This window comes from Sander lucioperca, chromosome 24, assembly GCF_008315115.2.
Source record: "Sander lucioperca isolate FBNREF2018 chromosome 24, SLUC_FBN_1.2, whole genome shotgun sequence".
In the NCBI taxonomy this organism is placed as follows: Eukaryota; Metazoa; Chordata; class Actinopteri; order Perciformes; family Percidae; genus Sander; species Sander lucioperca.
Window position 1 is genome coordinate 14,021,399 of NC_050196.1, and position 1,006,264 is coordinate 15,027,662.

Here is a 1,006,264-nt window from a genome sequence, read left to right on the forward strand (position 1 = left end):
AGCGAAGACCGGGGAGTGTGTCTCTGAGTGTGTGTGTGTGTGTGTCTGTGTCTGTGTCTGTGTCTGTGTGTGTGTGTGTGCGTGTGTTGACCGGTTGGGATGCACTGTGATCATTAGAATTCACAATGGCTTTGACAGCGGGGCTCTGAAGCAGTGGACACAGCATATGCCCAGGGAGATAACTGGTTGGCCGACTGGTTATCTTGCTGGCTGGCCGGTATGCTAACCTTGTTCTGCTAATAAATTTCAGATCCTTTAATTCCAATAGACCTGGCTCTGGATATAAGGCCCAGTCTGTGTAGCCTTCCTTGCCTCTATTGCATCAGGCAAGTCTGAAGTCTGAGTCTGAATTATTTGTTTGCCTGCAAAGTTGTGATTCATTTTGCAGCAGTCTTGCCTCTGTTCAAGTGAATTCAAAGTATCAGAGAGAGAACATGTTGTTGGTTTTGTAATGTGAATATTTGGAACTGCTGCAAACCAAGGAAGTAAGTGTGTGTGTGTGTGTGTGTGTGTGTGTGTGTGTGTGTGTGTGTTGGTGTGTGTGTGACTATCCTAAGTGTGTAAGTGGCTCAGGTGGTAAAGAAAGGACGTCCTAATAATAGCCCCCTGTCTCCACATTGGTCCACAGGCTGTAGCCGTATCGATCCTGCCTCTCCATCTTCTGCGTTGCCCGACATCGTTATAGACCAGATACCGAGGGTTTAGTTTGGATTCTTGTGGAGCACAGCAGCGATTTCTCCAACCTGAGCTGGATAAAGCCGAAAGGCCCTGGGGGGAAGCAGCAGTGGTTTTTAATTGTTTGTAGTGTTAGTTGGCCACGCTGGAGGCGAGCTCTCCAGGGACAGGCCTCCAGCCCAGGTCCTGACCTTGCTAGTTGCACACAAACACCAATGACAAAATTAACGCACTAATGCACACAGTATTGCACAGGTACACTGAAGCAACAGTACACACAAACACTACATGCACATATATAAATGGGAGCTTCCTGGTTTTTAATGAGAAACCCAATTAACACTTGTACAAATGTTAAGAGTTCCCCTCTAAGAATTCACAATTTAAGAAATATTGACATTAATCCATACATTATTCCTTGTTCTTGATGTTCCCCACTCAACTAGACATCACACTTTGTTTACGGTCTTTATCACAGATAATTTCTGTTTTTCAGCGAAGAAGCCCTTACCACCTTACCCTAACTGTGAAGCTTTTTGTAAAAAATACACATTTTTATATCTTGATAATTGATATGAATAAATCTGAAAACTTTTCACGCAGAGTGCCCCGGACCCCACTGTGGGGATCGCTGCTTTATAACACTGTAAACTTAGTTGTGGTGCATTATTTTCTGCATTCAATTCTGTTCAATATGCAACAGGACAAGGCAAGTTTTCATTGCATTTCATTTACGCCATATTAGTAATTTAATAACTCCACAATAACTGTGCAAAATACACAGTATTTCTTTACTTTTGGAAATGTGCGGGGTAAAATACATAATAAATGTGCTTTGATTTTCGCTTAAGTGCCTTTTAATCGTTTGAGTAAGACTATAATCATTTGTATAAAGAAAATCTAAAATCTTTTCTGCACTTAATTTTTTTCCCCTTATGTGCAGAAGTGGTTGTTTTATCCTTTGATCTAGAGTACATTAAAGTAATACTCTGGGTTTGAAAAACCATTAGATGGCCTTTTGCAGGGCAGCGGGTCTCTTTTTAAAAGCACAATGAACCTCTATACAGATCAGGTTAGAAACTTAGTTAAAGGCACAATAACACATAGTATCAAATTAGTCTTAGATGGTGTTAGTCCTCACATAAGACCATTGACTTCTGACCTGCGCTGCTGCGGTCCAATTACACCTATTGCTTTTTTCTGTTTTCAGCTGTTTGGAGCGAGACGGTGAGTTCTCAGATTCAGTCGAGAGTATTATTATAAAATATTCACATGCTGTGTCTTTTGTCTTTCTGCCCGCCTGTCTTACAGTCCGTCATGCTCTCTGTCTGTCTGTCTGTCTGTCTGTCTGTCAGGGTGGCAGGTCTTGTTGAATAGAGAGTGGGTCATCTCCCTGACAGAGCTCAACTGGTAGTTATGGCAGCCTCGCCACGGCTGGCTGGCTCCACACAGTCACCAGGAGACAGGCGATCATCAAGTCTGTCCTCCTGCTCCACCACACACACATACACATCTATGTTATACACAACATGCACCTATACTACTAATAATAATAATAATGGCTGGATAAAGTTGTAAGATCATTATGACAGACAAGGACATTGTTGTCCGTTTGCTAACCTTATTTGCAGCTTACAAATAGTCACATTTCTATACTGTCAATATAAAACTGAATTAAATTTTTTTGCGAAGAAAAAATATATATCCTCGGTATATGTTTTTTAACCTGTGTTCTTATTTGGTCAAAATTGTAATTTATTCGGTTCAATACATTTGTTTGCATTATCATTTTAGTTCCGATGGCCACACAGGAAGTAAACCAGCTGGGGGCTGATGTTGATAGCTTAGCACCATTTTTCATTTGAGCGCTCTGTACCTTTTCTCTGTGATTATGTGCACTATACCGTGTCGTGATTCAAGTCACTGGGTATTTGTACAGAGTGCTGACTTTCAGGACTCATTGCTGTGAATTTTGACAGTCTGGTCATTTGCCAAAGAAAGACTGCTACCACTAGCCAACTCCCCTCCTTCCTAGATGCTAGCTGCAACTTTTTGATTGGAATGCTGAATGTTCAATGTTGCACGAGTGGCTGTTAGCCAATGCTATGTGGGCTTGTTGGAACGAAGAAAAAGTCTCTTAATCAATGTTTGTAGGCTAAACAGTACGAGGTTCTCCAGTGGTTACCAGCGTACCACTGGAGCTAACAGCGCGTCAACTGCTTGAAGCTTAAACACTGTTTCCATAAATTTGTCTACAGCCAAAAATCAATAGCTGCAGTATAATTCTCTACATACAAGGTGAAGAGAATTCAAATTTCAGTTCCACTTACATATATTTTATGCTTGGAACCTGCAGAGTTATCAGTAAAGGCATAATACCCCACCAGTGAACGTCCCAGTTATTCCACAAAGCCAACAGTGTTTTAATCTTCTTCGCCACTTAATGTCCCATTTAAATGTTCTGCAGCCTTCAAATATGAATCATGAATATCTGCACCCGGGGGTTGGCCAGCACAGTCTATTAGAATACATCACTACTGTACCAGGGGACCACTTTGCGCATCCCTCTAAAATGTATCATATCTCCACTGTAGAGAGGGAGACATGACTTCATGTGTCTTGTGATGTAAGTATTATTACAATTCATGAAATTCAAACACTTATGGCAGGGCCATTAATTTGAACCATAAGCCGTTGGGGAGAGATTTACAGTGGAGTTAAGGGCGATCACACCATTAAAGGACTTGGGAGGAAGACAGAGAGAGACTGCGAGAGATAACTAGTTAGAGATAGAGCTCTGTAAAAGCAACCGCTGTTTGAATTTCTTCATGTATAAGTGCATCAATTAATATTTCTGTTTCGCGCTCTCGGGTCAAATGTGCAAACATTTCCGGCAGAATTACAGAGGGAATAGTCAAGTTCTGAAGGTTCACCAGTTAAAACGTAACCCATGCCTTCTACCTCGGCCTGTTCTCAGTCTCCATACAAAGTGCTGAATTTTGCATGAGCGCCTGAGCGTATAGCAACTGGAACCCTATAGCGTTGTTTACTGATACTTCCTTGAGGCATCTCACTCCGCACAGCCCATTTTGATAAGAGTGCGAGCAGCTGAGACCTGTCTCCCGTCGGTGCTGTGCGATGGTCTTGTTATACAGCAGAGCATGAAGAAACAACGGGCAGAGGTCAGGACATGCAGACGTACTTCTCTGGTTCAAAATGACCAATCAGGAAGTCTGCTCCCAGCCAATGTTCATTTCTCAGATAGAACTGCCACAAATTGACATGTGACTCATAGCAGAAATAGTCTGGGTAGTGCTTCATGCTGTAAGTGCAACAAAATGTATTTCCCTGTTCCGAGGAAATCGATATTAGGATTTTACTCTGATATGGTATGACAAATAGAAACTTTTAATATTTGTGTTACTTACTCTTACAGTACGTGTCTCTCATACTGTATCTCTATCTGTTAAAGGTGCCGTAGGTAGGATTGCGAAGATCCAGGACTTAGCCAAAAAAATGTAGCCTGGCTTCGTCCAAACGTTAAAAAAATACAATTACTTTTACAATTCTTTTTTGTACAGATTAAACAAACAAGATCTTAATTTGTGAGCTTTTGAGGTGCTGGAAGGTGCATTTTATTTTGTAGAAAGCAAAAGCGTGTTTCCCAAAATATCAAACTCTTCCCTTTAAGGTTACTTGACAATTTGTTGCAGGAATACAAATAGGTTCTTGTCAACTGAACTGGGCTTACTAATTATCACAAACATAACATGAACAGTAAAACATCTCAAACCAGAAAAGAATGCACCCTTGGTTTGACTAAATTCTCCTCCGAGTGACTCAGGCTCTGTGTTTGCTATCATTTGTCACATGGCCACAGTGTTATGGGTTCAAACAGAAATGTGCAATGGCTCAGTGCACTCCAACAGCAGTTTTCCATCTCCGCTCTCCCCTGGCCCAGTTTCATTATCCTCAAGGTATTCAAGGAGTAATGGCTCCGAGGGCCAGAAACCCTTTTGGCCATTTCAAGTTCTTTTGCTCCTAGTTATTTTTCAGGAACTGAGTGTAAGTGTTTGGAGAGACAGGACAGACTTTTGAAAAAGAAAATGTACTGCAGCTGCAACTCCATCTTAAGATATACATCTGTTCTAAATCAGATTTTAGTAAATGATGTGATCTCTTTGCCACCCCTTTGATTATTTGAACACACATTTGAATCTGTTTGATTTAAAGTTGTTTTGACAGTTGAAAAAGTAAAAAAAAAAAAAAAAATCCAAAGAGGTGTTATTTTAAGTGTAGCCTTGAATCTCACATGCTCCAACCATGCAAGAAATCGTCCACATTCACTGACAGTCAGCAAACTATAAGAAGTCAAATTGCAATTAAGCAATTTAGCCGCACAGCTGCATGTCAGCAAGTCAAAATGGCTTTGTTCACGTATACTTAAAATGCAGGTACTTTGTGGCTTCTACAGGGCTAAGAAGTGCCTCTACATGTATCCATCGTCTGAGAACCAGGCCGTCTTTTCTCCGAGGAGCTGCTGTGGTTTAACTTCAGCTCCATTGAACATCACCCTTCACTGAGTTTGAGGTATCTGATTGAGTCCATCCATGTGGAGCGCTATTGAATCAAAAGAGTAAACCTCAAGTACGTGGTCCACCACACACACATATACTGTGTGGAAGCTAGGAAAGAATGCTCCCACGAACAAATGACAGAACACAAAAACACACACTTAATAGTGATTGTAATAGGGCTAAAATGCAGTCTGTCACATATAGTATCAGTACCAGCTGAGAAATTTGAATTTGCAATCTAGTCAATTAAATTGTTTTAATTCAGAATTGTAAATCTGGAGAACATAAAGTTTAATAGACAGTTTATCGTTACAGTGCATTTCAGCTGTATTGGCGTAGAGCAGCCAGAGATTTGTCATTTAATCTCATGTAATCTTTTCCTCCACAACCCTGGTGAGATGTTTTTTTCTTATAATTATATTGTTCCTGTTTATCAGATGTTGCTTCACATTAGTAGTGGAAAGGCAAATTCTTGCTCAGAGGGAGATTTATCTTATTTCTAAGCGCCGACAGAGAGAGCGGCAGAGAGCTACTGAGAGATGGACCGGTCAGCCACAATAACTCTGCACTTGCTACTGCAGGAGACAACGCTGGACCACCGTAGACTCGGCTACACCTCTCAAGTGCTTAATTAAATGAGTCTAAGCATAGAGCTCACACACAATGCTTGGTTTTCCAAAAACAATGTGATTAAAGCAGCCATGGACCAGCCAGAATGTAGAGTTGAACAAAATAATTCGGATCACCATGGAGATGTGTAAGAAAAAAAAGAGGGTCTGAATACAGACAGGGATGTCATTATTACTTTTTTATTCATTATTTTCATAATGACTGTCATTATGCACAGGCTCTGATTGAATTCCATTTTGTTAGTCAGGTTTGTGGCGGGCAGAATAATTATCACTAAAGTGATATTACGATTCGCGCTAAACATTTTCATGGTCAGGGCCTCTACATGTTCTGTAAAAAGGACTGGCTCGTCTTTGATTATAAAAGAAAAGAAGAAAAAGAAATGGAATATTTTTTTTTTTCTGACTGATTAGGAAAGGGACAGTAATGTTGCAGACCGTTTAGACATAATGCTAAACAGCCATTATATATTTTTAAAATATATATTTATTCCCATTTGCATGGCCAGTCTTAGTAACTTGTAAATATTACACATACTATTAGTGTCCATTCAACACACATTTAAATGCACTGCATTCTTGTTTAGGCTGATTACTGATTATATCCATAAACAACATAACCAGCAGCATCATTTGAATTGCATGCAAAATTCAAACGCAGTCATCAACTCGTATATAAAAGTGATGATTACATCATGGGAAGTGTAATCATCAGTGGACTCATTCATTTACAGCATGTGAAGTGTTAGAATTGATTAAATCGGTGCAGCCATTAAAATGTCTTTTCCTTGCAAGATGGAGGATAATGTGGATCTTAAGCTGCAAAGAGTCTCATCCTCTCTGGATCTAAAAGAAGAATCCTCCAGGCTCTGACAAAGCTCCAATGGGAATCAGATGGAGCTTGGAAAACAATTAGTTGTGATGGTACAGAAGTGTTAGCATCACCAATCGTATCAATCCTTACACATGTTACAGTGTGGTGACACTACGTTTCATCACAATACATGATAGTGCTCTATACCCTTTTCCTACGGCTGCTGTTGAGGTACTCTTGAGCAAGGCAGCAAACTTCCAGCTACTCGAAATAAAATTGCAGGCATAGATTTAGTTCTCTGACACGTAGACTGTGCGTTTATATATATTTATACATCTGTATATACAGTATATGATTTTTGAATATACATAAGATATGACTGAGCAGTATTAAAAGTAGTTACATTTAAGTAAATTATGAGCACCTCGACCAGCAACAATATATAACTACAAATGATTAAACAAAAAAAGAATTAAAATTCTGCTACTATGTGCATGTTTAGTAATAAGACAATGATATCATATCGAAAAATATAGGCCTAACAATGACAGGAGCCGTTTATCCTCCATAATAAACACTTTTATGTTGATACCTACTTTTACTAAATGCACGACTTTTACTTGTAATGGAGTATGTCTATACTGTTCTATTTACACTTATACTTAAATAAATGATCTAAATACAGCTTTTTCCAGCTCTATTTTGATGCTATATGATGTTCACACTAATATTTGAACTCATGACTCCACTCTTTAAAAGTTGCAAGATTTCCAACAAGTGAAAATATTCTCAATGTCTTGTACAAAATGACACATTACTTCTATTTTGGGGTCTCTTATTTACTTTTTATACAGCACTACCCCTCCGAAATACAAATTTTTTGGATTCATTTTATTTGAGTTTTGTTCATAAGAGCCCTTACAGGTTGACCTCCTTGGGGTATGATTGACCTCAAACACAAGTCACGTCACTATGTAGGATAACATACTGCACATGTATTTGTCCGTGAACGACTTTTTTGGCAAATAAAAGGAATATATTTTATATTTGCAAAATGTTCCTTATATGGCGAAATAACAATGCTTTATGTTAATTTATGTGAACGTGTTAGATTCAATTATTTTCTACATATTGGGTTTTAATAAAGATCAGAAGCACAAAATATACAGGGATTCTTTTTTTTTTTTACATTAGAAATTCTAATCGGATTGTATTTTATTTTGAAATTGATCCAGTATTTATTACCTAATGTATTCTTATCAGTACGGGTACAATTTGCCATTTAAATTGCTGCTGAGTTGATGTTCCTACATACATGCACTCCCACACTGAAAACCTCTGTTTCTCATCTTCCTGTCTTCTCCTCTCTCTGTGTTGCTCTCTGCCTCACACAGTAGCAGGCGGGCCTGCAGCCTACCAATGCGTTCAGTGAGGGGATTTGGCCGAGCTCTAATCAATCACTGACAGATTACCTCCAAAGCCACTTCCACAGCCATTAACGCAGGACAAATGCAGAATTGCAACTGAACAAGTTGGAGTTTTTAAGCCAACACCAGGACTTCCTGGTTATTTGTCAAAGTCACTGCCGCTGAGCCGCATGAGTGGCTGCGTGAGAGTGTGGGGCTCAGAGGCAAGCCGGCCAGGGGTTCGCAGTGTGTGTGTGTGTGTGTGTGTGTGTGTGTGTGTGTGTGTGTGTGTGTGTGTGTGTGTGTGTGTGTGTGTGTGTGTGTGTGTGTGTCAGGGAGAATGAGGGAGAGAGCATGAGACAGTAACAGAGTGAGTGAGTTATTGTTAGTGTGTGTGTGTGTGTGTGTGTGTGTGTGTGTTTGCTCACAGGTGTGTGTGTGTGTGTGTGTGTGTGTGTGTGTGTGTGTGTGTGTGCATGTACACACGCCGAAGGGCTGCATCGCTCTCGGCCCAGTGAAGCTTACAGTAAATCACATTCCCTTTATTGCCAAATTTAGCAGCTTATGCTCAATAGGCTCTGCTCAAATCTACGCCGTGTCCCACCAGGACGTTAGTCTGGGCTCATAAAAGTGGATTGGCCACACACACACACTCGCCTCTGAGCAAAGACGACTCATCCCCTCTTCTATTTTCCTACATTATTTTCCCTCTTCTTTATCTGAGCTACTGGAAACACTATCTGGGCTTTTCTAATCTCCCCTTTTTCTCCCTCTTTGGGATTTCCCACCATTGTCCCCCATTCATTGGGGCTTTGTTTATATCAGGGTACTTTTGATAGAAGACACTAAGAAATTGAATATTATCATTCAACATGTTCATAGGCTGTATTACCAAGGGAACACGGTCTATTTTAAATGCACAGTTTATAAAGAAGGGACATTTTATCCTATAAGCTTTCTCCTTTATCCAAATTGATTTTGACATTTTTACGTCTTGGCAGACATGGCGGGGTTAAGTGCTGATAATTATTTGGAAGAGATGAATAAAAATATGAAATGTGTCTAGAATGGGGGACATCAAAGCAGTGGGGATTTGTTGCATGTTTTTCCTCTAATACTGTGAATATGGAACATTTGCAGTAGAGGTTTGATTAGTGTGACATTCAATGGGTCCTTTGATTTGGAACTGATTGTGGAAAAAACGCCTTTGTTTTTGCCTCCCATTAAAGAAAATTACTTGTATATCAATTATAGCAGTGATTTAATAAATAACACATGAGGAGAAATATTAAATCTGTCCTCTTTTTTTATTTTATCGAGTGTGTATGGGGGTCGGGGGAGCTGAAAAAGTGCAGTGGTGAAGTGATGAGGGCCGACACTGAAGTCCGCAGGCACTGGAGTTGAAATTTAGCTGTGACTCCCCGCCTCATGACCCCGGAGAGCGAAGGGAGGGGAAAACACCCCACACCAGCACAGGATTGTATTTGTAAGTGTGTGTGGATGTGTCTTTGTGTGTAGATCCTTTTGTGCATTTAGGGTTGTGTGTGTGTGTGTGTGTGTGTGTGTGTGTGTGTGTGTGTGTGTGTGTGTGCGCACGCGTTTCTCCACCCCCCTCCTATTCAATTAAGAGCTTAAGCTCATTAGTGGCAGACTTACATCATTACCTCTCCAATGGCTAATGTCTAAAATCTATTTAGATTTATGTTGCCATTAAATCTCCTCCACCACACACACACACACACACACACACACACACACACACACACACACACACACAGTTTGTGTCGTCACGAATCAGAAAATATGTCATAAATTCAACCTGAAAATGTCCCATATGTAAGATTTTCCATATGAATGTGTGCCTTTTATAGCAACACTGCATATTCAACACACTTGAATCATACCTTTGCCTTCAGTATGTTAATCAGAGAGGAGAAAGAGCACGCTTGGAAATACATATGCACAATATACTACAAAGCCCTGTTTTCCTCACTTAAACATTACAGATGCTAATTTAAGGCTTTTGTCTAATTACTAACTAATAATTAGCACTGCACAGCGATTAGTTGAGTTTTCAATCCATTTTCATTACGCTAACAAAACCTTGATTGCATTGCAGGCTTGACAAATTTAATGAATTGATGGAATTGTTAAAACGACAATTAATTATAGACAATAGAGAGTGATAGGTGGAGCTGTAGCTCTCAGTAATAGAGCGCTAAGGCCTGCAGGAGTTTATAATCTGCTGCAGCCGCTGCTCTAATAAACACAGACTGGGAATAACAGCAGGTGGAGGAAGGAAACCATCCACTTTTCTACATATGTGCTCAGTGGTAACTCCAGGGCTTCATGTTTGACTGCAGGGGCACGTCCCCAGAAGCGCGTGCGTTAAGTTGACCTTCTGTGTGTGTGTGTGTGTGTGTGTGTGTGTGTGTGTGTGTGTGTGTGTGTGTGTGTGTGTGTGTATATGTGTGAGGCATGACTTTGTGTCCACATTTTTATTTACACCCTTTTATTAACCCCTTAAATTTGATATGACCACATTTTCAGTGTGGGTGTGATTAGGAACAATGAACCGATAGTTATTCCATCTTTGATGTCTTGTTTAAATCTGGTCTCCCCGCTGATGCTTTGATAACTAGCTAACTGGGACATTTTCATTCTAATTAGGGCTTCAATTGCTAATTCCATATTGCTGCTATAATTATCACGGGGAGATACATGGACACTGCAGGCGCGTTTGGAGTCACATTTCGGGCAGACGGGGAGGCGGGTGTGCAGATTTACCCCCACGTGCACTTCAGTGGGTTCCAAAGCTGAGGCCAGGGGGCTTCTAGGTGGCCTCCAGTGTGCTATAGATGGGCTGTTTTCACACTCAATAGGCTTTAGAGCAGAGTTTATCCTCACTATACTCGGATTGGTTCACTAAACCAGTTTGCATCATTTGATATTATTTGCAACCACAATTTACAGCTTTCTTAGGATAAAATGGCTCTCATAATTATTCTAGTATAGGCTACACACTGTCCATTTTAACAAATGACTACCTCCACAGATTAACGACTCAGCTTGTCACAAATGCTTTTAAAGTTAGTGTGCAGTAGAAAAAGAAAGACTGTCTCACCTTTAATCTGTTAAAAAATCGGATTCAAGTCAGTAGACGCGACTAGTTAAAGTGCAGTGCTGCTCTTCAGTCTCTCTTTTGGCTTCTAAACACTTCTCTGTTCATTCTACGTTTCATCCTTCTCACCATTTGGACTCCCATACGCACTACAAACTAGACTCCCCCTAATAACCTTATGGGCAATAACTGGAAGTGAGGATTTTTTTCTTGCTTGCGTTACCCCTTTGCACGCATGCGCAGTGGGAAGCGTACTGGTCAGTCTGAGAAGCAGCTGTTCAGGGCTGGTGAAATTCCAACATGGCAGTGGCTGTGGTCAGTATTTCCTGCGTTCATTTGGGATGGTTTCAGCTCGCACGCAACCCGGCTTAACCTCGGCACCCCCGTTCATCAGCAGAACCCCTCCCCGGGATCGATGCGACCCTAACCCCCCACGTGAGAGGTCGACCTGTCGCTAAAAAAGCAGGTAAGGAGGGAAGGATAGTCTGATCCGCTGCGTCTGCAATTAGACAGAGTGGACAGAGCAGACGGCTCTCCGGGCAGCGCGGCTCTAGAGGACACGTTTACCTCACTATCATGCATACATGTGCGGTTAGTCATTTTACAAGTTTCCCGTATTGCTAACGATACCTGAGCGTGAATTGCTGTGCACGTTTTATTTTTTTATTTTTTTTAAATGTGATTTTCAAGGAGCGCACCTGCGCCACGGTTACATCGCAAAGCACGGACACGTAGCCTGCACTATAGGTTGCCTGCCTGCTGTTTCTATGTGTTGGCTGTGCGGCACTCACTCAACAGGAAAAAATACACAACTTGCTATTCCAGCCTCTATCAGGCGGCTGCGGCGATACGGTTACAACAAGTTGCCCTATGCATGCGTGCAGAGAGCGGAGACAATGTCACCGCAGCATGTTTTTTTTTATATATATTTTTGATAAGCTTGGGCATTTTAGGGCGTTATCAACAGATTTAACTTGGGTCTGGGCATCATTTCCCAAACAATCACTGAGCTGCACCAGTTGATTTGCCTGTACCCCCTCCTCCTGCCTCCCTCCCCCCTCCCTTCCTCCCCTCCCCACCGCTGCCTGTCATCCCGGGCTCCACTTTCTAATGAGATGCATGTAGGTTAGATGCCTCTCCTATTGAGTTGCTCGCTCCAGTACTTGAAGGGCCCACCTTTCACACGGCTTGAAATCCGAGCAGTGCTAGGACCAAAAAAGAAAAAGTGTCTGTAACATTTTTCTCTTTTTTTTTTTTTGGTTGAAGGGGACATCTTTTTATCCGTCACAAATTAATTCCAATGCTCTCATCTCCTCTTCCTCTCCCTCTTCCTCTCACTGTTCCAGCACGAGATGATCAGCAGCAGCAGCGTCTATGGTAGGTGGATTTTTTCATTAACTTATGCACTTTTTTTTTTTTTTTAAATTAATGTATTAGAAGGTGTAAAAATGTAAAGATGAATTCCAGTAGCTGGTGAAGGTGACACCGCACACAGAGTGTATTTATATGTATTTATTTCACTGTGTGTGTATTCACACCTTCAGCTTTATTTAAAATTGTGCATTTGTTTCTTTCTTTTTATATAGGATAGATCTCTAAAATTGTAGCAGTCCTGTTTAGGTTTATTTTCCATCTTTATGTTTTGCTCATATCACACTAACACAGCCTTTTGTCATTCAGCAGCCACACTACCACCTGGAAATTAATACAAGCGTGCAACATTTTTAAATTACACATGGACTAATAGATTTTTTAAGACGTTAAAATCTGTTCTCAAATATTGTTCTTGAACTTTTAAATCAAAGATGCAGATGAGTAAGATAGATATGAGGCAGAACTTATTTTTCCAAAACAAACTCTCACATACACACACAAATGTGTGCAGAGTTTTCTTTTCATTTGAATATAAAAATATAGAAATACAATTGTTTAATGGAACAAGTAGATGTGATTGGAGTCACAGTGAACAAGGCCTCTATCACTGCACAATCATGTGTATTATGTGTATTTATAATCAGGATTCATTTATTAGTTACACTTTATTTCATGTTTCTTACTCTATTGCAGTAAAGTTGCCAAATATTAACACGTTGAAGTGAGAAAATTGTGCATTAATAACAGGAATAAACAGCGATAATGAATAAATAAATAAATATATCCTGCCTTCATTCAAATTACAGGTACTTTAAAAAAAAAAAAAACGATTCATGTGAGTGGTTTGTAATGCTGCAGAGTGTCGTTGCAGGCAATGTTTTCTACATTCATGTAGAACAATGGTGGATTGTTGAAATAGAAAATAGCCATCCCACCCTGTTGCAAGTAAGAACGGCAGCGGATACTTTTCGAATGAATAGTTATGTTCGAGACCACAATGTGCTTTCTGTTGGGCTGAACTTCCACGATTGCACATTCTTGGTTTTTGTAGCAGTTATTAGTGAGGACTCAACCTTTCACCTTTGATCTTTCTCTCTGCTATCTGTCTCTCTCTCACACATGCAGCATGTGTAACAAACACACACACACACACACACACACACACACACACACAGTTATTTGCTTCACGTCATGTGCTGCTGATGCATTTGTGTGTGTGTGTGTGTGTGTGTGTGTGTGTGTGTGTGTGTGTGTGTGTGTGTGTGTGTGTGTGTATGTGTTTGTTACACATGCTGCATGTGCATTTGCAAATGTGTGCATATTTGGGTTTATAGGTGTGTCCATATGGTCAAACTTTAACTGTAATGAAAATATAGAATGTTTTCTATTTGGACCTCAGGTGTTCAAATGATCTAAAATGACATATTACAGATATAAAGGTATGCACTTATTTACAATTGACACATACAATTGCATATTTTATGCACCTTTGTCATTTCAATTTGTTCATAATTGACGGGTTTTTGATTACACTTGTGATTCAGATTTGTGGATGAGATTTTATGAGAGATATTGGAGGATATGCAAAGAAGTCTCAGCTTGCTTGTTTGCTGTTTTTGTTAAAGAAGAGAATTCTAGATGACCATATGGTCATTGAGTTTGTATGTACTGTACAGAGAAAGAGAGTGTGTGTGTGTGTGTGTGTGTGTGTGTGTGTGTGTGTGTGTGTGTGTGTGTGTGTGTGTGTGTGTGTGTGTGTGTGTGTGTGTGTGTGTGAGTGCCGAGAAAACCCAGGCGCAGCCGCGCGTGTGTTGGTTCTGTGTGTAATGTAAATAATGTAGACACTCAGCGGTTTGTTTATTCCTCTAAGTCTATTTGTTTGCTACAGTCCCCGGCTTAAGATCCGTCCCTCTGCATCCGCTGTCTGCGCATGTTGCAGTGACAGTAGCAATAATCCCCCTCCATTATACACGTAACGTATCGCCTCACATCTCCGGCAGCCCCCCGATACAGCTAATAGGGACAGAGAGAGGAGAGATAAGAGGAATAGAAGAAAAAGTGCTTTACAAACAGGCAACCCTTTACTCTGCCTTTATTTATCTAAATACTTTTCCCTCAAATGAATAAAGAGAGGCGGTGGGCTGCGAGGGTGGCTACGCTCCTCCCAGTGGGGCCGTATAAATACATTATCCTGACACTTTCTATCAGTCTGTAATGTTTACCATTAAAAGCTGTTTTACCGTCCCGGAGCCACCGGCGTGCGATCTAGCCCGCCTCGTGGGACTTCTGCCTGATGTGTGGAAATATTGTTCATTTTAGATACACACACACACACACACACACACACACACACACACACACACACACACACACAGACATTTGTTAGTCTCAGCCGCGTCCATATCAGTGGATTTCTCCTGTCTGCACGTCCTGACAAAGGGCCTCTTCAAACGAGACCCAACCAGGGTTGTCATCTTTTAGCAAATATGTTAAGTGTTATCTTTTGTGCTCTCGGCTCGCCGAGCGGAGCTGGACCCCATGGGAGCCCGGCGCATGCAAATAGAACAAATCCCTCTCGGACCCGTCTGTCTGTTTCACTCTCTCCATCTTTCCTCTCTCTGTTTCATCTTTCTCTCTCCCCCCACCCATCCCCCTCCCCTTTCCTCCCTCCACGTTTGCTCGACAGTGCGTCAGCCTGTCTTGTCTCCTTGCTCTCTCATCTATTTCACTCTTTGTCCACTTATTTTCCCCTCATCTCTCTCTCTCCCTCTCTCTCTCTCTCTCTCTCTCTCTCTCTCTCTCTCTCCGTCCCAGAAGACAGTGCTGGGGCTGTGTGTGTCAGCTAACTGTAGCGCGGCTGTGTAAGTCTTTGTGTGTTTCCCTACATGCTCGCTGACAGCCCCTCCTCGCTGATCTAAGTTCCTCTCCCAGAGACGGCAGGCAGCTGTCGGTAGCGCCGCTGCCCGAAACACGTTTCTCCGTAGATGAGTGGACGCCTGTTCCTTAAAAATCCTTGACACCGTGATCCACTCAATCCTCCTCCTCTTTCTCTCCCCCTCCTTTCCTCCTTCAGTATTGGTACACTGGCTTTTGGGATTTAGTTGGGGGGGGTTCAGTGTTGCTGTGACTGACAGTTGGTGTCGGTTGGTGGATTATTTTTTTTTTCGTGTTGCAATTGGAGTCAACCCTTTCCTCAAACACTCACTCACGCACAAATTATATTCATTCTACCCTCATGTCTTTCTCCCAGTGCCAACTGGTTATTATCCAGTCAAAATCTGATGGGTGTACTTAAGGCGAGGGGCATCCACACAAGACTGACTCAGGGGTGGAATAATACTTTCAGCTCACTACTGCGGAACCTGCTGTAACCTGTGATGCTTTATACCAAGATGATGCTTTTATGTATCACAGTTGAACCATCAGGTGTTTTATCAGGTTTCTAACCAATGCTCAGCATGGGATGTTACTGATACTGTTGAGTTAGGTATTGTAAAAGAAAATCTAAAAAAAAATTCCTGGAGAAGAAATCCGCAAATCTCCATCTGAAGAAATGCATTTCAGATGATCTAATAGCCGTTTTCAAGTCAAAATAAAAAGTAAGAAAAGTCATTACATTAACAGATGAAATAAAGACCAGAGCAGCTCCACAGTCAGATCAGGGTCAATACAATAACAGCTGGGAACCTTTTTTAAAGCCAGTAGAGCCAAAGCTGATCTAAGATCAGTGTCACCAAATTTCCAGATTTTTACGCCTCTTATTTTCCACCCATGAAGAGACATTTAGCTAAATTCATCTCCATGTTAATTCCAGCATTAAAAAGCATTATCTCACTTTCTTTGAACTCCGAATCCCCCAAAATGTTTGAAGTTTCTTTGGTTTATGTAATGCGTCATTTTCATAGGTTTTAATCAAATCAAAGCTGTAGATTTTTTCCCCCCTCTCCCTCCTACCTTCTTTGCAATCCGCTGCCCCCTTTTCTGAATTTTGAGCAGACCCCCGCTCACCTCCTATTACTCTTTACCAGCAATCTCCACCACCCATGGCCCGGATTCTCAGGCAGATATTAAAACATTCAGCATGTGGAAGTGTTAAATATGCTAAGGACTTATTAAAAAAAGGAAGAAAAAAAAAATCTAACTTCCACTTTGGAATATTCCGCACCATTAGACAGCGATAGAGATGGCGGCATACAGCTTATCCTTTACATTGTGCCTTCAAATGAGAAGGCACAGTTTCTAATTAGGTTATTGCCATGGAAGTCTTAAGTTAAATTGTGCATTGATATGCGGAGGAGCTCATCACTCATTTGGCCCGACGATGGAGGACGCCAACGAGAGCCTTTTTATTCCCCCACAAGGGCCAAAGAAAATGACAGCTAGGAGAGAGAGGAAGGATCTGACTGTAATATCTCGCCGCTGCTGCTCTTCAGTCTGGCTCTGGCTGGATGATCTGATTTTGGTAACAGCGAGCTCAGCCTAGATAGTGACCGTCTGCTAACCCCCCCCCCACCCCCACCTCCCATCTGCAGCTCAGCTTGAACGTCTTGATTAGCGAGGCATCTTGCGCGAACCTCAAGTAAGTCGGACACTTTTGTCTGCATGGCGGCAAAGGTGTGTGTGCGCGTTAATGAACAATGGCTCATTTGGTTCGAGGGAGAACTGGGGTGCGTGTGTGTGTGTGTGTGTGTGTGTGTGTGTGTGTGTGTGTGTGTGTGTGTGTGTGTGTGTGTGTGTGTGAGAGAGAGCTTGGCAGGCTGCCAAGGGATGGACACAAAGGATGTTGAGTGGCTGGGCGTGTGGCACAGCATCTCTGAGCTGCTTGTGGCCTCTGGGAGATGGACACAAACAGGGAGCGAGAGCAAAAACAACTGCTGTTGCTACATAGCAATTAAAGTCATTATCGAATAGTCTGCCAATGCTTTTTTTTTTTTTTTTTCGATTAATGATTCGGTCTGTGTAAGGTCAAAAAAATAGTAAAAAAAAAATACCAATCACAGTTCCCTAGAGGCCAAAGCGACATCTACAAATTTCTCTTTTTGTCTCATCAAAAACTCCTAAACCCCACATATATTTAATTTCTTATCATATATGACATTAACAAGTGGCAAATCCTCCCATTTGAGAAGCTGTAACCTGAGAAACTGCAGCATTTTTTCACTATTTTTGCTTTGACTGAAAGGATTAATAGATCACTTAAATAGTTGCTGATTATTTTTCTGTGGATCGACTAATCGTTTCAGCTTTAGTCTACGTAATGTCTAACTTGCACCTGTATGTACGTGGTGATGCCTTTAATTAGAGCCACAACTAAGGGTTTAATTGTAATAGCGATAAATCTTCAGACAATCGATATCTGTCTATCCCAGTTTACAAGAGTCCACGGCGACGTCTTTAAATATCTCGTTGTGTCCGACCGACAGTCCAAAACCCAAAGATATTGAGTTTACAATCATATAAAGCAGAAAAAAGCAGATAATCCTCATTTTAGAAAAGCAGAAACCATTATTACTATTTGTACTTGAAAAATTACTTAAAAAGGACTTCTCTTCATGTACCAAGGCCGGCTGGGCAAGAATGTGGTTTGTATGCTTACCTGTGATCGTGTGTGTGTGTGTGTGTGTGTGTGTGTGTGTGTGTGTGTGTGTGTGTGCGTGCGTGTGCGTGTGTGTGTGTGTGTGTGTGTGTGTGTGTGTGTGTGTGTGTGTGTGTGTGTGTGTGTGTGTGTGTGTGTGTGTGGGCCAAGTTTCCTTACCGGAAGCATGCGAGAGCATTAGGATGTTGCTTGTACAACTCGGTTGGCAGGATGGACACATGTGGTAGATAGCTAATGATAGCGTGCAGCGTATAATGAGATCCTACTCTCCGTCTGTCTCCCCTACCTGGCATCATGCATTAACCATACAAGAGGAAGAGGAGGCACGCATGGTATTGACTTTTGAGTGGGTGTCTGCTTGTCCGTTGTTGGTTTTGTTTAGCACTCAGAGGTCAGCATGGCTGCAAGCGCCGCACATTTATAACAAGTATGTTTTTTTGTTTTATTTTCATAGCGGGCAATCATTTTTTGTAAGGCGAGAATCTCTCCTCATCCGTACCTCTTGTGCTCTGTTAAATGCTTGTAAATTGATTTTGGAAGTGTTGCAATGTATATGCTTAACAAGCCAAATGGGTTCAATTTGTGGGTTAGTTTGTGTGTTCAGAAGATTATTCTATTAATGTATTCCACACACTCATAATCCACAGTATGTTGTGCATGAGGGAGGCATTGGCAGTGGTCCATCTTCTAGCCCAGTAACATATATTTATCCTCTTCACTACACAATCCTCTAGGCCGCTCAAATCCCCCAGGGGGTCCCAATGACATGCTTACTAATGTGTGCTTTGGAAACGGAGTGCTATTGTATCCCCTAAATCTCACAAAGCACTGTATGATTTGCCCATTGTCGTTAAATCGCTTTGCTTGTGCCAAGTACTTGCATCTCACAGAGGCTTAATGCTTTGAGGGTTTCAGGGACAGCTTCGAGTTCCTCTTTTGTTGATTTCGGGGAAAAATGCCAAGACTGCTGCGCTGAATATTGTTTTGAGTATGGAGGAGGGAGGGGAAGAAGGGCCATTGCCAAGCGACTCCATTGAGCCCTGTGAATGGGCCATTCATATTTAGGAGAATCACCCAGATGCCATATTGTTGGCTCAACAACGCTAAATATTCTCCAACAAGGATGGGATTGTAACAGGGTTTTCAATTGTGCAAGTGTGGAAAAGGACGTTGGGAAATTGGGGAAAAAACAGTTCAGCCCTCAGTCACTCTGAAAAGACATAATAGTGTTCCTACTTTGCTTAAAAAAAAAGAAGGTTTTATTTATGTTGGTTGTCATGTGAGAATAGAGGTGTTGGTCAAAATAGTCTTTCTTTTTTCTCCCTACAAGCATCAGGCCCTCTGCGTTACTCTGTACAGGATGTCAGTCAAATGATACATTTTGAAAAGAAAAATATTCCACACATCTATAGCATAAGACAGGTGTGTCGGAGAGGGACGAGTTGGTCAAAAGTTGTAAGAAACTCCTGCACACTGTCTAACTTGCAAAGATCAATTTGCAAAATAAAGCAACTCAAAGGGACTTTAATCTTAATATATCTTGTTAATAAACACCTTTTTAGGAAAAGGTTTACATATATAGTAATACTTTTTATGTATATATATATATATATATATATATATATATATATATATATATATTCAATATATGTCCTTAGAACTACATTATAGTGTGTCATCAATCCCTTTGTTAAATGTTTATATACTGCTTATAAATGATAATAAGGGGAGTTAAAGTGTTAATGTGTAAGCTGATAAATGTATGTATGTACTGTATTTCTTTAAACAACAGCCTCAACACTTACCAATGTGTATTTTAAGCCTATACCAATTACTAGTTTGGAATATTAATGATTTTAAAATGTGTTAAAAATGATATTTAGAAATATCGGTGCCATATGAAGTAGTAACTTAACTGTACTGTGAGCCTTTAGAAGGTTACAGTCCAAAGTGCAAAAAGAAAAAGAGGTTTAAAATATCACTCTTGTCCGAGCAGTTTCTGAAACTCGTCGCTGCCGTAAGATGTTGTGTCTTTAACAGGAAGCAGGGCATGCTGCTTGCTATGGCGGCATCAGGACAGCAGGTACTGGCGGGATTGGATCCCAGACCAGCAGGGTCATACATCCAAGGTTCTCTCTCCTTGCACACAGAGCTCTTATATGGTCCGGCCCCACTAAGCAACCTTGAAACTGCCGCTGTAAGCAGCTAACCCCTGTCCCTGTCCCTGCACCATCAAACAGTCTATACAGGACTTTGCAAAATGTCATTGTGATCTTTTATGTCATGCATGCATTGAGTATTAATCACGGCTGGATCTGCGCCTGAGAGGCTGATCAAATTTATTGTTTGGCTGCACGGGACAGTAATGGGTGTTTAATTACTCAATAAAAGCCCTTTTATAGATTCCCAGGCCTCCTGTGTGTTGAGCAAATGGTATTGATCTGTCTCCGGGCTGCAACATGATAGCCTGTGAAGGAGAATTAGAGCCCTTCGCCTGCTAGCGCTTTCTCATTCATTAGCTGCATTAGCCAGAGGGTGGTTAAGACGTAGCATCATTGTTAATACCAGAGTCTCAAAGGTTTTTGTGTCTGCCTGGTGTTGTAAAGCTCCGTGCACCTCATTTACACAAATATGGATTAGATGAGCAATGAATAACATTGACCAGTGTGGAACATGTTTGAATAGGGATCTCCAGGAGAGTCGTTTTTTTTAGTTTTTTTTAAACATTTCCCTCTAACCACAGTATAATCCACAGGGCATAATTTGACTCCCTTAGCCGAGCTGTGAGCTGTATTAGTCGGGCTACCATCTAGACCGCATGTTTAATCCCACCTCTTCCCCACCTTCTAATCTGTAATCTGACGGCTCCTCTTCCTCAAAGGCCTAATTCTGGATCTCCGTCCTCCTGCTCACTCTGCAGTCTGGACTCACAAAAGGAGAAAACGGCTGAATGGTGATGACAGTGAGCCGTACCGTGTCTCCCTATGGTTTTCCGTGCAAGCATACATGTTTGGTGTTCATGTCCAGGCCACTGTATCTATTTTTTTTATTTTTTTGCCTAACTGCATCTGCCTTGGGTCCATTGTTCTTTTATGTTCAGAGCATATTCCTGCTTCTGTGAACCAGCACCACTTCTCTTGATGCACGGTAAAAAACACTGCAATATCTCCCTTGATGTGTTTATATCAAATGAATGTGGCCTATTACAGACGTGGTGGAGTCAGTTGGGTGGCTTTGTGGACGAAAAAAAGGGCCTGCAAGGGACCATGAAAGAGACATTGTCCACTATGGACCATACAGTTCCTTTGTAGATAAATGGATTTTCATGCTTATCAACTGGGACACTGACATGAGTGAAAACTGTGGAGAATGTGGAATTATTCTCACTCCTCGGCCGTATACATGGACAACTGTAGTTTCAAGTGTGTGTGGTCTTTCATTGTCCTGCAGCAAGGTTTTTTTTTTTTTTATATTTGGGTGTATCATTCAATTTGGAACAATGTGCACTGTTAATGCCAGAAATGGGCATCGTGCATGCAGCCAACTATATCCGTCTGGGAAAATGTTGCTCACTGAACTCCCCAATCCACATTTAACATCAGGTATATACTGTACTGTATGTACATACTGTTGGAGTTGGGTGACTTTATATCTCTCAAATGTCAACTTCATCAGAACAGAGGAAACTAAATTAGCTTTTCGCTGGATCTTACTCAATCACATTTGGTTTTGAGAAGGATCCAGTAGAGCTGGCCAATATGGGCAAAATCGATATAATGATGATAATAATAGGAATACTGTTCAATACAACATGGATGACAGAATGGATACATTTTAGACAACATTTAAAATGATGGAATTGATGTTCAGTGCAAACAGAAAATAAACCAAGTATTTAACATTTTTTGCAATTGCTTTGCAATTTTTAAGTTGTTGCAATTTTTATTAATAATAATATATTTTTACGTGTGTTTATATAACAACAAAACAGAAACTCTTGCCTGTCTATTTAAATATTATCTCCGTAAGTTGATGTCTGCTTGGCTAAAGATAGTTTTGAGGAAGTATTTTTCTACAGAAATAATCTTGGCCATTGCTTTACGTTTGTTTTTAAACTGTTAGCTAGCAGGTAGCTCAACAGTTGTTGAGTGTAAATGACAAAAGAAACTTCCGTTAAACTTAAAGGTTATCGCACTTAACGTTAACGGTAGTATCGATAGTCCGATATCAAAACATTGTCAGCTGTTATTAAATGAAAACAGCACTTTTGTCATGTTATGTCATGATCACATTCAAGTATTTTTCAAGTAACTGCCTAATTTTATCTGATTCTATTCAATCAATAATCACAATTTAAGACAAAACCACAGTATTAGTCAGAAAAATGGATGTAAGATATTTTCCTCAAATTGTTCCGCCCTATGAGGTTCTTCAAAAATCCAATCTTTTACCAGTTTTGTCCATTTGTTGCTACAGCTTGCTCAGAATTATTAATTTGGGCTGCAGAATTTTGTAAAAATAACACAGTATGATCCAAGAACATTACAACTCCATCCAAAGCCGTCTTTATTACCCAAACCCATAGAGAAGCATACATCATCATTCAAACAATACAATAAATTAGGCCTATACACAACCATATGAAAGTTAAGAATGAACCCCGTACGGACATAAACCAGCCCCCTTGTTTCATGTTCTAATCCTCAGGACACGTGTACGTATATGCAAGCATGCCCACACAGACACACATTAAACCCTGCTCACATTCGGCTGCCTGTGGGGCTCGAATGAGAAGCGATGTCTACTCGATGCAGAGCCAGTGATCTAGGTAATCTGCCTGTGCTGTGGGACAGGTCTATTGGTCCACAAATCAATTGGCTTCATGTCCGTGCCATTAGGCTAACATGGCGCTGCTGAGGTGCTCAGAGCGGTAAACAGACTGTTTAATTCCCCTGGACACTGGCCAGGTGGACACTCCTCCTCCTGCTGCTTCCTCCTGATCCCTCCGTTTTATATATTTTTCTCTTCCTCCCCTCATTCTACCGTCCTCTTACATTCACTCCACTTCAGTCAATGCTGTATCCTCAGAGGACGAGTGCTAACAGGAATATTGCTTGGAGGGGTTGCGTGTGTGTATGTGTGTGTAAAGAGGAGAGATTTTGGCCAATGAACCCTTGCTGTGCTCTGTCCTCCAGTGCTGTGTCTATACTGAGTAAGTGATCCCTTGGGATGCAGTACACACATCAGCATCCCTCCCAATCTCTCTCTCTATTTCTCTGTCTCTGTCTCTCTCCCTCTTTCTCTCTCTGTATGTGTTTGTTTCAGTCTTTGTTTCTCTCTCAATGTATCTCTTTCCCATTCTGTCTCTGTCTCTCTTTCTCTTTATATACCCCCCCTCCCTTTTTCTTTCTATCTCCAGACAGAGGCAGCAAACAAGTACAGTAATATGAGGGGGCTGCATCAGAAACAAACACACACACACACATACACATACACTCATGATTAGAAAAATGCAGATTTATGCCCAGGCTGCAAGAAGTTTATCACTTCCTTTTGTGCACAGCTACACCAAATAAAACAACACCTCCGTGCTCTCGTTCCGCCGAGCTTTTGGTTTCCCTATATGGACGCAACTAATGACTTAGCTTGTATAACGTCAGCAATTCAATTTATCCACTTCACTGCCGCGCTGCGCGTCCTGTTTTGTGCGAGTCTTTGTGCTACGGCATGGTAATTGAGCCAGCGTGTCTTGACAGATGAGTGTTGCTGGCAGTATCACTGTTTGTGCGTCTCATTTCCTGCACGCTGTTGTAGATTGACTGATAAGATAAGAGGCCCGTAGCCAGGTCTGAGAGATTCAGCGCAACTAACAACCGAAGCCGTGATCCGTGATGAAGCGGTGGTTGGGCACTCGCAGGGAAATCTGGGCCCAACAATGGGAGTGAGTGTAAAATGTACAGAACAAACACAGAATTAAATGTGCATTTGGAGCATTATTTGAAGTTGAGCTGGACAGCAAACCTTTAGTAAACGACACAGTAGAGAAATCAGTGTTGTGGTTTCAGATTTGCTCGTAGTGCCAGGACGTCTTCCTGTTGCTAGGAGACGCTGAAACCCTCTGACACATCTGGTCAGCTGTTGCACAAGATGTTGACAAGGGTTGGAGCATCTGCTACAGCATGATATTGTTTACAAAATGAAACCGTCTGTAGACCTAATGTCAATCGGTTTTTCAGCCATGCAGATACTGTAGGGCTGCTGGCTGAGTACATGTCTTCAGAAGCAGGCAGTCATCAAGTTTTGAGTGTAAAAAAAAAAAAGGGATTAAAAAAAAAAAGGTTTCATTTTGCAGGAAATTACTGTATCATGACAGCTTTCCAAAAATGAAAATATCATGGCCTGAATATCAAGCTGTGCTATTGGCCCTTGGGTCCTCTGCCTTGACTCATCTCCCTCCTGGGACTTCAGTGGCGGAATGACATTCCCCTTCCAACAGGACAGCAGAGTCACTCCTTAGCTTATGTCACAGCTCATCTCTTCAAAAAATACTGCACGTCCTTTTTTCACTGCTAATTCGCACACCCTTTTTTCGCTATTCTTCAACCTCTCTACCTAATCATATTCTATCCATCCATCTTCTTTACGGACCAGAAGACGTTTATCTCTCTGCGTCTCTCTAGCATTTTTGTGTCCAGATGACAAACAAGTATACAGATCCTGTGTTTGCCTCAGGGTTGGCGCTGCACCCTGCAGTAATAAAGCTGTAATTATTTATTTAGAGTGACAACTAAAGTCTCTAATGCGGCTGCTGCGAGAAATATTGCACTGAAAATATGTGAAAGTTCATTAAGTTGCCAACACACACACACACACACACACACACACACACACACACACACAGACATCCACATTGTTATCAAGGTTGTTGGATTGGGCAGAACTGTAGGGAACATGCAGAATAGTGAACAGAGTGGGATAAAATATCTCTTTTTCTGTTGGCTGATGGGTGCTGTAGTACTACACTTTCACCTAACATACAGACATCCATGTGCGTAGTGAAAGTGATTCTGGTGGCAGAGGTTTGGTTGAAGATGCAGAGTTGTCAAAGTAAAAGGTTATTTCAAGTTAGAAATTTTGTGTACATAAACTGGCCTCTTTAGTCAACAGCAACAAACTACAACCAGGGCACATTTCAACTTCAACACTGACTGGAATGTCCAGATCTTTATCAAACATTTCATATTTTTGTCAGTTGCATTGTAGCGTAAGCAGTTGAATGAACTGAATTGTTCAGACCAGCGTCAGACAAAAAACTTCAATATGGGGAATTGAAGTCTACTGGCTGCCTGGCCTTAGTGGTGACATCTGAGAATGTTGAACCAATAAAAAGACACAGTTTAAAGTGCCCATATTATGAAAAAATCACTTTTTCTGGGATTTGGGGTGTTCTTTTGTGTCTCTGGTGCTTCCACACGCATACAAACTTTGAAAAAAAAACATCCATGCTGTTTAGAGTGAGATACGGTTTCTGAATGTGTCCTGCCTTCAGTCTCCGGGTGAGCTGGTCAAAATCTGCACGACTTTCTGCGTCACTAGCCGAGACGAGGGGGCTAGGGGGCTAACCGTTAGAATGCTAGCTCGTCCTCAGTGGCAAAACACTGCTACGACACACACAAATTCACCCTAATTTACAAAATAAATTCAATAGAACTACTTGCATGTCTCTGTTCTGTAGGTATTCCACACAAAGTTGGAAGTGCGCCCTCATTTAGAAGAAGTCTCCCAGCTAATCCTGCCTTGTACAGGCCAAAGTTGCACAAATACCTAGCTAGCTCATGTAATCCTTACCTAGTTACTGGGCATGTGCAACTGACAACAAAGATGTTACAGAAGTTAAGAAGTCTCCCTCTGTAGCTAAAACAGAGACCTGACACAGGGTGAAAAGAGGTTCTGCAGAAATGTGCAGTACAATAAAAATATGGTGTTTTTTGAAAATTAAACCATGTAAACCTATTCTGATACAATCTCAAATTATAATTATGAACCTGAAAATGAGCATAATATGGCCACTTTAAAAAGCTGCTTATTAGATCTAAAATGACTAGTTGATTACTGGATTAATAAGCCAAATTCACAGCTCCTCTCTGGTGTAAATATTAGGTTTGATTCGTCTTCTATGATGCTAAATTGTGTATCATTCAGCTCTAGGCTGTTGGTCAGACAAAACAAAACATGTTTTTTACTGTTTTTCTGACCTTTTATTGACCAAACAACTAATTGAAAATGATCTGAATTCTGAGCCACTTTCTAATCGCAGCTACGACTGGAAATAAACAAACTCATCCACATTTTCATCCATGTATGTTGCCAAATTCCAAATGCTTCCTCCATTACTCCTCAGATAATTTGGTCTTATTATTATCCGTTGGGCGAAAAGTAGCATAGAGCATACTAGTTATCTCTATCTTGCGTTAGCTAAAAGAGCAATAGCGTAGATGGGTAAGAGTTCATGCAATGGGTCAGACATATCAGATATTACTTTTGAGGTGTAATGATAGTTCTAATTTGAATAAAAAGTGACAGCCCTACTTTAGAGTTAGTAAGCTTTCCTAATATTTTTTAACAGAAGAGGTGGTGATGGTATTTTATTTATTACTCTACCCGTATAGACAGCAGGCGGCAGAGTATAGAGCTTTAAATACTTTATACTGCATGTTTTTTTTTTATTAGTACAGCTGAGAGAATCTGCCAGCAGTGGTTGTCATTTTGGCCTGTGAAATCAGCCGTCGGCGCATAAACTGAGACGCCTTTGTTCACAGTACAGAGCCTACTACCGTGTTCCACGCCTGTGAATGTGATTACAGCTATTGATCGATAGACAATGACATGATGCTGGTGGATGTCACCTGAGGAGAGCGAGAGTGTGTGTGTGTGTGTGTGTGTGTGTGTGTGTGTGTGTGTGTGTGTGTGTGTGTGTGTGAGATGGCGTACATGTGTATGTGTGTGAGCGACTGAGAAAAACAGAAAGGAAATGCGTGTCCATATGTTGGTGCGTTGGTCCATATGCTGGTGTCCACGCATGTACAGTACATACAGACTGTACGCGGGTGTGCGGGTGTGCATGCATGTGTGTGTGTGTGTGCGCATGTTAAACCCAGATCCAGTGTGGTAATGTGAGATCAGACGTAGCCTGTTAGCCGGAGCCTTACATCTGCTGTCAGCCACTCGCTCTAACTCTGTTAAGGACGTTATTGATTGCTCATTATTACCCCGTTCCCTGAAAGATGAGCGTCCCCTATGATCACATTAAATCTCTCCTCTGTCCAATTCTCCTGAGATGCCTTCTGCTCATCGGTGCCCATCAAATTCCTCCTCCGAGATCTGATATCAAGCAGCCTGATGTTTTTCATTGCCTCTGGTTCTCTTTGCGTCTTGTTTGATTCACTCCAAATCACTGTCTTTTTTCTTTCTTGTTTTTCTTTCTTTCTTCTTTCTTTTCAGTTTGGCTAATTGATGTCTTTAGTCTGTGTAATGGAAATCAGCAAACACGGATGAGCAACATTTGAAATTATGATTTGTTTTCTTTTTATTAGCGCAAAGAGACGCGTCAGGTTTTCATGTTAACTTTGTGATCCGTGTTTATTGACTTGATAGCAAACAAGAGGAGCTGACAAGAGAGTCTTAATATGTACTTTATTTGTCAGAGTGGGGCTATTTTAGCTCTGTTCCATTTTATTTAAAAGGCACCAACACCTCATTGTTAAAGGTTTGTCTTCAAACTACCATGTCAAACTTAGTCTCATTCCACATTTCACACGTTTGCCTTTGAATTTGCTTACAAATTCAAATGCCTCCCCTTTGAAGTTGCGTGCCCTTTCTTGTGCCTCACGTTGTCATTTTTCGCTGACGATGAGCAGTTGTTGAAGGTGTCACGCGTCCGCCAGCCCCTGTAAAGTTTGGGACTGTTGAAATCCAGCCCTCAGTGAGAGGCCATCTCATCGGCCGCCGTCGTTCCCATGAATAATGCAGAGCTATCGACTGTGTCAGTCGAGTGCGAGGAGATGCGGCGGCCGCCAGCTTGATATTCAGCTGCTGAAGCTGACTGGATGCCCTCACTTTGAGACAAACTGCTGGCAGACTGCTCTGACTTGAACAGACAGGACCTGAATCTGCTCGTATGAGATAAATGCTGTAGTGTTGCTGTGGAAGTGTCCAAAAGAAGCCAGAGTTTCTGTTCGAGAGGCAGATATGAGTGGAGACGCACATGAGTGTGTTCATAAATCTGTATAGATGCATACCCACATATTTGTATTGTATACCACACCAGATCCTCACCTGTGCAGTCTGTATATGTGTGTGTGTGTGTGTGTGTGTGTGTGTGTGTTTGTGTACGTGCGTCCTCCAGCCTGCAAGCTGCAGAGAGCTCTAGTGAGAATCTCCTGCCCCCTCGACACGACCAGTTCAGTCTCAATGCCACCGATCGATGGGCGTATTGATCCGCTGTTTGACTGTTTAGACAACCTGTGTGAATTCCAGCATAATGCGAGCCACAGTGGATTTAAAGATGTGCACAGGCTTCAAGTGCGCGCGCCGCTGTCATACCTGAGCGCTCGTTCCTTCTAACACCCGGAGCTGCAGATACACAGCACATGTGAGTTCAGACGGAGAATAAGCAGCTGTAGGACCAGCTTGACAGCCTTGTTGAGGCGTCCTCGGTGTGGGCTGGAGCTCATAGCAGCTATCGGTAGAGTTTGAATCCAAATGCATGTACTGTACTTAAGCGACATGTCCTCTTGTTTCACTCTCACCTATCTTGTCAGTCAGCACTACATCCTGTCTATTCTGCTGTCACACAAAGCCTCACATGCGATGACTAAAGTTATTTTTTTTCAACTAAGCAGAGAAGTGGACATTTGTTTTTTGCATATATGAACAACTTCTTCTTTTTTTACGTGGATCTGAGTCTAAGCAACTCCTTCATTTTTCCTTTTTTTATTGGGACACAGTGAGATTGCGTGAGTTGGCAGATCTTACCAGAATCTATATGCAGTGTGCAGGATTTGACACTTCAAACATGCACTGTGAAGGATCCTGCGAGTTCACAGGCTGGGGGTAGAGGTTATCCCAGCTAGGGCCTCTTCAGTAATCCACACACCCCACCACAGGCGCGCACGCACACATGCACACACACCTTCGCACGTGCGCCACTCACGGCGGGCGTTAATCTCCACCAACTGCTGTTGAACTCTAATCTTGCTTGCTTGCCAAGTTCTTCCACTGCAAAAATCCATCTTAACGAGTCATGTGACAGCTTTGAAATTGTCCATTTTATATATTAGCCCTAGTGATGAAATTACAGTTTAAATATCTTCTTTACATTTTTCCATTATTTCATGAATTTTCTCAGCTCTTTAGCACAATGATTTACTTGTTTTGAAGGAAGTAATACTTGTTTTTGTCTCGTTAAAACTGACAGTTTTTGCAGCGTAGTATTTGGCACCGAATTGGCCTGCTGTTGTCAGAAGTAACAAACTATGGAGCCGTGGTCCAAGTCTACTGTCTGACTGAGTGCCCACCCCCTCTCCCCACCACAGCCCCCCCCTTACCAAACCACCCACCCACACACATAAACACACACATTGAGACACACACAGCCCAGTGCAGACAGACATAAATGCATCCACAGATGGTGACACTCCAGCAGTCACTCCTGGGCTGTCTGTCTACGTGCCAGCGATGATAACACACACAGACACAGACACACTCAAACACACATACACACACACACACACACACACACACACACACACTCACAGACATATGCACACACATACACACAGCCTGGCGGCAACAAACACAGTGATGCATCATTGAGCATCGGCTGGTTTTTCTCTAACTGCTGAGGGGAAATCAGTGTGGTGTTAAGTAACCATTCATGTGGAGACGAGACCACACACAAACAAACATCGCACCTACACTTCTTAAAATACATTTACCTCGGCAGAATAATATAATATGATTGAATAGTATGAAAGTTCTCTCACAGACACAGCTTAGTATCTGGGTACTGTTGAAGCTTTTCCACAAGTGGGATCATTGATATGTTAATACACTCCAGTATCACTATTTAATTCCCTTGACAAATATCTCTTTCAAACTCTTCCTTCAATTGTGATATATTCGTTTGTTGATGCATTGTTAATGTTTCCACTCTGGACCGGAGTATGCTGTGTAGGTAATCGCCCACTCTGGGGCTGCGGCGCCGCTGTTTGTGATGTGGATCTTCCCGAGGATTGTATTTGAATAATGAGGGAGGCTGGAGCGTTCTCTTGTGCAGAGTGTCTCGGCGCTGCTGCAGTAAATGACCTCTGAATAGTTGTTTTGGATTAGCCATCAAAGTCTTCTCTCAAAGTGGCCAATAGATAGGTACTTCCAGAAATGAGTCACTTGAAAATGATCATTGCCGCCGTTGCCGTATAAGATAATGGATAACCATTACACTCCATTTTCCCCAGCTCCTCACCCACACAACGCCTGCTCTTGAAATATGATGCATCCACTGTGCTTAGTGAGCACTTAATGTCCAAAAGCACCGTGTTTGTTGAGATTTACAACTGCGCCGGCGGGAGGGGGCAGAAGAAAGAGTGCGTCGTCGGCGAATAATGTTGTTCACTCAATAATTATCTCATTTTATTTACGAAGACAGACAGCTTTAGTTGAGGTTAGAGGCTTCCTCTCTATTATCTCCACCTGCCACCCCTCTCCTGCAGCCCCCCCTAGCCCTAAATGACGTCCTCCATGTCGAGGACTTTCCAAAGTTTCCATCGAGGAGGAAGGTGCGAAAGCGTCCTCAACACCGCTTGTGTGGGAAGAGTGTAGGGCAAGGGAATAAAAACCCCAACAAAGTTACAGCACAGCTTTCATGAATTGGTAGCCGGATCAATGTCATTTCTAAAAGGATTAGGCCTCCTCTCAGAAATCTATTTTAATTACTGAACACACAGGTAAATAAAGTGGTGGTGGTTCACAGGTATGGATCTGGACGTCAGAGGAGTATCGATAGTATGTGGCCCATGTTAACCTCAGGGGTACTCTGAAAGATCCTGCGCCTCAGGTAGGAGCACATCAGCAGCGGCCTCAGAGCAATTTGAAGGGAATGCTCCTGACAAACACTGCAGACATGGACAGTGTAGCTTTAACTGACACCAGTGTAGGAGGATGTTAGTCTTACGACGGTATTTACTTGTCGTACACAGTAAGCAGAGTTAGTCTGTCAGGCGTTACTTTAGTATCGGTAACTTCAGCTTGTGTTGCTATATGGGCTGCCTGCCCCTATATTAAACTGCAATGTGAAGATGGTACCACGTTCTGGTTTTCACTTGGTTTCCACTTTTTCTAATAAGACATACTGTACTTAAAATCTGCAACTTACAAACCCTTAAAGTATGGGTTTATAAGTGGTTTTGTTGAGCTAATAATTTGTTATTCAATGCTTTTGTAGATCAGTATGAGTTAATAATGAATGTCATAACTTAGCCATTAGTAACAATGTGTAAACCTTTAATAAAGGGGGTTCTAAGCAGTTGCTAATGGCTTTCAGTTTATTAATGTAATATAGCAGTAATAGGAATTAATAGGGAATAATAAGGATTTTTTTTAACGTGGTAAAGACTTTATTGACTACTTGTAAACCTTAAAGAAAGTATGCTTATAAATGTAGATTCACTTAATATGGCATTGGTAACAACATATACATTTAAAAAAAAGGATCCCTTTTTAATGACTTTATGAAGGTAATAGCTTGTTTATTTATGTTTATAGATCAGTTATATGAATTAATAAATGATTTTAGAACTTTAGCTATTGGTCACAATTCATAATCCTTTATATAAACCCAGTAGTAGCAACTTTAATTGAATGAATTGTTTAATGTTGTTTATAGATCAGTTATATGAATTAATAAATGATTTAATTTAATAAAGCCAAGGTAACAATTTATTAATCCTTAAGACATACTTTATTAACGTTTTGAGGTATTACCTGTGTCTTCATAAAGTTCATAAATTGCTTATGGATTAGTATTCAGAACTATTAACTTAATAAAGCCAGAAGTAAGAACTCATTCATCCTAAATAAGACATACTTTCTTAGGGGTTTATAAGGCGTTACTTGTGTCTTTATGAAGTTAATAAATCATATGTGGATTATTATTAAGAACTATTAACCTAATAAAGCCATTAGTAACAACTTATAAAGCTTTAGTAGGGGTTTATACATTGTTACTATGTTGTTACTAATTGCTTCATCCAAAGCGAGAATTCATAAGCTTTATTGACTTGATAAAGACATTAGTAACAACTTAGTAAAGTATGTCTTGGGTTGTACAAGTTGTTGCAAATGGCTTTATTAAGTTAATACATGTATTAATGCTATATGGATCAGTAATAAGCCATTCAGTTTAAGTGAGGTATGTCTTTTCTTCCCAGTGATGATTTGTTCCTGGCGCTGTGATAGCGTGAGTCTTTACAGATGTTTTGTCCCCCAGATAAGAATAATCTGTTTGCCTGTGTCTGTCTTCATTCTTGCCTGGGTGACCGCGCGTGTGAGTGTGTGTGTAAGTGTGTGTGTGTGTGCTGTCTTTGAGGAAGGAACCCCGCGTCGAGCCGGGTGATTAGGCACGCTGCGCTAGTCACAGGAAATGGAGTAGCTGACGGACAGGCCGAGTGCATTATAGATGAATGCCATGCGTTAGCGGCTCCGAGCCCCCGCCGAATATCTCTCAATTTCCTCTCTGAATGACAAAAGAAGCCACGCACAATTTCCTTGATCCGGAGCATTTGTTTAACTGCGCCCTACCCATTTAACCCACCCATTCAATAGTCTGTCTAGTAAAAGGAAATTTAGACAGTGTCAATTTATACAGCTCGAAGGAAGATCTGATACTGGCTGGCAGGGGTGGCGATGATATGCCTCTGGAATTTAGTCAGAGATTTATAGCGGTCTGATTTCTTCTGCGAGCTAAATGTAGAGTCATCATTAAATATACCCTAATATTTTTAACATTTACATACCAGAAGGGAGCCTATTTCTCAAAGCTGAATTTCTTTTTACTCCAAACCCGCACCACAAAGACATTTCAGAGTTTGATGGTCGGAGCAGCTTAAACTTATCACAAGGTCAAAGATCACAGATTACAATGAATATTTGATTTATTTATTTTTTTTTAAAGAGGCTGTCATTTGTCAGATATCCTTATATCGCAGCTCTGTCATCTTTACAGCAATCTCTTACTGTCTTTGAGTTAGTGACAGCTCATCTCTCCCGGTCACTGCTCGCCGTCTAGACTTTGAACTCGCTCTGTTTACTCCCTTATCTGTTGTTGTTGTTGTTGTTGTCGTCGTTGCTTTGTGACAGACTAGCAGTTGTAATGGTAAGCTGCGGCTGAGCTTGAATTGCCGGCTTCAAAGACGTGGATTCGGGCTTGTTGGTTATGTGCAGAGGAGAAGTCTGGCTTGCAGAACAGTTTTGTTGTCTCTTTTGTTGGTGATGGAAGAGGAATTTAGCTCACACCTTTGTTATTTTATACATTTTTGACTCACTTCTAAACAACTCAAGGCTGCTAATAATTCAATCTTTTACATTATTATCACTTTTCCTGCAACTGTTGCTCTGAAGAGTACATATTACAGACGAACACAGGGAGTTTTGATTGAGTTGTGTGTGTGTGTGTGTGTGTGTGTGTGTGTGTGTGTGTGTGTGTGTGTGTGTGTGTGTGTGTGTGTGTGTGTGTGTGTATGCGTGTATGCGTGCGTGCGTGCGTGTGTGTGACACCAGCTCATGACTAATTTCATAATTAATTGCCTTTTGGAGGACCTAATCACATTATTTGACTCTCTACTGTAGGTTGTGTGCCAATACAGCGTAGCCCGTGGCTTAGTCACAGTGTGCTGGACTCATTAACAAGGTGGTCCGGAGGTTGTCGAACACACACAAGGCCCACGCGCATGAGAATACACACACTCGCGAAACAATAGCTACATACAGCGCATATTCAGGCTTTTTTTGTGCAGCGATTTAGAGGTTAAAAGATGCCCTCTGGTGTATTTGATAAGGATTTGAATAAGATTTCCCTGGTGGTGTGTGAAAACAGGTCTCTTTTGATGAAGTTATCGCTCGTCATGCAGCTCCTCCTACACTCAGTCGGGGACAGATTTTTAAAAAGATATGACATGATTGTTTGTTTTTGAAGGTCTTCAGTGTCTGTTTATGTTAGAGCAACAAAGAAGGGCACACGTGTACGTCTCGTGTGTGTGTGTGTGTGTGTGTGTGTGTGTGTGTGTGTGTGTGTGTGTGTGTGTGTGTGTGGGCATGACGGCGTCGACGTGTGCCGGCATCTCTTTTTCCACACACTCACACACACATGGCTTAATTATGACGTTACCAAAATGGGCAGTTTGCTCTGACATCCCGCTTGCAGAATCACAGAGCGGACAGACTTAAAAGAGCTCATTAGCTCTCTCTAAAGAGCTGTTTACTGCACATACACACACGCACAGTAATAGGCAGCTCTGTTGATGCAGATGGACGCCGAGTGTAATGAGAATGATTAGGCTTCTCTATGTGGAGGCTGGAGAAGGATACAAAAATAAAAAAGCACTGGCAGACTTGACGTTTTAGAAGTTGGAGAAGATTTCTGTTGGATGTTGTTTCAGCTGAGTGCACGATCTCTCTCCCTCCTTTCTCTCTGCAACACAATCACACACTTTTTTACTCACACACTTTACTGCATGTGTCCATCTAAATGCTTTGTAAATTTTCCCCAGGCCTTAAAACCCTTGACAGATTGTGGAGAAAAATCAAATAAGGGGATATGCTGTAAGCTTGCAGCTCCATCGAGGTGCTATAAGCAGAAAATAAAAAAGAATGAATAGAAAGAATTCAGCTACTCTAGGAAAATGTGGACAACTCTTTTAACTGAATGGTCTATACATGTAATCCTGTCACACTGACAAAGGCTAAACACAGAACACGCTCATTTCAGTATTAAAGCTCTGGGCGAATTGGGCTTCCTATAATTCTTTTCACATTTTAAATAAGAAAAGGCCCTTGGAAGTTTTTTTTTGGAAATGAATTGGCATTCAGAGTAGTTTTTTCTTATTAACATCCAGAGAAAAACAGTATGATGGACAGCTGTGATTTTAACCCATGTCTTGTGTCTCAATGTTTTAGTTTTTTCTCTTTGACCATGAATTCAATGACTTTTCAATCACTTTCAAAGTCTTTCAAAAATAAGTAAAGGAGTGTTGTGAGTCAGGCTACCTAGTTTCCTAGTCCACCCTGTCCATCCTCCACCAGCACATTAGGTGACTTTGCTCATTGCCCTTGGTTTACATCACATTGAATTAGAGGATATACACTGAATGATTCCAAAGTCAATCCTCCTCCATCCCTTTCATATGTTTCTGAGAAGGAGCAGCGAGTTCAAAGCGCTCAGTTCAAAGTATCTGTCCTCATTTGAATAACGTAGAGTAATCGCTATTACCTTATTTAAATAGTGCAAGTTATCATTTGGCCTTCATTTGCATTGCTGGGGTAATCACCGCGTCTCTGCATTAACCTCATTATAGAAGAGATGAAAGCCCTGATGGAGCCTGACACACTCTTTTATATATGTTATCTTTATTAATGATGGAATTAGAAAGATTCATGTTTCTTTAAATGGAGGACATATCGCAGCTTGATGGACTGTCAAACTATGTGGAGTAAAGAGTGTGTGTGATTCACAAGGCTTGTTTTATTTTGTGCCCATCTTCTTTTAGAGCTTGCTTCCTCTCTTCCTTGTCATCCCCCTCTCCATTCTCACTTCTTTTCATCTCCATCTATTTCTCTGTACACCTCCCTGCACTGAAATGAAGCCTAAACCGGCCAACTCATCATGGCAGTGCAAAGACACATCCATCTTAACACATCATAATATTTGCACTTGTTTACAATGCAGTGCCGGGTTTTTTTATTTTTCAAGAGATGTGTTAAATCAACTGATTATTGTCCTGACACAGCCTTAATCCAAGATTACCAAAATGTTGGTTCCTCAAAAAAAAAGTTAGTAAATTTGCCTTTAGCTAATGTTAACATGATAGCTATTAGAGGTGTGAATCTTTCACGATTGAATTCGATTACGACCATACTGTCTTCGATTCGATATCACAATGCATCACCTCCTCAATATTATTATATATTGCTAAACATGGTTTTCAATAACAAATTCAAGCAGTCAGATGTATATGAACTCCCCTATTTATTATATCTGCTCTTAAAAAAGACACTTCCTGAATGTAGCTGAGTCTGAACACAGCAGATAAAAGGCAGAATCAAAAAAAGCATTGACTGGTAAATGAACATGCAACATCAGTAGGCAATAATCGATTATGGTCTGTCGATGCATCGATGCAGACTCGTCTCTATCCGCATCGCGATACATCGATGCAATGATTAATTTCAACACCCCGAATAGCTATCTTGCCTTAGCTACAACTAACGACTACTTTCGTTTTCGATTCATCTGTCGATATTTTTCTTGATTAATCGATTGGTTGTTTGGTCTATAAAATGTCAGAAAATGGTGAAAAATGTCGATCCGTGTTTCCCAAAACCCAAGATGACGTCCTCAAATGTCTTGTTTTGTCCACAACTCAAAGATATTCAGTTTACTGTCACAGAGGAGTCCAGAAACTAGAAAAATATTCACATTTAAGAAGCTGGAATCAGAGTATTTTGATGTTTTTTTCTCATAATAAATGACTCAAATTAAAATAATTGACTATCAAAATAGTTGTCGATTAATGTAATAGTTGACAACTAATCGATTAATCTTTGCAGCTTTAGATAGCAGTCTAGTAAAATGTCTGCTGTGTCACAAAGAGAGCATTGAAGTGCAATGGCAGCTTCTAGAGTCCAGAAAATACCAGGCCAGGCAGTAACTGCAACATAAAGCCAGAATACAGTACACAGCCAGAGTGAAGGCCGGGGTGAAGTGCTGTACAACATTTTTGTGGTACCTTGATCACCAGTGGTGGTCAATAATTAGATTACTGAATGGAAGATTACTTAATGCCTCATTAAATGACATGTGAAGGGGGATATTTCTGCGGCAGAATCAAGGGACTCATGGTAGGTTGACCCTGCATCAATGAGGCAGTTCCATAGTGTGCCTGTGTTTTCTGCACTCAGACTAAAGACTGTGACAAAATGTGCAGCGAAGGCATATACTGATGTCTGAAGACGTGGCTGAACGTGGCTTAGAGCCTTTTCCACGGGTCTCCCTCTCTCTCCTCACTTTCCTCAGCTACATGTTATCTATTAATGAGCTAATGTAGAAATAATCGAGATTTCATGTGCACTGCCAAACCAGCATTTAGCTTCTGGCTACAGATCAAACATGTAGCTTGAGAATACAATCCTGAGAACAACCCAACTGTAAAAGCCCTTAAACATTGTTTGATTTCCTCTGCTTCCATGAGACAACTGTTCAGTGATATCATTTATTCATTCTGTGTAGATATTACATGTACCGTTCTTAGATAGTATGGCCATATTCAAGAAATTACAAACTACATCTTTTTTTTATTACCATTGATTTTATATATAATAACAATATAATGGTGTACATAAACCTGGTTGCTATAGAAGATGTGTTGTGAAACCTATCTTTCATTTTCTCTTATTTTGTCCAGTTCTCCTGAGTAATAATTATCTCCTTGAAATACTGCCCTTTTATGGTGCTGCTTCCCCTTAATATATTCTCAATATTAAATGAGACTCCCAGCTAATACAAAACTTTCCTCCACTCAGCTCTTTGTCTGAAGCGTTCCCTGCTCGGTACACTGGGAGGGTGACATGCTTGCCAGCCCCTGCTAGACTCCCCTCGGCTAAAATGTTGTAAATTAAGACAATTAGCAGATCACCATTCTGCTAATTAGCCATTGGCGTCTGCCGAGAGACGGATAGAGAGCAGAATCAGAGAGGAAATAGGAGTCTGGGGATCCCCCCCCCTTTTCTGTGTTGTTACCAAACAAACACAGGGCCTCGGAAAAAAAGAGAGCAAGAGAGAGTGATCGCGTATGTGTTGATATCTGCTTTTTTTTTGTGTGTCTGTGTTTGCTGTAGCATAAATGGATGAGAGGAAGGGAAGATTTGCTTCTCTATGAATGGATTTTATTGTGCATGCCTGCTTTACTCACACCAGCACAAAAACACACATACACATAAACCAATTCTGAAGCCGGCATTGCTCACCAGACCCCCAACTGTGGCTCTCTACATGCAACCGCAGCCAGTCAATAAGTCAGAGGAAGCAGCCTAAATGACACCGATATTATCCTTTATTTGTGTGCACTAAGTCAAATCAAACGGGGTTCAATATGCCGTGCGGCTGCTGTGATTACGCCCCGTCCAGCCTTTGATAGCGCCACGGCTTTGATATTGAGACAACGATGGAGTCGCTGTGTGACCGTCAGTGTTTGCAGATGGCATTGGCTGGGATTAAAGGAAACAGTGGCTCTCCAGCCTCCTGAGGCAATAAAGGGGAGAGCCAGGTGAGTGTGTCTGAGATGAGATGGAGCAAGGAAGGAGGGAGGGGAGGAGGCGAAGCAAGCACAGAGGGAGTAAATAAGAGGATGGGGGGGGGGCAGGAAGAAAGGGAATGAAACGATAGAGAGATATATATCAAAAATAGATGGAATCGGAATAAAGGGATGTAAAGAGAAATAAAGAAGGATCTAGCAGGAGGGGAGGTGGAAAATGGACGACAAAAAATGCAAAGAAGAAAGACTGAGGGGGAAGACAAGACGGCAGGGAGGCATGAAGAAGAGAAGCAGACAGAAAGGTAAAGAGAGAGGAGGTCAAGGTGGAGCTGTGCAGACAGGAACTAAGCTTGAGACACAATGTGTTGTAATTCATTGCTCGCTACAGCTCCTATGTGCGTGCCTGTGTTTGTCCGTCTGGGTCAGTGGATGTGAGCTTGTGTGTGTGTGTGTGTGTGTGTGTGTGTGTGTGTGTGTGTGTGTGTGTGTGTGTGCTTGTGCATGCCAGCACGCCTGAGTGCAGGCATAAATATATTTTTTTTTTTTAAACGCCTGTGTGTCTGAGCATGGGCCTGTGTGCGTGTGTGCTTGCGTGGGTGCGTGTGTGTGTGTGTGTGTGTGTGTGTGTGTGTGTGTGTGTGTGTGTGTGTGTGTGTGCTTTCGATGAAAGCATCATGAGCAGAGGGGGGTGGATGTGTATGGGTGTGTGTGTGTGTGTTGCTTTGTGGTACTCGGCGAGGCGCATTTTCAAACCCATCTCCAGCCACCTCAGATGAGCCGGGGATTATAGAGTGACCCTCAATGCCTCTGTCTTATTGGTCTGGCCAGGGTGCATTAGGCTGGTGTAACCAGCCATCCCACCTTCCCTCTGTACCACACTATACCTGCCTTCCTATGATCTGTAGAAATTAACAATTCATGTGCAGTTGGACACAAAACCCTTTCATATGTATCAGGAAGAAAAATAAATACATAAAAATAAAGAGCACCACACAAATATATATATATATATATATATATATATATAGCTCACCTTTTTAATTGACCATACTCCATCCCAGGCAATTTGAAGGTGTTGTCCTATTAATTATTGCTAAAATGATTTTAGCACGTCAATGTGTTCACGTGCGGTTATCTGTCTCCGTTTCTCTCAGGCTTGAAGATGCAGTGGACCCCCGAGCACAGCCAGTGGGCCGAACAGCATTTCGACATTTCCTCCACCACGCGCTCACCAGCCCACAAGGCTGAGGCCTACAGGGCGGTACCCGGCCACCTGCAGCGCTCAGCCACCTACCAGTACGCTTGGGCCAATGACGATATCTCAGCCCTCACGGCCTCCAACCTGCTCAAGAAGTATGCCGAGAAGTATTCCGGCATTCTGGAGATGCCGGGCTCCTATTCTGAGGCCCCAGGGGTGATGAACGGACGGAAAGGTGAATCAGAGCCCTGGCAGGATGGCGTTTACCCCATGAGCTGCATCCCCGAGGGGGTTTCCGTCAGAAAAGGAGGGGTGGCGGCGGCCTCGGAGGTGGTGTCTGGCATGTGCAGCTCCCCGGGCCTGGCCTCCAGCACCTTGAGCGAGCCCAGCTACTCCAGCAGCAGCTGTGGGAGCCACTCTGCCACTGCCCTCCACTCCTCCATGGCCTCTCAGGAATATGGCCCTCCATACAGCAGCTCCTACCTGCACAGTAGTTACAGCTCCCAGTCTGCCCCCGCCCCAGCACTACCCTCCCCACTGCACAGCTCTGGGCTCCTGCAGCCGCCCCCTCCACCGCCCTCCCACCCCACTTTAGTCCCAGCTTACAACGGAGGCTCTCCCAACTTGTCTAGTTATAATTACCCCCCAGCAGGATACCCAGCTCAGAGCTCAGTCGGGCCAGGATACAGCCCTGGGGGAGCACCCCCTCCATCCTCATATCTCCCCTCAGGCATCGCTGCACCTACACCCCTTCCCCCATCTTCTACTTTACCTGGATACCCATACCAGAGCCACAACCTGACCCCGATCGCCCCCACCCCTCTCAACAGTAGCTCCTCCAACTCACTGAAGAGGAAAGCCTTCTACATGACTGGCCAAGGAGAGATAGACTCCGCTTATGGTAACTTTGGCTATGGCCAGGCTCGGAGCTCAGCTGAGAGCCCCATGTACAGGATAGCAGACAGCAGCAGTGCAAACGGAGGCTCTAACAGCGTTAGCGGTGGTGGATTTGATAGAAGTGCTGAAAAGTCGTCTTTACCTTTTAATCCTCAGAAGCAGTCCACAATGTCCTCAGATCAGAGGAAGTACAGCAACCAGGCAACAGGTGGGCCACTGACTCCGCCGACCTATGTCACCTCCACCCTGGGGGGTTCCCGCTCAGCAGATTCCCTTGCCAGCTTCACCTCCCCTTCCCTCAGTGAGCAGGGTGCTGATGATCACCGTCTCCACCTCTCGCACTCAGCGCCAGGGCCTACCTCCTCCTCATCTACTTCCTCCTCTCGGCATGCTGAAGAGCAGCTGAAAACCAGTGACCCTCACCTCCTAGACATGGTTACCTCTGAAATCGTTCAGCAGGGGCCCCCAGTGGATTGGAGTGACATTGCAGGACTAGAACTGGCCAAGGCAACCCTGAAGGAGGAGGTCCTGTGGCCCATTCTGCGTCCGGACATGTTCAGCAGTTTAGGTCCAGCACCCCGTTGCGTGTTGCTGTTTGGCCCCAGGGGCAGTGGCAGGACGTTGCTGGGTCGCTGCCTGGCCAGCCAGCTAGGGGCGCCTTTCCTCCAGCTCAACGGTTCCACGTTGGCCACCAAGTGGCTGGCAGAGGGAGAAAAAATTATCCGAGCATCCTTCCTGGTGGCGCGCTGCCGGCAGCCTTCAGTACTGTTCATTAGTGAGGTGGACATGCTGCTGTCAGCCCACCTCAGTGAAGAGAGTCCCATCAACCGGCTGAAGGGGGAGCTACTTACCCAGTTGGACTCACTTCTCATGGGCTCAGGCGACGATGGCAACCAAGTGTTGGTGGTTTGCTCAACAAGCAGACCCCGGGACATGGACGAAGGGCTGCGCAGGTACTTTGCTCGGAGGGTCCTTGTGCCACTGCCGGATGGCGCGGCCCGACACCAGATCGTGAGCCAGCTCCTGGCTCAATCTCAGCACAAATACTGCATGAGCGAGGAGGAGCTGGCGCTGCTGGTCCAGCGTACCGAGGGGTTCTCTGGACTGGACCTGGCCAGACTCTGCCAAGAGGCCCTCGTAGGTCTGTTACATGTCTCTGCACAGGGCATGGACATGTCGGGTATGATGCCCAGGGGACAGGTCAGGCCCTTCACCTACCAGGACTTTGAGAGTGTCTTTTGTAAATTCCAATCCAGTATATCACAGAAAGAGATTGACACGTACACTGAGTGGAACAAAATGTACGGCTGCAGCCAGTGAAAAGATAGATTCCGCCCTTGAGAAAAAGAGGCATCCACAATTCCTCCCCTCAGGGCAGAAGCATTGTGCTGGAGGGAAAGGCACACAGAAGGCCAACACAAGCCCACTGAGATCTCACAAGCAGGGTTTAGACGCACCAAGAGACCTGGTTTGACGAGACAACTGGTAGTTTTGCAGTTAATGAGCAAGAGTTTTAATTTGAATGCTTGACACTCCAGAAAGCCAGGCATTGTTTACACATTGAAAGCAAGTTGGCTTTAGAAGAGACGCCCCAGTGTCTGTGTATATATCGTTATGTTCTTGTTGTTGAGATTTAGTTGGCTATCCAAGTGCCTGAAGTGGTGCTTTCTGATTTTCTTTCTTTTGTTTTTTTTTGCCTCACAATCTACATTCATGGCATGAGCTGATGATTATTAAGAGCTTTAAAACTTCAGCGGTGAGTCTGAAAAACAGAGATTGACAGTTGCCATTGGTGGTGGTCAATCATTCTTTGTCTTGCTAAGAGCAGAAATCCATCAGGGCGGCAGTAATCTGGGCCCTGACTCGCACTCATCTCTTCTGAACCTTTGTCTGCAAAACAAGCAAACGTAACAAACTAAACTCAGGAAAGCGTTTGTAAATTGTACAGTACCTCAAGATATCTTGACGAAAAGCACTAAGATCTGAGAGGAGAATCCGAGGTGGTTTGGCAGTTTATGTTTAGCAAAGCAGTGTTATGTGTACCTCAAGTGGCTAGGATAAATAGCAAAGAGGTGACAATGAATGTACTAGATATTTTCTGGAATGATGGAGCATAATCAATAGTGAAAGAAAAAAACATTATTTCTTTTTCTTTTTTTCCCTCACAGCAGGTGCTCTAGTTACCTGTTTCTACTTGACCAATCGTAAAGTTTATTTCCATCGCTTTAAAAAAATGAATTCAAATTTTAAAAGCCACAGAGCAGTTGCCCAGCTGTGCTGTTTGGGGGTTTTAAGAGACAAGCAGGTGTTGGGGTGGTGGGAGTTGTATATTTATTAAAACAACCATAATCAACATTGTTTATATTACGTGATCTAGGCTATATGGTTAGGCTGCATGGAGGCTCCATCAATTTGTCAGCTAACTTCTGCGCAAACTAATGGCTCATTTGTCAGACTGTTTAGTGAGAGGAGATGTATTCTCTGATGTGGATAAACTTGATGCTAAAAACATCTCCAAAAAATTTAAAGAAATAGTTTTATATATTTTGGGAAATTCCCTTGTTTGCTTTTCTTACTGAGGGTTAAATGAGAAGATCCATCTAGTGCCAGTAGCGGAAAGCTTAGCTTGGCATTAAAACTGAAAACGGGGGAACAGCTAGCCTGCCTCTGTTGGATCTGTACGAAAACTGAAGTGAAAAACAAAAATTTTTGGTTTTATGTGCTGCTCAGCTGCTGGCTATAGCCTTATATAATATACATAATATATATTCTCATCTAACTCTCGGCAAATAAGCGTTTCTCCCAAAATGTCAAACTACTCTTTCAAATCCCAGCGATATCAAACGCAATTATTCTCTTTGTGTGAATTACATGTTTTACTTAATGTCATTTGATTTAGTTTACTCCAGATGGTTTCAGCCAGAAATGCTGTATTGGAAATCAGTGAGCAGCCCATCTGTTGCATTCAAGGAAAATCTGTTTTCATAACAGCAAACTAGGATTAAGGGAGCTAATTCCAGATATCCTGCTAGTTTTTAAGTTGGATTTGATAGGTGTCACAGCCTATATATGGAAATATGGATTTTGCCTTGTCACTCACACAGTTTGGCTGTATTTGAACTGGATTAGCTGTAGAATGGGATGCCGCTCCTGTAATTTAAATTAGAAACCGTTATTCCTTCAGTACATATCTTACATGCCTATACCTTAAAGTGCGCAAAAAAAGAGTAAATTACTATTTTTGCTGGAGTTCAGAGGTAATTTCATAATACTAGCAATTCTGGTTGATTGACATCTCTGTAATGCAACTATTATTTTTATTGTAGTGGCCATGTTCATGTCCAACCAGCAGGAGTTTACACAGTTAGCAAGGACACTATTTTAATCACTTTACAATCAGAAAAAAGTATTCAGATATGTTTTACCCAAAATGACCGCCCCAGATTCAAACATCATTCTTTTCCTCGACTGTAACTGCGTTACATTTTTAAAACGTTTTATGTTTCACTATATAAACACAAATGGCATCTAAATGCATTTGGATACATACTTCAGTTGACTGAAAAGCTTTGTAACATGAGTGAGGAATTGTGGCACTAGTCTTGAAGTCCTTCATCTCTGAAGGTTATCTGTTCTCCGTTGTGTTCCATTGGAATGTATTTTTGTCTCTTCCTTGTCACCATGTAAGAAGCTGTCCTTTAGCTCCACTGTTGTGACACAGGAGTACTTAAAGTAGTTTAATGTACGTGCACTAAAGCATTTTGTGTGTTATATTGTTTTGTTGAAATGTATTTGCTTTGTCTGTCTGGTATTTATCCTGAAGGCTGATCAATTTTCAACTTTTATTGTACATCCTGTTTTTATTTTATTTTTAACAATATCTGAAGTAGGAGCTGCATACTGTATGCTCAGGCCCACTCTGTGCTGCTATCTCTGGTCTAGACACCATCAGTGCAGCACCTGATGTGGGGAGGGGGGAAAGTTCTGCTGAGCATCAGCAAAATTGACGGAAAGGAAAGACAGCCAGGCAGTGTGGCGGCAGCACAAGGGGAAAGCAGAGTGGTCCGTCAGAAAACCACCCTCAAAACAATCTGTACCAGAATTCCTTCTGTCAGCAAATCCTCTGGAGAGAGAGTCCCTTTAGACGGAAAAACCTACTAATGCACTTCAGAGCACACAACAACAGCACAGGCGTTCTCTCTCTCCCCCCATTCTCCACAGCCGACCAACAAACGAATTGAAACACACCGGTCAATGCTACGCTTGTTTGTTAGGTGTTTTGTGGTCTGTCTTTTGTGTCTTGACCTTTTTTTCTACATGGTGTTTAAATCTAGCTTCTTTTTTTTTTTTTTTTTTTTTGGAAACCTTTCCTTAAATGGGACGCTAGAGTTCTTCTTTAAAGCATTTCTACCTCATGGCTACAAAACACACGTGGTATTTGATTTACGTCTTTCCAAATGTCAGACATTTGTGAAAAATGCATTAAAAAAAATAAAAAAAGAAAACATAAAAAACAAAGCGGAGATTACAACAACAAGTTTTGCGCAGTCTACCTCAGATGACTGTACTTAAAACATTTAGCTGATGGTGCAACCGCAGGCTGCAGCATAGCCTAGTGTGTGTGTGTGTGTGTGTGTGTGTGTGTGTGTGTGTGTGTGTGTGTGTGTGTGTCTCTGTCACTGTGTGTCAGATCGGAGCTATAGGCGAAACACACACACACACACACACACACACACACACACACACACACACACCTGATAACACTGACGTCAAAAAAAACACTCACAAGCGATTTGTGAGGAAGGAACAGTTGGGGTCAGCCTAAAGGTGACCTGGAAATGTATAATCCAATACATTTGCTTTAATCTTTTGTGAACTACTGTGGTTGTGCGCGTGTGAATGTGTATATACGTGGGCACACTCTTCTTTTTTTTTATTTAGTGTGTTGAATTTTATAAATTGTTAGTATATATAACACACTTGCACAACTTTAAAACCAGAGTGTAACGTGTTTCTGTTGTACATACCTATACATACAATACAAATGCACCACTTGTTTATATGTGTGAATATGTTGCCATACTTGCAGTCAATGTATTTTCATGTAATCTTAGGTACAAGCAGCAACAAACGATTCATTAAAGACATTTTCTTGGGAGATTATATCTTGTACATGTCTTCTTTTTTTATCATTGGTCACATTAAGGCTCGGAAGGGATGAATAAAAAAAAGATTAATTACAGAATTTATTTATCAGTAGAATGGGAAAAAAAATATATGTATTGTCCTGCCAAAAAATAGCCCAGCTGAAAAATCTTCTTAATGAGCCTTGAGTTAGTCACCCTTGTGTGCAATTATAAAATCATCCGTGTTGCGCAGGAAGCCGGCGCTGTCGCTTTCTCTCATTAAAATGTAACAATTCATTTCTCTTGCTGTGGTAAGAGTGGCAAGACCAAAACATTAAAGCATTAATTATCTTTCTCCCATCAGAAAGAATTTGGATTATGAGAGTACTCTTAATGAAAATGATGTGCATTAGCCCACTACATTTCCAAGGTATCATTATATAGCTGGCGGTGAGGTGTGGGAAGCTGCTATATAGCCTCTATAATTATCTGTGAAAACTCAAAACGTTTCACAAGAGGTTAGAGTGCATCGAGGACTGCTGTTTTCTTCATTTTTCCACTTTGAAATACGCTATAGCCATGATCAGAAATAATCTATGCCACAAGCTTTTTTTTGTCCACCACATTTAAAGCGAATGTTTTTTTTCTTACAGAGTTTGAGACAACCAGGAAGAAGAGATTAGATCATTTTGCCCACCTTTTTTTTGTTGCGCTAAGCTTCATAAATACTGTAGCAGCAAGCTGCTCTGTAAATAACCTGCATTCACAAAGCTGCAGTTGGTCTCGGCTCGACTCAGTAGGGGGAGTGATACAGGAAATATCATCGAAGGCAAGTGTTTTTATCCAAATCTGGGAGCAGACTTCCATGGAAAGTCTATTTTAGTTTTAGTTGTAATTTAAAGGTTCACATGCTTTCTACCAGTATAAAGAACTACCTACGTGTATGAGTTAGGGTTAGGGTTAGGGTTAGATGCATGTGTGTGTGTGTGTGTGTGTGTGTGTGTGTGTGTGTGTGTGTGTGTGTGTGTGTGTGTGTGCACCCCGAGGTTATCTACCACAACACCACTGTGTCCTCTTCAATTTAAAGGGTCCTCATTCCATAAGCTTTGCCTCACACCTCTGCTCACTCTTTGCACGACAATTAAAATATGCTAAGTGATCATTTTCCTTAAGTAGTCTTAAATGTGCAATCCATTCAAATATGAGAGGAAATTGCCCACAGCTCGCAAAAAAAAAAAAAAAAATACCAGAGGTGGTTGAACATGGGGGTAAAGCTGGAATAAATTATGCAAATAGCACAAAGGACTTTACCACTTAAAAGCCTAATTTTCCTATAATCAGCACACTGTCGTCTAATATTTTTTTTCCACCTCTTATTAAAAGTGACTGTTCTTTTTTTGCCGATCATCAGATGGCTCTATCTGTCACTGGTCTGTAAAATGACTGCAGCCTGCCAGACTAAATGCTAAAGCATTTTGCTGGAGCTTTTAGATGATGGTTACATTCCCACACAAGTAATTATGCGGCGGAGAGTCCCGAAATAAGGTTTAATTATACAGTAATCGTCTGTGATGGACACTGGGAAGTGGTGAGTACCGCCAGACTGCAATCCATCAATGACAAACCTCTGGCCAGTTTTAATTCCTCCTCATTTGCATCCTAACCTCCACACCAAGTTGCGCAAACGCTGTTAAATGTTAATAGGACCTGTCTCGCCACTCAAAATGAATGCTTAAGCCATTTTTTTGTCACTTTTCCCTCCTTCCTCCTCCCTCCACACCACCACTCACTCTCTTCTCTCCCCCTTTCATCGCTTGTCCTCTCTTTATCTAGCTACCTCTATAACCCACTCCCTTTCTTTTATTCCTTTCCAAAGCCATCGTCTTCATGCCATTCTCTCCTTTCCTGTCATCCTTCCTCCAATCTTTCACTCTGCACGGCGGCCCCTCCTCCCTCCTTCTCTCCCTCCTTGCAGGCCTCGCCGTGGAGGAGGCACAGAGCGGTCACTGATGCACTAATTGGGAGCAACACTTACAGTTTTATCTCCCCCTACCACTAATAGCGGTCTGTGCTGAAGCAACTCACCTTAGGAAGAGGAATGGATGGATGATTTGGAGGTAGGAGGAGGTGTGTGGCGGTGGGGGGTGGGGGGTGGGGGGGTGTTGGTGGAGGCCTTCACTGAGAAATTCCTCCATGAAGACCGCAGCGCAGACTCAGTGTGAGATTGGGCCCTTAAGCCATCATAGTTAATCCATATCCCGTAGGACCTCGGACTCAATTCTCTGCTTCATTAATTGAAAACGATGGCCTTTTTTTTGGTGTGAGTGAATAAAAACAAGAAGCCATTTATGAAAAAAGAAAAGAAAAGCATTTTGTCTGGTTTTGTTCCTGAAGTAGCTGCAATCTCATTATGCCTCTGCGCTGCATTTCAAAATGTGCTATCATCTTTGTCTTGATTGTCTCCCAGCGTCGGGAGAGATAAATACACACGACGCTTTGCTGTGCTGATGCCAGGACTGTTTTTCAGTGAATCATTTGAAGTCTTATCAGCCTTTATGGAAATAAAGCCTTTGCCTAATAAACTGTTCCACAGGCTTCGGGAGAGTAGCACATAAACACCTTTTTTCTCCCGACAACGGCATCATTAGCGCATCTTGTTCAATGCTTTACACATAATTGGAATCAACATCTATTGTTCGTGTTCTTGACCTTCCACTTGTTTTCCAGCAGACACTCAGAAACATTGTATTACTGCTGAGAGGGAATCTTAACTAGGAGAACACATGCTAAGCGCCTTTGTCTTTGTTTTATCAGGGGCACATTGCCTCACTTTGAATATAACTTGAAAACCCATACCTTTCTGATTTAATGATTAAAATCCCATTGTGTAGTCTAACACACGATTGAAATTAATCACATTTTCTATTTTCTTTTACATGCTGTTGACATCTGTCCATGCGGGACAATAGTATGGGAAACAGTGCAAGTACACAAGTCCATTATCGATAATCATAAGTCCTAAACCGTAAACGTAGTATAAAAACTATTACAAGTAGACATCCTGCATTCAGCTTTACTCACGTTGAACTGCTTAAGTAAAGTAAAGACTACATGATGTACTTTCCACCACTACAATTCAGCGCTGGATCCATGAAATTAGAATAATAAACTCTGGCAATGTGACTAAAACTAAGCTGAGAGTTCAGATTTTGAAGATGTTGAAGATGAAACTGAATTGGCTTCACCTTTTGCTGATGCATGGAGATCCTGTATGGAACATCTCGCATGCAAATGGTGGTCTTGATTATGCTAATATATCATTATGTTAATGGTGTCCTTCTTTAATAATGCATGATGTTGGCATATTGCTAATGCATTGCATTTATTGTCATGCAAATGATATGTTAGAGGCTTATTAATTGACACTTATCAGAGATTCTAAATCACAACAGGAATGAGCTTTGATATGGTAGAAAATAATAATTAACAGTGTGATTGAAGACCACATTCATTCATTCATTCATTCATTCGTATCTACAAGGTGTCACTCGATATTCAAGATCAGGGATGTTCTTTAGGTTTAACAGCTGGCTGTTATCACTCCAGCTCTTCTCTTAAGAGGCTCCTGTGCAGCCATCATCAAGATTCAAAGGCGCCAAAGAATGGGATCCATGTGATCGCGCAGCCCCCTCGCTAACGGGGAGTCAGACGTGAGTCATCCTCACTCCCAAAGCCCACCTCCCTCGGCAGAAAAAAACTTAAAACAAGCCTTTTTCCGGCGTCACAGGAGGGTACCTTCAGAAACACTCTCTTGCTTTTTTTGTGTTGTCAAATTGGTGGCGCTTGTGTAGTGTTCACAGGCACTCGGGGATGGGCTGTCGTGTTAGCGGTGAGTGGCAGACCAACCGACTGACAGCCAGCAAGGTTGTCTCTGGAGGATTCCTACTGAGGAGGTGTCGCTGAGTGAACTATCAGGCACTGTGATGTGCATTAGGCTCTGCAAGAGACCTCTACAAAGACAGGTTTTTTGAAAGTGGGTGGAGGTGTGTTTTTTATTATTATGAGAGATTCATTAGCTGTCTAACTTTTTTTCCAGATCATTGCTCATCAAAGCCTTTCATCTTTCGAGACAGTGACGGACAGGTTGAAATAACTTGAATTCTGCCTCTGTGATTGATTCTATAACAGCACATACTGTACCAACACCATCATCTGATCATCATCTGATTTTTTCCTGCTCTGCGAGGAAAATCCGTCACTGCTGAACTGCTTCTATTTTCTCCACAGTGTATCGTGTTGGAGCTGTAGTTTCCTACATGATTTTCTCTCGGCTATAATGCCACATTGTGTATAACTGCCGATGGAGACATCCAATTAGTAGCCAGTCAGGCTGTGTTAGCTTAGTTGAGAACACACACACACACACACACACACACACACCACACCACATGTGTTGCAGATGTACAAACATACACACCCACACACAGGCAAGGGATGGATGCACACAGAAAAACGCACACAACCACTTGCTGTTTCCACATGAGTACACTCAGTGGCGATGGGGGATGGGAGACCTGAGATGTGAAGAGAGAGCGGGGATCGTGGCGGCGGCAGTTGCAGCGATGGTGGTGGTGTGGTGGCAATCTCACCCAATCATGTGTGCTGGGAATGACTTCATTAGGAGGGCCTGTAGAAGTCCGGTGCCTGGGAATTGCGTTTGCGCCGGGGATTGGAGGGAGGTATGGAGCGGAGGCAGAAACAGGAATGAGTACTGAATCCCTCTTTTATCTGGCGTGTGATGGAGAGATCCAAATCAACAGCTGTCAGTCAGGTGGGCCCCAGGGCGAAGGCCTCCGGCGGTGGGGGAGGATGAGGCTGAGGGTGGGAGGGAAAGGGGAGATCTGGTGGAAGTCTGATGGGAGATGGGGTTGGCGAGGACAGGGCCTGACTGATGGGGTGAGTGTCAACCCTGGGTTCCTCCACAGGTTTATCACATCAAATCCTGGTTCACACAGGGTGGGGATTTGCATTTCCAGAAATCAGAACTACTTAAAGATAAAAGTAAAAAATCCTATACTTTTACTACCTATTTGCAAACTTCAACAATATTACGGATGTATCCTATTTCTTTTGGCATGCATGCTATTACATTTAACAGCTCCAGAGGCCTCTGAAGTTGGTTAAGAGTAGATCCTGGATGACTGCAGCACAGAAACAGATGAGCACACACCTTCTGAGACATGTTGTGGACTGATGTTGTGGTTTTAGTTGCTATTTGCATTTGATCTGAACATTTAATAAGATGTTACCCCACTTAAATTAAGGTAGTTAAGTGGGCACAGCTATGGAGAAGTTATATCCACAATGCATTTCAGTCAACTTCTGTCAAAAATTATAAAAAGAGGCTTAGGACCTGTCTGATGAACCAAACGTAACTGTCTGTACTGATCTGAACAGAATATCTGATTTTGTTTGGCCTTCCTGTCTCTCATAACCACTCATACATATACATATATATATATATATATATATATATATATATATATATATATACACACACACACACACACACACACACACACACACACACACACACACACACACACACACACACACACACATCCTCATTATATCTATATTCTTTTAATTTATTGAATGCCTTTATTGTATGCTTGTTTTTTGAATTCCATGCTTACTTGTGTTTAAATTGTAGTTTTCAGGACTTTTGTAATTGCTCATGATACTTCTTTTCCTTCTCTTCCTTAGGTGAGATCCTTTCTATACGTCCCCAGGGGTTCACTTAATCTCACCTGCACTCTTTCTTTTTTCTTTTCTTGTTGTGTTCCTATTGCATTGATTTTATTGTGCAACATAAATACTACTACTGAATACTACTATTTTATACTAGAGATGTTTAAGGGTCTACCTGAACCCTAGAACCCGAGACCCGAACCTAACCCGTACAGGTTCAGATCCACACCGTTAACTGGGTCCGGGTCGGGTGTTCTGTTCCATTACCGCAGGTCCTGGGTCTGTTTAACATTATGTGTAATACCCGAGTGGAGATCAGACATGCTCATCATTATAGAAGTGCTGTGTGTGTGTGTGTGTGTGTGTGTGTGTGTGTGTGTGTGTGTGTGTGTGTGTGTGTGTGTGTGTGTGTGTGTGTGTGTGTGTCAAGGTTATAACAGTTTTTAATTGAAATGAGTTTTTATTTTATTTTACTTTTGACTTTTGGATTTCATTTCAGTTAAGTTTCAGCTAGTTTTCAGTCTGTTGTAATCCCTGGCAGTATAGTTTCAGTTTAGTCTTGAAGGTCAGTTTTTATTTAGTTTTAGTTTAGTAAAAATAGTTTTCACTGCTTAATTTAGTTTTAGTTTAAACTTAAACTTTACAATAATACCCCTGGTGTGTGTGTGTGTGTGTGTGTGTGTGTGTGTGTGTGTGTGTGTGTGTGTGTGTGTGTGTGTGTGTGTGTGTGTGTGCTACCTGCGCGCGCGTAGCAAATACCGTGCGCGAGCGACGGGCCCCTGCGTAGGAGGTGAAGGGTGAGGCCAATCAGCAAATTAGCGATGCTAACGTCGAGCAACGAGTTCTTTCTGTTCTACATGGCTAACAGCCGGTGTTAGGTTTGTTATGATAGATGCAACAACACTGCCTAGCTGATTCTAAACGAGCCGCGTTTGTCATGGTCCGTCACCGCGACAGCAAGTGTACTTTTAAACTGAAATAAGGAGTGGATTCAGAAAGAGAGCAATTACAGAAACCTAGATGGATTTGACCCTTTTTCTTGGCAAGGAGGATGGCCAGGCGCCAGGCACAGAGGAGCAAGCTACTAATGTTACATAAGGTAAGACACAAAGTTTTGTTTTGACAACTGGTAAATAAAGGCTAACTTGTTAATAGTGTCACCCGGGTCTGGGTCAGATTTGTGTCCGACATTTCTCGGCTCTGCACGGGAATATTGTCCATCAACAGCACACTCAAAAATCAACTGTAGTTACTGTAGTAAGCATACTGTCTGCTTTGAGTCTATTTTTCAGTGTGAACACACTACATACGAATAAGCTGCTTGGTATCAGTAGTCTGGGTTTGTGTCACTGTAATTGTGCCTGATTGGCTATTCCTCTTCTAAGCATAGACTGCATGGAATTATTTAAGAGTTGCTCTTAAAGGCAACCCTTACTACTGTAAGAAGCAGTAGGCCTAAGTCACGTGATGAATGTGCCTTATTCTTCAATTTTAGCCAACTTTAATTATGCCTTAATTGGCTCTTTTAAATATTACAAACAAGTGTAATTCTTAGATGTTATAAATAGGTAAATAAGGGCCCACTCAAATCAAGCTGCATTCATGCACATCATGGATTTGTTTTTGTCTTTTTCAACCATTTTATAAACCAAACAATTAAATGGATTATTTGAGAAAATAGACAGATTAATTGACTATGAAAATAATGGTTAGTTGCTGCCCTATAAGAGAAATGTTCATATTGTTGCTATGCATTTCCCAGAACCCCTTCTTTCTTAGGTTTGCTTTTATTTTAGAGGATATCAAACAGCCTATATTCCTCATTACTATATAAAAGCAGGCTATTATGTAAAGTGTATATTTCTCGTAGTCAAATCCCTGTAATAAACCCAACACCCCCTGCTACTGGCGACTTCTGCTCAGAGATGAGGGGGAGTAGAGTAGATGCAGAGAGAGAGGTGAGTGTGTTTGAGCACCGCGAAGGTCACTCCAGATTGAGAAGTTTGTCAAAATGTGATGACATCAGCAGTCTGTAAACTGTTATTGGCCCTTGCTGAGCATTGGCCACGTCCAAACTGTCTGAAAGTACAAAAAAAGCAAACACACACACACACACACACACACACACCCAAACTGACTGCCACCACTCTGCCAGAAATGATTGCCTCCGAGGTTTCTTTTTTCTTCTCCCATCTCCCCTTGTTCACCCATGCAACCCCACCACCCCCTCACCACCACCACCACCACCAACACCAACAACAACTCATATCCCCATCCCCCACTGTCTTTCTGCCTCCTTCTCACAGGCTCGTACTGTAGAAAGCAGGCTGCCAGATATGTGTAAGCTTCTAGGAAATAGGCAGAGGAGGACGAAAAGCCAGATCTGGATTTAATGACATTAAACATGGTTTTTATGCTCAATAAGAGGCCTATATTATGATTGATCCAAGACAGTCAACACTTAATCTCGACACAAATGGAATCGTCTGTCACTGAGTCTATTGAGTCATCAATATCTGCTGCAGTTATTTCTCTTCATCCCCCCCCCCTCCCTTCCTGGATCGTTTACAGTGAGTAATCATCTGTCTGGTCGCTCGCGTCTCGGGGGTTTGATCGGATAGCGCTTTTGAACACGGGCGGAAACCTGCCTGACAATCCAACAAGCCACTCACTGAAGATTGAGAGGGCCCCATTATGTCGGCTGCCCGTGGCCATATCAGAAGGCTTTTCTTCTCCCTCCACTCGTCTCTACATAACACACAGCGGTAAATAAATCACAGCGCCGACTCTGTTTATCGATCGGCCCCGCTGCAAGCCCCCCCCCCTCCTCGCGTCTGCTCGCTCTTCTCCGCAGGATGAATTGTTGCTTTGTGTATTGAGGAGGGCGAGATTGTCAAAACACAGAGGTGCTGTGTCAAAACAAAAAGGAGACTGAGAGAATGGGAATACGCGCTCCGACTGCATGACCCACTGTGATGCTGCATACTTAGCCTTGATTAGGCTCCACATTAATCGAAATAGTTTCAATTAGTGGCAGCGTTTGCTTTCCTGCAGGGGAGGCCTGTGTCCTGCTGGGACTTCTCTATTGGTGCCATTGTTTCAGGCAAGATCAATTAGTTACAGAGAAGTAATTGAAGCCATTCTGAATACTTATTTAACCAAGACATGCATACAGCTCAATTAAGTTATGCCAGGATATTGAAAGTGATTTGCCGATTCACAGACCATTCATTCTGAAAAGAGACTAACTCATTGACTAGGTAAATGACCTAATTGTGCTCTTTAAACAAAGTCAATTAGAGTTAAGGAGACTGACAACACTGAAATAGACTTGATCCTTCAGCTAAGCTACGTAACTACATTTTTCCCAAAATGGCAAACTAAATATTGAAAGATCACAAGTGAAATTAGTGCACCCATCAGCTTGATTCATATAAGTCATAGGGGGGAGCAGGTACGAAAGTGACGCCATACTAAAGTGATACTTTATGTCTGATTTATGCACCTGAGATTTTCTAACTACACAGATGGGCGGATAAAATATGGAGAACTTCGAGGAGCTGCTGGTTTGCCGCGAGGAGAAACCTGCACAGAGTATAAAAGATCAAAATTTTTCCTTGTAACAATTCCGTGTCAGCTCATGTCCCTGTGAGCGTCCATGCAGAAAGCATAACTGAGACACCTGGTATTGATAGAACACGCGTGAGTTGTTGATCGCAATGACAAATAAGTTTCTGTCTGTAACGTTACCTTTTTAAAATGACGTTTATCTGAAAAGTGTTCCTTTCATAGTGGCTTTCCCCTGCATACACTATGAACACCCTTTACGTTACAGTCTGTCACATTGTGCCTCTCCGTCCCCCCCTCCAGCAACATTCCCACTTCCCCAAACCCATTCCTTGCCATTCTCTACCCGTCCACCAGCTGCCCTCAGACTTTTCCACCTGCCCCTGTCACCTGACTACCACATCCACCGGCTCACCTGTTTCTTCTTTCCCTTGTCTGCCCTGCAGTATAACCAGCCTTTTTGCCGTGTGCGTTGTATCCCTGCACGTGTACCTGCCAGTAAGCCTCTTTACACCATTGTGGCAATAAATCCATTACAGTTTTTTTCGATTGCTAAACGACAGTGGGCACAACAGGAGTCACATGTGCAAAACTCTAACTACAGTCTGCACAGCAGCAGTTCATGTGGACCAAACTCTAGTTAGTTTTTCATTGCTTGAACAGAGTTTTCAAAACTCTACACACTTTTCCCATGACTTTAACCACAACGTGCACAACACTGTGGATCTACAGCACTTTGTTCAAATGCTAACACACTGCTGTCAAAACTGTTAACCACGCATTCAAAACAGAATAGATTTCAATCTGGTGCCTATCAAACACTGCTGATTGGAATTTTAGCTGAAAGCCTAAGCAGATGTCTTGTTTTAGACTAGTTAGTGAACATATATGGTATTTATACAGAGAAAGCTCAGAAAGCCTTTTTTTGTATACAAACATCAAATAAGAAGGAAACAATTATACACTGTACCGTTTGAGAATAACAGGTAAAAGAGCAAAGATACCAACATGTCCAGGTAAGATGTCTGAGGTTATATACACAGCTATAAAAAAAGTTTTTCAGAAAGTAATGGAGGTGAAAGCAATGGAAACACCACATTCTTTTGTATTTAGAGATGATGCAGACATCCAACGTGATGAAGAAAACTTGCCACATGATGCTGGAGAGAGGCAGGATTAGTCACACTATTCTTTGTTACTGTTACGTATGTACCTTTAGTTTTTTTCCCAGTAATTCCATAAATTACTAGAGACAAAATACTACATCGAAGAAAACTGCTGATTTTCATTCCTTCTTATTTACCTTACGTACAAATTGGTATATATTTTCCTTAAACTATTGAGTAATGTCAAGTCACTCAAATTGTTCAAACTGTAAAGATGAAAAAGTTTGTAATTTCTGTATTGGTGTTTGATGCTAGTGTTTTTACTCTGTGTGTTCTGAGTGACAGTGTGTGTGTTATCTAGATGAGGAGTGTTCATAGTGTTTGGCTGCACTGAGCCTGTTTTGAGACATGTTAAGAGTTGTGTTGCTTGGAATGAGTTTTGCAGGAGATGTGAACTGTTTAGTTCAGGTGACTTGGTAATGCAGACTGTGGTTTGAGTTTTGCACATGTGGCTTCAGTTGTGCCCAGTGTCGTTTAGCAATCGAAAAAAACTGTAACAGTACCAGTCTTTCTGTGTTTTTGGGTCCTGTGTGTGTGTGTGTGGTTAACCTATAAAATACTGTATGTATTAGAGCAGCTTTATGTTACTTGCCTGAAAGCCAAATTGTAACAAAGATGGCTTTTTAGAGAAAAGGCATCACTCTCAAACACCACTCTATTATTACAAGTGCGCAGTGTATTTTTGCAGTCCAACAATCCAACCGAGTGATAAGTCTTCTCTGGCGAAACAGGCTCGATTTTGGTAGTTGGAGTCTTCCAGTTAAACTTTCATGCGTATCATAAAATAATATTTAGGCATATCAACTTAATAGTTCTGAATTGGGACCCCCAGTGTTTGGAGCAAGCTGGTGAAATTAGCGTATGAAATGTAAGGTTTGCAGAAGTGAGTAGGCTGCAGCTGTAATCAAAATGTCATATCGTATGCTGTTGATCTAATTTTCAGGTTATACTTGTGGACAATTAGCAAGCCAACAAAGGCTAATTACAGATTTCAATTGAGTCTTATTTTTAATTTGAGTTACTTAGAAATGTTCAGTGGTGGAAGAAGTATTCAGATCCTATGCTTAAGTAAAGGTACTAATACCACACTGTAAAAATACTCTGTTACAAGTAAAACTCCTGCATTGAAAATGTTACTTAAGTAAAAGTATGTAAGTATCATCAGGAAAATGTAATTAAAAGTATTAAAAGTAAAAGTAAGTAAAATCTCACACATTTTAGAAACTGTAAATGATCCAAACAGTTCTGTCAATCAACTAAGTGTTTAATCAGCTAATCATCTCAGCTAGACTTGTAGACCGTTATATTGTTGGGTAGTTCAGTTGATAATAAAACATTTTTTATAAACTACATCTGCTTTGTGTGCAAAAATCTTAATTTGTGAAGTAACTAGTAACTAAAGCTGTCAGATTAGTGTAGTGGACTAAAAGAGTACAAGTAGAAAGTGGCATGAAAAGACTCAAGTAAAGTACAAGTACCTCAAATGTGTACTTAAGTACAGTACTTGAGTACATGTTGAAAGCTGAACTAACAACCCAGTATACGGTTTACTGTACATGCAATGTTGACATCCAGTGCCAATGCAGTTAGCAGTGTGACCTTTATGTAGCGAGGCTGAAAACGGGTGCTAGGTGTGGAGGTCGGGGTGACGTGTGCCTATTTATTACAGTAACCTAAACCACAGTATTTCTCTAAACTTAACCGTGATAGTGTTGCTCAATCACCATACTACAGTTGCCATGTACTGATATTGTAGAAAGCAGGAATTTTCATGAAAAAAAAATAAAACTAATACTGACGTTGTTGTCTTGAAACAGGGTTGAGCCTAAATACAAATTGGATAAGGCGTTTGAAAGGACTCACATTTGATAAGTGGAGTCAATACCGGATTCATATTTGATAAAATGCTATGAAACCCCTACTCTAGTAAAGTTACAGTCCCTATGCATCTGTCAAAGGGTTAAGCAAGGTGGGTTCCCGAGGCAGAAAACGTCCTATGACTAGCAATCAGCACTAATAAGATCCATCTTCTCTTAAAAGACTCTGTGAAAAGCCCTAAATCCATTCCGAACAAATTCAAAGGGGAGATAGGATAAGGAGCCATGTGCTATGATGTTTTCCTCTCTCTCTCTCTCTCTCTCTCTCTCTCTCTCTCTCTCTCTCTGTCTCTGTCTCTGTCTCTGTCTCTCTGTGTGTGTGTGTGTGTGTGTGTGTGTGTGTGTGTGTGTGTGTGCCCACTTCTATCTCTTTCTTTCCCCCTCCACTTCATTATCATTCCCAGGTTATCCCAGCAGCCAAGTGAATCTGGAGCACAAATGAATTAAGGGAGAATTAAGGAGCCTGTGCAAAGTGAAGCCTTTCCAAATCTCGGCAAAGATGAAAGGTGGGCCTGCTCATACATGTGCATTCACACTCAAACACGTGCTCACATGCGTCCACAACACTTATCTCACACACACACACACACACACACACATACACACACACACACCCCACATATGTGTACTATGTAGCAGGTACAGGTCTGTAGATTTGTGGCTGTCAGTGAGTGTTTGTTGGGAGTGTTTGTCCTCACCTTGCTTCTGGGCCTCGTGCCAACACAACTTCCTGCAGTCCTCGGCCAAGGCAACACAATGGCGCTTAACGTAGCCCGCCACCCTCCCAGCATATCAAATCAGTTGGGGGAAAAAGTTGTTCACAGGGAGGACAAAGCAGTATGCATTACATTCTACAGAGACATATACAGTCACAGTATATACTGTACACACACACACACACGTATAATGCACTAATGTTGAATTGAGCATAATGTGTTAAATTGCAAATGATGTCCTCTGTAAGTGGGAAACGTATATTTCCCCTCCATGGATGATGTAGAGGACACAGCCCAGAAGTTTGACATTGAAATGGTTCAGTGGAAAGTGAAAATGAGACTTTCCCTCCAACCACCTCTGTTTCATTCCCAGCTGATACAACTGATGCAAGTTTTCTACCACGATCAAAGGTTTTCTAAACGTATGTTTGAGTTGCCTTGAGTTGCCTGAACCCAACATGTTTGAACCAACTAGTTAAAACGTGTGAATCAGAAGGAACATGTCCTCAGTATTCTCTTGGAATTTCAAGGGTTTTAATGACGTGATGAAGAGTTTACATTTTACAATGACACAAATTATACTATGATGCTTTGGAGAGTCAATCTTTTTTTTTTTTATTTGACTGCTTTTTGGGCAAAGGAAATAAAACAAAAGATATCTAATGAAATGACTGTTATGTGAATGGTGTTATTAGGACGAACCCAAAGATCACTCTGCAGTATTTTAGTGTCTTTCAGCTCATTGTTTTGCTGCAGGTGAAAAACCTCTGATAAACTCACTGTGTACATGTGAACAAAAATGTATGTTCAATACGTGAATTCATAAGACGTTTTCTTACCATCAACCCAACATTTACTTTCGTCCGCCATGTTGTAATATGATGTCAACTTGGCAACTCGTGTACCAACATTTTTTCCGAGTTTTTCTGACTTGACCTGATTTCTCCCAGTCGGGAACTCATTTTTCCGATTATTCTGACACTACAGGAATGCAGCAAAAGACTGGAAACAGAGAGAAACGGCTGACCTAAATCTTCCCACAGGTAAAAAAAAAAAAAAAAAACAATCCCAGCCTACCAGCACCTTAAAACTAGTTATACTCTTGTTGCACAGCCTGCTGGCCGTAGCTTCATATTTAGCTTACAGATGTGAGAGTGGTAGCTACATTTTGAGAGATTGCGTTAAAAAGGTTGCTGTTGAAAAGCTTCTTTTTAAAAAAAAAAAAAAAAAAAAGAAAAGATATTCTTCACACCTACATTTCTCATGCCAATTAAACAACTTAATAGTGGAGAAATTCCATCCTATTCCCTCTCCATCCCAGAGCCTTTGCTCAGTTTGCAGTCACACACAACACCTCCCTTTGCTGTCTAATAGTTCCAACTCTAGAATACATGGGACGCCCAGTTGGCAAGAGACCCAGCCTAAGCAGCCACCTCTCTCACATCTTTACCCTGCTCAGTAGGAATCAAAGGCAGGGAGAACAGAGACAGGGATGAGGGTGGAAAGGGCCTCTGCTGTGGCTTTTAAAGCTTCACTATTTGGAATTTAAAGAGTTGAATACAAGAAGTAGTTTTTCTCTTGCTTTGCCTCTGCCTTGACATGCTGTAGTTTTTGTAGTAGTAACGCCAGTTATATTTCAAGCCTCCAGCTTTCCTTTGTTCTGATTTAATAGATCTGTTGAGTGTACTTCTCCAGTCATTATCATCTTGTCTCCTAATCATACAATTGCCTCTGGAAGGTCTGGAAAAGCTGTTTCATTGATTTTGCAGGAAATGCAGATTGATCCGGCTGAATTTGCATGGGAATCCATTCCGTTTGAGCCGAGAGATCATAATTGATCAGATGGGATAAAGCCTGCATCTGGTTTGCCTTTCAAAGGTTAAGGTGAAAATGAATTTGCTTGTTCGTTAGTTACATTTCAATCCTGTAATTAAGTCTTGCAAATGATTAAAATGTAAAACAATGGAGCAATGAATGTGACTTTGATTGCTTGTTTGTTTTATTCGATAACATGATCTGTTGGCCTGATGACCGTGCCTACAGAATCCTAATGAAGGTGAGTGAGCTGCTGGCTTAGAGAAACCAGCTTGCAAAAAAATCTTTCTTTTATTGTTGTTACCTTTCTCGAAGACAGTATTGTTTTGACTTATTCTTGACTACAATTGTTGCAAAAAAAGCTCCAAATTTTATGAAACTTTTATTTCTGAATGTCGTTTTGGATGACTGAGATGCATTTTAGCGAAAAGAGAGAGTGCTGTCAGTCAAAAATCCCCAGATAAATCAAGGCTTAAAGGTGATTTGCAGGACTTTTTAAATCTCTTAAAAAGGACACAGTAATCAATTGCAAATGAAAACTACTGTAGTTGTGGGACCTTTCTTAAATATTTTTTTTAGATTTAATGACCGATAAAGTTGAAAAAGGCCACATCCTGCAGATTTATTGCTAATCAATTAGGTTTTATACCAAAACTAAATATTGGAAAAGCAGACGTGGATTTATTGGATCTGCGTTATCCATATTCACAAAGATCGCAACCATAAAATCATTTACTCAGCTTTGATATTGATAAAATGTTTTACTATTTACGTTTTAATAACCATGTTGCCTCATTTGTTTATTGCGTACACAGACAGACATGTACAGTACTTTGGAATGAGCCAGGCTGTGGTATCAATCTTCTCATCTAACTCACATTGCAAAATGTCGATCTTCGGCTCAGAGGCACACAAATCTCTTTGAACGGTTTATCTCTCCCGTGTCTTTTTGGCTTTTTATTGGAAACCTCTACTTTTGGCTGGCAGGGCCACTTTTGCTGATTAAAACAACAAACTTTGCTGGTGGCAGATTAGCAGATGTAGCAGATTAACATAAATATTTGACTGAACATGCAGGGATAACACTGCATTTTTCCAAGCAGGCAGGAATATTTCATCAGCTCGTTCTCAAAACGGGGGGCCGGTGAAACCGAGAAGCTGGGGAAGTGTTTGTGGTATCGGCTGCTGGACAAACGCCGTGTGTGTGTGTGTGTGTGTGTGTGTGTGTGTGTGTGTGTGTGTGTGTGTGTGTGTGTGTGTGTGTGTGTGTGTGTGTGTGTGTGTGTGTGTGTGTGGCGCGCACAAGCTCGAAGCCTTCTGGACAGGGCCGAGGGTGAAGGGGAGTGCTAACACACTCTCCTTGTCAGCGGCAAGGGTAATTACTCCTGGCTGAAATTACTCAACATTTGTTTATAAGCTCCCCTGAGCACACTGTAAATAGATTGTCTGCTCAAGTCCAATGCCATTGAAGCCCTGCTGTCCCCAGCGCACACACACACTCACACAGGCTGTATGATCACTGCAATGCCATCTTTACTAGAGATGGTCCGATACCATTTTTTGCTTCCCGATACCGATTCTGATACCTGAACTTGCGTATCGGCCGATACCGAGTACCGATCCGATACCAATGTGTCATATAGTTTATTATGTTTAAACAACTGTATACTACTATCCCTGTATGGATGTGATATGATTTCTATCTTTGTTGTACGGTCTAGCTCAGGTTAAACTCTTTGTGAAACATGAACAAACACAAACAATTACGCCCCAGAACGGTATCGGCTCATCTCTAATCTTTACTGTATTGCACACATTAAGCCAGAATATTTTTACTGTACGCATTGTTGTTTTCTTTAATGCATTAGGTACCTTGGCAGGGCAGAATGTTGCAATACTCCAGTCCTGTCAAGTGACTTTATTCATCCTCTCGTTGGAACGTTTCATAACTCGGCGAGAGCCCTTGATATTTTCACTCCTCATGTAACTTTGTATGTGGTCGTGTTGAATCTATTTATTCAGTATTGATCTCTGCTTTGCCACCCTTTTCACAGCTTCACTCACCACTTTCCCTATCTCTCCCATACCTCTTTCTGTACCAACAATAGTCAAGATCTTTTTAGCATGCATATGAGAAGAGGATGAAGAAGGAAAAAAAACGAAAGCACTTCAAGTCAAGCTCCATCCATGTAGTTATTGTATGAGATGGTTCCTGTCAAAGATGACAGTTTGAAACACTTGACCCACAACAATGAATTCTTGGCCAGGGCCAAGTGACAGCCCAAAGTAATTCATTCTTTTGAAATGTTTAGGGAGATGGAGAGAGAAGTGAGGAGAAGGGCAGTGACATGTAGAGCGATAGAGCAAGACAAAGGAAGAGTGCAGGAGAGAAGACGATAGAACCAAAGAGAATTAAAAAAAAAAAGAAAAAGGCAATAGCAGGAAACATGCTATTAGGATAAATGAATGGAGAAAAAAAATCTGCTTATGCTTGCTACTGTAGCTACGGTTGATAGATTCTAACCCATGAAGCGTGCAGTGGTTCCCACAGAATTAGACCAGGGGGACGCAGCGGGGGTCTAATTGTGGGTTTGTTGCTGGTTAGACCCAGGGCTAGCTGCCGCCAGCTTGTTGAGGCCCGCGGAGCTAGGGTTTGTGCTCAGCTGGTGAATTTGAGCCGCTAAGGTCTCCAGTGCTCCGGAGCTGTCGCCGTCCGTTTTCCTCACAAAGTAGCAACGGGGAAGATTGTGAGTTGCGCTAAAGCTAACTAATTCTTGTCTCATTTGTGGTATGATAAACAGAGAATAGAGAAAGGGGGATAAAACATCCATTGAGTTTTCTACATTGTTTTTCACCCTCTGGGGTTCAACTGGCACTCTTTTCATTACGTCATCTTGTTGCGCTCTCTTCTGCATTGGTATAATGGTTTTCTGACTAGAGAATGGGCCACACTTTCTGCTTATCTCGATGAACCAACTCCTAATATTCGCATAACAGTAATTGATGGAAACAAGCATTCATTTGTATATTCTTTTGCCGATTTTCTGGAAATTCTGATCAAATTTGCGATGCATTTAGATGGAAACCTGACTATTGAGAGTGATAGAGGAAGGCAGAGAGATGGAAATAAACGGAAAGAAGATTTAAAAGGCATCCTATTAATTTAGTTGCAGGTGGAAAATAGCTTAAGCTTTTATTTTAGCATTACATCATTAAAACATGTTAGATGGAAACATTCTGAGTGAGCTGAAGGCTGAATTTTCAACACTAGCGAACCAAGAATTTTACCCTCTGATCAGGAAACCAAAGCAAACTACCAGCCTAGCTTACTGTGTCCTCTAATATCCTAGTAATTCCAGTTCTGAAACAGAAATTAAGATGCTGGTCAAGCCTTAGCAATGCAACGAGCAATCAGCACAGTGAGAGTTATCAATAAACATAAAATGGCTGATTTCTTAAGCAAAATGCAAATCCAGTGTGTGCACTTCAGTAGAATATGGTGACAGCTGGCTGCATTTTTTTACTTCTGTCTGAAATCAAAGACCCATTGTTAAAAAATGACTTAGGGTTTTTATTTGATGGTTAATCTGCCACCGTTATCATTGTGAACTGCATTTGTGCTGTGCGAGAACAGAAAGCTTGACATGGAGCGTGATAGAGGAAGGCAGAGAGATGGAAAGCAACGGAGAGAAGACGAGAGAAACCAAGAGAGCAAGCTTGCAGTACAGAAAGTGGCAACGGCAAATAAGAAGTGATGAAAGACATAAGGAAGATAAATAAATTAAAAGAAATCAAGGCATCTTATTAATCTACAAGAGCTCCAAGGTGGAAAATGTGATTCTGTTTGCGATAAGTGATTTGCTAATGATGATTTTGATTGTATTCTTCTGTACACAAACCTCCCAACATATGTTGTTGTTATTGCAAGCTGCCATCCGGGCTAATTTGTCTTAATTACACTGAGTGTGTTTGCTGCCTACTACCGCCGTCCACTGAGAGAGACAGACACTTTAGATAGAGTGGAGGGCGGGGAGCGCAACATCTGTCTGCTGAAGAATTGAAACACACACACACACACACACACACTTTAAAAACACACAATTTCAGAAACACGTCCTCGCATACACTCAAATATGAACACACTCGTATACTCACACAGGCATATACTGTACAGTGAAATACAAACACGCACACACACCTCTGTAATAAAACCTTGCTCCAGCCACCTCATCACCATCCCTTAGCCCTTACCTCCCATGTCCTGCTAATGGCGGCCACCACAGAGGTGACTGTGTGCAAATAGGGCCGTAGCGCCGATGGCCATCCATCACAAGGCCCCAGAGCAACATTACACCACTCTAATGGCCCACTCTGGCCTTCCTTATGATATTAATCCACCGCCTCACAGCACTGATTTCATTTGTAAAGTGGTGGGGGGAGACTAACTATTTGTTTTTTTGTTTTTTTTTTGTTTTCCAAGCACACATGCTGTATATACGTGCCCCGCCGCTCACCTTGGTCTCCAGCATATACACACACACACACACACACACACACACACAGAGAGAGAGAGAGAGAGGCATAAAAAAATAGATCAGCAGATGGACACACTCACCGACTTTGTCCACAGGATTTTTCCTGCTTCCCCCTCAACCTGCCATTACAGGGAGTCTAATTATATAAAGTAACTACAACATGCTGCATACATCTCATACTATCTCAGCAAGGTAGCAAAAAGAAACCTAATGGTATGTGAGAGTTTTCTTTGCAGGCTGAAAGTATCAAGAAAACAACAATTAAATTGCTGAGCGTAGCTTAGAGACTGCATCAATCCTCAAACACATTTTTACTTTGAACATCTTAGAGATGTTTGCGGTTAGACTCATGCAGGCAGTTGCTCGGACGACACTGTAACCTGCATTAACACTTTAGATTTCGGCTGCTTCTGTTCCCCTGCAGGGGAGCAAAATATAAGAGCATTTGACACCAGCTATCCTTTCTATTTGTCTGCACATTTATCACCTGAGCAACAGAGTAGCTGACGCGTTCTGAAAGCCAACACCAAGACGTTTTTTTGTGTTTTTATTAGGGCTGTCAATCGATAAAAATATGTACCCGCCATTAATCGCATGGTTGTCCATAGTTTCCATTTTTATTTTAAAGGAGATATATTTCAAGTTTTTAATGCTCAAGTGGTATTTGAGACTCTCCAGTGGTAACTCAACTCACAGTACATTCAAATAACTGTAGTCTTGTGGTGAGAACCATCGGGAGGGGAGGGGCTTTGAAACTGAACTTGCCATCAATTCATTTTAATCACGTGTCAAAAGAAATTGTGCCTTTAAAAGGAATTTGCGTTAACTCGTCGCGTTAATTTCGACAGCCCGAGTTTTTGTTCAGCAAGTCCTTTTGATGAAGACCAAGTGCTGTTTTTTACTCACTTATCACCTGCCTTGCATAAAGAATAACTATGGTTTTCAATGGTAAAAATGCCACAAGGAACTATTATGTAACATGGCTCCATGGAGATGCTTTTTGTGTCTTTTAATGTATTTTGGTACGGAATATTAAATGTTCAAGGTTAGTGTGAGGTGTTTCTAGACATAGAGGAAATAGCCGGGCACCAAGAGATGTGTTTAACAATGGCTGTTGGGGGTAAATCGTAGTAGACAGAAAATCAGAGCTCGTTCTCTTAGCGCTTCACACATCAGTGCATATTAAAACCAGTTATGAAGCTCGCGGGGGGGTCTGGTGACCCGGGGAGCAGATGGTGGGCTGAGAGGAAGGTCTGCTGCCTTGTCGTCAGAGCCCAAGACGTTCTTTGTTGTGTTTTTATTTTTTTCTGGAACAGACCACCGCTGGCACCAGCAGTGCATACACAGATACTACTGCACAATCTCACACACACACACACACACACACACACACACACACACACACACACACACACACCATATGAATGTCAAAAGCTAAAAGTGTCAACCTCAAAGGACATAGAAAAGCACGTTTTCCTCAAATACCTTCGTACATCTTGCAAAGGGAACATTTTATGAATCAACCCTGACACATGAACCCAGATATTGTCCTTCCTCGTGTGTCTGCAAACACACACACACACACACACACACATTCCCGCTAAATCCTCCCGAAACCTGAAAGCTTTTAAAACCACCACGACAACCCCCGGAAAAGAAGCGCGGTTCTTCCCTTTTTATCAAACATTAAATACTTCCCCATACTATACTACTGGCTATGGGTTCCTGCTCTCCTCCATACTGTGTTAAATTATAAAACAAAAAAGCAGTCTGTCCTAATGTAAAAATTTCATCGCTTGCTGCGGATGAACAGAGCAGTTGCAGACAAGCGGAGGAGTGGAAATGAGGAGAGCAGAGGAGCGGTGATGTCTGGAGCTGAACGTGTTGAGCCAGAGGTCAGCCCAAACTCCGGCGAAACCCAGAAACAATAACACACACACACACACACACACACACACACACACACACACACACGCGCACACACACACATTCACATTGTGTGCTTGTAAATTGTTGTGTTCACTTACTGAAAAACACTGGAATTTGAATAACCCCCGGTCATGAAAACAAACGTTGTGAATACTGAAAGATTGTGATGCCTTTTATTAAGAATTGACTGCTTTGAGTTCATCTGAATCGTCTGTATGATGTCCATGAAACTTGTAATATGTTGTGAATGCTAATGGCTCAGTGGGCAATGATAAGTGATGAAACGTCTTTGAATGCTGCTCTGTCCTTGGCTGACTGGTGGATGCCGTTTCATTATGGATATTCACTTTACTCTGAAAATTAACAAAACCTGGCAGGTATCAACAGCGTCGAAAGCGTTGTCTTTAAGCACTCCTCTGTGTTCTTTGCAGCCCTTGAACTTAAAAAAAATGGAACGGATTGAAGAAGCATAAGAGACTGAAGTGATATTGGTGAGCAAAGAAAATTAATATAAAAGTAAAACACTTAAAATACAAATCTTTGTTGCCAGAGGTAAAATTGCTGTCAGGGATGACCTTCTAGCCTATTGACAGGCTGGGCTCATCATGAGAGGGAGACAAAGACAAACATATTTCTATAATGAAAAGATTAAAGAAGGAAATAAATAAAGACGGGAACAAGAGAAGGAGTTGGCATGTTACTGTAACGTGTTAGATGAAAGACCTCCTCCAACCATACAAAAGACAGCAGTGACAAGTGGAGGGAGGATGAAAAAAAAAAGATTAGGTAGAAATAGTGAAGGAAATTAAAAGTTAGACTGAAGTATTGAAATCACAGAAACCCTCTGCAGAGAGGCCAGGAGGGCAGACCAAATATTCCTTTGACTTAACGTCTAATTCTGAATCTGATTATTAACCAGCAGGGTTTTAAATGTAAATATGCCATTATGCTGTCATTACAGTGTTCCCATCCCCAGGCCCACGGGTCAGCCCAGCCACTGTTAATTTTGCAGGCAAAAGCTTCCCTCCCCGCGCTCTTGAAATGTTAATAACTTTCTATTAGTTAATGTAGCGTGACTAAAATTCCGATTAGATATAATTCATTTTAATATCTGTGACTGGCCGGCGTGATCATTTTCCGCCACGTTCTCCCGGCCGCATTACACAATTCTAAATTGGACTCATTTACATTGGCTGGTTAAATCAAGGCCTTCTCGTGCAATTTAGCTGTCATCAAATCAATTTTGTAATTTTCTTTGCTCTTTGAGGTACGACTGTTTCCGAATTGAATAATACCAGCCATCACATTTAATTAGCCGTTATAGCATGTGTCGGAACAGGAGGGGATGCAGCAACATCTCAAATGCAACGAGACAGCATCAGCAGCCACACCTTGGACACATTAGATACGAGATTGTGTTAGACAAGCGTTATTTTCCCTTCATTTACTGTAGGTTTAACCAGCAAATGTCTGTCTAATTATGTGTCCATTATTGCTTTGTCTTAGTTAGGATTGGTGTTTTTTAAAGTGAAGCAATGAAACATTGTGAACATTTGCACAGTTGATCTGCCACCGTGGCAAAAACGCTCTTTCATCACCAATCTCAAAGTTGAAACTTGCAACATCTCATCCTCACTGGTTGCACAAAAGAACACTGCACAGAGGGTGTGCTGGGAGTTTTCGGTGGGACCACTGTGGGTTAGGTAGGCGCTGGAGTGGAGCTCCCATGTGGCTTTGCTCAATGGTGACTGAACCATAAGAACAGAGGGACAGAGGGCTGCGCACCACAGGGACTCTGGGATAGCTCAACCTTCTCTGGGAGGACCACTGCCTTGGGTAAGTGGTGGTGTCGCTCCAGATCAGAGGACAGCAAGGCTCTTGAGGGTAGGCGGAGCAGGGTGGGATGGCAGGAGTTGGAGGGGAGGCAGGGGGAGATGAGGGTTGGCCGAGGCAGTGAGGACTGGGGATACGAGGGCAGACCAGTGGGAATAGCAGTGAGTAGGTTGGTTTTTCTTTGACTGGAGCCAGTATTGGAAATGTGGGCTCAGGCTGGATGATGATATTCAGGAGTGTTTTGTTAAAGCATTATGAATGTTTGAGCGACACAATATTAATTAAATGTTACATGACTCTGTAGGATTTATTTTTCAAATGTCAGATCCAACATTGTCCTTGTTACTACAACAAGATTTGTAAAGCTACCAGGCATGACTGAGTACGTTTACATGCACACCAATATTCCACTATTATTCCAAATATGACAATATTCCAAATTTGATACAGGTCATGTAAACCGCATATTCCGGTTGGATATTCTGAATAAGGCCTTTTTCCAAATATACTGTAGCATTTTCCGATTAAGACGTGTGGGATATTCCGCTATTATTTGGGTTTTAGAGGCATTCTTTGGACATGTATACAGGGCATTCGGAATATGTGTGTCTCAATCGGGTTTTTTACTGCAGTTTACGCCCAGTTTACAGCCTCTTGCCTGTTTATGGCTTACGGTCAGCTCTGTGCGTTTCTATGGTTGCTGTACACAAACCAACCAGCCAACAGTTTGCAAGGCTGCAGACCCGATAAGAAGGAGAAACACAGCTACTTTTAAACATTATCAAAGACTTGGATATCAACAGGTTTTTGGATATGCGCACACATCGTTATGCCGACCTTTTCAAGAAGCTGGTTGAAAGAATGAAAGAGGGACGCTGTGTTCACACGGTCCAACAAGTCCATCGCTGGTAAACTTTGAAAAAATTGTGTTTTGCACGGCTACATGTAAATGGGAATATAAGTGGAATATTCACTTTCATTAGCCATGTAAACAGCTCAGTCGGAATATTGTCTTTTTCGGAATAAGGGCAAAAACAGGAATATTATGTGCATGTAAATGTAGTCGATGAAATAAAAACCTGCAAATATTTAAATGCCAGTGTCTTACAAGGACCAGGCTCATTTAGTTAAACTTTCAATTAACATGCAACGGTAATGGGGCAGTGGCTACCATTGAGGACACTGAGGTCATGTCCTCTGAGATGGAGTTATCTCATATTATGTTTGAGTCTTCAACAGAAACTTTAAGGCTGAACAGAAGTTAATTATGAACTCAGGACGTGGAGTTTACAGTTTTTCTTGCTTTGGTACATCAACATCCAATCATTCTTTACATTCGTTAAAGTCGATTTCTCAAAACAATTATTACAAAGAGCATCACACAATGGATGACCTGCAAAAGCCTGTAACTTGCTCAAAATCTGTAGTCCATTCCTCAAAAGTAAATCTTTATGTTAATGAACATGTCAGTGGCATCAGAATGTCAAGTCCTTGTGTTACTGTTCACAAAGGAGATGCTTAGTTTTGTTGAAAAGCTTAGTCGTGTTGCCAATATAAAATTATACTGTGTAAGTATTTTCTGATGTACACTATGGCTAAATGTTTTATGACAATGATTGAAAATGCACAAGGCTGCACTTTTTGTGTATGGAATTCATACATTTAAACAGTACAAAGTCGCACTTTCCTTTATGTGAGATTAGGATTGCAAGAGATTGGACAGGATTCACATTTATGCTTTTACTGTATTTTTGGTTTTTCAACAAATTACAGTGTCATTGCGATTCAGAAAGAGACACAAAACTATGTGTTGTGCTCTGTTTAGATATGCTTGGCAACTGAATGTTCATTAGGTGCACCTCCAAGGTATTTTACCTAGAGGTTGATCTGGTTGATCATTGGTTGATCTAATGTTTTACACAATCCCTTTAATTCTGGAAGTCAAGATTCACCTGAGAGAAATTACAGTAATTAATTCTGGACAAATTCACAACAACAATCTGTAAGAAGAATTGGAATGTACTGTATGGAAAACTTGCTTGACCGATTATGACAATGAGTTCAACCATTTTGCTTTTAAAGACATATTCAATGAACTTATACCTAGATGTTTTGGGGGGTAAGACAATTCAATCCAATGTATTATATTATGAGCAACCTGACATAAGCAATTGATCATGTAAAATATCAGCAGACAATTGTACATTATCAATTGCATGCATGTACAAAAGCAATTGCAATTTGACCAAAAGCAATGATAAATTGCTTTTATCTTGTGCACAAGTGACTAGATCATCAGGAGGAGGTTGAACAAGCAGTTTTGAGAGTGTCAATTGTGATCTGAGAAATGTACCAAAGCGACTGAGAAAAACGGCAAGGGTCCAATGAAAGATGCTAGTAAGTTTCATTATGGGACATGTATGATTGGGTATTTTGGAGCTTACTGTGGACTAAAAGTCTGGATATTTCGGCCTGTGCTGCTTCAATTTAGTTGAATAAGACTTTTAGGCCAGCAAACAATTAAATATGTAGCATCCTAGTTGAATAAAGAAGAGCCTTGATTGATGGTTGACAGTTTATTAAACTGTCAGTACTTGTGGTACAGTGCCTTCTGTAATGCAGCATGTTATCATAATCACTGGCACCAATGTTGCAGTAAGGGCATTTAAATACTGGGGCATAGGTGTGTTCTCTCCAGGGCTCAGGCTGTCTGAGGGGCAGGGGCGAATTTTTTTTAAAGGGCACCACCTGCATGTGGTGGGGCACCAGCGTGCAGAAAAACTTCTAGCATGGAAGGCAGCGTTTCCACCCTAGAGGGCACCACATTTTCTCTACTAGAAGTGCACCTTATAGAGGGCACTTTATCATGCTTTCTCCACTGGAAGGGCACCCTGGACATTTAAACTCCCACATACAGTATTGTAATACTGCCGCAAGTGCAATTTGCCTAAAGTAGGTTGCAATCGATTACATTAAACAAAATATGGAGAAAAATAATGAATAAAACCTTTGCTCTCAAACTTTGTCTCAATTTATGCCTGTGCTTATGACTCGAATCTAATCTTTACATTCATATGGGCCTTTTTAAAGGGCTTGAGATGTTTAATGACTGGCATTGAACATAATTTGACTTCCCTTTGTAATTATGGTTTGGTTACTTCAAAGCTCAGCTATTTCAAGTGGTGTTCCAGTTATTTTGACCGCCTCTGTGAGCTTTTTGAATAGTATGCACCTTGGCTCAATGAAGCACTTTAGGGATTTGCCATCTAAATCTCCCTTCACGGAGATACATATCAAAACCACAAATGTCAAAGGAGATAGCAACATTGCAGCTGTGGTAATCCACTGGCTGTTGTAATCTTACGCAAGTGAGTCTGTGTGTCTTGTGCTCTGTGGATATTTTCACATCCCTCCCTCTGTCTTGGTTTGAATGTGAATATTAAAAATGAACCATATTCCAACTCCCTAGTGTGTATACAGTATGTGTGTGGGGAATATTATGTACAATGAAGATTAAATGAAGCTCAACCCCCCCCCCTTTTGATGACTTCTTCCAGCTTATAAAATTATGTACAAACCCCTCTTTAAATCAGGAACCTCTTTAACAGACAGCTGATAGAACTAAACTCTCAATCCCTTCGTCTTTTTAGTGATCTCTTTTCCCCCTTGTCTCTCTTTCCGTCAGCGTTGCATAGAGAGTGGCTGATGTTTTAATCATGGCCGCAGGACTCATTGTGATGTGCAGCCACCTCTGGGGTCTCTAATTGTCTCAGGCCAGGCTGGCTCTGCTGATCACCCTGCGTCTGGAATGGCTAATGACGTGTGTGTGTGTGTGTGTGTGTGTGTGTGTGTGTGTGTGTGTGTGTTTTTCATGATGGCATGTACTGTATAGGAAGTACAAACCCACTACCACACAGTCTGAACAAATAGCACATATAGATGATGACATGATTCAATTAATTCCATGAAAGGAAAATGGCACTTTGCCAACTGCTGAGCAAGAAGATTATTAATCACTACTTGAAACTAGGACTGCAACTGACTCTTATTTTCATTGATTATTTTCTCAATTAGTTGTTTGGTCTATAAAATGGTGGAAAATGTGGATCAGTTTACTGTCATAGTGTCATACATGAAACACTAGAAATGTTAAACAAAAGCAATTTGATTTCTTTCGTGTTTTCATTCGGCAGAGTATTCTTTATTAACGTTAGCAATAACATTACTGTAGATCCAAACCTGGGATACAAGACTACTGTATGGCTCTTTGAAGTAAATATGTGTAATACAAAAAAGCAATTGGCTATTACATAAGCTATTTATCTGAAATCCTATACATTTTTTAAAGCGAAATTCATTTTTAGCCAGAAGTTAAATGGTTAAGACATGCTGTGGACATCATACACCATTAGGAAATGTTGCTTTATGAATGATACATTTCCTCCTTCACAAGATCCAGACCTTAATCTCCTTCTAAGCTCCGAGTGGCACCCTGGGTCTGCATGGCTGGCCCGCGGATGATGTGGTCTTAGGGTAAAGGGCCTATTGCTTATGTTGCTGATTGTACACCTGTGGATAAGGCTTTCAGGTGCTGCGGACAGAGAGCCCTAAGCCCTTTACGGCCTACGCTCACAGAATACAGATCTCCCTTCCATCCGGCTTCCTTTCAAATGTACACACAATCACTTTCCTCATCATGTCTCCTCCATTCATCAGCGTCTCGCTCTACTTCTTTTTTCTCCATCACATCTCCTGTCGTTCTTTTTCTGACTTGGAGTTGCAGTTCAGAGAGTACTTGTGACACATAGAGCTAACATGGAGGCAGTCCACATCTTGTATTCAACAATGGATTGCACTGTAGTGTTGATTGTCCTTCAAACTAACCTACAGTGAGTGAAATGAATTTTGTGGCAAAACCTCTGTTTAGTGCAAAAGAAAAGATTTTCCTAAAGACTACATTTAATCTCTTTGGCTTTTTTTTACAATCATCCTTTGTGGACAATACTTACATACTGTATAACCAACATAATTTATAGCACCGTTCAAGTGTTGGACCCTGGACGTTAATAAGCAGCAGCAACTCAAGTGTTGCATACACCTAATAACAAAGCATGTCTCTGACTCCCCTTCCCTCCATCCGCTGCCCTTATTAGCATATAATCTGAATGCTGAGAGCGCCAACAATGGTGAGGTCAGTGCCGCTGGTTGGGGTCAATTCTGAGGACGGCTTGGCAACACGCTCTGTATGTGTCTTTGCATACTGTAGGAAATCTATTGCGGTGGGAAGTTAAGTGGCAGTGAATGCCAATAGTACCTTCCAGACTGCCTTCTTGAAAATACAAAGCATGGCACTCTGTTCCATTTTACCTTTTTGTAGAGGCAATCCAAGAGTTTAACTACCAGAATATTATCTACCCCCCTTCTCCAATGAGCAGAATAGCCAGCACTCATCACTCAAAAAAAAAAAAAGGTCTGGTCCAGCCTGCGATAATCCGAATCCACTTTTAGAGCACTGATAAGACAACCTATTAAATGTAATTATAAAATGGGTGGTACAAATTGTTAGTGCTGTAGCTATCTTCAAAATGTCTTAATGTCTTCAAATAGCCCTGGTGATTTAAATCATTTTAGCATTTTCTTGCAATTAGTTTCACATAATAATACTGAAGCTAATTTCTGCCCCATGTTTGACATTATAAATGTAATTGGCTCGCATTCACATCCCCACTGTGACACATCTATCAAGCCTCATGGGCGACATTTATGTGTGTGTGTGTGTGTGTGTGTGTGTGTGTGTGGTAGCAAATACATGTGCTATCTCTTGCATGTGAGCCGCTTTGCATCTCTACCATAAACAGTCACCTTTTGTTTTACCCAAATCTATCACACTGCATCGTTATAGCGACTTGCCATTGATTGCGCTCCCCCTTTCAATTTAACGCTCTCAATAAAAATGCATCTACAATGCATTCTAATTACACTTCTTAGGTGACCTATATAACGACTGTTTCCCAACGAAGGCGTATTAATTGGCCTGTCACAGTTCAGTTGGAGGCTATGTGTGCCACTGTCCTTTTCATAGGCGTGCCGGCATGACCAGCATCACTGAATGCTCATATATAAGAGCTCCAATAACAGTTAAAATGCTATTAAAGTGGATGAGGCACAGCTATGCTGCTGCTCCCTCTAATTTGAGACACTGACTGGAGGGCTGTGAGGAATGTTCTCTGGGGAAAACTATTCCCCACTGACTCCAGCATATGTTGTGAACACACACACACACACACACACACACACACATTCACGCACAAGCAGACATTCTAATTGCCACTGTAGCTGATAATGTTATGGTCATAACAATATCCCTCTTAAACAAATATTTCCAAGTGTGCACTCATGCAAACACACACATATGCATGCGTGTAAACACGGAGTGAGTACTTGCCATGGTATTACAGGTATCTTGTTTCAAACTCTAAACACTCAACATCAGATTAATATATTGTATCAAGGACATATGGAAAGGGTTGACTAGACTAAAAGTGTAATCATACACAGTAGCTTTCGATATTTCATTCTTAATAGCCATTGCTGGTTCAGGGACAGCACAAATTACAGGCCTCACATTGAAAAAAAATAAGTAATTTTGCTCCACTAAGATGCATCTTTCTGAGGTTTTATATCTTCCAAAGCTTTATTATTAAAATGAAATGAATGGTCAAATAATACAGGAACATTTAATACAAGGCAACATGAGCCTTTGAAGGTAGAGCTGTCTGAAAAGCAGCGGCTCTTGATGGATTATTTGTTTATTTCAGACCATTTTGTTAATAGAAGCTAGCCTTGTAAGGGATAACTAGCAACACATTTGGCATATGGAAATGATTCAGTTTAAGGGCATTCTGTGACCAAGTTTTCAAATGAAATCAATAAGAATGTTTCTCTTGGATAGATGCCAGTTTTTAAGTAGCACTCCTTGCTTACCAAAGCTTAATTCTAAAAGACTGTCTTTTATTTGTAGTTTGAATGGAGCTCAAATGAGTGCACAACGACCAATCAATTTTTATCAAAAAAGCACATGAATGACTTGCTCCGTGCAGAATGAGAAGGAAAGGAAATTGTGAAAAGAAACAGGTTTGAATGAAGAGAAAATTAGTGATTATAAACATTAAAATTCAACCTTAGTTACACTCTGCTCTTTCTCTCAAGAAAAACACACAGAACAAACTAATTATTTTTAATGTGTATATGCTTGGTCTCATTTCAGTATCTCCTTTTAATAACAGATTTAATGGACTGGTATTTAGAAAAAGGCTACTCCATACATACTTAATACCATTACTGACCAAATTAACCTTGAGTAGATCTTAATTATGTTTAGTTCCATTTGGTTGGTCATGCAATTCACACAGCTCGGGATATAACAAATGGACAGGGAGGGTGATTTCTTCCACAAAGTTTGCTTTCCACTCCAAACTGACATTATACAGACATGTCTTTGAAGATGGTGATATTCTGTATTTGTCTGCTTGTCAACTAATCACAAAAGCAATGTATGTGTCCAGAGCCTGAAGTGAATTTTTTTGGCTACCAGCCACTATGGCAGGTGGATTTTAAAATCCACTAGCCACACAGGCTTATTATTTCCTTTGCCTCATAAAGGTGAAATACAGGAAATGCACTTGCATTGTTCTTGAACTTAGGAACACACACTTAATGCACATTTAAGTACTGTCAATGTTATAACTATAAAACAATACTGCACTGCAGTACGTTCCATGTCATAAATCAGCCACTCACGAACATTGCCATTGTTGCTAACGGTCCACTTGGTATTAAATCGTCTTCTTTTACTTTTTTTTTTTAATCATCCTCATCTTTTTGTTGGTTGCTTGTTTCAGCTGCCCCCTTCACCCCCGTAATGTGCCGCCATATTTTTAAGCTTAAATCCAAGTAAATGGCGGACCTGTTTGGAATGTGAAAGAACAGTGACAAAAACAACTAATGAATCCCTTAATTCTCATGTGCTACCAGCCAACATGGCAGGTAGATTGACAGTTTCACGCGCCAATGGCAAAATTCACCCACATTTGGCTCTCTGTCAGGAGTTAATTTCAGGCCTTGCATGTGTCTAACAAGTTTTGTGTGTTAAAGCCTGATAAATATCTTTTTTCCTCCGGGCCATGATCTTCATTGTCCAAAAACTATTAAAAACAAATGAATGAGCCACACTGTGGAAAATGTAACCAAGTCAAAATGTTCCCTCATTAACAGGAACACACACACACACTACAGTTTATTTTGGCTCAGGCCCACATACACCTTCCTGCTGCCACAGATATTCACTATTGGACCAAATATGTCTTAGTCTGCAGCTGAAAATAGTCCCCAATAAAATTTGTAGTGACGTTTATGAAATACTACAGTCATCAGCTGTTTTACGATATTAATTGGGCTTTTTCTTCTTGCTGCGACAAGTTGGAAAATTAATAATTTATTAGTGGGGCAATGGAATTTGTAGTAAATACAAAATAAACAAGGCTAGACGGCACAGACCTGTGTTATTTGAACATCAATTTCAAGTATCATATGCCTATACTGCAAACACTTTGTATGATTCAAAAGTTGGCTTCGAGAAAAACAGAATAATGGAAGCCTTATCCTCTAAAGGTACTAAAAGACCAGGGGCCTCATATAGGGGGCCATATAAACGTTCCGTACGCACGAAAAGCTTGCAGACGCTGGTTTTCCCGCACACGGTGTGATTTATAAAAATTAACTCAACATAAGAATGTGTGAGCTGTCACGCAAACTTTTGAGCAGACGTGAGAGTGTGCGGGCCGTCCGCACGGTCTTGTCTGGCGAATTCTAAGTGAAAAGTGCTGAAACTCACCAAACATTACAAAATAACGTTTCCACTTCACTTACTGGCATACGTCTGTGACGTTGTCTATGAAAAAACATAATTGTATCCGCTGATACTCCATTTGATCATTTATGTGGATAATGTTTCACATCTTTCACACTAATAACTGTTTAATTCGCAGGCTACTTAACCTCTGTTAAACATGAGGATGGGAAATGAATGAAAACTCCACTTAGAAAATATTTTCAGTCATCCTCTGTATTTCCCATTGATGAAATATCTATGCGGGACGCATGGATCCATCTCCCCAGGAACAAACGCTGTGTCGGGTGGGCAAACTCATGGGATGCGTAATTGATCCCGTGGATGATTTGTTGACTATTAAGTGAACAAGGTGTACCCGGTCCACCAAACACTGGGCCGTCTTGACTGTCTTGATTCTGCACATATTTCTTTTACTGTAGTCCTATTTACTATTTCATTATTTCATCCATGTGTGGCGCAGCGGATCCGTGCGCACTGTCACCTGCCGTGTTGACGCTGGCCTCACTAACCTCTCCTCCTCTGAGTCGGATCTCCCTCGCGCTGGACTCAGTTTCACTGAGCGTACTAACACTTAGAAAATAAATGGCATTACATCAGTAATCTCAGACACTGAGATGCGGACGCCCGGTTTTATACATGTGAATATTTCTGTGCGTAGGTACTTTTCAAGTTTTGGCCGTAAGCCATCTTCTGGTATGAAAGCTGCGCAGTCTTTTATACATGAGGCCCTAGAAACGGTTATAAAAACCTCATTATGGTAGGGTAAACTCTAAAGATTATTAGACAAAACAGGAACATGCAGTATCAGTGGTTTGAGAAAGACACATCAATTTCTGCCTGACACTATCCCCTCTTTTGATTAAAATTCACTCCATGGCAAGCTCTCAACTGCCACTCACCTAGTCATCTGTCAGTGTGATTCAGTACTATACAATATTATTCAAAAGCATACTTGAATTCTAATGAGAATCCCATTGACAACTTATTGCTAGACCCACTGATGGACATTGATTGAAAAAGGGGTCTGCTTTGGAGTGGAGCCCCCTCGGTCCAACCTGGGCTGGAACAACCGCGGGGGGAGACGTAGGGCAAAAAGAACAGCCATCGGTATGAAGAGTGCATTAAACTGGGGCTTAATGGGATCAGTGGTCTGTCTACCTCGCAACATTCACAGCTTCAATAAAGATGTAGTGCTCACTGTTCTTCCCCTTCATTACCTTCCACTCGGGCTTGTTTTGCATGAAGAAACAACTTTTCTAATGCCTAAAGTGCAATGTATTTTCGTTTTGCTGCCTTTATACACGTGTGTGCATCTGTCTCAGTTCCTATGTGTGTGTTTGCTTACAGCGTGTTTATCAGCCCACCAGAACAGGGTGTGTTCTCATACTTATGGCCCCTCCAAGTCCAAGGCTGGCATGCAATAACGAAGACAGCACTTTCAATAACCTTGACAGACAGATTAAAAAGAGGATTCAATAGCTACTCTTCCCCATGAGCACTCCATCACAGAGGCCGCTATCCTTCAACACCGCTTCTCTCTCCCTTTATCGTCAGCTCCTGTCAATCACTCGGTGGCTTGGCAAAATGGCCTCTGCTACTCCTAAGGAGCTGCTACTGTGTTCTCGCTCATGGGTTACGGAGGTACGGCAACAGTAGGAAGAGCCTTATCGTTGAACTGAAGGGTTGGCGGTGTGTTGCTCGCCACGATATCACCCGACTCACCACACACAGGGGGTTGGATGATGTTTCTATGAAGAGGTCTGCTTGCACAATCCCATTCGTGCACGTCATGTCCTTCTCATGTAACGGCTCTCGTCTGTCTCAGCAGACTGTCCGTCCCTCGCGTGAGTGGCCTTGTCAATCCCCATTACTACCCGCATTTCTATGGTTTCTAAACAACCACAGCCTCCACCCATCCACCATCCCCGCAGTGCTCCCGAGCTTGCAGGCTTAGATCCCCCTCTCCGAGTTTTCAGCGCGGCTTTACGCCTTTGAAAGTTCACAGCCTGTCTTGGAGGCACAGAGAGGAAAATCAAACTGCTCAAGGCGGGCTCGGATCACAGGTGAAACCGTCCGAAAAGAAAAGAGGAAAAAAAAAAAAAAACCTGATGTGAATTCAGGAGACACGTTGCCTGAAGACGAGGCACAGAGTTGAAAGAGTTTTCTTTTCTCATTCCAGGCATCGTCTCCGAGGTTCACTTACTTATTTGTCATTTTTCTGCCTTTATCATTTCTAAGTGTTATGTCATCTTTGTCCAGCTTTGGGGTTACTTCAGGTGGGGTTACTAAAACAGTGGGTAGCAATAATTAGCACGACTTAAGTCTAACAGGAATATGACGAGGAGGGAAAGTTGTCCAGAGGTTATTTTCAGCTTATAGTACACAGTCTATATCAACAGTAGTGTAAGTGATATATCGGCTAATTAATGCTCCCAACTGCTTCCTAATTGCTGTGCCCCCTGACCTACTGCTACGTCTTAGGAGCTGGTCTCCACCCCAAGGGCATCGGAGACACCTGTGCTCCTGCAGACACTCTCTCTCTCGCACAGCGAGCTACCCCTGTGATCCCTGAATGTCAGGCTAAGGGCATCCAGAGGCCAGCAGTCCTCTCAGCCTAGCATACCAGGAGTTGATAAAGAGCATGAAAACACACAGTGGGCAGTTTAGCCACTATAATCTTGGGGATTACAGGTCAAAACGATTTCAGACACAAGAAAAAAACAGAGTTGAGACACCCTTCGCTACAGAGAATGAATATAATGTGTGCTGCCGCACACTTCATCAGCAGTTATTACGCACCAAAGCTGTTATTCATGATTGAGTCAGACCTGAAAATACATAACAGAAACATCTGTGCCGTTGGTGATGCACTTAGCTTTTCTTTTTTTAAAGCTGCAACAATCAATATTTCAATATTAACAATGGATCAAATGATAATATGTAATGTGCAAGGTGTCACTCGTAGTGATGATCCCATCAATAATACTTCCATGTTCGTCCATTCAATATGAATTCAACATGAATACTTCAACAAGCTAAATTGCTAAAGTAATACAACTTCTACAACTTCGCATACAGACTTCAGGAAGTCACTACTTTCAGCCAAGAAGTAATTTGGCATGTAACCCACCATAAAACCAAAAATGTAATTTTTACACCTTGAGATTTGTACGGACTTAACAAATAAAATATGTTTTAATAAGTAATAGCCTACACATTAATTAGATGCTGCTAGGCAGATTTTATTGCCTTTGGAGAAAGCCACACTGCATGTTGCTGTTTCCCAGTGTCCAGTCTTTATGCTCAGCTAAGCTAAGCTAACCGGCTGCTGGCTGTAGCTTCATATTTAGCATACTGACATGAGAGTGGTATTGATCTTCTCATCTAACTCTCTGCAAGATAAAGAATTTCCCAAAATGCTGAACTATTTCTTTACAGAATACCTATTACTGGTAGTTCATTTCATGCATAGAGGCATACCATTAGTACCACTTTATTAAAGCAATATGCAATCCATCTGAAATACACCAAGACATTTAGTGCAATATTATCTATTGAAAGTAGGGGAAAAAGGGCTCTTGGTGTAGAAAATATAGATGTCTGTGTCTATTTTCAACTCCATTAGATATCACTGACTGATTATATTCTGCTGTTTATGAGAGCACTCATGGGATTCAATGCATTAAACCATCCCTTTAAAACTTAATCTATCGCTTAATTAAAGTTGTCCAATATGAAAACAGAGCCAGCCTACTAAGAATTAACTTCAACCCTCCATTGTCCCTCCATCTAAGCTGCAGACACTTGTGAACCAGCTAATGAAGACGTGTTAAGATACAAATTCAGGTCCATTTGCATGCAATTACAGCACATCGCTTAAACGCCAGAGCTGTCAGCATCCATGCGTCTACATATCCTGCATCTGCAGTTCTCCGGAGAATTACGAACGCCCCCCCCCCCCCCCCATCCCTGCCGTTTCACCAAAGTCATTGCTCTGCCTCTGCAGTTTTGTGGCAAATGGCTGTAGTCCATTCAAACGTGTGAAATTGTAATCATAGCTGTCTCTGGATGGGTGTAATTAATGTGCTCTATCACAGAGATTTTGATGGCCAGTGTGGAGTATGTGGGGAGCCAAGCCAGCGAAGGACATCGGCTAAATGATGTGCTATTATATGGAGTGTTTGGTCATTTGTAATAGCATGCGGTGTGGAATGTATGATGAGAAAAGAGGAATGTCCTCCTGGTACTATCATCATTGTGTTCATTAATTGCGTTGTTGATGGTAGTTGGTAACACAGCAGGTTGGATGTGATGAGTGTTTATGCGACAGAAATAGCTCGCAAATGTGGTTTTGCTAGAAATTGAGTCATATTTGTTAAAAATCTCTGGTGGCAAATTTACCTGGCTGTGATGTTTTTTCAAACAACTTTAGAATTTAGTTTAAACACTTTTCCTCAACATCTCCCTGGGTGTCTGTGCTTAGCTGAACAGATATTAGAGGATGTTGCGTTTAACTGATGGTGTCAGTAAACAGGCCAACTCAGAGATAAGAAACGGCAAGCAAAAGAGCAGGGGAAAGACTGATAGGACGACATGCGTACAGCAGCGTATCCCATCAGACTGTGTGTTGGACCCGTCTCTGCTCAGACAAATTGGGATTTGGGATGTGTCGTGTGCATCCCAAGACGGAATAAATATATCTTCTCTTTGTGATGGATTCATCACCCGTGGGCCTGCACGTGACGAACAAGCATTAGTGTCATGAGAGCTAAAGGAGGGATAGAGAGGAAAGGAGGGAGTGATGGAGGATGGTGTTCTACTGCACTGTGCATGTGTGTAGGTGGTGGTTGGGAATTCCATATGCTACAATAGCTTCATATTTTGGAAGACTAAGTGCGCCGGGAAATCACGGGGTTACAAAGTGGTTTCTGATTGGAGAGGGTGAAGTTGACTGTTAGTTATTTCATTTAGTTAGCTATATGTTATTTCTTGTGTATGCACCAACCCTATCTCTCAGAAACTATGTTAATAATCTATTAATTTGTTTTAGCCAAATACTATTTTTTCATCAAACTATGAAGCAAGAAATGTCAGTTTGTGGGTGAGTGAGTGCGTCATTTCGAATATCTCGAGATGCAACCAACTGATCTAAACTAACTTCACACTCAGCAGGTGTATTGCTGGGTAACCAAAGATATGCAGTGTCGAGTTTGGTACAATTTGTAAACATGACACATTCAATATCAATAAACTGGGACTAAAACTAAGCGAACAGCTCTGCAGCAATATGAGCAGGGCTTCACAGCTCTGCAGGCTTAAACCATGTCGTCCGTAGCGGGCTACTGGTGACTGATACTGTATGCCTATTTGAAGGGGAAAAAAATGAATACCTCCGCTAAGTGTATTTCACCATGTATTTCACCGTTTTCTGACCGCATATCTGGTGGTGGTGGTGGAGGACGGGCGGACTTAGGAAGTGCAGTGTCAAGTGTCAGTGCAATTTGGACACACATGTTCAATATTAATAAACTGTGAATAAACAAGCGACCACAGCTATGTGCAGCAGTGAGGGCGGGGCTTCAGGGCTCACTGTGCCCACTGACTCTTCACCTGGCTTCAGGGCTCAACTTCAGTACCATGGTCAGCTCCCATGCAGCAAATGTGCAAGTAGCTGTTTACACAAATCAGCAGTAAAAGGAAATCAAAGAATGAAAACTCTCAGCCGAGCATTGTTCGAAATTTGGAAAACATAATGGAAGGCACAGCTCCAAGGATCCAGTGACAAGGATCAAAGAAAACAAGAAGTCCATCACTCACAGATAAGTCATTTTCTTTAATGTGGGCAAAGAAAACGATTGCGTTTCAGCTAAGCCGTTATCAGCGTTCACAACTTCTTATTTAATAAGAAGCTCCTCCTTTAAATAACAATACTTTAAGAACTTTGTTAAGCCATTGTTGTTGTAATAACGTTACATTGGCTGAAAAGACAGCCCATAGCAACCAATTGCGTTCCAGAGGCTTCCTGCAGCTTGTTTCAACAAGTTCAGTTATAATCAGAAGACACATTAAACACACACAACAAAAACAGGGGGTTGTGATGTACTACCTGTGAATGCAAATCATCAAGAAAGAAAACACACAAGTCAATAATATGTCAAGTTTATATTCCTTTCTTTTCTTACAAATATTTGAATATTTTTCATAACAAAACACATTTTGATCAAACTTTTACTGGCTACGCGACTGACAAGTCTGTTCCAAAGTCAAATTTGAGTTGACTGAGGAGTGTAGACATTTTAAAGGAGTAATTGTGATCTCACTACGTAAAGATCTCATTTCTTATATTTTTATTTATCACATATGATTTCCTACATTTACCAGAATGCTTTTCCTAGAAGGTGGACCTGATCTTACTAGTCTATATCCACGACGTTCCACTTCCGGGATTGCTCCGTTGCTGACGGAAATTCCCCCGGATTTCACTCATTTAGGCCGGATGTCCGTTACCTTGGGCTTTCTTTGTGTTGGAATTTTAAACTTGGTCGATTTATGAGGACTATGGTTAATCTTTTCTCAGATCTCTGCAGGATAAATCCAGACAGCTAGCTAGACAACTTTTGAGTTCCTTCCCGAGACTATTTTGCAGAGGCGCCATTGCTCCGTACGGCGCTTATCGCCGCCCAAGACGATTGTGATTGGTTTAAAGAAATGCCAATAAACCAGAGCACGTTTTTCTCCCATCCTGGAATACTTGCCAGACCTTCCTTCGCAGCGCTGTGGAGGAAGGAATGGCAATGCGATACCATGATTTTACTGCATTTAGCTGTGAGCTATAGAGCTCAATACAAGATGTGAGGTTGTGAAACGAAAGTTTCTGCTCCTGTAAAAGCTAGAAGTCCGTATGAAATCAACCTTGTTTTAAGACAAACACATTTTATTTGCGATCTTATGGAGAAATACTACACCACCACAACCCTAAGCGTAACAGCAACGTCTCTGATTGGTTCAACGTGCTGTTACCATGGAAACATTTACCGTACCCGCCAAACCGCGAATGACTAGATCAATCTTCTACCATTGAAGTCTATGATAGTTTCTGTACGCAGTCTTGTACCTTTGCCTTTTTTGCCGTTTTCAAAAATGTTTTTTCTCGCCAAATCAAATGTTTTATGCTCACAATTCCTCTCGTAGCTGTTTGGCTTGGTTCCAGACGTAAAACTCTTGATATAAGCAATTTTTGAAAAACACTTCCGGAACCAGAGCCGTTAAAGGCATACTATGTAACTTTTCCCTCTTCGGTCCCCCTACAGGTTGTCTAATTGGAACTACAGCTCGCACGGCTGTAGTTCCAATGAGACAACCTGTAGGGGGACCGAAGAGGGAAAAGTTACATAGTATGCCTTTAAAAAAGTGGGGGTCACGGTTGAGCTCTATACACAGCTGCAGGGGGCAGTAGCGTTAGTTCTAATGATTGCAGCAGCAGGGCAAGGGGTGCTCTAGTCCAGGGAAAGTGGGAGTCAAGCCCTCGACTCAGAACATGTCTCAGGGCTGTGTTGCATCACTCTGTGGAGACATTTAATGGCTGCCTCTTCTCTGATGTCTTTCTCACTGCGTAATTGTTGAAAGTTGCTGCAAAATGATGATAGAGGCCATCAGTCTTTGATTCTGAAGGTATGACACCCAAACACCCTGACATTTACTGGTGATGCTAAGATGAATGCAAAATAAAATCCATCAAAGCTGTGCTGTAAATATCTCAGGGTCTACGTTTGGTCGGGAAGAAAAATACAAATGTGAAACTGTAGCGGTGAAGATACAGTTCAGAGTACTGAGAGTACTTACTTAAGTAAAAACCGATTTAAGATACATGCACTGGATAGAGTTGTCAGTACATGACAGGCATTACATTTGTGACCATCCGAAGAGAAGAAACAAAGGCAGGAGTCGAAAAACAAACTCTTTCCTCAACAGTTTTTAGCTCCCTCAGTAACAAGTGACACGTATGGCAAAGGCAATTAGGGTACATGATCTCAATTCTGCTAATAAAGACAGTCTGCAGAGGGTATTTAGACGTCAGTGGGATTAGGGAGATCTTTGTCATGTAGATCTCTGGAATGCCCCTGGCGTCTGAGATAAAATGAAGATGAATCCTTAGTAGAGGAAGAAGAATAAAACAGAGGGAAGGGAGTGGAGGACACAGAGCTCTCAGCTAATGACAGGGCTACACTGCATCACTGCACTGACTAATGAGCACTCCAACAAGGGTGAGCTTAAAGACCAGTGCATGTGCGTGTGTTCGTGTCCGGCGTGAATGCACGTGTGTGGAAATGGTGTGGTATGTGCATCGAGGACGACTTCCAAAGGGAAATAAAGGAAGAGAGAAAGAAAACAAAAGGAGGGAGGAGGGAGCGTACCTCTCCGAGCTTGAGATCCACGGTGCGTGACAACGGAGGAAGCTCTTAATAATTCACATGATATTGATTTAGTTACCTTACTTCCTTCTTCACTCCCACGCCCCGGGAGAGAAAGCCCACCTGTAGGTTGCAGCTCCCCCCCGATGCAGGACACAGTGCATAGCCAAGACTCACATAATGAACTACAATCAGCTTGATATCCTCAAACAAATAGCAGGATTCTTCAAACTGCACCTGTCATTAAGGTGATGATAATTATGCATATGTGGAAGCAATCATTTGTAATGTTATACTTTAATGCTATCTTTGGGTGTGGAAGAAGAGGTTTAAATGTTGTATTGTAACAAAGAAGACCAACTCAACTCACTCTCAACTCTCCCGGTTGAATATTCATCATCTGTTCTTTATCCTGTTTTATAATTCAAACCCAAGCACAGTTGAATTGGCCTTCTCCACCTTGTGAAAACATCTCCCTCGCACCCGGCTACAGTTTAAGGAGGAATTAAAAAGGTATCATTTGACTCAAGTATTAACTGCTCCTTATTTCATCCACTCATTAACCGCACAGTAAGACATCAGGCATGAGTTTCTTACATGTAACAGAAATGAAGTGTGCCGTGATGTGGACTTTGTTTCCTGATATGTATCGCCACCTTGAGGGCTTGGTGGGAAAAGACCTTTTTCCACACAAAAAGATAATTCTAACAAGATAAATAGCTTCTCAGTGGGTAACTCAATCCAAGGTTGGAATTGACAACGGTAAAGGTAACACTCTAGATGTTACAAATGCTGCACCATGTAGGTTTTTAATGCTATTTAGAGGGGAGTTAAACAAGCCGCTGTAATGTAAATACCAAATGACTTCATGGAGAATTAAAGAACTATTATGTACATTTTAATCAGAGAAGATGCAGGTTAAGCCCTCTAAGCACTGTAACCTGAGAGCTAGTTGACTAGGTATAAAGCACAGATTTCAGTGGGCATTAGTAGGTTCTTAGTAGCAGAAAATTGTACTTTTAAATGTTTAGGTTTATTATTTTGATATAATAATGAATAGATTACTAGAATAACTAAATGAAATTGTATTGACTTTGTTGATAAAGCAACAGTACAGCAAAAAGCACAGCTAAGTAAATATTGGGTAGATGTGTTTGAGGCTGCTGATGATAAAACTGATTATACAGGTTGAAATGGAATAAGTTCATTACAATAGGCTATATTTCATAAGTTATTCAACATTTATACCACTGATCTAACAATTTGCATAACATGTAATAACTTCATATTATACTACTATAGTCATATTATTACTATTATATTATACACTCAACATTTTTATTGTATTATAGGCCGATTACTGTATTAGCCTAAATGATCCGTTTTTCTTTAAATAATGCACCCTTATTACATGATCTGTAGTTAACACATGAGTTTTTTCAGATGCACTGAAGAAAGTCTTCATCATGATATTCCCAAATATCCAAAGGTGTAATTCCAGAAGGCTAAATCTATTTTGTTACCAATGTTACTTGTAGCTGCCATTACATGTGTTACTATAGGCCTTTTTCCTCTGCACAAACTACATGTGCTGAACTGTGGAACATTCCTCAAATATTTTTTGCACACCCTGCACTAATCTATGCAGTGTCCTTTTTCTTTCTTAATGCCATTTAGTTATGTGTATGTTATTTGTTTTTGTATGTATTGTTTGTTTATTTCATATTCATGTTTTAATATGTTTATATGTATGCACCAAACCAAAGCAAACTCCTAGTAAGTGCTACTTACCTGGCAATAAATCTTTTCAGATTCTGATTTCACAGCAGATCATTTCCATATTACAGCAGGAGAAGCACAGGTGTATTCCATGTAGGTGTGCTAATTCAGGGGTCCTGGTATTGTGCATGCTGGCTTACTGGGACACTTAAATAGAACAGAGCAGTTAACAGAGTTAGTTTCACAGGTGCTCTTCCTGCTCTGACAAGTCAAAATGTCTGCTGTGAAAAAAGGTCTGTTGTTCGGTGGTTGAAACCTGATACCTCCTCACACAATGAGGGGTATTTAAAAAAAAAAGAATATGATTAAAACACTATGGGAACTGTGAGATGGAACTATTTTTTTTAATGTGTGTTTATTTTTTGTGTGTTACGTATCTGGTTTCTTTGAATTTGCATAAGCAAAAACAAATGTAAGTGCAGCTGTAGGTAGGTTTAATGATTTAGTAGGAGGTTATCAGTAGCGAAACATTTTTGGTTGTTTGCAATAAAAAACATCCTCAGTTGATAGAATAATTAATTAATACATGGATAACTACAAGAATATTCATTATTTATTCAATTTGTTTATGAAGCTAGAAAGAATGTTCAGTAACTATTAGAAGGACCGGTTTTATGGTCCTATTTAATGATATTCCCAAAGATCACTAGCTGGTTGAAACCTCATCTTCCCTCATAGGAAGATATATAGATATAGATATATGGAGGAATATAGCTACCTTCCTCAGTTGCCAGTGGTAAGATACCAGTTGTTCCCTGAGCACACACGGACCTCCGCCGGCTCTGGATATTATATTTAACATGTGCGTCTGTGTAGTGATCTCCTTTGATTTGAAGCTACTTTCACAGCTTTTGCTTATTCCACATTTGTGTTCCTTATGGATATTAAGTTACTTTATGAATAGATATAAAATATAATTGAAATTGTTTCTGAGCTGTTACAATTTTAAATTGAACAACATCTGCATATTCACAGATTCCACATTTTGCAATGAGGGGAGTGGATGTCATGTCACGTATTGGTTTAGTAGCTTTAGTTTGTGGGAAAATAATTGATATTCAAATAATTTATTATTTGGGTATGTCTGAAAACATGTCTGGATGGAATCTTTAAATTATTATGTAGGCCTAGTAGGCAGGTGGCAATTGGATAAAGAAAAAAACTGACGTGGAATGTAAAATGGCGTAGCAGTGTATAAGATGCTGAAATCAAAATACAGTTTTATATATATGTATGTATGTATGTATGTATTTGGTGCAAATGTTCAGTTTCAGAACAAATTAGATAAAAAGTGGAGTGTTGTTGCAAGATGGCATCGTTTGTGTTCTTAACCATTTATGCAAAAGGAGTGCCATCTGCTGGTACTGAATGCAATGGACAGTCTTATGTTTAAAAACAAGCTCAGATCATATAAACTCATATCTTACACTGTACTGTAAAGGTTTATCTTATGTTCCATTTAGCTTATTTCTTTTCTATTTTATTTGAATCACTTTAAATCATAATCGTGTCTTGCTATGTAGCCTTGCGTTTCTTTTACATCTTGTTTGAATTCCACTGTATGGTGTACAATGGCCACATCATCATTTAAATGGCTTTCTGACCGTGCAAATACTGAGTGATGGAAGTGATGTGATGCTGAAAGAGGCAAATGTTAAGACATGTTTCATAGTCTTGTGCTAATATTAGATTCACTGTGTGTTGTCCTTTGTTTCTGAGATGAACCCTTGATATATTTTATCTGACATGCAAAAAAATTATATTTAGCCTTTGTTCTATTTCTGCAGTTATCATCATAACATATCACTTTTTTTTTATGATTCATGACCGCGCAAAATAACTGAACTAGATCACATGACATGTTGATGTGACTGTCAGACAGTGGGTTAATGGAACTGTGTAATGGTGAACCGTGCACTGTACTCTGCCTAAGTGGGGGTTGTAATTTGATGAATATGGGTGTTTTATTGATATAGTCAGACAGGCTGAAAGGAAACTTGGCCATTCTCTCCTTATAGAGTTTCCATAGTACAGTAGATGCATTAATATTTAAAAGGCATTGGAGCACAGATTGTGTGTCCATGCTTTCCATTTAGCACTTTACCTGCGTTATGGTACACAGATGTACAACTTTCTATAAAGCAGGTGTTCAAAATCTCAAAACCTTAGACAAACAGAAACTACTATTACTACTATACAACTATTAAGTTGTTAAAATATGTCTCCCCTGTAGTGCATTGCTGAGCTCTCTAGCTTTCTCATTAAGCAGAGTCTCATTAGGAGAATCCCAATGACCCCACAACGCTGCACGTGGCATGCCAGAGACCGGCTGTGTGCGCCTTTCACCTACGTCTCCAAACCAGACCTGTTTCCATTTGCCTGAAAGTGACTCCTGCCACCTCAGATCAATGGAAAGAGATCGTCCATGTGAGAGTTTGATTGACAGCTTTGCTTCGGGCCTCTTCAAATCGAGCCCGGCCTGAAAATAGAGATGTTACAACGTGTACTGCAGTAAGCATTCTTGAAATCTTGAACCCATGGCCACTTAGATATAACACAGGGGTGTTTGTGTCAGTAAACCTATAGCCCATATTAACTTTTCCTACATGGGGAGAATGAGTCAAGCTGGTCCTGCAGCCTAGAGAATACAGTTTGATCACTTTCCAAGTGAAAAGAAACTGTAATGTTAGAGGAGGTCACTTAAGTCTGTACGTGTCTGTCTAACTGCCTCAGAAAAGAGTTTTTCCCTTAATTACATCACCATATTTTACATGTCACCAATAAAGAAAATGTTTTATTTTGAGTCAAAAATACTCACTTGATCACCAAATGTGTAATCTGCAGCTGAAAATAGTCCCCAAAAATGCACAATTTCTCCCTGTTTTGGAAACATTTTCTGAAAGCTACAATACCCAGATGTTTAAGGACATTGCTACGCCTTTTTTTTTTTTTTTTTTTAAATCAAAGTATTTATTTGTGAGCTTTTGTAGGACTGCCAGTCTTGTCTTTAAACTTGAGTTTGAAGTTGATATGGGAACACGGCATGCTCATAAATGGTCTACCTAATAGCCTAACAAATGCAGCCTGTGTATATAAACCTTTACTGTAAGAGGAGGTTGATGGGCTGTAACAGGCGTTGATACCTGTAAAGCTCCCCAGTGTGACAAATGTGTTTTTCTGAGCTCAGCTGCTTTTGAGAGGAGAAAAAAAGAAAAGCTGCACAGCATCTCCTAAGAGGTTCTCTGGAATCGGGCTTGAAGGGTTGGAGATAGAGTGAACTAACAGGGCACTTAGTCGCTATCTGTGGCTAAACAGGCCTACTCTCTCACTCATTCTCAGCAGAATGCTGCGCTAGGATGTCTGAAGGGAGCTCAGACCACCGCTCATCCTCTAAGTGGTTTAGATCTCTTCAGACAGGACAAGGCCTCTCATCTCAACGGAGTCCTGGTCGGGGTCTTCGGTGCAGACGCACACACTCAGACACTTGTGTGATTCGGGCTGAGTAATGGAGAAAAGGAAGCAGACAGATGGGCAGGTATATTACTCTCTGTTGGCCAAGTTCCCTGCTCTAGTTTCATTCTGATCCTGCTCTCTTTAGTTGGTTTATAGTTAATGACAGCAAGCGATACTCGGCTACACTGGCAGCAGGCCCCGGCTGACATTGGGTTTAATTTTATAAAGGTGCTGTAAATGATTGATCGAGACACAAGTCGTATCATGAAATCAAGCCGTGACCTTACAGCCGAGATCAACCAACACCTGTGGTTGTGTGTTTGTGCAGTCTGGCCTTTGAGATTACGTGAAAGCTGTGGCTCCTCTTTCAGATTGTGTTTTCCCCCTGAGAACAAGACTTGTAAATGATCGCGATCAATCAAATCAGGACGATGAGGACCAGGGTCGGATGTGTTTGACTGCTTTCAGAACTTTTGTACGGTGCTGTTTGGTGTCTTGCAAAACTGTCTGCTGAGATTTCCACTTAAAGTTTGAAGGCATCCAGGTAAAAAAGTAACTTCAAGCAATAGTTCTGATCACCTGAGTGAGATCAGAACGTACGTATCAGCAGGATTTATGACATCACAACTAGTTTAGAAGCCAATCACGATCCAGTATTAAAACAACACAAGTGTGATGTGGAAACTTGAAACCTCCACGTCACACACTGAGAATGAAAGAGGAGACAATTTGTGTCCAGCAGTTAATCTTTTGAAATTAACAATATTTACGTATTCGTTCTGGATTTTTATATTTATTGTTCTTTTAAAAATGTTAACATGGTAATTGAACTTTTTTGTGGAAAAAAACTATATCAGACATAGGCTACATTTTTGTATTCCAAGCAGAGTATTTTTTTTTTTTTTTTTTGTTTAGCAATTTTTATTGATTTTCCATTAAACTAAGTAACATTTTCTACAGCGCATGTTGGACCAAATGTATACAAACATAGTATGGCTGCGCTATACAGATACTAAACAATGTGAACCAAGCAAAGTATTTTCAATATGTCTAAAAACATGTCTGGAGGAGATCTGTGGAGCCCCAGTGCATAGACAATAATTTATTTCTAATTTCAAACTGATGGAATTAGTAGTGACTGATGTCACACTGTTATACCAGACATATGATAGGTGTGTTTAAATAATATCGCCAACAGAGGGCGATATAAACTTATTGTTTTTCCATGAGATGAGATTTTATGAGCAACACATTTCTCTGATTACACTGAACAAAAGCTGGTGAATTCCTGTGTATTCACTGAGATTTAACATTCCCATTCACCTGTAACAATGACAGCGCTCCCCTTCCAGCTGGACTATATTGTCTAACCAAGGCTTAGGTTTAAATATATATATATATATAATATAAAATATTTAGGGTTGTAGCACCATACAGTTGGATCACCTTTATAACCACCCAGAGAGTACTGTGAGAGAAAATGTATTATACGCAAGTATTTCCACATCACATCTGAATATTCTTGGACTTATTATGTACAATAATTACTTGGTGCAATATCTATTATTTATTCACTGCTGCTACTTATATCCACACTGTGCTTTTTTTTTTTTATTTATGTTCGTACTGTATTAATGTTGACACTGTACTTTATTCATGTTCACACTGCATTACAATATCATTTGTACAACCCATTGTTTTAGAAACACTCTTTTTAACCTAATCTTACTTTTTAACCTAACCTCACTTTACTTCTTCATAACGTTTTTATTTCTTACTGTAGCTGTGTTACTTTATGTTACTTTATACACGTATTGACTCGCTCTTTTCTTACTCTCATTTTACCTTGAATTTGACTGTGAGCAACTGCAACTAAACAATTTCCCCGAGGGGATCAATAAAGTATTCTGATTACATTTCAAAACAGTAACTAAAGTGTGTGTAAAACGATTCAGGTGATTTCCCAGATCTCCTTACATCTACGGAACTTTGAAGCATCTAATGAGGCCAGCTGATGAGCGAAACTGAATCCTGCCGTCATTGTCTCAGTTTATAGGACGCTTCTATAGTTTCCCTTGCCCTCGATAGGCAAAGGCTCCTGTTACACTGAGGCCCTGTGAGATGCACTGATGGCGTCACACCATCAGCTGCTGACAACTCTGATTAATTGTGTTTAATACATCATTATCATCATTATAACTTGAGTAAACTAAGACTCAGTGTGAATGTCTTTGGTTACAGATTACTGGTTGTTTTTCACCATTATTTAACTGACACTAGTTCACAGTGAGTACTCCAAAAATCAGGCAGTAAATTGTTGCAGTGGAAGTATAATGTACAAGAAATAGTCCGGCCGTCTGCTGCAGTTACCAAAGAGCAGTATAATTGGTTCCTTTAAATAAATATCAGCTAAACAGACCAGATAGCTTGACTGCAGAGAGATTAGGTGTGAAATGGTACCCTCCGAAGCATAGCATAGCATAGCATATAGCATATGCAAGTTCTAACTGGCTCTATGCAACACTGCAATTTGTCTATTGTTAAAGGAAATAGTTAAACATTGTATTCACTTTCTTGATGAAAGAGAGGAGAAGATCGATACCACTCTTCTTTTAACTCTCAGCAAGTAAGAAAATAAGCCCAAAATGTCAAACTATTTGTTAATTAGTGTTGATTTGTGTGATCACCTCTTGGTGTTTTGCGTTGTTTGTGCACTCACAGAGCCGATTAACTCTGATGGATGTGGATTTATACTGGCTGAGTTTGTTCTCTCAGAATTTAACACTGACAAATAATGCTTTCAGTCTTAGATGTTTGGGCCATGAGACACAGAAACAGAGGCAGTCAGGAACTTGTGGAAGCACTAAAGCACTGAACATAGTCAAATATATATCCCCGTAGATTAAAGCTACATTCTTTATTTAGCCCTTTATAGAGTCAATTAGCTGGCGGTAGCTTTACTATCCTAGAATAGGATTCTCAGTCAGCTATCTGTCACTCGATACAGCGTGTCAATAAGCTAAATGTAGGAGCTTTTTGCAGTCGTATCTCAATGTCATTAGCCATAAATCAATAGAGGAGATTGATCAGTGGGCAGCTTCACCTTGTATGACATCTTTTAAATGGTATTTCCTGTCAAGATATTAGGTAAAGAGTCGATGATGCGTGCGTGCGTGTGTGTGTAGTAATGTGTATTGTCAGATTAGAATTAATTTTTTTCAGAGCCAGGGAAATAGATTTAGCAACTTCCCAGGCACCCCAGGTGACTCGATTTGTCAGAAGCAACCAGACACAAATTTAGCTGTTTTATTTGGACTGCAGGGAGCAATGTGTCGACTCCCACAGCTTTTGGTGGTAAATTGGTGCGGCCGATGCCAGTGCACGTTCAATTGCAGTACTGTTGTGTTTAATCTAAAGTGATGTGGTGATCAGTGCTTTTATTATACTGTACAGTGTAGGTCTGTCTCTCCTCTGAGAGCTGAGCACTGCAGGAAATATATTCATGTGAAAAATAATAACATCACCTGGCAACTTCTCACAAGTCTTTGATCAGTCACAGTAACAGTGGCCTGCAGGCAGTAGGAAACACAGGTAGCAAACTTGAACAGCAATTAAAAGACAGATGTAAATGTAAAAAGCTATCTAAATTCTGGGTATACGAGTGGACTGGCCCTATTAGAGATGGCAATGTTGGTCCACCATTTTAGTCCAGACTGTAACATATCAACAACTGTTGGATGATTGCCATTAAATTTGGTACAGACATGCATGGTCCCCAGAAGATTAATCCTTATGACTTATGGCTTTTCCTTTAGCACCAACAGCAGGTATATTTGTTTACTCACTCATCGAGTGAAATATCTCAACATCTACCAAATGGATTGCCACAAAATTTGGAAAATATATTCATGGTTCCCAGAGTGTGAATCCTAGTGACTTTGGTGATGCCCTTTGGTGACTTTTCCTCTTGCACCGACATGACGTTCACATTTGGGATGGTGATGGCGCATTGATGGAACAGTGGCTATGACACATGCCTTTGGTGTGGGAGACCTGGGTTCGATTCCCACTGCGATACATCAACCAATTTGTCCCTGAGCAAGACACTTAACCCCTAGTTGCTCAAGAGACGTGCGACCTCTGACATATATAGCAATTGTAAGTCGCTTTGGATAAAAGATCCGCTAAATGACATGTAATGTAATTTGCCATAATGCCATATAATTTGTTGCAGACATTCATGTTCCTCTCAGGATAAATCATTAAAGCCTTGGTGATTCCTTACCGTTTTTTTTACTGCCATCATCAGGTCAAATGTTTAAGTTGTCTAATACTTTAGTTTATGACCAAATACCTGCAAAACTAATAACATTCCCACCAGCCTCAAATGTACTTTGTGTTTATTGCTAATTAGCAAATGTTTGCATGCTTACACACTGAACTGAGGCAGTATGATAAATATATAAAATATACATCAGCATGTGAGCATTAGTATGCTTACATTAACAGTTATGGCTTAAAGCCTAACAGAGCTGCTACCATGACTGTAAACCCTTGTCCATTAATTTTTGCCGATTAGATTAGATACAGTTACTATTTGGCAGTATAGTAGCTTGTACTTGGAAGAACAGAAAGTGAAGTTGCTAATTATATAACTGCAGGTAGGAGCTTCATAATATCAGCTACCCTTTGCCTTTCACCAGGCTTCAGTGTAGTGAAAAGAATGAACTTTTTTAAGGTTTAACTGATCCAGTAAGATAATGTCTGCCCCTAGTGCAGATCTCCCTCTAACAGTTTCTTTTATCTGCATGTAAAGCAGTATGCTTGTGAGTGTCTGCTTGTGCATGCATGCATCTGTGAGCTGTCCACATGCAGTATTTACCTGTCAGAGACCCATAGCACAGGTATCAATCCTGGAACCTCCCCCTCCCTCTACAGCTTGGACAGCTGCAGATATCCAAAAGACTCAGACCCTTGCCATCCACCGACTTCAGACTAATGCCTTGCCAGTGGAGGAGGCATGATGGGAAATCCCACAGAACAATGGCTAACCCTGTCACTCCACTTAAACAAGCCATTGATAAAGGCCTCTTAAATCTGACTTTGGCTGCTGCATAAAACCTCTGCTGCCCGACCTGACTGACTCAGTGAAACATAAAGTGACAGATGAAGAGAGGAAGAGAAAATGAATGAAAATAAAGATGGATAAATAAATAAAGGGGAAAGGACAAGTCAGAGGTGAAGATGTTGGTATGTGTGTCTGTTTTGTGTTTGCATTGTGGGGAGGTGGAGGTGGCAGGGAACACAATCCAGGGATGATCCTGTCCAGCGATAGGGATAGGACAAGTTGCCACGGCAACCCTGGCTCCTGATCCCCCAGGCCGGCTGGATCTGGCACAGAATGAAAGCAAGCGAGTAACAGAGTCAGAGATTTTGACAACGGTACTGGTAATAAACAGGAGGAATGGAGCCACTGCATTGGAAACCAGAGTCTCCAGAGGGATGACCTCTTCATAGTTAGGGCATCAGAAACCATCAACCCTTCATGAAGTGACAAGACTGAACACACACACACACACACACACACACACACACACACACACACACACACACACACACACACACACATATATTTAAAGAACATTTAAATTCCCAGTATAGGCACGGTGTGGAAGAACATACTGTACACTTACAAGCACATATAATTATTGCTTATTCTTTATGCTTTATTCTTATTATTTTATGCCAGTGTGTTTTATATTTTATTGTTTTTTTTATTGGTCAAACACCAAAAGAAAAAAGTTGTCGGTTAGTGTCTAGGTCAATGGTTCCCAGCCTGGGAGACATGACACTCCTTTCAGCACTTTAACTTGACTAAGTGCAATTAATTGAATTCATTGCATTTCCTGCACTGCCATTGCAACTTTTCTTTTGGGCTAATTGTATTTTGCTACATCATGTTTTAACTTCTTTCAGTATTTTAACTGCAAATGTATGTTAGTGGTTCTCAACCAGGGATCCCTGAGATAAATATCAGGGCTTACAAGATGATTAAAGGGGTGACATCATTTGTTATACAAAGCTGTTATTTTTACCTTTTCTGTCTTTTCTTTCAGATTTCCTTTTTTCTTGTGAAATATTAGATACTTTCTATTCTTTAAAGCCTCTAAAAACTCTTATGTGTGGTCATAAGTAGACATTGCTTCATTGTAAGGGGATACAAGCCCAAAACTCTTGGGACCACTACTGGTCTAGGTGTTTCTAATCAATAGTTTTTAAGATTTGTATGGGATGTTAACTCAAATCAATTTTGAGTAAATGTGAGTATTTCACCCGGAAAGGATGAAACACTGCATAACTACAGGATCTATTTGTGAATATACACTGTAACCACAAGAGCTATAAATATTAGAGAGCTAGATTTAGACCAGCTACTGTACTCTACGAATCATTTCGTAGAGTATAGAGAGTAATTTAATAGGTAAACAAAATCTAAAAATACCCCATCCTTGTGTGCTCTGTCAACAATAATGTGTGTAGTACGCATTGTACTCAGAGTATGCAGCAAAAATGATGTTCATTTTGTTGACAGTTATCATCTTACAACTGTCTTGAATGCTATGACAGTAACATATCATTTTCAGATAAAAACTGTTTCCAAGGCATGTTTATGGAGGAGAAAAATGCTCACTATTCACATTTATGACTCTATCCTTGTTTGATTTTATAGAAAGTAGGCTAGATTTAAAATGTAATGGGGCCCAAAGTAGTTCTGCTGCCAAGTTAGTATCTTTCCTTAGATACAAATGCCAACTCACTATTGTTGCCAGAAGATGATTCATGTAACTTATTTGTGATTCCGTAGCTGGGGAGCATCCAGCTGCTCTCATAAATAGATGCAATTGTCACCGTCTGTAATGGCAATCACTGCCCATTTTATTACACACAGTGGTGTATGATGAGTGCAAATATCAGGTGTTAACATGTGTTTACAAGACGAGCTGCGCGTGAGGAGAAGACAGAGCGAGGAGCTCTGTAACACAGACACAATAAAACTCGTAGTATTTCAGCATAAGAGTACTGGAGTAATATCTGTGCACTGTACTTGATGGGAACTAGGAGGCAAGATGGGCCAATTGAATGGCCAATTTCTGCCCTCTGGCCCTCAAACAGGTTCATCTGGCCATGGTCATAACTCCATAAAGAAGTTGGAATAGGTTAAAATAACCTTTTACTTTTCCAAAATTGCCTCCCTCCAATGGGCTAAAACTCAAATCTTTTTTTCCCAGGACAACCACACAAATACATACACAACAGTCACACACACTACCCTGAGTCACAGTCACCACCAGCAAAGAAATGGGGACATGTGCAGGGTGATACATCTCTGGGATGACACCTCTGTTTGGCGATGAGCTGTGCAGTCACAGGCGTTTAGCTGTGATGGCGACACTGACAGAAGACAAAGCCATGGGTTTACAGAGAGCCGCCGGCGGTATCTTGGAGTGACACGTGGGTTATCGTTGACACGCCAACACTGCATCCCCCGCGCGTATTTCCCGTGAACCGCTGAGCTGAACTGCTCCCGAAAGATAGCAAGGGAGCAGATGAGGAAAGGTGAGACATTTATCTGCGGAAGGGGCCAGCTGTGGAAAAAGTCTGGCACAAAGTTGGATGGGTGACAGCAGTAAAAACAAAAGTCCAACCAGCAACATTGGATAACTTTGTTGTCAGTCTTCATCATCGGCACCTACCTTTCTCTTCCTTCCACTTTCATTACCTAATTTTCTAGACTTTTCTATTCTGCCTTACTGTATCTGTAATCATTCAGCTGTAATATTTCTGATGGTCAACCTTGTCTTTCCATGGCTCTCAGCCAGAGCGGAGATCAAGGGCCAACAAAAACAAGAACATGCAGAAATAAACCAAGAGAGAATAGAGACTGTGGGGGTCATTCCTGGGTGTAGGCAGCCATTTGCCCTGGAGTGATCTGTGGATTAGGGGCCAAGGCCTGACTGCCCAAGCTAAATTGCTCCACATACTGAACAGATTAAGGTAAAAATGAATGGATGATCCGTGCTGATAGTCAGGCTATTGGGGGGGATATTCTCCCTTCAAAAACACTCCTAGCAACGGCAGAGGCGAAAGGCCAATGCCAGTTGGGAGATTAAGGGGAATGTATTGTCTCACGGAGGAACGCACCGATAGGACTGGCATGGGTGGGCTACCCTCATTTATGCTACTTAATTTAATTTAATTTAGCATCATCATTATAACAACCATTATCACCATCAAGATAAATCATCATTGCTGAGCTTAACGCCACTGTCATCATGATTATGCTTATCATAATTACCGCATCATCAACGCCAGTTTAATTTCATCTCCATCTTTTAACAATGCTAGCGTTGTAGCTCTAGGGACAGCAATGCCTGTTGGTCAGTTGGTCTGTCTGTCCACCACTTTGGTCCAGACTGAAATATCTCAACAACTATTTGATGGATTGCCATGACGTTTTGTACAGACATTCATGGTCCCCAGAGGATGAATGCTTTTGACTTCGGGGATCCCCTGACTTTTTCTCTAGTGCCATCATGAGGTTGATGAATTGTAATAACTTTGATAAGCTTTAGTGCCACCATCAAGTCAAAATCAGAATTTTTCCAATACTTTGGTTTATGGTCATTGCTAACAAACTTAACTAAGATGTCGATATCAGGTAAACATTTACCGGCTAAACCTCAGCATGTTAGTATTGACACTGTGAGCATGTTAGTATGCTAATGTTAGTAATAAGCTCAAAGCATCACTTTGTGTAAGCAAGATTAGTCTCTAGAAAGTCTTTATACTGCCTCAATCTTCATATCCCTCTACTGCATGAATTATGTTTTTTTCCTACTTACTTCCTCCGGGGTCTTCCTATAGTGTATCAATCAAAATCGATTGCCCTCATCCCCCATCCAGACATGTGTGTTGCCTCAGGGTAACAATTCACCATATGGATGTATAAACAAAAAGAACATTCTGATTTCTGTATAACCTTTCTCTCAAAAAGACTAGCTGTTGTGTTATGATATAAAGACATATCCATATATAACCAGACAAATATAAACACTAATACACTCACATACACATCTACTATTCAATCCTCTTTCTAGTCATGAATGAGCTGATGTTGAGTGGATTAGGCTGCGTGGGGTTAGTAATAGAGATCCTTTACAACCACCGGGGGAAATCACTGCCGGTTTGTTGGCAGCCCATGTAATTTACCATGTTAGTGTTCTTACACTCAATAAAATCTGGAGAATAAACCCAGTGTAGGTCCTAACCTTTAAATCCTGTCACAATAAGTGGATGGGGGCTATTTGACAGCGGGCAGCATCCCTAAATTCTGCATAACAAAGCCAATTTTAAATGATTCACTGCTGACAGTGGAGAAGGAAATGATGTGATAGTCTATTGATTGAAGAGGGAAGATTTCAATTTTGCTCAACATCTCAGAAGCAGGTGGGAATTCAGTGTCTGCCTTTGCTCGAGGACAGTTCAGTGGGACGGATGTTTGCTGTCAAGGGGTCTTGAACCCAGGTTAAAGGACAGCCTCCATACTCACCAATTACACCTTCTGTGTCACTGTATTACTCTACAAAATGAAATGCTGAATTAAAACCTTTTTTGCTACAAGAGTGACAGCCTGTAAGGGGCTTGCAGTGTTTGATATTAGTCTATCTAATTAGCAGGGCCCAGGGCAAGGTTACACACTACAGTAATAACCATTTTTTCTTTCTCCAATACATCATAATAATGGTGATGATCCCATGGGGCAAAGTTGTAATCATTCACCTGCTGACTCAGCTCCAATTATAAAGTGGCTGTTTCAGCTTTATAAATTTTCAACTTTCAAAACACCGAGAATAGCATCCATCCTTTCTCAAAGAAAGGCATTGCTTGAGACAAACTTTGTACTTTTTGCCCTTTCGCTCGGTCACAAGAAGCATTGTAAAACCCGACATGACTAAGCTTTTACAGCATATTGTGAGAAGGATGGAGCCCTCTAATTATTATTTTTGCATAAGTAACATTCAGTGTCTGTAAGTCGGGCTTTATTATTACAGTTATAGAACACAATCACAGGATAGATACATTTGACCATAAAATTGTTGAACAATGTGACTCTCCTGACAGACAATATTTCCCATGAGGCAAAGGGTCTTAATATTTCAGTCTGATAGAAATGATCACTTGTTTGCACTTAATGCAATACAGCTGAACTCATAACCAGAGCAAATACCTCTTCTGAAATATCCTCAAACCCTCTAGCTTTACTTCAGAATACCCTTGTGTATTACCACTAAGACCCACATCCCTCTTGGATTGTTTATTTTCCAATTATTTATTCATTACACCGTAACAGCATCTTAGGGATAAAACTCAATTTCCTTCTCTTACCATGGCTCATAAACACGGTCGGGATCATAAAGGACATAAACAGATAGCCTACGTGATGTTCCAGATAAATGGAAAGTAAATACAGTTTTATCTATTTATAGCTATCAGTTCCAATAAAGCACTGGGCCTCGTTGCCAATAGCATCTGGGAAGAGAAATTCAAGGAGCACATGGTAACAAGAAGATGTGAGCATGCTGATATTTTTGTCACTTCTCGGAAAACATTTACACATTTTGAGTTGTGATAGCTTGTTTAAACATTTGTTGTTCTTAACTCAAACCAATTGACCCATCTCACCCCCAAAAAAGCCCCATGGAGCTCTGTGGGCTACAGAACCAGACCTTTTCATGAGGCTTGTTTCCAGGACAGCAAAACCTGCTCCTGGCATATAGTCAGATGTAGCTCTACAAAGATTGCACTTCATATCAAGTGACTTTAGTTTTTTTATTTGACCATACGCTATTTCTTATTTTAATTATTCATCTTTAAAATGTTTTGTGATTGGTATATGTACATGTCTTTATTTATTTATTTACTGTTTTATACATTGCTTACTCAAAACCACAAATGTCAACATTATGGTGGCGCTAAAAGAGAAGTCAGGGGATCACCAAAGTCAGTAATATTCATCCTCTGGGGACCATGAATGTCTGTGCATAATTTAATAGCAATCTATTTACCAGTTGGTATTTCTGTCTGGACCAAAATGTTGCACTATGATGGGACAATTAAAGGGTTCCGCCTGGGGAGCTGTCCATTGTGCTGAAATGGACCTGTAGTTTTAGCTTCAGTGTGGCTTTTGGCCTGGCCCCAAGGCAATAATGTTTTATGTTCCCCAGTTTTCAACAGGCTTTGTGTTGTAACTAATGAAATAATAAAAATTGAGGTCTGGGTAGAATGAGCTTTCAGTGCAAACATATCTCTTTTAGACTGTGTTTAAACTTAAAGTGAAGGTTTAGTTTGTCTTCTAGAAGAGGAGATTCCCAAACACCAGTCTTGCATTCAAAATATTTCTATCAGGCTTTTTCCTAACCTGGTAGATGCTTTTTGATACTGTGTCCGTATACTACACCTCAATTTCTACTGTGCTAAACTACAGTAATAAAGAAACTGATGTATGTGTGTGTGTGTGTGTGTGTGTGTGTGTGTGTGTGTGTGTGTGTGTGCAGGAGTTAGTTACTTCTTAAAGATTATGTTCTACTCTCTGTTAAAAAGGGTGTTCGTAACCACCGGCTGTCTCTTCAGTGAGAATATTATGAGGTAAAATACAATGAATTAATGTTGTCACTCCCTTTAATGCGAATATGACTCAAGGGCAGGCCTACCCTTTGCTGTTTCACCGCTGTGAGTCAGTGAGTCGTGCTTGCTGTGTGACGGAGACAGAGAGGGGGAAATGGAGGAGAGAGAAAAAAGAATTGTGTTGTGGGTTGTTTTTATGGATTCATATATCATTACAGTGTTAACTGTGATGAGAAATTGGATATGGACAACAAAATGCACATTAGTACAGATACATGTTAAGGCAAGCCAATATAATATGTGTAATAGGCAGGCCACAGGGGAAAAAATAACACATTCTGCATCCAAAGAAAAGTTGTCGGTGTACGACAAGGAGAAACGTGTTGAACAAAGGCTGCGTTCACTTGTCTGTAGTCATAAAACAAAAGGTCGTAAAAGCAGCATATGCCACCTTCTCTCCAACCCCCCCCGTGTGTGTGTGTATTGAGTTGTTTTCTCAATGGACCAAGCTGGAGGGAGAGATAGTCTAAGACACACAGATGTTTCACTAGACGTGTGTTTGTTTGTATGTGCATGTCCTAGAGTGAGCCACTGAAAGAGACATGGGCGAGAGGGAAATAAATTGGATCTGAAAGGAAAGAGGGAAAGGAATAAATTAAGAGGAAAGGAGAGAGTAAAACCTCCAATCCAAATTACCTTAACACTGTTACAGGACTGTCTTTAAATAAGGATTCCAAGTAGCCTACTGTACTTAAGTACATTTCTGAGGTATGTGTACTTAAGTGTAAGTCCATTTGTACTACTATGCAGATTATGATTTTTACATACAAAGCATGGGCTCAACAAATAAAATAACCCAATAGGATATAAAGTATTTCAATTTAGCTCAATGTCGACCACCTGCAACATTAAACTGCTGCTTATGGAGCGCCTTTCATAGTCATAACTGAAAAATTGCTGGTTCAATTTCTAGCCGGGGACTTCTGTTGAATTTCATACCCCCTTGCTGTTTGTGCATCACACATAATAACAAAATAATATACAGTGTATAATAATGACTAGGGTGTGAAAGGGTAGAATCTGAACAATTAGTATGTTTACTTTCAATACTTTCAGTAGGCCTATATAGGCTATTCTGTTGATAATACTTATGTACTTCTTCCACAACAGACAAAAACAATGGCAATAGGAATCAGTAAAATATCATAATAATCATGTATTTTAGTTGTAGGATGCAAACTTTGGTTCCATCCTGGACCCCTTCTCCTGACTTATCGCTCTGTATAAGCCGCTTACAAAATGTTTATGTTATGTACCAGTGGGAGGGAAAGTGAAAAGCCTCGGCAGCACCATGGCCAGCGCCTGCTCGTGTGCAGCTGTCCTTTTTCTGAGGTAGTGACGGTGGAGCATTTTATGCAAACAATGTATAGAAAGAAACTCGAGGCTAGAGAGGACATTTAAAACACGACTGTCCAACCTAACCGTGGCCAGGGGCTCTCCATTAATGACATAGGCGGTACACCTGCGTTTGCTGCCCTGACGTCACCACTCCCAAGACTTAGAAATTGGCCTCGTGACTCAGAGAAAAGTCACAGGTGTTCCGAAAATAAGCACTCATTAGTGTCAAAAGTAGGCAAATGTTGCATTACTCGTCGCCGTGATTTGTTGAATTTTTGTTAATTAGGCTATGCTACTTCTCTGCGTCCTTTGCATCATAAAAGTAAGTCTTGTTTTAGCAGGTAAAGTTGAGCTAGCTAGCACTCACTAAGCCAACGTTAACCACCTTCATTTTACTCGCTGTGTGACAGTGAGATAAGGTCGGAAATGAACGGAGGGAAAAGGTAATATTTGGATAATTCGACTTAAATCTGATACGATAAACTATAAGGTGATTATGCATTATTTATGCTGCTAAGTAGGCATGCTCATGAAACAAATCAGGGGAGTAGTAAGCTAACATCGCTGTAACGCGTTACAGTAATCCGTTATCAGCCAGCCCTGCCTCTATACTACCTCTCCGCCTGTCGCTTTGTCTACGCATCCATGTGGGGTTTTCCCTTCGCAGTGTCGGTGCTGCACCTCTCCGGTCTGCCAGCCTCTCAGCCATTGGCCTCAGAGACCATCAGTCCTCCCTTCACAACAATAGACCCCCACACGCACATAGACTCAAACGCGCACAGTGCTTTCGAGGAGCGACGGTGAGATGTTTGTTAAACTGCGGTTTACCGATTCCTTTCTTTTCAGCTTCACATCGGCGAGAAGCGCAGGGAAGCCTCTGCGATGCGCTCAACCGGGGACGCGTCGGAGTTGAAATAAGGGGAAACACGGGGGAAAAGAGAGAGAAGGGGAGCTTTTCTTACGAGGATGACTGACTGGTGACAAAGAAAACAGGGAGCCCCTCTGGCTTCGGTTTTCACCCGCTAGAACTTGGAAGGAAGGCGTTTTGGGTGACCGGTCCGGACTTGGACCGCCAAAGCTTTTTTTGTCATCATTATTTTTGGAGGGGAACCATGCCTGTCCGGAGGGGTCATGTTGCGCCACAAAACACATTTTTGGGAGTAATTATTCGGAAATTCGAAGGACAGAGTGAGTACCTCTCCCTGGTGCCCAGTGCTGTGTGGTTGTGTTGTGCTGCCTGCCTTTTGTGTCTGTCCTGCTGCATCCTGAGAACAATTATTTAGTCGTTATCGCCACGTAGGCCTGCTTTTATAACAACAAGGCTTATGATAGGTAATAGACTAATTCTATTCCCCAGTGATTTGGATAAACTATATGTCAGAGGTCCATTAAAAGTTAATTATCCTGCTACCTTGTTTTACAGTTCTGTACTGCTACACACTCACCTGCTCCAGTGGAAAATGTAGTTTAAAAACCTGCATAGAAACAAGGATTAAGGGATTTATTAACTTTCAGATCATATCCCCAAAAACCTGCATTGCCCTTATTAAATCCTCCAGTTCTGTTTAGTTTTCATAGATTATTAGCAGTGCAGTGTTGCTGCACACCATGCTGGAGGCCTTTTGAATAAAGCAAAGGAGTAAATCATCATCAGTCGTGCCATAAATGTGGTTTTACAGCTAAAATGTGTGGCTTTCCTTACATATTTCAAATGAAATGTCAAATAACAAGGATTTCCCAAAGTGCAATAATCAAGCTTTAATGATCACATGATTATTATTGAAGCATAAAGCAATCTGGCATGCTTAAGTTTTTTTTTAATTCACTGCTGTTGAGCATCTTCATTAGGAATACAATGGAAGATAAACAGATTATACCCACCTACCTGTATTTATATTTTTTGTGAAATGTTTTTTTTTCGTCATATTAATGTTAAGGTACTTAATGTTTTATTGTATCAATTAATATATCCACATTAACATTCTTCCTCCCTCAATCTCTCCTTTAGATAAGAAATTCATCATAGCCAATGCCCGGGTACAGAACTGCGCTATTATCTACTGTAATGACGGCTTCTGCGAGATGACGGGCTTCTCCAGGCCGGACGTCATGCAGAAGCCGTGCACTTGTGACTTCCTGCACGGCCAGTTCACCACCAGGCACTCGGTGGCTCAGGTGGCCCAGGCGCTGCTGGGCTCAGAGGAGCGCAAGGTGGAGATCACCTACCACCGCAAGGATGGTGAGTACTGTGGGCTCTCTATGTGGGCTCAGGTAGCATGTGTTGGCATGTACAGCACTTGACATGAAGCTGTTGCAGTAGTCTCACTGTAAAATGCATGCAGGCTGACCTAATGAGACTCTGTCACTCCCGCTCTAAAAGTAACCAACATGTTGGTTTGTTTTTTTCACCAATATACTTATAATACTCTTATTAAAGGTCCCATGGCATGATAATTTCACTTTATGAGGTTTTTTAACATTAATATGCGTTCCCCCAGCCTGCCTATGGTCCCCCAGTGGCTGGAAATGGCGGTAGGTGTAAACCGAGCCCTGGGTATCCTGCTCTGCCTTTGAGAAAATGAAAGCTCAGATGGGCCAATCTGGAATCTTGCTCCTTATGAGGTCATAAGGGGAAAGGTTACCTCCCCTTTCTCTGCTTTGCCCGCCCAGAGAATTTGGCCCACCAATGAGAGAGAAGCATCATGGCTTTCAAACGAGCAAAGTGGCAGTTGGTCAAGGCCACACCCCCACTCTCCACCTTACCCCTGCCTGTAATTCTGCACCAAGGCTGAATTTCGGGAAAGAGACTTCAGATACAGTATTAGGGGACCACTAAGGTCTATATAAAAGAGACTTCAGATACAGTATTAGGGGACCACTAAGGTCTATATAAAAGAGACTTCAGATACAGTATTAGGGGACCACTAAGACCTATATAAAAGAGACTTCAGATACAGTATTAGGGGACCACTAAGGGCTATAGCAAAGCATCCAAAGAGCACCATGTCATGGGACCTTTAAAACATATATTTGTGTTCCAGTGGTTGAAACTGGTTTTGTTGTGTGCTGCACAAGACAGAGCCACCTGCAGTGTTAATGCAAGACACGTAGATGTGGGATAAATGTGTAAAAGGTGACTTTTCTCTCTCACACTCGAGGTACACAGTGGGTCATTTTTAGTTCTGAGTCTGCTCTATCTGGAGCATTTTGCAGCAGCAAATCACTGAGTGCACCCATTTAGAACCCTGAGGGGGTGAAGAGCAGCTGTGAAGGTTTCCTTTGCTGTGAAGTCCAGTTTTGAAATGATGCGCTGGGCGTCTGGAAGAGACGTTCATTAGCCTGCGCTGGATAGGGCACCCTGGGAAGGATGTAGCTCACTTCCCTAAAGACTAATGTAAAAATTGTGGGGCGTGTGGTTTTTCTGTTTCTGTTCTCATCATCTCCAGAAAAATAGCATATTTGCTGTACAGTATAGTGTACACAGTTGTTAATCTGCATTCATTCAGCTACATTCACAACATTTTGTTATGTTAGAATTTTTATCATCCTGTTAGTACTCACAGACCTGACAATTGTCTGTGACTGACTGTATCTGTATAGCTTTTCCTTGGTTTAGATAATCTACTACTGTGCATATGCTGCTTATGAATACTGCATGCAGATCTTGGCTTGGCATGACAGCTGGTATTGTTTTGATGAGTTGCAAGCCAGCTGCGCAGTGAAAGTTTAAACTAGTGGCACTGACTGTGCTGGTTCAGAGTGAGTGCATGTGATGACCTCTGACAATGACAAATGTATTCAGATGATTAAGTCTCCTTGCATAACGCTAGTTAAGTGTCACCATGGCACCACTAAGGATTAATAGTTTTATAAGACCAAAGTGGGGGATCATCCATGCGTGCTTGTCTGGTGTCATTGTTTGTTGTGAGTTGCCATTAGGCTTTATTGTGTTTTATCCTCAATGATTTTGAATACGTTGTGTGAGTTATTTATGAATCAACCTAACACGCTTAAGCTAGCCCATGCGGTAGGGCTGTGCAATTAATCAAAATTTAATCGTGATTATGATTTCGGCTCCCAATGATCACAAAAACAGAATAATCGAGAAAAACAATTATTTAGCTCATTACGTTTTGCAAGTAAACTCTTGTTTATTTTATTATGTTCTGAATGAAAAAATAATGTTTAAATAGGAAAAGTATTAAGGCAAATTTCACAGTTATGTGTTTTTTTACTGTTGATTTATTAAACTTTTTCCACTGTTTTTTAAATTCAATAATTGCAACATCTTTCCAGAAGTCAACAAGTAATCATGTTAAATTATTGTGATTTCAATATTGACCGAAATAATCGTGATTATATTTTTTTCCATGAGGTACACTTTTTTTTTTATACCTTTGCAGCAGTTTTTTATCAGGTTGAATGTACTTGATTATTGCTGCAGAAGTTAGCTGAAACTACAAGAAGTGATACTTTTTGTATTAATGAATCATGCACAAAAGCCTGGACAAAAGAAAACTAAGTGGTAGCTATTTAAGAGCAAACAATATCAAAACATCCATAATGACTCTATTACAGTAACCTTTGGAAAACCTTCCACGTAACTAAACTTGTGGATGGACTAGCGTTCTTTTCTTCATATTCTCATCTTTGTATAGTATGTATAACACAAGTTCACTTTCACAGTCGTTTTCGTGCCCCTCGCCTTCGTTTACAGAGCTTTGAGACTGGCTGTTGCGTTTATTTCTGCTGTGTGATAGGCTGTTGAATCTATCCATATCGAGTAAAAATGTCCAAAGCTTATCGTCATCGACATTAATTTTATTGCGTCCCGCTTTGAGATTGTTTTATCACCCAGCCCTAATCCCAAATGTGTTATTTTGCCAAAAATATTTACCAATAATTACTGAAAAGAACATGTCCCCAAACTACTAAAGCTCACTTCAGGCCTTTTCTCACCAGTTAAGGTAGTGTCGGCATCTTTGAGATAAGGCATGTCCCCCTGACCATCCACAACCACAGTTTTTAAGTGGTTAACTCATGAGTGCCGTAGGAGAATCATAAAGCTCCAGAGCTCGATAAACAGTTAAAATGTATCTCTGCTTATAAATGGATCGATGTTCTCATGGATAATGTAACAGGATGCTATCAAGGGAATCAGTTTTTGACATTTGATGAGAGATAGGAGCTCTGGATCAGTGATGAGGATGTGGTCTTTAAAGACTGCCTACTTGTGTGTTGAGTTGTGTAATTCCTTTTCAGGCAGGTATAAGAAAACACAGAGGGAGAGCAGTCAAAGACAGTTTGCAGAACAGTGACAAAGGTTGAAAGAGTGAGATGATGATACTGGAGAATGCTTGAGAAAGTAGGCAGAGTGGACATGTCAGCTTATTTTTTGAGTGTTTGAGTCAATGTGCAACCCATAGTCCTGTTTTATATTGTCTTTTGCACCATTCGAAGTTCAGACTGTATCATAAATACTTCTTTTCCATTGCTAGAGATGAGATCCTGCCCCTGTGATTGGGGTTATTTTATGGTTGCCAGAAATTTCACACCCAGGAAAATTAACTAAGAACATTAACTCAAGTACCAAGTTGTATCTTTTACACTCCAGATTGCAGAGGGAAAGTTTGTACTTTTAGTCCACACCATTTATCTGAAAGTGGAAGTTTCTAGTTATAGTTAGTAGTTATAGTTATAAAGTTTATCTGATGATAGGCTAACATTCTTACAAAGAGGTTTTCGCCAAGGAAGTTCCTTTAACATGTATACAACTTTCTTGTGTGAGAAAACGTGGCTCCTACAACTAAACTTACCATAACATTGCATTGTTACAAGCACGATCAAGGAACATTCTGTAGATGTTTTGTGGAGGTATGTTTAAAGTTGGGCTCGCAGGAACCATTAGTGAGCACTCTCATTAGTGAACAGTATTGCATTACCACAAGGTGATGATGTAGTACCCTTTTGGGAATATTTGTTAAACTAATTAACCAACAAAGATCTTTGAAGGCTATATGAAACGTTACCAAACAGCAGCCTTAGGGAACCCAAGCTTCAGGATGAGTACTTTGATGCTTGAATGTTTTTTCTACTTTTGGTTAACGTAAGTTTTGAATGGAGGGCATTCACTCATAATGGAGTATTTTTATACTGTGCTTTTAGCGAGGTAAAGGATTTAAGTACTTTAAACATGGCTGTAGCAGGTCTGATGGCTCTCTAGGCTGGCGTATTGTCAGCCAAGCCATGCTGGGGGTTCAATCTGCATTGATCCACTGAGCAAACAGCAATAATGAAGACACAAATACCTTCATTTTGCATTGATCTTCAAAACCGGTGCGTTGGAGAGGGGAAATCAATGACTGCCTAACGCCCTCCCTCCACTGGCTGGCCCATAGGAGACTAATGGATTAAAAAAAGGTGGAGGACTTCTGACAGTCGGACCCTGCCAGGGGAGAAAAGGCCTCATTACCATTCTGTATGCTGTGCCTCTAATTACCTCAGTGTTTTCCTCTGACCTGACTCAGAGCTTCTCCAGGGAAAGTCATACACCTGTTTCAGTAAGGCAGACTGCTCGAAAAGTCTCATTTTTTGTTATAGCAAGTATGGCTGTACAATTAATCATACTGTATATCAGGATGTTATGTTTCCATAGTTTGAATAATGTAATTCAGTGATAATGAAGTGCTATACTGTATTGTATGCATTAGTTTTAAATATCTGACATGTTAGTGTGTATCAAACATTCTAGTATGTGTAACCATTTATAATCTTGTGGTTAAAATGTGAAGAGGCAGGCAGCTCCAGTGGGAAAAATAAACACATTGTAAAGTACATCTTTGAAAACATAAATGGACATAGTCAAAAAGAATGGGCACTATAACACTAAAAAGGATTTCAGATTGCAGCCATTTAAGAAATAGTTTAATTTCAGATGTAACTACTTCTGTTCCTCCCCCTATCTACACACACACACACACACACACACACACACACACACACACACACACACACACACACACACAACCACACACACACGCACACACACAGCTCAGTCCCTATCTCTATAGTCTCCTGTTTTGGAATTCCAGGGGAAATGTCATTGCGGCAAGCTGATTGCTGTCCTTGTGGTGGACCCCTGGGTTTCTGTGAGGCAATCTTCTTCTTTTTAATCCATGTGACCCAGGGTCTGCATAAACGCATCAATCGCTGTCCTTTACAGTCCGTGAAGGAGATTCTGCTCGTCAGCACAATCTATGGCACATTGTTAATGCTTTCTGATTTGTTCCTCCACAGAACCACTGGTCCTTTTGCCTTCCAGTGCACTAATCTCGATGACCTGTTTAGGAGAAGTAGCTGTCATTGAAGTGGCAAAGGTTTATTCCTAATCTCTGTGCTTGACATTTAGATGCTGAGCTGTTTATTGCACTTGCTTCAAAAGTAATCTCTTAAACTTGGGACAGGGCAGCTATTCTCAAATTTGACTTTTCTGTCATTTAGATTTTTGTTAACCTACATGTAGATACATTTTCTGAGCAGTGCCTCTTCTCAACTCAATTAGCACCTGGAAAGACAGTGAGTGATGCATTAGTGCTATTTTGCTTTGCTCTTTAATATCATCATCCCATGATTTCTGCATTTTAGTTATTCCACTCGTAACCAATGAAAAACAAATCTGTGCCTGTGTAAGGATACTGCAGTGGTCATTATGTGTAATGTAGTGGTAAGATATCCAGACTGGTGTGTGTGCACACAGTATGTTTTGTGGGTGTGCTATGTGAGAGAGATGACACATGATACATTTCACACAGATGAAAAAGCAAAATGAAAAGACCTAAAGCATAATTATGTTCCATTCAATTAGCCAATGACACAGTTCCTCCATTATGTGGCCTTAAAGTAAATGCAGGAATGTTGCCAAGATTTTGGATTTGGGTTTGTTTTCCTCTGGCAGGGTTTTGTAAAAGATTGTCACATGGTGTTTTAAATGCAAATGCTTCACAGTGTAATCAGAGAGTAAAATAGTGAGAAATTGGATTTCCAAGATTATCTTCTTATCTAAAACAAATGCAAATGATGAAGCAATAGCTGGCCAAGAAGCACACCATTTTAAAGACCACCTGTTTCAGATCTTATATCGAACAATACACTGCAGTTAGTAGCTACAACTAACGCTACAGCCAATGCTTCTTAGTCTGCAGTCTATTATTTGTTAATGAATTCATTCAGCGCTGCAAATAAATGTCCCAAGTTAAAGATTAAATATTTAAACCTCCTTGTCTTAATGACAGCTTTAAAAATCACTTAGTAAAAAATAAACTGTTTACCAAAGCAGAACATATTCTCTCAGCAACAGTTGCTCTATCTGCCTCTCCATTCAGTGATTCAAATGAATGAATGAGTGTTGCTTTACCTACTAAAGAGCCAACTCTCAGGGGCCTTGGTTCATCAGGAAATCCATAAGCTCAGTACGTGGTAAAAGTTTTCACTTGCCAATAGCAAATGAGACTGCAAATGTCGGCCTATAAATAGATTAAAGTTGGTTATGCTTCAGTGATGCTCACTGATACTAGTTTTTCCTTTAAAATGTCTTATATCAATGCAGAAACTTCGGATTGGGATCAGTCATAGCCTTTATATATTTTAAAATACATGCCATCTTCTCAACTAAACTATAAGAATATCTACCTCTAGGGACTAAGATGTAATTTCTTCGACATAATAAAAAAAAATGCTTACTATTTTGCTGATTGCTTGATTGCTTGTTTTGTCCAACAACAGTCTTCAATCATATTAGCAACCTGCAATTGCATTTTTTGTTTGAAAAGTGACTTAGCCGACAATCAGTTAAAATGTCTTGGTTTCAGTGAAATTATCTGCTTTATTTGGCCTTGTTTAAAAGATCACCCCACTGATTTAACATTGTAGGACATAGAAGAAGAAAAAAGATCAAAATCAATGCAGTAGAACCACAGATATCATCTTTTTTTATTCCACACATTCTTCTTCCTTGTCAAAACCTGGCGCCTACATTACCCACATTGCAACTCAATCGCAGACAGTTCAGTCAGAGATCTTGGTGCGTCATGCTACTAGCAGCTAATGTAGCTTTATGCAGAGATGACATCACTTGAGGACATTTTTCAGACTTTACACAGCTCCCTGTGGAGACAATGAAGGCGGTGTACAACTTTCACATATGCAGTAGTACTTCCCAACATCTGTAAACAAACTTTGATGTGTGCTCTGTGGGAAATGAAACTTTTTAGACTGTATATTTTAGTGATTATTAATACTTAATGTATTAGTTCTAGTGAAGTCTGAGGTTTGTTAGGTGTGTGTTAACAGTCAACTGAGAAACAGATCGGTGGGGTTCCCCAAGTTACTTAGGCTGCCACATACTTCAAAATTACTGAAACTCCATGGCAACCATGTAAATTACCCAAACCCTGGGAAAGAAGATTAAACATTGAATTTTAGATATTAGACACAACGGTTACAAATACATGTTGGTATTTTTTTACATTTGAAGCTGCTTTAAGGTGTCTTTATGATGGACATTTCATATACTGGCAGTGTAGATACTGCTGATGCAACTCTACCAAGTTGTGTGAACTGCCTTTTTACGTTCATAGGTTCAGCTGTGTTTGAGAGCATTCAGTGGGCAGCTTGTGTCTGTGAAAGACAAACGCATGAAGGGAGATGGAATAAAAGGAAGGAGAAGATCAGATACAGTGGGGAAGAGAGAGGGGGCAACACAAAGACAAAATTAGGCACATAAATGAGACGGAGGATGTTCACCCGAAGATAAGTGTGACGTTGTGTGTGACTGTGAGGGATGTAGTGACTGAGCAGGCATGAGCGAATAAATGATGAAGGTGTCAGAGAAAGAGATATCAGTTTCAGCTGAATATCAGGTGGCTTCTTCTATTAGGGGAACGCCCTCTTGAAACCAGTTCAGTAGCTTTAATTATGGATGGCCCTAGTTCTGTCTCCAACACCCTCTGTCCCTCTCTCTGCAGGGGGAGTTACCTCTTTAGATCTATGCATTGTTGTGGCCAACATGGACTAAACCCATAAAGGATCATATAAATAATGGAGTTGCTTGGCAAATGGTGTGTGATTTTTAAATACGGCTGACCAGCTTGCTCTCATCAGTTCTCATGAGCTCGAGAGAAAGGAGTGTAATGAGCAAACCCCCCACTCTCAATTTCAAGTGACATGGACAGATTTGTGCTGTGGCAAACGCTTCAATTTCCTTTATGTCCATGCCTCACAGTGGATCTCATTTAAAATGAAGTTCTTCAATAGCCTCCAGGCTGCCAGCAAGAGGAATTACAGATTGGTCATATACAAGAAGATTTGTAGTTACTCTGCTTGGTTGTTGCCATTATAAACCTGAGTGCTTAAAAGCAGACAAAGTGGAGGGATGTAAAGTCGACACATACCCCTGCTGTAATTCTCCAGTCATGTTTTAACATACCTCACTGTCACCACATACACATTTTTCTGTCACACCCTCACTTTGCCATCCCTATAAAAAAAGTCTCTATTTGCATTACAGCATAGTGTTGTCCTGGCGACCGTTGAAAGAGCCACGATATATCATTACAACTGTCAAATTCATCCTGGCATGTCTGCCTATGGGGCTCGAAGCTAGAGAACAGAACTACTGGGACCCGACCCTTATATACTAATGGAGTCATACATGCATTATTTCATATTGATTTATTGGCAGTTAATATATGTATGCTGCCTGAAGGTAATTACCCATTATCATCATCATTCCACATTGAAATGTGTCAACTCGAACATGAGCACTAAAATGTAATACAGTGTAAGTAGGGTCCTCTCAGTTTGTGCCATGTTGCATCTAATTTTGATTTTGAAAACCAACACCTATTTTAGGTCTTTGAGACTGGCATGGACTGAAATTGGAGATTTTCTGTTGATGTGTCGTAACTTTAAATTCCACTGTTTTGTTTCATCCCACTGTTTTGCAAGTATTCATTTTTTCTAGAGAATCTAATACGTTTAGGCAGATTTATCAGGCTGGGGGATCACTTTGATACATTAGGCTTTTAGTTAAAGCATTCCTACACATAAAAATTGGCGAAGAAGATAAAAAGATAAAATAATTCACTGCGAGTTGTACAGACTGCTGTGGCTGCATCAGCCATGTAGCTGTCTGATATACAATCATTTTGAATGCCAATATCAACCATGTATACCAGTTTAACCTCCGCTATGAAATCCATTCACAGCCACACTTTGCAGGCACATTGCCAATGAATGAATATAGGTTACTCTGATGTTGGATCTATGGATAAAGCCAACACACGCTGCCATTATGTGATGGTTTTACCATAAGCAGACTTCTGACAACCCCCTCCCCCAACCTGCTTATTCTAAAACACCTCGCTTTGCAGCTCCCCCTACCCTCGTCTCTCCTCATTCTTGCCTCCATTGAGGGACTAACACCCACTCTTCACAGCTGTACACCAGACAGCTCTGTGCATGCGAGATACCATTCATCCAGCCGGTATCTGAGAGATAAATGATGATCTGGATGTGAGCAAGGGAAATCATTTTCCCAGATTATTTTTATTTAGTTTTTTTTAATGTGAAGAAAGCCCAGAGTATCTCATGCGAGTCGACCACTTATCTTTGTAGTATGTGATTTCAGACCATGATCCCTGCTTTTCTCTCATTAACAGGTTAGCTATAAGCACATGAACAGCCATTACATTCATCAGATCACATGCTGACCTGATTGTTTTCATTCATGTGGTTGTTGTTTGTCATTTCTAGATGTATTTGTGGAGTGAAAGTATTAATACATATTGTTTTATCAGCATTTTCTTTTCCCAAGATGTGCTGCTTGAGTTCTTCAGTCCTCGTAGGCATAGTGGCAGACCTGATGCTTAGCCATTTATATGTTGATGTTACTACAGTATCTTCATGCTCAGGCAGTCGGTGCTTGACCCTTTGATACAGATGACTCAGACATTATTTTTACTCGCTGAATTAGGTGAAAGCCTACGTTTATGAATTGGAGCATTTTTAGAAGCCTACCACTAAATGCCAGGCAGGGATCAGCATGCTGCAGCGCCTGCAGAGTCACTTTGATGGAGATTAAATCGACAAACCCTTAGAGTCTGAGGGGAAAGCCAACGTCCACTGGCCTGTTTCATCACAGCTAGTTGTACTCAGAAAAACCTGACATCTGCACATTATCAAGCCGTTGGACCACAATGGTTCCACTCTGTGACTGAGGCTTCTGATTTGTCTTTATTGCACCCTTAATTGAGCAACCCTTGTTTAACACCATCAAGCCATTTACCATAAAGGTCAGAATACATGGCACTTCAACTTTAGCGGTGACTGGTCTGACCACGGAGACATGAGTGATGGCTAGCTTGATGCAGAAACATCAGACGCCTGCTCTGGACCACCCAAGAAGCACAGGAGAATAGGATTGGCTGACAAAAAGACTGCGATCAAGTTCACCGTCACTTGCATCTCTGCAACCATAGACTATGAGACAAGCCAGCCACCCTAACGTTGGAGACAGACACAGGCAGAGCAGAGCAAAGTCTCGGCGAGGAAGAGCCGACGTAGGAACGTGGTAACACATTTTATACTGTCTACAGGACGTCGGGACAATGGCACACAGATAGTCTCGAGCCTTGCAGAAATGTTATGCCCTCTTATCAGTCTATGTCTGTTCAGTCTCAGAAAATTAGATAAGCTTTGTATTGTTTGGATCTCGTCTATAGTGTATTTGATTGAAAAAAATATGCATGTTACGGGCGTCAGAGTACTCACACTCTCTGTAGTGTAGTGTTGTGCAGATTCTAGTAGTGTAGAATCTGTAGTGTTTTAACAACGTGTCACATTCAAGATAATCCTGATAATTAACAAATCCTAGCTTATAACCAACGCACACAGAGCAAACTGTAAAATCTGTTTCACTAATAAGACATGCAATCACACACTGAGTCAATACTGACATGCAACAATATTTTATTAGGACAAACAAAAATGAGAGACATAATGATCAAACATACAACTGCTTATAGATAATCTAGCAATTTGAAACCCTAACCATTTAATAATAAATAGCTTACCCAACAGTTGTATTTCTTCTTCATTTCTGTCATGTGCTTGTTGTATGTCAACAGTGAAATTCTGAAAAGTATTTTAATGTTTTTTGAAGTATATAGTCCAGGCGCACCATTATTAAGGACGTCACCATGTGACCATTTAACAACCAAAACTGGAACAAATCCTTATAGTCATCAGGAGAAATTGAGTTCCGTTGTTTTCAGTTTTCTCTGCATGCTGCGGTTTTTGCTGTCCTTCCAGGACCACGATTGGCCAGGGACAAAAAAAAATGTGACATATGTTTAGCATATAAAATGAACAATTAAGTATCTGTTTTCAAAGAGTCAAAATATTCAGGGTTCCATAAAAATCAGCTTTTATTTTCCAACACGTCCAATCAAGTCACTTTGCTTTGTGGTATCTTGTTTGCTGCACCACACATTCATAATGATAAACAGTGTATTTATGGCACCATTCACAGCTTGCTGTTTGACAGAGTCCACAGAGCCTTCCATCACCCACCATGATCTCCCAGATAACCTTTTGCAGTGACACCGCATGGTGCCTAAAGCTTCAGAGAGATTATTCCTGTTAATGCTGCTACGCAAGGCTTTTATTGTATTCCATGGATATCTCAGGACTTGCTCCATGACCTTAGCTTATCTCCCCGCTCACTGGCACAAATCTGACGTAGCAAGTCAACAAAAAGTACAATTCGATACGTTTCACTCTACAGGCATAAAGGGATTTCAACATCAAACCTTTCTATTAACAGAACACAATGCCGCATTAAATAGCTAACATGGGGAAAATAGCTGCATATTGTTGAATCTGAGAGTGAAGCATGAATGAAGATAACCATAATCCATAACGTTAAAAATGACTAAATTATTATTTGTATTATGCTCTCCATTGTGACTCATCCTCTGATTCTAAAACACAGACTAAGCTTTAGTTAGCATTTATTTGTCAGTGTATGAGATCTCCTATTCCAAGATATTTGTATTTGGATACACTCGTTAAACAGCACCAGTTTATATTTTCTTTTAAACTAATTTAACTAAAACTAATTTGAAGTGAATTATCTCAGAATGAAATCCAAACTCTACTGAAGATATTAAATCCTTTCCTGACTTCGAGTGCACTCGAATATCTTGTCATCTGATCATTTGCTGCTGAATGAAAAACACTCTTACAACTTGCAATCTACACTCCGATAATGGAAAGTGTCTAACACATGGAACAGGACGCAGGGACCTTGAGGTTTGTGTGACTCAAATATGTGATCTTCTATTTAAAGGACTCTCCCTAAATAATAGACTCTCTTGCTAAAAAGTCCTGTTCAAGTCATTATGCACTGACAACACCCAGCCACAATGTGCAAAGAGTTAATGCTCTGGATTTTTCTCATCATGTTCTCTTCACTTTGATTGTTTCTGGTTTTCTAGTGCAGGTGATATTGGCTGTCTCCACATCCTCAAAGGGCTGCAGTGTATCACACCCACAGGTCCTATCCGTTTAGTCAAGGCAATTGCACAATGGCACACGGGAGTAAATGGATTTGTGACCCATCCGTAACCGATTTCCTTTAATTAATTAGAACATATATCAATGCAATAGCCATTATATAAAAATTTCTAAAAAAAAAAAATGTTCAGGACTGTGTCCACATTTGAGAGATAGAGAGAGAGAGTATCACAAGAATCATGACATCCTTTGTTTCTGGTTTTGTTTTCTGAAGTTTCTTGTTGTAATTGGTCAAGGCACTGTAGTGGTATTGAGTAGAGGTAACAGCACTGAAGTTACAAAAGGCATCGGCACTTCAACAGCGCGGCGCTGCACTCCAAGTGACACAAGCGCTTGTACTGGTTGAGATTGCTGTTATAGCATCATTTCACTCAGGGGAAAAATGTCAAAAAGACAACGAAGTTTGCTCAACTTTTTCAAATACGCTGGCCAGTCGGATCCCAAACAAGCAAAAATCGTTTCTTCCGATCAAGAATGTGGAGACCACGGTGGGTTTTTTGTTTTAATTGTCCGATGGATAATTGCTGCTTGTGAAAATGATCGTTGCAGTGTATTTTTTTTACATTTCGCACCGATGCAGTGCACGTTCTGAAATAAAAATAAACATTGCCCTGATGTACACACAGCGTTGTTTAGGCTTTTTTAGTCAGTCAGAGAAGCTACGTACTCAGTGTAATTTTTTTTTTGGTTCCGTTACCTCCAACCCCCGTTTTGAGTCGCCGGATCCCCCCCCCCTCTGCGCTCCGGGACCTCCCACTTTACAAATTAAGCACTGGTTATGGGACAGTCTCTCCAACCATCAGGCCCCCGTGCCGCCACTGATGATGTTGTAACCCCGGGGATAAGGTAGCCCTCCTGGATTAGAGAGCCGGCATCAGAGTTATACAGCTCTTAGTACAACTGAATGTTACCGGGGGAGAATGGGAAGGGACATTTTCCCTGGAATGGAAGGCAAAAAAAATAAACCTTCCTCCCTCTGGGACAAGGTCAATTAACTTTTTTATTTCCCCGACTCTAATAATCTTTCCCCAGCAGTGTCAAGTTAAGGCAATGACTGTATGTTTTCTATCTCTAAAACAAGTTGAAAACGGCTTGTGCTACATGTCATCAACCACAAAATTATGTCGTTTTGCTAAACCTTCGGAAGTAAAGTCAAATAGGAGGCAATGATAGTGTAGCAGTGATTGACTCAGACACACGGATATGCAGACGCAGGGTCAGAGAGCAACCCGGATAAGTTGACTTGATGACAATTAGCTGCGAAGACGCTCCCTGCTGAGATTTTGACAGGGAGAGAGAGAGGGAGAGGGAGGCAGGGAAACGAGGAGGGAGATGTCACTGTAACCCCTCAAGCAAAAAAAAAAGCAGTGTAGTGTAGCACCAACCAACAGCTCCCTGCTGCTGGAGGCTCAGCTCACATCAGTGTCACACACACACACACACACACACACACACACACACACACCATGTCCTGGGCAAAAAAGCATAGGCTGCAATTTAAAATGATTTTGACTGCGATAGTTCTGCGGTTTCTCCAAATGAGGGCTCTCAAGATTTCCATATGCCACTATCCTGCATTCACTGTCAGACTCAAACGGTCAGCACATGATAAACTGATCTGTGTGTTTGTGTGAGAGACAAACATATACTTGACATAATGCATTTATACTAACTGATTAGTGTGTGTGCTACACGTTAGCTACCCTGCCACTGTAAAAACAAAAAAGCGCACGTCGAGCTGCATTGTCTTAATTATTGATAGTGGAAATAGAATCTAATGAAATTTCCAGCGTCTTGAAACTAGAACTCCTCTCACGGCACTGCCTATGAACACACACTCAACAATTCCTATTTGTTCAGTAAGTTAAGTTTCCCCATGGCTTTGCTGTGTTAAAATAATGGAGCAGGAATTTAAAAGGATAGCTTACCCACAATGTTCAGAGTTATTTCTCCTCTTTTCTCTGTCACTTGTTCAGAAAACTGTCACTTGCCCTGGATTTACTGCATATTACTGGTTTACGTGAACTTGCCATGTACTGATGATAATGTTGTAACTTTTCCTGTAACAAAACTAACAGGAGGGCCCCCTGTAGTTGCAACTAGCAATTATTTTCTATCAATTAATCTGTTAACTATTTCCACAATTACTTTATTAATTACTTGGTCTATTAAACATCAGAAAACTTTGAAAAAGGCACATCACGTTGTCCTATAGCACAAGGTGACACAGGGACACAAAATGTCTGCCATTGATTATCAAAAAAGCTGCTGATTAATTTTCTTTTAATTAATCGACTCATCGTTGCAACGCTACTTGAGTACATTTTGCTGGTAATACGTAAGCAATTTTACTCAAGTAGAATTGTGAATGAAGGACAGTTGTCACATTGTGGTATTGCTGTTGTTGTTTTGCTCATTGTTCCTTGACTGTGTTGTTTGATATTCACTGTGCAGGATGATGTATGTGCAGAGTTTGACTCTAGAAGGCTGTTTTCACATCATCTGCTGAGAGGAGGGGGGTTTCTGCAGGTTTTATGACATCACAATTAGTTTGGAACCAGTCATGGTCCAATAAGCAACTTGTGTGATGTGGAAACTTTAAACCTCATCTCCATAAAAAAAAATGCACATCACTGCTTCAATACGAATTGAGTGGAATGAAATGAAAATGAGAAGAAAATGTGCATCACCTTTACCACAGAGGAGTAGTGAGCCCTCAAGCTTAAAATAAGGTTGAACTGACGTAACCTTAATAGAGTATAATTAATATGACTTTAGGAAAAGAAGTTGTGGCCAGAGGCACTGTGTGTGTGTGTGTGTGTGTGTGTGTGTGTGTGTGTGTGTTTGGCACCATATTGGATAGCTCTGTGTAATGAAGGTGAAGGCACAACTCTGTGGGAACAGTTGGTCAGTGGTGTATCAGTGCAATGTAACGTAAGAGTGTCCTTATCTGAACTTGAAGTCCAACCATGGTGCTGCTTTCAGTCCAAACCTCAAAGTCAACAAGGACTAAATACATCTTAAAAAGTCACCTTTATTATTGTCTAATTCTTCAGTACATTTTGGATGAGGAGCCACATTTATCCATATGTCTGTACATATCATTGTGCTTATTCCATGACTAATGTCTTTGTTTGGACCAGTCATCCAAGTAGTTTATTGGAGAGACATCCAGTCCAACACAAACTGGCGTGGAGGTGACTTTATGTATGCAGATCTGCCTATTTTAATCTTTTGGTTTATCAGAGGTAAAACTGAATCCCCACAGTACCAGAGTAGTGGTGTGTTCAAAAGAGATGACGCTAAACAATGCAGCTTTGGTCTGGAAAGATTAAAGAGCTCCTCAGCATACTGTGATTTGGCATATTCTGTGTATGCACTTGGTACCACACTGTGCTGTCATCCTGCCGAGCCATCTGTGTAGCAACAGATTACCAGGTAGCCCTATTAATCCAGGTAGGCTGCGCGGCATCAGGGAGGAAATGAGACCCACATTTCCACTCAGGCTTAAGGCTTGTGGCTTGACTTTGATACACCAGGCTGGTGTAACAATGCACTGGCAATGCAGAAGGCTTATCATGCTGTTATATATAGGATTGACTCTGGATTTAGTGACATTTATGTGGATGATTGGCAGTTCTGTGTTTATCAGCTCAATTTCACCTTGCCAAAGTTTGAGATTATTTGCCTCTTTCACAAAGTCAGCACTTTCCTCCATCCGCCGTCCTCAGCAAATTAGAGACCAGAAAAGAACAGATTTTTGTTTCTGTTTTAGTCCATCCATCCATGACTGTAGATTTTAAGTTTGTGAGGGAGAATGCTGAGTCATGCTGTTTTTGAAAGACAAGAGTAGGTATTTTTTTTTTCTAAATGCATATATCTGAAGTAGATGGCACCTAATGTATCACATTAGGATGCCTAACTTTGTTTTGCTCTGCAGGTCCGTATGAATATTCAGGACAGAGATGCTTTGACTAAAGCTGTTTTGTTCCCTTCAAAGGTGCGTTCTCTCATTACACTGCACCATGTAAACCAGCTCCATCGGCTGCTTATTAGATTTAGTTGGACAGAGAACATTCTGCTAATTAATGCTGCCGGTAGGTGTGTGTGCGTGTGCGTGTGCGTGCGTGCGTGCGTGCGTGCGTGCGTGCGTGCGTGCGTGCGTGTGTGTGTGTGTGTGTGTGTGTGTGTGAGAGCCAGTGTCTTTCCCTGCTTCGGAGTGTGCTGAACTGAGATCTGTGAACCTCATTAGTGTTTGTGTGTGCGTGCTTGTGTGCATGGTTGTCTGTCTCTATGCCAGTGTGCAACTGGGAAATGTAAATGTTATTTCTGTTTGTGCAAGTGTGTGTGCATCTATGTGCGTTTGTCTTTGACCCTCTGTTGAGGCAGGATATTCAGGCAGACAAGGAGAAATTTGCATCGGCAGCAGCACTGGGGATCTGTTTTATCTGTCCGCTTATAACCCGTCAGGTGGCCTTGCTGCAGAGAACCTGGGCAGCTATCTAATTTCTCAAGGAGAGAGACATACAGAAATAGGGAGAGAGAGGGAGAGCAGGCACAGTAAGGCAGAAGGGAGAACCAAGAATAGTGAGAGAAATACAGTAGCAATAGAAAAAGAAAACAACAGTGAGGGCTAGGGTGGATTAAAAACAGTGAAGGGGGAAAACAGACGAGGATGTGGAGAGAGAAAAAAGCAAGGGAAAGAGTGGGAGTGAGTAAAACAAAGTAAGTAATATTAGGATGTGGAGGGGAAAGAGAGGGAAATGGAAAATAAATGGTATCACCAGATTGATTTTGCTTCAAAATGGCTTCATTATGTTGTCTCATCACACATGTACGTCTTTGAAAGTACTGGAAAAATGAAATGAGTACAATCATGCGGCTAACAGCATAAGTAGATTTTTTTTTTATTTTATTTTGTCATTTAAATGTAGATTTAAAGCACAAATAAACAGACATGCAGGTCAGAGTGGAGGTTATTACAGACACCCTTATGCACACACAAACTGCCACTTGGTCTCTTGTCATCCCCATATTGTCATACCCACATACAGCATTGTATTCCCCTCTTCACACACACCTACACATGGTGTAAGCAAACACACACACCCCTCTCATCCCCACATATGGTTGAGACCCACGTGCACTTCCTCTCCCTTTCAAATTCAAATTGATCCAAAACAATGTGACATGAAAAAAAGCAGCACATGCATAAACAAAACACTGATGAACCTCATGATGAACCAAAAGAAACAGTCACTAACTGTAATAAACCAAATGGAAAATATAATAAATGTATCCACACATTATATTTTATATTTTTTCATCCAATTTTGGGAACAAATTTTTCATATATATCTAACCATCCCTGTCTGTCTCTCGTTGTTTCCTCAACACACATGCACATAACTATCGAGCCTCCTCTCATTCTTATATTGCCTAAACAAGTCCAACCATTATGCTTTCTAGAACATAATACTTAGCTCCTATGAATTATAAATGCCTATGTTTTCCAAGCGGCTTATTTTTAGTGCATGCCTCCATGCATACGCACCCAGATTGCTTTACAAAGCTGGGGTTACATCCCCTCCTGAGGCATGCAGAGGTTACACTAAGCACCACTAGTGTATGTGTATGAACTGATGTGCATGTATTGGACCTATGTTTCAGCCCATGTGTGTTTTTGTTGATGTGCATGCTAGTCTGTGTGCAGTTATTTGTTTTACATTTGTGTTGTTAAATTCCTCCACAGGGGAGACATTCAATCATTATGAATGTATCCTCTAGCTAAAGCTTTATCTGCGTCTATACTGTATCTTTGTGCATTGTTAGGGTGGAAATTGCCCCTGATGCTGCTGTATGATGGTGCATACATATTAAATAAACTGTTAAATGTTCCCATTTTGAACAAAAATGTTATCTCACTTTGTCAGAGTTCTCCATAAACTGGCAGATGTATTCAGTAGAATTCATTTCATTTGAGAAACATCTTGAAGTTGCTTTGTGCTTGAGACAAATGAGACTAATATCCAACTTGGCACAGGGATTTTGCTTTTTTTCTACAGCGCTCACTTGTTCCCATGGAGACAGACTTGATCATTGTATTTTAATTTGAAAACAAAGTCATTTTTTTCTGGATTTCAAAAAATAGGAATCTCATCATTGGTCGTAAAACAGGAGGAGGTAAAACAGACATGTTTATACTTAACTATCAACAAATTGCCTTTAGATGAGGAGCTACATAAAAGTTAAGGACTTTATTTTATTACTCACAAAGTCTGTTGTGGTGAAATACAAGAATTCAAAATTGTAAGTCAGAGGTAAATCATGTCATTTGTCAATATTAGAGCGCTTTTTCTGTTCTGTAACTTCTACTGACACTCAAGGCCCTGTAGCCTGTGTTTCTCACAGTATGCATTCCCTTTAAATGTAGCTACAGTATCCAGACTGTTCCTGAAAAGAGAGACACCTGCACTTGGAGTAGGGGCTTCTTTTGCATATTGTCACCGAAAGCAGAGGAGGCGTGATACTGCTTGCCACCCCCTCACTCCCTCTGACTGAAATTAATGGCTCCATCCACTCACCGTGACACTGATGTACTATTAGGGGCAGGTTACTGCTTAGCCCTGCAGAATCAGGGCTCCCCAATACATAAATCAAACCCCAGTCTATTGAAGCAGTCAGTTTATTATATTGCTGCACAATAGGATTTTGGAGCCCGACAAGACAATACGAGAAAATGAACGAAGACTGACTGGTATTCTGCAATTATTTTTGCCTGTGTAGGTCCGTGTGTGGCTGTGTGAGTGCGCAAAGGCATTCATGTTTGCAAGCACACACACATTTGTGAGTAGTGTCAGAATTTCAGCTGTGTGTGCTTGTGTGTCTGTGTCTCTGTGTTCCCCCAGAAAGAAATGCTGTAGGCTGGGTGCCTGCTGGGTGAGCTATAAATAGCCTCCTGGTGACAGCAGGACTAAGAGCCTAATGTGAGGGAGAGCATCTTCCAGAGCTGTCCATGTTCATTATTTATAAACTTCATATACATTTAATTTTCTACACCAGTAGTCGTGGTCATAGTTTCTGTGTATGCCATCTTGCCAGTGCTGGCAACCAGAGATACCACTGTTTAAACTTATTATTAAAGCTTGGCAAATCTAAGATGGCTTAACAACTATCTTTTTTTTTTTGTTTTATGATACTATTTAATTTGAAGCTAAGAAAAGAGATTTGGTATTAAGAGTGCACCATCTCTGTTAACCTCTTGAATGCTCTTTTGATATATGCTAGTTCATATATTTATTGACTGGGAGTTGTCATTTGTGTATTTATTACTTTTAGTACTTTTAGATTCAGGTACAGGACAGCAAATTTGGTTGTAAACAAGCTTGTGCAATGACAATAAAGTCTATTCTATTCTATAAATTAGGAACATTTAGACATGCGGCATAAGCATCAAGCAGAGTCGCGTTAAATTAACCTCCCATTGCGGAGCCATTGGCAACTCTAATTATTGGGGTTTAGAAACTGAGAGCGATTCATTATTTCCATTGGATTGAGAACATTCAGTGGTAGGAAGGAAGAGACATATCTGGTTGCTTTTGGGGAAATGTATACCAAGCATTCATTGTGTGTGCACATTGTTTTTCATGTTATTTTGTGATGACTTTGAATGTCATCCCGGGTAAGACACTAATGTTAACTTGAGGTGAATGGATGTTTTCTCTGTATTTGACTGTACTGAACCGTGCAGTACCCAGCAGCAGGACGGACTCGGGGCATGTCTGGATATATGAAATCATTCAGCTCCAGAGGCTTTCCTCTCAGCGGACCTCTTGACCTTTTCACCCTCATTTCTCTGCCAGGCCTTTCCGCACACACAGCTTTATCTGGAATAAGATGTTTGAATGTCAAAGGGTGTTAATGGAAAGCTCCAGGGTCAAACCGTTGTGTATCTGAAAAGCTGTTCTGTTTACATTTTGTTTTGCACAGAAAATAATTAAGTTAGGGATTTTAAATCAGGCATGTTTTCCTTTTTAGATTGATGGGGCTCATAATTTCAGGATTCAGGAAGTGATCCTTATGTATAAATCCATCAAACACACAACATAAAACCATTACCCATTTCTAACCTTGATTTTCTTATCCTGCTGGTTAGGTTCAAACTTCCTGTGTGTCACCCATATCATCCCTGTGAAGAACGAGGAGGGCGTGGTCATGATGTTCATCCTTAACTTTGATTACATCCTGGATGATGGCAGCAGTGACTCACTGGAGAGACTCAACCACACCACGCCATCCAAAGCTGACCACCGTGAGTAAAGATAAAAACGGGCTGGAGAAATAGCATGACATATGGCATTTGGTGGAAGCTTTTATTCCCTAATCTTGGCCTTGTTGGTACCATGCTATAAATATAGAGTTACAAATATTGCACTTTAAAAAGGGTGAGACATTTCTGTTCTCATACTGTGTGTGCTGCATGTGCACCAGTTGAAGAAAGAAGTTGCCACAGGATTAGATTGGAGGAGCAGGGAGGAAGTAAAGGAATGATAGTAATGTAACAGGCACTCATGACCTACTATTACTTGTAACCTTTTCCCACATCCACATCAATTTGTGCCTTTTTACTGAGATGACCCTAGTATTAATGTTGCACGCCCTGCTAGATGCTATAATGGATACATGTTTAGTATCTCGCCTCTGTAGCATAATGCTTAAACCTAGACACAACTTGTAGTGACCTCCACCTTGTGCATTCATTTCTACCTGCAGCAGTATAGGAATTCCCCGCTAGACAGCTCCTTTGGCACGTTGACACCAGCGTTTACCAGACACTGATGTGTTAGGCAGCCATCATCTCAGAGGTCTGGCCCAATTATAGCTCATAGTCTGCCAGGATGGCCTGATGAACTACTGCAGCAGTGCTGGAGAGCGCTTTTCCCAGAGCTGTCGCTGTATTAGTGTATAATGCCAATTCCCCTGCGCTGCTCTCCAACATGTTCTTGATGCCTCCTCTCTCTTCTGTGTCTCTCTCTCTTTCTCCAATTCCTGGCCGTGACAAATGAAGCAGCAGCATGGAGGACCATAGGTCACCTCTGGATGACTGTAATTGGATGAGGCCCCTAACAGGCTGCGTTGCCTCATGGGGTGTGTGGTGGAAAGAGTGGGGATGCGTGTGTTGAGTATATAAGCAAGTGATGTCTGTGTGTGTTTGTGAAACCATGCATGAACGTATAACCTTTTCAATTTGTGAGTGTGTGTGTGTGTGTGTGTGTGTGTGTGTGTGTGTGTGTGTGCAGGCGTGTAAGTGTCACTGATAAGGCCTTCCCCTTTCACTGTTCTATGGGAGCTAATTGCTCAGCCTGAGCACAAGGGCAATCCCTGATGGAGCAGGCCTCTTTATGAATTATATATATAATCTGAATATCTAAGTGGGCGTCCCCGCAAGTCTGATTGGTGAGGTCCAGATATGTTTACAAGGTCTGTCTCTCTCTCTCTCCCTCTGCCTACATGCGACCTCTGCCATCCCAGGGATTACCAGAGAGAGTTGGTATTGCTCTGCCCCATTTCAACACAGCCCTCCCTCAGTTAACTCTAGAGACCTAGTATTGGAATTTTTAAACTAGCAGATGGACAGAGGTCACAGATCATGAATAAATGCATAATTTAAGAGAACATCACAGATGTACAAACTGCTACAGATGTAAATTTAACTCACTGAAACCCATGGTGTTACTATTCCGAAGAACAGTTCTAAAGTATGTGTAGGAGCAGCTGCCTTTAGATGGTTAGGGGATGATCCATGTGTTGCATTATCTTGATTACCTCTGGGGAATGAGTAGCCATGCATCCGGTGCTGCTCATCTTTGCCGCTTAGTTGCTTTCCATCCATTCTGCCACCATCTTGGATTCTCCCATTTTGCCTTGATGTAGCTGAGCAGGACCACTACCACAGATCCATTAGTTAACGCACACATGCACAAAAGACAATGGGCATTTAATGTATTGGCCACTACTCTCGACTAGTAGTTTAAAGGGGAAAGGTGTAAACATGTTTTACTGATTTCAGAGGTAAACTTGGCTATGCATTGTGATTCATATATATTAGTATTGTTGCAAGGCAAAAGTAGGACACTTGGAAGGCATCCAACAGTGAACTGGGCATCAGTAGGAAATAGGGCTGCACAATATATTGTTTTTTATCGTCATTGCGATGTCGTCTTTTACAATAAACACATCGATATTGCACTCAGGGATTTTTGGAGTTACTGTAGTTGAAAGAGAGCATCCATATATATCTGCACTTTAAAATGTAACTCAGTCTTCAGAACTTTACATAACCTGAACTTGTAAGAAACCACAAGGTATAGGTCTATGCAACAGACCATACGATGTTGTCTACATTTCGATTTCTCTCTCCCCATATTTACTGTCACACTCTGCTGACAGTTGTCTAATTAGGAAAAATACCATAACAAAATAAATACTATTAACTCAGGCTAATTGCAATCATAATTCAATTTTCTCTCTCTATAATTGAGTATGGGGCAAAGTGGCGACACGGCCGAATTATCCATGTTACTTTCTAAAGCTGGTGAGTAATAGGAGGACTGGGAGCCCAGGTAAACACTCCCTAAGGTAGGAGAACACTGCATGCAAATGAGTTAGGAAGCACATTAACTCCAACAAAACAAAAACAAGACCGAAACAAAAAGAACAAAGGCACCTTTGCCCCGCTTCTACCAAAGGATGAAGGTTTATTGTTCTCTTTCTACTTCTCCCTGACATCTGAATCATGCTCACATTACAGAAAGACATTTCACTCCCCTACAGAAGGATCTGAGGGCCCAATTAATATTCAATGCAAATATTATCTGGTATCATAGCAACAAGGGCCACTGTACGTCCGTTGGTTGTGTAAAGCCGCTGGTGAGTTTTTGCTGAGAAAGAATGAGAGGGTTGGAGAGTGAGTGAGAGTGATCACACACACACACACACACACACACACACACACACACACACACACACACAACCCAGTAACAGCACTCAAAGGGCAGCCTATTCCTGAAAGGTTCAGCCCTTTCAATATAACAATTAAATACAGCTACATACACTGTTGTCAGCACACACTATGAACGGCCAACTGAATTATGAGCTAATTAAAAGATTTGTGGCATATGTTTATCCTCAAGGCGCAGTAATTAGAAAACACAGCTCTTTGCTACCATTCATTAGTTTTTTTAAGGTGTCATCGTAACAGTCGGAAAATCAAACTGTCGGAAATGTGAAATGCTAGAGCTGCACGATTAATTGGAAAAAAAGTCAAAGTTGTAGTATTGCAGTGGTGTGATTGCAAAACCATTTTTCTTTTTTTTGCTATGTTTGAGGCAGCCCCGATAAACAGGGTTTTGCTGTATTGTGCAGCCTCTTTGGAATATAAATTGGGTTTCCTGGTTAGGGATCAGCTTCAAACTGATGAATCAAATAGTATTTTTGATTAGCAGTCTCATCTGCCTCACAGCACCAAGCTCAGATGAAACATAACTTGTTCATAATTCTTTAACAGAAAAAAACACCAACTCAACGTCATTTCATTAAGATGATTGACTTGTTTAGTCCTATGCTGATTTTCACTAGTTTCTGATCGAGCTCACCAATTAAATGCAAATGATCATTTCTGGCGTCATCAGCATTAGGTTAGAGACTTAATTTACACTACACTAACCCAAGAATACACAGAGCATTGTGTCTAAAATTACTTTCTTTCTCTCTCCTCCCTCTCAGTCTCACCACAATAGAAGGAGCAATAAGAAAGATTGAGATGCTGCTCCCTCCTCAGCCTAAAAAAATCTCTTTATGTTATCTTTTAGCACCTATTGTGTCTCTGAATACATCCCCAGCTGGTCAACTCTTTGCAGATATTGCAGTTGAGCAGGGTATGTGCTGTGGTTTGCTCATGCAAATATACAAAGAGGACATACTGATGTGGTGTGAGGTGGTTATCTCATAAATTCAGGTGTGGGCTTTTTTTTACTGTGTATCATAGCAGTAAGACTTGTTTTGAGGACTGAGACAGCGCTCTGATATTTATGGCATATGTTCAGGCGACTAAATGATTCACAACATGCAGGCCACGGTTTGCGTTCCATATGTGAAATCCTGTGAGCGTGACTGACTCTCTCATGACATGTTTGCAGATATTGTTCAATGCAACTGAATGTGCCTATTCGTGAATGGCGTGGGTGTCTACTGTGTGTATATAGCATACACTTTACACTCAACCATATACTTATATTTCTTCCCTTTTCTTCAGTTTTTCCATTTCTTCAGAACTACCTACTGCCATGGCAGCAGCACCCTAAATATCACTTTGCCTTACACTCTCCTCTATCTCCCCCGGAGCCATCAATCATTCATTAAAATCCTACACATTATCCTTTACAGGATTGACTCCTCAACGTACTACTGCCATTATAATATTTCACCAAATGTCCTCCTCCATGAATAATTGAAGGAAGTTGAAGATTGAACTAGTGCCTGAGGCAGAACAAGCATTTGTTTTGATCTGCCAGGGTCTTTTTAAGATAGCTGCATTGGCAGGCTTCTCAGTGCTATTGGCAAACACGTACGAGATGTCAGCAGGGATATTGAAGACTGCAAGCCAGTTCTGCTACAAACACACCTGAAAAACACAACACAAGGTCGGTGGGGGTTATGTTGATCCCACTGGCTCATTACAAACCACTCTACACTCTGTTTTTATGCTGTTTTTGGTCTCAAAGCAGTCAAATAACATCACGAAAACTGAGTTACTTAGCTATACACTGCCTTAGATTTGTCTATGTCATACAAACTGCCCTTAGGCACTCCATACAGTGTTTATTGGTCACCATGAACTTTTCGTTTGGAATAGTATTTTAGTAATCTCATTATCATTGCTCTCTTCTCTGTCAGGGAAAGGGAGATTCTTTCGCTTCCGTTTCCCGGCCTTACCTCTCTTGGGCATCAGCAAGCAGTCCCTGCCCCAGGAAGACCCCGATGCCGTCATGGTGGACTCCCCTCGCCACAGCGATGGCTCAGTGGCTACGCGTGACTACCAACTTCCCACCACCCGCGAGAGCTGCAGTCCCTCCTACGCCAATGACACCCGCGCCCTCATCGACCCCAGCCATTGCTCCACCCCCGTGTCCGGGCCTTTGGACCACTCGTCGCCCAAGGGCCCCTGGGATCGGACATACCCGGACCAGTCCATCACCCAGACCCAACTACAGAGCGAGGAGGGTACTGTCATTGCAGCTCCGTCAATCCCGGGCCTCACTCCAACCGCCTCCAGAGAGAGTGTGTGCAGCATTCGCAGAGCCTCCTCCGTACATGACATGGAAGGCTTTGGGTCCAACTCCAAGATGGCGTTCAGGGACCGACACGCCAGTGAAGGTAGGAATCTGCTCTACTATGCCCTAATTTTTTGAATTTCAAACAAATACAGTTTCAATTCAGTTTTCAATTCAATTTTATTTATAGTGTCAAATCCTTACAGAAATTAGCTCAGGACACTTTACAGTTAGAGTAGGTCCAAGCCACACTGTATAAATTACAGAGACTCAACAATTCTAAAAAATACAGTTTCAGTTGTTTTATCTGCTGTATGTCCCACTCTATGGTTGATGTTGTGTTATGTTCATGTTGTGTCACTTAGATATTTGTGCAGAATTTGACACTAAAACAAAGTTTCTTTGAGCTCACCTTAAATCTCAGTTTAACACATGAACGTACAAAAGTACTTTGGGACATAGCAACTAGTTTGAAAGCCAGTTGTGGTCCAATACTGAACTTACAAGTGTGATGTGGAAACTCAAAGTCTCAGTGTACATACTTAGAATGGACTTTTCAGTGAAGAAGGTAAACTTTTAATATGAGAAGGGGGATTTTTAAAAGTATTTATTTATTTATTTATTTTAAAGTACAATTTTGGCCCTTGACAGAGCATGGTTGGTGACCACTGCTCAAACAAAAACACTATTTGCCAAGTGATGTCAAAAGCAAAGAGTGAGATGTGGTCAATACCCAACTGTTGTGTTTTACATTAAGAGACTTATGAACGAACTTGTATTTACTATAATTTGGCTACATTCATTACCAAACTCACTGTGGTGCCCAAAATAGGAGATTGGAGATGTGGATGCTAGTCTCTTAATCAGTATTATAGTGAGTCACCATCTACACTGTGTGCTATTGATCTTCCCTTGAGTCTGAGTCACTCATTAGCCGTTTGGCCCTCATTTGGATGAGGGTAAAAGTGCCCCAGACTGGCCGTTTCCTCCAGGCCAATCTGTCTACCCCCATCCCCTTATCTACAATTCTCATTTAAATAGATCCCAGTGTCTGACACAGTAATATGTCTACTTCACAGTAATGAATTGTTCATGGGGACAGTATGGGGGGGGGGTTGATGCCAGCCCCCCATTTGTCATCATAGAAGCACCTGAAATTCTTCTCTTACCTCCACTCACTCACCCTTTTTTCTTTCTTCTCACACAGACAATGGTCGCAATATGAAAGGTAACAAACAGCAGCTCTGCTACGTCTTGACCTGTTAAATTTGAGCCCGTCTATTGGATAAAGTATTCTGCACAAAGCCTGCTTGTTGCATGAGTTTCCCACATGACTGAGGTTTATGTTGAATGCAAATGCGCTGGTGGACGACTGCCTGTGTTTGTAAGTGCTTGGGCCGGCGCCTCAAAACACTGGCACAGCACTAAATGACTCAGTCTTAGTACGCATGACCTGCTAATCCCAAACCAGTTGCCCAGGGGAAGGTTCGGTTAAAAAACCACACTGACCTCTGCACGCGCTTGCATGAAGCAACGCATTACATCTCTATTTTCCTTTTTGTTCATTGAAGAAAATCAATGAAGCTTTACAAGATGATACCTCCCACTGTCTGTAACCTCTGTTTTCTTCTCTGCAACCTCTGGTTCCTTGTTACCATGTCTTAGTAAATGAAAAGAAACCTGACTGTGTTTCCATTTCAATTCTCTATGCTCACACTTGTCCTTTTCACGTCAAAATTTAGATTGCAATGGACCTGTAGCAGTGCTGATGCTGCATGCATTTCACGACATTATCTCGCTGACACAGATTATGACACATTCATGTTTAGTTGTTTTTTTGGATCAAATGAGGAGTTAAAAAATTTAAATAAAATATAACTGGCCAATGTTAATGTTTTAATATTAGCTCCACAGTACTATATGTAAATTTGAAATGTATAAAGGTTCGCTCACAGAGCTGCCATATTCTCTATTTCCTGATATATGCTGTAATGTGATACTTTAAGTAATGTTGATTGTACCCATGACTACTGACCCTGCCAACCACCCCTCCATATTCCCACTTTCCCCTTTACCCCCTATTTCTTCTCTCTTCTGGTTTGCTAGTATCTCGCTCCTGGATGGCTGGGGGTATGGCTTCAGCTTTTCCTTTTTGAAATTATTTTTCATGACTGCAATGATGTATCCTTACTGTGGCATGTATTGAAGCTGTGCATGCAATCTCTCATTCTCAGCTGTCTGTTTCTCTGTCCTTGACCCTCAATCACTGCACTGTACTTTGTGAAAAGGGGGGGGGGGTAGTGCAACCTTCCTCGGCTGGCTCACAAGGCTGAATCAGCAATTCTCTCTTTTTCACTTTTTTATCACTCTCATTGGGTCAAATGTCAGTGTGTGTAGTGCTGTCACATACTGTATTGTTGCAGTGTTGAATGCTTTCACAATAAGGCAGGGAGTTGATTTCTAAGAGTCAGTTCTTATTATGCTTTTAGAAAACACTATAGCATGAGGAAGGAAGATTTTGTTGACTAAACACACTTCATCAGACAGATAGATGGTTTAACTAACTGAGTTGCATTATTTGATTGTGCATTGAATCATTCTTTTCTTTCACCAACAGTGTTCTTCATTATTTCTTAATGAGAAACTGTGAAAGGCCTGTTCACCCTAGACAGGTCAATCAGAGGGTGTAGAGTTTATATTTCAGTATCTGTTGTATTCCCGGTGTGGTGTTGTGGTTGAACTCACTCCAAAAGTCAGGGCCACCCCATGCTCACTACCCATGTCACAGCAATCACAAATGAACACTAGACTGTTCTCTGATGTCCACAATTCAGAAACACTTAGATCAACAATAGCCCAAGAGTAGTACAAGTTGTGGCAACTTTTAATGACGACATCCTCCACCTGTTGCCTTCTCTTCCAGGGCCACTCAGCCAGATCAAATGCAGCCTGCTCGGCTCCACCTCCGACTCCAACCTCAACAAGTACAGCACCATCAACAAGATTCCCCTCATCACGCTCAACTTCTCTGAGGCCAACAATGAGAAGAAGTGCCCCTCCCCTCCATCGTCTGAGAAAACCATCATCGCCCCAAAGGTCAAAGACCGCACACACAATGTAACCGACAAGGTGACGCAGGTAAGACCAAGCGAGGCTATCCACAAAAATCTGTGAAAAGTTTCTGAATTTGTGAAAACTGAGACTAAGAATGTTTTCAATCGTGTGGGCCTTAAATCTCTGCATTCATGTGAAAATGAATGCTAGCAAGAGCTAGCACCCGGCCAAGGTCCAAATTAAACCCGGTCTAATGTGGTCGGGTAAGTTCTGGTTTTACTGCCGCGTGTATGGGGCCTGTATGCCAATATGTTTAAATCCTGAGTGGATCTGAATGGATCCGAGCCTACTCAGTATCAGCTCCAACATTTTAAAACCCATGAAGACCTCTAGTACCCACAGATTCTCTGCTTTTATCCCCTTTCTAAGTGCTAATTTCAGTTCCATATACAGTATTTCAAACATGTACATTTGGAATCTTCAAATCCTTCATACAATAGGAAGTTTCAGTTAAAGCCTGACTGATATTTTTGAGGCCGATACTGGATATTTTGTAATTTAAAAAAAGTCTAAAAACACTCAGCACTGCTCACTCAAAGAAATAGAAATTACCATATAAGGATTCATGGAAAACTTTTCTAAAGACAAACTAAAGTGTGACTGTACAGAAGTTATCTAAAAGTGCAGGCTACAAATCAGTGTTGTATAAAATCTATTAACCAACCTTCTGTTAGTAGATTCTTGTTTTGGGAAACAATTAAGAACAGTAATGGGCACATATAGTTTGCCTTTCTTAATAATTCATACCACCAATCCTGTGTTGACTGTCTGAAGTTGTGCAGACTCGAGTGGAGAGACAGTGGAATTCAATAGTATTGTTCATCATAATATCATTTACTGTCATCACAAATCACACTTGCACAGATTGAGCAGCCGATGAAGTCAGCAGATAGTAACCATACCCCACCCTTCTTCCCCCCACCTGCCCCGTGTGCCTCAGGATGATTCATTGAAACTCAAGGGTCTTGGTATGTAAAACGGCAGAGGCGTCTGACACATTCGGCAGATAATCAGGGATACTCTTACCGTTGCCAGACAGTGTCCAGAACTCAGGCCATATTTCTAGAGTTACGGACATTCTCACTTCCCTGCCAGGGCTGAGAGGCAGAGTAGACAAGTACTGTAAGTTAATGCATCCCCATGGGTACTGTAGGCCAAGGCAGCACCAAACCATTGATTAGGTCTTAGTTTTGCATTTTTGCCCATTAACGGTGTAATGGGTAGAGGGCACAGAAACTGACCCCTGAGTGACCCACACTCAAAGGCAACTTCAGCTGAAGGCCTGAGACTAGAGGCAGAGCAGACCACAGTGCACCAAACTGACCTCTCCCTCCAGCATTAAAGTCAAAGTTATCAAGCAACAGAGAACCCATGCTTGTTAATATAGTTTTAATGGAATTTTGTAACCTGTGGCACACTAGAAACGGAAAACCAGTTGAAGTGTTACTTCTTGTGTGTGTACACCAAAATCTGAGTGTGTCCCCCCACCAACCACTGCTCTGCCTGGGAATTATACTTACATACATGTTTCTGTGGATATAGTGGTAGCTATACCAGTATCTTTCTTTGCCCCCGGCAGATGTCTTGAAACCAACTCCAGACTCCTCTGAGTTCATTTGAAGCCACGATCGAGGCGTTTGAACAGACACGCTTTCCCCTGGCCTTGGCTGCCTCACAGCTACCGCGGAAAGATGGAGGGTTCACCCAGGCAGCTGGTCAACTAAGAAAGAAAGCAGACGTGCAGCTCACATGCTGTTTTGCACATTTTGAACGTCTCAGTGCATGCAGCTCATGCACACGTGAGTCTTAGATGCCCATGACTTTCCATTAATGTTTGATTTTAAACTAGGGGTTATCTGAAACTGGATGTGGAATCAAACCATACATGCATAATTTTTAATGATGGAAGCCACATGATTAACCCCAGAAACATGAAAGAACACTCCACTTATATAAATAATAGCCCAGCCCTGACAGTGCAGAGCAAAAAGAACCGGAGAAGGGGAGAAAGCTAATGCTCATTTGCATAGTGTTTGAAGCCAAGCCAAACACACAACAGGCCTTCCATTATCTCACAAGAGAGATCATTTGCGCCAAGTGCACATAGCTACAGTAGGTATGTTAAATAATTAAGATATGATCTTTTATTTAGAAACAGATTGGCTACAACACGTTAATCCAGAACTGTCATTCTGCCAACCAACCGACTCCTCCCAGGCTTCCTAGCTGGCCGAGGGGTAATGCATCTGTGGTGGTAAGCGCTGTTGATGTAGTGCAGTTACCATGTTTGTATCATCACTATTGATCACAAACAATGTTTGTGCGAGGACTTTAACACATTGAGATGGTATGAGGTGTATTTGGTTAATCCCCAAAATGGTTATAGGTACAGTATATGCAAGCTTTTCTTTGTTTGTTTGTACCCCTTTCTTGACTATTTTGAACAAAAATCAAGTTAAGAACACAGAAATCTAAGCACAGGTCAACAGCAATTACATATTGAGTTGTGACCGTAATGGAACAAGCATTTGGAACACCCGCTTTTAATGAAGTGACAGCCTGATGAATAATAGAAGACATTTCCTTTGTCTGTCCTTTGGTTTCTGATCGATTTCAAAGGTTAACCCATATGGGAGGGTAAAAGCATTTGAGCCTCCATATCGCACAGAGGGCAGGAGTTTCTAATAACTAATTCAGTTATTAACACTTCAGCCTTTTTGGTAGCATACATCATCCTTCTGTCCCCGAGTCCTCTCAATCACAGGGGTTGGGAAGGTGACCACGGCAGAGATAAGGGGGAATGCAATAAGTGATGGGTGAAAGTGGTGCAGTCTTTTCTCTGTTTCATTCTCTCACTGATGGGTACACAGTAATTGCCTGTCTGCCCTTCCAGCTCATGTACTTTACCTGCCTCTCTCTCTTTGCATTCCTCCTTAGAGCTTAGTTGGACACTTAGATAATTCGATGGTATCCTCTGCCCGCGCCTGTAATTACTTCCAAGTCATTGAAACTCTAATCCCAAATGGTCCATGACGCTTCTGTAATATTGATGGTAAAAGTTATTCAGCTATAAATGGTAACTGCAATAACAGAGATAATGATGGGGGCGTCCAGGCTCGCTAGAATGGATGTTTGCTCCATCCTCTATGCAAAACACTGGAAGGATTGTATGTAGCTGTTGTTAGTTTGTTGTCTGTTGAAGTTTTTTTTCATGCTGATGTTTGTTTTGTTTTTTATCTAAAAAAGGTTTTTTTTTCTGTTCAAATGCTAAATTATGAACAACTTCCTAGATATTTTTTGTCACACAAGTGATCACAATATATGTTCTTCCCTCAACAGTAGCTGTACACATGATTTTCACAAGTTATGAAACCATGGCCAGGGCTCTGACTTAACTTGAATATATCAGGGACAATAGAAAATTAATTGTGGGACGGTCGCGGGACTGAAGGTAGAGAAAAAAAATACAGCTGTTATTTAAACCTTAACATTAATCTCTGATGAAGTTGTCATGTAGAATTGCAAAAGAGTAATCGGTCACACATACACATCTAAAAGCAGTGTACTTTCTGCAACTGTCGGGCAGTTACAATGGCATCCCTAAGTGGTGGTGGGATTTTGCGCATTTTGGTGTCACCAGAGGGCACAATGGCAAAACATACCGCAGAAGAGTTGGGGACAAAGGTGTTTTATTTATCTATGCATCACTTCTAATTATCGAAATAATTGTATTGAAATCCAGCTATTTTAATTATTGGGATGGCCAGTATTTACTTTGGGGCAGTTTAAATTGTATTTGGGGATGGTAAGTTAGAGGCCTGCAAAGCTCTAAAGCAGCTTGCTACTGTATGGAACATGTGAGAGAATCTTTTTATGCATACATACTTCAAATTTCAAATTATTAGACTAGCTTATTTTCATTCTTCATTTAACACGTGAATGATTTATTTGGGGGAGTGGGAAAAGTATGCCTCAAGTAATCTGCTCATGCAAGGTTTTCTAGGATGTTGAATAGCATTTGGATTATACAGTATGTACTGTACAGTCATAGTGCTGAAGTTCAAATCCTGCAGCCAGATTACTCACATATCAACAAACATGACCTTTACTTGACCTAATCTTCAGTCATATGTCATAATGCAATCCTACAAACCAGCACGCACATCAATGTAACAGCACGGAAATGCTAATGCATGTTGGCTTATATTAAACTGTATTTACATTCTACTGAATTTAACATATTTTCTTGAACCACAAGGCATGTTTAAGATTCTTCTGCAATTCATCATTCTAACCTCGTCTACATGGGCTTTGATGCAGAATTACTGTACAGTGGAAAATTTAAAGATACCTTTTTATTTTATGTTCAAGACCATCATTGCACCTTTAAAGGGTACTTCAGTGATTCAGTATTTCACTTTCACAAAGTTGGGCTACTTGTGCAGGAAAGATTGAAAAAAGGATCGTAAAAATCAAATTAGCAGGGGCTGAGATATTATGACTAATTCCCTATGACTAAAATACCTTGTAAACGCCCAAGTATTTCAAACGTCACACCCCTCACGGGCCTTCAGTTTGTAAGACACCCTGTCTGCTAGAATTCAAAGTATTTTCTCAGACTTAAAATTGTGCTTTTTAAAAATTTGATACTTCTATTTTAGAACTATTTTAACAGGCACCTCGTGATGAGTGAACACTGATCTTCATGTGCAAAATGACTGAATTGCCACTTTAAAGCAAGACACTTGGCTCTAAACAGAAATCTACAGCAAACACTGTTAAATTTCACTTTTTTTCATAATTGTTTTTGGTTGGAAAGCAGCGCAGATATCAAACAGCTCAGACACCAGTGAAATAAATCCTTCACTTTGATCAAATTTCATGTGAGTAAGTTGATAAACTCTCTGTCCCCCTCCTCAGGTTCTTTCTCTGGGTGCAGACGTGCTGCCCGAGTACAAGCTTCAAACCCCGCGCATGGACAAGTGGACCATCCTTCACTACAGTCCCTTCAAAGCAGTGTGGGACTGGCTGATCCTGCTGCTGGTCATCTACACTGCCATTTTCACGCCCTACTCTGCTGCCTTCCTCCTCAATGACATCGAGGAGCAGAGGAGGCGGGAGTGTGGCTACTCCTGCTCACCCCTCAATGTGGTGGATCTGATGGTGGACATCATGTTCATCGTGGACATCCTTATAAACTTCAGGACCACATACGTCAATGCCAACGAGGAAGTGGTCAGCCACCCGGCCAAGATTGCCATCCACTACTTTAAGGGCTGGTTCCTCATAGACATGGTGGCTGCCATCCCATTTGACCTGCTCATCTTTGGCTCAGGATCAGATGAGGTGAGAGAGGGGGAATTAATTACTTAGTCATGCCGCACTGTAGGGCTGCACTATTTGAGGAAAATATCAATTTCCAATTATTTTGACTTGACATTGCGATATGATTCACGAAATTGGAGGGAATGAACATTTTTTAATCATTAGCCTCATTTTCATTGACAAATATTACAATTAAAACAATGTAAATGATTATAGTGTGACTTTTTGATTTTTAGGCCGGAACATCTCTGCAGCACCACAATACTTCATTCAGAATGGTTTGACTCATATTTTGTCTTGAACAAATATTGCACGCCCCCTGCGATTTGGATATTGCACTAGTCCATATTGCGATTTTGATAACATTGCGATTAATTGTGCAGCCCTACCGCACTGACAGTTTGGGATTCATGTAGAGAGTCTTTCTCAGAGGAAGCTTTTGGTTGTTGGACATGTTGAAGATTCTGTGGTCAATATGTTTGACAGTGTACTTTAGCTACATGTACATGCATCTGATACTACTATTTGAGAAGCCCAAATTTGAGTGCACAAACTTTTTCACCTTGCAAAGCTGAGGCCCCCCTGCGTTACTCCTGCGTCATAATGTGAGGGCCACTCATGTTTTTGAGCTGTTTAGACTTCTAAAGCAATCTGACGCTCGGCTGTCACATCTGCTTCCCTCCGCTCTCTTTCCATCAGAGCCAGAATGCAAGGCCCCGGGCATCCAAATCAGTTAAAAAGGTCTCAGCCTCCCTAACCACCGTGTCTGTGTAAGACACAATTTTACTCATGTGTGTCTGAGGGAGATGGCTTAGCAAGTTATCTAATGCTCAGAGAGAGCCGTTTAGAGAGTGCAATAACAATCTCATTATAAGACAACCCCGGAATGATTACCTTTGCATTTAGTACCTACTGTACTCTTGAATATTAATTAGTTAAGTGAATTGCAGTTAGATGCCAGGCTGCCACCTCGCTTCTTGCTTTCAGTTTTTTTAAATTATGGAAGAACTAAAGCAAGCAGAGGAGAAGCACACAAGCTACTAAAATGTGGTGCATGATGCCACACCAAACACCCCCCAAACACACACACAAGCACGCACGCACACACACACACACACACACACACACACACACACACACAAAGATTGATGTGCGTGTTGAGGGCGGTGTTGATGTCAGTCCGTTGGTTTTCAGAGTCATTATTTACCATTAGGTGTGTGTTCCTGTGAGGGGGACCACAGCTAGAGGCTGGCAGTGAGTGGCAGGTAGAGAAAAAAGAGCAGACAGCTGAGTGAAGCCACGGCACGATGTATGTCCTCGTCATACAGCTAGATGCCTGGCGCAGTGACAGAATGTGTGTTCCCGTTACAGCTGGTGTCAGAAGCACATATTGACAGGGTGAGTAGAATGACAAAATGTTGTATTTTTAGCTCCTCCAATCACCAGCAGAAACTGAAAATAACACATCCATGTTCAGTTTTAGATCTTGTCTTGAAGGTGTGTTATTTTAGCTCTTTGTACAGAGACCCAGACTATTTTTAGACCTAATCTGTGCACCTTTGTTGCCTGGAAACCATCTCCAACAATATGGTAAGATGTTTTTTTTTTCTGGTTTGACTAGAAACATGGCAGGGTGAAATCTCTCATGAGATTCTTTGTCAGTGCAGGGTTTTAGCTCTGCAGGCTGGAAAATGAATTTATGTACAGGAGTCATATGAGCTCCTCCATCATTTTCATATGAATGTCCTGTTGTGATAAGATGATATTATTTGCCTATTATGTCCACGTTCACATGTACATAAGTTCCAAATTTGAGGTATTTGCAAATTACAGAGGCTTAGTGTGAAAATGTGCTCCAAACCAGAATTTAAATATTATTTTCCTTTAATCCTGGGCAGGGTAGAATCAATGCACATTAACAATTGAACTCAGCCAAGACTTCTAACCCAAAATGTCTTAGGGCATAGGTAATTTTACTGAAAAATTAGTATTATTTTTTTTCAATAGTCCTGAACACTGAGAGAGCTATCTCTTTCAGTGCTCAGTAATACATGTACATTGATATAAACATTAGTTCACAGTGTCAGGTTTTTATTTGTTGTCATTGAAGCAGTTCCATAAAGTTGACCATGTCACTGATTATTATTGATTGGATTTTAACCTTAGGCGAGAGCTTTTTATGCTCACAAATATTAGATTCACTTTTTTGAGCTTAAAGTGAACCAAATGCACAAAGCTTCAAAGCTTTATCTAATTCTTTTTTCCGCCTCACATTTGTCAGATTGCAAAATGTGCAGTAGTTTTGCCTTTGGTTGAAGCAGACCACAGAAGTGCACTCCAAATCTATTATGCTGCAAAACCTACAGCAACGGCTGTGCTAAACAGAGAAGAAAGAGGAGGCAGGTTCACTGTAACAAGCAGCCCCCTCAATCTCACTTCTGCCCTGCTGAAATAGTGCAAACAGTCCAAATAGACACAGACTTGTGTTTAAAATTATTGTACAACCATTTACTCAGACAAAAATATAGTTGTGTGTTATTAGATTAGATGAATATGCAAAACAATATTGCTGACTTGTTTTGTGACCTGTGCCGCTCTAGTGTATAGAATAGTCTCGAGGGAATATGACCACTTGTGACATTTTGACAGCCAGTAAGGGTTAGGAACATGGTAGTCAGTATTTTAATATTAACAATGGATAACATGGGATGTGTATGGGAAAGGTGTCGCTTGCAGTGATGAACACACAGGTAGTCATCATCAACTCTGCAGTTCCCCTCAGCTCTACAGCATCTCCCAGCATGATTTCTCTCTTTCTTTCTTTCTTTTTCTTTCTTTCTTTCTTTCTTTCTTTCTCTCTTTCTTTCGCTGCTCTCATCAGCATTGTTTTTTTCTGCTGCAGCAGGCAGTTGTTTCAGTGAAAAAGCCCTAAAAAAGAAATCACTGTACCTCATTTACCCAGCATCGACAGACAAATTTAGCAACTACCTGGTGAACATAGTGGAGCATTTCACAGCTAAAGAGCAAGATATTTTTCTCACGAGTTGACCGAGACCAAATCAGTGCTGAAAGGAGAGAGAATATTGGACTTGCATTCATCAGGTGGTAATATGTCACTGTTGTGTTTACAGCTTCTGCTGCCCATTTGTTGTTTATATTTATGTTATATTGTAAGTATATGCATCTAAAAGTTCAGACGAGTTCAGATTACTTAACAAAAAAATCGATGAGTCCATGAGTCCAAAAAACTGGTAGTAAGAGTTACAAATGTGCCCAGTGACTAGTGTCAATCCAATCAGTTTTATATATTTATGTTCAGCTTCCTGTTTAACTAACTAACTAACTTAATATCAAAAAATCATGGTATATTACTTTATAAGTAATTTAACATGAGAAGACATTTAATATATGATAGCATGTACACAGTCAAAAGGTTGCATCCTAGCTTTGGTTGACTTCTGGTGTTTTAAAGTGGCCAGCAGAGCCTGGAAAGACAGATGGCCAGAGGGATATTCGACGGATATGTTTTATACAGCTGGCTGCTAATGGGAGATTTAGCTTGGCTCCTCAGCCCCACACGCCTCCGACTTACTGTAAGCCCAGATTTTAATCAACATTACACTGTGTGGGCCACATCATACACCGTGTGCTGTGTCATCTGTGCAGGTCACTCAGATAGAGTCAGCAGCACTACACCTAAGGCAATGCATGCTCACAGATGATGGATAATTTAAGGCTCATATGTTCCTATTTATGATTCATTCATTATTCGCTCAGTTGTCAGTGAAAGGGGGCGCTGGCCGGATGCACAGCAGTGAATGATGGTGGTGATTTATGGGTGAGATTGGGAGGACGGAGGCTCATTAATGGACCCATCAGAAGCAGCCACAGCACTCTTTCTCACCATGATGGAGACACACTCTCCCTCATGTATCATCTTTTTTTTTAAAGAAAGAAGAAGAAATAGAAAAACTCCAGCCCTGTTACTGCTTTTAATGTAATACTTTAAGTAAGCCATGTAATATTTACTCTCACCTGTACAAACTAAGGACGTATAGACATGAGGTAGCACGACTACTGCAGGAGGGTGCCAGTGTATGAAAATGTCCCCACGGATATTATGGTTAATTGTCAGGCACGATAGGCAGTGTTAGGACCTATTAGCATTCTCACTTATTGTGCTTACAAATTCCACGACACTAATGGATCGAGACTGGTGTCATGGCTGTATGCTGCCCCCCTCTCACCAACACTCCTCCCATAGTCTGTGTATTAATTTAGTCAGGCTAGAAAATTGAGAGGGGAGGATTAAAGTGGTTTAAATTAAACAGAACAGAAGGCTGTGTGTGTGTGTGTGTGTGTGTGTGTGTGTGTGTGTGTGTGTGTGTGTGTGTGTGTGTGTGTGTGTGTGTGTGTCTGTTTCATTAAAGCGACTTCCATGCTGACTGTCATGATTTGCAGAGCCATAGTCTTCGTCAGTGAAGTTGTGTTGACGAACGCTGAGACCTTGAAAGATCTCTACACCATCAGGAATGATCCACAGTGTCTAGTCTGTGTGTCTAGTATGTGTGGTGTGTCAATAAGATTAGGCATTCCTAAGCTACATATGTTTTTGAATCTCTAAGCTATTCGTCCTCATGACCCTGACTTCAACTATTGACACTGAAAGAAGACAAACAACTTGTTCACTTTGATTGCTGGAAAAGGTTGTTATGAGTGACGTACTTGAGATGATCCTGGATTTTCTGTTGCCATCTCCCACATGTTGAAGTCACATCAGAAACCCCTGGTCTCATTTGAAAATGATTTTGTCTTGTTGGGACAATATGAATGTCACCAATGTGGTTTCAACATTTTCAAATGTTGACTGCATAAAACTGCTGATTTAGTTAAGACAAAGAGGTCCCAGCATCATTTGAGGAGGTGTTTCACAGTTTACAAGTTCATCCAGGGGAGAGGGGAGTTTTTTACTTCTACCCCACTCCACTACATTTCTAAATTAATTTGACAGATATAGTTATGCTACTTTTTACATTAAAGATATTATGTGGAATTTAAGTGTATAGCTCTCGGTTTGTTTTTCATTCTAGACCACCACTCTGATCGGTCTACTAAAGACGGCCCGTCTCCTACGGCTGGTACGAGTCGCCCGTAAGCTGGACCGGTATTCTGAGTACGGTGCTGCCGTCCTCATGCTGCTCATGTGCATCTTTGCCCTTATCGCCCATTGGTTGGCCTGCATCTGGTATGCCATTGGCAACGTGGAGAAGCCTTACCTGGAGCATAAGATTGGCTGGCTGGACAACCTGGGGGTGTCAATAGGTGATCTTCCTTGTTTTTGTTCTGCTTTCAAACAAAGTGTTAAGAAAGTAAAATGTAGGGTCACTTTTGCTGCTAAACACAACTTTAGTAATTGTGTGTACTGTTTTATTGTTATTCATTTTAGGAAAAAAATACAACTACAGTGATCCCAGCTCGGGCCCCTCCATCAAAGATAAGTACGTCACAGCACTCTACTTCACCTTCAGCAGTCTGACCAGTGTGGGCTTTGGGAACGTCTCCCCCAACACCAACTCTGAGAAGATCTTTTCCATCTGCGTCATGCTCATTGGATGTGAGTGACAGCTGAGTGATAGCACATACAGTATTTTAATTCTTGTATTACTGAAACCATCAGTTATCAGGGTCATATAAGAGAGGAAACCTCACACAGTATTTCATGTAGCTATTGAACCTCTATAACCAGACTTTTACAGTAGGTTTTACAGATAAAGACACTGATACACTCCAGTAAATATTATATTTACTCAATTATTAAACATGGTCATTTTAAAGGAAAGATCCACTGTATTGTAAATGTAATGTAAATGTACTAGGGCTGTCCACGATTAAAGTAATTCTTGGTCGACTAACACTCATACAATTTTGTCGACTAATCGATTAGTTGATTTAATCGACAGATCTGAACTGTGTTTCTTCACAAAGAATCATGCAAAAGCACCACTTTAACTCTCGTGTTTACCAAAGATATGTTTCTTGGAAATGTGCATTAAAAAAATGACCGACTATGACCAAAACGACCGGTTAGTCGACTAATCGACTAAAAGGGGTCAGCCCTAAAATGTACTATTCACACCCCCTGATATAACACAGTTGTGATTTAATACATTTTTAAAGCATGCAATTGTTTGTATTACACCAGGTAGGCCTTTCCTTGAGCAACAGTGGTTTGTTTTGAATAAACAGAAGAAGAAGTAGGTACTGTGTTTGACCAGCCTTAGCCACCATGGCTCAATGGTCACCTGTATGGCTTCTCTCCCAGCTCTTATGTACGCCAGCATCTTTGGGAACGTGTCCGCCATCATCCAGAGGTTGTATTCAGGTACAGCCAGGTATCATCTCCAGATGCTACGGGTCAAAGAATTCATCCGCTTCCACCAGATCCCAAACCCACTGAGGCAGAGGCTGGAGGAGTACTTCCAACACGCCTGGACATACACTAACGGCATCGATATGAATATGGTACGAGAGGAGTGTGTGTACCAGTTTGTCTTTTATTTAGTTTGGGGGGATTCTGGATGGTAACAAAATATAAATTATAAGCGCACTGTTGCTTTTTTCTGTTGCTTCTTCTCCCTTTCCAATTTCATTTGTGTGAGTTTCAACTATCCTGTCGAAAAAAATGCTCTTACCACATCGTGAATCAATCTCGCTATGTCACTGGCATAGTATAATATAATGTTTTCATCATGATTATACTGTGCATTGTTCAGTCATAGCCACGCGTGAAATGAAAGCCACAGTTACTGCTTATGCACGCCGTAACTCTGGCTTCTCTCATCATGATACTGTTCATGGTACTTATATAAGTTTGTCTTTTCCATGTCTGCCTCATGTCAAATGGAATGACCCCACCACTCTGGTAAGAGCAGGAGGTACATGTGTTAACCCAACTAATGTTGATATGAATGTTCCTCATTGGTAGAGCTTCATCTAGCTGTGTTTGATACTAGTAGCTTTTAGCTTTTTGTACAGAAAATAACAGCTAGCATTAGACTTTTAATATGCAAATGTTTAGTTATTGTCCTAAACATGCATGTTATTGTTCCCTCAGTGTCTTATCTGTTACATACATGAACACACTGTAAACAGTTGTTGTCCATCATAAATGTTTTTTTTTAATCTACCTATGCATGCCAGTTACTGCAGAGGATACACATAACATTGAAAGTTTCTCGCAGGCCACATTAATTGTCTATTACTGATAGACTTGTATGTGGCCTGCCTCGAGGTCCCTTTTGCATGAAATCTGTTTATTCTCACACAACCCCATGATATTCATCTGGTACCAGAGACCAAGTGAATCACGCCTGTGAGAGTGGGCACAGCCTCGCCGGGCACTGCCAGGTTTCCCTCCCATTGTGGGAGGCTTGGCGGCACGCTCCGTGGTGGCACCTGCGCTTGCCAAATGTTGTTCAGTCTTTCCTTTCCAAATCTACTGATCAGTTTTTGATTCTGAGCAACAAAAAGCCTGTCAGAGCCAGAAAACCAGTTCAGGCTGCATTTCTTTTGCTGTGCTTGTGTCCTTAGCACGTTGTATTATATGTGCAAATGACAACGATAAGAAATGTGTTTTCTTGTTTCAACTGCCCCTTATGTGTCGTCAAAGACCCTTTCCTAACCTTCCAGTGTCTGTTATGGTGTTAAAGTTTGAAAAGATAATGTGGTCCTTTACAGTCAGTTTACATTGTCTGTCGATCCTTAGCTGTTTTGTCAGTGGTCAATGTATCTTTGTCTTTAAAGGGTAAGTGTATTATAAGTCTGTTTTAATGCATCAGAAAGTCCTTACAAAAATTGTTAACTTGAATGTCAAAATTACTTTTCAAAATATTTTTCATTGTCTCCCAGGCTAACTCGGATGGGTAGGAATGCTTGACCAATCAACAAGTTTCGACATTTGTAATACTTTTTTCTGTTTTTTTTTTTTTTTTTTTAACTACATAGCAGTAGTAGCATAGTATTGAGGAATGTTTCAATAGACAGACATTCTTTGAGGCAAGATTGAATATTGTTGCTTTTTGGTCTTCCATGTACTGTACCAGGTTATGGTTCATAGAGTAGTATCATCATCTCAGTACAAAAAGGCAGTAAACTCTTGAAAAAAAATGTGCTAGAGTATCACTAACAGAGGAAAGACATAATACATATTGAACCTGTGTTTTCACTTTGTGGTTTCATCATCTGCAGCTTGTCGGTTTCTAAATGTTCTGTCTTGTCTCTCCTCTGCTGCTAAATGTGCTGAAAGGCTCAGTAGAACAGTGAATTGTAGCTCTGTGGTGAAAGACATCACAGACTGTAGGGTATAATAGGTTTTGAGAAGAAGGAAAGAACACAAGTGGCAATTGTATCAAATTTCTCAGAAAATAATTTGACCTGCAACTTCACCTCAAACCAAAATTCAACACACATTATGAATCCATGCACATCAAAGCTCAGAGTTTTTTAGCATACAACCTCCCACGTGACCTCTGACCATAATCTTGTCCGCCTTGACCCGTGTTTCACACACAGGTCCTGAAGGGTTTCCCAGAGTGCCTGCAGGCGGATATCTGCCTCCACCTCAACCAGAACCTCCTGGAGGGCTGTAAGGTGTTTCACGGAGCCACCAAGGGCTGCCTCCGAGCCCTGGCCATGAGGTTCAAGACCACCCATGCTCCCCCTGGAGACACCCTAGTCCACTCCGGAGATGTGCTGACTGCGCTATACTTTGTCTCCCGCGGCTCCATCGAAATCCTCAAAGATGACGTCGTAGTGGCCATCCTTGGTGGGTCTACTGTACACCTCAAACACATTTCTGTGTGATCCAGTAGTTGGTTATGGATTAGATCTAATTGTGATTATTTTTGACTGATATTGCGATTGCGACATGATTCACGATATTGGAGGGAACAATCATTTTTGTATCATTATTCTCATTTTCATTGAAAATTATTAAAATTAAAAGAAATTAAAATGATTATAGTTTGATTCATGCAAGGATCTGTACCAAACAAAGATTTTATCTTTAGTCTGTAGGATAGGATTTGTAGGCCGGGACGTCTCTGTAGCACAACAATACTTCATTCAGAATGGTTTGACTCTTTGTTAATATTTTCCCATTAACAAAGATTGCGCCCCCCTGCAATTTGGATATTGCACTAGTCTTTATTGCGATTTGTATACAATTGTGATTAATTGTGCAGCCCTATTATAAATAGGTTTGAGTGATCAGATATACCGCTCATGTCTGTACGGTAAATATGAAGCTTGAGCTGGGAGAGGGTTAGCTTACTTTAGGTAGAAAAAATCTGCCTACCAGCATCTCTTAAACTCAGTTGATAATATCTTGTTTAATCTGTACAAAAACTGAAATGTAGTTATATAAGTTATTAACAAGGAATATGCAGGAAATATTTCAAAGGTGGGCACAGTGACTTCCTGGTGATATATATATATATATATATATATATATATATATATATATATATATATATATATATTACAGTAATATATACACACAGGTATAATGTATATATGTGGAATAGATCTTCTCATCTAACTCTCTCTAACTCTCAGCAAGAAAATTCCCCAAAACTTTAAACTATTCCTTGAATAGTTATTATTATTATTATTATTATTATTTACTGTATTTAAAACAGTTGATTTCATTGAAACATTCACATTTATACATGAAAAAGATGTTTAGTGTTTTTGGATGCCTCAGGTTCACATGCGCCCAAGCCTCCTAATGGCTTAGCTTTGCCTGAACTGACTTCCATTAGTGTAAACGCGAGTGGGCCAACTAAATGAAGAGGGCTCCGTTGTGCTGTGATATGGCTGGCTTGGCAGCTGTGATCCCTCATGGGTATGTTGTAATAACTTACTTCAAAGAACATTGTGATGCTGCTGCCTCACAGTTGTGTCTCAGATGAAGGAAGAGGACAGAAAATAGTGGGGGAGGACACATGGTGGGGAGAGGGTAGCAGAAGAAGTGTTGATGAAAAAAGAGAGCATGAATGCTTTCAAACAGAGATGGATGACAAAAGAAGCAGGGAGGGATGGAGAGCTGAACAAGTGGGCGGGGGAGAAGGAAAAGACAAGTGATGGGGGAGGATGAAGAGGAGAGTAAAAGGAAGGGGGCAGTTTGAGGAATTCAGGAGAAAAGTGAAGTGACAGATTGAGAATGGAAGTGAGTGAGCGTTTCACCAGGTCATCAGTGTGGCGTGATGCAGTTCTTGGTGACGGGAGCCACTGAGCCACATGGTATTATCCACAGCATCCAAATGTAATCACATCCAATTTCATCTTCATCCTCCCCTCTCATCCCAGCAGCCAGCAGGTGTATCCTACTAAGCTTTTTATGCATTAGGTTTTCTTCTAATGACTGTTTTCATGCAGCCAATAAGGTTTGGCGAAAAACCAATGACACAATAGGGTCATGATGAGCGAGAAGCATGGATGTTGAAGTTGTAGGTTATACACAACTCAACACATTTTCTCTGCTACAGCAAGAGAACTGCTGATTACTCCATTTTCACACTATAGTGCCATTTTCATATGGTACTACATCACACTAAACATGGAAATGCTGGGGCTTACAGTATGATCACAATGTTAAATAGATGGAAATTAGTAATAATCAACTGGCTCAATGCTGTGAACAAGATGAATGTGACCCCCCCTTCATAATTTATAAGAACTGATAAGTTTATATTCCTATGCAGAGCCATCCTTTATGGAACCCATAGTGGTCAGTATTAAATAAATACAATAGAAAATACATTATGAGATACTATAGATAATCATACATAACTTGCGTATGTGTATGTATAAATGATGAATTATTAAGATCCAACTCATATTGAACTGTTAATTCATAATTTTCATAATAACAGACTTTTATTGGGTGGAATTTGTATTTCACAATACTTTTTCACAGTGTCACTAAAAAGTATTGTGAAACTCTTTTATTATGAAAATAAGAAAATAACATTAACATCTTAAATTATTGTTTTATTTGTATATTTAAAAAAAAATCCAAGTTATTATTTATTTCATGATTATTTATGTAATATTAAACACTTTGTGGCTCCATAATCCCCGACTTCAGACAGATACCCCAGTAAAGCAACCATAGTAAACCCTGTGGCCATTCCATGTAGGTCATTACACACTGAACAGAGACAGGAATGTTTGGCATGTGTGACTTCCATGTGCACAAACTGGCATTGTGTAAATCCTTTTTTAGATGACTGGGATGCCCTTTGGCCTCTTTTGCATTGTCGCGCTTCTCTGCCAGGTGGCCCGTCTTTATAGGTCACCACACACTGTTCTACATGCCGTGCTACTCCATGTTCTCCTAGCAACTGTGGATGTAGTTTCTGAAGAAGCCAAGAATAGATTAGCTTATAGAAAAGCATATATCCTTGATTAGATTACAGCAGTCAGTTACTTAAATTTGATTGCTTATTCCCCCCCAGGTAAGAACGACATTTTTGGCGAGATGATCCATCTGTACGGCAAGCCGGGGAAATCGTGTGCGGACGTGCGGGCCCTGAGCTACTGTGATCTCCACACCATTCAGAGGGAGGAGATTGTGGAGGTGCTGGACATGTATCCAGAGTTCGCTGACCACTTCCTTAAAAACCTGGAGCTGACCTTTGACCTCCGTGATGAAAAGGTAATCAGCATGGAGGTGCCACCACCAATTATTCTCTCTGATTATAAAGTAGTTCACTTTAAATTAAACAATCTATTCCATGTGTCATGTCTATTTCAATTGGATGAATGGCATTCTTATTAATTCTCTTTAGTGCGTCAGTTTATCCATGGTTGTGGAAATGAAAGCATGAGGGCTAATTGAGACGTTTTCCTTTAATCTGCCATTGGCTGGAAGACAAGAGTGAGAGAGTATTAGTCAAGCATTAGGGGTGGGTTGGGCATTGTGGACATGATGTGGACTGTAATTATGATGAATTGAGTGTAGTGGGAAGACGTGTAAGGCTTGTGCCATTATGTGAACAAGAACCCACATTTATCAGTTGCTTTAATTATCTTTTAAAACCGAGCGGGAAATGCACTTTGTGTTGGCCTGTTATTTATTCAGAGAATTGGAAAGATGAGAGTGAGACACGAGAAGGTTCTGGTAGGATTACATCAAAACAGGAGATACATGGAGCTCCAACAAGATGGGCAGTAGTTCATGTTCCTTAGTTAAAGAACTGTTTATATGGAGAAAGTGTGGCACCTATTCATTTAATACTTTTATGAATTGACCCTAGACCATCAGACACACCAAACAGCTTTTTGTTAATATACATGTGCATTAGTATGGGTCATTATATTTTACATGGTTCTGATCATACATTGTCTCTTTACAGATGACTTGCGCACAAGCAACTGACTCGGATGACATTGAGTGTCGGAGACGAGTGTCCTACAAAAGGAAAACCTCCACAGGTCAGGTTGAGACACACAACATCACTACTGGGCTTTAAAACCATAAAACCATGTTTATTCTTTTAAAATAAAGACCCAACACACTGTTCCTGTTCAATGTTTTTTAAACACTTGCTCATAGCAACATAATTTTTCCAGCCGACTAACATCTCAGTCCCTCTGCAGCTTCATTAGAGAATTAAGACAGGGAAAGCAGAACAAAGACCTCATGGGTAATGCCCCTCCCATCGTCTGTGCATAGGTGTAGAGCAATTATTTCATTTCAGTAGCAATGTGCACCAGTGACTGACACAGACATGTGAACCATGTAAATGTAATTTATTGTTAAGACAATTATTAAGGTCCTAACACAGAAATTAAACATATTTTAGCAAAGACTTGCTCTTAAGCATAAAAACACCAAGGAGGTCAAATGATATGAAGTAAAAAATGTTTTGAGTCCATCCGTCTTTGTTGTACATGTTATCTAAACACTTTCCTGCATAAGGAACTAACCCATTTACCTTTATTAACCTTTGAATAACAAAGGAACAGTTGGAATTTCTTTTTTAAGTTGGAAAGGAGGCTGTGACGCCCAGGATAAATAATAATCTGATGTCTCCTGCATAACAGGCAGAATGCTGAGTTATAGCCAACCCGTCTTAGGCCGGCTACACACTGGCTGCGTGGCGTGAGCATGTCAGCTGCGTGGTGTGTCCGTTTATATTTCGGCTCCCATGTTAACAGGTTAGAGCTTACACACTGCCTGCGTGACACGCACGTCTCAGGCCTAGAACCGGCACCTATTTTTCACACGACACGCAAGCGTGTTGGAAGCGTTTCCAGGCAAAATAGAATAGGAAAAGATGTTTATGTCTTTTTGACACAAATACATATTAATACATTACATGTTGATGTTTGAAAGTCTCTAGGTTTTGATATAAATGCAGATATAAATGTAATTTAAAAAAAAATAAAAAATCGATTTTCTAATATTGCACCTGTCAATACAGAAGGAAATATTCGGTAGCCTATTTTGCCGTCAATACTGCCAACGTTGTCTTTGCTGTAATCAATCAGTATATATTTATGTTTAAAATGGTATTTCATTTTATCAATGGGAAACATACATGTGTACAGACAAGACTAGCAGCAGCAGCGCTGCGTCAGACACGTTTCTGGTGTGTAAAGACTGAAAAATCCACGCAGCTGACACGCAACAGAAACGCCATGCTCACGCCACGCTCACGCCATGCAGCCAGTGTGTAGCCGGCCTTAGTCTTATGTGTGTAGAGGTTATGCTGTAGCAGCATGATGTCATTTGCACCTGATTTAAAGAAGGTAAACACAGTGGACAGTTGTGCATAATGTCACTGTGCTCTGGCACGGCACTTCTCCAATCAGACGCTGCAGGGATTTAATGAACTAAAGGCGAAGCTTCTCATAAAGCATGAAGCAGCTGTGCACAACATATACTGTAAAGCCGTCTACACATGATCAGAGGTAAAACTGTGAGGTAGGGTACAGAGCATAGTGCAGGCACAGAGGCAAAGCGCAGGTATACAGCATCATTGCTTTTGGCTTTGGTTGGGCCTTGAAAGTTCAGCGGCAACGAGGTCAAAGTTGAGATAACTTTGAGTGCAGCGCTCAGTGGCATTCTCCCCATAGGAAAACAATGGCACAGCCAGCGCAGAGCAATGTTACTGTGGATACCGTGTGTAGGCGTCATAGATAAATGCACATTGATTTACTGATGTTCCTTGCTTGCTTTAACTACGGTAAAAGTCATTTTTGATGCAGATTTAAACAGATCTATTTGTTGGAGAGGATTTATTTGAAATAGTTTATTTTCATTTAAAACATTATGTTATTGCTGCTATTTTTAAATGTCCACTTAACAACCCAAAGGTATACTCACTCATTCTTGTTTAGTTTTTTCGACCATCAAGGTATGCTGGCGCTCACCCTAGTTAATAGCCAAAGTGATAATTACATCAGAGGGATGTTTCACGATTACCAGATTGCCAGTTGAACCAGGCTTACTTCAGTAAATCAGGCTTACTTTTAGAAAATTATATTTCGTAAAGAAGATTTAAATAAGTCTGGCCTAAGTTACTATAGAAACTTACCCCTTTTGACCATCTGAACTTCCCCAAAGCAAAGAGGCATATAACCTCTTTCCCCAAAGGTTCCTCTTTACTTCTGCACTGTTAACACGTGTCTAGTACATGTCACATTAATCAACTTTAATCTCTTTTGTTTTGCTTATTGCATTGGATTTGTTAATCCTGGTTCAGTTTATCAGGCTCATATCATACAGACCCTTCCCAATAAACCGTGAATCTCTGAGCCTCCTTTATGAAACATCACTGAGGACCTTGGTGTGGTTAGAAAAACTCTTCAGATCAGTTACACTATATTTAAACACAGCCGCCTCCCTGCCCCCGGACAGAAGAGCAGCGTTTAAGACGAGCGTATGCAGTGTGTTTGAGAGCAAGCTGCACCGTGGAAACAGTTGTAATATGATTTCTAACAGCCAGGGGACTTGGAGACGGAGCCTCCGCACAGCAGCACTCAGCAGTTTGGCTGGCAAATCTAATTGGTCGCCATGGTTACAGGCAGTCTGAATACAGTATCACCATCTCCCAATATAACACAAGTGAGGATAGCGAATGTACCTAACAGTCCATTTCACAGTCCAGCAGCCGGCATATCCTGCCTCCATCCATCAGGTGTGAAGATGTAGAATCCAGTCTGATGAGCTGAACAGGAGCATTATTCATTTACTGTCGATCATACTTGACTTGATACCAGTGGTGGAAGAAGTATTCAGATCCTTTATTTAAGTAAAATTATTAATTCCACACTGTAAAAATGCTCTGTTACAAATAAAAGTCCTGTATTGAAAATGTTACTTAAGTAAAAGTATGTAAGTATCATCAGGAAAATGTACTTAAAGTATTAAAAGTAAAAGTACTCAAAGCAGAAAGATGGAAACTGGAAACGATCCAAACAGTTGTGTGTTTAATGGTCTAATCATTTCAGCTGGACTTGTAGGCCGTTATATTGTTGGGTAGTTAAATGTATAATAAACATTGTATTTTATAAACTACATGTGTTTTATGTGCAAACAATTTTAATTTGTAACTAGTACCTAAAGCTGTCAGATGAATGAAGTGGACTAAAAATACAAAATTTCCCTCTGAGATGTACCGGAGTAGAAGTAGAAAGTGGCATGAAAAAAAAAAAAGAGTCAAGTAAAGTACAAGTACCTCAATATTTGTACTTAAGTACAGTACTTGAGTACATGTACTTAGTTACATTCCACCACTGCATGATACATAAGTAATTTAGAAAATAAAGGGCTCACTGCTAACTTCTCCTTTTAACATTGTTTGTCCTCAGTGCAACCCTAAAGCAAAACACTCGCTACCCGTTGTCAGAGATAATGAGACTACCCTGACATCCGCAGAGAGTTCTAAGCAGAGCAGTCCGTGTTCCCACAGCAGACTTCCTGATTACCATTTCTCCCTGTAGGCTCCCACAACAAGGAGCCAGCGGCCACCTACTGCGACACCAAGCAAGGGAGGCAGCTCTGCGCCTCCTCGGCCGCTGAGGAGAGGAGAGAGTCCGCTGACGAGGGAGAGGACGAGGAGGAGGAAGGCAGGGAGGAGGAAGAGGAGCAGAGGCCCTTGTGTTCTGGTGTGCTGGGCTACCCGGTGGTTAGGGATCACACCGTGGGACTCGGGCTGAGCAGCGCTCCCGACGCACAGGCTGCCGGAGACAACACACAGAGCCAGGCATATAAAGGTGAGGATAGAAACATCCACCTTATTCATTCCTACAGTACTTTTCATTCTCAGCCTTCTATTTAGTAACAAAGGATTTATTTTTGGCTCAAGTAAAAATAAGTAGCTTTCAAAGCCATTTTTTTTTTTACTTTCCTGTCATTCAAAGAAATGCTTATCCTAAAAAGATGTTTCTATTTTTGCCCAAATGTAAAAAAAAACAAACAAAAAAAACATGCATGAATAACACAGAGGAGACCGTTTTAATTCCATCTATATTAAGCAAATAACTGTCTTGTCTAAACAGACATGAACTTTCCTGTAAACCCACTTGTCCTCTAAAGTTTTATTCCAGAATGGTAATTGGCTCAGAAGTTAATTTAGAAACACCCCAAAAAATCCCTAAACCCCAGAGGAGGAATGTCACACCTATTACAAATCCAAACAGGGATTATGTCATTATGGTGAAACCTAAAAGCCACTCAGTAATAAAACGTAAGCGGATTATATCCAGCAACCGGCCCGGGGGTCACCCCTTTTGATCGTAGGTCATGACCAAATAAATGATTTACAGGAAACATTAGGTAAAATCATGTTGTTGACATGACTGTATCTGCTGAGTTTGGTCACATTTAAATCATTTTAAGGAAACCTGAAAGATAAATGTGGTTTTATTTGTTAATTCAGCAACTGTTACACTGTACAGTCATCCAGACAAAACAAGTCAAGAGTTATGAAATCCTCCTGTGGATCCCAGTGGAGAGTAGACAGTGGGAGCAGCAGGCTTGACTGAACAGCTTCCACACAAAGCTGCATCTGGGGATGGAGATCCCCGACAAGCTCCGGAGAAATCATGTTTATCAGTGTTTTAAGCCCCCTAACGTCTCCTTCCAGGCAGCGCTACGACCATTGACTTCAAGGCACCTAACCTTAACCTTAACCCAAACCTAACCCTAACCATAACCATAACCATTGCCTAATCCTAGTGCCTTCCAGGCAGCACTGCCTGCTTAAAACACCATCGGGCAGAAATCATCCTCCTTTCACCGTCTGCCTGCTGCTGCATGTCGAGCAAACGCACCAGTTTGTGTTTCTGTGGCATGACCTCATATGACCTCCAGTCGGAAGAAGCAACTGCACTTTCTGCTTAAACCCCCATAAAACCATCCAGTGTGAGCAAAGCTCCTGCACACACACACACACACTGTAACACTCAGCCAGCGTGATTCTACACTAAGATGGGGACACTGATTTGATATTAATATCCCATAATTCAGCTGTTGCAGCCACAAGAGGATTTCTGCCACAGTAGAAAGCAGAGTGATATTGATTCCTATAAACAGCCTGAGAACAACATACAGGAAATGCCAATTTACTAATCTCCAGCCATCGCTTGCAGACACCCAAAAGGAGAGGAACAAAAATCCCACTGAGCGTGTCAACCAGGGTCAGAGCTGTGTTTCCTCTGTAGGATAGATGTTAGGATTCAGGAGGCGGTAAGCTGATCAGAGCTTAGTAAAGCTAAATGATGAGAAGGCACAACACAGGAAGATGCTTCCCTGAGGCACTGTTCTAATAATAGAGATCATTTACCGTGTGTGTGTGTGTGTGTGTGTGTGTGTGTGTGTGTGTGTGTGTGTGTGTGTGTGTGTGTGTGTGTGTGTTTGCACGCCTCTCCCTCCAGAGCTCCATGCAGACGAGTGGGTGCGTCAGCGTCCTGACGAGGTTGTGAAGGAGTCAGCCCAGTGTCGAGAGACACCAGCCGGGGAGGACGACAGCGACACAGACCTCACCTATGGAGAGGTGGAGCAACGGCTGGATCTGCTGCAGCAGCACCTCAACAGGTATGGAGAAGTAATAACATGTTGGTCGTAAAACCAAAGCACTTCACTTAAACCTGTCCTGAGTGCTCAAGTAGAAACACTGAATATCACACACTACTTAGACCACAGTACATAAGTTACAATGCTCTTTGCCTCATTAACATCCAGGGACACGTACATTATAAAGATGATATTTTTCTATACGTCCTCGTGAGGATGGAGAAGCTGATGATCTGTGTCCTCATTTATGCATTCCTTCTCTGACTTGAAATCATATCATTGTTTCAGAGGATGCGATGAACTTCATGTGTCATTTCAATGTGGTATTGACACTTTAACACTTAACAGGGGAAACATCAACGTCTGTTTCCAGCTGTTGTTGAGTAGCCTGGTTGACACCAGACCCTTCTCAGTTGTAACTGAGAGTGGGTCTGGGCTGCATTCGCAGCTCATTTCCAAAGGGGCGTCACCAACGGACGCCGCTCAAATGCCTCTGGGCGCATTGGATAGTCCTTCAACCAATCAGACCAACGATCCGGGTGACGTGGCAGCGACAGCGGCATCAACGGGTTGCTGCGCTTTGGTGGCCGTCATGTTGAATGTAAACAAAAAGCTGCTCGCATTTGCTGCGCTATTGTCATCATGTAAAACCCGCCTCAATGGTTGTGATTGGTGCCTCGATTTGGAAAAATTGGAAATGGGCTTGAATGGGCTCTTGGCCAGACGGACTTGCAGAGCAAATCTCAAATTTGCCAGAAGTTTGTCAAGGTTTTCCCAGGCTAGTTGTTGAGCACTGCATATGTGAAAAAAGTTGTTCAAATCTCCTTAAGTGATGTCACTATAGTCAGCATCGGTTGGAGCTGAAGGCAACGCGTTTGAATCAAATCGGGAGGTGTGGAGTTGGAAAGAAGTGAGCTGACCAGACCTAGAGGCTCCAGCGTTCATTAGCCACTAGTAGCATAACTCCCAAATCTCTGACTGAACTGCAGGCGGCCAAGTTGCATTGTAGGTAATGTAGGCGCCAGGTTTTTAAAAAGGAAGATGAATGCAGGACTAAAAAAGTAACTCTCGGGAATATAGGTATCTCTGGTTCTGCTGCATCGATTTGAGCCTTTTATTTTTTAAATGCCTATGAGGAGTCTGACAATGTTACATGTATTTATGTGTAATGCAAAATCTGTGAAGAATTTCAAATAAATCAGGATAACATTAATGGTAATTAATATGCAGTATATTTTCAAACTTTGAGCTGAAGTCTGAAGCCCATGTGTCCTTTTAGAGATGAGACTCTTGACCTTTACATAACTAAAGACACCTTCAGGATCCTGTTTGGCTCAGCATCCCATTATAGCTTTTTATTTTATTTTACTTCAACGTAATTTTAGCCACGTCATCTTTCGGAGCTTGCAATACAAGCCCTTGTGGTTCTGCCTATAATTGGCTGAAAACTTGCACAGAAACATTTTAGGCCAGACACCCGCTGCAGCCGCGTTATGCAGAGAGCGAGCGGACTGGTGTGATTCTCGGCTGGTGCTCTGATACAGATGAGGGGGAGGCTGGCTGGCTATTTATAGCACGCAGACACCAGATGCAGACACATTGCAAATACTGTTGACGTCATCCCGAGAGGTTGGGATGGTGGATGTCATGGTGAAGTTGCAGAGTTTTGGTGCAATTATGGTGGAAATGGTGTTCTCCTCCACCGCTTTATACACTGAGATATAATGATGAACTATTCAGCACAGTTTCATCAGGATTCTACACACGGTTTTTCTCCCAGTGGAAACATTGGCCAGTGAGTGTCCCCATCATTCATGCATTTATGCTGGTTTGTCTAGTATTTGTCTGAGGCAGCAGGACATGGACACTGCACCACCAACTCTCATTTTACAGAACAGACTGGAGCCAAAGGGTTTATCTGTACTTATTGTCCTCTAAAGAGCAAAACAGGCACCTGGCACAGCGGCAAGGAGGCATTCCTCTCTATGCTGAAAGTCTCTGCTCGCTCTATTTGCTCTTTCCGTGTCTCCTTTCGTTTTGGCTGATGGACTGTAAAAAAAGGAGTGTGTGTGGAGAAAAGAGGTGATTCGCCATCTCAGACGCCATGATGTAACTTGCTGCATTGTGATGACAGTGCAGGTGTTAAATTTTCTGGTTGCCATACAGAAACTTTCAGCAAATATCAAAGCCTTATCTTCAATTTATAAGTTTACCTCTTGGAACGATTTCAATGTTCATTGTAAGATAAAATGAGACTTTATTATCCTTTCTTATTGATTTTTTTCTTAAAGTTAAAATCCTATAGAAACAGAAAACATTGGTGGAACTAAGAACATTTAATCCAGCACTGTACTTAAATACAATTATGAGCTACTTGTACTTTACTTGAGTATTTACATTTCCTGCTACTTTTTACTTCTACTCCACTACATTTCAGAGGGATTGTACATGTGTATTTTCTTTTTTTTCACAGCCAGTTACTAGTTCATCAGTCACAGGGGGCATTTTTTTTGCAAACCAGTACCTTTTGACACTTTTAAGTACATTTTTCTGATAATAATTCTGTACTTAAGTAAGATTTTGAATGCAGAGTGTTTACAAGTAATTGAGTATTCTTACTTAAGTCAGAATTCCTCTTCTTCCTGGGGAATGTGCATTTCAGGAGCACAGGGCTAAGATAATACTCTGCAGTAGTAAGGTTGAGTCTCCCCCTAGTGTTTGGTATTAGTATCCACCCATCCACCATCCCATAATGATAGCGCTTAGTCACCTAACTGTATAGAAAGGGGGAGAAACACAACATACAATGTTTCAACAGATTACTTTTCCCATCTGGGCTTACTATTTTGTTTCTTCCCCTGAGAAAAGTAGGGCAAAAGATAATATCTGTCATCATATTACTTTTAGGGCTGACAGCTGAGTGAGATGTAATTATTGATACTTCTGGTGAACTTAGGTCACTGCAGAAACTAACAAAATGAAGTACAACACATTATAACACAAGCACTGCTAAACAGTGGCAAACTAAACCTTCACATCTAACACACTGTACCGATGTGACATTAAAGCAGCACAGTAAGAATGCTGGGCTTTTATAGTACCGGTTTAATCATTGGTCGTGATCAGCATCATTACATATTTAATTGTTGTCATAATTGTGACAACAACCAATCAATATTAGATGACTTATTTTAATAAACAGACATCTTATTCATTTGCTATCCAGGTTTGTTCTGTGTGATGATGACACACTGCTGTTTGTCATCTGTAGGTGAATCAGTATTGATTAGAAACACTGAGCATCTAAACAATCAACTCTTAATCATCGTTTGTTCATGTTAGTATTCACCACAGGGCGTTTTGCCTCAACCACTGTAACATTTTCAGCAGGCTTAAGATTTAGGAGAAATTCTTGCAACCACAATGTTTGACAACTTCCTTTGTTGTTTCATCCTTTGTCTGTCCATCAGACTGGAGTCCCAGATGACTTCAGACATCCAGGCCATCCTGCAGCTCCTCCAGAGGCAAACCACGTCCGGCCCCCCCGCCTACAGCACCGTCACCTCCAGCCCCGAGTACCAGAGGCCAGCCATCAGGGTGCAGCCGGTGTCAGAGCTCTGCCTCGCTCCGGCTCCGCCTCGGCCACAGGTACACCACACACCCTGCTGATTAATAATCCACAGATTAATGACCAATGAAAATAATCAGTACGCTCATTCCAGAATGTTAATAATTGTTTGTTTTTTAAAATCGAATGGTTCGTATCTAATAATGCGGACAAACTAAAAAGTCTGCAGGTTCATTTCCTCAAGATTATACCTATAATATAACAGCAATGAGAAACAAATAGGTCTGAATTAAAAATGCTGTAGAGTAACAAAACTCTTATTATTTTATGTACTGAATTTAATGTACTAGTCACACGTTACACTACTACTATCATAAAAAATAAAATAATGATTGTGAAATGACTAACTAAAATAAATTTGAAAAGTCAAAAATAAAATGAAATAAAAACGATTTGGAAATGTAAATCTATAATAACCTTGCCAGAGATAGACAAATCAAGTGGACATCTTCCAAAGCTAAAGTTGTTCTGTACATAATTTCCTCTTTGTGCTGCCACGGCTCAGCAAGGAAACTGTCCAGGGAAGCAAAAACCTGGTACTAAAAGTACTGTAACTTTGGAAGATACCCACACTAAGTACAAATACACGTTCTTAAAAGCATGTTGCGTTGATTCAGTGATCTGTACGCTTAGTAATTAGCATTAAAGCTTGTGCTAATATGAGGTGTCTGTATACTGTACTGAGGTCCTGAGGTCTGACTCTCTGCATGAACAGTTTTGCACATTGAAACTATGCTGTGAACTGAGCCAAAGCCATCGTAAAACACTGTAAATGTATGTATGTATGTAATGTATCATGTACAGACTATGTCCAGAGTCTGCAGTAGTATGTGCTCGGTCAGCTGGTTTAGTTTCAACAGACACACAGATAAGGTAGCTGTGTGTAGTCTACTTCCTTTGATATATCTGTCTTTAGTTTCTCTACCAAATGGCTCATGACGCCCACTGCACCCTGTCTTCTTCAGAGCCCCGGCCCAGAAAAAGCCCCGAACAAATCCAAAGATACCTCCACAGTCCTCCTTCACACAGAGACTCTTCCACACGGGAACTTTTCTGGACTGCTTGAGAGTGACACAGACCCCGAGCAGAGACACACACAAAACGGCGTGGACTCTGTAGAGCAACACCACCACCAACAGCCACTGAGGTTCCCATCAGGCCGACAGGCCTCTCTACCTGATGTCCCCAGCAGCTCAGGAATGTTGGGACTCCACAGGCCAGTTTCTGACCCGGGGCTTCCAGGAAAGTAGGCCTCCTCGAGCCCTTCAACGTCGACCGAAGGTCTTCTCTCAAGCTTGACTCAGGGTCTAAGAAAGAGACTGTATATGCAAAGGAAAACAAACTGTAGACTTTCTTCCATCCCTTTTCGGAAAATCTCCCATCCCCCGCCCTTCCAACTCTCTGATTTAAATGTATAAAGTCCATTTATACAGAGGTATTTATACACTATATTATTACCATATGTAAAGTCATCATCTACTGTGTACATACTTTAAATAGAACACTGCCAGCAACATGAGGCACCTAATGTGCTTTTTCTGAAAGAGATATGCATGTTTTTGTTTCTCATGGTTTCTTTTCTTCTGTCGCATGTTCCTCTCACACACACTGCAACTTACCAGGCAATCAGGTGTGAACTTGGCATGCTTACAGACAACTGTAGCTATCAAGTCTCATTTTCTATGACTCTTCCCTCTTCACAGGGACAAAGCTACTTGAAACTCGTTCCGAGGCATTTCTATACTCCACTCCACAGCTTTGAAGTTCATCTTCTATCAGCAGCTCCAAACGATCAACGCAGTCACAAACTATCTATCTAATTTATCTGTATATTTAGCGTGCCTACTGTAAACAGCATTGCCACAACAGAGGAAAATCACGTCTTTTTCAGCTCAAAAATACAGAACACAGCGTAGTGTTAATGTGTGTAGAGGCTGTGTGGACATCCAATAGCACAACAAGACTTTTGTCAGTCTTTGAAAGCAATAATGATGCAGTACTGGAAATGAACAGAATCTTGGTATATTTCTAGAGTTTATTACGCTCTGGAGATAATTGTATACAACCTAAAGAAAGAAAAAAGCATCTTTTAACAGCATTTATGTTGTGAATTAATTTGCTATGTGAGTTTAATAACTCAATCTTCACACATGGGACGTTTGAGTGGCATGTTCAGACAACAAAAAGAATGCTTCAAGTTGTGAATTTAGTAGATTTCAAAAACCAGAATTAGCATATAACCACCTGTATCTTATCAATATTGCGTAAGCTTGGTTGTGGGGTATTTGCAGTCAAAACTTGTAAGGGACATCTACAGTTTGTCTAGGCAGTTTGGGGATTTTAATTATTTCACAACTGTTTTTCTGTGAAAGAATGATTGTAAATGTATTTCTTTGTCTGCGGCTCCTACAGTAAATCATGGCAGATGTTTTTTGGCGACTCTTGGACATCTTACCATCCGAACCGATTATCTTCCAGCAGAAGGTGACAGTTTTCTTCCAGACCACTGTTCCCAGTCCATCATAATTGTACAGTAGTTGTTTGCACTGGTTATGCTGGGACCTGAGTTTGCTATAGCTTTTTATGCCACCAATATTTCTAACATACAGTACTATAAGTAGTTGCATGTATATTATTAACCCATCAGATTTTCAGACAACCCACAAAAAATGTAGAAAAGAAGAAAAAAAATCTTCATATCGCCTGTTGCGATTGGTCCGTCCAGGTTCTGGACGGCTGGAAATCTTGAATGGGAGAGGGCCAGACGTCTCTCCCAGAGCAAATGACACATGAGCTGGCAGATTTCTCTGGTTTTCTCCATCATTCTGTCATAGAAAAAGAACAGTTGTAGACATAAAATCCCCAAACTGCCTTGACATAATGTCCCTTACAAGTGTATGTAAACTTTTGACTGGCAGACAGGAAGCAACATCCTGAATTTTCCATAGAGCTGACGCAATCCCACACAATTTTTGGTTGCATGCTTAGGGTCTTCCATTGTAGAAAAGAAAGCATTCACTAAGAAAGCATCATCAGAAAAACAAAAATGTTTTTTTTTTTCATGTTTTGGGGACACAGCTCAGCCTTCAATAGCCTTAGCTTTATAAGCCTGCTCTAGCCTTTACAAATGACGTCAATCCAATGCAACAAAAACCTGCTTCTCCACCGTCAGATGTAAATGTACTGAAACAATTTAGGGTGAACTGCATGACAAAATTGAATTAGTCATTTATTTAGTTTCCTAACTACACAAGTTCCAACACCCGCTCATGTATTGCATGGAGACCGCACTTGACTAAATTATAAAAGGTCTCAATCAACTGTGTGTGACATATATTGATTTGTAAGGTACAGCACATCATCCAGAGAGATTTAGAAATAATGGTTAGGCCTATTTTTCTAAAAAAAAGTTTCATTTGCCATTATTTTTTTATGTACCTGATAGTTTTTAAAGCCCCTGATGTTTGTTAGGATGCTGTGGACTGCTGGTGGGTGATGGGAAAGTGATGAATGCAATGCACAGCCTCTCAGTGTAGCAAGCAAGACTTCAGTGACAGGCTTTAAGCTGGGTGCTGCATGCACTGTGTGCCGTTGAAATAGTTTGTCTTGATTTAACATTGCACATTGATTCTCATATAATTTCTCCAGAGTTTCTACATCGACTTCAACCTTAATGAGCGTAATTCAGCGTGTTAAAACCCAACACTTTACTGTCATCTAAAGCCTGGGCTTCATTTTGTCCCCTGACTCCTTCAGTGGGAACCAGAGAAGTCAGAAATAATGAAGAAATAGATGGATGAGATAAAAGAAGAACCTTTACAGGACAATCCAAGTGTTTCCAGCAGAGCGCAGGGTGTGTTTTTTTGATAAGCTTTCTTTCTCGAGCACAGATGTAGAACAAAAGTTGCTAAAGCCTAACTCGACATGTCCAACGCCTGAAGAGTCTACTGAACTTTCATGGGATTTGCAAACTTTTGCACAGATTAGAAAAAAGTTGCTGTACTGGATATAAATGTCACTTTTTAAATCTAGTGCTGTTCACAGTTGTTTTTATGCATTTTTTAAATGTTTGCCACTGTATTTTATACAATGCAACACTTAACAGCTAATTTGAATGTTTTTGTTCTTAACTATATTTGAAGAAATTAAATACCTGGTAAATAGAATGGGGACAAATGTGCTATTGTATAAATTAATAAACAGAATGCATACTGATTAGAAAGTGTTTATTGTAAATAACAAAATACGATCTTTACTCCAACATGGGTTGTGTGTAGAGGTTGACTTCAATGCAATCTTTACATATGAAAACTCGGCTGTTTGTACTGAAACATGGAAAACAGAGTTTACAGCTGCATGACAGGATAAACTGTTAACAGGAGGTGCAGAGACAAAGAGAGGGAGAGAGCGTCAACCACAAAGCTGTCGATCAACCACAGGAATTCAACAGGAGACGCTTTTTGTAAAGCTGCACTGAGCTCTTCACATGCAGGTAAACTCCAACTGTGTCATGAAACGTCTGTATACTAAACATGTTTGACATGCTGAGAGTGAAAAACAACTTCAATCAGGTGGAATTGTGGACTGTAGGAAAATGATTAGGGGACCAAAGGGGGTCAAATGAAATGTGCCAGAATTAGACTGATTGAAGTTCAGCATCACACATTGCCAAGTGTTCTACTAATCAGTGTAGTGGGATGAAACGTGGCTGTTTACAGTCTGGACCCATTTACTTACAATTTTACCAGTACATCAGAAGCACCTTAGTCCTTTCACCAATTTCTTGCAAAGAAAAGTGTCTTTGTTCTGCAGAGCTTTAATAAGAAAGTTCTTCACAACAGATGTCTGAGGATTCTGCAGTAAACATTTGTCCTCACAGACAGTAGTGTCCAGTCAGTAAAAAAATTATATGCTGAAAACATTTCTTCTCATCAGTTCCTGTAATGCTTTCAGCAGATTTCTAAGTGACAGTTCCATGTTTGTTAGCTCCTATGGAAGCGCAGGATGGACAGCCTCTCATTTCCAGCTCTGGTCGACAAGCACGACTCTCCCCTCAAACCACATGTCCAGTAAACGGATAATCTCCTCTGGTGAGAAAAGGAAAACATATACTTGTTATCCAGAATGTTTCCTGCACTGAAAATCATTTCCGAGGCATCAGTAAACTCACCTGGATCGTTGTCTGCTATAGTAATGAGGTAGAATAACCCTTTGCTGGAGAGCAACTGTGCTACCACAGACAGAAACCTGTCGGTCACCTCTTCCCCCCGGCCCAGGCAGCCTCTATAGCCGTGCTGCCCGCTGAAAGAAAAGCACACATTGATCACACACAAGATCGATGATGATGATAAATGAGAGGTATCTGATGAAGACCCCCACGTGGCACTGACACTCCAGACCCCCGGCCGACTTCAATCTGACCCAAAGATACTCTGAGACCTCTGGACATGTAGCAACTTGAGCGGATGGATTTATGGATTATGAATCGGCTTCATAAAGACGAATGGAGGACGTTATGAGGTCAGTCAGAGGCTGGACGGCATGACGTCACACAGCAGTCTCCGTCCTTAGGCAACAATCATCAGTGGTACTCTCCACTCGCCGTAGGCCGGACACAAACAAACAAACACGGTTCCTGTGTCCCGTTGCTAACTTACAGCTAGCTTATGCTAACGTCTGTACAGTTGGTACTGTGGCTGTTTGGGGGCGAACAAACAAACGACCCCCCGGTCACATTCACCGGAATGATGCTAGGCGAAAAGTATGCATCGCTGTGAGAAGGAATATGGCGTTTTATATCGGTTTTGTTTGCGTTTCTGCAAATAGACGGTTGCAGGTGGACTGGTGTTTACAGGTTTGTCTTTGCCATTGCATTCATGAACATTTCCACATTCCAGTGCTAATACAAACTATAAATATAACTATACATTACATAACAGTTGATTATTGTTGTATGATTTTACTTTGACTGTCAGCTGTGTGGCGACTGCAGTGCTTTTATTGTCTCCTAGCTGCAGATATGCAGCCTCAATGGATGGCATCTGGGAAGAAGAGGAACCTTCTAGAGACCAAGTGAAGGAACATCTTCTCTGTGCTGAAGCTCTGAGGTAGGACATGCTTTCTCTCAGGATGAACAGCTGCTGGGTTTAATGTTGAGGGACTGAGTTCATTTGAAAGGGTCAGGTCACACAGAGTCCAGAATCTCAACAACATTGTCCACAGTAAGGACTAATCTGGTGGAACTGAGACACTGTGGACATTTCCTCAAACAAAATGTTCATGAGAAAAGACTTGACGGCTCACATGGTTGTGTTGTTAGCTCAGTGGTTACGTGTTTGCATGGGTTTAATTCCTGCTTGTGGTAGAGATATTTCCAGTGACAGGACTGTTACCTTGTGTGTGTTAGACCCAGGTTGTGTTGTGGTGTTTATGCTGAAGAAGTCTAATAGGACTATATGTAGTGATAGATCAGAGTGTAAGCTGCTGTCTTCCCTGTGTTACATCTTCTAAACCCCCCTGGTCAGGTGGCTGCTTTGGTGTTCAGAAGGTCGTAGTTTGAAGCCCTCGGCAGGTCTGCTGGGTTTGAAGGAGTGAACACACAAAGCAATGTGTGAAATGTTTCAGAGAATTAGTGCTGAAGCTGAATGTTCCGTTAGCTCACGACACTGATGGCAGCGTTAGTTTTAGAGTTGTTGGTAAGCTGTCAGAGAGGACGTGTGAGTGTGGTAGTCTTGGTGGTGTAGTGCTGTTGTTAGTTCTCATAAATCTCTGACAACGTTTAGCTGGTTCCATCTTCTCCACTCAGATGGCTTTTGAGTTTGACATTTTGTAGACAAAACACTGAAAAGAATGCAGCCGAGTGTGAAAGTAGATTGAAGTTCTTTCTGGTACTTCTAACCCCAACCTTCATCGCTTAATATTGTTCTCCTCCCGCCCTCAGCTTCATGCATCCCTGAACACACACGTTGCATTTGTTAACGCCTGTATGGCGTGGAAATAGATTAGAAATACTTGGCATCATGTATATAAAATCTAGAGCTGCAACAATTAATTGTTTAATCGATTAGTTGTCAACTCTTAAATTAATCGCCAACTATTTTGATAATTGATTAGTCAGTTTGAGTAATTGTTTAAGACAAAAGTCAAAATTCTCTGATCCAAGCCTCTTAAATGTGAATATTTTCCAGTTTCTTCTCTCCTCTGTGACAGTAAACTGAATATCTTTGAGTTGTGGACAAAGCAAGACATTTGAGGACGTCATCTTGGGCTTTTGGGAAACACTGATCCAGATTTTTCACCATTTTCTGACATTTTATAGACCAAACAACTAATCGATTAATCGAGAAAAAAATCAACAGATAAATTGACAATGAAAATAATCGTTAGTTGCAGCCCTAATAAAATCATTTATTTAAATTGTGAAAGTGCCACAGAATCGTTTGTGAAGGTTGACAAAACTTTTAAAGCCACACCACTTTGCTGGCAATTTTTGCCATAAACAATCCACAGCACTGAATATCAGGCAGTCAGCTGTAGGAGAAGTTGACGTTAGCCATGTGCCATAGAAATGTGATGGTGACGGGTTGTTGTATGTGGGTTTTGGCAGGCGGCCGCTGTTTTCACTACCGGCACTGAATCGTTTAGTGGTAGTGGGGTATCGGACCCCTTTCCCCCCTGGTTGCAGCCCTAATATTAATACGTATCACACATTTCATTTGTTACGGTCTTTCTGTGTCAGCTGGATTGCAATGCAGCTGCATGCAGTTGACCTTAGGGTGCAGCTCAGATACTAAATGATGTCAACAAAACACGGCCTGTCCTCTGCTTGTGAGCTCCAGTTGTCAGCACTAGTAGCTTTACCGTGTGTCTCGGTGTCTTTTATTCCTCCTTGAGGGAAATAAATGGACCCAAATGTGTCGAAGCAGAACAATCCAATAAACTCTTGTTTTCTCTTGTTTTCTCCCCAGATGAGTGCAGAGTTTCCGGACCACAACGGAGAAGTTCCTTCACTCCATTCATGCCTTTTTCATACCGTACTCACTGTATACTCATAGTATTGTATGCCATGAAAAAAATTAATAAAAAAGTAAGTAATAGTAGTAGTAGTAGTAGTAGTAGTAGTAGTAGTAGTAGTAGTAGTAGTAGTATGTATTATGTCAAAAAATCTCTGAAAAAGTCATACAGAATGTCAAAAAGTGTTATTACATAGTTATTACATTGTAATAACACTGTTATAACATGTGTTATGTCAGAAAATCTGTCATTAAAAAAATGTCAAAAAGTGTTATTACACAGTACATAAAAGTGGACGTAAATTATATTTTGTCCATTAATTACCTAAAACTTTTCTTTACCCCCCCTTTTCAAATTTTTATTTTCTGCTGTGTTCTTTTCCCTATTCCTCTCTGAGTTCTTCTACTTTGGACTGTCCCTTTCTGAGTTGTTCTACTGATCTCTGCATACGCGTATTGTGGTGTCTCCCTTTCTCTGAGTTCTCCTGCTCTGGTCTCTCCCTTTGACTGCACTCATCTGGAGTTCTCCTGCTCTGGTCTTTCCCTTTCTCTGAGTTCTCCTGCTCTGGTCTCTCCCTTTCTCTGAGTTCTTCTGCGTCCCTTTCTCTGATCCCTGCCTGTTCTTGTCTTAATACTTTCCTAATTTCTTCTTGCCTGCACTTCCTTTCCTAACCTCTCTTTCCTATCTAAGGGGCCTATCTAAGTGTTTGCACATACGCTGGCACCGAGCCGGTCTTGAACTCTCGACCCTGGGCGCCTTAGAGTCGAGCACAAACCAGCAGCACTACCAACGTAAGTACGCCCAGAAGAGTTCTCCGGATGTATTTGTCTTTGTCATTCTGGGTGTAAAGCTCAAAATAAATGGACTGTCCCTGTGTTGGAACCCATGACCTTAGTGTTTTCCAACCAGCGTTCCTTCACACTGAGCTATCAAATCTGAGACAAGCAAGGCATCTGTTTAATTGTCTATTTGACTTCTTCATTTTAGGCGTTGGACCTTAAAATGTAGTGTGCCGTAAAAGAGTTGAACCCACAACCTTCTGAACAGATTACATGGTGTTCATCATGCTGTGCTACACCTGAAACTGGAAGCTTTCTGGTTGGAGGTTGTATTTAACGTTCACATCACTGAGGAGCGAAATTAAAAAGGACATTTGACTGAGCTGGGATTTGATCCTTCAACCTCACATTGTCACTTCAGCATCTTATCCTGGTGAGCTATTCGTCAGGCTGGGGAAAACATTTTTCGTTCTATTATTTGTTCTTCACACTACCGGGGAGAATCCTTGGACATTTTTAGCCAGACAGGGGAGCCAGGGGATAGATGCTAGATCAGATCCACCAGACGTGTCGATGTTAAAGGACGTGCCTGGTGGCCTGCCTTATTGCGTCTGATTGGCTTACCATGTTATCCTTACCATATAACCAATCTCCACTCCTCATGCCTGAACCTACCCAAGTCAACACGTCTAGTGGATGTGATCTAGCATTTACCGAGCGGCATCAGCCTGTGTCCTGTTGAGCCACTTCTGTCTCTATAATGAACATTCAAAGCACCATGCAAGTCCAAGAGGGCCACGTCGGACCATGTGGTCTGAGCTTGTTAATAAGCAGCTGAATGCTGTGTGGGACAAAGGATGTCTAGCCTCTTTTAGTCCCCTGGGGGCAATAAAGGTTTCATTTGTTCACTCATTAATTCAGTCATTCGTGTGCCCTCCCACTCCTGAAAGTTTTCATTATGAGACAGAGAAGTGGCTCAGCAGGACAGGCTGATGCCTCCCGGTAAATGCTAGATCCCACCCACTAGACGTGTCGAGGTCAGAGGATGTGCCTGGTGGCCTGCCTTATATTGCCTCTGATTGGCTTACCAATCTCCACTCCTCACGCCTGAACCTAACCACGTCAACACTTCTCTCTCTCTCATAATGAAAACTTTCAGGAGTGGGAGGGCACACGAATGACTGAATTAATGAGTGAACAAATGAAACCTTTATTGCCCCCAGGGGACTAAAAGAGGCTAGACATCCTTTGTCCCACACAGCATTCAGCTGCTTATTAACAAGCTCAGACCACATGGTCCGACGTGGCCCTCTTGGACTTGCATGGTGCTTTGAATGTTCATTATAGAGACAGAAGTGGCTCAACAGGACACAGGCTGATGCCGCTCGGTAAATGCTAGATCACATCCACTAGACGTGTTGACTTGGGTAGGTTCAGGCATGAGGAGTGGAGATTGGTTATATGGTAAGGATAACATGGTAAGCCAATCAGACGCAATAAGGCAGGCCACCAGGCACGTCCTTTAACATCGACACGTCTGGTGGATCTGATCTAGCATCTATCCCCTGGCTCCCCTGTCTGGCTAAAAATGTCCAAGGATTCTCCCCGGTAGTGTGAAGAACAAATAATAGAACGAAAAATGTTTTCCCCAGCCTGACGAATAGCTCACCAGGATAAGATGCTGAAGTGACAATGTGAGGTTGAAGGATCAAATCCCAGCTCAGTCAAATGTCCTTTTTAATTTCGCTCCTCAGTGATGTGAACGTTAAATACAACCTCCAACCAGAAAGCTTCCAGTTTCAGGTGTAGCACAGCATGATGAACACCATGTAATCTGTTCAGAAGGTTGTGGGTTCAACTCTTTTACGGCACACTACATTTTAAGGTCCAACGCCTAAAATGAAGAAGTCAAATAGACAATTAAACAGATGCCTTGCTTGTCTCAGATTTGATAGCTCAGTGTGAAGGAACGCTGGTTGGAAAACACTAAGGTCATGGGTTCCAACACAGGGACAGTCCATTTATTTTGAGCTTTACACCCAGAATGACAAAGACAAATACATCCGGAGAACTCTTCTGGGCGTACTTACGTTGGTAGTGCTGCTGGTTTGTGCTCGACTCTAAGGCGCCCAGGGTCGAGAGTTCAAGACCGGCTCGGTGCCAGCGTATGTGCAAACACTTAGATAGGCCCCTTAGATAGGAAAGAGAGGTTAGGAAAGGAAGTGCAGGCAAGAAGAAATTAGGAAAGTATTAAGACAAGAACAGGCAGGGATCAGAGAAAGGGACGCAGAAGAACTCAGAGAAAGGGAGAGACCAGAGCAGGAGAACTCAGAGAAAGGGAAAGACCAGAGCAGGAGAACTCCAGATGAGTGCAGTCAAAGGGAGAGACCAGAGCAGGAGAACTCAGAGAAAGGGAGACACCACAATACGCGTATGCAGAGATCAGTAGAACAACTCAGAAAGGGACAGTCCAAAGTAGAAGAACTCAGAGAGGAATAGGGAAAAGAACACAGCAGAAAATAAAAATTTGAAAAGGGGGGGTAAAGAAAAGTTTTAGGTTTTTTTTTTTTTTTAATTAATGGACAAAATATAATTTACGTCCACTTTTATGTACTGTGTAATAACACTTTTTGACATTTTTTTAATGACAGATTTTCTGACATAACACATGTTATAACAGTGTTATTACAATGTAATAACTATGTAATAACACTTTTTGACATTCTGTATGACTTTTTCAGAGATTTTTTGACATAATACATACTACTACTACTACTACTACTACTACTACTACTACTACTACTACTACTACTACTATTACTTACTTTTTTATTAATTTTTTTCATGGCATACAATACTATGAGTATACAGTGAGTACGGTATGAAAAAGGCATGAATGGAGTGAAGGAACTTCTCCGTTGTGGTCCGGAAACTCTGCACTCATCTGGGGAGAAAACAAGAGAAAACAAGAGTTTATTGGATTGTTCTGCTTCGACACATTTGGGTCCATTTATTTCCCTCAAGGAGGAATAAAAGACACCGAGACACACGGTAAAGCTACTAGTGCTGACAACTGGAGCTCACAAGCAGAGGACAGGCCGTGTTTTGTTGACATCATTTAGTATCTGAGCTGCACCCTAAGGTCAACTGCATGCAGCTGCATTGCAATCCAGCTGACACAGAAAGACCGTAACAAATGAAATGTGTGATACGTATTAATATTAGGGCTGCAACCAGGGGGGAAAGGGGTCCGATACCCCACTACCACTAAACGATTCAGTGCCGGTAGTGAAAACAGCGGCCGCCTGCCAAAACCCACATACAACAACCCGTCACCATCACATTTCTATGGCACATGGCTAACGTCAACTTCTCCTACAGCTGACTGCCTGATATTCAGTGCTGTGGATTGTTTATGGCAAAAATTGCCAGCAAAGTGGTGTGGCTTTAAAAGTTTTGTCAACCTTCACAAACGATTCTGTGGCACTTTCACAATTTAAATAAATGATTTTATTAGGGCTGCAACTAACGATTATTTTCATTGTCAATTTATCTGTTGATTTTTTTCTCGATTAATCGATTAGTTGTTTGGTCTATAAAATGTCAGAAAATGGTGAAAAATCTGGATCAGTGTTTCCCAAAAGCCCAAGATGACGTCCTCAAATGTCTTGCTTTGTCCACAACTCAAAGATATTCAGTTTACTGTCACAGAGGAGAGAAGAAACTGGAAAATATTCACATTTAAGAGGCTTGGATCAGAGAATTTTGACTTTTGTCTTAAACAATTACTCAAACTGACTAATCAATTATCAAAATAGTTGGCGATTAATTTAAGAGTTGACAACTAATCGATTAAACAATTAATTGTTGCAGCTCTAGATTTTATATACATGATGCCAAGTATTTCTAATCTATTTCCACGCCATACAGGCGTTAACAAATGCAACGTGTGTGTTCAGGGATGCATGAAGCTGAGGGCGGGAGGAGAACAATATTAAGCGATGAAGGTTGGGGTTAGAAGTACCAGAAAGAACTTCAATCTACTTTCACACTCGGCTGCATTCTTTTCAGTGTTTTGTCTACAAAATGTCAAACTCAAAAGCCATCTGAGTGGAGAAGATGGAACCAGCTAAACGTTGTCAGAGATTTATGAGAACTAACAACAGCACTACACCACCAAGACTACCACACTCACACGTCCTCTCTGACAGCTTACCAACAACTCTAAAACTAACGCTGCCATCAGTGTCGTGAGCTAACGGAACATTCAGCTTCAGCACTAATTCTCTGAAACATTTCACACATTGCTTTGTGTGTTCACTCCTTCAAACCCAGCAGACCTGCCGAGGGCTTCAAACTACGACCTTCTGAACACCAAAGCAGCCACCTGACCAGGGGGGTTTAGAAGATGTAACACAGGGAAGACAGCAGCTTACACTCTGATCTATCACTACATATAGTCCTATTAGACTTCTTCAGCATAAACACCACAACACAACCTGGGTCTAACACACACAAGGTAACAGTCCTGTCACTGGAAATATCTCTACCACAAGCAGGAATTAAACCCATGCAAACACGTAACCACTGAGCTAACAACACAACCATGTGAGCCGTCAAGTCTTTTCTCATGAACATTTTGTTTGAGGAAATGTCCACAGTGTCTCAGTTCCACCAGATTAGTCCTTACTGTGGACAATGTTGTTGAGATTCTGGACTCTGTGTGACCTGACCCTTTCAAATGAACTCAGTCCCTCAACATTAAACCCAGCAGCTGTTCATCCTGAGAGAAAGCATGTCCTACCTCAGAGCTTCAGCACAGAGAAGATGTTCCTTCACTTGGTCTCTAGAAGGTTCCTCTTCTTCCCAGATGCCATCCATTGAGGCTGCATATCTGCAGCTAGGAGACAATAAAAGCACTGCAGTCGCCACACAGCTGACAGTCAAAGTAAAATCATACAACAATAATCAACTGTTATGTAATGTATAGTTATATTTATAGTTTGTATTAGCACTGGAATGTGGAAATGTTCATGAATGCAATGGCAAAGACAAACCTGTAAACACCAGTCCACCAGCAACCGTCTATTTGCAGAAACGCAAACAAAACCGATATAAAACGCCATATTCCTTCTCACAGCGATGCATACTTTTCGCCTAGCATCATTCCGGTGAATGTGACCGGGGGGTCGTTTGTTTGTTCGCCCCCAAACAGCCACAGTACCAACTGTACAGACGTTAGCATAAGCTAGCTGTAAGTTAGCAACGGGACACAGGAACCGTGTTTGTTTGTTTGTGTCCGGCCTACGGCGAGTGGAGAGTACCACTGATGATTGTTGCCTAAGGACGGAGACTGCTGTGTGACGTCATGCCGTCCAGCCTCTGACTGACCACATAACGTCCTCCATTCGTCTTTATGAAGCCGATTCATAATCCATAAATCCATCCGCTCAAGTTGCTACATGTCCAGAGGTCTCAGAGTATCTTTGGGTCAGATTGAAGTCGGCCGGGGGTCTGGAGTGTCAGTGCCACGTGGGGGTCTTCATCAGATACCTCTCATTTATCATCATCATCGATCTTGATCATTTACAGAGGCATACCAAAACAGGGGAACGGGCATTAAAGAACAACAAAACAAAAAATGAAATCAAACAAAGTAGTTTGATAATATGTTTTTGATAAACAATCCAAATACGAGTTTCTTTCAAATCACATATAAGGTAAACACATTGAGCAACCCCAGCTTCAGGTGCTGGACCTCAACATTTACGGACACACTCAAGGTCCCATCTCAAGTTACTGTCATTTCACTGAGAAACAGCACAGGATGATTTTAGCTGTCCTCTCAACCTGTAGAAGTTATGAGCCCAAATACATTTCCGGTTTGACCCACTACTCTATTACTCTATTTATCCATTTCTGCAGCTGCAGTTGTGTTGGTTTTTAATCATGCTGAGCTGTCTGTGAATGAATGTATTTATCATTCAATTAAATAGGATCGCCAGGGTAGAAACACATTGCCACTTCTCTCTCTGCTTAGGCTCCCCTGTCTGGCTAAACAATATTGGAATGTCCAATATCAGTCAAGTGTTTTTTTTTTTTTTTTTATCATGTCCAGTCATTAAAAATCGGCTTAATTGTTGTAAATGCATGGGATAAGAAAACATCTTGAATATATGCATGAGTTTCTCTTTCAGTTGCACTGATGTGAATCCTGCAGCAGCACAGTGCACAGCAAAGCCAGCTTCTTGTTTCACTGCAGCCTGTCATCACATCCATGGTGAGACTTTTACATTAGCATGTTAGGTATTCACATGGGTGTGGGTGTGGGTGTGGACAGTATCTCCGCCTGTCACGCGGAAGACCGGGGTTCGATTCCCCGACGGGGAGCCAGAGGAAAACGTGGAGGACGTCGGGGGATTTTGCCATTGTTGCTGTCGCTTCGCTGAGAGGACGTTGGGGGATTTTGCCGTTGTTGCTGTTGCTTCGCTGAGGACAACGTTGGATTGCGCTGCACATTGGCAAAACTGTTTGCTCCCTTCTCTTCCCCCCCTGTGCCCAATTGGCCATTGATTAAATCACCTCTGTCCCAGCCAAATGGACAGCGCCCTGGCTACCCCCAGTGGCGGGAGGATTAACAGCAACAAATAATAAACAAACCCAAATGGCTCTCACACACCGGCCCCTAATTGTTTCTGGCAGAAGACAAAACAATTCATAACTTTAACACAAGGAGCCCCTATATGTGAAACAACTCTACCGATTGAAACATTCAACTTAAAAGAACTCCCCATAGTCCATAAACGAATATTCCTTGGCCTTCCCTTGACCACAGGTAGAACTTCCATTAGTCTGTTGCTTCACAAAGAAGACAAATCTTTGTCACCGGTCTTTCGATTACACTGGTCTTGGTTTTAAGACGGACAGAGCGTACAAGTCCTTTCCTATCAGGAAATGTCTGCAGTATACGTCCAAGTACCCAGGATCCACGGGGTGCTGCTGAATCGACGACAACAACTACATCTCCAAGTACGAAACTTCTTTTCACTTTATTCCATTTTTGTCGTTCTTGCATCAATGGTAAATATTCTTGCGTCCATCGCTTCCAGAAGAGATCAGCTATGTACTGAGCTTGTCTCCATCTCCTTTTAATGTACAGATCTCTTTTTTCAAAGAGTCCAGGTGGAAGAATAGGCTTTCCTTTCATCAACAAAATGTGATTTGGTGTTAATGGCTCAAGATCATTGGGATCTTCAGACAATCTTGTAATAGGACGATCATTAAGTATGGCTTCCACTTCACATAACACAGTGTGAAATCCCTCATCGTCCAAACACTGCTGACGAAGAACGGTGTTCAGAATCTTTTTGACCATACGTATGATCCGTTCCCATACACCACCATGATGGGATCCAGCAGGGGGGTTGAAACTCCATTTTATTCCTTCCTGTGCCAAAGTCCTTTGAATTTTGTCCTGGTCCATTGAAGCTAGAGCTTCCCTGAGCTCTCTTTCAGCTCCTACGAAATTAGTTCCGTTATCTGATCGCATCTTAGAAACTTGTCCTCTACGGCAGATGAATCTTCTCAATGCATTAATACAAGAATCTGTATTAAGTGAGTAAGCGACTTCCAAATGGACTGCTCTACTTGTCATGCAAGTGAAAAGTACTCCGTAGCGCTTTAGGATATTACGACCTCTCTTGACGTCAATTGGCCCAAAATAATCCACACCAACATTTGTAAACGGTGGAAGATCAGGCACAATTCTTTCCGTGGGTAGATCCGCCATTTTTTGCTCACCCACTTTACCTCTGCAACGTCTACAGAAGTAACATCCAGCAATTACTTTCCTCACCGCTGAGTTGGCGTTTGTAATCCAATATTTTTTTCTTAGAGTAGAGAGTACATGATTTCTACCACCATGGCCCAGTTGCTCATGAATATGGCGGAGTAAAAGAGTGGAGATATGTTGTTCTTTGGCTAAAATGAGTGGGTGCTTTGCAGCTTCAGGCATGCACGCTTTGCTTAGCCGTCCTCCAACTCTTAAAAACCCTTCTTCATAAACTGGGTCAAGTTTATAGATGGGGCTCTCTTTCTTTACTTTGGACCTTCCAGATGCTAATGCATCAATTTCGTTGTGAAACCTTTCCCATTGACTGAAACGAACAATCGAGGTCTCGGCTTCAACAAGATCCTCTGCAGACAACTTTTGCTCACCTAAGGTGGCTTTAAATTTCTGCATGCCCACATTGACAGTCAGTTGACTCGTATCATCACTTGACGACAGTAACTGCTTCCTTTCCTTACTTAAAGCAGTCAATATCATTCTTAACTTTAGAATCCAACCTACGGCCAGTTTCAACCTTTTCCAACTGGAAAAGTAAGTGATCAGTTTATGCGTGGCATTCGAGACGTCTTCAATGACCACTGCATTCACTGTGAAGTTCCTTTTAACTTCTGGGTCATCATCAATGTCTGTATCCAAAGTATGTGCTGGCCACTCATTTTCTGCTTTCCACAGAAACCTTGGACTTTCAATCCATCTCCCTTGAATCAGATGTTCAAGTTTGAGTCCCCTAGAGGCGTCATCTGCTGGGTTTTGTGCTGAAGGAACATATCTCCACTGTGCAATATCTGAGGCGTCTCTGATGGTTGCTATTCTGTTTGCAACAAACGTTTTGAACCTTTTATCCTCATTCTTTATGTATTTTAATACTGCTGTACTGTCCGTCCAGAATTGTGATTTCCCCAAAGGAAGCTGTAGCTCTGATCTTAGCATCTTATCCACTTTAACAGCAAGAACTGCACCTGTCAGTTCTAAGCGAGGAATAGTCATTTGTTTTAGTGGAGACACCCTCGCTTTGCCAAGTATGAAAGTAGTATGGACCTCGTTCTTGTTGTTTTGCAACCTGAGGTAAGTAACTGTGCCATGTGCAATCTCACTGGCATCAGAGAAGTGATGCAACTGAGCAGAAGTTATCTGTCCGAAGTCTTCTGGCTTGTAACATCTACTGATCTTGAATCTTTCAACATTTTCAAGATCTTTCCACCACTTGTTCCACCTTTGTCGAAAGGATTGGGGTATTGGATCATCCCAACCGTACTTCAGTCGACATAGGTCTTGCAAAATCATCTTAGCTGGGATTGTGAATGGGGCTAAGAAACCCAAAGGATCATACACAGAACTAATCATAGATAACATTCCACGCCTTGTATGAGGTTGATCTCTGATGTTAAATTTGAACTTGAAGGTGTCAGTTTCGCTGCACCAAAGTAGTCCAAGAGCTCGTTCAACTGGTAACTTGTCTCTGTCCAGATCCAACTCCTTGAAGTGCTTGGATTTCTGTCCTTCTGGAATTTGCAACAACACTTCACGATTGTTACTACTCCATTTCGTGAGATTGAAGCCTCCCAACTTGCAGATAGCAGTAAGGTTTCTGACCATGAGCGTAGCGTCTTCTTTAGAAGGTAAACTCTTCAGAAGGTCATCCACATAGAAATTTCTTGTGACTGTGTCAATTACTTCTGCTGAAAAACGGGTTTGATTGTCGTTAGCGGTTTTTCGCAGAGCATAACATGCACAGCTAGGAGAAGATACAGCTCCAAATAAGTGAACAGTCATACGATACTGCACAAGTTCCTTTTCCAAGTTTCCTTCTGGCCACCACAAAAACCTCAAAAAGTCCATATGTTCATTATCAACCTTGACCTGATGGAACATTGACTGTACGTCCGCCATGATTGACACGGGTTCCTGCCTGAACCTTGTCAAGACTCCTAACAAAGAGCTTGTCAGATTTGGTCCTTGCAGAAGCTCCTTATTTAGCGAAACACCTTTATATTCTGCCCCACAATCAAACACGATGCGCAGATTCCCTTTTTGTGGATGGTACACACCATGGTGAGGGAGATACCAGATTTTTCCCTCAGAGCGCTCCAACTGGCTCTCTGGTACCCGCTCAGCATATCCTTTGTTGATGACGTCAGTAAGGAAATCTGTATATTCCTCGTGAAATGTTTCATCCTTCAGAAGTCTCCTTTTCAAAGCACTGACGCGCTGCTTAGCGACAGAAAAGTTGTTTGGCATGTTTACATGTGGTGTCCTGAAAGGCAGTTTCATCGTGTAGTGGCCATCTTTAAGTTGCACTGAACTTTCCACTATTTCCATAAATTTCTTTTCCTCTCTTGACATTTCCTCTTTGTCATTAAAGAAGTCCTCATTAAAGTCATGATTGTACTGCCTTATCAGCAGCTCTTCCAACCTGTCAACACCAATCCGATTAACAGTGACAGCAGGGTAGCCATTCTCACACTGCTCTGCACTGTTTCCACGTAGAGGTCCATTAATAACCCATCCCAATAGGGTTCTTACCGCATATGGTCCCTCTCCTTCACTGTTGATCACCTCCCATGGTTCCATTAACCTTGAGGAGTTTGTGCCAATCAGTAAATCGACACCAGCATTGATCCGGGGAATATGTATATCCTTTAGGTAAGACCACTTAGACAACTCTTCTTCGGTGATGATATTATTTGTCGTCACTGGCATTTCCTCTTGTGTGAACATATTAGGAAGCTCGAAAAACTGCTTGCCGGTAAGTTCAGAGATTTCCAAACCTTTGATAATGTTGCTTGGGACAGTGGTGTTATGGCCCATTGTGCGTAGATGAATTTTTGTCCTTTTTCCTTTGATGTTTAATCGTTCCATAAGGCTTTCAGAACAGAAAGTATCTGTACTTCCTGGATCCAGAAATGCATACGTTTGAACAACCTTTGTTCCCTTTGTACACTTAACATTAACAGGTAAAATCGAAAGGATGCCGTTACTGCCTCCGGCCCCTGTATGACCACAGGTAGAGACAGTGTTTCTACCTGCCGACAGTTCCTTAGACTGGCTTTCATCTTTGCTCTTTTGGATTTTCTCGATGTGAAGAATGCTGGGATGCCTTTGTTTACAAACTTTACAAGATATGCGGTTGTTACATTCCTTGCTCATGTGCCCTATGCACAGGCATCCAAAGCAAACTCCCTTTTCTTTTAGAAAGTCCAACTTTTCCCGATGCGTTCTCTGTTTTAACTGTGGACAATGCTCCAATGCATGACCTAGTGCACAATACAAGCAGGAAACGGAGCTTGATGTTGTAGATGATACACTTTGTGTTTGAGTATGAATACTTTTCTTGGTTACGTTCATAATTGATTCCTTAGGCATAAAGACAGCAGTTGCGAAGCTATTTCTTTTGAGTTGTGCCCTTTGCTGTATCTTTGCCTTGTTGTCTCCTTTATTTACAACTTGAGTATCTTGGATATTGCCAAAAATTGGTTCAGAGATGATTTTAACTTGGTACTCGATGAACTTGACGATATCCTTAAAGCCAGATCTACGTCCTTGCCTTTCAGATATTTCACACACAAGTGTTCTCCATTTCTCTCTGAGCTTATAAGGAAGCTTTTGAATTATTGTTTTCATGTTTGCTGGCATATTGAGTTCGTCCAAATATTGCAAATCCTCCATAGCGTTGCAACACTCTCGCAGAAATAATGCATAAGCTTGTAGCCCCTTAGCATCTTCTGCCTTAATAGAAGGCCATCCAACAATTTTGGAAACGTAAGCATCTGCGATCTTTACTTCTTGTCCAAATGTTTGTGGAGAAGGTCTTTGGCCACTGCATATCCTCTTTCTGGCAGCATGTGCTGGCAACTGCGCACTAGATCTTTAGGCTGCCCCCTAGTGAATTGCTCCAAGTAATACAGACAGTCTCCTTTGTTGTTTGTCTTGACCTCCACACATTGTTCGAAGGCTCTGATGAATGACCTATATTCTAGGGGACTTCCATCAAACACGGGAACTTCTCTGTGAGGCAGCAGCTGTGAGTTCTGCGTCTGTACGAGGGTGGCTGTTATTTCGTTTTGCCTTTGTAACAGACTGTAGAAGTCTCCGGACAGTTGAGGATCACCTTGAAAATGTGGTACTAGATGACCAGAAGGATTTAACTGTTTTTGCCACTGTTTTGTTTGATCAGACCTTTTCCGCTCAAAGCCTGCCTGTTTAGCTGCATTTTCCTTGTCCATTGTTTTTTCCACTGTTGCATGAGCGCTGGCAAGTAATGCATATTTTTCCTGAGAACTGTCCTTTTGCTGTGGGTTGTATTGTTCAGCGTGAGGATTCAGTGCGTTTCCCTTTTCAAAATAGGAACTCATTCCATCTGAATGCGTACTGCCATGACATGAGGTGTTCAACACTGCAAGTTTTGCTGAAGAAGCTGCTATTTCAGTTTCAATTTCAAGTTGTTCTTTTTTCCTTCTTAATTGCTCCGCTTGCTCCTCCAAAGCATGTTTTTCTTGAAGTGCAGCAGCACGTGCCAAGAGTGCAGCCTTTTCTGCCTCTGCTTGAAGCCTTACGGATGACGTTGAAGATTTGCTGCTGTTTGAGACAGTACTTTTCCGACCCGAGCCTTTACTGGAAGCTTTGGATTGGACGTTTGAAATGCTGTCCTGAGGATCCACATCAACACCAAGATTTTCAGCTTGATGGCAACTTTCATTGTAAACCAACCATTTGTTTACGTCAAAAATAAAATCAGTGGCACTGAGCATTTTTACCTTAAACCACATGTCCTGTTTTTTCACCTCGTCTTTAGGTAGTAAACCCATCAACACTTCATGTTTTTCTTTTGCTTCATCACAAAGAGCATTAAACTTTACAAAAGTACCTTTCAACTCTTTTACAAAGCCCTTTTCATTCATCAAACCAATAATTGTATTTTTCAGATTCCATGCTTTTTTTAGTTTCACCTTTCTTTCTTGTTGCAGGTTATCAATTTTCCCCAGAAACGCTTTTTCTGTCAGTTTAATACTTCGCTTTTTAACAGAAGGGTCCGAACCTTTAACAGTGGAGTCTATAGCGTCCGAACCACACTGCGGTTCTGTCTCACTTACGAGTTCAGAGTCAAGTTTGAGCTCTTCACTCATAGTCAATCATGCATTTTGCACAGTTCCGTGAAGAAGAAAAAACGCGCTCGGAGCGCGTAAACAGTTAGTACCAATGCATTGGATTTTAAACGCAAAGTTATGTGTGCACACATTTATAATAATGGCCATTCACTGTCTGTAGCGCTACACATACCTTAACGTTGGCCGGCTCGCCGCTGTTGACGTTCCGCTGGCACCGTTCCGAGCCAGGTGAAGAACTATGTGTTGGGGATGAATAGAATATGCCAATGTGCAGCGCAATCCAACGTTGTCCTCAGCGAAGCAACAGCAACAACGGCAAAATCCCCCAACGTCCTCTCAGCGAAGCGACAGCAACAATGGCAAAATCCCCCGACGTCCTCCACGTTTTCCTCCTTTGAGCAGTTTTTTGACTTAAGATGTAGGGACCCTTGCTACTCGAAAACGTCCACTACGTGGCTGGGTGGATAATTTAACTATTTAAGACGCGTGCACTATGTGAGCCAATGCCAAACATCGCCAGTAAGCATTTATTTTACAACTTAGGCCATTTCGCATACATAGAGTCCATTCATATGTGTAAACATCATACAAAAACACATTAATTCCACTTTTCTTCTTCTCGTAACATACTGCACGGTCAAAAAACTGTTTGCTCCCTTCTCTTCCCCCCCTGTGCCCAATTGGCCATTGATTAAATCACCTCTGTCCCAGCCAAATGGACAGCGCCCTGGCTACCCCCAGTGGCGGGAGGATTAACAGCAACAAATAATAAACAAACCCAAATGGCTCTCACAACATGCTTTACTGTAAGTGCAAGGATTTGAATTTTTGAGGCTGTTTTTCTTTCTTTTTTTTTTAGGTGGAGTGTCTCTTGTTGAAATGTCTCTTTCCGAGGCATTTCTATACTCCACTCCACAGCTTTGAAGTTCATCTTCTATCAGCAGCTCCAAACGATCGAAGCAGTCACAAACTCATCTGTATATTTAGCGTGCCTACTGTAAGCAGCATTGCCACAACAGATTAAAATCACGTATTTTTCAGCTCAAAAATACAGAACACAGCGTAGTGTTAATGTGTGTAGAGGTTGTGTGGACATCCAATAGCACAACAAGACTTTTGTCAGTCTTTGAAAGCAATAATGATGCAGTACTGGAAATAAACAGAATCATCGTATATTTCTAGAGTTTAATACGCTCTGGAGATGATTTTATACAACATCAACAAAAGAAAAAATAAACATCTTTCAACAGCATTTACGTTGTGAATTAATTTGCTGTATGAGTTTAACAACTAAACCTTCACAGGCAGAATGTTTCAGTGGTATTTTCCAGAGGTGTGGACTCGAGTCATGTGACTTGGACTCGAGTCATGAATTTGATGACTTCAGACTCGACTCGACAAAATGTACAAAGACTTGCAACTCGACTTGGACTTTAACATCAATGACTCGTGACTTCACTTGGACTTGCACCTTTTGACTCGAGAAGACTTGCTACTTCCCATGAAAACTGGGGAAGAAAATGTTCACACGGCCGCGCCGCTCTCAGTTTATCTGCATCTGTGAAAAAAATGTGCACCACCTGTAGGCATGCAGAGAGCACGCGCGCTGCCTGCACGACATCCAATCACTGTAGTCCCACGTTGTTTTGATTCGACAGTATCTAAGCAGGCACATTGCAAGACAGCCAATGAAGCACAAGCAACAACACGCCAGTTGGCAAAATGATACCGAAGATAGTTTCGTTTGGTTATAACAATTACGAGTTAGTCGACAAAAAAAGAGTTGCAATTTGCAAAACATGCGGGTCGAAGATTACAGACGGAGCTGCCACAACGTCCAACTTTGTTCGACACCTGAAGTTGCACAAAGAAAGGTAAGTTTTGAATGAATGCTAAGCACCTTATCGGATGTATGTACCGTAACATACTAGCTGCTGCATATTTACTGTCTCAACGAGACAGTAAACACACGTCTCCCTTGCTGGTTCATGCTTACAAAAATAGGGATTTTTGAACCCTGATTATATGAGGTACATGAGTGTAGCACACTCAGATGGAAAACCTCGCCAACATCATGTCAACGTCCGTTTTAAAGTAACGTTACCATAACACAGTCACAGTAGATCCACCATTAGCCTTCCCTTTTCATATCAGGGGTTGTATTCGCTATAACTACCGCCTCGCTATACATTATCCCGCTTATTACATGACTACCTATCAAATAAATCATTACTTTGACACAAAATATTGATTTAAAAAGGAGTTTATTGATTTAAAAGCGATTGTATTGCTTCCGCTAAACCGAACTGCGTCCATAGCAACGCTCTGTTTTTCATGGCAACGGTCTGTTATCAAGAAATAACAGACCGCATTCTACATTGGAATTCAACCAAGCCATGTAATAAAATAAAATAATAACGATTACAGTAGTAATGTTCAGAGATGCAATAGATTATTATAGTGCAGTTCTTAACTAATGGGAATATTGTTTAGCTTATTTTTGGTTTAATTTGGTTTACTTTAGTTATTTAATTTATTCAGTTATTTTGTTTTGCTATACTTTTCATGCCAACTTGCCATGGCCCCCCTAGCACCCCCTCGCAGCACCCAGGGGTCCCCGTCCCCACTTTGAAAACCACTGCTATAAAGCATATGACTTCAGTTTCTTGAGAGAAAGGGCTTTCTTATGACTTTTGAAGCAGTGAAAATATTCTTAATATTGCATACACTGAAACTGAAATGACTCGAAACGAAAATGGTAGGACTTTGGACTCGACTTGAGACTTGTTGGCTTTGACTTGTGACTCGACTCGGGACTTGCCTCATCTTTGACTCGACTTGACTCGGGACTCGAGGGCAAAGACTTGAGACTTACTTGTGACTTGCATAACAATGACTTTGTCCCACCTCTGGTATTTTCAGACAAAAAGAATGCTTCAAGTTGAAAAACCAGAATGACCATACTACCACCGGCATCCTGTCAATATTGCGTAAGCTTGGTTGTGGGGTATTTGCAGTTCCAGTCAAAACTTGTAAGGGACATCTACAGTTTGGTCTCTAGGCAGTAGGGCTGGGCAATATATCGATATTATATCGATATCGTGATATGAGACTGGATATCGTCTTAGATTTTGGATATCGTAATATCGTGATGTGACACAAGTGTTACCTGTCCCTGGTTTTATTGGCTGGGTTACAGTAAAGTGATGTCATTTTTTGAATTTACCAGACTGTTCTAGCTTTTCTATTATTTGCCTTTACCCACTTAGTCATTATATACACATTAATGATGATTATTTATCAACAATGTCATTGTGTAAATAGTTTTTTGTAAGCACCAATTGTCAACCCTACAATATCGATATTGAGGTATTTGGTCAACAATATTGTGATATTAGATTTTTTCCATATCGCCCAGCTCTACCAGGCAGTTTGGATTTTTTTTTACAACTGTTGTGCTTCTGTGATTTCTGAGTCTACTGAACTTTCATGGGATTTGCAAACTTTTGCACAGATTAGAAAAAGTTGCTGTACTGGATATAAATGTCACTTTTGAAATCTAGTGCTGTTCACAATTGTTTTTATGCATTTTTTAAATGTTTGCCACTGTATTTTAGACAATTTAACACTTAACAGCTAATTTGAATGTTTTTGTTCTTAACTATATTTGAAGAAATTAAATACCTGATAAATAGAATGGGGACAAATGTGCTATTGTATAAATGAATAAACAGAATGCATACTGATTAGAAAGTGTTTATTGTAAATAACAAAATACGATCTTTACTCCAACATGGGTTGTGTGTAGAGGTTGACTTCAATGCAATCTTTACAAATGAAAACTCGGCTGTTTGTACTGAAACATGGAAAACAGAGTTTACAGCTGCAAAAACTCTGGCATATGGACATACTTTAGCTATATGACCATACTTTTATATCTCACAATCGTTAATGACAGGTATTGAAGTGGATTTATATCGGCTCACAGTCACTTTGGCTTGTTATTGAGTTGAACATCAAGCTAATACGCATCTATAACTTAAGGTTTTATAAAAAAAAATATTACAACAAATAATGAGAAAATGCACTAGCTTTAAAAAAAAAAAAAATCATAAATGTATGAGGTTCAGTGTAAAAGCAAATCAACATGGTATCTGTAAATGCTGCTTACATTTGATTAATCATGATGCTGCCATTACCATGAAGTAGTATATAAATGGGTTTAATATATCAGACCATACATTCAAGGATTATAATGGCACAATAGGTTTCTCACAGGTCAGAACATCCTTAAACTATCAGTTCCCTGTGCCCTGGCTGAGCTCATTCCAAAATAAGAGACCCCAAAAGCATACTATTCAAACTATAAGATATATCTGATTGATTACTTTCTTCACACTTTACAGACTAAGTGAATTTATTTTATGTGTCGACAGTATTTTTCAAATTCTTCTGACACTAATGTGCAGCATTATCTGCAACCTTTATTTTGAAAGTCCGAAATACTACATATAAGGGCTTTAAAGACCCTGTATTATATAACCCTCTAATGTGGATACATACTGTGTGTGTGTGTGTGTGTGTGTGTGTGTGTGTGTGTGTGTGTGTGTGTGTGTGTGTGTATATATATATATATATATATATATATATATATATATATATATATATATATATATATATATATATATATATATATATATATATATATATATATATATATGTGTGTGTGTGTGTGTGTGTGTGTGTGTGTGTGTGTGTGTGTGTGTGTGTGTGTGTGTGTGTGTGTACACACCGGATACATCTTCAGCACATCCCTGTGTGACATACGAAGACTAAAGCATGACAGCAAGCATTACAAACAATGGGCACTTTCCTGTTGCAGCTCATGGCCACTCAGTCAAATATACTGGCCTCCCTGTGCATTCTCATGAGGCAGTGGTCCAGAATCCACCACCGATTGGTTCGTTAGGCGCACTGACCTGGTGGTGTGGGACAGCAGACCTCAGATGGCCATTGTGCACAGGATAAACTGTTAACAGGAGGTGCAGAGACAAAGAGAGGGAGTGAGCGTCAACCACAAAGCTGTCAAATCAACCACAGGAACTCAACAGGAGACGCTTTTTTATAGCTGCACTGAGCTCTTCACATGCAGGTATACTCCAACTGCAGCCAGATGAAACAGCTTAAAATAATGACATGAAACGCCTGTATCCTGAACAACATGTTTGACATGCTGAGAGTGAAAACTCAAGCAGAGACAGATGGAGCAAATCTACTTCCTTTTAATCAGGTAGAATAAGGGACTGTAGGAAAAAGGGTGGTCAAATTAAATTTGTTGTATAAAGTTAGACGGAAATCACACATCAACATTCAATTAAGTAAAAAAATGATGTTGCATACATACAGTCCCTTAGACACTTTGATATAGGCATTGCAACTCTTAAAGGTAAAGATGGAGTGAGAGCTACAAAAGGAAATGGAACTCACGTCGTCATACTGGAAGTTGACAGATCCCTGTTGCATGGTATCTCTCCGTCTGAAGCTATCTGGAACAGCAAGAGTGAATGTTCACAGCACTGAGGGGTCACCATTTCAACTGGACATGCAAGCAGGTATGAACGTGGTCCTAATAATAGAAACCTGAGTGGTTTCAATAGGAGTCACTCTGCTCTGCATGCGTGGCTCGGGCTTGGACCCCTGGTCAAACATTTATGTCATAACAAGTTGTGACACGGATTTGTACACCGAGCCAAGCAGAATGTCACAGCACTTGAGAAATGACAACAGGGATTACAGGTGGAATGAACCCAAACGCAATTTCGCTGTCAGTCCACATTAAAAGCGTGTCTCTGCACACGCGGGTGGCTGTTCACTGAACGTGTCAGGTCATTTCTGTCTAAAGCGGATGCTGGTTTGGTGATTCCTACCTGTGAGAGCTCGCAGTTTGACACAGCAAGCCACGTAGTCATCAAAGAAGATTCTTCCTCCTTTGTTGTAGCGTTTGATGATTGCATTCAGAACCTGAGGACTGACACGGTAGCCTGGTGAAGTGGGGGGGGGGGAGAAATGTCAGACTTTTCCTTTTCCTAATTTCAACAGAGTGTCTATGACCCCTTACATACTGTAGTTTCTCTACCAGGGAGCACTGACAAAGTTGATTTTTACACTTTACACAATTTATCCTGCTGAGTATGTATCTTGCACACATTTCTATTTTATTTTTTAATCAAAAAAATCGTAATATTAGCCTCAAAAATCAAAAATTGACTCTTACAGTGTCACTAAAGTGCATTTTGTCCGGAGTTTTAAAAACTATTTTTAAATGTTGAAAAATTGCTGTTGCACAAAATGGCATTTTATGTCAAAAATGTAAAGCCTGTGGTTTTTTTTTAAACAAAATGTATTATAGGACGATTGACGAATTCAACAGCAAAAGCATTGAAGTCAAATGAACGGACCAAAATGCAATAGAAGCAAATAAGTCACTTATATTTTTATATGCCATTGTAATTCCTCCTCTTATCAACTGACTGCCAATTAGGAGGAATACATCTAAGAATATGGACTATATTAGAATACGGAGCATATATACTAATGAGTGAGAATGTAAATGTAATGTTTTCCTCTGGTGAACTGTAGATTATATGAAGAGTGGGAGGGATCACACCAATCACAGATTAAAAGGAACTGATTTAATAGATTAAGTCTAATTAAGTGTCATTAAACATTCTGTGTTAAATACTTTTTCACAGTGTCTCCACCATCACATTAAATATCCATCCTGTTAAAGCGTTAAAGAATCTCACCCATAGCGTTGACTGCCTGATTCATCTCGTGAGGCTCAATAGTTCCGCTCCGGTCCTGGTCGAACATCATGAAGTTCTGCTTCCAGCCGCTCAGAGCTGTGAACAGCTCCTTGAACTCGTTGAAACCCATCTTGCCTGTATAGTCCCTCTGGTGACAGTCTGGTTAAGCTATGGTAACTGCTGACCCGCACATGGATAATAACAGCAGCAGAGTGACTGGAATGAAGACAGCAGCTGGTTAACCTGCTCCAGGGTTGAACACCACACCTACTGCCAGTACTTGGATAAAGTACTTGAAAGCAATACTTCCAAAGTATCTCCCAGAAAATGACTTTGGTAGACATTAAAGTCACCTTTTAGAATATGACTTGAGTAAAAGTCTTAAAGGATGTGATGTTTTCTGTAGTTAAGTATCAAAAGGAATTGTACTTAATTATTAGAAGTGAAAGTAGAACTTTGATTATGAACTTCATGGCCAAAGGTGTGTAACCTTATCTTCATCACCACTGTCGGCGGGGTGGTCATCGTCTGTTACCATGGCGGCAGAGCCTGCACCAGGTGCTTCCATGACACCATCAGTCATTATGCTTCCTCTTCTTTAGTTTTGGCCTATGGTTTGTTTGTTTTTTGCCACTTGGCAACAAACTTGGCAATCTAGGAGCAATGATTCGCCAAACCTGCTTTTTTCCAGTGTAACAAATTTCTTCTGATTTTATTTTGTAGAAATGAGTGACTTAAGCTTGTTTTATGGTTCTGCGGAGGCTCCACGCAGAGCTTTCGCCGTAGCCTACGTAAGTGGCCTGATGTTTATACTTGTGCGCTGGTGTGTGCGTGGAGCCGGCATGTGTGTGTGTGTGGGGAGTGTGGCAGAGCGAGGGAGAAGTGAGAGAGTGACGCCGATTAGCTTCGGAGCAAGTAGCGACTCTAGAGTCATAGTGAGAGAAACAAAGTGTCTCCCCTGTTCTTTCTGACCACTGTGGGAGATCTGTAAGCAGGAGAAGTTAACCCTCTCCTTGATTTCATGTTGTTTATGGAGAAGGAGAGCCAGGAAATGATTTGTGGGAAATGCAACACTACCAAGCCATGGCCGAGCGACGTGCATCGCTGCGACGTGTAGTTACATTTTTCGAGAGGTGCACGTCAGGCTACGGCATAGACGCAGACGGGTCTGCGGGGGTACGCCGTCGATTCGACGCAGAAGCATAAAACGGCCTTAAGATACTTAGGGGAAATGTAGTGGAGGAAAAGTAAAAGTTTCCGGAAATATGAATAACGAAGTAACGTACAGATACGGGAAAATTCTACTTAAGTACAGTAACTAAGTATTTGTACTTCGTTACATTACAACACTGTCTACTGCACCCATAACGAGTAGGAATGGACAGAGTAGAATAGCAGGGGTGATGGTCAGAATTAAACTTGACTGACAGAAGTTTTTTCCAACTTAAACCCGGTGGTACAGAAAGGATACATCAAGCATTGCAATCATGATCCTGCACGTATCCAGGCTGAATGCTGTAAAGATAAAAAAAAAAACATGTTAAGAATTAGTTAAGTTAGGCATTTTTATTCAAAAGACAACAAAGAAATAGTACCATGATGGTTACGGTCACTTCTCAATGTTAAAGAGGTTTTGGGCTTGGACTGCTGCAGGTAATGTGCTCACTGCAGTGTTTTGGAAGCATTAGATATCCAACTTTTAAAAAGCATATTTTGATAGTGTGTGAGTTAATAAGGATCCAAACAGCTCAACAATAAATAAGTACACCAGATATGGTATGCACAACTCTCCACTACTGGAGAAAAAAACACAATTTTGCGGCGCTTCTCTGACCCAAAAATGATCTTAGGGGCACTTGGTGTTCAGTTCATTAAGTGTATAATAAATAAGAATGATATCATAGCCAAGGATCACGCTGAAAAGTTGGTGCCATGTGTAGAAAATGTGTTTGATGAGAGATACAATCTACGTGTTACAATTTCACTTCACGTATGAAATCTGTGACATATTTTTAGATATTTCATATATGATACATATGATATTTCATTTCACATTCACAGACACAGACTGTTCAGCTGTCAACCTATCACTGAGGAAACCATTTTAATAGTGGTTGAACAAGTCCTGGTTCACTTCCCCTCAAGGTAATCTCTATTGAACAATAATGTAGACTCCAAGGGCCCATTTCACAATTCAGCAATTTGCAAATGGTGGTAGTATTCATATCTCACAAATGACTTGTTTCTCAGAAATTGCAGATAGATTTTATACTATTATATTATACTACTACTATACTATACTATATTATATTATAGTAATAGGAGAGGAAATGATCTCATCAAATCGGAGTTGTGCGTTGCCACTTTTGTGAAACGGGCGCGTTCAGGCCCGACAAAACGTAGCAAAACGTTTATTTAAACTGAGACAGCGGTGCGTTGAACATTCTGCTGTGTGTGCAATAGAAGAGAGATTTCTAAACTGCACTTCCTGTCCTTATGTCCACTCATAAAAAACAGCTCATACCTTAGGAACGGTAGGACAGAAAATGTTAGTGGTTTTGAAACCGTGACTTTTTGAAACCGCGGTATACCTTGAAACCGGTAACCGGCACATACCTAGTGTGCATTTTTATTACTACAAGTTTACATACACATCTCTGACACACCCACCAAAACTAGAGAAAACATACCTCAAACATAGATTCATTTCTGTTTTTAAAGTCCTTTAACTTACAACCCCAGCTGTACATTTGTTAAATGCATGATACAAATACAGCTTACATACCTGTCCTGCAAGACTATAACCCTTGACTGAGTTAAAAACGTAATCTTTGTCTCAGTAATCCTCTTTTGTGGAAGTGACAGTAGGGAACTTACGAGTGTAGCTGCCAGTGAAACCAGACTGGGTCAGACACCTCTGGAGCTCCTCTGCATCGACCTCACCGTCCTGTACAGAGTAGGAAGTGATATTCAGCCATGTGGGATTTTCAGAGGAATTAACAATGTTCAGGAGAGACTAGCCCGCTGGTCAAGTGTAAAGTGATGAGAGCAGAGAAACACACTGAAAAGTCACCTATGTCCCTGTGTATGCTACCACTACTGTACTACTGTATGTACTACTGTATGCTGAGTGACAATAAGGAAAACGGCAAGAAAGACAGATAAAATGTGAGTGTTAAAGGAATAGTGTTGTCCACCCTAAAAACAATATAAATTGTAGATAGCACTTACCACGCTAGGCTCTCTAAGGTCTCAGGACAAAAGTTGAAAAATGAAAGCATATCAGTGCAAACAGACTTCAACGGAGTCCAAACTAAAAAAAAAAGTTATAAAATATCCGAAAAACGTTCTGAAAATTCCTGTGCAGCATTATCCAAATGGAAGCAGTTGATTGGAAGATTTAAAATGCCTACATGAAATTAAAATCAAAAAGAAAGTGAAATACTTTAACATTGTGTCCGCGTTGTGCTTTGATTTGAATGTGCAATGAAAAATTCAAAGTTATCAAAAACAAAAAGCTAAATAACTATTATTTTGACACAGTAAATGCACACATAAAACAATGTGTACTGCATTTTACTTTTAATTAAGACATTCTAAGCTTTCATAGTTTTGTAGATAATTAGAACAATTACAAAAAACAGGAAAGGTGTTGACTTGCAGCAAAGGGAACATGGACCGTTGCTAAGAACTCATGGGGCGCACACACTACCAGATGAACTAGAGTTGGCCCTGCAAATGACTGGTTTTACACTTGTGACAACTGAGGCGGAGTGGAATCAAGACAAGACAAAGCCCTGCTATCTGTCTCATGTAGTTACTCAACTGATTCATGAAACCTGAAATATCTGCAAAGAGAGAATTTCTTGTTCTTGTCCAAACTTGAAATGTGAAAGTGAAAACAAAACCTGTAGTGAAAACCTAGTTTTTTTATAAACACCACATCTATAATGTGTGCTCTTCTAACAATTCAAGAGTAATCAAAACTTGCAGTTTATCCACGCGTACCTGGCCTGCTATGGCTGTAAAGTAACTCCACATTGGATCATTGGCAGCTGGGGGTGGGGCACCGTATGTGCCTGGATAGCCTCCTCCATAGGAGGCATATCCTCCCTGGGGTGGTGCGCCTCCCATCTGCCCACCCATCTGCCCAGGCATGGCGCCTCCCATGGGCCCTCCTGGCATTCCTTGCATAGGCATCCCCTGAGCTGGCATTCCTGGCATGGGACCCCCATACTGAGACAGAGAACAGATCAGAGAGGAGACCAGGGCTGGTATGTATACAGTAAGTAAGTAGGTAGGTAGGTAGGTAGGTAAGTAAGATTTTGTTTTATAAGTCAAAATGGTAAGAATGACCTAATTTTTCTCTTGTGCTCAGACTTGATTTATAGCATTTGATTAAAAATATAACAAGTCTGACCACGCATGCAACATTTACACACAGCATAAAAAGAGATTTTTCATGACTTTCTTACTGATTTTCAGATGAACTACAACTATATCATAAAAAGGGTTACGATATGCATTATATCAGCTGAGCTGTGAAAAGACAAGGAATAACAAAATATTAAATATAAATATTTAAACTTGCCAGGTAACTTTTCAGGAAAATGTTTAATTTCTGTGTTACCTGAGGGCTACCACAGAAGTTTCTCACTTTGAATGGTTACTGTATTATTCTTTAACACTAATTTAAGACTTTATTTTAATTTAAGACTATCCCAAAATAGCATTTACTGATATTGTCAACATAACTGTTTTGGAAATATCTTTCCAAAATATCTTCTTGTGTGTTTTCCAGGTAATCCTAATCATGACCATAGGCGTGTCAGCAGCTGAAGTAATGAAGGATTTCCAGTCAGTGCATTCACTTCAACATTGAGAGTATTTTTTATAATAGCATTATATTAAACTAATTATACTACAATGTAATTAATAGAATCACGTTCTAGGCTTCTAATAAGAGTTGTATAAGCAAACTGTAGGCCAAGGCTTCTTGCATATGTATAGGTCTGTATAAATGATTTGAAATTGATTTTTTCCTCACTGAAAAAGATCAAATCTAGTAAAATTGAGAGAAAAATGTGTAGTGACTTGGAAACTACCGTTTTGATGATAAATGTTTATTTTATTTTTGCTTTTGACTTGTGTATTTTTAAGTAGCGTCCCCTTTTTATATTCTATTGTTTCTATACTATACAACATTTGTATTGTATCTACGCATATATATATTCTCTTTCCCCTACGAGAGTTTTGTATGTTGTTGTTTTTTTGTCAATAAAAAATGTATATGTCTATACGTAACGTTCCTAGCTAGCTAGTAAGCTAAAGGTAATGCTTAGTCTGCTTAGTCCTATTTCCATCCCGGAAGACATTTTTCAGTCAATTTCTTATAAACTGGAGACGCCATATGGCTTCTTACTACCAAATTGAACTGAAAAAAACTGCCTAACTGCGGTCAATGGATATCAACAATGCAACAGGAAGACAGGGAGACTTGTAACATAACATATTGTGACAAATTACCAGTAATTAACTGAAACAAGAGCCTCAAGCTAGCTGTTCTGTCAACCCATGTAGCTCGTTTATCACTCTAAAATCACTGTTACGTCTAACGTTACATATAATGTACTCACCCCGCCGTATCCTGGATAAGCCATTTGGTGAAATAGGGCAAACTGTAACAAGTTTAAAATCTTTACAGTATGATTAACGCCGTACACGGACTGTCTGTTACACGGTTGTAACTTCCGATAGGTCTGAACAGTTTCTACATCACATCCTTCCTTCTGCTTCTTCTTCTTCTTTATGGTTTATTGGCGGTTGGCAAACCAACTTAAAGGTGCATTACCGCCACCAACTGGACTGGAGTGTGAACCAAAGATAAATGCAGGAAAAATTAAATTAAATTAAATTAAATTAAACCTAAATCCTCTTTACTAAATCAATTTCTCTTAGAAACGTAATAATATAGTGATGTACAGTACCTTGCCGGCTGTTTTCCTCAAAAGCCCTGACAGTGAAAAGGTGTGGTGGTCTGCCTTAAGAAGTGTCTGAAAAAGGTGCTCTCTCTGGGGGGTCAAAACGGTTTGGAACACAATGATCTGAAACTAAGACGTGTAGAAATAAGCAATTAAAAAATGAATTCATCAAAGCTGATGATAAATCAATGCACACTGTCCACTGAATATATATATTATATATACTATTTTGGTAACTTCTGTATAACATTCCTCGTTGCCATAGAGTCTCCACTTTCCCTGTCTGTGTCAACTTCTCATGTAAGTATTTTCAGTGTTCCTGTTCCTGTATAGTCTAAAATATGGCATGTTTCTTGCTTTCACAAAGCTGGAGATCCATTTAAAATGTTTTTAAAGCTTTTTAATTTTAGGAAGAATATTTGGCTGTCCTGCATGGCTTCCTGCCACAACTAGATGGTGCTTTTGAAACTTTTGCTATATAAAGAAAAGACAAAATGTATTTTATTTCTGTCACGTGAGGTAAGGCAAGGAGAGTTTATTTGTATAGCAACTTTCAAACAGAAGCATAGACCACTTCAAGTGCTTTAAATCAGGCAAAGAAATACCTTACACTTACAAAAACACAATGAAGAGAAACAAGAAGTGGAATACAATAAAAGAAAAGAAAATAAACATATGGGGCAATTTAAACTATTAGCTGCACTTCATATGGAATATCATAGTTTATCTTCATCAATCAGTTGCCTGCTTTATTAACCTTGAAAAATAAAGCTTGACAAAAAATATGAAATGCTCACAAAGCGTGTATGATGTCGAAGATAGTCAACTGTGATATAAATGTATCAAAAGTTACAAGGTGAGAATCCACAGCCCTAAAGGCAATTAGAGGAGCCACACGTGCACTTTATTTCACCCTTCAGTGAAATTCAAAGGAAATGTAGAGCAGTGCATTGGGTTCGCAGATAGAGGACTAGTGTGGGCGGTAAAACGTGCAGAGGATGCCACAACTTCCTGTTAAGCTCTGTGGTGTCTCAAGGCTCTAACTTAACCAAACATCTGTGGTGGGAGGTGACATGCCCACGCTCATACACTGAAACTGCTTTAACAGTTAGATTAGTGCAAGTGTGAATTGTGCTGATAGTGGTGCGGGCTTATGAGAGCATAAACTGGCAGCTATGAAGGTAAATATGTTGTAATACTTAATGATAACATCTATATGTAAGAGCTTGTAGGAAACCCCTACACAGGTTTAATGAGAATTTAAAGTCACATTATAGCATGACTTTAAATGTGTCTTCCTGAAGATCACAATATTTAAAATCTGCAGACATAAACTTTTCCTTCATTTCTTGTAAAAAAAAACCACACACACACAAAAAAGCAGTGTCAAGTTGGAGCTCCTTGTCACATTTCAGTCCATGACTTCCACCAAAGAGAGTCCTGTAAACAATTGTTTGAGTGGTAAAAAGCTCCACAAAATGAATATAAATGAGTGTAGCAGCTACTTTAAGTTTTGTTCTGATAATTGTCAGTATGTAGTCTACTTCATCTATTTTCTTTCTATTTATTGTAAATGTTTATTGTAAAAAATGTATCGTGATTATTTTTGCATTGTTGTTTTTATATTGTTAAAGGATTGAGTGATGAAAACATCTTCCACCACTTATGAATACTTACTGTAGGAAGCAGGAATTAACCCCAGTGTTCCCTTGAGAGTAACATTAACAACAACGTTAATAGTACTTGTATACTTTACTTTATTAGGATTTTGAGTGCGGGACTTTTAATGAAATTTAGTATTTTTACATTGTTGTATTGGTCCTTTTACTTAAATAAAAGATCAGAGTACTTCTAACTAATGTAAAAGACACAGTGTTGAGGTCAGCTGCTGCTACAGTACAGAACAATGATTTAAGGATGTTAATAGAAGCTGCACTGACCCATTTCTATCACCAGGGATTCCCACACAGTTCTCCCAAATAATAACTTTCAAATTCCACTTCAACATTATTAAAGCTCAAGCCAAGAATGCAATTATAGTACTGACCCGGCCACAGCTGTTGAAATCAAAACCCAGTGCATGTTTTTCCATGTGAATAAACACTGGACGTTTCTCTTATAATAACTGTTTAAGATTTTCAAGTACAATATTAAGTGCAGGATATAAACAGTACTATGTGGTGTAGCTATGACAAATGATTGTACACGTAAGCACAGTTCCATTTAATATGTGCAACATTTAACTGAGTGTGGGTGTCTTTGTGAGGCAAATCACAAGTGTTGCATTTGGATTATGATATGTTATATTTCAGCCGTTGTAATGGGCTATTTCTTTTGGTGCAGGTGCAGTGACAGTTTTAAGATGAGTTCACAAAGAACGAGCTTGTCCTCAATCTCTGTAATGCATAAATGGCTGTTTCCTTTCTCATTCATTCTCCCTCTGTTTTTCTCTGCTCCATCTCTCTATCTCCTTGGCCCTCATTTATCAACCTAACGTAGAAACCAGCGCAGATATGAGCGCAGAAATCATCTTACGACAGGCTTCACGTGTGATTCATGAAACGTTCACACCAATCAGAGCGTAAAAATGGTCGTACGTTGATAAATGCAGCAGCTGGAAACGATCGTAATTTAAATATCACGCCCCAATATATTCTCGGTTTTGAGGCCTCGCCCCTACAATTTACGACATGGAGATACGTAATCCGGCTAAGAAGAGGAACTTTTCAGAGGTGGAGATTGAAACCCTGATATCTCAGGTTCATTTGCACTAACGTGTGTACTGTTTGTCAGCCTGAAAACTGGGATTGAAGGCTGTAGAAAGAATGAGGAATGGAAAGAGATCAGTGATGCAGTAAACAGTGTTGCCGTGGTAAATCGGACTCCAGCTGAAGTTTATTTAATTTATACATCCTTGACATATAGTCCTAATAGTAATATACAGGCTCATATTGCAATCTCTTAGGCCTACATGTAGGTGTACCTATATTTAAATAAACAGTAGCGGAGTTTATGCAGTGTCTTTTATTTTACTACTCTTACTTTTTTTCATGAGTCAGAGCCAGGCAACCGTGAGCTGGCATCGGGTCATCTGGCTCCATCACTACATTTATGGCACCCTGTTTTCTTGCGCGATGTTGTGCAGAATCCCACAGGCTAAACCTATGTTGCATACTTTACTTCTGGCGTGTATAGTAGGGATGCAAGACAGAGCCATCTGCCCTTAATCAATCCGATGGAGCGCTCCACCGTGGCCCGTGCGCGTACGTGTGCACTGTTACCGGCGCATAGAGGTCCTCTAAGAGCCAGATCTGCCATTGCTGATAAGTGATCAACTGATGACTTCTTAAACTGATTATATGCTGCACCGCAAGTCTACACTGACTCGAAAACGTGCGTACACGAGTTTAAACTTGAAGTGAGATTTGATCGTAGCCTCCGCTCACGTCCATATTGACCGTACGCCGGTTTTACGCTTGTTTTCTGTCGTACGTTCGTTTCGTAAATGATTTGTGTCATCCACACACCAACACTACATCTGTCCAATAAGACAAAATGTGTCCAAAGTGACAGCTATAAATGATTTCAGTTGTTCTTAGTGTCAGGTAAATGGAGTTAATGCTCTTCAAACAAGCTGTGCTGCATTAGGGAAGACATCCACTGTCTATTTGTTTGCTGAGGATGTCCGGTGTGAGGGGAACAAGTGCAGAATATGATGTCTATTCCACATAAAGGCACAGCTTTATATTTGTTAAGCTTTTAACAGGCTTTTAGCATTGACCATGACTGGTCAGCACTTGCAGTGTACAAAGGTGAAAACTTCCACAGTCTGTGGCAACATGGACTAAAATTTACTTTATTTTTTTAGACCCCTGTTCCAAAGTGTGCTTTTACGTTGTCATGTCAAAAATCTAATATCATTCTTATAAAATGCTGTTTTTTGAGTTTCCAACCTTGTGTCATACAGTCAGTGACATAGTTCTCACGCTGCCTTCAGGAACTAGACCAAAACAAGAAGAATAGCCTATTAATGATTATGTAAACACAGTGTATGCATTGTACGGCATTTATGGGTCTGTTTATTAGCCTTCGTCCCAGCTGTTATCAGCCATCAAACACTAGTGTAAAGTCATCTGAGGCCGTGGTGGAATGGTCATACCTCAGTGTTATTCAGCACCTGAGTAGGCTACTGGGACTCCAGGGCCACATGGAATCTGCGGATGCAGAACTCCACAGATTTTAAACAACTTAAAATAAAATAAAACCCACACTTAATAACATTCACACATCTCCACCCTAAGCAGAAACAGTCTGCTAAATTCAGCAGATTTTCTATTCTATATCACCGCTAAAAACTGTAAATAAGAAATCTGCAGGTTCCGTTTGGGTCTGCTCATGAAGTATATTGATAACTAATGTGAATTCAGGAAAAAGGCTTTAGTCTTTAATTTGCATCAAATTTGTGATACTCATAAAGGAGGCATTGGCAACAAAAAACAGACAGATTAATTAGAAAATTATTTTTAAGCTACAATTAAAGCTACAGGATCATAAGTATGAATTCTGTGAAATGTTCTGATAATTTGGAATGATGTAATTATTGTTTTTGTTTTATAGAAATGTTCATATTAATTCAAATTCAGTTTACATCGTCAGTTTCCCTACATGCTACTACTAAAATCTGTTTTCTACGAATGTTCTCTACTCGGCCAGGAATTAACTAATAAAATGTACTTGAATGTACAATAGGCTACTTCCTTTTTTCTCGGCCTAAAAATTGGGAAATTTAAGCACATTGGCCCTCATTTATGAAACGTGCGTACGACCAAAAACAGGCGTAGGATGGGCATACGCCGATTCCTACGCAAAGCAAGGGATTTATCAATTTGAACGTGAGCGTAGGCTGCGATAAAATCTCACGTCTGGTCTGAACTCGTGTACGCAAGTTTTCGAGTCAGTGTGGACTTGCGGTGCAGCAAATAAAAAGTTTATCAGGAGAAGGAGAAGTCATCAGTTGATCACTTATCAGCAATGGCAGATCTGGCTCTTTTAGAAGACCTCTATTCGCCGGTACAACAGTGCCCATGTATGCACACGGGCCACGGTGGAGCGCTCCATCGGATTGATTAAGGGCAGATGGCTCATGGTCTTGCATCAGCGGGGGGGGACCCTACTATACACGGCAGAAAAATTCTACAACATTGTTTTAGCCTGTGGGGTTCTGGAGCCAGATGACCCGATGCCCAGAGAGCAGTGTCCAGCACAGCCCCAACTGGGGCTATACGAAGGAGACAGGATAGTATTCCTCGCTTTTAAAAGGTATATTGTTATGTTAGGCAATGATACTCAATACAGGAAACATGACGATGCACAACATTTATTTCTGCCATTGACCGATATATTTCGGCTTGTTTTTCCAGCCCCTCTGCTGTCAGGAGACAGGGTCGAGGTGGTGGTCCAGCACGGGGGGGCGGAGGACACGCGCTCTCCCTCACAGTTCTGACTCATGAAACAAACACAAGTAAAATAAAAGACACTGCATAAACTCCGCTACTGTGTGTTTATTTAAATATACGTAAACCATGTAGGCCTAAGAGATTGCAATATAAGCCTGTATATTACTATGGGGACTATAGCATATGTCAAGGATGTATAAATTAAATAAACTTCAGCTGGTGTCCGATTTACAACGGCAACACTGTTTACTGCATCAGTGATCTCTTTCCATTTTGCATTATTTCTACAGCCTTTAATAACAGTTTTCAGGCTGACAAAACTACAAACGCTAGTGCAAATGAAACTGAGATATCAGAGTTTCAATCTCCACCTCTGAAAAGTGCCTCTTCTCAGCCGGATTACGTCTCGCCATGTCGTAAATTGTAGGGGCAAGGCCTCAAAACCGAGAATATATTGGGGCGTGATATTTAAATTACGATCGTTTCCAGCCGCTGCATTTATCAATGTACGACCATTCTTACGCTCTGATTGGTGTGATACGAACGTTTCATGAATCACACGTGAAGCCTGTCGTAAGAGGATTTCTGCGCTCATATCTGCGCTGGTTTCTACGTTAGGTTGATAAATGAGGGCCAATGAGCCTGAAGATATTCATATAACCTTTTGGAAAATCAACAATGTCTAACTTTAAATTAGTAAATTAGCAAAAGGAAGTCTGGAGTGGGATCTCCCATTGTGCTGGTAGCCACTGAATATCCTTCAGTTGCTAGTAGCCAAGGAGGACACGGAGGATTAAAAAAACATGATGGACTCTTCAGAAGAGGTCATTATCTTCACTGGAGTTTCTGCGCGCGAAAGTCGCCGGATGCCACAATCTTCTGAAGTAGTCATACTGAGACATACAGAGAGAGTTGTGTGGAGCTGGAGTCTTAATTAGCTTTGTATCAACTCATTTGGCAATGGCTTGAATGTAACGGACGTTTATTAATATCAAAAAGTTACGCACTAGAGTTTTAATTTTAAAAGAGTAAAAATGTTGACATGTAGACAAATGGTTACTTTATTATATACATTTACTGCAGATCAGATTAAAATAGCAACAGTATGTATGTAATAGTATGATCCCAGAATGCAATGTTAGTTCTGGGCACAAGGAAGGAATAAAATAACTGCAACCGTGCAAGATAGTCACGAAACTTTACAGGTGTGTAGTTGAGATCAAGTTTGAAAATGGGTGTGGTCCGAGCAAGGGCTCCGAAAGTAGGGGGGCAGGAAGTAGGGAACGGGCCCCCCACTTTATGCCCCTGGCCTGATTTGGCATCATGGCGATCCCATGGCAAGATTAAGTTAAAGGGTGCCCTGATTTGACAGTTGAATAGAGTTTTCTTCATATGGAAAGTGACAGCTAAGCAGACGAGAGGGAGTGGCGGTGCCATGAGATATGTTAATAGCCCTTCTACATCTGTATAACAGCTGGATGACAGTAAGAAAACAAAGTATCATGAGTCACTGCCGGCCTGTTTCTAGTCACTGTACTGCTCTGCTTAGCAAAACCATGACCATTTCATTCTATTCACTCATTAAACGGAATAAGTCAATGGAATAAGACAATAATTGTTAATATACAGTACAAGCGTCTTGCGGTTTTGAACAAAAATGCAAGTTATAAGGCTATATGAATGGAAGTTTACAAGTAGAATAATGGTTACAAAATGTATAAGGAAAGTCTTTATAAACGTTTTTCTGTCATATTCTCAGAGAGATGGCCGTAGCCTATGAATACATGTTTTGAATAGTGGAGAGTTTGGGGAACAGCCTTACAAGCAAGTTGCACGCCTTCTCTAAACACTGGAACACCATCAAAACTGACGAACTTTACTCCGCTGGACATTTATTGTCCCACCTTTGGAACTTCCGTTGAGATAATATTTAACAGCCAGCCGATCGCATAAGTTTAGTGTTCTCCGCGCGTGTAGCCGACAGGATCCATGAAGTTGTGATTTGGACTGATATTGGTGACACACTTCACCGACGCGCAGAAACAATGGTGCTGGTTTGTTAATACATACATATCGATGTTATGTTTGCGTCTGGCGTATGCCTCGCAAGCAGCATTTTGGTGCACTTTTTCTGACTTTTGTCCGTTCAACTCTGCGCAGGTTTCAATCGGAAAGGTGCTCCTCGGAGTCTTTGGGGTAGCAGTGGTCGTCATTTTGATAGCGGTACCCACGGCAATATATTTGAAAGGTGAGTCTTTTCTATTAAATGTTGATATTAATGCATCATTTGTGTTCCAACGGACCTTTAAACACATCCGAAAAAAAGTTACGCACGCGTCATTACGCATGATCCGTTTGGACCGTTTTCCATCTAAGAATAAAATACATGTCCTGGTGGAAATCAGGGTGTGACATCACAACGGGAGGATTCGTTTCTCTGATACAACATGTGAGTGCCTTTCAAAAGTTTCATCCTCACTCAGTACACACTATGACAATTCCCATAATTACCCCCAAACACACACTGACGTAAGCAATATTCCACTCGTCATTATCTGTTACAGCCTTTACAATACTTAGCTTCTTTTATTATGATGATGATGATGATGATGATGATGATGATGATGTGTATGATATCATATCCATACCCTGTAACCTTCCAGCCCCAGTCAGGTTCTAATTCTCTAACGTGTTTCAGAGAAGCAGAAGGGGGACCAGAACATGAGAACTTTCACCCTGGAGGATGTCTTCAACAGTTCACTGAAACCAAAGTCCATCAGCTTGAGGTGGATCTCAGGTGGGAGAATGAAACCTGTAAAAAGGAGAGCTAGGAGAGGTGGAACATGATGACATTGATTTCAACCACACCTGTACTGTACTGTCTAAACTGTCAATGTGTCTCTGAGGGTGCTTTTTATCTATCAGCTACATGGTTCTCCTTTGTCTAGTTACTAATTCACTTCGATCAATCCCCTCATTCAAGTGTCAGTCTGTGTGTTCATGTATTTATGGGATGTATACATGGACTTTTTGTCATAACACTCTATTATAAGGATAAAAAAATGCATCCTTAACTAATGCAAGACGTGATTTAATACATGAATTAATGCAGGATATATCATGCATTCCTGTTGCTCACCATTAAGGTATGATAACGTCACAATGACTTTATGTGATTGGTTAACACTTAATGCATGATCAATTAATGACTGTTAATCTAATTGATACCAAATTAGCTGGAATGGCTATTATATTGTTTATAGGCTACGTACTAAGTACTTCTTGTGACGAGTAAACTAAACTTTGTATGTAAAATATATGAAGTTGCCCTTCCTAACCAATCACATAAACATATAGTGGCATGAGCATTTCTTAATGGCGAGCAGCAGGAATTCATGATACATCCATCATTAATTCCTAAATAATCACAATTCATACATTTGTTACTTAAGCATGTTTAAACTGGGACTACAGGTGGAAATTAGCACAAGTGCTACAACCTGGTAAAATGCATCTCTCCTGTCTAAGGTTAATGTATATTGTACATTGTCCCTGTTTTAAATAAATAAATGCAAAAAAAAAAAAAAAAAAAAACCCTTGTTATAAAGTGTAACCGTTTTTAGCTGATGTCTTTAGGGATTTGCACACTTGTTCTCCATTTTAAATCCAATATTTTATTCTAAATTACAGTATTTTTGTCATCTTCCTCCACAGATAATGAGTATTTGAATAAGTCCCAGGGCTCAGTCTTCCTCCACAACGTCGTCACAGAAGTGGCGTCAGAGTTCTTGAGCAGAGACAAGTTTGTAAGTCACCCCGCTTGTGTGCATCTGTGTGCTTCTTTTGTGTAAGCAACATAAACCACATTAAATCAGCACGAAAACCATACATACCAATCCAAACAAATGCAGTGTTGTCTGTGAGGCCACGGCCAGTGAAACTCTCACAACAGCGTTCTTTTTTCCAAAACAGAACGAAAAAGGTGCTTATGATTACCAGCTGTCTGCTGACCACAGATATGTTGCATTCATAAGCAACCATTCCAAGGTACACTAAGCTTTTATTCACATTAATCTGATGCATATTTAAAGCTAAAGTGTTCACACCACGGTGTTGTGGTTCTTTTGTCCCATTAGCTGTGGCGGCATTCATTTACAGCTACATATTCACTTTATGACCGGGACTCAAAGTAAGTACCTGAACTTTATATTTTCATTATGTGGCTTTCTATGGACAGTTAAATGTATGCACTTATAATAATGCAATGCACTCCAGTTAAGAGCATCTACCAAATGGTATGTTATGCATGCAAAGTAGATTATTTTAGAATATTTCTTCTGAAATAAAATAATAATACAGCACATAAGTAAAGCTCACTACAGTTCCCCAAATATCTTCTTCTTTTTACTTCATTTCAGTACATTTTTTACACCCTCTGATATTCCTGAAGAAATCCAGTACTTTGCCTGGTCTCCTGAAGGGAACAAACTGGTAAGCTTGGACACACAAAAAAGATTGGTTGTACGAGTAGAACTTTGAGTGACAGTTTGGCTTTGAAGTGGGTGATTGATGAGGTGATCAAGCACATCGTTCCCAAACACTTTAGCAGAGCAACAAGGGTTTAATCTGGTTTTGTGAGGGTTCAGAAAACAAATCATTATGTATTTTCAGGCCTACGTTTGGGAAAATAATGTGTATATAAAGACCAGCCCTGCATCGCCCCCACATCAAGTCACCTTCACTGGCAAGGAGAATCTGATTTTAAATGGGATCCCGGACTGGGTGTACGAGGGTAAGTGGCACAAAATAAGACACAAAGACATGAACGATAGGATACAAACATACAAAACATCAGGCGGGGGGGGGGGGAGGTTAGTACTTAAGTACTATTTTGGTGTACTTGGATTTTCACTTTTAAACTTCTTAGTTACATTTACTCCTACATGTAGCTACTTTAGTGAGTAAATTGTAATTGTTGAAGTAGTTTCACTTCAGCATTTGTATATTTAATGTATGTAAATTGTGTAATGTTATTTATTTGCAACGCACACATATATTGTCTTGATATATATTTAACACATTTTCTAATCAGGAGATGGTGATGTGACATTTCAATACAATGCAATAAACAAAATACAATACAAATTGACCATAAATGTGTGAAATGTTATAGTGAAATCTTGCTTCTCTAGCATGCCATGTCAGGAAATAGGAAATAAATTTGGATGACAATGCATTTTTGTGAGTTAGACGGTTAATTACCCAATAGAGGACTGGTGAAATGTTTCAGATGCAGTAAAAACATACAACAACATGGATATGCTGCAGCTTATAAGATCATCAGTACATGCATTTTTTGTAGTGGGAATTGAATCCCAAACCTGACCCCCATGGTCCTGAATCCTAATTTAGTAATCCTTAATCAGATTCACGCTTTCCCCCTTCCAGAGGAGATGTTCTCATCCACTCAGGGCCTGTGGTGGTCACCTGGAGGGAAGTACGTGGCTTATGCTGAGTTCAATGACACAGAGGTCCACACTATAGAGTACTCCTGGTATGGCGAGTACCAGTACCCCAGCACTGTTTCCATTCCTTATCCAAAGGTACTGTAGGACATCCCTCCAGGGCTTGTTTGACTCTAACAAGCTTTCACTGGGATCATTGCATTGTTGTATGTCAATGAGTGTATCTTACATTCTTTTATTGTGCAGCCAGGAACTCCCAACCCTATTGTGAAACTGTTTGTTGTGGACACTGACAACACAACAACAATTACTGAAGTTTTTGTTCCAGCCTCACTTAACACAAGGTAATAAAACAGCCTCTATTTTTCTGTTAACATCTTAACAATCTGACGACCTGCCAGCGGGCCCGGCCAACTCTTTCAGTTTTTAACATAGAGGGAAGATATTAGTGTCATATGAAACTTGCTAATCTAAGGAACCCAGTGGTGCCATGTCATACTAGCTTGTCATGGGCATTTTCACAGGGGTCCATTGACCTCTCACCTTAAGAGCTGTTACACACCAACCAGACGGCCGACCGTCGGCAGAAAAGGCAGTCGGATTGATCAGTCGGGTCCCCAAAGTCCAAAAAAATGCCTCAAAACACACTGAGCGTACGCTCTGCGCATAGCAGCAGGCGGCGCTTCTCTGTATTGTTTCCAGAAAGTAAAAACCGGCAGCTGATAGGACAAACGCGTAACGTGGGTCTTTTTTCTCCGGAAATTCACAGCCAGACTGTCATGGCGGCTTGTTCAGAATACAATCTCATATTGTACTAAAATAGTTCACCGAAACGTGTTTCTGAAAACATTTTAAGCGAGAAATAGGCCATGCAGTTGCTGAATCTGTCTTCATTTCAGATCGACAAAGGTCAGTTTAAAAGATTTTCGTCAGATTTTGAGGCTTAGTCACGCTCATCCCGCTCGCCATTTCCGGGTGAGTCCCGACTGCCCTGTCTCCGACTGAGCATGTCGGGTCGGCCAGAATAAAGGCCGACAGCTCCTCCGACAGACGACGGCACGGAACACACCGAATAGACTCCAGTCACTGACCTCGCCAGACTGTCCGACGGCCAATAATCGGGTTGGTGTGTCAGGGCCCTAAGATATCTTCATGAAAATGGGTTCTATTGGTACCCACAATTCTCCCTTTTAGAGACATGTCCACGTTATGCTAATTCCATGCAGTTTGGGGCAAAGACCATGCAGTATTTCTCGTGCAGTATAAATGTGTTATTTTTGCTGATTTTAAAATGGTGAATGTGCATATTTCTGCATATTGGGCTCCCTAAACAGACTTGGAATTGCATAAATTGGGTCTGACTGGAGACTCTTCAATGAGCCCAATTCAGTAGCCCAAAGTAGCCATTTCATTGTAGTGAGACCATTTTTTAAACTTGACCTCACTGTATAAAATTACCTATGTGACCTTTGTGATACCTATTGTGTAAAAAAATGGTTAAATGTTGCACCAAATCTGAGTAACAAATGTTGCCTCCTGCTATCAGGGAAGGGAATCAGAAACAGATAGGGGCTTACCGGTGTCATATTGTATTTCATTTATTCTTGTCCTCAGTGAGCACTACTTGGCCACTGTAACTTGGGTGACGGATGAACAAATAGCTGTTCAATGGCTGAAGAGAGTACAAAACCACCTCATCCTTCAGATCTACAATTTTAGTGGAGTCAAGTGGGATCCTGTTGAGGTAAAAACATGATGTTATGAACAATTATTTCATGTTATTTTTCTACATTAGAACAATTTATGGCATGACATTTTACACTGGTGTCACACAGAGAATCAACCCATTTCAATAGCAATAAATCCTACAGCACTTTTTACTGAAAGGGAATATACCAAGACCTACATATAAACTTAACAGTACTGAATCATGGACATTTCTTTTTCTTAGCTCCATGTCACAAACTCTTGCTGTTCACTTTTTTGTTACTGATCATAGTCAAAATTCTCCATGTTGGCTAAAGGTTTTCTAAATGTAGTTCTGTGTCGCAACGTCTCTTAGTGTTTAGACTGATAATATCTGGTATATTGTTATAAAATCTATCTTAGTGCAGCTGTAAAAACTTATTGTATTCCTTTTTACAGCATCTGGAGGTACACAGTCCCACGGGTTGGATTGGACGGGTAAGTCCAGTACACTGTTAAAGGACATTCTATATTTTTCTTTTTATAAATTCCCTGAAAAGACCAAAAACAACAATGAATGTATCTACCTACAAATATTGCATGTCTATCCAAAGCTTGATGTATCTATTCATATGTGCCAAAGAGATCCATTGTTGTCCAAAAATGATTGAAAACACATCAGTGAGCCACACTGTTGCATACTGTAGTTGATTCTGACTCAATCCCACATATACCTCTCTGCTGTCAGACATGCTCACTAGAGCACCAGCTGTGGGTAAACCAGCTGCTAAAAATAGTCCCCAACACATGCACCATTTCTCATGCCCAGCTGTTTTTAGAAATTGCTGAACCTTTTTTTAATTTTTTTATGAAACTATATATATATTTGTGAGCTATTTTTAAAGTTTTACATTCTCAGTAGAAATGAATAGGTGTGTAGCTGAGAGTCACAGACAAAGTACAGAAGTAGGAGAAAATATATGATAATAAAATACTTGTTCTTCCTAGTTCTCTCCACCAGAACCAGTTTTTGCCGCAGACAAGAACAGCTATTACCTGTTGATGAGTGACACTAAAGGGTACAAGCACATCCATCATGTGGTCAGGGTAGGTAGACTGATTAATTTCAGAATCACATGGGCAAAATAAGCTCTTTTTAAGTCACAATATCATCAATATTTTTCTGTAGCATGTAATCACCTACACACATTCTGTTCTGACTCATCATGCAGGGCACAGCTACAGCAATCACCACTGGAGAATGGGAAGTCATTGACATTTTGAAAGTAACTGCGGATAGTGTGTAAGTTGTTGCCTCATCTGCATACATGTATTATAATTTGTGCTGCTATTTACAATGCTTTAATAAAACTTAAACTTTTCATCAAATGTAATGCAAAAAATATTCTAGATCTAGATCTGGATGCATCACTTTATGCACTTTCCCAAACATTTTTGGTGTCTCTGGAAACGTTGAGATTGTCGCTAAGTTATGATGGAGTTAGAGATAAAACTGTGATGTCCCATGAGCTGAATTCCTCCTTTGCTACAGTCTGAAATTTCCACCCCACTCATTTATACCAATTATTCCACAGATATTATTCAAGTAATCAAGGGGTCAAGCCAGGAACAAGGAATGTTTACAAGTAAGGGTCTTTATTATTTTAGTGTTTGTGTTTTATTTAAAGACACAGTTTGATTAGAAAGCATTTCTTTAGACTTAAAGTGTTTTGTGTGTGTGTGTGTGTGTGTGTGTGTGTGTGTGTGTGTGTGTGTGTCAGGTTGACCAATCAAGGGGCCGAGTGTCTGACTTGTGCATTACGTGGAGAAGACTGTCAGTATAACTCTGCCTACTTTAGCCACAATGCCTCCTTCTACCGTATGAGCTGCAGTGGTTAGTTTGTTTATTTATTTTTGCAATATACCACTGCCTGTATTATTGATGTATTCTGTAATATATTAGTTATTGCTTATTTTATTATAAGTATTATATTTAAAAATATATAAAATAGCTAATATTATTGGAACTTTTACACAAAGGTCCTGGCATTCCTTTCTATGCTCTCATGGATACTAGGACAAATAAAGGTATTCCACAAATTTGAAATTAAATCTAACAATCATATCAAGGAGGAGAAAATGTTATTTGAATGAGCCTTCTCTATTTTTATATTTTGTAGAGTTAAATGTTTTGGAGGACAATAAAGAATTTAGCAGCCTGATAGCGGACATCCAAATGCCCACTATGCGCCGGTCCTCCATCAAACTTGAAGGATACAGTAAGTATTTTACTACTACTACTACTACTTTAAAGTAATAAAGAACATTTTTCTTTAACACTCTTTTTAACTATCTTGGCTGTTCATATTTTTGACAGATCTCTGGTATCAGATGTTTTTGCCCCCTGGCTTTGATGAATCCAAGAAGTACCCTTTACTAATAGATGTGTAAGAATTTATTTTAAAAAAAAAGAAAAGAAAAGAAAAAAACATTTAATTAAAAATGCTTTTCAAAAGAGTTCATAAACTGATACTGATTTGCCCAACCTCCCAGGTATGCTGGTCCCTGCAGTCAGAAAGCAGACTTCATCTACAGGGTAAGCTGGTCCACCTACCTGGCCAGCACTGAGAAAATCATCATCGCAAGCTTTGATGGAAGAGGAAGCGGTTACCAAGGCGACAAGTTAATGCATGCAATCTACAAAGGTCTGGGAACCTATGAGGTGGAAGATCAGATAACAGCAGCCAGGTAAGGAAAGCAAGGACCAGTTTAGACAAGTCAATGCATCTTCGCTCGAACAAACAGCTTCACCCTCTGTTTCCCAGGAAAGCTTGATAAAACTGGATCTGACTTGTTTCTGTGGTTGAAATGCACCCAGGTTTACACAGACATACACACAGGAAATGTCATAAGCATCACCAAGTTACTATGATGATCAGAAGGCCAATTGTCATTATTGTAATGTAGTGTCTTTATTGAGATAATTGTCCTTTTTTTATATTTTAGGGAATTCATCAAAATGGGCTTCATAGACAAAGACAGAGTCGCTATTTGGGGCTGGGTAAGTTCTCAAAGACTTGTATTAAAACTGTTTTGTTAAAGAAGAAATGTTTTAAAACAGAAACTGTTAAACACAAATTAAAAATTAAACACATTGATAATCTTTGTTTCTTAAGCAATATGCAGTGCATATGTGCTATTTCATAGTTCGGAGGGCAATAAATGGCTCTGAAAATGAGTTAATGTTTCACCCTGCTGTCAGTGTGCTTAGTCTTTACTAAAAGGCTAGGATGAGCTACAGAATTGAGCGTTTTTTTCTTCTTCAGTCTTATGGTGGATATGTGACGTCAATGGCCTTGGGATCAGGAAGTGGAGTTTTTAAATGTGGAATGGCGGTCGCTCCAGTGTCCAAATGGGAATATTATGGTATTTTTTTTTGTCTTTTTAAGTTCTTGATGTTAACAACCTCCCATACCTAACACACTCACTTTAATGGCACACATGATGTGTTTGTCAATTCCAGATTCCATCTACACAGAGCGTTACATGATGGAGCCCTCACAGAATTCTCTTGCCTACACTGTAAGTTTCACACATATTATGTGATGTTATGACTGTCTCTTGTATCTGACGGTCATTATTAGTTATGCTATTGCCTGTTTTCACCAATAAACTAAAAAAATCTGATTGTGTGCAGAACTCAACAGTAACTGCCAGGGCCAAGAATTTCCATTCAGTGCAGTATCTTCTGATTCATGGAACAGCTGATGGTGAGTTATGCAGTGCCATTAATAATAGGATTTAGGATTTTGTTGCCCTATCTAGCGCTACCATCAGATCAAACTCTCTCCATGTGTGACACTTGAAGTGGTATTTTGGAAAAGACTGTGGTCAAGTCTTTGGTGACCTTTCTTGACTAAAATGGGCGGATTGCATTGAAAACCTTGTTAATTTTTTTTGTTGTTTTTGTTGTGTTTTCTAGACAATGTTCATTTCCAGCAGGCAGCCGAGATCTCTGAAGCTCTAGTGGACGAGCAGGTGGATTTTGAGGCGATGGTAAGTTATCTTAAAAATCCAAAGTGGAATGACTGGAAGACTTAAAATAATAAACAAATGTCCTTTTTCTTTCAGTGGTACACAGACAAGGATCATGGGCTTGGCGGCTCGGCCAATCAACACGTCTACACCCACATGAGCCACTTCCTACAGAGGTGCTTTGCATAAAGTCCACTGGGTCACAAATATCTCTTTTCACAACCTCATGTGAATAAAACAAACATTTTTGACAAAGTCTTTAAGTCTTTAGTTCTCCAAATGTCAGGAAAGTAAAAAGTGGTCCTTGTGAAATTTTGTCATGCATCAAGTCAGAAAAAAAGCTGCTTCTCTGGAAATGATAACTTACATGTTTACTTGTACCACAAATACTTCAAATGTGGATTTCCTTTCAAAGTTTGTTTTGTGAATTTAACTATATTTGACCTGGGGAACAAGACATAGGCTACAATAATGATATGAAAGTGTAACTACTTGTACTACTTGGACATAGTTTTTACAGTATTGAATTAAAATATGAACATAAATGTAATGCACCAAAGTAATTTGATCAATTTTACAAAATATATTAGATTGTTGACTGTTTGATGTAATAATTGTTTCATAAAATAAAGAATTCAAAAATGTGAACTCTTTGTTTGAGATATCATGTTATTTTTTCAGTTTGAGGGGGAATCATCAATGATAGCCTTTATTGTTGAATTTTCGAACATAACATAATAAGAATAATATACATAACAGAGTCTACAGTCATGCTAGCAGCTTTGTTCTAAATGCTAATGTTAGTATGCTAACATGCTCACAATGACAATTATAAAATGCTGATGTTTAGCATGTTAACATCTTAGTTTAGTATAATGATAGTACTTCACTTGAGTATTTTCTTTTCATGCCACTTTCTACTTTTCTCCACTATATCTCCATTACATTAATCTGACAGCTTTAGTTACTAGTTACTTTACAAATTGAGATTTGTGCACACAAAACACACACAGTTTATAAAAAGGATGTTTTATTATAAACTAAACTACCCAACAATATAACAAGTCCAGCTGAAATGATTAGACCATTAAACACTTAGTTGATTGACAGAACTGTTGAGATCGTTTCCAGTTTCTAAAATGGGAGGATTTTTCTGCCTTGAGTACTTTTACTTTTAATACTTTAAGTACCTTTTCCTGATGATACTTACGTACTTGTAACAGAGTATTTTTACAGTGTGGTATTAGTACTTTTACTTAAGTAAAAGATCTGAATACGTCTTCCACCGCTGTTATTGTGAGTATGTTGGCGTGCTGATGTTAGCATTTACAGTAGCTCAGAACACCACTGTGTCTAAGTACAGCCTCACAGAGCTGCTAGCATGGCTGTAGGCTCAGTCTTGTCAGAGTAAAGGTTATGGAGGGGTTTCATGGTGAAAATACTGGCCCCAACTCCATCTTATATTTCTTTAAGAAGGTGAGGTGGTCGAGAGGGCAAGTAGGTACTGGGCTTCATGTGTGAAATGAATTCAGACAATGGAGAAAGGGAAATAAGTTCAATTTCTCACAATTGTGCCAATTTTTTTACAGTCGGCTCAGTACTCTTCATTGTAGCCTACTGAATAAAACATTTGGATCCATGGGAATTTTTTTGGAAATATTAACTGAGAAATAGTGTTATTTCAGCCTTGACAAACTGCTGACATATCTTTTTCAACAAATAAAATACACGGGAGTGTATGTGAGAGTCATATTCAAGATTTACTGTTATATATAGCAACATATGACGCTTAAAGAGCATCTTTACTGAACTATGGCCCTTGTAAAAATGTAGATAACTGCCTCTGATGAAATAAATGGTCAATAATCCCCATCTTTTAAATTTGATCGGAAAGAACCCACAAATACTGACTCACCTTCCAGATATGAGAGCACACTATCACTTCCCATTATGATGACACAGTAGCACATTAAAGCATCTTTCCCTACTTTCTGTTAAACAGGATGAGCTGCGCTTGTTTGATCTTAACACCTAAGTACCAGCTGGCCTCACGCATGAATAGCATCTTCCCTTGCTGAACAAATGCTTGGCTTGTTGATTCGGCCGATGTGACGGGGCCCGTGTCTAATGGGTTGAGAGTAACAGGTGGACCATGCAGAGTGGTAAAATTGGCCCACCTGAGCAGACCCATCCTCCTCCTCCTATAACAGTATATAAGCCCATGAAGTACGATTGGAGGGTTAGAGACAGCAACAAGCAGAGGAACTAACAGCACCGTTCTTTGGAAAGAAAGAAGAAAAGGTGAGTTGCGTTTTGTTGCAACGGCGAAACCACTTTAACTTTAGCTGTCTGATCCAATATGAAAACTCTGTGTCTGTGTGTCTGTGTGGTGGTGTAGGTTATAACCATGAAAAGCATCCACTCCCTGGCTGGTATCCTTCTGGTTCTCGGCTTTGTCCAGAGCAGCTGGCAGTTTCCTCTGCAGGAGGCTGATGACAGCTTAAGGTACAGAAATCACATCTAAATTAATTATGTTATGTCTTTGGTTTCAGGTTTAACTACTTTTAGGAGCTCTGTATTAAAACGTCATACTTAGCGTACAGAAATAGAAGATTCTATGTCGCGAAACCAACTGGATCACAATTCAAATTGTGCTATAGGTGGCTCATTTTAGGTTAAATTCTATAGTTTATCCAAAGTCTGCTAAATGATGGGGATATGACAACAAAAGCATTAATCACTGAAATGTTGTTACTTCAAAGACCCCAAATGTATCCCAAGTAATGAGGATAATAGGCGAAACGTAATTTGAAGAATTAAAACTATGGATGATAGAGGCTACTGTACATATTGTCATTCACTAAAGAATTATGATGCTGTAAATGTGGATGATCACATTTATAAATACAAAGTAATTTGGAAGTCTGTTGTAGAAAAAAGAACAAATTGTAGCCAAGCAAAATGGGAGATAGAATAGAAAATGAAAAGTTGCTTTACACCTGTGGTGAAAATATGTATGGAAGATACAGATGCTGCATTTTACATACGATTTGTCTGCATCATCTTGAGTGTTTTGGAGAATTCTATGCAAACCTAACCCATATATTTTGGTCATATAAACTGTTCAAATTATATTGCATTGGTGTAAACTCAAAGTGATTGCAATTGTCAAACTGTGTTCTCTCTCCTGCACTGCAGCTTTGAGGCAGACGACACATTAGTGGATGAGCCGAGGGAGCTGTCGAACATGAAGAGGCATTCGGAGGGAACTTTCTCAAATGACTACAGCAAATACCTGGAGGACATGAAGGCGCAGGACTTCGTTCGGTGGCTGATGAACAACAAGAGGAGCGGGTCAGTGTGGGATGCATTCTAAAAATGATCATAAGAATTTATTGTAAAAAGCTTCGTCTTGTTTGGCCCTATTTCTTAAATAATAAAACACTGGTTAAATTAAAGCTCAGGATGTTACAATCAACTTTTAGGGGGCTAAACAGCAGTGGTGGAAGAAACACTCAGATGTAGTACTTGAGTACCAGTACAACAATGTAAAAATACTCAATTACAACTAAAAGTTTTGCATTCAAAATCTTACATAAGTACAGAAGTATTATCGGATAAATGTACTTAAAAAGTAAATGTACTCATTTTGCAGTAAAATATACCCTGTGCCTTATTTTAATATACAGTAAGCAATAGCTAGTTTGGTTCCCAACCTAAGGATCAAGCCCTCCAAAGGGTCACAAGATAAATCTGAAGGGTCGGGTGATGATTAATGAAAGACGATAGAAGAGAAAACAAAGTTCTGCTACACAAATATAGGCTTATATTCATTTTTTTGGACTTTTCTCTAATAATTTTTGGTAAGATATTAGATAATTTGAATTAGGCTCTTTGGCCTAGAACAGTTATTGAAATTAACCCATGTGAGAAGTTCAGAGGGGAAATGCCTCGGCTAACAACTAATGGACATCTGAATCCAGACACAGTTTCAGCTCAAGCCAAAAAGATTGAAACATTTTTTTTTTTATAAGCTTACTACATCATAAAAATGTTAATCTGAAAAGTGACTAGTAATTATGCCTGCCAGATAAATTTAGCGGAGTAAAAAGTACAATATGTCCCTCTGAAGTGCAGTTAAGTAGTATTAAATGGATACACTGAAGTAAAGTATACCTCAAAATTGAACTTCACCGTACTTGAGTAAATTTACTTTTGACCACTGATATACAGGGATGTAGTCCCCTGATCAGGTTTTTACTTCAGACTCTTCAGCTTTTAAAAAATTTAAAAATAATATAAAATATTTCCCTCACTGTGTGTCATTGTGTGTTTTTAGTGCTGAAGAAAAGCGCCACGCAGATGGGACCTTCACCAGCGACGTGAGCTCTTATCTCAAGGACCAGGCAATCAAAGACTTTGTTAACCGGCTCAAGTCTGGACAAGTCAGAAGAGAGTAGGCTGTTCCTCCCTCCCTCTCCTCCTCCTACAGTACCAAAACCCCTAACGGCCTGCCCGCCTGTGTCTGATCCCACCATGACAAGAGAGACTGAGTCAGAGAGAAAGAGCTAATCAACTGCTTCACGTGCCACTTTTTCCCTTTCTTTGCTTTGTTTCCCTCGATGTTCTTTGTGGTTGTGCTAAAAAAATAAATCACCTGAACTTTTCGCACTGCGTTGATTGATATGTTACTACTGTGTGATGATTGCGTGAAATGATTCTTTTTTGACACAAAACATGCCAGCAGACAATGAACTAATCATGGAATGATCAAAACAACACAATGTATTCACCTATCAGAATAATCACAATGAAAAGGATGATTTTCTGATGATTGCTGCACTGCAGGCCAAATAGTAGAGTTTGAATGGCAGGTGTCCACATTGTGGAGTTACTGACCCTTAATGGGCAGTGTTTACATTGTGTGCATGTGTACCTACTCAGATCTGAAACGGACAGGCGCGGTGAGGCGTTCAGCAAGAGGCATGTAGATGGAAGCTTCACCAGTGATGTGAACAAGGTGCTGGACTCGATGGCTGCCAAGGAATATTTACACTGGGTCATGACCTCCAAGCCTTCAGGGTGGAGGTAAAACTAAGGCACATGGCTGATATGATAATTGCAAGAAATGCTAGGCTTGGCATGATTGTTATGTTCTCTCTTTTGCAGTAAGAAAAGACAAGAGGACCAATAAGACACTCCTCAAGGACTCCCTCTGTGTGCTGCACACAAAGCCATATACAGGAGGAATAGAAAGCCATACTGCTTTGCATGTTGTAACGTCAACACTATTTTAAATTTGTAAGTCTTTTTTACTTACTGTATGTGATGCAAAGATACAAAAACTACTACTCTTCCATAGTTTTTATGGTGCAACCAGAGAGAAGAAATGAAATTGATGGCATATTTTTTCTACAAATTTAAATTATTTTCTATATTTTTAAAGTGAAAACAAGAACACAAAAAGTGAAATCTCAGGTAGGCCTTTAAAAAAACACATGTAGTGTAGTTGGTTTTGATTGCATATTATTAATCCGCTCTGCAAATTAAAGTTTTTCATTGTGCATTTCTGGCATTATTTTTAAATAGACAGTTTATTATAAACCTATTCTAGGAGCTGAGGTTGAACTTCCAAAATTCGAAAAAGAAACTCACAACCACACACAAGTGTATGCCTTAGGCATCAACACCCCCAAAATGATCTAAAAATTGAAAAGCCTAAATGTCCCTAGTGATACACAAGGGTTTAAGTATTTGTTCAGCTTTTTTTTTTTTTTATACAGGTATTTAGACATACAGTAGAGAGATGCCGGGAAATTAGATGAGAAAGCAATAGGGAATGACATAAAAGATATCCAGCTGGACTTTGGGACGGTGGGGATCATAGTCAGCACCAAAAAACCTTGGCCACCAGGGCGCCTCCGGGCCTGCCAACTCCTTTTTAATCAGTAATTTTTCATTGTAGTTTCTATCAAACATTACTCAAATCGGAAGAAAACGTGCATGTGTTGGGGAATATTTCCAGCAGCAGATTGATCCACATTTGGTTATGTAGCGAGTATTTGGCGCAGAACAGCAAGTACTCATTTTGCAGAATGGCCGATTTCAGAATAATATACATCTTATTGGTTTAAGAATATTGATTCAATGGATCATTATCTTAACTTAAATATGAATACTTCATAACTTATTTGTTTATGACATTAATTCCAAATGTAAACTTACACGATTATCTTCTCGTAGCAGTAATTTCATGTAATCTAAGTCTGTTCTAGTTTTCCTCATATGGGATCAGGAATCAGGGAAAGCCACACAACACAACCCAAAACAGGCCTGCAGGAATTGCAAAAGTCTTGTAAAAGATTTCTCCCACTATTTCTGATTTATGCAGTCATTTTAAACAAAGAAAGGGGTCTCTCTGGGAGCATGAACAGCAGAGATCCAGTCCTCTCCTGTAGCTCTGCCATACGAAGGCTAGAGAAGCTTCAGCCTCTGGCCCCAGGGTGCTCTCTGGCCCCCTACCCCCAATGGGGCCAAAGACATGGAGCTTCTGCCTTGTATAAAGTAACTTTACATTTTTCATTTTTTTTTTTTTAAATATGTATATATAGTATTGAATTGAATTGAAAAACATTATTGAACAACAATCAACAAGAGGTGTTCAAAAGGATAAAAACACAAAGCCCAAAGGCTTGTTTCCATTGTGGTCCTTAAGATGGAAGGGGAATAACACCACATGGACTAAAAACATTGAGGACAAAGGGGAAAGGGGTCAACTAATAATCAAAACAAACAAGTAAAACAGATCTAAAACACAATAGAAAACAAGGGCTAAATTCCCAGACAGACAATCAGACACATAAACAGACAATACAGTACAGACAACAGTACAATATTGCTAGTACTTCAAGGATCTTTTGATTTTGTTTATGGGTTTGATAACCATTTTTTTATTGAAGATTTAAAATTAAAGTAGGAGGAGCTCAACAATTTAGGGTTGTAAGGTAAGCCATTCCACAAGACAGCTGCCGAGTATAGGAAAGAGTACTTTCCCATACAGCTCTTAAAACGGCAGGGCCTGTAATCTGTGGAACTCCCCCTAGTGGAATAGCTGTGCGTATCACTAATTTTAGAAAAGTAATACTTGGATGCCAGGTTATTTCTTATCTTATAAGTAGTAGTAGTAGTAGTACAGTTAGAATTAGCTATCATGTTCACTGACCTCTGAAGTATAGGGATCAATAAATTACCACATTTCAGCAGAGTTGGTTTAAGATCTTTATTTATGCTCTCACTCACTCAGCCTCTTTCCCATGAAACAAATCACGATAACAACAGAACTGAACTGATAGCTTTCTATACAGGTGACTTAAATTATTAAACAGAAAGTGTACAGCTCTCTCTACCAAATTTAAGGCAGAATTCCACACAGAAGTGGTCAAAATATTTGATATCGATATAATTCTGACCTCTTATTAGTTTCACTAATCAACTAAGAACCATCAATTAGACAATGGGAAAAGAACATCTACAACAAAAACCTGCCTTCAACACTGACTTCATGTTAGTAACATATTAGTAACATTTGACATGAATAAAATATACTATGTATTATACATTGTTAAGACTCTTTACCGTTTATTACATTTTTCCCTTCCCAGAAAAAAGGTATTATTGCATCTCTAGAAGAAACCATGGTCCTGCAGCGAGACAAGTCAAGTCTGTTTCACCGTCATGCAGGTGTTTTGGCGGTTTTTTTTTTTTTTTTTAAACAATTAGCTTCAGATGCTAACACATTGAGGGTCATTTGGATAGGAGATCACATGTCCATGGATGACACTTACTGACAAGATGAGAAAGAGTATGCAGGTGGAAAACAGATTTTTCTGAACAGTCACCCTAGTTCGGCATTTGCAAATTTGTTGAGTTTTTAAAAAGCCAAGGCCAAGTAGCTACAGTAGATGTACTGAAAGTTACGAACTATGCGGAAATTCTAGCTTGAAAATGTCTTCCAATAAACTCCCCCCAAAGTATACTTTCCTCAAAGGAATAGTTCATTTTTGGTCAATGTGCTTATTCTCTTTCTTGCCGAGAGTTAGATGAGAAGACCAATTACTTCTCTCATGTCTGTATGCTAAATATAAAGCTATTGCAAACTCCAAGAAATCGCAACTAAACATGAGGTTTTTACATTTCAGTTTTTGTTCGATCTTCTCGTCTAACAAAAAACAAATAAGGGTATTTCCCAGAATGCCAAACTATTCCTTTAACCCATTTGGGGGAATGCTTCACTGGAGGAGAGACATTTATTTGTAAAATAGAAATGGAGAAGACTCTGGAGTAATATGAGCTGTCACTGTCAGAAAAACATTTAGATATACAGAATATATAAAATGTATATTTAATATTTTCAAAAAAAATGACTAGATTTACTATATAGCCAACTCTGTTGAATGTCATGAAATAGATTAGTATTGGCAAATATCTAATTTTTAGGTTTTTTATTGTGAGGTGCATCAAGTCAATAGCGGCATTAAATACTGCACACAAAACCCACCCATTAGCAGTTTGCTGTGGCAGGTTTTTAAAAGGACAACTCACAACTGTTGGAAAAATATAAAAACATACAAAATACAAATAAAGTAGATTTAAAAATTGTTTAAAATGTGTACTTAATTGGCCCATTGACACAGCAGTTATTGTCAGTGTCATATATTTCTGACTTCTTTCTGTTGCTGGTATCACCAAACATTGATATACATAGAAAAAGAACACAAATGAGTCTGTGTTAATACTATTTCTAAACAAATTATTTGTTTTACACAACTTGCACACAGACTTACATGACAAAAACACAGCGTAGCACAGTACAAAGGTGGTTGTGTGTGGCACGGTACAGTTTTTTTTGTTTTTTGATCTACTGATAGACAGCACAGTGGCATTGCCAGTACGTGTCATCACAAACTTGTCTCCCTGTCCAAGCTCTTCTCATGCTTCCGCCGCTTGTGTCGCTTTTCACCGCCACAGCTGCACGAATAAAAAAATAAAAGTAAACCAACCAAGTATAAAATAGACAAAAAGCTAATTCTAGACACAGGTGCAGATGCATTGCAGATCACACAGCATGCAAATATGTCATAGAGGTTTGCCCTAACTCTTCAATATCTTGTGACATTGAAATATACGATACGCTACGACTTAATGAAAAATAAGGCTATCAATTTGACAACTTTTACAACATGCGAAGGACATCATAAAATGTGTCCTTGAAGTAACATGCACACCCAGGCCATGCTGTGCTGTCAATTCATCAACCTCCGTTTATTACAGATTTATCTCTCTATTTATTGAGTCAACTACCATCACTGAATCATAACACAAAGTCCAACACAGTTTTCATCATGCAGCAATCAACAGTCATTAGCAGTAAACAGAAGACACTCCATTTGGAATGGGAACAACTTACCGTTGGGATTTCAGCTTCTGAGGGGTTAGGAAGGGGAGCTTAGGGGTGAAATGGAATGAGAGAGGCAGGTGGGAGACACAATGTTAGTCTACACTGTGGGAAATTTGTGAAGGCACGGCTTCACTGAGATAAACCCTTTTTATCTAAACATACTAGCTCCTCAGTTTCCTGGAAAAATAAAAAGTAAATGTTCCATAACATTTCGCTAATAAACAGTTGCCACTGCTTGCTTTAACGCCCAAAAGTACGATTCGCACAGGACTAGTATTACTTGGGGACCTCTAGTGATTTTAAATAATTGAGTTCGTCTGTGATCTTAATCCCGTGTGAATCCGCCATGTCTGTAATTTGTCAAGTAAAAATCCCACCGCAAATAATCTATCATATTTCACCAAAACACAGATGTTGTGTGATAATATTAGTCCTGTGTGAATCAGCATCACTGTGATTTGGTGTTGTATTGGCTGCTTCGGCAATTAATAAATAAAAGTTTTGACAGAACCTTGACATCATATACAGACTTTGCATGAAACACAGACGTAAGGGGGGGGTAATTTCTAAATCACGCGATGTCCCCTGGTAATACTTGTCCTGTGCGAATAGGACTTAAGACACCATATACCATATTGAGAAAACTCAGATTGGACAGATAGTCTAGTTAGCTGTCTGGATTTACCCTGCAGAGATCTGAGGAGCAGTTAACCATAGTCCTCACAAATCCAACGGAGTTTAAAATTCCAACACAAAGAAAGCGGAAGGAAACGGATATCGGCGAAAAGACTTCCTGCCGCACCGGAGTAATCCTGGAAGTGGAACGTCAAAGATATAGACTACAGAGATACTGATCTGGATATCTGAAAGTAATGTGGATTATGAGGCTAACCTTTTAGCGCTTGGTTCCTTCTCACCAGGGCTGACACTTTTCCACACACCCCCGAAAGATCCTTTAGACATCTCATCAGTGATGTTCACTGTGGCTGGGTCACTCCTTCAAAAACACAAAGCAAGCAAGACTAATAACTACAGGAGCTGCTCGCATCAAACTATCTGTTGTAAGAAATAGTTGAACGGCTAGCCTACCAGCATCTTTAAAGCTCAGTAATTAACACATACAATCCCATTTGTCTAATCCAAACAGAAATGTGAAAACAACAATTCGTGTTTTTTTAAGTTCTCTTGACTATTTCTTTATCAGCTTTAGTTTTATTTTTAGTGTAAAGAATAAGAGTGGTATCAATCTTTTCATCTTACCCCGAACAAGAAAATAAATATTCTTATTTCCCAAAATGTCAAACTATTCCTTCAAGTCTAACAAAGTCACACATTATCAGGTCAGCAGTTGACACTGACAAAACTGCTTTTGAGGGAAGCTTGGACACCTTAAATGCAGAATATGATTAAAAATCAAAATGACTTACTTGTAGGGTCCCTCCATTTGCACTTGTACAATGCCTTCTTCCTCTGCAATAATACTGTGCTCCTCCTGAAGAAGAAAAAAGACATTAGAAAATCTGAAACACTGCATGGACAGCAGCTTTGCCGCTGCAGTGGTAGGCATTTTATGTCATCAGAGTTTGCATTTGGTTATCTACGCTGCTGTTTATTACCACACCTCTTCTGCTGCATCCTCCAGTTTCTTCTTCTTCCACTCTGGCATCAGGTCATCCAGCCAACTCAGTTCTCTCTTGGTGAAGATAAAGTCCAGCAGCTTACGAATGAACACCAGGGCCAGGACCTGATGCCACAGAAACAGACAGATATCAACCAATCATAAACATCAAGCACACAAGTATACATGCATGCATACACAAAAACGCCCCCAGTTACCATCATGGGGAAGACAATGGCAGCCTTGGAGGTCTTGATGACCCAGAGCAGGACCAAGCAGGTGAGCTGGATGATGGTAAAGAGGTGCACCTTCCTCAGCGGGACGTGACGAAGATAGATGAAGTCTGGCTGATGTTTGGCCGGCATGCCGTACAGCCTCAGACGGTCGAAGAACTGCACAGATACACACAGACAAGAATGAATCCTGCATCTCTTCTCCATTACATCTTCCGAAAAAATACCAGCAGGCAATATTCCGAGCTCACCTGAATGCCTCTGAGTGAGGAAGCCCCCATGTACAGAAAGACTCCATAAAGCACAGGCATGGGGATAAACTGGAGACAGACAAAATAAATATTCAGGATCAGGACTAAAACTATTGTTTAATAAAAATAAATGTTTTTATGTTTTTATTGTCATCTTGAAAAAATAAACTGAAAAGACAATATTTGTAAAATGACTGTGTGGGTGTATATTTTGGCGTTTATCCGCTGACCTTTAGCACAGAAGTCATGAAGACGGAGCAGCCCATCAGGGTGAAGATCATGAGGCCGGTGAAGCGCTGCTCTCGGATGCCCAGGAACTTGGGCTGCTCTCCGGGGGCCGAGCACTCCGACTCCAGCTTCAGGCTGTTGACGTGGGAGATGGAGAGCACAGTGGCTGCCACGAACCACGGCAGGCCCATCACAGAGCACACTCCCAGCATCACCCCCACCACAAACAGGTCCAGGTGGTATCCACAGCCTTTCTGCAGGGGCCGGACAAGGACAGTGGGTTTAGATACGGCATAGCTAACTTAAATGATTTCTCTGTTATTGCTTGCATACTTTAGGAAAATCAGAGGTCAGGGTCAACAACAGCAGCCCTGAAGCTAACAATTTAATTTTTGAGAGGCAGATGGAGATTGAGATTCATTAACACATGCGTTGCACAAGTAGGCAATAACTACAAATACCTGCATCTCTCATTGATGCAGAGAATTGGTTGTGATTTACAGAGCATGATACAAAGATATGTTTGTTAAAAAAGGCATTCATGTGGTTATTTTTGTGACTTTTGATTGAAGATTTAAAAAAAAAAAAACCTTTAGTTTGTGCTCCTTTCTGTTGATAATGACGGCTGTGATCTGCTGGTCCATGAAGATGAGGATGGTGCAGAGCAGAGCAGGGAGGAAGGTGATGATGGTGGTCCACCAGGGGTTGGGCCCCACAGGGTTTATAAGCCAGCCACGATCATCCCTAGTTGGCTGGGGACAGTCAAAAGAAAGGTAGAAATTAGAAAAAGAATGTGATAATATGTAGAGAAATGCACACGTGTGCTTCTACAGTATAAGCCTCCCGAGCTAAGACAAATTTCAAAGAACTGGTTACATGGCTTTGACTTACATTTTGCGAAGTTATTTTGAGCAACAGGAAAGAAACTTCAAAGTTGAATATGCACATTGCAAGGAAACATTTGACAGGCAAGTTAACAAGCCACAATCAATTGTAATGCAGTTGCTTAGATTCTAAAGTTAAGTAGCAATTATAGACCTGTCGCGTCACATCTGTTTTACTTCTATTATTTGGCTTTCTGCTGTTGAATGATCAAACGTGTGGAAATAAAACAAAACCAATGCGAGCATATATCAATGTTTAAAAAAAATGATAACATGACATGGCTGGCATCAAATCTAAATTACATTCTTGTTGTGCATTCACCTGCCTTTTTAGCTTTCAAGATCTAAATACAAATATCAAATAGATGCATACAGCAGCTTTCATGTGAACTTACTTTGAACTTGTTGGGGACCTGTAATTTAGGTGAGGGGATCCCCAAGGCATAATCTACGAGAACCATAATAAGGATGGTGATGAAGACGGCAAAGTCACTGATTATGGCCCGCACCTGGAGGAAACAAAGAGACACACTCTTCAGACAAACTCCATGTTACATTTAAATGTTGTCGACAAACCTCTTCAGGTGTTGGATCGAAAACCAAACTGAAGGCTAAAGCCACAGAAAAGATATGCACACTGTAAAATCTTATTTTACAGACTCTAATATGAATATATTTGATTGTCTCTCTGTTGATGTAGCCCATTTTTTATTCTTTTTGTTTTGTATATTTCTCTTTCCAAAAAAGATTCTGTAGTAGCAGATCTTTTGTCTGACTTTAGACATTTAAATATTGTACCACAGCCAGAATACAGTTTAGTATTCATCACCACAAGGTGGCGCTGGTATACCATAGATTAGTGTGCCTGCATCACGCCATACATTAGCTCATGAGTGTCATCTCAATGATAAAACATAGAAATTGCACACACAGAATGGCCACACAGACTGCAGGATTTCTCAGCATAACTAATCTAAAATGACCCAGACAGAGGCAAAGCCATGGCTTGTAAACCAATTTCAGTCCCATAACAAAATTAGAAGTAAAACTATAAAATTATTTTATAAAAATAAAACTCTGCAGCTACTATACACTTGAAGACAGTGCCAAACAGGAACTCTACAAGCGCCTGTTCTACACAATTGATGAAAAGATTTTAAAAAGATGGTAGAAGTAGTGTTAGGTAAGTAACTATATACATTTAACTCACGATTCAATACGGTTCACAATTTTAAGTTCACGATGTGATTCACGAACAGAATGAGCTGTAGACAAATGACAGAAAATGATTCCCTTATTTATAGAAACTGTAAAAAAAAAAAAAAACATGTGTACTCTTATCAAAAGTGCAACTGAAATAGCATTGAATCTTAAATAAAAAAAATTAAAAAAATTAAAATTAGATTTTTTAAACAAATCCCACATCCAAATAACTAAATAAATAGGAAAAAATCTCTTCAAATAAATGAACTAAGAAAATGTAGTGAAGGCTGAAGTCAAACAAGTGAAATCAAAAGTGGATTACACCCCAGGCCGTTTCAAAATTGCATTGCAATTCATTTTTTATCTGAACCGGTTGAAATCTTTACACATTTATACAGATTTTTAACCAATTCGCGATGCATCGTTACATACCTAGTGTTTGTGCGTTATTTAGGGAAGACTTATGTGCGATACATACCTTGGTGGGGAAGTAGCGGCTTGTCTTGAACTCCTTCAGGAAGGCGGACATGAAGACGGTGGAGAAGAAGAGGACCACGCACCAGAAGAGGACGTCGGGGATGTAGGGGCCGTGGGGACCACAGGCGCTGCCAACAAACTCCCCGTGAAACATCTCGCACTCCTACTGGCACCAGAGGACACGGCGATAATGATGATGAGTGTGATGAGGATAATGATGCCAATAAAAATGGTTAGAATGGCAATGGAAATAATGACAATGATGGATGTCGGTGTCAGTGGTGAATTAGTGAAGTCTGAGCAATCTGCTACATTCAGTTTTGATTTATTCAGTATCTCTGCGTTAAATATCTTAATAGTACATGATTCATCCATTTGCATACAATCCAAGTGGCCTTGGGTGCTTCTCAAACTATTTGAGGCTATACGTCTACAAGCATGTGTAGGAGTGACACAGAATGCCGCCACTGGCATTACTTATTTGTGTCTGACATTGAGAGAATCCAGTCTTCACACTTCATCTCCATGCTTATTCTGCACGGCTAAATCCTGTGAAAATCCTGCCCACATGTTCTTAATCCCTGCCTAGACTTATAACACTTCTTGGTGAAGCAAAGTGTGGGAGACACAACACGGTGCCAAAGAGTGTAAGAAATATCGTTTGTGTGTTTATTGAAGGCTGGGTAAGCAACTGTGATCACATGTGCTATTTCTGTCTGCGTTAACCTTTTCTCTTCTCTCCATGCAGGATGACACTTTGATTGCTTTTTCTTAACAGCTTACAGACCCAGAGATCATCTTTGGATTTTTTAACCATCATTAGAAATCTACCTGAACGCAAGATCTAAGGATCTCAATGCCATAGACCTTTATTTCTATGTAACTTATGTACAGCTATTTTGCTATATTTCACTCTAAATGGCAAGGGTTCCTTACATTGACCTCCAGCATGGTCCAGTTGACCTGGGAGGACGTGATGTTTCTCTCCTCCCAGTACTGCAGGGTCTCATTGCTGGGGTCGATGGGCTCCACACACGCACACCTATGGTGAATATTTTTTATTTAGTTTTCTTAAATACTATAAGAGAACAAAGTGAATAAACAAATAGAAAATAAATTAATTCATTAAAAACACATTTAAAAGTGAAAGTCAAACGAACAAACAAGCAATTTGGCTTCCAGTTCTTAAGAGATTTAAGATTCTGAGTAATTAAGAGAAAAGGCACCTATCAAGGACCATTTGTGTTCACCAACAAATACACAGCATTGTACACATATAATCATAACGTCTAATATTAGATTAGGATACCATACATTTATTCTCCAAAGACCTGTAGCTAGCAGTACATCCCATAGTTAAAGAACAACTGCATTTAAAAGGGATAACAAAAGTCCACCCAATATATTGTGTCCTGTTAAGGTTAATAACTATTTACCAAAAGATCACTTTTTATGAATAAATCTCCAATCTCTATAAACACCCCTAATGAGCTGTATATAATTAGAAATTTTAGATACAATTACATTACGTGCATAAATACTGAAAATATTATTTTTTGTGTTAGTAAGCTAAAGTTTTCTAAAGTAATCTAAAATCCCCAATTTTCAGCTTCTCAAATGTGAATATTTGATGGGTTTCTTAGTGTTGACAGACAGACAGACAGACAGACAGACAGACAGATAGAAAGTTAATAGTCAATGTGTGTACTTGGGCTTTTGGAATTAGTGAGTTTTTCATATTTTCTGACATTTCTATAAACAATAATTGAGAAAATAATGTGCAAAATAATTGCATTCCTCAATGTTCCACTCTACATTTCATACCTCTTCCAACATGTTGAGCCATCAACATGAAAGGACTTATTCTGCTGGCATTTTACTAAACTAAATGTCAGCATCCCCTGATGTCCACTACATCAGAATACAAAACACAGAAGGAGCTTTTGGCTTGACATCGTCCAGCAGCCAGCTTATGTGACGGGATAATGCATGATGCTCCTGACACACAGTCAACATGGGATTAGTAACCATAAAGCAAAACCCATTACAGGAAAACTGGGCAGTGTGTCTACTATACAACATCACCATCTGTTTGATGATGCAGCAATACACTTGTGCCAAGTTGGGTACACTGTGTATGCAGCACAGGCTGCAACAACAATGCACAGAATGCTTCAAGGGTTAGTGTTTTAGAGTGGATATTTAACATTAGTTAGTTCATAATCTTTCCAAAGATATTTAATAAGTGGGTGCAGGTCATTTATCGACTTCCCTCTAAATTCAAGGTTGAGTAAATAGCTTCTGAACTCAAGATACTGAGTGTGTGAGGTAGTCCATACTGTTACTGCCGTACCTCAAAGGAAAATAATCGTTTTTCATTGATTCAGTGTCCAAATATATTTAAACTCTTTTGAGACAGTCTACAAATTTTTTTGGAGTAACTTTTTCTTTTTTTTTAATTAATCGAGCAACCATAGAGTCTAACAGCGTTTTTTAAAGTGTAGGCCCTCCCTCAGACAAAATTGATACAACAGCACCCTCCCACTTAGTTATCTGTGGACTACAAGTTGAGCCCTGATTTAAGCCTATATTTGTTTACATTTAGCCAAATTGGCACCGTGCATGTACAGACAAGGACAGTACAGTCAATGGATAACATTGTACTGAAGAAAACTTAAAAACATGACAATTTAAGGAAAATTCTAGAGTTATATGGATAATCCTTTTTTCGACAATTCTAAGTAAATTTATGGACGTTAATTAGAGATGATCAGAGACAATAAATAACATCTGGAAGAGTAGGTCACACTGAATCGAAAAATATATGTATAATATATGTATATGTCTGTTTGTTTAGATTTAAGAAATTTAAGAGATTTGAGAGTTATTGTTTCAAGAAGGAACACCTCACGTCTCTCACTCCACGCCACCCCCCCCAACCCCTCCCTTTAACTCTCTCTTCCAGTTTGACAATCTCTATAAAATGTCAGAAAATTGTGAAAAATGCCAGTATGCATCTTCAAATTACTTACTTTATCCAACAGTCCAAAACTATAGCAGACACACAAAAAAGACACTTATGGATTTCAAAAGAGCTCTTACGAGTACTGTGTGAGTTTCTGAAGGTTGTTGTTTTTATTGATGGGGTAGTGCGTCCCCAGGTGGATTAGCTTCTCCAGAGCCTCATAGATGAAGATAATGCAGATCAGCGAGGCGAAAGCTTCCTCAGTGAAGCGTGTGATGTAACAGACAAGCGAGCTGGCATCCGTGGCCACCAGCAGTAGACAGAAGAAGGCGGTCCACAGGCCAATACAGGCCCTCAGGGAGAGGTAGGAGAGGCCATATTCCCTGAGAGAGACAGGACGCACACATATACACAGGAATAAAAGGGATAAGCAACTAGATAGGGCACCCCCACTCAAGCACACACCATCCATCATAAACACTGAAATATTATACTCTAAACAAAAACACAATTAGTACTAAAAAAACAAGGAAAAAGATGATAACTTACTTGCAGAACTTGAAAAGGATTTTCTCAAAGACAAGAACAGGCCCAGTGCTGCCCAGGATGGTGAGGGGCTGACCGGCAAAAATAGAGTAGGCTATTCCAGTCATGGAAGCTCCAAACAGGGACTCAATAGCACTCTGGGAACACAGGAAATACTGCTCTGATTCAACTGCTTAACAATCAGTTAAGCACAGTAGTGCTTTGAGCTAAATGTTAACGCTAGCATGGCACCACTCTCACAGTGACAATGCTAACATGCTGACGTTTAGCAGGTATAGAGAGCCGAAGACCAACTGGAACTTTTGGGTTTAGTTCCAGAAGTAAGAAAACCTCATTTAAAATCACATTTAAATTTGTGTTATTGCAAATACCTAAAAATCCAGCCCTGGAACATGACCTTACTCAAGAGTATGTTAAGTGGTACTCTCCAGAGAGAGTGCGTTCCCTTCACTCAGCAACTAGTTTCTAGGTGCCTTTAAGCAAGAGGTGTCCACTGTTGGATACAGGGTGAAAAAGAGCTTGTGTTCGGAGCTATGTCATCCCTAAATACTAGGGAAGAAAACATCTGACCTTGGTTGTTTCTAAAATGTTTCAAAACTCCATTCTCTGGAATATAATGTCTATGACTGTACAATGATGAGGTGATGATATGTTAACGTTGTGTTCACAACTTGTTTGCAGTGCGCCCTAAGCAGCCAAAAAGAATCTGTTATTACAAGCTTAAGTCCAAGATCATAGACTCTCTTGGGAGCAATAAAGATGTTGCTTCTTACCACACGTCCCTCTGTAGCCTCACCCAGGAGTCCTCCAAAGGTGATGACAGGTGACATGCAGGCGCAGTAGAGGAAGAGGAAGGAGGCTAGACACTGCAGACTGACGGCATCTGTGTAGTCGGAAAGGTAGTGAGGAGCCTTTCGCTTGATGTCCATGAAGAACCCGCCAAAAAACCTGTAGTGAAACAAGGATTTTATGAAAGAATTGCACGCAAACAAAAGGTATATGCTAATATATGGAACCACAAATGGCATTTTGCGGTTCTGTGAACACAAACATTGTAAACACAGTTCGACGTGAGTGGCATTTATCTTCTCATCTAACTTATTAAAGGAAGTGACTATGCTTATTTCCCAAAATGTCAAACCATCCCTTAAAATAAACTGCATCATGTTCTAATACTGCATTCATTTGGACCTTATCAACTGCAGTATGGCGGTACTTCTCTCCACTGCTGAACAAATGTGCGAGCATAGCTTCTATAGCTCCTGAAAGTATTAGCTCCTCTATTTTGGGATTTTGTATATGTATTTACAGTGTTACTCATGTGAACCACAAGACAAAATATTGAAAAGGGCACACAAACTGCCCCTGCACTCAGCCTACTTCTGTGTTTATATCCATGCAAGTGTGTGTGTGTACATTTGTGGACTCGTGCATCCATCTTTTAATGACTCTCAGCCACAGTGAGAAGGCTCTCCTGCTGCAGCGAGCTGAGACCGTGGCGAACCAGCTGGAGGGGGTTGCTATGGCAACAGTAGGTGGGACGTTATGCTTATTTCAGTCTGAGGCAGCGATGCCATGTCCCGGGAGGTGGTGGTGGAGGGATTGGGGCATGGGGGGAATTTGATAGCTGAGACTGAGCTTCCGGCCAATCTTAGCTGGGATAAGAGCCTGTACCGCAGCATACCACAGCTCAGCGGCAGCACATCACTCACTCTTCACCACCAACATGTACACCTAACACCCCTGCGCACTGCACTATCATTTCATTGTTCCAAGCTCAAGTTCAAGAATCTACTGCTTGTCATTGGGTGATTTCTGGGTGATGACAGCATGAGGTTTGTTTCATCTTGAATCCTATCTGTAAATCTTAATATTTGCCTTGTCAAATCATGCTGTCTCTTTGTGCCATACAATTATGTGAAAATTAAATTCTTGATGTCAAGACTTTATTCACATGTGTTTTTACCAAAGAGTTATGAACAAAAATAACTACAGGTCCATTTTGAGTTTTAACCCTTAAATGCCTAGGTGTACTCTCAAACATTAATACATACCCCGGGACTTCAGAGACCATTTAAAAGTTCCAATGCAAAAACCTAAATATACTTCATTACACTTACTGTAAAAGTACCATAAGCTAAATATATCAAAAGTAAAAGTATTGGTTCTGCAGAAATGGTCCATGTGAGTGAGATATTATTATACATGACATTAAGATTGTTAATACAGACGCATCAATGGTGAAGCAGCATTTTACTGTTGTAGCTGTTTGAGGCGGAGCTGGTTTGATCTACTATATATACACAATTATGTAGTTTAGTCCAGTGGTTCCCAACCTAAAATGTCTGGCCCATCCAAAGTGTCACAAGACAAATCTGGGGGGTCATGAGGTGATTAACTGGAGAGGAAATAATAATTAAAAAGTTCTGATTCACAAATATATATTCATTTTTTTGACTTTTCTCTAATGGTTTCTTTTAAATATTGGATAATGGGATCTCTTTGTGCCTCAAACAGTTAATTACATGAAACCATGTGTGCAGTTGAGAGCGAAATGTCTTTTTGGTGTTAACAACTCATAAGTCAAGTTTCCATCCAAAGGTAGAGCAGGTTGAATTTTCAGAAAATCTGTAAAAAAAAATTGCAAATAAATGCACGTAATCTGAATGTACCTAGTGACTTTAGCTATCAGATACATTCACATGTAGTGAAGTAGAAGTATCAAGAAACATTCTATAAACATTCAAAGTAAAGTACAAGTACCTCAACAACTGTACTTAAGTACAGAACTTTAGTAAGTGCATGAGGCAAAGTCTAAATAATATAACAATGTTGTAATATTAAAGAATGTTACTGCATGTGTGAGATCGAGTGGTGGAGTATCTAAACTCTTAATAAATTAAAATGCAAACAAAAGGTCTTTGTGGAGTTGAAGTGTGAGGAATGATAATGGGCCAGTAGGGTAGTTGGCCTCTTCATAGAGCTAAATTTATATGTTGGGACTGTGAGGCAGCTAACAGGCGAAAGGAAGACAGGGACAAAGAAGAGCTTAGAGAGCTCATTGCTGTACAACAAATCACACTGTCTCTATGCAACACTTACTTCCCAGTGCGCTGGAGCTCAGGGCCACCGTGCCCTCCATGTTCCTCCGACTCTCCAAGATCTGTCACTCCGTTGGGAACAGGGGGAATCTTCCGCTTTTCCTGTGTCGTTAAGATCACTGTCAGTCAACTGTCTGTTACTGGCCATCATCATAAGAACAACAACAGGCGTCAGCTGCACTGAGTCAGAGACATTTGTTGACACCAGATGCTACACCAACATACTTTTAACCAAGCTTAATAAATGCCAAATGATTGATGTCTTATGCATGAACATGCCAATTTCTGATACAGAGTTCATCAGCATAGCAATCTAATTGCACAGTGGTATGTCAATAATTCACTACATGAGCCTAATGACAAAAAGAAAAACCAGACTTTTTAAACCATCTGCAGCAAGCTTTTGGTTATGTAACAAAATTTCTCTCCAAAACAAGATGGTGGATTTTCAAAGTAGACCAAAATAACTAATGGGAGAAAACGTAACTAATGTTTTTGAGAGGATTGAGAGCAGAACCCTGGGGAGCAGCATCAAAGCACAGCGTACAACGCAGTTGAGACTAGAGGAGAACACAGATGTTGAAATATTTTTCAGCAGAGGGGGACTCACAACCACATTATGAAATAACGGTGATATATGAAGACTGTCAAACTCTAAACAGTCCCTCAAATAGTTTAGTTTTGTGGTTGAGCTTTTTGAGTGGCATCAATGGAGAGGATTCTTTCAAAAAAGGAACCAGTCATCCTACTCACCTTGTTAAAACCAACCAATAAATGTGTACAAAATGCTTTACTTTGATTAATGCTTTACCTGAGAGGGCACGTTTTTGGGAGGCTCTATTCTGATGGAAGGGTCCCACTCTCCAGGAGGTAAGACTGTCACCTGGTCCAGAAACTCATCGATGCCTGCCACCAGGTCGTTCCTGTCTTTGGCCTTGTAAGCAACATCATGAAAAATCTGTGGCGCAGATGAAGGGAGTTATTTTATTTATTTTTTTAAGTCTGCTTTTTGCTATTACGCTCAGTCACTGAGTACATTTCAATGGATTTTCAGAAAGTCATATACCAGTGCCATAAAAGGTTTATTGGGCAGATGATTATTCCCATCCCCATAGATAACATGAACAACAAATGTGCAACAATCAGAACATCACACTGTATTTACTGGGATACAGAACATATTTCTTGCACACGGTGGCTGAAAAGCAAATCATGGTGATGGGTACAATTCAGTCCCATGTGTGATAAAGTAGGCTGACATCCATACACTTCTGTTTTCATCCATCCCAGAGGACTGCTGCCAACGAAAGAAAAAGGCAACATCTGGCTCTGATGACGGTCAGTAACATTAGCTCATAGCTGCACTGTGAGAAATCCTGTCACTGTTTTTATGTCATACTCTGCTGATCCCCAAAGGCTTCTCCTGCTTTTTAACAGAGGTCAAAGGGCAGGTCAGTTATAGAAAAGCAAGAGCTAGAGCTGGTAGGTGGACTTTTGATTTACACAGGGATTTTTCTAATCCATAAAGTACCCTAATGCCATATATAACCTTAAAAAACAAACTAAAATGAAACGATGAAGCTACTCATTTATGTGTATAGACAAATGAATTTGATAATGAAAGGGTCATTTCTCTCATCTGAATTTAGAGTTTTCTTCATTTCATTCTGGTACCAGCAGCTGCAAGTGAGAGTGCGCATTAGGTTATGGAGACGTTGAGCGCATTCCTGGTTATGTTATTTATTATTCATGACAGTTTGGCAGAGCTCCAAAAACTACTTTTTTAGTTTAATCAGCTATTAGCCTTCAAGTCTCAAGTAAGTCAAGTCTTACAGTCAGTCTCATGTTTGTGATGGTGCACATTCACACTGATGTGTTACTACTTTTACTAAGTAAAGGATCTAAATGCTTCGTCCAACCCTGCAAGCATCATTACTACATCTTTAATTTGAACCTCGATAATGTTGTACTTAGGCCTCACCTCATCAGTCATCAGGGTAGCAATAGACCGGCCAATTTCATGATACTGTGGACCTTTTCCCAGAGGGCCGAGCAGGATGAAAAGAAACCTGTGCAACACAAACGACAGGTTTGGGGAAAAGTCAAATCCATTATCAGCTCATCTATCCAGTCTTGATACGGAATACAAAGAAAAAGAGGCAGAGAAAAGCAGGGGGCTTTGCCAGCAGTTTGTGTATAACCTGGTGGTGATGGGAACCTCAGCCAGACCATTGAGCAGCACAGCAGGAGCCAGGCGAACGAAGGCCACCACAGGGCGGTCTAGGAATTCCAGCTCCCCTACCAGGACGTTAGATGCCTCGGCACCAGGAGGGATCTTCTTCATGAAGTGCAGGTCAATCTGTGAGGCAGAAAGAAACCACAACAGCACCGCATCTTTAGACAAAAGATTAGTATGAATGTTTTGTCCTGCTTTTATCAACAACAACAACAAAAGGGTAGACCGATTAAAAGTGGTTATTACAGCAAACAATCTGAATAAAAATCCAAAATACTGGCTGGATCTGACCCTGATGGTCCACACAACAAAAGAAAACAAGCTTTACTCCTGTTAAATTCCAGTCGGTTTCCCAGGGCAAGAGGTTTATGGGGACCATTTCACACGTAACCCAACCTTAGTTAAATATACAGCACTAGTTATGTGTCCAGCTATCAGTGCCCGTAGATAAACAGCAGGATCAGTGGTGGGTCTGGTTGCTCACCTTGCTGAAGTCGACAGCACTGTTTTCTCGGCTGACGTCCTGTTTGCCTTCATTGTTAGCTGGCTGGGACTGAGGTGAGACCGTTTGGCCTGTCAGGCAGAGCAGGAAACCAACATGTCAATTTTCACGGAGACTCAGGCTATCACAATACTACTTTCCCACACAAAGACGAAGGTCCCCAGTGAGTGACTAGAGGGTACAGTTACATTCTCTGAAAAATATGATACAACAGTGGACCCTTGTGTAGTAGGTGCTGTACCTTTGATAAAAAAGGTTCAGCCCTAGTGACAAAAGATAATATTGTACCCTCTTTCAGAGTGTACCTGGTGAGTTAGCATAATATTAATCTGAAGAATGCTCAGTGGACATAGTGGTTTTCGGTAGACCTTAAGTGCAATCTTTCCAAATCAAGTGTAAACTAAATGAGGTACAATCTTTAACTTCCTGTTCAAATGTAAGTGTATTAACATATAGGTGATCATTTCAAATGTTTGTTTTTTTTTAGTTTTAATTTTGCTGGAACAAAGTCAAAGATTGCTCCTTTTAAATTTAAATCTCAAGCAATTTGTGATGTGACTGCTTCGGCTGTTTGAGCAAATCACAGCTCTTGAAGGGAACGCTGAAAATGTGGCTTGCTCAGTTTCACCGATTCAGTCAAGGAGTGATGCTACTACCACTAAAGCCATTACTTGACACTTAAGGAAATGCTCTTATACGCTCTCTTGCAGAGAGTTAGATGAGAAGATTGATACTCTTCTCACAACTGTCGGTTTAATATGAAGCTACAGTAAAGCCAGTGGTTGCTGAGGTTAGCTGATTAGAAACAGATAGCCTGGCTCTGTAGCAAAATCCTTCAACCAGCATTTCTAGAGCTCACCATTAGACAGAGCCAGACTAGCCATTACCTGCCGTTTCCAGTGTTTGTGATAAGCTTGGCTGCAGCTTCATATTTAGCGTAGAGACATGACAATTACACCAATTTTCTCATCTAACCCAAAATGTCGAAATATTGCTTCATAAGGATTAGTTTGGGAAGTGCATGTATTTACCTGCGGAGAGTTAGATGTACAAATCGATACCACTCTCAAAATGAAGCCAGTAGCTATTCAGCTTAGCATAAATTGTCCAGATCATAACCCCCCCATTGTCAAACCCCAAATAGTCATTTTACACTTACCTTTCTATACAGATTAAATAAACTAGATATAATGTTAATTAGTGACCTTTTGAGGTGCTTGTAGGCAGATTTTATTACGGCAAGCTGTTTCCCCCTGTTACAAGTCTTTATGCTAAGCTAAGCCAATCAGCTTCACAACCATAAAGACATAAGGTTGGCATAAATAACTCTGCAAAAAAGTGAAGAGCGCATTTCCAAAAACAACCTTTGAATAACGAACCCAAAGGCAACAAACTGAAGATTAGATTTTGTGTTATGAAGTTACACCATGAGTTTAAAGCGAGGAGCTACCACTAGTAATGTTGTAAACTGTTATGAAGGTAGAACATGATTCACAAATCTACCGTTTTTAGTCATTAAACATGTTGACAATGACAAGAAGTGGAAAGCATTATCATGAAAACTGTTACACTGCACATTTTTTTTAATTATAAATAATTCTGCAGAATGACTAAAACTCTAAGACTTTGAAAGTACAAAACACTTCTGCATAGTTAAAACCATCTACTTTTCTTATTGCCTTACTTTCAATAGTTAAATATACAACAGCTGGAGGAGCAACACGACTGTGAGACTGTGCATAAAGATGCATGAGTTTAAGAATGCAGAAGTTTTCTGTCTCTTCTTGACTGCACATAACCCATTTCAAACCTCTCATGATGATACTCTCCACTTTAATGTGCTGCTTTTTATTCTATTACTACTACTATCGCTAGGCTTTTAGCGTTTAGCATCAGCTTAGGCGCTCTGGTTGCCTGTGCAGATTTCCTGCTCTGTTTCTTCATGTGCGATGGGACAGTAGCCTTGTGCAACTGCTTGAAGAACACTAAGGCGTTTGGTGTTGGTATTGCCAAAGGGCGTGTCTGGGTTCATGTAGCCACGGCTCCTAGAGGAGCTCAAAGGTGATGGAGGGGTGGACAGACATGACACGCAACACACACACTGCGGCCATGCCACACAGGAAAAGGCTTTGCTGGGTGGAGTATTCTTGGGGAGTTCAGGCAAACACTTGTGGGACTTTATGGTTTGATAATAGAGGCCATTTACTGGTTAGGTGAAAGACACACGTGCACATGCAAAATACAGGAGATAAGAACAAACATACACAAACATGGAGAAACACAAACAAGAGGAGAAAATGAGATTACAAACAGCAGTAAAAAAGTAAGTCACAGATGGACACGCTTTGAGAAAAAAAACATGCAAAGGATTACAACATTACATTAAAAAAATACTGTATATATTTACGTACAACATATATGATCACCATGGGAAAAGCAGAGAATATTACAGGATGATAAAATGACTGCAGGTGTATGTGTGTGTGTGTGTGTGTGTGTGTGTGTGTGTGTGTGTGTGTGTGTTCAGACCATTTGCTCACCATTCTTGTCCATGGAATGAGGCTCAGACTGCTTCTTGCCAATATCAGCAAAGGAGCGTACAATAGGTATGCGGTTGGCCAGTTTCTTGTGGTTTTGGTGATGGTGCTGTTTGAGCAGGGCCTCGCGGATCCTCCTCCTGGCATCCTGACCTACAGAGCCTGACAACTCGTGCTGATCCAGAACCATGTCTACGAAAGTAAAAGTACACACAAGGGAACACACAAATGTAGGTTTCCACATTACTCTTTGAACAGTCCATTTTAAATTCACAAAAGCCACTCCTGATGGTGTGTATCCCTGCGTGGCGGCCACCGCTGCTAAGCTGATTATTCCGACAAAAACCGACCCACTGCTGCTGATTAAATCGCACCAAACCAGATCTCTTCAGCTGCACAGTTTTTCCTACAATCAGATAAACACTAATTCTACCCTCAAAAACTAAAACACAGTCAGCCTTGTTGACCCGGCCTCTGCTCCAAATCTTTGAAATGGTAACTTTAAGAATTTATATTTATAAGCAGGTTTTTTTTTTTTTTATTTATTTATTTTATTACAGAGACAGTGCATATTAATAAACATTTCTGTCAATATGCCAGAATTAGCCAGAAGGCTATTTTTCATCTGCAGTCCCTAGACAGATGGTAAAAAAGAAAGAAGGTAAAATTACACATTTACATTACAATATAACATTAAAATACATTTGGTAAAAAGTGCTATTAAGCTAAAATGTACAATAGGAGCACAGCAGACAACAATCAGACAAACATTGGACAAAGACATTAACATATGCACACACACAAGGCAAGAAGCCAGCAGGGGGCAGCGAGAGCAGGTCAAGAAATTAATGGTAATGTTGACAGTTCTGATTATCAATGAGCCATTTCTTTAACTGGATCTTGAATGTACTGTAAGTATTTATATTTCTGATGGTTATGGGGGTGAGATTCCACTCAGTAGCAGCTCGAACAGAAAAAGAAGTATGGCCAAAAACACTTTTCCTAAATGGAATGATACAATCTCCCCTCGCTGCACCTCTGGTTCTGCTGTGATCAGCTGTTCGGATGTTAACAAACTGGTGGAGAGGAGGAGATGACAACGTGAATAATTTTATAGACAAGACATAGTTTTGAATATTTGACCATGTTTTCCCAGTTGAGTAATCTGTATTTTTGTAATATTGGACAATGATGAAAAATGTTTGGTTTCTTGTCCAGGATTTTAACAGTTTGTTTGTAAAGTGATTGCAGAGGTTTCAGAGATGTTACACTAGCTTGTGACCAAATGGGTAAACAGTAGGTGATATGTGAGAAGATCATAGAGTGCATGTACATTTTTGCTGCCTGTGTGGACATTTGATGGCGAATGTATCTAAAGTTACTGAGGTTAAATTTGATTCGATTACAGACCCTTTTTACATGTGATGTAAATGACAACTTTGAATCAATTAAAACCCCCAGATATTTGTATTCAGACACGATCTGCAGCCTTTCCCCTAACACTAAAACATCCGGCTCAACACTAAAGTTTCTGTGGGACTGAAGTTTCTATTGCTACTGTTTTTGATGTGTTCAACTGCAGGCAGGATTGTTCCAACCAAGCTGTAATATTAACCATGGTGTTAGTGAACTTCTCAGCCACCTGAGAGATATTGCTACCATGAACATAGATTACTGTGTCATCAGCATACATCTGCACAGAAACATCTGAACAGACGGACGGGAGGTCATTAATATAAAGTGAGAATGACAAAGGTCCTAAATTTGATCCTTGAGGAAGACCGGTGGACAGACTGAGGGCCTCTGATTTATATCACTGGACTCTGACATGTTGGGAGCGGTCAGTGAGGTAAGACTCAATCCATTTAAGCGCATCTGAGGAGAAACTAAACGGCATAAGTTTGTCAGCAAGATGTTATGATTGACGGTGTCAAAGGCCTTCTTGAGATCCAGAAACACGGCACCAACAACCCCACCTCGGTGCAACAGAGCTCTGATGTTTTCAGTTAAAAAGCAAGTCACAGTCTCGGTGGAGTAGTTTGCTCTAAAGCCAAACTGCATAGGGTGGAGAGCATTGGGTGTGGTATTTAGATGGTTAATAATTTGTTTTGCTATCAGTTTCTCTGCAATCTTAATAGTAACAGACAAGGCAAGTTTAATTTTATATCACAATTCAATAAAAAAGCAATTGTTACAGAGGTGCAATACTAAATCAGGAGTCTTTTTTTAAATAAATGTGTTACATATGCACAATGTTAAAATATTTTGTTGTCTTCCATTACCTGAGCTAGAAAATGTTGAAAAGAAGAGGCCTGAGAATGGATCCTTGGAGAATTTATCATTTGTTTGCTCAGATATGGCACAGTCATATATTAGTTTTAACCACTGAGCTACACAAGACATCAGGAAATTTGTAAGTGTTCACCTGCGATCTCCTCCAGAGAGTTGGCCCTCATGTCCAGCATCACAGTGCCGTTCATGATGCAGCTGCGAAGCTCGAAAAGACTGTGTAGAGACAGAGTGGCTACGTAGGGTTTACTCCACCGCTCACCACCATCCTCAACATCCTCCTCAAACTTAAGCCACCTGCACACATTAAAAACATGTGACATGATACATTTGTATTTGACAGAAGTACACTTTTTTTATCATTCCCCATCCCAACACAGCATTTTGGTTGTTGTAGAAAATTTCCCTCATTTACTTTTGACATTCTACTCAATAAAGGACTTTTTTTAACACGTGCTGTAAGTTGTGATGAAGGTAAACAGTGTGCGGTGTGAAATTAAGTAAAGTGTGGACATCCTGATACAGTAGGTATGGCGCCATAACAACAGCCCTTTAAAAAAAGCTTGCAGTCAGACACAAACAGGATCAAACTCTCAGGTGCAACATAGGAAAAAAAAATGGCACAGCTGGCCAGACCCAGCCCATGTGGCCGACTGCAGTGTTGTACCTGGCTGTCTCTTTCCATTCGGCGTCCTCACCCTCCCTGAGGCAGATTTCGTCCAGCTCGGTGAACAGGGCGTGGGGGATATGTTCCTCGTCGCCATCCTCTGTCCCCAACAGAAACTGCACCCTCTGAGCTGGTGTGTCTGCTGCAGCAAATGGGACAGGCGGAGGACGAGTGGACATAGAGAAAGGAGGAAAGCATGCAACAGGAAATATTTAGATCATGATGTCCACTGGTGAAACTGGTTTGAAATGTACACATAACTTGCTGGAGTTTGCTTCCATCCATTTTAAAAGACCTACTGTGTGAGGGGGATTCTCTTCCGTCATCAGCTGTAGAGTCCCTCTCCTTGGACCTCTTCCTGTGTCTGTGTCCGTGGTGACGGTGACGTCGGTGCGACCTCCTGCCCAGAGGAACGTGAACCCCAATGTAGAGTGTGCGGTGACCTGGAGACAACATGCAGCAGACCGCTTTAGATTCTTCCGTCTCTCCTTTTAACTCAAGACTAGTTTAATCTTTCCCACCTTTTTACAAGGTCTTTTTACGAGAACATATAATGAGACTGGGATTCTGAAAGGATATCATCCAATGTAAGCACAGGGCCAGTCTCTGATTTGTGTGCCTATGAGCGTGCATTCACAGGGTCAACGTGAAGTTAATGCGAGCTGACTTTCTCCTCCTTTACTGCGGTCGAGCTGCCCGGCCGCTGCTGCTTTCCCACCAGCCCTCGGCTCGGTGGCCGGACACAGACAAGACTATTAGAAACCCTGTTCTCCTGCCGTATATAGAGGCGCCACAGTGTCCAGCATAATGTGACACTAAGGGCAATTTGATGCTTGAACGCTACAATCTGGGTTCCATCAGAGGATATTAAATTGGTTCCCCATTTCATCTTAATCCTTTTTTTACCATGAAGAAAGCACAATGACAGATTACAAAAGGAATGACTGTTAATACATTAAGCTCTCTTCACTGCTATAGTACAGGCCATTCAATCACATTATACCAAGTTACAACAATTTTCCTAGATATTTATTAAACTGTAATCTAATCAAAGGCAAGGTGGTGGTGGTGATGTCCCCATTCTCTTTTTCCATCCAAGCTGCCATACTTTGATGGAGGTTGTTGTGGCTAAATGTAGCTTGTGAGTAGTCCCCCAACTCCTGGGGCCCGTTTCAGGAAGGAGGTTTAACAAACTCTGAGTCTAACCCTGATGTCTGAGTTGATTTACCCTGAGATGGGAAACTGAGTTTTCGGTTTCAGAACAGCTGATTTGAGTTGGTTCAATCAACTCAGAGTAGGTTCACGCGCGTGCACCCCACAATAAAAAGGCAGCATGAATGAGTCATGATACTACGATTCACCATGGTAACAACCACAGACAAACAGGTTGGCAGAAATACTCACGCGCACATACAGCGTGTTTGAAAATGTATTTCGTTAAAAAAAGCAACACAGCGGCTGCTACAAAAGAGAGAGAATTTGCCTGGGGAGAAAATTGCTGCAAGAGTAAATACGTATATTCCAATATAGTGTATATCATATTTAATCATAAGTATAGCCTAATATTACCAGTCAAATGGTACTGAACCTATAATCTATTTCATTTAGGTGCAATACTGCGGGCGAAAAAGTCCTAGGCCTACTAATCCCATTCTGAGGCTGCAGTATCATCATTAACAGAATTATAATTCATAATCTTTTATTTCAAAGGGTTTACATCATTCACCTGCAATACAGTGGAACTCCTTTTTAATGGCTCTCACTGGTTTGTGGCCAGGGAACACTACAAAAACATTTAAAACCCGTTTCAGAGCAAGTCACATTCTTCTGACGGCGCTTTGCTATACAGTGGCTTTACTAATATGCTCCGCATCACCAATGTTGTAAAGAAAACTGCCATTTGCAAAAAAATATAATGCGACACAAAGAATCTGCTGGATGTAAGAGCATGTCCACGATGGGTGACGTTAGTGATGTGAGGACGGATAAGGTTATGTAGGCTACATAAACGATAGTCTGGGAAGAAAAACAATACCGTTCAAATAGGTAGTTATCTGGAAATTAAAATGCATCTATAGTTGGGGCCTCAATATCATCTTCCGACGTATGTTTAACTCCCTGTGAAGTAATACAGCTTCTTCATCAATGGGATCGTCGACAAAAGGAAAAGCCATGTTCGGAACAAAAACATTTTATAGTCTGCCTAACATGGTTAATAAACCAATCCTGTTTTTTTATTCATGCAGATAACAAACTGCGCTAAAATGCGCCTGATACAGACTGAATGAATGAATGAGGAAATGAAAGAGTGCTGTGTCAGAGGGATGAGACTGAGAGAAACTCGAGGTTTATTGAAGAAAACCTGCTCCCGACCAGGTTAGGTTCACAGACTCAGTTACCATAGTAACTGACTCTGAGGTGAAGTTACCTCCCTTTCTGAAACAGAAAACCCAGAGTTTCCCTTATCTCATATGAAACAGACCCCTGTGCATTTTTGAATATGTAGCCGTTTTTATTTATAGATCATTCTCCTAAAAAAAGACACAATAACTGATCATCAATCAAATATAATAAATTAAAAGACAGAGCTCTTAAAGCTAAATAAAGCATTATTTTATTGAGTGTAAAGTGTCCTTGTTCATTTAGATTTTTTTGTTAAACATTTTTATAGAACAATTTATCAATTGTGTCCCTTTCACCTCTGAAACCAAACCTTAGCCCTTGAATCTATTATAGAAAAACATTGGGGAACCCTTTTTGCTGTCAAAGTTAAATCCTAGCTCAAGTTAAGTCATTTGTGCAAGTTCATAAATAAAGGAGCTTATTCTGTTTATTACTGTCAGACTGTGTATATTTTCTTCTGAGGGGAGATATCCCACATGGATACCTTAAATTGTTTTCGCTTGCTTGGAGACATGACTAATCACATCAAAGAACACTAATCAGATTTAAACAATGCACAGACATAACATGAATCAGCTAAGAGCACACTGACATCACAGCATTTGAAAAGAGCAACTCACTCAATATCTTCCATCAATAGGAATCCAGGTTAAGTGAGGTCTCAGAGAACATTATGGGTAAACTAACTGTATGTGAAAATGTCAGTTTGAGAGTGTATTTTACTCTGTCGGAGCTTCTACTGATTCATCCAGAGAACTGCTGTTAGCATAGTGTAAATTATGCATATTTTCCACAATAAAAGGCACATTCCTGCAGACAGGAACAATAAGGTATCTGAGAAAAACATAACAACGAAGCACTAAAGCTTTAAAGTTCATGAGTCAAGACTCATGAGCGGAGGACTTAAATAGCTCTCCTCCTCCAGGCCTGAACTAATGCTGATGTCATACATAATATGTCTTTCTCTTTCCTCTGTCAGCGGGACGTGCCGAGTTTCGGTGTTCCATATCCTTAAGTCTTTGTGTGTGTATTCACGTATGCACTGCTTTACATGGTCACAGAATACAGCGGTTCTGATTGGCTGGGGGTTGTGCATTCTTTTCACACAACTGCCTCTGGCTATGCAGCTCTGACGTTGCAGCACAACCGCTGTTCTTAATTAATTCTTATAGTTGCAGTTACTGGGCTATGACTCCTCCTGCTTGTTGGGTTGTAAAGTCAAATGTATTACCATGTTGCCCACACAACATTTCTATTAAAATATCACACAATACTAATATACTGATTTCTGGAACTGATTTCGTGGCTATGATAAAAGCTACTCTCTGACCCATGCAGCTAAAGAAAACAAATGTATGTACTTTGCCTCTATTTTGTTTACTTTTTGATAGGTCATTCAATATTATTTTTTTAAGGATGTGTCTGGCAATATTCTACATGTTTTCAATGTCAACAAATCCTATGTAAAGACCAAAAACAACAATGTGTTAGTCCTTATTTCAATACTTTTTTTCTTCCCTTCCCTGTATGTGGCTCTCAGCCCCAAGCTTATTGGTTGTTCCTAAAACAGCTGGCTACTGTAGTTTTTAACAAGGGTAAATGAAACAGGAGGGAATGGTGTATTTGTTGGGGACTATTTTCAGCGGTGGATTAATCCACATTAGGTGCTCTAGTGAGTATTTGGAGCAGCAGGATGGTGTACAGTATGTGGGATTGAGTCAAAATAAACTAGTGTGTGTGTGTGTGTGTGTGTGTGTGTGTGTGTGTGTGTGTGTGTGTGTGTGTGTGTGTGTGTGTGTGTGTGTGTGTGTGTGTGTGTGTGTGTGTGTTCTCTCTGTGCAGTACAGCAGCAGGGGGTGGAGAGTTGCTACATCCCTAGACGGCTGCTTGCGGTTCACCTGCTCTGCTAACAACAGAGATCCTACGAGCCTCTGTACAGCAGCGCAGGCAGGATCAAAAAAGTGACTAGCGACAAATCCAGCAACTTTCTGTAGAAGAGAGATGCCGGTATTGTCCCGCAAGGTCTCTCTCTGTTGCGGCCGCCAGTCACCTCTCTCCGTCACGTCTGTTCAGTGACAGAGGTGTAGTAGCGAGCCGGCAGGCGCGTCATGCAGTGGGTGCGTCGTGTAGTGCTGCAGACAGGGTCTGTGCGACGTGTAGGAGGAAAAGTAAGAAAGACAGTCTATCGCTTCTAACTTCTCTCTGTGTGATCATTTTACAGTAAATACAGCCGAACTGACAGAACAGCTGTTGTCTTTAACTTACGAGTTTGGTGATTTTATTAGATGATGTCGCGGTTATATAATGCATGATTTCAGCAGTGCAAAAATACAAAAAACATAATGGGAACCAAGCAATCGACCCGTTTTGAACAGGCACTGCACTAGTGGTAATAAAGGAACCTGTCACCCAATCAAATGTACTAAAGTAACTTAGAGGCTGGATAAAGCATGTTATACTGTCTGCTTGTAACGCTTCATTAACGCTGAGTGAAATGATGTTTGTTTTCAAATAGAAATATTCTATATGCTATAGAGTATGCTATTGTTATATTGGACATTTTATATTATATAATAAAGTGTGATACTTTTTTTTCATTGGATTTGTAAACAGTAAAAACAATACAAAATATCACCAGACTTATTATTTAAATCTCTTGCCGCCATGTCTTACTTAACTTAAATCATTCAAACTAACATGTAAACCAATCTAGGATTGGGTCTTTAAATCCCACTGGAAACAGGTGTCATGCTAACCTTTTCCTTTAACCCCAAATCTAAGAGTGTATGGCTGCGTTTCTTTTAGTTTTTCAACATGGGCGGTACAGGAGCGGAGGAGTGAAATGGAACACACCTGCCCTTGTTCACTTTCAGCCCAAGTGCGTTTTATTATCCATCTTATTTTCTATTCATTTTTGCATTCTATCCCCATTTTTATGTTCATTCTATGTCTGCTTATGTCATGCAATTTCCTTATTGTACAGTAGATCTATTTCTTGTATGAAAGGCAAAATACAAATATTATTTATAAAAAGTATTATTACTGCTTTTTACACATCATAAATACCTGCAGACTCATTTCAATGAAGCTTGGTAATCAGCTGCATGAGTTTCAGATTTAGAAATTTGTGATCTATATCATGATTAATCATATTAATTTAACATCTCGCAAAATGAATAATAAAAAGGAATAAATGTATCGTATTGGTATGGTTTTATTTCAGTTAGCCTAATAGCTGGTTTGATTTGCATTGAGAGATGATCTTATGGAAAGTACCCCATGCCAATCTCTAGGTATGGTGAAGGGTATGTGATGATGTGGGACTATTTTAATTCCAAAGGCCAAGGGAACTTTATCAGGATGCATAGTATCCTGGATCCATGAAATAACTGGCCTTTAAAAATAAAAATCTGCCTGCCTCTATGGGAATTTAACATAGGGGTGTACTTACTTATTCCCCCTGTATTTTAAGGAAGAACATTTATTTATTTACGATACATTATTCATTCACAAAGAAAATTGGTGTCCTTAAAGGTTGGATTTTTCCTCATTTGTTTTAATTAAGGCATTAAGATCAATTTCCAAAAGATGATTTTTTTTTATTCCTCTTTTTAGTGAACTTAAGCATAGGTGTTATTCACTTATGCTTAGCACTGTATGAGCGAGATAACTTCAGAGGATCTCCAGCTCCTGCGTGATGCTGACGCAGCATCAGCGTCACCACAGCATTAGACAGAGCTAGTCATTATGGCACCCATCATCCCAGGATGAGGGTCCTTGAGATGAAAGCCCCATCTCACCGGCAGTTTCAGAACAGTGACATATTTGCTGGCGGCCTCTGTGAACGTTGCCTGGCAACACAAATACTTAAGGGGGAACCAATTCTTTAGATGTATTGTTTTATTCTCTTCTTTCTCCCATACTATACTTTTTTGACTTACATAACAATGCAGTGGTCTGGTTGGCAAAAAGAAAAAATGTTCCCGCTAATGATCAAGTTTTATACATCATCAATGATACATGTGTGAGCTTCAGCACTTTCCTGGAGTTATTTTCTAGAGAACTGTTATTGTCCCCACTTTCCCTCAGCTGCCCTTGTCTACTTCGGCTTCTCTTTTGTGATGTATTATGTTTCTAAAAGAACTCAGGTAATCTGTTTTTTTATCTATCAAGAACACACAATGTGCACAAACTTAAAACGTGAAACTGCTGTTAACAAAAGACTTTAAATTATCCTTCTATCTGTAATACTTATTTATTCCTCGTTGCTTATCCTTTCTGTCTGCATTTATGTTTAAATAATTGTCATCGACTACTACTTTTTCATCTTTTTTTCTCTAGTTTAAAAAAAAAAAATCTTTTTCTATTCCTATAAGAATCCCCAAAATCTGGATAAGTAGCCTAAACCCTGGACCATATGTTTTTCTTTAGTTTATGTTTTAGATTTGAGAGCAATTCTGGTTTTACTCAGCCAAGTTAAAAACTCAGTAAACCTGTTTTATGGAACAGGCTCTGTCAATTCAGGATGCTGTGTACAGAAATTGGCATCCCTGTCTCTTTTACGAGGGATGAAAAGCTGATGCAAACACGTGCAGAGAATAAAGCCCTCGTTCTTTGATGCTGCAGGACTTGCATCAAAACCTAATATCCATTTGTAATGATTTAGACAGGTGGAGGGACAGGTTTTCTGCCATCAGTAAGCTCTGCTGTGTTAGACAAGTTTACTGCTATCAAACTCTAAAACTCTCTATTGCTTGGCTGACAATATTTTTTGTAGCATCCCATCAATTAAGCTTGAAATCACATCTGACAAAATGGGCCCAACGATACAAAGAATAAAAGCTTTTTGTAAAAGAAAAAAGAAATGTATATTAATGTGTTTATTTGAAGGGGCACTCCATAATGTGTCACTTGCCAGTCCTAAGTGCAAAAACACCAGAGTGCCCATTTTCTGTCATCTTCTCCACTAAAATGTGTCTCAGTAGCGTAATGCAAATGTTAATGATCACTCATGGTGTTACCTTCCAGTTCTTCCTTCTCAAAGTTGGTGTTGAGCATGGAGCGTGTGCCCCCACGGTCCACCACTGCCTCCTCATCAGTTCTCTGGAAGAGACACACGTAGATAAGGAGTATGAACAGTTTGCATGCAACACCAACATTTTAATAGTATACTCTGACTCAGATCCACACACACATTCAATAAGATATGAAGCGCACAAAGGTTAACATGAGTTGACACTTGATACCAGTACACTTAATCAGTGTTAATAATTAATGTAAAAAATCAAAAATGTTCCACCACCCACACCTCTGGCAAGACAAATTGTTTTTAAAACTAGAGCAACAACATGCTAGATGCGTAGAGTGGAAAGAACAATGACTGGTGCTAATGGATGCAACATAGTGCATTTTGGATTACTCCATGCATAAATAGCTCTGACATTGTCAAATGAAAGAGGGACGGGTCTTTGTATTCTTACGGTTTTTAATATTTAATGAAAAACACTGGCTTGTTATTCATGGCGGTTTTCAATTGTTGGAAACTTACACATCATCTGATCCTGGGACAGACCATGTAAAACGAAAATGTTCACACAAATACTGCTGCAAAGCAAGATTGTCAGCTCTGATACTGTATAAAATCACAACTGCGTGCCTGAGTGTCTGCACCAGTCAGAGTTATTTTAGCTCTTTTGGTTGTTTTGAACAGATGCCCTCAAGCCACATCAGCTCAGTGAGAGGACCAACAATTCTTCAATCAACACTTAACTCAAAATATGTGTCACTGTAAACCAACCCTTATCAACACCGAGGGTTTAGCAATAACATGAGGCTGCATGTGTCCAGTCATGATCATTTAAGCCAGTGGACAGTGATATTGACAGTTTTAGCCTTGGTATAGAGAGATGGCATCCTGTGGTTGTTCCTATCAAATTCAAAACCTTGCTGCCCAGGGAGCCGCACGCCAACACCTCCGGGCCATGAACAGCAGGACAAAACGTTTTCCTCCATCGACTTCTGTTGAACTCTCCTGACCGTCTCCCTCCAGTCTCCGTCTATGTGCGTGTATCATTTAGATCATTGTGCTCTCAGCCCTCTAGACTTCCCCATGAATTTGCTGCAGGTCCTGAGTGTGTCCTGCATTAGGGAATGGCAGTTATTTTTCACATTGTCTAAGTTGCAACGTGTAAAATAATAAATAAATCAACACATAACGTTACGATTTACATCATTTTGCACAGCAAAGCTCAAACAGAGTTGGCAGAACAATAAGAAAAACCAAAACGTTTTGAACAGATCCACACTTAGACATCTCCCTTAAGTAAGCTTAAAAACGATTACAGTAAGAGAGAGTCTGCCCAAGCCAAGTGGTCTTGGGCCGGGCATTTACTTTGAATGTAGAAATCACTGATACTGATAAGTACAGTGCTGAACAGTGTGTTAGATTCCTTGTAAACTTTAAACCCCCTTTTTATTTTTATTTTTTTTTACACAGCTTGCCTGTGTAGTCTGACAAGGATGTCCTTCCCTTCAGATGACATTATTAAGTACAGTAGGTCAAAAATCCATGTCATTTTAATGGACCAGGTACAAAAACATGCTATTTGAAAGTAGGAAGGAAATGTCTGTTGGTAATAAAAAATATACAAAATAATATTAACAAAAATCCAGCTAACTTAATGCATAATTTGCAATCAGCAGGGGTTATCTGGTGAATGCACATCAGATGCTTTTCTGATGAGGACGACCAAACTCAAATATAAAATTTGATCACTAACATTTTGACCTGTCTTTTTGGTCATCAGACACAAGTTTAAATATACATACAGCAGGTTGTGGCTACGTACAATCAGTGAAATCACCCCTGAGGTTATCCCCAATAATTATAACAATCAACATCCATTTTGAAAATGAAACTAGACTCATGAGCACTAGCATGCTCCCAGCTTCCTAGCATGTTAGCTTTCAGCTCATCAGCTACAGCAGTTCACCAACTAGCCCTATAGCCCAGGAGCTGTGCCACTTTCTGGTGGGACAGAGCCCTACGAGGCATCGTTTACAAGTTGCATCTTGCCATCAAAATGTACATAGATGATGTAGTTTTATTTCAACTTTTTTCTAATGTTAAATTGTTTAAAATTAACTCAGCTGTGCCTTTGACTTGTTGATGATGTCACTGGGTGGTGTTAGTATATTTAAGGCTGTATCTGGCCCTTGTGGTGAACTTGTCTTTAGACGTGATCAAATAAAACCATCAGCATTTTTCAGTCAAATATATGCATCTGTAACCTTTTTGCTACAACAAATACATCTAAAGAATGTAATTAACAGAACTGTAAATGTCCTGCTTTTTAAAAACTGAGGGCTACACTATACTGTGAATAACTACAGCATGTAATAACCAACACAGAGGCATGTGGTATACTGTATTGTGACTAAAGGCTAAAGGTACTGTAGCTGATGCTGACCATCAATCTCTGATCCTGGGAGATTAAGCAAGAAAACTGGCTGTCCCACACTTTCACACCCAGACGCACACATGCCCACACACATGGGCAACCATGTGAGAAACAAGCAAAAGCATCAAATGAGTGTGTGGACAGATGCTGAGAGCTGACATGATGGGCTTACTGTATAGAGGGACATTATCAGAGCAAGTACTCTCAGATAATGCAAGCACACAGGCCTAGATGAGAATCCCTGTAGACAGACGTCCCTAGATTTCCCCTGAGGGCAATCTGAAATACTGTGACATCTTAATGTGTTAATTTTGTCATTGTCCATGCCTCCGCATTCCAATTCACTCTGATCCAATCCGCGTGCCTACTGTGAGAGGAATCACAGACATAATCAGCACTCAAGACAGAGAGGGAATATCCCAATGCCAGGGTGGCCAAAATGACTAAATAAAGACCTGGCAAACTCCCCTATTAACTAATACATTTCTTCTTTTTTGCCCTCATGGTGCAGCAAAGATGTGAGTCTTTGTGACTAGCCTGGAAGAGGAGCAGGGGTTTGGCCTGCAGGTCCCCAGGGAAACTCCGTCAGTCTCCGTTACACACTGTCTCCCTGTCCCCGACCCATGAAAACTACACACAGCTGGTATGCAATTCAAAGCCCCAGCATGAGTATCACCAGATGGCAAGAGGATGAGGATTTTAAACCCACTGTTTATATTGCATACTGCATTATATTGAATAGACCCGTTGTTCCCATACAACTTTAATTTATTTATAACTTCTCCCGCATTAGTTTGTATTTGAAGTATCTCGAATAAGTTTCTAATGAAAGTCTGCGTAGGGAGGATGTCACAGTGGATGGATGTAAAGCCAAAAGTTAACGTTGAATTATTTTAACTTAGGCACGCAAGTTAACTTGCGTAACATACTTAACTTTTGTTATGTACGACGTACATGACTTTGAGTGCCTATTGTACTTAACTTACGTGTGTAACTAAAGTTACTTAACAAACTTACTTATTTTAAGCCAAATCGTGATCTTTTCCTAAACCTAACCAAGTAGTTTTGTTTCAATTCACAATGTTAACCATGTGTTAACCTGGGATCATAATCTGGGAGAAAACGCATTTCCCTCTAAACATAATTCAGAATGCAGTTTAGTTGTATAGGCACGTAATTTTTAAGCGACAGGGTTGTATTGAATCAGACTGTGTGTAACCTCCTGTCTATCTAATACACGTCTAACAAGTATAGCATCTCCCATGTCCACTCTATCGTCCCTGCTTCTCCCCTACCCATCACTGCACCACTGTACAGTATATGACAGGCAAACTGTAACAAATCTAACTGACTTTTCCCCACTGCGGAAAAGAAACCGCGCAGCCACATTTCACTGTAAATAGTTAGAAACTTAAGATGTCAAGCTTGTGGTTAACTAATGCAGTGCAATGCAGTGATTAAACATTTGAGAAACCTGGTAATACTAGCTGGGGTACTCCTAGAGTAAAGAGACCAGGATACTGTAGCAAGTAAACAGCATATCTAGGTTTCTGATCACTCTCTGCCATGCATGCAGGTGCATCATAGATTCAAGTTAAGTAGTAGTTGATCTGATGATTAACATGCTAAAATAAATGAGAAGTTTGACTTTGGTAACACAGATCATAAATCATTTTGTCTCATAGCCAGGGTATTGATGTGCATAACATCTTGTAGACACTAAAACTCTGTAAATACATTTAAATTGTGCTATTTGGTGGTACAGTACCTATGGAGCATTTTCCTGTACTCAATTGCCACTTTCACTGGATCTGTATGATTAACATAGTAAGAACTAAGAAGTGTGTGCATTTACAATCTTGGTCATGTTCCTAAAAACAAAAAGGTCAAAATAGTGTTTTTTGAAATAAAATACACATCCTTTTCCAGTCTGATCTGAATCTGATATATCTGAGCGTGATATCATGCCCCTCTCTGTTCTGTCCCAAACAAAGCTTTACCCTCCTTACTACGGCAGATGAGCCAGAATCTCCTGCCTGCGGGTCCCTGCTACTATTTATAGACACTGGTTTCTCTACCTCATGATGCAGACCCCAGACCAGATAGCAGCATCCCTTCTCACCAATCTAGGTTGAGATTAATCTGCCAGCCTTTACGGGATCAGTGATAGACGGCCCTGCGCGGTGAAGAGAAATAAATCAGCCGTTTCTCGGTTGGCCCGCTGAAGGCTTCAGGGAGAACGGGAGCAGAGAGCACGTGACCAAGACTCCAGGGGAGTCTGGATGAGAGAGAGGTGGAGGAGGGGCAGACATGTGACCGGCATGATGAATGTAGACATAATATACGTTCATGCTATGTTGTCATTTGCTCACCATGAAGCTTTTTTTCATCATAAGCCTCTTTTCTTCACTCATTATCGATTTGTTTCTGTGTACATATTCCTACACACCGTAATTATATCCGCAGCATGCACAATGCAGGCAGCACTTGTACTGTACATACATCACGCATAGGCCCACTAATGCTCACAGTTCCTCTGCAGGCAGTGGTGTGATGGGGCGGAGCAGTGTCGATGATTAAGCTACACACAGGGGAAGAGGAGCAAAAGGCTTCAGGCCTGGACACGAACCGAGGACCAGAGGATGTTCTAATGTCCCACTGTGTTAAGAGTGCATGTGTGTGTTCATGTCCTGTATGTGTGCACAGTGCAAGCAATTGTGCAGTGATGGGAAGTGGAGAATCGTGACCTTGAAAGACTTGACATTGGATTTCACTAGATTTTGATTCTGTCGATGTATGCAGTATAGCTTCAAAGTCAATATCCTGCACTGACAGATATTCTTACAGTAGGTAATTAGCTTTTGGTTTTATTTTTATTTATTCAATTCCTTAGTAAGAAACTCAGGAGAGAAACTTGTATGTGGATTTTCTATTATTAATGCATGTATTAAAGCACTCCTTTGTACTTTGAAATAAGGAAGAACATAATCTTCTTACAAATGAAAAGTTAGATTAATAAACAATAACGAACACGTTTGCTCAGGTTTTGCTGCTATAGCCTGGCTAATGTTAGCTAATGTGAGCAAACTGTAGATAGAAGTTACATTATACACAACTTACATTACTGACCAAATGTTATGAATAGATTGCTCTTGCTCTTGTTATACTACATTACAATGTCACTGATAAACATGATGCCTAACAATGCCTTTAAAGTAACCATGTGTCATTATCATGTCATTCATGGCCACAAAGACCCTAAAAACTTGGCTAAAGTATTTCATAAGCATAACTAAATAAGAAACAATCAAAGATAAAACAGGGGGTATTTAAGTTTATCAAATACTCAGTTTATCTATTTTATCACAACTACTGTAGGTGATAGAGGTTCCATCAGTGATTGGTAGTGACCAAACAACCCCACAACTGTCAACATTGCTAAATCCTGATTGATCCACGGAGGTACAGTATATGTGACATCACCTTTTTCCAGTGGAGCCCCTCCCACTTCAGACCAGTTTTAAAAAAAAATATTTTTATAATTTACAAAATACAGAAATATCATGTGAAATGACCAAAACTGTTCCATTACATTACATGTCATTTAGCCGACGCTTTTATCCAAAGCGACTTACAATTGCTATATATGTCAGAGGTCGCACGCCTCTGGAGCAACTAGGGGTTAAGTGTCTTGCTCAGGGACACATTGGTTGATGTATCGCAGTGGGAATTGAACCCAGATCTCCCACACCAAAGGCATGTGTCATATCCACTGCACCATCACCACCCGAGTTGGGCAGAAAATTGTGAGATCGTGCAACACCCCATAGTAAGAAACTGATTGAGAATATACATTTTGGGGGCATTTAAACTTACTCTATTGACTTTAAATTAAACACAAGCTAATCTACCTCCATGTTCTATTGCTGTGTGCACAACAAAACCTGAAACCAGCCTTTTAAATAAAAGGATTTATTACAACAAAAAAATACAATAGCACAATACCTCAGTTACCATCAGTGTTCCTCTCTGAAGAATAGGTGTCTCTGGAGGTACTGGATCTAGAGTTACACGTTTCCAAGCAGGTGGGGCCACGCACAAGTTTCCCACAGGTTGATGTATTATTTGTCATTGATTTAAACAAGCCGGATGTATGTGGGGAACTGCAAAAAGCACCGATTTCATTTCACACACTAACTACCAATTGCACTTAACACAGACGTTTTAATCAATCTGCACTTTAGAACGCAGTTACGGACAGAGGTCTCGCTTGTAAAAGAGATTCTGAATCTAAATGGGAATATTCCTGGTAAAATAAAAGGTTAAATAAAGAATAAGAAAGGTCATCAAGTTAAATTCTATACAAGGAAGGTAGACCTCTCAACACCTGATTCCACTCCTCCGGCTGCTACACGTGCGGTCTGTGTCCCAACCACTCTTCCTAATGAGTTTCATGCCCGACATTGTTAAACAATGCCTGAGGAGGATCGAGTGATTGACCTGAAAGGGCCAAAAAAAGCCAGTGTGTCCTTTGGATCACCAGGCAGCCACCGCCCTGGCTTTTGTGAACACATCTGGTGACCACTGGTGAGCGGAAAAAGAACCAATTATTGTAGGAAAGCAGGAACTGAAAAAAAAAGTGAACAGAACTATGTGTCTTTTTACAAATACACACACCTGCACATACACCGACTGAATGATAATCCAAACTGCTGCAGTTACAGCTACTGATATTCATTAACCTGACATGGAACAAAGGATGACACAAACTTAAAACTCTATCCAATACTCAACATCTTGTGGTGTATTTTCAACTGATACAGTCCAAAAAAAATCCAGCCAGCAGTGAAAGGGACCTGACATGTGTGCTTAAACTTAGAGGATGCTTTCTGAACATCCTGTTCCAAAAACAGAACCCTCTAACAAGACTCATCTTACCGCATCTTATAGTCACATCTCTAAATCTCCTCTAAAATGTGCTCCAGTTTCCTCCTGACTCTGACCTCTCTCTGAGAGTTAACAGCACAGCATTCGTTCACATGCAGACCACCCTGCCACAGCTGAAAACCAGTGAGCGAGTGTAATTCAGCTTGTCATGGCAGTGTACAGCCTGGAGCTACTGTAGTGACAATCAATAGGAGACTGACTTTGTTGATTGAGGTTTGTATGAATGCAGGAATTGCTGGAGGGTACTTTTAAATGACCATCAACGGCATTTTCATGTAAAGGAGCACTTCGCCAATGATAACACAAGCCTTACGATGTCATCAGGTTTATGTTGCTTAGAATTTTTAACAGAAAGCCTGTATTACAAACTGGAGGTGTGGAGTATAAAAGAAGTGGGCACTTAGGAGGCAGTGATGGTCTAACAGAGTTCATAGATAATGTTACGAGAATCACAGTTGGGAGCACTTCTTCAGCTTGGATCCGCATGAAACTCTCCTGGTTGAAATATCAGTCCAACAAATGAACAACTGTGTTAGAAAAGACCTGGGGTCTCATTTATAAACGTGGCGTACGCACAAAACAGGGCTGAAAATGTGCGTACGCCACTTCCCACACAAAGGTTGTGATTTATAAAAAACAAATTTGACGGGAGAATGTGCGGTCCTCCACGCAAACTCTGACCCATGCATTAGGGCTGGACGATTTTGGCTAAAATCATAATCACGATTAATCGAACAAGTTACCTCAATTACGATTATTGAACGATTATTCTAAATTTTTTTTCTTTTCTTATACTGTAAATATGTTCATGGTTATTTTTTCTAATGAAAGAGTGCATAATCCTATCTTTGTGATTCTAAAATAAGGAAACAACACATAGATAGCAATTAATGCTTATTTATTAAATATTTCAAACAACTTAACTGAAATCTACAACAGTAGATTTTACAATAAAATAAAAATGTCTTATAAAAAAAGTAATTTAAGTTTTAATGTAAAAAAAAAAGTTTCCTAAAAATGTAGAAAATAAATAATAAATGTCCATCATAAGATTAACGGGAACCTGTGGTTAACTGTCATTTCGGAGTTAAACTCCACAAGCGTGTCCTGCTCACCGGCCGTCACACACACACACACACACACACACACACACACACACACACACACACACACACACACACAGAGAGCAGCAGGCAGAGGCGGGGTCTGTTCCGAGTATAATAAAACCCCGTCTGTGTTGAGCAAAACATTACGTGAATTACTACGAGAATGGACGTGCATTTAATATAGGAAAAGTGCTCAAGTATTAACATCATTTGTTGTTGTTGTATGTGACGCTAAGGTCTAGTGACGATGCTATAAAGACAGTTGCCGTGCTTGCGTCGCTCCCTTACCCCTCCTACCAGTCCCTATGGCCACTTGGCCAGTGGGAATGCAAACGGGAAAAAAGATTTTGGGGGAGAGTAGTTCTTAGAACTGCTTAGAAGTGTACTTTTCCTCTAAAAAGTACAAGTACTATCCGATCGGAAAGCACCTATGGTCGCAGACTGGACAGGGCGGAGTCACGTGACTACACACACGGCGGCCGTAATATGTTTTAAAGGGAAAGTACATTAACACACAGTGGGCGGCCGCGGAAATATTAATAGGATTAAAAGACCGAAATAACCGACTTGGTAAAATTACGTCGGTTATAGGCTCTGAATTTCGGTTACGATTATTTTTCGATTAATCATCCAGCCCTACCATGCGTACGAACATTTTGGAGACAAAATAGGAATTGGTGACGCAGATGGTGAGGTGGTGAACTGAAGTCAGACTGCAGAAAGTAATTGTGGGAATACCGATTACTCGTAATATTTTCAAGTATTGATGTCTCACGCACATTTTTTCACTCCATATCATCCACGTTATCATGAAGATTAAATCCAGCAGTGTTAGTTGCGCTTGTACTGAGTGATAATCGTTCCATAAACACCTCCAACTCAAATCTTAAATAAAAATTTGTTCTTAATGTTTAATCGGCGCTGTCTCACCGTCACATTGTCCACTACGGAGTGCAGGAGGAGGAGATGGCCCGACTGCATGGAATACCCTACCATTAGATAACTGCAGAACACAGTGTAAATAACTAAATATCTGTCTTTAATACTGTGCATATATCATCAAATGTCAAAGTCTGGAAATACAGCCGTTAAGCTCTCGCGCAATCGTTACCCTTAATGTCCTTATTATCAGTCCGAACTTTAATACTGTCCGTGACCAAACCTGCATGAAGAAAAGTGTGTTTGCCTATTACACTTTCGTCTTCAAATTGTATCTCGGGGTGGGGGATACCACTAGTTGATGCTGTGTTGGCAAGGTGTTAACAATCACAAATTGTTGTAAACATATAAATACTGCAGTGACGCCCATGCGTAATGCTGCATGATGGCACTGCTGGCACTGCAGGAGGACTACGCTAATGGAAGAATCAGGAGAAAAAGAGACTTCAGGGACCATGATGATGACTGGCTAATATGCCGATTTAGATTCCCTAAAGCTGAGCTCTTGGATCTATTGGGTCCAGTAGAGAGGGCAACGCGCCGGAACCGTGCCATCCCAGTCCAAATACAGGTCCTCGCCACTCTGGGGGCAACCGGCTGTTTCCAGAGGGAAATGGCAGACAGCTAAGTGTTTTTTTATATAAATATTATATATAATCTTCAACTTTATCACTAAGGCTTGATTGGATATAATTTATAGTTCTGTTAAATCTTATTATATACGTCTGGTATATCGAAGCTGTTCCCGAGTGCCGTAATGCCTGCCGTTTTGGACGTATTTTTAATACATGTAGTTATCAGGTTTCCCTACACTGTGCAAGAACAGGCCGAAATTATAACTCAATTTGCAGCAATAACTGAACGTCTGACAAGTTTTTTGCTTCTTCTCCGCCAGTCATCATGATTCGGTGTAATAACTGCCAGTGTCATTCATATACTGATTAGCATTCATGAGCTGCTTTGCATTGACTATTTATGGTTAAAAATGGCCGTGTACAGGGCGGGATAAGAGGCTGATCCAAGTACGCACACTTGTAGGTAATCTCTGATTTATAAAGGGAACATTGCTTACAGGTGTGCGTACACACGGTTTTATAAATCTGACTTTTTTTGGCGTACGCCATTTTGGGCTTTTGGGCGTACGTACACTTATAGTAAGGATCCTACGCACAGTTTAATAAATGAGACCCCTGGTTCTTTGATAGAAACAAAAAGTCTGTGCACATAAATGTGAGGCGAGACTCCAAAAAGGTGCAAGAAACATCAAATTGCAGATCTATAACTGATGTCATGTGCGCTGCTAATGGTGGGCAGAAGCTAAAGATTGTTTTTGAGAGGACTGAATTTAGTAAATTACATTAACACTTACTTTAAATGATCCAGGTCCATTTTACCATGTTTATTACAACAGAAGTTATATTCCTTTTTGAGTAGTAGCAGTAGAAAAAAAAATACAGTAGTAGAAGTGTTTGGGACAAATTTACATCTCCCTACCACCCAATCACATCCCCTATTCTGTCACTCCCCATTTTTGCTACCTGTGCTCAAGCTTCGCTATGCTAACCAGCAATCCAGTGTTTATTGAGTTTGACACATCGCGGGGCATATTAACTAGCCAGTGATGTTATCTTTCATACGTAACTAGTTATAAAACAACAGAGAGAATGTCTTCAAGTGTCAACACCAGATGTGTCAGAGATTATATTCCATTTTCTTGGCCAGTATAAATCACAGACCTATTGATTCTCACAAGCTCCTTTCCAGGAATCTATGTGCATTATCACATCACGCTCAGGGAAACAGATATGTGACCTCATTTCTATGTGGGATCTCTCCTGAGGCTTTCACAACAGCAGGGATGATGAATGTTTACATACCTATACCTTGAGATCTAGGCCAGAAGGCATACTCTAAAAATCATATCAGATCAGAACTGTAAGGCCAGAAAATAGTCAAGCAGATGGGGTTTCATCACCTGACACGCCAGATGGTTTGTTACACAGAACAACCAACCACAGGAGCCGTGATGGAAATTGTTTGGAAAAGGGCAGGCATTTTCAAAAAATATCTGGCTGGATGAACCATCCATCTCTCACCTAAACCACGCCCGTAGCTTCTCACCAGACACCGATTGATTCAGTAAGATGGAGTTCAGATACAAGATGGATATGTCATCCTGTGATTCTTGCGTGAAATTAAGAATCCAGCTGTTGTGCAAAGTAAGGCGTTTCATGCAAAATCCGTAAGACTTAATGTAAATCTGTCCATTTACTTTCAATCTGCTTTAGTGGACTTTCTGCATGTGCTAAGAGCCAGAGTGATTCTATAGCTTGTAGCTAGCTGAGCGGGGAGACGGATTATCAGCAGTCGTGTTGTCATGGTTTTCATCCCTACAGATGGCCATGGTTACCGTGGCAATGGCAGCAGGATCAGCATCGGCTGCATCGCAGGGAAGAATATGCTAAGTACACTGGGAATATCTCTTCATCATCACTTCTTTCTAACCTTGTCGGAGAAGTGATAACACTGCCCTCCAGAAACAGCAAGGGGGGTTAAGATTTTTGATAGCTTCTTGGATTTGAACTAGCAGGTAGGACAACTTTCTGCATGTCCTAAAAGCACAAAAAGACCAGAATGAATCAATGTACGTGACAACATGCTCAAACAAATCCAAAGTTCCTGGCTTTTTTTGCCCGTCTCTCCCTCAGAGATCACCAGGGTCAGTGTAGCGGGTATAAGCTCCTGTCTCGCCCCAGAATGACAGTCCCATCTGTCAGCCAACCTCCCCGGGACCTTTCGCATTCACATCAGGACAACTGGCCCTCTCTGCAGCACAGGAGGAAAGGCTCCCGCAGCCTATCAACTATACACGCATTAACATTATGCAGTTAGAAAAAAACGTAAGATTACATGCAAGCTTTTTCCAGCTAATTTTTGTCATCTACTGTATCTACCATTTAATCTCAATGTCACAACAATAGTGCATCCAAATCAGTCTTATACTTGTTAATAAATGTACATTTCTGCATGTTGCCAAAAACGGCAAAACTCAGTGGTAGCCAACTATTTTAGTCTGACTATTATATTTGAACTGCAGCAAAATCAATTAAATGCTCACCCTCTTACAGCTTGAATCATGTGAATGCAAGATCAGAGTAACCTACCTGATAAATAAATCCTTTGTGGTCCACTGAAAGCATGGTGTGCCTCCTATAAGGTTGGGGCAGGATGCCCGCTAACTCCCCTTGTGCTTGCGGCAATGGTAAGATGAGAGGCTAAGGCTCAGGGCCTGAGCCCCAATCTGGACTCAGAGTTTGCGTTTGTGATTGTATGAAAGTCAAAGAGAATAGCAGACAAAGATAGAGTCAGCTTCTCTGTTGGGGTATTAGTCGAACCCTCCTCTTAGCCAGACTCCTCAGCCGCTCTTCCCATGCTGGAATATGGCAGCAATCTCACTCCGAAAGACCCACGAACACAACATGAAAACAAAAGCAGGGAGCTCAGCACAGCTCCGACTCTGCCTCCAACTGCTTTCATCCAGGGTTGCATCAAATGTTTTCTGACAAGAGTCCATCCGCCAATCCCCCCAGAGAGATTAGTGCTCTGACATCACGATGCTGTGCCATGCACAGTTCTGCTCCGCTGAGCCTCCAAGCCCTGTAGCTCTGTTACCTAAGAGAATCCTTAGGTCACAGGGAGTCAAACACCATCCTGTACAAGGGGCTTCACACACCAAGTACACCTGACAGCTACATGTCACTACACACCTCAAGTAGAAGAAGCAGTGAGCAGGATTGGCGGTGCTGTCTTACCGGATACATTGCATGCATCTTTAAGTGCATGTGTCTGAGTGCGTGTGTGTCTGCACAACCTACCTGAGGCAAAGAAGCTGCTCTCTGGCTGTAGTGCATTGTCAGCGAAACGGTGATCGAGGCGTGGTGTCCTAGAAACCGATCCGGAGAAACAAGAAACTATTTCTGCTGAACTGCCTGAGACGTCAAATTATAATAATGCTGTCTTTGTGGTTTATGTCATCTGATATTTCTTAAAGTTTTCAATAGCAAAGATGACTTTGTATTAGACAGAAAAACTACAATACACAATCTAATTTTCTATACGTCCCTCTCTCCTCTTTTACCACCCGTCTCTCACATTCTCTATCCAGCTCCGTACCCTCTGCCTGTACCTACCTCCATACCCTCTTCACCCTCCTCCCCACTGACACCGCTATAATTAACCATGGAAAGGAGCACAGCCGGTCCAGGCTCCTAGCTGCGGTAGGGAGGCTTCCTGCCTGCCCGCCTGCCTGCCGGTTTTGCACAGTTGGATCACCAAATCAAACTGATCCAAGAACACCACACTCAAAAGAACAAGCTTCACACAACTACAGGAGACTTCCTCCGTCTGTTCCCACTGATCTTCTCCAACCCGAACAATCAACCAGCCCCTAACTGGATAGCCTGGCAGAGAGCCTGCTGTTATGTCAGGGTTGTAATTAGGAACACACCACTCATATCCAAGTCAAATCTAGGACCAGGACTACTCGAGTTCAAGTCGAGAAGTGGTTGACAGGAGTTCGAGACCAGCAAAGAGAGCCATCTCTAACTGTACAACAAATTATACTATAGCCACAGAAAACACAGTCAGGTGATCATTATAATCATGTACAGGGAGATTTCAAACAAGGTAACAGTCAACGGCTTCAGTTCCTCTTTACCAGCTGAACAACTTACTACAGTATTCCACAAGTTCCTACAGGTTAATCCCCTTTTCATACCGGTGCAAAATTAAATAAAATATCTATTAAATGACAATTTTTAAAAAATAATTTTAAAAGCGGCAGAAATGTTTTGACAAATCCAAAATTGGTGCAGACTCAAACGAGTCTAAGTCAAACCAGGTACAAGAGGCAAGTCACAAAAGAGTCAAAACGGGTAGGCAACAAGACCAAGCAGCCAAGACGGAGTTATCAAGTTTGGATTCAAGATTAAAGGAATAGTTTGACACTTTGGGGAAAACAATGAGATGTAAATGAGAGGTAATTGATAAGATTGATACATCTCTGTTGTAAAAGAGTGGTAGCAATCTTCTCATCTCAGCAAGAAAGTAAATAAGCATATTTCCCAAAATGTTGAACTAGATCAGTGTAATGCCATAGCACTAAAACGGTCGGAACTGGTGTTTTATCAGTATTTGTACTGAGCTTGTGTTTCAATTAATTCAAACACTAAGATTTGCGATAATCTATTTAAGATCATTAAATTCCAATAATCTAAGTAGTAACCTCGGCTCCAAAGGAGTACAAGGATTAACACTGCAGTGATCAAACAACTAAGGTGGCAAATATCAATGCATCCTCACAATATTTAGGAAAGAAAAAATCCTAAGGGGTAAACATGAAGTTCTAGAACGTGGAGGAGTCACAGTTTAGCCACTGGCAGACACTTTGTGCTCAGTCTTGTCCTCAGTCTGGCTCACAGCCCACAGTTGCATAAGCAATATTTTGTCAGAGCAAATGACAGATGCATGCATCAAAACTCTTCGCCACGACTGGCTCAGTTGTCTGCTTACACGGATATTATGTGGGCTATTAAACAATTTCACTTAATTCCTATTTTCTATTATTTGGTTACCCAGCGTGTTCTCAGCCTTGCTGGGCTGCCAGATGCAGAGTGACATGTGTGACAGTTGTGATCTAAAAATACACAACATTTGTTAAACAACTGGCTAATGAAACATATAAACTAAATGCATCTGTGCAATATTACTGTAGATTACAGATTATAGAAAAAACATGGATTACCAGCAAAATGTGATCACAACAGAGCCATCAGGAAAACAGCCTGCCTGGAATCTATCATCAACACATTGTACTTCAAATATTAAACGTTTAAGTACTCATTCTGAAGTAAAATGTCCCCTGTGAAAGACATACTATATGACCTCATTACACTGTTAATACTGATGCATCAATGTGTAAGTAGTATTTTACAGCTGTAGATGCTCGAGGTGGAGAGAGTATTACTTTATAGATGGTTAAGTAGGTCTCGGTTAAGTAGGGCCTCAAACAGTTACTTTAATGAGACCATCTGAGATGCTTAGAGAAATGCATCTTTGGTGGACTTGCTTACATCTCAGACTTCCGAAATGTGACAAGGGGCCCAACTAGACACTGCTGAGCAACATACACATTCATTTGGTGTTGTGCTTGTGCCACCTGATGAATATAAAGATGAAGAGAATGAGATGTACTCACCACATCTTTATTTTCTTGGGAACTTTGTTCCTGCAAGTCAAAGAACAAGAAATAAGTCAACAGGACAAAAAGGAAAGCATGCAGATACATAACTGTCATGCCAGCTGCTCATGAAGTAAGCTCAAGTGTCCCAAACTCAAAAGAAGTGAAAGATGTTGGTCTAGCAATGAGGCATTCAGATACAGTGCTTCTTGCAGTAAATCAAACATACTCTCATGTTTGACCTTGGGAACCTGGAAACCTGGTTGAATGGAGTACAATAGGATAGGTTTTTCTATAGAAATATAGTTAAGACCATGTTTGTAACGAGGAGTCCCTGAAATTAGCACCTCACATACCCATACACATCCTGCTGAAACCATGACAACGCATTGGCTTGCTGCGTAGGCGAGGGACAGGAGAAACGGCAATGAGTTACAATGACAGGGAAGCAACCACACTGCATCGAGACTGCGGGGGAAACAGAACAGCCATCCCACACCACATCAGCCCCGTCAGGATTCACTGTACGCTGTGAGCTCTGGAAAACTAAGTCCTCATGTAACCCGTCCAAAATTAGAACAAACAAGTATTGATTTGCCTCCAGAGCAATCACTGCTTTTAAACATGGTGAACACGAAGCAATATATTTCATTTCTCTCTGGCATTGACAGTGCATTGAAGGCAGCACTTCTCAGCGCAGTCTCACCTGAATGCTAATGAGGAGGGGCTATGCCTTCAAGTGGCTCGATGTTTTATATTTAAGGCATGCTTGTTTGACATTCTGCCAGTGGGCTCACGGGCCTCTGGCCTGGGCAGACACAGATTCGACCCCTTTGTTCCCTGCTGTACTCAATTTACATATGTGGGGGGGTGGACGACACATGAAGGAATTGCATTACTTTTTTACTTTATACGCATTTTGTGACCATAATAGAAATTCATAAACAGGCCAAATGGGTTAGGAATACATTGTAATATTCCAGTGAAGCTCCTCATGGAAAGATGGAAAGACAGCGAGCTCATTACATCCAACTGATGAGGCATCATACTGTACCTCCCACTGTTAGGATCATACACTTCATGCTCTCATCTCAGTGTAACATCTCAGACCCGCAGTACTGTATACATAAAGCAACAGATTGATAGGTTTCATAAAGATTATAAAAACTGGGTGGACAGGTAAAATATGATTTGGCTGAAAGGCTACATATTAAAGGAGCCTTTCCATGTAAGGTCCAAATAAATAACCATAGCTGCTGTGTAACATTGTACCAACCTGTACAGTGCATCACAAATGCCTTTTGTGTGAAGGCAGACGTTTGTAGTGATCCATATCATTTTTTGCCTAAATGTGAATTGTGGTCATGGCGAAAATATCAATTTTGCTATTCATGTTTGTCACGATATCCAGGCGACACCAGTAAAGCAGTCAAATATAGGTCATTTTGAAATAGAAATATGAATCATACACTGATGTGACGTTTCATCCCAATTGTGCCTGCTTTATTCTAAAGAGAAATTACATAAGCGGATGGCCAACAGTCCATTCAGCTTTGTCTAAGATTCAAAGCTACAGTTTATGGAAAAATTGAACATAAACACAATAGCGTGTCTATTTACCGTTGGTAAGAGCGGCTCCATTTGAGCTCCTTGATCCGTGATGTCCATCTTTTCTTCTACTTGGCTTCACTGTAGTCAAGTCGTGATGCGCTGCTCCGCTTCTGTCAAACGGTGGTTGAAGACGGGTTTTTGCGTTTTCCCCTTTTTCCCCCCTCACATTCACCGGCCGGGTTTTCTCAAATGGAAGTAGCACAGCGTTCTGGTCCTGCCCTACATAATTTACGCTTGAAGGTGGGAGGCAGTGCAGTTCCTATTACACGCGTTCAACCCTGGACGCGGCGATGATGAGGCGCACAACTGACACACGGAGCCGCTGTGCGCATACTTGTATCCAGAAATTCATTTGTGAGGGCTATTCCTCCATGAACGTGGACTTATAGCCACACAAACAGACATACGTTTTATTCTAAATGAGTGTAGGCTCTCTTGTAACAGGCTATTTCCCATGTGCCCATGTGAATCACTCAATTGTGAATTTTAAACGACTTGGCGTTTCATCCATAGGGTAGCCTATCTCAATTATAGTCTCTCATAGGTAGCCTACAATTTAAATAGTTCTGTAGGATATCTTTGTATCATGAAATCCAGCAATACCAATCATGTTGCAATGCCTTCTTAATGTAGGGAGCGTGCCTTGTTTGACGGACACGTGTAGCCTATGGCCTGCGCCATAGAGGCCCTTTGTTAGAACTGGTTGAAAACAGCCGCAGACATCATTGTGAACCGAATCTGCACACAGCTATAGATAGCCTATATTGTATCAAATGTTCCTGGCGACAACAAATACACCAGCAGCAGTAACGCACTGGCCATCCCGTCGTTATGTCTAGCCTCAGCCCGCGATGGTGCATCACCATCCAAATTCCACAAGGATGCTGCTGCAGTGAAGTTTATACACTGGCGCCCTCCTGTGGTGAAACATAAGAAACGTCAATTAGGCTAGATTCAATTAGCACTGATGCACTGCAAAATTATAAGAATTTGATTTAGTTGTCTACTCACAATGCAATTGTGTTATCTCAATTCAGTTGTATACGGTTTTATACAATCGCATGAATGTCAGTATTACAGGACTGCGGTGTGTGTAATCGTAATGAACTTGATTAATGCAGCCTTAATAATAAAAAGTGGATTTTAGTATGATTGACGTTACCTGAAGGGAAACACATAGTTCAATTGGTGTCAGCATGGAAGAAGACGAAGCACTGCAGTGGGCTGTTTAAGCAGAGCAGTTTTTGGCAAAAGGCAGATTCAATTTAATTTCTTTGCTGCCTGTTTGTGTCCGGGTATATGTGGTTTTTAACTCTGCAACGAAATAAAACAAAATAACAAAAGGCATTGACAATAAATCAAACATAAAGCGTGTGCATTGGTGACAATCAAAAATCATATAAATTTAAGCAAATTAACTTAGAGCACGCACACACACACACGCGCACACACACACACACACACACACACACACACACACAGTGGGAATTGATTCCAAAAATTGGGCACATTTCCCTGACAGGTTTTCACTGGGTCCTATAAAAAAACTGAAAAGTGATTTAATCAGCTCTCATTTTAAGCCTATTGCTGTGTAAATGTGTTTTATCAATTATCTATAGCACTTTCTCAGGCTGGATCACCAGATCACAGAACTGGAGTTTTTTTCAGATGGGATTCTGAGGCACACAGTCATAACAAAACGGTTTAATCTATTTAAGTATCACTGACTCAAACAGTTTTGGGGGACCTCGGCCCATCCAGTTGCCATCAGCAGCGGTGAGAGAGTATGGAAAAGTCAGGATGTTGTTGTTGATCCGGATCCGCCCAGCCAGGCGTCACAGCACCGACAAGATGGCCGAGAGTACGGGACGAAAGTGAGGGTGGAAACAAAAACACTGGCGAGCGATCCTTGCCGCAGATGCCAGACCTGTAGAGCTGCTGCGGACAAGTTAGTGCAAAGATAAACGCTGGGTAATCGGTTTATTCAAGACTACGTTCTGTGGGTGATATTTGCGGTATGCAGACAATCGTGCTCCAAGCCAGCTCGCTGACGGAACGTTTGTCAGGCTGTCTGCGTTGGCTAGCTAGCTAGCGAGCTAACCATGTTAGCTAGCTGACAACACCGTTAGCGAGAGAAAACGTTTTCAGAAAGTGACAGTTAGGTCATTTTGAAATAAATAGTTGTTGCTACTTCTTCGTTTTTGAGAATTAAAATTTGTTGCAGCGGCATAACGTTAACTTCCCTGAATGGGGAATCTGATTCAACGCATTAGTTAACGCTTAGCCAGCTGGTTAGCAAAGTAACATTGCGGATTTCTTGCTTGCAGCTTCAGGGTTAGCATTAGCAAACGTCTGTTAGCTTGCTCAGCTGTTTTGGATGACTTGGGGTTGGGACACAGGAAAGGTATCCCAGCCTGTGCGGAGGGACATTTTTCTCTCTACATAAAAGTACCTGTGACGGTTCTCAGTAGGCCTGTGTAACTAGGTGTCTTGGAGGATTGCTAACATTAACGGTAACGTTACCACAGCCAGGACTGTAAACATAAGTCAAGCCGAGGAGATCTCAGCCCTGCGTTGTTGGAGGCGCAAATCCAGTCAGCATCACCATGGCCCATTCTCCTGTTCAGGGTAACCTGCCGGGGATGCAGGTAAGCCAAATGTCTTTTGAATTTGCAACGCAATAAGTAGCTAGTTGAGGTCACTGCCAGAACAAAATGTACACTCTTTGGCTGACTCCATGCTGTGGGTTTGTGCACGGTGCAGTGCACACCTATCCAGCGCTGTGACTTTGGTTATTTCAGGTACACCTCGTAAAATCTCACACTCGAGGCAGGAAATATTTCAAATATGAGTAATTGGCAACATGATTGAGGAAAATGCATGTCAGGCGTGTAATTGATGTCAAAATGAATCGAAATACATAACATATAAAACAACCGAAACATAGGTCCATGATAAAAACTATAATGTATGGGACGCCAGACAACTTAGCAGAAATTTACTTTTTTTTTTTACATTTATGTCGTCATAGTTATTGTCATGTTAACTGCTTTGGAACAAAATGATACGCATTCACGGGGCATTAAACGCAAAATTCCGATATTTCAACCATGACTTGAAAGCGTGCATATCCTTGGCTCTCTGTACAAAGAAACTATTATGCACACATGAGCCTTGTTCTTTCCTCTGCTGCTATCTTTAGGATTTTGCCTATAGGGGATAATTGTGTTGGGTAGATAACTAGAGGAGATAACTGTTCCTAATGTAAACTGCCTCATGCACCAGATTATGGTGCTGTGCAGGCGTGTTAGCAGATTCCTCTGCTTTGGAAGTAAATGCATACTCAGAATTTGGGTGAGGATACATCAGAGGCTGGGATTTCGGCACCAATTAAGACAACATAATAACTGGTTCTAAGTTGTAAAGAAGTGTTTGCTGCAAGTCAGGTGAAGGTGCTCTTAAATTAAACTGCAGGACATGAAGGCAAGTGCACTCAAAGTTTTAGCTTGTCAGTTGAATTATCTTGCAATATTTAAGTTTTAAGACAAGTTAATCTACCAGTGTAAATTGTAAATCTGGCAGAAAAAGTCAGTGTTTGACTTGAAGCTATTATTTCAGTTAAACGCTTGTTCCCAAACAAAGCACATTTTGTTTTAATAAAATATGACTCATCACTTTGTTTCTGTACCACACTTTCCATTAGGGGAATCACTGTTTAATTTCTTGAATACATCTTTCATAGCACCAAAAGGGTCTTCATTGGTGACATCCTTCTTGTAAGGCAGCTGTTTTGTTTTTAGCGATCTCAAAACAGGCATATTGACCCTTTCTCTGCTCAAAAGAGGTCATAAAAGGAAGTTGTTTTCGTCAGCGCCTGCTCTTGTGTTTCCCACAGAACAGCCTCTGGAGAGTTAAGTCATTTTAGTTCACTTCCTGCGATGTTCAAGTAGGCTTTTTTTCAGTCAACATTCAGATACACATGCTACAGTGTGCTGCAGCCAATCACCACAAGCGTTCTTCGATTTAATGCGACATGTGATTGGCCCACTACTGCAGCAGCTACAGCCCATACAGTAGAGGTGTTGAAATTAATCAAATAATCGATGCATCGAATCGTGGCCATGGACGATGCTGCATCGATAATCGGCCGGGCCATAATCGATTATTTCTTTTTACAATTTAATGTAGGCCTAACAACCTTTCTGTTTACATATTTTGTTATGTTTTGCACATTCAGGAAGTGCCATGTGCTCAGTGCTGTAGTTTTATGTATCTAATTTATTTAGTATTAGAGCACTGCAGAATGTTTTTGTTTTTGAAGCTTGAAAAGCTATGAATTAAATATCCTATATGGCTTTAATAGAAAAATGTATTTGGCGCATCGTGATGCATCGAGATCATCGAATCGCTGACATGATAATCGTAATCAAATCGGGAGATCAGTGAAGATTCACACCTCTACCATACAGCCTGGTGTGGTGAAGTTGAGTGTGGTGAATCTCATGGAGTTGGCAGTTCAGCCACCAAGATGCCACCAAAACATTTGAAAGTATGGCTATACCACACGCCTGTGGTGTCCGATAAAAAGAAATGCTTAAAATGCGAAAGATTATTTAAAATGAAGTACTCTATTGCTATCGGTATCATGTTAAGGGTATTAATACTGTATCGAAATTGTTCACGTTACCCAGCCCTAGCTGGTATACAAAAAAAAAAAAAAAAAAAGCTCATTTGGTTATAAATGTGTCAAAACTTTCCGAATGATAGAATTATTTTCATATTCAATTTTTTTTTTCTTGTTTGCCAAAAATGTTATCTGCTTGTATCTGTTTATATTATTGAATATGGAATCTCTTTGGGTTCGGGACTGTTGGTCGGACAAAACAAGACATTTGAAGACATGCCGGTGGAGTCTTGAGAAACTTCATTTTATAGGCTCATCGATTATTGAGAAAGTAATCAGCAGATAATAAAAAAAACCCAAAGGTGCAGTAGGGTATTTAAAGGACCAAAATGTTATTTTAGGAGCATAATTTGTTTTATTTAAAATTCTTTTTAACCTGCCTGTTATCCAATTGTTACACTCTTTCCCTTTTAATTCTCCTGTGTCTTTCTGTGTACACAAACAAGGTGTTGCAATGAGTGAATTAATGTATCCTGTAAGAATGGCACCCTGCTGGTGTTTCCTATTTACTCCCCAACATTCAGTTCCTTTTCAAACATTCCTTTTTCTTTCCCTTTTTTTTTTAATTTATTTATTTTTTTTCAATCCACCTTCCCCTTTCCTCCCCTGCTTTGTTCCCCCTCCCATCACTGCCAGAATACCAAAGCGGACCCGGAGGAGCTGTTCACCAAGCTGGAGCGCATTGGCAAGGGTTCGTTTGGCGAGGTGTTCAAAGGCATCGACAATCGCACCCAGAAAGTAGTGGCCATCAAGACCATAGACCTGGAGGAAGCAGAGGACGAGATCGAAGACATTCAGCAGGAGATCACAGTGCTGAGCCAGTGCGACAGCCCCTTTGTCACCAAGTACTACGGCTCGTACCTGAAGGTGATGCTTGTTACACAAATGCTGTCACAGGAAAAGGTTATAGTCTGTATAATGTGCATCAAATGAAGTCAAGTAATTTTATTTATATAGCACATTTAAACGAACAGCAGTTGACCCAAAGTGCTTTACAGGTAGAGCAGGGAAGGCAGAAATTTAAGTTGACTTAGTTCAGTTTTCCCCTCCAAGTAGAGCTGGGCAATATATCGATATTATATCGATATCATGATATGACCCTAGATATTGTCTTAGATTTTGGATATCGTAATATTGTATTATGGCATAAGTGTTGTCTTTTCCTGGTTTTAAAGGCTGCATTACAGTAAAGTGATGTCATTTTCTGAACTTACCAGACTGTTGTAACTGTTCTATTATTTGCCTTTACCCATTTAGTCATTAAATCCACATTACTGATGATTATTTATTAAAAATCTCATTGTGTAAATATTTTGTGAAAGCACCAATAGTCAACACTACAATATCGTTGCAGTATCGATCGAGGTATTTGGTAAAAGATATCGTGATATTTGATTTTCTCCATATCGCCCAGCCCTACCTCCAAGTGAGCATATGAGATGAAACACAAAAGGATTTCTCTTCCTCTACCCACTTTTCCCCTGAATAATCCTAAATTAAAAAAGGATTAGCCTCAGACGACTTCAGACACCCACCAAGCCCTTATGTGTCATCCTGACTTGTTTCGGAATGCACCTGGCTCTTGACACTTCGCAATAAGCCAGTAACCAACTTCATAAACGAGCTATGAATATGCCTCCACAAATGCACTATTGTGCCTAATGACCCCTTTTGCTCATCACTGGCAGCTCACTCTCTTCTCTTTCTCTGTCTCCACTGTTCCAGGACACAAAGCTATGGATCATTATGGAGTATTTAGGTGGAGGCTCAGCATTAGATTTGGTAAGTGATTCCTGCTTTGTGTTTCTGTTGCACTGACGTTTGTGATTGCTGGAGTTGCACATTGACGTATCCGAAACTCTTGACAGCCTTTTTTTCCTGACATTACAAAGTGCTGCTCTGCAAAGCGAACAGACAGTGGGATTGATCAGTCACCTGCTGAGCTGAATCAGACATCCTGAAGCATCTCATCTTGTATCTTGTCCTTTATCAATGTAGTTTCTTGATTATGTTACAATAATTTCGTCATTCATTAAATACTTGGCCTTTGCTGTGCGATATAGCACACCCGCTTGTTTTCCTTGAAGCTTAATAAGCCTTATATTACATTTCCTTAACATAATATGAAAATAATCATTTCCTGCGACGTTAGCGGTGAGGCACGAAATGCGGGGGCCTCCACTATAAAACATTGTGCAAAATGCTGAATATGCTTTTCCTCTTCCTGGATTATTGTGCGATTTCTTTAGTTTTGGGGATATCGGCTTCTGCACACCCCAATGTAACCAAGTTCTGTGGGATTTGGTTTGTGGTGTTCAAAGCCTAGCTATAACAGTTTCACAGTGCAAGCTATTTACAGTGTCCACCCAACGTGGTTTTAAGCTCTCCAATAAGCTACTCCAAAAAAAAGGCACCATGATTTGTATTCACAGTCTATAGTTGTATTTAAGAAATTAATTGAATAGCCTATATTTTTTTACCATGCAAAAAACTGTTTTTAATTACTTAAAAAAAATCTTTTAATATTTCTGAACTGATAGTATCAATCGGTCAAAATTGTTATTGTCGGTTAAACTGTTAATTATTAACATCCCTAGAAGAGAGAGGTAAGCACATAAAGTAAGAGAATAAAGAATCTATGCTACAGATGAATAAGATCTTTTAGGCTTTGACACACACACACACACACACACACACACTACTTGTTAGTAGATACATTTATTGTTGGTTTGGCTCTTTCCATTGGAATATTTAATGTAATTTTAGGCGAACTGCTTCTTTTAAAATCTGAATCAAAGTTGTGTGTTTGGCGTTCGATAAGTTAGTCATTGCTTTTGCTCTACTGTCAGCCCTGTATAATTATGAATCATCCACCCTAAGGCTCAGCTGACACCCACAGCTCATGACTTTTGTTTGTTTCTCTTCTAAAAAGATGGAGCCCGGAGCTCTGGATGAGACCCAGATCGCCACGATCCTAAGAGAGATCCTCAAGGGCCTGGAGTACCTGCACTCTGAGAAGAAGATCCACAGGGATATCAAAGGTAGCTGACTGAGAGCGCTGCTATTGGAGGACGCCGGTTTCAGATGACTAAATGGCATCATTGAGCACACACACACAGATATCACATAGCACGTTAATGGTATTGACATCCACTTATGGTTTGATTTATTATATAGTTTGTATTTCATCAGGGAGTTGAGTTGAACGCTGCAGCGGGTTTCGCTAAAAGGCTTCTGACAGTTCCCTCTTTATTAGATAAATTGGCGATGCAGATAAATGGCATTGACAGAAGTGTCTGAAGATGCGGCATCTCTCTCGGAGCTGTATCGCACCAACCTTTCCCTCTGCCCCCCCCCCACAGCTGCCAACGTGCTGCTGTCCGAGCAAGGAGAGGTGAAGCTGGCAGATTTTGGCGTGGCGGGACAGCTCACCGACACTCAGATCAAACGCAACACCTTTGTTGGCACACCCTTCTGGATGGCCCCCGAGGTCATCAAACAGTCGGCTTATGACTCAAAGGTAAGGTCAAAGATGATTTTTACACTGTACACTCCAGTGTATTCCATATTTATTAAAACAAAACGGCATGCCAAAGCTAACAAGCAATGTAGCTTTTAAAAGGCTATTATTTTTTTTTTTAAACTGAGTAAGGCGCACATAAAACTTAACAGAGCACACTGAGGACAAAACGGCATCGCCGATCTGTTTTAACCAAATATGTATGGTCTAGATTAGCTAAAAACACAGAATCTGTCAGCATGTTAGCGCTAGCCTAGCAGATAATATCAATCAACTGTCTCGGCGTGCTGCGTTTAACTTGAGAATGAGACCTAAGCTGAGAGGGGCTTTGCTGTGTTTGTGACTCACCCAGATACTTCTCGTCGGTGCTCCAAAACGGCCTGCTCGCTCCAGTGTCTCTCAGCTGAGTCCGCCAGCCCGCTCTGAGTGTAGTTCAGTTTTAAAAAGGTGCATTTACAAATAGTTGTATGTTGGGTGGGGAACATAAGCCATCTTCAGTCTTCTTTGCGTCCTTCTCACGTCCCGTAACTTGCATCCCGCGGCTCCTCCATTTGCCTCCCTTCCTCGCATCTTAGTCAGAGGGATGAGACGTCCTTTCCTCTGAAGCGTCAACATCAATTCGTCAGCGTATGAGTGCAGATAGCAACGGGTTTGAGCTGCACGGCTTCCAGGAAGGCTGCTCTCGTGTATCCTAGCTCCTCCTCGATGCTTGATCCTCTCTCCTCGTAGCTGGAATAAGAGCTTTGAGACGGCCTTCACGAAGGAGGGCCAGAACAACTTCCGCTTCAACAGAGGAGCGAGGAACTATCAAATAAGGGATGTGAGATTAAGCTCCAGTCTTCATCAGTGTTCTCCTCCAGTGTGTCAGCCTGCAGCTTGTTGGGCTTGATTGAGTCAAACACCACACACCTTACATGTGCACATGTTAGTCTGACCCTGTCAATCAGGCTAAAGCCACACCCACTCTCTAGCAGACACGGACTGGACCATAACACTGTAGAGAGCCAATGAAAACCTTTTTGTCGCTCTGATTGTTGGTTGGCTTGTATGTTTTCACCATGTCTCCCTTTGCACTCCAGGCTGATATCTGGTCTCTGGGCATCACAGCCATCGAGCTGGCGAAAGGTGAGCCGCCCCACTCAGAGCTCCACCCCATGAAGGTTTTATTCCTCATCCCAAAGAACAACCCGCCCACGCTGGAGGGCAACTACAGCAAACCGCTCAAGGAGTTTATCGAGGCCTGTCTAAACAAAGAGCCCAGTTTTGTAAGTCGTGTTTTCATATTTAAAGAGTTTGCTTTTTGTCTGTACAGATGGTGCTTCTCCTGACTGCGTCATGTGCTCATCTCACTTGCTCCTCTCCACAGAGGCCAACTGCCAAAGAGCTGTTGAAGCATAAGCTGATCGTCCGCCATGCGAAAAAGACCTCCTACCTGACTGAGCTGGTGGACAAGTACAAGAGGTGGAAGGCAGAGCAGTCTAGAACCGCAGAGTCCAGTTCTGATGAGTCTGACTCGTAAGTCTGATTCTGTCCTCCTCACTTTAGATGTGTTTTTTCCTGGTACACCAGTCATTTTATGTCTTTAACTCATGTCTTTATTTTATCTTTTACTACATGCTATTATGTTAGCAGCTCTTTTACTCCTATTTAAAAAAAGTCAATTTGACACAAACTCATCCTGCTGAAGGAGAGAAACCTCCTCTGTGCTGCTCTCCTCCCACATCTGTTGTGATGGGCTTTAAGCACTTAACGTGCATGACGTCATCACTCATCCTGATAAATGTTCAAAGCCTCTTTAATATCTGTCCAATCAGAGAGCAGGATGGCCAGGCGTCGGGCGGGAACAACTTTGGCAGTGATGACTGGATCTTCACCATCCGGGAGAAGGACCCCAAGAAGCTGCAGAATGGGGAGGGACAGTCGGGGACAACAGACCAGGTGAGACATGAGTGCGTGACAAGATCAAGATTATCTTCGTTCCACTGTGACAAAACAACATTGCAGAAAATGTGCACTATTTTCACAAGAACGAACCCACAGTAAGATGGTGTGGTGTTATTTAGGGAAATACGCCGCGCTGATTTAAAAAGATTCCCCCTAAGGTGAAGCTGCACTATTTTAATTTGCTTCCACTGCACCCTTCTCATCTCTCTCTCGCTCTCTCTCTCGCTCGCTCTCTCTCTCTCTCTCCACACAGACAAAAGACATTCCAAAGAGGCCTTATTCACAGAGCCTGGCCACAGTCATCTCTCCTGCATTATCTGAGGTAAGGAGCTCCACGTGGATAACCAACGGACTGGCTGGCCACAAATTAGTCTCCTTCACACTAGGCCTAAGTTAAATATAGTGAAATGTTGCAGAATTGGTGCCTAAAAACGGACCCTTGCTTTCACTTCAAACCCTTTTTCTTTGGTTCAAACAACCTCTGGAGCTAATTAAAATTATACCCAGATGGGTCCGTGGTCCTACCTGTTTCTCATCAATCTAACCAAATCTCTGCCTCCTCTCTCCCAGCTAAAGGCGAGACAGGAGCAGGTGAACGGGAACCCCATGGTCCTGGATGAGCTGAGGGAGGCCATCTTGCTGGCTGAGGAGGCCTACCCTGGCATCTCCGATTCCCTGGTGGCTCACATGGTCCACAGGCTCCAGAGGTAACATCTGACTCAGATTTTGTGCATAAAGCAGAATCCTACAGAAGCCTGAGAGACAAGTGAGGAAAAAAGAACAACTCCTGGTGATCCATTTTCTAATAGGCTTTTCTGACCTGGTTTTAACATCTGTCCTGAGTGATGGGATCACACGTGGACAGCTCTAGGTGCGTGGGTTTTCACCTGTCAGCTGGGGATATAGGAGCATGCAGTAACAAAAAGACCGACACATCACTAACAGAATATGATAATAACATCCTAAGTACGCTTCCTTCTGTGCAGTGACCCGGTTGGTGGGTGTAATTCGGTAGAAAGGAAATAGTTCCCCCATGAAACACACCCAGGTCTGTGGATTATCTCGAGTAACCAGGTCATGATTTCTAGAAAGACACACTGCTGTTGAGTATGTCCTGTATTTTTTAGGCACTTTAAGCACCACAAGCCGAGTGCCATCTAGTTCCATTATATTTAAGAGAAGGCAGATATCTCTACCGCTGATATCTTCAACCCCTGGCAATTCACGCCAAAATACTCTAGACTGATGGATAGTGCTATAGTTAAGAGGAAAAATGCGTTTGTGATTTTGGGGTCAACTTTGGGGATTTGAGAGAAAACAATTTAGATCAGGCCTAGAAACTGATCACCAGAACTATGTTGTTCACCCTTGTTTCCCAGGGCTTCTGTAGAATCCTCATAATGTAATCTAGATTTTTTTTTTTTTTGTATTCATTCAGTAGATGACCATAATCTACCATTCATGTTTTCTTTTCCCTGCAGTTTCTCCACAAGCAGGACGTCCTCCTCCTCCCCCTAGTAATTGGCTGTCTGCCCCAGCCCTGCTCTCCCAGGCCCCCTCTGCCCCCCAACCCCACAGCCAGGTCAGAGGATTAAAAGTCAGGGGCCAAGCCATTCAGTACCAGCTGACCACGTTTGACCTCCTGTGTGGAGATTGTGGGGGGGGGGGCTAACCTAGCCTGTAAAAACAAAAACAAAAAAATGACTGAACTCCAAAGCGGAGGATAACAGAAACTGTGCAGAGCTTCTTTTAGCCACTTAAGAGAGGAGAAGTTCAGGGGGCAGCAGAACCCGTGGAATCGGCTGTGATGGGACGAGACTCAAAGTCGGAGCAAAACCACCAGAAAAATGGCAACCGCCAAGTCGGACTCTGAGCTCTGCATATGCGAGACTTCTCCAGCCTCACACCATGGAGTCTCGACGTGGAATTTGCTCGCCAAGGAGCCGGAAAGTCTCCCCCAAATCTAAGACTTCAATCCCCCTCTTCATGCAGGCGTCATATTCCCAGAACCTCTGAAAGCATGCTTGATGAACCTGCAGGGATATTATCTTAGTGTGCAAGCTGCGTGTATGCGTGCTTAAATGCACAACATGTGTGTGGGCACCTGCGAGCGCGTTTGTGTGTGTGTGTGTGTGTGTGTGTGTGTGTGTGTGTGTGTGTGTGTGTGTGTGTGTGTGTGTGTGTGTGTGTGTGTGTGTGTGTGTGTGTGTGTGTGTGTGTGTGTGTGTGTGTGTGTGTGTGTGTGTGCGCACACGTGTGCTTTGTGTCTGTAAGACTCCCTGTTAAAGGCAAATTGCAGCATTCTTAATGAAACCTCAGGTAAAGTGCTTTAAGTGGACTTTGTCCTCCGAGGCAGTGGGAGGAGGGGGGGGGGGCGGGGCGGCGTCGCCATGCTGTACATGATTACAAGTTGTCATTGCGGGAAATGAATCACTGTGTACAAAATGGTCATGCGCATTTTGTAGATAATGTTTAAAAGTAGATACTTCAAGATTTCAAGTTACTCAAACGGAACAGAAAATGCCTTGCCTTTTTGAGATGCACACATCTACGTTCTGACATTTCATCAGAGATTTAGTTCATTTTACTCGTCTGTGAGTGGAACTCAGTTCAGTATTCATCAGTGTTTTCTTTCTAAGTGACTGAGTTTTCATTTCAATCACCTGCTGAATCATCCAACTAACTATGATACTAAGCTTACTTTGTTCAGAGGCAGAAGCTTTTCTTTTGTTTCTGTAGTCGGGGGAAACCTACCTGTACTTTATGTTTAGACAATTTAATTCATTGTTTAGGACAAGAATTGAGGTAGATCTGTGTCGGCAGTGGCTCTTAAATGAGAATAACAGTATTGAGTGGAGTCGAGAACAATTACAAGGGGGAACCACTATAGGCGGTTGAATGCTGATATCATGTGAAGTATTATTTTTCCTTGGCTTGTAATTTATCCTTAGCATTACTTAAGAAGTGGAGGCGAGGAGTAACTAGCAAGGACCATCATAGGCATCGCATTATGACAATTGCTCAAGGCCAAACTACACCGTAGATCGGGACAAGCCAAGCTGCAGACATCAACGCCATCTTTATTTCCTCACTCCAGACATTTCTGTTCTCACTTCCACACCGTGCTAGAAGTGCCATGTTCTCTTTTATGCTCTCACCAGATGTTTGTAGTATGATTTGCACCTTTTTAGTTTTTTTTAATTTTCAGATCAGTTTTTTGCACTTTGAAAGTGTGTCGAGTATTTAAAGAAACCTGGAAGAGGGAGAAAAAAAAATGAAAGAAGTTGCTAATAGCCATGTTTTCCTATATATGTTTACTTAAGAGTTCCACAATTTACTACTGTGCTAATGCAGCAATAATGTTGAGGAGTTGCATCAAGACGCACTTGTCAACACAGGGATTGAAAGAAATTAAGAAATATCTGATATTTTTATAACTGCAGAGAGTTAAGTATGGAAATATGGAATGCTTTATGGATATGGGCACCTGCCTCCGGCAAAATAAATATCTATACCTTAAAGAAAAACATGCTACAGAAATAACTACAAAATGTGTACATTTGGTCTCCTTTATCATAGCTGACAGTTTATAGTACTGTATATAATCTTTGCTTGTGTCATTTGAGGATTCCCAAGTTAAATGTAAGCTCCTTGCAAGCTTTCAAAGTGACATGAGAAATAAAGATCTAATGCTAACTGAGAACGTTGTGTGTCTAATTTCCTGGACTTAGATGTGTGTAGAGCTGATATTGACAGTTGCATTATCGATGCACAGTGGAACGTGGCGAACGCAGTAAGCAATTGTTGCATAAGTTGCTAAGATGGTGAACGTTATACTTGCAAGCACTAATGTGCCTAAATACTGCCTCACTGAGCCATTTAGGGAGCACTGCAGTGTTTAAAGCAATGCATCAACATCAGTGTTGTTGCTAATCATTGACATATGCCTTTTTATTTTAAATTCCCCTACTTTTTAGTGTACAGAAAATATTTACATTTTTTTCTTTTTTCATAAAAGAAAAAAAAATGGTATGCACAAGGGTTAAAGAACTAAAAAACACTAAGTTAAAGACAACACCCTCATGCCTTTTGAATATCTGAATGATAATTTTGAGATTCCTAGGAATCATTTGTTTAAATATTTTCAAATACAGAGTTTTGTTCGTTCTAAGAACCAATCATACCAACCCCCTACTTTAAATGGTATTGAAGAACTGGTAACACCCAATCCCCAAGCTAAATCTCAAAAGTATACAGTAAATTGCTTAAGTCATCAAGAGAGTCCTCAGACTATAAGAGAATGGCCTGGATGGAAGATTTTCAGACAGTCATTACAGAGCTAGAATGGGAAAAGGCATGTTGTCAGCACAAACTATGACTATTAATAGTAGATTGAGGTTAATTCAACATAACTGGCTCATGAGAACATATATAACTCCCGAAAAACTCCATAAGTTTAACCCTAACATTCTGGACACTTGTATAAAATGTATGACAGAGAAATAAGTAATAATGGAGATAATTTCCCGCATCATTCAGAAAGAAATTCCTGTACGCCCAGAAATCTGTATCCTTGGCCTTATCCCGGAAACATTATCCCTTAAAACATATGAAAACAAACTGGTCAACCTCTGCTTGCTACACGTAAAACGTCTTATTGCTAGAGAATGGAAAAGTGTATGTTGTCCATATGTAACCCTATGGATTAATGAACTATTCTCATATATAGCGATTGAAAGGCTTACATATGCCATTAAACACAAAAGCCATATTTTCCATAAAATATGGGATTCATTCATTACATTTTTGGAATCAAGACCTAGTAACCTATGTCCTTAAAGATCACAATAACAAGTGAGACTGTACACTCATGTATACGTTTTTGTTGTTTGTGTTTTCGGTTTGTTTGTTTTAGTGTTATTTTGTTGTTACTTTTATTGTAAACCAGTATTATTACTATTACTATTATTGTTTTTTTTCTATTAATAGATGGCTCAAGTTTGTGGGTGGGTTGTTGGGAGATGGGCAAGAAGCGTATCTTTTTGATGTATTTGAATACATATGTTGAAAGACTGTTGGTTGTTTAAAATCAATAAAAAATAAGGATATGTATTTAACATAATGCCATAGCATAGGTTAAAGAAACAACATCCTTTACTGACAGCAACATCTTCCTGGCATCTTTCTTGAAGACCTTGGCGAGCAGCATTATCACAGGGCAGTATCCTCCCAGGCCAAGTTTGAATATGGAATATGATTAAACAGTTTGATTTTACCCTGGAGCGAACAAGAACATCATATATATATATATATATATATATATATATATATATATATATAAAACTGTGACAACATATTACAATACATACAACCCTGTACTTGGACATAAATACAAATGTTGGAATGTTTTCTTTGTATGTGTAATCCAGTACATTACAAAAGCCTATGAAACTAAAATTACACAACAATGTTGCTACACAGTGCAAAATAATTCATTGTAAAAAAACAAAAAGATTTACAACAGCGGAAGCACAAATTAATAAACAGTGAATCTCCAGGGATTTTAATTATATGAGTAATGAGTAAAACGGAGTATTCTTTTAAGATTTTGAGCCAAAATGGTGATCATAGTGTGAATAATCCCCGCCAAGATCCTTCACTAACACTGTCCACCAAGAGCTTAACCATCTAAGCCCCATGTCTGTGTTCTGCCAACTTCAGCACCATTTCACTCACATCATCCATTCATTCTAACCACTACATGCCCAGCAGTGCCGTGGACTCAGACCTGAAACACAGAACCAAGCAGCATTTGGAAAGCCGTGGAGAAGCTTTAGATCTTGGTCTGTTTGTTTTCCTCCTCGTCAGAGCTGGAGTCAGAACTCCTCCTGTCCTCGTTGCAGTGCTCAACCAAGTCCTTCTTGGTCATCTCCACACTCTTCCTCTTCTCCTTCTCCTTGTCTTCAGGGTCCTTCTCGGCAAACTGGGCTTCTATCTTGGTCGGGTCAATGTAGGTGTAGAAATGGGCCATGACGGCGAAGACGACGCACACTACCAACAGCAGAGAGGCGAAGAGGATGTACTCGGCCCACTAGTGAACACACACACACACACACACACACACACACACACACACACACACACACACACACACACACACACACACACACACACACACACACACACACACACAGTGTTAATTTGGAGCTAAACTGAAAGCAATAGCGTTGCATTTTGAGAACTATGTTTAGTTGCTTTCTTGTTGAGAGTTAGATGAGAAGATTGAAACCAATTCTCATGTCTGTCTGTTGAATATGAAGTATTATATACAGCCAGTTATATCATACAAGATACCTTGTAAGCATTTTTTTGCATAAAAGGAACTTGCCCAAGGTCCGTGAGGATGATACGTGTGCACTAATGGTTTATATAAAATCCACCCACCTGATCTGAGAGCGTTGCTGCCTCGGCGACAATGAGCACAATGATGTTACCGACAGCAACAGTTAACAGCCAACCAGCCTGCAGCACAGACTTCATGTTGCTGGGTGCCTGGACAGCAAAGGGAGATTCAAGTACAACTAAATACTATAGCAACATCATCAATATATCTGTGTTTTGTGTCTCTGGCCAAATTAACATCAGGACAGACTTTATTATCCAATGTCACTTAGATGTTTGTGTTTTCAGTTGTTGTCAGATATGTGAGGAAAGCTCTCTGTACCTGTGAGTAGGCGAACTCCAGGCCGGTGACAGAGAAGATCACCTCTCCTGCAGTGATGAGGAAGTACTGAGGAATCTGCCAGGCCATGTGGATGGTGTTAGGATTGATGTCTATCACTGGACGGATGCTCTTGCCGCACTACAGGACATAGCCAGATACCAAGATGTGTTACCGTAATCCAAAAAAGTGACATTCAAGCTAGAATCGTGCCTCAAAATGTATTCATGAGTTACTTCTGGTCCAAATGTGAAGGTTGGCGGGATGATGAAGGTGAAAGAGCTGCCAAAGCCTAGGTTATAATCGTAGTTACATGCTTGAACACCATCATTCTTGATCTGGAACCGTGCACTGCCATAACAAGAAAAACCCCAGTCAGAGCACAATATTTTCTCTAGTATTACTGTATGTGACATATATAATGAAATCAGTCTTACAGTCCCTGTGGTACCGCAACATAGTTTGACATGTTGTTTGTGCCGATGTCCCCAAACGGCAGGTTACCCACTGTTACATTCAAAACTGAGCTAAAACCATTCAAAAATCTGGGGAGGGAGAATTCAGAACACAATAGGTGAGACAGTCTTGGAATGAGACTGTAAATGTAACATTTGAAAAAAGATTAAACACATTCTTTTCCTTATGAATCAAAAGTTGAATTTATAATCAAAAGCACCCTTGCTCAATTCATGCATGTACTTATTTTCTAACAAAAATCAAAACAAAAAAAAAGTTGTGATAAAATAATCTGAAGTTTTGTCATTTAAAATTCTGTGTAGCCAAAACGGCACTGGTTCCCAACCTGGAGGTCACTGATGAACCACTGATGATAATATCATACAGATTCATCATCATTACCAGTCTACTATTAGCAGGCGTAGAGTAATCGTGACCGCTTTACTGTGTGTGTTATCTAAGAATAGATGTACACAGGCACACTATCACTTTGTTACATTAAAAGAAAATTACAGTGCATTAGATTTAAGCCTCCTACAGTATACAAACTCATTCCTTTATGTTTCGGCAACAAATTTGAAACTTGCCTGATAGCATTAGCGCCCTGTTCCGGCTTTGAGTTGATGTCCATGAACTGGAGATAGAAAAATACGTTAGAGCCTCCACAATTTTGTACTTGAAGGTATAATTTGTAGGACTTTCCTAAAAAACAACAACAATGTACAGACTTATACAAAAGTAATCCCTCTCAATCATCACTTATGACCCATCAGAAGTGCGTTAGGTAGGGCTAGTTAGGGAGGAAACAATAAAAAATAAAAACAGTACATATTTCTTTAACTGAGAGACGTCTTCATTCCCCAACAAACAAATGACCTAAAAAGATTTGATAAGGGATTATGAACTAGATTCAGGTTTGATATAAAACGCTACCCCATCCCTAGTTGCAGCAGACAGACAGAAAACTATATAATTTCAGTTGCCCTTTAACCAATTTAATCTAGCAGGTGTACTTACCCATATAGGCATGGGTTGGGCCCCATCCTGAACAATGACCCCGGTGCTACGATTGCCATCCACTAAACGGATTGGGTAAGTTGCATTAGGCCCCAGTGTCAGTTCAGATGGACCATCAAAGTTCAGGTAATCCTCATTGGCCTGTAGGAGAAAAGATACTTATTTACACAAGACCTTTAGTGTGTGTGGTGACTTACAGACAAACTAAGCTTTAGTGCATTTGGATAAATAGTGTCAGTGTACTGTGTCTTATGTTGGGGGGATTACCGTGAAAGGCTGCAGGTTAAACTTGTTGGTTCCAGCTTCGACATCCAGCGGTCTGTTAATCATGTTGATGAACTTCGCTTGGCCTACAGTGCTTGATGGGAACTGAGGCAGGGTTTTCTACAAGAGAAATGTGGAATTGGGTGAGTGAATTGTGCTTCCTAAAGTAATGCGTGTTTTTTTAAGTTGTCCAATGTGCGTTTTTAAATGTGTTACACTCACATCAATCTGAATCTGGACCAGGGCAGCAGCGACGAACGCGAGAGCAGCAAGGAACATCCCCACAGTCATCCTCTTTAACGGACTGCAGCACGCACACATACATACACACACACACATACATACACACACACTTAATTTAATATGTCTCTACGCCATATTCAATCACAAGGAACAATGTTTTCAGGAGGCCAAAACGACATCACTTTATTTAATCTCCCTATTTAGCAGTTATGAGCAGTGTATGTATAGTATAAGAAATTCATATATGGTTTGTAACACACTATAATATAGTTGATAACTGGCAAAACACTCAAAAACATGTCTTGAGTTTTAAAATGGCCTATAACTACATCTTAGTGTGTTATAAAGCATTTATATACTGCTTATACATGATTAATAGCTTATAGTAAGATTATTTATATATCATTTAGAGACAAGCTGACAAGCTTCACACAGTATCTCATTTATGTCTGTGGACCATAAAACATTTTTGAAAGACATTTTTAAAACTGAATTATTAATATTCTCAAAGATTTACAGGCACACATAGACTTTAAATGAAAAAGGCACAAAAACGAGTTGAGATAATAATCCCTACATGTAAATACACTGTATTATAGTTTTCTTCCTTACATTATTCTGCTGTATTTGTGTGTGTAGTCTATAGTGATTTTATGAGTGATTATTACTAAAAGTTTGTAAACTTTTAGGTACATGTGTAATTGTTCTTGTATTGCTGGCAGCTTGACACTTTGTTTAGTTGATACAATGATGAGTCAGACTTTTAGCTGAGTTTGTGCTGGAAAAAAAACATAACGTACATACATAACGTATTTACTATTTAGAAGGCGCTAAACAAAGACAAGAATTAATGAAAAGAAAGTCTGCGAAATTTTGTATACAAAGTCAACATACACTAATAAGTAATGTAATATTTTCCAAAAATAAACTCACGTAAAGTTCAATTTGCATTTGGCAATCAGCGGGTAGATCACACTGTCCACGAATGGTACAAAAACCAGGATCAAGATAGGGTTGACAGTCTGGTGGGAAGAAGGCGAGTCACTCTCAGTCAGGCGGCACGAGCATCAAGAAACGCCAGAGCAAAGTAAGCAAAGTGTAATCAACACAAGTGTCTTACCTGCATCTGATCAGGCTGGATTGTGAGAATTCCCTGTTGAGAAAAAAAGGAGGAAGTCAAACAGAATCTTATTTCTGTGGGTTTGCAATCACAAAGTGTGACATAGCAAAAATGAAAATAAAATAAAACACTTACAAAATTACCGTCCATGGTGGTCGCCTGGAGGGTCCATCTCGAACCCTGTGGAGGAGACATGGCTCTTCTTTAGTCTGTAGGCCAGTACACTTCTGGGTATGCATTATCTCAGTTTCTTTTCTATTAGAATGGGCTATTAATTGCAGTTACATACAGTAAGTGTCAAGGCGAACATTGGTAGTTACCTGCTGGTCAAAGAGAGCCCAGAACATGGGCAGAGGGATGTAGAGGAACAGCACCCTCACCACCATCTTCACCTGGGCAATCAGGAGTTTCTGGAGCCAAACATAAAAGGATTAGAATTTGAACTTCACTGGTTGTACTGTTTGTATTTGCATTTACTTGTGCATGTAAACTCAACTTACGTTGTATTTCTCCTCAGCCCAGTCCATCCAGTGGGTCCTCTTGGGGTATTCAGAACCACGATGCCTAAAGCGGTTCTTGATAGCAAACTACAGATAGCAGAGAGGACACTCCATGTGAATTTTGCTCACACTGGAATGCATTGTGTTTTCTGAACTGTAACTGAAAGTTTATAAAGTTCAAGTTTGAATGAATGTGATGTTCCTAGGTTCTATTTAAAACCATTCAACTCCATTTTTGAAGGTGAAAACTTTTAGGAGTAACAAAATATTCATCTTACCCCGATGCATTTGCAGACTTTCACCAAGATGTTGCCTTGAGGGGCGGTCTTAGTGTACATACCACTTCCAACAATAAACACAACTGCAGAGACACACACCCCAAATATATATTTTAACATATGTCATCAAAACAGCAACAGGAAATTATCAGAAAATAAATGAGGTCATTGTTAGAATGTCATCATCTGAAATGCACTATAAATATTCATGGTACACCTTTCTTACATGGCACACTTTAAAGAGGCTTATAAAGGATTTCGAAGGTATAACACACTAGTTTATTAATAGTTAATTCTTCATTTATTAATGTTTTAGACATAAGTCACCAATAACATTTTTTGCAACCTGGCAACCCAGAAGCTGTCCTCACAAATGCCCTTTTTATTATCAATTAAAATCAATAAAAAATTATTTATTAAAGGTGCACTCCAGCTATTTACATTAGCATTGTACTTTAATTAAATTAGGGAGACGCACAAGAGACAAACTTTAAGTAGCAGAGGTGGAAATATCTTGACTTTTAGTCCCTGGTATTTGACAAGATCTAAAAACACTGGATCCTACAATTCCCATAATGCAACTAAGTGGCATGTGGCATTTCTCCTGATTTGTCTCCTGATTTGTGTCTGAAAAATGCCATTTTAGTGTCAGAATTTTCAGGAAATATGTGAAAAATGCGTCCAATATTTACGTTGGTGAATATGGGGCGAAAGAATCGGACATAATCTGTGTTCACGTTCACTTCTCCCATTGGAACAATCCACTCAGGACCTGCCGCTAGTCTCCTAAAGAGGCGTGGCCGTGGTGGAGGCCACGTGACACAGTTACAGGAAGTTACTCTGTTATGAGTAAGCGGACCTACATATGTAAAATCAGTTCAGTACCCCTTTAACAATGAATAAAACCATTACTAAAAACACGTACTGATCCGCTCCTTACACGTTTGAAAAAGAAAATGAATTCTTACTCAGAGCTACCACCATGAGAGCAGCGGGGACACCAAAGGCCAGTGAGTAGCACTTCTGCTGGGTGTGAATACCACACTCCTGAGCTGGAAACCACAGAACACACACACACACACACACACACACACACACACACACACACACACATTTGTTTTTAATTCAACACGTGAGTCACTTGTGTATTTTATGCTCTGTGATCAACGTTAGCGTACCTCTGAGGATGGGGGTGATGATAGTGGACAGCAGACTGCCAGCATTGATGGACAGGTAGAAGATGGAGAAGAAGGTACTTCTCTGCTTCTCCTGGACACAGGGAAGTTAAACAAGCCCTGGATAAAAAGCACTGACGCACATTTTTCCAAAATGATATTGGATGCATTTTATACAGCATCTCATATCACCAGAGTCATTGATATAATTGGGAAATCTTTGTCCCTGGCCTTGGACAGTGTAATAAAGCCACTGAGACAGATGTACCAGGGGTTATTAGTTAATACACAACTAGCTGGAAACAAATAGATACAAAAAGTGCTGACAAGATGTGACTGATAGCTGAGTGAGTTGTCTTTTTAATTGCCTGTGTGGTGTGTGTACATACAGTATGTGCAAGACAGTGAGAGAGATAATACTCCTGCTTGTGATGTGCATGTATGTACATAAGAGGATTGGGTATTGTACAATATAAATTAAAGAATTAAAAGCTCCTTAATGGTAAATATTTTGCCGAAAATGTTCCAAGTAATTCCTATGTATCTTCATAGGAAACAAAAGTGTAATTTGGTATACATTTTTATTTTTTTGAAAGAAAAACTATTTCATGTAAGTGGATTGCATTCACCTTGTTATTACTTCCGTATCTCATAATACATGCTATTTCATAAGAATAGTAAGAAGATAATACATAATTAGAAGAATCTCATAATTACAAGATCTGCATCTCATAAATATGAGAAAACTAGCCTATCTTGAGCTCCTTTTTGACAATTACGTGAAAAGATGTTATGATTAAGAGAAAAGTATCTCATAATTATGAAATTTTATTGCAGGACTGTTGTACTGGGTACATGAGATTGTAGAGGTGTCATTTTGTCTCTGCCACGTGTACATAGTCTGTCTGTCTGTCTGTCTGTGTGTGTGTGTGTGTGTGTGTGTGTGTGTGTGTGTGTGTGTGTGTGTGTGTGTGTGTGTGTGTGTGTGTGTGTGTGTGTGTCTCTGTTTGTGTGTGTGGTTGAGTTGGCATTATGGTCCATGTCAGAGTTAATGGAGCTGTATGTAGTGGTCACACTGAGCGGCTGCACATTCATTGGAGAAAAACAAGAGTGTAACCGGGGTGTGTGTGTGTGTGTGTGTGCGTGTGCGTGTGCGTGTGCGTGCGTGCGTGCGTGCGTAAGCAACATCTAACCTGATGTTCTTGAAACTGGTCACCACCAAAGGCAGCCACGCAGGGTTTGATGCCTCCTGTACCGAGGGCAATGAGTATCAAACCCACCATGGACAGAGCTCTGAGGGCACAGCACAGACACAATGTCAAAAACATCTGTGTATCTGTTGGATTTCTGTCGCACAGTGTTGTGTGTGTTCAACTCACACGTGGAGGGTCATGTTGTCGGGGGTGCCGTCCATGTTTTTATCTATCATGTCATGGATAGCACTTATTGCCATGACAACCTGTCCCAGTGTATAAACGATGGACAGGTATACAATTGTCCTGCGCAGAGGGAGGAGGAGGAGAAAGGAGTGAAGAGTTAAACAGGTTCAGATAGAGATAAGATAGACAAGGGTCAAAAATCCAAGGGTGAAATTTAAAAGCTGATTATGTGAGATACACTTTAACCCCAACTCTACTACCCAATCTAATACAACAGTATGTAAAGCCAATTTGCAGTTTATGGATTTCGGTGCATTTTTATATTCAAAATGCATTTTTTTATTTGGTTGCAAAAGGATTTGCAGAATTTGAAACTCACTTGAACTTGCCGAGCCATGAATCAGCCACAATGGCTCCCAGGATGGGTGTCAGGTAGCAGAGAGCCACAAAGGTATGGTAGATAGTGGTGGCAAAGTCATCGTCCCACCTCAGGAAGTACTTGAAGTACAGCACCAGCACAGCTGCAGACGGGGAGGGAGGAGGAGGACAAATGGGTAAAAATGAGGTGGAAGATGACGCAGAACAAGGTGGAAGAAGTATACAGATATTTTACATAAGTAAAAGTACCCATACAAAAATGTACAAATACAAAGTAAGTAAGAGTTTGAATGCAGGACAGGACAGACACGTGAAATATTGTCAACTAAATGTACTTAATAAGTATTAAAAGTTAATGTTAATGTTCTAAACTATAATTTTTAGGTACATGCACTTTACTTGAGTATTAACAATGTATTCTACTTCTACTACCCTACATTTCAGGGGGGGAATTTGACTTTTTTTAAATCCTATTTAAGTACCTCAAAATTGTACTTGAGTATAGTACCTCAGTTTCACCACTGGGTGCAGGTGAGGAAAACAAAAATGCAACAGCTTCCTAAAATGTAAATAAAGCTGTTTCAGGACTCAAAGGCGACTGTATAAAGTGCATCAGATCCAGAACAAACCAACTCACCTCGCATGCCATAGTAGGAGAAACGCTCGCAGAACTCATTGACCACGATGAAAAAGATGCTTATTGGGTAGCCACAGACAGTAGCCTGTTAGAGGAAAAGGAAAAACTTCAGCATATTACCACAATGACTAAGAAGGAGTTTGCCTGCAGGTTCTTCACGCAAGTATAAAACGTGCATGCATATTGTTTCCTGCATTTTTATGAATACTCTACTACAGAAAGTGCAATAAGAGTTGAACTTACATTTTTTTTCTTGGACTTCTTAATGTCTTTGTCTGCAGAAATGAAGTCACACGTTATTTAAACTGATATCAAAAAAATCAAAAAAGTGAAATATGCAGAAATATTGTTAGATGTGACCAATCGAACAAACATTAACTGGTTTGGTGTGAATGTCAGGTATTGTATAAGTATAAGCTCATATGCATGAAGCAACAACAAAGTGCAATACATGATATACGTAAACAGAGAATATTCCTCTAAAACTAAAAACTTGCAGGAAAAGTAATCCCAAAATGTAAGGATGAGTTCCTGAGCATCCCCAGTCACAGGGTTCCCATCCTCACCTGCCATGGCTGCTGTGTGTGTCCACTTCGGGTCCTTTGTCTGACTGAATCCTTCAGTAAAAAGACACGGAGAGACTTGTGACCTCTGTCCAGATCCACAACACGAAGACCAAGCAGAGGCCTGGCCAGCTTCTTAAATAACCTCTTGCAACGCCCACTGATGCTGGACTGTCGATCACACACATAGCGCTCAGCACCTCCCAACATGCAAGTCACCATTATTCCCACCTCCCAGTACATTCTCTTCATTATAATCACAGCTGTGTGTGTCAGTCAGTAATTACTTTATGGCTCAGGGAACTCTTCTTGCTTTACAGATAAAGAGGATATGTCTCTTTACAGGAGCTGATACTGGAAGTAATGTTTAACTGTATTTCTTATTACTTATCAAACTGAAAATGGGATTAGCTGTGACTGGAATGTGATGGTAATACATGCAAGGCGCGAACTGAAGCTGCATTCATATGATATTAACAGCAGTGACTAAAATATGAACATATAAAACATAAAAAGGTCGAGCTTACAACATAAATCTTGAATTCTTCTGTATTTCACCAAATAGACACACACAAACACACTCCATAACACACTAGCAGGACAAAATCTCTGTAACAATGACACAGTTCGGAGTGTTTGTGACACAGAGAGCAGGGGGGATTTTACAGGAGTCAGCATCCCGGTTACACTGCTGTTTTTCTCCAATGAATGTGCAGCTGCTCAGTGTGACCACTACATACAGCTCCATTAACTCTGACACTGACCATAATACCAACTCATCCACACACACAAACAGAGACACACACACACTTACTTTCAGGAAGGTAAATACAGGAAGTTCATTATCATAATTGTCCAACTTACCCACAGTAACATACAGCCATAAACAGCCAAACATCATGAGTCACTCATCTTCTGTATTTGACATTTGACTAAAGTAAGTCCTTCTATGCCTGTTTTAACACCGTCTGGCAAGACTTTAGCTTTACTGATAGTTGGGAGTCTGTAGCTTCTGCATCAGAGAGAGAGAGAGAGAGATAAAGATAGATATTTGCATTCATGCTCACAGTTTACAACTGAATAAAAGCATAATTTACATGAAGATAAATATATCTATACTATACATCAATGTACATCATAAAAACTATATTTATCTACATATACACATACCCATACATTTATACTCCGATCATAAAAAAATCATTACATGACAATATACAACACACACAATCAAGCACAAACAAACCCTCTTAAAAGACTTCAGCTCTCCATCATTTGTTCCATTCAGTTGTGTATTGTACAGTCTGACTGCTCACTGCTTTCAGCACTGGACGTGTGAGATTGTTGCTCCTCCATAGCGGTCTGTATTTTCTGCGCTTGTCTGTGGGAGCAAATCATGAAGTGGATGTTGGGTTTATTAAGTCTCACCACCCTCTTTGTGTTTAACTTTTTCAAATGCTGAAGTTCATTTTTGTAATGGTTTTTCTTTGCACTTTCATACTTATCTTCCCCCATTCCCCAAGTGTCTTACCCTATGTGTTCAAGGCTTTTTGTCTTTTTCTGATGGTGATCTTTATTTATTCTCTCATCCATGGCTTGTCAAGTGAACTTGTCTTCCTTCTCTTTAAGGGCATACAGACATCTAGGGCGGTTTGTATTGTGGAGTTAAAAATCTCCACCTTGGTGTCAATATTCACAGACAGGTGTCCAGCCTGTCCGCGCCAAGCACCATGCCAAGACTTTCTTTCTTTCCTCTTCTGTCTCCCTGTCTCCCAACTTTCCAATGCATATCCGTACTTCCCTCTGACCAAATCCATTTCCCAGGAGACCGATCTGATCATACTCAATGTGTTGATGAGATGGTCCTCTGTCTTCTACTGCAGCGCTTTCTCTTTTGCTCATAGAGGATGGTAAAGTGTCCCCACAACCTAATTAGATACAGAGCTGGGAAGTCTAGTGGGATGGAGCCGGACATTTCCAAGTCAGTTATTCTCTTGGTCGGCAGGCTTTGATGCACGTACATACATGGTCATTACAAAGACATTTGGCATCCACAGTACCTGCTTACATGGATTACTTTGGACCACTACTTAGATGACAGTCACCTCCTGATCTTGGATGTTTAATTTGCCTACGTCCCTGAACTGTGTAAAGTTTCTTCATTTGGGTTTTCCACCAGTTGTTCATCTTGGTCAGCTTCTTTTCTGGTTAAATAAAAGGAGATATTTTGGTAGCTTTATGATGGACATACAAACGCAAGGCATGGAAGAAGGTATTATTACCGTTTTTATTTATTTATAAGTCTTAAACATATTTACATGAGCAGTCATTAAGTAAAAATGTTTTTTTCCTCTCGCAGATAAAGGCATCTACATGACAGACAAAGAAACAAACCCCCTTGGCGTGCCTTGCACAGTCTTTTTCTAATGTCTTTGGCAAGAGTGGTTTTCTGTGCTGTAGGTAGCCTTGGTAACAATAGAAAATATTGCACACACACTTTTCTTTACAGAAAATAGGTTAAAACATTGTGGTTCACTTGGCTTAAGACAGTTTCTATACATGTCGATTGGCCTAAAATAGAGTGAATAATTCTTTCAAATGTCCAAAGTAAAATAAAAGATAAACTGATGCTTCTGCACTGCACAGAAAAATGCATCTGCTGTAACAGGGTGTCAATGGAAAATAATTGACAAGGAATTGTAAAAAATACTTTGCATTAGCTTAAGAATGTATGTACGGTTACAGCAGTGGCATTTATTCATTCACTCTCTTACAAACACTGTACATAAATGGGAGCTCTACAGTTAAAAACAAAAATAAGTTGTAGATTTGGGTCAAATGCATGAAGTCCCTCGTGTCTGTTAAAACATCCCTTAAGCTTAATGATAATTAAGATGACAACAGGTTGTCAGTCACAGTATGGATACACACTTGCTGTGCTTAACTCCATCTTACATAGGATAAAACAAACTATACAACTGGATAAATGACCCAAAACTGGCAATAAGTGGACAGAATCACTGTTCACAAGTCAACATCTTTGAATAGTCTCCATAGGAAACAAGAACTATGGGCCAACTGATAACAGGGAGTGAACATTACATTTCCAGCTCATGACACGTACAGAAATAGCAGGATAAAAAATACCAATGCATGATGGCTTCAGGTTGTGTTACGGTACTTAGAATGTGTCCTAATTGTTTTTTACTTTTGACTGGCAGGTAGTTTAGTCAGTAATTTGTGGTGAAGGAGACTTGAGCCTGGTAAAAACATCTGTATCAGAGTATGGTGGTTGAGCCATGTGGGTGGGCACTGGTTGGTGTGCCACTGATGGCGTTGAAGATGCCCACAGAGTCGGACAGAGTGCTCCTTGTACCGTTTTCCACTGGGTTTATCTAGAAAGAAGGTACATTAGGAAGATTAGGAAACAAAAATATGTTTCATCCTGTTTAAAAGTGAAACGCACACATTCATGTTCATTTAAGTTTAGGGACTGTAGGAAAATTTAGGGAAAAAATATGAGGATGAGGTTGTTCTTTTTTTGCTGAAGGTAGTCTACATTTTTGTAGAGTGGGGGTGGGGACTTTTTTATACCAGATTTACATTTTATGTCATTCTTCCCCCTTGAAAAAAATATATAAAAAATATTATAGCTACATAAAATATGGCATTTGTGTGCACCATAAGTCATATATAATAGGTGCATAGGTGGGCATTATTTCTCTCAATAAAATGCTATTGTATAGTATTTGCTTATGAGTCTCTCCTTGGTTTATTTATGATGGACAGTCTAATACATAACAGGCTCCGACATCAACTGATTTACATTGCATACACACATGCATTTTCTTTTCTGAGTCCGATGAGGGATCCAAAGAAAATATTAATACGCTGGCATGGGCTTTGCTTTTTTATAAAATAAAAAATAAGATTCATCCCCACTCCCTATGCTAACAGTTTTCATACAGTCCCTTACTATCTCTATAGAGTACAGTAACAAAAGCAGCATTACCATCCAATCTGCTCAGGCCAGCACAGAGAGCAGGAGATAGGAGATATGGTTAGTAAATGAGCAGAAGATTGCAGCAGTGGACATCTCTTTAAGGTTACAGTAGTTGCATATGCTGGTAAATATGAAGCTACAGCGTGAAACAGTAAGGCACGTGCAGCTTAAATATTTCCACATGCCATTTGGTGGACACCCTAAACCCCCAAGTACCTTGGAGAACTGTGGGGGTCACATTTTAATCAAGAATCACAAAATCCAATGTTTATATCTTCATGTTCACATTTAAAGCTCCAACATTTTTTATCTGGCCCTTTTACAAATTAACGTTTCCAACACATGAGGACCATAATGCACCATGACAATGAGACATCATCTTACAGTAAATCATTGAACAGATAAGAAAACAAATAGAATAAACATGGACACATAGAAGTAGCTAATACAAAGAAAGTAAGACAAACCAATAAACAGAAATAGTACAAATAAAATATAACATAAATACAACAAAACAGTATAGTAGTATGATTGAATCAGTAGAATTCATTAGACAGGGAATGTTGGTTTTCGGAGGTCATTTTGATTAAACACTGCTAAATATTTGCACAGGTGTGTTAAAACAGAGCTCCATGCTTCCTTTGAGGACCTGGAAAAATTCTATGAATTCACTTCAGACCTGTTTTGAGGACTTTTTATAGAGTGCACTACCTGCGTTCTTAATGGGAGGGATTTGTCTCACTGGACAATAATATATGTGTAAGAAATCCGGTACCTGTAGCTTGTCTGGCAAAGTGAACAGACTCGTAGTAGTCTAAATCCATAGCATTCGGTCTGAATGTTGTAGCACATATCCATCTGTGGCGTTCCTACCTGTTCATGCATGATGTTTGACAGCTCTCTGGTCAGGTCCCTGTAGTTGGCCTTCATCTCATCATGATACTCCTGCTGGTCCTCTTTGATCAGCCTCTCGTTCACTCCCAGCGCCTGGCCGCAGGCATCCACAAACTGCCTGAGGTGAGAGGAAACAGCATGTTAGTGCCACTTAAAAACTCACATAAAGCAGCAAGCAGAGAATAGGAAGTGAAAAGTAACGTGGTGGGCCATATTTCCATAGTCATTAGACTGATAAGCAGGGCAGTCATTCATCCTCAACCTTCAAAATACAACAACCCCTACAGAAATGAGACATGCTGGATACCGATCTAGTTATCATGGAGGAGAGAACAGGTGACTACAAATGGCAGCAGCCAAAAACATCAGATTTGTGTGCAGTGATGAGGAGACTAACCGTCCTCAAATGACTAAACACAAACAGAAAATCCTTATTTTCATCAGGTTTCTAAAATGTTTTCCACCTCATCCTTTTGTCTCTCTATGATGTTAGCCCTGTGATAGTCTGGCGAGCTGCCCAGGGTGTACCCCGTCTCTCGCCCAAGGGCAGCTACCCAACTGGAGATTTAGTGCCAAACTCCTAATATTCACATCCACAGTAGTGGATGGAAATAAATTGGCATTTTCTTTTGCCGATTTTTGGGAAATTCAGCTCTACATTTAAACTTGATCATAGATGTTTACAAACTGGTATGCTGATATAAGCACTAAACATATACAATAATAGCATCTGAGTCATCTTTCTTTCCATATAACTATTATATATCCTACAACTCTATTTGTCATACTGGTGTTTTATTGTGCTTAACATACACCTACCTAGTGGTGCAATACCGTTCAGACCATGCAAATTACATTACATTTCATTTAGCTGACGCTTAACGATTAATATTTACCCACCGATGGTGCAGCATTGGGAGCAATTCAGGGTTCAGTGTCTTGCCTAAGGACACTTTGACATGGGACTGCAGGGCCAGGGATCGAACCACCGACCAATTTACCTCTAGTACACTTTAAATTCTATATTTATTTTTGTTGAAATGTGAATCAAATGTGCTTGTCACTTGAACTTGAAGGCAGCAAGGCTCTGCCATAAACAGGAAACAATGCAGAGAGGGAAGAGAAGTTCAAGTTGTAGTTTTACATATGCAAATTTGTCTGTCATTGATAAGTACCTGAACATCTCTTTCAGTTGTTTGACCTTGTTGTCAGGATATTTCTTGGCACTACTGTCGTCGAAGAAGGCTCTGGCGTAAGCAAGAGGACCAGCATTGACCTGGAAAACAACGGCAGTCAAAGATCTTGAGTTACGCTGAAGCTATTCATAACAAGTCGAATGATTGACAGCAGCGTGTCCTGGTCATTTGTACCTGAACACTGATGCTGCCTTGCAATTTGAGCTGCAGGCGGATCATGTCCACCTCGGAGGCCGAGCACAGCAGTCGCAGCTCGGCCACCTTGGCACTCATCTCGTCTATGGCCACCTCAATGGGACTCAGGTCGGTCTGGTGTTGGTACATGACTGCTATACGCTTCTTCACATAGGGGAAACAGTGGGTGGCTGGATGGGAATGGGAGAGAAAATAATCGGACGGAAAGGACAAAAATTTATGTTTTCAAATGTCATAAATTGTACAAAAACAATATAGCATCAGGAATACAATGGTACCTGACAGTGACAGCAGCAACATACAGGTGCTAGCTTGGATACTGAGACATGTAAACACCTCTTATATACAAACTGCTGTGTGTCTACTTGTGTCTCTGTGGTAACATTCATAACTAAGATATTAACCATGTTCCACCGTGCATGTTCCAGATCAGTCAGCATGATTATTAACAAGCAAAGATAACACCTGACCTTGGGGATTAAGTGGACAGTACAGTAATAAACCTCAGCTGGTCTTAAATGATTAACGTTTCAGGTGACTGATGCAAAGGCCAGACACCTGGGAACAATAACAGATGGCAGCCAGGAAGATATTCTGGATCTTTGCTTCCTGACATTGCTAGGGTGATAAGGCTGGCTGGAAAGACTTGTTTTGTTTCTTTATTCCACATTAAATCCATATTATATTTCCAGCTCCGGTTTGTTGTCTAAACTGCTGTGGTGACGAGTCATTTTCATCAACGTGTGACCTACTGGTGAGAACGGTCCGGCGTTTACACTGCTCCTCCACCCCTCCCTGCTTCTTGCCCGACTCTGTGAATGGCGTCTCGAACACAAAGCGCCGGATGTTGTGACTCTTCTCGAAGTCGGTCTTCCTGTCCTCCAGCTCCTTGTCGTCTAGGTACGGTGTGACGTGGGTCACCTGGATGTAGGCGTACTTTGAGTCTAGGTCCTTCGGGTTCACCTGTGGTGGCACAAGAGACAAGGATATATTATTTTGTTTCAAACATGTGCTAAGCTTAGCTAACATCTCCTGGCACCAGCTTTATATTTAGCGTGTACAAGAGTGGTATCAATCTACAACTACAAGTGAATCCTCTCACATTACATACAAAATCATTTCATCCATCATCAATAAAACATTGACTATAGCAGTTTTGATGCCGTCCCTGAACTACAAACCAATTACATGTCCTCCCATTGCACAACTGTCAGGGTCGACCATTTACCGTCAGTATATTTAAACACTTCATAGACATGTTAACTACCAGGCTGCTTAAGGACATGGGAATCAGAGGCCAGGCCAATGTCAAGCCATCAAGGCCCTTTCCTGCTGAAAGGGCAAGCCAGTGGCTCTGGATTAAAAGAAAAGACAACAGCGGAGCTCCAAAATCACATAAAAAAGGAGATGAAGTCAAGTGGGGTGAGCCTGGGACGCCAGGCCTCATCACTAAACCCTCTGGAGGTGTCGTGGGCTCATCAGAGAAATGCTAACTAAGGAGGGCACCCACCTGAAAACCCAGAGATGTCATCGTTCCCACTCCCAACAGCAAGGTCTCAAGGTATGTGCAAAGAAACAAGGGCACCTAGTCCTAAATAAAATTGATCGTCAGTCAAATAAACACACACACACACAAATGTGATCCCACCTTCCCAGAGTCCTGAATGATTTTGACATTCTCCTGACCAAACTTGTCGGAGTAGAGCTTCAGGAGCCTCTGGGAAATCTCAGACAGAGGAGTGAACTTTGGCTCCTTGTAGATGTATTCCTTTCCATCTTCATCCTCAAAGAAGCCCTGTGGAGATGAATAAAGAAGTCAAATGCCTGGCAATGAATTCTGGGCCACTTTATCACCTGCACCTGCTTGAAAAAGATGTTTTACAGCAGCCTATAAACCTATAAAGACAAACATTTCTGAAACTACATACAGTGCAAACAAAATACAAAACAATGCAGAGACATTGGTTGTTAAAGAAAACACTATATAAGAGACGTACAGTATGGCACACCACATTTGAGTGAGGTACCATACACAAAAGCTACTGAAAGGACAAGCAATCAAACAAAGAAACAATAATAATTTGTGAATAAAAATCTAACACCACATAAGTTTAAAAAAGACCCAAGAATAAAGAAAAGAGGAGTACAAAAACATCACACATGCCAACTTCAGCTGGTCACCTCACAAACATTATGTATTTTATTCAAGCACAGCTACTCAGTCGTGTATCTATGGTAAAGTACAAGGATGTGTGGGTGGAAACAGGCCAGTATAATCACTGAAGGGGGGGGGTAACAGAGGTTAAATGGCTGATCAAGAGAAAGGTTACCCAAAGCAACACATTGGATTACAGACAAAAAAAGAGTCTATGTGCAAGATTTTGCGATTTTGCTTTGAGGGAAAATACAGCAATGGCACTTAAAATACAGCTGGCTCAGATTACAGCTCATTGTTGTTGTCTGCATTGAACTACTATTTTCCTACTTTTGGGACCCAAGTTTTTCTCCGCTACTGTCTGCCACTGTAGAGCTAAATGTAGGCTACATTTGGCTACAAATGTAAAAAAAATAAACAAAAAAACTTCAGCCCTAAATCAATATTATGATGAAAGGACATGGAAGAACACACCAGGCCAACACACACAGCGAAACCTTTACACACTTACCGCAGCCTTGGAGGGGGGAGGAGAAAAGAAGAGAAATCTCTATTAAAATGATAAAATTCAAAGGTAGGTGTGTGTGTGTGTGTGTGTGTGTGTGTGTGTGTGTGTGTGTGTGTGTGTAAAAGGCATGTGTTTGGATTGAATTAGCATTGATGCTAGATAAAAGAAAATACAGCTGGTTACTATATTACATCGTTTCTTTTTTCTTTTGAAAACTCAGTCCCTTACCTGTCCAAAGAAGGCCACTCTGAAGTATGTGCCCAGCAGTCTTTTGCCAGAATGCATCACCTCCATCACTTTAGTATAGGCACGGTGAAGGGTATCATACAGGTGAGTCAGTTTCTGTTCCACAAAAAGAACAAGAGAGAAAAGTTGGATTAACTTTTTTTTTTTTAACTTTGACAAGTCAGTCATGCAGTGGAGGTTATATCCAATTGAATGTTTTAGTTACCACTTTATTTTAAATAGCAAAAATATGAATATTTTTTTTAGCCACTTGGGGGCAGCTGAAATACATCATCTTTTACGTTGATATGTTGAACATGTCAGCAAGCATATGCAAATCTACACACCCAGCTGTTACACATCATCATTCATTTGGAGCCGTGTTTGTGTCCACCTGATTAATGTAAGTCAGGTTCACTCTCTTTCAACTCTGATTTTTGTCTCCGACTCCTGAGAAAAATATCTGGCTCCTTGTCTGCCAAATACTCCACTATGTTCACCAGCTAGCTGCTTATTGTGTCTTATCTGCTGTTTGGTGCTCAGCAGGTTTACAGTAGTGTACAGTGGGTTTTTAGCACATTTTAACTGAAAACTGGTGCTTGCTGCTGTTGGAAACAGAGTGGTGAGAATGAACTAAAACAGTAAAGTTGTGGATCTGACAGCTAAACTGCTAAAGCTGAAAGTCATTTAAACACATTGTGATACATCATCATCATACACATGCAAGACTGTAACTGTTGTTGAACAGCAACCCATGTGTCCACAAGTGTCAATTTGCTTTAATTTCCCAACATTCTGCTATCAGTTGCTTACTGACATCATCAGTACACAACCAGACTGAGCTCAAATGTTGCGTTTGATTTGTGAAATGAAGATTGTCTTATTTCTTCTTTCATAAATTACATAGTTTCACTTCTAACCTTCATAACCAATTACAACTTCTAGACACACGATTAACAAGTAAAAACCCATTCTGTTCTTAATAACACTGAAAACATGATGTAGTTAGGTTAAATAAGCATATGGCATTCATGCATCTATTGCAGGGTTATTGTAACTTTTTAAATCTAAGACGCACACCATGTTCTCTGGCAACTTTATGCAATGATATTCTACTCCTGCCATGCGACCCTTGTTCTATCACTGTGCAGTTTACCTCAAAGTCTCTGCGCTGTTCGTAGATAGGAATGATGAGCCTGTAGACATCAGCGATGAGCTCATAACGCTCCGCCTTCCAGAGGCCATCAGCACACTCCTCCAACAGCTCCATCAGCACCTCCTGGACACAGAAATAAATGTAAACTCCCTCCCTGGAGTTGGCTCACAATATTTAATTGCTGCAAAGAGGGACAATTCAGTTTGTTCTATTTGTCTAGAAGGCTACAGCGAACTTAAACTGAGCATAGTGTTCCTGTAAAGACAGCAGACGTGGGAGGAAATGTATCCATCATCTCCTTTTTATTGGGGGATGAGTCCAGCTCATCAAGCTGAAAGGTTTTCAGAGCAGATGGAAGGTAATAGCAGTTTCCATTGCCTACAGATCTGTTGACCAACTCATAAAAGCTCACACATTCTCTAGCCATCACTTTTAATTTCACTGGGTTATCAGTTGACCAGGAGATCTGATCTCAGGCCGCTGTGTCAATAAGCCACAGCCCCTGCGGGACTGACTTTAAGTAAGAATCTCTGAACATCTCTAGGAGTGCTTACCCTGGGCCCTCTGCAGACTGCTCCGTCTGACAGCTCAGTGATTTTCTACATGTGATTTACAACACATGTACCGAGCCGTGTCAAAGTCTACAGTATTGTCACTTAGTCTACTAACTACACAGAGCAATTGATACTCATAACAGAGATAAGAGCTCTTCTAGACACTCATTATGTGACACGTGATGCCAACAAGGAACTTAAAAACATCCTAAATGCTTGGTCAACACAGTGGGACTGGCAGATATTAAAACACGGCGTACAGTATATGGCATGTACAAAACATCACAATACCTCATTGAAGTGAACATCCTGCATCCCCACGTCCTCCATCATGGCTGCCTCCTCGTCGATGTTGGGAGTGATGACACGAAAAGCCGAGCAGCCCTGCCTGAACATACCTAACATACAGATACAGAACCAACATCAGGGGCATTTTCATTTTTTGTTGAGTTATTCCCTTAAAGTTAACAAGAAAAATGACTTTTTTCATGACACAAAAATATCTATGTCAGTGTTCTGGCACTGGTCCGGACCGAAATTCAATCATGGCTAGAAGAATGTAACATAAACGCAGAATTCAACATGCAGATGGTGGTGAGCATGATCATCCTACTCAGCAACATGGTTATTTTCAACACACACATGGACAACAACCTACAAATTGAAAGATTTAAGCACAAACAATCGGCATATATAAACTCTTAAAAATGAGGGGAACTTCTGTGGACCGAAAAAAAGGTAATGCAGTGTTCGGAGTGTTTGGAATTTCTCTGCTCTGTGCTAAAAATTCAACTGCCACTTACAAATTCGCAATGAGTGCAGGTATGATGCGTCATGTGCCGAGTTCTATAAAAGGAAAAGAGGTCTGAGGGTTGAGCCCACTCTGAAACACTGACCTGACAATGAACTATTGCTTTTCAGAAGATCCTGTCACGTTATACAACAGAGCCCCTCCCAAAGTCTGAACACAGTATGCAGTTTGATATGTGAAGAAACATGAGATGGGATCTTATCTATGGAACGCAGTGTTGGAGTGTTTAACACAGGAATAAAATCCTTGGACGAGTGCTCAGGTGAAAGATGAAGGTACATGTTATATATATATATATATATACATATATATATGTGCGTGTGTGAGAGAGAAACACAACTACACATACATAGTTAAAGAACCAAGCAGTGTGAAAAATAAATAAATAAGCCAGGAAATATTTTAGTCACCCTTCACCTATAAAATCATGTAAATCAGATTTATTTTTCAAATTGTTGCTGGTGTACTGATTTACTGTAGTATAGTCCTATTAAAACATGAGAAACAATCTGCATTAATTAGTGCAGACGTGCTTAGTTTTGATAAGACAAGGCATTTTTATTACTGCGCATAATCTTTCTTCAGTACACAAGTCAATCAAATAAATGTTATTCCACAATTAACTTCTTTCTACTGTGATAACATTTACCAGTACATTTTATATGGCATCTGTAAACTGGGACTGTAAAAATGTTGGAATGGAGTTCAAATGTTCAGCGGTTATTATCTGTAAAGGGAAGCATACCATTACCAGGAGACGCACACTCCTACTGGACTGTATTCTCAACTCACCTTTCCTCCACAGGTACTCTGCTACCAGGGCAGCAACGTGCACGTAACACATGGCGGCCTGGAGGTGAAGTAGACAAACAAAGTTACAGGTTAGCTCCCTGCAAGTCTGTCAACTAACTGAAATTGAAAATGTAATTTAAAAAAAACAACAACAAAACAAACATTTTACCTCTGAAAGATTTCCGTTCTTGTTGTGGATGCGAGCCATGCTGTCCACCCAGGTCTTGCGGAGCTCGGGCGTGCTGGTGTAGGACTTAGCCAAGCTGTACTGGAGGTCCACCAGCATCTCCGGGTCGTTCTCGTGCTCCTTCATCTGTTCTGTGGCCATCAGCACTGTCCTGATGCGCTTTGTCAGGTCCTTCACATCGGACGGAAATGCAGTGTGCTACAATGGTGCAATAGCAACATTAGTAAAATTAATATTCATAGTCTCGTGGTTTCAATTCATTTAATCATTTATTTCTGGTTTGTTGTTCTTCTGTGTGTTGAGCTGATGCAATAAGAAAATGTAAAGGGTTATTACTGTAAACACAGTACGTTAATGGCTTGATCAAGTGTGTCTCATCACACCGTGAGGCAGCATCCACTCCTCACCTTGATGCTTTTGTCACTGTTGGCACAGTTGTTAATGATGGAGAGAGATTGCTGGAAACGGGTACCCCCGATGCCGATGACATCAGCAATCAGCTGACTGACAGCAATTACCACCTGGGCGAATAGAGAGGAGGAACAAACAAAATATTAATATTACACTAATGCATTACATACAAGAACATGGCTTTCATACTACATCAAAAAGACTGTGTGCAAAGAGTAAAAACACTCATATTCACTCTCAAATAAGACACATACCTGCAGGTGTGTTCGTACAAAAGACTTGCGTCCGGTATAGTCGAAGTTGCTTTTCATGAGGAAGTAGAGAAGATGGGCGGCATCACTGCGGATCGAGCTCAGCTTGGAGTTACAGCACTTGAGGATTTCATAGCATAGAGAGGCACACATGTCGGCCCGGCCGTCAAAGAAGGTACAGGGGAACTGGAGGATACATGGGGAGAGACAGGATGGAGCGCATGACAAATGGAATTTAGGTTTTAAGAGGATATTTAAAGATAAAATGGAGCTATCAAAAAACAGATGATAAAACAAATGTTCCATTTGCCTAGATAACCATGAATTGAAATCAACTGCTTTGAAAAAGTGTGATTTAATAGGATTGTTAAACAGAGGTTGAACCAAGAAAGGGAGACTGTCACCTTGTAGATGAAGGTCCTGATTGAGGTGAAGACCTGTTTGAGGGCGGCCTCAGACTGAGGGATCTGCAGGAAGCACAGATGGACCTGGAAAACTTTCTTCATCAGGGGGTTGTGACCGAGATCTGAATTCAGCTGAGTCTGAGGACACAGCAGAATGTGAGGGCCAACCCACCAGAATGGGATTAGGATGCTAAATGTCATGTCTTTGTCTCACTATCAAAAGGAAATACCTTGAATCCCATGATGAAGATGCTGAGTGTGTCCAGCACACTCAGGCATACCTCTGTAGACACATTGGCCTCTAGGAGGCACTGGCTGCTTACGTCTGCTTCCGTATGAGAGTACACTGCACACAAAGCATGTCATGGTCACCGTTAGAGATATCGCTTTATTAGAGCAATGAATACTTGGCACATCATCTGCTTGATTATGCTGTTAATCAGTACCAATGACTAAATGAATGTGTGTAGTTATCATTTCTGCTTGTTTATTGAAGGAGATAAGCTTGGTCATTGTTAATGTAATCTCACATTGCCAGACCCTCCTCCACAGCGCTGCCGAGGAGGGTCTGGCTAGTCCACAGCATTCCAGGATGCATTTCTTTAAACCAATCACAATGACGTTGACTCTGCAAAATAGCCTCGGGAAGGAACTTGTTTTGGTGGAACATGTGTACGTTCAAAGGTTGTTTTAGTCGTGCAACAGAAAACTCTGATTGGACAGATAGTCTAGCTAGCTGTCTGGATTTACCCTGCAGAGATCTGAGGAGCAGTTAACCATAGTCCTAAGAAATCCACCGCAGTTTAGAATGCCAACACAAAGAAAGAGGAAGGTAACAGACATCCGGCCGACAGTCAAAGTCAAAGAAAGAGGGACATCCGGTAGAATTTCCGGAGCAATCCCCTAAGTGGAACGTCGCGGTCCATGGATATAGACTAGTAGGCAATGATTAGTAAACGATTCATTAATTAAGAAACAAGTGGGAAATCAGGATAGGCTTGATAATGAACCGTTAATTAGTACTTCCTTAATAATTCCTAATGGAGGACTATATAGTAGACTGAACCAGCTGCTGAGCAAAAGGATGCTTATTTACTATAAGTTAACAGATTTATTGACATCTACCACTATTGTGAAACGTGAGTTCTGCTGATTGAAGCAGTGTGTATGATGTCTGTGTACTTTGATTTGACTGAGTTATGACTCTGAGAATAAGTAGTGTGATGTTTGCTGTGTCAATTATGGAGGGGTAAAATATATTTTACTGCAAAAACTGCTTTATTCATTTTCATTCCCACTAATTTCTCCTATACAAATCAGAACAGGACAGGAAGGCTTACTGTTGTTGAAGGTGTGAGCGTTCTCCAGAGTTCCCAGCTGCTGAAGGCGGGCATGCAAGATCCCCGCCCTGTTACGAGAAACAGGCAGAGTCAAAGACTTCCTGTCTGGAGCTACAGGCCCTGCCCCCTCCTGGCTCCTGCTGGCAGAAGACAAATACCATTACCCGTAGGCTTGGATGTCAGTTAAACTCACAAGACAGCAAATACAGATCAGATGAACACAAATCAAATGAGAAATGTCTCAGTGGTGTTGTACACAAGAAAAAGCAATAGAAAGAGACACAGCAGATACATTAATTGCTATATATGTAATGGGGTATTAAAACTAGGAAAAAACGGCAGCATCATGCATTTAATTCAGCGAAGTGGAACAAAAATACAGCAATGTCTTACCCATGCAGGAGGGGCCTGGGGCCGCGATATTAACCACAAAACAACTTGCCAGCAGTGTTACAGAAGAGAGAACAAACCAAAGAAAGGGGTTAAAAGATTCAGTAAGGACTGCCGTTTGTAAGTCTGTGCATGGGGGCCAGTCACATTATTGTATAGATAATTAACATAATTAGTATCAGTTCAAGAATGAATTCATAAATTCAGTGTGAAATGAGATATGTGACGTAATTTATTTCCTTGAACACCCTACCTGACGATGAATCTCTTCCCCATGTATCTAAACTGATGAAGGCAGACTCTGCAGGGCAAACAAGAAGAGAAGCTCAGTCAGAGAGCATTCAAGACCTTGCATTTACATCTAACTTTTAGGAACAGCAAGTTCATATGATAGTCAGAAATGACTATGCATAATATGTTCTATCAATAAACAAAGGTTAATAATCATACTTTATATATAGGCTGTACAGTATGCACTTTATATTTTGAATGAGGTGAATGAGAGGCAAATTGTAAAGTGCTCTGTCCGGTAAGGTAGAGAGGCGCTATATAAATGCAGTCCATTTACCATTTTGCACAGGTTCCTACTTTCAGTAAAGACAGAGAATTTGTATTTGAGTAGTATTAAACGACTTAGCTTAACATAGAAAGTGAAAACGGGGAAATTGCTAGCCTGGCATTCAGTTTAATTTTTGGATTAACCTAGGGACATTTTTGGCTTTTTCATTTATATGATCATTTTGGCTGTGTTAATGCATATGACATTTTTGGTCTCTAAGGACATCAGAGCAACTTTTTTAAAGGGATGCTGAACAAATCTGACCCATGTCTCACTCTCAACTGCACATTATAAATACATATAAAATACATTATAAAAAGGTTGTCTAGTTCTGTACTTACTCTATTAATGTAAAGAAGTCCATTAGTTCTGAGGGAGCTGCTTTGTTCCAGTATGCAAAAAGGGCCTCTGAGGTGATGAAATGGTAAGAAAAGATTACTATGAAGCTGTTTATATGAACGTGTGCCAAAATCCAGTACAATGACTCAGACAGACAGTCTTACCCTCTGACATGCTCTTGAGGATATGCAGAAAGCCCATTAAAAGGTTTTTGATCTCGTCCCGGTCCAGTTTGTCACAGCGCAGCACACTGCTGCCCAGAGCCGAGACACACTGGTTCTGATGCACAGAAAGGAAGTCGCGAGAGACCGAACAAGGAGAAAAAAGTTTTAGACTGAAGAGATTAGAAATATCACTTAAACAACCCAAACTTCAGAGATGAGAAATGTAAAGTATTTTCCTTGGGCGGGGGGGAAGAGTACACAAGACAAGCACATTTGCTGCAGCAGCTCTGTGCTTTGAGATAACAGCAATTGCAGGTTTGAAGAAACACATTTCAAGTTACTTTACAGCATCTGAGGAAATAATTGAAAAGGGCTCAGGAGTCAGCTGTCAGCTCAACATCCACATTTGTAAAAGCACCCACACTCTTTGATGTGGGACACACAGAAGAGAAGAATGTTAAGAGGAACTTTGGGAGGATTTTGGACATATTGTACAGCTATCTGAGTACTGAATGTTTTGGTCTCTAAACTGGAATTCACTGACGCAAAGAAGTACCCAAAAGCATCAGATGATCTGGTTTTATTGAATCATTACAAATCCGAAATTTGCTGTACAATTGTAACCAAAAGTCTCTGGTGAAGAGGTCACAAAGGCCAAACAGAATACTTGTTTAGGTATGTTTTCCTCATGATTTCCATCCACCCTCTGGCCTGCAGCTTGTTTGTCATTATCACTGTCACTGTCGTGCAGCAGGTCAGGCAAGGGCACCGAGAGGAGGGAGAAGTCCATGGTGACCCGCTTGGTCGCACGGTTCACGGGTGGGACTATGTCCTCGGGGTCCAGGGGGAGAGGGGGCATGTTGACTGAGTGCCTCCTGGTAAATCTCTCCTTTTGGTGGGGTTGGAAAGTTACAAAGCAAGGAGAAGGGGTGTGGGAGCTCTGGAGGAGGGGATGGGAAGAGAGTGTGGATGTCCAAGAGTGAAGATAAATGTATGGGAGAGCTTTGCAAAACTATATACCTTAACCCTTGGGTTTCGCCAACATTGGCACTACTTTCATTCACCGTTATTACATTTGGTCTCACAGACCAGGGCCTTGTATCACAAATCAAATTTTGCAAATGAAGTAGTCATTCAGCCTATGATTCAAGTATTTATCTACCTTCTCCAGGGAGTTAGTCTTGTCACTGCTCTTGTCCAGCAGGCTGTTTCCAGAGTCAGTGGAGACCAGAGAGCCTCTGGAGTCTGCATGGTGAACTGAGCTCATGTTGGGAGTAGAGCTGTGAGGTGAGGCTGCAGAGATGGAGCACAAATACTCTGTTACATGTCAGAAGACGGGATAAATCTACAGCGTACAAGTTCATTTACAGACGAGCATATACATTTGCTGCCAAGTTAAAAATTGCAAAAGCAAATGTTTTGTTTGTGGTCCACATGGAAAATGAGGCTGGACAAAATAAAGGGAGGTTATATTTAGGATAAAACAAAGTAATAGCCCAAGTACAGTAGATCTTTGAGAGAACATTTTGCTCATTTTGAAGATTTACAAGAGCATTTCAGCTGCATTAGCTCTGACTATGCGCTTATCAACGGTAAGCTGGTGGAATGAGGATTTACCTGTTCCAGAGATGACTCCAAATACATCTTTGTGGAGAGTATTTTCTATGCAGTTCCCAGATTTCTGAGGGGTCACCATGGAGTTGGATGCCAGAGAATCCTCCCTGGCATTCTGGGACAGAAAGCAACAAAGTGAGCTGGTTTAGCTCAGCAACTGCAATCACAGTAAAATCATGTTTCAGCTGAAGAGAAAACACTAATATTGCCTTGAATTCATCTTATGCTGACATTAACTACTGGGCAGTAATTAATGTGTGAGAGGGCAGGTCTTGCTGGGATAAAATGGATAAAGATGCTATTCCCTTTCCTACCACTAGGTGTCAGGCTTACATTGTGGTTGCTGAGAGGGGCGGACTCCTTAATGTCAAGTCTGTGGACATTCTCCTGGAGCAGACCAAACAGAGGAAGGTAGAGGGTGGCAAGTCTGGCTTGCTGGCTCTGAAATGACACAGTAGGTGGTCATGAGTCATGTAGCCACAAAACTGAGACAAATTAAATTCTTATTAAATTCTTTGGGTTGTGGTACAAGAATGTTCAAGGCTCTTTGTCATGTGCATAATATAACATAAGTAGTCGTTGGCAATGGAAATCTAAGGCCTCAGGCACCTCCAACAATGCTCATTAGCTTAAAAAAATTCACAAAACGCACAAGTAAAAGCAAAATCTGACTCTAAGACCAAAGACAAAATAGTGCGATGTTGAACCTATGTTGTAACAAACTGCTGTTTATTTTCATGTGTGCAGGGGGTGTTCGAAGTACAGTAAAGAAGGTTGAGAGCTGTCAAACTCACTTTCGAAGCATAGCGGTCGTCAAACGTGTGTTTGATCATCAGCCCCTTGAGCACCTGGATGGCGATCTGACGAATCTCTCGAAACTCCTGAAGAGCAGCGCCCACTTCCCTCAGCAGCAGCCCCACCAGGAAGTGGTTTCGACAGAAGTCATCAGTCAGAGAATAGTCCAGCTGAAGATCTGCAGCAGGCATCAATCAACAGAAATGATATCTCAAATTAAAGATTGAAATAGAAAAGGATGCAGAGAATAAGCTGAATATGAATTGAACTCCACCTAGACGAAAGTGACGTTAATCTACCTTGGAACCTCTGAATTCGGCCTTTTCCAAAGGGCATGGGCAGATTAAGAGGGACATAGTGCTCATGGTTGCAAACAACCCGCAGGAACTCAAACTTGAATTCATACAAAGTCTTGAAAGAATAAAAGAGAAAATATATTTTAGGGAAGCTTGTATGGCTTCAATTCAGCTTTAACCTTATACTTAATCACTTGAATAGAAACATTAAAGATAGTAGCAGGAGAGTGTTTAACCTTTGGGTCTCCAGGTGTAAAACAGTTCATGTAGTTGTTGATCTGCTTGAATATGAAGCCTCGGTCCATGAAGGTGAAGCAGCGCTGAGTGAAAAGGTGAGTACAACATTAGAAATCAGATGTAGTGATTTCTTTGGATTTAACTAAATCATTGTTTGAAATAATGTTGATCATTAAACAAACAAACTGCTGTGAGAATGATTTAAACATATCTCTACAGTCCTTGACATTTACATGTTTATCCAAAACCAAAGGGCAATTTGTCATATTCATCTACATATCAAAATTGCAATAGGGCATTGGGAGAGTGCCAACCTTGATGAAAACTGCCAGGCTGTGATTGGCATTGCGAGCTGCATCCAGGTTGTCCTTGTATTTCTGGGTGATGTGTGGCATCAGCATATTCACCAGGGTCTCCACTGCATGGTAGAAAGACGCTGAAAAACGCTGGTTCCTGGAGAGCTGGATAAGGGAAACGTAAAAGAAAACAGGGAGAGGATTTAGGCTTGGGAAAATGAGGTTAAAATAAATGAAGAGAAGATTAAAACAAGACCTACCTTGACCTTCCCACTTTCTATGAGATAATGAGCCATTGATTTCACCAGAGCTTCAAAGAAGTACCACGAGTACTGCAACACAAACAGAGTCAAGGCAAGGAAAACTACCACCCTAAATGTGAATTAATTTATAACATGCTAACATTTTAATTAAACTCTATTGAAAATGGTATTTTGTAGGAAAATGTATCAATTCTACAGAAGCCATGAGAGGAAAAAAAAGTGAGAAAAAAAAAAGTCTGGTCCATTTCCTGAGTCTGTTCTAAATAGTTTCTCTCCGTTGTTTAGGACTTAACAGATTTAAAAGGTTATGCCAGGAAAATCTAAGTTCATAAAAAAAAAATATCTGTGAAACAGGTGGGAAAAACGTTTTGGCAGGTGAATTTATTTTGTCATATCAGTATCATATGTTTGTTGTTGTAATACTCATTTTGGCCACAAGAGGCTGACGTGCACCACTACCCCATGTTCTAAATTTCTCCATGCAATCTAAACGCAAGGTACATATAGTACAGCAAGTTATGCATCATAACTGTCATGTCGTTCTTTTAGCTAGAAATCTATTTTAATCGAATGTGCCGTTATAGTCCTATTTAGAACAAGCTAAACTATTTCCCCACCTGTTTCACAGACAAAATGTAGAACATAGAAAGATTATCCTGGCAAAACCTTTTTTCTCCTGTTTTTCAGTCGTAAACACAGGAGAGAAAACTATTGAGCTCAGACTTGGCTCAGAAAATGGATCACCAGAATTATTTTTCTCACTTGCCTCTGAGGGCTTTCATACTCTTCTCTGTGAAACGGAAGCATACAAAAATCAACTACACGTTTGGTCAAAATTGAGTTTAGAATCAGACGTATTGACTTCTGTTTTATCATATAAATATTAAGCCATAGAAATGTATAATAATACAATTCAATGAAGTAACTCAAAACTAAACCAAGTCATCAGCTCAAGCAAGAAAGCTATACACAAAGTAAAAGTCAGCAATAGCCACAGCCAGCCTTTGCACAGGCTAAGTTGATTTACTGATTTTCGCCTAGCTTTTATCTGTAATTGAAAAATATATTTAATGATATTTAAGGTATCATTTATAGTCTATACCAACGATTCCCTGAGGATGTAAAATAATCTGCCTAATATTGGATGCTTAAAATGAAGGCATTACAACCTTTAGTGAGGTGAGGTAATAGTTATTACCTTCAGGAGCTTGTTGCTAGTCAGGAAGTCAGTGGATGGCTTGAGAATGGCTGTCATAGCTTTAGCCAGCTCCTCATGAACCGTTTTTACATTGGTGGAGGAATAAGGCTCTGGCTTAAACACAAACTGAGAGTAGAGATGGGGGAAAAAAAAAAAAAAATCAGATTGTATCAATTTACTTTCTACAGAAACATACAAATATTTTTTCAGCATAAATATAGTGAGAAAAGACTGCACCTTGATATAAGATCTCAAGTAATGTTCAAGCCCTTCTTCATGGCACTGCGCTACAACATGAACCATCACCCTAAAGAAAAAACAGATAACATAGAAATATAAAACAAGAACGAAGGCTGGCTAGAAGCAACAATCTAAGATAGGAATTCAATTTGTTCATTCCAAGGCACTAACGCCTCATTTTCACACTGCCTACAGAGCTTCAAAGACTAGTCACACACACAACGGAGATAAAAGACACATACATGGAGTGTGCTAGCCATTGGTGAGTGTCTAATGAGAAAAGGGATTCAGGCTGTTAAAGGGAAACAGGGGAATGCACTTTGGATTGAGAACCAGATGAAAGTGCTGTTAATATAATTTTCTACGCACAAATTTAAAAGAGACCAAAAATATTGCCATAACACATAGCTTGCCTGGTCACGTTGACAGCCACATCCTCATGTGTGGCTCTGGTTAGAACGCAGAACAGCTGGTTTAGGATGGTGGGCAGAAAGTTGACCATCACATGACCCTCCATCGCATGGAGACTCTAAGGGAGGGGAGGAAGTGAGAAGAGAATGAATGATAGATGCAAGATTACAAGATTGTATTTGATGAGGCATGAACAAAAGGGTGTGTTCCTGTGTTTTCCTTGAGGCATTCGAAATTAAAGCCCAGAATACCTTCAGGTATTTCACCAGCTCTCCCTCTGAAGCTTGTTCTGACATCTCCATGATTTGACAGTGGTGGAAGAAGTTTTGCAAGTGCTGATCCTAAAAGATCACATTTTATTTGAAGACATTTTATTAGCATTTTAAAGTAAATTGAGATTATGTTTGTATCCAAGTACAATGAGCAGGCAGTGTTAATGTATATAATGTGTAAATACCTGAGTGTAAACTGTGGAAACAAGATGAGTTGAGACTTTGAACAGGGGTTTTCCTCCGTCCACCCATTTGATCTCCGAGCCAGAGTTCTACAATGACAAGTGGGCAACAATTATTGCATTGGATACTGAATAAAAACTGCATGGTGTGGATTTATAGAAGCATGTCTAAATGTTAATGCATAGACATAATTGACAAATCAGTGACAGTGTTTTTGTAAAATAAGAGGACAAACTGTTTTGCCATATGGCTGCAGTGTTCTACAAAACAAATTAGGATTTTTTAAACTAGAGTTCTTATGAAAGATTGGCCAGTTTGTGGGTTTATTTTTTAACAGATGTCCTACCAAACAACTGACTTTATAGGCTCAATCATTTTAAGAAAAACACTTACACAAGCAGTTACATTTGAAATTAGCACTAAGCATTATGCACAATGAGCCACTTTTGTGTACATATTACTTCAATCTACACTAAACCATTAGCCCTGCATCAAAGAAACAACACCGAGAGGTCCTAATGGTGCGATAGATTACATTTTAATGCTGATCAGATTTTACAGGCATTTCATGTAAAAGCCTGTTAGACCTCTGCAAGGTCCCAATCCAATCACAGCTAAGCTCTTTAACCATTAACCACAAACTGCATCAGAAAATCCTTAAACCATTTTGGATAATTGAGGGCAATACAGGGAATACTTTGACTTTGGGTCTAAAGCACATATACATCCTTTACTTAAACTGAATATTGGAACAATCAATGACTTGCCATAAACAAGAAGATGATACCTAGACAGACCTTCATAGCCCTCTCATGACTTTTAGTGCATGCTAGGGCTGCACGATATGAGGAAAATATCTAATTGCGATTAACTGTGCAGCCCTAGTGCATACCAATTTCACACATCAGATGTTGATAATATATTTATTTTTTTACCTTGTTGACACCATCCTGGGAGCCGAGGTACCCGGCGGGCAGATTGGCGGCCACAGGCAGCAGCTGTTCATTCATGATGACTCTGCCGTCCCTTAGCAGAGGCAGCCATGCTGAACCCACTGTGTGCAAAGCAGGTACATTTGTGAAGTAATGGTAATACTGGGGAGGCTGCAGCATGAAGATCACAATTTCAAATATCTCCAGCTACTGGGGAGACTCAAAAACTACCGTCACACTGTGTGTGAGTATCAAACTGCGTTGTCCCACATTATGCACGCCAGATATTTACATGAACTCATTGCATTGTTTTTGTTAAAATCCTCACTGGTGTTTTTATTCAGAGAGAGGAGACTTGACTGAAAGCTGCAGCCTACCTGGAGTCTCCACCAGGTCTTTCTTCTTGCTGTTGCTGTCACAGCTAACATGATAGAATGTGAAGAGAAGGTGATGCTTCTCATGCAGCTGTGTAGGCAGCTCTATCTTTATCTGAAGGTGAGAAAAACACAGATTCCTGGGGTTGGTTCCCTAATACAGAGGTCGCTTTGTTCAGGAAAATCAAAGTGAAAATTGCCAGCGGAGCATTTCCAGTGAGAATTTAACGTTGACTTGAAATGTGCTGAAACTTGATGAGGTGAGAGGTATCTACTTCAGAACACACTGCTTTCAAAAAATATGTCATCTGACTCTCTCCATTGATGGTTTTTAGCCATTATAAGCATACTACAGAATGCATTATATTAATAAAACTGATGAGTAACATGAACACAGACATACCTCATCATAGAACTCTGGGTTCTGCTGATGGTGCAAGACAGCTGCATATGCCTGTTTAGTGAATAGAGGACCTCCCGGATGACCATAGATGCACTGCATTAGATTACAAAGGTAGGAGATAATCAAAGATGACAGAGAGAGAGATGAGTCATCATGCACTCTAATCTCAAACATAGTCATCACAATATGGTTTAATGTATAAAGTGCTATTTTGGTTTGTCTACGAAGTCCAAAGTCAAGACCACAAGTCAAGAACGAGTCTAAAGTCAAGACAAAACTCAAGACCAACAAGTCCAAAGTCAAGTCAAGAAAAACAAGTCTAAAGTCAAGACCAAGTCTAAAGCGAAGTCCCAAGTCCAGACCAACGAGTCCCAAGTCAAGACCAGCAAGTTCAAAGTGAAGTCCCTTAACCAAGACTAAAGGTCCCAAGTTGAGATCCAAATAAAGACAAACAAGTCCTAAGTCAAGACCAATAAGTCTTTTGCAAGTCTTTTTTGTCAAATCAAAAGTCAGAAGTCTAATATGAGTTCATGCCACGTGATTCGAGTCCACACATCTGTTGGTTTGGATTTTGCCATTTTAGATTCTGGGGGGGCAGTATGCAAAGAGCTGAAATGATAACTGTGTTCAGCACTTTCTGATGTACAGTATGTGATGTAAACACACCTTCACCGACTGGGCTTCATCCTCATCAGAATCCTTGAATTCAACGCAAACTGCAATATTCCTCGCCTAGAGAGGGGAAACAAAAGTTAAAAACCAGTTCCAAGATATCCCTGTTGGCCTAGAACCAATTCTTGCCAGACACTTTCTTTACTGTGCCTCTCTATAAAGAGGGGGAAAATATTTTAGGCAAAGGATTGCCAGCTCTTATTTAAAATAAGAGGGCAGAGAGATGGATGGGGGAAGAGAAGGCAGGTTGTTTTCCTACACAGAGCTGTCAGTAAAAATACCAACCCTGTATTAATCAGAAGCTGCTGCTCTGTAAGGATAATTCTAGCCAGCTCTGCTGCTTGGCTGAACAAGCCTGAGGCAGTTGCCAGTTGTTTCGTAGGGTAAACAGGAGCACAATATGATGATGATAAGAGAATGCTAGCCAAGCAAAAGCATCACTTTCCAAAACGGATAAGTCGTATGTTTTGGAATGATTTTATGTTAAGGGCAAAATACTGATTCAGCAGATCATCTAACCAGCAACAGAAAAGCTCAGAATTAAAAAAGTAAGTCCCCTATTTGCTCTTGTTCAAGACGGTGTTTAAATTAAGTTCAATGTATTCCTATGCTCCATACTGCATTTACCTTAGCAAAGCATTTCTGTCCGTCATATTTGAGGTGTTTTGGGTACACATAGAGGTGGTTTTTATAGATGGTGAATGGTTGGGAGCACTTAGCGATGCAAGGTACAAACTCCTCCACCTCCAGAAGAGCGCCTTCAGGCCCATTGCCTTCAAAGTTCCTCACAGGGATGTAGGAGGAAGTGACACAATCTGCAGGCAGGAAACGAGAGGAGTCACTGGGTTCAAAGGTTAATGTCTGATGACTATAAATAGACAATTTAAAGTGATTTTGTAAATATTTGGAGGGTTTACTGGTTACATCCGGGGCCATGCTGTCAATAGTTACATCTAAGTTCCCTAAGAGCACAGGGAGTTTGGCCATTTTCTCTGGTCTGTTGGGAAAGCAGACATAGAAACAGCAATTACAAAAATGTATCAAAACCAGTTAGTGATATATTTAAGAGAGGAGGGAAAAGCATACTTTCTGAAGTCAGTCAGCAGTTTGAACATGTCCTCGTCTGACAGCTTGCTGCTGTCCTGTCTGTAAAGAGCTGAGAAGCGAGAGCTTTTGTCCAAACTTCCTGATGCATCTTTGAACACAGGCCTGCAGAGACAGAAAAAAAAAATTCATTGAATCTACTGGAAAAAAGAGCACATTTCAGTTCTACACTAGTGGTTGAAAGATTTGTCTCAGAGGCCCGCTGACTTTCATTTGACAGTTTCCACACAGTTTGTTTTGCAGCATCCTAAATCGGAATCACTATATGTGGTATTATGGCACAAGAGAATAAGTCCCCTTGATTTTTAGAAGCTAAAAGATTTTCCTTAAATGCAAGAAATCACGAGTAATATCCCTTTCTTCCCGTTCGTTCTGTCATGATGCAGTGGGATTAAATTCCTTTGTTGATGTGTTTTTTTTGAGGGGTCTTCATACCTGGCAGCCCAGGCAAAAGGCATCCTGTACTGTCCCAGTCTGCTGCAGGCTGTCTTCGCATTCTTCAGTACCTTTTGTGCCATCTACAGGCAGGCAAGAAAACAGGGGGATTTATTTTACAATTTAATTATTTGAGATAACTTGAGCACACTAAATACAGCCACGTCCTCGTCATCTCTGCTAATCTCTGTACCTTGGCGGAGTCTGAACTCTTCATGTAGGGTTCAGTGCAGTGGGTGATCCCCCCCTGCAGGACCTTCTCAATCCTGGCCACCAGGAAGATCTCTGGATGGGGGCACGTGACTGAGAACACCCCTTGTCTGGGGTACTGGAGAGCACCCACTGGGAGCCCACTGCCCTGCCTGGGGCCAGCCAGGGGACCATCACAACTGCCATTGATGTGCAAGTCTTGTCTGCTACTAGAGCCTGATGTCATTTTTCGGACCAAAGGGTGGTTGAGATCCACGTGGAAGTCGGCCGAGATCTTTCTACCATTCTGGACGTCGAAGAGGGACAAGACCACATAGAAAGGCTCCACCTTTGATGAAAGCGATGAAGGGAAATATTTGTGTGATGAAAAATTAAACAGTTTAAAAAAAAGAAAGTAACCTAATGCACTTCTCATTTTCCAGCAAGTCAAAATGTGCCATTGAGGTAATTCATCTTTCCATTCACTCTTTCCACCATGCATTTCCATTACTCAAACGTGCGTGCGTGCGTGCGTGCGTTTCCTAAGTAGCAGAGCTAATAGCTGTGGTTTCCCAGCTGAGTGCTGAGTGTAAAAGGAGTCCTCCTCCTACAGAGACAGAGACCTTGGAGAGTGACAGCAGGAAACCAGCCTCGTCCTGGTGCTAATTCATGGTGGGAGGCCTAGACTGGCTGCCATGGTAACGGCCATTCCCCATGCCAACAACACCAGTTTTGATGGGGGCCAGCCAAGTGGGCCATATGAAGTGTCTGTCCTCAAATTATGCTGGAAGCATGTTTTTGTACTTGCAAATACATGTACATTCATAGAAGTGTGATTTCTATGTCAAGAAGAGTGCGGGTTGTAATTAACACCTTCAACTATATCTGTTGTTTTTTTGTTTTTTTTTATTGAAACATACATTAGTTGTTGGACCCTCTTCATTCTCTGCAACACAGCCCTGCAGGTTGAAAGACAGGTCATGACAGCTGACCACGACTCTCTTCCCGAACTTCTCTTCAAACTGCCGCACGTCTGGCTCAATGCCAGAGAAGTCCAGTTTCTGTGGAAACAGGAGATGTTAGAAGGCTTAAATTGCCCAAGCACAAACTTTTGGTCATGAAATCGATAAATTGACTGTGATGCTAGTTAGTATTTAAACACTACTTTAAACAATGCACAAAATGTGCAGGGCTTTGTAGTCAGGTATTATCTTCATCACCTGTGTGTCAGGGTCCAGAGTGAACAGTTTCAGACGAGCTTCACTCCTCATTTTAGACTCAATATCTCTGGCAGTCTGTTAAACAAAGCATAAAAATGTATTTAACATTAACAACAGCTTGTTATTAAAAGAAAGTGGAATTGAATCTATCATGCTGTCCATATCAGAGGCCTGGTTTGGATATACAGTATCAAACTGAATGGAGGAATCCAAGGAGTGTATTCAGTGAGGTCAGTGCAATGTAAATTCACATTGCCTTTGCAAAGTCCAAGTCTGCACGCATTTTCTTTATCAGAACAGCGGCTGGAAACCATGTTGATGAGAGCTGTGAGAGTCAACGAATACATTTAAGTTGTGGGATGGAAAATCAAAACAATGAGCTGAAAGGCGCTAAAACACCCAGTAGAGCTGAGAGGAATTGGGTGATAATTATCTGTAGGTCTGTCACTTCAAGCAACCTCTTTCACAGGATACTTGAGTCATTTGATCCATTTTTGATTATTAAAAAAAAAAAAAAAAAAAAACTTGCTTCTCTATAGGTTGACTTTGTAAATACAGCAAATCAGACAATGCCTTTAAAAGTTTGTTTTCAGACTGCCACGTTCCACTCCTGTTTAGCACCAGTGTTGGCATCATCTGGCCTCTGCATAAGGAGGCCATACACACTTTACCAGATGTTTGCTTGGCTAGCACCAACAGGAAACCTGGTTGCAGTAAATACAGCTGTTTAGCAATTCCACTCAAAAGCAAAGCTGTTACAGTTCAGACTGCTTCCAAGTGAGGATCATTGTGGCACCTTCAGACATTCGTAGCAGTTCAGTCTACAGTATGTGGACTAATCCATATGGTGTGGCTTGTTGTATGGTTAAACAGAGGTGGTGAGCATTGTTTTAACATGTAAAAAAAAATAGGCTACCTGAAAGCTGTCTTGAAAACTTCCAGAGGAGAGGTCTGTTTTTCCATGCTCCTCATCTGTTGGAGAGATCAATGTTAACTCTGTTAGCTGATGCAATTATATAAAAATCATAATGATGTGTTGGTCTCTGCCTCTCTGAGGGGGGAAATATTACATAAGAAAACAATATTTATAATAAAGTTGTTTATCATAAGGAAACATCCTGGAGATTATTATTCTATAGTCATTATTCCATCAGCTACAGGCGAATTAAAGAAGCCAAGTGCAGCAAGCATCAAGAGATATGGAGACAAACAAATGCAGACACAAACCCTGTAAGGCAGTCAAATAAGTACATGCAGTAATAATTAAGCTGATAAAACAGACAAGATGTCAAAGCAATAAAATAAAGTGCACAAAAACACACCGTCATGCAGGTCTCCGTTCCTCTTCTCCTGCATGGCCTGTTCAAAGCTGCTGTGGAGAATCTTGTTGAGGGTGCCGATCCACTCCTCCATCTCTGCTTCGCTTTCTGCAGCCAACAGGAACGTGCTCTTATCCTGCATCTTCAGCTCAAAGGCAAACCGACGCACTTTGCTGTTCTGAAAGAACACAAATGCTAACATTAATTTCATACCGTCCATTTTATTATTATTATTATTATTATTATTATTATTATCATCATCATCCCAGGCCTCTAGAGGTCCCTTTTCTACAAGAGGCTTAAAGAATGCACACTTTTTCTAAATTCATATTTTGGGGGCAGTGGTTTTAAAAGCCCCAGTGCATACGATTGTTTACCTGAACAACCCCCATGCATGAGTCAAGGAAGATGGTTCCTTTGGGTTCCTTGGAGGTGTTCTCGTCCTTGTAGAAGTTGAGGTTGTAGGATCCATCTCCCAGCTGGGCCAGATGGAAGTACCTCCTCTTGAAGGACTAGAGGATGAAATTGGAGAACGTTAACATCCCAAATGGCCTTTTTCTTTAAAAATACCCCAAGGGTGGAGATGGGCCATGGGAAAGCTCAAGGGTAAAATGATAAAGTACGACAAGTAATGGGCTACCGTAAGCAATGGGTAATTTGATTTCCACATGTGCAGAGAGAAAAAGACAAATGGAGAGGAGAAAGTCCAAGGTTTGTATTAACCTAACACTGAAAGTTATGACAGAGAAAACACTTTTGCAAATATTGTCAACACGCTTACTATTTTTTTGTATCCAGAACGACCAGACCAATTTAATCAAAAGCAAACGAATGATAGATCTTAGTTTTCTGCATGCCAAAAGACTGACTGAGAAAAAAAGACTAAGCAGACCAAGTATTACACAATGGGAAAGGCAGTCTTTCGTTAAAAAAAATATTTATATATTAAGAGGACACTGTAGATAGATTGGATGATCAAGAGGAGCAGGAATACATTCTCCTTGGTGTACACATCGCAGAGCTGTGTGAGCTCTCGAGGCAATAATTATGTCAAGTTAATGCATTTTATTTATTTCATCTTTTACGCTCCTCCAGAGCTACAGAAAACATCCAACTGTTTTTCACAAGCTTAGTAGTACTCCTTGTGCTGAGTTACTTCATGTGTACAATCAGTGGAGTGACGCTTTAACCACATTGCCTAAAAAAATGTGTATTTACATCAATATCAACATTGCTAAAGTCACTACTAACACTGTTAGAAGGGGCTGTGAAAGGCTGTGTCGCCTTTAGTGGTTAAAGCTGTTACCGTACCCACCCGCATAGTAACACTGATCGCACTGTTCATGTTGCCTTTGTACAGCCAGCCATGTTTAGACACTCCTCCCTTCTGAGATCCGAGGGAGGCTGTGTCCTGCAAGAGGAGGTGCAAAGAACACACATTAGCATGTGTATTTTACACTTAAATTAAACTAAACACAGATGAGAATTACATACAGTACATATATGTCTGTATGTGTCTCCCTCTCCTCCATTAATGGATAAAACACATACATGCTCACATAAATTTAATTGCACACTGTAAGGTTGAAAATCTGCTGACTGCCCACATTGACGGTCTGTTCAGAAGAATGCTCTTCATTAAAAGCAACATTTAGATCAACACTGCACTTTTCTAATCTCAGGGGATTTCAGCTGTGACAGTGTGTCCATTAAAGGTCACTGGTGTTTCGTTAAATCAATGCTTGAGGTGAGGTAATTATTAGGAGGAGATATGCCCTTAAAATGCTACTAATGTCATGAAGATGTCTGCTATTCTGGGAAACGGCGAAAGCCTAGAACATTAAACAAAAGATCCAAAGGTTGCCTTGTTATAAAAGGAGTGAAATTAAATAAATGAATACAATGTTGTGCAATAAATTCAATAGTTTGTGCTCTATTGCATTCCCTTGTAATCAAGTTTCTGTTTAAACAGGGTTTGTTGAGGCCTAGAGAAAGGTTAAACTTATTTCAGAAGTGAATTGTGAGAAGACTATGGGACAGACGTGTTCCCTAAATAAAGAGGAGAAAAAGATTTGGGATTGGTGGACTCACCTCATCTTTTTCTACATCTTCATCCACCTCAAACAGGTGAGCTGCCAGTTTCTCAGGTCTCAACACCTTACTGAAAGTACAGGAAAAAGATAATGTAGACCTTGCTCACTTAGTTCAACTTCAGTTTACTTAAAAGAACATATCACCCAAGGACTTACATGTACTGCGGACACACACACACACACACCTGCCATTGCCTTTGACATAGGTACAGGCATTATAAATGGATTTGGTCCACGGGCTTCGGACTATGGCTGCCAACTGCTCCTATTAATTAGGATGGGTTAAATGCAGAGGGTCCATTCCTGGTACGTGTAAATGTAATTGGCAAATAAAGGAAATATTATATTAATGTTATATTATAGTTAATTTTGGGAAACAATCATGGGGGTTTGGGGAAAATGCTTCTAGCTTTACAGGATGTAGCCCAAATACTGCAGCTGCTTTTCTAAGTGCAGCTCAAACCCCAGGCGGACAGTTTGCCCTTTGACCTTTACAACTACTAGCATAAAATGTTTTGTCAAGGCCACGGCTTGTCTAGGTTTTACTCTACAAGGTTTTAAACATGACACACAACATCTGTAAAGCACATTCCAGTCCTTTAGGAAAGTGGCTCAACCAAGGACACATACTGTAAGGATTGTGGGATTTCCCTTAAGTTCTAGTGATATCAATCAACAGCAGTCCCAGAATAGCTCTGCTTATCCTTGGTAGAAAAACATAGGAAGCCTTCTATTGTTGTTGTGGAAGAGCTTGGAGCTTCCGTTACACAGACTTCCGTCTTTCTAGAGTTCTGGCTAAAACATTCACTGGGCTTTAAACAAAGGCAGTGTCAGTGAACAAAATAAGATTTACAATACCCCTTGGAGGGCTTTTGCAGCATTGTGTGCTATGCAATGGACAAAACAGACTAGTAGCTGACCTCACAGCACCTGTTAGCATAGCTGAAGCACACACACTCACTTTGGGAGCTGGCGGAAGTCTCCCGAATACTCCTCATACTTGTAATTGACCACATGCCAGTCAGACTTGTAGGTTTTGATACACTGCAGAGACAGAAAGTGAAGAGGGGGTGAGGGGTCATTTCAACAAGAGCAAATTAAGACGAGTACTTACATACATGGTCCAGACACGGACAGACTCTGGTTTCTAAAACAACCTTGGATTTCTATCCAAAAACATTTGAGTAAGAATCAACTTGGAATGTTGCATTTAAGGCAGACTTTAAGACTTGAAGGAGCTTTAGCAGATGCAACTATGGTAAAACCACTAAAATACATCACATCCAACTGAAGCTCAGTGCACATAGGGTTGTAAATATTACTGGGGTAGCAGGTGGAAAATCACAGACATATGTGCTCCAGACTGGATTAAAATTACTGAACGAAGGTAATATTGAAAATACCTCATCTCCTCCACAGAAATCAATCCCATCCAGATGGGGCTTTTCTGTATAATTATTCATTTCAGACCAATGCAGTTGTCTATTGATTGTTTTCGTCATCGTCTGTTCAAGCTAATAAAGTTCCCTGAAAGTTTGCTAGTCAAAATCTTTTAAGGGATTATGTTAGTCAATTAATTTCTTCCTATAGAGAGGAGAGAGGCAACCTTAATATTTGACACAACTACAACAAAAACGGGCGCCCGGGTAGCTGGTAGTTGGTAGAGCGCACACGGTCGCAGCCCTGCGGCCCTTTGCTGCATGTCATTCCCCCTCTCTCTCCCCGTTCATTATTTCATCTGTCCTATAAAAATAAAGGCCTAAAATGCCCAAAAAATAATCTTAAAAAAATAAAAAATAAAACAAAAACAAGCACCAGTGGTATCACTTGATTTGAGATATTCCAATATCTGTTTATCAGTTCTGCGAATTCCTAAAATACACGTTGATTGGAGGCAAGGGGTCACCAAAAAGAAGAAAAATCAATTCAGGAAACAGCACATCTGTATAAGGTCTCACAGCTACTCCAGATGTAGTTGATGTCATTTCTGGCTGCAGCCATGGGGGACTATGCCCTATCAGGCTCTATCAGGCCGCACCCTAACTCTCCCAGCACACAGCTCCTCTGAAACGGCACGACGTGAACTACCACTGAACTGTGGACCCCATCTGTAGCCGATCCTCTGCACTGTCAGGAAACATGTGAGGGCGGAGAACACAAATGGAAGTTCATTTAAAGGCTAACGGCAACATTTTTGACGTGCACCATATCAGTTTTCCCTCGTCTGTAAATCATGGGAGCGGTCAACAAACACTTTTCTTTTACACTAGCATCCTCTGAAATCTAATCAGCTCTGCTTCATCCATACACTATTCAGAATGAACGGTTGGCTGGATACGTGTCTGAAGAGCTCCAGTTTCTGATGGGTCTTCAGGGCATGAGAGCCAGTTGCATTATCTAGACAGAGGCGAAGCACCTGTGTTTGGGAGAAATGAGAGAAAACATGGCTGTGCTCCAAACAAAAGGATAGACTAGGGCTTCGGTTAGGGCAGAGAGGTTGAGGCTTTGGCCAAGACCAAGGGATAAAGAATGAACAAAGAAGGCTTACGTCCAGGTATGTATTAGTTTTACCTCTTGGACAAACAACGACTGAGCTTCTTTCTCTGCAGTCTCTGGCACGGTGGAGAACAGAGTCCTGCCCTGGCGCCTCAGGCAGGAGATCTGAGGAGAGAAAGGGAAAGCAGGCATGAAAACTGATAGAAGAGACTGGCACAGCAGATCCATCCTGCTGGTGTTTTTATACAACAGGGAAAATTCACTCACATGGTAAACCTGGTGGTTTTCCTGCTTTGGGTGTATGTTTGGTGTTGGTTTTACTGCTCCTCATGATTATATGAAATTATATTGATCCCCATATGGCACTTCTTTTTGTGCTTTCCTTCAAAAAGGAAGGTCAGAGATTGTAGCAGGTCTCGCTGCCACCGTGGGACACCCTCAGCACAAACCAGTCAGCACAGACGATTTACAACAGTAGTCATTTTACAACTGTCGTATGTATCGTCATTTGTTATGCGGACATTTTTTAAATTGATTCTCTTCCCTAGAATCTATATTTTTTATTATATCTTTTTTAGCAATGATTCACCTAAAGATTCACCTTAATATTTATAGTTTATAGGGTGCCGCCGACGGCGACTACATCATTTCAGTTTCCAGCAAAACAGAGCGAAAGCAGAAAATGCAGAATAACTAAAGAGTTATGCATTTCTTTACAAATGACATTTTTTGGAAAACAATTAGTTTTTAAAAATGTCTCATGATATATTGTCTCTAGAAATGTATTATTCAACTTTTGTTTTTGTTTAATTCAATTGAATCGCAATAAATGAAAATCACAATACAAATCAAATCAGCACCCACGTATGGTTAAAGAATCATATCATCCCACATCGTCCCAGCCCTAATACATTCACACACTTTCTGTCTGTATGTCTCTGGTTGCACTGCTTCTCTCGCGCGCACAGTCCAGTTGCTCAAAGTTTTTAACGCAGTTCCACTAAACAATATCTCACAGCGCAGCACCTTCCTTCTGTCCATGGTGTGTGGCAGTCATCTGAATGTCTTCTTATTATTCTTCTTCTTAAGGGTTTTGGCAGTGGGCATCCCATATGTTGCATTACTACCTCATACTGGTGTTAACTGTCAGTTATTATTTTAACCCATTGCAACTTTTTTAATTGTTTTGCAAAAGTCATCTGAAGGTCCAGCACACTACTGCATATGAAGGGAAAGTGTAATTAGACCAACAAGAATCAGCTGTGTCAGTTAACACACCTGGCACTGCTCTAATGAGCTACCCCACACCTGTCTCCACTGCAGCTGATTGCAAACCACGCCCCCCTCCACACTCTGCCTCTCTGATTCCTTCTCATTCATCCAGATAATCAAATCATATCAGATGGTCACATTTAGAGAAACCGTTGGGAAATCCGCCTCTTTGCTTTCTTGCCGAGAAAATCATTATATCTGTATCATTACCACTCTCATATCTGTACCACTCTCCTATCCGTCTCATAACTATGAAGCTAGGAAGTTAGCTATCTAAGCTAAGCATGCAGGTTTTGCGACTGACGTTTTCCACTCGTTTTCAGATTTAAGGGTAATAAATCTTGTCTAATCATAGTATTGATCATCAATCATGAGCTATTCTTTCAAACAAAGTTAAAAAGATGAAAGGAGATGGTGCTTTTGTTCTTTTGAGTCGCTATAAGAAAAAAAGAGAGAGAAAAAACAGTACTGCAAAGAATGTTCTGCAGCCTTTATTATTCCAGTCCTAATTCTTCATCCTGCTAGACAGATACAGCCACAGAGAGGAGAGCGAGGATCCATAGCTGAGGAGCAAAAGGCGCCTCGGGCCTTGCTCCCACTTAGTGTTCTGCTTTTCTACTCAACCCGCAAAGATGAGTAGGAAACAGTGGCACAATGACCTAGTTTTGTCATAAAACTCCTATTCTTACACTGGCAAGCATATACAGTTATTGAGTGTCTGCCCTCATTTCTCCAGTTCACTCTTGCAATAGCTACTTGTCAGTAGCCCAAACTGAGCTCAGTTTATTCAGTCCAGTTATGTTAAAACATCTGCAGTGAGGAAAATATTGGTCATTCAGGCTGGCAATGCAGGGGTTTGCCTAGAAAAGCTAAAATACATCAAATAAGACAGACTTTTTAGGTTTTGTTGTATAAAAGCGAAAAAATTGACCTTGTTAAGGAAATTCAGAAAATGCTTTTATTTGCTTTCTTATTTCTTATTAGTATGACACATCATAGACACTACAGTTGTACTCGCATATGCTTCAGAGCCGGTTTCTCAGTCGGTGCACTAACTTTTCCGATTCACTGAAAACAAACGATTTAACACATACACAGCCTGCCTGTTTGACCAGTCACTCACAGGAGACTTTGACCAAAGGACACCTCTGTCAATCAACTGTTAGCAAGAACTGCTGGCTGCCAATTAACAGCATTCCTTTCACAGTCATTAAAGCTGGGCTTTGATGGCTTCCACTAGGCCAAAGGAGCGTGTTCCCACAGGCAGTGCAGCCTGCAGGGCAGATAGGCTGATGCCAGGCAGGAATTAAATTCTCTAGCATGGATATCTGGGCAAAGTGGTTGGGGGGGTGGGAGTGAGTGTTCTGAGGACCTCTTTCTAGTTTGAAAGATGGAAGTGACTGTAGTGTGTTTTATCTGTATATATGTGCAGGATCAAACCTTGGAAGACTCTGCAAAAGAGAAATGTCATTCTTACTTGACCACTATACTCCGTTATGAATTAAAATCTTAAAATATTGACCACATTCTGTCCAATATCCATCCAAGGATCTCTCCTGTTCTACATGAATGCACATGACCAAATAGGTTGTTTGCCAATGACTTCCAAAATGACATAGTGTATATGACAATTGGAGAGTACTGGAAATATAATAATATAATATAAATGGTCGCAGTTTGGTTAGGTTTAGGCAACAAAAGTACTTGGTTAGGTTTGGGAAAAGATCATGGTTTGGGTTAAAATAAAAATGTTCCAAAATAATAAAATAAATTATGTAAAATAATGTTTGTTTTGTAACTTAAGCTACATTCGCAAAGTTAAGTATGTTGAGTATGTGACGTTAATTAAGTACATTACGTAAATTAACCTACGTACGCAAGTTAAGATAAATCAATGCTGGCTTTTCGTTCCACGCAGGACACAAACGGGGGTCTCCTGGATAAAAGTCCACCACCGCCCAACAATAAACAATACAGGTCGTAATAAGCTGTTTGTACAGACGACATATGCGGCTGTTTTTTGGGGGAGGACGGTCTGGTTGATCTATAACTCAACACTTTACCTCCTTCCACATCGAGGCACTCTCTTGCCCACCCAGTTATTGTATGCAACTGTGTATCCATATGTGTGTGTGTGTGTGTGTATGTGCAGCACGTGTACATGCTAGACCCATATGTCTGGCTAGCTCCCACCTTCTCCTCTCTAAGCCCAGTGATGTAAAACATATGGCAGGTTAGACAGATGGACGGACTGGGTCGGACCATACACACACACACACACACACACACACACATACACATACACATACACATACACATACACATACACACACACACACACACACACACACACACACACACACACACACACACACACACACACAGGGCAGTTAGCAATGGCTGTGCTCTGCAGCCTTGAAAACCACTTATCATCTACTGATTGTGAAATAGTCTAGAAGCAGACCGTATGTTGAAGATTTCCCAATACATATTCTGTTAATGTTCTAAACTCCACAAGTGTATGGATTCTATTCTCTTGTTTTGATGCCTTAATTTGACTATTGTATGTATTGTATGACAAATTTGACAGAGAAAGGGAGGATCTTAGAAAAGTGGTCACAAATACATAGTTTAATCTTTATAAAAGGCTTAGTAATCTCATAAAACAGCTGGCCACTTTAGTTTTTAGCTAACGTTACTCAAACAGGAGGAAATAGTGTATTTGCCGAGGCAGATGGCCGCCCACCAAGAGCCAGGGTCTGCCTGTTAAAAGGAAGGTTTTCCTCACTACCGTCGCACCAAATTCTTGCTCTTGTGGGGAAATGTTGGGTCTCCTTAAATTATAGTGTGGTCTAGACCTACTCTATCTGTTAAGTGTCCGGAGATAACTTCTGTTATGATTTGGCACTATAAATAAAATGAAATTGAATTGAATTGTTGGGGACTTTTTTCAGCAGTGGATTAATCCACATTTGGTGGGTATTAGTGAGTATTTGGGGCAGCAGGAAGGTGTATGTGGGATTGAGTCAAAATAAACTACAGTGTCTGTGTTCATGGTAATCAAGGAACATGTCACCCAGTGCAACAGTGTGGCTCATTGATGTTTTTAATATTTTTTGACAACAATGGAGCTCTATGTCACAGATGAATAAGAAATTCTTGTTATGAGGATACATACATTGGCTCGGCTCTGCACATGGGATTTGTTGACAATGACAAAAATATTAAAATGACCAGACTTATCCTTTAAAGTCTGATTACTAGCACATTTTTAGGAGACATGAGGAATGACAAACATTTCAGCATGAGTCTGTCTCTGTTTTCTTTTTCTCTCTCAAACTGGGAGTGGACCCCGCTGAGATCCATCTCAGCCCTGCGGTGATGTAATGTTGACACAGTCTGTGAGCTTCTTTGAACACAAGCAGCAGATCTATGTAGCGTGTAAATGTTTATAAGAGCGTGAGCCCACAATTACATGCAGTGCATATAGAAGTCAAATTTATAGCAGATTCAACACACGGGTTTACCAAGTAATATCATTTTCTCATATCATCGTAACCAGCTGTTGTAGGAACTGATTTCCTAAAAAAAGTGAAGATGAATTTAAACATCAAGATATAAAAAAACATAGCCATTAAAGACTTCAGCGATGTGTAAATCAGTTGACCTAACTGGGCCAACCTCCCTAACTCTGCAACATCCTGGTTCACCCAACTACAGTCTCCCATATACATCCATAGCCACACTGAGCAGCTTCCATCTGGGGCCTTTGGCTACCTCTGTCAGTCATATGACCCTTGTCCTCTCATCATATTTATTTGTCTCCCCTGGTAACACAAAATGGAGGTGAGACTATTGCAAAAAGGACTGTTTCCTCCTCAACTCTTGCTTCATGGATCTCTTCATGGACCATTCTGATGCTGCAGTCCTTTATCAAGTGTTTGACTAATTAAAATCATAAATCTAAAAATACATACACAGTGCAGCTGTATTCCTAAGCACAGCTTTATTTAACCATTTCCAGAAACCCAAAATACAAGTATGAACCAGAAAATGGGCATAATATGTCCCCTTTAAAACTGAGAACCGGTGTTGATTTGTTTTGTTGAAATTACCATTTTAGCGTGGATGGCAAGCTCTTAGAAAACAACAAAGAGTATTATTGTGAGTGGCATATTTGTCTACAGGTAAATTGTGGTTTCAAACTTCTGCACTATCGTGGGCAGCCTTTAATTAATACCAGATACATTGCTCTGAAACTGAGTTTGACCTATAAGAGGGGAAAAGTGTACCTTTAGGCCTCAAAAAATAACTCTCTCCACATCTTACTTGGAAGTCGTCCGTGGGGAACTGCAGCATGTCCCGCAGAACATCACTGATGATCTGGGTCTTCCTCTGTAGAAGCACATTCTCATAGTCCAGAGGCTCTATGATCTTCGGCTTTATCTAAAAAAAGTAGATTACAGCAGTGGATCAGCAAGTGGCAACAGGTTGCAAAATAGACTACCTGTTTTGTTCTCCATAAATATGTGTGGTCTTTTAGTAAATGTTCATCATTTGTTGACCAATAATTGTACAATTAATAAGGGTATCAGTGTATGGGATGAGTTACAAATCTGGGGTATTCACACTGGACAACAAGTTGCTATTGTCTTTTCACCGAGTACAGACAGATACAGCAGCAGGAATTGACACAGAGACAGAGATGAATGTGGGTTAACAGAAGAGGACATGCTAGATGCGAGAAGCGAGGAATGTATGGATGAGCGAGAGTCTGTGTGTGTGTGCCATTGTACCAGTCACTGTGTCATGAGCTCACATTCAAAACCTGAACCAGAGAAGTAAATAGTGGTCATTGCAACTCTACTAATCACTCTGCTGAGAATTTTCAGGAATATACCTCCTATGTACAGTCCAAACAGGATTATTCAGTAAATCCTTATGCTACATTATAACAGAGATGGCTTTGTAAGCATTGGTGCTTGGCAGTAGGTAAAATAGTGTAGCATAGTTCATGATCTAGCAGAGATTAAACTCCCCCGGCGCTGCAGACGTCGGCTTTAACAATCCACAGAAAAAATCCCAAGGGATTCCTCCAGCATTTCTTCTCTCAACCAGCCTGACTGATATTAGAACCTTGCATACGACACACACGTGTGGCTGTGCCTGCATATTAAAATCAGGACACTGTGCATGAAGTTGTGAGACAAAAAGAGACAAAAGATTAACTCAGAAATGTTAATTATTTCCTTCCTTCCATTATTTAAAGGCCAGATTTATGAATGGAAATGAGTATACTGATACTGCTCTGTGAGGCTGCAGTTTGTACTTTGTACTTTAAGCCAAATGCTAACGTCACTATGCTAACATGCCCACAATGACAATGCTAACATGCTAAAGTTTAGCAGGTGTAAAGTTTACCATCTTAGTTAGTTTAAGCAATGTTTACATTTACTAAATAGCCCTAAACACAAAGTCAAGCTGAGGCTGATGGGAATGTCATTAGTTTTGCAGGTAGTTGGTCTTAAACCAAGGTAATGGACAGTTTAGCATTTTGACCCGATGATGGATAAAAAGGGAAGGGATAACCAAAGTTATTACGATTCATCCTGAGGAGACATGTTTGTACCACATTTAATGGCAATCCATCCAACAGTTTTTAGAATATTTTATATTATCAGTGGACCAAAGTAGTTGACTGACCAACCAACCCTAGAATCTCAAAAATTACTGTACTGATTGCAGTTTACTGACTGATCACATTACAGGAAGTTAATATGCATCAGTTACATCTCAAGTGCAAAGTTCCCTTTACTGACAAATAAACAGAAAAATCAGCTTCTAGACAAAATATGAACAAAAGTTAGCACTGTTCTATGCGTTTCTAAACTTCCCCTGGTTGGAAAGTGGCCGCAAGGCGAGGCTGTGATCAATATCATTTGGATTAGCCTCTTGGTCTGGGTCCAATGAACACATAACAAATGGACCATAGATTTACATTTTGATTTGTCCAACCAATCCTCCTGATGATGTAATAAAAATATCCCTCCATATCTCTGAGCCCTTTGGATGTAAAAGATCATCTGATAAGCCGAAAATCATCGGTCCTGAGTTCCATCTGGATAATAGCCATTCAGACAGAAGATAACAACAAACAGCTGTGAACTGTGACCTGCCAGTAATTATCTCACATGAATACATTAGAGACACAGTTGTGAGATCAAGTTTAACTTAAAGGCTGATAAAGAGTTGTTATTATGCTCCATAAGCTCAAATACCAGAATCAGAATCAGCTTTATTGGCCAGGTTTGCGTAGACAAACAAGGAATTTGACTCCGGTAATCTTTGCTCTCAAAGTACAACACTTAACATATTGAGAATAAAAAACAGAGTTGATGGTAAGAATATAAAGAAAATAGTGTACAGTATAACAATACAATAGAATTTACAATTTTACAAAAAATATACAAAAGAGAGGGAAGGAATAGTGCAATATCGGTCAATAGACTGAGATTTTAGGATTTAAATATGAGTACAGTGCAAGGCAGATCAGTGCAATGGTAATATATTAATAACAATATTGTAATTATAGGATTGAAATAGACATGAGGTAGATGAGCATGATGTGTGTACTGTCCGTTTAATAATACTCTTACCTAACAAGTGAACAAAAATTTATAATCTTCAATTACCGATGAAAAAATAATCAAAATTTAGTAAAGTTTTGCAATAAAATGACAAACTTTGCATTTAGAAAATAGTAGTAAAGTGGCAAATTCTTAGGTATCCAAACACCAGTCCAATTACAACAAAATATCTACATGTACAAAAAGTAAAATAAAATATAAAAAGAGAAGAAAATACAGTATATTTTGTTTTTTACAGTGTTCTTTACCTTTATCATTGCACCAACTTTGCAGCCAATTTGTCAATCTGCCTGACTCTGGCGCACAGAAACAGTTAATGAACAGAGAGAGCCACAAGTGCTCCATTTCCTAAAAAAAGATCAACATTCAACCCCCTAGAGAGGTGTACCCTGATGGTGCTATTTCCCATTTCCGTCTAACCCTTTAAAAAAAAATGGAATCTAAGAGATAGAAAACTTGTTAAAACAATCAGATCACATTGGTTCCATTTACAACTACCAGAACTAGAGAGGATTCTATAAAAATGAGCTTGACTTCTATGTAAAAGATGGCCCAGCACACACTTACCGCTGCCACCTGTGACCCACCAGTCTCCACCTCTGCCTCAATCTCAGCCAGGCTCTTGTACTGCTGTGGAGATTCTATCACCATCTCCCTTTTGGGGGCTTTGCCAGCCCGGCCCTGCATGGTGGTCAATCCTGCCTGCCTGTAAACAGGTGTGAGACTCACTGCACACGCACTGCCATGGCACAAAGTTGCCCACAGTGTGTGAACGTTGGGAGAGCTTTGCTGACGTCCAGTGAGATTCCCTCTGTACTCAGTCACAATAACCCAGCCTCCCTCTCCCTCTCTCCCGCTCTGTCTCTCATCAGAAGGATATAGGGCCCCTCCCACCCTCACAGCTGTGCAGCTGTGAGAGTGTGTGTGTGAATATGAGTGTGTTTGTATGTACAGTATGTGAATTGTGTGAGAAGGAGGGAAGAAGAAATGGACCACTCCCGCATTAAAAACTTAGAAGAGGCCCATAGATCATGTTGTTATGTGCCTGCTCCACCTGCCTAGTGTGTGTGTGTGTTTGTGTTTAAAATACAAAGCGTCAGAAAAGGTAAAAGAAAAGAGGAGATGAATGAAGAAAAAAAATTACAGTGTAAGTATTTTGTACATTTAGGTATCAATGAAATACTTACTGGGTACCACTACCTACCAGTAGGTACAATAGAAGATAAGAAATAGTAATACTCAATAATAAAATGGCAACCAACATGCCATTACTCATTACTTAGCTGTCAGGAAGAGCCCCAATGGCCTGTTGCTTTAAAAGAGCACTCCACAGATTTAGCATAGCACTCTTATACCATTGGACAATGTAGCCTGGAGCCTCCAGCCTCAAGCAGAGATGAGGAGCTACAGAGGTCTGGTGAGCTCATTTCTTTCTAACTTCACACTCCCAGTTCATTTTCAAACTTGTAGTCTTCAGAACCGAACAACACTGACTCAAGTGACATCACTTGGGGACAGTTATCACATTTGATACAGCTCCCTCTGGACAAACTAAAAAAAATTCACATATGCAAAGTATAAACACATTTTCATGTGAAAAAACTAGGGAGTTCCCCTTTAAGAGTGTTGCATTCTGGGTATGAGATTGCTTGTGATCTCTGCCATGGATGTACAGTACGTATTGCGTCATTTACAGTAGTAGAGTATCAGTATTGATGTACTCTTTGTGTAGGGGAATTAACTCATAAACTCCAATAAATCGGCCAGTACAAAATATTGGTGACGGCCAAGAAATTACAAGAAATTTGAAGTAAAGAAATGCCAAAATTATGTTTTAAAATAGTGTCACCTTTCTATAGTTTGTCTATCAGATAGTAGTGAAGTTCATTTTTTCAACTATAAACTGTCCTAGTCCCCAGCAGATTTCTTAGTCACAATCAAAAAATCTAATTTAAGGTAACCATATCAACATTTTGAATTTATGTTATGGGTTATATAAATAAAATGAACCTTGGCCAATGTATCATTATCAGATGTTTTAAACTCCCAAATATCAATATCGGTATCGTCCCTGAAAAAAATCCTGCGTTGATCAGGCTATATCTATTATCACTGAAGAAAATGTTTACTACTTTACTACAACCGTCAAATGGTACCAACTGGCTAATATGTTACCCAGACATATTCAGCTTTATCCAGAGGCTTCCAACTTCAGATCTGAGCCACGAATTCCAAATGTAAACAAACTAGTAGCTATTGTGGTGAATATTGTGTAATTACACTGGAATAAGTAATACATGTACTCTCTTACATAGTGTACTGTTGGTAACTTATGGTAGCTAGGTTATTCTCTAACATCAGTTTTGATCGTCAGATGGATGGTACTGCTTTACTGTTGAAATTACTAAAAATAACTATCCCAAGCCGCATTTAGACACTCAATCTGTGTTGATAAAGTTCTACTTGCCATTGATATACAGCTCTGCTTTGAACTGTTGCTACGCCGTATCCGCTGCAGCGGGCACTCACAGCAGGGTCTGTTAAAACACTCTTCCCCCTTATCCGGCTCTCAGATGCAACACAAACACTCCCCTGCTGCTCCAGGAACAGTTTGAGTTGCCCCTTGTTTCTCCATCCAGTCAGCGTTCTCTCCGAGGAGAATCACTCTCCTTTAATCTTTGAGTGACGGAGGCGCCTCGGCTCAGCTGTTTTCTATCGGAGAGAGTGTTTCAGAATGATGACATTTAAAGTTTTCAATGAGGAATTACTGTGGGTAAATGTATGCAAATCCTGAGGTTTTTTTTCTCTCTTATGCTGCGTTACACACAACTCCCAAACTACACTGCTGTATACAAGCCACTGCATCTTTCTGACTCTTTGGCATGCAGAATGAGAGGGGGAGAGGTGGGATGTCAGAGAGAGGCGATGACATGCCACAGGTCAGGATGACTTCAAAGGCCGTCGTCTCTCTGGTGCAGTTTCAGCACCATCGCTCCTAACAAAATGTAGCACAAAGGCGGGTAAGGGTGTGTGTGTGTGTGTGCATGTGTGTGAGTTTCACTTTTTGAAAGGCAGGGTTCTCTGATGTGTGAGGCACTGTGCATAATTTGCATAACTTGTTTTAACTGTACTTGCTTCAAAGGGACTTGCTGAAATAAGCCATTCAGAGAAATAACTTCTTTTAAAAACACAGGAAACTGCACACATGCTGAAAAATAAGGTGGTTCAACTTTACCAACGGGGCACCCATGGGGTGAGGTGAGATGGAAAAACCAGAAATAACCATCATGAAAAGAGTAGCCGTACAGTACCGTTACCGTAACGAAAACAAGTGTGGATAGCTGCCGCTGCCACAGCAATAGTAACAACTAACACAAATCGTAAGATAAGTGTGTAGCTCAAGAGCCCACCAAGCCATTCAATTAAAAAAACAATGTAAATAAGATTGATCAGTTAATAACCTAAAAACAGGACCACGTTAATGTTAACAATGGCGAATACAGTATAATACATACTCCAATATACACATACATATCATTCAAGCATTTCACAGCTGTGGGCCTGTGGGCTGTGGGCCTTTGAAATCATTCTGTGGGGCATCATGGCATCCGTAACCAGTCGCTCAGCACACTTTTCTCTCTAAAAACGCCAAACGGGATGGTCTTCATACTGAAGTCTGGCCTGAACTCTCAACACAACAAGATAAAACAATCCACTGAACTCACCCCAAAATGCAATAACTACCTTCTTTCGTTTCTCTATTTACAATTGGAGGTACTGTTGGTAAATCATTGCAATTGCTTTGCTACAGAATACTTGGATTCTGATGCTCAAGCCAGTTGGAAACAATTTTATTTTAGTAGTTTTAATAATTTATATAGTTGGGGAAAAAGAATGAGAGATGAAACTAAATGGGGAAAGTAATTTGTTTTAAAGGATATTTTGAGGTGAAGTATTTAAATCAAATCTAATGCAGGTTTCTGACTTGACTTTCCTCTGGCCTCAGTGTGTAACGGACTGCTGACTGTACTGCGTCCCCATCGTCCTGCAGTGGCCTCAGTGACAGCGTCACCAGCTCAGTGTGATAATCAGCCTCTTGTCAAAGGCTCTGGCTACGCTGAGGTCATCCCGTTTCATTCACCCACATCTCTCATGCCATCACGCTTCCTGGAGCTATCGCTGGTACTATGCCAGCAATACCACAAGGGTGTGTGAGTTTGTGTCTGAATGTGTGTATGATGGGAGTGCAAATTAGTTTACTAGACCATCTGCATAAAGCTTGACGTAAAAGAAAAGCCAGAGAGAGAGAGAGAGAGAGAGAAGCATAAGGATGACGTCCATTTTTATTTACACAGCTTGAACCCATTAGGACATGGGAGCCCTCCACACCCTTCCCAAGAGGCATGCACACACACACACACACACACACACACAGACGTAGAGCGTCACACAAGTCTGTGGAGAATTGCATAAGGGCAGGTTGACGTAATGTTTGGGAGCCGACCATCGCTACAGGCACCCCGGAGAGAGAAAATGTGAGGGTGTTGCCCGAAAAGAAGTCAAACTTCCCCTTCAGACTGACCGTGATACACACACATGCACACACATATAGTTATCACATGCAAGTTAGCTCACTCATCTGTCACAAGCCATTGTTCATCACACTAAAAATGCAGAATGTCCTTTAATCAAAGAAGCAAAGAGCAGCTCTGTCTTGCGGTCAATATTATATTACTGTGTGGCTCCAGGTAGTTCAGGGAAAAACATGTGGGACAAGTTAAATATGATACGAGAGAGGGGAGTTCCCTAAGTCGCTATGATGTCAGAGCGCTCAGAGGTGCTGAGAGCTCGGCTCAAAACTGTACAGCGACATCAACTGAAGCGAAGAAAGTCCCTGCATGGGATTAGTCCATACATGTAGGAACAAAATGTAGATTCATTCAGTGCCCTGTCTGTTTAAAAAAAGGCATGATCCATAGCCTGCACTGGACCAGAATGCTGGAAGCTGGTAGTTTATAAAATTCATTAGTGGGTATCACAAAATTAGTCAGTAAATAATGAAAATACTGTTCAGAAAAACTAAATTGAAGTGCTATAGGTGACTGGTGACCTGGACCTATTAAATTAAACACTTCATCTATGCTGACATTTAACTTTCTGTACAGGTACATGACACAACAGGATTTAAAAAGACGTTGACCAATAGCAAGCCATCTTGAATGGAGCGCCGGAGAGTCCAAAAAATACAGGAAGCTACCGTAGCTTAGCTGTGTTTTAGCATTGCAAAGGGAAGGTTAAGCCTCTACTGGCTTGGAGAGATCAAAGTCAGAGGAAAACAAGAATATCTGTTTTCAAGCGACATAAATGATGAAGGGAAACACTATATTTTGGATTTGGTCCACATACTTCAGTTTATACAGTATTTTAATTCTTAAGGAAGCTTAAAATGTCAGAATCTGCACTGAGTCCAATGCTCCATTCTAGATCTCTGTGTCCCCCAGCTGAACTATGATTTGGATATTGATGGAACGGTATATTCCGCTGCAACTGAGGCAATTGTTGTTGTAAAGGAAGGGTTATGGGACGCCAACCACAGCTTTATGGTTGTAAAGGAAACCCTGCATCCAAAAGGGATAATGGTTTATAGTGAATGTCCTTGACTTAGTGTGCACAAGCAGTCCTGCTTAAATCCCTCGCTATTGATTGTCCATTAAATCTCTCTGATTTAACACATACAGGCTGTGGGCTAATGGAGCTAACTTGAGGGAAGTAGCTTAATGTAGCAGTGCATAAATCCAACTAGAAGACAACATGGCTACAGACCAAGGAAAAATGAATCAAGACCTAGATTTTAATTTTCTTGCTCGGTACAAGCAAACTCGTGCAAATCCTGAGACTTATCTTACATTTCCCTTTGCAGCCAGATGTTAAGCTTTTGATGTGCTGCACCAGTAATTGTGTGATCGGGGGCACTTAAAGATATACTTGACTACTAAATCTAGTTCCTCAGGGGAGTCTATTAAGAAGATTATTAGCCAACATTCTGCTGATCTGTGCAGTAACTCATGTTTAATCCGACGAATCTGCGCTCTATCTGTAAATTATTAATTTTTTATCTCAAGAAGACATGGTGTTATATGTATATGTGAGGGGAAAAAACTATAGCAAGTGGAGTCACTGATTCTCACTAATTGTTTGCAAATGAAACCAGAAAAAGAAGTCTTCTCTACAGGCAGTCTGGAGTTTAATTGAATTAAAAACACAACTTGTTGTGGCCGGGTTGGCTCAGTGGGTAGAGCAGGCGCACAAATACTGAGAGGTTTATGCCTCGACGCAGAGGTCCAGGGTTCGACTCCGACCTGTGACAGATTTCCTGCATGTCTTCCCCCTCTCTCTCTCTCCCCTTTCTCACCTAGCTGTCCTGTCAAACACAACACAACAACAACTTGTTGCAAAAGAGTGAAAATAACTGGAAATGATCCACATACACAACGGCAAAGAGGAAATATTTCAAAGTGGGTTTACCAGAGCAGTGGTGGGAATCCAGTGTTGAGATCCCCTCAGACTCAGTGTTTCCTCTTCCTCTTCCAGATCCCCCAGCTCCACTGCCCCCTTGATGTAGCTACAGTTCCTCTCAAGGATGGAGCGCAGCCCCTCCAACAGAACCACGCTGGTGGTGCATCCCATGGTGGCGCCACACACTCACCACCACCATGCAGGAGAAAAAAGATCTCACTATTGGAGCCTAATTTCTAAACTCTTCACCTTATAGTCCAGGTAGATGCAGCAGTCCCAACTTGATCTCTCAACCTTGTCCTCTTCCACATGTAGAAACAATTCCTCTTACAGGTGTACTTAAAAGTCACTCAGGTAACCGTTTCAGGTAATTGGGATTCCCAATCATTCCCCTTGAAACGCAACCACTATCTTCGATAGCAAATCTCAGCCAAAGTGAGACACTGAGTTGTAGCCTCCTGTGTACGGCTCAGCAGGGAGGGATGGATGGATGCGTGTGCGGAGGAGAGAAGCTGCTCATTCAGTCGGAGCAGGGCGTCGACTCTCCGACTCCTCTTCCTTCCTTCCTTCTTCTGCTCGGGGATGAGGATGCTCAGACACTCTCACTTTGCTCTCTCCCTCTCATTCACTCTTCCTCACTGGTTTGCTTTCTCTCCCTCCTTTCTCAACCTTGTCATCTCTCTCCATCATGCACACATGCCTGTCACTTTCACTTCTTCTCTCCTCCCAGCGGGCTCTCTCCCTCCCTCCCGCCTTCCCTCCCTCTCACAGCTTAGTCATTTCTCTGACTCGGCATGCTTTGTTAACAGTAAAAGCAGACTGTTACCAACAAAGACGCACACACACACAAACTCACCCACACGCACACAAACTGGCTTCTGCAGACAATGTTTTACTCTTTTTCTCTGCCTCTTGCCCTCCTTCCACTTTCTCCCACCGACTACGGAATTACAAGGGATGCAGTCATCGTTCTGATGTCATTTACATGTGCTCCAAGACATAAAAAGGAGTGATTTAACTTCTCTTGACCCGCGTTGCCAGGCCCACAGCCATTAACACTTGATCGGACTGATCCATCAAGCATGATGCGTCATAGGACAACCAGGACAAACCTGGCAACACTCTGCAAATCACCATCTTATTAACATAACATCATCCTCACATCCTCTCTTCAGAAGCAAGGGTGTAAGCTGGAGGTTACTTATGTAAGGCTAATTTAAATGCACATGCAAACAATTCTCTGAATTTTCTTCAGCTTCTCTCTGGTGGCTGGTGTAAATATTTCATCAGCAGATGACACACTCACCTACTTTTAAGTGGATGATGAAGCAAAATGGGTAAGAAGGAAAATCATATTAAAAAGCAAGAGAGAGCATAAAGTAGAAGTGGTATTTGGAATAATGGATAATGGAGAGACAATTATTATGGTGGCCATACATGACAACTAGGATAAGCTACCTATTCTGGAGAAAATGTATGTGGGCTCGATGCTGAAATTTTGCAATGGAAACATTTTAAACTGGTGAAATACTGAAAAAGTTAAAGTTGCAGTCGAAATACTATTAGCACTTTCAGTGATCTTTAAAGCGTAACTCTCGCCAAAATGCAACCTAGGGTCTTTTTGTGAATGTATGTCAATGTCAATGTAAGTCAAACTTTAATTTAAAAGCATATTTAGGACGGAAGCGTCACTTTTAAGATGTACCGTGTTTTCGTATTACAGGAGTCCTAGGGGCACTTTTATGCTAGCCTCAAAATAGCTATTTTTAAAACACTAAGAAGGCTCGACACAACATGAAACTTTGCTCGAAGTATCACCAGGGGCTCTACACCTTAACTACACCGGTGCACAAGTGATATACTAAATCTGTGGCTACTTGTTTTGATATCGACTCGTTTTGAGTGCCGAGGTGGTAGCGGCCGGAAACAACAAGAGCTACGGTGAGTTGTTAAAACCTTTCTTTTTAGTAAACTCTGGGTACCCAAACAATGTTGTCAATGCTTTCGTTAAGGTGTAGAGACCCTGGCGATACTTGGAGCAAAGTTTCATGTTGTGTCGAGCCTTCTTAGTGTTTTAAAAATAGCTATTTTGAGGCTAGCATAAAAGTGCCCCTAGCACTCCCATTCAAAAGGCCATTTGACCGAAAAACAAAAATACTGTACATCTTAAAAGTGACGCTTCTGTCCTAAATATGCTTTTAAATTAAAGTTTGACTTACATTGACATTGACATACATTCACAAAAAGACCCTAGGTTGCATTTTGGCGAGAGTTACGCTTTAAGTGTACAATTGGTGGAGTGCCCTTAAAAGTTGCTAGCTAGTTTGAGTCATTGCTGTTTTCAGGCTAATTTAAAAAGCCTCAACAACATTCTTTGAACAATGTCATTACATTAGGGCTATCCCTCAGAGGATGCATTAATCTAATGAAATCCACACTGCACCCCACAGTGCACCCAATAACCTTTTCACATAGACATCTGCAAGCTAGGGAGACCACAGATTGCACCAGACCACAACATTATTTCATCAGAATTCACAAAAGACATTCATCAGTTGTAAACAGGGTGCAGTGGAAAAGATGGAACCCCCCTCAGTCAGCAAAAAAAACGCTCTTCTCAGATGCTCATTTTCTAATCCACAAAACAGTCTACTACGTCCTTCCTTGATCATAAATTTACTCAATAAACTTTATGGTTTTTGCATTTGCAGTTTTAGACCAAAATGTGGATTTTTTTTAATCAGCTTTTCAATGCAGTGAACACTTAACACGGCGTCTTTGAATCTGACAATTTAAATATGAGAGTTTAAGGTTGGTCTCCTGGCAACAAGACACTGTTATTTTAGAGAAAGTAAAGCAACAAATGAAGGATATTTTTGGTGGACAGCCATCACTCATGCCAATACACAGCGTCATTGCACAAGCAGCATAAACCAAAAATATATATAATCAAAACCTATTAAGATTTATAGGGTGGATTACTAAATTAAACCCTTATATTCCATGACTAAGGAATGTGAATGTCCCATGCCATAGCTAAATGCTGACACAATAATAAAGACACACACAAGAGCTTCTTCTCCATTGCTCAAAGAAAGCACAAATCTTTGTCCTTACATGTTTGAATGCCTACAGCATGATCATTTCACAGTATCTCTAGGATAGAGCAGAGAGGACAGAGGTAGAAGATGTGCATCACTGCTGCCTCCCACAGGCTGCTCCTAATACTGCAACAACACTGAAGCCTGATGACTCACTTCATCTTTTCAAAACAATCCCTCCACATCCACATGAATCAATCCACATTTATTTTAGCATGTATGATCAGTCACGGGAATGCAGATAGAGGGATATCCATGTCCAGTGGGATTACATAGCACAACAAGTTAGTTTTTTAATCCTAATGACCATAGAACATGACTAAGAGTCATGCTAACAGATTTGTGAAGCTGTACTTAGACACAGTGGTGCTTTCAGCTACATGCTTATATCAACACGCTAACATGCTCACACTGACAATGCTCGAATGTTGATGTTTAGCAGGTATAATGTTTACCATGTTCACCAACTTAGTTTAGCATGTTAGCATGCTAACATTTGCTAATTTGCACTAAACACTAAGTACAGCTGAGGCTGATGTGAATGTCATTCATTTTGCTGGTATTTGGCTATAAACCAAAAAAGTGGACACATTGAAAACAGGAGAAATTGATTTCATCACATCATCCACTTGGATTTATACTGGATAATGTGTCTTTTGTTAAATGGACATTATACACAATCTTATGTTGCATGAGCCCTTGTCCACAACAGGGAGAGTAGTCATGTACTTGATCATGTTCCCATTGCACTTTTAGTGTATGTAGTGCAAGTTGTAACTGGTTCTCTTCATCTCAGGCGAATGTTCCAATAAAATCATCAGGGACCTAAATTCAGGCTAACAGAAATGAATGTCACTGTCAAATCTGGGTTACACTCATGTAATTTGCGTTTTGAGTGTCTCATGCCTGCAGGTAATCTGGCAGAATAGGACAGAAACCTCAAGGGCACAATGTATAAAAGAAAAATGGATTGTGTCTGTGTTCAATAGCCTACTCTTCATGGCTAACAAACCAGTAATGAGTTAAACCAGCACACTCTATTTTATATATATATATATATATATATATATATATACGGCCACTCGGTTAATGCACTCTAATTCTACCTATCTTAGACAAACTTTCACATGGAAGGATTCTCAGGCAGCCAAAAGGACTGTTAATGACTTCCACACAAAAGTGAAATGGCTATTTTTACTCAGAGAACTGGGTGTGCAATTGGGTCAACTAGGTCAGATGGATTTTGTATGGTCACTGCCCAATTATTGCAGAAAAGGCAGGCTGTACTTCTCATTGACATAGCAAGTGTTTTGGGTATATTAAAGACACAGGGTTGTTACAGTAAATCATACACTGTCAGTAACAATCATACACAATACTGATGTAGTTCCCATCTCTAATGTATCTTGAGTGGTTTCGAAGTACTTTAGGAATATGATTATTTGGCAGCCTCGTCTTTAGCCAACATTTTTCATTTAACCATTGGGGCATTGTTAAACATTCTTTCACAGTAATGAGACAATTCACAAAGATCTGTTGGAATTGTGGTAGTTTGTGAAACGGTCTGCTTAACTTGAAATGTAATGTTACTGTCTGCTAGGCAGATTCTTACAATAGTCAACAAAAGCCTCAAAACACTAAGATGTTGCAATCATTTGAAATCTCCTTTACACGCTCTCTTGAATCAACACTGCAGGCTATGTAGCAGAAACAAACATGCAGCAACTATCCAATAAAAATGAGGTGGCACTCAAACAAGAACAGATATTTTTTCATTTGTGAGGCTGCAGGCTCTAAAGAATGATCACAGCCTTGCGTGCTGATTGTGGTGGAAAATGGCAACATGTCAAAATCATGTCATGAAGTAGGAATTTTGTATTGTAGTGATGCTGAATCTTGCTGTTTTCTGTCAAATTAAGGCTCTAAAGGAAGGTAAATGACAGTCTAAGACTGTCTACATACACAGACACACATGCCAGACTGGCCATGAAAGCAAAGACAGCGGGTGTTTACGCCAGCGTAAGGATGGTAACGACAGAGTATGAGGTAGCCTAAATAAAGAAGACATGGAAACCGCATGGCCAGAAAAGACGTAGCCTCAGCTATCAGCAGCAGCAACTTCTGACAGCACAAAACTAGCAGATGACCAAATGCCCCGCTTCATCACAGGTCCTGTATCATGACACAGATATAGGTCAGCACTGCTAAAGCATCTGCAAATCTGCAGATTATCGCTGCCAGTTTTTTTATGCACTAATCAGACCAAATCCTCTAAAGTGGAGTTCACTCTTAAGTGGAAATCCACAGTTTGAACTGCAGGTCTGAACCAACGATAAATGGGAGGTGGTAGTAAGGTATCAGGATGCACATTACGGGGTTAGTGTTTCCGAGTCTCATAGCTAGAGATGCAGAAGAAAAAAGTAGACAGACAAAAAGACAAGACTGTTTGTATGCATTTGTGTAGAAATGAGTAAAGACACTCATTCAGCAAGGCAGAAAGAGGTAGAAAAACCTCTAAGCAAGCATTTTCCGCAGTTGGAAGTGATTATTAAAACTGCAGGGGCTGTCTTTACTGCTCTGCTTGGCCTCCACTTTGTTTACTAAGGTATAGCTGAGAGCCAGACACGCCTGCAGTGTGTGTGTGTGTGTGTGTGTGTGTGTGTGTGTGTGTGTGTGTGTGTGTGTGTGTGTGGGCATCTAACTTGCCTGATCTGGCCTCAGTCTTGAATCTAGATGATTTATCACATATGCAGGTATTCATAATTGATGGTCCCCTGGATGCTTAGTGTTTAAAAATAACCAGGACACCTACCATCATCTCATCCATTATTAAATATGTCCCAGAGATCTGATCTAACATCCATTATGCCACTCCACACACTCCGGACAAAGACAGAATTAATAGGCTACTATGACATAATTGTCAAGTGTGGAGATTAAGACTAAATACTGGATTGTGCTCCACTATACCAGGAAGAGGAGTATATATGTAACATTTGAGACTCTTTATATGCAAACACCTGTCCATCTACAAAATCCTCCATCCTTATGTTTGATCCGATCATAGTTGCCAGTTAAGCATCACACCGCAATCCAAGGCCATCCTGCTACTTGCTGGGTGAAATCTGAGCTGTTGAGGAAATTCTTTGATGTCCAGTATACTATATATATTTGCTTTTACCATACCAGCATGTCAGTCTCCATGTCAAATGGGCAGGGGAAACAGCTGCACCCTAAATACACAGTCAAAAAATAGAGACACAGAAGTACCATTACAGGCACATAATGGGACCCAGATGCATACCTTGTGATCAACCATTAAATTACAAAGTTGTTTAAGTACAGATTGCGGCTAATTCAGCCTGACGGCCAAAATTAGTTAAAGGGGCGCTCGTTTACTCGTCATGGGTAGTAGGCTACTACTCAGCTTGTGAAAACAGGCTTTGTAGGACTTCTGTGAAATCTAATGTCATGGTGATGTCATCTGGGTTATCAAGCCTGGACTTGGAGACTACAAATGTATAACAGAAAACCTATGGTACAAATTGGAGTTGTAGAGTTTGATAGGTGTAAGTATTTATAATTTGGGGAGGGTCTAACCAAATATGTTGTTGGTTGTATTATGGGAAATAGGTTACAGTTTCACATATAACCCCCCTAGTAAAACCACAAATGATCAATTTTCATTTCAGTTTTTGTACAGATTAAACAGTGACCTTCGGAAGTGTTGGTATACATTTTTTCTTCAAGTTGTACAAATTACTCTCTGCAAGAAAACGAATAAGCAAATTTCTCAAAAGTATTCCTCTAAGATGTCCTGGCAGCAATGCTTCTAGCTAGCATGGGTGGGAAACCGGTGAGGGATAATGAGATTTTCGCAAAACTAGCAATTCCTACTGGTTGGTCTGTGTTAACTGTCTCCTGTCTACACATCTTGCTCTATTGGCAAGACTGGCAAGAGTAAGTTTGGAGAAAAATATAAAATGCACAAAACATACAGTACAAACAGTAGCTCATGTACTGCCCTATTGACAAGCACACCATTTTGTGCAACAAAATGTCCACTTTTGCGTCCCTTTTTGTCTGAGTGCATAGCCTCACTGTACAATGAAGGCAATGATGCAAAGTATGTGAGTGTAACATGATGACCCATGCCCACCCCAATGCAAACTCATTGACACTGACCAGATCTCATGCTCACTGGTCAGCCGCTGGACCCCGGAGCTCCCCCTATCCACAGGCACTTGAAAATAAAGTCTCAGCAACATTTAGCAATGATACCAGTTGTTTTTGGGAGAAGGTTTTTGTTCTTGTTCAATTGTGTTTGTCTGTTCTGTATGTTCAAAAATATAAAAATAATAAAAAAATTGATCTAAAAAAAAAGAAATGATACCAGCAAGTCAAGTGCGATACTACTGAATGTATGCTTGATGTAGATGCATGGAAATACAAACATGTTTCGAAAACATTTTACTTCCAGTGTCCTGGTTATGTTTTGAACTGACTTTATTGGTATACTATGAGCCGGATACGCAGATGACTATATTGACAATTTAACTTGACAGTTAGGGTGGGTTTCATGGCTCCCAGTTCTCATTTTAAGTGAGACTAAACTGTCTGTGCCTTTTGATGACTGTATTACAAGATCAGTAGGCACACTGGGACCATGGAGAGAGACAGCAGACATAATTGACAGCAAAAGCCATTAGTTGCAGAAAGAAATGGCCTATCGATCACTATTATGCAACAAGACACAGTCACGGGGTAACTCCCTAAGGATGACGACACTACAAAAGGTAAACTGAACCACCAACAGTGCATTCTGCAGAGAAATTAAAAACACAATTTACATTTAAGAAGTGACTTATGAGGGAACAATATAACCTGTTTTAACACAGAGGAAGATGTCACACTTATACAACACCATCATCATCATCATCATCATCATCAACATAGACACATGTTTCTCTGAGTACATATGCCAGGCAGCCTACATGCTGATGACATCCTGTCACACAGTAGTAAAAAAGAACTAGATAGACTGTGTCTGGCAAATTTTTACCTTTGTCATTACTCAGCTGTTTCTGTCTAACCTATCTGGTTGCCATGTGCACCTGGGGCGTCAGATGACAGGATGAACTTAAGAAGTGTGCAAGCATTCGTGAGTGTGTGTGTGTGTGTGTGTGTGTGTGTGTGTGTGTGTGTGTGTGTGTGTGTGTGTATATGTGTATGTGTGTTTATTGTCCCCTAGAACTGGTGGTGTATATTTCAGTTACCTGGCAACCCCTTTCAGAAAGTTGAAACAATAGACACGCTGCTTAATCCGACATGGGGAATATGCACCAGCAAGTGACAGGATAACTATACAAATGTCACCAAATAAATGATGAGTGATGTTATAGAATGTTATGTGGCCCAGCTCATAACTCAAGATGTCAGTGTTTAAGGCCATCCATAATTAGCAAGCACCTGCATTCAGTCTTCTTATGTGCATAACAGACAGTTTAGTTTTTTTTCTCTTACCACCAACACTGACGTCCTGACAGCCTCGGAAACGCTTTGCCTCAGCTCTGCGGCGGTGCCCGGTTTGTTGAGCCCCCGGGTAAACTTCCTCGCCTCAGGTGGAGCAGAAGCCATTGTACAGCCTGCCTTTCATCAGACAGCCAGGTACTGAGAAGAGCAGACTGTGAGGGCTGTTCCAAGCGGCGGTACGAAGGCTAAAACCCTGCGCTCCAGACTGTCCGACGTGCGTAAATGTACACTGGTGCCGTTTTATCCTGCCATTACGCTTCTCTTAAACTTTACATTAGCTCAGTCATAGCTACAGTAGTACAGGATACCAGGAGATGACTTCACTTCAACAGAAATCGGAGAGCAACATCCAAAGCCAGCTACGCTCTGTCCCGTCAGCGGAGGTCCCTTGCGCAAACTGGCACGCCCCCCTTCCTCAGTGTAATAATGCCCAGTGGGACAGCACTGTAAACGAACTCATTCATCATATTTGAAGGCTATATTAAGGATGAAAAAGTGCTAATGTAGGCTATATAACGTGACTGCATTATTTCTACAGTGTGGCTGTGGGACACTCAGTTTATTGTCGAAATACCACTTTATGGTATTTTCTATCTTTGGCATAATGTTTCCATAACAGATAATAGTTCCTCGGAGATTTAGATAGCAACGAATGCCAAGTATTTTAATCCCTGCTTATCAAACATTTTGAGGTTATATAACCACAAACCGCACACTGTTCGCCGTAGGCACAGGCTAATATTGCCACCTGCTGGAATGATTATTGTTTTAACCCATAGTTTTAACCATAAAGTCTGTGTTTTAGGCTTTAAACTCTGTATAACGTTATTTGACCACACAGAGGCAGTAAAGCAACACTAATAGTTGAATAACTAGTGATGCCTTTAATAGTAATCGGAAATAGTAACTTTTAGGTCTTCGTGTAAAACATTGAAATAAGGGGATATCAATGAGAATAATGACAACAACAACACAATAATAATAATAATAATAATAATAATAATAATAATAATAATAATGTGTATGTTTTCAACAAATAATTTTCATTTAGCCTTTTACAAATAATTGGCAAATAACCAATTGCACAGGTTGCATTCAGATTGCTTAAATTGTTTTATAATGCATGTTCATATTGAGCTGAGCTTTAACAGTGTTTACAGCTAACTAAAAACGGAGAATTGCATGGGGAGCCTGATTCCAGCATATGTTTTTTTCCAGGGTGTTTTATCCACAGTCTGCGGCACAGCGGCGCTGCAGCACCCCTCCCGACTGTGCAGGACTGTCCTCCACCCCCCAACACCAATCCACAGCAACCTGATACCGGAGACGAGCGGTCCAGACAAGCCTGCAAACGAGGCGTTCCCAGCCGCCCTGGCTGTCTGCACAGTGGAGCTCCAACCCGTCATTGCATTTGTATGCTGCCGACTGCCTCGGGGAAGATCAGACCAAAAGATATACTATCCCTCGACCCGTCGTCTGCTAGAACGGGAGTAATAATCGCCGCAAACCAGAAAAGCTTACTGTGGCGCGGTTGACTTGTGAAATCTTTTCCCCCCACAACGAAGACCGTGAAATGAGACGGGACGCGGAGAACTAACGGGCTAGCTATTAGGCTAACATCGGTTAGCGTCGATAGCAGTCAGCCTGCAACCTAACCGAGCTAACGTTAATTGGTTAACGTAACGTTTATATGACAAATTCGTGCCTGTTGTTGCGAAAGGGTGGACTATTTTTTAAACTTTACAACTGAGAATGGTGTGTACTTACACGAATTAGTTGTGCGTCGGTTATTTTTGCTATATTTACCTTCTTTGCCTAAGTTTTATAGGACCAGACAGTCGCCTTAGGCAGCTAGCATGTTAGCTAGCAGATATGGACGTTGTTGGCTGGCTAGTTGTAGATGGCAGACCCGCCAAACAAGTTAGCTGCTTGGTTTATCTGTCCGGTCGATAGCAGGACGAACTTTTGTTGGCAGTAAATCTTAGTTATCAAATCACGTCAACCGACCCCAACACCACAGCGCCTCTTTTTCGCATCATTTCTCAATGTGTGGTTCCATGCCTGAGAGATCAGTTCAAGTTATTGAGCTGACGTGAGGAAAAAGGGGCTGAAAACAAAGTGGCATCTACTAAATAAGAAGACCAGAAGACGTATAACAAATACTTGAAGGAGCTCCAGCTACGAGACCAAAGTCGGTGTACACTGTCATGGCTCTGGGCCGAATCACAATGAAGTCACTCGCTAAATTTGGGTTTTGCCTGACGATTCTCCTGACTTCTGTGGCTGGTAAGTGGCTTATTATTCAATTGATTTTTGGAAAGAGGTAAATGTGCTTCTCGTGAATATTTCATGTTTTTCCTTTGGATTCCTGCTGTCTGTATTTCGTCCACACAGCCGGTTGGTGCAGATGTTCTAGCCTGAATAATGTTAGCTACTTCAGCCTCTACCCAAATTAGGCTATTTTTTTTTTTTACAGGGGCAGACCTAGTGTTTATTATATTTCTAATTTTTGTGGAATGTTAATACAGATAGTCGTCCTTATGGGCAGTCGATATCAGACATACATTTCCTAAATCATCACATCATCCCTATGTATTGGTGTGTCTGGCAGACCCGTCTGTCTGTCTGTAACTATCATTTCCATCTTGTTGTCTGCCTGGCTCATTTCTGGAGCTAACTGTGTAGCTCATCTCATTATAGTTAAGTAAACCTTCATAGATATCTTCTCTTGAACAGAGCAGCAAGTGTACCCCTGGCTCATTTTTAATCATTCTGTGTACAAAGGCCTGGAAAAACACTGCCAAACATACCGCAGTCCTTGTCTGCCAAGTTGTGCCCCTGTTTAAGACTTTGGGCTGAAGCCAGGCTTCTGTGAGACCTTGGGCATGATAAGATAGTAGCAGGGCTGCATAGAGATGGAGGAACAGTGCATGCAAGAGGGGGAAAGGTGGAATGTGTGGGAAGACAGGAAAGGTACTTTACAAGATGGGTAATTCAGGTGATAGAAGTTCAACATGGTGCTTAGACTTTGGCAGTGTGTTTGAAAATAGGTGGCCTTGCAGTTAGGCTTGTTCATCCGAGGGAAATTTGTTGTTCATAACTTAAAGCTGGTAGTACAGAGAGACCATGCCCATATTTGCATTTACATTTGCATTAAACAGACAAGTGGTAGTCTGGGTATTTTTTAAATTCCCTCTTCATTAAAATGACAAGCGAGCACTGTAATTGTTAACATTAACATTGCAATGTCCACACAGCATTTCTGACATCCTCTGATTATCTCATACGTGAAGAAATACAGGATACAAGCATGCTGCTTTAACGTAAATTTAGAAAAACTAAAGTGTATAGATGAGTAAGGTCAAGAAGTGGGGCGATTCAGCTGAGAGAGCGGGGCATGATGCATTTGCTGAAGAGATGAGTTGTCCGGTTGTGACGTAGGATCCGTAGGGGGTAATATTTAGAAAAATGTAAAACTGCAATTCAGCATGTCAGCCTGCACGCTGAAAGATATCTCATCATCACAAAATATTATTGCCTTGATAAGCTCACCTCTGTGAGACATGGCATGCAAATTAGTATTCCCCGAGAGCAGTTTAACAACTACAGTGACTGGCAGAAGATTTACATATTTACTCAATAATCAGTACAAGACGATTAATGGATACTTATATGCATGCGTGCCATGTAAGCAGCTAATAAATTACAATGAAATCATCACCGTGCAAAAAATGATGTAGGGCAGCAGTCAGATTTTGTTGTAATAATGACTTTAAAGAGACAGGAGACAAAGTACTTGCTCTCTCTGTGGTGCTGTTTGGCTCATGAATGCAAAGCAGAGAATCCTAGGGCCCATTTCTTTAAATGATACTTGTAATGATGATGACGAGTAGGGTTGGGTACCGAAACCCGGTTCCACTATGGAACTGGTTCCTACGCAAACGGTAGTATTCGGACCGGATTAGAACGCAAATTTCGGTTCCTCATTTCGGTTCTGACTAAAATATTTTCCCTCTGTCGCTCCAGACAGCGGCAGATTCTTTTTTCTTTCTCCCTTTTACGCCGAGTGGCGCACGTGCCCGCTCGCGACTCGCGGAATAGCGCGTGTCCGCGCTATTCCCCCGACGTGCACTCTACAATCACAGCTGATAGACGGCTTTTTGTACACGCTCCGAAACGGACATACAAATATCACACTTTCTTTGTAGTCTACCGCTAGCTATCGTAACTGTAAGCTACTTTTTAAATGGCATATTTTCCCTCTGGGCTCACCAAAACGGACGTAAAGGCATATTAACCATTCACTGCACGTGATCGCTAGTAAACATATTACGCTCTGCTAGTCTGTCGTTCAGGACAAGACCCTGTAGCCTGGTGGTATTGTCTGCCCTTTCAAACTCATACCTGTGTGTACAGGCCTCTTGGACACCACCTGAGAGAGTTTTCTCCTGTGCAGGACATGCCATAAGTCAGGAGAGGTGTAGTATCTCACCAGAGAAGGAAAATATGGTCATTTTTCTGCAAAAGAACTGCTAAAGTTTGAAACTGGTTGGCATACCAACTCAGCAACATTTATTTAGTTCTTACTTGTTAATAGTGTAACTTTTATTTCTTAAATTATTGTAGTTATGTGTTAGGTATTGTAATTTCCCCTTGCAAGATTAATAAAGTATACATTAGTATTATTATTATTAGGTGACTTAGGTTTACTTATTATATATTTAAGTACTTTAAAACGTTAATATATTGTTAAATTTAAATAATTTTCAATTAAAAAAAAATTCCATAAAAGAGCCTTTCTTTGATGTCATTTTTCAGTTTTTCAAGAAACGGTTTAGGAATCGTTTTAAAAGTACTGGTTTGCCATCGGAATCGTAAAAATCCAAACGGTACCCAACCCTAATGACGAGAGGAGGCAGAGGACCCAATAGTCTTTAGGAGCACTGTTAGTCATGGCTCTGACCCAATACCTTTTCCTTCGCTCCCAACATGTCTCTGCTCCAACATTATTGCCTCCCATCATACCCATTTACCATCTCAGCTATTACCTCTGTTTATTTCGTTTTCAAATTGTTTTTCATTTCCTTCCACCTGCCATGTGTTTAACCTGTTTGCAGCTGAGCTTGTGTCGTCCTTCCTCTCTCTGTCCCCTGTGACTAATCAGTGTGTGGGTGTATGCCTGCTGCTCAAAAATCTGGAGTAGAAACTGTTCCAAACATGGCACCAGCCTGCAGACACTACCTGCGGCGTGACCACAGGTGTTCTTTAGTAGTGACATTAGGGGGGACAGACTTTAGCTCAAATTGTTATCATTAAAGTTCAACTTGTAACATATGCACGCTCATAATGTATGCCACAACCTACACTAGGCACTGTTGTCCCAGGTAAACTGGAGGTTTTGGGGTCCAAAGAAGATTAGAGCAGAAGTATTATACCATAGCATGATAAGGACTGCTCATTTTCTCCGCTTGTCCAAACTCTGAAGCTGTGTTTCTCGGGCCCCATACTGTGGCGTTGACAGGCCCACTGTTCCCCAACCAGGCTGCTACTCTCCAGCCACGGGGGACTCTTGAAGCTGTCGGCTCTGCGGTCACATCAGCGGCTCAACAGAAAGTGGCTTGAGATTACAAACTTGCTCTGAATGGCTGTGAGTCTGTTTACCACATGGGCTAGCTCAGATTGGAGCCCACAACATTTGGTGAGCCAGGTACAGACTGCTGTCAGCCCTGGCATTTAATCTGTGATTTTAATGGCAAGCTTGGTTGGAGAAGACTAAAAATGAGGATGAATCAGAATATTAAATGCCAAGTACAATACATACACAGCCAGGAATTTGCCTCGATGACATTGCAACAGAGACATTTTGAAAACTAGGAAAGGAAGGGCTGTAATAGTGCAGAGAGAGCACAATAAATCCCCTTCATGTATTATGGACTGCAACTAATTATCATTTTTCTCATCAATTAATGGGGAACTTCACCGATTGTACACAACAAAGTGTGTTTCCATGTGTTGGGGAGTACTACTGCATATGTGAAAAAAGTTGTTCTTTATTGTCTCCAGAGGGAGCTGTGTAAAGTCTGATAAATGTCCTCAAGTGATGTCACTTGAGTTAACGTCGGTTGAGCCTAAAGACTACAAGTTTGAAAATTAAAAAATAAAATAAAATAGGGGTGTGGAGTTATCAAAACTTTTTCGCTCCTCATCTCTGCTTGAGGCTACATTAGCTGCTCCTAGCATAACACACTCAACCCTCAAACGGACCTGGCAGTGGTCAATTTGCATTGTGGGTAATGTAGGCGTATGGTTTTGTCAAAAAAGAAGAAATTGTGGAATTAAAAAAAGACAACATCTCTGGTTGTTCTGTATCGATTTGGTCCATCGTTAGTCTGACAATGTTATAGGAGTGCAATGCTTAATCAGTGAAGTATTCTTCTAATTGTACTATTACATTCTCAATTAATTTGTAGAGCGTCAGAAAATAGTGAAAATTATATAAAACTGCGAAAAGCAGCTCTTGAGTTATGCCACCATCGTATATCGTATTCATATTTCTTTGATAATAATTCCAGCAAATGTACATTTGCTAAAAATGCTTTAATGTCAACTAAAATGAAAGCCAGAGACATAAGAAAGCAGCACAATAATTAGAATGTGTAATGTCAATGTCTGTGTTTCAATTAACAGCACTGATTTGCCCAAAGCCGAGGGGCCCACACTATCAAGCTGCATCACCTATAGCTGTCAAGTTAATCTGCTGAATGTGCATTATGGTCTTTTTTGGGGTGTGGATGCAGCATCCTTCTGGAGGTAAACACAAGGATACTATAGGGGAAAGGTAGCTCGTAAAATGTTAAAATCAGTTGTCAAACTGCAAGGCAATCGATGTGTAGAAGCTAAAATAGAGTTCATATAATGATGAGTACTCAGGACAGGAAAATAAGTAGTTGCAGACGCCGAAGGATATAAAAGCACTGTGCCCACTTTAATTTTTTTAATATTTTGCACTTGGTCCACATTATTTTGTGAGAAGAGATGACACTGACTGCAGCTAGAAACAGACCAATGAATGCTTGAATGGAGGGGGGGGGGGGTGCATTTGGTCTCTAATACAGCTAGCCTTGTACTCTATTAGATAAAATAAATCAATGTCTGTCTCTCTTAGCACCTTGGTTTGAGTTCTGAGCAGAGGTAAAAGCAAAGCGTGATACAATAGAACAGTGTTCAGCCGACCTTCTGGTTTGGCAAAAAGGAGAAATTAGTGGATGTTTTATAAAACAAAAGGTGCAGCCTTGAGATGGTAACTCAGAGTGACAGCCTATGATTAACACGAAGCGTTCTCCTTGGCCAGCAGAGACAATAAGTCTAGAGCGCGCAAAAAATGTTGCTCGGGCTATAGATGAAATGTTTCGGTGGTGGTGGTTTTCATGGATGGAAGCTTTAAAAAAGAATGCTACTTGTTAGCAACTGCAAGGCTTTAAGGTGATATCAGTCTTGCTTTTATTATAGTAGCTGGGATGCCATATCTGAGGTTATTGTAGAGGTCCCCTGTGTATATTTTATGTTTAGTATGTTTCTATCCACATCAGCTTATAATAGTTGCAAAACAAGGTGCAGTTACTAGATCCCAGTATTACAAGTGATCATTGGTAAAAAAAAAAAATAAAACAGGTTTCAGACCAATTTTTGCACTCACAGCATTCCTCTGAGAAACAACCCAGAAAGAAAAAAAGATCGGGAGAGCAAAAAGTGGCTTTTGGGGATGATAAGTATAGTCCAGCCGATACAGATATCAATATTATAGTATTATATGGTTTGGCATTTCTGTACTGCAATGTCTTGTTACTTGTCAGCCAACATACATCGATATATCGATAGCAATAAGATAACATTGGCCGATATATTTATCTAGCTCTAGTGATAAGGTTCAGCTTTTCTCGATTAATCATTTGGTATGTAAAATGTTACGAAATAATAGTGTAAGAGGTCCTTTACTTTTACGTAAAACCCAGTGTGATCTCATCAAAAAGCTTTTTTTTGCCTGCTACGCTATCCAGAACCTTAGACGGATATTCAGTTTACTGTCGCATATGACAAAGAAAAGCAAGGTCATCATCGCAATCCAGAAGATGGCACACGGAAATGTAGGGCATTTTTGCTTAACAAATGAGTTAAGCGATTATCACAATAGTTGCCAATACTTTTTTCCATCATCGATCATTGTTTCATTGTCTCTACTCTTAAAAAAAAAAAAAAAAAAAAGATGAGGTCTTAGTTTGCAATAACATCACAGCACCTGTTAGCTGTCACAGAACAGGTACCCCATCATACCAGACAACCGCAGGCTGTGGAGCTTGTCAAGCTAGTATGTAGTGGCTGTTCATTTATTCAACAAGGAAAAGATGTTATAAACAAAGACTACATTCAAACGCAGCCTGCAACCAAACTTTTGCTTGCTCATAAATAATCTGAGATTATGCCCCCTGTGGTGTGATGGTAAACACCACCTCGGCCACTATGTGTTTTCATCACATGTTCAGGAAAGTTTAGGTATACAGGGAGGGAGGGAGGGAGGGCAGCGTGGAGTATAATATATTTGATATAAATGCATTGTGGTCAATAATGGAGGCCTCTAAGCTTTGAGGGTCGTGTAAACCCCAGGATTAGCATAACTGTACCAGACCCAGACAGACACAGACTGAGTGGTGGTGTTTTTGAGGGGGGTGGGCAGTCCCGAGGCAACAGATGGGACAGATTAAAGCCCCCCCCCCCCCCACACACACACACACACACACACACACACACACACCTTTAAACTCAACCAGGAGACTTTGAAAATTGGGGGTGTCAGCAAACCCATCCATCCTACCTCAGCAACAAGCATGTACCCAAACAGCAGCAGCAGGTGCGATTAGGGACGATACATGCCTCTGATGGCTGTAGTCCTGCAGCAGCTTGAGCTTTTGCGATAATGAAAACACCGTACACATGGGCATACATAGTGCCTCTTTGCATTATAAACATTTCTGTCTGTGGATGCTATAGCCATGCATGATGGCACATTATTGGCGGCTGGTTCACATAGTGGAAAACGTAAACACTAGAGAGAAGGACGCTTCAAATGCATATATTTTTCATACACGCACAGAATCGGCATTGTACAACGGCTCTACATAGCATCTTTATGCCAGTTCTCCCCATCAGCACCCAAGCAAGAGAGCACAGCCTGGAAACTCCTGTGGCTGTGGACAGTGCACGCATGTCTGCAGAGGAGATGGTGCGTGCACGGGTGTATTAAACACGTTTCAGCCTTATGGCCTGCTCTGCTTTTTCCGCCCCTCCCACCGTGTGTTTCTGCCTCTAATCTTGGATGTGAACTCGGAACCAGTTGTGGAGAGAAAACAGCCAACACATCAGTGCAGTCGGTGACTTTTAATCAAGTCTCAGACTGCCGTGTCTTGCATCACTCCAATGGGCCTTGGCAGTAGGAAGAAGAGAGCCTGATTAGATCGCTGTTGTTTTTTAGCAGCGAGGCTGAGGGGAAGGGGGTAGTCCATGGTGGGCGGGGGGTGCACCGAAGGCCAATTGGGGGAGGAGGCTAAGAGGGGGGAGAGAGATTAGCAAATAACTGGGCCATGGGTAAACACTTAGCAATGCCCGCCATCATCCAATGAACAGGCTTGGAGCAGAAAACTACTCCGAAGCCTTTTGATATGACTACCCTCTCTCTCCCTCTCTCCCTCTCTCCCTCTCTTCTCTTTCTCATCTGCCTCGCTCCAATGGCCTTGCTTGCATACTCTGACCCACAATCCAATACTGCAGTGGAAGCCAAGATCACACAGCAAGCTCCACAGAGCAGAACCAGGGACAGAGCCTGCCACAGTCAATCGGAGATAAACACAGAGATTGGCATCCAACCAGAAATGCTCCTAAGAAACACTTTAGTCAAAGAACCAACCACAGTCAAGCAGAGTGGCAGACAAACCAATGAAATCTGACTACAGGAGTGCTCCCATGGCTCAGACTGCAAATTAACAAACCCTGGTTATAACTGCTTGGGTTTGAGTTCTGTTCCATGCTACACTTTCTTGCTTCTCTGTCCACTTTTCTTTGTGTATTGAACTACTAAATCCAATAAATATATTTCAGAAGCTGAATAGTCCCTATTTGTTAAGAATGAGGAGGAGATGGGAATTAAAGAAGCAGTCAGTGCTCTCCATCTCCGTTGTGCACGCTTGTTATGTGCCGCCATGCCCACACAATGAAACAATTATCTATCACCATTGGGGTACGTGATATCTACTACATACTTAGTAGTAGGGTTGTGACGGTAACCGCACGGCCGCAATACCATGGCCATGTGATGGCTTCCATGGGGTTGAGTTCATCACCGCAAATCTTTTTGTAGGGTCAATCTCATGTTATTCCATTGCGCAATGCGTTCAGAGATTAGAGCTGTCACACACATGCCCAGTCAGAACCACAGCTTTTTTCATTAGAGATTGTTTTTACAAAGTCTCCAAAAAGACACTGCAGTTCAAGATGCTGTGATACGTTGCTTTTTCACCGCTGAAATGAAATTCCATACCATCACAGCCCTTAGTACAGTTAATATTGAGGCACTGTGTTCTTGCTTTGTATTAATGCAACAAAAATGTATTTAAATATAAAAAAATATTAAATTATATAATTATAAAAGTATCAACATTTCCCTTGCAGCAATGAAGTAAAATCACACCTGTGAATGAAAACCCAAAATCAATTTCTAGCTTGAACTCGGCATAAGCCTTTTACCTGCTGTTTCAGTTTTTTCATGCCCAGGAGCTCTCAAAGACCAAGCATCATTATAGGGGTTTTCATTTCATAGCCTTGAATTGTAGTAAAAATATTAATAATTCATGTCAGCATACAGTATCTACCCAGCTTTGGGAGATAGACATGAGATACTCTTCTCAATGGATTTCTCCAATGCTGGTGTACAAGGTCAGTCTGTTTGTCTAAGTGTCTATGGGTGTTGTCACCGGTTCTGCACTTCCTTCAATTGTTCCCTTATGTTTCTCCTCTTTTACCAGAGTTCCTCCTCTACAACCTTTGCCTTCGCCTCCACAGCCCAGGGGCCTCATTTATAAAACTGTGCGGCGAATTTGCGTCAGAAGTATGCACAGAAATATTCAGATTTATAAAACCGTGCCCGCGCACATCCTATGCCGGATTCCCTTTATAAATCACAATCGACTCTAAATGTGGCACAGCTTTGGCGGCTTCATGTCACGCCCATAATTGCCCTTAAATAGTCAGTGAAACGCCCCAAATTAATATTCATCCATACCGACGACATGCGCACAGAGGAAAACAAAACAAAGGACTTTCACTCAATGTGAAGTTGTAGTTCTTGTTAGAGAGGTGGAAAAGAGGAAAATATGTTTGAAGGGTACAGTGTGGGCATTACTAATGCCAAAAAAGCTGTAGAGTGACAACATGTTGCAGATGCAGTTAATGCCACAGCCTTAGAGGTCGGACCGTGGCCCAAATTAAAAAGAAATGGTCCGATATTAAAGTTGATGCAAAAAAAAAAAGTGTTTATGCCACAGGACACTGGAGCTGACCCCTCTTGAAGTGGGACAGGCACGGCGTGGTTTCTCCGAGTGCTCCTCTTTAACGCTGGGCCCCAAACAGCACATGACAGCTCGAGGAAGTTGGAACCGGCTCCGAGTCCACTCGTCCTCGTTTGCCAGCAAGTCTTCTTGCTGTCTGTCTCCATTTGCCACATCTTCCAACCACACTTACATTTCTAAAGTAAGCTAGTAAACCGCACATGCGTTTGTAGTTTGTTTGTAGTTTGTAGGACAAACCTATGGTTTAATCCATTCCTTACGCTATTTATCTTGTATTTTTGATTTTGGAAAGGCTTAGAATGTAATGATTGGACAATCGCAGTTTAGGGGAGGGGTTTCACAAATGGTCAATTGATGCACACAAACAAATCTTGGGCCATATCTGCATGACACATGCAATCTGTTGACCCTCTTAGTACCACAGATATTTAATTGAAATTTGAACTGTTTTTCTTTTCTTTTTTTAAAAAGAAGACCGGGAGTGTTTTTTTATTTCCTTTAAACGTATCATCACTTGTCAGATTCCAATAGATCAGCGCTTATCCTCTAGCCTCGTGAGAGCGTCCTGATCTCGCGAGCTCCAGTTTTCCACTCGCAGATCAGTCTGGCATCTTGAGACAGAGAAAATTTGGAATCTTTCGCCAAACGACCGACCAATCTGCGTTGGCTTTGAGGCCGGTTTAGGTGTGACGCAACGAGAAGCGACTGTTCAGTCTAAACAGCATGGCGACTTCCACGGATGAGATGAGCGTAGTTTTATCCAAATTAGAAAGTATTCCTTCATTGAAAGAAGAGCAAAAAACGGCACTGGAGGCTTTTCTCGGAGGAAAAGATGTTTTTGCTCTTCTCCTGACTGGTTTCGGCAAGAGTTTGATATATCGTTGATCTGATTGGTTGATTTGGTCCGTCTATCACCAACATAGGTGGTGATAGACAGATGGTTTATCCAATCAGCTAACCAGTATTTTCGCCCCTTCCCAAATGTTCTCCAACGGAAAGTTCCCAGATGGATATGCCGAGCAAATGCGAAGCAATCCATCTGGCGGAGTCAGGTTACTTATCCTCCCCTTTAGCAGTAAAAAAGTAAAATATCGATGAATATCAGCCCATTATGTCTCCCCTTTAATGTTCTGGTTTAATGGTAGAGCTGATGTTCATTTCACTGTGATCCACTATTTTTTCCACATCTTCCAAGTAAAGAGCTAGAGATTGGCTGTGGGCTGAAATGAAAACCCAGCTCTAGGAGACGATTGCTTTTCTTTGTTCATATGCTCAGTATTTATTTGGTATATTTCATGCTTGTATTGGTTTTTTTTATAGCTTTTAGTTTGATACAGTAAGAACATGTACAGCATAATATGTATGATAATAATGTAGTGCGTGTATTATTTGGTGGTCATTTTAACCCAGAGCATGTGCTTTAAATATGTGCAAGTAGATAATCGTCTGCCCCATTGGGAATCTAACTGCTAACCCTGGCAGTGCCATTGCCGGCTCATTGAAATTCAGTTTCCTTATCAAAACGAAAATTCCTCCACTTACTTAACCCTTAGTTTGAACTCCTTTCCCACTCTGCATGTACACAGTGTGCTTCCCCCTGTAGGCAAAGTCAGTCCCACAGAACAGTAGGCAGTAGAAGCCCTCAGGTTGAGGGCAGCTGAGGCCCACAGTAGCCCAGGGTTGATAGCTTTATCTGACGATGGCTGCAGAGGAGAGAAGTTGGCGGCGTGCCCATCAGAGCTACCACTCCATTGCGTCACCTTTTGCCCACACAGGCTAGCTTGACCTTGGGCAGGGAACAGTCACCCTCCACCCCCTCCACAGCAGACTCTCCACCCCCACCCCCCTTCCCGGATGAAGGAAAGGGAGGAGCTGGGGAGTAGGGGAAACAAACTGGCACATCGTGTTTCCCTTATCTGAAATTACCCAAAACGCAGGCTATGTACACAAACACACACTCTGACTTTGGCTCAAACTAATTCTCCCTGGCATCGCGCTCTCCCAGACGTTCACTGCAAATCAACAAGCAAACTGTTCATTTCACACCTGGACACATTCTAGCTTTTCTTTTCACTCAAGAAACACACAATTTTAACACCATCTAAAAGTCATCCATATTTTCTGTAAACCCAACATAGAGAACAAACGTTGGCCATGGGCTTTAAACCAGTTGAATTTTTCTTTTCTTTGCACTGTGTTTTCATGGTCATCTTGCAGTTTTTGTTAATATTTTAAATACGGGTTGTTTCCAGCCCTTCTGTCCACTTTTTCTCTGCTTCGCTGAGTGTGTTTGTGTTATGTCCTTCAGGCTACAGTTTAAATTGCTATTGAGCTTTGCCTGCGAAGATGGCTACCTCTCACAAGCCAGACAGCTGTTTTTCAGCTGTGGATTCTTCTTGTATAGACAGACACAGTAAACATATCAATCTGTCTCTGTAGCTGGTTTAACAGACAAAAATAAATAAAATCAATAATGTGTAAATGCATGACATCTAAAGTGTTATCCTCTCTCTTCACCACACTAACACAAACTGCCTCCATCTTAGAATGTCATCCAACTGTGTTATTCACTTTGTTGCCACCGCAAAGCTCCAACTCCTTTTGTCTTTTCACAGCGGCGCAGGGTGAGGAGAGGGAGTGTGCCTTCACCGACCAGCAGGAGCAGTGGGAGATGGAGCGGGTGGCGCGGGGCGAAGGCCGGGTCTCCCCAGAGAACACCACCATCCGATGTGCCAAGGGCAGCCACTGCTTTGGCCTGTGGGAGAAAAGTCCTCCAGGCGAAGTGCGACTGGTCAAACAAGGTGCAACTTTTAGATACATCTACTAGTGCTGTACTCAAATCAGATGGTTTCTTTTTTGAATCAGATTTGGCTGATTCGACTATTCAACCCTTTTTTTTTTTTTATATATAAATAAGCCTAGGCCGGGGTTTTGCCTATATGGGCTCCCTATTGAGATAAGCCACCTAACGGTTCTGCTCATGTGCTGCAGCATTATTTGATAAGGGATATTGGTCGATCGAAATACACTACCCCTAAAATCTAAAATAAAGTATCAAATAATATGCTCCCTGTATTCTTACTGTACACTTAACCCTGTCTGTAATCCAAAACTTAAATAAAGATGTCATAATACTGGTAGAAATACACAAAAACTCAAAGAAAAAAAAGAAATGCAAAAAAAAACACATAAGGTCAAATTTTTTGAAAAGGCAGCATAAATGCCCGCTGCGCCCTCTCTCCCTGTCGGCAACCCACCCGACCCATCTTGAAACACAGACCCCCCCTTGTTAACCATGCTTTTGTGGGCGTGACTTTTTTTGCCGTGTCATCACCATTCTTATCTATAGGCCACCTGTGGGAAATGTGTAGAAAAACTAGGACAATCAAAAAAAAGACGTCCTTTGAAAAGTATTGGATCAATATTTAGCTTGAAGTATTATCATTTATTATCAACTATCATTACTATCTGTCACTTCTCTCTGTCAGGTTGCTGGACTCACCTGGGTGACCACAAAGGTTGCCAAGACGACCGCTGCGTGGTGACCAACCTCCCTCCACAGATCCAGAATGGGACATACCACTTCTGCTGCTGTGGCAGCGACATGTGCAATGTCAACTTCACAGAGGACTTCCCACCGCCCAGCCCCACCACAGCGCAGCCCATCTGTAAGGACATATTTGCACACTTGCACAAAAGTGGAACCACAGTTAATTAATCACCTCTATGCTCTGTACATGTAGTCATACAATAGATGATATCCAATACTGGCTTGTTCTGTAGTGAGTTTCATTTAATTTCTTGCCAAATAATTTCTTTATAGTCATGATGCATCTTCTTTTTATATGACCGGTGGTCAGCTAACCGACAAAAGCAAGTCATCCAGATAGAATCAAAGCCAGATCTCAGCCTACACTAATACTCTTAAGGCTTTAGTATTGAATTATATGCTGACCATTTTTGGCAATGCCATGGGAAATCACTTCACCACTGAATACCTGTGACATCGGGTCAGTTCAAATGCAAGGGTAAACTAAAAGAGGAGTTGTATTGTATTTAGAAGGTAGCTGTGACTTCATTGAATGGAAGTCTGTTTTGGATCTAGACTGCCTGAATTTATTTTAGATGGTTATATTGTCCTATTATTCATATAGATAAATAGACTCAAGGATCCATGTTTGGAGATTTTAACTTCTCTGCCACGGTTGCAAACATCTCTTACACAATTGGGTGCATTAGACGGGGGGAATGAATGAAAGAAAAATGACTAACAAAGAAAAGAATGGGAGAAAACCAATGCCTGCCCACACAGAGTATTTATTAGAAGGATAAACCCAGGCAGGCCCACACAGTTCCAAATCACAAAGCTATTAACAGAAAAGAATGAAATGATGTTTTGATATCATCAGAGCAGTCATACCTACACCTACTTGTAGCTACTTTTTTCTCTCTTCCTCCTCCTCCTGCTTCATTATTCATCCACATTGCTTAGAATTGAGTTTCCTGAGTGCTATCCATTATGAACCTTAAGAGCTACGAATTGCAGAGAGGAATTGGTTTGCGTTCAAGGACAGATATGCTAGAACCATTTTCAGTGTCCTTACTAGATTATATCCACTAAAGGGCCGTGTAAGTGGTCGATATTGAGTTCTGTTTCTATCTGTGCCTGCCTGTTGTGTTTTGTAAGTTGTCGGTGAGTTTGTTAGTAAGGTGTCAAACCAAGCATGTACAGTATCTGTAATTATTCCTTGCTCTCAAGTTTTAGCTGTGAATGAAAGCAATGTGTGTGGCAGGAGGAATGGGTGGGGGTGACGGCGGTGGCTCATCATCTCTCCTGCCCACACATAAACACAAACACACTCTACCATCCATGTCGTCTCTCTGCATTCCTCGGATTACGAGGCGTCTGCTCCGTCTGTCTGTCTGCGGGTGTGCCGCTGACTGTTCCACTTAGTAGACGGATGACGAGACAAAGGCAGGAGAAAGTTGGGGGGGAAAAGAACCATTTGGCGTCAGTAGGACGTTTGATTGATCAGAGAGGTTTATGTTTGGGTCGTGTGAAAACTTTAAATTCTCTTTCAGTTTATTCCCGACATGTCTGGGCAGATTCATGCCAGTATAATTTAGAAGTAGGAAATAGTTTGAGTCAGTTGGCTGTTTGAGTGATCTTAAGCCAAGAACCATGGATGACAACATTCAGGGCTAGGTGGTTGGAGAAGTACTCAGATATTTTACTTAAGTCATTTCCATCAAAATATACATAAAATGTGATGATTTCCTGCCTGTCTTCCCCCTCTCTCTCCCCTTTCTCACCTAGCTGTCCTGTCAAAAAAAAAAGTAAAGGCAGAAAAGCCCCAAAAAAAATCTTACTCATTATTAGAGGTGTGAATCTTCACTGATCTCCCGATTCAATTCAATTATGTCTTCAATTAGATATCTCGATGCATCAAGATGCGTCAAATACATTTTTCTATTAAAGCCATATAGGATATTTAATTCATAGCTTTTCAAGCTTCAAAAACAAAACATTCTGCAGTGCTCTAATACTAAATAAATTAGATACATAAAACTACAGCACTGAGCACATGGCACTCCCTGAATGTGCAAAACATAACAGAATATGTAAACAGAAAGGTTGTTAGGCCTACATTAAATTGTAAACAGAAATAATCGATTATGGCCCGGCCGATTATCGATGCAGCATCGTCCATGGCCACGATTCGATGCATCGATTATTTGATTAATTTCAACACCTCTACTCATTCTACAGAATACGTTATCTAATCACTAAACTTCTGGTAAAGGTTGAGTTAAGTTGAGCTTCTTTATAACCTGCTGGGTAGTGTAATCTATAATAATACGACATAATTTACTTGTTGATTGTATTTTGTATTAATATTGCAAAGTAACTATGGCTATATATATATATATATATATATATATATATATATATATATATATATATATATATATATATATATATATATATATATATATATATATATATATATATATATGAGATGATATTGGTGGTGATATAAAAGTAGGCAATATCATTAATGGCGTTTTTCCATTACATGGTACCTGCTCGACTCGCCTCGACTCGGCACACTGTGCGTCCGTTTTCCATTGCAGATTTTAGTACCGCCTCAGCGTGGCTGGTCGTCTTGCCGGCTCGACGCACACACCAGCGCACAAGTATAACATCAGGCCACTTGAGCTTGTTTTACAGTTCTGTGGAGGCTCCACGCAGAGCTTTCTCCGTAGCCTATGTAATATGTGGCCTGATGTATACATTTGTCAGCTGGTGTGTGCGTCGAGCCAGCATGTGTGTGTGTGTACGTAGGATGCGGCGAAAGCTCTGCCTGGAGCCTCCGCAGAACTGTAAACAAGTGGCGCCGTAGTAAACTGCCGTGACCTAATGCGACACACACACAGAACGTGGAAGGTGTGTGTTGTTGCCATAAGACACATTTAGTTTCTAAAAAAGCTGGAGGCAGCAAAAAAAAAAAAAAACAGCTGGCTAAACTGTTTAAAAATAGCGGGTTTGTTCAGGACACCCCCGTCTGTCGCTTTCAAGTCACCTTTTCGGCTCGCCTCAGCTCGCTTGGAACCTCGACTGAGGAGGTACTAAAAAAAGTACCTATTAGCAGGTACTTTTTTTTGTAATGGAAAACCAAAAAAGGCGAGTAGAGTCGAGGCGAGTCGAGCAGGTACCATGTAATGGAAAAGCGCCGTAAGATTATGGAGATTTTCAACAGATTTGTGGTGTGTTTGGGTGTGTCGGTGTCTGCGCCTGTGTTTGTCAGATGACTTCCTGTGCAACTCTCTTGTTGGTGATGAACTCACTGACCTCGGCACTGAGGGCTGCTGTGTCAACCCCTGTGTGTGTGTGTGTGTGTGTGTGTGTGTGTGTGTGTGTGTGTGTGTGTGTGCGCTCATGCTAGGATGTCAATCAGAGGCGCCCTTAGGCTCTCAAAGTCATCAATTATTGATAAAAGCTGGTGTCTTACGGCAGCACCAGTGTGTGTGTTGACTAATGTAACGGATGCGGGAGTTTGTGTTTCTGTGGGTATCCGGGCAGCTGTTCTGGACTTTTATACAATTTCTGCAGAGTTTGTAGACTAGTGGTATATAAGAGCAAGGCAAGCGTTGGTATATTTAAGTTGTGTGCATGTTTGTCTCAAGAGTCGTACTTACAGCTGATGCGGTTTCATTAATCACAAATACCTGACAGCTGGAACTGCAGCCGCCTCAGCTAACTGCTTCTACCTGCCACCAACCAAATTAATCTGACCAGCTCTCTGGTGTTCTCTCTGTTTTTACATATTTTCTTTCTCTCACTCACTTCATTCCCTTCCCACACCCACCTCTGATTCTCTCTTCCTGCACTGCTTTCCAGTCTGTTGACCATACTTCATTGTTGTGTGGCTTAATTTGGTCTTTTATACGCTTCATGGCATGCCTGATCGTCCGCTAACACACACATTTGCATACCCAAGACATTTAAATGTGTGTGTGTGTATGTTGGCCTGTGTTGTGTATTTGGGAGTGAAAAACTAAAACACTTTACACATCACAAACATATTGCCAGTATATTCAAAATGTTGCACTCACAGGCAAAAAGTGTTTCAAAGACTGCAGTGCCCTGAGATTTTACCTAAACAACAGCAGCAGTAAGTTGGTGTTAGAAACACCTTTCAGTTCACGGCAGTTCATTATCCAACACTGTCTCTTGTAATTTTCACTGTACAAAATAGAGCAAGAACATGTTAAACAAAGCAAAATCCTAACAGGTTCCAACTCAAAAGAATCCTACAGTAACAACATATGTGCACAAAAAGCCAAGAGGCTTATTGCGTGTCTCACCGTGAGTATTGAAGGTGAATTTATGGAGTGCATTATCTATATGAATATTTAAATCAACACGCAACATGAGGCTTGCAGATCTGATGGACTGGATTGCATCCCTGTGCAAGTGTACCTAATAAACTGGTAACTGTGTATAAATATCAGCCTTCCTCTGACTTCCTGCTCACATAGTCAAAGGTGATGGTTTCAGCCACTTGCTCTTCCCATATAAAGGTTAAAGTCATTTTAACTTTTTGTAATTGATGTGTTTTTTTGTAGACCCTCGCACACTGCGCTATGAAGAGACCGTAATTATTGCCCTGGCAACAGTCTCCGTGCTGGCCGTGGTTGCTGTAGCAGCCTTCTTTGGTTACCGCATGATGCACGGTGAGTTACCATGGTGCCACGCTGTGAGGAAGAGCAGAGAACATTCATTATTCAAGGCTGTTCAAATGTTTGTGGTAGAATTTCAATTAATTTAATGAATGGAGTCAGAGCTGATCTCTTGTTTAAATGCATCTCCATGTTTTGAAATTTTCTGAACTGTGTGTGTGTGTGTGTGTGTGTGTGTGTGTGTGTGTGTGTGTGTGTTTGTTAACAGGCGATGGAAAGCAAGGCCTTCATAACCTGAATATGATGGAGGCTGCTGGCTCTGAGAGCTCTCTGGACCTAGACAATCTCAAACTGCTGGAGGTCAGTGCCCACAGTGTATCCTCTTTTCACTTTTCTACCTCTGTCTTTGTGTTTAGATGGGCTCCATCTTGTAATTATAATTTTCTGGCCTAGGAAAGAGCCAAAATATTTAGTTTAGCGGACATAGAATGTGAGAGGCATCATTATACATATAATAATTCCTCTCGCATGTAAATTCTACAAACTGGCTTCAATTCACCACCTCACCATTTGCGTTCCATTTTCCCTCTGTCTTCATAATATTCGTATGCATAGGTCATATGTTGTGGGTTTTTTTTTTTGTTTGTTTGTTTTTTAAATAAATCCCAATTTATGCTTAGAAAGTGATGTACCGGTACGTACATTTCAAACCCTTTTTTGTGCGTGTGCAATGGTTAATGAGGCCCTGGGCCTGTTGTTCTGCTGTGCTTTGTTCTTCTTTTTTCAGTTTATATTACAAGTTAAGTCACGATAATTATATTCCATGTTTACCAGGCTTGATGTCACAATTTATAATGGTTTAGCTGTGAATAGCTAAATAAAGGGAGTGTGTATGTGAAGGAGGGAGGAAAACAAGAGTTTGAAAGAGAAAGGAGAACACAAAGGCATAGAGGCAAAAAATACATCAAGGTTTACGGTTACATTTGTCGTTTCAATGTGACCTTTATCATCCGATCACGCCAGGACGCATTAAGTGACAGGTCAGGGTGCACAAAAATAGGATTTTGCTTACATGGACACAGGATCCGGAAAACCTGATATGGAAGTGGGAGAACTCATATTGTGATAGGAAGTCAATAAAGTCTGGATGATATTCAGTCACAATGACTGGCTTCAATTCACTACCTCACCATCTGCGTTCCATTTTTTTCCCCCGTCTTCAAAATATTCATATGCATAGGTCAGATTTTTTGCTTTTTTTTGTTTTTTTGATAAATCCTAATTTATCAGGGATTAAAAGGCCTACAGGAGAAACAAATGCAGCCACTGATATGATCAAATCCAGCCACAGGAGACAGCATGATGGCAACTGTGACTTTGAAAGTCCACTTTTACTTTTCTAAAAACCTCACTATCTGTCAGTTTATCATTTCTTTTCTAACTGTCATGTACAAGCTCAATCATTTCTCCAACTGAAAGACACGTTTTCAAAGCAATACAAGGCTGTTTTGGTGCTGCTCACAAGCTTATTGTCAGATGAAAGCTGAAAGGAAAAATCTGAGATTTTTCAACCCTATTTGAGTAATAGCTCCTCCGCCTCCGTTTTAGAGATTCTGGACACTTAGATCCATCTCCACAGTGTGACATGCGGTAAAATGACACAATGGTTGTTGCACTGTCGACAGGTGCCTTAAACCGACAGTGACCCACAGCCACATACAGGTAAACAAACAGCGAGCGCAAATGAATAGGCTGCTAGCTTGGTTAGCCAGCAAAATGCCCCGGGAGAAGATTCCTATGCAGTCATGTATAATAGCTAGTTTCAGTGTTTACTTTGGGTCGGAGTCAGAGACAAGTATTTGATATGATTTATGTAATACTGAAAGCAGTTTCAGTCTCGCGCTGCCCTTCCTGATATTGTTTTGCTGATGTCGTGTTTCCTGAAGCTCAACCGAAGTGAGTGCAAAATTAGCATGACCTGTAGTCAGAATAGACTTAATTAAATAAATAAGACCCAAGTTTTAAAGAAAAATCCCTTTTTACTGTGTTATCTTTACAAACAGCAGAGCTCTACCTATTGAATTTAAAGGATCGTGCTGGTGTCTTTGTGTATTTTATTTTCTACATGGAACCAGACAATACATGCTTTCAGCTGCTTTACCACACAATGATAACATTACCGACAAACCCAGAACCAAGCACTGAGTTGTCTGGTGCAGATTTCAAGTCTCTGCAAGTTGGTTATCATACTTAAAACTGACTGGAAGGCAGAAAAAAACCCAGATATAAATCAAAAACCGCTTTAAAAAAAGGTCCACAGTATTAACTGAATGATTTCTAGTAAATTGGCTATAATGCTAATAGAGTGGTATGTCTTCTAATGTAAAATGTTAGCTGTCTCAGAAATGAATTAAGACCGAAAAACAGCCAGCCGATCAGTACTGAACATTATGATCCAACTACAGAGAGGCGTTTTTTTTCTCTTTTAACATCTATTCAGTGCATTTCAGACCAGAGTCGGAGAGCGATATCTTTTCAGACAGGAGTTGAATTCAGAACACTGTCCTTGTGCCTTATCAAATGCAGGCACAAGATCTTTTCACATTGGGGGGGGGGGGGAGCCAGGGAGTCTTACTCAAAGACAAAACAGAGTCCGCTGCTTTTACAGTATATTTTATAGCCAGACGTGGAGGTGGAAATCCCACAGGAATGGATGCACTCCTGAATTAATTTCTAAGTCCCATGCAGATTACCTTTTGAAGCAGAATGTTTAGACCTTAATGGCATGCTGTGCTCTGGCTTATTCAGGACACTAATTGAATGATTTGGAACTGACTTGAGGCCATTTTAACTGTTTACCCCTGCAGTTCGCCTGTAATTTAGTTTATTACCTATCTCCCTTGTGCCTGCCTGGCTGTCTCTATTTGTGTAGCTCTCTTCATGCGTTTCTGTTTCTGCCTCTTTGTAGTTCTCAAGCCCTCTTCCTGCAAGCAGCACAAACAAAATTATCATTTTATTCACACTGTTTTCATGTTTCGTGTTTGACAAGTGAGAGCTTAAGGTCTAGAATTACAACAACAAAAAATCTATATATATATATATATATATATATATATATATATATATATATATATATATATATATATATATATATATATAGATAGATAGATAGATAGATAGATAGAGATAGATAGATAGATAGATAGATAGATAGATAGATAGATAGATAGATAGATAGATAGATAGATAGATAGATAGATAGATAGATAGATAGATAGATAGATAGATTTATTTATTTATTTTTTATTTTTATTTTTTTTTTTCCTATGCCACCACCATTACCTCTTTCAGCTGATTGGGCGTGGTAGATATGGCACGGTCTACTGTGGCTCTCTGGATGAGCGGCCTGTGGCTGTGAAGGTGTTCTCTGCAGCCAACCGCCAGAACTTCCTCAATGAATGCTCCATCTACCGGCTACCTCTGCTGGAGCATGACAATATCGCCCGGTTTGTTGCCGCCGACGAGCGGACAGGCCCAGAGGGACGCACAGAATACCTGCTGGTCATGGACTACTACCCACATGTGAGTAAGGGGGGGGGCAGCCATGGGCAGCCACGATATGCACACCACAGCATGTCCCAACACAACAGTAGGACATGGTAAAATGAGTTTGTTACCTTGCTGAGGAGCTGGACATGGAGCTTTTTATCTAACAGCTCACTGTGGATGCTGCTTCTTGTTCCATTAATGCATGCACAATGCGTGTTGTGGGCGTTGTTACATGACTGGAGTTTCACTGCCAGTCATTAAATTCTTAAGTGCTGCAGAGAGGAAAGAAGGGGTCAAGGAAGGAAATGGGTGACATCAAGCACTTCCCCATTTGGTACAGGTCAACAGACAGTTGCAGCCCTAATACTTTTTTCTAACCATTGATTAATCTGTTGATTCTTTTTTAAATGAATTGTGTAGTTTAGAACATTTTAGATAATAGTGAAAATGCCTTCCTCTCCCGGAGCCCAAAGGTGACGTCATTTGACCAACAGCACCCAAAGATATTTAATTTACAATGGTAGCAGCAAAACCTCACATGAGTTTGCAGGCCTGAGTGTAGGAAGAACTTCAGTGTGGCTTCTGAGGGATGGACAGGGTAGAGTCATTGTAAATTCAAAGCATCATTTCACCCATCACAGCTTTTCCTGCAGACATATGAACATGCAGCTGGTGTAACAATAGAACACTTTGACACTGACTGCTGAGGACTGCCTCCAGGAACTCTTCAATATGAATGCGTAGCTACCTTTTGAACTGAATATGTTTACTGTCCAAACGTCATCATTACAAGTCAGCCTATGAAAGGAGCCTATTGTGCCTCGTAATCATTACGCTAATACATGTTGTCATGGAAACACGGTGCAAGCCAGGACAGGAAACTGAGACATAAAATGCATTAAAGTAAATGATAATATAATTAATTTAAAACAAATGGATCTAATGTAATTTTCTTTAGTAGCGGATGTGCGAATTGCCTTGCGATTGATTTTGAGAGAAAAGATGAAGTCTGTGTGTGTGTTTGTGGGTCAGAGCCTGGCCAATAATAGATTGTCAAGGCTGACAGAGATAATTGAGGAAGGAAACTAATAATATCAGATATAATTTCTGGTAAACATTTTTATTGAGTCTTTATTCCTCATAAGACATTATCATCTTGACACAAAATTCTTAAACCAGAATTGCACATTTCTTTCCTCCTCTCAAGGAAACTGCAAGGCCTTTTTTGGGTGGTGATGACATATTGCTATCTATATTATTTTATATATAAGTCAGTTTTATTGTGAAACTCCACAGGGAGGTCTAAGCTTAAAGGCCTGCCTTTTTTAGAGCTCAAGATTATAAATGTGAAGATAGTATTTTTGCAAGTTGTCTGTCTTGATCTTTTTGGGATTTGGTTGATTCAAGTGAATGTGTGTGAGATGGGGTTGAGCACAGTGGCATGGGCAGACATATTGTGCTGGGTGAGCCTTAGCCATAATTGGGTTTTCGTTTCTTTTTTAGATTTAGTTTTTCCCTGTTATCTGTCAGATCATTTAAAGTGATGCTGGTTGTTGATTTTCTCTGTATTCTCTCTCCTTCTCTCTCCATCTCTCCCCTATCTTTGTCTAATCTCCTTTGTTTACATTCCTCGTCCATCTTTATTTCTGTCTGTTTTTATCCCTCCTTTGCCCCTCACTCCCTGCACTCTTTTTCCTTCCCTGTCCCCTTTCCTCATGTCCTCTTCAGGGCTCTCTGAATCGCTACCTGGGCATCCAGACCAACGATTGGGTCAGCAGCTGCCGGCTCGCACACTCTGTCACCCGGGGCCTGGCGTACCTACACACTGAGCTCTACAAAGGAGGTGAACTGGAGGGCGCATGAAAACACACACACACACACACACACACACACACACACACACACACACACACACACACACACACACACACACTCTCATGGTTAATTACATAACTGCTCACAGTTTACTCAGGCTCAAGTTTCAAGGCTACTGCTTCCATCTGTTACTGAAAAACAAACCCATGAAATAATTGTGGTGGAAAATGGAAACGTTTTTTTGTGCTAAACTAACAGTTTAGATTTGTGTGTGTGTGTGTCTGTGTATTACTATCTTGAGCCTGTCTAACTGCCTGGCACTTGAGCCTTCTTACAACATGCACACTGCAGCTCCACGTGGGTCTGTTTAGCTTGGAGCACTTTGCATCCCAGCATTTTGACAAACACACACGTACACACTGCGTGCACGCCCAACCAAGGGTATTTATAGACTGGCCTCAAGCTATCCTCAGACAGTGTAAAAAATGGAGAGAGGGACAAAGTTGGGGGAAGGAAGGCGGACGCAAGATAGGGATTCAGATGACATGTGAATATCCCTGTGGCTCAATGAAATCATTCTTAGGAGGAAAAAGTGACAACTAAACTAAGCCTTGACTCTTTTTTTCATGACCCAAACCGCAGCCTCAGTGGTTGCACTTGGCCTTCCTCCTTCATCAGCACAGATAAACATCAAACAGGCTTAGAAGTGAGGGGGGAAGAAAGTGCCCTTGCAGTAGTGTCTGAAGTAAATGAATAGAAGTTATTCTGTTTGTGCAAGCATGTGACAAATACAAGCGGGAGTGTCCATCTCCCTTCGTTCTTTCCCTCTGCGAAACTAAAGTGATCGGCAGAGCGGAGAAGTGACAGAATAGAGAGAGAGGGCTTGTGTGTAGCTGCTAACAGCAGAATCTCTGAGGCTTTGGTACAATCGTCATCCTCCCCCACTCCTCCACATCAATAGAAGTCAGCAGATAACTGTTGTGGCTGCCACAACTTCCACCCGCAGTCTGCCTCACTGCACCCTCTGCTGGATGGTAAAATACTGCAGGCAGAGGCTACTCTGTGATATGGTCTTAATCCCATTGTTGTAGATTAGATTAGAGGGTTTAGCTGTCTGTTGACAGTGCATGTTGCTTTGGTGAACAATGAGTAATGAGGGGAATAGAAAGCTATGTGAAAGGATTTTCTGGATGTTATCATTCATTTGCAAATACCACAAAAACTGCCTGAGTACATTGTATCTTCGAAGCAAAAAATGTGGGAGTGCTGTACAGGTTTACATGTTTAATGAAAGATAAATTAGCTCAGTCCTTTTTGTTTGGTGTCTTCTGCTGATCCTCTCTTTTGCCATTCATCTTTTCCCCCTTCTCCTTTCTCATCCATCAAGACTTGTACAAGCCAGCGGTTTCCCACAGGGACCTGAACAGCCGAAATGTTCTCGTAAAGGCTGACGGCTTGTGTGTCATCATCGATTTCGGCCTGTCTATGAAGCTGACAGGAAACAGGCAGGCACGTCACGGGGAGGAGGAAAACGCTGCTATAAGTGAGGTGAGTGTTCAGCAGCTTTGAATTCAGTGCAATAGAAGATAATTGCAGGAAAAATGTATTTCATCTGGAACATTATCGCATCATTTCTCACCTTGTCTTACTTGTTTTGTAAGTAAGACACCTCCTTTTATTCCTGCTCCGTCTACCAGGTGGGAACGATCCGCTACATGGCTCCAGAGGTCCTGGAGGGGGCGGTGAACCTGAGGGACTGCGAGTCGGCGCTGAAGCAGGTGGATATGTACGCCCTGGGCCTGATCTACTGGGAGACCTTCATGAGATGTACTGACCTTTTCCCTGGTAAGACAGACAGAAGGACTGTGTGAAGTCTGTTTTGAGTTGTATGGATCAGATGAGCTTCATGTCACCTAATACATGAATGCATGTAGTATTTGTTTTTACTGCCATTATCACAGACCTCACAAGAATGAGCCCCTCCCACTCTACATACAGCAGAAAGCCATTAAATACACATTTATCATAGTGGGAAGCAGACCCTGACATTTCGTCATTAATTGCGAAGATGCTGGGTTTAATGAATATTTCTGCTACCTACAAGATGTCTAACGCCAAAAACACACCGGCCTTAGGCGTAGATTCGTGCCCGATTGCGTGCCTGGCTGTTCATAGCTGACATTGATTTCTCCACGGCGGTTACAAAGCGATCCTTCTCCTCTCCACAATCACCATAAACCTGCGTGCTTTATTTTGAAATGTGTTTTATTTTGTGAAGTATTTGGCTGTGCCGGGGCCTTCCTGTATGTGATTACCTACCTGGCTAGACACATTCGCTTGCGGCTCGTGGAAGAAATAGAGGAGACGCCACTCCGCTCCTGATCGCAGCTGGTGTGGCCAGACAGTTTAGTTAACATGGCTGCCGAAATGAAAATAGCTCCGCTTCACAGCACTTCCGCGTCCTGTGTGTTTTTGGCGTAAGACTCATCCTTCCCCTTCCTATCCTACCTCTAGGAGAGTCTGTGCCAGAGTACCAGATGGCCTTTCAGGCGGAGGCAGGGAACCACCCGACGTTTGAGGACATGCAGGTCCTGGTATCCAGGGAGAAGCAACGGCCCAAATTCCCTGAGGCCTGGAAAGAGAACAGTTTGGTACGTTGGACTTGAATAATAATACACTGTCAGCAGTTTTTTTTTCTTCCCCTTTCTGAGAATGATCTTTTTTTGTTTGTTTGTTTTTTTAGATGATTGTTTTTGGGTGTGTTGCCTTTATTAGATGGTGATAGTACAGACAGGAAATACTGGGAGCAAAAGAGAGGTACAACTTGCAATTAAGGTCACTGGCCAGATTCAAATTCTGGCATGTTCAGAAAAATAATTTCACATATAGATATTTTAGTATCTAATAAACCTAATCCCCTCTGGAGATTGATAAAGGTATCTGTCTATCTTCTGTATATGCAGCTAATTTCCAACCAGAATCCCAGAATAAAGCTGGGAAATACTGTTTAATATCCTCCAAAATTAGCCTTTTTAGTTTGAAATTCCCCATCTATGTTTCCTGGAAGTGTGATTACTTGCTGAACTGCAGTGCAGAGACAGCAACACAAAGAGGAACTTGGCACAAAAATGACTAACTTTAGAAAATGCCCTTTTAATTTAACTACCACACTGCTAAAGAGTTGTACTAGTTTTGGCTGAATTTAGGAATGCATGTTTTACACAGAATTGACGGATGTGAGTTCCCGATCACTTTCATTGAAATTACCCTATAAAGGGATCTTTTTGCACCCGGTATGGAAAGGAGGAACAATTACAGCAACCAATAACTGTATTCATAGACCTGAAAAAATGTGAACCTATCGTTTAAAGATTCCCCTGAGCTTAAAAGCCCCTGGTATTATGGGTACGCCTGTGGCATAGGGCTTAAGACCAGCAACAACATCCCCGGTTCTAGTCCTGCCAGGGACCTTTGTTGCATCATTCTTTCCCTCGTCTGTCTTAAAACAATACTGACATGCACAGAGTGACAAAAAAACAGGTATTTGTTGCTGTAATTCTTTCTCCTGTTTATACTGGTTGTGAAGAGATCCCTTGCTAAAGTGATCCCTTCTTCCAGGAAATGTTTCTATAGCGATCGGTGTTTATTTTGCTCATATTGTTAAATATTAAAACCGTGTCTCCTCCAGGCGGTTCGCTCTTTGAAAGAGACGATGGAGGACTGTTGGGACCAGGACGCTGAGGCCCGACTCACAGCACAGTGTGCCGAGGAACGACTGGCAGAACTGCTCCTCATATGGGACCGCTCCAAGTCTGTCAGCCCTACACTCAACCCCATGTCCACCACACTGCACAATGAGAGGTCGGCATGAACACAGAACTACCTATATCATTGTTGTACCTGTTTCAAATGTTTTCTTTAACGTTTTCTGCACTGTTTGCCTCTTAATGTTCTCTGCCAGAAATCGTATGACACCAAAGTCTGGCCCGTACACAGACCACCCCTCCACTTACATTGAAGAGCATGAGGGCGTTGCCAAGAACACGCAGGCTGACCCCACTGGCTCTGTGAATGGTCGAGCTGGGGCTGGGACCGGAGAGAGAAACAGGAATTCCATCAACCAGGAGCGCCAGCAGCAAGCCAACGCCCGCCTGCCCAGCCCAGAGGGCAGCAGCACCAGCATGGGCCTGAGAGGCAGCCCCTCCGCCTCCACCACAACCACCACTATCATTTCAGACTCTGAGGGACCAGCAGGGACCGCCACTGTCCCCGTCTGCCTTCACCTGACCCAGGAAGACCTGGAAACCACCAAGCTTGACCCGAAAGAGGTGGACAAGAACCTGAAGGAGAGCTCGGACGAGAACCTGATGGAGCACTCGCAGAAGCAGTTCTGCTCTCCAGATCCACTGAGCCCTGGCAGCTCCAGCCTCCTTTACCCCCTCATAAAGATGGCCAGTGAGGCCGCAGGCACGTCAGACCCTGCTGCCCCCATGCCCAGCACCATCTTCCCCCTGCCCAAGCAGCAGAACTTGCCCAAGAGGCCGTCCAGTCTACCCCTGCGCACCAAGCCCGCCAAGAAGGAATCCTCATCGTCTTCACTCAGGTTCAAGTTTGGACGCTCGGGGAAGTCCAACCTGCGGCAGGTGGAGGGAACAAAGATGAACATTGGTGCAGTAACGGGCACAAACACAGCTGTAGAGGCTCATCGGGGCACAGGCACAAACAACACCCCCGGTCTACGGGACACACACGCCAATGGTAGCGTTAATGGCGCTGTTAACGGTCACGCCAGCGCTGGGATCTCATCCCTGGCCGCAGGTGGAGCCACAGGTTTTGGAGGATCCAGCATAGCTCAGAACGGATCTGGAGCCCTGAGATCGGACGACGGCCGCCTGAGCCTCGGCGTCATCACAGCCAGCCCTGACGAACACGAGCCGCTCTTGAGCCGTGAGCGAGAGCATCCCGATGCGAGAGACGCGTCCGCGAGTGTCGCAGCTCTCCGCTCAGCCCGACCCAACACGAACAACAACAACAGCAACACCGTCCACGGCCAGGGGGACGGGGAGAGCGGAGGAGAGAGTGATGGAGGAGAAGAGGAGGGGAGCGGGGAGGGAGGAAGCAGGGAAACCACTGGGCCCCCAGGAGAAAGCTCGGGGTCGGGATCCGGTACCGCTGTGCCCCAGGAGGAAGCTCCGGTCACCATGAGAGGGGAGGCCCTGCTCAGGCAGCCCAGAGCCCGCAGGCCTGAGAGACCCAACTCCCTGGATCTGTCCTTCACAACACAGGATCTGGCCTCACTAGGTGATCTTATACACCAACACCTCACACCAGATTGTCATGTCTACTGCAACTCTGCGGCTCATTGGTGTGTTTCTAACAGTTTGTGAACAACAATGGAGCTCTATGGCTCAGAGATTTAAGCTGTATCGGGCTTTGATAGACAGACAATACGTCTTACTAGATACACTCATTGTTGGTTTGAATGTGCCCATGGGATTTGTTGACAAAAACAAAAATATAGTTATTCTTTAAAGTAATTCTATAACATGCAAATCCTCATATTTTTTTGTTGACTGACTAACCCAATTGACTAATACTTTCAATACTCTATAGCTGAATTACATTATTATTATTTATTTTATTTTCTTAAAGATTATTTTTTGGGCATTTTCTGCCTTTATTTTTGAGGGGACAGATGAAGTATGAATGTGAAAAATGATGAAAATGAAAGGGGGGAGAGAGAGGGGGGAATGACATACAGCAAAGGGCCACAGGTCGGAGTCGAGCCTGCGGCCCGCTGCGTCGAGGAGTAAACCTCTATATATGGGCGCCTGCTCTATCAACTGCTGTCTGGGCGCCCAATTACATTATTATTAACTGTTGAGTAAATCAAGTATGATGAGCTATGTAGGCTCAAAAGGAACACTACACCAATTTTAAAGACCAGTCTGCTCGTCATGTGGACAACTACTCAGCCTGTGAAAATAAACCCATTTGTCCTAATGTCATAGTGATGTCCTCAGGCCTATGTCAGCTTGGGCTTGGAGACTACCAAAATTGTAACAAAGTCTGGGTTACATACTGGGCAATCTCACTGGACAATTTAGCCCTCAGGGGCAACGGCCAATATTTGGGGGTGTAGTCGGTGGATATCCGGGCCAAGACTTCCTCTCCTGTGGGCAGTGTCCAGTTAGTAACTTGAGACGTGAGAATGGAGTTGGAGTTGAGAGACAACTAATCTCTATAAACAGATATCTGCATATGAATGCAGAGACATTTTTGAAAAGATAATAAAAAAACAAAATCATCGTCAGACAATAGCCGATTGATTCCGAGATTGCATTTCTGCCAAAGCGTTCCGTTTACCTGCATACAACCAAAGCCCGCTGGAATGTGATTGGTCAATACAACTCAGACTACAAACGGACACCAAAACGCCTCTGATACCAAAATCTTGTCCCATTGCCTACATATTCTGCATTCATATGCATATATCAGATTATAATGACTTCCTGGGGCAAGGAGTTGAAAGGAAATGAACATTTACCAGGCAGCAAGGGTCTATTGAATTAGTTGTAAATGGTTTTTGGAGCTTAAATAGGGTTAGGGTTAGGGTTTTGATTCTTTTTTGTAATATCACTTTTTTTTTTTTTACAATAATATTTATTTGTTTAACAGGGACAATGGACAGTCATTGCCTGTCCCAGAATTAGCTCAATAGCTACATTTTGTCAGCGCTCCCTGGGCAGGCAAATCCACAAAGGAGTTATGGCATCAAATGTTAGGATTCAGACGGGTACAGAGAATAAACATTATAGGCTACGGAGCTTTGTTCCAATCCGTGTCCATTGCCTTCACATTGTCAAATAGGACTCTATCCATCTCGTAGAATTTTCAGAAAAATTTAAACGTTAAACTTCAACAGGACATTAATGATTTACAACGTCTAATGCCCTGCGTAAATCCAAGAATCCTGCTCCTACAGCGCAACCCCCACGAAGCTTTGACTTAATTTGTTCTATGAGATAACAATTGGCAGTCTCAGTCGAATCAATGCTTTTTAATACCAAATTGCATTGGATGAAGTGAGACATGTCCTGTATTTATTTTTTTTTAATCCACTTTTACTATGATTATTTCTATGATTATGATAATATCTCCCCAACTTTATTGAGGGTAATACTGAAATGCTGGAGTGCTCTTTTAATAAATAGTAGTCTGGCCCCTCCACACATACATTCTGGGATAGGAGAAAAGAACCGCTCTGGGTTGTTTGCATTTCTTTAAACCAATCACAATCGTCTTGGGCGGCGCTAAGCTCCGGACGCAGCGACGGTTGCTCTGTAAAATAGCCTCAGGAAGTTTTGTTTTAGTGGAACATTTCCACCCCGCAAAAGAAAACGCCACCTACACTATTAAATGAAGTTAACTGTTGACACAATACAGTAACGTGAGCTATTTAAATTAGCTGATACATGGTCAAAACGTATTTTGCTCTTACCAGTGTATCTCCGTGTGTACTTCATCCACAGCAATCCTCTCCAATCTGTCCCAAAACGTCCCAGTTAGAGAGTAAATGCCATAAACATATCCTTTGTAAATCTTTACAATCATTCCCCGAAAGAACCAAGCAGGCCTGCCTTGTTGCACCATCCAAATTTTCCTCAAAACTATACTAACATTTTCAGCGTGTAGCTTGCTAGCTCAAAGTTTGTTCCCCGAAGCAAAGGGATTTTGAGAACGGCAACACACAGAGAGAGCGGACGTGCCGGATGTCAGGCATTTATCCTGGAAATTGTATGTCGTACAATTCCTTTGTACGTTGATCCAGAATAAATAAATAGTAATGCTGATGCGACCTTTTTTAGGGACACGTACACAGCCACCTACAGGCGACTGGTTGTGTACATGTTTCATGTACACTGGTATAGAAACTTGCAACAAGGTATTGATCGGTGTTCCTTCCTGTTTTCCAGGGGAGGGCTTGGTACAGCCAGATGGAGCCTTGGGGACAGGAGACAAGATCAAGAAGCGCGTCAAAACGCCTTATTCCCTGAAGAAGTGGCGACCCACCACATGGGCCATTTCCACAGACACCAGGGGGCCTGAGGTCAACAACAACGGGTCCTCCCGCGGTCAAGCTCACAGTCAGAACCGGCCCAAGTCCAGTTCGGCTATTTACCTGCGGGGGGGAAGCATGGCCAGCGAGCCCAGCGACACGCACGTGTGAACTCAGGCCCCCTGGCAAGACTGAAAAGAAATAACCAGAGAGCGTTTGGTTTCTGTCTGTTGAGCTCTCTGCTCTAAATCAGCAAGAGGAAGCTATGGAGGGTCTTGTGAACTAACAGTCGAATCTGATCGTGTACAGTAATTAGGTCTTTCTCACTCCTGTGTCTTTCTGATGACGGCATTGCTTTAAATGGAATCCAGCTATGCAGCATTCTCATCCGCTTCTGTCTCTGCGTTTTATTAATCTCCCTTTGTCGTTTTTTCTTTGTTTCATCCTCATGAGCATAGCAATGTTTAGAGTGGATTTCTTTCTTTGTATGTGCACTTTGAACCGACTAAAATCAGTGTTTAGAAAATCCTGTTTGTTGCGACCACAAGAAGAAGTGGTCTCTAACCTTAAAAAGGCTGAAAAACAATCAACCCTTTGAGCGGTCTCTTTCTCGTACTTTGCTGTATCAAGCATCGTTCGGGAGTAGGCACTGTAAAAGAATTGATGGTCTTAAAAGACGGAACAAACTACTTTAAAAAAAAAAAAAAAAAAAAAAAAAGTATTTCCTTGATTTGTATGCAATACCAATTGTTACCTTTTTTTCGACTATGTATCCATTTTTTTTGTATCAGAATTTTTAATTGTGCAATAGGATTTAGCTTTTAGATGCTTTTGATGTTTTTATCGCTTCCATTATTTTGATCATTGTTTTATCCCGTCATTATTTTAATATGTTAATCTCTGTTGCACTTATGAATTGCCACAATTGTTTTGTAAACAATCCACTGTACACTATCACCCCCTGACTCAAGAGGAGAAAATGGATGACAATCCTACTCTTTCCTTCTTCTCTGAACTATTTTTAGGGGGGCACAAACACTAACAATCAATCCGAACTGACTGACAAAAAAAGAAGGGGTTTCCTGGAACTCCTCTGCTTGCACAATTACACCAGGAAATGGCTCAAACTCTGGGGTCTTTTAACACTACAATCACCAGAATCAAATCTGTGGAGGGATCTGTTACAGTGGCCGACTCAATCGCTGTATCACTATCACCTGACCTCACTGTGGACTGTGTGTTTAGCTGTCTGTATGTGACTGAAAGACTAGAAACACTAGAAAGCCCAGATTCTGCTCTTTGAACTCTGTTGGAAATCAGAAACTAGTCCAAAAGAAACCAAACCCTTCTGAAGCACGCTGGATATTATTTCTGCTTCTTGTTGTCTCATCCCTTGATGTTGGAATGACTGATTCTGTGTGTGTGTGTGTGTGTGTGTGTGTGTGTGTGTGTGTGTGTGTGTGAGTGAGAGTGTGTGAACGTGTTGTGTTTCTTTATGTCAGCAAGCATTAGAATTGTTGGGGCCTAGCGCTGTACAGGCGTGCTGAAATGTCATTGTACTCATTCTGTATTTTCAGCGCTGCTTCAGGGCATATGAAAAGATCTCATTTATGTTTTTGTAATCAGTAATTTGTATGAAAAAAAAACAACCATGTATGTGTATTGCATTGATATTTGCATCATTTTTATGGAGTTCTGTTTTGCATTCAATGGACATGGCCTTTGATTCCATTGCTATGCATCTGCTCGGTACAGTTTCTGTAAACATTTTCAAGTCAATACGGAAGAAAATAAACTCAATAAATGTATGAAACAATTGTTGGTTATATCTGTTAAGGACATGTTTCATTTGGGTTTCTTTAGAAAGTAATGGAAATGGAAACATATCAGTAATGATTGTATAAAGAAGTTAAAAAGAAAATAATTTCCTCCAATTGAGGTTTACCCAAAATGTTGCACTTTTCCTTTAAAACATCTCACTGTGTATTGTCCATTCTATTTTTCTCAGGTGTGTATTTTAATGTTTTCATACTTCATTGATACAGGTAGGCTATGGAAAGTAGGAGTTTAATTTTACCAGGAAAGAGCAAGACTAAAAAATAATATTGTTCCCAAATAAACCTTTTTTTTTAGCATACCATATATTAGACAAGGGAGTCCGAAACGGATTAAATACAGATCTGTGCATCCCTGTCAATTTACCATCAGTTTCTAAAGTCGACACAGGGGGGAGACATTTCCTCTCTTCCACTTGTTTACCTCATCTTCTCTCCGCCGTCTGCTCCACGCGCCCTAGCAACTGCATCATCAGCACGAGCAGTACGTCAGAGCTCTCCTTCGGTAGCGTCAAGTCAGCTAGAAGTAGCCAGGACAGCACGACAGGACCGGAAAGTGACCGAATTGCATTCAAAATAATATCAAATATGTATTGTATAGTACTTGCAAGTGATGTCACAACATTTTAGGGAGCTCAAATTGATATGGCAACAAACCTATATAAACATTTTGCAGTGTGTGTTTACCACTGACTATTGTTTTATTATATTATAAAATGTGGCGAACAGTAACGTCACCTCAGTCTTTATCGTCATATGCAAAATAATCTAGGGTGGCCCCTCGGGAAAAAAAAAATGCTAATCCTCCTTTTTAGCAATCTCCAGTTGTTCTGTTGCTACACATGGTCCCAGATTGTGTGGTAATTTGATTAAACATATTAAAGAATACACAACATGTAAACACAGAATTGTAATATGGCGGATTAAAACTAGATTGTAACACATGATCTGACTTCAAGATAGCGTAACATGATTAAGATTTATTTTGTCATTTCTCAGCACTCACAAACAAATAAATGTATCCTCTGCATTTAACCCATCCTATACACAGGAGCAGTGGACAGCCGCACCGGGGACCAACTCCAGTTATTTTCCCAGTGCCTTGGTCAAGAACATGTGGTTTTACTTTGAAAACAACAACCGGAAGTTTTAGTGGTTATCCCGCCGGGCTTCACACTGGTCCCTCTCCAGTCAACCGAGGCTAGCCCAGCATCACCGCCTTCTTTTTTTCTATCCCTTCTGTATTTTCTGTCCCTCTGTAATTTTTTCCGTCTTTTTTCGACATCTCACGAACTCTGCCAGGTGCACTCGGGTGCACTACGCAAATTTCTCTTTTTATATTCATTTTTTTCGACCAGAAAGCGTTTTGGTAGCTGCTTCAGCCATCGTGCCGCATCAGCCGGGAGAGAAAAACATCCATCCACGACGACGAGGAGGCAGGGAGCGAACTCAGCAACGCCCATTTTGACACATACTGTATCACCACTATACCCGCGGAGACGCTTTAGTATCTTTTCCATGTCTGCCTGTTTATATCTAAGAGGGCTTTTCTCGCTTGTAGCCTGCACTGTCGATCTTTTGCCCTGTATGTTCCCGCCTCCTCTTTAGCATCTTCGAGTAGCAGCAAAATATCAACAGGGGCTGAGGTGCTGAAGAGCTCCATGCCCCTTTGCATGCAGCGCAGTTTCTGCAGGTGAGTAATGTTTCTTCTCTGACACACACACACACACACACACACACACACACACACACACACACACACACACACATATTTAATTTTAAATATCATGAGCCTGGATAATATTCTTCTGTCATATGGACTTCAGGTCTTAATACTAGCATGGAGTATGTGTTGATGATGGGGATGATGTGTGTGGGGAGGGGTTGCATGCGCGTCTCCCAGTAAACAAAATTGGCCTACATATTACTGTACATGCGATTGCATGGAGATTTGATATACAAGGAGCAATCTTTTATACGTTTAAGTACTGTATTTATTCAAATGGAAGCGTAGTCAAGATTTGTAGGCCCACAATTGTATATTTTAAGCATTATCTCTGCTTTAGCCCTAGTTTTTGATTATAAAACCGAGCAATTGCAAGATGAATGTATATTTTTTTATTTTGTGTGGTTGATAAAGCCTCTGAACACCCACACAGGATATTTCAGTTACTGCGGCTGATTAGATCTCTGCTCAGGTTGAAGGTGGGCCGTTGCTTAGATGGAATTTGAATTTATTAGGTCACACATCTTTTCTACCAATAAGAATGATACTGGTGTGATTTGTCCGGCCCTAACAGGTGCAACAAAGCTAACAGGAGACTCAGGAAGATGTCAATCAATCAGTCTATAGTATACACACCCACACAGTCCTGGGACGAGGTCTAATCAGCCAGGTTAACTGAAAACACCGGTGTGGGTGTTCAGAGCCATTCAAAATGGACAGATATGTCAGTTAAGGCAGACAGTGTGCAAAGTGTAAACTAGACCTGTAACAATTAATTGATAGTCAAACAACAGAAAATTAAACCACTATTTAAGTAATTTGTTAAGCAAAAGTGACAAAAAATATCACTGCTTCTGACTTCTTAAATGTGAATATGTAGTGGTGTTCTCAGTTTTCTCTATTCTAAATAGTATAAGAGTAAATTGACTATCTTTGGGTTTTGGACTGTTGAACTAAACAAGTTATTTGAATGCATCAATTTAGGCTTTGGGAAATTATGATTGTGGCATTTTCTGATATTTTATACACTATGATTAATGAATGGAGAAAATAGTAGATTTACATCCCGTGCTTATTACTTTCTGTCCAAGTTGGCTGTCCCACTTTTGCTCTTGGCTGATCATTGAAGTCTGTCTTGTGTTATGAGCTTATCTGGTTTAAAGTGACCTCAGGTGGTAACAGTGTAGCTCCTTCAAAAAGGCTTGAATTGATATCCCCCACAAACCTTAGATACTAGCAAGTAATATCTACTACTGTTAGTACTACTGCCAGTGCTACTATTGCTGTCAGCCTTCAGTACATTGTAGTGGTTTGCTGATTTGTGTGTACAGACAGGAAAATCAGCAGTACAAATAAAGAAGGCTGAGCATTTTGCTATCAGACTGCTGATGCCCAAATCCCTGTTTACACACACACACACACACACACACACACACACACACACACACACACGGTTGTGTGTTAATGAAGATCTGTTGGCCCTGTTCCCTAGCAACAGCAATGTGTGCTGGTCAAGGCCTCTGCCAAATATAGCTCCTGGGCCAGCACTGCCAGACGATGCTGTGTGTTTGTGCGTATGGATACATCCTGCATGTGCAGTGTGTTGTTGTTATGGTCGGGTAGCTTTTCACTTTCCATTGGGAGGACCCATGCTAAAAAAAATAAATGCAATCTCTAACCTGCAAGGTGCTTTGTATACATGAAAGTGTGTGTATGTGTGTGTATGTGTGCATGTTGTTCTGTTGTTTAAACTGGTGTTCACAAGCAATATTAATAATAAAAGGGATTTTTTTCTTTGATATCACAGTTAAATGTCAAGTGCAGTTGAATGCAATAAGCATCCATTTGTTCCCCAGTTCTTGTGCCCCACAAGAAACCCTCCTTCCCCCTCCTCGCCATTGAGATGTCCCAAACTGTATTGGATAAATTAAAGAAACACTACGTGATATTTGAATGAAGAAATAGTAATTTTTACAAATGAAAGGTTGAACTCATAAGTAGTAAAAACACAATTTTGCTCAATTCAATAATACACTCAGGAGTTTTGCTGCTACAGCCTCACTTGCGCTGGTATGACCAGTAGGTTATGATGGCTAGTCTTAGCCAACATTAGGTAGATATTGCTGTAACTGATACTATTGAGGCTGTTTGCTGACTTTGTCACTCTTCTCGAATTGTGTTACTGTTATACCATGTTTTAGCATTCATCATTACCCTGTACCTGTTACTGGAAGCCAGAGTGTCCGCTGCAAAAGTTACGTAGGTTTGCTTTAGGTAATAAATCCTCATTAAAAGCATTGTTTTTAAGAGTATCGGTCGGATATTTATAAAGGTGTGTTGTGACAGTGGACCCGTGCACCCATCATGCAGACCATGTTTCTGCAGCTCAGAATCAGGGTCAGTGAGGCTAAGGTCAGTACCCCCCACCCCCATGCTTTAAGCTGTTTTAATGCCATTAACTAGAGGGCTGTGTGAGACTTTAAGGGGAGCGTATCCGCTCTGCCCAGCACGGGATGGATTAACATCTATCTGGCAACACACACACTCATAGACACAAATGCACACACACAAACCTAGACAGACAAGAGCAAGACAGTCATGAGCTTATCCTGCAGGCCAGCTGTGTGTCTGTTGATTTGTTGATGTGTTTACCACGTGTCGACAAATAATTTGTTTACATCTACAGGCAGACCTAGCTTATCTTGACTCCTCTCTCTCTCTCTCTCTCTCTCTCTCTCTCTCTCTCTCTCTCTCTCTCTCTCATCCTCAGACTACATCAGTGGCCTTAACCTCCCACATCTTCCTGTGCTTCTCCTCCGCGTCCTCCGGCGTACCCCTCCTCTCCCTCTGAGCACTCGGCTCCTCATTCTCCTCCCGGTCTCCCGCCATCGCGTCCAGCTGTGGCCCTCACAGGGCGCGCTCGCTGGCTCTCACCTGACAGGTCCCTGGCCTCAGGACGACAGCCAGCCCCAACAATCTCCCTACATGAGGGACAAAGCGACGCAGGTGAGTGCTGGGGGGGCGACATTAAGTCTGTGTGTGTGTGTGTGTGTGTGTGTGTGTGCTGATGTTGAGGTGGGTGGTGCATGAGTTTGAGTTTTGTTTACATGCACAGGTTAAAATCAAACAAATAACATATAAATTATTCAAATGTATGTGCAAAGAAAAGAGATATCCAAAAGGGCTTATATACAACCTAAATGATATAAAACAAATTAGACTGTTGAAAATATGTTATGACATTTAATATGTACAGTATGCATTTTAAATATTCTCTGTAGATTTTTTCATTTATACCAAATAGGAAAAAAAAGTTCCAAACGTTAGGACCCCTCTGTCGGATTGAAAATAGGGTCCTCTGTTTTTGTGAAATGTTTGGGAAGATTAGATAACTGGCTTGACTGGTTTCCCTCTTCAAATTGTATCTTGTATTTAAACAGTGCTAATATCATAAATTACCAAAAGTTGATCTATCAGAAATGAGAGAGCCAGTGAGGTGAAACGATTTCAGTGGGTTGCATTCATAACAGTGTTTTTGGAGAAGAAACCAAAAATTATAAACATGTATTTTTTATATATATATATATATATATATATATATATAAAATACAGGTTTATAATTTATATATAATCTTTGAGGCTGTGTTTAGACCCAGGGATTTGGCACTAAATACAAAGTAGAGCTAAGGCTGATGAGAATGTCATTAGTTTTGCAGGTATTTGGTCATAATAAATAAATAAATAAAACTATTGGACACATGAAAATCTTGACCTGATACTTGTGCTAGAGGAAAAGTCAGAGGATCATCAAAGTCAGTAGGATTCATCCTCTGGGGACCATCTGTACAAAATACCATGGCATTAATCTAATAGGTATTAAGATGTTTTAGTCTGGACCAAGTAGTGGACTGATTGACTGACTTACTGACAGACTGACGTGACTGACTTTGCGTGCGTGAGTGCGTGCGTGTGTGTGTTCTTGCTTCAGACAAGCCATACTGAATGCTTGCAAGATGTAGGCTATGTGTGTTTATGAAGCAGGCAATCAATGCAAAGAGGTTAAGAGAGATTGCAGACGGTTGCATCATCATGCTGTGTTGTCTCTGACGATCACTCACAAATTGACTTTGAACCAGACTCAGGTCAAACAGAAGTTGGAAGATATTTTCTTTAACAGCAGGTGATCTCAGTCAAACAGATCAAAACCACCTCAGGTGTTTTTACATTGCTTAGGAGAAAACATTTTTACACACACACAATGTTGCTGTCATATAAAACCCACGATACTTGTTTGTAGTTAAATGCTTGATTAGTATTGCAATTCTAAGAAGTAAGGGGGGTAGGAAGTAGGTAAAGGGCCATTGGGGTACGGCCCTGACCCGTTTTGGCGTCGCGGCTGGTGTGATTCCATCACAGGATGGTCTCTAGTTTGCATTATTTATGGTTTTTTGAATCCAGGTCTAGTTTTCTTGTTACTTTTTTTTCTCCTATGGCTCTCCAAATGTATCTATTTGGTGCTTGTATGTTTAATATTTAGCTGTAACCAGTAAGTGTGTGTGTGTTTGTGTCAGACCCCCAGGGCCTGGGCAGATGAGAGGAGGAGGGGCTCTCACAAACGCTCGGCCTCCTGTGGGAGCACCGACCAGCTCAAGGAGGTCAGTTTCTCTGCTTAAACAACCAGTTGGACAGAAAAATGCTCTTTTCTGTTGTGCTGTAAATAAATGCTTTTTCTAAGCAATGTGCAGCAGTTATCACTCAACACACCACTACTAACAAGATACGTCTGTATACATCTAGAAGTCTGCTTTACAGTGTCTGTCTGTGAAACTCTCCAGATTGCCAAATTGCGTCAGCAGCTTCAGCGCAGCAAACGCAGCAGCCGCCATCGGAGGGATAAAGACCGAAAGTCCCCGTTCAATGGCAGCCATGCCATCATCCAGTCGCAGGTGATCGATAGAGGGTGTTTGTGGGAGTGTGTGTATGTCTGCCATGTGGCAGGAACTAACTGAGAAGAACTAGGATGGCTCCCTGATCTGAAACATTTTGAAGGCGTCCCACTTTTCCTCATGTCTCTGTTCTGGCTCTGGCGTGCGTGTGTGTGTGTGTCTCCTGTTAATTTGAAATGTGACGTGGGGTTTCTAACAGCCTCTGGTCTATGAAAAGTCAGTTAAATTGGGTTCCTTTGATACTGCAGACACACACACATACGCGCTCTGAGTGCCCACTCCTGTCATGTTGCTGTGTCGGTGACAGCGGTAGGGCCAGTTTTACGCTCCCTGTGGAGTCTGCTGGAGTGCAGCTGTCCTGTTTTCTGGGCCTCATGGGACAAAGAGAAAGGAGGACTGGCTGAGTTATCATGCAACTTCTATCACAATACCTTTTGAAAAGCTCATTAACTGATACAAAGAGCCACCAGCTAGCAGGAACACTCTTTTAAGTAACATAAAGATGAAGAGTTCACAAAATGTGAACTCTTCAATTTCTTTTTTTCAATTGTACTGGAGAGTGAAAAACAATGAAGCATCTCTTTATATTTTTCATGTCTGTGTCTAAAGTTTCCTGCTCACTGCAACATCTGTAAACAGGCGCAAAATCTATATTAACTGCAGCCATGTGTGCGTTTGGGTCTTGTGTGTTTTGCAGTCACCTATGCCCAAGACCATCCTGATACCCATCCCTATATCCAAGTCATCGGCCCCTCGTTTCCGCAACAGCGTGGAGGGCCTCAACCAGGAGATTGAACGTATCATCATCCGAGACACCCCTGAAAAGGAAGAGACCATCGTTGTGAGTTCCACTGACTAAGAGATTGGGGTTAGGGTGTTTTTTAATGGGCCTGTACTCGATATGAAAATGAAAGTGGTTTGGAATTGCCTCCAAACGGCTCTCACAGGCCGTTCCCCAACTCGCCAAATACAGACACTTTGTCACGGCCCTCGTGTCAGATACCGGCACACAAGGCGCTCGGGTGCATGCAACAAAGAACAGAGAAGCTCAGATTACAACACACACAGAGGGAGTGTGACTTCATTCTTTGCTTGCTTACATACCAAATATTTGTTTACTGCTATATCAATGTTCTGAACAATGCTAATCGGTGCACTCGCATCGTGCACTTTGATGTTGGCGCACCAATGCAAATCTTACCATCATTAATGTCCAGGGATTAAGCCCCTGGTGCAACGTTGTTATTGTGACCTCATTTCTGTGTGTGTGTGTGTGTGTGTGTGTGTGTGTGTGTGTGTGTGTGTGTGTGTGTGTGTGTGTGTGGCCACAGGATGTCCCAGATGGGCACCGTGCACCCCCACCCGTACCCCCACAGCGCAGCAGCAGCACACGCAGCATCGACACACAGACCCCCTCAGGAGGCGGCCTGAGTGGGAACCATAGCAACTGCAGTAGCCGTCCCGACTCCATCTCGCCCTCCTACCTCACCGTCCTCAATGACACGGTTGGAGGCAGCCCCTATGAGGACAAAGGTGACTAACACACACACACACACACACACACACACACACACACACACACCACATATTGTAGCCAATGCATATTATACACACACGCCCTGCTAAAGCCTCTTTGAGCGTGATCCGTTGCTGACCTGAACTTTGACCCCCAGTCTCCCCTCTCTGCCTGTCCTCAGAGCTGGGCCCCTGCTCCCCGCTGCCAAAATACGCTGCCTCTCCCAGACCCAACAACAGCTACATGTTCAAGAGAGAACCTCCAGAGGGCTGCGAGAAAGTCAAAGTGTCTGAGGAGACCATGTGAGTAGAAAACTCCCCATGACTATTCCTCTGGACCAAACATACTTTTGATTTTACAACATATCAGCAGCACCTGAAATGACTGTAAAATAAATACTAAAACTGCCTTTAAAAGCGTTGAATAACTTTAATCAATAGTTTTACATTAATCAAGTGACTACTTGTATGTGAAAGGTGTCATTCGTATTGATAAACCCCCAGAGAATTATCAAGTCTGCAGTTCCAGCAGTAAATAAGCTGTTTGCTAACACGTTAGCCAGGTTTAAAGTTTGATTTGACACAACTAGACCTATCCTTTCCAGAATAAGTCAGTTGATTTTGTTTTATTGTTTTCTATAAAGAATAACGTCATCTTTTTGTTATTGTGATAAAATCCCATGTGCACACTCAAACCAGCACTGAATGTATCTACTAACAAGAATTGTGTGTGTGTGTGTGTGTGTGTGTGTGTGTGTGTGTGTGTGTGTGTGTGTGTGTGTGTGTGTGTGTGTGTGTGTGTGTGTGTGTGTGTGTGTGTGTGTGTGTGTGTGTGTGTGTGTGTGTCCAAAGCCTGATATATTCCTCTGTGCCATAGAGCTCCATTGTTTCTCACAAACTGTTAAAACACATCAATTAGACACACTGTTACACTGGGTGACATGTTCCTTCATTACCATCAACACACACACACACACACACACACACACTGTAGTTTATTTTGACTCAACCCCACATACACCGCCCTGCTGCCCCAAATACTCCCAAGATTTGAATCCGTAGCTGAAAATAATCCCCAACAAACAATGTAAACATAATAATACACTTTTGATAGGTGATGGCACCACTTGTATTAGCACACTTGTTATGAAGGCTAAATGTGTCCCTGCCTGTGTGTTTCCAGGCCCAAACCTCTGCAGGACATCCCTCCCTTTTTGTGTCCCGACCGCAACAAGGTCAACTTCATCCCTAACAGCGGCTCTGCCTTCTGCCTGGTCAGCATCCTCAAGCCCTTACTCCCAGTCCCGGACCTCACCTTTCGCTCTGGGGTGGGCCTCCGAAGCCTGTCCCCGTCCCTCGTGCCTCTGTCCACCCAGCCCTGCCTCCTGGAGGAGCCTGAGAGCTTCTGACGGCCCACCAAGGCTTTAAGTTACCACAGCCCCCAAAAGATTCCCTCCCCCCCACAAAATCTGAAAACATTTACTAGGAAACAACCCTTCTGCTCCAAAATAAATGCCTTCAGCATGCCAGCTAAGCTCTCTCTGATGTCCTTATCTTGTTGAAAAAGCGCTTCCCACTGCCTCTCCTCCTCAGACGATAACAACGTGAGAGTCCTGCAGCCCTGTGCAGGTATTTTGCAGCTAACATTTCATCGCTTTCTTCTACCTTTAGTGCTGGTTATGTTCCTGTTTTTTGGGAGGAAAAGGGCGAAAGGACTGACTCTTTTATTTCATCGTACTATACCATGGCGCCTTTCCACGGACATATCTCTTTTTCTATCTGTAGTTATTTCTCTTGATATAAAATATGCCTTCCATTATAAAAAATATTTTAAAAAAAGGCCGCTGGTTTTCTTGGCGACCAAGAGTTTGACCACAGAGGCTAATTTTGGTGCTGCCAGATGTATATCGTAGCAAAACTTGAATGGTCGTGACAAGGAGAAGTTAAAAAATGTGCCTGATATTTTAGACCGCTCAGTTTCGCTAAACCAGCGTAGTGCTCTGATCATGTCTGTTTCTTTAGCATGACACACATGATGTTTGCACTATGGTGGGCCATAGATACACACAGAAAGGCAGGAACATATAAAGTAAGTTGGTACACAGACTACACTTAGCAACGATGCATATTAAGACCACCTGTGACCTAAACCTAGACATCTGTTTTGTACTTTCTTCAGCCATTTCAAGTGAAAGCTGACTGTAAACTGGTACAAGCTGATGCCTTTGTTACACTAACTGGTAGCAGTGAACTGGTCCCCTGCCGGCTGCTGTGTATCTATGGGAAACACAGGCCAGGGCTATGATGTGTGCAGCGTGTTCAACCTGTGTCTGCCTGCCCCTCCTTCCCAAGCGCCAGCCTTTGCTCATAATGTCCCCCCCCCCCTTTTTACTCCACGTCCATCACAGCCACCCCTTTCTGTTCCTCCTTTTTCCAGCTCTTTCTCTCTTTTTCTTTCCCTCACCGTCACTATAATGCTGATTTCCCTTCTGTCTTGCTCAGCTAGTGTTGTTGTGAAATGTGTCCAGAAGGGCCTCGTCCTTGCAGGACAGGCTGCCTCTGGCTCGCAGGGCCCTGAGCATGGAGAGGTTGCTGAACCCAAACACTGCTTTGCAAACCATAAGAAAACATATACATAACAATGGATTAACATTCCTCTTAACTTTTCAATAAAGTTTCCACATCAGTCCACATTGCTTAAGTGCAAACCTTAAAGACCATGCAGATTTGGTTTAAATCAAAGTATCTCTCATCACCTTAAAGCTGCATTAATCGATATTTCACATGAACAATAAATCACATGACTTCATGTAATGTGAAAGGTGTCACTAGTAGTGACAGACCTAAAGATAATAATCTGCAATTCCCCTGAGCTCTACGGAGCTTTTTAGCTTCTTTTCACTCATTGTTTTGGTGTTACAGCCCGCAACTTTAATGTTTTGGTCTATTTAAGGAATGGCTGTAGCTCTTTTAATCATGCCATGTTGTTGTGCCCTCTTTCTCTGCAGTGATTTAATGGTATCTCTATGAACCAAACTACTACACATACTGTACAATAGTGGATGGAAACACACCATCATTTGCATTTTCTTTTCTTTTTTTCCTTCAAAAGCAGAGAAAATACAAACTACTTTTCTTTATTTATTACAATCTATTGAATTGAAAAAGGCTGAAACATATTTTACATACACACATTGTCCCACATGGTAAACACCACCTGATTGAGACTAGCGACACATTTGGATGTCTGCAGTGTAGTTTGTTGGCTGGCAGCGTCTCCATGCCCCGGCCCATCTTCCTGTAAATGTCATTACTACTTGACTGTGCCTGCTACGGTGCGATAGGAATGTACTGGGTTTGTAAATATAGAGGCACACTGTGTTTGTATTATCGGCTGACAAAGATATGTAACTGAATGAGTCAACTTGTACCATATTCCCCCCCCTCCCTCCTGCTTTTTCTCCGCTGAGTACTGTGAATTACTACATGTCTCATTATTGTGAATAATAATGTATTTATTTATCAGGAGTGTAATTTGGTCTTCAGAGAATTTTAAGAATAGATTACATCGTCCATCTCAGGTTGTAGTGAATAGGATACAAAAAAAGATATAAAACTTCTCAGCGCACACTAACAAGTCTACACTACTATTAGGGGGGGCAAACCAACAGCTGCTATCTATGTAGCCTCACCCAATGGGAATCCTGAATGATATAAACCTGTAGCAGAGTAGAAGTAGTGAGAAGTGTGGATGTCATTTATTCAGTGACCTGATTTGGCATGAGTAATGTTTCTAAAAATGAAATAAGTGAAGAAATGAAGAGTTCTGTTCCAAAATGAAATATCCACTTGCTGAAAAACAATCACACCTACAGCGACATGTTCTGATTGGTCGTTTTTAGACATCCGTTTACCGAAAAAAGGTAGTTTGAAAGAGCAGATTCATACATGTAGAAATACAGATTTAGTTCAGTTATCAACTTTTTCTTTTTCAAAGTGGATAAACAACATTTTAGAATGAGGCTGTACACAAGAAATACTCAACACAATGATTCTGTTTGCTTGTCCAGTTTATTGGAAACAGAACTGCCAAGTTGTCATCTGTTAAACCCCTCGAGTGAAATAAAAAGGCATAGTTGAATTAAATAAAAGTATTTGTGATTGACTTGAGATGTACATTCTTTGTTTCAAGTGTGTAAATCATAAACAAATATATATACTGTATATGTTCTAATTACAATCATCACTTCATTGAGTTAAGTCCAAAGATGGCTGGATAACCCACTAATCTTGTTTGGTGATATACATTTCAAGCTTCACAAAATGCACCTTTTCTTCTCAGTAACTTGAATGATGAATACAACCTGCAACCCAAACATTTCCATCTTCACAGACAGCTCAGCATGATTAAAAACCAACACAACTGAAGCTGCAGAAATGGATAAATAGAGTAATAGAGTAGTGGGTCAAACCGGAAATGTATTTGGGCTCATAACTTCTACAGGTTGAGAGGACAGCTAAAATCATCCTGTGCTGTTTCTCAGTGAAATGACAGTAACTTGAGATGGGACCTTGAGTGTGTCCGTAAAGTTGAGGTCCAGCACCTGAAGCTGGGGTTGCTCAATGTGTTTACCTTATATGTGATTTGAAAGAAACTCGTATTTGGATTGTTTATCAAAAACATATTATCAAACTACTTTGTTTGATTTCATTTTTTGTTTTGTTGTTCTTTAATGCCTGTTCCCCTGTTTTGGTATGCCTCTGTAAATGATCAAGATCGATGATGATGATAAATGAGAGGTATCTGATGAAGACCCTCACGTGGCACTGACACTCCAGACCCCCGGCCGACTTCAATCTGACCCAAAGATACTCTGAGACCTCTGGACATGTAGCAACTTGAGCGGATGGATTTATGGATTATGAATCGGCTTCATAAAGACGAATGGAGGACGTTATGAGGTCAGTCAGAGGCTGGACGGCATGACGTCACACAGCAGTCTCCGTCCTTAGGCAACAATCATCAGTGGTACTCTCCACTCGCCGTAGGCCGGACACAAACAAACAAACACGGTTCCTGTGTCCCGTTGCTAACTTACAGCTAGCTTATGCTAACGTCTGTACAGTTGGTACTGTGGCTGTTTGGGGGCGAACAAACAAACGACCCCCCGGTCACATTCACCGGAATGATGCTAGGCGAAACGTATGCATCGCTGTGAGAAGGAATATGGCGTTTTATATCGGTTTTGTTTGTGTTTCTGCAAATAGACGGTTGCAGGTGGACTGGTGTTTACAGGTTTGTCTTTGCCATTGCATTCATGAACATTTCCACATTCCAGTACTAATACAAACTATAAATATAACTATACATTACATAACAGTTGATTATTGTTGTATGATTTTACTTTGACTGTCAGCTGTGTGGCGACTGCAGTGCTTTTATTGTCTCCTAGCTGCAGATATGCAGCCTCAATGGATGGCATCTGGGAAGAAGAGGAACCTTCTAGAGACCAAGTGAAGGAACATCTTCTCTGTGCTGAAGCTCTGAGGTAGGACATGCTTTCTCTCAGGATGAACAGCTGCTGGGTTTAATGTTGAGGGACTGAGTTCATTTGAAAGGGTCAGGTCACACAGAGTCCAGAATCTCAACAACATTGTCCACAGTAAGGACTAATCTGGTGGAACTGAGACACTGTGGACATTTCCTCAAACAAAATGTTCATGAGAAAAGACTTGACGGCTCACATGGTTGTGTTGTTAGCTCAGTGGTTACGTGTTTGCATGGGTTTAATTCCTGCTTGTGGTAGAGATATTTCCAGTGACAGGACTGTTACCTTGTGTGTGTTAGACCCAGGTTGTGTTGTGGTGTTTATGCTGAAGAAGTCTAATAGGACTATATGTAGTGATAGATCAGAGTGTAAGCTGCTGTCTTCCCTGTGTTACATCTTCTAAACCCCCCTGGTCAGGTGGCTGCTTTGGTGTTCAGAAGGTCGTAGTTTGAAGCCCTCGGCAGGTCTGCTGGGTTTGAAGGAGTGAACACACAAAGCAATGTGTGAAATGTTTCAGAGAATTAGTGCTGAAGCTGAATGTTCCGTTAGCTCACGACACTGATGGCAGCGTTAGTTTTAGAGTTGTTGGTAAGCTGTCAGAGAGGACGTGTGAGTGTGGTAGTCTTGGTGGTGTAGTGCTGTTGTTAGTTCTCATAAATCTCTGACAACGTTTAGCTGGTTCCATCTTCTCCACTCAGATGGCTTTTGAGTTTGACATTTTGTAGACAAAACACTGAAAAGAATGCAGCCAAGTGTGAAAGTAGATTGAAGTTCTTTCTGGTACTTCTAACCCCAACCTTCATCGCTTAATATTGTTCTCCTCCCGCCCTCAGCTTCATGCATCCCTGAACACACACGTTGCATTTGTTAACGCCTGTATGGCGTAGAAATAGATTAGAAATACTTGGCATCATGTATATAAAATCTAGAGCTGCAACAATTAATTGTTTAATCGATTAGTTGTCAACTCTTAAATTAATCGCCAACTATTTTGATAATTGATTAGTCAGTTTGAGTAATTGTTTAAGACAAAAGTCAAAATTCTCTGATCCAAGCCTCTTAAATGTGAATATTTTCCAGTTTCTTCTCTCCTCTGTGACAGTAAACTGAATATCTTTGAGTTGTGGACAAAGCAAGACATTTGAGGACGTCATCTTGGGCTTTTGGGAAACACTGATCCAGATTTTTCACCATTTTCTGACATTTTATAGACCAAACAACTAATCGATTAATCGAGAAAAAAATCAACAGATAAATTGACAATGAAAATAATCGTTAGTTGCAGCCCTAATAAAATCATTTATTTAAATTGTGAAAGTGCCACAGAATCGTTTGTGAAGGTTGACAAAACTTTTAAAGCCACACCACTTTGCTGGCAATTTTTGCCATAAACAATCCACAGCACTGAATATCAGGCAGTCAGCTGTAGGAGAAGTTGACGTTAGCCATGTGCCATAGAAATGTGATGGTGACGGGTTGTTTTATGTGGGTTTTGGCAGGCGGCCGCTGTTTTCACTACCGGCACTGAATCGTTTAGTGGTAGTGGGGTATCAGACCCCTTTCCCCCCTGGTTGCAGCCCTAATATTAATACGTATCACACATTTCTTTTGTTACGGTCTTTCTGTGTCAGCTGGATTGCAATGCAGCTGCATGCAGTTGACCTTAGGGTGCAGCTCAGATACTAAATGATGTCAACAAAACACGGCCTGTCCTCTGCTTGTGAGCTCCAGTTGTCAGCACTAGTAGCTTTACCGTGTGTCTCGGTGTCTTTTATTCCTCCTTGAGGGAAATAAATGGACCCAAATGTGTCGAAGCAGAACAATCCAATAAACTCTTGTTTTCTCTTGTTTTCTCCCCAGATGAGTGCAGAGTTTCCGGACCACAACGGAGAAGTTCCTTCACTCCATTCATGCCTTTTTCATACCGTACTCACTGTATACTCATAGTATTGTATGCCATGAAAAAAATTAATAAAAAAAGTAAGTAATAGTAGTAGTATGTAATATGTCAAAAAAAAAATCTCTGAAAAAGTCATACAAAATGTCAAAATGTGTTATTACATAGTTATTACATTGTAATAACACTGTTATAACATGTGTTATGTCAGAAAATCTGTCAAAAAAATGTAAATGATATTTTGTCCATTAAAAAAAAATAATTCTAAAAGTTGTTTTTTTTACCCCCCTCTTCAAATTTTTATTTTCTGCTGTGTTCTTTTCCCTACTCCTCTGAGTTCTCCTACTTTGGACTGTCCCTTTCTGAGTTGTCCTACTGTGCTCTCTTCCTTTGTCTCAGTTGTCCTACTGATCTCTGCGTACGCGTACTGTGGTCTCTTCCTTTCTCTGAGTTCTCTCCCTTTCTCTGATCCCTGCCTGTTCTTGTCTTAATACTTTCCTAATCTCTTCTTGCCTGCACTTCCTTTCCTAACCTCTCTTTCCTATCTAAGGGGCCTATCTAAGTGCACATACGCTGGCACCGAGCTGGTCTTGAACCCGACACCGGCGCCTTTAGTGTCGAGAACAAACCAACCGCGCCACCAACGCACGTACGCACGGAACAGTTCTCCGGGTGTATTTGTCTTTGTCATTCTGGGTGTAAAGCTCAAAATAAATGGACTGTCCCTGTGTTGAAACCCATGACCTTTGTGTCTTCCAACCAGTATTCCTTCACACTGAGCTATCAGATCTACAAGCAGCACCACTTTAGTTGTGCATTTGTCTTTGTATTTTGGGTGTGAAGCTCAAAATAAAATTGATCATCCCTGTGTTAGAACCTATGACCTTTGGGTCTTCCAGCCAGCATTCCTTCACACTGAGCTATCAGATCTGATGCAAGAAAGGCATCTGTTTAATTGTCTATTTGACTTCTTCATTTTAGGCGTTGGACCTTAAAATGTAGTGTGCCGTAAAAGAGTTGAACCCACAACCTTCTGAACAGATTACATGGTGTTCATCATGCTGTGCTACACCTGAAACTGGAAGTTTTCTGGTTGGAGGTTGTATTTAACGTTCACATCACTGAGGAGGGAAATTAAAAAGGAGATTTGACTGAGCTGGGATTTGAGCCTTCAACCTCACATTGTCACATCAGCATCTTATCCTGGTGAGCTATTCATCAGGCTGGGGACAAAAAAGTTTCGTTCTATTATTTGTTCTTCACACTACCGGGGAGAATCCTTGGACATTTTTAGCCAGACAGGGGAGGCAGGGGATAGATGCTAGATCGGATCCACTAGGCGCGTCAATGTTAAAGGACGTGCCTGATGGCCTGCCTTATATTGCCTCTGATTGGCTTACCCTGCTATCCTTACCCTATAACCGATCTCCACTCCTCACGCCTGAACCTATCTAGCATTTACCGGGAGGCATCAGCCTGTCCTGCTGAGCCACTTCTCTGTCTCATAATGAAAACTTTCAGGAGTGGGAGGGCACATGAATGACTGAATTAATGAGTGAACAAATGAAACCTTTATTGCCCCCAGGGGACTAAAATAGACTACACATCCTTTGTCCCACACAGCATTCAGCTGCTTATTAACAAGCTCAGACCATATGGTCCGAATTGGCACTCTTGGATTTGCATGGTGCTTTGAATGTTCATTATAGAGAGAGAAGTGGCTCAGCAGTTCAGGCTGATGCCTCCCGGTAAAAAGCTAGATCGCATCCACTAGACGTGGTTAGGTTCAGGCGTGAGGAGTGGAGATTGGTTATAGGGTAAGGATAACATGGTAAGCCAATCAGAGGCAATATAAGGCAGGCCACCAGGCACGTCCTTTAACATCGACACGTCTAGTGGATCTGATCTAGCATCTACCCTGGCTCCCCTTCTCTGAGTAAAGATATCCAAGGATTCTCCCCGGTAGTGTGAAGAACAAATAATAGAACAAAAACAAAATTTTTCCAAACCTGAGGAATAGCTCATCAGGATAAGATGCTGACATTGCAATCTGAGGTTGAAGGATGAAATCCCAGCTCAGTTGAAAGTTTTTTAAATGTCTCTCCTCCCGTGATGTGAACATTAAATACAACCTCCAACCAAACCATCCCTAGCATCACCTATAGCTCAACATGATAAATATCACAAGCTCCAAGGTCCAACACCCAAAATGAAGTCAAATACACAACTAGACAGGTGCAGGTTGTATCAGGTCTGATAGCTCAGTGTGATGGAATGCTGGTTGAAGGACACTAAGATCATGGGTTGCAACAGTCAATTTATTTTGAGCTTTACACCCAAAATACAAAGACAAATACACAACTAAACTGGTGTTGCTTGTAGATCTGATAGCTCAGTGTGAAGGAACGCTGGTTGGAAGACATTAAGGTCATAGGTTCCAACACAAGGACAGTCCATTTATTTTGAGCTTTACACCCAGAATGACAAAGACAAATACACCCGGCAAACTATTCCGTGCGTACGTGCGTTGGTGGCGTGGTTGGCTTGTTCTCGACACTAAAGGCGCTGGTGTCGGGTTCAAGACCAGCTCGGTGCCAGCGTATGTGCACTTAGATAGGCCCCTTAGATAGGAAAGAGGATTAAGACAAGAACAGGCAGAGATCAGAGAAAGGGAGGCACCAGAGCAGAAGAACTCAGAGAAAGGGAGAGACCAGAGTAGGGCAACTCAGAGGAAGACAGCCACTAGAGTAGGAAACCCAGAGCAGAGAAGGAAGAGATCAGAGTAGAAAATTATAATTTGGAGAAAACCCCCCCCTTTTTTTTTTTTTTTTTTTATGGACAAAAAAGAAAAGAAAATTACATCCACTTGTATGGCATGTACAACTGTGTAATAACACTTTTTGAAATTTTTTTGTGACCTTTTGATAGATTTTTTTTTTACATAATACATGTTGTAACAGTGTTATTACAATGTAATAACTATGTAATAACACTTTTTGACATTTTGTATGACTTTTTCAGAGATTTTTTTGACATATTACATACTACTACTATTACTTACTTTTTTTATTAATTTTTTTCATGGCATAGAATACTATGAGTATACAGTGAGTACGGTATGAAAAAGGCATGAATGGAGTGAAGGAACTTCTCCGTTGTGGTCCGGAAACTCTGCACTCATCTGGGGAGAAAACAAGAGAAAACAAGAGTTTATTGGATTGTTCTGCTTCGACACATTTGGGTCCATTTCTTTCCCTCAAGGAGGAATAAAAGACACCGAGACACACGGTAAAGCTACTAGTGCTGACAACTGGAGCTCACAAGCAGAGGACAGGCCGTGTTTTGTTGACATCATTTAGTATCTGAGCTGCACCCTAAGGTCAACTGCATGCAGCTGCATTGCAATCCAGCTGACACAGAAAGACCGTAACAAAAGAAATGTGTGATACGTATTAATATTAGGGCTGCAACCAGGGGGGAAAGGGGTCCGATACCCCACTACCACTAAACGATTCAGTGCCGGTACGCAGCAAGTGGGAACGGCAGCCGCCTGCCAAAACCCACATACAACAACCCGTCACCATCACATTTCCAACAAGAAAACACATTTTTTTTGTGGTTGGCTAACACATTACAGTACCAGCAAAGTGTTCTGATTTTAAAAGTTTCATTTCAATAAATAATTTGCTATACACCACACTCACAAGTCTTCTCTGACAGCTCTAACAACTCTAAAACACAGACCAAACAGTAGGGGTGGGAATCACAGAGACCACACGATACAATATTATCACAATACTTATGTCACAATGTGATATTATTGCGATTTTAAACATATTGCGATATTCTGCAATATATTGCAATTTATAACCTTTTTTCTAACTTCAAATTGAGTCCCCAAGGGAAAACTTTGTCAACATCTGTTTCATTTAAAATATACATTTCTCTGTTTGTTTATTCTAGTACCAAGTACCCCACTGAGTAACTGAATTGCCATTACTAGAATCTTTCAGCCATCTAAAATGAGATAATTTTGCTTAGCAATAACATATGTGCTGCCTGAGCAAGTGCATATGATCCATTGGATGAAGACAATTTCAACAATGGCAGTGATCTTTGTGCAGTTGGCTCACCGCCTGGTGCTGCAGCTCCTCGGTCTGCTGCAGGCCGGCCCCCTCTCTCTCCTCCCCCTCTGGGCTCCGTTGATGGCCAGCTCCTCCTGGAGCTTCTCATAGTCGTAATCCCATCATCCTGTAGAAATACTAATGTAAATTAGCTCAGTAATATCAAACCGTTCGAAAGTAACTACTGTTAGAAATGTTAACTCATGAATGTATATATGCCATATATACACTGAACTGTGGCAGTATATGTGCTCTGTTGGTGTTATTAAAGACTTTGGACACTAATGTCTGTGATGTAGGGCTGGGCAATATTTCAATATTATATCGATATTGTGATATGAGACTAAATATCGTCTTAGATTTTGAAGAATTGTAATATCGTTACATGGTAAGTTTAGTCTTTTCCTGGTTTTAAAGGCTGCATTACAGTAAAGTGGTGTCATTTTCTGAATTTACCAGACTGTTCTAGCTGTTCTATTATTTGCCTTTAACCACTTTAAATTAATTATAATAAATATAAATATAATTATATCCACATTATGATGGTTATTTATCTAAAATCTAAATGTGGAAGATATTTTGTGAAAGCACCAATTGTCAACCTAACAATATCGTTGCAATATCGACATCAAGGTGTTTGGTCAACAATATCGTGATATTTGATTTTCACCATATCGCCCAGCCCTACTGTGATGTCATTCCTTTAGAGTTACATGTTTGAAGCATGCTCCCGTCCTTCCATGCTCCCGTCACCTCCAAGTCAGAGGGCCGACTGTCAAACAGGGAGTGGAAGAATCCAATTTGATTGAGACAAAGCGGGACCCAGACTGTAGGCTACTAAGTGGGGTAGAGTACAGAGGGGGGTGTTTGGTCCTCAGGGTAAACTCAACTTTAATGTTAATACAGTACAAAGGTTTTCAATTTCGTTGTTTTTGCATGGACATATTGTGTGAATTAATTAAAGACAGCTTCGGAGATTTTTCTTAAAGGATTTAACTCACTTTAGGGTTCAGAGGCTTGTCTCCTGGCTTTAAAGACATAACTTTAAACTAGATTGAACTATCATCATTAAGAGAAGGCTTTCAATCTTGAGAGAAGTTCATGAATATGAATTTCATGGCAATCCATGCTGTAGATATCATAGATATCACAGGATAAGTGAAATATCCCGTGCAAAAAAAACTACTTGAGTCGGATATTTGGGGCCCTTTGTGAATTATAACACTTCTGGTGTGACTCAAGGCTGTAGGGTCTCTTTAACATTGTCTAGATGTCATATTACTGTGCAGTAAAAGTGTGCACCAAACTACAATTTTGCTGTCCAAAGAAAAAGTAAAGACAATTTGCCACCTGCACCCATCACCACTTAATGACTTCTTTAACTGTCACCGTGGAGGGTGCTGTTATATACGTCGGATTAAAATCTCATTAACTCAGAATGTGGTTCTCCACTGTTTCTTTACACTCCATTTAAAAAGGAAATCAGATGGTAAAAGCTGCATTAAAGCAGAGGATTTACCCACAGCTAGTGGATCTTGTACACAAACTCCCTGGCAGCATCAGAGACGTCAGCATCACGAAGCCCCTGGCGAGCTGTGGTGATGTGTCTCTACAGTCAAGGAGAGCCTGCAGGGCCTGATGTGGGTGTCCTTCCTGTGATCTCTGACCCAGAAGCCCTAAAACTCACCTTGGGGTGAACACTGACATTGGCTTCTATTCAAACTATTCAAACTAAAATATATGCATTCTTTTTTCTTTTTTAAATATGCACACCTCATCCACGTCTAATGGCATTGTTGCTCATCTGTTTTCCAGGGGAAACCTGTGCTTTTTCATTGTGAACCATATGCTAATACAGCGTATTAAATCATTTGAAGATGATGGAGGTTATCCACATACCAAAAAGACTTTTGCATGCACAGAGCATTTTATCACACAGTATTTTTGGTACAAAACAATCAAATATATAAAGATACTTAATGTAAAGAATATCAGAATCAGCTTGCTAAACACACAATGTTTAATCTGTGCACTTAGTCTTCTGTGTTTTTTTTTTTTTTTTACTTTTGTTTCTCCTTAGCTTAGCATAAAAACAGGAGAGCAGTTCATTAGAGTTGATGGTAGGGAGGTTTTGTTTCTGTTTACACTCTTTCTGCTAAGCCAAACTGGTATCAGCCCACTATTATATTATTGATATGATGCCTGATTTTAAACTTAACACATTTTTTAAATCTGACATGATACACATATGTTTAGATTCATTGTAACTTACTCTTGAGTGAGAATATAATTATCTTCGATGTCCATCGCGAGTACACGTCCGTAAATCCGTTTACATATCACAGGAAAAAAACGCTCCTTAAAACTCCAGAACTTGCCTGATAATCCGCACGTTTTTAAGTTTTCTTTATTAACAAAATAGCCCAGTGATGGTTGTCTGTACATCCATGGTACATGCAATAACAAACTACTAATAGCTAATTCGGCATCATTTAATGCTACCAATCCTCCAAAAATGTAAACGAATATCGGCAAAACTTGGCTCAAGTGGTACGTTAGCCCACAGCTAACTCGCTCACGGCAACATTACACTTCCTGTTTACATCCCCCAAAAGTCCCTAAATTATGGGAACTGTAGTTCCAAAACGTTTTGAAACTATTCCATCAGTATTTAAACTGTCTGTTCTTACTAGGGCAGTTTTGTTATTCTATTTGTTAATCTATTATTGTTACTTTTATAGATAATTAAATTACCGATATACAGTATTCTTGCAGCTTGCAGAACACAACGTGCTTTCATTAACTCCAGAGACTCCAGGCTCCCCTCTGTTCACATATCAACATAACGGCACATGTTTGCACAAACATTAAAGTCACATAAGCCTAAATAACAGAGCTCAGATTACACACACCACACTGAAAAAAACTATTACATTTCTGAACTAATTCCTTTCAATATCAGTGATTGTTAGTGGATCCTAATCACCTAATAATGGAAATATCCTCCTTCTAAGTGTGTAAAATGCATTAAATTAATGCTTTGAATCTCAGTGTTTGTCCTCATTGAAATGTTAATTCCAGAAAAACACCTTTTCGTATGTGCACACAGATATTGACTGAAAACCAATCAAGATTAATGTCTACACAAAGAACACACGCTATTATCTGTGTCTGTTAATCATCCTGCATGTACTGAAATACTGAGTGTGTGCATACTACTACCACAGCACTTCTTTCTTTCTTTTTTTCATTGAAACTGGAGAGTACAGCTGCCATCTATGTAGCCTCACCCAATGGGAATCCTGAATGATATAAACCTGTAGCAGAGTAGAAGTAGTGAGAAGTGTGGAAGTCATTTATTCAGTGACCTGATTTGGCATGAGTAATGTTTCTGAAAATGAAATAAGTGAAGAAATGAAGAGTTCTGTTCCAAAATGAAATATCCACTTGCTGAAAAACAATCACACCTACAGTGACATGTTCTGATTGGTCGTTTTTAGACATCCGTTTACCGAAAAAAGGTAGTTTGAAAGAGCAGATTCATACATGTAGAAATACAGATTTAGTTCAGTTATCAACTTTTTCTTTTTCAAAGTGGATAAACAACATTTTAGAATGAGGCTGTACACAAGAAATACTCAACACAATGATTCTGTTTGCTTGTCCAGTTTATTGGAAACAGAACTGCCAAGTTGTCATCTGTTAAACCCCTCGAGTGAAATAAAAAGGCATAGTTGAATTAAATAAAAGCATTTGTGACTGACTTGAGAAGTACATTCTTTGTTTAAGGTGTGTAAATCAAGAGTAAACAGTGACATGACGTGACAGAAACTAATACAGCAGTTTCCCTTGTGACCACTGCACGTGGATAGGAGCATCAGTAGCAAAACAAAAGCTGAGATAATAATATGCAGCTTGTATAAAAAGTTTTTCAGAGTTGCTTTTTTTCCCCATGATACACTCCGATCACCTTAGCTCCACTGAGCGAGATTTCTACAGGCACACAAATGTTGTAACTGAGGATTTGGTTTCAGTTGGTGCATGTGGACTTGATACGCACATCTCAACAACCGAGGTATATTTTCCTTAAAATACATTTTAGAAAACAAGACTACATCTTCATTTTGCAACTTTTCACTAAACCAATTCGTAAACATTAAAAAATGTCATTCTTGGTAATTTTTTTCCACCTCAAACACAGATATCAGTGGGAATTAAATCCACATAAGGTCATTTAGAAATCTATTTTATGACATGGTAACAGTTCTCCAGTGTTGAATCTTTTCCCATAAAACAATAATATATTGTTATAATATATCAATGCATTGTTATAATAAGCATAATATCGAAAATTCATCTGAATTCTCAAAACACACAACACACAAAGTTAAAAATAGATAGATTTTTCAGTGATATTTTAGTGTTAAGTTTATCAGTGTACTGCACAACAAAAGCATCTGATTTTGCATACAGTGATATCATCTGAAAATAAATACATTTTAATGCATCTTAGGCGCCGTTATTTGCAGATTTTATAGGACTTAAATAGCCCACCCACCCCAAAATAATCTAATTCTGTGTCCTACTTTAAAACTTTCTTCAAAAGAAAATGACAAAAAAACTAATGTTTTATCCTTAATGCATTTTTCTTGGCCTTGGACTTGTGATTGTGGAATCTTAACGACAGATGGGACTGAAAATAATTTCAAACGTGTCCTATTTTTACCCACACTACATTCAGAGCCAGTAGAATCTGGGATGAAGGTGAACGGATAAACATAAAGAGGCTGTTGGTGTCACAAAACCCACAAACAAACTGACTCTAGTCCAGGCTGTTACAGTGTAATGGCAGCATCGGCCCTCTCCAGAGACCAGTCGGCAGTCACATTTCAGTGTTGCTTGGACCATTAGACAGAAAACAGAGAATTAACAATAACTAAAAATAACATTATTTATTAAAGTTTGTGTGCGGAGGTCTGTATCACAAGCAAGTTCTACTTTGGATTACCTGGCTTCACTGAGCCTAGCATCAGTGATCTTGGCTCAAATGTTCGATTTCAATTTTTACTGAGCTGAAATTACAATGTGGGCTTTTTATCCATCCTCTGGTCAAAATTTCAATTTGCCCAATACTTTTATGTTTATGATCAAATACCTGCATACCTAATGACATTCCCATTAGCCTCAGCTGTGTGTTTGAGAATAACCAAATGTTAGCCATGTTTGAATATGGTTAATTTATACCAAAGTATACCTGCATCGTCATTGTAAGCAAGTTAGCATGCAGATGTTTGCATTTAGCTTAAAGCTGTGGTAGGCAATTTATTTTTACCATTGTTGGGCAAAAGTTCCATAATAACCTGTCAGCATGGTGGTCTGAGAGATAACTAGACTTCTGCACCTCCTTTGGTCTCTGTTTTTCTGGCTTTAGAAAATCTAGACAGTGAAGGGAGACTTTGGCCAATCACAGGTCATTTCAGAGAGAGAGCACGTTCCTATTGGCTGTTCTGCGCATACACTGCCTGTGTGACAGAGAGGGGAGAGCTGCAGGAAGAGGTCTCACTCTACTTCAAAGTCTGCCGTCCTTTCTGCTTTCTAACTCCTGCCGCTTTAAGTACAGCCTCAAATAGCTGCTAGCATGGCTCTAAACTCTTGTTTCCTAATAAAAGTATATTTTAATTACAATCATCAACTCACTGAGTTAGGTCCACAGATGGCTGGATAACCCGATAATCTTGCTTGGTGATACAGGCCCCTGGTGCAGCTTGAGCTTCAACTGATGTTTTTGTGTGAAAATACAGGCTCAGGGTCCTATCTTATCTCATACATACATAATGTCCAGTATATATATGTATGTATGTATGTATGTATGTATGTATGTATGTATGTATGTATGTATGTATGTATGTATGTATATATATATATATATATATATATATATATATATATATATATATATATATATATATATATACACACACATATACACACACACACACATACTGTACAGTCTTCATTTATATATGACAATCATGTGCTACGATGTTTAAACCACATTAAGCAGTAAATAGAGATTTGTTGTACATCCTGGGTCCCCTGTGGTGTGTACACACAGCAAACGGACACACGCCCAAACAAACACAAACACAGACTAACACAGAAAAATGCCAGTCCAAAATAGACCTGTAACCTAAACATTCTCTCCGCTTGACAGAAGCTACAATGACTGAAAGGTAACACAAACCACACAAGGTCTGCTGTGTGTATATGAGTGAGTAGCTCCACGTGTAGTGTTAACAGTCATTTACAAAGCCGCAGAGAGCGTTTTAACAATCGTCTCAACCAACTGGTTTTTTTTTTTCTTTTCCAGTGTAAAATAACACCTGCCAGTGTAACACAAATATGTATTAGCATGTGTGGATATGCACCCATCTCTTCTGGTTACAGAAATGCAGGCGCATTTGTGTGTGCATCAACGTGTGCGTGTGTTTTTTCACTGAGATGAAAACTTGCTGACATCCAGAACTTGTGAGAGAGAACACAGACACACACACACGCGCACACAGCTTTAGGCGTTGAGCAGCTCATCCGGGGAGCGTCCTATGGCGTCGGGGTTGGAGAGGGGGTCAAGGTCTGCAAACAGGTTGAACCAGGCAGACATGTCTTTGGATCCACCTGGAGTCGCTGCACGCACAAACGCACACATTTCGGAAGAAGAAAGTTTACGTTTAGCAACTGGTGTGTGGTGATTAGATTAATTGTTACCTTTGTCTGGAATATGTGAGGGGACTTAGCTGTAGCTTATATAAAAAATGACCAGAATCAATCGCTAGTTTTAAGAATGATGTTCATTTTTTGAATTATGGTCTTGTTGATTTTAAAATCGGCGATAAAGCAGGGGGTGTTTTAGGCCGTGGCTATGATGTGATTGCCAGTGAAAGTGTGTAACGTAACGTAGAGTGTAAGGGCTCCTCCCTCACTCCTCCTTCCCGTCTAAAATCGTCACATCCGCAACCAGGATGGCTGCGCCCGTAACGACAAACTCGACGACTCATAGCAGATCTCCACAAACCAATGGGTGACGTCACACATGCTCTGTCCATTAATATTATACAGTCTATGGTTTGTACAACTTTCCCCCATCACCTGCAACTATAGACAACATGCCGCTGCAGCCTTGTGGCCTGTATGAGTAACTGCAGCAATAATCTCTTTTTTACTGTATGCTTTTAACTATATAATTAACTGCATTACTTAATAACTATATGAGATTCTGTAACATGAACTATAGATACAAAATCATGTACAACTAACATGATGAGGATGATACGCAGTGTCAAAATCTAGTGTGAAGACTATTATTTCAGCTGGTATTTTGCTTAGATGGTGCATATTCCTAAAACTATTTCGGTGTAATAAAACTACCACAGCAAACCTGGGGGCTGTGTAATATTCCAGGACTAATGTATACGACAAGTTCACAAAAACACAAGTAGAGGCAAGAGCCCAGATAGGGAAAGAGCATACCATTTGGTGCTGAACTTGGAGCCGGCTGAGCTGATTGGTTCTGACCAGGAGGAGGCTGCAGGGGCGGAGCTTGGAACATAGGTGGGGTTGCCCAGCCTAGAAGACAAAGCAGGGTTAAGAAGAGTAATGGAAGTGACGGGTCAGTGTGCTAGCAGTGAGCTAACCCTTCCAGCAGAGGGCAGTGTAGCTGACCTGTAGAGCTCAGACTGTGATCCAGCAGATGGGAGGGCAGGAAGCCTGTGGGGCTGGGGGGGTTTGAGGGCAGACATGCTGCTGCTGGGCCACTGCTTGCTGATGGTCCACTACTTGCTGCTCCCGTGCTCGGTAGAGGATTGCTGGGAGGCTCAAACAGCCCAAAAGCATCCTGCCACTCTCTGCTGAACTCGTCGCTGGCCCCCCCGTCCGGGCTGAGGAGGTCTTTTAGAAAAGCCATGTCGCCCCGTTCGCCATCTTCCTCTTCCGGTCTCAGCCCTGTCCCAGCAGGGTGGGGTGGACCAGAGAGCAGAGCCCCACCTAGAGGGAAGGGAGAAAGACAGGAGGGGTGCTGTATTAGACCAGAGGCAAATACATCCCAGTTGATTCTGAAAGGATGTGTCTGAGCACCAGTGTGTTATAAACAGAAATTCAGATTACATCAATGAAAATTATTCACTTGCATCATTTTCATTCTTCTATTTACAGACATGAGTGACTGCAATTTCCAAAATGTGTACGAAAAAGCTATTGCTTTAAGCAGATCACATCTTAACAATAGAAATACAGCTGCCATAACTTCACTGTAAATGGTGAAAGAAGTGAGTATCAGAAGTGAAGAAGATGCTTGACTGTTTATCCTAAACGACAAGTGAAGGAAACAAAGCCTCTCACACCAGACATGCAGACTGAATCCAGATCCAAAGTGCAAAAGGAAGAAGAGTTCAAATCCCAAGTAAGGGGAATGTGTGCCACAACCAAGCAAAGTGAAACAGGAATGCAGAGAACCAGCGAGGCAGCCTGAAGTCAGAATTCACAGGTAGAAGAAACAGGAGACAGCAGGCCAGTTTACCGGTGGCAGGCAGCTGTAACTGGAGGCTTCCGAAGCCCCAGAGCTCATTCGGGTCTCCGCCCTGAGCAGGAGGCAGGAGCTGGGGCTGGAGAGGGACATTTTCTGGAGCTGGGAGCTGGGACTGTGGCAGACTACAGGCCATGAGCATCAGGTCGTCATGAGAGTCCGCTGACAGTCCTCGGAGGTTGTGCAGGGCTGAGATAGGTGTGGTGGTGTTTTGGTGCACTAAGATAATAAAGCCAACAGGCATCCAGTCCACAGTCAGCAACAACAATCCCAGTATACACATCCATGCTATTTACACAAGTGCTGGTTATGGAAAATGCCAAGCAATACCATCTCTGTAGAGGTTCTCAACACACACACACACACACACACACACACACACACACACACACACACACACACACACACACACACACACACACACACACACACACTCTCTCTCACCACTGTCACTGGTTTGGCTCTGTCCATCACTGCTGTGAGTGGGGTCTGGAAAGGACATCACACCACAAACAGCAGGATGACACTCAATGTTTTGACAATGTGACATTAACAGAAATATACAGCCCAAATAACGTGCATGCAGTCAAAATGTGGCTTCTTACATTACAGTACCTTATACTTTTCTGTTTTTGTTTCGATTTTTGTAGGTGTTCATATTGCAAATTTCATTTATCCTGCAAAAGGCCATCACTCAATACATTCAACTCATTTCAAAAGTAAATTAATTTATCAACTCCAGTAGGGGCAACAACTAACCTATTATTTTTTTGTCTGTAATTGTTGACCCCATTTCTGTTCTACATTATTTTATCGGTTTCATTTAAAATACTATAAAAAAGTGTAATAAAACATTTTCTTTTATAAATATATAAACCACTTCATCACTGCCACCACAATAGTATTTCCTGTCCTTTCTTTCACCCAAAAGTAAATCAATAGTAAAGTTAAATAGCCTTTGCATCATTTTCACTGTTCACCTTGTACCTCTAATCAAGTCAACAGTTGTGTAAAATACTGTACATTTAAAAAAAGATATATAGCTTTCATAACATTCTACAGTAAAGACAAATAATCCATACAAAAAAAATCATGTCGTTAGGGACTCAGAATTGCTTCTGGACACATTGTTTCATTAGTTTCAAATCTGATATTTGCACTTACAATACACAAAACTCTCTTAGCATGGTGCAATCATTCGCTACATGTGATGTCTTCACAGGTTCTATGTCTTTCTGTCCAGAAGAATGACCAGGCTCAGTCAATTTGAGGATCATGATTATTTTTCAAGGACTGTGCCAAATTAACTAAGAAAAATTGTAAACATTTCACTTGTGTTTAAGCCTACAGGGGGCAGCACATACCTGCACCAGAGGCACTTCCTGATGGCTTGTCGTCATCCAAGGACACCAGACTGAGGTAGGAGGAAGGAGGAATGGAGGAGGGGAAAAAAAACGAGAATTATCTAGCTGGCAAGACATGGTTTTGCTATTTTTAGCGCTGCAGTAGCCTCTATTTGATTTGGAGCGGCAGTCTCAGGTTCACTATTCTAAAGCCCTCAGCTACCACATGGATCACTACTGATCATCATGTATAAAAGCTGCCACACACACACTTACTTGTGAGTGAACATGGGCATGACATTGGCCTCATGTTGGATGAAGACATAGCTGAGGTGATAGTGTGCAAAAATACAGACAGGACAGAGCAGACCGTGGAGTGAAATTATAGAGATGGAAAATGCCTGACAACAAAGGAGTGTGTGTGTGTGAGAGAATGAATAAGGACAGGGCAGAAGAGAGTAGTGGCATGAAAACAGAGACACATGGCATGGCAGGATACACGAGAATCTGTTAGAACTGGGTTTAAGAACACACAACATACTACATTGGATTTCATTTCAGTGCGTGTGTTTTCTCACCTGTCTGTGTTGCTCTGTAGAGCCTTCTGCTTCTTATCCTCTCGTTTTTGTGCATCTGTTATTTCCTCCAGTGGATCACGCAGGTCCTATAGGAGGGAAAAATACAGTTAAATATAACATAAAGACATGTATTAACAGATATCTCCAGCTGAGAGGACTGCTATAAATACAGTTGGGTATTCATACTGTGTTGTTGCTGTCCACTTAGAATTGCACAAATTTGAAGTACCTTGAGTGTGGTGAATTGGTATGGTACATGTCCCTGAAAGGCCTCATGGATTCCTGACATGGTGTGGGCCGTCTTCTCCCAGAAGTGGAGCAGAGTGGTCTGTCATAACAGGAAAGAAAGACATATTGAATAAATGGCAAAGACAAGCAAGACAAACAAGCCGATAGACCGATCAGGATACTTGATAGGAGTACTGGTGACTCTCTCTGATTACTCCCTCCTGAAGAGTCATTCTTAAAGCATACTACATATGGTACATTAAGCATGGGCTAACAGAGACATACCTGGTAGGTACAGAGGGAGTGGGAAAGCATGTTGCAGCGGCTTGCTCCCAGCATGTCAACCTTCTGACACACATCGTTCTTCAGCTTCTCAAACTGGCTCTTTGTCCCTCTGACCTGGGTTTGGACCTGGCAACAGAGAAATAAAAACAAGACAATGAAAAACATACACTCATACTTTAAGTTTAGAGTGACATCCCGCACCGTGATACACCCAAACAAGCATCTTCCGACCTTGCGGAACTTTTCCAGCTGTTTGTAGGTGTCTGGGTCCAGTTCCTGGGAGACATCTTTCATCCAGAGCAGAGCTCCTCTGTACTCGGTGCGGGCCTTCTCCATACGACTGACTGTCAGTAGCGTGTCAGCGATGGCTCGCCGCCTGAACGTCTCCACTTCCTGGTGCAAACGGCGCAGTGGCGGGCAAAGTGCCATCCTGTGAGAAAAGGCAGATACAATTTCATATAAAAAAAAAAAAAAAAAAAAAAAAAAAAGGTATTTAGAAAGATATTTCAGAGCAAAAATAAGCAGGCAGCGCACTTATTCCCTTCAGAGTTTAAGATAGTTTAGAATGCACCATATATTCGTCACTTTAACATGAACACATGATCATTGCTCATCATTATTTTCCGCTGCTGACCTCTGCTTGGCGGAGGTGCACAGGGCCTTGCTGGTGGCGTCCATCATGTTGCCAGCTGTTGTGCGATCGTGTTCTGCCTGGAAGCGCAGGAACAGGCCAAGCTCGTTCTCCTCCTGAGACAAGCCTGGAGAAAGAGCTCAACAGTTCAAGTCCCATATGTACACAAAGGACAAAATGGCTTAAAGCGTAACTCTCACCAAAATGCAACCTAGGGTCTTTTTGTGAATGTACCCGAGTCAAACTTTAGTTTAAAAGCATATTTAGGACGGAATCGCCATTTTTAAGATTTATCGTATTCTCATTTTTGGGTCAAATGGCCTTTTGAATAGGAGTGCTAGGAGCACTTTTATGCTAGCCTCAAAATAGCTATTTTTAAAACACTAAGAAGTGATTTAAGTGAGTGATATCATTACATAGTTGACTTCCTCATACCATGACTGTAGTGGTAAGGACATAGTTCAAAACTTATTTTGAGTAGTGAAGACCAGGGCCTTTAAGGCTGATATGATCGTAAAATCCCTCTCACGAACCATCTTGAGCTTTAGAAGTGTTATGTAGATTTTGCTGCACCTATATCCAACAAATCTGAAACCCTAAGAATATACATTTGTTGATTTTGCTATACTACAGGCAAAAAGGACTATAGCTCTCATCTGGAAGAAAATATAGGTACCTACAATTGGTGCTTGGATCAAGACTATGGCGCAATGTATGTCCATAGAGAGACTGACATATATATTGAGAGGCAAATTGGGGGTGTATGAGAAAATCTGGAGGCCATTTGACCGGTTTGTAAAAGAAGAAGACATAGGGGAGCTGCTACTGCCATACTGTCATATAAATATAATTAGCCTTTTGTTTTTTGATTGATGTAGTACGGCATAGGTTGAAAGAGAAATTTTGTTGTGGGTTGGGACGGGGGTGGTTATCGAAAATTGTAAATTGTTAAAAATAAAAATAATTAGTGTTTTGCAAAAGCATTGTATGTGTACATTTATTGTTATCAGGAAACAGCCTAAATGTGTCATATCTGGGACCAAAACAGCAACATGATCACAAACACAAAAAAATGCCTCTTGACTAATCTGACATGTAACGTCTGAAATAACTACCCCCTGTGGACCTTTTTGACAGCAGACATTTTGACTTGTCATAGTAGGAAAAGCACAGCTGAAATTAATAACCTTAACAATGGCTCAATTCCATCAAGTGTCCCAGTGAGCTATCTCAGTGAGTCAGCATGCACAATACCAGGACCTCTCCTAAGTGGAATGCAGCCATCATTAATGGTTTTGAATACACCTGTGCTTTTCTTACTATGACATGTCAACATGTCTGCCGTGAAAAAGGTCTATTGTTAGTCGGCGAAGAGATACCATGTAAAAGGTGTAGTTTTGGCTGTCACTCACGTGTGATCCTGTGCTGGTACTTCTCGATGACCTTCAGCAGCTCTGTGCACGTGTACTGAACAGAGCGGAAAAACTGCAGAGACAAATGGGCCCGATTAGAATACTTCACACACGAACTAGGTTACTATGAAAGTCTCATCTTGAGACCTTTTCTCAGAACAGTTCCATTTTAAAGCATTGTGTAGTTTGGAGATGTTCTGCCACTACAACCTCTCACTTAATTAACACAACATCTTTTTTTTCTCTTTATGCTCTCTGTCTGGCAGTCAGCCCCCTCTCTTCCCATCTGGCAGACAACAACAGTGACTAAATGATGAGTGTGTGTCGTAGCAACACAAGGCCACTCCTGTACTGCTGTCTGATAGAAAGGGAAGATTGAAGCATAAAGGGGTCACTTCGACTTTAAAAATTACATCAGATTTATAAAGAGATTTTCTTTTCTTTTTTAAAAGATTATTTTTTGGGGCATTTTTTCGCTTTATTAGATAGTGACAGTGGATAGACAGGAAAAGTGGGAGAGAGATGGGGGATAAGACGCAGCAAAGGGCCGCAGGTCGGACTCGAACCTGGGGCCGCTGCAAAGGACTCAGCCTACGTGGGGCGCACGCTCTTACTGGATGAACTAGCGGTCGCCCCTACAAAGAGCTTTTCAAAGTCCTCAAAAAACGGTTTACATAATAGGATACAAATAGAAACGCCTTTTAGAGACTGCTAGGGATCAGAGTACACAGCATTTGAGCGCAGGAAGAGCGTGTGAGATCACAGAATCATCAGCCACGATGAGACATATACTCAATATGGCAGACAGAGTGGGGTTCAGTAAAGTCAACCTCTTTTCAGTTACAGCTCATGTAAGACCTTCTCCTCTTTATCCTGGTAAAGCACAGCTGTAAATAAAATAAATAAATAATGATGGCTGATTTCTATTCAGCTGCTCCAGTGTCAGGGCGCTCGTATTGTTTATGCTGACTCACTGTCACACTGTCATGACTTACAGGGACACTTTAATAGAACTATTGTCATAACCTGTTTTTCCTACTGTGACAAGTCAAAATGTCTGCTGGAATAAAAGACCTACTAAACAGCAGCTAAGCCAAATGTATGAGGAGCTGGGCCACACGCAATCTGCGGCTGCAGAATTCCACAGAATTTTCCACAGATTTTAAAGTGCTCATATTATGCTCATTTTCAGGTTCATAATTGTATTTAGAGGTTATATCAGAATAGGTTTACATGGTTTCATTTAAAAAAAACACCATATATTTGTTGTACTGCACATTGCTGCAGCTCCTCTTTTCACCCTGTGTGTTGAGCTCTCTGTTTTAGCTCCAGAGTGAGGCATCTCACTTCTGTTCCATCTTTGTTGGGAGTCGCACATGCTCAGTACTAGGTAAGGACTACTAGCCAGTCAGAAGCAGAGTATGAGGGCGTGCCATGCTAGCAGCTAGGTGAGCATTATAACGTGTGTTCCAAAGTGACCACGTTTGTCTCTGAAGTAAAGGCTGGACTACAATAGAGCTGTTTGGAGCAGTTTGTGAACAGTGTTTTCTGTTGGAGATAGTAAGTCCCTTTGGGGTGGACTTTGGGCTTTTTCACTTTGTAAACCGATTACATGCACAATAAAGGAAAGGGAAAAAAAACAAAAAGCATAATAATATGAGCACTTTAAACTAATTAAAAAATATAAAAACTAAACTCAGAATGTTAACACATCTCTACCCTAAGATAAAAAAAAACAACAACAGTCGGCTACATTCAGCAGATAATCATTTTGCATCACTGAGCGCTGAAGAAAAAAATCTTCAGATTCTGTTTGGGTCTGACGTGGAGGTTACTTCATAACTTTGTCCTACACAAGTGATTCAGAGGAACTCCCTATTCAAATGCTGTAGGTTGGCCTGGAAAATGTTCAATGGTTTGGTCTGCATGTAGCATTAAGCTAAGCTAATGACTTCAGACTTTGTTATTCAGTGGAAACGTATAAAGAAGAGTAGAGTGCTGCCCGCTTCTTCTCCCTGCACCCAGGCAGACTTAAGACTGTAATAGAGCAGAGGGAGGAGGTGACTTGAACTTGCAGTTACTGATTAACTAAGAATAAACAGTCACTACCTTCTTTCTGTCTGCCTCAGCAGTGGCCAAACACCTGGCTGTGTCAGATCTCTGGCTGGCTGTGTACAGGCCACCGCTCCTGCATACTTCTTTTTAATGTTTATTAGTGAGATGATGACTCCGATCACCTCGATTCATCGAGATCATGTTGATCTAATGGCAGCTGCTCTGTCTGAGTCACAGCAATATGGCAGGGGAAAAAACAGAGGCAGATGGAGATAAACATCCACGCCTGCATTTGTGCACACACATCGCTACATTCAGTTGTTTTTCAAATTTGAGATTTTCTGTAAGTTTCCTTCATCACCCAGACAAAGAAAAAAAGACACTGATGAAAGACAAAGGATATAACAGAATAATGATTCAATAAGGACACATTCCCTTTCAACTGGAAGAAATTGTAAAATAGTACTGATGCTTGAAAAATGACACACATATGTCAGCTTTCAAAAGCGTATAGCAAACATTGACAAAATCTGATCTGATATTTCATTTAAGTAGCTCACAGGTCAAAAAAGCAAACGCAGCCGAGATGAAATTTGAACATATGCTGAGGCAATGTTGTGATAAAAACCAGATAAAACAAGGATAACTGTAAGGCTGCCGTTCAGAAGCGGCTCCAAATCTAATCTGCCCTGGTGGTTTTAGTGCTCTGCTGCTCCGCAGAGGGCTGAGTCAAGAGGACATTTATGAAGGTGATAGAGAAAGAGCAACAACACCAAAAAAGCAACAAGACAGATCGGCTCTTCAAAAATCTGATCTGAATATACTCTCTGTAAATGTCAGAAGCGTGGGATCCCTGTATGTGGTTCTGCTTCTACCAGTCTTTCCCCTCTTTTCTGAGTTTGTCTCCATCTCTCTGGGGATGAATGGAGGCACAATGAGAGCAGGAGGACAGAAGAGGCCTGATCTTGTTCCAGAGCGAACAAAAGCCTCCCAGTGTGTCTCTAGCTGCTCAGTGTAACTCTACCACGTCCCTGTCTCACAGGACCAGACAGTCAGACAGCCTGTCACAGCTACCGTAAATGCCAGTCAGGTTTTAGCCAATCCAAACTGTCCGTTCTCATGTGTTGCACCGGTGAGACATGACTGAGAGGCAAAGGAACAAACTGTACCCTCTTTTGACATCATTTCCCACAGCTGTGATGTGGTGTGACACAGCTTACTTATAATTAGAACTCTTATAATTAGACAGCAAGAAAAGCTCTCTGCAAACAATGGACCACTTGTACCAACATACTGCTGATGTTCTGAAAAACCTCTCTTTGTGTTCATTCTGCAGATACATAGTCCCTTACAATGACACACAATGAAAACATACATGTTGTAGTTTACAACAGTGAACAAAAGTGTACATGAATGTGTGCTCCTTTCCAAAATATCTCACAAGCAACATTTTATTTGTAGGAGCATATGCTGCAGAAATGGATGACAGACTAGTGTGAATTAAAAAAAAAAACTTCAGTGGATATATACAACTTTAACTACCAATGGGTAACAGTAAATTGCTGCTTACACATTGATGCATCAGTATCAATAATCTAATAATGTTGTGTGTAATAATATATCAGCCACAGAGGGGCATGCCGCATGTTTACTTAAGTAGGACTTTGAATGCAGCGCCTTTACTTGCAATGGAGAGGTGGCATGGAGTGCAAGCTTTAGCTGCTCAGCCACCATTGGTAAATAGGTGAGGTAAGGTTGGGTAGAAAGGAGCTATATAAATGCAGTCCACTCATACGAGAAGGTTCTGAGAAGAAATTATCTTTGTGAAGCGTTTGGTATCATTATACTTTACTGCTGTGCTTTCAACTGAAGCTATGGTTATAGCAGAATGAAATACTCTCCCGCAGTTATCGAATAGAAAAGGACAAATAATAATGCTTAGTAAAGGGCCACAAGAGGTAGAAAGCCCCTTGGAAATGATGACACAATGGCAGATAGAGTGGTGAGTGTTTACAGGAGAACAAAAACAATAATCAGAAGGAACATTTACATAACTGGATAAATGGATAACAATAGGTTTAGCATGACGGATTGGTGGAAGAACACATGGAAATAAATCTTATGGTTTTGCAACTAAAAATGTAATGTAATAGTACAGGGGTCTTCTATGATTTTTAGGCCATGGACCCCTTAGTTCAAAGAAAGACAGAGCAGGGACCCTCTACTAGGTATTATAACAAATTGAGCTGCATATTAAACTGGGCCTACAATAATGTGTATTGCGGCCTAAAGCCTTTTATGATGCATCGAATACTAAGCTATTAAGATAATAACTGACATATTCATATATTTATACATCATGTTTTAATGTAGCACAGTTTCTGTGGATGTCTACCTTACCTACAGGCCAGTAAGCATCTCTTATGTTATCATCAATGTTGTGTACACTTAAAAACGATTTATCTTTGCTAATAATATGATGGACTCATGTGACATATTTTAACTTTTGGAAAACATTTTTTTAAATGATTAAAGAATAACTTGGTGCCCCCCCCCCCTGCAGTAACTCTGAGGACTGCATAAGGGGTCCCAGACAGCCTATTGAAGATCTCTGCTTTAGTTCATCTCTCCTCTCCTACCTCAAGCTTGGCATCCAGGTCAGCGTCTGAGGCCACGACGTACTCATCCTCCTTCTTGCCCGTGGCTTTGATGAGGACCTGCTTGGTCTTCCAGAACTTCTTCTGCATGCGAGCCATGACCGAGCTGTCCTCAGTGAGCAGAGCCCTGCCACCGCTCAGCATGTCCCCTGCAAACCTGGAGCCCAGACATAACAACAGTGTTTCATATCATCTTAATAATGGTATTGATGTTAACAGTTATGTGTAGCTAAACATGGATTTTACACATACCCGTCCATCACTGGATATCAGCCTTTATCTCTTCTGAAAACAAAATAAATATAGAGATGATGTTTACACTGAGGGTGAAGAAGGATAAAAGCATGAGGATTAAAAAATGGCATAAAAGTATAAAATAATATAAGACCCATTTGGCTTTGATATGTTTTCCTTATTTGTGGTCCTCACACAGAAAGACATGACCAGGCATTTGTACTTGATTGAAGACTGCAGACTGTGTTAGCTAGGTAAGATTTTGTGTAAAACTGACTCAAAGTGACTAATGTCTAATGTCAGTGACAGCCATGCTCTAACAATGAATGAAAAAGGCGAACTGAAAAAAATGAACTGCAGCTGCTTTTCCTGTTGAATTTCGCTGGGATACATAGAAGGCAAAACAGCAAGCAATAAAACAGAGCTGACAGTTGTTCCCCCAGTAAATGATTATCGAGTTATAGGCGGTTATCAAAGATGACATCTGTGGCTGGACGAAAACTCATCGGTGCTAAAGGCTAAAAAGCTAATCTAATAGTGTTGTTGGAGCAGAGATCATCTGTTACTTCAAGGAGTCAGAGAATCGAGAGCCAGCTGGCTGAAGAGCAGGTGTTCAGTTACAAGAAAGACTGCCTTGATGGCCCGGAAAGAAAAAGCAACGGTATGTGTCATTCTGACATGTATCGATACTATAACTAAATTGATGACAAGGATGAAAAGTAGAAAGAAACCTAACGGTAGTCGGAAAAACCCTGGCAGAAAGCGTCAGTGAAAGAGCTGGCTGCTAGCAGCAGTTTAGCTCGTAGCAAATGTCGTGGCAAGAGCAGTAACGTTAATGCCTTGAAAACATTTGACTAAGCGACGAGGCAATTCAACAAGCCCGGTTTTTCTATTATGGTCAGATCATTTAAGAAGGGGAATATACCTTTACCTTGCTTTTAGTTTTGTGCAGCACTCGGAGCATCTATGCAGCGCGGCTCGACTAGCCTCCTCTGCCAATAACTGCCGACATAACGTGAGTCAGAGAAACAGGATATGCAAAATACCTTCAGCGCTGTTTGGACACACGGGGTCGCTGCTGATCAGGCCACACCGAAGATCGTCTATTAAAATGAGGAGCCGCTCACAGCTAATAACACACATTACACATGGCCTTAAACCCAATCACCAGTTGAAATAACTCCCTTAAATTCAGTGTGTTGCCGTTTTCTTTCTAGGTCAGAAGAAAACAGGGAAGATTTGTATGTGGAACCTTTTCTGGTATTTTTCATCATATAACTGTTGTGTTTGTGCCTTCCACTTCCACTAACTGTCACCATCAAATCATACTGTCAAATGAATAAATAAAACATTAAATACAAGAGACATTTCAGGAGACAAAATTAATTTATAGTTTTCTTAGGTAACAGGGAAACAGACAATCCATAAGAAAATGTGTAAAAATTGAGAGGGGTAAAAATAACCAGGATAGCAAAGAACAAAGCAAACAAAGTTTTGTACTATACAAAATTCTCACTCGCTGCTGCTTTCGTCTGCCTGTAACTACACTGATAATGTCCAACATGCGGTCCTTATTGTCTGCGGTGATGGATGGGTGGATCTCTGGAGTCCATGCTGGCTGTTGACCTATGCCCCCGCATCTGTCTGGCAGGCTGAGTATCTGTAGGAGTACAGCTTGTTATCTGCACCCCCACTCAACATCAGCTGAAAAGAAACATAAAGGAAACAGCAAGTTACACATTGATTTTATGTATTAAGAGTGTTTGTGTAGAACTGCGTCTTTTTTCTTCAGTATATCAGTCATATTTTGTTTTATTTATCCATTTTCCATCTGAATATTCTTTGCTTTGGGGTTATATTCGTGGAAAACAGTCTTACCCCGCTTTCTGTCCAGTCCACACAAAACACTTTGTCCTCGTGGGCCGCTAGGTCATACAGAGGAGCCTTACAGCTGGGAGATATGAAAGCAACATTTGTGTGTTAACTTCATTCATGAAATGCCAACACAGAGGTTTATTACACAAAGAGTGAGGAACACAAAAGACCCACAAAAAAGGACAAATGTATACCAACAGTACCTACAGTACCAACAAAAGAGAGATCTGTGTTGAGATGCAGTGGGTGTAGGCTGAAAAAACATTTTATAAACTGACACTGTGTTTTATTCTGACAAAGACAGGAAGCTCGTTTCAGACAGAAAGCAGTTTACTATCAGATGTGTGGAATTAACAGGATGTCCTGTAGCGCTCTACATGTCTGACCAAGTAGGTCTATTCTGTTCTGCGCAGAAAGAAATGCATAAATAAATAACATGGTAACCATCTGTGCCATACCATTTAAATAATACCATTTACTTAGGGTTATTGATTGATTTATCAGCCAGTCAGGGAAGTCAGAAAGTATTGAAAGATGGACTAAATAAAGTTGATTTGTTGACAATAACAAAACTATAGAACATCCTTTAAGTCCTAATGGGAATATGTTGCAGATTTCTGATTGGAACACAGATTTTACGTTTAAGTAAAGTATACACTAGGAACTACGTGCTTCACAAACCTTCTGGTGTCCCACAGTTTGACCAGGTTGTCAAGGGAACCGGAGACCAACTGGTGCTCATGTGACGGTGCCCACTTCACAGCAGTGACCCAGCCCGTGTGGGAGGTCAGAGACAACAGCACCAGCGACCCGTCTGTGGGGGAAAGGAGAGGACGCGCTTAGAACGGGGAAGAGGAGAAGTGCTCACAGAGACTGGAAATAAAACAATGTTGATGTGGGTATTTTTAGGAGACGCAGACTAAATAATCTTTGACATTAAGACGCGAATGGTATTTTGGGCACAGCGGTACCTTTGGTGCGAGGGTCCCACAGTCTAATGTGTCTGTCTGTGCTGCCTGAGGCCAGCCGTCGACACAGAGGTGAGTAGGAAATACAGTTAAATACTTTACTGCCCGTCTGTGGAAGAAATAAAACATCAGCAAATGACAAAAAAAAAATACCGTCAATTTTTCTAACAATTTCACTTATCTACAATATTTCAATGTTGTTTAAGCTTGAAAGGATTGCATTTGCAAAGAGCAGTGTGCTTTACTGCCTTATGCTTGATGTTCAAATATTATTAGTATATATGGACTGTAAAAAATATAGATAAACAAAACGTCTAGATGTGAAAAACTTGAAATAGTGCCTGCAGTTTTCCTCTCAGGCTGCACTTACAAACTCGTAAAGTAAAGTACGTAAACCACCTGTCTGAATCGGTTCGGTTTCTGGCCCAGTTTCTGCTAGTCAGTGTTTTTTTCTCACCAGCGCAGTCTTCATTCCTCCCGTCTCGACGTCCCACACGCGGATGGTGTGGTCCCATGATGCACTGCAAACTTCCTCGCTGTCGCACCACAGGACAGAGGACACCGCCTCGTTGTGTCCAGATAAGGTCATCAGGGGAGTCTGCGTCAGTGGGACAAACCTCATGATATTCCTTCATAATTCAACATGTTAACTTTGACTAATATATCCGTTTTTTCTATAACCGGGTTAGCCATGCTGATATAGCTTTCTTGGGCCACTCACCCTGGTGAGGCCTAGCTGTTGAGTCTTCTGTTTCTTCCTCGGCCTGTCAGCAGGTTCTTCAACCTCGTCTGCCTCGTCTGTGGGCACTGACAGGAAAAAAGGGTGTAGCATGTTAAAGATTTGCGTCTTATTCAGTAATACTTAACATGCAATCAGTCATTCTGGCAACCTACCTGCTGACCAAATCTTCAACATTTTGTCCCAGGAGCCACTGCAGAACTGTATGGGAGCAACACAAATGCTTTGACTGACGTATAACAACAGTGAAACCCCTTAGGTTCGTCCCTCGTCATCCTCCATCTTCCATCCTCGTTTTTCTCTACCGCTCCAACTCAATTCCACTCCTTCCTAACCCCTATCCATCCCTCTTTACCTTTGAGCCAGTGGGGTCTGTTGCAACAGCGTCAACGCTCCCTGTGTGTCCCCGACAGCAGTGTCTGGCTTTCAACTTGTTCCTCTCAGAGTTCCACTCCCATAGCAGGAGGGTTTGGTCCAGAGAGGCCGTCAGAAGCAGAGAGGTCAGACCGTCTGCACAGAAACGTTGACACAGATGTTTTGAGAAAGGCTGCCATTATTACTAGCAGAGTGAATGTCTGCCACTCTGTCCTGCTCACCTCTTTTGACCCAGGCTACATCTTTCACCACATCCGTGTGTCCGGCCACCGTCATCACCGCCTTGCCCTCCACAGACCAGATCCTGGCTGTCTTGTCATATGACCCTGTTAGGATCCTGCAAAACAATAATATATGTGATGTTGACTTGTTGCAGATAAATATCCACATAACAAGAAATATTAGTGCAGAAGTACCAAAGATGGTGGGATGTAGGAGGGGTTACTCAGTGCATGTCACAGTTGCAGTTGCGTATGATCATTTTGGAGGCTGCCGTTTCTGCTGCTGTTCAACTGTACTGCATTATACAGAGAGGGTTTTCTATCATTTAGCCTACCCGCTCTGAAGAAAATAATAGAAACACCTGTCACTGTCAGTATAACATCATACAACTCAACGGCACCACAAAATACATTCTCCAAAATGACCACCCTGTTAAATCAACACCTCGCAAAAAAACTCTCAAAAAAACATAACTACAAAATTGCTCTGTAGAATAGTATTAATGGTATATGTGTACAATAGTATGTACCACCTCAATAGATGTCCTGAGAATCTTAAATGTTGAACAACTATGAGACATTTCTGCAAATGTCTGTCTGTCTGGGCTTGGTTTTTTTTCCTCCAGCTCTTTTTTTTTAATGTATTCATCTATTTATTCTAATGTTTCATTACTATTATATTCACCTTGTTCTATTATAACTATTTGAAGAAAACTAAATACGTAAAGTAACATTCACAAAAACAGCAAAAAGTCACCAAACTTGTGTTGCGTGATGTCAGTGTAATGCTGATTAAAAACATACAATTTCTTGAATGTTTTGAAGCAACCAGTTACATAATGTACTACTGTGACCAAAAAGGACACAAGGAAATGTAAATGCAATAAAAAGTGGGGGAAATGTCCCCCCCTTTGACAGTCTGTCTATCATCTTACCACTCAGCATCTGCATCTACAGAGCTAATCCAGTCATCGTGCATCATGCACTCCTCGGGCTCTGGGGCTGTGATCCGCTCTACATACTCTAACTCCACCACTTCTTCCTGAAACCCACACAAACACACCGATGCATAAATATCAAAGGATGTGCCCAAGACAATTAAAACCCACTAAATCAATCGTTCTCATGTCATAAGAAAACATAGTAGAAGTCCTTGCTTTTACATGAAAAAGAAATATTAAATCTTAGCAAGAAAAAAACAGGACACTGCATGCATGCAACTGTCAGTCACTGGAAGGATTCAGTGCCACTAGTCTCGCATTGCCAGACCTTCCTCCACAGCGCTGTGAAGGAAGGTCAGGCCAGTCCACATAGCATTGCAGGATGGGAGAAAAATGCGCACTGGTTTATTGGCATTTCTCTAAACCAATCACAATCGTCTTGGGCGGCACTAAGCTCCGGACAACAATGACGGTGCCGCTGCAAAGTAGCCTCAGGAAGGAACTTGTTTTGGTGGAACGTGTGTACGTTCAAAGGTTGTTTTAGTCGTGCAACATAAAACTCTGATTAGACAGATAGTCTAGCTAGCTGTCTGGATTTACCCTGCAGAGATCTGAGGAGCAGTTAACCATAGTCCTCACAAATCCACCGGAGTTTAAAATGCCAACACAAAGAAAGGGGAATGTAACGGACATCTGGCCGGAAATTAGGGACATCAGACGAAATTTCCAGCGGCACCTGAACAATCCTGGAAATTAAACATTGTTGATATAGTCCACAGTGCTGCTAATGTAACAGGCACACAGCATATCCACTCAGGTTTAAGCAGCGAGGCCAGTCATACCGTTGATATGCCTTCTGTGTCCATGTGGATGGACAGCGACGTTCGCAGGAACTGGCCCCTGACCAGGAAGTCAAACTCCACTTTGCTGTGAGATGCTGTGGAAACAAAAAGAACAAGGATTTTTGATTAAGTACTGAGATTTTGTCAACCATTTGATATAAATTAAGATCAGTATAAACATAGAAAAGACAATATATACGTAATAAGAAGTTAACACTGTGTTAAGTAATAGCTCTTCTAAATGTGCACTAGTATTAAGTGCTGGCTTTAATTGCAAAACTCTGCTGGGGAACTGTGTGCCAGAAATAGTCAAACATACTTGTTAATGTATAAAGTCTAGTGTGTGTTTTACCATTGTTGGCCTCCAGCAGCTTGTTGATGACATTGCTGAGGTCCTGCACTTCAGAGCCAGCAGGGATGGAGAATGGGACATCATCTACAATATACCTATAAAGAAAAGGACTTTCTCAGTTTGTGCCGTAGGTTACAGCCATCAAATACACACATGCATTTAATATTAAACGCATTAGTTGGTCATGTAAGTTTCTGTATAACATAAATGCAAATGAGGACAGCAGTCAGTCATATCTTGGGATTGTTAGCACTAGCTAGCTAAATCAACAAGCTAAAACCAGCTAACGTTACGAACTATTTGAGGCTAATAGTAAAAAGAGGCGAAGCCTAAATGTACAGTACACATGCCTGGGTAAAGGCAGGGTAGTGTCTCACAGTAATGTCGTAACGGTACTGTTTACTGTAAGTTACAGCTTGTTAGCCAGCCCGCTAGCCATTCCTGTCCTTTTAGTTTTCTTGTCTCATTAAGGGAATAAGAGCTCACCTTTTGTCCTCTGTGAAGAACCTCGCTTGTAACTGTGACATTTTTAGTTATATATTTCTCTTACAGAGCACTAGCAATATGAATCTAAGATATGGCTAAGTAGTTAATCTTCTTCTTCATAACACATCTGACTCTCATGCGTGCCCATAGTCTGTAGTGCGTGCCATGTGGTACGAAAGCAAGGCATTTCAGCAGAGCACAGATGCAGCCAATCGATGATGTAGATCTATGCTCCTCAGTAATGCCTGCCCATAGTAACGGATTGGACAAGTAAATTGTCAGTAAAAGCAAACTATGCTATTAGTTAGCTAAATGTACTCGTCTAAGTATCAAAAGTAAAAGTACTCACAATGCAGGGATGCAGAATATGGACCCCGTGAGTGTTATATATTATTAATATATATTAAGTAGCATAGAATACTCGAGTACAAGTATCTCAAGTTCGTACGTACTAATTCAAAGGTACGGAGTCACATTCCACCCACTGGTGATCTAATTTAACTAAAAGTATGGTCACATAGTCTCTTAACGAAGGGATGTTGTGTGAAACATTTGTATTATAGTTATAAGCCTTTCCTAACAATTTATTTTTTAATGCCGGAAGTATCTGCTTTAAGACAAGACATGGACAGTCTATGGACAACACCCTGCTCCATTAAAAAGGGTTGTAACACACATGGTATAATTATGATTTGGTTTTAACAGTTCTGTGCTTATATTTCCATTTTAACTTAGTAGCCTACACAATTCACCATTGCAGATTATGTAAATTGTTAATATGTGGCATGCTTAAGTCAAATTTCAGTAATGTGAGTAAGACCATGTCGCTCAACTTAAAAAATAAAACTAGTTACAAACTAGTGGTGGGTCATACCAGAACAGCTGAGGTGGCACAATCTAAGTGATTGAATTAAGCAAGGGAGCATTTTCCTGCTTACATGTTCACATTTTCATTTGTGGAAGACTTTGATTTCCCGAGTCGCAGTCTTGCTTGAAGTGCAAACTTTGGACTTTTACCTGATTTTATCTTCTCGTACAGTGAAACAAAAGCAACTACACGTGGTGACAAACACTGGATGAAAACTAAAATGATCCACCCCCGCAGTTTGAGTTTTGCATTGAATAATTAAATCAGATTTGTATGTTCATACAGCTACAGTGCGTACAACCAAAGCATTACAGCAAAAAATGTTTATTTCACCAGGGCAGGCAAAAGCTGTGTCACCAGAGAATGGAAGAATCTTTCCTCATCAACTCATTGCTCTGCGCTGAATTTGAGACATGTCTGATACAGATGTTTTTGCAAATAAAAAAAATAAAAAAAAATCAACATAAAAACAGTCAACCAGGATAGAAGATTACAAACTTTTAACAGTGTTAAAAAAAAGATTTACATTTTTTCACACATTTTGACTGGAAATATACTGATTTCAAACATTTTATTCACAATTATAAAAAGGAGGTCCACTGATGATTGTTCTTTAACGTGAACTCTTTTTTGATGTCCAAAAACAGGCCCTCAATACACTTTTGCTTTTGATAGATATAAATGTATGACACAAAACTAAAATGACAAAAACAGAAAATATATACACTGTCCATTATTTCAGTCATCTTCTTCCTCCTGCTTGACCTTTTTCTTCTTCTTTTTCTTCTTTTCTGTTGGCTGGGAGAGAACAGAAGTGAGCACAACAAATATGCAACAAAAAGAATGTAAAACTGTCAAATCTATTTGAATAGCCTTTAGACTACCCACAGATTCCTACCTCCATTACTGCTACCTCTTGTTCTTCCTCCTTAGGTTCCTCTGCATTCTTGTCCTTTTTCTTCTTCTTCTTCTTGGGAGTCTCCTCTGCTGCTGCAGACGTTTCTGCTGCTTCTACAGAACATGTAGCAAAAACATCTTGAGCATCATAAACTCCATTGTGGGCAATAAAGGTTCATTCCTAGTCTACCCACCTTCTGTTACTCGTTCCTTTTTGGGCTTTTTGGATTTGACCACCGGTGTTTCGGGCTCTTCAGCCGCCTCCTCCTCCTCCACCTCCTCAAACTTCCTCTTCTTTGACGTGGAGGGAATAGTAGAATCGCCGGATGGATCGTACATTCTCACTTCACTGTGGAGAAGCAAGTAGGTACTTAACACCTTTCATATTTACAAGTGGAATATAGAGAATCTTTGGAATGGGGCTGTTAGTGAGTATGTACCTCTTGTGCTGGTATTTGTCTGCCTTTGCCATTGCTTTGCCGGTTCCACTGATTCTTCGGATCTGAGAAGAAAAAACACAGACAAGATCAGACGACCAGAAGAAAGAAAGCCAGAGCAGTCAGATACATAAACATTGACCTTTTCAACCAGCACGGCAATAGTGAAAGGAGGAAATTATCTGGGCCAATATGTAAAAAAACTAAGTAAATAAATGCTTAGTAAAAAGACTTCCTGGAGGTAACTATTAGCAAAGTCAAGGAGTGATTTTTTTTTTTCCCCCAGACCTTGTATCTTTCAGTAACTCATCATCTGTAGTGTGCATCTGCTGCCAGTGCTACTCCTGACTGACTGAGGAGACCTCTGGAGTTCTCTAAAATAATTTGGGAACTGAGACGAAGTCTTACACTCTGGAACATTTAAGAATGCCTCTTATTCTTAATTCTTATAAAAAATAAAATAAAATAAAAAAAAAAAACATTTACACAAAGTTTTGATGCATTCAAGACCAAAGGTTTACTCTAAAACAATTTAAGTACATTTCAGAGTGGTACCAGGGATACCGAAAAGGGTATCCCTAAAAAGGTCAGTGTACGTTTTGGTCATTTGATTTTCATTTCATTAACAGGTATTACAAAACAAAAAAACAAATGGTTATTTGATTTTCGTTTTAAAATACAAAATTTGAAATTGAAATACAAGGCATTTTTTCCTTTTCATTGTCAAAAGGGAATGTGAAAATTTAAAACATGCTTCGATTTTTATTTTCTATTTCATATAACAAAAAATTGAAATGAAAATCGAATGACCAAAATATACACTGACCCTAAAATCTCTCTTTTCTACTTTTACTTACTCCTTTCTCCTCCAGCTGGCGCAGCCTGGCCTCCAGTTTGGCACGGTTCTCTACTCCCATTTCTGCATTCGTGTCCTCTCCCAGGGCATCATAGCGAATAGCCAAGGATGCTTTAGCTGCGAGCATTCTAGAGATCTGGAGAGAAATTACAGAAAACAAAGCCCATGTTTATTTTCCAACCACCAGACTGTGAGGATCTTTACCTAGTGCAGTTGTGGGTCCTTCTGGACTTACCTTGCCCTTATTCTTGGCAGAGGTCTGGCCCACTAGGGAGGCATGGTAGATGAGACCGTACTTGGGTGTGTCTTTGCGAGTCTTCAGGGCTCTAAACAGAGCCTTCTCAGCTCCGAGGATCTGTACTGTGGAGGCCGGATGCTTTGCCAGATTCATAAGGGAACCTTAATAACACAGAAACAAGACAGACACGTAAATATGATGCTCTCACCAGTACCAGCTCATTGAGGCTCTTTACACAAGCTCAGATGAGGTAGTGACTTAAAAACATCAGTCATTTTCAGGAAAGAGACATAATGTCATCATCATCACCGCTTGGCTGGTTTTCACACTAACGCTTCTCAGTGATTTACCCGCATGTGAGATGAGCCGGGCGCCCACCAGCTCTCCCACCATTACTGTCAGGTTAGGGGCGATGGCCATCATTCGGTTCTTCAAGTAGTCGTACAGCTGAGTGCGGTATTCTGAAATATCAATCACCTATGGAAAAGAAGGAGATACGAGTTGTATTACAACTGCCAGTAGATAATCAAAGAAAATTATCAAAGCAATCCTGTAGTTATAAGCAGGAGCTATCTACTGTGACTGTTCAGATGAGGTAGTGACTGAAAACCCACATTGTTTGTTTCAGGATAAAGACAAATGTCGTCATCATCACAACTGTCACTTGAGCTTTCCAATGCCCAACAGTAAAATATACAAATAAGTATGTATTGGTGTGAACGCGTAATGACGAAAGGAAGAGACAAACCTGATCACATAGGTGCCTAATGTTGCCGATGTCCTGTTCCGACACTTCTGTTCCCATGGAGATCTCAGCAGCCAGTTTAACCTCTGCTTCAATTTCCTCAGGGAGGATGTCTGACAGATCAGAGCCTGCCACGTTTGTGCGATCACCTGGAGACACAATATTGCTACTCAGGAATACAGTCACTGATGCTTTTATGCAAGTATCACACGGCTGCTCTAGAAAGCATTATGTAAGTGAGGAGGAGCTTTAGAATCAAAGACGCTTGGGTTTGGAGGCTACAAATGTGTTACTAACACTTTGCAATAGAAACTGTTTTCTCAAACAGATTTGGGGTTTTACCAGGCAGGGGTTGGGTAATGAAATGCACTAATAACTTGCATTATGGGAAATGTAGTATCCAGCTTTTTTGGCATTCACCCATACTAGAGACTAAAAGCATCTCTGTGGATCAGTCTTAGTAGGGCTGGGCGATAAATCGATTTTATCGATTAACTCGAATGTGTAGTTAACGTCGATTTGTTTAAATGAAAATCGATTTTCTCCTTAACATCCGCCGACGCTCCCCTCTGGGCTCCCATAGCTCCGAACGGGCTCAGCCCTCGCCCCGCGCGTTTGCCATAGAGATACACAAACAACATGGCAGCGACAGGGACTAACATTAATTCTTTTCTTAACTAGTAGTTTCATTACTTACTTATCCGTAATCTCTGCCGAAATGACCGGCAGCTCGCGGTGCTCTGTCCCCGGCTGAGAGTCACCTATTCTCGGATAACTGAACCACCAGCTACCGCTGACCTAAAGGACCACCATGCGGGGCACCAGAGGCGGTGTTGAGGAACTCTTTTGCGGCTCAACACATCTACTAAATGCCGCTGATACGACCGAGCTGTGACGGAGGTCTGTAGCGGCTTAAACAACTAGCAATCGCCGCTCTGTAGCACGGAGCTCCTCTTCGACGTTTGTTTCTACCGCTAGTTACTACGAAGGAGCTTGCTACAGGTATGCTACATTCAAGAGACCATGGGATGTTAATGTACGTTGCTCAGCAACAGGTGAAAATAGGGGCAAGGTTGCGCAATAACGTTAAAATGATTTGAACTTTTAGTGAGGAACGAGAAGTGAATTACCTGTATGTGTGAAAACAGCTTTATCTCACGCATTCGTTTGTTTGTTGTTGAATATATAGCACCCCCCATCCAAAAAAAGGGAAAACACTCAAACCAATTTATATTTCCACAAAATTGGCATGAATAATCAAAATGGTATACATGCCCCATGTGTGTGCGTGAGTCAAAACAAAATAAAGTTAAAACTTGTTTTTAACAATTTCTTTGTCATCTGCAGATTGATTTTAAGTAGGGGGAGAAAAAAAATCAATTTAAATCTTAAATCTGATTTTTTTGGAAAAAATCGGGGATTTTATTTTTAGGTCATATCGCCCAGCCCTAAGTCTTAGCTAATCTAATCTCTTTTAAACCTACTAACTTTGCAAAAAGTGCAACACCAAATCGCTGGAGTATCCCTTTTTACAGTTACGTGCAAATGCAGAGTATTCTTTACCAATGTGGCGGGCAGCTTTGCAGTATGCCAAATTGTCTGTGACGATTTTTCCCAGCTCAGGAAAGTGCCAGCCGTACCACTCTCTGCAGCGCATAATGTAGTTGTTTAGCTCCTTATCCAGATCATCCAAAAGAGCTGAAGAGACAAAGAAAGAAATGATCAAAGTCAGACTGCATACTCAAATAAACAGTCATCACTGTAGCTAATTGTGATGGTAATTCTGATATTCCAAAGACCAAACAATCTATAAATTGAGAAAATATGATTGATAGAAAATAATTAGTTGCAGCCTTATTTATCACTACATATTGTTTGTGTTTTTCTTACAGCATAAAAAAAACAACTTACAGATGGCTTGCACAATCATAGTATCCACTTTGTCTGGACTGAACTTCAGCTTGTAGCGGGATAAACTGGAAAATACAGAGAAAAGCTTTATTAATGACTTATTTTTACACATGGCAAACTACTTTTGATCTTCCTACGCCTGGCGAGAGAATGCTGCCTCAGTGGTAGTGACGAATGCTGAAGAAAATCTACAGGGACGTTTCAGACAGCAAGTGTAATCATAGGCAGCAGTCGTATATATGCAACAGCGTATCTGTATATCCTCTACCTGTGAGCTAATCCAAGAGACATGGCACTGATCTCCCTGGGAGGAAGTCCAGTGATGAGGCTCTCCATCTGGCTCCTTATGCATCTCATCAGTTCAGCCACAGCAGGGCTGTAGACACAGCTCAGGTCCAGCTTTTCCTGAAAACCAGAGCCTGTTAGACACATAACTCTTGCATGCAACGCAGTTACTGAATACTAATGATGTACGTAAATGTTGAGTCACTTACTTTAATAACCCCACCGAGTTTTGCATCACTGATGGCCAGCTGCTCGTGAGCTTCCTTAGCAACAACTTTCTTCAGCACTTTCTTCAAACTCTTGCCAATTTTTCCCTCGGTGAGGGCAGTGACAGCTGAGTGGCAGAGGTTAAGAACACTGCATTAAATTCATTCTAACTCCTACATAAACTGACGCATTAATACCAGAAAACATTAAACCAAACATGCTTGAGGGGGAATTGTAGTATACACCCAATCTAATTAAGTTTGAAATGTTTCATTTTCTATCATTGCTAAGTTAAAAAGGGGGCCAACTATCCTTCTTTGTCATCTAAACTACCTGCTGACAATGTGGTCTCAGTGGTAGTGACGAGTACTTTGGAATACCTCATGTTTGTTTTTAAATCAGACACTGAACTACATCACAGACCACAGATCAGCTGTACATTAGCTAGTGCACAAAGACATGCATCATTACCTGCTAAGGCTTCTGTTGTGTCCTGGAACTTCTCAAAGTGCTTCAGTTTCACACTAACAGAGAATAAAACAAAACAGTTCAGATATTAGTCATCGAACTTCATTTACACGTGCTACACCGTATCACATGCCGACAGCTAGCAGATTTCACCTTCAACACTTACACTTTGTTTGCCTTTTCAGGAGTTTCAAACTCCTTATACAGGCTGTCGACCTGTTGCAGCTTGGACTCATCAAGCACCTGAAATATAACAGAAGCTCTCAGTTAGTGGGCTTGCATTAAAAAAAGGTCTGGGCACCAACCAACACTGGCATGTAAGTTGAACTCAGGATTTTGTGTTAATATTTACAAAATGTTGTACATGCATATAAACTTGTTGGGAGAAGTAACGTTAGAAACAGACAGTCACATAAGTTTGCCTCAACATGCACACGTGGTTACGGGGCCTTCACACTGGCAACCTACATTAGCTTAACAAACACGGCCATCTAACGGTACCATCCGCATATTAAACTATACAGTTCACATACCTGAGTACAAATTTACAAATTACGATATCATTCTGCTCACTATCAGTAAGGCTACATACAGTTGAAGCAACGAGGGCTGTGGTAACTAGCTGCGAGGCTAGCCTAAGCTAACTCCAGCACGTTAGCTAATGTGCGTTTAACCTTAATAATTCCTCATTCTTTAAGTGACAGGGATCAGAAGGAGAATACAAACTTTGAAGATTGCATATCCAGCGGCGGTCTCAAACAACACGAGCATTTTGGCAGCAGTTCGGATACTTTACAGAATGTGTGCGCTCTCAAAGTTGAGAGCCGTCAGGTTTTCTCGTCACCACGCTGCTGCTCCCTCTCTGTCTGAAACACACGCGGCGAGAGAGAGCACCGGAAACTGCTGGGTTGCCAAATCCGCTCTTTCCATATCACCCGATATCCGAAATATTTGAAAACTGTATAGATATTTCAGCTGATTTAGAAACTATGTATGTTTTGGTTTTTCATAAAGAGAAAGTATAGCCTAAATGTAGTTTACGTCATGCACATAGTTTAACACTGCAAATATATATAATATAAACAGTGAGTTGGCTTATGACAAAACGAGTGCCACCTAACTTATGTATGTTAAGTATTTACGTATAACTATTTGTGTGTTTTATATATATATACATATACATATATATATATACCTACACACACACACACACACACACACACACACACACACACACACACACCTATCTAATCAAGTAGAAAATAAATCGCACACGGGGTTTCTCCCATTTCTCCTCAACCAGGCACCCCAAGGAGATGAGATCAGTGTTAAATCTCGCGAGACGTTTTCGCAAACATACTGGCTGGCTTTTTTTGTAAAAACACTGACACGCAGTCTTAACATAAGAAACACTGATGCAGTGGAGCATGGTATGTGCAATATCAAGAAAACTATCATAGCTAAAGGGTGATAACTATCGCCCTTTTTAGATTTTTTTGTTATTTTTTTATTTTGGTTGTGTTCATGTTCATGTCCTTCCTGCTCTCGCGGAAGTGACGAACGTGTGTGTAAAGTACACTAGAGCAAAACATGCACATGTGAGAGCTGCATGGTGAGAAACCTAAATTTACTTCAACTATAACGTTATTTCACTGTCGACGTGAAGAAAGACTTCGGGCACGGAGTATGAATGAACCGGGACACTATCCTCCGCCGGACTTCGGCTGCCCCCCTCCAAATTCCATGCAGCCTTTCCAGCAGCAGCAGCCCCACTCGAGCAGCTTCCATCCCAGCATGTGGAGCTGGGGCGAGACGTCCTCCGAGCCCAGCTGGGACTCTAGCGGCCAGGCGGGATGGCATCACGGGGCAGCGACAGGCTTTGGTTTCCCAGCAGGCCGTGGAAACTATGGATCTAAACGTCCACACGGTGAGTAAGTTAGCCTATACAGTAGTCTAATGCTGATCAAACCCAAAGACACAAGGTATTAACAGCTTACAGTTTGCTACTTTCACATCTAGAAAAAGTTAGTTTTGTAACGATGAAATTGAAGTTAGCCAACAAATGTATCTGTAAGTAGCACATTTTATCATGTTTAACTTGATCCTGTATTCTCCTTGAAATTACTTGATATAATTATAAATGCTATTAGCCTACTTAATCCACTGTCAAAATCACAACCAGTGTCAGAAATATCATACTGTAGTTTGAGTGTTATCCCTGTTGGTCTTACAGGCTGCATGAATTCCTTAAGTAATCCAACTAATTTATTAGTTTATCATTTTACATGAGGAATTAATTCTACCTGGTCATCATCATGACCATATTACTAAGGATTTTTCTTAGACAATTAAAAAAAATGTAAAACCACTGTAGGATAGTATTAAAGAGATAGCCCACTCTGGCAATTTAGTGTTAAAAAATTGCAGTCTCCAAGCCTAAAATGAGATAACCCAGATTACATAACTATGAAGGTTATTTCTCAGACTTGAGAAAGTTTCTTAAGGCCACAGAAGACATTACAAGCGGAGTAGTACTCCCCATGTCGAGTAAACTCAACTTGGTGTGTAAAATTGGTGGAGTGCCACTTTTAATAGTAAAAAAGAAAATAATGTCATATTATTAAGATGGTGTGTGTGTGTGTGTGTGAGAGAGAGATGCTGTCATGCCTTTAACTTCGGTCTTGCCTTCAGGTCAAAACTTTGATCGGGAATGGCATCAAGGTGGACATCGAGGTGGAAGACAGAATTATGGAGCCCCTGGGAAAAGGGTACCTATCTGATGGAACTTTGTCACATAAATCATGATTTTGACCTTAATAGTGTTTGTCATACAACAGCAGTGTACTGTGCACTGAGAACAAGCCCAGCAACATTAGTGAATTAATGTCTATAATCCACAGCAGAAAAATAAAAAAGAACCAGAGTATTCTCATTTTTGTGACACCTGTGACCGGGGCTTCAAAAACCAAGAGAAGTACGAGGAACATGTTTCTCAACATGTCAAGGTAATTTGATATATCTATCAAGCATATTTTGCTTTATTTCATGTCAATTATGGAAATCAATATTCAAATTCTACTGACCACCTCTATCAAACCTCTTTTGTAGTGTTCTGTACCTGACTGCAGCTTCATGGCTCATGAAAAAATAGTGAGCATACACTGGAAAAATGTAGGTCCAACAACTCACTGTGTATCTGAAACTTATGCTCTCAGTATTTTCCTTTGCTCAGTCTTTTTATATCCTGACTGCAGAACCACGCACCAGGCGCAAAAAGGATCAAGCTGGACACACCAGACGAGATTGCAAAATGGAGAGAGGAGAGGCGCAAGTCAGTATTAACAAATAGATTTTTGAAAGTGTGGCAGCCATTCTAATTTATATTTGAACTATTAATGACATTATACCAAAGGATGATTTTCTATGTTGTATATACATACAGTTTGCCTATGATGTCTGCTTTCAATCAGCAAAACGTAATGATTGTTGTTTTTCAACTTGAACCTTGATTTGTTTTTCCAGAAACTATCCAACACTTCAGAATATCGACAAGAAGAAAAAAGTGATGGAGGTGCGGGAGGAGACGGGGGCAGTTCTGGAGACAGCTCAGTTTGGGTAAATGTAAATGTAGTATATTTAGACTCATTTACTTTGACATGAGGCCTGGGCTAATCTCATCTAAATCTCAATATTGTATTTACAGACGAATGAGAGGCAGAGGAAGAGGACGGGGTCGGGGCCGTGGCTGGGGTAACAGAGGGTTCCATGGGCAACACCCTCGAGGCCCTCACCCATCAGGCAGCAGTGCTACAGAAAGACCTCCGCCCCTCACCCAGCCCAGCAGGGACGGGGATCCACTGGGAGCGCTGGCCAGCAGTGATCATGGTGAGTGACTTCGTCTGATAAGGACGGGGCACAGTATTCAAGACTATAAACAATCAAATTTAATGTCACAATCAAAATATGTCACCATGCATTTATTATCACACCTATGTAATTTTTTTGGCCATCATTAACCTCATAGACAAAATCAAACTACTGTTGGTTTGATATTGTCTTAATTTTAAGAAGAAAAACATCAATAAGTAACTGATATGTACTTCAATGCATTTCTCACGTGCTTCCAGATTCAGACGGAGAGGACCCAGCTCCTGAGTCCAGGACTGGTGTCCTGGTTGTGGCGCCTAAACAGATGAGCTCAGCTCTGGGATCCCTGGTGGCCAACTACGGCTCCATGAGTGAAAGTGATGAAGAACCAGAGGGTAAGTTTGCCACCATCCTACAGATTAGAATGTGTATTAGTTCAACAACTTTGGTCCAGAAAAAAAACTCCAGACTCCACCTTGGCCCATGAAAATAGCACCCCTGTCTCTTACTGCCTCTAAAATGTAGCACTTGAAGTAGATCAGCATATTTAATGAAATTGATATACTTCCATGATTCTTGCACTTTTTGGGTTATAACAACATTGAATTGAATTGGTTGAATGCACTTATTGTGAGTCGCTTTGGATCAAAGCATCAGCTAAATAAATGTAATGTAATGTAGTTATACTATTACTAGAGTGGCATATGCCAGTAGGAATCATCATAAGAATTGGCATACAGAGTGGCATACCACTTTTTAATCTAGGAACTGCTGGCTATAATTTGAAGTCACATTGTTGAGTTTGTTGTTGTTGTGAAGTTGACTTGCTAACTGTAAGTGGAGAAGTGTCTTTGTTTTATAAATCACCACATTGGGGGATTCCTTCATGAGTCTGGAAAGTCTGATAAGTATGGAGAATAAAACTTCCACAGGACTTGGAAGTTATCAAAATGTATTTTATAACTTTTTTATTGTATTTTATTATAAATAGCAAACACATGGAAATTACACTTATTCAGTCTCTATGTAAATAACTGCACTGACACGTCTTTGGCCATTACTTTTTATCTAAACCCCTAGATAATGAATTAAGTAATTTAATTTGACCCAAGGAAGGCTATATTATAGGTAGGTTGGTTTTATTCAATTGTAAGATGAGGGTTATATACATTGATACACAAAATACACATTGGGAACTAGCATGTTGCGGGAAAAACGTTAAAAATGTGTTATTATTCTCTTTCCTTGCGTTTCAGCGTTCCCTATCCAGAGAGCCAAAGACCTTGTACAAGAAAACCAAGCTCTGCTAAACACAATGCCACCATACTCCCAGGACAGAGGACCCTCTAGAGGCCTGGAAACCTCTTCTAAGGTTACAGAGGCTCAGAAAGACGCCCACCCTAACTGTGCCCTTCACACACCTCACAGCAGAAGAGGAAAATGGGGAAGAGGAGGCGGGGGAGGAAGGGGCGGTAGAAGAGGACACCAAGATACACCGCAGGCCCGTCGTCCCACTCTACTTCAGATGGTAAGATTATACGAGCACATTTTTCAGACATTTTAAATTGAAAGAATACAATTTTAAATGTGTATTATCTAGATAATGCATCTTCTCAGCCATAAGCTTCCCTATGTTCTATAACTCTGTTTAGTTACTGGCCCCAGATATTCGCCATGAGAGGAATGTCCTCCTGCAGTGTGTGCGCTATGTTGTCCGAAACAACTTCTTTGGTCTGGAGAGCAGGCCTCAGAACCAGAAGGGCATCCAGGATAAAGTCACACCAGCTATCCCAACCGGAGAGCATAAAGGGAGGCAAGAAAAGCCATCAGAGGAAGCCAGGGCTGTGCCTCGGTCTACCTCTCTAGTTGGTGGAGAGAGAAGTTCAGTAAAAGTTAGTTATCAGGAGGATTTAGAAAAAAGTAAAGCTGTGGATAACCAGTACTTGCATACATGCTCAGAATCATCCAAGGATCCTCCTGTGGAGCAGGATGCAGGGTATTTCATCCAAAATACTGAAGAGACAACTACCAAAGACTGCCACAACCCTTATTTGACAGGCACAGATCAAATCCGATCTACCTCTTATATTTCTGATGATGAAATATGGGAGAGCCCTGGTGCGGTTATGTCCTAAAGAATTATTATTTTGTTATAAAGCATAAAAGAGAGATTTTCTTTGTCTTTCAGAGGTTGATGTTAATTCTTTCAAACTGTTATTTTTCAAAGGACTTATTTTTTATGTGATATGATGTTAGTTTGACTAACAAAATCATTTATATTTTTGTAACATGTTATATACTGAAGAAAGACAACCTTTGTTTCTTGTGAAATAAATTACATCATTGACACTTACGGTATCAAGGAAATTACATTCCTCTAAAATAAACAAGATACTTCTTATAAAAGTTGTCAATCATTATCAATGTTAAAGGAAGGGTTTACTTTCCAGTGTCAACAGCTCGACTATATACAGTAGGGGTGGGAAAAATAATCGATTCTTAGATGCATCGCGATTCTCTCTAGAACAATTCGATTATGGATTCTGATAAGTTAATAATCGATTATTTATTTTATATTTATTATTTTTTTATTTTTTTATGTTTTGATTTTTATTAAAAAGTTACTGTCTCCAGACAAGTACAAATCAGAAAACAGAGTGACTGAAAGAGGATGGGATAATGGACAACAACTTAGTTTAGGCAGAAAAAAAACACAAAAACGGCCAAAAGGAAAAACATTTTTTTGTACATATACACATGATCTAATAAGACATACATAAAATGATTAGGCAAAACACATATAGGCTGTTCATCTACTTTATCACATTACATCTGACCACCTTATGTTTCATGTTCTAAGAAGCCAATTATCCACCTTTAAACATGACTGAGCCTCTGACATGGAAGATTACTGGAAGAGAAGGTGACTTTCACAAGCATGTTTAAGGCTTACGCGTGGAACGACTACCAAACTAAAACTTCAGTAGACAAAACATTTCATTAAAACTTGTGTGTCACAAAACTGTATATGTCAAAATCTAAGCTTTGTCTAGCTGCTTTGTCTAGGAAGTGATTAGCAAACTCTGAGTAGCAAACTCAGATTTATATGTATATTTTTTTAAATCACGCATGGAAATGTACATTAAAAAATTGTTGCATCGAGATGCATCGATAATCGGTTTAGAATCAAATCGTGAAAAAAACTGAGCTTTTAACTTATGTTTAGGTCTTGGCCAGCAACAGTAAAGTTGATTATCGGTCAAGTCAACACAACTGCATGATAATTATTTCACATGTAATGAGAAGAACATTATATTTGTGGCCTCTGTAAGTCAGTACTTAGTCATATAATCATACAAGTCATATAATAGCTGGAAGTTGTGTTTGAGTTAACCCACTGTTTGTAGAGTTCAGCACTGTGGAAGTTGGACAGTCTTTACACAGGGGTGTGATTCTTCCGGAAATCCGGCTTTTCTGACCTGAAAATGAAGCTCTCGTAAATCATGCAAATCCACTTTTGGGGTGTCGCAAGGCACAGGTCGGGGGTATTGGTAAACATAATGACCGGTCACTGCTGTCAACGTTTTTTGTGCCTCTGACTCGTGTCTTCATATCACTCCGCAAGTGGTCCATTAATTTGTCACGATGTAACTTCATTCAAAGCAGAGCTCCACCAAAGAGCCTGCAATCGTTGCGGAAGGTTATTTGAATAAGAATTTTGGACGTGTGGGGGCGAACTATCTTCTTAGCTGAAGCCGACAACGGGACAATATTTTTATTTTATGTTGGCAATGCAAGCTGAAGCGACGTAGCAGATGACGTTGAGAAGTTGCAGTGAGGAATATTTTAGGAGCACCATTTTCGGCAGTGCAGAAAGGTAGTGGCCCACACTAACTTAGTGTTGAGCCGGGAAACATGGCTAAAAGAGCTCTACAGCGAACAGATGTGCTGGGCGAGCCGTCAGTCGGTCGAAGCTAACAGAAGCTAGCTGCCGTAAGCTGACAGCTGACCAACGCTACCAAGTGATCGGCGGAGACAGGGAGTACATGTATTTGAAAGAGTCCGGCAGTTGTGGTAGACGAAGGTCCAGTCGGGAGATTGGATGGAGAGTCCACTGAAGTCCACTGCGGTCTGAAGGGCTAATCCTCGCTAGATCACTAGCTAGTCGGGAGGTTGACAGCTAACGTTAGCCAGCTGAAGCTAACAGTCGATCGATGGTGAGTAACGTACGTTACACAGGCTGGCAGCAGCACAGAGTCCAGAGTTGATAAGTGTGTGTGTGTGTGTGTGTGTGTGTGTGTGGGGGGGGGGGGGGGTAGAAAGGTGTTGAGAATGACCAACACCTAATCTTAAACTTAGTGTAGCTACTTAATTTGCTACGACCCGATCAGAGGTTACTTAAATTGAGACGTTCAGTCAAAATCAATCATGTCACCTTCAAACGGGATCTCCGTTTGCAGGGTTCAGGCTGTACCGGACCCTCCCGGTGATCATGCTGCTCTGGGGGACCGGCTGTACAGTGAGAAGCCGCTGTTGACAGGCGCAGAGCTCTGCCGGAACTCCGACTGCTGTCTGTCCGCGCGGCCGTCTGACGGCATCAGTATTAAATTGAGACAGTTTTATTAGCGGTTAAAAACGTCTCGCGTTAAATAGTGGTCTAATTCGGTACAGTTGGTTTTAACGCCTGATGCAAAGTGTAGGCCTATAGGAGTACACATGAAAACCCTGAACAAGCAGCGTCGCTCTGCTCTGTCTTTCTGCTGTGCCCCATTCACGTAGTAGTTTTACACTATGTAGATTAAACTCTGCAATTAATCCGCGGTTCACATGTATGTATGAACTGTGGTGGTCCGTTACACTGTAGGCTATATTCAACATCACTGATTAAGTAGCCTAAGTCAATCCTACAAACAACTGGACTTTAGGGTCAAGTGTTGTTGTATCCGGCCCATGTCCCGGATGTGAAAGCCTCCTTACTGGACTACTGAATATAATAATATTCCATTATATTTTGTATTTTGAATTGTTACCTGCCACCAGAATTTTGTTATTTCCTTGCAATAAATATTGACATTTTTACCATAAATTGGTGCCTAAAAATGTATCAGAATGCAGGAATTGAAGTCTTTTACCCTCAGAATTTCATGGGGGAGGACCCCCAGACCCCGCTTTGTGTGTTCCCACAAAGACAAATTCTGAGCAAGGAAAAACCCTGAAGTATAATCATAGACAGCCATAAAAAACATTTAAATTGCAGAGTTAGAGTTATAACTTAATATGTACAGTGTCAACAGAGAGAAACACGGACAATTGAACAGACAGTGACAACATACATACTACATACCTACATACTGTAGAGAATGACAGTAACAGCATACAAACGGCATAAATAAAAATTTGTTATAAACGTGTGCTCTTTAAAAAGTAGAAAGCATTGTTTGCCAGTTACATTAAATGTTTAAAAATCCGTAAATGTCCGTGGGTGGGGCTGCATGGGTGTGGTAATGTGGGCTGGTGTGGGTGTGGGTGTGGGTGTGCGTGGGTGTCGTAGTAAGGAGAGAGAATGGGAGAAGGAAGTTTGTGTGAGGTGGACCTGGTCACCACAGACCCAAATCTTCTCAGCTGTTGCTACTGTCATATGCTGTACTGTCTCTTCATGTGGCACTATTATTATTTATATTATAACAAGGTAATGCAATGTGTGATCAAGTGATGACTGATTAACAGTAATGTAAATGCTAAATGCCCTAATACCTACATATCATGTAAGACTCAATTTCTCCATTTCTTTGCACAAAACTCTCCAGAAAGTGCCATTTAATGGTTTATTTTTTTAAAAAATGAGGGGGGGGGGGCTGTCGCAGCGTCATGGGTGCGCCGTATATTTTCCTGCTTTTTTGTCCTTTGCCAATCACACCTATGTTACAAGACTACAGTCACGGCAACAAATTACATTACATGTCATTTAGCTGACACTTTAATCCAAAGAGACTTACAATTGCTATATATGTCAGAGGTCGCACGCCTCTGGAGCAACTAGGTGTTAAGTGTCTTGCTCAGGGACACATTGGTTGATGTACCGCAGTGGGAATTGAACCCAGATCTCATGTGTTTATGCATATGTGTCATATCCACTGCGCAATGAAAACTACTTCCTTCGAGCCGGAGTTGAACCAGCGACCTAAGGATGCCTGCACTTATCAACCTACAGTCCGCCTCCATCTCTCATCTGAAAGACCACTTCAGTCCCAACTGAATGGGAGGGAAACCCAGCTATTTAACCTCTGTGTGGTCGTTGTCAAGATTATCGATACTGCTTCATTCGTTAGTGCTCCTGGTTGTTGTAACAACACCATTATGGTTGTGAGTGACACCCCAGGCCAAGTCTGAACGACCATCGGTGGCTTTCTCACATGACGACAAATGTGAGCGTTTGATTAGCATCCTGGGAAGAGATGATGGCTGTTAACCTGACGAGCCAGATGTTTGTTTTTTACACAAACCATCTGAAAAGCTTTCATTAAAAATGGGCAGGTGCTTTAAAAGAAAAACTCCTAGCAGGGGATTGGATGAACCATCTATCTATCATGTCAGCCACTGTTGTTTTGAGCAAACAGCCCAGTCGTGGCTGTCACCGAATGCTGATTGGTTCGAAAAGCTGGTAGTTCAGATGCAAACGCGTTATTTGAAGCCTGATAAGATGGATTTTTTGTGTGATATGTGATCTCATGAGTAAGTAAGTAAGTACAGTTTATTTGTATAGCACCTTTCACAGATAAAAATCGCAAAGTGCTTCACAATAAAATGTAATACAATACAACACATTAAAATACAGGACCATTTAAATACATATAGAAAACATAAACAACCATAAAAACCCCTCGACTAACTAAAAGCCTGCTTGAGTAGCAGAGTCTTCAATTGCTTTTTAAAAGATTCGACAGAATTCACACAATGCAGAGATGGGGGCAAGTCATTCCACAGCCTAGGAGCCACAGCTTGGAATGATCGATCCCCTCTAGTTTTAAAATGAGTGCAGGGAACCAATAATAGCCTCAGACCTAATGACCTCAGACTACGGGTGGGAGTATGAAGCTGTATCAAGTCAGAGATGTAGGGAGGAACTTGACTGTGCAGGGCTCTAAAAGTAAGGACCAGGATCTTACCTGATCTTGTGAATCCAGCTGCCATGCAAGGTAAGATGGCTGTCCTTTCATCTCTTCTTCTCTTCATCTCGTATATGAAGTCATCATCTCTGACGACAAATGCTTGGTGGACAGCATGAGAAAGAAATCATGTAACACACTGAATTGTACTGTACTCCTGCTAAATTAAACCAGCTTTCTTCTATAGTACGAGTGGAGTAAATACTATACTTGAAGGCAGCTTCATTGTATTGAGAAAGAGTAAAAGAAAAGACGAAGGGACTGTGCTTTGTTGTTGCTGGAAACAGCTGTTAAGGCCCTGACACACCAACCCGACGGCTGACCGTCGGCCGAAAAGGCAGTTGGACTGATCAGTCGGCTCCCCGAGGTCCAAAAAGTGCCTTGGAAAACACCGAAGCAATGCCAACTTGAGCGTACATTCTGTGCGTGCGCGAGGAAAAACGTTGGTCTGGCTTCTCCAGCTGGCTGATAATGGCGGCTTGGGATTTTCGTCAGATTTTGAGGCGTTTGTCACTCATCCCGCTCACCATTTCCGGGTTAGCACTCAGCACCAATCAGATTGGTCATTGAGTCCGACTGCCCGCCCTCCGAACCAGCAAGTCAGGTCGGCCAAAATGAAGGCAGATGGCCCCTATGACAGCCAACGGCACGGAACACACCAAACAGACTCGAGTCACCGACCTCGCCAGACTGTCCGACGGCCGATTATCAGGTTGGTGTGTCAGGGCCTTTACACAAACTCCCGGGCAGTTCAGTGCTTGTGTCTATTTTTTTACCCTCCTTGTGTTTTAAAACTTTCTTGTGGCAGCAATAGAGACAGGGATGTTTCCTGTCTACTGTACGGGACTCTCACACCGCCTCAAAACAGACTGACAAGTCTGATTGCTGGTTACATAATTGGCCACCGCAGCGTGATGTTGGGTTGTGTTTCTCCAAAAGTTGACTCGGTGTCAACTTTTTGCTGCAGGGTGCTGTAGGCTTTTTCAGCTCCCCCCTGTGGCCACCACTGCCGCAGCCTAAACGCACTTCCCCCATTCAAAATGAACGGGCAGACGTGTTTTGTCGCACCGGCTGATGGCCAATGCAGTCAGGGTAAATGAAGGCTAAAGATTGAAAAAAATACACAGCTTTTTCTTGCACTTATTTACCTGAACTAGAAGACAAATAAAACATTCTTTATACATGCCTGCCGCACCAATAAGGCCCACAATGCAGCCAAAATAGAAATAAAATAAAATTTTATTTTTATTTAACATAGTTGCTCAGGTAAACATGTTGTATGTGTTGATGTGTGACTGCAGATAATTTCAGGCATTTAAATAACAAAACACTTGCCCCGTGTGAGGCTCGAACTCACGACCTTCAGATTATGAGACTGACGCGCTGCCTACTGCGCCAACGAGGCCTGAAACTCAGTCATACCAATCAATGTTATTGACGGCTAACGTGTAAAATGTTACACATACAGTAAAGAGTAAATATACACCTTTGAGGCCCAGGAAGAAAGTCCCCAGACTCCGTTAAAAAACCAAGCAACTATCTTGTTCATCTGAAACCAAGACTTTGCTCACTTACTGGTGTGTTTTGGGTCATTGTCTTGTTGAAAGACCCATTTCAAAGGCATTTCCTCTTCAGCATAAGGCAACACCTCTTCAAGTATTTTGATGTATTGAAACTGATCCATGATCCCTGGTATGCGATAAATAGGCCCAACACCACAATATGAGAAACATCCCCATAACATGATTGTTGCACCACCATGCTTTACTGTCTTCACAGTGTATTGTGGCTTGAATTCAGTGCATGGGGGTCGTCAGACAAACTGTCTGCGAAAAGAACAAAAAGAACAATTTTGCTCTCATCAGTCTACAGAATGTTGCACCATTTCTCCTTTGGCCAGTCAATTTTCAGTCAGAAATTTCAACCTATTCAGTACGTCTTTTTTCAGCAATGGGACTTTGCGGGGGCTTCTAGCTGATAGCTTTCCTTCACATAGCCTTCTTCTGATCGTAGCAGTACTCACAGGTAACTTTAAGTCTTCTTTGATTTTCCTGGAGCTGATCATTGGTTGAGCCTTTGCCATTTTGGCTATTCTTCGATCCATTCGAATGGTAGTTGACCGTTTTTTCCCCACGTCGTTCAGGCTTTGGATGCCATTTCAAGGCATTTGAAATCATTTTGGCTGAGCAGCCTATAATTTTCTGCACTTCTTTATATGTTTTTCCCTCTCCAATCAACTTTTTAAGTATGAGTATTTCAGTGTGAAATGCACTATAACCAGCATGCACAACATTTGCTTCCTTCCTTCCTTAAATATGGGCCATAATTGACACCTGTTTCTTCACAGAATCAATCACCTCACTAACTGAACACAACACTGCTATTATTTTGAACATGCCCCTTTCAATTACAGATTCAATTACACAGAATGAGCAGCATGCATGTCATGACTGTTGGGTCTGTTGGTTTTCTATGACTCTACAACACTTACTGGGAAATTATTTGCCATGTAGAAATATCACTTCTACCAAAAAATTTGATTTATGAGGTTAGTGATGTTGGACTGCTATTATTTTGAACACAACTGTACATCTCCAATATTTACCTGAGGTTTGTTACGTCTCTGGTCACGCAACTGTAAGAAACAAGCCGTTTTTTTTTTAGGTCGGGTAGAATCTATCTCTGTTGATCTTGTTTGTTTGTTTGTTTGTTTGCTGCTTTCATGACTGTACTAACGTTACAGCTGTAGCGTGCTGGGTTTACATTTTTACAGGTATATCTGGCAACCCGGCCTGGCTGTCAAACTGGGCAGTTAATAACAACACACAGGCCAAAACACAAACAGACATTACATCACGGAACAGGGGGGTCGCGGAAAATACTTTTCAATACTCATCTGGATTGAAGCCGCAAACATTCAGTGTAAGTAAAAAAATGACATACCATTATTTATAATAAGTTTATTTGATTCACAGCTGCTACATATAGTGTTTTGACCTCGACAACCCAACTGCATTTTACCGCAAACTTGCGACTAGTTAACTTTCTAAAGCAGGCGCAATCACTTGTTTGCTAAGGGTCGGGTCGGGACTCCAACATTAACACACTGACAACATTGTATTCAGAATATAAAATATTTTTATAGCACTTTTTAATGAGTGATTGTGTAAAGGTGTTCACGAGATACCAACCTTTCGTGAACTTGTGAATTTCGCCAGCCGTCTTTTTCTCGTTTTGATGGAGACAGACGCTGTGTGCACGGAGGGGCTGTGTGTGTTTGTATATGTGTGAGCGACGCGTGAGTGACAGCGATACGGAGGAGAGCAGGGAAAGGAAAAGCAGCTGAACAAATACGCTGCGTGTTTTAAATAGCGTAAAAAAAAATATGTGGCAGCTGGTGTTGATTATATGGCACACCGCCACAAATTAGTCTATGTGTGGGAAATACTGAAATGAAAACCACACAAACTGTGATCAGTTCCAAGCTTTGGTTGCTTGTGTTTTTCCCCACCTTTTTCTAATGCCAGTACTGATTGCTGAAAATGAAGCAAGTAAAACCTGTAGAGTGGAGAGGAGAAGGATCGCTTTGTGATTTGGGGTGTGAATAGTCACATGAGCGATCGGGTACGAATCTACGCTTCGCCGGCGGTGTCTTCCTGCTGTAAGTGCTTCACCATTTCCCCTTTATTCCCACATTCCCCCCTTTATTGCTCCATCTACATAGTGCCCTCTGCTCGAAAAAATTTATTTAGTGGTGTAAAATAAAACCTTCTCACCAAGTATGGAAGGGAAGGCCAACCTTAAGTCTATGGGCTGCATGGATGAGAAAAACCCATCAACTTAGTTGTATGTTGCCTTTTCTTCATTCCTGTCCTCACACTCCTGCAATGTAACAAAACTGTGTTGCATTGGCCGGGAATCGAACCCGGGCCTCCCGCGTGGCAGGCGAGAATTCTACCACTGAACCACCAATGCTCACACATAACTCTTTAAAGCAGCTCCGCCCTCGTCACTGACAAGACATGAGAGTCACTGTTGTGGGTTGCTTGAACTAGGTATTAGTGCATTCCATTTACTTCGGAACTTGTAAGCTGGAGCTGTGAATGATGTCACACCCGAGTTGAAGGCATTCCATTTACAAGTTGGATTTTCGTTGTTTTCATTAGCTTTAGCCATTGTTAGCAATACCAGTTGATAACGCATTACGCCATTTTTTTGTGCATACAAACAGCGTAAAAACATGTCCACAGATAGAAGAATATTGATAACGTTATAACGTTAGTTACTAGCGAAGAGGACAGTAACCGAGCAGTCACTAACTTACTAGTTCAGCTGTCCCACCTTGACGACTTTAACCAGCCTAGCGTCATCCAGGATGACAAGGCAGAGAGCCACAGCCCTGCGACAGCCACCTTTTCAACTGCCCCACCTCCGTCTCCACTTTAGCCCATAGATGTGTTATCGTCAGCCCGCCACATCAAGGCATAGACCACGGTACTTGTTTAGCAGCCCCAATTTATCTGTTACTGTTTACCTATCTATTTCAACCATACTTTTAGCTGACTATTATAACAATTTATTCATTACAGTACGATAAAGCTAATATTTATATTAAAATAGGAACTGTTTATTCCTTAGATAGTAGTTCATCTCAAATATAACGCTGTACAAAACACGCTATATTCACTGACTGTGGGAAATGGTAACGTTAGGTCCATGAGTGTCACAAATCCACTAGTGGGGAAGTGACAAGCTGGACTTCCCTGGAGTATTCTCCCTCTCCTCTGCTCGCTCTTTCTCCTCTCTCACAGTGCAGTGTGTGCAACTGGCCGCTCCCAGGATGACTCGCAGCTGCAGGCAATTTATAATCAACCACCTGTTTTCCGTGGCTCATCAGCGCAGCTTCTTAAGCTGTGGCTGCTCTCTGTGCGGTGCCAGATAGTTAAGTGTAGTCATGTAGGTGAACGTCCAGTTTTGAATCTGTCGCGGTACTTTTTGTTACCTGCTGTTTTTGCCTGCTAACCTGTATGCTGTTCTTTGTGTTTCGAAGGAGAACCACTCTGCTCTACAGTCTCTCAACCTGCCTGCTGACGCCACTCTCCACCTGCCTTCACCAGTCCTGCAAGCTTCGTCTCCCTGCCTGTGTCCACAACCTGCTCTGTCGCCTGAGAGGTTTTTCTCACCAGTCCATTCAGCTACCTTGTCTAATTCATTAATAAACTGTGTTAAACTTCAAACTGTCTGCAGTCTGCTTCTGGGTTAAAATCACAAATCTTGACAATGAGTAACGATAATTACGCTAACATTACACTCAGGGCTGGACTGGGACAAAAAAATCGGCCCTGGCATTTTTGGCCCAGGCGGCCCACACCCCCCATGATTGGTCTGACACATTCCCTGCAAACAGTCCTCTTAAAATATGCGTGCATTCTCTGATATGAGTTGCCTAGTGTTCTGCATTCATGTGATAGTTTTGGAACCTTCAAGAGGGGTCTCAAGACTTATCTGTTGATCTTACACTTAAATAATTTATTAATTCTTAGAGTTATGATTTGTATATTTATGGTATTTGTTTATTTTTTTATTGATATTTGATATGGTATTGCCATTATTACTATTTTGCTTAATATTGGCTTAGCAACTTTAAGTACTGTTTACTGTTAATTTTAACTATTGTAAGATTCATATTTTGTCGCTTTGGACAAAAGTGTCTGCTGAATACAATAACCATAATCATAACCCTTCCCAAAAGCTACAATAAAGCTGAGAGTAGTATATGCCCTGGAGAAGAGCACCAATACAAGAGAAGCTAATTAAGCAATTCAAGGAACACTGATTGTATCAACACTGATTTTATAGATCACACAGACTTTTCAGCTACCCAACAGGCCAACCACTAGCATTTTCAATGTAAGCTTAAACAGTTAGGTTACCTGACAGCCACTAACTTTAATGTTACAGCCAAACTGCTTGATGTCGTTATGACATGAGGCGCACATAACGTACGTGCACACGCGCGGACACACACACACACACACACACACACACACACACACACACACACACACACACACACACACACACACAAACCCCCTCCCTCCCTTCCTGAGAGTCCCTGTTAATTTGCCTACTCCTTACCACTTCGTCATCTACTATCTCTTCTTTTCCTCACTCGCTCGCTCCCCTGGCCCTGTCATGGTCAGTCTCCTCCTGATCGGCTTCTTCCCTGTCATGATGTTGTTTCTGCTTCTCTGTATAGCCAGCCACCTCTCCTCCTTCCTCTACTTCAGGTAATGCTGATGTTGAAGCAGCTACTACAGCCCCAAACATGTCAGAAATGTTGGCACATTTTGAGGAATCCGCCTGTAGATTCTTATTCTTTTTCTCCCGTAATTTCTCTGCACCTCCCTTGCGCTTTGGTGGTCGGTTCGTCCATTTTAACGTGGATGCTAAACTTCCAGCATAACTACCACAGCTCGTGTCTCAGGGCCGGGAGGCGTGGCCCTAGTGGGATTTGTAAATTTGCGGCCCGGAGTGGGGAAGAGGGTTCTTGGATTTGATATGGGTCAGGCCAGTGGCAATAAAAAAAATTAACCAATGGGCCGCTAGGAGTTCTTTATGGGCCGGCGTGGCCCAAAAGCCCAATTCAAGCCCAATTCAATTCAGCCCAAAAGGGCGTCGGCCCACCGGGAAAATGCCCGGTATGCCAGATGACCAGTCCAGCCCTGATTACACTATGAGCTATACCAGTCCCTGCAAATTAAAAAAGGCTGATGTAACGTGCCGTCATGTATGATAGGAGATATTTACAGGTCGTAATGTCCTTCAATTTAGATTTTGAAATTTAAGACTTTTTAAGACCCCGCAGTAACCCTGACTATTGTGCTGCACTCTGGTGTGGACAGTTTCATTGATTAACAACGAACATCGACCTCAGTCAGTGAGATCACGGAAGGACAGAGAAACGCCGTGTGTAGCACTATCAGGGTTTCTGCAGGTTTTACCAAGTCAAATGTAAGACTTTTTAAGACCATTACGAATTAAATGTAAGACCTATATCATGACATTAAAAACGAAACAAAAAAAGGGCAGATGACAGAGTCGGGAATACTCTGATTTCCTCATTCGCATTATAAGACTGGTGTATAGTCACCATGTGGAGGACCCAGAGTAGCTTTGGTAACGCTGGGTCCTCATTTTGTTGCTCCAAAATCAAAATGAGGTCGGAGTAGATGTGTCATAGCCTCCTCACACTCCAGCAATGTAACAAAACTGTGTTGCATTGGCCGGGAATCGAACCCGGGCCTCCCGCGTGGCAGGCGAGAATTCTACCACTGAACCACCAATGCTCACAGCTCCCAAGTGCAATATGAGGGGTGTAAAGAGGTCCTGTGATGTCCTTCAGGTGGTGCAAGCCTCTCAAAGGATATCATGACCACAGAAATCAGGACAACAGGCCTAAATGTTTTAAGGTAGTGTCAAGAGTCAACAGTTTTAAGGCGGTGTCAAGAGTCCTGTACAGTAAACATCCCTCTATCACTGCCACAAGAACGTTTAAAAAAACTGAGGGTAGAAAAAAAAACACAAGCACTTAACTGCTCAATAATTGGTGTAAGTTTCTGCAGCAAACTACAGCACAAGGAAAGTTGGTCATCTCTTTTCTTTCTCTCTTTCTCCGTGAAATGAAACTGACTTCATGTGTGGGTAATGTCGAGATCTACAAGACCCTTCTCAATAGGAAAAAGATGGCGTTTAGAGAGGGGGTCCAGGCAGAGCTGAGGCGCGTACAGGGGGAACTCAGAGTCAAGCTGAAAGAGGCTAAGGAGGAATAAAGAAGGAAGGTGGAACAGAAGTTGCAGGAGAACAACGTGAAGGAGGTCTGGGATGGAATGAAGACCATCACTGGCCTGAGGAAGAGTAGCAGCTCTCTGGAGGGAGATCTGGACAGGGTGAACCAGTTGAATCACTTCTACAACAGGTTCAACTGCCCAGCTCCAACGGCAGTGGTCTGTCCACCACCCACTGCTGACCCAGACACTCCTCTTGCTTGCTTGCCTCCCCAACCCACACCTCCTCCCTCACTCTCGGTGCAACACTCACCCCCACCATCAAAGGCTGATGCACCCATCCCCCACAAGGTGACCACAGACAGTGAGGCTACACTGACTTTAGTCACCAACCACCAGTCACCACCCACCAGACACCCCCCACAGATGCACCCCTCCCCTTCTCCCTCCCCCCCATCATCACGGCAGACCAAGTCAGTGGACAGCTGAGGAAACTCCACCCCAGGAAGGCAGCCGGGCCTGTGTCCAATACTGCTCAGAGTCTGTGTTGCTGAACTTGGGGAACCACTGAAACACATCTTCAACCTGAGTCTCCGTCTCGGAAGAGTCCCAACACTGTGGAAGACATCATGTCTCATTCCTGTCCCAAAGAAGCCACACCCAAGTGAGCTTAATGACTACAGGCCGTATTGCTCTAACATCACACTTGATGAAGACCATGGAGCGACTGGTTCTGTGGATACTCAGACCCCAGGTACGCCATGCACTAAACCTGCTACAGTTTGCATACCAGGAGAAGGTGGGCGTGGACGATGCCATCACATATCTATCTACTACACAGGACACATTCTCACCTGGACAAGGGGGAAAGTGCTGTGAGAATCATGTTCTTTGACTTCTCCAGAGCTTTTAACACCATCCAACCCCTCAGACTAGGAGATAAGCTTCTGCAGATGGGTGTGAACGCTCACCTGGTATCTTGGATCACAGACTACCTGACAGAGCGGCCACAGTTTGTCAGACTGAAGAAATGCCTCTCTGACACTGTGATCAGTAGCACTGGAGCTCCACAGGGAACTGTGCTCTCCACAGTCCTGTTTACCCTGTACACGTCTGACTTCTGCTACAACACAAAGTCATGCCACATGCAGAAGTTTTCGGACGATCTGCAATTGTGGGGCATATTAGGGATGGGCAGGAAGAGTAAAGGGGGCCTGGTAGAGGACTTTGTGCAATGGTGTAAACTCAACCACCTACAACTCAACACTTCTAAGGGTCCTGACACACCAACCAGACGAGCCGACCGTCGGCAGAAAAGTCAGTCGGACTGATCAGTCGGGTCCCGAGGTCCAAAAAATGCCTCAGAACACACTGAGGCGACGCCGACTTGAGCGTACGCTCTGCGCGTGCGCGAAACTTAATACGTCTCCATACCAGCAGGCGGCGCTGCTCTGTATTGTTTCCATTAACAGTCTGATTATTTCCCAGAAAATGAAAACCTGCAGCTGATTGGACGAACGCGTCACGTGGTTCTTTTTTCTCCGGAAATTCACAGCCAGACTGTCATGGCGGCTTGTTCAGAATACGATCTCATATTGTACTAAAATAGTTCACCGAAACGTGTTTCTGAAAACATTTTAAGCGAGAAATAGGCCATGCAGTTGCTGAATCTGTCTTCATTTCAGATTGACAAAGGTCAGTTTAAAAGATTTTCGTCAGATTTTGAGCGGCTCATCCGCTCCCCATTTCCGGGTGAGTCCCGACTGCCCTGTCCCCGACTGAACATGTCGGGTCGGCCCAAATGAATGCTGACGGCTCCTCGGACGGCCGACGGCACGGGACACACCGAACAGACTCGAGTCACGGACCTCGCCAGACGGCCCGACGCCCGATTATCGGGCTGGTGTGTCTTTTCTCTTGACTCGCCCGGAAACGGGGAGCGGATGAGCCGCTCAAAATCTGACGAAAATCTTTTAAACTGACCTTTGTCAATCCGAAATGAAGACAGATTCAGAAACTGCATGGCCTATTTCTCGCTTAAAATGTTTTCAGAAACACGTTTCGGTGAACTATTTTAGTACAATATGAGATCATATTGTGAACAAGCCGCCATGACAGTTTGGCTGTGAACATAGACTGTATATAAGAATGGACCAACAGACCCCGTTGCTCTGGACGGAGACCAATGAAGGCCCTTAGAAGCACTTTTCCGGTGAGCGCTGAGCGTTACTGCGCAGACTCCAACTGAGAGAGACGACGTAAATGTGACGTGAGCAACCTGTCTGAAAGTTGTAAGTCTTCTGGTAGCTGTGCCAAGAGAAATCTCAATCATTCCCAATCTTGCAGAGACGGAGAGCGTAGGTATATGTAAGGAGATAACATAGGCACACTGCCATGCACAACCGACTGAGAAAGTAATTTGTCCCCAGGGCCATACAACTCTACAATGCTTCACAAAAGGGATGAGGAGAGATAGACTTCTCTGCATAGTCTGTCTGCCTCTCCTCCCATTCCACCACTTCCACTACCTCCTATAACAATAGCTATGTACTGACTGTCCACTGGCCCACTGTTTACTGCTTACGCTGTTTACTGGGTATAAAAGCCCATATGCACAACCCCTCCCTCCCTCCTTCCCCCAGCATGGACTGAGGTCTAACTTAATACTTGAACAATGGCTGTAACCCTATTACTTCAAACCTCTAACATTGACTGTTGATTTGTGTCTATCCTACTGTCTATTTTATTCCCTTATAATGTCCCTTATTTAATGCTGTCTTTTTTAACTTTATCCTTGCACTGCTATAGTTTTTATATTACTATGTCTACATCATTCTCTTATATTGTCCATATTTAATGCTGGTCTCTAGACTTAGACTATTGGACTTATTTGCACTACCACCACGACACACACTCTCATAGAGCACCTTACCATACATACTGAATCACAGGGTCAGTCCCTGCCCTGTCACTACAAGCATCTCATGCTTATACATACCTTAGTACACTCATGTATGGTATGGTCTTTTATGGGCCATATTATTCATGTATTCATATTCTACACATTTTCTGAAAGGAAACAATAACTCACTGTCATAATCAATACAGTCCAGTCATGACAGTAAAATATCTCAGCTGTGATGAGACATCCGCCAGGTCAGCGGTAGTTGGTGGTTCAGTTACCCGACAGCAGGTGACTTTGGGTCGGGTTCACATGAATGTATGTGTTGTTATGTCACTGCAGATAACTCCAGGCAAATACAATTCAAAACACATGCCCCGTGTGAGGCTCGAACTCACGACCTTCAGATTATGAGACTGACGCGCTGCCTACTGCGCCAACGAGGCCCAAAAAGCAGGCAGACTTGATGATTAAAATCCTCAAGTGCTTTTGTTGGACATGAACAGAAAAGCCTGGTTGTCCTTCATACAAAAACCTAGCTTTAAGTGTAACAAAAGTCTGTTGCATTGGCAGGGAATCGAACCCTAGCCTTCCGCCCCCGGTCTGTGAACCATGTTGCCACAGACCCAGCGGAGCTGAGGAACCCTATTGTTTTCCTTTGTTTTCCTACATGGGGGGCCAGCTTCACGCAGGTTAAAAATATATATATCCATATCATATCCACGCGTTCCCTGCATCCAGCTGAATCTCCTTATGTAGGCCACGCCCATTTCCGCCTAGACTTTTAATGCGTGGGTTCCGCTTTTGCATGCTCCCCGGGTCGTCGGGGGAGACTCGCGTTATGGAGGCTTGCAGTTCTAGGTGTTTTTGTTTCTTTGGTAATTACATTTATTGTTTTATGTGATGCAGCATCCTTTCATACCGCATATAAGTGATGGCTTCATTCACCGTGTATTCATGTCTCTGCAATAGTGTACTGAAACTCTCTAGGTGTTGAGCCTTGCGTTAAATCACTTTATCCTGCACTGGAAGACATGAACATCGTCTCCTCTACAATGATATCCACAACACAGCCAAAAAAATTAAGTTATTATGATAATAAATCCCTTGTCATGTGAAAAGAGTGCTGCATTGGCCGGGAATCGAACCCGGGCCTCCCGCGTGGCAGGCGAGAATTCTACCACTGAACCACCAATGCTCACATGATAGAGCAATATGGGTTGTCGGTTGTAAAAGTCTGCCTTGACGATGGCAGAGGTTTGCTTTGTTAGAAAAGGCTAAAAGTCTCTTTCAAATCCAGCAGCAGTGGCAGCAAAAACTGTCCTGTCCTGTTAGCAGTGTCCTGCGGAGTGTCCTGTGACTCCCATGACTGTCCCGGGACAGTCAGACACTGTCCTGTACACTGTCCTGTTACTCCCATGAATGTCCCGGGACAGTCAGACACTGCTCTGTGACTCCCATGACTGTCCTGGAACAGTCAGACACCGTCCTGGCAGCAAAAACTGTCCTGTCCTGTTAGCAGTGTCCTGCGGAGTGTCCTGTGACTCCCATGACTATCGCGGGACAGTCAGACACTGTCCTGTACACTGTCCTGTTACTCCCATGAATGTCCCGGGACAGTCAGACACTGCTCTGTGACTCCCATGACTGTCCTGGAACAGTCAGACACCGTCCTGGCAGCAAAAACTGTCCTGTCCTGTTAGTAGTGTCCTGAAGAGTGTCCCGGGACAGTGTTCCAGGGACAGTCAGACACTGTCCTGTACACTGTCCTGGCAGCAAAAACTGTCCTGTCCTGTTAGTAGTGTCCTGAGGAGTGTCCCAGGACAGTCAGACACTTTCCCTGTGACTCCCATGACTGTGTCTGACTGTCCCGGGACAGTCATGGGAGTCACAGGACAGTGTACAGGACAGTGTCTGACTGTCTCGGGACAGTCATGGGAGTCACAGGACAGTGGACAGGACAGTCTCGGGACAGTCACGGGAGTCACAGGACAGTGTACAGGACAGTCTCGGGACAGTCACGGGAGTCACAGGACAGTGTCTGGGAGTCACAGGACAGTGTACAGGACAGTGTCTGAATGTCTCGGGACAGTCATGGGAGTCACAGGACAGTGGACAGGACAGTCTCGGGACAGTCACGGGAGTCACAGGACAGTGTCTGGGAGTCACAGGACAGTGTACAGGACATTCTCGGGACAGTTATGGGAGTCACAGGACAGTGTCAGGGAGTCACAGGACAGTGTACAGGACAGTGTCTGAATGTCCCGGGACAGTCATGGGAGTCACACGATAAGCAGCCGGCAAAAATCAGATAGCAGCATTGGTTAGCCTGATAAGTTACTTGCTCGACATCATGATTGATAAACGTCCTTATTTTTTCCTCAGCAGCTATCACAGCATCCCTTTTCTAGCATTATTAGCCAAAATTGCTTTAGTTCAACTAAACTAACGCTAGCTAGTAAGCAACAAATGAAACCTCTTCAATTCAAAACAGCATGTTTTTTAAATTGTAAAAAACGACATACCTCTACATTGGGATCTCTTTTGCTCCTCTTTTCTCCTTTGTCTGTATTGGCTTGGGCACCTGTGGACATGGACAGCCTTTTTATTATGTGAAATAAAAGATGTAACCTGCCTCTTGATATCTGTCAATCAGGTAACTCTTTGACCTGAGAGTGCACCGATAACCCCCCACTTGCACAGGGCCAGGTTAGTCTATATCCACGACCTTCCTCTTGCCCTGTTGCCGCCGGAAATTTCGCCGAATGTCTTTCTTTTTGGCCGGATTTCCGTTACCTAACACTTTCTTTGTGTTGAAATTTTAAACTCTGGTAGATTTGTGAGGACTATGGTTAACTGCTCCTCAGATCTCTGCAGGGTAAATCCAGACAGTTAGCAGAATATCTGTCTAATCTGAGTTTTTTGTTGCACCACCAAATCAACTTTTGAACACTCACATGTTCCACCAAAACAAGTTCCTTCCTGAGGCTGTTTTGCAACGGCACCGGGGCTCCTACGGCACTTAGCGCCGCCCATGACGATTGTGATTGGTTTAAAGCCATGCCAATAAACAAGAGCATGTTTCCCTCCCATCCCGGAATGCTGTGTGGACTAGCCAGACCCTCATCTGCAGCGCTGTGGAGGAAGGTCTGGCAAAGCAAGACTAGGACCAGATCAAATGACAGTTTTTGTTGTGTTGTGCATGAACAATTAAAAAGGGGCGGAGCCAAAACATGCAAGCATCTCCTCGTTAGTATAGTGGTGAGTATCCCCGCCTGTCACGCGGGAGACCGGGGTTCGATTCCCCGACGGGGAGTATCATCCTTTTTAGATTTCTATACTTACACCATCTAATCTCTAGACAATTTCTCTTTGAAACTGAATAGACACAAATGCACAACTCAACACTATAAATCAGGGCTCCAGACTAACTTTTTGCCTTGGTCGCACTGGTATGCCTAACTTTTTTTATTTAGGTGCACCAGCACAAAATTTAGGTGCACCCAAATTTTTCCTTGCGTCGCCATTAACACCACAATTTCAAGGTCACCTTTTTATCACGCTATATATCACCATATACATTCATATATATATTATGTCAATTATTTTAAACAAGAATAAGTAGTTGGTACATTTTTTTTTTATTTGAAGCACAATTATACTGTACTCAAAGTCTTATAGCTGGTCCCCCCTTGCTGTCAAATGCCCCTCAGATGGCCAACACCTGTAATCTGGCCTTCTTCCCCTTTGGCCTTGGCTAAACCAGCTTGCCACACTCCCTAGCATCAAAATTCTCCAAACTGGGCCCCTCCACACTGATTCTTATCAGATCTTCCACTAGTCCAGGACTAAAAATCATACCTCTGTATTTTCTTTTATCTCTAATATATATATTTTTACAAAGTGGGCTAAATGTTCAGTTTTAAGTCAAAGCCACTTTTCACAAGTTTCTCTTTTATTAAAACAGATGTGATTAAAATAAAACGCAAAGACAGGGTTTCCTGCCCAATTTGAAAATATACAGCTGCAACACATGTAAATTACCTGAAATAAATAGCCTGGGATATATTTAAAAAAAATATATCTCTGAGAAAGCTCCTTCACTTGTTTTCAACAACAATAACAGAGCCGGATAGCCCAGTAGCTCATATAGGGAGAGAGGGGGAGTGCGATGGACTGAAGCGTATGCTACTCACAGAGTACGGTCCAGCACGGGTCGAATGCGCTTTGGCGGGTCAGTGGCGTTACATACGTCTTGTGTATGAAATGTCTGTATCGTCCCTGGCTGCGCTGCATTTTTATGAACTATGATAATGTGGCCATGGGTCACATCTCTCGCCCAGGTCCAGCAGGCTCAGTCTCACACACTATTACTCAACCAACTGAAGTTAGTTCCATTCAATAACTTCTTCTGTGTTTTTCGCCGTGGCGGCCGCAATAACAGAAAGTTACCAGCGGAAACACTGGTACCAATACAGGTTTCCCTCTCATACTTAACAATATAAAGTTGTGTTAATAACAATTACAACTGTAGACAAATGTCAGCAGTTTGGACCGGCGGCGCTGTGTCTGGCTGCATGTCGCAGGTGAGCAGTGTGTGTGTGAATGGGGGGGCGGGGCAGCGCGGAGGAGAGATCCAAACACAGGCACGGCTTTACAGAAGAAATGGGTCATGCAACGCAACATTAAACCATATCGATATAAACGACATCGCTTAGTTCGTGGAGAGGCAGCGGATGCGAGGACGTTAGGTGCACCGGTGCGACCTAGGAAAAATCTTAGTTGCACCTTTACAAAATTTGGTCGCACTCTAGAGCCCTGTAAATGGTCAACTAGTGGATCAAGTACAATCCTATAGATACCTAGGGACAATTATTGACTCTAAATTAAATTTCCAGGAGAATTGTGAGGCTGTCTGTAAAAAAGGACAACAGCGTCTATACTGTTTGAAAAAATTGTACCATTTTAATATAGATAAGACCATGATGACATTATTCTATCATGCTTTTATCGAAACCATCATATCTTTCTCCCTAGTGGCATGGTTTGGGTGTGTTCCAGTCAAGCACAAGAATCGCCTAAACCAAATTGTAAAATGGTCAAGTAAGCTGACTGGTGAGTCCCAGCTGCACCCCACATCCCTGTATGCCAAACAACTACAGCGGAGAGCTACGGCTATCAAAGTAGATAGCCTACACCCTCTGAATAGGGAATTCCAGTATCTCCCCTCTGGTCGGAGGCTAAGAGTTCCTGGTTACAGAACTACAAGACTTAAAAACTATTTTGTACCAGCGGCAATTACTATGTTAAACAAACGGTAGCACTTTTATGCTAGCCTTAAAATAGCTATTTTTAAAACACTAAGAAGGCTCGACACAACATGAAACTTTGCTCCAACGAACGAAAGCATTGACAACATTTTGTACCAAGAGTTTACTAAAAAGAAAGGTTTTGAGCAACTGACCGTAGCTGTTGTTCTTCCGGTCGCCGTCTATCGAGCCAGTCAAAAATAGTCGAGGGAGGAGAGTAAAGATGGAAAGCTCCAAAAGCTTAGTTCCATATAAATGCGCGGATAATTCGTTGTTTTGTCGTTAGTGAAACACAATATTGACCTTGTAGTTGAAAAAGGAGCCTCATATAAGAATGACATTTCCTCCTATGGAGTCTGTTCATTCGCATTCGGAGATTGCCTATTTTGGACTGGGAAAATGGCGGATAGCGTAAACAACAACTGCTAACGTGAGTGGCTCAAAACCTTTCTTTTTAGTAAACTCTGTGTACACAAACAATGTTGTCAATGCTTTTGTTAAGGTGTAGAGACCCTGGTCATACTTTGAGCAAAGTTTCATGTTGCGTCGGGCCTTCTTAGTGTTTTAAAAATAGCTATTTTGAGGCTAGCATAAAAGTGCCCCTAGCACTCCCATTGAAAAGGCTATTTGACCGAAAAATGAGAATACGGTAAATCTTAAAAGTGACGCTTCCGTCCTAAATATGCTTTTAAATTAAAGTTTGACTCGGGTACATTCACAAAAAGACCCTAGGTTGCATTTTGGCGAGAGTTACACTTTAAAGTGCTCATATTGTGCTTTTTGGCTTTTCCCCTTTCCTTTATTGTGTTATCATTTTGTGCATGTTATAGGTTCCCATTTTTCCTGCTGATTCCTCATGTCTGTATCCACTTTTGTCTTCATAAAAGCTCAGTTTTGCAGGCCGGCAGCTTTTAAAAACTTTAGTTGTGGGTTATTTAACCTGTTGGTGATGAATATCACCACACAGCAGCTTTTAGGCATTTTTCTGTTGTTTGCTAGCTGACAAAATTGACGAGAAGGTGTGGCTTTCAGAGTATGACATGATGTGCTTTGCCTTTATCGCCGGATTGCATTCTTTGGTCTGTTCTGTGACATGTAGCAGTGTAACAACAAAATGCAAAACTGTATTGCATTGGCCGGGAATCGAACCCGGGCCTCCCGCGTGGCAGGCGAGAATTCTACCACTGAACCACCAATGCTCACATAGCATAGCTGCTCATCCTTTTTTTTTTTAAAATAGGTTCTAGTCCACTGACATATGTAGAAAAACAAATTGTGTTAAGCCCAATGTACAGAACAACTAAAATGTCACTTATAAACATTAAATTACAATTTACTATAGAAGTGAGAATGTAGAAAAAAAATACTGCGCCCAACGTGGGGCTCGAACCCACGACCCTGAGATTAAGAGTCTCATGCTCTACCGACTGAGCTAGCCGGGCCTGCTGCATAACAAAAAGCCCAGTATTTTTATACAGACTATCATCTGTACTAGCCAACCAGATAGATTGATTCAATGTAGCACGAGAAGCTACACTATGGTGAAAAACTGTTTTTTAAGTAACAACCCTGGATGAATTTGTTCAATAAAAGAATGTTGGAAATTAATTTTGTAATGCAATAGAGTATAAATTATTAGTACATGCGTGTATATGGGCAATTCGGTAGCAAAACAAGTGCCCCGTGTGAGGCTCGAACTCACGACCTTCAGATTATGAGACTGACGCGCTGCCTACTGCGCCAACGAGGCTCCAGGTTCAACTCACAGCAATCCACTTACAGAAACGCTGTAACACAAGTGTCAAACTCAATGCCCACGGGCCAAATCTGGCCCCTCGCAGATTTTGATCCGGCCCGCATATCAATTTAGGTTCACAATAAATTTTGGCCCTCCTAGTTTTTGTAGCTTTTTCAATGTTTTGTCGCTTTTTCTGAAGTTTTTGTCACTATTGCAGATGCTTTTGGTGCCTTTTTTCCGACGTTTTTGTCACGGCTGTCTTGGAATGCAATAGACAGTCGCTTAAACTAAAATGTAACCATGAACAATCAGTGTTCGACCTACAGTCTGTTGAGATGCCTCTCCAAACGCAGAAACCAAGCGCAGTCACACCATAAAACGTTAAGACACGTTAAGAAAAAAGATCCGTATTTTGCCGTAATCCAATGACACGAAAAAAAGTAATCCACAGCCATCAGTAGATCCATTTCGCCGTTTAAACAATGTGGAATAAAACGTATTAAAGTCCAAATCTACACAAAACGCGCAATCAATTAGTAAGCTGACATCAAATTTATATACATGGTATTTAGGAAACCTTTATTACAACGTTGGCACGGTAAGATGTCCAGACTAGTGCAACAGTAATTTTCGTTTTATGTGTCCTGCATATGGTGAGGTGAGAGCCAGAGCCCTGAAAAAATATTTGAATAATTTTTTTTACTAAAGCAGTATTAGCCTATATGAAATCTGATGTATTACCTACTAGGGCTGTCCTCGACTAAAGAAATTCTTAGTCGACTAACACTTATATGATTTTGTCGATTAATCGATTAGTTGATGTAATCGACAGAGCTGTGCTCTTTGAGAGGTGGTTAAGACTAGAAAAGCACAATATAAATGTAGTTAATGAACCATCTGTAAAGCTGAGTTTCTCCACAATTAATCCTGCAAAAGCACCACTTTAAATCTTGTGTTTACCAGAAATGTGCTCATAAGTTTCTTGGAAATGAGTAATTAAGCATGAATAAGCATAAAAAAATGACTCATCAACTAAAGAAATCTTAGTCGACTAAGGCCAAAACGACCGATTACTCGACTAATCGACTAAGAGGTGGCAGCCCTATTACCTACCACCATTTAGTTGTTTTGTGTTATTTAAAGTATTTATAAAATATCTGGTCATGCCATGAAACAATGCAATTACCCGCTTCAGCCCCCCCATCAAGACATCAAATTGCAGCAATATAGACATAGGAAAGGCTGCGACACATCGCAAAAACACTTTTGTGTTGGTTGAATGATATCAGAAGAAAACTGCACTTTATAATGTAAGTGTCACTTTTTTTTAGTAGTGCCTTTTATATTTAATTCAATGTTCAATGTGTTCAACAAAAGAACGTTGGAAATTCATTTTGCAATACATTACATACAATACATAGATTATAAATTATTAGTACGTGTGTATATGGGCAATTCGGTAGCAAAACAAGTGCCCCGTGTGAGGCTCGAACTCACGACCTTCAGATTATGAGACTGACGCGCTGCCTACTGCGCCAACGAGGCTCCGAATACATTTAAACCGGAAGTGTTTAAATAGGAACTACGAGCACGTTGTTAACACTACGGTGTAAAGATGAACCATGGATACTAATTAACAATGATATATACGGTTATATCATCAGACATCGGACGCGAGCACAACATCTTAAAAACAGCACAACGCATGCTACAACAATGGCACAGAACCAAACGGCATAGTTGTAGTTCCTCTGATTGTCCACCAGAGAGAGACAAAGCGCTTCTTTCTCCCACTGTATCGCCTGCTTCTATCAGCACTGTACACAAATGTGATATAACTTCGGTACAAGGGTACAACACACTTCAGAAAATACTATTTGTCGCTGTGTGCGTGGTGGAAACTAATGTAAATGGAGAGCGGCGTGCCAGAAATGCAATGCGCCATGACGTAGATTCCCTTCAAGGCCAGGCTGATGTTGGAAGTCCATCTAGTGGACACAACGTGTAACAACAACCACATGCTTGTAGTGGCATTGACAATGCTTAGCCTGAGTAGTGTAGCTAGTAGCCTACATATTTATAACAGGCTGCATATGAGCATTAAATATTCAAATAGTATTCGAATATTTAAAAAAATAACTTAAATTCGAATGGTATTATAGAGGAAGACTGACAGCTCTAATACACGTTAATAAGTAGTAACAAATAGTTCACGCATTTGGCCACCAGGCCGCAATCTATTTTAGTCGGACCCTTAACTTTTAAGATAACCTTAGCTGCTCGCCCATGACGTTCAACCTATCTCAGGGTTGTCTGTTTTTGCCTACAGGCAAAAACACAATTTTTCAATTTTGGGGTTTTGAGCTATTTTGCTTCCATAACGTGTATTATTTTAGACAAGTAGGAAAAAAACAATTCTAAATGCACATTTAAGTGTTTATTTTAACTAGGCTACTTATTTGCTCTGTTGAGTTCTCCAAAATTCACCAAAAGTTAGCTTTAACATAGATATTGCCTCGTTTGCATATTTAAACCTTATACTATTAAACTCTTACATACTGTCTATGATTTAAACACCTGTAGTGTCTCCCCTTAACGTTTAAAAATTAGCTAGCTAGCTAGCTAGCTATCTTACACGCGCTTTTACATGGGAAATACAACCAAAGATTCTCTATTAACCGTCTCAGATACAAAAAAAGTCACAAAAGCAACATATGATTCATACGGTTAATGTTATTAAGTTGATAGTTACTCACCAAGTGGCCGCAAAACCTTCGCTGAATTGAACACCTTTTCTGCTGCGTTTTCCTCCATTGTCCTCGGCAAAGCTCGATTTTCCGTTTCTAATAAAAGTGTTCTGCGGGTCCTGTTACTTCACCACAATCGCTTATAATCCCGATAATGTCTACTTTGAAACATGAACTTTCCCGAAAATATTAAACCAAACGGTAATACCTGCGAGGTGACTAGCTAGGTTATTCCTCCGTCGTCAGTCCAAGAAGCGAAGCGAGTGCGACCTCTAGACACCGAGGCGCCTCAATTAAGCTGCAGCCAATGGGAGGAGGCCAAACATGATCCGATGCCACGAGCGGAACTCATGCGAGCTGTGTGCACAATCGCACCATGACAATAACGTTACAACAGTGGCTTCAGTCTGACTACATTATCAATTGGCTAATACAATATTATACATTGCATTGTGACCCCAGACTAATATATTTCAGTGGTAACCAACTGCTACATAACATTATAGATCGGTTTTCAGACTTTTTGCTTCATTTTAAGGGGTCATTAAACTCTCGTGAACGCTTGATACCGCGAGAACCCAGCTGTCGTGCAAGATTGTTCATACATACCTAAAGTCAAATCAATAAAGGCTTATCTTATCTTATCAGTGAAATGCTGGGTCAATTGTATACTTTCATGTTAGTGCATAAAAAACAGGAATTGTTTCAGGAGCACATTTTATCTGGAGTGACGGCTGGAGAGTCAGTTATGAACAAAATTCAGACATGCACCAACTGAGAGCCATATTTAATAATTTAATTTCACCATGCATAAACCATATAGAAATACTTTACAGCAATGACAATAAAAAAAACAGACATTTCATGTTGCAAAAAAAAAAAAAAAATCAAGTGTCACAGATCACTGAAGGCTCACATGTTATCATCGGGTTAGGTTGATGGTAGTTAGTACAACATAAAGTCAACAAAACAGTTAAAATAAAGAACTAAAATCAAGATTTGTTAGAAAAAAATGCTGATGTTACATTTTGCACCCAGCAATGGATCGGTGCGCTTGATTATTTTTTTTTACAGCCCTAACTCTTTGCTCAGTGAATTGGGTCTTGGCGTCTGGTGGGTCGTCACTGTCCTGCAAATGAAGCGCACTAGGAATAGGAAATCAGTGACCCCCGACAGAAATGGGGGTAGAAATGAATGAAAAGGGGGGTTAGTGTGTTAGTTGAGATGGGGGTAACATGCAGAAGGCATCCACTTAACACCTCTACCCTTTTCAAATGGCACTAGTTAAAAAAATACAAAAACCTGGCAAATACACTGCTTCGTATTACAGATGATCAGCAACATCATCCCACAATTAATACCGCTTTCATCACATCAGAGCACAGAAAACTGAGAAACTCAGTCAAATGTATGCCATTTGATTACAATAACTTGTATTTAGGTCTAATCTATTTTTGACCTAAAAAAAAAGAAAAGAAAATCAAACTGGCTGTACTTACTGTATGTGTAAGCAATACTATTTCTCACAATTTGGCCTCATTGTCAACTAGCACATTGAGAGAAGGAAGTGCCAATAGCACTTTAATTGTCAACACGGATACAGAGTAATTAACATTATGAGTTTTTGCTTTATTGAGCTTCCTTGCTTAAAATTTGGGGATATTAAAATTTCACATAACGCGGTGGCGCTCAAAACCCATCTCGGTACTAAAGTGTCTAAATTATCCCACTCAGGCCAATAAAGTCAGCCTTTAAATCATTATTTCAATCTGTTGAATTGTATCCGGGAAAGCGATCAAGAATTTCAATTAGTATTTTGAGCACAAAATGTGCTTGTTAACACTACTTAATTACAATACTGCTTTATACAAATGACAAACCAAAGCAAAGCAAAAACAACATAAAGCACTGTTTAACACTTTTATGTTTCAAGTCAGGTATGATGTGTTCCTCTCTTCACCATCTGCCAATGAATTAGTGTTGGGTGGAGACAATATGCCAATTTTAAGAACTAGAAAATACTTAATATTCGGAGGAAAATGTATGTGTGCCTGCTGCAGAAAAGTTCCCAAAGCTTCCTTTTGAATGTTATATTTAAAAAGTGTAATTTTTCACCTTCAGAAGCGAAGTAGGCAGGTGGAGAAGTGAGAGAACACCAGATTGGTTCAGGGACAGTGAGAAAAAAAAAAGTTAAACCATTTAATATAATGCTCCATCAGTAGTTATGTAATTATACAGCAACAAAAGCTTATAATATGACACAAACGAGAGTAAGTCTGTATTGTTTTTTCTATGCAAGCAACTAAAAACTACTTAGTGTAAAATGACTAGTGTATAATTACACTTCAGTCAATGGAACAGAAGAGGGAGCTGAAAAGTAAAGAGGTTGAAAAGAGGAATAAAAACATAGTAGGTCCAAGTCACTTAAGCTCCATTCAGAGGAATGAGTTAGCATTATGGGTGAGTGGTTCCCTTTTTCCAATCGTTCATTCATTCATTCATTCATTCATTCAGCTGTCTACTGTTATGAAGTCAGTGCTTCTTCTTCTCTTGAGGAGGATTTTATCTTGACACTATGGGACACAAAGCAAACTAACTAATCTCTTACCACCAGAGTTGGAGGGAAACACTGATTAGAAAGGAGCATTACTGCATTTTTCACTGAAATCACTCTGTGATACTTGTTTAGAAGCTTGTGGCTCATTCGGTTTCTGTGTCTTAATGCAAACAATGCTAAGAAACGCTTTTTTAATGTAGCTGATTTTTAAAATAAGTCTGGTGAAGAAAACTAACAACTGTAAAGGCATCCATTTAAGAAAGATTTTAACATAAAGATGGATCGCACAGTGTTTTCCCTACAGAGATAAAGTCATGTTGTTGCAATGTTGATAATCATTTCTCCTTAGGATAGAGAACCTATTTCTCTTTTCATTCTATCAAGTAAGGCTGGGCAATTTTTGTACACCATTAAACATTTTTGATCTTCTGTGGAAGCTTCTAGTCTGTTGACTGAGTTTTGCATTTAAAATGTAGGGAAACACTGCATCCTTCCATCTACTTCTTCTCCACCGTGTTTTTTAATCAATTCCTTCACTGCAAATAGTCACTTCCTTCATTCTTCCCTCCATTCACTCCTTACAAAAACACTCCTTGTTGTCCTCTCTATCAAGACACAACTTCCAGGTATCTTGCGTGTTCCTTCTTCATTTTCTTGCAATAAGTCAACTTTTCTTCCATCTTTTCACAGGAGGGCTTCCTAATCTGTCTGTCCTTCCTCTCCTCGTTGGAAGAATTGTTTCCCTCTGCTCCTCTCAGAACAACACGTCTTCGTTGGTAATGAGCGATTCCACCACGAGTCTCTGGTATCGGATGTCGTTGAGCGCCGTCATGGCGTCCAGCCCAGGGGCCCTCATCAGTGTCGGGCCGAAGACGATACCCAGGTTCTCGCTGGACATGAGGTTTTCCTTCTCGTACTCGGTCACTCTGGAAGGAGAGAAGACGGAAAGTATGTGTAAAAGGAAGGCAAAGATGACCGCAAAACTAGAAATAAATCTAGGTCGAGTGATTCAACCCCCGTCACTAAGCTGAATTGAAAACGACTTCGCTACCGCAACTAAAGGTATGCGATGGAGTGAAACCAGGACTTGTGTGTTCAGACCTCTTGAGGTGAGCCATGAGGTATCGCAGCGTCTCGCAGTGAGCTGGCGGCAGCAGCTTCAAGGCCTCGTGGAGAGACTCCAGACGTTTTTCTGGGTCTGCAATCTCTGCAACACACAAAATGAACACAGATTAAAGGAGCTCTAAACATAGCCTATCCAATGCAAAACACATAAGGATCATATAATGGCAAGAGTAATGAAAATACATTTCACATAGTACATCTTTTTCTGATTTGTAGCATTTGCCGGACACCTTGTCCGTGTTGCCTAGTGCCTTCAAAAGCTCAGCTTGGCTTCCAAACTGCCCTTCCATTCATTCTTCCATGTTATGTAATAAGGTACATAAAGCGTAAAGACCTACTTCCTGTTTCTATGAAGCGTGGGTAGGCATCATATGTGATGAGGGGAATAGGCAGCTCTCTGAAGTAGAGCTTGAGGGCTCCAGTGATAATGTTGAGGTCCTCGTAAGCGTTTGAGGAAATGTCCGCCTTCTCTCCATCTGTGAAGCAAATCAGTCGATACATCGTCCAAACAAACCATCCAAAAAAAACACGAGTCAGTGAGAGAAAGAAGCCCCAAGATTATGGAATATTTGCCTTCAGAATTGTATTGATATTTCACTGATCCTAAAAGGGACATTCTTTGAGAAGAAACAGGACACTCACCTCTGTCAAAGGCCAGCTTGACATCTTCAATCAGCTCACTGAAGCCTGATATTCTGTACAAACCCTCTGACTGGAGACCTGAGACGGACAACGACAGTTGAATTTGATAAATTAAGTGAACTGAAATTGTTGTGCTTAAACATATTTCAATCGAAAAATGCCAGAATTCACCGGTTCCGGCTTCTCAAAGGATTGCTGATAGCTGATTTTCTTTATCTTCTATGATAATGAATTGAATATCTTTGGGTTTTGAACTGCTGCTTCGACAAAAGTAGACGTTTAAAGACAGGCGACAAGCATTTCTTACTATTTTATTACACATTTAGACTAAACGATTAATCAACTAATGGAGAAAAACAATGGGCAGAATAATCAATAATGAAAATAATGGCTATTTGCATCCTTAATTTCTTTACTACAGTACTGCAGATTACACAAATGGGCTGATTATTCTGTAGATGTCAGCGGCTGATGAATGCTGATATACAACAATGTGTTTGTGATAATGGTTTCTCTATGGTTGTTCCAATGGAACAGCTTAAATTCATAAAACTGAAGGAGATACAGAAATTGGAGTAAAACACACACATTGACGAGATATGAACGAAGAGAGAGACGGATGGCAGTGAAGATTGATGAGAGACTACAACAGAGACAGAGTGGGGGATGGGGAGTGAATTGCTCTCCTGCTTCTGTCAAGTTCCTGTCAAGTTCAATCACTTCAAGTCAGGTGTCTTTATTGATTTTGCATATTAGTTTTACTCAGGTCTTGAATTGTAGTCAATAAAATCCTGGTTGTGGCAGCTCCCCTATGATTACTCAGATCCCATGGGGGGAGAATTGTAACACTCCCACTTTCACATGTGGGATTTATTCTCCTTGCGTACAGCTTTATACCATTGACACACACGTTTTGCATACACACGGTGGCCTCGTGGGTGTTCTCTCTTTCTCTCTCTTAAATTTTAAAGCAAGCACAATGCTTTACCTCTCGCCTCGATTTCCTGTATGCACATGTCGACCACCATGGGCCTCTTGGTGTTGTGGGCTTTGACCAGCGTGGTCAGGTCGCAGCTGTACACCTTCTTGACGTGCCGCAGGTCCGGCTGGCAGTCGTTCGGCACGACTTTGGAGCACTGCTTATGGACATTCAACCCACAGTCTGACAGAGAAAGACAGAGTATAAAAGTGAATAGTTTTACATTACTGTATGTCCACTCTTGACCTGAAAACGGCTCTCTAACATCCTGTGTGGCTGTTTATTACATTAAAAGTGTGCCTGTGCTCCGTTACCCTGCTTTCAGATCTTCACACCACTTTGAAGACCCAACAGCAATATCAGTATAATGTAATTTTGTCTGACACTTAAAGCATTATAACTAGAAAGGTGCATTTAAACGTAGGCGTTGCAGAGGAACAGTTCATCACACAGACAGGGTGTTCTTTGGCACCAAATTGGATCTTTTAACATTTAAAATCCACGATACACACAGCAGATGAGTCAACAACAAAAGTGACTAACTTTAAGCCTGCTGTCCCAGTTTTGAGTCACGATTTAAGAGAGAGGAGGAGGAGGCGCAACATGTCGAACACAGTGTAGGAGGCAAAGAGGAGCAGAAATTGAATCTTTTTTTGGATTGAAAGAAAAGCGCATTACAGACTGATGTGTGTGACAAAGGATGTGTTTATGTTGTGTTGTGGCTATGTGTGTGTGTGTGTGTGTGTGTGTGTGTGTGTGTGTTACCTGCACACTTGACTCCCTGGGCGATGAGACCCCACATGAAGTTGGCACAGTACTCACACCAGTGGGGGCCTCTGAATGTATGAACCTGGTTAAACAGACAGAGAAAAGGGGAAATTTGAATATTTTCAAACGTAAATTTATCACAGAATTCTCAACAAATATTAAAGTGAAAACAGATATGGTCGGACAAAATAATAAATAGAAAAACCCCGATAAATGTGCTAAAATTATATATTTGCACAAGTCTACAACGAGAACAAGGTGAGAAAAATAATAGAAGAGAGAAAAATAGGAGTGCTGAAAGTGCATTTATAGAAAAATTACAGTGAGCACTGAATTTTATTTTTTTTGCATAAATTGGCTCTTATCACTATAATGAAATGCTAATAACCTCCATAACATTACAGTGCTCTTTGTGTGTGTGTGTGTGTGTGTGTGTGTGTGTGTGTGTCCACATTCCGCTTGAGCTCAGCACACTGTGGCTCTGACCTTTGTGCTGCTCACTAATGGCTACTTATAAAAGGGAAATCTGTGAATCTAAAGCACTAAACAAAGGCTCAAAACCCTGAAATGTAAATGCACAAATGTGTGTTTCTCTATGTGTGTATCTTAATGCGCTCTGCGCTCTCTGAGGTGAATTTGAATAAGACCCCATGAGCTGAATCAGCGATTCTGGCATCTTTCAGCACACACACACACACACACACACACACACATAAACAGGACAGGGTAGAGGAGCAAAGGAGAAGCTCACCTTGAAGTTGTGGACCTTCTCATATTTGGGTGCCAAGTCGCTCTCCCTCAGGGTGGCCCGCCGCACCAGCGACGTGAGCTGCGAAAGGGCAAAAGATCTGATTGGTTGCCAGAAGGTGGAAGCAGGGGAGGTGGGTTTGGACGGGGCTGGTGCCCGCTTGTGACGGGTCCCAGAGCCTGTGCTTGGGTCCGAGGTGGTGTCGGAGACTGGCAGGGAGGGAATTGAACCAGCGCTTACATTCAAACCGAGAGCTGCCTTAAACAAAGAGCCCTTCTGACCCGTTTCCTTCTCGGCTCGCCTCCGGGATTGCTTTTTACCTCTTTTAACGACATATGACTCTCGGCTCGGCATTGCGGGATCTGTAGTTTTGGTGTGAATTCAACTCACACAGGAGGTTAAAATCAAGCGCTGGCTCTGTGACCAAAATCCCATTAATAAATACAGTCAAACAATCAGACTGAATATGAACCCCCAAACAGGAAACACTCTAATAAAGAGTGTGTTAAAATGACCACAAAATGGCCAGAATAATGAATAAAAACAGGAATAAGTACAACAACTACACTCTCAAATCATTTCAAAGCTTTAGCCGACAACAACATCCCAAACCGAGGAGCCAACACAGGACCAATCCTGCCGTCTTAGTACCACAAAGATCAGCCAATCAGATTAGCTCTGCATAGTGATGGGGCTGCATGGTGCAATTCCAGTTCATAACAAAAAAAACAACAAAAGCCAGCCAGCCAATAAAAAACAGAAAATAAATAAATTGTGAAAGAAAGTTCCCTTAATATGATTCGATAAATCGTCTTGAGATGCGTTCCCAAAATCCTTCAAACCGGACTGATGCTGCAGAATGTGCATTCCTGTCTCTCAGTCTCGTGTAGGTGAGCGCTTCAGCCCACATGGCTCGGTGTGTGTGTGTGTGTGTGTGTGTGTGTGTGTGTGTATATGTTAATCCTCTTTCCCTCCACACACTCACCAGGCAGAACTAGTGGAGGAGGGGGGTGATAAAGGCGGAGAGAGAGAGAAAGAAGAGGAGGGGGAGGCTGAGCTACGCTGCAGCAATGGATGAATTTAACAGGTCACATAGAGAGGAGAATAAGCCAATCAGAATACAGAGATTGTTGTTGTTCGTCACCAATTTCTGCCACCTCAATTGTCCCGGGAGAGTAGGAGAAAGAGAGGGAGAAAAAGAACGAGCTGATAAACAAGCTATTACTTGATTCATTCGTTCACAATTGTTGTTTCCCTTCCTTTTTTGTCATTTTACCGGCAACATCGATATGTTTTTGCTCCGATGTTTCCCGATTTCTCTTGTCCACTGTGAACAACAGCAACCGCTATCGGCTGCTTTATGTGAGTGTTTCTTGCTTGATATATGCTCGACAGAATATACACAATCCCATGTCCTTAGATGGCCCTGTTCCTCCATTATCTTAAAACATACAAGTGGCATTATATAAGAACAGTTTAAGGCCAAATTGTCACTTAAGAAGGGAACTTTAGAGGTTTCTCGCTAAGTGGTGCCTCTGGTGGGTGGATGCTTGGACTTTTTGACATTTTCGGGCTGAGCAAAACTGTCAACAAACTGGTGGGACTGTATTAAATCCTGTTGGTGTGAGATAGATCTACAAGCTTCATGCTATGTGTTTTGATCTTATTTTAGATAATTTTCATTTCATACAAGTTACTGCAAATGGTATTTTGTGGAAAAGTCGTGACAAACGTTATAATAAAAAAAGAAATTTGAATTAAGTCAGATTTTCTTTTAACAGAGAATGCCATTATCACAAGCAACTACACCTTCAAATCACTAATCCTCAGCTTATATACACAACACAGTGAATATGTATGACTGGTCATGGATATTTAATGACTGTTTTCATTGTGTGGGGATGGCGGGGGGAATAACAAAAGAGCACCCCGAATATAGACATAATCAAAAAACAACTGAAAAAGGAAAAAAGAAAAAAAGCTGGTTATGCTTATCAAACTCATATATTTATCTTTGGCCCTTTAAGTTCCTAATATGCATATTATTTCTGTATTTTCTGCCAGATAAAAATGTATTCAAATCTGGTTACTGCCTTCTCCTCTCACCAAAATACTTCCTGTCACTGTCCAGTGAACTCACTCTCACAACAAGGCCTTAAAAATTTAAATTTCAAAAGTCATCATCAGAACCACATCTATATCAAACCCACAGGGAACATAAAAAACAGCATTTAACCTATGATAAAAGCGGATTCGCTGCATGAAATATGTATTTCTCGTGTGTTTTGTCTTCCCTACAGAGAGCCACCTCTGGTCTCAATGTCACAGCCATACTGCTTTGTCTGCAAATCCACCCAATTATGAAAGCACACACGTACACAGGACCTCCCCCATTACACACACACACACACACACACAGACAGTGATGTATGAGGTGCAGTCTAGGTGGTCATGCACTGCAGGTCACACAAGGCCTCAGTGCTGGTGTGGCAGATAAACACATTGCACACACTACACCTATTTTGTTATGAGCCTGTTGGTGTGTGTTTTGTGTTTTCCATTTTAACTGGACTGAGTTACACTTGTGTTAACATGAGTGTGTGTGTGTGTGTGTGTGTGTGTGTGTGTGTGTGTGTGTGTGTGTGTGTGTGTGTGTGTGTGTGTGTGTGTCTGAATCTCCTGCCACATTTTCATGCACCCACCTGCACAAACTGCAGCTGCAGAACGGAAAGTTACATTAAATGTTGCTTAGTGATTAGCATATGAGTTAGCTCCTGCATCGCAAAGTAAACCTCTCATCTCCAAACTTCTGTTTTCAAACTCTGAAAAAGCTCCACCAAAACTTTCCTGTCTGTCCTCTGGGTTAAAAACTAATCACGGAAAGCCATTATCTCACAGCTGAATGGAAACTAATGAGCCAACAACAAACCCGATTCCTGAATACTTAGTAGGCAGCTTCTGGGAGACAGCAGCTTTCTGCAGGCAAACTACTGTTATGTAATTTTGCTGCAGAGCCTTTGGCTTGAGGCCATCGCTCCTCTGCATCCATCCTCCTCCTCCTTCTTCTTCTTCTTCTTCTTCTTCTTCTTCTTCTTCTTCTTCTTCTTCTTCTTCTTCTTCTTCTTCTTCTTCTTCTTCTTCTTCTTCTTTTTCTTTCACCATGTTTCTCAACTCTCATCCTTCCATCTTAGTACTGAACACACATCAACTTTCCCCACCTTTACCCTGAACATTTATCTATCGTTGCTTTATACTTTTTACAACATTCTGGAAATATTATGATGCTATATATGCTAACATTTACTGCTTTATGATTTTGCATACAGCCTACAGTGTAAATCCACTCATCTCCCACTTGCAAATAACTGATCCTTCCTCTGCTGAACTGAAACACAAACTCAGAACATTCCGTACTTCTGTCTTCTGGATTCAGGCGCATACATTTAAAGATGCAAGTGTAGTCTCAATCAATCATCAATCCGTCCTAAAAACCTTAGGGTTCCTACACATTTTTTTACTGTCAATGTCTCTACTCATACTGATCTCACCATTTTATCACCATTAATTTGTCTTCTACAACCTGCAAAGACAATTTGCAAAACACCCAGCCAAAGAGATTCAATTTGTGTAATAATGGTTATTTTTACGCCTAGTTTCAGACTGTAGTTTCCTAAAGGGGATATTCTTTGGTCTGTAAGCCAATACTCTGGGCCAACACAACTCAATTTCTTATTAAAACCAACCCCTCAAAAACCCAGAAGCTTTCAGGTCAGTTTGCCAGAAACATATGTTAATTGGAGGATGCTGCTGGCCTAGGTTCCTACACAGTTTCTATATCCATATTTCTTGCAAAGAGTAATAAGTGTTGAAGATATTATTATTAAGCAGCCTCGAAAAGCTCCGCTGTGTACCTCTTTAGCTGAAGATACTTCTTGACTACTTCCCCCTTGCCAAAATGCCGTCATCTAGTGTAGTGGACACTCTGCCATTCTCAACATCACAAGCATCTCAACATTCATGCTTGTGTGTTTGTCCTCACCCTCTCCTCAGCGTTACACTCGTCTTTGGCCGGTGCGGGTCCATCGGGGGCCTCGGGACTTTGTGGCAGGTGTTTTTTCAGGGTGGGCTCCTGGTTCAGGGTGGTGTAGCCCACATGTTCATAGATGGGGTTTATGGTCATCTTAGCAATGTACTCCGCTGCCTGACAGAAGAGAAGGTTACTGTTAACATGACAGCCGTGTGTTCATATCAATAGCAATGTTTCAGGGTCCCCTAACAGTATAAATGATTATTTTTCCTGCTTGTGAAACTGACTGTACTTGGATTCAGTCTTGCAATAATATTCTTAATTTAATAGCACCGCTTTGTTCCCCTTAGTACAACAAATAAACATTTAATGGGGAGTGAGCTCAAGAACGTGCCGATGTTCCTTCTTTTTCCAGGGATTATTTTGAAGGAAACCAGGGACTCAGATGATCGAGTAAACAAGCGGTGATCAAAGGGTCATCATTTGTGAGTCGAGATGAACGTCTGGCAAACATAAGCTGAAAGCTGGAAGCTTTAAATGCTTCCATTTTGTAATCATCCATAATCAGCATTGACATTCAGTGATTACAGCCCAGATTAATGGGTCTAACTGTGCAGCACTGTTCTCAGAGCCATCGCAGAAAGTCATGTGTTTTTGTTAGTAGAGTACGTTTAAAAAGGAAAGAGTGAGCGATGCATGGACACACCTTTGTCTCAATGTAGAGTGTGATGAGGCCGTCTGTGACCAGGTCGTGGATGGACTCGAACCTCTTCTCTCCAACAAAGTGCTTCCCGTCATGGTAGAGACGGAAGTTTCTTGTCTGGTTCCCAAACCTGGATGGAACGGAGGAAGACACTTAAGCTTTAAGATTGTCAAGAAGCAGACTGGGTCCTTAAAGTTGAAGTCAAGTAGGCATCTGGGTTAATGCTTAGAATCTTAGTTATATTTATTTTTAAAATAACATTTGATCAAAATGACAAGATTGGAACCAAATCAATATATGAAAAAATGACAAATTTGGCTGGCTTTTTGCTTCAAATGGCATGACAAAAAGGAATAAAGGAAGGTAGTTTCAAAGCAAAAATACAACAAAAGAAGAAAAAAAGAGGCTTCATCATAAACAACCTCTACTCATGTTCTCTCTTAATGCACAAAAATACTGCAGCCTTTTACTAAGATAATACAGAGTCAAAAAATGGCACAAACTCTGTGATAGACAGACTCTGAACTGGGCCAACACATGATCTGCTCTACGGTGGATCCCAATGAAACCACCGCGAGACAAAACGGCACCGTTAAATCATTAACCCAAAAATCCAACCTTTCCTTTTCTGCTGACCCAGAGTGGGACACTAGTTTATGATGGGTATTTATGGAAGGTAATTATAACCACAGGGATAGTAGAGGCAGTAAAAGAGAGAGGAACGTGTGCAGGTGGAAGAATGACATGGCTATGAATAGAGCAAACTGACCCAAAACCAAATTCAAATTATGCCATGCACTCATTTGAAAGTATGACACCTAACTCTGAGAAAATGATAGCTCACATTCAAGCACAACTGGCTACTGACACGCTTATAAACTATTCAGACATTTTAAACTTCTATATACTATAGAAAAGTAATGCACACCAAGGGTTGTCGCGAGGTGCTGATCATCACTGGAGGTAGACTTGAAAATAAGAAGAAGTGTTGCACACTCTGGCTCCATATGCATATATCTATTTATTCTGACAACTTTTGATTTGAAGAAGGCCTAAGGGCCGAAACGTCATGTGAATAATAGAGATACATTTATGGAGTCATAGAGTGGGACACTTCTATAACATCAACCCTACACACAACTGAAGTGCCGCTGAGCAAGATCGACCAAATTTGGTAACCTGATTAGGGCGATACCTCAGACAGCTTCCACAAACTTTCCCTCCCTCACACTTTGACCTCTCCCCATGAGGAAAGGTGTGTGGAGCCATGTGAGTTTAGAGATAAGCGCCTCAGTCTGAGCAGCTTACAACTCCAAAGGCTGCCTTTAAACACTGACTCCTCGCAGCACCTGTGGCGTGAACATGATCAGACACGCTCAACGTTCACACAGCACCTCCTCTTTTTTTTTCTTGCCTTGTCACACAAATACATGCAGACATAGAAAAAACAGTTCCTACTAAGATCTCAGGGGATTCACAAGAAGTGGAGAAGCAGAACACACAGAGTAAAGGCAAAATATCTTTAGTTATATCTTTTGGCTTACTTTCCAAGGACTTGTAAAATAAAATAAAACATCTTTGCTCGTTGCTCCATGGACCGAGAAATATTCAAACAAAAAGAACAATTTTAGAAGTCTTAAAAAACTGGCTTTTAATCAGAAACTTCCAATATTTTCCAGACTCTGATCTAAGTTTACTGTTTTTCGAGTTGTGGTGGTTAATTTTCTAATAAACACACTGGAATCCCTGCTCCAGTACTTAAGCCTACACATATGCATTGGCACCACTGAGCTCACATTTGTTCTTGATTGTCTGCATCTCCCTAAATTAGATAAACGTACAAGACACAAGCATTACCTTAGAGCCAGTGTGTAGGTGCCCGGCTGTCTCTGACTCTCTCTGATGAGGTAGCTGCCTTCGGCCTGACTCAGCAACTGGTCGGCCTCTTCTCTTGAGATCATCCCATGGTACCTGGACGTGAAAAGCAGGGTAAAGATTTCACAAAAATAAAATACTTTAAGTCCAAGTAATACTTCCTCCACAAATTATGTTTCTACGTTAATGGGAAACTTTAGATTAAATGGTGGAAAAAAGAAAATTATGTTATAAGGTAGATGGAGATGGATTCCAAACCATCCCAACTGTTGGAGATGCATTGAGGGAATGTGCCTCACATAAAGTACTGAGAAAGGCCAACTTACTCTCTTCCATAGTATTTAGGTCGGTTGTCCACCTGCAGGGAAGAGAAAAATAAGTAGTCTGTAAAACACTAAAAAGGTACATGTTGTTGGGCAGAATGATGACATTTGAGGAAACAAATACGGAATGAAGATTAAGAAAAGGAAATGTTTACATGGCAGTATAATGAAACTAATAATGTCTTATTGCTCTGTAGGACACAAAAACAACAGCAATATAGTGTGTGAAATGCCACCACAACTGTACCCACTGTGTGCTCTTCGTGAGTGCGTGGGCGCAGAGAATATTGCACGAGTCAGATAAAAAGCTGAACATTGTGTGTTGCTCTCAACAAAACTGCTGTGGAGCCAATAAATCAACAAAGAGCGCTGAATAATAATTTGGATGCTTTGTGTCTGTGATAGAGAAGGTAGGCAGGTGTGTGTGTGTGTGTGTGTGTGTGTGTGTGTGTGTGTGTGTTAATGAGACAAAGGAAGAGAGGAAAGTAAGGGACATACACACTTATATATTAAGGTACAGGTACAAATGTAGCATTGCATGTGCGTAATGTCAACAATCTCCTATTCTGACAGGAGTAGATATAAAATTAGGTGTACATAGACTGTAGACTGTATATTATTAGCAAAAACCAAACTCCTGCCAGTTCAATATGGTGAACAGCAGCATTCACTAAAAGCCTACAATGTAAAAAAAAAAAAAAAATTATACAACTTAGCCAGGATGGAAAAAAGTCCAAGTCAGCCTTCTCTTACCAAAACTGCTCTAAGGGTCTGTCAGTAAGCCATGCATGGAGCACACAGACTCCCATTACTAATGCTCAATAGACATCCTTGACCGCACATTATAGAGTGCTGAGCTGGAGGGAATAAACAAAATCCATTCTGAATCTCTTCTGCATAAAGTATATTTTGAAATGACGAAATAAATTGTCACAGAGTGAAATGTTCACCCGGCACAGCTTGGAATCACACACCTAGAAAAATGATGTAAAGACTTTGTTTCTGAATGTTTTTATATATGATGTCCCAATTTATTAATGTTATGAACATCCTATATTAGGCACCTGTAGTGGACAGTGTATATAGAGCTTTGATAAAGCTAACGTTTTCAGTGTTAATAATAATAATGTAACCTGAGGTCTTCCAGGTAAAGGACAGTCTCTACTCATTTAAGTCACCCTGACATGCCACAAATTAAAAAGTACCAGATTTAGATAAATGCTTATTGATGCATCATTAAATCACATATGGCTGAACTCCCAGCAGACAACATGGAGCTGCTGGTAGCGGGGGGGACTCTTCTACTCCGTCTGTCCGCCTGTCTGATGATTTTAAGTGGGTCAGCACCGACTACCTGACTGGGCCAGGGTGTTGAAGCAACCAGCTGTTCATTTAGCATCTACACACACACACACACACACACACACACACACGTCCTAAGAGGACTCTCTAGATTAATTTAAACACTAGACACAGATACCCCAATTTTCTAATCCCTCTTGGATTCCCCCAAACCTTGCAGTCCCCCCACACACATCTGGTTCCTTTTTTTAATACTGAAGGTGCTTTTACCAACATGGTCGAAAAACCATGCAGTGTTCAACATGTTTAGTCTGGCTTAACAGATGCTTTCCCTGAAGACAATGGATTGGTGAACTACAGCAAAAACAATCAGCCCTGCTACAAGCCGAGTCAGCGGGTGCAGTCTCTGAGGAGACCACACACACACACACACACACACACACACAATAAAATGTTCAGCTTGCTTGAGGCTTGATCCATACAATGATTGCTGCTTGCTGGTCATAGTATGTGATGCTGGAGAATATAGAATAGGCCTAAGTGAAGATACAAGGTAATGGGATATCAAACTGACCTCCTTAGGGTGCTTTGGCTTTAATTCAAATCAAACATCTGTGAAAGGATATACCTAGATGATAACTCAAGCTCAAATCTCCTGTACATGAAATTGTGGCTTAGTCATTTAAGCTACATTTTCATGTGTTAACTGCAATGACACATCTGTAATTAGAGGCACCTCCTTAAACTTTATAGACCCTTTATTCGCAAAATGTTCTAAGTAAAGTGATATTTTTGGTAGGGATGTCCCGATCAGGTTTTTTTGCCTCCAAGTCCGAGTCATGTGATTTTGAGTATCTACCGATACCGAGTCCCGATCCAATTCTTTATAATACCTCCAGACCGCAGACATACTCGCGCTTTCCGCTTCAAGCTGCTTCCGTGTTCTACTTTGCCGGCATTTAACCAATAGCGTCTCTGCAACAAAGTGATGTCATGCCGCACGCGTTGCTGTTTCTGTGTGGAGTCAAAAGGGTCTAACTCTGGCCACCGCATAACTATAGATGTGTTAAAAAAATAATGAGAATATATATACATATATATCCGAGTCCTGATCGGGAGGTAACGTCCGATTCCGATCGAGTCTGAAACCACGTGATCGGGCCCGATTTCCGATCACGTGATCGGATCTGGACATCCCTAATTTTTGGAGAGTAGTACCATGAAGTCTTACCACTAAATATTGTGTTAAAAAAATAAACATGACATTTGCTGGTTGACAATTAGGAAGTGTGTTCTCACCTCACAGGTGCAGGTGAGTCTGCGTGGGTGAGGTGCCTCCTGCTGGAGCTGGTACACTGTGTAAAAAAAAAAACACAGCAAATCCTCAGCAAAAAGAACCACTCAAGGCAAAGAAGGAGAGTACAACAATCCTAAAATTAAAGTTTATAACACAGTAAATGCCCCATCAATACTTACAGTAAGACTTCCACACTGGTGGCCTGTATTCATCATGGTCTGAGGACAGAAAAAGTACAACAAGGTCTTAAACAGTTAGTCTTACTTAATGTCCTGTGCTACAGCGCCCCCAAGTGGACAAAACACAATGATCAGCGCTGGTTTTATCTGCCTGTTGTGTGTCTCAATTTTGATATGAACCATCAATCAGATAAGATCTGTCATTTTATTTCATCTTTCTCATAGCAATAAAAATAACAGAGCATCTATTTGCAGGGGGGCATAATGTAAAAAAAAAAAATCTAAAACATTTTACATTCAATCATAAATGCTCAAATGCTGGTTTAATGGATGAATAGTTGGAACTGGGTAAGAGCACCAGCATGCTCAAGGAAATTTTGCAATATTAATAATGCCGTTGCCAAATAAACAAGTTAAATAAGCAGTTTCATGAATAAAAGACCTCAAAAAGGCCGCATGACATGACGTGAAGGCTTTCAGCTACTTTATTTTCTTTAGTTTGTGTGCAATTACCTCAGGGTATCACACTGATGGATGATGTTCTTTTTCCAAGAACAAAAACCTCACTGAGCATAAACGGTGACTAAGTGAATTCATACATAAATCTACTCTGTGAAGCACAAAAAGCTGTGAAAGATTTATGTATATTGCTTTGCAGAAAGGGTGGCTTGTAATGGAGCTCTCACTGTGATGTTTATCTTTCCTACTTCCAGACAAGCTTTTGCGGTCACCCCCTCAGGCCTACCCATCTAAAATGAATTGTATTTTGTAATTGTAAATGTAATTGTAATTGTTGTAATACCAAAACTGTAGCAGTGTGTCCTTGGTACTTGTTCTGCTGTTGAAGACCATAAACAACACTGATATTAACATTAGACTCTCTGCAACACTAGACACTAAGAAGAACAGAATCATTTTCAGCCCCAAGCACCCCATTGGAGTTTGGCTGAACTCTGATCACTGAAAATCCTACAATGTGAAATCCTTTTGGGTTCAAATTCTGTGCTGTGTACATTTATTCAGTGACTCATTGTGGCTCATGGTGTGAAGCGTCAATATTAAAACATAATACATGTAACACAAACCTGCGGATATTTTGACAAATACAATGATTGTATATAGGGCTGGGCGATATGGAGAAAATCAAATATCACGATATTTTTGACCAAATACCTCGATATTGATACCGCAACGATATTGTAGTGTTGACTATTGGTGCTTTCACAAAATATTTACACAATGAGATTTTTGATAAATAATCATCAGTAATGTGGATATACATGACTAAGTGGGGTAAAGCCAAATAATATAACAGTTACAACAGTCTGGTGAGTTCAGAAAATTACATAACTTTACTGTAATGCAGCCTTTAAAACCAGGAAAAGACAACACTTATGCCATATCACGATATGACGATATCCAAAATCTAAGACAATATCTAGTCTCATATCACGATATCGATATAATAATGATATATTGCCCAGCTCTAATTGTATAAGCGTGACAAGGTCAGGACTGGTTAATACACGGTTTTAGTTTTTCTTGTAAAATATAAAACACAAATGACGTGTTTCTTTCCTTAGAAACAGAAATCTGTTATCTGGATAAGTGCAATTACAACAGAAACATCTGCATCCAAAACTGCAAGACCAACAAACTAATTCTCAAAAGAAAAAATAACTTTGTTTTTAGAACTAAACTTGCTCCACTTCTAGATAAAAAAAAAAAAAAAAAGCTGGATATAGACTCACTTTGAAAATAATAATATGCACTGGTCATTTGGCCAGCATCTTCCAAATTCAGACATATGCCGTCTTCCATCTTCTCTGCATGGGTAAAGCTAACAGCCTGTTTCCTGTCTCGGTGTACTCTGTGTTCACTCTGCAAGCCTTATCTTTTCAACACTTGTCGTCCCGGTATCCTGTCTTCAAAATAACTCCAAATCCTCCCTGGGCAAGTGTCTCACCCTCTTTCTCAAGGCAACATACCCTCACAGCTAGACACACTCACAAGAAACCAGTCAAAACATATGGACTGCTGACAACTCTGCAACAGGGGTGGAAAAGCAGCTCTCCAAAAGAGCGTGAAAGATAATACCATACTTTAGTATCATTCAACAAGAAATAAAGACCTATGTCAGACCTAGCACCACCTAAAATACACACACATTTAAGTACTTACTATAGTACTAAATACTGTTTACTTGTTAAAGGATCAATCAGACTGCATTTTACTGCCAATACTACTTCACTAAATATTTCAAGGAAGGACTTTTACATTGTGATGTTGGTATGTTTTCCTGGTGTATTTAATAGCCAACTTTAGTAAAAGTCCTGCATTTAAAAAGTACATTATCAGCAATCTGTATTTCAAGTATAATAAAAGTAGTCCTTATGTAGCAGGATTCCTGTCAGTGTTTATATTGGTATAAGTATGTAATTAATTATTATTGCAGCTGCATTACTGTGGCAACAGCACTTTAATGTTGAAACAGATGACCATATATCTGTATGTAAAACCTTAATCTGCAAAATAACCACTAAATATAATTGTGAAATGCATGTAGTGGAGAAGGAATTTATTTATATGTCTCACATATTTGGTGAAGAATTGTAAAGTAGCACAACATGGCAATATTTAAGTACACAAGTGCTTTTTTCCTGCAGTACTTGAATAAATAGTTATGCTTCAAGGCTACTGGATCCATAAGATTTCTAGTGACATCTCCCAATTTGACCTAAATACATAAGAGAAACATGACCATAACAATTGACAAACAAGCAAACAAATACAAACACACAAACACATCATTAATACAATCAGGTGAAGGCACAAAGGAGAATATATGAGGCGTGATGCTGCTTACCAAAGACATTTAGGGCCATCTTGATTCTGTGATATGATGATGATTATGATGAACAATTTAACCAGCAGATCCAAATTCCCAGCAAAACGGAGCCACTCAGTTTAAATCCTTAAAGAGAACAGGTAAAAATAAAATAAGTTGAAAGTATTCAATTACTGACTGTGGTGAGATTCTCTGGCTAAAGTGAAAACAGATGGAGAACAACAAATGATCGAGCTCAGATTATAAGAGAGCTAACATTAGCGGACTCAGTACTTCACATGGGAGGCTGAACCGAGGATAAAACACAACTAATAGATGTTGTTTTTACATTTAACTGGAAAGAAAACATTTGCTTTGTAATACAATACAACACACAAGTGCACAGACAACAATATGAAATTGTAAACTGGTTTATTAATCTAACGGTTAGCTAATAATACGGGGTACTCACAGTCAAATCCATTCTGCATTGTGTGGTCGCCATCTTGCTGGGTCACGTGAGCAGAGCAGTCTCGCCCTCTCTCTGGAGTTACTATGGCAACGGACCTTGCTGTTGGTACTTCGTGGCAAGTAAGACGTCACTCCCGATTTAAAGTTTGTTTTATATAAAATTTAAAATAACAAATATTATAATGTAGTGAAGTTGTGTTATATCATATCCCATCTTTTGTAATAGGCAAAGCTAGGTTTTTAAAAGATAACTAACCAGATATCTCGCTGGACAGCCATCTGCCCTCCCAATAAGGACAAAGACAATAAAGCAATGCATACATTTAGAATTAGTAATGTCTCCGATAAGTGAAATCGTGGCCGGTTAGCTCAGTTGGTTAGAGCGTGGTGCTAATAACGCCAAGGTCGCGGGTTCGATCCCCGTACTGGCCAACTCCCTTTTTCCATAACATGACTACCGAAAAACTGAGAAACTAAGTACATTTTCTTCACTGCATATATAATATAACATCAGAAAAGTACAACGTTTCCCTCTGAAATGTAGTAGAGTAGAAGTGTAAAGTAACATGACGTTGAAATACATCAGTAAAGTAGGCCTACCTCAAATTAATTATTTGCCTAAATAGCCTATAGCCTACTTGGTCGATGTATTTAGTTACATTCCCTGTATACCAGTACGTTGCCAGTGTACGTGTAAGAAAATAATAATAAAAAAGTTTAAGCAATAGCTTACACTATGTGCACATTCTAGGCTATTAACAAAAAAGATGAACACGTTTTTCACTGCCTCTTATTTTTAACATAGCCTATGAGGTGTCAGTCCGTTTCTATATTTTTCTGTAAAAACAATGAAAGAACAGATTGCATACTTTTTTTCTAATCCAGAGACATTTTAGGAATATTAAATTTTTTAGTCTTAACCTTTCCAACACATTTTACGGATTTTATGTGGTGCTAAATCCCAAAAATAATCCCTCTCTTACTTTATTACTAACACAATATGTATTACCAATTAGTTACCTAGTTACCTTAGCTACTAATTAGTTACCATAGTTTACTAGGCTATATTTATTCGAGCATTTTAAATGAAGAAAACTGCAGTAGCTACAAACCCAAACCTTTTGCCTCCACGCTGCCATTTCCCCAAACTACCGTGCGGTGGCGCTGTTTAGCTACCCTAGTTTTACTTTCTCCCTGCCTTTCAATGTAGTGCCGGGCCGCTAGTGCTGGAGGCGGTGTGTAGCTCTTTATTGTTCCAGTAGAAAGCTCAATGCACGGTTTCCCACATTTGTTTCAATGGCTACCACACAGGAACCACGTCCCACCTGAGAGGGAGCGGTTCGGCTGCGAAGAGAGGACTTATTGATCATAACTTACAGCACGGTGTGGGATTTACCGTCTGCGTTGGAAATAAAAGCTCTCGCTGACGGACAATCTGTGGATCCTGAAGAAAGAGGGGGGTAAGGAAATCATGCTATGCTGATTATGAAGCGAGGTTACATGTAGCCTCTCTGGTAGGCTAATTCCCTGTATAGAGCACAGTTGAGTGTAAGATTTAGCCACATGTGTTGCAATGTACGTTTCCAGTTTAAAGACCTCTTAACGCAACACTGCGTGATGTTTGATGAGCCCGATATCTTAAGTATAAGCTCGCTTCCATTGCAGCCAGCCTGTTCAGTTTCCTAATCGGCTGAGCTTTAGGAGGTCCAGCAGAGCTTCTTTTACTGTAAGCTTAATGATAGACAATGATCTCCAAATAATCCTCAAACATTTACACGTATTGCAACATTTTTCTACAAAGTTAATATATTGTGGCATGTACTTTAGGTGATGTTTTATATTTTTCCAGCTTCTTTCCTCTGTTATTCCCAGCTGCCTTTCCATTCACCAAACCTTACAATAGGCTTAGCTTATTGTCATCACATGCACATTAATATTGAACACACACACACACACACACACACACACACACACACACACACACACCAATACACCAATCCTGTCTCTTGCGTGTGATCAGGTTGCCTTAGCCTACTGACATCTTTACTCTGGCCTAAAGGATTACTCTGCTAACCTACATCATGGGGCTTGAACTGTGCCAACTGTACTCTGATGTGTGTGCCTTTCTATATAGATTTGTGTTTGTTTTATTTCACTTGACAAAGCTGCTGCATGTTGTGCAGTGCATCACTCATTCTAGGTCCCTGGTATTGTCACAGGCAAACCTTGACCAACCAACCATGGAGGATGTATGCAAACAATGCATGGCACCTATGAGGTGACAAAACAAATCCCTTTCATTTATTGATCTCTGGGGGACATGTGCTCTTTTTACACCCCACCCCCTTTGGCAGTGAGGTCAGAGCACAGGGTCAGTGGGGAGGAAGCAGGATCTGCTTTGTCTTGATGGTTGGTGGAACATGGGTGTTCTCGAAGCGTGGTGTACCTAATCACTATGCTGCCCTGTTGCCAATTCACTTTCACAATCAGTATGACATCCATAACGCCAGGAGAAATTGGTGTTCCACTCCCTTTCTTTATTTCTTTCTTACACACACACACACACACACACACACACACACACACATACACACACAACTCTCCCGGGAGCAAAAGAGCAGCTTAATGACATGGCGTGTGCAGAGTGTCACCTTGATAAAACGTGGTATCAAGCGCAGCCTATTGAGCTGTCAAGAGCTGTGTTGTGTTGTGGCCTTGATCTCATCCCCACCTGTGCTTTGCCAGGTTGTAGTTGATGCTTGAGGGCGTCATTTATCAGTTTAGTCAGTAGCTGTTTATTAAATACCATCCTCCTCCTCCTCCTCCTGTAAAATGGCAACAAGTAACACAATCAGGTAATGAATGTACACCCTTTATGGTCCTTAGCTGAGGCTCTTTATGCACGTTAATGTATTGTATGGAGCTCCACGCTATTATCTGTATTTTCAGCTTTTCATATATTTTTTCTTGTTTGAGCCTGAAGATTGATACTTGACCTTGGGAAACACGTACTACACTGTATGTGGTAAATATAAAATGCAAGGTCCACTTGGTTAATTATTCCCAGAGCTTTTGATCGAATCCCACAGCGTTCCTCAGTGAATGCAGGACAGATGGTCTGGGAATTGGCCTTGTGTTTTGAATATTTGTCACAGCTTTCATGTCATTTTCTAAATAGAAATCCAAGTTCTGTCCTACCAAATGATCCACATATTCCTGCAGTTTCCCGTATGCTTTTTTTGTTTTGTTTTGATTACAAAGCTGTTCATAAGAGCTGAAATTCACTGGTTTCAGCTTCTCAAATGTGAATTTTTGCTGGTTTCTTTCGTCTTTTAAACTAGTTTACTAGCAGTAAACTGAATATCTTTTGGATTTAGACTGTTGGTCGGACAAAATGAGACATCTAAAGACATCGCTTTAGGAATTTGTAGCAGGATTTCTTTTTTTTTACTATTTTCTGACATTTTATAAATAAAACAGCTTAATCCCCAATAGAAACACTGCTACTTACACTGCTGCAAATTTAGCTTAGCAGTTTATCAGTGAAACATTCCATGTCCCATCCATTTTTAGTAAGTTTCAGCTTGTGACCCCTGATCCTCTTTCAGAATGTCTGTATTGTTGGCATGTGTCGTCATGTTCCCCTCAACATAATCAATAGTTATGCAGTTTTATCTCACGTTGCTTTGAAAATCCACTTATCAAAGGGTTGATTGTCTGGCCTGTTTTATAGCTGGCCTATTATGCAACCTCCTTCTGAATATTCAAACGCAGATTATGTAATGGTTTACTTTCACTTGACACATCTTCATTTATGTAAAAGAAATAAGTAAAGAATTTAAACCAGCTTTGCCTGTAAAACATAAAGCCTTCTCTGTAGATGCACTTGTATATACACACACACACACACACACACACACACACACACACACGTTCGATTCCCAGAGCCTGGCGTCCCTCTCACAAACTCTTGGGAAACTTTCAGCTAACACCAGTTCAAAGGCTGCTTTAGAGGCCTCGGTCCCTCTGAGTTTTAAAGCCTCGCTGCTGGAAGCTCCCACAGTGGCTTCCTTTGTGACTGTGTGACCAACTCGCTCTGTATTCCTCTCAATTTACTCCATGTATAATCCCCAGCCCATCCCCTACTGAGGAGATGATGAAACTTCTGCTTCCAAATTTCCTCTCTTTTGTTGTGAAATGAATCCAGAATGATGCTAAATTAACAACTAGTGTGTTATCCTCAATGTCTTGAATCAATCTAGTCAACACATGATTTTTTTTCATAAGGGGAAACTCGTATAAAGAACTGCGGAAGTAGCTGTATTGCGTTTCAGTGCCATTGCAGGCCCAGGGATGAGCTCTTTGGACACTGTACTCCTCCATGTTTAAGTGTGGAAAAGTACTCTCTTGCTGTAGTTGCTGTTTTATGTTTGTGGTTTCAAAAACAGTTTTAAAAATGCCTGAAATGTACCCTACAGGCTCCTTGGTGACTAGTTTGTGCTGAGAGACTGAAGATGTGCAGGCGACAAACCAACCCTGCGGCCTGCAGAATATGATCTACTGATGTTTGTCAGGGTAATTGGCACCTACTTGTAAATGATTAGGGAGAGCTTAAAAGCTGGCTCTGAGTTGACACTTGTTTTGCTTTGACTTAGGGTGACACAGGGAGAAACAAGTAGGTAACTATGAGTGAGTGTAATGTTTAAAAAAAAAACCCAGATTATTCAAGCACTTCTTGAAGGCTTCTTCTTCTAGACTCTCTGATACTCTCCCTAACTGGCCGATACTGAACTACTAATAAACAAGCGAGCAGAGTCTTCATTTCAGTGCAGTTAGTGGGGAAGTAGTACACAAGAACAATGGAATTTCCCCAAAGGTGTATAATGGGTAACTTGAATGTCAGGTCCTTTTATTCTTAGGTCAATGCCTTGGCCAGGCTCCAGTTTCAGCTTTTGTCACTAAGGTGAAAAGAGGTACTCGTTTGTGTGTGCAGGTGGAGGGATTAGTCGAAGATGAGGTCTTGAATTCTGGAAAGATTCGGTTCTCACGTTGGAAATAAAAGGCTGGATTAGGTGTGAAAGAACAAAGGGGAAGTTTCTATGTAAAGATTTTTGCATAGGGTTTTTATTGCGTTCATTTTGTTTCCACGAGGAGTATATAGTATATTTTTGTGGTAAGTGATTCAGGAAGAAGAAGTCCACTTTCACTCTGAGGTCAGAAGTCAGCTACAGAGCAGTACCCCTGGAGCTTGTAGGCATTCACTGGCTGGGTGCCATATCCGGGGCCTCTTCCTTTGGACTACAACTATCTGACGTTTGGAGGACTGAAGGCTCTGTTGTAGGGCTGCGATTATGAATTATTTTCATCATCAATAAATAAATAGTACCAACTACCTTTCCCTATTTCCTAATGCCCAGAATGACGTCTTGAAGATTGACCAACAGTCCAAAATCCAAAAAGATTATTGCAGATTATTAGAATGGAATAGAATACACTTATTTTGTCACCAAGGGGGAATTTGTCTTGGACATAGTGCTACAATCTGTTGCTTCACAACACAAACATGCAACAGAAAAAACATTCTAAAATCAACATAAAAACATAAACATAAGATCAACAAAGCATCCTAGGAGACACATGACCACACAGACAACACACCATCCTAAGAAGTACAGTAACTGTAATAATTAAAGTGCGAAGTGCAAAAAGTGCTGATGTATTTATTGCACCCGTGCTCTGCTGTGCTAAGATTTACTATTGGAGTTCAGCAGCTTGATAGACGTTGGGATAAACGATAGCTTTAGTCTGTTTGTTGCATATTGTCTGTATTCCATTCATTGTTGCAGCTCTACTCTGTAGGATGAACTTGCACCCTCTCCCCAAAGTAGTTTGTGCACAGCGCCTTCACCGTACTGTCATTGTACTTCCAGCCACACAGACAACAGTGACCTGCACTCTGTGGGTTTTTAGGATAGTCTACAAAATACCACAAATTATACACCACCAGTTTTATTCTCCAGATTTGGGCAATAAAAGCTGTGTTTTTCAGGCACATTTGGAGAAGATTTTGGAATCGGACAGCCCCAACAACCTGATGACAAATGTAATTTGGTCTTGACAAATGGACCTTTAAAGCTGCATAGCAGGTGACGGAGGATTTTAACCTGTGACTACAAAGAAAGATCTAACGACCTGTTAATCATTATGATGTCCAATAGGTCCCTAATGACATATTGATTAATGATTTATTGACAAGTAATGATGACCAAATGTGTTTGAAATAAAGACAAAAATAGCAGTTTAACCTTGGAGAAAGCAAAGAAAAAAGGAATCTAAGAGATAGCACTCGCATAGAAAATCACTGTTTGTATGTTGGGGCAGTTCAGCTGCAGTGTGTAACCCTCATCCCTGCATTGCCCCCTGACTGTCTTCTAAAACATTCCTCAGCCGTGATGTCACCAACGTCTGAGAGCATATTTATTGTCTGAGGTTGAGGTTTATCAAGTGTGGGATGGAGGTGGGGGGCGCTGAAAAGTGTGTGTGTGTGTGTGTCTGAAAGAAGAGAGAGGGGGGGTGAGTGTCTTTGTGTTTTCTCAGACCGTATCTCATCTGCCCTACTTGTGAAGCTTTGATTCATGTCTGAACTGGTCTTAAACAGAGCTCTGCGTTTGATTTGTAGGGAATCCCACCTTCATGTGCTGCAGCTGGAACAAGTGTGTGTCTAGCAAGGTGTGAGACATGTCTGTCTGCTTCTTTGTGCATTGGCCAAGCTCTAAAGTTTAGCTGTCATACTGTATGGGGCTGCTCTAGTCAGTGGTTTCATCATTCTGACCTATAAAGAAATCACCAGTGAAAACTCACCGTCTAAATGTCTTGTGGTTTTTACATTGTGCAAGGCCAATTTAACCTAGACTCAATAAACGTGGCAAGATTTTTGCACATTTCTTGAACTAATTAAGCACAAAGTTTCTCTCCAAGCACAACAGAGTCTCTTACTCCACTTTAAGTATGAGACAAATGTTGTATTTTCCCCACATTTAAGAAACCTTTGTACCAGAGAGCAACATGGCAAGGTTCATGAAACATCTCATCTCTATCACTTTTCTCAAAAAGCAAAAGGCATTTGACAATGCATATAAAAAGATTATAGGAATACAAGTGCCTACATTTAATAACACACAGACATGATGTAACTGTGCTATTTAGGATGAGGGCCTATGTAGAAGCTTGGATGTTAGAGGAAATGCCTGATCCTTCTGATTCAAAAACTGCCTGATGTGTGTTTAAAAAGCCCAAAATACCCCAAAACACAGACTGTTGGCTTGAAGCACATAAAAAGACACAAACTGCACCCTAAATAAAAAAAAAAATAAAATTTTTTTGGGACCATTAATTACTATTATTTTGACTGATATTGTGATTGTGATATGATTGATTGATGAAAAATATTAAACTTAAATTATAAAATATATATTAAAATGATTATAGTGTATTTTTTGCGAGGATCTGTACCAAACAAAGATCTTTTCTTTAGTCTGTAGGACACAATTTGTAGCCCTGCGATTTGGATATCGCACTAGTCCATATTGCAATTTCGATAAAATTTCGATTAATTGTGCAGCCCTAATCATTTCCTTTCTCCTCCAGACGTCCTCCTGAAGCTCAAGAGCCCCTCACTGTTGCGTCCGTCACCATGGTGGAACCAGCCGACAGGCCGTCTACAGCCGGACAGAGGCTGGGCGCCCCTGAAAGTTTTGGGGTGTCCACCCTGGAGCCAGGCCTGCGTCCTGCTGCCCAGCCTCCAGGGAGACAAGTCTCCATCAGGGTCCAGATGCTCGATGACACACAGGAAGTCTTCCAGATATCGGTGAGTAATATGTGTATGGTGAATGTCTGCTGCACCCCCACATGAATGACTGATTTTTAAAAAAAAAAAAGAAAGTGTAATAAAACACAAGAGATGTGGCGCATCATTGGGGATATTCCTTTTGTTTCATCAGCCCTTTTGCAATCCATCACTAGTTGTGTTTGATAGAGGATAGCTCAATATGCTCCATTTACCTTTAGTCTTATCCCCACTTCCTGGAGGTACACAGGAAGTGGGAAAGACACCAGCTTCCTGTCTAAGCACACCACACCTACAGACCCAGCCTCTGCTTTTCTGAGTGCTGATTTAATACCGACAGGTCTCCCACCAAGTCTGCTGAGGCTAAAAATGTATTCTCTGGTTCCATGTTTATAATAGGTAGTCCTCTATCTGTCACTTGTGTTACTATCTTCCCATTGTTATAAAATATTTAACAAGCATACTGTGCATAGATGTATATTCTTTGTAGATACTAGCCAGTATTCACCCTGATCTGGCATCTAAAGTATTTTCATGTGTTTTGAATCTTTGCGTGAGCTTATGTGAGAGCGTGTGCTCGCATATAAGTGTGTGTTAGGCATGTGTTTGTCTCTGGCAGCTCTCCGGCTTCCTAATGCTGTTTAGAGAAAGGGGTCCTCTGAGAGGCTGCACAGGCAGCAGCTTTAATGACATCAGTGCTGCGGTGCTTTGGTATGTCATCTCCGCGTGGGAGTAGTCCTAAATTTCTGAATTAGTGGCTGCCGCAAGCTGACAGAGAGTTTGGTTTTGTGCCCTCCTCGGTGATTTACATGCCTTTTTAGAAAACCCAGCCGCTGTATTATCAGCTTAGAATTTGGGGAGTTTTTGTGATGATAATTAAGAAAGATTGCAGCGAGTCTCACTGTCTCAGCTGGCTTGTAGAACATCCAGAGCTGCCATTTCAGGGAGCTGTAATTGGCTCTTGTGGAAATGCCAAGAATGTATGTGGTTGTTAGTGTGCCAGTACCTTAGGATGTGTCTGTGGACAGTTTCACAGAGGGCTGGGATCTGGTGTCTGTGTGAGGGATGTCTTCTGCAGCATTTGTGTGTGTTTTCTTAGCTTTTCTCAAAATCCTAAATTGATGTCTTCTCAAATTGATGTAAGAACACCGGCATTTTGGTTCTCCACAAAGCAGCAACAGCAGTCCTCCTCATGACAGGGATATCTTTCCCCTATCTTTTTCAGTCCTTAGTCTTTCTCTCACACACACACACACACACACACACACACAGAATGCCCAATCTCTGTGGAACATCTTTATATGTCACGGCTCAGACCACAGGAGAGCAAAACGCTTCAGCTGACAACAGCAGCATGACCACAAAATACTAATACTGCACACACACACTATTGTTATAACTATTGTTGTTATTGAGTGTTTTGCTGCTCTTACAAAAGTGAAATGGGAACCAGCAGAGGACTGCACTGGGAATAATATTGAAGGGAGGAGTGAAGATGGATCAAAGGATAACGGGATAGAAGGAAAAGAGACCTGAGCAGGAGTTGAGGAACGCTGCATTGAAAGTGAACCTAATGAATGACTTATAATGTTTTCCGTGGTTATCACAGACTCTGGGGTGAAATAAGGGAGGCATTGTCTTTGTCTTGACTCACGTAATCTGTCTTTTTCCTGTTACAGTGCCCGCCAGTGTATTTGGGCAGTAGGTGTAGTCTAACGTGTGAATCAACAGATAAGCCTGCAGCTCACACACTCAGGTTGGCACTCGATTGGGCATTTTGTTACTGCAGGCGATTTCATTAACTGAGCCTGTTATCTGTAAACCTCAGCCAGGGGGCTGCAGAATAGGAGCAATACATTTGAAAGATCCGGAACATAGGGCTCTTTATCATTAACACACTATCACACTATCTTAACACTTGATGGAATGCCGTGGTGCTGTTGTAATGTTGACTTGAGCTTGCCATAATCGATGATTGAACTTGAACCTTTTTTATTCCATGTTTTAAAAGACTTTAATTTTAATTTATTTAATAATTTATACTCTTTATTGATCCCCAATGGGGAAATTACAATTTACACTCTTATTACACACTGCACACAGGCCTGAAATACACACACACACACACATGCTCAGGTCCTTTTACATGCACTAATGGAGAGATGTCAGAGTGAGTGGGCTGCGACTGCTGAACAGGCGCCCTGAGTGATTCGGGGGGGTTCGGTGCCTTGCTCAAGGGCACCTTGGCAGTGCCCAGGAGGTGAACTGGCACCTCTCCAGCTACCAGTCCACCTTCGCATTTCGGTCCGTACAGGGACTTGAACCAACCGTCCGGTTCCCAACCCAACTCCCTACGGACTGAGCTACTGCCACCCCGAACAGAAGACCCAAGATAAGATAGTATCACGATACTGGCGTCACGATACGATATTATTGTGATTTTAAACATAATGCGATACTCTGCAATATATTGCAGTTTATAACCTTTCTTTCCAACTTAAAATGATGTCCCCAAAGGAAAACGTTGTCAACATCTGTTTTATCTAAAAATATACATTTTTCTGTTTGTTCATCTTACTTAAAATTTTTTATTTTTCTAGTACCAAAAAGTTAAATTCCCACGTGCAATTTATATAGTGAAAGATCGATACTTGGCGTCTGTGTGTTCGTACAGTATTGCCACGAAAAATATCGCGATACTATGCTGTATCGATTCCCCCCCCCCCCCCCCCTACACAACATGGCCTTTTTGTGCAAGGTAGACATCATGGTTCATTCTTTTTTAAAGATTATTTTTTGGGCTTTTCCGCCTTTAATTTTTGACAGGACAGCTAGGTGAGAAAGAGGAGAGAGAGGGGGAAGACATGCAGGAAATCTTCACAGGTCGGATTCGAACCCTGGACCTCTGCGTTGAGGCATAAACCTCTCAATATATGTGCGCCTGCTCCACCACTGAGCCAACCCAGCCACATCATGGTTCCTTCTTAAATGTACTTTTCTTACATCATAAGTAGGCTTTGATGTGACATGTTTTTGTTATTCAGCATATTTCAGCAGGGCAGATAGGCATGCACCGATTCATCTTTTTCTCTTCTGCTGCGTAAACTCAGGGTATTGGCTGGGAACAAATACTGATCCAATACGTACCATTCAAAACGTTCTGGTGCAACATGGGTCTTCAAGAAAGTTTCTTGGATCCAGGTGGTTAGCACTGAGGGCTCATGCTTTCATCCTTAAAACTCTCTGTCCTCGTGATATTTCTGGTGTTTATAAAAATCAGCTGTATCCTCAGGCCTTCAGTTGGGAATGTGGACGCACTCTATTAGCCAGATTCCCATGAGGGGTAACGTGGAATCCATTAGATCAAAAGGATATCCTGCAAAGTTTTATCAGGACTCTTCTGTTATTCGAGGCACAGAGCCTGAATACCATTTAAATCTAATGCAGCTTTTCCCTCTTATTGAATAACAGGAAAAATAGGCTATTCAGCTTCTGCGTATATCACATAGTAAAGCATTTGTTTATTGATAATTAATGTTTGATTATTCATTTTCAGTATTTTTTTTCTTTGAGCTGACATTGTTTGAGTATACATTACATAAATAAAACATCATGACATTAGCACACACTGCATTACTGGCAAACACACACACACACACACACACACACACACACACACTTGGAAGCTTTATTATTAATGTGGAATGGTAGCAGCGAGGTCGAGGAGTGTGTGAGTGCAGAACATCGTCGCTCACTCCCACCTGGTGAATAATTGAAGGAAGAGAGGATGTGCTGTTTGTGTGTCTGTATTTGCATGCATGGTAAAGAATGGAGGATGTGTGTTACTCATTTGCTTTCAGTTGGTTTCAACTGTTTTGATGTAATTTAGCATCAGTGAAACCATTCACAGAGCCTATTTGTGGATTCTTCTCTTGACATTTTGACTGTCTGCATTTGCTTTCACTGTGCTATGAACACCTTTGACTCAGTCCTTTTGATAATTGATTTTATTACATATTTTATCCGTCAAAGCTGCAGTGTTTACATGTATGTAAGAGAGAAACCTTTGTTGCATGATTTGCCCTTGCAAGTAAAGCGTCCTGCCCCAGATTCCCTCAGTTTAGCATGAGGTCACAGCGTGATTGAAGGGAATTTTCCAAAGGAAACCATTTTGGTTTGTGTGGTGGAGATTAATGAAACTCAGCGAAAAGGAACAAGTGACTGCACTTTACTGTAACTCACACCTGTTTCTAACAGGGGATATGAATTATTTTAAATATACTCCTTTTAGTGAAAGGACCAGGATTGACTACCACCACATAGGATTCATCTGGTAATATTCTATAAAAAAAATGTTTTTATCCTCAACATAGAATTTACTAACTAACAAGCATGGGTGTAGAAAAAAACAATTAAAAACACATTAATGAGCCACAACATGCACTGGTTGACAAATTCCTATAGTATGGCGAACATGGGCTACAGCGTATACACACATACACCATCCTTATGCTGGAAATGCTTATGAGGGCACCAAATAACAGAAAATAGTCTTCAATAGTCTCTTGAGTAACAAATTCTAGAAACTACAGTGCCCAGCTGTACAGATTTACTTCTTCAGGAATAAACGGTGGTTTAGTACCACAGGCATGGTAGAGAAGAGACAGCCTTGGTTTTAGTCTTTTGTTTACAAAAAATATAGAATTTAACTGGACTTATCCTTCACCTGGATCTGAACCAGAACAGAGAGACAGATGTCAGCGAGGAAGAGCAAAACAATGTGACAGTCAGTTTAAAATGACATGTTTTGTCCTTAAAAAAACACATTTTGATTCTGTCAATTCTGGAAATATTGGAACAAGCATCCCCATCAGAGCTATGTTTTAAACAGAACATTTTTTGTAGCCATTTATAGCCAATATCTGCACACATCCTATTCTCTACTGGACCTCCATGATGGCACCTGCAGCTGTAGTTCACTGCAGACTTGTCAGACATCTGCTACATCTTCATATTCCAGCTTTGGACCACATTATGGCAAAGATGAAATCCTGCTGATTCCCTGGAGAGCTCAGTTAAGCATGTCCCCCATGGACCTGCCCTCAGGATGCATATATATATTATAGTGGTTAAGACCTGGAGCCACATGTGCCCTGTCTGACAGAGCTTTCACTCTTGCATCCCATTTAGTCAGTCTCAAAAAGGATATAATACTGAGGGAGCATGGTGTTCTTTTACGTATCAATCAGTGGTGTGTGATTAGTTATAATTTGTCTTGTCTAGCATGATTACTTAACTGTAATCCCTGCAAGACCAGCCAATATATTCACACATCAAGACAGATTTTCTCAGTGAAGCTTTAAAAACAGATAGCAGGAGAGGCTGGTCAGGGTTTTGTGTTTGCATGTGTGTGGGGGGGGGTGTGCCTGTTCAGGTGCAATAAGATCATAATGTTGTTTTTGTTGCATGATTGGATTATGGCTTTATGATCTGCAAAGCTTTTGACCTTGGGTGTGCATGTGTCTAAAAGAGAGCTGGGGAAAGATGGGGGGGGGGGGGGGATAGAACCGCTTTGTAGACATCATTTGATAGACTAGCAGTCCCCCAAGGCCTATAATAAATGAGCTACAAGTCCCTGGCCACATTATGCACACACACACACACACACACACACACACACACACACACTCCTTAGCTCCGATGTGGAGCAGTTGACATTTCAAATGGATGGGCCTTTGTGCTGTCGGCTAGCTTGGGAGTGAATGACACATGTGGAGGGAGCAGATATTAAAGGAATGAGAAGGGAAGATAGTGAGTCAGTCACTCCCTTTTTTAAAAGTGTCTTTTTAAAGACAAAGGGAGGAAAAGGGTATAGAACGGTACATGACATTTCTTTTTATTTCTTCCATGTTTGTTTCTCTTGATCTAAATGTGTTTTGTCTTTAAAGCAGAGTCTTACCATCATGTTGTCCAAATGCTTTACCGAAGCTTTCTGCACATTTGTGGGTTAACTGTGTCTCATCCCACCCCCACAGCAGAGGTATTAATGTCTTATTGTTGTGCTTTCACAGCTGAGACCATAGCTATTTGGCCCAAGCAAGAGCTGAGGAAATTAGTTTTAATTCAGCCTCCCATTTTTGAATTAGTATGCACAGAACCAGACTGTTATTGTGCCCAGAGTTATTTTGAAGTTTTGTGTTTGGACTAACAAACTTATTTTCTTTTTTACAAGAGTCAGCTAGATTCCTCAAATTAAATGTGTGGATATTTGTATGTCCTCTACTGCAGTATTTTGCCCTAAAGCATGTTAGAACTCATATAAATTCAGTTATTCCCACCATTTTCGTCTCTTTTATAGAGTTGCTTTTTTCCTGATATGAGAGAGAGAGAGAGAGAGAGAGAGAGAGAGAGAGAGAGAGAGAGAGAGAGAGAGAGAGATACACAAAAAGTGATAACCGATGAGAAAGTGTATTTTAAAGCTTGGAGCCAGATTGTGCTTCTTTATGGCATTTAAAGTTGGCAGGAGTCATGTCAGTTAAGTTGAAGTGGTTAGAATGTGTGGGTAGAGCCAAGGTGATGTTTAAGGATAGTAAAATGTAGTTATTTCAGGGTGAGGCTCAAACACTGGCTTTGTGATCTCTGCAAGTTTATGACCCATCGTCTCATGGCAGAGACTAGTGTTTTCTTCTCTTCTCTCTCACTCTCTAGCTATCCAACCATCCCATGTTCAAACTCTTGCTTCTGATCTTCCAAATATTCTCCTTCCTTCTTTCTGCTTTCTTGGAGCGCATACAGTACTAACAGTAGCTTTGGCAGGCCTCATTCATCATTGTCCTCAGAGACCTGCTCTATGTGTTGTAACCCCCAGTCCCTGCTCAATCCAGTACCGTAACATGCTAAACCTATATTGATGCTGTTTTTATGAACCCACAAGGGCCACATTAAACCACGTTATGTGAGTTTATAGGCCAATGTGCATGAACGTGTACACAGTGAGTGCATGTGTGCGTGCTATGACCTGCCCTGCAGTTCTACCGACCCTTAAGACTAGTTAATTCTAGTCCTATTAAAATAAATATTTAATAAGATTTGCTGATGTAATATCCTCCCCTTCATGAATGTCTCATCGATGTGAATGAACATGACTGAATAATGAATTGTTTTTTTGTTTTTTTTAATCACTTAAATACATGGCTGATGCATCATCCTCTCCTCAGCACTGAGTCACACTGCAGACTATTTTAAATTATAAAAATGTGTACTTCATGTTTTTTTTGGCCTTTTCTGGTCTGCTCAACCCTTTCCCCCAAACAGCAATTGGCCAGTCACTGTTTATCAACTAGGCACAACAGTCTTTTAGGCAGTCTTCAGGCTTTTATTTAAAAAAATCTAGCCTTCTCCAGAGCTCCTGTTAAGCTTCTGTTACCATCTGGGTGCTTTTATTTTGGAACTACAGCCTACTTCAGGGACCCTGGTAAGCTCCAGTTACTTGTTTGGGACTCTTATTTTCCCTCAGTCATGCTACCATGGACACACGTGTGCATGCATGCGGACACAGAAAGTTGAAGCTTGTGGCACTAAACATTATGATATGTGTGTACATTTAATGGTTCTAATGGTGACGGTAACTGCTGAGTGACTATTGGGTCAAACAGTTAATTTAATAGAGATGGTGCAATCATTTTGTTGTTATGTAAATGACTGTTCTATATTTTGTGTTCTGTATGAAACAGATGTCTGAATGAATATCAGCTGTCGAAATTTTTCTGGGACCCTGTGTGCATGTCTCACACAGAGGAGTTGTGCTGTATTATGTAATGGTTGGCATTTACTGTCTCATTCCTGCGGTCCGAGACCTCAAGAGAGGGACTTGTGACTGTGGACTGACTTTCCTCTCAGCTACTTCTTCTCCATATTTTTCCTTCTTTAGCTGACCCTAAAGTTTGACCTGTGGAACAAATTCCATTACATTAATTTCCTCATAAAGTGTCATACTGTTAAAGTATAAAAAAGCCAGGTTGAAAGAGATGATAATATTGCATTTTTTAGTCACTCATCTCACCTCTTTCTTGGTATTATGTGGGATTGATTAGGTAAGACATTAGAGTAAGACATGAACATGTAGGTGCAGTACGACTTTTGCACTGTTTCAGCAGAGGCATGCATTCTCCTTTGCTATTAAGGTGGATGTGTGCACGTGGAGCCACGTGGAATCATTTAGACGTGCTGAGTTCAAAGACAGGGTCACAGACGGAGCTGCCTCCGAGCTAGGAAGGAGGGAATGAGCGAAGGAGACAGAGAGATTATTGCTTAGTGAGTGGAAGACTATTGCTGATGGAGAAACAATTACTGAGAGATTGTTCCTGAATAGGGAGCAGTGTGGGGGTAGGAAATAAATGAAGGGGTCCCCGCTAAGGGACGAAAAAGAGACGTGGCGTTACACTGACTGTGATAGAGAAAGAGGGGGATTGCAGCATTGGGAGAAAGAGAATGATGCATACAGGCCCACATCCGTCTCCCACAGAAGCCTTTTGCAGTACGCCGGCAGCCAGTGAGTGAGCAAACACTGTCCACTCTGCTTGGCTGCAGATGGGATCCTTTTTTTTTGTAATTGCAGTGAATGAGGTCCCCAGTGAGGAGGCTAGTCAAGCCAACAGTGGAAGAGCTGGGCCTCATTTAGGGTAATCACTGTACCTCTGTTTTACTGTGCCACCGCACCAAATTGGTGCTGGGGCGCCTATATTTGTGGATTACAAGTGCAGATTTGGAGCATAGGATTGTGATGAAAATGATCACTGCAATGTTACAAGTTTGTCTTGTCATTCCATTCTTACAGGTGGGTGATATTGATCATTTCCTGTATTTGATTGGAGTTGTTAGACTTTGATTCTTAACATGCGATAATAATAGCTCAGCATCCTTGTCATCACAGCTACTATTCCAGTTTGGCATGGCAATACCTCAATGCTGCTGTTTTAAACACAATGGGAAATTACCCATCAGCCGCTAGCCAAATGCGGGTCGATTTATCATCACTACCAGACACCCTGGAAAGAAGCCAAAACTCATTTGGAGCTCCTGTTGTATTTGAAAAATTATTCTGGCTGAGGTAAAACATAGTAGCTGCAGTTGGGCATACATGTTGGTGTTGGACACAGCAGGACTTTAGCTTCAGGCAGCACTCCTGTTTTTCCTAATCAGATAATTCCCAGTGCGTTTTGAGATTTTGGCTTTTGATTTTCCCTCTCTTCCACCTGAGAACTAAACCTAATTCAATGCAGCAAGGCAGTGAGGGGGATCTCGAAAAAGTCAATATTGAGTAAAATGAACAATTTACTGTTTTTTCTGCGGCGTGAATTGGACATGAGTTGTTTTTGTGGCTCCACTTTTTAGCTGTCTCTAAATCTGCACCTGACCTGAGCATGATGTATAGTAGTAATCGTTTTTGTTAGGGTTTTCCCTTTGCATATGTGATTACGTGCTTTAGTTCTCCCCAGAAACACACCACCTATTTAATTATAGAAATTCAAGTTTTTGTATTTTGTATTTACTGTTTGCTTTTGGGTTGCATTACTGTCCAACTGCAGTTTGGATGGCAGCAATGAGTATGGAGAGGACTGGAACTGAACTCAAGTGTTCAGTTCACTTTTTGATTAGAAAAGAAAAGCGTAAGTGGGCATGCAAAGAGTTTAGAAAGCAGTTTAAACCCCTAGTGTCAGTTTCAGTATCCTAAATGAGATTTCTCCCCCTTGATAAGTGTTAACCATGGCTCCTTATTAAACCTTTCTAAGGCCTCGCTCAATCTCTGTCGCAAATCTGGACCAGGCCCTGTAACTTCACCCCTAAGTCTTTGGACATTAGTGTGTGTGTGTGTGTGTGTATTGGGAGCATGCTGAACTGGGTTCTCTTTCAATAGGTGAAGTATCTTAATCTCTTTCCTCGCTCCCTCCTCGTCTCCGTTTTGGATGTTTTCCAGAAGCCTCAGTGGAATTCATTAGCGTCTCCCCTGCTGTGTCCCTGAGTCTCCAGCCATTTGTTTCTCTGAGAAACTAGCAGGGGAATGTAGCCTGAAATGTGATGTTTGGGATGAAAAGTAGTTTTGGGTTTCTTTTTTTGTTGCCTTTTATTTGACAGGACAGCTAGGTGAGAAAGGGGAGAGAGAGGGGGAAGACATGCAGGAAATTGTCACTGGTCAGATTCGAACCCTGGACCTCTGCGTCGAGGCATAAACCTCTCAGTATATGTGTGCCTGCCCTACCCACTGAGCCAACCCAGCCACGAGTAGTTTTGGTTTTCACCTTTCTCTTACTTTTATTATCACTCTTTTTCCCAGACTTCATGCTCCTCTCTCTGTCAAGCCATTTCATCATGCTTATCTCATCATTCCCATCATAATTCACTGCAGACTTCTGAGGGCACTGTTCCTTTACAGCCCTAATTGGGAATTCCCAATGATGAATAATTTTTCCTACTTTGGTGGCATTGGCTGGGATTGATTTATGTGATTGAAGTGTGTTTATTCTTACTCTCAAATACATTGAGTGAGTTTTTTTGGTGCGTTTTCCCATATCACTGCTATTTGGTTACATTTCATTTGAAGTTGAGTGGCTGCAGAGATTGTAAAATTGGTGTTAATGATAATATGTGTTTTTGATTGACATGCTTTGATGCCACTGAGATATCCAGTTTTAATTACATTGAAGATTTTTGACTGTGGCGTAATTAAAATGCTATAACTCACTTGTAAATCCTCCGTGTGTCCTCATAACCACACACACACATATGTGTTTACTGCACGCCTAGATTAATTATTCAATTGTGTTTCCACACCCTTTTTTTGGCTCATAAATCATCTGTTTCAGCAACATGTGCACAAACAAAAACTCATGGCAACCTTGGCATCTGTGATTTGCTTAAAATGGCTGATTCTTTGCTGTGAGGAACCTAAAGCTCTTCATAAGACTGCAGCAAAAGTATCCACACTATTTATGATGCTGTTGTTGGATTTTGCCATTCCTATTTTTATATAGTTCTATTTGGAAGAATATCATGCTCAATGTTTAAGAACTACAAATCCAATGATGCTTTGAAGACATTAACTGCAAATATAATGTTATTATGGATTCACTTATACTGTGGCCTACAACTTGTCTGTATTCGTTTACCGTTATTTTTTGCAGTGTACCCATGTATATACAGAAAAAAACTACCACTGGATTACTTTGGTAATGAAGAAAACTTAAAAAAGGGAAGATTTTCAGGCAAGTACTTGAGTTATAAGTAGCATTTTTTTTCTAAGATCTCTAAGCGGATTTATGACTTGTATATGCAAAGGACATCAGAGATAAAAAAACTATCCTCGCAAAGTGTAGGTAACATTGATTATGTGAATAATGTCTGTGTTCAGATTTGACATGTTATTGACATCACAGCAGCAAATGGGTGCTAAGGGTTTTAAAGTACCTTAATTGCCTTCATGAAATGTGTGTTACAGCCGCTGCTGCTGCAACTATTGAGCTTTGCCTCACTTCTCTCCCCTGTCTTGTGTTATCATTGTATAGATAATGTCAGAATGTCAGACATGCACCACAGGGTTGGCTTCCATGACTAATAATAATACATCTTTGGCATATTAGGAACCAGCATTTAAAGCTAAACCACGGATAGGGATTGTCTTCCCACAGCAGCTACAAGTGTACTCACGGTACTGTAAGACACTTTAGATAAAAGCTTGCACCATTTCCATTTTATCATCCTGTGTCTCGATGGAGCTCCAGAGGCTTTTAGGAAACAAAGCAGCCCTGTGCGAGATTTACAGACCTCATTATTACACGAGGCGTAGTACAAACGTACCGACCACCATCCTACACGAGACTCCAATTGCTTTTTTTTAATGGTACAACATTGTGCATGTGTTCCCCTCTGCTGCTCAATTTAATTGTCTGCCTCAAGTATGCTGTGAACACACACACACACACACACACACACACACACACACACACACACACACACACACACACACACACACACACCAGACACACTGTTGTCTTCATAGCAGCCTGTAGGCATTTGTAACCTCCCCCATCAGGGGTTGTTGCCAGTTTAATTTCCCACAGCCTTGCTGTCACTGCTGACAATGCGAGCAGGTATTTTGCCAACATGCTGTTTATTCAACAGTCCAGTAAGGTGTGTGTGTGTGTGTGTGTGTGTGTGTGTGTGTGTGTGTGTGTGCGCCCGTGCGTGTGTGTTTGTGTGTGAGAGAGACCCTGAGTCCTCTCCCTTCTGGAGGAGCTGGCTAGGTTAAGCCGTTTAACCTAATCTGAACGAGAGAATGTGATTGGTGGACAGTCGAGGCGGGAGGAAGCCTATCCCAGCTGTCCTGCTGTTCAGTGGTACCTTTTTACTCTTTATTTTTTTTTATTTTTTTTTTTTTTTTCCTTGAGGGGAAGTTGTACTGTTTAGGCTCGCAGCATTCTTTAGCCTCATACCAGGGTGATATTGATGAAGTAGAGGTACTAAAAAGTATGAGAGTACCTGAGTTCAAACAGGGTGGATTAGGTCATGAATTTGCACCATATAAATGATAGCCATACAAATCTGTTCCTTTCCTAAATACCCCATCTTTCAAGATGGTACATTGGCACCCACAGGCTATAGGGAAAACATGTTCCTAACTCTGACATAAACTGAGCAGTTGCTGGGTTAACCACTGTGCAGCACACAGTGGGGATGAAGAACAACAGTGTGTGTGGGGGGGGGGGGGGGGAGAATCACCTTTGTGATTCCTCATTTGAGAAGTTTCTTTAGGCAGCATCAAATAAAGCTGTAGCATCAATTCTAAAGCTGAAGAAATAGCACTCTGACAATGAATGACACTATTAAAACAGATTTTATGGTCTACTTTGTAGCATGTGTGTTTAGGCAATTAAACATTGCAGAGACTCAATTATTTTAAGGCTTGGGGAACCACTGCTCAAGTAAATGTTCTGGGACAAAATCATAGCATGCATACTAACGAATAAAGTAGAAAAAAATCAGTAAGACTCTTTTGAAAAAACAGCTTTAGATTCAAACTCTTCCTAAGAATTTCTGTAGTTGTCTTGACATTGCTGTAACTCAAGCTGTGTCCTCTCTGTTGATTTTTGGCCCAGTGACCTGCAGTTTAGCAGCAGGACACGACATACTCTCTGGTATGAAACCTTCAGAATTTCATGATAAGGTAGGTTGACCATGAAAATAAGAAAACTACAGATTTACAGCTCAAATTACACCTTAGTACGCACACTCACAGCCAGGCAGGAGTTGAGTTAAGGTTCAGGTGATTCCCTGGCGCTCTCTCAGCAGATTGTAACTATCTCTTTTATTTTCAGTCTTCCCATACCTCTCACTTCTCTCTCTTTGTCACATAACCTCGAAGTCAGCCCGATTTATTCTTAATAACCAACCGATGGAATCCCAGACATGTTTCTCTTTAGAAAGGTCCATTTCTGGGCTATTGCTGCTAAATTGTGAGTAAAAAAAAACAACATCCAGTAATAGTAATGGTACAATTTTAATACCTCACAGCAATAACACATTCTTCTCTTATATGCCTGACAAAGATCCCTGCTGGAATTCATAGCAGGGGACTGAAGCAAGAAACTGAACAGCTTTGAGGTGTTTCTTTTCCTGTCTTTTCCCCCGCGGTTAGTTCTTATCATCAGTCTCACCCATCTGGTTTCAGTCTCTGTTGACATTAGTCTGAGTGCAGGACTGCAGAGAAGTACCTTTCAAACATCCCTTTACTTTACGCCAGTTTGCCTCAAGTCATAATCTTTCATGTCATGCATGTCTTGAAACTTGTTTTGAAAATCACAATGGACCTTTTTGACAGCAGACATTTTGACTTGTCATAGTAGGAAAAGCACAGCTGAAATTGATAACCTTAACGATGGCTCAATTCCATCAAGTGTTCCAGTAAGTTATTTCAGTGAGTCAGCATGCACAATACCAGGACCTCTCCTAAGGGGAATGCAGCCATCATTAATGGGTTTGAATACACCTGTGCTTTTCCTACTATGACATGTCAACATGTCTGCTGTGGAAAAGGTCTATTCTGCACGGGCAGTAAGATATCTCGATTTTAAATTTCCAGAAAGCGTGAGAAGTCTCGATACTTCCCTTTCCAAGTTTATCATTTTTGCAGTGGGGCGCATCAATGTAATCTATCATAACCCAAAGTATGAATACTACAAATGTCATGTGCATCCATTTATTGGGCTGGGGGGGAGGGGCGGGGTTCATAGGTCATTTGTATCAGTGACGCTGTGGGGCTCTCTGTAAACCCTCAGCACACCACGGCAGATGGTGAGAATATTTTACTTGGCCGTGGTTTGCAGGGCAAGACAGGATCCGAAGAAAGGGAGAGGGAAGGAAAATTTTGGAAGACAAACAAAATAATGAATAGGTAAAATATGTCTGTTATCCTTTTATATGGTAAATGGAACACTGAGTTGAGAGAATATGAGAGTGAGCTAGAGATTGAACTTTAAGCTATGGACACAGACATTACTGGTGTGACTGCGTTACTAACTTGCTTGGGAGAAAGATAGAAAGAGGCCCGTTACTTTAATTGATGCATTTTCATTAGCCATTCATCTCTAACATAAAGGGAGCATTGGCCACAGATAAACAGTGACAATAGGAGAGAATAAAGAGAAAGTGAAGTGAAATAGATGTAGGTTTTCTTAGCTATAGGTCTCAAGGGGCAAAAGGGCGACTGGAGAGTAGAATAGAGTGAGCAATTACTTTGATATACAACATTCCAGTTGAGCCAGCATGATAGAGGTCTTGGATTAAAAGGAAGTAGGACAAGATGTGTGTTTGCTGAATCTAGTAGACAAGAGGTCCAAAGAAAAAGAAACATCTTCCCTAATTGCTAATCAAATTGCATTGTATCATTAAGCTCAATCCGACACATTTTCAGTGCCTATCTTTAGCAGTTTTGTAAATTTACAATCAGTGTTGGCTGCCAAAGTCAACTCCAGCCTTGTTTATTGTCAGTAGCACAAACCAGGAACACTCACTGCGTGGGATCTACCACAATCAACGTGCCATCTGACCGTAATGTATATTTTTATGCTCGGTTGTGAAACACAACTCCTCCTAACATACATTTAGTTTCAGGGGCACCACTATATTTGGTCAACAGAAAGAGGAAGCAGTTGCCACAGCTGCAGACTGCCCTTGTGACTCTCACTTGCTGAAAAACAACCAGTTATTTGGCTGCAGTGCGCTGTCCCATCAATAAAAAAATGTGCCATGTTTTCCTCATTAGCTGTGTCACAAACAAGAACGTTGAAAATTTTCCAAGGACACACTGAAAAGATGCAAATATACATGCTGGTTGACAAATTCCTCGTATGTGCAACGTACTTGGCAATAAAGCCCTTTCTGATTCTGATTCTGGTTTGTGTTTCTTTTCCCACGTCTGGAGCTATTTTGATGACTTTTTAAGGCACTACTTGTCCCTTTTGGAAGTAGTTTTTCAGCTTGGATGATGATTGCCAAGCTTGAAGCCAGAATCCACTGATGGACAGTTGGTTGTCAAGGCTCACTGCTAGACCTGCTATCCTTCTAAATATCTTAAAATACAAGAACCATGTTAGTGTGGGGCAATCCAATAGGACAGCTGTGTAAAACTGGACCCTGCCTTTAAGGACATGATCTTGGCCTTTTCAGGCTGCTTTTACAGTCCAGAGTTGCAGCAGGAAAGCCTGACTTCAATAGCTTTTTCAGACTCTTTAATTGTGTGTCTGCATGCGAGCATGAATGCCAATGAATGTGTCACTGTGTGCATATGCTACAGAGAATGTGATCAATACGTCCGGGTTTGCAGAGCATCATTCCACTTCTGCTAGATAAGACAAAAATCAGTTTCCAAGATAAAAATGTGTCTGTGTGCAAGTGAGCTAGCACAAGTGTGTGTTTCTGGCTGACTAAGAAAGGCTCATTGATGGTAGTTGCTGAATGAAGTTATTGTGATTTGAACTGAAAGGACCTCAGTCTGGGCTCCACAGGGCCCAGTCTGCTCTGCTCAGCTGAAAAATATAAACGCATACACATTGGTTATTTTTATACCTTCAAATTCTCAATCTATGAACTTGTAGAAGATTCCCACTTCCCCAATTTGATACCCAGTAAGTGCAACACCGAGCCTTTTTTTATTCTCTTATTTTATTATAAACAAAACCTATATATATCTTGTTGGACCTCGGCCAGGTGACCATTTCCTCTGCTGAAACTGTTGCCAAGATGAGAGCAGATCATGAGAACAGGCTGTTCCATTTCAAGTGCCACTTAAATATAGTAAGCAGCATTGGCTTTGTTTTTAAAAGTTTACAGCTTGAACAAACATACCCTAACTACCTGTCACAATCGCACATTGTCAGGTATTTAGTTTGAAACTCTGGATTGTAAATATGTGATCACACTAAGCAAGGAGAAGTGCAGTTTGTGCAGTGAAGATTTAGTTTTATGAACAAAGATAGCTTCACCCCATTAAACTAAGGTGAATCTGAAGCCTCTTAAAGTCAGTACAGCACATGAGAGCAGCTTTATCCACCATAGCAATGTCTGGAATTAAGTGTGACATTTAAATACTAAAAATGTCTGCTCGATAATAGATTTTATTAAAACAAATAGATTTTATTAAAACAAAGAGTTTTTCTATTTTCTATCTGTTATTTCTATCCAGAAAGTGCCAGAAGTGTCACAAAATAAAGTAGAAAGGAAATGAGCGCCTGACTTTTCCAGCACAACTTTCCCATGGAAGAGATAAATGACATCCCTTCCACTACCAGAGAATCTTGACCTTTTTGATCTTGACCATTTAAGACACGACCGTCGCTTGATACAAAGTTGGCTTATGTTGCTAGTGAGGGGGGATTAGCAACTGAGCGGGCTCAATGATGTTTTAAGCCCCCAACGTCTCCTTCCGGGCAGTGCTGTGACCATTGACTTCAAGGCACCTAACCCTAACCTTAACCCTAACCCTAACCATAACCATAACCATAACCATTGCCTAATCCTAGACATTGGGGGCTTAAAACACCGATAAACACTGAGCGGTCAAATCAGAAATTTACAGGTATTATCTCAGATAACGGGAAACTATGCCTGTAAGTGAAAGGTTTACACAGTATTTTGAGTCCTCTTCTGACTGTTCACAGTAGTAATTAATCAGTGCTATAGCCCCAAACAGGATGAGAGAGTCCTGGGTGCTTTTGTTTCACCACTTCTAAACCTACATGTATCAATTTTGAGATTATCAGGCTTTACAGGTTTCATTTTCTACACTTTACTTTGAAGTGTGAAGCTGACTTCTTTCATCACTCGGTTTTCCAGATTCAGTGAACTTGGTCAGCTACTGTTTGTTGTTTTTAGAGGGTTTCTTCAGTGCCCAAAAAAGAGCTGAATTTGAGCACGCCAATTGGGTTTAAAGTCAGTTTGGGCTTCTGCTTTCCTCACTTTCCAGCACTTCTCCTCTCACCTTTTCATTACAGCTTCTTTTCACACAGTTGAGGTTAAAGTTAGGTCTTTTTTCAGACACAATGCTGTCAGGTTGGTTGGTGTTATTCTAAGTGGTATTGATATTTAAAGCTTTCACCACCATTTCCTCAATGACATTGCCCTCTGCATTCCAGTGTCTTACATTACTTGAAAGTGATATGGGATATCTCCCCGAAGCGTGCACACAGGCTTACTGTAGTTATTGGAGAAGGGTTTGCTGATATTAAAGGAAATTGCTTTTACCCAAAACATACTTGGAAATCTTCCATCTAATTAAGTTCCTCTTGTGCGACATGATCTGCTGCACCTAGGTTTCCAAACGTTTTCAGCTTCTTGCTCGTGCTTTCCTGTTGTGAGTCCTCTCCTGTCCTGATGCAAAAGTACAATGTTTTGTTTGTCTTTTTCTGTCCTAATTTCCCTCTTTTCCTCAGTCTGTAGAGTCTAGATCTCTAACGCCATACTCTGCTATCTTCCTCTTCTTGGGTCACAACACGATGAAGCTCCTGTGTCTCCTCCAAGCCCAGCATTGTTTTCAGAAAACTGGACCCTGCATTGTTGAAGTTGGACATTTCGTAACAGCGTTTCTATGCAAGTCTTAATAAAGCAAATTTTGTGCATAGTTGACTGAAAGTACTGTTTAATCAAAAAACAATGCAAATAGGGGATAAAGAAGTTGTTTTTTACACAAATAAATGCAGACAAACCAGCTCCTAGATTCTCTTTAACCTGTTCCTCCACCTCCTCTTCTCCCCCCCCCCTTACCTCCTTTAAACCAAGAGTACCACTACCCACGGATCTCTGAGCTTTGCTCGCGACTGTGGCATCCATCAAGTCGAGCTCGCAGTCTCTCTGTCATAACATGCACACGGGATGTCGTTTAGTCAATTTGTATCTTCGCTGTCTGACTGACAGCAGAATAACTACCATTGTTGTTTCTAGAGGCCTGGATTGCGTGAGTGTGTGTGTGAGTGCAGTGGGTGGGTGTGTCCCTACAGACAGGCTGACCACACAGAAACAGATGGACACACACACACACACACGGTAGCCAGATGGTGACAGACTTGGCTCACACCTTGGCCTTCGCCGCTCTGATTCCTCTCCTCCTCATTTTTCTTCTCTGCCTTGTTTCCTCTCTCCCTCTATTACTTTCCAACTACAGCGTAGGTTACAACTGCACATGCTCGGTTTTAAACACTTTAAATTATCTGCTATGTCCTGCTATTTGTCCTCTATTACAGTTTGCTTAAACAAAATGTGTAAAGAGGAGAGATGAGCCAATGTGTTATGTAAAAATGTGTAAGAGTAATAGTGTATCTATTATAATTACATCTGCCTGTCAAATTTAATGGATGTTTTCCATCAAACAACTACATACTCCCTTGACTAGAGCCTCGCCAGACTCACTGAATGTATAATAGTACGCTGTAACTCTTCAGGGTGGTACCATTTAACTTGAGCGGCCTCGGAGAAAATTATTCTGGGCTAATTTTGGGGTTTGGTTCCACGGAAATCCCAAATTCTGTAGAAGAGTTTTTTTTGGTGCTTGTAATGCTCCTGCTGCTGAATGAGTCCAGAAAAAACATTGGTATATACAGTACATGCTAACAAAGCAATGCTATCTCTGCATTGCCAGCATCAGGTATAGCTGCATCATTAGACAGAGAGAACACACACACACACACACACACACACACACACACACTTTTCCAGGGGCATTGTGGTTGTTTCTGAACACTCCCAGCTGAGCCTTAGCCTCCAGCTATTCATTAGACCCAAACCTGAAGCCTCAGGTCAAAGGTCAGCGGCTCGTTAAGGGTGAAGAGGCTTGTTAAAAAAAGAATCCACGAGTCAGGATTTTTCAGTGCATCTCACCTTCCTTACCGGGTTATTTTTTAAATTAGACATATTTGAAAATAACGTACAATTCTTAGGAAAGGTTGATGACACGTGTGGAGACTTATTAGGTTTAAATCACTTCCAGATAACCTTTTGAAAAGGACTTGTATTCCTGATCTCCTCTCAATTCCATTACCAGCACTCCCCTGATGAGATGCTGTGTGACACTGTGGCATTTGCATTACTTTCCTTTCCTCTTCTCACCTCCCCTGTCCTCCAGTTTTATTTTTAATCTAATTATCTTTTTTCCCCCACCCCTCTTCTTCTCTTGCAGCAACGTTCCCCCGGCAAAGTGCTGTTTGACCTGGTTTGCGTTCATCTCAATCTGTCAGAGGGAGACTATTTTGGACTGGAGTACCAAGACCAGCGCAAGATGACGGTGAGAGACACACTCACAGTGGTATTTATTACCATATATTCTGTTTTGCAGAACATCTAGTCACTATGATTATCTGCAACAAATTATTTGCACAATAGTACAATACATGGATAATATATTTTTACTGTTTTTAGTGCAATATTTCTATTTCTTTCTAGAAAGCCTAATTTTCCTGTCATACTGTTATTTGTGTCTTTCATTACAAAATGAATACAATAAATTATAATTTCTTTGTGACCTTTGCCTGCAGCTACAACCTAAGGGGAAACGTTTAACAGAATCTTTGTCTTGTTTGTCGTCTAGTTTGAAAACCTCATGACTTAGGCAGATCTACTTTTATCATATAAAATGTTTCGACAGTATAGTCAGAGGATTTTCCTAGTAGAATCTGCATTAGTGTGTAAAAAAAATAGATACTAATGAAGGAATACTTTAGTGTACTCAAACACTGGACTCTCGTGGCCAGGATAGCTCAGCTGGTAGAGCAGGCGCGCGTATATAGAGCTTTATGCCTCGACGCAGAGGGTCCAGGGTTTGAGTCTGACCTGTCTTCCCCCTCTCTCTCCCTCCTTTCATAGCTGTCCTAATCATTAAAGGCCGAAATGCCCCAAAAAAATCTAGAAGAACTGTTCATTTCAGTGCCTTGGGCATGAAAGCATGAACAAATGATGTAACGCTGAAGAAATAATGACAACATTGTCAGAACGCATACACAGGAAGATACATACGCACACACAAATACATGCAGCTCTACATCAAGTAGATAACTGCAGCATTTCTTATCTTGGTATAGATAACCCACATTCAAATATATACTCCACTACATATCAAAAGACATCACAAGCAGCATATGAGGCACAAACTTTATTTTACCGGTCCATAGTTTCTAAATATTTTCTTAATAATGTCCAAGAGGTTCCCTGGAAAGAACTCTTAATTGACATTTATTATAGGGAATTATTAGGGAAAAACTAATTGCTAGTGTATCCTAGAGAGTCTTTTGCTTTTGTGCAAAGCAAGTCAACAATCCAACAACAATAAATGACTGCTGGATTTATATTATGCTGTATGTAAACAGAACAAGAAAAGTCCTATATTTCCAATTATTAGTACAACAGTACAACGTTATTTCTAGGAAACCTCAGAAGAAATGATTGGAAATGTCTGAATTGTACGGTAAGGATTTGACATGTTTATATCATATAGAGATTTTTACACCAACCAAAGTAAACCTAAACAAATGATTTTAGTATTAAAACTCATTGCCATTTATGTAACATTTGGAGTGCAAATTAACTAAGGTGACACAGTCCCAGCTCAAATTATAATTATTTCTAGATGTTGGGGTTATGGCAGTCCTTCTGATATGCCACTATGCTATTGAACTATTAAACCAACAATTTGCAGAAGGACCACAGTCATTCTCACTGCGGGATTTTAGGAGAAAATCCTCAAGTGTCATCAAGTGTTAGCCTTTGATGAACAGTACTTATAGTCAGGTTGTGATCTGTCCTCCATAGGTGTGGCTGGATCTGCTGAAGCCGACGCTGAAACAGATCAGACGTGAGTATTTTCAACATTACCGATTTAAAAACACATTTACATTATTCTGTCTTACATTGGAGTGTCTCTGCAGTGAGGACAGCCCATGCCTCGTAAATTACAGTCATTTAGTAAACGTTAGACACAGATGAACTCAAATCGTTCTAAATCAGACACCGATTTCTTCCTTAATAACCATCTCCTCCTCCAGGGCCTAAAAACACCATCCTTCGTTTTGTGGTGAAGTTCTTCCCTCCTGACCACACACAGCTCTTGGAGGAGCTGACTCGGTAAGTCTTCTCCACACAGTAACCACACCTATCTGAGGAGGAACTTTGTAGATTAAAAGACATGTTGTTTTGCTTTTGGTTTTCTGTCTGGCCAGAATGTTTTTCAGTCCTTTTTTTTAGAAGTTTCACAGCTGCGTCTGAACATTTAGCAAAGGACTTGTTACAATATCTTTTCATCTTCTTTTGTACTTTTTGTTTTCCTCAGTCAGCCACTTACCAATTATAACACTTTTATATCCTCATGCCATAACATCAAACAAGTTTTTCTTTTCCTCTTTGGACCCAAACAAAAAAATTAAGTAATTCATCTGGGAACAAGGCTCTTGAAAACTTCTTCCAAACCAGCTGAAATCAGATGAATGCTCTGACCACTTTTGATCCATAGTTTGGGTTTTTATTGTGAAAAAAAGACTTATAATTGTCACTCTGGAAGATATATTTTGATGTTACAGTAATCTCAGACACCCAGCTGTATCTGGGGAATCATCTATTTTTTTTCTTCCTGTTCGCATTCAAAGATGAAATCATGTGGGACAAATGTTCCACCTGTCGCCTCCTTTTCAACTCCTTGTTGTAAATTATCAGCCACCATCTTGTCTGCCTTTTTGTTTTGTTTAGTCTGACAGAGCCAGACCGCACAGTCCGTAAGCTCATACAGGACAGCACCATTTTGCATCACCTAACCAAAACATTTATCCTGTTGCCACATTTTCCCATGATGCTGTGTTTCCCTCCCTCTAACTGCCCAGCTGGGTTTACTTGAGACCAGAGCCAAGCAGGAAGCGAGCCTCCCATCTGTGAGGGGATCTCTTGAGATCGAATAAAGTTACAATAAAACCCCGGTTTTAATACTATTTACAGTCCGCAATAGCCATTCAGTTTATTTACATTCTGAAATTACCTCTCTATATAGGAGTTTTTATTAGTGGCAGGGTCAACCCTTCCAGTTCTCAATTTAAATTGCCCTCATATGCCAGAATCTCTGCAGAAATGTAAGACTTGTAAAGACTGCTCCTAGAAAGCATAGAACTATTTATTATTGTATCACTTTTTTAGTACTTCCCAGCAGGATTTAACAACCAGTCGTAATGCGTTTTGAACTCAGATACTGTAAGACTTTTTAATACTTTCTAAGGCCTTTTATTATGGAAACTGAATTCAGTTTAAGACTTTTCAAGACTTGCAGATAAACAGAGAGGGATTCACAGGAGACGATGCATTCATCTAATCCAGTCTTAACTCGATATCTGCCTCTCTGTTCACTTTGCTGCAGCTGAGTCAGAGCTGTATGACGTTACTGCAGGAAATGCAATGCAATGTATTTGACACTGAGGTTTGTGCAGACTGCCATTGAGCACCAAAATGCATCAACAAGACAACAACAACAAGTGTTAACAATCAACCAGGACTGAAATCTTGAGGATTATATCTCTAATTTCACAAGAGAATATTATCACCAGTTCAGAAGGCTTTGCATAGTTTTCACTGACGATGTTTGGCCTCTCAGCTGGCCAGTGTATTCCACTGACCTCATATTGTCTTGAAGTGAGCCAGCTGACTCCAGTGTTAAACAGGAAGTGGGCACACAGCTGTTTTTTCCCCCTCTTTGTTTAACTCTCACAGCATTTAACTGTTGTCAGTGTTTCCTTTGATGGTTAATGTGGGCAAAGGCAGACCAAATATGTAGACGGACAGATGGAAGAAAGAGTTCTTTGAAGATATATCAGGCTTATATTAGCCTTTTATTAAAAATGGGACATAGGCCATCAGTGCTGCTCTAATATGATGGAGGTCAGTGGTGCCGGCAGGATTCTATTTCATAGTACGCACAAAAACCGCCAGAGCTCTCATACTTACACATACGAAATACATATTTTGCTCATATTTGCAGAAGACCAAATACACATCACACAGCCCGCCACGTAAAAACACACATGCACACATTTCCAGGGTTTCAGCGGGGTCTTAAGAAGTCTAAAATGCCCATATATCAATATTTCAGGCCTTTAAAAGTCTTAAACGAGCTGAAGCATTGTGTTCTAGGTCTTAAATATTTTTAAACAGGTCTTACATTTTCCTAATTCCATGCAACACTACCTCTAATGCTCATTGAAAAAAAAATATTCTGTGGTGTTGTAGTTCTTTCTTTTGCTAGTCCAAATATAATTCACTGTATATGTACAGATCATTATTACTCTGTGTCACTTTTATTCAATTTTTATAATTTTATTTACTTTGAAAGTACTTTTGTGACTCTGCATTTTGTTGTACTTTTATGTCACGATAAAGGTCTTAAAAAGTCTTAAATGTGGCTTGTTGAAACCTGCAGAAACCCTGACATTCTCAGACAATATTCATAGTTTCACACATGGTCAAGGTAATGGAGTCATATCTGTAGTGGCTTTCAACAAAACTGATATAATATCTAAATAAGCCACTGAAGGGCGAACGCGTGAAGTTGTTTCAGACACGTGTTCTGGGCTGTAAATAAACCAATGTCTAGTGCGCTGTGTAAATTTGGATTCGGTGATCCATTTATTCACACTTCTGTATACACGCGCTCACTATAAAGTTCCACTTATGAGTCGGAGAGGAGAGTAAAGTTCTCGCATTAACCGGTTTATTAAACCACTCAAAACAGTGCCGAGAAAACTTGCAAATGTGTCACAGAAAACGGCGCTCTCACTCCCTGGTAAAATCCAGCCCAGGTAACAACAAAAGAGATACATAAACAAAAAAAGGTATGCACGGTGCATACAGGATTACAGCTGTCGGCACCACTGATGGAGGTGAAGACTAATATTGTTGAACAGAAAGAGATTTTAGATGCAGATTTTTGTATGTTGTTCCATTTCTTTCCCATTTCGCTAATACATTAAGTAAAGTAGCAATCTGGTATCTTTTAAGAGTTTGAATTGGCATGATGTATTTTTCACTCTAAATTGGTGCAGCGTTCTTAAATAGTAAAATGACTCAAGGCTAAAATAAAAAGATATCCAAACTCGCCAAAGCCTCATTAACTTTATTAGAGAGATAATCATGCGGTTATAAAAAGGTGGATTTGGATATCACATAAAAAGCTGCTGTGGTTCATTAATCACACACTTATACACCATGAATACACTCTGAATGTGCACCTCTGCCAGTCCACTATTTATCCTTCAACAGAAAGTAGAATGCGTTTGTTCTTTCATTGGCTTCATTGTTACCCTGAAATATATAAAAAATCATCTGAAGCAGAAAGAATTTATGGACTATGTGTATGTTTTGTCTTTGAGCTGATTGTTGGTTTTGAGGTTAGCTGTCTTAATGCACTACAGTCTTCTTTGTGTGTGTGTGTGTGTGTGTGTGTGTGTGTGTGTGAGAGACTCATGAGGTCCAGATCATGTTATAAGTTTAATGATTAACTAAAAAGGGCATAAACTCAATTAGGGTTTGAGGTCAGTGGTTTCAAATTATCAGCTGTGTGTGCATAAATGCCAACTGTTTGATGGTAATGGAATTGCTTTAAACAGTTGACTTTATAAATCTAATAACCTTATTTTACTCCTTGCTTTCTGTATTTTCTCACTCCCACCCTCTCTTCCATTTCTGTCTGTGTTGTGTCTGTTATTCTTGCTCCGTCTCTGTCTCTAGGTATCTGTTTGCCCTGCAGATTAAACACGACCTGGCATGCGGTCATCTCATCTGTAACGACACCAGCGCTGCTCTCATGGTCTCCCACATCATTCAGTGTAAGTGCATAACACACACATGTATGTGTAGTTTTTTTAATCCATCACCGATGCTGCCTGTGGGGAAAAAAAAACAAAAAAAAACTTTCTTGTTATCATAACTTTTTATAACTCATTGCTGTTCTCACAGTTCCCTCTCACGCGCCAGGTGACAAATATCACGCTGTAAATGCTAGCATTACTGCTAAATAAAGCCATAACACACAATGTCTGAATAACAAAAACCCATCACTTTAACAGCTTGAAGAAGCCGGCAATTTTTAGGTTTTCCATGTCTGAAAATGAACTTTAGTCTTATTGTGGGACCCAATTTAATGAAAAAGCACATGAAAGACTGACTATAAACACACACAAACACATAACATATATTCCCTTTGGGGGTATTTCAGCTGCACTTACTATGGCTTGTTTGTCTCTAGTTTGATTTTAAACTGGTTTAGTTGAATACTTATAACACTAATGGGAAGAGGAGCTCGTCGTCTTTTGTTAGGATTCAAGTTCGCTCCAGCAGGACAGATGCTCGCCAGCATGTGACCATGATCCCAGATCATATGTTGCCCTCCTGTCCCTCTTTCTTTATTCCATTGTCTTTCCAGTTACATAAAGCATCAGTGATCCCCTATATTTAGATATTTGAATTAAAGGAACACTTTATTTCCATCGCTCGGCACCTGCTCGTCAAGCTATATGTCTTCATCGCAGCAGCCGTTGTTATTCAGCACCGTATGTGAAGGATGTAGAATTTATGGATTAAATTCAGTCTTGCAGACAGCGGCGGGGCTACTGCACACACAGCATGCTGTAGAATATCACTTGGTTGCCGTGGTAACTGTCAGTGCTGTGGCCTGTATTTGCACACGCGGGTGGTGGTACAGTACACTATGAGGGTTTATTATTGCTGGTATTGAACAGATGGAGAGGCACGCATCAGCACACTTCATCTGATCTACAGCAGACTAGATTAGGGCGGGGTATTAATGAGAAATGAACTAGAATAGAGGCAGGTAAAATAACACTGTATGTTTCCCTTATTATGTTGTAAATGGTTAGATTCATGCTATCTTTATCTTGGCCATATCCTCTTTTCCTCAGTACTCTGCATCTTTATTTACTCATCCCATCCCATTTCTCTCTTTTCTTTTTCACTCCAAATAAATATTGTATTCTCACCCTTCTGACACCTCTCCTCCCTCTCCTTTTTTCTCTCTCCTTTAGCCGAGATAGGAGATTTTGATGAAACCCAGAGCTGGCAGCATCTCCTCCACAATAAGTACCTGCCCGACCAGGACGCCATCCGAGACAAGATCACTGACTGCCACCGCAAGCATGTGTGAGTTATCACACACATGCCCACACATGCATTAACTCTATTTTCAGTACAGGTTCACATGGACACACATTCGGTTTTTAGAAGATAAAAGGAGGGCGCTCTACATGGTGGTGACAACAGCAATGGTATTAGGTTAAAGTAGCAAATGGATCTCTGGACAAAATATTCAATTTATACTATAAAGTATGGAAAATCACTTATTTTATATGACCAACATTGCAAAAGCCAAAGTTGGCGATTTAACTATGAAATAAAACTGGGAAAAGAAACAAATACTCTCTTTTGAGAAGCTGGAATTGGCAAATATTTGGCTTTTTTTGTACAAAAAAAAAATATTATTTTGACTCACTGCTAATGCATAGAATACGGTGCATTTCTAAATTTAAAAATCTTTCATCTCTTTCTTCGTCTCATCTTTGAAAATGCACCGCTTTGAATATTCATTTTATATGAAAAACTTAAATTATCTAGTTACACAATTCCATTAGCAGCACTGTTTACCTGTAAATAGCTGGTCAAGATTAGCCTTGCTTGAAAAACAATAATGAGCTGAACTTTAGTCTGACTGGGGATCAGTTTTTGTGTGGTGTTAAGCTTCAAGGTTTTAGGATCAATTGTTTTTCTCACACACACACACACACACACACACACACACACACACACACACACACACACACACACACACACACACACACACACACACACACACACACGTTTGTTTCACTATCTTTGTGGGGACTTGTCATTGACATAATACATTCCCTAGCCCCTTACCCTAACCTTAACCATCACAACTAAATGTCTAACCTTAACCCTTACCCTCACCCTAACCATAACCTAATTCTAACCCTAATCCTAAAACCAAGTCTTAACCCTCAAACAGCCCTTTAAACTTGTGGGGTCCAGCATTTTGGGCCCCACAAGGCTGTGCAGACCCCACAAGTATACTGTATTCTCTGGTTTTTGGACCCCACGAATATAGTAAAACAAGCGCACACACACACACACACACACACACACACACACACACACACACACACACACACACACACACACACACACACACTTCCACGGCAAGTCTCACACACACACACAGAGATGTTTATCTCTTTATTCAAATGTGCGTTCACAAACACACCCATTACACAATTACACCCAACCCATAAGTCTCTCTCCTGCAGAGATGTTTATCTCTTTACCAACAACTGCTCACACACTCATGCACACACACACACACACACACACACACTTTTAATCTCTCCCCCGCAGAGGTGGCTATCTGCAAACATACCACATTGCACTCCCTCTGTGCCCCTGCGACCACACATTTACCCAGCACACCTCTCTTCTCATTTACATTATAGCTGTGCTTTACCCACCGCTGTTTGCAAATACATGACAAATGTATTTCCTTGTTTTTCTGGACATGCAAATTCCCCTAAAGCCCGTCCCTAACCACATATAGGAGCTGAAAACCAAACCACAGACTTGTTGATTATTTGGCACGGTCACACTGTGAACCACATACTCTTTCTGTGGGCTCCTGCCCCCCCCCTCCTCTAATCCTTCAGCCCCCTTTAGCCGACGCAGGAAGGAAGTGGCTAATTCAGCAGCTCATACAGGAAACAGGAAGCTATTTTCAGATTTGTGAGGAAACAAACTTCTTTTGTGGCAGATTTTTTTTTCTGCCCACAGTGGGTATTGCCATCTGATCCTGTGGTGTATTGCATATGTTTGTTGATTTTACACTCGCAATAAATCTGCAGTAGAAACTTGGAATGGGTCATGTCTAACAGCTGGTACATACCGTATAGACAATGACACTGGGGGAGGGGTAAATGGAGGAAAGTGCTCTAAAAATCCATAATGTTGTTGCCATGATAATAGTCCCCAATGCCCGCCTTTATCTGTGGAGACACTTTAACTTTAAGCTAACACAATGGAAAAAGAAGAAAGTATGATTAGTTTTTTGAGCTTAAGGAAGCTGCTGATTGATGATGTTGATTGATGGATAATTAATGGATTGATTGATCACTCTCCTCCACAGTGGGCAGACTCCTGCAGAGTCAGACTACCAGCTGCTGGAAATCGCTCGGCGCTTGGAGATGTACGGTGTTCGTCTGCACCCAGCCAAGGACCGAGAGGGTACTAAACTCAGTCTGGCTGTGGCGCACATTGGTGTGCTGGTTTTCCAGGTAAAACCATAATAACCTACCTAAAATCTGTAATTGTTTTGCTGAAATATGAGTTCCAGAGTCAAGAACAAGGCTGCATATCGAGATTTGATAAATTCCTTAAATGTTTTCTGGAAGAAGGTCATGTATAATATTTTGTAGAGATGTTTTTGTGGTGTGCTAATTTCCCTTGACTTCTGTTGATTGGGTGGAGTGTGACCATTGTTAACCTCTTCTTTGTTTTCACAAATCATTTTGAAGATATTCTTTTGGGTTGCCACCTCACTGATAAGCCTCCACTCACTCCACAACTGTGCAACCTTTTAATTAATTAGGGGAGAAGAATGTGAACGTGTGCTTGTGTTTTGGGATAAGATGTAGAGACAACTAGGAAGTAAATCTATATGTTGTATCTTGAATGTATAGGAAATAAATAATATACATTTGGGATATGGAGATTATATTATTGTTTGCTTAGAAGTTGTCAGATTGAAAATTCCAGCAGGAGTCAAGCTGAGACAAAATACTTTGATGTTTATTCTCCATTGAGAATTCATCCAAGTAATGTCCAAGTCTTTCATTAATATTAATCTGCTTCTCATAATGTCTTTATTCAGGGCTACACAAAAATTAATGCCTTCAACTGGTCCAAGGTTCGCAAGCTCAGCTTCAAACGCAAACGGTTCCTAATCAAGCTGAGAGCAGACCCTGCTGTAAGTCCATATAACACCTCCCCTATCCTTTACTTATTTCTTCTATCCGTCCTGCATTTCTCCTTCCCTCCATCCATACTTACAGTATATCTGCCTCTGCGTCTTCCAGCAGAATGCCCACCATGACACGCTGGAGTTTGCCATGGCCAGCAGGGATTGCTGTAAAATCTTCTGGAAGATCTGTGTAGAGTATCACGCCTTCTTCAGGCTCTTCGAGGAGCCCAAGCCCAAGCCCAAGCCCATCCTCTTCACCAGAGGATCCTCATTCCGGTTCAGGTAAGGAGAGGGCAGAAATTGAAATGATAGAAAACTACTGTATTTGCATTTGTGTTTAAATTGTTTCTTGCTTTTCTCTCTCTGTACCTGCAGCGGTCGAACCCAGAAGCAGATCATCGATTATGTGAAAGACTCAGAGCTGAAGAAAGTCCCATTTGAAAGGTGAATCTCTCATTTGTTTAGAATACTTCAACAACAGAAACCAATCAGATTTCTGTATTCCTGGTTAGTTGCACATGGTTTGACCACATCTGTTCCCTCCCCTCTTTTCAGGAAGCACAGTAAGATCCTGTCCAACAGCGGCATGTCCCCTCAGTCGTCGTCCTTCAGATCGCAAGTGCCAAGAGAGGTAATACACACACACACACACACACACACACACACACACACACACACACACACACACACACACACACACACACACACACACACACACACACACACACACACACACACCGACCTTTATTCACCCATAGTCTGTTTTTTGTTTGCTTTAGTTCATATATCTTTAATTTTCCTTCTAACTTACTTGTACATATTTACAGACTCTGTCTGTTTTTATTACTTCTCTTTCCCTCTTAAATCTGGAGCTGCTCTGTGGCCAAAAGTACAAAGCTGTTTTTGTACCAAAGCAGCTCTTTCAGCAGTGTTCTTTCTCTTTTCCCTCTTTATTCAAAGTCTAGAATTCAGTTTAATGAGCCCAGTTGAATAGGAGTTTAAAAAGCTTCTCCTCAGCTGTCTCCTTTTGTCTTCCTTGACTCGTCGCTCTTCTTCTTCCCTTTACTCATTTGCAGAGTGCCATGTCTGTCCAGGTAGCCGACGAGCCTGACTCAACCAGACTGGGCCGTCGAGCTGAATGTAATGGTTCAGAGGAGCCGCCGGCAGCCACATCAACCACCAACGGCTTCCACGATATACCGGCAGCGCCAGGCTCAGACCCGACTCAGTCCCGACAGAACCACCACGGCACGGGATCAGCACCAGATCCGCAGTTCCTCAACCCAGGTCCATCCTGCAGGGCAAACAAAGGCAGCAGCTCTTCTATTCCTTACATAGACTGCAGCGACATAGACAGTGAATGTGATGTGACAAAGAACAACCGGGCTCCCAGGGGCCACAGCGGTGCAAATGACAGCAATGCGGATGAGCCTTGTGTGTATAATAATAAGCATGGGGGTAGCAGTCGCAATGGGGGGCAAGCTGGGAGTCTGTTCGGGGATGTAAATGGGTTCTACCATACCAATCACCAGGGGCTGATGCAGCAGCATCAACAGCAGGGTATGATAGGGCTGCAGCAGCAAGGTATGCTGGGTAACAGAAGCGCTGTAGATCAGTCTCCGGTGTCTAACAACTTTAACGTGAGTCACGCGCTAACAGATGATGAAGTTTTGCCCAATGGAGGTTCATTTCATGGCCGCCTTCCGCTCCACAGCACGCTGCTGGATGAAATCTTTCAGGGTCGAGACAAGCCAGGTGCAGTAGTAGGGCGACCGTTAGGAACCGGGACTCGTAGTCAGTGCTCCAGCCCAGTGATCAGCAGCTTCCACCACCGCACAAACTCTGTCAGTCACGCTGAGATGACAAACGGCCACGGTCAGCAGCGCTCCGGTCCACGTTGGGATGACGGCGGGCATTATTTCAGTAAAATTCCAGGAGTATTCCCAGTGGAAACTCCCACTCTCCCACCACCATCCCACCCACCAAACCACTACGGCAGCTACTCCCCGATCACCTCAAACAACACGCCGCCACATTTCGCCAAACCCTATCACAGCAACAACATGCGAAATCGCTCCGATACAGATCCATTCATTCTCAGTCAGCTGACATCCACCCCCGTCCACCAACATGACCCTCATCGCTCCGGGTTACGCACCCAAGCCCCATGTTCTGCCCCGATGGAGCGAAGAATGATTCTCACAAACGGCAATCATGCGGGGAACCCTGTGGTTCCAAGTCAGGCACGGTCCAACACAGTGCAGCGGTTGTTCGGTCGTCAGGGAAAGCCCGGTAACAACCCGACACGTAACAACAATCAAAACCAGCCGGTCCAAATGATTGACGGATCTACCAGCAGTGGCAGCGACTCCAGCGACACGGAGTCGGACACTGGTAGTAGCGCATACAGCCATCCTTTAATGTACGGCAACCCTGCTGCTGTCAGTTCCATGAATTCGGTAAACTCGAACGGCGTGAACTCGTCCCCGCTGCCTCGTAGCAAGTTCTCCTTCGGGAGTCTCCGGCTGGAGGAGGGGAATGATGGTGAGGGGGAGGAGGAGGAAGGGTACTACCGCTTTAATGAGGAAGACATAGGAGGGCGGGTTTTTAGCTGTTGAAGGGTTAAGATATGCGAGTAGTTTGGTCTCACATTAGGCATTATAATGCACAATAAATATAATCTTATATCTGTAAGGATTGTAACATCTAAATGTTGTGTTATACAGATAAATGAAAACCTAAAACCTAATCACCCAGCTACATTAATAGATTAACACTAGGTTAGCTTTGGTATAAACAAACACACATTTTCTGCAAAGTTTCTAACATATTTGTTAGACGCACATATTTATATGGAAATCAACATTTCTGACATATTTGTGTTTTTTTTTCAACTGTGAATAGAAACAACTGCCCTACTTTTACACAAATCGATAATACGTCCATTGTTTCTAAACCCCACAATGCTCATTTTTATATTGAATTTTGGATGCAAACTGCTGACTTTAGTCTAACTTTACACAAAGTCAACATTTTGGCTGGCTATTTGTTAAAGGGAGAAGCATTCCTAAAAGCCTGGAGGCACTTCAGACAGTTTTCTGTAAATCTAAAGAATCAGTCTACTCTGGGTAACCTTCCTTACAATGTGCCATAATTTAAAAACTGTATATTCAGTGTCATTGTACGTGAAGATGAAACATACAGATTATGTAGGGAAGTTAGGAAATCTAAAGGAATACCTTCACATGTAGAATCCTACATTTTTGGGGGGAAGATTATTTCTGCAATTCTCGCTTGTTTATTATTATTTACGTACATCTATTCTGTTAAGGAGGTATTAGAATTCTGCTGATTTGTAGCTCACCTTTTGTAAACGCTTGTTGAGATATTAAGGTGACGAAGCAAGAGATGAATAGGTTTTAAGGTGGCACCTGTTCTGAAAGCTGTTGAGTTGACCAGGATCTGCTGCCTCTCTTGGTCATTACCCCCCTATAGAACTCTGGTCTGTTGTAATACTGTGTAGTGTCCTAATGTAGCATTTTCTGTAAATCACACTTTTATAATGTCACTGTTGTCAGGTGCAATAGGAGGGCTTTAAGATGATAGCTGGAGGTCTTTAATGGATTTCAATGGAGGTTTAAAGGGGGAAACAGTTTTATGTCCGATGTTATATACAGATTGTGGTTTTTTTGGATTGTGTTTAACCACAAGGATAACACGGATTGGCAAACTGAGAGATATTCCTCTTAATTGTACAGTATATCTGAATGTTGTTGGTTGACGATGGATTGTAGAGTAATACACTTGACTTGGTAGTAAAATGTGTTAAATGTGCAAGTTGTGGGAATTCTGTAGCTAGCGGCCACTCTGCCTTTCTAATTCGGTTTTGGCCCGAGCTGATTTTCTTCGGGGCACTTCTTCATGCTTTCATTCGATTTCGGTCTGTCTGTTGTGGGCAACTTGCACTGTAATTTGAATGTTTGTGGTAGCGACGTTTTGTAGTAATTCTCTTTTGTATTTACAGTTAGTGGAGTACATTTGCATCAGTTTAAAACGTTAGGGAGAGTATGAAGACCCTTGTTCTTTCAATCGTTCTTTTTTCTTTCTTTCTTACGCACACAATAAACAATAATCAAACCTGCCAACCATCGTCCTTAAGGCTGTGACCATCCACAGCTGTCTGCTTTGCTTGGCTCGGCCCCTGGCATGCACTACAACCACACACAGAAAGGGTAGCTCACTGTTATCTTCCACTTTCCGAATGCTCTTCTGTTACAATGCTGTTTATTGAAGGTGTGCTGGCACTCCATTCCAATCACTGTCATTTGCTGGCTGTCTGCTCACAGCAACACATGCTTTTGTGTTTTCTGTAGCTACTAATTCAATATGTATTGTTAATTAGCATACATTGGAACTAAAGATGTATGAATGATTGACTCACAGTGCATAAAAGCACCAATTTAAAAAGCAATTTAAACTGTACATATTTAGAATTAATTTCAGGAAACTATTAGAAATCTGAGCTGGATTTCTAATTTCAGAGTTACCTTCTTAGCAACTTTTCTAATGTTATGCTATAACTCAAGGAGCCTAGGCGCTCCCTAAAACAGTGATTTAAAGGGTTTAATCTACGAAGTGACTTAACGTGGACTTAATGTCTTCAGCATCTCATCACGTGTAGTCACCTTCTAAAGCCAAACAACCTTTTCTTTCCTCAGAGCTTCTTCCTGAAACAAAATGTCCATGCTTCATGCTTTGTAAATGCACTGTTTTTAAGCAGCATGTTGGTGGGAACCGTTTTCCTTTTCTTGACTCTGAGTGCATGTTAACCAGGCGAGCAATGTCCCTGCTTTTTCTGTCATTCTGTTCTGTTTTTTGCTCACTCTGTCACTCGGTGTTTCTATCACAGGGCTCAAAAAATGGTTTCAAATGTTTGAGAAGCATTAGGTGCAGTAGAACACAAACTTAACCACTCTGGGATATCACAGCTTTCATGCCTTTTTTTGTCACGACACCGTCATGATTAATTTACCACGCCCTGTCTTTTTCAAACATTCAGAAACCATTTGTGTTTTGACCCAGGTTTCCTCACTGCGTACAAGGACAAAACAGGGCCGACTCAATTCCAGTGCTTTCTTTAACGGAGAGGGAGAGGGCGAAGGTAGACAGACACAAGTAAAGTTAAGCTTAATGCAAACGTAAGTGGAAAAACAAAGATATCTATAAAGACATGTTGTAAAGTGTGAAAGTCTGAGTATTGTCAAAGGATGTACACACACACACACACACATACATGAACGCTGGAGTTGAGTCGTCTTCCTTTTCACTGTCACCAATTAGCCCTTGCAGCAAGTCAATTCCATTGAGGCTTTTTGTAATCTTAATGTACTGTACATACAGTAACAATCTGATAGATTGTGATTTTGTACTCCTATTGTAATTTGTATGTTAATCAGAGCCAAATTTTGTAGATTTGCTTCAAAACGAAAAAGTAAAATGATTGTAGTTTCTTCTGCGGTATACACGCTGGGATGATGTGATCGTATTTAACTGATATCAGGCTTAAAGCAAATAGTTCAACTTTTTGGAAAAATGCATTTATTTGATTTTTTTTTTGCCAAGAAACCAAACAAGCATATTTCCCAAAATGTCAAACTATTTTCCTTTTAATTTACATAATTTAAATGGTGTAAGGTGGCGTTTTAGCATCACATCTGTGATTCTTTTTCTGTTTAAATAACACACTTTTTACTGACTGACTTCTTTCGAAGGGATAATCCGGCTTTCTGGCTATTCTAATTTTCGGATTTGAAGATTGGTGGCAGTTTTGCAACATCTCTAAAGCATACAATCACAATAAATACTGAACATGCAAAGGTGTAAAAACTGCTGTCAATCTAGCTTAAGAAGTGCCTAAAAGTCTTTTTATTCTTTACAAAAGAAAGGCATTTAAATGATACCTTTTCCTTAAACACGCACACTCTCTATATGGCCTAAAGACGCACTGACTCACTGGTTTTCTTTTATTCTTTGTCAGTCTTGTAACACTTTGTATTCCTGCACACCTGTCCTTTTTTATTTTCATGACAAAACACCCACTGGATTTTATTTCTTGTGACTTCTTTGAGGTTTTATTTCTTTATACCCTTCATCTCTTTTTAACACTGTAACTGTGTGCACTAGTGTCAATAAAAAACGACCTTGTATGTTCAAAGAAAAGGGACTCCAGAATTTTCTGTAGATGGAATCGACGTCCAACCGCCCCACCCCCTCAACCACCCACCCACACACCCTCAACCCGCTTTAGTTGTGACCCCTACATGTCTTGTGTTGTGGTAGCTAGCTTGTAGAGTAGAGGTTGTTGCATGTGCACACGTGATTCGACCCGTGTCTGTCAGTGTTTCGTATTGTCTAGCTCGTCTCTTCATGTGTTTTTTGTCGTGGTAGTTTGTTTTCTGTATGGTGGCAAGTTCTTTTATGGCACCCGTCACAGATCTGCACTGTGGTTGGTTGCCATGGTTTTACCATCCAGTTTGGTGTATAACAGTGGACTCTTTGGAAACTTTGCACCTGGGCAAGTATACAGTCAACTTAGTACCATGTAGTAAACCTTTGTAGTGACTCTAGCTGTAGTGAAAACTTTTTATTCTTCTGTCCGGATGATGAGATTTCCCCAAAAATTTGCCAGAAATAGATTTCAACTACAATCATACCAGACTCCTTTTTAGGCGTCATCCCAACTAGCAAGACTATCACACATCTATAGAAGATCATATCTATAGAGCATTGTAAGGCAAATGGAAAAGTTAATAAACTACTGATAGATTGTTAAAATGTAGCAGTGATATGTTTTCTACGAGGGCTAAAACGATGTTTAATTAATTAAACATTTAGTCGAAAGAAAGTTTATCTTAACTTGACAGCTTTTTTTTTTTATAATGCGTGACCGCATTTTTGTCTTTTTACCCTTATAATGCACAGATATGTCTTGCAAATAAACTGACTTGTATAATCTGTAGCTCCTTATTAACATCTACTTAACAGTTAATTATTTTTTCCTTCTTTTGATCCTTTTTTTTTTTTACTATTTCTTTAACCACATTTTAGATGATAATAATCCAAATAGAGAAATAGAGTAGATGTAGCCTCCTTCTGAGTTGAGTGATCGTAGCAGTTCTGTCATGTTGCGCCCTGACTGAACATGACAGCTGGGTCCTGACCCATAGTGTAAGACTGATTGTGTAGCATTGTCTTAACTTTGAAATTCATCGCCACACATGTTGGTTACATTTAGAGGAATAATTTGGGGAATATTTTAAGCTTCTAAATGCAGGGTGAATGTAGATGCCTTTTTCTCCACTGAGAAGTGCCTGAGTAAAGAATGAACATGTCACTATAAGAATTAAATGATAAGGAATGCATCATGGATTTATTTTTAACTCCCTTATCCTCTCCTACCATCTTCTCCCTTATCTCACTCTTTGTTCTCCCTCCCTTCCATTTTCCTATTTTCCTCTCCTCCCCCAGAAAGTCCCAGTTCAGAGGACTCTCCGGAGGGAAGTCCCCATATGGTCGTTAACGGCAATGGCTCGGTAAATGGACTGGCGACGGGCAGCATCGGTGTCCTGGGTCAGAGTCCTGAGGGACGGCTGCTATCACCTCTCACCAGCCCGCTGCTCACTGATGCTGGATGTGTCCGCCACGATGACGAAGATGAGGCGAGGAGGAAGGTAGACATAAAGACAAGAGAGAGTGTAGATGGAAAATTTGATTTTGTGTAAAATATCTAAAGAATCTAGTAAGGGATTTATCAGTGGATTTGCAAATTGATCTCATCTTTCTGTTTGTGTCCAGAAGTTTCCCACAGACAAGGCCTACTTCATAGCCAAGGAACTGTTGACCACAGAGCGGACCTACCTCAAAGACCTGCAGGTCATCACAGAGGTAAGTTCTATAGTTTCCATATTTTCTTTAGGTGATGTACTTGAGTCTGTTGTCATGTTGATGCTAAATGCAAGGCCAATCTCAGCTGGCTGAGAGACCAAAATCTTTTAAAAGCCATTGGTGCTCAGACCAGGAGCTAGTCTGGCCAAGTGTAAACCCATTCCCTAAATCCTACAGCCCCAGAGAGAGAGAGTAAACCCAGCTTGTTCTGTTTAGAGCCTTGTTACTGGAATAGTGAGCCAACCCTGGTTGTTTCAGCTTTCGGAGTCTGACATTTTGAGACATTTTGAGCTGAAGTTGGTCTTTTAAAAGCTTATGTGTTGGGACAGTGAGTCATTGTTGGTTTGCGCTGGAATCAGGATGTGAATTTGATGTTTTTACAGCCTACATGTTGGTAAAGTAAAACCAAAATCTCAAGCTGATGGTCCTTTCTGTCATAGACATTCATATTACATTGGGGTACTAGAGCTGTTTCAGCTCTCTGTTCCAGTATTTTTAATCCCCATCCCGAAAATGGGCTTTACTGTGCATTTAGTTTGGCCTAAGACTGAAGACTGAGGTTCAACATCTGAGGCTTTATGAGCATTTGTCTTGTGCAGGACAGATGACATATTTAAGTTACTTGTGTTTTCTAAATGACACTCTCTCTTTGGTTTGTCACAAGAAATCAATGCATGTGTTAGAATTTACCTCCTTTTTAAGCCGCCAAGCATTGTCTCTTGTTTCTTTAAGGCGACGCAGACTATTAGCTCCGGGCCCTTCAGTTTACAAGTAAAACCACTAAAATCAACACAGGGGAAAAACACTCTCTGCATGCATAAATACAACATCTGCATCTTAAATCCTGGGCTGAAAGTGCAGCTTACTGTTGGTCAGATTGGTGTCTTTGCCTTTTATGTGATTCAACTGTACTGTCTGTCTGTAACAAATGAGTGGAAAATCTGCAGCGGGAATGTAATGAGTAGAAATACTAGTTAGGAAAAGACAGGTTCAAGCCCCTACAACAGCAAGCACCTGCCTGCATCACCTTTTAATATTTTGAAGCGGACTTCTGACCTAGCTGTGCTGTGGAGTGAAAAAATATCATATTTCCACTTTCTTGTGTGTCTTTTTCTCCCTCTCAGCTGTTTTTCTTCCCAACAGTAGTTTCCACCCCTCTTTCATGTGGGAGGAAGGCGTACGCTGGCGCTTTTTTAAAACCTCTTAAAAATGTTCTTTGGTCTGGCACCGCTCAGACCTTAGATCCCACACCCTTCCCTTCCCTCCCTCCCTCCCTCCCACCGAGTCCTTCTGCAAAACAGCTGGCCGGCCTCCTGTCTGCACGAGCTGTCATAGTTGTGTGTGATTTACTCTGAAGGGGAATATAACACCTTTGTGCCAGGGGTTGTAGTGCACTCGCCTAGGGAGCCAGGAGGGTCACGGTATGTGTGTTTGTGTGTGTGAGCTAGCTGATGGTTATCCTCGGTGCGAACAAATGTCATCGTGCTTTCAAGTCAAATCACTCGTTCTGACCCGCCGACCTCCTATCCAGGGGTCTGTTGGGATCATACCTGTATTGTGTGTTTCTGTGTGTGTGTGGTGCCTTACATATGTCACTTGTAATCACCGTCAGTGTCTGCTATATATAGTGTGTTAAGTTAGTTAGTTAAGTAAGCATTTTCATTATGGATTATTCTGACAATTGTTTTCTCATTAAATTGATTAATCATTTGGTTTTAATATCAGAAAATAGGGAAAAACCTCCTGAGAGCCGTCTTCAAATTGCTTTTTTTGTCCGACCAACAGTCCAAAACCCCCAAAAATACAATGTATTATTAGATAAGCCAAAGAGAAGCAGCAAATCATCACAAATGAGAGGCTGGACCTGAGAATTATTGGCAGTTTTGCTAAAAGGAAATTATTTAAACAATTCTTCTGCTGATCAACTAATTGCTTTGGCTTTAACCTTAAACTTGTTTGATGCTTCACTGTAGAGCCAATTAGTACTACTTCCCTTAAAGGTCCCATGGCATGAAAAATTCACTTTATGAGTTTTTTCAAATTAATATGAGTTCCCCCAGCCTGCTTATGGTCCCCCAGTGGCTAGAAATGGTGATAGGTGTAAACCGAGCCCTGGGTATCCTGCTCCACCTTTGAGAAAATGAAAGCTCAGATGGGCCGATCTGGAATCTTGCTCCTTATGAGGTCATAAGGCAAAGATTACCTCCCCTTTCTCTGCTTTGCCCGCCCAGAGAATTTGGCCCACCCATGAGAAAGAGAGAGACATCATGGCTTGCAAACAAGCGAAGCATGGCAGTTGGTCAAGGCCACACCCCCATCCTCCACCTTGCCCCCCTCTCTCCTCCTCATTAGCATTTAAAGCTACAGACACAGAAATGGCACATCCTAAGGAAAGCTCATTGTGGGACTGGCTCTAGTGGCTGTAATTCTGCACCAAGGCTGAAATTCGGGAAAGAGACTTCAGATACAGTATTAGGGGACCACTAAGGTCTATATAAAAGAGACTTCAGATACAGTATTAGGGGACCACTAAGGTCTATATAAAAGAGACTTCAGATACAGTATTAGGGGACCACTAAGGTCTATATAAAAGAGACTTCAGATACAGTATTAGGGGACCACTAAGGTCTATATAAAAGAGACTTCAGATACAGTATTAGGGGACCACTAAGGTCTATATAAAAGAGACTTCAGATACAGTATTAGGGGACCACTAAGGCCTATATAAAAGCATCAAAAAAGCAGCATGTCATAGGACCTTTAATGTGGTTCTTAGATGTTGCTATAAACATGAACATTTGCTTTGAATGGGAGAATATGAATGGCAGCTTTTTTATCTTTATTTTGCAAGTAATGCATGTTTTCTTTTTCTTTCTTCCAAATACATTTGTAATCAATGTTGTAAATGTGACTGTATGTGTGTGTGTGTGTGTGTGTGTGTGTGTGTGTGTGTGTGTGTTTGTAGTCCTTCCAGAGCGTTGCAGGGAAAGATGAGGCCTTCCCAGACTCTGTTAAGAATCTGATCTCTGCCAGCTACGATCCGGTCTACAAGTTCCACCAGGGATTCCTCAAAGAGGTGGAGCAGCGGCTGGCACAGTGGTCAGTATCTGTCTGTTCCCCATTCAGAAAACTGAAGTTTGGTACAGAAAATGATTACTGACTTGAGCATTTGGCTCACAATGCATCTACAAAGCAAAGTATCTACATTTAAATGCACCTACATACTATACATACATACATATAAAAGCATTTAAAAACATACAACTCAGCTTTGGGGTTAAATCAAGGATGCAAAAAACTTCAATAAAGAAGGACAAACAAGGTTATATAATGTGACTTTGCATGGGAACTAAATGGGCACCTGCAAAGTCCTTATGGGAATCTTGTCTGTGTTATTTCTGTAATGACATACAGGAGGAGACACACACACTCAAACATACACGCAAACCTTTTTTTTTTTTTTTTTTTGGAAAGGGCCCAAGGACTTGCTGGTAAGATGAATGGGATTGTGGGAATGGAGTGAAGATCTTCCAGTCATGTGTGGTATAAACATAGCTGTAGCCTGACATCTAGTGGTGAATCAATGCTACTGCATGTGAAAGAAGATCCTAATTTATTTTCTCTTCTTTAGGGAGGGTCGATCTAATGCCCACATTAAAGGAGACTATCAACGAATTGGTGACGTTCTCCTGAAGAACATTCAGGGTCTGAGGGTAACTACACATCCCTCTTATTATTTTCTTTTGCACCACAAGCCCTCATCTGTAAGATTTGGATTAGGAAGTATAGATGTGAATTGTGAATTTTATGTTTTTCTCTCTTTTTTTCTTCCATTTTCAAATTTTTGTTTGTGTCTTTGCATCCGCAGCAGCTGACAGTTCATCTTCAGAAACATTCAGAGTGCCTGGTCGAACTGGAACGGGCCTGCAGGTGTGTGAATGGAGGCTACTAGAAGCTAGCTTTCCAAAGGGATAATATTATTATTATTATTATTATTATTATTATTATAAATGACAATACCATAAGCCCAGCACAAAGCTTCTTATGAGCCTTCCAGAAAGATCAAGTACCTTCCCCATTTCCTAGTGTAGACATCCAGTCTGGCAAACCGTTTTTTTTTTGTTTTTTTTCAAACGCCGCCACCCTAGCAATCTCACAAGCCCACTCTCGGATTAACGGCATCATTCCTCCGTCTTCTTAAAAGAATGTGTCTGGCTACCATTAAACAAGTTTGGACCCAACCTTTTATGTGCTCAACTATTCCGCTAAGGATTGACCCATCTCCTAGAACAAATAGTCTTGGGCTGAATGGAACTTGGGTCCCTGCAATCCGACATAGGTTATCATGTATCCTTGTCCAAAATTCCTGGACCTTATCACAGGACCACAGGACATGAAGTACTAACTTCATTTTCAATACCAAACCTTGTAGGAGCATTTTGAACACACACATTTTCCGTTCTTCCTTCCTCTCTGTTCCTCAGGTCCAGTCGGAAGGCGGAGGCAGCGTGTCGGGACTTTGAGCAGCAGAGGGTTTGCTACCTTCCCCTCAACATCTTCCTCCTCAGGCCTCTCCACCGCCTGCTGCACTACAAACTCATCCTGGAGAGGCTCTGCAAGCACTACCCGCCCACCCACGACGACTTCAGGGACTGTAGAGGTACACGTCTCTTTTGTGTATGAGTTTTTGTACCTGTGAAACTAAATGTGTCTTGTATTTATTTTTTTATAACCGTCTTCCTTAACCCATCTTTAGCGGCCCTGGCGGACATCTCGGAGATGGTGCTACAGCTCCAAGGCGCCATGATGAAGATGGAGAACTTCCAGAAGCTTCTAGAGCTGAAGAAAGATCTGACCGGCATCGACAACCTCGCCATCCCCGGAAGGGTTAGACTCTTTACATTTCTATATTGGACACTTTGATGTTATTAGTCAAAGTAACTACCTTTTTAAATAGTTAGTTTTCATGTTTGAGGCGTAAATTGTTCAGTGACAAGATTCTGCAAATGTATTTTGGCTTTCTTTCTGATACCTGAATATTTATTATAGCATGTCTGTTTTGAACTTGCAGGAATTTATCAGGCTTGGTTGCCTCAGCAAGCTCTCAGGGAAGGGCCTTCAGCAGAGGATGTTCTTCCTGGTAGGACATTTCAGCTACTTTTCAAAGTGAATCAAATATCAGCAAAAACAAAAACCTAACCTCCACTTCTTCCCTTCCTTCCTCCCCAGTTCAGTGATTCCTTGGTGTACACCAGTCGAGGAATGACCCCGTCCAACCAGTTTAAAGTTCATGGCCAGCTGCCCCTGTATGGCATGACGGTACGAGCGACCATATTCCCTTAACAACATGCTTTTTTTTCTCGGTTTGAGTAACTTCAAGCACTGTGCTGCAGGAATAACTGGTACAGAATTGAAACCTGGATTGTTGTCAAATTGTGTTTTATTTGGATGTTGGGGCTTATTTTGACAGTATATGTTGTTATAATTATTTTTTGTTGACATGCATTGACCAAATTTAGGATTACCGAGGTCTTCCACTGAGGAGTGTGTGTTTTTTTTTTCCAGATCAGAGAAAGTGAGGAGGAGTGGGGAGTCCCTCATTCGTTCACCTTGTTTGGACAGCGCCAGTCTGTGGTTGTAGCAGCCAGGTATACATGTACATGAACACACACATAAACATATATATGTATATATATATATATATATATATATATATATATATATATATATATATATATATATATATATATATATATAAATAAATAAATAAATAAATAAATAAATATATAAATATCTTTTCTTATTAAGTCTTATTAAAGGGGTCAGCAACATGGATGGATTACTGAGTGGGCCTACCAGGCACAAAATGATCACAATGATACAAAAGCCGTAATATTAAAAATCTATCTCAAGTGAATGAAAGAAATGGAAATAGGTGTTTAAGAACAAAGAAGTTAATATTTCCACAGCATGCAGATGCAAAAATAAACAATTTTTTACAGACAATCTCTCTCTCTCTCTCTTTCTCTCTCTCTCTCTCTCTCTCTCTCTCTCTCTCTCTCTCTCTCTCTCTCTCTCTCTCTCTGTGTCTTCTCTGTGTCTTCTCTGTCTGCGTCCAGCTGTGAGTCCGAGATGGAGCGGTGGGTGGAGGACATCAGGATGGCCATCGACCTGGCAGAGCAGACAAGCAGCCCAAACACTGACCTGCTGTCCACCAGCCTCTCTGACAACAGTAAGTCTTCCAATGTCAGCCAATGTATGTGGGTGTAAGAGACTCACTGTGGACTTTTATTATTACTTCTATTTCAGTTTGTGGATTTCAAAGACCTTGAACAGTTGTACATTAGCAGCACAAATGTACATTATCAAGAAAACAAGATTATTTTATGTGCCCACTTTATTAGGTAAACCTGTATTATTATAGGCATATAAAATGAGACATTGTGGCTGCGTTGTTGTATTAAATTGCAGTAGTGCAGGTGTACCTAATGAAGTTGTTTACATGCCAACGTCATTTGTGAATTCCGTCTATATCTATTTGAATGTAAGATGTTTTTTTTATTTTGACTTCAGTCCTGTTTATTTTTTTAGATTCTTACTTCTTTTTTTTCTTCTTGATAAAGTGCACATGTGTCAGACCTTCGAGTTCTGGATTTGTGACACCTGTCCTAGTTAGTACAAATGCCGGTCAGGTAACTATTGTTTTACCGAAACATCAACTTAATAAGTTGAAATAACTGCATCAGAGTTGGTCTGTCTGTGAGCCCGCATCTCACTAGAATGATAATTTTTCACTCAGGTTTTCATTGATTCCGAGGATTTGAACCATCATTCCCAAATAACTTAATTCTGCCATAACACCCTTCATCATCAAAATATTGCAGGACGGTCTGTGGGAATCAGAAAGTTATAAAGTCATAAAAAGCCCCACAGGAGAGTTATTTCTGGGTATGTTTCCGCATGGGATTTGTCAGCCGCGATGGCTTTTCTTTCCAAAAATCTCCCCGCTGAAGTTGATGTGACGCAGGGACTTCAGCTGGGACCTGAGGATATATTTCAATTCTTCCCTCCCTTTTTTTCCCTCTAACATGACAGATGGCTGCTGTCAGCACCTCATGAATAATTCCAGGTGAATTGTTCCAGGTGGTCTTTCATCATATTTTTTTAATGTCACCCGATATATGTAGGTCCAGGCACCAGCTGTCGTCCCCTTTTTCTCTTCTTTTTTTTCCCTCATTCTTTATCATAAACGCCTGTCACCATATTCAATGAGGCCTCCACCTGGTGACCTTTGGTTTGACGTCTTCATTGTTCCTCGGTTAAATCACCCGCTATGTACGTTTTACCTCAAACTGTTGAAGAGTATTGGCTTACAAGTAACAACAAAAGGTTTTTTTTTTCCTTATTTTTTCCAGACTAAATTGAAATTGCTTTGATCAATGTTTTGGCTCGGCACTTTGTTCTGTATCAAAGACCTGCAGCCATGTTAAAACCATAAATGTGGTTCTACTGTTGTTATTTCATATTATTGAATCCGCCTGAATATTAACTTTTAATTAATCTGTCATGATTTGATTCATGTCTGCTTTTATAAATGTTTCTGTGTTTGCTGCCGGCAAGAATGAGAATGTTTGTAGTGTTAGCTGTACTTAATAACAGGCAGAGTGAATCTATTAAAGCCAGATTGTTGTTACAAATTCAACTCTTGTAAAAGGGGTCAGCAGCATGGATGGATTACTGAATGGGCCTACCAGGAAAAAAAACCACAAAATGATCACAGAGACGCTGAACCACAAACATACAGAAAGTGACTACAAATGACACAAAATGACTACAAAGAGTAACAAAATGACTACAGAGATGCAAAACGACCACAAAAAGACACTCAACGACTGACACAAAAGGATAAAAGATATGCACATTAAACGTGCACCACAAATTACTACAAAGAGACACAAAGTTACTACAAAGAGACACAAAGTTACTACAAAGATGCAAAATGACAAGAAAATAGACGCAAAACACCTACAAAGTGACACAAAATGAGTAAAAGTAGACTCTTTGACGCTGTTTGTGTTTGGGTGTCATGTTTCTATGTAGACAGAGTGCGGCCTTCGTACATGTCTGTGCCCAGGGGCCTATTGGCTCATAATCCGCCCTTGATCAACAGCAAAGCAGGAGGCTCACACCAAACGTAGTATTTCTGGATCCAGTCAAGTTGTCTAGTGGCAGTTTCCACCTCTAGCTGGAACCATTTGAAATACCAAACATTAGCCAGTTATGCGTAACAAAACAATATTCAGGATGCTGCAGAGCTTGTTTGTCAGGGTTTTAAGTAGTCAGCACTTTGGCATTAAGTTCTGTTGCAACATTTGTGAAGATGAAATGAGTTTAATACCAAAGCCTGAATTGTATTAGTCAGTATTTTAAAAAACACAGATGATATTATATTTTAATCTTGTTAATAGGAACCCATAGTGTTTTATCTTCATGTCTTTAAAACCCATCTAAAGACCCATCTCTTGGTCATTTTTCAACATGTGTTGTTTATAAACGTGCTCTGTAGATAAATGTACCTGACTTGTTATAAGTGTACACAGAGTTTATGAAGTGATGGATAGTTCACGTGTCTATTTTATAAATTCTACCCAGCGAGAGCACAGTTTCTTTCCGCTAACCAGCACATTTGAACTTCCCCGTCATTCCCCAGAGCTGTCGGAGGACGGTGGAGCCGAGCTGGAGTCGGAGGATGAGCTCTGCGGCTCGCGCTCATCTCTGGAGCGCCAGGGTCACCGCGGTAACACCACCGTGCACGTCTGCTGGCATCGCAACACCAGCGTGTCCATGGTGGACTTTAGTGTTGCCGTGGAGGTACCGAAATGTGTCTCTTTTAATCCTCTTTCTCTCTCCACACATGACACACACCTGTTCCTACTCTCAAGCCTCGGAGTCCAGTCTTGTGTGTTTATCTCTGTGTGTGTTGTCCGTCTCAGTCCTCTTCTCCACAGGCAAAGGACCATTGCTTCAATGTCCTTTGTCTTACTTTTCTTCTCATGTCTGTGTTTTTGTCCTCTCTTCTCTCTTCTACACCTCCATCTTCATCTCTTCCACCTTGTGTCTCCTCCTATGTCCTTCCATTTTTGTCTGTTTGTCCATTTCCACCTCTGTCTGTCCATGCTGACACTACTAGAGGCCAGTAGTAGTCCGGCCAGTGAGTTGACGAGGCCCCATGGCAGCCTTCAGGGGCCCGTGTCTTTCTCTGTGGTTTGCTGGTACAGAGCACACAGCCTGTCGTTTAGTGACACCCGCTGGAGTAGAGAGGTACTGCAAAAGCCACAGCTGCTGAGAATGTCTTGATTCTCCCGTAATGTCACTACAACTACGCGATAAATGGAGAGACTACATTTCACTGGACACACTAGTTACAATACTACTGGATATTTAATATTCCTGAAGTATCTGTCACTGTGCCAACCTCCTGCCAAACAAGTTTTAATTGTAATATTTGATGTCCTGGCTTTGCATGAAGGAGTGTATTTAGAGCTAGAACCTAACAGATTTCTCTTTCCTGTCTTTTTTCCCACCATTTCAAACACTATAATGGAATCAGTGTCTTTGCTTTACTTCAGTGAGCCTCCTGTGTCTTTTGTTGACTTAGTTTCCGTTCTCTTCTCTTGTGTTTTCAGAACCAGCTGTCAGGTAACCTGCTGAGGAAGTTTAAGAACAGTAATGGCTGGCAGAAACTCTGGGTGGTCTTCACCAACTTCAGCCTCTTCTTCTACAAGTCACACCAGGTTAGATATATCAATACATACAGTAAGAATACAATGACACAGCAATAAAGTGGTGTTGGAATTGGTCTGATAAGGGAATGTAGGAACATGTTTTTACTATTAAATGCACTCTCTCTAACAAATAAATCCTGCCTCATCATACTGGACTGATACTGGACCATGACTGGATAAGTGTTTGGACTTGATGTGCCTTACTGAAACCTGGCATCAACCAAATGTTTTTTTTTTTTTTCCGTTTTGAATGAGACCTGTTCCCCTGGCTATTGCTACCTCCAGAAAGCCCGCAGCACGGGTCGTGGTGGTGCTCTGTCATCTCGGTCATCTACCCCAATGATCTGGATCTGTCCCCTCTGCTTTTGCCTGAGCTGTCTTCTTTTGAATGGCTAGCATTTAAATGTAAACCCCCTTTTCCCATGACAAAAGTTCTCATCTAACAGCCACCCAAACTAAACTCCTCCTTCATTCCAGAGATGTACCACCTTCTCTTTACATTGTGTAATCCAGACTGAATTACTGCAATGCATTGCTCATTGGGATCCCTAACATGAGTCTTCAGAGACTACAATATGTCCAGAACAGTGCTGCAAGGATCCTGATGAGAGTGCAAAAAATATGGACACATAAAACCCTTTCTCCCTTCACTTTACTGGCTTCCCGTCTCCACCAGGATTGAATATAAGGTCTCTTTCCTCTCTCATCAGTGCATCCATGGCAATGCCTCCACCTACTTGAAAGAACTACTCACCCCTCTAACCTCCACACGATCCCTTCGCTCTGCAAACACAATTTGCCTCCTCCTCCCCAGGATTAAGCTCAGCACCACGGGTGATTGGGCTTTCTGATCAGCCACCCCTCGTCTCTGGAAAGCCCAGAGAGCACCTCTGACTACTGAGAGTTTTAAAAAAAAAGGACTTAAAACATTTCTTTTTAGCAAAACCTATACATTTTAATTAACTTGCTGCTGATTTTATTCTCCCGTTTTTAAGCTTTTATGTCTTTTAAATTGATGGTTTTACCCTGTAGCACTTTGAGATTTGTTTTAAATGTAAAGTGCAGTATAAATAAAATGTATTATTATTATTATGTTGCATAAAGACCATTATTGAGAATTTCCTGTCCTTCTGGCTCGTCTGCTCACAGGATGACTACCCTCTGGCCAGCCTCCCTCTGCTGGGCTACTCCGTCACCGTCCCGTCTGAGTCGGAGAGCATCCATAAAGACTACGTCTTCAAACTCCACTTTAAATCCCACGTCTACTACTTCAGATCAGAGAGCGAGTACACCTTTGAAAGGTATGGTATTTTGGGTGATCAGGGATGGGGATGGGTAGGGGTTCTTAACATATTATATATACATTTACACAACAGTAGCAGTTTCAATCAACAGCACTCTCAGACGAAATGTTCAGGTGTACAGATGATCAGAAATGGGAATGGATGTTTAATTTTGACGTTTGATTTTGATTATTTTGTCTAAGAAGATTGGAAAGAAGATGTATTATAATATTTATATATATATATATATATATATATATTGCTTCATACATAGGCAAGACATGTTTATTTATATAGCACATTTCAGCAGCAAGGTATTTCAAAGTGCTTTACACAAAACATCAAAATATTTGAGACAAAATGCAAAAGAAAATGACATTCAAAAACAATTAAAACACTCATTAAAGAGCCAAGAGAATATAATATAAAAACAGGCTTAAATGGAGTATAAAAAAGAATATAAAGAATAAATAAAATGTTTTATTTAAAGAAGAAAAGTAACAGAAAATGATAATTCCTTGATTTAATAAAAGGCAGCGGCAAACAGAAAAGTCTTCAGTCTTGAGTTAAAAGAAGTGAGAGTTGCAGTGGACCTGCAGTTTTCTGGGAGTTTGTTATAGATTAGAAACTGAACGCTGTTTCTCCGTGTTTAGTTCTGACCTGAGATTTGCAGACTTCTCTGCGTCTTACCAGCACTTCATTCTTCATAAACGTTTCTCCCCATGCACATTAAAACCTGCCTTGAAATAACAAAAATATGTGTACCTGATAGGGCTGCACGGTATGAGGAAAATATGTGTTAAGATAAGATAAGATATACTTTATTGTCCCCGAAGGGAAATTTGTTTTGGACTCTGTCCGTTCCGCAGCTTTACAAAGACAAAACAAAATACAGAAAATAAGCATCTCTCAACACATACTCTCATGCAACACAAAACATGCTTCCATATACATTAAACAGGTACCTATATAGTAAGCACATTAACTACTCCTTTCATTGGCATTTTTTAATTGAACAACGCTGTCGGCTGCATTCTCCGCAATAAGTGTAACAGCCCTTGCACAGTGAGATATTGCACAACTAACATATTGCACAACCCCAATAGCCTACATATTGCACAAATGACACATAACGTTGTTGAATATTGCGATAACAATGTACTTGCAATAAATAAACAAACATTGAAGTGTACTCAGTTCTGCATTTCTGCTGCTTTCGTTATTCTGCTAAAATACAACAAATGCTTGTTGAATTTAAAACAAATGAAAGGAAACCAACCTTCTTTTATTGAACATTGTATTGAATATAAAATACACTACTAAAGAAAGAATGACAGTTGCATTACAAAGTGCAGTTTTCTACTGATATTTTCTTTAAACGCTCCGAGTGTCCTTTACGATATGTCGCAGCCTTTCGCGATGTGTTTATTGCGCCAGCTGGTATTGCGATGACGATTTATAAAAAAAAAAAAAAAAAAAAAAAAAAAAAAACAACTATATATTGTGCAGCCCGAATACCTGACCTGCATCTTAGCACTCAAAGACAGAAACATAACCTTGGTGCAGTCCACTTATACACTATTCAAAATGAATGAATGAATGAATGAATGCTTTAGTTCAAACATGTAAAAAATCAATTTAAAATAATAAAAACGAAAAGAACAAAACACAGAAACAAAACTAAATAATTTAATTTAACATGTCCGAAAAGGAATAAGGATTAAGCTTATTTAATCCTCCCCCCTTTTCCACCACTATATAATAATCATCAGGAATAGTTACATGTTTACATCATAATGTATTTATATCATATATAACATGTTGTTAAATGGTGTATATTGGCACACCACAAAGAAAAGAAATGTTACCTATGTATATATTGACCATAAAAATAAATAATGTAAGTAATTTTTTTTATTTTATTTAACCTTTATTTATCCAGGTAAGTCGATTGAGAACAACTTCTCATTTGCAGCGACGACTTGACACATTCACAGTTCCACATTCATACCTGGAAGCTGCCCAGTTCAACCACAGTCTGATCTGCTGGCCACTGAGCAGCTCCACTGGAGCTGGTTGGGGTTACGGGCCTTGCTCAAGGGCACCTCAGTGGTGTTGATGAGGGAGGGACAAGCCCTGCTCATTCACTTTCCCCACCCTGATTTTTTATCCTTTAATCAAATAAATAAGTCTGTGATAGTCAAAACCCTTCCTCCTCCCTGTATTTTGTGAAAACCATAATTACTTCTTTTTAAACTGGGTCATACTTGGACATTGCTTTAACGATGTACTCAATCCGTTCCACAGTTTCACTCCACATATAGAAAGTAAACATAAACTGTTGTTTGAGCTTCAGTAATATTAGAACCATCATTTTCCACCAGGTGGATGGAGGTGATCCGCAGTGCCACCTGCTCTGCCAGCCGCTCCCTGCCGAGCACCAGGAAAGACCTTTACTGATGATGTGCACAGAGAGACGCTCGCCTGGGTGAAGATCTGGACTTCAGACTGCACCAACACCAGAAAAGACTTATTATATCAGACACACAATCACATACCCATCACTCAGAGATCCTCCCACTTATAACACTTTCTGCACCACTTGTCTGATCAGCGATGTCTGTGATTTCAGTCGTCCACGATGTAATTCATAATGTCAGTTTTTTTTCTACTCCAAACTGGCAACACAAAGTCTTGCTGGCAACGTTTTTTTCCTTTACCGATTGTGTATTTTAGTGTTTTGAGTGTTGTTCACATGCACACACACATAGATTGAATATTCACCCCCAACAACATATCATGTTTACAACAAGGAGGATTTTATCGTCATGATAAACCTAAATGGTATACGTGGGACTTACCAGAAGTATTTGGGACACTGAAGCCATGAGTTTGTGCACCGTTTAGTTTTTTTTGCATTTCCTTGATAAATATTCCTGTATGATGACACCTTTGTAATGAGAGTATTACATGTACATAAAATGCTTGAATTAAGACCTAAGCCAGGATTTTAAATGGTGTGCATGTGAACAGACTCTTGATGATGACAGTGTTTTCTATGTATAATTAGATGAATTAAATGTGATGCCAGTTTGGACACAATTAGATCCATCTTTTTCCTTTTTGTACAGTACTTTGATACACTGTGAAATGTCTTTTTTTTATGTCTTCCTGTGAGTTCTGCTTTGTTTAGAAGGATAAATGACTAACACTGCTTCCAACGCCAACAGAGATTTCACTGGTCCGTTTGCCAAATACCTTCTCTTCTGTGCTCCCCGAGTTTTCTGGATTTTACTATTCTAAATAAAGATGAGAAAAGATTGTGTTCATATGAAAAATAAAGAGACGACTCAGAAATTGATGTCTTCTGTTTTTATCTCTAGGGACAGAACCCCCAGATGGGATGAGGACAACACCACAAAGAGCATGATCACGAGTAACCATTCAGGAGAAGTTAACACAAACCTGTTTTAGGTGTGGCATACATTATTTTAATAACTACCAAAGTGTTTGGGTACCACGCCAAACATTACAAACTTGTGCAACTATTTGAATGCCTGAGGAACTGGAGGATAAACACAGAAGAAGCAGGATGAATGCCCTTTTTAAAGTATATTTACAATTACAATGAGACTAATCAATTAAAGACCGGTTACATATTGACATAGTAATTACTCTTATTATCATAAGGTGATTAACAGCAAACATGTGACTCCGTATGTTGAGGTTATTATGTCGATAGGCTGTGTTTCCTTTTAAAAAGATGAAAACATTGTTGTCCTTCTGCACTACTAAAATGCATTAAGATATTTTTTTTAAAGATGCAGCACATACTGTAGGAACTGGACCACAACACAACCTCCTAGTTTGATTTCCATGCTTTCCAGTTGGTCTTTAAGTCATGAAGTACTCAAACTTGACAAAACTAGAAATTTTTTTTCTTGAAATGTCACTGATATATATTCTCCACCTGCTCTGCAGACAATATTTTGAGGCATTGTTGTACAGGGGTTAAAAAAACAAACAGGTTAAGTTTGTGGATCATATTTGCTCTTTACTCTGGATCTGCTCTCCTCATTCCAGCGAGCTACATCAGTCTCGTCCTTCTCTGGTCGCATACTCGAGCCCATAATCTCCATATGCGTCATAGCTCTCATAGCTGGGCAGTGAGGGCCAGTCTGGCTGGTACGCAGTCGTGCTGTACACAAACGCTTCTGTGATGCTCCCTGCTGCCGGCCTCTCCTCTCCCTCTCCCGTCTTCCCCACCCACTCCTTCACCTCCAGATCGACCTGAGTCCGCTGGTACATGGTGGGAACCCCTTCAAAGTCATCCAGGAATTTCAGCATCTTGTCGTCTACTTTATAAATCTCTCCTTGGACTCGGTGCCCTTGGCCGGGGATGTTGAGGAGGAAAGGGATGTTGTACTTGCCGGCGATCACAAGTGGGTATTTCTGGGTGGTGTAGGCCGAGGCGAGGAACTCCGCCGTACCATTGGCACTCTCAAACATACGGTAGTAATTGGGCTGCCCCTTCTTCAGGGTGCCATAGACGAAGACACGAGCCATGTGGATACAGGAGAGCAGACACCTGTAAAATAAAGCAAGGAAGCAGTAGTGGGGTCATTCAAATATAGCTGGCTGAGCAACTTGTCACCATGTTTTTTTTGTTTTGTTTTTTGATTTAATATGATTTTGCATTAAACAATAGGCTACATTTTAATACCTCTACTTCAGCTGTGGGGAATTATAGTTTTAATATTTTCTATTATCTACAGTATGTCTACATTTGTAAGTGTAAAACTGGTCTGAGAATGTCGCTTTGCACATATCATGGGATGTCTTGAATAAACACCTTCCACAGTTCTCTCAGAAGTGAGGCATCGAAAATGTTACTTAAGTTACGTACAAATGTATTTGCATCAAAAAGTACCATAAGTAAAAGTACTCATTCAGAATTGGATTATGATTATTGACAATGCATTCATGTGTACATCATTTTAGTGGAGTAAATAGAATAGTTTAATTGTATTACCTCTGAAATGTAGTAGAGTAGAAGTATAGAGTGACGTTGGCATAAAATACAAATACTCAAGGAAATTCCAAGTACATCAAAATTGTACTAATTTTGTAAGTAAACTTACTAATTGTAAGTAAATACAGCACTTGACTAAATACAACTGGTGAACACATAATGCTACGTCGAACCAACCGTGTTTAAAGCACTATTTTACAATGCAAAACGGCTAAAAGCGATTATAATATGTAACCTACATTGAAGGAGTACAGCCTTACCAGGAATGTGATGGAGATGATCTTCTTTTTCTTCTTTTGACGTTTTATGGCTTAATTTAAGACGATTTTAAAAAAGTGCTTCCTCCTTGAGGTATTCAGGTGACCAGTGTGAACAGCGCATGCGCAGTTCTCAATTTGAAACTTCTATCACAGCGGTTATTTTATCGTCCACAGGAGGCGCGACGCTGATTTGTTGATTACAGAAGGTGACGTAAGCACGTCTGCAGCCTAGCAGCAGAAAAGACGGCGTAAACAAAGCGGCAGCTACAAGTCAGCTAACGCTAAGAAACGTTAGCTTATATTTTCGTGAGTAAAATACTTTATCGTAGCTGCATTCGGTTATATGTGGAACCCTGTTTTATTTTATTAGTGAGCACAACTTTCATTCATATGGTAACAGACTCACTCATGCGCTGAGATTGAAATTAAACGAGTTACCAAGATACCGTTATCGCTAACGTTAGCTAGCTACATTAGCTCGCTATGTAGCCAGTTTAGGTTAAGAATTGATCAGCTGGCTAAACAAGGTTGGATAGTGTTGTGACGCCTAGGGCTCGATGACCACTTGATCCCAGTCATCTGGACTTGGACTGCGATGTTTAGCCTGATGGCGAATTGCTGCAACTGGCTGAAACGTTGGCGAGAGCCTGCAAGGTAAGTTCTGTTTTTATTATGAGGACAAAATCTTTGATCCTCCTGTCCTAAACATACTACTAAAATCAGTTTGTTTCAATAGTTTACAAGAATGAGTCGTCAATTGATGTTGAATCTTAGTTTGTGGTCACTACTATATGTTGTGGGTCAAAGCAGTTCATTATAATCTACTTTATTACACAACATATTAAAATAGCCACAACCACTGACCGATCAGACAGATCAAAATATATATATTTATTTATTCTTCTCACTATGCATACATTCATGTTTACATTCATTTTATCCATTTGCAGTTACTTTCGTCTACACATTTATATTACCTTATTTCACATTTTACTATAGAGTTATCTCTGTATTTGAACTTGGCCTATTCTTATGTCTTAGATTCTCATCTAGTTTTTTTTTAACACGTGATTTTCTGTTTTATACATATTTAATTAGCATTATTGGAGGGAGCCTGAGAACTTGAACCTTAACAGATCTAAGTTCAGTGGAGTTTGACCCAAGTGATGAAGAATTTCCATTATGCTCATATTATAGCTTTGTTGTACCATCACAGCCAAATAAAATGCAACGAAAGCACTTTGTTGGACTTTTCTAAATGGCACCCAGTGAACACTGCAGACAGTTTGTCTTGTAATGTTGAAGATCCTTTTGTTTTGTATGAAATGCTGCCTGTTTTATTATAATCGTAAGTAAACTATCTATCTATCTAGCTATCTAGCTATCTATCTATTTTACTTATGTAAAGCACTTTAAATTGCCTTGTTGTTGAAAGCTGCTATACAAATACATTTGCTTTTCCTTGCTTAGTATGTGATATTTATACAGCAAACCGTTAATCTACTAATCAAATTAATCAAGAACATATTTGGTAGATAAATAGATCTTGATGATAATCATCTTAGAACGTCTTTTCAACCTTTCATCTTGGATTCCCAGTATTTTTTAGCTGACCGTCCCTTTGTGACTGGATACAGAGCATGTAAAACATTCTGAGGGTGAAGCAGCAGGACCAGCAAAATGTAATTGCAAGTGCTTATCCCACGTGGTGCCTGTGAGGCATCTGATCCTTCGGACTTAGTCAGAAATCCTCACCTAATCCTACAGCCAGGTCTGTTCAGTGGGTCTGTTCCTTTTGGCCGGTTGCTTTGAGGGGTTTGGAGCAGCGTGGGTTAGCAAGCGGAGAAAGACCAGCCAGTGTCTCACCTTCTGGAGGTTCACAACAAGTGGCTGCCCTGATGAGGGCCAGTTGGCTCGAGAGGACAGTTAGATGGATAGTGCGGTGGATGTCTTTTCGGCGCAAGTGTCAAAGTTAAGTATGCATCCAGGAGACAAAGCCGAGTGTGTTTGTGTGTACGATTTAGCTTTATGTGCATCTCTTCTCAGATGTTTGCAGTCTTTTCTCCTTTTCAGTGCGAGTTCACAAAGTAGATTCAGTTCTGTCCTTTTTGTTTTATATTTAGCATTTTGGTCTTTTCCATTCTACATAAGAGTTTAATGCCAGTAGCCATAATGTAAACCTAAATATTTGCAAGGTTGCTGTTATAATTACAGCATAAGCATCTACTGTCAAGGTGCTACATTTCTAGCTATTTCTTTATCTTTGAAAGGTCCTTTCAAAAAGTGCCTCCAATTTCTCCAATATTATTGAGAGTTAAACTTTAGACCGTTTCTTTCATTGTGGACAGGTTAGTTGGGGCTAAATGCTGTCAGACTGTGACTATGTCCCTATTAAGGGACATTTTAATAGGAATTTTGCATTGCTTTCAGAAAAGTTACACTTGCATATTCAAATTTCAACAGAGATGGTCACTTTGCATTAGTAAGATATTTGGACCATTGAGCAACTTGGTGATCCTCCCGGCTTACTGTCCAGGTGTGTGCATGCATGCATACATATGTACTTGCTGGGATGACTGTGTCTGTTTGGATTTTCACGATTCACCATGCTTTTTGAAGACTTTTTGAGTACTGATGTAACTTGTTGGTTTTTCCGTTTGCTGCTTTTTTTTTTTTGCCTTTTGTCTGTCTGCTGTGTTCAGACTCCGCTACATTTAGGAAGCGTCTTTTTTTAAGAGCAGATGCAATAAAATGGGAGTTCATATATATCTGACTGCTTGAATTTGTTGATTAAAAAAAAAATATGTGTAGCAATATATAGTAATATTGAGCAGATGTGGCATTGGGATATCAGACAGAATAATTGTTATCGAATTTGATTCGTGAGACCAGTGAAGATTCTCACCCCTAGAATACAGTGAAATGATTCTAGGTGAACAGGACAAAGAAAATGTCAATTCCGCAATCGGCCAAATATTATTAGAATAACCATCTGTACTAATATTGCCTTGAGCAAATATAGTGTATCTCTGTCTTGTTTTATTTATGTTAGCTGACCACGTGAGTGTTGCTGACTCACTCTAGTCTATTAAGCGGATCTCTGATTGCGTTGGTCATTCCGATTATTAATTGGCTTATCTGTGCCATTTCAAATACATCATGAGATCTTATGCCAGCTTCTTTAGCTCATATACTGCACATTTGGATGCAGGGCACCATACAATAAATGGCATCAGACTTCTTCTTCTGCCCTACTTCTAACCCGGACTTCTGGACCTGAGGGATAGTGATGTCTGTGTTCATATGTATTCATTCTTACCCAACAGGAAAGTGACTCTGGTTATGGTGGGACTGGATAATGCAGGGAAGACAGCCACAGTACGAGGAATTCAAGGAGGTTAGAACAGTTTGTCATAAATGTTAATAATGTATATTTAGTGTCTTGTGTTTTGCACATTTTTGTTGTTTAAATAAAAAAAATTGTAAATAATAGAACAGTTGAGTTTGTAAACCATGCCCTCCATCTTGTTACGCCTCATTTACTCTTCTGTTTAATATTTTATTATCATGTTTATTTTACATAAAAATGCCTTATTCCTCGCTGCTTTTATATTTTATCACTGCTACTGCAAAAGTAAGTTGTCTGATAAGGTTTTATTGACCTTTTCGAATGCGTTGTCTCTGTAACATGATTTTTTTGCAGAGAATCCCGAGGATGTGGCTCCTACAGTGGGCTTTTCCAAGGTTGACCTGAAGCAGGGCAAGTTCGATGTGACCATCTTTGACCTGGGTGGCGGGAAGAGAATCCGGGGCATCTGGAAGAACTACTATTCCGAGTCGCACGGCGTGGTGTTTGTGGTGGACTCCAGCGACGTCCAGAGGATCCAGGAGACACGGGAGACCATGGCCGAGGTTCTCCAGCACCCGCGCATCGCAGGGAAACCTGTGCTAGTGTGAGTGTTGTATCAGCCAAGGAAATAATACTTGACAAAGTTTCAGAATTCATGAAGTTGTAAAAACAATCGCAGAGGGCGAGGTGTTAAGGAGGAGATTATAGAGAAATTGCCCGGCCTAAAAGTCAAGTCTCAAGTGCTTGGTCCAATTTGTTTCTGAATACATGCACTGCAGGTTGATTCCTGGAGGCATCTGCTTTATCAGTAATCAGGACACAAAGCACAGGTTGAGGCACAGATAGTTTAAAATATTTCCCCAGGTATGCAGATAGTGTTGTAATCAACAATCCACAATCAGGGCAGAGCCATATTTCCATAAGATTTACATAAGATTTCCAGCCACTAATAACTATGCAGCTATGCAAAGATTGAGTTTGATAACTATCCTTGCAGCTACTTTATCTTTCTTTTCAAAGATTGAGTTGGTTGTACCTGGAGCTGGTCTGCTCTAGTGTAGTCGCAGGAGAGTTATTTCAAAGTTTGTATTCATTTAGCTTTTTCTTCACAACATAAATCACTAATATCTCTTTATTCCACTCTGCTTTCAGGCTTGCCAACAAACAAGACCAAGAGGGAGCGCTGGCTGAAGCAGACATCATTGAGAACCTGTCGTTGGAGAAGCTTGTTAACGAGAACAAGTGTCTCTGTCAGATCGTAAGTGTTTGTGCACCTGTTGTGGCGGTTGAATGACAATAAGGGCATTTGGTTTAACTGCGGTTTTACCCAAAATATAGACAAATAACCAGGCTTGTTTTTTGAGAACAGTTCATTCTCCTTCTTTAGCATATGGCATGTACTGTAGTCTGGTGGCTGCTTTCATCCAAGGTATCTTTCAAAACCACATGGTCATCAAAATCAAGTTTGTATTGTGCTAGTGAGGTCTAAACTCTCGCTATATGTTCCTACCCCAGGAGCCATGCTCAGCCGTTCTAGGCTATGGCAAAAAGTTCGACAAGTCCATCAAGAAGGGCATGAAGTGGCTCCTCAACAACATTGCCAAAGACTACGAGGCCATTACTGAGCGCGTGCAGAAGGACACGGCCGAGCAGCGCGCACAGGAGGACCAGGACAAGAAGGAGAGGGCGGAAAGAGTGCGGCGGATACGGGCGGAGAGGTGAGGACACGCAAATCAACATCTGTGGAATCAAATGAACACATTGGATCACGGTTTCAACAATCCCACCTCATGTTGTGTCCACAGAGAACGGCAGGAGCAGGAAGAGGCCGAACGTGAGGGCAGGCAGATCCAGGAGGAGGAGCTTGATGATGAAAACATTCCCAGCCCCTTCCAACCAATCAGCAACGTGATTACGGAGGTGTGTGACCACTGTGTATTAGGGGTGTGGGAAAAAATGGAAAATCGTATGTATGGGGATTTAGTTTTTTGCATTTCCCTAGAATCAATATTTTTTTACCAATGATTCCCCTTAATATTTTCTGTTATACGGTATCGCTGGCGGAGACTATATCATATCCCTTTCCAGCAAAACGGAGCGAAAGCAGAAAATGCAGAAAATCCGTGTGATATACTTCTTTACAGATGAAATAACTGTCAGACTGATTGACTGACATGTGATGTTCATTCTTTTTAGAAAACAATTCGTTTTTGGAAATGTCTCATGATATATTGTCTTTTAGAAGTGTGTTATTAGGGCCCGAGCGCTGACAGCGGCGAAGGCCCTATTGAAACTGAAGGAATTATTATTTTCCCGGCAAATGAATTGGCTTTTTGAGGGGCTTAACATATTCAAAAACTCACCAAATTTGGCGGTCGCATCAAGTCTGGTGAAAATGTACGTATTTTAAGGGTTTCGGGAATAGCCGCGCAAAAATGGCTCGCTAGTGCCCCCTACAAAGTTAAAAAAATTGAGCCCCTGCAGTGCGTTTAACGTAGACTCACGAAACTTGGTACACATGTGTAACATGTCAAGATGTACAAAAGACGTCATTGAAGCCATACCCTAAGCCCAACAGGAAGTCCGCCATTTTGATTTCAAAGTTCGAAATTAGTGCGATTTTGGCCATTTCCACATGTCATACTTTAACGAACTCCTCCTAGAGATTTCATCCGATCAACTTCAAATTCGGTCTGTGCCATCTTAAGACATTAAAGATGAAAAGTTGTTAAAAGAAAAACTTTTCGTCATAGGGCATGGCTGTGGCGGGGCGGCCATTTTGTGCGTTTCGCCGCCGAAACAGGAAGTGGGTGTAACTCGAGTGTACATTGTCCGATTGGCTCGAAACTTTTCAGGATCATAAGAGTCCAACCCTGAGGACAAATAAAGGCCGATATTTACTTAAAGTCATAGCGCCCCCTAGTGGCAACAGGAAGTAGGCCTAAAAGTCAAGGTGCTATACTTTAACGAACTCCTCCTAGAGATTTCATCCGATGTACTTCAAACTTGGTCTCTATCATCCCAACACCTTAAAGATGAAAAGTTATTAAAAGAAAAACTTTTCGTCTGACGGTGTGGGCGTGGCGTGGCGGCCATTTTGAGTGTTGAGCGATGAACAAATAAATTGTTGTAACTTGAGTGTACGTTGTCGTATCTGCCCGAAAATTCTCAAGATTGACAAGGGTCCAGGCCTGAGGACACCTACAGGCCATATTTGACTTTTGGTCATAGCGCCCCCCGCTGGCAACAGGAAACGCGCCTTATATGACAAACATCATCCGATTTACATGAAACTTAGAATGTGTGGTCTACATGTGATAATGAGCCGGCCCCTATAATATAACCACGCCCACTTACTCAGGCCACGCCCCCTTTCATAACATTTGTACCGTTTAAGGTAGAGTCTTGTGTGAGGTGTCATTGAACTCAGCAGAGAGTTGCTTCTTCATTGGTGATGGTTTGGCCCGCCCCCTATGCTTAAGCCACACCCCCTTTCATAACATTTGAACGATTTAAGGTTGACCATTGTGTGAGGTATCAATGAAATCAGCAGAGAGTTCCTTCTTCATTGGTGATCATTTGGCCCGCCCCCTATGCTTAAGCCACGCCCCCTTTCATAACATTTGAACGATTTAAGGTTGACCATTGTGTGAGGTATCAGTGAACTCAGCAGAGAGTTGCTTCTTCATTGGTGATGGTTAGGCCCGCCCCCTATGGATAAGCCACGCCCCCTTTCATAACATTTGAACGATTTAAGGTTGACCATTGTGTGAGGTATCAATGAACTCAGCAGAGAGTTCCTTCTTCATTGGTGATGTTTTGCCCCGCCCCCTATGATTAAGCCCCGCCCCCTTTCATAACATTTGAACCGATTAAGGTAGACCCTTGTGTGAGGTATCATTGAACTCAGCAGAGACTTCCTTTTTAATTGGTGATGGGTTGACCCAGCCCCTATAATTTAGCCACGCCCCTTTTTATAACTGGTGACCCATTTAAGGAAGAGTCTTGTGTGAGGTGTCATTGAACTCAGCAGAGAGTTCCTTCTTCATTGGTGATGGTTTGGCCCGCCCCTATGCTTAAGCCACGCCCCCTTTCATAACATTTGAACGATTTAAGGTTGACCATTGTGTGAGGTATCTGTGAACTCAGCAGAGAGTTGCTTCTTCATTGGTGATGGTTAGGCCCGCCCCCTATGGCTAAGCCACGCCCCCTTTCATAACATTTGAACGATTTAAGGTTGACCATTGTGTGAGGTATCAATGAACTCAGCAGAGAGTTCCTTCTTCATTGGTGATGTTTTGGCCCGCCCCCTATGCTTAAGCCACGCCCCCTTTCATAACATTTGAACCGATTAAGGTAGACCCTTGTGTGAGGTATCATTGAACTCAGCAGAGACTTCCTTTTTAATTGGTGATGGGTTGGCCCGGCCCCTATAATTTAGCCACGCCCCTTTTTATAACATTTGAACGATTTAAGGTTGACCATTGTGTGAGGTATCAATGAACTCAGCAGAGAGTTCCTTCTTCATTGGTGATGGTTTGCCCCGACCCCCATGCTTTAGCCACGCCCCCTTTAACAGCTAATAAACTGTATGACGTAGCATCTTGTGTGAGGTATCATTGAACTCAGCATGGAGTTCCCTTTTCATTGGTGACGATTTGCGGTGTCTGAAATGCACGGTCGCAAGGAGCGGCAACCGCCGGTAACCCCGACACGCGCAGAGGAGCGAGGGCCCGTCCATCGCTGCTTGCAGCTTTAATTTAACTTTTGTTTTTGTTAAAGAAGGAAAAGAAAATTGCAATACGTCTAGAATCGCAATAAATGAAAATCGGAATACAAATCCATTCAGCACCCATGTATCGTGAAAGAATCGAATCGGGACAGAAGCATTTCGTCCCAGCCCTACTGTGTATTGCTGTTTTAGACTGTTGAAGGCTTCCAGTTGGAGCTGAAGTCATGGTATATTTTTCAGAGCTCAGGAAAGATCGCTTTTGGCTTTCATGTTCCTTTCAGAACGAGGATAAAGAAAAGGAGAGGAAGAGGCAACAAGAGCCGCAGGCGGCGAGGACCAACAGCCCGAAGACAGATGCTGATCAAGAGGAAGAGGAGGACGACAGCGACCATGAGCCAGACAACACAAGACAAACGCCGGAAAATCCCAGTTCAGGTAAGCGCCAAACCACCAAAACATTTTCAAACTTTTCTCGTTTCGTTTATTACTATATACAGCTTTGTGGCTGGGATTTGCTGTGTGCCCGGTTGACTGGATAGCACCTCATGATTTTAATCACTTGGCAAATAGTTTGACAGTTTTATAAAATGTGTTTTTCTGCCAAGATATTCATTTAGAAGTTACATAAAAACAACAGATAAAAATGATCAGATGTGAGGGCAGCAGGCGCCTTTTTTAAAGAGTCTTTCCTCGCAGCTTGTGGTTCAGTTTTGGGGGGGGAAAAAGTCCGAGCTTGTAGATAAGTAGAAAGCAAGAAGTAAAACTATTTTCACTTTGAAAGCAAATGATTAAACAAACCAAAATGGTAACAAATATATCTTAAGATATATTTTAAAATGCGAAAGAGACACCCAGTCAAACTAAGCAACTGTCTGATATGTATCCTCTTTTTTTTTTTTTTTAAGCTCAGAGTACTGAATGTCTCAGATAAACATAATTACACATTAAGAAAATGATAACGAGAGAAACGAAGGGACTAAACAGATGGCACTGGGGTAACAGTTGGTAATTGCTCCAGTCTAGAAGGGAGGAATCATTTTTTTCTTTTTTTTTAACCTAGACCCCATTCCCCCATGCATTTGTGTCTAATAGACTGATGTGACCAAAAATCTTTGAAATTGGTCCAGAATTAAGCGAGATCGCAGCGACGGGACCGCACAAACCAAGCTGCAATGTAACCTAATGAGGCAATTGTGCAGCCTTGATTTGTGTCCACTAAAAGTGATTGTTTTTGCTACGGACAGGATTAGATTGATATTAAAAGTGTGTGACAACGTTATCGGTCTCACAAGGTGACTTTTTGTCTGAAGACAACGGTGTGAGGAGTGGAACGCGAGTCGGGATCAGGGAGTCTGTTGTTTCATAGTAGGCTACAGAAATTATAGGTTTGTGTTGTTATCTAAAAGATTTTCATTATACATTTGACAATGTGGATGAGGTCTTTATAATTGGATGGCCGCCCAAAATGACCCTTTCCACTTTAGACATCTGGATTCTTTGTTCGTGCCCTTTTTAAATATCTCTGTACTTGCAGCCACAACAGGCGAGCAAGACAAAAAGAAGACGAGGAAGCTGCACCTGAAGAGGAAGCACAGGGTGGACCCGCTGAGGACGGAGGACGGGCCAGCAGAGAGCCCCACCCCTCCACCTCCTCCAGGTCAGTCGGTCCTTAAAAGCACTTTTATAGTTTCTAACTGAATCTCTGTGTAGTTTCACTCCTACGCTCTTCATCCTACATTAAAATCTCAGATTTATTTAACTGTTTACTGGTCGCTGTTAGTCTTATCAGAGCTGTGTGAAGTCACTGCTCATGCAGACTGACTATTTCCTGCAGCTGCCACTTCACATTAAAGGTTTCCCACTCATGATGAACCAGCTGGAGGCTTTAATTGTTGAGCATTTCTAGGAATTGCAACGCATTTGTCAGCCAGTTAGCCATACATGCTAGCCTTCAATAAAAAAAAAATTCTACATGACCTCATATGGACACATGTGGCACTATTTGATCAGCGGCTCAGTTTAAAATCTTGCGGGGGAGGAATAGTACAATCAGGGCTGTTCGGTGAAGAGCTCCACTGTGGTGCAGACCTCACCCGCTGTCGAAAACATCAATAGAGCACCTTGATGATGAAATTGTGGGAAAGATGGCGACGAGGAATTTCTGTCGTTGAACTGTTTGATCGTGACTACTGATACTTCTTTGATATAATGAAGCAAACTTTCTATCCAGCATGTAGAGTGTGTTATTAGGGCCCGAGCACCGACGGCCCTATTGAAACTGAAGGAATTATTATTCTTTTCCCGGCAAATGAATTGGCTTTTTGAGGGGCTTAACATATTCAAAAACTCACCAAATTTGGCGGTCGCATCAAGTCTGGTGAAAATTTACGTATTTTAAGGGTTTCGGGAATAGGCGCGCAAAAATGGCTCGCTAGCGCCCCCTACAAAGTTAAAACAATTGAGCCCCTGCAGTGCGTTTAACGTAGACTCACGAAACTTGGTACACATATGTATCATGTCAAGATGTACAAAAGACGTCATTGAAGCCATACCCTAAGCCCAACAGGAAGTCCGCCATTTTGATTTCAAAGTTCGAAATTGGTGCGATTTTGGCCATTTCCACATGTCGTACTTTAACGAACTCCTCCTAGAGATTTCATCTGATCAACTTCAAATTCGGTCTGTGCCATCTTAAGACATTAAAGATGAAAAGTTGTTAAAAGAAAAACTTTTCGTCATAGGGCATGGCCGTGGCGGGGCGGCCATTTTGTGCGTTTCGCCACCGAAACAGGAAGTGGGTGTAACTCGAGTGTACATTGTCCGATTGGCTCGAAACTTTTCAGGATTCATAAGAGTCCAACCCTGAGGACAAATGCTCTATTGATGTCGAAAACATCAATAGAGCACCTTGATGATGAAATTGTGGGAAAGATGGCGACGAGGAAATTCTGTCGTTGAACTGTTTGATCGTAACTACTGATACTTCTTTGATATAATGAAGCAAACTTTCTATCCAGCATGTAGCCAGTGTCGCTGTCTAGCTATAGATTGTCAGATACGCTGTTGTGTTGTTGTTGTGTGTTGTTGCTAATCCCTGTGAGCATTCTCAAATCTGTAAAGGAGTCCGATGAACCAGATTCGACTTCTGCTATGAGGAGCATCACTTTTTTTTTTTTTAGGATTTGTCCTGATAACTGTTAATTTTTTTTATTTTTTATTTTTAGTGGGATGGGCCACACCCAAAGTTTCTAGGCTGCCAAAACTAGAACCACTCGGGGACTCGAGACATTCTGGTAAAGATGCCTGTGAAGTCCGGCCATTCTTCATCCCTCACTGTTAACCATTGTTCAGTTTCATGCATTACTTCCTTTTTGTTTTAAAGCCAGATCAGCCATTCACTCTCTCACTAACCTGCTCTTTGTGTGGATTAACTCATTGACTAACTGTCATCAGTGTTTCCTCTAGGCAGTAATGTCTTGGATGCAATATGAACCCACTTAACAGTTGTAGCACTTTTTTCTGTTGTGGCTTTATCGTATAAAGTAAAAATACTTATTGCAAATAGTAGCACTACAGTAGTTTTTCTAAGGAGAAAGTCTGGTGGATTTGTTTCTTTCACAGCAGTAGTGATAAATTGCTCAATGTCATTTTGCCAAGGAAACACTGAGCTCTGTCTGGCTTAAGATGTGTGTTGACTGTTAATTAATATCACAGACCCACATCACTGTCTTTCTCTTCTCCTGCATCTCACCAGGCATATGTTTGAATGTGTGTGGATCGTTCATGGTGGCAGACATCTTTTATATTAACTCAAAGGCTTGTCTCTGGATTCCTCCACATTTTCCCTCCCAGTCTACATATCCCATCTCACTCTGTGCAGCAACCGCCATGGCTAATTCTCTTTTTTTGCGTACATTGTTGTAGATAGGGCTCTAATTGACAGTTACTATTCCAGGACTCAATGGATGTAGTACACTAACGTAGTCAAACTTTTTCTCCACCCCCTCCACAGAATTTTACAAGAAGCCCCTCCCGCCTCTTGCGAACAAGCCGCGGCCTAACAGTGACACTCAAGACGTCATTGTTTAACCTCCTTTACTGATTGAGGTCCTCCAATCATGGCTCTCTGGCTTTCTGTCTCACGTGAGCGGTGTGTAGACAACCAAACAGAAGAGACACTGCAGACAGGCGACTCCTGACGTGGGAGCCGGGGAGCGCCGAAAGTGTGACAGACACCAAACACGGGAGCAACATGGGAAATGAAGTCCTGCTCAGAAGCTCATATGTGGTTCCACAAACTGACACATTTTCACTGCGAAACAATGAACCTGCCTGAACTGATTTTATGTCAGGTTCTGTCTCGACAAAAGCACATTTGGAACTCTTTCCGCTACTGTAGACTGAAACTGCATTGATTTTTTTTTTGTGAATATCAGTGTTAGACGGTTTGGACTCCATTTGTCCAATTGACAAAGAATTTTAATCTGTCCACTATAACCTTATATATGTTTATGTCTGTTACTGAATAATGGATTTGTATACACACCGCCAGTAAAAATGACCATATTTTATTCATTAATTTGGCACCTTTTGGTTTTGTAGTGTAAACAAAGGTGTATGTGATCTCTTGGAGGTCTTAAGTGGCTTTTCACAGCTGAGTGCTTTAAATGTGATCTTTTTAAAGTTGGAAACATTTCCCTTTTCGCAAACACCTAAATGAGGTGAATTGTGGTAATGATTTGCTACACTACACTGTACTTACTGTACGTGCAAAAGTGTTACACTACACAATTGTTGTTAATTGGTCAGTTTTAGTACTGAATGTCTTTTGAAAGTTTTTATGGCCATGAAAAGATTAGTTAAATCTGTAATAGGGAAAATTTTCTGTCCCTTGCCAGCAGCATCATAAAGGTCTTTTTATTCATTGTTAATATAAAAATATATTTGTCTACAGGGCTACAGATTGTTTACGCATTCTGCTGTTTACACTGTGTATCTGTTTTTAAAGTGATATTTCTCTGGAGGCAGGAATCAGCCTCAGACTTGCTGCCTCTTGGGTGGCCCTGAGGTGTGTGAGCCAGTGCTGTTGTTGTTCCAGCTTTTCTTACTCCGTCTTCTGCACCCATTTTCACTTTGAAAATAGCTAAAATTGCATCTCAGAAAACCCAAATATGGAAAAAGAAGAACTTGGAACACAACATTGCCCCAGTTAAGTTTCTGTGTGTTGGAAGAGTTTCAGTGGGATGATGAAGGAGTAGAAAGTATCATTACACCGACACCTGGAACAACCAGTATTGGGTCAGAACACATGAGAATATGTGTAGCAAAAGAAACGCCATGAAATATAGCTGTAAAACTACAATATATTTCAAATGTATAGTGCAGTACTCACTCTCCTGTTAATGATGTAGATGTTTGAAAAAAATATTTTTTCTACGCAGTTTGAATTTTATAACCGCACAATTAAAGATGTTTTAAATATATTCTTGACTGCTTGGAATCAATTTGTGGTTGTTTCTCTGATTGCATTATTTCTACATTAGGAGCTAGGGGTGTGCAAAAAAAAGAATCGATTCACATTTTTTATTTTATTTTTTTAACTGTATGTCTACTGCAGTCATATGGGAAAAGTAACTACATTTACATACTGTGAATCGTTTTTTGAATCGAGAATAGTTTTTGAATCGAAAATCGATTTTGAATGGAATCTTGAGCCTAAAAATAGATATCGAATTGTGACATTTTCTGAATCGTACACCCCTATCAGGAGCAGTTGTCACTAGATTGGAATTGAAGTGTTTGTAGTTTTGTTTTTAGCTCAACATGAACATTAGTTGGTTCATCATCCAGCACCTGCTTAGCATACACCTGTGTCTGTTTGCTGCTGCTGATGATTACTCAGTATATCTGGTACTGGCTCATAGGCTCGTACACAGTTACTGTAATATCGTAATCAGGTTTTCTAACATGAGGACTAAGAATATGGTTATGGCCTGTCATAACACTGCCACTGCTGAGAATTGTAAAAAAAACTGATAAATTTAAGAAATTTAGCTGCATGCTAATCAGAGCTGTGCAGTTGCTTATGCTATGATTGGATAATAGCTGTTCGGAGGCGGGGTTTAGCAAATGCTCATTAAATGATTCTGGCTCTACTGTAACAAAAACGTTTTCAGGCACAAAAGCCCTCTAAAATGCTAATATTTCCTGTAATATTTACATAGTGTAGCTATAGTGCACAGTAACCAAAGGTGGTAGAGCTTAGCCAACGGTCAATGAGATCATATTCAGACATTTTGACAGCCGACAAACCCCAAAGTCAACCTAAATTTTCTGTCTATGTCGAACTTAATGCACTCACATTGCACTCACAAAATGCTCCGTTCTAGATTTGCCAAACTCCCTTATAACTGTCATTCTTACCTCCAGAAATAAGTTAAAACAATCCTGCATTATTTGTCCTACAAATAGATCTTCTTTAAAGGCACAAAGGTCTTATAATAAGATACGATAATAAGATGCAGAAGAATACAGACACCCTAAATGTAGCCTTAATAATAAAATAACCTGGGCTTTTCATCTTTTTTTGTTACAAACCTCACCAGAGAACCAATGAAAAAAAGAAGAATCAAAGCAAGAGATCAAAACAAGAGAGAGCAATATTGAACCATAACAACTTAACTTGTGTGTGTCAGATTTTTGTGAGTGGTTTTGCATTCAAATCATATTTTTACTAATAACTTTGCTAGTAAAATGTCTTTATGGGCCTAGAAAACATACCAGTCACGTTGTCTGACTCATGGTTTATGAGCACAACGAACCGAATGAATTCATTACAGTAATAATACACACACAGCCCAGACACACCATCTCTTTTGTTTTTGGTCACACATTACAGTAGTGATCGGTCATCAAAACCAATTAAACTGCCCAGGGGCAAAACATTTTTCAACGTGGAATCGTGCTGTATAATAAAACAACCAAAGCTTCATGCTAAAATGAGCTGGAAAAATGTGACACCTGCTCCAAGATGATGGATAACGCAAAGATTATAACAATTCTTTAAAGGATGGAAGGAGATTTAAATCCCTTGTTTACAGTAATTGCACCTTTACAAAGTGCTGATGAGAGTGGGCTGCCCTCATTTTCTGTACTTCTTTATCCTGGGACAGCATGGAGAGAATTATCTGCCAGGACTTCATTAGGACTAAAAAGAGGAAAATGTAGCTCCAGAGAGAGATGATGATTTTTTTTCACAATTGTAAACAGTACGTGACAATTTGGAAATGAGCTACAGCAATCTGCTGTAGCTCATTTAGACATTGTCAAACATCTGTTTGCAGCTTCTACAGGCCATGTCACTTGCGACAGGAACATTGCAATAATGTGCTGTCTCATTACAGTTCTCCCTGTTGTCGATACACAGACAGGCTTCATTTAAGTGAGTGATGTCACGACGCTGGAGTTGAAATTTGTGCAATGATCCTGAGTCCTGCAGGACGAGGAACTGCAGATGCACTGGTGCCCTTAAGCAGATGCTTTCAACCATCAATCCCCTGCTCATTATGCGTACACTCCTTGATATCAATCTATTACGTCCAGTCCATTCCAGAAGCGTTTTTGTGATGAAGTGTTGTACTTTACACACACACACCGACCCCTCCGCCCCAAGACCTGCTTGTCTGCATCTGTTTTACTTACTGATTTTCTCAGATAACCCAGAATGCCTTTCAGCAAACCCCTAAAAGTCTATAGAGAGCATTTTTAAGTAAGGAGAGAGGAAGTTTTTATGTCAATGAAAAGTGAGCGCCATTGTGTGGCCTATGCAATTGTTAAAATTACAAAATTACCCCATGCAAGCGAAAGCTGCAGGATCATATAATGAGGCTGCATTGCATTTTAGTCTATTGAGGATCTTGTCAATGGAGAAATTGGTATCTTATCTTCTTGTCTTATACAATGGGTGTCTCTCTGTATTGCTGTGCAAATGCAGGTGCAAAGTTTGATGGTATAAAAATGTACTGCTATCAAACTCCATTGTAGCTGCGTCGGAAACATTTCAATTTGACATCAAGTTTGCTCTGTAGGCCATAAGAAAAACATTGAGGAGCTGTTTCACTGTGTTTTTTTAAAGTGACACTTTGCACAGAATCTGCAGCATATATGGAGGGGTGACATATTGATTAATGATAAGATAGAAACAGAACATTCTACTGTATGTATCTGGCGTCAAGTCACGAAGTCATCTGTGAGCCTCATCAAATTTTGTCACATATTGATTGACCTCTACATTGAATGTATATTTATTTAAATGAGATAGTTGTAGTAAAGTTGCCTGAATGTCATGAGTTTCACCCAGACAGTTAAAAGAGTCAGATTACATGAGTTAGAAGGATTCTGGGAATAACTTCAGAAGTGTTGACAACTTGTCAAAAGATATTCTGGGGTTTTTCTCGCCCTCGGGAGTTCTCGCTTGTAATAGTTATACAAGAGGCATAAACTGAGGCTATGGCTTTTTGCATTGTATTGTACATCCTGTGCACTGTTAGTGGACAAATATGTTTCTCCTTAGAGGATTAATTAATACTGTGCATTTCATATTGTATATATTATTTCTGTATATTTGTTTTTAATATATATGCTAAAAGTTTGAATAATATATGTTGTTTGTATATGTTGTTTGTATACCTGGAGTGGTAACAAAAATAATTTCCCCCTGGGATTATTAAAGTATTTCTGATTCTGATTCTGATAGAGTATATTCTACTGTGACATTACTGCACTTGGATCATTATTTGCTGTGCTTTTATTTTGATAACATATCTTCCTAGATAATTTCCTCTCAATCAAAATGTGTCCAGCACTATTTGTTTTATTCTTCTGTTTATACCAAATAAAATGGCTCTCTTCTGGAAACATAAAACGCATCACGTCCTGTGTGCCAGAGCATTCTTTCCTGAGAATGACCTACAGCAGCTGGCACTGAGCGTTTAAAACAGCAAACATAAACGCTTTCATGGACAGGGAATAGGTTGAATCACTATTGCGTTAAATCACTTGGCAACAGCGAGCAGCAAAAGGGCCATGGACTGAGATGAAGTCTTTTTGGGCAGTTGTGCTGTTGCCAGTGGAGTCACCATTCATTGAAAATGTTGACTGAGAATATGGCACGTACGTAGCATGTTATATTTGGGCACATCCAACCCTCTGTTGCTTAATAACACCAGGTAATACTTCTTAAATTACATGAAGCCTACTGGAGGAGATTTACAGAAACTCACTCCTATCCAACAATTCTTATGATTGATGCTATTATCCCATTATTAGTCTGATATTTTTAACACATCTGACAAATGTAATTGCATTACAAACCAGGAGGAAGCATAGAAGTTGTAATAATGTAATACTTGTAAAGCTCTATTGTATCTATAGCGTACAATAGATGAGCAGAAAGGCATTCATGTCTCACTCAAGGACACGTGCGGGCTGATGGACAATGACTGCATGCAGATATCAAATCTGTGGCCACTGAATCCACTCAGTGTGTGGGTATTTTGAACCTTTCAATAATGCTTAAAAGGGTACAGTTGTTTTGCACATACATGGCTTAGAAACTCCCTCAAACATTTTCATATTGAGGAGACACGAGAATTGAGGATCTGTGTGGAAAACTGTGCCAGAGTGACATCTGCAAACATCCACAGCTGTCGACATTTTGTCAAATCTGGACCCAAATATCTCTCTGGCATCTGCTAAAAAATGTTCCCAAAGCTGTGTTGATACTAGTTCCATATTGTATCATTTATAATACAATATGATGTATCTCTTTAAATGCAGCAACGATACTTTTTTACAAGTTTTTAAAAATATGCCCGGGGTGAGCTGTGTGGCAACAGAACTCAACCTGTCATGAAACCTTGAGGGTTAACTAAAGAGCTAACAACGAACAAGTTGTGTTCTGGCTTGTGGTGTGTGCATCTGTCTTTAAAATAAGATAGAAAAAGTAATAGGTAATTGAGTGTGCTTGTGTGCTTCAGGGGGTTGAACTACAGGGAGTATTCAGGGAATCACTGCTGCTGTGTTGCTATCCTGTGCAGTCATGTCTTACTGCCTGCAGAGGGCAATGCAGCTCCAGTAATCCCTGCTCGACATAAATAGCACACAGAGTTGGGACTACTTGGACATTATTGACAGCTCTGAGTCTCTGAGTCTGCTATTCATCTTGGCTGAATTTAAGGATGGTTCCAGGGCAGACTAAGTGTCTGAACTAAGCCTGTTGACAATAGAGGAGCAACATGTAGCTCAGGAGAAGCTAAATCTACTGTATTCAGCTATTCAGGGGCTGCAGCCTGGTTTTAACTAAAGAGCACAAAGCTTGTATTTTTTAATGGAAGCTATGTAATGTCACATTTTGTAACTAAACAGGGTAGAAAATTGGAAAGTCAAAGCATGCGATGAGCAGATTTTGAGAGCAGCTGCTAAATGTACAGAATGGCTGCTTGAATGTACATTTAATGCTGTTACATACAGAGATGGTGCCAGCATGGGAGCATAAGGGTGAAGTATTGCTGAAGCTTTTGTATTGAGGTGAAGGGATTAGGATTTACATCACTGGGAATACAAATACATACATGGATAAAATGTTAACACTTAAACTCACATATCAAAGTGCTGATTCCTCAACCTACTTTTAGAGTTGACAAATACTGCTAATTGCAATCCAATGTGACCCACCTTTACGTAGTGTTGCAATGCATTTTACTGTCTCCCATAGAGATGTTATCACCTGCATTGACTGTTTGATTGCATGTTGGTCTGGTTGCAGCTTCTCCAATGTTAAGATTCCCTACTGTGAATTAAATACCTTTGGGTTTCAGACTGTTGTTTGGACCAAAAATAGGTGTTTAGAGACGTCATATCGGGCTCTGGGAATACATCTCTGACATTTTATCTGCTTAACAATTAATTGTTAAGCCCTAAGGCACAAAATCCCAGTTAAAGTGGGCAGTGGCTGGTGTGTCTCATAATGTAACTAATAAAAAGCTTGTAAGTGCTGGCTCATGAGATGTAGGCTTGTTCCACAAAAGCAATTTGCACGTATTGGTGAAAATGAATACATACAAACTTGCAAAGCACTTGAGCCAAAGCCCTCGCTATCTAGTGCCCTTATGAACAAATGCACTCGGCTGTGCTAATGGTGGACCTATTTCAATGTCACATCATATCACATTTCTGATCCAATAGCCTCATAGCATGCAAGTACTCATCTAAAGCAATGGGCTAATGTGCCACATGCACTCTGCTGTTAGTCAATTCATTTCCAACAACATCTAGGTATCAGCACACCTGATAGAGACACAATGCACGCTTTGATTAAGGTCGGTAAAAAAAAAACGTAGAGGTTAGCAAATGGCAGAAGGAGATGCAGAGAGGCACTAAAAAAGGGAGATTAGGGGGGAAAGGCAATGAGAGATTGGAGAGAGAATGAGAAAAGCAGATAAGGCATAATGAGGTGTTCGCAGAAAGAGTGATAGAGAAAAGAAAGGAAAAAACGCAAATAATGGGCGAGTGGAATTTGGGGAAGAGACAGAGGAGATAAAGGTGAAAAAGAAGCAGAGCAAGGTTGTGGTATATCTGGCTAGGCTCAGCAAAACAGGGGCTGAAAGTGTGAAGGAAGCTCGACATAGATTAAGCCATCGGCCTTTGAGTGACAGGGCGGTGTGAGGGTACACTGAGGGAACATCCAGGGAACATCAGGCCCGGCAATATGGGAACAAAAACACAGGGAATAGGTGTATGTTTTTCACTGTTGGAGATATCCTGAACAAATGTTGTTGTTCTGATAGTGCTGGACAATTAACCTTCAGAATTAGCTCTCTTATTGTGATCTGGCAAAAAAAAGCATGCATTTTTTTGGTTGCGTCAAAGAGTGCAGACTAATATTAGGTTAAATGGGACTGACATATGATTGACAATTGCTCTTCTGAGTTAAAAAGCCAACAGTAGTTAAATGGTTTTTTTTTTAAGATTATTTTTTGGGGTTTTTCCACCTTTAATTGACAGGACAGCTAGGTGAGAAAGAGGGGAAGACATGCAGGAAATCGTCACAGGTCCAATTCGAACCCTGGACCTCTGCGTCAAGGCATAAACCTCTCAGTATATGTGCCGCCTGCTCTACCCACTGAGCCAACCTGGCCACAACAGGAGTTGAACGTGGCACACAATGGACTGAGTTTTTCATCAGGGCAGCTGCTAAAAGTGAGCATTTTGAATATAAAGTAAAAATCATTCACTTGTATTCCTACTCGCAGACTCAATATAAGCTATATAGCTTCTTTTTTTTTTACTTGAGAGCAGATGTAAGGAAAGTCGTTGACTCATGTTGGCTGTGTCTGTCCTGAGTATATGTCATTCAGTATGTGATCATTTGAGAACTGCTCTTAAAGGTTACTCCACCACTTCGCTGTGAGTGGGGGTAAGTTGCTTGATAAATGTGTCTTATTCTTTACTTTTAGCGAAGTGCTCCTTAGCAGGGTTACAAATATGAGACCAAGCTTTCAAACTATATCACTGAAATCAGTTTCCGACAACATTTGAGGTCAGAAATACGCCAAAGCATGCTTTATGCAGTTCTTTAGAAGATGTAAGGGTTAAAAAAAGTTAACTTAACTGAAGTTATAGAGGTCTGCTAAAACAAGCGCCAAGGTTAGCTAAGCAATTATTTTGACTGATATTATGATTGCGATATGATTCACGATATTGGAGGGAATGATCATTTTTTCATTGAAAGAGATTAAATTGATTATAGTGTGATTTTTGCGAGGATCTGTACCAAACAAAGATGTTTTCTTTAGTCTGTAGGATAGGATTTGTAGGCCGGGACATCTCTGCAGCACCACAATACTTAATTTTAGAACGGTTTCACACAAATTTTGCTTTTAACAAATATTGCACCCCCCTGCAATTTGGATATTGCACTAGTCCATATTGCAATTTCGATACAATTGTGATTAATTGTGCAGCCCTACTCTATTGCACATGTTGTATATGTCTTGTTATGACATTTTGATATTTTTCAAATAGTTTAATAAAGAAGTTCAAGTACATGGAATCTTAGAAATTGGCATTGAGAATCGTGTTATTTTACTGGTATTGGCACCGACTGCTGAATTTTTGGTATCGTGACACCCCTACGTTGTTCTTTCAAATGTTTTGTAATGTTGCTGACGTTATAAAGTAACTGAAGCTGACTTACTCTTCCTTTGGATCTCCAGTCTCCAGAGGTGTCAAATTACTTCCTGTGAAAAATCACTCCTTGTACTTTGTCAATTAGTCTGACTAGGGACCAATGAGGAAGCAAAAAGGCTTAGGGGCATTGGGAAGCTTACAGTACAGTGTGGTTGATAGTTGACTTTGTCCTTTTTTTGACTTCTCCATCTGCATCTTGACAGCTAAATGTAAAATGTAGAGAAGCCCCATTGCCTGAGTCATTCTTGTGAGTGAAAGAGGTATTTCTAGATGTTTTTAATAGGGACTCCAACCAGGTACGCTGCGGTTCAGGGTCGGCACCTTTGCTCCTCGACCACCAGGGCACCGTTTTGATAGATTTACCACATTACACTTCACAGTATGTTCATCTTATTGCAGTATAGAACATCTCCTGCTGTGTCTATTTGTTTTTGAGGGAACACACATTTGAGATTTGAACCATTACTTAGCCGGAAATAAAACAGTGAGTGAACTGTGCGTCTGTGCATATAATATCATGGATCAACAGGTCAATGGTGCACCACAGGTTTAATTAAAAGCATAGCTGCATCAATTAATATGCACTGGGCCCATTCAGAGAGGAAATAAAGCATTGGTTTACACTTCGCAGGATGGTAACATTTGTTATGTGTATGATGGTCAAACAGTGGCTTTTGTGCATTTCATGTGTTGATGTGTCAACACAATTGAATGTCTGAGAGAAATGCTGAGCAAAGTAAAGGAAGTAAATTTAAATCTAAGAAAAAGCTGAATAGAGCTTCTGAGTGATGTCATTTGGCTAAAATTGACAGCACAATACTAAAGAGATGTTTTAGGTAGTCTTTCTTTTTTCATTGAGTGTCTCTTGCTGTCAGAAAAATCAAAATCACAAATATGGATCTTTGTCTGGTCAAAATTCAAACACCAATATACTCAGTGTTTTCCTCTTTTAGCTTCTTTATGCTGAATTTCTTTGGTTGGTGTGTATTTTACTATTTGTTTGTAAGTTTATTTGATTAGGACAATGCACATTAATCAACATTTCTGTAAATGCACCAGTGTTAGCCAGTCTGCTAATTTTCAACTGTAGTCCTAGTATGCATGTCTTTATATCTATATCTCTATATTTAATGTGCAAGCATGTGCATAACTGAGATTAAGAAGTGATTTTGACACACACCTAGACACACACCTAGACACACACACACACACACACACACACACACAAACAGAACCAACTAAAAGGCCGATCCGTGCTGAGTTGGGCCATAATATCTTCCTAGCAGACAGCGGAGGATGGGAAAGCCAAAAGAAATCATTAGGGAGCTGTCAGGTACCCAAAACACTCTGATGTCAGTCATCCATGGGCTCAGCAAAGCAATGGCATTGTTGTTGTTTTAAGGATTTCTGCTTTGCTGAAGAGAACACAGTAGAGAGCGACAGGAAAGATGTGTGTGTGTGTGTGTGTGTGTGTGTGTGTGTGTGTGAGAGAGAGAGAACAGAGAGAGAGAGAGAGAGAGAGGATGTGGAAACCAACAAAGACAATGTTAGATTTGGACCTTTGATGATGTAAGAATGAGAATACAGAGACCAGCGAGAGTTCAGGAGTTGGTGTAAATGAAGTATTTGAAGACAACCCCTCAGCCTGCAGCTGCATTATTTGGCTTTTAGGTTGTAAGTTATCTCTAGTCCTTGCTGTGTTACAATGGCTCCCTATTCTTTTTACACTTCAATTTAAGATTCTTTCTAAGTTTAATTTAGTCTTTTCATTACTTTTAAAGACCCCCGTGGTTTGACTCTGTTATATATATTTCTGATCTTTTCTGCAGCAGGACTCCTCAGATCTGGCAACCAAGTGATGTTAAATGTTTCATGAATCATACTTTTACTGATATAGGTTTAACACTGTGAAATAAACTCCCCCTAAGTATCAGGGAGATATTAAGATTAAAATGTAGGCCTATATACTTTATTGTTTTAATTCTCCATGTTTAACAACTCCCAGCCATTAAAAAAAATGTATTTAAAAATGTATGTTATGGTAATAATTAAATAAGAGAGAAAGAAAAACTAAATTATGAACTACTCTAAGCATAGTCTCGCACTGCCAGACCTTCGGCGCTGCGGAACTAAGCAGTAGCAATTGATTATTTTGGCCACTTGGGGGCAGATTAACACGCTGCACCGCAACACCACACTGTTGTTTTAGCGCGGAATAACGCTCACATGGCTAACGTGTTAGCACACAGTTGCCTAGCAGCAGACACAGAGCAACATTAACCTTCATTGTGTTCCTGGCCACCTGATGAATGTAAGTCCAATATGTACTCTCTTTTAATCTCTGTTTTATTCTCTTTCGACTCCTGTGGGTTAAGAGAGCTTTTATTTCCCATGATAACAGCTACCTTTTCCTGGGTTGATAAGAGAGGTGAGACACAGTAAAAGTGGGACCATACGACCAATAACAGAAAGAGCTAAATATGCTAAAACTCTCTAGAGCTAAGGGGAAATGTAGTTAGGTGGTATTTTTCCTCTGTGAGCGACCCCTTTCACAAAAGGTAATATAATAATATTGATCAGAGCTGGAAATTACTCTGACCTGCCCACAGAAAACCAAATATATTCAATACAGAGACACATTTTCAGCATGGCCAGATACTCTACTTGGGCTGTACATTCAAGCTGGAATAGGAAATCATTATTTTGCATGATCAATGCATTCAGGCAGTTAATAACTCTGACTCTGAGAGCAGATGAAGGCAGAGAGTCAAATCAAAGCAACACGACAAATCAAAACTAGTCGACACCAAGAGAAGTGTGGTGTCTGACGTTGATAGGCAGAGGAAAACGACTGCAGAGAGAGGTATTGAAGGTACTGAAGAGTGATTGCTCCCTGAGGGGTGAATCAGACACAGAGAGGAGACTGATTTTACCCAAAGGCGATGTATGTTTTATAGAGTTGGTCAGTAGACTTCGAGTGACCCTGTGTGTGTGGCTATTTCCTACCACTCTACGGCATAATACAGTTCAGGTTCATATCATCAAATCATCATTGTTTGATGTATGGCCCTACAGGTTTAATCATCGGCTGCAAAGGTTATTTACGCCACAAGTGTAGCAATTACAGCACCTTAACATAGGCTATTGTAAAAGGAAGGCGACCTAACAAGCTACATCAAAGACTTTTCATCTTTGGCTTCCAACATTCACAGACACACTGAGACACTTCAAGGTCTCGGAAACTGGATTTATTTACAGCAGAAGAAACAAGGTTGTGAACAACATAGAAATAGAGATGGTGCAGTAGCCGACGGAACAAATTGTTGAATTGGTGACAGCCAAAGAGTTCAGCTCTGTTGAATCCCTCCATCTTTGTCAGACTCTCACAGGACTGCTAGGACCTGCAGGAATCAGGATTACATTACTATCACTGTGTGATATTAATAAGTGTTAAAAAGAAAAGATATGTCTACACAATGGCATTCACATATACATATAAAGACTAATTTACTTCTACGTATACTCACGTATACTTGAATTAAAAGTAAACAAACTCGTTTAGGAAGCTAAAAGCTACAAAGATTTCGCCTGAAACCTCAAGATAATTGCAATAGACATAAGTATAGTGAGGGATGGAAAGGAAAAAGACATTGTAGTCCATAAGATAACTTTTTAATAATATTTCACTGAGGCAAACTAGCGCATTGTCATGATCCTCTGTTTTTAGTTTCCTGTTTTATTTTGTAAGAGTCACTTCCCATGTGTCATGTCTTCCTGCCTTGTGGGTTTTCCCGCCTTTATGATTGTCTGCCCCGCCCTGATTTGTTTCACCTGTTCATCAGCCCTCATGTCACCTGTTAACTCGTTAGACCCTCGTTAAGCTTTTGTATTTAGTCTGTGTGCGTCCTTTGTCTGGTGTCAGTTCGTCATCTTACTTTAACTGTAAGTTTTATTTATTTTTTTGGGGCTTTTCCACCTTTAATGGACAGGACAGGTGAGAAAGGGGAGAGAGAAGGGACGACGTGCAGGAAATCATCACAGGTCAGGGTCGAACCCTGGACCTCTGCGTCGAGGCATAAACCTTTAAATATATGTGCGCCTGCTCTACCCACTGAGCCAACCCGGCCACTAAGTTTATTTTTTGTCATTAAATCACTGACACTCTATCTGCTACCTCCTCGTCGCTTCTTCTGCATTTGGGCCTAAACCTGCAACTCCTGAAAACCTGACACACCATAACAATCTCTTACAATAGTTAGTTTATATATAGAACGTAGGACCCTGGGAACATTAGACCCCCCCCCCTCAATCTACCTATCTTATTTGTAGCCACCTGGTCGGATAATTCCTGTGGAGGAACTAGAACGAGTAAGAAACAGGATAACATAGGGGGATTAATGCACATAACTTAATATAAATTAACAAGCTTCATTAAAATTAATGACAGCCTGTAAGAGGACATAAAATCAGAAAGATCATAAATGTTTCAGTACAAAAAGCTTCCTGTAATGGAGAGTCTCTGCCTCTATGCTTACAGGTAGACAGGCCTTGCATAAGAGGGCAGCGCTCATCTTCAGCTCGACCTGCATTCCTCATTGTGACGTCCCCTTCCAGTGGACAATCCACACAGCTATTTTGACTGAACAATTGAATTGTAAGTCCGATACTGCAGGTTGAAAAATTGCAGATGTGGGCAATCAATGAGCAAATCAAAAGTAATGTGTGAGCGGACAACGTGGGCGGAGGAAGACCTGTGTAAAAGGTCAGACAGTAAACAGTTCTCGGAGAATCACTCAAAGTGTGATCATTCCATTTGTGTTGTTACAGGAAAGAGTGGGTGAGGAGAGCAATCACCAAAGGACCTGAGAAGAAGCATAACTGGTATGTTGTTGTTGTGTGTTGTCCTCCTCAGGAAGTGTAGAAACTTGAAACTGCGTGGGTAGAAAGCTCAATCCATCAAACACCCTGCAGATCAAGGTTTCTGACAGTCCATTGTTCCATGCTGTTTACACGACCAGTTTAATTTTCTTTTTCATAAACCCAAAGTGCTCAAGCAAGTTCCATTGTTTAAAGCTGCATGACCCAGGTAAGGAGTTGATGTCCTTACCAGTTGATTATGCATGTTGAAGACATGGAAACTAAGAAACTCTATTGGTCTTGTATTGAAATGTAGAACTAGTCAGCCATAGTGTGTGATAAGAAAAAAACACCAACATAACCCTGTTTGGCTGCTTAGCTTACATACATCAACAAGCAAGACAAAGGTTAGTTTTATGTTTACCTCTTAAAATTTTCAACCAGTTTGTTGCTAACGTCTAGCCTGACAAGCCAGACCCACATCAAGATGTTGGGTCTGGGAACTCCCCATTGGCAGGGCTCAATCCGAGGGGCGGGATAAACGGTTGTCTTTCAAATTCCCTCTGCACGCAAAAGGATAGCGCTACAACCAACCAGAGCAACGCTAGTTGATAGATTAAACTCTTGCCGTATCCGGTCGGCAAAACTCCGAGATAAGCACTGAAGAATGACTTCAGTGCTTAACTCCAAGTCTTCCAGAGTCGCGGCCAAAGCCGATTCGAAAGACCGCTGTTCGCCAGCAGCAGCCGTCTTTGTTTTCAAGTAGCAGGGAATTCATGCAGAACCGTCGCAACTCTGTTGTCAATATGTTAAGCCCGCCCACCGACTCTATACACAATGTGATTGGCTTGACCAGAATTTGGTTTTTCCAGCTCGCAAGCCAATGGAGAGTTGCTAGACGGACCCTGGCTGCAAATTACATTTGCTGCCACTAGGGTGCGTCTAGATTTCTAAGCTAGCTAACGTCAGCATCAGTTGTGAATTAATTTTTTTTATGTATGTAACCTGTAACCCCATAGGATAGGGATCTTCAACAGGGGGTTCGGGACCCCTAGGGGGTCCTCAGAGTCAATACAGGGGGGCCTCCAAATTGTAGTTCATTTTTTAAAGTTTAAAAAAATTTAATTTTAAGTCAATATGTTATTAGTAAATATAAATCCCCACTGATGACAGGCTTACTGGTCTATAGGTAAGATAGTCACTGAGGTAGCCATCCACAGATCCAGTTCATCCTAAGGATTCACTGTGCCACATGTATGTTTAACATTAAAACATGATTTATAAATCACGCCAACAATTATTAGGCTATTTGAATAGCTTAGTATTCTATGCAAAAAAAAGGTATTGTATAAAGGCTTTAGGTCCAGTTTAATATGCAACTTCCATTTTATATTTTATACAATATAAGTAGTCAGTTAAGGGGGCCTTGACTTAAAAAACGTTAAAGTCCACTGCCATAGGATAAAGTATGAAATGAGTATTGTTGGTCATCAGCTGGGTATGCTAACATTTGCATCCATTACTCTTATATAGAGTGTCGCTTATTCAACAGCACCATACTTTACTTGCTTCAATAGCTTGGCAGGCTTTTCTAAGCTATAATTTGACTATCGCTGTTCGGGGTACGGGTTAACTGAATTTTATGATTGAAGACCTGAACTGGCCATATTTCTGGTGGCACAGGGCTTGTTGTGGATGATTGGACCGGAAACACTCAGTGACAAAAGCTGTTTTAAAACTCTTTTGTAATGGTAAACATAATGGCAGTCAGGTCATGTATCAAAGTGCAATATGGTTATGCAGATTAGATTGTAATGTTGATGAGCACTGCAAACACATCATTGTGAAGGGGACCATGAGAGGACCTTTTGCTCCTTTGCATCACTTCATTTCCTGCATGTTGTAGATTTTTTGCTTTTTCAGAGCAGCAAGTGAATTGCTGACAATATAAACTACTCTTCAATCTTATTTTTTTTAATGCGAAACAATCTGTGCGCCTGGGTGGGTGTTTGTGTCTGTGTGCCCTTCTGTTGTGCATGTGTGCACGTGTCATTGAGTGTATCGAGGTGTGTGGGCATGCATACAGTAGATGTGTTGAAAATATCACCTAAGTCAGACTCAGTCAAAATCAGAGAGTTGTACATCAAACCTATTATCAGCCCCTGGACCTCGGGGATGACATTTGCTGTTATTTTGTTTAAGCAGAGACAAAGTCTTCTTATCTGGCGGTGTCATGTTAGAAGGTCATCTTTCTCCACAAAGACTAAACTCATTAAATTCATCGCACAGACAAAAACGGTTACAGGCGTCATGCAAATGTGTGCAACAGGCCCTTATTCCAATTGTCTGGCTGAAATTAGCAATCAAGATCTGAAGACAAAATAAATGTTTTCAGACTAAAATAAAGGACGAAAATTACATATTCAGGTCTTGGTGTCAATGTGCCTAACCCTGAATGTTGGAAGCATCTATTAGTTATATTTATAAAGCCCTCCAACAGTCTTTGTCCCTTGTGTTGCTCAGTTTTATTATCAAAGAAGTTTGAAAGTGATGGGATTTCCAATATCTCCCATGCATCATGTTTTATGAAAGCACTTTCCTCTAATTGTAAAAAATTGGACAGGTTTTTAAAGTTTGCTTAGCTTTTGTTGCTGTGTGAACACTAACATAGAATTTCATCTTTGGAAATAATAAATATAGATGAAAACTAATGGAAACCATTACTGCAGTCCATGCTGTAGAACAAACAGCCATTATACTGTATGCCCATGCCAGGCATAGACGCTAACAAAGATAAATGAAAAAGAAGTATTTCATCAACTGGCTTTAAAGGAATAGTTGGTTATACAAGTATTAACTTTCTTGCTGAGAGTTAGATGAGAAGACCCAGCCGCTTAGCTTAGCTTAGCACAAAGACTGGAATGGGGAAACGGCTAGCCTGGTTCTGTCCAAAGATAACAAAATCTGCATACCAGTACTTCTAAAGCTCACTAATAAACATATTATATATTGTTTTTGTACAGATTAAAGGGAGTTGAGAGGTGCTAGAAGTGGATTTTGTGACCTTTAAACAAAGCCAGGCTTGCTGTTTCTTGCTAAGCTAACCCTCTCCTGGCTCCAGCATTTAACATACTGACTTGAGAGTGGTCTCAAGCTTCTCACATTAGTCTCTACAAAACGGCAATGAGCATATCTCCCAACATGTCTAACTATTCCTTTAATCTGGCTAGGTAACAGCTTTTCTAGCTTGAAAATATCTCCAAAATGTGGCATTTCATTGTATTTTCTGACCAAGAGGAAGTGATTCACTGAGCATTTGCCTCCTCTGCTGCTTCATCTCCTTCCTTTATAAATATCCAACACTCACCAGCCAAAATATCCCAACAAACAAGCTCTCCTCTTTGCTAGCTTCACTTTAGATGTACGTATTGATCAGAAACTCCCACTTACTACATACAAAGCATCACAGGGCCTTGTTTCTCAGTATGCTGTGGCTGTGATTTATTTACTAGCTCTAGGCCACCCATACTTTCCACTCACAGGATGCCTTGTCATCTCCCTCATTTGAAATTAAACAGGTAGGAGCACAGCCTTGGCTCTTTTGCTATCTCCCTCTAATGTTCCTGCAGTCCATCATCTGCTCACTTTTGACCGCGCAGCTTTGAAGTTCATAAACTGTGAAGTAAAGGATGGCTGATCTGATGGTCATTGCAGCCGAGGCAGAAAGGACCCGGTCAATAAACCCAGAGAGTGAGATGCCTTTTGCAGAATCGCAGACAGACATTAAAGCGGGCCCCGTAAAATCATGCATCCCAGCACAGCTTACCTTTTGCTCTCTTTCTGTCACTCGGTCTCTGAGTGTGTTTGGGTGTGGTGTGAGGGCTCTTCAGGGTTCTTCAGGGATAGATGAACACTCACGAAAATAAGCTCCCACTTCTCAGAATGTGAGCAATTATTGGGTTTTTGATTTTGTTTTAAAAGCTGGAAGGTTGTTTTCCTCTGATTTTTATCGAGGTGTCTACTGATGAGCATTTCTAAACATGTTTTGATTTCCAACCTCTCCGATGTCTGTTTTATCACAATTACACGAAGGGTTGGGTATCGTTTTGGATTTTTAAGATTCCGATGCCGAACCGATACTTGAAAAACTGAAAAATGATATTAAAGAAAGGCTCTTTTATAGTTTTTTAAAAATTGAAAATTATTTAAATTTAACAATATATTAGGGTCAAAGACGTGGCATGTCAATTATGGTGTCCAAAGCATATTCATAATGCAAAAGATAAATATTAATTTAAAAAAACTACATTATATTACTCAACTCTCCCCTCTTTACTCACTTTAGTAGGTATTTATTGCAAAAAAATAAAATTCAAAGAGCTATTGAGCTCAGAAGTACCAAACTGTCCCTCCTGGGTAATGTCCGGGCTTAAAATCTAAGTATAAAAATGTGACAAAAATGTCAAAAATAATAATAAGAGCATTAATTATCTACTTTGGCATAATTGTGTCGATGTTTGCAGTGATACCTACAAATATAGTAACAATCCTACCCTTATTTAAAATGTTACTCAAGAAATACTTTTGTTCTTACTTTTGGATTTCCCTAATGTCCTTCCTGGGTAACAGACCTTAAAATCCATAAATTACCCATAATGCAATTGCATAGTCATGAAATATGATATTACATCATAAAGAAGATTTTAGAGGACCCCAAAACATCTGGAGAGTTTAGTAATTCTCTCTTAAAAAAGCTTTTATTTTGCTTTTTCGTTCACTGGTGCACTACGTCCAAAAATCATGTGTCTTTCTGGATAACGCTAATAAAACATATTTGATGTTTTGATATTTAAAAAAATGCCTATTTCATGTGAAATATGGCATTAATGTTTTAAAGGCTAAGATATATTTTAGCTGAGTATGCAATGTTTGACAGATTTTTGGTGGGAAAATCATGTTTTTGTCCTTCCTGGATAACAGTTTGTCCTTCCTGGATAACGAAGATCTTCTGTTACCCAGGACATGTCCTCTGTTATCCAGATTGGACATGTTAATGAAAATAGTTTTTTTATTAGTATTTATCACGTTTCAGGCATTGTGTTGATAATGTTAGATTATATTAATAAAATAATATGTATTTCTTTAATCTTTTATGGCATTTTTGCATTATGTCATTCCTGGCTAACGGGATGTCATCCCGAGTAACAATGACACAGTCAAGTGTTTAAACTCAGATTTTCATGGTATATTACACAATCATGTTTTCCTCAGTTGAGTATACAATAATAACCTGCTAACCTTTACTGTAAAGCATTTTAAGACTTCTTTCATCATTTTTCTGTTTTTGGCATGGAATATTGTGTGACCAAAATCAAACGATGAGCCCATTTAATTATAAATACCCAAATATATCATATTAATTGTGTTAAAAACTTAGTTTTTTTGAACAGTGCGTGTTTGGTTAGCTGTAACTATGGATATGCCTAAACATTTATATGCTAAAAAGGTAGACATTTAAATATTTTTTAAATCCATTCCCGTTACCCAGGAAGGACATTTTTCATGGAATAAATCACATGATTCATCAAAAAAAATTAAGTTGCATTTCTAAATTAAATTCCTGTTGTTGAGATGTATATAGAACACTCTAATGAAAATATAAATTGCTTGAGTTGGCATTTTTTGACACTTTCATTTATTTTCAAATTTGAAATCCTTATTCGTCTTTGACCCATTAACGTTTGAAAGTACTTTTCCAAGGGAAAATATGGCATTTTAAAAGTAGCCTACATTTACGTTAGCTAGCTAACGGTAGACTACAGAGAAAGTGTGATATATTTACGTCCGTTTCGGAGCAACGGAGGGAAAATATTTCAGTCGACACATTAAGTGGAACCGAAATGAGGAACCGAAATTTGCGTTCTAATCCGGTCCGATTCCTACCGGTTGTGTAGGAACCGGTTCCATAGTGGAACTGGGTTTCGGTACCCAACCCTAATAACATGTGACATTGTTGACATTGTCAATTTAGTTTAAATTAAAAAAAAAAAAATGGAATGAGGGCTTTTATATTGACATTACCCTCTACTGAGACTACCCCACTGTCACATGTAACATAACTATAGCATGAATACATTATGAGAGCTCAGGAAATCAGTATTCAGGACTGTGCCATGGGCTGTTATGGGGCCGCTGTTCCGACATAATGAATATGTTACCAGACCAGACTTCATGTAAAGTGAATGTGGGAAAAAAACGAAGTTCACTTGACCTCAATATATTCCCCTCAGCTCCTGAAAATTGCTTTTGCTTTGGTCCTTCCACTTGATATCTTTTTGCCAATCACAAAAACCCACAAAGATCCACCGAGTGTCCTCTGTGTCTGTGCACTGTCAGCGCTGCTGTCGTAGCTCAGATTGTGCTTAAGAGCATGATGCACATGTGCCAACTCAGCAGCTGTCACCGAAAAGTGAGGAAGGCCAGGGTATGAAAAGAAATCTGTTCTTGCTTGACACTTTTCAAGTTGCAAGAATGGCAAAACACTGTGGAGTGGCCCAATAGATAAACAGACGCTTGTCTCTGAACCACACTCAAGTTGCTGTTTTTTGGAAAGTGTCCTCCCAACTGAAGTGTCCTTGAGCAAGACACTGACTCCCAAGCAGCTGCAAGGATGCTAACAACACAGCTAAATACAGATGGCTGCTAGTTGGTGCTTCAAACTCCACAATGCATCAATATTGTGACACCACAAGGGGTCAGGTACTAGAGGGATGCTACATTCACAGACAGGATTGGCTGCTGGGGCACACACTACAGCTCCCAGAATGCCTCATCCACTCACCCAGGTGTAGGTGTTTAAGCCACCTAATTGAAGCAGGGCTGAGGAGCTTCATACGTGGCAGGACAAAGGAGGCAGGGGGCACAGATAGTGCGTTTCATTTAACTCGGAAGCCGGAGCTGGGATTACATCACACTCGAGTTGAATGCGTTCCATTTAACAAGTAGGATTTTTAGTATTTTCATTAGCTAGGTTAGCCACTGTTAGCAATACCAGTTGATAACAACATGCAAACAGCGTAACATGTCAACAGATAGGAGATGAACAGTACTGTGTGTACGACTGATTCAGTGTGATAAAAATAAGACTAATAACTGTATGTTACTACAGCTTTCACTACTGTTGATGTATGGAGCAACCATGTTGGAGTTTGAGCTCGGGGTAGTGTAAGGTTGTCAGTTTCCGACTTGGAAATCCGAGGTCATGGGCTGTGTTTCTGTCTTTGACCTTGGAAAATCCGGGTACAAATGGAACGCGCTAAGAGAACACATTGCTGGAAGGAGCTGGGAAAATGGGACTGTGAAAGGACCACCAAAAGACAGAAAAGTACCAGACACTTAATGTTGATGAATAAAATGAAATTTTAAGTTTTATGTTCCTGGACTTTGATATAGATTTTGAAGAAACTACCTGAATTACCTTAAGAACCTGCTAATGGAATAATAAAGTCTCTTTTGAACCTCCTAATTTCAGCTTTACTGCACGGCCTCACCCTAGCCTGCTCTAGTAAACTCTTAATGACATAACAATTTATAAAGTAGCAATTCTTTTTCCATAAGAAGTTTGTGTCTGAAAAGTTAATTTCACTTCTTAAATTTTATTTTAAAAAGATTTATTGAAAGTTGTCAAGTACTGAAATGTGGCTTTGGAATTTAATTTAATTTAAATTGGCCAACTATATTTATTTTGTACAGCTACAGTATGTTAAGACAATGTTTAAGAAGACAAAACAAACATTTTATTTAATACTTCTTAAAGTAGGTGTAGTGTAGGTGTTGAAAGGAGTATTGTTTTGGTAACACTACTAAAAACGTAGGCCACTTTTTCTAATATGTGTCCTTGTTGCAATTTTCAGGATTATCTTTTCTATTAAAGAGATATTAACTCTTAAAAAGGGTTTACAGGTGATTTCATGTTATTTGTTTGATTAACAGGTGAATCAGCCAAGCTCAGCTGTGGTGGTTTCTACTCTTAACGTCACCCAGGATCCATCTGGATCCGGGGACCTATGAAGGTGGTGGTAAGCACTTACTATACACTTAATATACTGTATGTCAAGACTTCAAAGTGTTTCTTTAGAGAGAACTGAAATAAGTGGAACTTTTCTCCCTATGTACCTTGTGTTTGTATTTTTGTGTTTTTTTTACTCTTACAAAAACGTAAGTCTGCAGTAAGGGAACGAGCAAATATGTTTCTGTCCAGAAAGAGAGGTTACAATTTAGTATTTTTCAGTTTGCATTATGCATATCAAAAATGTGTGTCTGTTTTGGTCTCCATCAACCATCTCCTCAGGGAAATATCTGGCCCTTTAGCTGCTGAATACTCTTCCACCCATTCACTAGCTAGTCGCTAACTTTGTCCTTCTGTTTGGTGTTGAGCAGGTAGCTTAAAACTAAAACCGTAGATTTGCGGGTCGTAATACCAAAACAATGCGGTGAAGATGCTAAAAAGCACCATAGTGCTGAGGGGAACTGCAGAGTTGAGTGATTATCTGTGGACCCATCACTATGAGCAACGTCTTTCATATAACACACTCATTTCATTCATTGTTAACATATTACATTACATACTCAGCAAAAAAAGAAACGTCCTGTCACTTTCAACTGCTTTTATATTTTAAACAAACTTAACATATGCAAATATTTGCATGAACATTAAAAAATGTAACAACTAAGACATAAACTGAACAATTTTCACAGACCTGTGACTAACAGAAATGGAATAATGTGCCCTCAGTATTTGGTGTGGCCACCAGCTGCATTAAGTACTGCAGTGCATCTCCTCCTCATGTACTGCACCAGACTGGCCACTTCTTGTGGTTGTTGTTGCCATCCTGTACCTGTCCCGCAGGTGTGATATTCGGATGTACCGATCCTATGCAGGTGTTGTTACACGTGGTCTGTCACTGTGAGGACGATCAGCTGTGCTTCCTGTCTCCCTGTAGCACTGTCTTAGGCGTCTAACATTAGGGACATTGCAATGTATTTCCCTGGCCACATCTGCTGTCCTCGTGCCTCTTTGCACCACGTCTTTCTTTTGGTGTTTTTCAGAGTCAGTAGAAGTGTCTCTTTACTTTCCTAATTTTCTTTTAACTGTGACCTTAATTGCCTACCGCCCTTAAGCTGTTATTGCCTTTTTGACCGTTCAACAGGTGCATGTTCATTAATTGTTTATGGTTCATTGAACAAGCATGGATAACATTGTTTAAACCCTTTACAATGAAGATCTCTAAAGTTATTTTGATTTTTACAAAAGTATCTTTAAAATACAGTGTCCTGAAAAAGGGGCGTTTTTGTTTTGTGCTGATTTTATTAATAACAATTAAAACAGCAACAACAATTAAAACAGCAGCTTTTAAGGAAAACTCACCATCACAAATCCAAAACTACAGCAGTCACAACTGTTTATAATTATAATAAAGTAATAAAGTAATTTCTTTCTCCAGTGGTGTGTTTTACAGGTGTCAGAAAAGACTCTGCTGTTCTGTTTCCAAAGAATGGCTTAAATAAATTCTAAACCAAAGGTAATAGGTATTCAGCTCAATCAGGTTTGTCAAAACTGCATTTAAATAAAGTACATGGGGGGAAAAAGAGTACTTTTCATTATCTGCCCTGTGTGGATGTTCACCTGGTGCATTAAGAAATCAATCTTGTAATGAGTCAAAGCAGCAATGAAATAGATTTTATGGTGAAGAGCTGCCGCCAGTGTGAGGCTGAATGATAAAAGAAATTATTGAAATGTCAATTATTTTATCCGTATAACAGCCATGCTACGTCTCTTTATGAGGCATGAGTCCCCTGGATGCTTTAATAGAATAAACTGAAAACTTGAAATGTGAAATGGATACAATAAGGAATGGGAAATCCTCAGGTGCCTGACTACATTTGCCAGCAGGTGTGCTTCAACAGTCTATGATCATGCACGGAGTTTGAAGCCCAACGCTCTGTTGTTTACGAGACAAGTGATTCTTACCTGCCAAGTCAAGTGCTGACTGAAGCAGCAAGGAGCTTTGAATGACAGCCATTTCATAGGCTGACCAAGTTCCAGTGCTTTAGTTTAAGACTTTAGTTTATTTATAGAGTGCGTTTTAACCAATATAAGGTTGGAACACAGTGCTGTACAGGAAAACAAACTCAATAAAGCGAGCTCAGAGTAACATTATGCATTTTTACGCTATCTGGCGTCATTTTATTCATGACATTACATCATTCATCATCATGCTTATAATCACGATCATCGCCCATATTCTCCTCTTCCTTCTTCTACTCCTCATCATGTATCATGTTGCTTAATCACAGAGTGACATCATCATACACTGACAGTGTATTTCCTCTATAATTGGCTGCAGTGTGCTTATGTTGCATGCATGATAACCCAGAGTGCTTACCACAGCATTTCAAACAAGCTGTTCGGAAGTCGTGGGAGGGTGTGACACCTGATGAGCAGCTCGTCCTTCTCATGCAACATAACCGAAGGGGAAGGATAGTAAATTATGTAAATAATACATAATAATAACTTGCACTGCATAATGGCTGTAACCAAATTGTATTGCAATAACCAGCTATGGCCTTGAGGGGGAGCACCTCATTCTCTGCTGCTCGCTCAGTAAACACAAGAAAAGCAGATATTGAGGGGGAGGCGACTGTATTGACATAGGGAATACGACACTAAAGTGATGGGCTTTACTGCTGTGCAGATGGAGGGCTTAATATTGCCTGTACCCATGTCTTTAACCACTCTCATTCTAATGGGTCACCTCATATACAAACTCAGCCAACCATTGTTTAAACCCACAGGGCTTTATTTAACTATCTTGCAAAGATCCCAAAGTTTTTAAAGATACCAGACAATTGAGCAGAATTTGGAGAGCATGTAGAAAATGATGCACAAGAAATGCAGAATATTTTGTTTTTTGTTATTCTTAAATTTGATACAATCTCTACCTCCCCTTTAAGTTGTTGCAATTTATTTTTGTTTGCATAAATGCCCGCTATAATTTTAGGTATCATCATCATTTTTTTTTTTTTTTATGTAACAAAGTAGATAAGATTACACATTGCCAGTGCTGCTAGAAAAGTAGACAGTTCACATCGAGATGCACACACACACACACACACACACACACACACACACACACACACACACACACACACACGTCTACTTTTTAAAAAGGAATTTGACATATTCTTTTTCTCTTGTCTGAGAACGAGCACAAGACACTGATTTGGGAGTTGCAGCAAGGGCGGCTTTTGTGCTCTCACAATCCAACAGCACTTGCTGTCTGGCTTCTTTAAGTGGAGTGAGGGCCGACAAAGGTGGTTAGCCATTGTTGCATAGACAGGTATAGTAATTACATTCTCCTCCATTCAGTCCCTATCTCCATACTGCACCAGCATACCCCTCTCAAACTCCATTATACGCTTGCCAAATGGAACAAAAGACCAACATTCAATGGTTTTGGTCCTCAAAAAGAGACACTGACCCCTTCTGGGGTTAGACATCAAATTGTGCCATGGTCTCGCAGGCTGCAGAATACAGTATGACTTTTAATTTATGGTTTGGAGTGGGTTGTCGTATCAGCCGCTGGATTATCCTCATCTTGTCACGAGTGCACTTGAAAGCCCTCATCCTCGCTGTGACTGGTTTCAGGTCACTTAAAAATTTTGCAGTTTTTATTTTGTATGGTCCTATAGCACTGTAGAGTAGATATTCTCTCTGATTATTGCCTTAAAACGTCAATATTTTACAAAGATCCCATAAGAAAGCAAGAGTATGTTTGTGATTTGCAAATCTAAGTGTATTGTAACACACTTAATCACTGTATGCAAGCTTTAAAACTAACATTTTATATTGTTGACATATCAAAAAAAAATTCTGATTTTAAAGTAGCCAGAGTCAAAGTTCTCAATGAAAATGTAGTTAAAGTTTTTAAATTTGTCATGACGATGATGAAAAGTTGTTTTTCTTTTGGCCACAGTCTGCTTCTCAGATACGCTCTAAATTACACTAAATTGAACTGTAAGTGCTCAGTAGACAATTCCTAATGAATACAAGGGCGACACATATCTCATGCACAGTTGCTTGAGAGCGCACAGATGTTATAGTGGAGCCTGAAGTAGCACAAAAAGCAAGGCACTTGTCTTGTCTGATGAGAGGGCCCATTTGGAGCTGCCATTAGTAGACATATGATTTATGGCTCTGTCTGCCGCTCTAACAGAAACCACCGCTTTCATTTCAGCAACCCAGAATAGAGGGTCTCTCTCTGCTTCTGTCTTGTAGCTCAAATGCAGCACTGTGAGCTTTAGTGGTATGGATGGATAGTAGAGACATAATGTCACATACCACTAAATAAGATTTGTTTTTGAAATGGATGGAATGATGCATATTGGTTCACATATGTAGAGTTCTCAGCAGGTATTTTCACGATATTCCACTTTTAGGCGCAGACATAAATGGGAAAACCTCAGAAAAGGCGTAGTCTTTGTTGAGATTAAAAGTCTATTTTTCAGACAGCAACAACAATGAGTTGCAGACAAAAGACATGACATTACAACATCATGAATACAGTTTTATCTTTGACATCCTCTGTGTCAATCACCAAAGTCAGCACAGGCAGACTGTGTTTTGCCCTAGAGTCAGTGCACAAAACCCCCATTAGGTCTATTGAACCTGCATTAAATTCATCTAATCAATATCACACAACATAAAAACAAATATATAGCGAGTATTCGTAGGACGGAAATGTAATGTGACCACATGCCGTCAGGGCACATAAACTTGGTCACCCGTCATGTTGGTTTCATGTTTTCTCAGTGATATGTTTTTTTTTTCTTCCACAAAATGTCAGTTGCTGTTTTGACCAGTTCAAATGAGAAACAAAACAAAATGTGAGCCATTTGCAATGACACTTTGAAAATGACAAATTCATTCTCTTTTCTCCCCTCTCTCTCACTCATAATTTCCTCTCCCTGTACTTGCTAAGCAGGAAGTGGCTGCTGATGGCGGCAGAACCGAGGTGTCACTCCCTGCCTGGGTGCTCTGCCATGCCAAATCTGTCCATCTGTCATGCATACAGGCCCATCAATCAAACATCTGAATGCAGGTGAGTGTGGGGTACAATGAACAACCATTAATCACTCAGACATGGACACCAGTGGGGTGCGCTGGGTGGGGGGTGTTTAAGTACTGTGACCGCATGTATGCTTTTGTGTGTGTGAAACTGTAAGGTAAGCCATGATGCAAATCTCTCACGTTTTGGTCAAACATTTTCTCTATTTAGCCCAGCTTGTTTAGTTCATTTTTATTTTTTTGCTGGTTTAAGGAGCAGTCACAGAACACATGATGCCCAGCTGATCTGCACTTGTCTAACTCTGTCTTCAAGGTAAAGCTTCTTAGTGTGAGAGCAAATAAATGCATGCATTAAACACCACGGCCAAAGTGTGACCACTGCTCTGCAAGCTTTTTGCTAGATTTAAGGTTGTAAATCGTGTTAAAAAGTCTTCCAGAGATCCAAAAATGTGTTTTTAATAAGTCAGAATAAGGTCAAGTTGTTATATTTCAGGTTATGTTGATCTTTGACTAACAAAGGGAAGTCTCAAAAACTATGTTGCAGTTTGCTGCGCTTTTTAGCTACTATAAAGTACTCAGACCTAGATATTTAGACTTTTAGTCCCTAGTATGGGTTAAGCTCCAAAAGCATTGTCTTTTACACTTCCTATAATGCTACTGGATGGCTATTTTCATTAAAATCTCCTTGGTAAACACCCTTTTTTTCAAACTCCACATGTCCAGCCTTTAACACAGGCTTTCTGTTTAAATTAGTTGCCTCCAAGCCTTTTTTTCAGACTTTAGAAAGCTCCCTTCACTTGGACATCGTGAACAAGCCATGAACAGCGTTTCTGACGCGTACTTAGCTTTATTTCTGTCACAAAGCAAATGCAGTTACAGTTTGTCTGTCGGTATGATTCAGCTCATGGGGGTGTTCCCTGCTGCGGGAATTCTGTGCGACAGCTAGGAATCCATAGCAACATGTTAACTAACACTTGGGGAGCATTATGATAATTCACCAGTGTGAATTAACATAGACAATACAGCCCTCCAGGGTGCATTCAAACTGAGCACAACTGATACAGGTGGAGAGGGTTTCTGTCAGTAGATTTAACTGTAAGCAGACGTCCGCGGTAATGTGAGTGTGAAGCCATATACAGGGAGACGTGACGGGTGTGGAAGGCTCAGTTGACAGTGTATAACATGATGTATGAGCTGGACTTTCAGACATACCTCATTTGCATGGTTCTTTGGCTAACAAAGCTACTATTCCAGGATTTTGTACATTTGCAGTTTATTAAATTACTGCCTTTGTGAAGGGTTTGATCCGTTAGAAATGTCAAACTTCCTCCACACATTTAAGCCCAACATCTTCATGAATCTTCCCATATGTACAGTATACATCTATGACCAGCGGGACTGCAACCTCCTCTCTTGTGCCGTACAATTCACGTCTCTTACTGCCAATAGAAAAAAGTTTTACGAACTGAAAAACAAGGGGTAAGCATAGCTTTGCAAGAAAGCTACTCAGTCTCCACTCACTGAGCTGAGGCGAGAGAAAAGAGAAAGTGCAAATAGAGATGGATAGCAGTATTTGTCTTCCTTATTTCAGTTTTTGTTATTTCTACTTTTGTTTTTTTCTGTGATATTATAGCATTTGAAGCCAAGGAATAGCACAAAGAAGTTGCTTACTGACACTGAATTTTGAATAGGAAATCTTTGCCTTAAAAAGTTGATCTGCTCTGAGTTTTAGTGTGGTAGTTCATTGACTGAAGTAGTATCTTTAGAGACATTTTGCTGGAACTCAGTTTGAAAATTTAAAAACCTGCATTTCATTTAAACTTCTGGAGCCTGCCAAAACAATACTTTATCCCTAAATTGGCAATTATAAAAGCATGTCATTTTATTATTACGTCGATGAGTCGTTTTCTACTTAAGCTATCTGACAGCTATAATGTCCACACAGCCAGTTGGTAACGAGCTAAAATATGCCCAGGTCATGGTGTAAATTGTATTATTTTGCTATTGCATGCAGAGTCTTATGTATCTGAAACATGGCAAGAATGCAAAGCATGCCTTTGCATTAATTTGATATGGGGAGAAGGCAGTACTGCCAGGGAAATCTTTAATAAAAGATAGACCCTCGCCAAACTGATACCACTGGTTGTAGAGCAGGGGAAGAATGAAGAAGAGCTTTGTGGCCGAAAATAACATTTTATTTGACTGTTGTTGATGCCCTTTAAAGTTTCAGATTTTTTTACAAAATTGTGTACAAATGATATGACTCCTAACCCAGAAGAGTATGTGCTTCAACTTGACCATTGGGTTACTTTTTAAAACACATGGTAATAATACATTCCCCATGGCACTGATTCAAACAATAAATTGCTCAATAGTGGTGTGAGAGAGAGAGAGAGAGAGCATAAAATGGTTTATTCATGATAGAAAATGTCTACTGCTGCTCACCTTGAACCTCCGGATTAGGCTGGAAAGGAAAATTGAGAGAGCTTGAGAGCAAAACGAGAGAGAGGGAGGGAGCGTAAAGAATGATAATTTGCTATATGAATAAATACTATAAAAACAAACAAGGAGTTAAGCTGTAGAATGAAACGCCCAAAGGCAATTAACTCCAGGAAAGTGAGAGGGCAATTAATTTTGTTTATCAGTGATGTGTAACTTTTATATGGGCCCATGGGGTTTAGAAAAGTCCCTGTTATCTGATTTTATGATGCATGTTTTATTCAGATGCACATTTGTGGCTTTGTGGCCTCTGTGAATGTCCAGCTGCTAAGTATATGAATTATGTGTTTTTAAAGAAAGTAACTACCCTGAGATCTTGGCTGGAGATGCATGAATTTTGCTCCTTGACAACCTTGGTGTTCCCTATTCAGATCGTCACTGTACATGTTTTGCTCAGTCAGAAGCGAGTAGATTGGATGAAGCAAATCTTTAAATAGCCAAAATCCAAGAAAGACGATAAAAGCATGTGAAAAAATGGGTACGTCTAAGGGGAGGTGCACAAAAACCTGCATGTCCAATTGATTGTTCCAAAAACAAAAATACAAATATAAGTTTTAGGAACAGTGATCTCCTTTTAACTTAAACTGCAAATGTAGGCAAATAAGGCTAAGTAGGTTTACTACCTAAAGTAGTAACCAAGCGTTACTTTCAAGGCCAAAGAGTACATCATTAACTCCATAGATTCCATTCATTTGTGCAGTCACATGTTACATAAAGAGAGCCCTGTTCCCAACTACCACATCCACTGTGAATTTCTCCACTGTGTAGAAGCCAGGATGCTCCTAGACTTTAGGCTAACGTTAGCAGCTTTGGATTGGATTTGGGCAAGTTTACACTTTTAGCAACTGCAGACAAATTTACCTGAGATAGTGTTATATTTTCCACATACGTCAGTTAGTCCTCCTCCTGAAAGCCGCCTTCTTGTAATGTTAAAAGCGAAAACAAACTGCAAATGTGTCGTACAATAACAGGAAGCTTGATAAGTGTAGCAGCAGTAACTACCAACTAACTACTAAGTGCCAAGCAGATGCTCTTAAATTCAGCCCTTATAAAGCTCTTGAATGTCATGAAAGTTCTTCAAACCAAACTGCATGTAAGATTTGAAATGTTTTAGCCTTGAGCACGTATGTCTGTGTGCTTTAAGGACCTTTGCTCTTTAGTCGAGACTTTGCAGCTTTGAGCCATGTTGCAGCAGACGGTGAGAGAGGACAAATGAGTTGAGAGGGCGCAGGAAGTTGAGTGTGTCTGTGTTTGATCATTACGGTCTTGTCTTCTTGCGGCGCTCACCCAGTCCTGTAATTGAGAAATGGAATAAAAATGTGGCAGTCTGTTCTGTAAAATCCTCGATTTAGCCAGTTTCAGTAGATAGTGGATTTATTTTGAAAGGTCATATGAGGATACAGCATGTAAATACAGTGCCAGGCTAAGTAGCTGTTCATTACTGGCTCTACTTATGTGCTGAACAGACAAGACATCATTAAAATAAATGCAGTCCTAATCTAAAGTCTCCCACAATCAAGGCTTGGAATGAAATTAGTAGGTGTATTTTCTGCCTGAACTATCAATGTGCCAGTGATTTCAAATCTGAATGATACATTTTCTATGATGGTGCACTCGTCAGTTTTTTTTTTACTAGCATAATGTCTTAAAATACAAATACTGTGGTTATTTCTCCCATCAAACTATGTGGTTATTTCTACCATCAGTTGAAGACATGAAAGAGACATGGTGAGAGATGAGCAGCAGTTTGTGGAAATGAAGGTGGTTTATGGGCATTTACATTCAGATTTTGTGGATATTTCTCTGGATAAATGGCAGAAAATAATGTATTCCCGTCTGAAGTTCTATGTTCAAGTGTGAAAATGTAATTAATACTGAAAAAAACAGAACATTGAATTTGTTTGTATCTGATACTTTGCCACTTTGAAGCTGCCATTTAAATTAGCTTGTCACGAAGATGTTGCGTCTTGTCTTTGCATTTCTTAATGAAAAGTAATTTGTTCTCTGACTTTAAGTGATTTACTGAGAAAAAGTCTCAAGCAGGAACTTTCAGCTGTCATTTTATTAAGTCAAGTTTTATTTTTTTATGAGGAATGACCACTTACTGTCTTGTTTCCATGAAACGAGTATCTGCTAAGACATACTTTGTCCCTGAAGTATTGCGGTTTCTTAACAACTAGTTTAAAGACCTGAGTGGTTAACCTTCTGTCATCCAGATTTATTTTGTTACATCTAAAGACCATCTCAGACTTCAATTATTTTGATCTTCAGAACAGGATTTTGACCTGATGAATCCGACATAATAGACATTACCAAAGGACTTGGACAGATGGTCTGCTCTATTTACCGGTGAAACCAATGACGCTGCTGGCAACAACCAGTGCTCCAGTGTCTCATTCACATCCTTCTTGATGGGAGTTTGCCCTGTTAAGGCTACCAAAATAACACATTTGACCGTTGTATTTACTGCCGCACGGTGGCCGTTTTATCATGTGATCGTAATCATGTGATCGTTCTATTTGACATAACAGGCACAGTTTTAAATGCAAAGTAAACGTGAAATGGAACTAGTTAAGTTTAGGCGACAAACATAGTTAGGGTTAGTAAAACATCAGGGATTGGCTTAAAATGAGTGAGAAACTACTAAAATGAGGATGTGAGATTACGGACATCATTGCGTAACGAAATAAGGTCCGTAAAGGTAATTTCAAAATTACTTTTGGTTTCACATGGAACACGAACCCTGGTCTCCTAAGTGAAAGTCCTGTTTGTTTGACCCATCTATCACCCCAACCTCCCCCCCTATGCGGAATTATACTTGGTCACTTCACTTCCTCATTTGCTCTTGCGATAATTACTAGAGCCACGATTTGCCTAACAAGCGTAATTGCAGGTCATTGTGAGCTACTTGCGTAATCAACCCATAGCGTCGTTTTCTGGGTGAGGATGGACTAAATGCTGTTGTAATTTACTAAGGGAACAATGAATGTTCTTTCTTAATGCATCCAGTGAATGGGCATAGACCTTACTCAAGGATGTATGTGTGTGTGTATATATATATATATATATATATATATTTTTTATACCTTAAGAAGTAAAGAACTAAGAAACTTAATCCTTCATCAAAGGACTATCCACACAATAAACAGCAGTTTTGTGCAAAAAGATGGTGGTGATAACTGAGAGCAGACAGGTATTTTTCTTGAATGCAGTGCATGATTTCAGTCATTTCATCTGTGTTAGTTTGGGACATAACATTGGGTTCAACACAATTTCTTTCAATCTATTCAAAAGAATGCAGCTTGCTATTAAAGGAACACCAAACAATTTCGTAGCCATGCTAGCGGTCTGTTCTAAACAGAACTATCTCACCTATTGGATGGATTTCCATGAATTAATGTACAGACATTCATGGTCGCCATAGTTCTGAGTGAAATATCTTGACAACCATGAACTGCCATGAAATTTACTACAGATATTGACGGTCCCTTGAGAACAAATTCTAATACATTTGGTGATCTTTAACTTTTTTGTAGTCATCTGTGTGTGTGTGTGTGTGTGTGTGTGTGTGTGTGTGTGTGCGTGCGTGCGTGTGTGTGTATTTTTTTATTGTCCAACAATTAGTCTCTTAATACTTTCATATTGATAAGGTAAATCGTAAAAAAATTACTACAAAGGATTTCTTCTTCTGTGGTAATTAAAATGGTCTAAACATGGCCATTGACATTACATATTTTCTCCTCACTTGGACGGACAAGACTTAGTATGAGTTTCACAGTAGAAATCAATGGATGTTTCTATTGTACTCGTAGTTACCTGCAGACTGTAGCTCGTTTCCAACTATTCAAACTAGCACTTTGTTTTTCATCACTGTAGTAAGTCAGACGCAAAAAAAACCTTTCCTGAATATCAGAGATGCTGGAACACATTTAGTAAGCCTCTCTACTTCGAACCTCCCTGCCCTCATTGATGTAGCAATTTCACACAAAAAATACAATAATAGCAGATGACCCAGGCCATCCACTCCACTGTCACTTCACAAAAGTCCCCTCTGGCTACAGAAGCAGAAGGTTCAGGCGCAAAAGAGCCTATTTCTGCAGATGCTTTTCCCACCTGAGCCAGAGAAATTCTTAAGAGGGCCTTTTCAATGGGAGATTGAATGTACAGTTTTTACATTTTAGCAGCACCACAGTGGATGGAACTGAAATCCTGAACACACTTTAAGATATTCCTATTTGAAAAACACTACCTTTTTAAAACCAGATTTGATTACATCGCGTGAGTTGAAAGAAGGCTGAATGGCCATAATATCAGTTACTCTACATCTTCTGTACTGCAGTTAGTTTCTATACTAAGAGTACGATAGTGACTCAATAGTGAAAGCATGCTCAATGCAAGGAATGTAATTATACCTACACACCCTGATAATCTCACTATTTTGGTTCTTCTGCCGTGGTTGATTCATCTTGGACTGCACCTAATGATTTTCATTATTGATTAGTCAAATTTCACAAGTAATTCTTTCTTATGTAATAGTTCAACATTTTGGGAAATATGCTTATTGGCTTTGATGTCGAGAGTTAGATAAGAAGATGGATATCAGTCTCACGTCTGTTTGGTGTAGGAGACCGTTAACGTACATGTAGCTTAGCATAAACACTGAAAATGGGGAAACAGCTAGCCTGACTTTTTCCAAAGGGAAAAAACCTGTCTACTAGCACCTCCTAAAGATTTTGAATACATTTTTTTCTAAATTTAAAGTGTAGAAACAACAAGCAATGACAAATAGTGGAGTACTACATACTACCTCACCTATGTCCCCTGTGACTAATTGTTCAGTCGGTCTGCCTGGTCAGACCGACAGGCTGACACCGTTTGTGAACACACACAAATAATCTGCTCTGATGTCCGAAATGCCCTTCGCTGCTCTGATAGCTGAATGGAGTGTATTGGGCTCCCCATGGGCTCCCTAGAGGCAGAGAGGAGCAAACAAACTTATCTCGACCAAACTCGCCCCTCACTGGCGCGCGGTATTTTCAGGTTTGTGGATGATGGAAGTAAAGTAGTATGCCACAGCTGGGTACAGAGAACACCGATAAGGATTTGGGAAGCTGAAGACATACAGTATACCACCCACTTTATGAATAAACATAGTAAATTATAGGAGAAAGCAAAGGATTGGGGAAGCTGAAGACATACAGTACACCACCCACTTTATGAATAAAACATAGTAAATTATAGGAGAAAGCAGAGGAACCAGTGTCTTGTGAAAACATAATCAAAGCTTGAAAGAACAGTGTCATATATGCTCTGACTGACATGCTGAATATGTGCATTATAGCTCTATTTTGTTTTGCAACACAGTTCATTATATTTTGTCACTTCTGTGAGTTTTTAAGTGACTTTGAATGCAGCACTGTTTCCTTGGCCCTTCTCAATTCTTTCCCCAGGGTCTTTAGTGACTTGAGTTGCCAACATCTGTAAGAGGCCTCAGCAGGAGAGCATGTAGGCGCGGTTTTGGATGCAGCAGAGCGTAGCTTTGCATTTTGTTATCACTCATTCGGAAAAGGAAAGAACCATACAGCAGAACCACATGGTGTCAAGTTAATACAAGTTAATAAGATATACACCACTGACAAAACCTCACAGTTGGGTAGGACATGCTCACATGCAGATTATATATAAAAGTTCTGTTTGAGTCTAGCATAAAGCACTTAATATTCAGAAACGCATGGCAGCAGTTCTGATACAGTGCAGGAAACGGCTGAATCACTAACCGTCTGATGCTGTTACAGGTTTATTTAGCTCCGTTATACCTGTGAGCACACAAGTAACATAACAGGCTTGTTTTCAGCTATAATCAGCAAAGAATTACCCTATTGTGGAATTGTAGTAATCTTGACAGAGACAACTTCTCACGTTGAGCACACGAATGCGTGTCTCATTTACTTATATAGGGAAAACAATTCATTCACAAAACGGTGCCGCCCAGCAACCCAACCCCCAGGTCCCACGTGATGTCATCACATGCTTAAAGGGACCGCAATCCCTAAACCCACGTAATACGCACAACATATTACATTAAACAATAAAGGTGAATTATGTCTGTCACAGTCACTACACACGTCCCCCAGAATTCACCATAACAGAAAAGGAAACAAACAGTCAACGGGGAGGCGGGCGTATCAACCGGCCACAACGGCTGCGCTGCACCAGAGGCCGAGGTGCCCCAACAGCAGCAGGCGCCCCGAAATGGCCCGGGCGTGGGGAAAGGAGTGTACGAGGCTTGGGCGGGAGGGGAGCATGGGGTGGGGGCAGAGCTGGAGGCCGTCCACGCCGTGGGTGCTGGGCCAAGTCAATAGGCCTGGCCACGTCCAAGTGAGCCAGTTTAAGGCGGTAGATGGAGAGCTGCTCTGGCTTGCCGCCTCTGTCCACCACAAAATATTTGTCGCCGGCCTTCAAAACCCGGAACGGGCCATCGTAGGGCGGGCGTAGCGGCCCCCTGTGGGCATCGTGGCGAATGAACACATAGTCAGCAGTCTGCAGCCCAGCCGGGACATGCGACCGAGGGAGGCCGTGATGGGAAGTGGGGACAGGAGCGAAAAGCCTCGCTTTGTCCAGCAGAACAGACCTCTGGAGAGCAGCAGACCAAGGAACCGTGGTGCTAGGGACAAAATCCCCTGGAACCCGCAGCGGCTCTCCATAAACAAGCTCTGCGGATGAGGACTGAAGGTCCTCCTTTGGCGCAGTCCTGATGCCCAACATCACCCACGGGAGCTTGTCGACCCAGTTGCCGTCTTTAAGGCTGGCACGCAGGGCAGCCTTCATCGACCTATGAAAACGTTCACAGAGTCCGTTAGCCTGCGGGTGATATGCGGTTGTGCGGTGGAGCGTTACTCCGAGGCTCCGAGCAACAGCGTTCCACAGCTCAGACGTGAACTGCGCCCCCCGGTCCGAGGATATGTCCGAAGGAGTGCCGAAACGGGCAACCCAGGTGCCGACAAACGCCCGTGTCACCTCGACAGACGCTACAGACGTCAGTGGCACAGCCTCAGGCCAGCAGGTGGTCCTGTCAACCATGGTCAACAGGTATGTGAAACCGTGAGAGGAAGGCAGAGGACCAACCAGATCCACGTTCACATGGTCAAAACGTCGCTCCGGAACAGGGAACAACTCCAACGGGGCTTGTGTGGCGGCATACTTTGGCCCGTTGGCACTCAACACAGGTGTTAGCCCAGTCCCTAACGTCCTTCTTGAGACCGCGCCAAACAAATTTAGCAGCAATCAGTCTTTGAGACGCTTTGGAACCCGGGTGGGAGAGTCCGTGGACGGCATCAAACACACGTCGTCTCCATACTGTGGGAACGATCGGCCGAGGACTGCCTGTGGAAACGTCACACAGGAGCGTGATGCTGGCCTCGCCAAAAACAATGTCCTCAACCCGCAGCCCCGTATCAGAGGTCCGCAGGATTTGCACGTCCGGGTCCGTGGCCTGATCCGCTGCAAGACGGTCGTAATCCAAACCAAGGTGGACCTCCCTCGCCACAGCCCGTGACAGGCAGTCCGCCACTTGCTTGTCCTTACCGGCAACGTGCTGTAAGTCCGTAGTAAACTCCGAAATGTAGGACAGATGACGTTGCTGGCGGGCGGACCACGGCTCAGCCGCCATGGCAAAAGTCAGTGGCTTGTGGTCCACAAAAGCAGTGAAGTGTCGACCTTCAAGCAGGGAACAAAAGTGTCTGATGGCGAGGTACCCAGAGAGAGACCCAGCAGCTCCCGGTCGAAAGTGCTGTACTTCTGCTCACTGGGACGCAACTGACGGCTAAAGAAAGCCAGCGGCTGCCAGGCACCGCCCACCCACTGTTCGTAAACAGCACCGACAGCGTAGTCCGAGGCGTCCGAGGTGATGGCGATGGAGGCCGCAGGATAAGGATGCGCCAGCATGGCAGCGTTCGCCAGGGCCGCCTTAGTGGCAGCAAAAGCCCTGTCCCTGCACACAGTCCAGACCACAATATGCTTGGGCTTACCTTGCAAGGCCTCGTGCAAGGGCCGCATGAGCTGAGCGGCTCGAGGGATGAAGTGATGGTAAAAATTCACCATGCCGAGGAACTCCTGCAGGGACTTGACAGTGAGCAGGCGTGGGAACTGAACAACCGCCTCCACCTTTGATGGAAGAGGAACGGCACCATCCTTGGTGACTCTGTGTCCCAGGAAGTCGGTGGTGATGGCGCAGTGGATATGACACATGCCTTTGGTGTGAGAGATCGGGGTTCAAATCACTGCGATACATCAGCCAATGTGTCCCTGAGCAAGACACTTAACCCCTAGTTGCTCCAGAGGCGTGCGACCTCTGACATAGGTAGCAATTGTAAAGTCGCTTTGGATAAAAGCGTCGGCTAAATGACATGTAAAGTAAAGGAAGTCAATGGTGGAGAGACCGAATTGGCACTTGGCAGGGTTGATAATTAGCCCATGTTGGCTAAGCCGCTCAAAAAGGGTCTGGAGGTGCTCCAGGTGCTCGCCACCAGAATGTCATCCAAATACACAAAAAGAAAAGGCAAAACAAAATCCATGAGCCGTTGAAAAGTTTGAGCGGCGTTTTTAAGGCCAAACGGCATGCGCAGGAACTCAAACAGCCCAAACGGCGTGATCACCGCCGTCTTGGGAACGTCCATTGGGAGTACCGGCACCTGATGATATCCCCGGACGAGGTCCACTTTGGAAAAAATCACCTTGCCAGCCAGGTGCGCTGAAAAATCCTGTATGTTCGGTACCGGGTATCGGTCAGGTGTTGTTGCCTCATTAAGCCGCCGGTAGTCGCCACACGGGCGCTAATCACCGCCAGGTCTAGGGACGATGTGGAGGGGCGACGCCCACGGGCTGTCGGACCGGCGGACTATACCCAGGCGCTCCATGTTGGCAAACTCAGCCTTTGCAACGGCAAGCTTAGCCGGGTCGAGGCGCCGAGCACGGGCGTACACGGGCGGACCAGTAGTAGCGAGATGGTGCTCCACCCCATGCTTCACGGCAGATGCAGAGAAAGTAGGCTGAGTGAGGGCTGGGAATCTGGCCAGCAGACGGTTGAAGTCATCAGAGGCCGAGAGAATGCCAGACAGCCGTATAGAGTCACTGTAGCTCAGGGTGCACATATAAGAACAAAACGTGACGGCGTCAACCAAACGGCGGTTCTTCACATCCACCAACAGTCCATGTGCATTCAGCTTTTCCTGACGCAGGAAAAGCTGAATGAAGAGAAAATCCGGTCGGTGCTCCCCCATGAGATCCAGCATACGGTCCATGAGCTCGGACGGCTTGCTGTCACCCAGTCCTTGAAGGGAGAAAAGCCTGCCGGCCCTCTCAGCGTCTGACAGCTCAAACGTTTTCAACAGGTGAGTCTTGAGCGCCGTATACTTCTCAGCCGCCGGAGGAGTTTTTAGAAGTTTTTTATTTATATAGGGAAAACAATTCATTCACAAAACGGTGCCGTCCAGCAACCCAACCCCCAGGTCCCACGTGACGTCATCACATGCTTAAAGGGACCGCAATCCCTAAACCCACGTAATACACACAACATATTACATTAAACAATAAAGGTGAATTATGTCTGTCACAGTCACTACACTATACTTATTTTTTAGCTATGTATCAAATGTTTTATTGTAAAGGCTATGTAAATATACCTATAGATTTATGGTCAGATATCACTAGTTGTTAATGCTTATAAAACTAAATCCATTTTTTTTTTTTAGTAGATTAGTTCCACATTTTAGGATGTATGCATATTTTCTTTTTTCCCGAGAGTTGGATATGAAGATCGATATCAATCTCATGTCTGTACGGTAAATATGGAGACGGTTAGCTAGCTTGGCATAAATACTGGAAACAAGGGGGAAACGGCTAGCCTGGCTCTGTCAGCATCTCTAAAGCTCACTAATTAACAGGAGTGTATTTCTTGGCCACTAGCATTGACTTCCCATAGTCTCCACTGGTTGCCTGAAAAGACTCCAGGAAGAAAACCACAACTTGTTTATTTAGTTGCTTTTTAGTCCTCTCACCTTAACAACCCATATGACAATGTCTCCCTGACCCTTTATCAAGTTATTTTATAACCAACCATAAGAGACGACCACATAAAATAAAGATAAAAAGAAAAACATTTCTTTAATAATAGAAATAAATCTCGATAAATGCTGTATTACTCTATATAACATGGTATTCAGCCACAGACAGGACTGTGGTTGCAGTTAGAGCGGTGCTGCAGTCAACAAACACTTTTAATAAACCTAGATGCAAGAAGAAAAAAAGACCTACGCTGCTGTCTTGAGGTTGAACTGTCAAGGTCTGTTCCGAATCAGTTTAGTCTAATTTCACACTGTCATTCTAAGTTGGAAGAAGGAGCCATCAAACACAGCAAGGCTAATATGTTGTTTCTTCTCTAATGGCTGACTGCTTGGCTCAGATCTGAGCACTTTTTGAAGTTGTGCTTCCCTTGAGTTGATAAGTGTGACTAACAACCAACAGCGGGTTGCCACTGAGGAGCAGCAATATTGTTAAAAGTAATAGAGGTGTTATCTCACTAATGCGCTTCATACTTTACAACTGTTGGAAGGAGTGAGGGTGGGGGGGACAACAACTGATACCTGTTAGCGTTTTTCACAGCCGCTACTCAAGGAGATGCGTGCAGTATTTTATTAAGCTGCAGCTTGTTTTCGCAGTCACTGTTTATTGCGAAGGAATGAATTGAACAGCAGCAGCGCCTTGCCTAATGAAAATAAATCATAAATGATGACTTGGGAGACAAACTGAATTATATGGAGCAGTATCAAACCCAGGTTTTTGTGGGGTTGCAGGTTCTTGAACCCAGATCCTCTAGATGTAAAGTAGTTAATACTTTTCTGGTTTCAATAAATAACTGAATTATGATGTAAATCAGAAATGACTGAGGAGGAAATGGGCCTTGTGGAGTACTCGTGGCGCAAAGATGAGTTATTCTAAATGCAGCGTGGAATATTTTGGATGACACTATGTAAATCCTCATCCACATTTAGTTTCTCTCTTGCTGCCTCAAACATTGTGAGCATCTTAATACCAGCTGATAATCCTAAATATAAATAATTAACGAAACACCAGCTATGTGTCTCGCCAATTATATAAATTAAACATTATTTTTGGACTGTTTTGTACTTAGTGTATGTGGTTGAAATTTGCTTTTGGTATTTTGTGTCGCTGCTCTGCCAATAATTTTGGTCACTTCCCCCCAGATTCATAATACATTCACAATGTCTAAAGATCCGCCTTATATCACAGCTCATAACTCCCTTGTTTACTCAGAGGTTTAATGGACATACACAGATGTAAGAAAAGAAACAGACATAAATTAAAAGGAAAGTGGCGTTGCAGGTTGGCCAGTAATTGAAATTCTGGACAAATATAGTAAAATAATGTAATATATATACAAATGAGCAAACAAGAACACTCAGGTAAATCAATAGCTCATTAAAAGTAGCCATAGAGGCCTCTTGGGCTCAATTAAAGATCAAACTCACAAATGAAAAGCTGTTTATTCAGACTACAAAGATGTTTTAGGAATTGGCTTCATTCCTGGTTAAAAATATTCAAAGAGCAAATTCATGGATTTAAAGAAATCTAACAAAAAAAACAACAACTCCGTTCTGTGTGACGTGGGGTGGGCTGTGCTCACTGCAGATTTTAAACGACAGGTGCAAGTCCAGCCTCTGGCAAGGCTGTGCTTCAAACAAATTAACACTTACTGACTTTTTAAATCACTACTTATTTAAATAAATACTTTTTATCTAGGTCCGCAGCTTTTTCATTGTGGTTTCCCTAATTAGCTGCCTGTCTCAGACCTTCCGGTCGTCAGCTCCCTTGTTTGGGAGCGGTTGGTTGGGGTGGACAAGGCTGGAGGATCACATCTCCTGCCTGAGTATGTTGACTTTGATTAATGACCGAGAGGGAGGTTAAAACAGTGATTACACACCAGCTGGCACGCCTCCACGTTTAACATCAGATCCTCTTCACCTGTGTCTGGGGGGAAATCTATCTCACATACGGTTGTAATCTGTAAAGAGACATGGAAGGATTGAAAAAGACAGGAAAACAATTCATTCTCTATTTCTATAAAGGCTGACCATTGGCTAAACCCCTACCTCAAACAGCAATTGTCCAATCATAACTCAAGTTTTTTTTAATTTATTTTTTTTGTCTTTCCAAAACCACAAACACACAGAAGTGGAAGGAATAGATTTAAGTATTTATATGCTCTATTGTAACATGCAAGCATTAGTATGTCTTACCTCCTTGTAGTAAACAATCCTACCTCAAGGAACTAGTTACATTAGTTTGTGGGGTTACATAGCCCTGTTCATGACTAGCACGTCCACTGTGTAACATTAGCAGAGAAGCTGTTCCTGGAGGCTATCAGAGTTTAAGCTAATGTTAGCACCTCTCTCCAGCTCTTTATTGGATTCAGGGATGATTACACTCCGTGTATGAAATTAGAAGCTTGCATCTTCCTACCTCTGTCTTATTTTAAAAATGACTATGTATATGAAGATTTTAAAATACTCTGTTCACTGTATCATTTGTGATATCCCAACATAAAGCAGTAGTTTTGTGAGTTTCGAGATGAGGCCACTTGACAGAGCTTTCCCATAATTAGTCTTGTTCAGTTAAACTTAATCAATGTGATTGATAATTCCCCACATGAGAGCAATCTTCCAGCTGCTGTTCCCATGGCGACCACATTTCTAGCCAGCCATTTGTGTCTGATCTTATTCATATCTTTTAAATAATTTGGCCACTTTCAGATCGTGTGCACAACCCCTGGAGTTGCAGGAGAATCATGATTTCTTTCAATGGTGCCTGTTGCAGATTGAAAGTTATTTTTTTTTATTTTTTTGCTCAGTATTGTGTTGACAGTGGGCCTCACTGCGGACTCAGTGATCCATGTCGGTGTGGTCATTTTGGGTTTTGTCTTGTCATTCTTCTCTGTTGCAGTCTTTTTTTATGTCTCTGTTACTCAAACTTTCTACAGTAAATATGTAAAAATGCCCCAAAATATCTTTATGTAGATAGGACTGTGCACTTTAGAAAGAAGAATTGAATCATAATTTATTTTTAGTTCCATGGTCGTAATGGTATCTGACAGAATTAATGTTTTTTTTTTTTAAATACACTGTTGTATGAAACTTTAATTTTAGTAAAACTTTTATTCTGGGAATTATACTTCAACTTAAAATATTTTTACCTGGTCATTAATGGACTGTCTTTGAAAATAAAAGTTAATTTTGACTTTGGAAATAGTAGTTTCAATAGCTTTTGGTCCACTCGTTAGCTTTTTCTGGAGCTCGACATGAGATGCAGATAAAATCTCCAGAAAAAGCAAACAAGTTGTCCTTAAGCTGATATTGTCAAACATCTTCATTATTGCCTCTAGTACTTTCATGATTACTAATCCTTATTATAATCACAATAATATCAATTGGGGTATTTGCTTAGGACAATATCTGTGACACTGTTTTGTTCCTACTGTTGAGCTGAAGACCAAATAAGGCTGTGGCAGTAAAACCCCTGAGTGTATTGAATCGAGCAAGGGTGTGTTCATGCGTATGAACTGCAGTTTATGTATGTGCAAGAGAAAAAATAAATAAATTTCATATTTCAAAAGTCAGTCTCTCTTTAAGGCATGGAGTTGGCTCAAGTCACTTGGGCCGCCGAGCAGGGATTAGCTAGCAAAGAACGAATAAATAAAATGTGTGCCGTCTAAACTAGATAAAAAATAAATCAATACAAAATGTTGATATAGAGAGGTGAGCAGAGAATGCATTCACATCATGTCCCTTCACTGATTGCTCCTCTCTGTCAGAGATTTACACATGTAGAGCTGAGGAGGAGCAGGAGCCGGGAACAACCGCATAACAGGAGTTTGACAGACACTCCCTTCCTCCTCCTCTGCATCCATCCCAACCCCTCCTTTCCCCCCCACACCCCCAGAGGAGTTGTTCCCTGCCCAGTGGCATGTGGATGTGTATAATGGAGATGGATGGTGGCTGGCTCTGCCACACCGTGGAACAGACGGACTCCTCCCTAAACGCCTGTCTGCCAGCCTCCATCAGTCTCCCTTCGACAGCCCCCCCGGAATAGAGCCCAGGCTTAATATTGGCCTGCTGGTGTGTGTGTGTGTGTGTGTGTGTGTGTGTGTGTGTGTGTGTGTGTGTGCTCTCTATTAAAAGACAGACTTACTGTTACATGTTATTAAAACATAGTTTGGGTTAAAAAGTTGACAGCTCCTATTTGTGAGTGTTTGACTCGACTTTTTCAGTGCTGATTTTTGGTAAGATTTTAAAGGAAATCAAGCAGCAACATCAACATGCACAACAAGTTATGCCAGAGCAACCCAGGGGTGAAAAACTGCAGCAAGCTCCCAAAGAGCCTATTTTGCAAAGACATATCCCTCAATCCTTTGGGAGCTTGTACAGCTATTGTTGTTATGCTCATCCTACACCTTGGTACTCCCTCTTTAACTACTTTCCTGAGCCTATAGCTCTGCGGAGGCTTGACCCATGTGTGTATGTGTGTCTACAAAGGCTGTATTATCTCTGCATTTGTGCCTTCGTGTTCTCTCTGTCTGGTAGGGTTCATACCAGATGCTGTGAAGTTCAGTCACTATGCGGTCCAAGCACTGACACTCAGTCTTGTTTAATTAAGCTGCTGGATCAATAAACTCTTTGATTTCTTCCCTTTTTTCCTGCCTGGAATGCCATCTGTTCACCGTGACTCAAGCAAGACCAGTACAGCCTTTCTTGGATCCTCTGAAATACCTATTAAAAATCCATTAAGATACCACTGGAAGAAATGGGAGGGAAACGGTTTTTAGTTTGGTGGGTAAATAGCATTTTTGCAAATGTGGTGTTATTTTACATTGACATCAGGACGGCTGAAAGCCTACTCATCTAATGCCGAAGGCTAAAAACACATCTGTTCCGACTACACCTCAGATAAACGTAAAAAAAAAAAAAAAAAAAAAAAAAATATATATATATATATATATATATATATATATATATATATCTCTTGAAGCTGCACTTTCATATGGCTCTTTGTAGTTTTGCTTATTTAAAGCTAATGTACTTGCACTTACTACTTGTCTGGAGTTTGCACCTTCAGGGTTGAAAGCACTTAATTGGAAGTCGCTTTGGATAAAAGCGTCAGCTAAATGACATTCAAAATCATAATTATATATTTTTAAATGTTTTTTGGTCAGCTATGGACCAAAGGAGTACAAAGGTTATAAGGCCAAGCTAAATGCTCCACTATGTTCACTACCTAGTCTCGAACTAGTCTTTCTGTTGTTGTCAGTAGGCAGTGCACAGAGTGTTTTTAGACTTTTGAGCTTGCAGAGCTACAAATCTGGATTTCATTTTGTATCCAAGCTGATGAGCAGGATGTATGCACCAATCAAAGTAGCAAGAACTGTATTTCCCTATTGGTTGTATTGTGTTTATTATTACTGTCAGGCACTTTCCTACCATTTACTAACCAATTCTGCTCATGTAATGAGATTTGGAAGTTGTTGGTGGAGATAAGTGGTATTCCAGGTAGTTGCTGCATGCGCTTTAGCTACTAACTGACTGGCTAATTAGTCAACATCAGCTGTAAATGAAAGAACCAACTGTTAAACATTAAGTAGTCCAATTTCTAACTTGAAAACAAGGCAAGTTTGTGTGCATTTTGCGCAAACAAAAGGGTTTTAGACCAATTGTACAAGAACAAGTAAATCTCATTTAGCTTGACCACAGAGCACATAAGTTTAGCACCTACTTATAACTGCCTTATCCTATATATTGTTATTACTGAAATGTAACATTGATTCATGGAAGTACATGGTCAGCAATTGTTCATAATTAAATGAAAAACCACTGTAAGCATATTATGCACCGATCTGTAAACATTCACTTCATCCCTACTGGTAAGGATGTCTAAATTAAAACAAGAGCAATGGAATACCATGGGACTAATAAGCTTGCTGTCAATGTTTTGTGCCTGGACGAAGAGACTTCTGTTCATAAATAACTTCTGTCTACCTGAGGCCAGAAAACTAGAGCTGTAAGTAAAAGAAGGCCCGAAATAAAGAGAGTGAAAGAAAGAGGCATCACAGACTTATTAGACTGGTGGTCTTGGCGCTGGAACGAGACACAGGCCAATAAAAATGCTGTCTCTTCTTTTGGATTATCCAGACGTTGATGGAACTGACAGGCCGCCTCTCGCTCTGGGATTCCCATTTGGGAGAGAAGACAACTGGTTTCTGTGGTTCTATTCACCCGTCCTGGCTCATCACTCTCGGATACTCTGTACACAAATAGGCCCTGTAGGTTCACCTGAGGACGAGCAGCCGCCCCTCTAAAACACAGAGCTGCTGGAAAGCAGCTGAAGGAACGGTGATAGGAATACACACGTTAGAGCCAAATTCTGTCAGCTAGACTAAATTGTTTTGTTTCTGGTTGTGTCCTGGTGAGATGTCGGCTTTTATAGAACTCAAGAACTTTCCAAATATGTGGCTTCTATGCGGAGAGGCTTTTAGTTTTTTCTTTTGGCCACTTTGGGGCAGCACAGCAAGCTTAGACACAACATTGACATATCACTTTAATTTACACGACCAACAGACATGGAGCAACGTTAGCATTAATTTCGGGTCGTGTTTCTTGCCACCTGATGAATATACGTCCAAGATTTTACTCTCCTTTTTAGCTTTCTTTTGGTCTCCACCCAATCCTAGCAAAATGTCTGTCTCTTCAGCAACTAAATGTTCCACTATGTACACCAGCTAATGGTTAGTAAGTTCATAAATGAAATGGACCTTGAGATGATATTGAACTGGTATTCCAAGGCCACAAAAGAACGTTCAACCTCAAAAATCCAAATACTGTATTGTGTTACTGCCCAACACTAGTGATGGGATTCAGTAAAGTAGACAGAACTACAGTAAGGTTGCTGGGTGTTCCAATGGATGTATTATAGAATTTTTGTGACATACAAACTGGCTTATCATTCATCAACCTTTCCCTTGATATACTGCTGCTATAAATGACTATAAAGAAGGCTAAAAACTATGAATACAATGAGAACGTGATATAGAAGGTACTAAATAATCCATAGTAACTTGAATTAAACAATTTCAGTTACTGTATGTTTAGTAAATATCCCAATCCTCAGGTCTGTGTTACTGTCATTTTTGCTCATGGCTGTAACTGAGGAAAAGATCAGTCTTATACTGTCATTTTACTGCAGCCATTGTGTAAATGACTGTTTGCTTGCTGGAAGTTTGTGTAGCTGCCCTTTTATATTTTATGTTCCGCCACAGAATAGGAGAGGATCATCCTCTCTGTTAGAGAATGAATACATTTTCCAGTCAGTGAATACATTTTAACCTATTCTGAAGCTAATGCAGGAAAGCCTGTTAATGCAAACGTTGCTCAGCAATTTCGCCTCACGAATTTAACTCGCTTGCACAAGTGGAGCATATCAGCTGCCAGAGGCTATGCCGGGACTTCACCAACCATGGTGTACCTTTCTATCACGGGGTCTCTGGGTTGTATTGGAGTTCACGCAAGAGCTCAATGTCAAAGCTCTTGTGGAAAATTGGCTTCACGCAGTAATGGTCCTTAGCTGGTGTTTTCTGTATCATCCATCAAGAGCACAGAGCCCGTCCTCAAAATGCATCATCATCTCTGCAGGGCAGTGCTTTTCATCCTTTGTTACAAATATGTAGTTCCCAACAAAATGAATGTGTTTTCCAAATCAAACGGCTTTCCACTGAGCTATGTGTTATCAGTAATACAGTAGCCGTTTCTGACAGTACACCGGGTCCTTGTTGAACTTGTTTGACATGCCTGAACTAGTAATGCTGTTAAACCAGAGCCTGAGAGTCAACCATCATGTCAGGATGTATTCTGTATTCTGTGGTATAAATAGCTGCGTCCCTTACAGTCCTGTTAAGCTTCCTGGTTATTTCGCTCTTGGCAGGGAGGGAGAAAGCCTCTCAAATTTCTGCACTTTTTTTTTTCTCCTGAAAAAATATTTTAGCTTGCGTAGTTAGCAAATCCTCTTCTCATTCAAATTTGCACATCATAGCTTTTTACTGCAAGTGTCACTTCCTAGTCCCACAGTTAGTTTGCACACTACATGCTAAATCATCTTATGTCAGGACATTACACTCTTGTGCATGCCTATCTGTGGGCATACTCCACTCAGTTCAGACTTGTCATGTGGGAAGTCTTATGGAAAGTCTAAACAAGTAGGACTGTGTAAAGACTTCCTTACCAAGACTTAAAAGTTCTGATATAATCAAACACGTTTGATTTTGTCGGAACGTCAAAACGGGAACAAGACTGCTCAGATTGAGTTTTATGACCACCTTACACCAAACGATTCAGACGACGGGAGCACGTCCCAAATCTAGCAAGACTTGTGATTTCATTCCGATATTGGAAATTTGCCTGCAACGGTGGAATCGCTTGAAAAGTCGTTTGGTGTAAGGTCGGCATAAGACTGGTGTTGTAACTTATTTGTCCATTTTTCAGACCTTAGACCAACGTGTAAAATTGCCATCATGTTTAGGTAACAAGGTGCATGTCTGCAACAGAATAGAATAGTGTAAGTAGTTTATCAAGTAAAAAATGTTTTATGAATCGAAAACTCATTGTCATTAATAGGAATACATAGTTTAAGTACAGTTACCTTAAATATATTGGTCTGTATTGTTTACTTCTGTAAATTATGTCACACAATAGTATCTCTTTATGTTGTGGTGTATACAGCTGTTAGAAACTAAGGAGTTAAGATTTCAGTGTGCCTGTTACAAACGGCAAAAAATAATCTCAATTACAAACACTCTTAGTTCTTCACAGCTCTCACACTTTATAATCGCACTTCCACACACATTTGACAGCACAGTCTCTTGCTATCTATAACTACAAAAGAAAACTCTTCTTACCTCCATTGTGTAAAATATGCTGCTCACATATTTCCTGCTCTTAGAACTGCTTAAAACACTAACAGAGTTATTTATTTAGAGTTTTGGAAATGGCATAACGGGTGCGTTAAGGAAGTTTAAATTTGCGAGAAACATTCAGCACTTTAGGACAGTACACAGAGCTGAGAGATAAAATGACATGCAAAGACAGGCCAGCAATGACAAAAATAGGCCCAGTTGCTTTTTTATTCTGTCATGAAACAATACGATACTTCACAAAATATACACACTATTGTGACATATTTGACGGAACAGGGTTAAGTACACAGTAGACAAGATATACAATGGAGGAAATGGCATACAATTGCATTAACCTAACATTATAAAACACTTGGTTACCATAAAACACTAAAAGTTAATTAAACTGATGTGTTATATTTCCGTTTCAGAGCAGTTACATATAACTACAATATATATTAAAGTTATTTATATCTTTTGGTTATCTAAAAGCGTAGAGAAGCAGGATAATGACTACAAAGTTACACAGATGTCCTTGGATGAATGTCAGATACACTCTGAGTTATTCTGTCAACTGTGACTTTACCCAACATGTTTGAGTGTATGTGTGTTTGGGCACCACACCACACACCAGTGCATGATGATTCATGCAAAGAGAGCTTTCACTGAAACAACACTGCAGAGAGACAGAGACTAGGCATGACAAACGGGACTTGTAAGTAAGTAGGGGAGATTACACTGGTTGCTAAACTCTCCATGGGGAAAATGTTAAGCAGATCCAATGGATGAAGTAATTCAATTTGAGCCCCTGAATAATGGCATCATTTGCCATGGAATTAGCATCCGCCACTATCAATCAGCACGGCGAAAGACTAACACGAGGTGCGCCCACCAAGGACACAGGCTTTCTGTGAAATTCAACTCATTCATCAGGTTAACTTGACTGTAGTCGCCAGTCACAGCAGGAACGCTGTGCACGTATTTATGCTCATTTTTAACAATTGAGGCATTTTCTAGGTCATATTTTTACAGCTGTAAAAATGTTGTGTATTTTTGTCTGTCCCATATAGTTAACTAGTTATTTTTTTTTTAGGATATTCTTTTTGCTGTGCATCAAGCCCTTGACCCCGAGCCTGCGTTATTGCACCCTGAACTGCATTTATTTTTTTTATTGGCCCTATCAAAAAGATATCGCACAACCCCCGCAGGGGCTTTATTTGTGCTTTGAGTTTTGAATTTTTTAAATATTGCCAACATCTAACGAATAAAATAGTCCCTTAGCATTGAGTGATGAGGTTTAACTCATAACAAATATATTTCTAGTCACAAACTAAGTTAAAAAAGTTTGAAAAAAATATGCTTAGAAAATGAAGTAAATCATAGCAACAGTTTAAAAGAGGAGTGTGACATTTTGGAAAATGCACTTTTATTCCTTGCTTTATTCTGTGCTTCGACCAATTTAAATCAAGTAATAAGTTACTTTTTGTCGCTCTGCAGAGGATTTATGTATGATGGTCTTTTATTCCTACAGTGCCTCCGATGATCTGTATCACATACTCCTATGGTTTCTCTACCATGTGTTCAGTGACTTCAGATGTTTTGGTTTTTGATGGGTTTTGATGTGATTTCTGCTAAATTGAAAATTCCTCTCTCGGCTCCACAAATTGGTACCCTTTCAGTGGTGAAAATTGAACAAATTAAATGGTGCTGGCTGCATTCAAAAAGCAAGAGACATGTTCCTTTTGTGGGGAATTTATTTCATTGCGGAGAATACGGAGTTGACAGACGTCTCAACACAAGGCCATTATTAGTGTCACTTTCTCACAGAACGTACTGCTGAGCATTGAAAGGATCTGTTTTCCCTGTTCGCTTTTGAATTAAACAAATGTAAAAGCATAAAGGAACATCTGATTCCCACCGCAATTTGCTCTACATACTAATTCTCAGAACAAATGACTTTGTAAACCTGACCAGTTTGCTGGCCAATTATTTACATTTATTTAAGTCTTGTGGTAGAGAAACGCTCTCTGTTCAAGCAGCGCTGGCAATTTGTTCCAGTTGTGACACCTTGCAGCACTCTGAGTTGGGTTGCAGAACTTTCTGAATTAATAAATGCAGATGAAAGTGGAAAGGAAGGAGAAAAAGAAACGGTTGCAGCTAATGTTGGCTTTCTTTGCTTAAATGTTTGTCTTGAAATGTTGCAATATGCTTTTCGCAGGCTTAACTTCTGCTTTCATCTATTATCGGTAGCATTTATAGCGACTACACAGAAAAACCACACAGCTCTTTTGAAATTGCTCCACTTGTCAACAACTTAACAACCAAAAGAAAATCAAAACATGCTTGGAAAAAACAATTCATATTCTTCTCTTGTGCAGTTGCTGGAGCTGGTGCTGGTGCTCGTGCAAGGACATCCACTAGTGTGTTGTCTTATTCTTTAAAGAAAAGACAGTGCTGTGTAGGAGCTAGCTGTGAGATGACCAGGTCATCCTTATCACTGACCGAGGCTGGCAAAACGTCAAAACATCCCCCCCAATCCGCTTAGGAGGAGGAGGATCAGCACTTGTAAAATGACTGGCACTGCCCTAAAGCAAGGTTTTCAGGACTCAGCAAAAGGCAGCTTACCAAAAACAACTGATGTTCAGAGGAGTTAATCATTACCAGTGTCGGTTTGAGGATTCCTGGATTCACTAACTTTTAATCATCTTCAGTAGTGTACCGCAGGAAAAAGTCTAGTTTCAGTATTTTCTGCTACAATTTTGATATTTGGAGGTCACTGGGTGGATGACGTGCAGCCACAAAGGTGACCGCTGCTTGACAGGCAGTTTGTATCAAAAGAAAAAATGCTTACAAAGACAGCACTTCTCCAACACTGTTTGCTCGGGATAAAATAATTCCTATTCCCGATCACTTTTTTTTTTGTTCCACCTGCCAATCAAAAATCATTCTAGTTGACAATGTATTGGCCTTTGTCATGGCAAAAATCTGATCATGCATTAAGAGAGGCATAGCTAAATGAGAAAGTGCCGCCTTTGGGTGAAACCGTTGCCAAGTTACTCTTGAAAAGGGATTTGTCAATGAGTCTTCCACATCCAGAGAGCTGCTATTTTTGCAGCAGAGAAGCGGAGACTGTAAACACTAGAGGCTCTTGGCTTTGTATCTATATCTGTGGATACAGAGATTGGGCAATTGGCAGTCACAAGTAAACAAGTTGAATTGTGAAGCCAAAACGGTCCTGTTGTATGAATCAAAGGTGAGACGTGGACTAAAACTTCAGAACTCACCATCTGTTTTATATTTTCTTTTTTACCTTTGATATGTGATAGCACACTTTTAAAGCCATACCATTATTTGATCGGACACTCAAGAGATGAAAGCATACCGTCTTGCTCATAAATGAAGGAATCAAAGAAACTTTTCCTTTCCATCATTTAACTTTTAAAGACTGTCAGAAGTCACAGATGTCGGAGCAACAATAACGGCGATGGAGCACATGTTCATGCAGCTTGTCGATCTGTCTGAGCAAGTCAACGCAGTACAGTGAGGGCACAGAACTTTATTGCAACATTCATTGACATTGAGGCAGCAAACTCCTACATCATTCACAGTGAGCCGGGTGAAGCTAAACAAGAAGGACGCTTGACAAGCTGTTTCAACGTTAGTTGTCAGCAGAGTTCTGCAAATTGTTTCCAAAACCAAAAGTTTCCAAACTCTCTTGCAAATCAGTTGCACTGTCCACCGTCGTTCATAATCCACCAGCGTGCCCTTTGCTACTCATCATGGGCGGCCTGGCCTGTGGCAATAACACTGCAAGGGTTACAAGTGAGGGCTTCGGCCCTTCTCTGGCACTCGCAGCGAGACTGTTGCTTCCTCCTCTCACTAATGAAAAGTTGAATTCATAAACAACACAGCGTTAGGATTTTTTTCCAGCAGCGGTGCTGAAGAGTGTATTGTATTTTGCGCCACTGGAAGATATTAAGCGCATCCGCTGACACAAGAAGGGCTTTAGACACATTTGTACACAATTGTAGATGTCAAATTACGTTTCTCCTCTCTCTGGTCCTCCTCTCACCTCTCTTTCCATACTTTCCTGTCTCATTATTGAATACATGAAGTAAAGTTTAGATTAAGCAATTAAAAAGAAGAAAATCAAATAACTTCTGCTAGGCATTTTCACATTTCACATACAGGAGACAAAATATAGTCTGGCTATCAGCAGACCAAGCTCAATCTTTTAAGATTGAACATTAGTCTGGGGAGTCTGCGCTGTATTTTCTCTGCACAAGAGGTGTGATCAACGGGCATAGTTCAAATGACTCTGTACAATATTGGATAGTCCTTCAACCAATCAGACCAACGATCCGGGTGACGTAGCAGCGTCAGCAGCATCAACGGGTTGCTGCGCTTCGGCGGGCGCTATGTTGAATGTAAACAAGAAGCTGCTTGGTCGCTTCTCTATCGACATTGTGTTAAACCCGGCAATAGCGTGCCAGGTGGATAAGCCAGTTTGTGATTGGTCCCCGCAAATTTGTAACGGAAGCAGGATAGATAAATGTACAGGTTTCCAGCCTGAGCTGCAGGGCGAAATCAAATCGCCGGCAGATCGGGCTGGGCTTGCCCAGCCTAGACAAAATACACACCTCCCCTCCTCTTACATTTTATCAAACCTCAGCTTTATCATGACCATTAGTCTTTCTCTTCCTTACCAACCAGTTTACATCTGAAATTAAAAATATATCCTTTGACTAACTTTGGCTAATTGTACAGAGATTTACAGGGGTTACATGTTGTGATGTGAGCTATGTAAGTCTTTTATTAAATGCAATATGTCCAAAAATGTCATTCAAATATTCATTCTAAAATAAATACACAAGTTGAATTTCTGTTAGATGTTTAAGGAACATGTGTAGAAAATGTCAACATTGAGAATTATTATATGAAATTGGTGGAGATTATTGTTATTGTTAACGCTTTAAGATGATCTTTGGATAAACAGTCTAGTTCATTTTAGGCAAGTACAACGTTGGCCAGAGTTGCACCTGATGAATTTAAGGGTCAAATTTGGGTTACGATGAAATAAAAACAGTATTTAAGGTATTTATAAGAGTTGGGACTATAAAACCTGGGTCTCAGAATCTGAAGGTAACCCTTTATCTACATCCTGCAGTGGAAATATAAAATATATTTATAGCTGCTTCATGGGGATCAGGTGAGAGGTTACTCTTTCCTTTCAAGTGCTTTGTGGAAAAGCACTAAACGAACGGTAATGCAACGTTTTGCAGCACCAACTTAGGGAAAGTATGTGTTGCCAACTAATAATTAGCTAAAGGAAAGTGAAGCACTGCTTCAGTCCAATGCATTGGCCCTGCACTTTATTTTTAAACATCTTAACATCTCTAATGCTCCAAGTGGTTAGTTTCAACCTCCCACTGTGTGAACTACTCTGGAGAGATGATAGGACTCAAGCTAATTGCTTGAATTCAGAAACTTGTGTTATTTCATTAATATTTTAACTTAGTTTCAGTGGCCCAGGTCTCTGAATTATTTAAACGGTGTAAGTTGGCGTGGGTGAGACCACACTGCTTACAGAGCTGAGAATTGAAGGAAGTCAAACTCTGGCTTTTGATAAAACATACGTTTCATTTCTGCCGTGCAATACAAGAACAGCATACTGTTTTCTCACTCACATTAGAAAGTGTCTAACAGACAATTACATTTAGCATTGTTTGCATCCTTAGGGTGGTTAATTTAAAATTAAAATGTTTTACTGAAATGGAATTGTTTTCATGCACCAATAATTAAACTTATTTCAAAACTACATTTGTCCCATTGAGGAAATGTAGGAAACTGTGAGTAACTGTAAGTCTTTGCAAGGGAGTGACATTGTGTCTCTGTAATCCTGATGTTAAATCACTTAAAAGGCTGTGATAAAATGTTGTTGATGCATGAATATGTAATGGTCTGAGTATGTCCAGGCTGATGACATCTTGTAGAAGAACTAGGCTCCTTCATAATTGAGCAATGATTTTATGAACCTAGGACACTTGTGCTGGCAGCATCGCTTTCGGGATGGCAATGTTGATGTCGGTCAGTCAGTCCACCATTTCGCTCCAGACTGAAATATCTCAGCAGACATTCGTCTGTCTGTTAGGATGAAATGTAAACATTTTGATGATCCCCTGATTTTTCGTCTAGCACCACTATCAGGTCAAAATTTCAATGTGTCCAATATTTAATGCGAAATACTTACAGCAGCCTCAGCTGTACTTTGTGTTTAGGGCGAATAAGCAAATGCTAGCATGCTAACAAGCTAAACTAAGATGGTAAACATGGTAAACATACCTGCTAAACATCAGCATGTTAGCATTGTCGCTATGCTAGTGTTGGCATTTAGCTCACTGTACTGCTGCGTAAAGTTTCATAGAGCTGCTATCTGTAAACGTCAATACAATCTGAGGTCAAAATGTTTGAACAGGATTAGTAATTGTTGTAAACTAATTTCGATCAAGCAGCAAATGTAGTAATTGTGGTGGCGGCTGTTCTTGTTTTCAACCATTTTTCATTCATCTTTTTTTAGGGAGAATGAAATCTTAAACAGACAAGAAATTAATCAGTATGACCTGTCAAAAACCAAACAATGCTGTGTAAAGAAAAGCTTTAAGGCCTCAGCCACCGTGTTGAGATATTTGGGTGATCCTTTCTTGTTAAATGTGGTTTGCCCCTGGGGCACAAATAACATGCTAATTATAAATAATTTGAGCCATGCACATTGAAAAACTGGGCACAAACAAATGCAGTTGTTCACACTAACAATAGGAGAGTCAACAGTCCATTTCATTCTGTTGCCAGTTAACTGGGGGAATTGGCTAGATATTTTGGAAACACTGACGGTATGCAAATTCATTTTCATTACCAGTTTTGACCAGTGTGGGCAGGTAGAAGGGGGCATTATGCAGGGTTACATAGAGAAGAAAGGCTAGTGTTGGGAGGGAGTTGGTGTCTTGCACAAGACATTTTAGCAACAGTTGCTGAAAGGTGGACTTGAACAATCCTTGCTTTATAAGGCAAAGGTCATGTAAAGACTGACATCTCTACATTTTTAAAATTTTAAAATGATAAATGGCTTGAGATGTTTGTTGTTCCAAAATGTGACTGGCTACAACATAAACATTCAATTACAAAAAGAGTACGTAAGAGTTAAAAAATGAGAGAAAAAAAAAGCAGGCTAATATTTGGAACTGCTGCCTACAGATAAACCGGCTGTAGCACAACACAACTTTTGAATCAAAATAAATGCTCTTATGCATATATTTCAGAACCTATGGGAGGGAAAGGAAATCCATCTACAGCAGAATTAATGTTATTTTTGTAATCTTAGCCTAGATTTGCAAGCACGAGCACCGGAGCCAAGAAATCATCAAAAGGAAAAAAAAACTGGAGCTGCTCTTCTGTGCTGTCAGAGGAAGGCAGACCAACTTTTGTGGATACTGTGAATTTGCCCGAGGAGATATTACAGCTATGTGAGCACATTTTCTGGTAAAAATAAATACGAGGAGAAGTATACTTAAAGAAAGCGCATTGGGATAGCGGAGCATTCAACTATTCCGAGGGTTCATAAAGTCGATCATCAGCTCTCATGGATGAAGCTCTAACATTCTTTCAACTGAAAGAATCTGGATTTAGTTTTACATGTTATCATGAAATCACAGGTAAATAACAGAAGTTATATATACAGTAGGTAGAAATAGCAGGTGTTCAAGCTGTGTTTGTCAGCAGATATTTCTATTTTTACCATTGACAGCTCTCTGATGTCATAGATTTTGAGTCCACATCGTACCTGTTTAAAAAAATAAATGAACCCTTTTTTTGAAGTTTAAAAAAAATTCACTTGCTTGCACAAAACATTAATTTAAATTCAAAGTAGTTGACTTTAACATTTGATATGAGAAATTAACTTGATTCATGATAAACAAAATTAGTTTTATAATCTTCTGGGATCTCGAATTTTCGTAATTTTATACATTTTAGATAAATTAAAGGATTAAGTGTTTGTTTATGGGTTGAGAACATGTCCCTACTTCTAACACTATTTAAACCGTGTTAACTCTGGATTATCTGACAAATGTTTTGTCACAATGCTAAAATTGTCTTTCTTAGCCCATGGAAAGGTGATGTTTTTGGAGAAACATACATTTGTTACCTTGCACATAACTTTTGAATAGTTAGTTGGATTACATGTGTTTCAGTTTTTTTTAAAATTATGATGCTGTTCTTTCTTTTATCATTATTTTATTGCTTACATGTAAAATAGAAGCAAATAAATGCCAATTTTTAGCCTCCTACCTTATTTTGTGTTTTCCAGGATGAAAACGAAGTATCTTTCTATTTCATTAAATATTCATGAAGCCGGGCCTTTAAACAGTAGCAGACTCTTAAGTTTATTTGTTGGGATTTTACTTCAGCTAGGGACCTTTTCCTTTGTCTTTGTAATATTGTGGCATCATTTGGATGTAATCAGTCTAATAATTTAGTTTCATGAAGGTTATGTCCAAAACCTCTAGTGAAAATGGCTGATAGAAGATGCAGTTTGCGGCGGTACCCGACACCTTTGCTCTCCATTTGTCAGAATTAGAGTTTACTGGTCAAATGTGATTTTGATGCTGCCAGGCGACCTTAACACATGGGCTCTTCTGCCCCCTTAACCCAACCCCCTACCTCGTTTTGTTGGGGATATTTGACCTTGTCTGTAACAGCTACTAGGGATACCTCTTTACATGAAATTGCCTTGTGTATTATAGCAATCTCTCATTAATAATTTGCCCAGATACACCCAATCCTAGCCCTCACTCTATCTACATCTATGAATACACTGCTCCGCCTGGCAGTCCCGCTGTCTCTTTTTTGGTGACATTTATAAAAGTTTCATTGCAGCAGTATAAAACATTACATGTCACGCTCTCATGAATCATTTGTGTCATGGATCATTGCTTCAGAGCCAGACCAGACCAGTGCTAACGGGGGACGTTAATAGGAAGCAATGCTCCGTCTTCAGCGAGTCTCTGTTTCCATTTGTGACAGACACACCAAGTGGTTAAGCTGATAATATGCACAATATGTCATACGGAATTAGTTTTTTTCTTTTTAAATTGATGATTATGATTTGCTGGTGTGTGCTTTTGCGAGTGTGACTTTTATTTTACCACCAAATTATGGGGTCCAAATAAGAACAAAAAAAAACACATAAATATGGTCTCCTGTGAGGATGTTTTAATAGATTTGTTTTTCACAAGAACAGGAAAGGTTAAGCATGTATAATAGAGGGGATTAAAGTTCAGGAAATAAATGAATGTCCTCTCAGTTTTAACATCAGAAGGACATGACTCAGTGGAACCTTACCTTGCTAAGTGGAAGCAGCCATGCATCAAGTGTTTTCCCATTTGAAGAAGGGGGGGGGGGGGGGGGTTAAAGTGTTACTGTAATTCTCACATTTGAAGCACCGGATCTCTTTGTGGTTGTTTTGTCTCTCTTTTCGGTCGTATTGCATCTCTTTGTGGTCGTATTGCATCACTTTTTGGTTGTTATGGATCTCTTTGTGGTCATTTTGTCTCTTTGTGGTTGTTTTGCTTTTTTGTGTCTCTTTGTGGTTGTTTGACTTTCCAATAAGAAACTTCCCACTTCACACAGAGGCTCTGGACCAGGGGCCCCTGGGCCTGTACTGGGACGCCTGTTCAGTCATCCCTGGATGGAACTAACAAGCCAATTACCCACAGTGTCACCTTCTGACTCTGGGGAAGGACCCTCTGGCCTCGCCCCTGTTCAAGTGCATTTTGCCTTAAGGATTTCCTCTCTTTATCATTGAGAAGCACATTCTTTATTTGATCAGATGTGCAATACTGTCAGTCAAAGTACGTGAGCGATGAATAAAATTATAGTCTCTACCTCGACAGGCAGCTGAAGTTTGCATGGATGCCTGCCTGCGTGATGAATGAAAGGTAATTACCGCAACGTGACATTAGACTTGAAAAGAGAATATTGTTTGCAAGTCTCACACTAAAGAGAAAACTTTATTGTGTATCTCTTGCTAACTATACCAGCTTCCCCACCAATGAAAAGGACAGCCATTAGTGGCAATATGGCCCTGTAAATGGCAGCCAACCATTAATGAGAGAATCACCGTCTGTGAATGAGAGGGAAAAAAGACTCCCTCATTGCTGAACTTTATCCTCTCCAATTCTGTCTGATCTATATCAACTGCTCCATGGAGAGTAAGGCCTGCAAGGAAAACGTTTAAGGGGAAACTACGAGATTCAATTTAGATTGTCTGCCTCCAAACTGCATCCCCAATGCTTTTATTACATGAATGGAATGAAGCACACTTTACACACAATTATTTTTCCATTTGAGTGTTTGATAACCTAAAATCTTTGAAACTGTAGTCACACTTTAAAAGGAAAGGGAGTAGGGGAATTCAGTGGAATTTGTTTATTCAGGTATTATATAATGTAATTTTCTATATATATATATATATATATATATATATATATATATATATATATATATATATATATATATATATATATTTTTTTTTTATTATTGTTATTGTTATTTTTTATTTATTTTTCTGATCTGCAAAGTCAGTAATCCACTGAGGACCATGAGTATATGTAGGAGATTTATTGGCAAGCCATCAAACAGTTCACTCTGAACCCAAGTGCTGGATTGACTAACAGACTGACTTAAAATGAAATAAAACCAGCAAGCCTGTGAATGACATGGAAGCTTTGGATGTCACAGTAATTCACCCAGTGAGCCCATTAAGTTGTTTAGGCACTTGCACGACTTAAGTACATCATAGTTCTGTGTGATGATAAATTAATCTAGTTTTGACAGTTGCTGTAAGAGCGGGAGACTGACCTTTAACCACAGCTTTAGTCTTCTGCATGAACTCGTATCTGCTCTGCTGCAGTGTTCTTGGGCAAGAGTGCCTACAAGCTGACTGTGACCTCTGTGGAGGCAGGCAAACATGAACAGAATTTTTAAATTGGTGTCAGTAGAAAGAAAGTACAGTATTACACTATTGAGTTTCTGCCGGGTTGGGAGCTGATTGGAGCGACTACTTCACTCTGTTTCCTCAAACAATGTTTCATTATATAAAATTGCAACAGCAAAAAAGTTAAGAGATATATCAGCATAATAAGGCAACATTTTTAATGAACACATCTGGCAATTTGCAGAATATTCATCCTGAATGTAAATTACTCAAAATACAGTACTTTGTAGATGTTTGCTGGAGTGGTGTGTTTAATAATCTACTGCTGTTGCGCCTACCTTATTAATTTGATTGTTGTGGTAAAAAATGTATACTGGTACTTGAGCTGTCTTAAATGCTGAGCTCTGACACTGCAAGTCCTAGATCACTTTGTGCTCTTGTTGTTTGGGTGATAACCTGAGGGAAACTTAAGTTCTGCTCTCTTCTTTGTCTGTTTTGTATTGTTTAAAACTGAATCTGAACTCCAGATAATTATTATTTTACTTAAAAAAAGAAATAAATTGGATACAGGAATACAATTTGTCTCACCAAGGCCTGCATTGGTACAATTTGTATTGAAAAAATGTCTGACATGAATATTAACAGTCTACTGAAAGTAGCAGCAACAAAAAAATGTTAATTTTCTGGAAGCAATATCATTAACATTTTTCATTACCTTTTTTTAAGTGTGTGTGTGTGTGTGTGTGTGTCCGTCCGTGTCCGTCCACTGATAAATAAGATGGTCATATCTCACAAGTCCCATTAAAAGTGAATGAGGTTTTGGAAGGCCTTGAGGAAAAGGAAAAAGTAGATAAATTGACTTGTGGGTTTGAGGTAATTGGGCACAGACTACCTGGTAAAAAAGGACTACTTCCCTCTAAGACTAGTGTTGCCAAACAGCCCAATCGATTACATGGTCTTGTTTCGAATCACATTCTCACCTCACCCACAGCATGTTCTGGAGCTTATACTCTTTACAGCTCCTGCAGGCTTGAGTTGTGCTCACAAGTTGGGTTTTAAGATCTCACTTTTGAGCCAAATGAGGCTTTGGTTGCATAAAATTTGGATTTGATACGTCACTTTGAGATTACTTGGATTATTTCTCAGTGGGTGCCACTATGAATTAATTATGAAGAGCTGCTTCTATTGTACTGACAAAATAAGACCAGTGATAAATCAAACGGGCAACAAAAGGCTGGAAAAAGAGACGACTAAAAATCACATTAATGAACCATTTACCACATTGTATGTCATGATAATTCTACATTTACAGTGTTGGCTGTAGTTATCAGATGTGTGTCTTGGCGCCAGAGTGTAACAGTGGCAAAGAAAATCAGTTGGCCGGCCAAGTTTTGGGCACCAGCTGGCTGCTTACAAGACTTGGCCCCTGTAGCTGATAAGCAGATTCAACTTCACAGATTCCACAAATGGCCTTTGAGAATATCTGATCTGCATTGATAAACCTCAGTATATATTGAAAATAAGATGTTTGTTTACATATCTCTCTCTTTGGACCAAAATAATGGGCAGCACAAAAGGGGAAAGGCATCCAAATATTTATTTATGTTAGCAGTTTGGGGACACCTGGGCACAGAGGCTGTTTTTGGCTGGTTTATTTGGTTTACATGACCTTTCTTTCAGCTGTTCCTGTATACAGTAGTTAAGTCCACCATACTTGGTGTAGAGAACAAAATAAACACTTATTTTTACACTTTTTAAAAAAAAATATATTGCTTTTTAAGGCCGGCTACAAACTGGCTGCGTGGTGTGAGCGTGGCATTTCTGTTGCGTGTCAGCTGCGTGGATTTTTCTGTCTTTACACACCAGAAACGTGTCTGACGCAGCGCTGCTGCTGCTAGCCTTGTCTGTACACATGTAGGTTTCCCATTAATAAAATGAAATACCATGTTAAACATAAATATATACTGATTTGATAACAGCAAAGACAACGTCGGCAGTATTGACGGCAAAATAGGCTACAGAATATTTCCTTCTGTATTGACAGGTGCAATATTAGAACATTTTAAAAAAAAAAAATTTAATTACATTTATATTTGCATTTATATCAAAACCTAGAGACTTTGAAACATCAACATGTCATTTATTAATATGTATTCGTGTCTGTAGAAAAGGCCCCAAAGTTATGTTAGTGTTGCAATTATTTAGTACAGTTGACCATATTGTTTATGCTTCACGTTTACTCTCGTTTATTCAGTGCTTATAACAGGGTAGCCAAAGTGCGTGCTGGTTGGTATATTCAAAGCCCGTCTACGGAAAGCCGTTCCACTCCCTATTTAGCCCCATTGTACCTACTTTGGTTGCAGTTCCACCAGAGTTCCACTGGGGGTGATCACGGTCCAGTGCTAAATGAATGGGACCCTATGGAGCTAGACGGCTAAATTTCTCTTTCGCCTGATTGTCGATGAGAAATCTCAGATTTGATTGTAGTTTTTGCAAGTTCAACATGGATTATAGGTCGAAAGTTGAATGAACGAGTACTTATGCCCTTTCGATTTGTTACAGGTTGAGTCGTTGTTGCCCATAACACGCTAGCATTCTGCTAATGAATGCTGATTGGTCAGTGAAGGACAGATTACGATCGGAGATCCCGCTTGACGGCATCCGAAGCAGAACCAGAATGCCAGAGTGAATATTTCGGCGTGGTCTTTAAAACATTAGCAAACCTCTTTCTAGCACGTGTATTGACAGAGAGAGGCTAACCTGTCAGCTGTGTTGTCGATGCCTCGAGAGAAAAAAGGAAGTGACTCAGAGCTTGCCGTAAAGCAGAATCTCTGGCCGTATATGTGTATGACGTCATTGACATTTTAAAAGGCTTTTTAGAACAAAAAGCCACTTTAAAAAAATCTAACACACAGCAGTGTGTATTTTCTTAGCCTCACCTTTCAAATGCAACATTCAAATTACTAGACAAAAAATTATATCCTGAGAAAAGTGGATTTTGAGGGGTATAGTTCCATAGAGTCCCATTCATTCTGCACTGGCCTGTGAGCGCCACCTATTTGGAACTCTGGTGGAACTGCAACCAGTTCAGAAGCCGGAAGTAACGAGAGAGTGGAACTTCTTCCCATATTAGAAATTCTTTGGTATATTATAGCTGACGTCACACGGTTAATTAGCAGTAAGATAGTCGGTCAGTTGGAGTGTAGTTGTGAGCAGCATTTTCTTCAGAGTGTGCGTAAATGAGAAGAGTAAGTATATCTGCTGCACCACTCGTAATATTGTATTTCTTTGTTAGACCAGCTTTCATTTCTGCTATTTAATGTGGACGAGAGTTAAGAGTTTAAGGGGTCGCCACGCTACGCAACCACTGTGCTAATTATAGCCACGTTCATTCAAGCTAGTTTGTCGCCTTCGGCTCACCCGACTCAGTACGTCGGGTCAGAATATGTAACATTGTGTTTAAACATGTTGATACGTTTTATATTTGTTGTTGAAATTGTTCAGTACTTTGTGGTTGAGTAAAATAAGTAATTAGTGGTGTTGAATAGTGTTATCTGTGCCGCTATTGAGGCTTCTCTATCGAGACTTTGCTAGCTTGAACGGAATATAACATCCGGTCTGGGATTTTCACAATAAAGGCATCAAGCCGTCTACTTAGTTGGAGGCTTTAAAGCTTATCATAGATAACAGGAAGTGCTATCTACGTTAGCAGTAACTTAACGGATGGTGGAAAATCTATGAGAATCCCATATAATAAGTGTTTGAATCCCTCTTCTCTGCTTATATTCTTGGAGTTTAAGAGGTATGTAGCCATATGCTGATTATTGTTTATTTATGTTTGGTAATGTATATTAGTGCTTAAAGAGGAATGAGTATATACATATGTTTCTTTATTCATTTGTATTTGTTTCTCTGTTTATAGAAACCACACTCACACTCAAACGTATAAAAGGAACAAGGAAGAAATAAACAGAAAAGGAACATCTCTCAGCTCTTCATTTATTTACTCACGGGATATTTGGCCTTAAGTGGTGTTCTGGCCGACACACCTGCGTGAACTTAGTGATAACCCTACAACTAGCACCAAGACTGAGTATCTACCCATTATCTACATTAGTGTCAAAAAGACATATAAACATCGTTTCCTATTCAATTTTGCCTGGAAACGCTTCCAACACGCTTGCGTGTTGGGTGAAAAATAGGCGTCGGTTCTATTTCTAGCATGCACGCGTTTTCAATCAGGTAGTGTGCAAGCTCTAAGCTGTTAACATGGGAGCCGAAATATAAACGGACACGCCACACAGCTGACATGCTCACGCCACGCAGCCAGTGTGTAGCCGGCCTAACAGTTCCTCATAAATCTGTCATTTCTGCAGTCTGTTAAAGGAGAATTTTGGTATTTTTCATCCTGGACCCTATTTTCCCATGCATTTGTGTCCAAATTGCTAAAGTGAACAAAAATTTTCTTTAAAATTTGCCCAGTATTAAGCGAGAATGCAGTTACAGGCAGTAACGTCCACTAATCAATGTACGTCCACTAAAAGTGCTGTTTTTGCGACTGACAGTCCAGATTGTTATAATCAATCAATCAATCAATTAATGTTATGTGTCACATGGCATCATACGAGGTACAATTCCAGTGAAATCTTATCCCATCAGCTCCTTTTAACTTGTGCATGATTCAACATAAAGCCGAATGTGGATGTCGAGAGTCACCAGGTTAAATGTCACTGATGCTCCACGATCCAACCAAGTGTCTAAGTGAAAAATAATGAAAATTCCCCAAGTCATTGTCATTTTTCCAGTTGTCGTCGGTATGTTTCTTTAGACCAGTTGGCTTGTAAGTACAATTTTATTTTACTACTACCTTTTTACAAAGAAGCAGTTACAATGATTTGCAATTTACTCTCATCTGAATGTTCAGAAATGTGTCACAGACAATAAACTGAGGGGTTTGACTTGGGTACATTTTCAACAAGGCTACCCTGTCGTAATAAAACGGTACAAATAATAGCTGCTGTTTGATATTTGAGTAGAAACAATGGCCATTATGACATTTAGGGTAAAAGTGTGTAAAAAAAGAGATATTACACATTCATAGTCATGGGTATTACACTCTTCCTTTCCTCGTCATCGCGGCAGAACCTGTGCTGGAAGTATTTCCAGCTGTGTGTGTGTGTGTGTGTGTGTGTGTGTGTGTGTGTGTAAAATGCCTGTGGCTTAATAAAGGTCACTCACCTTAAGTCCGATACATCTCTTTAAATCTATTTCATGTACTTTCCTGTGAAGTTATTTTGACTTTATGGAAGACTTGTTACAGGTAATGTTGTTTGACATTGCCCTTTAGGGAAGTTTTGCAGTCTGGAATACATAGAAACATAAAAATACAGCCGCTTCAAATGCTATCAATGTCATTGAGGGCATGGTTAGTGATAGTGTTGTACTGGACTGCAGTATATTTTTTATCTTATCAAAAAATACATTTTAACAAAATGTAGCACTTTCAAACATAATATATACACACAGCAAAAACAACGTATTAAAGTTAAAAAAAATACTAATACTCTTGTACTTAATAAAGTGGCCACTGAGTGTACGTCCACCATCTGCCTCGACCATCTCCCTGCAACTTCTGCACTGTACAAAAATGTCGTGATTCCTTCACTCGTTGTCTGGGAACATAACCCAAGCAGCCATTACATTTGTCATCATAACGTACTTGGGAAAACAAATTACTAGGACATAATAAACGTAATTACCAGGAGACAGGGTTGGTGTATGACTGGATTAATGACAGGCTTTGTGAAGCGCTTTGTTCTGTTTAAGTAGAAAAGTGCTATATAAGTGCAGCCCATTTACCATGTAACCAAAGACAGGTTGCATTCTGACACGTGAAGACAAATTATGGCATGTTTTGATAAGTTATAGGTGGAGGTGGATTGTTGCCCCAAAACAAGACATCAGAGCCCAACTACCGACAGCGTTATGCAGCGTAATTGTGGAACCCACGCAACTTCTAGGCAAGACCCGCCCTTCAGTAGCATTCGCACACTACTATTGGCCAGATGTCCATTCTTACGCAAGGTTACATAACCCGATTTGTTCAGGTTCTATCCCCTGACCAATCGCTATTCTAACCTTAACCACTCGAGGTCAATGCCTAACCCCAACCAATCGAGCTGCTTTGTAGGGTGGGACTTGCTTAGAAGTTACGTGGGATCCATAATAATGCCGTTATGCAGCATGTACAAATTAGAGCAGTACAGGTGAACATTTTAAATCCTCCCGAAATGTTTCTTTTACTTATTTACTTTTCATTAGGCAAACTGTGAATGACATATTTACTTTTATATGCTCGTGCTGAGTTATGTAATCTGTAACGAGAACTGTTGCCTCTGTGTGAGTTTGGATAAAATCCATTTATTATGCGTACCGCTTTCTGAATCACAAACAGCATCCTAAGATATAAAATTCGTTTTGGTTTAATTTGCTTCCCAGCCGCTCTTGAAAAATCATTACCTGATTTTCAGACAGTCAAAAGCAGGTAGTGTATGCATCTCTGTGCTTTCCTTTTTCATTCCAATCTCACTGTGAGTCACAAACATAACATCACCTCATTTTTGTTGCATAATAACTGACATCAACCCTGTTGAAAACGTCTTATTGAGAATTGCAACAGCATCTGATATCAGTTAATTAAAATCCAAACAGCCACGACTAATAATGTATAGGGCTGTCAAACTATAATTTTTTTCTTAATCGCGATTAATCACAGAATTTCAATAGTTAATTGCGATTAATCGCATGTTTTATCACATGATTAAAATTCAATTATTTTGCATTTCATAACTGTTTTTATGTCTGTATCAATGTAAACCTTACCAGTGTATTTTGATTGGGAATAAAATGAATGCAAACTTTTAGATTTATTTGATTATTTCAAATCAAAAGATGTACTACGAGACTGAGGTAACATAATCAATGTTTTCAGAAATATAGCTTGCCTTAAGTTTGCTTGTTAAAAATGTAAAAATAAATTATACAGCAAAATTGCATGCACAAGATGTCAAGATGGTCTGCAGTTAGTTGCCACCCATTTCGCAAGCGCTTCAGTTAATTATTTAAATTTTGTTTCAACCACAGGTCTGTGGCGACTTGCACTGTCCAAAATAGTGCTTTGCCTGAGTCCGCTAGCATCAACCTGATTAGCTGTACTAGCTGCATGCTTAACTCGTAGATGGTAGCTTAAACTTGATGTGCTTCAGTGATATTTTAGTTCCATTTCACACAAGGTGCATATTGCTTTTGACTTGTCGACGGAACCGTCTGGGAGTTCTTAAAGTAAAACGCGCCATTTAGAACTGTGTTGTTCATCTCCATGGTTGCAGCAGAAGATAGGAAGTGTCTGTGGCTTGACAACAAGTAAAGGTGCCTCAAAGGGTCAAAATAGTAGCAGCCAAACGATTCTAGAGCGTAGGCATAGCGATTCTTCGTAGCAAAGATTATTTGGTAACAGCACCAGTGACGGTGTAAAATAAAGAGTCTTTGGTGCACGCGATTAACGTGATGAACACAATTCATCATTAATCTCATCTCGATTAACGCGTTAATGCTGACAGCCCTAATAATTAAATAAGTTAAATAGGTTGGGATTTCCCGAAAGATTTTTTAGACTGCAACAAACTGAAATATTATATAAATATTGTGTGACACATTATTTTTTATCATAATTTTAGCTTCACAAACTTCATGATTATGATCACAACAGTTGGAATCTAATTTACAAAAGAAGAAAAGGAATTGCAGAACAAACACAATACAACACAATAATGTTAACTCAAGGTCCACTTACTAGCTTTTCCTGGAGGTTTCAGCCTCATTTCATGACACTAAAGTCGCTGCAGACTCCATTCTGGTCTTAAAGCAGAAGATTGACGTTTTTGGAAATAGACTTATTAGCTTTCTTGCTGGGATCTCGATGAGAAGATTGATACCACTCTCATATCTGTCCATTTATATGAAGCCAGTTTAGCTTAGCATAAAGACTGGAAAACTGGAAACAAGGGAAAATAACTAGCCTGTTTTTATCATCTTTGTATAACATAAATTCAAAGCTTTTTAAATGTTGGTTCAAATAAAACTGAACCCGTTACAACAGCGTTTGTGTCTGTATAACCAGATCCTCTCACTTAAAAAGTAATACTGCTACATTTCTAAGAGACAGCCTTTAGTACTAAAATCCGCCATTTTATCATAACATGTCAACATGTTTTGCCTTGATCAAGTACATATTCAGCAGTGCCTTCATTTACATGACATCAAGCTGAGTTTCCCCCCAAATCTGGCAGATTCACAATTTTGCAAATAGCTGTTTTATGGTAATACAGCTCATTACTTTGCATTGATCGGTTGAATAGTTTGAAAACTGCAAAATACAAGCGCGCCTTTTTTTCAAGTGGTGCATTAGGAGCATTTTATCCTGATTTTTACAGTCTGCCACTTGATGATTTCACACACTAATCCGGAGCATTAGGTGCAGCATGTCGTGTTTTCACTAAAGCATCATTCCATTATTCATAAATGAAAATGTAGAGTAAATGAGATGAACGGATGGAAACTAAGGTGAAGTAATCCGGTCATATAAAGCAGAGAGGCAGTGAAGCAGCTTCTCATTTAAATCAGATATATTTTAAACTTAAATTAAGATTCTTTTGTTTTATCAAAACCAATGTAATTTGAAGAACAGCAGAAGGCCGCATTTACACCTAGTTTCAGTGTGTACTGTAAATGAAGCACATGAAAAACATGAGCTCTGGTCGCTACGTAAACAGGTGGAACGTGTAACGCAGAATATACAGTACTTTAAACATATTGAGGTGGCTTCTGTCTTTTATATATAATTTGTGCTTTTCAAAAATGATTTTTCAAACATAATGGTAGGGTAGAAGTCATGGTTAATCTTTACATACAGCCAATATTTACTGGATTGATATTCTGCTATTCTGACTTCTGCTACTGGAGAAAAGTTAGTTTAAGGTGGTGAGTTGTTAAAGGAAGAGTTGGACATTTTGGAAAGTACACTTATTTGCTTTTGATTAAAGTATTATAATTCTTTTGAACTTAAACCTTTTTTTATAGTGAAGTTTCAACAAATCCCCCACTAGTCATACAAGCCTACAAATTAAAAGACTTTAAAATATGTTAATCCATGCCGAATTTCATTAAACAAAATTACTAAACTGGTGTGGCTTATAAGCCAATAAAGTTTTGCTGTTTTTTTTGTTTTTAAACTAGAGATTTGGTGTTATAGGCTATAAATAAATCATGACCTGAATGGAGATGTGTGGCTGGGTTTTGCATAGTAATGAAATAAACATCTCCCGTCAAAAAGTTTATAATTTTTAGATAAGATCATTGAAAAAATAATCATTCCGTTAAGATTACACAATTCTTTTCAGGTTTGCCAGCAAAAATAAAGTTTAGAGCTGACAGTCTGGATTTTTCTTGTGAGGAAAACTGTTTAATATATCTCTCTGCAGGGAACGTATAATGGGAAACACTGTTATGCATTTGCAAAGTGCAGAACATATGTTGTATCCTAAAACAGCATACTGTACTGATTTAAATATAAATCATACAACAGATAATAGACAAAAACCGTATGAATGTATGCACGTTTGCACATTTATGCATCTGTGATTCATGTGTTTAGCATATTGGGATTTATGTGTGTGCAGTAACTTTGCTTTTGTGGATGTGAGGTTTTCTGTGCTACATGTTTTTGGGTTGCATTGCTCTGTATTTATCACATGAATATCTTGTTGATTTATTGATCAACCACACTGAAGCTGGCAATCCAAAACATTTTGGATGTTTTTTATTTTTTTCAGTTTTGTGGCTGATATTTTTTTAAAGATTTATATTTTGGCTTTTTTGAATGACATGCAGCAAATATTTTGAAAGTTTGAATCCATCCAGTCACAGCTAAAATAAAATTATGTCTGACAGAAAAACATGAAAAAAGTGGATCAAATCTGGTGAAAATCCTCTGTGAAAGTGCCCTCACACAAGTACAAGGAAAGGTCACCACACTTGTGTGACCGCTGCACACCGGACAGATTAGTCCTGACATTTGCTGGACGGCAACATATTTAACTCGGCAGATGAAAATGGAAACAAGAATGATTGATGTCAATAGATTATACCTATCACCGTGCCATAGATCATTACCTCCCAAAGAGATACGGGGGATTTTGACCCCCTCAATGCGGTTGCCATGGCAATATGGCCATTCGGTCAAAGTGATGCTGACAACTTTTTTTTGCTCAAAGCTTGGGAAATATCAGTGTAATCAAATGTTTGCGTTGCTTCTGACACACATGGTTCAACGTTTGCATCATAAATGTTCTGAGTTTGTTGCCTTGTTAGGATGCATTTTTGAGAGGATAAACTGTATAATGGCTGCACTTAGGAGCCTATAGACTATAGCCTATAGGCTAAGTGACACACCAGCAGTTAAGAATATGTACGTCTTTCGATAGCTTGTCTTCCTTTGTGGTCCTGTAGCTGTTACAATGGACAGGAAGAGACATCAGTCCTGACCACGTAAAGATAATATTAAATAATATTGAAGATGACACACCAGTTTAGCACTACACATTCACGTGTATGCCACAGTATATATTACATGCTTCATGTGTTGTGTGGTTCTGTCTGATATGTGCTAGTAGGGTTAAATGACGCGTCTCATATGCCTTCCGCTGCACTGCTTTGGCGATGAGTTTTGGATTTCTGTCTTCTCTTGAGATGAATCATACACTAGTTAATTTGGTACAAATGATGCAATAATCTGCCACCTGGGGAGAAGGGCTTGGGAAGCCATAGAATATGATGAACTTGCTTTGACATGAAAAAGTTCTGCAGGGAAATGGCCCTGTGACTAATATATTATTGACCTTATTGGTAGTACAATTTAGTTGTACTCTTTTGAAAAACTCCTTTTAATGCCTGAAGTGTTGATTCTGTCTCCCCCTGCAGACCATTACATCCCTCTCCCATGGTTTGGGCTGCATGTAATTACTCCTAATGTATAATAACAGCTAATTTAACCAATGATATTATTCATTTTCCAGTCTGTGGACCTGATGGCTTTCACATCTGTGTAGACAGCAGGGGACTGCACCAATTTGCGTAAAGAGAAGGTAGATTTTGTTTGAAGTTGGTGTAGTTTCACGTTGAGTTCTGTGATGTATGAATTGCCGTACTTAAGTTATTTTAGGGAGCATGTCCCTCTAGCTTTAAGGTACTGACTGCAGTCAGATCATGATTTTTCAGTTTCTTTACACAGTTGGTGTTTGATTCTGAAGTTTTTTCTGTTCTATTCACTGTAATGAGTGCAGAAAGTGGCAAAGGTGATGCAACAGAAACGGGAAGAAAAAACGTGGGAAGCAAATTTGTTTTTAACTTGCACAACCCTTTATTTGATTTTTACCACTATGCTCTACTCTCAGGGATAATACATTTGTTCTCCCCCACTGTTTTTAGCACATATATATATATTTTTTTTCAAATGTGATATCAAAATATACTAAAATATCAGCTTGTATGTTGAAAAAACATAAATCTTTATCCACAAAAGGGTTTTATGTGTCCAATAAAAGGCACACAGCCAATTGAAAGAGAGGCTCTCTGTGTTATTGTGTGATGAGTAGTTGAGAGGCCAACATTATACTCTGATTGGTTTATTTAAGTGTGCCAGAGTGATAGCACATTCAGGGATGGTCATTGTCAAATGATCACTGTAATCACACACTTGTTGTAATTGGCGATCTGATGCGACAGCAATTGCAATCAAATCACAGGATAGGCAACACTGACAATTATTCATTGAATGCATGTGAATTGAAGGCATTTGTGTTGATTTTGGTTAAGGGTGGTCCTGATTGTTACTGGTGTTTAAATGCAATTTTAGTAGCACTTTGCTTCCCAATTGTGTAATTCAGAAATGGAACACCAACCAAGATATATTTTTGTCTATATTTCTTGTTCCTTTTATTTTGTTTATTGGTGCAAAAACAAAATAGAAGTGACTTTACAGGTACGACAATGATAGAAACAGGAAAAAGTCTCTCTCTGTCACGCTTGCATATACAGTACTGTGCAAAAGTCTTAGGCAGGTGTGGAAAAAATGCTGTAAACTAAAAATGCTTTCAAAAATGTAAATAATTGTATTTATATTTACAAAATGCAAAGTGAGCGACCAAAAAAACATCTAAATCACATCAATATTTGGTGTTACTACCCTTTGCCTTCAAACCAGCATCAATTCTTATGTGTACACTTGCAAAATGTCAGGGAACGTTGAGGATCGTAGACGCAGTGGTCGGCCAAGGAAACTTAGTGCAGCAGATGAAAAACACATCAAGCTTATTTCCCTTCGAAATCGGAAGATGTCCAGCAGTGCCATCAGCTCAGAACTGGAAGAAACCAGTGGGACCCAGGTACACCCATCTACTGTCCGGAGAAGTCAGGCCAGAAGTGGTCTTCATGGAAGAGTTGCAGCCAAAAAGCCATACCTCTGACATTGAAACAATGCCAAGCAACTCAACTATGCACGAAAACATAGGAACTGGGGTGCAGAAAAATGGCAGCAGGTGCTCTGGACTGATGAGTCAAAATTTGAAATATTTGGCTGTAGCAGAAGGCAGGTTGTTCGCAGAAGGGCTGTAGAGCGGTACAATAATGAGTGTCTGCAGGCAACAGTGAAGCATGTTGGAGATTCCTTGCAAGTTTGGGGCTGCATTTCTGCAAATGGAGTTGGAGATTTGGTCAGGATTAATGGTGTCCTCAATGCTGAGAAATACAGGCAGATACTTATCCATCATGCAATACCATCAGGGAGGCGTATGATTGGCCCCAAATTTATTCTGCAGCAGGACAACGACCCCAAACATAGAGCCAAGGTCAGTAAGAACTATCTTCAGCGTAAAGAAGAACAAGAAGTCCTGGAAGTGATGGCGTGGCCCCCACAGAGCTCTGATCTCAGCATCATCGAGTCTGTCTGGGATAACATGAAGAGACAGAAGGATTTGAGAAAGCCTACATCTATAGAAGATCTGTGGTTAGTTCTCCAAGATGTTTGGAACAACCTACCAACCTAGTTTGTTCAAAAACTTTGCCTTCAAGACAGCATCAATTCTTCTAGGTACACTTGCACAAAGGCTGGTCACACCAAATATTGATTTGATTTAGATTTCTCTTCTGTTCATTCACTGCATTTTGTTGATTGATGAAAATAAACTATTAACACTTCCATTTTTTAAAGCATTCTTAGTTTAGAGCATTTTTTCATACCTGACTTTTGCACAGTACTGTATATATACAGTAGCAGTTTCTACCGTTTTCCTTCAGGGCACGTTGTTAAGTGTTGGCATACGCAGGTTCCTGTTCACCTCAGCTAAATGAAACTGTTTCTAAGGGGAGTTGATGGGTTGATTTGACAGTCAAGTCAGCCACTGTGCATGTGAAATAAAGAAATATACTCTCTTTATATGTTTATGTAGTAATTTAGCCATCTAATGATGTTGTAGTAAATTAGTTCTGCTTTTAAACTCACTAATGTATTCCACAGTTTTCCTGCAGCAGAATAGCTGGGACATGAGTCACTCTCCCGTCAAGAGTTTCTAACTCATCAATCACAATTTAATTAGTTTGGGTTTCAGTAGATGTCTCCATCCTGCCAAGAACAGAAAATTTGTGAGAAACATTTGGTGTGAAGTTAGAAAAAATCGAATATTGGCCCAAAATACAGGCGTCTGGCAGCTGAATACATTTTCTAAAGGGACTCGGGTTACAAGCAATGATTGGCTGTGACTGCGAGAGGACACAGTGAATGAATAAATTCCTTCTGCTGCTTTTCAGTATGGGACTTTAAGGAAAGATCCAGCGGCCGCTGTGAAACCTCTGCAACTTAATCACGGCTTGGACTTTAACCGTGACTCATTTTAGAAGTTCATGCAGGACTTGCATATCAAGCTACAGTATATGAATAATGGCCCTGCATATTATTTTCTCAAATTAGATTACATCAAGTATTAATTGAACTCATTTGGATTAAATTGAATTTGCTCAGCCATTTCCAGAGCGGATAGGAAGTGCTGTGCAGATGTTTTGGTTTGATATTTCTCTCCCTTCTGGGTGTAGATTTGATTGACAGATACTAGACTGCTGGGCTGGCCAATGTGATGTAGGGTCAAGTGCAGAGACCATCTCAAGTACAGTTTGCAACCATAATAAACCAGAAAATTGTGTGGTTTGACTACTTATTGACACAACTTTAGATACTTTAAATCCAAGACTTTTGCAGCACTGTGATCAAAACAGTCTCTGATTAGTTCATTCGGCCATGAGTTTATTGAAAAAAACAGTCAAAACTTAAAATACTACAACTAATGTAGTCTGTCTTCAAAACAGAAATGGTGCTTAAGGAGGTGAAGCACATTAAACACTTAATGGATGATACATTAAATAGCGAGTAAGTGGCATCCTCAAATGTAGTGCAAAATTAGTCACATTTGATTAATTTATGCCACTCATATTACATTTAATAACTGGGCCAAGTGGGTAACTGTCACAGGTTCACAGTGTGCGTTTTTGGTACAAATTTGGTGCAAATTTGTGAACATGCAGGGCTAAATTACAATATCAACATTACAGTAGACAAGGGGCATTAAACAGATCTCACATTATTACCTAATGTTGAGGCCCTGCATTGTGGAAGTTTTCATATTTTCAGTATTGAACTTTATATTCTCATTTGGTGCATGCCCCTATATAATTCTGTTGTGTTTCATGCATAGAAACTTGAGTATGACTGAATGGGTAGTCTGGATGATAGATCCTGCTAAAGGATACCTTGTGAAGACTCCTAAACCTTTAGGTAATGGGACGGTCCCTTTAACAACACCACCACCTTGGCACGACCCATAGTTATGATTAACAATTCCTCCCTCCCTGCAGATAATTACAGCTATTTGTATATTTCTTTATGTATGTAGTAGTTGATAATTTGTGATGTAGAAGTAATTGTCAGAAGGCCAATTTGAGGATCCTTTATGATAAATGATGGTATCTATCGGAGCCAGCGGTGTGAGACCGGGTTATGACTAAGGTCACTCCAGATGGAGTTTGCGGGACTGTAGGTGCTTGCAAGTCAGTGTCATCAACATAGATCACGGAGCCCCCCCGAATGACCGAGCCGCTCCGCCGCTTCTTAACTGCTGCTACAAAGACAGAAAGGAAGATGGAAGGAGAGGGTTGTGTTTTTGTGCGTTAGGTAAATGAGACAAAGAGGAGGAAGAAGTAGCTTTAAAGGCAACCCTGACGGACTGTTTGGTGTTTAACAGCACAAGTAGTGGACTGGCTTGGACACCCTTCAGCGCCTCCTTGATTTATCATAAGTGGAACACGTTAACGCTGCATTTAGTGTAGCCAGAAAGAGTACCCATCTTCCCCTCCACTCCTACACCACCTCATGGTCGTTATGTCATTTGTTTATGATCCACGGCTCTCTCATAATGGCCCGTTTGGCGTAATGCTATCCATCAGTCTTCGCAATGGCCTACTTTCACATAGACACCTTTCCCCCTCCTCTGTGATGCATTAACAGAAAAATGTGTTAAACCAACGATTGACTTTGAAATAGTGATATGAGGACGTAGGTGTGTTTTCAGAAAGGCAGAGTCATTGCCGCTGAAGAGGACCATAATGCATTCTACGACCATTTGGCAAGTGCATCCGGCTTTATGTTTTTGCAAGATCTTAACGTGAGTGAGAGGGGAAGTTGAATGCATTCGGAAAAAAACTTTAGGTAATCGACACAGAGAGCTAAAAGTGGCTGTGAATCTATTTCAGATTCAGCACGCGTACCAGCAGTATAGCAGGCTAGTTGAGGCTTGTAAATGCCTGTCACTGCAGTACAAAAATCATACTTGTGTGTGTATTATCGGCCAAATGAAAAATTAACTTCTAATCTCTTATCTACTGCACTTTCCTCTTGGCATTTTGCATTTCAGCTGTTTGTTTTTGCCAGACTCTTCATAAAGTACATGCTCTTATCCTTCATTTTCACAAAAGTAGCTTGGTCACCTTGTTAAAATTCCTAATTTTATCTCAGGGCCATGGCTTGAAAATGTCAAGGTATCACATAAATCACGCTGCTATCTCACAGAGCGGCTTAAATGCTGAGCATTGTCATTGGGCAGAAATAACTCCACATGAGCACAATATCTACTGACATTTTGGTGTCTGTAGCTAAGAGATCAGTGTCTGTTTTTCTAATAATGACCCGCAGAATTATTTCAGTCTTTTGACAAAGTTATTGTATGTGGCAGAGGGCGTAATATAAGGGATTGACTGTTTGATTTGGTGCGACATGGCATGACCTCTTTTACAGGTCTACAGCCACTCTGGTTAGTGGAAATGTCATAACGCTTATGTGCCGATCACACAAGATCAGGTCGCAGCACGTGGTGGGACCGAATGAGGCCCAACATAACAAAGCCAACCTTTACATGCTGATGCAGATGAGTGGCAGCAGATACAGATGTGTGGGAGGCAGGGAGGAGGGACTTGGAATGCTCCAATGACAGGTCGGAAGCCCTTAAAGCATGTGATTCATTAAAATAAGTAATACATGTTGAAGAAAAGGAAGTAATTGCAGCTGCAGGCACTAAATAAAACGTTTTTTCTCGATCACTTACGGACATTGTCCGAAGGTGCACTTTCTCACATGTAGCACACAACAGGAGATTGTCGGTGTCAGACGCGTTCTGACTTACTAGAAATACTCTGTTTGGGTTAGGGGTGGCGATGAGTGGCGCCTGGTTAGAGCATGCAAGAGGCAGGACATGGCGCTGGATGGATTACACCATAGTCACGTAGCCGGTTTGTAATTTGGTCGTAAACAATCGAGTCCTTCGCCATTCCTTGAATTTTTTTGACAATTCCGGGGTTGGCTCCGTACTGACAGAAGTTCCCAAATCTCATAGTCTCTCCAGACATTTAGACATTTTCGTTGTGTCCTTGTGTAAATAACTCTTTTTTTTTTCTTCACCCCCGGATGTTTTTCTTCCTGTTTTGTGCCAGCCGCATGACAGAAACGTCATCAACACGCCCACTCGCTCAGAATCAGAATCAGCTTTAGTGGCCAGGTTTGGGTAAACAAACAAGGAAATTGACTCCAGTTAATCTTTGCTCTCAAAGTACAACACTCACTTAACATATAAAGAATAAAAACAGAAAGGACAGTAAGAAATATAAAAAAATACTGTTAAGTATACAGTATAAACAATACAGTAGAATCACTGTGAATTATCCAGCCAATGAGCTGCTCTATTCACACATGGGCTCAGTCGGACATTACACAGACTTTGTACTTGAAGCTAGCAGGGTACAGTCTGTTCAATGTCCGATCCAACTGATACAGACATTTCAGTTCTCACGTACAGCTCCTGCGGGTAATGTCTGGATAAGTTCAGGTTTGCAGTGCATGTGTGAAAGGGGCTTAGGAGTGATGTCTCTTTTGGCTTTCATATTCAAATGTATGCCCAACTTTAAAGCTATAGCTTAAACTATACTCAGTAGTTTTATATTAACAATGGGTCACATAATGTGTGTGGAAGGGACTATTTGTGATTGGGTGGATCAATCACACACACAAATACTTAGGCTTTCTTCTTGGTTTTTGTTGTAGTTGTCACGTGTCTAATGATCACTTCTAAATGTCAGCATCTACTCCTTTTGATTGCTGAACAGTAGACTTTGTGATCCACATGCAGGTGTGGAGTCTCAGTTTCTAGGCGGACATTGGTGTGTGTCTTTTCTGTCATTTTTCTCCTCTCCCTTTTCTTTTCTCTTCAAGCATTTTCAATCCGGCAGGGCTGCCACAATGTTTTGGAGTGACACCTCCAATAGTATGTTTTCATCTGGTGATCTGAGAGCTTTTTTGGTTCAGTTTTGGCCAAGATGTAGTGGAACCTGCAAGGTTTTCATGGGCATCCTTATGAACTGCTTGAGCCAGCACAGATGGTTGTTCACAGTGGTGGACACCGTGGTGGGAAAGTGTAAAGATGGATTCAGATGTTAGAATAGAGTTACATATGTATACCCAATGCTTCAAATTTGGGGAATATTTTCATCGAGTGTTGCTGTCAGAAAGACTTCCTCAGGGTCGATTCATGTGCCGAAGAAAAGAAACCAGTCTTAATGTGGCTTCCAGATCACCAGTCCTCAAAGCCTGCCTAAAACACCCTGCCAACACAGCACTTTTGGTGGTGCGCCCTCTGTTTTACTTCTTTGACTTAGCCATAAAACAGCAGGGCAGTGATTTGGTTGATGCCAAGGTGTATATCTACACTCAGTGGGCTTGCACATCACTGCAACTCTGAAATCCTTCAACTTAGCCCAGTCCATGCGGGCTGTAAAGAGATGTGACAGGAATCCTGGCGATGGCGAAGCTGTTTACTCTAAACACGAGAGCTCACCAGGCTTTGACACACACACACACACACACACACACACACACACACCCCAACCCCTTTTTTAAGTTTTATTATAGGAGCAATGTGACATTTACTTTCCACATTATTCAGTTTGAAGAAAGAATCTGTATATGTATGTGTGTGTGTGTGTGTGTGTGTGTGTGTGTGTGTGTGTGTGTGTGCGCGTGCAGGTAGGTAGATATACTGTACATGTATGTGTATGTATACATATATAAATAAGTGAAGCATCAAATTGTTTTGTATTTAACTAAAGTATAAAAAAAGAAAAAAATATTTTTTTCTTCTTCTTTTTGACCATGAGAATTTCTTATTTGAATCATTTACAATAATTTTGGAAGATTGTGCTGAAATGTACATGTTCTTATTTATCTGTTTTTTTTTATTTTATTTTTTAACATGTTCAAAATAAACTAAATAAATTAAACTACATCTTAATTTAAGCCAAAGAAAATAAGAATAAGTAACTTGAACACCAGACTTGCACATGAGTATGTTTATGATCACCTCACCCAAATTACAAGAATACATATTTCACACTCACCCCTGGTGCTGTTACGCCATGCAAATACAGTACTTTATCCTCGAAATATATACTATTAATTTGCAACAGCAAATATGTTAAGATAAACTGAATTACATTGTTTTATCAATATAATAAATACATAGTTGTATCCAGTGATTGCTGATGACTTGGCATATTGGCCAGTTTTCCATGGTCACAAACTTTGCAATGAACACCACAGCTCTGTAGAGTAGCCTTTCATGTGCAGAAGGTAGTGTAGTGGTGTTAGCCATTCAATTCCACCTGGCGAATTACATTTGGGACCACTCACTTTGACTACTTTCTACCAAAGAAATAGTCCCACCAATGAATAAATACAGCATGTTCTTCTGTAATTGTTGTGAACTGACCCTCATTCTTTAGGTGACAGTCTGTCTTTGAAGCTACATGAGTAAACGGTGAAGAAGTTTGACGTGCACATCATATCAGACAGTTGAACTGTAATTTTTTTTGACTGCTGACGTCCAGGCGTCTGCTGTGACGGGCAGGTGCTGCAGTGAGATTTAGGCCGGCCGTCGAATGGCCCAGGCAGCTTTAGCATGTGTTCATTAGTGAATGCTGGGGAAGCTTATCATTCGGAATGGCCTCATTAGTGATAGGGATTAATATGAGGCAGGTTCATTAGAGAGACAGGCGGAGGAGTGTGTTGCCAGAATTGCAACACGGCTGCCGGTCTGGACTGGCCCTCGCCTCTCGTGTTGTTTCAGCTATTAACAACAAAGCCTCGGAAGAGTTTTGATCATTTTATCGCAGCAGATGACACAGTGTGTGTTACGGTTGAAGATGAACAATAAACACTTGTTGGCGTTTGACAGCATTGAAGGGAGAAATAAGTTTCCTCTTTTATATTCATTCTGCTGTGTTTAACCAATTATTTTGGCTATAATGTCGCTATTAAGGTGAAACCTTGCATAGAAACATGTCTTGTGGGGTTTTAATTGTAATAGCTGCCCTGACAGTGGTGGGTAATCATAATAAATCACAAACACACAGGGAATAGACTTTGAAGTGTGGGATATGGTTAAATAACTTATTTGTGGCATTTAAAAAATAAACGAAATGTCTTCAGATTACTTGCCAATTGTTGTCTTTCAAGTTTAATATTAATTATCTAGCATTACAGGGATCGTCCTGCTGTGAGGTTAAAGTGTGAGGCAGAATGACATGCTACACAAAATGTGGTGATTCCTGGCAGTTTCTTGCTAAAAGTAACATTTCACAGAGAAAAATGTTTGAGCATATAGTTTATTTTTAAGTTCCAGATCAAAACTTTATTGCACAGAGCGGAAATTCATCCACAGCAATGCACAGCTATGCTGACTGTTAGATTGAGCTATCCATACAGCAAACTCTTTCTTCTTTGCATTTGAATGAGTCAGAGCAGCTGGTGGGTCACTGCATACTTGTCCTGCATGCTGAGAAAAGGGACTTGTGCACTACACGTCTGTGCAGCACATTAAATATTAATTGCGCTATTGTGTGTTCTTTTATTTTATTAAATATTTCACCAACCAACATTCACTGCCTGGATTGAGTTAAACAGTTCAGTGGAGCGTGTTGTGTCTTCATGAAGGGGTTTAAAATGCCCATGGGTTAGCCTCCACAGATACTTTGTACCTACCGTCTTCACACCAAACCCAGAAGAATCTGCCTTTGTGCCTATGCGCCGATCCAGTATGTTGACTCATGTTGTGATTTTCTCTGTATGGCATTTCTATTCTACTTTTATAGTGCATACTATATAGTGCAGTATTATCTTCACCAAACCCCTCATAGAGAAATATCTTTTGTAACATGGTGATTTTTTTATTTAACATAATAAATCATTTTCCTTCTTTCTACCATTTTGAGTCTTTTAGTGTAACAATAAGGTATTGCAATCCACAATAACCATCACTCAAACTCCAGTACAAAAATTGAAGTAAGATAGCATATACAGGGTATAAATGAAGCACTAACTGGGTACCTACTGTATACTAGGATAAATACTGTATGTAAGTACACACAAAGCACAATAAGTTAGGGAATAAGTTGGTTTAAGTTACTGGGTAACTATTTAACTGCAGTAATATTGTTGCTGGGCAACAACACATTTTTTGTGAGTGTACCTTTATAGCTGTACACATGTAATACTGATATGTAAGCTACCATATAATAATATCATTAAGGAGCATATATTTTTACTCAGAAGCTAACTTTATTGTGGTTTATTTGACAACATTCTGTATAAAGCTGTTAATTCTTTCAGGCGTGTGCACAATGAAAATCAATATATCAACTGATATTTATAATATATTTTCCACTAGGTTAAAGTGCCACATGTGTTTTGTCTTTTCATCACACAGGTATTAAAAAAGGACGTGTAGGCTAAGCCTGTTGAACCTTGTCTGTACCTTGTAATTATTTAATATAAACTTCCCACGTCTCCTTTCTCCTGAGCACAAATTTGTTGTACCTTTTTTGTATCTATGAGACACCCATTAAGTAATTCATTGGTACCACGTGTGTGTACCATCAGATATATCATAAAATATATCTACATCTATTTTACTGAGTTAACTAAGTGCTGTTTACAGATGAATTGTTTTTCCACTTGTACACTTGATGATGCTATAATAAATAAACACATTTAGTAGCTTTAGGACTTTAGAAACCTCAGCAAAAGGCTGATTCTTAACATTCTCATTCTTTTTTGTTCTAAATCGAAAAATCCTCAAACTCATATTTGTTTGCTTTGTTGCACTCTCAAAAAGTGTAGAAACCCTTGCAGCCGCCCACCACTGGCAAGGCATTAGTATGCAACAGATACTGCGTGGCATCAATGTTTTTCTCTCGCATAGACTGCAACAGAGCATCGAAAACAAACTCAAACACAGATGTACTTGACGGCAGTAGAGAGAGTTGAAAAAGGTTGGAGTGATACCGGGCTCTGCTTCTCTGATAGCTGTCTCTTTCCACGGCTTACAGTAAATTCAGCTGCCAGAGGTGATCCACCTGTTGTGGAGAAAACAAAGCAGCTAAAAGAGTAGATTTACATTTTAGCCTTTTATAAATAATCATTAAATTCTGCAGGCGCGCAACACATCGATCTGGAGCTGGAAGGATTTTCAAAGAATGTGTTCAACATTTGCGAGCAGTGTGTCCTCTTTTTGCTTCACCACTTATTCCTCCATCATCATGCTTTTCCCCTGATGCATTTCTTATGGTCACTAAAAGTAAAGCACAAGTCATTTTGGACAGCAAATGATGTTCGGAATATGTCACGGCCTTCTGGATAATCCGACGTGATCCAAACTTAATATGCTCTTAGCATCTTTGAGAGACGAAGGAGCAGTATTTGATGCATAATTCTCTGCCGTCACGAAGATGGATTGCCACAATGACCACTAAAAATCATTGTTTGCTGCGATTAGTGCTGACCTTTCCTTCTTGGAGATAGCAAAATACTAGCCAAAGAAGGCGATTCACATGGGTAAAGAGCTCTTTATTCTGGTGATGAAGTTATTTTGGTCAAGGCCTGTATTTTGATTGAATTTCAACAGCAAACAATTCAAAGATCAAATGAGATTGGCTTCATGAATAAGGCCCCTACATCTGTGGCTTACCTACACCGTGTGCATCCGTCTTGATCATCTGACTTAGTGCTTGAACACAGTTATGATTCATATTGTTATTGTTTTAACATTTTGGGTACACCCCAACACCCAAATGGAAAAATATGCCAAACATGAATTAAATATAACAAAAATAACGAGCAGGCAGTAGTTGCATAGGCTGTTTTTTTTTTTTCTTCCCCTAAATAATGTGGGGATATTGCAGATAAACCTGTCTCTAGATTAAATTCACACCCCAATTTAAATGGATGTGCTTTATTTATATGGAAATAAACCGCATGATCGTGAATGTTATAAGTTGCCATATGAGCGAGTGATGAAAGCGCAGCAGTGCCTTGCTTTTCCAGCGTGTTGTTGCTCCGCAGACATAATAGCACCAACAAAAACTTTGACCTGAATAACAACAACGTGCAGCCCTGCCATTGTAACGTGAGCGTAATGGATTTTCCTCCCCATAACTGTTTTAATGGACTTATTTGCATAAGGAAATGAGTAAATACAGTGTATGTGCTATCTAAAAATACCAGTAAATGAGGAATTTCATTGGCTGCATAAAATTGAATTGTGAAGAAGACGAGTGAAGCTGACACCTGTGTCGGTTTTATTTTCCTTCTAGCCAACATGGGGCTCAGCATGGCTGACTCACTGGGATGACAGATAACTTTTTTTTAAATATTTGTTTTTCCATCATAATGTGTAACCTGCTGAGACACTGAACTGGCACCCCCCTAGTTGCTCATGAAGCGGCGTCCTAATGAAGTCTGTTACGAGACCCAGGCCAGTGTTTAACAAGATTTGCAAGAGTTTGGCGAGCCGAGACTCAAGACAGTGGTATTATTTCTTTTAAATTACACCTTCTACTTTCTTACCCAAACAAATTTATTATGGGAAAAATAAAACATATATTAATGCTGTGGCATTTGGGGTGATAAATGACTCTACATCTTGCATCCATGTGGTCCATATTAAGGTTTCATTTCATTACATGTTCTGCAGACTCTGGTATAATATATTATCTCAAGGTCAGGCTTTGTAATTGACTACTTGCTAAACCCCATCCCTGAGCAGTGATTGTCCAATCCTAGCTTAGCAACAGAGCGATTGTCCAATCATAACTTAGCAACCATAACTACAGCAGGCTTTTTGCCCTTTAGATTTCTCCACATGCCGAAACTAATTTAGGTAACGCTATACACACAGAGGTTGGTGCATTTTTTTTAAATCGCATTTGCAAAACATAAAACGTGCAAAAATTGATTGAAATGTATCTGCTCGAACATAAACTGAAATTATTAGCATGTCTAATTAGCTTACAATTGTAACTTTCATTAGCTAACTTATTATATTACAAGTTCTGTTACAAGAATAACTGTTCTCGACTGAAACATCTACTGCGTGGGTGAGTTTATCTTCTAAATGATTCACCAACTGGTGAGGATGCTGACTTTTTTTTCCCTGGAATATGTAGCTTTAGCCTCAAACTTTCAGCATTATATCATAAATATCATAGTGACGCAAACATCAAAGCGGTCTTTTTCATTCACGAAACCGACTCTTTGTTGAGGCCTTCGCAGACAGAATTTCAGTCACCACTGATGAAAAATGAACAAAGTCAACTGCTTAAGCTCGGTTGAAGGAAAGCTCTGTTTACTTATCTGTGTTTACACGTTTGTTGTGGCAAACACAACATGAATTATAGAAACAAACACTTTGCATGTTTAACTTTGGAGAGGGGAAAATGGATTTCCAGCTGTGCACAAGTGAAGTCAGAAAGATCGCTGCCAAACAAAGCCATTAAAAAAGCACAATCTGGGCAAACACAAACAATCTCTGCAGCAGCAGAAATGCTTGTCTTTTACCCGCGCTGTGTAATCTAATTCAAGAACGTGGAAGATAAAGAACAGATCTATTCCTTTGACATGACTAAAGAGGGCAGTGGCACAGATACACAGTTAATTACTAACAGGCAGCTATAAGTTGGAGGGATAAGGAAAGGACCGAAGCACAGTGAGTCTAGAACTTTTACAAACACACGTTCAACCACAGAACATAGTATAAAACATCTGTCCTTCGCAGAAATGTAGTATATTAGAAGTATATCAGTGAATGTAGTTAAGTTGATTCACGGGAGGTTAGGTACCATTGGCACCTCTCCCTTCATGCCACTTTTTTCAGCGGGCAGCAACCTGTTGAACAACATACTTTTGCAAGAATACATACATGCAGAATAGACATACTTCAGATTGGTCAAATTGTAAAGGACGACACCATAATTCCATTTTCCGAAATGGTAACTAAATTCAATCTGAATGAATCTGCCTCCCTTTCTTACTAGCTGTTACCATGAAATTCCCATCAAAAGGTATTTATATAGGTTGCCATGAACATCTGGATGATAGCCTTAAACTTGCAAATGAGAGGGGAATGGTATCAGGCATTTACAAACTCATCCTTTCCTCCTCGAATAGCAAATGTACTCAGACACAGGAAAGATGGGAACAAGACTTGGGTATATCACTCATCCCACCTGAATGTCCAAATGTGTAAGACTTAGAGTAATACAACTGAAAATACTGCATAGAGCATACATCACCCCCTCAAGATAAAAAAAAATGGATCCAACCTTATCCGGATTATGTTGGCATGGTTGCGGGGTGGTGGGTACCTTTGTGCACTCTTTATGGTCTTATCCAGCTGTTGCTGCCCTTCGGGATGGAGTCAAAGACACACTTTCCAAAGTCTTAAACATAAATGTACCCCTAGATCCAGCCACATGTTTATTGGGTATTGAGCCCTAAGGCATTGATTGTAAATCAGCGCAAAACATTATCACACTAGCATGCCTTGCAACAAAATGCTTAATCCTTATGAACTGGAAAGTCAGGAAGGCTAATTGTTTCAACATGTATAATTGGCTTGAGGAGTTCCTGAACCTTTAAAAGTATGAAAAAGCAGCTTCCTTATTGGTATATCCAGATGGGGATGGGAATGGATTGTGGGCCAAAATAAGGTAATTCCTTGACTCACAACCCACCTTCTTCCCTTCATGTATGTGTTCCCGTGGTCACATGTTTGTGTCAGACAGAAACACGGGTATGAAATAATCTAAACACTGTAATCCCCCACCCCTTCCCACCCTCGTAATTCATATGTTTGTCCTGTCACAAATTTGTAGTTATGTCTTTGTACTGTTTGCCTTTTCTGTTTGTTTGTCATGGAAAATCTTCAATAAAAAAAAAGAAATATTAAGTGCCCTCATGGATGTTTTTGAAACTCACTCTTTGTATAACATGCAAGTTCATGTTTAATATGTAAGGCATTTTATTGCTCTTGCATTTATCCCTCTTTTCCATGTATACCATGTGACGATCTTGCATTGTGTGAAGGGAGAAACAAGGTGATTCAAAAGCATTATTATAAGCAAGTATTATAATATGATAGATGTTTATAGGGCAACTACCTGAGTATGTCTAATTTATGTATGTGATATTTTATAGTTATGTTTAATCACTCATTTGGACACGGTTAGAGAATGATAATGGTCTTGGCTAATAAAAAAAAAAAAGTCAACGATGACTTGCAGCATGAGACATGATGCGTTTACTTATTTAAGCAAAACCACAATCTTTCCATAACTTTAACCTTAACGTGACAGCTCACACTAATTACAACCTATAGTAATTCATTAATTCACTGCATTAATTCTATCTCTTGGTCCATGATAGCAAACATTAGTAATATTTGGTCAGTAGGTTGATATGCATGCCTATTACTATCTGTGCTTAAACCCATCCTGATTCATACATTAAAGATCATTTGTGCAACGATATTGTAATGTGTGACCCAACATACTTACTATGCAGTCCAATCCAAGAGAATATAATTATTTTAAATGAACTTGGTTCATGTACGTATACCATGTTATCACAGACACACATTTTATTTTTGAACATATTCTATGATGAATATAACTTTAATCCTTCTCTGCAATCCTTCAGAAATGATGGTATTACACTTAAATGTTGGTGGTGTCACAGAAAACCCCTTGCATTTTAAGAATAGCTACTTTTGTAAAATAAATACAACACATCGTGGTTCAAGGAACAGGAGCAGTAGTGTTTACCTCTGTTTGTAATTGCACAGAACTGCTTTAGATCAAAAATGTTTAAAACATGGGCCTTTTAAATAAGGACAACTCATAGATGTGTACACACATGGCAACACTGAACTTTCCAAATCCGTATATTTGATTTTTTTTGATGATATAAATTATAACATGTTGTGTATCTCACAGGCTGTATGATGGTAGAATTTTACACATACAAAAACTATATACTGAAAGATTAAATATGCAACACATGTAGCTCATCAGATCTCTGGAGAATCAAACAGTTTTAACTTCTCTGTTTGCCAATTAAAATACATTAGCTCACAATGAAAAAGCAATTTTCAAGTATACGTATGCACCTTATTTATTTTAAAGTAGGTTGCAAGTGCAGTTCATTTACACCAGTTTTTCCTCAAGGACATCGATAATGTGCACCCAGTCTCGACTCTGGCATCTCTACGCTTTCTTGTACACTTTGCCATTTTGAAAAGATCACTATAATGGGCAATGAGTAGAGGGATTCTGTGTTTCGTTAAGTGGTGCAAAGAGGAACCTGGTATTGTTTCAAATTTTACTTTTATGCAGACGATAAAAGTATTTGTGTAATTTATATAAAGTTTTTGTCTTGGGCCAACTGTTTTTGAGGAAGCCTGCATCCCCAGTTGAAAATGAGCTGTTTGTGGCTTGAAGCCATAGAGACTACAGTATATTCACACAGTGCAAAGCTACTTGGAAAGATTGTATTTGATTGCTGTATCGATTATTGAGCCCCTCCTAATTTCATCAAGTCCTTCAAATTCTCGACTGTCAAGCTTGTTCAAGCTTTAAATCTTTTTTTGTGTTGACCTCCCAGCCACTTCCTGTTGGCTTACTTCCCCCTCCCCCCTGTCCCGACCGTAAACTAAATGACATATCGTTCCTTTCTTATCCAAGTCACTTGTCTTTCACTGTTTTAACGCGGCTGTCCAGCGTTCCTTCAACTAAATCTCACATGCCTCTCTCTAACAGAGGTCACCCTCTGCAGCACCACATAAAACACTGAGAGGCAGGATGATACAAATGATAGGTCGGATAGAAATGAATGATGACATATATTATTACACTTTCATACAAGCAAGGAGAGCCGCTCCTTGGCTGTATTATTTGCTAGTGTTAGAGACGGGGTGACGATCATGGCTAAAGTTGTATTGATGGCAGCCAATATTATTCAACCTTAGTGTTTATGACTGACTTTCCTGCAGGGTCACAATTGGTAAAGAATAAAACAAACAGATGATGTTGCGACAATTTAAAAAAATGCACTCAATTTCTCCAAATAAAATGCACATTCTGTACCACTATTGGTTTAAATGTAAAAACTGTCAACTTCTCAATACCTCTCATTCATTGTCTTTGGCCTGAACTAGGCTTTAGGGGCAACAACTTGCTCCCACAGATTTTAAGTTTATAAACCCTTTGTTTATGTCTGCCTCTTTATTTCAGTATCATGTTTTTTTGTGGAAAATAATAGTTGAACAAACAATTAGTTGAAATCCAATCCCATTAAAACACAATACTTTGATGTCTCATTTAATGGAGGCTTTGAAGGATTACAAAGGAATGCATTTAGATGGTGCATGATATGACCAGTGTTTCATTTAAATGTAAATTGTAGACTAGCCTCAGATACTTGTAAATCCAAACCCAGCCAGAATGATAATACGTCTGCATGTAAATAGACAGATGAACTTGAAAAGCAGACAGGAAACTTTACCCACAAGTAGCCATGTGGTACAGTATGTGACGTCTAAACTATATTTAGTGTTTCTTCAGCCTCACTGGATTCTCACTACTTGCTGCTAGTTAATAATAATGTTTCACTAAAGGGCACATCTATGATATTAATGACACTGAAGGCAAGACCCGCCTTTGTGCACATATTTCTCTCCTTCCTCCTCATAAAAAAAGCAGTTTAATCTTATTCGTAGGTGATGTGCCTTATGGCCACTTCAGATCCGAGGTTTGCAATAAGACTGTGTGTGATTTTACAGACTGCATTAAGCTGTAAAATCACCACTGATGAAAAGATCGGCTGATGAAGCTTGCTTTAAAAGCCAATACAAAGAAATCACAAACAAAAAAATCCTCTTCCACATTGCAGAACAAGAATGTGTGATATGTTATGTCTGATAAACAAATCTTTTATTGCTGTAATTAATTTCAAGCAACATTAACAGCTAGATGACAAAAGTGGCAGATGTCTCAGATCTGACAGTGGACTTGTTAAGCTGTTTGTTTTATCTGTTGCCAAGAAGCAGAAGGTTACCATAAGATTGTAAATTGTGGTCACAACAGTTGGTGGATGGGACACATTTATATGTTGATATTGGTCTGTGAAGATGTTTTAGTCCATTTACTACAAATTACTTTGACCATTTCCCAAAGCATCTTACAATTTTTAAAATTGATTTCCAACCTCATACTTTACATTGGCACAACAACAGTAACGGCCATTTTCCACTGGGCGCGTCTGTGCTGCGTTCGGTTTTGTTCAGTCCTCCTCCACGTGCCATACCACACCAGGAGCGTCTCAGAAGCGGAGCATCTTGCCTGGCCGACCCGCAGATTTGATTGTCTCTACAAGTACTTTACAGAACAATCACATGTTTATTAAACTAATATCTGCCTTCCACTCCAAGCACTCCTGTAATTAAACTCCATGGCTTCTCTTTTCTGGCGTTGTCCTGATAAAAAGGATCTGTAATGTCGTATTATGTTTTTCCACCTCCGAGATGAATCTCTTGTCGTCCGTGGTGTTGTAAAGGAGACATAAACGATTTTGGGGGTGTTTAGGTGAACTGACTGGATGCTCTCGCTTTTTCACTTCCCACCCGACTGTCCGAAAGGCCCGTGGCTCGTGTGTAAATAGACCTGGCACGTGTCTTTAGCAGAGCGATGCAGAGAGCCGCTTCATGCAAGCTTCTAGGATGCGCCGTGGCGCGGCTGATAGACTATCAAGCATTGACTCGAATGGCCGTGATTGCTCGCGGGGCCCACGGCGCCTCTGTAAAGAAGCACAGACGCCCCTGGTGGAAAATACCGTTAACGATGGTGAAATGTACCTCCAAATAAATTTTTTATCATGAAAAGAATGCTGCTCAAAAAGGCAAGGTTATGTGATATTTATATATTTATATTTATACCACACTTTGGGTTTGACAAGCAAACAAGAACAAATAAGCATTAGTCTCAGTTAGTGTTGCCAAACACATTAACATTGTTCCTCATGTTTGGGAGTCACTAGATTTGTCATTTGTCTATTTTATTGGCTCAAGGTCCCACCATCATTGCTTAAATCCATTTTGACCTATAAATGGTTTTAACTTAAGTAACATTTTCACTGTAAGGTACTCATTCATGCCACTGAACTACATTCCCGCTGGTTCTTGTCATATCTTAAGATATATTGATGTAGGAGGATGATCTTGCACTGAGAATTTGTGAAGGCACTCTTCATTACTCACACAACGCTGCAGTGATGTGCACCCAGTTTGTTTGGGTCTCTGTTACTCCCCCACATGAACACTTGTAAACCGAAAAATACACAATTAGCAGGTATATTTATCATAGAGCATATAATTGCAAAATTGGAGCATAGAGTGGGTGTTGTACCAATTCATAACACAAACTAACAGAAACTCCATGGGTAGAAGCAGCTATTTAAGGGTTCAAACTGCTGCTTAAATCACACATTTCCTCTTTTTTGTAGCGTTGGCAGGTCACACAGGTAATGCCATCAATGCAGGCATGACTTCTTTTATCACCCCATTACACGACAATCACACAATGAATGGTCATCAGGAACTATAGTTCTATAGGTGTATAGGGTACATTAAGTACTCTAATTCCTAAAACGAGGTTTATAGGATACCCTTATAACAAGACCTCTTTGTATGGATTGCAAAGAGCAAAATCATCTACAGCCATTTACTAGTTAATCTTTTATCCTGAGGAATTTTCCATATCGGACAACTCTGCACTTCAAGATTTACATCTGATGGCCAACATTAGTGCCAATGCAAAAAGTAAGGGTGTGCAGGTCAGGAAAGAAAATAAATTACAACTTATAACATACTACTAATAAAAAGTACATCACATGACTTCCCTTCAACAGAAACAACATATTTGTATGTTACTTATCACAATACAGCTCTGTTAAAGGTGCCTAAAAAGAATGCCAACACCATCGTGTCACATCTTACCTGAGTCTTTGAACACATTGTGAGTAAGAATGGATTCATCAGCAATCTCTAAAAACTAAAGGAAGGACACTTGGAGGGGTTTGTCTGTTGTTTGATTTACTCACACTATTGTCACAATAATCTCCTCTCCTTTTGGGGATAAGGCCATCAATCACTGTCTGTCTTTCACACTTTCTGTCTGCCTCTTTCTCTCTTTTTTCACCTGTTCTTAGTCGATGCAAAGACTCCTCTCTACCAGCATCTACCAAAACAGCACCTGTCAAATTTAAGAGCTAATGAGACCCATTTTATGGATTTATACCAACCAAAGTCATACCAACATGAATAAAAGTCAACGTAAAACAGATGAGCCACATTGATTTTTTTTTTTTTCCTTCAAGATTGTCAAGGTGAGATAAGCTGTAGCAAAAAATGTCAATTTAAAGAAATTGTAATCTACCTACAAATTAAGTGCCTGATTTTCATTTGGCCTTTGCAGCAATAAGTAATTATTGGCTGTGTGTACTGTAGTTGTGTTACAGGGACAAATGTCACTGATATTGCTCACAGAGATAAATGTTGCCAGGATGCCTGCTAAAGAAAACTAATTAACTCCAGTACGTATGGCATTGTATCGCTGTGGCGTTCTATATATCAGATGGTGACTGGAACTAATTAATGCTTGTGTCCTGGCAGGGTGGCACCACCATTTCATTTTCTTCATGAATATATCAGAAACAAAACAGGCTGTGTGGTCAGATTAGATGATCTGACAAACATAAAAAAGGTGAAACCAAACAGGTTTAAAACATGAGTGGATTTTCATGAATGTTATTGGGCAGATACATGGGCCTTGGTACAATGAAGAATTCATTACATTACATATCTTTTGGTCTTTATTTGTGGATACGGCAGTGCTATGTATGTATTGCCTGTTCTGTAGCTATACAATATGTACATATGAATTCTGATATCAGCAGTTGGTTGAGCATTCTGCATTCTATAAACCGAATCACTGTGACGTGCCAACACAAAAATCCCTTCCAGGTGGACAAATGGCTGTTGATTTTAATTGCGGAGATATGTGAAATTGGCAACCTGTTTATTTCTGTTAGTTTCAGCCGTAATTGTACATTTAAAGCTATATAGTTGAATACGGAGGTCCACCCTATCTGGCGTTTCTGTTGTGCTTATTTTTTGTAGGCGACTGTATTGCTTTTCTAGCATTACGAACAGGGACATCTCACTGCCGGTCAGACCGAATGCTAGTTGACCAACAAAACGGATGATGATCCCCTCAGCCTCAGCAGTACTTTGTGTTTAGTGCTAATTAACAAATGTTAGCATGCTATAACAAGCCTAACTTAGGGTTTGTTCTTACTTCACTGCAGTCAGCTGCAGGCTTGTACACAGACAGCGCACACATACATGCTTGTCATCTTTTTTCTGGTTTGTATCCACTCTATTCAATTTATGTGCTCATCTATTTCATACTATTTTCTTGCAGTAGGTACTAAAACACACGACCTGATTTGACTCGTGTTCACTTAGTGTGAAAGTCTAACAAGTGCAAGAATTATGGAGTTAAGCAGAACGAATGTAAAAGGAAAAAAAAAAAGTGAGGTGAGGTCATTACAGTTTAATGAATCGGGCACCCTGTGCTTGTAATCATGGGAAGGTGGTGGTGCTTATGACTTTTTCCAGAGGGCTTTTTCTCAGTTTGGCATCCCCAAGGTGAATATCATCTTAACCCCTCAGTGTTCGTGCAGACACAGATTGGTTCATTAGAATGCCAATGGACCAGGAGGCTTTTTGGAAAGTTACACAAACACATGCATGGATCTCTCTCTCAATCTTACACACACACACACACACACACACACAGACAGACAGACAGACAGACAGACAGACACAAAATGAACATTATGGTGGATGCAGTTGGCAGCCTGTCCTCTCTCAACAGCTCTAAAAGGTTTAAAGGCAGATCATTGATCCTTGTCTTGAATAAAAGATGTACATCCATAGGAGGGGTGGCAGTAATAGCACTGGTTATGTCTGGTGATATTCTATATTTTTCTTTCTGTCAACAAATCCCATGAAAAAACCAAGACCAACAATTAATTGATCTTAGCCTATTGTTTGGGTAGCCAGAGTCTGATATAGCCTATTCCTATGTGCCACAGACCTTCATTATGCCAAAAATCTATTTAAAACGGACCAATGAGCCACACTGTTGCACTGTAGTTTATTTTGAGTCAATATCACCATCCTGCTGCTGTAAATAATCACTGGCGCACCAAATTCCTGGCTAGAAATAGTCCCCAACAATTGCACTATATAATCCTGTTTGAGTAACATTTCCTAAAAACTACAGTGTCCAGCTGCTTGATTTAGCATTTCTTAAAAAATGAGAGGTATATATTCATGACCTGTTTTTAAGTATTTGCATCCTAAGGAGGAACAAATAGGCTTGAGATGAGAGCAGAGACAGGCTGGGGAGGTTTGAAAGTACTGACAGATGGACCAGGGCATTGTTATTATTTTTTATTATTTATGTTTGCACATTAATAACATGCTGCTATTGTAAAATATACATAGAGACACACTGTACCTTACAACTCTCATATAAAAACCCCGTGCAGGAGAGGTAAAAAGCTACAAGCTTATACAAAGACCAACATAAACAGGATTACATTATAAATAATGCTGGTTTTGGTCTTTTCATTGAATTTGTTGACAAAGAACAGTCCAGAATAACGCCTGCCTTCTGCTTTAAAGGTCCAATATGTAATACTGACAGCTAGCATTTAAGAGGTTACTGCAGTCCAAATTCAAAATACTGAAAAGAGTCATCTCTCCCAGCCCCTTCTCCCCAGCGTCGAAGTTCTTGGGAGATGCCAGGTTGAGAATGCTAAATCCAACGTCACACAATGTCAATGTCAGCTTGATGCTAGTCTCGCATTGCCAGACATTACTCAACAGCGCAGCGGAGTTGCTAGATGCTGCTATGCTGACGGTTATAAAAGCCCATGCTCTCGCTCATCTTACTGTCCAACACATTATAACCGTGAAGCTGGTGATGGTACTATTAGCCACAATAACATAACATTACGTTACATACATTGCAAAGCAACCTGTAGAGAACACTGTGTCCCAATCCAACAATTCAGACTATGGGGTGTTTTGCCAAAGTTAAATTGCATGTTGCCATTATGAGGAAGTCAAACTTGCGGTTTCTGGCATATGTCATGGATCCTACGTTAGTAGTTAGCATGTATTAGCATGGCGGCGTCAGGATCACCAATCAGGATCACTTCACCGGCTGTGTCTAAATTTTTTTTTGCGAGTAACTAACTTGAGTACTCTATATAATTTAATGCGAGCATGTGAATGTTAAAATTTATGAAAATGACTATCCCTATGTTAGCCGTGATATAAATGAATGAAGTTCAACGCTTACCTGTTTAGGAGGACATTAGTCAACTCGCTGTCCTTTTAGGCTCTAAGCTGTCTCCATCTTTTAAATGCATCTCCAATATTTACCCGTGTTTTACAGATGCAGTTGCACCTAGTCTCTGGTTATGCAACAGTTTATTTTATTTTTTATCTCCGTTGATCCCGTTCATTTCTTTGCTGCTTCCATGGTTGTAATGTTACTACAGCTGTAGCGCACTGGGTTTACGTTTTTACAGGTATATCTGGCAACCTGGCCCAGCTGTCAAAATAGGCAGTTAATACCAACGCACAGGACCAAACACAAACGGATATTCCATCACGGAACGGAAATTTCAAAAGGAGAAAATACTGGCTTAAGCATTGTTGTCAGAAAACATAGTATTTCAACTTAGCATGTTTCCTTAATATCTGATGACACATTGGTCATTTTTTTATTAAATACAGTAAATATATTACATATTGCACCTTTAATTAACATAAATAGTTATTTGCCTAACCACCTAATTTAATCAACACGAGGCACCTTTATTTGCTTTTAAACTAGAGCCATAACTCACACTTCATTCAACTTAAAATGAACATTAGTAATCACAAGTTGTGGTCCCCCTTAAAAGTTAGAGAATTATTATAGTATTAAACATATTAATAATAGAGCTGTTTTCTGCACTGATTCCTTGCTGTGATCATGGCTGTGATACTGTATAGCAGCACTAAATTCAGAAAACCAACCACATTATCCAAGTCCATAGCATTTGATCCCAAAGAGTTCTGCTGTCAACTAGACTAAATCCGAGCCGGTCATCAAAATGGCAAAAACAAGCTACTGGCATCCTCGGCTCATTGTTGAGGAGATGTCACAGCTTGCACACCCGCATATTCTCGACATCGAGCAAACTTTTGAATTGCAGGGTGAGAAGCTGGTAATGAGAGGGGAGCTCCAAGTTCCCCGCCGCTTCTTACCTTAGCTGTCTGTCAGGAGGCTCGTTATCTCAGCTTTTTACTGCCGGGCGGCCTTGTTATCCTTAAGCCCTGTCTATTGTCTTATTACTTCTAAGGAGAAAGAACCAGTGTCATATTAAAAGGCTGGACAGTATCCATAGAAGCCAGCACCAAATTTCATCACTGTACCTCGCCTGTAGGGATTAGCCGGTATCCTTGCGGAGCTAAAATCGCGTGTTGCATTACAGTGGTGGGGAACATCAATGGGATTTTGATAACGTTGTCGGAATCAAACAATGCCCAGACGTTGGATCTTCCAATCCAGTGATCATCAGTCCGGTGTAGCGAGAGATTTCCCCTCTGACACCGGATTAAATGCACTGCAGTTGTCGGACAAGATTAAGGAGCTACTTTGGCTGAATTACTTGCTGTTTAGGGAACTTGTTTGACCTTTTTGGTAATTACTGCTTTGCTATATCTTTAAGTAACAAACTGTTTCATGGCAGGAATAGTAAAGTAAGACTAATAGACTGACTTTTTCCCATTAAGAAGAGCTGAGAGCTCTGTCCCTTCCTCAAAATACACTGTCTTGTGGCTACATCTTCCTCTTACAGTATATGATGGATTTTTCTCCGTTTGATTGGATAATAATGGCTCTAGAAAGAAGCCATTTATTCTTCACTCTAAAGGGATGGCACCCAAACTTGACATTAACTGTAGATTTGTTATGATTTATGTGATGATTAGTTATGTGCGGTCTAATAGTTTGCTCCCCTGGAAATGTCTCAGTGGGATGTCGCACTACAATATATGTAGTATCAAATGAAAACGGTGTGAAAACTTGTAGAGGCAAAATATATGCATAATGTACATTATGTGTTACTGTATATCCTAGCAAGACATTTCTCACAGCTTCAGATACTGAACCATCCAGTTAGTAAAAAAACAGCTTCTTCAAAGTATATTCCAGAATCTTTAGTGCTTTTTAGAGCCCCTTATGTGCTACAGACTGCTACAGACTGTAAGTGGGTAAAATGTTTTGTCTAGCGATGGTCTGTTCATTAAAACAATCTGTCAACCAGGGTCAGGGTTAGCTGCAATAGCTGACTTCAATCTTGTGTTTCAAATATTAGTGGAGGGGCAGCGCTTTGGTTTATTTTGGATGACACCTGGGCCTTGAAATACTAAAACCCCTTAAAACTAGAAGTGTTGTCTCATACTTACCGGTACTGTGAATGAGTCATCTTAAATTGTCTCCTTGATAATATAGAGGAAATGTTTTCCCTAAGAAGGAGAACACAAACCAGGCAGTTTAAATTAGAATCACTTTATGATTATTTGAATAGCACTCGGACAGACTACATATTTGGTAAATGCCTACCCTCAGTTTTTATAATAAAATGGATTAAGTTCTAAGTATTTTGAATTGATGTGGGTGCTCGTTTTAATAGGCACATTCATTGAGGACAAATGCCTAAGGTTGTCAAAGCCTTATTGATGTGAAAAGGGGCTTTATTAAACAAAAGGCACTATGGACTTCAGCTGCTGTAATTCTTAAGTGCTAACTGTCCTTTTGGGTTATCACAAACAAGCCAGTTGGAGGAGCTCAGTGGACTGCTTTAATGCATACAACACATCAGAGGTGCTCAGGTGTGTCAGCTGGCCACATCTGAAATGGAATAAACTAATCTCAAAACCAAATTGTTGCCTGTCTACTAATACAAAATGCACAGGAGCTCCTTGGAAAAATAAACCCTCTTTTTTTTCAAGAGACAACGCACAGGAATCTCTTTATCCATGTAATCAAGGATAACTTTGTTGAATTTAAGTGAACACCAATGATCCACATATAACTCAACAGCTTCCAGTCCAATTAGGAAACACATTAATTAGTCATAGCCATACCATTTACCCCATCACCCTGCTAGTCCATGTCTGGGAGAACGTCTTGTCACAAACAATTAAGCCAACATAGATGGAAGTTAATTAAATTAAGGGCAATGACTTGTCGTTTGTTGCAAAGTCATTACAATCACAGAGCCTGGAGGGTGGAGGTTATTGATGGCTGCCTTTTTTAGGGTGAGTTAACCACAGTGACTCACATTAAATGATGGCTTGCATCTTGGAGAGACGGACTTGATTTAGCTTTGAGAGGATGAGGCCGGGCGACAGATTTTTATGCTACCGCTCACTCCAGTTCAAACTGTGAGCCATCTGTCTGTCCTGACCTCACGCCCTTGTGGCATATATGTTCTTTGCATATTTTTGTGTCAAGATTTCATCAACATGTCATTATCAGTTTATTCATAATATAGTAATAAGTGTTGAAAATATTAACAAAACCACCAGATATCTTTTGGGTTTGTTGCAATGATGTTTAACGAGTAAATCACCTCTGTATCAAAGAGCAGAAAACTACGAGTGAACTGTTGAAACCTAAAAGCAAGCTGCACCTTTATGATGCAATTGCATCAGGTATCAATGGCAAAATCAAATGAAAAATCCCCCAAATCCTTCTTTGATATTGATTTCAGGTGCACTGTATGAAAAAGGAACCTGCACCTTCATTTATGTCTGTCTGTTGCAACTGGGTAGCAAAATGTGTTATTTTCAAAGAATATAACCACAATTTAATTGTTTCTTTAAATTGTGTCATAATGTATGTCATTAATTTCATAGATGTTATGATCCTAATGGTTATATTTACTCAAAGTATACCTACAATTACATTTTTAATTTAAATCCAAGTCCAAGACTTATTTCCATTGTGGTCTGTGATGCAAAGCAAATACACAGGAATCCAGGTTACTAGGCAACAACAGACTACCAACAAAGCAACATGATTAATACCTATCATCAATAAAATGAAATCCAGCTTTACTTGTCTATTTTTCTTATTTATTCCATATTGAAAACAAAGGGCCATATTGTGGCATTACTACATTTTCCTAAACTCTAGCTATGCAAATACAGAAGTGGGGGTATTTTCATAAAATCCGTAATACACGCATATTTAACCCACATATCAGCCGCATATATTCCTAATTGGAGGCGAGAAGGATTAATGAATGAATTACATGCTTTAGTGATCCCCGCTGGGAAATTCTGTTTTTGCTTGGCCCCCCTCCACAGGAAGGTCAGAGCACAGGGTTAGCTACTGAAAAACACCCTGGGAGCTAATAGAGCTTCTTTCTAAAGGACAGGAAAGCAGACTGGATTCCTGCCAGCATGTTGGTCTTAACCCTGGGTTCATGTGTTGAAGGATGGTCTCTCTAAACATGAAACCATCTCAGAGCACTGAACAGATCAGGATATTGCCTAGAGGAACTTCTAATTGAAGAGAAACTGAAAAACATTTACAAAACTAAGACAGCTTTAGTATTAATAGTGCAGCACAAATACTGTTGCTCCTTTGCAAAGGGTACTGACTTGATGAAAATGGAAATTAACCTTCCTACAGTAAAGCGTTATTTAGGAAAGTTCAAATGAGACTTCCACCTCATTAAGGCAGGACTCCAGGAAGTCTCTACTGCCTCCTCAGGGTTTTGGTTACCAGGGTTGTCCACAGGTTGTTCAGCAGCATCATGTTTCTATGTTTCTGTCTGTGTCACCAGGCAAGGGAGCCCCATCTGCTGCCACACGGGGGGATAAGAAGAAGGATTGATGGCACACAGCTTCTCCAAACAGCATCCCACTTGGGTCTGACTCAGAAAAGATGGCCCTGACACTATCAGCCTGCTGGTGAGAATGCATAATCAGCATCATGTAACACATATCCAAGTCGCTGCTTTTGCTCCAAGACTGACTTCTAATATCCGCCTCCTGATTTTGTAATACAGTACAACCACTCTGTAGGCATGTCATCCATTTCAAAATCACCTAAACACCTGCCTTTGCAACATTTTTCATTCTATGAGTTTTAAGCCATGTTTTGGACTCTGGCAGGTATGAGCGTATCCTGTGTGGCTTTGCTAGTTTAAATGTAAGTTTTAAGTGTGTTCCCATGCTGTACCGTTCCTAGCAAACAAACCCACCACGGGCCACAAAAACGTGGTTTGCTTTAAAAAAAAAAGCTTTGCCTCTCTTCTCACAGTTCCAGTTCTCGAAAAGACGGGGAATTACAGCCCTGCAGGCCAACAGGAGAAACTTAGGTTTTCAAAATAAAACACAAGTGTACTTACAGTGCAGATGCTATCTCCAAAACTCTTCTTCTCACATGCTGCTTTTTGTGAGAGAAACAGTGCCACAGTGCATCTTTTCTCTAACTAGTCAACAGATGTGCTGCTATCTCTGCAGAGAGCAGTGGTTCGTCAGTTTACTCTTGTTCACGCTATAGTATCTCGGCACCTACAGTATTCCAGGAATTACGTTCATATTGGACGATTTAGCAGGTTACGATTTATGTCCAATGCTAATGTTTAGTGCCTATAAAGGAAGTCATGCCCTGGAGGACAAAGTGGTGAATTGACATGTACAGCAGCGTGTTTGCCTTTCATGTGGGAAAGCAGAGATTGTGTCCTTTTATCGACCTGCAATAAAATATATTTTTTATACCATAGACTTTTATCGTAATCTTACCCTAATCAAATGGTGCCGTTACTTTACCTTAACAGACGGCTCAGTTCAGTATCCACATACACATTTGCAAGACATGTTGTACTGTAGACATCTTCATTTTGTTTCATATGTTGATAATAAGCATAATCCAGTTTTGCACATGCAAAATAGCTGCATTATGAATTATAAGGAGAAGAGACAAGCCAAGGCTCATATTTGCAGCATAGAAACTCAGTCTGCTCTGGACAGAAGTGACATGTGGCGCTATGGGAGGAGGGTTAAGGCTTCTGAAGCTTCTGTTTCTTAGTGCTTCCTTAAGCTTTTGGGGGTATTTTTTGCCTTCATTTGATGTAGACAGGGAAGCCGGGAAGAGAGAGTGACAGATATAACATGCAATAAATGTTCGAGGCCAGACTCAGACTAACGTCCACGTGGACACAGGAGCTGAGATATCGGCTTTTCTTAGTGCTGAACAAAACCTTGAGCTGGAATTGGCCTTCACATAGACATAACACCCCATGGGACTGAGTTTGGCCATGGCTTTTCTAAAGTCACTGTAAGGCCATGTGCTATTGACCAGTTATTAGGATACTGAGCTTTCAACCTTCAGCGTATCCACAGTATACAATGTATTCCCATGTACAGGTACTGTAGTTCCAGACGTTTGGTCAGCTGCTTGTTTGGCTAAATGTGACGTGTAAGACTTTATCCAAACCGTGAAGGGAAGTGACAACTTTTGTTGTCCTTGATTAAACTTGGAGTTAAAATTGACTTTCCTAACAGCAGTCAGTAGCTTCCACAAAACTTTACAGGCTAAACATGCTCCTTCTTTCTATATAATCTGTATATTGCTGAGAAAAATAAATAGATGCTTTTCTGTTTCAGGAGAATGAAATTCCTTCAAAATGCTCTCATAACTGCTGGTAATTGCACTAAAACCATTAAAGTGGAATACCTATACACATACAAATAAGAGAATATTGAAAGCTTAGAAAAAAATGGGTTGGAAAGGGCGACATCTAGCCCACCCAGTAGAGTGTGCGCCCCATGTAGTCCTTGGCAGCGGCCAGGGTTCAAATCCGGAAAAAAAAAATGGGTTGGAAGTGTCCTGAAATAACACGTTTGTCCTCCAAAATAAAGACCAAAAAGTGCCAATAATGTAATTTGTTGCCAGAAACCAAAGTACATCGCCACCTAGGACATTACCATTGTCCACAGGTTTCGTCCTTGGAAGATTTGTACTAAGATCACTCTTTCTTTTTTTTTTTTTTTTTTTAGTCACCTTAATGTGAAATTGAACAACAATGAAACCCACAAAGGAACATTGGGGGTCTGTGAATGCTCTTAAGTACGTTGTTTGGCTGTGTTTTGAATGGGTGTTTAAGTGGGCTTGGAAGAATCTCTAATGGTGCTCTTTAGAGACTGGCATTTAATGGTGTTTACTTGTCATAGTGGAGAAAGTAGCACCAGGGAAAGGTACACTGATTTATTTTAAAGGATAGTTTATAGAAACTGTGATAGTGTGGTCATTGAGTAAAATGGCAACACTAAAATGACTAAACGTACAAGGAAGTAAATGAGTGTAAAGTAAAGCCATTTTGCTGTGTCATTGTGTGATTTGTATGTTAAAACTTGCTTTTGTTGGCCTGCACTGTTAGCTTGTGCTTGACAAAATACTCTTACCCAAGGTCCATTTATTTGTCCTTGAGCTTTCTATTGCATTACACAATCTTCTTCTGCAGATGTAGTTTGCCCAGTTGTCATGGAATCAGAGATATACACATTTTACTGATTCTGAGCATTTAAAGGATCAGAAGTGGAAGTAATTCATGACCTTGGAAACCTTTCTTGAACTAAATGGACCTTGTGGTGACCATGTTTTGTCAACTACGTTTCCCTAGATCAAGAATTAGGGCTGCTCGATTATGGAAAAAAAATATAATCACGATTATTTTGGTCAATATTGAAATCACGATAATTTAACACGGTTACTCGTTGACTTCTGGAAAGATGTTGCAATTATTGAACTTAACTTAAAAAAAAGTTCAATAAATCAACAGTAAAAAAACAACTGTGAAATTTACCTTAATACTTTTCGTATTTAAACTTTATTTTTTCATTCAGAACACAAGAGAAAATAAGAGTTTACTTGCAAAACGTAATGAGCTAAATGATTGTTTTTCTCGATTATTCTGTTTTTGTGATCATTGGGAGCCGAAATCATAATAATAATAATAATTTTGATTAATTGCACAGCCCTATCAAGAATAAAGATTCAATCCTACTCTAACTTGAAGCCAACATTGAGATGTTCTTAAAGCGCTCAGATAAATGGAAATTTGAACTTCTACGATTCGATGACAACTTGATTGAAAGCCTAAGAACAGCTGCTACTAAATGGACCATGTGGTTTAAACAACTACTGTCTCCAAGGTCAAGAATGCCGTTTAAATCGCAAGAGGTGGTCAAAACACTTGAATATAATGCTCATGCACCTGTATCTGTATTTTAACTCTAAGACCTTTCTCAAGTCCTGGTGCATGTCACTTAATAAAGCTCTTGAAGCACTTAGCAACTTATTTCAACTAACCTTCTTAATCATCAATGAATACGCTGGAAGCTTTTGTTGGTCTTTTGATAGCCTTTACCACAGCTGTCATTCTTTTACTCCGTTTCATTTATTTTTGGTAATTATTAGATTTGCGTTAATTGGCCGTTATGTGTCTTGTGTGTCCTGTTAACCCCATGGGAACCTGACATCTTGCTAGTTAGTTCCATGTAAACGTGTGATAACATTTAAAGAGCCTTTCCCCGGCGGTCAGGTTTCTTCTGTCCTCTGTGCCGGTAAATTCACAGCATGATGGAGATACACTGAACAACAACTGCCATCCAATATCAAAAATAGTTCCTTGCCATTAACTCATCACATCCTCTCCACGGATTGCCCCCCACCCCCCCTCCCGAGTCGCCATGCATGTAATAAAGATTGTGTCACTCTGTGGATTGATACGGTTGTCTGAGTCTATCAAGGTCCAGGTTCCTTGGGGAGAAATGAAAAAGGATTGCAAGAGCAGATCTATACAAGCCGAGCAAAATGAGATTGAGAGCTCTATTCCTTTTCATGTCTAGATATTTGGAACTGATGTTCCACTTTATAACAGCATAATGACATAAGCGCTACAAATTCATAGGTATTTGGAGATAAGTGGAGGGAGTCATTGAGGAGATTTTAGGCATGATTATTATAAATTAGGAGTCTTGAGAAACGTGTGGGCACATTTTTATGAGGTTGGATCTTCGTTTTGAAATCCAACGAATATTTTCAAATTAAAAGCTGCTGTTGAAGTTAAAAATGAGGGGAGGGATTCTTGTAACACTTATAAAACACACTGCGGATAGATCTACATTACATACAAGCAGATAGTTTTTATGTGCTTGACCTCCTCTTCTCACCACACGCCCACAAAATCCACTCTGAGACAAAGTTGTTTGCCCTGAGGTTACTTGCCTCATTGGCTAAAGGCTAATAGCACTGACCTCAGTCACAATGAAAGCCTTTAAGTGCCTTGTACTTTCCTAACTCAAATGTTTCACTGACTTCCTCCTAGACACTAGCTTGCCTCGAATGAGCATAATACAGTCAGCATTGGCCTAAACTTTGTTGAACTTTATCTACTTCCCCCCCACCTTTTCCAAACCCCTTAAGAAGGAGGCATAATGTTTTGTACAGATGGAGAGGATGACAGTGATGAGAGATTTAAACGCAACAGAAAAGTGCATCAAGTTGTTCAAATGACAAAACAAGCTGTCAAAGAAGGCTTGTATTTGTCTCGCAAAGGATAACAGATCTGATAACAGTAGCTGTGTTGCATTATGCTCTACCAAGGCAGCTGTCGGTATAAAAATGAGTACTTCTGAGATGGATCTCTCCCTTCATGAATATTGGTGCAAAGAAAGATGCCCCTACTCTTTATTCTGATGAGCTGATGTCAAAGCCTGCCATTTGTCTTTGATGTGTCAGATAGCTCAAGTTTTTTTTCTGCCTTAAACTCCAGTTACAAGCCTGAAATGTCTTGATGTGATGTGATGTTGTCTACAGCTAAAAACAAAAATGAGAGAAACACACCACCAATCAACAAATGACAGTTATAAACTCCAGGGGTGTGGACTTGAGTGTCGGGTCATGATTTGATGAGTTCAGACTTGACCGGACAAAATCATAAAATACTTGCTACTTGACTTACACCAATGACTCAGGACCATTTGATAAAAATCCTTGACACAAGTGTCTTAGACTGGAATTATGGTAATTGTGTCACAGGAATAACATACAACACCAAGGCGTGCCACATCATTTTGCTCTTAAATGTTTAACATTTGAATTGAAAGTTAAAAAGCATCTATTATTCATGTAAACCTACTAAATAAACTGTTGCCCTCATAATAGAATCTAATTAAAAAAAATAGGAAACAATTAGGAAATGGTTTGCCTTGAAAAAGGTAAGTAAATGGAACTATTAGTGTTAAGGTATGTTTACTTTATATCTTGTTAAGTTAGCTTAAAACGATAAAATGAAGTAAGCTACACGAATGATTAAATGCCATTCAGAGTACCAAAAGACGAGACTAGAGTTTTTCTGGAAACAAACAAAATGATACAATGAAAATGAACCTACTTTGACTCCTTTAGAATAAATCCATGGCATTATCACCAATACCAATATTTAATCTTTCACCTGCTAAACTTTCCAAGCTAATTTACATTCTCCAGGATGTGTTTAAAAGCGAAAACAAACAGCTGTAACTAACATACATAACTTAACTCTTTCTCCACCATTGCAACATTGGGCTACCTGTCCCACTTTTGGGGCATGTTATTCACAAAATGTTACCGAAGATTAAACTGTACTGTGAAAGAAATAAAGAATAAATGGTTTGACAAAGTAAAATTGTAAAAAAAAAACAAAACATCTTTCTTAAACAAAGTGGTCCATGACTTACTGTAGATAGGAGGCGGTTGGGGGATGGGACAGTCACAAGTTGGACAAGATAATAATTTACAGGAGGTAATGTTACACTGTCTGTTGCAATGGATGTTAACCTGGACATCGTCATGAAGAAAGACCCTCAGGCAGCTGTCGGAGTGAGAGAATACTCATAGCAACTACTGAACTGTTTATGATGCCTTGCATTGGGTTATTGTATACACCATGAAAAACTGAAGGGGGCTTCTCCCAATGCTGCTGAAATTTGCCACAAAGCTTTTTCAAAGTCAAAAGACCTGCTAAAATCTGCGTTTCCTTTGACGTATGACAGTAACGATAACAATGCACATCAGGGATTTTGCAACATGATACTATATAATGTATTGTACCTTCATGGATCGTCAACATTTTACAGATTGTGACAGCAAAAATCTTCTTTTCCCCTTACAATAGTTTTCATTTTTCACGAGGCTTGCCGTTGCTTCGTTAGTGCAAGAGGCAGCGGAGGAGATACAGCCCTCTTTAAAAAGACTTCTGACAGCTGCAGAAAGGCGTTTTGGAGAGAAATTGCAAATCCAACTCTTCACTCTTTTTATTATCTAACATCATGACGAAGTGAGAGGACCCAAGGGAAGTGGCAGCAGATATAGCTGTGAGTATCAATAATTCATGCGTTGATATAGTGGACAAATATGAGCTCACTATTGTCAGGCAGTTAGACATAGTGTTACTAAAATGGAGAGGAAAGAGCCAGAAGCAATCTCAAATGGCCCGGTGATCGTTATTCCTTGGTGGTTAATTGTGCTAATTCTGGAAAAGGCTAAGATATGCCTCTGCAGGCTGATGAAATTAATGTGTGGAGAAAGAGGTCCTCTGTTGTTTAAGAAATTAATTACAAACGTTTAATGAAAAGGAAATATTCCCATTTGCATTTTCATGGCTTGAATATCCAATGAATCTCAGGTTGATGTAGATTGACAGGGCTTTGTTATACTTTGACCACATGCTAATGGGAATTGCTTTTCAACTGACATATTTAATCGTTCCTAAAAGTCTTTTTCATTGATTTTGGACGCCTCTTTTGAATAGCACTTATCCATAATTTTCATCATTTATTCTCCCATATTGTCAGCCATGTGGCTGTGCTTGTGCCATCGTTCAGTAATGCTCTTTCCTGCAGCAACTGGACTTCTTTTTGAACCCAGGGGGTTGCACGTCTGGAGATGGAAAAACATTTTCAAGTATCCAGGCCGTTCCAATAAAGCCACAAATTTATGAAGATGTTGTTTTGAGAGGTGTTTTGACCCTAACATGATGGCAAAACACCCTGAGGATACCTAATAATGGATTGCGTGATACGTCCGCAGAGCAACGCAACATCAGTCACTACCCGAGAGGGAAACGAGATGGTGGTGTGAGGACTCTCATTTTGATTAGGAGCGCCTCGTTCCCTCTCTTGTTTGGTTCAAGGCCTGAGGTCTGAGTTTTGAAAGCACGGGACCTTCAATGATCTTCAACAGTTTGTTTCTAACAAGCAATGACAAACAACATCTCATTTCCCTCTCGTCTGCTCTGCCACTCTCCAGGCTTTTATCTTTGTTCAGCCTTTGAACCAGGCCTTAAGGCAGTTGCATCGAAATAGACATCACCCTGAGGAAGCCTAACTCAAGATAGAATATCCTCTAATTCTGGTATCTCCCTCTTACAAAACAGTTGAGTGGCCAAAGGGAGGGAACATATAAATACTGATTTCCCTTTTAAACTTCTCACATGGTTTCATTTAAATAACTGTTTAAGTGCCCAAAGAGCTAAAATTATTTAATATTTCCTTAAGAAAATGCAAGTATTTAGGAAAATTTCAATTTCTTAATACAAATTTGCCCCTTAGATTTATTTTGTGGCCCTTTTGGAGAGGGCCTAGTTAAAAATAACAGTAAAATGCTGCTTACAAATTAATTCATATTAAGAATCCAAAACAAAACACTCACAGGCACTGTTTTTCTGATGCTTTTACTTTTGGTACAAAGTGGATTTTTCTGATAATACTTTACTCAAGAAGACTTTTGAAAGCTGGACTTTGCTTGTATGAAGTATTTTATTTTTAACATTAATATATTGCTACTTTTACTTAAGTAAATTATCTGTGTACTTCTTCCAACACTGGTGCCCAAACTGTACATCTAAGTCAAAACTGAAACTTTGAATACAAGTTATTGTAGCTAGTGTTCCAGACTGTTCATCAACATGAACAACAAGCACACTATTTGTAGTGTAATTTAATCCATGGACTGTTTTTGGGGGTATTAACATTGAAACAATGAATGAAGTAATGTTAATTGGTAATGATTTTTTTAAATTATCTCCGTTGTGCCGTGTCATCAGAAGAGATCAGCATTTTTCTGAACAGTAACTTTTAACTTTACATCAATCACTCTTAAAAGCCTTTTTCACCTCCTGAGCTAAATAGTTTGTCCATTGAAGACAAATCAACAGAAGAGCTTATGTACCCTGATGGATGCAGAGCTCAACAAACCGTAATGCATCTACAAACATAAATCAAACGCTCTGCACAAAGGGACAAGGAGAGGATTAGTTCATTAGCTGGAAGTTGCCAATGACACAGTAGTTACCTGCATCCTCACCTGTGTTGGTTTATCCCTCTCTGATTCATCACAGCTAGCTATTTAAAGGAACAGTTCCACATTTTGGGAACTAGGGTTATTTGCTTTCTTCCAAAGAGTTAAATGATAAATTGACGCTTTTATACTAAGGTATTTGGATTAATAAATGAAATATATAACATGGTAATTAGTGAGCTTTCGAGGTGTTGGTAGGCAGATTTTGTTAACTTTTGGACAAAGCTAGGCTAGCTGTTTTCCCCTGTTTCCACTCTTTATGCTAAGCTAAGCTAACCAGCTGCTGGCATTCGCTTCATATTTGGTTGTACCTGATCCAGTTCCATTTGTTGATGAAGACCTTGAGATGCAGTTGACGGCTATGAAAGCCATGCTAATAAGTGGACCTTGAGTAGAACATATTCTGATGATGTGATACAGTTCAAAAAATAGCAGTATTCTGATGCAAATGTAATCTCTTATTTAGCTTAAATGTTGCTATTGATATGCAATATTTTAAGATAATGCATTTTTCAACACATTTCCTGGCCTGGTACATGATGTGCAGGAAGGTGATTACATGCAGGGCACGTGACATTTCACTGTGAAACAGTATGACAAGAACAACTTAACCAGTGAGATCTGCTGGGTACTCCGTTGTCTAATCTACTAGGTTCTGTTACTCCTCTACTAAAACCCTAATCTTTTCTGTGAATAAGACTTTAAACATGAACTGCTCTCTCCTGTATTTGGCATCTTTGAGTTCTCCTGTTACAACAGCTTCCAGTGAACAGTCATCCATCTCGTTGGTGTTGGGATTAAGTTTGCGTATGCGTTTGTTTGTCTCCAGTGGTGGAAAGTAGCTATGTACATGTCTCTACTACTTTGAAATTCAGATAAAACGACTATGAGGCTTTAATATAGATTGAATTACCCAACTGAATATAAACCAGTTAAAATTGGCTCCATTTTGTTCTTCTACAACATTAAAATGCTACTTCCACATGAATCAGAATTAATAATCTAATAATAAAATGTTCTGCATAATATTACTCTTACAGGCGCCATATGTATGTCTAATGACCACTTTTGATACTTTAAGTACATTTTGCTGGTGATACTTTTACGTAGTAGCATTTTGAATGCTGGACTTTTCCCTGTAGCTGAGTACATGTTTGTTTCACTGCTTACACTCAAGTAAAGGATGTACATACTGTTTCCATCACTGTTAGTCTCTCTGTAGCCTGTCTAGTTTTTGACTGTAGCACATTCTCTTATCCAAAATCCTGTACAGAACTCCATTAGGATTTAGAGTGAAATTCACCCTTCAGTACACTGGACATGCATTCATATCCCAAAATATGCAGGTGGGCATTCAAATCCAAAAATACCTGTTATTATGGTAGAAGCAGAGATACAAAATGTGTTTATTTGTCAAGGGCAGTGCTCATTGATCACCAGAAATAACATTGTAAACAGCCAGAGTTGCCTAATTCTCATCTGTTGTCCCTGGTTTGATGTTAAAAATGCAGCCTAAAAGTAGAATTGACATATCTTATAAAATCCATATGCACAACATAATAAATTTGCACAAAATACAACGGTATACATCCACCAATAAGTGGACAATAAATGCTACCTGTAGTTTGCTACAATTCATACAATACTGACTACAAACAGTAAGATCAAGGCAGACTCACACGTCAACACACAATCCACCCCTGGATACTCTCACATTATATGCCAATAATTTGTATCAAATTACAATCAGCATCGAAGAGAGTAACTTTCACAGACTAAAAACAGACCTGCAAAGATGTGAAGTTGCTGCATTGCATCCTGGTCTATTGAGGCTACTGTCAGTGAGGAAATTGCTATTTTTTCCTCCTCCGTGATGGATTTCTCCCCGTGTGATCGTTGAACGTCGGTGTGAAATGGCTCTCCCTGGTTTCTGAGAAGAAGGCTCTCTTTCTTTGATTCTGAGGGACTGGAGCCAATGCCTGACACATGCATTCCTTAGATTTTTTTTTACAATCAGTTTCTGCCATCAAACACTGCACTGGAAATATCATGTATTGTTATGTTGTCTTTTCCCTCCAGGAATGGCAGTTAAACATATACTGTAAGCTGTTAAAAGGTGTTAAAGATGTAAAGAAATCAAAACCGTACTCATGCTTTTTTTTACTATTTAAAACGCGCAGTACACTAAGTTAACTGTAGTCCTTCCTCCTATGAGCTCTGTTTGTGTGTTTATGCTGATGGATGACACAGGCTGCACTTTATGTAAAGCTGTTCAACACTTCTTTTCTCTTAGAAGCACATTTAAGACATTATTGTGTATCAGCAGAGCTTAGTGAACTTGGAGAGGGTCAGCTACTGTATATGTCTATATTTCCAAGCCAAAATCCTTTCATCATATGTATAATAAACCATTTTACCCCTTAGGTCTAATAAAGATGTATGTGTTATTCTCACATCTCTTCTTGCATCTGAAAGAGCAGAATGGATTTTTTTTTTTCTTAAATATGGATGTAAGTTCAGTAAGAATACATTAGCTGCTGCAGATTTGGTTGACTTTTCTAACTTACTTTCCTCTCTTTGTGATATTTACACGCCGAACACACATTTTAAATGTAATGAGGAAACAACTTAATGGAGTGGCTGAGGGCTTCATGAGCAGGCCTAATGATGTTCGCCTACACCAGGCTATTTGGAGATTGAAATGTGATTCACGCAGTACCTTAATCTAATTCAAACACCACTACAAAGATTCTCATGATTATGACTGGCATTTAATTATAGATGGTGTACCCTATGATCGGCTTAGAGAGAAAACGCTCAGAGAATTAAAAAGTTGTATGGCATGTAAATCACGCTCTATCCAAGCTTTTCCTTTGTCAGAAAAAGATTGTCTAAATAGGTTCGGCTAAAAGGCCTAATGTCTAATTTGTCTTTAGTAAAGCAAAATAGATCCAGGCTGATTATAGGGGCTGTCACATTAGCAGCAGGCCTCAGTAGATATGTTGTTGTTCACGGCTCTGGCTCAGACAGAGGAAATGGGATAAAAGGTAAGAAGGTGTACAGGCTTTCTAACTGGTTGTCAGCTGTGTACGATGTCGACATTTCCTTAGCAGGAGCCCGCTGCAACAACCGACACTATCATCCACTTCACTCTGTGCTATATTTTCTTATCTGCTTAAGAGTCTGCATCATCTGAAGCCTTTTCCACTGTGTGATTATTTTCCGATGCTGCAGCTCTTACTGAATAATGTACTAGGAATTCGACTCCGACCTGCAGTCCTTTGCTGCATGTCATTCCCCCTCTCTCTCCCCTTTCATGTCTTCATCTGTCCTGTGAAAATAAAGGCCTAAAAATGCCCCAAAAAATAAATGTTCTTGTTTTTCAGTGTGCTATATCAGAATTAGGCCTGCCATCATCTACCGAGCTCGCTTAGGCAGGGTTTCTTTTTTTCTTTTGCACCGCATTCTGTGAAGACGGCAACGAGTACTAGCCAATCAGAGGCAGAGTAGTCTTAGCGAATGGGGAAAAAGTCAAACTACCGTAACTAGCAGGCTGTGCTCCTGCCAATGGCTGTGAAAAAAGTAATTTGGCATGTGGATTGGAACATTTCCAAAAAACTCTCTTGCTCACTTATTGCTGCTGTGCCATTGGTTGAGCTACTGTGGCTAAGGTTGCTGACCCCTGGTATAGTATATAGCAGGGGTCTTCAACCTTTTTTAGGCAAAGGACCCCTTAGCTATAAGAGAGACGGAGCTGGAACCCTCTACTGCATAGTGTATAAAACTGAGCTGCATTTTAATCTGGGTGGATGGATAGATATTTATACATTATTCATACATCTAAGTAATGTTAAACATACATATGGAAGGTAGAGCTGGGCAATATATCGATATTATATCGATATCGTGATATGAGACTAGCTATCGTCTTAGATTTTGGATATCGTAATATCGTAATATGACATAAGTGTTGTCTTTTCCTGGTTTTAAAGGCTACATTACAGTAAAGTGATGTCATTTTCTGAACTTACCAGACTGTTGTAACTGTTATATTATTTGCCTTTACCCACTTAGTCATTATATCCACGTTACTGATGATTATTTATCAAAAATCTCATTGTGTAAATATTTTAGAAGTCAATAGTCAACACTACAATATCGTTGCAGTATCGATATCTAGGTATTTGGTAAAACATATTGTGATATTTGATTTTCTCCATATCGCCCAGCCCTAGTGGAAGGCTATCTTTGCTAATAATATGTTGGATTCATATTCATGTATATTTTCAGACATTTCAATAAAAAAAGTACCTCTGAGGACCCCCTAAGGGTTGCGGACCCCCTGTTGAAGATCTCTGGTATACTGTATAGTATATAGTATGCATTTGTTTTACATAATATTGTACGTAATATACAGCACATTTTTAAAAAGTGTTAATATGTTTGTAGCAGGTCTAGAAGCCTTTTCACAGCAGACATGACAGATCTTCATTTCTGATGGTGTTTGGCCAATGTATTTTCAAAATGGTTCTTAGGCGTTTTTTTTGACAAAGGTCTGGTAGTGAAGGTGAAGGGGTTTGCTATTCTTATGGAGCAGCAAGGATTTAACACAGGATTTGGGTTTTTTGGCATATTTTCTTTGAGTTCCAGATGGGCCTGAGTGTAACAAAAGCTGTTCTAGCCTTCTCATTTCAGGGCTTGAATGTCTGCATATGTCCCTCCATCTTTGCCCACAACACTTCTCAGGTAGGCATTCATGTCTTCTTGCTCTGCTTCGCCCAGTTGGATGGAGTCATCACTGATGCGCATTACTTTGGTCTCGTTTGGTCGTAAGGCACGTCTTGGCAGATGTTGCTACTAGCAGGGCTGTCTATGCCTGCATCTGTGGGTAAATGGATGATGGTAAGGCTATATCATCTGCAAGTCCAGATCATCTAGCTGGGACCACAACAGCCACTGTATTCTCAGATTGTTTCCCCTGTCGTTCTTCTCATGATCCAGTCCACTGCCAGGAGAGAAAGCAAGTGGGACAGCAGGCAGTCCTGTCTGATGCCAGTGACCATGGTAAAGGGATCTGTAAGGCAGCCATTGTGCTCTACGCTACATGATGACTGTTGGTACATCCTCTGAATGATGGGGATCAACTTTTCTGGTATGCTGCAATGTCCCATGAGAAAAGGCCTTCTGAAAGTCTATGAATATGTTGTAAAGAGATTCCAGTGATGCGAAGCATGGCATTGTGGTCAGTGCAGGATTAATACTAGTAATGATAATGGAGCCTGCATGGGCAAATGGCCAGAGAACACTAGAAACATATTCAGAAGTTCAGTGAGAGAACCTTATGCATAAAATCAAACAATATTCTTGCTCAGATTTTCTGCATCAGTGCAGCTGAATGTGTATAATCCTGTGACAAAAATCCACACAGTTTGTTCTACTGTAAGCTTCATTCAGTGGCATTACTAATGTAACGTTATGGTTCAACAAGTTTTCATAAAAAACATATTCCCTCAGCTCTCGCTTGTAGAATAACTTGACTTGAGTGATGCTATTTCCAGAGGAGTTGTTTAGTGAAAGGCTCTTTTTAGCTGATTTCAATCCGAAACCTATACTCAGGTAGGGTCTGCAGCACAAGTTGCAATGGCGATCTAGCCAGATTATAAGAGAGCCACCTTTGTAACATCAAACTCTGGCTTTAGGCTCAACATACCTCAACTCTAACTTATTAATCTTGCTTCATAGTACACCCGTCTGTAATCAAACGGCACACATTTCAAACTATTTTTTTAATGTTATGGGTACATACGGACACAGACATATTTCAGCCATAAGTCTTCATGAGTGTAAAAACCATTACAGCACCTGTCATTTGTGATTTTATAGATGCCCTTGCAGACATGGATTTTGTTCTCCTCTCTCCTTCCCAAATGCACTAAAATTCATGACAACTAAAGAAGCTCTACTGGAAATGTGGCCATTTAGTGACAGCTGAAGCCCATGTAGAGGCGGCCTCAGACCAACCGGGACAAAGTCAAGGACTCTTTGTTCACCGCTGAACAAATCATGTTCTTGTGTCAAAGCCCCTTTTGAAAAAAATGACAAACCCATTAAAAGCATCCACCCTTACCACTGTGACTGAGCCACTGTGGATACTCTATGAGGTAATTGCATGCAAACATTTTGCAAACAAACGCAGAGACAACACCTAGATCTCTCTTATAAAAGCCAACGCAGTCTTTATATCCCCTTTTGTCTGTGCCTTTGGCTCAATTTTCACATAACAATTGTTTTTACTGACCTTGCAGCATTAAGGTTGCTGTTGCATAAAATGCGAGTAATTGATGAGAACAGTCCGCTCTGACTCCATCTCTTCAACAAGTTCTCCTGGATCACATCAAAGGATTGCACTATATTATTGAAAGCCCAATATTTGGACGTTTTATATTAAGCGTGAAATATAAATGGGTGAAAATGAGTCGGCTGTGACTTATCAAAGTTTCTGCTCAAACATCGTTTAAAGGACAGGAATAGGATGGTTTTGCTTTTGGCTGATTACCAGCTTCAGTAAGCCAGACCTCTCTCTGTCTCTCCACTTCACAGTAAAAGGGATTCCTCTACTCGCTTGAGAGGCGTAATTCACAATTGCACATATGAAGAGGATGTGAATGCATGATTAAATACTGTTGTATAATGCTAATATTAACATTTGGAATTGGTACAGATTTATGTATGCTGGTAGTGAGAACGGATGAAGTAGTAGGAGTAACGCAGAGCAGAGAAATAGAAAATACTAGTTTTGTGTCCCTTTTGTTAATTGTTCAGTTTTCTCATGTTACATGCCAAATATATGCCATAATATATAGAATTTTTATGCAAAATTCCTCTTTTGTCTTTATGTAAAACAATTTTAATGACTCCTGATTTTCAGCATAAATGTATTCAATACCTACCTACAACCAACCACCAATCATATAAAACCGCACTTGGCTCAAGCTAACTGTGAAACGCATTCTCATCAAGTATGATATCGTACAAAAACGTAGGCACAACAATTTGTGTGATGTGATATACAAAATCATGTTGACCGCCGGCAGGTCACGTGGCGATCAGTCACATGACAGTTAAGTTTAGTCTTCATAGTTAAATTCCTCTGGTCCTTTCAGGGGCTGTTGCAGTTGAGTGTAGCAGATAAAAGGTGACCGTCATGTGGCAACAACAGTTAACTTTGGCCACCAAAATGACTAGTTAAGATTAGAAAAAAAAAGATTGTGGTCTGGTCCGTGGCCAGTTAGCTCAGTTGGTAGAGCGGGGGCACATATGCAGAGGTTTATTCCTCGACGCAGAAGGTCCAGGATTCGAATCTGACCTGTGACAGTTTTCCTGCATGTCTCCCCTCTCACCTTTCATATCTCAGCAAAAAAAAAACACTGGTCCCCTTAAGTAGTACTCCCAGGACACAGAACACGCGTTTCCAAGGTGAAAGTCTTGTGTCTTCCCTGGGACACAACCTCCCCTCCCCTGCTTAAAAGCCCTGTGTTTTATGACCCACCCATCCACCTCGACCTCCTCCGTACGCGGACCAGAGCGGTCTTATACAGTAGCAGTCAATGTAGTGCATACAGCAATAAATACGTGGAATACATACTCTATGAATTACAGTGCATTACTTTGCACAGCTATATGTACAAAGATGAGAATGGCCAGAACTATTGCAATTCAAATCTGCCTATTTCAGAACCACGGACAGCGCCATAGATTTATCAATACACAGTTAGTCTGTTAGATAGATTCTAACTTGCACAAAGTCAGACAAAGGATTATTGAGTCAGGCAGACTAGACTAACATTCAACTAAACCCCTCTGCCCCTGCACTCACTCTGCTGTTTGGGATTGAGAGGCGGGGTGTGGCAGGTTAACAAGGGGCATGCATTTTGGACATTTTGCTAACAAGGGGGATGGGATCCACCCTTAAATCTCCTACTGGATGTCACATTATGCAAGATAAAGTCACTTAGTGCTGTTTTACTGTGGCTTTAAAATTTGGAGGTCGGAGAAGTCGAACATAGTTTGAAGAGTACAAGAAAAAAATGAAAAACCTCTTTTACCGTTTTGCACGAAACTTGTTGTATTGGGTTACATCCCTATGAATCAGTAGTTAAAGCTGAATCTCCACTTGCAGAATATGTGGTGTCAGGCTGATCTGTATCTCTAACCATGATTATGCACCAGATTCTCCGCTGTGTATTTAAAATTATTTGAAAAGCCGTTTGTTGTTTGGTAACACTGGCCTGTACACAGGCGAGAAAGTGGGCGGATGTTTTGCCTGCTCTCTGTCTTTGTGCTCCAAATAAAAAAAAGCCCATTTCCTTGTTCATAATCAGAAGCTCCGCTGAATGATTATGCAAAAAACACAAAGTGTCCAGCTACATATTTTTTTTCTTTCACTATGATTGTTTGCTATTTATTTTTAAATTAGGCTGACAAAAACTAATGTTCAAAAGTATTTATCAGCGAGCACATTATGAATTAAAATTAATGTCTCATGTTTTTCAGAGGTGCACTATTAAAGTTGGTTTCTCCGAAAAAAATCCCATCCTCTTCATTAGTTGCCTAGCAACTGCAGAATCTTTCCCTAAAAGAATGAATATTCATTTATTTGTGTATATATTTCTTTACCTGGCATCAGGGTCTGGAACACTTTGTTCCACATAAACACAATATAATTTATAAGTAATGGACTCAATGTTTGATGCATTTTATCCAATGAACCCTGTGAATTACTGTTGCTGTTACTGGCTTTGTGTTTGAACTTGTGGCACCGAGGAAGCTAATTATGGTGATGTTGGTGATTGGCTGAGTACTGCAGTACATCCAAGCTCCAATTTACTGTTAGTGACAAACATCTAGTGTTTGAACTAGTTACACGCTCTTCTTCAGCAAGGTATAGACGGGATGATATGAGCTCAGGAAATCAGACTAAAGTAATAACTTAAAATCCATTAAAACCGCACATATTCTTTTGGAAATGATCTCAAATCAACCAGGTCAGCCCTGAACTACCAAATGAGTAGTTAAACCTTGTCGTAAACAGTAGATACCTTACATTCACAGTTGGCAACACAGAACACTTAATTTACTTTTAAAGATAACCACAGTGATAAGAAATAATGTTTCATGATGTACAGGGATTAACACAAGCGTTTTACACTCATTGAAGCTCTTACATAGACTGATTTATAATGAGCAATTAATATTTAATGAGTAAATGAGGCATGTAAGGGAAATTATGACGCAAGAAGAGGAAGAAAATGAGATGCATTTTGCACTCAGCCTTTGATATTTGCCTTTGTTTTAGTGAAATCTTGGTGACTAACGATGCATTTTACGGCCCCCTTTAAACTAAGTTAAACGTTAACTACATGTTGTAGAAATTGCTTTTGGGCTTTCTGGATGTCATGTAATGGATCATATTCCCATTTGTGCTTATCATTTTATAGCAACGTTTAGGGGCTCTCTTACTGTAATTGAAATATCTCCAAAAGCATGTTAAAGCGGTTTTGCTGCTTTTATGGCATGTTAGCATTGCCCTTTGTGAACACGTTAGCATGCTGACTTTAGCATTTAGCTCCAAGCACCACTGTGCCAGTGTACAGCCTTTTCAGAGCTTTAATTTTTATAAGTTGACCTGCAACGACCCGTACGGCTGTGTCGATCTTATCCGTACATTGCCATTTTCGTGGCCATTCTTCTGACTCTGGCACACAAAGATGACATCCCTATTCTTAATCAAGCCTACAATGCTATCAGATATTGGCAGCAGTACAGAGCTCTGAAATCAGGCTGCACAGAGTGCAGGGAACTTACATGTGCAGTGTGCATTTATTTGTAATTACTTAAAGCAGAAGCTGCCAATGCATAGCCGTTTGATCCACTTAGTACAAAATGAGCCGTCTTTTATTGGTTAATTACTTTGATTAAAGACAGTAGAGGATATAAACATGTGCATAAAGGTGAATTCATGTCTGAGAAATACTGCAGTCTTTGACGCCTGTGTCTTGTATTCTACATGGCACTATCTCTCTGAAGCTCACTCTGTATTTGTGTTAATTGCTCTGTGTTGTTGGCCTGGGAGAGGGCTGCAGAGAAAAAGGAAGAAGAAAAAAAAGTAGAAGAGTGGAAATATAATCACCATCTGTTGTCAAGGTCATTTGCCACACTATAAACTCATCCATCATGACCAAAAAATGCTCACAGTTAACTGGAAATGGAGTCGTTAGTCTTGGTGACATTTCACATTCAATATTTTTGGATCATTGTGCAGTATAACGGGGCAGTAAAGACCAGATATAATCACCGGACCAGATATTATCACGTATTAGATCTTTTATTCATTATAGTTTCAGCGCTGAAGTTTCCTTTCAACTAATAAAAATAGCGTTTTGATAAGTCGGCAGCACAAGTCGATCTTTATTTTCCGGTAATGTCAGGGTCTAGTACAGCTTCCTTGCTTGACATTATCTATATAACCTCTTTGAGAATCAGCTAGCCAATCAGGGAAGCTCTCATAAAGGGCACATCCCCAACATCCTGTCCGTCATGCAAACAGTATTTCAGCTTTGTTTCATCTCAAATGCCAAAGCAAGGCTTCATCTCTGTCTTGGCAGCCAAGTGCAGGTTGTTTGGTGGTGAAATGTACCACGAGACTTAGAACCTGTTGGAAACTTCTGTTTCATATACTGGAAGAGACATTTGATTCATTTAGTTTCATACAACCTTATTAAAAGCAAAACATTGTTTGTAAAGCCAAGGCCCATGGCTTCACGCTTGTTTCATTAGGCCCAGTTTAGCAACCTGCCATCCTGAATACATTTTCTTGGCAGGAGGAGTCAAAACAAATACAGTTCCAGCCTGTGTAACTCTAATTAAGCATTATGGACCTGACTGCACTCTTTATTTTAATTTTCTTACTTTGGTTTTAATGTCATGTTTATTCCCCTGCCCACGCAGTGAGGATGTATTTCACCACAGTTGGACTCGAGGTTGCGCCTTGTCTAATTTGTGTTTTCAAGTAGCAACTTCTCCTTACACCTGCAATGCTCTCTAAAGAGCCTGTGCCTGTCATGTTTAGTGACTTCTCATATAAAGGATTTAGATATGCTTAAGTAAGTTAAATATGTAAAATACAACGAAGATTGAAGAACTGAGAGCTTCTAGGAACTAGTCTTTGTGAAAAATATGACGGTGCTCTTTGGTAGGGGGGCATGAACAAATTCAGTGAGCATCAAGGAAAAATCCAAGGCACTCGTCTTTAGAAAAAAGGTAAAATGAGTTAATTACATCTGGCCCATTCCAACTAGAATACGATTAAAAACATCACTTCAACGCGTATTTTATTCATTTAACTTAATTTATTCCTCCTTAAAGCATTCACTTCCCATCAACTATTTAGTGTCCTCAAAGAACCCAGCAGTAAAATATACAGGCAGCATTCATTTGATTTATTTATATTTTAGTCCTTTTTTTTTCTTGAACATTTAGATTTTTGCAACATTCATACATTAATCAAAATAATCAAAATGGCACCTTTTGCCTCCACATTTTATGCAAGTGAGTTCTGATGAAGTGTGAACTTGTGTTTACTGATTTTATTCCTCAAACATCACCTGATTGACACTCAGGAAGTGGGCTGGGCCACACACACACACACACACACACACACACACACACACACACACACACTCTCTGTCTCCCATAACCTGCCTTTAAATTTGTAAACATCACCACAGTGCCCTTCTTACATTTAGCAACAATGATAAATTGTCCGGAAACTTGCCAGAGGCTCTCTGTTATTGGTTTTTAAAGCAACGTGAGGTCCCATCGGAGAGTAAGTCTGACCCAATAACAACAGAAATGGATTTATGATAAAAAGGCACAGGAAATGCTGCTAGGGGAAACCAAGCGACTGAGGGAGAAGCTCTTTTGGGAGAGGAAGCAAACTGAAACAGTTTTTTGTACCTTGTAAAATGTTTGTCCACGATGTCTAAAGGGTATGATGGACAGTTATTGAACATGCAGTTTCAATAAAACATCCCTAGTCATCATTACTAGCTGTCATAATAGCTTTTATGTAACTCAGCGAGCTACCATTTGTTGTTTTCTCCTGTTTTTTGTTGTGTACAAATTCAGCACATGAACTGATAGCCGTCATATATAATACTCAAGAGGATGTTCTAGGCTTTGAATACTAATAAGATGTCTCATTGGCATAAGACGTACAGTACCTCTTTGGTATTATTGCTGACTAAAACCTACATTATTTGCAGAAACGGAAGTCATTTTTTTTTTTTTTTTAAGTCAGGCACCTTTGCGAGGGTGTTAATGAAATGTTATTGAGTGTATCCAACTATAGATGCAACAGTGGCTGTTACAGGTCAAGACAGATTATAATTGCCATTTATTTCTCGGCCACATTTGTACCACATTAAAAGTTTACACTTTTACACACTACTACGGAGTTCATCCATCTCTTTCACGCACAGTAGCAAAAAAGAAACACCATGAATTTGGCTCAGGTGAAAAAGTTGGCTAAATGATGTGAAAAAGATAAATAAAAAGGAGACTTGTTTGCAGAAAAAACATTTCTTACCTTTCCTCTGCTAAAACCTTGTTTTAGTGTAGATGCAGCATTAGAGTATTACTGGCACCCACCTATAAGTGCAAAAATATATACTGTATATAAGAATTTGAAGAAGAGACCACAGCGCAGTATGTGTTGACAGGTTTGAAGTTTCCTGATAGATGTACAGCAGATGGTGGTCTTTTATATGTATGATTGTTCACCTGCCACATTCATGTTTCATAGGTAACTTTAAGTTTGTTTTAAACTCTAGTAACATTGAGTTGGAAACAAAACCGGTTTAGGCAAAACACACGCTGTCTAATACCTAATCCTATATCGTGTAACACTTGACTTGTTCAGCTGCTTCCATCTTTAGAGGCGATGATCAGCAAAAATAAGAGGCTTTCACAGTTCGAAATAGGAAGTCATTGAGTACATGCGTGTCATTAAGACTATCCGCCCTTAGCGCTTTTAGTAAATCCAGAGGAGCACAGCTTGGTGTTTGAATCAGGGCAGCATTATCAAGCTGTCACCACACACTGAGACTTAAATCCCACAATGACAAACCCTGGTTGCCCCATGGATATGAGACTCTGGTCAGTTATGAAATAGATCTGCCATCCACCACTGTCCTCTCACTCACCCTGTGTGTCTGCATTGTTAATGTTAAGTTGATGTGGGCACATTAAAGAACGCTCCGCTCCGCCGCTTTCACAGCAGTGACACGGCGCTGTGAGGTGGCCAAGAGCTCCGGTTACCGCAGAAACTATTCACTGACGAATTATGTATGCTGCGGCTGTCAAACTGGACTGCTTTCATGTGCCGACTGGCTCGCTCATGCGTTTGACTGACACCCACAAACACACGGACGCACTTAAATACATACATACACTCCCACATACTGTCCTGTTATTAAACCGACACCCTGACTTTAATACAAAACACTGTAAAATGCACACTTACACACACACACACACACACACACACACACACACACTTGACTCAGAGTCATGCCTTTCTTCAATACACAGTCATGCTTCATCCCCTACTGTGGATGAGTGTGTTGGCATGAAAGTTTGATTTATCCTGGTAATATCCATCAGGTCAGAGGGACCTTGGGAAGGCTCGGCCATAAAAATCAGGGCTCTGGCTGGGCCTTTTTAATACAGTCTCAGTAAAATGGCTGAAGGTCAATGGCACTCTCACTCAATCAGATAGAAACAGCTCCTGCAGCTGGAACAACTGCTGTTGCATTAAAGTTGGACTGATACACTGCACTAACACTGCTCTGAACAGAAGATGTTTGTTCCCCCGGTAGAAACAATGACTGTGCTCTAAGATGTTCTCCGCAGTAGAAACCACGGTTCTTAGAGAAAGATGTCTTCCCCCATGGTGAAGACATTACTCGGAGCTAAAAGTTATCAGTTTGATAGTTGGTGCAATAAAAGATGTATGTTCTGCTGGAGAAACACAACTCTGAGTGAAATGTCTCTTCCCCTGTAAAATCACTGAATAAGAGCTCTGTTTCCCCGGAGAAACCCTGCAGTGAATCTCGAGGGAAATTTCTCATTTTGTGAGTCGCTTATTTAATCACGCAGTTTTTGCCTTATGCACTCTGAAAAGTAGGTGTCAAGTCGACAAAAAAAGTGTAAGGAAATAGAACCTTAGTCAGAAGTGTGAATCATTTACTCTGACAGACGCACAATGAACCTCACCAATCTGCACATGTAACACAAGGGTGTTGGCTGAGCCTTTCTGAATGGCCAAAGCTTTAATGCCACATAAACACTCTAAAGTCATGTTACGTGATTTTAAAGTAAACATTGCAACCAATTGGCTGAAGTTAGTTTAACTATTGTCAAGCTTTGTATATATACAGTATCTGTGGAAGACAACATTTTCAGGGATCAGATGTTGCCAATGTTTTACTGAATTAGGCACAGTCTGGTGTGCATGGCTCTGCCTATAAATACATGTTATCCGAGGAAAATAGACATTTTAAAGGACACAATGAGATCTGCATGAAATGTACATATGCATGATGACAGCAGGCACAAACAGGCTTTTGTTGCAGCATTTTAGTTACGTGATTTCTTTGCTCTGTAAACCTTTACTGACTCTGGAGCAATATTTGTGTTCCACTTTGTATGAAGTCAAAGGGTTTAAAAGTTGTAACTAATGACTTTAGCAATGGCCAATAAATAATTTAATAATGATTTATAAACCATGAATAAGAATAGCTTTTGGGTTACCATTTTGTGAAAACTGTCGTCACTATTACTCTGCTGGCTTCTAATGCCAAGACTGCTCACTGCCGCAGCTTCGGCCACATTCCAAACCTTCTCCACATGTGATTGAAGCTGTGGAATCTGTCTTACTGGACTTATCTCTAATGTTAATGTAGGTTTACGCTTATCTTTAAGCATCATAGGGATTAGTTCTTTCTGCAGAAACCTCATTGCTGCTTGGATTCTTTGAGACCTTCCTCAAAGAGCAGAATCTTTTTGCCAACTCTGTTAGAATTAAGTTTTTTGCTATAAAATCTTTTTATTGAAAAGCTTTGTTGAGAGACACAGGGTAAATTATATCTCTTCTCACCATTAGAGAAAAAAAAAAGTGCGTTCCCCAGCAGAAACACTGCATTAGAAGTTTGTTCAACTCTAAACACACTGAATAAAAGAAATCTCATCTCTCAGCAGTATAAACTGTTTCTCAAAAGACACGATATAAAAGAATTGAAATGTTTCCCAGTTGAGCACATTTAGTCAAACACAAATTGTCATTCATTAACATTTGTGGGGAAACATTTGTGCTTGTTTGAACCATATTTTAATTACTATGATCAAGTGTTTTTCAAGGGCACCATTGCGGTGACTGATGATATTTCTGAAATGCATCTCGGTGTGAAAAGGCCCAGCAGCTGCACTGTTTTTATGATCACACTCAATCACTATCTGATGACTTATTGAAGATTTGCGGTGGGTGGCATTGTGTTTTGTTTTGGCGGAGAAATTAAAACTTAATTCAGAGAGCAGAGATTTCAGCTGAAAGCACTGGCAAAAGAAAGGCGATAGTTGTGATTAATTGTGCGTAAAGTTCCTTCCGTCAATTTCGGGAGCGCCTCTGACAGATGAATAATGTGTGATGTTCACAGCTTAATTATATATAGAGCATTAAGATCTGGCTGCCAGCATGATCCAGGGGGAGTGAAATATGTTCTTCACCACAGCTGTCCTGCTCTCATTCAATCTGATTTCTGTCCTAGCAAATTCTATGTATAACATGTTAAATCATTCTGCAACATATTAACACGTTTTCTTAATGTTTCTCCACGCGCTATACGTTTAATTCATGCATATCAGTAATGTTATCATTATTGATTAGAGGTATGTGAATGATTAAATACAACATTCTTTTAATAAAAAGTTGTTTTGGAGATTAGAAATATAATTGAAATATCGTTGCATACAGACCTCATATACCCATAATTGGACTTTACGGGAATATTTATCTCCAAAATCCATAAATCCGCATGGAAAGTGTTGCCAGAAAAAAACATCAAAACTATAATTTGCAGTAGTGGAGAATACACTTTCCATTATGAGCTTGAATAAATGTAGAGATAAATGTATAAATTGGCAGGACGGACGAATGGTTATAGACACATAGTTAAAAGTTCAATCCCAGCAGCACCTAAATGTTTCCTTTTGACATCAAACACCTGCTGCTGATGAGAGGCAGCTGAAACTCTAAAATCCGACTAACCATACAGTATGTTATTGGAACAATTGCTGCTTGCTACTGTTTAATAACAGGGTAAGTCTTGTTTCGGCGTGGGCATCATGCTACTTTGAGTGATTAAAAAAAAAACACACACGCACATTTCTCCTTGTAAGCGAATGTCAGGCCTGCTTACTGTCATTTAGAATGACCTTGTCACTCGCACTTGGCAGATCTTTGAATTACATCCCACAGCTCCCCCTAATGCTATCATTACCATTATTAATGGGACATGACACAAGTCATTGCCACGCATAACACTCTCCCACAACCAAGGAGTAATGGCTTTGCTCAGATGTAATGCTGGCGGTTTCTTAGTTAGTGTGTCAGGAAGTCAAATATTGAGAGTGCAATACTCATGCTGCAGACTTAATGCAAGTGTGGTGCAGGGGGACTTCTCACACAACGCAATCAAATCCAATTTCATCTGTGGGTGTGCGGCTGTGAATTAAATGCCCCCATCTGTAATTTGTTTCAAACACTTCGGCTTTACCAATATTATCTGGACACTGATTGAAAAGGTGCCACTGTCTGTGGTGCTGAAATTCATCTGCGAGTGTACAGTCGGCGGTGCCGTGGTCAATATCTCTGTGGGGCATGTTTTGTCTGACTGTAAATCATTCCTGATTACATGTAAATTATGCATCGGATCAATATTAAATTGCTCTTTTTACATGAAGTGGAATTTATCATAAAAACAATACCTTAAGCGATATTTTGAATACTTCACTGTTGCTGGTTTTGTACAGCTTTGTCCCATGTGTTGCTCTATCTCACTATTTTATTATATTCCTACATATTTTATTAATGAATAGGTTCAATTGAAAAAAAAGGGGTTGTATTCTTACAATTCATAATGCTGTCTATTAATATATCTGCAGTTTTTAGAATGGCAGCAATTTATTTTCAAGTGGGTCCTTGTTTTATTTGTGTATGTTACTGATTTCATATTTCACTGATTGACAGTTGCTGGTGGTACTGTAATATACAAAAAGTCTGTGGGGATTATGTATCTGTGTTTGTGTCATGGCCATTGGTGGTTTCAGGCAGATAAAGGCAAGAGCACAGTTTTGTTAGAGAAAACCTTTCCATTGTTACTGCAGATGCTGCACAAGCATGTTTGGCAAACTTCTGGGGACTTTGTTTCTAATAACAAGGACCAAATTTGCGTACCTCGGTGTACAGGGTGAGGTCTTTGTTAGAGTATGACCTAGTTTCTGTTTCTATGTGGGTGCAAATATATGAATTCATGTGTCTGCGTAGTGTCAAGACAACATTTAGAGAAATAGCTGTGTTTTAATTCTGCTGGATGTGAAAATGTTACAGATTTTAAGGACGCTATGGCTGAATGTTTAGGATTTAAAGATAAGTTAACCTTGTGCCCTATGAAGTCATTATGTAGCAGTGAGATGTGTGTGTGGGTGGATGGATGGAGGATAAGGGTTAGGATCTTTTGTTGCTTGTGAAGACCACTGCGTTAGTAGCCTCATTATAGGCTACATCTTAATGGCTGTACAGCTGCCATTTATTTAATAGTAAAGGTCAGATCAGCATCCTAATGTGCTATCCTGCTGCTTTCTGACCCAGATGCAAACCTTGGTCACTTGGATCAGACCCACATAGCGTGTTCAGTAGCCTGCAGAATATATAAATCAATTTTCATTTAATCACAGTTCATTCAATTAAACCTTGACATTTGTTTGAGCACCCGTTGCAATGATCACCAACAGCAGATGAGTCTGCAGCTACAGGCTTTATCATAACTTTGTCATGACCGCTTCGGTTGAGCAGTTTTCAGAAAAGATGTTTGGTGTGCAAGACCGTGCAGAGAGGCTGAACAGTCCTACATGGCCAAAAGTATGTGGACAGCCAAACGTTACATACATTTGATTGTTTAAAGATTTATTCCGTAACCATGGACTTAATATTTTGCGTTAACAGCTTCCATCCTTTGAGGAGGCTTCCCCCAATATGTAGATCCTGGCTGCAGGGATTTATTTCCATTCTGCCACAAGAGCATTAGCGGAGATTCAGGCCAAAAGTAACACTGCATTAAAACAGCGCAGGGGGCTGCATTGGTTGCGTGTTGTACAAGGTACCGGCAACCCAATGCATTACAATCTTGGAAGTTCAAGATATATATTTTTTTTTTCAGATTATTTTTTGAAGCATTTCCGCCTTTAATGGACTAGACAGCTAGGTGAGAAAGGGGAGAGAGAGGGGGAAGACATGCAGGAAATTGTCACAGGTCGGACTCAAACCCTGGACCTCTGCGTCGAGGCATAAACCTCTATGTATATGTGCGCCCGCTCTACCAACTGATCCAACCCGGCCACTGAAAGTTCAAGATATCATTGTATACTTATAGGATTCCCCTTAACTGGAACTAAGAAGCCAAACCCAAACTATGAAAAACAGACCCTGACGAAACCTATATGGAAAAGGATTTACACATTCAATAGGCCATACATTGTAATGGTTTAATTTCAATCAGGAGAGATCAATTCAAATCAATCAGTAAGGATTCCTAGGAATCTAGACGCTGGTGGGGGTGTAAAACCAGCAGGTGGTTGATGGAAACTCTCGGCCGTGGTGGTGATGGGCAGGTGAGTGACAGCCAATGATATTGCAGTGATAGTTATATCTAAAGAAGACGAGGGCAGAAAGATCATTGGTCTGATGTGGTAATGTAAGTGTTTGTGAATAAAAGGGACTTTGGCAGCGTAAGAAAACAGGATTAATGGAAAAGATTAGAGCAGGAAGATTTTCAACCACCGAGGAATAAAGGCGAAACATGAGAAGACAGATTTCCTTTATTGTGCTTTTGCCAAAGCCTCTTTACTATGAATAAATTACTGTTCAGAGTTTCTTGAAAGAACTGTAGATACAGGTGAAGAAACATTTAGAATAGCACAGACAAATTTCACTTATGTGCATGAAATCTAGAAGTGCGTAAATCTTTGTCTTGTTACACTGCATTTGATGAAAACAGCACCCGGCTACAATTTGAATATAGAAACACACCAATCTGAATCATAACACTGCTGCATAAGAAAAGAGTGTCTGAAGATTTTCTCATGCTTTCATTTCAGTCTTGACCGTTTAATGTATGTCTTTCTGTGGGCAAATTTCAGAATGAAATCAACACAATTTGAGATAAAAATGTTTAGAAATATAATCATGAGGTGACCATAACTATCCAACGGTTACATTTTTAAATATCTGAGATATTCTGAGAGTTTGGGTTGAAACCTGGTGACATTGGTTTCCCTAAAGAGATTTCTCTGACACAATGTCAGATCATCATTCCCTACAAAGTCATTTTAGGCCATTGTTGCCTTCACTGTAGACTTTGTCTGAAAAGTGCATGAGTTCCTGTGTTAGGAATCTGAATTAGGTGTCAAATGATCCTGATGTATCTATAATGTCATGAAGAGCTTCTGCAGGTTTTCAGCACTTCTGTTAGCAGCAGGTGAGAGGAATAGGGTATAACACTGCTTACTGGCAGAAGTAACCTAAAGGGGTTTGACTTGATCACTGCTTGCTTCCTTTTGTCTTTAATGCATGTGTTACACTTTTGTAGTCACCCACCCCCCTGCAGGCTTTCAGATCTTATTCTTCATGTCTCTGTATAAATAATTGGTTGAGAGTTTAACTTCTGGGTTGTTTACATAAAAAGGTCTTTTGTATTATTTAATCTCAGACTAAATCACATGTGCATGCATACAAACGCACACATTTTCTTGCACAGTTTTGCAGATAGATTACTCTCTGTCGGCTTGTTGGCCAAGCTGGGGTTTCAGCCTCAGTAAAATACACATCTCATTATTTGGAGCTTCCTTCCCTTACCTCAGAGCCTAGCTGCCACTCCAGCACAGTAATTACCTCATGCTCCTTCACTGCTAATGAGAAGGTAAAATATGAGCGTCTGGCAACCGCAGTCATTTGCGACCCTATCTCGCTCCCGGCAGGAGTAGAGAGGGAGAGGGACTAATTTCTACCCACAAGCCACCACTGAATGATGCCATCTATCCTCAACACACCTGTAAAAGTTGTCCTATGTAACCCTGGTTCTGTGTTTGGCTAATGCAATGCTGCTAACGTTCCCCAACAACATAATGTAATATAAAATGCTCCTTGGTCTCGGAAGCACCTCTAATCACTGTTCGTGGGAGGGGTTTAGTGAAATAATGTTATTGCCACTAGAAGGTTATTAAGGTTCGGTCTCACTTTCAAATCATTCCGCTAAAAAAAGGCTTCTCCTGTTGCTGTTTTCCCATTTGTTGTGCATGTGAAAGCACACATGGTTTTCCCCAAAAAATGTAATAAACAATACATTTTTCGAGAGCCAACCCTGTACAGTAATAGCCTACATGATTTAACAGTTACAACAGATGACCTCAATGTGTGAATGGGACTCTCAAAGGCACCTTTCACCTCCTATCAGCAACAAAACATGAACATTCAAATACCATCAAAATGAAATGCATGCTTTATGGGCCCGTAAGACTCTTCATTCACCAGCCAATGCATATTACAATGCCATCACCGCTTTCTATTCCATTATCATTTTTTTATCTGATAGAAAACAAATCAAGGTTTTGCCAGTGTCAGGAACAAAAGCCATCTTGAAGGTTATAGAAAAGAACAGTAATGTAAGGGAAAAGATTATATTGGTGCCCTTTGGATAGACTCCAATGTCACACATGAGGAGATAAAGAATTTCATCAGAGCGGCAGTGGTTTTTGAAGGCAGTCAGAAACATTTTATGCTTTTTGCGGCGCTTCATATTTGCCGTAAAATCTTAGGGATTGACTCCAAACCCTTACCACACGGGTGGAAAAATCCTATTAGATTGAAAAACAGCAAGGGATATTGAAAAGGTATTAGCAATAATAACAGAGATTGCCGAATGCATTGACTATTTTAGTGGAAATGATGCACCGCGGGCATGACAAAAAGTGTAATGTATCATGTAAATGTAAATGCTGATGTTTCCTGGTTACATAGGCACCTCCATTAGAAATCCATTAGCAGGACAATTACAATGATTAACTTAAAATTGACTGTCCGCATCAATTCCCTGATTCACCGATACCACAGACCACATTGCAATTACCAGATTATGAAAAGACTAGTAGTAACAGCAGCTCTTCAATAAACTTCAGTCTCAATCTGTGTAGTGGAGTTGTCTTGGAGGAACTAAATGGATTTAGAAACCACAGCAACATGTCAATATGATGTTATTACATAAACCTATTGGCCTGACCTCTAGTTTCAACAAAAAGGAATTCAGCTCAGCCAATGAAATTACAGCCAGACTTTACTGGAAAGAGAAAGATGTAAATCCAGCTTTTTCTGCGGCTATTAGGTTATGTGAACTGGTTAATTTCCTAAAGGTTAATTCCAAATAGATGATGGCAAATCAGATTGAATGTTGTAGCCTAACAGTACAAACAACAACACATGGAAGTGTGTACAAAATTGATACATCTGTATGCTTGAGTACTTCATGTTTGTATAGAAATGTAGCCAAATATCCAATTATCCAGCTGAGCCCAACTGATTGTGGTGTTGTCACATTCAGATGCGTTTTGGCACTGAACAACAAAATATAAACCATATCTGGCCCACATACAGCCATCAGATTTGGCTAGTTTTTGAGCAGATTAGTAACACTCGCACCAACTTTTGGCACTCTGAACCATGCAATTTTGGCATTTTGGCAGAATTTTGTCTACAAAGAAACAGTGGAAAAGAAATTTTCGTAAAAACATGAAGAAAAAAATGTAGTTGGATTTTCACCCCACCATCAACGTGGTGTGACCACAGATTGTATGCACTTGTAATTTTCGAGTGCCTAAAAACCTCTTGATATAGCCTAAAGGGTAGCTTCTAGTTATTTTTTATCCTTCTAGCCTTTTTTTTGACTTTTCTGCATTGAACCGCTCCCCTCTTTTTTTCTCATGTGATTTATCGGGGTGTCCTATAAGTCTGGCAAATAAGAGAAGTAAATTTAGGCCGCTGTTAGGCCAAGCCATTCTAGATACCCATGTTTAGGATACTTAATAGAACTGTCTCGCTGCAAAGTGCTGAAGGAGAAAAATGTTTTGATATGCTTGAGCTTTGCTTTTGAAAACCTGTATGCACTTTGAGCCTTTCAACGAGTTTCCCATCTACCCAACTATATGGTTTTTCAAATACGGTGTTGTAGAAGCACCCTCTAGAAAAATAATCGTTTATCTGTGGTTTCTGATCAGCATTGCTCAGAGAAGGTGAAATGGTGTGAAATGGGCTGATTAAGGTAGATAGCACACTGAATCCAAAATTTGACAAATAACCAGCTATAATATGATGTTAAACAAAATCTAGAGTGTACTAGTGGCTACAGATGCTTTACAGAACACATTAATGTACAACCATCTTAGTGGAATGTAAACATGTACCATTTACAATTAGCTGCTACTGACACACTCCTTATTGTCCCTTTTAATTATCCATATGCAGGTTTATGCAGATTTATTTTAATAATTAAATAAACAAGGATTTATTTTAAGAAAAGAACATTTTCTCAGACAACCTCACTAAACAACCCCACCCCCACAATGGTTGTAATTAAATGGGAGCTTGTACATAATTGTGCATTAGCATTGTTCTGCTACCAATCAATTAACTGAAAGTACCTCTGTCAGTCTCAGCCTTATATCATGTAGTTTCTCTAATTGGCTGAAAGTCCTAACTCTGCTGTGAAAGTTTTGAATATAAGCAATACTGAGAGAGCCTCTTTAGAATAAAATGGATGGATTCAGTGGACGTAAACACAGTACCAGGTTGCTGCTTCCAAAAATGTAAAATGCTGCTCATAGAAATGTTTGCCTTTATACCCCTGTATGCTACGTAAATGCTGCTCTTTGTGCTTTTTATCCCTTTATTTAAATAGAGGTATCATCCCCTGGAAAGTTGTTTCAGCTGAGTTCACAGGACTGTACTTTTAATATCAAAGAACCATAAAATACTCTTACTTGGTTGCTCATCAAATGTGCTGATGATTCAACTGGGAGAGTTTGGAATTAAATAGTTTTGCTGCTGCTATTTGAATGAGTTTAGTTTGTTAAAACATTTGTTTCTTTTTACAGCACTTTGTAATGCAGCATGTTTTTCACTGAAGGGTACGGCTCTACTCAACTCACTTTTTTTGGTTTTCCATTAGCGAAAGTTGAGGATAGTACCTGGTACTTCTTTTGGTACCATGCACCTTGGTCCAGGTTCCAAGGGAGCTGAGCCAATACTAGAAGGTGGAGTTCAAACACTGCAGACCACTGATTTGTCAGAGAGAAACCCGAGACATCCTGCACAAACCTGCTGTACGATTTTTAAATAGCCAAGCGACTGTTAATAACGGTCACTCGACCCAGATTTCTTAAAAATGGCAGCCCGAAAACTACGCCATACACTTCGTTTTACACTACGCTGTACACTAAGCTGTTGCTGATAAAAGGATCCAGCGAGTGTTGCGTTAAAGATGATGTCACTGCATCATCTTTCATGTTTCACGTGGCGTCGCTATGGTGATTAGCTGACAATCCCACCTACACTGAGGGGGTACTATTTGCAGTGGAAAACAAAAAAAAGCAACTGGTACCAAAAGTGAGTTGAGTCAAGCCATGTAGTGGAAATTAGGCACAAGTTTGCAATGATAAGTAGGTGGAAAAGTATGCTTATTCTTAAATAATAAAAATCATTATTACAGTTTTTAGATGAATGGAAAATTCGCAAAAGGAAAGAAAGAAAGCAAGAATTGTTTAGTCCAGTGCAAGGGCCCTAACAATCAGAGCCTGATGAAAACTGCAATGCCGTAAAGCAAAGTGGATCAGAAAATGACATCTCCCTATTCAGATTGACTGATTCCCGTCAAGGCTTGCATGTGAAAGGCGCACACTCCGAGCGGCTGGTACAGAAGGCTAACCACACGTAGATAAGGCCAAGCCTGGCTGGTGACACGCTGGGCTTGGAAGGAAAAGCAAATCATTCAGGACAATCTATTCCCACTGCTGCCAGTCACTTCACTGCTGTCAATTCAATACCGGCTGCTCCGCGGCAACACAGTGGCCTGTGAATACCATTTCCATATCATTAGTTCACATAAATTGCAGACCGCTTGTTGTTGCACCAACCTTTTGGACCACATAATGGCAAATACCAGTTAAACATATAAATACACTTCTCAAGTAAATATGTTGAAGGGGTGAGGAACAGCTAATGGAATTGAGTGTCCTGCAAATGGGCGGCAGGATGTGCTTTGTGGCTGCGGTCTTGCTCATTGTTGGAAGGTGTGACCCTCACTTGGAGGAGCATTTGTCACTGTTGGCACAAGTAAGAGAATGTTCTTCAAGTATGAGGGGATAGACTAAATGAATATATTCTCAATCACTTAGGCTATTAGTGGAATGCTGATTGCTGTTTTTCCTCTACTGCTGTATAGGCCAGCACTTACACAGACTACTAAGAATGTACATGCTGCTTTTTCAACTTGAGTTTGAACACTGATGAAACGGTTTAAAACTTTTGTCCCCTCAACAAGACCAGTGACTTTTCCTGCAGACTGTCCCCTGCTGTGAAGTTAAAAGCATTTGCATTTCACAGCCACTAGTTTGACGGCAGCTTTTATCGACCTAAATGCCCTTTTAAATTTCTTAACATATAATTTCAGTATGAAGCATCATTCACGTCTGCCACTCAAAACTCAATACCTTTTATGTTAGCAGGGAATATTAATTGTCTTAAACACTTAAGACAAATCAATCACCAGAGTGACCTGCTGCCCACTTCACTAAACTCACTGTTTCCAAGAGACAAAGTGCAAACAAGCTTACATTATAGAAGAGGAGGGACAAGTGAATCATGCCAGCATGAATCAGATGTAACAGAACCATATTCATTTATTGTATTAATAGTTGTGCCTTTGTGCAGCGCTTAAGTAAATGTCAGACTGGCTTTCGTACAATCTCATTTGTTCCATGAAAGGAATAAAATAAGAGTAACTTTTTATCTTTTGTGAGAAGATTTAATAGCTACATTTTACTAAATCATATTCAGTATTCTTAAAAATTGCTCAACAATTTGCTTGGATTCCAGATGGGGTATTTAAATCAAAGGAAGATGATGGATAACACTGGTAGATTGTCAATCTTAATGCCTAACTTTATTGCAACCTGACAGATAGAAGATAAAACATACTATGTCTCATACAGTTAGTATGTGTGCTAAATTGCTCTGATGCAGCTAGTGGTACAGAGGTTAATGTTCTTATGATAAAACAATTGGAAAATTATTTTTTTAATGCATAACTCCCTCTCTTTTTTCACAAATTGATCCTGATTTGACAGTTGACTGACTTGAGCAAAATTGGCTCAATTGCAGGTACAGTATGTCATGGTCACAGGCAGCTTGAACTGGGAAATCATATACTTGTCTTTGCTTTTGTTTTTACTTTCATGATGTTACATCATTTCTCATCAGATAACATACTGAGCTAGCAAGTGCTAATAAATCAGCATTAATCCAAAATATGCAGCAAAGACTCAATACCAGGACTTCAGAAATTATCATTGCTACATGTTTTATTAGTTTTTGAAACAGGAGGAGTGATGCAGAGAGAAATATTGTGCTTTTTACTTTATTTGACAGCTAAAGTTAATTTGCATGCTCAAAATATGATTTTATCACCTTATAAAAAATCATGCATATAGATTAAAGACCCCAATAGTATACGAGGTAGTTGGAATTGACCCTCTCTTCAATGAAAAGGAACCATTATGCACAGTGAATACTCATTTGTGATTCTAAGTACTTTCACTATTTCAAATGCTGTACTTAAAATTGCACTGGAAGTGTTTTTTACGTTGTTGTATCACATTTTTTTATAACTATACTTCTAGTGGAGCAAATGATCTGAATACTGCTTCCAATGAATGCTTTGAGTAGCACTTGGCTTTGTAGCCATTTTGCACTTGTAAGTAGCCATTCATATAGAAACATACAGAAATGTATATGGCAGCTGCCGACCATGAAAAGTTCAACGGTGGCTGATTTCTCTCAGCTGAGAAGCTGTGTTCACTCTCAATACGTTTTTTTTTTTTTTTTTTGCAAGCACCTTAACCCCGTTGTAAACAGCTTTTTCACTGAGGAGACATGATGTTGATGCATGTGAACATTTCAAGCCCAGTTAAGAAGTATACCGTCATTTACATAATCTGAGCCGGTGAACCAGATGAGTACTCCACAGGTCTCTGTTAAGGTTAGATGATCCATCATTTGGAAATGCAACATCGCAATGTGCTTACTCAGTGTTACACACATACGATAGATTGTGTTTGGATTGCATATCAGAGTGGTCTCTCTCTCTCTCAATCACCCTCTTCACAGTCCCTGTAAACACATACTCACAAAATGATGTACTCAACTCACAAACATCATTCACAAATACTCTTTGCCTGCAGTCATTAGAGTCCCATGAGCTCTTTTGCTCGTACCCCTACAGTCCCGTAGATCTCCATTGCCAATAATCGTTATAATTGATGTTTCCCTTCTAAGCCTCTAATGATGTTTTTAGTATTTATGGTTACAGACAGCCAGGCAAGCTGATTCATAATAGTTTCTCGCTGCCATTTTATTGGCATGGCGTTTCTCACATTCGCATCAGTAAATTAATTTTGACCCGCCGATGCTGTATATCACAGCAAACCACTGCACGATGTCTCTCTCCGTGACCAGGTTTTCTTAAGCTGTTGTCGTAAAGAATGGTTTATCGATCCTCCCCGCTGACGCTTTAATAAGTGCTTTGCATAACAAGTGTTTTACTGCGGGATAAATCACGTGGGCTGGTGGAAGCTGTCAAATGCACAAGAACACACTCATATGTGGACACAAAGCAGTGGGAGTATGCAAACAAAGGTTGAATTAGGAAGCATAAAAGTTTTTGCTTCATCAAAACAATATTAAATGAATGTTTAAAAAAAACAGACATAAGAGTGTAAGCTTATTTTAGCTGAGTTACATATTCATCCAAAGAATTTAAGGATGATACTCGTATGAACTTTCAGCCACTTAAATAATGGCTTGCCTGTTGCTAGCAAACTAGCCAACACCAGCAGATCTGTTAGGAACAGGAGGAATTCAATCAGGGAGATCCATGGGCCAGTGCCGAGGCTTCTGAGTGAGATCGATGGCTTGAGAAGTAGGTCGCGAAGGGGGCAGCTCCCTTGGTACAGTGTTTTATCCCTGTCCTGTTGCCATTCCTGTTTAGGGGGTGTGACTCCGGCCAAAAGCGCTGCATCCAGGTCCCCAAGGCAGCCCAGGCCTACCGCAATAATATCATTTAATGCCAGCCGTGAGTGAAAGTTTCTCCAACTTGCGGAGGGCTGATTGATGGCTGTTGTAAATCAATGTTGAAAGTGCTGCGTGGGGTTTTATAGCTGGGGAAAATGGTGCAGGTTGTATACAACTCTCCCCAACCCCTTGTGCTTTTTTTCCCCCTTGTACTATTCAAGGTTTTTCACTTTTCAAAATAAATGCGCTATAGAAACGAAACTAACCATGTGTATAACATGTGGAAAAGCCCTGTAGGAATATTGTGTTCAAATTGTGTTGACTAGTATTCTCTAGATAGAATTGTGCCACTGCTCCATTGTCCTTTTGTCTATTTATAACAAAAGAAAGGTCACAAACAAATATCAATGTAGTTGTCTGGTGATGGGGTAGGAAAGAGGTTGTAAAGAGTCTGGATTAATCATGAACATGGATATGACGGTAGAGAATTAATAACACATTACTGAACTCTACTTGTATACCAGATAAATTAACAATAGTTCCAGATGAGTAATGATTAATCCCAACTTGCGATGAACAAGTCCTTGTTTTTGCCCATGGTTGATGATAAATTCTTTCTTACTTTCTGTAACTTGTAGGAGGTAATGGGTAACATGGGCATATACTTATACATCTTAAAATTGCAAGCTATTCCCTGTAAAAATCCCTGTATCTTCTATCTATAACTATGTTGTATTTGAAGTTCTGAAGATGAAAAAGAATGGGAATAAAATTGTTTCATTCCTCATTCAATTTTGCTAGCATCGGCAATAAATGTTAACTGGAGGCTGGAGCCAAGTGATCAGAGAACAAAATTGTGAAAAGCTTTTGAATGTCCAAAAAGAGAACTTAAAATAGATCAATGTGAAGATGCACAGCCCCGCCTTGAAGTGATCACTCACCACTGGATAAAAGCAAAGGAAATCAAAGATTTTGATTAGTTTGTTGATGCAACAATCTGTGAAGTTGGGACTGAAACGCAAGGATGGCTTATCAAATCTATCAAACTCAAAGAGAAAAAATAACTGACAAAATGCAAAAATAACATGAGAAAAAAAGGAAAATTAAAAGTGTGACAATGTGTGTGTATTTGTGTGTTTAGAGGCAAAAGTCACGTCGGTCAGCTGTTTGTGTCTTCAAAAGAGAGATAGAAAAAAGGAACTGTAAGGAAAAACAACTTTAGATCTCTAGTTTTGAAGCTAGAGCTAGTCATCAGATTCGAATAAAATAATATTATTATTGTGAAATATGTATTTTTACACCCAGCACCAAACAAAGAAAGTAATTTTTTTTGTCAGGAAGCAGAAGGGAAATGATGTTTCTGCTAATTTGCCTGATGTAAGCAAGGTGTTGGGCGACTCCAGGGACGATCTGTTATTGAAATTGTTGAGAAATGCAGATTTTTAGGCAACTTAAAATATGATACACCTCCAAAACAGCAACATACACTTTGTACACCAAAAACATGGTTGGCAATGGCATCATTTTCTAGTATAATAGCAGGGTTCAAAGTACAGACCAATCACTTAGTTTTCTTTTGTGGTGTATTAATATTATGCGTGACAGATATATAAGCTCAAACACTATTTGGGCATACCAAGGCACAGAGTGAATAATAGAAAAGTTTTTAATTTTAGGCCGATTATTTTATCCCCCAAAAATAATTGCCTTGTGACCTGCATCATACCTGAACAATACAGATACTGCACTCTGGCTTTGGATAATATTCAGAATAAAACAAACAAAATGTGTTCTTTTAGCTTTCTTTTCCATTCTAACTAGTTTCATTATTTACAGTCTAGGTAAAGCAATTAAATCTGTCTGACTTTTGCTAGGCGTCTGGCTACTATTAATATTCATATTGTCTTCAATATCATAAATTAATTTACAATTTAATTAGATATGTATGTGATTGAATGGTAGCTTAACCACAATATGAATTCCTCTAGTCACTGATATCTGCTAAGCTAGGTAGCTTTAGCAAGACCTTAGCTGTGTTTTTGTCTTTTCTATCATGGTTTAGCTATTACTTCATTTTCAGTGGTTTTGTGGAATAACAAGATGGCTTGTAAAATGTTTTTACAGAAATTGCACGTTTCCGTGTCATCCGATGTCAAATAGTCCAATTCATCTTAACTCAAAGCATGCAGTACATGCATCTTTTGCTTTTGTAAGGTAGTATTGATGTATATGAGATATTGTTACATCAATCTACACTATGATCTGTAATACTCTGTTGGAGAATGATGCTACAGCAGTGCTGCTTGGAGGCAGGATGAACATGTTTCTTCTGGTCTCTGAAGTGCTCTACATCTTCACCCTGTTGAATGTTTCTTGAACTCATTTTCGATTCATCCAGCATGTGTGTAGCAGTAAGCTTGGTTCTTGCTTTGAGAATGATTGGTATTTAAACGAGATCAATCAAGATTTTCTCTAAACCTTTAATTCAGCTCCAGTTGAGCTTTGACATGGTCACTGTGTGTTTCCCATGTGATTGTTGGTGTAGTGCTGTTGTGTACGAAATGCAAGAAGAATAAGCTTCTGCAAATCCAGGGAATTGATCTGTGCACGTCATCTTAAGACGATGTTTGTTGGCACTTCCTTGTCAAAACAGCTGACCAGATGTTTTCAGCTCACACCCTGTGTCAAATCAAACAGATCATACAGTTCAGAAGAAATAAATATATTGCACTGACATGCGGTGCAGGAGAAGGAAGCAATAAAGCACTGAGCTGCGATTGTTTAATGTGGTTCTGCATGCATGGTTGTCCTGAAGGTCCCTGTAACTGCTGATGAGTGAATGATTATGTGACATATAAATGGAAGATAGGAGTTATTGTCAGCTACTATAACTGTACCTGTGTTGTATACACCAGTGTATAATTCATGCTGTTATAATTATGGCATTACAGTTGATTAAAGTTCTTAGATTATCATCACATACTAACAAATGGTTGTCAAGGCATTACATTAAAGGAATTTAATATTATAGCGGATGAGGATGATTTACACTTACAAAAAAGCTCTTACATTCCATAGTCATTGTAGTGTTTCCTGGATGCAAACTTTATTTTTGTGCTAACAAAGCTTTAAATTAAGTGTTTAAAAATTAAGAGATGCTGCCGCTTTGGAATCTATCTGGATTTAAGGATGTATTTAATCAATTATTGATGTAATTGAATAAGTTGTTAGTGATTTGACTCCTTTTTCGATTAATTATTGCAGCCAGTAGCTATATGGATGTGGTTGTTTCATATTGTGAAGTTAATGTCTCATGAAGGTCTATCTGTGTGGAAAATGTGCTACAGAATGATTCAAATGTGCAGTTTACCTACTTTAAATCATGATCATTAAATAGTTAAAAAGGTATGTTTCTCAATCATTGATTTAAGCAAATTCTGTAGCTCAGTTATTTATCAGGAACAATAAGAACACAGCTTTCCAAATTCTTGTTGACCTTTTTGATATGTATTTTGCATTTTGGTCATTTTCATTTTTGAAGAAGAAGAAGAAAACTGCCTCAGGAGTAAGCTGGGTCATTATTGCACTTTGATTCAAATGTAAAAGCTTTAAAAGAAAATTATCGCACTGTGGCAATTTCACCAATTATATGCTTTCTTGGTCTTTTAAAGTCACACAGTTTACTGCTCTAACACACACACACACACACACACACACACACACACACACACACACACACACACACTAATCTTTCTTACTGCATCTAGCGATATGAGGAAAGCTGACTTTTCCACATCAAGATGAGTGTGGGAAGGAAAGGCATTATCAGCCCCTGAGAAAGATAAGAGTTACGTCAGTGGGCCAGGAGTCCTGTGTAAAAATCCAAAGGTCACCCGAGCTTCACTTCACAACGTCTGACACGGAGAGACTGAAGGTCAGAGAGATTGAAGGGGTAATCTATTCACAAGGATGACAACCACCTTCAGTTTCACCCAGATCTATTTCCTCCCAGCACATTGTTTTATTCTCTGAAAGCAACATGTTTGCGATATTTTATAGTTTGGTGTTTCAGGATGTTGTTGTTTATGCCAGATAATGCATCATAGAATACATAGTTTTTTTTTCTCTCAGTAGAGAGGACAACATTACAACTGTTACCCATCCGGAAAGGTGACCAAGACAATAAGAGAGGCAGGGACAGTGAGTAAAGTACACCTGAAGCAGACCACTCAACCCTGGTAACATCAAGTAGCATATTAATTCTAGTGGAGCACCTCGGATAAGTGGGGCCCCTGGGCACTACACACTCTGGATATAATCATGAAGTTACTGCATTCGATAACATAATAAAATATACAGTATATCGCTAAGCTGTAAAATTGATTTAAACATTCCAAGCAGCAAAGACAATCATGAAGATGAAAATTGCAAAGGTTTTATAAGGGGAGAAGTTTATTCTGCCTGTAGATGAGAAATCAGCGATACACACGCTGTTAATTTGTGTGGAAATTAAAACGAGTTAGTTGAACCATGTGGGTTTTTGTAAAATTAAATTCTTGCAACAATCTGAAAATAACAATCAGTTCAGAAACAACTTCCACATATGATAAAACAGTGTCTGTATTTAACAGTAGTTCATAATATCTTATATTTTGTCCACACACTGGTAGAATTCTGTATACCTTCACATAAGGCATGTTTGTAGTGTTTTTTAGACCTACAGTATGGACCATTTACTCCTTTAGTGCAGTTTGTTTGTGCAGCATAGGTCATTCAAAACAAATAAATAACAGCACTGAAAGGTCTGATGGTGCAGGTCTCAGTCCTCCAAGTGTACTGTGCTGAGGTGCAGTTTGTCAGGAGGGAGAATGCAATGTAAACTCCTATACTTTGTGCTGGACAAACTGTACATCCACTCTCTTAGAAATAGCCCACACAACACCAGGTTTTCATGGGTAAGAGATGGATGTTGACATCTCATAGCCAGCAGTTCCTCATGTCTGAAAAGCCTGGCACAAGAAAATTAAGTGAGGGCAAATTGAAGACTGCACCACTGATCATATTCAGCTCTTTCTTCCCTGTGCTCTTAACTGCTCTGAACAGTAGAGCGAGTGAAATACAGGCAAGTGCATAGTGCTTGCCAAAAGCCAGTTCTCAGTGGGTGCTGGACTCCAACAAGGCTGTTTGTGATTTTCGTGGACAGAATCTCTAGGTGCAGCCGAGGGATGGACAGTTGGGTAACGTCAGGTTAGTGAATGATGTAGTTCTGTTGGCCTAATCAACCTGTGACTTTGCACCAGGGTAGTTTGCAGCAAAATTTGAAGTGGCTGGGATAAGTGTCAGCACCCCCAATTCTAAGGTACTCTGTTAGGAAAAGGTGGTTTGTTCCCTTTGCTTTTGGAGTTAGTTGCACCCTCAAATTAAGGCGTATCATGAGGTCAACTGGCAGATTGGTACCGTGTCGGTAGTAGGGCTGAGACGATATGCTTTTGTCCCGATTCGAATCTTTCATGATACATACATTGGTGCGATTTTCATTTATTGCGATTCTAGAATTATTGCAATTCCATAGTATAGAGTATTGCGATTTTCTTTTTTTTAATAAAAGCAGAAGTTGAATAACACTCTTCTAGAGACAATATATCATTAGACATTTCTAAAAACTAATTGTTTTGTAAAAATAATGCACATCACATGTCAGTGAATCAGTTTGACATTTATTTTATTTGTAAAGAAGTACATAACATGTATATTCTGCATTTTCTGCTTTCAATCTGTTTTGCTGGGAAAATAAATTTAAAAATATATTTTTCAAAAATCACACATACATATGATTTTTAAATTTTTTTCCCCCCACCCCTAGTTGGCAGTATTTTCATCCCGGACTGATGTGAGGACAGATTAAGAAAATAATCCTTTGACCCCCTGGCAGCATTTTACTAAACTTTTGTGACAAAGAGTCAAGTATGAAGGTGAAACTGGATTTGCAAATTGGTTGACCTTTCAACTTGAAGTCTGGACCACTGATCATATTCAGCTATGACTAAGCTGTGTCTATGACCAAAAGAATAGGATACAAGCAGCTGAAATGAGTTTTACAGGGTGACAACTGGAAGAGACTCATTTGTAGGGCTGAATGATTAATTGCATTTGCGATAATATCGCGATATGTTAAAACGCGATTTCCTAATCGCAAAGGCTGCGATTTGGTCACATGACTCGCGAGAGCAAATCAGTCTGCACTCCGCAGAGAAAGCATCAACTTAGCACGCTAACGCGACACTGTACCTTGAGCTGATTTCTGTCATTCAAACAACTCTGAGTTGTAGTTTAGCTCTGATTAGCTGTTAGCTCCGGTTAGCGGTTAGCTCCGTTATAAAGATATGGAGTGGAGGAGCTGCCACTGAGAGGGGTAACAACCAGACTCTGATAAATGACGTTCGGGGAGCTTTCACAGCAGTGTGGCCGCGGTGTTTCAACAGTTTTATTAGTACAGTTAATCCCATGGCAAGAACACCAGCAACTAGCTAACGTAACGATAGCCTCTCTGAACAAGTACACACGGCAGCACGCAACTTCACGAGGGGGAGGGGCTGGAGGCAGCTCCTCTCTGTGCACTGTAAAAAATTACACTGTTGTGTGTGTGTGTGTGTATATACTATATTTTTACTTTTTTAACTTTAAGTGTGTAATTGTGTGTTGTTCATACTATAAAATGATTTATTGTTTGTCTTTGTTGAATAATACAGAAGACAAAGCTTAAAAAAAAAATCGAATCGCAATATTTGGGAAAAAAATCGCAATTAGATTATTTTCAAAAATCGTTCAGCCCTACTCATTTGCATTGAAAAAAGCCAGTTGATGGGATAATTTTTCCCATTTGAATTGGGATCGCCTTGGGATCCCCCAGGAAGAGGTGGAGGAAGAAGCTGGGGAGAAGGGCATCGGGGCCACTTTCCTTAGCCTGTGAATTGATGGGTGAATGGAGGAATCCATAAAGCTTAGTTTGTACAGGGACTCTGTTATTAAAGCCAATGGGAATCCTAATCTGTCTTTAAAACCACTAATGTTCTTGAAATCAGAAACTGTGCACTCAAATGAAGCAAATACAAAACAGACTGCACCTTTCTCTGGTTTAAGCTAAAAACTAACTGCAGGCACAATCAAACCTTTTAAGTGCCTCCTTAGTGTGGTGCACCACATTCTTTAGATGTCTTTAGTTCCTGGCCATTACCTATGACATTACTCCCAGCTTGAAGAAATTTGCCACACAGTGTGGAGCCATTAGGAATGAAAAGTTCTCAAGGGCTGAAACCCCTCTTGGATTTTCTCAGCCTCTGGCCCGATGACCGGGCAGCATGTCGGCTGAGCCTAATCTGACAGGATGCTAATAGATCGGCTAATCAACATAATGTCCACCCATTAGGAGTGGTTAACCTTTGACTCATCACACTGACAGGGATAATAGGAGAAGCAGAAAGAAGCACACAGATGCTTATGCTCTGTGAACTCATGATATTTACAAATTATCTCCACACTTCACACAGTCTGCGCACACGTACGTGTATGGGAGCAGTCGTATCTTTGACTTAAATCTTTTGATACACTCAAACACACATGTCACTGCACCCAATGGTTCAGTCCTTCAACTATGCTATCAGCTTGGGCCACCATAGACGACAGGAGCACAGAGCGGTCAGGCGGTGGTCATTTCCCCACGCTGAACTACTGTCGCCGTTTCACCCACATCGATGAACCTAATCCAACCGCTCTCCACAGCCTTGAACTTTGGTTCGCTCCTCTAACCACGCATGGTACACACACACACACACACACACACACACACACACACACACACACACACACACACACAAACGTGCGTCCTCGCCGCTGATCATTCATGATGTCTCATTCCACCTCATTTCCGCAGACCCTTGCTTCTTTCTAATTGAGGCGGCAGCGAATACAATTATTGTGAGAATCATCCCGGACTGATGTGAGGATGGATTAACGGGATTAAGAAGATAATCTGTTGACCCTCTGGCCCCGACGCAGTATGAGGCTGGGAAGGCAATTTGAAGCAGAGAGAAGAAGAGATAGGGGGGCTTTAATGAGCGGGATGACGAAAGCCTCTGACCACAGAGAGGCTCGCTTGGCGTGCTGCTGGGGGATTACTTTCTGCAAGACTCCCTCCACAATCTCACCTAACCCCCCGCATCCATCCCACTGTCCACACACTCACTCCTGCTGTATGGATGTTCGGGAACAGCCCCAAGTATGTGCTAATAAAGGTTGCTGCTTCATAAAAACACCAACATGTACTGTGTGCTGCGTGAGGAACAGAGCTCAAATATTGAAAGTCTTTAAGATTGAATGCCTGTTTGAGTAATAGAGGGTCAGACGAAGAATACATCATGAATAAATGTTAACTTTTTTAAATTGTGAATTTAGTTTGCCATCCTGTGTAGGCTTACATAAATCAATCTGAATCATTACGGACCCCATGAAATAGACACTTTAATTTTGAGGAAAACTGTCAGTTCCTGGAAAACAACTTCAATGGTGACTTCCTGCACAAAAATCAACAATCACATTGCCCACCTCTCCTATCAAGTCATAAATCTTTCCTCACCTTAAAGCAGTACTATTTCTTTAGCCACTTACAGTAGGGGAAGTGGAACAAACACAACATTGACATATTATCACCTTTTAACGTTGATATGGCTAACATGTCAGCAAACAGTCAGTTACCTATTTATACACCCAAGTGCCAGGTAGCATCCTTAGCTTTCATTTGGAGCCCTGTTTGTGTCCAGAGGTGCAGGTAGTTAGCCTGGGAAAACCCTGACGAACTTCCGGCAAATTTGAGATTTGCTCTGCAAGTCCGTCTGGCCAAGATCCAATTTTTCCAAATCGAGGCACCAATCACAACCGTTGAGGCGGGTTTTACATGATGATGATAGCGTGGAAACGGCGAGCAGCTTTTTGTTTACATTCAACATGACGGCCACCGAAACACAGCAACCCGTTGATGCCGCTGTCGCTGCCACGTCACCCGGATCGTTGGTCTGATTGGTTGAAGGACTATCCAATGCACCCAGAGGCATTTGAGCAGCGTCCGTTGGTGATGCCCCTTTGGAAATGGTCTGTGAATGAATGTTCCCCAGACCCACTTTCAGTTACAACTGAGAAGGGTCTGGTGTCAACCAGGCTAGCAGATAGTGTTCAATGGGTATATCTGAGCTTTTCTTTGCTGAAAACGGAGAACCAAAACAGTGAAGTCGAAAGACGCTAAAATGTTTTGTAGAGCTAAGGGGGACTGCAGAGTAGGCTGATAATTGTCACTGTGCGCGACCCCTTTCACATTACACACATCGTCATTTGACCCAATGGTAATACAAGTATTGATTAGTCCAGCTGTAATTAACATCCCATATACACTCAACTTTCTGAACACACCACAGTAGGTAGTAGATTGGGGGGAAAAAAGAGAAAAAATGTGTCATAAATAATGTGTTGGTTTTATGTGTGTGGCTAGAGGTTATAACAGTAAAAAGCCTTTGGAAAAAGTCTTATACTGTAGTTTTAAAGTGCTACATAATTGATGAGAAGATCCAGACAGCTTAAAGTCCTAATTGTGGTGTTAAATTAATGACCAAATGACCCCATAAACTGTGTAAACAAATGAGTTTTACAGCTCATGTGTGACAAGGGCAACTGACAGACTGTAAAAGTAACTCATGGATGCTTATGTGATACCTATACATAAACAATATGCTTAATTAAGCTGCAAGTGTGAAACATTCTGCACTCTTTTTGTGAATACATTTAGAGACAGGTGCATCAAAATGGCCACCATCAGAATACAATAGATGAAGAAATCCTGTTGGAAACTGGCTTATAGAACATTTTTATTAACAGAAAATATTCCATTCTGACAAGGAATCCTCCAAGTTGTCTGTTCTTTAGACAGTAAGTGGGATTACCTTTTATATTTTCTCCTGCAAGTAAAGTAGATTTGTAATTAATTTTTACCCTATGACCTGCCAGGTATCATCATAATAGAAACCCTTTTAATGTAATAGCTGTGATACAGTTGTTGATCTGTGGCACTCTGGATCAATGGACTGAGATTAAAAATGATGTCTAATGGACATTTGATGGGTTTAAGTGATACTTTTGATTTAAGCTGCAAATCATCTTCCCTTTGCTGTCTCACAGAACTGTCTAATAACGTGAGAATGAAAGGCTTTCCTTCAGAATGAGATTTTCATCCATTGACACCTGTCTTGTACTTTTCAAAGAATGATGAGAGTTTAATGTCCTTGCTTGACAAAATGAATATATGTACAGAATGGATGCTCTAAGAGTAATAAGCATTAAATGATAAATCCTTTCAACAATGTTCTTGACTATTTTAGTGTCAAAAGTCCTGTAATTGCAGTCACTGTTTTGCAGTTAAAAAAAAAAAAGTGCAGTGATATTGCACAAGCTTTACTTGCTGGTCATATGGAATAAACATGTTGTACTACATATATCATAGCATGTTTCCAGCAGTGCATTGTGATTAGACAAGCTGTATTTCTTATTCATTCATAGAAACTTGCCACAAACGCACAGAATCTTTCCACCTGATTATCATTATTCTGACATGAAGCAATCAATAATGCCAATAATGTCAAACCAAATGAGTGCATTGAAACTTCACATGTAATATTTGATGATTTATATTATGATAACTATGGTGTAAATTCTGCATAAATGCTGTAACATAGATATTTGTAGAGGCTCAAGATGTCCCAATGACATCAACAAACCACTCCAACATGCTATATTAAAAAGTGGATATATTCATCATTCTGTATTGTGTTAGTATTCCCTTCAGTAGATCTGAATTTCAACAAAAGCAGTAAAACTAAGTGTACTCTTAAAATAGGAAGGAAGGAAAACTCTGGCATTCAATCTCTACAACAGATGTGGCCAGTGCAAATTAGGGCTGAACGATTTTTGAAAATAATCTAATTGCGATTTTTTTCCCCCAAATATTGCGATTGCGATTCGATTATTTTTTTAAGCTCTTTGTCTTCTGTATTATTCAACAAAGAATAATAATATAATAATTTATAGTATGAACACACAATTACACACTAGACAGTTAAATAAGTAAATATATAGTATATATCTATATATATATATATATATATAGATATATATACACACACACACACACACACACACACACAAGTGTATTTTTTTTACAGTGCACAGAGAGGAGCTGCCTCCAGCCCCTCCCCCTCGTGAAGTTGTGTGCTGCCGTGTGTACTTGTTCAGAGAGGCTATCGTTATGTTAGCTAGTTGCTGGTGTTCTTGCCGTGGGATTAACTGTACTAATAAAACTGTTGAAACACCGCGGCCACACTGCTGTGAAAGCTCCCCGAACGTCATTCATCAGTCTGGTTGTTACCCCTCTCAGTGGCAGCTCCTCCACTCCATATCTTTATAACGGAGCTAACCGCTAACCGGAGCTAACCGCTAATCAGAGCTAATCGTTGCCAACCGAGCCTTGAGTTCTGTGTGCCTGTATCCATTAACTGCACGTATAGACTCAAGCCCGAATAAAACCCTTCATTTTATTAAAATGGCTGTAAAAGTTTTAAACTACAACTCAGAGTTGTTTAAATGACAGAAATCAGCTCAAGGTACGGCGTAGCGTTAGCATGCTAGTTGATGCTTTCTCTGCGGAGTGCAGACTGATTTGCTCTCGCGAGTCATGTGACCAAATCGCAGCCTTTGCGATTAGGAAATCGCGTTTTAACATATCGCGATATTATCGCAAAAGCAATTAATCGTTCAGCCCTAGTGCAAATCCAGCATGACCCAATGTCAGAATTGTCACATTTATGAGAATAAGACCCAGTTTCGAAAATACATATTTATTTCTCTTTAAGTGTGTTTTCATTTTTTTCATTGTCACTCAAAAGTGAGATTGGGAGTCCTTGATCTAACTGAAAATGTCTATCCACGGGGAATCTGTCTTCCATACTGCCTTATTTTAAAAAGATACTTTTCAGTTGCACAACTGAACTACTAAGAACTATTTTACCTCTCACCAAAAGGCACTTTGCTTCAAACAAATGTGCAATAGTTGCATAGCAAGCGAGAAAGCCACTAGAGGCGGCACTTCCCACAGGCATCTGTTTGTTGCATACAGCGCTTGCAGACTGTCCAAAATACAATTAGCCAGGGGATTTGCAATTGATTCATGTGTGGATAGAAATGTTGAGGAAACAGAGTCGACTCCAAGATATCAGAAGGCGCTTTGCAGATACGGCCATGTGTGAATGCGTGTTTCACCAAGACTGAGAGACATTGTGTATGCTGTCGGTGGTTTTTATTACCAAGGGGTTCAGTGATTCTTCTATCTGCTGTCCGCATTGTGTGCTGAGTCAGGAGGCTGTCTTGGGCTTTTTTTCAATCACAGCCCAGACGGAGCGACTGGTCACCCCTCTAGGCCAAAAATAGCACCGACTCACACTGTCATTTTCCAAGGCCACATTAAATTTGAGCTGCCATTGTTGTACTTCTTGTTGTGTTTCAGTGGATTTCAATCAATTTAGCTTGAATCACTTACTCCCACAAGGAGGGCTATTTGTTTTGCAGATGAATCCAAACCCTAGTTTTGTTCTGTGTGTAGTTTTGTAAGTAGGTGAAATAACAGAAAGGTTCACAGAACAACATTTCAAAGAACAACACTGCAACAGAACTTGCATAACACCCACATGCAAATTTAGATACTGTACTTTGTTAATATTTCAGCTCAGGCACCATGAAACAACATGCTGAGGTTGACAGTCTGAGCATGCTCTGAAGGGGAGGACCATCTGGAAGTCCCTTCTAGGCTGACAGACGTTCAATTTATCTAAGTCTTCATCACTTTGGCCCATTTACTGTATACACACAACTCTAAGCATGTGTAATTTTTCTGAATCAACATTGTTCCAGTAGCTCTGCTCTCTGTCATTTGCTTTAAAACATTCATGCACCACATTAATCATAATAATCTTGCTTTTCTTGTGTTGAATATAAAGTGTGTTTTGTGTGTGAGAAGTTGCTGAGGCAGGCTTGTTTTTCACCGCCTCAATTTCACCAAATACACAATGTTTTCTTTTCACTTGAGGGACAAAAACACTTTAGGCAATGATGTGCATAACTCTATTTGTTTCATGAAAGTGTGCAGCTTATTTCCATGCAACATTATAATGCATAGTGTGACATAGTATCACGGGAGCTGATGTTTTGACTTGCAGCGTACACCCGCTGGCTCATCACTTTAAGAGTAGAGGAATATATAAAAATGTGTTTTTTTTCCTTTAGGGAGATCTGTAGAGAAACATGTTCATATATTTTGAAAGTCAGAAACAAAGTGGTGCATTTTCCCTGTCTTTCTGCCATAATACAGGTCAATACTATACATGAAATCTACATCAAATCCCAGAAAGAACAGCATGTTATGAAATTTTAATTTTGACTTGTATGTCAACAGCATTTTCTCATAGAAGAACACAGTCGTATTGGAGGAAAGACTTTTTCCTCAAGTGCATGCTTTTAAAGTTTCCCTTTAAAATGTAATGGAATAGAAATATTATACTAATGCTGAAAATACTATTGTTAAATTCAAATTCCTCAAAGTTGTACTTGCAGTAAGTACTGTGCTGGAGTGAACATACTTACTTTCCACCCCTGCACTGAGCTGTTGAAGAGATTAATGGTCTCTAACTTACAATAGTGTGGTATTTGTTGTGATAGCCACAGAGGTCATGGTAAGCATTGAGATACTTCAGTGTTTGTGAGTAAGCAGGGCAAGGCACATTTGTTCCGAGCTAATGTGATGAAAGCTATTTGTCCGCCACGCAATGACATCTAGGAAAAGACTGTGGTTGTCGCTGTGTCGACATCAAACATTTAATTTTGCCACGGTGTTGTCACATTCTGATGTAGGCGTCATACTGAAACGCTTTGTAATGTAAGTGTGGTTCTACCACTTCTTTACGTCTTTGATTACACTTGAAATGACAATGGGTCTTTATCACTAATTGATGCTGTGAAATGATGAGTGGTTTAAGCTTTACAAACACCTCAACAATGAATGATCTGTGCATGCGACTCCTTAATTCAGCCATTTTAACAAAGCCATTTACCTTGGTTGCTAAGGCAACAGGCTCGCTCAGGTGACAGCGGCTATGACGGAGCTATCACCGACAGTCTGACTTTAAGACGGGCCACAAGTTTTTCCACTTGGTGCAAAACACTTACTCTTTTTTCCCCCAGCACAAAGGAAGCTGCATTATGCAATACCTTGCAACAGTGAAGTGGCGGGTCCATACCAGTGACACTGACTGTGCCTCTAAATACATTTGGGCATACCCTGACAGCAGTTATTATGCTGTATTCATTGAAAGCAAGTGGAAAATGTGCCTTTTAAAGCAGTGTAATCATGCAAATTATAGTTTGGGCTAATATATGTACACTAACCATTCCAAAAGTGTGACGAGTGGCCATGCACTGTCTCCATCGACTAACGTGTGTAATTTGACCATCACTATGAATGTTGCAATAAGTGATGGTTTAGTACTGTATCTTTGGACTATTGTGGAACAAAGCATCCAAGGAAACGTACATGAACATGATTAGAAGACCCACAACAGACCACTCAGGACCTTCTTCCTGAAAGCAAAAGCTATTTTCTCTTTACACAATCTTTTTTCATAAATGCTGAATAGGTAATGTCAAGAGTATTTCACAGAGGTTGGATTACGCTGGATTACAAGGTCTCCTTTTGCACCTTCACCATCCTGCTAAAGGGCATGTAGACATTTTACATTACCAGATGACTCAAGGAGCCACACTGTTAAACCAATTAAAACCATAATTTTGCCCTCATGCCAAGCGGGAGCCAATCGTCACCGTAAGAGCTGAAGTGGAATTTACGCTTGTACTTGTTCTGTAGAAGAGAACTTCCTGTTCATTTTCTTTTATAATGATCGCACCTTTCAGCAAGGTAGAAACCGGAAGACTATTAAATGTCTCTTCATGCAGCTGTACTTTAAAAACGACAATTATTGGCTACTAAATTGCATCAATTAAAGATAAATTGTTGTAAAAAATAGAAATGAAAATAGAAATCTGCTTTCCAGCCAGACCTCACTGAAAAATGATTGTTGCGCTCTTTTTTTCACACCTTCCCAGTTTCCAATTCGACAGTTTGACACAAAGTGTACCGCAACGAAATCCTTAGAGCCAACAACTCACCTCTAGATGGCTGTTAGGCAGGTTGCGACTTTACCTTATCTTCCACTGTTGCCTCATTGCATCAGTCTGTCAGACGACGACTGGGAATTGCAGCCATGGAGCCCTTTTGACATGTGTCTGTTAGGAGCACAGCACTATGGGTCAAGTCATGGGCCAAAGATGAGTTGTCCTGAAATAAAACCTGGAGAGAGCCATATGGAGAGAGCCAAGTGCATTCAGCAATCAAACGTGATGTAACCTGAGACATCAATGAATAATTTGGATTTCAAAAAAAATATATGGAGTTGTTTTTTAATAAATACACTTCCCTTTCAGCATACATCAACATAACACACCATATAATTCCCAACTGAGAGAGATTTTAATATAATATTCATTTCTGTTTCCTTGGCAAGGTGGATCAGTGTTTTGTCACTTCATTTGTTCCCAGCAGAGATGCTTGAGAAGTCCCTTTTTGACTCCATGTGAGGTGATAATCACTGCCTTCATATATCAACGTTTGCCATATGTTAGGGCTTGTGAATATATTCATATTATGTTAAGTTGATAAATCATTTGAGATGTAATCAGTGTTCTCTGATAGATCAAAAATGTGTAGTATGTACTTTCTATTGAGTATTTGCTCAACAAATTAGTTTGTTAGAGTATTATAGTTTGTCTGTGTTTGTATATTAGCTCTGTTATGGACCAATGCCAATCTTTCCAGAATGTTTCTTCTAGAGTTAAACTTTACATTTGGATACTGTATGTTAAGATGATGTAGCTTGGGACTGCATTTTAAGAATTAACACTGGATGGTCTGCAAATCATTTTTAAGATACCATATTGAGTTGGACAACACTTGGAAGAGAACAGATTTTAGCAATGTCCTCTGGTGTTTAAACCAGCATTTACTGCTTTTTTAGCCACTTAGGGGCAGCAATACAAGCTGTTAACACAACAATGACAGATTGTCACCTTTTTAAAGTTTATATGTGGAATATGTTAGCAAACAGTTATTTGTTCATCGAGCAGACATCAAACAACATTAGCGTTCATTTAGAGTTGTGGTTCTGGCCACCTGATGAATGTTAGTCTATTATTTACTCTCATTTTAGTTCTGTTTTGGTCTCCATCAGATCCTGAGGGAAATATGTGGCTCTGTAGCTGCAAAGTTATCCACTAATCGCTTTATATGCAAAATGCAAACTTTATTGATTTTCATGATGTTAAGCTTGTTATTAAATGTTTAAATGGACTTGCTCCTCAGCCTTTTTGCAAATACATCAAGAGCTTACAGAGCTTTAGCAGATCCACCAGAGCAGCTTCAAGTGACAACTTTAAGGTTCCATTCCGCAAAATAGTTTTGCTCAAACAGCTTTTCTGTGAAAGGAGCAAACTCCTGAAACTTGCTACCTGATCACTTTAAATTTTGCTGCAAACTTCACCACTTTCAAGAGTTACCAAAACCTAGTTAATTCAGCAACTAACCTGTACTCAATGTTTTTTATGTATGCTTTGTCGTATCGTGCTGTATCGACATTACCTTCTCTTTACTTAACTGTTCTAATCTTAGTTTTATAAAAGCCCAGATGGGTGTTGCAAAGTAGCATCCACTATAAACACTGATACTTGCATTGGGTAGCTATACAATGGGTAGAGTCTAAGCGCCAAAGACTTTTCTGCCAATATCTTTATCTTATAATAACTATTTATCTTCATTCACTTACCTCCTGAAATGTCAGGGGAAGCTCTTTAGAAACATTTTTGTGAATGACACAGTGAAACATGTAGTCATGTAGGGAAATTTCATAGACGTCGATTGTGCCATTTTTGCCTAGACCTCTGAGATTAATAGGCAGTGCTATTATAGATGGTGGATTCCAGGGGCCCATAGCTGGAAGGGACCAACGAGTATTAGATATGGTCGCCAGAATTTCTAGCTACACCCCTGCTAATATTTAGGCAACTCTATTTCTGGAGATGTTTTCTTTTCCTTAAGATCTGCCCCTTCCAACTTTACAACATGTTTTGAATATTTCAAGGAAGTTCTGAAAAACGTAAACATGTTTGGCTTTATTTGCCATCTTCTCATCAACAGTTTCCAGCAGTGAGGGTGGAGAGAAGTGGTGCTGAGGTGGGGGGGGTCCGCAGCGCAGAGAACTCAGTGCTCAGTGAACGAGCGGCGAGCGGGAGCGCGCGTATTGGAAGGAAGGGAAGGAAGGAGCTGAGGCAGATCAGTCGCCAGCGGAGCCCCAGACAGCGGATGAACGGAGCCGAGCGTGTGTGTCGCCCTTGTCGTTTTTTACAGCAGCTGAAAGCAGCATCCGGCGGCCCGAAACCTGCCCGAAAATGATGCTCAAACTCGTCCATCTCCTCGGGGTGCTCGTCTGCGGCAGTCAAGGTAGGGACGCGTGCTTGAGTGTGTGAAACCCTCGAGCTTGGTGACTTTGTGGGGAAGTTAAGTGCATTTTGCCATCGTGATCTGCAGCAGGGAGAGAGAGAGATATAGAGTAAGAGAGGGGAGTGAGAGAGAGGGGTGGATTGTTTAACTGGACGTTATTTTGTAGTTGAAGCACGTCTTGCAGGGGCCACAATGCTTTCTTACTGAAAAGGGGGATTATGATGGGGTCCCTTTTAGGTTGGGTGAGCTGTTGAGATATAAACACTGTACTCCCCGGACAAAAACTGTTATCTTTATCATTTGACATGGCCTACCTTCGTTGTTTTAGGTTCTTTTTTAAAAGTCTTTAGGAGCAGGCTTTAGGTGTATGGGTCTTTTTTGCAAAGAGCTGCTCTAATCGTAAAAATCATTGTCTCCCAACTTCAACTGGCATCATACATGGAGCATCTGTGAATCACACCTAGGCTATTTGTTTGGACCACCGCCTTTCTTGCTTCCTCCTTCTCTCAAGTCCAGTCCGTCTTGCTGTATACTATATAATATTACTGTATATATTGCACGGTGAAACATCTTCCTCCTTTCCTCCTGTGTCCATCTTGTGCGCAGGCTGTGCATGATAATACGGAGCCCATGATGCGGTCACACAGTCGGACATGCTTTGGAAAGTTTGGGAATATGAGCTGCATTATTGAAATCAGAGTGACACTTCACCGTTAATTGGGTATCATGTGCGTGGCGCACCTGATCTGACTGGGCGATGATTGTCTCGGCGCGCGCGCCCGCGTGTGTGTGGGTTGCACGCGCGGAGGGAAACGAAGATGTTACCTGAGTGACTAGTGCTGCTAAAAATGGCACTGGTAGAAAGCGTTTAGTCGCCTTTGGACTTTTTTCTTTTCTTGTGTATGTTGCTTAATAACTGTGTCCTGGTCAGTGATGCGCGTAGCCGTGTCAACGCGGGCTGAGACCCGCGTGCACTGCGAAAAATACCCAACTCCTGTAGCTTCAGATTTAGCAGTAATCCATTTCTTAAAGCAAGAAAGTATTTGCTTGCTGGGTGAGAATAGTGTATCCATTTCAGCGCCAACGTACATGCATTAACGATTTCTGTTTCTGTTGCAACAAGTTCATTTGCATGGACAAGACGGGTTATCTTTTCCCCGTGGCGAGATTTTTCCGGTTGTTTAGAGAAAACCAAAGGTCTCAAGAGTAAAAAAACAAAACGAGTGAGTTTTTAGATGAACATTTTTTGCAGTGTGGCCACACTGGGTTCCTGGCGCACAACGGCAGGTGGGGGTAGAGCGCTGCAAAGTGGTGCCAAGAGTGAAGCCGTAAGCCACTGGCCGTTAAAGTATGTTGCATCTTGTTCACTCGGACTGCTTTTTTTAAAGTCTTCAGGGTAGTGGGGTTTAGGGAGCGTGGTAGGTTTAAAGGGTCCCCAAGCAAAAGTGAAGAATCAGATACATTTTTACTATACTACAAAACTGTTTTTTTTTTTTTTAAACGGGTCTCTCTGACACTACAACAGTCTAATTTTAACACTTGCACCGAGGACAGTTGCAAATGATTTAAACTATAAATCAGTAGCCACCTTGCCATGTGGAGACTTGGACCAAACTGCATCAAATGGGAGTCCACATGGTTTAATGTGTTTGTTTTGGTGGTATGTGGCATGGAAACAGCAGCCAAACATCAATATAATGATTTTAAGCATATCAAGTAAGATGCCTTAGGCCACAGAGACAGTTTGATTATCCTCAACATCTTAAAAGGACTGTAGTTTATTGGCAGTTCATGTTTCCACCATTTAAATCAATACAACGCTGCTAGAAACTGCTATTATGATAGAGAGGAAGATGAGAAGGATGGAACATCCCACAGAGGTAAAACAAAGGCCACACTGTTCATAAGCCTTAACTGGAATATCCATTGCTTTGTTACTTTCCCTTTGTTGCAGTAGTATTACATCACCCAACCAACCAATTTACATTCATATCATGCTTTTCATGATAGCAAAGTCCACACAAATTGACCTATTAGACAATGCACAACTTGCTGTAATGTAAATAACAAGGTTGGTTCTGAGGTAAAGGGTATGTTCTGGAGTAGGATGTTCAATTCTCAGTGTATTTATCAGTGTTGGGCTTTGGAGCGGACACTGAACCATCAGTGAAAGAACCGGAAAATAAGTTTTACTGGTTTTCCCCAATTCATGTCTACAGCCTGAGTTTCTGACAGGAGTCAGCGAGGTGCCTTGGCTCCTGCCACACTAACTCTGCAGATATCCTCTGCTCTACCCCCTCTCGCGTCTGAAGGAAAACATTTGCTTTTCAAGTCCCAGCTCACCATCTACCCCTGCATTGAGTATGCATCCTTAAAGGTTTATGTATTTGGCTTTTACTGATGCTTAGTACAATGAATTATGCTTGCTTGGGCTCACCCGGGACTCGCCAATCTGATGTTAAGTGGCGTAATTAAGATATTTTGCTGCATCTCTGGGGGGAAATGTCAGTGGCTCAGGGTTTAAAAGATTTATGCCCATGCGCTTAAGTGTCTCTCATTGCACCCTGAGCCTGGGCTTAAGCATGCGTTTGAGGTTTGCTTACATCCTGTAGTTCTGGTTCATGTACATGCTTACATGAGTGAGCATAAATGCAGGGGCTCACGCGCAAAATTAATCACCTGGTGAATATTTATAAGGGAAGTGCAGATTCGTTTAGAAATTCACATCACTAGTCTTGTAGGAAGATTTTTTTCATGTGTTGTTGCAAAATCTATACCCTAAAGGTTTCTGCTTTCCTTTATTTTGTACCATGCTCATAACTTGATAGTAGAACAATGCTGCACACAACTCTTAGCACCATGCAACACCAGTCACAAACCCATATTAAAGACCTGCAAAACTGTTCACAAAAGAAATGGCCTGTGTCTTGGTCCTGCAAGGTAAAATTGATTGCATCATTTGATTAATAGACTAGGACAGAGAGCCTACATATAGAGAGCCAGTGTATATATGAAAATGGAATCGCCCCCTCAAGGCAGCCGCATATGAGAAATCAATTTAAGGAACGACTAGAGTCAGCAGGCCTCTGAATTGTACAAAGGGCAATCTCGGTGTTATGGATATGCTATTTATTTGCCTGCAAGCTTTTTATTTCTCATGTGTGCCCTTTAGCGCTCACTCCACCCGGTTCAGGCCTAAGCATTGCATTGGTACACTGCATATAAGACAAGGAGGAGAGTGTTATATTCTCAACACCTGGATATATAAGAAAAACACTGTCAAGCATCTGTGCAGCAATAGTTGTCAGCTTTTTTGAGAATGAAATGGCAGGAAGACCGAAAGGAAATGAGCAGTGGTTTTGAGATATGACGTTGCCATATTTTTCTAACTCCTACCTGCATATGTTCCAGTCTATTACCAAATTCAAGGACTGTAGAACTTTAAGTTATTAAAGAGTAGGCTGTGTGACTAAAACTTTGCCCAAATGCCTGGTTTTAGCAGTTCCAGGAAATGCATATATATTCCTCTTGAATAAACTAATCTATGCATAATTACAGACCACAAAGAAACAAAACAACCATAAAGAGATTCAAACCGACTGCAACGAGACTCCTAAGGACCACAAAGAGATTAAATGACCACAAGAGACTCAGCATTACCACAAAGAGACATAAAATAACTACAGACACACAAAAAGACACAAACGACTACCCTTTTACATGCCTGTGCCTTAAGGATATATTGTTTCATAATACATCCATGGACACAACTACTTTATGTTAAGAGGTCATCCTCAAGCTGTGCAGTCATTAGCTCACAGCTCAGTTAACATGTTTAGTATCAGGGATTAAGAGAACTGTGCTACAAATATATTCATACTTATTTGAAGATTATTAGTATTATTAGTATTTTTAGAGTATTGTCTATTAATGACGCATTTTGGGCCCTTAAGTAACAGACAATAGCAGAGGTACTGAGAAGAGAGATCACATTCCCAACATAAAGCTCCAGCCGGTGAATATTTGGCTTTTGGTTTTGAAAAACCTTCAGTTATTTGCGATGCATGGAGCAAAAACAGCAGCATGTTCAATAATGCCCTCTGCCAACCTCGGCCTATATTCACTCAGATTACCCACTATTATCGTGGAAGTGACTAATGTACTCCTCGGGGAGTCTCTGCCAACCAGAAGCCAAGAAAATGTAGATACACTAAGCAGTCGGGGTCCTCTTGTAGGAAGAGTTTGGCGCCGCTCATAATATTCTATATTGTGAATTCCAGGAAGGGAACATCGGAAAGGATAGAGCGAGCAGTGAGGGGATTTATACAGAGGGAGAAAGAGATTATATTTAAAAATGCATTCAATTCAAGTGAATCTGATTGCATCTCGTTAAATTGCATTGCTAGAGATTGAATCAAACTCTATGGAGTCTCACTGTGCCGAAATTAATAAAATGTAATTGAATCCTGTCGAGATGGAATCAAATTAGGCCAGACTGACGTGATTGGAGAAGGCAGCTGCTGCATGTTGCTGTGTGCTCCTGTGGGTTAGTCTACTGTTTTACATCAGTTTGGTGCGAGCCAAGCAGGAGACCCTTTGGCTTCTGCTTATGTGTCCTGCCAGTCTAAATGCCAGTCTAACTAGCAGACTAATAGGCAGAGCCAGGATGCCAGGGCGACAACAGAATCAATGGGCACACTGGCTGACTGACAGATGGAGGGAAGTGGTTTGCATGGTCTTCCTCTCTTTCCTGTTGCTCACTTCATTTCTTTAGCTTATGCATGGCATGATCACACACAGTCGTACACCTTTACAGTCTGTCCCTCCTTTCTCTTGTGGGACGCAGCACTGTTGGTCTTACTTTTGGGTTTGGGCACCGGCAGGCATGATTAAATGATCCCTGTGAATGAACACAGGGATGAGAGATATAGCAGGAGTGCTTCAGAACCACTCCAGTTTGGGCTGTGCATTCTGAGTGACCCACTTAGACCGTATTAATAACTACACTGGATGAAGCCTTGGGGTTTGCTTCACAGTGGGCTGATGTGAATCATATGTCAATTGTACATTGCAGTTTTCTATGACATAATACATACATAAACAAAAATACATGGTGGCAGACTGTCGGTTTGTTGGTAGTATTGACTTTAGAAAAACAGCAAAGTATTGTCAGTGACGTCACCCATAGGATTCGATAGGATTTTTTTCTGGCCATATTTTTGAGCCATAACAATTTAAAATGTGTTATAAATGTCTAAACATCTAAGTTTTTGTATGTGAGAGTTTTAATAATTATTTTGTTACCTACTGTCTGTACCATGTCAATACATCTGCCTGGATTTCCAGCTTCTAAAACACTGGACTATAAAACATGCAAAAGCTTGGGTATGGCCTGGTAGTTGCCTGAAAATAAAGGAGAGACGAGAACTTTGCAGAAATTGGACAGATTAATTGGTATGGGAAGTGAATTGGTACAGACGTAGTTTCTGTAAGAGGCTGCACAGCCGATGCACACCCAGAAATAATAAAACCTCTTTATGAGTCATCATTAAAATGACTTTTTCATGGAAGCAGACTGATGCACTGCAGCAGGTGAGGTATAGTGGAGAAGTAACAACACACTGTCAGATGAAATTTGGACTCAGAAGGCAATAAGATGGACATAGATGGGTGACAGGAAGGGGTAGCAGGAAGGCAGATTAACAGGCAGGTGGATGCGCTAACGTTAGGACACAGATAATGAAGAGGAGCCATCTATTGACAGCCAAAGAACAATATTTTTCAACTTTATCCTGCTGGATGTGGGCCTTGCGTCAATTGAGCATTAGTTAGTTCTAGCCCACACAGGCTGACGAATGTCTATATGGTCTATCACAGTAATTGAGTAAGGAACTAATGCTAATTGTAGCCGTGCTGGCTAGCACACACTAATGAGAGAGTGGTGCAGGCTTTTGGACACAATGTGATGAGACGAGCCAGGGAGTGGCCTTTTATCAAGCAATCTGAAATGGGCTTGTGAGCTTGAGTGAAAACCTTTTTGTAGTGAAAAAAGCTGCTGTGTAAGGAAAAAGCCTTGGATTGTTAAGGTTTGTATGACCAGGTATTGAAACGCACTACTTAATATCAAGTACCAAAAACTAGCATTGGATGTCTGATGAGTTTTGTATCTTGATAACTTATTTGTTCAGCTAGATACTGTTATATATCAAAATAGACACAGTTGCTTGTGTTTGGACAGTTCAACATTTGGTTTTAAAAAGTTGAAACAATGCACCACAAGGTCCATTTAGCAGCTGTTCTAAATCTTGTTGAATTTATACATTTGTCCAATTGTCATGGATTTGTAGTTCAAATTTCCATTTTATTAAGGACTTCTCGACCATGTTGGCCTTTAAAGTAAGAGACAAAGAGTTAATTCATAATTTTTGAAACAGCAGCTAACAAAACAATGGTCCATTGAGTAGCTAATCTGGAGCTTTTGATCATATCACAAAATCCTCCTTGTCATTGCGTTGCATTTCAATGTTCAATGTTTTTTAGATTTTTTTTTTTGCAAATTGAGGACGTCTCATCTATGTTATCTTATAAATTGAGATTTAAAAAGTTCCATAAACACAAGGATTGTAATATTCAATCAAACCTTAAAGGAATATGTGATCCTCATTGTCTTTTAATGAATTTTAAAGCCTTTTTGATAGAGATGTGAAAGGAAATGAGTAGAGAGAGACAAAGATCTCCAGCCACACTCAAACTGTAGCAGCATGATTACATGGTCAGCAGCATCTTATACCCCAAGGCCACCAGGACAACTTGTTTAAAACTTAGATAATAACATCAGAGGCATCAAAAATCAGCTCTAACATCAAGTGATAGAGAAACTGAAAACTGTACTGTAGTTAACTAAATGATGTGAGCCAGTCTTTTTGTTGACTGGCATCAACTGCTTTGTACTCTTTTCTCTGCTTGCCTTGCAGTCTGAGTTTTCCTTTGGGCTTACAGTATTACATTATCTTGTGTTGTATTATACCTATCCTATTTCCTTGTATCCATTCATCCATCCATTCAGACATTGGACCCTTGGCTTGTCATTCCTGCTGGTTAATTAAACCAAATTATGATTGATGGACTCTCAAGTGAATAGCTATGTGGTCCCATTGCTGCCAATCACACCTCACAATGGTCTCCTAAACAGTGGTTGGGACGTAGTCTGCAATGTTGAGGCCATATCCCCCCGCCCTCTCCCCCCCTCCCTCCCGCTGGTACTTCCCAGCATCAAGATGGCTTCAGGTTGTGCAGTGTCCTTGCAGGGATTGGTTCTGCTGCTCGGAAATGATGCAGAGACCATCTTGAAAAGGGATCTGTCTTCTCAGATTTCGTGCCTGGTGGCCAATAACCTTTTTTATGGGAGGCAGTACTTGATGAGGAATAGAAGAGAGAGAGTGAGTGATAGATGAGAGGGAAAGACGGGGGGAGAGGGGGAGGGGGACGGACACTTGAGACGTGGTCGCCGTGCAGCAGAATAGCTCATAGTGAGGCCAAACAGTCTCTGCTTCCTGATTGCCTCTACATGCCAGGGAATCTTCAAAAGGAATCTCCTAATGCAATGTGGGCCAGCTTTTTTTTGTTTCTATCTCTTCTCGTTTGACTCCTCTCTAACCACCCCCCCCCCCCTCCCCCCCTTTTCATTTCCTTCCTCTTCATGTGCCTGCTCTGTTCTCTGGTCCTCCCACACGAGTCTCATCACCAGCATCTGCAGGGGGAAGATATCCTGTTCTCCCCTATGTGGGAAGCTTTTCAAGCAGCACCCATCCTTAATGTTATTTGCTTGGGAAGCTAATGATGTTTGTTGTTCTGCTGCTCAATATAGTTATTAACACCTATGTATTTTATGTTACTCTACTCTGTTTTTTCAAGTAAAGCTGTTTCAAGGTTGTTCTGTCAAGCGTGTTATTATCTCTCAAAGTAATAATGATGGTCTTACAAGCACTCATAAGGTGCACCAGACAAACGTGTAGGCGTGCTTTTAATTACTTTGCATATATGTGCACAACTTCCCACCATTCCTAGCTGGCCTACTCCCAATGTGGGCACTTTGGGATTCTTGTGTTCTCGCCCACCATTCGTAGAGTTCCCGAGGAAGCGGGGGTTCCATGGGAATACACAAAGGATTTCTTAATAATTAGAGTCTTATCTTCACTTAGATGGGATTTTTACTGACGTGCTGGCATTTCTTGGTTCTTCTTCGCCTTTGAAATCAGAGGGTCCCAAATTCGGCTGAGAATATTTTTGGATAGACTTCACTGTCCTACCTACTAAACCTTGTTTTTCTTTTCCTATTTGTATACAGAAAAGTTGATCATTGTGATTGTCATAGTCTTAGCCATCCTTTCATGTGAATGTATATGCTTCAGGGCTTGAGTCTTAAGACAGCCCTGTGATCTTCTGCGTTCACACATGCCTTTGTAGCCAGCAGGTCCTTGTTGATAGAACCTGATTGTAATGAGCACCAAAGAGACCAAATCACAATCTCAGCATCTTGGAAAACAAAGACTGTTAATATGTGATGTGACAGTGATCAGTTTAGATCAGATTATTTGGCATGTTTAGTTTTTGTTCAACTAATTCACAATTTGGAAGATACATTTTGAAAGTTGTGTATTTGTCCAATGTTGGCAACCCATAAAACTCTACCACCACTATCTTGTTAGCTTGAAATTCCTGTTGTTGTGGTTATACTTCAACAGGACTTTCAGGACTTTGCAACAGAACCAGATTAGATTTCTCAGAGCATGCTGTATTGTTGGACCAGAGTGTATTTCAGCTCACTATAGCCTGTATGTTGCTCAAAGAACCAAGATTACTTTTATTTCACGCTGCTTTTCATCCATCCTGTAGAGTCTGGAGTAGGCGACCAAAAGAAATGATAGATCGTCTTGGCACTTGAAGCAAAAGCTCCTGCCGCAGACATGGTGAAACATTGCAATGCAGCTCCTCAGTGCAAAAGGGATGCAGTACTGGCTGTGGCAGCTTTCTCCCCAAGGAGGCGGCCTGAGCCACAAATTAATAGAGCACTCCCACATGATCGGGGAGTTTCATTTGGAACCGTCACGGTACATAAAGCTCAACAGAAATGAGGAGTTCACTTAGGTCCCCCTCCACTTCCCCAAGAGTCCCCAAATAACCTGTGTGATTGGAACACTCTGCCCACTGTTCCCCCATCTATGCACCTCCCTCCTTGAAACTCCTGGGCAAGGCTTTGCCCATGCTCATCCTGGTTCAATTACCACAACTCATTGCCTCCTTTTTATCCTTTCAAAGTGTGTCATGCTTATCCTGCTACCCCTATTGGTCTGCATTCCTAAAATACTACTACAATATGAGTGTGATGCAAAAAGTTCCACGAAACAATTCAGACAAGGCTTTGAATGATTAAAATGATAAACATGGCAGAATATTTTAATTTCATCTCCCTGACCTGATTTGTTGCCCTACAAATTTTGAGCGCATCTCAACATTTCTGAATTTTTTTCCCCCTCTTCCTCATAAAAACTCATTTGACAACAGCGTGAAATTCTTAGTGACAAACGTGGAGAGTGGTGCACCCCTGAGGCCTGCTTTACTCTTATCATTATCCTTGCAATGCCTGAGATTAGACACAGCAACCAACTCTCACAGCAGCGTGCCTCAGAGCGAGGATTAACACAATGACTAATCACTCAACTCACTGGACACAAAACATAGAGTACTGATTCATATTTTGTCACAAAGTCTACTTAATAAAAAACTGGCGCAGAATATTTGCTTGTGGCATAACCTTGTATACAAAAATATATTTAGAGAGAATAACCCAATCATCTTTTTGTCCCGGTTAAACAATTTGCACAATAGGAAATTTTCAAGTTAGAGTATTTAAGTATTCTGTTGTTTCAGGGTCTTCAGAAGCCATTTTAATGATGTGTAATCATTATGAACATCATAATAAGGTTAAATGAATATTCTGCACATGTGTATACGCTGGGTAATGACGTATTGCTAGTAGCAGACTTAATTTGTGAATCAAGTGTAAATATGATTCGCTAGCAGCATGGCTCCATGGATGGCGATAGTTAGTCAGACAGTTGGTTGGTCCACCACTTTGCCTCCAGACTGAAATATCTAAAGCATTATCAAATGGGTTGGCATTCAATTTGGTACGGACATTCATGTTTCCCTCCTGGTGAATTGTAACAGCTTTGGTGATTCCTTTCTTCTGGCGTCACCAGCAGGTCAAACTTAAAATGTGTCCAGCACTTGCCTGCAAAACTTATGACATGTCCATCAGCCTTAGCTGTACCCTGTGTTTAGCCAATATTAGCATGCTAAATTAAGATGTTGAACATGGTAAACATCATACCTGCTAAACATCAGCATTTTGGCATTTAACTCAAAGTTCACCCTCACAGAGTTGCTAGCATGGCTGTAGACTCTTAGGCTTGCTGATAAAAATCATTTCATCAACCAATATAAGGTCTATCTCTAGTTGAACAATATATAAGTTGGAGAGTAATAATGACAGTAAAAGATAAAAAGAGATTTTCCCACTCATTTAAAATACAATTGCTGTTTCTTTTTGGTCTATTGAGTCTACTCTCAGTGGAGAGGTTGCCTCTTCTATAATGAGTTCTTCCCAGTAGGATTCTTGAGCGAAGGAGAAAAGTAAATCAACATAGAATGACTTTATCTTTGATTCTGAGGGCCTAACATCAAAAAACAAAAAGTTGAAAAGTGCATCTGCCGTTAGTTCAATGTCTAATTCTCAATGTCTACAGCGGCCCAGTTATTTGTGGGATTAGAATAATACACCTTCAAAGCAAAACAAACTCTGAATTTACATGAACATCGCTAAAAGCATTTATTGGAATGCTTTAAGGTGGATTATTTTACCACCAAGGCTCCACTTAAAATTACATTACATTGGGTTTTACAAAACATACAAAACATAAATTTATAATCTTTTTTTTCTTTTTCTGGTTATGTGACATCAAATGAAAAAAGGGACAGATTAGTGTTACCACTGTGAAGTTTGAGCTGTGTTGTTTGCCAGAGAGATACAGTACTCAGTGTAACAATTTTCACCACACTGCAGGTTGGACCTATTGATCTATTGTCCCAGAGTGTAGCAAACAGTTCTGCTTTTCTCTTTCACTTTCATCCACCTCCTTTCAAGAATGAGTATATGTTAGCTTTATGAATACTGTTCACTGCTCTATGCTTCTTCCACATGAGGTGGTGTCAAGAAATCCCAGGAAAAGAAAAAGAATCATGTCTTCAGGTCAAAATTGAGCTAGCGAGATAAATGGGTAAAACAGGAATGCATTTTTATAGTGTAACCAATGGGTGATCGACGTAGCTTTTTATTATCTGTATGTAACTTACAGACAGATAGATGGTCTAGATATATTTAATATAAAGGCTATTACTTTGTAATAACAGGACAAGAAGGTTTAACTCTGCTCTCAGTTCTTTATCGTTGTGTCTGTAGGTGGGTGTGTGGCACTCCTGCTTTGCCCCGCTTTTATCACAGTGCTTACATAACCCTTTACTTGTATAACCTGAGAAAACAGAAAGCCGCTATATCCTAGGGTGCACTGTGCCTCCCAAACAAAACCATTTGTTATGTGGCGAGGTAGCACAGTCCGGGTTCCGAGGAGTTGAAAGTCTTTGCTGTGATGAAGCGTGTGGCGTTCGGTGTGAAGCATGGCCCAGGTTTTGGCGGCTGCTGTGTCACTTCAAGGTTGCTTAATGGGAGTCTTTTCCCTGTTATAGATTTGAACAACGTGACTCTTGAGGCTTTAGCACCTGAGCGCTGCATCTTAGCGACACAAGCCTCTTTGTGTGTGTGCAGAGGATCTGAGCTGATCTGAAGCTCATAGGTCATTCCCCTGTGAATTCGGACACTGTGTAAAACAAATATGCTTCTTGCAAAGAGCTGCTAAAGTGGAAAATGAGTTATAAGGGGGAGAGATTGCGGCTGTGTGCATGTACGTTTGTGAGCGTATTTATTTCAGGATTTTGCTTACTCTTTGATTTTCGCTGTTTTGGGGTTTGCCCCTTTCTAGCTCAAGGCTCAGAGAGTTGAGTGAAGAAGCAGCGCCCATATCTGCCTGCATCAGCAAAACCATATGCAAAACAACATACACATAGGCATGCAGGCAGAATCAAACACACACACGCACACATTCATGATTTCCTGGAACCCCCCGTGTCTCATATTGAGCCCAGCGCCTGGCTTGGAATGTTGAGTTGATTGCAAAAGTTTTAATTGAATGTGCAACGTGTCAACGTGTTCTTGCGATGACAAGACAATCAGATGAGTGGAGGAGAAAATTCAAGCACTGAATCAAATTCAGGAGCTCCCAGCTAGCCGGCGATTATAGTCCAATCATAATCTCTTGGCGGGATCCCTACTTCGGTATGTGATCATGAGAGGGCCCAATAGTCCATCAGCAGCACAGAGGGAGGGAGATGCGCTCCTGTGCTCAATGTGCTCAGCCATCTGCAGCATCTTCCTGAGCTGCAGAACTCCTGCAGTTTCTGGGAGAGAAGTTGTAGAAAACTGCGAGGAATAAAAATTGAAAATGAGTGCCAAGTGAGGTCAGAAGAGCAACACTTGCCACTGAGCTCTCTGTGAAATGTAAATGTCCGAATACATGTCAGACTATAATCACGACTTGTCTTCTAAGACACTAAGAATCAATTAGATGACTTGACAATCCCAGAGTAAGCATGTGTGCTATAAAACAGTTAGTGTTTGTGTATGGAAAGACTTTGGAAGGTGAGAAGGGCTGGTAAATCTGTTTCAGCAATTCATGCGCTGAAATGACCACAGGAATCACCTCAACAATGTGTGGTTGAGTGTGTTTGTGTGTAAACAAACCGATATTTGTCCATTTGACACAAGTGAGAGTCATGCGAATTGGCCCTGCGTCAGTGTGCGAGACAGAGAGAGGGGCCATTGTTTGCTGTGCGGGGCAAGTGATGCTATCGCTGCTAATCTACTGACTGGGTTATTGTGCCGGGAGCTGCCAGAAGACATGGCACCACTCCATATGAAGCTCAGTGGGAGCCAATTAGGGCTCAGGGTTTGTGACAGTGTGCATATGTGCATACTAGGTGGGCTGTGTACTGAGGTTCAGGTTATCGGCTTAGTGTGATGACCTTCCTGTTAGTGTCTGTGGGTGTTTGAACACCAAGACTGCGGCTATTATGGTTGAGCTAACAATGATTTTCATTATGGATTGATTATTTGTTTAGTTTGTAATTGCTTTCTTGTTTTGTCTCTCAAACCATCCACAATTTCAAATGTATTATGATGTACAACAATGAAAAGTAGCAAATCTGAGTAGTTTGAGAAGCTGATAAATGATTTTTATAAAACAAAATTATCAAAATGGTTGTCCTGATAGTAGAAGTACTGGAAGTAGATAAAACCCACTAATGCACACACAAAAAAAGAACATGACTAGAGTGGGAAAAATTAGACGATCACACACTGAGTTGACGGACAGAAAATGAATCGCCAAGTTGCCAACTATTTTGGTAATTGATTAATCATTTAGGTCATTTTTCAACCCACAATGCAGAACATTAATTAGTTCCAGCTTCTCAGTTTTAAGGATTATGCTGTTTTTCTTTGTCTTATCTAATAATATATTGAAAATATTTGGGTTTTGTCAGACAAAACAAGCAGTTTAGGTAATTGTGATTAGCAGTTTACTATTTTCTGATATTTATTGGACATATTTGCAGAACTCAACATTAACATCCTAGATGGTAGCTCCCAGTTTTATTCATGCACACACTGACCGCATGCCATCCACATGTTGGGGCCGTCTAATCCAACCCATGTTCCTCGTTCAGTCACGTGAGGAGAACATTTATTGTGAGAACAATAAATGAGGCCGGTGAGGATGCAATAGCAAAGGGTCTAAGTGTCGAAGAGTGAAATGCATTAATGAGTTTTACTGCTCATCCTCTTGACACCATTCATTCCCATTGTTCAAATTCCTCATGGAGGTCATTAATGTCCTCCATTGCATTTTTATTCATCACACAAAATGAAAAATAAACAGGAGGCGTTGCATACATGTAAAATCTATGACTATACTATAACATTAAACAGCCTAATTTGCAGTGGAGAAATATGCGTGTCCTTCAGGCCCTCAGATTGGTAATACAGTATTATAGTGTGTATTAAAGCCATGTGGCTAATGGCTCTATTTGAGACTTTGACTACTGTGTGTGCGCGTCTGTATACATGCGTGTGCGTGTGCATAGACCCATGTGAACAAGTGATTTATGGGCTGTTTTTAATCAGGCGGTAGAAAATGTTATTAGACAGCCCTCTCCCACTCCCTCTGCCTGCAAATGAGCTGGCCCCGTTGCACCCTGGGATAGCCTCCTGTAATTAGTTCTGGGAACTCACCTGTTACTGAGCGAGAGATTGAGGGAAGGGGGAGAGAGATGTTAAGAAAGGATTGACTGAGAGGGTAACAAGCAGACAGATCAACAGAGGAGAGAGACTGTGGAGGATGGGCCAGAGGTGAGGGAGGTGGAAAAAAAACGAGCAAAGAGGAAGAGGAGCACAAATAAGAAAAGGCAGAGTGGGGAAAAAAAGCTGACCTCAACAGCACCACAGCTCTTAGTTAGTCTTCTAACAAGCTGGCCAGCGTCTACCTGACTTTTCCAGCATATTTTAGGATTGGATGATGCTGCACTCTGCACCGTATCTTGAATACAAGACGACTTTAGGAGTTTGTTCTCAAGTGTAAAGATTTCCTTCTCTGAGAACTAAATAGTGACGAAATGAGAGGTAAATCTGTCCAATATTCTTTGGAGGCCTTCAAGGGGTATCATTTTCACTAATATTAGGTCTGAATCCTGATCAATAACACTTAGAGAGAACAGATGGCTGCTAATGTACTTCTATCTTTTGCTAGGTGATAATTGAATACAATGTATCAACTTCCAGTGGAATACAATAGGATTTATAATAGTAGTTTCAGATATAGACATATTGTGTTAGAATGTTTGATGCAAAGCAAATTGTAATTCAGAAACTCTAAGAAAGTAAGTAATTTAAAGCTGCATTAATAAGCGATTGATCAAATAATTATGTGATGTGAACAATGTCATACTGTAAGTATCACCCAAACAATTGTATTTCAACATATTGTTGGAGCTATACTGTGATATTTTCTTTTGACCAAGGCCAAATAACAAACTCACTGATCCTCTAAAATTGACCTCACCTTCCAACAATAACTTTTGAAAGTATGAAAGGTTATCTTACATAGATATTGGTCGGTATAGACTTGCTTTTCCACTTTTCAAAAATATGTTTTTCCAGTCTTGAACTAAGCATGCCACCCTGCCAAAACATCATGCGCCCTGCCTGCTCTCAGGCTGCTCTCACTGAGCCCTGATGAACTGACGGTAGCTGCTGGCCATAGGCTTTTAGTGATCTCTGGCTTTGACAGCCAATCACAACAGTGACAGCCACACGCACACACACAAACATACACTAACACAAATACACAAGTTCTTAGCACACATGTATAGAATTTAAATCTGCACATATACAAACACACACACTGTGCTTCTCTGACGCTCCTGACAGGCCAGTAAAAACATAATGAAATATTCAGTAAGTCTCACTGTTTGGGTTCTACCTGGCTCAGCTTTACTCGTTGCTTTGTGTGTATATGCGTGTTTGTATATATGAGAGAGGAAGAGATGCTGTCTGTGTGCATCTTGGAATCAGTTCAGACTTTTCCTCCTCACAGATATATTCAGTGTAAAAGTGTGTGTTTGTACATGTTTGCACTATCTCTCAATTGTTGCTGTCACGGTTGGTTGTGTGTAATTGGGTCTGAGCCAAACTTGTTTGTGTGTTGCCTTGTGCTTACATCAACTAGGTTTACATTTTAAATAAGATAGCCAAGAAGGCAAACTTGGAGCCTGACTTTTAGCCTCTCTTTTCTCAACCCCAAAGCATATAATGGCATTTCTTTCTTCCTTTAACATCAAAAGGCAGTTATGGATGCCAGTGACCTTTTTCTGACCTAATGTACAAAAGTTATATTTTTTAGGCTTTTGCTCAATGTCGCTTAAACTGTTGATAGACATCTACTTGTATATTTGTTAGTCTCTCCATAAAATGTAAAAAGTTCAGATTTTAGACCTTTTGCACCTTATGTTCATTTGTTCTTCTGTTTTGCACCGGGGTCAGGGAAACACAATTTCGTTCCTCTGCTGTACTGCACTATATAAAGTCTATCTTTTCTTCCATCAGATGGTAACAAAGTACCTTTTCTAAACTGAAGCAGGTGACTGCCGTTTTTTTTAGTTAATCAATGGAAATCACGTGAAACACTGGGTTAGCATTTCAGAAGACAGAAGCAGACACACAGTACAGCTGTGTAAGCCTTTGGGGTCCCACAGGAATCTATTCTTGGCCCCATCATATTCTTTTCATTTTCACCTGCGCTACCGGAATCCAGGGCTCCTATTCTCCAGGGTCCATTATGACAAAAATCATAATTTTGAGATCACAATTATTTAACAAAATTACAAATTGACTTTGGAGAAACATCATGCATTTATTAAACTTTTTTTTTTTTTTAAAAGCTTTTTCTTTTAACAGTGGATTTTAATTAGAAATGTCATAGTGCACTAGGGCTGCAACAACGAATCGATAAAATTCGATTATTAAAAAAAGTTGTCAACGAATTTCATTATCGATTCGTAGTGTCGCGCGACACGCCACTCAGTCGCGGAGATAAAAGCAATTGAGTTGAGTGCCGTGCGGAGCCGTGCGGAGCGAAAGAAAAGAAAAAAGAGCAGAGCGGGGGTAGAGGAAATACGGAGAGAGACCGGAGAGACCCGTAACGTTGTTCTGAAACACATGGCGGAGGCAGAGAAATCAGTACGACCTAAGTCATCCAACGTGTGGGAGCATTTCACACTAAATAAATCGAAAACGTGTTAATTGCAAGATAAGTAAAAGCGACACGGCATGGCACAGGCGCACCACGGTGACGATTCAGCACCTAAAACGTAAACATGTTGGAGTCCTTGATGAGGAGGAAGGAAGTTCAACAGCAGGGTAAAGTCACTACAGAATCCTACTTTTGTTCCTTTTTGAAGTGAGGAACATAACGTCCCTCCGGTGGTGCTGGTGTGGTATTTACTCGTTATCCAGCTTGACAAGCATGACAAGCTAGCGTTAGCTCGTTAATAACAGTAGTAAAGCAGGACTAAAGACACGTTTTTATTCACTCGCCTTTTTTGGCCCATTCATTTTTCAATCTATTGTCATGTATATATTCTGTGCTTTGTCTCATATCAGTTATTGTTGACAAATATATTTGCGTGTGTTTTATTTTTTAATTTCATTTTAAAGTTCTTTTATAGCACTTGGGCATCTTAAGCTGTGTTTAAATGTGGTGTACAAATGAACTTAACTTGCACTTACTACAATGATGGTAATAATTTAATGAATAAGCTTCAAGTGAGTGTGTGTGTGTGTGCTGTATCTGCTCTTTGGGTTACTTACCTTTACACAACTATTAACTAAAACAAGTATGTATGTAAGTATGTATTGAGTTGAGTTAGTAAATTAATGCTTTTTTGTTTTTTTATCCGATTCATTGATTAATCAGAAAAATAATCAACAGATTAATCGATTATTAAAATAATCATTAGTTGCAGCCCTATAGTGCACTGCTACAATCTACTGAAAACATACACACACACACACATACATATATATATATATATATATATAAATAAATAAATAAATAAATAAATAAATCCTCCACCTGTCCCCTGGACCCTCTCCCAACCTCCCTGGTAAAAACCCATATCACTGTCCTAAGTCCCCTGATCACTGCTGCTAAAAATGCCATTATCAGACCACTGCTCAAAAAACCCACTCTTGATCCGGAAATCCTATCCAACTATAGGCCCATCTCCAATCTCCCTTTCACATCAAAAGTACTTGAGAAAGCAGTTGCCACCCACCTTCAGGACCACCTCAAACAAAATAACCTCTTTGAAAAATTCCAGTCAGGTTTCCGCTCTGCCCACAGCACAGAGACTGCCCTCGTCAGAGTCACAAACGAGCTCCTCATATCATCCGATGCTGCCTCTCCCTCCCTCCTCATCCTCCTGGACCTTTCTGCTGCATTTGATACTGTCGACCATGGCATTCTTCTAAACCGGCTCCACCTCACCACTGGACTCAATGACACTGCCCTCAGTTGGTTCAAATCATACCTCACAAACCGGACAGAATACATCTCCCTTGGCCACTCCAAATCAAATCCACACACAGTTACCTGCGCTGTCCCCCAGGGGTCAGTCCTTGGCCCCATCCTCTTCATCCTCTACCTCACCCCCCTTGGCCAAATCATCAACCGTCACAACATTTCATTCCACTGCTATGCCGATGACACACAGCTCTATGTAAATGCCACAGCTGAAACCCCACCCTCACAGTCATCCCCATCAAAACTCACCACCTGTCTGGAGGAGATAAAGGTATGGATGGAGCACAACTTCCTTCAACTCAACAGTTCCAAAACCGAAGCCATCCTGGTTGGCACCCCTCACCAGACCAAATCATCATCCATAACCAGCATCACCTTTTCTGGCTCCAACATCCCCCTCTCATCAACAGTCACAAAACTTTTGAAGCCCATATAAATCACCTATGCAAGACCTCTTTCTACCACCTCCGTAACATCTCAAAACTCCGCCCCATTCTCTCCCTCTTAGATGCCGAAAAACTGGTTCATGCCTTTGTCTCCTCCAGACTGGACTACTGTAACGCACTACTCATTGGGATTTCTAGAAGGAGTCTGCAGAGGCTTCAGTACATCCAAAACTCTGCAGCTAGGATCCTGATGAGAGTGCGGAAACATGAGCACATTACCCCCATTCTCCACTCACTCCACTGGCTTCCTGTCTCCACCAGGACTGAGTACAAGGTTTTCCCTCCTCACACATCAATGCATCCATGGACATGCCCCCCCCCTACCTCAAAGAACTTATCAACCCACAAAACACAACACGCTCCCTCCGCTCCACTCACTCAAACCTCCTCCACTTACCCAGAACCAGACTCAGGACAATGGGAGATAGGGCCTTCTGTGCTGCTGCCCCACGTCTGTGGAATGCCCTCCCTGACACCTTGAGGGCACCTCAATCCACTGACTGTTTTAAAAAAGGCCTTAAGACATTTCTTTTTAGCAAAGCTTTTGGTCCCCTTTAGAATTTTAGAATTTTTTCTTTTTGTTTCTTTTCTTTGTTGTATTTTAAACTGCTTATTTATTTATTTATTTTTTGTGTTTCTAACCTGTAGCACTTTGAGATCTTTGACAAGTGCATTATAAATTAAATGTATTATTATTATTATATAGATATAGATATAGATAGATAGATATATATAGATTAATAACAAAATAAGACAAAGCAAAAGCTTTATTGTTAAACAGAATGTGCCAAAATGATGGTTTCATCGCAATTGTTTTCACACAGCCAAAATCCTAATATTAATTAAAATGAATTGTCTAGCCCTGCCTCAGTCCCATTATGGTGCTGATTGGAGAATACAGTTAAAATGTCTTCCTGTAGTCAAGAACTGAAGATTGCTCTTTGATTGCAGTTTAACCTTTGACAGGTGTTATCTCGTCGTGCTTGCTTTGGTTTTGAAAATCACACCGCTCTCACACTCAGCTGCCTTCGGAGAAGGTCTTTTGCACAGTAATACCTTTTTATGATTACACCTTTGCATTTTTTTTTTTCCTCCCTCTTGACTCAAAACCTTTTCTCTATCTGACTCAGACAGTTGCCATTGGGGATCCCATCTAGTGATTAACGGGGCATATCACAGTTGAAGCATCTCTGCACAGAGGAGGGAGCCTCTTCATTGGTGAAGATTTAGAAGATCAAATAGTTAAATGACTATGGTGATAATCCTTGATAGAGTAGCAACATTAATATTAATTCATATTAAATAAAACATTCTTTATATTTTTCATGCCAACGTGCAAGAAAGAAAAGAAAGAAACGGGGAGACAGTCGTTGCTGACACAAGGTCAGATTGAGGTTTGACACTTTTTAAGTAGCAAAATCATGACAACAACCTCAGGCAAAAAAATGTAAATAAAATCGCTGCACTACAGGTACCTGCAGTTTTTTTTTTTTAAATTATAGTTAATAAATATACTTCTGGGAATACATGTATTCACTTCAGATGAGCAGATCAATACCCTCCTCATGTCTGTAAACCAAGTATGGAGCTACTGCCAGTAGCCAGCTAACTTAGCTTAGTATAAAGACTTGCAACAGAGGGAAACCGCTACTCTGTCTCTGTCCAAAGTTAACATAATCTGCCCACTAGCAACACTAAAGCTCACTGATTGACATTTTTCATCCTGTTTGTTATATCTGTACGAAGTGTGTAAAAACATCACGTTGCAGTTTTACTAGGTGTTATGAGCCAGACTATTTCTTGGCCAGGACCAGCAACTTCCTGGAATCTCCACTGGTTGCCCGGCAACTGGTCCTTGCCAAGAAATAATTTGGCACATAAAACATCAAATTGTCGTTTTTACACAGAAGTCTGAAATAAGCATTGAGCTGGAAGGAAAATAAGAATCTTCATAATTTACAACCTCTAAGTTGCATTTAATCTACAATTAAAAACAGACAAACAGTAATGAGTAGTGTTGCGATACAGCTGTATCAAAAGTAGAAAACCTCAGAAGGTAATTTCTTACCTTAGTCATTTGGTATTTTTACAACCCCACCACTATGGCGGCATGTCACGGTTGAAAAGAAATGATTGATGTAGCTTGAAACCTTTTGGATATTTACGCAACTTTTTTTCTAACTGTCCATGTTAACAGCTTCATTAGTTATATTCCAGACCAAACTTAGAGGCAATACTTTGCTAACTGAACACGTTTAAAAATCAATTTGAAAAAGCCCTGACAAATTGGAAATACATATGCAATATATATATATATATATATATATATATATATATATATATATATATATATATATATATATATATATATATATATATATATATATATATAATTATTTTTTTTTTTTTTCATATGCAATATGTTAAAGTGATGGTTCGGAGTAATTTCACCCTAGGGTCCTTTGCACCATGACCTTGAGCCAAACAACCCCCCAGAAGCTTTTGTTACCTGGATCGAACATTGGGAGAGTTAGCGTTATCAGCTGAATAGCTATTTAATGATTAAAGAAGGTAGTGTCTCCAAACTTACCTCAATTATAACTTGTCTCCTGCTAGTTGTACTACAGCACTTACTTTTAAAAAATAAGTTAAATTAATAAATATTTTTGTTGTATCTCTTTTCGGTGTTGTAATTTGTAGATGTCCCTAAGCACTCGTCTTACTGCAGCTAGCAGCAGAGAGCAGAAGCCAGCAGGCAAGTGTTATTTAAATAAACTCCTGGTGTACTTAAAAACTTTACACAGTTATACACATACAGGATGCACAGTACATACAGGATGCACAGATACACAGTTGGATCCATTAGCGCCTGCGCTAAGCTATTCAGCTGATAACGCTAACTCTCCCAATGTTCGATCCAGGTGAAAAAAGCTTCTGGGGGGTTGTTTGGCTCGAGGTCATGGTGCAAAGGACCCTAGGGTGAAATTACACCGAACCATCACTTTAACATATGACGTGCAAACATACAGTTGTGGGTAGTATCCCTGCGTCTTGGAAAAGATCAAGACATCTTTTTTACACTGTGATATTTGTACAGATTAAACGAACAAAATAAAATGTGTTAATTTGTGAGCTTTAAAGGTGCTTGTTGGCTGACTTTCTTACCTTTGGACAGGGCAGGTCGGCTATATCCAGTCTAGGAAGTGTTGAACTATTCCTTTAAAATACACTAAGAATGGGCGCATGGGTAGCTCACCTGGTAGAGCACGCGTGGTTCGACTCCGACCTGTGGCCCATTGCTGCATGTCATTCCCCCCCCTCTCTCCCCTTTCATGTATTCAGCTGTCCTATAAAAATAAAGGCCTAAAATGGCCAAAATAATTATCTTTAAAATACACTAAGAATATAATATTATTGTATAATAAATATGAGGACAGTGTTCAAGGTAAAAAGCTTGTAAAGGCAGATAAGTCTTCTGTTTTGTGTCATTCAATTTTCACTGCAAATGGTGAAGAAAATATGTAATGAGAAAATATGTAGTCTGTAATAAATCTGATGTAAAGTAAACCTTATCAGCAAAAACTTTACTTGAGTGAGTGATAAAAAGTAGCAACACTGCTCTTACTACATTGCTTTGTTATATATATATATAACTTTTCCTTTTAATTTTCTCATTTCAGTGGTAGGCGTTTAATTCGGTAGTGTCTAATAAGAGAGCTTGTACATAAACAGCTTTAGTTCTCAGCTTGTGACTGATGACATTTAGCTGCAAGAAAGCAGCAAGGGTTCTCACCTCGCACAGGTGAAAATCATGAACGCTTTTGTGACGTGCATGTTTTGTTTCAGTTTTGGGATTATGTGGGCCTCTGTAGACAGAGAAAACAAACACCATCTTTTTATAAACAGGATTTATTTTCTTAATTCCTTTTAAAAGTTGCTATTTTTGAAAACACCATGCATTATCAATTTAACCTTTTTTCCAATGCTCACCTGGAGCATGCTACTGGGTAAAACCGTGCCGGGGTGGAGGAGAAACACATCCATGTAATGGGATTACACTGATCTACTATAAAAATGGTAACTGTAATCATTTCTGCTGCTGTGGAAAAAAAATAGCTCAGTAATCACATAAGTAGTTGACAAAAATAATAACTGTTGGATTAGAGATTGTGAGGTCATGAAAGGGATATTTGTCAGAACATAAAATGGCAGTTTAGATGATGATAGATACAGACTGGCTAATATTGTGCAATCGGCAGGAATAGAAATATGTCCAGGGGCTGAACAATGGCTACCCTTATATCTCAATTTAATCAGCTAATTAATTATGCAAATTTAGTTTGTAGCTTTTATGTTTATTTCAGGACTCTAAGATGGCTTGTAACCACATAACCTTGCATCTTTTTTTTTTTTTATCTGTTAGCATCCAACATAGCAGATGTGACTACAGCGCTTTTCACTGTCCATCAGTACTTATGCTGCAATGTCTGAGACCCCCTCCTCAAAGACAGAGTGATGGCCGAACACGGTCCCTCCATCCCGATCACATGTCGAGTAGCGTTCATTAGTCCCACCATTCTGAGAGGTCCATAAATCACAGCCATCTGGAACGCTCTCAGTGCTGCAGAGCGGCACGTTTGGAGCACAAACTCCCCAACACACGCACACACTTTCTCCCTCCCCTCCTGTGCCGTTGGCAAACAGCCAATCAGATAGCAGATCCCATAGTGGCACATCATGTCTGAGCCAGGCTGCGAGCAACAGAACAGACAACTATTAAAACTTTCATTCTGTTAAAGCTAGACAGAGTTACACTTGGGTTTGATTGTGCCGCCTATGAGAAAGCTGATTTAGAGGGGAAAAGTATACAACACGAGTACAGATACTGATTTTTAATCACAGACAACCCAAGATTTATGTAATTGCAAAGGCTAATAAGGTTTTCCTCCAGAACCCAACGCAGAATTGGGGTTAAACTGCCTTATTTAACCTACATTGGTTGTCACTGAAATAGATTATCATTGCATTTTTTAACAACAAACAACCAGTCATATGATTTCTTAATCTGAGATACATGATGGAAATCTATGAAGTGACTCCTTGGAGGACAAATTTCACAGTCTTGGTTCTCTGCAAAAATGCATTATGTTCAGCAGAAACTAATATGAGCCTCAGCAGCTTGAGTTTGCCTTGAGTTAGGGATTTTCGGTCAAGGTTGTTATTTTATTATTTGGTACTAAAAAGAGTATTTTTTCACACAATGAAAACTGTGAATATGTCCTGCATCTCTAACTTGAAATCCCTCTCTTTATGACCAGTATGGAGAAAAACGGTTAACAGCAACCAATAACTTCTCCAATGTACTGACGGACATGTGAGTATTGTTTTAAGACATGCTTGAAAAAAACGTGTTAAACCATTTGTTTAAAGGGCAGCGCACCGATTTTTACAAATCTGTTTGTTTACAGGTCTTGGGCGGTACTTCTGTATATGTGAAGAAAGTTGTTGTTTGTGGCTTAACGGTTTGTCTTCGAGTTGCATTGTGGGTAATGTAGGTGTTACAAGGAAGAAGAATGTGTGGGATAAAAAAAAGATATGTCTGGTTCTGCTTTTTAAACCGTCGTGAATCTGATCTCAATCATTGTGTAACGTATGATGTATGTGGAGTGAAAGATTTACTAGCAAGCTTCCCCCATTAGTTACAGTGGTAGATGCATGTTTGCACATATGTATTACAGTGAGAGTGTTCTGGATCAACAGCGTGTGCATCTCTGCCACCCGTAGTGGAGCTTATTTACACTTTTTGCATTCAGATGATCTTAAGGTCATCTTAGTAGTAACACTTGGAGGAACACACACACATAACTGGACACAATACCGTCTACAAATTCTTATTTAATCCATTATCTTAATTGTACTGATATTAGCGTCAAAATGCAATACTAGTTCTTTAGTAATTATAGTTCAAGGAATGGGTATAAATTATGTAAATTTAGTTTAAGATGCGATTTTAAAAGCTAGAATTTGAAATGCCTTTGAGCCTTCTGATGTATGTGTGACACTGAAACGTTTGTGTGTGTGCGTGTGTGTGTGTGTGTGTGTGTGTGTGTGTGTGTGTGTGTGTGTGTGTGTGTGTGTGTGTGTGCGAATGCGAGTGCGTGTGTGTGCGTGTTTGTGTGTGTACGTGCATATTCCGCTGTAATAAACACCTGTAGCTTAGGCTGAGCATGAAATGGCTTATTTGCTTGCACAGACTCAATTCTGGTGTTTATGTGCTTTGCATGTTTTGGGAGCGGAGCTTATCACTTAGCAAACAGTCTGCACACAAACACACAAAGACAGTTTAGCATGGAGTCTGCTTGATGTAATTCATTCCTGATACATCTTGCTCTGTTCACATTTTATTTGTTATCTCACGTTGTCTGCTGATCCACACGCCAAACAACGCAGAGGAAATCAAATGGGGAAATAATGAGCAAGATTTCAGTATTAAGATTGTGTAAAAGACTTATTTGATGTGACATATTTATATTGTTTTGGCTCGTCTGGATGTTGTTAAACTGGGTGAAACCTGGAAAGGAGAAAGATACAGCAGCAACGACAGCAGAGAGAGACTTTTTCAGCCATAAGCAAATCCTATCCTTGCCACTGCTCCCCTCCTTCTCTCTGGGGAAATCATCACTGGGGGAAAGAGGGGAGATGTTGTTGTCTTTTCACTCAAGTGCTGTGCTTTCCATGCTTTCTCTCCCTCCTCTGTCCACCTGTGCCCTCCTCAGCTCTTCCTGCAGCATAATAATAACCTTCCCATCTGATGTAATCAAACTTTTCCCTCTTCTTCCCCTCTTGTCCATCCTATCCATCCTTTGTCTGACTTTGCACCCTTTCCTCTTCCCCAACACTACTTCTCTGTTCTCCTGTATCATCTTCTCTCCTTTTGTCTTTTCTCTCCCCCCTCCTTCAATCACAGCCCTTATCACCCCTTTATTATTCCCCATCCTCCTTCCGCCTCTTCCCCCTGACTCCCATCCTCGCTTTCCCTCTTCTGCTCCATCGTGTTGCCGGCAGAACTCAACAGGCCGTTATTGATCAGCTTAATCGGAGGCGTTAGAATGCAATTCCACCTGTCTTCTCCGCTTCATAGCTCCGTGGGCCATTCGATAACGTTTAGATGCTCGGATGCAGATATGGCTATGTCGGTTGTCAATGACAAAGCGGGAGGGAGAGGGGATGGTGCTAATGATGAGCCGCTGCCTTCACGCTCTGTCTTTTTCTTCACGGCCTGTCGAAACAAAATAAAAAAAAATTATTTTTTCTTTTCATCATCTTTCTCTCGCTTCCTTTTATGCTGCCCACAAATATTCAATGTCTCATCACTGCTGGGAGGGGAGGCAGTGTTGATATTCAAATAATTCTCCTTCGGGAGATAAGGGGGTGCCATTGTCTCTCATCTATGATATGTAAGCTTTTATTCCCCCTTTTCTTTACATGAAAAAATCCCAGACTCCGTGGAAAGAATCTAGTTGTGGAGAATCAACAACTTCTGTGCATGTACCCTTGAGCAAGACATTTAATCCCCAGTATTGCAAGATTAACAATGCTGTGTGTTGCTCACAGGTGTGTGTTGCTCACTTGTTCTTTTTGTAGAATTATGTTGTTACATTTATACAAACCTGGCATCTGGGAGCTGACCAGTATAGCCACAACCAACTGTAAGAGCTGCATAAACAAACTTTTTTTCTTCAAAGTTTGTTTTGGTACCAAAAGACAAATCCTGCCTACACATGTTCTCAAGCTGCGATGTTCAACATGTTAAAAGGCTTATTTTGTGACGAAGTATTGATATTCACTTAATTATGTTCCCCCTGTCCCTCGGCCTGCTTTACCTGCTTATATTTTATGTGTTATGTTTCGACAACTCCCAGGCAGCAGATGTGGAATTGTTGTGTACACCGTTGGGTCGCACAACGTGTAACCCAAGTGACAGTATTACAGGAGCAAGTGAGTGGGAGTTTCATTTTCAACGCTGGGTTAGACTTTTTAAAGGTTTTGAAACTGCAGAAATTCTAATCGTCATTTGCCATGAGTGAACGTGCTGATGCAATTGAAAATGTATCTTTAAGGTGCAAATAACGTGAATGCATTTGATCTTTTTTTTGTCAGTTTCAGCTGCACTGAATACATTCTATACAGCTATATAATGTTATTCAAAATAGACAGTAAACCCAAGCGAATGAATTATGAAACACGCGCTGTGTATTCTAGTTATACTCACAGCGGGAAGCAATTTAGCCCGTAACTTTGGTTTCTAAGAGATTCCAGGGAAACCTCTGAAGCTCTACTGTACTCAGCTCTGTGGGAGGGCCGGAGTCCTCGCAGTGCAGAAGAAACAGGTGTGTCAGCTTACGACGAGGCTCACTTTGAGCCTAATTCATGTGAATGCCTCTGAGAAGGCCCTGTCTGCTTGCATCAAAGACCACATGCCCTTTTGTTGTCTCACTGCCTCTTGTGATTAATCTGGCTCGCTCTATTTCACCGACGCTTAACAACTAGTCCTGCAGTCAGTACTGTATGTTTCACGAGACTGTGGGGTTGGTGCAGATCATGGCAGGTAGCATTCACGCACGTTGGACACTTGGTCCACACGTTAGCAGGTAATGTGCTACTTCACTTTGAAGTTTTTATTTTTAGGTGCCAGCTTTTGACACAAATTAACCACTTTTAGTCCCACGTCTTTGCCCTGTTGTTTTTTCCTTCTCAGTGTTTTCTGTTATTTTAACTTGAGCTCCTCTTTTTTGCCTCCGTATTTTGGTTCTTTGATTTCACACTCTGACTTTTCCACCTTATATTTTTGTTTGCCGGGCAGGCAGGCAGTTGATTGTCCTTGAACCTGGCGTTCTCTCGGAATCATTTCAACTCCTTTCACAATTCATTACTCGCAAAGAAAAGCACTTCCATTTACTACTTCCCATCTCAGTGACCTTAAAAAAAACCTTGTCATGGGATTTTTTGACGAAGCTCTCATCCTCTGTTACAACTGTGTCCTCCTTCAAACTCACACTATAACACATAGTGACACTGTTGCTGCTCTTTATAACTGCCTTCTACTACTGTCGGCTATTCCCCTTGAGCAAAGTGGGGTTGGGTATCTTGCTCAAAGGCACCTCTACGGAAGACGTTAAGGGAGTGGAAGCCTTTCTCGCTCAATTTCCCCACATAGATTTTCCCAGCTGGTCTGGGACTAAAAAAGGCGACCTTGCCGTAACAAGCTCACTGCTGAACCTCCAGGCCACTGTCCCACTGTAGCACTGTCCCCAGACTGTGACTACAAGGTTCACAGGAAAGGCGACACTTGGTGTGTGTGTGTGTGTGTGTGTGTGAACTCAGACAAAGTGTCCACTTTCCATTGAGGCTTCCTTTCCCTTCTCTGCTGGTATTTTGATATACTTTATGGTTTGCAATGTAAGTCTGATATGTCCTCCATGCTACAGTGACATGGGTGATAGCACTGACCTCGGAGTGAATACATGTCAGGCTTGGTTAACACTGGATCCCAGGAGAAATAGTTGTTTCCAAGGCAACAACTATTAGGCATTAAAAAAATATTGATGTAACGATGCATCGTGAATCGGTTGAAATGGATATAAATGTGTAAAGATTCCAACCGGTTGAGATAAAAAATGAATTGCAATGCAATTTTTAAATGGCGTTTTAGAAGGCGTAATCTACTTTTGATTTTCACTTGTCACTACGTGTTCTTAGTTTATTTATTCTTTCTATTTATTTAGGTATTTTGATGTGGGGTGATTTGTTTTAGCAAACTAATTATTCTTTTTGTTTTCATTTTTCTTATGATGACATACAATTCCAGTTGCACTTTTGATAAAAGGACACGTGTTGTTTTGCACAGTTTATATAAATGCAGGACATCGGTCAGTCTGTTCAGTCATTTGTCTGCAGCTCATTCTGTTAAAACAAATCATGAGAAAATCGTATCGTGAACTTAAAATTGTGAATCGTATTGAATTGTGAGTTGAGTTACATCCCCATTATTAAGCAAAAATGCCAAATGTTTTCTGATCTTAGCCTCTCAGCTGTGAGGATTTGCTGCTTTTCTCTGTTTCACATCATCGTAGGTTTTAGGGTTTTGGATTGTTGGTCAAACCAAGCAAGTCATTTCAAGACATCTGCAACACTTCCGGATACCTTGAAATCAAACTTCATTGACCACACTGCATCATTTAACAACACTTGTAGCACACATTAGACACGCCGTACAATCAGAAGTACTTCTCATGGTACAGTTGCCCAGATGTGGCAATCTGGGATCTCACCAGGGTGATAGAAAACAAAAGCCGTGGGTGTTTTACCTTCCTACATATGCTGTTAGCCACAGTTATTCGAGAAGCAAAGCACTCACATCCCATATAAAATGAGTATGGGTGAACTTGGAGAAGCATGATTTTTAGTAGGTGTCTGCTGGGCCAAGCAAAGCTTTCTGTGGATAAGCTAATGTTATTGTAGCTTAGTTAAACTACCAGTTAAAATAGTCAAGTGCAGCCCCATGTAGCCTCACCTTTATCCTTCCCAAAAACTGTTCAACACAAATTATGCAAGTGCCTTTTTTATTTTATTTTTTTTAAGGATAAGACTGTAAACACAAACCCACACTCAAAGTCTTTATAAGTTGAAGTATATTCTTTCAGCGCCAGTCATTACAGGGAGATAGAGGAGAAAGGGAGGACATTCAGCAGAAAGGATGTGAGCTATTTCTTAATTACTTTTTTTAGAACAATCTACTTTCTTCTCACCCTCCCTGCCACATGTCAGTTTGTCTACATTTTATCCCCCTCCCCCCCTCACCCCCGGCTCATCCCCCGGGCCCCCGGCAGGTTGAAATTCTAATATCTTCAGCCTAGCTGGCCTCTTCTCCGCCCTGGGCCAGCCAGTAGGCAGAGTGGAGGGGGAGCTGTCCAGCTGCCAGTGCTGAATCGCCCCAGCACACAGCATTTAGCAGTGGCGCTGTCTGTGGTGCTGAAACCGAGCTCCCTTCCCCTTGGAGACAGAGAGGGGAGCAGCTCAGCTCCATGCACCCTGCTCTGCCTGGCCTTGTCAGGAATGACGCCAGATGGGGGTGGAGGTTCTGTGATGCTATTTTCATGCAACTGTGAGGATGATATGAGCAACACAAGCGCACTCTCTCCTTTTTTCTTTTTTGCGCATGTGGTGTGTCTTTCTCAATCGAGCGATGGACGCAAGGAGCGGGGATGACTTTGACAGGGCTGTGTGACTCTGGCAGGAATACAGCATTCAAGCCAGGCAGGTGAAACGGGTAAGAAAAATGTTTCCTGCTCGTTGCTTGTGCCTGAACACAGCGACTTAGGACTCAATGACACATGCGACGCAAGGACACCTCTCTCACAGCAAGTGCACACGTGTGTGTGTGTGTGTGTGTGTGTGTGTGTGTGTGTGTGTGTAGAGAGAAAGGAACACAAAAGGTGTTATCCTGGCCCGGAACGCCAAAAAAGAGAGGTTTCAGTCGCAGTGTGGCGCTGTGTCCTTCTGCCATCATACCTGATCTCTCGAGTGAAAGGGTTTAACCTTGTGACATGCTGTCAGAAAAACAGAGGGAACATTTTTGTGCTCTACACCTTTACGAGTTCTTCTCCTCAGAAGTGTGATTCTGAAAGGTATTGAGGGTTTTAAGGAGCAAACTGAGCATTTTTTTTTCAGAGATACTGAAAGCAGAAATTGTCAGAGCCTGGTAGCAATGCTAGCTGGAATCAGTGGGCATGAAACTGCGTTAAGGCAAGTTCCCCACTGTTTCACAACTTGGATAACTATGTGGAGGGACCTAATTTGTCCTAATTTGTCTAGGATATGGGTTGTAGGCACACAGACTTTCCTTAGCACTCCGAACAAAAGTTGTGCTTGATTGGACTGGACTAGAACTACTCCCACTTCTAGTTTCTAATGCTGGCTTCTAAAAACTTCCCTTTCCACCAAACATACATTGCATGTGTAATCCTTTATGTTATTTACACTGCTGAAAAGAAGAACAGGATGTCATTAGAAAGAGAGAAGGACATATTAACCCCCTGCTGGTAATCAAACCCTTCGAACAAACAGGATGCCATAAGCGTTGACTTTGATTTACTTTGAACCAACATCCATTTGTCCCAGAAAGCAGTTTATTTTTAGCCACACACACTTAGATTTGTACTAATAACAACCAGAGCCGCTTGGGTTGTATCATCATGTTGCCACAGCGTCAGCGAAACATCATTTTCCGATGTATTTCCGTCTTCAAGGAAACCGTCAAAGCTGTGTAATCGGCTCTGCCTCAGTTTGATTTGACTCGTTTTCTTCCCACCCCCCACTTCTGCCAAAATCAAAAGTCGCTATGATTACCATAATCGTACAAATCTGACAAGATGTTTAATCAAGATCAAACGGGGAAGAGATTAGTGTTTTTTTTTTCTTTCAGATGTTAGTCATGTGTGGATGCGTTTCGTGGCAGAGGTAATCCATGAAAAATTGGCGTTGCCGAGCTGTTTAACGCTGCAGATGAAAAGTGCTCCAAAAGCGACGCACACATGCATGCACTCGCACAAACGTGCACCTGATACACACACTCTGAATGTTGATACACAAGCACGCAAAAAAAAAGAGAGGATACAAAATTTTTTTTGTGAAAGTTACCAGAGACTAAGGGAGGGCAGAGTAGGACTTCATTAATGTTAAAGTTGATGTTTGAATGTTTAATTATAAGCCTCAGTGGTTTCTAAACTCGTAACTTTTAAATGGAAACTGGCAGTTGGAGTCCAGCAGAGCACGCACAAAGCACATTTTATGTTGCTCAATACAACTTTATGTGGACACAATAAATGTCACAGACAAGCGCGACTCTCACTTTAGCAATGAAACGCAACCCTTTAATCATTTTTATTTTATGAGGATTATTTCATTGCGTCTTATCATAAAGCAGCAGGATGATGTGCGGCATTTATTTCAGAGATGACAGCCCCCTGCCGTTGTTGATAAACATGAAAGCAGCTTGTAAAAGTTGGGGAAACGCGCAACGAACAGCGGCTGTAAAAGAAAAAAAAGAAAAAGAAAAAAAAGGCTCATCAATCAGTGTCACCACATCGGATAAAAGCCTCGATTTTGTATTCACTGCTTGGACTCCATTCGACTAAAATTATCTGTTTTCCAAAAAAACTTTTTTTTTTCTAATTCAATATAATTACTTTTCCCTCTTTCATGTTTAGCTTGAGAATCTGTGATGAGGTCGGCTTTATGAGCAAAACGTCATGGCGTCACCATTTGAGTTTTTAACAAATGGAAACCTTTTGTTGACTTTTTATTGTTGCAGATATTAAACCGGTGAACCATGCATTTCTCTTTTTCATTGCATCTTTCTTTCAATATTTTTGCTTTATTGCAGTTGATGGAAAAAAAAATCACACTGAACAAACAACCAAGTCTCCAGTGGCGCCACTTAATCAACACCCGTCCTCACTGACTCCACAGTGAAAGAGAAAAAACAAACAAAAGCATTTCAAGAGGACAGCATGCTAATACAGACTACATTTTGTAAAGCAATAGCAGACTGAAGAGTCATCAGCGCACAAACAACCAGAGAATACCACTTGAAAGACAAACAAGTGCATCAAGTGTGTTTTAACAACAAAAAGCAGATGCTCTTCGTTCTATTTGCATTAAGTCATTAAATCTTTACACGAAACAAGCATTGTTTGATTGTTTTTGCACTGAAAACCGTCCAAGAAGGCGTTGTTTTAAGCGCAGCCTTTGTTTTTGTTCTCTCGCTGAAACAGCTACACTCATTGCTGGCATCTTTTTGCTCCGTTTGAATCTCTCACTTTGAAGAGCTTACGTAGGGATCCTGTGTTATACAGGCCCGACCCCTCTCTATCCCTTTTTGTCCATCCCTCGCACAAATGCAGACAAAAACTCTTGGCATACAGCATTCTTCTCATCTTATCACCTCCCTCCCACTTTAACCCCTCCCCCCCCCCCCTCCCCCACACACTTCGCCTGCTGGAGAGCGTGGAGAGCGGCTACAGGAAGGTGAAGTGTCTGAGTCAAACACGGCACTAACCTTGGCCGGCTCGAGGGCTAGCGCTCACACTCAGCCGAGCTTAAACACCTGCATGTGGCCGTCAGGGATAACCGCCCTCCTCTCAACACACATACACACACTATACTCCCTCCTCCACCACCACCACCACCCTTCAAGCCCTCTCTCGTCCCTCCTCTCCCTCTCCAGCTTCCTATTAGCATATGCGAAGACTGGCGTAGTTCAGGGATGCAAATGAGGCCGAGCGCAGGCATGCATATTTATTTGGCTGCTGAAGCCAGGGCAAAGCTGATGGAAAGAATTTGAGTGCTGACCCTGGAGTGGTGTTCAATTTTTACATTAACCCAGAGACACCCACACGTAAACATGGCTGTGTAGGTGGGACTCTCAGCGCTGCATGTGATTTGTGAACTCAATTACCTATTCACGTTTGTGCTCCAGGTGCACCTCATGAGAGGTTAGTCATGTTTGTGTGGTTGGCGGCATCGTTGGAAGATGTTGTTGGCGAAATTGCGTGTCGCCCGTTTGACACTTCTACCCTTTTGTTTGGTAAAGAACAGAGTGTGTGTGCATGTGATCCTACAAAACAGGACTCTGTCTACGTGCAGCTAAAGGCTTGAAATAAATTATTGAAATCATCTTCAGCACCAACCGTGAACGGAATATGTTTTATCTTATTTGAGGGTAACCAAAAGATAAATAATATAACTGTTTTGTTCCTGCTACCCTCATCTGAAATAACTTTGTATGCTTCAGCTAAAATCAACCTATTTTATTTTTCATTCCTCTTCTTCGGTGGCCATGAGAGCTTAATGCAATGCTGTAGAAAACAAAAAATCATGGTGACAAAGCATGGGGCGACACCCACCACATCAGCACACTCAAAAGAAGTAAAAATAAGGGACTTGAATATGCTGAATTGGTTGAAAGGTTTTCAAGCAGGAACGGAGCTATCTCCCGTGGTTTCTGTGATTTAAAATAAATGAAAGAGGTCAGGTTTAGATGGAGGTGTAGCGCAGTGTTTTTGTTTTTTATTTGAGTGAATGCTCATCCAAGGCACCTTTACTTAAGGGCAGGGAAAGGAAGTAGAAGTTTTATCCACCATAAGTAACATAAAAGCAACAGAACAAAAAAAGAAAATCTTTCCCTTAGCAAGTTGTGACTAGAAAAGGGCAAAGGAGCGGCACGCAGACTGAAGGCAGAGCGTTCATAATGCATCTGTAATACGTCTGTGTGTGGATTATAATGCGTACTGTATACACCCTCTTTTTTTTAAGCCATCTTTTGGCTACTTGTAACTTCTTGGCAACAAAAGTTATGACACTTAATTTAAGAGAGTACATGCTTATAGGACACAACATATATTTAAAAACAAACGTGTGATAAGACAAGTTTCCCAACAAAAACATGATCCCCCCCCTTTTCTTTTTTTTTTACATAAGCACGCACTTATGTGTCAAACATTATGTATTAACCATACTTTTTAATACAATTTTGTTGCTCCTTTTAATCTGTTAGCTACAAATTATTGCTGCTGCTGATTCGGATTTCCTACCTTCTAGATAGCCATTTGCTTGTTGTTATTTCGCCAAGTTTAAAAAAGCTTCTTGCAGGGACTTGAGCTGCTGTTATTATGACAGGGGACAGCCTCTGTGTGAGCTGGCTCTAAGTGCCAGACATTTATTAAACTTGTATGATAATACTGCTAATAGGATGGGCCATTGTGAAAGCTCTCCTTGGTAGTGACTCAGCGACAAACTCCAAAAAACATGGACATCACAACAAATTCTTTTCTTGCATTGGAAAGGTTGCCGTCTATCAAATATTGAAAGCCGGAGTGTCCTCAATTTCACCAGACTTTTTTGGAAAATAACGGCTTGCAACCATGTTTGTTCACTCTGAACAACTGCTTCCTGTATCTCATGCATGCTTCAAGTCTCTGCAAGATGGGTTGCATCATGAATGGAAATCAATGGCTGCCTGGAATCTCAAAACTTAAAGATGCACTTTAAAAAAATGGTCAGCAGTAGGTTAAAATGTATTTTCATTCATGTCCAATTTAACACACATTTAATATCTAATTCATGTCTAATGTATCACATTTAAGCATTACTACTTACTGCAATGCCATGAATTATTCAGAAATTATGAGTGAAAAAGTTGCAACTACAGCATATATGAATGTCTCACTGTAAATTAAGTTTCATGAATCAGAGACAGCATAATAACTCAGGGTTTATAACATGAAAGGCAGCCCACTAGTGTTGTATTATTAACTGCTTAAAGGCTCGTGATCTCTTAGCTTTCTGCAAGTTATCACAAAAGAACGTAGCGTCAGTGGCTGTAGGAAGACAGAAAATATTTTTTTATCCACCCCCAGATGGAGTTTATGGTCACCTTGTACTGTGCATATAGTAAAGAAACAAAACATAAAGTTGACAGCTGGTAGATAAATTTGACAGCCAGTGAAATAAAAAGCCAATGAAATGAACGCCAACAACCAGCTGTCCCTCAGCACACGCACTCCCTCTCCGACTCTCTTCTCATCTTTCCGCCCCGTCGTCTTGTTTCTCCATCCTTGCCCTGCAGATGAGGCAGGACAAGTGTGACTGATTCAGATACATTGAGTCGGGGTCCCCTCGCAGCCAGGCAGAACCTGCTGTCAAGTGTGTGTGAGATGGATAGGACAGGGGGAGCGAGAAAGAGACATTTACCGTGAACTCCCTGTGAACCTTGCACTTCCCTGCTGACATTTTACACCAACCTCACTGTTAAAACACACTCTCCCTCACCCTTCCAAATGAATCACATCATCACACACACACTTGCTTACACGCACAGTTAGCCTGTTTGTCAGCGGTTCTCGATGGAAGAGCTGTAAGAGAGCTAATAGGTTCCGGTGGTTGACTTTGTGTGCTGCATTTGACTGTCACTTAGCGCGATCAGGAGCGACAGTCTGCCCTAGTGGCACCCTTGCCCCGCTGATGGAGTAGGTCAGGACGGGACAGGTGTCTGTCAGCCACGGTCAGTTACAAACAGGCAGAAGAGGGAAGTATGATGCTGAAGGCTTTAAGGAAGAGATATGATAACCTCCTTTCATATGCTAACTCTTCAGGAGGAGATCATGTATCAGCATGAACTTTCGATCTGTCTTTGTGAGCAGAGGTTGGTGTTGTAACTGTTTTTTGTGCATGGGGACAAAAAGACAGCTTCCCACTTGGTGTCATAAGCACTTTCATCAGTTCATCTCAAATGGTTTGGCTGAAGGCTCCGCAATGGCCTTGACTGTTGATGATCATTGCCAGTGATTTGATTATCGGCTGCGGTTTGCACTCTGGCTGTCTAATTTAAAGCACATCAGCAGCAACGTTTAGAAGAGACAACAGCAGCTGAAGCATGCTCAATTACTAATTGAACAATGAGATACCATTTGAGTCTTGGTGTAGGTAAAATCCACAAAGACCTGTCAAAATAAACTTGTAGATATTTAAAACCACTATCACCACTGGGGCAAGGACATGTCCATGATGCTTTCTCTGATACTGTTCCTCCGTGGCCTTGGGGTTAAGATGCTGACCATGAACCATCAGTTCAAATCCTACTTGCCACTTTTTGTTGCATCTCCTTTGTTTTCTGTCATCTCTCAACTGGTGCTGATTACGATTGTTACTTTCATAATAAGTCAATATTACTATTATCAATTTGAATGAAAATGCTGCTATACCTGTTCTAGGACCGTTTTATGAAAGGACAAACAGCTTTATGCAATTTGATTGCATGTCTGTAAGATTTTCTACACACGGTGCATAACTAGATGACAGTGTTGGTGCTACAAAGATATGAAAACCATGATGATGGAACATTATTTGCAAAAACAAACAAAAATGTTAAATGATGGAAAAATGCTAATTGTCATGGATTCTGTCACTTCTTATTAGGGCCCGAGCGCCGACAGCGGCGAAGGCCCTATTGAAACTGAAGGAATTATTATTCTTTTTCCCGGCAAATGAATTGGCTTTTTGAGGGGCTTAACATATTCAAAAACTCACCACATTTGGCGGTCGCATCAAGTCTGGTGAAAATGTACGTATTTTAAGGGTTTCGGGAATAGGTGCCCAAAAATGGCTCGCTAGCGCCCCCTACAAAGTTAAAATAATTGAGCCCCTGCAGTGCGTTTAACGTAGACTCACGAAATTTGGTACACATGTGTATCAAGTCAGGATGCACACAAAACGTCATTGGAGCCATATCCTAAACCCAACAGGAAGTCCGCCATTTCGAATTGAAAGTTCGAAATTAGTGCGATTTTGGCCATTTCCACATGTCGTACTTTAACGAACTCCTCCTAGAGATTTCATCTGATCAACTTCAAATTCGGTCTGTGCCATCTTAAGACATTAAAGATGAAAAGTTGTTAAAAGAAACTTTTCGTCATAGGGCATGGCTGTGGCGGGGCGGCCATTTTGTGTGTTTCGCCGCCGAAACAGGAAGTGGGTGTAACTCGAGTGTACATTGTCCGATTGGCTCGAAACTTTTCAGGATCATAAGAGTCCAACCCTGAGGACAAATAAAGGCCGATATTTACTTAAAGTCATAGCGCCCCCTAGTGGCAACAGGAAGTAGGCCTAAAAGACAAGGTGCTATACTTTAACGAACTCCTCCTAGAGATTTCATCCGATGGACTTCAAACTTGGTCTCTATCATCCCAACACCTTAAAGATGAAAAGTTATTAAAAGAAAAACTTTTCGTCAGACGGTGTGGGCGTGGCGTGGTGGCCATTTTGAGTGTTTAGCGATGAACAAAGAAGTTGTTGTAACTTGAGTGTACGTTGTCGTATCTGCCCGAAAATTCTCAAGATTGACAAGGGTCCAGGCCTGAGGACACCTACAGGCCAAATTTGACTTTTGGTCATAGCGCCCCCCGCTGGCAACAGGAAATGCACCTTATATGACAAACATCATCTGATTTACATGAAACTTAGAATGTGTGGTCTACATGTGATAATGAGCTGGCCCCTATAATATAACCACGCCCACTTACTCAGGCCACGCCCCTTTCATAACATTTGAACCGTTTCAGGTAGAGTCTTGTGTGAGGTGTCATTGAACTCAGCAGAGAGTTTGTTTTTGATTGGTGATAGTTTGGCCCGCCCCCTATGCTTAAGCCACGCCCCCTTTCATGAATGCTGATCCATCTAAGGTAGAGTCTTGTGTGAGGTGTCATTGAACTCAGCAGAGAGTTCCTTCTTCATTAGTGATGATTAGGCCCGCCCCCTATGCTTAAGCCACGCCCCCTTTCATAATATTTGAACGATTTAAGGTTGACCATTGTGTGATGTATCAATGAACTCAGCAGAGAGTTCGTTCTTCATTGGTGATGGTTTTGCCCGCCCCCTATGTTTAAGCCACGCCCCCTTTCATAAATGCTGACCCATCTAAGGTAGAGTCTTGTGTGAGGTATCATTGAACTCAGCAGGGAGTTCCCTTTTCATTGGTGACGATTTGCGGTGTCTGAGTGCCGCGCAAATGACGGTCGCAAGGAGCGGCGACCGCCGGTAACCCTGTCGCGCGCAGAGGAGCAAGGGCCCGTCCATCGCTGCTTGCAGCTTTAATTTTCATTTGGAATGCACATGATTTGAGTTTTTTGTCAGTATGGTTCCCATCGTACTTTAGTTGATCTCTATTACTTCAGAGAGCTGATGCCACCTATATATGTATGATGTCTGTGTGTTTTGATTGCTCTCAGAAAAGGGTGTCATTTTGTTATGCATGGAGCACGGAGCTCTATGGAAAAGATGTTATATCCGGCTTCTGCAGTCTATACTTGATAGTATGATAAATTCAATTTATTTCAGTTATTTGTTGGTGTTTTTTCATTGACTTCATGTTAAAGATAAAAAGTAAAGTACCCTTAGAGGCAAAACAAGCAGCATCAAAATCTGAAGAGCTCTAACGCTCCAGCTTGATTTAAAACAGTTTTTAATTAAATCCAAAACAAGCGCAGACATGGCTGTCTTTAATGTCAGTGCACAACCATATGGCGCTGGGAAGCATTTTGACCCCTCTTTGCATTTGAGATGAATCGGCACATTTGGTGGTGCGTAGCGCAGCGTATCCCGGAGTCCCTCGCCCCGCTCTCTTCTCTCGCCCATCCACAGGGATCGCTTTAATATGGCTCAGCATTAATGAAGACGAATCATCCAATGAAATCGATCGATGATGGAATCACTGTACTCAAAGTCCCCAAGGGCGCTAAAAAAAAAAAAAACCCACATGCGACGATACCTTGGAAGGGTAGACGCGCCAAGACGCGCTTGGATGCACAAGCACAGAACACAGCTGGAAGACAGAGACACACACAGGTTGTGCAGTTTCACAAACTTCCCTTGCTTTCATTAAATCTATTGGCATGAGCACATCACAGCTGGGTACTGTAATTCAAATTCAGTCTTCAACCTGTCCTTTGTTAGGACACCAAAAATCTATTTCATATCTCAGAGTTGTGGTTGGTAGTCAGGAGGAATAAAGCATCAATGCTAGATCAAAGCAAGCTCAATCTGATGCGATGGAAAGAAGAGAACGGAGTGTCACCCTGTTGCCATTGTGAACGTGTGTGTAACGTGAACAGTATTCTGAATGTGTGCGTGCTCACATATCTTTGAGATATAGATATAATCATTTTTTGTAACGTTTTTTGGCACCTTCGTTACGCTTCATGCCAAACTATATGTATCGTTTAGTTATATACAACATATAATGGAAAGAGGCTGCGTATAGCTACCTTCATGACAGTCCCCTATTACCATTGCATTTAACACAGATTAAGTGAGCACAGTTTTAAAGGGAGTAAAATTCGCAATTAGTCAAAAAATAATCATCTTAAACTGCATATGATAGTGGGGATGTGAATGTGGATTCATGTTCTGTTGTTTATCTAAGTACGGACATTAGTGTACACTGGTACAATGTGTCCATTGGTTACTTGTGTCAAATGTTGTTGAGAAGGAAATGTGAAGGTATCAGTCAAACTATGTTTTATTGATAATATGGAATTATGAATGATATAGTATTTATTTATTGTATTGGCAATATGGAAGTATTAACGTAACATTGATTGTCTTGTTTTGTTTTAACTTTTGTGTGGACCCCAGGAAGAATAGTTGTTACTACGGTAACAACTATTGGGGATCTTAAATAAATAAAGGAATACATCCGTAGAAGGTGAGCTACGCTAACTGTTTTCTTTCAAAAGCATTATTTTTGTCAAAATCCAATTCCATCTCGCACAGGAAAGTAAAAGATTGATTTCTTTCTCTGGCTTTTCTTTGTCGTTTCCCATCTTTTCAGTCAGGATAGAGGATGTGTTTTTCTCCTGCACACCAGGTAAATCAGATACCTTGTTATATTTGTTTTGTAAAAATATATATAATATTCTCCTGCACACATACAAGGCAATCAAACACAGGGGGTGTACAAGTGGCTTCTGAGGCCACTGAAGTGCCTCTTTGTAACCTCAAACAGTGTGGGATGGTTACAGTTCAATATCGTCTTATTTACTTGAAGTTAACGGTGCAATGACAGAAACCTATTGTGGTAATAAGTTTCTTTCTTTTCATTGTTATCTTGCCACCAACAAAATGCCCACAGATATCCAGTTCTGCACTAACAACAAATATCCACGTCGAAACATTGGAGTGTCTGTCTCAATGGGCTTTTAGGATATAAAAAAGGCTGAAAATCTTGGTTTAAACACTTTGTGATCTTGTTCTGGTGTCCAAACACAACTTTTTGGCTTACTAGACAGAACAGATTTAGATTGTGGTCGCACAGCATTATTTAATGTGTGGAAAAAACAGCAGTTTTTCACGAGGACCAAAAAAAGTACAATAGAGCAACTTTTTTCCTAACAACAGGTTTAGTTTTAGTTTGTATGTGCTGCTCGGCTCTTTTGGTCTATAAAAAGAATTGTGAAAAATGTCCGTCACATTTCCCTAGATCCTTCGGTTATGTTTTCAGATTCCTTGTTTTTTGAAAGATTATTATTTGGGCCTTTTAGGTCTTTATTTCTGACACGACAGCCCAGACTTGAAAGGGGAGAGATAGGGGAAACGACATGCAGCAAAGGGCCGCAGGTCGGAGTTGAACCCCAGATTCCTTGTTTTGTCTTACAAAGCACTGTGCTTTTCAGGCATTTCTTCAAGCTTTTATTTTGATAGCTGACATTCTAGAGATGACAGACAATTAGGCGGGAGAGAAGAGGGATGACATTGTTAGTCTCTTCAACCCCAAGGCCACGGATGCTCCAATTTCTGGCATTTTTCTTTGCTTCAAAAGATGATGTAAAGAAGCTATCCCCAACCTAAGGGTTGCAAGATAAATGTAAGGGGTCAAGAGACAAGGACAGAAGGCAGAAAAAATAAACATTTGCTACTCAACACTATTTATATATATTTGAATGTCCTCTAATCTTAGTTTTTTTTTGTCCATGTTTGATTACTGAATAATTTTAGCTCTTCGTGCCACTGAAAAATAATTCCGTAACTCATGCAAATGCAACCATTGATGTAGGAATCCTTGGGTAACACTTTACTTAGAGATGGTCCGATACCATTTTTTGCTTCCCGATACCGATTCTGATACCTGAACTTGCATATCTGCCGATACCGAGTACTGATCCGATACCAGTGTGTCATATATTTAATTATGTTTTAACACCTGTATACTACTATCCCTGTATGGATGTGATATGATTTCTATCTTTGTTGTCGGTCTAGCTCAGGTTAAACTCTTTGTGAAACATGAACAAACGCAAACAATGAACGCCCCAGAACTTTCTTTTATTATCCAGTTTGACGGTCAGTTATAACAGAAAAAGAACATAAATAAACTACTATAAAGTAGATTTTCTTTAGGGCTTCATTACGCGGTATCGGATTGGTGCATAAACTCCAGTACTTCCCGATACCAGCATTTTAGGCAGTGTCGGAGGCTATACCGATACTGGTATCGGTATCGGAGCATCTCTAACTTTACTTGAAGGTATCTACATAAGAGTGACATGACACTGTTATGACACAGTCATGACACATGAACCCTAACCCTAACCATAACTTGTCATGACAAAAACCGAATGACACTTACTAAAAGAAGTGTTATGTCATAAACGTTTATGACTTGTTTATAATGTTTTATGACACGTTCATGACAGTGTCATGTTACTCTTATGTAGATACCTTTCAGGTCAAGTGTAACCAATCCTTGCTTTACATTAAGGGGTCACATACCAACAAGGTTAGAATCTACTGACCGTCTTAATCAATCATCAAAGGTATCGCTGATTATTTTGTGTGACGATTGACTAATTGATGAATTGATCAATCGTTTTGTCTCTTCTACATATGCCGGTATTTGATCCTATAACAATATTTACTTATCACAATGACCAATTCGCACTCGCTATAACGTGATTTCTTCATTATGATTGGTTGCCTGAAGCGAAGAGCCATGTTGAAACCCTCTTCAAGCACTTCTGCTCTGCAAAGAAAGTTTCACCCAACATCCAGATGGCGAAGAAACACTTATGCAATAACTTATGCAGACAGGTTAATGTGGTCATTACTTTGCTCTGATTTGACAGGCGCACATTAAGTTATGGTGGTCAGCTTAAAAGAGGTAAAACTACAGACTTGACATAAACCAGGCTTTGAAATGTTTCTGTACAGTATTTTACTGTTGCCCTTATTGATTTATCAGTGAAGACAAATGTTCTGGGCATTTGGTACTTGGCAGGTGTTTAATTCAGACACTGGTTGTACACAAATGAGATTAAATTAGACTAATGATTTCCATGGGGAAACTGGTTAAAGTTTCCTTCTACATCATTGACCTTCCGGTTATGAGCATGTTTCCAGTGAGCCCTCTGCTGTCAGTCAGCTTCTAAATCCAGCTGGTGTTGGGGTGAGGTTTTTCACACCTGCCTGCCATACACGCTTCACAATCTCAGGTCTAGAAAGGGAGTGCTGGATTCATACCCCGCTCACTGTTGTCTGTTTGTCTTTCCATCCGTGGAAAGAATTATTATCTAAAACGGCAGGATTTGCTCTCACGCAATCAAAACCTCAAACTGTTTAAAATCCATCCCTCGCTTTTAATTTGACATACTATTTGCAAAGTCACCCAAAGGTAACCGGAAGCACTTTCCTGTAGTCAGAACTGTGACAAGGACAATTAGGAACTCAGAGAGCATAAGGGCTAAAGCTTCGGTATAATTGAATCATACGATAAAAACAGTAATTAAACGTGTGCGAGATTGTCAGCGTCTCTCATTTACACCTATCCGTTTCACTGGTGATGGAATGAGGTTATTAAAAGCAATTGGTCAGATATGAAGAAGTGCTTTGGCGCAGATAAATGACAATTTGAACACATGGTTTAAACAAGCGGCACCGTTTTGTTTTTTGTCAGTGTGAAAGTTTAGCCTCATGGGATGATCTGTTCTGCACCAGAAAGCCCCTGCGAGTGAGGGAAAAGAAGTCTCACTGCAGATTGAAGGCAGAAAGGATTTGAAAGCAGCAGGAGGGAGCGAATACTTCACAGCTCCTGTGGCTGAACAAAACATGATCTTTACGGTACATAAAGTGGCATATAAAGACGAATCCAGGTGAAACTGTAATTTCTTAGCACCTGTTGTATTTTTCATGTGAAGGATCAGTGAAGATGTTGGGTGATGCTAGACTCATATCTTTCTTTAGAAGTCTGCACTCTAACTTAAAATAATTTTGGGTCAGGAAAAAAGATAATATGCCAGGAAAAGTGTCGAGGCACAACCTTTAAAAGCACCTGAAAATATGACTTGCGCTTTAGCCTTCAATATAGCTTCTTCTCTGACAGTGTTCTAGCTGCTACCTTGAAGTACTACAGTTTTCTCCAAGATGAAGAGCCCTGCAGCACCTCCCAGTATGAAAAGAGAAAACCTTAAGGGAAAGAAAACTTTCAGTTAAGTGATATTGTGGGTTAAGCTATTTTATTCTAATGTGTCTTTTTTTTTGCTGTACTACATAGTTCACTATTAAGGTTCAGCTTTCTGGCAAAGTAGTGAGTGGGAAGGAGGATATTTATGGCACAATTATGTTCCGATGCTTCCAAAAGTTATTTGCTGCTGCAAGAAGGCACAGTTCAATACAGTGAACAGGCAGCTATTTAGGAACACATAGAAAAGCAGTGTAAATTACGATTCAGGCACAATCGTTTAACAAATGCACACATCCAGATAAATGAGGACCCTACTGATGCTGGTTGCAGATCATAATCCTGGAGAGGAAAGGTTACTGAGGAGCTAGCTTAGCCCCCTGTAATGCAAGGGCCTGAAAACTCTAAATATTACCTTTTTAATCATATTCCCACACACCTACAGGTGGAAGCTGCCTGAGTCCAACATCAAACACAACACAGTGCTGCACTGAAAAATATCCTTCTTATAACAGCGCTGAGTGATTTTTGAACATTATGGGGCAGAAAGACCCCCCCCCCCAAAAAAAAACAACAAAAAAACGTGTTCTTATGTAATTGTCTTAATTACAAATATAATAACCCAGATTGAAAATATTTAAAATGCATAACGTGCATTTCAGCAGTTTCTACCAGAAGTCTCCCATTGAACTGCTTATGCTTCTGAACGGTTAATATAACTCATTGATCCAGCTTCAGATGGCCCAATGTTTATTTGCAATTGAATGACACTCTATGGATGAGTGGCAGTCATACTGGAGAGATGAGGGTGTGTGTGTGGAAACACAAGTGATGCCAGGGCACTCACAAATTTCTCTAAATATTGTTATAAATGGTATTACCAGAGGAATCTATGTTGAGAGCTGTTTTATTTATTATTTTTATATTTATATATCATCATCATCATTTATATATCGTTTTTATTAATTGTAGAGAAATATATTTTATTTATTAACTGATTATTTTATATGTCCTCTTAGATTATCTGTGTGTGTGTGTGTGTGTCTTCGTGTTGCAACTGTCATATTTTGTCTGCCTTGAGCTGTTGTCTGACTTCTGTATCTTTTATTTGTCACTTTGCATGGGGATGTACTGTAGTTTTCTATTTAACAGCCTTTGCTGTTCTAAATTCTAAACTCATTTATTTTGTAATTTGTATGGCTCATTCTAAATCCTGGTATTCACACGTTATTTGAACACCGATCACTGCATTCTCTAAAATGCTGTAACAGCTAATTCTTTCAGGAATGTATCATGGTGCATTTTACTTGTATGCCAAACAACTTGCCATGAAATGGGTGGTTAAGTTGATAGACATAACTATTTTAGCACACTTCATTTTGTAGTAGTTTCAAAATCCTATGTATTCATGTACAGTTTCATTTGAAAGATTCAACTCAAGGCTCACACGATTGGATGAGTGTTACAGCCCAAAAACCTCCCATGCATAATCACACACTTGGCAGGCACGAGCTGTAATTTACTCATACTGAGCTCCCTCATTTGCATACAAAGATGTCTTTCTTGCATAACAGCTCTAATGAAATTAGCATGTAGTGTAGAGGCCGTTGGAGAAGTCTTATTGCGCCGCAGCAACATGTTAATACTTAATGCATTTTGTAAACGAACTCCTTGATGGATGTCAGTGGCGCATCACTGTGAACGTGTAAGGACTGAGTGATCACCATTGCCTCTATTCTCCCTGATCCGTGGCGCACAAGTGCTTCTCTCTCAGATTCTCTTTTTTCCTAAATAAAATTTGCCTTGTGCTCTTCCCTCGATTTTCTAATTCACCGTCACATCTCCATCCATCTCTGCTAAATCCAACTTTTCTTCCAAATGCAGAACTCACACTGAGCTTCTTCACAAAATGTCTTCTTTTGCTTCTCTGTTTCTTGCCTTGTCATTCTCTGTATCAGCTGCTACTTTGCCCTCAGGTATACTGAGTCATACTTAGCTGAGTCCTACTGTTATCAAGGACACACAGTCCACATTATAAAAAGAGCTGAATTGCTTCTCTGTAAAACACAAATTTGAATCGGAAAGGCCATGGCTTGCCCTTGGCTGATGTTAACATTATCCTGAAATGTAAACCTGATCTCCTCCAGTGTCAAGAGAGTCTTAATAGGTGACGTGTGTGTGTGTGTGTGTGTGCGCTACGATTAAAAGTGTCTAATGTGCTTTGGCAGTAGTGAAGTGCTCTGTATATCAAATGCTGCAATTTCCCTTGGCTAAATGTGCAATGTGCACCCGGAATTACGATGCAGAAATACTGTAGCTAACTGCAATTAAGTGGCTCAACATCTGTCATTTGGATTTAGTTTTGTTAAAATGAGATAATGACAACAATTTGGTTGTAACTGGCAGTAGCAATGAAAACATTTTGCCGTGGCTATTACTTTGAACATACAGTAAAGCTCAAAGTTTAGTATATGTAATTTATTTTGATAGCATGGGTTGTGTAAACTATTAATTACATTAATTTGCATTTTCTTTTGCGGATGTGTTGAAGTTTTCACTCAATTTGAATGGAAATCTGACTAATGACAACAGTGATGTTGGCATTAACCTGTGTGCTTGTTTTTATTAATCGCCACACTTTGCTGTCTATAAGTCAAATTCCCCCTAAGGGATGTTAAAGCTTTACTGTACTCTCTTTGCACGTTCCAACTGAAAATGTATGCATTGTATTCATAAAGAAGGCTGCGTTAAGATGGGGCGTGTTGCTTCAGGTACCAAGATGATGAAATACGAATATGAAGTGCCGGTTTGACTAATAAATCGACCCATGGGTTTTAATCAGACATCAAAACACTGCACAGCTCTATGATACTGTCAGGCAGGATATTGCAACTCCTTCTCAGTGATCATGGGGTATACGGTAGAATTACGTGCCTCATGTTACAAAGTAATCAGAAACCAGATTCAACCAGAAATGAGCATGTACAGTATTTGATTGCTTTGCTGGATTTTTCATTGAGTCGTGGTAAAAATTGAGGTATCTTTTGCTTCCTGCATTTGTTGATGCTATTTGCTGCAATTTGTTATACAGTGCTAATGTTAGTCTGAAAACACCCTAACAAATAGAGCGCTGTCTTTCCTTTGAGAGACAAACAAACTCAACAATGCATACAGTAGCTGTGCACTTAGGGAGCCTCTCTGAACAAACAAAGGCTCTAATGGAGACCGAAACATACAAAGGACGCCAAGACCAGTTACTAGGAGAAAAAAACATGTTCTTTTACCAGGAGAAAAAAACATGTTCTTTTTGAAGGAAAGTAGCTATACTTAAAGTTCAAAAGAAAACAAATAAAAGGGGTTAGAGAGCCCCGCCAAATAGAAGGAAGGATTGGGGAAGCCACTGAGCCAGCCACGCAGTGGGCCCCAGCTCATCCCCTGAAACTAACTGAAGAAAAATCTAAAGTCAACCAAACAGAACCCCAAAAACTGGACCAGTGATCTCGAGCCCAAACTAAAATAGCCCAACACTCAACCCGCCTACACATGATCCGCAGTAAAACCGTTCTGCGCTTGGAATTCCCGGCGAGCGCTGCGCTTGAAGTTCAAATTATTTCAACTTTGACCTCGTTGTTAAACCATGCTGGGGTGGGGGGAGGGGAGAGGGAGAGGGAGAGGGAGAGAGAGACTCCAAACTGACTAATGTTTAGGTGAAACCGCTATGAAATAATTGGGTTCTTCAAATTGAGATGAATTGCTGTGATTAATAGCTGGGATCATGATATTTAGCAAAACAATCAAGATGAGCTTTTCAGTCTTCCATCTGTTGTACGTCTGATTATTGTTAGATCCTTCAACTGATTCTAACCCTTGTTCATCATTTTGATACTATTGTAGTTATAATAAGTAGGTTCTATTAGATTAAGACATGATGAGATGCCATCAAATGCATGCTGTTCTCTGAGACAGGGAGAGGGAGGGGAGGATGATGGAGGGGGAGAAGTGTGAAATGACACATTGACAGCCTTCTTGACAAGGCACAATCAGCACTGCACTTCACCACATTGAAATCCCCTGCAAGGTCTCTGTGGAGCTTTACCTGCAGCATTGTTTCTATTACGGACCCAATTATCTGCCTCGATCAATAGCAGCTCACACCACCTAAATACTCCGATTGCTGGTTTGTGATGGAATGAGCTGTTGTCTCAGGTTTCTCTTTAATACCCCCTTCAGGAGGACGTCAATGTCCTCAAAAGTTTGGTTAGCGGTTGCTCTGTCTTAATCCCCCTTTAATGCACCCGGGACGGTAAGCAAATGCGCCAGATGGGTGAAGGATAATGTGTTCTGTGGCCCATTAGTGGAGGAAAGAGGTTTGAATACCAGAACATCTTCTGAATATTGCTCTTCATCTGACCTCCACATTCACAGCTCAAATGAATCGAGACACCCTGTGGTGTTTCTAAAGTGATTAGTGATGGCTGGCACCGCATATCCTGCGACTATCTCAAGCTGGAATTTCACGGTGAGACTGCATGCTATTTTATTCTCACTTTAAACCTTTTAGACAATATCGAAGCTACACAAGAAGACTTTTATATGCACAATAACGAGCGTTGTGAATGATTTTATTGGCCTGTAATCAGTTCATTTAAAGCTACGGAAACCTAATGTGTTAATGGTAAAACACCATCTATTTGTCAACTTCAGAGTTGACTATGCAGAGTATCCACCGGACCACTTAACTGAAACCTGACCCAGAACCCAAATTGACCTGGGTCAAAATTGTATTCGTTGTATGTCAAATTGCTGTATTGATTTGTGGGCAGAAGATAACGTTCCAGCTCAACTTGATGCCTGCAGTAGGAAAAAATAAAGTTTTAAAGCAATTAGAAGTGAGGAAATTTAAGAAACAAACGGACCACTGTGAAACCAGCCTGAATGTGATCACTACACACTGAGAATCAATGTGTTGATGGAGTACAGTTAAGTTTTTGGAGTTCGACTTCTTTGTAGTGTCCATTTGCTTTTTGCAGATGGTATTTGAGAGCTGCGAGCCCGCACTGTAAATTGCTCTAGTGAAACCATTGACGAGATACTGGTCAGAAATGATTGCCGTGAAGGAAAATAAATGGGAAAAATGCACCCAATGGCAAATTGAGTGGTGCTGTACATATCAGAATCTAAAGACCTGTAGTCATACTGGAGGTAATAGTGTGCTTGCATTTGGAAATAACTCTTTAAACAGTTACAGACTGTATTTTTAGCACTGCTGTTTGGCTCCGGGATTATTCTATATACCACTGAAGGAAGATTTCAGCCTCTGCCCTGCTTCTAGTCTCTGTGTTACCTCAGGGCCATCAAATCACTAAACATGAGTGATGGGTGAAAGATGAATGACAGGCATCATAGTGGAAGTAGCAGGGATGATTGGAGGGAGTAGGTGGCTGTGTCATGGCCAGGAAAAAAGACACATCGACACGTGGCAACTGAAGGTGTCTGGTTTGATGCATTGGAAACTGTCCCCTTGACTCAATGACTCCTTTTCCCACATCTATTATCCTCTTCTTCTTCTCCCTCTTTCTCACATTGTCATTGTTCCTCACTTGTTTCTTAAAACACGACCCCAACTTTCATTGTTTTGTTCTTTATTATGAAATCTATCCTCTGATGTTGTTGCTCCTCTGTTTCACATTTTAATTTTAATGTCTGTTTCAATGTACTGTAGGTGAATGTGTGACTGTAAGGTGTTGCTGAAGATTATGTATGCTCAGCTGACGTTTCCCCAAATGAACACAGGGTACCAAAATAATGAGACATCTGCTGTTGCACCTTTTTACCTTTTCAGTTTGTATTTTTTACACAAGTGACAGGGAAACCAGGAACGAAATCACACGTTGATGGCATGGGATTAACCAAGCAGAAATTACACTGAAGAAGTGAGAGGATATTGTCATAACATGATCTCTTTGTTGTATCTCACTTTTGTTTTTGTGATGCTTCCTCTAGTTGCCGTATATACATACTGCATGCTGTGTGCAACAACAAATTCATGTCAATGTGGTTGATCACAAGAGGAGTCTTTGTCCGCAATGTGATGTGAGAGTGAGGAAGTTGTGTTACCATAGTTGCCTGAGGGATAACAGTTATAAAAGCAGATGTGACTGCAGACTAAACAATACAGGTTTTGTTGTCTAAGATTTATGTTGTTACTTAGAATGAAGGAAATTATGGAAAAAACAGAGTTTTTATCTCCTGTATGCCTCCTGGTGGGAAGGAAACATTAAAGATGCATCATTTTATTATTGTTAAAAGCATGTATTGTAGGGCTGAACATTACATTTTTTTCAAGCGTAAATGCCAAACATTCCCCTGTTCAAAAATCCAAATTGTAAGGGGTTTGCTGCTTTTCCTTGTCTTCTGTTCTTCTATCTATTTGGGTTTTGCACTGTACAAACAAAACAAGCATTTTGATGACATCACATTGGGATTTAGTGATGCTAATGTCTTTTACTATTTTATGAGATTTTATAGACCTAACAATCATTTATTCTACAAAATAATTGGCAGATTAATCAGTAATGTGAATAATCGTTAGCTGCAGCCGTACAGTATTGTTATAAATGAAATGAGGTGGAAAATAATTTCACTGTGACTTTAAAGTGTGTATAATATCATTAACTCTCTAAAAGTCCCCTAAAGCTTGAAGACCAGATAAGTAACTTCCACAATTTCCCCACATTAGTTTTGAGCATTGTCAGATTGACTGTTAATTCTGAAAGTACTCATTTAAAAATAGGGGAGAATATAACACCCTTCTGTTACAGAGCTGGAACAGAAATTGCTCACCATACATTTTTACATTCACTTCATTAACTGGTCAATTATACTGAAGGTTTTAACGCGTTGGTTCCAAATTGAATTGTTACAATTTCAATTCATTCATATTCAACTTTCATCTCTCTCCAGGCTCAAATCCACTTGTCTATACCTCAGCATCTGCCAAACAACACAACAAGCACATCAGAAGATATATCGGCAATCATTATGCTTCCTGCTATGCTCCATTTTACAAGTTTGCTAATTACCACTTGTGCCATAGCCCCTGGAGCCCTCTCTCTCCCCTACCTCTCCTCCTCTTCCCTTCATCGATCACGACTCGGTGAAAAGTAAACTTTCTGAGTGCTTTTTTCCCCCAACCCTGATGATTCCCAGGTGTGCGGCCTGATTGTGGGAGCGCTAGCAAAGATGCTTATTTGTTCTTGACTAGTGGAGTAAAAATAATTAAGGAGTACCTCAACACCCAAGAGAGGGAGGGGAGGACAGGGATGGGAGGGGGAAGCCTGAATAAGGTGATTCCACTGTGTGAAAGCTGTGGGACTTTCAACAGTAGTTTTAGATCAAAGATGGTCTAACATTTGTGAAGAATATCCTTTTTCTTTCTAATTTATACAACATATTGCTTGATATTTTGTTAAAGCAGCCATATTATGCTCATTTTCAGGTTCATAATTGTATTTTAAGGTTGTACCAGAATAGGTTTACATGGTTTAATTTTCAAAAAACACCATATTTTTGTTGTACTGCAGTGCTCTCTCTCACTGCTGCAGATCCTCTTTTCACCTGGTCTCTGTTTTAGCTACAGAGTGAGACCTCTTTTCTTCTTCTTCTTCTGTACTATCTTTGATTGCACTGCACATGCTCAGTAGCTCAGATGTAGATCATGTCAGCTAGCTAGCTCCATAGACAGTAAAAGAAAGGCTGTTTCTACAACTTCGGTCAGTTACAAGGCAGGACTAGCTGGGAGACTTCTAAATGAGGGCGCACATGTAAGTAGTTCTTTTGTAGATTATGGTGAACTTGTGTGTGTTGTAGCAGTGCTTTGCTACTGAGAACGAGGTAGCATGCTAGCGTTAGCATTAGCGTTAGCATGCTAACGCTACGAGCTAATGGTTGCGGTTAGCCAGCTCGTTTCGGCTTGTGACGTCACAAGCCGTGCCGATTTTGAACAGCTCACCCAGAGACTGAAGGCAGGACACATTCAGAAACTGTATCTCACTCTAAACAGCATGGATGGATTTTTTTCAAAGTTTGTATGTGTGTGGAAGCACCAGAGACACAACATAACACCCCAAATCCCAGAAAAAGTGATTTTTTCATAATATGGGCACTTTAAAAGCTGATCACTGAACTAATGATCACTTTCTTTTTCTCTTTTGTTTCATGCTACCTGCCGCACGTGGATTCTCTACATAGGTAAGTCAACCATTATTCTTGTCATCTGCTTCAAGACACATGGCCCTCTAGCCAGTGTTTGTCTTTGCGTTACCACTAACCAAATGGCTGTCAGCGCTTTACAGCATCTACACCATCTGCATTCCAGAATCTGTCCTGTCTTCAATGTGGAGTAATTGATAGCCGTTGCAGCCGATTGTATGCCAAATATGGGTTCCACTGTAGAGAATAGAGCATGTTGTTCACATTCAAGTATGACAGATGTGCGTACCATGTTATGAAGGTGCGAGGGACATTGAGAATGCCACCCAGAAAGCAATTCATCACCGACAGCTGGGCTGGTGCAGGAACTGTGACTGGGAGGGCGCATGATTGAAATGCGTCACATTTCTGGTGTATGCTATTGTGTTGTGGCAGTGTTCTCAACATGTAATGAATGTTTATCACCTTTTTTGAAAGTGAAAAAATCCACGGGCTGCCCATTGAATGCTTTCAAAATGTTCAGCGGATGAAGGGAAGGTTTTTTGTGTGTGGCAGAAACAGTGTTGGGAGTAACGCGTTACAAAAGTAACGCAATTACAGTAATGTATTCCTTTTTGCTGTAACGCAGTAATATAACGCATTACTAATTAAATTTCGGTAATATTATACTCGTTACAATCTCAGTAACGCGAGTTACAACGCATTTTAACGCAACATTTAGTGGTGCATTGTTTTTTTAAAGAATTCACCAACACATTTCTTCACAGGAAAAAAAAAAAAGCCGTATTATTTTCCTGTCGCTGTATTCGATGGTTGAGATGACTGCAGAGACAGATACATTTGCGAGATGGATATTATTTTCAGGAGTTATTACGCTGCGTTGAAGTGAGCTGTCCTGTTTCTGTTCCCGTGGTCAGAGCCAGAACCAGAGACCTTACGGACAGCATGTATGTCCCAACAGGTGACGGTAGTCAGCGGCTGACAGATATAAACATGTCGGGAATTAATGTTGAGGCTTGCTACACGTAAATATCATAGCATTTTATCAGCCGTAGAGAGTAACTATGCCTGTAGTGGAATCGCTTCGAATGACGACCAAAAGCGCTTGTCTTTTACTGTGACCATTTACTGTTCAATATGTTGCAGTTTTACAAACAAAAAAGTGAACAACCTGAGTCTGACGGACATGTTGCATCTCAGTAAGCTAGCAAGAGTAGGCTACACAACAGACAACTTCCGTGTAGCTTACTTCAAAATAAAAAGCACTTCCTGTGACGGTTCGCAGTAAAACTAAATTACTGTTAAATAAGGTTGTGTAGGCTACCTTTTCACAAATCAGCTGTAAATCAAGTACTGTAAATAATGTTAATAGTGAGTTTTAATCACACTATAATTGAACATTTCCTTTAGAGTGTTTTAAACTAAACAACATGAATTTCTTATTGAAGTGCTATAAACAAACATTTTACAACAATGCCATAGTATTTTCATTTTCTCCTACTTCCCTATTATACGTTTTACTTATCTATTTTGTATAGCTTTAGTTACTTTGCATATTTATATTAATTATACAAAATATGAATAATCTATGATGTATTAAAGTGGATAAAGACGAGACTTTATTGATCCGGTGGTGAAATTCACAAGCTAGCTGCCAAATCAAACTTCCCCTGTTATTTTGGTGAAAGTAACTCAAAAGTAATGCAAAAGTAGTGTAACGCATTACAATTCAGAGACAGTAATATTGTAATATAACTAATTACTCTCAAATGACAGTAACTAGTAATATATAATGTATTACATTTTGGAAGTAACTTGCCCAACACTGGGCAGAAATAAGCTCTTTTCTATAAGGAACCAGCTTGTGATTGTATCTGAGGCAGTGCATGCCACTTTTATTACGTTAATGCTTGTTTTCTTCGACCATACATTTGAACAAATGATATTGAGGTTTGCTTTTTTGAATGCACTGTTTTAAAGTAGTCGTCGATTCTTTCCAGGCAATCTGACTGTATCATTGGATTTTATGAAATGTTTCAGCTACTGCTTTTTGTTTGTTTGTTGGTCTGCAGTGTCATTAGCAGTATGAGTGACAATTTTGGATCAATTTGCGTGCTGACTGAGTGGCAAAAGGCAACTTTAGATGGTTACGTTGTCGTGCAATCTCAATGTACAGTAGATACAGACACTAAGGGGGGGAAAAAGTCAGAAAAACGGTTTTCTCACTCACAGCGCTAGGGGAGCTTGTCTGGAAAACGTAATCCATTATAAATGACCTAATACCCTGGAGAAATTATAGTCATTATTACTGATGAAAGCAATCACATTATTTCCACTTAATAGCCTGGCACAAGGCGCAAAGTGTAAAATTGATTGTAACCTTGTAAGTGTTGTTTTGCTCATTCTCACCACAAGTTTACCACAATTTTAGGATTTAATGACCTCAGGAGGAGCACAAAATACACACAAGTATTTGGTTAAGACTAATTCTGATATTTAGTTGGAACTCAGCATATGTAAAATCTTAGAAAACAAAAAAATCTGCAAAAAAAATGTAATGAAATTTCAATAAAGTAAACATATTTATTATGTTTCACCACAATTATACTCCTGAAACATTCACATGATCATGTATGGATACGTGTGAAAACTGTCAATCATTTCTTCAAGGGATGGAGTTTCACTGTCCTGTGAGAACCATGTACAGTATCCCTAAAATGTTAACTTTTCATGAGTTTAGAAAAACCGTCCAGCTTTCATCTTTTTGTCAATTTAATAATTCAGATAATCCAATTGGTTTTTAAATGGTTCACTTCTTAACCCATTAAGAAACTGTTCAGATCACCTGTATGTATGTATGTATGTATGTAGATTTTTATTTTAAAGGGACAAGAGAGGCACGAGCAATTTCCTATTAAAGAAAAGTATTGCTTAGGTATCTAATAGTTAAAGAAAATAGGATACTTGTTTCCATTTCAACTTTTTTTCTACCTCATTTAGCGTTGAATTTTGTCCAGTTTTCCCCAACTCTCTCTCAGTGATTCGTCGTCAGCTAAATGTGTGGGCCCAAGGATGATCAGATTCCTGCACTCATGCAGCACTTCGTCCCTCAGTTAATAGGAACAGTAATCACTTAGCCTGCCACCAGCGCTCATTTGGCAATATGGTTGGATGGGCTGCAAGCTGTTCTGGAGGTATGTTGTGCTCAGAGTTTTAGGGATGAGAGAGAGAGAGAGAGAGAGAGAGAGAGAGAGAGAGAGAGAGAATTATTTGCAAACAGAAAAGCTGGTAGTTTCAAGGATTTCGATGGAGTCTGCTAGTGCGGATACATCTACTTCAAAATATCAAAAGAACATCTTAAATAAAACCAAATAAATAAGATCCTCAGTCACCTTGAACCAGATGAGTAATTTGATCTCTTTTGATATCAAAACATAATAGCTGCATCACTTCCACTGAGGATAAAGGTTGTTTTGAAGTGGCATTTGTGACTTTATAGTTACCCCTTCCATTTCTATTGTGCCATACCACACTGAAACACAGCCAGTCTAACAGCGCATCGTACCGGCCCAGAATTTATTGTCTACCCTGTAATTTCATTCCCAGGAGTTAGAGAGGTTACCTTTTATCCTCAAAGATCGCACATTACTGCACTAAGTGCTTTTTCTTTTACAGCCAAACCCTATCATCCAAGCTTAAAACTGGCTGCAGATACTGTATATTAAAAGCCTTTTTTTAAGTATCGGGGGGGTCATTTGTCGAGCCACCGTAACTATAGCACTCTCCTCCTTCGCACTTCTGTCAGCGCTTTTTTTATCTTTGTTTTCTTCAGAGCTTATATCACACCAGCAAGGATTTTGTCATGTCTTTATTGTGTGTTAACAGATGCATAAAACCCAAGTGTTCTCCCATAAAGGGTTCTGATTGCACATCTGATACTGATGTTGAAGTAGGCAGGGATGGATGAGAGCTAGCTTGGCAGTCACTCCTCTTCCTGAGACTTAGGGACTTACGGTTGTGCTATCATCACTTGTTGTTTTGGATGTTTCTAGGTCAGATACCGATACTAAGCGGAATTCAGATCAGGTCAATTGACAGTAAACAAGTGAACTTATTGTGTCTTTAAAAATTAAGCAAAGGTCCCTTTGGGGTAGTCGGTGATAGGGATGGGTCGTTCAGAAATTTCCGATACCAGTAAAGATACCAATACCGTGAATTTGATACCGGTTCCTAAAAGATACTTTTTTCGATACCAATTTTATGAATTAAAATGAAATTACAACAGAGCCATGTCTCTGTGTGTAATGTGGAGCTTTTCCTGCGTTTCTCTACAGCGTCTAACATTAGACAGCCAATCACAAACATCATTAGATCTTAGTACAAGCACACGTATGGTCCTTTGTGTACCAGTGTGTAGCTCAGCTAGCGTCTCTACTACGAGAGGCTCTCCAGGTGTTTGTGTTTGTAGGGGAGTTTCAGTACATAGTCACAGCCACACTGTTTATTGTAGTTAAGGTTACTTTTTGTGAGCCCTTAATATGTTGTTAATCAGAAAGCCAATAAGTACATTTTTCTTTAACATTTGATGCATATTGTATGTATAGACAGACTTGCTGTTCTCTGGCCTTAGACTATGCCTCAGATCAGCATTCCCACATCTGAACTGTATTTTGTTAGCATGAGATAGCACAGTTTGAGGCCATTCTCAGAAATGTGTCTCATCTGAGTGTCCTGCTGTAGCTTTGTATCATCCATTATTTTACTGCTGGTGATCCTGCGTCATGAGGGATGTGGCTTTTTGATAACACAGCGGGCGTGGGATCAGCAGACTATCAGCCGTTTTGACGTACAAGAAGGAAAAACAAGTACTGGTATTGTTTTACCCCCAGAATATCTTCAAGTAAGTGTAATCGGCAAACAACTCCAGCAAGTACAATTTACTCACAAAAAAAAAAGTGAGTAAATGCAATCATTACTACCCATCTCAGCATCTGCCTATGTTCTATGTTCTTGTGTCCCAATGCCCTTCTTGTGAAATAAATGCTCCTAAAGAGCTAGTAGAGGTTTCAAGATCACCTTTGCAATGGGGGGAGGAAGCCGCTCACTATTTTCTGATCCCCAGGTATTGTATTGATTGAGCTCTCAGCTTGAGTGTCATCCTCTTGCCGAGCTTTCTGCTTTTCTCTTCTTGGGAGACGCGGAAGGTCAATTTCGATGGGGCCTGACTTTGTGAGTCTGACACATTTAAAGGAAGGATGATTTGGAGGACTGTTTCTGCGGCAAGCAAAGGTAGACGGATCAAACGTTGCAATTTCTGACAGCTCCTCTCCCGAAATGTTAAAAGAAAGAAAATCAACCGGTGAAATGGACAGAATGGCGGTGGACAGACGGAGAGATGTGTGAGGGGTTGGAAGGATATAATGAAGGGCAGATTTTACTGGAGAGGTTTCTGGAAATTGGCTGGCCCTTTGGGGTCTGTGACATTTCTTTCAAAGTGCTTTGGCCAGCAAATTCAAGCTCTGACTCACTCTGTTGGCGTGCTATTCAGACGATATATAATGTCTGACAAGAATAACTAAATGAATGAATGACGCCACATTTTCTTGGACTTAATTAAAACTACAAATCTTTTTAGAGAAATTAAATGCCAAAATTAAAATATATACATTTACCACATTTTATTTAAAATGTTGTCTTAACACCAAAACCTTTTTGTTGTTGTTTTTTGCAGGATGTTTGGCATGATATGAAGATTTCCAATAGACAAAAAGCAACATAACTTAGCTTTAGCAACATTTCCTTCATTCATGAATGCTTCTAGGTCTGTTTGTTGCTTAAAATAACTAAAAAGGATGCAATTTCTTTTGGAGAAACTCAGCTATTTTTCATATTATGGATGTCGCTAGAGGAAAATAATACATATTTGCCCTTGGGCTGTCTGCAGGGTTGTGTCTCTTCACCTACATACACCATGCCCTGCAGCGTTTACCCACGTTGTCACGTGTAGTTTGACCTGTATGTGCTTCTGCCCCCAAGGAGGCTTAACGGGCAACTTTTTGTCACTGTTCTGACTGTGATGCGAGGGCTTCCTTCATGAGCACTGTAAGTGCTAGTTTGAATTGGTCATTTGTTATATTGACGGTGCACTGAAGGCTTCTCATCGATTCCCCATCGACGTGTAGGTGAGCAGTAGATAAGCCAGCAGACGGCAGGAGATAAGCGCCTGTCGTTTTCCCTGACAGTTACAGATGCGACAAAGGACAGAGCAAAGTCAGACGTCTCCCAAAGTCACCCAGTGAGCATCGCGTACCCCTACCCACTAACCCACCCAAGCTCTGAAACAAAAGTACTCAACATGTTCTTACCTAGACCAACCTCTTGCCATTGAGCACTGCAAGGCTGCTATATTGAATTAGCCATTGTCTCTGTCACATTAGAAGTCCTCTCTCTGACAGCACGTATCAATCAACTGATTCATTCTTATTAGATTAAACTATGGGGGTGTCACGTCGTTAATATGAAAAATGGGACGTTGGAGTGAGAAGATGGAAAATCTATTTCGACAGAAGGCCAAGAGTCAGAGGAAGAACGTCAAAAGTTACTAATGGTAATGTTTGGAGTTTGAACATTAATATTGATTGATAGATATCTTAATCTGTCTTCATACATGGACGTTCAGGGAGTTTTGGAACGACAGCAAGGGAGGGGTCTGAGTTCGTCCTGCACTTCTCCACAGGTTTGGTGCTCTTTCCCATCGGTACTAGTGTTGGCTGGGAGGAAACAAAACTCTCATGAGCACTTGATATCACAGATTACATTGAAGACTTTAACATGAATGCTTGCAGCCTTGCACTGCAAAAATATGTACTTATGCATATCTGTGGCTATTTTTATGTATCACATGCATATGCGATGTATACCTGCGTAGAGGCACCCCCAACCCTCTGTTTCAGTACGCGACTAACAGTCAGGTGAAATAAAAGATATTTGTATCCTCATTTTTCGTTGTCATAAGCCGTTGGCAGACATAGCCTATAAATAGTTGTCCTTAATATTTCTTCTTTTAGACGCACCACTAAAGTCAGCTTAGCCTTAAATCACTGAAAAGGCTTTTTTTTTTTTTTTTTAGCTTAATGCATTATTTAAAGATTACCCAGTTCAGCATGTTTCACTCTCAGCAACACTAATTTTGAAGAGAAAAAGCATAGTCGACTAGAGTGTCTGTTGAGGCCTCTTCCAATTCAGTTCAGGGATTGAGAACGTCAAACCTCTTGTATATGTAGACTGTGACTCTGAAAAGTCAGATAACTGTAGACAAAGATGCAATTTTAACCGGATTTCCCTGACAAAAGAACGAGGCCGACATGCACTAAAACTTTAGTCTGAAGTGGTTTTTGGCAGCCTGAATCATAGCTGAAATATTGCCACAGGCTTTTGGAACAAAGGCATACAGAGTTTTTTTGCCAAATTTCACAATCCTGTAAATGGTCTTTAAAAAGGGTTGTGAATAATGCAGAGCGAAGCTAGCCAGTTAGTTGTTTTCACTGTTACTGCTTCTTCGGGCTAACTAATGGCAAAGCAGAATCGTCTGGCGAAACAAACGCAGCTTCTTTTGCCAGTCTAAAATATCCACAAGACTAATTTTTTTGACAGTGATTTAAAGAACGGAAGTTGTGTTTGAAGTTTTCTGTCACACTCTCCTGTGGCCTCTGTGCTGCCTGCAGTCGGTGTCCATGTGTTTCATGACCGGCAAAAGTGAGAGATGTCCGCCCACCCAGGCCCTGCACAAGAGCAAAGGAACTGGGAGTCGGAGGGTGATGATTAAAGGAATGGCAGGATGGGAGGAGAAAATGGGGTAAAGGTTTGTGAATCAGGAAGAAGAGAAATTAGGTGATGAGAGAGAGCTGCAGTGAGGAGTGTGTTATGGCAGCAAAGAGGCTTTGGTAGCTCCTTAGTGGACTTTTTTTTTTTTTTTTTTTTGCTTTACTGTATTGTCCAAGTCACCAGTCCCTGAGGGGGATGTTGAAAGAAATGATTTGCCTCTTTTCTCCGGCTTTGTTCCAGCCGCACATGCTGTAGGTTGGAACCTCAAGGGAACTCGACACATGGGAGAGTCGGGCTTTGAAGCCACATTTCTGCCGTATTGTAGGGACATTTGCATTTTTTAAACCTATATTTTTGTCATTTAACATCTTAAAACCCTGAATGTTTCAATAATTTGGTTACTTATAATTAAGCTATTGTGAAAGTCATTAATTCTTTTGTTCTTCCGAGTACAGCATCTATCCTCTCTCTAATGATTGTAATTGTGAAGGCTAATTAGGACACGTTTGTGTCAGATAAGGAGTTAACAAATTATTTTTGGAATCAGCTGACTGCCAAGAAATGAAGCAGATCTGTGTTGCAAAAGTTGAGAAGTTTTGCTCCAAAAGGAAACAATTAGATGAAAGTGACAGGTACACGTTGTCTACATATTTGCAGGAAAAGCAACACTTTAATGGCACAATGCTGCATGTTCTCAGAAGCCTTACTGAGCTGAGCGCAATAAATGTGCTTTGACACAAACTACAATAATTGCTTGAATTATAAAAAAGGCACTTTGTGTCCCAGTTATGCACAAAAACTAAAACTTGAAGCTGGAACCATTATGCAGCCAGTACAAAGAGCTGCACTGGTTGAAATTGAAGCATATCTGTTCTGTCGCACACCTAAAATCACATTAAATGTATGTATTTCAGACATGTTCTCTCTGTCCAGAGAAAGCTGGATTCACCAGTGTTGGGTCTCTTTGGTCCCTTCGGCCCCGTTTAAAGTAATCACTGACTGACCAGGGCTCTCATTTATAAACGTGGCATACGCACAAAACTGGGCTGCAAATGTGCGTATGCCACTTCCCACGCAAAGGTTGTGATTTATAAAAAACAAACTTGATGGGAGAACGTGCGGTCCTCCACGCAAACTCTGACCCCTGTATTGTATCTCGGGGTGGGGGATACCACTAGTTGATGCTGTGATTTTGGCAATACTGCAGTGACCCCCGTGCGTAATGCTGAATGATGGCACTACTGGCACTGCAGGAGGACTACGCCAATGAAAGAAACAGGAGAGAAAGAGGCTTCAGGGACCATGACGATGACTGGCTAATATGCCGATTTAGATTCCCTGAAGCTGAGCTTTTGGATCTATTGGGTCCAGTAGAGAGGGCAACGCGCCGGAACCGTGCCATCCCAGTCCAAATACAGGCCCTCGCCACTCTGGGGGCAACTGGCTGTTTCCAGAGGGAAATGGCAGACAGCTAAGTGTTTCATATAAATATTATATATAATATAGTTCTGTTAAATCTTATCATATAGGTCTGGTATATCGAAGCTGTCCCCGAGTGCCGTAATGCCTGCCGTTTTGGACGTATTCTTAATATAGGTAGTGTATAGATCAGGTTTCTCTACACTGTGCGAGAACAGGCCGAAATTATAATTCAATTTGCAGCAATTCCCGAGCGTCTGAGAAGTTTTTTGCTTTTTCCCCGCCAGTCATCATGATTCGGTGCAACAACTGCCAGTGTCATTCATATACTGATCAGCATTCATGAGCTGCTTTGTATTGACTATTTATGGTTAAAAATGGGCGTGTACAGGGCGGGATAAGAGGCTGATTCACGTACGCACACTTGTGGGTAATCTGTGATTTATAAAGGGAACATTGCTTACAGATGTGCGTTTTTGGCGTACGCCATTTTTGGCTTTGGGACGTACATACACTTTTAGTAAGGATCCTAGGCACAGTTTCATAAATGAGACCCCAGGGCAGTAAACATAACTGTGCAATTAATTGACATCAGATTATACATCTTCAGGGTATTTAAGTGGGAATAGCTCACCCAGTTGCCTCTCACTAGAAGCTGCCAACATGGAAAGTTGCCTAGCGCAGCTTTACATCCTTGTTTGATAGATAATAATTACAGACAGAATCCTCTATATTACAGGGATACAGCACAGCAGTTGCTCAGTGTGGCTTGCAGCAAAATCAAGGACTCCTACGGAGACTACAAATGTACAAATTGTATACCTGGATCTGCTCTCCACACACACCCACACACACCTCTTCCTGCCGGTTGCTAGGGAATGAAGGGCAGGTGTCCACACGCTGGAAACACAGTAACACAGTCGCACTCTTGGCAGCCGCTGGCGGGGTTATTGAGGGCTCTTGGTGGCAGCAGTGATGGGATCGGCTCAAGCTTCGTTGCAGAACAGGAGGGACCTGCTGCTACTGCGAGGGCTGAATCCCCTTATTACAACACACACACACACACACACACACACACACACAGGGAGAGATATCGCACTTAAAGCCAGAGAAAACAAACCCACATACTGTATGCACACACAGAAGAAGATACATCATTCATCTGCATCCAAGCTTCGCTTTATTTTGGGGTTTTGAGCATTGCATTTGCAAAATAGCTCATTTTCAATCTCCTGCTGTTCTCTTTTCCGTGCACACACACTCCCCACACTACTTGAATAACAAATGAAATCATGCACACCCTCAGATAAACTGCACCAATGAGATGATACAACACACGTGGGGTTTTAGCCTCTATCTGCACTTAATCTGATGCCTGACTGTGTGCAACAAGCCAGATGCTCCACCCTATCCACTGTCTTCTATAATTTCTTCAGCCCCGCTACATCATGCTAACTCCCCCACGGCGAGGGTCATTACTGCTGCTGCACTACAGTGATTTGTAGCACAGTCCCCGCCTCAGGCTTTACTGCTGTAATTGTGCAGCTTTAGACTCCAATTAGCATAGGTTTCCATATGTATGGAAGAGATCTCCATATATTACAACTATTGCCCAAAGAGGCCAGTGCACTAAGAGCTAATGTGTATTATTAGCATGGCTGGTGGGTGTGTGAGGAGGGTGCCAGGGATGGAAGCTGTTGAAAGTTGCGATTTTGATTCGGTTTCCTGTCAAATGAATCTTGGCCTCGGGTGACCTAATTAGGCCGTTAATAAATCAGAGCACCCCACAGGCTCTCGCATTCTGTTGGTATGAGATATGTCGGTGACCCTCAGGGGAGGCTGGGCCAACCTTCATCCCTGAATCAAGGTTAGGGCTGAAAATCAAGGACTGTGTGCAAACTCTTCCAGCTTTTTGGCAGACAATGGCCGCTGCACATTTTATTTAGAATAATCTATCTAATGAGATTTGTGACTTCTTTTAGTGGTATCATCCTCACAGAGTTTGTTTTAAGTTAACCTTTTGCACTTAGCTTCTCTTTCTCATTCATTAAAGGAGTTTCTGCAAGCAGGGCAACTTGTGACAAGAGTTGTCGGTGAATTTAAAGCCGCACAAATCAATATTTTTATGTTAACAGCGGGTCAGAAGACTGTGTGTAATGTGGCAGGTGTTGCTCATAGTAGCAAACCCACAATGAATCGTCACCCGACTCAGTTCGCTGGCAGCTCTATGGAGCGTTGTTTTGTTTATGTTTTTTGGTGTCATGAGATAAACCTGTGACAAAGTATAGACACAGTAGTGGAAATGCAGCGTGTGTGCTGTGGATACTGTAGGTTTGCTGCTGTTGGAGTTGTTGAGCACTGAATGATCAGGATGGCAGCTTTCTTTGAGTTTAAGCATTTTCAATATATCAGATAAAAGTCTACATGTCTAGTGGGAACCTCTCTTTTTCTTCTAGCTTCCTCTTCTTTTTTGTCATTTCTGAAAAAGACGACGTGTTTTGTCCCTGACATCGCTTGGCTCTCCAAAGTTTGAATGCTAAAAGTAAAAAAAAAAGTAAACTTTTTTTGCAAAAGAGTGCTTGAATTTTTCATATTGGTTACCAGTGGGCTCATAGCAACCACCGGTGCATCTGTGCTTCCAGCTAAAGGCAAGGCAAGGCAGCTTTATTTGTATAGCACATTTCAGCAACAGGGCAATTCAAAGTGCTGTACCTAAAACATTAACGAGCAGTTAAAAACCGTTAAAAAAATATAAAAGCAGATAAATACAAGATTTTAAGCTGCTAGTATGGGACAATGTATAAGCCGTTGCTCTATACACGTAATCCACCCGCTAAAGACGGATACCCTGTGGGCACAGGGGCTTATGTTTGTGATACACTTGAGGCAACAAGAAGCCACCAGATTTGACTGTTTTTCTACAGTACTTTCCAAAAATACTCCTCCCATGCTTGTTAAGTTACCAAACCAGAGATGCAACTTGTTGGTATCTTAAAAACAGAGCTTGTATTTCTACAAGCGACACAAAACAGTTCTCTGCTGTATAACTGTTATAACTTAGTATGAAACACTTTTAACAGCAGTTCATGTAAGTTAGTGAGATTCAAAGCATGAAGATAAAAATAAACAGGCAAGTACTGGTATTCATGCAGCTTCAAATGTTCATGCTCAATGAACAAATGGCGCTTATGTAATAAAACCAGCAAAGCAGGACTCTCCCGAAGCCCAAATCACTTATTGACTGAAGCATCACCTGTCTACACACACACACACACGCACGCATGCACGCACACGCAGGCACGTACACACCATCCGCAGTGTGCTGGTGTATGCTGTATGGAAACTATATTACCGGGAGGCTGTTAGTGTAGATGGCGCGGCGGTGGGCTGACAGATGTGACAGCCCTCGCGCTCCGAGGGAAGGGAAGAAGGAGAATTTGGCTAACAACCCTGATAGGCCAATACCTCAGCCCAGAGCCCCCTGGGAAATGTCCAGCTGCTGGTCTTATTGGTGGAAAGACGAAGCTGACAGGCCTTAGAGGATGGTGCTCGGTGGAATGCCTTGTCTTTCTCACTTAGGCTCTCTCTCTCCCTCAATCTCCCTCCTCTCTTTACTCCCCCGAAAGTCTGCTGGTGGGGCTGGTAAAGCAGCATTTGTCTTTCATGGAGATAATGGAATCAGAAGCTTAAGTAATTGTCACGTACAATGCAGGTCATGCACTGCCACTGTGATTCACATTGATATGCAATGATGAACAGCCTTATTGATTTTAATTGTGTAGTTTTGTCTGGTGACACCAACACCAAGGCCTGCAATTTGTGTGAAATCTTGTAATATCTCCAGTAGAAATGAATGTGTGAAATAACCTACCAGCGGCCTCAAGTCATAAATATGGATGAAATCGTAGGAAAGTGGGAACAAAAATAAAACTGGAGGAATCTGCTGCTGGTAGAGAGAAAACGTACTGTATAATAAGAGTAATTTAGTATCACATTGATGCAAAATAATTCTAAACCGTACAGAGATGGCAAACAAAATCAAAGCAGCATCATTGTTTAAATTGAAAAATACAAAAAAACTGGTTGCATAACATCCAATAAAAACAGTTTTTTGAGCTTACAAGGAAACAGCAGCTGCGACTGGTTAACCATAAAACTGCCCTATTCTAAATTATGCATATTGATGCAGATAACATATTGTTGATGATGACGAATGCTGTTTTGTGCAGCAGGGGTCCCAAACTCCAATCACCTGGGAGCCCCTGGCCAGGTTTTTCTCTTGCTGGAACACTTGGTGGGGGATCAAAAAAAATCCTCATCGCAACAGTGACTTTTTACAATGTACACCACAAAACTGAGCATCTTGTCTTCCTCTCTCCTCTACCTCATACGGAGCATACTGATTCTGCACATTTGGTAGTGTGTTGCTGTAGAACAGCTTTCTCATTGCAGATAAGACAGGAAGCAGTCATGTTAAACCTTTCCGTCTGCCTTTCTTTGAACTTTCTTTGCTCCAGGTCAACCTTTCTTGAGCCTAGTTTATTTGTTTACCGCTTTTGCAGTAAGGCACACGTTGCTTAATATTAGGCCATTTGTATGCTCCAGCATTGCAGCTTTGATTGAAAATCAAATGATTGCTCTAAAAAAAAGATCTAAAGAACTAGCTACTGTAAATCGTAATTGCCAAAAATGAATTTACAGGCTGAATGAACCTATAAATTCACACTAACGAATTACTCTTAACCAATTTATGAGACCTCTGGAGCTCCTAAATTTATGATGCATAATACAACAAAATCTAGGTCTAAAAGTGAATGATTTTTTACTAACTTTACCACTAAATTTCCCTCCGCGCAGTTTGAAAAATATGGACAGAGACTTGTATAGAACCCACTGGTGGGAATGTGCATTACTGTGACAGGGCTAATATAACATGTGTGGCTAATTTGCTAACCTTACACATTTTCTTTCTATAGAAACACCTCCCCGAGGTCATGCTAAAATTCTATTTGTCACATACATTTCAGGCTTCCACTGGAAATGGATTGTTCTGTAAAGGCTGTAAATGCTACTCCCACTTTACAGACTTACACACACACACACACACACACACACACACACACACACACACACACAGACAGACACTACATATACTCATGTTTGCTCATACATTTAACCTCAGGCTACCAGCTCAAGCATCTGACTCTGAATGAAGCATAAGAGCAGCGGCAACAATAAATTATAATGAAGTGTCACACCAGACTGTGTCTAATATTGCTCCCTGGACAACATTTTTTTTTTAACAATGAATATATGTAAACAAGTGATGAGAAAAAAAGTAAAGGTTTAAATAATTCATACTTTGAAGGTAAGGAGAGGAAATGTATTCAAAAGTTGCAAATGTGATATCTGGGCGCAAGGGTATGTAAATGCATAAGTGCAATCTCAATAGGAGTAGAGGTCAAATGACACTGCGGGCAGATTGTGTGTTCCTCGCCATCAGCCAAAGCGGGGCTTGTTTTCCCACAAACAATCTTGTTTCCGTGAGACAAACGCCCAAGGTCAAAAGCTGGAAGTGGGGCGCCGCACCCTTCAGTGTCCTTCACCAGGCGAGAAAACACTGTGCGACTCGCTCCAGACAAAAAGGGTGAAAGATGAGAGGCAGACAACAACAAAAAGTAAATAGAAACACTGTGAGGAAATGAGACGAAGGGAAGAATTTGCACAGAAAAACATAAAATCCTTTCCTTTTTGTGAGCAGAATCAAACATATTTTTACACCGTAGGATTATTTTTTTCTTCGATATTTGGGTGCAAAAAGATTTTTTTAAATACATCAAGTACAGATGAAAGATTGATAGGGACCTCAAGACTCCTTCGCTGTATGCTTTAGAGACTCCTTTTCTAGCACAAGTGTCTTTTTTTGGGCCCTTAAGGGAGGGAAAAGTGACATTGAAAATTCTGGCAAAGTAGTTGTGCACTTTTTATAGTAGCTTAATGTAGCTCTTGATGTTCATCCTCGAGTAAAGTTTAATGCGACTGGTAAATATTGAACTTGGGTAACTAAATAAGTAAAATTAGACAAGATAAGATATTTGTCAAGATGTGACCCCCCCCCCCGGTCTTAAGATGCAGCTCTCCTATGGGGAGTGTAAACGAGTGACATCATCTCCATCCTGTTGCCAAGCCCCTCCGCTGTGGCTTTGAGTGACAGCTCCTGGCGGCACGGTCCCCGAGCGATGAGTCTTAAACACAGAACTCAGAGCCACAGAGTCCCAGGGCCCAGGGCTATGCCAGCTGCCGTGCTGATACCCCTCTGTGGGGTGCCAGCACTGTCGCTGAGTGGGTGGGTGTACATGCAAGACTGGAGCCTTGAATGTGTGTATGTGCACGTGTGTGTTTATGCCTGCATTTGTCCTCTGTGTGTGCATATGAGGTCGGGTTTGTGTGTATGTTTGAGCAAATAATCAGAGACAGCACGACCAAGGCAGTTCGGGGTGTTTACTTTTAATTATGTTGTTTGTTTTTTTTAGCCCCTTTCTCAGCAATGAATGGGGGTTTCTGTTAATTATACACAGGATGTGTGTGAGCTGTGGGCCTTCACCGGCACGGAGATCTGCTTTGTACGTCGCCATATTTTCCTTCTATTGACTTTGAGCAGATAAACGAGGTATGTTTGGTTCGTATTCAGCGGCTGTCAATGGATCGTGTTTTATGTCTGCTATTACGAATGATTAGCTTTGGATTAGCTGCAGCTTTTGTCTCGTCTGGCCGTTTTGTTTTTCCTGTCCCTTTCAAATCCAAGTCATTTGGAAAAGTGGCTCTTTGGAATTGTGTCCCAATCAAAAGCAGGCACAAAAAAACCTGCGGGGCTTGCCAATTGTCACAGCGCTGTTTTCGATGGCAAGTCTCAGCTCTAATGGTTAGACATGTTTGCAAACACTGTGTGAGCTGAATGTTTGCTGAATATAAAGCCGGCTCTCGATACGGTCATTGTTCGGGGGTGTTTGTAAAAATTTGGATAATGATAGTATCCACTCATGGCTCAGTGGGTGTTGTAGTATTATACATTATTTTTAATTAAAGAGTAAATCAATACTAAATCACATATAAGAGGAAAATGCACTTCTGGCCAATCAGTAATATCAACTCAGCTGTTTTGCATACACACAGGACATGAATTATAATACTGTGCATATATTCCACACTTGGCACATTGTGGTATATAAAACCATATATACGTTCATCTACATACAGTTCCAAAAAAAAATAAATAAATAAATAAATCCCAATTAATTTGCTAGCTTGTGCACGTACACAAGCATCGTACCCTGCCCCATTAACTCCCACGATTAACAATGAATGGTTAATGAAATAACTGTTGTGAGTAATGCTATGCATATAAATCAGCTTGTTGTTGATAGAGAAAAATGGAGAAAATCAGACCAAAGACTGTAATAACTGACTTTTAATTAACGGAAGCGGAGGCTGAGACATGACGTGCTTGCTGCTCGTAGTTCTTTCCAGAAATACAAAATGTATTGATTGTATAATTATAACCATTAAAGAGCATCTGGCTCACACGACTCCATGAGTGAACCTACATTTTAACGTCCACTATAATAGCATTACAAATTCTGCCTACTAAGAAGTATATCAACAATGAAAGCATTAAAGGATTTAGAAAACCTTGTCCATGCTTTTATCTACAGTAGGCTCGACTATACCGTTATGGTGTCTGTATACTGTAGGTCTCTCTAAAAAGGTCAGACAAAGATCAGACAGCTGACTCAGACCAGAGTCCTCACTAACACCAAGCCCAGTTCTCAGGGCTTTGCACGGGCTCCCTGTGTGTCGAAGCATTAATTAAAACCACTATTGGTTTCTAAAGCCCTGAAAGGTTTAGCACCATCAAATGCTTCCCGTCAGCCTCAGCTGTACTGTGTGTTTAGTGCTAATTAGCATGTTAAGCTAAGATGGGGAACAAGGTAAACTTAACAGCTGCTTTACATCCGTATGTTAGCATTGTCATTGCTAGTATGCTGACATTAGCATTTATCTCAAAGCTAAATGCATGTACAGCCTCACAGAGCTGCTAGCATGGTGGTCCACTCTTTGTCTCACCATCTTTTATTTTATTTCACTCTTTATGTTTTTTTATATCACCTTGTTACTTATTTGTCGCAAAGCTCTTTTATGTCTTGAGTATAGCACTTTTAATTGCCTTGGCGTTGAAAGGATGCGTGAGCTTTTATTGCAGGTGAACCAAGTAAACAAGTCGTTCATTTGGTCTGTGTAAAAACCATGCACGCACACACACAGAGTTCTTGGGCTTATTGCTGGAGCAAACAATAACACTTTTGCCCCGATTGTGACTGCAGTTATAAATAAGGTGTGTAAGTTCATTAGGAGCCAAATTATTGTGAGCCTTTAGAGCATGTGGCTTTATTAACTCACCATTGGTTTCTATAGTGGTAAACACAGACATGTCTTCTTTTTTAGGAATCCCAGGAGGTAATTTGTAATGAGTTGTCGTGATGTACTGTTTGGTGACAGTGTCAGCCAAAGGGAGGCAAGATTCACACCCCTATTTGCCAAATACATTCAGTGTGAATGCGCTGCATGTACATGTGGTTGTTTGTTGTTATCTTTGACTCTTCTGTGATGGATTTCTCACCTGTGGTATATGTGAATCACACAGAGCGAGTTAACAAGCTAACAGCCAATGAGAAATGGGTGTATTTGTGTCTTTACGTTTTTTGAATCTGTTTTACTGAGGTTTGCTGGATGAACAATAGCTAAAGGCATAAATCCATAGATCTGTGTTGCTGCATGTCATTTGGAAGGAGAGATACCCTTAGGTGTACTTTGACAAGTTGTATTCTATCGTAGGAGAGATTAAAAGCTATTATTGTGAGAAAGTGTGGTAATTGATACAGCAGGGCTTGTTAGATAAACAATAAGTTGACTTGCTCCCGGCTTGTAGGAGGAGATGGCCAATTTAACTTGTGATACAAATCAAAGTAAAGTAATTGCGAATTTCATCACCTGTAATGAAGCGAAGGATGATGTGGTAAACTGCACCTAAACGAGGCTCTTTCGTTCTCCTCACTCCCAAGAAGACATACTGTATATTCATGTGTGATCACAATTTAGCAAAGTGTATATCTTTATCCAGTGAAAAAACCTTAAAATCTAGACTTGGATTTTGTGACTTTCATTGAGAGCAATCCAAGCTGTGGCCTGTCAAGTGTTGGCTGCGACTCTCGCATTCGTTCAGCTGTGGCTGCGTCCCCTGTTGTGTGGAGTCAACAGCCGAGGCGCTATCATTGCAGGTAATCATCTCCACACTCTGCTGCATTCTGAGAGACGAGCCAAACACCTTTTCCGCCTAGCGTTTAGGCCACCCGGCTGACCGACATGTGGCGATGTAAACACACACTCCTCTGTGTCGCAGAAGGACGCCATCCGCTCCGCGGGGGGGGGAGATCCAATTACCTGAGCCGCGATTGGAAGTGAGGGGAATTGCCGAGAGTGGTTAGCACACACATCAGCACCCAGGAGACAGACAGACGCCCACTTTTCCCAGTTCACTCTCCTTCCCATGCACATATACACACTTACACGCAGAGCTCAAGCTTTTTTATTCACTTGCTTAGTGAACCTTAAAGTCCCTGCTGGGGGAAGGATTGTGTGTGTGTGTGTGGGTGTGGGTGGGTGGCTTGCATGGAGTTTCTCAGTTATATTTGAATGTCACAAACCAATGCATGTGTAGTTCTAAAAAAAGACAAAACATAAGCTGCACTCTTGCTAGTCTACGCATAACCTAGAACACATTTTCCTCACACTCTCTTATCAGGCCCACCAATGCTGTTTTACAACGCAGGAGACATTCAAATATTTCTTTAGCATGTTTTCTTTCATCTGATCTGACAGCTTTTCCTAGCTTCCCGCTTATGGGGAATGAGTAGTCGATCGTACAGAAAAGCACAGGCCGTTCCTCTGCTGGACCGCTCTTTCACCATTTGTCAGTGGAAATGATGTGCTTGAGTGATGAAAGGAACACTTAATAAGATGGCTGAAAAAAAATTCACCATGGTCAGTATCTCATCTGTTTGTCGAGCAATGAAATGTGCTCTGGGAAATAGGAACCGGAGGGATGTAAGGAGTAAGGAATGTGGTTTTAATATTGGACTAGATTTTTTCGTCTTTGCAAAGCAATAGGATATAAAACATCTTGCACATCCATTCAGAAATCATTGTAACACATAATGTAACTACCATAAATTCGCAATTAAAAGCCAGTATTCAAGACAGATGATGACTCACATCATCATACTCAGTCTTCTTGACAGTCTGCTACTCTGATATTTATATATGTTAAATGAAATAGTTTTCAATCAACAACTATTCCACAATATGGTAAAATTTAAAACGTCCTGCAGATTTATCACATAAAACAACTCCAGGGAAAATTATATGGTTAATGATATTAAATTAGCTCTTCTTTCCAGGGGATATAACTCCTCAATTGTTAGATACATTGTTTGCCTATTAGCATATGGCATGCATTGCATTTTGGTTACATTTTGAAAAAAGGTTGCATGATAGGGAATGTTATGCATCTTTTTTATACATCTTGCTTCATACACACCCAGTAGATTTTTTTCTGGAGCAATAGGTGTCATATATGTCTCCCTTGATCCTGTCTACTACTGTAGTAGCAAAAACTGTAATAATTGAATGATGTAGCTCATGATGGACCAAGCTATCATAGTAACATGATTAATGTAAATGGAAAGCATCAAAGTGTGTAATAGAAACAAATTGGTAAAAAAAAAAACCTGATTGTACCATAAAATTGACCAATATAAGCTACTTTAACTCAGACTTAATAAGTAAAAGTGAAAAATGCAAGGTTCTAATAATGAAAAATGAAGTGTAAAATATGTCTTTATAAATGTGTTTCAAATACAGATTTTGATTCTCTCTGCACTGGAGGCGAATTAAAGCTTGGTCACTATGCAAGAATTTACAGTTATTGGGCAATAGCCAACTAGTTGTCAAGTGTTAATTATTCTTGGAAGTAATTGCCTAATGTTTGTATGTTTGTACACGTCGTTCTAATTATGATGCAACACACTCGTAAGCACATTAAGAACTTATGGATTTTTGTTCTCGTCTTTTCTAAGATAAAAACTGTAAAACACTGGAGTATGGCAATCGTAAAGTAAATTTATTTTACCAAACGTTTGCCTGTGAGGGTGAAGGAGGGTGCACTGAGGTTATGTATCCTCTCCTCCCTCTGAGACCGTCATCAGTGGTCCCTGTCCCCGCCAGTCCAATTAGGACAGTAATTCAAGAGTGCTTGTGCGGGCCATCATAGTGTCATTTACCGAGCTGCCCCGTCTGTGGTCACACAGGTTAAAGCATTCACACGCACACACTCAGAGTGGCTTACGCAATCAGGTAAAGACAGAGGAACTCGCGCACAGCCTCTTTGACCCTCTGGACCCACATAATCTACATAATGATTATGTGTGTGTGTGTGTGTGTGTGTGTGTGTGTGTGTGTGTGTCTGTGTGTGTCTGTGTGTTTGGTCACGGGTTCCCCTCCATTTCACTAATTGCTTAGAATAGTAGATACGACTGTAATTACAACTCTTATCTAAGAAAAGAGCTCATGGTGTCACTCTTCGTCTCTGCTGCAATATTTTGCTGCTCTCTGTTCAACCTGCCGCCATCATATAGAAGCCAAAACATCCGGCCTATTTCTCAATAATATATGAGAATTACATTCTCTTTGTTCATGGAAATTTGTTTTCTTCTCCTGCCCTTTTTTTCAGCTGGTTATGGCATTGTTTGCAGCGTGCGTTGCATTCAAATTAGACATTAAAGCTGTCGGGAACATGATGAGAATGTAGAGAACATCCTCCCTAACAACCCTAATTGCATTGTAAGGTTCGGCAAAAGAAATTATTGGTTTGGTCTTCCAGCTTTAGCTATCATGCGTAGCAAGTGTTAAGCTTAGGTGATGATAAATGAATATGCTTCTGTGTGTTTCTGAGTTTCATATCAAGGTACCTTGTGTAACTGTTATAATGTAAATAGCAGCATTTAAAATGGCAGTGTTATTTGAGTTCCTCATTGGGTGATATTAGAAGCGACTCTTCTGTAATTTTTGCAAAAGCACAAGTTCACAATCTGCAACATATTAAAAGTAATTCAAACAAAATATTCTAGTTAGTTTTGTGCTGTTTTTTAGAAATGAAATGGATACTCTGCAATCAATGAGTATGTGTGAGTGACACATTATGACACTTTTTCATGAATCCCGTGTTGCGAGGAGTGTGCGAGCAATCCTTATGTACAGTATCTCATCCTTTCTATATGTGAATCTGAGTTGTTACCGTGAGTAAGTAGGTACAGGGTAGTGGTCTTGGAGCCGTCCTCAGAGATCCTTCATACCTTCCGTTGAGCTCTGTTAAGCAAATAGTTGACATGATAGTTCTCACTTGCATTGTTGTACTGGAATGATTCTGCATTGCCACAGAATATGACTTAAATGTTAGAGCTGTATGAAATTTTACAGTGAGTTTGTTTTTAGGTATTTTCTAAACTATTTCTTGCACATTAGTGACTGTGCAGTAGACTGCTGGAGACGTTTCTTTCTTCTTTGCTGCCGTTGTAAGGTGTTACTCTTGACTAAGGAGCTACTTAAAAAGTGTGACAAAATGACAAAACATGCCTAAAACTTGAAAGTATGTTTTCTTTTCTTGCTGCCTGAATGAGACTTTGTCTTTCAACTTTCTACCCAGAAACTTCTCATCTGAGTTAGACTCCAAGCCAAGGTTTCTCGTTGGGATTGCAGGAGCTGTCCTTGGTGCTGAACTCACAGCTCAAGGCTTCCTTTAGAAAACTTAATGTATTGTGTAGTATACTTGCAACCAGTAAATGTACACACAGAGAGACACACTTCATATAGCCCCAGAAGGGATATCTTTACTCCTTACTTATATTACAGTATCACTCAATCCATAAGGGTATTTGTTTGCCTGACAAGATGTCAAATCCCAGGACATGCATTCTTTTGAGTTATTTCAGCCCAGCGTGGGAGTAGATATCAGCTGAATTCATGTTCGGGTCTGATTCAAGGATGTTTCACAGGGAAAAAGCAATACCTACTTTTGTTCCAAACCTGGCAAACGATCAACTCCGATTGGCTTGCTTATCTTATCAAGTCCCATACAGGCGTAACAGGGCAAACAACAACCATGACAGACAATACATTAAAAGCCTGGTAGATTTCAAGACTGATCAGTGAAAGAAAGACCATATTGATGTTTTTAATTCCCATTTCAGCACCTTTGTCTTTAGCTTAGATTCAAAACAAAGGGAAAGAAAGTGCGTAGAAAGTTTGTTTGTGTGTGTGTGTTAATGGTTTAAATGATGGCGACAGATAAAAAGGAGCTTAAGAGGCAGTTTGTTGGAGAAAAGAGCAGGCGACACTGGCAAGAAGGTACCCGCCTGCAGAGAGGAACCATTTATAGTGGACAAGAGCAGCATGATACTCCATTTCTGCACTTGTTTTTCTTCACTTGTTTGTGAAAAAGCTACCCAAGTCTCAATGAAGAATACAATTGTAGAACAAGCTGGATGTCCACTCATGTTGACAAATGCACCGCAGAGGCCCTCATGCACCCACACACACAGCGAGAGGAACATTTTGGGAAGATGACAACATGAAACACAGACAGTCATAGGCAGGAGGGGGGCTCAGAATGATCCATCAGTGGGAATGGTTGGAGCGCACATCAGACGTGTAAGAAGTGATAATGACAACGGCGTCTCAGACAGATGAATCAGCCCAGTCGCTGTGAAAGGAGCGTGAAAGAGATGTTCACATTCATCCATCCATCCTCGTCAGCAGCCAGCGTGCCACCCGGCTGTCCGCTAACCTGATGCCTGACACATTCACCCACCCACATAGAGACATGCACTGCTATCAGAGACACTTAGCCAGTCACACATGCATGCACTTTGCCTGGTTGTAACATCTACAAATGTTGCTCTGTCTCACACACCATGAGAGGAATGGAGATAGCAACATCTTGTTGACATTTTCATAGGCACCTAGGAGTAATTTATGTAAGGTTAGCTTGCTCCCAGTGCACTAGGCCAGAACACAGTAAAAGCAAACAGAGGGAGAAAGAGAACAAATTGCTTTTTTAAATTGCTCAGACAAGGGGTGCTCTTTTTGCTCTATTAGGACAAAGTGCAAACATGGCTACAAAGCAGGGGGGGGGGGGGGGAAACCACAGGAGTGTGACTAAATCTAATAGAAATACAATTTGCCAACGTGGATACCAATGGGCTGTTGGCATCTGCATGGAACTAGTTTGATCTGGATGGAAAACATTATGATCTTGCACAGCGCTAAGCTATATGGAGCTGGCATTTACCTACAAAGTAGTCTATTTTCAGCCTGCAAGGTGAGGATAACTTTGTCTCATGAGGGACAAAGCAGGGACTTATCTAAAAATACCACTAGTTATTGGTTGTCTTTTGTTTCGGATTGTTTTTTGAATAGGATTTGCTCAGAAATGCATGTTATTTTACTAACATCCTCTAACATGAAACATCTACGAAGAACAGCCACATTATTTCCATAATCTTTGCTTATTTCAGCGTCTCTCTAAAACACAGTATTTACAGTACATGCTTTGGTGTTTCATTGAAATCCTTCAAACAGCCGACATGACGTGCACATGGATGTAAATTTGATTATTTCATAAGTTTCATCTATGCTGTGTGCTGAGCACACCTACTTCACTGTGTTCTATGTGTGTGCTAGATTTTCACTTGACCTCATGCTGTCAACACGCACCGTGTTTGACATTTAATTACCATTTTTCCAACGTACACTTTTCTCTCATTAGAGATGATGGCATGATTGTTAATAATTACCCAATGGTATGATGCTTACATGGTACTGTACATGGATGGTTGGTGTACCTGTTAGGCATACAGTTCCCTGTATTTTCAGAGCTTCCACTTAGATTTCTGGGAAAAGGATGGAAACAAATCAGTAACACATTAGCTTTTACATAATTTAAAGTGCTAAGAAATGTTTTACGGTGCTGTGCGACACATTTGTAGCTTGCAGTGCTTCAGTAGTTTTGTTCCCATAAAGAAATTGTGGCATGCACGATTGTGTTTTACAATCAACACATTCTAATGGGTTCTTCCTCTTGGGAGCATGATTGTGCTCAGCAAATCCCATGGATATCAGGCTTTTTTGTCTTTTCTTGTCATGTCATGGCATTCTGGCTGTTGCCTATACATATACGTATGATATATATATATACTGTATATTTTGGGCGTGAAGCTGTGCTACATTAGAGGTCCTAATAACGAAAATAGGACAAGATCCTCTGAAGAAGGTAGGCGGAGATCAAGAAAGACACCAAGACTGAAATATTCATGGCGACATGTATTATGTTCATGTCTATGAACAAGCATCTCTTGCTTTCTCTGCTGTAACTTAAGTTCTGATTTTATCAGATGAGGTACTCTGTAAAATGAAGGCATGGCAAGGACTTTATCCAACTTTTTTTGGGATACTGTGTGTAAAGTATATATACACTTTTCACAGTTTAGCATATAGCTATTGGCATTGTCTAATGATCACCATTGGCATGAGCACACCTTGTTTTTGCATCCCATGCCTTCTTCTAAAAGCTTTAGTCAATGGTCACTTTTGAGAGTAAGCTGCATGACGCTTTAAGCTGTTATGAGTGACAATAAACTATGTATTCCAAAATAACATGTTAAAATGATCAATATTGATAGAATCAATAAACAGATTTTGATTTTGACCCATGGCTGATTTATGGTGTTTCTTTTGGCTTTGGAATGTATCCAAAATACCATAATAAGGCAGCACCATACAATGTTTCCGTCACAGCAGATGTATGGAATGACTCATGATCATGAATTACTTTGCATCTGACAAAAGAATAAAGACTGAGGCAAAGTCACAGGAGACGTGAGGAATACAACAATACTCCACTTAAGTGTGTAATTCTGTGGAAATGAAATGTGGCGATTATACAAAGCCATAAAGAAACAGCTGATAGATGTCTGTTTTCTTTCTGGTCGCTCCAACATTCCAACCCCCCCGTGGTTCCTGGCTGGTCGATCACCTTCAAAGCGGCCTGTTTCTCCTCCCTGGGTATCACAGCGCCCGATACCCCTGTGGAGAGGGTGAGATATTGCCTATCTACAGGAGGCGCCCCGTGGTGCTACCATGGCCTGTCCATGGCCCTATTTGGGCTGAACTTCAATGGATGCATGTAATCCTGCGCTGCTCGTGTGCTTGTTTGGCCCCACCAAGGACCCCCCTTGGAGGGAAATTTGACGTTGTAGGGTGGCAACAAGGTTGCTCAGAAATGGAGGCCAACGCATTCACTGAGTGCACAGCAGAGAATCAGCAGAGAAAAAAAAAACTTCCCCAGTTTCCTCACTGATTATTTGTATTAAATTAGGCACAGCACAGGGCTAATCGTTGACACAGTTAACATAATCTTCTTGTTGACATTGTTTAGGAGTTGTTGCAGAGGGTTTGAGTATATGTACATTCAATTTAAGCTAGCAATAAAAAACATTTTTAAGAATCTTTTGTCTTTGGTCCTTAATGGGTCTCTAGAACCAATATAATTTGAATTACTGGAGTAAAGTTTGGCAAATTAATGCAAAGATGCTTTTTTTCTTTCTTTTTTTTAATTTTTTTTTTTTTACATATTTACAAAAGCTTGAATTAGCAACTTAGTTTTGCTCACAAACTTCTTGTGTGCACTTAAAGGCAAACCTACATGTTTCACATACAGTACATGCATGCACACACCCCTATACAGACCCACAGTCAGAAGCATTGGACACGCTGGTTTTTGATGAACTATTTGTAAAGCTTTGCCATGCATGGACAAGCAGAAGGTTAGCAGTGACAGATACTTCTCGTGTTGTCTCCTCCTGGAGAAAAACGTGCTTTCATCTCCAAAAGCATTGCCTACATTTCCCGCTTATGTTGGTGTTAGTTTGTGTTTGTGGCATTTTGACTGCAAGGCTTTGCAGTGCATTATGGCTAGAGCTGAGGACTACTTGCATTGTGATTTATCTTTGCAGGTGATGAAATATGTATTTTCCAGAGAAGCATATACGGCCAGTTTCAGTAAACGAGGCACTTGCAACGATAAGACTATGACATACTCTGGTGAAGTTCAAGAGGCAAGTCTGCAACACATTAACTATGATATAGTATCTACACTCTGCTAAAACGAAGCTCTGCTGCAGCCAGAGAAGCTTCTTTTCTCTGTTTGTTATTGGGATGATTCATTGTTATCAGATAGACAGGCACAGTAGCGACTTCCAAATCTTTTCTTATAAGCATTTTTATACTCTGGAGTCAGATAATCACACCAGTTTGCTGCCAGCTTTTTCTGGCTTTTTGTGTTTGAAATTTGGATTGCACTGGTGCTTGTAGTGTTACTGGAGTTGATACCTCAAGACACTGCAAAGCATGGTTTCCTTATATTTGTTGACCATAGCCCTGGCATTCATCCAACAAATACTCTACAAAATAGGCTTTACCAGCAGATTCTTCTAATATCACTCATTTTAATAGCTAACTTCCTGTACTGCTATTGTTGACTTATGTCTCTTAAAAAATGGCTACCACAGCTATTTAGACAAGAAAAGGAGCTTTATTCCACATCTATAAAACAGCCAGAAAACTCTTTTCCTAACAGGGGTGATAATGGTAGTGCTGTATAACCATGTTGAGGTAATCCTTCTCCTGTGGTCCCTTCCTCTCCTTGTACCCCCCCCCCCCCCCCTCTCTTAATCTTCCTGACATCTTGTGGATTCTCCTCCCGTCCTGGAACATTGTGTTCCTTTGGAAATATGAGGAATGCTGCACTGCTGACAGCCACACTGCATCATAGGACAGTGCTGCTATCTTTTGTCTAAGGTAGACTGTAAAACCATCTTGATAGTTTAGGAATTCTTGAGTCTGTAGCAGCTGTGCTTCTAAAAGATATGTTTTGATGTGTGTTCGTTGAGCCGAAATAGAAAATGTGATAACTTAATTGATGTCCACCTTTTTCATTCAGTCATTCAATCAACTCTAACCCAAAATTGATATAATTTTACCTCAGAATTGCTATTACATCTGCAATACCCCATTATGCTAAATGCTACATGCATTAGAGGTGATTTTGACAATGGTTTTCACAAAGTAGGCAGGCAAGTGTCAAATCAAACCTGTACTTTAGTTCTAATAAATGTGCATTAGTAATAATTGATGTTTTTCATTACATTTCTAGCCAATAATGTGTGAAACTATATAGCCATTTCTCATTGAGCACTGTAATTCTGCCATTGCTTCAAGTAGTACGTAATTGTGAGTTATAATATCTTTTATATGAATTTGCCCCTGAACGCTTTGTTGCTGATAATGTGTGGTTTCGGCACACTCAGTGAGGTCCTCCCAGTGCAGACACGGTGCCCTATTGTTTTATGGCTGTCCACAAAACAAAGACGGCACATCCCTAACGTTAATGGCAGAAACGCTTACTACGCTACTTAATTTGCACTTTGATTTACGCGTGACTCAATCACACCAGCTCTCAGACTAATGGCGTCTCAATGCACTTTATTTCATTAGCTTTTAATGGTTTTCTAATTGTGTGCATTTAATAAGAATCAGAGGAACAAAAAGAAAGAGAGGCCTGCAAAGATGAACGTCCAGGTGCACACGTACAACATTCTTTCAAAGCGTTTAAGTCTCTATTACATTGCTCTCACAATATGAATGACAATAAGCACATGCACCAGCAGAATTAGCTTAAAATTCCAAGATGATTAACATTACATGCAGGAATGAGTGCAAGAATAATACCCACAACACCGTAATGAAAGAATAGTCTCACACTAAATGTTAAGTGAGAGTAAAACAATAGAGTTTAAATAGAAAAAGCGTAGTTTATTTTTGAACACAGGAAAACATTGGAGGAACACTTAAAGCTGACACATATCGTAGAATGAAGTGAAGGGTATGACGTTTTTTTTTTTCTTGAAAGACGAGTGTTCAGCTTCCATCTGTCTCACTCATGAAGGTGCTGAATACCACCCGCTCTAACGCTGCACCGTCTCCCATTAGTTAAAAACTGACAGCAGCCTGAATGCTGACACATTTGTGCACATTCTTTTAGAATCTAATCCGCCGAATATAGCGGTGCATCAACAATCACAGTTAAAGTGATTGTCTCGGAGCGAGCCTTTTCTCATGCAAGCCTTCACTCACACTATACACCTCCATACATGATGCACAGAGCAAGTGATAGACCTGGAAATGTCGATAAGGACAAAGGTGCCTATCAAGAAGTAATTCATGACTCCCATAATGGAGGGTTCCTTTTGTAGCTGTTTTGAATGTTCTATCTTGTGCTAAATGAAAGTAAATATCCAGATTATTACCCAACATAATAGTTCCTTGCTGCTATGTAATAATCATCTTTTCTGCTTTTGATAAAATGATTTTGGGCGAGGTGATGACGGGTCATTGCTGCAATAAGACAACTACTGTCCTTCTACACAATCGGGACAGTACTCGCCCTGCCTTCACACACGTTCCACTGTCAGTCCCTCCTTAACACTGATGTGTCCAAACACCCCGCGTTGAAGACATCCAAGCAGTCAAATTCACCATTATTTTGGGAATCTGTAAGTGCGGTGCAAGTGGTTTCAATCTAATAAAAAAGCATCACTTTTATCACAAAGAGCTGGGTGGTCGATCAGAAAAGCTGTGGTGTAAAGCACTTTGGGAGCTGTAGACGTCTTGTACACTTTTTTTTCTTTTTTCCTCCCACAAACTTCCAAAGTACAAAAGTACAATCATGTATGTTTTTGACCACTTGGGGGCAATGCAGCAACCTGTAAACACAGCAGTTACATGGTTAAGCATTCAGGATATGACGCGGATTACACCACGGTCACGTAGCTACCGAGTTTCTTGCCGTTAACTTAAATTTGTCTGACGATTTTGGGTCGTTCATTACTGACAGAAGTTCCCAAATCTTGTCAGCTCTCCAATTAGACATTTCCGTTGGCGTTTTTGTGTAAATGACCCTTCTTCACCCTCAGATGTTGTAGTCTTCTGGTTTCACACCCACTCGCTCGCTGTGAATTCTCCAGACAGTGACCTGCTCCATTCACACAGGGGCTTAATCGGACATTATGGACTTTGTACGAGGAAGCTGGCAGGGTAAAGCCTGTTTAAAGTCGGACATTTGCAGGGTTAGGGTTAGATATATTCAGGGTTGTAGTGCATGTGTTAAAGGGGCTGTTCCTCTCAACATCCAACATTCACTCTCTTAGCTATGCTTTGGTTTCCTCCAACTCCTGAGAGAAATATCTGACTCCTTAGCTACTTAATGCTCCACTATCGTAATTTCCTGCATATACTGTATACCCACCAGTAACATTTCTTTTGGAAAAGGAAATCAAAAGTGTGGTGTCCTAATTAGGATGGGCTGCAGTAACCCTGCAATGTAATTCATGCTGCAAACACACGAGTATTAACATATTTTCTTAACAAAATGTGTACAAAAAACATAACTCCCTCATTGTTTGTGGCTCACTGCCGACACACTAGCAGAAAGGCACCTGTCACTTTCACATAAACACTTTTTTTCCCATGTATGTTTCTCTTTGCATCACTCTCTCTCACTCTGCTCCCACCGACATCAAAGACAACTTGCAGAGCCGCACGGCGAGTGGGAGAGCTGCAATCCATAGTTGTAAATAGCAAAAGAGAAAGATAAATGTAGAGAACATACAGTATATGGAATTATTACACTAATATTCACACGTCTGTTGGGGACTATTTTTTTAGCGCCACACTGTTATTTATTCCTAATGCTTAAAAGTGGGCAAAATAACATTAATGCTGCAAATACCAGTGAACAAGTCATATTTCATGTGTTGCTTCTGTATCTTACATTGCAGTGATGGATTACAGCTTTTAAAGGAAGCAGTGTCTCTCGGAGGTGGTTTCGATGTGGGAACAGAATTAGAGCTACTATAGTCTAGAATAACCTAGAAACAGGGAAATATAGGTGCGTGGGAAAATCAACATTCTTTTTTTTCATTCCATCTTTAATCATGATGCTATATCACTGAATAAAAAATTAAATCACATTTATAACAAAGTGAGGATAATATAAAAAAAAGGCAGGAGTGCTTTTAACACCGTATGTGCAGCAATGGGAGAGTGTGCAGCCATTATTGAAACATCAGACTTATGATTTCAGTAACTCAGATTTGCACTTCATTATATGAATAAAAGTTGGTACATGGATTATCAACTTTTAATGGATGCCCCAATTAGGCTGTCTTTCTAATTAAAACATTGTATTATTATGGAATAAGCTCTGCAGGCTGAAGAGTTATGCCCACAATATTAAAAGTTAGATTGCTTTGAGTAAATGACCATCCACCTACCTTACTAACTACATTAATACCTCCGCCAAGGAGTTTGGTTTTCTTGTCTAACAGCAGGATTACGGACAAACTACTGGCACGATTTCTATGAAACTTGTTGGTGGAAACGTGTAGCATGGGCCAATAAAGAAGCCATTAAATTTTGGAGCATGTCCAAATGACGGGCAGTTATACAAATTCTTTTTTACTTTTGTGCGCCCTTTTTTTGTAACAAGGATGTAAGCTAAGCAGCCAAACAGGGTTATTTTAGCACAAAATAACAGTCGGATTTAAAATGTTTCCCTATCATACTTTCATATATATATATATATATATACTAGGACAAAATTGCTCAGCATTGCAATACAATACTGTATATTTTAGTACAATATTGTGTATGTAGCATATTTAAGACCGCTTTTACAAGATTTTCGTTGGCTTGAAACCAAGGACCAACTTTAGCTATTTGCTAAGAATTTGGAGTGATAAATCTGGCACCATATGTTTTGCTGTGTGAGCCATATCAACCGTAACTAAGGGGTTGTGGGGCTTAAGTAACTATCAGTTGGTCCCATTAAACCACCTACATTCAGTACACATGCATCTAATGAAATAGTAATTTGTGGTATTTCGCGTCAAAGCACCCTTGAATCAGTTCGGATACAGTGCCTTGTTCAAGAGCACTTCAGCGATGTGGATGATGCAGTGTTGGACACCCACCCTACTTACTCTCGCTGCAGAGCCACTCACTGTCCTGTCAATGCTGCAGATGAAACCTTTCGATTGCTGGTCAGCCAACGTGTCGAGGCCGAGCAGCCGCCCACGCCATCGTCCAGTGATTAGTCCTCCTGGTGCTTGTTTGCACAGGGAATTTCAAAACAAGTCTGTAGAGGAGAGAAAGAGACAGAGAGAAAGACATTAGTGGTAGGAGGCATAGTGTGAAAGAAAAAGGAGATCAGAGAGGTGCACAGAGCAAGGGAGAGCATGAGAGAGGAATGCTAAAAGAGAGAAGTGAACCTTGGTTTCTGATCCTTCTCCTTAGTCTCTTGTCTCATCAACAGCAAAACGGAGGAGGCCGATCTCATTTACATCCCAGCACACGTTTGCCTCCCAACAGCCTCTGGAGGATCCCTAATCAGCCACAATTGGCGAGATGGATTTTTCAAAATGAGTCTTTGATGTGAGGGTTTAACATTTGTTTTTTGATCTAATTATATAATAGGCAGGCCAGCCATGTCATGGGGTAAAGCATGCACATCTTTTCAATGAAACAGCAAATCAGAACAATGCTGTTATTGTCCACTGGGAACCAACTGCGAACCTTGCTTAGGTAACAGGACGGCTTGCACGCTTTGAAGTTATTTTGCTGTGTTTGATTATGCTTTTTATAGGGTGGTATAATATTCCTGGTGTTTTAAATCCAAAAATATGAATCAACAACAATACAGATGTTTCCCCATGAGGGCATCTCACATCTTTAGAATTTCCATCTTTCATCATGTTTTATGACTATTGCAATTAGTTCGCAAACTTGGATCTTGGATGCTGTGGAGGTGAAGACTAGTTATATATATGTATAATACATAAATTAAACAAGTTTGTTTTTATGTTTTCCAATGTGACAAATATTAGGATTATTTTTTATTATTTTTGTGAATAAGGTAACAACTATGTGTTTACTGTTACTCAAGTTCTCAATGTGTATGCTCCAGGCATTATGTTCCCTAAAAGACATTAAAAATAAGGATATAAGATAGCATTGAGAGGAGCTACCGGCTGGCTTCTGGAAAGCAGTTTCTTCCATGCAAAACATGGTATATCTGTCAGTAGCTACTGAGAGATATAGTTATCCATTTGGCTGAAAAATGTATGACCTGCCTGCTCTGTAGCTCAATCCTCAGGAATCTGACAGCTGAATAAAATTGCTGATACTTGTGTTTTCTCTGGAGCACTTTAGTTCATATCTGCTCTTCATTTTTTCATTGGCTCAATTCCAATATGCCCTCCATCGATATCAAAGGTTTTCTGATTGGTCAAGATGATGAAAAATAATAATAATAATAATTTTGTCCTACTATATATATATATATATATATATATATATATATATATATATATATATATATATATATACACACAGTTAAAGCATTTTAGAATTTACAATTAGTCAGCAAATATAGTTGTAAACTATATTATATGTAATTAGGCAACAGCTGTTTATCAGTGATTGGTGAGTGTATGAATAGTTGATTTAACAGTTACAAACATGGTGCATTATACGTATATCTAAATTGCATTTAATAAGATGGAATGTGTATATTTTAGTCCAGTACTTGCAACACATACGCAAGATGTGCTTGCTACCTCTCTTTTGGCCTCCCTATTAATACGTTCACACCTTCAAATTACTAGTGCTTTAACATACAAATAATCTTGTAACACCTCGCAGAGCTCGCCAAAGCCATAGCAAACATGCCTGGTTTTCTAATTTGACTGTAAAGTGACTGCACGGACTATCACAGCAACCATCAGGAAAATACAGGCTCTCTGCAGTCTATCCAGCAGTGTGCTCATTAAACCCAGAATATAATGCCCTGTGCTTGTTTTTGTGTGAGCAGTATTTCTGGAAAGTTTTCACTTCTTAAATGTGGTTTAAATTATGATGAGGACTGGTATACGGCGTTAATGTACTGTATGTACAATCAAAAGTATAGCAACACCAATTGAAAATGTAAAGGCATAAATGAAAAAGTAGTACATGTAGCTGACTTGAGTGTAGAGTTTAACCAATTTAAATCAGATGAAAATAGCATGTTGACTTTTGGGTTGAAACAGGATCTCCAGGCAGTGGATCTGTTCAGTATTGGAGAGGTTGTACTTCTATATACTATTTTATAACGGGAGCCTATGTTTTGCCAGATAATATTCAGCAGTTGCAGTTGATACATTTCAGAGTAACCTTTTCTAAGTCCCTGGTTTTTATCTTGCGATCATTTTACACAGCCATGCACTCATACATACATTTGTAAACAAGTTGGCTCAGAATTGTGATACCTCACTAATTATTTCTTTAATGCATTTCTTCTTATAGATTAGTACAATTAAACCCATCATATAATCCTCAGGGATTCCACCAGAGGAGTTCAACTAAATCTTATTAGACAGGGAATCATGTATAACGGCAGAAAAATAAAGTCAGTGCTTTTGATGTAGCAATTCAAAAAGCCCAATATATTTTGACAGTGTTTCCAATCTTCAATTTTGAAAGAGCCTATATAATTAAAGCTCCGACATCAAACATAACTCTTAAAATGCTTTTATACTGTAGATACTAGAGCAAAATGGGGCTTTATTGATTATCCTTACCACAACCGCTCAGAATGTGCCAAGTGTTTGTTTTTTTGGCTTTATTTTCATTACACCTGAATGCAACACCTGAATTTCCGCCCTAAATGATAGTCTTATCTTCATAAATCTGTTGAATATCTTTCTACGGGCTCTCAGTGTTTTACATATCTCACATGTGTACTCTTTTCGCTAGTCTTAATTTTGTCTTGAAAGATAGTTTGAGGTTGAAAGTCCACACCGTTCCACAGAAACTCCTCAGCATTTCTGTGCCAAAGAAATCATCTCTCTCAACAAATCAGTTTCCAGCACAAAGAAACCATGCTCCCTATTTGGCCTCCCAAAAGGAAACCAACTCGGAGCAAGGCAATCCGTTTGGTTAAGTTCATTAGTGACCAAAAAAAATTGTCTGCTACTTTTTCTTTTGTTTTGAAAAACCCACTGTTTTTGTTTATTAGCGCCATTGTCTTTTAGCTCATCAGTGGTCATCTTCCTTGCGCACGCTTTAATCCCGCAGTCTGAGTCAGGGTAATTATTCAAATAACTTTGACTAATTACTCAGCGGTTGCTCAGAGGGAAACATAAAAGTGTCAAGGATGATTAACGACAGATAGAGATCTGTAAAACATGAGAAAAAGTTTCACCCCAGTGACAGCTAGTAATTGGAACGTTCGCGGCGTGAGAGTGGCCATGCTGTGTCGAAATTTAACATGGCAGAAGCCTCTCATTCACCTTTAATGCATTTCCCTCTGCTTATACGGTTGCCACCAGTTATTATAGTGAAAGGTTTCTGGAGCAATTCTCACGTAATCACAATCGGAGAGAATCCTTAATTCAACTGTATTTAGATTGCCCCTTAATTATTTTTCTACTCTGTTCGTCATCTTTCTTTGTGTTCTCCTCGGCGCAAGGCTCACACACTCATTTTGGTGTTATTAGTCTTGCATTGGACAGACTTAAATCCATTCTGCACATTGCTGTGGAGTAGGTTTCTGGCTTAGTCTATATCCATGATGTTCCATTCCCGGGATTGCTTTCCACCGGATGTCCCTTAAAAGTTTAAAGACATGCCAATAAACCAGAGCATGTTTTTCTCCCATGCTGGAATGCTGTGTGGACTAGCCAGACCCTTCTCCGCAGCACTGTGGAGTGTGTTGTGGCTACACCACAGATACATTCTGGGATAGGAGAAAAAAAACACACTGGGTTGTTTGCATTTCTTTAAACCAATCACAGTTGTCTTGGGCGGCACTAAGCTCCAGACAGTGGCTCTGCAATATGGTCTTGGGAAGGAACTTGTTTTGGTGAACATTTGTACCCCACAGAGAAAACACCACATGCAATATTAAATGAAGTTAACTGTTCACACAATGCAGTAACATGAGCTATTGAAATAAGCTGGGTACATGGTAAAACGTAATTTTCTCTTACCAGTGTATCGCCTTGTGTATTTTGTCCTCAGCAATCCTCACCAATCGGTCCCAAAACGTCCCAGTTAGAGAGTAACTGCCGTAAGCATATTCTTTTTTCTTTCTTTCTTTAAGATTAGTTTTTCGGGCATTTTAGGTCTTTATTTCCATAGGACAGATGAAGGAATGAAAGGGGAGAGAGGGGGGGAATGACATGGAGTCTGACATGGAGAACTGATGTAAGTTGGAGTTGAACCCGCAACCGCTGCGTCAAGGAGTAAATCTCTATATATGTGCGCCTGCTCTACCAACTGAGCTAACCCGGCCACCCGTAAGCATATTTTTTGTAAATCTTAATCATTCCCCGATAGAACCAAGCAGGCCTGCCTTATTGCACAATCCACAATCAAATCTTGCCATTTTCAGCGTGTAGCTTGCTAGCTCAGAGTTTGTTGTCGTTTCCTGAAGCGAACAGATGTTTTTAGAACGGCAACACACAAAGTGCGGAAGGTGAGGGACATCATGCGCCGTATGTCAGGCAGTTATCCTGGAAGTATACTTTTGCTGATCCAGAGTATGGTGTTATTGAAATAAATGTGACCAAATTCCAGTTCTTCTTATATTTCATGTTACTTTTGTCCAATGTAATGGAAAATAAGGGGTTCCTAAGGTCTCAGTAAGTGCCTCAAATTCTTCATTAACACATAAATTCCTTACATTAGCTTGGTCATTGTGCAAAAGGCCCTGGGTATCTCCCACCCTTCAAGTTTTAAAGCTTCTCCATAATGCATAAGGAGGCCAGAGGCTCCTGAGTGGTGTGGGCGATGTCAGGATGACTAACCCAGGTGCTGAGGGGCCTGCCGTGCTCCTGCTGCAGCACTGTCATCCTCCGCCAGAGAACATCTTCTTTCTGTGACGCGCATATATGCACACAAATGTATTCACACATCTGTTCTGTAAACATGTTTACGATCCCTGTGCTGGGTGAGGTTATCCTCCTGTGGTGCAAGTATAAATAATTGATACTGTTGTCAGTAACAACCTGTAAGAATGTGAATTTGGTTGAGGTGAGACACTTTCTATTTCTATCATTCTGTGACAGTTTACAGCCATAATGTTGCAGCACTATACTGAACACTGTGTGGTAGTTCTGCTTTTACACCCCGAAAGCTTGTAGTCATTGGCTGTCTTACTTAAGGGCACATAAGCACGGCCGGTGTTTGCCATCCCAGGGGCTTGTAACCAGGTTTATCCGGTTGAGGGATGGTCTCTCAAGCCCACACTGCTCGGCTCAATTCAGCTCCATTGATCTCACTGTCTGCCAGCTCCCTGCAGGCGAACATTTATCAGTTAATTGGGCTTAAAGCTGCTCCTCTTGGCGGGAACGCATTCTGGCGACAACTCAATATGGCCCAAGTGACTGGCTGCGATGTTGTAGGGTCCGAAACAAAGGCCAGTCTCCTTCATCGACTCTTGCCTCATGTGCCTGGGGTGGAGTCTGTAATTCGTAACAAGCAGGCGAGCATAAAGTATGTGTGGCTCAGTCACAGTGGCATGGTGATTGCATATCAATGCACCTAACGTTTCAACCACGCTCTAATCGCGGCAACGTAAACACAGGAGAAGCATGGCTAATGCTAATCAACAATAGGACACGGCTATCGCTCCTCATATTGGTTGCAGTTTTTACAAAGCAACCCACATGAGATTTCATATCTTATTCCCCTCACATTTGTCATGGCCACCGCAATATCGTGTTACTTTTTCGCTGCTGTTTGAAAAGGATTACTTACATTGGGGAAGGTTGTCTTATCCTATCTCTTTTGTAGCAGTATTTACCCTGAGCGCCACATAAATATTCCGTCATTGCTCCTCTTTCTGAGAATCAACACTTTAATAGCATGTGAAATCGTCAGTGGCTTCGTTGAATGGATTAATCAATCATTGATTTGTCGTTGGTGTGGACCATGCAGTTCATTTGAGAGTTCAGATTGTGTCTGCAGATTGTGTCAGAGTTGCTACTTCGTCGTCATAGAGACAGCTTGGAGGACAAGAGAAACAAATACAAAATAAATCACTGAGAATCAGCCTCGTACCAATTGAGCGCTTGAGACGACGAGTCAGTCTGAAATGCTGGGAAATGTTTTGAACAGCCAATGTATCTTGACGTCAGCTCTGTTACACATTGTCTACGTAAATTATGCACATCGCAAGATAGGTGACATGAACATTTGCTTGGAGACAGTGAGCTGTCGACATCATTTACTGTGGCTGGAAACCTTTAAATTGACTCTTAATTTGTTTTGCCTGAAAGTAAGTGATTTGATTGCTTTTGTGCCTTTTTAAAAATCTCAGCTCAGTGCTTTACCTGCTACTCACCAACTTCCTAACTTACTGTAACATTAAACCCACTTTTAGTTATTAAAGTTATTCTATTACATTATTGATCCTGGTCCCAACAATAGACTTTATATGTATTTTTGCACATCAAATCCAGTCCAATTGACCATCAAAAAGTCTGGAAAATCAATGACATTGATTGGGCCACTTTGCCCCTAAAGAATATGTATAAATTGCCATCAGTTGTCTTCACTACATATATTATCTGAGTGTGCAAGACATGAATGTAAACTGCAACTCGTTGATGGAGGTATACAACCTCAAGGCGGTAATTCTAGTTTTAATTTGTTCAAGGTAAAGTAGGCTATTCAGATCCTCTTTCAACATATACCATTTTCCTCAAGTGTACTCACTCTGTATAATATGATTTTTGTTCTGATTTAGACATCTTGTTTCCATGGCATGAGGAAAACTGAATTACCATAAAACATCTTTAAACCCTCTTGGACCTCTTCTTAAAACATGCTGGGTAACTGAAGCAAATGTGCCCCAGACAGCCATATCACGGCTCTAGTTATTGTAAATCACAATGCTCTAATGTCATAAAAAAAGATATAAGCAGCCTTTGCTTTATGGTAACATAAAATCTTATGATTCTGAAGCTAAAACAGCCATGCAGAGGGCTTTTGGTTTTTAAAGCCATCAAGCGAGACTAATTCTGTGAGAACCACTCATCACTATGCACTGATGAATAACCAGATTTGACAGAATGAACAGCATCATGGCCGTGCGTGGGCGCGGTTTTAATTTAGTTTGTATAGAGTGCATTTTCATAATAACTATACTATGTTCATGGGGTTTCATGTTCCAGTCCTCGAAGCAGTTTGCATCAACCCAGATTTAGATTTGCATTGTACTTGTAAATGAAAAACATACACTATGTTTTTACTTTGTACATGCTGTGCTCTGTAGTTCTGGAGTGCACTTGCATTGGAGGGCCTTTTTTGCTGGTTGTGAAGGCTGATACTCAAATGGAAATGGGATGAATTAATCAGGGAAATATTCAGAATTTTCAGGTTCAGTCTTGAGTGTTGCTTTCCTCTTGTCCTCTGCACATAGCGTAAATGTGAAAGTACTGATTGGAACAAGCGTGCTGGGAAAGTGGACATAGTAAAACACTTGGTTTCTCATGGCAGTTCTTCCACTGAGCTTGGTTTCCATTTTCTTTTTTGCTCTGTGCTTGTCACTGCTGGTTTTCTCTACCTTTTGAATTTAAGGGATTTACTGCAGTTGGGTGCTATTCATCAAACTTACTACAGAGTGATCTCTAATGAGAGTTAGGACTGAAACATACCATATCGTAGGACCACTTCTTCTTCTGGTCTGTTGTAACAGATGTTTTACTTCCAATGGGGGAATGCCACTAAGTGCATTCACTCAAGCACTGTACTTAAAGTGCTCATATTATGCTCATTTTCAGGTTCATAATTGTATTTAGAGGTTGTACCAGAATAGGTTTATGTGGTTTAATTATCAGAAAACACCATATATATTTGTTGTACGACACATTGCTGCAGCTCCTCTTTTCACCCTGTGTGTTCAGCTCTCTGTTTTAGCTCCAGAGTGAGACCTCTCACTTCTGTTCTGTCTTTGTTGGGAGTTGCACATGCGCAGTAAGTACTGCTAGCTAGTCAGTTGCAGAGTATGAGGGCGTGCCATGCTAGCAGCTAGGTGAGCATTATAACGTGTTACAAAGTGACCAAGTTTGTCTCTGAAGTAAAGGCTGGACTACAATAGAGCTGTTTGGAGCGGTTTGTGAACAGTGTTTTCTGTTGGAGATGGTAAGTCCCTTTGGGGTGGACTTTGGGCTTTTTCACTTTGTAAACCTATAATGTGCACAAAAAGATATATAACACAATAAAGGAAAGCCAAAAAGCATAATAGGAGCACTTTAAGTGCACATTTGAGGTACTTGAACATCACCTGAGTATTTTCTTTTCAGGACACTTATCAGGTCATACTTCCACTCCACTACACACATTTATTATCATACTTTTTCTCGAATATGCATTAAATCAGTCAAATATGTAAAAATATTCCAGGGCCCAAAGGTGATGATGCTCAAGACAGAACTGCATTAGCAAATATCTACAAATGTACATGGAAAAGATCTATGGGAATAATACTGTAAGTGCTATTTGTGTAAAAGACTGCCACTGTATTTAAACATGAGACCAACCACAAATCGATTGGCATTTGCAGTAATTGTTGTAGTGCCTCAGCGTAGCCGGTTCCCTGGAATGACTTTGATTTCTCCGCCCAGTTGCACGGATGTGTCACTTACAGGAATTGTAATCACTTTAATTAAAGTTGCATGTGCACCGGGGAAGAATAAGCTGATTAAGCCACCACAGAGTCGCCGACTGTTGCATAGAGACCATCGCTCTCCGTTCATCACAAGACCACAGTTGTTCTGCTCCCAGGAAACACAGCCAGACACACAGAGATTAATTCTGAGCACTTGTACTTGGTCAACAAAAAAGAAGTGCATTACTAATTGTGTCAGATTCACTAGAAAATCTCCCAGGCAAACCACTGGGAAATGTGATGATTAGACTTTGCAGGCAGTGCTGCCATATGACCAGTGATTGTGCATGACTCTCCTTTGGTTTTGCTGGGAGGAAAAAGCACGTCACACGAGCAGGTTAATACCCCAGCCCACCCATCTGAACACACACTGCAGCTGTGGTACAGACGGACACACACGCTCTGACCCCCCCTACACAGTAGACCAGAATTTTCCAACACTTCCACTTTTTTAAGGGTTGCTAGCGTGAAGCAAAAACATAAATCAATAACACATCTAGGCTGATCTGGGAGAGAGGGGTGTTGCCAACTGAGACCATTTTTTAACCACGGAGCAAAAACAGCATCAGTCTCTTTGCTGCACTGTTTGTCCTACTATGCACACTTGCTAAAAAAAAAAATGTGATCAGTCAAGCAAAAGAACAGCCATGTTTTACAGTTTTCAAGTGCACATGCTTATGTGTTTGAATGTGTGTAGGGAGAAGATGTTGCCAGGTTACTACTGTCACATTAAACTTGAGGAGTGGGGTAAACATATCTTTCAGCATTACAGATAAACATTTCTTTCTTTACCTGTTTCTCTCTCTCTACTCATGTAATATTTATTAAGAAAAATGCAACTAATGCACCTCTTTATAGGCTGTTTGGCTGCTTTCAATTGTGCTATTTCTGCCTTGACTCATGTTTATCAACTAACATGTATTCTAACTCACGGGAGAACGGGGGGACTAATGTAATATGTACGGCACAGTTCTGTATTAAAATGACCATCGTAAAGTTAAGAGTTTAGTTTAGTTTAGATTAAAATGTTTACTTATTGTTCCAGGAGTTTGGATAAAAGGTTTAATCTATACTGAATGCACACAAGGACACGCACGGCGGCTGAGAGCCACAAAGCTGGCAAAAATCCACCACAGGTGAAATGCTGGGATAGCACCTGTTTCCATAGTCTGCTTTTCAAGGTGTCTGATTGATTTTTTTCTCCTTGTGGCCAACACCAATCACAATTTCTGTGAAAGTGTTTTGCTTCAATTTTGGCAGAAAAGTCGCCACCAACCGGAACAATTTAACATATAAAATATAGAAGATCAAGTGCATAAAGTTGCATATTGTTGTTAGTCATCCATACTGTAATTTTGTTCAAAGCTGCTTAATGTACTTGATTGTGAAAGTTCGTTCTTGACCTTGAAAATAGTAGTTTGGCAAAAATAATCTGCACTTAAGCTGGTGAAGATCATGAGATAGTGGTGAAAGTTCTGGAATGAGTATGGAAATGGACCTTGGTTTAATTGTGTTGGATATATGTTGCAGTGAAAAGAATATGCCGGTGGACTGGTGTGGAATATAATAAGGTCAATAGGCCAGATTTTGTCTTAAAGTCTACTAAATTGCTTCACAGCATAAAGGGGCATTGTGACTCAAACAGGAAGTGGTTTCTGTTCTTCCAGCACAGGTTGCGTTAAAACTTTCCGTTTCGAGCATTAGCTGATGTGGAAATTAGAGAGTCCAATACAAATACAATAAACATTTCTATTTTCTCTGCTGAAGGGAGTCTGTGTGGCTTTTACTAAACGGCAACCACTGTGGTCTTGAGTTACAATTACAAGATTCTATTTAATGCTGAGACGTAGTGTAAAAATAGCACAAGTAGAGGAAGGTCATAAAAATAGTAGCTTCACTCAACAACAATATCTAGCAACAGTTTGTTTTCACAAGGTTTACCACCTATGTAAGACACTGCCACTCACTGTTCATGTAGTCTCCTGAGCAACTGAGATAAAATAATGAACAGCTCTTTATCTCCATATATGTCACAAGTGACATCGATAAGACAAACCACAGGTATTAATAACTTTCACAGACAGATGTTTTTAATGTGACTTGGATACAAAATACTGTGGATTTAGGAGATTTCTACAGCAACTGAGCGCTGTTGTCCGCCGGGAGTAGATACTACAAGTCAGGGAGGATTGTCAGGGCATTAGTGAGGTATCAGTAGCCAAACACACTCCAGTGATGTCTCCTCTTCTTCCCCCTCCTCTCTTTATTTTCTTTATTTTACCGCTTGCTAGCCGGTGGCAGTGCTTGGCCCCTCCTCTCTCATCTTTGCTCTCACTCTTCTCTGTCTTTCTCTTTCTGCTAGGATTAGCTGTAATATCTACCAGAGAGACTGGGCCAATGGAATCCCAACCACAGCACACGACGGGCTTACAGTTGGAAAACAAGCATTAAGAGAGGGGGGATTAAGAATGAAACCGTGCTAAAAAGCAATGTGTGCACGGGAGTGCCGGTGCATGTTTGTGCATGCAATTGTGTGAGGCAGAATGAGACAAAACACAAGGGAGCTGCATGAATAGGCAGCTAGGTACGTAGCAATGGGAGGGGAAGGTGAAGTGCTCCATTGTTGAGGAGTTAAAGGGGATGCCAAACCTCTTGTAACACCCTCTGATTCCCACACCTAAGGATCAGGTGCGGAGACCTGTTGGAATGGCAGGAGAAAAAAAAAGCCTGACAAATTTTCACTCCTCTGTTTTGTTGTTCCCTTTTTCTCACCACAGACTTTTCACCCACACTCTCTTCTCATTCTATGTTACCCTCGCTACTCCTTTCCTTTTCTTCACTATAGCCTGCAGATGCTATTCATTTCACAAGCAGGGTGTAGGAGGAAGCATTCTACCCTGAGCTATGCTTCTGCGAAATCGGTGCTGGTAGTACGGCTCAGTCTGATTTAAGCAAGCAGCCTTCTGTTCCCCTTTTTTTCTCACTAGTTTTATGGTTTGTAGACTTTCTTTTTGTTGCACTGATGACATTCCCAGTAGCAACACAGGGAGATAAAGGAAAATAAATAAACCCAGAACAAGGAGTTCTTTTGAAGAAGAAAAAAGTGACATTGATTCAGAATTAGATTTTTTTCAAATTGAGGTGTCATTCTATTTAGAAAAGAATGATTTTGTTTGCGTGACACATCATAAATTACTCAGCAGGTGGAACAATACAGCACACTTTTCACTACCCTAATCAACTGAATGAGTCAGTCCACTGAAAACAACCACAATGAAGTCTTTGTCAGTGATAGTGCAGAGCTATTCGAGTCAGTGTACGGTGTAATTACATCTTACAGTCTGATTAGTTCTCAGTAGTGATACAGTGGCGGCTCTTTCAGTGTTTAACCTTGGAAGAGAATGGGGGGGGGGGCAGACTGAATGGCTTCTTTGTCCTCCAGTCAAGAACATTTAGAGATGTAGTAATCGTGGTCATCTCTGTGAGTATAAAACATAGCTAATGCACGGTATATCAAACACTTGTAACATTGAAATAAGACTCTGTGTAGCTAATGTGTGAGTGATGAGTGGATACAGCTCATTGCTGTGCATCCATTTCTAGGATCCATTTCTGTGAACATGATCAATAAGCATTACGAAGTAAAACTGCACACAGTTCCAAATAAGATGCTGAAAAGCTGCGCGTACTTTGTAGCAAACATCTAATCACATTGTCACATTGTGCACATCATAAGCAAATGTGACCAGAGCTTGAAATGAACTAAGCGCACTGATCTGTCTGATCTACTGTAAGAGAATGGTACAAAAGCACGACTTTACTTTGCTAATTATGCCTGTGTCGAGATGCCAACAGCTTTCTTCATCCTTGTGTTTGCTGACTTGAAAATCTTTTATTCTCTGTAGCGACAGCTGCAACACACACATCGAAAAAAATAAAGAAGAAGACAGACTGGATTGATGGAGAAATCCAAGGACACAAAAGGAGACTTTAGGATATCTAACCTCAAAATGCTATAGACAGAGGACGCCCACCTGGCGCTGGAGAATGCAGCGAGCCATTTTCACTTTTCTCTAAGGGTCCATTTCGCTTCCCTAAGCTGCACTCATATGACTCATTGGATGAGAGGAAGGACACCTGGAGCAGCAGGCGGTCCGATCGATACCCAGCAGCCGCTCGCAATACATGGGGTCAGCGTGTTGAGCGGCTGATTGGTTGAAAGCCCAAAATAACTTGAAGCTTGTCACAGCATCCGTGAACCCATCATTGACACAGCACTTGGCTTGATTGGAGCAACCTCCACAAATACAGACGCCAGAATGGAGCTATATTGGATTTTCAGCTCCTCAGTCTTTTGAGTTGTATCCCTTTTTACTTTCTGATTTGAAGTTGCCAATGCTCTGCTCTGGTTGGTATATCATGCTTGTTTAAATTGCTATGAAATCTGTTGTTGTCTCCTGCAGAGAGGGAAATGCATATACCTATTACACCCATTTGAAAACCTGCTGTGATATACAACATAAAAGTTAATGCCCTTTATCAGGATGGAAGTATCCGTCCATAAGGAATATCCTTATAACCTGTAATCCTTATATTTATGTTGCAAATGAACGAACGCTGTAATGCAGCAGCCCCATGCATGACTAGTGTTTTTTTATCCTGAGCCAGTGAGACAACAACAACAGTGAGTGCAAAATAGCCCCACGATGAGGACATCCCACCTAGCTGTTTATGAACCGGTCATGAGACAACTATCCTTAATAACCAACGCCTTCCCTCCATCCTACCGTCCTTAACACCTTAAATAAATCCCCTGTCCATCTCGGATGACAAGATAAATACCATCTACCTCCGCACCTGACAGAGAAACCTGTTCAACCCAAGGGGAGCAAGCATTCACTTCCCTGAAGGGGAGATAAGGATAAGTGATTGTTTGTGAACCAACAGAAGCTCTTAAAGATAGAGTAAAGCTTTTGAGAAATGAGCTCTGGACTTTATAAGGGAATTATTGTCCCCAGATGAAGGGCAGTTATCATTACAAGCATTTATAATACTGCAGATAAAGCTATGCTTAGCTGAGTTTGCTGTGGGATTATTTTATATTTATCTGCACATTATTTATTTTTTAATTTATCAGGGGAAAAAAAGTGCTGGAATTTATCCAAAGCAGAAGGGGATAAAGAAGAACATCCACCCTAAAACAACTAAAAAGCTACTGCATTTCTGAAGCTTGGTGGTGCATTTTATTTTTTATACCAGGCCAAAACTGTTCTGATTTCAGATACCTACAGTAAAGTTACAGTGAAGAGTTTGATTGCAGAATCAAAGTCTAGATCATCGATGTGGAGAAATCTATTGTAGAGAACAATTGACTTCACCCACAATAGCCTCAATAGACCAGAATGCAACGTAGCAGGTGTGATTGGTTTAGGACGAGGGATTCAACTCTTGCTATGTCTCATCTGGAAAGAAGCTTTCTTGCTTTTGCTGTGGTGCTATATCGTGCTGTTTCTCCTTCAACAATTTCAGCTGTGTTCTACAGCAGTGTTAAAAGGCATTCTGGGAAATGTAGGTCGATAATCACAAAACCACTTCTTGGGGTGAATCGATCATTGCAAATTGATGATTTATTTCAGAGTAAGAATAAAGGAGTGTTTTTTTTTCTTCATCCCACAGATGTGCCAAGAAGAACCGTAGTGACAGATTTACAAGGACATTTATCATTTCTTGTTCAGTCTTCCTGCAGTCCTTTTTCTTTTCCAGATTTCTTTTTCAAAGTCCCAGGCTTGTTTTTTTTAAATGCATTCCCTTCACACCACTGCCTCTTAAACCCAGCACATAAATATATTTTCTTAAAGATCTGTCTTTTTGCTTCAGCTGAAAGAATGTCTCTCAGACACGATTTAAAAAGCATTGCCTTTCTGTGCCCAAATTTAGCCTGATCCCTCCTTTCTCCAGGACACCGATTAGTCATATAAGCTTGCAGATATAAGATCAATATTATTTTTATGAATTTAAGCTTCACTCTGGGCAGTTAAAAAATGCGACGCATACCGCTTGGTTAGAGAATAGTGTCATTCTCAATCAGGAGTGGATAGCAGCATGACACCTGTTCAAAATCTCCCCAAACTCTAATGAAGTGCAATTATGTGTGCCAAATATGGGAAGTGCAACGCAACACACTAACAGCAGATGTGAAAAGGATGTTAGGATGGCTCACGTGGGGACGCTCTGTGTTAGCCTGGGAGAAGATTGGGTGAGAGGCTGGTCAACTGTAAACGTTTCATGGTCGTCGTGTGATTTTCATTAGCTACTAAAGCAGATGTGACGGTCACCGGCAGCGGCCGTCACAGAAGACGACGGAAGCAGATTGCTGGGACATTTTGTAGTTAGATGTGAAGCCATCGTGACGGTGTTATATGTTCCTCTTGCACAAACACAGGCCTCATTAGTTATCCTGAAAAAATTGACCTCTACATAAATGCACACACAGATCATCACATACGAAATGCAAAACATTTTGTGGTTCCAGCTTCTCAAAAGTGAGGATTTTCTACTTCTCTCTGTTTTATATCTTTATAAATTAAATATATTTGGCTTTCTGACATTTTGAAGACCTTGGCCTCCATGGCTTCTTGGAAAATGTTGTTCCTGACCATAGACTGTAAAAAATATTGGACGAAGCTTCCGGGCCTAAAAAGTGCAGCCGATGTGGAAGTGTCTTAAACCTGCATTCTATCAAATTTTCAGCAGGGGGCGACTCAACTGGTTGCAAAAAGAATTATGTTTCTATAGAAGTCTATGGGAAAATGACCCTTCTTCTTACTTGATTTATTACCTCAAACATTTTCAAGTTTTCTTCAATACAGAATGATGATCATTTTGTAAATTATGCTCCCATTTATTTTAAAATTGACGATAAAGCAGTAGATGCTCACCCTGTCAATCATTGTAGAGGCTTAGCAATGCATATCCATGGCACAGTGGACATTAAAATAGTCGTGAACTTGTTTTTGGGTGTTTCGGTTTTAAACTTTGATCCTCTCACTGTGTTTTTACCTCATAAGAGTTAATTGGAACATTTGGTCGCCTAAAAACATCTTGTTCAGCGTAATGCCAAACAAGGTAGCTACCTACTGCTAGCGTGGTAACTTAAGAGAAAGTTTGCTGATTTTCTGTACTGCCGTACATGAAGAGGAATGGCGGCAGTATGAGTTCCGCGTTTAACTGCCCGTAAACCTGTACTGGATGACTCGCTTCAGAAAATATATCTGCAACTTTCCCCCTTTAGCGTTTAGCTTAGTGCCATTGCAACCATAAACAACACTGGCCTGGTTGTGTCATCCTCCCCAGCTCTACACTTGTCAAAAATCGTCCGGTTGCAAAAAAAACAAGATGGTGACGCCCGTATTGCCAAAGTCAAGGCTTCAGAATTGTAATCCACAAACCAATGGGTGACATCACAGATGCTACGCCTACTAAATTTAGAGTCTATGTTCCTGACATTTCATCAGCTAAATGATTAGTAAACAAAAAATGAATCTGTAGTTGTAAAGGAATTCTGTGTCAGTGGGTTGTTTATTTTGACCTTGGTGTGGGGGCACGTTGGCGCAGCATGGCCGCTCAGGCAGCATGAAGTTGGGCACAGAGGAAGCAGTTTGGTAGGCAGGGTGCCAGGACAGAGCGTCTTTGATATTCACAGCTCATGAAAGAGAGGCTGATGTTGAGAGAACGGTGGGGAGAAGGAGGAGGGAGAAATGGGAAGAGAAATGGAAAAAAAGGAGGGAGATGGGAAAGGAAATGAAGACAGGAGGAGAGACTGAGATCTGCTGTAGTTTGGTTTGACAGCATCACTGCCTGTGGTGGAAAGGGGGAAGGAAAGATGGGGTAAGGACAGAGAGGAATGGTGTTCACTGACCTGTTTCTAATATTATCTCTGCCTTCCCTCTTTTCCGCAACCTTTCTCCTGCTTTCTCTCTCGTTTGTCCTCCACGTCTTTTGTTTAATTTCCCCTCCTGCGTCTGCTACAGTCAGCTATTTGCTTTCCGTCACCGTCTGTCTTTAATTCACCTCCTTTTTTATTTGCGCACCAATCCTAGATTTGTTGTCTTGTCATTCTCCAACATGTGGTACTTCACATTTTACTGGCTCTCTTTTTATTCTTCCTCCTGTCATTTTCTCCATCTCCTGCTCGTACCCCACTTTATTACCACGGAACAATGCCCTTCCTCACTCCAGGGGCTGGCAGGCCTTAACATACACATGGGCCATGGAGGCACATCACTCCCAGTCTCCTTTAACCTTGAAATACCTGTTAGCATTGCAAAGTTATCAGGTCTCCCCACTGTGACAGGAAAAATGACCTAATATGTAAAACCATCTTTAAGATGACATGTTAAGCTATGAGAAAAGGCAAAAAATGCCAGATGAAATGTGCTCTCCTCTTTCATGTGTCCTGCCTTATTCTACATTTAGAGATACAGTTTTTGTGTGTGTAAACATTGCAGAGATAGCAGTCTAAGAGTGTGCTATTTTAGATTCTGTGATAAGGCGAGGATGAGAGGTGAAGGACGGCTCATTAGCTATGATTCAGTGACATCTCTGACATTTTGAAAATGTATTTTTCCTTCACTTGGCTCTTGATGTCCAGATAGAAGTATATATCTGATGTGAATTGGGAAATGGCATGATAGCATTCAATTTGTATCAAGTGAGTGAAGCAAAGCAAAGGGTAGCTTTTGTTTTTTAGTCTGAACGAGCCAGCAGGTTTTTTTTTTAGTCTCCAAACGTCCAATGTAGAAACTTCCTCCCCCATAACTTGTAGTGACCTGATGGAAGAAATACTACCTAGTAAAATATAGTAGCATATGCTGTAAAACGTCCAGGTGTTAAGTTGATTTAGCCCAGGAAGCTGGAAGTGAAAGCAAGCAGGAGTGGGTGATGGGAGGTTTAACAAAGGGACCGATTCAAAGGGCCGATGCCAAATAAACATAGACAGAAGGCAGCAAGGAGCAAAATGAGGTGAGACAGCAGCACTGATAGAGGATGTTTTTGTGTGTGTGTGTGTGTGTGTGTGTGTGTGTGTGTGTGTGTGTGTGTGTGTTCGCCTGCAGCGCTCTCATTAAGGACATATCTCTTTCCAACACCAACCCCTACTGTGGTTGGATACCCAAGCACAGAGACACTACCCAAACCTGAAAGATGCTGGTTGGTTAATTCTGCCACATTAGCGATCAATTCCTCAGATCTCCCCCTCGCGTCTCTTTATTTCAAGTTACAGAGCGAGGAAACTAATTAATGGACTCTATGTCTTTCTCTTCAGAGGCCATTAGATTCACAGCTTATTACTATTGAAGCTGGCCTGCTCCCTGAAATACAACTTCCATTACGACTTTATGCCTTCACGATAATCAAAATACGAAGTAATTATGAGTCTATGGTTTTAAAATATGTAAGCCTACACAGCAGCGGCAGTACCTCAGTATGCATGCAGCCACACAAGCAATCCTTTTTCTGCATGCTGATGCGCAGGCCCGTGGGCTTACCCGCCTCACATGCGCACAACATTGCTGTTTATCATGCACGCAAAATCTGATTGAAGGGACATGGAATATGTTGCAGTGGTGGATTTGAAATGGGATCAGACCTGTGGGAGGTGAAAGAATATAACACATGTCAATAAATCAATCAAACTAAATGCCAGGCTTGTGCTAAAGGAAATGTCATTGGCTGTTTATAATGGGACCGCTATCCACGGGGAGCGAGGCTGCAGCACGAGGCGCCTGCTTAGAAAGGCACGAGCCATGTAGAGACATGGCTGAGGTGGAAACAGGGTAGTGCAGATCAGGAGGGGAGTGCAGCTGGTAGAGATGCATCCATAGGTGCATGATACATTTAAGCAATTAACATTCTGCTCCACCTGTCAAGCTTGGTGACAGATTTGCCACTCAGAAATTCATGGTAAAAATCCTTTGCTTGAAACTAAAGTAGACAAAAGTACAAAAGCAGCAATAAAAGCAATAGCTAGCCAGTTAACTACTAATAACTCTGAAAACAGCCTGATAAAGAGTTTTCAACCAATTTACAAACAATATTTTTCACTTTTACATAAGAAGAAACCATGAGAACGAGGATTATGTGTTTGACAGTCATCTCGGTTAAACTTCCCCAAATCGAATAAAGAGTAGCTAACGGTATCTTCATATCATAGCGGTTAGTAGCATCCGGGTCTGGTGTTACTCCTGCTTCCATTCAGTGAATGTGTCAAGCTTTACAAGGATTGATACACTGTGATTGATGTAGATTGCACCAATCACAACCGTCATAGGCAGTGCTAGGCTCCGGATGCGGCATTGGTGCCATAGCAAAAAAGGGATTTATCCCAGGTGATACATGACAAGGCCCCCCCCCCCCCCCCCCAAGCATTTTAAAAATAAGAGCCTCATGCACATGGCTTAAGTATGTTGAGAAATCAAAATACTTTACTAGGCTATGATTGGAGGGGTTTAGCAAATTGTACATGTTGGATCATGGTGGAAAGATGCAAAGATTAAAACTTAAACTAGGGTTTTATTTCAGAATCAAATCCTGCCTTTCGTTCGAATCTAGAAAGAGGCTGGTCGCTGCCACTTTTATGTCTGTACTTGACTATGGTGATGTTTTATACATGCATGCTTCATCTCAAAGTTTACATGCACTGGACACTGTATACCATGGATCTCTGAGGTTCATCACTGGTATGAAAGCCCTCACTCACCATTGTGAACTGTATGAACGTGTTGGATGGCCTTCTTTATCAACACGGAGACTTCAACACTGGCATATCTTTATATACAGGGCTATTTTAGGTCTCCTTCCATCCTACCTTCTGACCTATATCAGTGTAAATAGTACCGGGACTTACAATCTTCGTTCCCAGGATCCTTTCCTTCTGTCTGTTCCAAAGGTTAGAACTGAGCTGGGGAAAAAGGCGTTTAAGTTTGCTGCTCCCTCTACGTGGAACAAGTTACAGAACTCCATGAAACTTACTGAGCTGCTCTCATTGGTCGCTTTTAAGAGGATGTTGATTGACTTGGAGGCAGCCACATCTGGCTGTAGATGTTTTGCCTGATGTGTTTAGGATTCTGGTTGACTTTGAAGGATTTGCTGTTTCAGTTGTTTTATGTTTTTAGTGTTTTTGTGTGTTTTGTGTTTGTATGTATGGATGTACTGCTGCCTGTCTTGGCCAGGACACTCTTGAAAAAGAGATTTTTAATCTCAATGAGTCTCTTCCTGGTTAAATAAAGGTAAAATAAAAAATAAATTTGGATTGAAGTTAATAATATGCTTGTCTCGCATTGCCAGACCTATCTCCACAGCGCTGTGTCGGCACTGGAGTACTGTCTGGCTACACAGCTTATCTATTCTGGGATAGGGAAAAAAACACTCTGGCTTGTTTGCATTTCCTTAAACCAATCACAACCGTCCTAGGCAGTGCTAGGCTCCGGATGCGGCATTGGTGCCCTAGCAAAAAAGAGCTTTATCCCAGGTGATACATGACAAGCCCCCCCCCCTGACCTAACGCGCCACACACACACAGAACGTCGAAGGTGTGTTGTTGTTGCCACAGCCAGAAGACACATTTTGTTTCAAATGAAGCTGGAGGCAGCAAAAAAAAAACACAGCTGGCTAAACTATTTAAAAATGGCGGGTTTGTTCAGGACACCCCCGTCTGTCGCTTTCATGTCACCTTTTGGTATCGGCTCAGCTTGCTTGGAACCTCGACGGAGGTGGTACTAAAAAAGTACCTGTTAGCAGGTACCAGGGACTTTTTTTCGTAATGGAAAACCAAAAAAGGCGAGTCGAGCAGGTACCATGTAATGTAAAAACGCCATTAATGTTGGTATTCCCTTCACTTGTCACCTATCTGCAGCATTTTGGATACTTAAGTACTGCAGCCTTACCGCACAAAACACATTGTTAGATGTGGTTCATGTATCCATTTCCGTTGTCCATTTCACACTCCACACCTCTTTTTTGCAACTACTACCCATCAGTCCCCTGCAATTTTATCTGGTGTCACACTGCCCAAACCCTTGGACGACCCAACAGCTAACTGCTATCTCATTAGCTGGTATTAGCTTTCCTGTCAATACTTAAGAATGGATAACACCACCCACATAGACACAAATAGACACACTAATTTTTCTTTCTTAGTAGTTTAGTCAGCTGTGTGCAATTTCACTCAGCCACTCCTGGACTTCTTCTAGACTTTGTCTAACAGTGACAGAGAGGCTATAAGGAGAGAAATGTGTTCATGTGCACCTTCCTCTACTTGCATCAGTGGCCTATTTCACTTGATGCTAACTGGCATCTTGCAGGTAGCAACATTAATATTCAAAGTGTGCGTAGGCGTGTGTGCCCTTGTGGCTTTGCTTTTGAGTGTGTGCATGGCTCCGACCAGGAATTAAATATTCGCTGAGACGCTCAAGTCCTGCTCCATCACTGTCTCTCATGTCTATGTAGGTTGTCACGGCAGCCAAATCGTTCACTAAGAACGTGAATGAATATTTGCAGCAAATGCCAGGCCACATAAATACAGCATGTGTGTGTTTTGTATTTGTATGTGCATGTAAGCAAGTGAGGGAGATGGCAGGATCATAACTATGACTCAGCATTTTCAGTACGTTAAAAATCCCAAACTCTTCACAAATTGAGGTCATTTAGAGTACTGAAAATGATACACTGCAATATGAGGCCTTAAAGCCGCTTTGAAATGATAAAACATTCATGTGAGAACATTGAGCCAGCAGCTATACAACTGAGTTGGTGAGCAGAGCTTACATGTATCATCTATGACACTTCAGGGATTACGCACAAATAGACTGTTGAAACATGTCTGCATCACTGTATGCAGGTTTTCATGTAATTCAGTAGACTAGCTGGTTTGTAATTTGGATAAACACTTTTGTGATGAAGCCTTCTTTAGGGACATGTTTTGAAAATAATGGATTCTCACATATTTGATGAATTTCAAGAAACAGTTATGGATCCTTAAAGTAATAGTTTGTCATTTTGGGCAATATGCTTATTTGCTTTCTAGCCAAAATATCGATCCATGTCCCAGAAATAATTGCATTGCAGTGACTATCTAGTAAAGAGTTTACCCTAACTATAACCAGTGTTGTATTGCTTGCAACAGTCACCACATTTTATTTCAATCAGGAGAGACTTCGTTGCAGATATGCAAAGATGTATTGTACATATTCATAATATGAAATGAACAGAGTCTTTGGAGATTAGACTCCATCGTTATAAAATAACATTTTAAAGGGGTAGAGAAGCCAAGACATATCCCCCCGATGGAGCCTAGACACTGGTGATGATGGAGAAGGAACCCGAAGACCGAACGAAGGAGCTGTCTGCCGGAAGGGGACTCAGGATGCCGTGGTTGACGATGACCAGAGGTGGAAGGGGAGGAGGAGGGTTGCACGTTTGCCTGAAAAGACAGCTGACAGCAATGGAGAAAAGACATTTAAAGCAGGATGTCATGCTATGATTGGATCATGAATTTCGTGGCCAATTCTGGTTTGTTTACTGAAAAGTGAACGCCTCTAAACAGCTGAATAGTTTTAGGAAGAGAGAGCGGTGCTTAGAAGTCTAACCTGACAGAATTTGTGCTGAGCTTCATTAGCTTAGCGTAAAAGACTGTGAACACCTAGCTTCTGTCTGTAAATATTTTTATTAATAAATTTTAAAGATGCTGGTAGGCCGTTTTTTATTAGCTTCTAGTTTTTATGCTAAGCTAAGCGTAACATCTCCTAGCTATTAGCTTCATATTTAGGATACATATGAGAGTGGTATCAATCTTTTTGTTTCACTCATTTAATGCGGAAAGGAAACTGATTAGAAATCAATCCTTGCTGTGCGTGTTTAGTAAATGTAGTTCTTGCTAAACCTACACATCTCCAGGACACCCTTAAAAATAACGTCTGTTTGGTGAATTCTTACCCTGATTATATCTTGAAGAGACACGCGAGTCTGTGTTTGACTTTGTTTTCAGACAACAGCAAGCCGACTTAGAATGTCTCAGGGGTTCAGCATCCCTTTGACACACTAGGATCTGTGGACTGTGTAGTGCAGACAGAGCGGGAGCCAGATAGAAGCGCAGCCCAGTCAAAGGATTAACATTAGAGCTAGTGGCTAAAGCAGTGCCCACAGGTCAGATTAACAGAATGTAAAGCTTGCACCCCTTACACCGCACTTTGAAGTGGGGCTTACATCCTCTGCTTTATCCTGTCAAGAAGTCAGTGGCGACAGGAGGCATCATTTCCGATTTTTTATTTTTATTTTTTGTGACACATGGGTTTGCTTTGGTAGGAGCTGGTGGTGTCTTGGCTGGGACTCCAGCTGTCACTGAGAGTAGGCAAGTGTTGGCTAAGGGTTGGTATTCCTGTGTTAAACATTATCTGCGTTGTTCTGTGTTCAACTGATAATTCACTACAGTGCACTATTTCCCCCCACTATTATTATGACCGATTTGTTTGTGTCAGCTTAAAAGTTCAGATTGAAAGTTCATTTTTTTAACCTTGGAAACAAGTTGACAAAACAGTCTTCACAAAGTCTATCAATCAGCTGTCCTGGAGCTTTTGATCATATCACATGATCGTCCTCAGTAGGAGGCGTATGCCCAATTGTTATGAAATTGTCAATTTGTAATCCAACATGGCCAAGAAGTCCTTAAAATACTAAATTGAACAAATGCTAACTAAATCAGCTGTAGATTAACGTCAGTGTCACTCTGATGCAGTTTTAAAGCTAATTCCCTATTTGGATGTTTAAAAAGTAACTGTCTATGAAGTTGAATCATTTTGACAGATGTGTGGATTTGAACTAAAGACACCCCAGGGTTGCACATCAGCAGCAGAGAAAAGCAAAATGAGATGAGAAGAGGAGGCATGAGAGACGTACGATCTTCTCCTTAATAAGGCTGATTTATTATGTGCATAATTTTACATATAACCCAGTCATTCACATAGCTTTATAGCATTGTACAGTATATGTGGAGGGATATGTGTGGTCTTTGGTCCAGAATACGTCTTACGTTTGTAGTTTGCCAGAGTGGACATTGGTCTACTGTAGTGTTCGACATGTTGGTGCATAAGTTTCACCAAAGTTTTTATATTCTTTTTATTTTTTAGAATTAGATGTAATTCAAATTCAGACACTGAAAACTGTAAGCAAAATTGCCCACACTGATGTAGCGCCAGATCATAAAAACAAGCTGGTGTTTAACTGATTTCCTGGATGTTGAGGAGATAATCACAATCATCAGTGGCCCTGCTCTGAGACATCTGTGGCACATATAGCAACTTTGATGGAGCAGGTATAAATTCCTCCTGACTCTCGTCCGACCCAGAGGCTAAATTTTCCCCATCCAGATGACACAATGTAATAACGTCCGTCCCTCAAGAATCGTCGCCGTCTACTTTGAGGTTTTGCAAAGTAATAAGTGTTGAATTTGTCCCGTGATTGATGTCTTTTCGAGAACAGTTAAGCACAGCACGGTGAAATAATGGTGACAGAAATGAAAAAAAGCCATGGCATGAGGCCTCGGTGGGATAATTCCGAGGAAATGTTATTTTAAACAAGGCAAATTCTTTTCGATTAGTTTCAACACTGAACATTTTTGGGAATTCATGTCGTATCAAAAGATTTGATCAAATATGCTACGGGGTTATGACAGTGGTGAACGACAAAATGCATGTTATATAACTGAAACTTTTTTTTTAAAATGTCTTCAGGTACTCAGACTGGAAATACAGCCAAACAGAATCACATTAGTTACCGTATGTAGGCCTTTTCAATTAAATATTTCAAAAAGCTCTGTATTGAAGCAATAAACAGGAGAACTGAGGCTCTAATTCGTAAGAGGAGACACAAGTTGGACACACTCCAGTGACAGAGAATTTGAAATGGATTCTGCAGACGACTAATGTTATGTTTGTCTGACCTGTGTTAACATTCCCAAGTGAACTTTGTTTTACTTTAGTGGAGGGAGTTCTACACCGCCAGATCTCTATTAAATTACTGTTTCACTGTCAGATTTTCTTTCAGTGGCATTTAGGCAGCTTAAAGATGCATTTACATTTCAGTAGATGTTCAACTAAATGTTCTATGTTGGCAACTACGCCATCCTACTCACTTTACTTTTGTATATGACTTGCTCCACAGTTGCCTGATTTCTAATGCTTATATACTGGAAAAATATGTTTCTCTTTTGACTACTTAGTTACAGTGTCAGAACAAAATGCAGGCTATGATTTTGCTTACATAGTTGATCAATACTTCCTACTTTGGAGGAGGAAACACTGTATGCTGATTTATTGAAGCCAGAGAGAGTTAGTTCTGAGCTGAACTGGTCAACTCTACTACTTCATGATATTTCTCTAAGAACGATATTCTACACAACTATTATGTTATTGTTAACCATCACCATGTACCATTACTACAGCCATCAAATATGCCTGGTATGGCATTTTTCTTTCCTGTTCAACATGCAAATGCCAAAAAAGACTTTATTTATTTAAAAGAATTATTTACTTATTGGACGTTTGTTTAGCATGAAACCTACCTTTTACTAATGAGCTTTTCATTTCTCTCTTTTTGCCTTCCATGCCTTGTGTGTGACCAATGGGATAACTACGCATCTTCACGCATCTTCTCGCTTGTCTTCTGTTGGCCAATGGCGATGCTCCATTTCTGCTGACATCATTAGGTAAGACAAACAAACTAAGCATTGCTTAACTATGCCGCTGTTGCTGCTGCTGTTGGTTGGATTATGTTAATGATTGACATGCATTTTGTGTTTCATTTGAATATTATCAATATGTACAACAGGTGGGGAAGTGGCTTATTGCTGGAACTTCTTTGTGACTTAATCTCAGATGCATTGCTCAGCATATGCTTGATGGTTTAGTGTGTGCTTTAGTCAAATGTGCCTTTTTTTGGTTCTTCTAGAGAATTTTCAGCATCTTTGAGGGTTTTTTGTGTTCATATTATAAACATAAAAAGGAAGGGAAAAGAAAACAACAACAGATGATTCTGCTGAGATAAAAAAAGAAGTTTAGCTTCTAAAAATTCTGACCTCAAAAGAAGTCAAGATGACAAGCCAGAAAGGCAGGCTGACTGACCTAAAAAACAGTTGATTCCTCAGTGCAAGACCTTGCAAAGCAGAATTAGAGCTACATGCAGGCTAAATAGCCTTTTAATAATTCATAGTTTGTTCTGCTTTTGGCTGCATTGATAAGCTGCCTGCTTTAACATATCGAGATTTTGAATAAGTGAGAAAATGAAGCATTTCAGTCTGCATTTACAAACCCAACAAAGAGTTGCAGTGCATGGCTTGGAGGTATAACACGAGCAGGCGTGATGTAAACATCTCTGCAAAAGGAGACATCTTTGGAACAGCTAAACTGAATTGGAGATGGCTGGGTGTTGGCCCTGATGGGAGCCGTAGTTCAAGTGGAAGTTTCAGAAGTGCTGCCCCCGGCAATGTCACAAGCCACACAACTATACATGCCTCTCGTCAAAACAGCACCGCAGCCCTTCGAAGGGTTGATTTTTTTATTTATTTTTTTTTTTTTTGTCGCCTTAGGCATCAGAAGCTCCCTTCTGTTATTTGCATCAAGTCTGATCAATAGCACCACAGGAAAGCAGCGTGCGCATTAAGGAATTGATACCACCTAGTTTTTGTTCATAGCGTCCCGGACATCCTGACAATCAATCTGAACATATCGCAAGAAGAGTGGCGTTGTGCTCTTCTGCAGGGAAGTTGTTTTTGGGAAAACAAAAACTTGCAAGGCCCCCATGATGTTCCATTTTGTATACATGTATGTGCATTTATAGTGTCTCTGTATCAGTTGGCTTTTGGTGTAATAATCCTCCGCAAATTTGATTAAAAGCCTTGAAACAAAAGTGATCATCCACAAGAACAGTGCATAGCCTGAGTGCTCCAACTCCGTATGCATCATTGTGTGTGTGCTGTCGTTGTATGTGAGTCTGTGAGAAAATAAGGGCTTTCTTGTAGTTTTATCCTTTTAGAGACCAGTCATGTGTGAGATGAGAAAAGCTTGTAAAAAAGAAAGTGTTGGTCAACTCTTTCAAATCAGCTGCTTCGTGCTCAGGTTGAGAATTGAGGTTGTTTTAAGGTTACAAGAGTTTAGGGTTGTTGGTGTAACAGTATTAAAGCCAGAGAGTAGGGGTTAATGAACAAGTGTAAGTCAGAGGGATGCTCCCAAACAAAACGTGTATGTCTATTGTGTGTGCATGCGCATGTGTGCGTGTGCCCTAGCCCTTAATCCTTTAACGGGATTACAAGCTGCATTGTCCTTTGTTCACTTGTTCCTTTCCACCCACGTATGCTGGTAGCGGAGATGTCAGAGCCCACGTTCAGGATTACAATGTAATGGGCTCTCAATAGGCTGGGTGAAAGGGAAGTCTGCCGGTTAGGTTGTCATTTTACCATCTTCCCTTAAACCATTATAATTTTGTAATGCAACCTGTGGGTTGCAATTCCAGTGGGTGATGCTTTACCAAGCCGCTGATAGTACAGCGAATTAAATTACTCCAATGTGAGAGCTCGTGCCCACGTTCATCCTTGCCGGGCTGTGTTTGTATCTGTGCTGTGGCTTTCTGTTATTCTAAAGTTAACCAGTACTACATACAGCAGGCACACATAAATGCAGGCACTTCAGTCTGTGTGTGTGTGTGCTCATTTTGTTTAAAGGAACATGCCAGCAGTTTTAGTCTACAACTACAAGTTGCATTTAGCATCATTTTGACTTCCATTTTCAGTAATTCATGAAAATCAACTTGCAGAGACTTCATACATGCAGTTTGCCTCCTTTATGTTAAACAAACCTCACGAATAGAGTGCTTTTTCTACGGGCAACTTGCATATTTTGAATGTCAGAACATCCTTTGTGCCACCAAGGAAAGCGTTTTCAATGGCCTCTGTTTGCATCTGCATTACATGCAAAATTAACATTGACATAAAAGCACTGACGGGAACATGAGGAATTGGAGGAACTCAAACAAGTTTCAAGTCTCTAAGAGTTGATTTTCATTGCATACTGAAGTAAAGGTAGAAAAGCTAACTCAAAAATGTATGCTATGCTTTCAAAACAGGTCAGTGTAAATGTGCACATTAGGTTGATAATAGGCTAAACATGCAAAACCACCATTATAGTACTTAAATAATGTGTGGGTGTGAAAAGTGTATGTGTTATATAAAAAAGTACATAGATTTATACTTGCATGTATGTTGAAGTCACTCTGCTATATTGCCTGTCATGCATCTCTTGGGCCACAGAGCAGATTGTATTTCAAAAGTGCAGAAAATAATGGATATTCCCATGAACACAACATTGTCAGAGGAATAAGTGTCACATGGTCACTTAGCTGGGCTCCATATGCAGGTAGATGGAGGGAAAGAGGCAGGTAAGAGCTGCACTGGTGAGGTAATGACACTCTGGTGTTGCATCCAAAGTCAACAACTGGAAAAGTGATGGGAGAGCCCAAATTATCCGCAGGGGAATGGCCTCGTGTGGATCCATCAGTATGTTTGTGCCTTTGTGATTGACACCTGAGCTTGAGGGTTGTGTTTTTGTTAGCATATCGACTGAGGAGCAAAAAGTGGATGAAGGCAGCCTGACCTCATCCAGTAATGCACAGCAGCTTACGGAGACATTGATTTTTTTATTTTCAGTAGATCAAAAGATCTAAAAGGAAAGGCCGATACCATTAAAGGCACTATCTGTGATCCATGTGTAAACACTAGGCAGCATCTAAATCTAGTTATTGGTGTTTTTCTGATGTTAGTTATATATATATATATATATTTAAATACTGGAGTAAACATGAAAAACGCTAATTATTTAAACTTCAAAATGTGGATATACTTAGCCCCTGATTGATGCAATTTGCATTAAAAAACACTTACTCTGAGTCATAATTTACACAAACTTGACCCACCTATCTTTAGGTTCACCTTGACTTTTACTATCTAGGCTGGAAAAAAACCCATGTTGACCATCGCAAACAAACCTAAAGCTACGTATAAATCATAGGAAAAAAGAAATACTCCAGTGATTGTCATTTGTACATCAATAGTTCCAGTACAAACAGGAACTGCTAATAGCTAATTAGGCATACACTCACTGTATGTACAATGACATCAGATTAATTTAAACAAAATTGTAAAATTTGAATAAAAGTGCCATCTTCATTTCCACATCAAATGTAGCAGAAAATAGAAATAAGGACACACAACAAAGATGATGGGTAGTAGATGGTACTTATTCTTACCTCTCTGTACAAGTGAATCATGTAATTCGTTTGTTTGTCTATTTTTCCCTCCTCTGCTCATCACGCCTGCTGCGTCCTACTTTCAGCCTACTTCACACCACAGTGTGAAAACAATCTCCTTGAAAATCTCTGCCGTGTCAGGAAAAAAAAGTAGCTGCATCTTCTGTCAATTAGTGTGTTTCCACCATATGTGATACTCAGTTATTCTGTTTGTGAGTTGCAGCATGGAAGTGTCACATCCTGTTTGCAGTAATCCAGTTAGGCATCATGGTAACCTTGTGGTGGTGGCTCAGGCCTTTGTGAACAATAATGTGTTACATTACTACAAACCAACATGTCCATTGTAAACATAACTTGAAAATATGCTGATATGTATACTGAGGGGTAAATGCACTTCATCATAATTAGTGTTGGGTTTTATGGCCTTTTCCGGCTTTGCTGTCAACTGTTATATCAATTCATAGTCAGTTTATGCATAAATAGAGGGATATTTGTGTGTGATGGACTTTAATGATGCACATCAACGGCTCTTTCTGAATCCAATTTTAATTTGTTTATATATTGCTTGCATTATATGAACTATTAGCCAGAATACTGAATACTGCATACAACGTACATGCAAACTTCATGAGGCAGCAGCACTTTCATGTTTCTGAATACTGGCATTAGAAATAGATTCAGTCAGAACACTTTCTTTTTTTGCACCACTCAAAGTAGTAAATGCAAGTGTTTTATATGCTAATTTAAGAGTAGCTTAACATCAAGCTGAAAAGGAATGTTTCTTTGGCCTCTTCTACACTGTAACTACACACAACGGTGATGTCAGAGACTACTGACCTCACCCTGAGTACATTTCTACATCACTCTAGCAATCTTCAACCACTAAAGGTCATTAAAAATAAGATTTTCTGCAGGTGTTATGTTGCACTTCTTCCCAGGGACACTACCACTATGTTATACTTTCACAGATGGCTGACACTATGAAAATGCAAACATTAAATCAACTATTGTATTTCAAGTAATTGTGGTTGTTTTCAAAAAGAACGTCCTGTCTGTAAAATAATCCAAGGACAATGCATTACAGAGTATTCAACTGAAACCGTAAACCTGCACTAATTGTTTTTTTGTTTTTTTATCACTTGTGGGCAGCCAACAAGCTGTAATACGGAGCCAACGTGTAATCAGCATATAAAGCACACACAGCAGACACAGAGAAATATTAGTGTTGGGGATTAGGAAGGTACAGATTCAATTATTAGCAATTTATCAAATATGTTTTATCAATACAGTTATGAATATGTCTATTAATAACTTTACCAAATTGACAAACAATCAAAACGGGGCACCGCCCTGGAAGCAGGGACCAATAACTGAACTGTGAAAACAGTCTCATAGGTGGTGTTCTCTTTGAAAATACAGATCTTAATTAATTTGATTAATTTATCTCACATTTATAAAGTGAACGGGACGGGTGAAATTCGAGCACTGACATGTTCAACCAGCTGTTATTATAACAAACAAATAATCACAAACAATTGCTCTTTAAAGTATAATAGAATTTATTTAACTTCCAAATTATTAATTGTCAATCAATAGTTCTTCAATCAATAAACCTATTTACTTGTTACAACTACAACAAAGGCAAAAACAAGTGTGTGTGTGTGTGTGTGTGTGTGTTAAGCTACACAAGATCAAGATGGTGAATGAAACATTGCGAGATTTGTAGTTTTTAGCGCAAGGCACAAAATGGCTACTCGAGGAAATACACAAACAGGCTATTTAACCCCAAGATGGCGTGTAGTGAAACTTGGTTGCAATACCGCGTGACTATGGGGTGGTCGTCAGTTGATCTGTGTATGGGTGTGTGTTAGGTTAGTGTGTAAAGAGGAAACCAAAGCACACTTTAGAGAAAGAAAGACACTTGGAATCTTGATTTTTGAGGAAGTGATAATACCAATCTTCTCGTTCACTCAGGACCCTGACTTAACTTGACGTTATGCATTCGTTTTAAGTCCTGTTTCATTTTTCTACTCACTCTAGGTTTGGTTTCCGCCAATGTTATGATGGAAATTATCTTTTTTTCTCCACTTACTTGCTACCTGCACAATAAGCTCAGAGGTCAGGGTCATTCAGAGAATTGTTCCATGGATTCAGTGTTTTGTAGAGTAAATTAGCTCCATATTCTCCAAGTGATAAAAAGAAGAAAGGAGAACATTGACACGGCAATTGAGAGAGAAATCAAGAGATTGAGATTGAGTTATGTGGTCAACACAGTGTCGGGCGGAGAGTTGTAAAGTAAAGGTGTGTGTATGTGTGCACGCTGAGGACAAAGGGGGGAGGGGTTGTTCTTAACTGAGACAAACTGGAGCTATTAGAGGGCCTATTGTTGCCCGGCTGGCCCCTGAAAGAACAGCTTGTCGTAGCACTTATTCAGTGAATAGATGTGGCCGGCACTCCCGGCTATCTTGGCTGATCGCACAGATCAATCTGGCCAGGGAACCTGTGGCGGCTAGTGTGTTTTGTATTGATGGGAACACATGCACATGTTGAACGATTGGTTGTGCCTTTACCTATGTAGATATATAGCTTTGTAATAGAATCAATAGTAATTGAAAGTAGGTATGTTAGGTAGATTTTTCTCACACAGAGACCTGTTAGTTTTTATCTGGGTGTCTTGACTGATGCATGCCTACTTCTACCTAAAGTCCCTGAAAACATGTTTTCTCAATCAGCTTCTCACAATGAAACATGGGGTCCGCCAAAAATGTTTCACAGGCTTTAAATGATAATGACAACAGGGATCTTACTTTCATAGTTTTTGAATAAAAACTATATTGCCTATACATTGAACTCTACAAGGTACAGTAACTGTGCAGATCTCAGGAAGTAGCAACATTGCTTTAAAAGAATACTGTCTATTTCTGTGCATTGATATTGTCATTGTATACTATCACTTTGTAAAGAAAGCCAATACAAATAATTTACAAAAAAAAAAAAAAAAAAAAAGAATACTGTCCACTCCGATTTCATTTCAGCAATATTGGATTGTTCCCAGATCTCAGCAACTATTTTTGTTAGTTCACTGTTATAACTTACAAATATGCCTTACAAGTTGTTTTTTAACATGGCTGAAACATATATTGAAATATAATGTTTGTTACAGAATATATAGGATGTATAGGCTGACTGTTGACATTGGCAGACTCTTCGCCAAGGTACACATTTCTTTGTTATACATAATAATTACCATATTTATGTGCCATACAGCTGTCAAGTGCAACGGAAAGTGATCATTAAAGGGTCATTGAATTATTATAGTTGTTTCCTAAGTTGGCGTGTTTACATTTCAAATTTACAATCCAAAGTACAGTGCATTCCATTGGTGGTGCAGGGTGTAATAAGCCAGAAAAAAACATTTATACAACTGTTCTCATCTCTCTCTCTCTCTCTCTCTCTCTCTCTCTCACACACACACACACACACACACACACACACACACACACACACACACACACACACACACACACACACACACACACACCTCTAGCCATCCACCTGCACTCATTGCACATCTTCAAAGATGGCTGACTTAACTAGTGCCATCTCCCACTCCAATAAATAGCTTACAAAGCAGCTTTAAAGTAGCATCCATCTTCCTTTTACATCTGTCAAACTTTTCTAACATCCACTCTCCAACCAACCAGCCCATCAAGGGGAAATCAAAGTGCCTTCAGCCGTTTGACACGCTGTAAATAGACTAGTGCAGATAAACGGCGGCATGAATGAATGCTGAATGGGATGAGTCTATTTGCTGGCTCATAACCGTGCGGTTTCATATCCCCCACAGACCATATAGCACGGACCTCCTAATGGTGCTCTCATCATTTCAAATTCAATTCGCAGGGTTTTTATCACCCCTGCCTTAATTTGTGTGTGCATAATTGAAAGAAAATTAGATTTATGGGAACCCCCACATACAGTAGAGCAGTCCGCCTGCAGTCCCTCTCTATCTCTGCCTCCTGCACACACACACACACACACACACACACACACACACACTCTCACTCACTGACCTTGTTGCCTTTTTTATTTACTGCACAATGACGGCAATTTCCAGAGTGTAATTAGAGCTGTTTTAGCCTGGCCTTTGGTCTCAGTCATTTAGAGGTGAGTACACTATCAGTCCTTTCACCCTTTGTCCCTCAAATCAGGGGTTTTTCCTTCCACTTCTCCTTGACTGAAGCCTAGAAGCTTACACTTTCCTTTCTTGAAGACAAAACAAGACCATTTTCTCCACTGATTTTCATTTGGGCTACTTAATTAATCATTTCCCTGCATTTTCAGCTCAACACCCACAAATTGCCCTGGTCAGAGCCCGAAGACAAAGGGATTTTGTGTTAATTAAGCATACAGCAATTCATTTACACACCATCCTCTTTCCTCCCACATGCACACATCCACCAATAGCAACTCCGCAGCTGTCCCAGCTTTAATTTGTGTGTTCATTTTTCTTTCTTTGTCATTGTGCTGCCTCTGCCTCGTGTAAGGAAGGAAGCTCTGTACCTTGACTATAATCACATTCCAGCAAGGAGAGAAAAGATTTGGTTTCAATTTGGATGGGGCATCTGCTTGATGAAAAGGTTTTTGTATAAAGGAGTCCCAGCTTCAATAACAGTATTGCCTTCTGCCATTTTCCTTCAGCAGTAAAAACATTTTTTTGTGTTGAGCCCAGAGAGATGCTGTGTTTCCAACCTTGACAAAAGAAAAACAAAAGCAGCAGCGATAATATCAAACTTGTACTTACTGCATATATGTTGTCCCTTATTAATTATAGATAAGTTTAAAAAAAATCAAAGTCTTAGTCTAGGCAGCCTGTTCACAGCAACCTTTGCACTTGAAAAATGAGCGAATAAACATCTTAAAAATCCATTGAGGAAGTGCTGTTGTCTCTATTTGCTTTGGACATAATATATTAGAACCAATGGGCCTTTGATACTGGCCTGTATTGATTTTTCCTCTTCCCACTCTGATACCATAACGCCCATATACAGTATAACTCCTGCAACCAGCCCGTCAACCAATTTAGGTCAATAGATCTTCTCTTTCTCACTGTTGGCAGAGCCATGCTTTATAATACGTTGATGTATCAGCTGGGTGTCTCAGACTGGAGCTGATGGACGATAGTGACCTTTCTCTCCTGATAGCCAGCGATGACCACTGTATATCAGCTGGCCACAATCAATACATTCATAAAGAAACCTCGAAGCACGCATGCTGCTTCGTGTACGCATGCTGCGTGCACGAAGGTGGAGATGCACACAACCGGTGGTACATATGTGTGAGTAAATCGGACAGGAAATCACTACCAGTCAGAACTTAGAAATGGCACATGGAGCATACATTTTCAATGCCATTACAAGTCATGCTAGGTTAACAGCAAACGTAATAAGCATCAGTTCAAGCAATAAAGTTGTTTTTATGATTGTAGGTTCAAAATGTACCGTATAGTCAACTGTTTTCACTTTTAATCAATTGCCCTATGAGTTTGAAACTCAGTGAACGCTCTTATCTAATGATGCCTGACAACAAAAAATATTTATTAAGCAGAAATGTGCCTCAGCGTCACAGTCTATAACACTGTACAGTATGGCACTGAGAAAAAAACAGCTGTTTTTCCAGAACCAAGGAAGACACAGACTAAGTTATGCTTTGAAAAAAAAAAAGCAGATCTTTGGGGTGGTCTCCTGATCACCATGGCAACACACATAACTGATTTCAATAGGCATGAGACTTCATTAGTTCTGGGCAAAATGCTGCATTGATGAACTGTGTAACTGTACTACTTTTTCCCCCCTGATATTAGAAGCAAGTGAATGCACTCATCTGTTAATTACGAAGGAGGAACAGAGGGAAGGATGGAGATGAAAAAAGAGGTTAAAATTACAGTGGTCCTTTTTTGTTGTTGTCTTGCACGGCTCCCTTGTGTGTCTGTCAGCAAGATGTGAGGTGTGTGCACTGGTGCAGTGAGGGAGCATCCAGTAGCCTGACAAGCTTATCTTTATCACCTGTCACTCTGACATTAGGTATCTCTGCTCAGCCCCAAATCCTCCCTGCTTCCCTCCCTGTGACTAAAACACCCTTCACCCCTCCGTCTCGTAAATGTATAGTGTCTATATAGTGCTTTGTCATACTGCTTTGTATACTGCACTGTTTTGTTGCCACCTGGCTCAAGGTTGGCAACAAAAATGGACGCCATACACGTAATTATAATACAAAAAGTAATTAATTGAAACAAATAAACTGCAACATAATCACGAGGAGTGTAGGTAGAAAATGGGTGTGTGGTGCAGCAAATCAAGCGGCTGGGGGTCCTTACTAAAAACCCCAAAATATAATAAATAACAAGACTACAGCCATTCTAGCAGCTCTATGAGGCTGTACTTAAGTAAATGCACTGGACATTGAATCTGCCTTAACATTTTTGTGTCAAATGTCAAAATGATTCAACTTTTTGGACAAGAAGTGGCTTTTAAAGGGGCTCAATGCAATGTTGTGGTTTCTTACGACATTCGAACACCCTACCAAGAGCTACAGTTTCTCCATAAACACAAAAAGTGACATAGTTCCGAATGTTTGGCTTCATTTCCCCCCGCTCCTCCCATATATGCACTTAAAATCCAATAGCCACCACAAGCTGAGGATGCAGCCAAACAGCTCATACACTGAGAAGTAAGTAAACACACACTGAACGCAATACAGGCTAAATTGAATATTGATTGCTGGTAATCCATGCACACCGGCTCTATATGAAGTAGTGGTAAAGAGACAAAGCACGCGGTACTCACTGATCTCCTTCGGTTAAGTCACAAACTCCCCCTGAGCAGTTCTTCAGTTGGAGTCCATTGTGACCGTAGCAACCATGGTCACGGTCACATTATCCGACCACCAGGCAGTCATCACCATCAGGGCATGATGGCAAAATTGAAGTAATTTTTTTTTCCCTATCATCTTTACTGCCACATCAAAGAGAAGATATTCGATAGCACATGATGGTGGTTTGGGAATTATAGCAGGGAGTAGTTAATGAAGCACGGTACAGTAGAGAGATGACATGGATTTTGAGGGCTTGAAATTGTCACCACAGATGCTTATTAAGCAATCAGCACTATTTGGATGTAATTTTATGGTAATCCTTTCATTTTCTGAGCCATTTTGTTCATTTCATGGATTGCAGACGCGACTGAAGAGACTGGGAAAAAATGGCACATGGCACACAATAAACGGAGCCTTCAGATTCAAATGAGAGGGATGCATCATAGTTGAAAATGCTATTCTGAGTCATTTAGGGAATAATTGTGTAGCATATGAATGAATGCAAGTTTCAATTATGACAACATCAGTGATTGTATTATGAAGCACATGGACAATGAGCTAGGGAGTAGAATACAGGCTCCAAAAAAATGACAGTTCCGTCCAGAACAGCACTCTGAAGTGTAGTGGAGCTGAAAATATTCCAAAAAACATCGTCAATTTCACAACATTTTTTTGATACTAGACACAGTCCTGCTGCCTTATGATGCATTCACAATCAAGGTTACAGTTTCAATTGTCAAAACACTATTTGTTGAAACTAACGTTCTTATCTTTAAAAAAAAAAGAAAAAAAAAAAAGAACTGTTTATTTTCTTTAATTATATCAATCTACAAAGTGAAATTGTGTGTTAAAATGAGTGATGTTTATTGAAACCCACGCTATCATTGGTAACACTTGTGTTAATTTTGAAGAGGCACCAAGAGACTTATTAGGTCCATGAGTGGATAAACAACACTCTAATCAGCACTTGAAAAATCTAAACCTATTAACACTGGAAAGGTTAGTGACCTATCAGTCATCTTGATAATGTAGCTGTCATTTTCAAATGGTAGTTATCTGTCTTTTGGGTGAAACTTGTGTTATTATCCTTCAAAACTTTCTGTAGAGGCTCGGTGAAACTCGCAGGATATTTCAGAATCAAGCTTGCAATAACACAATCCTAAAGCCTTTGTCAGATTAATTGTGAACAACTGTTACTGCTGTGTTGCATATTTCTATAAGCTGCTACATGCTGGTAGATTTATTAGTCCCTACTCCCGCTGATGTTAAAGTGTAAGTTATCAGCCTTGGCAGGTTAGGCGGAGCAGTCGGTTAATCTAAAGGAGACAATGACTGTGACCAAAAGCCTAGGTTGTCCAGAAAACACAAGGTAGCTTGACAGTGTTGTAGGTGCTTCACATACGCATGAATCATTTAGTTAGGATTCTAGCTCAATTTGTACTGCCGTTGTTTAATAAGTCCATAATGTGAGGGAGATCTATCATGACCGGTGTGGTTATTAAAAATCAACACACTGTGGCTCTGCATCCTGTGTTATATTTCAATAACCAACACTGAATTGATCCTACTGTCAAGAATTGCCTTTACTGTTCACACTGTTGTACTTACCATACCCAACATAAGCAATGTAGGGTTTTTTATAAGGTTTTTAGGGGCTTTCCTTTTTTTAAATTAGATAGTATAGACAGATAGGAAAGGAGGGAGAGAGGGGATGACGGTCGGATTCAAACCCTGGCCGCTGCAAAGGATTCAGCCTACATGGGGCGCACACTCTACTGGGTGAGCTAGAGGTCGACCCACAATGTAGTTTTAATCACTCCCACACACACACCGTCCTGTAGCTGTAACTCACTTGTTCACCAAATGTGTATTAATACAAAGCTGAAAATAGTCCCCAACAAATGCACTATTTACTTCCATGTTACTTTTGAGTATTGTTAGTTAAATATCACAGTGCCCAGTTTTAGGAAATAACTGAGACTTTTTTTAAGATAAATGAAACGCTATATTTTTGACTCATTTGTAAAGATTTACATCTTCAAAAAAAAACAAATGGGTTTGAGGCTGAGTGCCACAGACAGGTTGGAAGTTGAAAGATATTCAGAGATGGATTAAAGTGTTGTTAGTTTGGGGCTTTTCATGGGATTTGTTGAAAAAAAAAAATACATTCATTCATTTTTGTATTAATGTTGTGAGCCAAATAGTGCTTTGCTATGATGACAAATAGTGTTTTAATGCAGCCCACTTTATGTAATCAAGATTATTGGCACTTTGCCTTTTTTATGCTGTAAGATGATCCTGCATATTCCATGGGTAATTGTAACCGTGAATGCAAAGAACATATGCAATGCCACACAGAGAATAAATTAATTTCTTCACCCAAAGGATCATTTGCTGCAACTGTCACATAATGCTGTCTGCATGAATCCAACATTTCTACAGTGTATTGCAGTGGAACACGTGGTCTCTTTAAGCAAGATTTCATCAAAGTAGCAGTTCATCTTTTCTATTCTTAAACTATTTCCCATTCTGTTAGGCTGCTCTACACTGAACCAAAAATATAGGTATACATGCAGTACATGCATGCAAACCCACTCTCCTGAGCTCTGACCCACATTTACATCATACACAGATTGATTGCAGCAGAAGAAGAGTAAATATTTATATGGTAAATCCATTTGATTTGACTTTACACAGATGTTGAGGTGTTTGTTGTTATTTCTGGGAACAATGTTGCCTGCACTGTGAATCAGTAATGGGCTGTTTTTGTAATGCTGAGAGAAAATGCTCAATGTAGGTCTGTCAGAGCTACTCATTCAAGATGTGTTGTATATTATGTTCACACATTGGTATGTCATTTTCACATCCACCAGTATTTCTTCTTTAAATGGAACATCATCTATTCTCAAGCCTTCATTTAAAAAATCAATCTCATAAGTAAACATTGGCATTTGAATGCTTTAATTAAACAAGTAAATGGCTTGGGCCTGTTATTCCCTAAGGTTAGCATATCCCAAGACAGCATAATCATTTACAGCAATGCGACATATTGGAGACAATTTACCCTCGAGTTTGTTTTCCAACAATGACAACCAACTACATCATGAATCCAAAAATGCAATTCTTGATTTTTCAAAGCCAATGTCCATGGGCAATCTACAGCTTGCTTTCGGAACAAATTTGCTGATCTTAAAAAATGGTTCATATACAAGTACTTTGAAGTAAAAAATGGCTCTTATCAAGTTTTGCCAGCTGTTTTAAAGACACACATTGCTGTGTGCATGTGTTTGCTACATTTAGGGTTTCTCAAAAATTGCTTTTCATTCATGCAAATCCCCGTCATTGAGATTCAATGTGCATCAAGAGTGCACTTACCCGAGAGACAAGTAGATTTATCGTCTAAACAAAGTCAGAGAGGAAACTTGTGTGCGTTTTTCTCCATCTGTCTGAATATGTCTTATTAGTCTTACCAAGAAGCATTTAATGGCAGGGATATCATTATTAAGTTTAAGACTAATGATATCCTCACTGATGAAAGCAGCTGCACTTTTCATCTTAAAAGCTTACGGTAAACAGCTCCCAGAAAGACAAATTATAACATTTTCCTCTGGTTTGCAAAACCAGCAAGTGTGAGAAAGCCATTTCAACTAGTAAAAGATAAGTGAATGTGAGGGTGCTGAGCAAAGAGTCTCATCCAGCTAATAAATGTAAAATGGGTGTTTAAGACAGGATGGCGTAGATATTTCCAGGTTGTTAGATTATAGGCTGCAGTTGGAACAATTCAATTAGCACTTCCATGGATGAGATTAATCAGACTCGGCCCCGCTCCCCCCCACACACCTTGCTGGTGTAATGTAAACTTAGGCTGCAGCCAGAAGGATATTATGGTCAGCCTTAATCCATTTTCAACATCATGGAACATAAAAGTAGTCTGAGGCAGGAGTTGGCTAGATTTAATTAAGAGGGTTCACTAGATCTCTATCTGAGAGCTTTATCTGTTAGGCGAGCATTTAAATCTGTTAGTGTGGAGCTATTTCAGATGCTGTGATTAAAATCTCTCATTATATTAACTCCAGCCACTCAAATGAATATGTTTATTTAATATTATTTGACATTTTCATGCCTGACGGACAAAAGTGGATTTCTAGATGCAAAGTTATAGACAAAGCATTAGATACAGTGTGGTTGAAGCTATGCATGGCGATACAGTAAACAGTTTCTGCATGTGTCCAGTTTATCATAATTTTACTATATAAATATAAACCGCCAAATTATGACCGATTTTTTTTTTTAATGCATAACACCATGTTTGTGTTATGTTATTTATAGTTTGTCTTCTTTTCTCAATATTTTGTAGTTTATCTAAAGGTTGTTTATGACGGAATAAAACCAAACCAAGCTTGGAATGAATAAACATTGCATGAGAATTGAGTAAGCACTGCAGACCTGCAGAGGCTGTAGCATACAAAATGAGAATATTTATAAAATAATGCAGTATAGATATCTCAAAGTTTATTCCTATACATTAGGTTGCACACATGCTGCCAATTGAGCCATATTTCATAACCCCCACTTTGAAAATAATCACTTTTGATCAATCTTTATTTACCTGTTAAAAAATGACTTGATAGTGGAGTAATATTACTCCACTGGATATCTGTATCTGCCACACTTTTGTCAAAATAACATTTGGTTTGCAATCATGAGTAAATGTTTAGATACTGAGATAAGCACTCGGCAGAAGATGAATTAGTGTTTGAGAGTTTCCAAACTCATGGTTGGCTTAGCAGTGAGATGGATATCACAAATATCTGCTTACTTATCTAATGTCTTTAACATTTTAACCAGATTATGGTAACCAAAAAGTCGGGAAGTGAGATGAAACGCTAGGGATCCTCGATACTCTGCATGAGCAGCAAACGGTGATTTTATTTCCCCGTGGAGTGTAAAAGTGTTAAGTATGATGCTTCTATTTATTTTATGTTGTGATGTGATGTGACGAATAGCACTGTCAGATATATAAAACTACGCCAAATGAATTCATCACGGAATGATAAAGGCTGTATTTGTGTGAATGGAGTAGGTTGCAGGGGTATTCTTTCAGGATGTTACATCAGTCTCACTGCCCGCTGAGCAGCAGAACACGCTCATTTGGCTTCACTTTCAACGGGCGAATCCACGCTAGAATACACTGAAGATTACTGATATTATTAAGGGATTAATGAAAGAGGAGTCAGCGAGGGAGCATCTGTTGGTGTTTAGGCTCGGAGATGTGATTCAGGTGCCAACGAATCTCAACTGTCCTGCGTGACTGACCAGGGGATCAAGATAGGTTGGAATAGAGAAATAGGTGGACTAAGGGAGGAGGAGGACTGTGACGGCACATACGCCGGGACCATTGAGGGTTTGAGAGCTTACACACTCATGGTTGGCTGAGCTGTGAGATAAATATCACGTGTATCTGCTTGGCAGTTCCACCGAGCAGCTGAGGCAATTAACACAAGAAAAGGCCGGGACACTGACAGTTGACTGCTGCTATTAATGTCTTTCCTTAGATGTAATTTCTATGCCACAATGGGATGTTTGATTTTTGAAACATGCAAAGACATAGTTCAGTGTCTATAACTATACATACTCCCTTACATTGTTGTGTTTCACCTGCCTTCCTATTGCACCTTTTCCTACAATGTTATAGATTAGACTAGATAGAAAGTTAGAAATATCAGTGCTACAGCAGCAAAATATCAGACACACAGCACACATACAGAATATACAAGACATACTAAATAGGATAGAATACAAGAACAACTATTCAAAAATAAAGATAAAAAATTGAAAAAGGAAAAAGTGAACAAATGTATATACAAGTGGCAAATAAAAATGTACAACCTATTTAAATAGTATTTATGATGATGTAAATAAAAACTATGCTTGTGCAAGTTGCCCTTAGTGCAGTATATTGATGTGTGATGAATTCAGGATGTCATATTTCTTTGGCGAATTTAATAATGACAATCAGTTTAATGAACAAAGAAACAGAAAATAATAAATTGTGTGAAGGAGACCCGTCATCAAGACACACACACACACACACACACACACACACACACACACACACACACACACACACACACACACACACACACACACACACACACACACAGGTGGATGTGTACCCATTGTCAGAAGTAACACCTGTCAGCTGTAAAAACCGTGCCAGGCGTCCAGATGTAACCCAAATCCCTGAGGTTAGAGAGCAGTTCCCCTCTAACTCCGAGTCATTGACAGCAGCCCTGGCATCGTTGCAAAAGCTTCCGCTTTCAGTCAAAAAGGGATCATACCTTAACCCTAAACCATCAAAAATGCCATTGATTGCCTGCAATGCTCCATTTTTATTTTTCTCTTTCCTTTTTCGCTCTTTTTTTACATCCTAACTGTGGCGGCTGAAAGCTGTCAGAAGCTGGGGGGAGAAGCTGAGTTGTTGCCAACACACATGCACATCAAAGGCATATCATCAAAGTGAGCCATCTGTCCTGAATGGCCTGGCCTATTCTGCTTTCCAGTTTATGATGTACACATACAGTAATAAGATTACACATTGGAAAATTGAGTTAAGGTTAAAATAGCATTTTTAGAAGGAAGCAGTTTGTGCCGAAACATCTTTGATTTAACTTTCTGATATGACATGCTCCCTTTTCATTCATTTCTGTAGACTGTATTCTGCAATGCATTTACCCTTTCATACACCCATGTCAAATTGCTTTGTCAATACTCTCCAAGGCAAACATTGAGACCGTTAAAAATGTTTTCAAGGGTTGAATTTAAAGTTCAGAATTGGCCACTGTATATCTAAGAGACAAAATCCACTTTGTTAAACCGTTTTTCCACTCTAAGTCAAAGAGTTCATGCCATCCAGAGGCAATCTGTTGAGAATTGCTAAATAAGGCCAGAGGCCTGACTCTTAATAAATATTCCATGAAGTATTTCAGTACTTGGATTTTTCATGTTGCCAGAAAGAGGGCACTGACAGAGGTTGTGCTCGAGTTACTGTAAAGAAAGTCAGAGGAGAGAAACTGTTAAGGACGCACTGATCGGACCCTGAACCTGCCCCTATTAAACAAACTGGATAACAGCCAGATGTGACAAATCCACATTAGACCAAGTTTTCTGTCCTCCTCTGTCTGTTGAGCTAATTTTGATGCAGAAAAGTAGTTACTGATACTCATCACTTGTTATGCAGATTTTTAGTTAACACTCAGATCAGATCAGTACTCGGCATCGACCCTGAGTTTAGGAATAAAGACGGCAAACTGTGGCTTCACAAAAAACAGCTTCAAGTTAGCTGAGCAGCAAGTTAGCAGTGTACATAGGGTGTACAGTAAATAAGAGCGTTGAAGTGCTTGCTAACAAAATCATAATAAGCACTCTGCATAAATAACTCACACAGGCTCATATCAATCAACAGTTCAACAGATAATTAGGGTTAGGTCATGCAGAACCATTAAATCAATCAGCAAGTGTCTTAATAAATTCCACAAACTTACCGGCAGCCAGTGAGCAGACACTCAAATGGGGCCGATACAGTCTTGCGTAGTAGTTGTAGCTGTGGAATTTTAAGTACATTGTTTACCTTTTTGCATCGTGGAACAAGGCCTCTCTTAGTTTCACGTTTCTATTAGGGTATTGGATGACATGATGTCAGGACTCGAAATTGATACCAAATGTGACGTGGTTTCTGTTATAGTTCATGAACTGACTCAGAGCTGTGAGATAACAACTGGATACTTTGTTGATGTTCATGCTGTATTACTGGTCGTACGGATCTGATGCTAATAAGGATACATTCTGTAGCCTTGAAGGTAATACAATTCACATAAGCAGAGAAATGGAGACATCAAGGGAACACAAGCAATCAACATAAAAAAAGACTCAGGGATTGTGCTGATTTATAGAGATTAGCTCAGAGAAACATTTTGCTCTTGTTTTCTTATATTGGATAGTACTAATTCCTTCATGTCTTATGAAGAACAAGCAGCTTTGTACTTTCCCACGTCTGATAGCCTTTTAGCAATCCCATTTGGGCAAAGGACTTTTATTTATCCAAAGTGAATAGTGTACAGTAGCTTTTAGTAGTGTCTAAAGAAAAGAAGAAGAATAAAGGAATTACTCAGATCACTAGTGTGGGTAAACTGTGCCAGAGGATGGGCACTTTAAACCCGAAGTAAGAAGTTTGGTATTGTGCGACAGCTTGAAAATACACTAGGGATTAGAGAAATATTTATATGATAGCCAGAGACCATATGTCCATTGCTGGATGAAAATATTGCATTTAAGATGTGGTGACGTGACATGTTTAAATTAACTTCTCGCTAAACTGTAAATTGACCCAACAAGCCTGTCAAGCTTTGGATTTCTTTGCATGTTGAACACCAAAAACATGAGAGCAGAAAAATAAGGAATGGATTCATTAACATGTCCTGCTAAAAGTATGTAAGTTAAGCAGCCAGGGTTATTTAGGAACTGAACAGTCTATATGTGTGGACTAGCCAGACCCTCCTCCACAGCGCTTTGGAGGAAGGTCTGGCAAAGCGAGACTTGGAACTTAATAACAGTCCGATCTCATGTTTCCTTATCATAATTAAAGAGCACTTTAATGATAGAACATTGCTGTTTTCTTTATTTCTACATATTCTACATTGATCATCAACTGGTGAGGATGCTGACTTTTTGCTTGGGGCATTTAATCTTATAGCACGTGTTGTGTATGTTGCTATAGAGTTAATTTTAATGAAGCAACTGGACACATTAAAAAGGACCTAACATTAACTTAATTAGCTGGGTAGCCACAGCTGATAAAAAATGCCCAAACTCTGTAGCCATAGCAACAGCAACCGAGGGATCAAGCATAGCGAACGAACAAATGAAGGCTCTGTGGATAAAGTAAATTTTACCGCTTTTGCCCTGGCTGCGTGGTCATAAAGCTACACGGAACAAACTAAAGTACACTTAAGTACACGACCGTACTATGCTGCCCGTTAATTTTATTAAAGCAGTAGATGTTTGTTTACACCATCAGAAGCACTTTTCATTATGAGAGCAATCAGCACATACTGTTCATCCCAAGTCTGTGTCTCTATTGGGAGTTAAGACACTGTACTCCCTGCTGAGTGCAGTAACAGAGGCCGCATTGAAGCCTTTCATTAGTTCTTGTTGAGGTTTGGATCTCTACATTTCCGTTTTTTTCCTGTGGGACATTGGTAGAGAGCATTTGGCCTTTCATTAATGTTTTATGGTAACTCTTGGGGTCAATGCTGCGATCCCCATTCAGTCCATTAGCAACTAGCAGAACATGCTCGACTTGGAGCAATCCTTGGTCTTGTGTCTTTTGCCGTTGGAGTAGTCACGCAGAGGAAACTTGGAGCTTGGCAGTTAATAATAGAATACAATCTACACTCTGCATCTGGTATCAAAATTGGCAATCAAGCTCATTTCTGGAGCATTCCTCCTTTGCACATGGGTGATTTGTGAGAAATATGAAAAAGTGAATCAGATTTCTCAGTTCGCAAATAAAAATGTGTCATCCAAATATTTTCTGTGTATTTTTTTAAAGGATTAAATTCTTGCTGAAATTTAAAATAGTATAGTTTGTGAAAGTGGAAATGGACTTGGTCTTCATCAGTACAGTAGATATATGTGGACACCTGATCTGATTGTTGGGCACACGCTGTGTGAAAGCTTTCCATGAAATATTTAAACCTGGCTGCAGAGATCTGCTCCCACTCAGCCACACCCCCAGGACCTGGCTGAACCGACCCCATCAGCTGTGACCTGCGCCAGATATTGGCAGAACGATATCTGAAATTGCAACGGACTTGAAGAAGAAGACTCAGCCACATAAGCACTAGTCTATATCCACGACGTTCCACTTAGGGGATTGCTCTGTTGCTGCCGAAAATTCTGCCGGGTGACACTCTTTTCGGCCCGATGACCGTTACCTTACCTTCTGCTTTCTTTGTGTTGGAATTTTAAACTCCGGTGGATTTGTGAGGACTATGGTTAACTGCTCCTCAGATCTCTGCAGGGTAAATCCAGACAGCTAGCTAGACTATCTGTCCAATCTGAGTTTTCTGTTGCCTGACTAAAACAACTTTTGAACGTATACACGTTCCACCAAAACAAGTTCCTTCCTGAGGCTATTTTGCAGCTGCACTGTGGCTTTGTCTGGCGCTTAGCACCGCCCAAGACAATTGTGATTGGTTTAAAGAAATGCCAATAAACCAGAGCACATTTTTCTCCCATCCCAGAATGCTGTGTGGACTAGCCAGACCATCCTCCGCAGCGCTGTGGAGGAAAGTAAAGCGAGACTACATAAGCACTATATGAGGTCCAACACTGATGTCTCAGACCAAAGGTTTACAAAACAACAGGCTAGTCCGCATACGTTTAGCCATATAGTGTATGTGTTGGACCAAGAAATAAACAAATATACCTGCAACCCTTACCAGTTTATGTTGGGAAGCAGCTAAATGGCTAGACGGTGCTTGTAAAAAAAAAAATTGAATTGAAGTCTGTTAATGTAGTTTTTGAGATGTCCTGCCAACTAAGTGTATATACTTAGAGCAACCCGATCACATAAGGAGTATTGTTCCCCAGCTAATGTCTCACTGACCCAGAGGCCAATACCTTATTCCTCTCACATAACCATTAAACAGAAATACTTGCATTTCCTATTATGTAGCTCTCCTGGCAGATACTGAGACATCTCCGGTTGTGGGTTGACACAGATTTGGAGACACCTGACACACGGCACTGTGCAGAGGAAGCAGCGTATATCTCTTTTCACTCGGGGCCGTTCAGTTTAGTACAATCATTACTCACTGGTAAAATATGTTAATATTCCTTACAAGGAGGAATAGTATGAATACAAAAAACCCCATAGCTGCTCAGCAGTGAATTCAGGTTAGAGAATTCCCATCATCTGGCCGCTGAACTTTTCCACCATCCAGAGTCCACAACATTCCGCTCCTCCATTCCTTCACTTTTTAACTTCAACTTTCTCCTGTTTTTGTATTGATGTTTAAAAAGACTTTACCTCAGCAGTAAATCCTCCCTTCACCCTCCTCTCCTTCCTCTCTCTACTCGTTCCTAGCTGCCCGTCAATCTCTCTTTCTCCTGGCTCTTGTTGGCTCTCGTGTCTTTAACGAGCCAATAAGGGACAACTCCACAAACATTCCATCACATTAGCATGGGGGACTGGAGCTAGGGATTGTGAGCTCAGCATTAGCCAGCCTGCTGCTGCTTTAATTACGTTTGCTCAGCACAAGCTACGCTAATGGCTAGCTCTGTGCCACATTTCCTTCTCTGCAGAAGGGCAAGTGAGCCAGGATTCAGCTAGAAGATGCCACAGAGGATTGTAAGGCTGAGAAACAGGGCATGCACGAGGAGTTATATTCACCATTTGGAAAACAGACTCCTAGATGTACGGTGTTAGGAATAACACAAAATAATGGAGTAAAAATCGGACGATAAAACATGTCTTGTTATCATTTGACAAGGTGTCAGTACTGAGTTATATTTCCAGTATTGTTTGGGGGACATTCAGTATGCAGGCATTGTTTGGGTGAAAAAAAGTCAGCCTAGCAAATAAGAAATTGTTATTCCTTTTATTTTCACTGTTTTTCCTCCACATTTTGTTTTGTTTTTGCCTCTTGCTGAAATCTTTCTCTGTCTGTGTTCCTTACTGCTGCAGATAGTTATCCCTGTGGGTGGGGACATGGCCAAGATATAATCTCTCTCACTGTTATATCTGCTCTTCTCTTGTTGCACAAAAACACATGTAGCTGTCATTGATTTGGACTCCATAAAGCATGACCCAACCTTTGTTTTTACCTCTTGCAAGGGAATACTTCCATATATTATTTTTTTTACCATATTTCAATGTATCTCAGAATGATTTTAACTCTGGGTGGGGTTTGCAGTAATTCCTTTGCATTTGGCACAGTCTGTGATGCATTTTCTCCTTATCACCCCAATTTCTTTTGTAGGTAATGAGATACAGTACATGAAATCGGTTAGGCCGCTACCTCAATGTCATTGAGATGTCTATTAATAAGTAACCACATTGAAACAGACCAAATACATGTAAACATACATACTGACATAGTATAAAGTTTGCCAAATTCAGCATATATGGAGTAACATTAGCATCCAAGTTCCTTTTGGAGCATTGTAGCTCTGTTTCTTTAGTTGCTTAATTCACCTTCTGGTCACTAACTTTGTTTTCTGTTTGGTGCTGGGCAGATTTGTAGAGCTTTTGTTGCTGGTAATAGCTGCTTTCTGAAAATGGAGCTACAAGAGCGGTGAAAGTGAACCAGAACAATAAACTGAAAGACACTGCAGAGTTGGTGATAATTCTCTTTTGATTCATCATTACGAGCGACCCCTTTCACATACAAGTAGATTCATTGATGATTCAAAAATATTAATCATTGCAGCTTTAAGTTTATTTATTTTTTAATTTCATTTTTATCAATGTACAGTAACATCCATCCATCCATCTTCTTCCGCTTATCCGGTAACGGGTCGCGGGGGTAGCAGCTCCAGCAGGGGACCCCAAACTTCCCTTTCCCGAGCCACATTAACCAGCTCCGACTGGGGGATCCCGAGGCGTTCCCAGGCCAGGTTGGAGATATAATCCCTCCACCTAGTCCTGGGTCTTCCCCGAGGCCTCCTCCCAGCTGGACGTGCCTGGAAAACCTCCCTAGGGAGGCGCCCAGGGGGCATCCTTACAGTAACAATTAAATATAAAACAAAAGTTTGGTGCAAAAACTGTTGAGAGCCCCCAGTTGAGAGACCAACAAATGCCATGGACAATGGGTAGATAATAAAAATCCTGGGTCAATAACATGTCTACCCATGCCCTTGTGTCCATTCTCTTCATTTCATTTTTTTGTTATTAAGATAATCAGCCCCATTTGTTAATCCAGAGCAAGTTGCATTCACACACCAGAATACTCGTTTGTAGTCTTCTTTATGTGGCCACTCAGCAATTGGAGGTTAAGTGCGGTGAATTGAGGTACTCGAGTTGAGGCAGAGCAGAGCATGTCCGGTTAATTTTGTTCAACCATCCATCTTCCTATCTGGTTTGAGGACTCAGACCAATGCCAGGATTCTCAGCCCTTGGGCTACTGCCACCACTGATATTGAAATTGGGCTGCTGAGGCAAAGGCCACATGCTCATGACATTATGGGTTTGTGTCTGGCTCGTCGCCTTCGTACCAAATCACATATCCTGCCTGGTATCAGCTACCCTCTATCTCCCTTCCAACTACTTTAAAGTATTTTCATCTTAAACCGTCAATAAGGTGCCTGGAAAGAAAACGTAATAAAGTGTATAAATCATTGATGCAAATGTTTTTTTTATAGGTTTAAAAACATGCAACTTCGATAGGAAATGCTTACATTGACGTGCCAGCTAGTTAGGATCACATGAAAGGCAGCTAGCAATTTACAAGATTTGTTTTAACGTTGTTGTAGATGAATGGGGTTTAATTAAAGTTTAACTCACTAAAACTCTGCTGTACTACTGAGTATTCTGAGGATGCTCTTTTAGGACTGTAAAGGAGGTTTACTTAGCAGAATGCGGTGAGAAAGCGAAAAGGAAAATTCCAGTGTGTCCCAAGTTAATTAAAAGATGATCATGTCTTCAACATCTGGCTGTGAAGTTGTCAAATTCAATGAGGAAAGAGAAGTCAAAGAATTGCACAAGGGAGTGTTCCAACAGAGCGAGTGAGATGAAAAACACTGGTGTGTTGGCTTCTGTGCGATGAGGAGGAAGAGAGGTTGTGTGATAGAGACGGAAAGAAGGAACGCTGAGAGATTTTGACACATTTTTAGCTGTGCAGCTAGTAGTTACATTCGCTGAGTGGTAGGTTCAAAGCAGATTTATAATTTCAGTTTTGTTTAAACCTTATTGAACACGCCTGTCAACAGTTACATTAGCGCAGATATGCACAAACTTTTTTTGATCTAGTCTATAAGAGGCATGAGGTCTGTTATTTTCCTGTGGGGCTTTATAGATAAGGGTGTAGCAAAAAAAACAAAACATGACCTCATATTTGGAATAATCTGAGAAATCTTGTCTTTGCACAGGTCAACTTTCCGCATGTTAGCAGTGTTGTAAATGTCAAATTTACTTTTTAAGCAATTAGAATAGCTTTTGATCAGTGAAGTGCTACAACAGAAACCCGCCTTGCACCCGTTTGGATGAAGGAATTGGATTGTTTACACGAATACGCTTGCAGGTGATAATGACTAAATATTTTATCAGATGTTCCTTTCGTTTAGACAGCGATGGCATTTTTGGGGCTTTAAAACGCAAAAAAGTGAAACCACCCTCCAGAGTGGAAATCTTAAAAACGCTCCACTGTCGTGTTCCCGTCTAAAGGGTAAAAACGCACTGTGTGTGTGTGTGTGTGTGTGTGTGTGCGCGCCGTGTGTGTGCATTGTTTGGAGCAATAACTTCCTCATCTGTCCAGACAAAATTGTCAGCTTTTGTTGTTCGCTTCGCGCTTCTAGGGAGAGAGGGAGACAAGTAGAAGGAAGGTGCGCAGACTTGGTGGTGTTGTGTAGCAGTGCTTCACACTACCACCTAGCCGCCTGGTGTTCATACTACATCGCATTTCACACACTTTTGCGTCACCATATGCACGCAGATTTCCCCCCCATAATGCTCCTCTAAACGCGGAATAAAAAGTGAGAACGCAACGCCACTTTTGCGTTTTCTCTTCAGATCATTTCCGTCTAAACATAGCCTTAGAAAATGCCAAATGTTCCGATAACTACCCACTGATATGGTTTCTGACTCAATCTGTGGAGAAAAATCATCTGGTGTCACGCAGCTTAATTGCAACCTTGTGGAGCTAGACTTCCATTTTGTCATAAGAGATGTTGAGAAAATATAATAATGCCTTTGAAAATCCTGAAGCAGCCATTTAGTTGCGTTTAAAAACAACTGGAATCGGAAATAATGTACAGCTTATTATACTCCCTAGTCAAACGTTTCTAAATCCGCCCGTGTGGTTGATCGGAGGTGAGTCAAGACATGTTGAATAAAGCCTTCTCAGTGGAAAGTCACCAACAGTCTCTACTCAGCGGCCTACAATTGGCACCGTCATCCACCTCTCCTGCTCTTTGTTCCCCTCTTCCTCTCCATCTCAGCACCTTGCCCCCCCCCTCCTGTTATCTGCTTCTCGCTCACTGTCACTTTCTTCTCTTCCTCTCAGCAGTGGCTCACTCAGCCAACAGGTAGACCCAGAGCTGCTGACAGGTTTGATACAGATGTGATTGCACAAAGCTGAGAACTGATTCCCATCCTCTTTTCTTTCTCTCCTGCGTATCACTCCATCCTCATCACAATTCTTCTCCTCCTCCTCCTCTGTTCCTGTCTCTTTGTTTATGTCAATTTCCGCTGGGAGGTGTCAGCCACTGCTTATTATCCTCCTCTTACACTAATTGGGGGCAGAGGATGTGCAGATTGAGCCTTGATTGCTGCTTTCCCCTTTGCATTTGTACCATCCTCCCTCCCGTCCCCTGACACCCGCTCCTTCCCCCTTTTCACACACACATGCATACACACTCTCACTCCAAACACAGCCAGGCGTTCATGCTCTGTCTCCCTTTTCTGTCAACATCAAACACACTGCAAGAGTGGGCACTGACACAGTTATGTGGGTTTTGGCATTGACGCACCCCAGATTACAGCTCTATCAGCTCGCAATATCATTATCTCACTCCGACAATGGCTGAATCTGCTGCTTTTCCCTCTCACTGCCCTAATCCTCTTTGTTTTCAGTGCCCTTTCTGGGGTCGTACGGTCTTGTATCTGATAAGTTTATAATGACTCCTAATGAGCCATTATTTATTCCCAGCTAATGAGCTGCATATCGAGTGTGAAGGGATTGCTGACGAGGCCTGTTGCTGAAGTCTCATTTTTTCATGCTAGAGAGAGCGAGATGGCTTGGAGTGTTTGCACCAAATAAAGAAGTGGGTTTTCCGTGCCCTGCAGCCTCATGACGGTGTTTGGATTGTTATGTCAAGGCAGCCAAGTCTCATAATAATATTCCATTCAGCATCACATGAGCAGAGCCACACAGCTTAACTTTAAAGCATTGTTACAATAAATGGTTAAAACCATGATGTGAGTTAAGTAATATCGAGCAATCAAAGTCATGCTCATGTCAGCGTATCCATTCAAACGTGCGCACCTTCGCTATACCCACACAGTTCTTTTTATGATTTGTGGGACACTGTTTTGACACGTTGACTGACATGCACCGGTTGTGCTGTTATGACTTTTATTTATTTATTTTTTTGCTTATCCCCTTTCCCAGCATCTCTATTTCCAAAGCGACACCATGGTGACAGAAGATGCAGCAGCTCAGAGGGAGGCTGAGAAAAGTGTGCCCGGGGGAATTGGGCACACAGTCCTTGTACTGTCAACCTCATCACCACATGCTGCCTAATGCACACACATACAGAACCTCCACCCTGACATTCTTGACCCTTTTAATGGTGAACATAACCAATACTTTCCCTTAATATCAACACCTGTGTTGCACTGCTTTTGAGGTTAGGAAAATGGGGAATTCATGCAGATTTAATGCAGCACCCTAAACGAAAGCATGCAATATGAAAAGAAATACAAAAACAAAATGGAAAAGAGCAGAAATCTGTCCCTTCTTCAACACTTCCTGTTCTGTTTAGCCATACATTAACAAACCCACACCTTTGCGCTCGGCCAATTAGGGAAACAAACAATGTGGGCGCAAGTGAGTCATGCAGGAATAGAAGGGCAAAGGGACACTTTGTATACAAAGTCCCAGTCCTGCTATTCAGGAACCCACTTGACAGATAAGTTTTGATAATTAACAAACTGCAGGGACTCTTAACGGCTTTGAATAATTACGAGAATGTACATTTCTAGTTGGATGTTGACACAGTGTCATACAGCAAATTCTCTTTGCCTTGGGCATTTTCAATATACGCTGTTGCAGTTTATCTTCTCTGTGGATCACTCAAGCACTTCCTTGGTTTTCAACTTGAATGAGCACATGTGAACGGGCGAATAATGACAAATAGAAATTCATTTTTTATCCTCTTCAAGCTGAAATGTCATTTTGGTGTTTTTTCACAAATGTAACTCGGGCATGAATATATATTTATCCATATGTACATGTTTCATATTAAACACTAAGAGGCTCTTTATTATGTCAAGTGTTCATGTCAGAGTATTCACATGAAGTAGCATGATTTTAAATGATTATATACAGCTGGGCCACACCTGGAGAGATAAGCCAGGATTTATCTGCTTGCTTTTACATGCATGCATGTGCAGATTTCCTCCGTTTGTTTGCATAAGATCGGACTTCTGATCAGCTGCCCCACTCTTTGCTTTGTAAGTTAAAGCCTGCCTTGTTTTTATGGGCCTAATCATGAAATAGGATGATGTAATGAATGCACATCACTCATCTGAAGTTTTCAACAAGATTCACTTTGTGTTTTGGGTCATGGCCAAATGGAAATTTTAGAATGCACTTAACTCAAATCCGGAGTTAAACAAACACAAGGCCAGCAAGTGACCACTTTGGCCATTTGATGAACAACGTGGTTGTTGCACCCACGTCCACAAATTCACACTCACGAGTAAAGCAGTGCATGGGAGTTTTGAGTCAACTCTGCTACTGTAATTATCTCCTAGCCCGAGGATGGAAACATCATCGGTCTGTGGGGATGACACAATGGCTGATGACTGCATTAATACACCCTAATTTAACACCACAAGAATCAGCCTGAGCCTCAAAGTGAAACTAAATATGCATAGTTACAAGCACATGGGGGTTGGATGTAGTTGGATTTTTTTGCTCGGTTTTCAACTTTTCTTTCACCAAAGTGTGAAACCAGGAGACTTCGCACATTCACTGCACCACTTTCCTTCCTCAAGAATATTTCAGTAAAACATGCAACTGGTGAAAACGCATGCTAAAAACAGCAAAGCTTCGCTTCAACAGACATTTATTTTAGCCAAAGCGTGCATAAGTCTGTGGTGATCTGCTGTGTTCTAATATTGGATGCTTTGAAGGAACAAATTAACTAATAATGTATGAGTCATGCATGCATTCCCCCCTGTTGTGTTAAATACTGATGCATAGCTGTAAATCCAAAATAAATAGCTTTGCAAAAGTAAGCTTGCTAACACGCTAAATGTATGATGGTAAAAACATGGCTGTGGACTCTCTAATCTTGTTGAATAGTTGTCTTTTTTACTCATGTCATATGTCGTATCAAGAACCTCTCTTATGAAGCACGAATTAGAAAAGGGGATTCGATCATTGATGCCTCCCTTTGCGAGCACATACTACACATGCACACACTTTGGAAAAATGTCCCTGAGCACATAAAGAGGAACCTTGCTGAGTGTAGATAGTGGCACAGACAGCCATGGAGTGCCAGCGATAATGGCCATCTCCTGGCAGCCCAAAGAGCCATGACGGGCCACCATTCCCTGCCACCAGCTCCCTGCCACTGATAAGGACGGGGCAGGCGGAAAGACACCACGGCAGGCGATCTCTTTTTCCCTCAGCATTTTCACTCGTTCCTCGTGCTGGCCAGATAGCTGGTTGCACTGTACAAGCTGTTTGCTGTTGATTCATGGAATATGCGTGTGTGCATCTACTTAGTGCTTGAGATTTGTACTGGAAGGGCCATTATGTGAAGAGAAAGGAAGTGTGTCTGTTTGCAGTTGTATGCGTGTGCACTGCAGTGGCAGTGTGATCGGTGAATGTGCTTGCTTATACTATTTCACTCATATTTACCGATAAATAGTGATGTGGTTTGCTAAAATGAGCGAAATAATAATCAATAAATAGCTGAACCCAAAGATCAGTGAAACTGTATTTAGTCTGTAATTAATCAGTCATTTATCAATAGCCTGCTCGGCACTGCACCCTATCCTTAAGTATTATTTCTTTTTTTTGCTCCCAACCAATTTCCTACCGAGTCCAATTAGTAAATTAACCTAGAAAATGAGCATGGATAAATTACCCATTATCGTTTTGAATTATACTGGCATGTGATGACAATTTTCACCCCTTCTGCCCGCTGCCTGTTTCAGTTTCCTGCTTGGTAACAGAGTTTAAAGATGTCGCACGCACGCACGCACGCGCACACACACACACACACACACACACACACACATACACACAAACTCTACAGCTTAGGTTTTGGCTCTGAAAACAGACAAGGGAAAATATTTAGTATGATTAACAGGGAGAGCCAGACTTCACTAACGGAACTCTGAGCAAAGAAGTCTGTTTCAGTAGCGATTCAATCATCCTGGCTGCAGGTACATCATTTAGTTTGCAAAAAAAGCAAAGCAAAGATTCGAAAAACGTCCGAAAAAGTAATTTTGTGTAGCAGAAATATGTGGGTGTGAATAGTAACTACTGTGGGTAAAATATGAAAGGATTTGTGATACTTCAAGCCATCTCGGGAGTCTATTCAACCCATGGAGGAAACGTTTTAGTTAGATTAGGCTTACTGTTAAAGGAATGCCTACTTAAAGGAAAAGCCTGTCAATAATCTATATTTCTGTTATTACTAACACCATGAAACGAACATATAGGACATTGCTTCATGTTCCCTACCCTGTCTTCAGCTCGAAGCCCATTGGTTCCTAATGGAAATGCAAGTCTCTAAAAACGCAATACAAATATAGCTGGGCAGTGTCATCCATTACTCAAACAGGAGTACACATGTCATTTGTTGGGGAATATTTTCAGCTGTGAATTAATACAGTGATTCCTAGGGCTACTTCTGCAATTGCCAGGGGGTACGTGGAAAGATTGTAGAATGGCTCAACTAATAAAATAATAGAAAATAAAAAAATAGAAATTATGATTTGATTGGAAGAATATATCCACAGGTTATTAACATTAAAATCTCTAAATCAAAACAACAGGTTAACGTACAGACATTTTGGACATGCAAGTCTGCTTATGGTTATTATGGGTATGTGTAGGTTTGTGGGCAAAATGCCCACACGTGTGGGTTTCTGTTGCAAAGGCAAATCAGCCTCAAGACAGCGTTGGAGAGGATGAATTTTGTGTCAAACAGGAGAGGTTTCATGATGGATAGTACTCCAGCTAATAGTTTGTTGGCATTGGGACAGACAGCAACAGCAGATTGTGGTCGAGAAGTGTTGTTTCCTGCGAGGAGAAAGTGTGGCCACCACATGAGCCATGGCTCTGTCTAGCACTGTTGGATCGTTCCCCCTACTCTAAATGGTAATGCCTCCCTAGGGCAACACAGCATGGTGCTGCATATGGAGCTACAGCATGCTCTCCAGTGTGTGTGTGTGTGTGTGTGTGTGTGTTCTTAGGACATAGAGTAGGGAGCATGGAGAGCAGCTGCGTCTTCAGCATTCAGCTGGTGGTCACTTCACCCAATCGAATTGGATCTCACGCACTGTTGATCCTATCACCCCGGCCGTCAAGCACCGTTTAGCCAATCAGCGAGGACATCGCACTCTGTCGAGCTTTGGCCCATCAGTGAAGCTGGACTGTACTCAGGATTAGGCACTGGGGCACGTTTTGGCACCAAATAAAAACTAACCCTAACATATAAGGAGAGGCTGGAGCTCACAGTGCTTCTTCTTCATGAAAAAATATTACCGTTCTGTTTTCTGTTCATCTCAGTCATAAGTGAGCATGTGCAAACACTGAGCCACTTACCCCAACCGTGTCAGTTGACATGCACCATGATCTATGTTAATGGACCCCGTCGAGACCCCGTCAGATATGAATGAGTCATTAGCATGTTCATGTTGGTAGCATCTGTGGGGCCTCGATGACACGTACAGAAAATGAATGGAGAATCTGTCGATTTAATGAATCCTTTTACCACTATCTGTCTGTCTGTCTGCCTTACTGTTGACTGTATCTATCTATCTCTCATTACATGGTATTGAATACAGTGAACATATAGACTATATATGCTTGGTCCGGGGCTGAGTTTTAATCGTTATTATCCAACATCAGCGGCCAACCTTACTAATCCTCATGTGGCTAAATTGAAGGAAATTGCTCCAGCTAGGTTCCGAAATCTGGAGAAAATCCTTCCTAGCAAAGTGAAGTTTTGGAATGCTCAACAATCATGTTTGGGTGTCCACATAATTTTGGCCATATTCAGAAGAAAACAAACATCCTAAGTATAACCTAGTAGATACATTAATTTTAACAGAAAACTGGGATAGAACAAAGTTGATAGCATTTTCTTATAGGAAGTAGTATCACAGGCTTACCCTTCACTTGTAATATCCAGTTACATATTTGGCAGCCAAGAGAGCTGTTTCGTTCATATCTTCCAAATTTGTAACCTCGTTTAAGTAAAGAAGGATTTCAAGGCATATAAAGATATGATAATAAGATGATATCTCTCAATATAGTGCATAGCGGTCTCTCCTTCTCAGTTTCACAACAGATCAATGCTGGACTGAAATGCTGCAGTCTTCCACAGAGAGTAACTGGTGTTATTTCCTGTGGATATTGAGATAATATATGTGTATATCCATATCCCCAACTCATTAAGCCTTCATCTCATTAAGTGGACATTGAATTAACCACACACATTTTAGCACAGAGCTCTCCAAATTCAAGGACTTCAAAATCGTTTTATTTCTGCCTCCGTGACTGCCACCATCTGAGCTTCTTGAACTGTGAAGTCAGAAGTGAAGAGAGAGGCCCACTCACGTACTGTAATGACTCACCAAATCCAAAGGCACGACTTGGAGTTAATGGCTAGTGGGGTGTGTTAGCATTTCAAAACAAGGTCACAGTCTGCTTCTGAGGAAAAAAACCCTGATCAGGAGCATGTGATTTATGAGTCAGCTGTAATGAATGAAACCTAGAAGGCATTAATTTGGTGGCACAAAAGGACCAACTGCCTCATCTCCTCTTCCCATGGTGACAGCAAAAAACACCTATTAAAACAAGTCAATTAGGGCGCCCGGATAGCTCGGTTGGTGGAGTGGGCACCCATGTGTAGAGGTTTACTCCTCGGTGCAGCGGGCCCGAGTTCGGCTCCGACCTGTGGCCCTTTGCTGCATGTCATTCCCCCCTCTCTCTCCCCTTTCATTGCTTCAGCTGTCCTGTCAGAAATAAAGGCCGAAAATGCTCAGAAAAATAATCTTTAAAAACAAAAGAAAACACACAAAAAAAACAAGTCAATTAGTCCTGTATTGGCCCTTGTAAAATAAGGAAACATGAAAAATGGCAATAAAGTCAGATAGTGAGATTTAATCGAAATTACTTAACTAAAATAAGGGAGGTGACATCTTATATAACAATTATGCCACCTACTTGCTTAAAGTCTATATTATATAGTCACTAATATATTTGGCAATTCTTGTAGCTAGTGCTGTCTGTTGATGGTGGTTGCAAACAAATCTAAAGGATCAAACCTTCAAAAACTTCTCAAACCAATCCTGCAATCTAATTTATTTCTCTGCCCTCCATCCATATACCAAATGTTCTAAACACTTAATTTTTTCCCCTCCAAAATATGACACAGCAGGAAAGTTTCCTTATTTTTGATTATATTGAACCCACTGTGTTTATGGGATTTGCTGTGTCTAAAACCTGATGGATAGCAATGAACTGAAATTTGGGTTAATACCACTATGTTTAGTAACACTCTCAAACTAGAAATGGGTGTATAAAACCATGCATGAAGTGGCTATGAAATCAATTTTATGTCATATTGAGTACCAAAACTGATACTGAAATAAAATACTCATTCCTTTAAGGAGCACTGATGAAAATCATGTTTTTCTGATAGTAGTGGTTTAACCTCTCACCTCTCTGTGGTAATGTGAACGTATACTCCAGGGTGTGTTAGTACAACATGGCATAACTGCTTTCAGCCTGGTGTTAAGTCAACTGTGAAGTTATTTCTTGCAGTGCACATCCTGCAGCTGCAGTGAAGACTGTAGAAACAATCAAGCCAGTCATTTGTGTCTCCACTTTGCCTCCTGTTTATCATCTATTCTTTATAGTACTAGGAAGACCTATCTCTATATTTCTCTGTTTGTGCCAACTCTCTCTCTCTCTGTGTGTGTGTGTGTGTGTGTGTGTGTGTGTGTGTGTGTGTCGGTGTGTCGGTGTCTGTGTGTGTGTCGGTGTGTGGCTATTATACAGCTTATTATGCCAGCAGGCCATCTGTTGCCTGCTTAGTACTGGCTGACTGGGGAGGACAGCGAGCATGAGGTTGTCCCTCTTTACATTTCAGACGGGTAAATGTCCCCAGCTCCCTCGTTTGACTGCTGTCTCTCTGTAACACACACAGAAACCTGATCATCACGCTTACTTATATTTACAAAAACACCCATGCATGCACATCAGCGTACGATGAAATATATCCAAGCACACACACTGTGACACAAACCAGACATATACACACACACTGAGGACTTATTTGTGCCTGTTATTTGTGCTTGGGCCAGGTGGGGGCTTTCTAAGCAGACGGGTGCTCTGTTAGGTCATTGCAGGTGGATTGCTGCAGGTGGATGGGGTCCTGGCAGAGCCAAAGTCAGACAGGCACTTCTGCAGCCAGCGCCGGCCCTGCAGTGTTCTGCAGGCAGATGGTCATACATGGCCATGGGAGTTATTAGAAAAGAAGTAAAGAAGTGACAGAGTGAAGTCTTTCCCTTTAATCTTCTCTGCTCTTTCTTTCTTTTTTTATTCATTCATTTACCCTTCTTTACCACCCACATGTCTATTATCTCCCCTGTTTTAAGTTAACCTTTTCAGGAGTGAGTTCTGATTATTCCAGCCTGCTCCCCAGTGTGCCATTGACACACATGGTAGACATTTATACGACGACATCAATCACAGCCTCCGCTTGCAGCGGCCTCGCCGCTTCAAAAAGATAGGTTCATGTCAGTGTTACTTTTAATCTTCGACGGGAAAAAACACATCTTTTTCAATTTCAAATTAAGGCGTTCAGGAAGAAAGTCGTCTTGCCATAAAGAAAATGAGAAAATGCATCATTTCAATTTGCTCTAAGCAACGGATCATTTACTCTGCAGTATTTGAAATACTCAAAGTATTAGCCTAGTTTGTTTGCAGGCATACATGGCACAGTTTCATGTCTTCTTTCTCTGATGTCAACACATTTGAAATGATTTTACAGTCATATGAAAAGATACTTTCCTCACGCTTTCAGCGCTGATGTTTTTGTTATGCCATCCGAAATATAAGAAACTTTTGCTGTTAATGTTGTTTTAAGAATGGTGGATAAAAGCAAAGCTGTGGGGCTGTAAAATGTCTGTACAATTTTAATAACAGGTGTATCTATGATATAATAAACATGACATAAATGAGAAATTTGTCCAGGGTCCTCTTGTAGCTGTTGGTAATCCTTGATATTATAAATGTGTTTACATATCTGTGTGGTGTCTGCCCACATCAAAACACCTCAAAACACAATGCCTGTGGATGTTTTCTTACAGATTTAGCACATTGGCCCTGTAAGATAAAACAAGATTACAGATTTAATTAGTCACTTTAATCACTCTTTTAGCAATGCCTTTGCAGGTATGTTTATCTTTTAGCATCCTGTAAAATAAATCAAAGCACTTAAGATTTGAAATATAAGGTGTATTGACTACATTGTTGCATCTTTGACACCCTGAAGTTCATCTAAGGCCAACCAGATGGTCTCCCTATAGCATAATAACTTAACTTGGATCATTTATTTTGATAATTTTGCTTGCTACATTTATGCAGACATACAAGCAAACTATTGGCATTTGATGTGAAACGTGATTGCTGACATTGTTGTTGGTCGTCTTTAAAGCAGCTGCTACTGTCAGTGAAAGAACATCCTGTCTCACTGTGGGTTTTGTAGTTTCAAAACAAGTGCAAAATGCTAATTTGTCTCAGAACATTGCAATCACATGGTATCCACAATGAATCCAAAGACCCACGAGCAAGTCAGAAAAGAGCTTTATTTTATGTTTTCAGAGCTCCCTTGAACGCCTCGGCTGTTTAAACAGTCGCCAGTGAACCTGAAAACAGCCCAAGAGCTGTCGAGGCACTGCTGAACCAGTGGCAACTCTGCCAGCCTGTATGAGACAGTTGATGTAGCCATTGCAGACACCTCCCTCTGCTCCTCTGCAGTGTCCATTCTTCTGCTGCTCCTGGCTGCCGAGCTGGAGGGTGGTGGTTGGCGGCGGGGGGCTATAGTTTTCCAGCCCAGAGAGGGATAAATAAAGCACTAGACAATAGAGTCACTCTCCATGGACTTCAGCCTCTGGGCGATGCTCCAGCCATACCAGCCAATCGCTCAAATGGAAATTAGAAGCAAGGAGACAGATTGTGAATAGTACATTTACTCGAGTCGGCCCGGACAGATCGATGGACCAGATTCCGCAGGGCAAGGCGGCCCAACGACAGAAATTGGGGTGAAGGGGGCAAGGCATGTGTTTGTGTGTGTGTGCATAGATTTTGTACGTGCTTAAACAACTCGTAACCTCACCGCTCTCCAGTCACACATCCATTGGGTTTTACCTCGTTTCCCGGAGATAGCTCATTCTCTTCCACCATCGTCTCTTCCTTACAGTCACTCTCAGCCCGAGCACATACAGTCAAGGCCAGCCACTAGAGAAGCTGCCTTTGCTTGCCAGGGGGCTGTCACCAAGCAGAACAGCCATAAACAGGGACATTGTTTCCTTTGTCCCCAAGCCAGGGCACTGTTTCAGTCACCCAAGTGCAGCAGTAAACACATCCGAGAACCCTGCAGAAGGTTTAAGGAGCCGTGCAGCGGGAAAAGATGCAAACACGGCCCCAATTAAAGACATGATAATGAAGGAGCTAGTGGAGAGCCTGTAATCAGTATTCAGCGGCCTGTTTTAAGGGCCACTCGGAGTGTCCAATGGGGTAGAGTAGGAGTGTGTTTGCAAAAAAAAGATTTGTGTGTGTGTGTGCAGTTTTGTGGCCACTATGTTTACCGTCACTTTAGAGGTTGCAGGTAATGATTCCACTTCATGTTCTGTGTGTATTTGGAACAAAGTGAGAAAAAGAGGCAGGCGATTGCGGTTTGTTGAAAGCACCTGAGACAACTACAACCACACACCTTTCAGTATTTACCACAGATCTTTATTTCGACAGCAGATCAGATCAGTTAGGATGAAAGACACGGGACATCAGGCCATGAGAGAGTACTGTATAGGGAGAGGGAGGCAGACGCAATAGTACGCCACTCTCCCGTATTTGCCGTGCATACATCACTCCTGTTGCGGTGCAGATAACCTTCTGCCACCGTTATCTTCACACACTGCAAGAAGAGCCCAGTGTTTACAGCCCCTCTCATCCTCACATCACAGGATGGGTGGGGGACATACTCCCCTCCAATAAATTATTCCTATCAGACCAAGGCATAAGTTGCAGTCGCTGCATCAGATTTAGTGGTGCCACTAGGCTCTAATGTATTCTCCCTACTCGCCCCCGCACGTCCATTGAGCCTCTGCAGTAAGACTTTCCAATCGGCTGGGCTTCTCAGTGCAGAGCTATCGATTACGAGCCCTGGGGGGGTTGCCAGTGAGCATGGCGAGGACCCGTAATGAAGGAGTCCAGGGCTCTGCCGAGAAAATAATGAGGGGAGTGCGGTGGAAGCAAGGGTTGTTTGCGTTCCTGGGGTCAGTTTTAGGGGAGGCGCAGAAGCTCAGAGTGTTACTAGGGAGGGGTTTGACGTGGGAGATGTGTGTGTTCACGGTCATATATGTGAAATTAAGCATGATGTAGGCGTTGTTTCCTGTCTGTGGCTCGCTGCATTGGGGCGGGCTACCTTCAGGCGATGTTGATTGGCAGAAAAAGTTATCCTCCATCTGTTCAAATATTTCAGACATAACCAAACATTTGGTGTTCTCTCACAGAGGGCAGCGGTGGAACAGACTCAGGTTTGGCTCGTTCTCTGTTGAATCATCCCACTAGCAGCCTAGCAATATGCCACTCTTGTCTTTTTTAGTCGCTGGCACCCTGTTGTTTGGACTTAGTGGTCTGATTAGTGATGTGCTATTAAACAATTTGTCCCATCTTTTCCATGGTTTGGGACAGCTGATTCACCATAGGGATTCATAAATGACTGATTAAGAGAATTGTGAACTATGTTTTTTTTTATTTGCACTGTGATTAGAAAAACAAATAGGGACACAAATAATTGATTTTTGCACCTGAGACAAAACTGGACTCAAAACAATATCCACATCATATCTGCCCCTAAGAAGATTAAAGCTTCCATTAAAACATCATCGACCTGCTGTTTGTTGGGCTTTTTATAATTGCCTCCTCAATCTCCACACAGCACAGCTCTTATCGTTGCTGTCACACTTAAAGGTCTGAGAGGTCGGAATGTTAATTTGGAACAAGTTTGGCTTTACCCCTTCCTATGAACTATCTTGATCAGCACCACCAAACAGGACTGATTCAAGTGTGCAGTGCTTACTTGTAGTTTCAAGCAGTAACATTAATTCCTCCAATACCTGCACAGTGTTTATACGTAATATCTATGTATCCATGTGTTAGTCAGATCATACAGAATAGCAGGTTATGAGTACGCAGGCAGTAATTAATTTCGCAATCACTATTAATTATGTAGATGTGTGTGTCTGCCCTTTGCACTCTATTTTGTTGCATACATTTTGCACTCTGACAGAAAAGCAGCCTCCCATTTATTTCAGTACTCCCGACTACGAGATGAAATTATACTAACAGATGATGAAAGAGAAACGCTTTATGCAGATAGATGTTGTGAAAAAAGAACCATTGAGAAATACGTACGTGGGCATGATCCTGTAAATTAGGATAATACGGAAAACCATCTCTGTGGTTGTTATCCATTTAGCACAAGCTGAATTGAAATGGGTTAAAGCTTTAATAACCTGGTTCAATCCCCACTGTGAGCTGCCAACAGGCATGCGTGTTCTATTTTGACAAGTGTCAGCTTAGCAAATAATACACAACAATCAGCCTATAAACTTAATTACAGTAGGTTTTATCGAATGGTCCCTCAACAATGAGTGGGGAAAAGGTTACCTCATGCACTCGCTCTACTGGCCTTGCTTTGCTTTTTCTATCACAATGGAAAACACTGTCAATGTAAGCCGGGCTCACCTTGTGCTGTTTTTCAAATGTTCGAAAAAATGTATTCGGCACTTGCGTTTCACGCTGCTGAAGTGTCTGAAATAAGTGCATCCTCAACTCACTGAAATGGAGCCAAATGCAGGCATAAGAGTCCCGTTTGCTGTACATGAGCAAACATTATTTTGTTTGTCTGGAATGATGTGGGTTTCCCATTTTTAAGGCCCATTGTGGGCAAAGATCAGTAGGCTGTGAGGACGCACCGCGTTAGCTCTGCTGTAACTATCATTCACCTATTGCACCTTAATTGACCTGCTCATAATGTCAGGTCACACACGCTGAGGTCCAACATGTTCATGGTCATGGGAGCCCAGAAATGTAGAAACCCGGAAGCCAGTTTGACTCTTGACCCAATATTAGCAGGGTTAAGAAGTAAAACAGGAAAAGTTTGACCTGGCCTTAGTGTTTAATGTTGACTGTGGATTTGTTTACTATCTGAGCTCAGAATGTTGAGCACTTGTTTGCTTTGGCCTCATTCCAGTCATTGATTATTCTAACCTCATACAAAATGATCATCGGAGCAACCAATCTGTATTTTCTCGGACACACCCCAAGAGATTCTTGAATCAATTTGAGCGTGAAAACACATCAACCATCCCATCTGTTAACTTTCTTTTGTAGTGTTGCCCTTTTTGGATGAAGGGCACTGGGCAATCATTGTAATTAAGATTTTTTTTTTATTAATTTGAGGTTCCCCATACATTGGTAAATAAACCATTCCTCTTGGAGCTAAATCATTTTCAGAAATGGCAAATGGAATCAAGGGATTAGTAGTCAGGGATAAATGTCTACTTGGAAAATTGTGTAAAAAAAAAAAAAAGTACTAGTGCAAATTCTAGTGCTCGAATAAATACGGCTTTTGGGACTTGATCATGAAAAATTCCTCGTTATAAATAATATAAATTGACCTGTAGCATACAGATGAGCATTAAGACACATGTTCATTTTAGCTTTATAACCAGGGGTTTATCCCATATTATTGATTTTCAGCTTAAGCGTGATGAATATCCTACAGTATTTTGTTTCCTGTGTGAGTTGATGTTAAGCAGTGGTTTTGATTTGCATTGGTGCTGTCAGTTCCTGTATGCCTATGAACAAAATCCAGAATAAAGCTGCAGTGTATTGTGGTCGCAATTGATCCACAACATTGCAACCAGTGTCAACAATCCCACTCCATTACTGCCTCCACAATCATACAGAAGCTCTATCTTATTGATTTACATAACATACTGTATACACGCTAGCTCTTGCAATGCCTTTATGTCAGTAGTAATACAGCAGACTTACACATAGCTGCATCATGTTATTGCCCACATCTGACCAATGGATCTCTGCTGAAAGAACATTCCCATTAGATAGTGTAAGCTGCAGGCGAGGCTGCTGCTGCTGCTTGTTTGGAAGGAGTGATACTTTTCCAGAAGCCCATCCAGTGGGGAAGGAAACTGCCATGAGGGAAGAATTCATGGGACAAGACCCAGTTTCTATGGAAACAAAGGAGGGATAAGAGAGAAAGAAGAAGAGGAGGAGGATGTACTGGAATGTTTTTTAGAGATAGATGATCATGAAAGGAGGTAGCGTATTCGAAATGCTGTGAATCTTGGCCTCCCCTGTGGTAGCCAGTGTTATTTATTCATCAATCACATACATGGCACAACAGCCCTCATAGCTGCAGTTCGTGGCTCCATTCATATCCAAACAACATATCAAAAAGTATTTGCACAGCTCATATAGACCTAACTTGCCACTGCTTATGTTCTGAGCCATATGTTCTGTTCATCATTATGCATCAACAGAAGCAAATGCTTTGCTGTGTTGAAAAGCAGGGACTCGAATTAGGGTTGTGTGATGGCTGGCCGACATCACGATGGAGACCCACCATCGTGATGCCACGCCCCCCACCCTGTCAGACACACGCTAATCCTAGTCGCGGGCGCTGGATGGGAAATTGACAACTGCGTCGGTCTTAAACTAGCAAAGACACTTGCGTCGGGCTTTGCACTGTGCTGCGCAGGGTGCAAGATAGGGCCCCTTAAGCGGAAGCTATGTTTTTTCCCCTTACGTGCAACCTATTTGTGAAAAAGACCATTGCTTTGAGCAGACTGGATTGACTGTTAGTGATACAGTCTCTCTCTCTCTCTCTCTGTCAGCATTAGCCCGCTCTACCTGGACTAGTAATGTATCAGCATGCGGTAGTTGAGAGAGAAAAGGCGTTAACGTGGAACGCTATCACACTTTCCTTTCTCCCCTCATTGGACTAAGTTTATGGACACTGCTGTACATCAATAAGTCTGATGTCCTGTGGGAACGGACAATGTTATGTAGGATTTATGAATGTACGTTAGCAACAGTAGGCTAATTCACAAGGGTGCTATTTTATGTGTGAGCTAATATTGCGCATCTGTTCATGTGCGCTGCATAAGTTCTGTTTCTGTTTATTGAACGCGTTATTCAGTGCAAATATAACGGAGAATGTAGTTTAATCTCAGTAATGATGATATATTAGGTTATTATTGTCGCTCTAAAGGCAAACGTTCCACTGTACTGTCGTTACGCAGATCACGGAGAACTGATTGAGTCTAGACTTTACGGCACCATAGTTAAGTGAAAGTGGGTCAAGTTGTAATTTACTGCCCCTACCAGCAGGACAGCACGATATCATCATCCATCGCGACGTTTTACTGTAAACATTGTCAACTGCCAATTTAGGGGACATCCCCCAACCCTAACTCGAATTCCGCTTCTGTATCCAGACATCAAGGATCTAATGCATGTATGCACAAAAATATGACCAAAAACTCCACTGTCCAAGCTGTCATTCACCACATCTCTAGGCTGCATGTTAACATAATTTCTTAAAAGCAAAAAAGGATTCCAGGCAACAATGGCAAACAGAACAGCCTTAGTATGAATAATTAAACAGCCTGTGCTGTTGATAACGATGGCAAAACCACAGCTCATTAACGCTGAGAAGTGAGACGAGGGATGACTGGAAATGGGAAATAGTACTCTCTCTTTCATTGATTGTGGAAGTTATTTTTGCACCTTCAGTGTAAACAGTATCCAATATAATGCAGTACTGACAGCCAGGAACTGTTGAAGTCACGATTTTCACAAATGGTCATGCTTTTAAAAGAATGCACAAGACAGCTTTTTTGCACAGAAACATGAGCATACATGCAAATACCCACACTGCTCCACTGATATACACGTTATCAACAAAGCTTCTAGGTTACTGCTTTCTTAGAAGCCCTCCACAGGCCCTGATGGTGCAGCTCATTTCCAATGCTAATCAGAAATGAAGAGATTGTGTTCTCTTGATTCATGTCTGCTCTTTCCTCAAACAATTGTTGCATTGCGTCTGAGCAGCCCAGGATGCCCATTGTCTCCAGGCCACTGTGGCGCAGCTGTGGGAGACTGCAATGTCCCCCTCCCATGAATCCTGACAACAAACGCTATTATCAACAACACCACCACCAACAACAGGGGGAAAAGAGCAAGGAAAACCTATTGGAGAAAGTGGGGAAACATTTGCATACTCTGCAAACCCAGCAGGGACTCCATCTCTGAATGTTAGCATGGGCCTTTGCCAGTAATTGTGTGGAAACAGCCTCCGCTCAGTCGTCAACACAGGGTCGTCACAGTCAGCTAGCTCGACGCTCACCCACCACTCACCGTATACAATTAAATACAAAGTGGGAAACGGGAAATTAAACAACAGAAGTAATACTGGAGCACTTTATTATGAGTGTCTAATAAGAAGTGCTTTCATTAAAGTGTGCTTGAAAAATGTAGCTCACTGTGGCACTTGACTGGACTGCTTCCACACATTTGTAACACTCTGGACCATTGAGACGCCCATATCAAGAAGCTGCATCGATGATTTGTTTGCTTCCAGTTTGTCAATAAAACCTTGCAGAAAGTGTTGCAAAAATAGGAAACATCTGAGTCACAATGCCCGAAATCTCTCACGCCGGAGCACAACAACTTTATGCTAGCAGTGTTGTCATCCTCGGGAAACAACTATAGTAAATGTATCTTTGCGGGTAACACTTGGCAGGCTGCCAGATGATGTGTAGTAACGGCCACCACCAGCTTCTGCTGCTGTGACCCAACAGTACATCCGCCCAGTCTTTCCACCCCCCTCCTCCGCTGTACCACTACCCCGCTGCTCTGCTCTCACTCTCCTGGCACTCTTTTGACGCCACCCTGCTGACACACATGTCACCTTTTGTTGCGGATCACAAGTAGCTAAAATTGCCAAAATGGATGTGAAGCATTTTGGGATGAATCCTTGTCAGCTTGGTGCCAACACTTTGGCCTGCATTTATGAGTCATTCCCTGTTGGCTATCAGATGGGTGCACATATCGAATGGACCCTGCACTGTCCTCTGCAAAGGAAGGAAGAAGACTAGTAAATGTGGGAACCCATCAAAGTTTAATATCCTTGACCAGGATCAAACAGACCCTGATATATGGCCTGAGAGTGTGTGTCATTAACTTGAATGAGCGGAGACGAGAATTGAAGGGGCAATTTTACGAGCACATCCGACCCCCTCCTCCTTCCTTTCTGATTTAGAAAGCTGACACGAGTCAGTCGGCTTTGGCAGTCCATTAAAACTGGAGTACCTGAGCCAGAGCTGAACTGTGATATCCTTCTTTTTGGATAGTTAGTTAGCGCCGGATGGGAAACTGCTGTAATTGCCACATTTTGATACATCTCTGTTGATGGTAAACCACTTTATTTGCACACAAACACAGCAAAGTTGGTACATCTGCGCAATGGTAGTGCTTATGACAAAGGCTGACACTTTATTCATGTCCCAAAAGTTATCATTTTTTTCCACATGCTTATTTATATTCATTTTCCTTTTCGGTATTTTCCCCAGATTCAGTTTAATCAAATTCTGCTTCTCATGTGAACATTATCGAAAGCATTTCATTTGCCAATTAGCCAGCTGCTCCCCAGTTAAATAATGAATATGCTAATTCTAAAGCTGGGGGATATGTTGTCTTTTGAGTTACAGCGGCGACAATTATCCAAGTCAGGAATACTCACTGTGGTGTTATGTATGTGTGACTTCTGTATGTTTGTGTGCACATATGTGATATACTGTAAGCATGCCCTTATGTGTGTGTGAATGTGACATATTGTCGTGTTTTGTATTTTCTATGTATATGTGGTACCAACTTCCACATGTATGGAGTTTGCCTTATGGCCTATGGTGATTGTAGCATATACGTATACAGTACATTTTAATGTGAATCTGACGTAAAGTTCGTGGAGGAATGTTAGTTTTAGAGGTAGGTTTCCCTCCATGTACTGTATATAGATTTGTTTGCCTACCTTTATCTCAGTAGGGTGCTGAGTGCATGTTCCCGACAGTTCTAATTGAAAGCCACGCAGAGATGAGCCTATGTATGCAGATACACACCCTGCTAACATCCATCAGCGCGGGGAGAGGGGGGGGTGTTCTCGTCCATGAGCTCAGTGACCGATTCTTCTTTAATGTGCTTACTGCAATACTCAGTGCCACAGCTGAACAATCATTCAATGTACACGTACTGTACCTTCACACACAGGGATATGTCAGCCTATTAATTATAGCTGTCGCCTACTTACAGTAAGAGACAGCTAAAATGCCCAAAAGCTTTTGCCTGCCTACCTGTGTCTGTCTGCCCATGCATCCATTCATCCATGATTTATGAACACAGTTACTACCAGTCAATAGGTTTGATTTCCCTGCAACATTTCCCATTTCCCATTTAAATTCTGCTTATTTTCAAAGACGCAGCATCAGATTGAATAATGACTTGACCTTTAGCCGCACCACAGGAGAAGCCACGGCAACCGATTAAAGTTTCAAACCGGAGTTAGGGCCAATAATGATATCACAAACACCTATTCTACATGAAAGTGGCATTTGGTTTAAATATAAAATATATTGTGAATATCTTTTTGCAGCTTTGTCTGCCTCTAACATGGTGCAACGTGCTATTTCAACATCACTGACAACATCAAACATAAGATATTGGGTGTTTAGTCGAAGATTAAAATTCTTTCAGGCAGCTCTCATGTCTGAATGTAGTGGTAAGAAATAAGGAGCAGTGCAGAGGAAGATGCCTAGAAAAAAAACCTTTGAATAAATAAATAGATACTCACTAAGGGCTTTTAAACATTGTACTGCAATGTCCAAGAGTGTTCCCATGTTCAGTATGCCAGCTTATACTGATATGATTTATGGTGCTCTTCAGAGTCACTACAGTTACATGAGCATTTTTCATGGTGGTTGTAAATTATCCATTAACATAATGGATCCCTTTATCAGTCCCCATAAAGGTCTGGAGTCTAAGGCATTTTTTACCCTTTGTTAATTGCTGTGTGCACAGACTACTCTTTAGCCAGGCATAGTTTTAGGGATGACAATCTCAGTCTGTCCGTCCTCCACTTTGGTCCCGACTGAAATATCTCAACAGCTATTGGATTAAATGTCATGAAATCAACAATATCAATCAAACTAGTGTTGGTTTATAATAATGGCTTTTAACACTTTTTACAAATGAACTCTTCATTTATACTGGTGTGGTTGGACTCAATGGTGCCAGTCCTGGCATCCTAAATCCCTGGTTGGCTGGGCCACGGTGACAGTTGGTGGCAGCTTCTGTCATGAGCACCGCATGGGCAACCACAAAACTGTGGAGAGAGAGAGAGAGAGAGAGAGAGAGAGAGAGAGAGAGAGTAAGTGAGAGGGGGAGTGAAAGACAGACAGACATGATATCCAAAAGGAATCAGTAAAGGTGAACAGGCAAGTCATTGCACAATGAAGCAAGAAAAGGGAAAGATGAAAGGCTCTGGCATGAGTAAAATTAAGGATGATAGGTAGAAAGGGAAGTAGAAATACAAAAGTGTGCTGGAGTGGGAGGAATAGGACAAGTTGAAAAGTGAATAATAAAGGTTTGAAGCACTGAACTTCAGATCAGAGAAGAGAATGATGATGAAAAAATTATCCTTATTAGACTTGTTCTTTAAAGACATTTTACTCATTATTAGTGGATTTATAAAAGTATGCCTCAATTATTTCATTTACTGCACGTCATGCTATACATTGTATTTCAAGGCTGCACTTTCACAGCCATGTGATCTGTATGAAATTTGAAATTCAATTCAAAAGCATACAGCCGCATGACTCGTTGTGCAAACACATCAAATCCTGTCTTCTTCTCGGTGAGTATTCATTACCAGTTCAATGTGATTGGGATTTAGAATCCATTCCAATTCATACTTAAATGGGGCGCCCAGCATTATCCCATTCTGCAACAGAATTTAGAAAATGAGTGCGATTCAGTTTACAATGCAGAGAATTCCATTTAGCAGGGAAGTCCAGCCTTAAAGGTCTGCACCGGTATTGTCATGGGACATACCCTCGCAATTAGGGAGGCTGTTGACTTTAAACCTTTTGAATTACATTGCAGAAAGGCCAGAAGAAGACGTTTGTACCTTGCCCCACTCTCCCTCGCATTATTCCCTATAGTCTCCTCTTTCAGGCCTGGCAGGAGCCACTGACCTCTCCTTTGTGACTGAATTAATCCGCAGGCCTGAGATAATGGCCATGTCACAGGCACCGGCAGGATGTGGCAGGAGAATAATCAGCCTACCACCGTGCCATTTCAATCCCCATGGCAATGATCGCTTGGCCACAGAAAAAAAAGAACATTCTTTGTCATTCGCTAGCATGCATGAAATGAGAAGTAAGATTACAGTCTTTACAGGCACCCCTCGGTGATCAGTTTGATGCTTTACTCTGTTTTTTTGTCTTTTCTGAATATGGAATTCACATGAAGAAATGTTTGGAGATATTTTGGCTTCTAAGTGCTTAGATGTACATGTCCATTACACACATCAAAACTATGTTCTAAATTTGTAGTTGTACTACTGTCAAAGATGTTGCGTTTATATGTTTTCAAGGGGGGTTTTTTGTAGTCGAATGCTGCAACAGTCCAATTGTTTGTTGAGAATTTACAATTGTACTTTTGCGGCGGTCTGACTGGTAGAATTGCATATTGTCAAAGTGAGTTTGACTAGCCAGTTGAGACCAAATAACAGTCTCTGTTCAAAGAACAGGGAGTAGCTCCCAGCTGGGGATGAAACACAATTGTGTATATCTTGTGCCAGGAGACAGCAGTATTGTAAATCTTTGCTTTTTGTTCAGGGCTTCTGCTTGAGCTGTTGTTTGAGTAGTGCGACGATGTGAGTTTAAACTGCAGAAACAAAAAGTTTCATGTTATTGCAAGAGGGAAAAAGCAGTGACAAGAGCTCTTATGAAACATCACGCTCCAGTCATCTGCTCCTAACCCTTTGTCCCATAAAAATGAGTTTGAATTCAGTGCTCTTTCTCAGGTCGTCAGTGCAGATGAAGTTGTAGTCTCTGGGGAGGAAAGTACAAGAAGTAAGGAAGCTGCACATCAAATTGAAAGCTGTGGCCCCCTTTGTGACTAAAGTGCAACCAAGTCCCTTGAAATGATGTTGCTCTTACTTGAAAATACTGTACTGTGATCAATACTTATTCTGCATGTGTTTACTTGTTCAACTTCTATATCACCCACAAAGCTACTTACCATGTCCCGTGTGAATATTGAAATGTTGCGATAATGAGCAGTTGTTAAAGATTTAGCTCCCAGTGTGACAACCAGCACAAGTCTGCAAGCAACTGGTCTGCCACACACAGTAACCACTGTAGTATTATATACCCAATCACCACATCAGTGCCCTTTCTGCACCACACACTGTTCTATTGCAATGACAGGCTTACATTAGTTAACCAGAAACATAATTATTGTGATTTGTTTGCTCTAAAAATGTTCATAAATGGCTTTATTCCCACGCAAACAGCTGGCGGAGGAGAATGGCTGAACAAAGAAATGGATTACTTCTATTTTTATTTGCCCCTGCTTCTTTCTTGGAGAGGGGACAGTAAAGAGTGTAGAATTGTGGGAGAGCTTTGTCAACAGCAAACCTTTTTCTTGCTTTTAGTAAATCTGACGGGCAAAACGCCTACATGCCTTCACTGGAGGGCTCTTTCTGCTGACAGTAGCTTACAATAATTCTTGGTGTTTGAGGCTGCTATGCCTAGTCATGACACTCATCCTCTATTTGCATTTTGCTTTATTTGATTGTATGGCCTGAAACTGCCATTTATCTTCAAAGATGGCAAAATAAGACACATTAGTAGACAGGATTTGATACAGTAGGCGCTTTTTCACGTAGAAATAATGAGTATTCATGTTGAGTTTTTTTTTCTATCGACCTCTACACACGCACACCGCATTGCTCTTCTGTCTGCTGCTTATAAATGTTGGACCTTCACTCTCCCGCAACCTACGAGACTTCCCTCAGCGCTGCCTTGGAAATCGGAAACTGTCTCCAAGGCCTTTCGGTTTTATTACTGAATCACTCTTTGCCGAACTCTATCGAGTCACCTCCTCCCACAGAAGCGGAAAAGCCTCCCGTCACATGTGGGTTCGCATATCTCCGTGTGCTTATAGAGGGCCTGTGAAATAATCCGCTGAGCTCAACCGGCCTGTTCACCAAATCAATATTTTGATGTATGGCAGGACATTTTGAATTATACTGGGATCATTATAAGCAAAACTTCTCGCCCACCTCTGCTTGAGTCCATTCTTATGACGCAGAAAGAACACTCTGACTCCAACTCCGTCTGCTCCAGACTATTATTGGTGTGACTGATGCATTCCCAGACTACGTGCCGAAAATGTGAGACACAGCTGCAGCTTTCATGAGAATCTGTAGCAGGCTTTTAAACCAGCTCTCAGCTACTGCTCGGAACAATTTGTACCTACTAGAAACAGAAATGATGTCCCTGTCCAATATGCTACAATGATGGTGAAGTCTAATGCCACATATGCCGATGACAGCAACCTATCATCTGAAAATGTCCTTTTTCTGTCAACCTCCGGGACTTTTAATTCCACATTAAAGCATTGCTGAGCGATACTGAAGTGGCAGGGGCAGCCTCTCATATATATATATATATATATATATATATATATATATATATATATATATATATATATATATATATATATATATATATATATATGAAATTAGCTTAGCTAGTCTGTATTCAGAAAAATGGCTGGTCATTTTAATTGGCTTCATTACCATAATTATTTGACGGGAACCTTTTCGTCTTGATGGATGACCTTATTAGAAGAAACTGCCACAATTTTTGGAAATGGAGGCAGCTCAGGCAACTCATTAACACTGTCAGCGCTGCTCCACTTATTCTATTCTATTCATTTTACAAGCTAACACCTGGTCAACACTTTATTAGCATTTGAGGCTGACATATTGGCGAGGGGATGAATGGATGCCTTTGATTTTGATTTATGCATTGTTGTAAATGTAGTCCTTTATAAGTATTTGAAGATAAAAGTGGGATATTGTAGTAGTAGTTGTATTACTGTATTGTATTACTGTAAGAAGAGGCAGATTATTTTTCCACTTAGCCCATCTTGGTAAGGTATGAATATTATGCCCAGTCTTGAGAGAGAGAGAGGTTGTATGGAAAATAATTGAAGTGTAAATGTAGGGCGTTGTGAAGCAAATCATCCTGTCTGAGTGACATTCCTGGATTTATTGTATTCTCTCAGCTGCTGGCTGATGTTGGCGTATGCAGCAAACCACACTCGCTGATGTTGGCGTATGCAGAAAGGAGGTTGCAGCCTGAGGACAGAGGGAGAGAGGAGGGATAAAAAGAGGAGAAACTGAGAAACAGAAATGGTAGGGTGAGAGAGATAAGAAAAAATTAAGACTAACAGATTAGACACAGGACTTAGAAGTGCAAAGAGAAAAAGAAAGAATAGAAAAAAAAGAAATGGTCAAAGCTTCTGTATAATTTCCATTGGAGCATCATTCTATTTTAAAAAAGGGAATGAGGAGAAGGACATTATCTTGCACCTATATTTACAGGCACCATTTTTCTTATGTTTCCATAAATATGAACACAACATCCGAACAAATGGGATTTACTCTATCACAGTGTGATGCTCCAGTTTGTGCTCCACGTAGGATAGAAACCATCTCAGTGGTGGAGGATAAAGAAGACAGACAGGTTACTTTTTTACATATTGCACTCTACTTTGTGAATTTGCATGTCTGCCTGCCAGTGTGTGTGCTCCCTGTGCACACTAAATTAGGTGCCATTTGGGGAATCGCTTCCCCACACGTACCAGCACCTTTGACATTAAGAAGGTCTGATTGCAAGGTAGCAATTGAAAACCAGTATTAGAGCCCTGGCAGTTAACCCCCCTTATTTCTTTCATGGCTGATGATTGCATTGCTACTTGGAGCTCAGCTTTTTCCCTTCTAGCAACCCATCTGCCCTCTGACACAGCCTCAATTGTCTGACTGGCTTTCAATAGATGTAGTGTTTGATTTGTTGACAGATCGGTCCTTTAGGAATATATAACTGTCATTGTCCTACAGCTTCTTAGATTGACTGTAAAACAACTTCATACCGTTGTTTTAATAAAAGCAACATCATTAGTAAGATAGATAGATAGATAGATATGTATTGTCCCATGAGGGAGATTTGTTTTCACAGTCTGTTTCATGCACATGGCAATATGCACGGACAAATACATCAACAGATAACATAAAGACAGGTATATAGACACATAGAAACAACCACATTTACGACAAGCGACAAAACTTCTGCCAAAGCAATTCCTTCTACACCTCAGAGCCCTGTATCTGCGCCAAATGGCAGCAGTTTAAATTGTGGATATAGAGGGTGATTGGTGTCATTGACAATGCTCAAATAAGCAATTCATTCTGCAGCTGAAAATATTGCCTTATAACTCACTATGCAATGTTTTTCATGTTTTCCTTTAGGTAACTGCACCCCAGAGGGTTTCATGATTTCTTAAGAAGCTTCAAATGGCAAACATTGGATGAACCACAACAAATCCATCAATCATCCCCATTCCTAATCTCCAAAAACTACTGTATTGAGAGTCCAACGTATGAGCGGTGGAGAATCTTCAGGAGCATGTCTAACGGGGTTCAAGGCAATTTATGACAGGGTATTTAAGGGTTTTATGTGATTATTAAATAGTTACAGTATGAAGAACCCCTAAAAGTTCCCCCAAGTTCTCATACATGTTGGTTTCTTCCGGATCTCAGAAACCCCAACGACCCCTAATTTTCATCTCTAAATTATGACCCAACAAAAAGGTGAATACAAAGACAGGTGAAATGTGTCTTCTGTGCACATTGTCATTTCCTGTAGTACATTAAGATTACATTTAGTTTTTACTTCAAAGATCAAATTTAAATGTGTGTTTCCAATCTAATGACAATAAATGATCACAGAAGTAGGAGCTAATAGACAGTTGAAGGCACCTTATACGTTTTATTACTTTTGATAGAAAGGTAAAGTTCTTAGATGAACTTTCATGAAGTCATATTGTGAAATGTTCGTTTCCTTGAGGATGATTTGATTAATTTACTGAGTGGCCCAAGGGCTGCCTGTGTAATTCCTCAAATCTACTGATATGATAAGCCACAAATGCCAAAATTAAAAAATCTAAATCAAACTTGCATATTGCAACAAACCCTGCAAAGTTTGTATGCTTATTTTGTATCCTATATTACTACTGGCCTTGTTAATAATCCTTTTTTTCTATCTGCAAAGGGAAAGAGAGCAAAACATTGTCATTTTAGCCACCTGCTAGATAAGTTGCATTTTCTTATTAATTAGAAAAACATTTCACATTTGTCTGAAACAAAACATCTGTGTATTTGCATGTTGCTGCACGTGTGTGTGTGTGTGTGTGTGTGTGTGTGTCCGTGTGTGTCCGTGTGTGTGTGTGTGTGTGTGTGTCCGTGTGTGTGTCCGTGTGTGTGTGTGTGTGGTTTTGGGATATAGTGAGCGGCCACCATAGCCTGAGGCATAAGAGGCTTAAGGTAGGAGACATAAATCGCAAAGCAGTTGGTGAGCAAAAAGCAGAGCTACAGAGAAGGTATGCAAGAGAGGGGGAAGATAATAGGTAGCTGTGGGTTGTGCCTGAGATTGTACACATGGCCTGATACTGTATGTCGGCACAATTGGATATGGTTGGCTGAGTAAAACCAGCACTCTCCGCTTCCCTCCTCTCCAGCTTTAAAACAGGCTTGTTATGCAGCCAGACAGATATATAGGACTGGGGACTGGGGCAATGCTTTGACAGACCATAGGCAAAGATGGCAATAACTGATTCACAAGAGCTTTCTTTACTATGTGAAACAAACATCCTGATACTGTAATATCAAACACCAACACTGTCCTTACTAACAGTTTTCAAAATGAATGTGAACAGAATTTTGAAATATTGTCTGTTGCTATGAAACATCATTTACTCCTCATGTCCTCCCAAATATGTCTCTGATTTAGTTTGTTGCCTCACAGCCTCGTTTGAGATGGCTCATTGCACATACTATCTCTTTTTCTCTTTTTGGTTCATGTCAAAATACAATGCACTCCATTTCCCAGCATGCAATGCTCTGTTTAAAAGCCTGAATAATTATTCTGTTACTTTGGAAGGTTTTTATGCTTGTTTGTGTAATTATTGGAACTGGGATTCACCGACTGACATAAATTAGTAATTTAATTAAGTAATCATTCATTTAAACTTTAAAAGTGGCACTTGAATGAATGATGTAAATAATAGCTTGTCCAGTCAAATTGAACAGCTGATTTGTTAATTGATCACATGTCTGCAACTGAACAGGATAAGCAACACAAAGGGAAATAGCATCTAGCATAACATCTTGGGGCTTATATATATATATATATATATATATATATATATATATATATATATACATATATATATATATATATATATATATATACATATATATATATATATATATATATATATATAGTTGCCCCATCTGACCTCATTGTAATGATGTCGTTTTTCCAGATCTCAGCAATTAGCATGTGCAGAGGAGGTTTTGTCTTCTCTCATCAAAATTTTTCTAGGATCTAAGGAAAGAAGCCCTTTGAGACACATTTGTGATTTGGGGCTATATAAATAAAAAATAATTTAATTGGAAAAGTACAATTTAATCATGACCAATATAAATAATGACCCTAACTAAAAAAATAATACTAATATTTTTCTTAAACAAATATCTCCCTCAGGTACCTGGTGCCACTGCACACCTGAGAGTTTGCAGTTTTAAAGAATGCTGACTGGTTAGTGTTTTCAAAGCTAATTTCTTACTGGAAATAGTTTTTTTCCTGCCTTAGCTAACACCTTTGAAGAAATGCACAAGACACACAGAATTGGTAGAATACAAAACATAGTAATTAGCATGTTATCTTCCTTCTTTTGCTCTTGCTCTACCAACTCTTTCACTTCTTGTCTTTGTCTCACTCTCCGTCTCTGTGGTTCAAGGGAAGAATTCCCTTCAACTCCTCCACAAAATCACAGACAATTAAAGCAGAGCATTTGTTTAGCCTGAGGGCATATCTGCTCTACGTGCTTAATACATTTACACACTGACAAAAACACACTCACACAGCCTCCCACCCATACAGAAATACAGTGCACATAAACCCCTAACCGCTATTACATGTATGAATAAAGGCATGTTCTCTGTGGTGCATATTATTTAGCCATGGCTTTAATGGGGCTTTTTTTTTTTGGAGTACAGGAGCACAGAATCACTCTCTCCCTGCCAGCTGATTGGACACTGTGCCATTCAACATTGGATTTAGCCGGCTGCTAAATGACATTGTGTTGTCACACTGGCTTAAATTCTGGCAAGTTTCGTACACTATTGCACTGGGTCCAGATGTTGCTAAATCATGTCATCAGGCCAGCGCAGTCAGCACTTCCTCCTCTATTGACCTTAAATTTGAGGAATGTAATGATTTTGGCATTGTTACAAGAAACATAAAACTGGTGAGTTTTACAGACTGACGGCAACGTTGGGCAACTTAAAATGGTTGCAAATTCACCGTATGCTTTTGCCAAACTGGACATGCAGAGATATTGCGCATATCAAAAATTCTTGTTGTCGATCACTGTTTATATAATATTTTGTATTATGTGTGTACTTTTAGTAGATGGGCATGTGCAATTTATGGATGAATGCATTTGTTTTTGTTTTACTGTGATTTTATACCGCAGACACTGTGATGTCCAAGGGAAATTTCCCACAGGGACAATAAAGTCTTTATCTTATAGTATAGTAAGAGTTGCGTTACTGTGGAAGCCCATTTCTGCCATTTTGATGAAAAAAAGAGATTTCTCATTATAATAAGAAACTTTCTCTATATACTAAGTCATTATTTCAAAATACTAAGTCATTATTTTAAGAAAGTCTCTCATAAAGACTGACAGGATACTTTTTTTTATCACAAGGCTAAGTTTTCAACTGTTTTTTTTCTTTTACTGGCAGAAATGGGCTTCCATTTGATTCTCACCACCAGGCTAATGTGAGTCCAATATTCACTCTCCTTTCAGCCTTTCTCCTAAGGGGAAAATCTCCACTATGTTCACCTTCCGTAGGTGGGTCGGTTTATCAGAGCATTTTGGTTGAAAACAGCTGCCTGTTGCCGCTGGAAATGATGCTGAACAATACAGTAAAGTTTTAGACCTTAAACCAAAACAATGATCCCAGTCAGTTACATGATTTGAATCAGCAACTTTCTGGTCAAAGTCATGCCTCTTCTGGTTGAGATTTAAAAATTGATGCTGGAATTATTCATGTCTCAACGTTGTTAGACGAGCTGGCAAGTCATGTATGGTATCGACTGTCTCAGACACACTACAAATGGCAATCAATGGTTTTGTCTGTTGTCTTATTTTCCTCGACTCCGACGCTTCTCCGAGGAGCTAATAATTGGAGCTGATAATTGCTACCATGCTCATAACATATTGACCCAAGCTCTGTAATAAGCAGGTGAACGCAGCTGAAAACATTCCATTTCTGAAAATGGATATAATTAGTATGTCTCTTTGTGTCCCCAGCAGGCGAGACAGCGTTGAATAAACAAATTCTCCTGTGTCATATTTCCAATCCATTCAGAATTCTCATTAAAATGCCAATGTATATTCGCTGCAGGGACTGTGGTGTAGCTTAGAAATGCCAACTGAACGGTTATATTTTCCAGGTTGAACTTACAGTAATTATATGATTCACAACAATGACTCCGGCAGCACAGAAAAAAAAAGCTCAGGTCCATTTTTCTTTTGCCTGCTGGCTTTTGTGAGGGACTTATTACGTGATCAATCACATACAGCTTTAACAGACCGCGATCAATTAATAATTGAAAACCGTTAACCTACTTGCAGCGTTGATAGGAATTTGCCTTAAGTCAGAGGCAGGCAGTGTGGAAGGGCACCGGGTTAAATAGACATGATTAATCAACCCCAGAGCAGTATTTGCATTAATGTGAACTACCACAGTATGTTTGTAGACAGTAGCTATTTCTCAGGTGCATACTACCTCTAAGCAGGTTTGGATTACATAGTGTGTTTGTATTAGAAAATGAGTGACAAAATGAAGTATTGTAAGTGTGCTGTTCGTGGACAGTACTGTCCCACAATGCATTGCACAAAGAGCTGCCTGCTAATTGCAGATGGTGGTGAAGCGGCTCCAGGAACACATCAAATATCTAAACTTTTTTTATTTTTTTAAACATTTAAATGACTCTAAATGAGCAGTGGTATTCCAAAGTAATGGAATTCCATTTCCTGCTCATACAAAATGGTAAAGTCCACTAATTTCAAGTATCCCCCCCCCCCCCCCCAAGAAGCCGCAGATGATAATTTCATCATTTCCTCAATTATTGACAGGCACCATTGTTAAGTTTCCAGCTTTGTAGATAGAAATAACATCCATTTGTATTATACAGCATGTGTGTGAATGCTGTATGTGTGTTTGATCCTCACTAGACTTGCAGCTGTAAGGGTAAAGAATGAGGACCACAGATATGACAGGCTCATCAAATATCTCGCTTCACTCAGTGTGCCGTAGCGAGACTCCCGCCGCGTTGAGAGGCTCTGGCCTAAAAATGACCCTCTCCCCTCTGAGTTGCCAATCATTACTCATCACATTAGACATTGCGATGCATTCTCAGCTCCAGCTTGCCGTGCTGCCATTCAAACACTCCCTTTTTTGTCTGATTCACTTTTGTTCTTTCACTCTCTTCTTCGCTACAAGTTTTCTCTTGCATTTCTTTCTCTTTCTCCTATACGAAAAAATTCATGTCAGGCAAGATCGAGCCACACTCTTATTCAGGAGCCCCCATTATGTGGCGTTACAGCGCTTATAGTGGCACTTACAATAGAGCAGCAGATTGTACCTTGACTCTGCAAGACTGCAAGGTTTTTGCCCATTTTTACTGTGTCATTAAGGTGGATGTCTTCCAGCTACATTTCCGCTTAGCTTTTTTTTTCTGTACGAGAGTGCGATAGGCTCTCAATTTGTTATCCAGGATGTAAAAGAACCTGACAAAACACAGAGAGGCAGTTATTTACTGTTCTCTGCTATTTCTCAGCTTCTTAAATTCCCGTCCCACAGTTGTTCACTGCATATATCATCGTCAAGAGTGATAACTGCAAATAGCATTACCAAGGAAAGGATTCCATTCATTGTGAAAGTGACTGACAAGCTTGTCATAAACAGCCATGTGCGTAATAGAAGGTATCAAGCAAATCAGTATTTTTCTAAGGAGAAATAGCTTCGCTGTTCTGTTGAACAGGAACTTTGAAAACAGTTAAAGTTTACATGAACATATACTGTATATATATTCTTTCCAGAAGCGGTAATGTGTCTTGTGCTCTCAATAGCTGTGGTTATTTTTAAGGATATTTGCATGTAAGCCAAAATCCATATTATATGGTGACATATAATAGGGAATGGTCTTCAGATAGTTAAAAAAATATGACATAAGGAAGGAAATGAGCCACAATGACAAAGAAGCTGACACTTTTTGTCAAGTCATTTTGTATGATGTCTCTCCAGTCATAAAATGATGCGTTTTGTATTCTTAAGACTCTAACAACTAATCCATGTTCCTCTTTCTTTTTCTGTCTTTCCCCGTCCCTTCTTTGTTCTCTAATACAGCCGCACTACAAGTGTCCATATCCTTGAACAAAGTGGAGTTAAGTGTCGGAGAGTCCAAGTTCTTCATCTGCACAGGTACAGAAGCTACACACTGTTGTTTTGTGTGTGTGTGTGGGGGGGCAGGCCAGAGATGCAGCAGGGGGCCTTACATCACAGCTTGTGAAGTCTGTTCAAGTCTCTGGTTTGTATGACGGTGAACACAACCCAATCCATGCTGTCCATATGGTGAGTGTCTCTTTGACCCAACGGTGACTGAATCCACACAGGGACGCCCCCTCCCCTCTCATCCCTGCTCCTCATTGTCCTGTCTTAACGGCATATCAACACTTAGCCATAACCGTGAGCCGGTGCCAGTGGCTCGGCAGGGTGGAAACACACTCTGGCAGGCCCGGCCCGCCTCCTGCTGGCTGCCTCCTCTCTCCTGCCAACCCACTCAGCATGGAGGTAACAGCCAAGGGAGTAGAGACACGCTGCGAGGAGCACCGTGAGGGGGGGGTTGGAGGTCTAACGTGCGCTGAAAAAAAGACAGAATGGGAAGGGTAGATAGATTGAGGTGAATGGACTCAAACTGGCAGGAGTTGAAAGGCAATGGTAGACACTTTTATTGCGAGAGAGGTAAAACGACAGAACTGAGAAGAATGAAAAAAGGCTTTGAGGCAAAAGAGTGTTAAAGGTGGGAGATAAATAGCCACCAGCCACCTTCAAAAGTATGTGGGAGGAAGTGTCTGTGTCACTCTTTCTTTTGCCATTTTCCAACTTGGGCAGTTGCGCTTAGCCTGCTTTTCTTTTCGTTTGCCGGCAAGAATTGGCAGCTGTGAAAAAATGATGAACTCATTTCTTCCAAGAGAGCAAAACATTTCTGTCTTGAAAATTGTTCAAACTATCAGTTTAGGGTCAAAATTAGGTCAAAAGTAGGTCCTGGTATTAAAGCAGCCATATTATGCTCATTTTCAGGTTCATAATTGTATTTTAAGGTTGTACCAGAATAGGTTTACATGGTTTAATTTTCAAAAAACACCATATTTTTGTTGTACTGCACCGCTCTCTCTCACTGCTGCAGATCCTCTTTTCAGCTGGTCTCTGTTTTAGCTACAGAGTGAGACCTCTTTTCTTCTTCTTCTTCTGTACTATCTTTGATTGCACTTGCACATGCCCAGTAGCTCAGATGTAGATCATGTCAGCTAGCTAGCTCCATAGACAGTAAAAGAAAGGCTGTTTCTACAACTTCGGTCAGTTACAAGGCAGGATTAGCTGGGAGACTTCTAAATGAGGGCGCACATGTAAGTAGTTCTTTTGTAGATTATGGTGAACTTGTGTGTGTTGTAGCAGTGCTTTGCTCGTGAGAACGAGGTAGCATGCTAGCGTTAGCATGCAAACACTAACGCTACGAGCTAATGGTTGCGGTTAGCCTGCTCGTTTCGGCTTGTGACGTCACAAGCCGTGCCGATTTTGAACAGCTCACCCAGAGACTGAAGGCAGGACACATTCAGAAACCGTATCTCACTCTAAACAGCATGGATGGATTTTTTTCAACGTTTGTATGAGTGTGGAAGCACCAAAGACACCAAAGAACACCCCAAATCCCAGAAAAAGTGATTTTTTCATAATATGGGCACTTTAAGTTTCTCTTTTTCTGTATCATCCTTGTCTTCTCCCAAATCTTTTTACTTTAAACTACCTAAACTAACAAAAATACCTTTTCACTTTCCTTTAAAGCCCCTTAAATTGTAGTTTTCATCTATACCCTTAAATATTCATCATTAAATATGCAACGATCAAAGTTAAAGTTTGAAAGACATCTGTGGGTATTATTTAGTAAGAGTTTAACGGACAGCTCAGCTCATCTGGTGTGTGGGTGTGATTTGATCAGACTAAAACACAAATACAGAAATGACTGAAATAAAACTTAAAATAAATGGCAAAAATAAATAACGGTGTTCACGTCGTCACTCGTAATAAGAAGCTGATTGAGAAAATGTTAAAATAGATCTTGCAAGTCTCTGGAACTCAGGCAGATGAACACCATTATTTAAAAGATACCTTCCCTCATTTGGTATTTTTTCCCCCTGGTTTATTAATTAGCATTACTGTAGAACAGTCCAGTATAACAACTTACAACAGGTACATGTTTCCCTGTTAACCCAACCCCAGGCATCAAGCTGAAAAACAGTAAATACAGGCATTCGACTTAACTCCTCTGCACACACAGACATATATTCACCCACAAATGACATTGACCAAAGGTTGAGAATGGAAGCTACAAACAAAAAATAAATAAATAGATTAAATAGAACAGACAGTCCTCATTTGATGTTTAGATGATGTAGGTAACGTCTACTGTGTAACACCATGTGCACAACTTGCTCCGCTATTTTGGTGGACCGTTATTTTGTTGGTGACAAGCTGTCAAACCTGCAGATTTATTACACAGACTTAAGTTCCTGGATGGTATCTGATACAATATGCCCCTACCAACATAGCCCCTTACATTTTATTAACGCGCAGGTGTCACACATCTGTCTAAAGTCTCCCATTGGCACTCAAGATCATCTTCGCTCTCATTAAACCATTCAGTGACCCCCTTGCTCGCTGTATGGAAGCATCTCCATTTCTTAGCTTTCTCCAGTGAAACTTGGAGTTTGTGTTACTGTCTGTATATTACTGAATAGAACATGCAGTAAATAGAAATCTTTAGTCATTACTGTACATTCATGGAATTGTGTTTCCTTCAAAACCTATAGCAGGGGCTTCTTAATGTTTTTTAGGCCAAGGACCCCTTAACTGAAAGAGAGATGGAGCAGGGACCCCCTACTACATATATTGTATAAAATGGTGCATATTGAACTGTGCCTACGATAACATGTAGGGTGGCCTAAAGCCTTTAGACATACTTTTTTGCATATAATACTTTTTAACTATTAAAATAGCCTAATAATTGTTGGCATGATTTTATGAATCATGCCAACAATGTATTGTTAAACATACATGTGGCACAATCAATCCTTAGGATTAACTGTATCTGTGGATGGCTACCTTAGTGACTACCTTACCTATAGGCCAGTAAGCAGTGGAGATTTATATTTGCTAATAATATGTTGAATTCATATTAAGACTTTTTAATTTTTCTAAACTTTCAGAAATTAACAATAATTTGGAGCCCCCCCTGCATCGACTCTGAGGACCCCCTAGGGGTCCCAGACCCCCTGTTGAAGATCCCTGACCTATAGTAAAACTCTTCAGTACATAGTCTTTAAAATCACCAGGTAAACAACTAAAGCACTTTGCGACAATTGCCACCAATCACATCATTATAAAAGTAGTTATCCTCAAGGACTCATCTTTTAAAATGCTCAATTAGACCTTTTGTCAGGAAACAAACAAACCACAGAGAGAATGTGTCTCCTGTCAGGGTTAAATGAAGCTGAGCTCATGGTGTGACAAATAAGGAGGTGAATAAACTGGCCTTTAGGTGTGTGTTTAACCTCCCCTATGACTGAGGTGGCAGAGAGCCAGAACAAGTGTTGGCTGCAAAATAAAACCAAGGAGGCTACAAAGGCAGCCTCGCTGGTCAAACGGAATCTAACGGCTATTATGTTTCCATGTGGTTTTCTTCAGATATGTCTAACTAGAGCAGCTCAGGTCACATCGCTTGTTCCAGTACATCCACGTCCATCCGTTGGCCAGACATTACAGAGCAGACGGCGATGGAGGGAGAGAGAGAGATAAATATGTAACCCATAATTTTGACATCGAGCTACACACATACATGCTGACCAGTGTGAGTCCTTCCCTGCTCAGCTCTTGTTTTCTGCTCTGCTATCTACTTCCCCGGAGACCTGAATCAATTACTACCATGGCTCCAGTGCCAGCCACCGTGGGGACGTGGGAGTGTTTCGGCTTGCGCTCTACTAATTCTGGCGCCAAGGGGCACGTCTAGTCAATATTCTGCCTTGTGCAGGAGGCTTAGATCGCTTCAATATTTCAGTTGCTTTATGTTGCTTCCTCACTGCTAAGGAGGATCATAAACATTCTGAAACACGTCTGAAATACCTTTAACATACAAAGCTTTAAAGTTTTATATCCACGTGCAGTTTAAAATCAAGCCGAAAACAGAGTGGAGCTGTCGCTTTCATCAGCAGTTATCGGAAGCCGGCGATCAGTCGGCGCGCTGCCGTTTAGACATGTCGCGAGCACGTTGAAAAAAATCACCATTGTCTTTCCACTTTACCTTCAAAAGGACTAAGTCGTTGAGCGTTCTCTCTCGCCAAGAATCAGTAATAATGCCAGAGCTTATGCAGATTTCAAGAGCGGTTTGACATAAATTTCCACCAGCTATTTATACAGTTGTAAGGACACAAACACACAGGGAGGCAGGGCTGAGCGTGAAACACTGGGCAGCACCCTACACACTCCTGTCTTCTCAGGTCTTCTGTGAGGCAAATGGCCTGTCGCCGCGCTAGCTATATCAACTTTTAACATATTTAGCTGTCTCTGCTGTCAACAGACTGTAAAATGGTAAGAGGTGATAACGCCCTAATGCTAACAGGTATAAAGAGGCACCTGAAGCGATGCTAGACACTTATCTGTTCCTCACAAGTACCCACATGCACCACGAGGCTCCAGTGGGAGGCCATGTGTGAAGGAAAGCAGAGCAATGAGGAGAATATCTTATACTGTAATATGATTTCAGCAGTGCTCGCGTCTGATTGCCTCATCAGATTTTGTTGGTTTTGAAACTAAAGAGTGGCAGACACACATGCCAAGGATGTGATGCTCATGGCGGTTGGAAACATTGCGATGATGATCAGTGTTAGCATGCTGGGGTTTAAGTGGGAGCCTGCATGTTTTTGTGTGATGCAAAGTGCAGGCATCAAGAGGGTAAATCAGCCAATTTATCATCATTTACGATTATGTACTGGTGCATCAAACTGAGATATTATTATTAATATTATAAGCAATTTACATAACCGTACATGCTGGACAAATTAGTTTAGACCAAAATCCTTTTCCTACATCCTCGCTGTTACCCCTGGGAGCTCTTGAAATGAACCATCACAACCCTCTAAAGCTGGCTGCCGACCAGCTGCAGGTTAAAAGCTTTGCTCAAGGGCATCTTGCTGATAGTTACTGAAGGGGAAAGAGAGCATTCAAACAGCCTACTTGCTGCTCTCTCTCTATCTCTCTCTGGGGTTATCGCTTGGCGCTGGCTTCTACCATTTTCCCAACACAACACGTTTGTCACGAAGCATTCATTAATTTTATTTTCTGCTCTTGGTTCTTTTTTTTCCTCATTTAAATCCAGAGACATGTCTGTAACGGGCTGGACAAGCCTCTGTCCATCTCCTCTCTTGTTCAAGGCTCTGGCTGATTGATGGGCCAAGTAATGACCCTCCACTGTGACACTTTTATTTGCAGAATTTACAGGCAAAGGGCACCTGCTGCTTACAGATGGCCATATCATCTCCTCACAGTAGCCTGCAGTTCATGTTTCACAGGCTACATATGGACGCCACTTTAATCAGGGTTCAAGTTAGCTTTTGATCAGGGCTGCCATTTGTTTCTGTCCTTAGTGTCTGTGTTTCTATACGTGCATAATCTTGGAAATGAGAATGGAATTTACAGCCTACATATGTTCCTACTCCTTTACAGACTTATAAAATATGTAAATCCAAGATTATGACATAATCATATAATTTCAGGCCGTCTGTTCCCTCGACAAGTTCTAACAACAACGTTGGATGGTCCTCAGCTGTTCAGCAGACCGCGGAGCAGCAATGCTATAGTAATGTATATGTAAAACCCTTTATGAAATTCACCAGGAAAATACTGAACATGTTCATTGGCAGCACTGTATGTACCTCATACTCAGCTTTTTTAAGAATCTGATAAAATCCAAAAGATTCTAGAAATCCTTCCACAACTTAAGTCTGATTCAATCCTATCTAGTCAGTTAGACAAGAATGAATCACTTACAATGGGATAACCTGTCATCTTAGTGATTTGGCTATCTGATCCAGACTCCAATAAAGTATTTGAAGTGGTACATTATGCTCATCAGCTGCTTACACAAGGCAGAAAAACCAACCAGCTGTTATCAAACTGTGTTGTCTTTCCAGAACGACTGCAGGATGTGCATCTTTCAGGCTGACTCACTTCACGCAGAGAGATGTTGAGTTAATGTCAGTCATAGGCAATTCAATTTTTTCACAAATAATCTTGGGACTGGAAGGTAACAGGTTCCACTTATTGGACCAATTTGGAAAATGCATAAAGCTGCTGGAAGTCAACAAAAGTCAACTTGTTGCAAGGGAAATGATAAATATCTTCAGGCATTTTAATGTTGTGAATAGATCCCAAGTGTGAGTGGGAGTGAGCGTGTCTCTTTCCTAAGCAGTGAACATAAAAAGGACAACTGGATGTTGATGCCTGCTAAAAGACAGTAAAATGAACTCATCATAATCACTTTATTTTCTCTCTCTTTCTCTGACCTTGCTCCTAGCTATTGGCGAGCCAGTGAGGCTGGAGTGGTACAACCCCCAGGGCGAGCGCATCGTGCCTTCCAAGCGGATGGCGCTCCACACAGAGACATCACGATCCAGGCTCATCATTTACAACGCCATCATCGAGGACGCGGGTATCTACCGCTGCCAGGCCACCGACGCCACCGGTCACACTGAGGAGGCCTCGGTCGTGCTGGAGATCTACCGTAAGATTGACAGATCACGTGCACTCACATACACATTTCCCTGCAGATGCTCTGTGTTTGGCTCCTGAGGAGATTTATACATGAAGACATGAAGAGAATAAACCTCTCACATTAGTGTTTAATCACAAGGGTAGCCAGCCTATTCATATTCTGAGCCTCACCACACCCAGAAGCTGTGAGAAGATTTAGCTCTATCTGTGTGCATGTGCATTTTAGGACTATGTGTACCTCTGACTTTGTGTGTGAGCTCTTGTGAGAGTGTGTGTTCCCCTCGTTCTTGTGATCAAAGTGTAATGACAGCTACTAATGCCATGGGACTCCGATCCTGCCAGGCATAATGAGGGATATGGCACTAAGGCTAACCTGCCTTGCTGACCCATCACTATTTCCTGGGAAAAACTTAATGTTACAAGGTGGGGCTGGCTCAGTAGTTACAGTGACTGTCCCATTGCAGGTTCCATCCTCATTTGTCCTGTTACAGTGTCCTTGAGCAAATTATCCAACTTAACCCCTGCCAGCTCATTCCTGTGATTTGCTGAGCATAAGAAAATTCTGGGAATTTTGGGCTTTTAGGAACCTATGGGGACTTAGACTGCACATCTAAAACAACTAACACATGGTGGGTATTTCAAAGGCTGATTTAAGTATCCAAGATATTAAATTTGACTGATTTCAGGTCAAGGAAAAATAAAAAATGAAAGGATTGGGTTTTGCTCTGGCAGATTATTGCTTCTGACAGCATAGAGAACATTTTGACACAGCTATTAGAGGTCCATATTTAGTAATACCATTTACAGAACGTACAATTAAACCGCTCACTGAATAAATAAAATATAAATAAATAAATCACCCCAAAGATTTTTGACTTTTTTGACTTTATATTGGGTGTCTTGTGAAAACTTGTGGACTTTGACTTCAAGATAGACTGCTGGCTAATTTCTTTTTTGTGCTCTTTAGTGATCCTTTACTTACAAACTCAGCACAGTTTCACTGACAGTGAAAGCACTAATATTTGGGTTCCTTGTGGTCAGCAATTGCCTCTCTGACAGATCAAGGCAGCCCATGTCAAGTTAGCCCTGCACAGCCCAGTACTTTAAATGTGGTTTTAGAGATTTGTTTTGGGGAAAAGCTTGACAAAATTGTGTTGAAAAGTTTAACTTTAGGATTAAAAAATCCTAGAATCCTTGCAAATGTACCCTTTACATTTCCCCAAATTTATAAAAACCTTCTGTTCACAGGTAGCACAGTGACAGGAAAAGTCTTTCCCAGCTCAGCTCGTGTTCCGTTATAAGGCATGCAAAAATGCACATGCACACGGTTACATAAGAACCAAGTGAATTCTGAGAATGTGAATAACCCAAATACCCAGATACACCGGGACTTTGATCTGGAGTTTCGAGTTTAATTGGAGAAAACGTCATGGTACAGGGATTTGATTTCAGGAGACACACACAGATTTATATGTGCACACACTCTTAAAATCATCACCTGTTGGGTGGTTGCCTTTTTCATCCCCTCCCAGCGAACCATTAGGGGAGACATCACAACCTCAATCACACCTGCCACCACTCCGCCTCGCCTCATTCACCACATAACCAGCTCCCTAAAACTATTGTTTCCATGGCAACCAGGCGTCACTCACTCTGGCCCTCGGTATAGATTGCATGAGCAGAATGTGGATGAAAACCTGCCTAATGCTCCAGCCAGCCATCCTGCCAGCGCACAGCCGGGCCAGGCGAGGGCTCCTCAGGCCCGCAGTGCATGGGCCAGCATGCTACATCATGTTGTACATGAAAATGATGACATGTGGGAGGGAAAGTGTTGACATCCTCTCAGTAGTTGCTGATATATCCATGTTGGTGTGTTATAATCATGCTACATGGAGGGGTAGATCAGTTTTGGATCCAAAACGGGTGCCTGGACTTGGGTTAACCTCATACTAGTCTCGCATTGCCAGACCTTCCGCCACAGCGCTGCGGAGGAGGGTCTGGCTAGTTCACACAGCATTCCTGGATAGGAGAAAAATGTGCTCTGGTTTATTGGCATTTCTTTAAATCAATCACAATCATCTTGGGCGGCGCTAACCGGACGCAGCAACAGTGCCTCTGCAAAATAGACTCGGGAAGGAACTTGTTTTGGTGAAATATATGCACATAGGAAGGCAAGCCCTGAAATGAAAATGGCTGTCGAGTGTGTGATAAGAATTTTACTAAATAAAATCATGAATATACTAATTTGATTGTCGGTTCTAGCTCAGAGGATGTTTCCCGAATCAACCGGAGTTTAGAATGCCAACACAAAGAAAGCCGAAGGTGAGTGACACCCGGCAGAAAATGAGGGACATCTGGCGGAACTATCCAGTAAATTAAATGTCGTCAATATAGACTATTTTCATACCAACATAATAAAAGCTGCTTGCTGGCTTGAGACATGGCTTTTTGGATAGCAATGTCAGTTTGTTGGTCCACCACTTTGGTCCTGACTAAAATATCTCAACAACGTTAGATGGATTGCCGTGAAAGTTTACAGACATTCACGGTCCCCGGAGGATGAATCCCACTGACCTTGGTGAAATATCACGGCAACTACTGGATGGATTGCCATGAAATTTGATGCAGACATTTAGGGTCACTAGAGGATGAGGCCTAAATATTTTGGTGATCCCCTGACCCCTAGCGCCACCATGAGGCTCACATTTGTGGCTTTTGAGTCAAATGTCTCTATGACAATTGGGTAGATTGGTATGACATTTTTCATAGACAGTTTCCCTCATGATGAATTTTGATAACTTTGGTGTTTAGTTAACTTTTCATCTCGCTTTATGTTAGCATTATTATTGTGAACATGTTGCATTTAGCATACAGATTTAGAGAGCTTTAAGCATGGCTGTTGTCAACTCTTAGTCTTATTCTTTAATAAAACTATCGCTGACCCACACAGAAGATGACATTTTTATTTTATAATTAGTTTTCGCTAAAAGTTCACTGTTAGCAAAATACGAAAATTGCTTTTAATTAACTGCAGCCGTTTGCTGCCTTTGGAGCCATTCAAGGTGACACGATACTCAATAAAGAAAGCCAGTACAATGCCGGCGCCGACTCCTTTCAATTCCTCTTAGTTTATTAATGGACAAAGCGATAATGCTGCAAAGCCCATTTTCCTAAACCAGCAAAATTGGCCAGTAAAGACAGAAAAAAAACTGCTTCCCAGTTGAGAGAGGTCCAGGGAAATTGTCTCGTCAACATTTCAGACACTTATCCTCGCAGCAAAGTGTAGACGATCGACGGAAGAGAAACTCCGGAGTACTGAGTATATTCTCAATTCTCCAGTGTCAAGTGTGCAGTAGAGGGTTACTTTAGAGAGGATGTTTCCCTTACTGATTCTCTTGTCGAGCAGTGCGACAACAAAAGAGAAAGAAAAGGATACAAAGAGAAGTGACATCAGATGTGTTGAAACCTGAGAGAGAGACGGAGGGGGTGAGAGAGAGCCACAGATTTTGAAAATAAAAAGAATACAAGAAGGAGAATTGATAAGAAACAACAGAGTGAATGACAAAAGCATGCAGTGGCATCCTTGAAGTTAATGAAGACACTGAGATGCCGGGCACGTTCGCAGGCAGAGGGTGCAGTCGGGTAGAGAAAGCTCATTTTAGGGAGCAGTCTGGCATAAATCACACGGCAAAATGCTAATGTTGAAGCCTCGCTAACGGAAGAAACTGATAGAGGAGCTGTCCTTGATTTATTCACACCTTCAAAATACAGCACGTAGATGATAGCAGGTGGTAGCAGCGCTAGCGGTGACAGCCCCGCAGCACATCAAAGCCAACTATCTGAACGAGAGCTGGGTTCGAAGAAGGATCAGGTGCTGTTTGTGGAAAAGTGCTGGTCCAAGAACAGTGTCCCCATGAAAGCAATTTGTCAAAACACCAAATGTTTGTCAAGAGGGAGGACACAGCTTCAAACCGTCACAGAGTGGAGTCTATTATCGAAGCGTCCCTGAAAACAAGAAAGAGTGAATCAAAGGTTGCCTGTGTTCTTGTCTAATTCTGCAAACGGAGAGCTCTGCAGAAAAGCTCTGCTCATTGATTTTTTTTGTCATGGTTGGGATTGGCAGCAAGTATAACAGCCACCCTTCTGTCTGCTGTGCAGCGCTGTTTCATGAGAATCGCCTGTGTCCCAGAAAACTGTCAAATCCGGATTTAGCTTTTATTTTATTGGATATTTGTTTGTGAAGCCATACTTCCATTTTCAAGGCACACATTGTTTCTCATGTGCCTGATGCTAAATACTGTACACCTGAATTGCGTGGCATTACATCACATGACAGCTGTGCTTTATAATGGCGGTTCTACCTGCATGGTTCTGTGGATGGCTGAAGTTTGGTCGGTCCACCGCTCTGTAGTGGTGGGCGGATCGATCCAAATATTGATAATATCGATACCACCGTTGGTATCGATATTGATCAATACCAGGCTGGCTGTCTGTGTCTGTGTAAGTGCCGCTGCTTTCAATTGCCGCTCCTGTCACAGTGCAAAGCATGCACACTTTGCTCTTCCTCCCTCTTCTTGTGATTTGATGTTGTACCGTCACGTGACTCAGCGGCACCAGGCAAACAAGCAGCCAGGCCAGCAGCACACACACAAGCAGGACAGAGACAGAGCAGAAGAATGGCACAGAGGAAGAGGAGCCCTGTGTGGCTGTATTTTCAGGCCAAAAATTAAACAACGGCAAGCTGTGTAATTTGTAAAAAGGCTGTAAGATACAGTGTTAACACAACAAATTTATACAAGCATATCAAAATGTTGTCCTGGGTTTTAACTTATTAATAATCCAAAGGAAAAATCACATAACCACTTAAAGTTCATGAGAATTCATTCAGATTTAGCAATTTGATGATGCATCCACCTTAATTATTAAAAAGTATCAGTATTGTATCGGTATTGGCGATACTGGCCCCTGTATTTACTTGGTATCGAATCAGTACCAAATTTTGCAGTATCGCACACCACTACTGCTTTGGTCTAGACTGAAATATCTCCGAAACTATTGGATGGATTGCCATAAAATTTGGTTCAGACATTAATACCCCCTGTATGGATGAACAGCAGTAATTTGGTGATCCCTTAACTTTTCATTCAGTGCCATCATCAGGTCAAATTTAATTTTGTCCAAAACTCTGTATTATGACCTTGACTTTGTTTTTAGGGCTAATTAGCAAATATAAGAAGCTAACATGCTAAACTAAGATGGTGAACCTGTTAAACATTATCCTGCTAAACGGCAGCTTTTTAGCATTGCCACTGTAAGCATGTTAGCATCCTGATTTTAGCATTTAGCTCAAATCACTGCTAAGTGGCGTGGCAGTAGACTCTTAGACAGTAAATAAAATAGTTAATGTTAGGGGAAAGAAACATATTTATATGGCACAAAGACAAATGCCTTTAGGAAACCAATAATGTATTCCGTCCAGGGGAAGAAACATGCTGTCTTTCTCAGTTTCTTTTCTTTTGCAGGACTGTTCTTGGGCTTTTCAAGACAGCAATGTCGGTATGCTTTCAAATAGAGGCCATCCCAACACTTACCTCAATCAAAAAAAAAAAATAGCAAACTACCTGAAAAAGGCAAGCACTCAATTTACGGGATGAAACCCAGGGAATTGAAATGAAATTTATTTTAAAGCAACTTTTCCCACCCCCTAACCCCAGATTCTGTGTGAAAACAGTCATAGTTAACAGGACCGTAAAAAAACAGCAGATTTTTTTCTTACTTTCCTTTTGATGTTCAGACCTGCAATAAATTGCTCTGACTGCTCACAGAAGAAGAAGAAAACCTGTTCCATCTGCATCTTGTTTGATCTCTCAGAGAGGCTGACGTTTCGGGATGTTCAGTCACCGCAGGAGTTCCGCCACGGTGAGACGGCGGAGGTGGTCTGTGATGTCATTAGCTCTCCTGTGCCCGTGGTGGTGTGGTACTACCAGGACAAAGAGATCACTGAGGAGCACCACAGTAAGTTTTCATGACCATCTTTTGCAATTTTCTTGACTTTGCTGTTATTCTGCTGTTGTTTTCTATCTTTCACAAAACGTCACGGCCTAGTCAGCCTCATTAACAAGGCCCCAGACCCCCACTGACACTGGCTCTTATGTTATGTTTTAATAATGTTTGCCTATTTTGTTAACCTCCATTTCTTAATTAGATTAATTGGCTGTTTTTTTGATGACTTTAAGTAGGGCAACTATCAAAGTAAATTAAAGGTACCCTGTGGAGTTTTTAGAGCAATGTTTTTAAGAGTCCCTGTTTTGGGACAGAGGACCCACCTGCATGTCCACACACCGGTGACATAATACGCTGTTCCTCCGATGCTTTGTGTTGTGTTAACATGCCAAGAAATGTGTGCCAACAAAGGCAGTGAAGAAGAAGCAAACATGTAAGTTTCAAATTCTTCCGAAACCCTGGCTTTGTAAATGTTTTATGAGGAAGGAAATGCATTCAACGTGTTTATTGGGCATCACAGATTCAAAGAAACAATGTGTTTTAAATCTTCTTTTCTTTGTTTACTCCACATGGTACCTTTAAACCAAAAGGCCTGAATGGGAAACATTATTTAGAAAATGAATGGATAGGTGGAGTTTTGGGGGGGAATTACATTTTTATTTTATTTAGCTAATTAGTTGCTTTTAATGAATTCACTGAAAATGTGTAATAGTCAGCTTCTTAGTATGGACATGGAGGTTACATGAACAACAAATAGTCTGCTAGAATTCAAGTAGTTTGGGTTTTTTCTTTCACATCAGAGATGTGTGTTTTTATCCTTATCTGATGAAGCAGATTAGCTGAGTTTTTGAGTGTTTAAATCTAAATAAATAATACCCACAGTTTCTTTTTTAAGGTTGTTTATTCAGGTATGAATATGTAATGTTATCAAGAAAAATATATGATTAGAAATCAATCTTTAGGGGCTTTTAAAGAGTGACTTTTCCAGTATAATAACTAGTGTAAGTATCAAGTTTTGCATTATCAAACTGATTAACTGATCTTGATTATTCCAATAGTAGATTGTGATTGTAATAAAGGTTGCAAGTAAGCAGCAATCTCTAAAGGATTACATTTTGAATGTAAACCTGCCAAACACACTTCATTATTGAGAAGGAAAATGCTTAGGAGTCCCGATGTGCCCAATTCTCACTCTTATTGAAGAGACTTGCTAATGTGCCAAAAATACTGTTCTCGAGGAAATGATATTTCCTTCTTTTGTGTGGCTTCACAATAAGACAAGGATATCAAATTCTATAAATAGAAATCCCATCAGCCCTGGAGGAGGCGTATAACTTGGACAGAAACCGTGTTAACAAGCGACTGAAAAAATGGATTATAGAGCGGTTGTAATGTTGACATTCGAAGATGCTGCTTCCCATGAGATGCAATGCAAACCAGTGCCCGGCAGGTTTTGAAAAGAGCAATTTCGTTCAAATCGGTGTATTTATACTCAGTCTACGATAATTCTCAATTGCGTTGTCAGTCATATTCTGTCCCATTTGATCAAAAGCCGATCATTTTTTTTAAGTTCTTCCCTGTAATCCCACCGTTTTGCAAAAAAAAAAGACAGACAGAGGTAGAGATAGAGGACAGATTACCTTTCAGCAACGTTATGTTCTGCTTTAGAAGGAACCCTTAGACTTGGATTCATTATTTCCTCTTTCTTTCGCCCTGATTTACAACTCTCCACACCACTTCCCCATCCTCCATCTAGACAAAATGCACGTCTGAACACTGATTAGAAAGAGTGACCCCTTGAATCTGTCACATTTTTTAATTGAAATCCAAATCTTCAGTGCCACGATGATGATGATGAAACATGGAGAAGAAGTTTTTTTTTTCTTTTAATCATTTCACTCTAATTACGATGCATGGTTATAAATATCTTTGCTTGAGAGAAATGAGATAGAGGCCTCATCGCTCCTGGCCAATCTCACAGTGGCCACAATGGGAGGAAGTAGAGACTATTTGGAACTGTAATTGCGTGAGTGTTTATCTATGTGGACTTTATCAGGTAAATGTGCTGAAGTGAAGATTGACAGTCTAACTAGTGGAGATGGCAATTTTCTCCTGCTGTTTTCCTAACTTTTTCATCTCGCTTCTCTCTCTATCATACACTATTGTTCCTTTGTCGTTTCCTCTTCACTCTCTCTCTCTCTCTCCCCCCCCCATCTCTCTCTCTCCCCCTCTCTTTCTGTCTCGGCCTGGCTTTCTGTCTGTCCTCCTGTTCTGCGCCCGTGCTGTAAAGGCAGGTTCCAGGTGCTGGCAAACAACAACCTCCAGATCCAACAAGTGACCAAGGCTGACGAGGGCGTGTACCGCTGCGAGGCCAGCGTAGAGGCCCGTGGCGAGATCGATTTTGTGGATATTGCAATGGTAGTCAACGGTGAGTTACAGTTTGAGTCATTACTGTATAGGGTTGGGCATCGTTTTATTTTGATTCAATGGTGATTTACAGTTTTACCAGGCTTTTTCAATGTAAAAAAAAAAGCCACACTAGAGTGCTGCTTACCATGCTCCATGGCTGCAACACCACAAGCGCCTGGAAGTACAGTGGCCGATAAAAAAAAAAAAAAAAAACTTGCGCGTGTTAAATTTGGAACCAATGATCGGATCGGAACGATTCCAATAAAAAAAGCGATTTCATTGGAATCGTAATTTTTGAAACAATTCCAAGTTGGAACTGGCTCCCGATGCCCAATCCGATGACATGAGAACACCAGCTGTACAACTTAGACAGAGCAGTGCTTCAAAGGGAGACCCCAGCTATTTAAAATTATATGTCCATGATGGGTTTAAAAAGAATGAAATCAAAGCGGATTCAGGGGCTAAAATAATATAATTTATTAATTTATATTATTAAAAATAAATATTAATTTGTAGTCAACCAGCCCTTCATAAGCCTGAAATAACAGGGGAAATTGCAGAAACACAGATGAAGTAATGCGAAAAACTATGAAAACCAATCTTGATTTGGAAATTTGTTTACATCCCCTTCACGAGGCCTGTAACAAACTGTTTTGTAATACCCACAAGGAGCTCTCTGCAGGAAAATGTGTACTTTGACAGAGACTACTGGAGCGCCAAAATCCCAAAAGTCAATGTTTTCCTACAGAAAAACATTGTAAGTCTAAGCTTGGGATGTGTTTCATGGATGGATGTGTATGCTTGACCTACAGGTCTCTCAGCCTATTACATGTGTACTGTATATCTCACCTCAACTCTACCCTTTTTTTCTGGATTTCATGGCTACAGAAATTGTCGAATGTAATGTTCAAAATGTACAGTTCTTTCAGAAATTATGGATGATGATACAAATACTATTTCTTGGTTCTTGAAAGGTCATGAATATGTGCAGGAATGAAGTGCCAAAGAATGAATTGCTTAAAATGGCATAGAAGACTAAAGACTAAAACAGCTGCAGGATAGTTGTAGTTGTTAAGCATAATCCTCTTAGAGTGACATAGCCCAGTAAAAAAAATGTTTCAAGTCACCATTAGCATACACTCTATTGAATACGAACCCAAACCTCCAAACTCACTGAGAAGTAAAGGTATTCAGTACGGAGCTTTACAGGCAGCTATGCAGAACACAGACACGTTCCTCTTCACACAGTGTCAACAGATTAGCATGCATAAGGGATTGCATACACAAGTTTTCCTGTTACTGTTGCTGTTGTTCTCATAAATGAACACCACTCAAGCTGGATTTATGATTTTGCGGGGGCTCTATGCATAGCTTTTGCCGTAGCCTACATAAGTGGCCTGAAGTTTATACTTAGCATATAGCAGAGCAGGCATGTGTGTATGCTGGGGAGTGTGTGGTTAGCTTCGGAGCGAGTAGCGACTCTAGAGTCATAGTGAGAGAAACAAAGTGTCTCCCCTGTGCTTTCTTACCACAGTCGGAAAACTGTAACAGGAAAAGTTAACTCTCTCCTTGATTTCATGTTGTTTATGGAGAAGGAGAACCAGGAAATGAGTCGGGGGAAATGCAGTGCTACCAAGCCACGCACATGGGACCAATCACAGTTGTTGGAGTTCAATTTTTTGAGAGTTGCACGTCAGGTTACAGCATAGGGTCCGTATCTCTACGTACCCACGGCGTCGATTTAACGCAGAAGCATAAATTGGCCTTTAGTGGTTTCATTCTGAAGCCTGCAAGGCATTCAGGTCTACAGATGCCCAAGGTTAAAAGTATAATAACAGGATCAGAGATCAGTGTCACATTAAGTTTGTATTAATTAGTAATATATTTGTCAGAGAATCTATATTTTCTTGCTTTTGTGTTACTTGAAATAAAAATGCATCCAGTATAATAGCCCAATGATGCAAGGAGTGTGTTGATGATCACTTAGGTGTTGTTGAGCCTGTTACTAGACTTCTATTAAATGTAGCTGACAGTTGGCAGAGCTTGTTTGCAGAGTTTTGATCATCTGCAGAGTCAAGGCACTGATTCGGAGACAGCATCTGCTGGTGTGCAGGAACCGAGCTGGAAATTTAGGTTGAATACGCAGACCCTCAGTTGAAGTTTTAGAACAGAGGTGTCAGCTTTGACAGATTCAGCTCCACTGACTCGGATAAGTTCATCATTAGCACACTTATCGCAAGTCTGCTCTTTCTGCTTGCATTGGCGTTATTCTCTTGAAATCTTTTTGTTCTTTAGTGTGATCGAAAATTTCAATTAGCGACGTCTTTGGGCTCTGTGGGCCAAAAATCGAAGGATGTCATTTTCATTTTCTCATTTGTCCTCATTTACAGCGAGTCACCTGAGACTGCTGAGGTGATTGAAATGTGATTCCACTCAGGCCACAAGCGTCGTGTAACGGTTGAACAGTTGCAATATTGTCTCTGCCTATGTAATTCTCTCCTGCCTAATGTAATAGCAGAGTGGCCCGCCCCCCAAAAACTATGAATTGCATTCAATTTAGCACACCACTTACCTCACTTCTGAGGAAGATCCAATAAGCCTGCTCAATGAGGCACGGCCTATTATTGCAGCGACACGACACTTGCCATGTGGTGCTGAGACAGGACAGTCTGCGCAGGGCTTTGCTCAGCGTCCTGAAATGAGCACACTCTCTGAGGGGGAGACACTTTGAAGTGAACTTCACATTCAGCTGATCCCTAAAGACTCTCATTTAGTGAGTTGAACCTGAAGAAGAGAAAATCTGATTCATAGAAACTCCATTTTGGTACCACCTGCCTAAGGGATATCCTTTTTTGTTTTGTTTTAGCTTAGCTGAGCATTCAAATTGTTCTCTTAAAGCGCTCCTTTCAAATGTATCTCATACGTTTTACTTAAAGCTGCTATAAGAATTTTTATTATATATCAACAATTCTTCAAATAACTGTAATATGAAAGGGATCACTCATTGTGATAAATCCACACACAATTATATCAGTTCCCCTCAGTGTTACAGAGTGTTTTAGTGTCTTGCAGCTCATTGTTTATGACCGGCAACATTTTGGTTCACTATCATAGCTCTCATTTGCATCCAGACATTTTATTTCAGCAAAAAAAGGCTGATAACCCTGTTGTACACTACCTTCCCAGCACCAAAGAGCAGACAAAGTTAGCAACCAGTAAGTAAACATAGTAAAGCATTAAAGTGGTAAGTTTGTGGAGACCGATGCATTCATTAGGTCGCTTGAAACACACCTCCGAATGAATGCTAATATCACTGTGTCGGCTTGATGTGCAACTAGACCATTAGCTTGTTATACTGCCCCCAAGTGGTCAAAAAAATCTATCATTGCAGGTTGAATTTTTCTTTCTTTGGAGTACTTTTATCAGCTTTCTTACAACCAAAGTTTGCCGTCCTGCAATATCAAGCAGGCCTTTGCTCCGAGGTGTCATTTGATGGTCCAGAGTAACTTTAACCAGCTAGAGCTTGCCTGAAGGTAACACAGACTGTTATGGGGCAGGTAAAATGAGCTTGCATACAGGTGTTTGCTTGTTATACAACAGCAGCCCTTTTCAGTCTCAGGAGTCTACAGAGTCCCCAAGGAGTTGTTTTCCATGCAGCAAGGCATGTGATGTTCAGGAAAGCTATGTTGCACCTTCTTTATGCTGTTGCCTATAGCCTCACCAATGCAGATCATCCCTGCCCTGAAGCTAGACATGTTAATCACTTCTTATTCTGAAGAACTATTTTTGTAGCTGCTGAAACAGGTAAGAATGCTGTTCCACTCTCTATATCTGTTTATGTATGGGGCATGTCACTTGGATAATTCAGTAGGATTATTTCCCTTCAGTGGGTTGCGATTGTGAGGGCAAGGTTGAGCAAGAATAGTTGTATTACTGGAGCTAAATATTTCCAAAAGGAACAGGAAGCTAGCAGGGTTACCAGAGAATATACTGTATCGACAACAACCTGGACTGGTCGAACAACACAGAGGCCCTGAACACAAGCAGAGTAGATTGCTAGGAGGCTCAGGTACTGTATATCAATGAGTGCAACAGACTACGCTACATGTTTTATCAATCAGCTACAGATGGTGAAGTGTTCTGTATTGTGGGGCCTGGGGATATACCAGTGATGTAAGATGAACAGACGGAGAAAAAAAATAGCCCCTGAAGAATAAAGAAGAAAGGATGAGGACTAAACCGATGCAGCAACAGGGCATCTTCAGGCTCCACCTCATCTCCTGAGGTCCAACATTGAGCACTTCTAGCTCTCTTTTGTGACAGAGTCAGGATGGACATTGGTCCTTGTCCATAAGGAACCAGTGACAGCCAACAGAAAGGAAGCTGAACAAATTTACCGTTACTCTTCTTATCCTGCCATTTCCTTTTTTCTTACTATTTGCTGCTTCAGTAGTTTTAGGTTATCTGGCTTGTGACCTATTAGAATAAAGCCGTGTGTACTTGTGACCTATGTGTTGGTCGCCTTATTAAAAGTGCTGACCAGCACACTTTCCCTAAATTTAAATCCATTCCAAATGCATGAATGTAAAATGTTGTACACAGAGCTTGCAAGCAAGAGTTACATTTACGTAACAGATACCTATAGCTATGAAGCCTATGAAAAGAACTTAAAAAGCCCTCAGGTCAGCCTTAGAGCACTTACCAACTTTATTTTAAGGACTCAATTAGCAGACGAGTCTGAATGACGCTGTAAAGGAAAAGTGTGAAAAGTTTTCCGCTCTGTGTGAAACCTGCATGAAAGGTCTCGTACTTTCCAATGATTAGATATTCAGCCTCTCGTAAAGCACAACTGAGTTTGTTCACCACCTCTGTGCGTTACAGAGTTATATTTATCTTGTAGCAACGATACAGTATGTCATGTTGTTCTTTTGACACGGCATGTCAGGAGAATGTCAGTTCTGACTTCTTCAGCAGTGTGTTAACAGACGTTGCTTTAACCAGTCATGCAGAACAATTTTTGTCAGAGAGCAGGGCTGAAATAGCGTACTGTATATAAACCCCCCCCCCCCCCCCCCCCTTGTGAAGTTATAAATATTCATGGGTCAGTTGATGAGTGTGTTTCTTGCCCATAAGCATGTAGCGAATGAAGCTCCGCTGACCCGCTGCAGCTCCTAGTCTCCAGTGTGTTATCAAAGCCGACCATAGCTGAGGATGATGGCGTTTCAGGGAAGAGGGCCCCCCACTGAATGGTTAATCAACCTGAGGGCAAAACAGGCTCAGTGTCTAGAAGTATGCAGAACACTTCAGGATGTGACCAAAAGTTATCATAGAGGAGTTGTGTAGGCCTTTTATCCACAGTACATAAACCCAATGCAGAGGAATAATCTCAACAACAAGGTCTCAAGTGATTTTCAATTTTTGGAACTGTACTGAAAAGTGGACATAATTATGTAATTTACATAAATAACATGAAATGTGGCTCTCTGTATGCTGTCAATAGGCTTTTAGAATTACAGGGCAGTATCAAATAGTCTGGGTTCCCTGCTCTCCATCTCTGTGACACTGTTCACTTTATCATGGGCATATTTGTCCTTCTTGTCATGACATGCAGTGATTTTTCATCCCTGCACTTTGAAGGGAATCCCAGGAAATGAGACACATTATAGGCAGACAAAACACATTTTTCATCCCCAGTGTGGTATCCACATCAGATAGAGTCATACATGGCACACAGCCTGGCTTACCTAAAGGAATTGTTAGTCATTTTTGGTAAAAAAAAAAAAAAAAGTTTACTTGCTTTCTAGAATAGAGTTAGAGAGAATGATACCGCTCTTATACAAGTCTGGTCAGTGTAAGGCTACAGTCAGACAGCAGCAGTTCATCTTAGCTTAGTATAAAGACTGGAAATAACGGTAGAACTGCTTACCTCGCTCACTTATTAACAATTTATATCTCACTAGTTTATTTTGTAAAAAAAACAAGAACAGTGCCGGACTATTTCTTGACCAAGATATAGTCTATCCCATAAAATGATGTTTTTTGTACAAATTAAAGAAACATGGTTTTAATTAAGCTTTGGACCGAGCCAGGAAAGCTGTTTTCCCCCATTTTCAGTCTTCATGCTAAGCTAACCGGCTGGTGGTACCACCTACTTACAGTAGTTGCCAAACAGACAAGACTGGTATCTTCTTATCTACCTCTCAGCATGAAAACAAGTATGTGTATTTCACAAAATGTCAAATTCCAGGGGCCCGTTTCACAAAGCAGGTTTAGTGAAAACTCTGAGTTTGTTAACCCTGAGATGAGGGAAACTCTGGGTTTTCTGTTTCAGAAAGGGAGATAACTTAACCTCAGAGTCAGTTACTATGGTAACTGAGCCTGTGAACCTAACCTGAGGCCTGTACTACGAAGCGAGATTTGGCGTTAACGAGCTAACTTCAGGTTCAACCCAGGGTTTTCTGTACTACGAAGGTGGATCACTTATGATCGGATTCAATCGCCGTGGTAACTTATGCTGAACACCTAACCTGGTTGGGAGCAGGTTATGTTGGAGATTAGAGATCAACCGGTGTAAAAGCACCGCCTACTGACCAATCAATACTCGACTGATAACGGCGTCACCGTTCTTAGAAGATCAGCTGGAGCTCGGTGGGCAGAGAGAGAGAGAGAGAGAGAGAGAGAGAGAGAGAGAGAGAGAGGTGCGCTCATAAAAGTTAAAATATTTAGAGACCGACAACCCCGTTAACATTCCCTGATGGGTATCTTTATGAAAGATATAGATTTGAAGCGGAGGGAATTACATATAGGCTATTTGTCGGCTTCTTCAGCCGTGTGTTGCCAATACGCACATCGGTTAGAATTGTGTTTTGATATTTTTTTATTTTCTCTCACAGCTTACCACTGCTGGGGTTGCAACTGAAATAAAAGGCTAAAGCAACCACAGTTCATGGAAAACAAAAGTGTAATTATGGTCAGATCTTGTGCCTGACTGATGGGGAAGTGACCAGTGTAAATGTAGGCAATTATAGTGGGTGTACTGTACTGTATATTGGCCAGAATCTGCCTTTAGGGGAGGAGGGGGGCATATCATAGCGGGGGGGCCTGGGTGTCCTCCCCCAGGGAAGTTTTAAGCATCAACGACTTCATTTCCTGCATTCCGATACACTTTTATGCACCAATTTACGGTAAAAAGAAATACCTTAGAAAAAAGCACGGATGACAATTCAAAATTTATCAAAAATATAATTATGTTACGTGTCATTGGCCATTTTTAAGTGGGTATATAGACATCCTGGAGCTTACTATCACGTAGATTACAACAATGGAAGTGATATTGATCGGATAAGCGTTGTGATTTACGTAAAACAGCGTCGGCTTTTTATGCCAGCTTTCCTTCCTGCATTTTGCCTGTAAAACCGTGTCAGTGTTCTTCATATTTATGTAGAATTATAGTTTGCTCTTCTTATGTAAAATATGCGGCTCTGGTAGATGTTTGTGATTGGTCGTATTGTGCAAACACCGCCTCTTTTATGTGAACGCGCGCGCCGCTGGATTGGGAAACCCTGGGTTGATTGAACTAGTTGATAACCAGCGTCGTGATACAGGTTATGCGGGACCGCGGTTGTTAGGTTAGGTGAAGCCGGGTAACTGAAAGAAATCCAGGACATGTTGATCTTGATTCGTAGTACAGGCCTCTGGTCGGGAGCAGGTTTTCTTCAACAAACCTTGAGTTTCTCTCAGTCTCCTCCCTCACAGCCCTCTTTCATTTCCTCATTCATTCATTCAGTCTGTATCAGGTGCATTTTAGCAGTTTGTTATCGGCATGAATAAAAAAACAGGGTTGGTTGTTAGGCTGATTATAACATGTTTTTTTCTCAAACATGGCATTTCCTTTTGTCGACGATCCTGTTGATGAAAAAGCTTTATTACTTCACAAAGAGTTAAACATATATCGGGAGATGATAATAAGGCCCGACTAGATGTATTTTCATTTCCACATACAGTAACTACCTATTTAAGAAGTATCGTTTTTTTCTTCACGGTTGATCAGATATGTAGATACCTTATCCGTCCTCATATTACTAACATCCACCATCGTGGACATGCTTTTACGTCCCAGCAGATTCTTTGTGTCGCGTTATGTTTTCTTTACAACATTGGTGATGCGGAGCATATTAGTAAAACCACTGTATGCAGAGCATGTTGATGTTTCATGTTGAAAACTTTTTTAAACGTTTTATTGTTGCCTGGACACAAACCAGTAAGAGACATTAAAAAGAATTAAATGATTATGAATTATAGTTCTGTTAATAATGACATGGTGCTGCAGCCTCAGAATGGAATTAGTAGTAGCTTACTTTTTCGCCCGCAGTATTGCACCTAAATGAAATTATAGGTGTAATACCATTCCAGTTTTCACCAGTAGCTAATATTATAGGTTAGCTGTGATTAAATATGAAATTAATACACTGTCAATGCTTAAGCATTGACTCGAGCAGCAATTTTCTTCCACACCAATTCTCGCTATTTTGCAGCTGCAGCCGTGTTACTATTTTTAACAAAATATATATTCAAACTCGCTGTATGTGCGCATGAGTAGTTCCAGTTCCAGAGGGATAAAGTATGCAGACGATTTGTTTGTGGTTGTTGCCATGGTGAATCCTAGTATCATGGCTCCATTCATGCTGCCTCTTTATTGTGGTGGTGCACGCGCTTAACTCTGAGTGAACCTACTCTGAGTTGATTGAACCAACTCAAATCAGCGGTTCTGGAACTGAAAACTCAGTTTCACATCTCAGGGTAAATCAACTGAGATCAGGGTTAGACTCAGAGTTTGTTAAACCTCCGTCTTGAAACGGGCCCCTGTTTCAATTGAATCAGTTTGGATTGATTAACAAAGATTATAACTCATATCTGTGGCTAGCATCTGCCAACTTCTCCATTTTGATTACCTTCCATAAAGCCAAATGTTTCCCTCTTATATTAATCAGAACCAAACAAATCTCAGCTCTCAATTTTGATGACCTGATAGCCACAGTAGTCACAGTTTGTTTCTATGGTAACTGATGGTGATGCAAGATGCAAATAACTTCGTGATTTCCCTTGTACCCATTCATGACACATCCACTTCATTGTTGGTTGACTCACCCACACATTAGACCTGCAATCTTCCTCTTTTCAGCTGTCAGTTGAAACTACCGGCTGTGCTGCTCAAGATATCTTGAATCATGTTGCAGTGACATCAAAACATTACTGCTGGGTGTTCAAGAAGAGATGTGGATTGTGCACCATGTTAGATTCCCAATTATGAATCAGGGCTGGATTGATTCCAGTTTGTGTGCTAATACAGAAGGCAAAACAAATATCTAATAAGCGCTCCACCAAAGCTCTTGTCTCAAAACATTCACTTGCTAAATTTCTATTAGGTGCAATAGGGTTATGACATGTACTGGGAACATTTTAGGACTTCTAAACGTGGGTGATCCACAGTTCACTGAAGCCCATTAGCGCTTAAGTCCTCTAGCTCCTCATGGATGCATTTAAATCCAAGCGAGTTTGTATCTTGAAATATGTTTGCAGTGCACACTCATGCTTGTGGGGATGTCTGTAAATCTCACATTTATCTCCACCAGGCCTCAGAAGTTTTTAGAATATGACTAATACATGAAGAATTCATGAAGCTTTGCCAGATTCTTTTTGGACGCTTAAACCCTGTTGCTGATTCGCTCTTTTGAAGTCTTTCTGCATGGCAGTGTGTCTCATTAACAGGGCTGTTTTCATCAAGCCTCACTGATGTGGGGGGGTGTTGCATAGGAAGAGAGAGACAAGGAGAATGGAGATCTATTGGCGTGGAAATCAATGGTTATCATGTCCGGCAGATGCTTGCTCCTCTCTATCGCTAAGTCAGGACTATTGGAAAGGACTCATGGTGCTTGATTATTGCTTAGGCCATTTTTATCCCTGAAGAGCTTTCTGCACCTTGATGTGTGTCTCTGTACATGTGTGTGTGCACTCGCTAAGGCATGCATTTTGTATTGTGTGTGGATTCTAGTGCCTCTTGACTTTTTCTGTACATGGCAATAACGTAATGATAAATAGACACCAGGAGACAGCAGATAGATCAGATACTGTGGAATTAAGATGTAGCGTGATGAGTTTTCACTCGCGCAGTACTGTAATACACACTGGTGTTGTCAGAGTAATTGATCTTTTTAAAAAAGCCTACAGGACACCAAAGTGTTTGGTTCATTAGGTATCTGCCATGATGTTTTGTTTTGATTAGAATTCCTCATTCATTATCCCAAGTTATGTAAAATGGGTTTGTTCTCACCAACTTCACAACTGTGTTTCATTACTTTTTATTTTATTTTTTTTTATCTTCTACCGAGTTGTTTTTAGATCTATGGGGAACAAGTGTCTTCCAGATGACATGACTTGGAGAACAAATCTAATTCATTAACTAACTCCCACACTAAATATCAGTTTTGGAATATAAAACAATTCAGCTTTGTGTCCCCAAAAAGTGACACCTTTAATGCCTTTCAACCCTTTTTTTTTAAAAAGAGAAACATGAAATGGTGCTGAAATGATATCACTGTGCAGCCACCAGTTACAATAACACATGTTTAACGCAAGTGCAAACATCTGTTAAGTGGGTTTTTATTTGCAGGATCAAAATAGCCAGCTTTTCAGAGACAAAATTCCTGACGTTTTTTAGAAACGATTCCCCTTCATTTTCATGCTAACAACTCTTTGTGTGCACTGACTTTATGTTAATCTTCATCTTAGATCAGTTAACTGAATTGTAAATGAAACTGATGCAAAGATAAAGCTTCTGTCAGAATGAGTATGGGTGCATGTAGTGTTTTCTGGTTGTTTTACAGTAAACAAAGCATGTTTAAATAAGTTTAGATTAAAACCAATAGTAATAATCACAAGCAATCCAGGGCTTGTAAACAAGAGATGCAGAACATGCCTCCTACTTATGTATTGCAGATATTTTTAGTAATCTGTTGTTTGAGACAGATTACAGTAGTGGGATAAGTCAAATGTAATTTCACTAAAGGTTTAGACCTAATTTACACTTAAATGTGATCTGTATCTAGATACATAATCTGGCATCGCATTCTGGCATTAATAATTATTGTCATTATCTCGATTCTGTCCACGATTCTGTTGTCAGACAATATTATGCAAATGATCTCGGTCAATGGGCCTTACTTCTTTTTTCTTTCTTTTGTAGCTTTTTCAGGACTTGCTTAAAATAGAAGGGAGGAGTTAGAGGACCTCTCAACATGCAGGGAGGCTAGATGATTTTTTAATTAAGAATGTGGCCAAACAGTACAGATTGCTTTTAAACTTGGTCGAGATCTCCAATGCCAGATGTGGTGTGGTCAATCCAATAGTATCCCAGTTGCAATGCATTTGGCGTGCATTTTCATTTAGTGCTTTTCATTATCCAGAAACGATATCCAGATACGGTATTTTTTAAGGATTTTCCAGGCACATTTTCATTAGAGATTTTGACAGTAGACAGATACCAGAAAATAGGAAGACACAGATGTGGAATGACATGCGACAAAGGTCCTGAACCAGGGACCTTGAAGTTAATGGTCCTTGCCTTAAACCTAATGCCACAGGGTTGCCCCTATGTAAGTAACATTGCAAATTATTTTTGCATCATTGTGACAAAAGTACTTTAATATCACAATAGATTTTCCATGCAGCTAAAATGGTATTATATCACAATATACAGTGCTGCTCATAAGTATTCATACCCATGGTCAAGTTGACTAAAAAGAGGAATAAAAAAATTGATTGGAAATTGATCTTAATGCCTTAATTAAAAAAAATGAGGAAAAATCCAACCTTTTAAGGACACCAATTTTTTTTGTGAATTAATAATGTATTATAAATAAATAAATGTTCTTCCTTAAAATACAGGGGCCATAATTATACATACCCCTATGTTAAATTCCCATAGAGGAAGGCAGATTTTTATTTTTAAAGGTTATTTCATGGATCCAGGATACTATGCATCCTGATAAAGTTCCCTTGGCCATTGGAATTAAAGTAGCCCCACATCATCACATACCCTTCACCACCTAATAGCTGGTTTGATTTGCATTGATATGGATCTTATCTCAGTTAGCTATTAGGCTAACTGAAATAAAACCATGACCTATAACTTTTGTTTTATGTAATATGTATATGTTTTCTTCAGACAGTTGCCTCAGGTGTTCAGGTGGTGCCCTAATTTAAGTGTAATTGTTCTCTGCCCAACGGAAACAAACTGAGGGAGTAAAGGCTCCAAAGCTACAACCAGCTGCTCCGAACAAGCTTAATGATGCCCTGAGATTGGACAGAGCCACAGCGGAGCAGTTATAGTGGAGGTAGAAGTACACCATAAATACAGGCTTGAGAAATGGAGTTTGACGCCTGATAAACATGCTTGTGTCATAAAGCTGTCATTCCCTTGTCAGTGCAAAGGCAAACGGAGAAAAGACTATCCCTCTGCTCTCCTTTCACTGAATGAGAAGATGACAGTCCTCAACTGATTGGATGGCAGGGACACGCTGCGTGTTTGTGACAGCGCTCAACATATACTCTTGATAAAGTCATCAAGACCTCTGCTGCTTGGCAATACTGCTGTTTCTAAGAGATTAGCAAGACATATTGTATTAATATATACTGTATACTGTATGTATTTATGTGCTGCATTGGAATGTTTAGACCAATTTACTTCACATTGTTTTTTCCCCCGCTCACACATAATAATATAATATATATATATATAATATATAATATAATTGAACCACAAATGATTTGCTATATAACATTACATATCCATGATCAGAAAGGAGCTGGATGAAGAAAAAAAATCTTACTTTCCCAGCCCCTTTCTCAGATAATACAACAAACTGAAATAGACTGTCGATCAGTGAACGGTTGCTTTTACATAGAGAAAAGAGAGCGAGAGAAGACCAAAAAAGATAATAATAATAATAACAAAAGTGCCACTACATTTAAGCACAAAAATCATCATCAAAGTATACGATCTATCCTTATGGCTCAAGAACATATGTGAAAAAATATTGAAATAAAAGATAAAAGTCCGGTTAGAATTTGTATTAATGGTGACCAGTTTTTTAATCAAATTATTTGTCATAACAAAAAACAAACAAAGTATATATCACATACCTGAGAGAGCGCAGGCTTTTCCAGTTTGTACTCACATGCCTTTCAAACCAATAACCTTTCAAATTCACAGCGATGCAGCACTTCTAATTTTGACTCGGCAGAAATTGGCCCGACAAGTCAAACAATGTCAAACAATGGCTGGTGTTGAGCACTTGACAGGGACTGAATAGTTCATCCACAAAAGAAAAGTGCTTTTATTCATAGACGGTGCAGTTGTTTTTGATGTCGAAACACATTTTCTGTCTTGCCAATGTTTGTATGGATTTAGCTGAGCGTTTCCAAATCAGACAATAGTATTATGGTTTCACATCTGTGTTCAGCTCCTTTGTGTTTTTACCAAAAGCTGGGTCAAAATGTTATGTGATATCAACATGGGATTACCAACAGAAGTAGCATTTTCTGTGATTGTTTACAGGCCACTCGCAAAAGGCCATTTTAATCCATTTGAAAACAGACTGAAATTTCTTTTAAAATACAGTCAGATTTGGCTTTTAGTGATTCATCCTATTAACTCTCAGGGTCTAATGTCTGATTGTGTTATTCTCTGCTCTGTTTTTGTGTCTGCAGTCCCTCCGGTGTTGTCAGTGTTCCAGCAGTCCTTCAATGCCACAGCTGACTACCAGGAATCAGTCACCTTTACATGCATGACCTCTGGATCTCCTGACCCTGTGGTGACATGGCACAGGTATCTTCTACTTCCTTAACACCTACGGTAGCGTTGGTCTCTGACATTCAGTTCAGACAGATATTGGATAGGAAAACATCCGGTTTTGAAAACTGCTGGGGCCCTCAAAGATGAAGGATGGCAATACACAAGTGGATTTGTTTATCTGCTGCTATAACAGCCTCCTCTCCTCCGGTAAAGCTTCTTTGGAATTTGGAATCTGGCTGCAGGGATTTGTTCTCATTCAGCCACAAGAGCATTAGTCAGGTTTGGCGCTGATGTTGCATTGGAGTTCCAATGTATCCAAAAAGAGTTGGTTGAGGTCAGGACTCTTCCGCACCAAACAAGCATTCCTTTATTGACCTGGCTTTGTTCACAGTTGGCCTTCTCCAAAGCATTGCCCCAAAGTTGGAAGCACACTATTGAATAAGGAGCCAAACCTGAACCTCGCATTCTCATGAACGAGTTCTTAGGATATCGTACGAGAACTTATGCACAAAAAATGGTTAGATATCTTACGAACTTGCGGCGAAGCCGACCTGTCACATGATAGTTAAGATTTAACATAGTTAAAACATTTTTTTAACATAGTTAAATTTAGCTGAGAAAAGGTAACTGTGAGCCTGATACCAGGTACAGTAAGGTGAGGGTGGTGACAGCAGCCGTAACAGTTAAGTTCAGCTGACAAAAGCTGACTGTCATGTGGCGATAACGGTTAAGTTTAGGCACCAAAACGACTAGTTAAGACTAGAAAAAAAGATTGTGGTTTGTATTAAAACCGCGGCCACCCCTAAGTAGTATACCTGGGACACGAACACCCGTTTCCTGGGTGAAAGTCTTTTGCTTTTCCTGTAACTTCTCCCGGAACACGAACTATGCTCCCATGCTTAAAATATACGTGTATATATATTCAGTGTTTTAGTTTCAGATCAAGTAGATGTTCTTTGACAAAAGAGGAATTTATAGTCCGCCCTCGCACATTGCCTTAAGCAACCACACAATTGTATCACAAGCCACATAGCACCAGTGTGAAAATTTGAGCCTGAAGAGCATTTGACTCCCCACAATCCACTCTACAGCTCGACATGGAGTAATTAGTTTGCACCCACTCACCAGGCAATCATGAAAAGCTATTTGCACCTGAGCCTCTATTGATAACACTTTATCGGCATTCCAGTAAAGTTCATACTCTTTTACTCTTATAATGCACTTGTTTTTTACTTAGTTAATTCATCTTAATGGACCATAGCTGTGTTGCTGTATGTTTTAGCCCATTTAGTACAAATCAATTATACTTTGCATTGCTGCTGACTGTTTTCTAAAGCATACTGAAGTGTTTTCGATTTTTTAATGTGCACCTCCTACCTCCTAGGCAGCTATTAATTTCACTACAGTGCAAGAATGCCTACATGATAATGCAGGGAAGAAAATTTCTAATCATTTTTAAATTATGTGACTTTGACAAGAGACCTCCTACATTGTTTTAACTGTGATGTATCACCAACCTCAGGCAGGTGTCTAAGTTGTTTTTCCTGCTGTACTGGAAAGAATGGTAATCAATGGCAGCCTTGAAGGAACTACGGGAAAACACATTCAAAAAGGCTCAATTTGATTTGCAGTGAAGGGGCTAAGACAAAATATGACAGCTTTGTCCTTCTACTTCAGCTCCAATAATAAAGGAGGAATGAAAAAGGAAAATGTTGGCTAGTAAAAATAACACTTAAATGTAGCCCTGAATTGAACATAACGATGCACAACAGCATAGTGTCCTAAACAGTCGCACTTAGGTGTAATTCTTCTTCTCAATTTCAGGTTATTATTTTCTGTCTTTAAGAAGATCTCTGTTTTTCGTTGTCTTTGGCGGCACATGTGGCGATAAGCGGTAATTGTTTTTACGTTTAATCAGAATCAGAATCAGAAAGGGCTTTATTGCCAAGTACATTTTTTACACATACAAGGAATTTGTCATGGTGTAGTTGGTGCATGTCACACATTCTCTAAATATAAGAAGGATAAAAAGAATATAAATTAAAAAAAATATATATAAACATATACACACAGTATGTGTTAATAAAGATAAAAAGTAAATGTAAAATAAATAATAAAATAAGTTAAACAGTAGTAAAAAGTAAAAAGGAACGCTACAGCAGAGTAACAGTGGCATGTAGAGCCAGAGGTGGGGTGTGGAGAGAGTCAGGGTGGTTTCCGGGCCTTGTTAAGGCGGAGGGGAAAAAACTGTTCATGTGAAGTGAGGTTTTGGTCCTGATGGACCTCAGCCTCCTGGCAGCCTGCCCTTGTCCTTGGCAGTGCTAGCAGCGTACCAGATGGTGATGGAGGATGTGAGGATGGACTCAATGATGGCTGTGTAGAAGTGCACCATCATTGTCTTTGGCAGGTTGAATTTCTTCAGCTGGCGCAGGAAGTACATCCTCTGTTGTGCTTTCTTGACGAGGGAGCTGATGTTCAGCTCCCACTTGAGATCTCGGGAGATGGTAGTTCCCAGGAAGCGGAAAGACTCCACAACCATCTCCACTGTCTTTAGAGCGTTGAGCTCTAGATTGTTTTGGTTGCACCAGGTCACCAGGTGGTCAGCCTCCCACCTGTAGGCGGACTCGTCTCCATCAGAGATGAGTCCGATGAGGAAGGTGTCGTCCGCAAACTTCAGAAGCTTGACAGACTGGTGACTGGAGGTGCAGCTGTTGGTGTACAGGGAGAAGAGCAGGGGGGAAAGAACGCAGCCCTGAGGGGATCCGGTCCTGATGGTCTGTGAGTCGGAGACGTGTTCCCCCAGCTTCACATGCTGCTTCCTGTCAGACAGGAAGTCAGTGATCCACCTACTGGTGGAGTCAGGCACAATTCATTGTGCAATTAATTGTGATGTAGCTGGTTTTTGGAGGTTGAAGAATATATATTTTTCCCTACTGGCATTGTGATTTTACCAAAATGAACTAAAATGTGTAATTTCTACTGGCTTTAAATACAATTAAACATCCAGAAATCTGCAGTAAATTTTCACCAAGTTCACCATTTTTTTCTTCTCTTCACCTTTTCCTGCTCAATAATTGCTCTTCTCGTTAATACATAATAAGCATGCAAAATAATGTCAATGCTACACGTGTGTGTGTATATATATATATATATATATATATATATATATATATATATATATATATCTCAGGTTATTTTGGGCATACAAGGAAAAGAGCGTACCTATTACTGTAAGTGATGTTGAAGGAGTCAGATGTTCATCACAAGGTAAACAAGCAGATATCTCCTTTACATATTCATCACCAAGAGGTCGCATGTTCCAGCATTTAACCTGATGACAGCAACTAATATACTGTGAGATATGTAGTTAGACTGGTAAATGCATCCGTCCTGTGTTTTACGTGACATTGTCTCCAAGACTCATACAAACAGTAATGAGGACTGAAGTCTCTTGTGTAGCGCTTTGAAAGAGAAGTCAATCACTGCAACAACAAAAACCAGGCATCACTTTGCGGAGCATAAACAAAATCTGAAGACGACGCACAGCTGGAAACGACCTCAACTTTGTAAGTCTCATTCATCTTGCTCTCTAGTTTCCAGCCCTGGCAGCAGACACAATATTTACTCCTCGGTGTGTTGTTACTTTGTCTTTTAGCAACAGAGCAAACCAGGAAAATGTGATTTTAATGATTTAACAGCATGCATAATATAACGCAGCAAATCTCACAGTGATGATGGGGGAGAGGTGATGTATTGATTCATGTGGCAGCTTTGTCCCTAGATAATTATTTCACCCACTGTCTATGTTCATATTGTATCATAATAACTATTTTAGTCATGTTTGGTGTGGTAATTAAAAAAGGCTCTAAAATAGATTAACCTGTTCATCTGAAGAAAATTATTCTATATTATTATTATTATTTTTTCTTTTTTAGTTTAGTTTATTTGGAACATGTTAAAAAATAAAATTAAAAAATAACAGATGAATAAGAACATGTACATTTTGGCACAATCTTCCAAAATTATTGTAAATGATTCAAATAAGGAATTTCCATGTTCAAAAAGGAGTAGGAAGAAGTTTAAAATAAACTTTTCTGGTCCTACCCCCTTTTTCTATTTTTATACTTTAGTTAAATACGAAACAATTTGATGCTTCTCTTATCTATATATGCATACACACATTACATATACACTGTTTTTTCTTTTCCATCTATCTACATCAAACGTAATAATAACCCATTCAAACTAGACATAGTATATAAGCCCAGGAACTATACAGTCAGTACACAATACACATTATTAATGTATATTAATGTGTACTACTCCAAAAAAAAAAAAAATGTGTCAAGGGCTGCCTCTCACTTTAGAGATGACATCCTTCCACTGTGCATCAACGCTGATCTTAAACTCTGCAGTGTCCACTGGCTGTCAAACACTTCATTGTCTTCTCCTTCATTTCCCAGGTCAGTAAGTCCTGCGTGTCGATCCAACACTACAGAATTAAAATGTGCACATCGCAACAAAAGAATCGGCTAAGGCGCAAACAACAATCGCAACCCAATTTAGTTTTCCTTTTGATGTCACCCCTCCCAGCGTCCTCCAGGCTCCCGGTTGCATTTCCTGTCAGTGTGAGATTTCGCCTCGTCCTCTATGCATCTTGGGTAATGGACTACCTGTCAGCAGTCAGTCAGTATAATGACATTCAGTGCTGCAGCCGCGTCCTGTACTGTCCGTTCCGAAGATGAGGCCTCTCTTCATTTCCTCTTTGGCTCGCCAGTGTTATTATTACTTGGCTTTGGTGTTTCCTCCGTCGACTTTCAATTATCCTCCCTCTCGTTTTCTCTACAGCACAGTGAGGCTGGGGCCCAGGCCTCGCTGCATCGCATTGCTGCGTGTGAAGTTGAGTCTAGAATTCTGCACATTTGAAATCCCCCCCAACATAATAAGATTGTTTTTATTTTTTATTCATACAGCAGGCTATACGGTCTGAGACCATAGAGAGGAGTCTCTAAATATATTTAGAGGTATGCATTATTCCAAGCTCTGTGCTTCTAAGCTTTTGAATTCAATTTACACAGTAGCTTATGAGGTTACAAAAACAGTTTGCCAGTTTCAGATTGAGGGCATTATGATTCATATTGAATAAACAGGTAAAAATAAGAATGTGTTTTTTATACCTGTCCCTCATATTTCAGGGTTAAAGTAGCATTTGAGTGGATTAAAAATAAATACCAACTGATGATGTAAAGCTGTAGCTCCCTTTTCTTCTTTTATCGCAAGCCATAATGCTTTTATTTTTAAGAATCTCTCATACTCAGCCCTCCTTCACATTCACACAAATACACACACACACCACAAGCCCACTGGTTATTGAAGCAGCTGGACGTTACTTACCGTGCTCAAGGATACATAGATTGTTGTAGTTGTTAAGGAGAACATTACTCATTCATTTTGCCGGTCTTGATTTTCTGAGCTGATCCGGGGGTTCTAACCACTTATCTGCTAGCCACAACGCAAGCCTGCATCTCTGACCTCTAGACTATCAACTCTCTGTTTCCACTGGATCAGACTGAGAAGTCTTCTCTAACCTCTGCTTCTATTTTAAGAGGACAGCAACTGCTTTGGCCACTTCCTGGGAATAATATGTCTCTTTGGAAGCTAAAATATGTCTCTTTAGTGGCTCCATGTGTACAAGTGGATTTATTTATCAGAGCGATTTCGCTGACAAGGGGTGCTGACATAGTTTATGAAAGCGGAGTGACTGAACCAAAACTTTAAAGTTACTAAAGCTGAGGTGAACTGTAAAGTCGGGTGATCATTCTCTGTTGATGTGACACTACCAGTGACCCTTTTCACATGGCACATAATCATTTGACCCATTGTTAAAATACGAATATTGATCAGTGCAGCTTTAAGAAAATAAACCAATTCATATTTGGCATACATAGCTGTGGGTGCAGGTAAATAATACTTTTCAAGAAATCAGGGACTTTACTTGTTTGATACCTATCCATGTATCTTTTGAGGATTTTAAAGGTGCATTTCCCTAATTTTTGGGAGTCTTTGCTGATCTGATAGACATCTAGTCAGTGAGCTAATCTCATTCTTTTAGCCTGCATGAAAATGGCATAAAAAAACAAACATTTGTCTAAATCTGTGTAAGAATGGGGGGGTGAAAGTCAAATTCTGCCAAAAGTAGCAATCCCTTTAACCTTATAGATTACATGGCTGGTTAAGCTGCAGTAAGTAAACAAGCGGGGGAGGCTGCAAACCTGCTTCAGACCATTATGCTTCTGCTATGAAGCTTTAATATAGACATGGATCAATTTAGCTGTTGCCTATTTTCCTGACTAATTTCCCAACAGAGTCCAATAAGAAAAAGACATTAAGTCAGCACTGTATTCCACACCACACCGGAGTCATTTAGTGAGCCCTTCAGTCCATAACCAAATGTACACAACGCACAAGTGAGCTCCGACGAGACTCAAACATTGACTGAGGATATGAAGATGGTATTTTTCTGCATGGCCGAGTTTGAGAAGTCGTAGCGTGCGGAGATTTCTGATGACATACTGCAAATGATTCATTGAACTTTCAATTATAGAAAGCTATGTCCATCAGAAACAATACTTCTATCACGCTTGAAAGGGTTTCTATAAAAAGTTCCATCATGTTTTCGCCTGCTTATGTGCTATAGATAGAAATAGCTTCAAAGTCAAGCTGTCTGCACTTAGCCTCTCTTTTATGGGATCAGTTGACACCCAAAGTGCTAAGATTATACATCTGTAATATCAAACGTGTTCTGCAGTGTGAACGCAGGTCACTGTCAGGTGTGAGTGGGTTGTTATATTTTCCTGTCTTCGCTCATCTGCGGTGTGTACCTCTGCTTTTTGCCTGTGCAGGAAAGGGCAGCAGCTGGAGCCATCCGAGCAGTACATTATCACCAGGCTGGAAGGCGGGCGGAGCATGTTAACCATCCGCAACATCCGCCAGGGCGACGGGGGCACCTACACCTGCAAGGCCACCAACAAGGCAGGGTCTCAGGAAAGGGAGATCTTCCTCAAAGTCTTTGGTAAGCATGTTGACAGTCATTGGTTACTTGTCATTCATCTGGGATTTATTTTAAGAGGAAACCAACTTGGTTCTCTGAGTTTTAGAGGACACTGTGTGGTGTTTTACAGGCTGATGAACGCATTTCTCTGTTCCTGCTTTCAGTTTGAATCCCCACTTAGTATGTTTGACATAACATATGCATGCATGATGTTAAACCTTTTAATAGACTTTTAATAGACGTCTTTTTCTATCACAGAAGCAGAACCATTTTTATATTTGTGACTTTAATCTTATAGTTGTATTTGAGAAAGGCTGTACAGTATAACTATTTCAGAAAAGAAAACGTACAAGTGACAGCAAATGTATTGTAATATCACAAACAAATTGGTTTAACCCTTGCGTTGTCTATCTGTCGACCATGCCCATGTTGTCCTCCTGGGTCCACACTTTTTTTGACGTTTGTTGCTTTTTTTCACTTCTAGTTTTACACTTATTACTTATTATCGTTACTTACTTGGAATTAATGGTCAATAAACCTCATTTATAGTTAATAAAAGCTGAAATTATGATATTATTTTGACTAACACTTAAGATCAGAGGAACGTATGTTGATAATCTTCATAAACACCCAGCATTCTATGAAAGTAGTGATCTGATCCTTAATTTTACTTGTGAATAGGGGTAGGGAACCATGCATGTTATTTTTGCACAATTTGGTTCAAAGAAATCCAAATTTCAGATGAAGAAACTTTAAAAAAGGGGTCAAATTTGACCCGAGGATAACAGGAGGGTTAATAAAGTGTTTTAATGTTGCCAATTACTATGGATTTATATCTAATGCAAGGGGTTATGATGGTGATTCAGTCGGTCTGGCCGTACTGCAGATACCTGCCATGTAGGTTTTGATTTCAAGTTCAGCGTCTATTTCTTTGATATAAAGTAGTTCCAAATTACATTCACCATCACGATACCACTCATGATTATTTCTAATTTGGGTGAACTAACCTTTTAATCTTAAACTTTGATAACACAACAACATAACACAAACTCTTCCTATGATTTAAGATGTTTGTTTTCATTTTTTTAACATGATCTGTCATGTTGTGCTCCTCTAAAGCTTTTAAGTATAATGGCATCAAGGCGGTGAACGCTATTTTATGTTAATCAATAAAGCTTTATAGTAAGGACCTCCACATTTCCATTTCATAAAACTGTTGCCCTCAGCCCACGCCAATAACAACTGCATCAATATGATATATCTCCGCTGAAAGGAAATATTTCATTTATTGCTTCATATTTCATTTCCTGCACTCCTAATAAAAAAAATCTCAATTTATATTTTCATAAACCTGCCGGCTATTTCCTCACAGATCACTCTGATTGTGCAGATTCCCCTCATGGAAATGTATGGAGATTTGTGCTCTAGTCATCAACATCCTTTCAAGATGTGAGAAGAGCTTTGCACATTTAAATGAAGTTAAGGGGGAGGGAGGAGCTGTGCTTTTTCGCTGTGCGGCGGAAGCACAGTTGTAAGTTAGTTTTATTACCCTTGACAGCACAGGCGGGAGGAGAACAGGGCATTTAAGTTAAGACAGTGCGTGTGTGAAGGTGTGTATGTGTTCTCCACGCAGTGCTTCATATTTAATGTCGGCCATGTTTTCCACCTGCTTTTTTTTTTTTTAATTTTTCTACATTCACAAAGAAGCTTTGACTTTCCTCCATGATGGATATATTTAGCTCACATTTCACAACAAAAGATACTTAGACATTTTGCGCTACAGGCATTAGACTTATTATATGAAATGAATTCAATGGTAATATATTGTTAAAGATTAGATTTTAGGATCCCAAACCCAACAAGCTTAGATAGAGGATGCAATAAAGGTCTCCTGTCTGTATTATATTATATATTATAGGTGATAATATGAGCAAAAGCATTGAGATTTCCAGCACAAAATGAGGTGATTGATGTGACAAAAGAAGGTGTGATTCAGGAGGAAAGAAAATGGAAAATGTATTTCTTGAGTTTTTGGTCTACAAAGCTGCATCAGCTGCTGGATGTTCACTATCACAGGTGGGTTTCTACATGTAGACCCGTGACCATGTGTTGCCACAAACAAAAGGTTATTGTGGCAAGCCGATTCATCCTATTTCACATTCATACACTTTCACTTCTGAGGGCCCGGTATCACCACAGTGATGCTGTTTAGAGGCGGTGTCGCGGCCCTCAAGCTGTAAATGCCAGAAGCGTTCCAGCTACTATCAGTCTTCAGGGATTATGTCTTGCTTTTTAGGCTCTAGGTTAAAGATATCCACCATCTTATGCTGTTAAGAAATAGCTGCATTGCATTTATTGGCAAGTTATTTGTTTGTTGGTGTCTTTTACATTATTTCCACAGAAAACTAACTGTAGACAGCATTCAACAACATATATTGAGAGCCGATAACTTTTCAGCTATGCGAATCATCAACAGTAAATGCCAGACAGGTTTTTGGTAAAAGAGCAAGGTTTTTCTATTTAAACTCTCTTATTTTACAGCAACGGTCAGCAGCCATACTGGGAGGAATGTATCATAGGAGTAAAGATACACATATATCTCTGCAGTCAGCCTCAGCTTGCATCTTGTTGATCTGTTGTCGGTTGTCTGTGAAATACAGCACCTTCTTTAATGGGTGCTTCATAATTAAACAAGTTGGCTGAACATTGAGTGGCATTGTTCTCTTTAAATGTTTTCTTTTTGTTGACGAGGAGCACATAATACACTGTTCACTGTTCTTTATGGAAAATGTAAACAAAACGAGACAAGACAGCAAAAAACAGTCAATAACATCGCTTTTCATTTCAACATTACTCCCTGCAATAAACTGCAAAGCATAGATTGATGACATATATAATAGTGTTTTTTTTCTGTTAAACACGCTAAGCTTTGTAGAGGCATTCGGGATTACAGGAGAGAATCTATGCTGACATTTGTTTTGTGGCTCTGAAACAACAAATGCACACATCGTTATCAGATACAGTCAGGACCATGTTGAGTTTTCTGTTACCTGTCAGTAGGTAGAATAAGAGCTGTATGTAAAGTCAAATGTTGCTATGGGGGTTGAAAATGCTGTTCAGCTCAGAAGAAAGCAGCAACTTAAGAATTGTAGGCCTTTTTTCCTGCATTAATGGTCCATGAACAGCCAGAATGTTAATATCAGCATCACTTATACTCTTTGTTAGTCTCTTATAAGCCAACAATGAGTCAAACTGTAGAAAAACTGTATTTATATATATTTCTAGTGTCTTAAAGCGCCATCATTTGTCATTATGTCACATTCTGCTGTAACATTGATACTAGTAATTGGCTTTTTCACAGGGTGAGGGCAATATTAAACCTGTTTTTTATGCATAAAAGTGTCAGGACTTACAACATTTGCAAGTTTAATTAGTTTTATATATATAATTATTTTTAATCAAGTGTGATTATAGTTATTAACAAATGCTAGAGTAAAATACTCTTGTTTTTAATAAGAGGAACTTCATTTAAAAGTATGCATCAAACTAAAAAGAATCAACTCCCCACACCTCGAACCTGGAAGGTGAAATTAATTCTGGATTTTTATCTTTTAGCACACAAACGCTGCTCAATTCTTTCCCATTTAGAGTTGAAATGTTGTAGATAATGCGTTATTAATAATGGTCTCTCTGCAGAGTGGAGTTTTGCAGCATGCTTGATAAATGAGACAGTTTTCATTTAATATTTGCATGATGAAGGGCACCTGGGGCAAAAAGGCTGCTGATAAAGTGGGGATGAAGAACTGGTTTAGACTGGTCTCAGTGCTATGAAGAGTTTTATCTGTGCATGTTTGTTGGTTGCGAGGTTTAATAGAAATAGACGATCATCTAAAGTGCTCCTCACATCTTTGCTTCTGCAGAAAATCATCTTAAGTCATTCAGTCTCATTAGGAGGCCTATTTTTCTTACAACAAGCAAAGCTTCTGCCAATGGGTTCAGTTGTTCCCACTGCGCCTTCCTTTTGTCTTCACACAAAACAGAATCAGGCAGATTGCTGCACTATTATCAAGATTTTTTAATAAAGCTGGTTTGTTTTGTGAACAAGTGAAATTATCCATTCTTAGATTTTTAAAATCAGTTTGACTTGTTTTTGGGAAACCAGATTTTAGGACTCAATTGTAGACTAAATAACTCATTAGGCTGATTGTTTTGGTTGGAGACTTGTGTCTATTGCTAAAGAAAAAGTCACATTTGTTTTTGTGTGGTTCTAGCTCATTTTGGAAATGACATTGTACCCGCCAAGTTAATTGCTAAGATCTCAGAAGGCAGACATATCGCTGAAACAATGTCTCACATGGAAAGAGGCACCAGTAGTCAAACATTCAGACAATTAGGGCTTTCATCAAACCACTAGGTTATCCAAACATGCTTGGAAGAGAAAATGACGGATAACAGTATTACATGTGACGTTTTTAACATCCATCACAGTTTACAGACTGAAGTTTTTCAGTGCAATGAGAGATTAATGGAGCATTGTGATGTGCATCAGTTGTTACATTCATGCTTTACCATCAGCCTAACCCTAACCCTTTTTGTAGAAATGGTTTCTAGTGCCCCTGGTTAGCTCACCTGGTAGAGCGTGCGCCCATATATAGAGGTTTACTCCTCGACGCAGCAGCCGTGGGTTCGACTCCAACCTCCGGCCCTTTGCTGCATGTCATTCCCCTTCTCTCTCCCCTTTCAAGTCTAAGCTGTCCTATACAAATAAAGGCCTAAAATGATGAAAAAAAAGAAAATAAATGGTTTCTAAATTACTTCCACCACATCTTTAAGAGATGTTTCTAATATGTTGTCCCACTCATGTATGTAAATAGAGTGGTCAAAATATTATAAAGACATCTCAAAATAGTTTTGTTTTAACATCATCCTCTTTGACTACTGCGGTTAAATACTTTGAACAGTGTGTTTTCACTTTAAAAGGCTTTCAGAATAAGGATTCACTCATGTGTTTGGCAGCTGTGACGCTATCCCAGGTAACGTTGGCTGGACAGGACAAAGTCCCTTCAATCTACAGTTGCATCCAGGAGTCCAAGGTTATAGATATAATAGCATAATGAAACTTTTTTTGGCTTTGTTCTTGGAGGGGAACTATATATATATATATATATATATATATATATATATATATATATATATATATATATATATATATATATATATATAATAACTGATAGAAATAATGGCCAAAATGACTAAAATGAGACATATGTTACAACAAACCAGAATTACCTGTAAGATTAGAGTTGGTAAACTAACACAGCTTTGTATGAAGTGGTTAGGTAAGATTCTATCCTTAGAATATTGGTCTATCCATGCAGGTATTGTGTGTGTGTGTGTGTGTGTGTGTGTGTGTGTGTGTGCGTGCGTGCGTGCGTGCGCGTGTGCGCATGCCTGTTGGTATGTTTGTGTGATGTTTTGATAAGCTCCCAAAATCCCTATATATGGCTCCTCCACCACAAGGTTGAAGCCATGTGAAATTGCCAAACACTCCAATCCCCCCTGGGTGGTGTTAAAAGCCTCCAGTACAGTAGTCACTATTTTCCATTCACTACTCTTTCCTTTTGGATTTTATGCCATGCTGCTTTGCAAGCACCCTGTTAAGGACACGAGTGCTGTGTGTGTGTGTGTGTGTGTGTGTGTGTGTGTGTGTGTGTGTGTGTGTGTGTGTGTGTGTAGAAAGTAGCAATCCATGATTCATGTGAAATGCTCAGAGGCTTTGACATGCATGGTGTTTCAGCACCCCCAATGGCACGCTTTGCTGCACTTATCGTGGTGCTCGTTCTGCGTCAAAAGAAATTCACGCAGTGCTGGAGAGGCATTTTTGCCAGACAAAAATCTATATTTATTTAAAACCAAAAAAGGTGGAATGCTCATAGAAGGAGAGCCGCTTTTGATGTATTTTGTGACTTTAGCAAAGTCAGTTTTTGTGTTCTTTTGTGTCATCTAGGCCAAGGAATCTGCACAAAATAGGCCAGAGGGCACCCTTCCCTGAAACTGTGGAGAACGACGGCAGTGTATAAATGATCTTGGCCTAGACTGTCAGTACCAAAGTCATGCATCAGCTCTGTGTTTAAACCCCTGTGGTATAGCCTTCATCTCCCCTCCCTTATGAGTTAGATCTCTGACAGTTTCTCTCCCGCTCACCCTTTTACTTACTCAATCCTCCCTCACACCTATTCCCCCTGCCTTTCAATCTATTCTTCTTTACTCACTTATCAACATTTTTTTCTCCTCCTCCCTTTGTTTATTTGTGGCCTGCAGTCCAGCCCCACATAACCCAGCTGAAAAACGTGACGGCCGTAGAGGGCAGCGCCGCCATGATCTCCTGTGTGGCTGAGGGCGAGCCTCTGCCCGACATTTCCTGGAGGAGAGCCAGCGACGGCCAGACCTTCGTGGATGGAGACAAGGTAGAAAGTGCCAGAAAATCCGTGTGTGTGTGTGTGTGTGTGTGTGTGTGTGTGTGTGTGTGTGTGTGTGTGTGTGTGTGTTGCATCATACTGTACAGCACTAGTTATAAAGAATGTATAGAACATATAGAGGGAGACAATTCTTCAGTTTAAAATACCATATGCATTCTAAATATAGAGAAATTTGACAAAACGCATATGTACATATATATGGCATTTACTCAAAATCATCTTTTGATTTCAAAGCATAGGCTACTAGATAATTCTACTATAAACCGAAACCAGTATAACACTAACACAACAACTCCCTGGTGTTGAGACAACACAGCCCTGACATGGTGTCATGAAAGACATTTTTGGCTTGTGATCCCTCGTCACTCCATGCATTCATTTTGATTTATTTAAGGATCGACATAACACACCAATCCAACAGATAACATGTTAAAGTGAAATGGCTCATTTCCATTTTTTTTCGTCTTTTATTTGTATATTATTTAGACACAAAGATTCGAGGAAAATACGGAAAAAGAAACATGTTTCTGCTTTTCTATCCTGTTGATCGTCTTGCAACCTCTCAATTTTAAAGAATCTAATTTTCACTCCATCATAGTCAGTGTCACCCAGCTTTGATACTGGTGGCCGCATTTTGGCATCAGGAGCCAGGAGCTTACAGTATTTGGTCGGTTGCTTTAGGCTCTGTTGAGTAAAATGAAGTCAACAGCAAAGGAGTTAAGGTAAAGATATAATGAAGAGAAATTGTCTTGGAGCAAAACTAAAGTTTGATTATCTGGCCTGGGCAAATAAAGGTTTACTTGACAAAGCTTTCTATATTAACTTGTCATATTGCATTGCATATTCTTCCATTTTACTCAATTTAGCTGTGATAGTAGTGATAGTAGGTGGCCTTCTAGTGTTTGGTAAAGGTGGGTAGAAAGATTGGGGATAGCCGGTAGCAGTGGAGGGAAAATATATGAATGGAAGATGCTGGGCTTAGGGAAGTAAAAGATGGATGAACTTTCCCATCACTCGATAATTCATTACTTAACATCATTTTGTCCACCCCCTGTATATTGGCAAGTATGTAAACTGTATTTTATTTATCTTCATATTACAATGGCAGTGGGTTTTACAAAGTTTGAAATGAGTGGTTGCATATTACTCCATTACTCTCCAGTGAAAAAACTGACTTTGAAATGCAACCTTGTTCTCATCTGTTGTCACTGATTTTCTTTACTAACGGATGATTGATTTCCAACTCATGTTATATACAAGCCAAAAGCCTACATGTACGTGTGCATCCATGTTGTACAATGCCTCAAAGTCTCTATAGCAAAGCTGCACTTATACAACACATTCACCTTGGTTCATGTTTTTCACAGGGAGTGTTTAAATCTTTCAACTTTGCTGAGATTATTATCTCAAGGGAAATCAGCACGCACATTTATTTTGATTATCGCTCAGCATAAAGAAGCAGCAAGAACCTTGAAGTTTTCAGGACAAACGTTAATACTTTGGTTCCTGCCTGCTTTTGATTCGGCGTCATTTTATATAATCCAACTTATAAAATTGAAAAGACACTAAGCTGTTGTGTATTCCTTTCTTTCAGTATCCATTATTCACTTTGTTCATAACAACAGCCTCATAAATCAGAAATTGAATGAGCTACAGCCGCATTCTCATGAAAAAGTAATTATTCTTGAACGAGCTGCCATCAATGTCAAAACCATACGCACTTCCATCACAGCTTTCCCAGAAAGGGGACTGAAGCTTTCACAGAAAGGTAAAAAAAAAAAAAAAAACACAAAAACAAAGATGGCAGCCATTCTTTTGCTCGGGAAAAAGGTCACCGCAGAGATAAATGAATGTGTGCATTGGCTCGAATCGCTCGGGTTGATAAATCACAGCCGAAAATGAGAGTAAGTGCTTCTCTTCCCACAGCAAATGCAATTATGGGAATGCATAGTGCAGACCAACACACCTAAACATACGCAAAGACAAACACGGCTTGAGCAGCACGAGGCATGATGGATGGCCGCAGTCATTTAGGTTTAAGCCAGGATGTTCCTCTCTCAATTTTCTCTCAAATATGCATATCCAGTCTGCACACGCTCTTCATTTGTTGAAAGACATTAAGCTTTGGGCTTAGTTTTACTCACTGCATAATGTTGCTTCCATTCTTCTCATTCTTTGCCAACTAACACCTTGACCCTCGGTAAGAGTACATAATGGGATACAGTTTCTGGAGTTTAATCAAGAGCCGTGGTAGGATTTCAGCCGGGGTATTGTTTCACTCCTGTGGTATTGTTTCGCTTATGAGCAAGGTTAGTGAACTGCACTGTAACTTCCTGTTTATTCTTTCCTTCTATTCAAGCAAAGCTGAAGAGCTGTCTGCCTCGACAACAAAGATTGACGTACCGTGTGTGATTCAACAGACTTAAACTTTTGAATAACTTTTTAACCTTTCCCTCAGCTATTCAGAAAGACTGAGAGGTGTATTTGTGTTGATTTGAGCTCTTCTCTAAAGACGTTTTGCAATTAGACCTTGAAATAAAAGCAGACTCTCACACCTGTTCCATTTGACACCTGGTCACAAACGCTGCATTCTGCAGAATCCAGTCGAAAATAGATAATAGTAATGTTTAGCCGAGGTTTTGCGGTCTACCCTTGGCCCCCATTTCCTTGAACCAGAAAGCCATTATTAAATGTCATTTTGTTGTTGTCATGAGGATGAGGTATTGCGGTAATCACTGTGGTGCAAATATAAAACAGTCCCAACGCCAAACTGTTTGAATAAGCAATGCTCACCATAATTAGACTACAGTGAGTTTCCAGCCATGCTGACATTTACAGCTGACATTTTTAACATCTGAAAATTCTCCAGGATTTGCACTGAAATCACACAGGAACAGTCTGCAGAATCCTACTTGAGAGATTGCCTTCGAGATTTAGCTTTGCATGTTCACTGTAAACAGTTCGGTATAGATGAGATAGGGATAGGATTTTATATATTCCTGCCCTCATTTAGCCTACCTGCTTGTCCTTTCATCTCCTCCAGTTCCCTTTATTCCCTCAACTTCCACATTTCCTTGCCGTTTATCTCTGTGCTTCCTGCTCATGTGTTTACAATATGTACGTGTGAGGGGACATGCAGTTGCAGGAACATGCCTGTGTGTGTCCACTGGTGTGCATGTGACTCGCTGTTGTGTTCACGTTTGGCCGCTTGCCTCGTCGTTGGACTGAGCTGCATATCAAACAGGCTGCGCTTTAGGGGCTGACTTCGTCTCTAGACAGACCCTGTCAGCTGGCAGAGGGGGAGGAGGGGCTGCGAGTAATTTCCTGACTCAGAAGTCCCCTCCTGGAAGATTTCCTCTTTTTTTCCTCCTCTTATCATCCCCCTGTTCCTCAGCATTCCTATTCAACACAGACTCTCCCAATCCTATTGACCGGTGTGCAATGGCAGCACAAAGAGACCAGAACCGAGCCTTTAAAAGCTGCTTCAACTCATTGGCTGATAGTATTGCAAACGATAAGAGCAAAGATAAGCCATTCTAAACAGGATAATGTCGAAGCAGTCCACAAGCGACAACATATAGAGAGTGTGATTCAGGAGAGGGGGCCTCACGGCCGAGGCTTATGAGGCTTAGACACATAATGAGTATTAGCAGAGGCAGGGGGTGGCAGGAGGGCATTATAAGGGGCTGGATGTGCATTGATTTTCCGGGGAAATCTATAGTGGAGGTGTGGAGAATGTGCACACTCTTCCACAGACTTACTTATAAATATGCAAAGGTGCATAAGTAGATGAGAACACACAACACACAGAAACATGCAAAATGTAAAGACACAATCCTCAGGAGGTCAGAAAGTAGAAGAAGGGCGCCTACTTGGCAATATATTGTATTGCTATATATGTAATATAACTCAGTAGTGATTACAAAAGTTCCCTCAGTGGGAGCAGGGAGTAGGGACTTTTCTTGAGTCTTGGCTTGTTACCTGGCAACCTCACGGTGACAACAGGAATCAACAAAGAAGATATAACGTGTTAATTAGTGAGGTTTAGAGGTGCTGGTAGACGGATTTTGTTACCTCTGGACGGAGCCAGGCTAGCCGTTTCCCTCTATTTCCAGTCTTTATGCTAAGTTAAGATAGCTCTCTTCTTTCCTGGCAAAAAAATAGATTAGATAGCATAGATTTCCTGCAGCACTATGTTGTGTATCCTGTATATACAGTAGAATACAAGAGAAACACGCAAACAAGTATCTTGCTGATTACAGCTGTAGCGACAACAAAATGCCCCAAAGCATTGTGGGGTATCCCTGTGCTAAATTGGCTTACTGAGAGCCTGATTTGACTCTCAGCCTTTTGTGTTTTGTTATTCTAGTTCTAATTCCTTTATTCGGAACAAACTCACAATACTAATTTGAGTGCAATCCTACATTAACTCTCAGGCCTTGAGCTAAATAACTTCTATTTTTACTCTATTAAAGCGGTTTATCCAAGTTGACTTAATTGACTAATTAGAAGGCAACAATGTGGGAAATGCAAGTCAGATGGATGTTTTCAGTCATCAAAAAGTCCTGATCATGGTAAACAATTGTACGCTTACCTTTTGTACGTTTGTTGTATAGCCACATAGCTTGTGTGCAGTGTGTCCACTCCTCAAGTCATTTCCTGATCGTGTCCACATCAGCGGTCCCCCCGTAATAGGATCTGTGTCTCAAATAATAATAGTCAGTCCATTTCAGCGTTACTTAGAGGTGATAGTGTAATCATGATATGTTGCTGCTAGCACTGATATTGAAGTTTTTTTGATCTTCAAGAGCCCAGATAGATTGCCACCCTAATGTATGCCATGTGCCGTTTGCTGGGTACTTACATTGAAAATACCCCATGGCACTCTCAGACTCTATGAATAATAAGAAGAACTCGACTAAAACTGTGTTTCCTATTCATGGCGGCGCCTCGTCTGCGAAAAGAGAATGTCAAAGCAACTTCTTCATTGCACATTTATATTGAAGAAGAAACACTGATGCAAACAAAAGCTTCTGTAGCCTGTGTTATCATATTTATCATCTGATTTATTTATTAAAAAAAACACTGATACAGGACTTTTTTTTGTTTGCAAAGGCTACTCTGGACGAGGAAAATATATTCAAAAAAAGGAACTAAAAATAACAAAAATATGAGTGGAGTATTTCAAGATAAAAGGCAGCAAGTGGCTGTTTGAAATTATTGTTCCCAGTGTATCCAATCAAAACATAAACCCTGCTGCAGCTCTTAAATGTATCATGGGCAGGACCTCTGAAAAGTAGTTTCTTTGGGGTGACAAAGGTTATCTGTTAGGTAACAGTCTGGAGGCTGCAGGCGAATAGTGTCTGCAACAAGGATGCTCCTGGGGTGTTTTTTCTCATTACGAGTGAATGTCGATTACTGGAATGATAGCCTCGTCTGCTGTAATTGACCCGTTGCTTCAAATTGATACCATCTGTCTTCATACAGATGTAATGTCCTTGTAATTAATCGAAGTTTTTTTGCATTAACCCCGACTCTGTGTGACAAGTGACGATTGCCTGCAAGGGGGGGTCAGAATGGATAAAGGAGGCTGACATTCAGTCGTACCAAGTTGGACAAGATACTTTCTATAAATTACTTGGCGATAGGGTCAGCCTTTTTTAGGTCCTTGGCGTTTGTGTTCCCCTCTTCATATCTCAATCCAGCTTTACACAATCTTTAAAGATAGTATTACAAATAAATTGCCTTATTATACATAATAACTATAATCTTTCCCTCCTCTTTCATCATGCCAGGTCTGTCTGTTTGGGTCAATCAGAATTTCACACACCAAACCACATATTAAGGGCAATGACTGTGAAAATTATAGGGATGTAAATGCTAATTCTTTATCACTCAAGACTCCTACAAATTAATCTCACAGCTAGAATGTCTGACCTTCTCTTGCTTACTAGCGTAACAGAAGAACATAACAATAAGTTGTATGTGTTTGTGTCTTCAGAGTCAGGACGGACGCTTTGAAGTCCGTGGTCGTCACGGAAAATCGGTGTTGACCATCAGCGGTGTGAGGCTCACAGATTTGGGCCGATTTGACTGCGAAGCACTAAGCAGGATCGGTGGTCATCAGAAGAGCATGTTCCTGGATATTGAGTGTGAGTGTGTTTTATTTTCTGATCAGTGTTTAACGGTCCTGCACACTCACGCAGGTGTTTCCAATTATTCCTGCTAATTAGATTGCACACTGTCCTGAGCAGAGGTCTAATCATGCAACTTAAGTGAAAACACCTGTGTGGCTGAACTGTAGGTGTGCACAAGACTGTACATTTAAAGAGACAGTTCAACCTGAAATCAAAAAGACATTTCTTTCCTCTTACATGTAGTGCTATTTATCAATCTAGATGATTTGCCCAGTGTTGGAGATATCAGACGTAGAGATGTCTGCCTTCTCTTTTTATATTCTATACTAGTTAGCATTCAGCTTGTGGTGCTCAAAGTGACAAAAAGTACATTTGAAAAACTCAAGTGCAATGTCTCTTTTCAGAAAGCATGACCCAGTTTCAACATAATCCACAGTACTGGCTGTGAGCAGTTTAATGTAGGAACTATTTTCTTACTACCGAACTACACCCGCCAACCGTATCACCACGCAGAAGGAAGCGTGCATCTAGTGGCAGTGCGACAAGCTAAGTGCCATCTAGTTCCATTATATCAGAGAGAAGGCAGACATCTCTACGGATGATATCTCCAACATTGGGCAATTCACAACAAAACAATCTACATTGATAAATAGATCTACAGGTAAAATATATATATATATATATATATATATATATATATTTTTATTTTGGGGTAAACTGTCCTTTCAATGAATCTGACTTTTCTGATCTAAATTAGGTTAACAGTAGATACATATTTAATTCTACAAGACAGTATTTTCTGAAAAAAAATATTTTTTAGATTGTTACTTTTAGATTATTGGTAAGCAATTTGCTTTTGGCATCATTGGGCAGAAGTTCCATAATAATCTTTCTGCATATTGTAATTCAAGTGGTCTGAGGGAAAACTAGACTTCTGCAGCTCTTCTGGGCTCTGTTTCCAGGCTTTAGAAAATCTAGCCCATGAAAAGAGACTTTGGCCAATCGCAGGTCATATCAGAGAGAGCATTCCTATTGGCTCTTCTGCAAATACATACATTCCTGTGCAACAGAGAGACCTTTATGCCCTCTGCAGCTTTAAGTGATTAAAATCACCAACATTTTATTCAACAAATTCTACTAAATTCAACATTACAACATTAGTTTTCAGCACTGTATTCAGTGAGTCAACGTCAGTGCTTAATTATTATTTGTTGCAATAGTTGGAAATGTTCAAGTATCTACATAGATGTGTAACATTGTCTGTGGGCAAAATGAGAAATACCGTTCCTTACGCCTGGTGACCTGATATAACGCCGCCAACTCCTCCATTCTCGGCATTTCCATTAGTGCTATCAGATCCTTGTGTGAAAATGAAACACATTTACGCAGTCAAATCAGCAACCTAGCAAGAAACACGTGCACCCCTGCAGTCTAGTTCAGAGTTCAAAAGTTCATAATTATTTTCACAATGTAGCTGTTTTTCTTTCTGAAGTTCATTATATTACTATAAACAGCTCACCCCCTCACCACACACACAGCCTTCAGAAGGGTTAATTAGTGAGAGGATATCATGCGTCGCCTTTTTGTTTTCCCATGCTGACAGCTCCCCTACTTCCCGATGAGCGCACCCATTCCTCAACGCTGGTTGTTTGGGGTTATTTGGGGCGGGCTATCCTGTGCCTAATGAGCTCTGAAGTAAATATCTCCATTTTGGCCTCGGAATTATTAGGTTCATTATGAGAAGACAGTAAGTAAGAACATTACTGTTGCTTGAACGAGACCATTGGAAAGTGCTTTTTTTTTGGTTAGCAGCATTTCGACCTTGAAGCTCAGAGGAACAACAAAGAGAGAGGGCAGACAAGCAAATATAAGCAACTGAATCTTGCATCTCTGTTGTCATGTGAAAACCAATTTTCTCCTCGTCTGGCTGAGGTGACTTTTGGGTTCATTGATTCTCTGTTTTGCATAGTTCTTGAAAAGTTGACAATTTGGAAAAAGTTTAATGGCATCCTCATGTAGAAAAAACAAACCTCATACACTCTCCAACTGTGAAGCCAAGTTGCTGTCATTATACTGTAAAGCCACAGCTGACAACTTGCTTGCAGACTCCACTCTGCAAGACACAGGCTGTGAGTGTGAGCGTGGCAGGGCTGAGCCAGCCGTTGCCACCGAACTAATGAACTCATTTACTAAGTCACTGCAGGCTGCAGGGGGATAACGCGTCCTCGGCTGTGACATAGAGCCAGACATCAATCTCTTTAATGGAATCCTGCAAGCGAGCATAAAACAACTATAATGCCTCTCCAACTGAGCTGGTCTGACTGGGCCGAGAGAAATCTGCACGCCAGCTCACCGTCGCGGTCCTCCATTACTGCCCTTCCTATTTGCTGGGGCAAATGAGCTTCTGTTTGCATCCTTTATTTTTATTCTTGGGGAGATGATCATAACAAATATGCCCCCCCACTCCTCCTCCAGCATTCGGTGGCTTCAATTTAGTTTGTTTTCCTTTTTAACATTGCAGAGAGAGGGTTGGGAGGCGTTAATGAAATGCTTTTATTTCTCTCTTTGAGGAATTTGTGGGTTAAGCCTCAGCAAGTCATTTTATGTATTTGATCATGCAGCACAGCTTCACCTTTTGATTTGAATGTTTAATTGGATGCCACAAACTCCAGACACAGCATCTTTTGGCATTGGTTGTCTTGTTTTAGAGCAAAAGAGCTGATTTACAATCTAAATGAGGCAAGCGTGAGAGATAGTATCTCTATGTTTTGGACAGATATACCAAAGTTCCTGACCAACCACACCATCTATTACTCATGGGAGGGCAACCCAGTGAACATAAGCTGTGATGTGATGTCCAACCCTCCTGCCACCATGCTGTGGAGGCGAGAGCGCTTCACCATCTCCGCGGAGGGAACTGCCAACACGAGGGTACACAGTGCAGACGGAAAGTCTGTGCTGGAGGTGGGTACAAGTCCAGAGCTGTATGTATTGGTCAGTTTACCAGCAATTACAGACCACGAGAAAGTTCACACACTACTCACCATATGGAGCAACATTAGCATTCATTCCAAGTGAAATATTTATATACTATACTATAAATATACTATATATACTATACTATTATACTTTTCCCTCTGTTTGGGTCTCTACCAACTCTTTTTAGAAACATATAAGCTGCTGCATGCTCCACTATGTTCACCTGCTAGTCGCTAACTTTGACCGTCTGCCATTTGGTGCTGGGCAGGAAGCGTACAGTGGGTTTATCAGAGCTGTTTCACTGAAAACTTGGAAAGAAGGTTTTGAGTGAACCAAAACAGTTTGGGAAAAACCGAAACAATGAACTCAAAGAGACTAAAACTCCAGAGCCAGTTTGTCACTGACACAACGCCTTTCACCATTCGCATAGTCATTTGACCCATTGCTTATATGAAAGTATTGATTAGTACAGCTTTAAATGGGATTATTCACTTCTGCGAGCATCAGAAAAGAAATCCATCCTGTCCATTGTACATGGATGGAAGCAGACAAATAAAAGCAAAACTATTTGCATGGCTGGAGACAGTATCAATAGAGATATATGTAAGAAATATTTTTTTTCCCGGTTCTAGGTGACTCCTATGTCCGACAGGGACTTTGGCCGCTACAACTGCACAGCGAGGAACAACATTGGAGTTCGATACCAGGAGTTCATTCTGGCCCAGGCAGGTGAGTGTGTGGGATTGCCACTATTGTTTGGCCCCTTTACCAGATCAAATGAGATTGGCAACTTCATTTCAACTCCAGAATGTTTTGAGTCAGGGATCCCACTCCTCTCACAGTAACCCTAACTGTTCAACTACTTTGTAACCCTCTACCTCTCTAATAATGGTAATAGCTTTATTTGCAATTCTCAGGAAGATAAATTCCACTACAACTCCCAACCCCTATTCAGCCCGGCCTATTCTCAAACAGTGCCAGCTGATTTACCATACCCCTCACTATTTACTGAAGCACCCCCTAATTTACGGTAGCACAGGCTAATACACAATAGTGCAGTCCAATTATCTTAAGTGTAGATTGAATTGCTCTGGCTAAAGAGAAAAGTAGTGAGCAAAAAGCTGACCTATTATGTAGTCTTGCAGGAAACAATGTGTTGTGGAAGTTGTTCTGACACTTGCAATTCTGCAGAAATACCCACGCACACACAAACAGGAAAACACACACACACACACACACAAACAAACACACACACAGGGGAACACACACACACACACACACACACACACACACACACACGTAGTTGTAAGTGTTTGAGTCAGCAATGGAGACTCGGAAGAGAGGTGATCTCCAATGGAAGCAGAAAAGACTCATCACTTCACGTTCTTTGATATGTGAATATTTGCACTGATGCTGTCAAAATGAGAAACACACTAAAAAAAGGGAAACAAGGTTAAATGAAAGATGCAGCTGAATGACATATTACCTCACCTCAAACTGAAGTACATTGTGTTAAATTGCTTTCATAGCTTACAGTGATTTAGCAATAATTTCCTAGATTTAGGGGTTTTGTCTGCAGAATTAAAAGTGCCTTCATCTTCAGTTAGAAAATCCATTTATTATTATTTAGCAAATGTCGATACACATGTATGGTTTGACGTTTTTTTCTAGTAGCAACATAATGTAAAAATAATATAATATGTATTTGTTTATGTACGCTGTAGCTGTATGCTGTGACCCGCGTCATTATTTTCTCTTTTCAGATGTACCATCAAATCCATACTCAGTGCGTCTCTCAGCTGTTTCCCAGCGCTTAGCAACCGTCACCTTCATGAAGCCCGACTCGCATGGCGGCGTACCCATCAGCTACTACCTGGTCCAGTACAAGGAGGTGGGCTCACAGGACTGGAGGGACGTCAAGTCGCACAGCATCCAGAGTGAGTGGGAATAATGTTCAGTTTATAACCGTTGATAACAGTGAAGGCTAACTTTACAGATGATTACTGTAATATTTGTTCATTGTGTAAAATATAAGGAGCAGTGGTGTGTGTCGTGGTGGGCCTCATTATGCACAGCATGTTCTTATTGTGGAGGCAGCTAAATTGAGTGGAATTGAATGGCTGCCTTAAAAAGTAGGACAAAAAACTAAAATCTGAAATGACCCCCCCCCCCAAGTCTTGGATGTACAGTTACCAAAGGAAAATAAAACGGCTTCACTTTTGAGAAATAAGAATACTTATAATTTTGTCACACAGTGACAAAACTTTCTACTGATTAGACCAGCGAGGTTGTGCCTCAGCATGCCAGATGAGCACCCGTCAGGCATTTATCTGTCTGTTAACCGCCCCACACATCGAACGACACCAATCACACACGAGCAGAAGCCGTATCACATAATCTGCCATGCGATCCTTCAAAGCCTCAGCCCTGAGATGGTGTTGGGTCTTGACGAACCTCAAACACCGCGCGGGGAAGGTGCCAGAACCCAACTGAGCAGAAAAAGCACGCGCATCCTCTTCTTATGCTTTACGACTCCAAATTGATTTCTGAGCCTGTTCGTGGAAAGTACGCCATGAGGTGAAGGATGGATGGCTGGGAAATGAAAGCCAGAGGACTAATGGTTGGATGATAAGCAGGTCTGACAAACCTGAAGGGCTTATCACTAATATCCCTCATTTCAGAGTCAATTACAAAATGTAGATGCAGTGAGGCGAATACTAAACCGCAGGTAGCACTTTAACAGTATAGAAGTAAAAAAAAAAAAAAAAGGGAGGAAACGTCAGGAGCAGAACTATATAATGTTGTAAATGTCCTGCCTGTTTAGTAAAATGTGGCCCTTTATTCAAGATTATGAGTAAAATATTAAAATTGTGAGCCAGGCTAATTACAAACAAGTAAAGTGGCATCATATAATCATAGAAGCCTCTTCAGATATCCTCAGTAGAAGATCCTTACACAATATACTCTTCATTATAATGAGATGCCTGGACTCGTTTCATTTCAATGCTTTTGTCCAAATTGAAATGTCTGCTTATAGCTTGGAAAGTAGCCTAGCACCGCTGCAAATTGCAGAATTTGTTTTCAGTTCCAGGACTAAAGAACTGCAAAAGCACCTATTACCATTCAAGTGTTTAATTTGTTCAGAGTGACAAAAACAACAACTTTCGCTCAAGCTCATTACACTGCCGCCTCTCTGCTGCCTCTCTGAATAGTGACGGTTATGTAAATAGACTCTAGTGACCGTAGAATTTAAAAAGGAATCTGTTATGTGGTCTAAAAATGGGATTTCCTGTTTTCTTCAATAATCAATGCAAGTTACAATATGAATGCAGATTCACTGTCGTAACTACTGTAGTTCCAATATTCGTTATGATAATATACTGCGACCTCATGAGATTCACACTTTTCCATTAGAACGTAATATTGCCATATGTGTCTAACTTTCTTATTTGCAACCAATTACTGTCAATTGTGAATGGGATGTTTACTTAAAATGCTATCTTGCAATGACATAATCTACTTATGATATTTATTATTAGTCTTTTAGAGCGCTGCATTTCATCTATTTCAGTTACGTTTTAGAAATGCAGCTAAAGTTTCTATACTGAGAGACTTGCAACAAATAAGCACATAACTAATGACAGATCTTTCATCATGTAAAAAATATCCTTATTCATTTTCATCGCCAGAATAAAAATAAAAGTTTATTTTTTCTAAAATAAGGTAATAGGTTAGATACAGATACAGAACATGGCTGAAATGATGTGGACACTAGAACATTATATTCATAAGTTCGACCATTCGACAATCACTTCTGTTGGAGGATACTGACACCTTAATTCCTGTGGTTTTAGAGTGAGAGGTATTCCAGGTCATTCCAAAGGTGTTGGATGGGGTGTTCATGTTGTGAGTTGTATGTTTTGTATTTTGTTAAAAAATATAAAATAAGAAAAAACTTGTTAATCACGAGAAGAAGAAAAAATTCAACAAGCAATGTTGTATTTTAGCAGAATGCTGAAAGCGGCAAAAAGGCAGAACTGAGTACACTTTACTATCTGTTTATCTATCGCAAGTAATATTATTATTGTGATGTTCAACACCGTTATCGCATATCACATTTGCTTCATATCGTGCAGCCGTATAGCACATACAGTATTTCCAGGTGACATGAACTCTGGTCCTGTCTCTCTCCAGCGACAGTGGTGCTGACGGGCCTGGAGCCCAACACCACGTACGAGGTTCGAGTGGCAGCCGTCAACGGAAAGGGTCAGGGAGAGTTCAGCCACACAGAGACCTTCCAGACTTTACCCATCCGTAAGTCAGTTTCCACTGTAACTCTGTTCTACCCCCGCAGGCAGCTTGTTTTTTCCAGACACAGATCCTACAGATCCTACCCAAAAAGGGATCATCAGAACTATTCCGGCAGCCACTTACATATCTCATAATCACTTTGATTCAATGGCTTTATAGCAGTTGGATTGGGTTAATTGTTAGTCATTGGCATAACCTAGCATTTCAGAAATGTTAAAGGGGAGGATAAAAAATGTCATTGGTTTTATAAAATGGGCCCTAAACGTACATATAGCAGCTATGAAAATGTATTTGGATTAATGTGAGAAAGATATTTGTGTCCTGATTTCATAAAATATATAAAAAAAAAAAAATGCGATAGAAAAGCAAACATGCTGCAAATGATATTCAAAGCATCAGCACCTTGGTAAAATGAGACCTATTTGCCATCTTATGAAACTTGCTTATATTTGAAATAGTTACAACCTTGTCATATTTCAGCGATATGAATCCAGATTATTGGAGCTCGGAATAGATCCTGTCACAGTTGTGCCTTGATGTAAAACCGCTGCATTAAAAAGGACATAACTGCAGGAGTTTTATGATAAGCTTTTTATTTATTTTGGCAGTCTGGCACAGCAGCATTGCAGTAAATCTGGGCAAGACCATAGGAAAATTATTACCACCGTTAATATTATACAGCAGTGCAGCTACTGAGAATGAATGTTAGAAAAAGGACTCAATTAGCAAAATACAGTGAATAATAAGAACCTCCAGTCAACATTACTTATAGCCAGGCAGTGGGAGTTGCCTCGTAATATGAATTTAATTCAGCTTTAAACCTTCTCTCTCCTTGTACTGCATCCTTATCTCATATCTCACATTGTCACCTGCTCCCCACCTTGGGAATGCACACACTGACACACACACACTCTCTTACAGAAGAAAACACACAAAGACGTATTGTTTTGCATCTTTCCTCCTCGTGTGTCCCTCAGGAGAGCCGAGTCCGCCGGCGGTCCACGGGCAGAGGGGGATGGGCAAGGCCTACAGGCTGGGGCTGGTCAAGCAGGATGATGGAGGGATGCCCATCGTGGAGTATATAGTCAAGTACAAGACTGTGAGTATTTTACAGTTAAACATGGCTACTACAATCAGGTCTGTTCTCCGAATCCACCCTATTCCAGTCCTCTTTGAGTCTTGATTTGTAGACGTCTTATATATTTTTCATTTTCCCCAACATAGAACATTGAGCAAAATGTTCCCCGACACTGAATAAGGCTGCCACTTACTAAATGAACAAAAAGGAGGACCATCCAATTTAGAGGAGGCGTTTTCTTTCATTTTTTAGTGTATAGTTTTGCCTCACATAAAAGACACCAAAACGGCTCCAAATCCGAGCTTTTCCTTTGTGTGTTGACACAATAGCGACACAGGATGTGACACTGGGAATGCATTTTCCTCCCAGAGGAATGCGCGTGACTCGCTAGCTTGATAGGTTCCTGTCAATTGAGTCGAGCGAGCGGGGTGCGTTGGTGGCAAAATGAATAATGTTCTACTTGAGAATCTCTACTTTTCTATCACTTACGATTCATGTTTCAACAGGGTACAAACAAGCTTTCGGAATTCACTCATCCATTTAAGTAGTTCATTTTTTTTGCGTGAAATAGCAAAAAAAGCAGCTTAAGCTCACAAGATAAGGTGAGCGACCGAGATGAGGCCAGGAAACAGAATGGATGGCACTCGTACAAAAACTCTCCACAGGACTAAGTGGATTTGAGCTCGTCCAAAGCTCCCCAATGCTACTGTGTCCAAGCATGCATTTCTGCGTCTCATTGGGAAAGTGACAGCGAATTAAAATAATACTGCTGCAGATGAAAAAACACTGTGGAAAAGAGGGTCAGGAAGTCTGAGCGAGGCTTTTGAAGGCCGAGGGAGCCAGTGCACATGCTTCACACCCCAGTAATCATAGGGCCTTGTCTGGCATCAGGAACACAGAACCACTCCATCATGGAAGGCTACGCATAAAGGATGGCAATAGATTACTCTTTGCACTCACACACACACAGACCTCTGATCTGACAATCCAGACAAATGTTAAATACATTCACGCCCTGAACCGTGATGCCAGTTTTACACAGTTCTCTGTCCTTCGGAAGGAAAAGGTGCCAAGGAGGTAAAAATGGTAAGCACACAGGACTTTTGGCACAGCTCTTGGCCAGACTCTTGATGAAATGTAAAGCAGTGATTGAAGTTGTAATTTATTTGAGGATTTGAAGCCTTTCTTTTCCATTTCTCTCCTCTATCCTCCCGTTCTCTGTCCTCTCAGGATAAAGAGGAACAGTGGATGACCAAGCTAGTCCCAGGAGCTAATGACTTTGCGATGCTGCAGCCACTGCAGTGGAACACAAGATATGAAGTGGAAATCACAGCGCGCAACGTCAAGGGCCTGTCGGAGCCCACCTTCTATCAGTTCTTCATGCCACAGAAACCTGACATTACAGGTAAACGCATGATAAAAGCAAACTTTGTGTTGTAATTTGCCTTTTTTATTGTATCCACTTTTCCTTTCCTTGCCTACTTCGAGCTGCTATTGAATGCCTTTTGAAAGCCCCAGAGAACATTTCTGAACTTGTGTTAAGAGGTGTGTTATACGTGCAGCTGCAAGGAGCGATAGCATTGGCGATTAACAAAAGCAAGGGAGCAAGATGTACCAGTCAAGATAAAGCGAGCCTCGGAGCGCAGCAGGCCTCATCGCCACATTGCTTTCTGGAGAAATGAGGCTGCTGTCGGCGGAGAAATCGGTGCCTGTGCCTCTCCTGACCTTGATGATTGTTGAATGGCGTTTAAATCTGAAAGACCAGAGGGAAGCTCTTTGCACAAAAGTTGTTTTTCTAGGGTTGCATTGAAAAGTAGCTGCCATTGTAGCTGGACCAAAAAACCTCTGTTTGACATTGCATTATCTGCATCTGGCCAGTTATCTGCAGGATGGAGAGAAAGTGATCATACTTGGCACATATATTAGCCTGCTCACTGTCTGAAAGCAGCAAAAAAAAAGATATCTTTTAAGATACCTTTTAGTCACTAATAGGGTCAAGCTCACGAAACAATGCATCTTTCATTTCCCATAATGCAACTCAATAGCATCTTTCATTATCAGGGTTATTTTTTCAAACTTTAGAAAGCTTTCCCATGAGCCACAGAGGATATCATACAGATACATTAACAGTGTTTACAGGCTGAGTAGTACTGTGTGTCGTATTTACAGTCAACTCTGTAAAGTGTCCTTGGGTGAAAGGCGCTATATAAATATAAATATAAGTTTATTATACTCCTCCTTGTGACGAAACAGCTGAACTTCACGTGTAAAATCAGTGGAAGGCCCCTTTAAAATTGCTTTAGGACATGTTTGCACCTGATTGCTTTGGTTGGTCTACACTAACTCCTTGTTGGATTTTAGTTGTAGTTTAAAGGTCTAGTGTGTAACGTGTTTAGTTGTTCATTATCAAAATCTGTGTGTTGCCCATTCACAAACTTGTCCTTTTTCATGAATATTTACCACCATCATCAATTCCAAGTATTCCTATTGGCTTGAAATTTTACATTCGCGTTTGCATGAACTGGGGTAGACGCTCCATATTCATGCGCCATCTTGAAATACGTTAGCCGGTAAGGGACATACAGGACATACTGCTCCGCCTTTCGCGTTTTTGCTGTCACATGATAAACTCACAGGTGCTGCTAATGGGTATCGTAGCTTCCCGGCCCCAGCAAGTTTGAAGAAGGAAACATGGAGGAACGCACATATTCAAAATTCAAATTTCAGGAACAGGAGTCTTCTTCTTCGCCCAGAAAAAGAAAAAGGATATTGAAAAGAGCAAGAGACCGGCTTTTTGAAGCGTGAAGGCTACCGTAGCTGTAATACGTAATACGTAATATATAATATGTAATAGTAATACTGCGTGGCGCGACAGAGTTGATTGCGATATATGATCTCAACACTAGATGGGATAAAGTCCCACACATTGGACCTTTAAGGTTCACACTAAGTGCTTTAAAAAGTTATTCATTTTTAGTATGTCAGTGACTGACAGCAATTCCTAACATTAACGATGAATCTCTTATTGAGAAAATAGTCCTTAGTTGCAGCATTTAATATTGTTGTTTGTTCAATGTTGCATTTTTATCACAAAGGCTTAGAAGTGTACAAAGTCTCTCCTGCTCAGGCATTCTCGTTGTTGACATCCACACTTGGGATTTATTCACACACCTGTTCAAATAAACAGCACAAATGGTGCAATCACACCAGGGTTCCCTTCAAAGAAACCCATCAGACCACGAGTGAAAACACCCTCAGGCTGTAGTTTTCTTCTTGAAAAAATCAAAATCTTCTTCTTTCTACTTTCTATTTATCTTGTCGTGCTGCTTTGCAATTCTGCACCAGAACGCAGTGCAGACAGAATGCTTCTGCATGACTAGTCAAGCTCATTTCTTCATTTTAAAGACCCAACACGCAGACGGTCAGTGAGCCAGTACACAAACACTGACATATCTTTCAGGTCTCCCTCTGTCGTCCGTCCTTCTGTTTTAGGTACTGCTTGTGGTGCTCTTTCTTTGGTGGAGCCTCGTGCTTAATGTTCAAGAAAAAAAAAAAAAAAGCCTGGATGTGCAGGAAGCTTCTCATTTCCAAGTCCTCCAGGTCATTTGGGCTAACATGCATACACTGTGTGTGCAGGAATGCAAGCAGAGGCTTTGAAGTACGCAGCTAGAACACACATGGTTAAAGATGTACGTGGGTTGTTGAAATAAAAATGTTTTGTGCACTTCACCCTGCAGCCCTTGCATTCACATGGGAAAAAAACATAACAAAGGGAGGCTGTCCCAGTGTTGTTTTGCTCTCCTCTCCGAGCCTGTTCCCACATCCATTTGTGCTGTTTTGGATCGACCAAGTGTTTGCCTCTGTCATTACTGCACTGGCTAAATGACCTGTGAGAGTGTGTGCTGCTTTTCAAATAGAAAACAAGAGCGGGGAAACGGCAAGCTTCAGGCGGGGCACTTCGATTGGCTGTCCTCTCTTGTTAGCGAACGGCGGTGCATGGTGGGAAAGAGTCCGGGAGAGAAAACGGTTTTCTCTTAATGTGTTTATTTGAAGAAGAGTAACGCCACCAAGCATTTCAGCTATGAAGGCAATAAAGAAGCATACAGTAGACGGAGAGTGTGGAAATCTGTCGGAGCATTTTCAGAATCACTCGCTCATTTAGTCCAACTTTGTCTCTTAACTTTTCTAACTCACATAGAATTCTGCAAGGCCAAATTCAGCCAATTCCCACTCCAATTTACAGTTTAATAATGGCAGTTTATGTTTACCGCATTTTCATTAAGCAAAAGCCTCAATCATAATATTTCTTGACTACTTATTTATATAATCTCGGAAAGTTCTACAGGTTAAACTTACTCACATTTTCTGCTCCACTGAATTAAATTGGATATTGAGAAATCTGGTCAACTCAATCAACAATATTAGATGTGAAATATCTGCCAATCCCGATGCGCTGTCTTTCCGATTCACTCGCACCTCGCTTGTCTTTACACTCTCATATAAACACACTTAAATGCACACTTGATAAAAGGAACATCTCCTTGGCTTTTTTTGTCCCAACACAAAAAATATGGTCATATCAATAGGTGTCTTCTATGTCTCACCCAGCAATTTCTCTCTTCAATTCTCTCTCTATGTATTATGCATTTGCCTGCTATTGAATTGGCTCCTTTTTTCCCTGTCCTATTTGAGTTTGTAACAGGCTGCATAACCTTCCTCCCCTCCCGCTCACATTGAATCCTTCAAGAAAAATGCCATTGATTCTAACAGTGCCCTTGATTCCTTTTCAATGTACTCTTCTTCCTTTGAGCTTCTTTTCTTTTCTTTTTTTCAAGTCAACGTTTTCTTTTCACCTCCTAAATCACTGCATCGTCTTACAACATTATGTCTCTAACACCAGTTTTTTAATTGTCGTTTTGCATTGTTTTACCACACTTATCTGTTGATGAAAAGACTTTTTGTCTTGGGATTTTCTTCCAACGCTACCATGACGTTACTATAGTACGGTGGCCGACAGGGGCAAACGCCCTGCAACTTAAGAAAACACACGCAAATAGAGAAAACACAAGCAAATTAAGAAAACAACTTCATTAATTTGACAACACGTGCAGCATTCAGCAAACACGCTGCAAATACACACAACACAACCAAATAGATAAACGCGCTGCAAATATGAAACGATGCAAAAAGAAAAGCACACAAACCCCGAAAAAAGAAGCGATGCAAAAAGAAAAACAACTTCATTAATTTGACAACACATGCGCAGCATTCAGCAAACGCACTGCAAATGCACACAACACAACCAAATACATAAACGCGCTGCAAATACACACAACACAACCAAATAGATAAACACACTGCAAGTTCTCCAGGCCTCTAGAGGGAGCAGCGGGAGAGGGAGGGAGGGGGGGGGGGGGGAGAGAGAGAGAGAGAGAGAGAGAGAAACTGCATAGACTGCATAGACTGTAAATATTAAATCTATGTTTGAGATATGTTTTCTCTGGTTTGGTGGGTGTGTCTCGGCTCAGGTCCCAGCTGATACTCAATCAGCAGAGACGTCTGTAAACTCGTGGTGATAAAACATTTAAAACTGCATCAGCGTTTAACGTTGACGTTTGTTTAAGCCACATGAGAGGGTTTAATTTCGAGGTCCGAAATTACTGAAGTGTAGGCCTCCTCAAGTGTAATATTGTGATTATACAACAACGGTTACCAACAAAATAAGTGATCAATCTGTATTCATATTGTGGAGCAATTCGCTCTTGAAATACAAAAAACAGACAGGATTTCTAGTCCCTCCCTGTTAGTAAACCAGCCAATTTACCGTGGGATTTATCAAACTGAATAAATCCTGTCTGCACATATAAACACAAAACTGCTTTGCTAACTCCAACGTGTTGTAAGTAAGACATCTGCTGAAAAAGTTATTGTATTCATTAGTATGATTGCCGTACTGTTTAGTTCACAAACACCCAACACACCAAAGTACAAACACATAGCGGACCAGACGCAAGCTTTTATTTCTTCAGCTAAGCCATCTACCTGTCTCTTGGACCCCATCCCAACGAGGCTACTTAAAGAAGCGTTACCCATGGTTAACACTTCATTGCTAGATATGATAAATATGTCTTTATTGACAGGTTATGTACCGCAGTCATTTAAAGTAGCTGTAATAAAACCTCTACTGAAAAAACCCACCCTCGATCCTGAGGTCTTAGCCAACTATAGACCTATATCTAACCTTCCCTTTCTCTCCAAGATCCTTGAGAAAGTAGTCGCTAATCAGTTATGTGATTTTCTACATAGCAATAGCTTATTTGAGGACTTTCAGTCAGGATTTAGAAAGCATCATAGCACAGAGACGGCACTGGTGAAAATCACTAACGATCTTCTAACTGCATCAGACAAAGGACTTGTCTCCGTACTTGTCTTATCAGATCTTAGTGCTGCTTTCGATACTATTGACCATACCATCCTCTTACAGAGACTGGAACATTTAGTTGGCATTAAAGGAATCGCACTAAACTGGTTTAAGTCCTACTTCTCTGATCGATCGCAATTTGTTAATGTTAACAATAAACCCTCCAATTACGCTAAAATTAACCATGGCGTTTCTCAAGGCTCAGTGCTTGGACCAATTCTATTCTCCTTATATATGCTTCCTCTAGGCAATATTATTAGGAAACACTCAATTAACTTTCACTGTTATGCGGATGACACCCAATTATATCTGTCAATCAAGCCAGACGAAACCAGCCAGTTAGCTAAACTTCAAGCTTGCATTAAAGATATAAAATCATGGATGGCCTACAATTTCCTGATGTTAAACTCAAACAAAACCGAAGTTATTGTGCTGGGCTCCAAACACCTACGAACCTCATTAGCCGAAGATATAATTACTCTGGATGGCATTGCCCTGGCCTCCAGTACTACTGTCAGAAATCTAGGAGTTATTTTTGATCAGGATATATCCTTTAACGCCCATCTAAAACAAACCTCTAGAACAGCCTTTTTTCACCTTCGTAACATTGCTAAAATTAGGAACATCCTATCTCAAAACGATGCTGAAAAACTAGTCCATGCATTCGTTACTTCCAGGCTGGACTACTGTAATTCCTTATTATCAGGATGCTCAAATAAGTCCCTTAGGACTCTCCAGCTGATCCAGAATGCTGCAGCGCGTGTTCTGACAAGAACTAAGAAAAGAGATCATATTTCTCCTGTATTAGCTTCTCTCCATTGGCTTCCTGTAAAATCCAGGATTGAATTTAAAATCCTTCTTCTGACCTATAAAGCTCTAAATGGTCAAGCTCCTTCATATCTTGAGGACCTCTTAGTACCTTATTGTCCCACTAGAGCACTACGCTCCCAGAATGCAGAGTTACTTGTGGTTCCTAGAGTCTCTAAAAGTAGAATGGGAGGCAGAGCCTTCAGCTATCAGGCTCCTCTCCTGTGGAACCAGCTCCCAATCTGGGTTCGGGGGGCAGACACCGTCGCTACATTTAAGACTAAACTGAAAACTCTCCTCTTTGATAAAGCTTATAGTTAGGGAGTGAGGAGTTGCAGTGAACGCCTAGACCGGCGGGGCAGGGTGTATAGCTGCAGACACAGCACCCCTGCTTTTCTCTGCTTCTCTTTACAGTCATCAGATTTACCTATCGTATAATCAATAATATAGTGCCTCTCCTAGTTATGCTGTTATAATTCTAGACTGCCGAGGAAGTTCCTTCTTATGACACGCTCTTTTCTTTTGTTTACTTTTACGCACATCCTGTCTCAGAAGTGCTTGTTACTCACCTAGCTCTGGGGAGTTTACTCCCCAGAGTCCTTATGTTTCTTCTTCGCCCAGAACATCGCCTCGGATTAGGGCGACACCAAGACCTGGGTCTTGGGTGCAGCTGTGGCTATGGACCTGCTACACCCTGCTACGCTCTGCGATTCCCTGCAATGCCCGGCTACGTCCTGCTGCGTCCACCGCGTCCACCCATGCTCTGCTGTGCCACGCTACATCCTGTACCGTCATAACCCCAACCGTCAAACACCGCCCACCAAGAGTCTGGGTCTGCCGAGGTTTCTTCCTAAAAGGGAGTTTTTCCTCGCCACTGTCGCAATAGCCACTGCTAATGCTTGCTCTTGGGGGAACTATTGGAATTGTTGGGGCTTTATAGAGTGTGGTCTAGACCTACTCTATCTGTAAAGTGTCTCGAGATAACTCTTGTTATGATTTGATACTATAAATAAAATTGAATTGAATTGAAAAGCCGAAGCTCAGGGACGGCACCAGCCGGGAGGGCATGACACGGGAGCATAGACTGTATATTAATAATATATTATGTTATTAATAATAATAATAATAATATGAATTTAATATCGGTTAATAACGGTTGAAAATCCAGCTGTTCCACTAGCTGCTCCCTCTAGAGGTCTGGAGAACTTCCGTTGTGTAATCTGGATGCAGCGTTTTTTTGTTGCATTTGTTTTCGGGGTTTGTGTGCTTTTCTTTTTGCATCGTTTCATATTTGCAGCGCGTTTATCTATTTGGTTGTGTTGTGTGTCTTTGCAGCGCGTTTATGTATTTGGTTGTGTTGTGATATTTGCAGTGCGTTTACTGAATGCTGCGCATGTGTTGTCAAATTAATGAAGTTGTTTTTCTTTTTGCATCGCTTCTTTTTTCGGGGTTTGCGTGCTTTTCTTTTTGCATCGTTTTTTATTTGCAGTGCGTTTATGTATTTGGTTGTGTTGTGGTATTTGCAGCGCGTTTGCTGAATGCTGCGCATGTGTTGTCAAATTAATGAAGTTGTTTTCTTAATTTGCTTGTGTTTTGTCTATTTGCGTGTGTTTTCTTAAGTTGCAGGGCGTTTGCCCCCGTCGGCCACCGTACTATAGCCTGTCAGAAGCCGACGAGGTTGGCGACTGATGGCCATAACATTGTATTGTTAAACTGTCAAGGAAGCTCTGGTGTTTTTAGGTTGAGGAATATCGAGGATATCGTTGAAAGAAAACCTTGACAGTAACATTTACAGCAAGGAAATATACTTCTAGATGGCGGGACCTCCATCTGAGTCCCGTATTTGTGGTCTCCAATGGGAACGACGGAGCGGGTGAGTTAACATGGGAGTCAATTGAAAACTGCATTGCATTGGATGACCTGAGAAAATGTTTCGCATTCATTGAACAGAGTAAAGTGTAGAGGCAGACTGGAAAATAGGGAAGAGAGAGAGGTATGCATGCAACATGTCCTACGGCTGGAATCGAACCAGGGATGTTGCACATGACATGCACTGTAACCAGTCAGCTCCCTATTTTAAAGGTTTTTACAGAGGGGTTTGTTCATATATCGTTCATAGCTGGATTTATATCATATTTTATTCCTAAAAACATGGCGAAAATTGAATTTCTTTTCATGGCTGTCGACAGTATTTTCTGATTCAAGAAAAGTTAAAAAGAGATTTTCAAGATTCCACATTTTGAAGCTGGCTTTATCCAATGTTCTGTTATGGGAATGTATGCAAATTAATGCATTATTTACGTATCAAAACATAACAGTTTAGAAAACTTATAATACAAAATATAATCGTCTTTGTGTATGTAATAAACTGGGGAAGTTTCATCATGATATCTATCGGATAAAAGATTAGATTACCCTATTCACATGTGGTGTCTTTCCCTAAATGTATCTTACTTTGCAGATTCACAAAACACATGAACTTCAAATAAAATATGGTGCATTGATATAGATTTAACTATCCAGCAGCGGTATATAAAGTAGTTAAAATCAGCTCCAACTTTAACAGACTTTAAGTAAATTTAAATATGTTATGCTCATAATTCTGTGCTTTTACTTAAGTAAAGTGCTACTTCAACCAGTGGTAATACCAGCATTCTTAATAAGAGAAAAAGTCAAAATAAGAACTGATACAGTGTGGTACTGCATGTGTTTAGCTTTGCTGTGGCTGCTGTGTTTTTCTTGGCTCTCCTCTCCTTCCCGTCAAGCGCAGTAAAATGCCTTGATTTTAACAGGCGTAATAGATTTTGTGGCAATAATGTCATCAAAGCACTTGAAGAAATAATCTGAAAGGGTCTCTCTCCTGTCCTGCGAGCTTGAGTGAAACTTTTCCTGGAAGTGATGCCAGCGTATCAGAATGGGAAATGAGTACCTTTTATAGCTGTCCATTACATTAATCACTTCCCTCATACCATTTTAGAATGAAAGTAATTATTTTTAAAGCAGTGTAATGAAAAGGATGCATGACAGTCAGCTCTGTTGTTCAATCATTTGGTGTATAAAGAGGCTACTCATCCGCTATCCAGGCTTTCTGAGGTTAAACCTTTTGATTGTATTATTATGATACTGAATACCTTTCATGGATTTTCCAGTTGCTACTGCAGGATAAATTACCTGCAACGTATATTCACAGCTTCAGGCAAATATATATATATATATTTTGAGGTTTGAAATTCAATAAAGCATCAGTTAAATTATGTATTGCGTATGTATTATGTATATGGAGTCCAGTAAACAGTTCTTGAAGTCTTTGCTCTTTAAGAGTCAGTTCTAATGAAAAAAGCATTGCTTTGTTGAGTAATCAGTTGGTGCTCTGAAACTGGCACACCTGAAACAAAAAGGAATTAGCTGCTAAGTGACATTATTAGAATTCAAGAGCTACATTATGTAAAGTGCGCTGTAGTCAACAAGTATCAGGCTACAGTACTTTGACAATGGGATACAAGATCCGTGGTGATGTTTGCGTGTTTGCTCACTAATTTATTCATTGAACAACGGATTGTGTGTTCAGAGGGAGCGTATTTAACACCAGACAATATCATCGTCAACTATGTAAATATTTTATCATAAGCAAGACAAGCAGGCAGAGGGTTTCCTGCTGAGCTGGGAAGAGAGCTGCAATGGTGGCACAGTTCTGAAACTAACAGGTTTCTTTTCACACAATCCTGAGCAGTGGTGGAAGAAGTATTCCTTAACTTAAGTAAAAGTTCTAATACCACACGGTAAAAAATACTCTGTTATACGTGAAAGTCCTGCATTGAAAATGTTCAAGTAAAGTAAGTAAAATTATGTAAGTAGCATCAGGAAAATGTACTTGAAGTATTCAAAGTAAAAGTACTTAATGCAGAGAAATCCTTTTTAACATTTTAGAAACTGGAAACAATCCAAACTTTTTTTGTCAATCAACTAAGTGTTTAATCGGCTAATCATTTCAGCTGGACTTGTAGGTCTGTGTACTGTATTGTAGGGTTGTTTAATTTATAATTAAAAATTTTACTTTATAAACTACATGTGGTTTGTGTGCAACAACCTGAATTTGTAAAGTTACTAGTAACTTAATCTGTCAGATTAATGTAGTGGAGTAAAAAGTACAATATTTCTTGCTGAAATGTAGCGGAGTAGAAGTAGAAAGTGGAATGAAAAGACTCAAGTAAAGTACAATTACCTTAAATTTGTACCTTTGTACAGTACTTGAGAAAATGTACTTGGTTACATTCCACCATTGATCCTGAGCTTCAATCAGCTGGAAGTTGTTTTAAGGCCCCACACTTTATATACTAGGGACTGTCCTGTCCTATGAGCACCATTAATAAACACAATAACCCAGTATTTGTGGCACTAACACCTCATCGGCGCATGTCTTGAAGAAAACTAAGTGTTTAAAGCTTTAGTGCGTAGTTTCTGTCACCCCCATGATGAATTCTAAGTAATGACAACAACACTGTTGGCGCGTCCACATGATACAAGCCTTCCGTGATCGGGCACGCACCCCCACCCCTCCTCCACACAGTTGCTAGTAGCCAAGGAGGACACGGAGGATTAAAAAAACATGACGGACTCTTCAGAAGAGGGAATTATCTTCACACGAGCTTCTGCGCGGGAAAGTATGACACAATCTTCTGAACATAGTCATACTGGGAAATACAGAGAGAGTTGTGTGGAGCTGATAGTCTTAATTAACTTTGTAGCAACTCATTTGGCAATGGCTTGAATGTAACAGACGGTCATTAATATCAAAAAGTTACGCACTAAAGCTTTAATTCACGCAGTAATTTTCTATAATTACAATTTATATCATAGTTTTTTTTTATTTTTTACTCGAGTTGTGAGATTAATTCTAGTTGTAAGTTGTCCAAACTTTTCAATATTGTTAAAACACTGCCAAAAACCAACCGTCTCACATTCATTTTTTAAATACTTTTTAAAAATCTGACTCTCCATTGGCCTGTATTGTCAGTGGCACCAAGTACCAACCCAAAGGAGTATCATGGGAAAATATTTTAGATCGTTTTCCACTCCAAAAAGGCAAATTTCAAGGATAACGGCTATTACGTTGGGTGTTTTTAAGCTGAATGAGGTTACTCATGTAACAACAAGATTTAAAATGGCGTAAGTCCTTTGTAAAAAATTAATCCAGATTCAGTTTCTGTCCTATTTGCAGGGATTAAATTATAATTATTTGTCCAACCAAGGAACTTCAAAGTGTGTTGATGAGTTCTAACTGTGCAAAAAGCAGTTTAGAAACAAATTCCTTAGTATGCAGACTTTGTGAAGAGTCTGGGGAGACTGAGTAGTGACACCTTGTTGAACATATAGTTTTTGTCAGGGCATCGTGAGGAATCAACACTGCGCTGTCTAAATATTATCTTACCGAAAGCACTGCCCGAAGGACAAAGTCAAGTGTGGAGAAACAATGAAAAATAAATTAAAATAATACTAAATAAATTATAAAAAAAAAAAAAAAAACGAGAGAACCTTTAAAATGTCTTCTTTCTCTGCTGCAGACTCTTCTCTTCACTTTATTATGAACCAAGAACAGAAAGTTTCTAATATTCTGTTTTGGCTCAAGTCAATTTTGGAAGCTTTTAGCAGCACTACAATCTGTTGATACCATTTGATGTGTTTTAACAGTCAAACTAAGGGTCATGTAGCAGAGCGATAAACTTTTTAGTGCATGTTATGCATTTAAATATGTGACTTTAAACTTGAATTTCAACGACCAAGATCAAGGTAGAGACACTTCTATTAGTCCTGAAATATGTTGTAACCACAGACAGCAGCAATTACAGAAAAGTGGACCAAATTTTCTTTGAAGTCTTTTTTGGGGTCGATTGTTAAGGATGTGCATATTCTTCTCAGTTAAGAGTAATTTCCCATCTTTTTTCACTTCCTCTTGGCTGGCTCTTGAGTGCTCTTGAGTCTCATCACGGCTTCCTCCTTGGAAATGGACACAGGGAAGGACTCATCCCTCTCCTTTAAACCGTGCAGCCTTTTAATGATTATGTTAAACTCTCTGAGGGGCCTCCTCGAACAAACTTTCCACTCCAAAGTGAGCGCTTAGGGAAGAATCCTCACCCACATCCACAAATGATTATGTTTATCCCCCTGCAGATTAGCGCGCCACTACCTTCCCAATCAATCAACGCCCGTTGGGTCGCCATTTATCAAGACGTGTCCTCTCAGATCCAATGGACGAACAGTCAATCACTGCTCAGGCCCTAATGAGTTTGCATTGTCAAAGTGAGATGTGTATGAATGGTTTCAGGTGCCACACAAGCAGTTGGATCTCTGGCAATTGAGCATAACTCCTAATGGGCCTATATATCAACGGGTAATCAGAAGAAGTCAGTAAAAGGGTTAATAGAGCAGGGAAATACGAATGAATGGCCACAGAGTTGGAGAGTTTGTGAGAAGTCAAGTCACACAGAAGAAATTAGTTATTTCTAAGAGGAAAACCTTATGGCGTTAAGCAAGAGTAGATACCTTCCTTGTTTCATCCAAGGTAGTTACGATATAAAAATCTGTTAGAATAATTACATTATCAAATAATAGACAGGACCACTGAAGATATATTAAAGTTCATTTAACCCAACAAGGAGTCAGTCTCCGCACTATAGAATAGTACAGATAATGACCTGACGAAAAGCTCTCTACAGCTGCTTTTTATAATATATAATAATATATACGTGTAAATGCAATAAATCATGATACAGAGTTGATGTCGTCAATTGTTATCTTGTCAGAGTCGATGACGTCTCCCCTATCTGGTCTGGGAGGGCATGTATGCCCTCAGGAACACACCGTGCTTAGACAAGGACAAGCAATGGCTCCATGTTATCTTGTTTAGAGTATTCAGTATAATATTATTCTATGCAAACAGTTTAATAATAACAAGAGAGAAAGTATGTAAATCAAAATTTCTCTAACAACATCCTTGTTAGAACTGGCTGAATTAAGTGCAGTATTGTGCTGTAACCCTGCATTCTTGATGGGTGACATTCTACATTTACGCCAGTATTGTGTTAATAAGGGGCTACACTTTCTCTTTGAATGAATCTCTTAATGAATGCCTATACGGCAAGTTAGTAGCACACCCAACTTCTTTCTCTCAGAGTTCAGATTGTCGACTCACAATTGTTCCCTTTGAAACAACAGCAGGTTGCATCAAACAATCCCCTCTGGCAAGGGGAACTCAAACAATAACAATGCTGTTAGTGCCAATTAAATATTAACAGTTTGACCAATAGTGATATAATAAACATGGAAACAGTAACTAAGGCTGCACTGTCATGCAGATATAATTTTATTGAGCATATTTTATGCAAGCTGCAATGAAAGCAAAGACACTTCATACTCTAAAAAAAACTACTGTATTATTCTTGTTTGCCAACCATTCAATATATTATGATCATTTTAAGATGTATAAGGATTTTATTAAATTAAGCTATTAATAACTGCAAAACACGCAAGCTAATTTGCAATACCAGTCCATAGATGGGTTTTTAAAATAAAGGAAACACAAAAATCTATACCTCATATCCTATGCACATAGAATTTTACTCATTTTGACTTGCTTGCAGATTTAAATTGAGAATGAAACCTGCCTTTGCATGAATAAATCATTTAATTTTATGTAAATTTCCTCTCTTGACCAGGATGATGGTAGAGTAGATCCAATGTGCAGCTTCAGCCTTTGACCCTTGAGTTGTCCTCGGGTCAAATTTCAGCCAGAAACATGGGTTTCTTTCAACCAAATTACCCCGAAAATAACATGGATGCATGGATGTACTTTTGTTCTTCGCAGGTAAAATGGATTACTTTCATTGAATTTTGGGTGTTTTATTCAATTTTACAGCATTTGAAAAAAAAAATTGAAATGGTTTTTAAACACAGTATCCTGACTAAACTCACTCAACATCCTTTCACTCTGGTCATAACCATTTGTCAAAATAATTCATAATTTCTGATTTTTTTAAACTCAAAAATTAGGTACAATGTCATATAAATAGGTTTATTGACCATGAATTTAAAAAAAAGTGTTGAAAAAAGTGACAAAAGCATCGAAAAAAAGCAACAAAAACGTCAGGAAAAGCTCCCAAAAAACATTCATTTTCAGTTGTGACCCGGAAGGACAACAAGTCCGTGGTCGGCGGGAAGACAACAAAAGGATCAAACCCCTGCAGGCAATGTATCACTCTGACCTGTGGGTTGTTACAGGAGCCAGTGTTACCTCTTGTATAGGTCTGAGTGCAGATGATCATTCAGTACAGGATGAGAGCAGCATTGCCCTTACACAGAAATGACCTCATCACTTCTCTTTACTCTTCGTTATAAATCAACTGTAGCACCAGCAGCCAAAGGTGTCCACATGAATATTTGTCGCATATCCGCGAATACTGGAAATGATGAAAACGACAATAATATTATTAATATAATATTAAACATATTTATTGTGTGTTACCTTTTTTACGAAAATATCATTTGTGTGTTCTCATTCTAAACTTGTTTTCCTCTCATCTGTTATCCTCACAGTGCCAGATGTTGGAAGGCACCTTGGCTGCTAACTTGAAAACAGTTTGACTCGTGGCCACACTCTAGTCTTGCTGTGTTTCATCCCTGCTTATTAAATTTAAAATTAAACCACTTATTATGCCTATAGTCCTCATTCAGAGATCTGAGCTGCTTCATGAAGGAAGGCATCTTCTTTTCTGGCTAACAGAATAATTTAACAAAAACTAATCTCAGGCTGCAGTACTAAAGGGAGTCAAGACAACATTGGAGCATTTCCTTTAAACACTATAAATTATTTTCCTTTTTACAACTTTTACATCCATACACAAAGTCATAAAGGCGCCAGGCATTTTTGGATTCTTCTACATTTATGTGAAGAAATGCTTCCTGATCCTTCACAAGAATGTGAATTATTTTCTGTACAGAAATGTACTTGGGGCCTGCTACATATTCAGTCCTGCATTGGCAGAGCAGATGCAGAATCCTGACCCCCTACCTGAATGTGTTCAATCCTACTCAACACAGTTTTTTTAAATGAATATTTTATACAGCAAAATTTTAACTATTACAGTGAAAAGGAGGAGTAAATTAGATGCACACTTTGTAAAAGTCCATGGTCCATGTTTGTAATGCATTCTCTATTGACAAAAATAGTTGGTATAAACTTTTAAGGTGCTCCTTCAGCCAGTAAAGCCCCCTTTGTCTGTTAATGTATGCCAGTATAACTGTGTTCTGCTTAAAATGATTTCCAGACTTGGGAGTAAATGTACTAAAATGGCTAACAAGCATGTAACATATCAGTCCAATCTCAAACTGTCAAGCTGCTGCTAAGCACTTTAGAGTAATACTCCTTATCGGATCAAAGTCTGATGTTTATGGATTTCAAGCTGAAGAGTTTTTGCTGACAGTCAAAAAAAAGACATTCTAATAAAGTCTTTATCCGGACACTCCTTAATACTTTGGACATTCCTTTTAAATAAAAAAAGATTTTCAATTAAGGAGTAAATGGACTTTAATGTGTATGTTTATACTAAAACCATTAGTATAAACGGATCAACTGCGTTTGAGGAGTTTGTTTTTGTATATAATACAAGACTTCTACCTAAAATTATTATAAATGCTCCATTATTTGTAGTGTCGTGAATGTATAAAACAGACACGGGCTTTATGTGGTGTAAAAATATAAACACGATGTGAAAGCTGCAGGGCACCTATGATGAAAATGAGGGAAGTGTGGCTTAAAGATTGGATTAGTATTCTCTTTGTCTTCTGGAATATGTGAATGCTTCAGGGCAGCTGGAGAGGTGTTGTTTACCGCCTCTGAATCTGTGGCTTCAGCAGCCAAATTAACTCCGATAAACTTTCCGAAGGTGGGATACGGAACAGTAGCCTGGGGTGGTGAGAAAATATTGATCCAGCCTACAAGTTTCAAATCCCTTATCCCCGCATACACGAAAACGCAAAGTGTTTTAATTAGAGTTCCTTTTTGCCACGAGGTTCTCCCGCTCCCTCTCTGGCTTTCTGTTTGTCTCTCTGGGCTTTGACTCGCTGCCAGTCTCCGCTGTCTGCAGTCTCAGCTCTAAGTCAAGAACAAAGTCACAGACATGAGAGTCATTTGGGTTGTGACACGCGGTGACAACTTACAATGTGGAGCATGAGTCTTTGGAAATGTGTCGTTTTTGGCTCAGTACTCCAGCACACTGGATTTAAAATGAAACTGTGACTGTGAGCTTTGAGGATTTTTTCAGCCGTACTTGGAAACAGTGTACAGTTGATAATTGTTTCATTATAAGTCTAATGCGCTGATAAGATAAATGATGGAAAATGCCTAAATACTTGTGTCACTGTCCAGATACTAATGTATTATATTGGGATGTAGATTCTAATCTTAAAGGAATACTCCACCAATTTTACACATGAAGAGCAGCCTGTGAAAACACTTGTAACATGTGTCTTTTAACACAAAAGCTAGGGGGGCGTGCAGTTTAAAAGACATTTCAAAAGCAAAGATGGTCAAACAAAAGACCTGCATTTTGGGAAATGTAGTATCCTGTGGGGGTTTTTGGAGTTTGATCCATACAAGGGACTACAAATCAGGATATTTTGGCCTCTGCTGCACATATTTTGATTTTGTTTCAATCTGGCCCTGGCAACTCTTCTAACTTCATGAAAGTGCATTCCTAAAACCCCTTGGGTATCTCTTGAACTCCTGAAGAACCAGTCAGTCTTAAAAGAACAAAAAGAAAATGGTTACTTTTCCTGAACCTTTTGGATTCGAGCCATGATGCTGTTCCCTGTTTTATTTGCTCTTTTGTTACAGAATGAAAAGCTGTTGTAGAAGCGGTGTTGGGACTTTAAAATGGTTTGCACTGATAGAATGCTGAGGCTTTGTGCTTTCAAACTATGTATAGCTTGGAGACCATCCAAAATAAGATAACAAACAGGATACCCTCACTGTTTGTTGAGGGGTCAAACTACACTTTTTTCCCAGCTACACGCTTACTGAAAACTGGTAACATCCACTGCACTCAGCTCACCGTTTGGCCACACAGGAGGTTCCAGACTTCATAGTCTATATCGACGATTAATTTAGGGGATTGCTCCGTTGCCACCGTAAGATTCGCCAGATGTCCCTCATTTTCGCCCAGATGTCTCTCACCTTCCCCTTTCTTTGTGTTGGCATTTTAAACTCTGGTGGATTGGTGAGGACTATGGTTAACTGCTCCTCAGATCTCTGCAGGGTAAATCCAGACAGCTAGCAGAATATCTGTAGAATCTGAGTTTTTTGTTGCATGACTAAAACAACTTTTGAACGTACACATATTCAACCAGAACAAGTTCCTTACCGCAGCTATTTTGCAGAGGCGCTATGGCTCCGTCTGGCGCTTATCGCCACCCAAGACGATTAAGATTGGTTTAAAGAAATGCCAATAAACCGGCGCGCGTTTTTCTCCCATCCCGGAATGCTGTGTGGACTAGCCAGACCTTCCTCTGCAGCACTGTGGATGAAGGTCTGGCAACGCAAGACTACAGACTTCATCACCCGACTGTCTCTCTCTCACCTTCATATTAATGTCTGATCCTCTTTTTTAACTCACAGGCTGCTGAACACCAATACGAGAGCCTTCTTAAGTAGGAAAGTTCATTCACTCTCACTGGTCCATGGCTGATTACTCCTGGCGAGGTCTGACCTCCAGCTGTCAACACTGATCCTACAGTGGATGTTCAGTTTGCTGAACCCCAGGATCACTAAAGGGCACAACTCTATTCAACTGTGCCCGCTGGGAGCCTCTCCTCGCCACACTGCCTTCATTTTCTCATTACTTTCAATTGAAAGCAGACCCTGCTGCGTGCTCCCGACTGAGCTGAGAGCTCAATGTGTTTCCGAGCGATGACCGCTCTAAGAGAAAGTATTTCAACTTTTGGCTGAAAATGCTTGCTTTGACTCCCGCGTCAACCTGTTTAGCGCCGCAAGCTACAGAACAAGAGGCGCCCAGTGGACATAAAAGCTGAAGCATCAGTATGGTAATGCTGACGCTTGCTACCTTGAGCTGCAGTGTGGTACAGTATAGCTGAAAAAGTACACACTATAACTTCTGCAGCTGTGGAACTAGAGATGTTGACAGTTGATTCACAATAATTCTGAGCCTGTAAATAATGTTGATAATCTTAATGTGTCTTTTTTAATCTACTATGTATGTGCACTGTTTGTTGGAAAGCAATGACCTACATGTCCTTACATATGTGCCTGCACATTGTGACAATAACATTTAATTGAATTGGCTTATGATAGGGAGGAAACACAGGGCTTGAGGACAAAGAGAGAGGAGAAAAATGTTTTGTTCTGTAGTTTCAGGCCAACATGCTCATAGATTGTTGTTTTTTTTAAAAGATTAAAGTTCTTAGGCAGATAGGAAGCTGCAAAGCTTCTGATATTACAAGTAAATCACCAAGTAAAGCCTTTTGCACCTGTTTCAGAGCACTGTACTGGAGATCTACTCATTTATTTGAGTCTTTGAAACTTTTATTCCATGACTGCATATTAAAAAAAAAACTGTACGGCCAAAATGGATTTGTTTTGGAGGAGATTTGGTGGATTTACGCTAACAATCGAGATACTCCGCTGAGGAGTCCAGGCGTTGTGGATTAGGACTTATCTACGTTTTGGAAACCAGCCAACTGGCTCCGGAGGAATTCATTGACCTTCGAGTGGTTGTGAAAGTAACCACTGTAAAAGTTTTTGGGGTGAGCGAGCTTGGTACAGCGTTATAGTTTTCTGCACACTTACAGTACAGTTACACCCTAAATGTACGGATGTGGGGGGGCGAAGCGAGAAGGCTCACCTTTAGCTGGAGGTCAGGTCTTAGCAGACATCCGACCTGTCATTGATTGAAAGTCTGAAAGATTTATTTTTTTCGAATATGTGAAGAACAGAAACAGCGGACAAGAAATAATTTTTAAAACGAATCAAAATCTAAATAAATATCAAAATAATAAATTAATAATAATAGGCATAATAACTAAAGCGAAGGAAGTTGTAAAGTACACTTGTCAATGTCTTTACATATTGGAAAAGGAGTGGTGAGAAGAATAAACGTATTTAATCCCACCCGAGGCCTGTACTACGAAGCGAGATTTGGCGTTAACGAGCTAACTTCAGGTTCAACCCAGGGTTTTCTGTACTATGAAGGTGGATTAGTTGTTATCGGGTTCAATCGCCGTGGTAACTTATGCTGAATGCCTAACCTGGTTGGGAGCAGGTTATGTTGGAGATTAGAGATCAACCGGTGTAAAAGCACCGCCTACTGACCAATCAATACTCGACTGATAATGGCGTCACCGTTCTTAAAAGATCAGCTGGAGCTCAGTGGGCAGAGAGAGAGAGAGAGAGAGAGAGAGAGAGAGAGAGAGAGGTGCGCTCAGAAAAGTTAAAATATTTAGAGACCGACGACCCCGTTAACATTCCCTGATGGGTATCTTTATGAAAGATATAGATTTGAAGCGGAGGGAATTACATATAGGCTATTTGTCGGCTTCTTCAGCCGTGTGTTGCCAATACGCACATCGGTTAGAATTATGTTTTGATATTATTTTATTTTCTCTCACAGCTTACCACTGCTGGGGTTGCAACTGAAATAAAAGGCTAAAGCAACGACAGTTTATAGAAAGCAGAAGTGTAATTATGGTCAGATCTTGTGCCTGACTGATGGGAAAGTGACCAGTGTAGTCTAATGTAGGCTATTATAGTGGGTGTACTGTATATTGGCCAGAATCTGCCTTTGGGGAGGAGGGGGGCATATCATAGCGGGGGGGGCATCAACGACTTCATTTCCTGCATTCCGATACACTTTTATGCAAAAAAAAAAAAAAAAAGAAATAGGCTACCTTAGAAAAAAGCACGGATAACAATTCAAAATCTATCAAAAATATAATCAAAAGTATGTTACGTGTCATTGGGCATTTTTAAGTGGGTATATAGACATTCTGGAGCTTACTATCACGTAGACTACACCACTGAAGTGATAAGCGTTGTGATTTACGTAAAACAGCGTCGGCTTTTTATGCCAGCTTTCCTTCCTGCATTTTGCCTGTAAAACCGTGTCTGTGTTCTTCATATTCATGTAGAATTATAGTTTGCTCTTCTTATGTAAAATATGTGGCTCTGGTAGATGTTTGTGATTGGTCATGCTGCGCAAACACCGCCTCTTTTATGTGAATGCGCGCGCCGCTGGATTGGGAAACCCTGGGTTGACTGAACTAGTTGATAACCAGCGTCGTGATACAGTTATGCAGGACCGCGGTTGTTAGGTTTGGGTTCACCACTTATTGAATTTTAGGTATCCTATCCCACGTTATCCCCTATGCCCCCCGCCTTCCTCCCTGTAACCATTGAACGAGACGGTGAATATCCGCCAGCTCCTGTGATGCGGCTCTACACCTGCCCCCGACCTCTGTGTATATCTCCGTACAGTATATGAACCAAATTGCTAACAGTGTTTTCCCCCTTTGCTGTTTGTTGTGTGTCTGTGTGTGTGTTTCACTGCCTTAGCAGAATCCCTGTTCAGCGGCATGGGGCTGGGGACGGTGGTGGGCCTGGGCCTGGGAGCGCTGCTGCTGCTCCTCGTGCTAGTGGACGTCAGCTGCTTCTTCCTGCGTCACTGCGGCCTGCTGATGTGCATCACGCGCACACTGTGCAGCAAGAAAACAGCCACCAGCGGCAAGGGCAAAGAAATAGAAGAGGGCAAAGCCGCCTACCTGTGAGTTTTTTTATATTCTTTTTTTTCCCCAGTGACTTTAACTTCTTCAATCAGAGGATTTGATTTATATGGTAACAGTTGGGATGTATCCGTGTTTGTCAGTCACGAGGTCATTCATGCTTGCAGAGGGAGCATCTGCTGTGGGTGTATCTGGATGCTTGTGGGTTACGTTGTGTCACTCTGACCACTGTTTTTGCTGTATAATTTTGTGCAACAATGAACTTGAAAGACCAAATTTATTCAGAGACGGCAAGACATCTGATCCAAAATGTTAGACAACCAGCTGCATACAGAAGAAAATGCCTCCATATTTTGCATAAATTGAGAATTTATTGTAACAAGGATTCAATACCAATTCATGACTCTTAAAAAAGTGTCACAAATTGGTATTTGTTTTTTATTCTTTTGCCAGATTAAGTCGCACCTTTTCAAGTAGCTATAGCATAGTGAAACTTCATGTTATGTGCAGCCTAGAATTCTCTTAAACATATTTACTGTGAATGAGAAAAAAGGAGACTTATTTTTACCATTTACTGTAGGTACACCTACAACAGCCGCCCAACCACCCTTTCAACCACAGTATGTCTTTGATTATGTCTTATTCACTAACATCAGTGCGTCTCATACGTGTATGTGCAGTGAGTTCACCTTTGGAGTATCTCTTGCATGCGTTGTGTGTACTTGTACATTCATGACGTGCATGTGTAAAATCTCTACGTAATGTGCTCCCACGCTTTGTGTTTGTATTTATATAAATGATGCATGCAAATAGTCTATTAGTGACCCCACAAAAAAGGCTCATATTAGTGCATATATGTTCAAGATGAGCAAACATGTACTTTACCTATTTTTTCATTTTATCAGACAGCATGCAGTTTTAAAAGCCTACCCCCATGAAATTCATAGAACAATCAATTTTCAGATTTAGTCCCTGTGTTATTTTATGCAGCGTGCTAGGCATACCAAGGTTTTGCAAGACAGCAGTGCCATTTTTGTGTTCAAATTGTCAGTGTGACAGCCCAGTGTCTGGGATTCAGCAAGAGGGTACAAAGGAAGGTAGGAGGAGTGGGGGGTTGACTTTTGCTGAGTCACTTAAGCGCACACTGCTGGAGGGCTGAGTGACTGCCTGCCTGCCTAGACAGCATGCAGACAGTGCCCCAGCTTTATATTAGAGCTGGCACTGTAGCAGCAACTCACACGGGCATTTACAGGCTGTGCGAAGAGCTGTATGTTGCTACTACAACTTCTTTATGGCTATATTGTAGTTGATCATTTAGTACAGACACATCACAAACAAAGCAGAGTCACAGACAAACAGTACGGTGCCGACCTTCACATAAATAGCAGCAGAATGGTGCAAAATGGTCGTGAAAGGCAAAGGTAGTATCAGGGTAGCTCTATATTTCTTTTACAATCTGGGTCTTATTATCAGAGTTTTGTCCATCATTCATTTTGTTTATGTTCTTTCTCTAGCATCTTTGTTGCAGAGATACAGATGCTTGCTTTAAAATGGAGTTCACAGGGCATCCGGATGAGGATTGTTGTATTAACATTGTGTTTACTGAACTAAAGGGATACTCCAGAAATGTAATACTGCAACTTCAATAAAGCTAAGACTAAGAAGAGACAAGATTTTAGTTAGTTTTATTAGAGAAACTCAGTAAACTGATATGTGTAAAATCAGAGGGGTGCATCTTTAATGGTTGAGCTCTGCGACCACTGCCACATTGCTTACTTCCTGGGTCATCTTTGACATGGACTTTTATGTGTTTACCAATGCAGTGAGAGATTACCGGTGACTATACTGTATATGCACATTTCAGGCGCAATCAATTGCAACGATGTCTACATGTACCTAGATGCCCAAATACTTGCTGTTTCAACTGGTGTCTCTGCATCGGCAAAAAAAAATTGTTTTATATCTGTTAGGAATGATGGCCATAACTGCGAAAACAAGACCCTGATTATATAGAAATTGGATTTTTGTCTGAGTTAGTGTGGCGAGAATGATGTAATAAGGTAGCCACCCAAGATCTATACCACTGAGTATAATGAGATAAAGCTTGAGATAATATAAAGCTCAGACACTCCTACTGAGTTTGCAAGATGTCAATAGTGTGAGTCTGAAGATGCTGAGTGGTAATAAGTTGTAAAGACCAGCAAACCCTGCACAGCAATATCAATGATATCGATAAGAGTGTACACAGTGGTAAATAGTGAATAATGAACTTTAAATTAGGAGGGTGTAAAGTGGCAGAGGCTGTTTGTGATGGGGGTGTATAGTGGAAGTGAGCTGAAGTGTGTGGGCTGGTAATCTGGAGGTGACAGGTAGTGCAGACACAGGTTTGTCGGGTCATAGACGGTCTTCGCCGCCCAATTTTCTCACCTCCATGTGGGGCTGAAGCTTAGCAGGGAGCAGCCAGTGGCCAAGTGCCCTCTCCGCAGTGCAGTTTTAACTTTTGAGGCAGAGCTGGACTAACAGATGATGGAGGATGTGAGGGTGTCTTTCTATTATGAATCTGTCGAATTGCGCCAAGATCAGTTGGGACACCCTGGGCTTTGTGATTGCCTCAAGAAAAAAGTTGAAAGGTGTTCGCAGTGCCCCCATCGACTTCAAAAGTCAATCCTCACTTCACGTTTTTTTTTAAATGCTAAGTGTAAGTTCTTGACTGTGAGGTGTGAAGTCAGTCAGTGGGTCCGATGGACAGATGAAAACGACGGGCACATCTTGATTCTGGATAGGTTAACCGAGACTGTGGTCTGTGCAGCATACCTGACTCCATGTCTGCTGTTTATTAACCCTTTAAGACCGAAGCCTGAAAGTGGGCGTGATAGAAAATTGAAATAACACATATTCAAGCAATTAAAAAAAAAGATTCAAGATTCCAAATCCTTTATTAATCCCACAATAGGGAAATTCACACTGTTGCAGCAGCAATGTATATGGGGGGAGTACAAGACACAGATAAACAAACAAAAAATAAAGAGAATAAATAGTAAAATAGTAAAATGTATTTACAGTATACATTTTTATTGCACAGTTTATCAGGCCTGGTGTGAGTGTGTGTGGGTCTTTGGAAGTATTACTGTCTATAATTTCGGTTCTGCACCAACCTTTTTCAGCATTGTCTCTAGGCATTTTTATTCATATGGTTATAGTTTGGCCACCATATATACTAGTATATGGTGGCCCAATGGTTAGCACTGTGGCGTCACAGCAAGAAGGTTCTGGGTTTGAATCCAGGTCGTTCCGGGCCTTTCTGTGTGGAGTTTGTATGTTCTCCCCATGTTTGCGTGGGTTTCCTCCAGGTGCTCTGGTTTCCCCCAGTATAAAAAAAATATGTACTAGGTTCTCCAGTCAGTGCCCTTGATCAAGGCACTGGATCTGGAGTTGGTCCCCGGGCACTGTAAATGGCTGCCCACTGCTCCCTTGAGAGATGGGTTAAATGCAGAGAGTGAATTTCGCTACATGTATGTGACAATAAAGTACCTTTACTTTTATCTTTTATAGTCCCAGTGGCAAATACAGTCCCACCCTGTCAGTCAGTGATCCAGGAATAGATTTATGCGCCAGTCTGGCCCTTCAGTCGCCTCCCAGGCAGCACCTCAGGGCCAGCATCATAAAGGAGTTCAGTCTCGACTTAAATAAAGAACAAAATTTGCTAAATTTGCTATTGCTGGAATAGTTCTGTGCTGATATCCAACTATCTGGTGATTAAAAAGTGAATGTGGAATAAAGGGTCACTTCCCTTTCTGCTGCAAATAGCAATTATAATCCAGTTTTTAGCCCAAACATACAAGTCTGTCCATAAATTGGCACAATACGATACTGTATCATGGCACAGTGACAGTTTATATGTCAGGGTGATGCAGGAGAGGGTCATACTGACGTCAGTGAACAGTTTGCTGTTTACTCAGACTTCAGTGATGAGAAGACTCACCGACAGACTGTGTGAGTGTCTTCATACTCCGATGACTCACGGCAAGAAATATAAAACAGAATGCTAAATCTCCTGTATCCTGCAGCGATAGAAAGATAAACAACAGTGCCAAACACTGAACAAAAATACATACTTTGAGTTGCAATTAGATTATTTTATTTTGACATGTTTCAGTTTATACAGCAATGTGCGGTATGAAACAAATATTTCAAAAAGAAACAGTAGTTACTGAATCACAGCTGCCTTCGGAGATGAAATAAGCTGCAGCCTCGAGGATTCATTGGTTTACTGTCTGAAAAGACTTCATCCCCAGGAGTGTCGCAATCTTGCTATTGATAAGCTTTTTGTTAAGAAATCAGCATGTATATTTGTGGTGTTTTTTTGACTTGTGCACTTATTTTGTCAAAGGTGTAATTACCAAGAACAGAAAAGCAATTACAGTTGTTTTCTTTCTGCAGTAATAGCGCCCCCTACATAATGTACGTATGTTACGTAATGTACGTAAATGACGTTAGTTAAGTATGGTACATAAGTTAAAATAAGTCAACATTGACTTTTTGTTTCACATGTGACACAGACAGCTGTATACGGGACATTACTGTATAGTAACATGAGTGGAAATGTGATCCTGTCACAGCGAGATGAGGATATTTTTTTTACATATATACATTAAACATTTAGTTGTGGGATGTTGTGTTGCAGAGAATTAACTAAAAGGCATAATGGAATTAATGAAAAGCGATGGATTGTAACTACTTTGGTCGGTCATCCATGATTAGATGCCCTACTGTAATTACTGTTTTGTGCTACGTTGCATTGTATTATGCAAGCAAGAGCATTTCCCCCTCTTTGTCATGCTAGTAAAAAAATTAAGGTGACTCTTGATTATGCAAACTTTTTCGGAGGCAAGACATTGGCATGTAGAGAGCACTTCACTTTCAAATTCTGGAGCGGCAGACTCAGATGTCTGACATTTAATTAAGTGTGATTTTGCGGTACTTCATTTTAACTCCAGAGCAAACAAAAAGCTGCTTGTCAGGAGAAGCTAAAAGGCTTTGGAGGGAGCACACCTGAATTTCTAAATGAAAAAAATGACATACATCTGTTTGGCATTGGAGAAGAGTTTTCCACACATTCTTCCCACACAATCGCACTCACAAGCTGATTTCTTTACCAGGTCAGGTAACAAGGTCTCTGGTCCCCGTGTGGACAGCCAAAGTGACCATCAGCAGCTGTGTCCTTGAGTAAGACTTCTATTCTCACTCTCAGATTCTGGATGTCAGCTATGATGAAATATGCTTGCTGAAGAAATTAATCTAAGTGTAAAGATTTAGTGTAAATGAACACCTCTGCGACATAGTGTGTTTTAGACCCCGGGCCACCTAATTTATCCAGGATTGTAGTCAGCCTTTTATGGCCTGCTGTAGATGCTTAATTAAGAGGGACGAACAAGTCGCCCCTGCTGTGCTTTGGTTTCAGATTAGATACAGATTACAAACACACATCTGCATTCCCACTCTGATATTTCCCCGGCCCAATATGAGGTGCACACAGCTGCTGGCTCTTGCAACATTATCAAAGAGGCTTGTCAAGACCCAGTAGCATTTCTGTTTGCTTTGTGTCCCAAACAATATTTTAAATGGGACTTCTGAGGGAGTGTGTGTGTGTGTGTGTGTGTGTGTGTGTGTGTGCGCGCGCGCATAGAGTAACTCTTGCAGACACATGAGGGTCCATTACAGTACGTACCTCTGCATTTGAGGAAAAATCCACAGCCTGATTACCTTTGACTCAGATCATTGTGTGAAAATCTTATTAACCAAAGTCAGACTCTGTATGTAATTTTCACGGACTCTTTTGCCTTCTTTATTTGCTATCTTTTGGTTCAACTGGGAGTTTACATCAGGTGTGAGACATCAGCATCACTGACCGGTCTGACTGTTCAAGACACACCAACTGCAACTTGCATCATGGTGTCTAAAGTCCTGTTGACAGCACAGCTGCTGAAGAGCTAAAAAGTACAGCCGGGGTGACAAATTGCACGAGGAAGAAATTTACCGGAAACAAAAATAGTTTTCATTTCGGCTCTAAGAGGATCATATGTGTCATTTGAAAAGCAACATGTGAGCATGTAGGGATTATAGGTGGCAAAGAAAATAAATTTCCAGATGTTTGACGTATAAAAAATCCTTTCTGATTAGTCTTATCCGGCCGTTTAATCCTTTCTCCATTTGATCCGGTCCAACAGTGGCCCCAATTGCCGCAGCATGATAAAATTTATTATTTAATCATCAAACGCCCTTGTCAAGAGAAACTAGAAACTAGTGAAAATAAATGCTGTCAGTGAATCCAGGCTTCGAGACTTTGCGACAGTAGCTCCTCTGGTGCTTTCCTCACTCTTGGCAGTGTTGTTAGTGCTGTTAGCAGGCCAGGAGCAAGAGGACCCCCGTGCCCAGCTTTGACAAAAGTATCCCCCACTAAAATCCTACTACCAACTCTTCCTCACTTAAGGTGTAACTTTTGCCATTTCTTGCGGTGTCCGTTGTTTGTGTGTGTAGTTTTCATTTTATTCTGACACAAACAGTCGCTTCTCAAAGATTCCCAAAGTTGGCTGTATTTCTGCTTCGCTTGCAGATTGTGCTGAATATTTTTTTTAACTTCAAAATATATATAAATTGGTTGTTAGTTTTTGAATCAACAGACGTTTTTTGTAGTAGGCATATGGTACTTGAAATGTACTACAAAATGCCACATGTATTCATGTATTTACCATAAATTCAGTAGCCCCACCAATAAATAATTAAAAAACTTGAGCCCCAGCAAAAAAATCGCTGGCACCGCCTTTCAATTATTGTATTTCCTTCACTCTCCATAGCTCTATATGACAGTGAAGCTAGGAACCTTAATCAATTATTAAAGATATAGTTAATAAGTGAACAACATGTGGGAGATTTCTTTGTGAATTGAACAGCTGCCTGTGGATTACATATCACTTAACACACCAGAAGGGGGAAAGATTTGTTTTCTCTTTAAGTCGGTATGGAGTGTTACATTTGATTAAATGGAAGTGTATCTGTTCAGTGAAAGAGTAAAATATGACACAGTGGGCAGGGAAGTAAAGAATGTGTTGTATTCAGGTCACTGACGTGTCAGCAGTTACTTCCCCAGTGTATGAACTTCTTAATGACAAACTGTTGATATGTTGGTAGAGTGAATGCATTTGTGGTTCCCTTGATTTGGCATCCACACTGAAGAAAGAGGAAATATCAAGCGGCAAGCCCTTCCCAAATGTTGAGAAAACCTCCCCATCTAACGTAAGTTCAATCTGGGTTTGCATGAAGCTAATGGGACATGAAATTGGCTCCACTATGCAGCAACGTTAACATCCACCAATCAACCAAAGGGGAAACCCCTCTGGCCGATTGCAATATTTGGGCTTATTAGGTACAGTATCACGCAGGGCTACTGTTTTACATTCATGATCTCACTGGAAAACCTCCCATGGAGTTGTGATGTTATGCTGATGAAGAGTGCCTTTTAAAATCGACTATTCACTGTTTATGTAATAAAAAAATCCAATATTGTGAAACAGCTTTTTGGACCATCATTGGACACTGTGGCAGCATTAGGCTTTTTAATGTAGATACAAAGGCTTTATTGAAAGAATAGAGCTCTATCACATCAGTTTAATATTACATTGTTAGAGTCAAACCCCAAACTCCACTCATGAAATAATATATGAATCATCCAAAGACATTTGATCTCATATATTCAACTTACCCAGTTAAATATTTGGAGTTTGTTCTCAGAGCACATAAACCTTAAAAATGCAAATTATTTTTGAATCTTTGAGTCAAAAGGCATCGATGGATGGGCGGTATATGCGTCTTGTGCAAGGTGACGAACGAGTCTCGAATGATCAACAGGAGTTTGAAAAACAACACAATAAGAAGCAAAGCAACCCTCTGAACTCAGGAAATATGTAGCCCTTAGCTAAAGTGGGCAAATACCAGCCTGCTGGTGGCCTGACACAGATCATCTTAAGTCTGCTTCGTCTGCTCGTGACCCAATCCCTCGTTCCAAATCTGTTAGAAGAATAGGAAAAACATTCTGAATGTGAGGGATAGTGATGAGTTAAGCAGTTGAAGGCCCCAGGTCTTTATTGATTCCCTTTATTAAATCTATGCCAATCCCAAAAGATGCACCATAGAAGAAAGGATTTTGAAGCATTGATGTGCAACTCAATATATTCTGCACTTTCGATGTTTATTGTTGTCTGTGCCTGTTGTTCAGGCGTCGGAGCAAGCTTATGCTGAGGGACAAATTGCCTCGAGACGTCAGCACAGGGGCTTTATTTGCAAAATGAAACGACAAAAGATAGACAACTGTTCATTTCACGCTAGTCTGTGCATGGTTCATATTTTCACAATGAATGTGTCCCTATCGGTTTGCCAATAAGTGGTTTTTGGTTAGCCTTTGCTATTGTGATGGCTACAGCAAATAAAATGGACTCTTTGTCAGTAAATTATTTAAAATCTGTGTACTGCAGATGTACAAATGCATCAATATGTTACAACTGTGAAAATATGGCCATAGCAGAGATGGAAGATTTGTATAGCATTTTTAAATATCTACTGCCTAATTATGGGCCTTTTTTATATATTATTTTTTGGGCTTTTCCGCCTTTATTGATAGGGCAGCTAGGTGAGAAAGGGGAGAGAGAGGGGGAAGACAGGTAGGAAATCGTCACAGGTCGGATTCGAACCCTGGACCTGCGTTGAGGCATAAGCCTCGAAGTATATGTGCGCCTGCTCTACCCACTGACCCAACCCGGCCACTTGGGCCTTTTTTTTAATGTCCAAATAAAGTAGTACCTCATACCAAACTCTAATACAGAAATAAATTTAAGTCACATTATGTCACTCTATGATTCTATTCAGACTTTTATGCAGTCTCTGTATTAACTGCAATTATTAAGCCGTTTTTTGTGCCGAATGCAGATTCTCGTACATCATATCACTGGAAACACATCCTGGTTAGATTTTCATCTTGCGGCCTCATTATCATAAAGATAAAGCTGTGATGTCCTTTTACTGAGTTACTTGAAACTATAATTATGGAGGATGAGAGGAACAAGCACGCCTGAGAAGAGGCAGTAAGCCAATCAAATGGCTCATGCTTAGTAACACAGCAATTATATTTTATCTCTTTTTTTCTTCTTTTTTTTCCTGGAAATGAATTTACAAAAAGCAAATGGGAGATGTGCCAGCTCTGAGGTGATGTTGTCCAGGTCAACACAGGCAGAAAAATGAGAGCGCAGCACTGAGGAGGCATGAACAAGAACAAGACCAGTGAGCAACCAGGGCTGACAGGACAAAGGAAAGCCACTGATGATGTTCTGAATGTGACATTTTGATCAAATGTTGAGATTCTCTAGCAATAATCACATTAAAAGCCTAAAATCCTAAATCCTAAAACTAAAAAAAGTCCTTGTGCGGCTCACTTCAAACGAACCCTCTTAGAAAATTGTGTTTCTATCCTTCTAAATGTGTTTGCCAAATAAGTTTTGAAAGACATGTTCCCAAAAGAATGGTTGAAATTGAAAAAGCAGATGGAGAGAGATCCTGACTTTTACTCCCTAGTGTTAGTCAAGCTCCAAAAACACTGGATCCTACATCTCCCCATGCCTCTGGTTTAAAATGCAGTCTTTCTGGGCCACCTGGGTAGTTAACCTGGTAGAGCATGTGACCCATGTACAGAGGCTCAGTCTTCGCCGCAGCGGCTACAGGTTCAATTCCCACCTGCAGCCCTTTGCTGCATGTAATTCCCCTTCTCTCCCCTTTCATGTCTAAGCTGTCCTATCAAATAAAGGCCTTAAATGCCACACAAAAAAATCTTTAAAAAAAAATAAAGAAATGCAGTCTTTCATTCAACTCTGATGACGTCATAGTGATGTCATCAGGGTCATCTATTTTCTTTGACATGACAAAGCTGCACAGACGTCATTATACATGTGTTTTTACAGGCTGCGCAGTGCTCCTAATGACTTGTAGACTGACGGTCATTTGTAAAATAAGTGGAATGCCCCTTTAAACCTTACATACCATACACACAGCAGATGACACTCAGCAGCAAGCTTATATTTTTCTCAGAGACCCAGTCCCCGATCAGTACTCTTGGGATTTTTGGGGCAACTTGGGATTTGTATCTCCCCGTGTGGTTAGGTTTAGGCTGCAAAAACACTTTGGTTAAGGTTATGGAAAGATTTGTTTAAATATTGGCAGTAAACACAACCCTAGATGGTGCTTAAAGTCAGCGTTGCATTACCCTACGTCTTTCCCCTGAGAATGCAGCAAAGTGTCTGCCAAGTCATGTATAGTCATGACTATTACAAATAGCTCCGTGCTCAGCCAACATGTATTGATGTTGTGTCAAAATACTTAGGTCAAAGTGAAGCATAAATATGAATAATCTGTTTCTTTCTTCTGTGTGAGGCTTTTATATTTAATATCCCTGCTGCCTTTTCACTTCAATTAAATTCAGCTTTATTAGTCCCGATGGGGTCAACTCATTCATGCACCAAAACGTCTAAAAGGTGATTACTGGTGGGCTCTAAAGCAAGAAGTGCACAGTTTGTGGAGAAAATCATTAAGCCCACACACTCTCATGGCAGTAATTCAGTTCTAATTTCACTAGCATTTAGCGTTTGTGCCTGCTTCATACAAACACATCCTCCAGGTGGTCACTCTCGAGTCTGTGTTTGTTCACATTTATTGTATGTGTGCTTTGAATTCCTGTAATTATCCAGCAGTGAAGTCTCAAAATGTCTGTGCTTTTTTTCTTTTCTTTGTTTTCACCGCAGGAAACTACCGCTGAAGGAAGAAAATGGAAAAGAGTCTCTCAAGCCGGATACGATTGAAATCAAAGTGCACAGTGACAACAGCATCCACACAAAGCCCGACGACAGCAAAGCGTAAAGCGGGTCGGTCCCCTTCCCCACCAAAAGAACATTCGGATCACGAGACCAAAACCCAGAGAAACTACAACACTGGAAAATAGTGGAGTAAAATACCATATCTGTTTATAACAATGCCCCAGTGACAGGCATGTGTAAATACAAAAAATAAGGAGAAAATAGAAAGAGAGAAAGGGTCAACCTTTTCGACACCCTGAGTGATAAATGTATCATGTTCTTAAAAAACATGGCATCAGTGGAAGGCTCTTGTTGATCAATGATTGTTTTTCTGTTCCTAACTATGACACTTTCTTCATCATTCTTTTGTTTTACAGCCCACATCAGACTTTCATGCAGTAAAATGATGATAAACAAGCCCCCACTATGACTCCTTACACAAAGCTGGTATGCTAGTGTGCCCCTTCGCTCACACCGCTAATGCTCTAGCTTTTTCTTTTCTTTTTTGAGCGAATGCATGGGCCGACCCTCACTGCGGGATATCACAATTATTTAAACCCAATCTGCTGTTTCCATGCCCGAGTGTTTCACTACAGCAACCTTTTTATGCCTTTTAATAGCCGAGCTAGGTGCCTGGCTAATGTTAGGCAAATGCTGAGGCATTGTGTTAAAGGCCAGATGACTTCAGTGACAAAAGGTCTTAATGAGATTTTGAGTTTTGATTGCTTCAGGAAAACGCGACGGTTCTTATGGGAGGCGTTCGTTCCCGGTAACATTTCAAGGGTGAAAAATTTTATAAAATGGGGCCGGGTCATTAATTACTAAGGAATTTGGACTTCATATTTACTGAATAATGCTTACTGAAGGGCTATTGTGGAGTTTGTGTTGCAAGAAAAAAAATGACAAAGTTGCAGTCTGTGAAGTATGCAGCATAATGTGCATCAATGCCATTGTTAGCAAAACCTTTTTTATTAACACTGAACATTGTTGATACTCTCGGATGGTCTCATTCTCCAACAATTTGTGCATAAGTAGGTTTTATTCATCTGTTTGCAAACTGCATTTACAGTTCAGTATACTGTACTTGTGCCAGAGGTTAATTGCACTGCAAGCTGATGTGCGCTTTGGTATGCAGCTTGAGAAAGGCCACAAATGCCCTGAATGGTGTCATGTAATTGTTGCAATGTGAATGGTAGGACTCTAGGCATGGGAACAAACGAGTTTCTGACGAGAAATAAATCAACATGAGTGTCATGTATGTTTTTGATTATAATCGTTTATTTCTTCATTCATTCCCGTCTCGGATCTGTCTCAGATGCATTTTTTGTTTCCTGGTCTGATCGCTATTCTCTCTGATGTTGTCATGTGTTGTACATAGGTGGAAAAAAAAAGAATATTTTACAGAGCTTTTATGTAAATATACCCCAAAGGATGTGTCTTTTTTCAAAATGCAACAGGCTTGGCTTTTTTTGTGAACGCTCCTCAGATGAAAAGCTGTTTTTCCTTTTCATTTTTTCTTCCTCTGTTGTGTTTTGGTCCAAAGTTCAGTGATGGTGTAATATTGCTTTTTCTAGTCATTTGCTTTCCCTTAAGAAAATCCAAGCCCTAAGGCTATTTCATGGTATTTCAATGGAGACAGTAATTACGGCATTAGTGTGCCTTCTCTTCTTTTTTTCTTTCTCCCCCCTTGTGGCCAAATGCAGCTGCAGCAGTCTACTCTTCAAAATGAATTTTTTATCATTCTGCTTTTCGCCACAGAATGTGTCAGAAGATTGAATTTTATTGTGGTGCCGTGAACTCTGGGAAATGTAGTTTAAGAATCGTGGATTGTAGTCGACAACACTGAACAGAAACAAACGTGTATAACTACCAAGTGCAACTAGATGTCAGGTTGCTGCTGTAACTCTGGAGTAAAAAGCACAGTGATGCGTGCGTGCAGATGTGTGTGCGCGTGAGTGAGTGAATACACTTGTCTACATGAATCAGGTTGCATGTATGTCTGTTGAATGTATCTGCACGTACTGTAAGTAAATCTGTGTATGTTTGAGTGTGTGCGCCCATTAAGATTTTTCACAATAAGAGTCTCCCAATATTAAATAATAAACCTACATTTAAAGAGTCAATATCTTACTATTCTGGCAATCATTTTGTTATTATATTAATTAATTAATTATATTTTAAAAAAGATATAAAAAAATTAGTAATATTTGTTAATTTATCTATTTATATTGGGAAAAAAAATATATAGAGTACACTTTTCAGTTCCATGAAGCATCGGGCAGCTCTGCAGTCATATGCAGTAGGTTGTGATGACCACGTGCCAAGTATGAATGTCCGAGTGCTGCGAGTGTTCCTCTTTGAGTTGGCGAGAGCTCGACCTGTGAGTTTCAGAGTGCGCTCTGATAGGTAAAACCTGATTATGTAGTTCTCGACAGTGATTAATTCTCCAGGCTGCAGCACTCCACGCATGTGTCTGTGAGTCTCATGCCCCCCCACCACCCCACCCACTATTCCATCTCAGACCTCATAGCATTTTCTCCCAGTGAGCCCTTGTACCTGCATATCTCAAATGGATGGTCCTGCCATGGAGTGGTTCCGCTGCCTGTTACGATGACTGTAAATATGGGAGCACAGTGCCTGGAGGCTATACGATTTGTACATGTTCTTTTGTATTTGAATATGACTCTAAATACCGACCCACCCCTACCTTCTTATCCTCTCCTCCCCCCCCCCCTTGTCCTTTCCTCTCTGTCTCCTCCACCTTCGCCTTGGTCCTTTTTCTGTAGAGGGTAAAACAGGTGTGTTTGAGCTCAGTGTACAGTGTGTGTCCTCTTTGTCCCCCTGCTCCCTCCCCTGTGTCCCCTTGGACTGTCCCTGCTGAGTGTGCTTTGTGCAGGAGGTGGGAACTATTGATGTCTCTCTGTACGTACCTGTGGAACACTTGTGACTCCTGTCATTTGCCGCTGTAAATAAACATGTCCTGGTAGAAGAGAGTGAGACGTTGCAATTCATTTTCATTTTTTGTCTTTTCACTGGCTCTCCAGCACATAATGTGGGTGTGTGAAAGGATCATACAAGTGTTGTTGAGCTGTAGCTCCTATCGCAGGTAATTATTTTACATATTTATGTTTTTTTTAATTCAAAGGTACTTGTTAAATGTTTATGATGATGCTTTATCACCAAAGTAGATGATTTATGTATCCTTTATTTAGCCAGAAAAGTCCCATTGAGATACAATATCTTTGCTGCCAGGGAGTCCTGGTCAAGATGGACAGCAAAATAAACATTTTCATATAAGTACTGTATTATTAGTATTATGCAGTAGATGAAAAAAAAATGCACTTTCTTCCTAAGAGTTAGATGAAATGATTGATACTCTCATGTCCGTACAGTAAATGTAAAATGCTGAAGCCAGCAGTCAGATAGCTTAGCTTAGCATATAGACTGGATGAATGACTACATGAATGATTGATACTAAATCTTGGAGGGATACTGTAGTTTGTAACTCCTATAATTATTCATACATGGCGGATTATCAATCATAAACAACTGTTGTGGTATGAACTCCTTGAAGACGAGATAAAACACTGGTATTGCCCTTTTAAGCTAAAATCAGTTTAGAATTCAGTTTAGACTTTTTTGGTTTTAAATAACTTAAAAACTGATTTAATTTTAAGTTTTCAGGCAATAAACATGTCTACTTATAAGCCCAGAGCTCATTTCATTAATGTGACAGTAAAAAAAAATCATGTGAGAGATTAAATGGATTTAAAATGAGTAGTAGGAGCATTAAACAAAATGTGAAGGTAATGTAACACTGAACACCACCGCGGGGAGAAAAGATAGTCGTAGATACTAAAACTGGGTGAACATTTTGTTATAATCCTCGTCATTGTAACGGGCTATGCTGCAGTCTGCTGGAACTGTGAGATAAAAGCAGACTTCTCCATAAAGACACAACTTTAATAGCTTTTAATTTTTTCGCCGTTGAAGTCGGCAGAGCTCATTTTTGCAGAGGACAGAGTGCTATTTCTGTCAAGGTCATTCCTAAACCTCCATTAGGCCTACCCCCGTTTTAAATGGTAACTGTGATGCATCTAAATCTGGCCTCCGTTCCTTGAAACAGAAGTGCTTTAATGATTAAAAAAAAAAAAAAAAAACCCAGAGAGACTGAGAAGCTCTGCTCAAAGGAGGAATTAAAAACAATTGTGAATAGCATGGAGGAGCCACAGTGTTCCTTTACAAAGCTGCCCCCTCTTCAGCACTCATTTGAAGTCTGCAGATAACATTTCTCAGACGTTTCCCTCCCACGAGAGAGAGAGGGAGGGAGGGAGGGAGGGAAGCAGCGGGCTGCCTGTTGGATCCTAGCTGCAAGGGCCTCTGTTAACAAGGGGAACAAACTTCAACTTCGTCTCCCACAGGGGCTCAAAGGAAGTCTGCACATCAAACACTGAGTCTCATTTGGATGAAGAGATGCAGAAAGGAGCAATATTGGCCGCTCTGAAGGGTAGTGAGTTGGGGGGCGATGGGTGGGGATGAGTTGAACAATCACAGGAAGAGTAGGAAAGACACTGAAGTTTGTGACGTGGTAGCCTGACAGGTAATTACTTTCTCCCCACACAGGAAGTTAGACAAACGGCAGAAGTGTTGGGCCACACACACAAACACACACATAAGCAAACATTGTGTTTTAGCCCATTAAATGCCGCAGGGAAGTCACACACCACGTGAAAAGATAGCGCAGTAAGCCTTACGGTAATATTTCCCCCCTAATCTTTCCGTTTGCAGAGACTCCCATGATACTGTACGCTGACAGCACCTTAATCCCAACTAGTAGAGAAGTTTGGGAAGTGAGGGGGAAAAAAATCTCCCCGCCATTGCTGAAGTTTTCTCTCTTACAAACATGCACGCACTTAAATGCCTCCTGACAGATGCTTGCATGCAGAACACAAATGCATTTTGAAAACTTTACCTACATGTGAGGAAGTGGAGCGTCCCCAAACTCTTAGCCTCATGGGCAAATCCAGCAGGGAGCTTTTTTTGGCAGGTACCACTCTCCACTTCCTTAATCTGCTTGATTTCAGACTCTCCCAGCAGAGGGTAGAAAGCGGCAGGTGTGTGTGTGTGTGTGTGTGTGTGTAAGAGAGAATTTGAGGCCTACTGTCTAATTCTTATTCACCACACACACACACTACGATACAATAGATCTGTCATGGCAGAAAAGTTGCGTTTTTTGAAAATGTCACCTCAGTAACACTTGTGACCACGCCCAGCAGTGATGTAATGTTTCACTCGCAGCCAAAGCAGGATTTCTTGGAGTTTTTGTGTAAATTTTGCAGAGGTCTCGCTAACAAAGACACTGCTCCATAGCGGTACTAGTAGTCAAATCCTCCACAGGGTACCTTTTAAGATGGAGGATCATGAGATTTAATTCTCCATTCTGTTACAATCCTTGCCGAAAAATCAGTTTGACCTTATATACGCTCCTTATAGCACACTCATTCTTTCAAATGAAGAAAAACCCAACCAAGGAGATGACATACCCTAATTCTACTTTTGTGTGATTTAAGGGAGTTTTAGTAAAGTATAATTTGCTTTATGTGTGCAGAAGTTAATATAAAAACTTAATACATCTGGGTAAAGCTTGTATCACAATTATTACTAGTGGTAGGGAGCAGCATAATAACATTTAGTTATACACATAGCAGGTTATTGCTTGAAGATGGATATTGTTTTGCCAAGTCATATTTTAAAATGTGGGCTTGTTACATTACAGGTGAAGCTTCAAGATGAAGGATGGATGCAAATATTTAAAGTAGTGTAGATGCTGGGAGCAGAACAGCTCCATCATGATTTGCGTGAACAGTTGAAAAGGTGAACGCACTTAGAAGCGTGCTTCGTTACGGAGGTTTTGACTTTTCAGCAGATTCCTGTAGCAGGGATTGAGGGACATTGCCCCTCAGTACTTCTATCATAAGCATTTCTATAAAATAAGTTCAGCATCACTTAGCATTTCTATGAAAGCCATTACATACTCACGTCCGCGTTCATTTGGAGCTACAGCTGAATAGGCCATAACACGACATCTCCTGCATCTGTCAAACTCAATATAACCCTATTAACTGCCGCAAAGAGGAGCGACTGGGCAGATCATTTTTAACATCTTCAAGAACTTGCTGACTAATGTTTTTTAATTCAAGATGAGGTCATGTCACCCGCTGAGGCTTCTTAAATTGGCTTTCGGAGCAGCTCATACAGGAAACATTGCGCTCTAACAACGGGGAGCAGAGGTGAAAACATAAATAGCTGAGGAACAAAGACAAAAGCCGCACCACCTCTGTTTTTCTTATTAAAAGCAACTAAACATCAAGCAATAAAACAGTCCCCACGCTGTCTCTTTCTTTGTCCCAACAAGCGAGCTCTGAAGGGAACTGAGACACAATCCAGATGACAAATGAGAGCTTTATGGCTGTTCACACCGCAGGCTCAGCGTTCAAGGACACACCGGGAGGATTTTCCAAGGGAATAGGCCTAAATTACTTCAGGTTGTAACTCTTTCAAAGTGATGCAGTGCCTTAAAAGTGAAACACATGGGTTGTGTTGAGGCCTTTTTGATATTCAGTGCAGACACAGATAAATACATTTGGATGGAAATCTTGAAAAAGTCACGTAGGCTGGTCACTTTATCTCTCTGTGCTGTGATTCAGGGCTCTTTCATTATAAAGCTCAGAGCTGCAGGGGACATAATTGAGTCTGTGCATATACAGCTGAGCTGTGAAATACCTTTTTGTGCTGGATGAAAGGACACTTCTTCATGCAATAGAGAAGTTTCAGTGCACCAGTTGGATTTCTTTGCTCGGTGGAATCAAATCACAATGAATGGATTTTATGCCAGCAATAACTAACTGCAGTAATATACTCAAAATAATTCCATGCTATTATTTTTGCATTTGAAGGCAGCCTGTGATGTATGTTCAAACCAAATTGCACTGCAGGTATGGTTTGTGAGAAATCAAGATTACCCCCTTTTCAGAGTAAAAGAATATTTGAGAATATTGTACCACCAATTTTATTATCACTACTAATACATAGGATTCTTCTCTTTTTCCTACAGTTGAAATGAAGTGTGTAATGTCAAAAAAAAAAAAAAGACCTGCCGCTGGCTGAGTTTTAAGTTAAAATTCTCCCTTGGATAATCTTACACAATCAGACATCATCAATTAGTGATGCTTAGTGCATTATTTTACTATCAAATGTTATAATTACTTTGCTTTTGCAGAAGCTGCTTTGCGGAAAATATAGTGGTGTGACTTTTATCTACATTTGAATAATAATAACAGATCCCAGCATTTAAATTGATCCTTGTACTAAGCCTGATAAACTGTGTTAGGGTGTTTCAGGATGAATTATGTACTAGAGCATTATCTGAATTCCCTGTCTATTATGTCCATTTTATTCCAAACTGCAAAAGCAAGGTAGAGCAGTTAAGTGTGCAGCATCAAAGCTAGCTAATGATGCCCCACCCCAACATCCTGTTACAACAGGAAGTACTTAAACTTCCAGGTAGCACGCTTCTATTTGACCTTGACCATGCGTTTGACATGCTGTTCCGGAGTGACTTCAAAAACCATCTTTGTGTGGTAAACTAAATCCATTACATCTTATATTTTCCCAATTCAATTCATTGTGTGACACCTGGATACTAGCTTTGCGTCATCTAGTTAACAGAGAGCTACAGCATTGCTGAAGTCAGTTTACTTCCCATTTACTTGGCTAGACACCTAGTTGTGCTACATTTGAAAGTCAGTAAAGTTCGCTCATCTCTGAATTCCTAAAGTCCTTTCAGAGTTGTTTGAAAGTGAATTAACAACAAAGCATAATTAAAGATGGCTAATATCAGCTAATCATGCTAATTCAGTGCTTTTAGGATTAATGAGCACGCCGCTCCACTGAAAACCGTTTGTATGTAAAATGTAATTTTTTCAGGGACTTAAAAAGAGCCAGCCTTGATGATTAAGCTTAGTGACAGTGTTTTGAGAGAATCCTATATGCTAAGATTTGATAAAAGGACAGACTTGATTAATATATTACGGATTTCTTCCAGGAGAAAACCTGCCAGAGCCAGAACCAAACAAAAATCCAACCCTGACAGCAGAGCTGAGACTTTCCCATCCCTTTTAATCACAACATGTTGCAGCCAGGGACCCCGAGGTATGACTCACCACACTCTGTATTACAGCATGACTTACATCATGGAAAAACTGGCATGCCACATGGGAGTAGTAGAGGTGTTGATTATATTGTCGCCAGATATTTCACTGTTAATTGGTGTATTTTGACCTTAATAATCTTTGAAAATACAAAGCAATTAAAACTAATAGAACAGTTGCCCTCTATTTATGTAATTTAGCTCATTTTAAACTCTCTGCTGTCAGCTTTGTTTTTAGTTACGCTAGTGCTGTCTCGAGGGAGGCCAATCAGAATCAGAAAAGGGTTTATTGCCACATTAAGTTACACTTATGTGGGATTTGCCTTGGTGAATGGTGCATACATGAACAAGCAAACAACATTAATATGAAATAAACCATAAATACAGAAACAAATATACTGTATACAAAGAAAGTAACTGTTGCATTAGGAAAAATAGGCTGAATGGGTTGAGTGCAGTATGCGCACATAATTTGTGCATGGCCAGATGTATCGTCCAGGATGTAGGTTAATGCAAAGTGTAGTGACTAGGGGTGGGGGGTGGTGGTTGAGTGTCAGTGACAGTGGGGGACCGGGGCCTTGTTGGTGAGGCTTACTGCTGAGGGGAGAAACAGTTTTTGTGGCGGTGAGGTTTTGGTCCTGATGGACCGCAGCCTCCTGCCAGAGGGGAGGGGTTCAAACAGTTTGTGTCCAGCGTAAGAGGGATCGGCTACAATCTTTCTTTCTTGCCAATTGTCCATTGTTGTCGTTGGGTCCACCATTTTGATCTATGCCCTGTTTACACGTACATGGTTATTTTGAAAAACAGACATTTCCCTTCATTTGTGCCCTTAGTTTACACGCAAACGGAGAATTCGCCTCTGAAAATGAGTCTTTCTAAAAACTCCGGCCAGAGTGGAGATTTTTGAAATCTGCGTTTGCACATTTGCATGTAAACTGAGACAAACTGAGGTTTAGGAAAGGGGGTAAGTCTTTTCTGGCAGTGCCACCATTAATTTGATTGAAATATGTCGACAACTATGGATTGAATGGATTGCAATGAATATTTTTTACAAACCCTCATGATTCATATTCAGGTCCCCTTCATAATGTTCTGTAATTACTTTAGTGATCCAGTAACTTTACATCAGCATCATCGCCATGTCAAACTTTTAATGTGCCCAATACTTTGGTTTATGACCAATAACCTGCAAAACTAATGACATTCCCTGCAGCCTCAGCTGTACTTTTGGGTTTAGTGCTAATTAGCTAATGTTAGCATGCTTACACTGAACTAAGATGTGAACATTGTAATTATACTTGCTTAGAATTTAGCTCAAAGCAACACTGCCTCACAGAGCTTTAGCATTGCTGCTGAAGTACCAACTGACCTGCAGGGCTTTGCTTCAGTTTTTAATATTAATAATAATAATAATAATAATAATAATAATAATAATAATACTCTAATTTCATTGTGATAAATAAAAGATAATTGTTCTATCCATAGATACATTGTAATCATTTTGTTTTAAAAATATTCCACAATCTTCTTTATTTCCCTTGCTGTGTCTTATATCAGTAGCCAAGCTTTCCTATTACGTTCAAACATTACCCAGCTAGCAAACCAGTTAACTCGATGGTTTTCTCCATCTGCTGGGGGCGATTGTGGTTTAATGTAACAGACCCAAATGCGAATGATTCAAATCAGAAGCCTTAGACACACAAAAGAAGTCCTCTGCTCACGTCGTTCAATTTACATTTATGTTTTATACATTCTGCTGATGTTCCTATCAGAAGTGACAGTGTGATAGAGGGAGTTTAGTGTTTTGCTCAAGAACACTTCACACCCGCTCGATGTTGGGGGATTTGACATGTGAGCTTCCAATTATGATGCTATCTCCCTTAGCGCTAAGCCATCCTGCTACGCACACAATTCGGCCACATATCAGCAGAGCATGTGCTACAGTGTCCCTTAAAGCCTATATATATTATTACATTTGCAGAAAGCAGCATGCATAACTGAGCAGAGCCTAAGGATAGAATTCTCTCCAATAATTGAGTGCATGGCAGGGTAAATGTCAAGCTATTTGCAAGACATTCGTGAGCTGTGGTATTCTTCTCTATTAGCCTAATGTGCCAGAGTTACTCATCTAGGCTTTGTGCAAATTCATATTGGATTTTTATTAAAACTCAAACCAACAGTAATAGTTGTGCCTCTGGGGTAGCTTCAAAAATCAATTCGTTAAACAGCACAAAATTACCCCCATAATTGTCTCCTTGGACCGCATTACCCAGCGAAGGTGATTCTCATTCGAATGTAAGTAAACTTTGCCTCATCGAGGAAGATGTTCCCTCACTTTTGACTCCGCAGCCATGTGTTCCCTCATTACAATAACAACCCCAAAAATACAAACGGAATCCTGTGCACTCCGCTGAAAATTAGACCGCAGAGCCTGCCTGTCAAATGGCCCTGCGGCGATTCCTGCTGCTAATGAAGTGCAATATTCTGGCATATGAATCTGAAATAGAGCTGTATATTTGGACACATGAATATGAATACAATCAGATAGACTTGGCTCATTAATGAGGCAGGGAAAGCAACCAGCAGACAGGATTAATTAATTGCAGAGTGACATTTATGGATAATAACCTTCTGGTAGATATCACGGCTAATGAATATGCATAGGACTATCAAAGGGTAAGCATCCAGCCAAGATGAAATATCTATATTCAGATCGGTGATCAGGTTACTGCCGCGTCGTCTGAATCAGCAGCACATCATGATTTCAGAGCATGTGATGTCGTGAATGATTTTTCACAACTTGCCATGTGAAGAGACAAAGCAACTGCCTTCAAGCAGCGCCGCAACTTCTACAAGCTCTGTTTTTGTGGTCTGAGAAAAACTTCAGAAATGTTAAAATTCCATAAGACAGGAACCTTTGCTAACAGAATATAGCTCATTATTCTGGTGTTACAGCTACAGAGAGCTCATTGTAACCGGAAGTGGTGGGTATGTTGTTAATGCGTGTAGGGGAGCAGTTTTCGGATCATGCATGAAATGATGTTCAAGGTGAGAAAAACTAAAAGATCAGAGGAATACAGCGACATTAAAGGACTAGAGCAGGGGTGTCGACCTCAACTTCACTAAGGGCCACACTGGAAAAAGAGAATCACATCAAGGGCCAGACACGTAGAGTTTATTGACATGCTGTTATTTAATCAAAAGACTGTATTATTGCATGTCTCATATAGCTTTCTCACATACAGTTTGGTCGACATAGAGCCCTAAAAAAAGTCAGCAAAAAAGTTCCTTAGCCATCAGAGAGTTTAGCAAGTCAAGCAAAACAATCCTTCCGATTACATTTTTTAAAGGAGGCTACCTGACTCACCTGTTTCACAGGTTTAAATATGCAAACTCACTGGTTGGGTGCACATTTCTGAGTCTCAAAGTTTGTAAATCTGCCAAATTCTGCTTTGAGTGTTGGAAAACTACAGTTTGAAAAACAGTTTCCCATCTTTTTAGGTTGGCGCGCATGTAGGCGGGCCAAAATGTATTGTGAATTTAAATTGATATGTGGGCCAGATCAAAATTTGCAAGGGGCCAGATTTGGCCCGCAGGCCTTGAGTTTGACAAATGTGGAATAGAGCACTTATTTTCTATCTTGTCTCAAAGGTAGGGATAAATGTGTGTACTATGTTTTGGTGATATAGCTCTCTCTTTAATAACTCTGATCGTGTACGTTCATTGAGAGCAGTGCCTGCATCAATGAACAGGAGTGCTTATTGAGCAGTATTGGATTTGTAATGAAGAACTGAAAACAGATATGATTCCCATCTGGTTATATTGTCTATAAATAACATCTATATTACGATATAGAGGTATCGCAATATAAAATTGCATATACTGTGATAGGTGATTTTATATTACTTATCCTAAACATAGTCAACTCCTAACAATCCTTTGTATCTCTGCTATCACAAATAGTACACTTGGCTTTACCTCATGCTGCTGTCTTTGTCACTTAGTAGAGCAAAGAAAGAATTAAACAAGGTTCTTGCACACAATATTGACAGGTGCGTCAGATCTGAGGAAAAAAAAAAAACAACATCCAAGCAAAAACTATGAAAATCTGAGGACTGAAACAGTGTGAATAATGTGGCCAAGTGATTCTCAGCGCCAAACAGCAGGCAAACTAGCTGGTGCAAATAGTGTAGCGTTTTGCATTTCTAAGAGCCAGATATCTTTCAGGAGTTGGTGGAAAACAAACCAGAGCTGAAAGGAGAGAAAATATTGGACTTACATTCATCAGGTGAACAAGAGCATGACTCCAAACGAATGCTTCTCTTGTTCTGTATCTGCTGGATGTCTATATAAGGTTGGCTAACAACTTTATACGTTTTTTATTTTTTTCCGGGTGGTTTTAGTTTGGTTTTAGTTTTTCTTGAAGATTTGAGTTTCATTCAGTGTCAGATACTAAAATAATTTTTTCACTGCTTATTTGTGTTTTGGTTTGTGTTTACTAACCCTGATCTGGATTGGTTGTGGCTCCCTCTGTTGGGATTGATTGTGGATGATTGACTCCACCTGTGTAGTATTGGTTGTGTAATTAAACCCACCTGTGTGTGGAGTATTGTTTGCAATTGCCTGTGCACACGCTGAGAAAGTGAGCTGGCCGAAACATCCATTGTGTGGCAATAAACTATCAAATTGGAGTGCTGTCCTTGTAGCTTTATTTATGATTATTCACTTTTAGGATCCAGCACCCAGCCTTCAAAGCTTTCTAGGTATCTACGTGAGTTGAGCGCATCCAGTCCTATTATTTTTTTAATGGCTAACAGGTTCACCATATTAACTTACAGCTTGTTTCCGCTGCCAAAGTGGCCCAAAAAAATTAATTTAAGTATTGAGACCCAAGGTTTTTGTGGACATATCTTTTTTGTGTTTTTTAGGAGCCATTTGACAAGAATAACATCTTAAAACATGTCCCTGTTGTCACCTGGAGAAAGAATAATTAAAGATCTTTGTTACAATTAGTCACCCTGACCTGCTGCTCAGAAACAACAGGGTGAAAATGTTGGAAGTTCATAATAGGAGAAACACTACTTCAATATTTAGTCACTTTAGAGCAAAGGTTTAATCAGTATAACTGCATGAACTAGGGGAAACAGCACTTTCACTAATGCTTTTCTGCCAGTGTACAGCACATACTGCAATTAACCATCACAACACCTTGTCAGTGCAGCAGATGGTAGATAGAGCATAAAAGTATTACTTAGGAGCAAGAGGCTACTGTTGTTTTCATTGCTTGTCAGACATTTCATCTAGCATTGGTCTTAATTGAATTCCCTGGCTGAACATTAATGTGATACCCCGGTAGGTCAAACTAATTAAATAGTCATAATCAAAAGGATTACACAATACGATGGTGTTAAAGAACATATAAAGATCCCTGTATAAGAATAATCGAATTCAGAAGGTCAAGTTAACTAATGTCCCTGTTTCATCATCGTGGGATCTTTTCCCATAATGCCCAGGCTCTTAAATCCGACTGGACGTTAAATTTAAAAACTAAAGCGAGGGGACAAAACGCTTTGAGTGTCCACACCAATGACCTTCTGCAAATGATGATTGATACCGCTCCCCTTATCTCATTGTCTCCTTCCTCTGCTGTATCAATCACTTACAAGAAATAATATGAAAAGATGTGCATTGCTCTTCGAGTCAGATAGAGGTTAAATAAAGGAATAGGCATCAAAGTGTCCAAAACTGAAAAACATATTTCTTACTGCTTATGGGATAACGCATGGTTACTTGTCAGCTGCAGGATAAAAAAGAATTGTGAACTGGCAATATTCACAGCGCCAGAACAATGTGAGTTGGTTGTGTGTTTCACAATGAACATCTAGTCACACGTGCAGAAATAAATCATCACGACTAGCAGATCTGTTCAAAGTGTCCTCAAAGTTTTGAGAAATTTGCTGAGATTTTACAGTGCAGTAGACAATATAATACCTAACTATGTATGAATAATACTTGTGAAAGAATAGGGTCAGCTTCTGCCGTTTTAGATCAGCTTCAGTCTTCCTCAGCTGTGTGTAGTGGGAGATTGGATCATTTCTTCAAAGGGAAAAAAGCTTCCGTTTGAGAGATGAAGGAATTGGAAATCTGCCCTACACCGTGTGCTCCACAACATCCTGTAAAGGTTCACTGATATTTTGATGTGAGGATCAAGGAGACTGTGGACAGCTTTTCACTTTATTCTGCCATCCATGAAACCTCATTTCTCTCTATTTCTACACACGTCCAGATAAAGGAAGAAAGAAGAGAAATGACTCTTGCACCAGGTTACTGTATACGAACCTATTGGTCATAGATGCATGACACTTGACGGCTGTCCTATCTAGTTTTGTAAAAAAAAAAAAAGGAAAAAGAACATTTATATCATACAGATTTTAATAAGTGCAATGCTAGCTTGCAAATGTAGTGAAAGGTAGTATGCATTGGAAAACAATTTCAAATGATGATCAAAACTTACTCAGTGCCTTGCATTCCCCTTTAAATGACCCAATCAGGGATGTTCTTTGAACAGTATAACGACATTAAGCAGTAAGAGGTCGGCGTTAGAAAAGTCACTTTTAAATGTCAATGTTGAACAATTTCATGATTGAAATGTGTTTTTTATTACAGTCACAGGAGCTAGAACGAATGGAAAGCAGAAAGGGCTCATTTGTCCTTGGCTCTGAAATGGATGATTATAATGGACGTTTTAAGTGCACTTACTTTCAGTTTAATATCAGTGGCTTCGTTAATAAGTTGTCTGACCACTCTTAATGCTTACTGTTCAACATAGACCAGCTTTGCGTGTAGCATATTATCATAACCAGTATAGTCTGGCTCAATGGATTTATTGCTGGGATAAAGCCTGACATCCAATGTGTCTCTCATCCGCAGGATGTCTTTCCTCTCTCGCTATCTCCGCCATAGGGACGTGGCACTGCCCGGGACAGTTATGATTGGTTGCCGATTTTGCTTTTCCCCGTATTCCAGAATAGATGGGATGGAGCATACTCCAGCAGTGACACAGCGCTGTGGATAGGTCTGGCAATGTGAGACTAACCAGTAGAACCAGTAGGAATGACGACCAGAACTATAAAGGCTTGAGTTGTAGAAATAAAAAAAAGAGTATGTTACTGATGCACCTGCATTCAGAGCACCCAACTATTTGCCTTTGTTATAACTTTGTCAGTGCTGTCCTTTTGTTTTGCTTGTTGTATTCATGGCATGTAATGGTCATTGGCAATTCAGTTATTATAATATGACGATTTTTTTTTGGAACCAGCTTTGTAACTCAACGTAAAAATCCTTTTTGGTGGTGCTGCACCCATGTTTGCATCTTCTCATTTTAAAACACAACTTATTTGGATCCTAGTTACATCATGAACATTCACAAATGGCAAACTAACTAGATGCAAATTATTCTTGACCTGTTATTGATGATGAGTGTTGATTCAGCCGCATTATCCCACCAAAATAACAATTTCCTCTTAAATATAATCTAATTTAAGAGTGCACATCTGAATATCAAGCTTGCCCAAGTGCCATTTATTATGCATCATTAACATATCTGTCCCTTTTGGCGTCTGTCAGTCAGGGCACAGAGTCGTGTCATTTTGCAAAACATATTGGTTTCCATGTACATCCCCCAGAGTCCACACCTACAGCCAACCCGTCGGCCTGGCAAGAAAGATGAAGCCTGTCACCTTTTAGTGTGCGCCGAAGGTGAAATGACATTTGAGCGCCGTGCCAAATGTGAGTGCGGTCTCCACTCATGCACCGCTGTCAGGAGTGATCACTGTTATTTCAGCTGCCTGTCCAAAGAAAGGGTTCCGATGGCTCACCCCCTTTGTGCTGCCTTAAGGTAGTCAAGCTAGGAGCCTCGCTCTGCAAATCTGATTAGAGGGGCTGTAATAGCGGGCTGTGTGGGAGAAAGCACTATAGTGTATGAGGAGAGGACAGAGCAAAACACAGCAGCCATCTCTTTGTCTCTCCCCCCTTTACCCTCTCCATTCCTGCTCCCTCTTCAAAAACAACATGAAAGTGTACTATAGAGTATCATGCTGTCACCTTGGGATGTGATGGGAAATAGAATGGACTACTCAATAGACCGCTAAATTAACTTACTTTAATTTTAGAGCCCATGCGATGCACAAAGGCAGAAAGGCACGCACATGCACACACACATCCATTACTTAATATGTTTTATGGATCCTGCCTCAAAATGAGATGTCCACCCTCTGAAGAGGTGACAGGGGCTATTTGGGAATGATCGCTGATGCACTGCATCAACAGAAAATGTCTGTTTGTCTCTATAAACACACATGAATCATGCAGCTAGGGACCTTTTCGTGTCTTACAGGATTTTGTATCGGTTTACCTTTTTATTAAAATCCACAAACATGTTGTGAGATTAACAGTAAATACAAATTAAAAAGGGAAATTGTTTTTGCACTGTAACTTTTAGTTTCACAAACAATACTTCATTATGATTATTGGTAAGTTCCTCTAAACACATTTTCTTTTCTTTTTTAATAATTGCTAAATGATTGCAAAATAACATTTAAAGGTTGCAAATTGCATTGGAATTGGTAGAAAATATAATTGCAATCTGTTTTGGCGCTAATCCGTTGTTTGTGACTGGGCTACAGTTACAAAAAAGCAAAATGGGACTGACTAAAAGTATTTATTTATATATATATATATATATATATATATATATATATATATATATATATATATATATATATATATTAATTATAGTGCTCCTATTAGGTAAATTATTATAATTGTTTTGAACAACACATGTCCCCATAACTTTTGCAGCAAACTGACTCACATATGGTGAGGAATATGACAGTGTTAGAGCTGTGTGCGGTAATGTGCGTGGAACATCTGTTGCACCTCTCCACTTTATTTCGGAGAGACTCTTGAGGTAATTGCGCCGATGGCATTTCTAATACATTTCTAACACCACACACTGTACGACGGGGAATTCAGTGGAAATAATAGCTGATGAGTCACTGACTGATAACGTACTTTAAAACCAAGGAGGGATATTGGAGACAGCGGTAGCTCCTTTTATAATGCAGATGATTAAATCCACCTTGTTAACTTTGCAGTTAAGGCTCCTCATCCTCCGTTCTGAATCTATATAAGTCATCTTTAAGACGTGCTGCGTGGAAATCTGAGGCTATAGTCACTCTGCAGGAGAACAAGCTCAGCTCCAAATTCCTGCTCATATCATTTTTATGGATATTCATTCCTATTTGAGGACGTGCTCTACTTCTGATATCCGTTATGAACTGACAGTAACGCTCAGTGTTCATTGTTTTGAACACGTTGCTGTTAAACCTGCAGCTACTGTACAGTTAAAGCTGTAAAGTGGTCAATCTTTGCTCTTCGGTTTGTGTGCAGCCACACAGAAAACACATCCATCAGTGCAAGTTCACACTTCAATGATAGCTGCTAGTTCAACATTTTTGGAAACACAGATATTCACTTTCTTGCAGAGAGTTAGAGGAGAAGATTCACTTTAAAGTCTGTGTGGGGAAAAATGAAGCTGAAACCATTTAGCTTAGCATAGAAACTGGAAACAGGGCAGTCTTAAATGTTATATTTTTCACTCTCACCTTCCATTTTCAAATTAGTTTAATTTCAAAATGTTTATTTCTATATGCTCTTTAAACATTTAACTGTGGCTTGATTCACTCTGGGGAGAAAGGAGTTAACTTACAGTTTTCTCATTACTCTCACTGTTTGTTACTCAGTCTCACTAACTCTGCTCTCTGTCCACTTCCTGTCCTTTCACAGTCTTTCCCTCCTTCCTCTCAGCAGGGGAGTCATGCCTGGGGCTTTTACTTTGATTTCATCTTCACATTTTTCAAGCTTTCACTCCACTTCCAATAAATATTCCAAACTAGTTCAGCTGACATGCTAAATCATGTTCTCTGCTCATCGTGTGTTTACTTGACCGAGTGCTGCTTTTCTTTTCACAGTAACACGTATCCTGTCACTAAACTATTCGATTTCACCATGCTTTAGAATAATTGACTTCTATTTCTGGCCTCGAGGCCAACTGAAAGGATATATCTGGCCAAACTATATACAATATGTAGTTGTTGGAGCGAAAGGGTAAAGAAACAGCTTTATACCCTTTTTATAAAAGTTTAATTATATTGCCTTCTAGCTGATTCATCTTCCCTGACCGCAGGTTATATCTTTAGTTGACATTACCGTCATGACATTATGGCTTTGTCTGAATGGTGGTCGCGCAGTACTCCCATTAAAATTAATTTGAATGCCCTGCTTGTTAGCCTTCTCCTTCCACTGGTTGTGTGATTTGAGCCTTCGATTCGGAAAGTGTAGCGCTGACTTTATGGATTAAGTTTCACTGCTTATTTTACATCCCAGTGTGCCATGTGGACACATCTGTACAGTCCACCACATCAACCAAACATCAAGTGGGGTCGGCAGCCTAATCCTGTACGCACTATGCGTAATTTTATTCCGTAAGAGATGCAAAGCATGTAATGATAACAATGCGTAAATGCGCACACTAGCAGCAGCCGACAGCAGCTCTGTTCTGCTCTTTGCTCTGTTCACAGTAATACTTTTCTCATTAATTATAGGTTATTTCACCAACAACCCATCCACTATTAATCAGAATGTTAATTTTTATGACCCCATCCGTAGATAAACTGGTTGCTATGGACGCTGAGTATTGCTAAACCCACAGACGACGCTAGCATGTTGTTTAAATCATGTGTGTTAACATGGACATGAATATTGCGGTTTTGAAGCTTATACCGTTTTTGATCATATTGGGGATATGATGTTGACATGGCACACAGAGGAATCATGTTATTCATATCTCCAAACAGGCTTGCTGACAGCTGTCTGATCTTACCGCATCCACCTCTCTCTCTCTCTCTCTCTCTCTCTCTCTCTCTCTCTCTCTCTCTCTCTCTCTCTCTCTCTCTCTTGCAAAACGCTTCAGTAAAATATTGTCATGATCTGGTCAAAAGTATACAAGGAGCACACTTTCATAAACATTAAATATTATAAGAACGATTTCTGATTTCTGGCGCAGTAAACCGATTCGGCGGGCGTTTTTTGTGCGTACTGTGAAATAGAATCCTGCCGGCGCCACTGCATCAACCCCAACACTGCCCCAAGGAAGGCAAAGATGTCCTAACATTTTCAACTTCTGTAAACAAACACTTCTTCTACCTGCCTACCACATTGCTAAAATCACATTTGACCATGAGATCTTTTTTATAAATAGCCCCCCCCCCCCGGAGCATCCGAGTCACCAAATCAGCATCTAACATCTGCTTCGCTTGGCTGCCGGCCAGCTTGAACTGAGGCAAATGCCTGTTTTTCCTGTAGTCCACCAGCATCCTGTCGTGGACGGTGCCCTCTCCGGCTCATTTCTCTCCCCGAGCCCCACGCCCAGCTCCCTCTCAGGCCTCTTGGTAAACCAGCAGCCTGCCAAGCCACCCTGGGGGTCACACACTGTCACGGCTAATGTGACAAAGCCAGCTGCTCATCATTGCCCAACCAGGCTCTCACCAGCTGTGATTGGATGTAAGGGGTCGCCTAGCTTTGCCCGCAGGGGCCCCGAGGCATCGAAGCCAGGTCACACGTGTCCTCTACACAGATAAATGGGCTGAACTGTGTTCCTAACTTTGAAGCTGTACTGAAACGGCTCTTCAGAAGTTTATTTTATTAGCCGGGTACAGAAAAGTGTATCAGTGCGTCTTTGTCTGTCTTTGGCACATAAAAGTACATCATTGGAGACACAAGATATGATAACGAGTGGAAATTAAAAGGAAAGGTCAGCTCCCTGCAAACAGCAGAAAACCAGCGTTTAAATGAAAGGATAAAATCTTAAATGTACAGCGGAACAAATTATCTTTCAAAGCAGATGTCTGATCATATAACTGTCTTATTTTAAGCATTTTATTAAAAAAAATTCTGTCACTTATTTGGTGTCATAGGATACGCCACATCAGTATCAGAGGTTTCAAGTTTTGGGAGTAGGAATTTGTGCCAATCAGTGCCAATTAAAATATTCACATTTGGAGTTGACTGATGTTGAAGTGTTTGTGGTCCACTTAAAGTCCTGATATATTACCCTATTTAATCTCTAATTCAACACTATTAGGCTACCTTCTTTAGTGGTAAATGGACTCTTGATTGGTGTGTAATTAAACATCAGCTCAGAGTTAAATTTAGCACCGTAAGCTGCTTATTTGGGGCTAAAATAATACACATTGTTACCTTTCAAATTTCATTTACAGCTGGGTGTTAACCTCTGTATTTGTTAAAATGAAGCAAACATCACAGTGAGAGACTATAAAATACATCCTGTCTTCCAGACTTTAAAATTGCCCCTAACATGCCAACATATCTGAAATGTTGTACTTAAGGTTTCATGTTTAAATACAAGTGTGGTGACACTTTTTTGAAAAAATACACACTTTCTAAAGTCTCCATACTTCACGTTACCTTACTGTGTAATACGTAAACTAAAAGACCGATGAGTCACATGTACAAAACAATATTTAAAAAATGAAGTCCTTATTTTGCTCGTAATGTCTCACCCTGTGACCCCATAGTTTTGAGTTTGTCTCCTGTAAAACTTGCAGAGCCAGAAAATATGTTTGCCATGGTTCCCCTTTGGGTGGTGACAATCACTATTGAAGACAATAGTGAGACAAACAACCCCAGCTGCCTAGGATACCACTCTCCAAACAATCAGCCACAACAAAAGCAAGAGAAAGCCCCCCTCTCCAGCACTAATTGTTAATAAGGGGTTTTGGCATAATTGATTTTTCTTTCATTCAGTTCCCAATTTGCTCCTGTTGCGATGGCATTTGTGTCCCTTGGGTCTAATCTAACGTTTGTGTTTTTCAACCCACAAATGCTTTGTGCAACAAACAGCCCGGAGGAGGAGGAGTATGTTGTCTGCTCAGGAGCCTTTCGACAAAAACCAGATGTATCTCATATGGAAATGTCAGAGTGCCTCAGAGACTTCTGAGGCACATGGTGGGGATGGAAATGTCGACTGCTGTGTAGTTAGTGAACTAGTGTTGTCTTGAGTGTCTCCTGCATGAGTGTCTCCTGCATGGATTCAGCTGTCATCCTGCAGCTTCGTACTTGCTGCATCAAATTAAGCGGTCCTACAGGTAGTTCATTCAAATTAGGTTCAGGTTAGTTAGCAAAAGAATTAGATACCAGCCGCCTGGGGTTTTTGCAAGCTTAAAAAGCCCATGATATGCATAATACATGTTTGTCAGCTGCTTGTACCAATATATTTATCTGAATGCAGTGCAGCAGGAAATAGCAGTTCTGCATTAATGAGCTTTTACAAAAGAAGATGTGGAATCCTGTCAAATAATTGTGTGAAACACAAGAGCGCATTTAGAGCCAGTTAAGAAAATAAAAGTGGTGATGATGACTCTAAGAAGCGAAGACACATTACATGGTAGCTTCATCAGCTTTTAGATGAAAGAGTTCACATCCTTTGAGCTTTATTCATGTCAAATTTGAAACCACAAATCAAATGAGATATGAAGCAGTGAATGTGTGTTTATTCCTTCTTGGACAGCCGCGTATTGGATGAAAGAACAGCTGTCTTTTTATTTTATGCTATTTTTTCTTCTTTAAAAAACAGTCTGAAGGAGAGTTTTCCTGAGGGCCCGGATGTAATAGGGAGCCAGATGCTTTTCTAAATCTGTGTTGAATTGTGCTTGAATTCTTTGATAGCGCAACGGGCGATAAGGCAGTGCAACTTATCTTGGAGCTGCCACACATAAACAAGCATGGCTGAACATATGCATCGATAAGCAGCCCAGCCTTCAGTACTATCTACTCTTTGCTGTGGTTTATCTTTATCTCATGAGAGGGTTATTCAAAAAAATATAGTTAAAACTGGTTATTTTCCCATCTAAATGTATGCCTGTTAGACTGTTTTCGCACTTCTCTATTAATTGAGATTAACACTATAGCGATGTTCTGTGTGTGGTAGAGGAGAGAGTGAGATTGTCTTTGTTACTACATGCACTTTCTCCTCAGCAGCAGGAAGTTCCTTTTTGTTGAGTTTCCTATTTAATTCATGTTGAAAGCAGTGTACTGTGCAGTGTGGAGGTTTTAAAATATATCATTAACCTATATATATAGATTTGACTTGTGCTCTTGGGTAGCTGAATCATTTGGTGAGTTATCCATCTGAATCACTCCCTTGTAATTACAATAAACGCTAATTACAAAGGCATTTATCACACTATCAGATCATTTAATTGGTTCCTGGAATAAATAGAAATGCCATCAATTATATTTCTTTGCCACTTTTGATCACCATTACCCTTCCAGGAGCTGTCTGGTGTTCAGTGACTTGCCAAATAGCACTTCAGAAGGATGAATAGTTGCCCACACAGGCTGGCATTGATTCACAGAAGCCCCACCTCAGTTCCAAACCAATAAATGTTGGATTTTGAGACTGTCCTCCTAAGACAGCATCAGCATCAGTCCCTTAGTCAACATGTTTTTCATTCTAAAGGGGAAGGACAAACAAAGTTTTGTAATTTGGAAGAATTCTTGTAGATGGATGGAACAAAAACAACCAACAGTGTAGTGTTCAACCCAGGGTTCAAGATTACGATCAGTTTCCATATTTTTTTTAAAAATTTGTTCTGTTCGATGTAATAAAGGAATTAGAGGACGAGATGGTGCATCTCAAGGGGTTTCTCCTAATTAAATGTTTTAAATAAATTAGCCTTTAACATACAATAGGATGATGTATGGATGATCCAAGAGTACATTATCATCTGACTTTCTATTTCAAACAATAGAAATATTTACAAAGTTTAGTAAGCATCACATTTAGCTGATAATGGTCATGGATTTTGAAGAATACCTAAATCCTGCCCATTAGTTACTATATCTTAAGGCTTTGTATAAGGATGGTTTGTGCAAAATTACAACTGACTAAACTTTATTGCCATTTCAACTTCAGGACATCCCATAACCACACTGAGACATAAAATGGTGGTTAAAAAAACATATAATGACCATAGTCAAACCATAAATAGCAGGGGTTCTATCAGCACCATAAACCAAATACGATGTGTATAAATAGGATCATTGTATACATACCATAACAGTGTCTTATGGACGGGAATGCTAACACATCTGAGTTAAAGCCATTTAAATGTGACATGTTGCTTAGCACCATCACATTTTGCAGGACCTTTTGGCTGCGATTGCTCAATGTATTCATTAGTTCTAGCAGTTTATGTCACATAGGCACTGTGCCTCCAGGAATTTAGAAACCTCTTACAGGAAAACATATCTTATAATGAGTAAGTCATATCTTGCTAATTATAATGTGCCATGTGCCAAATTTGGGGAAGATTGGATGAAATGTAGTGGTGAAAAACAAGAGCAAAACAACCACAATTCAAAATGCAGATAGTTAATTCACTAATATCTCAGCACACTTCACCAGTTGTTGAGATTTCATTTTGAGTTTTTATGTCATCTTCTCAACATTGTCCCGTCAATATTTCTGTGCTTGGAAATGAGGCATTCTGGGTGCCCCCGATGATGTTTGAATGCCTACAGCAAATACAACTAGCTTTATTTTAAGAGTCAGTGACTCTGTTTTGACTAAAAACGGGCAAAATGCAGTCTTCATGCACAGAGAGAACTGAAGTAGTGCTTTAGTAAACACAAGGGAACACAAAATGTTTGCATAATGAATGTATTTTGGTAAAATCAAAAGACAGGTCAAAGTGCAACTGCTTTCTCTTGTACGCACTGTTGCAAATTAATGAATAACCGAAACAAAAGGTAACAGAATCAATCCCTCTTCCTACCTCCTGAAGATAAAAAGACTTAAACAAAAGTATTTTCACTTGGTCTTCTCCTGGGAGCTTGTTACTCACTCGCACCCCGTAAGATGAAGGTCAACAACCAGTTTTTTGAAAGCGGAGCACCCTGTGGCGAGCTCATTTTGCCGAAGCTCCTCTCGGTGCTCGCCTTTCTTTGCCAGACTATTCTAATAAACAAAACAAAAACAAGCCTCACATCACTGTTACCAGTCAGTAGTTTGTATTTAATTAGATGATTAATGCATAGGATTCAACCAAAGAGCACATCATTAGATGAATAAAACTGACACACCATCTGATTCATTTATCATAAAGGCAGCTTAGACAGCGAGTACTGTGTGTAAATGAGGGAATAGACTTTCTTTAAGTCACTTACAACCCCTGGGATATCCCTTTTTGTCTTGTCTGTTTGGTGTAGGGTAGCACCTAGCAGTTTTTTGGTAATTAACATATTTTGTTGCACTAAATCAATCACACTGAAGCACCGTACAGGGTAGGCGTGTCAATTTTATCACTTCATATTTCCTAGTTGAGGCTAGATATTGTCTGTATTGGATGTCGTAATATCGCAAAATGACACAACTTTTGTCTCTTTCTGGCTTTAAAGGCATTACAGTAAAGTAATATTCATTTTCTGAACTCACCAGACTGTTCTAGCTGTTCTATGATTTGCCTTTACCCAGTTAATCATAATATCCACTGTTATTAATGATTATTTATTAAAAATCTCTTTGTGTAAATATTTTGTGAAAGCACCATTAGTCAACCCTACAATGTCACTGCAATATTGATATCGAGGTATTTGGTCAAAAATATTGATATTTGATTTTCTCCATATCGCCCAGCCCTAGTTACAATCATTAGGGTTTTCTTTACATCAAACCCCATTTTTATAGTTTTTATGACCAGAATTAGTTCAGCAACAGTCATTTACTGCCTCTTTTAGATAGTAGTTTTCACTGTAAGTAGAGGAATTCAACTTTTCTGCTCAGGATTGAAACTGCACTTGATGGTTCATTTTTGACCTTGGAAAAATGTATAATCACAAGGTCAAATATGATTCAGGAATGACCGCCTGCTCCATACTTGACATGTGATAACAACTAAACCGTCTCCATAGCAACTGAGTGAACTCCATCCATGAGATCTGGCTGGAAGCAAGATTTCTTGTCACCGAGGATTCAAATTGCTTATCTGGACCTGCACCTGATGCAAAAGACAGAGGGTGCTTTCTCACATGGTTCGAAACTAACTTTGGTGCGTTTGCTCGGTTAATTTACTGCACAGTGGGCTGGTCTGAAAGCTGTCAAGCGGACTCTGTTGCGGTTCGATAGTGTGAAAGAGAAATGCACCAACCACAGGACTGTGTGGTTTCAGCACGAATTGAAGAACTGTATTGTTAAATTAAAGCATTAAATCCTATCTGCTTTTCGTTAGCTGCCAAGGAAGTGATCTTATAAGCGAATGTATAAAAGAAATATCATTTGGTAACTACAGTTACGCGCAGTGACGGACTGAGATCAAAAAACGGCCCTGGCATTTGCAACACACCAGCCCTATTTTTGTCAATAACCTAGTTTGGAAATTAGTAACTCTGCCTTCCGAGTGAATCTTTCCACGCACTTTGCCGCAGTACAATCTTGAATATTTGTGGCTGCATGCATAAATTAACGTATCAAAATTAACCAAAGACAAATTATCAGTAGTGGCCCATAGGGGTCCATAGGGGGGCGGCCCTTCTGGCATTTGCCCAAATTCCAGATGGCCAGTCCGTCACTGGTTACGCGTGCATCACCACTTGAGTGCGTTAGCTTTTTCCCAATCAATCAGAGAGAGAAAACAAATTGAGACAGGTGTATTGAGCTTGGCAGTTTCTCATTACGGTGTAACATAGTAACCAAACAAAGCTGCATTTCATGTAGCAGAGAGCTACAGTAAATGGTCAGACATTATTATGACTGTGGTATATGTTGTGCTGACAAAAGCTGTAGCCATACATCTCTAAAGAACATAATAGTCTGTCCTAATATTCAGTTACATAAATGTCCCTATTGAGTAAACCCCAAGATAACCCACATAAAAAGTGATTTGCAGCTGTCAATAAAATACAAAACAAATGACTGACTCATTCTACACTTCCTTAACGCTATCTTGTTTCAAAGTTTGTCTCATTTCCACTCCACCCCACACAGAATATAAAGATAACAATCACTGACAATGATTCCTTTTTTAATTACAGAGGCCCATTGTCTCGGTGCAAAGGCTAGAGAAAGCTTGGCCTGAGTGGGCGAGGGGTGGGGGGGGGTCAACCGCCCAGACACTGAAGAGTTGCTGTCTGACTCGGAGCGGGAGATTCGATTTTGTGATGCATAATGCACAACTGTAGACTGTAGACTGTTTTCAAGCATGAAAAGATTCTTTACGGTAGGAGGGTCATTAAAATAACCTGACAACCGCGGTCCCGCATAACCTGTGTCACGACGGTGGTTAACAACTAGTTCAATTAACCCAGGGTTTCCCAATCCAGCGGCGCGCGTGCTCACATAAAAGAGGCGGTGTTTGCACAACACGACCAATTGCAAACATCTACCAGCGCCGCATATTTTATATAAGAAGAGCAAATTATAATTCTTACATAAATATGAAGAACACAGACACGGTTTTACAGGCAAAATGTGATACAGTCGCTGCTTCCTAAAACAGGAGGAAAGCTGGCAAAAAAATAGCCGACGCTGTAAATGCGTAAATCACAACGCTTATCAATACACTTCCCCAGCAGTCAGGCACAAGATCTGAACATAATTACGCTTGTGCTTTCCATAAACTGCCGTTGCTTTAGCCTATTATTTCAGTTGCAACCCCAGCAGTGGTAAGCGATCGTGAGAGCAAATAAAATGTATAAAAACATAATTCAAACCGATGTGTGCATTTGCAACACACGGCTCAAGAAGCAAACAATTTCAACCGTTATCAATCGAGCATTGATTGGTCAGTAGGCGGTGCTTTTACACCGGTTGATCTCTAATCTCCAACATAACCTGCTCCCGACCAGGTTAGGTGTTCAGCATAAGTTACCATGGCGATTGAACCCGGTAACAACTGATCCACCGTCGTGATACAGAAAACCCTGAGTTGAACCTGAAGTTACCTTGTTAACGCCAAATCTTGCTTCGTAGTTCAGGCCTCTGGCCTTGCTCGCAGATAAACACACATTAGGGCTTCACTTCCAAAGAGTTTACCTCCTCCTTTCAAAGAGCTTCTCTTTCGTCACAACCAGTATGCAGTCTGTATTCATTACCTTTCCTCTGGCATCCCCTGCGGTCAGGCTCCCCCTCCAGACGTTTGGCATCAAATAGCTTTAGCTGCAGGAAACACTTGGATGCGGATGCATTGTTTATGCCTCCCATTGTTTGAAATAATGGGAATTGAACAGATTAAATGTGGCTGATGTAGCTGTCAACTTTGTATTTTTTTCATCTCCACCCTCCTCAGGTTTCATTAACATCCCCAGACCATAGCACCACGGTGGCAGATTATAGTTGCAGTGTCTGAGCATTCATTAAGGACTTGTCAGAACAGATGGTTACCATCCCGGCCCTAGGGATAGAGAACAGACGATGGTGTTTATCTGTTTTGATAACTGACTTGCTGAATTGGAATCATGTGAAGCCTAATTTTTTTCCCGTGCTCATTCATTTTTGAGTGTTTTGTCCTCTGGTGACGCCTCAGAAAGGCTCTGAGACTTTGACACTGCTAACGTCGTTGCATCTTGTTTGAAGAATGAAATGCAGTTGCTATAGCAACCTGGCAGACGGTCAGTTGGCCAAAGTTGGTTTAACCTGGAGTAGCCTCTGCAAAGAGAAAAGAAAAGAGGAGTAGCAGGACTATGAGATTCTCACAAACTGTGGATTCTTTTTTGCTTCTGAGGGCCACCCTTTAGCAGGATGATTCAATCAATAAATCTTTTCAGATGGAACTGCCTCTGAAAAAAAACCATTCCCCTGCTGAAACTAAACATTTATTGACAATACAAATTCAGAGCCTTTGAAGGCTTTTTGCAGATATACTCAAGGGACAAAATCTGCAAAGAAATGACTTGCCGGGGATGGAAGAGGAACGCCACAAGAGACCAAATTTAAGGTTTTGCCTTTTAACATTGCTGTAGACCTACAAGCATGGCATTATCAAAAAATAATGAATGTGTTCCTTTTGATCTTTTCATGTGAAAAAAACTTGTGACTATACTAAAAAGTATTTCTCCTCAACATGTCAGACATACTGGGCTGATTGGAAGTATAATGCTTGCGTTAAATAAAAAGGAGTCATCATTGGTACCACTTGCAGCCTTTCACTGAGCGCAGTTGTGTCATGCATTTCAATAAAGACACTCCATTATCTCTGAATGTGTATCATCAGTTTGCAAATGAGCCAATTAAACAACATGAAATGTTCTATGCTGTTCTACAAACAAATCCAGCCAAAGCCTTTACTATCGCACTCTATTCATTTCTCATTACGGCTCAGCAGGGATTTTTGTGGATTGGAAGTGTTGTCCCATTTTGTGGCACCAAGCAACCACTGTGTATCTTTGCTCATGTCTAAAGGCAGCTAAGCTTCCTTTTGCTCTAAGCAAGGAGAAACAGGGTTATATATTTATTTTATTTTTTATTTCCTTGGTGGTGATCTGGGGCGCGAGTAAGAACCCAAGCCAGGGCTTAGCCTTTCTGTGCTCTATTACAGAAAATGGACGATCCTATTACATCGCTCGTAATCTCACCGGGGCCAGACAGGGCACGGGGGATATCCCATCCACCCCTTCGTCTCCTCTGGCACGAGCATTGCCCACTGACCTTCTAGAGTCCATTTCCCAACAGCAGATCTAGTCCAATAAGTCATTTCTTTGAGCCGCCGTGGTGCACTGGGCAGAACTCGTGACAGATATGATGGGAAATGTTGGACACTCTGAGTTCAAATGATGTGAATAAAAAATTGGAGAGTTAGCTGCTATGATATGATACACATATACAGCACCAAAGGGGGAAAGTAAACACATGTACTCACTTAACTGCCAGATATAGTTACCTGTTACTTTTCAGATTAAGATTTTACATTTTTCAAGGACAAAAACAACTTTGCTGGCTAAAGAGGTAGGTGTTATCTTGAGCTGTTTCATTTGTCGTTTGCTATACATTTTTTTTCCAGCATTCAGGCATGAGACGCCGAGCTTCCCTTCTCCGGGAAAAGCTGTGATCTGAGTAGACTTCACTGCACAGTGTCTGTCTAATTTGAGTTCTTTAGAATTCTCCAACTGTTGAGGGCTGAGATATATCAGCACTTATTTAAGTTACAGTGACAAATGTTTCCATTACTGCTTTAGAGGTCGTTATGTGCTAAACCGTGCATTGCGTTAGCATGATAATCATCAACCGTGAGCTATTGTTGCCAGTCTTAGCTGCAGCCTTATTGCAAATTTAACTGTGTTTTTCATGGTAATTATCTGAAACCGGAAACAAATCTTATGGTATCATGGCACCCCACTTTGGGAGCTTCTGGATAATAGATAGAAGTCCAAAGAATGATTCTCATACCATTTATCATCTCACAACCCCTCAGAATATTCTTGTGACCCCTTGGACGGGACCCGACCCCTAGGTTGGGAAACTCTGAACTACACTACCCAACAAAACTGCTACATTTCAAACCGCTTAATCAGAATGCTATCCATACGTTGTTGCAATAAAAATCTAATATAATAATATATCAGTCACAGAGGATCATTTTCTGCAAAGTGAGTACTTTTACTTTTAATACTTAGCATTTTTCTGGTAATACCGCCATACTTTAACCTGTATTGACATTTTTTACCTGAGTAAAGGCTGTTTGATCGTCTCCCACCACTGAACAGAACACACTGTAGCACTGTGGGGAGTGAGAGTTTTCAGTGTTGCCTGCCCTAAGTGTTAAGCATCTTAATTCTCTTCAAAGCCAGAAACCGCATATTTTAAAATATGACTAGAGTGCCAAGTGATTCCCTGGAACGACCTCCTTACATTACCAGATGGCACCCTAAATTACATGTGAAAGAGGAAAATGAAATGCAAAGTTAATGATATTAATTTTGGCAGCTGCATGCAGGACACGAGCCGGGCCATGGTATTTGATAAGGATCAAATAAATTTAGCTTGGAGTCCTAATTAATATGTTGATTAAAAAAAAACTCCAATACAAGCAAAAAGAACATTTTCTAATCAGACGCTCTGGTGTGTTTTCCACTTTGATCCGATCCAGTTTGAGAGTGCTTAGTTTTTGAGGAACCATCTTCACAGGCTGGAGAGAAAAGGCTTAGAAAATCTTTAATCAAAGGTAATAGCTTTGAATCTTTCTCATGGGGGTACTGAGCCTTGTTTATTCAGTTTCAAACTCCTCAGGCACCTATAAATTATAGATAGGTGCTTTAGTGTCGTGATTTAATTATTAGTATTTTCTTAAGCACGGTAGCGTGCTGTAATCTTTAGCAAACTTTTAAGAAATAGATGTGGTGTTTATTTCAGCGTGCACTTCATCTCGTCTTATTACTCGTGTTTCTGTAATTCATTAGGGTGAGGCTATTTGCTTGCTTTGGTACAATTAGCAGTATATGCTATTCGTACCCTGGTGCAGTTAGAAGTGCTATTCATACCCTGATGCAATTAGAAATGAATGCTATTCGTACCCGGCCGGTGCACACAGCAATGTGTTCTATTAATACCCCGTCTGGTACAAATATCAATGTATGCCATTTGCACCCCTGTGCATTTACAGTACCTTGGCATATATTTACACACAGTTATCCATACTACTCATGTATTACACCTTTTTGGAATATTATCGCCCTGACATTCTTACCCTAACCATAACCAATCCCACTCCTCTTACTTAAACCTAACCAACCCAAACCAGAGCAGGCATATTCATGAGTCTTCCCTTACCACCCTGCAAAAAAAATTTCGAGTTTGCGGGCCCTAACTTGCGCAATTGCATGCAAATGATCCAATCCAAAATGAAAAAAATAAGATCGCCTCACGGGGGAATCTAACTCTGGACCCCCAGACCAAAGGTCCGTATTCTAACCACTCACCTAGCAGTTCTTACAGGAAGTTGTGCAACTGTTTACCACTTGGTGTCTTCAAGCCTCGGTTGCTAGGTAACCATACTGTATACAAAAAATAGGTACTAACTAACAAACTAATGGTTGTATGCTTTCACTGAAGACAGAAAGCGCAACTGTAGAATCCATTTTCCGCTAGAAATTCAATTTCCTAATATGCCAGTTTCTGCTGTCATGGAAGATGAACGTCCGCCATGATTTCGGTGCACGCGAGCAATGTGTTTTTGTTGTTACGTCACAGGGTGTGAATAGCTCAGCTGTGTGGCTGAGGCTATTCGTACCGGGGGTGCAAATAGACACTCCGAATTCATTATAGCCCGATCAGGCTGCCAGGCTCTTGCAATTATTATCTCGGGACTGGATTGATAGCAGTCAAGCTTGTCTGTCACCGTCCTCACTGTGATTATTGGGGTGCGTTTGTGTCATAGGTTGTAATATCGAATGACCCAATATCAAAGTCCCAAATCAGCAGACAGTCCATGCATTTGAATCTTGCTAGATACCTTTTTTTTTTTTTGCAATGTGTGAGAGAAAACTGTTGTTCCATGGTTATCTTTTTTTGTTTGCTTTCCGATGACATGAGTGATTGTTTATTGTTCAAACTACCGGAGCAGAAAGCGTAGCTCGTGCCACCTCCTAATCTCTGATGTCATGCCAGTGTGCAGCACAACTCCACAAGGAATCAATTAGAAAAACTGGGAGAAAAAGACTTTGATAGCGAGCAGGATGACGTTTTTGGGGACGTGAGAGCATTTCCTGGCTCAGCCTCGGTTGGTGTTAATGTAGAATCAAAAGCTGCTGCTATAAGTCTGCAAATTCCTCCGCTCGAAGGAGCAGCACGGAAAGAAGTTTATTGTCTTTGCTTTCTTTGGCAAAGACTGTTGCTGTTTTTTAAATGTTAATCAGACAATCAAAGATTATAGGTATAATTTGAATAATTTTGTTAGTTGAGTTTCACGTCGTATATGCAAATTTCTGTCCGTTTCCATCCAGCTTCCTGCCAATCTCCCAACGTGCTGCCTTTCTAGAAGCAAACATCCCCCATCTTGTTTTTAAATCGAGTTTTCTTTTGAGGGGAAAAAAAAACTAATTTGTGCTGCAAATATTACCTTTTCTATATCCCAGGTCTACTTTGGGGAGAAATGACAGCGGCTGACAACATGCACTGTGAAATTGATAGCAACGGAAAACCCAACTGTAACCCAATGGTTTGGCCTCCCTCATGTAAGTCATATTATTAGCCAGTTCAATGGACAGGTTAATGACATAGTGGTCTATTACACTCATGTCTGTAAACAGAGGCACATGTTGCTGGTGCCAGGAATCTGCCCATCACAAGTTTGACTTTATGACAGGAGTCTCTTTAAAGAGCTGCAAGCTCGTTGCCACAAATAAAAGCGAAATAAAAGATCTTTTAAAAAAAAAAAAAAAAAAAAAGAAGCCTCCGACATGTACGTCAAATCGCTTCACAGTTTGTAGACCCATTTGGTAATTAGTTTTGAAAAGAATCGTTGTAAATCCATGTTAAAGTGCATATAGGTACAGTATTATAAGATAAGATAAACCTTTATTGTCATTGCACAGAGACCCATACAACGAAATTGTGAGTGCCACAAGTGAAGGTGCATTAGAGATAATAAACAAGATAGACAAAAAATAGTTAAAACAAGAATAATTTAAGGCATAAAAACACTAAGGATGGGACAGGAAAAGTATGTATTCCTGCTCTGTTCATGCTGCAGGCATGGGAATAACGTATGGCAACTAAACGGATTTCTAAGGCCTTTATAGACATTTCCATTAAATGTGGGGTAGGTTAGGTATTTAAAACTGTCCAGCGAAAGGTTGGTCTTTAATTCTCATTTGAAGATCAATTTAGTTTTGTGCTTTCCGTGTAGAAGACGCTTGATTCCTTCTTTTATCCAGGCTGCATAAATACGGAAAACAAGGGCCAACATTTTTTATTATTTCATGTTGATCAGTTTCATAATTCATTTAAATTTATAACTGTGATTTATAGTTAAGGGATTCCCTGAGTGGAAAAATAAAAAATAGAAGTATATCACATTTATTGTCTCCTGTGGCAAGTTTATAAAAAGCAGATATTCAACAAGGTCATGCCCTGAAGCATTTCAGTGTAAAAGTCTTTGTAAAGACTATTTTCGTGGCACTTTTGATTAATAGACAGTTCACAGTGAATAAGAAGCTGAAGAGCAGGAAAGTAACAAGCAATAAAGGTCCAGGCTGGTTCAAAAGTCAGAAAACTGCTTTTACGTGCTAGTTGACAGAGCTGTCCAGACGTTACCCTTTCAGAGAAATGCCTCCATGTGTCTGTATCTCTGTGAAATGTGTAATAGCCTCAAGTAATATCCTGTAAGTCAAATTAATAAGTTCACAAACTGTGACACCGTTTTTTAAAAGCTGATTTAACATTAAATGTCTTCAGCTGCTCTCCATTTTATTGTGGTTTGCTTGCCATTTACAATATGTAGGGCCATTTTATAAAATGTTATCCTTCACAATGGAGGCGATCTATCACCTCTGCCTCGTTTTTAATCCCAGGTGACTGAAACATCTGTCAGGATGACTGAATGTCGATAGAGCGGTACAGCAGGAAGGGAGGGGAGTGGGGGGGATGCAGATCCAGCCAGAATCTCATCTAGATGTGATGAGTATCACTCAAGAGAGTGTGTGTGTGTGTGTGTGTGTGTGTGTGTGTGTGTGTGTGTGTGTGTGTGTGTGTGTGTGTGAACCGCTAAAAAATACATAAATAGATGCTCATTTTTTCATCTGATGCTTTGTCCATAACAATATCATGGCTGACGGTGGCACCAACAACCCTGGCAGAGATAGTGTCATACTTTATCTACTGATGGTATATGGGACCAACAGATGGTCTACTGGAAGATGTGTAACGCATGACAACAGCCCCCCCCACGGTGCATTCAAGGGCAGCTGTACAAACAGACACGCAGGAAAGTCCATCTTTAGCAGACAAGGTTATCAGATATTCATGGAGCCTAATTAAACAAGTACAGCCTGCGTTCAGTCCCACAGCACATTTCTTAGCGATGACATATCGACCTAATTAATTTTTGGTTTTATTAGAATATGATTTCAGCTCTCGGGCTTTCAAGTTAATCAGCTGCCCTCCTCTCTGCTTTGGGAAAAGCTGCGATGTTGCATGCGTGGCTTGACGGTTAATGTTAAGGAACTTTTCGTAACTTTTTCCTCTCAACTTACCGTGCCTGCTTCTACAGTTGGTCATTTCTTACATGTCCTGAAATGCAATTTGTTGTAGACTGAAGCTGTGTGGGTTTTAAGAAACCAACTTTAATTTTACATGACTGCTATAGTACATCCCTCATGTAGATCCACAGGCCTGTCCAGCCCAGCACCCGTAAGGGTTATACTAATACGCAGGCAGTTGGATGACGTGCACATATATGGTAGGACTGCGACGATATGCTTCTGTCCCGATTCGATCCTTTCACGATACATGGGTGCCAATTCAATTTGTATGGCGATTTTTATTTATTGAGATTCGATAGTATTGAGCATTGCGATTTTCTTTTCCTTCTTTAACAAAAACAGAAGTTAAATAACACGCTTCTAAAAGACAATATATCATGAGACATTTCTAAATACTAATTGTTTTGTAAAAATAATGCACATCACATGTCAGTCAGTCAGACAGTTATTTCATCTGTAAAGAAGTACATAACACGGATTTTCTGCATTTTCTGCTTCGCTCTGTTTTGCTGGAAACGGATATGTTGTAGTCAGCATCAGCGGTACTGTATAAATTAAACATATTAAGGTGAATCACTGGTAAAAAATAAATTAAAAAAAAATATCGACTCTGGGGATAAATAATTGATTTAAAAAATCAACCTAAAAAAATCCCAATACATATGATTTTAGATTTATTTTTTTCCCCCACCCCTAATATACAGTAGGGCAGTTAGTGAGTGTGCATTCAACACTCATGACTGTAACCAAGACCCTTCCCTAACCTCAAAGCTGCCCCGTGGAGGTTTCCTGTAAACAGGCAAAAGTTTGACATTCAGTGTTTCTCTCCCAAACTCTCCATTGTATGCATCCTTGAGGTCAAACAAACATGTTGAATGTATTTCCTTCCTCATTAAACATAAAGCAGATTTTAAAACATTAAATCTTGCATTGGTTACATCCATATTTGCTAGCTAGTAGTCTTCTTCTTCACTGCCGTTGTTGCCTGTGCGCATGCATGTGCGTCCTCCTGCATGTGCACAGTACAAACAAATCGGAGATCCACTTATGAAAACATAGTGCTACTAGTGGCCAAAAACTTCACAAGGTACTTTTTAACCAGGTGTTTAATTTGCCTCATCTTAGCCACCGTTTATTTTCTATAACTATGATATTACCCTTACCTTAAAGAGCAACGTAACAACCTCTTTATCTTGTCAAAAATGCATTCACACCCACCATTACTTAAAGTCCTCCAAAAGTATTAAGGTAAGGGGACCTAAACACACTCTGGAGAAATTACAAATAGTGATTACAGCTGTCACGTAACCTGCAACACATACATAAGCTGTGTCTCATTTGAGTTAACCGTTATTGGTTAATTGGTTTTCTGTGTCTGTAGGGTTGAAATATGACTTCATAACATTAATTGAATATGACAACATGGAAAACATAAGCCAGTAAACCACACAACAAATGGCTGCCCATTAGAGTCATTGCAATGATAAATCATATTTGTAACTCTATGTTTTAAAAGCCTGTAAACCTGAGGTATGTTCCTCCTATCTGCTCTAACACAAACTGTTCTGCAGGCTTTTTAGATTTGTCTCCAATTAGCAGTCGCACACCTGTGTTTTATCTGACTTCTGTGTCTTTATACTGTAAATTCCTCTGGTCAAACTGCCCAGTGTAAATGTCATTAAACCAATTTGCTTGTCCATTGGCAGAAACACCCAGAGAGATGATGTTAAAATTCCAATTACACTTCACGACATTGCCATAACCTGCTTTCGCTCGCCATATCTCCAACAGCTTGCATAATTGATTAATAACAGTAATTGCTAATACATAATGGATAATAATGGTAAAATGGCAATTAGCAATGGCAAGGCCTTCAGCAGTTTCTCCCATTCAAGTGTCAATGAAAAGGAT

At 40.5% G+C, this 1,006,264-nt stretch overlaps 20 protein-coding genes, 7 long non-coding RNA genes and 13 other non-coding genes across 86 annotated transcripts; 16 read left to right on the plus strand and 24 right to left on the minus strand.

Moving 5' to 3' along the window:
- Positions 1–11,462: 11,462 nt before the first annotated feature.
- LOC116044796 (fidgetin-like) lies at positions 11,463–46,032 on the plus strand. The gene is made up of 3 exons (XM_031292278.2): positions 11,463–11,688; positions 12,569–12,599; positions 39,929–46,032. Exons 2-3 carry the CDS (start codon positions 12,575–12,577, stop codon positions 42,187–42,189), a joined length of 2,286 nt encoding a protein of 761 aa, XP_031148138.1. The 5' UTR covers positions 11,463–11,688; positions 12,569–12,574; the 3' UTR covers positions 42,190–46,032.
- A 6,526-nt stretch (positions 46,033–52,558) lies between these two features.
- On the plus strand, positions 52,559–61,039 carry LOC116044797. Of its 2 annotated transcripts, none has more exons than XR_004896653.1 (4): positions 52,559–52,845; positions 58,761–58,862; positions 60,060–60,115; positions 60,811–61,039. It is a non-coding gene; the product is annotated as an uncharacterized LOC116044797 (long non-coding RNA). The 2 variants fall into 2 exon arrangements; XR_004103753.1 differs by having other exon boundaries at positions 60,842–61,039.
- A 43,805-nt stretch (positions 61,040–104,844) lies between these two features.
- On the plus strand, positions 104,845–167,113 carry kcnh7 (potassium channel, voltage gated eag related subfamily H, member 7). Of its 7 annotated transcripts, none has more exons than XR_004896612.1 (19): positions 104,846–106,009; positions 106,830–107,060; positions 127,611–127,766; positions 132,410–132,889; positions 133,994–134,014; positions 134,893–134,916; positions 135,710–135,924; positions 140,821–141,246; positions 146,316–146,547; positions 146,672–146,839; positions 147,548–147,747; positions 149,797–150,049; positions 152,745–152,944; positions 153,645–153,723; positions 157,240–157,512; positions 159,175–159,334; positions 162,784–162,961; positions 163,907–164,376; positions 164,645–167,113. XR_004896612.1 is itself a non-coding variant. In XM_031291705.2 (19 exons), the coding sequence occupies exons 2-19, from the start codon at positions 105,934–105,936 to the stop codon at positions 164,189–164,191; spliced, it is 3,657 nt and encodes a 1,218-aa protein (XP_031147565.1). In that variant the 5' UTR covers positions 104,846–105,143; positions 105,668–105,933; the 3' UTR covers positions 164,192–167,113. The 7 variants fall into 7 exon arrangements, 6 of the variants coding, with proteins under 6 accessions (XP_031147567.1, XP_031147565.1, XP_035854584.1 ...); XM_031291705.2 differs by having other exon boundaries at positions 104,846–105,143; positions 105,668–106,009; positions 163,907–167,113; XM_035998691.1 differs by having other exon boundaries at positions 163,907–167,113.
- A 598-nt stretch (positions 167,114–167,711) lies between these two features.
- On the minus strand, positions 167,712–168,322 carry LOC118494475. Its single transcript, XR_004896626.1, has 2 exons — positions 168,112–168,322; positions 167,712–168,028 (listed from the first exon to the last, which is right to left on the minus strand). It is a non-coding gene; the product is annotated as an uncharacterized LOC118494475 (long non-coding RNA).
- Positions 168,323–168,834: 512 nt separating this feature from the next.
- On the plus strand, positions 168,835–171,204 carry LOC116044516. Of its 2 annotated transcripts, none has more exons than XR_004103688.2 (3): positions 168,835–169,048; positions 170,909–171,037; positions 171,081–171,204. It is a non-coding gene; the product is annotated as an uncharacterized LOC116044516 (long non-coding RNA). The 2 variants fall into 2 exon arrangements; XR_004896625.1 differs by having other exon boundaries at positions 170,909–171,031; positions 171,078–171,204.
- A 3,186-nt stretch (positions 171,205–174,390) lies between these two features.
- On the minus strand, positions 174,391–176,771 carry LOC116044518. 2 transcript variants are annotated; one of them, XR_004896624.1, is made up of 3 exons: positions 176,538–176,771; positions 174,555–174,677; positions 174,391–174,505 (listed from the first exon to the last, which is right to left on the minus strand). It is a non-coding gene; the product is annotated as an uncharacterized LOC116044518 (long non-coding RNA). The 2 variants fall into 2 exon arrangements; XR_004896623.1 differs by having other exon boundaries at positions 174,391–174,502; positions 174,549–174,677.
- Positions 176,772–189,427: 12,656 nt separating this feature from the next.
- zgc:92027 (uncharacterized protein LOC449543 homolog) lies at positions 189,428–197,304 on the minus strand. Its single transcript, XM_031291776.2, has 8 exons — positions 197,130–197,304; positions 195,502–195,729; positions 194,371–194,440; positions 192,965–193,008; positions 191,494–191,641; positions 190,615–190,728; positions 190,175–190,233; positions 189,428–189,716 (listed from the first exon to the last, which is right to left on the minus strand). Exons 1-8 carry the CDS (start codon positions 197,151–197,153, stop codon positions 189,690–189,692), a joined length of 714 nt encoding a protein of 237 aa, XP_031147636.1. The 5' UTR covers positions 197,154–197,304; the 3' UTR covers positions 189,428–189,689.
- Positions 197,305–198,568: 1,264 nt separating this feature from the next.
- On the plus strand, positions 198,569–214,760 carry LOC116044485 (dipeptidyl peptidase 4-like). Of its 2 annotated transcripts, none has more exons than XM_031291727.2 (26): positions 198,569–198,655; positions 205,091–205,178; positions 205,629–205,727; positions 206,645–206,736; positions 206,903–206,977; positions 207,067–207,119; positions 207,349–207,421; positions 207,602–207,722; positions 208,379–208,533; positions 208,642–208,739; positions 210,010–210,139; positions 210,541–210,579; positions 211,090–211,188; positions 211,314–211,384; positions 211,677–211,727; positions 211,863–211,975; positions 212,122–212,169; positions 212,262–212,360; positions 212,459–212,528; positions 212,635–212,829; positions 213,088–213,142; positions 213,408–213,507; positions 213,605–213,663; positions 213,779–213,851; positions 214,064–214,137; positions 214,213–214,760. In XM_031291727.2, exons 1-26 carry the CDS (start codon positions 198,650–198,652, stop codon positions 214,303–214,305), a joined length of 2,229 nt encoding a protein of 742 aa, XP_031147587.1. In that variant the 5' UTR covers positions 198,569–198,649; the 3' UTR covers positions 214,306–214,760. The 2 variants fall into 2 exon arrangements, with proteins under 2 accessions (XP_031147587.1, XP_031147588.1); XM_031291728.2 differs by lacking the exon at positions 198,569–198,655 and adding an exon at positions 204,724–204,978.
- A 1,581-nt stretch (positions 214,761–216,341) lies between these two features.
- Positions 216,342–219,611, plus strand: LOC116044513 (glucagon-1-like). The gene is made up of 6 exons (XM_031291781.2): positions 216,342–216,417; positions 216,515–216,621; positions 217,315–217,470; positions 218,456–218,572; positions 219,061–219,204; positions 219,286–219,611. The coding sequence occupies exons 2-6, from the start codon at positions 216,524–216,526 to the stop codon at positions 219,308–219,310; spliced, it is 540 nt and encodes a 179-aa protein (XP_031147641.1). The 5' UTR covers positions 216,342–216,417; positions 216,515–216,523; the 3' UTR covers positions 219,311–219,611.
- Positions 219,612–221,381: 1,770 nt separating this feature from the next.
- Positions 221,382–268,527, minus strand: LOC116044478 (sodium-driven chloride bicarbonate exchanger-like). Of its 5 annotated transcripts, XM_031291715.2 has the most exons (27): positions 268,024–268,525; positions 266,422–266,451; positions 250,735–250,816; positions 243,610–243,753; positions 243,311–243,452; positions 242,780–242,940; positions 240,358–240,546; positions 237,800–237,888; positions 237,281–237,438; positions 237,061–237,148; positions 235,891–236,037; positions 235,081–235,181; positions 232,752–232,926; positions 231,982–232,115; positions 231,570–231,815; positions 229,404–229,509; positions 228,469–228,630; positions 227,183–227,296; positions 226,494–226,655; positions 225,906–226,157; positions 225,676–225,744; positions 225,410–225,583; positions 225,195–225,317; positions 225,001–225,065; positions 224,466–224,570; positions 223,583–223,620; positions 221,382–223,143 (listed from the first exon to the last, which is right to left on the minus strand). In XM_031291715.2, the coding sequence occupies exons 1-26, from the start codon at positions 268,069–268,071 to the stop codon at positions 223,608–223,610; spliced, it is 3,279 nt and encodes a 1,092-aa protein (XP_031147575.2). In that variant the 5' UTR covers positions 268,072–268,525; the 3' UTR covers positions 221,382–223,143; positions 223,583–223,607. The 5 variants fall into 5 exon arrangements, with proteins under 5 accessions (XP_031147575.2, XP_031147574.2, XP_031147570.2 ...); XM_031291714.2 differs by lacking the exon at positions 223,583–223,620 and having other exon boundaries at positions 243,311–243,449; positions 268,024–268,527; XM_031291710.2 differs by lacking the exon at positions 223,583–223,620 and having other exon boundaries at positions 268,024–268,527.
- Positions 268,528–269,619: 1,092 nt separating this feature from the next.
- Positions 269,620–280,108, plus strand: stk24b (serine/threonine kinase 24b (STE20 homolog, yeast)). The gene is made up of 11 exons (XM_031291753.2): positions 269,620–270,662; positions 273,335–273,565; positions 274,424–274,480; positions 275,631–275,739; positions 276,061–276,218; positions 277,298–277,483; positions 277,585–277,733; positions 278,033–278,156; positions 278,416–278,484; positions 278,733–278,869; positions 279,644–280,108. Exons 1-11 carry the CDS (start codon positions 270,621–270,623, stop codon positions 279,678–279,680), a joined length of 1,299 nt encoding a protein of 432 aa, XP_031147613.1. The 5' UTR covers positions 269,620–270,620; the 3' UTR covers positions 279,681–280,108.
- A 3,887-nt stretch (positions 280,109–283,995) lies between these two features.
- On the minus strand, positions 283,996–293,073 carry slc15a1b (solute carrier family 15 member 1b). Its single transcript, XM_031291729.2, has 23 exons — positions 292,897–293,073; positions 292,574–292,605; positions 292,331–292,415; positions 291,695–291,836; positions 291,316–291,435; positions 291,130–291,229; positions 289,940–290,030; positions 289,730–289,813; positions 288,762–288,844; positions 288,484–288,570; positions 288,304–288,393; positions 288,119–288,163; positions 287,984–288,016; positions 287,797–287,885; positions 286,843–286,924; positions 286,624–286,740; positions 286,357–286,497; positions 285,927–285,973; positions 285,321–285,428; positions 285,120–285,234; positions 284,887–285,024; positions 284,607–284,714; positions 283,996–284,253 (listed from the first exon to the last, which is right to left on the minus strand). Exons 1-23 carry the CDS (start codon positions 292,901–292,903, stop codon positions 283,996–283,998), a joined length of 2,202 nt encoding a protein of 733 aa, XP_031147589.1. The 5' UTR covers positions 292,904–293,073.
- Positions 293,074–295,163: 2,090 nt separating this feature from the next.
- LOC116044472 (dedicator of cytokinesis protein 9-like) lies at positions 295,164–350,375 on the minus strand. 17 transcript variants are annotated; one of them, XM_031291685.2, is made up of 54 exons: positions 340,914–341,600; positions 332,071–332,187; positions 326,545–326,634; positions 324,935–325,017; positions 323,972–324,041; positions 323,196–323,291; positions 322,258–322,392; positions 321,884–322,058; positions 321,478–321,533; positions 320,562–320,636; positions 320,262–320,402; positions 319,346–319,690; positions 319,153–319,235; positions 318,700–318,822; positions 318,531–318,610; positions 318,241–318,428; positions 317,608–317,673; positions 316,942–317,034; positions 316,542–316,653; positions 316,168–316,286; positions 315,235–315,321; positions 315,029–315,118; positions 314,780–314,895; positions 314,364–314,433; positions 314,127–314,252; positions 312,926–312,997; positions 312,684–312,830; positions 312,369–312,452; positions 312,136–312,247; positions 311,836–312,014; positions 311,375–311,482; positions 311,045–311,156; positions 310,590–310,720; positions 309,428–309,542; positions 309,266–309,332; positions 308,619–308,666; positions 307,976–308,115; positions 306,866–306,981; positions 306,636–306,773; positions 306,235–306,417; positions 305,977–306,090; positions 305,552–305,767; positions 305,383–305,440; positions 304,071–304,177; positions 303,226–303,348; positions 302,073–302,186; positions 301,848–301,853; positions 300,830–300,976; positions 299,934–300,144; positions 299,161–299,351; positions 298,966–299,066; positions 297,770–297,908; positions 296,906–296,913; positions 295,164–296,288 (listed from the first exon to the last, which is right to left on the minus strand). In XM_031291685.2, coding segments are annotated over exons 1-54 (6,186 nt in total). In that variant the 5' UTR covers positions 341,076–341,600; the 3' UTR covers positions 295,164–296,287. The 17 variants fall into 17 exon arrangements, with proteins under 17 accessions (XP_031147545.1, XP_031147542.1, XP_031147547.1 ...); XM_031291682.2 differs by lacking the exons at positions 296,906–296,913; positions 340,914–341,600 and adding an exon at positions 349,529–350,375; XM_031291687.2 differs by lacking the exons at positions 296,906–296,913; positions 340,914–341,600 and adding an exon at positions 349,529–350,374 and having other exon boundaries at positions 307,976–308,043.
- A 420-nt stretch (positions 350,376–350,795) lies between these two features.
- On the plus strand, positions 350,796–384,576 carry LOC116044479 (bone morphogenetic protein receptor type-2). The gene is made up of 14 exons (XM_031291716.2): positions 350,796–351,823; positions 363,768–363,953; positions 364,641–364,820; positions 369,283–369,390; positions 369,605–369,696; positions 372,688–372,918; positions 374,614–374,728; positions 376,088–376,248; positions 376,398–376,545; positions 377,215–377,351; positions 378,389–378,561; positions 378,662–380,001; positions 382,677–384,175; positions 384,229–384,576. Exons 1-13 carry the CDS (start codon positions 351,745–351,747, stop codon positions 382,928–382,930), a joined length of 3,204 nt encoding a protein of 1,067 aa, XP_031147576.1. The 5' UTR covers positions 350,796–351,744; the 3' UTR covers positions 382,931–384,175; positions 384,229–384,576.
- A 1,165-nt stretch (positions 384,577–385,741) lies between these two features.
- fam117ba (family with sequence similarity 117 member Ba) lies at positions 385,742–395,490 on the plus strand. Of its 2 annotated transcripts, none has more exons than XM_035998714.1 (8): positions 385,742–386,287; positions 389,091–389,326; positions 390,892–390,975; positions 391,156–391,266; positions 391,964–392,107; positions 392,598–392,799; positions 392,940–393,084; positions 393,965–395,490. In XM_035998714.1, exons 2-8 carry the CDS (start codon positions 389,306–389,308, stop codon positions 394,188–394,190), a joined length of 933 nt encoding a protein of 310 aa, XP_035854607.1. In that variant the 5' UTR covers positions 385,742–386,287; positions 389,091–389,305; the 3' UTR covers positions 394,191–395,490. The 2 variants fall into 2 exon arrangements, with proteins under 2 accessions (XP_035854607.1, XP_035854608.1); XM_035998715.1 differs by having other exon boundaries at positions 385,745–386,287; positions 392,964–393,084.
- Positions 395,491–398,159: 2,669 nt separating this feature from the next.
- LOC116044517 lies at positions 398,160–400,334 on the plus strand. The gene is made up of 2 exons (XR_004103689.2): positions 398,160–398,330; positions 400,191–400,334. It is a non-coding gene; the product is annotated as an uncharacterized LOC116044517 (long non-coding RNA).
- A 2,930-nt stretch (positions 400,335–403,264) lies between these two features.
- Positions 403,265–404,639, minus strand: LOC116044524. Its single transcript, XR_004103696.2, has 2 exons — positions 404,361–404,639; positions 403,265–403,408 (listed from the first exon to the last, which is right to left on the minus strand). It is a non-coding gene; the product is annotated as an uncharacterized LOC116044524 (long non-coding RNA).
- A 1,852-nt stretch (positions 404,640–406,491) lies between these two features.
- ical1 (islet cell autoantigen 1-like) lies at positions 406,492–423,413 on the minus strand. Of its 5 annotated transcripts, none has more exons than XM_035998705.1 (16): positions 423,284–423,412; positions 422,371–422,403; positions 422,101–422,275; positions 417,407–417,479; positions 415,998–416,121; positions 415,595–415,793; positions 415,364–415,489; positions 415,080–415,178; positions 414,851–414,936; positions 414,294–414,343; positions 413,374–413,418; positions 412,924–413,118; positions 412,071–412,391; positions 411,879–411,974; positions 410,404–411,035; positions 408,002–409,213 (listed from the first exon to the last, which is right to left on the minus strand). In XM_035998705.1, the coding sequence occupies exons 2-15, from the start codon at positions 422,376–422,378 to the stop codon at positions 410,920–410,922; spliced, it is 1,713 nt and encodes a 570-aa protein (XP_035854598.1). In that variant the 5' UTR covers positions 422,379–422,403; positions 423,284–423,412; the 3' UTR covers positions 408,002–409,213; positions 410,404–410,919. The 5 variants fall into 5 exon arrangements, with proteins under 5 accessions (XP_035854601.1, XP_035854598.1, XP_031147599.1 ...); XM_031291739.2 differs by having other exon boundaries at positions 412,924–413,148; XM_035998706.1 differs by lacking the exon at positions 412,924–413,118 and having other exon boundaries at positions 423,284–423,411.
- Positions 423,414–423,719: 306 nt separating this feature from the next.
- Positions 423,720–429,375, minus strand: wdr12 (WD repeat domain 12). Its single transcript, XM_031291754.2, has 13 exons — positions 429,152–429,375; positions 428,666–428,760; positions 428,314–428,408; positions 427,466–427,572; positions 426,531–426,646; positions 426,290–426,444; positions 426,090–426,135; positions 425,917–426,002; positions 425,653–425,793; positions 425,199–425,304; positions 424,909–425,041; positions 424,231–424,303; positions 423,720–424,056 (listed from the first exon to the last, which is right to left on the minus strand). Exons 1-13 carry the CDS (start codon positions 429,190–429,192, stop codon positions 423,979–423,981), a joined length of 1,272 nt encoding a protein of 423 aa, XP_031147614.1. The 5' UTR covers positions 429,193–429,375; the 3' UTR covers positions 423,720–423,978.
- A 952-nt stretch (positions 429,376–430,327) lies between these two features.
- On the minus strand, positions 430,328–436,834 carry nop58 (NOP58 ribonucleoprotein homolog (yeast)). Its single transcript, XM_031291743.1, has 15 exons — positions 436,790–436,834; positions 436,230–436,306; positions 436,067–436,119; positions 435,598–435,722; positions 435,372–435,508; positions 435,104–435,168; positions 434,756–434,890; positions 433,196–433,341; positions 432,798–432,924; positions 432,445–432,608; positions 432,211–432,345; positions 431,357–431,418; positions 431,111–431,265; positions 430,918–431,030; positions 430,328–430,817 (listed from the first exon to the last, which is right to left on the minus strand). The coding sequence occupies exons 1-15, from the start codon at positions 436,832–436,834 to the stop codon at positions 430,758–430,760; spliced, it is 1,599 nt and encodes a 532-aa protein (XP_031147603.1). The 3' UTR covers positions 430,328–430,757.
- LOC116044866 lies at positions 432,682–432,764 on the minus strand. Its single transcript, XR_004103770.1, has one exon. It is a non-coding gene; the product is annotated as a small nucleolar RNA SNORD11B (small nucleolar RNA).
- LOC116044865 lies at positions 433,027–433,110 on the minus strand. The gene has a single exon (XR_004103769.1). It is a non-coding gene; the product is annotated as a small nucleolar RNA SNORD11B (small nucleolar RNA).
- Positions 436,835–437,376: 542 nt separating the features above from the next.
- nufip1 (nuclear FMR1 interacting protein 1) lies at positions 437,377–442,336 on the plus strand. 3 transcript variants are annotated; one of them, XM_031291742.2, is made up of 11 exons: positions 437,379–437,990; positions 438,755–438,831; positions 438,964–439,068; positions 439,172–439,234; positions 439,318–439,394; positions 439,586–439,678; positions 439,767–439,948; positions 440,191–440,325; positions 441,187–441,458; positions 441,583–441,667; positions 441,698–442,336. In XM_031291742.2, exons 1-11 carry the CDS (start codon positions 437,750–437,752, stop codon positions 442,063–442,065), a joined length of 1,698 nt encoding a protein of 565 aa, XP_031147602.1. In that variant the 5' UTR covers positions 437,379–437,749; the 3' UTR covers positions 442,066–442,336. The 3 variants fall into 3 exon arrangements, with proteins under 3 accessions (XP_031147601.1, XP_031147600.1, XP_031147602.1); XM_031291741.2 differs by having other exon boundaries at positions 437,377–437,990; positions 438,967–439,068; positions 441,583–442,336; XM_031291740.2 differs by having other exon boundaries at positions 437,378–437,990; positions 441,583–442,336.
- Positions 440,022–447,203, minus strand: LOC116044523. Its single transcript, XR_004103695.1, has 2 exons — positions 447,097–447,203; positions 440,022–440,342 (listed from the first exon to the last, which is right to left on the minus strand). It is a non-coding gene; the product is annotated as an uncharacterized LOC116044523 (long non-coding RNA).
- A 1,225-nt stretch (positions 447,204–448,428) lies between these two features.
- Positions 448,429–448,501, minus strand: trnam-cau. The gene has a single exon. It is a non-coding gene; the product is annotated as a tRNA-Met (tRNA).
- A 2,499-nt stretch (positions 448,502–451,000) lies between these two features.
- trnag-gcc lies at positions 451,001–451,071 on the minus strand. The gene has a single exon. It is a non-coding gene; the product is annotated as a tRNA-Gly (tRNA).
- A 3,303-nt stretch (positions 451,072–454,374) lies between these two features.
- trnag-gcc lies at positions 454,375–454,445 on the minus strand. Its single transcript has one exon. It is a non-coding gene; the product is annotated as a tRNA-Gly (tRNA).
- A 3,713-nt stretch (positions 454,446–458,158) lies between these two features.
- trnam-cau lies at positions 458,159–458,231 on the minus strand. The gene has a single exon. It is a non-coding gene; the product is annotated as a tRNA-Met (tRNA).
- Positions 458,232–458,912: 681 nt separating this feature from the next.
- Positions 458,913–458,983, minus strand: trnag-gcc. Its single transcript has one exon. It is a non-coding gene; the product is annotated as a tRNA-Gly (tRNA).
- A 2,046-nt stretch (positions 458,984–461,029) lies between these two features.
- Positions 461,030–461,101, plus strand: trnad-guc. Its single transcript has one exon. It is a non-coding gene; the product is annotated as a tRNA-Asp (tRNA).
- Positions 461,102–464,222: 3,121 nt separating this feature from the next.
- On the minus strand, positions 464,223–464,293 carry trnag-gcc. Its single transcript has one exon. It is a non-coding gene; the product is annotated as a tRNA-Gly (tRNA).
- Positions 464,294–464,463: 170 nt separating this feature from the next.
- Positions 464,464–464,536, minus strand: trnak-cuu. The gene has a single exon. It is a non-coding gene; the product is annotated as a tRNA-Lys (tRNA).
- A 235-nt stretch (positions 464,537–464,771) lies between these two features.
- trnam-cau lies at positions 464,772–464,844 on the minus strand. Its single transcript has one exon. It is a non-coding gene; the product is annotated as a tRNA-Met (tRNA).
- A 1,460-nt stretch (positions 464,845–466,304) lies between these two features.
- On the minus strand, positions 466,305–466,377 carry trnam-cau. The gene has a single exon. It is a non-coding gene; the product is annotated as a tRNA-Met (tRNA).
- Positions 466,378–469,759: 3,382 nt separating this feature from the next.
- Positions 469,760–487,582, minus strand: LOC116044496 (N-chimaerin). Its single transcript, XM_031291750.2, has 15 exons — positions 487,404–487,582; positions 486,971–487,078; positions 484,105–484,143; positions 483,928–483,983; positions 481,330–481,361; positions 480,986–481,099; positions 479,132–479,258; positions 478,438–478,599; positions 474,402–474,479; positions 473,648–473,732; positions 472,892–473,065; positions 471,904–471,981; positions 471,600–471,737; positions 471,238–471,343; positions 469,760–471,062 (listed from the first exon to the last, which is right to left on the minus strand). Exons 2-15 carry the CDS (start codon positions 486,987–486,989, stop codon positions 470,891–470,893), a joined length of 1,380 nt encoding a protein of 459 aa, XP_031147610.1. The 5' UTR covers positions 486,990–487,078; positions 487,404–487,582; the 3' UTR covers positions 469,760–470,890.
- A 178-nt stretch (positions 487,583–487,760) lies between these two features.
- On the plus strand, positions 487,761–487,834 carry trnai-aau. Its single transcript has one exon. It is a non-coding gene; the product is annotated as a tRNA-Ile (tRNA).
- A 758-nt stretch (positions 487,835–488,592) lies between these two features.
- On the plus strand, positions 488,593–547,219 carry LOC116044480 (FERM, ARHGEF and pleckstrin domain-containing protein 1-like). Of its 4 annotated transcripts, none has more exons than XM_031291717.2 (28): positions 488,593–488,862; positions 495,050–495,269; positions 514,969–515,073; positions 516,594–516,636; positions 516,827–516,905; positions 520,542–520,639; positions 521,855–521,969; positions 524,017–524,164; positions 524,761–524,856; positions 524,966–525,132; positions 525,226–525,294; positions 525,406–525,481; positions 525,927–526,137; positions 532,378–532,580; positions 532,705–532,794; positions 535,760–535,893; positions 536,426–536,507; positions 536,663–536,724; positions 537,279–537,454; positions 537,551–537,681; positions 537,866–537,934; positions 538,024–538,113; positions 538,360–538,442; positions 538,914–539,026; positions 541,505–541,665; positions 542,481–542,588; positions 543,729–543,880; positions 546,247–547,219. In XM_031291717.2, exons 2-28 carry the CDS (start codon positions 495,096–495,098, stop codon positions 546,320–546,322), a joined length of 3,111 nt encoding a protein of 1,036 aa, XP_031147577.1. In that variant the 5' UTR covers positions 488,593–488,862; positions 495,050–495,095; the 3' UTR covers positions 546,323–547,219. The 4 variants fall into 4 exon arrangements, with proteins under 4 accessions (XP_031147577.1, XP_031147578.1, XP_031147580.1 ...); XM_031291718.2 differs by having other exon boundaries at positions 532,708–532,794; XM_031291720.2 differs by having other exon boundaries at positions 525,945–526,137.
- A 460-nt stretch (positions 547,220–547,679) lies between these two features.
- LOC116044514 (gamma-glutamylaminecyclotransferase B) lies at positions 547,680–549,300 on the minus strand. 2 transcript variants are annotated; one of them, XM_031291783.2, is made up of 2 exons: positions 549,155–549,300; positions 547,680–548,450 (listed from the first exon to the last, which is right to left on the minus strand). In XM_031291783.2, exon 2 carries the CDS (start codon positions 548,426–548,428, stop codon positions 547,955–547,957), a length of 474 nt encoding a protein of 157 aa, XP_031147643.1. In that variant the 5' UTR covers positions 548,429–548,450; positions 549,155–549,300; the 3' UTR covers positions 547,680–547,954. The 2 variants fall into 2 exon arrangements, with proteins under 2 accessions (XP_031147643.1, XP_035854611.1); XM_035998718.1 differs by lacking the exon at positions 549,155–549,300 and adding an exon at positions 548,895–548,978.
- Positions 549,301–549,354: 54 nt separating this feature from the next.
- arl13b (ADP-ribosylation factor-like 13b) lies at positions 549,355–562,718 on the plus strand. 3 transcript variants are annotated; one of them, XM_031291757.2, is made up of 10 exons: positions 549,355–549,808; positions 552,481–552,551; positions 552,858–553,107; positions 553,656–553,761; positions 554,019–554,221; positions 554,309–554,423; positions 557,517–557,670; positions 558,770–558,892; positions 560,460–560,528; positions 561,248–562,718. In XM_031291757.2, exons 1-10 carry the CDS (start codon positions 549,750–549,752, stop codon positions 561,322–561,324), a joined length of 1,227 nt encoding a protein of 408 aa, XP_031147617.1. In that variant the 5' UTR covers positions 549,355–549,749; the 3' UTR covers positions 561,325–562,718. The 3 variants fall into 3 exon arrangements, with proteins under 3 accessions (XP_031147617.1, XP_031147616.1, XP_031147618.1); XM_031291756.2 differs by lacking the exon at positions 549,355–549,808 and adding an exon at positions 550,887–551,126; XM_031291758.2 differs by lacking the exons at positions 549,355–549,808; positions 560,460–560,528 and adding an exon at positions 550,887–551,126.
- A 12,592-nt stretch (positions 562,719–575,310) lies between these two features.
- Positions 575,311–972,810, plus strand: LOC116044484 (neural cell adhesion molecule 2). 4 transcript variants are annotated; one of them, XM_035998698.1, is made up of 21 exons: positions 575,311–575,364; positions 583,333–583,418; positions 588,384–588,500; positions 660,038–660,164; positions 713,718–714,020; positions 879,915–879,989; positions 886,414–886,620; positions 892,482–892,625; positions 894,904–895,041; positions 908,790–908,907; positions 915,777–915,946; positions 922,247–922,392; positions 928,406–928,556; positions 931,318–931,505; positions 932,153–932,249; positions 933,284–933,457; positions 935,715–935,834; positions 936,809–936,930; positions 938,140–938,314; positions 958,755–958,962; positions 969,763–972,810. In XM_035998698.1, the coding sequence occupies exons 5-21, from the start codon at positions 713,969–713,971 to the stop codon at positions 969,875–969,877; spliced, it is 2,400 nt and encodes a 799-aa protein (XP_035854591.1). In that variant the 5' UTR covers positions 575,311–575,364; positions 583,333–583,418; positions 588,384–588,500; positions 660,038–660,164; positions 713,718–713,968; the 3' UTR covers positions 969,878–972,810. The 4 variants fall into 4 exon arrangements, with proteins under 4 accessions (XP_035854591.1, XP_031147586.1, XP_035854593.1 ...); XM_031291726.2 differs by having other exon boundaries at positions 958,758–958,962; XM_035998700.1 differs by having other exon boundaries at positions 935,721–935,834.
- The last annotated feature ends 33,454 nt before the right edge of the window (positions 972,811–1,006,264 follow it).

Coding starts and splice junctions, on each gene's coding strand:
- LOC116044485 (XM_031291727.2), top strand. Junction 210,580..211,089: donor CCACGGGTTGGATTGGACGG/GTAAGTCCAGTA, acceptor TGTTCTTCCTAG/TTCTCTCCACCAGAACCAGT. Junction 211,385..211,676: donor AAAGTAACTGCGGATAGTGT/GTAAGTTGTTGC, acceptor ATTATTCCACAG/ATATTATTCAAGTAATCAAG.
- LOC116044513 (XM_031291781.2), top strand. CDS start 216,524: ATGAAAAGCATCCACTCCCTGGCTGGTATCCTTCTGGTTCTCGGCTTT. Junction 217,471..218,455: donor ATGAACAACAAGAGGAGCGG/GTCAGTGTGGGA, acceptor GTGTGTTTTTAG/TGCTGAAGAAAAGCGCCACG. Junction 218,573..219,060: donor TCTGGACAAGTCAGAAGAGA/GTAGGCTGTTCC, acceptor GTACCTACTCAG/ATCTGAAACGGACAGGCGCG.
- stk24b (XM_031291753.2), top strand. CDS start 270,621: ATGGCCCATTCTCCTGTTCAGGGTAACCTGCCGGGGATGCAG. Junction 276,219..277,297: donor AGTCGGCTTATGACTCAAAG/GTAAGGTCAAAG, acceptor TTTGCACTCCAG/GCTGATATCTGGTCTCTGGG. Junction 277,484..277,584: donor TAAACAAAGAGCCCAGTTTT/GTAAGTCGTGTT, acceptor TCCTCTCCACAG/AGGCCAACTGCCAAAGAGCT.
- LOC116044480 (XM_031291717.2), top strand. CDS start 495,096: ATGGTGGAACCAGCCGACAGGCCGTCTACAGCCGGACAGAGGCTGGGC. Junction 524,165..524,760: donor TTGGTGTGCTGGTTTTCCAG/GTAAAACCATAA, acceptor GTCTTTATTCAG/GGCTACACAAAAATTAATGC. Junction 537,935..538,023: donor AGCAGAGGATGTTCTTCCTG/GTAGGACATTTC, acceptor CTTCCTCCCCAG/TTCAGTGATTCCTTGGTGTA.
- nop58 (XM_031291743.1), bottom strand. CDS start 436,834: ATGCTCGTGTTGTTTGAGACCGCCGCTGGATATGCAATCTTCAAA. Junction 436,120..436,229: donor CCTGAAAAGGCAAACAAAGT/GTAAGTGTTGAA, acceptor ATTCTCTGTTAG/TGTGAAACTGAAGCACTTTG. Junction 431,031..431,110: donor AAAGGAACGAGTAACAGAAG/GTGGGTAGACTA, acceptor CATGTTCTGTAG/AAGCAGCAGAAACGTCTGCA.
- LOC116044478 (XM_031291710.2), bottom strand. CDS start 268,071: ATGGACATCACGGATCAAGGAGCTCAAATGGAGCCGCTCTTACCAACG. Junction 227,297..228,468: donor GCCGCTACTTCCCCACCAAG/GTATGTATCGCA, acceptor TGTTTCCTCCAG/GTGCGGGCCATAATCAGTGA. Junction 224,571..225,000: donor CAAATGGAGGGACCCTACAA/GTAAGTCATTTT, acceptor GTGTTTTTGAAG/GAGTGACCCAGCCACAGTGA.
- zgc:92027 (XM_031291776.2), bottom strand. CDS start 197,153: ATGGCTTATCCAGGATACGGCGGG. Junction 194,441..195,501: donor TTACAGCCATAGCAGGCCAG/GTACGCGTGGAT, acceptor TACTCTGTACAG/GACGGTGAGGTCGATGCAGA. Junction 193,009..194,370: donor TTTCACTGGCAGCTACACTC/GTAAGTTCCCTA, acceptor TTATCTTTACAG/CATTCAGCCTGGATACGTGC.
- wdr12 (XM_031291754.2), bottom strand. CDS start 429,192: ATGTCACAGTTACAAGCGAGGTTCTTCACAGAGGACAAAAG. Junction 426,445..426,530: donor TGTAGCCTGGGTCAAAAGAG/GTGAGCAGGACA, acceptor GTTTCTGTGCAG/ACGGTCTGACCTCTCTGCTT. Junction 426,003..426,089: donor GTTGAAGATTTGGTCAGCAG/GTAGGTTGCCAG, acceptor TTTTCCTGTCAG/TGCCCACAGACGAGGCAGAC.
- ical1 (XM_031291739.2), bottom strand. Junction 416,122..417,406: donor GTACCAGCACAGGATCACAC/GTGAGTGACAGC, acceptor CTCTTTCTCCAG/GCTTGTCTCAGGAGGAGAAC. Junction 412,392..412,923: donor GTTACAGCTGCCTGCCACCG/GTAAACTGGCCT, acceptor CCTTCCCTCTAG/GTGGGGCTCTGCTCTCTGGT.
- nufip1 (XM_031291740.2), top strand. CDS start 437,750: ATGAATGAACCGGGACACTATCCTCCGCCGGACTTCGGCTGCCCCCCT. Junction 439,235..439,317: donor TGAGCATACACTGGAAAAAT/GTAGGTCCAACA, acceptor TCCTGACTGCAG/AACCACGCACCAGGCGCAAA. Junction 439,949..440,190: donor GCTGGCCAGCAGTGATCATG/GTGAGTGACTTC, acceptor ACGTGCTTCCAG/ATTCAGACGGAGAGGACCCA.
- LOC116044796 (XM_031292278.2), top strand. CDS start 12,575: ATGATCAGCAGCAGCAGCGTCTATG. Junction 12,600..39,928: donor CAGCAGCAGCAGCGTCTATG/GTAGGTGGATTT, acceptor CGTTTCTCTCAG/GCTTGAAGATGCAGTGGACC.
- LOC116044472 (XM_031291675.2), bottom strand. CDS start 341,075: ATGGGATGCACCACCAGCGTGGTTCTGTTGGAGGGGCTGCGCTCCATC. Junction 325,018..326,544: donor AGTCGTTGTTTGTCCAAGAG/GTAAAACTAATA, acceptor CTGTCTCTGCAG/TGTATCAAAACCTACAAGTC. Junction 306,774..306,865: donor TCTTCATCATGGGATTCAAG/GTATTTCCTTTT, acceptor CTGTGTCCTCAG/ACTCAGCTGAATTCAGATCT.
- LOC116044484 (XM_035998698.1), top strand. CDS start 713,969: ATGATGCTCAAACTCGTCCATCTCCTCGGGGTGCTCGTCTGCGGCAGT. Junction 908,908..915,776: donor CCTGTGGTGACATGGCACAG/GTATCTTCTACT, acceptor TTGCCTGTGCAG/GAAAGGGCAGCAGCTGGAGC. Junction 958,963..969,762: donor GAGGGCAAAGCCGCCTACCT/GTGAGTTTTTTT, acceptor TTTTCACCGCAG/GAAACTACCGCTGAAGGAAG.
- slc15a1b (XM_031291729.2), bottom strand. Junction 288,571..288,761: donor AAGTCTGCAAATGCATCGGG/GTAAGATGAATA, acceptor TGCTATCTGTAG/TTTGCTATCAAGAACCGCTT. Junction 288,017..288,118: donor CCACCATGGACGGTAATTTT/GTAAGTGTTTTA, acceptor TTTTCTCAACAG/GGAATTCTCACAATCCAGCC.
- LOC116044479 (XM_031291716.2), top strand. CDS start 351,745: ATGGCTCTGGGCCGAATCACAATGAAGTCACTCGCTAAATTTGGGTTT. Junction 369,391..369,604: donor TGGTTACCGCATGATGCACG/GTGAGTTACCAT, acceptor GTTTGTTAACAG/GCGATGGAAAGCAAGGCCTT. Junction 380,002..382,676: donor ACAGGATCTGGCCTCACTAG/GTGATCTTATAC, acceptor CCTGTTTTCCAG/GGGAGGGCTTGGTACAGCCA.
- LOC116044514 (XM_031291783.2), bottom strand. CDS start 548,428: ATGGCTCGTGTCTTCGTCTATGGCACCCTGAAGAAGGGGCAGCCCAAT.
- fam117ba (XM_035998714.1), top strand. CDS start 389,306: ATGAGGGACAAAGCGACGCAG. Junction 389,327..390,891: donor TGAGGGACAAAGCGACGCAG/GTGAGTGCTGGG, acceptor TGTTTGTGTCAG/ACCCCCAGGGCCTGGGCAGA. Junction 393,085..393,964: donor AAAGTGTCTGAGGAGACCAT/GTGAGTAGAAAA, acceptor GTGTGTTTCCAG/GCCCAAACCTCTGCAGGACA.
- kcnh7 (XM_035998691.1), top strand. CDS start 105,934: ATGCCTGTCCGGAGGGGTCATGTTGCGCCACAAAACACATTTTTGGGA. Junction 127,767..132,409: donor GCCATCCAAAGCTGACCACC/GTGAGTAAAGAT, acceptor CTTCTCTGTCAG/GGAAAGGGAGATTCTTTCGC. Junction 159,335..162,783: donor CTGCAGCAGCACCTCAACAG/GTATGGAGAAGT, acceptor TCTGTCCATCAG/ACTGGAGTCCCAGATGACTT.
- arl13b (XM_031291756.2), top strand. CDS start 551,053: ATGAGGGCCAGTTGGCTCGAGAGGACAGTTAGATGGATAGTGCGGTGG. Junction 557,671..558,769: donor GCCGGAAAATCCCAGTTCAG/GTAAGCGCCAAA, acceptor CTGTACTTGCAG/CCACAACAGGCGAGCAAGAC. Junction 560,529..561,247: donor CGGGGACTCGAGACATTCTG/GTAAAGATGCCT, acceptor CCCCCTCCACAG/AATTTTACAAGAAGCCCCTC.
- LOC116044496 (XM_031291750.2), bottom strand. Junction 479,259..480,985: donor ACCTACACACTGGCTCTAAG/GTAATGCTTGTG, acceptor CGTTCCATCCAG/GTTTGGGAACCAGACAAGAA. Junction 478,600..479,131: donor CACTCTACATTGAGACAAAG/GTGTGTCCATGC, acceptor CTCTTCTGTCAG/GCAGCGGAGTACATTGCTAA.